The sequence below is a fragment of the Chrysoperla carnea genome, chromosome 2 (assembly GCF_905475395.1).
Source record: "Chrysoperla carnea chromosome 2, inChrCarn1.1, whole genome shotgun sequence".
In the NCBI taxonomy this organism is placed as follows: Eukaryota; Metazoa; Arthropoda; class Insecta; order Neuroptera; family Chrysopidae; genus Chrysoperla; species Chrysoperla carnea.
The window spans coordinates 28,028,943-29,182,375 of record NC_058338.1 but is presented as its reverse complement, the minus strand read 5'-3'; the positions used below and the strand labels follow the sequence as shown (position 1 = coordinate 29,182,375).

General features: G+C 28.7%; 29 protein-coding genes, 3 long non-coding RNA genes and 4 other non-coding genes across 49 annotated transcripts; 16 read left to right on the top strand and 20 right to left on the bottom strand.

Annotated features, from left to right (window-relative positions):
- The first annotated feature begins 99,109 nt into the window (after positions 1-99,109).
- LOC123291733 lies at positions 99,110-99,495 on the top strand. The gene is made up of 2 exons (XR_006534968.1): positions 99,110-99,247; positions 99,326-99,495. It is a non-coding gene; the product is annotated as an uncharacterized LOC123291733 (long non-coding RNA).
- Positions 99,496-99,583: 88 nt separating this feature from the next.
- LOC123291732 (peroxisomal acyl-coenzyme A oxidase 3-like) lies at positions 99,584-105,576 on the bottom strand. 5 transcript variants are annotated; one of them, XM_044872128.1, is made up of 8 exons: positions 105,408-105,576; positions 103,080-103,220; positions 102,277-102,724; positions 101,489-102,190; positions 100,720-100,962; positions 100,232-100,383; positions 99,862-100,149; positions 99,584-99,791 (listed from the first exon to the last, which is right to left on the bottom strand). In XM_044872128.1, exons 2-8 carry the CDS (start codon positions 103,206-103,208, stop codon positions 99,654-99,656), a joined length of 2,100 nt encoding a protein of 699 aa, XP_044728063.1. In that variant the 5' UTR covers positions 103,209-103,220; positions 105,408-105,576; the 3' UTR covers positions 99,584-99,653. The 5 variants fall into 5 exon arrangements, with proteins under 5 accessions (XP_044728063.1, XP_044728061.1, XP_044728066.1 ...); XM_044872126.1 differs by having other exon boundaries at positions 105,416-105,576; XM_044872131.1 differs by lacking the exon at positions 105,408-105,576 and adding an exon at positions 104,045-104,072.
- Positions 105,577-200,926: 95,350 nt separating this feature from the next.
- LOC123294153 lies at positions 200,927-209,008 on the top strand. The gene is made up of 3 exons (XR_006535075.1): positions 200,927-200,936; positions 204,707-204,713; positions 208,943-209,008. It is a non-coding gene; the product is annotated as an uncharacterized LOC123294153 (long non-coding RNA).
- Positions 209,009-390,626: 181,618 nt separating this feature from the next.
- Positions 390,627-877,082, top strand: LOC123293461 (neural cell adhesion molecule 1). Its single transcript, XM_044874287.1, has 13 exons — positions 390,627-390,811; positions 864,819-864,951; positions 865,743-865,951; positions 868,934-869,044; positions 869,397-869,600; positions 870,302-870,453; positions 870,840-870,984; positions 871,666-871,796; positions 871,875-872,034; positions 872,355-872,951; positions 874,045-874,560; positions 875,933-876,084; positions 876,802-877,082. The coding sequence occupies exons 1-13, from the start codon at positions 390,667-390,669 to the stop codon at positions 877,024-877,026; spliced, it is 2,880 nt and encodes a 959-aa protein (XP_044730222.1). The 5' UTR covers positions 390,627-390,666; the 3' UTR covers positions 877,027-877,082.
- Positions 701,146-718,735, bottom strand: LOC123293462. Its single transcript, XR_006535016.1, has 3 exons — positions 718,725-718,735; positions 709,705-709,710; positions 701,146-701,798 (listed from the first exon to the last, which is right to left on the bottom strand). It is a non-coding gene; the product is annotated as an uncharacterized LOC123293462 (long non-coding RNA).
- Positions 877,083-882,084: 5,002 nt separating the features above from the next.
- Positions 882,085-887,955, top strand: LOC123292609 (FERM domain-containing protein 8). Its single transcript, XM_044873323.1, has 9 exons — positions 882,085-882,233; positions 883,090-883,310; positions 883,729-884,019; positions 885,410-885,575; positions 886,186-886,347; positions 886,432-886,620; positions 886,685-886,814; positions 887,064-887,340; positions 887,798-887,955. The coding sequence occupies exons 1-9, from the start codon at positions 882,085-882,087 to the stop codon at positions 887,953-887,955; spliced, it is 1,743 nt and encodes a 580-aa protein (XP_044729258.1).
- A 597-nt stretch (positions 887,956-888,552) lies between these two features.
- LOC123292102 (zinc finger protein 888-like) lies at positions 888,553-896,337 on the bottom strand. The gene is made up of 10 exons (XM_044872636.1): positions 895,757-896,337; positions 894,244-894,506; positions 893,305-893,796; positions 892,468-892,644; positions 891,885-892,142; positions 890,808-891,033; positions 890,530-890,702; positions 889,787-890,063; positions 889,558-889,716; positions 888,553-888,864 (listed from the first exon to the last, which is right to left on the bottom strand). The coding sequence occupies exons 1-10, from the start codon at positions 896,151-896,153 to the stop codon at positions 888,611-888,613; spliced, it is 2,676 nt and encodes an 891-aa protein (XP_044728571.1). The 5' UTR covers positions 896,154-896,337; the 3' UTR covers positions 888,553-888,610.
- Positions 896,338-898,289: 1,952 nt separating this feature from the next.
- Positions 898,290-899,504, bottom strand: LOC123293224 (60S ribosomal protein L30). Its single transcript, XM_044873971.1, has 3 exons — positions 899,403-899,504; positions 899,206-899,336; positions 898,290-898,603 (listed from the first exon to the last, which is right to left on the bottom strand). Exons 2-3 carry the CDS (start codon positions 899,311-899,313, stop codon positions 898,358-898,360), a joined length of 354 nt encoding a protein of 117 aa, XP_044729906.1. The 5' UTR covers positions 899,314-899,336; positions 899,403-899,504; the 3' UTR covers positions 898,290-898,357.
- An 845-nt stretch (positions 899,505-900,349) lies between these two features.
- Positions 900,350-902,288, top strand: LOC123293586 (mediator of RNA polymerase II transcription subunit 22). Its single transcript, XM_044874456.1, has 3 exons — positions 900,350-900,528; positions 900,600-900,813; positions 902,033-902,288. Exons 1-3 carry the CDS (start codon positions 900,432-900,434, stop codon positions 902,136-902,138), a joined length of 417 nt encoding a protein of 138 aa, XP_044730391.1. The 5' UTR covers positions 900,350-900,431; the 3' UTR covers positions 902,139-902,288.
- Positions 902,289-904,163: 1,875 nt separating this feature from the next.
- On the bottom strand, positions 904,164-909,213 carry LOC123292479 (tRNA N(3)-methylcytidine methyltransferase METTL6). 3 transcript variants are annotated; one of them, XM_044873177.1, is made up of 7 exons: positions 908,507-909,213; positions 908,201-908,354; positions 906,302-906,359; positions 905,313-905,428; positions 905,052-905,106; positions 904,518-904,576; positions 904,164-904,310 (listed from the first exon to the last, which is right to left on the bottom strand). In XM_044873177.1, the coding sequence occupies exons 1-3, from the start codon at positions 909,157-909,159 to the stop codon at positions 906,357-906,359; spliced, it is 810 nt and encodes a 269-aa protein (XP_044729112.1). In that variant the 5' UTR covers positions 909,160-909,213; the 3' UTR covers positions 904,164-904,310; positions 904,518-904,576; positions 905,052-905,106; positions 905,313-905,428; positions 906,302-906,356. The 3 variants fall into 3 exon arrangements, with proteins under 3 accessions (XP_044729112.1, XP_044729113.1, XP_044729114.1); XM_044873178.1 differs by lacking the exon at positions 904,164-904,310 and adding an exon at positions 904,785-904,843 and having other exon boundaries at positions 904,556-904,576; XM_044873179.1 differs by lacking the exons at positions 904,164-904,310; positions 904,518-904,576; positions 905,052-905,106 and adding an exon at positions 904,785-904,843.
- LOC123294346 lies at positions 904,377-904,465 on the bottom strand. Its single transcript, XR_006535093.1, has one exon. It is a non-coding gene; the product is annotated as a small nucleolar RNA snR60/Z15/Z230/Z193/J17 (small nucleolar RNA).
- On the bottom strand, positions 904,643-904,732 carry LOC123294350. Its single transcript, XR_006535096.1, has one exon. It is a non-coding gene; the product is annotated as a small nucleolar RNA snR60/Z15/Z230/Z193/J17 (small nucleolar RNA).
- On the bottom strand, positions 904,910-904,999 carry LOC123294347. The gene has a single exon (XR_006535094.1). It is a non-coding gene; the product is annotated as a small nucleolar RNA snR60/Z15/Z230/Z193/J17 (small nucleolar RNA).
- On the bottom strand, positions 905,171-905,260 carry LOC123294349. Its single transcript, XR_006535095.1, has one exon. It is a non-coding gene; the product is annotated as a small nucleolar RNA snR60/Z15/Z230/Z193/J17 (small nucleolar RNA).
- A 2,230-nt stretch (positions 909,214-911,443) lies between the features above and the next one.
- On the bottom strand, positions 911,444-917,488 carry LOC123291703 (zinc finger protein 800). Its single transcript, XM_044872084.1, has 6 exons — positions 917,415-917,488; positions 916,527-916,880; positions 916,045-916,341; positions 915,110-915,278; positions 913,463-914,089; positions 911,444-913,185 (listed from the first exon to the last, which is right to left on the bottom strand). The coding sequence occupies exons 2-6, from the start codon at positions 916,878-916,880 to the stop codon at positions 911,588-911,590; spliced, it is 3,045 nt and encodes a 1,014-aa protein (XP_044728019.1). The 5' UTR covers positions 917,415-917,488; the 3' UTR covers positions 911,444-911,587.
- A 209-nt stretch (positions 917,489-917,697) lies between these two features.
- Positions 917,698-918,793, top strand: LOC123293562 (ubiquinol-cytochrome-c reductase complex assembly factor 1). Its single transcript, XM_044874422.1, has 5 exons — positions 917,698-917,838; positions 917,908-918,081; positions 918,157-918,396; positions 918,454-918,648; positions 918,716-918,793. The coding sequence occupies exons 1-5, from the start codon at positions 917,806-917,808 to the stop codon at positions 918,791-918,793; spliced, it is 720 nt and encodes a 239-aa protein (XP_044730357.1). The 5' UTR covers positions 917,698-917,805.
- A 2,903-nt stretch (positions 918,794-921,696) lies between these two features.
- Positions 921,697-933,594, bottom strand: LOC123291547 (mediator of RNA polymerase II transcription subunit 14). Its single transcript, XM_044871868.1, has 21 exons — positions 933,426-933,594; positions 933,143-933,321; positions 932,082-932,214; positions 931,688-931,987; positions 931,494-931,626; positions 930,460-930,700; positions 930,270-930,390; positions 929,999-930,140; positions 929,705-929,909; positions 929,085-929,244; positions 928,233-928,437; positions 926,822-927,063; positions 925,699-926,089; positions 924,786-925,291; positions 924,458-924,706; positions 923,988-924,396; positions 923,730-923,929; positions 923,383-923,541; positions 923,055-923,318; positions 922,531-922,842; positions 921,697-922,221 (listed from the first exon to the last, which is right to left on the bottom strand). Exons 2-21 carry the CDS (start codon positions 933,310-933,312, stop codon positions 922,075-922,077), a joined length of 4,689 nt encoding a protein of 1,562 aa, XP_044727803.1. The 5' UTR covers positions 933,313-933,321; positions 933,426-933,594; the 3' UTR covers positions 921,697-922,074.
- A 1,480-nt stretch (positions 933,595-935,074) lies between these two features.
- LOC123292023 (60S ribosomal export protein NMD3) lies at positions 935,075-941,601 on the top strand. The gene is made up of 7 exons (XM_044872524.1): positions 935,075-935,233; positions 935,391-935,676; positions 936,745-936,988; positions 938,038-938,331; positions 939,356-939,620; positions 939,698-939,883; positions 941,368-941,601. The coding sequence occupies exons 1-7, from the start codon at positions 935,187-935,189 to the stop codon at positions 941,564-941,566; spliced, it is 1,521 nt and encodes a 506-aa protein (XP_044728459.1). The 5' UTR covers positions 935,075-935,186; the 3' UTR covers positions 941,567-941,601.
- A 299-nt stretch (positions 941,602-941,900) lies between these two features.
- Positions 941,901-944,775, bottom strand: LOC123293474. The gene is made up of 2 exons (XM_044874313.1): positions 944,608-944,775; positions 941,901-942,962 (listed from the first exon to the last, which is right to left on the bottom strand). The coding sequence occupies exons 1-2, from the start codon at positions 944,693-944,695 to the stop codon at positions 942,727-942,729; spliced, it is 324 nt and encodes a 107-aa protein (XP_044730248.1). The 5' UTR covers positions 944,696-944,775; the 3' UTR covers positions 941,901-942,726.
- A 6,675-nt stretch (positions 944,776-951,450) lies between these two features.
- LOC123292181 (sphingomyelin phosphodiesterase 1-like) lies at positions 951,451-959,215 on the top strand. Of its 2 annotated transcripts, XM_044872743.1 has the most exons (11): positions 951,451-951,621; positions 952,341-952,726; positions 952,930-953,085; positions 954,919-955,152; positions 955,514-955,686; positions 956,313-956,504; positions 956,602-956,772; positions 956,869-957,049; positions 957,557-957,744; positions 958,585-958,849; positions 958,968-959,215. In XM_044872743.1, exons 1-10 carry the CDS (start codon positions 951,570-951,572, stop codon positions 958,844-958,846), a joined length of 1,995 nt encoding a protein of 664 aa, XP_044728678.1. In that variant the 5' UTR covers positions 951,451-951,569; the 3' UTR covers positions 958,847-958,849; positions 958,968-959,215. The 2 variants fall into 2 exon arrangements, with proteins under 2 accessions (XP_044728678.1, XP_044728677.1); XM_044872742.1 differs by having other exon boundaries at positions 958,585-959,215.
- A 4,201-nt stretch (positions 959,216-963,416) lies between these two features.
- Positions 963,417-981,480, bottom strand: LOC123291485 (glycoprotein-N-acetylgalactosamine 3-beta-galactosyltransferase 1-like). 3 transcript variants are annotated; one of them, XM_044871789.1, is made up of 8 exons: positions 981,426-981,480; positions 976,144-976,269; positions 965,962-966,085; positions 965,640-965,896; positions 965,435-965,573; positions 964,807-965,030; positions 964,559-964,716; positions 963,417-964,194 (listed from the first exon to the last, which is right to left on the bottom strand). In XM_044871789.1, exons 2-8 carry the CDS (start codon positions 976,148-976,150, stop codon positions 963,958-963,960), a joined length of 1,146 nt encoding a protein of 381 aa, XP_044727724.1. In that variant the 5' UTR covers positions 976,151-976,269; positions 981,426-981,480; the 3' UTR covers positions 963,417-963,957. The 3 variants fall into 3 exon arrangements, with proteins under 3 accessions (XP_044727724.1, XP_044727726.1, XP_044727723.1); XM_044871791.1 differs by having other exon boundaries at positions 965,962-966,081; XM_044871788.1 differs by lacking the exons at positions 976,144-976,269; positions 981,426-981,480 and adding an exon at positions 969,564-969,619.
- A 1,425-nt stretch (positions 981,481-982,905) lies between these two features.
- Positions 982,906-985,124, top strand: LOC123292608 (zinc finger protein 271-like). Its single transcript, XM_044873322.1, has 2 exons — positions 982,906-984,951; positions 985,119-985,124. The coding sequence occupies exons 1-2, from the start codon at positions 982,906-982,908 to the stop codon at positions 985,122-985,124; spliced, it is 2,052 nt and encodes a 683-aa protein (XP_044729257.1).
- A 620-nt stretch (positions 985,125-985,744) lies between these two features.
- LOC123293675 lies at positions 985,745-986,705 on the bottom strand. Its single transcript, XM_044874560.1, has 2 exons — positions 986,608-986,705; positions 985,745-986,317 (listed from the first exon to the last, which is right to left on the bottom strand). Exons 1-2 carry the CDS (start codon positions 986,616-986,618, stop codon positions 985,765-985,767), a joined length of 564 nt encoding a protein of 187 aa, XP_044730495.1. The 5' UTR covers positions 986,619-986,705; the 3' UTR covers positions 985,745-985,764.
- Positions 986,706-992,452: 5,747 nt separating this feature from the next.
- LOC123291684 (protein sickie) lies at positions 992,453-1,088,118 on the bottom strand. Of its 4 annotated transcripts, XM_044872053.1 has the most exons (20): positions 1,088,053-1,088,118; positions 1,086,407-1,086,508; positions 1,075,982-1,076,099; positions 1,074,413-1,074,465; positions 1,018,445-1,018,767; positions 1,007,362-1,008,083; positions 1,006,663-1,007,034; positions 1,005,527-1,005,866; positions 1,000,274-1,000,512; positions 999,880-1,000,056; positions 999,410-999,535; positions 999,071-999,326; positions 998,165-998,329; positions 997,679-997,705; positions 996,021-996,241; positions 995,806-995,957; positions 995,444-995,698; positions 995,002-995,322; positions 993,725-994,440; positions 992,453-993,501 (listed from the first exon to the last, which is right to left on the bottom strand). In XM_044872053.1, exons 2-20 carry the CDS (start codon positions 1,086,476-1,086,478, stop codon positions 992,658-992,660), a joined length of 5,499 nt encoding a protein of 1,832 aa, XP_044727988.1. In that variant the 5' UTR covers positions 1,086,479-1,086,508; positions 1,088,053-1,088,118; the 3' UTR covers positions 992,453-992,657. The 4 variants fall into 4 exon arrangements, with proteins under 4 accessions (XP_044727988.1, XP_044727989.1, XP_044727991.1 ...); XM_044872054.1 differs by lacking the exon at positions 997,679-997,705; XM_044872056.1 differs by lacking the exons at positions 997,679-997,705; positions 998,165-998,329.
- Positions 1,088,119-1,091,078: 2,960 nt separating this feature from the next.
- LOC123293162 (glutathione S-transferase 1-like) lies at positions 1,091,079-1,093,631 on the top strand. Its single transcript, XM_044873887.1, has 5 exons — positions 1,091,079-1,091,247; positions 1,092,216-1,092,274; positions 1,092,352-1,092,490; positions 1,093,211-1,093,328; positions 1,093,396-1,093,631. Exons 1-5 carry the CDS (start codon positions 1,091,104-1,091,106, stop codon positions 1,093,629-1,093,631), a joined length of 696 nt encoding a protein of 231 aa, XP_044729822.1. The 5' UTR covers positions 1,091,079-1,091,103.
- Positions 1,093,632-1,093,997: 366 nt separating this feature from the next.
- LOC123292309 (probable pterin-4-alpha-carbinolamine dehydratase) lies at positions 1,093,998-1,095,935 on the top strand. Its single transcript, XM_044872909.1, has 3 exons — positions 1,093,998-1,094,138; positions 1,094,211-1,094,333; positions 1,095,076-1,095,935. The coding sequence occupies exons 1-3, from the start codon at positions 1,094,031-1,094,033 to the stop codon at positions 1,095,271-1,095,273; spliced, it is 429 nt and encodes a 142-aa protein (XP_044728844.1). The 5' UTR covers positions 1,093,998-1,094,030; the 3' UTR covers positions 1,095,274-1,095,935.
- Positions 1,095,936-1,096,596: 661 nt separating this feature from the next.
- On the bottom strand, positions 1,096,597-1,100,740 carry LOC123293956 (protein farnesyltransferase subunit beta). Its single transcript, XM_044874968.1, has 6 exons — positions 1,100,551-1,100,740; positions 1,100,031-1,100,481; positions 1,099,175-1,099,407; positions 1,098,912-1,099,041; positions 1,098,452-1,098,699; positions 1,096,597-1,097,802 (listed from the first exon to the last, which is right to left on the bottom strand). Exons 1-6 carry the CDS (start codon positions 1,100,635-1,100,637, stop codon positions 1,097,611-1,097,613), a joined length of 1,341 nt encoding a protein of 446 aa, XP_044730903.1. The 5' UTR covers positions 1,100,638-1,100,740; the 3' UTR covers positions 1,096,597-1,097,610.
- Positions 1,100,741-1,101,478: 738 nt separating this feature from the next.
- LOC123293957 (general transcription factor 3C polypeptide 6) lies at positions 1,101,479-1,102,645 on the bottom strand. The gene is made up of 2 exons (XM_044874969.1): positions 1,102,164-1,102,645; positions 1,101,479-1,101,787 (listed from the first exon to the last, which is right to left on the bottom strand). The coding sequence occupies exons 1-2, from the start codon at positions 1,102,330-1,102,332 to the stop codon at positions 1,101,504-1,101,506; spliced, it is 453 nt and encodes a 150-aa protein (XP_044730904.1). The 5' UTR covers positions 1,102,333-1,102,645; the 3' UTR covers positions 1,101,479-1,101,503.
- Positions 1,102,646-1,102,690: 45 nt separating this feature from the next.
- Positions 1,102,691-1,106,578, top strand: LOC123292607 (ESF1 homolog). Its single transcript, XM_044873320.1, has 4 exons — positions 1,102,691-1,102,820; positions 1,103,328-1,103,683; positions 1,104,444-1,105,182; positions 1,105,794-1,106,578. The coding sequence occupies exons 2-4, from the start codon at positions 1,103,333-1,103,335 to the stop codon at positions 1,106,576-1,106,578; spliced, it is 1,875 nt and encodes a 624-aa protein (XP_044729255.1). The 5' UTR covers positions 1,102,691-1,102,820; positions 1,103,328-1,103,332.
- A 451-nt stretch (positions 1,106,579-1,107,029) lies between these two features.
- On the bottom strand, positions 1,107,030-1,113,125 carry LOC123292606 (hemicentin-1-like). Its single transcript, XM_044873319.1, has 18 exons — positions 1,113,113-1,113,125; positions 1,112,923-1,112,929; positions 1,112,332-1,112,489; positions 1,111,987-1,112,219; positions 1,111,788-1,111,913; positions 1,111,367-1,111,618; positions 1,111,045-1,111,072; positions 1,110,635-1,110,828; positions 1,110,194-1,110,297; positions 1,109,962-1,110,119; positions 1,109,566-1,109,705; positions 1,109,290-1,109,466; positions 1,108,862-1,109,000; positions 1,108,505-1,108,636; positions 1,108,294-1,108,429; positions 1,107,549-1,107,703; positions 1,107,327-1,107,455; positions 1,107,030-1,107,139 (listed from the first exon to the last, which is right to left on the bottom strand). Exons 1-18 carry the CDS (start codon positions 1,113,123-1,113,125, stop codon positions 1,107,057-1,107,059), a joined length of 2,364 nt encoding a protein of 787 aa, XP_044729254.1. The 3' UTR covers positions 1,107,030-1,107,056.
- Positions 1,113,126-1,114,142: 1,017 nt separating this feature from the next.
- Positions 1,114,143-1,115,395, bottom strand: LOC123293918 (eukaryotic translation initiation factor 3 subunit F). The gene is made up of 2 exons (XM_044874911.1): positions 1,114,848-1,115,395; positions 1,114,143-1,114,609 (listed from the first exon to the last, which is right to left on the bottom strand). The coding sequence occupies exons 1-2, from the start codon at positions 1,115,266-1,115,268 to the stop codon at positions 1,114,194-1,114,196; spliced, it is 837 nt and encodes a 278-aa protein (XP_044730846.1). The 5' UTR covers positions 1,115,269-1,115,395; the 3' UTR covers positions 1,114,143-1,114,193.
- Positions 1,115,396-1,116,918: 1,523 nt separating this feature from the next.
- Positions 1,116,919-1,120,268, top strand: LOC123293920 (type-1 angiotensin II receptor-associated protein-like). The gene is made up of 5 exons (XM_044874914.1): positions 1,116,919-1,117,095; positions 1,117,307-1,117,453; positions 1,117,531-1,117,606; positions 1,118,875-1,118,979; positions 1,119,970-1,120,268. The coding sequence occupies exons 1-5, from the start codon at positions 1,117,060-1,117,062 to the stop codon at positions 1,120,071-1,120,073; spliced, it is 468 nt and encodes a 155-aa protein (XP_044730849.1). The 5' UTR covers positions 1,116,919-1,117,059; the 3' UTR covers positions 1,120,074-1,120,268.
- A 1,789-nt stretch (positions 1,120,269-1,122,057) lies between these two features.
- LOC123293919 lies at positions 1,122,058-1,124,384 on the bottom strand. 2 transcript variants are annotated; one of them, XM_044874913.1, is made up of 5 exons: positions 1,124,110-1,124,384; positions 1,123,123-1,123,304; positions 1,122,672-1,122,807; positions 1,122,304-1,122,473; positions 1,122,058-1,122,225 (listed from the first exon to the last, which is right to left on the bottom strand). In XM_044874913.1, the coding sequence occupies exons 1-5, from the start codon at positions 1,124,254-1,124,256 to the stop codon at positions 1,122,144-1,122,146; spliced, it is 717 nt and encodes a 238-aa protein (XP_044730848.1). In that variant the 5' UTR covers positions 1,124,257-1,124,384; the 3' UTR covers positions 1,122,058-1,122,143. The 2 variants fall into 2 exon arrangements, with proteins under 2 accessions (XP_044730848.1, XP_044730847.1); XM_044874912.1 differs by having other exon boundaries at positions 1,122,058-1,122,240; positions 1,124,110-1,124,383.
- An 829-nt stretch (positions 1,124,385-1,125,213) lies between these two features.
- On the top strand, positions 1,125,214-1,134,052 carry LOC123293917 (protein RRP5 homolog). The gene is made up of 19 exons (XM_044874910.1): positions 1,125,214-1,125,375; positions 1,125,442-1,125,582; positions 1,125,843-1,126,010; positions 1,126,279-1,126,549; positions 1,127,331-1,127,497; positions 1,127,839-1,128,069; positions 1,128,147-1,128,553; positions 1,128,681-1,128,936; positions 1,129,066-1,129,300; positions 1,129,563-1,129,792; positions 1,129,918-1,130,067; positions 1,130,257-1,130,458; positions 1,130,536-1,130,652; positions 1,131,262-1,131,463; positions 1,131,541-1,131,892; positions 1,132,100-1,132,432; positions 1,132,723-1,132,978; positions 1,133,118-1,133,283; positions 1,133,820-1,134,052. Exons 1-19 carry the CDS (start codon positions 1,125,283-1,125,285, stop codon positions 1,133,977-1,133,979), a joined length of 4,137 nt encoding a protein of 1,378 aa, XP_044730845.1. The 5' UTR covers positions 1,125,214-1,125,282; the 3' UTR covers positions 1,133,980-1,134,052.
- Positions 1,134,053-1,135,079: 1,027 nt separating this feature from the next.
- On the top strand, positions 1,135,080-1,138,243 carry LOC123292605 (gastrula zinc finger protein XlCGF17.1-like). Its single transcript, XM_044873318.1, has 6 exons — positions 1,135,080-1,135,187; positions 1,135,652-1,135,780; positions 1,136,058-1,136,163; positions 1,136,268-1,136,474; positions 1,137,198-1,137,449; positions 1,137,907-1,138,243. The coding sequence occupies exons 1-6, from the start codon at positions 1,135,080-1,135,082 to the stop codon at positions 1,138,158-1,138,160; spliced, it is 1,056 nt and encodes a 351-aa protein (XP_044729253.1). The 3' UTR covers positions 1,138,161-1,138,243.
- An 861-nt stretch (positions 1,138,244-1,139,104) lies between these two features.
- LOC123292603 (gastrula zinc finger protein XlCGF52.1-like) lies at positions 1,139,105-1,143,163 on the top strand. Its single transcript, XM_044873317.1, has 8 exons — positions 1,139,105-1,139,164; positions 1,139,232-1,139,366; positions 1,139,837-1,140,013; positions 1,140,751-1,140,832; positions 1,141,094-1,141,198; positions 1,141,493-1,141,696; positions 1,141,774-1,142,034; positions 1,142,324-1,143,163. The coding sequence occupies exons 1-8, from the start codon at positions 1,139,105-1,139,107 to the stop codon at positions 1,142,572-1,142,574; spliced, it is 1,275 nt and encodes a 424-aa protein (XP_044729252.1). The 3' UTR covers positions 1,142,575-1,143,163.
- Positions 1,143,164-1,153,433: the final 10,270 nt, after the last annotated feature.

Here is a 1,153,433-nt window from a genome sequence, read left to right as displayed (position 1 = left end):
GAGATAATGATCGTTCCAGCATAAGCTGCAGTACCTGTTCGAAGAATAATCTATGAAGGCCTACAAAACCTTTTTTTAAATGATTTCCCCCCTCGGGGAAGTTAATCGTGTGGACTACAGGGGTCGCACTCACACGACTTCAGTACCACACCGACTATGTACCGCCAATTTATCTTTATTTTGAATTGGAGTATCAGCAAAGAATTATTAAAATATTAATTCAAAAAGCTTGTTTTTTCTGTTGAGATTTGCTTTAAACATTCTGTAGTCGAATAATTTCAAGTATTGCTGATTCAGAAAATAAGATAGGATCATTCCTGTTGAACAGTCAGAGAAAGAACTACGTGTGTTATAGTAACTATTATATAATATAAGATATCCACACAAATGTTTAAGTAAAGCAAGGTATAGTTTTAGTTACAATATGAAAACTAATACCCGTAAGTTTTGATGTAAGCAAGATAATATTCAATTCTAGACAAATATGTATGTATAACTACCATAATAATACTTGACTGTATCTTAAAATAGAATATAAATGCATTTCCTTCCTATGGTCGTCATTCTTAGTGACGCTCGAGCTCTAGAATCTAGATCTTTTATGGTGTGAGCTATGGAATTATACAATAATATGACGGAAGGAATATGATTGTAGACTATATGTTAGATTGGTTTCATATTAGGTATATAATCACTTTAGAATGAATTATTAATACTTTAGATAATCCACTTTCTTACTGGAGAGATGTTCTTTCAGATTTCCTACCATATTATTTCATTTTATTATACCATGTAATATAGGTCCTTAGTATATCAAGGTATACTAAGTTTAGTCCCAAGTTTGTAACGCTTAAAAATGTTGATGTTGCGAACAAAATTTTGATATAGGTGTGATTATTATGGCGCAAATTTTAAGCTACTAAATATTATACATTTAATTTATTAAATTGAAATAATAGCTTAAAAAAATTGAAATAACTTTCTAATTAAAAGTGTTATTCTATCTTTTTCCGTTGAGAATCTAAATTAGCTATTAATGAAACCCGAAGAAGTATACTTTACGTGTTTTTATCGACGCCAATCAATTTAATTGATTCTAATTTACAGTTTTGCTAAATATAAGTTATTTTAAATCATAATTAAAAGATCGAACTACTTAAATTAAACAGTATGCTTTAAAAATTGTTTTTTGAAATGTTGGCCTAGATAAATTGCATCAAATATAGGTCAAATCTGATGTAAGAATATGATGTCATATTCTACAATTTTTATTCAGGTCATTTTTTAATATATATACTCTGGTGAGATATTCAAATTCATGGATTAAAATGGCCCTTTATAAATGCCACTGTATAAATTGTTTATGATTTCTTGCATGTTATTAGCATGTGCTTAACGGTGAGGTGTACATTGCATTGGGAACAAATGAGTTTTGGATTTTTTAGAAGATGTTGGGGAGTAAGTTTGGTACGGTCAAGACGAAGTCTTGTAATTATAACTTAAGCGTGCCGGTTTTTGTCCACGGTTATTATCCATGGCTTTGTATCCTTTTTATTTTCCATAGCTTACTATTTATTAACTTCTTCGAATCATTGTGCAGATGAAGATAGATGCTTTGATTAATGAAATTTAGGTATTTACGTATTAGTAACAAAACCCAAGTTAGTAGCACATAATTAAGTTTCAAACTAAAACTTTACTGTTTTAAAAAATTGATTACTCCTCGTCGCGGTGTATAAATTTGAACCTTTTACTTAAATATTTAACCCCTTAATTTATTATTTATAATTATTTAGTAACGAAATCTTGGATACATGAAAGATGATGAAAAGTAATACAGTATTTATAAGCTGCAGCTGTAAATAAAACAAATAATGCAACATACAAAACAATTTGTTTTTATAGTTATCAAATGAAAATAGTATTGCTGGCTTTAAACTAAATATTAAACTTCGTATTATTCTATACATATCTGGAGGTATTTACTTTCCTGTTTACAAGTAAACAATGATTTGCTTTAGAAATCTATTTGCTTATAAATAAATACAGGTTGGATAAAAGTTATAATATAGTGGGGCAAATCTACCGGATTTTGATAATCAATTCTGAAAATTTTGAGAGAAAGTTAGTTTTTTTTAACAGGATTGTTTCATTCTAAAAAACAAAGAAAAGGAGTTTTCCGGTTCCGGAACGTTCCGCACGACTTTCTACACATTTTCTTTGGTGACGTTTCCTTGAATATCTTTGTTTCTCTTGATCGGATTGAGGAGAATAAAAAAAAATGTTTTTTATGAATTTTTGCATCGATTTTCCTTGCTATCGAACCCTGAACATAGAAAAATAACCTCAAAATCTTTAGAAAATCGCAGTAACCTCATATTTTCAACTTTCTCTGCTAACTTTTCGAAAAATGAAAGAGTTGAGTTGAAATTTTGGAAAAAGATGTAACTTATGATAACAAAGTGTTGTAAAATTTAGCCCAATTCATTGTCTCAATTTTGAGAAAAACGAATTTTTCTGAAAAATATCAACGTACAGTTCAGGCAAATCATCGGATTTTAACCTATTTTTTAAATTGCATTTTTTTTATGGACTTTCGGGTCGTGCCAATAGCTTTAAAGTAACAAGTAATCTGTAGCTAAAGTTTATCTACATTAAGCATGCTAAACTAAGCATACCTACTGCTAGATTTACTGTCAAATACTTTGGATATAGAAAGCTGCACCTTTCGCACATAGTGCTCCACCTAGATCTGTAGAGCATAAACTTCGCCTTTGTAATTGCTATGATGTGTTTAAAAAGTCTTATATGAAGATTAAATCAGGTATGAGCAAAATATTTTGCTTTAGGAATTATTTATACCAATAAAATTGAAAGCAAAGCAAAACATTTGAACACCAGTAACTTGACTTGATGATATGCCTGAGGTTGATCAATCAAATTGCTTAAAACATGAGTGAAACTTTTTTTTTTTTTAAACTAATGAGTGCAATTAGTTTTTTATCATCTGTAATTTCGCGAAGAATTAGCATATATCTCCTACCTTACCTACGATATACAACAATACAAGTCCAACGGACGATCAATCAAAATTTTGTTAACCTGGAGTATTCATTGTTTTTGATGAATTAACAACAAAAACTTGGATTTGTAATACACATTTATTAAAACTAGATATTATATTTTTATTTTAGTCTATTATACTTTTAATTTTTAAGAAAATGTTACCTTCTAAATATTACATTAATTTAAACTACCCGTTCAATATACAGGGAAAAGGTTTGGCTACGATATTTGTAAAAGAGGAATTTTTTAACGATTTAAATTCAAATGAATCAAGTTATTTTATCTTTTGTCAGTTTTCGATTGAGAAATTTTTTGCTGTATTATCCCATGGGTGTACATGATATTCACTTTTATGTACATATATTATTTGCTATGCAATTTTCTTACTTCATTTATTTACAGTAACAAAATGAAGTAAATATGTTGTACATTTTTAAAATTTTCTTCCATATATGTGCATTTTAGTCATTTACAATGTATAAACTGTGTACGAAACGAATGTTGAAGTTATATTTTCTTTAGTGGTTATAGTCAAGTAGTAATACATTATTTTTCTCTATTCTTACGTGACATTCCTTAAAAAATATTAGAAATCAAGTTTGAAATGATTGGTATAAACCAAGCGAGCTACGATAACTAATGCGTTATATGACCAAGCCATTTCGTTTCCGAAAGATTTTAGCAAGTACCTACATCTTCAGTTATTGTATGAGCTTATTATGCTTAGATGAATTATGTTTTTATTGAACGAAACGTCTCGGTTGGAAGTGTAGCATTCGTTAATTTAAAGCTTGTAGCGCAAAAAAAAATTTCGAACACTTTGAAAATCAAGGGCTCACTTACGAAAGTTTTCTCAGAAGATTTTGTATTTAATACGTTGTATAAAATGCTTTACATGTAAATGGTATAGTAAATGTCAAATTAAAATTATTGAAAAATAACAATTAATTAAACTTGTTGCCTTACAAATTAAGAAAATTAGAGACGAAATTGTATAAATAATATTTTATAGATGTAAATGAACTAAAGTTTAATTTGAAAGACTTTAACGTCAATAAGAGAGTAACAGAGTATTGAAAATAAGAGCTTTGACAATATCGTAAGCCTGTTGGTCACTGGCTCTTAGATCATTTTGTGAACATCAAAATTGTTGAATATTTGATTATTTATGCACAGGATATTATTTGTTATGTAATATGTACATATTTGGTATATGGTTTCTTACTTTTTATTTGAAATATAAAGATATCTGGAAGTTAATGCCATTATGTAAATACAGGCTCATAGCGCATTAATTTGGTTTTCACAAAAACATTCCATAAAAGTCACATGGTGAGCATGATTATCAGAAGCTTTTATCATGCCTTAATGTCAGCAATTTTTATGAACTCTCGGCTTGTTTTGAAAATTGTTATATTTTAAAGAAGTTAATTTTAATTATGCATATTCGCAAATATCGATGCGGAACTTATAAGTATACTCAGTGTCACAAAGGGATCTGGTAGTTGGGTCATGAGTCAGAGTATAGAGTACTAGCGGCCCTTTGTGACAAGGTTATGATCCCTGTAAGTAGGTATAGACCAATTGGGCAAAGACAGCTTTACAGTTTACACTTATTTATTATTAAATTCGAAGTACAGAGAATTTCTTATTCTAGAGGTTACGTACAGACCCGTACGTAACCTCTAGGCTATGCATGCACCTCTGTTCCAATACTATAATTAATATTGAGGTCTTTTAAAGAGGTAAGGGAAAATTATTTTCATCATCTGGGAAGTTGAATGTGTGGACCATAAGAGTCACATACATAGCTTGTTTATGGGTGTTGTATGACGTATCGTTTTGTGTTACATGGAAGCTCGTACGGATGATTACGCAATATTCATAATTTTAGAAAACATTATACTTAAAATGTACACATTACATTACATTACAATAGATACTTCAACCAGTTGTTATGTAGTAGATTCTACTTTACAACAGAGCTACACAAACTAACTCTTTTTGTTTGTGGATAGTTATGTAATATTTCACAATTGTAGAGGAAGAGATTAATTACATATCAAACAATAGATATCAGTTATACTACTCTACTGTTATTTCTTGTTAACATATTTTCCTTTATATATTCCAGAAAAAAAATATACTTAGGTGGTTAGTATCATTTTAAACACAAAACCTCCCTTTGATAGATCGTGAGACAAAAATAAAGAAAAATTTTCATGAATAATGGGGGTAAGTACTTATTATGGATTATTATGGATATCGAAGTTTCAAGTGTGGCTTGAGTGTCCAATTTGTATAAATCAAGATAATAAATATTTTAAGGTTATTTGGACAATTTAGAACAAAATAAGTGTCTCTGCGTGAGTGGTATAGAGACTTGACTTAGAAATAGAAGGGTTTTCAAAAGCTTTTATTCCAACTAAGCGTCTAGAGAAAAAAAAGTAACAAATTTGACCTTTCAAATACCAAAACCCTTCTAGATACCAAATTCCATTCAAATCGGACTTAAATTGCGACCGGTAGAGAGTTGCGAACGCTGGTCATTTTTGATATCTATTAGGTTGGATCGATGAAGAGATTCCGGTCGAGGTGTTTTACATGTTGAAAGGGACAAATATATCTTTCTCATGATAATGATTGTTTTCATGTGTTTTGCTTTTATAGTCCCTATAAAAAATTTTACTTGAATAGCCTATAACATTATTATTTGGAGATGTTAAATTTTGATTTTGGTACAACGCAAATAGTATGTATAACTAAAGACCAAATTTAATAAAATTTGATTATACGCAAATATATGTGTCCGACTGAAGGTAGATTTTTGACTAAATCCGCAGCCAAAGCCAATTAATCGGCTATCACCACAACTTTATTAAAAAGCCTTAAGAAATTTTGTTCATGATTGGTTGGCAGGAAAACAATGCATATATGCGGAAATATGAACAAACTCATATTTTTGGGATATGAAACCTTGCCCAATTGTACTTTGATAACAATTCTTAAAAATAACCTTAGAATATGTTAGGATATGAGGTTTTAATAGGCCTTTTCATCATGTCATAAGCGCAAGTGCAGAGTTTATTTTTTCGTACACACAGCAATAAGTTGAACTAAGAATGAAAATATTTGTTATTCATTTAATCAGATTGGTTATAAATTATTTAGTACGAAACAAAGTTTAGTCGAGAATCGTGATTTTAAAATTAAAAGCCCTATTAACTAACCTCCTGAGTATGTGTATAAATAATGAGAATAAAATAGTTGTTACATTTCAATAGAAACAGAAAGATGTTTGTTTTTTTTTTTAACAACAAAAGGAAACTTAAAATATATAAATAGAAGAATGTTTATAAATTTTCAATGCAAATCTAAAATGATAATTTTTTAGTTTGAATGTGAGTGAAATTATGCATAATGATTTTTGAAAGCCACATAAAAAGATAATTATATAAATTATGTTTCATAAATCTGAAAAATATGGAATATAAATGTTAAAGTATTCAAGTTAAAATTACATACATCAACTGGTTATTCCAATTTTGTCCAGCTAGAAAATTCTATATTTTTCTAAACATATAAAGAATTAATTAGTCTGCCTACTTATATATTTATTTTGTTTTTCATCACTAAAATCACAATTTTCACAAAAGTGTGAAACTTATTTCAAAGTTTGAAATGAGTAAAATATTATAACCATTTTACCACAAAAAAACATAGTTTACAGAGCCATAACTAATAAAAACATAAAAAATTTGTAGCCCATAATCTTGGTTTGAAATGTTTCTTTCAAACATAAATTAAAACCATAAAATTGTTGTAGAAATTAACAGAGTCAATATGCAAAAACTCGAATCAGAAAAATGTTCTCTTTTGCGGGTTAATGTTCCTTAAAATAAATCGATTCTGCTATACAAATATTTTAAACCGTGTGAGAATAAAATTAAAGGGCTCAATGTTCCTTTAAGACAAGTATTAAGTATTAAGATGAGCTCATCAAGCATACTTTTGATGCTCAAGTTTTTAAAAAATAAGTTTTTTTCATAAATATTTCTGATAATTAGCTGTAGCTAACGCATAATTTATTTTAATAATTATATTAAAAGTTAGAATATTGGATTCATTTATGTTCGTGTTTAAAAATTCATACTACTTCAATTATTTTTATACTATTTCTTGTGATAATCATTAAGAATTATGAATTCACAAATAATATTACAGCAATTAAGAATTAAAGTACATAATAAAAAATATAAAAGTTATATATTTATGGAAAAAATTACTTCAAGTTTTTTATTTAGTCATTTAAAAATTTGTAAAATATTTGTAGTCGCAGTGCTATTCATTTTTATAGTTACTAATGAGAACTAATAAAAATATGTTTTATATAAGGATGTTCTTAAAATTTAATAATAGTAAAGTACTCTAAAAATATTCGAAATTTTCTATAGAGTGTGTCAATAAAATAATTTATCTAAGCCCTGCCTGGTGTATGCAAAATGGAGGGATATTTCTAATTAGACAGTTGTTCTTTTTTTATTTTATATACTCATCAAAAGTATTAAAGGAAAATTAAAAACACCAACATTATAAACAAAAAAAATCAGCGATTTTTGCAAGAAATTGTCGAAATAAGAATGTGAATAGAAAAATTTTACATTCAAGTAAAAATTTTCCTACCCTTTTGTACTAGGGTTGAAAGGGTTAGAAATGTTATCCCTAAATTTTATATACCCAAACTATAGAAGCGTACAAAAGTTTTAGAAATTATCTTACAAATTTCTAAAATTTGAGACCGCTCTAAAGTTTGTTTATTTTTCAAGAAAATGAGACATAAGAAGCTACAGTACGATTTGAAAATGGATTCCAGAAACTAGAGTTTTCAAAATTCGATTCGTTGAGATACTAAATACGATAACTTTTCACAGAGGTATACAACCTGGACAGTAGGAAATTTCTGTTTCAAGCGTATAATTGATTTTTGCGCGTTGCTATACTTTCTTTTGCATTTGGTTAATATTGAAAAGTATCAATTGTAAAGGTCCATTTATATGTAAGTCAAGTTCCAGCATAATAGACGTAACACATATTACATAATCTAGTTATTCGCTGTGTGCGTAGTCGTGGTAGGGACAATAAAATCGATGCCAGCGCTTCCAGGGAAAAATTTTGGCGTTAAAGGAGGCTGTTTTGACTAATTTGCAATTCTTTACATGCTAATGTTATAGAAAATGTTAAATTCAAATTATTGAAAAACACTAATTAATTAAACTTAATGTATTAAAAATTGTGAAAAAAGAAATCAAATTGCACAAATATTATTTTCAAATGTAAATTATCATAATTATTTATTTAAATTTGTGAGACAATATTATTAAATTTTCAATGTAAGTCATAAATGCAATCCATACAATTATATATGCATCCATACAATTTTATAATTAAAGTAGTGAATCGTTACCATGGAAACGCCTCCAAACAAACTCACGCACGGTGCGAATAGAAATGTAGCTTTAGAAACATATATATATCTAGTATAATAACAATATATACATTACAACGAGGGCTAACTTAAGTGAAAAAGTAAAAAAAAACTAATTTTTTCATTAAAAAATTTACGACCGTCTCCTGTAAAAAAACAAAAATTTGTCCTTATGTGTCAATTTGAAGCAGATGTTTATTCTTTCCATTTCCATCAAACAAATATTGTAGTACATAAACATTTTTTATGACCTTTTTCGTTTTGTTTCTATAATGCTGCTGTTGGCACTTCACATTCTAAGTGAGTTTACATATAGATACAGTGAGTTCTTAACATATTTCAGATGAGATTTAATTTAAAGATAAAAAATGATATTGTTACGGACTTACTTAAAAATTCATCTTGACCTGGCTAAAGATTCGACGTAGTAAGTTACTCTCAGTGTTAGCATGCATGTCTATGACTTGCATAAATCAACTTAAATTCCGGTATATGGGTGGTCGAAAGTTTTTTCGGTATGGGCGGTCAGGGTGGTCGAAAATGGTAAATAACATTAAAATAATGATAATTTCTCAATACAATTTTAGCCGTCTTTTTCTAGATACAAACTATCGAAATTTTGGAGGAGATAAAATTAAATAACGTAAAGCATTGTGTGCCAAAATTCCGAATGCATTCGCAGTCGTTCTGGCTATATCCACAATAATATCTTTGTTTTCAAAAATTTCAACACACCCTTTGTAGAAAAGGATACATTCTTGGCTATAAGTATCGAGAAATTGTTATTATTTTAACGCCATTTACTATTTCATGAAGTATTGCTACTGTCACTTGGACCGGTCTATATATCCATTTCGCATTCCGGTTGAGCGGATTTATTTTGTTATATATTTAAACAATTTTTGGTAAATAGAATATAATTGTATAGCGAGCATAATTTTTACTAGTTAATTATCATTTAAACTCTATTAGTGTTAAAAAAATTAAATTTTGTTGGTACGCTCATAAAAAAATACAATTTAGAAAATTTCTAGAATTATTTTCATTGCCACTGTTTTACAAATTATTTCTAGCATATATTGTCCTTTTCATACTCAACCAAAACAAAGCCTTCATTGAACTAAAATATATACTACAAGGCTTTCAAAAAGTAAAACAACCGTCGAAAAACTCTAGAAAAATAGTTTGTTTTGAAAACCGAAAAAACACGTGTCAAATATTTAACATCCTCAAATGAAATCCTCACGTTCATCCACTGGGACTTCTCAGAAAGATACTAATTTGAAACATTTTTTTTTTCAATTAGCTTTAATTAACGGTGTAGCCGCAAATATTAAAAGAGTTAACACTAGGCTGCCTACATGATACTTTCAGGTGAACGAAGTAATATCTCATTATTTTCCATATTTTTTCTTTGTAATTTTTTTAAAAATTATGCAATTTTTTTTGCCTTCAGCTTTAACGCACGCAAATGTAAAATAATGTTTCGAATTAGTATATGTATAATAATTTGAATTTAGAAAATTAAAATTTTAGGTTTATTGCGTTAATTAACGCTGGTTAACAAAAATGAATCGAGTAAAACTATTCATTTATTTTAATGTAGGGAATTTGTCCTAGCCCTGGAGTTGAATCTGGTGGTTCAATTTTCTCATATTATTTGATTCATTTTTTTTAAATACCAATTTTTTCTTTTTTTCAAAGTATTTGTATCAAGTTCTTCGACTGCTCTCATACTTTTTGAAAACCCTGTATAAATTTAATTTTAATATTATTTTGATAAAAACATACTATTCATGTTTTGTATCTTAAACTTTAATGTGAATTTATTATTATTATTAGTGCGGCTGTTTAATGATAAAATACGTTAAGTGACAATTTTAAGAAGATAATATTTGTTATTACATTCCTGAAAATTAAAAAGTTGTTTATGGAATGTTTTAAATTTAATATATGTATTAAAATTCCGCATATTTTACGCTGATATTTATTATTATTCAATTTCAATGTTTTGTCAGATAAAACAGTGTTAAAACTTCCCGTTTAATTCGAGCAATATTTTTTAATTTAAAAAAATAGATTTGGTATCAAATGACTTAAAAATGATTTTTTTTTTAATTACGAAAATGAAATAGCAGAAGTACAACAAGATGTTCCTACAAACCATAATTCGAAAATTTCAACATTTTACTTGTAACGATGTATGATTTACTCGAGATATTGAATAATTTTTATGTCATTACATTCAGGAAAGTACAAAAAAGAGGAGTGATTCCTGATTATTATTATTACTATTATTATTATTATTATTCAAAGTCTGGAATTTACAATAAAATTCTGTGAAGATCGAATAACAATTGCAAAATTAATAACACAGAAATTTCAACAACAAGACCTTAGGAAGGAAGAATACAAAATTTTATTTGTAGTACCTTTTTAAATTTTGAATATTACAAAAATTTTTGGTAATATTTCTTAACTTTTCTATTATTATGTTAGTTCAAACATATCATGATTTTTGGATACATCACAATGACAGGGACATTTGTCTCTAAGTAAGCTATTATACTTTATCCACAGAATTTCTGTAAAAAATACAATAACACCAGCAATCCATCCGAGTATTAACAATCAAAATGCAATTTCTAAGTGCAGCATTGTTAATGTAATATTCGAATCTTTATTGTAATTAGCATTCAATAAATTAACACCCATTTCTCGTAAAGAATCAGTCCAGAATTTTGCACTTAATCCGCTCGCATGTATATTTAAAATCATTTCATTAAATAAGTTATAAATGGGATGACCTTTTCGAATATAAAACATAATGTATGTTACAAGTACAGGTTCTTTAACAATGTAAACTTGTGACTGACCAGTATTAACATTATAATTTTTTACCATTTTTTGAACTATGAATGCCAGTCTCCAAGGACGACAAATTTTAGCATCGTCGCTGACGCCATATTTGTGGATTCCAACTGGATATTTTTCTGGTATCTGTGGAAATCGTTTAAATAATTCTGAAGAAAAGAGAACAGTACAATTTGTTGCGTAGACATCTTCTTCGGTTTCAATTTGTTTTTCATAACTTGTTGTTGTTAATATGGTTATTAAGCGACCTTGAAATGCAGTTGTTATATGTAAACCATATATCAACCATGATGTAAACAATATTTTAAACGTTAGTGATTTTAGGATCGGGCTTGTAACTGAAATTCCTGAAAATTAAATTTAAATTTTACTACCTTGTGTAAAACAAACAGTTTGCGTCTGACATTTCTTAAACGGAATAACAAGGTCTTGTGAACATGTTTACCAAGATGCGTCATGGGCCTCAAAATGCAAAGTTGGACCAGTAACTGCAATTTCACTCATACAATATTTAATAACTTAGTTACGTGCACCTTTCTTATTAATCAAAAATTCTGAACTGCCCCTTTCTTACTCTCTTATTAATGAGAAAACCGAAAACCGAAACAGTTTCTAGTACGTAGCTAACCGAGAAACGGAATTGTTTTTTAAAAACGATTATTCTTACCTAACGTGATTTCTAAAGAGTTTATCAAACAGTCACTAAATGAGATAAAATATTTTTCAATGAATTTAAAATCGAACCAATATAGGTATGCTATTATGAAAAACGCTAATAAAATACCAGCCCACACATAAACATGAAATACCAAATTAATATTTTCCCATTGTGGCAATGGTTTTGCAGCTGGTACTAGCCAATAGAAATTGTCGTTCAATATATAGTCAGTTGCATCAAATAGTCTATGTAATATTATATTCAAATTTAATGTCACAATAAACAAGCCATTTCTTAAGCCTGATAAATCCTCCAATGCTGATGGTGGTACACTGCCATTTACCTGATATTCTTTGATATACTTTGGGTAATTTGACGTGTTTAGGAATATATTTAATTTTTGTCGTTCAATTATTGTTTGAAAAAATTGAACTAATACTCCAGGATCTTCTGGCTCACCATTTTTTATTTGATGTGGAGGAATCATTAATCCAAGTGCATTGTAATTATTACATTTTCTGACATTCGATGACTTTAGAATTTCGTTAAATGCTATATTCATATTAGTTAAATTACAAGATGGAATATGTTGTAAAGTAATTGTTTCACACTCTGTAAAAGGATTTGCGGTAATTATTGATAATTTATTTATATCTTCAATAAAATTGATAATAAAAAATTTGAATATCATTATACTCCACAAATAATCGACTGTGGAATATATTTCATCTTGTGTTACACTTGTATTGGTTGAAATTAATAAGAAAATTGCTTTTGGATCCCAATTATAGAATGTTTGTAATTTTAATAATTGCTTTTTAAAGTCTTCGAATTTATTCACAATAATCACATACTGATTCCATTTTTCGTGCTCATTGACGCTTGGTACCACGTTATAGTCATTTATGAAAATTACTGTCGTGTTTGATAATTTTTTTACAATTTTATTTATAACAAAGTCTTCTTCATGTTGATTGTAATTCAATAAAATTGATCGGTAATCAAACTGTTTATCAATGATTTTTAGAATACAACTTTCCATTTCTGATTCACTTGTTGCAGCAGTTGTACATAAAATTAACAAAGACAAAATAACAACGCCTAACATATTTCCTAATAATTTTTAGCTTATAAATTTTGTTGCAATAATCTAGGAATTGTACCCTGGTTCATTCACCAATATAGTTCTTTTAATCCTTCGAATACTGGATGCAAATTATTTTTTCGAGCTACGTTTTTATATTAAGCATACATTATACTTAGTATGATTAATGTAGGTATATATAAGTACTTAGTAATAAGTTACACATTTGTGTAATTACAATTGTTTTGTTAAGGTAGTTCCTCCGCGACCGTCCAGTCAAAAAGTTTTGGACTAATACTATCATTCAGTGCATTAACTGTGCTATGACTATTATACATATACCATATATTATTTTCAAAAGACTGTAGTTCCTCACTACTGATTCTAGTATACATATAAACACACACACTATGACATATGCCTTTAACATTAGTCTTCATATCTTTTCCACAAAAATCATCGCTAAAACGAGTTATTTATTTAAGTTTTTTATCGAAACTATATGGTAAATAATTTTTATTTTTATTTATATATTTTCTAAATATAGTATTCTACATTATATTAGTTTTTCATAGAGATGGTGGACGTCATTCATTGGTAAATAAATATAATATTTGTAAATTTGTGTATTTTTATACACTTCTCCCATGTACACGTACAAATTGCGTCACTTTTAATTGCTAATATCTCATGTATGGCATGGTAAATCATCTTCTAATTTTAACAGCAAGTGTATTATGAATTAAATATTTTATATTCTGAGTTTTGAGAAATTCTTGGAATATCACTTTCGTGTAGGTACTACCTTAAATGCAATTAAAGTTTTTTGAAGTTTTAAAGTAATTGAAAAACATCATGACCCAATTAATTAATAGATAGTAATAAAACGACATACTCCAGGTTAAAATATATGTATAATAAACTAGCAGATGCCCGCCCGTTTTTGATCACTTATCCACCCTTTTGTTAACAATTTTGTGGATTATGATTTTTGGAAAATGATGTTTTGTCCATGATACTCGCTGACATTGTAACTTTCTATAAGTTCAATCATTAACTTAACCTGATTTTTACCCCTTAAAAAAATTGCAAAAAAAATCGAAAAATTTTTTTATCACCAATTTCGATAAAACTCAGTATATAAGGTAATTTTGACCCAAAAAGTCCAAAAATCGGGTTCATTTGACGACTGGTCCAATAGCTTTTGAGATACGGACTAAAATCGATAAAAAAATTGCGATATCTCAGAAACTCTGCATCCAATCATTAAATTAATCTGATTTTTATACTTTTTGGCCCAAAATTACCCCATCCACCGAGTTTCATCAAATTCCAAAACAAAATTTTTTTTTGCGATTTTCTCGATTTTATCAAAGGGGTACCCCTTAAAAAAATTGCAAAAAAATCGAAAATTTTTTTTATCACCAATTTCGATAAAACTCAGTATATAAGGTAATTTTGACCAAAAAAAATCCAAAAATCGGGTTCATTTGACGACTGGCCCAATAGTTTTTGAGATACGGACTAAAATCGATCAAAAATTGCGATATCTCAGAAACTCTGCATCCAATCATTAAATTAAACTGATTTTTATACTTTTTGGATCAAAATTACCCCATCCACCGAGTTTTATCAAATTCCAAAACAAAATTTTTTTTTGCGATTTTCTCGATTTTATCAAAGGGGTACCCCTTAAAAAAATTGCAAAAAAATCGAGAAATTTTTTTATCACCAATTTTTATAAAACTCACTATATAAGGTAATTTTGACCCAAAAAGTCCAAAAATCGGGTGCATTTGACGACTGGTCCAATAGTTTTTGAGATACAGACTAAAATCGATAAAAAAATTGCGCTATCTAAGAAACTCTGCTTCCAATCATTAAATTAACCTGATTTTTACACTTTTTGGCCCAAAATTACCCCATACACCGAGTTTAATCAAATTCCAAAACAAAATTTTTTTTTGCGATTTTCTCGATTTTATCAAAGGGGTACCCCTTAAAAAAATTGCAAAAAAATCGAGAACATTTTTTTATCACCAATTTTGATAAAACTCAGTATATAAGGTAATTTTGACCCAAAAAGTCCAAAAATCGTGTTCATTTGACGACTGGTCCAATAGCTTTTGAGATACGGACTAAAATCGATCAAAAAATTGCGATATCTCAGAAACTCTGCAGCCAATCATTAAATTAACCTGATTTTTATACTATTTGGCCCAAAATTACCCCATCCACCGAGTTTCATCAAATTCCAAAACAAAATTTTTTTTTGCGATTTTCTCGATTTTATCAAAGGGTGCATTTGACGACTGGTCCAATAGTTTTTGAGATACAGACTAAAATCGATAAAAAAATTGCGCTATCTAAGAAACTCTGCTTCCAATCATTAAATTAACCTGATTTTTACACTTTTTGGCCCAAAATTACCCCATACACCGAGTTTAATCAAATTCCAAAACAAAATTTTTTTTTGCGATTTTCTCGATTTTATCAAAGGGGTACCCCTTAAAAAAATTGCAAAAAAATCGAGAAATTTTTTTATCACCAATTTCGATAAAACTCAGTATATAAGGTAATTTTGACCCCAAAAAATACAAAAATCGGGTTCATTTGACGACTGGCCCAATAGTTTTTGAGATACGGACTAAAATCGATCAAAAATTGCGATATCTCAGAAACTCTGCATCCAATCATTAAATTAAACTGATTTTTATACTTTTTGGATCAAAATTACCCAAACACTTGGTGACGAAATAGGGCAAAAGTGAACTGTAACTTTAAGCCGATGACATAATTTTTCGCTGTTTTAGATATTTAAAAAGGTAATTTAATACTTCTAATTCAGTAGCAAAAATGTCTCATACGTCAACCGTGGTATTTTAGACGATATAAGTGAATGTGAAAAGTAAGAATAGTTAATTTAGTACTTAATTTAATTTTCTTTTATATTAATATAAAAGTATCAACTATTATGAGAATATCATGCGACTGGTTTTTATTTTCATATTTTAAAATTTTTACTATGGAATATGAAATAAAAGTTAAAATATGTGTCTGTAATATAATGTCAGAATATGTTTTATTCTTTAGCATAATTTTTACATTATAGTCAAGGAACATAAGATGTACCTACTTATTTGGTTTTTAAAGATACCCATATACAGATTGTTACCACTGGGGCAAGCATTAATAAAACCGAAACTACCTCGATGCCTGCAAAATTCTGCAGTGCGGTACCTGTGGCTGAAAACAGTTATAAAAATCAGTAGTAATTTCACTGTCATTTTTAATTATAGGTAATTTTATTAAAGATTTGATATACAAATTATATAATGAACAAAATGAAATTTAAATATTATTTCTACCACCTGGTTTTTCCTAAGCGACATATTTTTAGCCCGCGAGTCTATTTTTGTCAGTAGTCAGTAATATAAAAATGTATCATTTTTCATTTTACTAATCAAATTTACGGATCAAATGGTATTTATAAATGGTAATCACTTAAGGTAGTTCCTCCGCGACCGTCCAGTCAAAAAGTTTTGGACTAATACTATCATTCAGTGCATTATCTGTGCTATGACTATTATACATATACCGTATATTATTTTCAAAAGACTGTAGTTACTCACAATTATATATTCTATACGTATACACACACATACTTTGATAGCTATCTTTACCATTAGTTTTTATATGCTTTCCACAAAAATTATCGCTAAAACGAGTTATTTATTTAAGTTTTTTATCGAAACTATATGGTAAATAATTTTTATTTTTATTTATATATTTTCTAAATATAGTATTCTACATTATATTAGTTTTTCATAGAGATGGTGGACGTCATTCATTGGTAAATAAATATAATATTTGTAAATTTGTGTATTTTTATACACTTCTCCCATGTACACGTACAAATTGCGTCACTTTTAATTGCTAATATCTCATGTATGGCATGGTAAATCATCTTCTAATTTTAACAGCAAGTGTATTATGAATTAAATATTTTATATTCTGAGTTTTGAGAAATTCTTGGAATATCACTTTCGTGTAGGTACTACCTTAAATATGAGTGTATATGGTTGGTTATAAGAATAAGAATCACTAAAGACGAGATTCACAAGCCATTAATTCATAAATAATATGTTTTGTATATAATCTTATTATGATTATTATATTATTCGTTGTGTCTTTAAAATCCACCAAAATATATAAGTAAGCCAACCTCATTCAACCTTAGATTATTAAAAATTTGGATATATAATACTTTGAATCAATATAAATAAATTCGTTGTGTGCGTAGCCATGGTAGTGACAAAAGAATCGATTCCGGCGCTTCCAGTGAAAAATTTTGGCGATAAAGGAGGCTGTTATGACTAGTTTGCAATTCTTTACATGTTAATGTTATAGAAAATGTCACTAATTAATTAAACTTAATGCATTAAAAATTGTGAAAATATGAAATCAAATTGCACAAATATTATTTTTCAAATGTAATTTGTCAAACTTATTTATTTAAATTTGTGAGACAATAACATTAAATTTTCAATATAAGTCATAATTGCTATCCATACAATTATATATGCTTCCATTCAATTCTATAATTAAAGTAGTGTATCGTTACCATGATGCAAACGCCTCCAATAAAACTAGAAACATCTTATAGTTAAATAACGTAAGTAACCCCTTCCCCTAAAAAATGCAAGTATTTTTGAGAAGTACATGTTTTTGGACATATTTTCCTTTTTATTTTATTTTTGAGATTATAATTCGAATCATATATACTAAATTGCGACTGAAGCAAGTCTTGAGACCGAGAGATACAGCCTAGCCGTTGGTGTCAAAAAGGTAAAAAAGAAGAATAGAGTTCTTTGTACTGTCATTTATAATGTATATGGCGTGGCCAGTGCTCTTTTAGAGTAATGGAAACGATCTTCATTGGATGGTATACTATGCCCTTCTTACTTGCTATTTTTGATCAGTTCTTTTAAGCCGCAAGTGTCAAAAAATTAGCTAAATTCTGTTACGTGGCTTATCCGGTATTGGCCTCTTTGTATTATTATAGGCAATTCTATATTTACTTATGAAAGATCTATGAATATGTCGACCATATTATAAACACTATACATATCACTGTTACAACATATACCTACAAAATGGTATAATACCTATACTTACTCGACTGTTACATAAACTCTTGGGGCATTTCTCTCCAGAAATTTATTGTATCATTTTAGTTTTAAATTTTATTATTTACTTTATATGTTTTTATTTAAAATAATGCTATTTTATAACAAATTTTCAAAAGATAAATAAGAAAAACTATAAATTATAAATAATATTTTTAAGCATACAACAACACATGCCTTAAATTATACTCACTCTGTTGTTTATTCATACAAAATTCTCTTATCACTTTTTCTACTTCATCTTAATGATTTTAAAAACATTTTTATTACTTTTTATAAATACATTTATTTATTGTAGTAGTTTCTTTTCAGGTTTTGAAAGAAAAAAACATAGCTGGAAATTTTCATTAAGAAATCTGCAAACATATTTAAACTGACCTGCTCCAAAACTAGTTTAAAAGTAAGCTCAATTGTATAAATATACACTGAAAAAAAATTCTTAGTATCAATCGATATGAGGTTGTCTCAACCGCATCCCGAGATCAAATATGGCGAAATACTGTCTAAATATATTTTGGATATTTGTTGTTTTGAAATGCAACATAGTTTTAAACAATCTTTTTTTGATTGGTTCTACCATTATAAATATTGTAACAAAATATTGATGTGATTGGCACAACCACATGGGCAGGTTTATTTTATAAAAATAATCGATTGCTTCGGTTCGGGCTTGAACCAGCGACCTATGAATTGCTCTTGATTTTAGTGTCTTAAGTCCACCGCTGTATATATAAGATTAAAATGATCAATAAGTTTATTTTAAACTCTCTATATATTAGTAACTTCTGCCTCACTGTTTTCTGTGCGGCAAATAGTTAATAGCCACTTTAATTACCAGATGCGACAAGAAAAAACAAGAAAAATTTCTGATACACAAGAAATTAATAAGAAATTGAAGAGGAAAACGTTTAAGACTTGTAATTTTTATTTATTAAAGCAATTTTCAAGAAAACTGAAATAAAAATTCTGGATTATTTGGAATTAACCAATAAAAATTGTAACATTTGCAAAAAAATCTTTTATTTTGGCTGAAGTTTTTGATATTTAAAGGTCATGTTTCGAGTTTAATAGCTTGGCCACAGATAATGCCATTAAAATAATTGATTTAAAATATTTTTTTTATTTTTGTTTTGTGGTAAATATGTAATATTTTAACAAAAAGTATATTACCCACATCAGTCATTGTTTTCTTTAGTTTTATTGTAGTCTTGTGACAGTTTTTGTATAATCAATCTATACGATTACTTTAAGTAATTGATAACATTGTATATATTACTTATACACATACATATATACATTATATCGTTTATATTTATAGTACATATTGGCGTCGATATTATAGATTTTGGCTATAATACGGATTATAGACCTGGCATTTCATTGAAAATGTTAGCATGTAATGCAGACATTCTATCATGTTGGATGGTTATGTTATTGAATGTTCTTTGAAAAAAGCAATACATATAAACATTATTTATCTCCTCATTGGTGTATATCAGTATCATGGCGACGAAAATTGCGATATTTCATCGTTAGGATACATTCGAATGTATTATGTACATATTAAAAGTATTAAATATTATAATTGACCAGGTGATAAATTTAGAATTTAGGTGAAAATTGAATTTCTTTGTTTTTGATATTTTCACCATTCGGCTAAACTTATACTTCTAATATGACATACATTACCACTGTTTCATTCTACACTAATTCACTTACAAAACAAAAATATCTTTGGTTTTTTTGTTGCATCATTATTCACTTTCAAAGAGATGGTTTTTGTTTTTGACCTTTGGGTAGATCCTTTAGGTATGATATACCTACACGGTATATCATACTTATAATATAAGTATATATGGTATATAAGTTATATGTTTAAATTTAATTAGGAATAATAAATTGGTTTAAAAAGTTTTAATATAGTATAATAAGAAGGTCAAAAATAAAAAAAGTAAAATGTTAAAAAGATAAATAATTAAAAAATGAAAAACCCGACTACGTTCAATAAAATATGAAAAGAAAGAAACAAGTTCAGTAGTTTACATAGCGACATTAACAGTCAGAGCCCATTAAAATCCACACCGTATCCAATCTTCCCAATAATGATCCCCGACTGTTTAAGTCGCCATAAACTACTGGGCTTGTTTCTTTGTTTTCAAATTTTATTTAACGCAGTCGGGCTTTTCATTTTTTAATTATTTATCTTATTATCTAAAAAATTTCATTTCGGCTGGATAATTAATAGACATTTAAAAGAAAATAAATTGTTATTAATTGTTAAGTGTTTTGTTCTGAGTCGATGACTCAATAAACCATCCTCTGTATACGCGAAGCGACGAATAAACGCTAGTACAATTAATAAATACGTATTTCGAGAAAAAAGTTTTCATTGTCAGTATGAACTACTCAATAGCAATTATTATTTGAGTGATATTATAATTATTCGGAAAATGTATGGGATCTTTATAACGACTTCAACGTTCCAAATTCGACATATTTAGTGAAACCAAATAAATATATATTTATGTATATTCATTTAATAGACATTGAACAGAAATACATATATTATTTTATTTTATTGATAACATTATGGTCTAATAAATATAATTTAGAAAAATATGTATTTACGTATGTCATTAAATAAATGGGATTAAATTTCTATATTTGACCACACAAAATACATACACATACAAATAAAATTGGAAATTTCAATTTAAACGATCATCAATAGAAATCAACGAACCAACCAATAATATATATATATATATATACTACCTTCATTTAATATAAAATATATTCTTCCACTACCCTCCTATCATGTATGGTCACGATGGTATTAATATAGATGTATGTTGGGTTCACAAACAACAAAAAGCTAATCGCTAATTCAGCAAAAACTTGAACCTTTTAAATTTTAGTGTGTTGCACAAACAAACATTACGAATATTTATATACGTACTTTATTATTGAATGTGGATGATATGCAATTTTTTTGTTTTTTTTTGCTAAACTTTTGTCATTATTTTATAAATGATTATAATAAAAATGTCTGGATTTAGCAGAAAAATTAATCTATGAATTTTGTAATTGGTAGTTTAGCCGTGAGATGATGATATTTTTTTATTTTGTATTAAGAATTTACGACTACAGTTATTGTAATTTCAAATTTAATTTTGGATTATGTTAGATCTCGAATTAAAAAGAAAAGTACGGAAGGGAAAAAATAATATATAATTTAAGTTAATACTGGATTAGTTAAAAATATCGAAAATTCAAAATTTTGTTTTTAGTTATAACGTTCTATGTAAGGTCGATCTTTACCCATTTGATAACCAGATGAGACATATTTTTTATGAAATTATATAGATTTTTAAACACACCGATCATGGTTTTTCTATCGAAAAGTGTTCATGGCTATTTTTAATTAAATTAATTTTGATCAATTTTTTCCATGAAAGATTATTCTAGGCAAGCAAATTACCTTTCTTCTGATATCAATTTCGATTGGTTAACAGATCGGTGTAAATTTTTTCGAAAAAGTTTTTCGACCACCATTGTATACGCACATGAGTTTGACCGCTATGCGTGTGTGTCTGTCTATCTATTTGTCTGTCTGTAGCATCGCAGCGCTTAAACGGATGAACCAATTTTAATTTTTTTTGTTTCGTTTAGTTAATTTAATGGAGAGTGTTCTTAGCTATGTTTCAAGTGAGAGTTTAGGGTTCCGTGTCTGGGACAACTAAAAAATAGGCGATTATCCTCAAAATCGATTCAGTTGAGAAAAGGCTCTTAGAAAAGAGGTAATATAATGAAGAGTGTTCTTAGATATGCTTCAAGTTCGAGTTTACTGTTCCGTATCCGAAAGAATGCCGGAGTTTTTTTTTTAGTTATGAAAATTTCATTTGAAGTCAATAAAAACCATCAAAAGTCGAAACACAATAATAAATAAACTTGATTTTCATAAATCCAACAAGTGAGTTATGATTTAAACCAAAAATTTCTTTGTTACCAGACTGATCTTTTATCAATCCTCTAAATAGCAGACGAAAGAGTCCTAGAAAGGCATTAATCTGCTCGTCAAACGATAATGAATACCCTTGAAACGGCATTGGCTTTGAAAAGATCTTGTTTGTTGTATAAATATCATAGATTCATAGACCCTGGCTGTAATAAAGGATAATATTAATGAATAACAATTTTTAAATAACCTGATAAAATATTGTGCATTACAAGTGGATAATTCTCTTATATTCTCTCATAAATAGCACTCACATGGTACAATTTTGTTTCCTCGACAATTGTCAATAATTATTAGCCATAAAAAATAAGTTTCATCAAGTACACTACAAAATATTTTCAAATACATGGAGAAAATAAACTCCAGTAAATATGAGAAGTAGAAGTATCTACCCATTATAAAAGCATATAATAATAATATAAGCTATATTAAGCTATTTTCGATTGTATGGTGGTTTAGTTATATCCATCCTATGGTATTTTATTTTAATACTCGTTGTTGAATGTTTTCAAGTATTCATTACAAGTGAAATAACGTATACTAACGACTACTATACATGGCTTCCTTCTATTTTACAATAATATATATTGTATACTATGTGCGATGTGTGATTACCACAACTGACCATTTGGCCATGGTACTGGAAGCTACTAAAAGGAACAGACACACATAACAATGTCAGAGGTTAGGTTATAGTATAAAGAAATAGGGATATCAAACTACCTACAAAACTAACCAGTCAGTGTATGGATACACTATCGTCATAAAATTTTTCATGAATCAATAGACCTTTTTATAAATAGTAATAGAGGAACGTTTTCTAAACTACCTCTTTAGGTAGGCATATCGCCATTTTTTAGGATTACGATCAATTCTGAAAAGCTTATTTATACCATGTATACTAAGTTTAGTCCCAAGTTTGTAACGCTTAAAAATATTGATACTATTAACAAAATTTTGGTATAGGTGTTCATAAAATCATCTAAGTAGTTAATTTCCGGTTGTCTGTCTGTTTGTCGTCTGCCTGTCCGTCTGTCATCACGATTACTCAAAAACGAAAAGAGAGATCAAGTTGAAATTTGTATAGCGTGCTTAGGACGTAAAAAGTGAGATCGAGTTCGTAAATGAGCAACATAGGTCAATTGGGTCTTGGGTCTGTAGGATCCATCTTCTAAACCGTTAGAGATAGAACAAATGTAAAAATGATCCTTATAAAAAATAAAACAAATTTTTTTTGAAACATTTTTTCGTAAGCATTACTGCGAGGGCGCGAATGAAGTGCAAAATTTGTTAGTATGTATTATATGGAAATATCATGTGTGTGGGCTTAGAAGCGCAGTATAATTTAATAAAAAAATAAATATGCGTATTTTTTACTTTCTAACAGTACACTTTTGAACGGGAGTGTATTAGTAAGAATATACAGTGTGCTTATTTATGCATACCTAATGGATTCGGTTATTTCATTTATAAAAGTTTATGAAAGAAATGTGTGGCACGTTCATTTTCAAATTCTGAAATATTATAAAAGTACTTTTTAAATTTCTACCTGGCTATCGATGAAAGTGGTAATATATCACTTTGTAAACAATAGTAACCAACTCTTGGCATTCTTATAAAAAAATCTAATATCGATAAGTAAATAGCTTCATTTTGGTTTACGATAAGTTTTATTTTTAAAACGTTAAAAATAGTTTTTCTTTCCGAATACCTAGAAAGCTTAAGAAATCAATATGGTCCAGGTACACAAATATATTAAGAAGAGAAGTCGCAGTAAAGTGTTCGCAGAGTTTTACTATTATTTTTATCCGACTGGCAATGAGTGGTATTGTTTTTTGCGCGCATTTTGTATGTATATATGTATATCAGACTTCCTCTGCAATCATTTCCATTTCCTGCTTGCAAGTGCGGGGATGACTGAATCGGAACCGCGTTAGCATTAATTCAAGTGCGTCTTTGTTAGGATTCTTCTCGTAGCCGTGATGTAGACTACTAAGCTTGTCGGGTTGAGAGTTTTTCCTGTGAAAGTCGTTATGTATATACTACCGGGTTGCTTCTTTCTTTTCAGATTATATTTAACGTAGCCGGTTTTTAATTTTTTTATTTATCTGTTAGGAAGTATTTAAATTATAAAAACTATAGTGGTGAGAAAGGACACTGATTACTGAAAGTCCATTCAATAATAATGCTACTAATTTATGAATAAAATACAGGAGATCTCTATCTCTATAGATTATAAATGCGAAAGTAAGCATGTTTGTTTGTTTGTTTGTTACGCTTTCACGCCTAAACTAGCGAATGGTTTTTAATGAAACTGTATATCAATGTAGCTGATATATCAGAATAACACATGAACTATAATTTATAAAGGTATATTAAAAAGAAATAAAAAAATTTAATTTAATTTGACATTTGAAATTACCATAAATTACAGATTTCTGTAAAAATAGTCAATATAAAATATTTCAAGGCCATCTTCTCTGATATACTCCATGAATAATTACTATTATACATTTAAAAAAATAATATATTTTACCTGTGTAAAACAATCCCCACCATTATTTCGAGTGTTATAGAAAAGGGAAAAGCGAGAGCAATTTTTATTAATCTTTACTTTTAAACCCAGCGAAGCGGGTGGTATCACTCTAGTTTAAGAATAAAAACTAATAATTCATTTTTTTCTTCACTTTTATATAAAATTTCACAATCAGTTAAATCAACTGTATCTTTCGATTTTATTTACACACTTTTTTATATATTTTTTTTGTTGTTCCTGTAATGATGAAACAACAAAAAAAGTAACTTGAAGAAATAAATTACAAAATTAAATAAATATAGTAAAAAACTTTTTTAATGATCACATGGTATGTTTATACAAATATATAGTTTTGTATACTTTGTGTATATAAAGTAGGTATATACAAGGAAGCAAACAGGAACTGCAAATCTACATTTTCTCCAACAAACAAACTACTTACAACCATCATTTACCAAGCAAATGATTTATAATACCTTTTTTTTTGTTTCTCTTGCTAATTTTCATCTTTATTACAAGCAAGTTTTTCATTATAGCTGCAATGTAATTTAATATAATTGAAACAAATATATTTTAGATTATATTACATGTTTTGTATGTATGCTCCCATATAAAATTTTTTATATTACCAGAGAATTTAATAATAGATTTATGTATTTTGGTCATGTTTAGGCGGTTCTGTGTAAAAAAAAAATCAGTTTCTAACGAAATTCAATGGAAACAGTTAATTTGAAAATAAAGTTGCTTAAATAATTATTTCATTTTCCAAAAGTTCGGCGTTTCCTAAGCTGGGTTCTGATTTTTAATGACTTTTATTTATAGCTAGCAGTTGCCCACCCGCTTCGCTGGGTAACTTCAATTTGAAAGTACTTAAAAAAATTACAATAAAAGTTTGGGATTAAGATATTGGTTCTAGATCTAAGAGATTTTTTAATTAAGTAGGATTTCAAACTTAACAACGATTGTCTATGAACATAAAGGTGGAAGCGATGGAAGGACGCTTCAATATTGAGGCTAGCGTATGACATTTTATCGGGCAAATATTTAAACTTAGAAATTTTTCTTGTAATTTTGAAATTCAAACTAAAAAATATCAAAATTCTATATAATGTTTTTGTTCTAATAAAATGTAAAGGATCAGTGAAAACAAAATCCTTGTTCAAGTTACGGTGAAATGTTTACATAGAGAATAATATTTTATGGGTATAAATTCATAAAACAAAACTCTAGCGATTTGTATACACCATTAAAAAAATTTTAAATTTTAAGTATTTGAGAAATAATTATAAAAAATTAATCACTTCAAACATATCTTTACAGCTCGTTATATGAGAATTGATTCCATCAAATTCTAACAAAGATGTCTAGCTTTGCATTAAGTTCCGCTTCGAGTGAACCAGACGAGTATCTGGGGTAAAACAATTTGAGATATACTTAATGGAATTCTTTGATAATAAGTTGAAAAATCAAACAAATTGTTAACGTTTTCATTATAGTTCAACCACCTTTTTTAGAACAGATGTGTTTTTGCTAAGAGTATACCCCGACTATACAATGGCGAGGGTTATGTGTTTGACCGATATGCATGCATGTTCATCTGTTACCACCTAGCTTCTATTTATCATAATTTGACAAATGAAGTATCATTAGACCGTCTTGACCGTCCACTGGTAAAAGGCTATGTAAAGTCACATTAAATTGAATATGGCGTCCTCTAAAGGTCATAAAATCACGAACTATAATAATTATAATAATTCAACGATACCGTGTTAGGTATAAATAAAATGGCATTATTAGCACTTTTCGAATAAATATTGTAATACTTTATCACAAAACTATAACCCCCAAAATAGTCTAAATAAAATAAAGTTCGAAAACTAAAACCCCGACTCTCTTACAAAATCTTGCTCTTAAAAGTACGAAAATAAGAAAATATTTTCATCTGAAATTGATATGATCAGTAAAATCGTCATTACAGTCGGGGAACTTCTTTTCCGTCCTGTGGAAACCTGTATAATCTTAGAGGTCCTCCGACTATAACGAGAGGTCCCCCGACTATAATGAGAGGTCCCCCGACTGATCATAACAATTTCAAATGAAAATATTTTCTTGTTTTCGTCCTTTTAAGAGTAAGCTTTTGTAAGAAAGTCGGGGTTTAAGTTTTCGATCTTCATTTTATTAACTTATTCGAAAACAAAACAACATTAGCAATCAGTCTTCAGCCTCCTTGTATTTTCATAAGATGTCCTCCCCTAATACATCTTATAAACAAAATCGATAGATAATATGTATTTTGTTTATTATATTAAAACAGACGACAAACAGACAACCTGAAATGGACTAATTAGCTGATTGATTGTTCATAGTATCAATAGTTTTAAGCGTTACAAACTTGGTACTAAACTTAGTGTGCCTAAGTATATTTCATATACATGGTATAAAAAGAATTGGCTAACTTGATAGTATACACAAGCCTTAATATTTTATTGTGTCCATTATTCTTTCTAAATATTTATTTTAGTTTATGAAATATTACTGTAATATATTTACTATAGGTATACATATCGTACTTATATTATTTCTAATATATGTACATTCCAAGTATAAACCCGTGCTAATGCATAGTTATGAGTTAACAATTCAGAATGTTTACAGTTATGCACTCCACCTTTTACTTCGAATAATTTTTCTTAAACTAACTAGAAAATGCAACAATATTAATAATATCTACTACACCAAGCTTTTTCTAGAACTATAGTTCCTGCTATAAATTCCAGTTTAAGTCGTAATGAGTCTATTTTCAAGAATTCTTTCTCTAAAAGTTATTTCGAATTCCTGAATGAGTCAAATAGGTTAAGTCTTAATACGTACTTACACTAAGACTCAAAATAATTTCCTTTCTTTTTTGTGTTCATATTTTCACTAATCATTACATACAGGCTACTTTCACATGAATTCCTATACCCTGCTTGTTTTGTGACTGTTTTTGTTGGCTATCTTAGAACCATCAAATCATAGATGATCTGAAAGTTACCTGCATTGATACCATTCAAGAGTGATGGTAGAAATGTGTCGAAATGTTAACTAAAATTTTGGTAATGAGAATGGTTATTTATCCATTAATGGTTTTCAATAATTTTAAAAGTTTTAACATTAATTTAAATGATTTTTTTTTTAATTTCCACCGACTAGATTTGGAGAAATCTAGGAAAACATATCTACCGTCCATCTACCGTTAAAACCAATGCTAAATATGCCTACTTTTGAAGTCATTTATTTATTTAAACAATCGGACAATTTCCCTAAAATTTTCAGAATTGATTTTACTTCATATAAAGTACAACTTCATATAAAAAAATCAAGCTTTTTATTTAAAATTGCCATGGTGCTCGTATATCCTTGATTAATTATTTCATAGAATTTATCTTATCTTTAAAAATGTCAAAATCTAGTCCTTATGTACATACTGTTTCTTGCACATAAAAATGGGGTGCTCACCTCACGGACGCATCATATATTTATGGAATTATTTTTATGATGTATGTTTTAATAATAAGTGTATCACAAACGATCTTCGGTATTAATCATAATTATAAGAAAAAAATGCTTCGACTATCCTTGTTCGTAAATATTTAATCGAAAATCAAACAGATACTTTTCTTATGTTGCTTTTCTATACAGAAATTTATTTAATTTCACATTAAATCCAAATATTTAGTGCGGATTTTAATCTGAAAATGCTGTTGCAGACAAGAAAAACAGAGTGAAAAAATAGTACTCATCTAGTATGAGATAAAAAATCATTTTCTTTTTTATAAGATGATTTATTTTATCTATCTCAAAGTGAATTAGGATATTTGTTGATATCTCCCTTGGATGCTACAATAAATAAACGAAAATAGCCTAAGATATTAAATTAGCAAACATCTTCTTTTTTTTTTTTTCTGTTAGGAAATGTTTACCAAAATCACCAAAAATTGGGTGAATTTTACAAAAGAAATTGAATTTAAAATTGTTGAGCAATGATTTTCTAGTATGTCAACTAAAAACGCATTTCAACTCAGTGACTTCATCTGGGTCTATTTTAGATTTATATCTAGAAAATAATTTAATTTGATCAATTTCATAGTTTTAAAATTTCCATTTGCAAGCTAAATACTAAAAAAATGATTGAACAAAAAACATTAATATTTTTAATTATAATTTTAAAAATACAACGAACTGAAGAAAATTATTTCGAAAATACAATATTAAAATTATCTAGAGCTAATTCACAGGAAAATTGTGTATTAAAAACAATAAAATTTTTTAATAAAAATACCTCAACACTTATAATTAATTTCCCCAAAAAGCATGGGCATGTTATTGAAAATTTATTAAAACAATTCAATTTCGCCACAATTATACTACTAAATCAAAATAATATTTCACCAGAATTAGCTTTTAAATCAGAAAAATATTTAATATCTGGTGGAAATATTCAACAATTTTTTAATGGAATCAAACAACTACAAACGAATTCAAATTGGAATTCAAATGCATATTTTGTATTTGTTAACTATGAAATCGTTATGAATGTCGATGACATAAAATTGTTAATAAAATTTTTATGGAAGGAAATGATTTTTAAATTTTTTATTTTAAATAATAATAAAATTTTAATCACAGCTAGTCCATTTGAAACATGTGGCAGTGATAAAGTAATATTAAAATATATCAATGACTGTGATTTTAATCAAAGTGAATTTAATTTAATGGAAAATATTTATTTAAATATAAAAAATTGTACATTTTATTCATATTCAAGTTTAATATCACAATATATTAAAATAAATGTAACAAATATCATTATTGATATGGCATTTACAATATTTGATAAAGAACAATTAAAAGTTAGTCGACCAATATATAAACAGATATATTTTGATGAAATAACAACAAATGGATCTGTATCACATACATTATTAAAAACAATGAATGATATCATGAAACCAATATTTTTTTTAGATTTTGGTTTGAATTTAGTGAGATATCGTTTATATGATATATCACATTATACAAATTCAGATGGACTATATTGGATTGTACCAATTGCAACAAAAATACCAAATTGGAAAAATATATTATATTGTTTTAATACAAATGTTTGGTTATCAATATTGTGTATTATTTTTTTAATTGCATTCACAAAATGGATTTTTTATAGATATTTTTATTATAAATTATATAATGAATATTTTATACATTATGTTATACAAGCTATTCGGATTACTTTAGGTAATTATTTGTTTCTTGTATGATTTTCTAGAAAATATAGGTACAACACAAATATTGTTGGTGGATTCCTAGGTTAATTTTTCATTTTTGATGGATGTTTTACTATCTTATTTAAGTTAGGTGTTTCATAGGAATATATTCTAAGCCCAAGATCCTCGGATGAATTGAATAGAAAATTAAAGTAATATCACTAGATTTTTCTTTTTTGATTCAAATTGATGCCTCACATTCCATGGAAATATAGTATTCATATGTATCATTATGAAAAAAATTGGCTTTTATGAAATAATAATTTTTGCCCATTTTTGATTTTTGAAATTTTTTAATAATAGTTTATTTAATTTTTTTTTAAGTTTAAAATATAGATACTTTGATCATTATAGACAATCAGATCCAAAATGACGAGTATGCTATGCCGTTAAGTGAAAATTTGATGTATAGGAACTGCTACCCCCGATCCTGATCGCGGATTCATTTAAGCAACTTACTATATTAAGTACAGAAATTTGAAAGTTTTTAGAGTTGTATCTCACTTTTACCTCTAATTTTATTTGGTACTTGCCAATTTAACATGGCAGAATGTCATCCGGCAATATTTGAAATCAAGCACCGATCGACTTATTTTATACTTTTTAGTTCTGCTAGTTACAAAAGCATGTTTTTTAGTTTTTTGAAATTATTATTTATTTAAGGATGTATGAGCGTGTATGATCAAGTAATTTCGAGTAAACAAATAAAAAAATATATTTTCTCAATTTTGAAAGTGAATTATGTTATAGCTTGGTGATATAAAATGAAAATTAAGAATAAAATTTTTCAATATCTGGCTTAATTTTCAAAATATTGAAAATTTTCTTTAATTATTCAGCTTTCGGCATTTTGAAAACCAAATCAATAATTTTATTCTTATTTTTTGTCTACATTCGTATAGTTACAATAAAATTCATTATCAAAGTTTAAAACCATATAAAAATAATTTCAACCCTAAATCCAGCCTGCTCGTACGTTCCTTATATAGATGGAGACACTTAGTTTTTTTATTTTCTATGTCATTGCTAATATGTTACTTTTTATTAAAAAGTTTAAACAAAAATTTGTTTTCAATCGTTCCAAGTGAAAATTATCAAGAACTCAAAATATTTCAATGATTTTCTTCTTAAAAATTTGAATGGATACTCTTTCTGAAATTTCAACTAATCCACATATTCTTTGAGTAAAAGTCTACCTATAACAAAATTTTGAGCCTTTAAATTAAACATTGTTATCATGCTCAAACATCCTTAAATATTTTTTCAGGTATACCGATCCTGCAAACATCATCTACTATGATTTATCGTATACTATGCATATCTTGGGTAATCTATGGTTTCCATATCAATTCAGTATTTCAAACACAATTAATGAGCATCATTACCATACCATTATATGAAAAACAAATCACATCTGATAAGGAATTATTTGCAGCGAAACATGTAAAAATCGGTGTCACGAATGGTTTATCAAAAGCGTACAGTGCATACTTAGAAAATACCACATTTTATATTCGACATGGACTCAACGAACCAATAGATCTGAGTACAACAGCAACGTTTGCAAGTCATATTGCGATTCGTCATTTACAAGTGGAAAATGCTGCTAATAATAGTGATATCATTAATAGTTATATATTATATCGTACGCCGATTGTGACATCATATAGCAGTATATTGATAAAAAAAGGTCATCCGATTTTAAAATATATTAATAAATGGATATTACAATTACATGCCAACGGTATGGCATATAAATTTTGGTTAAATTCGATTGAAAAATCGAATGCTGCTTTTGAAAAAGATATACGCACAACTGTTACACATTTAGGTTTAAATAGTTTTATTGCATTATTTCGTTTGATAATTGTTTGTTGGATATTTTGTGTGATTGTATTTATTTGTGAATTGTTTGTTAAACGTTTATATGAATAGTTTTGAAATGGTTAATGTTCCATAGGGGATCAAAAAGAGTTTAATTAAATTATTAAACTTCACTATCCCGTAAGTCTTTTTATTTGTATCATTAATTTTGTCGATACTAAACTAGTAGGTAGCAGACGCAGATCCAGCCCTCAAAAAACATGATGGCACGGTACAGTCACCCGAAAATCGTCCAAATGTAAGTCGGAGTATGAACTCGCTCATGCTCGATATAATGCATTCTTACAAAGGGGATGTTTACAAAATATATGACGCCTTGATCAAGATTTTGTACACTGTACTTGCCCACGTGGGCGAAGCCGTGGAGCGAACATTAGTAAATTAATGAACCTGTAAGATGTTAGTTTGTTTTCTCACAAAAATTACAAAAGTACCTAAATGTGTGTTTGCTTGCACATCACAATGTCTAAAGCATTTAGAGTCTAAACTACCGAACAAATTTTGATGAAATTTTTACAGCTTCATATTTAATTAAACGCTAGTATTCATTTTACATTAACTAATTTTATTTAGGTAGGTACATACTTAAATAACAAATTCAATCTTTCCTTTCTCATTGAGGCACGCAACCAAGATTTTACCCTACGTTCGCCGAAAGAGTTGTCAATATTTGTAAGAACATTTTTATATTAGGGTACAAATCTTGGTCGCATGCTTCAATGAGATGTTTTCATTTGGCCATCCGAGTCGGTATTCATTTATAATAGTTGGTTAACTATTATTAATGAATTGCCAGTACATCTGAACCACTTTTTTCAATGCCTGGATATCGATATTCAAGTCCTTGACACCAACATTTGGTTAAGGTAGTAAAACTCCCACTTGAAATTGGTCGAGTACCTCCGGAGACAATCTTCTACCGATTTTGCTATGAATTTTTTGGATTTTTGGAACCTACATGCTTTGAAACGAATTTTTAAGCAAAACAAATTTTCCTCCAAAAAACTATCAAATGGGGATTTAGTATAAAATTAGGAACAATAGACTTACTATTTGAAGCGATTCATTGTTTTTTTATAATTTTATTAAATCCTTAGTCTATTTATGTGATGGTCATGCCCATCATGTCCATATGGGTGGATCTGCTACTGTTAGGTTGTACGTTTATTACCCGACTGTCAAGGAGTGATTATGTTGTGTGCTATTATCGCAGACATTTAGTGTCTAAGTATTCTAAAATGTTAAATAAAGATAAATAAATTTGCTAGATATATGTTATAATATTATAAATTTAAACGATAAAATTGAGAATTAATTGATAATTTTAACTTAAAACTTAAAGTTCTTTTTTGATAATGTTTCTATATTCTGGACTGTCATTATAAAAGGCTGTTTTTGGGTATAAAATAAAGAGTATTTAATTTTCGAGAGACCGAATTTCTGAAAAATATATTTTTATTATGAACAATGATTTTCCATACGATAATGAGTTTCACCAAATCTTTAAGCGATGTTGTCGTAGAAATAAAGAAATTTTAAATCTTTTAAAAGTGGCTCTATAGCATATTTGCTGAAACCAATTTTAATAAATATTAAAAAGGTACTTGGCTATTTTAAAATTTTTGAGTAACATACTGTTTCGATAAATACCGATATACATATATGCTATTGTTTCTTATATTTTTAAGTATATTTTATTTGCGTAGGAATTTGATTTCAGTTATTTTCAAAAATCTAGGCAAGAAATTTGGATACAGGACCCTTTTATAGGGATATAGCTGTGCCTTATTTCTTTTAACTGATCGAATTTTAAGATATCCCGAAATCATAAGTTCGGAACACATAAAAATTTAGCACGATATTTATAAACAGGTAGAAATTTAATTAAAGAGAATTGAAAAAAATACACTCGAACCAGAACTCGAACCCAGGTAGAAATTTCCTTGCTGAATTTAAAGTATTCATTTTTTAAATAGAAATTAATGAACATTTATTTACTCTGTTTAACGAACGAATATAGTAATGGATTATGTGCAGTTGTTTTTGTGATAGAACACAAATGAATTGGCCAATAGGCTTCATAAATGCCTAGTTATTAACAATTTATAGGTAAAGTAAACTTTAAATATCAATTAATGAAAAAAATCTTGAAAAATTGATAAAAGAAACGAAAATTGACTAACTCTAAGTGTGGTTGAGGTTTATCAAGGAGTAGGCAGCTATGATTCAAGCTTCATAAGTGCTTTATGCTTTATTAAGTAGGACGCACACGCTGGCCTGTAATCCGATATGAATTATAAACATGTGGTCAGTTTTGTTTCTTTAGAATGTTTGTAGAATGTTTTCTAAGAATCAGTTACTTATTAACAAGTATATATTAATTTCTTAAGAATCCCATGAAGTTGAAAATTTGCAACCACGTCAAAGTTCGATGACAATACAAAAATTTAACAATTTTTATATTAGTGTCCTGACCAGGATACTTTCTTACTTTAATAATACGATTTTGAAATATTGATAGTATCTTCAACCACCAAAGGGTGTTCTAGCTATGAAATTCGCTTCACAGGCAGAAGGTCGTCCAATCGGAATCCAGCTGCGTTAATAGAATTTTCTTGATATTATTTTGCAACGAAAATACACAATTTTTAATTTGGAAAGAGAGAAAAATGATAAAATAAATTATAGTTTAAAAAACTAAAGAAAATACACTTTATTACACTAAAAATTGGAAAATAATTTTAATTTTAATCAAAAAACCAAAACGTGGGGTGTTTGACACTTGTCAAATGAGCTTATTAAAAGAATCAATGTAGAGATTACTCCACACTTTGAATTTAATATTACAATTAAAATTATTAAAATTATTAATTGCTTTTTGGTAGCGTGTTTTTTTAGTATTTTAAACTGTACTTTTAGTTATCTCACTTTATTTAAAATAATTTTATAACTATACCTAGATTTTTGTTTTTTCTTAAACTTTGACTACGTTGTATTTAAGCTCATTCTATTCTCCAGTTTTTCGATCAATTAATTGTTAAAAATTTGATCAAATCTGGCTAGGTCATGAATCGAATTACGGATTCGCTCTATTGAGTACATTACATCATATATAGAGCATTTAGAGTATACAGCAGAGAATTACTAATTGATGTGATTCATTTTCATCATTGCTATCTAACCGTTTTTAACCGCCCACAAATCACCCTCACTACAAACCACATCATTCTGCCCAAATAGTCGAAACACCTTTGCATAAACCTCATACCAAAATTTACATATATTTATGTATTCAAATGTGAATCAAATATTTGATATGGAATATTTATACGAAATATTGGTAAAAAACAATTGTTTAGTTGCTGAAATTTAAGCATAAAAAAAAAGAATGTACATGTTATTTGGAAAATGGCATCATGTAAGCGGCATAGTTACTATGGTTGAATATACTACGGAATAAATGTTTAAACTTTTAAAAACGATGGATTAAAAACAACATATCATTTAATACATACAACAACGTTTGATTGACAAAGGTTCAATTTTTTTTATAGTTAGACTTTTACTCAAAGAATATGCGAATTAGATGAAAATATTTAAGAAAAAAATCATTGAACATCGATATAAAATACATTACTCTTATGGGGAATCTCAAAAAATTACATATTTTGAAAGTTTTTGATAATTTTCATTTGAAACGTTTGAACAAAAAAAAAAAAAAAAAAAAAACTTTTTAATAGGAAGTAAACATATTAGCAATGACATAGAAAAGGAAAAAACTAAATGTCTCCATCCATATAAAGAATCTACACGAGCAGGGTGTCTGAAAGTAGACGAAAAATTCTAATACAATTTTTCGATACCTACCTTGGTTTTCGAAATATCGAAAGCTGAATAATTACAAAAAATTTTTTGAATGAAACATTGAATGAAAATCTATTTCAGTAAAATAGATTTTCCAGAAATTGGTTAGCAAACAACTAAATATCCTTGAAGTTTATTATCTCGGGAAATGAAACTAGACAAATTATTTTATTCTACTTGAAAATAAAATCACCCGTATTTTATGGTTTTCGATACTCCAATCAATTTTTGTGAAAATTAGTAGGAAACTTTAAAAAAAATCACCTGTACAACATATTCCATTGTAGTCTAAATATAAAGAGAAACAAATAATTCATAGAGTGTTAAAATTCAATTCAAATTGAAATAATGAAGAAAAAACAGACTTAAAACATTTATTTTAAATTAAATTAGAAATTCTCATTTCAAGTCTTTAACATTTATATTTGTTGGAAATTGTGTTCGTAATAAAGAAAATATTATACAACTCATCCTCATCATTATAACCATACACATGCAAGGGAGAGGTAGTGACTACTGAATTGGGATAGGGATGCCAAAAGACAACTTCAATATCGGTATATCGAGTTAGGAGTGCCAATGTGTTAAAAATTACAAATAAGAGCAGGTACTAGATGGAGTTGAGCTATATATTAATATCTCCGATGTTGCCAAGAAGGTTTTTGGTCCAATTATTGAATAACCTTCCCCCTCTACACAGGAAAAGTCAACTGTCAATGCTTTGAATAAAGCTACCCGAGGTTTTTTGGGTAATTTTACGCCAAAAAGGCTCCTTGTGATTTTTCCCTTAAGTTTACCTTTTTTGAGTTGTTAAAAGTTTAATGTTTGAAAAAACTCCAAAAAATTTATTTCACATAAAATTAATGCAAAAAAAATTACATTTTCGATCTTTTATGAATATTTGGAGAGTAATTATAGATTGTTTGATTCTAAATCCTAAAATTTTTATTGTTAAAAATTGTTTAATTGTTAAAAGTTTTGATCCTAACCGTGTGTTGCCCACTACCCGCAGTTAAACATTTGTTTACGCTGTGGCCAGAGCTTACATACTTACGTTTTATTGTCATTATTCCATTAGCGTTACTCAACACCGATATTTCTTAAATAATATCGAAAATTTATATATCGATATAACGTTGCCGACCTTACTAGTGAGTATCTTTTATATGGCATGTTTACACTTTGTGCAGTTTTAGTTTATTTTATATTTATAGGTGGTTTGCAACATTTCACTGTTGTTACTATGTTTACTTACAGCCAAACATGGCTAAAGCTTTCTTATATATTATTTTTCTAGCCTGTAGTGAGCTCTATTTTTTTGGAAATTCATTTCAATATAGTTAGGTGTAGAAAAATAATTTTTACAGCAATTAATTTGCTAAGTCCAGTTTATTTTAAATTATATTGACACGTATTTCGGGTTTTTTCCCATTTTCGAAATGTGTACTTTTTATCACAGAAACAGCTTTTATATACTAAAATTTTTGGTCATTATTTTAAAAACATAATACGTCATTCAACTATACAAATAAGTTAATATTAAAACAAGTGAAAACAAACAATTGACTGAGTTAACTGTTGAAATACCAAGCATAGTCAGTGTTGATTTCTTTATCACATTACACATACAAACATGTGACACATACATAACTGATAATCAAGTATAGTACATATTATAAAATTCCCGCCTAATTGGCGCCCTCATGGGTAAACGGTGATGTTTACGAAAAAATGTTTCCAACAAAAGTTGTTTAATTTTTGATAAGGAACATTTTTTACGTTTAAACTTTTGTTCTATCTCTAACGGTTTACAAGATGGGTCCTATGGACCCAAGACCCAATTGACCTATGATGCTTTTACGTCCTGAGTACGCTGTAAAAATTTCAACTCGATATCTTTTTTCGTTTTTGAGTTATCGGACGGACGGACGGACAACCGGAAATGGACTAATTAGATGATTTTATGAACACCTATGACAAAAGTTTTTTCCTAGCATCATTATTTTTAAGCGTTACAAACTTGGGACTAAACTTATCATACTATGTATATTTCATATAAACATGGTATAACAACAAGTTTAAAATTATTTAATATAGTGGAATTCCCCAGTAATGGTAAATAACGTTTGCACCGTCTTCGATAGGTAAGTATTAAACTCTAAAAAGCAAAATTATAAACAGATAATAGAATACAAAAATGCTTTTATGTCACCTGAAATGGCAAACCGAGCTTTAAAAGTCCCAAGCTCCAAAACTCATTTCCATATATAGTTAAGAAACTATAACGAATTTAACGTATTTCTTACAACTGACTGTGTATTTTCGGTTTAAAAAGCTACAGACTAACTAACTCATCATGTTATAAATAAATTTTACTGTATATATATATTTAAGGTGCCTTTATACAATGTTGTATTGTTAAATTATCAACATCGACAATCGTGTCGTACTACTATTGGAGCTGGTAAAGCTATAACATTCCTTCATTATTATGATCATGAAACAAACAGCACCATTAGAACGAAACAGAAACCCTCAAATTGATATAGGGACTTCGCATATTGTTTAGTGGTGTATTATTAAATTCACTTTACGTAAGGAGTAAGTTTATTAGAATGATACAATACCGAGTGGTTCAAAATTATTGCTAATCTTAAGATTGAATATGAGAAATATGAGAAAAACACTTGATGCTTTTAATAATGAGCCTAAGTTGTCAAGCGGTCTAAGGCGATAGACTTTGATCGTTTGTCTACTTAGACTTAGAGCGGTAGATTGATCACATTGTCGTCGCTTCTATAAGAACAAAGTAACCGACTCCACCACCAGTATACATGTAATTATAAATATGGATGTAGTTAAATAAATAAAGATTAACAAATAATAACGTGAGTGACCTCTGTTATAGGCGTATATTCCAGAGAAACGGAGGTTAAACCCCATTATTAATGAGTAAGCACTAGTAAGCTTTCAACTACTTATTCATATATTACATACAAATGGCGTACGATTTTCTCGATTTGTAGAAAAAATAAAAAACTTTTTACTTTTCTAGCCATTGAGGCTTTTGCAGTATTCCTCACAGTAAATTTTGGGTAATAACAAAAAAAGTCGAATCTGCAACTATTGGTGGCTTGGCTTGGAATTCATCATTTAAAAATGAATTATCATCATTTTTAATCGAGAAAACTGAGGAATATCAAAATATAGGTCTCTTAAGACATAATTTCGACCTTTTGGAAGCTGAAAACTTGGCCTGGCACATACGTGCATATACTTCGTCTGGCAGATACTAAAGATTATTAAACTATTCACGCGAGTGGCTGACGGGTTAGGACTAGTCTATAAGAAACGGTCACGTGCACCACAATGTAACTATTGGTGGCTTGGCTTGAAATTCATAATTTAAAAATGAATTATCATCATTTTAAACGAGAAAACTGAGAAATATCACAATATAGGTCTCTTAAGACATAATTTCGACCTTTTGGAAGCTGAAAACTTGGTCTGGCACATACTTGTATACTTCGTCGGGCAGATACTAAAGAGTATTAAACGATTCACGCGAGTGACTGGCGGATTAAGAATAGTCTATAAGAAACGGTCACCTGCACCACAATGTATAGAAATTGTTAACATTCAAAAATGTGCCAATTCATGCAGTCTTCATATTTATGAAAATATAAACTATTTCTTAAAGTAAAACTATTTTTACAAATAAAAAATACATGATAAAAAAATTACAATAGCTTTGATTTATTTGATATAATTAAATAGCAAATAAATCTACTAATGTTTTCTCACTAAAAAATGCATCACATTTATCATAAATATTTGCAATAATATACTAATTAAATGAAAAATGATACAATGATCCTTCAAAAACGAGTATTCTTATAGGTACTAAAAATTTTTTAAGGTATTAAATATAAATTAAAAAATTTGAAAAAAATTATGGTACTAAAAATACTTTCCATAGATTAATAACAATAAAACTACCCTTCAAACAAATCCTTTATTGTATAATTGATTAAAATCATATTGTTATCTCTATTAAAATATAAAGACTACAATGTTATTTATGCACTCAGATTTTGAATAAATTTATAGATAAGATAATTTCCTTTCATACATATGGTTCTGTGATAAACAATTTCTGTAGAATTAATTGTGGTCTAGAATAGTTATGACATCGTTTTCCTATTCGTAAGTTTTCTATTATCTTAAATATATATAACATTCATAAATACATATATTCAGTAACAAAACAATATGGAAGAAGAAACCCTCCATCTTTAACTTACAACAATTATTATTTCTCACTATGATTCAATATTATAAAACAATCCTTATATATTATAAATGTGAAAGTAAGGATGTTTGTTTGTTTGTTTGCTACGCTTTCACGCAAAAACTAGCGAATGGTTTTTAATGACACTATAAATTAAAAAGATATAGATACTAACAACAATTTTTTTTTAAATAAATTTAATCTTACATTTACTATTTCAGTTTATGGTTCAAAATGATGATCACAGAAGGAGCAGGGTTATGATCATCATTTTGAACCATAAATTAAAGAATTCTGTAAAAATTGAAAATAGTAAATGTCACAATTCATGGCTAGCTTTTCTAATATACTCAATGAATTTTGACTAATTACAATTTAAAAAATTGAAAACTGTGCATGTCTTTTAGCTGCGTAAAACAATCCCTTCAAGTGTTATGGAACATTGATAAACGAGATCAAAAGAGGTGGAGGCTATACAGCGGTGGTTTTTACTTTTAAGCCCAGTGAAGCGGGCGAGTATCAGGCTAGTCTAATATCTTACTTATATGTATTATTGTTATTATTTCAATTCTACAATATAATATTTACGGTTCCGTAAATACGTACAATATGCAAAGGGGAAAATTTAATAATATATACTTATTATTAGTATTATTATTATTATTACTAGCTGTACCTCAGCACGCTTCGCTATGCAACATTATGGATGAAAAATATCTAGTAAATTTTATGAAATTGGATAAACCTCCTATAAAAGAGTTCACAACATTAAACGGCTGAACTGATTTTAACTTACAATTTTTTAATGTACACATCATTCTTTTATCTGATACCATTCTTGGATATATTTGAAAATATTCGATCGTTTATCCCTACATTTACCCTTTCGTCAGGGTTACAGTTTTGTATTGTACACGCCATGCATTTTTTATTTGGTTTATTTGATACCCCACTATATTGGAAAATAGTCGATTGTTCATCCTTACTTTCACGCCCCACTTTTCCACCCTCGAAGTTTAAAAATATATGAAAACAATTCTTAAAGCTTGTTGTAAATATCTTGTCAAAAATTGAGAAACTATAGTAACATGACGTTATAGCAAACGTTATTTTTTTTAACCCCCGAACTAAAAAAAAGGGTGTAAATAAGTTTGACCGCTAAGTGTATGTGTCTGTCTATGGCATCTGTCACTGCCAAAACGGATGAACCGATTTTGATTTGTTTGGTTTTTTTCGAAAGGTTATTTAATGGAGAGTATTCTTAGATAATTTTCAAGTGCAGGTTTTTGTGAATTTCATTTGTTATATTTGCATATCTATATTTGTCTATCAAATTATTTACATGGTTTTTTTAGATACATAATTTCATCTCTACTTCCACCCCCACTTTTCCATCCCCTTGAAGGGTTTAATTTTGATAAAAACCATGAGCCCATATGCAATACACAAACGAACATAACATTAATATTTATATATATATATATATATATATATATATATAAATATATATATATATATATAAATATATATATATATATATATATATATATATATATATATATATATATATATATATATATATATATATATATATATATATATATATATATATATTATAGATATATAGATAGATTGAAGACTCTTATTATTATTATTATTATTATTATCATTATTTCAGTGATAAAATAAATTATTCTTAAAAAAATGAGAGTTTTCAAATTGGAAATACTTATTTAGCGTCGATTAAAAATTATTATTCAATCACCAATAACTTTGAGCCTTTATCACACATGATGGAAACGTAAGCTTCTTTAAGAGACTTTTAGTTTTCGAAACAATGTACATTTTTGTGAAAGTCAAAGGAAGAAAAAATTACTACAATCCATCACGATTGTAGTTTCCTCTTGATGATGAATTTTTTAATATATATTTAATATTAACAAAAAATAATGAAAAGTCAAAGTAAAATATTTCAAGTTTATTGCAAAGATAATTTAATTAAAATAAAAATATCTTTATATTGTACATGGAAATTCTTAGAATTTGATTATTGTTTATAATATATTCAGGATAAAATGTAGTTTCTTTATAAGAAGTTACATCAACAAGTATAGCTTGTGGATGTTGTATTTTTTTCCAACTAAATCATATTACACAAAACTAAAAAACAGAGTTTGAAAAAATAAAATAAAAAAACAACTTTTAACAAAAAGAAAACTGACTTCAAAAGAAAATCTTTTCCAAAACAAATTAATATGCTCTAAAAAGTAAAAAAAATAACGATTATATAATGTAGTTAAAAATGTTGTTATTTTTCGAGTCGGTGCCAGCCAAGGAAACACCAAAAATAACAATAATTTTAACTACATTATATTATCGTTATTTTTTTAGTTTTTAGTACATATTAATTTGTTTTGGAAAAGTTTTTCTTTTGAAGTCAGTTTTCTTTTTGTTAAAAGTTTTTTTTATTTTGTGATTTTTAGTGAATTTGAAGTATACTAACTAATTTGTTGCTAAAAAAATAATCATCGAAATCGGTTGGCGTGATATTGAGTTATTTGTCTTCTTGTCGTGCATAATTAATGCAAACTTAAGACTTTTATTGTTTTCTCATGGGTGTCGTTGTCGGAAATAGACCAAAATGAAATGGGGCCACACAGAAAGCACCAGCTTTCAAATAGATAAAGAATCATCAAAATCGGTTCACCCAGTCGAAAGTTTTGAGGTAACAAACATAAAAAAAAAATACAGTCGAATAGATAACCTCCTCCTTTTTTGTTTGAAGTCGGTTAAGAAGGTTATTCGAGTGTATACATGATTTTTTTCGGGGATATTAATTTGTGGATTTGTAATTGAAGAAGTCAATCTTAACGATTTATGTGTGCTTGGTTTTTAAATAAAAGGGTAGAAGAAAAAATTGAATTCTATAGTAAAACAATTTTGGACGATAATCTAAACGCATCTCAAGTTTTCCATCAAACAACAACATTAATAATAACACCTCGTGTTAGATATAACCCTTCAATGCCGTGCCAAAATATTTTTGTAATAGTTATTAAACACACAACCCTTGATAATTATCTCTCAATAATATTTTTACTTTACCATATACAGAGTACAAAGTACAGAAATTATGAAGAAAATAATTTTCGGGGTTTCTTTAACATTTGTTTTAAGGGCCCATGATTAAATTGTTTGTTTAGAGGTAACATAATAACTGAGTTTTTGAACACAATTATTTTTTACAAAAATGGAAAAATTGATTTTAAGTTTTATAACAAAAAAATTTTTATTTTTTCATAATTTGAAAGTGACATACAGTTTAAAAAAAAGAGAAAACAATAATAATTTTAACTTATACTATTTCAATAGTTCTAATACAGCAGTTAGTTCGAAATATTTTCCTAAGATTTTCAATAAAAATTGCCATTATGCAAATTATAAGTGAAATGCTTATATCCTAAAAGAAATTATTTTTTATTGATGTATTTTGAAATTACAAGCATACCTATTATTGTCAGGTTGATATTTTAACGCAAGTTCAAGGTGTCTGATGGAAATTATCTTAGAAACTAACTTATTTCATACTCTACATATATCTATTGTATTGGGTGATTCAGTAAATTAATAAAGATTAAAAGACATAAACTAACATGAGCTGGAAGTCTTCATTTTTGACCATTTTCCTTTAGTAGTAAGGCATCTATTAATTCGTTTAAACATATAAGAGAAATTTTCTAACGGGATACAGTTTTTTGCACAGTAATATACAAATACTGTACGAAAAATTATATTACTTTTACACAGATATGTTAGAAATAAATGATAATTTTTGCTGTATGCTGAACACAAACGGGCATATTACAATCAACGCAAGACTGTCTTTGTTATCAATTACCACTTTTATTACTGAATTTTCATAGTGACTTTCGATTACGTTTTTGGTTACATGATTTCGCATGACTGAAAGTTTTATGAAAATAATGGGTTATGAAAAATAATTTAATCCTTTGAATTTCTCCTGTATAATAAGGAAACAAGTGTCAAATTCTTCTTTCGTGACTTCATTTTCAAAATATGTATAGTCGGGGTAATAATTGAAAAAGTAGGGTTGCTGCCACCTGGCGATAAGATATTTAATCAATTGATTGCTTATTATATTGGTCAGGACAGGAAAGTTATACGTTGATGAGTCACAAATGATTGAACAATCATTCATTAATTTTTGACAAATATATGTAAATATTTTTTGGACAATTCCATTTAAAATAACATCGTAAATAAAAAACGTGACTCTGAATCATTCAGTTACAGATTTATGTTTTGTGTTATATGAGATGATGATGTTCTGATGACAACATCATCGTAACAACAATTTACATATTTAAAAAGTTTACGACATCGACATCAGTTTGCATTTAGAAACATCACCCAATCCGTTATAGAATTTTACTTTATACTTCCCTGAAGTTATTTGTAAATTTAATATATATTTTGCATAATGTACGTATATACATCGTGTACAATATTATGTATCTTATACGTACCATATATACAAGTACTAGTATACAGTGTGTGCTAGTGATTATACTTAAAATAACATCTTCCACTCATTTCATCATAAAAAATAATCATTGATTAGCAAACTGCGATTTCTAATCAAATCAGCTAGCTTTTCCTTTCTTTTTACTTCACTTTTGTAAGGATAACTGTTTAAAAATTAGAAAATTCGACAATATCTTTGAAACTCACCACCTGTTTTTTTCTTAGATATAACATATTTATTTATTTTTAACTTAGTTCTCTCTTTAATTATTTTTTATCTCATGAAAGCAGAAAATAAATTTGTTTCAAAATTTTGGGTAGGAATATTGCGGGTTCATTCTGTCACTCTCGTTAATCTCTCTCGCACGGTAACCAGTCACCACTATATGGACGTCGGCTGGGTACGTGCGCGGAATGAACCAAAACTCGCCTCCATTAAACATACCTTGTCTAATTCTACCATGGTATTGCGATAGTTATGACACTTAATGTCAAAATTACTATATTTTTTAACGAATCTGTTCAAATTGGAGCTGAGTTTAAACAGATTATAAACCAGGGTTTGACCTAAAATATTATGAAAGACAACTACCAATGGTAATTTAACATCGTGTAAAGTGTGGGATCTTATAAAAAACTTTGTTACCTTTGGTTTTTCCTGGAACATTTTGTATATATTTCTGTATTAAGATGAAGAAGTTATAAGAGTATCTTTATTATATATCTCTTGTTTTATTTTTGTTTATAATTTTTTTTAGAGAAAAAAATTATAATTTTAAAATAAATTAACTTTATTATAGAGTGAACTTTGTTGTTCGTATTCCAAAGGTGCTGTCTTATTTTTAATCACTTCCATTGAAAAATTTCTCCTGGAAAAGCAAATGCGATGAAACTTTAAGACTTTTAATTAATCAAGAATTGTATAATGCTTTCATGGTTATAACTCAGGATATATTCAAATTCCAATTTTCACATATATTATGAAAGGTCCTTGAAAGGGATATAAGATCTTCGGAACGCTTACGATTGTACTCAGACCAAATCTGTCTTACAGTACCACAAGTACGCTCCTCCCTCCATCTAATATTGACCCTTTTTAAGATCAGCTTCCAGTATGCAAACAGAACTCCCGGATGCCAATTGATGCTTGCGTCCTACAGCATTGTGCCATTTCTAGCAAGCTCGTCGGCTTCACAATTTCTTGGAATGCACAATTAACATTATTGTGAGTTCTTCAAAACTGTATTTAACAGAAGGAAGGAAATAACGTAGGAAAACGCTAGCCAGTTTCGCTAGTAACATAAAATCTCGTAGAAGCATTTAGTTGAGTTATCTCTGTAGTGCATTTAGTTGAGCTATTATAAAGGTAAGTCGTTAAGCAATCATTTGACGCAAATGATAACCAAGTCTGTAATGTGATGTTTTAAAAACGATGTCTATTTTAAAAAGTGAAGTGATATAGGTACAAGTATTTTACATAATTGTATTTAAATTGAAAATCTGACATTCATTTGGCATTCATTATGTAAAGTTTTTAAATAATGTTATTACCTATCTGTGTTTAAGTGTAGCATTACTCGGAAATATGACAGCATACTATTTAAAGCAGGTAGATACTAAATAAAATGTTGGAAATCTTCTTATTTATAATAATAATATACGGTCATTATGTTGGTATGTTACGCTTTATTATTTTTTGTTTTTTAGATTTTATTAAATTTTTTGTGGTTTTTTTCGAGATATTGAGGTATTTGGGATATTAAAGAAAAAAAAAACAACTTAATTTTAGTGAATATAATTTCGACACTTTATTTATTATGTCGCCAAATATTTATGAGATTCAAAAATAACAGAGTGAGTATGTAAATGGAAACAATATAAAAATTATAAAAAAGAGTACTGGTATAGGTACACTTTATGATTGCACAATAATAGCCGCTGGCACCATCGGAGTAGAAATTGTAAATCTTTTTTTATATAACACAAAATACTCCGATTAAATGTTATGACCCATCACAATATCTATACTGTAATTAAATACTTTGTTTAATCTTCGAAAAATAAAGCACAAAGAATGCCGCAAGATTAAAAGAAGAAAATGGCTTTCTGTGAAAATTATTCTAATCAACTCTAAAATGTTCTTTGGATCATTCTGATCAAAAACTCTCTCGACCACAAAACATTTTAACAAGTATTTTTCAAGCTAAGGGCGATCAAAGCAACACATGTAGCATTCTATAGGTGAAAGAATTTTTAAAATCGGTTAAGTAGTGAACTATATATATTTTCATACTTTCATCTTTTATTTCACCTTTTAGGGAATGAATTTAGAAAAATCCTTTCTTATGTGACACTTACAGTATAAAATCAATACCTTCTAAAGATTTCAGACTTCTATCATTAGCGATTTAGGCTGGAGTTATTATTTAGGCCCCTCCAGATTATGTCTCCCATCTGAAATGTTTCTGATTTTAAATAATATACAAAAATAATCATTTAGAAAAAAAATCATCAAAATTAGAGCTGTTATTGAGGATTCCCTAAGACTGACTATTTTATGTATTGCATTATCCGACTAATATACTATAAAAATGCCTTTGAAATAGCATAAAACTTAAACAAAATTCGCTAGGGTTAGGTTTTTAAGATTAGTTTATTAGTTTAATTTCTACGAGTCTTAAATAAAAATTCCATAAAAAATATACAAGCACTCCATACCCATCCAATTAATAATATCAAAAATGCAAAAGTAAAATGTGAAATGGTTAAGACCATTGGCGCATCAGGTTCTGGATATATTTTAAATTTATCAACTTCATCTTGTAAAAATTTAAATGATAAACCACTTGAATGTACACGTACTGCCCATCTTTGAAATATTTCTGCAATTGGATGACCTTTTGTAATATAAATTGGTATAAAACTTGTACCAATTGCATTTTCTGTGATATAAACACTCGATCGCCCGGTAATATTATTGTAATAACGTAAACGTCGTTCTATTGCAAATACGTACGATAATATTCGACAGCTTTGATCGTTTTCTCTAAAGGTATTACTAATTGTATATGTTTTTCCAATTAATGATTCTTTGTATGCATTTGCAAGATCTGTTGAATAATAAACAGGACATTTTGATGACCAGACATCAGCTTCAGTTTCGATTTGTTCTTCATATAATGGTTTTGTTAAAATACTGTATAATTGCCCTTGAAATACATTATTGATATTAATGCCATATATAAACCACGATGCAAATAAAATTTTAAATACAATTTTATCTGGTAGAGAAATCGATAAACCTGTAGACAAAACCTTAATTAAAAGTTAATTTAGATGATGTCTAAAATTTAAAATTTTATCTAAATCACCATACAAAGGAGAGTCGTAAGATTTATATCTTAGAATCCAGGGCTAGTTGATGAATCTGTATAAAAACTGCATTGTTAAAAGGTAACATAAAGAAATTAAAAAAAAAATTTTGCGATCTTGTCCAAGCGATGGGATTCCTATAAAGTAAGGATGTTTGTTTGTTTGTTTATTCGTTGTTTTGTTTGTTTGTTACGCCTTAACGCAAAAACTACCAAACGGATTTGAATGAAAGTGTACAACAATATAGCTCATATATCAGAATAACACACGAGCTATAATTTATAAAAATATATTTTGGAAAAAAATTAAAAAAATTAAATTTTTTCTGGAATTTTATTGCTCCATTTACGATCATCACTTTGAACCATAAATTAAAGATTTCTGTAAAAATTTAAAATGGTAAATCAAACAATTCATGGCCATTTTTTCTGATAAAAAACAATTCCTGCGAGTGTTATGGAAGGAGGATAAATTAGATCAAGAGAGGTGCTATTAATTCACTTACTATTTTGGAAAAAAAAAAAAAAATGGAGAAACTCATTTACTCATTACGTTCACAGGAGATGCATTGCCTACTTACTTAAATGAATTTGTAAAGCTGTTAAAATATAATCAGACCAATTTTTTAATTGGCTGTAATCATTCGTAAAATTTTCAAAACACCGTTTAGTAATTGCAATTGTCGCAAATATAATACCAATACCATACCAAATATATATATTAAAAACAACAATAATACCCTTCCAATGTGGTATAGTTTTTGCCATGGGTACAACCCAAAAATAATTTGCTGGATATATACTACTTGTGATATCATTCAATTGATATCGTTTTAAATCCAATCCAATATTTGCAATACCAATTGGATATGATATATTTGTGCGATTATAATATGCAACTTCATATAAAGTGTTAAGATAATTAATTGTTTTAAAAGTCATTGTAAAATTTTCTACTTGAGCAATAACCTGAATTAATTTTCGTAATGGTACTGCCATTAAATTCTCTTTAAATTTATAGGATGGAAACATTTGAAATACATAATACTGGCATTTTTTCATTGAATTATAAAATATTTCACTAAAACTAAATTGATTTAATTGATATTTTGATAAGTATATTAATTTAATAGTTTTTTCGCAACCATCAAAGGGATTTGCTGTAACAATTTTATTGTAATTATTTATAATAAAAAATTTATAAATTTTATTAAGCCATAATATTTTTATAAACTGTTTAAAATATATACAATTTTCACAAATAATTAAAAAATATGCATGTGGATTCCATATCATGTTATCATTTGTTTGTAATATTTGTAATTGTATTCGTAGTTCAATTTTATTCCTAATTATTATTAAATATGCTTCATTTAAATAAAATGTTTTAAAATTGTAAGTTTTATTGAAATTTTGTATTAAAATTGATATATTTACAGGAAGGTTTTTTATTAAGTTTGTTGTAAGTGTTGAATGATTATAATTATTAATGTAATAAGATATTAAAATAGATTTTTTATTAAAAACTGTTTCAAATATATCTGTAGAACATTTTATTGTGCTTTCATAGTTTTCATTAACAGTGTTTTCAATATTAGTAGAACATTTTAAAATTAATATTAATGAAAAGAGCAAATAAGTTTGAAGAATATTTTTTCGTAAGTCCATTTCGGATGCCTTTCCAGGAGAACTAAATAATTTTAATAGAAAAAATTAATTTAATAATAAAATTATTTTTTGAACCTTACATAATTTAATTTAGATTGTTTATGTATTGAGTGTAACACACGGTTTGAACTGATTTGTTGAACAAAAAAGAAAAGATCAACTGCTTTTATTTATTTAGAATGTTAAATATAATGCAGCTTGTTAATTTTTTACTGTTATTTCATCACAAACATGGCAACCAAATGATTTTGGCTCCCTTCAAAACGTCGGATTAACTCGAAATTTGGCATACTAATTATAATTTAATAAGTTTATTTGATTTATTTGAATTCCTCATCAGGGTTTTCAGGATTAACGACTTCCATATCTGAAAATATATACATTTACTTGCGCTCCCACCATAGTTTAAAAAACTAAAAAACACGCTTTTGTAACTGAACTAAAAGGTAGAAAATAATTTCTTTAAATTAAAAAACAAATTTGATCGTAAAATGTCGTTTACCCCCACACTTTTTTACGATAAAATGATTTCAGCACAAATAACACAGAGTTAATAAGTTAAGCATAATTTTAAAAACTAAGCTATTCATCCAAAAGCTACGTATTTAACCTTTCAAATAATGGTAGGTGTATTCTGTACATGAGTATTTGGTTGTATGTTTTTTCCATTTGTAAATTGAATTAATTTCGTAATGTAGATATTTATTTAGTTTGTATATCACGGTAATTTAATAATATACTTTATTATTTTGTAATCATGGCAATGAAATATATTACTGAAATCTTACTAGCATTATAAACGTGAAACATTGTCAGTTTGTATGCCCGCGTTAATATATTTGTTGAATTTTCTTTCACGCCTAAAGAATTTTTCTTTGATGTAAATATTAAATACATGATAAATCATTTCATTGTCTAATAATACACAATGTAAAAACGATGAATTATGTAGTGTCAAGATTCATTTTGGCAACTTATTTTAAAAAACAAAGAAATCTGGATAATGGAAAGTTCTTCTCTTTGCTTTCAAACTGATAAAATATAGAATAACGTTTTGCATTGAAAAGTTGTTCCTCACTAAAAATCCGACATTCATTGTTTGAAACATTTTGATTGAAAACCGAATAGTTTAGGCAGAAATTGAATACAAAAACCTATCTTTTTGTGTCTATTTCATGAAAAACTTTATTGAAAATTTCCACAAAAGACTTTAAAGTTTTCTTTTATCTCTTACCAGTAAGTTTCAATCAAATGTCAAGTTAAAGTAAATACCCCTATAGATACCTTACGGATGATATTAATTAACTAATCAATTTATTTATTTATTTATTGAAATTTTCGTTTCTGTGTTCCTCTTAAGCAACCTCAATTTGAGAATCATTTGAATAAAATTTGGTTTTTGATATGTTTATGATATTTGTAGAGTCAAGTTCACTGATGAACAAACTCGTTTAATAAATAGAATGGCATGGTCCATACGTTAAGGATTGAAATATTTTAAATTCATAATTTGGATCTGACCACATGGTTTTTATTTTTATTGATTTCATAATGAAGAAAAACCTTTTTGGGACCACAATTTGAATATACTTATTAAAACTTTTTAAGTAGAAATTCGTTTAATTGAAGCAGTTTTTGCGTTACCGTTTTATATAAACGATTTAAGTACAGGTGGACATTTATATTAAAAAAAGACTAATTCTCGTTCCGTAATTTTATTTAAAACATAGAATTTTCAAGTTTTGCATGACGATGTGTTGGTAATAATAAACAGTGTTTTCTAATCAGCTATTTAAATAAAATATACAACAGACCTCTAAGAACATTCTAATTTTTCGTAAACAAATGTTTCTGTTACATTTTAATGAAAATTCAGTAGTAATAAAAATTTTTATTTTAGAACATTTGACTCTAATTGTAGTATTGAAGTGAGTTTTATAGACGCGTTACACGATTTTTAGTAAGGTAAAATCTTATGGATTCGCGCCATCAATGAATCATCGTACCATTGCCATCCCCACGTTTTTGCTAGGATGTCCATAGCAAAACTCATGATATTTCAATAGAAATACAGTGTACTAGTGGCAGAGCAGTGGACTCCGGCACTTACAATATAGCCGAGATTTTAACCAAATGCTAAAACGTGTTTACAGTCTTAACTGATGTGTTTTTTCTCAAAATGAAAAAAATATCATTGTTTCACATACTTGGATAATATGCAAAAGCAGTTTGTATTGCTATTAGAACTCGATATCCAAACATTACAGCAAGGTAAATAAATACAGTCAAATGTAAGTAATTGTCTAGTTAAATATTCACCGTTCATGTAACACTGATTGACAAACACTTCTCTAGCATGCTCATTATGTTTTCCTTTTCGACTGGCCAATAGAGGAAGCTATACAAGCATGCTTTTATTTACAGAGTATTTCAAGATTTTGAATCTTATTTTATACATAATATATCACTCTTGAAATAATTCATTCAGTTTTGTAAAAATTTTTTAGTTTGATGGAGTCCATCAAAAAGAGAAGATCATAGAAATTAAGCATGTATTAGCTTCCGTCTAAAATCTTCATAATTTGTAGAATCAATCTGTATTAGCTTCCGTCTCGAACTTCGAAGGCCATCTTCTACAAAACTGTGTCATTTTTTTAACGAGTACATCGCGGTTGATGAACTCCTTGAAATTTGACCTTCCAAAACCTATATCACTGCTCGACGTGAGTTTATTCTTTCCGCATGTCTGATCAGTTTCTACATATCCCATACATTTCCCATATTTCTGGCAATTTTGATGTTTAAACATAAAAAAAAGGAAATATAAAATTACAATATCTGGAAATAATAATAATAATAAGACCAAACTTTTGTGATGCTTTGTAAATTTTTAGTAGTATACCTCAACCGTAATATTCGTCGATGTTTACGTCTTATACCGTCTATATACACTATACATATGTAGGTTCCAAAATTGTTGTAGTCGAATAACTAATTGTAAAGTTTGCAATTTACTTGTTCGGCATAACAAATAGTCATACATACCATACCATATATACATAAGAAAACTTACTTAGAAATACTACAAATAACATTATATGATCATAGGGATGGATATGTATAATACGATTGAGAAAATGATTCTATGTTAAAAAACATTTCTGCAATAACCCAAATTATTATCCCTGGGAATTCATACTTTTAAGTTTCCAAATCAAAATTCCAATAACATACACTAAAATCAGTCTAGCGAAGAAAACAATCTGATCCCAAGCGAAAACAATATTCAAATTATTTTTTAATATGCTTACTTTATTGATCAAATTTCAATATAATAGGCTTTTGTTATTAAAATTAATTTTGTGTTTACATATTGATAATAATTAGAAACTTTTATTCAACCGATTTATTCTTAAAAGCCTATATTTATTTGTTTATTTCACAGTTTTCAAAAAAAAGTGTCAACCAGCAATACCTTTGAGTAAGGAATAAATTTCTAATTAAAAATTCGGTTTGTTGCCAGTCAGCTTTTTTCACTCAACCCTTTTTTGTTTGAAGTTTTTTCTCTTTCAAAAAAACTTTATTTTAACTTACATTTACAACAAGGTACTTGTATTTTCCAAAATCTTTTGAAACAATTTATAATTTAGGTATTTTAGTTCGATTGTATATTTTTTGATTCGTTCATTTTTTAGTGCAATGGTCATGGTCGCTTAATCTTAACGTAAGTATCCTACCGTTTTCTCATTCAACGTACATATATATACCTTCATCTAACTACTGTAAATAATATCATTGTATTTTGTAGTTCAAAAAACAATATAACATTTGGAAACAAAAACTCTATCGTTGACCTCTTGAATTTAATTCCATTTATCGTATTGTGTTCAAAGTAAAGTAATTCATTTACGACGTCTTAAATATAATAATAATTCATTACAAAATATTTCGTTGGATTCATATATTTTAATTGAATTGGGTGAACAAAATTATTTTATTTAGATTCGAAAAAAGCATAAAATATTTTCAGTCAAAATCGGCATACGAGGTATTTTAGTCAAATGGCGCATTTATGAATGTACCATCACATGCGCTAATTTTTAGTTAACTTGCACATCAATTGTTTTTGAAACCATGCTCCAAGTTCTATTAAACGATTTGCTTTAAGTATAAATAGCATGTAGTCAAATATATCCAATTCTATAAAATCACGACTTCAAAATCACGCTTTGAAAAGTATGAAACAAGAAAATATTATCATCTGAAATTGTTATTACAGTCGCGATACCGTTCTCTCGAAAACTTTTGAATCTTAGAGGGTCTCCGACTGTAATAATGACGATTTCTGACTTTATTTTATGACTTGCGACCCACCCCGGGAGCAATGCTGCTACTAAATATACAACAGAATGTCTTTATATACAAAAATGTGTTTATTTACAATATCACAAGAGAAACCTCTAAATGTACCCCTGAGTGTTTCTCTACTAAATTATGTATGTATTATACAAATAAACCTTCCTCTTGAATCACTCTTTCTATTAGCCGCATCAAAAACCGTTGCGTAGTTTTAAAGATCTAAGCATACATTGGAACAGACAGCGGGAAGCGACTTTGCTTTATACTCTGTAGTGATAGTGATTAAGCTTACTTCTTTGACCTTGTTTTTACACATAAGTAATGATTTGCAGAAGTGTGCAAGATAAAGATATAAAATTAAAGACTAAGATAACACAAAAGTGTGCAAGTCAAAGATAGCCAAATCATGGTTTTGATGCGTTCACTTATCATACCTTCGAATTGAGGAGTCACTATCCCTAATTTCAGCAATGCATTTCCTTTCCATTTAACTACCTTTAAAGAATTTTGTCTGTGTTCACGCCAAGAATTGACACAGTGAATCTGTGAGCTAATTGTCTTATCAGAATGCATTACTATTTATTCATGAATTCCAAAAAATCTAATTGACGTTGACTATTAAAGGTGACAGAATTCAAATTTCAATAACAATTTCGACGTGTAGGGTACGTTCAGACGTCATAATTCGGTGAAAGATCAGAAAAATTTAGAATTCCAAAAACATACCACATTAATAAAGTAAGTGTAATTAAAGACAATGTATAGTTTGTGTTACCAGATCAAATTTATGAATAATTATGGAAGGTAATTTAAATTACTACCTACCTTTTAAAACTTAACTTATAAATTAAATCATTACATGTGTTATATTAAACAGATTTAATATAAATAATTATTTTGGTGTAAAAGTTAAAGTAACTAACTAAACCAAACCAACCATTAAACCATAGTAGAAGGCAAGCAAGCAAGCAAGCAGGCTGGTTGGTAATCATTAGATAAATTGTTTTACAATATTATAATGTGTATGGAAAACTTTCTAATGTGTTATGAACTAATTCAAAAATAGTTAACGACAATACTTTAATGTGCTGACGACTTCAATATAATGATAATTATTTCTTGTTCGGCATTTTAAAGATGACCACTAACAAAGTGATTAACATACAATGTTGTAGAATATACAGAATGTTTCAAAAGACAGCAACCTATTTGAAAATGTAATAACTTTCCACAATGAATGCATTGTAATACTTTGCTTTCAAATTCTTAAAGTGTAAGCCTGGGAGATTTTGGAAACTATGTTCCTTATCGCACGCCCGATCCTTTTTTTCCCCTTGACGAGGCTATGGTCTTGTGATTGCGGTGACCGAGTCTCATGTGGAAGATCGTCAAGTCATCAGGGTTTGTTAATTTTAAAAATTAACAATACATAAACTATTACTAGCGAAAATAGATCACAGTGGGACCAATAATTTTTTCTCGTATGATTGATAGGGCTATCTTGCAGAATTAACTGAAAATTCTCGGCATTCGACTTTTCTCCGCGAGTTCAATCAAAATGTCGGCCTATACTTTTTAAAATGTTAAGGAAAGCTTGTTTAACTTGTTTAAGTTCTCTTTTATAGTGCGGTTTAAGGTTAGTTTAAGGTCTCACTAGTTTTTCTACTATGTTTAATCTTCATGCTTTTGTTTAAAAAGAACTTTAAAACAATGATTTTCAGCATAGTTATCGAATCTTCCTGTTACTTTTGTGATACCTGTTATGTTATGTTTGCGAACATGTCTATGTGTGTGTGGAACCGGGTTGTCATTGAAGTCAATTCAATAGATTAACTAATTACTTGTAAGGCAAGAGTATTACAATATGATACAAGATTAGAGTTCACTGCATAGGTGAGCGGTTTTACATGGTCACGTATATAGTCAACACTACACACTTGAAACTATCTTAATATCTTAAAGAGTAAGATACAGAAAATAAATGATAAGATTTACAATTTCTCGTAAATTGAAGAGATTCACCAACTGAATTGTAGTAAATTAAATAACAAGTCAAAGGTTTTTGTGAAAATTTCTATTAATAGGTTGCGTATGTGAGTCATTAAAAAAGTCAACCCGCGGTATATTACTCCGTAACTAAGTAATGGAGATTTATCACTAGCTAATGCGAGTTCCGGAGAACAAATTGACCCTCTCAATTTGGAATGACGACAAAGAAAAGTGAAGTTGATTTTTGAAAATCTTTAGAAGTAAAGCAAAAAATGAACGTTTAAAACTTCTTATTAAACAAAGAGGAAAACATCTTAGAAATGAGGATGAGAAACCATTTTTAAACTAGAGATATGTGATTTCCAGTATCAGCCATAAAGTTTGTATAAAACAGCATAAATCATTCTCTACATAACGATGGTAATTAATATAGCAGTACACCCATAATATATTCGAATAGTAAGTTATAATTCGAGTGTATAAAGTGTTCACCATCGAATTTAAGGCGTAAATTCGATATTAACTCTCTTGAACTATGTAATTAGTATATAGTGATATTTGATTTTCAGTCAGTCTTTGTAAGTAATGGGTTAAAACATCCTTTTTATGTATTTATTTATCAAAAAATGTATTGAGTGTCTCAAGTTTCGTTACGAAATAAATTTGATCCGTAGTTTGTTCTCAATAATAATCTACTTAAAGAGCATATGTGTTCAATTTGGAAACAAAATAGTGCCTATTTGCGTCTTCAAATTATACTGATTTAAATATGAAATGGAGAGAAGGGTGTAAACATTATCTTAGAACATATAATTGGTATAATGACTAAATTTTTTACCACTTTAGCTGAAAAATTCTCACAGTATGAAAACATACTCCTACTTAAACAAACAGGTAAGAACTTTAAAAGTGACGTCATTGTGAGTATCACCATGGAGATTACATTTCTAACTCTGTCTTGGAAGAAACATACGGGCAACAAACTTTGAACTTTTGTTATAGTATCAAGTCTACTTTTACATTTATACAGGATACAGGAAAATCGTAAATTTGTTACATCCAATATAAATACGTTCTCATATATGCTACATTTTAACAGTCTACAAAATATAGGTTTAGTAGATATTGCGAGGAGTCATTTGTAAACCATAATTACAGTTGAACCCAGATAAAATTAATTCTAAACTTTGTATATTATTTATTAGATACCTACTACTTAAAAGATCTGAGACATATGATTGATTTAAAAAATAAATAATTAAAAAAATCAAAACCAGACGGCTTTGAAATCTGAAAAGAAAGAAGCAGTTTGTCCAGTAGTTTACATAGCTTTAACAGTCGGGGCCCAATATTGGGAAGATATGAGTTGGTCTTGATTAAAGAGGACCCTAACTGTTAAAGTCACTATGCAAGCTACTGGACTTGTTTCTTTCTTTTCAGATTTTATATAATGCAGCTGAGATTTAGATTTTTTTAATTATTTATTTTATTTTAGACTTTTTAGTGTTCCAGCATTAAAAAAAATCCTCTAATTATACCTATACTTTCTACGAAAACTTTAATTTTGTACTCAAAATTTATTGAAAGTTTTGTCTATATACAAAATATATGTTTGTGAAAAACTACTTAGAATAATTGCTACAATATAAAAAAAAACATTTTCCTTTTTTTGATAAATGATTTAGTAAAGTTTTAAAGAATATTTTATGTTATATATCCTACGAATATATAATATATATACATATAAAGCATATTTTGATCAAATAAAGTTAAAAAAACATATATTTTGGTGTATATAAAATATGGCCCAGCATACATGTTCCTTATAATATGATCTCAAATCACACTCAAATATCAAGCTCATTGTCCGTTAATTTAAAACATTTATACATTTAAAACATTTATACAATGCTGGTATGTCATAGAGACATATACTATGAGTATCTATGTTAGTATAAGCAAAATCAGCATAAGTTAAATCAACAAAATCATTACTTCTACAAAAGAGATTGATTTTAGTTTAAAGTCATGCATTTTATGGTGGAAAATAAAATTTTACTTACTTAGTTGGAATATATAATCGTGTAAATAAAGCGAATACCCAAATTTAAAAAAATCTTTTTCGTTTGTTTCAAATATAAAATTTGATTGGTACGAACATATACCTGTAATGTCTAGCCAATGTGGGGTTGAGCCAACCACATGAAGATTGTTGTTACCAATAGACAGAGAGCTTGAAATAAACTTATTGATTATTTTTTTATGTAGGATATTTTTGTACATCTATAACAACCATCGGTAGCGGAATCGGTACAGCGGTGGACTTAAGAGACTTAAATCAATAGTACTCCATATGTCGCGGGCTCCATTCATATGGCACATCAGTATTTTGTAATAATATTTATAAGTGGTAGAACCAATTTAAAAAAGATTGTTTAAAACTATGTTTCATTTCGAAACAACAATATTTGTAATATTACTATCATACAAACAACTCTACTTCAGGTAGTTGTATATCACATTCGCTGGCCCATTTGCCATATTTGACCTCGCAATGAGGTTGAGACCTCCTATCGGTTGATAGTAAATTTTTTTTCAGTATATGACTATTTTCTGTGAGCATTTCACGCAATAAAGATGTTTAGTATTTTTTTCGACCACCGTGTATATCATCTGTATGTGCTTGGTAAAATAAAATATGGATCAATGTATATTTTTATACTTTAAATATATAGCATCTCTCTAAATGTGATTACATATATTTCACAGTTTGTCAAACTTTTCTGAATCATGCATATGTATCTTATACACAGTAAAACTTTTTAGAAATGCATTTACAAAATTGATAAATAAATCTTATCGATGAGAAAGTTAAATGAAATTTATGAATTTCACTCTATATGTACGTTTCAAAAAATATGTGAAAAACTAATTTAATATGAAAATAATTTTTTCTTAATAGGACTTTGACAACGATTTTATCAAACAATAAGCAAAACCGTCGCAACCTAACTACAGTAATTTGAAGTTGTTCACAACTTTCAGTTCTTAAGATCAATATGATGACGGTCTGAGTTTGCCTGTCAGACTGTCTTCCACTTTCAGTTTTTGACATGTCTGTTTAATGTGAAGTTATAAAGGAATCTAATAGAGGGTTAAATTAAAATTTATTTAAGTTTCTTACAAGAAACACTTATTTGAATTATAGTTTAACGAAGCAATATTTTGATTTAGAAAATATACATAAAAATTGTCTTTTTTACCATTTATTTTTGATTTTTAAACTTATCAGCTCTTCAACTTTTTATTATTTTATTTAGAGCTAGCCCTGCTTATTTTCTACATTCAGCCATGAAGAAAACAAGCTGTGGATAGGGTCTGGTGCGACCCATGAGATCCACATGAATAACTTCCCAACATAATAAAAATAACAAAAAAATAAAAACTCCTTAAATTTTTAGAATAGTAGACTCAATGACAACTGAATCCTAAGAAAATATATATATTTTTTTCAAGATAAAAATGTCAGTTGGTTTGTACACAGAAATATATTTATGTACAATATAAAAAATAATTATAAAAAGGTGATTGACAGATACGAGCAGCTGAATTTTGCGCAATCGTGGATACATTCTACAACTTCTACGAATTTTTCTTCAGCTATATGCCAACTAACTAAAAAAAAAGTAATGTGGTTGAATCATTGTAACTGAAACTATAGAGTAGAAATATGTTTACGCTGCATTCAAATGTATTTTCTGACACTAACAGTAGCCAGACCGTATCCAAAAATTTTCAAAACAATTTTCCCAACTTTTGGCCAGTTATTTTACATTTTGTCCCACTATGCATCAGTTGGCATTTATATGTTTCGATGAACCGTTTGATGGACCCCATGGGTAAATCGGTTACACGAATAATCTAAGAATATTTTATCTAGAAAAAAGGAACTCTTAGGAATTCAGTTAAGTAAAATAAAGCTAACATAATTATTGTTTTTTATAAAATAATTTTTGTATAAAGAAATTTAATAAAAGTTAAGATTTTCAACTATTAACGTTTAAAGCACTTCTTATAAGATAAATATTTCTGATTTAAATTTAAATTTATTATCATATGTTTTAATTTTTTTTTTTATAAGAATTAGAATAAATTTTATTTTGCATGCGACTTGAAACTTTTATATCTTTATTAAATTAGGTACTATTTTCTTATTATATAACTTGAATTATTTTATTAACAAAAAACTTAACAAATTTTGTAGCAATGGTGGTTGACAACAAATTATTAACTTTTGTTCATGTAATTATGAAATTATTGTTGTGTTCTTTATAATCACGATACCGACAAAAGAACATGTTAGTCTAACATTTAGCTGTATATCATTTTGTTGCACGCAAATAAATATATTGTTTCAAATATTATTAGATTAAACAATTCATTTTATAAGGTATAGCAAGAAATTTTAGACTTAAAACTATATTTAGACTTAAAAAACTAGACGATTAAAAACAAAGTGTCTTGTATTGTTCTACAAAAAACCTTGACTGTCTTTATAACAAATTTTTACAAACCTTTAATTTCGGAGAGTCCACGTAAGAAAAATTATGTCACAAATTTTTCTTTAGATAATTGTCTAGCAGATATATAAAGTAAATATTCAATTTTGCCAGTTGAATGTTATAAGTATTAATAAAATCTGACAGCAACTGCGGTTCAGAAAATCTGAAAGGAAAGAAACAAGCCCAGTAGTTTGCACGGCGACTTTAAAGTGAGGACTCTTTCAAATATAGTCCAGACAAATCTTCCTAATAACCGGTCCCAACTGTTAAAGTCGCAATGTAAACAACTGGGCTTGTTTCTTTCTTTTCAGATTTTAATATTTAATACATGCATTTATAACAAAAAAATCATAATTTTTGCAATACATGTTGTCCTGGAGCGAGCATTTTCTGAAATATAGACGAATGTGATTCGTACGACAGTGTAAGGGAAAAACACGTTAGTGATTGAGGATTAACATGAGATGTTCCTCATTCCCAAAAAGTTTTACCAAATTACGGGTAAGCTTCGTCTATTGTGCAAAAACATTTGTTAGGCATTAGCAAATCAATTAAAAATAAAGTAATTACTTAAAACAATTTTAATTAAACATTTTTATAAAAATACTAAACTTAAAAAGTATACATAAGAATTATTTGGTAAGTATTTTGACTGAATGATTTACATTGCTTGTTGAATGAAAGAAAGTATAGCAAAAATATCTACATTTCTTTTATATGAACATACTTTCTTATTCGCGTTGAGAGCGTATAAGTTTTATTTCCACATCATTTACCATTTCATGGTCTGGCGCGTTTACAGTTGGTTGCGCATCGTATCTTACTTATTTTTTACGCAAGAAGAATGAACGTTCAAAAAATATACTACTTCTTTCTTCTTCGATACTCAAATGATGATGTTGTTTTGTTGTTACCACCGACAAACCAGTATATCTCAGTCACTAACAGAACTAGTCAGTACTTACTACCTATAGCACATGACCAATGAATACGATTTCCTATTCTACAGTCATATGAGTATGGTGGGATTTATTATTATTATTAACTTTTCGATAGAAAGATAGCGGTTGCTTAAATTTGAAAAATAATTTTATATTAGGCTGTCCTGGTTTCCATGAAATCCCTATGTATTATAAATGTGAAAGTAAGGATGTTTGTTTGTTTGCTTGTCACGCTTTCACGCAAAATCTAATGAATGGATTTGAATGAAACTTAACAATAATTAACATTTTACCTGTGTAAAACAATCAATACCATTATTTAGAGTGGATTGGAAAGAAAATAAGTAAGAGCAAGGAAGGCTATAACGCGGTGGTCTTTACCGACAAAGCGAAGCGGGTGGGTATCAAGCTAGTTTCAATTTAAATACTACAAATACAAATATTATGTGAATATAATATTCAATTTTTATTTATTATTTAGCAATAACAACCACTAATATTTTTTTATAAATTATTTATTTAAAATAATATAAAATGTTGACGATCCTTGATTTTCCCGAATGTTGACTTTCCTGCTGTAAGGAGCAGTTCAGTGTACTTTCTATACAATAAAAATAGGCCTAGACAGTTTCTAAAACGTAATAAGATTTTGCTACTTAACTAACGTTAGTGCTGCCCACAAAGCGAACTTCCTCTTAACAAAATTTAATAAACTAATAGGCCCATAAAATAACTGAAAAAGATATGGCTTACGTGCTGATTTCGGTTACATATCTGAAGTTGTTTTAATATCTAGAGGAAGGTTTTCACACACTGAATCTGCCGAGTACACTCGCCCGAAATCTAGGAACTGGAGTTAAACAAATTCGGCTGGAAATTTTGTTTTGCTTCCTTGTAATCGATATTACTCATAAATGGTGCACTTTAGGATACTAGTGGTATCGAACATTTTGTTCCTTTGATGCTTTCTATAACTTAAAAAGAAAAAAAAAACAAAAAACAAATTTTTTGTTGCAAATTTTTGCAAAAATATGCTAAAAAATTGATTTTATTTATTTGCAAATAATTTTGTATAATTAAATTGATCCCTCTATCTTCTAGCTGAAATCTCAAGGAAAAAAACCTTTCTGCACAATTCCATTTTGCACAAAATGTCTGAAAAAAAGTTCAATTTTGGCAATAAATTAAATCGAAACCGCTACCTTTAGCATACCGCGGACGGAATTTGTTACGCCTTAACCAACTGAGCGAATAGAGCGACTTCACGTTAGGTTATTCAAAGAGTTATTGATCTAGCCTTCAATAGTCATAATCAACACAGCTCGTTATTACTATTATATGATGGCTTTAAACACAAGTAAAGAAAGGAGATATTCGTTATACATCTATACATAATCTTACTTATTGCTGCTTATGGTTTTTATACAGACGAATACAATAATTTAACAAAACGGAACTACCAACTATACCTGAATACCATATATAACATTCATAGTGAACTGACTAACGGTGGCAATATATTTATTTGAAGGAGACAATGAATGATTCTTTGTCAAGTTGGAATAACGATCTTTTAAATAAATAATGTCATTTCACAACACTTCATTGCGTTTTTTTAACCAATGCGCGATATGCTATTTTCTAAAATAAAACTATACACAGGATGATTTTAGTGCTTACAAAACATTTTAACCCGACTTTTCTGGAACAAAAACATGCTTTTATCTTTTAGAAGTTGAGCCTCGACCTAATTTGCTTTTATTATTGGATTATTTGGATTAAATAGTTCAAAATATCAAATGCGAATTATTCTGTTGTTAATTGAATGAAGAACATTCAGTTCCTACTTATTAAAAAAAACAAATACAAACTTTTTATTGATTAACTTATTATGTGAATTTGACTTTGCACTTGGCCGGTTATTTTGTTTATATATTTTTTTCCCATTCTGTATCCATTCTGTATTAATGAGAAAGCACAAAATATATTATTATTCAAATTGAAATAGAACAAAATAATACGAACGAACAACAACAACAACAGAAACTTTATAAATTATAAGGTTATTTCGCAAGAATTTCTTATTTTACAATCATCATAATAGACTAATCATTTTAGATCAAAAAAGAAAAATTTTGATGTACCTCAACCAATCGGGCCAGGTTTTTTTTTTTTGCTGCTAGAAAGTTTGGCCATTGCTATGGGCCACAAGAGCCCATTATTATAATCTATTTTTGAGGTGATTTTTCAAATTTCAAAACCTTGAAAATATGCAACAAAATGGGCCAGAAACGTACAATTGAGGGTTTTCGGGATCGCTAATCACTATTCTGAAGTCAGAATTTCGATATACCCCCCCCCTCCTAGGGTAATTCACCCCGCTGTTCCAAATGGAATATTTACAGAAAATTTCAGTGTAAGGTCAACGAAGTGCGAAAAACCCTTAGAAGCGTGGAGTATATCCCCATTCCAACTTCGGAATGGTGATCAGTGAACCCAAAAACCCCCGAGTATACCTTTTTGGCCCAATTTTGTCGAATATTTACAGAATATTGCAATTTTGACCAGCAAGGTAAATTACCCCAAGAGAGGGAGATTATATCGAAATTCTCATTTCAGAATAGTGATAAGAGATCCCGAAAACCCCCGAGTATACGTTTCTGGTCCATATTTTCAAGAAGTAAAAATTTTAAAAATTACCTCATAAATGGATTATAATGATTTTCCTATATGGTCCATAGCAAAAACCAAAATTTTCTAGTGGCAAAAAGTTAGATGTAGATTCCGATATAAGCACCTTCCTGATCATTTAAAAAAATAACTGGCTCTATATGTTGAGGTACAAAAAAATTCTCTATGAAATACTAAAATGATACGACTACTATGTATGTATATAATATTTAATAAACATGCAATCTTATGTTTGGTATTTTAATTTATATTATTATTGGATATAAAATGATATTATTATTGTTAGTTAATAATATTATGCATTCATTTTTAGTTATAATAACATAATTTAGTTTTTTTTTTATAACTCGATTTGATTCAGCAAAACTAGCTTTATACTTCCATAATATAGGAGTTTGAACAGGAAAAATTTGTATAAAATTAAAATTAAAAGTTAACAAGTGAAAACAAACAATTGACTGAGTTAATTGTTGAAATATCATGCATAGATAATGTTGATTAGTCTACCACATTACACATACGTACATGTCACACATACTTAACTGATATCCCCATATAATAATACATACTATACAATTTACGCCTAATTTGTGCCCTCACGGGTAAACAGTGATGTTTACGAAAAAATGTTTTAATAAGGAAGATTTTTTACATTTAAACTTTTGTTCTATCTATAACGGTTTACAAGATATACATAGGTCAAGACCCAATTGACTTATGTTGCTCATTTACAAACTTGACCTCAATTTTTACGACCTGAGTACGCCGTAAAATTTCAGCTTGATATCTTTTTTCGTTTTTGAGTTGTCGTGCCCACAGACGGACGGATGGACATCCGGAAATGGACTAATTAGGTAATTTTATGAACACCTAAACCAAAATTTTGTTCATAGCATCAATATTTTTAAGCGTTACAAACTTGGGACTAAACTTAGTATACCTTGCATATTACATATATGCATGGTATAAAAAGTTGCGACCTCTCGCCAAATAATGTTAACGTGGAAATAGAATATTCCAACTTAAATAATCTTACAGAGGAAGATAAACTACGCTATCTGATTCAGAAAACCGGGCTGGATAGTCAAGAGTTGGGTACGTCTCATGGTCTAACAAGCCACTCCCTCTCTCTATCGAAGAACCCACACATTATTATTATAAATTCCGCCCATTGATAAAATGATTCCGCCCTTGGCGCTAACCATAAGTTTCCCCAAACATTGGAAATTCATTTTAAAAAAAAATTATGCATCCTCCGGGAATCGAACTCGGGCCACCTGCGTGGCAGGCGAGCATTCTACCACTGAACCAACGATGTTCTTGTGTGTTGAAATGCAAATGTAGATTTGTATCTTTTTTCGTCTTTGATTTATCGTGTTGGCAGACAGACGAACAGACAACCGAAAATGGACTAATTAGGTGATTTCATAAACACCTATACCAAAATTTTGTTCCCAAAATTAATATTTTTAAGCGTTACAAACTTGGGACTAAACTTAGTATACCTTGCATATTACATATATGCATGGTATAAAAATATAATAACACACCAGTAAAAGTTTTCCGGAATGTAATCGAATTGTGACAATTCTGTAAGATATGTGAAAATAAAAGTAGGTTAACTAATATGAAACATTTATGTCCACAATGAAAGAAAAATAAACCCTTACAAATAAGCCCTAAATACTACTATATGTTTAAAGAATAGCTGGTTTATATTGATTATAGTATCTCACATTATACTTTACAAGAAGGCTCAAAGTCATAATACTATCACATTATACTTTAAAAGAAAGGCTCAAACAAGTCCTATTACTATCATTAAAATAATGATTTTTTTAAATTTAAAATTGTTTATGGAAGTTTCATGATGTTTTCCAGTAGTTTAATTTAATTTGATTTTGCCATGATAAATAATTTGTGTGTGTGTGTTTATAACAATTGTGTCAAACATGACTTTATTAGTGTTTTATTTTTAGTAATAAGAAAAATTCAACCGAATTGTACGTGCCTTGTTAACAAGTTTCATTTTTAAGCAGAAAGGCAATGAACTTTCTGTGAGCGAAAATATCATATTTGTGTTTTTTCAAATACATCACTATAAATCCGAGAGCTGCTATTGGCGTCGATAACTTACCCATTTTACACTGAGCTAACAATATGCATAGGAGCTGTCCAAACAAATGGATGAAGGTAGGTTTGGCAGATCCTTACCTTATTACATCAAGTAATACTCTCTATAGCAATCTATGCTACGAAACAATAATTGCCGTGTTGAAACAATAATGCTAGTGAATTTTCCGGTTCTCATGTGGAAAATTCTTTTATTTTAAACAAATGATCGTGTCAGGCAAATTTTTAAACATTTCCACCTCAAAGCGTTTGCGTTTTAAACTAATATGAACATTACCTACTCAAAATGTTGGCGTCGACCGTGGAGATTGCTTACTACGTTGTTTAGACTGTGTATAGGTATAATAATAAATTTTAACGATGATCATTTTGTTTATCTTTAAAATCTGAGTAGTATCTGATTGGATTTGACAAAATGCCATTATTGATGCAAATCAATTGCTACATTTTGACTATGACGGATCAAAATATTTTTCAATTTTTGAAACAAGTATCAAATAGTGAGCATAAGGATATAAATAAGAACCTAATATTTTTAAGCCTACCTTTTTTCTTTGTTTTAGAATTATTTTAGAAGTTGGACAAACGAGGTAAAATTATCGCCCTAAAAAATGATAATCCAAGATCTGCTTCACCCAAGAAGTGAGTAAATAAGGCAATCAAATGTGCTATAGCCTGACACATTATTGCCTGGTTATGACAAAGGCATGCATAATATTGTTTATTGAATAAATTAAAAAACGGTTTTCACGATATAATAATAACAAAAGTTCAAAATCACATTAAAAAAAACTTATTTTCTTTTATTATTTTCTTCTATGTGTTTTTTCATTTCTTCTTTTTCAGAAAAATGAATATACAAAGAACACAAATTTATATATAAAAGTACACGTATACATGTAAGAGGTAAATACCACACAACTCAAGTATAATAATTTATTATGATATAAAATAATTTAGAATGTATTTCAACCTATTCAAAAAGTTTAGTTAAAAAAGTTTTTCGTGAAAAGTGTGGTCCATGTACTACACATAGATAGGTATGCACGTATATATTACTACGGAAACATATACACGTTGGTAAATGAAAAGCAAAACGAGTAGAATTTAATGTGAAAGGTGAATTTGTGAGTTTTTATAGTACTTGGGTGTATATGTATTTTCTGTCTTATATATAACCTTAAGATAAAAGAGTTTTTTGTGAGTATACATACTGTTTCTAAAAAAATTACAAGTTGAACTATTCACAAATACCAAACTTGTAGCAAATTAACTGAGATCTGAGCGAAAGAAGATCCTGAGATATGAAGAAAAGAAGATTTGGCCTATCCAGTTAAACTTAAGTACCTGCATAACTTAAAGCTATGTAGATATTATTTTACTCTGAACTGTTTTTCAAATGCCATACTTAGCCAGTGGCAGGTATATTTACGGTATTTAAACAAACCCTATATTTTCGTCCATTACTATATTCTATCTGGGTTTTTTCAATAGGATCTAATTTTCTAACGAATGATACTTATTGAGCCAGTCAAGATAGAAATGCTGTATAACTTCAACGTTGTTTGTAAAAACAAGGCTGCCACTCAGCAGCTGTAGTGGCTTTAAGGTTATGGCAGACAATTTCAAAAGCATCGAATACAAGTTTTGGAAAATTGGGAAAATTTGCCAAGCTGAGCGTCTGGTATACATGTTGTTAATAATAATATCCTAGACCTACATTCAGTTTGGTTGCGTAATTAATAACGTAACGTAATAGTAATTAATAATGTTGAACCTGATCTTTGTACGTTAAATTCCTTCATTTTCTTTTCAAATGATTCCCTTTTTGTGTACTGCAGGTATAAGAGAGATTTAATAATAAAATAAGTCTTTCCGCTGCTGGCTCTTAAATTATTCTTTTTTTATTTTGTAAGTAAACGACTCTGCAGCCATTATTAGTAAATAGATCCTACTAGGTTATACCTTTACCAAACGAAGGTGACTAACGCTTACTCATTTTGACATTGAGTAATATATCTGAAATTTTTTCACATTTTTGACGTAATAGCTTGATATGATAAAATAATAATTAAGAGAATCGAAGCTATCGAGTTAAGCCAGAAAACAAACTTGGCATCATTGCTTGATATGATACATTATACTGAAACGGGGAACTAAAAGATAATATCCGAATTTCCTGACTGCGCTCTATCATCGAAGCTATCGAGTTGTACGTCTGATTCAATTTTTTAAACTATCATGCTGAAAAAAAATTAATAAATAACAATAACAACCGAAAGAAGAATCTATATTTTTTTTAAACACTGTTGTACAAAACCAAGCGTTTTAAGCGTTTAAAACCAGAAGTTTATTTTCTTCAAAATCCTAATTTTGGAGTTTCACAAAGTAAAGCTATCTACCATTAAGAATTTATATCTTCGCAGATTTTTGTACGTTTTTTAATGATTTAGTTTAGGATATGTAACTTTCCTTCATCTGTACATCAGGTATATAATATTTATATAAAGGTAACTCTGTTTGTAAACTCTGTTTGTTTGTTCCTTGTAAAAGATTAACATCTTTTAAAATTCAGTTCTGTTATGAATAAAAGTCTAACCACAAAATGGTATATGTTGCATTTTAAGTATGCTTGTGAATACAATTTTTTTTGGGTAGGTAATCTACATATATAAATCTTTATCGTGATACAATTTATCTACTTTCGAATTTATTATGTTAAAATAAACGTATTAAAATATAAAAGCATTAATTTTTTTTTGTAAATTTTAATGTAGTTTCGATTAACATAATTATTTAAAAAAAACAAACAGGGTTAAAATTTAGTATTATATGCGAAATGTACATAAAAAATGAACATGGACATGGATGGCATGAACATAATCAGATTAAATGGAGTATTACTAATTTTTGAATAGTTTTGGACCATTACTGTGGATCTAAATCCAAATTTGCAACACTCAGGATGCAGTGTGTACAAAATAACTCCTTAATCGTGTGAGTTTCCAAAGTTTTTATCATTACTTTTGTTTAATTAGATTAAATTTTCAATTTTTATGCAAAAATAAAAGTCAGACCTTCTTTCAGAAAAAAAATTAAAGGTGTTTTATATCTAAAATTATACAAAAACCGTAAGAGATACAGCAAAATACGAAATTATAAACATGTTCCTGACAAAAATTAAAAAAAAATCTTATGAGATCTGATTTTGATATTAAACTGAGTTAGTTTGAATATTTATCAAAAGGTTTTCGCTTGAAACAAACTAGATTAAAAATGTATAATATGTAAATATTACTTTTATAAGATTTCACACTCTAAGAAATAAAGGTGTGTTAAATCCGCTGGTCAACTCTAGTAGCTCAGTTGGTTAAAGCGTTACCAATTCCGTACATGGTATACCTAGGATAGCGGATTCGATTCCCGCCGTCATAACAGTGTACTTAGCCATTCAAATAATTGAGGAGCTGATAAACGAAATTATCAGTTGAAAAAGTGTAAAACTGTAAAATACATGTATAGTATCACAATGGGCCCTGTAGGTCCTAATTGTGTCTCTCGTGGACAGCCAATATAACCTAACGTAGCCTAAACTAAACCCTCTATGGTATGCAGTAAGATGTTGTAAATTTTAAACAATATATGAATATATTTTCTATATCCTGGGCCAAAAGAAAGTACTTGCTGTTTCTGTTGAAAGGCAGAAAGTTCGACTTTCCTCCCATGCCATAATGCTCGAGGCGGAGCCGAGGAATGCAGGAATCTCATACTTTCGGCCCTTGTAGTGTAATATACTATACAACTACTAAATTACAGTTCATTACGGTAATCAAATACAATACAGTACTGATAAAACTTGTATGTTTCACGGACTCTATAATGCGTACTTATTTTGACGCACTGTCACTAATTATAACTACATTTGTTTGGCGTGATTTTTCTGCACGAAGTACATACAGGCATTTTTGTATTTTAATTTTATTTGATCATAACCAAACACTATGTGATTAATAATATCATAAACGTGCTTAAGAGGTGAACAATGTATTACAATTTGATATCTATAAAAACACGTGCCTTATCTGTTCAGAGATACTAAAAAACAAAAAAATTGAATAGGCTTTTGTAAAACTATATTTTAACCGCATTATATCTTTCAAATTTAGTGTGAATCAACAAAAACAGATGATAATTATTTGATACATTACTGCCATTATAAATTGATGCAATGATTTTTATACCCTGTATATATGAAATATATACAGGATGTTCTGTTATTGACTGCAGATCGTAGGCCTACAGAAATAGCTCATAAAGACGACGGGGAAAGTTATTCACCAATTTTCGATCTGAGGCCTACTTTGAGCGATAATTTACCAAATAAATTAATATAATATTAATATAAAGTAAATAGTTCAATTGAATGAACAGTTCACTTAGATATTAAAGGCAATACCAACCTATTACATAATACATAAACTAAGTGGGCTGTCTTAAATTTACACACATAAAATGAAAATTCTAAATAAATACAAAATAATGTAGCCCAACTTTAGGTAGCCCAACAACATTTAGCAATGGCGATATTAACCTCGGATTGCGTTAATATGAAACTATAATCAAAATGTCTGCTGTTTTAAACTATTCATAAATCTTCAAACTTCTTTCTTTTATTCTTTAGAAAAAAAATGGTTAATAAAACTTTGCTGTTTACGAAAAAAGATTTCAAACAAAAGTTTTTTTTTTTCATATGGAACGTTTAAACTTTTCATCTATCTCTTAACGGCGAGTAAGTTGGGTCCTATGAACCCATGCCTCAATTGGCCTATGTTGCTAGTTTACGAACTGAAAGGTACTGTATAAGGACGGATTATGCTTTTGATGAGATTTAAGCTTGATGTCTCTTTTTATTTTTGAGTTATCTTGTTTACTGACAGACAGACTGGAACACCTATCAAAATTTTGTTTGTACCATCAAAACTCTTAGCCGTTACAAACTTCGAATTAAATTGAATATACTCCTGACTTATTGTATAAATGCAATATTTTTGGTCTTTGGTATCAATATTTTTGGTCTTTGGTATTGTTCACTAGTCTTAATAAAATATAAAGTTTTTATTACATTTAACAAAAAAAACAAAAGACAAAGTACAATAAATTTTTTAAATAAAAATAAAATGTTTTGTAAGCCATTAGAGAATTCGTTTATAATGATTCCTCCTCAGTCAACAAAACCATTTTATATCTTAACATTTTATAAACTCTACTCTCTTGTGACTTACAAAGAATATCTTTTGAATGTGTTACATACCTTGTATCTATGTTTGAAAGTAAAAATTTTCTAAATAAAATACATATATATTTACTGTTAAACTGTTTATTGAGATAAGTTTTTCAAAGATTTCAAAGTTGATTTGTTTAATTTAATTTTGATAATTTATATAACGCAAGTAATCGGTTCGAAAATCCAAATCGAAATTTTTAAATTTCGTGGTCAGGATAATGTGTTAGACAGATAAAAGATTTGGTGTTAACACTTGTGTATGTGTGTTCGGGAATATTTTTTCGTTATGAAAGGCAATAGCGAGGAATAGCATCAAGATGTACTGCAGTATATATTTGTAAGAAATTGACCCATAAAACTTTTATTTAAAATAAAAGAGCAAATATGTAACGTATTTGTGAGCTTACAATGTTTAGAAAAGCAGTAACAAAGATATTTTCATTACAAAATAAAAAGAAAACAGAAAAGACTTTACTATTATAAGATTGAATTAACTGCATGAATAATTTATGTCAATAATGTGAATAAACCGTATAATGTACATTTTTTTATGCTCAAAAATATGTTACCCGATTTACAACAATATGACCGTTTTCTGTTTACCTATGATGATGAAAACAATGTAAATAATTTCATTTGCATAATTTTTGTTGACTTGAGTTTAGTGCGATAAAAATGAAAATTACCACAGAAATAAAAAAAAATGAAAAACTGTAACTAGTTTTAACTACAAAGTGTTTCTAAAATCAATCATATTTTACCACAAAATTTTGAGTAGAAATCTTTTGTCTGAAAGGCTGTAGTCAAAAATCTTATTTGAAGGTGAGACCACGGTAGCCTGGTCTGTATGGTGCATAGCTTTGCTTGTTAGAGGTTATTACAAGCTTTTATTTAATTTGCATTGTGCGTATATATGATTGTATGTATGTAATTTCGAAGCAGTTGTCCTCAACCGATTGAACTGCAATTTCGTATACACGTTTAGATTGGATGACAATGCATGATAAATTAAGTGACATAGCCCTGAAGTTACGGGTGGGAAATAATATTAAATACTAAATTATTTCTTATTCTACAATAATTCAAAACTCGATATTTTCAAACGCAGTGTCACATTCATTCAATTTAATATTTATTACAAAGTAATTATAATTTCATTAAAAATATTACATTCATGTATATTAAATAAAATGTATATTTAATATCAAAATATTTTTCAAACAGAAGTGTAGTCATTTTAACAGTGTCAACCTCTGCAATTAGTTTGATCGTTGTAACACACTGCTGTCGCATATATAGAGCTTATAAAAAATGTGCAATTTCCTGTCTACCATAGTTGCAACTTGCCACCATCATTGAACTGACTATTTTCATTCTTTTCAAAAAGACTAAAAACAGTATAAAAGAAAGCAAACATACGAAAGCTACATATAACAGTTGAGTTTCACTTAGAAATGTTTGTGTGAACGCTACATCACTTCGCATATCGAAGTTCGTTTTTCATTATTTTTATACCCAGAAATAATTAATTCTCTCAGTTCTGTAATTTTTCATTCTTGTAAAAAACTGTGCATAACGGAAAATTACTGCTATTTTGTTTTCTTAATGTTCACAGCTGCCAATAGTTCAATTTAATTTAATCGTTAAAAATCAGTTGTGTGGTTAAGAAAATTTAGAATCTAAAAATTAAATATTATGAGATCGGGTGTGTATATGTTTATAATATCTGATATCCATATAGCGTGCAAAATGACATTGAGGTCAAAGGCAGAAGGAGGACGATTATATGGTTATAGGGTAAGGACCTTCAGTGACCTTCAGGGTAAGGACCTTAATGCGACAAAAAGGCAGTAAACGGTTGAACTACAGGATGCAAGTTTGTATGGTAAATACGTCATTTTTAAATCTAGAAGCTTGAAACTTAATTTTTAGGCTTTTGATTAGTTATAAATAAATACGACATTCAAAGTTTGTGAAAATTTTACCTTAAAGGAAGTAAAAGTAGGGGATGAAAGTTTGTATGTGATGATCTGGGAGAAAAAGCCTACGGCCAAGAAAAGTTTAATAACAGCTTACACCAAATATTCCTTTTTATTATTATATGTTTTTTTAATTATTGCAGTACCAGGAAATTATATTAAATAATTTTTTGAACAGATAATTTACTAAAGAAAAAAATTACATTTTACAAAGATAAAATAATTATTACTATTGTTGTAATTTAACAATTTTTCTGTTCTGGTTATATAATTTGGAATATTATCTTACATGAAAACGTTGATTAAAAAATAATATGAAAATAAAACTCACCCAGCTATGAAGAAGTTTTACTACTTAGTTTTTTAGGTTTTGTACGTTACATCTTTCTTCTATCATATATTTTAGAAAAATTTCACTTATCATATATTATAGAATAATGAAAGCACAAATTCCAGGATTATGAACAAACTGCATAAAGCTGCACGTACCTATGCTAGTTTTAAACACTAAAAAATTTTGTCTAACATAGTTTCAAACATTCGATAATTCTACCCTGCCTAATGATTGTTTTAAATGTGTTTCAGGGTCGAAAACAGTTCATCCTACCTTTTTTTTTCAGATACGTGCAAAATAGTCCCTCGGGGATTTCAAAGGAATGTATCTGTTTTAAAATACATACAAAATAGTTTCGCGTAGGCGTTTGAGATCGCTGATGATGAATAAGTATATAAAAAATAAAAATAAAACAAATTTTTTATGTACTATGTTTTTAGGGTGGATTAAAAAGTATAAAATAATAAATAGCTATTAAAATACTTGTAAGATTGGAAACGACAAACATGGGGCGCATGCAAAATATAACTATAGTGTAGTGTAGCGTCTGCTCCATGTGCCCCATGTTTTTGTTGTTTCCAATCTTACAAGTATTTTAATAGCTATTTATTATTTAATACTTTTTAGTCCGTTATAAAAACAAGGAACATTACATTTTTTTTAATTTTTACTTAAAAGACATGGTAAGTTAAAATTGTGTTTTTTTTTAATTAGTAAAACTCATCGTAAAGTTAGTTTAAAAGTTAGTTTAACTCATCGTAAAGTTAGTTTAAAATCTATTACAAAATTCTACCCAGACATACAAAAAGCGAGTTAATAAAAACATGTTAAAAGATTATGTGACGCTTCTGAAAGGGTGAAAACATGAGGGTCAAAGGTGAAAGTGAAGAAAAGCCATCATTTCTATAATATTAGCACACTCTGTATATTTTGATATAATTTTTTTTCTCACAGAAATAGAAATGATGTATTTTGAAAAGTATAGCACCATCAAAATTGAATTTTTCAAATAATATTACGTAGTTGGTTTCCTTGTATTTCCTTATAATCCAATCCGATATAGCTAGAAAAATATTTTTATACGAATCAAATACTAACTGGCATTTACTGGACTATATTGGCATTTCCAATAAAAATACAATTACAATACAATACAAACCAGACAAATGATATTATAGACTTCTGAAATAAATCTATTGTAAATCAACGGTAGTTGCATTAATCTCTGGCCAATAGAACCTTATCTCATAGATACACGGGATTATCTATGAGATAAGGTACCATTGGCCTTTCATTTTATTTAGTTGAATTAGAATTATGCATATAGCTAGTGCACACTTTAAAGATAGTTTTAAGCAGAAGTACAAATGTTATAAACCCGGAGAGAATTTGCAGTTACTATTCTCACACAGTAGGTGAATATATTTTAACTTGTTATGAGATATTCAACAGCCAAAAAAATTGAGGTTATTTCAATCTGTAATTTTTTTTTTCTGTGCAGCAACTTGCAGAATGCATTTGTGAGTTAATAAAATGCTGTACTTCTGGGGTTTATCCAAATTAATCTCGTACTTATTAAAATAAGTTTCTGACCAGAAAAATCATTCTGCTCTTCTCATAAAATATTGAAGTGGGATAAATGATAAATGGGATAAATTAAATCCAAAGCTGGCGTTCTGTGATACAAATGGTAAATATAAATGTATTGATTAGTTCAACCTAAACTAAACAACCGATATGGTCTACATGAAATATATTTTCTCTTCCTTTACTCTCACTGAATTCCCCTTTTATTCGCCATTTAATGTGTTTTGATTTTTTGGTGCTGATACCTAATTTTTTTACTAAGGTTTTTGTCAGTAAGTGACATGGTCAGCAAGTTCATGTTACTTGCTGACAATGAAGCATTCTATAGGTGAAAGAATTTTTAAAAACAGTTAAGTGGTGGATTCAAAAATGATGGATTTTCATGCAAACTTTCATCGTCTTTGGTCTTTACGATCAGCGGCTTAGGCTGTGCGTTGATCCATCTGTCAGTCAATCAGTCAGTCAATCAATCAGTTATTGAGGACAGCTTTTAACAGAAATCGTTTTTAACATTTCATGAGTAGTCATTTAATTTAAAAAGTGAAAACATATATTTTTAGGTGGAAAATATTTGTGTAATACTTTGTATATATATTTCGTACCTAGCTGAAGTAAGATAATGTGGTTTGTGTGGTTTTATTAGATTTGTACCAAAATCAATCAAATCACACTAGGTTTTAACAATGTGTCTAAACTGTTGTTGATAATATAACAACTAGTGAATTCGCATTTAAGTCAACCAACTGTCATTAATTTGCACCAATTTCTGTAGTCAAACTATTATATTTCACTTTATTATGTGGTACGGTGATGTCTCAAGGGTTGATTACAGCATCCACAAGTCAAAATATCTGTTAATACTTATGATTAAATTTGACAATTATTTACTAAGATGTACAAACAGTGTTAAAAAATTACCTTATTATGTGAAATTCCTATATAGATATTATTAATAAATAATGAGAATGTATAATAATCATCTAGTTATGTAAAATATGTTTCGAGTAAACATAATTTTGCTTATTTGTATACCAATTATAATACTTTTTTGAAAAGTCTGTTCGTTATTCTTCCGTTCGTTTATACTTAAAAATTTATTCGTTAAAATTAATGCAAGTTGCAGATTTTTAAATTAATATATGTTTTCATAGGAAAAAAGTGGATTGTTCAGGTTGATTTAGGTTAGATAAGGTTAGGTTAAAAGGTTCGGTTGGAACTAATGACATTAACTCGGAAGCCTACGTTCCATTGTGAAGTCCTATACTAAAATCCGTTAATCTCTCTCAAAATTTCCTTTGCAGAATTTTGGCAAAGCTCATTATTTTTGATGCGATGAACATAATCGAAACTTAGACCTTAAAACTCGAAAGTCTTGGTTTTGATTTTATTTAATCAAAAATGGTAACTTAATTACAAATCATTTTCCCTATCGAAAACTTTAGAAATTTATATTTTATTAAGTAAGAAAAAACCTTCTCCATTAAAATAGACAACTTGAATTAATTCTTTTTTTGTCACAAATGCATATATAAATGAAAGAATAATTTTACTTAAGTATATTCAAGTAATTATTTTTTAGATTAATAATTCCATTTGGTTATTAATTATTAAAAAACGGTAGTGACGTATTTACACCCGTTGAGGCAGTGAGCCAATTGGAATTACGCTAAATTCACATTTTTCAGCTAATTTCTATGATACACCACGTTATAATATATTGAAAGAAAGACCTTATAAATTTTTTAACTAAAAAGTTCACAGGCTCTTTAAGTATATCCAGAAACATATTTAAAAATCAATATTTTCCAACTTATTTAAACAAGGTTTTCAATGACTGGATTAAATAAATGTACACAAGTATTTACAAAACAGAAATATCGAGGAAATTAAAACTAAAAATATTCGGGAAATACATCTATATTATTTATGTAAACAAAAAAAAAATTATATGAAATTTATCTGCCTCTCAGTACAAGTATAAAATAACCTATTTCCGCTATATAAGACATTTTTATTTTTATTATGATATATATATTTTTATATTTATCTTAACGATTGCCTCTACATACCTACACCTATATACCTATCTACCTATCACGAAAAAAAAGAGTAAAAGAAAAATATTAATTTTTATTTACAATAAAACAGCGGTGCACTTGCTTTCATAATGTCGGAAGCATAAATAAAGCACAAAACAAAAAACGGAAACTACGCCTTTAGCTATTTCATGTTCTGTCAACAACGGATGCAATTGTAAAGCTTTAACGAAGAATATCAACACCTTCATGTGCTATTATTTATATCCCTTATAACTACTCTTACGGTAGCATGATCGTTTTTTGTAAGAAATCGACGTCGCTTGAAAATACTATTTCTATTCGTTTAAAAATCTCAAAATAAATGAAGAGTTAGGATGAGCAACAAAGAAAAGTTTCAGTAATATACCTCATGGTGACAGTCTTTCGCCCAACTACTTTGTAAAAAAAATCAATTTTGTTTAAAGGTAGGAACTAAAATTAATTTTTTACTATAGGAACCACTTTATTTCACCTTTACTTTGCTAACTTGTGCGTTGATTCTAGTTTTATTTCAAGTTCAAATAGACCATTATTTGTCCCACTGATTATTGTAGGATTTTGAAAGTTTTGTTATCTACTCGAAAACATTCTGAATATATGTGTTTTTAAAGGAGAATTATGTTTGTTATTAAAGTTACTTTTGGAAAACAATAATTTTGATAAATACCTCAGTAAACAAATAACAGACGGAGAATAGTTGTTACAATACAGCGATATTTCTACAGAGTTGATATCTTCAGATTTTTTTAGAAAATTCTGCATAAAACACTAAAATATTTCTAGAATTCAAAACCAATGAGTATATTAGTTCGCACCAAATGCACATTTACTTCTGAACCCACGTTAACTAATCTTCACAATCATCTTAAATAAAAAAACACGCTTACCATTTATTGATGATCAGTTGTACCAGAAAAGTGAAAAATATTTTTACTATAAAATATAAAATGAATTAAAAACATTTGCAAAGAAAAAAATACTTTTTGAGGGGAAAACTGCTTGAAGTGTTACGTTTATTGTGTTAAATACTACCTATTTCACTTTGTAATATAAAAAATGTTGATTAATTAAAATGTAATTCAATTTTCCATGTTGTCTAAGTAATGTGAACTTTCTTACTACAAAGTGTTTAAGATAAACGTGTTAAAAATGTACCATCAGCTTAGGTTGTTTTCATATACTGAAAACATAAGCATAATTCAAGCAAAATAATCATCTAGCAGAAATGACGATGGCTTGTATTGGCTTAGTTTGCTGGCAGAAATGGCACAAAATGAACCTCTGAACTACGAAGAATTTAAGCTCCTCTCGACAATACACCTTTCAAAGAAAAAAAACTACACCTTCGTATTTTGATTTCTGATTGATAAATTTTTGAACTTGACTAAAATAAACAATATATTCAAGGAAGCTATTGAAATTGTTCTGAAAACAAAACAAAATTTCAAATACGTATTTACGTTTCTTAAGGCCCACAAGTTAAGGCAAAATGACATGCATCTCAGGTGAATCCCAATCGTTGCGTCATAATGCTAATTATAGAGCAAACGAAGCGTATTAATTGGAAGTTTCGTGCACACAATTTAGCTAAGATGAAAATACAAATTTTGTTAAAGCAATTCATCATCGAGCTATCTTTTTTGTAAGTCTTATAATTTGGAGATATTTGAAGAAAACTGTTATAATAAGACGAAAAGCAAGAATAAAACTTTTCAATATCTGGAGTAATTTTCTAAATCTCGAAAATTGAAAATTTTGTTTCATTATTTAGCTTTCTCATTTTTCGTCTACGTTCATGAAGCTATAAGAAAATTCATAATCAAAGTCTAAACTGCCTTCGCGCTTGTATTACCTTACTCTAATAATAGTTATTTGCACGCAATTAGCATTACATTAGACGATTAGTATCAAGTACACTATTTATTGGTAATTGGTAGTAGGCCACTTAAATATTGCACTGCATCGATGACTTGAATCATTCTGTATATTATCTTTAATTTTATACGACCAACATTGCCTACACATCACTATTACAACAAAAAAAAGGCATCAGTTTTCTTAACATTAATGAGAGTAAAATAATTAACAAACTTTTCCATTATTATTTCCCTTTCTTATACTTATGTGTACTAAATATATAAGCAGGTCAGTCTTGTATAACATGGAAAAGAGTAACTGGCACATTGGTGGTTTAATAAACTAATATAAACCTACATGTTTTATTTTCGTCATTTGAACAGTTAAAAGGGTAAGTTTTCTTCTACTGTTGATGTGAAACTGTAGATTTAGTAACAGTTTTAGAGGGCTTATTCTATATAGTACTATGGCTTATAATAGAATAACATATATTGCATTTAACACCTATATCTCATTTATTTTTAACACAAAAGTGTGTCGACGATAGATTTACTTTTTGGAAGTTTTCTTTTTTTATTGAACTTTCTATCAGCAACGCAACTGATAAAATAGTCGTCGGTAACACGTAAACATATATAATTGCATTCATATTAAGAGTTATTGTTATGATACAAAAACATATAGTTCTATGTTAATGTTAATTGCAAACAACGAGACCAACACACAATGCTTTAATTATTTTTATTATTACTTTTTATAAGTGTAAAATAATTAGTCTTCATACATTGGTATAATTAATATTGATTGCCAAGTCACCACAGTTACTCTATTAAACAAACTGTATGTATTATCGGCATTGTGTCTACGCTCTATTGTGGTCTATAATCCATGTCAGGATTAAGCTAAAAATGGAAAATGTATGATAATCTGTTAAGAGATGTCCATATAAGTAGTAAAAACTGAGATACTTACACAGGATGACCCGTTACTCAATATACGTAGCTTAAAATAGCTCCCCTGATTCGATATACAAAACCCAATAGGAGTTATGCGCACCATTAAATTTCACCAATATAGAAAATATACATTATTGAGGAAAGTAGTTTAATTTTTAATCAATTAAAAATTTTTGTATTATTGAGGTTAGGTTAGGTTATATTGGCTGCCCACGAAGGACACACTTAGGCTATAGAGCCCATCGTGTTACCATATATGTGTTTTACCACCTTTCCGCTGATAATTTCATTTATCAGCTCCTCAATTTCAGAGGCTGAGTTCATCTCCTTCATGTTTCATAATAACAAAGTTAAGTTTCTACAATGGACATTAAAACTGAACTTTGGATATTTTGAAAAATTTATTGTATCAATAACATTTGTAAGATAAAATGTATAAAACTATGCAGATGGATGGATGAATATAAGCACAAGCATTGATGATGGTGCTAAGAATTACATTATTATACTTTACAAGAATATAAAATCTATTTATAGTAAATGAGTTGTTAGAATCTCTTAATTCGAATTGTACAATCCCCAATGGACGTACCCATAACGTTTCCATACGTTTCCATATAGTATTGTAAATAATGTAGAACGTAAATCGTTTTATGAGCAGCACTATACTATGTTCTAATGATGATATACATTAGCGGTATGATGTTACTACTCGACTCTCATACTTAGTATTAAGTATTACATACTATTAAGTATCACTATCAGACACCGATTTTTCTTTAATAATTAACTGGTTAGTTTCCTCTAGCTGATATATGCCTTAAGCTATGTGGGTCTTCTATAAAAACTATTAAGCAAAAAAGGCAACGAGCTGATGTTTGCACACGATAGCGGATTTAGAATAAGTGCTCCAATGGGGGGCAGACTATCTAGATGAATTAAAATTTTTTTTTACGAGTATGAGAATATTCGTTAGTTCTTTCGACTATAATTTGTTGTTAGGTGTGAAAAGAGAGTATTGTATACTCGCAAACCTTAATAAAGTCGATATTTTTATTTAGCCAATATTTTCGCATTCCTTCTAGAAGTATTATTACGCGATTTATTCTTTATGAAAAAGTCGGTTATATGTTCTTTGCTATTCATTACTTATCTGTAGCAGGAACTCGAACATAAACCAGCGAATTTGAGTAGATTGTATCATATCTGAACGATTGAACACTGCCGGCTATAGTCCAACAAAAGACTGTTCAAATAGCGCTGTGACATTATTTATTAAACTATTTGTAAAAGCTAGGGGTGCTTTATTTTAAATAGCATGAATGATTTGGAGCGCCTCAAACTTATACAAATGGTCGTGTGGGAGTGAACGTTTGTGTGGAATAATAAGCATTTTTATGATAATCACTTTGTAGCTTTGTTTTATTGAAGTCAAAACAAATTTTCAGCACTTCAGAAAATATGTTGTTAAAATAAACCACTGTTCTAGATAATTTCATATATGTTGAAACTCATTATCATCAATTGCCAAATGCCATTTTATTGCACGTAAATTTAAACGCTCGGATGATTCGGATATATGGAAGCACCACGAAAACACGACTATCAGAGTACCTAGTGATTAATTTTTAAAAATTTACCTTAATCTAGTGATTGTTATCGGGCTTGGATCATAGACCAAAATATAATGTTTAATATGTGCTTAACCCATTTAGGTATCACTATGATGCCTTCCAGTTACGACAAATAACACTTTTCACCTACCAAGGCGTACAGTGAATATCTATAAAGAGTGTACCGTCAAAATATAGGGAAAAAACGAGAAATACCAAATTTGATCGTGGCGTATACATTCCTTTCTTAACACAGTAATTCCAATAAGAACTAAAACATTAGTTTCTTCAGTTGGAGGACAAATTTTTTTACTTTTGAACTTATATAAGAAACAAAAATTACAAAATAAAGAAATATTTCCAAGATATTATTTATAATTTAAATTAATAATCATTTTGTATTATTTTATTCGCGACTCCAAGATATTGAGCTGATTAACATCTGAATTGGGGAGAAGACTATAATTATTATCTTAGAATATATAATTAAAAGATATAAAAAGAAAATTTGATCTAAATTACTAACCAACTAGATTTGCGCATGATTTAAACTAGATTAGATGTTTTATGGTTTTTCTGTTTGTTTATGCCTCGGAGATAGATGCTAAAACCCCCTCCACTGTCTTAAAAATCTCACCTATAGTATTTTGGTGTCGAAAATTGTGGTATCCCAAATTTCTATTCATATGTCTTACTAATATTTCTTACTTATTGCGCTTTATAATTTGGGAGAGGGGGAAAATTATAGTAAGTTTGCTTTCAAAATACTTGAAAGATCCCTTATCGATACGCCTATTTTATGAATCTTACGCCGATACGCCTCATCGGTTTTAATTAGAAGAGTGAAAATTATTCGAATTCGTATAAAAAAAACCCAAATTTTGAAGATTTTGATTTTTTTTTCAGGCTGTAAAGTTCTGTATTTACGGTGAAATAATTTATTAAGATCGAAATTTATGATTTATAGTTATTATCATAGATAAGAAATATTTATATTATACTAGTTATTATTTGTGGTAACAAATGAAAGCTTATAGAAAAGTTACCACCGACAGATCTTTCAAAGTCAAATTTGTGTGGTAAAACTGGAAATTAAACTCATAGGAAAAGTCAGTACCAATGCACATTATTTGACTGTATAATGGATAGGATCAAAGTCTTATAAAAAATCATTTAAAACTTGAAAATATCTTATTTTGTTTGTACCAAATCTACATTAGTATCTAGCAAAACAGTAAATATCTGTTGAAAAATATCTAATGAGGAGTAAATATGGACGAACTACAAATAGAAGATATTGTTTGCACTTACCCAAAAACTTCCCCATAGTAACAGAAACTAAAAGTAAAAATGTAGAGTCAGATATTTTTTATTTAGTTTTTTCCAGGAACATCATATACACATTCATTTAAACAATACGTGCAATATCAGATGCAAGAAACATAAGCTTTGCATTACTGTTTTAACATTTTATGATGATGAGAGGTCATTTCATCACAGTAAGCAAATCATATTGTTTTGAAGTTATTGGTATGTTTATAGTTATGTTATAACTTGGTCATAATATGTTATTATATCAAAGAGATCAATTTCACCTTCATAAGTATCTTCGAAGTAATAACAAATATAATTATTTTAACATACTTTGTTTTAATAGTAATATATTCATTCCGATCAAAAATGTCTGAGATTTTGCAAGGCAGGATCTTGAAATTTTAATTTTATTTATTATTATTATTTATTTTTCCTCTGTCAATGGCGGTATTTTCCATATTTCGTTAGCAAATTCCATGATTTTCACCCCATTTTCAAGCTTATCGTGTTGGCTTATGACGAAAAATACACTCACGGTTTAAAAATGTACAGTTACTTATTCTTTTTGGGTTTAACCAAATCCGTCGGAATAAATCCAAGAGTAACAAAATTAACTGCAAAAGTCAAACATATTTCGAATGAAAAACATGATGATGTTACAGAAATAATTGAGTTACTTACATATTGCGATTGTGATTCAGAGAAAATACGTATTGTGCTATGTGATATAATATGTTGCTATGGAAAAAGCTTTCATGCACTGTTATCATGCATAAGGGTTAGACTTTTATGAAAATGCACAAAAATTTAAAACGAATGTACGTTTTCTTTCATTGAAAATATATATAATTTTCATGTTATAAAATGTATTCAATTTCATGAGGAATTTTAGTAGGAATCATTCCTTACACTCCTCTAAGCCATATAAATAAACATATATATGTATACAAAATGTAATATAATTTACTACTTGTAGAATGTTAAAAGTTTTAAATTGTTGGGACACATAAAGATGATATTTTGGTTTTTTCCAATATTTATATAACTTTTATATCATGAAGGTCGTGTTAGACTTCAACATTAACTCGCATTACAAATGAAAAAGTTTGTTAATATACGAGTCTGCTAATACTAAAATGCTTGTTAATGAATAATACGAGTCTGCTAATACGAAAATGCTGCACAGAATGCTGCACTTTTTTTGTGTTTTATAAATTTTTATTAATGTTTTTTAAAGATTTTTAGGTAAGTAGAAGAAGAAAATTTTGCAAAGACAAGGTAAACTTGTTTTAAAGACCAAAAAGGATTAATGACAATTTAGGATTTGGTATCATCCTTAGTATCTGCCAAGTCAATTTCAGGGGCTAGAATCATCCCTGCTAATTCCATTATTTCATCTAATTTCTAATTTTTGTCTTTTTGAATGAGTTTTGAAAGAAAATCTCACGAAATAGAAGGAAATAGAATTTCTTACAAAAAATAAGTAGCGTTAAGAAACTGTAAAATAGGATACCAAAAATTGAATATTTTTTTAAAGTCAAAAAGCGAAAAAGTTCAGTGAAATCACGATGTCTTATATAAAACATTTTGTGATATGAAAATTTAACATTCAATGAATATATTTTTCTGATAAATGTCCCGTTATTCTTTTGATAAACAAATTTTTTTGATAAATGTTCCTAGCTGACCTAAGCAATTACCTCAGATGTTGGCACGCTTCTCACTGCATGGAAAGATAGGCAATGTTTATGTATATTCGAATGTCAATATGCTCTGTATATACATATTTGATATTGTACGTAGTTTCTATATAACAATATTTCGTATATATTATTATACACAAGAAATAATAACTGAAACTATTGTTTACCAACTATTAATATTGCCAATTTTATATTTCACTCACACTGTATAATATATCATTGATAATTTGAACCTTTAAAATTATTATATAGTCACTTGGCTACATTATTCACCTCTATAATTCCAATTATCTCATAACTTTGTTGTTTTGTATTAGATAAACTTCTTGCAAATTATTCGATAAATTTATAATATAATAATTTTTGAACAATAAGTAATTGCGATATTGTTCGACATGTTAGTGTAAAGAATAGCACCACAAAGTAAATAAATATGTTTTTGTGTTACTTTTATTCATATATCCGATATTTGTTTACATCAAAGTCTCTCTGTGCCTAGAGCTCGAATGGCCCAATTGGTAGGGCGGGTTCGAGCCCTGGCTCGAGTGAGAATTTTTTCAATTCTCTTTAATTAAATAAATATAGTTTAAAAAACTAAACTAAAAAACACGCTAGTTGCTTGTTCTAAGTATATATATATAGTATGGTTATCGTTAGTATAATAAATGTATATAACTGATGATGTCGTATGCATGAGTATGACATTAGAGAGTTACATACAAACATGCAAATATACATACATATATACAGGTGAAGCTAATGTAAGCGTATTAAAAAAGAACGTGGATCAAAGCGCATGAATGTCCATCAAACTTTTTCTAACTTTATTCAATAGCAATCATCTTTTAAGAATAAATTAGTTCTACAAATAATTTAAACAAAATAAATAATTTAAAAAAATTAAAAAAACCGATTGCGTTCAATAAAATCTGAAAAGAAAGATACAAATCCAGTAGTTTACATAGCGACTTTATCAGTCGGGATCCGTTACTAGGAAGATTTGAGCCGGTCTAGATTTTAAAGTAATTTATTATTCCGATATGAAACTTACCATAAAAGTCACCGCCTTCACCTTGTTAGAAGACATAAGCCAGACAGTTATTTTTGGATATAGAGAAAAACTATTATCTCTACGAGATCTTCTTATAAGGTAGTGTGGTCATTTAAGCAAAATCTTAAGAAATCTTCAAATCTTTTATAAAAGTAATTAAAAGATTAATACACACAATGTTAAAAAATTAATGTTTAAATTGTATTGAAACTAATTGATTTAATATCATTCGATTTCAAATAAGAAGGGTCAATTTATCTTTTAAGTAAAGTACTTAAATGATTGCGAACATAATTACAGTTACTTTTGTCTCCGTAAATAATAATTGAGAACCATTAGTAATTTATGAGTTTCTGAAGGTTTATTGTATTTCAAGTGCCTTCAAGCGTCGATATTTGCAAGATATCGAATTAATTATTAAGCTGAAATCACCCAAGCTTTAGCAATTAATTTGTAATGCACGAAGTGAAGTGAAAAACAATTTGCCAGATATGGACTTTTTGGGAAAAAATTACTCTTGCCAAAAAGCTGGAGATAAGTTATTTTCATCTCAAAATTCATTGCAATACGTTTTTTGCGGTGGGCCGTGGAATTTCGTGGATCTCCCCTTTTCAACCTCCTTGTACATATTGACTATTTGTGAATCTATTTTTTTCTGGTAAATAAGCTAGGGAAATCGTAGGATGTCCACAGCAGTTTTTTTATTTGGAAAATTAAGTTTTTCATCTTGAGAGTTCATTTGAATCATTAACAATGCAGTGCATTTCATACTTATCGAATTTTTTAAACACAAACACCAAATAATGAGGTAATACATCAAAGTCAGTTGCACATGATTTTAGTTATAATATTCTCATGTCTAGAGATAAGAAACTGTAACCTTAATAATTCATTGACCGATTCACCATTAATTCGTATTATTTTCATGCTAATAAGAAATATAAAACAGTTTTCCGTATAAATGTTTTCGGAATCATATTCCTAATTGTGATTTTGTCACTGAGCTGTGGAATTTGGAAAGGAAAATCAATTTTCTGGGGTTGTTTGTAAATGCTAGATTCGATCATAGAAGTAGTTTTCATTCTATTCATGTAAATACAGCTAAAATGTTTTATTTCATTTTTTTTGTTGTTGTTATTTTTACACTATTAAAGTGGTGTCAAGCCATGCACCAAAACGAGATCAACTCATTCTTAATTTTTTTAAATATAAAAGTTGATGCTTCGTAGGTTCCTTCAATCAGTCCCATGTTCGCATATAGTTTCGTTATTAATTTGGTTAGCACTTTCTTAAAATATTAATATTTGAATAATTAATTAGGTCATGCGAAACAAGCTTGTAATTGTATCGAAAATTGGCGTTTTGAAAATTAGGTGGACCACGTGGGAAGTATAATTAACTTCCCAGTATTGGAAGTTATTGCAATGGGTCCGATTTTCGAAATCGAAATTTTCAACATATCTTTACGTTTCATGGTCAGGACAAGGCATTAAGACCAATTTGGAGGAGAAGTATGTGTGTGTGCGGTCATTTTTTCGTAACCGATTTGGCACGAACAAAAAATGGTACTGAATTCGTTATGGTAAGATTTTTTCATGATCCAAAAGACCTCTGGAGCAAAAATTCTGAACAGCCATCGAAATTCCATAAAACGGGCAATTTTAAACTGGATGGGCTAATTACACGGGTATGTTATGAAATTTATCTTAAAATGATAAATTGGTCTTCTGAGATTATGAAAACCTAAATTCAGGTTGTTCTTGTTATTTAGATTGTTTGGTAGGTTCATTAGCAGCGATGTTTTGACAATCGGCTAGGAGATGGTGACTAGTGACTGTTGCATTACATGTAGGGCACTCTTATTATACTGAAAGTTATTTGGTTGGACTTCAAGGGTTGCACCGGATCTACCCCACAACTTGTTTTATTATCCATTATCCAATTTCTGTTTATCAATATGCCATTCAACTTTGTCCATATAAGTATTTGTGCTTACAATTTTGTATTAATTCTTCTGGTGTTATCATATTTAAAAATATTAAAAACATAAAAATATTAAATTATTATACAACAAATTTTGATGCTCGCTCAGAACTTTGATTTATTAAAAATCCTATTTGTATGTTTTGAAAGCGACACCTTAAAATTTGTCCTAACACAAGTTTAAACGAAAACTATTATAACTGTGCTTGTTTTTCCTAACAGGACCAAAATAAATAACATCAAAAAGCATTTAAAAAGTTTAAACACGCAATATTTCCAAACAGTATAAATACACTTACGATTATTATCTAGACATTATAAATAGTAGAACGGTTAGTTATTACTCAATATATTAATTTGGTATTAAAACATGAAAGAATCAAAACTTGTGTCTTTGGTATTCATTATTTGCATTTTAATAAAGCAATATTATACAGAAGATTTAGCGAATGAAATTAATTTACAAGAATGTGCAGTTAAATTTGTTGAAATATACTTCAATCAAAAATCCATATGTATTAATTACAATAAAACACAGTTACAGCTAGCGTCAAATATAATATCACAAATAAAAAACACTACAGTAATGATATTACAGAAAATAAGCAATTTAAAGTTACATAGACATAGTGTACGAACATATGGCGTACATACTGTTTTTATCCAAGAACAATATTTGGTGTTAGCTCAAAGTTTTGATGAATTAAAAAAACAATTTGATTATTTACGAGCATTGCATAATTGGAATCGAAATATTCTGTTTTTGATTATATGTAGTGGTACAAATTGTAATAAAGAAAACTTACATAATTTCATAAAATATTTATGGGATCAAATGATCCTAAGATTTTATATTTTAACCAAAAACATCATGACAAATTCAACATTGCTTTTTACAGCAAATCCATTTGAAATTTGCGGTGAAGTTATATTACACTCACAAAACACATGTAATGTTAATATGAGTGATTTACATTTTGATCAAAATTTTATCAAATATATGAATAATTGTGATTATAATATTTTTACATGGTCCAGTCCTCCACATTACTATACAAATAGTAGAATCGGGTCCATCACAATGATCGTAGAAACAATTGGTGAACGTGCTAAGTTAAATTTTACAATATTTCCAAGTAATGAATTGTATGTGGAGGAAATTAAAATTAATGGATCTGTATCACCTACGCTATTGCAGGAAATGCAAGGATTTCGAAATTGTATTTTTTTGGGTAGTGTTCCACTATATTTAGAACGTTATCGTGTATTTGATGCAAGCACTTACTTGTATCCAGAAGGTTTATATTGGTTGATACCAGCTGCCAAACGTTTTCCACACTGGCTAAACATTATATTTATATTCAAAAAGTATTGTTGGCTTGGATTAACAATTATGATTTTTGGAATTACATGTGCAATGTATTTTTTACAAGATTTTCATCAAATGAAACGAACAATTTCGGAGAGTTTTTTAATTTCGATTCAGATTAGTATAAGTAAGTATAAGTTGTGATTTTTCCTCAATATTAATGCATTTTCTATAAATAACGATCTGATACTATCCCCGTAATTAGCTTCCTCACTGAAATTTCAAGTAACTATACAGTTTGTGTGAAATAACAGAAATTTTTTAAAAGTATTCTCATCTTAACGGTAGAGTAGTAAACGTTCCAAATATTAAACTCCAGGTATGGAAAATTTTTGATCAGGATATTCGAAATTTCTACACTCAATTTTGTGTGTGTGTTAACGAATCTAAAATTCTACGAATTTTCTTGTTTTTTCTTAGCCAAAGTCTGAACTTTTTAACTGAGGCTATTACAAATTGACAAATAGGGCCGATTCTTAATATTTTGCAAATATCGATATTTTACAATTATCGAAAAAATAAAATAAAATTTGAATAAGTGGCTTAGCATTTATTAGTTTTTTGAATTACAAGTTTATTGAAATATTTGAATACTATTAAATTGTCAATTTGTACAGTTTTTACATTCCCTTGCACTCTAGTTATCTAACTTTCTTTTTAATTCTATTACTAGTGTGTTGTGGAATGTACAAACTGGTCAAATTGAAAATTTAATATTGTAATATATTGAAATATTTCAATAAATTTGTATAATTATGAATGAGTGTGGACAAAAATAATGAAAAAATTTTATGATGAAAATCGGTAAATAGATTTTAAAAAATATTTGAAGCACCTTTTTCTAATAATTTTTTTCGATATCTCTAACCATCTCTGACGCTAGACAAAATATTAAGAATCGGCTCTATTTATCAATTTGTAGTAGGGTGAGTTTTGGTTTCGACTAAGTATTTTAAAAAATGTGACCTATAAACCTGTATGACTGTGCAAAATTTCAAATCGATATTCCTATATGTTACAAAAATATGAAGGTGTCATGGTTTGCAAAAATAATATTTCCTTATTGTTTCAGACCAAGGCTTACCATATACACCAAATATTTCATATTTCAAGTTAATTTACGTCTTTTTCTTTATTTATGGATTAATTTTAAGTGCAGCATTTCAAGGTAAACTCATCAGTTTTATTACAAATCCAGTATATGAATCGCAAATTTCAACGCTAAGTGACCTATATAATTCAACAAAAGTAACAATCGCTTTGACACCAGTAACCGGAAGAAGATATAAGGATTCTCTTGTTGGTGTTAGGTATGTTTGGTATAAATCAAACATGCCTGATGAAGATATAGCAAAATTGTGGACATTTCCATCAGCATTAAAACGTTACTATAAACATAGGTATAATGATACAGGCCTATCAAAATTGTATATATTAAAAGAGGCTTTTGTCTTATCAAATGTTGTATTATCCGTACGTAAAGGCCATCCTATATTATTGATATGCAATAAATGGATTTTACGAATTCATGAGTCTGGATTAGCTGAAAAATATTGGAAGGATTCGTTAGAGCCATGGAAAATTAAACCAAAAAGAGTTGACAATGTACGAACTCTTATGATGGAAGATTTATACATTGCATATTGTGTTTTAATTAGTGGTTTATTATTGAGTACTATTATTTTTGGTTTTGAATATAGTAGTGCGAAATTTAAGTGTTTCAAAGATAACTCTAAATATTTCAGATAAAAATTATATTATTATTTTTAAAAAAAGAAACGAAAATGTAAGAATGAAATGGTAATTCAGGAGGTAACCTGCGATAACTTGGCTGATTATAAACCGATTTTAATTATTATAATTTTCTATTGGACAGGAAGAGTATGTTTTGAAGGTGATCCCAATTGAATAAAAATTCCATTTTTGACATGGTGCTGCAAAATGCATGGGAAATAATCCAACATAAAGAGAGTTTGTGGACGTAAAAAATTGGGGAGTACAACGTTTTTTTTGACTAGGTGACTGTGATACATGACTTAAATCTACAAAGTAAAAAGCCTCTCACAAAAATAGAACCGATAACAAAAAAAAATCCGCACATACTTAAAAGTCTAAGAGACGGTATAAGGTCAGTCTTCACCCATGTGATAACCAGATGATACATTATTTTAATGAAATTATATAAACACGCCTATCATAATTATTCCATCGAAAATTGTTCATTGCTATTTTTAGACAAATTAATTTTAATCAATTTTTTCTATGAAAATTTTTTTGCAGGCAAGCCTATATTTTCGTAGTTATATTATCATTCTTATGGTAGCAATTTTCATCGGCTAACAGCTCGGTGTAGTTACCTATATTGACTTACCTGCTTATATGGTATACACCGATCTGTTAACCAATCGAAATTGGTATCAGAAGAAAGATAATTTAATTACGAAAATAATGGTATAAGCTTGCCTGTAGAAAAAATTTATTACAATTAATTTAATTAAAAATATCCATGAACACTTTTCGATAGGACAAGTATGATAGGCGTGTTTATAAATCAGTAAAATTTCAAGACAAATATCAGGTTTATCAGATGGGTGAAGTTCGACCTACTATATGTTTCTCGTACTATATGAAAAAAATTATTTTGTAACGATGGAGAAGGGAGGAACACCAATTTTTTTCTTGTGGGAAATTATCTTTTGAAATCGAGGCCAGTGAATTGTTTTTCAGCTTAGGATTTGTTCGACGTCGACTTCAAAACGTTCCTTATTGATAACAAGGAAAATATTGATGGAATGGATTGATTTTTTTTTACTTTCTCGTGCAAGTTGATTTGATTTTATTTTTTTTTAAATTAAAAAAGTTTTATTATGAATTACCTAAATTGTATATTAGAAACGATTAAAATGTTTATATAGAAACCATTTAAAATACAAATAATAAAACTGAAATATCTTTTTAATGCATATAGTTTTAAAAACTTTTTTATAAATTTATTGACAAATATAAATGTTATTTGCTTTTAAAAAATATTACGCCTATTAGTTAGCATGATCATTATTGAAAAAGTTATATAAATTCGGTCATTATTGAAAAAGTTCATACATTCTGTAAGAGGAACATAAATTTGGCGAGAAATTAATTTGGATCTTTGCTGTGTAATGCATAAATATATTAATCCCATTTTTTCTATAAAACAATCCTCCCACGAATAGTTTGGTCCCAATTCTACTTTTCTTGTAATCTCAACCAACGAAAACGGTTTTCGGACTTTTTTCAGAATTGTTTTTGCTAGTGTTTCACGAGGTACGAGGCGAAGCGATGTTTTGATAGCATCTCGCCTCGGTTAATATTCCATCAGTGAGTGCTTTTTTATTTATAGCTTAAATCGGTTTCATTTCAAACACTGTGTATGAGCCAGTCTGCAAACTATTACAAAATTTATTTTATTATAAAAATATGTTATTAAAATATAAATCAGATAAGAAAAAGATACACTTTTTGTGTGCTATTAGTCAGTTAAAATATCGCGTTACTTCTATTATCGAATTATTCCTTTCTGAAATTTGTGGTACAAACAGAGTAAACAGAGTAAAGAGTCTTGTTCATGAGCAGTTACTTAGTAAGATGGTTTAATCTTACATAACACTGAGTAGGTTTTCGAGGCCGATTGGGATCCAAAAGACACCTCTCCTATACCCTCCATCTTAATTATCCTAATTTGAATCAAATTTATCTCGAGTAAGTAGAAGAGGAAATTTATCACAAAAAACGTCAAAAAGGAAATATTTTTTTAAATTTAATCAAGGCGGTGAAAAAGTGGGTGAAAGTTTTTGGATACATTAATAAAGGTAGGTGTACATTGAATATACCTATAAAAAGCTACTAGGTTAATATTACTTGCACTTTATTTTCAAAAATAAGTAGGATTCCCCAAAAACTTAAAACTACCAAAATTAGCGGCGATAAGTGTTGGCAAATGAAGTGAAATTTTATAACGCGATAATCCTTGTATTTAAAATCGCAGTTGGCCATCGAAACGAGTAGGTTCACTGCTAGTTGTATTATCATATTCTTAATAAGTATAAAGAAAGTTTAGAATTATCCAACACTATGCCCATATCGAGAAAACTGCCATAATAATCATAATAAATGGTTAAATAATTGTTCCAAATAGCCTAAAACAGGACTAAGTTGAATCATGAACTGCTACTAGAAAAGTATAAAATATTATTATTTTTGGAACAAAGCGCAACAGTTTTAATTGAAAATATTATTATGGGAGTAGTTTTCATCGCAAGACAAATCAATCAAATGATCCAATCTGCTTATAAAAATAATTGAATTGAGATATATTGCTGTCAATCTAAAATTATATCAGGAAATATACAAACGAAAAAATAATGGTTATGAAATATGTGTAAGCAAAAAGTAGGTATTATTAATGTAGGTCTGTACAAAACAGAATAGAAGAAAATATAAAATAAATATAAAAGACGGAATCGAATGCATGCATGTTGATATTATACGTCTATATATTTTTTTAGAAGTAATCTCCGGAATACTTCCAGGTGAACACACATTCTTAATGATATTAAAAACCTGGAATAAAGCATTAAGTGGACAAATGTGATATGATAAGGTGTAGTACCCCGGGTAAATTTTACGTTCTATAACATACTCTACAATTTCTTGACAAACCACTAATTTTGAGATAGCAACTATATGAAGACAAAGTTTACTTTAGAAGGTAGCCAATTGAGAGAAACTAAATATCCATGCATCATTTACTCGACCAAATTAAAGGCATGGTCAACCCGTGGAACAGTGAATCAAAGCAATTTCCAAGGTAAATCAAAACAACTGTCGATCACTTTGAAGTTTCTCGAGAAGAATTTGACATTTACGTGATTCCCTACTCTACTCGAAGCTTCAATCAGCTGTTACCAGCAGTGCAACGTAATGTCTGGAACCTCAAAAACCAGAGTTCATTATGTTTTCTTTTAGAAAGCGCCGTAAGGTAATGGTTTTTTTTTTGCATAAACAGAATCTGTGAAAAATTTTCTAATGAAAATGATGAAAACTTTATTGAAGCTCAAAAACCGATTAATTTTTGTACAATTAACATTATTATGAGTTCTTCCATAAGGTACTGTGTTAAAAATGACAATTTTAAAATGAAATAGTTCACAATTTTGCCCCACAAGAGGCCCCAAAACTGTGTTTATTGTGATTAAGAAGGGACTTTCAACTATCATTTACCGCCAAAAAAAAAAAATAAAAATGAACAATCACCAAACTTGCTCAAACAGCCGAACTACTTTAAAATTGTATTTTCGAAAAACGAATATAAATTCAAATAAAATTAAGTGAAAACGTTCATTAACCGTGCTGTAATAACCAATAGGATATACATATATATATATAGAACTTTGCCAATATGGCTTATAAAACGCAACATTCCTTTATAAGTATCCAAATTACCATGTTCAATATCTAACAATTGAAATATTATATTTAAACTGGAATGATGTGACAGATTTGAGATTAGCTAGTTGTATTGTGTGACTGATATTGTACTATTTATTAAGTATCTAACATTAATATCTAATTTAAAATCAAGTGTAATGTAATCATTGAAGCGTGGTGTTGAATACACTACACTATCTCATACATACCAGCTATTATGGGTTTGAATTTTGGTGTGCAGGCCAATAGTTTTCTCTTTCAAATATTTCATGTATTTTCAAATAAATAAATTTACTTTGGCAAAATACAATTACTTTGCCAAGCTTAAATGAAGCAATTACTGTCAACGATTACACAAAATATTTAGGGTTAATATTGGATAACAAATTTAACGTGAAAAAACACATTGAAAATTTGAATAAGAAAATAGCTAAACAAACCTACACGCTAAGGAAGCTGCAAAACGTACTTCCCTTTGAAAAACTTAAACAAGTTATGCGAATATCGATTCTATTGTGAAATATGGAATTATATTCTGAGGACACTCTTCGATGATCGAAAGTACAAAAAAAATGTATCCGGATTATATCCAATGTGGGCTACTGAAAACATTGCCGGCCATTGTTTAAAGCGTTAAACATTTTAACAGTTATAAACCCGAGACTCTTTGACTAATATCAGCGTGAATACAGTTATTTGACAAGAAATAAAGATAAAATGACAACCATCCAAACAAATAAAAAATATATCAAAACTAGCAGATACCCGCCCGCTTGCTGGGCAATTTCTTCTGTAGACTATCACGTTATAGCCCTCACTTATCCACCGTTTTGTTCACCATTTTATGGATTTAAATTTTTTGGTGGGAACTCTAACTTTTTTGAAAATGAAGTTTTGCTCATGATACTCGCTGACATTGTAACTTTCTATAGGTCCAATCATTAAATTAACCTGATTTTTATACTTTTAGGATCAAAATTACCCATTCCACTGTGTTTCACCAAATTCCAAAACAAACATTTTTTTGCAATTATCTCGATTTTATCAAAGGGGTGCACGTTAAAAAATTGCAATGTAATTGCAATTGAAGATTGGTAGTGAGAAATATTTGGTGACGGATCTGCACTCAAAACACCAACATGAATACATTTTTTTAAACAGTATTTTTGCATTGTGCTTTGTGCATAGTACAAAACCTATCAAAATATTTTCAATTTCGTTTTTCTAGTTGAGTAGAAAAACTTTCTATCAGTAAGTTAATAATTATTACCCATTATTCAATGAAACGGAAGTACGCTATCATTATTAACCTAACTACCACACATCAACCCTTTATAAAATTGTACCATCGTATCACCATCGACAGTACAGTAGTCAATCGTCTATATATAGGAGCTAGCTATCTATATTCATGGACTGTTGTTGAGTCCACACACCAACTATGATCATTGAATGTCACATCAATATAAAACCATTAATTTTATTCCCCACTTATATACATGTTCTCCGTATATTATTATTCCCATATAATGTACAGAATGGTTCATTTGAATAGCCAAAGGAAATATGCGAAACTTTAACTGAGGAACAAAATGATTTACCCTTTTGAAGTCTTTCCAGAAAAAGTGAAAATGCGCATCCTTTTGTCGAGATTTTTTCTTGCCGACCAAATAGTCTTACCGTTATGATAGTAGCCTGGTAGTTTTATTTTCTCGGCTAATTCTTATTTTCTGCATTTCTTTCATTTTTGTTTAGATTTGCTCCAATATAAGTGCAATCATCTGCATATGCCTTCGAGGATTACTCCAAGAATTACTCCACACCTGTACAGTTCTCATAACGAAAAAATAAAATAATTGTTTCTGCGAAATCTAGGCACTGTTTCCAAAAATTACTCAATAAATCCAGTAAAAGTTGTTTGTTTTTCTATAAAGACCATCTTTGTTCAAATTGAATGAACACAAACGCACAAAAACCTAAATTTTTGTTATCAATTATTGTTTAAACTATTCGGCTTACAAAAGAATGTTTCAAACAAAAAATGTTTGCGTATTTATAAAGAACAACTTTCTAATTTAAAGCACCCATCTGATGTTTGTTAGTTATAAATCAGAGTGTGGTTATAATTGAACCTGAAAACTTAGATCGAATTCGATGGCGATATAAGATGTGTGCCTTTGAAACTAACATTTTTCGTGTGAAGCGTTTTCCTCGATTTAATTTGTTTATCGAGATTTAAGCATATGTTAAGTTAAAAAAACAGGCTTAAAGCAAATTGACAAATGCAGTTAATAGAGAATTTGATTTGAGTCGGCTTTTAGGTTTGAAGTCGAGTTAGTCTCAAGTTTTTAATGCTTTAAAATATTGATGATACGCAAAAAATTTTGGTAAAGGTCTTCATAAAATTACCTAAAGAATCCATTTTCGGCTACCCGTCTCTTCGTCTGTCAACACGGTAGCTCAAAAACGAAAAAAGGTATTTAGCTGAAATGTTTATAGCGTGATTAGGACGTAAAAAGTTTGTAATGCTTAAAAATATTGATGTTATGAACAAAATTTTGGTACAGGTGTTTATAAAATCACCAAATTAGTCCATTTTCGGTTTCTGTCCGTCTGTCTGGCAACACGATAACTCAAAAACGAAAAAATATATCAAGCTGAAATTTTTACAACGTACTCAGGACGTGAAAAGTGAAGTCGAGTTCGTAAATGATCAATATAGGTCAATTTGATCTTGCGTCCGTAGGACCCATCTTGTAAACCGTTAGAGATAGAACAAAAGTTTAAATGTAAAAAATGTTCCTAAAAAAATAAACAACTTTTCTCTGAAACATTTTTTCGTAAACATCACTGTTTACCCGAGAGAGCGCAAATTATATAGTATGTATTATATGGGAATATCATTTATATGTGTGTGACATGTATATATGTGTGGCTTTCTTTCTCTACTTAGATGACGTAAAAAGCCAAACGATTGAGTAATCAACACTGCCTATATGTATTGGTATTGCAACAAGTAACTCAGTCAATTGCTTGTTTCACTTGATTTTATTCTATTTATATGAATTTTTGTGGGTAGATTGATTTTTGTTGTTGTTTCTAAAATTCATTCATTCATTGTCAGCTTTGTGCTGTTTCAAACCGGTTTAATTATTATTTTTGTCTACTTAGATTTAGCTCGTTTAATACGTTTCCGTATGAGTTATGATTAGGGCTAAGACAGTGAATGGTTAACTGTTCTCGGCAGAGACTATGGTTTTTATGAATCTCGCCACTTGTTAATAAAATTTATTGAGGCATTTTAGATGCCTCAAAGTTCATTAATAAAGCACAAAATATATTTTTGCTCCGTAAACGTAGAAAAAATTATCACTGCCGTTACAATTGAATCACACCTTATTCATTAAAAATGTATATATGTGTTCAAATTCGACCTAATGACATGAATGATCAGTGATATATTGTTTTTTTTTTGTTTTTTATTCTTGTGCTTTTTTTTGTTAGTTTTATATTGAATGGTACATTTTCTATGTAATCCACTACGTTTAGTAAAAAATATCTATAAAAAGATTCTTTTTTTTAAATTGTACATATCTACCTACACATACCTACAAATCATTATCATTCTAAGCAAGTATCCACATGCTGGAATGAAATTTAAATATTCAGGAATTGAGCTTATTTCTCTTGACTCGAATACATATGTGGACCGTGGGGATATAACGAACTAAGAATTCTGTGACTCCATATATCTTCATTTTTTAGGGTTAGTAAAGAAAATTGATCGCGGCTCAAGTTTCACGTTATTCAAGCTTATCAATATACTGGTTTTTTTTACCATTTTGCTATTAAGTACATTTTTTACCGTCTATTTTACAAGAAAAAAAACCATATGCGTTCGCCAATAACTTTCTTTTGACATATACCAGTAACGTAATCGCGATAAAAAAGCCAATTTTTCTTGGAAAAATGGCAAGAAACATAGATTTTATTTTTCAATATGGGTTCATGGTCTAAAAATTATAAAAGGTGTAAATTTTTTATACCATATATTTGTTAAGTTGTTTAGCAATCACTGTATAAATATTAAAAGATAATGTGGTTTTAGAGTTGTCTAGATTATTTGGCGTACATGAATTCATGAAATACTTAAAATCTGGTAAGTAGAATTTTTTTTTCATTTTTAATGTGTAGTTTAAAAATGGTATTTTATACAATTATATTTTTATCGAAACAGACTTGGTGGTCCGACGAACAAGTGAACGCTCGCTGAGAAACTTCCTAAAGCATTTGAGGAGGAAAGGGTTAAACAATGAAAATATTTAGTTGTAAGTTAGATGTTTCATCAAATATCATTTTAGATTTGAAAAAAACGTTATTTTCATTTATTTTACTATCAAAAAAAGTCAAACAAAGCAAAAGATGAAGCTATATTATTCACAGCAATTTCGATAAAAATCCGAAGAATGTTACGTGAAATAAAAGAAACATAAAATAATTGGGATATTTTAATTCTATAAAATAGTTTTTCTAGCCTTCCAAATTTTCAGATGGTTTTATAGGAATTACAACTTTGATGGCAACGGCTGTGAATGTTTTAAATCTTCACAATAGTTATTCCAATCAACTATATCCTTCCACCATGTAGGACGTTCAAAAGTTCCTGGAGATGTATATAATAGTTTTTGAATATTTTTATAAATCTATGAAAAAAATTGTTAATATTAGATAAAATCAAAACCTAAGATGATTGAATAATGGTATTATTCCTACCTCTCCATCCGACTGGCCCAAAACTGAATTTAAACAAAAATCAGGTGGTGCTATTGCATCAGCTAGAGATACAGCATCATTTTTTAGACTTGCACAAGTTTCTACAACTGTTTCATGTACACATTTGATGAATTCTGGATTTGAAACAGCACCACCTTGAAATAGTGTTGCAAAGTATTTTTCTATTGAATAACAACCATATAAGACAAATAATTTTAATAAAACAGTTCGTAAATTATCGTCTTTACAACTTTTGATTTTTTCATCAAAAACATTTAACATCAAATACTAAAAAGAAAAAAATACGATAATTAATTTTGGTTACCTGAGTTTTGTTTAATTATTTAATACAGGCATTACAAAAACTTACCTGTGAAAATACTATTGACAATGGCAACGCAAAAAATACTTGAATATTATTTTTAGCAGTAAAAGTATCATGTAATTTTTTTTCCTTCTCTAATTTTTCATATGTACTTTTTAAGTACCAACAAATTAACCATTGATAAATTGAAAATATATCTAAAAATAATTTTGACTGTAAACCAAGCGTAAACATTTTGCATACCTACAAAACGGTAGTCCGGAAACGTCCACTTATTTTTATATAATAAGAGCTATTCTTATCTTTTATAATATTTTAAAACAGAGAAGACTTTAATTTAAAAAATATGAGACATGTGCTTAAAAAAGCTTTGTACTGCCCCAAATATCGCAATAAAAATTATAATAATTGTTAACTTTCAGTAAAAGGTTTGTTTTTTTTGCTCCCATACAAATATTTTTTTTTGGACATGGTGTTCTTTACTTCTGGATTACTACAGGTTTTTATATAAATTTTATCAATCTATTACGTACCTTCAACTTTATCAATTCTAGTTTGTGAATTTAGTACCAACCTATCGTAGTTCATTAGTAAAATTTTCTTATAATTATTTAAAAAGTCTATTGTATGTAATGGAGTTTGAATAGTTTCACCATCGATAATTCGTGACCAATATTTTAGAAGCCAATTACTTGTTTGCTGTATTAATACATAATTATCACCTTCGAACGTACAATTTGCATCATTATCATCTCGAGCAATTCCAATACCAGCAGCTGTAACAATATTCAATATTAATGATTCTTTGATTCCATATTTGAAATACCTGTAGGGATCGTTCAATGATTTATTAAAGGAAAAAAAACTCGGAGTGCTGTTAAATGAGAGGGTAGAAAGTGAAAATAGGGGTGAAAAGCATCCCTTTCAAATATTTAGAAAATTAAATACAAACGAACAAAACATAAAAGATAAATAAAATGAGTTAATTTTGACAAACAAACGAAAATAAAAACTCGATCAGTTGAAAAAATTACACGCTGTGTCTAGAGCTCATATAGTCAATTTGGACAAGGCGCTTGGCATTAATTGAAATAGTCCAGGTTCGAGTCCTCTAGCGAGTGTATATTTTTTTAATTCTCTTTTATTAAGAAATTATTTATCGTGAAGATATTTTTTTTACGTATCCTGATTAGTACTAAAATTCTATAACTTGTTCCTGAATTGTATAATAGATCAAAATTGCTTGGTAGTTTCAGGTCTTTAAAGGTAATTATTCTGTATTTAAAAGTATGATTTATTTACCTTTCAGATAACCAAAACCTCCACATGCTTCACGACATTCTTGTATACCGTCCCGTGCTAGCCAACTGCTTATACATTTACCAGCTGATGAAATAGCGTGTACTTCTTTTAGCAAATCAAATAACACCATTTGTTCATTATCATTTTTCGTCTTATGATTACGTAATAATTCCAAAGTATCATATAGGTATTCACCAAATACTGTTAAAACATAACACGATGCTAAATGTGGCAATAAACGTATTTGTGTTGTTGGATATTCTATAACAGGTATTTCATCCTCATTATCATTAGAACCATTTTGTTTACGTACTGCACAATATCGGATTGCAGTAACAATCGATTGTGTTAAATATACAACGGATAAATAGGCTACATTAGCTCGACCACCCATTAATACACTAAATATTTCATTTGATGAGTTTGTATTCTCTGTATGATAAATATATTCACCACTTGGTGTTACATCGTTGATTTTATTTAACAAATATTCACGTGGTATACGATAATTTTGAAAAAGCATGAAACCATTATCGAGTCCACGTAAACCAATCTTTTCACCTAGGTCACCAATTATTATGCCTCGATTTGGCAGCATTGAATTAGGATTACGAACAGGTACAATAAATGCATTTAAACCATGATCTTCATTATCGGGCGTAATTAATCGTGCATAAACACATGCATGAGTAGCAGTTTTACCTGGTAAAATATGGTACAGTAAAAATTACGTACATAAAGTGAATATAATTAACAATTTGAATATATGAGAGAAAAAGGCCTTATACCTAAGTTTCCAATCCAACATTTGGCAGCTTCAAAATCTGGAGTATTTATAACAAACTCTTGCGTTTCTTTATCATATTTTGCGGTGGTTCGAATCCCTTTTGTATTTGAACCATGTGCTACCTCAGTCAATGCAAAAGCACCAATAATTTTCAAATCTTCAGCATCACGAATAAAATGTTGATGACGTTCAGTACCCAAAGTACGCAAAGAGTTTGTAAATAATCTGAAGTGAATGGTACCACGAGCAGATGACATGTGATTCCAGTGTAATAATGCTGAGCCAAAGGCTTGAAATCGTCGTGAAAATGATGCTAAATCCTCATGGTTAAAAATAGGTCGCATTGCCTTTAAATGTGCATGTGCTCTTTGACGTTCTTCACTTAATGTTCGGTCGTCGTTGTCATGATGAAATAGACGATCATTTTCCAGAAATTTCAATATCTCATGCTGAAAATTAAGTTTCATATTACTTCAATTTACATCTAATGAAATATTAAAGTTAAAAAATCAAGTGAAAACAAACACTTGACTGAGTTAATTGTTGAAATACCATGAATAGTTGATGAATTTTATTAGTCAATCGTTTGTTTTTTATGTCATATAAGTAAAGAAAGATAGTCAGAGTCGTGTATATATAACACGACTGTGGGGGGTCACACATATATAATTGATATTCCCGTATAATACATACTATAATGCTAATTTGCAGTCTCACGGGAAAATAGCGATTTTTACGTTTAAACTTTTGTTTTATCTCTAACGGTCTACTGTTTATTTTACAATTCCTAAATTATTTATATACCTTATATTTATATTCTTCCTCCCCTTCAATGAAAACCTTAAGCTGTTTCCAATCAAATGTTGCCAGACTTCGATACCGATCCAGAGGTCCAGAACGAAAGTCTTTTAGCAAGTCAATTGCTGAGGACATGCTTCAAAAATTCTGAAAATCAAATAATTTGTGCTGATTAAACCGTATAATAATAATAATAATAATAATAATAATAATAATAATAATGGGGTTTAGCCTCTGTTTAAGACATACGCCTTATCACAGAGGCCCTTTACATCATTATTTGTTAATATTTATTTGTAATGTGATCAATTCTGCACCTCCATTAACTATAACTGTTCACCCTGCAGCTGCCTGGATTCGAAATCGCAAACTAAGTCTAAGTAGTCAAACGGTCTAAGACTCACGCCTTAGACCGCTCGGCCATTTAGGCTCTAATAAACCGTATAATATTGATCTTTACTAGCTTAATATTTCAGTGCTCTTGATTTATAATTGGTGCAAATTAACCTTTTGCTTACGCTCGATTTATAACATAAATAACTCTTATTTTTCAAATGGTAAAATGATATTGAATTTAAATTTTTTACAGGATTTGTAAATACTATCTTATAATATAATATGATATCCAGTTATCAGTCAAGCACCCTATTAATCTAGTTTTTATATATCTTTCAGCATTCTCGAAGCATCAAATAAAATCTGCGCTCCGTGTCAAGAAGTACACACGTTAAAAAAAGTTTAATACAGGACGAGGGTATAATAGAACAGAAATTTGTCATTGACGTGTAATAAATATTAATATTTTTTCCCGTGCGATGTGTATTCGGCATTCCCTATACTTATTAATAATTGTATTGAGTTTCGTTCATTTATTTATTTATTTGAAGTTATTTTACTTGTTCTACAGCGTTTATACGCTATTATTGAATAAAAAATATTATTATTATTATTATTATTAATAATTTTCTTACAAAGAGTAATTTTTTTTTAAGTACAAACATATTAAAATATTTTTAAGTATGAAGGTCAATTGAATATCGAATGTGAATGTCATACATATAATTTTTTCAAAATAGATATTGTTCTAATCTAATCACTTCTTGTAATTAAAATTTAAAATACAAATAAAATTTTTAATGTAACATGTTTTTATAACGGACTAAAAAGTATAAAATAATAAACAACTATTAAAATATTAGTGTAGTGCTATGCCCCATGTTTTTCGTTTATAATCTTACAAGTATTTTAAAAGCTATTTATTATTTTATACTGTTATGTCCGCAATAAAAAACATGGTGCATAAAAATTTTTTATTTTTATTTTTTTTTTTTCTGGTTTTAGGGCTATGAAAATGCATTTTCATTCACTTCTGAGCTAAGTTCAAAATTTCAAGTCTCTAACTCATCGGGAAGTTTGTTATTAAAATCAATTACAAAATTCCATCCGTACATACAAAAAGCAAGTTAAAAAATAAACCTTTAAAATATTCATTTTTGTTAAATTTTACAAGATTCTATGCTTGCAGTTTGTTTTACTGAAAAATATCTTAATATGGTAACCCAAAATCGTTATTAAAACTTCACCACGCTGTAGTTGCCAAAATTCAATATTTGCATTTATTTGTTCTTTACATACGGTTATCTTTGCAATGGGAACGATTACGTACCTACGGCAATTGAGTTTTGCGCACTCAATCGCCAATAAAGTAAATATTTATCGTACGAATGTAATGCGAATAGAGACAAGTGAAAACAACTGAGGTTATTGTTGAAATATCATTAACTGAGGTAATGGTTGAAATACCATGTATAGACAGTGTTGATTACACTGTCACATTACACATACATACATGTCACACATATATAACTGATATTCCCATATAATACAAAGTATACAATTTGCGCATACAGTAATGTTTACGAAAAAATGTTTCACACAAAAGTTGTTCATTTTTTTATAAGGAACATTTTTTACATTTAATTTTTTGTTCTATCTCTAACGGTTTACAAGATGGGTCCTACGGTCCTACCCAAGACCCAATTGACCTTTGTTGCTCATTTACGAACTTGACCTCACTTTTTACGCCCAAAGCACGTTGTAAAAATTTCAGCTCGATATCTCTTTTCGTTTTTGAGTAATCGTGATGATAGACGAACAGCCAGACGACAGACAGACAGACAGACAAACGGAAATGGACTATTTAGGTGATTTTATGAACACCTATATCAAAATTTTGTTCATAGTATCAATATATGTAAACGTTACAAACGTCGGACTAAACTTAGTATACCTTGTATATTACATACCTATACATGTCATAAAAATACTGTTTACCTACTTACGGTTTAGTTTAGCAATGCAGTAAATAACAACTTATTAAAATATCAAGGCACATCTAACTGTTTCAAAGTAATAGTAACACATGCAAACACCATATGTGGACCAACACTTATTATCACTGAATAAATTTCTGATGATTTGTTTGAATAAACTCAAATGCAATTTTATATTATTGATTAAAGATTATTAGCAATATATTAATTAAGATATTAATAACAATAAAATCAATATTAACAATTATGATGAGATTATTTTTCAGGTATTTTAAAATCAAAGTTTAAGTTAATAAAAAATAATTATTTTATCAGGTATACATGTATAAAGTTCATTGTAAAATTATAATAAAACGTTGACAATGAATTCGCATAATTTTATGAATAAATCAATTAAAATATTTTTATACAATGTATATATGTAATATATATCAAGGTATACTAAGTTTAGTCCCAAGTTTGTAACGCTTAAAAATATTGATGCTCCGAACAAGATTTTGGTATAGGTGTTCATAAAATCACCTAATTAGTCCATTTTCAGTTGTCCGTCCGTCCTTCCTTCCGTCTGTGAATGCGATAACTCGAAAACGAAACAAGATATTAAGCTGAAATTTTTACAGTGTACTCAGTACGTAAAAAGTGAGGTCGAGTTCGTAAATGAGCAACATAGGTCAATTGGGTCTTGGAAAGGACCGTAGGACCCATCTTGTAAACCGTTAGTAAATGTAAAAAATGTTCTTTATAAGAAAACTTTTTTTTGAAACATTTTTTCGTAAATATCACTGTTATCTCGTGTACCGACAAGAGCTCAAATTGTATAGCATGTATTATATGGGAATATCAGTTTTGTATGTGTGACATGTATGGATGTGTTATGTGATGAGTAATCAACATTGTCGATACATGGTATTTCAACAATTTACTCAGACAATTTTTTTGTTTTCACTTGTATAATATAGAATGTATAAAAATTAAGGAAGTACGAGCAAAGAAGCATCTTTCAGAATAAAGCTTGATTTTTTAACATGTAGTTCAAATATGTTTATATGAATTCTGAAAATTTGATGAATTTTGTAAGAGTTTGCTCTAAGAGCATACAAATCGAAACTTGATTTATTACCCTTTCTTAATACTTAACAAAAAGGCTTCGATTAAAGCTTCGGCTAGGGCTAGCAATGTCTGTTAGGCATATTCTACATAGTTAATTCTTTGAATAACAGTCTAAAACGTCACCTATTTCTTTATAATCGTTTGAAAGGGGTATATTGCGTAACACCCTATTGTTTGCTAATGGCAATAAGGAAATGCTTTTAAACACTGTCTAAGATTATTATCACAATCGTGTTGAAGTGAATGAATTACATAATACATTTAAATGTTTTGATTCATCGGAACTGTATATGATGTCAAAGCTATTTAATGTGACATTAGTTAATTCAATAATGACTTTCTCTTGTTACCGTTGTGTATATTTAAACGATAATTAAATTAAATAAACAGTTTTAAGGCACATATATTTATTGTTAATTTAACTAATCAACTAAATTTTAACAAAAATATAATATACAAGTAAAATATTATAAAAATTATTCTCTCATATATTGGACATGCATTGCCACTTCACCAATAAGAACAAATAAGATAGTTTCTGAGATATCGCAATATTTAGATCGATTCTAGTCCGTATCTCAAAAACTATGCGACCAGTCATCAAATGCATCCGATTTTTGTACTTTTTGGGTCAAAATTACCTTATATATTGAGTTTCATTAAAATTGGAGATACAAAAAATTTCTCGGCTTTTTGCATTTTTTTTAAGGGGTACCCCTTTGAAAAAATCCAGAAAAACGCAAAAAAAAAAGGTTTTGGAATATGCTAAAACTAGGTAGATGTGGTCATTTTGACCCAAAAAGTATAAAAATCGGGTTAATTTAATGATTGGATGCAGAGTTTATGAGGTATCGCAATATTTGGATCGATTTTAGTTCGTATCTCTAAAACTATTCGATCAGTCGTCAAATGCACGATTTTTGTACTTTTTGGGCCAAAATTACCTTATATATTGAGTTTTATTAAAATCGGAGTTACAAAAATTTTTTCGGTTTTTTTTAAGGGGTAGTTTAACTTTCTAGAAAAATAATCCTTGTTAATTTTAAGCTTTTATTGAATATCAAAATTAATAAATTTCGAAACTATCTTTTTTTGTAATTTGTAAAATTTTATTGAAATTATTTAGAAGGCCTACTATATGTAATTGGATTTGAATAATTTAACTATTGTTAATTCATGACCTATATTTTAGAAGGAAATTACTTATTTGCTGTCTTAACAGATGATTATCACCTTCGAATGTACAATTTGCTTCATTATTGTCTCAACAATTCTAATACCATCAGCTGCAACAATATTTATTACTTGTAATTGATTACATGTCTTAAATACCTGCATTGCGGTGCTTTAGGTTATTGTCAATCACGATATAAAATAATTATAATGACAGCTTAATAGCTTAGCTCTAGTATTCATTATATCTTATACTGATAAGTAGAATTGAAAAAGGAAATAATGCGTTATTATGAAGCTGCTATTCTCATTAGATTAAATTTTTAACCGACTTCAAACAAAAAAAGAGGAGGTTATCAATTCGTCTGTATTTTTGTAATATGTAAACGTAGATTGTACTGTTTTGGTACGACCATCTTGTGTGAATCTCATTTTTTTACAATGAAAGAAAGATACAAGGTTACAAGCTATGATCTTTTCAAGTCATAACAATTATGATAAATGTAACGATTAGGAAATTTTTGCGTTTTTATGGCATTAAATTTAATAACTTTGTGTGTGTGTGTGTGTGTGTGTGTGTTTTTTTAAATTATTGCTTGAAGTTTAGAATTATAGTCAAAAGCGATTTGATTAAAGATGAATGGGTAAATAGGTATAGGGTATATCATCCTTAATATATTTAAGTGAGAACTTTTTTAAAATAATCGTGTATGAGTGACTCAATGGAAAAAAATTATTAAAACTTTTTTGAAAAAGTTTCTTCTTCAAAAAGCATTTTTTAATTAAATTTTGTTCAATCTTAACCTTCATGTGCCAAACGTACAACATGTGATAAGTTATCTTTATCGACAATTTCTATTTAGGAACGTCTCTTCGGTATGTACTATAATGACATCACACTGGCCTCTACTAATAAGGCGTAACAGAGCCGAAAACACTTACTGACGTGATATACATAAATATTTAAAATTCTTTTCTCGTGCATTACGAATGAAAAATGAAACGAAAACAAATTTGACATAGATTCAAATTGTTATAACGAATCAATTTTTTTTTTAAAGGACATACATATTAAAATGTTTGTAGGTATGGTGTTCGATAGAATATCGAATGTGAATGTCATATGTTTATGCAAATTTATTCAAAATAGGTATTGTTCTAATGTAATCCAATTTAATTAAAATAAAAAAAAAATAAAAAACACGCTTTTATTGAAAGATGTTTTTGGTATCTTTGGTATCCATGTACCTACTGTAAAAATACTTTGAACAACAACAAAATATTTTTGCAATATTCTTGCAATATTGATTAAATAAGATAATATGATATGTTTTTTTTTTCGTAACTTAAATCCAATTTTACAAAATAATTACAAAAAAAATTGCTTCAATAATCGTACAATGTTGTTATAAATTAGTTAATCTTAATTTGATTGAAATAATCCTGAGGCATTATAAAATTTCGTGTATCAAGGTGAAATCACTATTTAGCAAACTTTTATGCAGAATGGATATTTGAGCCCACAATATTTGAAACCTCTGTGTCAAATTTTTGTCATATAATTTACAGAAAGTAATTGAGTAATTTATGGTTAACCACTATACAAATGACTTTCTAAACCTTTCTCGAAACTCAATTTAATAATTAACGAAGAGTAGGTTGCTCCGTTAATAGCAAGCTAGTTTAAAGAAGATTTTCTAAGGTATTTTCTACTTAAAACGATTAAAATTCCAAAGCAGCCACTTCCTACTGGCTTTTCCCGCACATTTCCCGGATCATTACATTATTCACAGAGATTTAAAATCAAATTTGTTTAATTTTTATAATATTTTTTATTACCTGTGTAAAGTTCAAAGTGAAATTGTAATGAAAGGTTGACAATGAATTGCACAAATTTACAAATAAATTAATTAAAATATTTTGTTGTATATAGAGTGGTGAATACATAATTAAATTAACTACGTTTGAGGACGTATATTCATGAGACTTGTTAATAGACAAATAAAAAAAATTATGATAATATAATGGTTTTAATGATTTAAGAAAAAAAAAACTGTTAGCGACTTGATTTCTTTGAATTTTAAGTTTAAAAAGCGTAGTTTAACATATTCTAAATGGAAAATATGAATGATTATGAGGAACTATGCTGTTAAAAGAAGATAGGATTTTTATAAAATTTAACTATTTTATCCTGTGCTGTGTGACCTTGTCCACTCCATTAAATGGGTAAAAAAGCATTTAAAAAAATGAATTCTACTTAAGTCACGGTTAGAAAAGTCATATTAAACACATTCGGGTAAAATGACCCACCAGGAATCATCTTGGATAGATGCTCCCATATGGAAATGTAAGTTTAAGGAACACGTCAGTTTTGCACGGTAGAGGTGATTACAGGTGAGGATAAGAATGTCACAACGTGACAGAATAAATATTGCGAATTACATAAATTCCGTACAGAAATCAATCACGTTGGGTTTCGGAAATTGATGGGAGATCAAAAAAATTTTTTAGCTTCCGGTACCGAAGTTACCTGTTTTATTTCCGTACGGCATTTATGTTTTTCCCTGAAATACTTTTACATATAGGAATATCTCTTTTAATATGATTTCTGGTGGGTCATTTAATCCGAAAAATTTTGGCATGTGCTTATAGTCTGTTAGGGAATGTTGAAAGATTCAAAACAGTAGTTGCTGATTGTTAGCTATGGTAGGATAACAGTATTTAGTAATTTCCATAATATACAAAGAAAATAATATGTAAAATAATTGTAATGTAATTACAATAACAATTCCAAGAATAATATATTCAATATTTTAGAATTTAAACGCAATACAGCACTAGTAAGCTGTATCTATCTATATTAATGAAATCAAATTGTCTTGTTTATTTTAGAATGTTAACTGTATCATAAAGATAACTTTCTAAACTTACGAAACATATTAGAACCAAAAATGGATATATAGATGATTTTTTTCACCATAAATTTTCGAAATCGGAATAGAATAGCAAAAAGACTGGTGTTCCTAAATTTTTAGAAAGAATGAAAAAACAGCCAGGAAAGGTAGGTCACAATGAAACAGAGAAAGTTTTATAAAGAGAAATCACTGTAGTATCATTTTATTGAAAGAGCAAAAAAATTCCATTTTAAAATGGGCATATCTTGGTCAATTTGGAAGCTAGAAAGTCGAAAAAAAAAACAAAAAATGGACACAATCAAATCAGGTTTAAATTTAAGTTGAACCGTTTTTTTATTTATATACAATTTTTTTTTTTGTAAATTTAAAAAAAGTGGTTTAAACCTCCTAACTACCTCGCCCCCCCCTTCCGGAAAGGTTGTTCCGGAAGTTTTGGTACGAAGTTATTATAACCTAATAAACAACTTTGGAAAATTTCAAAGGTGCATCAATTTTTTCCTTTTAGATGTTTAGTTTAATTTTACTATTTAAAAAAATTTGCTAACATATTTTACAGTGTACAGTTTTGAAACTTTTTGAAACCTACTTTGTATGACATGAAGAGTCGTCAGAAGAATCTATTGAAGGATATCCTTTATACAACAACTTTCTCACATACTTACTATATATATATATTGTTAATAGATGTAAAATAATCTTTTATGAATATACCGGTTAAAATTCCTATAGATACGTTTTAAATGTTTGATTTACTTACCTTACTCTCCCCTATTTTATGTTTAAATTTATACATACAATTTTCTTGCTATATGCGTACACAGTGTTCCATGTAAGGAAATCCTTCATAATATTTCCTTTCTAGTTGGTTTGTTGTATTTGTTTTGTATTCATAACGACAATAAAGTGTACCAGAATTGTATACAAGGATACTATAATTTGGTCGTTATTAATGTAACAAGAAATATAAACGAACAAAAAATACTTACTTTACCGTCGAAAATCACAACGGTGTCTCTTATACACAATCACAGCCCACGAAAACCGACGCAACAACAAAAATCGGGTTTCAACACTTCGCCTACTTTAACCACTCTTTACACCTGACACCTCATCACGCATGGTGCCGAGGATATAGGCTTTGTTTCAACCCTCCACCGTACCCAGTCTACCAAACTCAAAAAATAATTAGGCGAATAAAAAAAATTTGGAATGCACAAATAAAAACGGGCGGTTGGCTGACTTACGTTTTACTAAGTAGGTTTTATTCATAAAAGATGAAAATTTGTGTAGGTAGGTGCTGTTGAGTCCTGTATTATGTTACTATAACTAGTTTCTTGCATTAGGTTGCGGTATCATAAAACTTAGCTAGAATAACAGAAGTTACTTGTATATATTATTGTTATTACAATATATGTATCTTTTTTGTAACATTATTATAAATGCAAAGTACTTTCTGTTGGTACTACATATATGTATACCGTACCATGGATTTATAGAGTGCTAATATCTGTTATGATCATAATTAATATCATAGAGTTACATTATAACTTCAGCAATTCTAATGAGATACTAGTTTAATATGCATGAAACGTTGTTTTTATTGGGCTATGTTAAATTATAGAAGTTTTCCTTACATAATAAGAAATGAGGGAAAAAATTAAATTTAAGCGCAATATCTACTACTCACAAATTATATTTTTACTAGCCATAAACTCTTAACATATTCCTGTTTTATTCAACACTACTTTCGAAAAACCTTCTTTTAAAAAAAGTTTATTATGGAATCTGTATTGATTATAATCGAATTTTTTTTTATCCAGATAACTGGTAAGCAATCAGGTGGTCTAAATTGGAACTACTAAAAAAGCGATTCACTTCCTGTTTAATAGTACAAATTTTTATCGCCTGTTGGCGGGATTTATCTGATTTGAATCGGAATATTTGTATTGGCCTCTAAAAAAATGATAAATACAAGTATTGGCATCTGGTAGTCTAAATTGTAGCTACCGAATTCGTGTCTTCTTCTGATTTTAATTAATAGGAATTATTATCGCCAGTTGGCAAGTTGCAACTTCCACTTATCAAAAAGAATTTAATTTTGTTTCAAGTTTTCTCTCATCTGTGAGTTCTTCTTAATACATGTGATTATCAATAACAGAAGTGAATAGATTCAACCAACCCTGGTTGGGTAGATACCCATGAATTTTAACTCGTTCATCCTTTCTACAGAAATCTTTAATTTTTTTTTTATAATGATGTTCATAGATAGCAGTCAAATGCCGAAAAATAGTGTTATTCTGATGTGTGAGCTATATTTTTATTAAGTTTCATTAAAATGAATAGTTTTTGCGTGAAAGCGTGAAAGAGTTATTTTAAATTACAGAGAAATTAACATTCAGAGTTAATTAACATTAATTAAGAGAAATTATCATTCAGAGCTAATAAAATAAAATATTCAAACTTTATATTTTAAAACATTTAATATATTTGTCTGTTAGAAATTAATTTACCAAACAAATTAAGAAAGAGAGAGAGAGAGAGAGTGAGAGAGAGAGAGAGAATATCAAAATAATATTGGTCATTGGAAATTTTTAAGGCAACATAAATATTTGAAAAATATCAGACTTCTTAGTAATAAAAACAACACCATTTATAAATAGAGAAGAAAATTAACAATAGAAATAAAGCATTACAAAAAAATACGGGAAAATAAAAGCGTTATTTAAAAATTTTATGGGAATGTAATTTGTCCGGTAACAAATTACCATTGAAGATTATAATACACTCGTAATCAAAAAAATCGCCCCCATAAAAAAATAAAAATATTTAAAAAATATGCCTTCGAAAAATTAAACATTTTTCTATACAGAATGTGTTGTTTTACGCATTCTTGTATGAGCTTTTTTGATCGAATTTAAAATTTTCGTAAACATTTTAATATAAACGATTTTTTTTTAACTATCTTCTACTTACATAGGCTAGAAATCGGCTTCATTTCTTCGATATGTTTTTTTATCAATTTACGCAATCTCAAAGCAAATACGACTGTTCTATAAAAACTCTTTTACGCCTCTCGTATGAGATTTTTTTTCCCGAATTACTGATTAAGCAATGTCGAATCAAGCTAAATAGTGTTGGTAAAGAAAACAACATGTATTTATTAAAATTTTTGAAAAAGTTTTAATTCGATAGGGTCCAATTTTTTTACAAATCGTAATTTGGTCCAAAAATCTCGTGCAAAAAAACATATTTGTTGGCTTTCTTGTAATAAAATTTTTTCATCCCTTGAATTGTAGGTGATCCCGTTTTTTTGATGCCGTGTGTATATAACATACATAACAATTTTTTTATTGTTAAGATATTCTGAATGCCATTTGATTAAGGAACACGAAGCGTTGATATTAAAGCTTAGAGGATTCGTACAAAGTGAAAAAAGTAAAGAACAGTGAAGATGAAATTATATTTAATTTTTTTTTTTTTTTTTGGAGGATTAGGCAATGATAATTTTGTTGAGAGTTTCATATTTCGATAAAATAGTGTTCACAAGAATGTAGACACTACCTTCTACATAACCAATTTTAGCAAAATTTATTTCTTATGTTACCCAGGAAAAGCAATGTGAAGCATGTATAGTCACATCTTAGTTTAATTTATTTTGAGCTGAACTATGAGCTAGAGCAATGTTAAGAAATTTGATAGATATTTTGGTTTTTGTATATGAAATAAGAATTTTTGTCAAATATAGCCCAGTCAATTTAAGTTTCTCCATCTTTTTTCAAATTAAAAAAAAAAAATGGTTCTCGTTTTACATCTACATTTAAGAACGTAATATACCTAATAGGGTTGTAACAAAGATAAAACATTGTTTTAACTTTCCAGACAAATATTTTATTTTAATTATTATACAAGAAAATAATTTCATATTTTTACATTTATTATGAGTATGAAAGTGCATCAAGGAAAATAATTACATTTTTATATTTTTTAGAAAGGGTTATAAAATAACAACATATTCTTTATTGTCATGGAGCAGTTTTATTACTTTCTAAAATTAATTTTTAATAACTAAAGCTTATTAAAAACAAGTGACAAAAAACAATTAGCTTAGTTAGTTGTTGAAATATCCTATCTAGATAGAGTTGATTACCAGTGCTGGAATTAATTAATATAAATTTGGTAAGGTAAGTTTCAAAGAGAAAATTAGTTATGTAGATTATAATAGCGGTCTTTTGACCGCCATTTTGGTTTTCAAAAATGCATTATACATGCTATGAAACTAATTTCTTGATCTCCTGAATATTATGATGTGTTCGGTATGAAGTTCGAATCAATAGACTCAAAATTTCTACAATCTACAAAATTTCAACGATTTGTCTTTTGTAGTTTTGACAAAAATCATAATTTTCTTAAGTTTGACCCTGATTGGCCCCTCATGGGAAAACAATGATACTTAAAAGAAAATTGGTAGTTTTTTAGAAAAGTTTCAAACGAAAGTTGGTAGTTTTTTGTACATTAAGTACATTTTCATAAAGTACCCATTGACCTTCATTTTCCGCTAACTCACTCAAAGTCATTTTTCATTTCGATATCTCTCTAAGTTATCTTGCTCAAGAAAAGGAAATGTACAAACTAGATGATTTAATGAAGGCCTTTACCAATTTTTTAAAAGTTGTTTCACTGTTTCTAAGCATTTTAAACTGGCGACTAAACTTTATATCTTCTGATATGCCTATTTCATATGTACGGGATATACAAGATCAAGATTTAGTAATTTTATCATACACATTTACTTTGCTTACTACTGGATTTTATTAGTTTGATCTTAGCTGACGGTGACCCATCGCAGTACCTCCATATTATAAGAAAAAAATGCAATTTTTTTTAAAAATTAACACTTTGGGCGGTTGAGTTGCATGCTATTGATTTCATATTGTAACATTCTAACGGTGCCATATTTGAAATCGCGTCTGTGCCCCACAAGTGTCTAACTACTTATAATATTTTCTCCAGGTTCCAGAGACACGTTATTTATATTATTTCATTAAAGATATTTGTATTCCAGAGTTGGAAAAATATCAATAGCCATTTTCGGGATTACTTTACCAACGAAACTACTGGATTTAAAATTTCCGGAAACAAATATAAGACATAGAATCTGATTCAATGTTTTCATAAAAATCTCAACATAAATCTTGCAAAAATTTTATTCGAGGGATGGACTTCTCTCCAAAAAGGAAATAATTTTTTTATACATAAAAAAATAAAGTCTCTTTATCGGTAATTTAGATTTTCCAGTCTTTATGTAAACTTGATATGTACATTGAGGTCGTTCATACTAGACTTTTAAATGAGACGAGCAAATTTAATTTACGCCAAACAAAAAAAAAATTGATACCAGAAATAAAAACCGAGAATCGTTAAAAAACGAATAAACATGTCACAATGATTTATAATAAACTCTTCACAAAATTTATTCGTTTCATTTTCTGATTAAGTTGTTTGAACTTTTTAATTGCAATGTGCGTTTTGGGATTTGACATCAAACATTAGGTGTATTATGAGAGCATAGAAAAGTTGTAAACTATACGAACTATGTTGCTACCATAAGACGATTTAGGTAAATTGTTATAAGACTAGTAAAATGTTAATAGCTTTGCCTCTTGTGGTTTTACTATTAAATTCTTATTTTAACTTAAGTTTAATTTTAACTTAAGTACTTACTAAACCGTGCATAAATTCAATTTCCAAGATTTTATTAATCTTATAATTGTTAATAAATTCTAGTATTTGACTAATTGTCGCACCGTGAATCACAAATTTGTGATATGTTGTTTAATAAAATTTTTTCAAGTACACAGTCTCTTCCGATTACCTCATTAGTTCTACACACTATGTATTTAAAAATTAATGTGATAAAACATAGAAAGCCATGCTGACTTATCTTTTTGAGAAATAACAAAAGCTCTTGTTGCTCGGACTCTAATCACGTTTTCAACGGTACTTTATATGTTAAAATGGGTAAAGCAAGATCTCAGTGTAACAAAGTAATTGGTATCAAGGGACCAAACGTCCATAATATTCGTTTTTAATGGGAGTAAAGTCAGTTTGATCAATTTTAAGCTAAAGTCGATAAAGAACATACATAAAAGTATATATTTTCGAATCTACATAAAATAAAACACCGTATCTAACTCGATGTTTTTTTCACTAGTCAGTTTAGCTTTTCTTGGCACAGATTAAACAAGAAATCAGGGGAGTGGGGTTTAATGAAGCGTGTAATGCAAATTTGCATTACGTAAATTTTTGTTATCGAATTTGGACCTCACAATCACAATTTTGCGCGTTTTGTTTGTGGCTGTGTAAAATAAGTACTAAATTATATCTTTCTTAGATATTGTACCTAAATGATACCTTTGCAGATATTGAATTATTTTGTTATTAGTATTGGTTCTACGTGAATGTCCAGTCAAATATCAATTGTCCAGATTACACATACGGCTACCACCCATATACCTTGAACGAAAGTTAGTCATCCATTTAATCACTTGATTGTATCTCTGTAGATATACAAAAATAAGTTATCTGGTGCAGGTTATAAATAGGTAAAATAACTTGATCATTTTCGAGATTATTTTCATGGTAATTTTAATAATTATACTTTCACTGTTGTAAAAAACATTAAATTATTTGTTTGTTCATTGATGGGGTTGCGTGCATATAATTATCGGGCGGATTGTATCTATAGGATAAGAAAGCTTGCAGAATAAGGAATTTTTAATATAATTCAAAAAATAAATAATTATCACCAAAAACTATCAATCCATAGCCTATAAAAAAAGTGTGATTATTCGTGATTCGCTTGTTAAAAAGTAAAAAAATGGCCTAGACAGAGGACTTAGCAGGACAAATTTCTTTTACCCGGTAAAAAGTTAGTGCACTCATATGTGGGTGTGATTTTACTATTAGCTAAGTACTGTATACAAATTAGAATATTTTCGAAAATTTGTTACTCCAAGCAAATTATTTTTATGGCTTTAAAAGAACGAGTTGAATATATATACTGGGTGAGCTGTTTTCATCTATAAACCTTAATATTTGGTTAGTTAAAAGAGTTAACATCATGTTCCGACATTAGATTTTGGACGTAGTTTTTCGGGTTTTTTTTTAAATAGCCAATTTAGATCTTAAAAGAGATAGAATAACATTTAAAATTAGAAAGTGGATCCTCATAAAAAAACTAACAATTTTTGTTTAAATTGTTCGAAATTATTGCATTAAATAGAAAGAAAATACGCTTAAAGTTTATCGATAATTTTAGGGAAAAGTTATGGGCACAAGTCATGCAATGTCCTCTATTGCCCTTGGCAACTTTTGGCTTAATATTTTTAAGTCAGATCTCCTCCGAAAGCTGAAGATTTTCGAAAAAATGTTTTAAATCAAAATTTTTGGTTTTTTATGATGATCAATTTTCTTATTTAAAATATTATTCTATCTCTTATGTTAGAGATCTTAAGAATTCCAAAGAACAAGGTTAAATCTGATTTCAGAACACGATGTCCGCCAACAAACTCTGCAACTTTTATTTCAGTTATTCTTTGATTGGTTAACAACAAAACAAGATATTTGGGTGTATAAATGATCCACCCAGTACATATAATATATTTTGAAATTTACTTTGTACAAATATATATTATTTTATGACCGGATAATAGAAATCCCATTGTAAAATACACGTTCTTTCAATGCCTCATATATATGTTTTCCTGTTGATGATATATTAGAGAAGTTTTTCGTTTTTTTTTTCTTCATATTATTTCTATGATTGTCAACCTTCTTCTGCTACCGTTGTTAGCTGCTTACTTTACGAGTTCTATTGTGTGAAATTCCATAGAATTTTATTACAGTCATAACAATATAAGAACTATATGTTTTGTATTCCATATTCAATATTTTAAAAAAACTTTTTATAAGTACTTTTACCGTATAATATTTAAATACTTGATAGCTACAATTGGAGGTGTTCCAATTATAAGAAAATTTGTTATTAATATTCCAGTCTGTTAAAAAAACATTCTTTTTTATACCTGCAGTTATTTTTGTGAAATTTATAACTAAACATTCATTTCGGATAGAAAAAGTTAAGCTATTCCGTTGAAAGACAAAAACAAACAAAAAAAATTTTCCTAAACTTCTTATTATACAATGATTCAAACTTGATAAAATTCTTATTACTATAAATAGCTTCATGGTAAAGTGTGGCTATCAGCCTTTAATCATGAAAAAAGTAAAACCAAAAATATTTCAATCAATACTTGAAAGATATTTTTCTTGTTGTTACAGCCACTTACCTTCCAAAATCTATCCGGAGATCAATTATTATACCATGTATATATGAAATATACATAGTATTATAAGTTTAGTCCCAAGTTTGTAACGCCTAAAAATATTGATGCTACAAAAAAAAAATTGGTATAGGTGTTCATAAAATCACCTAATTAATCCATTTCCGGTTGTCCGTCCGTCCGTCCGGCCGTCCGTCCGGCCGTCCGTCCGTCCGTCTGTGGTCACGATTACTCAAAAACGAATAGAGATATCAAGCTGAAATTTTTACAGCGTGCTTAGGACGTAAAAAGTGAGGTCAAGTTCGTAAATGAGCAACATGGGTCAATTGGGTCATGGGTCCGTAGTACCCATCTTGTAAACCGTTAGAGATAGAATAAAAGTTTAAATGTAAAAAATGTTCCTTACAAAAAAATAAACAACTTTTGTTTGAAACATTTTTTTGTTAACATCACTGTTTACCCACGAGGGCGTTTATTAGGTACAAATTTTATAGTATGTATTAATATCAAAGTGAGTATCTTTTGTTATTTACGTGACGTCAAAAAAACAAACGAGTGCGCATCAACACTTGCGCATTATATGAGAATATCAGTTAAATATGTCAGATATGTATGTATGTGAAATGTGACAGAGTTATCAACACTGCCTATACATGGTATTTCAACAATTAACTCAGTCAATTGTTTGTTTTCACTTGTTTGTTATTTAATTTTATATATCTCTAGTAATGATACAAATTTCAAGTTTCTTAATAGAAAAAGAAAAATTTTATTTTATTTTTAGTTCTTTCGTCACATCTCGGTGCTACTAAGGAAAGATTGTCGCGAATTCAAAATCGCTATCATCATTCATTCACGAGAAATCCAATAAATTATTATTTTAAAAAGGAAACAGTTTTATTTTGCAATATGCTTGACAAAAATCATTTCTATTGAAAAACATTGGAAACAAGAGCAATGAACCACATTTTTCCAAAATATTATTATAAATGTATAGAATAAAAAGTTTAAATCAGAATCAGAAATCATTTATTATATGTATCATAGAATTGTAGAATTTGTTCGTTTTATAGTCGTCTAACAGATAAAAAGCAAATGAACAAACATTGCATAATTTCACAATTTAATATTTTCATAAATTTTTAGTACCTTAATGTTATATTATTGAATTTTTAGTGTCGCAAATGCAAACAATAAAACAAAAAATAGAAGATACACATAGACGTTTGAAAATGTTTATACTAAGGTTCGCTACTGACTTAATCCTGTTTGAGTAGGTATACTTATTGAAAAAAGCTATACCTATCTATTTGTAAATTTATATTAAAATCTAAAAAAGAAAAGAAAAGACTTTAAAATTTTTTTTATTTTTATTGCAAACAAAGCAGAAAATCTTTTATATTAATATTTTATCTGACGGTACAAATACAATTTATTTCGTATAAGGTTATAAGGAGTAACTTTCTCAAATTTTAATAAGAAATATGGTTTTATTTTTGATGGTAGACTACACTGACCGTTACATATTTTATACCCGATCAAGAGTATACTTTTTTAGGTTTTGGCGTATTTAATACAAATCTGAGTACAAAACTGCTACAGCACGTCACGTTTTCGAGAAATTCGCCCTTTATTATGGAAAAATCATGTTTTTCCTCCTAAACTTCGAAGTCATGTTTCACCGGTTTCCTCACAAACAAATTAACGCCATCAGAAAATACTATTCATTTCCCTTCAAAAGCCATTTTGAAATTTTGGAAATTTTGGAAAAGTGGAATTACAGTATATAATACCGTAATACAGTATGTATTTTAACTATACTTAATATCATATGATTTCTGGAAGAAAAAGGATATCGGAAAGATTCAAAATGTACTTTAAAGAAAGAGGGAAAAAAGGATGGCTTCCAATTTCCACAGTAGAAAAGTATTCCATAGTGGTGTTACGGGATTTCAAATCTAAGCGAAAAACGTAATTTTCCCTTCTTTAGGTAAAAATATTTCAAAAACCTTTTGTATGAGAAAGATTCTGAATTCTGAAGACGAATTCGAATATAGCACCCCAGAAACTATACAAAATAATCTATCGCATCAATGGTATAGAAAAAATTAAATTTTGTCGACCATTGTTATTTTAGTGTAACAGTAATATCCGAAATAAATGAAAACAAACAATTGTCTACATAAATTTTAGCAAAATATGACTACGGGATAATAAAACTCAGTAGAGTGATGCAAAATAAACGTATTTTTTTTGCTCAAATATTTTTTACGAATATAGGAGTGTCATAACAATACTATTCAAAGAATGTGCGTATGTGAGGTCTGCAATTTTGTGACTTTTTGATTGACTTCTATAACAAAAACAATAGCGCTAAGAATCCATCCCATAATTAATATTCGAAAAGCAATGTCTAAATGTGCGTATGTTAAAATAATTTTATCTTGAGGATTTTGTGGATGAGTTGCATATACTGCAATTGAATCATCCCAAAATTTATTAGTAAAACCATAAGCATGCATCCATAATATCCACTTATCAAATGTCTGTATAATTGGATGACCCTTCCGTATCCAAAACGAAATATATGTTCGAACGATTGGTTCATTCAAAATATACAGCAATGCATTTCCATATTCATCAGTAAAATTTTTTGTAATTCTCATAACAGATGCCAGATTGTAACATGTAGCATGTTCTGGATCTAATTCCGTATAACCATCGTTATGTTGTATATTCTTTTGTTTGATTTGATTAAAATAATCGGGATAACGTTTTATTAATCCTGGTACCACTTCGGTTATAACATCTGACTTAAATAAATCGAAATCTGTTTTTATTTGCAACTCATGTATGGGTGTTGTTAGAATACTTATAAGGTTTCCCTGAAATGCCGTGCTAATATGAAGTCCATATAATACCCACGACAAAAACAATATTTTGAAAATCTTTTTCGACGGTAAACATTCAAAACTAGTATCTGAAAAAATCAATTTGAAATTTGCGTGATTGAAGTTTACATGGCGTCGCTTATTGGACCTTGTGAGAGATTAGGATAGAGTGGAGTTGCTCAAGGAAGAGTTTTGCCAACTTGCTGTAGATTTTATATTGCAACAGATGACAAACTATTGTGCCTGAAAATGGCTACATTATCTTCCTGGAACAACTATAGATTGGTATAGGAAGCAGTTACACGTATAGTGAAAAATTGTGAATTATCATGAAGGAATAATAGAATAATAATAATTATAGTGTCAGAAATGATGTGCACTTATCATGTGGAGTTTTATGAATATGTATATGCCATTCGCATTTTTTATACAAATCTTTAAGCGCCTTTTTCTCAAAACGACTTTTTTTGGGCTACTGGCAGTTCTGGGTTAATTTTACTAAAGCTTTGTGGGCTTTGTTTGTTGTAATATTCTGTTAAACTTTTTGTTCTAAATGTGGTAGATTATCACGTAAAAGAATATGACGTATAAAATTTTTATATTCAGATTAATCGTTTCCGAGGTTAAAGTAGTAATACTTGCTTTTGTATATACGCTTAGTAGTACTTGCTTTTGTATATGTTAAAAAAATTTGTCAGGAGTTTAGGCTTAAAAATTCCCAAAAATGAATAATGTAGTCAACGAAACCCAATTTTAAACTTACATAATGTTACGAGTAATGAATAAACCAATGAATTTATCCAATTTTCGAAATTTAAATCTTTATCAAGAAGCAATTTTACAAAAATAAAATGAGTCATTGCAATCACCAACAAGAAACAAAATATACATATCCAGACAAAATTTTGAAATACGAAAACAATTGCTTTCCATTGTGGTATAACTTTTGCCCTTGGAACAATCCAATATAATCCATCTTGATATACATAATGTGTTACATCAAATATTTGGTAACGGCCTATATTAAGGCCATAATTACTTGCGTATATACAATTTTTAATACCACTCATTTCTTGTAATAACAATGGTGACACTGTACCATTTTGGTTCATCTCCAAATTGTATAAATAATTACTTGGTAAAAAATTAATATGAATACTAGATTTCTCAGCGAACAATCGTAAAATATCTACTAAACAACCATGGTTTTTTGCTTGTGATAAATTAAAATGAGGCGTAAATTCTACAGAAAATACATTATAAATACAATTGTCGATATATTTTTGGATCATAAGCTCATCAAACTTGTTTATTATCGTGCAATCATTGAAATATTTTATCGTAATATTTCCACAGAATTCGAATGCAGAAGCAGTTTGTAGTACAAAGCTATCAGTGTTGTTTGTTGAAATAAAATAAAATCTAAACACCATTATATCCCATAAATATTGAATATTATTCTCATTTGATTCGCTATCATTGTTTACATTAATAAATACAAATAAACTTTTTGGATTCCAATGATTCGACGCCTGTAGCTGTATTAACTGTTTTTTGAAATCAGTTGAATTGTCATAAATAATTAAATATTGCTGATTTAAAAAGTATTCATCATAGATCGTTGTATGATTGTTTAACATTATTATTGTTTTATTTTGAATATTGTTAATAATTTCTGAAATGAAATCATTATAAATGTCTGAATACAAAAAAGATATTGTATTCTTTGTAAAGAATTCGTTTGTTAACTTAATTGTGCATTCTTCAATACTAAACGATTGCGTTGTGTGTAAAATTAATAAAAATATAATAAATACATTTTTATGCTTGAATTCCATCGTTACTAAATGCAAACTGAATGTATTATATTTTAAAATCATTTTATAGTTTATATTAATATCGTTTTATAGATAAAAATATTTAGACCAGGATATATAGGCTCTATGCAAAAACATTTTGATGTAGGGAAGTTTTCGATTAGAAATAATTTTATATACAAAAAACGAATACTATGATTCAAGAAAATTGGAAGGATGCGTTTGAAAATTTTTACATATAATCTATCTATATATACAGAGCATTCACAAAAGTATGGGAACAGCCAAAGAACCCAGTCTCCATCAAATGATTTTCATCTTAAAAAATAATAATTTAATAATAAAAAAAAGGTATCAAGTCAAAATTTTACGTTTTTATAAAGGTATATTGCATTGGGTAGGGTAGCTGGACTACAAAAACGTCCATAATGGTACCTTATAATTTATTCGAATTAGTTACGACAAGAACTAATGATATTTGCCATTTAATATGGATCAAGTTTTCAAATTGTTATAATTTCCTTCTGAACATGTAAAATGTCAGTGATAAATTGAAAACGTGTAGATAGATATAAGTAATGATATTTTTAAAATGCAGTTTTTCCATGTGTACGGGTTATGTTTGCCGTTTTTTTTTCCTGAATATAATTTCGTGCTTTCAATCTATATATATATATATATATATATATATATATATATGTATATATATATGTATATATATATAATGCTTTGTCCTGAATGACTGACTATAGCGGATCACGATACAGCCTAAACCGCTGATCGTAGAGACCTGAAACTTAGAGGATGTGTTCTTTGTGTTCAATGGAAAATGCCTTATCGGATGCCTAGATAAGGCATTTTTCATTGAGATTAAGTTATCATTGAGGAATACTAAAAAAGTGTAGTATAAAAAAAAATAACAAAATTTCTGTTAAAACTTTATTTTTACATTGTAAGCTTCTATTTTTAACTAAAAGACACAAACTTTTCTTCCAATATTCGTGACAGTTTCTTACCAAAAATTGTTAATCGACTAACATAATTTACAAAATTAGCCAGCAAGTAATGCTATAGTGCGTGTGGGGTTTCAGTATATATTTTATAAAATTTCAGCAGCTAGGCTTTTTGATTGATCTCAATTATAAAAATAACTGCACTTAAAATCCACCCTATAATTAATATACGAAAAGCAATTTCTAAATGTTGTAATGTCAAAATAATATTATCTTCAGGTTTTTTTGGTCGAATCGTTAGATCTGTAATTGCTTCGTTCCAAAATTTATTAGTAAAACCATACGCATGCATCCATAATATCCACCTATTAAATAATAGTGAAATTGGATGACCTTTTCGTATCCAGAATGAAATAAATGTACGAACAAATGGTTCATTAATAATGTACATTTTTGAATTGCCATGTTCGTCAGTAAAAACTTTGGATATAAACATCACAGATGCTAGATTTAAACATGTGGCGTGATCTTCTGCCGGATTGGATATTCCTTTCATAAGTTGTAAATTTTCTTTTTTAATTTGAGAAAAATATTCAGGATAACGGTTTAATAGACCTTGAAAGGTTTCCACAGTCACATCTGACTTAAACAAATCAATATCTGTTTTTATTTGTGCCTCATATATGGGTGTTGTTAAAATACTTATTAGTTTCCCTTGAAATGCAGTACTAATATGTAAACCATACAGTACCCACGATAAAAACAATATTTTGTACAAGGCTTTTGATGGCATTTTTCTAAGTCCTAGATCTGAAAAAAAATTTATTTAATATTGCGTGTTAAATATCCCTGATATTGAAGGATTGGCACTCATTACATTGGCATACATTTCCAATAAATTTAGAAAATTGTCAACATAAGACACATTTAAAAAGAATGAATCATATAATGGATGCATTTTGACAAAATTGGAATGTAAAGCATAAACTTCTAATTACAATTTCATTAAAATATTAATGCATAATGCAAGTTTTTGGATGCCACTAAAATACAAATAAGGTTTCGTAAATTATTAGTTTTTAATTAAATAACTACAATAAATATAAAAACTGGGATTATTTGATAAATTTTGTACCCGTATTAACAGTATCATTCCTCATAGCACAAGCAGAAAATTAGTGCTACGTGTAAAAAAAAATTTTTATATGAAAATGAAGAGAACAAAACTATTTCCAGTTTTTCAAGAATTTATAGAAATATTATTAATACAAACCGCATGTATTTATTAACATTTTTTACATCTTAGGCATGCTATAAAAATTTCATCTTGATATCCTTTTTTTTTTAATTATCGTGTTTCCATACAGACAGACGGACAGGCAACCGGTAATGGATTAATACCAAAATTTTGTTCGTCGCATTAATAGTTTTAAGCGTTTCAATTTAGGACTAAACTTAGTATATCTATATATATCTCATATACCTAAGTATACCTGATATAAAGATGAGTATTTTCAACTGACCAAAATTTTTACGATATCTATAAAAAATTACTATTGTCGAAAAAGGTTTTTGTTTTTAGTTGTTGAATCAATATAGCCTAAAGTAAATAAAGAAGAGGTGTTAAATCCTAGATCCTAGATCCTCTTTTTTGTTCAGGTTGCATGTTCATAAGCTAATACGTATAATTTTTTTGGATAAAATTTGGAAATGTTTTCTACCACAAGCGCGTAGCTGCGTCGAAAGACTAAAAAAATAAATTAATTAACGTATTAATATGTATCAATCTTATCCATTGAGAAGTGAAAGATTAAATTTTAGCTGCACTTATTTACGGAAACAACATTGAACAATGGAAACACTTACATTAAAGAATGGAGAAATGGTAAAATAAATCATCAATTTATATATCAAGATCAAGAGTGAAATTTGAAAAATTTCAAAAGCCTTGGGCAAATTTTTCTTCTTCGGAACCCTAAACTCGCACTTGAAGCATGTCTTAGAACACTTTTCATTAAATAACCTTTAAAACGAAATAAAAAAAATCGGTTCAACCGTTTAGGAACTACGATGCTACAGACAGACACACAGACGTAGCGATCAAACTTAAAACATCTCTTTTTGATTCGGGGTTAAAAAAAATGTGAATTGACAATTCAGGGGTTATTATAATTCTTAGTATCGGCCTATTAAATTTTAGGAGTTAGTATTGTCCCTTCTACCTATGTAAACTAATATCGGATTTTTGGTTTTTTTAAATAAGTATTGCAAGAAAATTTGGCATTTGGAATTTTTATGCTTGCCACATTGAGAAAAGTAATAAAAAATAGGTATAAACTCACATAATGTTGCTTGTAGTGAATTCAATAACGAATCAACAAAGTTTTCTAAATTTAAATTGTCATTGAAAATTAATTTCATAAGAATAAATTTTGTGAATGCTATGACAAACAATAAACAAAATATGCATATCCAAACAAAACTTTGAAATACAAAAACTATTGCTTTCCATTGTGGTACAATTTTTGCTTTTGGTACCAACCAATATAAACCATCCTGATAGATGTAATATGTTACATCATATGTTTGGTAGCGGACTAAATTTAAACCAACATTATTAACATATATGCAATCTTCAATATTAACCATATCTTTTAATAGTGTCGGCGATACTGAACCATTTTGATTATTTTCAATAGCATACAAATCTTTACTTGGTAAAAAATTTATATTAATTTTAGATTTTTCAGCGAACAGTCGTATAATATCAGCCATACAACCATGGCTTTTCTGGTTTGATATGTTAAAATGAGGCAAAGCTGCTGCTGAAAATACATTGTAATTACAATGATTAATATAATTTTCAATCATAGACTCGTCAAACTTGTTGAATATTGTACAATCATTGAAATATTTTATTGTAATATTTCCACAAAATTCAAATGCAGAAGCAGTTTGTAGTACAAAGCCATCAGTGTTGTTTGTCGAAATAAAATAGAATCTAAACACCATTATATCCCATAAATATTGAATATTAATCTCATTTGATTCGCTATCATTGTTTATGTTAATAAATACAAATAAACTTTTTGGATTCCAATGATTTGACGCCTGTAGTTGTATTAACTTATTTTTAAAATCAGTTGAATTTTCATAAATTATTAAATATTGCTGATTTAAAAAGTATTCATCATAGATCGCTGTATGATTGTTTAACATTATTATTGTTTTATTTTGAATATTGTTAATAATTTCTGTAATGAAATCATTGTAAATGCCTGAATACAAAAAAGATATTGTATTCTTTGTAAAGAATTCATTTGTTAACTTTATTGTGCATTCTTCAATACTAAACGATTGCGTTGTGTGTAAAATTAATAAGAATATTATAACTTTAGTATGACTTAAATCCATTATTTCCTACCACAAACTGATGTAATTGATTTTGTTTTGGTTTGAATTTTCGTTTTGACACTTTATCATTATTACTGTTTATGTGTATCTTTTGTTTGGATGATATTAATAAAATTGAACATTGATTAAATTAATTGCAAACATTTGTCATTGATTTGAAGTAATAAAGTTTGAATCGCGTAATACAAATTACGATTGCTATGTCATTATAAATATAAGTATTTATTTTAGTCACGTTTAATAAAATTAATTTGAAAATAGATGACGAATGCTGCTTTTGACTGCAAATTTCATCAAAAAGTGAATAATAATTTTTTTGGATTCTGATGACGTCATTGAGTTAAAAAATTCGATTTTTTTGATAACACAGGCAAATTTGATCCGATCTTATTGAAATTTTTTTTGAAACCCACTAATTTTGGGTCAATCTTTTCAGCTGTGATGCCAATTTTTCGCTAGCTATCACTTATGTGCTTAGTTCGGGGACCATGACTCCACATTCTTGAAATCTATTGGAGCTAGGCTAATTTTGATGACAAATTTGAAAACTATGACCCAAATTTAGTAGGATTACATGCTCAATTTATCAAAATTGGATAAAATTTGGATGTAATAGAGCAAAATTAATTTTTTTGGATTCTGATGACGTCATTGAGTTAAAAAATTCGATTTTTTTGATAACACAGGCAAATTTGATCCGATCTTATTGAAATTTTTATGGAAACCCACTAATTTTGGGTCAATATTTTCAGCTGAGATGTTCATTTTTCGCTAGCTATCACTTATGTGCTTAATTCGGGGACCAGGACTCCACATTCTTGAAATCTATTGGAGCTAGGCTAATTTTGATGACAAATTTGAAAACTATGACCCAAATTTAGTAGGATTACATGCTCAATTTTTCAAAATTTGATAAAATTTGGATGTAATAGAGCAAAATTAATTTTTTTGGATTCTGATGACGTCATTGAGTTAAAAAATTCGATTTTTTTGATAACACAGGCAAATTTGATCGGATCGTATTGTAATTTTTTTTGAAACCCACAAATTTTGGGTCAATCTTTTCAGCTGTTATGTCAATTTTCCGCTATCTATCACTTATGTGCCTAATTCCGGGACCAGGACTCCACATTCTTGAAATTTATTAGAACTAGGATAATTTTAATCACAAATTTGATAATTTTGACCCAAATTTAGTAGGATTACATACTTGGTTTATCAAATGCATTTAAAAAATAGATATTGCAGGCATGTGTTGAATACATACTTCGATAAGCGTTGTATTTCGCTTAGAGCGTTGGTCAGGCTACAACACACTTATAACATTTATAATACCTCTTTCATTGATTCATTGCTTTACGCATATACTCCGTCATACTCGTGGTAGATGCCTATGCGAAGATGTAACCTAAACGCATTTGTATAGTGCATAAAAACACATAAATATTTTGATTCATGGTACTACCCTATTCTATTAATAAAAACTAAGTGTTATTTGCTTTGATTTTTGGTCAAAGTCAAAAGAAAAACATTTCTGGTTAATTGTGATTACTGTTTATGTGTATCTTTATTATAGAGCTATCACTGTAAATAATACATAAATTATATTAATGGAGTACTTATGGAATAACTCAAACTTTGTGTCAAGTTACAATTAACAAAGTTCAATTTTTTTTTTTAAATAACACAAAACTGTATTTAAGGTTGTTGTTGCATTACCATTTAAATTATTTTGTATTATTGTCTGATGTGCTATAGATTTATCACTAGATTTACAGACTTTCTAAGAATAGGCAATTGTATTTTTAGTAGGATTTATTTAAGTTTGTAAAGTAGTATATTAGAGATTTAACGTTTTTTGATAAACCATACATCGTTTATACTTTGTAGGGTGATTTGAATTTGGTCTTTGTGTTGGAAATTTCGACTCGTGATTGTTTGCACACTTCACACAACGATATGGGCATATACACTGGTTTCCATTGTGTGCCCATAGTAACGACATCTTTTAGGTTTGCCTTGTTGACGATTTTTATGTGGCAACGTTTTTATAAGAAGTTTTTGAGAAATTTGGAAAAAAAGGAAAAGTTTTTTAGGTTTATTGAATTAACTACGGAGATAGTTGAGGTTTTGACATTTAAGCTTTTGATCTCTCTCTAACTGTTTAACATAAGCAAAACACAAAATATTAACATTTCTGAAGGGCATGAAAATTTTTCAAGTGCCTCTCATATCCCAAAAACTAATGGACATAGGGAGCTGAGGGTCGGCTTTAATTGTTTCTAATTTGATATACTTTAAAAATGATAGTCTCATAGCTTTGAATGGAACTGAAAAAAGCAATTGTTTTTGTTTGTAAAACGTCCAGATAACATACCACAAAAGCTGCTTTACATTGCATTTATGAGATTTTAATTGTTTTTTTTTTTCTATAAATAAAAATATTTTTTTCTATATTTTTTCTATGTAAGAAAAGTGTTGGAACCCCTGATCAAAAAAACTCTAAAACATAAAGAACAGCGTACTTTATTTTCATCAATTTGACAGAACTTTTTTTTACATTGGTATTGTGGAAGTTCGTTTACTGTGCCCTCTAGTTTAAAAACAAAAAATTAGAAAAGTGTGCTTTTAGCTTATTTTGTAGAAAGTGGTGCTTTATGCTTTTTGGTTGATTTCAATAATGAAAATAATAGAGCTTAAAATCCATCCCATAATCAATATTCGAAAAGCAATTTCTAAATGTTGTAATGTTAAAATAATTTTATCTTCAGGTTTTTGTGGTCGTATCATTAATTCTTCAGTTGCATCATCCCAAAATTTATTGGTAAAACCATACGCATGCATCCACAATATCCATTTATTAACCGATTGTAAAATTGGATGACCTTTTCGTATCCAAAATGAAATAAATGTACGAACGAATGGTTCATTAATAATGTACATTTTCGAATTGCCATGTTCGTCAGTATAATTTTTTGAAATTCCCATGACAGATGCCAGATTCAAACATGTAGCGTGGTCTTCTGCCGGATTAGATATTCCATGCATAATTTGTAAGTTTTCTTTTTTAATTTTAGACAAATATTCAGGATAACGGTTTAATAGACCTTGAAAGGTTTCCACAGTCACATCTGACTTAAACAAATCAATATCTGTTTTTATTTGTGCCTCATATATGGGTGTTGTTAAAATACTTATTAGTTTCCCTTGAAATGCAGTACTAATATGTAAACCATACAGTACCCACGATAAAAACAATATTTTGTACAAGGCTTTTGATGGCATTTTTCTAAACTCTTGATCTGAAAATAATATACTAAATCAAAAAAAAATTGTAATTTTTAACTTGCGAAAATGGAAGACGCTCTGGCACTTAAAATAGGTCGCATTACTTAATATTTAACCAGCCATTTCACATCTCACAGTGGAAAAATATACAAAAACAAATCGATAATAAAGTCAAAGAATGGCACTGGACTGACTTCGATTCTTTATTTGCCAATTCACGTGTTAGCTGTTGACTACGCCCATGTGTGAGACTAAGTACGTAGGACTGGATTTACATGAATTCATTCAAATCGCTAGATGGATGGTTTTTGTCAAATTTGTCCCATAAATCTATATTTGCGTACTGTTCTTCACATACTTACTTCAGAAAAAGAATAACAAAATAAACTTACATATGGTTACTTGTAATGCATTTAATAATGAATCTCCAAAGTTTTTTAAATTGAAATTGTGATTCAAAATTAATATGTCAAGAATGAATTTTGTCAGTGCTATGACAAACAGCAAACAAAATATACATAGCCAAACAAAATTTTGAAATACAAAAACTATTGCCTTCCATTGTGGTATGATTTTCGCCTTTGGTACCAACCAATATAAACCATCCTGATAGGTATAATGTGTGACATCAAATGTTTGGTAGCGAACTAAATTTAAGCCAAAATTATTAATATATATGCAATTCTCAACACCATACATATCTTTTAATAGTGTCGGTGATACTGATCCATTATCATTATTCTCTTTAGAATACACCTCTTTATTTGGTAAAAAATTTATATTCATTTTTGACTTATAAGCGAATAATTGTAAAACGTCGGCCAAACAACCATTGTTTTTGATGTTTGATGCATTAAAATGTGGAGAGTATTCTATTGAAAATATATTGTAATTACAATTATGAATGAAGTTTTCTATCATAGATTCTTCAAAGTTATTGATTATCATACAATCATTGAGATATTTTATTGTAACATTTCCACAGAATTCAAATGCAGATGCAGTTTGTAGTTCAGCGTCGTTGCTGCTAGTTGTGGAAATAAAATAGAATCTAAACACCATTATGTCCCATAAATATTGAATGTTATTGTACGTTGGTTCACTGTCATTATTCATATTAATAAATAAAAACAAACTTTTTGGATTCCAGTCGTGATAGGCCTGTAATTGAATTAATTTATTTTTGAAATCAGTTGAATTTTCATAAATAATTAAATATTGCTGATTTAAAAAGTATTCATCATAGATCGTTGTATGATTGTTTAACATTATTATTGTTTTATTTTGAATATTGTTAATAATTTCTGTAATGAAATCATTATAGATGTCTGAATACAAAAAAGATATTGTATTCTTTGTAAAAAATTCATTGGTTAACTTAATTGTGCATTCATCAATACCATAAGACTGAGTTTGATGTAAAATGAATAAGAATATTATAATCTTAGTATGACTAAACTCCATTGCTTTCTACATTAAACTGATATAATTAGTTGTGAGTATTTTGATTTGGTTTGATTTTTCGAAGTTACACTTTAATATAATTATTGTTCATGTGTATCTTTCTTATGGATGATATCATTAGAATAGTTTTTTATATTTCTTTAATGGAACACTAATCACCACTGTTAGAAAATGATTAAAGTTTGTACTTTCTATATAGGTACTTTACCTACAAATTACTACTTTTTATTGGAGTTTTATTTAATCGTTGTTACAAATGATTAGCTTTTAGATTAGTCGAAGTAGTTGTCTACAGCCTAGCAACACTTATAATAGTCATCTGGTAGTTTTACCCGGAAAGTTTTCCGGGAGTTTTGAAAATGAATTTCCACTTGGAAAGTGGAAATGATGGATTTCCAGTTTTGATTTTTTATTATGCTTCAAACTAACATTGTATTTTATGAGTTTTTGTCCTAATTTTTTTTAGCCTTCATAAACAATAATCTCAGTATGCTGCCACTATAATAATCTGAAAATCTGTCAAATCATTAAAACGTGTAAAATAACAACATTTAAATGTTAAATTTATGTAGGTACTCTAGCTAGTGATTATAACAACCGTAACTAATGCGAGCCAGTAAAATATTGCAGACGAAATTTAAATGAACTATTGTCATTTAATAAACTTGGTTTAATGAATCATTTCAACTTCAAAAAAACGTTTAATAAAAATTGAGAGCTGTCATTTTTATTCAAGAAATTGGAATTCCAATGAATTGATGCTGCTTTCTATCCAACGATTATGTACACCATAAAATACCAATAAAAAGAATGACAGACAGAAGCAACTTTTTTTTTTTACTTTTAATTCATTTCTTTACCATTTACTTCTTAATTGCATCTTTTGTGGAATAGTACATGATTAAATTTTTTCTAGTTAGAAGAGTAAAAAAAAAACATGCTAATTGAACATGTTTATTTTCCAAAATGTATATAAAATACAATTAAATAATTTTTACTTTCAGAAAAGCGTTTTGTATTTTAATTCCAAAACAGAGTCTCTCTTGGTTTGAAAATCTTAATAATATCAATATTTTATTTAGTCTCTGTACTAAATATTACGAGAGTATGTATTTATCACACAATTCATAGCAAAATTGTAGAGATTTTGTCACAATAACATAAGCAGCATATATTATTACATCATTCTGTGAAAATACATATTGTTATTTTGTTTACAATAACAATAGATCAAACAACAAATGTGGCTTACGTTTGTTATTATGTTGGCTGGTGTAAATTAGAGAATACGTTCACAAATCATTTGACGACGACAACGATGGTAGAATGAGTGCTTATACATTTATGTATTCATTAATCCCGGTGACCATTGCTATACATTTTCGTTGATTTTCATTTCGTTTCGCATCTCTCAATTAATGTGGCGTTTTCTTAATTACGTATCAGTAATTATTTTACGTAATATAAATTTGATATGGTTAAATGTATGTCTTCGACAATTATTTTTAACTTTGCTTTAAAAGAATCCTATCGATGCGATGTACGAAATCAAAATAATTGGGAAGCAAGTCGTACCTTGGATCACAATTTACATACGATTTTTAAAACAATGTTTTTTAAATAACATGGAAGTTGTTATGTTCAATGTTTCGTTCTTCTTACAGGGCCATTGTTTCAACATTATGTTGTTTTTGAGAATTAAAATATTAAATAGATACCAATTAAAATTATTTTCATACTTTATCCAATATAAGGAACCACGAATGGCATCCTAACATAGTATTTTAGATTTTTTCGAATCACATCGCAACCTAATGTATTTTTAGAATTTTGCAGGAACAATGCCTACTCCTTGTAACACGCTACCCTTTTCATGCTACTAACCTGCAAAATAATTGCATATAGAAAATCTTTTCTCATTTACTTCTGGTAAGGTTTTTTCTACACCATTTGTCCCATAGATAGCAATATATTTCTGGAAACTGAAGAATAATACACCACGTTACAATATTTTACTCTCTTATATAGGATGTTAGAAATATTATTATTATCATATAATAATATGTAGGTTATTTGTTTGAAACAAGGAAACTTACTTAAATAGAGTACATTATAACAAAATATTTGTAAGCTTATAAAAAATATAAAAAAAAACCGGTAGTGTAGAAGCTACATAAACTAAGCAAATTTCCTTCAAAAAAAATTGAATAAACCAATCAAAATTTATAATTTAATTACTCCTATATAAGAAAAATAAATTCATTATAAAATCAATAAAATTAAAACAAGTGATAATATTCTTACAAATACTTGACAAGTAGTTAAACCCACTTAGGCGTGCATGTTCGTAAATAGGTACTTCGTACATACATATGTACGTACTTCATACGCAAGTACTTACGTTTTTTACGTTTCATCTTATTATTTCGCATGTTCTAACATAACTGTTTTGTTTAAAATTTGTCAATGGATACAAAAATATTTTGACTATTTAGCGATACAAAAGCAATAGCTGCATGTCCTTTGGAAAAAATTCGATAAACGTGATTTTATGTTATCAGGCTATTTTTTGTTTTCATTTTCACAAAAAAAGAGTCATTTCACCTCTTAATAACACATTAGAAACAAACTAGCTCGATCTGTGCGAAATTTCACAGTAACAAAAACACAGGATAAAAAAATATAAAAAAAATCAACAATCATGTGCTTTATTTCTTTATAGGCAATATTATTACGGCTATGATATACAAACTGCATAATGAACAACATAAAAAATCGTAATTTTGTTCATCAATTATTTCTTCATTTGCCAGCACAATAATTTTGAATATACCAGGAGTTAATCATGGAATTTGATAATTCAATAAGGCAGATATCGGGTGGTATCGAGTATGGTGATATAGAGTACATCATCAGTACGAAAATTATCTCTTATTATTATTATTTTCGTCCAACCAGGGGGGGTTGTAGACATTTTCGAACAGATTCGGGTGGTGTATTGAATTCATCCCAGTATGTTTAACAACATTTATATTATATTTTATTTGAACCGGGCGTATTTGAATTCGTTATCAAATTGATATTATCCAGATTACCACAAATTTAATTATTTTGCATATAAAATTATAAAGATAAGGTAATTTAAAATTAATTAACAATTTTAGTTAGAACAAAACTACCGTGTGTCCATAATGAAACGTAATTTCTATGATTTTTTTGGTTATATTTCCTTTTATATTTGTCTTTCCTAATGATTGATATATGATTGATAAAGCTAATATAAAAATTGAGTTTTTCGGTTATTATTTTTGATATGTCTACTTTGACGTTATTTATATGTCTACTTTTGCATTTAAAGATAGTCCAATTTTGATATTGGGAAAATAGAGCTTAGAAATAAATGACCAGAAAGATTGAATTTTTCGAAATCGTTAAAAAATTGTTATGCAATTTTTCGATATGATTTTTCAACTTTTACACATAATGATTATTCACATTTCAATGGCCAAAACTCAAAACGTTTGCATACTGATTGTAATGCTTATTAAGTCTTAATCCTCATAAAATTAGTCCCGTAATTGCAACAGAAATAGGAAGCTTGGGAGAGAAACAAATTTTAAGGCTTTTTTTCTTCAGAGGTTGTTATACTCACTCTGTGAGATTTGGCAATACCACTGGAAGGTTATGCGACGCTAAATTTTCAGTGCAGCATTACTCAGCTGCCGTACTAGCAAAGTATTCGCACCGTGTGTGAGTTTCTTTGGAGGCGTTTCCATGGTAACGATACACTTTAATTCTAGAATTGTATGGATGCACATATAATTGTATGGATTGTATTTATGACTAAAATTGAAAAATTTATATTATTGTCACACAAATTTAAATAAATAATTATGATAATTTACATTTAAAAAAATTATATTTGTGCAATTTGATTTCTTATTTTTACATTTTTTAATGCATTAAGTTTATTTACTTTGTGTTTTTCAATAATTTTAATTTGACATTTTCTATAAGATTTACATGTAAAGAACTGCAAATTAGTCATAACAGCCTCCTTTATCGCCAAAAGCCTCCTTTTCACTGGAAGCGCTGGCATCGATTTTATTGTCCCTACCATGACTACGCACACAATGAATATCAAGATTATACCAGGAATATTATTGTAAAGCATAAGATATAACATAATTCTTGTTGTTGTTGTTGTTGTTGTTGTTGTTTGTTTTGTTTGTTTGTTTGTTATATTGCGTGACTTTATACGTATATGATGGAGATTAACAGTTCAAATCATTAGTTGATAGTGTAGGCGGTGCGATTACTGTATTTCTCTTTTGTTTTGTTTCTATACCTTTGATATTTATTTATTCATAATTGATTTACAGAAATTCTGCTTAGCAAATAATTACTTACCTTTGATATTGTATTCTATGCCTGATATTCTTTAAAAATGGAGTGGGTATGAATGTATGATTTTAATGATCAAATAAATACTAATTACGATAATTTTACCACCAACTAATTATTTTAAAAACTACTACACTACACCGATTACACATGGTCTGGAACTCAAAACTTCGGTAATCGTAAAAAAAAGACACGACAAATGAAGACCGAAAATTTTATAGGCTCGGATTATTGTGGTAAACTCGTATACGAGTTGGTTGAGTTGAGTTTGTCGACTATAGAGCAGTTGTTGGATTCTGAATTTTTTAGCCCCGATATTGAAAGAAAACATTTAACTATTTTACAAATGGTTTGTTTATTTTCTTTACAAAGAACTTCAGCTATGTGTGTACACACTGAGAACTACTATTTTCAAATAAATTTCTTCCATCTTGATTCGTTCTCCATTTTTTTATAAATATACTAGCGGCCCCGACGGACGTTGTCCCGTAAAAACGTAACTCCAATTCATGAATACCTATACTACGTTTAGCCTGTCCGCTAAACCCATCCCGCTAAACCCCAATTTAACTCCTATTTATTGGAGTGACCTGACCTTCGACCTTTGGCCTGACCTTTGATAGTAGAGCTCGCTGCGCTCGCATATGGCTCTAATAAATGCCTATTGACAATACCTGAATACTATTAAAAATACATAGTACACATAGTATACATAATGTGATATGATTTATATGCGCTCCCACCATTTAATGAAATTTCATTTTTTTGGTACGGAGCCCTCAAAAACAGTTGTAGTGGACCGAATGGTAAATCTAAACCATTCTCCAATCCCCTTGAACTCACACAAAAAATTTCCTCGAAATCGGTCCAGCCGTCTAGGAGGAGTTCAGTCACATACACACGCACACAAGAAATATATATATTAAGATTGAAGTTATAAGAGTAATAACATACTCATCGGTTGAAAAAAATTAAACCAAACGAATAAAGCTTTCAACAAAGATTTCGTTCTAAGATATCCTTACGAAACAAACATTCTTTTATATAAATAATAGATCGAAATTTCGACCGAATAAATCTTTTATTTACAGAAAATTCAAAATATATAAAAGGCATCATTAAAGCTTCAAAAGACACATTTCTCTCTAAATTTTGTATTTTTCTAGAAACACAGCTAAAAACACTCTCGATCAAATTAAGTTTAAAAAAAAAAATCAAAATCAGTTTATTCATTTACCAGACGCAAAAAAAGAATCGATCTGACCTGAATTAATTTTGTTTGTTTCTTTAAATTTTAAATTTATTCAATACGACTTTTCTAGAAGTTAGCATAGTATTTGACATAGTATACAAACCCAAAGGAGGAACTTGAAACTCGAGTACGAAATAATACTTCGAAATACAAGAAAATCGTACTCTATGTTTGCAGCAACGTATTTTTTATGATATTATGATGAGGATTATATATCATTATGTATGAATGATAAATGAGTGCTCATTTTTATTTATAAAAAGGGTTAGGTTTATACTGCAATAGTTTTATACATACAAACATACATTTTGTATGTAATATTTTGTTTAAAAAATTGCATGTCATAGCAATGTGTGATTACTTGGTTAACTTATTTGACATATAAACCAAATTATTAAAATATGTTCTGTTCTGACATAAACTTGCAAAAACAACTTGGTATATATTATTATATACATGGGTAGGTATATATCACATATATTATGTCATGTTTTTCAATATTATGGGCGTTCAACCAATGGTTTTTATTAAAAAGAGTTTTTTGTTTCATGCAAAATATTTGTCAATTGTGATAAGTGTATTAGGGTATTTAATAATAATAGTCAATACTAAATATTTATGGTATTAATGGTACGCTGGACTTCTTGCGTTACTATTAGGTTTGCCAACTATACTTTATAATAACGTATGCTACTTTATTTTCGATAAATTTTTTTTATAGTTTTGTATAAAAAAAACTATACACATGTACATTATTTCCAATCTAAACTGTGATTAGTGATGAGCGAGACCGAGAACAAGATCAAGACCATAATTATCTTGGACTTGGTTCTGGCCTTGACAATTGTATCTTGGTATTGGTCTTGTGCTATTAGTTTTAATCTTGACTTTACTTTTAAATAATCTTTAAATAATTAATCATTTATCTTCATATATATAACCTTTTTAATATAAAGAGAACAGTGCGATAAATGCGATAGAAAAATTTACTCAAGTATAGTCAGTCTCAAGAGTCTCAGCCTTGCGCAAATAATTTCGATTGTAAGAAATTTTGAAAATTTGATAGATAGTAAAAATTGTTAGCATGTACTAAAAACACTCAAAAATACTTTCTCTTTCTTTCGAATTTTTTTTTTCCTATTCAAACAGTTGGAAACAGTTTTTTTCCTATTCTAATTTTTGTCAAAAAATAAGTTGGCAGCCCTTGCTAGTTACTATGCAAATAAATATTAAAGAAGTACGAGCAGGGTAGCCACTTTCAGTAAAAGGCTTGATTTTTTTATATTAAGTTTAAAATCGTTTAAATGAAATCTGGTAACAAAATTTGTGAAAATCCGATTATTTAAAAAAAGTTGAGTTCAAAAGTAGGCATACTTAACATTGGTTTTATGACAGGCCGGCTGCTAAATAGAATATTTTGATAATTTTAATCTAGAGTTCACAGTAGAAAATGAAAAAAAAGAAATTTCAGGTTAATAGTTGAGACCTTAATCAATAAATTAAAAAATAGAAAACCATGTCGATTGACTTACTTTAGGATGTGCGCTTAGTGTTAAGGAAATTTCAATTTTCATGAAATATTTATAATTATCTGGTCTATCTTTCGAAACTAAGAATTATCTGGCATAGCTTTCGAAATAACGAAGGTTGAAAATGTCGATTTAATTATTTGTTCGAACAGCCAGTTAACGTTTAAAAATCGATAGCCATTGGAAACCTTTATCTACACTGTTCGTATTTCTTTAAGTTTGTTTGTTATAGTAAGATGAGTGCGATTGCTTTACGAATTTGGCTAGTGATTTTGTTTTAAGAAGTGCAATTGACTCAACAACTTCTTGCATATTCAAAATAATATAATACTAACCGATATTCAAAAAATTTGCAATGTTTATACTTATGGCTAAGACGCTGAATGTTTCTTTGTTCTCTTTTCTGTTGAATAGTGCTATAGCAGAAAATTAAATTCATCAGAGTTTTCAAAACGATATGAACTCAACATTCACCTTAATCAAGCCTATTTCATACTCAATTCATTGATACACGAATAAAGAATAATTAATTAGGCATGTAGTAGGTACAAATATTTAAAATGTGAGAGAATTTTTACAGATTCTAACTCCCACTGCATGGGAGAATTTTCAAATTAAATGCCTTATTACGGTTAAGAGAAAACATTAAAAATTTTTAATACAGTTTATACAATAATTTCTCTTTTGTATAATTACAATAAGAAGAAAAAAAAATTACAAAAAATATAAAAAGAAGTACATACAGCCAGTATTTAAAATTATATTATCCAGGGCATTTTACCAGCGGTGGAAAATGTATTATTAAAGAAAATTGTTATAATTTTAATTGGAAGAACTTCTATAACATTTTTTTTAAATTTGAAATGCAAATGGTGATAAAGTTCTACTGAAAATACAACGAAACCAACGAACCGTAATCACACACCATAGTGAACAAACAATAAGTAGTCCCTATATTTAGATATGTGAATATATGATTTTACAAAATGATTCAGAGAATTATTAATTGATTTATATTTGAACATTTCATATTTTGCTTTAAATAATTTTCAATACTTTTTAATCAAAAAGTATTACTGTTTATATATTTGTAAACATTTGTTTCTAAAGATATGTAGGAAATAAAATTTTTGAACTACATTATATGCAAGATGCTACATTATAAACAAGATTGAAAAGCTCTAAAATTTTCTAGGTTGGACCTACGTTAGAAATGTAAGCTTTTTTTTATATTGAATTTTGCTCATCGGACGCTATATGTTATCAGAAGTTTTAGCCGCGAGAGGTTAAATCCAAAGATGATTGTACCTCTTAATGCATAGTGGTATCTTTTATGAATAGATACTAGAAAAATCACAGTAGGCTTTGCAGTCAAAGTGAACAAGCTAAAATAAAAAAAACCAAAGCAACATATCCTGTAAGAGATAAAACGGAAATATTGGAGCTGGGCCCTATAATTAGAACACAAAAGGAAGAAAAAAAGAAATAGTGTTAAGAAATAATTTTGAAGAAAGACGCACCATTCTTGAAAAGAACCCTCAAGTTACCATTTTCAAATTCAATTTCTGGCGTCTTTAACATACATTTCATGTTTAAGATAGTACGAGCGCCAAGGCAAGTTTAGACTTGTGGTTGAAATTATTTTTACCTTATTTTCAACTTTGATGATTAATTTTGTTATAAATTGATGAATGTAAACGAAAAGCCTCCAAGCTTTTTATTTTAAATTGCCCTGGCAATCATACATCCTTAAACAGAGTTTGCAATTAAAAAATGACAATTCATTGACACATCTTGTAAATATGAATATATATATATCTATGACAGGCAGATAAATTATAAAACTGTAAAGCGCCAGATGACACGACCAGACAACAAATATATGATGACATTCTACAGTACATGATCAAATATATATAATGTTATGCATTTTACTTTTCTGTCTCACTTTCATATTACGTTTTTCTATGTATTCGCCGTTTCAGATGACAATGATTATATATACACTGGAGTTAGGTAGTAGTCGTCAGTCTATGCAAATATTCATTCATTTTGTTTGTCGTATTCAACATTTAGTGAATACAGGGTGATTTATTGATGGAGGGTACAAGTTTGTGTAGGAGGCAACTAAATACAGGTAGTAACCTATAGGTGAAATTAAGTATTCGAATATTCTAACAATAAATTAAAAATTTTAGAAATAAATAATATATTAAAATGTATACCTACGCTGTGCATAGAAAAGTCAACAGACTTATAAACCAAAGAAAAAAAATTAGTAAATCAGAAACTGAATATTATTTTCTCAGAGAAAAGATTCAAAGATCGTCATAACCCCTTCTAGTATCTTCAGTTCCAGATACTTAAACTTACAGTAAACTGACGTGACGTGAAAGGGTCGTTGGTTACCGCACTTATTATTGTATTATACTATATGCTCACGCATATGCCTATATAAACTTTAAGGGACATACCTAAAGTTTGTGTACTTAAAAAGGTGTATTTGGTCTCCGTGAATGCAGTATGTCGTTTTCTAAAAGTTTATTACCTAAACCTTACGGCTTCAGTTTTTCCTTTTAGAGATATTTCAATAAACCAAAAACAGTATACAAATTATAAAATCCCTATTTCCGAACTTTGAAATCGATAGTAAGAAAGTTTAATTTTTTACAAAATAGTCCACAAAATTAAGAAAAAAAAACTGGAAAAATAATTGCTTGACTAGTTTAATAGTGACAAAGCTCAGTATCTTTTAAATTCCAATTCTTTGCAGTTTTCTTTTATCACTTTAATCAGTCTATAGTTTTTTCAAGAATACCCAAAGAATATCACTGTCATGAATATTAATGAATCATTCGGTAAGGATGGAAATGGGTGAATTGATAAATGTGTTATTAATTGTGATAAAATAATGTAATGACGAGCGCAATATGTTCAGAAATATATATTTGATATATTTTTTTTACTATGAAGATGTCAATAAATGAATAATTAAAAATTTAATAATGTTCGCACTATTCATTTATTCAAGTATTATTCAATTATACGTATGCTAAATGAAAAGATCTTTATTTGTTATAAGAAATCAATTTTATTGTCCGATAAATCTGTTAATAAACAAAGCTTGGTATATTACAGAGGTCATTTAAACCACTTGACATATTTTTCGACTTAGTTGACTAATATGGCATTTTTGACAAATAGTGAGGTGTAAAAAAAATAAACAATAAAAAACACCCTTTAATTTTTATAGATTTATGATTTATTCACTGGTAATCATACCTTCGACCAATAATTTTATATTTTTTGTGTTTCTTCTAACTTCTTTTAACGCTTGAACTACCACTCCTGAAAGTTTAATTCGTGTTAATTCAACTCAATTAAGCCGTAATTGGTGTCTTTTTAAATGATTTGAAATGTTATATTGTGTTGTGAAATATTTTAGTCGAATTTTTTAAGAAACAGGATACTTTTATTCGAGATATTTTGACGTTATATATTTATACTGTGATATTATGTTATAGAAAATATGGACAGCTAGTTTTATGTTACCTACTATATGGTTTAAAAAAATATATATATTTTAATGCAATATGGGAATATAATAAGTATTCTCTCCGAGAAATATGCACTGAAAAGTGGGAGTAAAAGTCAATACTCATAAATGTTAAATGAACCCTTGTTTTTAATTACAATTGTGTGTATTTTAATAATATTAGTATTTAAATCACAATTAAAAAATAATTTACGATAATGTGAATAACAATTCGTTATTACTTCCATACATCCATATAGATTAAAGGAAAATGGCAGTAGAATAGAAGTTCACTTCAAAAGAATCAGTGCAATCAAAATAAGAACAAAACAACCTTATTGATTGATTCGATAATAAAAAAAAGTTTAATATATATTTACGGAAACTGATACTTTGGTCATGTTGCGATAGTGCCATTTTGCTATAGAGAAGTGGTATTAATCTATTTTATGATATTAGTCAAGTATCTTCATCTTTTCAAAGTGAATTTCTTTGAAGTGTAAAATGGGTGTTTTCTTAATTTTACTGAAGAAACTTGAAAAATTTAAAGGCAGAATGATGAAATTTTGCTGTCGTAGGTGTTACATAGCGCAATAGTCGTTTAAAAAATGCAACTCCTTTCCTGCAACCCCCTTGATAGCAGTTATGAGAGCGGTGTTGTCGTAAAAGATCCTCATTTTATCACTCATAAAGTGGAATTCAAGCTAATTTTAGCTCGATATATCGAACCATTCTGAGTAATTTGGGGGGTTGTCGAACCTCTTCCCACCTCTGTATTATGGTAGTGTTATATGATTTTATCTTTTAATGTTTATCAGTTGAATTTGATAATTTTATTATGTTGAACATTATTTTCACACTTGATAACAAAAACAATTTTTAACAAAATTTATTGGGTTGTTTTGTTATTATTGTTGTTTTAGGTATATAATACACGGACTGTATGTATTTCCCTACCTATAATAGCAATATTTTATAGCCTTTCACAAAAATACACACAACGCATTTAATTTAAAATTTTTGTTGTATAGTGTTTGGTGTTCATTATTTTTATTGGCAAATTACTGTTATTGGTCACACTGATATTAAATGAATTTTTGTATGTTCATAATTTATATTGGATATTGATATCGAACCTAATTAGTCGCAGTCAATTTTCAATATCCAGAAAGTATACTAATTGTAAATAAAATCACTTGACGTAGTCATGTTTTTTATTAGTCGCGGAAACGAAACATTAAGAACAGTCAAAGTTCGAATAGAAACACATCAGGCAATTTTGTTACCTTACTCGATTTCTAAGAAATTAAATATATGTAATTTGCATAAATAATATGCATTTTATGATTGCATTTTGAATTGACCGTAAATAAACTCGCTGCCTGAGGGTTTTTGGGGTCACTGAACACGAATATTGCTACAGAATTGGTCTCCGAGGTACCTGTTGCCCAAAGTGAATGATATCCTCGTTGTCCCGGTGAATTAATGTTTAACTTAAAAAAAAAATTAAAATAATGACAACCTCATCTCGAAATTGATCGTTTCCGAATGATTGGAACAAGTACAGCTAAATATTTGTATTTAAGAATGGGATTGAATTTATTGAATTTAAAATATCAATTCATTGATACAAAATCACTGAAGTTAAATAAACAAAATCATGACTTCCATGAAAGAGATTAATTTTAGTTTAAAGTAATGCATTTATTGATGGAAATTTAAATGTATATATATATATTTCTTGCCGTCTAGACTTTAGACTGTATTAGGGTTGCCATACTTGTAGCATATTTTTGACGGACTCTCCAATTCGTTTTCCCTATATATTATAAATGTGAAAGTAAGGACGTTTGTTTGTTTGTTTGTTTGTTACGCTTTCACGCAAGAACTAGCGCATGGATTTGAATGAAACTGTACAACAACATTGCTCATACATCAGAATAACACATGAGCTATAATTTCTAAAGAAATATTTTTAAAAAATTAAAAAAAATTTTGTGACATTTTATTGCTCCATTTATGTTCATAATTTTGAACCTTAAATTACAGATTTCTGTAAAAATTTAGTAAATGTCAAAAAATTCAAGACCATATTATCTGATATACTCAATGAATTATGACTATTTCACACTGAAAATAATTGAAAACTGTGCAAATATTTTAGTTGTGTAAAACAATCCTTTCGAGTCTTATGGAAGAGGGATAAGTGAGATCATGGAGGATATGAAGCGGTGGTTTTTACCCTTAAGTCCAGTGAAGCGGGCGGGTATCAAGTTAGTATCTTTATATATCCTATTGCTAAAAAATGAATAAAATATACTACTGATATGCATTTAATAAACAAAGTACATATACTAATTTATTTACTGTGAAATTATTGTGTGGTGTTTATTTATTACACAGTTGGGCTACACGCGCAAAACGCTCCATTACCCATTTGTTAATTAAGTGACCAAATACATTAATTACTAATAATATATTAATGTATTGTAATATGGTTGAGTAATTATTATATCAATTGATGAATTGAATACAATTTGATTATAATGCAGTTGGATATTAGATAGATATATCAAACATATCATAAATTTTCTTCCGGCAAACTATTAAAACTATTTCATAAATTAACATAAAGCATGTATGATCTATCAATTATCGGAGCAATGAAGTGACTGAATTCCAAGTGGACAAAATATGCTCTGTATTGTAATAAAGAATTTTACTTTGAGCAAGAAATTAAAAATGATCTATCTATTTTGTCACCAAACTTGAAATAACTGCCTACTTCACAGATCACACATCTTTATGGTAATTTAGAATAGTTTTATAGACGAAAAGGGAAACATCAATTTTTGGAATTCTTAAATAAATATTGCAAAAATTACCCGTTGTACCTGCCATTTGTACCTGTACGCACTATCTATACTATATTCGCTAAACGCAGAACCAAAATCAGCGACAACTTCGAGAAATATTTTCAACTCGGTAATAGGAGTAAATTGTACATAGGAAAATTGAATTGAAGTATATACATAAGAAAATTTTTAATATATACATATAGCATAAAAGAGAGTCGCTCCTTTGCTATGATTTCACGCGAAAAGTCAATGCTGTATTATTAGAAAAATGAGGGCCTCTTATTAAATTTATTTGTGTGTATGTTTCTAGTGGAGCGTATGCTTTGGACAATTTCAAGTCGAAATCGAAAATTACTTTTATATATACTTTTATCCTGCGAGGCTAACTCATCACAGATGTATTGTGACGAACTTACTTGCTCCAATGCCCGCTGTAATTTGAATATATAAATTATTTGTATTTTAGTAATTTGTTTACTCATTATTATTATGTATAATTTGTTGACACTAAAAGCACAACGATCAGGCAATTCAAAATTGAGTTAACTTCGGTATAGTTTAGTAAAATTAATTAATAAAATATGCTTACCTAGAACTAATTTTAATTTGTGTGCTGGATTGTTATTGAGCGATGATGAAAACTCTCTGACTGCGATGACATGTTATAACATTACATACAACTATACGGACGTTATGTCCTTGCAGAAAAACGTTGTACTCTTGCAGAAAACGGTACAATACATATGATATTGGCTACTTTTTTAAGCTTTTCATGTCTGGCTTTCGAATGGTAAACTTATAATTTTGTCACAGTTCATAATTCGACGATTTTCTGAAATTTATTTTCCCAACCAAAAAGAAATCAAAAATATAGTCCAATATAGTCCCGAAACCTTGTAAGGTCCACTTAACTTCAAAACGCTATAAATTCTTTTAATTAATTTTTTTTAAAACCACTATAGGTAAAATAATTCATTATTCTTTGGCAATGCAAATTTTATAAGCTTGTCATATTCAAGTGGTTCTAGAGCGGAAAAAAAACTAAATGAAAAAGGTTTTGATGGGCTATGTTAGGAAAAATGAAGGCCCATTACAAAACTATGTAAAATTATGATTTTATTGCGTTTTGTTTAAGAAAACGTAAATCCATTTACATTTTTATCAAGAATTTAACCACTGAAAAAAAAAATTTTGAAAATAGTGTAAAAAAAGTGGGTGTGCCATCTAAGTATTGGCCTACACCCACTTTTTTGGTAGTTTTTACACATGCCCACGAAATATGAAATGAATTAGTTATTGAATACTTATTTTTTTTAATGTGGGCTATCATAAGGGTCTGGCCAATCATAGGTTGAAGCATCATAGAAAAGAGGAAAGTACAATAGCGAAATAGCAAGAAATAGCGAACAAAATGAATTAATTTTTTTTCAATGTTACCGATTGCAAATAAGTCTAGAAACTAAGTTCAAATACAGATCACATAGAGGCGTCTGTTTGTCCGCAAAACTCTAGAACAAGCCTTTGTTTTATTCGACGGTAACGTCGAAACAAATTAATTTTCTATCTTACCCGCTAACCACGCTATATTCTTCTCTCTCTCCTGCAAAAATTGCATGTATAAAATAACAAAATGTTTGTTATTTTTAGAAATAATTGAAAACAATATTTCCAATTAGTTTAACATAATCTAGCCATCCTCTTTGCTCAATGCTCCATATTTACATACGATATATACATACAGTATTTTTATGATACAATTTTATATATGCGTATAAGTGGATGTAGGTACATTATATCCAAGTTATAGGATAATATTATGATCCACTAATATGGAGACAGATACCTATATATAGGTACTTCCATCTCTGTTATATTTATAGTAAAAGTCGGATATAAAGTTATCTGAAGTCTTGAAGTTTTTCTTTCAAAAAAGCATAGTTATTCGGAATACAATTTCCGTCCATGATACAGTAAGTAAACGTAGTCTTCTTTAAAGAAGGGATCTTTTGAAAAGAAGACAGATCTGAATCCGTTTTAATAGAGAACAGATACAGAATGTGGAAAGTTTTTTGAAAACTTTGTACGTACGCGGCTCGCTTACTAATGCTAAATGCAGAGGAGCGTTTAAGGAAATTTCATTTGAGGTCAAAGACCTTCCCGATCTGTGGAGTTATAGAATAAAATTTTAATAACCCGATTTTTGTACTTTTTGGGTCAAAATTACCTTATATACTGAGTTTTATCAAAATTGGAGATGTTTTGCAATTTTTTTAAGGAGTACCCCTTTTGAAAAAATAGAGAAAAAAAAGAATAATATTAGTACAAAGTAACCTAATTTGGTAAAAATACCCACATTAGAGGCAAAATATTGTTACTATTCTGGGACGTTTTATTCATTAAAATTTTCCAAGCAAATGCAACTACTGCATGACAAATGTTTTTCTTTTTCGAGTATCCCAAAAATTTTTATAAAAAAGCAAAAATGAAATCCTTTAAACTAAGAGCTTAATTGATTCTCCTTTCTTGTCGGGCCAACATAAAATTTCATCATAAAATGTTCCTTTCAAAAATTTGTTTGAACCTTTTAGTCGATGTAATTAATTTTTCGTATTATTTGCATATAGTGTCGAGATGGACAATAAACGAAGATGTATTTGGCATAGCAAGATAAATAGACCACTGAATGAAAAACAATAAAAAATAAGTAAAAAATTTCATATAGTTTCAGTATTGTTACATTCAAAGATAACTGAATTAGTTACATAAAAAATATCTATATTAACAAAGGCTCGGATCATTTGGTATTCAGTTAATTCTAATGCAAAATTGTATACTCAACTAATGCAAGATTTCAATATTATTCGCTTTGGTTCGATTTTTAAATATAGGTCGATAATTAACCACAACCCCCCTTCTTTAACTTTTTAAATGATAACTAGGCGTATATTGTGCTGAAATAACCTTCAACGATATAAATGGTATATATTAAATCCGATATATGATGAATATACATAAGCTTAAGCCGTAATATGTTATAAATGATTTTCACTGTAGATGTCGTATATGGCTGGCTATTTGCCCGTATTCTACTTTAAAAGCGAGTGCAAATTATGTATGTTAAATAGGTATACATATACGTACATATACATACGTATATACAAATATATGTATGCAGATTTTGTTGAAGCAATGAAGAACACCGGATGCTATTCATTACTATTCGTGTGACAGTATTAAACCCACAAACTAAAAATGCAGATCGCTTATGTTTTTTTTCCTCTTGCTGAAAATAACCAAATCCAATTTCATATACAGAATGTTTTATTTATAAAATTTTGAAGGGTAATAGGGAGGCAGACAGTTAGATCCGAAAATAACACATTGATTATTCAAGTAAATAGATTGAATATCAGGTATAAATTGCTAATCGTCTATCGTGAATTGTAGTGTCAATGTTTTAAGATTTCTTTGTCGGTTAATGAATCATGCATGGTGTGTGTATTGAATGAATTGAATGTATATGTACAAAATCTCACTTATGGATTATTTGAATATCTCCATAAATATACAAACCTTCGGGACTATAAGGATAAATCATTAGAAATATATTTCGAAAGCAAATTTTTAGTTTACCAAGCCGAAATTTGGCTCATTTTTTAATCATTTTAATATTGGGAATCCAATTTTCTGTAATGTATGATGATCCCATAGACTTAAAATTTTCCGTTACTTGTGTTTTCTAACACCGAATACTGAAAGGCCAGATATCAAAAAATATCTTCAAACTACAATTTGGTCCAATCTTGACGACCATTGGCGTTTTCTAAGGATCATTCTGCCAGGATTATTAAGTCTTAGAAGATGTTTTCAATTAATTGGACATAACTACTTTTAATATATGATATTAGAGTACCATATATTTCATTTTAGTATAATATATGATTAGAATATTATATTCTTACAAAAATTAAAAATCGCCCGACACATTTTTTGGAACCCTTAACTAACGCTTGAAACATATCAAAGAACAGTCTCCATTAAATTACCTTTTTCTTTAAAGCCTTTTCTCAACTGAACCCATTTTGAAGATCACCGCCAATTAGTAAGTTTGTTAGGGTGCGGAACCCTAAACTCGCACTTGGAACATAGCAAAGAATACTCCATTAAAAAATAATCCATGCAGAATACTCTATCAAAATCGGATCATCCGTTCAGGCGCTACGATGCCACTGACAAACTGACAGCCACGAACACACACACACACATAGCGGGCAAACTTACAACATCCCTTTATTAAGTTCGAGGGTTAAAAATACTCGGGGGTTAAATCATAAAATCATTTTGGGCAAAATTACTTCCATTTATGCGAAAACAAAAAACTTTAAATATGAAGTATGAGTCTTAGATCAAAGTGACACAATTCGAATATTTCAAATCTCTACTGGAAATTATTACTAGCAACCGAAGTTCTTGCATTACGATACGCATATCATTGAATTATTAACAAAACTTTTGCTAATATGTTAATCTTGATGATAAAAAACCACATCAAATTTTCCATTTTAAATATTTGTCAAGTAGGTATGCCTGGTATTGTTTCTATTATATGGCATATATATGCGCTTTAATACCCACGTTTCTCATAAATAAACTCTTCGTACATAAATTTCTATTCACTTTATAAAACAAAAAAGATCATCTACCTAGTAAAAATTTTTTTGATAGAACTCATATGGTATTCACTGGTGTACGATAAATTTTACGTAAGTTGCATCGACGACATGTTGTTTGTTGTCTGTAAGATATAGTAGTACTGTGTACGGTGTGTTTAAAATAACAGAAAGTGCTGAAATACCAACAAGCTCAAGACGAAGTGGGAAGTTAAATTTGCCAAGACCAAGAAGCTCCAGTGTTTACATTTTTTTGGTTACTTCTTTATTCGAAAAAAATATCAAATGTCTCCTTCCAAAAAAGGCATTAAGGGGACTTATCAATTTGATGAGCAGAAAAAATTGAAAAGTTTTAGTTCAGAACCTTTTAGTTCACTTAGTTACAAAAGCGTGTTTTTTATTTAGTTTTTTTTTTTAACTATTATTGTTAAGAATAAATCGAACTTGTAAATTGAAATGGATTAAACAGTATATTGGGCAATGGAGTAGAATTGTTAATTTGGCATGATTATAAAGTTAGATGAATAGTCGAAGAGAGTGCTGTTACCACTTGAGTAATTAATAGACAATCCGTACTAGTTGTACACAAGTCATTTTTAAGGATGCAGAAGTTTTCTCTAGAAGCAAGATTTTCCATCTAATGAATGTCAATATGTTTATGTTTACAATAATTTGTGTTACATAATAAAAATATACTTTAACTAAGACTTGATAATGAATTCAAAACCACATCCAAAAATAAAGAAAACAATAATTTTACCAAATGTAGAAGTATATACAATCGAATTAAAACAAGTTCGATTCAATAAATAAAATGTCAAAGATTCTTTATTACCGTGTAAGTCAAAATTTTGTGGTCCTATAAAAAAGTAACTTGGAAAAATTGTACATCTATTTTAAATGAATATGTATAATGAGGACTAGACAACGTAAATCAATCATTAAGGAATGCAAATAAACCTACATCTCTTTTTTTATGTTGATTTTAAGATATTGTTTTTCTTTCCTGCTCAGAATCCCATTAAAACTTATTCCAATTAAAAGATATATCGGAAAATTCACTCCCTGAAAAAACCACACTATCGTACCATGGCATTGATCCCACTCATCGCTGCACTACTTAATACTATCAACATATTCTTTAAAATGAAAAGAGTATATGGCCAGAGTCTAACTTTTTGTATCTCTGTTTTTGATGTCTCGAACATAGAGTCGAATTTTTAAATACGTTTTAAACATTTAATATATGACATAAAATTTATTCAGGAATAATTTGGAAGCTGGAATAGTTTTCATGCTCCGTTATTAAAGATGAACAAAGTATTTATACTGTCTCCGACTGTCACATATTTTCTCCGTGTATATTTTCTCCAAATACACTTGAAGAAAAAGTTGAAATTTTGTACTTATATGTACTCATATCTAATTTGGTACTTATATCCAGTCCGATATACAATGATGGCCTAATGACGGGTGTATATTATAAACAATTAATTTTCGAATATATATATATATATATATATATATATATATATATATATATATATATATATATATATATATATATATATATATATATATATATATATTCGAAAATTAATTGTTTAACTCCCTATTTTAGATTTTTTCAAAATTTTTAGTTTAGAACGATATATGCGAAAGTTAACCAAGTCTCCACTTTGCCTACGATATTTAGTTGTATAAAATTTTTGAATTCACATGCAGCTGATTTCTGAATATCAGGGTTAAATTTTGGGGGTAATTTATTCAAAACGTATTATGCGACAAATGTAGGTTTTTTAAAATTTTAAAATGTGTACTTTTAAAAAAATATTATTTTTGTTTATCCATTCTGCTCAATTATCATCAAAACTACTGGGTTTTAAAACTTTCCGGGAAAATAGAAAATTTATAATAAAGCATAAAGTAAGTATATCATAAATAAAAGTATGACATAAATAAATAAAAAAGTATAAACTAAGTACTTATAACATAAATAAATAAAACATATAAATATTTGTAAAAGAAGTTGAATTTTCCAATACAAAAATTTTGTATACGCTTAGACAGAATTCGAAAAAAGACAATATACAATTATCTATATTGTAGTGTAGTACATACTTTTCTTGTCACCCAAACACATTTGAGTCAGAATTACAAAGGTTGTAAAATTATTCATAGAAGAGCACTCTGCAATTCGTACTAGAGCATTTTTTCATGTTCGAGATGCTAAACTTCAAAGTATGAAATTTTCAAATATGAAATTCTTATTAAAAAGACTTAGTCACCCGACAATTTCAAAAAAAAAACCATGCTTTTAAAGACAATAGAATAAAATTCGTTCGTTTTCGTTTTAAAAAATATCTAGAGACTTTTGTAACAGATAGTAAAGTCACGTTTTATAAAGCTTTAAATTGAAATGTTATTGATTTAATGACTTTTTGTTTTAGGTTTTTTTTTGTATGGTCTTTTCTATTCATTCTAGAGGTAGGTACGTTCGTACAATGTTCTGGTTTTACTAGATAACCATGCATTTTAAAGATTGCAAAAACTTTTATATTGTATTGTATAAAATCAATTATTGAAAAGACATTTGTAATTTAAAACAGTTCACAGCCACATTTTCAATATAAATTGTAATGTCATGCATCACATTACTTCTGTATGTTTGTACTCAAAATATATTTTGCTTTGGCTTGCTTTATTTTGTATTTAAATAACTCTTAAGCATCAAAAATTGTTTTTTCATATGTCCTCTGTTGAATATAGGCACTATTTGAAATAAATTTTCTAAAAACAGGTGAAATTTACAAAATTTAAAAAACCTCCGACAAATACGATTTATTCCTTGTAAACCGATTTTTGGAAACTTTGCTATAAAGTGATCTCAATTGAGTGGGTTCGACCGATTAGGGGTACGAGGCCACAGATAAACACTATAAACTTATAACCTCAGATTATAATTTATTAAAAACTATAATCTGTGCTTATAACACTCCTTATTAAATAAATATCAATAACACTCCTTCTTAAATCAAAGTGATGGTCAAGGACATCAGATGAGATGAAAAGGATACTTAGAGAGCTATCATTTTTTTGCAATATTTTAATTGCAATTGCAAATTTTTGGAAATATTTTAATTGAAATTGAAATATTTGAGTTGACTTTGTTCTTTTGAATTATTGTTTTAAATTACCTAATTATTTTACCATTTCACCTTTCGAAATGAACCAAGTTTATTTGACCATTTATTTCCATAGTAATTATTTATATGTCTCAAACTGAATCGATCTTCCCGTCCGTCCCATCTTTCATTGTTGAATATCTCGTAATGTATCGGTCAGATTCTCTTGAAATTTTTAGAAAATATTTTCTAAATATTTTCTTTAAGACAAGCAAACAATTCTGCCCCTAACTTCTTAAAAAGAGCCCCTAACGAACGTTGAAATGAAAATTAGGTGTGCCTCGAATGTACATTTTGAATCGAATCAATCCACAATCGCAGAGTTATACTTTATCTGCATTATTGTTATATTTATTATCAAATAGTAAAATAAGTAATACAATAATTTCACGATTGCATAGCTCTAATGTTACAATTAGTATTTATAAATATAAATTAAAAATAAATATTTATGAACTGATCAGAGGATTAAAATCATGAATGAAAATAAATATTTTTTAACATTGAATATATATTTATTATTTACGTTAAAATTATATGCAAATGTTAGTAAATTGTTTCGTATATGAGATTGTCTGTGTGTATTTTTAGTAATAATGATTTGCGAATATTAACGTTATTTTAATAAATATAATAATTAGTTCAAATCGTTATTATTAATTGTCAATAATGGTGCAACGAACAATGAGTTCAAACTGTCAATGTACCTTAATACAGGTTGTCTATTCGAAAAACGTTCTACTGGGTCAACAATTTGTGTTCATAGATAGTCTAACAACGCTAATAATTGAATTGATGAAAAAGTTTCCCATATTAATTAATGAGTCCGTATCTCAAAAACTATTCATCCACTCAACAAATGCACCCGATTTTCGTACTTTTTGGGTCATAATTACCTTATATATAGAGTTTTATCGAAATTGGAGATAAAAAATTTTTCGATTTTTTTAAGGGGTACCCCTTTGATAAAATCGAGAAAATCTTGAAAAAAAATTTTGTTTTGAATTTGATGAAACTCGGTGGGTGGGGTAATTTTGATCCAAAAAGTATAAAAATCTCGTTAAATTAATGATTGGACGCAGAGTTTCTGAGATATCGCAATATTTGGAGCGATTTTTGCCCGTATCTCTAAAACTATTCGTTCAGTCAACAAATGCACCCGATTTTTGTACTTTTTGGGTCAAAATTACCTTATAAACTGAGTTTTATCGAAACTGAAGATAAAAAAAATTTTGGATTTCTTGCAATTTTTAAGGGGTGCGTACCCCTTTAAAAAATCGAGAAACTCGGAGATAAAATTTTTTTTTTTTTAATTTGATGAAACTCAGTAAATGGGGTAATTTTGATCCAAGAAATATAAAAATCAGGTGAATTTAATGGTTGGACCTATAGAAAGTTATTCATGGGCAAAACATCATTTTCAAAAAAGTTCCCCATCGGAAAATTAAAATCTATAAAATTGTGAACAAAAGGGAGAATAAGTGAGGGCTTTAACGTGATAGTCTTTGTTTTAAAATCGAGAAATTGTCCAGCAAACCGGGCGGATATCGGCTAGTTTCAAATATGTCTAAATAGAAAAACTTTTATCAAATATTCGCATCTTAATTAACCATAACAAAATTTTATATAATTACTAAAGTGCAAATTTTATGGAAGCGGATCCTAAATATGACTAACTGTTGAGTCTAAGTAACATTTGTGATCGTTGAAGCAACGCATTTTTTGATATTTTGTGCTGCAAAATTGACTGTGTCAAAGTTACTATTGTTATAATTAATTAATTATTTCTTTTAGAACTCAACGAGATCACGAATTGATGTTTATATTTATTAGTCAATTGTAAAGATTAGCTAGAATATTTTGCATCTTTACTCGGTGATTGGTAATCTTGAAAACTGAAAGCTTATTAGCTTATTAAAAATTGATTTTTAAAATGAGAGAAAATTATAGTGAAATACATTCATTAAACATTATTAAAAGGCTAAGTAATTAACGTAATGTTAATATAATATATATGTATATATATATTTCTACAGTATATATTTTATTTTAAAATTTATAGTCTTAAATCTCTAATTTACCAAACAAGCCATTAATATTTTTCACATTAGGTAGATACCTATACTGGCTGATTTTTAAAATAGTTTTCAGCCATTATATTCTGAAAACGGAATGGAAAATCAGTTAATGTGAAAATGCATAACAACGAAATGTCTGTTGTATGTGCCCGTCTATTCGTCTATCTGTTAACACGATAACTCAAAAACGAAAAAATATATCAAGGTGAAATTTTTATAGTGTGCTTAGGATGTAAAAAGTAAGATTCAGTTTGTAAATGAGCAACATAGGTCAATTGGGTATCCATCAATCCATCTTGTAAACCGTTAGAGATACAACAAAAGTTTAAAAAATGTTTCTTATAAAAAAATAAACAACTTTTGTGTGAAACATTTCTTCGTAAACACCACTGTTTACCCGCGAGGGCGCAAATTAGGTGCAAATTTTTTAGTATGTATTATATGGAAATATCAGTTATGTATGTGTGCGGTTTTCTAAGAGTAGTTAGATAGATATATCTTTCTTTATTTACATGAAGTAAAAATACAAACGATTGGGTTATCAATACTGTCTATACAATGTATTTCAACATTTAAGTCAGTCAATGGTTTGTTTTCACTTGTTAAATTTCTATTCTTTTTTCAGAATATAAGGGTGAAACGTTTTAAAAAATCACCCTGCCAGTATATTATTACATAACATGAAATTAAAGTAAATGAATTAATTGCATTAAAACGTATATTGTTAAATATATTATGTGTATTTACACATATGCACGTATTAAACCTATTACCATATAATATGTATAATAATAATGTGCCCTCCTCCCTACTATGTACGTACGCATCATCTATGAAAGATATAATGCGTATAAATATGTTCCAAAATACAGAAAGTCCTTTCTTCATTGACTTTAAACACAAGCAAGGTGCAATCTATCTTTGAAACTGCAAGGATATGACTTCCGATGAATCATTCTAAATTTTTAATTATGGTAGCCTAGTGTCCCAAAACTTTCAAAGGTCTTGTAACGGATACGCTCACTATATTTTATTTGGTATTAAAATTTATTTATTTATGTTATTATGTAACCGTTTTAAGGATTCTTAACATAATTAAATAGTGATAAATATTTAGAACTATACCTTAAGGATAGTTGTAATTCAACGTTTCCACATTTTGATGTATGTTACTGTAATTATTTAGAATGCGAGGCAGGAAGTATATGAGTAGAGGCAACAGCTGAAGTTTTAGAAAACGACTTTAGTGTTCAGAAGACGAATAATAATTTTGGTGCATGTCATTTATCTCTTTACAGATACGTTAAGAAAAAGAACAATAATGAGAGTCCACAATTTATCTACGTCAAAACTAGACAAGTATTTGCCAACAGCAGAAAAAGAATATATAATGTTTTCATATACCCTTAAGCCCGAAGAACAACAACGTTTTTTAATAAGACTAACGTTAATGTTTCTTTAAAACATATCTTTGAAACAAATATATATATTATAGAAAGTGTAACTAGTTAATTTTTTTTAAATATAATGTATAATGGAAAGTAATACATGATTGAAGGTGTCATACTCTCGTTTTTTAATACTGTTAGTGTTACTACTTGCCCAAGTGGATGTTACAACAAACCCCAAGCGCGGGCTTAGTTGTAACACAGCCCTATTTTAAATAAAAATGTAATTGTGAAAGTGTTACCAATAGTTTTTGATATATTTTCAATTTGACTTAATAGAAGAATGGTTAAAGTATCAATATAACAAGTTCCTCGCTCCCTTATACGATGTACCGCTGTGAATATCTGCAAACATTTAGAAATACTTCATAAAGATCTCTACATATGTTGGATACTCTGTCATAATAATAACCAGAGCCTGTTTATATTAAAATTAATTCTGTACGTAATAATATGTACTATATAAATATTTAGTACATATTTAATTAAATGTATAAAGCTTTTATATAGGGTGTTCTTTAGCTGATAGTAGAAATACTCCCAAATAAACGAATTAAGATGAACGAAAAAGGCGGTTTATCAAATTGTGATATAATACGTACTTTCCTAGATAATTAATAAAATCTATAAATTTTACTAGGATACAGAGGGTAGTACATCGTATATGAATTACATACATAGAAGTACATACACAGAAGGAGTGACTTTACTACCAAAAAAATGTAAAATAATTTGATTTGACAGTTTATATGAAATGAAAAAACAGTTTGCGATCTTTATCATAATATTTATTTATAACTATTCCACTTTCTTTAATTACTAATGAAAATTCTTACTATTTCTGAGTATGTGAGTACTCTAAATAACCCCTTGTGATTTTAGGTAAAGCTCACAGCTTTCAAGCTATTGGCAGTTTAACGCTTGGAAAAACCTCAGAAGGTTATTTAAAAAAATTAAATTTAAGAGCTTATCAAAATTCTAAAATGATTTTAGAGCATATTAAAATCTAAAAATTCTCTCACTTCATCAGCCTGTGTCGATTTATCCGAAGTTAAATCGACTAAAAGTTTACATGAACACAGATCATTCATATAGGGGAAGTTTCCTAAAACGTATCGGTTGCTTAAATCCTACCTCATGATTTTTTAATAATTATCTCATTCAATATCGTATCATTTGTTGAAAAGATAAATCAAACAGATTGCATAGCCCTAAGTTTTTAAGGTTAAGTGGTTATGGCGATTATGACCACTGCTGCCTATATATACCCACCCATTCGTCAGGTAAAAAATAAATCGATGTGTTTTTGTTTTATCATCAAATCACTTCTAGTACGTCTCTGTATATTTGTAATTTCGTACCAACAGAGTTAATTGTGAATGTCATCATAATATAATACGATGACTATAGTAATATGAAAATGAAAGTCATTAGTACACAGTAGACATAACCTGGGAAACACATTTTACACATAATGTGGTTTACTTCATTCGATTGCTCATACAATACACATATTATAGGTACAACTATATATGTAGGTATTGTATGATAATACATGTCTATAATTAGTATTATCATCACAACAACCGGTAATGTATAAAGACAAAGTAGCTTTCCTTTTAATTGAGGATTAAACATGATTCCTATAGATACTTAACACTCCTTACAACTATAATGGTAAAGTAGTCTTACGTTTCTATCAGATAGACTGCATTCAGTTGACAAAAACAAATATGATGCACAATCCTGCAGACTTAACAAGACATGAAATTATAAATCAGATAGTAATTGACGTGCATTTGGTAAAGTTTTAAGGAAGACAGAGGAAAGAGCAATAGCCTAGCTTACTGTAAGACATAAATGGTGAGCAAACAAGTTTTTTCAATAAAAGGCTTTCAGCTGAAGGACCTATTATAGGCAGATAGATGTATGATAATTGAAGTATCTCACTGGGTACTGATTAAGATCGCCATGATGGAAATCAGGGGTCGAAGTCTTTTACCCTATTTTTCTCCGAACACTCAATCAACACTGATAAACGCGGATTATCAGTTGAATTACCTTGGTAATGCATGAAAAATACATTTTCTCCAGAAAATAAAATTTTAGCTAGTGAGATGGTACTGTATAAAGTTGAACCGATCCCCGTACTGGCTCAGTGTCACTACACACTTAATTAGTAACTCTCTTCTGTCAAAATAGGCACTTTTGTTGTTTTTCAAAGTTACCAAACGAATGTCAACAAATTTATTAATGGCATTTTTTCCCCAAATTAAAAAAAAAAAATTAAAGGTTTTTTCATCGATTCAAAATTAAAATTGAAAGATTTAAATTAATTATTATTAAATAAAAACATTCAAACTATAATTGTGTTTATTTCATTTTTTGTTTACTTCACGCATAAATTGTTTCAAAGTATACAATGTGTTTGTTGTGTAATATTAAATGTACCAAAAAAAGAAAAAAAATTAACACAAGTTTTTATTTGAATAAATGTTTTTTTATGGAGGTCCTGAATTCGACTGTTTTTTTTTTATGTTTGTTACCTCAGAACTTTCGAGTGGGTTTCGGTTTTCATGATTTTTTATCTTTTTGAAAGTTTGGTGCTTCCCGTGTGGTCCCATTTCATTTTGGTCCAGTTCTGACAACGACATCTATGAGAAAATCATAAAAGTCTTCAATTTGCATTGAGTATGCACGACAAGAGGACGAATAATTCAATATCACGCTAACCGATTTCGATGATTCTTTTTTTAGTAACATATTAGTGTACTTCAGATTCACTAAAAATCACAAAATAAAAAAAACATTTAACAAAAAGAAAACAGACTTCAAAAGAAAAACTTTTCTAAAACAAATTAATATGCACTAAAAAGTAAAAAAATAACGATAATATAATGTACTTAAAATTATTGTTATTTTTGGAGTCAGTGTCAGCCAAGCTAATGTAGCAAACTTTTCTATCAGAGTTGTTTCCTTGGCTGACACCGACTCCAAAAATAACAATAATTTTAACTACATTATATTATTGTTATTTTTTTTACTTTTTAGTGCATATTATTTTGTTTTGGAAAAGTTTTTCTTTTGAAGTCGGTTTTCTTTTTGTTAAAAGTTTTTTATTGTTTTAAAGTAACAACGTCACGGCTTCCAAATTTTCCTAATATGAATCGCTGATCTATGCGGAGGAATGTATATGAAATCATCCATTAGCTGACAAATTCACTCCATACTTCATATCAATAAAGTCGTTGTAAGTTCAACATACCCCCCAAAAGTGGATTTCGTTTTCCGTTATGAACATGTATATCCATGAAATGAACTTGGCATAAAAATAGTTCTTCAAATGTTCAGCTTATAGATGATCAACTAAAACAGCTTTTGAACTTGTAGAACAGTAGTTTTGTAGGTTACATTAATTTAAAATAGTTGTTTTAGTTACAAATAATTTAAAATGAGTACTTTGTTTTGTTAATAATAGTGTAAATTCAAAGACACTCGCCTGACTTGTCTGTATGCTTGTTCCTCATCCATGCACAAAACTTTTATATCTAATACTGACTGTATGTTATATAAATTTCTAGGAAAATGCGGATAACCTCATTGCTAAATTTTCCCTAGCATAAATTGTATTATGTCAGCATACACGAATATTTTAAACTTTACTATTATTTTGCTTATAATGTCTTCTGTTCTGTTTTAGGTGAGTATATAAATATAGCACATCTAGTGTAAAATAAATAATAATAATCATATAACTTTTATCTGCTTTTACTTTGTTATTATTTATGACTTTAATTAGTAGTAGAAATTTATACAGTTTATATTACCTATAGCGAAAAACATTTGCGGTGAAAAAAAAAACTCCTGAATTGGAGCTCAAAATGTGCAAAAGGTGCCTATCGGTATCTCTACAAAATGAGCTGTAGCTAATTTGTATGTCATAATTATAAACAATTAAAGAAATTTTTTTTAAGTTTCATAGTTTAAGACAAATTGAAACCGAAAATATTTGGCTACCACTAAAATTCTTCAAAATCAGACTCATCTCCGGTTTAAACAAATTTTAGTCCGGAGATTTGAAAATTATCTATGAGTGTATAAAAACAAGTGGCCATGAATTGTATCTGTATGAATATTTACAGATATTTTGAATGTATGGTTCAAAATGATGCTTAAACATGGTAGATTTTGCGTGAAAGTGTAACAAATAAACAAAGAAACAACTTTATTTTCACATTTATAATATACTCACAATTTTATGGATTTTAATTGTTTGGTGGGGACCTTTTTTGAAAATTAAGTTTTTCTTATGATACTTGCTGACATTGTAACTTTCTGTAGGTCCAATCATTAAATGACCTGATTTTTATACTTTATGGATCAAAATACTCCTTCCATCGAATTTCGTCAAACTCAAACAAAGTTTTTTGTGCGATTTTCTCGATTTTATCAAAGGGGTAATCGAGATTTTTTTTTACCTCCAATTTCGATAGCACTCAGTATATAAGGTAATTTTGACCCAAAAAGTTTTTGAGATACGGACTGTAATCTTCCAAATATTGCGATATCTCAGAAACTCTGCATCCAATCATTAAATTTACCTGATTTATATTTTTTGGATCAATATTACCTTATATACTGAGTTCTGAGTTTTATCGAAATTAGAGATAAAAAAAATTCTCTTTTTTTGCAATTTTTTTAAGAGGAAACCCCTTCTAAAATCGATAAAATCGCAAAAAAAATTTTGATCCAAAAATTATAAAAATCACGGTAATTTAATGATTGAACCTATAGAAAGTTACAATGTCAGCACAAATTGTGAACAAAAAGGTGGATAAGTGAGGGCTATCACTTAACGTGATAGTCTAAAGGAGAAATTACCCAGCAAAGCGTATAAAAGTTCAGATTTTAATTTATATATTGCCTTATATCCGATCAACCTTAATATAGTTATTATTATTAAGAAACACAAAACAAGATAAATTAAAACACCACAAAACAAAATAATATAATACCAACAAAATACTATACACACACAAAGTAGTTAATAGTAGGAACAAATAAATGAGTAACAACCTAAAATTCATGCTGAATGTATGATGTTGATTGTATTGAAGAAGAGTTTTCAGAAGTAATTTCAAAAACGTTACAGTTGAAAACATTTATTAATAAGAAACAATAAGAGTTTATAGTTTACTACACAACTATACTAACTGTCGTTTTGTTCTTACGATTGCAATTTATTATTCTTGAATTATAATATTCCTTGTTTCTCAGCTTTATAACAACTGCTTCTATTTATTTTAATCAGCATGGTATTTCATATAGAATTTAATCATTAATATGGATCTTTAAGGGTTAAAAACATTCTTCACTTATACAGATTGTTTTTTAGTTTTCCATAACTCAGAATTTGTGATGTGAAAACTTCTATAAGACGATTTTTGAAAGTCAGCAACGAATATGCTATGAATACAAATATGACACCCTAATCTAGGAAACTAAAACTTTTTCAAATCGAAAAAAAAGAAACCTACTCAACAATAATTAAATCTGCAATTAACAATTAACTAAGTGATTCTGATCATTGGTAACTTCTGATAACTGTTCATAGATGGCGTTTGATATTAAATTTGAAAAAAATGCTTAATTTGCTGATATGCCTCTATTTTTATAATAATAATTATTGTAATAGTTTATTTATACACACTTTAACAATTTTCATTTACAAATTATGAAATTTTAATTATTCATACTATAATTACTTCCATCGATAGACTCCATGACTAACTATCGTTTTTCGATAACTGAATTTTCATGATTTTTTTTTGTATCAGTCAATGAGAGAGATAAATTCGTCCCCGAAGAATTCTGCGTTTCTATTTTAACAAGTAAATGCTTGAGTGTGAAATATTTTTTATGGATTTAGATCCCTTTTACAAAGTACCATATTTGGTGACAAAACATTCGCAAGAACCTTGCAAAAACTCTTACAAAAATAAAAACTTGGTCGTATGGAACAAGTCTGCGCATTACCTATGTATGTAGCAGTAAAAATGATCATTTTACTGATATAATTACCATATTCGGTGAGAAAATAGTATTGAAAAAGGAAATAATTAGCATATTTGGTGCGATTGCAGTGTAAAAAAGGACAAACTGATACCATTTGCTTATTTTTGAGGCGTGCATCGAGTTTGAAAATTTTCCCGCATATTTAATCGTTTTTAGGTCCGTTAAAATCTTTATAGGTTTGTATAAATATCAAACAAAATTAACAGTTAACATTTATATAAATGTCGTGGTTAACTCTTATGTTAAACATTCTGTATATAAATAATTGAAATAAAACATATTTTCGTTGTTGAAGTTACAAAGTTTTATTTCCTCATTTTCAATATAATAAGAATAATTTTATATGTTGTTTTAATACTTCTAAGGACATATTGGGAAGAACTATCTAACTGTTAATTTTAATTAAATTTTAAAATATGCTCCATAAGTCCATAGAAAAATGATTAATATGGTCGCCGTAGTTATTTTCTAAAGTAGCCAAAGTTTGTGTTTCTAACTACAAAAATAAACGCATGTCACAAAATCTCATGACACAAAACTAGGAGATAACTCCTTTAATTCAAAAAATTTGTCAAAATTAGATCACAAAAATAGTGTGACCAATACCAAGCGAATATTGCAAAAGACAAAAAGATGATACAAAAAATACGATAATCAAAAAGAGCACAGCCTTTAAAGGCTGATTTACTTTAAGTTGGCTTTACTCTTGAAGTTGTTGCAATTTGATTACCCCGCCTAACTTCACTACCATATAATACGAAAATTATATTAAACAAAAGCTTATTTTAGATATTTAGCTTAAAAATTTGTAATGTCATGCTATATGGAGTGTTAAATAAATCTCTTAAAATGAAAAAAAATGTGCCAAGTAACTTTGGTTCCCAATTGATTTAAGGGTATGTAATCTACAATTGAAATTATAAAGATTCTGCTTTTCATTTGACCTTATGGCAACGGAACTCTTAAAAGTTATTTTACTTCAGAATTTTATGTTGTATGACACATTTCTTCTCTAATACCAAATTTTTGTAATTTTTACTTTCAGAGTGCTTGATTAATATTATCGAAAGTGATTTTATTCAATAAACAATAAACTTTAAGTTTATTCATGTTTTACTTTTCAAGACCAATTTTTAGGGACTTTTGAGATTTAAAAGTTACTGCAGCTATTATTATTGTAGTACGTCTCTGTATCCATATCGGCATATAGACTGAAGAATTAACTGGTACGCTAACGTTTAATTTATTGTAGTAATTAAAACCTATGAAATCCAATTTTCCTTCGACTCTTAAAATAAATTAATAACCCTATGCTTAAAATCAACTATGCTTGATGTAGGTAGAACCTTAATAGTTCAGTCCGATAAAAAAACTGGTAAAAAACTTTAGAAATGAAAACAAAGGTATGAAGAACAACAAATGAACTTTTTCAATTCAGACAAATATAAGAATTTACTTTTGAATTTTAGCAAAAAGAAAATGAAAAAAAAGAAAACTTTTAATTTGTTTCTTCATATAAAGTACACACAGCCTACTCGAGTGAATATAAACATAAATTATAGAAAGAAAATCAAACTATAGGTATTTGACTTCATGAAAAAGTTATCGTTCATTGACATTGAACCATAATTTTATTGGTGAAAGCGTTTTTAGCATACCGTAGACGAATTATAGTTTCTTTGAGTTTCGAACTTGATTGATTTGAATTTTATAGTTGTTAGTCGACTGATAAGTTCTTGTCTATTGCTATACCAAGTTCCTACAATGGGATTGAGTTATCACCAGTAGCTTTTAATATCTCGAGCTGGAAGTTCGATAAATTAAAAGCTACTGGTGACCCAATCTGGCGAATTTAATTGAAGGTCATATTTCATTAAATAAAACAAGAAAAAACAGACAATTGACTGAGGTAATTGTTGCAATACCATGTATAGACAGTGTTGATTACGAAATCGTTTGTTTTTTTACAGCATTTAACTAAAAAAAAGATAGCTACCCATACACACAAAGTATTCAGAATATCTTTCTTCTGTTTCAAACAAAAGTTATTTATTTTTTATAAGGAATACTTTTTACATTCAAACTTTTTTCTTCTTTTGTTTTTCATTTAAGAACTCGACTTCACTTTTTGTGTCCTAAGCATGCGATAAATTTTTTCAGCTTGATATCTCTTTTCGTTTTTGGAATCGAGTTGACAGACAGACATACAACCGGAAATGGACTAATTAGGTGATTTTATGAACACGTAAACCAAAATTTTGTTCAAATCATCAATATTTTTAAGCTTTACAAAACATATACATAATATAAAAATAACACAATTCCAAAATAATATTTTAGGGTGATACTCTTCTGTAAGCACAATTTAATTTTTTATTTTTGGCGATATCTTTTTTTCTATGAAACGGAACCCTAGTTTCTTTCTTTATTATTTCCCCTTTTCTCTGAATATTTATATAAACGAAAAAAGTTTTATAAAAGTTTCCATCACTCTGTTTTTCTTATAACAATGTTTTTTTATACAATTTATGTTTGCATTTTCAATTCGTTTTTTATTTGTAATCATAAAATTTTAATTACTTCCTGCAATAATTATTGAACCAATAAAAAATATTAGAAATTAACTTATCACGATATTATCATGACACTTCCATAATTAGTATAACTACGTTTATTGTGACTTTTGAAATTAATTTCTTATAATAAAATTAAAGGATTATCAAAAGGTATATTTCTTTTGTAAACTGAAAATTTTCCACATTAATATGCACAAGTATAAGATATGAGTTGCACAATAAGTTGTTGCAAGAGTAAGTTCCAAATCAAAAATTTTTCGTTGAATAGATTTTGAGTTATGCGAGTAAATATCATTTGCATACAGAAGTAACGCCGAAATTTGGCAACAAAGAATCAGGAATACTCGAAATCAATATTTCTGGCGAAAACCCATCGTAATTAAAGTAATTGAAAATATAAAAATCATAAAATATATACTAAACAGGCTAAGGAACATCGCACTTTTTTGGTTCCATTATACTTAAGATAAGATTTTAATTTAAAAATATAAGTTGTTAAATAAAAATATGCTGCTTGTGATACGATGATCTTCAAAATCGATTCAGTTTGGAAAAGGCATGACGTATAATTTTAACATATAAATAATTATTATGGAAATGAATGGTCAAATAATCCTGGCTCAATTCATTTTGAATAGTGAAATGGTAAAATAATTGGGTAATTCAAAAGAACAAAGTCAACTCAAATATTTCAATTTCAATTAAAATATTTCCAAAAATTTGTCCCAAAAAAATGACAGTTTAAAATGTTTATCTGTGCGTCTGTGTGTTTCTCAGTGGCATCGTAGCCCGTAAACGGTCGAACCGCCTTGATTGAGAAAATTTTATAGCTAAGTTTCCAAAAATCGGTTTACAAGGAACAAATCGCATTTGTCGGGGGTAAATTAAATTTTGTAAATTTCACTTGTTTAGTTGGGGGGTTAAAAAGGAGCTTTCACGCGCGGTTGTAGCAAAATAATTAAGTTCAATAGTTCATGTAAAATTGATAGAAAGAAGTACAAAATTTTCAATACAAGTATGTATCATGTTTTAAGTGAACATTGAATGAAGATTCAAGATTCCATCTTGAAAAAAGTGTATACGTTAGTAAATTTATTCTAGGCTAGACTTATATAATATACTTTATCTTAGATTATTTTTAAATAACATTATTAATGTCGTAATTTTTCATGTTAGATTTGTTGGTTTTATTGAATAGCTCTTTTTGGCATACACGAAATATATATACGTAGTGTATACAAAATGAACTAATTCCTAAATTTGTCATCTTGTTTGGTGAACACAACAACTGGCGTAGTTAATTGTTTAGATATCATGCATATGCTTGGTATCAAATTTAAACTATTTACTTATACTAATTTTTGGACTTGGCAAATAAAACTTATTTTCAGCAGACATTATAGTTTATCTGGAGGGTTGAAAAATGGGTCAAATATTTATTTAATAATCTTCGAAACAATTAATAATAAAATTTATTGTTTAAAAAAAGGAAAATGCTTCGTTTGAATTTTTCTTCTATCTTTCTTGGTTTAAAAACTGAATTTTCTGGGTCTTATTGTTCAATTTTTCTGGTTTTCGGCGCTGTTAAAATTTCTACTCTCTATACTAGATGAAAATTATTTGTATTTGATGAAACCAATCCAAATCAGACTTGCTGTCAGATTAGAAATGAATCCGCTTCTCATATGAATATACATACTCCCTCTGTATATTTCCAATCTTTTTGTTTCTTAAAGTATGACGAATTCGGTCTTCTCGTTTTCTAGACAAAATCTACGGAAAAAGTTCCTTGTAAGAGTGTAACACATTAAGTCATACATCCTGTATGACTTTTTTTATGGTTATAAAAAAAATTCTAAAACATTTATAAAATATACAATCTGTATAAAATATCTTACTTAAAAAGTTATAAATTGAATAATATGTCAAACAGTATTGTCGTTTTATTTATAAATCCTCTTACATTTAAATAAGTTCTTTCTACATTTGTTATAAGTCGTACACTAAGATATAGTAATAGTCGAGAAAAACTCCATCTAATATTTTATCTCAAATATACGACTTGAATATGGCTACTATTATTTTTAAAGATACATAATATATCTATATATAATATATAATATATATGCATGTATCTTGTTATATATATATATATATATATATATATATATATATATATATATATAAGTAACATACTCGCTTTTATATACTGTTTGGTCTCGTTATAGAAAATTTATTTGTATATTATATAAACTAAAATATATTATCTTATAGGTAAAAAAATGCATGGCAAGGAAGACTGTAGTACCAGGTGTCAAAATGTATATTTTCTTTAATTATATCAATGGAAATATTTTTAGTATACAGAAACCATTATTCCCACATGTAATTTTTTTGTAGGGGTAACTGTTTCTATAAACAGATGAATTTTCAAAAAAATTTTAATACTAGATAATAATCAATAAAAAAGTGTGTTACAAGCTGAACCCTACATAACACAAGATCATATAGTTCTCTATCACTCTAGGGAAGACCATATCACTCTAGGGAACATATATATGATGTATGTGATTAAAACATTATTAAAACTTTGGAATGTGTGTGAAATACTACACCTTACCCTTGTATATAAAATTATATTATTTATTTACTTATCTATATAGTTCCCAGTTGCTACTGAGAAATTATACTCATTGTAAGTTAAACTGTAGATAATGTCAAATTCAATATGAAATGAGAGAATTAATTTAATCCTTAGTTGACGCAGGAAAATAAAAAAATAGATTATCTGTATTCTATATTTTTATTTTGTATTTGAAAATTTGCTTATTGGTTACTGTCTATCTTGTTTTACTGTGCCCCTACCCTTGTTTCGAAATTAAAATTTAATTTTAACACTATCATTCATTAAAGAAATTACTAAATTTTAATATTATAATATTTTAAACCGATTATTTTTTGTTTCACTGTGTCTCACATTCTCTAACTAGTACCAATAGCCGAGGGCGGTTCGCTCCATGCTCGGTGTCATTATCTATCAATATTGTACATTCAAAAATTTCTATTAGAACTGGAAATACAAAAGAATGCCATTTGTTTATAGAAATTTGTTCCGTTATTGACTGTGTTGAGGCGAATAATATTAAAATTAGCTATTTAATGTAATTTAACATATTTACTTATTTAAGTTTGTTAGAAAATATTATTAAATTTTCAATGTAAGCCATAAATGCAATCCTTAGAATTGTATGTCCATTCATAGAATTATATGACGATTACAACTCCTCCAAATTTTTGAATCGTTATACCTCTTAGGATTAGTAAGAAAAATTATCTGATCTAGAATTTCCGTCTGAAGTAATTTAATGATAAAATTTACCGTTTTGCTGAAAATAACGAAAAATCCAACTTTGAACTGGATGCGATTTTTTTGTACGTTCACTCCATTTTTTTTGTATTTTGTTTTTTAATCTGCGTTTTGAATAGGGCATTACGCATTTTTTGTTTTAATTTGATCAGATAAATGACTCAAATTATAATCTACTTGAATGTTTAAAAAGTTGTTCTGTCCTCTTGGTAGGTAGATATTGTTTGAAAAAAAAATATATGTCCAACAGAGAAACTGTTTTGTTCTAACTGTAACATGTATAGATGAATGATGATAAAAAAAAAAAAAAAAAAAAACAAGTAAAATCACCTCTGGTATAATAACTAAAACTAGCCATCGTATTCCCATTATGATCACATAGAAAATAGAAAAGGTGTTAGTTAAACTCTTCATAAAAATGTCATTTTGTTTTTTTTCTTCATATTATGATGATGGCTTTGCGTACACTTGTGAAACATGGGTTATAGCTTTTTATATTCAAGATGCTATCACATATACGAGCGAATAATATGTTCTATACATGTTGATACTTCCTGAAAAGATATCCTTTTACGTATAAGTGTGAACAATAAAAGCTCTAACCAACATTATGTTTAAAAATAAAACTGTACTATTTTAGTTTTTGCAACTAAAAGATGTTTATCGAAGAATGTGTATAATAATTATACAGTGTATACCTAACTAACATAAGACACATAAGATGGACGGATGAATGTAAGCACTGAGTCATTAAAATTTATGAAAATATTCTTATTCAATATTCAATTTACTTCAGGCCTAAGAGAATTTTTTCATGCTTTAAATTACTAGAGTTATTTTTCTTTTAAATAAATAGGTTCAATATTACGCGCCAAATGTAATTGCACAAAATCCTTCCAAAAAAAAGTGCCTCAATTTTAGGGAAACGACCATAACGATTTACTTATTCACTATTTGTCCGATATGTCTTCGAATATTTGCTTAAACATAAAAATTGCTTAGAACTTAACTTTTAAATCTACAAATTTCCTAAAACTTTTACTATAAACTTTTCTTTCTAAAATTTATATTTTTGAAGATATTACGCGTTTAGTGTTGCACTACAGCTACAGATAATTGCAAATTTTTTCTTGCTCTAAATTATAGGAGTTATTATTTTCTAAGAATAGGTTGATTATCACGTAATGAAGGTAAATTTTACAAAATCTTTACAATTTTGGAGAGTGGAAGTGCCATTATTTTGAAAAAAACCGTTGCGACGATTATGATAAAATCAACGATTTCATAATCAACATAGTCTATAAATGGTATTTCAACAACTACCTCGGTCAATTGTTTGTTTTCATTTGCTATTTCTTAATTATAATTTTGTTTAATAAGTATATACGAACACTATAATTTTATCATTTTCAAAAGCCACCCCCAACCTTTAGCCCGAGATTATATAAACACTCTATATATTATCTGAAACCCATGTATACCTGATACCATGGTACTACGGTAAAAGATTATCTATAAGAAATACACTGAAAAAAGAATTCAATAGAAATCACAGGAACAGAGCTATGACAACCTACTGTGATTCCTACAACGGTCACTTGTATTACAATGCTCTGATATTCCTTTGTAGATCACATGTACCAGAAGGCACTGAGATCCACATAAGAATCACATGGCGTTCAATGTGTTACACTGGGTAAAAAAAACAGTACAAAACATTTTCCTACAGTGTTCAATAAGCTGTATAATAATTCTATCTAATATAAGGGTGTCTAGTTTCGACTCTCTACGCTATGATAACTCAGAGTCCTGCGAAGTCAGTTTTATTAAGTAATATAATTTTTTCCCACACTTTTAAGGCTTTTGAAGTGAGCGATTACGTAAAGGCATCATTACATTCCGTAACAATGGTTTTCTTATCAAGTCACTTTTCATATATCAGTTAAACTTTTATCAGGACTCTAATGATATGTAAAGAGCTTAAATCAGTAAAGACATTCATGCCACAAGGTAAAACTATATATATTACACTGAAGACTACAAAGATTTCAGTTGGCTTATGACAAGAAGTTAGTATGTATTTTATAGTCTTTTTTAGACCACAATGGTTGCACATAGGAACGGTTGCACATAGTTTCAAGGAAAAGGAAACATTGAAACATTCTGTTAGAAATATCTATGTAGATGGGTCAAACCGTCAATATCCACAAAAACTTTTGTGAAATAAAACAACAATATTTGACAACTGAACATTAACCACTTAAAAAGTGACCTAATATGCATCATCGCATGTCATTATCGTTAATAAACGGGTGTTCGTTCACTAGATATAATGTTGGGGCGTATCTTCGTTTTGTTAATAGAAATAGCCCAAACCAAGATCAATTCGAGAATGAACCGTGATCGGCATTATAATGTGATGTGGCTTCATTTTGATCATCACAATTCATAAACAAAATTTTCTAAGGTTAAATCAGGTATATACAACTTGACAAACAGTACACAGATAAAAACAAATAACATGTAATAGTAATAATAATAATAATGATCATAATATTATAATCATAAAGTATGTAATAAACACTAGTTAAGTAAAAGCATAGCAGTATAAATGAAGAATGACGAGCGAATAAGAAGAGTATAGTTTGTACGACCGTATACTTTACTTATTTACTTCTTACATTTTATATTTTTAATGAATTTTACACAAAACGAAGTAGAGGATAAGTAGAAGGTAGAAGGTAGATAGGTTGGTATAATATGCAACTTTATTTACTCCTTGATGTATAATATTCTTTTAAAGTTTAGACATTTATCTGTTTGCGACTAAAATTAATGGCTAGTAAGTTTTTAACAAGATTTTTCAACACCTTTCATTCACAACTGTATATCTATCTATCTGTACCTATGCATTACACTATTCTACACAACTTGATTTTTAGATTAAAGTAAATAGTACGGGCAATCAGAGTCAAAAATTTATCTTGAGATTGAGAAAATATACATATCTCAAACTCGATGAGAATTGAGTTAGGTATAGATAGTTATTTGTACAACAATAATATTAACGATTCTGTATCTTTAAACTCAGAGAAAATTTAAAATATGCATTAAAAAGTTAGTTTTCTGAAATTAAGGTATTTCCAGCATGGTATTTGCAGTTTCTATGTTAAAGCAATGGTACAATTTTTTTTTCGACAGAATTTAACGAAAAATTAAATTTAAGAATTTAATAATGCTTACTATTAATTCCCAAAGTTTCAGAAATTTTGACCGTTTAAAATGGGAAATAATTATGCCAACGTCCCAATTTCGATCAATTTACGTCAAAATTAATATCTCGAAAGTGAAAATTAATTTCTAAATTTTTTTTTTTTAGAATTGTATTGTATAAACATTTTTTTCTACTTTTTCTTCAATATATAATAATATCATAAAAAATAGTTGGAGAGACCGGACATTTTACATGCTTTAAATGGGACATGACCCTCAAAATCGCGAACTTTGTCTTTAAATATCTCGCGATCTAAACGGTCAAAAATTATGAAATTTTAGGAATTCATAAATAAAGCTATTATAAACCCGAGAAAAAAAATTGGGCCAAATCTGTCGAAAAGTGATTTCATGCTGGTACTACCTTAATCCTTACCCAGGGTGCTCGTTACTCAATGGTCAAAGCTTAAGTTTGTCCAAAACCCAGTAGTTAAGGAATTATGGACACTATTGAATTTAACCAATAAAGTAAAGACATTGTTGAGTAAAGTAGTTTAATGTGTTGTTTTTCTGTCCCATGGCGATTTCTTCTTCATTCCTTTATCAAATTAAAAAGTTTATAAATTATAAATTAAAAGATTAAAATTCATTATGTAATTTGTATATGATATCTGTAAAAAATTGCCCATAAATAAAGAGAAAGTAAATTACTCACTATATGTTATTTCGACAGCCTTCTTTTAGCCATGGGTTTACACTGCGGATTTCTTCACAAGTCGAGCTAGCTTGAAAAATTTACACTGAGGTTTACGACACAAGGCTAGTAATATTATTCTTGTTTATACAATCCATCAACTATCTCTTATCAATTTTTCATTGAATTCAAGTAATTTTTAAGCTCATTTACATCCTCAGAAAATGATACTCTATTACTTGTACTAAAAAGATTCTTTTCTGCAATATTACTGCTTCTTTTACATTCATATTATTATCATTACTTTGCATTAATTGGTACCGGATGTTTAATGTGAATATCCGTAACATTGGTATACCGGATATCTACGAAATTATTTTAAATTTTATTTAAAGAACAAAAATTTGTTTGAGATGTAGAAGAGAATTTTTTGGCATAATAAAACTATTACTGTTTGGCTAGAAATTAGCGTTACTTACTTATCTCAAATCCTTCCAATTTTCTTGTATCATAAGATTAATAAACTTCATGAAATCTATCTCCCAAGTCTATCTCCCTTATCATTAAACTTTTAGAAATAAAAATTCTTGAAAAATAAAAATTGCATATTCGATTTTTAGAAAAATGTGTTATTTTTTTAAGCGAGGGAACTCGCTTAGCTAATGCGGCTCCTGGGCTACGAATTTTGTTCTATATCTAGTTGGTTATTAAAATATTTAAATTATAGTTTAGTTAAACCATATAGCGATTTAATGGAAAGAAAGCGCATAACGATAATAGTTATTGAAACAGATAGAAGATATTCTAATAATTTTTTATTATTATTCTAATAAAAATATATATTTTATAATAAAACGTGACTAAATAATTCGTGATCTTACGCACATAATACTATTATTGTCAACAATAATAATAATAATTATAATTTTGGAGCAGACATGATGAAATTAACTCAATAATATCTTTCTTTATCATCATTAGAGTCCGTACAAAACGAAGTGGCACCGAGCAAGAGAGAGTGTATGATGTATATGTATGTGCACTCGTATCTACACTCTCTCTTGCTCGGTGCCACTTCGTTTTGTACGAACTCTACAACGAGGCTATATACGATGTGCTTTGAGATAATTGTAAGACGCTTGCAGAGTGGGAGTTTCTTAGTTGAATAGATGAACTACAACATATAAGCCACGATACAAGTCACTTTTGAACACCTATAATACCTCTTACTCAGATGCATTTCTTAACGCATGTACTCTGTCATACTCGTGATTGAATGAATCTGTGAGTAAAATTGAATCAAGGATTCATAATCAAATATGGATTGCAAATAAATCGGTAATAAATCATTTTAATTTTCCAAGTGGCAATCATAATCAATTTCAAGTTGATATTTGTAAAAAAAAATTTTAGCCATACAAACCGTCCCTAAATTAGCAACGAGTTATATACACTATATTTAAGTATAATTACGATTAGCTAATTCATATTGATGATGACTACACGGTAGTCGAAATACGTATTTATATAATACAAAGTTTATCTAGGAAATTGGGATAATGAACAAAATTTGATTGGAAAAATTTAATAAAATGTATGGTGTTTCAACACAAAATTCTATTACATAATAAATTTTCGTCATTTTTCCTGTGTATATGTGTACGTATGTGTATAGTACCTAAAACAAATTCAAAAAATCAATTTTCTATTACAGGTTATTTTCAAATAGATAGCTTCTGTACAGACATAGAAAAACTAACAAAATGAAAAAAAAAAATTAAAGTTAGTGAAGTATGAAAGTTAATACGCCAAATGTTTCACCGTACAAGAAATAAATGAAGTATTCGAAAATAAAAGCATTGAACCAAATCAAATTATGATATTTTAAAATTTGTGTGAATGTTCTTTTTTTTTAATAATCTCTTTCTGTCAAACATCCTTGTCTGTTTAATCATAATAAAAATAAAGTTGTGAAAATAAAGTTATACAAAGCTTTCTTGTTTTAAATAATTTCATTTATATTCGTTTTCACAAAGTAAAGGACACCGAAATATTAGATAGGAAAATGGCTTTCTGTAAAACTTTTTCTAACCCACCCTCAACTGTTCTTTGGATCATTTTGATCAAAAGCTCCTTTTTTTTTCGTAAAGACGTCACAGGTAAAATTCAACGATTTGCTTCGCTGTATGCTGTCCTTTTGTACTCTCCGGCCCCTCATTATTCCTTCTTTTCACGAATCCACAATCCACAATCTTTCTTAGATTAAATGTTTGTCAAATTGTAGAAAATTAATATACAATCCTTTTTTCAACTCTCTCCCGCTCGGTCTCAAAATTTCTTTATATAACATCACAAACTATGAAATAAAAATGAAACAATTTTTTCTTGACGCTAGACTCAATTGGCAAAACTCAATTTTACCTCCTTAGATTACCAAAAACAACTTTAACGTTTGTTGATAATTGTCAACGTTTATGATGTTTCAAATTTAGGCATTTACTAGAATTGTCTATAAGCTTAGGCTCATATAATATAATGTTTCTTACATCCTGACAATATTACGGTTTACTTTTTATTAACTTCTCAGAGGAAGTTAACGTAATGGGGCCGATTTTGAAAATCTCCAGTTTTACATATTTCCGCGATTTCAAGGCCGCAATATCCAAATCAAACCTTTTCAATGTTATGTCTGTGTGTGTGTGTGCGTGAACGTATGTGTGTATGTGCATATGTTCGTTCGGATGCTTTTGCCTCGTTTATCTCGCGAACCAGTTATGACTTTAGCACGTGACTGGGCTTCTTCGATGCGTAATGGCGTATTTAAGAACTGAAAGTTTTCAGCAGAATTTTTTAATATGTTTTTCAGTGTGGACTACTCGGGGTCGCACTCACACGACTTCAATACGACACCGACTATGTACTGCCAATTTATTTATAAGATTTCAGTATTCGAACTATGATCCTGGTGACTTAGGCACATTTCTTTCATTTTATAATACATTTTTGGTTTACGGCTTCAGCTATCAACGCTAATTTTCTATTATATATTTTTTTAAATGTTAAACGAAAAGAAAAATTTTGATCTCCTTCAGTAAAAATTTTATTATATATTATTCACGTTAGGTATAATTGGAATCGTACATATTTTGGATTTTAAAGAGTGCAGACAAAAACAATTTTCCGCAGAAAGTATTTTGATACGGAATTCTTACAAATATACATTGTATATGAAGATTGAAATGTAATCGTCTCTTGTCAGATCACATACGTTATAGGTTTTTCTATTTGTTATGAATGTACAAATAGATTAGAAAAGACTGATTGTGGCATAGTATACATATACAACAAAAGGAAATCGATTCTGATAAAATCCTTAATTCTTTCAGTGAACGTGGTATTAAAAATGCAACAAAGTATTCATTTAATTTATACTAAATCAAATCGGTGAAAATCGTGAATTTGTTTGCATGCAAATTTTAGAAAATGGTGTTCGTATTATACAGCTATAAAGAGACTTTACATATAATGAATTTATAAAATCTAACAAATTGAAACCGAATTTATTCGCAAAGTTATATTTACAAATCGAAATGAACTGGATGGTGTCCTTGATGAATTTTATGTCACCAAGAGAAAATAATTGAATAGTTTCGAAGAAATAAAGCCACTTAAGGTTCCATTTTAGCGTAAAATAATTGGTTGGTCACGTATGTATATTATTAGCTCATTGTGGCACATTGGCTTGTTTAAGCATAAGAATCATGCAAAAACTCAGTATCAATTTTTGCAATAACATTACTTCGAAGAATGACGTTAAAATGTACCATACTCGAACCGTTTTCATATAATAGATTAATTGCGAAAGTTTCACTTATTTTCTCATGCAAAGTTAAATATCGCGAAGATGCTTTCAGCGTCACGTCCTCAACTGCAAAACTCTTTTCACATTTGAAGGCCCTTTTGTCACATTGCCCATTTATGTAGGCCCTAAGGTTTTCTTAGGCTTAATACCTTCCACACATGCCAAGGATGCGATTTCTTACTTAATTTTATAGACATTATTAGAATAATAACTACTAGCTCGACCCGTGCGAATCCGTTCACACTCGGGGCTACTGGTACCCATGGCTACTTAGTACCCGTGGATAAGAAAAACAAAAAATTTCTTGGAAATTCGCGAAAAAAATTTTTTGCATAAATTAGTATTAGTAGAAAATGAGGGATAAATCATGGAATTTGATAGAACAATGTGGAAGATAAGGTATGAACAGAAAAAAATATGCTCGGCTCAGTAGCCGAGCAAGTTAAGGCGTCTTTACTTGATTTGACTAATGGCTGGGAGATTGCGAGTTCGAATTCCGGTAACGGCAGTGTGAACAAAAATAGTTAATGAGGGGGTAAATTGATCACACAGTCGTCGCTTGGATAAGAACGAAGTGACCGACACCACCCACATCACAAAATTAATTGTATATTCGAATGTAGTTTAACAAAGATTTACAAAAATGTGGGTGGCCTCTGTTATAGACATGGTCAGAGAAACGGAGGTTAATCCCCACTATTATAATTATTATTATTGAAGTTTGAAATTTTAACGAATTTATGCCTGCCAAGGGAGAAGAGAGGATACAGGATTTACACCCCAGAGCCACCTATCACTTTGAGAGACATAATTCTTCACAAGGCAGCTACGTCTTTTGAAAAAAAGTTCACTGACTTGCGGCCGTTTAGTCTGTACGTCCACCAGCCCATTATTATTATTTTTATTATTATTATTATTATAAAGATTGGTACTCTATGTGCCAGCCAATTTCATAAATACGTTTCTCGCACGCTTAATCTTTTATAACAATCCGTTACATGAAGTATGTAAGTATTGTATGCATAGATATTGACAGTAGTGGTAAATAGTGTTATCTTTTCGAATTCAGTGTGTTTTGTCATTGTATTATTTACTAGTGCACTCACTGACTGACTATATGTGTATATTGTATACCCTCTATACTTGTTAGATGCAGTAAACATATTGTTGAAAGAAGAGCTATATACACATAATATAGAACTAGATATTTTGTTCAACAAATAACTAAAGAGCTAATAGAATAGAAAACAGGCGTCATTGACATCATTTGTGAATTATATGCCGGACGATAACTTACTGAAAAGTTTATTTTGATGTTTATTTCTGTATATATCAACCTACATATCATGTTATTCCTTCCGAAATAATTTTCGATACATAGTTTATCATCACGTTTCAATTTGTATTTTATTTAGAACGAAAAGAAAGAAAAGTGTCTCACTAGAATGAAAACTGGATACATTTTTTGCATATTAAATAAGGTCAGTTTGAAAAAATCTGCCAGGGGCAGAAAAGTGTGCGATTTTGATACGCTGGAAAGCAAATATTTTTCAAATAATTTTTGTACAATTTTAACATACGCTAAGAAAATTACATGAATTAAGTTTTTAAATAAATAGTCCGTTCTGTTTTTAACGAAATTAAGGACATTAAAGTAATTTCTAAATTAATCGAATTTCGATGACTCTTTCTCATGAGTATTCTTAAAAAAAAGAATTTTAAGAGACAGAGAATGATACCAAGGTAACTGACCACAGACGGTAGAAAAAAGAACAAAATTGTCGAAAGGAATTTCAAATCTTACTTGTACTTTTACGTATAGCTTTTAAAATAAAAGAATCAAGAAATAATAGATCATGAAAATTCAAAACGAGTACACTTAAAATTAAAATAGAAAAGAAAAAACAACCATAACATACGCTCATGTCTACATATCTAGTTTGATTGTTCAAACATTTATAAGAAATAAAAATGACCACTGGAACATGACCATGGTCAACATTTTATATACGTACAATGTATATTGACATTTATTTCATTACACAAAGGAATTGATTTCCACAGTACCAAATAACAACGATAAAAATATCAACAAAAGGGTAAAAAAAAAATATTCTGCAGTATCCACTTTAAAAAGTTGTTAAAATTGTTTGTCGTTTCAAAAACTTTTACTTGAAGAAGCGTTGTTCATTTACTAATAATAATTTTAAAATTGAAAATCATTTTCATTTGCAATTGAAATAAATGTTAGCTTAACAAACCATATAAAACCCATGGTTTTAACCATCATAAAAATCACTTTGATTTAATTTTTAATAATTTTTTCTCCTTTTCTTCGTTTAAAAAATTATCACGTACTATTGATTTTATTGAAAATTTAGTAAGTTTTTTTTTTCTTTTAGTACTTTTTAATTTAATAATATAAAATCAAACTTCTATAAATTGAACTATAGCTATAAAAAGTTTGCTTTTCACATGAGTCCAAAGGAAATATTTAAAAAAATAAGTTTAATAGAAAAATTGTGGCCTCAAAGTATCTTCTGATTCTTTTTAAGCTGATGTTCTTCTGGTTCCTTCATACGACGTTTAACTTGAAATATCGAACAATCTAGAAAGCAAATACTTTAGAGTCCAGTAAACATTAATATTATCGACTCAACGTTAAAGTCGATAGTCTGAGTTGTTCATGTTTGCCTGATGAATAATCCAAATTACGACCTTTAGGGTCGAATACTTACTTAAGAAAAATTCATAAAAATGAAGAGAGTATGGAATTGTTATGGCGAAAGAAAAGCTTCAGATTTTAGGTACAATACTTGCTAGAATTTTCGACCAGAACCATTTCTGTGGATCCAAAACACAGCCAATCGATATTTATCAACCATTTTTCGTGGCGGAAATTTTAAGCATTATTTAGGGTATGTTTGGTTGTTCGACACAATGTTGAAGAATATTCTTTAGTATCAAAGATTGGAAAAAGCTATTTCCTGAAAAGTTTTCTTTTCCTGAAAAACTATTTAAAAAAGTTCAAAGCACAAAAGTTTTTAACTCTGTATAAAATTTCAATGATAGTTTTTAAGAAATGATAGTTTTAAAGAAGAAAGTTACATATGTATTGTATATATGTATAATATGACTATGAATGGTGTTAGTAGGCTCTGCGGCAAAGTTTTAGTATGTTGTGTGGTCTATTTCAACGTAGACGATGAATATGGTGTCGGTACATCTTGAATCGAAACTTAACCAAATGTCAGAAAAGACAGTCGCTTCGACAGAACAAATATTTATGTTAGTAAATTCCTTTACTCTATCGTCTGATTCACTGCAAATGTTAATATTTCATTATCAAAGACATTTACCAGAGGCGTATTGTCTGCGTCGTACACAATTTTTAAAACATTATGTACCGTATTTATATTTATAAATGCGCTTGTATATTTTTAAATAATCTAAACTGAATTGTCTTTTTAAATAGTACATATAAAAAGTTCGTTAGCACGAATTAAAGTAAACTTTAGAGAAATTTATTTGTTTGATCGTATTTGTAATCAATGACTTTCTTACAAAAAAATATTCGTTTGCTATTTATTCATACAAATTTAAATTCAAGAACTGTAACACCGAAAGATATCTACACTGACTCTTTTATTAAATCATGCAAATGCTGCGTACCAAATTTTATTCAATGTTAAGTTTGTACTTCTTAGAAAATACTTGGACAAAAAAATGCGACATTTTGCTGTCATCAGAAGTATATTTGATGGCATTAAAACACACAATAATTAATGTGTATTTTTCAACCACCAAATATATCTGATGTATAGCACAGTGTCGCATTTTTTTGTCCACAAGTATACATAGTAACAAACCAACACAAACATATACTGTAATAGGTTGGCTGATAAGTCCCCGGTCTGACACATAGATGGCGTCGCTAGTATTAAATGCATATTATTTTTATATAGTACCAACCTTCAAATGATTCGTGTCAAAATTTGACGTCTGTAAGTCAATTAGTTTGTGAGATAGAGCGTCTTTTGTGAAGCAACTTTTGTTATTGTGAAAAAAATGGAAAAAATGGAATTTCGTGTTTTGATAAAATACTGTTTTCTGAAGGGAAAAAATACAGAGTCCGGAAACTCATTATCAAGCCAAGTTTTTGCTTCCACTGTATTTTTTCCCTTCAGAAAACAGTATTTTATCAAAACACGAAATTCCATTTTTTCCATTTTTTTCACAATAACAAAAGTTGCTTCACAAAAGACGCTCTATCTCACAAACTAATTGACTTACAGACGTCAAATTTTGACACGAATCATTTGAAGGTTGGTACTATATAAAAATAATATGCATTTAATACTAGCGACGCCATCTATGTGTCAGACCGGGGACTTATCAGCCAACCTATTAGTTCTAACCTAATTTGCGCCCTCATGGTTAAACATTGATGTTAACGATAAAATGTTTCAAACAAAAGTTGTTAATTTTTGTAAAACGGTTTACAGGGTGGGTGCTACGATCCCAGGCCCCATTGACCTATGTTGTTCATTTACCTCCCTTTTTACGGCCTAAGCACGCTCTAAAAACTTCAGCTTGATATCTCTTTTCGTTTTTGAGTTATCGTGTTGATAGACCGACAAACGAAAATGGACTCCTCAGGTGATTTTATGAACATCTATACCAAGATTTTCTTTGTAGAAATAATTTGAAGCGTTACAAACTTGGGACTTAACTTAGTACAACTTGATATATATCATATATCAATAGTATAATAGCAGTTTTAATAAATAATTATACAGTAATAACATAATGACCGCAGAAAAAAGTAGCACTAAATTTCCCATTACGGCGCCGTTAAGTAACAAAAAAATTGGTTTGATAAAATTGAATGACAATTATAGAGTAATAACATAATGGTCACGGAGAAAACCTGAACTAAAACGCTTTATATTATCAATAGTTATATATTAGTTCACAGCCAAGTTTATTACTAATTACACGTATCGATAGTTCGACTATTATGTTTGATTTAATAAGATAATGGAAATATACATTAAACTAGCTCCACAGATCAGTGATTTAGCTATATTTTGTATATATGTACGAACTCGAATCCCGATACATTTAGTATTTATCGTATGAAACATGTTAGTATTTATCGTAAATGTGTTACAAGTAATTATTTCTAGCGCATAAAGCCATTTGAGTACCTAGGGGCTGTACTTATATTACGTAACGCGTATAAAAATCTTTAACCATTTAACCAATTTGTGTGTGTTGAATCATCTCTTAATACCAAAAACGCTCGCAACACGTTACTTTCAAAATAGTTTTCAAACAATCTCTTCGAGTGTTATGGAAGAGGACTAAGTGAAATCAAGAGAGGTAGAGGCTATAAAGCGGTAGTTTTTACTTTTAAGCTCAGTCAAACGGGCAGGTATTAAGATAGTTCATTATACACTTTAATAAAATTTGATTTTTTTGGGTTTCAATCACCTTCATATGGGCCTCAAAAGTTAAAAGTTAAAACCATAAAATTGAGTGTAGTGTCCATGAATTCTTAATCGTAATATAATGTGTTTACCTTCCTTAATTGCCGCTAAAATACAGAAAAGAAAAATAGCCCCGTAATATTCTCTTCTCTAGTTCTTTACGTTAACCTTTCGTATTGAAAAACAAATATATTCGAAAACAATTAACGAAAAACATGCAGCCATGATATAAAAACCCAAATAATAATTATTTTAAATTATACTACGTATGTAATATGTTTGTACGTATTTTTTAGAAATTAAATTTTGTATTTAATGACAAACACATTATATGTTTTTAAGTTTAACTGTTGTGCAAAAATATATTATTATTTAATGTATATAACATTGAAATTAAATTTTAATTTGGTTGGTTTCATGTGCCTCTTTTTTTGTTGTACATGAACTGGATTTGTGTATATATATTAAGTATTTTGATATGTTAATCCAATCAAAGTAAACATTTCCAACTTAAAAAAATTTAATCTGTTTATGATTGACGAACGTCTCAAGAGTAAATAATACAAATTTCAGCAAATTCATTAAAAAAAAAAGAAAACCTAACAATAGTAGTCTCATGGTATTGTATAATGTTGAATGACCTTAATTCGGAATGATTACCAAATGTTGTTTAGGTGTATTTAAAAAAAAGGAGCACTCCTGGGATGAAAAATGCATGCATTACATAATATTAAATTAAACATTAAAGAAACCCACCACATAAAATCAGGCTTGATCTTTTATTTGTAAGGCAATTGTAATTTGACCGAGAATCTTAAGAATAAGGCTATTAATAATCATATTTTAGCAGAAGGACATTTTTAATAATACTGTTTTTGGTGGATATTTGAAATATCTCTGTAGAATGTGGACAGTGATACGTTTATTCGCTCCGTGCGTGAGTTTCGTTTCCATGGTAACGATACACTACTTTAATTATAGAATTGTATGGATGCATATATAATTGTATGGATTACATTTAAGACTTCAATTGAAAATTTAATATTATTGTCTCACAAATTTAAATAAATAATTTTGATAATTTACATTTGAAAAATAATATTTGTGCAATTTGATTTCTTATTTTCACAATTTTTAATGCATTAAGTTTAATCAATTAGTGTTTTACAATAATTTTAATTTGACATTTCTATAACATTAACATGTAAAGAACTGCAAATTAGTAATAACAGCCCCCTTTAACGCCAAAATTTTTCACTGGAAGCGCTGGCATCGATTTTATTGTCCTTACCATGACGCACACAACGAATAGGTAGGTCACTGAATAAAACAATCTATACAACATCCGAAAAAGTGTTGAATACATGGTTTTCAACTTTTCTTAGTAGAATTTAATTTATTTATTTTTAACCACGGAACTAACAAAAAGGGGTGTTTCAAGTTTGACCACTAGTGTCTGTCTGTGGCATCGTAGTGCCTAAACGGATTAACCGATTTCACTTTTTTTCGTTTCGTTTGAAAGGCAATGTAACGTAGAGTGTTCTTAGCTATGTGACAAGTGCGAGTTTAGGGTTCGGTACCCGAAAAAAACTAAAAAATAATATGTAGATAACAAAAGTTAATTTAAGAAAATATAAGGATTATTAATAACGATTGTGTTGAGCATTAATTTGTGGAATTGCATTTTAATAATTGCGTCACATCTTATGAAAGGCTACGTAAGCTTACAAATACAAAAACATCTAAACTTACATGTACTTAAATGATTGTATGCCACGGTTTGATGTCATTTAAGACGCCATGAAATTCTACACTGTTTTAGAACTAAAGAATTGGTTTTTTAAAATGCAAAATACATACAAAATACAGGTAAATAGTTTTTTTTTTTTTAAATAATACTTTCTTGGTGTAAATCATCTAATGTAACGTCTAAACCAATTTTTCAAATTTAGGACAAAAACCTATTGCAGATAAAAATGTTACTGGCTATTTAAATATTAGAATGGAAATTTTTTAACGTTTTGAAACTGTAAATATGCATTTTATATCAGTTTCATATTCACAAATGTGTGTCGTTGCCATACTAGTATTTAAAAAAAATATAAAATAAATAAATAAATAAATATAACAAATAACAATAAATTCAGTTAAATTTTTAATTAAAATTTTATTCTATGGAGATTATTTAACATTTATAAAATATAAATATTAAATATATTATGTTGAATGTTATGTTTTAAATACATATAACTAAAAAAAATTATTTCTATTTTATCAGATAAGTGAATTATTTATCTAATTTGACAATATTTAATTTAATTCTACTTTAATTTATGATTTACAAAATGTTTACCAAATACACAATGTTTACCAATGATATTTAATCTATTAAAATAAAATAGTAGTTGTTGAATAATTATTGTGCATCAATCAATTTTCTTTTCCATCATTTAACTTAAATTAATTAATTCTTCCCATCTTTCAAATGTATGTTTTTCAAAATATTTAGATCAGTAGAAAATATTTTACAGGCGCTCCGATTTATTCTGGGTATATTAAATTGAGCTCCTCAAACTTTTACAAATATTCGTGTAAATAACAGACTCACAGAAAAAATTATTTTTTACTGTTTAGTACAATAAAAGCTTGACCCTTCAAAAGTTTTTTTTTTTAATTTTTATTATTTCTCTAAAATACAAAGTTTAAAAAAAAAAAAAAAAGCAAAAACAAAACAAAGACACCAAAAACGAGACAACTTTAATTTGGACTGAACTATTTTTTCTCTAAAATGCATGCAGTTTTTTGTTTGATCATAGTTTTTGAAAAATATGGTCAAATCTTTTTTTCTGAAAAGAATTTTTTTTCCACATTTGAAAATTTTCGTTCCACTGATAAACTCAAACTTTCCATGGCTTTCTTTTTTCCATTTCATCATTGCTTTGATCTTCTCCCCTCTGAGTGAACGTGGTTTAACAATAAATAACACAATTTTTTCGAATGGTAAAATCTTTATTAAAGGTACTGTATAGTTTTTCTGTAATATATAAATGTTACCATACATACACTCACTGTCAAAAAAAGTGCCACAGTTAAAACATTCTAAGCGTACTCATCATATGTTATGTTATAATAGTAACACTTAGAATGTTTTAAAACGAGCATTTTTTGTGACATTGAGTATACATACTTTTCATTTGATTCAAAATCAACGTTGCAAAAAAATAACTGCCAACATGTGACAAATTTATATGTTTACTTATTGTATTAATTGGAATAGAAAATTTAGTTGATGTCTTCAATTTATTTTATATGAATGTATTTTTGACAATCAAGTATCTATATTTATGAGAATTCAAGCTGACTGATCGATCAACGCACAACTCAAATCGCTGGATCTGGAAGCCTGAAATTTTTGTACACACGTTTCTTGAATGATGTGAGTGAGCACTAAGAAGTAATTTTTGGAAATTCATCCCCTAAGGGATTAAAAAGGGGATGTGAATGTCGTATAAATACCATGTTAATGATTTTATAGACAAATAAAGATCAACGGTTGCATGTTTGTAATGTCATCGAGGTTTTGTAAATTAACTTTATGTGGTTTATAATATTTACAGAAAATGTTAATTATTCTGCTATCTTCTCACAAGTGGTATGTTGGGGAAACGTCTTTATAATTTGAAAGTCTAAACTTTTGAAAAAATCGAGAAAAACGCATTTTTGTTTTGGAATTTGATGAAACTCGGTGGATGGGGTAATTTTGATCCAAAAAGTAAAAAAATCAGGCTAATTTAATGGTTGGATGCAGAGTTTCTGAGATATCGCAATATTTCGATCGATTTTAGTCCGTATCCCAAAAACTATTCGACCAGTCGTCAAATGCACCCGATTTTTGTATTTTTTGGGTCAAAATGACCTTATGTACTCCGTTTTAGCGAAATTGGAGTAAAATATTTCTCGATTTTTGCAAATTTTTTAAGGGGTATCCCTTTGATAAAATCGAGAAAATCGCAAAAAAAAAAAATTTTTTGTTCTGGAATTTGATGAAACTCAGTGGATGGGGTAATTTTGATCCAAAAAGTATAAAAAGCAGGTTAATACAATGATTGGACCTGGACCTCCAGTCATTTGACATTCTAGGGAGCTAAGACTGAAGAGATGAGAGTCTTTATAGGACTACAATATATCCGAATTTGGAAACTCAGGGGATGGGGTAATTTTGATCCAAAAAGTATAAAAAGCAGGTTAATACAATGATTGGACCTCCAGTCATTTGACATTCTAGAAAGCTAAGACTGAATCAGTTAAGACTGAAGAGATGAGAGTTTTTACAGGACTACAATATATCCCAATTTGGAATGGTATGAGAATAATTTGAATATTCTCTCTAATTACTGCACAAGTTAATTTATGAATTTAAATAAAGTTTGTCCAGTATAATAATGTATATACAAATCAGATGCAACCTCATTCTATGATCAAATAATCACAGATAATATATTATTTTGATATCCCCCATAAAATCAACGATAACAAACAATATTGCCAATATCTAAAGGCTATTTATACACCGTACAATAATGAGCATACGTAACAATACCCGTTATATGTATGTATAGGTACACATACAAACCTTATTGAAAATTGAACTAAATTTGGTAGGTGTATATTATAGGAATACTATGTTTGAATATCAGAATTCGATTCATCGTCTTATATGGCAAGCGATAATATTATTGGATAATGTAACATTACAACTATCACCTCATAAGAACAACACTTGACAATGTGCTTCAAGAATGGTATGACTCGAACGAACTATGTAGTGACAATTTCCTCTATTCTAGTGATAGTATTTAACATAAAAGGCAAAATGGGGGAAACTCGTCATAATCGTGTTATTTTGCGTTAAAGAGTGTGTACATTTAATTGATAAACTTTTTTAATTTATTCAAATGATAAAGTGTCAAATTAAAGTATTGATTTCTCTAAATGTTTCCAAGCGAAACATTTTTAAGAAACTCATAGCTCTCCTTAATGATACTGCGGCATTTTGCAAAAGAACTGATTAAGTAGTCATTATTAATATTCGCAGCTGAAAAGAATGACCGAAAATTAGTGGGTTTCAAAAAAAATTCTAATTAGATCGGATCAAATTTGCCTGTGTTATCAAAAAAATTGAATTTATTAACTTCATGACGTCATAAGAATCCAAAAAATTCATTTTTTCTCTATCACATCCAAATTTTATCCAATTATGATAAACCAAGTATGTAATCCTACTAAATTCGGGTCATACTTTTCAGAGTTCTAATAGGTTTCAAGAAGGTGGATTCCTGGTCTCGGAATTAAGCACATAAGTCATAGCTAGCGAAAAACTGGCATCGCAGCTGAAAAGAATAACCCAAAATTAGTGGGTTTCAAAAAAAATTCCAATCAGATCTTATCAAATTTGCCTGTGTCATCAAAAAAATCGAATTTTTTAACTTCATGACGTCATCAGAATCCAAAAAATTTAATTTTGCTCTATCACATCCAAATTTTAGCCAATTTTGATAAACCAAGTATGTAATCCTAGTAAATTTGGGTCATAGTTTTCAAATTTGTTATCAAAATTATTCTAACTCTAATAGGTTTCAAGAAAGTTGAGTCCTGGTGACGGAATTATGCTCATAAGTGATAGCTAGCGAAAAACTGGCATCACAACTGAAAAGAATGACCCAATATTAGTGGATTTCAAAAAAAATTCCAATCAGATCGGATCAAATATGCCTGTATTACCAAAAAAATCGAATTTTTTAGCCTCATGACGTCATCAAAATCCAAAAAATTTAATTTTACTCTATCACATCCAAATTTTATACAATTTTGATAGACCTAGTATGTAATCCAACTAATTTTGGGCAACACTTTTTAAATTTGTGATCAAAACTACTCTAGCTCTAATAGGTTTCAAGAAGGTAGAGTCCTGATCACGGAATTAAGCACATTAGTCATAGCTAGCGAAAAACTAACATCGCAGCTGGAAATAATGATGCAAAATTAGTGGGTTTCAAAAAAAAATTCTAATCAAATCGGATCAAATTTGAGTTATCAAACAAATTCAAATTTATTAACTTCATTACGTCATCAAAATCCAAAATTTTCAATATTGCTCTATCACAACCAAATTGTATCCAATTAGGATACACTAAGTATGTAATCCTACTAAATTTGGGTAATAATTTTTCAATTTAGGGTCAAAATTAACCTGGCTCTTATAGGTTTTCAGAATGTGGAATCCTTGTCTCGGATTTATGCTCATAAGTGATAGCTAGCGAAAGACTGGCATGACAACTGAAAAGAATTTTATTAGTGTAAAAGTTTAATCCAAATCCACTCAGTAGTTTTTCCATGAAAGCGTAACAAACAGACTCACTCGCTTTAACTAATAATAATTTTTAATATATAGTTAATAGGTGACAAATAATTTCAGTATTTTATTATTTACATATGCCATATCCGCAAGTACCTTTTTGCCATTAAAATTTGATAATGAATTTTTGAATAGTCTTGTAATAATACTATTAATACTTGGTTACACACTAGTAAAACATAGATGGGTTACAGCAAATGACAAAAGCCCTGTTCTATATCATGTTGTTTGGTATGTGTTTTGGTTAAATCATGTTTATTTGAAATTACATCAAGTGTATTAGGTGTTGTTTATGTATAAACAACTATACATTACCTCTACAAACTCAATCGTATAAACGTTTAGATTAAAGTTGTTCATGTTTAGTAATTATTATTAAACAAGAAAATTGTTTTAATTAAATAAACATTACGATTAAACACTGTAATTCATATCTTAAATAATTATATGAAACCCTACTGACTATAAATATATTATGAGAGACTGATTGTATTTAAAGATCTATTTGTTTATCTTTAGATATAAAGACAAAGAAATTCTGAATATTTAATTGTAGCTCTTATAAATCAAATTTTCTAAAAGTTGAAATTATAATTATTAAAAATTCAAAGAATAAATAAGTAGCTTGTGAATAATTTATTTTATATGAAAGATATGGATAATGGATAAACATGATCCATTTATTTATATAGCACAATTGATAAACGTTTCTTTTAAATAATCAATGATATTCAAATCTTTTCAAACGTAATCATTCGATTGAATCATCTTTTCAATAGCCAAATCAAATTGAACTCAGTTCGTTCTTGTAGGAGCCACAATTTCACAACCGGCTTTAGTAAGACTTCACAATTATTTCTTGCCGCAACGATTTTCATGAAAATTAGAATTAAGTTCTTTTTTACTATCTAGATGAAACTTTACCATGCTGCGAATTTGTTCAGAGGGTAGATAGACCGATAGACGGTTAAATTCTAAACAAAAAATGTCATAGAAGCATTGAAACATATAATTCAATAATTTCCAAGTTATTGGCGACTGACATTTGCTGTTTTACATTGAAAAAATCACGTTTTTCTTTTGTGTTTCTCGAATAACTAAAAAAGTAGACATCCTACGAAAAAAAAGTTCTTTACAGAAAATGTAGCTTTAAAAAATGTAAATATTAGTTTATTCGTTTTTGTGCGATATTTTTTGAGAGACCGCTAGTGGAAGACGACTCCCTTTTTTCCGGCAACAACTATTAGAGTATTGAACGTTATTATGAAAGTATTGAGTTATAATAAAAATAATGTTGCTCATACCTTTTTTATATGCACAAAAATTGATGGATTTACCACGGGTACTAAAATTATAATTTACTTTAATTAGGTACTGACAAGATTCTCAATAAATTCTAGTGGTTTAGGCTATATATTTCTTGAAGTATTACAATTTAAAAAAAAAACAAAAATTTTTAGCGTTAATTTCTTTATATTGATACGACAATAATTATGTTTCTACAGTATCTATAATACTATCTATATGACCATGGGCGAAACTGACTGACTGACTGATTAAGGTTTAAAAATTCTAAGGCACTTCTAGAACAGCTAGAATGATGAGGTTTTTTGCATTCGACGAATAATGCAAGCACTAACATTCAATACTCTCTATACGGGCTATTTCAGCGATTAACTCAATCAATTGCTTGTTTTCACTTGTTTCTTTTTTAATACCATTGAATTAATTCGACGTAACAGTCAAAACAATAACAAAGTTCTTGATTAAGCTAGAGTTAGAATTGCAAACGGACGCATTATATTAGTGTAATAATATTGACATATGTCGTACGTTCTCTCTGTACCATAATGTATAAACAATTTACACTAAGTGTAAATAGAGAGCAATGTTTCATTACACTGCAATAGGAGCATTCTTTTCTATTTACATTCAGTGTACTACTCAGCAGAACAGTACCAACGGATGATTGTTTATTGTATGGATGCTGTCCGATTACGTGTATATTATTTGTAGTTAGGATAGATAATATGTGCCTAAGTAATAATGATGATATGTTACTTCGAATTTACAAGCATTTAACAATATACAACATGTTCCAGAACTCACTGTATTTCATTTTCTGTCATTGTTCCAAATAAGAATAACGATGTAGTTATGCTTAGACTAAAGATTAGTCTGATAAAAATTGACGTATTTTCAGTAATATAAAAATAAAACTTCATTTAGCAAGCTAACTCGAAATTGAGGCATCATCAACGATAGGTAAAACATAAGATTTTTGAGTATTGGTTAACAAAATATTATCCTATACTTGGGAAGGAGAGTAAAAGGTTCAGTAATGGATAATTTAAGAATAAATAAATAAAACTATTCGAATTCAAATATTGGTACCTTTTAAGCTCGATTACTTTGACAATCATTGATTACTCTGTCAAATATTGAGAATATTATTAACGTCATTGAGATGCTTCACCTTAAGCTCAAAAATATTATGTTGAAACATCTGTATCTAAATTATCTTATATATTTCTTCTTAAATGATGGCTTAGACTTTCTGGAGGATATTGTATATATTGATGCATGCATATTATTGCTTATGTATTAACTAGGATCCTTATTACCCGCATATAAATTGTAATTCAAAATTAATAAAGACTATACTGGTAAGGATCATACTAGAGAACTGACAAACTGTATGAAACGTGCAGCACAGTGAAGCCAAACTGTGTTTCGCACCTTTTAAAACAAGAGAATGATGGTACCTACTTGGACCGGTGATGGTCCGAGCCCCTTCGTTAGCCCACATTTACAAAAGTATTCATTGACTGATTCATTTCATATTTCTTGAAGATGTGTAAAAACTATTACAGACAAAGAGGCAATCCCATCCGAACACACATACACCGCCATTTTAACGTTGTGTGTTAGTTTCATTGTGATAACAAAGTCCGTGCATGTTTTTTTTAATTTGTGAATGTGAATTAATTTTTAAAAAAAATAGGTAAAATAATTAAAATTATTTTATTATAGCAGTTCATTTACAAATCAAAACGTTTGGACATTGATTGAAAGGTAATTTTCAGTTTTTTATTTGATAATTAATTTTTTACCAGAAATTTCATACAATTGTGTAACGTTATGTTCGCTGATTAAACTACTTTTTCATTATATTTTGTTATAAATGATTATGATAGATCATATCGTGATTGATATTTTTGATTTGAGAAAAAAATTTATATTTTGTAGCAATTTGAAGTTTTGATAAGCCTAATATTAGGCTCATACCCATTTTTTTGACACAATTTTCAGAAATTTGCATTTGTGCACAATTAAATCAGCTTGAACTTTTTTATTTCATACATTTCCCCAAAAAAATTGGGCTAAGACCCCCTAAATGTCCGATTTTTTGTACGAAGTTTTTACAACGCAATAAACAACTGAGAAAATTTCAAAGATGCAACACTTTTTTCCTTTTAGATATTTAGTTTTATTGTACTAATAAAAATTCATGTAAAACATAAATTTGTTAGCCGGAAATTTTTTTTTCTTAATTTTTTAATATTCAATAACCTTAATTGATAATTTTAGTTATTGATAACTGTAGGATTTACCATTGGCACCTCAATATGCATTACGTCATGCATACATTAAAAGTAATTACTTTACAAATCAAATTTTCAAATGTTATATGGTTATTGATATATTATAATATTAATAATATATGATCGACTTTGATTAAATTGATTTGGAGTTATAGGTTGTGATGCTGTATATGAAGTATTTACTAGCTGAAGCCCGTATGCTTTATTATGACAACCTTGAAAAATACAACTTAAGCAGATCATGGGCTTATATTTTAAGCGAAATGCATCCAGATGATGACAGGTTATGATGCCTCATTTTCTCGCTTCTGCCTCGGTTGGAACGAAAAAGTGTTAACTAAAGTGAGAAATATTACCCATTATATTACCCAAAATACCCATTTTTTTTAAATAAAAATTGAAAAATTTGACAAACAAAATTAAACTTGAATATCAAAACTTTTTGGAGAGAGTGGGTATTTTCCAAAAATTACTTAACACCATAAAATTAGTGTTTTCAAGGTGAATATTAAAAACAAAATTGGATGGTAATTTTTATTTGTCTGCACTAATGCATGAGGACTTTGCAGTATATTTCAGTCCAACCATTGTGATAACTAAGCGTACTTCACTTTACAATATTTGACAGAAAATCTCAATCTTCGAACAGTACACAGTCAGCCACTTAAAATTATTATATATTGATAATGATAAACATCTCCATCTGCATATTCATTAGCACTTGTACGTAATGATATACAGTAGAATCTCGATAACTTAAACCTCGGTAACATAAAAACCTCTGTTACTTCAAAAAATACTATGTTCCCTTCCCATCAGAGCCCAAAACCTCTATAACATAAAATACGCAACCTCTATAACTTAAATAAATAATCTCTGTATAGGCCCTCAGTAACTACATAGAAACATGTACATACCTCTATATTAACTAGCGTACATAGAAACATGTACACGCCTCTATATTAACCTTTACCTAACATAGACACTTGATAACTTAAAACCTCTATAACTTAAAATATTTTGTGTTTCCCTTGGACTTTAACTTATCGAGATTCTACTGTAATAGTCATTGTCAAATAAAATGACTTTATGCCAAAAAATCAATAGAAACAATAAATATATCTAGAGATCAGTAATCGTTATTTACGATGCTAGTGGGCATTAACAGCATTATTAACGTACGCCTGCGAATATGCACAACGAGTGCATGGCACGATTTGGGAAATCGCAAAAGTGCGTTAATAGTTACTATGTTAACTTTCTTAATATTAGTTTTATCATTTAAAAAAGTTGAGTTGTGAAACTTATCAGAAGTAAAAGATAATTTAAAGTAAGTACAGTGAAATTTTTATATTATGTCATAATAAATATCCTGATTAAACCAAATGTAATCTAAGTACATATTGGGTTGACTACTAAACCAGAAGTATGTTTTTTTAAAACGTTTATTAATTCATATAGTAAAAACTAAAAGTAGCTATAAAATTAAAATTTTTCTAAAGAATCAAACAAGTATTTGACTTAAAATTAATACCTTAAATTTTTAGAAAAATATCTTGTAAATAAACAAGTAAGCGCTACATTTAAAATGTACCATGGAACGAAAGGAATACAGTTCGTACCGAGTGGCCCACGACACCTCTAGTTTTTTTGTCTATTTGAAATAGTAATAAAACATAAAACATTTTTCATTTGAATAAAATAATATCAGGTAAAATAAAAGAAACTAAATAATTCTGGAAAAAACATAAATCCTCTTAAAAAATACTGTAGACAAATATACGGATTAGAGACTTGTTCGATTTTGAAAAAGCTATAAAAGAAATCCCATTTTTTTTCAAATTATCTATATTATTATCTTTTTTTTCAATTTATCCTACAATTTACTTTTAAAATTAAAAAAGACGAAACAATTTACTTTAAAATAATTCGTTTTCTTCAGTAAATGAGTTGAGTTTTCAATGTCGCACACTTCTTTACTCGACTCTTTATACTTAGCATATAAAATATTAAAAGAAATTTAATACCTATAAGAACATAAGTTATTTGTTTTCAAACAGGAAGTATATGTTTAAGAGCATTTTTATAAATATTCAATGGAAATGTATATCATTTTTTTCTACTAATAGAGTGCTCAAAAAATACATTATACATTATTTAATTTACTACAAGAACAACTATAATCTTACAAAAAAACAACTAAAATCGCAAAGCGCGAAGTAAAGCTGTTTTTTGGTATGCTCTTTAGATCCCTTAGGGGAATGTTAAACTGCGCTTTGCAAGCAAAAAGTGCTACCTACGTAGTCCGTTAAAAACTTTTGAGGTATGATGCTTGAAAAATTAACATGGTTTTTGATTTAGCTCCTCCAAGTTTTACAAACAGTCAAAAATGAGTGACTTGCTTACCAAAGATATGCAATATTATCCAATTTACATTTGTGTGCAAAATTTCAGCTCAATCGGAAACTGAGATCTTTTAAAAAGCATACACAATTTCATCAGAGCGAATAAAAAGTTGCAACTCATACTCCTATAGCATGTACATAAAATAAAATTTCAATTATGGTAATTAAAAATGTATAATGTCATTAAGTTTAGCTTTAGAAGCCAATCTCAGGTAATATTTTTTGGTGTACTTATTTGTTTGTTTATATAAATATGTATAATATTTACACAAAACAAAAATGTAACATCTGTGTAATATTATTATGAAAAAGATAAAATTTATATTATTATTATTTTGTCCTTTTAAAATATATGTATATATGCTACTTTTCTGCTGAATTATCTGTTTGAGGAAAATGAGCTATTGGCTTTGTATTTATGATCAAAATTTTTTCAAATGTGTGCCGAGCCTTTTTCATTTCATATATATTTTGAACGCGATTTAAATGAAATTTGACATACAGGATACCCAAAATCACTAGATCAAACAGAAACGATGAATTCTTACTGAATTCTTAGAAGTCAAAAGTATTTTAGTGTGATGCGATTGAAATGGTTTGAATCGATTTCTCGACTAATGAAGAGATCCTAAACTTTTATTATTCATGAAAAATAGAAATTAAACAAAATATTTTTAAATTTTAAGTATTATGTATGTATACTCTATTATGTATGTGTCACAAAAATGCATGGATTACATATAGTACTATATGTAATCCGTGCATTTTTTGTGACAGTAAAACAGTATATGTAACCGGTGCATTTTTTTGATTGTTTCGCGGACACAATGTCTTCATCGTGACAAAGTTATACAAAATATTGACACCCGTTATAAGAAGAATTTGGCATTTAATCCCTCTCATTTATTGATGAGAGATTTGCTCACGCGTTCTGCACATGTATCAGACATTCTTTAAATTACTAAGTACTCTCCATTAAATTGCCTTTTTCCTTAATACCATTTCCAAACTGAGCCGATTTTTATGATCATCGCCAATTTTTAGTTTTCGGGTACAGAACCTTAAATTCGCACTTGAACATTCATACGTAGCTTAGAATACTCTCCATTAAATTACTTCTCGGTTTATCCGTTTAGGCGCTACGATGCCACCGACAGACACACACACACACAGATACAAAAACATAGCGGTCAAACTGATAACACCCCTTTTTTTAATTCGGGGGTTAAATAAAAGACTATCGCAAGTTAATTTTTAGTATTTCTAAACAAATTGCAACAATATATTTTAAATTATTCTTAAAAGATAATTCTCTTAGCTCACTCAACTCCTATTTTGCAAATGTTACATTATTTTACTGGTGTAGGTACATTGGTTTGAGTTAGGTTGGGTTGTTTTTGTATTTATGTTTGTTTGCTTATTCTTTCATTAATAAATGTATTAGTTTTTATTTTCTACACGAAGAAACGGTAATTGATGCTAATGTTGAATTTATTTAAAACAAGCTGCTGTTCGCAGCTTCGTAAGAAGCTTTATACAATTCATGCCAATCCTTATAACGAATCCATATATTAATGTTTTCTTACAAGACAGCATAGAAAATCCTCGTAAAATTCGTTTATGATAAGCCTCGAATAATTAATTCTCTTGACGGCATAAATCATTTGACGTTCTGCATCACTTTCTTTTCGAATCCCTTGTTACATTTACAAAAAATTTCTTTTGGCATCAGTCTGAAATTTCATTCTTTCTTTCTGCATCTTTCACATTAAGATTGTGAGGTTTGAAATTGCAAAACTGTTGTCGAAAAATTGGTGACAATAATCCTTCTATGGTAACATTTCCATTTTTTTATTTTCATCTATAATTTTACTTCGAAATCTTCTTTCTATCGAATTATTTACATATTTTCTAAGTGAAACGCTAATGCTACTACTAACGTATGAAATAATGTATTTCTATTTTTTTTCTAGTATCCTGAAAATATTGAAATTCGGCCTGAAAAGATTTACGGTGTTGAATAAAACCCTGTGTTTTTTTCTTTATAAAAATAAAAATGAAACTTTTGTATTAATAGGGTTTATGTGAGCTCTCCTATCAATATAGTATTCGATGATATAAAACAGCATGTTCCAGAAGTACTTAGCCTATTAATAAGGTTTCTCTTCTAAAGTAAATCAGGTACAGAAAAATCTTTGAAACTAGGTTTCATATATCAAAGGTGAAGACTTCATAGGCACCTTGAACATTGACGACACATATTGAACATTGACGGTCAGTTAAAAGTACTCCATTTATTACGGGTAAGAGACTGAAGAACACTTTTAAGTAAAAAGTTTTTGTTCGATTTTTTTTTAAATATAAATATTCGGCAGAAATTGAATGTACAAATTTATCTGTACATGTAAATACCCTGGAATGTTTAAATTAGTTTGGTTAATGAGATAGTGTTTTGGGAGTGCTCTTTTGAATGCTAGATTTTTGGAAAATTTCCCCAAAACTCAAAATTGGAGCCAAAATTGAATTTTTTTTAATTAGATTTTTACATTCAATTAATATTTCGAAAAAATTTTTCAAACAAACTATTCGTGTTCTTAGGAGGAACAACTTTCTTTTTGAGAGGTTTCTTCGTTACCTATAACAATTGTAACGAAATCGAGCATAACTGACTTTGAAGGCCATTTCCAATTCTGAGGTACCCACATTTTTATACGTACACCTTTTGCTTAAAACATTTTTCTGTATCAGACTTTACTTAAGAAAATAGAACTTATTAAATGGTGGCTAGGGTTTTCTGAGACACACTGTATATGAAAAAAAACGTATTGGAACTATTAAACCCGAGGTAAAAATCTTTTTTTTAAACATAAATAGAACTTAATGGAAGTAGAGTGATTTATTGCATAAAAAATAGAACGTATAATTGAATAATAGAAGTATAAAACTTGAATTCTAAACGTTTTTTTTCTTTCATAGTCAAAAACATTTATCTTCGTTTAACGATCGATTAACAAAAATACATATATAAAGAGAGATAAAATCTTTGATATATTTATTGTTTGGAAAAAAAATTTGCATACGTACAATTTTCTAATAAATAATAATTCAACAATACTTTTATAGATCCAAAAAATTATGTATGTAATTTTTATAGTTTACATGATTGATTACAATACACAAATAAGAAACGCAGATGCTGTATAAGTTAAGAGAATTTTTTTAGCAAAACGTTAATAATACCAAGAAAAGAGTTTGGCATGGATCTACAACCCAATGCTCAATCCAAATTTCTAGTTTCAAAACTTTTCTGGGATAGCTAAAAAGTTCAATCTTAATTTTTAGTAAGGAAGTTTTTAATTCAACAACAACCAACTTTACTAGGTTCAATATCTCGAAAACATCGTGTTCGCAACCAAGTGTAGAGGAACTCGATATTAGCACAAAAAAACTATATGTTTTGTTCAAAAATATTTGGACCAAGTATCCCAGAAGGTATATTAGATTGTCAGTGATTAAATATCTAAAATTGAATATGATTAGTATAGTTTTTGGAGTATTTTATTACGGGTATAGCATGACTAGCAAAAGATGCCTCTTTCTCATTTTCTAGTCATAGACAATCTTACGATTTTAAGCTTGTTAGCCAAGAAAATTGCGGATATTCAAGCGTGGTTTGATTTACCACAATTTTTTTGTTTCCTGTATATGTTGAAAGAAGTTTTTTTAAACATCCGATAAGCCATGTCTAACTTATCTTATTAAATGATTCCAAAATATAAATAGGCATTAAAAGTTATTTATTTATTCAATAAATAATATCAACATTTTTATTACACAGAGTGTTAAAATAGTTTGGCAATTTTTTTTTTTTCAAATATTTTATATTTTGTAAATTATTAGTTATTTTTAACCCCCGAATTAAAAAACGGAGTTATATAAGTTTGACCGCTATGTGCGTGTGTGTGTGTGTGTCTTTGTCTGTCTTTGGCATCGTAGCGCCTAAACGGATGAACCGATTTTAATTTTTTGCTTTCATTTGAAAGGTAATTTTACGAAGAGTGTTCTTAGCTATGTTTCAAGTGCGAGAAAACTAAAAAAATGGCGATGATCTTCAAAACCGATTCAGTTTGGAAAAGGCATGACGTATAATTTTAACCTTTAAATTTGTCCGATGATAGTTTTCTAAGTATCCTTTTCATCTCATCTGATATCCTTGACCATCACTTTGATATTGATTTAAGAAGGAGTGATTTACATTTAAAGTGTTTATCTGTGCGCCTGTGTTTCTCAGTGGCATCGTAGCCCCTAAACGGTCGAACCGGCGTGATTGAGTACATTTTATAGCTAAGTTTCCAAAAATCGGTTTACAAGGAATAAATCGCATTTGTCGGGGTTTTTTTAAATTTTGTACATTTCATTATTTTTTTTCATAGGTAGAATGTGATACTACATTGCCAGATACATATTTTTGTTACTCATTGTATATATTGTATAGTTTTTTAACAATTTTTATTTTGGCCTAGCTCCATAAATTTTATAACAACATATATTCGAAATACACAAACTGTAAGTGGTAATAAGTGTGTATCTATCTAGAGAGCGTAATAAAATTTTCAATAATTTATCTATCTTTTGATAGTTTATGTGGTGTAGGTTGTTTCGTTTCGTTTTTGTGTAAATACGATAATTATAATTTTTCCTTACGGATGTTTAATGCTTCAATCTAAAGGGGACCATAAAAATATCTTCTTCTGCTATTGAAAGATCTAAAAGCTCCTTTTTACGTAATTTATAAATGTTTAGTATATGTCAAAAGTCTTAGAAAGAAGATCCAATTCCAATAAAATGTACATGCAAAATTGAAAAGTCTTGAAACCAATTTGTTAGTTAAGTAATAATAACGGTTAAAGAAAAAAGAAAAACTCATCCTACAAAACACGAAAATACTGAATGATTTTATACTGCACAAGTGATGGGTGGGTGCGATGCTTAATTCGCCATTTATGAGTTTTTTGTAAATTCAACCTCTCGCAGGCATCGATGCAAATGATGATGAAAGGTACAATTTCCACAAGCAAAAAAAACTCTTAGCAACTTTCTACGATTTTTCTGGATATGAACGTAAAATGGACCAAAATGAGACGGTTGTAAATCATTCAATATTTTCATAATCTTTGAGTCTATTTGATCCTGAAAAATATAAAATGATAAACAAAAAGTCATTCCTTAAGACGTTGAAAGGTTTCTTCAATAAAATAAATAATTTTTTTTTTCAATATTCCGATTCAGTATGCGGCCGAAACCTAATGCAGAAAACCGAATCAATAAAAAAAAAAGTATATAAACAAATCAATAACTGCAAGTACAGTATCACTACATCTGCCTTTTATAATAAAGATAGATTTTTTGGTTTTTAGAGGGTAATATTATATGGTATGGTACTTGTGAAATTCTCTTGATATTCAAAAGAACAAAATTTTAAAATAGTTAACTAATTAATGTTAACAGCAGCAAGGCTATCTTTCTTTTGCTGCAATCTAAAAACGTAAGGTGTATTCAAAAATTTTATCAGTTTCGTATTTTGTTAATATAATTCGTATTTTAAAGATAATCTTAAGAAAATAGATTTCGGAAGAGCGTAGGTGTCTTCCCTAAAATATGTATAATAATTTATTCGCAATTACATTAATTAATAACACATATAGTTTTAAAAACATTAACAAAGGGTAAAAACAAGCGACGATTTATATTCTTCTGTATGTATGTGGTTACTTACACTTTTATTTATTCCCAACACGTTAATTTCTCCATAATGACTGTAGGTAGCGTTGTTTAATGAGCATAAGATTATTTTTAAATGATTTCAATTATGCCTGCTAAAGTACACATATGTGGTAGCATTTGAAAATAAATTAGATGGAAATATTAATTTCACTTGAAAAAATGATTTTTCAACACATTTAATTTTCTGTTCTCACAGTTTTAAATGCATGCGACCCTTATACATTTTCATTTTGTTTGTAACTATATAAATATTTTTCAAATCGTGTCTTACCTAAGTTAAATTCTACAACGCATCAATACTCCTAAGACATCAATCTGATAGACTCAGACTCCTGGGAAAAAAATTTAACTTACTTAACCTACTCGAAAACGAACCATTTACCATAGTGCCACAGTAAAATTCAAATTAAGTAGACAATGATAAATAATTTTTTTCGATAAGGAACATATTCTAATTTAAAGTTATAGTTATAAAAGTATAATTTTGCCCCGAAAATGAAGATATACTTTAAGTCCTAAGCATCTTTATAAGAACTTCTTGACAGTGGAAAAAAAAAGATATCTGAGGAATATTTTTCAACCCTATCGGCCTCTCAGCTTGTTAAACATTACTAGCTGACTCATTCGGAATTCCGCGGTTCGGTAACCGTGTCCAAAAACAGGTTAGAGATAAGTGATTCAAAATATCAATAATAATTTACTTTTATTTATAGGCAACTTTTTTACAGATATGACTTACAAATTATGAGTATAGTGAACAAAATTAACAGTTTTAGACCGTAAGTAAGACCGTAAATGTAACTCTACGAAGTAAAACTCCTAAAAATATTATCATAACTTAAAACGGAATTATTTTCTGTTTCATTTTTCACTTCGAAAATGGCCAAACTCTTTTAAAACAGAATGTATGCCATTCGGTTAACCACGAGCTAATCGAATTAATTAGTTTTAAATTCTTGTTTGTGAAATTTTGCAATCTGATATTGGCGTTAAGTACTTTTAAAAGAATAGTTCTTTAAAAAATGAACTATTTTTCGGCATATGTCAATGTCAAAACAGAGCAGTGAAATATTTATTTTCTGGAATAAAAAGGTAGCACCTACACGGTTGTACAGAACGGTATCAAGCACTAAAATCATGATATATTTATAACTTTAGTTGTGAAATAATTTTGAAGATATAAGAATTAATATTTTTGATTAAACAATAAAGTGTAACTTAATATAAATAGTTTAACATACAGAAATGGTACTAATGTTGTTTTATATTACCTATACCTATTATTGCTACGTTAATCAAATATTCTAATCAATTATAAAACATTTTTAATATTCATTATATTTAATTGAAAACAATTTTAAATTAATGTTCATATTAATTTTATTTACTTGCACAGGGTGTTATCATCGCTTATGTTATAAGAAATATTTTATTCTTTGGCAGATTATATGTTATTGTTTTTCAAGAAAACGTATTACGGTCGTTTCTTCGAAGATACCTAAAATGAATAATTGGCTCAAATTTTGTATAATAACAATCAATAGAAGGCTTGATCAAATTATTTAGAAAGTTTTTTTTTTTTTTTTTTTTAAATATATAATACAAGTTCTGAAAACTGTGTAATAAATGAACAAAAGCTATACATAACTTTAAAAACGGTCGATTTATTGTTTCTCGATTCCACGAGTTTGATACTTGCCTGAGATACGTACAATAAGATTTTAGCAATATTGTACAACAACATATAAATCTTGTTGACTGATTCGCTTTCTTTTCGGGAAGTTGTAAAAAAAGTATACAAGTAAAAACATATGAAATATGCTCCCTTTTTGTCAAACGGCACTGTTAAACAAAGATGGAACAAAAAAGTACGAAACAAAAAAGAATCGCTTTTTTGAAAAAGGCTATTGAAACCATACCTTTCACGCCATTGACGTTGGAATTATATAGACTGAGTGTCAAACGATTTTTAGCGTGCCAGCATCTGAGGTAATTGCTTAGGTCCAACCATTGTAGATTCGTAAGAAAAAATGTAAAGTGATACATGATAAATATTTTTTTGAGTCAAAAAGTGAAAAAGTTCAGTGAAATCACGGTGTTTTATGTAAAACATTTTTTTGATATGAAAATTTGACATTCAATGTATGTGTTTGTTTTTGATAAATGTCCCTATATTCGTTTGATAAATGTATTTTTTTTTCAAGTGCTGGGTTTATTTTTTCAGATTGACAGCAATGAGTTGGACTAAGACAGAAGATTCTTGAATTCTTTATAAACAATATATGAATCATAATCTTCATTTGATCAATATATTCACTAAAATTTCAATTTTTCTCCTCATATATGTCATCTCCTGTTACAGGTGTGGGACTTCCGGTAAAAATTTTTTGATGATACTGCATTTTTATGTATTATGAAGTACACATTTACATATCTAAATATTAACATCTCAAATCATGCACAGTACCTCATAAACCAATAAAATATTTCCAATATGAAATATCATTTTTATTCATATTTCCAATATGAAATATCATTATACCATTATCGTGTCTAACTTTTATATTTTTGCAACGTACTTTCTCCGAGTCTACTTGATGAGGAATGTTACAAGGTTTGGCTACATCACGGACTTATCCGCTTGTAAACTAGAACGCCACCTCATATTTTATTTTGTAAAAAGTGGTTTTGTTTTTCTCTCTAATTCATAAGAATATCAGGAAGAACGGCAAAATTTCAATTCTGTATTATAACTGGGTGTGTTTTCACAATTAACAAACAACACTTTCGATTCGATCGTTTTTTACTAATTGTATAAATTAACAAAGGCTATGAGAATCCTCCTCGCTCAATTCTAGCTTGTACTTCAAAATCCAAACTTTAACCAGTTTTTTTTTTTGTCAGGAGTGTGTTTAATGCAGTGAAAACAATATTAAAAGCATTTGAAATATTACTAACATTGCAATTCTAGATAGTAGGTATGTTGAAAATTATTTCCTTCTTTAGTGAAAGCATGGAGATAGATAGACACATATAATGTAGGTCAAAAACTTGTAATATTAATTATAAATATTATGAAAGTTGACAAGTTTCTGAGAGGAGACGACCAGAGAAAAAAAAATACATTCTATATTATTCTTTATTTATAAGGCAGTCATATTAAATAACAAGATTTAAAACAACGTGTTTTAATATAAGATAAATTATATTATTATCGTTATAACTACTCTCATATGTTAACGCTGTCCAAAATATGTAAATTGTATTTAATATACACGAAATCATATAAGTTTTATTTTATTTTAGTTTTTGTTAGGAGCTATGTGGTCCAACTTAATCAATATGCACACGCACATACCATATTTATTAATTTTTTGTGGACAGTTCATATTTTTAGAATATTTAAATTCAAAATACATTGATAGACTTTTTAACTCCAGGTTGGTGTTGTAAGATAAACGCTCTTTAAAAAATTTGTAATTAAAGCTACAATGTCTGTTAAATGAACACCTGAGCGGAAATTGAACCCACAAACTCTGGTCTTGTGTACAATCGATGCACGTTGGGTTGGTTGTGTTTTAAGTGGATAGAAACTGTGAACAAATCTACAACATCTTGATGTCACGATTATATATTAACTGGGTTGATGATACCTGCTCGCTATACTTAAAAAAAAACACCACCGCTTTATTGCCTCCACCTCTCTTAATCTCACTTATCCCCCTTCCACAAAAGAGATTGTTTTACACAGCTAAAAATATGCACAGTTTTCAATGCTTTCAAATTGTAAAATAGTCATAATTCATTGAGTATACCAGAAAAGATGGCAATGAATTGTTCAACATCTAATATTTTAAATTTTTAATATATGACAGAAATCTTTAATATATGGTTCAAAATGATGATCATAGATGGAGCAATAAAATGTCAATTTTTTTTTTAAATATGTCTTTATATTTATAACACATGTGTTCTTCTGATGCATGAGTTATATTATTATACAGTTTCACTAAAATTCATTCGCTCTTTTTTGCGTGAAAGCGTCACAAAAAAAAACATCCTTACTTTCAAATTTATAATATATATGGATAAGGACTCACTTGGACTTGAAATGAACTTGTATTTGAACTGTAAAGAAATTTTAAAAATATTCCGTGACTACGCTTGTCAGCACAAAAAGGAGTTAATCTCCGTAGCATTCTACTACCTTTGCACTATAAAATGACATTTTCAGTAAAAAATAACACGAAAATGTGACTAAGCATGTTCTTCTAACGCACCCTTCGTTTTTATTCTTTATTGTGGGTAATTTTTTTTCATTACTGTTTAGTTATGTAACTAACGCTCTATAATTCAAGCGAAAAAAAAAACAAACTAAAATAAAAAAGAATAATAACAATAATATTAATAATAATAGCTTTAATTTATGAGACAGTAAACTCGTCGTAACCTCATTATATACAAAAGCAATTGGTATATCATGATGCCCGTTGGTGGGCGTTAGTTGTACATAAATAAGATAATTACATTGTAATATGTTATTAGATTTATATAATAGAATAGAAAAAAACCGTCAGTCGCCGTACATCGTCAGCTATAGTCACTTACATCCAAGTATGCGTACGTACCTTACTTACATTCATCGCTTTTTTTTTTGTCCGAAAAGAAACAATAATGAAATATTAAATGCTGTTTTCTTTTTCATAAATCTTAGAACTGTGTGCAGTGTTGTCTGCTGTGTAGATAATACAAAATTGTGATTAATGAGTCTACATTATTAAAACATATTATATTTTTGATTCTCGATAGAGCGGTCAATTTACCAGGTACTATGACTAAACAAAAAAATTCTATAGGTGCAACAATTCGTTTGATAATACTGCTGTAAACCGATTTGTTGACTCTCGTGATCGTATATGTGAAAAATTATTATCCAATACTTCAGCGTCAAGTATCGAAAGGAAACATATTTTCATATATGTTCCGTATATAGGAAATTCCAGGAATTTCAGTAATAGGACCAATTCCCAATGCTACTAAAAGGACTCTTTAGTTGCATCAGGCCTAGCTATCGTAGTTTCTTACAATTCCTCACCCTCACACTGACTTTCTGCGGTTGCGCGCTTCAGATTGGCGTCCTTTATTAATTAATAGCTAATTACCCGTGTATTGAATCGAAAAATGCTCGAAGATGTTCGTTTTAGTTTTTTATTTTTTCCCCCGATCCAACAAGGGCGTCCGTTACTCCTGGGACACCTTGTATAGACTCATAGCAACCATCCTGTTTGACCTTTGTTTCCAGTGTATTGTAATAAAAAGTGATTGAGGTAAGGCTATGTATTGAGCACAGAAAATATTCTACTGGAAGTTCTACTGTAAGTCTCAAAACATTAGTGAAGTACAAAGACGGCAAAAAAAAAACTTTGAAAACTTAGATCAACGCCACTGACAATTTCACATTCATGAGATAATATTATGGTATATGGAATGATTATAAGTTATGGGAATGTTACAACAATCTCCTAGAAAATCTGTTCGGAAAGTGGAAATAAAATGCTTTTAATGAGGAGAAAAAATTGAAAAATTGAAAAATTGAATAGCGATGGGTCCCTCTTTCTCTCGACGTGTTTTTCTCTATTTGAAAAAGCCACACCAAATATTTAAGCAAATGTTTTTGATTACAATAAAGAATTACTTCTCAACATTCCAATGTACGTATATAAGTAATACGCCCTGGCCAATTCAGCTGACGTAATTGATATAACGCTATTGTTACATGGCAACAATATAGTAAATTAATCTATCGTTTATTAATAAGCTATATAATTTATTAATAAGAATATAATTTATTAATAAAATTTATGTATTTAACATATAATATATTTATAATAATATTAAATAAATAAATTATAAATTGTATTGTCATATTATTATTATCTACATGCATAGAGAAATGATAATTTAGATTTAGAATAATTGAAAATGTTGCTTATATACAGAATGTTAAGAAAAGTGGTGCAAAAAATTACAGGTTCAAAATAAGACAGAGACTTCTTCAAGTTTAAGATACAAGTGTGCGTTTATCAGTGCCAAAACTAACATTATACACGTGCTTTGTTTATTCTGTCTTATTACTTTGTTCTCCCTAATCCCTATGTATGTTTAAATCTTAAAAACTACCCAACGGATTTTGATACGGTTTTTTCCAATATATAGAGTGATTCAAGAGGAAGGTTTTTACGTATAATATAAAACTTAACAAGTTGTGCAATTGTGCATTGATTAAGCTTATATATTGACAGGATATACAACCTGTTTCAAGGATTGTTTTTATCTTTTCTTTTGATATTCGGAGTGTGAAAAGATAGGGATGAATAATCGAATATTTCAAATATACCCAAGAGGGGTATCAAATAAAAAAGCATGACATTGTAAATTACAAAACTGTTACCTCTACGCAAGGGGTTATGGGGGAGGGACCAGCAAAGCGGGCAGTTGTGACATAAAAAACAAACGATTGCTTAATCAACACTGTCTATGGATGGTATGTCAACAATGAACTCAGTAAATTGTTTGTTTTCATTTGTTAGGTAAGGTTACGTCGCCCTATTAGCTCAGTTGGTTAAGACCAACAAAATTAACAAAAATTAATTAATTTAATTAATATTTGTGATGTTCTGGTGTATCTGGTGTAGTGCATGGCACATTTAAGAAGGAGGTGCACTGGGCCTCTGAAATTGAAGAGCTGATAAATGAAATTATCCTCGAAAAGGTGGTAAAACACATGTATGGTATCACAATGGGCTCTATATCCTAAGTGTGTTCTTCGTGGACAGCCAATATAACCTAACCTTTCACTTGTTAATATTACAATTGATATGCTTCGTTTACGATGTGATATGCCCGCACATATCATCGTTTTGAACGAATTTTTTATGACAACCTATATTATATTATACAGAAGAATACATTCTTTATATAACAATATTAATGATTTCAATAAACATATACAACATTTGAGTAATATACAGTTATTAGTTTGGAATCATATATTATATAATTTATTTTACTGTTTTCAAGATATCATCGTAATCATCAGAAATATTTATGTAGATTAACTCTAAAAGATATCAAAATAATTAATTGAAGTGGATAAATATTATATTACTTTCGAATGTTATTTTATATGTGTATAATAAATAATTATTTCTGGATCTGTTTTCATGTATGTAGTAGTATTTATTCGCTAAGTGCAGAATCAAAATACGCGCTATCTCGTTCAAATATATATTTCAAGTAGGTACGTTGTTCAGTGTTGGCGTTAATGATCAATTCTTGGAGTAATTGATCTTTAAACAAATTACAAAACGTTATTATTTCAAATTATTCATGATATATTCAAATTATATAATCAAAAAGAAATTGCTTACACAAGGTGGATCATAAATTGAAAAAAACTTTGTCACTTCAAAAAGAAGACATTGTCACTTCTATATTATAGTATTCTTCAAATTAATAAAAAATTTACGCCATTCATTATATTTTTATACAAAAATGATATTTTACTTTGTTCTACAAAAATACAATAATATTCAAAAACTAAAGCTCAACACATTAAAGTTGAAATAATGTAAAAACTAAATAGAATAATAGTATATTCCCCTAGTATTTTTTCCTGGGATGTTTTCCGGGAGTGAAAATGGGTAATTTTATAGATTTTAGTAATACAATCATCCTAGATCTTTAAATCGCATTTTTGGGGGGAAACCCAACTTTTTGGTTACGGTTAAGGTAATCAAAGATAAGTTTAAAATTGATAAGGAGGGTGCTGCTATACCGTGGGAGAAGGCCGCGATCTTGGTTTAAAGTTATTTTTTTGTAATAACTGCTTCACTATTCATTTTAGCGAAAAAAGTGCCGAGAGAGTGTTACTTGATACGCTTTTTGCGTCTCGTTTCCACACCGCAAATACCAACTTGACTGCGCAAATAAAACAGATTCTTTTATTAGAAGCCATTTTTAACAGTTATAATTTTAAATTTTTTATCGAGTATCACGCGATAAACATATGATAACCTTTGAGCAGGTACCACAGATTATAGTTCATTACATAAATAAAAATTATAATCTGTGGCAGTTATTCGATGAAAACTTTAATGAAAAATAGACTTTTATTATAATAAAGGAAACATACCACCTTTAAAAGGTATGTTAAAGAGGTATTAGCTGGTTTAAACGAGTTATTCATCATAACCAAGAATTATTCAGCATAATCACATCACCTCACTAATCTATTGAATTTAGGAAATGGTTAAGACATAAATTGTAAGAAATTTTTATACCATGTATATATGAAATATACATAGTATATTAAGTTTAGTCCCAAGTTTGTAACGCTTAAAAATATTGATGTTAGGAAAAAAATTTTGTCATAGGTGTTCATAAAATCACCTAATTAGTCCATTTCCGGTTGCCCGTCCGTTCGTCCGTCTGTGGACACGATAATTCAAAAGCGAAAAAAGATATCAAGCTGAAATTTTTACAGCGTACTCAGGGCGTATAAAGTGAGGTTAAGTTCGTAAATGAGCATCATAGGTCCGTTGGGTCTTGGGTCCGTAGGACCCATCTTGTAAACCGATAGAGATAGAACAAAAGTTTAAATGTAAAAAATGTTCCTTATCAAAAATTTTTGTTTGTAACATTTTTTCGTAAACATCACTGTTTACCCGTGAGGGCGCCAATTAGGCGAAAATTTTATAATATGTACTATACTTAATTATCAGTTATGTATGTGTCACATGTTTGTATGTGTAATGTGATAAAGAAATCAACACTGACTATGCATGGTATTTCAACAATTAACTCAGTCAATTGTTTGTTTTCATTTGTTTATTCATAAATATTTAAACTATTCAATAATAAAAAAATTACTAAAATTTATCTAAACGAATAGGCAGCTCTACTTTGAGTATTCCATTCAAAATTATTAATTATTCCAAAATTACAAGTATTGGTTTTTTCGATTTTTTGGAATTTTTTTAAAGGGTACCCCTTTATACAAAATCGAAAAAATCGAGAAAATTTTTTTGTCTCTGATTTTGATGTAACTCCGTTTATAAGATAATTTTGACCCAAAAAATTCAAAAATGGTATGTATTAATATAACGGTTAGGAAACTAGTTTCGGAGATATCGAGCCAAAATATGGGATAATGGGTGATATTTCAAAAACTATGCTTCCAATCATCAAATGAATACGATTTTTGTATTTTTTGGGTCAAAATTACCTTATATACTAAGTTTTATCCAAATCAGAAACAATAAATTTTTTTCGATTTTTTGGAATTTTTTTAAGGGGTACCCCTTTACAAAAAAAGAAAAAATCGAAAAAAAAATGTTGGCTCCGATTTCGATAAAACTCTGTTTATAAGGTAATTTTGACCCATAATTTACAAAAATCGTATTTATATAACGATTAGGAAACTAGTTTCGGAGATATCGAGCCAAAATATGGGATAATGGGTGATATTTCAAAAACTATGCTTCCAATCATCAAATGAATACGATTTTTGAATTTTTTGGGTCAAAATTACCTTATATACTAAGTTTTATCCAAATCAGAAACCATAAATTTTTTTCGATTTTTTGGAATTTTTTTAAGGGGTACCCCTTTACAAAAAAAGAAAAAATCGAAAAAAAAATGTTGGCTCCGATTTCGATAAAACTCTGTTTATAAGGTAATTTTGACCCATAATTTACAAAAATCGTATTTATATAACGATTAGGAAACTAGTTTCGGAAATATCGAGCCAAAATATGGGATAATGGGTGATATTTCTAAAACTATGCTTTCAATCAACAAATGAATACGATTTTTGAATTTTTTGGGTCAAAATTACCTTATATACTAAGTTTCATTCAAATCAGAAACCATAAATTTTTTTCGATTTTTTGTTTATGTACTTTAGTTTATGTATATGAAATATACCAAGGTATACTAAGTTTTGTCCCAAGTTTGTAACGCTTAAAAATATTGATGCTATGAACAAAATTTAGGTATAGGTGTTCATAAAATCATTAAATTAGTCCATTTTCGGTCTGTCTGTCTGTCGTCTGTCCATCTGTCATCACGATAACTAAAAAACGAAAAAACATATCAAGCTGAAAATTTTATATAATGCATCTAAGTGAGCAGTATTATATACATGCGTTCTCTCCCACTCTATGTAGGCACACAACAGAAGAACTGCTGTATAGCTGAAAAGACATCGAAGCCACGATACAAGTCTTTTTTTGCAATTTCATATAACATCTATAATATCTCTTACTTAGATGCATTGCTTAACGCATGTACTTTGTCATACTCGCGATATTTATATGCCTAGATGTAAATCGAGCTAGTGGTATATGTGTGACATGTATGTATGTGTAATGTGAAAGAGTAATCAACACTGCCTATACATGGTATTTCAACAATTAACTCAGTCAATTGTTTGTTTTCACTTGTTTACAGTTTAATTTTGTATAGATATTTTTTATTTGCTTAGTTTCATTCAAAAGAAATATTTTAGATAAATAAATTATATGCTGAGTCCAAATGATATCCTTCAACTACAAAAACAATTAATGAAAGAAATGTTTAAAAAAATATTTTGTTAGGCTAAAAGCAAAATGGGCATTGTATGTATATTTATTTATATATTTTAATATTTACAGATGATTTAGTGAATTCAACCAAAAAATTGTTTATAGATATTCCGAAACATTAATAAATATCATTATCATTATCATTACCAGAATCCACTTAATTAATAAGCCTTAAAAGTCAAATCAATTAGATTTAAAATCTGTCTTTTTTTTTATTTAAATTATCGTAAAATTTTCTAAAATTATTCTTGTGATAAATATTTCTATTTTACTTATGCTTACCCTGAAAGTTCAAACTTCATGTTTTACAGGATGATTATAAAAAAAGTTTCCATCCTTCGATTTCGAAAACAGAATTTAATATAAAAAAACGGACCAAACAACGTATCGGCTCATTTATGCAGGGAATGTATAGTATTAGGGGAAGAAATGTATAGTGCAGGGATGGCTTTATGATTAAAAAGAGTCAATTTTGTTATATCGAATGAAACTATATGTTATATTTTTTATAGACGGTAGAATTAGTTTCTTTGTCGCAAAAAAAGTTTTTTGTTATTTTTTTCATCATTTTGACAGCATTAGGCCTTAAAAATCACTGTACAATAAGTACTGTACATTTTCAAAATCAAAGGAAATTACAAAAAGAGCTATAAGTCATAATAGATTAAAATGATTCACCCTATATAGTGATTCAACAAGTATTTAATCAATTGTAATAATCTTGAAACACTTTTCATTAGACTATTTTATTTTTGACTTATTGACACTATTTACAATTTTACTCCGTTAATGTACAGAGTGAATCAGAATTAAGAATCTCAAAATTAATATTATTCTTACATAAAATACTTTTGTTTCTCCATCAGGTGTGTTAACCATCCAGTGGGGCTCCATTTTTTTCAAAATATTTTTCGAAAACCTAACGAGGTTAATGAAATGCTCGTTTCCTAACAATATCTACCAGTTTTTTGATTATTCGGCACATAAAATACCCACTATAGATTTTTAAACCAATTAGAGCCTCGTCGTAAATCTGATAAAGTTGTAACTAATATACAAAGTATACTGACTGCATACCATATACTCAAATATATTCCAGAAGACTTTAGCATTTTTCATGTTAGGTATATCAGATACATAAAAATGTTTCAAACAAAATGGGGACATCTTATATTTCCCTTGGATTGGATTTCGACAAAGTTAATCTAATAGGTTTGCACTAGGGTAAGAGATAGAAGACAACTGTAAGTTAGAAAGTATTTGCTTTCGTAAACACGAATGTGTTTTGTTTGAAACCTCTTTCGAAATATAAAGCCTACTAAAACTAATAAATTTTGGCCCCAATTAGATCTTTGGAGAAATTTTAGAGAAAATGATAAATAAAATATAAATTTCGTTCAATTTCTGCTGAATCTATTTATAATTCAAAAACAGGTTTCAAATAAAAAATTTTTGTTTTATTATTAGGAAAATTTTTCTAACTTAAAGTGATCTTCTATCATCAGTTACTCAAACGATTTGATTTTTGACTGAAATGGAAGTTCAAGGCAGAATTCAAGTTACCGTTGAATTGCCTATCTTTGATACGAACAGTTCTTGCTTGAAATATTTCCTGTATCTGACTTACCATAATAGAAAGACCTCATTAACAGGTGGCTAAGGACTTCTGGGACGTACTACATATTTGTATTTATCGCCAACCAATATCTGGGTCACAGTGTGGTAAAATAATTTTTGTAGGTACACTCATAAAATTAAAATGGACTTCATAATATAATGTGTCCATAGACAAATTTGTTTTATTGATTTACATTCTCTATTCAAAACTATTACTTTTAAAGTTTAATTGCTAAGGTATATAATTTTTTTAAGTGTTTTTTTTTTCAATACTAATTTCCTGTTCATCTTTCTTCATTTAGAGAGATAATGTATGTTTATTTAAAATATAAAATGTTGATATTAGATATTTTGATAAAGGTATACTATTCAAGAAATATATCATTGAAAGAGTCAAAACAGCAGCATATAATCAACTTGCAAGGGTACAAGAGTAAATTAAACTAATTTGATCTATAATAAAATTTTATTACATATATGTAGGTTTTATGCGATCTCTATTCTCTTTAATTCATGTACCTAATAGCAATTTTATTTAAAATTTTAAAAGAATTTCGTTATTTTTTTTCCGAAAGGAATATTTGCCGAGATACTTGCTATTTAAAATTCTTGTATTTGCCTTCTTTATGCCAGCTAGGAAGTCATGTCGTTGTCTCGTCAGTTTTTTTTTATTACAAACTTACTTCTACTGGTAGGTGGTCATTTTGTAAAGAATTTGATCTTCACTTGCAAGTCGTGTAAATAAAAATTCATACTAATAAGAGAAAGAGAAATTTTGAGATTAGGAACTTATTCTTTTTATAATAATAAATAACTTTTGTGGCAAAAATTTTGTTTAAAGCCTTTAATAATTTCAGCGGAAATCGAATTGAAATATAAAATAATTTTTTTATTACATACCAAAATCATATAGACAATTAATAAAAATTCAATGTACACATACCTTCATATGAATTTAGACAGATCTTTTGTTTCAATTTCCATCGAAGCTATGAGTTTGAGAAAAAAATTTTCGAAAAAAAATTGTTTGCTTATTTTATAGAATAACTTTTGAATTTATATTTCTGTTATGTTAAGTTCAAATTTAAGTTCATTGTGTTCCTTTTCGAGTATAAGAAATTTAACAATCATTTTTTCCATCAACCTTTGCTTATAAAATTTGAATTCACTTCTGAAGTTTAAGATGACGAACGTCACCAATTGACTTCAGTTGAAAAGAAGCTAAAACTAAGACGAAATATTCTAAGAGAAGGATGCTATTAAATATCCACCGTTAAAATTTCCCTATTGTAAGGACGATATTATTATGATGTTATACTTTTCAAGTTATTCAATCAAGCAGCTCAAGTTCATGACTGAAAATTACTAAAGGATACGTTCAAATCAGATTTTTTCATTCACAAAAGAATCTATGAGTTTACTCTCGACCATTTATTTCCATACATTATACAGACTTCTTTTAACTTTTGTTTATTTTCCATACTTGTAAGTACGGTTGTAGAGTACTAAGTAATATTTGTAAGTAATTAAAGTATTTAGTTCACTTTTGTAATGTTTACTTTACATTTAAATTATTCTCAAAAACAAAAATAAATTTTATTATTAAAGGTAACGTTCAATACAGTGTGCGTATCAAATCATTTGGTATATTATTAGCTATTTATATGTGTGCTGGAATTTCGATGAAGCGGGGGTTACGTTTTATTTTCAATAGTCCTTGGTCGGGTGTTCAGATAACGGATTTTTGCGATTTCGTTTAGGATTCATTCCAAGGCTTATTTGTCCTTGGCGTTGTTTCATGGTAATATTCACTGGTGTTTGCTGATAAAGTTCTTGATTGGGGATTCTTTCAGGCCAATGGATGTTAAGAACTTTTCTATAAGTTCCTATTACAACGGTTCGAAAAGATTTTCAGTTGTGTTGATAATTGCTTCAGGCAATATTTACGTTTGCCATCCGTACAATACACAGATTTAACATTGTTTTCAAATATTCTCATTTAACAATGTAGTGTGATCTTAAAATAGTGTGATCTCCGTATTGGTCGTACTTTGGCAAATGCTGCTTTTGCTTTGTTTGTTGTTTTTTTAACATTTTACTCATTGCCGCAACTATACTACCCAGCTATTGAAATTTTGCCACACTTGCAATTCTCTCGTTGTTAACTTCGAGATCTTTGCCCTTGATTATTGATTATTCCCAGAACAATTTCATATTTTACACACTTTTGTCAAAAAATAAATAGTTAAACATACTTAGGCAAAAAAACTGACGAGTTCGTAGAAAACAAAGAATGGAGAATTTTCCAAACTAGTTTCGAAAGGCCTCATTAACCGTAATACTGGAAGGTAGGTATTAAGTACTTACGTTAAATTTTTGGTCCGATTAAATGTGGATCAGCCACTAAATTTTTCAATTTTGTTCAGCCACACTCGATACGGTCGATAACTCAAGGACTCTTGGAACATAGGAGCTTATCAAATAACTGGAGTTAGTCTATCTGCATGTATAAACTTCTGCTTAAATTAAAGACCTATTATGGAAAGTAAAATGTTTCGTCACACTAAATAGTATGAATTTTTCCAAACCATTAGGTACACTTAAATTCACTTTGCTGCCAGGTTCCTTATATCGAACTTTTATTTGCTTTTCTCTTTCTTTCTCTCTAAATATAATGTAATCTAAATAACAAATAAATTACTATACTAAAACATCTGATTGTTGAGTGACCTTAGCTGTGGACATATTCTTATCGCTACAGTTTCGAAATACAACCATTACGATCCACAATAATTCATCATCAAAAATTTCTGTTTATATTACTTTATTTTTATGATTATTATGTGTTAGGTCAAGCAAATTAAAAATACCTTTCTACCAAGTTACCTACCATGACCTGTTAATTACTATGTAAAATTATTTTTATTTCCTAGAAAGCTACCAGTTCTTTGATGTTTACATAAAAGCATTCTATAGGAAATACATAGCAAAGTTTCTCTTTACGCAATTTTTGTTCTTCCAGCATTATTATATTAAAAAATTTTTTTTAAATTTCTTGTTATAATATTTCAGTAATATAAAATGGTAATAAATTAACGAAAAATTAAAACACTAAAAGAATCAAAGATATATTATTGATAATAAAAATGTATTACTTTAAAAGGTACTCACGTTGATAAATCCGTTGAATTAAAAATAGTTAAGAAAGTAGCTTGAAAAATGTGGATAAGAGGAACCGATCCTAAAAATTTTTTGCTATTCTTCCAATTATAATTATTGTTTCAGAATGTACGAGCTGGGCAGATGAAGGGTTAATTTTTTTTTCATAAAATTTGCAACTTTAAATAATAATGAATTTTTTTATAACTTGATGAATTTAGACAAGTCTAATTTTTAAAATACTGAATAATAAAACCAAAATTTCAACCTTCGATATTATGAACTAATCCAGATATGGAAAATTTTATTCTAATTTTTCGTTTAATTTCCTCCAGTTATATCATAATTCATCATTAAAATTGAAAATATAAAAAAAATTCATATCTGTAATTAATTACTCACTGACCGTAAATCCTAAAGGAAGTACATTTTTTCCTTTTTTTTTTAAATTTCTTTATTAAGATCTAAGCCTTTAATTTAAAAGTTTTTTTAAATTTATTTTCTACCATCACATTTTGGTAAAAATTATTAAAATATCCCGTTTTTCAGCCCCCTTTCCATAAGACCAATGGTAAATATGCCTCCTTTTGAAAAAAATATGTAATTTAAATACTAGGATAACCCTCTCAAATTTTCAAAATTCAATTAAACGTATTTAAACGACATAAAAAAACCTGTTAGTATCTCCTTAAAACTCTGGTTTGACACTGTTCTTTATATTCAGAACTGTGTTTGAGAATAATCATAACGCTATCAGCAAAGTCATCTGCGGCAATAAAAGTTTCACCACAATTTAGTGCATGATATATAAAAACTATGTTTTTTTGAATTTATTTGTTTACTTTATACATTTAAAAATAACTAACCCTCAAAGGTACTATTAAAAAACTATCCATAACGGGTAAATTTTTATTAATAATTCTGTCTACACTATAACTGTATGTATGGAATGTATGTGTAAAATTAAATTTAAGGAACATTGAACTGATCTGAAATAAAAACAACTAATTCAACCAATTTAGTATTTCTAATTAAATTTAAATATATAACTTAATTTTTAACTTATATTTTTGTAATTCCTTTTTAATTTCCTAATTTTTGATACCCTACTCGATAGGTTTGGTTAATTTTTTTTAATTTACTTTTCCTGAAGTCTTGGATTTTTCATTCAAATTCGGGATTTGAAAATTAGTGCCATTCATTATCTTTTACAAAAAGAAAACTCCATGTGCGTATCAATGGCAGACATTACTTCGACAAGACAGTCGAAACTACTGTAAGCAGCCAGCGAATTAAGCCGACGGTCTGTCGTAAGAAAAACAACGTAATGCGAATTGAATATTGCGAGAAAAAAAGTCGATTCCACGGTTTTGAATGAATCAGTTTGTAAATTCTTTACAACTTTTATTTTATCCTGTTAGAATGTATTTTAATAACCATAAATAACCAGAAATTTATTTAAAAGTTTTATCATACTTTTTGATCATACTTGTAACTGCATGTTATTGTTCCATACAATTAAATTTTCATTTAATTCATTGTATTAATATTATTTATTACAAATATTGTTCAATTCAATATTTATTAATATATAAACAATAATCATAATCATAATCGTAATATACCCGTTCCTAGTTGCCCAATTCAAATCTAATATCCGTTTGTAATAAATTTTCATCATTTACTGATTTTCCTATATTATTATTATTACTATTATTGGTGTTGTTGAATATTTAAAATACATGTTCTGTTAAAGATACAAACAATTACATTGGTGGTTACGTAGCTGTTCATTTCATCACTTTCTTTCGTAAATTTGAAAGGAGAAGTCTACAATATGTTCGAATAATCGAGTTTTCGGTCAAATTTCAACGGAGAGTGGCAGTAATGTTATAAATACATTTTTTGAGCGGTAGAATACAATTTATGCGTTTTGGGAAATACTTTTGGGCATGTCCACCGACTTTGTTTTGTAAAAATGATTTATTAATTAATTAAAGAGAATTAAAAAACTGAACCCGTACTTCTTGGATTCATGTCAAGCGCCCTACCAATTAGGCTATTCGTGTTCTAGACACAAAGTGCAATTTAAATTCCGGATTCGAGTCCTGGTTCAAGTGTATTTTTTTCAATTCTCTTTAATTAAGATTACTAGACAAGATATTTGTCAATATTTATCTTACGCTGTTATGCATCATATTAAAATTTATCAATTATAATCGAGATACCGTGATGTAAATAAATATCGTATACATGATTCAAAGTAAACAAAAACAAAAAGTAATGCTTTATTAATTATTTGAGCAATTTGGAGGAAAATATTTCTTTGGCTTTAAATTCGCCCCATTTCAATTAAGCTAGGGGGTGGTATGCCTGTTGGATTAGTGTCAAATATCTTACTTTTGCGACCAACTTTTCCCTTTTTGTTGAAATATTAAATTTTTCGCGGTTTTTGTGACTTTAAACTTGAGTACAGCCTCCCCAAATTGATCTAGATGGACAAAAAATCGGTATGCAAATAGAATTACTTTAAAAGATGTGTTCTTTGAGGGTGTCAACTTTCCAGTCGCTTTTACCGCTCCTTTATACATAAACATATTTCATGTTTTCAAAAACTGGAAAAGGAATCGAAATCCCATTTCAATTAGCATCTTTAAAGAATAAATGTACCACGAAGACGAAATATGACTTAAATGTGAATGACCATTAAATTATTTTATACCAAAATTCTTTTGAATTGGGTAAGAGTCAAAAAAATTAAAAACTTTGACAAGCTCTGTTAGGTAGGGGGAATGAGACAAGAAAAGGATCATTTGTTAAAAGGGGCCCTTTTTAATTTTTTCGAATTTTCAAAAAAATTTAAGTATCTCTTTCAAAACCTGCCCACTCTCCTCAATTCATATAGTTGTAGTAAAAGTAAAATTGCTCGGCTCAATTTTTAAATAATAATATTAGTCTTCCGTCAAAATATTTTGCGTTTCATGTCACTGTAAGCTGTTTTTTTTCATGCCTCTTTCAAAGCGGGCTAGACATTTCTCTTCCTACACCAAGCCTAAAGTATTTTTTACTATGATTTACTTTTACAATATCCTAATTATGTAAATATAAATATAATATAATATAGCTATGTATGTTAATTATAAAGGCCTTTGTTTAAATTCACGCGGTATTATTATATTATATTATATGTATATAATATACAAAATAATAATAAATTAAAAGTAATTTTTTTTATAAATTATAATGGGTTTAAAATGTCATTAAAATGCTTACGGATATATTGAACTCAATAAACTAATGACGTATAATAATGCAGGGATGAAAAAAAAAAAACTTTTGAAAAGAGTTTAAAGAATAATATTATAATATTATTTTTTATTATTTATTATAGATATGAGTTTCAACTTAATTGAAAAATAATTTAGGTAATTTTTTTGTTCAAATTTTATTTTGATTGTTTTTATAAACAAGTGGACAGGCCGTGAAAAGGAGGAGCTACCGAAAACCAATTTGGATTTTTTGATTGTCATCAGTACGTTTCAGTATGATAAAGCGTTTTTCAGTATGATAAAGCGTTTGCTTTCATAATAGACTGGAAGCTAATAAAACTCACGGTAGTTTTATGAGCAAGTCTGATATTGATACAGACATTTATTTATTGTAACAGATAATAATATTTATTTATTGTAACAGATAATATCGTGTATCCATCATAATTCAGATTAATTATGAAGTCATACTTAAGTAAGCTTAAGTATGCATTTATGCACATCAATACTAAACATCATACTCCCAGATTTACGAGAAAGATTCTCATCTGAAATCTTTAACTTCAAGATCTATTTTCTAGAATATATGGTTCAAAACTATCGTGATTTCAAAAACAAGAAAAAATAATGGTATTGCTACGCAACAGGAGTGGTTTAGAGAAAAATAATGCCACAAAGAGCTCTCCGCACACAACAGCTCTAGAAATATTTGATAGGATATTCCTTTAATATTCCGGAAATCATGGCTGACAACCGACTCATTGGTCTTACTCTATTCCATATTTCTAGAAATAATCCTATTGACATTTGTTTTATTTTTAGAACTTTTTTATATTGAAACCATCTTATATTATAGGAAAATAGTCCCCTGAATGAATTTTACGATTCGCGTCGACATAGATACCACTTTTTCACGAGAGAATAAAGCAAGGTACCTACATTGTACCTTCACATTACTCCAGGTACAACATCTAACCCTACTAAATTATAAAATATAAATTAAACAAAAAATGAATAGGATTAAATTAATGAAGTACATATTCAGATTAATTAAAAAGAATCAAACAAGATTCTTCACACTTTTAATTGAAAAAGAATGTGTTTTAATCGTTATCATGTAACATGGCATGTTCCTTTAATCCTTAATTTTATATAGTGTACATTTTTTTAAAGTGTATCTGAATAAAAGTAGACACATTACTTAATGTCAAAATATTTATTTTTTGAATTTAAAAGAGTTTATTAAAGTAATCTCTTGCTTGACAGGTTTTAAATTAATTAATCACTTTTTATAAAATAATCACATACACCTATGAAACTATGCCTGGGATATTTTAAAATAGACAAAATCGTTTTAAAATATTAATTACTTAATTAATAGTTGATATTAATAGTCTGGTATTCAAGAAAAATATTTCCCGAAAAAATTGGATTTTTGCAGAATTTCCATAAGAATCCGGTAAAAAAGTTGTTTTGCTTCAATCAGACATCGGTTTCATTTGTTTTTTTTTTTTTAAATTTATAAAAAAAGTGAACTTTTTTTAAATTTTTGCTTATATCTCCGCTTCTCGTGATCGTAGAGTACTCAAATTAAACTCAAACTCCTAAATTTCAATTATTATAAATATTTTCTAGACAGATATTGGTAAAAGTAAAGTCATTATAAAATATCTTAAAAGGCATCCACCCCTTTTTAACGATGAAATGATTTTTTTCAATTTAAAGAAAAAATTTTCTACCTTTTAGTTCAGCTTGTTTCAAAAGCGTGTTTTTTAGATTTTTTAAGCTATTATTAGCTTTGTTTATTTTAGTTTTTTAGATTTGTATCCATTTATTAAAATTCAGTATAAATATGGTGGGAGCGCAAATAAATGTATTTATTTTCAGATATGGAAATCATTATTCTTTCAAAATCCTGATCATACCAGATCTGTGACATATTATATAACGCTTAGGTTATGTTCGATATTGAAATTCTCAGAGAGAAAATTTCATTTATTGATCAGAAGTTTCGAGGGGTATAAAGCAACTTTTTTTTTAAATAGTATTTAAACAGTATTTTCAACTTCAACGGTCATGTATACAGCACTAAATTCATTTTAAACTGATTAACTTTATGAAACTTGTTTAAGCAACTTGTGTCTATTAGGAGCTTTCTAATCGTTCAATTTTAGGCAGGTCGTCTCCGAGTACCTTATTCAATTGTCCAACGCTGCCGCAGTACAGGAAATATATTTCATGTTTTGGGTAAGCTAACAGCATATACTCGACTGCTAGTGGTACTGTTGCTAAAATTAACGATGGATGATCTCCTTTTTTGTTAAATTGGTCAATCACTTTGCTTGAAATAAATGATTTGACTTTAGTAATATTAACCGAGATGGAAGACCATAAACTATCAATGTTGAACATTTTGAAAATGTTACATACCATAAAAATTCCAATTATCTACTATTTTCCAAGTAAAAAAGATTTAAATCTTGATGTATTTGTTTGAAGGTGTGTTGAATATCGTCACGATAACCGACTCGAAAAGAAATACTACTTTGAAAATCAAATTTTATTTCTTTAAAAAAAAAATTTTGTAATTTAAAAGTAAAGTAAGAATATACTTAAAAAACAGAATAATATTCAAGATAAATTTAACCCTCAAACTACACATTCAATGCCGTGGTACCTAGCAAAGGTACTACGCTTATAATTATATATTAAAAGGGTGAAATGAAATTCAAAACAATAGAATGGCAATTTTTTTATCTTAAATTTTTACTATTATTTACATTAACTGGTTCGGTTAGAGTCGAGTGGGATGCACTTAGACCAGAAGGTCCGTTGTAAAGAAAAACTGGCTCAAGTGAGTCCATCTCCTCATGGCAAGAGCTGGGCAGTAACAGAGAAGATGAGTCATCGTTTGTTTCTCCTCACCAATGTGACAGCTCCTGCAATAGAGGTGATGCACTGGCAGGTTTAGGTGTTCAGCGTACTTAACGCCTAACCAGTGTCTAAAAAATTGACTTAAAACAGTAATGTGCATAGTAAGTAGAGGGTTCGCTATATAAATAATAAAGATCTAAAAATATACATAAAAACTGAAAAGAATTAATTTGACGTTGAAAGATTAGAAAATTACTTTTTAAATAAAAGACACTCAATATTTGTTGATAATAGAAAAAAGATACCATATAAAGGTACCATGGTTTTAAATATTTGTGTAATCAATATACAATAGAAGAATAATGTATATTACCTTTTTAAGTGCCTTTCAGGGTTTGTTCAAATTATATGATACCTACCTCTACCTCAATATTACTATTGAGTTGTTTGTTATTCATTCATTCGATTTTTATTGTTCAGGTTGACAACCGTGTAATCGGTAAGTTGAAATGTAACACGTTTTTTATTATTTTTTGAATCGTTTTTAGTGTACCTACTATTAAACCTATCTGCTCTTCTTCTTCAATTTTTATCAAATGGTGTATGATAATAATGGTTTATTCAATCAATTTAACAAAAACTGGTCTATTTGATTTTAATTTATTTCATTTTTTTTTTTGACACGGCTGATTCTTTAAAAAAAAAGCAAGTGTTGAAGATGTAAGAGTTTGCTCTTACATCTGAAAATGTTGAAATCTAAAATACGTAAAAAAAACCAAAAGAACTATGTTTGAGAATTTATTCCACAATTATCTGGAGTACAAAAAACAGGCGTTGCTCTTAGGTAATATTAGAGTTTCTAAGATATCACAATATTTTGATCGATTTTATGCCGTATCTCAAAAAATATTCGGCTAGTCATCAAATGCACCCGATTTTTGTACTTTTTGGGTCAAAATCACCTTATATATAGAGTTTTATCAAAATTGGAGATAAAAAAATTTCTCGATTTTTTGCAATTTTTTTAAGGGATACCCCTTTGATAAAATCGAGAAAATCGCAAAAAAATTTTTGTTTTGGAATTTGATGAAACTCAGTGGACAGGGTAATTTTGATCCAAAAAGTATAAAAATCAGGTTAATTTAATGATTGGATGCAGAGTTTCTGAGATATCGCAATATTTTGATCGATTTTAGTCCGTATCGCAAAAACTATTCGACTAGTCAGCAAATGCACCCCATTTTTGTACTTTTCGGGTCAAAATAACCTTATATATTGAGTTTTATCAAAATTGGAGATACAAAAAATTTCTCGATTTTTTGCAATTTTTTTAAGGGGTACCCCTTTGATAAAATCGAGAAAATCGCAAAAAAAAATTTTGTTTTTGAATTTGATGAAACTCAGTGGGTGGGGTAATTTTGATCCAAAAATTATAAAAATCAGGTTAATTTAATGATTGGATGCAGAGTTTCTGAGATATCGCAATATTTGGACCGATTTTAGTCCGGATCTCAAAAACTATTCGACCAGTCGTCAAATGAACCGGATTTTTGTACTTTTTGGGTCAAAATCACCTTATATATTGAGTTTTATCAAAATTGGAAGTTAAAAAAATTTTTATTTTGTAATTTGATGAAACTCAGTGGATAGAGAAACAAAAAAAAGGCTTAAACATCTGAGAATTTCTATAATATCACCGAGGTATTTAATTATATTTTATGGCATCCCTACTAAATTAATATTATTCATATGATATCACAGTTAAATGATCACTAATCATTGATTAGTAATTAAAAACATTTCCTCCCATAAGAAAAAATACATTCAAAAGAAAAAACTGTAAGTATTGGATATAAAAACCATTGATTTTTATCTTATTCAAACAAATTACAGGAAATAACTTAAATAACATATTCGTAGGTAAAAACTAATACAAGGTGGAATGGGAGTATGCATTAAAAAAGTATTTATCAAGTATTAGGTAAACTGTTCCATTAAAGGATCCGTAAAAATTATTTAAATTATCTACAATTAGTCAATGAACCTGTTAACATTTTTGTAATAATTACCTAATTAATTTTTCCATAAAATAACTAAATTAATGGTGTAAAATTGTTTTACCTAGTAGTTAATTTTTACCTACTAATTAAAAAATGAAAAGTCGTTTTTGCTTAATTTTGTTCCGTTCGAAAATATACCTAATCCCAATCCCTTCGGTGTAAGTACTTAAGTATCGATTTTATACTCCTAGTGAAGGGAAATAGTATTAGCGTGATCAAATTTATCTTTGAACATCGACTTAGGGCAATGTAAAAGGTATTTGGGGATCCAATTGGGTACTCCGATGGGAAAATCAGGACGCCACAACCTTACCATGCATTGTCATCCAAACTAAATGTGCATACAAAATTTCAGCTCAATCGGAAACCAGAAAATGGATCAAATTTGACTTGCAAGATTTGATTACAGACACACAACGGGACAGGTGAAACTAATTAAAAGTTTGTAAAAGAAAGTTTAAGCATCATGATCAGTTTTGCTCGGTGCAGGTGAGTACATTTGAGAACGGCATTTATGTAATTCACTTCGAATACTTATGCAGAATTAGTTTCTCAGAAAAAGCTTATGCTGAAAAAGTTACAACGAATATTGAGCCAACCGTCTGCTGTACTCTTAACCATTAATTAAGAATAGATGTTTGAATTTTGTTACGTTCCCTATTCTTAATATTATACAATAATCTATTAATTCAGTCATTACCTTGATAAATTAATATAAAAAAAGTATCATCATTCATGTAACAAACTCACATTACAAAAATATTTAATTTGATTTATTTATATTTTATTTATTATTTATTGACAAATAAATAAACAGTTTGATGAATAATAAAAATATATAATGGACTCATCCAACACATAACAGCAGTAAGCATTACCTACCTACAACTTAACCATCATTTGATCGTTCGGATAATGTGGCGTAACAACATGAAGCAGTTTAATTAATTTTAAAAATATTAAAATGAAATCAATCTTGTGTATTAAAAATTCATGTACCTACTGTAGTTGAATAACACAACATTTTTTTACTAGCAAGATTATATCCTAATTACAAGTGGTATTTACGAAATTTAAAAAACTTACGATAAATGCGATTTATTCCTTGTAAACCGATTTTGGAAACTTATGTTCTCAATCAAGTCGGTTTAGGGGCTACGATGTCACTGAAGAACACAAAGACGCACAGATAAACACTTTAAACTTATAACACTCCTTCTTAAATCAATATCAAAGTGATAGTCAAGGACATCGGATGAGATGAAAAGGATACTTAGAGAGCTATCATTTTTGGGGACAAATTTTTGGGACTTTTTTCTTTTGAATTATTGTTTTGAATTACTTAATTATTATTAATTATATTTCAACTGAAATTGATCCAATAGTAATCTGAACAATCCACAAATGGTAGCCAAATTAAAATCATGCTAGGTGGATTTAAAAACACCCTCGGACGACTTTCTACCTATCTATGATCTATACATTGTTATGTAGGTATAAGTGTTACGCATCATTACATAAATAATTTTTTTAGTAATAAATTTTTTAGCTTGAAATTTTTACGTATAAAATTGATTTATTACTTGTTTGGTTACAATGAAGGCTTAAGTAAAAGCACACGTATCCGGAAGGGCAACATATCTAGAAGTTTGATTTTGGTGGTGTAAATAGGTTTTCAAAATTCTTACGGGTACAGGAATGTAGAAATATTGCAGAAAGTGATTATCGGTCCTAATTTCCAAATGGAATCGTTTGTACTAGACACAGAGGTTAAAAAATAGCATTCTCGTAACTGACGAATCTCTAGAAATTACGAAAAAGTGGTGTAATCTACTATAGATTCTTTTCATACACACCAAAAATTTTTAAATAAGGAAACTTGAAACGCATGTTTAAAAAGAATAAAATTAGGTAATTGACCCAATTATTTGTTACTTTGTCTTCGACCTTTAATTTGCAATAACTTTTGACCCAAAAGAGTTTTTTGAAAAATTCGACATTCATCTGGTTCATAATTGAAATATCCATCAAAATGAGTACTTGTCGGAATCGCATCTAAAGATTTGAATGCAATTTTGTAGTTTTATTAATGCTCAATGTTTTTAAAATTAAATAATTTTATAAATTAAAAAAAATTAATTTATTAAATCAGATAGAAAGGATTTGGTATATAAATTAGCAATCGTAAAAAATATCATTGAATGTGCGAACCGATCATGAAAACTTAAATTAAGCTTAGTAACTTAGAACCTAAGCGGTTGCCCAAAGTATAGAAACTCCCATATATTATCAAATACTTAATTAAAGAGCGGTACTATGTTTTTCGTTTCGGGTTATTAACTACAACCTGTAACTCGTACACTTTATGGTAGAATGTAATTTCTTTAGTTTCTGCGCATCTATTTTTTACTAAACAAGATTAGCCATAATTATAAATTCACAAACAAAAGAACAAAACGCATTTACGTAGAAACAAAACATCATTACAAATAATAAAATTTTATTTCAATTTAATTTAATTTAAAAATAATTAAAACAAACGATAAACATTCTCTTATAAGTGTAATACTATGAATACTACGTAAAATGTATCGCAATGGATATCAAGATATTTATTTGTATAAACAAATTATAAATAGAAAGAACAATATAATAAAAATTTAAATAATTCTACACAAGAAAAAAAGGTAAATGAAGCAAACAACATAATACAACATTATATTCGATTACCACTCTACCATTATAAATGAATAACAGAGAAAAAGAAATATACGTATTATGTTGCCGGTAAAATGTTAAAATGGAAGCATTCTATTGGGAAAATCACTAATAACGATATGCAGTAATATGGCAATCATAACCTGGTTTAAATGTTAAAACATAAGCTGTGCTCTTCGGAATTGTTGCACCATTGAAAGAGTGGGCTGCGTTTTATTTCAAAATTCATTCATACATTTGAACAGTATTTTTATGGGTCACTATTGTTCCTTAATATCCATATTCAACATCCAAAACTCCGTTTAATCCTGATATCATAGCTCTATTTTAAGGCATCAGTATTTCATGTTATTCTGCTGTTCAGGATAAAGTATAAAATAATAAACCACAGATCTAAGCGTAAAAAACTAACTGATCAGTGCTTAAGCTTAATGTATCTGTTCTTTATGCTGTTTTGAACAAGAAAATATCAACCTCCTGAGTGTCGGCCAAAAGTCTTATTGAATGCTGAAAATTAAGCTACTAAAAATTTGTATATCAAGATACCCGCCCGCTTTGCTGGGCAATTTCTCCGTTAGTCTTTCACGTTATAGCCCTCACTTATCCAACTTTTTATTCACAATTTTATGGATTTTAATTTTTTGGTGGGGAACTGTAACTTTGTTGAAAATGAAGTTTTCTATTGGTCCAACCATTAAATTAACCAAATTTTTATACTTTTTGGGTCAAAATTACCCCATCCACTGAGTTTCATCAAATTCGAAAACAAAAAATTTTTTTTTCGATCTTCTCGATTTTATCAAAGGGTACCCTTTAAAAAATTTCAAAAAAATCGATACATTTTTTATCTTTAATTTCGATAAAACTCAGTATACAAGGTAATTTTGACTCAAGTACAAAAATCGGGTGCATTTGATGACTGGTCGAATAGTTTTTGAGATACGAACTAAAACCGATCCAAATATTGCGATATCTCAGAAACTCTTCATCCAATCATTAAATTAACCTGATTTTTATACTTTTTGGATCAAAATTACTCCATACACTGTGTTTCATCAAGGGGTACGTACACCCTTTAAAAAATTGCAAAAAAATCGAGAAAAGAATTGACGACATGTCTTAGGTAATGTATGAAATCAATAAAACATGATAAGTTTTAGGTTATATATAGAATGTGTAGAGATTCTCCAAAATACCTTATTACACACATTGTCGGTAACAAATACGTGTACTATACACAGTAGAGATTATAATAGTAACAAAACAACATGGTAAATGCATTTAAAATTGAATTTTCAATGAAGAAATATTCTTTAATAATTGACATTTATTTGTAATATCCATCTCCAGCTCTTTGAACTTTGTTGATGGTGGTGGTAATAGGAATTCGTAAAATATTGTAAAAGAATTATTTTTTAAAAGAGTTTGTATAATTGTTATGCGAAATGATTTTTAGTGGCAACTTTCTGGTAGCCTTTGTTGAATGGTTCAAAAATTATCAAATCTAATGTTTAATATTCATTTATGAAGACTTATGATTTGGCTACTATTTATCATTAGACTACTAAAATGGAAAGTTTTAAGTTTGAGCGAAACCATTTTCATATAAGTAGCACCTTGTAACTTTGTGTTTCAAAATTTCATGGTTCTGTTTTAAGTGTGTATTCTTTTGCACAAAATAACCAAAAAAATGCATAAAAATATATATCCGACAATAATTTAGAAGCCCTCACTGTGGGCGTATAAGAAGCTTTAAAGTTTAAAACAATTATTGAATATTACTTATTATTGTTGTTCACATTTAATTATGCACACAATATTTACATCATGGTCTGTTTGACTAATTTTGATATATAATATGTTACATTCAATCGTAAACTAATTATTGACAAATGCTTGTCTAGTAATCTTAATTAATTCAAGAGAATTGAAAAAAATACACTCGAACCAGGACTCGAACCCGGACTTCTTGGATTCCGGTTAATATTGTTGGCGTTCAATATTTTATAATCATAAGTTTGTTCTCTTGTATAGAATAGATCAACAGATGTAAGATGTAAAAACAATATCGAATCGCAATCCGTTTAAAGGCAATGGAAGACGTTTTAAGAAAAGTTTGAAGAATTAATTTGAATTTTTATATTCCAATATCTCAAGAAGTGGTTTACGGACAAATGTTTACAAGATTTTGTTTGTATATTTTGCACGCCACTATATAGAGCTGTAATAGAGCTCTAAAATATCCCTATGGCTCTTCTAACTTGACACAATCAGTTGTTCAGATATTTAAAGTTTATCAATGAAAATGTTTCATACAAAAGTTTCAGTTGTCAGGTATTTGATAGTGGTTTATATTAATTACCTTAACAACCTCATATTAATTACCTCAAGTCATGTAAAGATCAACTTCACTAGATAAATAATTCCTGTTTAATTTGTTCGAATTTTTGGAAATGTGCAAGCACTATTAAAAATTAGCCTATGACGTTCGCACTTTAGAGACAAATACAACTACGCATTGAAGTATCCGAATAAAAACATAGCATATAAGTACCTACAATTTTTATACGAACTCTCTGTTTTAATTCTATTGCAACACTACGATAGGTAGGTAGAAGGTAGTGTTGTTGTTTTGATCCCTTGTCGATCGATTATGTTTACCTGTGTTATTTACGTTGATGTTAAAAGTATGTGATTGTATTTGAAAACAATTATTCTAGTCATTTGACAGTTCATTTTAAACAGTTGTTTTATGAGAAGCTAATCAAAATTAATAAGTTTTAAAAGAAAACTAAAATATAAGACTACTCAATTTTGTTAAAAGTATATTTCGATTAAGACAATTGTTTATTTTGAGGTTCTGTGGTTTTATAAAACCTAGCTAGTGTATTCCACTTTCGAAGTATGATTTGGAAAACATTACTGGTGGTATATTTTTGTGTTATACTGGGTAAATCACTCTTGATGTCAAGCTATCAATATGGCAGTCTTGCAAGCTTATTTCTATAAAGTGACCATTAAACCAATAGGTCATTAACACATTTAAACTTATTTTTGTAAATTACTATGTTTTTTTCCGATCAAACTATTTCTTAAAGGCATGCTGACACACATTTTAAGCCAATAATCGTAGTTACATTTGAACTCAGCGCTTGGCGCATGCCAAAATGAGAAATACTTGTTAAATCGAAAACTCATTCACTCGAATTTTTTTTTGCATTTCCCTTGAGATTTGAGTTATGAAGTTATACAATTTTGTTTGATTTCTGCCAAGTGTATTCGTATTTTCTACTTGTGTATGCTTCTTATCAACTACTTCTACATATCTGATGAAGCCAATAATTGCTTGGTTAAAGACGATAATCACAGGCACTACTGGATCGAATTGAAATATTTTTAGTGGTGGATAGCCTATTTATCGAGAAAGACTATAATGCTCTATAACATCTCACGCTAGCAATTACCCGCCTGCTTCGCTGAACGCAGACGAAGTTGCGCGGATCAGTTTAATAATAAAAACTTTTTTTTTTTAAGTATAGCTGTTCAACGTCTTAGCGGCTGCCTTTTTGGAGCAGCTAGATAATGGGTTCAAATGTCGGCAGCGGCAGTATGTCAATTACATTTTATGGGGAGGTTAATTGATTACACCACGGTATGAATTAGAACTTATTAATCGGTTACGATCGTGGGTCGTTCTAGCTACGACCTCCAGTAGTTAGAACGAAATCTGTTTCTAAAGACAACTTATAGAGAACATTGTATATGGTTTACCCTGTTCCAACCAAAAAGTCCTCGCCGGATGCATTCTCTTTCCATTTTAAACCTCTTTGTCCACCCACAAGTATATTCTGGATTGTAATAATTTTATAAATAAATGAAGGATATAAAAATAATTATGTAGGCGTGGTCTTTTGGCGAAAATTAAGCGAAAATCGTTATTCTGTTAACAATGTGATGTTCATCAAGGATTGGAAAGGTTTTTACAGTTTTTAAAAATAAAAACAAATTATTATTTTTTGTATCTAATATATTTTTATGATAAAATGATTTACGGAACCATAAAAAAACCTGTTTTTTTTCTATTCGTAAACAAAGATAAATATATATTCCAATGTTATCTGATGAATAAAGATAAAAGTCTTAATTTATAAATACTAGCTATATATACATATAAGATTAAGAATAGTGAAATTATACATTATTTTAATAAACAATTATGAATATTATTTAAATATTTTATTCTATAGAGTATGAGAAATGTCATAATATTTTGAATTAATAATTGGAATGTCATGATAAAATGACGTACACTTTCATCCATTATTTAAATTATTATTATTTTAGTTTTATCTTATTTAACTTTAGTTTCTAAGCTTTTTTTATATAATAATTTTATGGTAAATATCAGATTCATCCATCACTTGCTGGATATTAAAATAGTTTTATGATGGTTTTGCTATTTTTAATAAAAATGTATTTATTTAAAAATAACTTAATCAAACTCATTGTTGTATTATTTTTAAACAGGAGGTATCAACTGTAATCTATTATCAATATTCCCTCATAAAAGGCAGCTATGTTTAGGTAACCACTACAATTTAGGTAACATCTTCAATTCTGTTTCAATTTGATTGGTAAACGACAAAAAACATTCGAAAATCATAAACAACTGAAAAAAATTATTAACTTTTTACTTTTTGTTTTTGTTTACTTTTAATCATGTATACGATTTTTATTTGCATAATGGTCTCTCGATTATAATTGATGATTTTTAATATGATACATACAGCGTAAACTAAATATTGACAAATATCTTGTCTAGTAATCTTAATTAAAGAGAATTAAAAAAAGTACACTCAAACCAGGACTCGAACCCGGACTGCTTGCACTCTGTTACTGGAACTAGAATGGCCAAATTGGTAGGGCGCTTGACATTAATTCAAGAAGTTCGGGTTTGAGTCCTGGTTCGAGTGTATTTTTTTTTTCAATTCTCTTTAATTTTTAATTTTTGTTTTTAATAATGTTTTCTTTTCGGAATCCCTTTTTCGTGATGTTTCAATGCCCCTCACTGGTTGACATTGAGGAAAATTAAAGTAGGATATTTGGGGAAAAATTATTCTTTTGGAAGTTCTGTTCAATTTCGATAAAGAACATGTTATTAGAATGAAGACAAACCATTAAAGCAAAATATATCAAATTTCATCATTTACAAATAAAATATACAAAAAAGAAAAAAAAATTATGAAAAAGTCATGTTGGGGCATGAATGGTGTATGTGGGGATAGATTAGTAATTGATTAATCAATACTGGTTTAAGAAATAATTGAAACGGCTTTAATCATCGGATTGCTATCATGATGGATCAAATATGTCAGTGTTTTTTATAATAAAATTATTGATTTAATACTCTCCCAGAAGTATATTTTTAAATCTGAAATCGATTTATGACAACAATTATAGATATAAGTAAGTATAATGACAATATACAATATGTGCCAAAAGTCATGGTCTCCAAATAATATAAGCTCATAGTCACAAAATACGACGATTTAATCAATATTTATAAGGAATTTATAGATAAGCATAAATGAGATATTTGATATACAAAGAATCGATTTCATAATAGTAAGAAATGATACATTTTGAAAATTGAATAAAAAAGAAACATTTCTACTTAAACGAATCAGTACGTTGAATTGAAATAAATTCTTTGCTCTTTATGTCATATCTTAATATCTCGATTAGTAATTTAGCTGCATTCAAACTTTTGTAATACTCTGTATATGTATTTTAACAAAATACTTAATACTGCCCACAGAAATACCCATCTTATTTTAAAAATATTTTATAGCTTTTATATAAGTTTCAACATTTTTCTACAAACTTCATTTTTGTTATAGGTGTTCATAAAATCACCTAATTAGTTCATTTCCGGTTGTCTGCCCGTCTGTCTGTGGACACGATAGCTCAAAAACGAAAAGAGATATCAAGCTGAAATTTATAGCGTACTCAGAACAAAAAAGTGAGGTTGACTTCGTAAATGAGCAACAAAGGTAAATTGGGTCTTGGGTCCGTGTGACCTATCCTGTAAACCGTTGGAGATAGAACAAAAATTTAGAGTCAAAAAATGCACCTTATAAAAAAATAAACAACTTTTGTTTGAAACCTTTTTTTAAACATCACTGCTTACCCGAATGGGCGCAAATTAGAACAAAACTTCGATGTCCATTTTCTCCAACACTATGAAAGATTTGAAAATTTTCAGGTAGCTTCAGGTAGGTTGTAAAACATTCTTTGAAAACGAAAAAAAGTTCTAGAAAATAATTTCAAAAATTTTCACAATATTAAGTACTATTATACTATACTCTTAAAATATATGTCTCACAAATTTGGCTTTTCTCATTGAAGTGGTTAGACCTTTTTGAACTATAACGTGGTAACATCTTATTGGACAACCTTGTATAAAAGAGAGAATACTCAATTGATCATTAATTTTAATCCCAAAGCGTTTAGCTCAAGTATTAACGACATATTATTTTTTCCTGAATGTATTGTAAACGATGGATATAAAAATTAAAAACTAAACGAATACTAATATCAATAATTTATATTTTAAGCTGAATATGAATAAAAATAATATATAATAATTCATCTATGAGAGCAAACTTACATATGCTCCCACAGGCCCATATGAAATTACTATTCTAATATTCAACTCCTATGGTATTTATTGTATAGATTAAAAAAAATAATAAAATGCAAATAATAAATTCTCTAACTAAAATTATTTCGCGTACATAATTTTATGCACGCATTTATTACAATTTATGTTTCTGTTTTTTATCCTTGATATAAAATTAAGACCAGAGTTATCCAAAGTGTTTCATATTCGATATATACTGGGTGGGACATTTTAATCTATACACGTAAATACCTGTGTGTTTTGTAATAAACCAATTCAAAAATATGTTTAGCGAAAGTTTATGGAAAACGTCATGTTCTGACATCAGATAAGACCTACTTTTTCGGGTTTCTTTAATAGTCAATTTTGATCCTAAACGGTAGGAAATCGAATAAGACGTTAAATAGAAAGTTGATCCTCATAAAAAAAACTAACAATTTTTGTTAAAAACATTTTTTCTAAATTCGTTACCTTTCGGAGGAAATGCGACTTAAAATATGTCATTATTGTATTAATCATTATTGTTCGTAATCAGACATTGCGACGCTTACTATCTGGAATATCATGCTTTGTTAACTTTGATCTAAGTTTTATTGCGAGAAATATTGACCCCAAAACAATGGTTTAATAATTCATAAAATGATCCAATGAGTCCATTTTAGAAAAATTTCTGTGGGCATTATAACTCAAAAAATAAAGCATTAAGTATACAAAGAAGTTTTTCTTACAAGACAAATATTTTTTAATATTTTTTGTCTCATGAATTTTCTAATGTAAATCCAAAAATTGCTGAACAACAGGTTTTTCACTTCGTAAAAAAATTATAATCCATTAAAACCATAGATTATTGCTTATGTCTTAAAAAACAGGGCAATATGGAACCACGGCATTCACAGGTTTTATTGCAGGAATCGTTCCTTTAATGAAAATTCGCGAACGCCGTAGTTCCTTTCTATATGAAATAATCAATAGCCTACCAATAATATTAAGTAAATTTTTCATATCGTGTATCTGAGAGATAAAGGAATTACAAGGGAATTATTCAAACCGGATAAGGGGTCTTAGGAATATATACGTAATTGAACTTCAATATACATTTGGTAACCAAATGTGAATCAGATTAAAATATTTAAAAAAAATATATATATATATATATGTAGTGAAATTAAATTCGAGAAATTTATTGACATAAGCTATTAATTTTCGAAAAAAAATATATAAATAGGTACGAAAAAAATTCTATATCTTTTTAAAATAAGCGATTTTTTATATACGACTATATAAAGCCATATTACGGCCTGTGGCATAAGTATTATTTTTATTACTCTAGTGTTGACCTATATATTCAATGTTTGGTCCTGTAAATACGTTTATACATGACTGTATTATCTCTCGCTTATAAAAGAGCCATTACTAGTACGGCAGATAGTGGAAAAAAATAACTTTTTTGCTAGTCAATAATAAAAGCTGATGGAAAAACACCGAGTTGACGTGCTTATTAAATCACACACTGTGCGTGAAGGATGTTTTCTGCTTTCTCCATTTCTATTTTCAATTTCTATGCCAAGCTATTTGTGAATTCGGAAAATGAAACATTGGACTTCTTAATATCGAAAAATAATGGTGCTTTATGATGCAACGCTGATTTATTGTGCTCACAGTGTAGCCGATGTCTAGATCTAAAAATTAAATTAAATCAAGTGTCGTTATATCTTGTCTTGATAGTTGTCATATCAATCGATAAAAATTTTATTCAATCGTTCGCAAACAATATTTTTATAAAACAACAATATTAATCCAAAAGTTTGTTGGTTTCTAATGTGTTGCCTTATCAAGGGGATCGATCCTATCTTAAACTAATTGAAAGGTTATAAAAAAAATTGTTCTTTGCATCCAGGCTTGAACGATTACCAGAATCCAGGTTAATATCTGACATGCAAGTTTAAAATGATAATTCGATGCTATTAGAAGATTGGGTCGGTCTTGATTTCTACCCTAATATGGGTCCAGTTGTTATTTTCTCTATGTGAAGGACAGAATCATAAGTCAATATTATTTGGATGCCTTTATTAATTATCAATTTCTTTTCCAGCATCGCTTCCAACAAAAGTTCCATTTGCGAGATTAGTCGACAAAAAACTAGACATGAGAACTGAAAATTGAAATGCGCAATGGAAAATACTAATTTTTAGCATTTTCTGCAGTACTATGATACATAATATGATATCTATTATCTACATATAGATTGCATAAATTATTTTATATTTTTATAAATAAAAATGTAAAAAATATAATGTTCAATTTTTATTATTTAAAACTTAATACGATTTTGCTATTTCATAGCAATAAATTTCCTGCATTCACTATGAAGTATTATAATTTTGGATTTTAAATAGTGTTGGAACGCTGTTGGATCAATTTAAATTCAAGAGTTGATTTAACAATTGCTTTGATAATGAATCTGATGTCATCGATACTCAACCTACAAAAAAAAGTTCTAACCAAAAATCTGCTTAACCAGTCTTCGAGCTCTAAGACTACATTTGTATAATCCTTTTAAGGAAGCAATAAAACCTTTAATTTGAAATAACCATTTACATTTTATATTCATAAGATTTGCCTAAATTCCAGTTATTTCTTTATACTTGAAACAATTTTAGAATTAATAATGAACAAGAGAGGATATAAGGATATCCCAAAAGTATAAAAATCCCTGATGATCCCGCAGAGTCAGGACTAAATACTCATAGGACTACAAATAAATTACTTTCTTGTTTTCATACTTTTTAGAGCGTGAATTTGTAGTCGCCGGAGCTTTAGTTTTTGAACTTTATATTTTTTTTTTCTATGGACCCAATATACATGAATCGTATAAGTATACAATTTTTGCTTAAAAACAGTGTCGTTTTAGAGTTTCGTTAAAATCAATATGAGGTGGACTTGATTATTAACCGTGTGAACATATCGTCAAGGAGAGGATGGTTTGACGATAAACCCAGTTATGTTGACACGCATATACCGTAGTGGCAAATTATATTAAAACATTTGTAATTGTCAAATATTTTCTGTTTATTTATTTTTACTTAATGCTATTTCAATGTTCAAAAAAATAAATTGTAAAATAACACAATAAATACAATAACAAAGCCGAATATATATATTGTATCTACGACCATTGGTGGTTGTTCGTCGAACGATGCGCTCTAACATTCTCCTCTCATCTTAGGCGAGTCGTATTGAAATCAAAATTATCGATTTCGTGCAGTAAACGAAAGAGGCCAGTTAGATGACTATTATTATATAAAAAATTCGCTAAATACGAGGGTGATTCGGTGACAGTGACAGTGGAAAATTTGTCAAACATGGACTTCACTATTAAAAAATATAATTTTTAGCAGTAACTTTCGTTGTTCTAATTTGTTTATAAAGGATTTGCGATTTTCTGTGCATTGCATTTTTCACACACCTTCCCATCGCTTGGAAAATAAACGGCTAAATACAATTTAATTTCTCGGCTCAGAAGGGTCGTTTTAACATTCGGCACATGCAAAAAAAAAAAAGAAAAAAAAGAAAAAGGAATTTGTTTATTACAGTTAAGCGGTCAAAGATATGAGATCGCAACTAGTCTTAAACAACGCATTTTGTTAAAATAAATTTTTGGGCTCATAAAAAGTCGACAAACCTCAAAATAATAAATGTTGCCACTAAAAATCATAATTTTTAACCATTAGCCTCAGGTTTCGCTTCTTTTTTGTCTCCATCAATAAACCGGCATCTTTAACTTTCTGTATTTTCTGATGAAAAACAAGAGTATCCGACTAGCCTATCTGTATCTGAGTGTATGTATACCCAAGACCCAACTAAATAAACGTTAGGCATTTATAAAATAAACATAAAAGGAAGAGTGTGTATAAAACATATATTGTTGACTAAATATGTGTTCGTGTCATTGAAATCTGTATGTACATATTGCAAGACAGGATTATTCACCAAAGTTTACTTTTTTAACACGCATTTATAAATTGGATTAGATTAGATTTGAATTAGGAACATTTTTTTAAAACTGGGTTATTTCTAGAAAAAACAATGCTGATAAATACTTACAAAATCAACAAAACGAATACCGCGTAATTAAAGTAAATTCGTGCGTTTTAAAGTAAATTTAAAAAAAAACCTCAATTTCGGACAAATTTTAAAATTTCAATAATAGTCGGATCAATGAATGTTTTTACTCGGGAGTCCTTAATAGGACAGCTCGGATTTCGAAGATTTTTTTAATATTTCTATTTTTTGAAAATAAAATACAACTCATAATACTTGGTGATAATGTAACATGGGTGAAATAATTTTTTTAAATCGGTAAAGTTGTGAACTCAAAAATGACGGTTTGTATATATTTTCATACAAATTTTCATCTCCTATTTCACCCTGTTAAGGGATAAATTTCGAAAAATCCATTTCTTAAATGACACCTACAGTATAAAATCAATCCAATCCTCTCGAAATTCCAAACTTTTATCATTAGCGATTTAGGGTGGGCGTCGATGTATCAGTTGGGACATTCCTTTTTGTCTGTCTGGGTTATTTTCTCGAGCTAAGGTCCGAATTCCGAGTAAAGCTGGGTCATCCAGGTACTCTCCTTAAAAAGTTCTAGTTTCACAAAAAAAAAATTTAAGTCGTAAATAAGTACAACACAGTTGTGATCGCTACTATGTACCTATTTAGAGTTTGTTTATGAGTTTTCTGTATCAGTTATTTTTCATAAAATAACACTGTAGTTAGAAGTGAAATGATTGTGTGAAATAGGGTTGATATATAAATGTTTGATTCGTGATAACATAGGTAGATTGAGCTGATATTGGTTAAATTTTAATGGTATGTGTTTGGACATATACGTATATAGTACAGTTGTATTAGTGTCAATAGCCAGTCAACTCAGCTCAACTCATACCTCTAAATCATATACCATAAATGTGTTCATGTTAATAAATCTAAACCATTCATATTCTGCTTCAAATGAATTGATGGTATCTATGCCTGGAGTTGTGTCACATTTACGTTAGTGCTATTTTCAAATTTCGAAGCTATACCTCATAAAAGAGGTGGTCATGTTTTGCTTTAAGATTATCATGAAATAGAAGAACTTGTTTGGACATGCCAATACTCTTTAGTAGGTCTGAAGTCCATTGTAATTGCACTCAAAGTTTCACCTCTCAGTTTTATTCAACAAAACTTTCTATACATAAAATCGATGAAAAATATTTGAAAATTTTTGATCCCATTGTGTGGGACTTCTCGTTGGATAGGTCTTAAACAATAAAATAATAGCCTTCCACCTACATCTAACCTGTACTAATGAGCATCTCACTTCGTTTTGAGCTTCTATAGGTCCGTATATTACTTTTGTTTGAGCTTTGATTTCCGAATAACTAAAAACTCGAATTTGGATTACCCTGTATCTGTTAAGGCAGTATTTTGGTCTAGAAACTTGAAAAAATCTATTTTTTTAAATATATTTTTAAGGTTTAAACCCTTAAAAATTAGCAAAATAGCTCGGTTAGTAGAATAACTGGGATCGCTGATTATTCCAAAGTGAGAGTCAAGTTATTATTCGGATTACTCTGCTGGAATTGTCTCTCAAACTTAAAGCTTCTTGAAATTACATTTTTAAAGGTGGTTGACATAACACATGAAATTTGGTGAGAATCTACTTTATAAATTTCTCTATCGTCTGAACTATGTAGTTAAACAAATTCAATTTTGAGTATTCTAAATAAAGTCGAAAAGGTCAAAAAAAGGGGTCAACCAAATTTCGACGACTTTTTGTTTTTGTTTTTGTTTTTTTTGATAAGGTTCAGAAGATAGCGACATCTTTACTAATAAATAATGTAACTTTTTATGTTTCAGAACACTACAAGCGCTGGAATCGTGTCAATTTATATCATGTGAAACAACGGCTTAAAAAATATTTTGCATATTTTTATAGTTTTAGTTTGCAAAATGCCTACAATTTAGGCTTCTAGACCAGAATACCCCCTTAATACTTTTAATTTGTTCATCAATAACTACTAGAATATATAGAAAAGTTCGACCGAAAAAAAGTTCGATCGAATGATCCCATAACGTAAGTGTCGAATCCATTGAAATATTTTTTCTCTGACACATGGTTAGCCAACGCTTCGTAACTATCAGCTGGAACCAAGTTAATGACTATATGCCGCCTACCAAACATCAAGCCACATCATCAATACGTTTGTGTTGCCATACAACCAGATATATATTGTTAAAAGTGAATACCGAAACAAATAATTTTCTTGATCAAACATAGTAAATAAATAAACATTTAGGTGTATTTGGATGGTAGGCAATAGTTATGGGACGAATCGATCAATTTTGTATAAAACTTTTTGTTTAGAACCAAATTTCTCATCGAAATATTATTTAGCACAGCATTTTAAAGGAAATTTAATCTGATTTCAAAAAAGCAAAAAACCCCAAAAAATCAATATTTTACCTCTTTTTTAATTTGTTTTGGCAAGAAAATTTTTTTTTTAGTTTTGAAAAATACTATTTCAGTGAAAAATTTGATTTTCTACAAAAAGTTGTATATAAAATTTATCAAAATTTTGCTTTGTTTACCAGATATTTGGAAAAACCAAAAGGGGTGCTTTTTCACCCCTATCGTTAATTTCCACCCTCTAATAAAATAGCACTCCGCGGTTTTTTTTTTAATTACCCATTGAACTTATATGATTCCTGCGAATGATAAAATATATGCGAATATTCGTCACATCACTTGGAGGCAATAATAATAGAGTGTAGGGTTGCTGTGTTGCTGGTATATATAGCGTAATCTTTTTATTTGTGATTTTCATTTTACGTGCTTCATTTTTATTTTCACTTCCCGTAATTTTGTTTCCCTTTTTTTCTTATTCTGTTACGCTAAGGAGCTTTGTTAACAATCAAAATATGTGTTAACGTGTTACACAGACAAATTTTCTGTCCGTTTTCATATTTGTTTTAAACAATTTCAAAGACGGAACGAGAAAATGTGTTTGAATTTTTTTTGTATCGGGTGATTTGTTTCTGTGTTTAGTTATTGACCAACTTTCAGGCGCAGTTCTATAGGTTTTTCAAAAGCATTCACTATCAACCTATTGATAATTCTTTTATTTAAGTTAAATTAACAACTTTGTTTTTTGAAAAATTATGTTTAGGTATATTATGGAATTAGCTGAAAAAACGCAAAAAACACTGTGCAAAGTTTTTAGGAATTGAGAGGTAAAACATACCTACTTAGTTTTACAAAATTCATTTCAAATTCATTGTGATATAGGACAATAAAATCTACATCACAAAAATCAAATAAAATCGCTACTTGTTTTTCCGTACTCTTTGAAAAACATACAAAAGTTATTTGAAGATTTTAATCACGAAGTAGTTTCTTTTAGTTCTTACCCATCCGTGTCATGTTAAATAAACTGACATGTGTTAGAAAATAGTCAACCCACTACTTAGAAAATATGCTTAAACTTGAATAATTGTTTATGAAATTCGTGGGCAATACCGACTATTGCCCTTGATAATTTTTGGCAAAGCATTTTTCCGTAGTTTCTTTTTGATTAAATGCAATAATGACATATTTTTAAGTCGCATTTTCTCCGAAATCTAACGATTTTCGTAAAAGTAATTTTGAAAAATGAAAACTGTTAGTTTTTTATGAGGATCAACTTTCTTTTAAGATCTACGTCCAATCTGATATCAGAACATGATGTCTCTCATTAAACTCTGCATATTATATTGATCGATATCTTTTTTAGTGCAGTTTTTCATCAAATTTTTCTCACCAAATGCTTCTTTTCTATATAATTAGCGGCAAAATGGTCAGCACAATCATTTTAAGTTGCCCATCTTGTGTCAATCGTACAATTTCTTAAAACGAAAAGATAATGCGTAGTTCGTAAAGACAACCTTTTCTACCTATGATTTTGCAAAATCCAACACTCCACAAATATATGAAAACTTGGCGTTTATTAAACACAGCTATGTCTATATGCGAACGAAGCCGCATATAAAAACTAGTAATTTAATTATTGCAAAAGAAGTATGTATACAACTGCATACAATTTTATATAATGTATCATGGCATGCTACTACACATTACCTACTATTACATCTATTAAAACTACATTAGTGACACATCATTTATGTGTGGAGAATTTTAATATTAGTTTCTTCCTTTACTGCCAGTACGCAGTGTTTCACATTTATATTAGTCTATAAATTTAATTGTATATGTGTTTTAAAATAAAATTGCATTTTCAGGAATATACTTTTATTGTACTAAAAAGTCGAAAATAATTGTTAATATGAAGCACTAATATATGAAATAATGAGTAAGACAAAGGGATCGCCTATCAGCAAAGTTATTCTCAGCATTGTTGGAATATATTTTCAGGAAAATGGACTGGGATTCGTTTGGAATAAATATAAACGGTGAAATCTAAATTACCTAAGATTCGCAGATAACCTTTTTATGATTAGCGAAAAATCACGTGAATTACAAGAAATGCTTATTCAATTAGAAAGTGAAAGCAATATTGTATTCTTAACCATGAACAAGGACAAAACGAAATTGATGACAAACCACACAAAGACGCCTATTTTACCAAAAAACATCCAAATAGAATACGTTGATCAGTACACATGCTTAGGTCAAATTATTTCACCTGAGGATCAAATGCAGAAAGAAATAAACATATAATAAGCAAATATTAGAAAAGATTTGGGTCCCTTAAAGAGATTATGAAGAATCCACACATAAGAGTAAAAGAAAAAAGTAAAATATTCAACACATGCATATTACCATGCATGCACTGAGAGTCTGAGAGCGCTGAGAGTCTGTCAAAATAGAATGGAGAGAAGCATCCTAAATATTAGATTACAAGATAAAATGAATCTGACTAAAATAAGATAAAAGACCAAAAGTCAAGGTGTTACTTATGCAGTAAGCAAACTTAAGTAGAACTGGATAGGTCACATGATTAGAAATAAGACAGGAAGATGGTCAAAAGACCTACCTAACCTACCTAACCTAGTTTACAATTAAGATGAAAATTCGAAAAAATTTTGTGAACAATTGTCTAACTTGTTGCAAAATTAACTTAAAGATAATTTTCAACGGTTAATAACTTAAATATTAATACTTATAATAGCTTTTTTGTTCTTAAAAATGTTTCTGGAACAGTTTTCTTGACATCATTCTGAATCCGACTCGTTGTTGGCCATTTTTAGTAAGCCATCCTGTAGTTATAATTATTTTAAAGTTACATTTGTATGAGAGGTTAACGAATGCGTAATGAATTTCTACGTGATACATATATTACAACACGTGATGTTTTTATAATCATATAATGATGATCATTATCGTATTATAATTAGCAGTGCATTAATTGTATATTTTGCAATCCTAATGAATTATTACACTCTATGAATATATTATTATTTGTTTAGCGTTTATTATTTACAGCATTATGGGTTTGGTCTTCCTTTAAAAACAACCTAAACTAATCAGATTGCAACCACTAGATATCGTTTTTAAGTGATATATCTCATGCTTTTTCAGCTAACCTGTTACGTTTTAAAGGTATCAAAGAAATAAAATTTCCAGTTCATTTAACACCTAGATGAATACGGTTTTTTTTTTTGAGTCAAAACTTCCGAGACTATAAACGAGTTTCATCAAATTCCTAAACAAAATTGCTTACCAAAATTTTAAAAAACCTTTTTTAAAATTTGTTTGTTTCCAGTTTTGATAAAAATCTATATGCTGTAGTTTTGGGCCAAAACATGGAAAAAATGGGTTAATTTGAGGACTGGATTCAAAGTAAATAGCGTAAAAAAAAACTGAAAAGCTTATTACAATTTTATTCCGTTTCGATTCTTTTACTGCGAGTACAAAGGTGACTATTTCTTACATTTTAATAATTCTTCTTTTGTTACGTTTTAAAATACTTATGAACTAAACTACAAGATCAATTTAATCGATATGTAACTGAAAAATTGATTCTATCAAACTTTTTTGAAATTTCTGTGACTAAATATTGTGCGGAATCAATGAAAAAAATTAGAAAATAATTAACAATTCAATTATCCAATCAGTGTCAATTGTAATGATTATTGATTGTTCAAGAAAATTTAATAAACACAGAAATTAAGACAAAAATTGTGTATACACAAAAAAAAAAAAAGAAATTCAATAGTTTATGAAAAAATAAAATAACAACAAGAACAATAAAAATGGGCATAACGACTTGCGAAAACATGAAATTGGTTTAAGTAAAGGGAATTACAAAGAATAGCAACACGTGTTAAATAAAAAGTACATTGAATCTATAAGTAATTAAAAGCAATACAAAAAAAAAAAGTGAGCACCATAACACCTCTATACCCAGGCTATAAAATAATAATCTGGAATATTTTAACAAATGGTCAATGGTCAATATATCAAACAGATAGTACCGCAGGTATATTTAGTAGGGTACGTTAAAAAAAGTATATTGGTGTCCGAAAACACCACGGTTGGAGCACATTCGTTAAAGTCTTGCTTATAGTTAGTCGGAATCGTTCGATTTTTGAAAAACTAAAGTAATCCTGTCACGTTAATCTGATATCTGATATCCCTATTATATTATAAATATGAAAGTAAGGATTTTTGTTTGCTTGTTACGCTTTCACTGGCGCACACTGGCTTGTACATCAGAATAACACATGAGCTATAATTTATAAAAATAAATTTAAAAAAATTTAAATAAATTTATTATGACTTGAAAAAAAAACCAGACCAGAAAATTACATAGGCTACCGTGTTTTTTAAATGGTTTTGTAAAAAATGATGAAATAGACTTTTAGCGCAATTTTCTCAAGAAGTTTTGATTAATTTATACAGTAACGATAAATATCAACAAAAAACTGTGTCTAAATCGCATAATACCTGGTCTATATACAGAGGTAAAGATCTTTTGTATTATAACGCTGAAAGCTATAGATTACTTTACCCGTCACCCCGTGGCTTGTAGGCGTCAATGTTCTCATTGTTGCTTCCTTCCCCGCTCTAATCATCATTATGCTTGATCTAATGCTGATGATGGTGATGGTGAAAGTTTGAACGACTGGTATAAGAAAATTACTTGACAAGATGCGCACCAGCTGCCAAATGGCGAGTTCAAGCACAACGTGACTAGAATTAACATTATCATTATCATCGTTGTTGTCATGTACCGTCTACTTCGTCTGTTTCTTCTACTTCTTCATGGTTTGGCATCATCACCAACAGTTTTCTTCATCTGTAAATACTATGATGGTTGTTGCTAATAAAATATTCAGACAGTCATCTTAGTTTACCTTCTCGTTCATACCTATAGCATGTTTTAATTGCTTTGTTTGTAATATGACCTCAGTGGTTTTGAAAATAACACATGAAAGGTTCAATAGATGATGAACTAAAGTCATTATTTTCACATTATTGTGCGTGCAACTATCATATATGCCTGCTATATATATATATATAGAGCTATCATATATGCCTGTAACAGCAAGCAGAAACCTCAATGGTTAGTTTATTAAAAGAAATGTCTTTAGCTGTAATTGCTTTAACCATTTTGATTCAAAAAATTTTCCAACTTAAGAAATAGTATTATAAAATATAGCTAGAACAAAGAATGGAAAACAAATGATACTCAAATAAAAATGAATAGGATAATTTTATTCAAGATCTCAATTTGAACCTAAGATTAAAAGCATTCCTGTAAAATCCGAAAACGATATTTTGTATATTTATTAAACGTCTATTAACGAAATTGAGCAACATTTGGGTCTTTTAGGATTTGAACAAGAAAGTGGCAAGCTTTAAATATTATAAGACTATTCCAAATATTTCCCGAGCCATAAATAAACTCTATCTAAAAGTCTATAAACTGGAATAAACGATGGTTAGAATTTCCCGAATATCACAAGTTCTGTATATAAAATATGTAAACATGATGGCAATTTGTTACAGTTGACATACGGAACCCAAATGACTTTCACACGCCCGTTGGACAGAACTTTCTCAAACATCGTTGAACAGGACATCCTCTAAATTGTAAAATTGCTTTCCCACCCCTGACGTATCATTAAGGGTTTTAACATTATTAAAGACCTTAAAAATTTTTGTATGAACCCTACTATGCGAGGTCCTGAAATGAAAATGAAACAAACGCTAAGTTTCTTGTTACTTGGTTTAAAACTATGGTTTCGAATCTTGTGATATTATTAAGTTTATAATTACCCTAGCTTACAAAATCACATGTCATTCCAGTGAATGTCATATCCTTTTAATAAGTGGTAATAACTAAATGCAAAAATAAATTTGTTTTATTTTTATTACGTCAAAGAATCAAATGATGATCACATTTTATTTTCAGACATTAGTTTAATAAATATTTATTTTTAAACTTTGTCAAGGCTTTGGATAATTCTAGCATAGCTTTTAATCATTTATGCTCCATTTTTTCAAACCTTTCTGACAGATACTGAAACCATCTAATATGATTTTTACTGGTCTATTTTAAAAGATAACTAAGCTTTGTTAAGCAAAAATAATAAATATTTTGAAAACATGACGCGTTATATTTTTTCATAAATTTTTGGAAGTCAGTCCACCTCAATTGTTAAGAAAAAAAACCACTGTTTATTCTTGTTTTATTCTAAGTTGAAACACTGAAGACATAGAAAAAAAAGTTCAGTATAAATTTTAGTATTTTTATATGTATATTCGTTGGTTAGGTTCTTTGTACTAAAGCTTCTACTTCTTAGAATGGGTCAGCACACTCTGTTTTAAGTATAAATATGTCAATTCAATAAAACCATTCAATGGAAATTGTGAAATATATTTTTATTAAATTTCGAAATTTGTTCTGTTTTTTTCCTTCTTCATTTTATTTACCTTCGTTTATTTTATCTTTTATTTGTAGAATAATATTAATTTTAGTTTTATAGTAGTGATGAGTACACATTAATTGGTATTTTATGACTACAAGAGTAATTAATACATTTTTTTTTTCGTTAAATTTATGTTTCTCATAATATGGTTGGGAATCTAAAAATAAATTATTATATAAAAAAACTTAATCAAATAACAAATTATTACTAACTGTATGGAGAATTTTTCAAACCTTTACAAAAAAAGTAGTTGTGTGTGTCTAGACTCCGGTTATAAAGCTTAAAGATATAGATTGTGAAGAAGAGTCTGTTTTTAACCGACTTCCAAAAAGGAAGATGGTTCTCAATTCGACTTTGTTATATGCATTTTTTTATGTTTGCTACCTCAGAGCTATCGTCTGGGTCAAACAATTTTGATTGATTTGCATCCAGTACTAAAACCGATTTCGGTTATTCTTTCTTTAGTGACAAATCGGGTACTTTCGGTATGGAAAAATAAATTATGCAATTTGAAAAAAAATTAAAATTTATGTAGAAACTAGCAGATACCTGCCACTATCATGTTATAGCCCTCACTTATCCACCTTTTTGTTCACAATTTTATGGATTTTATTTTTGGTGGGGAACTTTTCTGAAAATGAAGTTTTGCCAATGATACTCCCTAACATTGTAACTTTCTATTGGTCCAATCATTAAATGAACCTGATTTTTATACTTTTTGGATAAAATTACCCCATCCACTGAGTTTCATCAAATTCCAAAGCAAGAATTTTTTTTTCAAAGGGGTACCCCTTAAAAAAATGTAAAAAATCGAGAAATTTTTTGTATCTCCAATTTCGATAAAACTCACACATTTTTTAACCACAATACTTTTTTGACTTTTTACTTTTATAACGCATAAATTATATTGCTTATGGTGATAAATATTTACAAAAGTTTAGTTAAACACGTAAAGGTTTAAAAAGCGTTTTATAATAGCGAAGGGGTACAATTCGATTAAAAAAGAAGTTTTGCGATCGAGCTAAAAAAATATTTTGAATACGAAAAATGTTCAATCATCACAAATAAATAGTAAGTTGAATATATTTGTCTTATATTAAATATTTTATATGTAAACAGTTATGAACAGTTCGTTATGTACCTACTGAATTAACAAAAATAAATAATACCTCTCTCGCAATGCTAGTAAATAAATACAAAAATGAGTTTAAAAAATAAATATTTATTTTCATGTCTGCTTTAATAACAAATTAATTAATTAATAAAAGCTCAATTGTATAAAATATTAGTTAGAGTTGTTATGTATATAGTTGCACATCCATACATACAACATGATAATATAAAGAAAGTGACTCCGGCGCCACCTTATGTAACAAACATTCTAATTTTAGCGTCCATAAAAATAGAATATAAAAATTATATTTTTAATACTTTATGTCGAAAGATAACAGTTATACGAAAGATCACTAGAGTTGAATAAATCACTATATATCTGTTTCCTGGATTTCAGTAAAGCATTTGATAGTGTTCTACATGATATGCTCCTTTCACTTCTCGAAAAAATCCACATCGACGAAAAAGACTTGAGAATTATAAAATCTTTATATTGGAATCAAACGCCAGCAATAAAGTTTAATAGTGGTGTATCCGAAGACGTAATAATAAAGAAGGGAGTGAGACAGGAATGTATTCTTTTACCTGACACCATCCAAAATATCCAATAAACTATATAACCTTAATTGGTCCTTCTAACTCTTGAAATTTTGAACAATTTTGTTTTTTCGATAAAAATTTGTTTTCCACGCATCGGTAACGGAGTCTCTTCATAGTTTACACGATGTTACTATTCTAATTGCCTTGTACATTTTGAATGAGTTTCATTTAAGGACATGTCACACGATATGTAGAAATATTTTCTATTACTAGACTAATAAATGTAATTTTCCACTTCGGTGAAAATTCTACCGTCAAAACATATACTTCAAACAGATGCATAAATACATTTATATACATTAAAATTATATTTGTAATAAGTCGGCCATTCGCAATTTGAGTAAATAAATTAATGGATGTGTTTGAGTTAACTGGATTGTTGTTTAGGTAAAAGTTAGTCAGCCAGCAAAAAGTCCTCCCAATTTTTAAATAATCTCCCTTGGTCTTTTAAAGGTATTTTTGGTTGAAAATTAAATGGAAAAATCTTGAAATTATCCTTATCTGAACGAAAAGAATTCGGTCCGTAATGAGCGAAAACATCGCGTGATATGCACACACGCGCGCGAGTACGGTCGAATTGGTAGCCCTTTTTTTTGGATGATTAATTGAAATATTTTATAGTTTCTGTGGCATATTAATAATGCATGTTTACTTCTACTAAACAAAACAGTTTTAAATCCAAAACAAAAAACTACCGTTTTCGCAAATCACAAGAAAGTCTTCCCGTGGCATCTTCCTTTCAATGTTCTAGTTTGTATAATACTATCAAACTAACCTTACATATGTAAACTGAGTAGACAATATCGTATTATCTTATTGTCATCGATTCTATTTCAGATCATTTTGTGGTGAGATGATTTCATTTGTCTTTCAGACCTAACATATTTTACGTATTTAAGCCCTTAAAATAAAACGATTGATTATTATAGTTATTATTTTCCAATATTTTTGTAAAATATAAGTTGCTATCATTTCTAAATTTTAAGTTAACTGATAATTCAACTATCAGCAAAAAGGGGATACAATTAATTAGTACAAAAACGGAAAGCAATTGATTAAAAACCACTTTTGGGCTTTAGGATTTCTATATCGCTTTAGGTTTCCTCTATTTCACTCTAGGATTTTCAACGCTTTCATCATTTCTCCCAAGTACTGTCTCATATAGCCACTTGATATGATTTTTATAATATAATCCTTCTACCCTCAAGGCTTTGCAGTACACTTCAGGCATACACAAGTAGTCTAAAATAGTAGTGAATTGACCGAATTTCATTTCATTCATTCACATTTAAAAACTTAATTAACCATTCATACAACTAAACCAATATTTGAGTAATTAAAATATCGAATTTTACCTAGGATATCAATAGAGCAAATTAAAAATGGATTGGTTAATACAATATTATATGAAATTCAATATTATTTTGCATAGTTAAAAAAAAGAATAAATCTAGGTACAAAAAAAATGATCCACTTGTAACTTACCTCTAATTGTCCGATTAATTTTGAAAATTTACACGTATTTCAACGTTCAATTACAAAACAATAATTTAATATTTTATTTTAACCTAGTATTCTGACCGATTTTCTCTTTATTACTTTACACAATTTTATCTTGAAATGTTAAAAGTAATATCAACGACTCGGTGGTGGAGTATTCACGACTCAGCGAAGTCAATAGATTTTTCCTCATTCTTTGTCATTCAACTAAGGAGTATTGAATCCATAACTTAGCGAGATTCATAATTATGTAAATAAATTAAATAAAAAAGCAAGTGAAAACAAACAATTGGCTGAGTTAATTGTTGAAATACCATATATAGACAGTGTTGATTACTGTGTCACATTACACATACATACATGTCACACATATATGTATGTGTGATATTCCCATATATGCGCTCTCACGGGTAAACAGTGATGTTTACGAAAAAATGTTTAGAACAAAATATCTATAACGGTTGGATGGTTACGGTAAGATGGGTCCTACGGACCCAAGACCCAATTGACATAAATGAAATTAACTAATTTTGCTACGTTACTGATAGATTTTTTATAACTACATTGACAAGTTAACTTTGCGTAGATCGCAAGAAAATGTTGCACAAAATAAATGGCGAGTGGGAAGTAAAAGTTTGTACACCACTGTATTAGAGAATCGAGGTGCTGTGATTGATATTTTTTTAACATACAAGTACTAACGTAATCACTACCCAATTCTATATTATTGTTTAAACGTTAAATTTACTATAACCCCTTTCTATAATAATATTATTGTTATTAATAAATAATTTTGTATTTTGTATTAAGCTTTTATAGCGGGAGTGGGATATGCTCTAATAGGTATTTAGCTACATCCATTATTAATTTTTTGTCCCCAAAATTGAGGCTGTCTTCAGCATCAAATAGCTGATGCCTATTCAATATGTTTCGTTTATTTCCTAAAGTGCCTCGACAATCGCCAATAAGATGGTTATAACTATTTCACTTTCCTCGCACAATGGATATACATATTCTTCTTCGGAAGAAATAAGTTTTGAGAAGCAATTGAGATAGATAATTCTTCAAATAATAGGCAAAATATTCAGATAAAAAACTAACCTATAAAAACAATCATTTATTATACTCTCTTTCTTTGTTTAAAGTTTCAACCCGATTGGATCACAGGAAAAAGTTTAAAAATCTTTTTAATTAATTAATAATTATATTCATTAATTATAAATATTTCATAACGCTATGGTTTATATGTACTTATGTATTGTGGTGAAGCAAGCATCGTTGTAAGATCTTCTGCTAATAAAATTATTATTATTATTAGTCTTCAGGCCCGTCCCGTGTATACAGGATGATTTTAATTCAAGGTGTTTAATTTTTATATTAAAGGGAGGTCATCACGCTTGAACAGAGGCCAACCTTGTTTTTTTAAAATCAATCTATATACTGTTTGCAACAGACTCATGTTCTTTGCCATAAAAAAGGAACGTGGTCTAAGAAAGAGTAAGGATCTGTTTTAAAAGATTAAGTAGTTCCATTGAAAAAACAAAATTGACTCCTGTTTGACCATGAAGAAGTCCCCTTACAAAACAACTAAGCACTATAATATCATTTTCCCATAAAATGAGTCGCTAGTGGTTTTTCCGATTTTGGTTCTGTAATCCTTTTTCGAAATACAACATTGGCAACTTTTAAGAAATTCGTCCTATATATTATCTATATATTGAGTACTTTGTTTCACGTTCATTTCTTACTATCATAATATTATTATTACATCAAACTATTTAAAGTGCTTACTACCACTTCCTGTTTCCTATTTAGAAAGCATATACGTATTAATTAGTGATGGGAATAGTGTTTTACCATATAAAACTAACGTGATCGAAATACACTGTTTTTAAGCGAAAAGGACTGCATTCTACCAAAAACCACATCCGACAAAGAACACCGAATTGTAATTTTGTTGGCGTGTATAATAAATTCGAATAATTATGCTTATGTGCATCGATAATGCACTTTTAATGTTATCTGAATATCTGATATGTTACAGGAGTCATAATTAAATGTGAAAGGAATTAAATTTGTATTTTTGTTGTAATAAAATAAATAATTAAAAAAAATAACTCAACTGCGTTAAATAAAATCTGAATGGATAGACACAAGTCCAGTAGTTTAAAATAGCGATTTTAACAGTTGGTGCCTAAAAGACCAGCTTATTATGCAGATATTTGTATGGCTATAAATCCTGTCGACAGGTTTAGCTATAGATCAATGCTTTAGCAACGGTTTTAGTTTACAACTATAGGACAGAGCATACTGGTGCAGTTAAATTAAAGGTATTTCAAGAATAACTTACAATTGGCAGTTTTAATTAAAATATCTATTTTGACGATCACTGAATCCATTTGGACTAGTTTTGTCGTGATTTCTGTCCGTAAGCTATGTACTCTCCTGTACATAGAGTAACTTCCTGTAGGAGTTTCTTCAACTCCATAAAAATATCATCCGGTAAAATTCTTTCGTATTATACTTGAACAATTCCCTGCCTATAAGTACGTCATAAAATAAGCATAGGCTAGGTCAATTTTTTTTAAAGCCTCGTTAGTTTTTCGTTTTTATACTCTTTATAAACCGTTCCCACAATATCTTAAGGATATTCTACCTGACACACAAGCTATTTATTTGTAAGAATGGCAGACAAAATTCTTGACGTATGAACAATTGATACAAAAGTACAATAGCTAATGCCCCACTCATAAATACGACGAGTGTCCTAGTGTGATACGACTACTCTAGCCAATACATTAAACAGAAGCGTATATATAGTGAGGTTACTCTTGTCGTTCATTTCACTCAACAAGTTTTTCTTTTATTTCATTTTTTTCTAATTTTGTTGAAATTTACGACAAAATATCGTCGTTATTCATAAATTGCTTGGAATAATAACATAACTAGTTCACTAGTCGTTGTTCATACTACAGGAATGAAATAACTAAAAAACTAATTAAAACTAAAAATATTGAAATTTATAAAATATAAAAAAACCCCCAACCAATATTTCGGATAAAGGACCCTAAACTTGAAACGACACAAGAAACATAGTCCCTATTTTTGGTTCGGGATTAATAAGTATCAATTTTATAATATTACAGAAAATAATTAAAACACGAAATCCTTATAACATGTTAAATACATATTTAAATTAAATTTTCAAATACAACTTTTTTCGATTTCAATAAGACCTGCGCCACTATACTCAACACTAGAAGGTAATTAATGTATAAATTAAATAATTCATTAGTAAAATAACTTACACTATAACTTGTTAATTTTTTTTTGTCATCTACCTAACTATAAAGAAGATTAATAAGGAATTTAGTTAACGCCTATAAGTCTTCACATACATAACAAGAACCATGAGTAAAAAATACCTACAACACACTATCTATGTACCTAATACATAAATAATAATAATTATTATTAGAACAGGAAGGTTGCTTAGGTCCGCCATAGCTTTGACTTCTAACCATAGCTTTCGATTAAAAATAAGTTTGGAAATATTCATTTTTGTATCGTTCTGGAAAAAAGAAATACTTTTCTTCAGAAATTTATTGGAAAGCGGATCACAATCGAGTTGGTTCGACCGTTGAAAGGCTACGATGTCACTGAGAAACATGCGGACGCACAGGTAAACACTTCAAACTTATAACACTCCTTATTAAATCAATATCAAAGTGATGGTCAAGGACATCAAATGAGATGAAAAGGATACTTAGAGAGCTATCATTTTTTGGGACAAATTTTTGGAAATATTTTAATTGAAATTGAAATATTTGAGTTGACTTTGTTCTTTTGAATTATTGTTTTGAATTACTTAATTATTTTACCATTTCACTTTCGAAGTTTATTTGACCATTCATTGCCATAGTAATTATTTATATGTTGAAATTATATATAATGCCTTTTCCAAACTGAATCGATTTTGAAGATCATCGCCAAATTTTTATTTTTTTTGGGTACGAAAACCTAATAGCTAAGAACACTCTCCGTTAAATTACCTTTCAATCGAAACCAAAAAAAAAATAAAATCGGTTCATCCGTTTAGGTGCTACGATACCACAGACAGACAAACACACACACACACACACACATATAACGGTCAAACTTATACTCCTTTTTTTATTCGGGGGTTAAAAATTTATTTAATTAAAAATAGCCGTGAACACTTTTCGATAGAAAAACTATGATAGAAGTACTGATTGCAAACCATGTGCTAAAAGAAAATCTAAACTTGTAAAGCGGGAATGCTTTGGAATTGAATTTTTCAAATTTGTACCACAAAAAGAGCTTTATTACAGCAAACGATACAAAGATTAACAAATTGCAATAGGCCGACTAATTAGAGTACCTACCTAGACAGCTCTCGCCTAACCTTTATGGAATGCTGTTATATACAATTTTAACTTCTAATAAAGATAATAATTATAAGTAAAACTGTCAGCGTATCATAATTAATGTCTAAGAAAACTCTATATTATAATAATAAGAATATGCAGATTCTGAAAGAAGAAAGTGAGATAGTTAAAATGAAGAATAAGAACAGAATGATCTCCCTAAACTTAAAACCAAATAGGTAATACCATACAAAATAAGTTGTTACAAACATAACATATAACAAAGATATGTTTTATTTACTGTGTGTATCAGAATAATAAGGTATGCTTTTTTCAACGCTTTTACTACCTTGACTTGTATAAGAGTTTTCGAATTTTTAATGAGAATTTCATGCAATTCATTCTCTTCTTACCGGGTGTCCGAATAATCTAAAATCAGGCAGACGTATTGAGAACCGATGACAATGAAACATTACGGTACTATCTAGCTGAGTTCAGAAATACGAAACGAACTAGAAATTTGAATGGAGGAGGTCACGAGAAGACATAATTTTAAATGAAACAAGATGATCTGTTAGAGAGATTAATAATAATCCAAACATACCCAATATTATCTCAATCAAAGCGGTTTTCAATATTCAGTTTACCTATATAGGTACTCTCGTTCATACGTCTCGTTCATAAATGGTTTCCGAAAGGATCATGGTGTACAGCGTGGTGTCCAAGATGATCCCCAATGCTTTTCTCTGAAAAACCAGAAAACAGACATGATAGCAAACAATAATTTTTTTCAAGTTAGTTTGTATCAAAGACAGATCGATGGATGATATTTTTTCCTGCGTATAAACGACAACTTGAGCTACAAGAAGATCTTTTGCTAGATATTAAAAATTTCATTGTAGGTATTTCAATAACAATTAATTCAATTTTTGTAAACACATTGGGATTTAAATAGATTATTACATTGGCATTGCTACTTTAGATAAGCCTCACGAAAAATGTTTGCAGTTTTTCAAATATTGACACCATTTGCGCATTTAGGTAGAAACTTTTTTGTATTAAGGCCCTACTTAACGGGATGACCCTAGAGATTATCTAATACGAAGGAAGAATGATCTTGCCTCAAAACTTAATTTCAATTTTAAACGATAAAATCCAAGTTCTAAATTTCATATCGTTACAGCAACAATGTTGAATAATTTTAGAAACTGTAAATAATACAAAAGTCATTGTGATAACCAGAAAAATTTTAACCAGCTTCAAAATCAGCCTTTCATTAGATCAACACCATAATTTTTAAATTAATTTAATCTCTTGAGAATGAACGACAGTTCGAAAAATTTTGATATAAAATAAAAAAACTTGTAGTCATACACCAATAATAAAATTATTTTTTATTATATTAATTATTTACTGTAATATAGTATGTGATACCAAAAACCTAATATAAATTCAATTAAATAATTTTTATTTTCAAATATGTACTAATTACGATCGACATTCGGAAGTTAGTTAGAGCCGTATAAAGATACAAGATCTTCTGATGATCGTATTTTACACATCCTATCTCGAACCACTTAGTAGCATAAACAATATCTATATATAGAAACCATATGGTTTATAATAGTCATGGCAATTGTAACCACCAAGTATGCAAATGAGTTATGGTTGTTTTGTATATATATATAGACAAATATCATCATTATACAGATGGGGAAATAATTTAATTAAGTATATACACAATTCAATGAATATATACATAACTACCTACCTACATTAGGTACTTAAGTAATTTAAACTGAGGTATACTCTTAAAACTACTTAATATTGTTGGCTCCTTTAACAAGTTATAATAAAAATTGAATTACCAGTTCAATAGTTCGATTATTCTTATTATTCTTATGGTTGCATTGCTCTACAAACGTCAACATACCTAAAAACAAAACAAAAAATATTAGTTTTGAACAAAAAACATGAATATAATAAGTTTCTTGTTTTTTAATTTGCACATAGAATATACTTATTTTTAATGAGAGATAATTTTTAGATACCATTTAAAAACTTTAAAAAAATTCCTGTTTGTCGTCAAACAGTTTGTTTTTTCAAAAATGTTTCATCATGCGCAGGTGTTCCGAATCAAATAAACAAAACAAAGAAAAAAATCTAAAAAGTTGTGAAAACTTAACAGAATCTTTATTGTACGACTTCTTTACATCAAGGATTGGATTTGATATGATTTTTTTAATTACTATTCATGTATACTACATTTTTATTTTTATTATTTCAATTATAGTCCAATCATTTAAGTAAGTTCACCTCAGAATTTGAGATACCCAGCTCTAAACTTGTATTTTGACATCCTTAAAATGGTCTCAAAACCTTCATATGGTAGTGTGTACGCATCTTTTTTCGATAAAACTTAGTATATAAAATAATTTTGACCCAAAAAGTACAAAAATCGGTTGCATTTGACGACTGGTCAAATAGTTTTGTAGATACGGACTAAAAACGATCCAAATATTGCAATATCTCAGAAACTCTGCATCCAATCATTAAATTAACCTGATTTTTATTCTTTTTGGATCAAAACTACCCATTCCACCGAGTTTCATCAAATTCCAAAACAAAATTATTTTTTGCGATTTTCTCGATTTTATCAAAGGGGTACCCCTTAAAAAAATTGCAAAAAAATCGAGTAATTTTTGTATCTCCAATTTCGATAAAATTTAGTATATAAGGCAATTTTGACCCAAATATTACAAAAATCGGGTGCATTTGACGACTGGTCGAATAATTTCTGAGATACGGACTATAATCTATCCAAAAATTGTGATATCTCAGAAACTCTGCATCCAATCATTAAATTAATTACCTATTTGAATTTGAATTTTCATTTAACTCTTAATCTAAATATATTATGAAACAAAATTTCATAGTTTGATATCTTTGGTTTGAACACAACACTTTTTGTAACACATCTAAAACATGAACAAAGTCTATTTTAATTATGCAAATGATTTGTTTTCGTAGAACCGCTTCTAACAAAAGCTAAAAATATGGAATACAAACAATAAAACGTTATTGTAACATTATTTCTTGAAGTTCATTATTATAGCTTTTCTAACGTTATATATTTGACATATTATATTTCCCACATCATAATAGGAAACCAAAATAATAAACATTAATATGTAAACACCTTCATTACCAACAATAAACATGATACCAAATATAATCAAGTAGCTAAATATAATAATAATATATAATGTAAATCTTATATATAAACATATTTTATTAAAATATTTACATTGCTTGTAATAAATATGCAACATTGAAAATATTTTATTTATATAAAGTAAAGATATATATATATACTAGCTGTTACCCGCCCGCTTTGCTGGGCAACATCCCCACTTGCACCCCTCTCTCCACATTTCCTTGCGTTGGATAACATTTTTGTAATGTACACGTCATGCTCTTTTATTTGATACCCCACTTAGGTATATTTGTAAATATTCGATATTTCCTTCCCACTTTCTCGCTACACCTTTCTACCCTCCGAAAGTTAAAAAAATTTCTAAATGTAATTTAAAACATTCTGACCAAGTTTTGAACTATTAAAAGCCATAATTGAAAAATATGAATTTTTTATTCATGAACACCCCCGCAACCCCCTTTGTGGGTGGAATTTCGTAAAATCCGTTCTTAGCACTTTTTACAACATCCACCCCTTCCGCTCCCGCTTTCATATTTTTTGCAAATTCAAAACTTTTGAGATGTATGAAGGGGTTTTGTGGGTCGCTGATCTCGAAATTTTGGCCCAAATAAGTACACCCCCTTAAAATATTACAATTGTTTTTGATAATCTATTGCAAAATTCGAGATCAGCGACCCCAAAAACCCCTTTATACGTCCTAAAAATTTTGAATTTGCAAAAAATATGAAAGCGGGAGCGGAAGGGGTGGATGTTGTAAAAAGTGCTATATTAATATAAACAGCTAAAATTTTGGGTTACTTTAGCATTTTAAACCATTTTGACCTCTTTTTAAAATCTTTTAAGATACATTTATTTCATACACCCCTTCCCCCTTACAGCGCGGGGGTTAAAACTTAAAAATTTTGCTTTAAACCATATAGACCTCTTTTAAAAATAGTTTTCTCATGCCAAAGCAAAAAACACCCCCCAAAGCCAGTCCATACACCCCCCAAACAATTATTTCCAGAAAGTGTTAAATTTTCCGTTTTTCGCAAAAATGTGGATCAAGGAGTCATTTTACGGGTAAGTCACTTATTATAAAATCGAAAGATAATAAAAAATGCTACAATTTAAAAAAAAATTTAACCTCGTAGGACAAAATGGCATAAAATGGCAGCCATTTTAAACAATTCCCTAAATTGGAAATTTTGGCCGAATTATTTAACGGATTTCGCTAAAATTTTAACCGAAAGTTGTAAGTAATAAAACCTACTATTGATATTAGTTTCATTAAAATCAATCGATTATTTTTCAAGTTACAGTCAAATGAACTGTTTTACCATATGTATGCATACATATATATATAACTGGGAGAGGAAGGGACGAAACCCCACCAAAAAAATATGAGGAGTAGTTCTTAACATTGATTACAAACCTACCAAATTTGGATATGCACCGATGTCTCCTTTTGCGAATATAAAATAAAAATGATAAAATTTCTGAAAAAAATTCCATTTTTGACGCCATTTTGTTTTTTAAACATGTTGCACCACTCCGGGAAAGTAAAAAATTTCAAAAAATACTTATTTTGATGTGAAAAGAAAAACCCCAAAGTTTCACTGCTCGAACTTTTAATCCATACACAAGGCGTAATTTCACTCTACTAGTATGGTTTTCTATTTTTTTAAATGTATAGTAGTAATTATTCATTGAGTTTATCAGAAAAGATGGCCGTGAAATATTTTATATTGACTATTTTTACAGAAATCTTTAATTTATGGTAATGTCAAATGGGCACTTTTACAGAAATCTGTAATTTATGGTAATGTCAAATGGGCACTTTTACAGAAATCTGTAATTTATGGTAATGTCAAATTAAATTAATTTTAAATTTTTTTTTTGTTTTTTTATTAATATATCTTTATAAGTTATATCTCATGTGTTATTCTGAAGCATGAGCTATATTGCTGTACAGTTTCATTAAAAACCATTTGCTAGTTTTAGCGTGAAAGCGTAACAAACAAACAAACAAACATGCTTACTTTCGTATTTATAATATATAGAGATATATACCTGCTTTAGTATACTTGTTATATGGTTTTAAAACATAACATATTTTTCATCCATCAAAAGTATAATCGCAAAAAGATTAACATATAAATGTCGGCATTTTATAATGATACATATATTATCCACCACCATGTATTTACTATATATACACGTTTGTATTTATGTAATATATAAGTAAATAATGTATATACAACGTTAGTGGAGCCATTGAACAGGACTTATAACATTTACATTATGGATAAATGAAAACTTCAAAGTATAGATATGTTTACCTTATAAACTATAATATGTTATACAATATGTTGTATTATACACTACCATCAAAAAATATTACGTCTTTAACATGTAAAAAAGCATTTTTATACTAGTCGAGCAATACCTACATCGCTCGGCAATACCGTCTTTCTTTAAAAACTTTTCTCGGAACTAATATAAGTATGTAAATATTTTCTATAGAAAACTACTATACTAAACTATAGCGCCAGAGTTAATTTTATCGCCATATTAGACAGACAGATATAAAGACAGCCATACTAACTTTGGAATATATAATATTAACTTAAGTGTTGTAATTATACCATTGTTCAAAAATAAAAGAGATACTGTGCCAAATGATTTCTAATAAAAATTAGTGAAAACAAACAATTGACTGTGTTAATTGTTGAAATACCATGTATAGACAGTGTTGATGACTCTTATCACATTACACATACATTCATGTCACACATACATAACTGATATTCCCATATAATACATACTATACAATTTGCGCCTAATTTGCACTCTCACGGGTAAACAGTGATGTTAACGAAAAAATGTTTCAAACAAAAGTTTTATATAAGGAACATTTTTTACATTTAAATATTTGTTCTATATCTAACGGCTTACAAAATGGGTCCTACGGACCCAAGACCCAGTTGACCCATGTTGTTCATTTACGATCTCGACCTCACTTTTTACGTCCTGAGTACGCTGTAAAAATTTCAACTTGATATTTATTTTCGTTTGTGAGTTATTTTGTTCACAGACGTACGGACAACCGAAAATGGACTAATAAGGTAATTTTGTAAACACCTGTGCCAAAATTTTGTTGAAAGCATCAATATTTTTAAGCAATAGGTCAATTAAGTGTTTTTAAAAAGTTTAACCCTTAAATGACTGCTTTTTATTAACACGCTTACATTAACTTAACTTTTAACTAATTTAACTTCAAGTTATCCGATTAACTTGAAAATTTACACATTTATCAATGCTAACCCGATTAGAATACAATAATCAGAATAATTATAAAACAAATTTTACTGTACTGATTTTATAATTATCTTTAAACGTTCATGGCAACGTGCACTGTATCATTAAATGATCATTTAAAATTTTATTTAAACTTTTGAACAGTAGTGTATACAAACGTACCGCTATAACACATATGCACACATCTTTTACAAATAATAAATATCTTTTTGGTTTCAATAATAAATCTTCACATATCTTGCTTACTGTTCACATAAATCCACATGTATATTTATAAACAGTTTAACTATACCAAATAAACATTCAGATTAATCACAAAATGTAAACAATTATAATTTTTTTGTCATTTTTTTATTTCTTGGGAAAATAAATAAAAACATAAACAATTCATTTTATGTTTCAATAATAATAAGTATCTTTTTTTCTGAAATTTATGCTTATTCTTACCCTCATTGCTTCTAAAACGCCAATAACCATTTTTGTAATAGGCACTAAAATTGACAAGTAGTCAAATCTTTTTGACTTACTGCTATTTCATGAAAACATCTGACGATGCCGATGCTATGTGATTTTAAAGTTACCTTGAAAAATACTGTAATTACAAAAGGTCACTCATATCGATCATTTTTAAATGGACATTCACATTTTTATGAAAATTATGAAGAAAGGAAGAATCTTTTTGTTTTTGAACTAAAATGAGGCTGTGATAAATGAGATATCTTGCGAAAAATTGGAAGGACGGAGATTGACCTATCACATAAACACATACGAACTATACATTTCTCCACGAAAAATTGGAACATTTATTTCTAATCGCTTCCACTCATTTTCAAATGTTAGCACATTTTAACATGTTGTTAAAATGGTTTACATATCCAAGAAGTTTTACAATGCCATAGTAAACTTTTATCGATAAAAGGAATTACTTTTTTTGACATAATACAATTTCATTAGGAATTTTTAATTAATTTTCAATGCTATAGATATCACATGACCATAAATAACTCCTTAAACTTGGCTGCCCTAATCTTTCTTGATCATTACACGATCCATAATTTCACTTGCCCATTTGGACTTTCTCACTCACGAACATTTTAACTTTCCCACTTTCGACACGCAATCTGACGAAAATGCCTTAAAAAATAGCATTCTTATTTGAACTGGTAACTCTAATGCTAATTGTAATTATTATTGCCCAATGATAATTCTCATTCTTAAAGAATGAACTCTATGAACTTAACAGTGTTCACAAAATCGTAATAAAAACAAGCGGATTTTTCAAAAGTTTTTAGCTAATTTTTTTTTTAAACGAGTAGTAATATAAACAAACAATAATTCGCAAGTCTTATTTTCAGGGAGAATTAAAAAAATATCTGTAGTTTCGTCTGCTGACGCCCTTTGCCGAATAATTCCAGGCCAAACGATGAGTTCCGGGCCAAAACCCTTCTTAAAAAAATTTTTTCAGAGACTTCAATTTTTGGTACCTAATTTTACTTGCTTTTAAGAGTTTAACCTTACAAATAGTGTAGAGAACAAATTTTATCGGCAAAATTTACATGTTTTTCCATAAAAAATTAAAATCGGTCTCAAAAAATTATAAGCATTAATAATAAAAGCATTTTTAGGTAAAAAATTTTCTTGGAGTGAATTTTTTAACTAACAAATGAAATTTACAATATTTTAAAAACCCCCTTAAACTCGCATTTGAAACGTACCTAAGAACACACTTCATTAAATTACCTTTTTCTATAGAGACTTAACTATCGCCTATTTTTTAGATTTTCCGGGTACGGAACCCTAAAATCGCACTTGAAACATAGCCAAACACTTCCCATCAAACTACCTGTCAAACGAAACAAAAAATCCAAACAGGTCCATTCGCTTAGACGCTACGATGCTACAGACAGACAGACACACATAGCGGTCAAACTTATAACACCCCTTTTTTTAGCTAGTCCAAGGATAAAAGTTTAATTCAACCTATGTCGTAACTTTTATAAAGGAAGAATATATTTTTTAGTTTTAATTCTACTTTTTTTTTAAATAATTGGCTTCCAATACATATTAACTAATGTTCTAAGAGGATGATTTAATGTTGCCGTCAGTTTTCATCGCACTCTCTACGAATATCAAAATAAAAGTTGCGATCCACATTTTTTGCATCCCGATAGTGTACAAAGTCTTAGTCAAACCCAATATTGACAATTTCTTATCCTAAAGTCAGGACCACTTTAATATAGAAAGAACCAATCATCAATAACTATCACCAGTTTCTTGTTACATATAAGTAATTTAAGTTAAATGCATTTTATGTTAACAAACAAAAGCCCTTAAAATATCATTATTTATTTAATAAGAATATATAAATTTCATCTTTGATATAATAAATGTTATACCTTAAATACTTTGTGTGTGGTACTTATTCACTGATGTACCACCGTACCTCTACAGTACAGTACAAGTTTATGTATGTAATATATGTTTGCTTATATATTGGCTTATTTAGGTACATAAAATTTTATATACATATGTTTTATTTATATTAGTCAGTCGTCTTGTATCGTTTATATATTATAATATACATACATTTATTTTGTATACATAAACATTACTTTATGCATAAACATCCTTAGTTTTTGAATGTGTTTTTTTAACTTTCTGATCGAAAGTTATGCATTTCATCATGAAAATTGAAATCAATAGTGGTTCGTGTTCGTACGAACCATATAGTCCATACAGTTCACAGTTGCGACTTTATGGGTCGCACTAACACGAATCACCATTGCTTTCTATTTTCATGATCAAAACATCTTATTTCTTTGTATGTAAGAATGGCTATGTAAACAGCTGTTTATACATGGTATTTAAATAATTAACTCAGTTAATTGTTTGTTTTCAATAAACTAGGTTTCATTCTTTAAATCTGGCATACTATTGCCTTGCATGGTAAAAATAATTTAATTGATAATATTTATGAGTGGATACCAGAGAAAATAAGTAAAAATCTATTTAAGGATTGTTGACTAAGTTATAAAACTGAAGATTAATAAAATGGTAAGCAGTTATTCTTTAATACTTCCAACGTATTTCTATATAAATATTATTGTTCACATGATATAAATAACGTACAATACATAAGTTTTATGTACAAGTACTTAGTATACAGTATGTTTCAAAAGTCCGTTGTTACACTTTACTGAAAATTATGTTTTTTCCTTCATTGGCAAAATGAGAAAATGCGTTGGTATATACCTACATTTATAAAAGGATGGGGGGGGGCAAGAAAAACGGATATGTTTGTATAGTAAGGACATAACTGTTCATAGCTTATGCTTTGGCTTTATTTCGTATTTTAGATTTCAGCACTTTTAGATGTATAAGAATTGAAGATTTATTAAATCGAAATTTCATTATTTGAATTTCATAGACGAATATACAATCGATATTCGTTGTAACAAAGATAGTGAAAACACATTTTTTATTCAAATATTGAAATTTCGGACGAATGTAACGAATACATCGACTTATATTTCGAAAAAACTTAATTAATGTTTGATATTCTATGAGTAACAACGTTCAAAGAGAATAGGGCCAGAAAATTGACGAGAGTGATTGCGTTGGATCGATCATATTTGTTGAACTTTTAAAAATGTGTATAATAATTTTAATATATTAAAATTATCAAAAAAATTCATATCATCATGTCAAACTGTAATTTTTTTAACTATTTACTTTCCTTCCACGTTTCCGTTTCTTTTAATAGAAATCTGATTCGAAGCATCAGTAGTCAGTTCAATATCCAAGGTAGAATGCTGAAGTCAGAACAGCTGGCTAGTCAGTAGCAATGCACATCATGAATGTCTGTTTTCATAAGACCATATTGTTAGCTCAATTTTATGTGGAGAGAGTCTCAATGGGGGGCAGGGGGTGGCCTGTATAGAAAACAATAACCTGTGGTCTACATCAGATTGTTATCTTGTAAAATATTTGACAAAATAATATTCAAGTGTTCTCTAAAACGAAAATCACTACACTATAATATAAACAAACCAAGTTATGGTTCGTTTATAACAAATATGCTTAGACAAATAATAGTTATTGCATTTTTATACAAAGTATTATTTAAGTATACAGGATGGTTCAAATTTAATACAGTGGCAAACTTCGGGCATAAAAGTTCGTTGCGTCATAGAAGCATATAAGTTCGTATAAACAAATATATTTTTTCAAACTTTTCAATTCCGAGATAGAAAGGTGATAAAAACAAACATACTATAATGGTCAATAATTAATTTAATTTTTGAAATTTCTTACACAAAATAACCAAAGATGTAAGGTAATCACGGCCAAAATCCTTCCTCCGTGTGCACGAGCCTGTATACAAAAATATGACGTGTGGTCCACATTAGATTGTTATCTTGTAAAATATTAGACAAAAAAAAAATTAAGTATTCTCTAAAACGAAAATAACTTCACTATAGTATAAACAAACTAAGTTATGGTTCGTTTATAACAAATATGTTTAGAGACAAATAATAGTTATTGCATTTTTATACAAAGTTTACGAGAAATATACAGGATGATTCAAGTATAACACAGTAACAAGCTTCGGGCATAAAAGTTCGTTGAGTCATAGAAGCATATAAGTTTGTATAAACAAATATATTTTTTCAAACATTTCATTTCCGAGATACAAAGGTGATAAAAACAAACATACTGCAATGGTCAGTAATTAATATAATTTTGGAGATTTCTTATACAAAATAGCCTAAGAGGTACGACCAACATGTATTTTCATTTTACTAACTTCAAAGATTTTTCATTTTCGGGATATATTTAAGCAAATAGTTTTGAAACTTTCTGATTTTATATCTTAAAATGAAAAGTATTTCATAAAGTATATTTCCATACAATCTTGAATCTCAAAGAATTTATTTTCTGACCCTTATCATATTTTTGTTTTTAAAACTTTCTCGCCTTATCTCATTAACCAAAATATCTAAACAATATGTTTACATGTATTTTTTTTGTTTCTTCTGTTGCAAAAAAGTCATGCACGGAGTTTTAATGTATATTTTTGAATCATTCTGTATATTGATAATTGAATAATAATGGTGCATAATATTATGCACCAATAAACTTACTTAGTCTGAGAGACTCTAATTTTTAGTTTTTAAATTTTTTTCTTAGTCTTAAGGTTGTTGGTGTAAGAGATACAGTTGAATAATAACAGTTTTTACATCCTAATAAACAACTTTTGAAAAATTGAAAAGATATGAACCTTTTTGTTCTTTAGATATTTAGTTTCATTGTACCATATAATGGGAAGCTAAGAAATGTAAGTACCAAATTTAGATACAATAAATAGCTTTAAAAAACGTTTACACTTAGAAAATTCATTTATCCGCAATATTTACTCGAAGTTTGTAATTCTAATCTCTAGAAATAATTTCTTTACAAAAATATAACTACATATAAAAAATTTGTTTCAGATATTGTTAACATATGAAAATATCATTACTCTTTTTTAAAGCTATCTGAATTAAATTAGCATAAGGAATTCGAAAATTTCGATTTCTTTCAATTTTCAAGTTTAAAGGATATCTTGTTTTATTCAATGTCGGACAAAAAAAAAGTTTGAATTTCTTATTCAATTTTATTTTTAATAGAATAGCAGAATGGATATCTTTCGATTTCCATTGCGGACGGAAAACGCACTTACCAAAATTATCGAAGATAAAAAATTGATTGGATTTACGATAAGTAGTGATAACAATGTGTTCTGATATAATCCAGGACTATTATGCTAAGATACGTTTACTCAAATTTGCTTATTTTGAACTCTACTTTAAACTAGTATTAGCACTTTTTACAGCCGTTTTATTAAAGGCCTTTACAGAGGCCGTTTTACGGAGTCACGGATCTTCTACTTGTGGAATTAAAAAGTTTATTTTGAATTTCATAAATGTTTCAATTCTTTGAATGTTCCCATCGCCTTAAACATACTTAAGATTTCTATTTAAAAATATTAATAATATTAGATAATATATTTTGTTCACTTCTATTTTTTATTTCATACAGTTAATAGTAGGTGGTCTTCAATTATTGTTATACATTTTAATATTTTTAAAGAATTGAATATAGAAAAGAATATACCATAGATTTTGTATAGACTAAATTTATGTATTATACAAATTAGTATATGTATAATGTATAATATATGTGCTTGAGTTTATGTTTATCATCTAAAAGGATTATATATAATAAATACTTAACATCAAATGTTATGTTATTTGTGTTTACAATATTAAATTAATGATTAATATTAGTTATGTAACATGTAACCAGATCATCTTAGTCAAAATAATTGGTCAAATTCGGAATCTAATGGAATAAGCTGAATTTTTGTACAAACCTTTTTTTTGATTGTATAAATGCTGTCTCAAAAGTTACAAATGGTCACGCGCGAGCGTCCTTAGATATTCAAGGTCAAATGTCTCGAAAATCAGTTTTTTGTTAATATCTCGTTTCTGTTGCCTTCAATCGCATTAACATTTATTATAAAAGTTGTAGAACATAAAATTTTCTACAAATTTTGGCTGAAACTTTTTTTTGTTTACTGAACCGTTTTTTAAATAGAGGGCGCAGAAGATGGTGCGCATAGCTTAACGTACTTCAGTGCTGGGTCAATTTTTATAAAAATAAGGTATTAAATAAGTGTTCAAGTATTATTTATTGAATAATTATGGAAAAAAACCACATAATAGACTGGGATTCACGATTGATCATGTCTACTATACGGTTGTTTGACTTAATTATCGATTAAATACTACTTTAATAATTATTTAATACCGTATATTCATAAATATATCTTCTGCGTCCTCTATTTCAAAAACGGCCCAACGTGCAAAAAAAAAGCTTTCAATCAAACAGTATCTCAGCGAGACTACCTTAGTGCAGGGTCAATAAATGTATTAAATAATTATTTAAATCGATAATTAAGTGAAAAAACCGTATAATAGACTGGGTCAATCGTAAATCCCAGTCTATTATGAAGCTTTTTCCATAATTAATCATTAAATATAACTTAAATAATTATTTAAATCTTATATTTAGCGCTGGCATCGATTTTATTATCCCTACTATGACTACAACGAATACATTGGTTTGTGTATAGATTTTAAACAGAAGCTTCTAAAACACATACATAGATTTGTAAAATCATTTTAGATAAACCGGAAGAATTAAAATAGTGCAAACATTTATTTTTGCTTATACTAAAATGTTTTTACTGGTCATTCCATACATTTATTTATTTTATAAACTAATAATATATTTATTGATGATTCTATAAATGGAACATTGCAAAGTAATTAAATAATAATAATAATAACTGAATTTTATTAAATAAATAAATAAGTAAATATAATTTTATTTAAACTATTCATAACAAAAAGTTACCAGAAAATGTAAATTATAATTATTTTTATACCATATATATGAAATATACCAAGGTATACTAAGTTTAGCCCCAAGTTTGTAACGCTTAAAAAAATTCATGCTATGAAAAAATTTTGGTATAGGTGTTCATAAAATCAAGTAATTAGTCCATTTCCGTTTGTCTGCCTGTCTGTCCGTCTGTCATCACAATTACTAAAAACAAAAAGAGATAACATACTGAAATTTTTAAAGCGTGCTAGGGACGTAAAAAGTAAGGTCGAGTTCGTAAATGACAGCATAGGTTAATCAGGTCTTGGGTCCCAAGGACCCATCTTGTAAACCGTTAGAGATAGATCAAAAGTTTAAAATGGTCCTTATAAAAACATAAACAACATTTTTTCGTAAACATCACTGTTTACCTGTGAGAGCACAAATTATGCGCAAGTTGTATAATATGTATTATATAGGTATATCACTTATATGTGTGTGACATGTATGTATGTGTAATGTGACAGAGTAATCAACATTGTCTTTACTCTATTATGACAATTTTTTTTTACTTCAGGCGAAGAAATTTTACTCTAATTTAACTTTTTTTCTTTCCTCTTATGAACACTATGTAGTACACTTCCTATTCATATTTTACGCATTAGAATTGCCATCCAATTTCTGTTCAGAAAAATAAATATTACACTAATCAACAGAGAAAACATATCAATCACTACAGTGCGAGAGCGGGTATGAAAGTTTTATTTTAATAAATAAAATAATAATAGACTGACTAGTATTATGGACGCACTTTTCCGCAATTTTCTTTTCTTAACCCACATTTATTCAATAATTTCCATATTATTCAATATAATTTATTTAAAACAGCCTTTCTCATCTTGTTCATTAAATGTTTAAGTACAAAAGATATTTCAAAACAATAATATAAAGCTGTGTATTCTACCGAAAAATGTACAGAAATTGTAGAAGAAAGAAAACATATCTTCTAAGAAATTATTTATGTTTTTTTTTTCGTATGTCAGTTTACAAATTAATATTTAATTAGAGATAGCATAGCAAATACTTGATGAAAAAGAAATAGATACTCATACACAGATATGTTGAGGATTCTACGTATGTTTGTAATTCATATTTTACTTTTCTCATAGCTGTGATGTGTTTTCACCAAGCCCTGACTAATTTCAACAAAAATATTTGATCGGAACCAACAGGGGATATTCATGTATTTTCTTTTAAATATTTTTAATTCATTGTCACACCGTTATAACATAGTAAAAAATATAAATACTGTTTAAAAATGCTATGTAATTGGAAATAATGGGTTATAATCGAAGTTGGAGTGTCGAATTTATGAAAATCCAAGTTTTCGATGATCATGTATCGATTTTATTGTCAAAAATATATAAAAACAAATGATAGAAACTTTTTAATTGTCGACAGGGTAAGAAATTAGAAGAACAAATATTTTTTAGCAACTTGCAAACCTGACATGTTTTTATGGATATTTTGTCTAGTGGCGAGCGAGACCAAGACTAAGACCAAAGCCAAGACAGTATTTGACTATCTTTGTTTAACAAACTTCTTGTAATGGGTTTAACATCTTTGCCTTGTAAGCCTTGTTTGATTTTTTATATTTGTGACACTGAGATACAATACCAAGTATGCTAGACAGAAGCAGTTAATTATCAAAGGACCAAGGCCAATGTGTAAGACAAAGTTCAAGATAAAGACAAAATATTCTTGTTTTGATCTTTTGGTGCTCATCACTAATTTTGTCTTCCAACATGAACATGTAGCACCCCAGTCACGGCTTAAACCTCATAAATTTTTAATACCAATGTTATATTTGCATAATTCTCCAAATGGCGGACTAAAAGAATTATAAAAATTGTACTTCATTATGGGCTCACGATTTATTATTATCATTTGAAAAGTATTTCTAAACTATTTCTTTCAAACGATTTTCACATTTTTCCTCATATGAGGTGAAGGTATAGGAATTTTAAAAGAAGTTAAATTTTCCAATTTAACAGACACATGGTCATATTATGAACACCAAGGAAATACGTTGTTTGAACAAAGTTTCTATAGTGATTACCATTAGTCTACTATCCGTAAATAATATCCTAGCTAGCCATCGGAATTGTTTATTATCTAAAATAAAAACATCTTTAAAATATAAACAAAATATTTTTTGTTTGTTTGATAACAATAAAAGATATTATGTACCATCATATCTATTTATACAATATTTATAACTCCTGGTATTATTAACAATAAACAATTGTCATGATATTTCGCCTAACTAAAACCCTAGAGAAATGACAAGAACAGATTTTCTTTGTGTGTGGATAAAGTCTATGTAGTTATGTATGCTACTGAGTAGAAATATGTTATTGATTGCTTTATAAAAAAAAACATTATATGGTACAAAAAAAATGATATATGAATGATCAAATTTGACGCTTTGGTCGCTGATTCATTGTGGCTTCCAAAGATGTACTAAAAGTCCAAGCTGTAACGTCTTGATATGCATACGTAGATGCAGTAGGTTCATTTTATATTTATTTAAATGAAAATTTACTTTTTTTTGGTTTTTGAAATCAATTTTTTCCATCCAAAATCCTCAGTCTTAAATGGAATTGTAAATATGAATGTAGTTAAATAAATAAAGATTAACAAACAATGATGTGGGTGGCCTCTGTTATAGGCTTATATGTCAGAGAAACGAAGGTTAATCCCCATTATTATTATTATAAATCAGTTTTTTATAAAAACTATAAGGGGCTGTGCTTAAATTACCCCTCCCAATGTTTTGTACGTAATGTTTCTCTTCTTTGAATTGAGTAAGAAATCTGAAAGAAGCATACTTATCCATGAACAGTATTTATTTCATTATATGTTATTATATTTCGATAATCGATGATGTATTATCTGCTTCTATTGGTGCAAAATAATTGTTAGAAAAAGAAAAAAAGAATCTGCTAAATTAAAACATATCTTTAAAAATTGGTTAATATTCTTAAGACATTTTGTATTTATTACGTAGATGTCTACGTTATGTCGATCAATTTATAAGATGAACACTGCTGTCAAAACCTAACTGACCGAATACACCAGACAGTACTATAAATTATGTTAACGGCTAAAAAAATATGAAAGGGTATCAAAAAGTAAAACTTTCTTTTCAAGGATATCACAGCTTGCGTGTTGTATTCATATGTTGTGACGCTTCAAGTATACTATCGTTGTTATTAATAATATTGATTAAATGTTTAACCTGTTTAATTAAAAGTTCAATATTCTGGTATTTGTTACAAAGAAAATAAAAATTATAACTACCAAAATACGCGGCAAATTTCTTTTATATTTACCGATCTGATAAGAAACCTCGAATCAAAAACTCCTATAATTCTCGAGAAAAATGTAAAAAAAAATTTATTTTGAAATTTGATGAAACTGCGTGAATGAGCAAATTTTGATCCAAAAACTTATAGAAAGTTACAATGTCAACGAGTATCAAAACACTTCGTTTTTAAAAAAATTTGAGTTCCCCACCAAAAAATTGAAATCCATAAAATTGTGAACAAAAGGGTGGAGAAATTGCTCAGCAAAGAATCAACTCTAAATTCATATTAGTAAAAATTTGCTTCTGACAATAAAATTTTTGAGTTGCTTTTGGTTTTTGTTATTGCAAAGATATCTTGAAATAGTTTTTTATATGATAATCAAGTGTTTATCTGATTCTGATATTACAATTGCGATAACGATGCATTCCCGATATAAAAATTTGAACCATTAATTTTATTATTTTATTAACCATTTTAAAATATGAAATTTGCAAAATAAACCAGCGTAAATCACTAAATAAACTTTAATAAGAAACCTTCATGAATGTTTGTAATTATTATTTACTCTCACACGAAATTTGAATGTAAAAAAGTCAATTATTTATAATATTTTATAAAAAGATACAATTATATAAATAAAGTCTATTAACATATTTATTTTGATACATTAAGATATAAAAATGAGAGACGGTTCATCAATTATGCCAGATGCTAATTTTTAATTTATTTAAATAAATTAAAAATATGTAAAAAGGTGATGAAATCAAATAACAGATCTGTAATTAATTAAACGCTGCAGTAAAAATGGTTCATATCCACATCAGTATCTTTTATAAGACGTTATGTGAAGACAAAAAAAGTGTATTTAATGAAGCACTGCTCAAAACAAAAACAAAAATTGTTAACAAAACCTCACGCAAGCTTAATATTTCCATTTACTTATTTGGAATCAAATATCGATCAAACGGCTATAAAACTGCGCATTAAATAGATTTAAATCATCACTTTGCAACATAGGTTTTCTGAATTTTCATTATTAAGAAAAATAAAGCTTTTGAAGAAGATAGGGTATTAGACGAAGAGGACGAAAAAAACACACTTGCATTATGAATTTTGCATTTTTAAAAACCTACTCAAATTTACTTCGAAAACGCTTGGCACTGTCATGACACCATGAATGACATTTCGACTTGCCAAACAATTATTTTTGTATATGAATTATGAAAGTTGGAAGTAAACAAATGTTTTTGTGTATGACAAATTATTCTGCTTCATTCTAATAAAATGTATACAACATTAATAGTGTTTGGCATGGTGTGACGTAAAACTTTCAGATTGATGCTTGCTGTTACCTAACTTACTGAAATTATTTTCTAAAAATAATAATAATCTTTATTTTTTATAAAAAATAATTTTAAGTTTTGTAATCTACATATTATTATTATTAATTAGCAACTGTTATCAATCCGATTTATTCTTATAGTGTGCAAAAGTCTATTTCTGGGTGTTGCTGCTTGAAATGGTTTTCACTGTATATATCTACATCTATTTTTTTAACCATATATCAATATCAAATTCATAAAATTATATTATTTATTTGTAATTGTGAATTGATGATTTATGTTTTCGTTCATACACAGATAATAATTATTCTAAATAAATTTATTATCGTAACGCCTCAAAGTGATTAATTATTTAAAATAAAACCATTGCCATTTTGTATGATTTTTGTGATTTATTTTAAATGGGTATTTGAAACAAACAAAAATCAAATGTAATTGTATAATGAATTTTTTTTTTAAACATTTTATATTGAATTTCTTTCTTGAAATGCATGCTAGTTTTGGTGGAACATAATTTCACTCGATATAATAAAATCACATACAGAGAAGTGAGTTGTCACAAATTTCATAAAAATTAACGATACTAATACTGTTATAATTCATTAAAATGAAAGAGCTCAATTACAATGCAGCATAACGGAAACTCCAGAGAAAAAACAATTAGTGTGGAAAAATCTTGAGCTGAAGGAATTATATGCATTTCTGGCTATTTTCAACAACTCAAATACTGAAAAACACAAGAGATATGCGGCAGCCTGTTCTGTCCTGCAGACAATTATAGAAAACTCTGTATACATATTCTTTATTGTCTCGCAGTTTGTATGAGTTTAATAATGAAAACGATTGTTATGAAAAAATAAATTTTCTCTTGTTCCCATTATTCATGAATAAATTAATAACTATTTCTTTGATATGGCTTATATTTTTGTTATAATTTATTGAGTAGATCTTAAAAAAAATAGTTTTTTTATCTAACAGGTAAAATTATCTTAAGATTAATTAATAATACTTAGGTATAATTCATTAAAATTATTACAAAATTTTATTTAACGTGAAACTTGTTTTTAATAATGTTGTCAAATAAATTAACATTTCGATAATTTTTAAAATTTTAATCTTACATTATGTATCGTGAAAATTAATGTTCAAAAATGCTAATGATTAGTACCTATTCGTGTTACAAATTGGAAAGTAATTTTTATTCACTAACTAGCAGGTACCCGTCCGCTTTGCTGGGCAATTTCTCTTTAAGACTATCACGTTATAGCCCTCACTTATCTACCCTTTTGTTCACAATTTTATGGATTTTAATTTTTTGGTTGGAACTCGGAAGTTTTGCCGATGATACTCGCTGACATTTTAACTTTCTATAGCTCCAATCATTAAATAAACCTGATTTTTATACTTTTTGGATCAAAATTACCCCATTAATAATGAATAATTTATTGTTTGTTTAATTCAATTGAAAAAAGTAAACGTTTGTTTAATTACAGTAGTTATTCGCTTTAAAATATATATTGCAATGAATTGTAATTAATAATAAAATTTGTAATCATCAGATTATCTTTTATTGTCAGGTTAAAAAAAAGTCTCATAAAATTTAAATTATTTATAAAACAATAATCGTTGTTTATATAATAATTATATATTCATTGATTCATTGTACAACTAACTGCCTTTTTACTGCCTACAACAAAATTCAATATACCTCCACAATAATAAAATTGTTCATAATAGAAAGAACAACAAAGATCAAAGCTTTTAAATTATTCTTTTAACGATTTAAAAAAATATTTATCGGTTATGTTTCTTCTATATCTATATTATTTATGTTTTTAATGCATTTTTTAAAAGAATACACCAATGGCTCTAGAGCAGTTACTTATTTATATATTTATAATTTATATATAAACGATCATTTTTATATAAATAATTTAAGTTTAATAACACTTTTTTGAAAAATTAAAATAATCTGGTGGTGTTAATAATACGTTCTTAAACACATTAAACCAGTACCTACACCAGTGACTACAAAGCAGTTTATTTCACATGGACAATAAAAAATCAAGAGTAACAGTAAAAACTCAATAATTTAAATTTTCATATTGATTATTTGACACAAGAAATTCTTATCCCTATCCCTATCCCTATATATTATAAATGTGAAGTTAAGCATGTTTGTTTGTTTGTTTGTTACTCTTTCACGCTAAAACTAGCGAATGGTTTTTAATGAAGCTGTACAGCAATATAGCTGATATATCAGAATAACATATGAACTATAATTTATAAAGATATATTAAAAAAAAAATAAATAAATAAAATTTAATTTGAAATTTACCATTTTTTAAATTATAGAATTCTGTAAAAATTTAAATTAGTAAATGTCAAAAAAATCATGGCCAACTTTTCTGATATACTCAATAAATTATGACTATTTTACATCTAACAAAATTGAAAACTGTGTATATCAAGAGAGGGTGGAGGCTATGATGCGGTGGTTTTTACTTTTAAGCCCAGGAAAGCGGGCGGGTATCAATCTAGTGAATAATAAATGACTACTCTGTTAAAAGTTATGCGTCATGCATTAAATAATGTACCTATATATAATATATACGAGTTGATTTGAACACCTCCTTCTTTTTTGTCAGTAAACAAAATTGAATGAGTATTGAAAATAGATTTAAATAAAATTATTATTATAACAATAATAGTTCTTTTTATATTCTTTGATATAAAATTGGTTGTTATTTATATATAAATACTATAAATACTCGTTACTCGTACATTGAAATTATCTCACATCACTTATAAATATCACTACAGTATAAACTTCAAAAGAAATATTTTATATTTATCATTAACAAGATTTTATTAGATTGGATTTATGTATAAATGTTTATTTTAATATGTGCATTCATTATTTAAACAAATGTATAATGTCGATTTCTATTCGTTTTCAACCAGAGTACAACGTAGAATTTTTGAAAATGGATGTGTATAGATCATAAAATAGTGCTAGATCAAGAGAGGTGAGCTTAGAATATCAATGTTGAAAAAAGTGAACTGAAATTGTAAAACAAATCACGTGGCAACATATGGAAACATTAATTTTCTATTTTTCGAAACTGTTACGAATTAATTTATTCTGGCATTCTCACTGCATTGAATGATAGTATGTAGCTCGAATTAGAAAACGATAGATAAAATGAGAGTAGAGAAAAACAGATATGTAAATTTTCCGCGTTTTAAATGCATATCCTGAAAATAACTGTCCACGAAAAATTTTGGAGTTCTGTGAATAACAAAACAAGAAATAGAGCCACAAAACGCGAAGTGAATTTTTTATAGTGTCTATATTATAGTCTACATTAATCCATCACAATGGTTGCGGTTGGCATACTACACAAATAATTTTTGAAGACAGGAAACTATATAATTCAATTTCTTCTTTTAATGGGTAAATTTCATTATTAGACATACAAGAAAACTGTAGAAGGTTTTCTAATTTTTCTAATTAAATTCAAAAAAGATTATTTAACAAGTAGTCTAAATTTGCAATTAATGAAATATGGACCATTGTACAAAAAAGTATAAGGTATTTTTAATTTTAACGAGCAGACCCAGCCACGCGTTGCTGTGGCTAAGGTTTTTAAAAAGCAGGAATAATTTCACTGTATTATCTTCACTATAATATAAATTTAATTTATACTTCAGTCTAAGTAATACGTTCCCGGCTATGCTTAAATAAGAACAATTGAGTTTCACTGTTATTTGGTTTATTACAAAATAAATTTAGGTTATACCTTAGCCTCAGCAACACGTGGTGGTTATGCTATTAATTTGTAACTTAAATGAAACGTTTGTATTTTTAAAGTAGCGCCATCTATTGAATACTTACTCAATCCAGTTAACAAATATCACCATCTGTTAGAATCGTTTGGAGCAAACAGATAATTGTGACTGTCAAATAATAGACAAATAATTTGCAATAAAATAATATTGCGACTATAAATTGAGATGTAGGGGAGCGGAGGCTAATACCGTACAGCGGCTAATTCCGTACATCACTGTTTATCCTGAAGGAATTGAGCTGCGTGCGTTTGCTTGGTGTCAATCATTAGCGCAGTAGTGTTCGTGTAGCCTCTTAAGTTACTGAGTTATTAAGGGTAATAATTTTGGTATAAATAGGTGTTATGTGATTTGGCGCTCGTTTTTATAACTTTTAAACATCAAAAAATAAGATGTAAGTACCTATTTTTATTAAATTTTATAATGAAATTATTATATTTCGGACTATAAATATCTTTATAATAAGATTTTGATCAAAGAATCCCTTTATTGAATTTTTTTTAGGTAAATACTCATTCTTGAAATTTGAATTCGATTTCGGGAATTTCCGTACACTGTACGGTATTACCCGCAATGAAGCATTGCATGGAATTATTTCTCCAGAAGCAGCAGTAAATGCAGAATCGGAGATATCACAAGAACTCATTTCACCAGTAGAAGCAGTAAATTTAGAATCAGAAATATGAGGAGCTCATGAATTGTGTGTAATATGTAATGAATTTGGTAAGGATATAGAATTATGGTACAGATGTATGCCATGTGACAAATGGGCACATGCTTTGTGTAGTGGCGCAAATTCTGCGGACGATTATATCTGTATTTTGTGAATAAATAAAAGATTACCCACAGTTAATTAAAATTATTATTTTAATTTGTGAAAAAATACCTTTTTTCAGGCTTTTTAGGTTCTTAAAATTATGTACGGAATTAGACGCAAGTCTCGGGTAATTCCGTACAAATAACTTTATAGAATAATTTGATTTTGACACTGTCATATTGGACACTGCCAATTATGGATTATTTATATAAAACTAGACTAAATTTATGATGGCTTGATACATAAAGCATTGTATTCTATTAAGTAGGTTCGAAGAAATACACGTTTAAAGTTAGGTGTACGGCATTACCCTCCGCTCCCCTAAGCTATCCTACCTTTTAAGTTGGATCAAATTGCACACGGTGTGCAAATCAAATTTCAAATCGGCTCAGTAGATTAGTTAGAGTCCATAGCGGACAAACAACGTGACACGTAATTTTTATGTATATAGCGTAAAATAAAATGTTAAAAAGTACAGGATCGTCGATACTCAATTAAAATTAAAAATATTTATTAAATAGCGGAAAACATAAGCAAAAAATATAAGTAGTATTGTACATTATACTATTTACCATTGTTTTCCAAAATGTTTGCCTTTATGAATAAAAACTTGAAAATATGTGATGAAAATTAACAGAAAAATTAAATTTCGTTCCATATTAATTTGTTTATAAGCTTATTATAGTCAGATCAATTTATTTAATGAAAATTGAAAGGCAATCGTTTTAATATTGAGCATGAAAAAAAAAAACCATTGAATATTTTCCTTCGTACACTTTTAACACCTATTTAACTTTTATAAGTACTGCATGAAAGTGTTTATTATAATGGTATGTTTAGTTACTCAAAGTACACTATCATTGAAAAGTTTAGTGTATACTAGAGTGATACCCACCCGCTTCGCTGGGTTTAAAAGTAAAGATTGATAAAGATTGCTCTCGCTTATCCCCTTTCTATAACACTCGAAATTATGGTAAGGATTGTTTTACGTAGGTAAAATATATGTATGGTTTTCTATTTTTTTAAATGTATAATAGTTGTAATTATTCATTGAGTATATCAGAAAAAAATGACCGTGAAATATTTTATATTGACTATTTTTACAGAAATCTGTAATTTATGGTAATGTCAAATGACTACTTTTACAGAAATCTGTAATGTATGGTAATGTCAAATTAAATTAATTTTTAATTTTTTTTTAATGAATATATCTTTATAAATTATATCTTCTGTGTTATTCTGAAATATGAGCTATATTGCTATATAGTTTCATTAAAAACCATTCGCTAGTTTTAACGTGAAAGCGTAACAAACAAACAAACAAACAAACATGCTTACTTTCGCATTTATAACATATAGAGATGATTGAGACGAATAGAAATGCGTATGCAATAAGACGCCAGGTCGTCGTAGTTAAAAATATAGTGGTACAGATTAAATACACTGAATAAAATAGGAATCTGGAGTCAAACGTCTGCGGAGTTTGAAATTTTGTGTAAATCCTATATGGTTTGATTCAAAATTAAGTTGTTTGTGTTAAGAAATTCAATTTTCTTAGGCTTATTTATTGTACAAAACTAACGTCCGTTCGTTATTCTAAGTATTCCGTACAATAACGGGTTACAAATGAACTGCCTTTGAGAAATACAAAAATAAGTTTTCTATGGTTGAAGTAATATAGCCAAGAGTTCAATTTGAATCAAATGAGAACTTTTTACCATTCGTGTACTTACAGCATACAGGTATTTGTTCATTCCTAGTTTTATTATTTTATAAAAGTAAAAGGAAAAAAAGGGATGTGTTTATAGGTTGGATGATGATTTTTTATTTAAACAGAATATATGAAGCTTTTTACATTTCCTACAGTTCATACCCATACACACTCCCACTTCTATATGGGTAGTTTAGATAGATATTAAAGGTATCTTTCTATATAGGTAAAGTATCTTTATCTATACGGTAGAATCACAAATTGTTAATTGGTCAACTCATAAAATGTCCAAATTTTCATCATAGTCGACCGGTTATATTTTATATAACCAGTGAAATTTTCAAAACTAAAAAAACTTTCGACAATTTTTTTAGATATGGAACGTTTATCTTGCACTTGAAACATATCTCAAAATCCTCTTCATTAAATTACCTTTTTCGTTAACGTACCCAACTGAGCCGATTTTGAAGATCATCGCCTATTTTTTAGTTGCTCCGGGTACGGAACCCAAAATTCGCATAGCCAAGAACACTGTCCATTAAATTATTTTTCAAACGAAACAAAAAAATCTAAATCGGTTCATCGGTTTAGGCTCTACGATGCAACAGACAGTCAAATTGAGAAGCAAATAGGCACACAGGCAGACAGACCAACAGACAGACACGCACACACACCTAGCGGCAAAGAACCCTTTTTTAGTTCGTGAGTTAAAAAATGACTAAGATAAAAGTTTTAAAAGATTTGTGCAATGTCAAGGTGGCTTTGAATTTGACCTTAACTTTGACCATGATGCTCACTTCAAAGTCAAGTTTTTTTTTTTAATAGAATTCTTAAATGATTTAATAATTAAATGAATTCACTATAAGATCAAGTGCAAGGCCACTCTTAAATTTCACGAGCGCAATCATACATTTATTGTCTTTATCAGTTTTTAGTCATTATTTTCTAAAATTCAGGAACAACTTGTATAATTTTTTATAATCTGTAAAAGGATAATTTTTATAATTTAAAAAGGAATAATTTTTATGATCTATAAAGAGACTTAAAGTGAGGCATGTGCGAGTTATTTTAAGTCGAAGTCACCATTCTTATAACTTTATTGAGTGCCATAAACTTTATTGTGTGTCACTTTATGCAAGTCGTTATTGCTCATAGAGGAGGAAGCGACACGGTTATACGACTCTTCTACCTATCTCAGTTTCTCTAATAGTAATGAAATAGATAGAAAAAAAAATGTTGTCTCTCTGTCTTACTCGTATTTTTGGTTGGCACTGGTTAGGTTGTCACTGTCTTGCTCGTTCTTTAGTTACAGAAGTGTTAGGAACTTCACATTTTCCTATGCATGCTCAAAATCGTAAAATTACTATAATATTTTTTTCTCGCCAATGGAATGAATTCACAATCAGAGAGATTAGAAACATGGTCAAAATTAGTGATGAATACTTAACTCGTCAGGAGGAGATGGACTTACTTGAGCCAGCTTCTCTTTGACGAACCCTCCGATCTAAAGTCCGTCGTCGTCAAAGCTATTCTGCTGTTCTTAAGTAGCTCCATATGGTTCATGGAGTAGTGGCCGTGGATGGGACACAACGGACCCTATGGTCTAAGTGTGTCCCACCCCAGAACAGTCACTCTAACCTTACCTTACCTTACTGGTCAAGAATATCACGCCTCGTCTAGTCAAAAATGAAATTGGCTTATTTTATTATTACAGTTTGCGTATACATAGGTATACAATGATGTACATTTTTGTACTAAGATTGTAGTAGAATTATCTATTATGACCGACATTAACTTGAAAATCGTTAACATTACATTTTATTGTTCGGTTATCACCTTCATTTCTTTGATAATAATACAAAACACTGACTAGAGGACCGAGGGTAAATTTTTTTGTTGGTAGAATATTACCTACCTACTACATAGACATTAAATGTTAAATAATCATGATACCATTTTCCAAGTTTTTTTTTTATTACTGTGTGTGTATGTTGATATTTTTTTTTTTTTTTTTTATAAAATTTTATTGCCCAGCATATAAAAAAAGTTATGATTTTAATAGTAGCAATATATATTAAAATAATTTGGTACCTACTCTGGGGGAGAGGTAAGGAGTCTTTATTTTCCTTGAAGTTTAATTTTAAATTGTGGTTTTTTAAGTACATAAAGCGAACAGGAAAAAGTTTAGTAATTTTTATGTGAGAATGAAAATGAGAGTAGTAATAAAAAATTAAAAAATATAATTTTGGTTACAAATAACTGTAATGATTGAGTTTTTACCATTTTTAATTTTATTATAATTTACTTAATATCTAAAATACAGAATACATATCTTATAATGATTGTAAAGAAATGCATTTCTTTAATTAATTACCCCAGCGCTCACTTGACCGCGGGTTGGTATGTTCGTATGTTAATTGTTGTTACTATAGATTTTGTATAAATAGCTTTTGTATAAATCATAATAAAAACTAGATATAGTTTGATAACTCGAGAGGGAATAAATGTCATTGTGAGAATTGACATTATTGTCGTTTCTCTATTTTCAGGTAATTAAATAATTAATTCCTTTATGTAATTAGTATTAAGATTATTCATGTAATTGATTTATAAAAATAAACTCTATTTTCAGAGCAACACAAGTGTTTATTCAAAAACTGTCATTTATTTCCAAGATTCACATTATATGATTAATGATTGTATATAATTTTAAACTATATTATACGCGTTGCGACTAGGTGAGTTTTGAAAGATTACTTAAACTGTTTTTATTAGGTAAGTGACCAATTTATTTGAGTTGATAATCGAAAAAATGTACCTGGAAAAATAGACCGAAAATTTTATAGACCCGGAGAATTGTTATAATTAGGACTTAGTTGGGTTCAATTTTTCCACTATAAAGGAGTTTCATCAATGTCACTAAAAATCATAAAATAAAAAACTTTTAACAAACAAAAAACCGACTTCAAAAAAATCAATTCAAAAACAAATTAATATGCACTAAAAAGTAAAAAATAACGAAAACATAATGTAGTTACAATTATTTTTATTTTTGGAGTCGGAGTCAGCTAAAAAAACAACTGTGACAGAACAGTTTTCAACATTAACTCGGCTGACACCGACTCCAAAAGTAACAATTATTGTAACTACATTATAGTATCGTTATTTTTTACTTTTTAGTGCATATTAATTTGTTTTTGAATTGTTTTTCTTAAGTCGGTTATTTTTTTGTTAAAAGTTTTTTATGTTATGGTTTTTAGTGAAATCGGTTGGCATGATACTGAGTTATTCGACCATTTGTCGCGCACATACTTAATGCAAATTTAAGACATATATGGTTTTCCCATGGATGCAATTATCAGGATTGAGCCAAATAGGACCACACTGGAAACATGAGCTTTCAATTAGATAAAGAATCATCAAAATAGGTTCACCCAGTCAAAAGTTCTGAGGCAACAAAAAAAAAAAATAAAATACAGTCGAATTGAGAACCTCTTTCTATTTTGTTTGGAGTCGGTTAACAAATTGAAATAGAGAGAAAATTTTATATGTGGTATCAATATTTCTAATCGTTACAAATATGGCAACTTAATGTACTCATATCTACAGAATATAACGAGATTTTTAGTAAAGTAATATGTATTTTTATTGAGTTGAAATTATGAAAGTTTTTAATTAAATATCCTACAAATTGAGTATAGAAAATTTAAATAATAATTAATAATACTTTTTACAAAAACTATCCAATTTTTCACAGTATTCATATTTTTCGTTAAAAATTTGCGAACGATATCCATTTACCATGACAACCATTAATTACGGGTCAACTTTCACGCACATAAAACGGTAGGTAGGTACTATATCATTAATAATTTTAGCGATATATTTGTGATAAAGATATCAAACTTAAAATGTCGGAAATTATAAACATATATAGTTGTTATACGTCTATAACTGACATATAATTTTATCATATTTGTTAATCATGACTCCTGACATTTTAAGCACGTCGTAGTGAATGTGAAATTTATAAGCCGGGCCGATTGTTTTCTGAAATACTAAATTATCGTATTAATTCATCTAAGATATTAAAATTTATTAAAACAAGCGTTAATAATAATTACTGGTGTAAGTAAGGAAATGAAATGTGCTAGAAAATTTTTGGCTTCATCTTATGTAAATCGAAACATTCCGTGACTTCTCAAAAACGAAAAGAGATATCAAGCTGAAATTTTTACAGCGCACTCAGGATGTAATCAGTGAGATCGAGTTCGTAAATGAGCAACATAGATCAATTGGGTATTCGGTCCGTAGGACCCATCTTGTAAACCGTTACATATAGAACAAAAAATTAAATCAAAAAAAAATTCCTTATAAAAAAATAAACAACTTTTGTTTGAAGCATTTTTTTGTAAACATCACTATTTACTCACGAGGTCACACATTAGATGAAAATTTTATAGTATGTATTAATATGGGATTATCAGTCATGTATGTGTGACATGTATATGTGTAATGTGATAGAGTAATCAACACTGTCTATACATGGTATTTCAAGAATTAACTCAGTCAATTGTTTGTTTTTACTTGTTTTTTCTTGAAATAGAATTGTTTAAGTATTAATAATTTTAAAATAGATTTTTGTTCTATAGATCTTGCATTTTGTTCTAAAATAGATTTTCAAACTTTATTAAAACGCATTTTTTATTATCATATTTTATACTTTTTACAAAAAATACAACAATTTTCTCGTATTTTTAAAATAATACAGCATATTATTATGATTTCATAATATTAAAAACTATTGTTATACAATTTTTTCTCGTATATATTATTATTATTATTATTATTATGCGAATGTTATTAAAAACACTTCATGTTTAAATCTATACTTGTCAATACCGTTCGTTCACTGCTATAATAACGTTAAATGAGATATTTTATAGTAAAAAATTGTAAGAAAACTTTCTATTACTTCGTATGCTACTTTATTACAAAAACTATTTTATATATTTTATGAACGAAGTTGTTATATTTATTATATTATTATGCTCTCTTAAAGTTGATGTATCATTTTATCCAAACTATGATTATGGAAAACTACATATAAAGATGTGAATCAAAAATTAATTTAGTAATATTTCCTTTCGTATTTATTTTGGCAAGTAACTTGAGGCGTCTTCAGTCAGTTGATAATCATCTAGTCCATAGTTTGATCGCCTGTAATTTGTAAGTGTACTCATTTTTTATGCTTATAAGAGTACGTCCAATCCGAAGCGAAATCACTTAAAACGCTTAAAGAAACAAATCAAGTACGTTTGAAACATGCAATATAAAAAATATATATTTTTTTATTGATAAGATGTAGATTTTTACATCATATGTTAATGACATTAATCTCCAACAAATTTTTTTTTTTTTGCACTACTGATAGGTCAGTGGTGACGCTGATAGACTGTCATTTAAAATGTAAGTCATAAATGCAATCCATACAATTATATATGCATTCATACAATTCTATAATTAAAGTAGTGTATCGTTCCGATGGAAACGCCTTAAAAAAAAAAAAAAAAACTCACGCACTGCAGCTGCGAATTGAAATTTAGGTAATTATAATTTGTAGTTGCTGAAGAAGTCTCAATAAACAGACGAAACGTACAACAGGATCTTCTGTAATGTTCTGATTTATTATTTCTAGTCCAACTTCCCTGTGATTTAATTTTTCAATATATTTTTCTTTTTGGACGTGATAAATAATTTAAATTTTAGTTTACTTTCGATTATAAGTTTTGTTATAATTAATTATTCCACATGCCCTTGCCTATATTTAGATACTGCACCTTTACCAAAGTATAATATGGTATAAATATAACCTCAAATGAAATGAAAAATTACTGAAATTCATGACAAGTACAGATGAACGGAGTATACAACACAACATTTAGATGAGAGAAAAATCTCTGCTTGATATATTTAGTTATATCACTTTATGTATGTATGTATGTATGTATACCAGGGTATGTGGTAGAGAAAATGTTCGTTCTTATTTTATCGTCAAAGCATGTGATGTTTATGTGGGTTAATGTTACAAGGAACCATCTTCAAGTGTCCCTCAATTATAAATTTTTGAGAGAATTATTTAATAAAACATTATGGGAAACATTAAAATTCAACTTTATATGTTTTGAATGAAAGCAAAGTATGTTCTACATAGCACAAATACTAGCAAGAGATATTAAAACTTGTTTGTTTCTCTTGTTTTGCATGTAGAGAAGAAATCACTTTAGGAAATTATCGATATTATTGAATGATTTATAAATGAAAAAATGACACTGTCATGAAGTTTAAATTGTTGAAATATAACAAATATATTTTAATTTTATAATTATTTGATAAATTGCGCCTCAAACTGCTTAGTTGGTGCCAAATAAAAAATAATTTCCTTCTCTATAGTTGTGCCAGCTCACTTCACGACTAATGCCCTTGACTAAAAACAGACTACGGAAATTTACTTTCTTTTTATTTACAGGCAATTTTATTACGGATAAGATAGATATACTTACAAATTATTTAATGAAGAAAATAAAAATTTAAATGTTATTTCTCTAGTCTGTTTTTTCCTAAGCAGTACATTTTTTGAAGGTCAGTCTATTGGTCATCATTGCCAGCACGATAAGCTTGAAAATGAGGGAAAATTAAATATAAGATTCCACGTTTTACATCCCATTCCAACTGGTCTTTTTCTTTACGTTATTAAGCAAAGAAATATCGATCGACATTTACCCTTTTTTTTACATTCGTGAATGAAAAATTTCAACATGCTTATGAAGTGATAAACACACAAGCGGACATCGATACAACTTCATAAAATCAATTATCGTACAAACATCTTGAGTTTTACGGAAAAATCATAAACCTGGCAAACTATTGGCTTTCTTCAATTTAGCCAATAAAAAAATTTCAAGTTTCTTTCAAGTTAACAGATAAATTTCAAGTTTTGATTATCTCATCCCCTTCTCCACGCTCTAATTTCTACATTTTGGTTTTGTCAGAGAATTTCTACATTTTGGATTGCCACAAATCTTACATCGTATTCACAAAATCATATTCGTAAGATCACATCACATGAGACATTGTGATTGAAAAAATGTCTACGAACGATGAACACAAAAATGAATGAAGAACACACACAGGCATCAATCTAAAAGTGGTGATTATGAAATATAAAGATATGTTGAAAATTTCGATTTGGATTTTCGGACCTATTAACTTTCCTATACTGGGAGGTTAGTTAAAATACTCTTATTAAAATTTTTTTCTATTTAAAGCACTTATCAAGCGAAATTTGTAGCTCTTAAAGGTAATCATCCCTATACATATCAAAGGCCTTTCCACATTTTACTGATGTGTCTAAAAAAATTAAATATATATCCAATATTTAAATCTAATAAATTATTCAAATCTTTCGACAATAAACCTTAAATATAAGATACGCGTATTTGTTTGCTTAATAAAACAAACATTATAAAGACAAAACATATAATGTTGGTCAAAACCAGCATTGTTCTCACCCAAATATGCGGGACACTTGGAATATCCTTCGTTGTCTAAACTATTTTTCCTTATGTATAATAATATATGTATAATAGTACTTCACCTCAAACCAAATATCATATCTACTATCAAAATTCTCATATCAGGATTGTGTATGATGCCACTTGTAGTAAAGCTTCTAACATTTTCTTACTGTCATTTTACTGTTGAATTACGTAACAAAGACAAAGAAAACAAGATAAACAAAAACAGCACGGTTACCCTCAATGCACTCATACCATCATTATTTTATCATACACCAAACACAACAACTGGTATCTAATATCTGGATTTTTATGTAAGTACATGTTTATAGGCTCAATTTAAAATACGGTAAATATTAATTTGACTGGTCAAAGACCTGACTAGAAATTTACGAAAGCTACACATTGGACTCTAATAGGTTATTGATGTGGCATACCTAGTTCGGACTTGGATGGAAACCTTTTGAGATTACTCAAGGTAAAATAAATTACTTGATCTTGAGCTTGCTCAGTTGGGACTTTGATGAGGACCTGTTGTGAATACTCAATTGGCTTGAAATGGGAACCTGCTGAGAATACCTTAAGTAAAAATAAATGGCTCGATATTTTACTTGCGCAATGGACACCTTAGTGGGCACCTGTTGAGATAACCATAGTAAACTAAATGACTCGAAATTGGGTTTGTCCGGTTAGGGCATAAATAGGAACCTATTGGAATAACAAAAGGCTCGATATTGTGCTTGCCCAGTTGAGACGCGGTTGGTCTCCTGTTGGGATAACCCAAAGACTTATTGAACTTTTATTTTAAACCATCATGAGCGTTATCACTTTGGAACATATATACAGGAACACATTGGGACAACCCAACGTTTAAATATTATGGTGAATGTTGTTTTTTGCCTGGTAACGCAGCCTATTTCTAAAATCTTTGAAGTATTATCAGTTTTGCTTCTACACCTTTTGTTGGCACTTGACTGGAAACTCATTGAAAGTGTTTTCTAATGGTAATCATTAATAATATGTAAAAAACGTGTGCAGGTAATTAAATCCTGGAAAACATAACAAGAAGCGATTTCTCCTGGAAAACTAAACACTACGAATTTTAGATACAATTCTTACATTTAAACTAGTGTTATTATCGAAAGGAAACGGAACAACTGTTTATTGAATGGTTATTTTGGTCGGATATGTTCTCAATCCCATGTACAATTTTATACATAAAATTTATTCTATCTCTTGTACTAAATGATAAAATATTTAAGAACTTAAAAAAAAAAGAACCTATAATAATTTTTATAATAAAATGTAATTGTATTTATTCCTTAAAAAAACAAGAAATGAACTTTTAAAGTTATAAAAAACATTAATGAAATACTTTTTTTTATCAATAAATATTACCGCGATAAAATTTTATCGATGCTGTTTTTATAGGTTTGAAATAGGTTATGTTTAACTACCCACGTGCATAAAGTTTTAGTTTAGGAGTTCAATATATTTAAAGGCTGTTCACAATAATGCTTCTTAAAATATCGTCTTCATAGAGTTAAAATTAGAAGTCTAAGGAATCGATGACTTAATATTCCGAAATGTAGATTTTACGATAAAGTGTTTTTATTTTATTTATCTTTCATAGATTTTTTCGAAAAATGTATTAAAATATGTTAAAAAATTTTATCAAAATATGCGATTTTCTCGATTTTATCTAAGGGGCACCCTTTAAAAAATCGAGAAAATTTTGGTATCTCCAATTTTGATAAAACTCAGTATATAAGGTAGTTTTGACCCAAAAAATACAAAAATCGGATTCATGTAACGACTGGTCGAATAGTTTTTGAGATACGGACCGAAATCGATCCAAATATTGCGATATCTCAGAAACTCTGCATCCAATCATTAAATTAACCTGATTTTTATACTTTTTGGATCAAAATTACCCCATTCATCGAGTTTCATCAAATTCCAAAACAAAATTTTTGTTCCCGATTTTCTCGATTTTATCAAAGGGTAGCCCTTAAAAAAATTGCAAAAAATCGAGAAATTTTTGGTATCTCCAATTTTGATAAAACTCAGTATATAAGGTAATTTTGACCCAAAAAGAACAAAAATCGGGTGCATTTGACGACTGGCCCAATAGTTTTTGAGATACGGACCAAAATCGATCCAAATTTTGCGATATTTTAGAGACTCTGCATCCAATCATTAAATTAACCTGATTTTCATACTTTTTGGATCAAAATTACTCCATTCACCGAGTTTCATCAAATTCCAAAACAAAAATTTTTTTTGCGATTTTCTCGATTTTATCAAAGGGCAAAAAATCGAGAAATTTTTGGTATCTCCAATTTTGATAAAACTCAGTATATAAGGTAATTTTGACCCAAAAAGTACAAAATCGGGTGCATTTGACGACTGGCCCAATAGTTTTTGAGATACGGACCAAAATCGATCCAAATATTGCGATATCTCAGAAACTCTGCATCCAATCATTAAATTGACCCAATTTTTATACTTTTTGGATCAAAACTACCCCATCCACCGAGTTTCATCAAATTCCAAAACAAAAAATTTTTTTCGATTTTCTCGATTAGTTTTGTTTTTTTATTTGTTTTTTAAAGGTAACCCTTATCCAAGGGTTACCCTTAAAAAAATTGCAAGAAAAAGCAACTTAATTAGGGGCGATAAGTGATAAAAAAAGAGGTGAAGTTTTATAACGCGATTGTCTTTTTATTTAAAATTGTAGTTACCCAGTGCGGGTGAATCAACTGCTAGTGAGATACGTAATTTCTAAAGATATCCAGATTCAGTTTTATTTAATTATTTAATTTTTTGTTAGTCATATAAATATTTGCCAGAATTTACACAATTATATCATCCAACATAAAAAGAAGTGAAATAAATATGATGATGCACACAGATATATGAAAAGTTCTAACGAAAATTTCACTAACTCAACATGAAAATGGAAATGTCAGCTATTATTAATGCAAATTTAGAAACATATACGCAGTTCCCATAAATATATTATTATTATTATTTTTTATCCTCAAAAAAAAAGCAGAGAAAAAAATAAAGAAAAATTCATGTTTTTCTTTAAGTTATATCTATTTTTTCCACAAAAAAATGTAATATAACAACAATTTAACACTGTTGTATATTTTTGTTTGTCCATATATAATAAAAATGTTTTTAATGACACAATTGTATTGTTGCTATACCTATGTAGTTTAAAAAGAATAAAAAATAAGTCTTGCTGGATATGACTTTAAGAGAACATTACCAACTATAACCAAATTTATAGACTAATTTTATAGTAATTTTTCGATGATGATTTTCAAGTAATCTTTACTTAAAGAACCATGTATCAAAAAATGTCATCTATAATTGAAAAGATAGATGGTCAAACTGTTCCCAACAAAAATATCTAAGTTATTTCATTAATAAATCTTGTTATCAAATTGCCAGAAAAATTTCTATAACACGTGACTGTAACCTCGTTTTCATCTGATATTTTCTTTTAAAAATATCGAATAGTTAAGTTAGCGAGAGGCTTCAAATTATGAAAATTTATTGATAACAAGTCAAAACAAACAAGTGACTGTGTTAATGGTTGAAATATCATGTATAGAGAAAGGGTTGCTGGTATTATTTTCTTTCATTTTTAAGAGTTTAAAAATCTACTATAACTATGGTGACCTTTCAGCCGCCATTTATTTGGTTTTCGAAAGTTTCGAAACTGTTCGTAATTTTTTTCTAGCATTATTTTTGTTTTTCGAGAATGTTACACAAGACTACTAGTTGAAGCTGCCTGCACGTATAAACAGTGATATTAACGTAAAAATGTTTCAAACAGATGTTGTTTATTTTTTTAAAAGAAAAATTAATTTCCATTTTAACATTTGTTCTATCTCTGGCGGTTTACAAAATGGGTCCTACGGACCTTGACCTATGCTGCTCATTTGCTCAATTTTTACATCTTGATCACGCTATAAAAATTTCAGCTTGATATACTCTTTTTCTTTTTTTAATTTTCTTGTTTCCAGGCGGGTAGACAGAAAACCGGAAATGGACTGTTTGGGTAATTTTATAAACACCTATACCAAAAACTTAGGTCTTGGGACTAAACAAAAGATATAAAAAAATTTTAGTTTTGATTTACAGGGTGAAAATAATTACTTTCTATCCGAAATATGTAATGCAAAATGTTTCTTTGTCTATTATATTCGAGTTTCAAAAAGATTTTGATCAAAGCAAAGAAATTTTCTTTCTTAAAAAATGTATCTTTTTGCTGTTATTCCTTAATACGTTTTCTGTGTGTACTTATCGTGTTTAAAAGTCTTTTCGAATAGCAGCAGTTAACAATTTATTTAAGTGACTAAATATTCTTAAAAATTTTATCATTCAATTTTCAACTGGTATTTTTCCCATAACAATTAAACATGTAAGTACCAAAAACTTGTTCGACTGTGAAATTTGTCCTAATAATCAATTATACCTGTATACCATATTGATTACATTTTATCATTAGTAGAGATAATATAAAGGGAGCAAAATCGGTAAATAAAACAAGTGAAACAAACAATTGACTGAGTTAATTGTTGAAATACCATGTATAGACCATGTTGATTACTCTGTTACATTACACATATATACATGTCACACATACATAACTGATATACCCATATAATACATACTATACAATTTGCGTATAATTGGCGCTCTCACGGGTAAACATTGATGTTTACGAAAAAAATGTTACAAACAAAAGTTATTTATTTTTTTATAAGGAACATTTTTTATATTTAATTTTTTGTTCTATTTATAACGGTTTACAAGATGGATCCTACGGACCCAAGACCCTATGTTTACCAACAGTAGAATATTATTGTACTATATGCTATTTTCATTGGTTTTATTTTTGAGAGATATTGGGTATTCACTGAAGTTTATGGCCAACCTATACAATAAACTATATTAAACTATTGAACATATCATAGTGTTAAAACACATGAAAATCGATTCATACATTTATGAATTATGAAATAATGAACATTTAGGTCAAATACATATCTATCTTTACTCTTGTTAATGTCGAGGGTTAATAATATTTATGAATAGATATTGTGTACCTTTGAACATAAAATTATTATATTATACCTATTATAGGTATAGAGTTCAATCACTTAAGATAAATTCATAGCCAATACCTCTACGATCATTTATCTATTATTTTTTTTAATTTAAATCAATAAAATTATTATCTTAATTTTCTGAATATTTGCAGTGTTCACTTTATAATGGTGTGATTTTTTAAAAATATTCCAGCTTTTTTTCCAAATTTTCTTTTTATTTTCGAAGAGAGTGAAAAAAATATGTCTAGTTTCATTTGGAAGCTTTTCGGGAAAAACAGAGGTCAACTTCCTATTTTTAAAATATAATGGCTACTTTTAGTTTTTACTGAATGAAATCATTATAGTATTAGTTTAAATAAGACATACTTCTGATTTAATAGTCAACCCAATATGTGAGTACATTACGTTTAGTTTGATTAAGATATTTATTATGACATAACATAAAAATTGTATTGTACTTACTTTAACCTATCTCTGTTTTCTGATAACTTTCACAACTCAATTTTCTTTAATGATAAAATAAACAAGTGAAAAAAACAAGTGACTGAGTTAATTGTTAAAATACCATGTATAGACAGTGTTGATTACTCTGTCACATTATACATACATACATGTCACGCATATGTAACTGATATTCCCATACAATACATACTATAACATACTACAATTTGCGCTTAATTTGCGCTCTCACAAACAAACAGTGATGTTTACGAAAAAATGTTTCAAACAAAAGTTGTTTATATTTTTATAAGGACATTTTGGACATTTTAACTTTTTTTCTAGTACTAACGATTTACAAGATGGATACTACGGATCCAAGTCCCAATTGACCTATGTGGCCCATTTACGAACTCGACCTCACTTCTTTCTTCCTAAGCACGCTATATTCCAGCTTGATATCTCTTTTCGTTTTTGAGTAGTCGTGATGACAGACGGACAGACAGACGACATCTATTCTAAAATTTTGTTAATATTTTTAAACGTTACAAACTTGGTACTACACTTAGTATACCTTGGTATATTTCATATACATGGTATAAAAATTTTGACAAAATAATACAAATTGACAGTTATAAAAAGATTTTTGCATTTTCTCAAAATTCATGGCAACCTGAATGGATTGAAAATGTTTTAGTTTCCTAGGTAACCTAGAAGTCGGTTTTTGGGTGTCTGATGCAGTTTTTTTTTTGGTTTAACTCCCAGCCAGCAAACAAATATCGTGCGATAAGGAATAAAGATCCAATTAGAGATAAAAAAGAACGAATTCTGCGTAGTGTTATCTGGAGTGTATACCATGATCGATTTCGTAATTGTAAAATCTCCAATTACTTATACATTTTCTAAAATTAAATTAATTCATCCAATATTGGTTTAATTACATTTATAAAATCTATAATTTAATGTCGCTTCAATCAGATACATATAAAGTAGTTAGACGATATTATAATTATGTAACTGATACCGGAAACCAACTACATGTGTTCACACTAAAACCAATCAAAAAATAATTTATAAAAAAAAATAATCAACGAATTTCGAGAAATATCATTCTCATTAAAACTAGGCATACAAAAAAAAATCTAAATAATAACATACAATCATAATCATAATAGCTGCATATACATCGTAGTAGCTATGTATGCCCATACTCATATTGAATGGGGTACCTTGAATAATATTCAGTAGTATTTCTATCTGAGACCAGAGTAACGCGCAGCTCCAGGTTGTCGATTTAAACAACGTCAGAGTAGGTGTCTCCCTCCATAACATGAGAGCGGCACTCAGTCTACTAGTGAACGTGTTATTGTAAACTTCACTGTTAATATTATATCAAACGTATCAAACCATGTGCTTCAATTTATCACTATTTGCAGCAATACGACGATATAATAAGCTTTACAATGCAATAACAATAACTATATAATCACAACAACACAAATATGACTTTTTTATTAGGAAAATTTTTTGGAAATTTCTTAATCATCCAAATATACTTCTACTGACTCTTCTTGTTTCTAAGCCTTTTTTTCTATTCTAAAGTTTTAAAAATTTTCTAGTGGATATAAATTTTTAATTTTCGAATGAGTGAATTTTGAAACTTGATATTAATAATTGTGTTCCTTCTTTAAAAAAAAAACCTTCAAACCTTCACTTTTGAATTTAAAAAGGCAGGTGTATGGTATGGTGTTACGTGAAAGATTTTTTTACTTGTTTTATATAATCCATGATTTAAAGGGCTAAAATCTTCTTAGTGTGTATTTGTTATCAAAAAAACTGGTTATAAAAAAAAAAATTAAATTTATTATTTGTCAACATTTTTTTTTAAATCATTAATTATTTACAAAATATTAAAAACATGTTTAATAAAATGATTTTGTCCTGTTCTTATCACTGATGTTACTATATCTCTCCACTGAATGTTGGGGTTAAATAATATAATTAAATAATTATTCTGTGTTGTTTGTAAATCCAATTTGATTACAATTTTGAAATAATTTATTCAAGTGATTAAAATATTAAATGTGTGGTAATTACTAATTAATTGGTGTATATTGTATTTTTAAGGTGATGTTTCTACACGATTTGGATTTGTAAATTTTTAAAGGTACATAAAATATTTTTATCGATTATTTTATACGATTTAAGTGCGATTTTATTGATGGATTATGGTATATTGTTGTTGATATACAAGTTTAATTAATATAGATGGGAGGTACAGTGTGAAATAGATTTAATTTTTAAGAAAGAAAAACAATTACACCTGATTATTTTTTTTTCGGGAAAGTGTAAGGAATTAGTGTCGATTGATATAGATACGAAAATAATTACAAACTTTCACTAACAATTGATAATGAATGATGTTGAAAACATAGAGAATATATTGACAAATAGTGGAAGCGCCTTGAAATTTAACATGATAATATGAAGACTATAATGTCTTAATGCCCTGCGCTTCTTTTATTGTTGATGTTTAAATTCCACATATTCTATTTTTCATATGAATTTTGCGAAAGAAGAGAGAAATTTTACCGCGACAGAAGCTGTCCTTGTAATTCTCTTGAACCTCAACAATCCTGAGAACTAAACCTCTAGATTTCCATTTATGAAAGTTCGATTTATAATCACGTAATTTTCTATAAACTACAAGCTCTTATTTAATTTCACCGGCCCCGGTGTATGTAATTAAATATTACCATTGTAATTTAACTCACTTTACAGTTTCCTTTCTGAGCTAAAACTTTCCATGTATATGTAAATCGGATGACAATGCATTTATGGCAGCCATGACCTGATTTTCCCATTCATTCCACCATATTTGATAAACATTATTTTTTAGTTTTAAATTAAAAATTTAGATTAAAAAAGATACTTTTTATGGCACAAGCTTCTATTGTACTAAAACTAAGAAAGTCATTTGTTCCATGAGTCACTGTATAATATTTTCAACTAAATAATATCAAATTCTTCAATAAAATTAGATGAAATTTCATGTGATTGGAGCTGAAGTTTTGGTGGCAGCAATGCCACCTATGCAAGTTTTAGCTATTTACCTGTCGAGTAAAAATTTTCATATGCGCGGAAAAAAGTCCATTTCGAAAAATCGTAGAGATTCGGAAATTTTACTTCCGATAACTTTGGACTATTTTTCCTCTTAAAGGTATAGTGTTTGAGTAAATGGGTACAAATTGTGAACAACGTGAAAAATAGTTAATTCTTCCAAAATTACCATTTTTTTCTGCCCATATGAAAATTTTTACTCAACAGGTAGCAGCTAATTCTTGACATAGGGGGCATTGCTGCCTCCAAAACTTCGGTCAATCGTATGAAATTTCATGTAATTTGATGAAAGTATGTCATTAAATTTTAAATACACTATATCCTTTCGTTGAAGGGAAAAAATTTTAGTAAACAAAAATGTTTTAGGGCAAATGCTTTTATTGTAATAAAAGGCAGAAAATAGTTTTTCCCATGAGACACTCGTATACGATTACCTATTTGTAAAAGCTTGAAGCATTGGATATTTTAAATTGATTGCTTCCAGCATTTAGTCGTGTATGAGTGATTTAGGTATAAAATTATTTTCTTCTTTTTATTACAATTAAAGCTTGTATCATTAATAGTGTTTTTTTGCGGGTGAATTTGTTGACTGGTCGAATAGTTTTTGAGATACGGACTAAAATCGATCAAAATGTTGCGATATCTCAGAAACAGTGAGTCCAATAATTAAATTAACCTGATTTTTATACTTTTTGGATCAAAATTTCTCCATCCACTTAGTTTCATCAAATTTCAAAACAAAAATTTTTTTTCCGGTTCTCGATTTTTTTCAAAGGGGTACCGCTAAAAAAAATGCAAAAAGTCGAAAATTTTTTTAAATCTCCAATTAAGATAAAACTCAGTATATAAGGTAATTTTGACCCAAAACATACAAAAATCGAGTGCATTTCTTGACTGGTCGAATAGTTTTTGAGATACGGCCTAAAATCGATCAAAATATTGCGATATCTCAGAAACTCTGAATCCAATCATTAAATTAACCTGATATTTATACTTTTTGGATCAAAATTACTCCATCCACTGAGTTTCATCAAATTCCAAAGCAAAATTTTTTTTACGTTTTCTTCGATTTTTTTACAGGGGTAGTACCCCTAAAAAAATTGAAAAATTGGAAAAATTTTTGATCTCCAATTTCGATAAAACTCAGTATATAGGGTTAATTTTGACCCCAAGAGTACAAAAAGCGGGTTAATTAAATAATTAAAAATTAGTATCCCAAACTTAATGAAATCTAGAAATTGTTCTTGGTGTATTATATTTAATCCTGTAAGGGTATGTTAAATATATCTGATATTTTGTTAATTTGTTGTATAAAAATGACTCAGTTGACGAATAGTTTTCGAGCAAAGGGTTTTATATTTTTTGAAAAATTTTTTTTGATTATTTATTTGTTGTGATATCTGCTACATAATTTACCATTTTCCATTAGATAGAACTATAACTCAAGGATTGTATTCATTTTTTGAATAACTCTGTAAAAGAATTCCCTAATATGAATAAACGATGCTTCATCGTCAAAATAGCGTAAAAAATTACTTTACATATTCTATTCGAAAAAATAACGAACACATATTGACATGATAAAGCCAATTGACACCCTGATTGATAGCTTTGTGTGTTATCAATCTATTCATAGAAAATAATCAGGTTTGGTTATAAATAACCAATTTGTTCAATTTTTTTCTTAACATTTTTATTTTTTTCGGGTAGAAAAAAAAGAATATCTCTTCAAAACTATTGTATATGGTTTGTATCTTTATCTACTCTATCATGGGACACGTCGGCTGATATTTTATTCGAAAGCTTTTAACTATATCCATATACACGGTTTACGTACGTATGCTTTTAACTTTATACCGTTTGATTCTTCTTCTTTTGGTTTTATATGTTTTCTTGAAAAACGATAAAAGTATATTCGGTTTGTTCATATTATCACCTCGACGAACGTTCTGCACTAATACAATCCACACATATAGTACGGCAGCTAAATGTGGAAAAGTGTAAAAAGTTATCTCTCTATATATTAAAAATACGAAAGTAAGCATGTTTGTTTGTTTGTTTGTTTGTTACGCTTTCACGCTAAAACTAGCGAATGGTTTTTAATGAAACTGTACAGCAATATAGCTCATACTTCAGAATAACACATGAGATATAATTTATAAAGATATATTAAAAAAAAAAAAAATTTAATTTGACATTACCATAAATTACAGATTTCTGTAAAAGTAGTCATTTGACATTACCATAAATTACAGATTTCTGTAAAAATAGTCAATATAAAATATTTCACGGCCATCTTTTCTGATATACTCAATGAATAATTAAGACTATTATACATTTAAAAATAGAAAACCATACATATATTTACCTGTGTAAAACAATCCTTACCATTATTTCGAGTGTTATAGAAAGGGGATAGCAATCTTTATCAATCTTTACTTTTAAACTCAGTGAAGCGGGTGGGTATCACTCTAGTTTTACAATAAATCTCCTTTTTGCTTTAAATCCCTTATATTTCTTTGTAATTGCGAACTGTTAAATCAGTCCAATTTGCTTAAACTTTCAAGAAACTGTTTTAAATAATTTAACAAAACATATTAAAAGTGCAAGCTTTGGCATGAATTATAGATGATCCTAATGAGACTACTTTCCTCGAAGAAGAAGTTACAGCTGTTTGAAATTTCTTAAATATTTGAATTTTTTTTACGAGACGTTTTTTAATGGGAAGTGGATTTTGATACTCTGATAAATTATAAGGCCGGCTTGTTCAAACATGCTACCACCAATAGCGAAGTTACATTGATTTTTATCTTTTTGCCACAAATTCATTTATAAATGAAATAATATTTCATCTAAAGTAACATATTTTTTTAAATTGATGATTCCATTTTTTTGTTATTAATTATTAAAAAAAAAAAATGTATATTTAAGATAAAAAAACGATTTGTGATTGGTTGTGACGTCTTGATATCCGTTAAGCCTGGGAGCCAATCGAAATCGTGCTAAATTCACACTTTTCGATTAGTTTCTATGTAACTTCATGGTATAATATGTTGAAAACAAGTTGAGAAACAAACCATTTATTATCGTCACTGGTGTTTGACTTTACAATTTAGAAAAATCTTTTTCATTTGTAAATTACAGGAAAAATCAATTTTAAAAAATAAATTAATTTTTTTTAGTAACTTTTAGTAAACTTTCGAAAAAAATAAAAAATAAAAACATGCCACTTTTCTATAGCTTATTGCAAACGTTTATAAACAAAGGGAAATATATTTTTTGAATTTGTCGCATATTTTAAACTAAAGGCTTTTGTTTTATAATAAAGTTATGATTTTCGAGTTTTAACTAACTTCGAACTTTCACAAAATTCTAGACAGCTTATTTCATTCTAAATTTATAATTTTTTTAAATAAATAGAAATAAAAAATATTTTTATTGTTGTTTTGATGAAAATGAAATAAAATAATACTTTAATATCTTTTCAATTCGTTTTAGTTGCTTTTTCCACTAGTGGATAATTTTAAAAAGAAATTCTTGTTGAGTAAAAAATACAAAATTTACGATTGTTTATAAATATTTAGCGGAATCATAATTTTACTGTAAAAACTAGTTTTTTATACTATTAAAAGTGACTTTACACCGTTAATGTTAAATAAATGTTAAAAAGCGTGGAATGCTCAATATCGCTTAGGAGGCTCGTACACATTTCACGTTTTTAAAATTCAATGTTAAATTATAAACTAAAATTGTTAACTTCCCAGTATAGGAAGTTATTGCAAAAGGTCAGTTCTTTGAAATCGAAATTTTCAATATTTCTTTACGTTTCATGGTCAGGGCAAGGCATTAACACAAATTTGGGGAAGAAGTATGTGTGTGTGTTTGTGTGTGAAAAATGATATCGACTTCGTTAAGTGTCGATTGAAGCGTTCTAACGGGAATATGATCCGAAAGACTCTATTAACATTCGGATGAGTCTTTTCGAGTTGGTCAAGTTTCTTATATTTTATTTCTTTTATAACTCTTTATTATACTGAGAAGTTATTCGTGAGGATCTCAAGGATCGTACAGGACCCACCCCACGGTTTGATTCTTTATACTTTTTAATCGTTATTTATATGTGGTATATATCAAGTGATCATAGTGTCCGAAAAATACATTGCTGCGTTTTTCCAGACTTAAATATCAGATAACTTAAATATCATGCTCATTTGAAAAAGCAGTACTTTCAAAGAAATTAGCAGGGATAAGGTTTGGTATACTCGCCAAAAGTCAAAACTAGACATTCAGATTTCAAAAAAAAAATTTTTAATAAATTTTAAACAGATTTTTTGGGCTTATTCCAATTTTTTAATTAACTACAAAGCGAATACGTTTAATTTCTACCAAATGAAAAACAATTTTTGTTGAAAAGGGCATACTGCTCATAAAATTTGCTCAAAACAATTAAAGGGATGAGCTGAATGTTTTCCAAAAGTCGTCACCAGTGAGTTTAAACATTAGTTCGATCAAGGTACATGTAAGCCTTAAGGTGAAACCTAATTTAGCCGCCGTACTAATAATTGTATGAAGAAAACATGGCCAATGAAAACAAGATTGTGTATTTAGATAGAGAAGATGATGGTGTAGCCACCAGCTATAGAAGCTACTTCATTGTGATAAAACTTTATAAAATTGTGATCAATATTGTGAGATATAGAAAAAACTATTATTATCAAGTTTAAGAATTTGTGTCTACTCTGGTAGATATAGCTACCTAGTTTAGTATAGTGCTTTAGAAAATATTATTTGTATGCTATCAATTGGATAACATTTCTTTACTTGAGGCATGAAGCGTAAACTTTTTACTACACTTGAGTGTTTCAGATATTTTACTGCTGATATTTGTACTTTTCTCAAGTAATTTTTCTAAACAAAAAGAGTGCAAGTATTTGTAAAAATAACTACATTATGTTATCTTGGTACTTCTATGGTGTAGATACTGAAGACAAAAATCTACCAAAATTATCTCTGGGTCATTCTGGGTCACAATGAGGCACCTTTCAGACAAATTTCCGTAGTGATATTTGGTTATCGCTTTATTGCTCTATATTAGCTGAGTTTGAAGTGATTCGTCAAATTTTGGAATTAGTTTGAGTGAGAGCGCTTATTGAGCATTGTTGAATCGTATGCAACAATGCACAATGAGCGCTGTCACTCGAAATCATAGGTTTCCATATGCATTGCTCGCACTCGCACAGACGCGTTTTTCGCTCTGGCAGACTGTTGGTGATGGAATTTCGTTCTGGCATTAGATATTATGAATTATTAATTTATTTTATTTATTATGTTAAAATTTCATGACAAAATTGGATTTTTTTAAATAAATATTTATAGCGTTCTGTTAACAATAAGGAGGGATGTAAATGCTGTGGCAAAAATTCTATGAAGTAAAAATACTGTCGAAAGTAATTTCCTAAAATTTTCTGATTTATACTTTAACAAAAATAACACTTATTTTTTACCCTCCTTAAAAATTTAAAGTAGTTCACCCCGGGCATATAGGGCAGCTAGAAGTGGCTTTTCAGTATCTGTAGGTATTGAGGTTTTACTATAAAAAGTTTCGTGACTTTTGAAACGACCACCTAAAATTGGTCACTGGCTCTTGGTCTATTAACTATATTTTTGCCTGAATTGGATTAAAAAGATGAAATATGTTTGTAAAGGAATGGTAATTCGGCAGTCACGTAATTATTCAGCAAGGACGAGTACAAGGAAAAAATGTTCAGCATGAAAATTGTTGATTTTAAAGAGAGGTATCTAATAGTAACCTTGAATTTGTCCATAACCTCCATCACAATTCATTGAAAGTGAACACATGTCCATAGCTGATTGAAATTGAAAAAGAAAGTAAATATTTAAAATATCCAATTATTTTTGCTATGATGTGTGTATAAATCGCATAATTAATTCAACAAATTTCTAATTACTAATTTATGCCAATAAAAGACTAACATGTACAAGTTAACCTATCAAGGTCATTAACTAAAAAGTAAAATGGTAATAGAAAATGAGAATCTTCGCTACTTCAACCCAATTGAACGGTGGCGCTAATCGGCAATTTTTAAAGTGTTTTTTGTTTTGTTTTTTTTTAATCATATATCCCCTGTGACACAAGTTATCGGTTTTTTATTAATAGATGTTTGTCTTTCTGGTCAAAAACACTGCCAATTCTAAAATCAAGATATCAGAGTGTGAATGGCGGTGTTGTTAAATGCCGGGTAAGGTAGATAAACTTGATTTAAAAATTGAAATTTCTATTTTAGCAGATCGGAGTTCAAAATTCCATTTTTTTGTCTTTGCATATTATATACTAATTTCATTAATTCATAAATTTTATATTAATTTGTTATTTTAATTTCAAAAAAAAGTAGTTTTATTTTTTTGCATTTATTGATTTAGTCCTTTTTATTGAATTTACTTTTAATTTTACAAAACAAAAATTGAAATGAATTGCAACAAAAATTATTTTTCGTCAGCATTCATGAAGTTATAACAAAATTCATCATCGAAGTTGACGAATTGCCTTGACACCCGTACTATCATTACAATTTTATTTATTTGTAATCAATAAAATAAGTTTTTCAACTTCATCCCGGCTTGGGGCAACACCGCCAATCACACTTTCATTTCTTAATTTTTAATTTTCTACATAAATCTACTTACTATTGGTGATGCTTCTGACCAAAAGGTTAAACATCTTCCCATAAAAAAGCAATAACTCGTGACTAAAAAAACTAAAAAAAAAAACGCTTGTTGCTTGCTCGAAGTATATATGTATAGTATGGTTATCGGTAGTATAATAAATGTATATAACTGATGATGTCCTATGCATGGGTATGATAGTAGAGAGTTACATACAAACATACAGACATACATACATACAGGTGAAGCTAATATAAGCATGTAAAAAATCGCCCCCGTTTGATTGGGGTGAATTGTCGGTGATATTACTTTTCTACAACACTTTTTTTTCAGTAGCTCTTGGTGTATACTATGTTAAAGTAAATAAATACAGTGATAGTTGGGGCTATTTATATTTTAATTTACTACTTATTTCATTATATTCAGTTATTTTTAATCAACCCTAATTCGATTGTTTGGTTAATAATTCAACTTGTTTGATCGTTTTACTGGAAATAATTTATAGTAGAAAGTTTTTTTTGTTTAAAGTACCCAAAAATGTATACGTTCGTTTTAAAATATATAATTTCCTAACTTCTACATTTTTTTTGTGATTTTTGAATAAAATATATATAAAAAATTTTTTTTTAATATTCTTAATTTTTAATTTAATCCGATTTTAACAATTAAACTGCTCCCAAATTGAGAAATTTTAGAAAATTACAATATTATATAATATCTATATACAATATTCTAATTTCATAAAATTTCTGTATTTGGGCATTTTAGATTTGTAAAATTTTTCCTAAATTTCAAACAGAATTCAAGAATTTGTATGATCTTTGACTACTTTTCTCCGAAAGTTATAGAATAATGAGATTAACTCTCTTTTTAAACAATACTGCAATATACACAATTTCAACTTTGAAGATCCAAATGCTACTCTTCAACCCGCCGGTCTTCGCTTAGTCCGCCCCCTAAAGGCCAACTTTACTTACATACCGTTTTAAATTAAGGCAGCATTAGGTGATGTATTTCACTGTGCTCCTGTAGAGAATGAAATAAGAAGTATAATACAGTATGCTTCTGTCTCAAACCATGAGCACAAAAATCAATTTGTACAATCCTACCTAAAAAAATGACAAAGTTTCACCTCCTATTTTAGCCTCTTGAACAATGAATTTTTTGAAAATAGTAAGTAATACAGTAAATTTTTCTTTTGAACCATTAGCTCATATATCATTTTTTGAAATTCTTTTTGTCGTTTTGCAAAACTTAAAAAATGATAAAATTTTCATACAAACTTTCAACCCTATTAAGAATCCCTTGCGGGATAAATTTTAAAAAAATTTAGTTATATAATAGTTTTAACCTAACGTTAGAAATAGTAATTTCTGTTTGACTGTTTATTGACAAACAGCTTATTGACACAATAATGTTTCATACATTGAAAAATTGATTGACAAAATTTGTAATTAATTTTTAACCGCCTTCAAACAAAAAAAGGAGGTTCTCAATTCGACTGTATTTTTTATTTTTATGTTTGTTACCTCTAAACTTTCGATTGGGTGAACCAATTTTGATGATTCTTTATCTATTTGAAAGCTGGTGCTTCCCATGTGGTCTCATTTTTTTTTTCTCCAGTTCTGACAACGGCATCCATGAGAAACCATAAAAGTCTTAAATTTGCATTAAATATGCACGACAAGAGGACGAATAACTCAATATCACGCCAACCGATTTCGATGATTCTTTTTTTAGTGAAAAATTACTTAGTGTACTTTAGATTCACTAAAAATAACAAAACTTTTAACGAAAAGTAAACCGACTTCAAAAGAAAAACTTTTCCAAAACAAATTAATATGCACTAAAAAGTAAAAAAATTACGGTAATATAATGTAGTTAAATGTAGTTAAAATTATTGTTATTATTGGAGTCGGTGTCAGCCAAACTAATGTGGCAAACTGTTCTGTCAGAGTTGTTTCCTTGGTTGACACCGACTCCAAAAATAACAATAAATTTAACTACATTATATTATCGTTATTTTTCATTTTTAGTGCATTTTAATTTGTTTTGGAAAAGTTTTTCTTTTAAAGTCGGTTTTCTTTTTGTTAAATGAACATTTATGAAAGCCTACTGATTTGATCAAAAATCAATTCAAAAATGATTTTCAATGTTCTATCATAAAAATGTTGGGTTTTTTTTATAATTGAATATTTACTGATATATCATATTCCTCATTATACATCATATTCATGTTGATTTTCTATCAAACAAGTTGATTTTCATTAAAATTCGTTGAAAATAATTGAAATAAAAATTTAAAACAAAATCTTGTCAAGCTATTTTTCCAATGTACATAAAATACTAATTACAAAAAAAAAGTCGATTGATAGAAGCACGCCATTGTAACTAATACGACCACCACGTAATTCAGTAATTATAAAAAAGTAGCCGAGAGTAAATTCTGCACACCTAAGCGGTAAAAAAAGTTGTATCAGTAAAATGAGCTTATAAGACCATGCATATGAAATATACAAGGTATACTAAGTTTAGTCCCAAGTTTGTAACGCTTAAAAATATTGAAGCTACGAACAAAATTTTGGTATAGGTGTCCATAAAATTACCTAATTAGTCCATTTTTGGTTGTCTGCCTGCCGTCTGTCTTCACGATAACTCAAAAACGAACAAATATATCAAGTTGAAATTTTTACAGCGTGCTCAGGACGTGAAAAATGAGGTTGAGTTCGTAAATCAGCAACGTAGGTCAGTTGGATCTTGGGTCCAAAGGATAAACTTAGGATAAACTCTTGTAAACCATTAGAGATAGAACAAAAGTTTAAATGTTATAATTGTTCCTTATAAAAAAATAAACAACTTTTGTTTGAAACATTTCATTTTAACATCACTGTTTACCCACGAGGGTGCAAATTAGATGCAAATTTTATAGTATGTATTATATGGGAATATCAGTTATGAATATGTTGCTATCTAAAAGTAGATATCTTTGTTTACTTACGTATCGTCGTACTTCCATTCTATTAAATTTTTTTTTTTGAATTTGTTTTCATTTATTCCAAGTGAAAATTATTTAAAACATACATCCAATTTTTATCCAGGCTATCGAGTTTTCGAAGATGTGCTTCCAAAAAATAGTGTTTTATATAAATTTTTTTCGGCACAATTGTATGATAAAGAGATTTTGACCGCTAATAGCGTTTGTCTAACAAAAAATGATTCAGGGAATCTCTTTTGTAAACCCTGTATTTTCGATAATCACTGTCTCGTTCCTCTCATCAATTTCAAAACCAAAAAAGTGCACAATTTACTTATAACCTGAAAATTCTATTTTAGAGCCAATTATATTTTTAGCTAACGTCATTTGTCAAAAAAAAAAAAAAAAAAAAAACTTTTCAATGAAAAATATTTTCAACTCCGCGTACACGTAATTACTTTTCTATATGATTTGTTTTTATGATAACAGCAAACACTCCTACATACAAGCATTATAATTAATAAACTCCAACATAACGTCAGTTAAAATTAACCTATGAATAGATACGAGATCGTTTTTAAAACATTAAATGGTTTTTTTTTTTTTCGTTTTAAGTATGATTTCTTTTGAATGTAGAGATTAAATGACAGTGGGTACTGTCATACATTTTATGTTAATAGTTATTTAATAAATGGTTGATCGCTTTTTCAAATTAAAATTATTGCAATTTTCTATTTTTAACCCCCGAACTAACAAAAGGGATGTTTTACTACTAAAACTAAACTAAAAAAAGTTTGACCGCTATGTGTGTGTGTCTGTGTATTTGCCTGTCTGTGGCAACGTAGCACCTAAACGGATGAACCGATTTTAATTTTTTTGGTTTCATTTGAAATGTAATTTAACGAAAAGTGTTCTATGCTATGTTTAATGTGAGAGCTAAGAGTTTTGTACCCGAAAAAACTAACAAATTGGCGATGATCTTCAAAATCGATTCAGTTTAGAAAAGGCATGAATATCACGCCAACCGATTTCGATGATTCTGTTTTTAGTGACAAATTAGTTAGCGTACTTCAGATTCACTAAAAATCACAACAACAAAAAAACTTTAAACAAAAAGAACACCGACTTCAAAAGAAAAACTTTTCCAAAACAAATTTATATGCACTAAAAAGTAAAAAAATAACGATAATTTAATGAAGTTAAAATAATTGTTATTCTTGGATTCGGTGTCAGGCAAGCTAATATAGCAAACTGTTCTGTCAGAGTTGTTTCCATGGCTGACACCGACTCCAAAAATAATAATTTTAACTACATTATATTATCGTTATTTTTTTAATTTAGTGCATATTAATTTGTTTTGGAAAAGTTTTTCTTTTGAAGTGGGTTTTCTTTTTGTTAAAAGTTTTTTTTTTTTACTTTATAAATAATCAGCAATAACAAAACAAAACAAAACTTACTTCGGTCATTCTTTGATAATCAAAATGAGTAGTTATCATTTGTATAGTTATAGTATACGTCCTTGTGTGGAGTGCACTCAATTTATTAATTTAATTCAAGCATCCAAAACAAATTGTCAAAATAACTTAATATTCTACAAACCGGTTATTTTATGTAAATAAGAATTTTAAGTAAAATATTTAAAATATCATCAACAAATCCTAATAACACTACCATCTGATGTTATATTCTTCATGCAGGTCAAAAGGTATAAGCAATTTTTAATACATATAACCCGGTCAATTTAAACATTCGAAGTTACATAAAGTCCCAACAAGCTGAATTTCTGTGAAGTTGTTCAAAACATAATTACAAACAATGTCTAGAAGTTCCCCATCATTCCCCTGTAAGGAAAAAATTTAATTCAAGGTCAAAGATAAAAAAATGAGTTTTTCGCGGTTTTCAGCAAAACGGTACGTTTTATCATAAAAGTACTTCAGACAAAAATTGTAGATCACAAAATTATCTATAAAAAATGTATTAATACTTTTTTTCTTACGAGCCACCGTTTCTGAGATATAACGATTCTAAAAGTTATAAAAGTTGTTATCGTCATAATATGCACACGTTTCCACGCCACCTATGAGGTAGTGTACTTAGCGCGTTTTTGTTAACGTGGTTTCCCCAGTAGGCCTACTCCACGGGTCAGTTGTGATCCTGTTTAATGTAAAACTATTGCAAAATAACGGAAATTTTCAAAGATTGGGAAAGATAAAAGCGATGTAAATGAAAAAAAAGTGTTGAAGTTTATTCGTCTTATTCGTAAGTTTCAAATTCTTGTTCTTCTTCTTGATCTTCTTCTTGTTCTTCTTCTCCTGCTTCTTCTTCATCTTCATTTTGGATGCAAGTAAATTGCGTCAATAGCGATGTATCGCATGATACTTCGTCGGAGTCAAACGAATGCTCCATTGTTTGTGATTCAATATTAGAGCACGACCGGCCTTGACAATTTGTGCACGCCAAAGAACAAGACAGTCCGACTTTTTTGCAACCACATTTAGCACTGCATCCCTTTTTGCAGTTGCAAAAAATAGTGTTCAGCAGTTTTTCCGGCGCAGGTGGAATTAAAGTTTGAACTGGCTCTAATATATTGTTGACCAACTTCCAACCCCAGTCTGTAGGGTCTAGCTGATAACCAAGCCACACTTGAACTTGGTAATATACTCGAAGAAGATGTTGGTGAGCAGCAACTGAGGTTGGAGGAAGACAAGCTAATTGAACTTGTTTTTTATTTTTAGTATTTTTAACGAAACATGCATATCGATGTTTATCTAAACAGGTAGTTTTTTTAGGAGCTCCGTACATAGAAAGAAGAAAGCGGATGCCGTTGGTAATAACTTCTTGTTGAGTTGAATCACTTTTTTTAAAAACTTCAGCACATTGAATTAAGTCTTGTTTTTCAAACATTTTGAAAACTGCTGTTTTACCCCTCCTGTAAAATGCAGATGTCGTATCACAGCCAGTTATTGCGTGTAAAAATAGTACATGATCTTTACACTTTACAAAAGTAAATAAACTTTTTGATGAATATATATCTGATTGATGCTGAGCTTTTCCTGGTTTTAAGAAAAAAATAGTTTTTTCAGTTGGCGTTCGAGCAGTGAGTAATACAAGTAAGTCAACATCTTCACCAACAAGATGATAATGAGATAATGATGATAATTCAGAGCCCTGAGGTGCGGCTGATACAATTTCTCGAGCTTTAGCATACAGGGGCTGGTCGAAAGTCACGATGCATACAGTGTGGCCATACCGTTTTGCATTCTCTAATGCACAAAGTAAAGTCGTATAGATAGTATTATAGTTACTGGCTGGTTGGTAAATAAATGGCAAGAATGAAATTTGAGATTTAGAATAATTCGTATGATTATTTGTTAAACTATATCTCAGAAACGGTGGCTCGTAAGAAAAAAAGTATTGATACATTTTTTATAGATAATTTTATAATCTACAATTTTTGTCTGAGGTACTTTTATGATAAAACGTACCGTTTTGCTGAAAATCGCGAAAAACTCATTTTTTTGACCTTTGACCTTGAATTAAATTTTTTCCTTACAGGGGAATGATGGGGAACTTCCAGACATTGTTTATAATTATGTTTTGAACAACTTCACAAAAATTCAGCTTGTTGGGACTTTATGTAACTTCACTCTCATTTTTTGTTTAAATTGACCGGGTTAATAAAGTAAATTTTATTTGCTTAGTGAAACTTTGATCTTTTGTTTAGGAAATTATTTAATTAAAAGGATACTACTTGTTTAGACTGTCCAAATTACCCTTTTTTTAACACCTTATAAAAAAATAACTTTTGTTTGAAACATTTTTTCGTAAACATCACTGTTTACCCGTTTGGTTGCAAATTAGGCGCCAATTTTATAGTATATATTATATGGAAATATACAAGGTATAATTACTATGCTAATAAACATTTTCAATAATTAGTTAAACGTAATAAATATTGAGCCATTGAGCTTTTATTACTTTAAATTTATATTCTTAAAATTAAAAGTTACTTTCTTGGAATATTCTCGATTCTCGATATCTGTAAGTTCAGTGACCCTGATGAAATAATAACTTGTTTTCAATCAGGATTCAATTAATATTAGTTACGGGTATGTTATAAAAGAATCAGGACAACAGTATAATTTTTGTAAATTCTTGTTTTCGAATTTTTTTTTTAACAAAATCTATTCCGGGCGGAAAGTATCAACTTTTGTCCTGCTGTGCTAATCGAAGCACACGAACCCCGGGAACAAGTGAAGAATTTCTCAGATTTTTGCTCGAGGCGAAGATTTTAGACAGTCTTTACTTAAAGTCCCATGTGTAATATTATATGAGGAATAACGAACATTTTGGCGGCGATTTGAAAAATTTTCACAGAAAATTATATAATATCCACAGCTTTGATCGCCTGTAGTTCGCCTGTGTGCGAGCTTTGATCAGAATGATCCAAAGAACATTTTAGAGTGGGTAAGAGAAAATTTCACAGAAAGCCATTTTCATCACAAATCAAACAAGTGAAAACAAACAATTGACTGAGTTAATTGTTGAAATACCATGTATAGTCAGTGTTGATTTCTTTGTCACATTACATATACCAACATGTGACACATACATAACTGATAATCAAGTATAGTACATATTATAAAATTTCCGCCCTAATTGTCGCCCTCACGGGTAAACAGTGATGTTTACGAAAAAATGTTTCAAACAAAAGTTGTTTAATCTTTGATAAGGAACATTTTTTACATTTAAACTTTTTCTAAATCTCTAACGGTTTACAAGATTGGTCCTACGGACCCAAGATCCAATTGACCTATGATGCTCATTTACGAACTTGACCTCACTTTTTACGTCCTGAGTACGCTGTAAAAATTTCAGCTCGATATCTTTCTTCGTTTTTGAGTTATCGTGTCCACAGACGGACGGACGGATGCACTATGTTATACACAAACAAATAATACAATCTTATAAGTGATGTATATGTTTGAAATAAACAATGTTGTTGCTATGCAAATAATTGATACTATGTGTTATATATAACATATCAATTATGTTCTGAACTAATTTGCGCTGTCACGGGTAAATAATAATCTTTACAAAAAAATGTTTCAAACAAAAGTTGTTTATTTTTTTGTAAGGAACATTTTTTAGATTTAAACTTTTATTCTATCTCTAACGGTTTACAAGATGGGTACTATGGACCCATGACCCATGTTGCTCATTTACGAACTTGACCTCACTTTTTACGTCCTAAGCACGCTGTAAAAATTTCAGCTTTATATTTCTTTTCGTTTTTGAGTAATCGTGTCCACAGACGGACGGACGGACGGACAACCGGAAATGGATTAATTAGGTGATTTTATGAACACCTATACCAATTTTTTTTTTGTAGCATCAATATTTTTAGGCGTTACAAACTTGGGACTAAACTTATAATACTATGTATATTTCATATATACATGGTATAAAAAGATACATCAAAAATGCATCACAAAAATCAAATTATAATAGTGCCTGTCCAATTGATTTGTATGATGGAAATGTTAACAATAAACAAAATTAAAACTTATTTTTTAAATTCCATTCAGTGATACTAATTGACAAGCATATTTTTAATTAAGTAAAAATAATATATCAGAAACATGTACATACCACATTCTACTTGCATCTAATTACATACCTACCTATAGGAGTCTCACTAATTTAAAATTTAAATTATATAATTCCAATCAGGTAGTATAATTACGTATTAAAATAAATTTATTTTCATCCATAAATTAGCTTTTCTAATTGATTTCTTTAATAAATTATAGAAGTATACATAGAATGTTCCTAAATCATTCGACACACAGGAATCTCATTTTGGTTAACGAATAAATTGTAATTTTTAATTTAAAAAATTTCTCGACCATATAATATTTGAATTTTTTTGAAATTGATTTTTTTTTCGAAAAAATTGTAGAAATAGGGAATAAGTTATGAAATTTTTTTTCGAATTTCTTAACAAAATATAATATTGAGTGATGCAGCCATTTCGAAAAAACTTTCGCAGAATTATTTCAATTTTGGAGGGCTATATCTCCCCACATTTCTAATAGTCGTTATGATATCGAATCTTGATGAAAATCGGCAGATAGGACGATATCTTTGAGTGATATTAAAAATTGGACGCATCCAAACCGCAATTTTTTTCCCGCGTATCTCCGGGACTAATACTTGACAACTATTTTCGCCTTAAACGTTAAGCTGTTTTTTCATTAATTTTAAATATTATTTTAATTTTATTGATTATTAATTAATTTTATTAAAGAGGTAAAACTAGTTATTTATTGTTATTTATTATGTGAATATATAAAAAGATTGTCATCTTTGTTAAGTAAATTAGTAGTAGCTTTCTCATTTTATTTTGGTGACACAATTTGAATTTTGAAGGTATCCTAAGTATTTCAATAGTATTTTTTTCAGATAATTTTAATAGAGATGATACCCCCAACTGTGTCCAGGATATCTTATTTATTTTATTTTGTTCATATCTTATTTACTTTAATTTGTTTAACCTTTCATTTATTAAAAAACAATACACTTAATAACAACATAGCTAAAGCATAAGTAGCTAGGGAAATCCAAAAGTTGAAAATAGTCTTTATGAAGGTTGTTAAGTTCAAAGAGATCTTCTCGTTTTGGCCTTGACCTTTAGAATCATTTTATTGTCAACGCTTGTTTATAATTATTGACAAGAGGATTAGAAAATACAACGTGAGTAAACTTAGTGCACGAATGCGAAGGTAACTGGCAATTTGTTTGACGCTGAATATTCAGTTTTATCAGATACATAGATTTTAAAGGTTTTACTATAAAAACTGAAATAAAGGTCCAATTTGTGATTAAAATCGTTTTTTTATCTCTTACAATGAATAATAATAATTTCGCACTTAATTTATCTGTATTTATTACTAGCTTGACATCCACCCACTTCGATGGGTTTAAAAATAAAGACTGTTAAAGACCATTGTGTTATAGCCTCTACCTACCTTACCCTTACTTATCGCCCTTCCATAACAATCGAAATAGGGATAAGGATTGTTTTACACAGGTAAAATATATATCCAGTTTTCAAATTTTTTTATTAAATGTAAAATAGTCATGATTCATGGAGTATATCGGAACAGATGGCCGTGAATTATATTTTTACTGTTCTTACATTTTTACGTTTATAATTTTTATAGAAATCTTTAATTTTCGATTTTTAATTTCGGTTTTTTTTGCCATTTCATTACTTATATAGTTCTAAATTAAAATCTTCCTCTGGTCAGTTATGAAGAAAGAGCTAATCTGATATGAGCTTCAATGTAAGAGGTATTTATTTCTTTAACACTTTAACAGTGATTTAACAGATTTTTCCGCAATAAATGCCTGTATTATTATTTTTATTGTATAACACCGAAGATGTATATTTAAATTATTTATTATTATATATAAAAAAGTTACATAATGTTTATGTATTTGAAGGAGACGTTAGCTTGTCGACATAAATGGTCGAACTGGTGATTGAATTTAGAATCTTGTTGATGTAAACTTGGTTTCCATATAAATTGTTTTTTAGAGGATAACTTGATTCCATTACATCATTCCCCCCTCCTTAAGATGAAGAAGGGACGGGCAGAATTCGAATCTGAAGAAGAATGGTGCAGTACAATTCCTTGAAGCAACAAATAATAATACATGTTGATTGTAAGTTGATGCGTATTATTCGCTGGGACATCGATCAGTGGATAATAACACTATAGCTGTGTAGCATCCAAAAATCAAAACATGTTGACATGTTGAGTGCAGATCGCCCCCTTTGACATAACTGCTAGTATCTTCGTCCATAATATTAATCATCATAAAAGTTTATTCCGAACTTAAACATAATCATTCCCATCACCGGAGATTCCTCGTTTCCAATTTTAGTCAATTTGGTATCGGAACCATTTTATAACACCGAAGATGTATATTTAAATTATTTATTATTATACAACGTGTTCTGTTATTAACTGCAGAAACCTAACTTCCCAAAATAAGCTCATCAAGAGCAACAAAAAAACTCTTTTCCAAATTTGGATCTGAGCCTTAATTTGGGAGCTACAGGTATGACAAAAATTGATAAATTTGATTATTCACTGGCTATCATTCGATAAGCAGTAGCCAATGATATTTAGAAGATATTAGTAAATTTTTTTAAATAACATTCAACTGAGGTAGGGATTTTTAAAAATTATAACATGGTTTGATTGGATTAAATTATTTTGCAAAAACATTAAAATTATTGTACGTAAACAAAAAAACTATGTGACAATGGGTGTGGTTTGTTTGCTTAGATCCAATGATAAGTTGTTTACTTATAATTATTATTATTTTTCTCAGAATAATAGAATAAAAAATGTATAAAATTATTAAACTGTCCCACTTTTAATATTTTTATTCTATTATTCTGAGAAAAATAATAATAATTATAAGTAAACAACTTATCATTGGATCTAAGCAAACAAACCACACCCATTGTCACATAGTTTTTTTGTTTACGTACAATAATTTTAATGTTTTTGCAAAATAATTTAATCCAATCAAACCATGTTATAATTTTTAAAAATCCCTACCTCAGTTGAATGTTATTTAAAAAAATTTACTAATATCTTCTAAATATCATTGGCTACTGCTTATCGAATGATAGCCAGTGAATAATCAAATTTATTAATTTTTGTCATACCTGTAGCTCCCAAATTAAGGCTCAGATCCAAATTTGGAAAAGAGTTTTTTTGTTGCTCTTGATGAGCTTATTTTGGGAAGTTAGGTTTCTGCAGTTAATAACAGAACACGTTGTATATAAAAAAGTTACATAATGTTTATGTATTTGAAGGAGACGTTAGCTTGTCGACATAAATGGTCGAACTGGTGATTGAATTTAGAATCTTGTTGATGTAAACTTGGTTTCCATATAAATTGTTTTTTAGAGGATAACTTGATTCCATTACAATTGTAAGGGGTAATTAATATTCGACAATAATCAGTTTATGAAAAATATAATTTATATGAGTTTATTGAGACATCATATGGTGTATGTTTATCTTTTATGTAATAAATCACACATATTTCATGTTAATATCTCATTATTCTAATGTTTAATATTAAAATGTTAAAATTAAATTTATACTTACTACATCTAAATATTTATCTACGTTTTATGTAAGGAGAGTTAGAAATTCTGTGATTAAATACAAAAAAATATTTTGTTTAATAATGTTTATCGACGTTTACGGCCTTTCACATAAGATGCAAACAAGTAGGCTATACTTTATGATGGCCATTTTTGAAGAAAGAAAACAAAATTTTTTGTGGCAAAACATTTTTCTTGAAAACAAATCATAAAATTCCCCTTCGATGAACGGCATGTTCTTGAGGTGGCTTTTCCCATCTCAATTGTAGATGCAAATTATTGAGGCTTAAATTTTACAAGATTTTGACACTGAATCGCAATATTTGGATAGATTTTAGTCTGTAATACAAAAACTATTCGACCAGTCATCAAATGCACCCGATTTTTGTAGTTTTTGGGTCAAAATTACCTTATATACTGAGTTTTATCAAAAGTGGAGATAAAAAAAATTTCTCGATTTTTTGCAATTTTTTTAAGCGGTACCCCTTTGAAGAAATCGAGAAAAACGCAAAAAAAATTGTTGTTATGGAATTTGATGAAACTTAGTGGATGGGGTAATTTTGACCCAAAAAGTATAAAAATTATGTTAATTTGATGCGTGGATGCAGAGGTTCTGAGATATCGCAATATTTGGATCGATTTTAGTCCGTATCTCAAAAGCTATTCGACCAGTCGTCAAATGAACCCGATTTTTGTACTTTTTGGGTCAAAATTACCTTATATACTGAGTTTTATCGAAATTGGAGATAAAAAAAATTTCTCGATTTTTTGTAATTTTTTTAAGGGGTACCCCTTTGAAGAAATCGAGAAAAACGCAAAAAAAATTTTTGTTTTGGAATTTGATGAAACTTAGTGGATGGGGTAATTTTGACCCAAAAAGTATAAAAATCATGTTAATTTGATGATTGGATGAAGAGGTTCTGAGATATTGCAATATTTGGATCGATTTTAGTCCGTATCTCAAAAGCTATTCGACCAGTCGTTAAATGAACCCGATTTTTGTACTTTTTGGGTCAAAATTACCTTATATACTGAGTTTTATCGAAACTGGAGATAAAAAAAATTTCTCGATTTTTTGCAATTTTTTTAAGGGGTACGTACGTACCCATATGATAAAATCGAGAAAATCGCAAAAAAAATTTTTGTTTTGGAATTTGATGAAACTTAGTGGATGGGGTAATTTTGATCCAAAAAGTATAAAATCAGGTTAGTTTAATGATTGGAACTATAGAAAGTTACAATATCAGCGAGTATCATGGGCAAAAATTACCAATAATGCAAAGAATGTAACAAAAATTTGAGCGAAATATTAGTTTGCACACTTTTAAATAACTATGGTTTTATTAAATAAGTATTTTCAAGATTGTTATTAGTTTTGCAGCTTAATTTCAAAAATGGATCAATAAAGATCCTATTTAGTTTTAATATGTATATGTTGATTGTTTATACGATTAAAGAGAAGCGTTGAATTTCGTATTCATAGTAAGCAATAGGATATATTCTAAATATCAGGATAATTTGTGTTATCATTATTATAAAAGCTCTCTGTACTTATAGGTACTATTTGTAGCAGAACGCAGTTATTTTAGCTTAAAAAATATATGTTACCTACATTCTAACAACACCTTTTGAAAGTGTTGGAGTTGTAATATCTTGGTTAATTGTATATGTTTTACAATAATACACTTAATATAATGGTTGTAATAATGGTTTTATTAGCACATTCTGCGTTAGATATTTTTTGTAAGGTCCGTACAAATTATTATACATTGTATCCCATAACTTGATGGCCATAGAGTAAGAGCGAATTTTTTGGAAAATTTTAAGGCAAAAGTGCCTTATATAATTTTTGTCCAATAGCTTACCGAATAGCTAAGAAGTTATTGACAAAATTGAACTTAACCAACTAAGTAAACGCCATTTTTAAGTTATAAAATTTACATAGAATGCTGATATAGCTATTAAAAACGTCTTAAAAAATTGATAAGATCACCAGTTTTTGGAATTTTAAAACAAGTATGACTATAAATACAGTCAGATGGCAAACTATTAGTTATAATAATACTCTGAACTACGGCAAAAAGTAATATTTTTGTCTCTAAAAAATGGAAAACGCAGCAAATGTGTAAGTTAAAATGGATTTGGTCGTTTGCAAAATTATAAATATATTTTCCATAACAAATAACTTGAGGCCTGATCTAGAAATTTGGAGAAATCCATTTTATTTATAACATATTTTTAAGGGTTAGATCGTTAAGAATTTGTCCTTCAACGGATTTTTCCAAATTCGCATTATTTTTGGAGATTCAGCGAATTAACGAAGCTCAAATTGATCGCTCTGTTCTGCGAGCTTCTGCTGCTTGAAAAGAGGGGTACATTGAGGGGTACAAAACATTGCATTTGAAGTAGAATAAGGATAAATGTATGAATCTGGAATCATCGATTAATCCAAAGTGAGTAATATTAATATTCGAATTACTCTGCCGGAATTGTTTCTCAAACTTAAAACGCTTTTTTCTTGAACTTAAAACTTTTCCTGAACTCTTTGCTTCTTTCTCAAACTTAAAACGTTCTACATTTTCAAAGTAGTTGACATGATATTTGAACTCGACCGATTCTTTTGGAATTTGGTGGCTATCTTTTTTTTAAATCTCTCAAATTTTTATTTTTGTGGTCCAGACGGCAATAAATTCTTAAACATAGTTCTTTGGTTTTATTTCGTATTTCATATTCCAGCATTTTTAGATTTAAGAGACAATTTCAAGAATATGAATCTGAAACTGAACTAAAAAACGAAAACTGATTGAGAATATATTAACAATCAAATTATCATTAAAATAGCAACTATTTTTTGACGAATGTATAACTATTGAACCTTTTATATAGCGGTCAATATAACTACTTGATAAATTTTCCTCGTATTCATGTCAATACATCATAATAAGTAAAAAATATTTAAATAATAATAAAAACATCAAGTGTAGGTTTTCATATAATAATTTATATAGTAATTTTTCCTAACCTCCTTAATTTAAGATAATTATAGGTATGTTGAATATTTTTTCTATGTACATTGTATTAAAATGTTAGAGGTCTTGTTATAACTACTATTACTTGAGACCGGAAGGTACAATAAAATTATACCTTAGGTGTATTATGTACGAAGTATAATAAACCTACCAATGCGAGGCACTCGCTGCCTACACTGTATAATATGTATAATGTGTTATATCCAATAAAATGTCAGGTATTTTTGGCCTGTATTCCTTTGATAATTCTATTTTTAACAATTCAGTTTTTATTTTGTGCTATTTTTGTCTGAGTCGATAACTTGTTCATTGATTTCGAAAATATGTACTATGTTTCTGGTTCACTAATAACTCACATATTAAGTGTATATGATATACCGCAAATATCATCATAGCAGTTATTAAAGAGGCATGTTTATATCGTAAGAAAAGGAAATGGTTTTTTCCAAATAATTTCAAGTATATATTAAAATAAATTACCTGGGATTTTCGTTTTTTCCCTTTAACCAAAGTTGATTTTAAATAAAACAATGTCACTTTAAGTAGAACTTTTGAAACTTCATACTCAAAATTATTAAATAAATTGACTTAATTGCTTACCTCGAATAAGCCATAATCGTATCTCTTAACTTTAAAGATCCTTTTGCGTCAATCCAGTTATGAGAAAACCGCGCGAAATGATTTCAACATTTTTACTCGAAAATATGACTATATCAATATTTTCCCATGAACCATGATGGGGCTATATAAACCAATTATTAATCGAAAACTTTCTGACTAACTAAACTAAACCAACAAAGTCGTATCAACCATCAAAATGTTGACCAGGCGAACCAAACATTTCAAATTACTTGATCCGAAATGTAGTTTTTTTTCATACTTCACAGAATATATTTTTCATTGTTATAAAAAATTCTATTTTTATATAAAAAGATACTTAGTATATGACAAAACATTAATATTGTATAATTATAAAAAATGATGATTAATTATTAACTGTGAACTGAAATCCATTAAATTTTATTACATCAATCTGTGCAGTGTATACTGTATGTTTTCTGTAAATATAATCATGAAAAGAATATATAATTTTTCTTAAGAAGGTTGTTTATTTTTCAACACTTACTACACAGATCCTTTTTATCTATTTATGATGGCAATTTGCTTTAATTTTATAAAAAATTTAAATTTATATTGCTAATCACATTTAATTATGTGTTACTCATTGAAAATTGAATAACCGAGCTGTGAATCCAAATTTTTTCATTTAAAAAAATGAAAATTGATTCAAGTTAAAAATTCTTGAGCGTAAGATCTTGCTTTCTAGATATAGAGTTAAAATATTCTTAAGTCAAGAAGAATTCTATTTATGGAAACAAAATTTGTTGACACAATAATGCTTTTTTGACCGTTATCAAGGGTATCTTTAAAATTCATCGAATACGGAATTTCAATAGCTCATTTGAAAAATTTTACTTTCTAGTTTTAACATCTTTTGGTCTAAAATTGACCCCTTGCCGCTTTGCACGTAGGGTTGAAAGAGTGAGACTGCGAATATCTTGATTTACTTTTCTTTTGGCTCATAAAACTAATTTTAAATTTGTGTTGGCTTTTACATTTCTTGCCATTTTCACCCTACGTACAAAGCGGCAAGGGATGATAATAATTTTTGATCATTAAATTCCAAAACTAGAAACTAGAAGTTTTATAATGAGCAGAATTTTAGATACCGAGTTTTTTTATACCCAGTGAGATGATTATTTCGAGATTTCGAATATCTAAGTCCAAAAAGATTGTGCGGGAATTTTTTTCTGCTCATTTTCAAGAAAAATAAACAAGCATTGCAGTGAAATCCATCAATCAATGGTTTGAAAAAATTTGTTCTAAAATAATTTTGAAAATTACACAAGGGGTGATGAAAATTTTTGACCAAATTTGCCAAAACTAGAAAGTACAAGTTTTCAAATAATCTAAGTTTCAAATTGGATGATTTTTCTTGGGGATGCAGAGATATTTGAAATTCAGGTAAAATTTTGTTGTTTTAATAAATTGGCGCAGTATATGCGACAATAGTTAATCTAAATTTTGAGCAATATAAATGGAGTTTAAATAAAACATTATATAATCAGTTTTTTATTATACTGAATTTGAAAGTCTGCCTTTCATCTAAAGAAGTAAAATTCAATAAATGATGTGTCACATAATCAATACGGAGAAATTATATGAATATATTGATTTATTATGAAAATTATACTTAACACAACAACTCTAGCGTGTGGCTTAAGATAGTGAGATAGCATCATCATTCACATGCTAAGTGTATATTAAAATTAAAAATAAAATAAATTTTTAACAATCTAGTTTACACACACACAAAATAACATCTGTTAAGTAGGTATTAAAAATTTATAACAAAATTCAGGTTCATTGTAGAGCCGGAGTTAAATGTCAATATAATTTGTAATTAATGTCACAGTTGTGTAATCATTTATTTTTAATGCTTAGAAACATAAACGTTAAAATGACCCGATCATAATACTGTAAAAATATCTAATCTGCCAAGAAAAGCATTGAAATTAAAACTTGATTGCTTTATAAATTTGCTTTGAATTGAAATATTTCAAATAACTATCATTAAACATTTATTGGAAAAGTTATTTAATTATTTTATAAAATTTATTAAGTTATAGTCATATTAAATTGAAATAAATACAGTGTGTTTCAGAGCTTCACAATTCTGGTTAAAAATGCGTTTTATGTAGTTATGCTAGTAAAGGGAAAATCTATGTGAGCAAAGGTGCTTGATGTACACCTGTAGCAAAGTCGTGTTAAACATTAGCTAAGATCCGGCATTAGAAAAATAACGATATCTGTTAATTGATGAATTTAGCATTGAATGGGTTGATTAAAATATAAACAATTCAGGAATGTTATCTCTGCCAGGATATCACAGCTATTAATACTAATTACTTAATTAATAATCAATTATTTTATAACTTTTGCATGTTATTATAATGCGGTTTCCGATGCCAGATTAATTACTCGATTATTTGTCTGCCACCTAAAAAGTTAATGCTGCCCGAAATAAAAAATATAAATGAAAATTTTTTGTGATTGTGTGAATTTTTTTGCAAATAGTGAGACATTGTAGTCCCTACGCTTTTTATGAACAAAGACAAAGTTAGTCAATGAGCGCACTATCGTATACATATAAACGATGTAATAATTGACTGAGTAGATTGTTGAAATACCATGTATAGACAGGGTTGATTACCGTATTACATTACACATTCTTATACATGTCACACATACATAACTGATAATCCCACATTAATACATGCTATTAATTTTGCATCTAATGTGTGCCCTCGTGAATAAACAGTGATGTTTACAAATAAATGTTTCAAACATAAGTTGTTTATTTTTTGATAAGGAACATTTTATACATTTAAACTTTTGTTCTATCTCTAAATGTTTACAAGTTGGGTCCTACGGACCCAAGACACAATAGACCTATGTTGCTCGTTTACGAACTAGACCTCACTTTTTACGTCCTGAGTGCGAATTTTTGCTAGTAACTAGTTTTGTAGTGGTCGGATTCGAAAAATCACAATAAGTTATTTGTTCGTGATAAAATTTGAACAAAACATCAAATTATTGCGCTTGGTTGAAGATCTTTATATTAGTTAATATACAACGGAATTTCAAGAATTTTATTAACAAATACAAAAGTTACAAATGCAAAAAGAAGTTAAAAAAACGATCAAGTTACTTACTGCATTATTTCAATCCGACCTGCATAAAATTAGTTATAAGTGGAAATAACAGATAACATTTTTTTAAATTTCACATTTTCTTTGACAACAATTGAAACCAACGTCCATGTTGGATATAAATTTTTTCCAACAATTGTTGTGACTGACTAAAACAATTTTCTTGTCAATAGAAAAGTTTTTCGTATTGTTTCTTTTAAATGCCTCAACTGGCAGACTAGTAATTTCCATTATCTAAAAGTTAATTCTTATAATTTTGAAGCATTCTGTAGAGATAATCTCTTTGCTAGTAGTAATCGGCATAGAAAATACATTTATTTGTGTTAATTACTAATATAATATATGAACAAACTAACTGAGATACATTGAGATAATTCTATCTCTTTTATACATATTTCACTTCTTATAACTTACTTACGCACTGTGAAAGTGAAGAAAATTAAAATAATTGACTGTGAATACTATAAAATTCGTTTAATAACTTACGAGTTTCTTATTTATTCCAAAATATTATTTTAATAAACAAAATATTTTATGTTTATACAGTATGTATTCCGAAGCATTAGGTAGTACATCATTTTCTTGCCTCTGCTATGAAAAAAGTTAAGAAAAAACACTTCAACCAATATGTGGGTCCAGTCAACCCAATATGTGGGTACATTACCCACAATTTAATTGATCAAATTATTTATTATGTCATTACATAACATTTTCTTGTACTTACTTTAAATTATTTCTATTATGTTTAACTTCTGATAACTCACAACTCATTTTTTTGAATGAAAAACATTCATTTTGGACAAAAAACAAAAATTGACAGATTTTAAAATGTTTTTGCTCAAAATTCATGGCAAGCTGAATCGATTGAAAAAAATTTAGATACATACAGCGCAAACTAAATATTGATAAATATCTTGTCTAGTAATCTTAATTAAAGAGATTTGAAAAAAATACACTCGAACCAGGACACGAACCCGTACTTCTTGGATTCATGTGAAGCGCCCTACCAATTAGGCCATTCGGGTTCTAGACACAGAGTGCAATTTTTTCAATCCATTGAATTTTTATTTTTACTTTGTTTATTCACTTATTTATTATTATTACTTTTTGTTTTTGTTTACTTTTAATCATGTATACATGATATTTTTATTTACATCATGGTCTCTCGATTACAATTGATGATTTTTAATATGATACATACAGCGTAAACTAAATATTGACAAATATCTTGTCTAGCAATCTTAATTAAAGAGAATTGAAAAAAATTTCCATAGTTCCAACAAATCATAACTTGCAATAAGGAACATAGTTCCAAAAAATCATAACGTGCGATAATATTAATTATAATATTTCATTCGACTTTAAGCAAGATGTTACAAAACATATAAGTCAGGTCAACAAAAAAAGAAAAAAAATTTCTTTGAAATTATAATAAAAAGTCCTTGAAGGGTAAGGAGCATAGTTCCAATTAACGTAGTTTACCGAGGATATCAAAACACAGACAGAATACAAAATATGTTGAAAATAAATGGTGAGTTTATTGGTGAATATTTAATTATTTTCATTTTGTTAACGGTGTTTGTTTAATCATGAATTTTTAATTAAATGGAGGTAAGTAATCATATTTCTAACACTAGAATCACACACATTAAAGTATTTTGTGTGTCATACATAGCACAGTACAGCAGAGGTAAATTAATTTATAGAATTTAGTTATATTTCAAATATTTAGATAATTTATAAAATATAAACAGTTCACAAATGCTTAATGTGGGAAACGCTTCTATTTATTATAGTTTTAAAACTTACTTACTTCAGATTATATTTAATGATAAATCAATTGATTTTTCATTTTTTAGAAATCTTTGTCGGTATATAGTGGTTTTGTGCCTGTTACTTTCTATATTTTGGTGTAGAGTATGAATTTTTTTCTTTTATAGAGGCACTTTTACTCTTATCTACTGTCATTTCTTATTTGTGTATGTTTTTGTGGAAAATTATGCTGCCATTTTAATACGAATTTCTTGACACTTCATGCCTGGCTGCCTATTTGTTCAGTATAAAGGGTATACTTGAACATTGAAATACTCGCCGATAAAACAGAGAGCTGTTAACTGATAAAGTTCTGTGATAAATGATAGACAAATGAGTTTAACTTAGGAAAACGTCTAAATAGTTTTGAAAAACTCAGAAAAAAAAATTACAATTTCAAAGTAGCAACTAAAGCAGCTACTAAAATAGAAATTTAATTTTGTCTTTGTCATTAATGTATGATTTTTTGTAAACACATAAGTTTGACATAAATTAGACAAGTGAAGTTTGGTCGTTAAGAGTAAAGTAGACCAAATGTTTTCTTACCAAAATAAAGACATTTTGAAAAGGACAAATTTTTAGTCTTAATATAAAATATTATACGATTCGTTTGATTGTTTAACTTATTTAAAAATGTAAAATGGCTTTAAATTTGATATGAAAAAGGTCAGGAATTAATTCGTAGGAAAGTACATCTTAATCTTTTCAATATCTCAATCTTCTAAGACAAAAGTTTTATAATGCATGTTGGATAGATAAGGCCCTTTCAAAGGAACTTTCTTGTAGTAAGTTTCAAAACTTTTATAATTTATTATAGTTACTGTATTGAAAGGTATTTGATATGAATTTCATATTTGGGCATTCTCTTTATTAAAAAATTATAATCTACTAGCGATAGAATTTTTTGAGTATTGAATTATTACATAAAACAAATTTATTATGAATATTTTAAAATTTTAATAATAAAATATTTAATATGTGTATTTAATTCAAAAGATTCATAAATCTTGATCTTAATGATCTTAAATATGTGATTTCAATCATGACAACTTGAATTTATCTTGTTTATTTATTTATATCTTATTTCTTTTTAAAAATATTTAGTAAGGTGAACCGGTGTATTCAGTTACATAAATTTAAATTTAAATCCAAAAAAATAAATAATTATAGCTAAATATAAAAAATATCTAAATTGAATATATCAATTCCATTTTCATTATTATATTAATGCATTTTGTTTGTTTTATCATCAACAATTTAGATTGATATTTCCGGTAGTTTAAATAAAGATATTTTTGGAATTTGTTGAAATTGGTTTGTGAAATTTGTATTCTTCTTAATTGGGAGATTATTCAATAAATATCTATTAAAAAAAAGAAAAAACAAGTGAAAACAAACAATTGACTGAGTTCATTCTTGAAATACCATGCATAGACAGTGTTGATTACTCCACCACAATACACAAAACATACACGTCACACATACATAACTGATAGTCCCATATTAGTACATACTATAAAATTTACATCTAATGTGTGCCCTCGTGAGTAAACAGTGATGTTTACAAAAAAATGTATCAAACAAAAGTTGTTTATTTTTTGATAAGGAACATTTTTTACATTTAAATTTTTGTTCTTTCTCTAACGGTTTACATGATTCGACCTCACTTTTTACGTCCTGAGTGCGCTGTATGTTACGTCCTGGAGTGCGCCGTCACTTTTTACGTCCTGAGCTTGATATCTTTTTTCTTTTTTGAATTAGATGATTCTATGAAGACCTATACCAAAATTTTGTTCATAGCATCAATATTTATAAGCGTTACAAACTTGGGACTAAACTTAATATACTATGTTTATTTCATGATAGAACTACCTTAAATGGATCGGGACTCTGTTTCTTCAATAAAGTTTAGTTCTGAAAAAAATTCGATTTAACGTTTTTTTTTTTATTCGTGCCTTTTTTGATTCACAAACAATGCCATTTGAAATATAGAGGGACCGCATATAAATACTATAAAAGGGAGCGCATATAATTTAAAATGCGATGCACTAGAAACAAAGAAAATATTTGAAAAACTCTTTTACGATTTATAGAAATTATTGCTTAATCTAGTCTTTGTTTATTATTATTTTAAATTTTATTTACGAGTTAATAATTTTCACATATTAAAAATCTGTCATGAAAAGAAAATGCGAAAACTGTTTGACAATACATTTTGTTAGCTTATAAATAATTTGGTAAAAGTTGTTATATTATTTTCTCATAATCACTTTTTCTTATAAAAACAATATATATAACAAAAAAAAAACAACTTTCAATATAATTTTGATTTATTGATGTATTAAAAATACATGTTGAAGATTTTTTGGTGTTGAAAAGTTGTTTATAGGTTTCTATCACCATAGTTTTCACATATTTTCTTTTTTTTATGTAGCATTAAAGTAATGAAAAACAAATATTAAAAAAGAAACAAAATTATTCAGGTGTTTGTGGTGTTGACATAATCTATTTTCAGGACACCTGTGTGAGTTTTAAATTACTTTTTTTGGGTGCTTTTATATGTTTCGATATTTTGAAATAATATTTTGATTAATAACCACTGAAGGCGATGATTGATGTTTTTAATAGAAATTTTTTTAATAATTTAAAAGCTTATTTGTCGTTATACCTTTTGAATTAATGTTTACCTACCTGTTGTTATAACACTCGATAAGTTTTTAGAAATTGTTCTCCTTGACAATATGCTATTATTTTGCAAATTAATACAATGAATACGCCGGATAAAAGAGTAAATATTCCGTATGAAAGTGGAAAAGTGGAAAAACAGCACCGCAATTTAACTTTAACTTTATAATCTGACATCAGATTCTTAATCAGCGACCAAAAATATCTCCTGGATAATAGTTTGGATGATCAATGCTTAGTTTTCTCTTAGTTTGTGTCAAAAGTGGAATTTCGGGTCAAAAATTCAACGATTTTTGTAAGACGTGACAGAATTCATATAATCTGACATCGGATCCGTATTCAGCGACCAAAAATACCTACTAGTTGTTTACTAGTTCACTGATAATCATTCAATGTTGGTGTAATGAACGAAGCCCAGCAGAACCTCTCTTTCGTTCATTTTGCCCCATTGCACAACAAGCCCCGGTTAGTCCTACTAAAAAAGTCCATATTTTCAACCTGTAAGATTAAGCGGAAATGAAAATTGGAAAGTTGAGAGTGAAGCATCAAGCGTTTATCTACGGGTATGTCGAGCGCGGATATAATATATAAAGTGACATCTACTTTACGATATAGAACAATTTATTTAATTTGCAAAATCCAAAAAACCAAACTGCAAAGTTTTTAATACAAACATACCTAGTTGTACGTATTGTTTTTATGTTATAATTAAAAAACACACGAGTCGCAGGGATCCATCACTATTTTTGCATAGTTTCCATTAAAATAGGAGTTTCAACTTTTCATGCAATATTTATATGAAAAGGATGAAAGAGGGACAGGAGAGCGAGTCAACATTCCAAAAAAGACACTTCTCAAATATTCACTCAATTTTCAGATAAATTTTCAAGCTTCTAGCACAATTTGATTGAGCTTGTTAGATGTGCAAAGCATTAAAAAATCACGAAAAGATTCATTCTTAACACTTACTCAATCTACATACAGATTTCCAAACTTGAAGTTTTAAAAAAAAGTTCTAAATATCAGAAATGAACTACTACTTTTATAACCTTGTTCCGCCTAGTCAAAACCCTATATGCCTCATCTCAGCCCCTTCAACGCTGTAGGTACCCCAAAGTTGTTGGAAAATAGCTATATACAGGGTGGCTTATTTTAATCTATCATTGATATTACTTCTTTTTGCACTTAATCAGTCAAAAAATAATTTGAACAAAAATTGTTGAGTTTGATGGGGGGGGGGGTACATGATGTTCTGACATCAAATTGGACCTAGTTCTTCGGGCTGCTCTAATAGCCAACTTAGCTTCTTAATGGTGAGAGTTGGAATAACATTTGAAATTGGGAAGTTGACCGTAATATAAAAACTAACAACTTTTAACTAAAGCAATTTTTCGTAGTGTTTTGTTCTTTTGATTAAATGCAATAATGACACTGACGATTTTCGAAAAAATGGTTTAAATGAAAAATGTTAGTTTTTTATGAAGATCAACTTTCTAATTTAAAGTGTTAATGTTATTCTATCTCTTACCGTTTAGGATCAAAATTTACTATCAAAGAAATCCGAAGAAATAGGTCCAGTCGAATGTCAGAACATGAAATCACCCATCAAACTATACAATTTTTGTGCATGTTATTTTTTGATTGATTAACTACAAAATGAGCTATTAGCCATTATAGATTAAAAGGACCTACCCTGTATAACATACACAGACATCCCCATAAACCTTTAAATTTTATTTTAATGAAACATTTTTATAATAGACCCCGTTGACCTTCGACACAGTGCATAAGTCTTTATTTGCAGCGAAAATATGACTAAAAACAAAACATATTTAACCAAACTGAATGAATTTTTTAATAAACAAATAAACTTGATAATAAAACTTTTTTGATTAGGTTTTAAATGGAAATGTATACGTATAATAAACCTATACATATCACGTTACACAATGGTTTTAAATTTTTATTGATCGCAGTGAACTATTATTTCTTTTAATTAACATGTCAAATAATTTATTTAATGGTTGAAGACTTTTTTTTAATCAATATCAATTTTATGCTATTAATTATGTAATACCATTTGTATTACAATATTTATGCTTCACTTAAAAAAATTAATTACTTCACAGATGGGTAGTATTTATATTTAGCCTTAAAAAAAAAATTGCATAAACAGTTTTTAATAGATTTTAGTAAATATTCAAACTAATCCAATAAATAAGAATTTTGATTTTCAAACTGGCGTTCATTGTTTCCAGCACAAAGTTTTCTTACGTGTAAAAGGGAACTTATCTGGAGTGCGGTGTGTTATGGCGAGTTCTGTACGTATACAACCAACGATTTACCAAAAAACGTTTTAAATGAATGACAAAACACAAATTTTCAAAAATGTATTAACACTTTAATAAAAGGTTCTGTCCCGCGTACTAAATGGTTAATTTTAATCATCATGAGTTGTTACACTAATGTATGAATAAAAATTCATAAATAACGTTAAAAATGACTATAATTGCTAATAATAAACAAAGTAATAAAATTAATGTACATATAATAATAATTACAACAGAAATACATTTAATGTAATAATAAAATACACTTGGAGGTACTAACACAAAATTTCAAGACATTTGTTACAAGACATCGGTCATCGGACCATTTTCTTTAATTGAAATTAAAATATTTGAGTTGACTTTGTTCTTTTGAATTATTGTTTTGAATTACCTAATTATTCTACCATTTCACTTTTCGAAATTAATTGAGACAGGTTTATTTGATCATTCATTTCCATAGTAATTATTTATATGTTAAAATTATATGTCATGCCTTTTCCAAACTGAATCAATTTTGAAGATCATAGCAAATTTTTAGTTTTTTCGGGTACTAGACTCTAAGCTGAACATAGCTAAGCACAAACATAGCTAAAAACACATGAAACATAGCTAAAAGCACGCTTCGTTAAATTATCTTTGAAAAGAACTTAAAAAAAATTCAAATGGATTCATCCGTTCGATGCCACAGGCAGACAAACACACAGACATACACACATAGCGGTCAAACTTATAGCACCCCTTTTTTTAGTTCGGGGGTTAAATAACAAACAAACAATAAATGTTTTATAATGACTCATTATAACAATCATTAATTCTCCTTCTAATAACATGTCATTTAGATCTATTATGGTCGCTATGTTTGCAACAAATGAATAAATGTTTTGTAGATGTAAGGGTATCTCCAAGTCTACAAGTAATACTTAGTGTACTGTATTACTTTTATACAATTTTATTTTTATCAACATATATTGATAATTGTTTTTATTTTGTTTCATAATAATTATATTTACCACTGTCTCCTGAATTTAATTTGTTTTTGTTTTTTATGAATGTAAATAATATATTTTTTGCAATCGGTATATAATTATTATTAATTAATCATTAGAGCATGTATTTTGGTGAAATTAACAACAACAATTTAGTAAATAAAACAAAAGAGGCTGGATAAAAGCTCAATTATGAGCGAAATATGCTTATGGAAAGTCACAGCTTATCACGAGAGGTGTTTGACCGCTGTGTGTCTGTCTGTAGTATCGATTTCGATTTTTTTTGTTCCGTTTGAAAGGTAATTAAATAAGAAATGTTTTTATCTATGTTTCAAGTGCGAGTTTAGGGTTCCATGCTCGAAACAGCTTAAAAATAGGCGATGACCCTCAAAATCGGTTCAATGTGGAGAAATTTAATGAAGAGTGTTCTTAGATGCGTTTCAAGTGAAAATTTAGCGTTCCGTACACAAAAAATTTCTCGAGGTTGTTTTAAATTTTGTAAATTTCACTTGTAGAAAAGTTCATGATCCTTGTTTAGCATTATTGAATATTTTGACATGGGTCATTTCTGCCAAAAACTACTTACTCATACTAAATTATTGAAAAGTGCAATTCGTGGGATAGCAAAGCAGGTAAATAGTAGTGTTATATAAATATAGCTTACGGTTTTGCTATTTAACGTCCAGGATTTAAAAATTTAATTTGTGTGCGTTTTTATTAAACACTCAAAGTATAATTTAAAGAGCCGTTTCAGAGTTAATTTATTAAAAATAAAATTTATATAAAACCTGTTTTTTAGATTTTAATATTCATATCAGCAAATTACATCGTAAGATAATATTTTATATTATTTTTTTAAAAGTGAAAACAAAAGCATTGTGCGTACCATTTGCATAAATTGCCCTCACTTAGAAACAATATCTTTTATATGATAAAATGATATCTCAAACGAAAAAAAAATCGCTAAGTAATATCACAAAAGCTTTTCACTTTGTGTACTTTTTATACGAATTTTTACAGTATACATTTTAAGCTCACAAAAGCTTATAAATTAATTTCTTTGTACATCCTCAACTCAACTCTCAAATATAATTCCAAATAACTTTTTGGGAGTCCCTAGAATTTATAAAACACGAAAATTCAAGAACAACTTGACTAACTATCGATCTAAAATTGTATGATATTGACGAGCGTTGGGTATTTTCTCTATTTTAGAATTAGTAATTCTAAAACACTTGGAATAAATTCGATCAGGCTCGAAGCTATGTAATTTGTAGCCTTGTGTATTTTATGCTTTTCAGTAACAGCTGCGAGAAGTTTGAAATAAATCTTGATTTTCTCTTCTCGGAATGTCTAAGACTTTTAAGTCTAAAAATTTCAACAACAAAATTTTTATCCTTCAAGTGTCACCAGCTCCAAAGTCATGGTAGTCAAGTAATTTGGCAACATTTACGCTGAAACAAATTTGTGCGCAAACTCGCATCTTAAATTAGTACCTCTGAGACAGCTCAGTCAAAATTTTTGCTTAGTGCCAACAACATAACGTATCTTTGGTTCAAAACTGTGGCGGTATTTTTTATCATGATTGTACCCCTAACATTACTATGCTTTACTTTCATCTAATTCTCTCTTCTAATGAACTCAGATTAGGTTTGCATATTTCATTTCTATCACCACAAGGCCAAATGAAGGCTGTCCAGTCTGAGGCTAGACTTGGATAACCGTCGAGAAGTAAGGTTACTCAATTCCGCGCCAAGCTCGGCTTTTCATTGACTGATAAAGGCTAGTTAGCCAGCGTTGAGTACTGTGGTCTTAATCAGAGAGCCAAAGCTAAGTTATTCACTCTTAGTCCAAACTACGAAGAAAGGTTTCTGTTGAAAGGTTGGATCTCTTTTTAAAGAAAGTGGTGCCTTACATGGGGTGCTGGACATTGACTGATCAAGGCTCTAGTAGTCAGCATTAAGTACTGTGGTCATAATCAGAGAGCCGAAGCTAATTTATTCAACAACTCAAATCACGAAGTAAGGTTGTCTGTTGAAAGGTTGGTGGATCACTTTTTAAAGAAAGTGGTGCTTATTGCTGGACAGAAATTTATGATGGTGGCTTAAAGTGTTTTTTGATGGACTTGATTACAATGACTTCATATTAGTATTTTTAAATGAAAACGTAAAGCTAAATAAACGAAGAAAATAACATTCTATATTTAAATATTTAGATTGTCTTTTAAAAATTCGTGTAAAACACGTTGGATGTATTTAATTTATTTCGACAGACATATTTTATACAATTTATTATTTAAAAAAAAAAAATTGAGAAGAAAAACATTGAAAATGCGAAAATGTTGACCTATTTAGGTAATAAAAGAATAATAATAATATATATATATATATATCTCGCTTTTAAAAGTGCCCCATTTTTAGAAAAAAAAAATACACTTCGCTTTGTATTCTTAAAAAAAAAAAAAAAAAAACAAATCTGCAGAAGAATAACAAAATACCTTGTGGCAATGTTTACATTAAGTTTAATTGTATATATTTAATTAACTCATTCATTAAATGATATAAGAGTTTTATTTTTAAAGAAAATATTATTTTTACAGATTTGTTAGGTTCCACATAAAAACAGAATAGAAAGAACAAAAAAAGGAACGTATAAATAAGTAAGTAAAAAATATAATAAAACAAAAATATATAGAAATTTTATGCAAATTGTTTTTTGCATATTTAATGATATATAACCACATTGCGTAAATATTTATATTTTGATATGACCTTTGAATCATTTAACAAAATGTTTTAATTTTTACATTTTTGGATATCACTTTCAAGGGCCTCTGTTCGCAATTTTGTTGCGGCTATTACAGGACTCTGATTGGGTGGCAGGCATGCTGAACGCCTGGGCCTGGCTGTGTATCACGACTACTACAGGAGCTGTCACAGTGGTGAGGAGGAGGAGACAATGTCTCATCTTCTCTGTCACTGCCCAGCTCAAGTCATTAGGAGATAATATTACTTGTGCCAGGCTCTCTTTGACGACCTTTCCGACCTGGAGTTGGACCTGTTCTTAAACATCTCCAAATGGTTCATCGAGTAGTGGTCGGGGATGGGCCAACCCTCTTTCGGTATCACAACGGACTCTATGGTCTAAGTGTGTCCCACCCTAGGACAGCCACTTAAACCTAACCTAACCTATATTTTTGGATAATGTGGCAGACAAATACGATTTACAAATTTGGTTGACGAATTTGAGTATTATTCCATTTATTATTAAATAAATTTTTTACAGACCGTGAGTTCATATTGAAGTGATATTTCCATATTTTTTTGTCTGTCTTTTTGAGTATCAGTAAGGATAGTTTCGTTTCCATAAAAAAATTAAGAACGAGGTATATTAATCGAAGTATGAGAGCCAATGTATTAACAGAAAGTTATTTTGTTATTATCGAAAAGTTTGAAAAATGTTTATTTTTATAATTTTACTCTATTTTTCAACCCTCTTCACACAAATTTTTTGTTGCAAACTTTCTATTATTAATATCTTGTGGCCAATATCTTTCTTATAACATATGCAGCAGGCAAAGAAAATCAGTAATAAATGACGTCGAAAAACTCGATTTCCTTTAATTCAATATTCAAGCCACGATTTGAACCATCATTTAACTACGACACTTACCTTTATCAATCTTCGAAAAAAGAAAATAATGAACGGTTCTGCTATGACTATGATTCACAGTCTTTTCGGATCGGATGCCTCAGGCTATCCGTACACTTCTAGAAAATCTAAAAAGTTTAAAACTTGAAACTTCTTAAATTGGATATGCCGCATAGATGTCCACCTTCTTATATCATTTCGCAGCTTCCCAAAGGTTCTTGTGCGAAGTGGTAAGAGGTAGAGGAAATTTCGAACTTTATATGTAGTGAACTTGTATTTTAAGAGCTAGTTAGGGATCGTTTTCATAACTGGTGAAAAATGGGAGAGAAAACAATTGTTTAACATTACTTATGACAAGTGATACATTCTTTCGCCCATTTAAAAACATAGATTCCATGACGATGAAAACATACCTCTTGCAAGAATTGAATAGGACTAGAATTCCAACATATTTAAATCGGTCACAGGAACTTAGGATCCGAATCTTAACCTTGAACGATTGAACCCTCGAAGAATTTAATTGTATGATGTCACTAATACATCGATCCTTGGGTTGAATCTTCGAACGATTAGTCACTATAGTTTAACTCGGGAGCTGAACCCGAGAAGTTAAAAATATTCTACTCGATTTTAACTCAACTAATATAATTTTTATCAATAAAACTGATTGTTAGTTAAATCGCTCAAACATACATAAAACATCAACATGGCAAGACACTAAGGGCTAATGTTTTCCCTCATAAAGTTTTTTAAAGATACGCAAAGTACCTACAAGGTTTTTTTACTCTTGTGTTGTCCTATAACTGTATTCTTGTAGAATATCACGGGTAAAGCCACAGGCTAACAACATCACATAAAGTGATAAAAAGTTTTGTCTTGAAAAAGTATAGTATTTTAAAACATATGTTTCATAATAAGTTTTTGAACGTACTACTATTTCCGTTACTACTCCTAAAACTAGAAAAGTTTAAGTAGTGCTTATACCTCGAAGATAAACTCGTATATGTAGAGAATTCAAACGTAGAACAATAATATCTAAACAATCGATAAAAACACAAAGGATGTTTCATAATTCGATTTCTTATAGTAAGCAAATAATTAGTCAAATTAATATTCAATTTTTGAAGTTTTTTTTTTTTTTTTCTTTGTTTTTATTATTTATTTTGTTTTATGGCTGTTGTTGGACCTTTTTCCACGCTTGAAAATGCAATTACCGTCATACTGTTAGTCTGCGGTGTCTGCCACTCTTTCATAAAAGTAAATTTTATAACAAGAAAATGGAACTTGACTATATCCGGTTAGGACCACTTTTTTCCGATTTACTTCAACCCCGAAAGCGCCAAAAAGTTTTGTCTACCACTATTTTTCACAGTTTATAAAGATGGGTGCTTTAACTCATTGTTTCTTTCAGGCGGTTCGAGTCCAGTTTTTTCTCTAAATTTCTACAAACCCCTCAAACTTGAAAATGGTCGTTCTGTCCTATATTTGTTTTTGAGAGTAAAATGCTTCACATTGACTCAGGAATTTATTTACTACGGGGTAGAAAGTTATCGTTGATGGATTTTATCCTTAAATAATAAGTTATCCCATATCCTTAAATAATACTAATTATTCAATTTTGTTGTCTTCTACGACTAACAATTAGTTTCATATTATTATTGACTAGAAATTTTTGAAACCTATTAAAAATTAATAACAAACATAAATCAATAAATTTTTTAAACCATTAAATATTGTTTTATTAGATATTGTTGTATAAATAAAACAAACAAATACCTATAGCAATTTTGGGGTACATTTTTATTATTTTTGCAGTAAATTTAATGGATATTTTGATAATTGCTTTTTGTATACAAACTGTGAACACACCTGTGGTGTTGTTGCGTTATTTTTTAAATAAAATTGTGGTGTTTAAGATCATTTGTAAAAACCATTCATAATAATGGGTCAATCTGAATAATTTAGTATTTGTTGGTTTTAACAACAATTGATGTCTGCTTTATTAAGACTCGTCTACCAATCTCACTTGCTCTTACAGTAATGAGATAGGTAGAAAGAAAATGTTGTCTCTATGTCTTACTCGTATTTTTGGTTGTCACTGGTTAGGCTATCACTGTCTTACTCGTATGTTAGTTACAGAAGTCAGGAGGACTTCTCAAAGTCACGTTTGCCCATGCATGCTCTAGAGTTTGAAGATTTCCAATATTATAATTTCTTATGAATGGTTCAATGTCTCTTTTTAGCTTATTTAAAAAAAAATAAAACCTCCAGTTATTTATTTTATTTGATAAGTATTATGGTCAAATTTTGGAAGAAAAGGTGAGATTCTTTAATAAAAAAAAAGAACGATTACAAACCATTTTACATTTTTGCACTCTTTTATAAATGTTAAAAGATAAATCTTAACAATTCTCTTACCTTTTTTCTTAACGTAAACAATAAATAGCTTTCCAAGCGATAAAGCTAGTTCAACTTCCGTAGTAAAATAATCCCTATAAATATTATCAACATTACGAATCACATTTGTTCGTTGTGTAATAAATCTAGTCATATAAAATTGTTTTTCTTGTTTTCGAAATCCGCATTCTGTATGTATTTATTCTTGTAAATGGTTGGTGCTCATATTTGCCACCAGATATTAATTAATTTTAATGTAATGTGTTAAATTATATATATTTCGATTTTATAATTTTGTGAAACTATTTATTAAAATCACAAAGGTTTTATAATGTTCACATATAGTGTTGTATTATGTGAAAATATAATTAATATATTTGGGTGTTTTCATGTGAAGCAATTAAGATTTCAATTTTATGGAATAATTGTTTTCGATGTTTCAATTTAACTATATTTCCTTTATAACTTTAAGGAATCCATACCTCAAACACTTAGTTTATGAAGCAATTAAAGAAAACAGCTGTTAAGTTATCTATTAAGCCGATAAGAGTTTATTGTGGTGACATTTTTCAGCTATTTCCCTATCTTTCCCTATCTAAGCAGGAAAAAATCTGCTTAGAAAAGAAAAAGTTGAATGAACAATTTTTTGAAATTACAAAAATAGGATTATTTTTTATTCAGAATTTAATTTCTTAGGCTTTGTATAATTAAGATATTCGAATCAAATATTATTTTTTGCTGATCTTACATTTTTAAGAAACGAATTGAGGAAACAGATTCTTGTTTCATACTCAAATCTAGCTGGGATTGAAGCTTATAGTAAATTAAAATTTTGTTAATCTTTCCTTTAGACAGGCTGTCAAACCTTGAGTAGCAGAAAACTATCTTATAGTAGAACAATAACTAGCAGGTCTTGATGTTTGCTTGGATAAATGTTGATGTATGACGTAATTTTCATTGAATGATAGTAGTTTCTTTTGCGCCAGTCAGTTTGCAAGGGGTTTCTTTCAGTTTTAAATCAATTGACCTTTCACGGAAATTATCTCTTCCGTGCAGAAAGTTTCAACTTTCTGCCCACTGTGCAAAACGAAGTCGCATTTTCGGAAGGACAACCAGCACCTATCTAAAACTGATTTGGCTGAAAATAAAGCTTATTATTGAAATTCGTTTCATAACACTCATACTATAAGCAGACAGTATCAGGCGGTTGATTTAAAAATATGTACGACTTTCGATGCTTTTCTACGGAATCCGCTACGTCGATGGTTGGTTCAGACTTTAATAAATTCAATTTGTAATGTTTGCGATAGTGGTTTTAATTGTAAAATTGTTAACGGAACCCCACTTTTCATTAATTAATTATGAATATACTGTATAAACAAGCTATGAAAAAAGTTACCTATTATTTAATTTTTTCCAATAATTAATTTAATAGAACATATATCGTAGAAATTTTATCCTACATAATAAAACAAATATGTTGAAAAATATTGAAGGGAATTTTCAAAGTTTTAATATAAATTTTAAATAAATAAATACTGGTTTAAAACAATTAAAAAAAACAAGCTTTTGGAACTAGCTGAACTAAAATGTAGAAAATAATTACAGTAAGTTCAAAGAAAAATAGATCGTGGAATATTAGATTTCAATTATTGTCAATATTTTGTTGACAGATATTAGTAAAAGTCAAGTCATTATAACATATCTTAAAAAACATCCATCTTTTTTTTGCGTTGAAAAGATTTTTCACTCTTTTTCACGATCACGCTATTTTTTTGAACTTATTTTTTACTTTTCAGAAAGCTATTTCTTTACTTAATTTAAACTATTTTTTTCTACTTCTACTTATATTTTAATCTTATTTAGGTATTTTATGTCTATCAAAGAAATTATTAAGTAAATTTTATGTTCAAAATCATAAGATTCATTAACAGTTTCTAAAGATATCGAAATTGTTCACTTTACATTTTATTAGGAAAAAATTTCCAACAATTTTTGCTTGAAACTATTTTTCATAAAGTTGATGGTTTTCGATATTTTGGCCAAAAATAATTTTTGTATGCAAACAAAGCGTTAATTAACGCAACTCTAGCACTTTTGAGATTGCTCGTTGGAAGGGTCTTAAACTAGATGCCAAAACTTTCCTTTTTTTTTTACTTTTTTTTGCCTTTGAGTAAATTCATAAAATTGCTGATTTTCAGTTACTTTGAACGGTCTATTGATAGATTGACAATCCAATTTCAGAAAACAAGTTATATTTCAAAGTAAACATGAATAAAAATTATTGAAATCGGCTAGAACAATACAGTACGGCTTTCAGAAAATGCTAAATTTTAATATTTGGTCTCGGCTTGATTCAATACATTTTTAATGACATAAAGTATATACTCTCATGCTATAAGTTTTATTCAATGTACATACACATACGTTACGCTATTGTGTGAATGTAAATTACCCAATTTCGTAGGATTGGACACATTATGTACACACATTGCAGTTTTTAAATATTAATTGCTTTTTGTTTTTGTAAAAGAGTTTTAATTGAATGATATTTGTATTAGAGGGTCTATTCCAACCCTTGTAACGTGTATAAAAAAAATCCATTATAAGTAAGTGAGAATGTAATACTGTCTGATTTTACGTCACTCAAAATTATCAAAGTCCTCTCAAACGGGGGATGGGGTTTGTCTGATTTGGTCATACAAACGTTATTTGTTTGGTCCTATAACATGCGATAGATAAGATGTCGGATGCTCAATTTTGGCTCCAACGAATGTTATCGTGGGACGATCAAGGGCAAACACTAACCTGCTATTTATTTTACCACTTAGAAGAGTATAATGATCAAAAAATCTCGGTCAAAATTTTTCCAAAATGATTTGCGCAGCAAAAATTATTAATCTTCAAATATCACATCGCGATACTTACCAATGTACGACATTTCTTATTCAGAAACGCTTTATAAGCTTGTTTATTGATAAATTTGTTGAAAAGTGGAGGTGCTTACTTCATTGTAAAAGAAATAAATATACTATACTCCCATACGTTTTTTACATTTTTAATACTTCAGTGATATACTTGAAGATTATTTGTTTTCAAAATATTAAATATTTCATAAAAAATTCTACTTTGATTATAAATTCATACTTTATTAAAATTATATATGCTATACTTTATAGCCACTCAGTGGTTATATATTGTATGTTTTTTAATATATTATTATTATTCCTTTTTTTTTTTTTAATAATAGGGAAAAGGGTAGTACCTATGAGGGATCAAAATTTACATTTACGTGTTTTTCAAGGCTTTTTTTAAATCATCATTTTATAGCTCTGTTATTTTTCAACATTATGTATTTATTTCAACAATTTAAATGTTACAGGCCAAAACAAATACTTTGAAGTTACTAAAGCAAATCATTGGAAGATTGGTTATAGTAATTGTGTACACACGCATACTGCGGTCTGTCAAGCAAACGGTAGAACAGGGGTCAGATATATGCTATCAAAACCGTTATGATTGCCGTGATATTTAAATGAATTTACTAAAGCTGAAAATTGTTATACAGATTGTATATTACATATAAATAACGTTATGACAGTCAGTCAGTTAGATGTTAGAACAGAGCTGGTCAGTCCTACCTAACTGTTATTTATATGCAATATACAACCTGTTTAAAAATTTTCAGCTTTAATAAATTTAAAAGTCTCGTACTTTTGTAGAATACTAAGTATTGGTCTTCCACATTTTAAAACGAATCACTTTATGAGTGATATTCAGGAGGTATTTGATCCTTAGAATCGGGTTCTGGATACCTATCTATGGTTTTCCAGTAGATCCAGCTATAGATGCAAACTGTACTTCCATTATCCTTTGCTTTATCTTATTTTATGACATGTTCTGTACAATGTATGTCTTGTTAAAAACATTAAGAAGAATTAAATTGAATTGATTTTTGAATGAGTACATCCTGTACTTAAGGTAGTTGTCGTGGTACAATATATATATAAATATTATGAAATATGCGCGCTGTAAAATTATACGAGCTTGTAGCTGAGTGATCAATAATATTTAAGCAAGTCTGTACTCGTGGAGACGTTACACCTACAATATTCATGTGTACGTATACAACACCAATCCTAAGACTGTTATGTTTGACTCGCTACTATGTATACTCGCTACTAATTCTTTCTGTCTCGCTACTATGTAAACTTGCTTATAAATTGTTGAACTTTAAACCATTTTTAAAAAATAACTAGACGGTCCAAATTTTCTTTCAATTTTTTAGGATCGAAACAAATCAATTAATAGACTGTTAGTTTTTGGAAAATATCTGACAGTTAGTTTGTTTTTTATAAATTAATAACTGATGCAAAAGTATAAAGAATGCATATCATTCATGTTAAATATCGAACTTTTAATTAAATATATCTCGGATTCTAGACGGTCAATCAGATTCAAATTCTAAGGGTAATTGTATAATCATGTCTTTAGTAAGTACACAAAAATTTAGAATTTTCTGAGGCTACCCAAATATCGCGACAACAACCTTAATGTCGAAGGGCAATAAACCTAAATATGCGTACGTATACCATTTTGTCATTGCTTAAAATTTTCTGTAATATTTATTTTTTATTTTTTATTTTGTGTTTTTATTATTTTCTGAAAGCATAAACAATATTTTATGGTAGATATATCACATATAAAATATATCTATATATGGTTTTTGGTACTTGAGATTATAATATTTTATTCATTTCTGATATCAAAAAATATTACGCTGAGCATCATAATTCTAATAATACACGAGAAAATGTTTTTTATTTCATTTTTCAAATCGAAATTAGTAATAAATCTATCTAAAAATGATATATTTGTTAAGCTATAAACATTTTGAATAGGCAATTTTGGTTAATAATACCATTAAATTCTTCCTATATTCTAGACTGTGAATTTATTTAATATACATATCATAAATTTCTATTTACTAAACAAAAATAAATTTAAAAATGTGAATGAAAAGAAAAAGTGGGATTCAATCAGCCTAGAAAAAAATGAATTAAAAATCGATATCGATCTAAATTGAGAAAAATTATAAGGTCTCTCTCACGCCATTGCTTATAAAATTTGAGAGATTTTTTATGAAAAGAAAAAGTTATAAAAATGGGCGATACACATTGAGATGTTACACTATCCAAATATTTAAAAAAAATCAAAATTTAAACTTTTTAAGGTCGATGCTGTTCAGACAGCGAGTAAATGAATGACCATTTGCTTTGTATAAAGATTTATTTAACTTGTTTTTTTACTCTTTAGTTCTTTTTGGTAGTATTTTTATACCATGTGTATGAAATATATCAAGGTATACTAAGCTTAGTCGCAAGTTTGTTAGCTTAAAAATATTGATGCTATGAACAAAATTTTGGTATAGGTGTTCATAAAATCACCTAATTATTCCATTTCCGGTTGTCTGTCCGTCCGTCCGTTTGTCATCACGATAACTCAAAAACGAAAAAAGATATCAAGTTGAAATTCGTAAATGCGAAATATAAGTCAATTGGGTCTTGGGCCTGTAAGATCCATCTTGCAAACGGTTATAGATAGAACAAAAGTTTAAATGTAAGAAATGTTCCTTATAAAAAATAAATAACTTTTGTTTGAAACATTTTTTCGAAAACATCACTGTTTACCCATGAGGGCGCAAATTAGGTCCGAATATTGTATAGTGCGTATTATATGGGAATATCAATTATGTGTGTGACATGTATGTATGGTAATCAAAACTCTCTATATATGGTAGTTCAACAATTAACTCAGTCAATTGTTTGTTTTCACTTGTTAATTATTTTTATTTTCTTTGAAATAAATCAGAAATATTTTTACACTCATAAATTAATCAACTACGAAATATATGGGAAAATTTTTATTGTTCTTTATGTAGCATCTTAATACTCACGTAAATTCTCCACATTGCTTTCTGTGTTTTTTAAATCAGTATGCAAAGATAATCAAAATAAATGATAATTTATTAGTCAGTATTTAATATAATATATACCAGCTCAATATTAATAATAATTACGTGCGGTTTTTACTTTCAATGTTGTACAGCACAGCACACACACAGTTACAGTAGGTATAACAAGTAAGGCAACCACCTTCAAACCTACCTTCTATTCTACCTCACATAAAACACAAGCAAGATGAGACATCTATTTAATATTCAGTTGGTTATTTAAACGTGGTATTACCATATGGTTTGGTCTTATTACAATTTGAATGTGTTTTGAATTTTAACTTATCCATCCGCATCCGTATGCTAATCATATTCTTGGGATCAAACTATGTTTTCTAAAGTTATAAATGTTCATTAAATCAATAATATATAAAAACAGGCATATTATGTTGTTTTATTGTTTTTGTGTGAATAACTTATTCAATCCTTTCTTCTAGTCCGACAGCCAATCACTTTTTATGGTAATCACTTTTGGTAAACAAATGCACTCCTAATAATTATGTCATTCAACCGTAAAGTGGAAAACTTATAAAGTGTATAAAAAAATCCATATACACTTCGCATTTATGTACACCTAGCCATTACCTGTACGCCTAGCTGGAATAATTTCCCTGTTTCCAACAAATACTACCACACAATTCACTCTTTCATGGATTAAGAGCCAGGCCAAAAAAAATTCGTTGAATTTACTAAAGCTGATAATTTGAGGATTGGTTATAGAATTTGTGTACACACATATACAGCGGTCAGTCAAGCGAACGAAAGAACAGGGGTCAGATATATGCTATCGAAATCGTTAAGTTTTACGTGGTACTAAAATCAATTTACTAAAGCTGAAAATTGTTAAACAGATTATATATGATTGTCAGTCAGTTAGGTGTTAGAACAGGGCTGGTCAGTCAGTTCTTATTTATGAATAATAAATAAATCAGATTCATTTCTGATTTCTGTGGTATTTAAATGAATTTATCAAAGCTGAAAATTGTTATACAAGCAATCCTTGAAAACCAACAATTGTAGCCAAAGTTCTTAAATTATTTTATCTATTATTTTATCGTATAGCATACTAAGCCCATCTATGTTAATAAATAATTTAGGGTTTGCATATATATATATATATATATATAATATATATATATATATATATGATATAAAAATGTTCAGAAATTTTGATGAAAATTTGATAATTAAACCAATTTATTTTTCGATATTCAAATTCGACGAAAATTAATAGTATTTTACCATCGAAAATCAACTGCCGATTAGAAAACTTCTTGAACCTTTTCCTCGTTTGAAGATTCTTCCTTACTGATCATCTGAATTTTGCAGAGTTAAATCATGAACTCATAAGAACATAAAAACAAGAAATCCATTTTTTTATATGATGCTCAAACTTACTATGTGAAGGTATAGAAACCCTTGTGACGGTATTTTTATGATATGAGTTTTAATGATGATTTCCAATTTCTATGATTACACACACATCACTAAAATTGCTACATTATACATCATACATATTTTACGATTATTTTTTATGTAATGTGGGAAAGTTGTTAAGGTCGACCATTCATTTGACTTATAACGAATGTTTTTGGTTCAAAACAAATTAGGGATATTCGTAAAAGTAAGTTTAAGCACCATGGCGCCAGTTTTGCGCGGTACAGGCGAGTTGCAGGTGAGAATATGAATGTAACACCCCTTGGTATCTCTGTCCGAGCAAATATGTACGGCGTTGCTGGATAATAAATCTCCAGAAGTATTCGAAGCAAATAACATAAATGCCCTACAGCCGTAAACAAGTAGGACTTCGGAAATTAACGAGAGTTCAAATTTTTTTTTAACTTCCGGTACAGAAGCTACCGGATTTATTTCTGTACGGCATTCATGTAATTCGCTTCGAATACCTATGTAGAGTTTCACAAACGTCGTACATATTTGCTGGTACAGGGGTGAGACACCAAGTGGTGTGATATTCATATTCTTACCTCTACTCACCTGTACCGCCCAAAACTAACGCCATGGTACTTAAACTAACGTTTACACATAGCAATATCTTTTTAAACATGATTCCTGGTGGGTCATTTCACCCCAAAAATTTCAGCATGGGCTTGTGGTCTATAAGATTTTTTATCAAAAACTATATCCAAAATCAATATCTGATAAAGATAAGATCGGGGATTACCGTCTTTAATGACGGTGATACGGGTAGTTTTAACGACTTTATTTACAAATAAACATTAAAAAAAAGAAGCGTTTTCACCTCATTTGTATGCCACCAACCGAGATCGCAGGCCAGCATAGACAACTCTCCTCTACATATAGTTAAATAGATTACAAAGAAATAATAATTCCAACTAAAAACATGGTTTAGTTAGTTATGAAATTATATACCTTTGGAATTATAAAAATAAATATTTTTAAATTACAATTCACAAATACAGAAAAAAAAATAATTTCCGTAATTATAATTCAAATGATTTAGTATATTTATTTCTGTGTATGGATGAAATATTGTAACAAACCGGAATTTTAATGTAAAAGTAAATTTTCATTTTACATGAAAAAGAAATGTATTAAGTGTTGGAAATGATGTTCACAGGGTGTATGAAAATATTTCGTATTTTATTTCAAAAACTCAAGAGAATCAAAAATTATGGAACTCTACAAACATTTTACACCGCACTTTACGCTATTTCTAAACAACTATAGTTCCTCAATAATCTTATTAGCTTGAAGAATTTGAACTGATTCAGTTTCCAACGATTCTAAAAACTCCCAGATTACAGTTTATTAATTTCAAATTAACCAAACCATTTCACAGGTTATTTTGGAATTCTATTATAATAAGTAAATGGTATTTAAATATTGTGCTGTCACAAGAATTTTTCATAATTTCAAAGTTTCAAGACCATATAATAACGAAGTTTGAATCAATTTAGTGGTTTTACATTTATACATTTCCACTGGAAATCCATGAAACGTAAGCACATGCTAGAAATTTTGATTTGAATTTTTTAACCCTGTTCCGAAAACTTGCCTATAGTTTCCCATAGGAAGTTAATAAGGGTGAATTTATTTTTGATGTGAAAACTTCCATAGGCACGTTAGACGATTTGTGGTTTAAAGCTTATGCTGCGTCATCGCCAGCATTATCAATATGTGTTTGCTTGGATCCGTATAGTTATACTCATATGTTGCAACAAAGGTAAACTAGCCTAGTGGTGGAGAAGTGGACTCCCACAACGAAGGCCAGCGTTCGCGCCCGGCCCAAGTATAGTAATTTTTGTTTTTTTGTTTTTCTGTAAATTGGTTAATTAATTCATTTATTTTATAATATACCTTGGTACGAGAACAAAAATTAAATTGGTGAAATAAAATGATCCTATATGTAAAAATAAGTTTGAGCACCATGCCGTCAGTTTGGGCGGTTAGGCAGGTTAGTATAGGTGAATATATGAATGCCACACCCCTTGGTGTCCCACCCTCGCACCAGCAAATAAATATGTAAGGCGTTGCTGTACATTTACTCTGCGTAAGTATTCGAAGCGAATTAAATATCGTACAAAAAAAAAGGGTGAAACCCTCTGACTTGCACTCACCTGTACCGCGCAAAAATTTGCTTTTACATATAGAAGTATCTTTTTAAACATGATTCCTAGTGGGTCATTTCCCTAAAAAAATTGGACCATGGACTTCTAGTGTATAATGTTTTAATTTTAATACAAAAATTATGAAATTTTAATTTTTAATGTCACAATCAGTTTGAAAATAAAAAATATACTTCTGTCGACAGTCCACATTATTGCCTCCGATTTTTTTTCTCAAAAACAATAGTCAAATTTTGAATTGAAATTATCATTTTCAATAAAATAATATCTAATACCATTGCATTGTTATAAACATATTTTCAGTTAGAGAAAATGAAAATTGTTAATCGATAAGAAAGTATTTTCCCTACACCCTGTAATATCTATGTGGATAAAAATTTGCGTGATTTATTACAACAAACCCCTACAACTAAACTAATGTTAAAAATAATTGTGTTGCATGCTTCTGAGACATTATTTCATTTCAAGTTAAGCGATGGTCGGCAACAGTGACCAACAAGAAAAGAATAAAGGTTCATTCTTTTAGATGTTATAAAGTTTTAACTTACAATCAAATTCCTTACAACAAATACAAAGTATACATAACAGATAAATTATTTGACTTGTGAATTTTTAATTGTGTTTTTATTATTATAAAATAAATTTTTAATGCATCAGGTGTGTTTGCATAAATTCTTTATATAATTAGATATCGTTAAAACGTTGTTATCGTTGATAGCTTAGAAGAGTAAACTTTTTTTATGTCAGAAATTAAAATACTATTTTATAGAAAAAAATTCACTGAATACGATGGTGACAAAACGAAAATTTGTATACCATAGACAACAGCCTTCAAAAATAAAGAAGCAAACAGTAGTACCTTACTTTTGTTTTTTTGAAGCATGCATTATGAATAGGAGCTTTAACCAAAATTTCGTAATAAATTTTCTTTTGTAATAGTTTTTTTTCGTTATTTTGAGAAAAATTTTACTGCAGTATCCTAATCCAATAAAAATTTGAAATATGCTCTAAATAAAAATACGGGTACTTAATATCCCGAAAATATGATAGAATCCAAGGATCGTATATGTTGAAATATATTTTTTATCAGCTTTTATAAATCATCTTTTCAAATAAAAACAAAGTACTTATTAATATTATTATTCTTTTCTTCATTGTAATAAAATTGGAAAAATTTTCATTACTAACGTAAAATGAAAATAAATTTTTTAATTTTATTTCAAAGAATAATAAAACGTAAGTCCGGAATAAAAATATAACGTCATGGAAGTTAAAAGTATTGATATTAACCTTCAATATCGTTAAACAGTTAGTGGTAGTATCCGTGTTGTATGAATGCCGGATGTTCATTGTTTCAATCGCTTAGGGTAATTGCTTTAAGACAAAATGGAAAAATGTTTAAGAGATTTGGTTACTAAGAGGATTTTCTAATTGGCCTTTATCAATATTTTTTATCATAAAAAAAGGAAATGAGATTTTTTTTAAATGTTTGTTATATACCATACAGCGTGCTTGAAATATATGAATGTTAATTTTTTCATATCAGTTTCGATCAACTCTTAGATTTTTTACAAAATTGTTTAAAAACACTCCTAAACATCTCGGAAGTGATTTCTTGAACCGTGCCCCTTATTATCTGTTCAAAATGGTCCCCATTTCTAAACGGCCATTAACATTACTATCGAACTTTCTCAATTTATAAACACTCTGTATATTCGTTGTCAAAGGTAAATAGCTGAATGTTAATATTTTTGAAAGCAGAACTTTTTAAAATGAATAATTTTTTTTTTTTGGTAAACCTTATAATAAAAGAATTTCCCTATGTAGAAAACTTAGCTAGACACCCTATATATAAGTTATCTGTTAAAATTTTCTTAGTAATAATAAATTGGATTCAAAAGTTTTAATACAGTATAATAAAAATTTTTTTTTAGTTCCGGGACACTAAAAAATTTAAAAAAATGAAAACCGCGTTAAAAATTTATTTTACGTATATTTCATTTATTTCTTTAAAAAAAACCTTTATCCTAAAAACGAATAATGAATGGTGTTCGTTTAAAATGCTGCGTACTGCATTATTACGTAAAAATTTGATTCAATGTGATTTGGCAACAAAATAAATGACTGAATGATGATAATAAAGGGGATCATTAATCGTAAAAATATACAAAAGATTATATTTCCAATATATAACAAAAATTTATAAAATAATAAATAGGGTAGTCATGTGAAGTTAAAAAATAAAATTTTTTATTCGATTGAAAAAAAAAGAAGATAATAAATTTGTTTTTCTTCCTTATCGATTAGTTTATTGTTCTCATCCACCTATACAGGATGTTCCAAAAATATGGATTCAACCGATCCTCTTACACATTATATAGGTATAGCATGCAGACCTTGATCATGATCATTTTTGACCTACTTGACTAAATAACTGATTTCTTTTTAGCCTTAATAAAAAAAATAAATAAAATAAAATAATTTAGGAAAATCTCCTTTCTTTTAAAAGAGGGGAAGTTTTTTTTTGTCGACTGCATTATCATTTCTTTTACTCAGCTTTTAAAAATGCCTAACAATATCAACTACAACTTGTATGCAGGTCGTTTTTTGAGATAAAAATATCTAGGCAAGTTGCACAGCTTTACTCATATCTGTGAAATACCCTGTACATAGTAGATATAGAGCAGTGTACAATATGTTATAACGAAAAAATCTGATACAATTATATCTCGAAACGCAATGAACTGTGTAATCAATTGTTCTATGTGTGTAATATACATTCTATAATAATATAACTCTCTTGTTTTGTACATTATTAAAATAGAATCTATAGAACATGTTACAGTTCGATACCTTGAAAAAATTTATTCATATTGCAACTTAATAAAGTTCTTAGCCTAGGCGTATCGGCAAAATTTTTTTGCAATGAAAACAATGAAAAAGGATCAAAATTCTCAAGATACCCAAAATTTAAGATATTTTTATTTATATACCCCTTTATGTACCTCCCTCCCTTTTCGGGGTTTTTTTGCAAATTAAGATTTTTTAGACGTATAAGGGGGTTGGGGTCGCTGATCTCGATGTTTCAGGCAAAATTTGTTCCCTCTCTGTTTTTAGCCCACATAAGTAGATCCACAGAATGACATTTTTTTTAAATTTTAGCCTTTTTAAGGCATGTAAGGTGGCTTTTAAAGTTAACGATCTTGAATTTATGATCAAATTCAACTCTATAAGGTTACATAAGTAGACCCCTGAAATAAAAATACAATTTTTTTGAAAATTTAAGCCCCTTTTAAGATAGTCTTAAAAATATTTCCTTGAACACTGGCGTAGCGGTTACTTATTAGTTTAATTCATACAGTGGATAGTACACGCCAATCCACTCGCATTGTAAGTTTAAACAACGGTGGAAGCTGTCCTGTACCTAATGTCTATGTCAACTTTCACGCTAGCTTGTAGTGTGTAAACTAGCCTTTACTCTCTTAACTTTGACTGACAATGTATATAAATAGATCGATTTAAATATTTGAGCATTCATAAAATACAAACAATAATATTACTTCATTAACTACTATTGAATGTAATAAATTATGTAGCTTAATATATATCCGTGTAGGTACTTTATAAGATCAGCATGACCCCGCCTGTTCTTTTCAGCTGGGTGTAGTACATTTACTGTAAGTCTACACCACGCTACATCTGTTTAGCGTAGTTCATTCAATGTTGTATGCAACTAATATTTAAGGCTCCATATTTTTATGACAAACCCGCCCCCCTCTATGATAGTTAAGTTTTCGGGGAGAAAAAATCGGTGTAAAAGTTGCTCAACTTGAAGACAGGACTCCTCACAAATACTTGAAATTTGACCTAAACATTCAGGATCGTTAAAAACGGCTAAAGCTATCAAGATGTGGGTTTTTATTTTCTTTGTAATAATTCACTCATAAATTTGATAATTGATTTGATTATATATTAAGATAGAACCTCAGGAACTGAACATTTAATTTTTATACCGTGTATATGAAATATACCAAGGTATACTAAGTTTAGTCCTAAGTTTGTAACGCTTAAAAATATGAATGCTATGAACAAAATTTTGGTATAGTTGTTCATAAAATCGCCTAATTAGTCCATTTCCGATTGCCTGTCTGTCTGTCTGTCGTCTGTCTCTCATCTGTCATCTACCCGTCTGTCATCACGATAACTCAAGAACAAAAAGATATATCAAGCTTTTATAGCGTGCTGAGGACGTAAAAAGTGAGGTCGAGCTCGTAAATGAGTATTATAGGTTAATTAAGTCTTGGTTCTGTAGGACCCATCTTGTAAACCGTTAAAGATAGAACAAAAGTTTAAATGTAGAAAATATTCTTTTTAAAAAAATAAACAACTTTTGTTTTTAACATTTTTTCGTAAGCATGACTGTTTACCCATGAGAGCGCAAATTATGCGCAAACTGTATAGTATGTATTATATGGGTATGTTAATTATATATGTGTGACATGTATGTATGTGTAATGTGACAGAGTAATCAGCACTGTCTATACATGGTATTTCAACAATTAACTCAGTAAATTGTTGGTTTTCGCTTGTAAAAACTTGCAATTAATATATAAGCAATTAATTATTAATTTAATTCACGCATAACAAAATCTTGTATAATATGTTCATCGTATACTGTTAGCCATACAATGAGTAAACAGATTCAGAGTCTTTGATTAATGAAACCACATTTCTTGGGGTATTTAGTTTACTTTTCTTATACATTTTCAACGTATATACACTTCATTTGTTCCTGTTAAGATGAGGGTAGCATGAAGACATAATGCCTTATAATATATGCGAACATACATCGTGTTCTTTAACGATAACGGATTTGTTAAGTCTTTGCTTCGTTTCATTATTGTCGATTGATCATTCCATGTCGAATTTACAGAAGCGATACTTTATATGTAAATTCGTATTACCAGAGATGGCATAAAATTCAATATGAACATTTAGGTAAAATATATTAATAAACAATCACTGTTACATACTTTTATTATAAGCCATAAGTTTCATTAAAACTTTTCACGTAATATTTCAAACAATTCGATGATTTTACTAAAAAATTTATCATTTTTACAGCAACATAATAGTAACAGGTTTTATAAGGACAAAGGACGTGGTGAAACTAATAAGCCTGAAGAAATGGTACATATGGTAATCGAAATAGGAAGTATCGTATCATAGAAGTCGTTGGTAGTTGAGAAGACCGAAATTTACGAAAAACGAAAATTATATTTAAAACAAGTGAAAACAAACAATTGACTGAACTCTCTCACATTACGCATACATACATGTCACACATACATAACTGATACTTCCATATAATACATACTATACATTTTTCGGGTAAACAGTGATGTTTACGAAAAAATGTTTCAAACAAAAGTTGTTTATTTTTTGATAAGGAACATTTTATACGTGTAAACTTTTGTTCGATCTCGAACGGTTTACAAGACCCAAGACCCAATTTACCTATGTTGCTCATTTACAACCTCACTTTTTACGTCCTGGCTACGCTGTAAAAATTTCAACTTAATATCTTTTTTCGTTTTTGAGTTATCGTGTTCACAGCCGTACGGACGGACGGACAACCGGAAATGGTCTAGTTAGGTGATTTTATGAACACCTTTACCAAAATTTTGTGCGTTGCATCAATGTTTTTAAGCGTTTCAAACTTGGGACGAAACGTAAAAAACGAAAACTTTTATTGTAAGCTGAACTGGCAGAAATTTTATCTTTGGCCGCCATATTCACAAGGCAGTTAGGACTTCAAGACTCAGTTCACTGATTTACAAAACACAATAAAAATATAATTCGTTAAGTTGTTTAAATCATCAAAAGATAAAAGCAGGATTACTGGCCTCGGGCATAGAATCAGTGATTACAAGATCACTACGACTAGAAGTGCACCGTTTCCTTCATCAATGTTTTATGATACCTCCTTTATTCATCTGTAAATATAATAATTTTATCACTTTCTTTTGTAACAACGCCCCTAGTATACTAAGTATTATAAATAGAATGTTATGTTAGTTATACTTCTACAATAATATAATATTTTGTAACAAAATCAAGTTACTTACTTCTTCTTTCATATTCCACTGTTAAAATATGTTAAGATCATCATCTTTCTTGCTAATATTAAATGAATATATTAACACAATATGCAAATTATATTCCTGTTCATCATTTTCTTAAATATTATACTTTACTTCATGTTCATAAATAGGTAAATTATGATATTATAAGTAGATATGTATATGATATTAGATATATAGGGTAGGATGTAGTACCTAGACTTATGTACCTTGATTCTTTCTTCTATAGTTTGTATGCCTTCTAGAGGGGCCATATTCAATTTAATTGTGACGTCTTATTGCCTATAACCAGCGGACGATCAAGGCGCTTTAAACGATACATTAGTTGTCAAATTATGATAAGTTATTAGAAGTTATGAGGGAACATAAATGCATAAATACCGTTCAAACGCATAGCTCTCACCCTCGTTGGGGTAAAATTGGAGTTACGATGGAGATTGTTAGCTAATATAGTTTTGTTTTCGAATAAACTAAAAAAAAAAAAAAACACGAGCGGTGTCGTGGGAAACCTGGTAGAAACTATATTACTTTCATACCTTGACAAGATATTTTTGTGAAAATTTAATATTAGAAGTAAAATAATAAATATTGATTAATTGTAGTAGTACTTTAAAAAAGGCATACTTCTGATTTAGTAGTCAACCCAATATGTGCATCCATTACATTTGATTTGATCAGGATATTTATTATGACATAACATAAAAATTTCATTGTACTCACTTTAAATTATCTCTGTTATCTTTAACTTCTGATAAATTCCACAACTCAATTGTTTTAAATGATAAAACACGAAATTTTGACAAAAAATACAAATTGACAATTATTAATAAAAATATTTTTGCATTTTCTCAAAACTAATGGCAAGCTTAATCGACTGGAAAAGTTTTAGTTTCCTAGGTAACCTAGATGTCGGTTTTTGGTGTCGTTTTTTTGTTGTACTTTTCTTGGTTGGTACCTTCCAACCAGCAAACAAATCATAACGATAACGCGCGATTAGAAGCATAATTCCAATAAAAACTTTTTGCGAAAGAAATATAAACTCTTGATTTTTCTGACTGTCTATTTACAAGCTGAAAAATGCCTTATTGCCTTATTAATTATACTCAAGGCAAATCTTTGATTATTTTTGGGTAAGTTGTTAAACGATATTTCGTACGACGTTTAAGTAAAAGTTTAAATTTTGAGGAGCTTAAGGTTAAAAGTGAATCGAACCTTGCAAAGGAACGACATAATAATTACCCTGGGTACACGCTGAAATATGTTATTCTATTTACTATATTATACAACGGTTATCATCTTTTTTATGGGTAATTATAGGAAAGCCAGCTAGAAGAAAAAGAAGTCTCATACACCCCGAGTTGTTAAAAATACCAGGTGAATCTGTTACTATACGCTCAGAGTAATGGATGTGTCTGTTAGAGAAACGTGTAAATTTTGCAATGTTTTAATTAATCACATACATTTTTATTATGTTGTTTCATAGAACTGAACTGTGACAAGTACATGTTGCAAAGAGCAATTTATTCACACATCATTTCATACGCTTTCATCGATAGTTAGTTAAATATTTGAATTCTCAAAAAAGTATTTAGTATTGAGGAAGTGCTATAAACAGAGACAGTTTCCAATGCATGGCTATAAAAAACAAATAAATGCAAATTTTGATTTGCGTAGCTACACCCTCCCTTACACGGTTGATATTATTTTAATATCTAAATATTTGACGTAAGTAACATAAGCTAGTATGGTATTAAATAGGCTATACATTGATACTTTTACTAGGTAACTGTATTCATCCTATACAGTATGTCAAGGAAGTCGTCAGTCAATGGGCCAGAAAGATCAAAGATACAGAATGAAAATTATTAGTAAAATTTCCTAAAGACAAAAAGTTAAGAATACTGGCTTTTTTTTTCCCACACTTTTTGGCATACTTTAAATTCTTGACAAAATATCTCAAAAAGTAATTTATCGTTTAAAGCTCTATTTCCAATCCTATTTTCTCATCAAGTCATCTGTGTAGGTTTCTAGCTTGGTGTGTATATTATTTTGGGCTAGTGATGTCTCATCTAGATTTTTTTTAGGTCAGGTAAGCTGAAGTTAGGTTGTTTCCTCGTCAGAACAATATAGAATTTGGTAGTAAATTTTTATTATAAATATAAATTCACATTTTGTGGAAACCTATATGAATAGTTCAATCATAAAATATAATTCATGAGAGTTCTAGCTGTTTGAAATAAAAAACTAATCCGAGTGCCAAGTATAAATCTAGTCACGGTGGCTATGTTAAAAGTAAGTAAAAATAAATTAGACCGTATAGTTTATAAGATGAAACTGATTATTTTGAAATACAATGCTTTTACATACACACTTTGAACACTTATTCTTCAGCCTAGAGATCGCAGTTACCTCTACTGCATGATTGTAATTAGAGTGCAGACCAATTTTTTGAATACAAAAATTAAAATGTTGGTCGTATAAAGCAGAAAATAAAAATAAATGTATAGAATACATTTATTGGTTAACTAAAAATTTTTCAATAAATTATAAATAGTTTGCTGTGTAAGTTTCATTTGCTTGGAGGTATAATAGGACAAGTGAAATTTAAAAAATATAAAAAAAACCTCCAACAAATGCGGGATTTTTCCATGTTACTCTCTCCAAACTGAACCGAATTCTTAGAAAGTCAGCTAAGAACACTTTTCTTTTAATTTCCTTCCAAACAAGAAACAAAATCGTTTCATTCGATTAGGAGCTTCGATGCCACAGACAGACACAGAAACAAACGCAGAAACTTGTAACACTCCTTTTTACGCGCCGAGGAGTTAAAAATATATTCTTTAAATTTTAATAAAATTTTTGTTTTATTTTCTAAACTCACTGTACATCTTTGTTTGAAGCTATTAGTAATATTAAAACAAGAAATATTTTTCTTTCATTTGTTTTTTTATCATATTCCGGTATTTTAATAACCGTAAAGTATACCTACCTACACGAGTATATTAAAATGTTCTAAAATATGTATAATTCCTGGATAATTCATAGATTGTATCATTAAATATGTAATACAGAATAATATTAAATATTTAATTTTATATATATAAAAGAACTTTTCATAGAAGAATTAATATTTTCTAATCTAAAGTAATTAATTTTTTAATAAAATAAAGTACAAACTACAACAAGATAATCTTTTTTCTATCTTTTCCAAAGCAAAGTATTTTCTTCGTCGAATTTGTAAAAGAAGAATTTCTATAAACTATGATATAATTCATAAAACACTCAGAGTATGCTATACGGTATTTATTTTTACTGGCTGTTAATTAATTTGCTTTACTCGCAGCTGTCTTTTCTGCTTAAAGGCTCAATTTTGTTTAATAGACTTCAAGGAGCGCACAGAAAGTAATGCAAATTGAATTTCAAAACAATAATATGACAAAAATAATGTTAATGAGACGGACGAATTCCTCTGAACAAGTTCCAAGATTTAAAAAATTTCTGCAGTAAATTGCAGAAAAAAATTACCCGGTTATTGGCTTCAAGGTACTCTATTTCAAATAAACCAAAAGTTATTTGGAGGCGATACTTAAATTATTTCTGCTGGGCAATTTCTCCTTTTTAAAACAAAAACTATCATGTTTTAGCCCTCAGTTATCATCCCTTTTGTTCAAAATTTTATGGATTTTAATTTTTCGGTGAACTCTTATCTTTTTTGAAAATGGAGTTTTGTCCATGATGCTCGCTGACTTTGTAACTTTTTTCTAGGTCCAATCATTAAATTAACCTGATTTTATACTTTTTGGATCGAAATTACCCCATTCACCGAGTTCAACATGATGTTTTCAACATGTTAAAAAAATTGCGAAAAATTTTTAAATCTTCAATTTCGATGAAACTCAGAATATAAAGTAATTTTGACCCAAAAAGTACAAAAATCGGGTGCATTTATTGACTGGTTGAATAGATTTTGAGGTACGGCCTAAAATCGATCATAATATTGCGATATCTCAGAAACTCTGCATCCAATCATTAAATTAACTTGATTTTTACCCACTTACGTTACTTAAGTAATGTGTGTACAAAATTTCAGGCTTCTAGATCCAGCGGTTTCGGCAGTGCGTTGATCGATCAGTCAGCTTCCATTCTTATATATATAGATAATACCATAAAACATAGAGTGTTTGTAATATAATAAAACACATTTACATGTGTTTAACTGATATATCTTTAATGAATTTTATGTAATATAATGTGTTATTATTTGTGTTTATATAGAAATATATGCAGATATGCATGTGTGTAATATAACATATATGATATGGCTGGTTCTGTAACTTGTTAAACATTGCTATTTTACACTCACATTTAAATGAGGATGTACCATTCACATCACGCAAACATTCACAACAGCAAGTATAATTTTCATTCTAATTTCGAGGTTTTCTTACCTAAAAACTCTTCATGGTCAAGATATCCGTGACTTGGTAAACTATTAAGGTGTTTGTTTCCCTACAGTATTGTAAAAAAGTTTTGGTTTATCGCACGATACATAAATATAAACCAAATACATGCTTTCTAGTCAAATAATGTGTTATTTTTAGCTTTACATTACTACGCAACCTCAAAAATATATAATATTATTATGTATGCTGCTAATAAATTTGATAATATGAATATCTCTCTTCAATCATCAATACTCTAACTAACTGAAGTCTTCTCTGTTCATTAAATGATGGATCTTCGATGAACACATAATTAAATTAAAATTTTGTTTTTATATCAACGACAACCATATATTTTTATGGTATTTTTATAAACTACAAGATTGTATAAATATTTTAGATAATTTTTTATCACACTCTCTGGATTTTTTGATATAGAAATCCAATTGAAAAGGATAACTTATATGATTGATCATTTTTTCAGCCAACTTTGAACGATAAAATAATAATGAAAAGCCCCGATTACCTAGGAAATTTTTGTGATTTTTGGAAACTTTGTTAATCAAAAAAATTATGTTTAAAGTTTCATTTAAATCCCTAGTATGATTCAATCCTTGTATATCTCCTTAAATACCGAAACTGAACGTAAAATTCTTTAGGAAAGTAATTTTTACAAAACATAGCAAATTTTGGGCTGGAATAGAGTAAAATGGAGTTAAAAAGCTGTTTATATTTTTGTGATAAGACGTTACTAAAATTTACGATTATTAAATTGGAAGAAAAAATAGGCTTCTCAGAAGAGCAAAGCAGTGTTAATGAAAGGAGCATGACACGGGTCAGGGCAAATTTTTTATACTCTTTTCGTTTTACAAATAGCCTTGAATTTTCGATTTCCATGAAAACATTTCTACCCTGAGAGTATATTGTAATAACGCATTTTTAATTATTTACCATCAGATTGAGTCCTGGTAGAGGCTTAAATCAACAAGATTGACAAAACTTACAGGCCTGAAAATATTGTATCTTGTATATTTTGAACGAAACAAAAGTGTCACGTTTTACTTATGTGGAGTATAGTATTGAAAACTTTTTATTTTATTTGCTGTTTTCCATACAATATATTATCGCAGACTATGATAAAACTGTGATGTGTACAATCATTACATCCCCAACCTAACCTGTAAAATGCAATGTAGTAGGTGCTTTCATGTTTGAAATAATGAATATCTAATTAATAATAATTAAGTACGTAGTATCTACATATTATACAAGTTGGTGCAAAAGCACAACTTTCTACAGTTGATTAATTTAAATCTTTTGTGTGCTCAATTTTCCGCTCCATTCCGCAACACAGGATTTGAAACGTAAAGGTGACTGCGCCTTTACGCACTCGGCCACTTATCCGATGTTCTTTCTTACTATCTGGAAATTGTAGATTTTGACATACCAAAACTTTGTGCCAATTAAGACATTTTCTCAGTATGTCAAAACCAACAATAGTTACGTAGTAAGAAAAAATTAAACCGAGGGCCAGTTTCCCTAAGATATGTTGGGGTCCTTCACTCCAATTTTATATGCCTGCATGATTTTAGTACCACCCTGTATAATATAGGTTGCACGAAATAGGCTCGTATATATATGTAATGTGTATATACCTACATTTTATTTTTAATTAAAATTTAATTTATGTTTTATCAGTTATTCTGGTTTGCATTTTTCTTTTGAGGAATATGTCTGCTGTCTGCTTTGATTCTTGACAGAAATTATAAGGCTTCTAAGAAAAGAAGGTCGATAATAAAAAATTCTATGTTTTATTTTAAATTTTTTGTACGGTAAATGTTTGCCTACATTTGACAAAAATGGATTTTTGTAAAAATTCTATCTCAGGGTGAACGCAAGGGTAAAAAAAACCGCAAACTGTCCTTACGTGACCCCATTAAAGGCATGATTTAATTTTTAAATACCTTTTTCACGAATTTTATGAAATTTTCAATCACTACGCATCCCATTTTACATTGGTACCTACATGGCGTATCTGTTTCCACAGTCTCCCGTCCCATCAGTAGTCAGAGCAAGTGAGGACGCTTTATCTCACTCGGCTACTGAGCTCGAATCATGTTATTAAGCATCATAGCAGTGATAAAATGAACACTGTCAGGAGGTACTCATAAATAAACAATTCAACCATTCGATAGAGTCATAAAAAATTAATAATTATTATTTTCTATTTATTCAGTTATTACTACTTGAAGTATTATACATAATATTACGTTTATAATAAAATGTGTCATTAACAAAATGCTATTAAATGATTTTCATTTAAATGATTATTAATTTCAGTATTTAAGTCTATTGTGCAACAGGTGCATAAATTGACCTTTATACACGTATTGAAGCTAGATGTAGGGACGACGTGTGTATTATTGTCCCTTGAATTTGTCATACACAATCCGCACAAAATGAGCGAGCTAAGCACGCTTAAAGTATAATGCATACTCTACACTTTGTGCATAGTTTGCGCTCTCACTGGTAAACAGTTATGTTTACGAAAAAATGTTTCAAACAAAAGTTGTTTATTTTATAAGGAATATTTTTTGCTCATTAACCTATTTTGCTCATCTACGAACTCGACTTCACTTTTTACGACCTTAGCACGCTATAAAAATTTCAGCTTGATACTTGTTTTCGGTTTTGAGTAATCTTGAAATAGACTAATTAGGTGATTTTATGAACACTCATATCAAAATTTTGTTCATAGTATCAATATTTTTAAGCTTTACAAACTTGGGACTAAACTTAGTATACCTTGGTAAATTTCATATACATGGTATAAAAGTTTATAAAAAATCAAAAAACCCGACTAAGTTAAATATAAACTGAAAAGAAGAAAATAAGTCCATCAGTTTATACATGACGACTTTAACAGTCGAGATCCATTAAAATCTACACCGACTCGAATCTTCCCAAAAATAGGTCTCGACTGTTAAAGTCGACTTTCATTTTCAGCCTATGTATGTATATATTTTTGGTCCTTTGATGCGCTCTAGAGACCAAACGCGTGATTTATCCTGTTATGCAAATATAAATTTGAATTTTTCGCACGCTTTGTGAAATTAGCTTTTTGTTACACGGACAATAGTGCGGAAACAGGGTACTTATCCTGTATGAGTACATAAAATTAATAAATTGTTATTGATTGCTTTTATAATAAGTATATTTCTACGAAATGTTCAACATTAAAATTATTTTAATAATAAAACGTGTAAGAACAACTTCAACGCTTTTATAGCAGTTGCATCTAATAAAATAAAATTTTAGCAGATAGGTAGGTATTCTTAAAAAAAGCATAATATTTATTTTATTAAACTTTCCACTAAAGGAAAGTTTTGTAATTGCTTCGAAAATCAAAATCAAATTTTTAACATTTTTTTATATTTCATCGGTCAGGACGACAACACTATTAGATCGAATAAGTTTTTAGAATAAAATTGGGAGAGGAGAAAAATTAGGCTTGGAAAATTTTCCATTAATATCATGAGGAAAGTTATTTTCATCATCTGGAAAATTGAATGTATCTTTTCATAAGGGTCGCTCACATAAACATATTTTATTTTGACTATTTCTTCAAAAAATTTTTTAAATATGAAATTTTATGTTAATAGCAACACAAATTAGTGCCTGTATTAGAAAAATCGTTCTGAAAATAGGAAAATAATTTTAAGAAATTACTTTTTATAGGCTCTATAAATACTATCTATAACCTGGGTTGTTTTCAGAAACCAATCATATTCTCAATGGGGAAATTGGCTTAGTTTCTATTGGACCGATTTGGTAACTTAACAGATAAAAAGGAAAATATTATTTTGAACTCTTTATTTTCAATTGTGTTTACTCAAAGAACTGGTAATTAAAGAAATATTTCGTTAATTACAGGATATTTTTAATAAAAAAGCTGTTTACAAATTATTATACCAAAGTTTTCTTAATTACTTCGTTTATTTTTAGGTATGGTATGGTTTATTATAATAATGTTGGTAAGCTGAATGTCTTGTTTTTTATTGCGCACTTGAATAAATGTAAAAAATGATATATGAGCATGGTTCACTACAAAAGTTTTCTGTAGTACTATTTCCAAAAAATTCATTCTTCAAAGAAGTGAAAGTTTATATGAAACTATGTCATTTTTGAAGTTAGTTTATTTTACTTTCTTCATAAAAATTCATTCTTTAAGAGGATCAAATTGGAGATGAAAGTTTATATGAAACTCTATAATTTTTGTGTTGAGAAGAGGATGATAGTTTGTATGGAAATTCGTCATTTTTGAATTAACTACTTTACCGGTTTTAAAAATTATTTCACCTATAATAAGATACAATGCAATTAGTTTCTGAAATATCGCAATGTTCGGCTCGATTTTAGTCCGTATGTCAAAAACTATTCGACCAGACGTTAAGGAGGGTGACTCATCAGTAATAGAAAAAAAATTAATTAGTTGATAATTATCCGAATTTTTAAGATGAAGAAACCTTCCCACTTTCGTCAATTAAGGGGTACCAAACTTCAAAAAAATCGAAAAAACTGAGAATATTTTTTACTCTCAGAATTGGATAAGACTTGGTTTATATGGTAAATATGACCCAAGAAATCCAAAAATCGGGTTCATTTAACAATCGGATAAGTAATTTTGGAAATATGGCCATAAATATTGGGTGAATTTGCAATATCTCCAAAACTACCGTCCCAATTGCGAATTTAACGTGATTTTTGAATTTTTTGGGTCAAAATTAGCTTATAAACTGAGTTTTGTCAAAATCGGAAATAATATTTTTTCTCAATTTTTTGCAATTTTCTTAAGGGGTACCCCTTCAAAAAAATCGAAAAAACCGAAAAAAATTTTTACTCTCAGAATTGGATAAGACTTGGTTTATAAGGTAAATATGACCCAAGAAATCCAAAAATCGGATTCATTTAACAATCGGATAAGTAATTTTGGAAATATGGCCAAAAATATTGGGTGAATTTGCAATATCTCCAAAACTACCGTCCCAATTGCGAATTTAACGTGATTTTTGAATTTTTTGGGTCAAAATTAGCTTATAAACTGAGTTTTGTCAAAATCGGAAATAATATTTTTTCTCAATTTTTTGCAATTTTCTTAAGGGGTACGTACCCCTTCAAAAAAATCGAAAAAACCGAAAAAATTTTTTACTCTCAGAATTGGATAAGACTTGGTTTATAAGGTAAATATGACCCAAAAAATCCAAAAATGGGGTTCATTTATCAATCGGATAAGTAATTTTGGAAATATGGCCAGAAATATTGGGTGAATTTGCAATATCTCCAAAACTACCGTCCCAATTGCGAATTTAACGTGATTTTTGAATTTTATGGGTCAAAATTAGCTTATAAACTGAGTTTTGTCAAAATCGGAAATAATATTTTTTTCTCAATTTTTTGCAATTTTCTTAAGGGGTACCCCTTCAAAAAAATCAAAAAAACCGAAAAAATTTTTTACTCTCTCTTTTATACTAAGTTTTATCGAAATTGAAGGTACAAAAATTTCTCGATTTTTTTGCAATTACAAAAAATTTTTCTTATAGAAATAATAAAAAATCATCAACAAAATGATTCCAAATATTCGAGTTAGAGATCTTAAAAAAAAAACATATACGAAGCTGTTTCAACTTTTTAAGTTAAAGCACATTTCGTGATTTCTATTTGATTCTACTCTTCAGAATGATTCTACTACTAGAATGAATTTTAAGGCATTCTTAAAGAAAAAAACTGAACATTTTCACGATAAGTTGTGCACTTGATATGGTTTTCTTACATTTTTGTGGAAGGGACTTAAAACTGATAAGATGCTACACAATTTTGAAATATCAGTTTTTTAAGGTAGATTACATAACTGAACGTAAATCATAAATTTTACAATATTTTATAATCGAGAAAATATGCTAGTCTATTTCGATAGTATCACCGTCATATTTTGTAAAGCAAAAATAAAAAGTGACATTATTTATAGCAAAAATAAAAACAGGATATACTGATACACATTGCTTACTGATCGATGATACTAAAAATGTGTCGTTATGGATTTGATCGTTACAAACAGGACGAATAAGTTTCTGAGTACGTTATTAACTAAATTTGCTAAGTTAACTAGCTTGATGCCTCCCCGCTTCACTGGGTTTAAAAGTAAAGATTGGCCGCGTTATCGCCTTCACCTACCATTGTTTAACACAGGTAAAATATATGTACAGTATTTAATTTTTTTAAAGTGTAAAATAGTCACAATTTATTGAGTATATCAGAAAAGATGACCATTAATTATTTTACATTCACTTTTTTACAGAAATCTTTAATTTATGTTTTTAAATGAGGCTCATAAGTGGCCGTTTTTGAAGAGCATCGTCTATCCAAACCAATCAGGTCATCCGTTTAGGCGCTACGATGTCACAGACAGACAGACAGATAGACACACACATGGCGATCTAACTTATAACAACTTTTTTTGGTTTGGGGGTTGAAAATAAAATTTATTACTAAAAACTATTACTTTTTGTTTTTTTTACTTTTAATCATGTATACGATATTTATTTACATCATGGTCTCTCGATTATAATTGATGGTTTTTAATATGATATATACAGCGTAAACTAAATTCGATTATGATTTTTGGCATGAATACAATAATTTTCTATCAGGAAATTAATAAATTGTGTAGAATATTTTATTTCATCGACAGACATATCGATGTTGTTGTGTATGGAGTGTCTGAACATAAACCTGTGTAGGTAATATATAAGTAAATATAAATTGTTAAGGGAAATGTGGCATTAAATAGATGCAATTTTTCACTATAGTAGGATAAAATACTTGTGCAAGATATATGACTGCGGTTATAGTTATAACATATACATATGTAACTACATCGTATCCTATCCTATCCTATATCGTATCCTACCCAATAATATTCGACTGCATTCGGTAGTATTTTCATACTAATAGTGTTAAGTAGCATATTTATGATCATATAACAGTGTAACACAAATATTAGAATTTATTTTCATTGTCAATAGAAAAAATACCATATAAAATATACGGTAACTATATTTATTAGACATTATCGATTTATCGGACAATTTTCAAATATATAATTTATTAGTAATAAAATTTTTATAGACATTTTCTTAAATTCATCAATTTTTTAAGTGAAAATTGTCATATCAGTTCATATTTTGATATAAGAGTGGCGGCGAATTATAGAAAATCAATAATCAATTTCAGCTCACGGGAAAATGATATTAACGAAAAAATGTTTCAAACAAAAGTTGTTTACTGGAACTATGTTCCTTATCGCATGATATTTGTTGGCTGGTTGGGAGTTAAAATCAAAAAAAACTGCAACAGACATCAAAAACCGACATCTAGGTTACCTAGGCAACTAAAAATTTTTCAATCGATTCAAAAATCTTTGTATAACTGTCAATTGGTTTTTTTTTGTAAAAATTGTATGTTTTACCTATATTTAAAAAAAATTGGAATTGATTGAAAGTTACCAGAAGTTAAAGGAAACATAGATAATTTAAAGTAAGTACAATGCAATTTTGAAGTTATGTCATAATAAATATCCTAATCAAACCAAATATAATGTACTCACATATTGGGTTGACTACTTAAACAGAGGTTTGTCTTTTTTAAATTAATACTACAATTATTTCAAACAAGAAAAACTAAAAGTATATATAAAACTAAAGTCTTTAATAAAAGAAACAAGTATTTTACTTCTAAAATTAATACCTTTAATTTTCAGAAAAATATCATGTAAATAAAAAGGTAAGCGCTACATTTATAATATACCAAGGTACGAAAAGAATAAAGTTCCTATAGGGTGTCCCATGATACCTCTTGATCTTTTCCTTCTTAAAGAAACATTTTTTATACTTAAACTTTATTTTAATCTCTAACAGTTTATAAGATAGATCCAGAGAAGTCAAGACCATACACGATTACGGTATCCGTGGCGCCACATTCTACATTAAGTAAATATTACACTGGATGTGAATGCGATTTTTCCCCAGTGCTCTAACGTTTAATTGTCATATTTGGCGCAGAGCTTTATGATTAAATTAGTACATTAGTGTCCAAAAACTCTAATTAAATTTATGTTTCATTTTAATTACAGTTTTCATTAATAACGTTAAAACAAATAAATATTCTCTTAGAATCACATATAAAAGAAAAAAAAAGCTCTTATTAAGTAGAATGTAGATTATATATAATGCTTTAATGAATAGTGAGTGGTTGTGTAATTAATCTTTTTTTCGTTCCATTCAATAAAAAATAGAGGGAGACTGTATAAAGTAGTACCTGCAATGAAAACACTTATGTTACATAATGAATAATGAATAATTTTTTTTCTATTTCCGTTTAACATTCATTAAGTTCTTTGAGAAATTATATATTATACACGTTCATTTTCTACAGAACGTGTTTCATTCCTATGATGTAAAAACTATGTTAGTTTAAATATAATATGTATATATATTGAAGACGGTCGCTTATAATTTTCCAAGTCCTTTGCTAGACATAAATACGATTTCATTATACTCTGTATAACCCGTCAATCATCATAGACAAAATAAGTGGTCAACCTCGGAATCTAACGGAATAAGCTGAATTTTTGTTTTGAACCTTTATTTTGATAGTACAAATGTTGTCTCAAAAATCACATATGGTCACGCTTGCGCGTTCTTAGATATTCAAGGTCAAAGGTCTTGAAAATCAATTTTTTGTGTATATCTCATTTTTTACTTTCAGTTCTGGATCAAAAATTATGGAAAAAACCGCACAATAGACTGGAATTTACGATTGACCCTGTCTATTATACAGTTTTTTAACTTAATTATCGATTAAATACTACTTAAATAATTATTTAATATCTTATATTTATAAATATTGACCCTGCACTAAGGTATGTATAGCTCAGCACTCCATCTTCTACGCCGTCTATTCCAAAAGCAGTCCCAAGTATAAGAAAAGCCTTCAGACAAACATAATCTCACCGATACGTACCTTAGTGCAGGGTCAATATTTATAAATATAAGGTATTAAATATTGATTTAAGTAGTATTTAAACGATAATTAAGTGAACTAAAAAAATCCGATTTTGTTACTAGCTAAACTAAAGTAGAAAAAAATTTCTTAAAGTAAAAAAGTACAAAATTGAGTGATTAAGGAAAAAAACATTTTATCGTAAAATGCGTGCCGTGCTAGATATAAATTATTGTAATATTTTATTCACATATAAGTAAAAGCAAAGCCAATATAAAACTTAAGTCTTTTGTTAATCATTATTTTATACTTTTTAGGTCAGGTAGTTTCAAAGTCGTTTTAGTAGTCGTAGTTATTTTCTACCTTTTTGACCAGCTAGCTACACAAATTTTTTAGTTTTACAAACTATTATTTATTAATATAATGAAAGTTTATCTGCGCTTCCACCATCAAATATTAACGTACATACATACCAAGATAATAAAAATAATTAAATTATAATTAAAGGATTTTGGAAATATTTTGCGAAAATATACTTATGTGGAAGAAGGAATCCAACTAAAAAACTATTTTAATTCCAAACCTTTCAAATAGAATCAGTTTGATCTTACTTCAAGCTATTATTTAATTTTTATCTTTTGTGTAGTTCATTTGAGCTTTTTTAACTTTTATTGTTTAATTATCTTCTGAATAGACATAAACTTTAAGCTTTTGATTCAATTATAAATTTTTCATCCTCCAAAATCACCTGCTTTATTCAAAACTTTCCCCAATTAGAAAATATTGTAGACCCGCTATTACGAAGGCACACGGTGTGCATTCAAAAAATACGGAGCAGTACTTTAAATCAGGATGAATATAGAACAAAGTCATTAAGATATACATGATTGTATACCATTTGATTTATTCAAAACTTTCCCCAATTAGAAAATATTCTAGACCCGCTATTACAAAGGCACGGTGTGCATTCCAAAAAACGGAGCAGTACTTTAAACCAGAAGGAATATAGAACAAAGCCATTAAGATATACATGATTGTATACCATTTGATTTTAATGTTATTTACCTTTTAAAGTTGTTCATTCTAGTCAGCAGGTTAATTTTAGTTACAAAACTATTATTGCAATATGTTCAAACTACATAAGAAAGTCGAGAAACTTAAAGTATAAGATTAATTCGAAAACTTCTTGTTGAAGAATATCCATATAACAATATTGAACAAGACAATTTAAAAACCACTTGAAGGTAATCTTTTTAATTTCTTCCATTCAATACAATAAATAAATGTTTTATACCTGATTTAACAAAAGTAATTTAAACTGTAAAGTGCATACTTGTAATTTTTTATACTCTTCTTATTGTTTTATTATATATCAATTTCTTGCCTCGTGTATTTTCTCTGAATTTTTATGTTTGTTTTCCCAATGGGAACTAGGTTCTTAGGTTTGTATTTTGGGTTTCAACTTTAGGAACGCGCTGTATATCACATCATTATGGGCCCTATGACTTAGATGTGTCTCACGTGGGCAGCCAATATACCATAACCTTACCTTCTAAGGAATTGGTTTTTGGCAATCATTTAAATAATATATTCTGTTAGCATAGGTACTACTCCTTATTCGTTTGTTGTTATATTTCCAAACAATTTTGTTTTGACGCATATGTAAAATAGTTTTGATTGAAAACAATCTTCGTTCTCTTACTATAGTCATTTGGTAAAAAAATGGGTTACCTGAAAAGTTTTCCGGGAGTTTTAAAAATGGGTGATAATATAGATTTTTAACCCCCGAATTAAAAGTGTTATAAGTTTGACCGCTATGTGTGTGTGTCTGTGTGTTTGTCTGTCTGTGTTTCGTTTGGCTATGTTTCGAGTGCGAGCTAAGAGTTCAGTTTGGAAAAGACATGACGTATTATTTTAACATATAAATGAATGGTCAAATAAACCTAAACAATAATTCAAAAGAACAAACTCAACTCAAATATTTCAATTTCAATTAAAATATTTCCAAAAATTTGTCCCAAAAAATAACAGCTCTCTAAGTATCCTTTTCATCTCATCTGATATCCTTCCATCACTTTCATAATGATTTGCGAAGGAGTGTTATAAGTTTTAAGTGTTTATCTGTGCGCCTGTGTTTCTTAGTGGCATCGCAGCCCTTAAACAATCAAACCGCCTTGATTGAGAAAATTTTATAGCTAAGTTTCCAAAAATCAGTTTACAAGAAATAAATTGCATTAATAGATATCTGTTTGTATTCATAGAAAAGTGTGTTTTAATATTAATATTTTCATTTCCCTTCTTGTTAAAATTTTTAATAAAATCGAATTAAATTACACCTTCCGCTAGAGATTATGAACGAATTTCAGCCTCTAGTATTAGATAAAGTAATAATCTTAAAAATAGAAATTGTGTTAAGAAAGTAATATTTTACTAAAACCGTTGATAAATCTGGTCAAATTTTTCTCTGGCGTGACTTGTGTCTGAGAATTTAACCACATGTATTTTTATTAAATCCATAAAATCCATGTAAACTAGAAAATTATCAGTCCCCTATGTTATAAAATGAATCAAACTAGAAATGCATTTCAGTTTTTATATAAATAAAATATATAAAAGAAAAACCATAAAACCTTACAATATAGGTAACTATAAAATTATGAGAACATTGCATTACGTTAAAAGGAAACTCCTAAGTGAACTGTAATAATTTCGATTTTCTCTAGTGTGGTTAGTAGTATTGTTACAAACCACGAACCACTTCCAACAATACTACACAGTTTATTTGTATATCAAGTACACTTACTTACATGTTTTAATACATATAATAGCCCAGATTGTCCTGGAGAAGGTTAGGTTAGGTTAGATTATATTGGCTGTCCACGAAGGACACAATTAGGCTATAGAGCCCATTGTGATACCATATATGTGCTTTACCGCCTTTTCCGCTGATAATTTCATTTATGAGCTCTTCAATTTCAGAGGCTGAGTGCACCTCCTTCATGCAGATACCATGCACTACACCAGCCCATCACAACTATTAATTAAATTAATTTTGTTACGATGGCGGGAATCGAACCCGACTGAGCTAATAGGGTGATCTGGAGAAACTACTATCATTTTTCTAGAACTTTTTTTGGTATGCAGAAATCGATTATGGAATTGTTTACGATACTTATGTGATATAGACTTAGTGGGGAACACTCCGTCCATGGATTTATAACAAATGAATTTTTAATTGCCAGAGCTTTTCTTTTAGATTAAGTTTTTATACGTTGTAACATTTTTTATGATTCAAAATTTGTTGTTACTGCAGTACTTACGCAGTTCTTAGAGTTGTAAACCTATGATGTTGTTAGTGAAAGAGTAGCAGTTTAATTGATAAAATAAGTTCGATAACTAAAACCCCGACAATTACAGATTCACGTTCTTAAAAGTATGAAAACGAGAAAATATTTTCATCTAAAATTGTTATTATAAGTAAAATCGTCATAACAGACAAGGGACCTCTTTTTGATCCTGTGGAAAACTGTGTAATCCTAGAGGTCCCTCGACTGTAATGACGATTTTACTTATCATAACAATTTCACATAAAAATTCAGTAATTGTCGGGGTTTTAGTTTGCGAACTTTATTTAATTTAAACCATTTTGGGGTTATTATTTCGGGAGAAAGTATAACAACACATATGTATTCGTGAGAAAGTATATAATTTAACGTGATGCCACATGGCCTATAACCAGCGGACATCAAGACGCTTTTAACGAACATACATACATATCGGTCAAACACGTAACCCTCGCCATTGTATAGTCGGGGTAAAAAATAAATATCTTTTGTTTTAGCCGTGAGGGCGCGTGATCTTTTAAGACGTGAGGGCGCAAATTAGGTTAGAGTTTCAAGTCGCAAGTTTTCATTAAAGTTTCAAGTCGAAAATTATACAAGATAAAAGGTTGAAAATTGATACGTAGCTTCAAATAATAAATTTATTGATTTTTATTTCATATCAAACGTATCGGATAATATGAAGGGGAGCAAATACCGGCCTGAAGGTCACCGTTTTACAACTTATCTGATTTACAAAACCATACAATGTCTGGTATTCTACACTGCCTATACAGAGTATTTCAACAATTAATTCAGTCAATTGTTTTTTATCACTTGTTTTTCATGAAGATTATATAAATGTTTGATTATAATGAAATATATATTTTAGCAGGGTATTAATATACTCTAGATTGTAGTTATTTAGAAAAATTCATTGACCTCTTTGACCTTTTCATTCATTTTTATACAGCAAATATATATATTCCCATCATTAACTGTCGATATCACCACTTAATTTCCGAAACATGTCTCATGAAAAATTGTTATTAATATTATTACTGTAAACATTAATTTTTTATATATAAGGCAATATGTCTACATTAATTTATTCAATATAAATTTTTCTTTTCTTTATTTTTTATGTTGTGTATAGCAATTTATATATTACAGTCAATTTGCATTGGCTTTATAATATGGAATATGGTAGAAGTAAATTTAAGATTCATATTATATGTAAACATGCAAACCACTTAAAACAAATAAATTTTATATTATTTCTATGTTTTATAACAGTGGGATGATAATTACTTTCTATGGTCCGTAGATAAATTTTCATATACAAGTTTTCACAACAAAATTTTATTTGGTATTTTAAGGAGCTATGTAAGGATTGAACAATACTAGGTATTTCAATAAAACTATATTAAAAGTAAAAAATTTGAACCGTGTCATGTTGCTCTCATAGACACTGCTTTGCTCTACTGAAAACCCTCTTTTTTCCTCTAATTTAATAGTCGTAAATTTTAGTAACGACCTATCACAAAAATACATACAACTTTTTAACTCCATTTTACTCGATTCCAGCCCAAAATTTGCTACGTTTTGTAAAAATTATTTCCCTAAAGAATTTTACGTTCAGTTTCGATATTTAAGGAGATATGCACGAATTGAATCATACTAGGGATTTCAATAAACCTGATTAACAAAGTTTTCAAAAGTCATCAAAAATTCCTAGGTCATCGGGCTTTTCAGTATTATTTTATCGTTCAAAATTGGCTGTAAAAATGATGAATCATATAAGTTATCCTTTTCAATTGGATATTTCTATACCAAAACATCTAGAGAGTGTGATAAAAAATCTTGTAGTTTATAATAATTTATAAGCAGCACTTGCACACAAAATATTATATATTTTTGTAGTTGCATGGTATTGTAAAGTCAAAAGTAACACATTACTTACAAGACAGTATCCAAAGCCGTCGTCCAAAGCAAAAAATTATATACTTATTGTGCTTAATTTCATTAAAGCAATATTCTCAAATTTGCAGGTGGTGGAAAAAAATAGATCGTAGAAAATTTGTTGGTTCAAAATATGTCATACATGCAGAAAACCATTCGTTTCAAAACATAATGGATTTCAAAAGACATATCGATAAGTTGTACATAATGTTTAATATAGAAAACGTAGTGAAAGGAGGGCAAATATTTTGCTTGAAAATCTCCGCTCCGTGATATTATTGAATGGGCTTGCAGGAAATAATCTCGATACAGTGTAAAAAGTAGTAAATATTTTCATCCTGAAGTGTATTTAATTAGTAGCAATTTTAACCTACCTTATACTAAATACAATGGCAAATTCTCCTAAATTATATTTTATAGTAGCTATTCCTATTACAATTGCTTACAAAATAATTTTCAGTAATTGTACATAATGTTTGTAATATTTTCCACAATAGTTGTGAATACTCTAAGAGAAAAAGAAAATTATCATTGAAAAGGAATAATTGGTTTTTTACATATTTTTTGCTGTAACTTTATTCTTTTTTTCGATGCTGTACCAATTTAATGTTCTAAGATCATCAACCTTTGGTGAGTTTGGTCCACTATCTGCTATCTTCTACTGGGAGATTTACTTGCCTTGAATAATTTTATAGCTTGTGTAAAGATTCTAACCTGTTCGATTTCTTTTTTTCCTCCGTTTAGAAAAGCAATACACTTTTTATCTCTTGGATTAGTTGTATAGTTTTGTCTTTACCTTTGTTAGACCACCAGGGTCTAACAAGCTTAGGGTATACGCTAATATTCATGGTTTCACGTTTTGCTTTCACTGAGAAAACTTCCTTTTGATAATTTTAACCTAAATGATGTTGAAGAAATATGAATCCATCTACAGATAGTCTGTAACAGAACCTTCCTCCAACTGTGTTTCGTGCGTGGAGAACTGCCTTTATTACTTTCATTTATAAGTTTCATTTATAAGTTTCATTTACGCATGGTTCTTGGAGGGAAGCGCTTAAGTACGTACTAGTTCTCGTCTCTAACATTGCCATTTATTTATCCATATATGACCATTGGTGATTAATTGCCTGCTCTTACCAAGTTTTTCTTTCCTCAGCTATAAATCGACGAGTGAATATTTCTTCGGTCGTATGATCTCTATTATTTCCAATATTCTTGTATTCGTCTTATAACTCCATCGTTCGAATTCCGACTTTCTCGCCTGTTTAGAAAACAGGCGTCACATATAAAAATCTACGAATCATCTTGATTATTAGTACAAAAATGTTTGACGACTTTCTTTTTATAAACTAATGATTGCATGATTTCATACAAAACAACAACGGAGGTTTACTTCTTTATAAGTTTCTTAGTTTAGCATAAATTATATCAAAACAAAACTTTATTAATAATACTTATAGAGGTAGTAAAAAAATGATATAATACTATGAAAATTTAGTAGTAATAAGGGCTTTTCCTCACCTCAGGTAGTTGCATTATGTTATAAAATCGTTAATTTTCAATTATGTGAACATATGGTGGGTATAGGCTATTACAATAGACGTTTCAAAATGATCCTTGCATAATTATTTAGGTCAAACTTCTGTAAATTCAAATTATTTAAGGACGATGTTTGCTTAATGTTGCTCTACAAACATATAATATAATGTATGTAAATAATAGCATTTTGACAGAAAATGATTTTTACACTGTTTAAAAAGTTTTCGCTAAGAGCTGTTGAACATGAATAAAATTTTATTTTGTAAATTCGCTCTGCAACCGTATATCAATTAAGCATCGGAAGTTCACATGCCTTATCGAGATGAAAAATCACCTGTACATGGGTCTGGAAATTTTATTATGATCATAAAATAAATTTTTATCTTTAGTCCAGAAATTTTTATATTTTCTATTTTTTAAATTTTATTATAGAAACCCAAAACTAACCCTCACGCTTACCAAGTTTATTTCCTCTCTACACTGGCACCAATCAAATTTCTAGTTAGTATCGTATTTCAGAATATCAGGTAGACGGTACAATATTATTGTATCGTCATATATTCTTGAATATTTTCATCTCTGCTGACCAATGCAATTTCCATCAAACCTTGAAAAATTTTGATAAATTAGCCTTACAGTGGCAAAGACAGACTCGTTGACTAGGTAGTGCTATAAAAGTAGGGCAAAGGAATGAATAATTTAAATTAAGCAGTAGTAACTCTAATATGAGACAAAGATTGAGGATCTTAAAAAGACTTAGGCACGTACATTTTTAAACTGTTTATCAAAAAGCGATAAGCCAAATCACGTACGTTTAAATTTAACATTGCACATAAAACTCTTATACGTAATTCACAAAAATTGGCAATCAAGTCACAAATCTTTAATCATCATCTAATTAGACATATATGATAATGTATGGCGTATACATTCTTTATAAATTATGATAACGAAAAATTATTAAATAAATACAGATGTTCAACGCATTGAAAATAAGACATTTCATTCAAAATTTTATAAATTTTACTTCAATAATTCAAAAATAAATAATTTTATCGTAATATAATTATTTTTCGATCCAGGACAATTTTTTTGAATTAATGTAAACATGAAAACTACATCGCTTTTTTTTTTGTATAGAGTTTTGATTGTATGTTTCCTGTTCATTTTTTGAAAAGATCGATCAATGAATAGTAATTTATTTCTCATTTGAATACAGCTTCCAAGTATTGGTTGGATAAAAATGACTACAAATTATTGTAAAGTGAATAAAATTGTATTATACAACAGAGTACGAACTAATTTATACAATATTCCATACTAGACGGAAAATTTTTTATCAGGGTTTGAAAATTAATAGGTATAATGAACAGATAAAATTCGTAGCAACTAATAAGAAATGCAGACTTTCCAAATAGTCTAACTGATGTTTGCTAATCAATTGGATAAATGTTTAGTCTTATAAATCAGAGAGTCAGAAATCATTATGAAAACGTTCTTGTTTTAAAAATCGTCCAAAAATTTTCAATCGTCGATCTGCATGTTGACTTTTGCCACAGTTTATGGAACGATTTAGGAAGGAGGCGTTATGAAAAAAAAATTGCATTAGAATACTAAGTGTTTTTCAAAATAAATTTAAACACTTTCGTAGCTTTGTAGAGGGAAGGTTCGAGTACCAATTGTTTTTTCTAGCTCTAAAATCCTGTTTGAAACATGCATACTTCCTTCGCCGCTTGAAAATTAGCATACATACTATTTCAAGGTAAAAAGCAGTTGGCGTTTGTGTTTAGTTTAAAAAAAAAAATATAGGTATTTTAAATTTTTTATCGCGCATTATCTTTCTCCTTTTTTTATATTTTCTCTATATATGTCGTGTTTTTGTGTGGAAAGATTTCTCATAAAGCTAATATATTTGCTATTTATAGTAAAGGGTGTACTAGACTTAGACCAGAGATTGAAATTTTGTTTGTTCTATTTAAAGGGCAAATTATTTTTAAAACCCTTTACCAACGGGTGTTTTTATGAAGTTTGTACAACTACCCCTATAAGCTTTATTAGATATATTTGATGTGTAATACAATTTTCGATCACCTTTTTGCTTCTCGCTGATATCGATAGTAACGCGAGTTCCAATTGATCCAACGTTTGCATCTAAACAGCGTACATTAGCGGGTTCAAATATTCCAAAAACAAATAACCGCTGGCGAGAGAGAATCATAAATTTGTTCCTTTCCACTGTGGCTGAAATCTAGATTAAAAGTGGCATACTTTTAAGGTCAATTTTTAAGATCAAATTATTAATGATTCAAAAAGCAAAATCGATTAGTCGATCGATTTGATTGTATCGTGCTAATATATTTGTATTAAAAATTATATACCAGTTCATCCTGTACACAATTTTTTAAAGAATAGTAGAGGATATTGTAGTACCAAAGATCCAAATTTACATTTATAGGTTTTTTATACCATTGTTTTAAACGTAACTCTGGAATTTGTCTCTCTTTATAGCACTAGTATTCCAACATACTATGTATTTATAGGAGAGTACTAATACTTACTAGTTGCCGATGAAAACTGACGATTAAAGGAACAACATGTGCGATTCAAATCAATCTCAATATATTATAAAAGCAAAAGTAAGCATGTTTGTTTGTTTGTTTGTTTGTTACGCTTTCACGCTAAAACTATGAATGGTTTTTAATGAAACTGTACAGCTATATAGCTCATACTTCAGAATAACACATGAGATAAAATTTATAATTATATATTAATAAAAAAAAATAAAATAAAAAATTAATTTAATTTGACATTACCATAAATTACAGATTTTTGTAAAAGTAGTCATTTGACATTACCATAAATTGCAGATATGTGTAAAAATAGTCAAAATAAAATATTTCACGACCATCTTTTCTGATATACTCAATGAATAATTACGACTATTATACATTTAAACAAATAGAAAACCGTACATATATTTTAACTGTGTAAAACAATTCTTACCGTTAGTGTTATCGAAAGAGGATAAGTGAGAGCAATCTTTATTTATCTTAACTTTTAAACCCAGCGAAGCGAGTGGGTAACACTCTGGTATTCCTATAAAGAACGAAAATTTGAGTGTATCTTCATCTTAAAAGTGACACACTGTGGTTGCTATATCATTGATAACAATGTGTGTCGAAAAAATAGAGAACGAATCAAGAACGCTTGTTTCCAGGGTACTACACTTTACCCCTATACACATTTTATTCAAAATGTTCTACCACATATGGTGTTTTCATCACACAATATAATATCATAATATCTATGTATCTGTCTATCTATCTATCTGTGAGACTATGTCTATGGTTGGTGGAAGGCACACAACAACATAACACAATAATATAACAGCTACTTTCTAGGTAACTTTTTAGAGCACTACAGAACGTGATGTTGGTTTATTTTCTATGTTATGTGATTGTGAAAAATACATTGAAGATATATATTGTGTGTTATACATATATCACTTTATCATACATTTACTATTTTATTATTGCTATGTTATATACATACGAACATGTAGGTATACACATATGAATAAATTGTAGAAGTGATATTATTACTATATTTGACTAGTCTTTGTGGTTGAAACCACTATGACGTTATCTTCGAAATGTATTGAGTGGGAGTTTTTAACTGATTTGACTATTGCACCAAAAAAAATTCGTTGAATTTACTAAAGCTGATCATTCGAGGATTGGTTATAGCAGTTGTGTACACACACGTACTGCGGTCAGTCAAGCGAACGATAGAACAGGGGTCAGATATATGCTATCAAAACGGTGTAGTTTTACGTGGTACTAAAATGAATTTACTAAAGCTGAGAATTATTATTCAGATTGTATATTGCATATAAATAACAGTTATGATTGTCAGTCACTTAGGTATTAGAACAGAGCTGGTCAGTCAGCCCATATTCATGAACAATAAATAAATCAGATTCATTTATGATTTCCGTGGTATTTAAATGAATTTATTAAAGTTGAAAATGGTTATACAGCTTGTATATTGCTGTAGTACAATTTTCTGGCTCTTCCATTATATGGTGGCAAGCCTATGAATTTTTATAGAAACAAGCTGTTGGTAGGGTATGGTGTGATTCTTGAGATCCACACAATTAACTTTCCAGCAAAGAATTATAAAAAAGTATAAAAAAAATAAAACTCAACCGAATGTTATGAAACACATTTCGTATCATATTGTTACTACGCTTCGGTCGACATTTCAAAAAAGTCGATATTATTTTGAGTTCTTATGTGCATAATTTTCTCTTAAAAAGCTAATTGTTTATTCAGAACGCAAAATTTGGCGCACTCAAACTTTTCGTAATGTCATCAGCTGCATACAGTAAGGACTTCCATGAATTGAAACACAGTGCTCACGATATTTTAAATTGAAACACAATACTCACGATTTTAAATGATGTGGAATTTTCTGATATTAAATTAAGCTTCGTGTTAAATTTCATCGTTTGTATATGTATTAATTTGATTTTTACTAGATTTAAAAAAATTTTAACTTGATTAAATAAAAACAATTTTTTTCATGGGCTTGTCTAAAATCAATGGTATTTTGACCTTTAAATTATAAAATTTGCAACATATAAATATGTACAAAGTGTTTCAAATTTGCAAACAAAAATTCATATGTTAGTATAATGGACAGTATAAGGTCGATCTTTACCCATCTGATAACCAGATAGCTTATCTATTGAAAAGTGTTCATGGCTATTTTTAATTAAATTAACTATAATCTGTTTTTCCATGAACGGTTTTTATAGGCAAACCTATACCATTATTTTCGTGATTAAATTATATTTTTTTTTTGATACCAATTTCGATTGGTTAACAGATCGGTGTAGTTGCTTATATTGACTTACCTGTTCATATGATATGAATAGATCTATACCGACAGCCTTGAGACAGCATTTATTATTTTGAAGTTATACCTGTCACAAATATAGTTTTGACATACAGACTGTCATGACTGCATATATTTTCAATAATAAATAAACATTGATATGTTTAATATTTTTTAACCGACTTCAAACAAAAAAGGAGGAGGTTATCAACTCGACTGTATTTTTATGTGTGTGACCACAGAAGTTTCGACTAGATGAACCGATTTTGATGATTCTTTATCTCTGGTGCTTCCCGTGTGGTCCCATTTCATTTTGGTCCAGTTCTGACAACGACATCCTATAAAAGTCTTAAATTTGCATTAAGTATGCACGAAAAGAGGACGAATAACTCAATATCACGCCAACCGATTTCGATGATTATTTTTTTAGTGGCAAATTAGTTAGTGTACTTCAGATTCACTAAAAATCGCAAAATAAAATAAAAAAACTTTAAAAATCTAAAAGTTTTTTTTAATTCTACATTTTCGTATTTCGTTGAAATTTGTTAGACTTTCTTTTTTCAAATTTTTTTAGAATGTACGTTTTCTTTAATATATTCACTCTCAAATATCATTCAATAATAGTGCATTAAAAATTCTTATATAAAATTATGTAGAGGTTATGCTGTACAAAGTTAGAGAATATTTAGCTCGCTAAACATTTTACGCAAGGGATAAAATCTCTTATCACGCGACTTCAAATTTCCGAATGATTGACGCAAGTTCTGACAGGTTAATTATTCCGTCTACATTTTATAACCTATCAATGTTTTAAAACACTCAGTACCTATACACACGACAGAAACAAATTTGATATCATTGTAGTAAAAAATGTAACTATTTTTATTTAGTAAATTATATGATTGTATGGATTATACAATAAAAAATTTTAGGAGTGGAACTAAAATAAAATAATATAAGAATGTTATAAATATATTGATTTGTAATCACAAATTGTAATAAAACATACCAATATGTGTTGAAATGAATTAAATTATATAAAAGCGTATAATACTATATTCTATATAATACAATAAATATCTATATTTGTTACCAATAATAAATGTAGTTAAGGCAATTTATGACGTTATTTTTCGTTATTGGATGTTATTTAAACTTTTAAAAGAGACAAAATTGTTTTTATCTATAAACATCTGAAATTTGTAAACAAGTATCGATCAATCGATATTTTCTTCCCCAAACAACTGAAAGTGTTTTCAATATATCGCATATAAAGTACGTGATAAGAAGTTTAAGTGAAAAACAAATGATATATGTATAAACAAAAATCATATTCAAAAGAAATTTGTCAACGTAAAATTTTTTTAGGATAATCTTCATTAATTATCAATTCTTTAGTGTTTCTATTGGAATAGAAATTATATAAAATCGATTTGCACGTTACTTTCTACTATTTATGCTTTTTAACCCCCGCCCTAAAAATTAGGGTGTTATAAGTTTCACCGCTATGCGTGTGTGTCTGTCTGACTGTCTGTGGCATAGTAGTGCCTAAACGGATGAACCGCGAACAGAATTGGTTGCGCCTTAATGCAATTGAGCTAGTAGGGCGACTGTTAAATTTTAAAACGTCAAATTTATGACGAAAAATTTGGTTTCAACTTTCTTAGAAGTTTTACGATTAGGATTGTCACTTACTGATAAATCTTTCGTCTCAAATACGTTATTTTAGTCTTTAACTATATATTAAATAATACATAGGATATATAAAAATATTTTATGCGATTTAAAAGAATTAAAGATTATGATTTTATTCGATATTTAATTTTCTAAAAGCACTACCATACTACAAATAAAATCTAGAAATTTCATCTAAATGCTAATTTTTGTTATTGCATTTATATATCATAATATATACATGGTAGTAGAATAAATGATTTTATTAAAATAATAACTCAATTTAGAAATTAGTTTTATCCATAATTTATTGATTATATTACTAAAATGGCATACTTTATATGTATTTGATACGGTTGTTTATTATTTCCGTGTATTTTTTCTAAGCAATTATAAATAATTGATTCATTATTTATGGTAATGCTATTTTTTTGTTTATTGAGCTTTTAAGACGATTGATTTTCTTCAGCTTTTCATCAACAGTTCAACAACTTTAACAACTAACAACTGCTTTATGTCTATAAGTCTAATAAAATGTGACATGCTACTGTTTTTGACACAGAAAAATATGATGGCGATTCCTCGGTCTTTGAATGCCCTAACGACAAAATTGGGTGGTAAATCAATTTTTGGTGCAAGGAATAATTTTTACTTTTAATTATATTATGTAATTTTATTGTAAGGACCCTCACGCAAGCAATAATGTACAAGACTAAAAATCGAAGGCTTTCTATAGATATTAGTATTTATCTTGCATACAATACTCTTGCAGAAGTCTACCTAATCTAGCCCGATCTAAAAAAGGGTTGTTAAAATTTTTTCCGCTATGTGTATTTGTGTCTGACTGTCTGTCTTTCTGTCTGTTTGTTTGTCTGTCTGTGGCATCGTAGCGTCTAAACGGATGAACCGAATTTGTTTTGTTTTTTGTTTTGTTTGAAAGGTAATTTAATGGATAGTGTTCTTAGCTATACTTCAAGTGGGAGTTTCGGCTTCCGTACCCGAAAAAAACAAAAAATCGGTTCAGTTTGAAAGAGGCTTAAAGGTTAAAGGCATTTTAATGGAGATTGTTCTTAGATATGTTTCAAGTGCGAGCTTAGGGTTTCGTCCCGAAAAGTTTCTCGGGGTGTTTTTAAATATTGTAAATTTGACTTGTATTGGCTCGAGACTAAATTTTATTTGCCTTAAACTGTTTTTATTTTCAAAATTGATTAAACTGAATTTCATTGCAAGAAGATTCAAAACAAAATTATATCCTAAAAATTATATTTTAATCAGACTACAACCCCTGGAGCAATCCAATCACAATATTATCAATTCTTAAAATCATAAATTCCAACCAAATATTGTAAATACTTTGGTAGAGTTTAATAAGATTCTGATTCAGGGTTCAATGTTAAAGATATTAAAAATAGAATATATTCTCAGTCTGGCAATACTTTTGTAAGGCTGAAATAAAAATGGTTATAGTGATGATTTTAACGGCTGTCATAGATATCACTGCCAGGTCAAGACTAATGTAAACATTTGCGCATTACTACATGCAAGAGACAGAAAGCTTCTGCTATGTTTGTAGAACGTCAAATTGAAAACACAAGCTTGAAATTATCTGGAAAGGGGTAAATATCTTCCAGGCATGTAAAGAAAGAGTAAAACCCAGATTCGATTAAAAAAATTAAATAAGTGGAGCATTGCCATAAGGGTGAATTTATTTATTAAAAGAACGTTGGTATACATCTAGTCAAAGTAATAATGTAAAGAAATAACTGACATTTATTATAGAGCTCGTTTGTTCATCGTTTATATGTAACACAGAATGTCAAGCATATATTATAAATAGAAGTGCAAACATCTTCCTTCTTAGGTTACTTGTGCTACAAACTTGGTCAAATGGGGGTTAAGATAACCATACAAGAACAGTGAGTGTCTTTCACAAACCCCATATTATAAGAATATCTGCAGTAGATTGTTTTAGTCATATCACATACATAAAATGTACTTGATACTTGGTTATTTCTCTGGGATGTCGTCAGATGAATCAACATTGAATTTTGTCAAGACAAACACTACTTACTTAAACCGTTATTATAACATGCATACATATCGAAATGTCGATCGGAATTATGGATATTTAAGAGTAAGTGGTAGTTTTTTTGGAATTCGTGTATAATTCATTACATTGCCTTACTCAGTGACTAAACTATTGTAAACAGACCGAGAGAAAAAATTGCAATACCACGTTTACCAATTACATTACAAAAATGCATGTCCGATAGAATTATTGGAAAAAGCATTGAAAGCCTCTCGAAGTGGATAAATGTGTCAGTAGGACAGTAGAAAAAAAGTTACTGTTGAATCATAAGAAGGCCTTATCAGTGTTATCATAGGATTTTTACCCGGAAACAGTGTTATGGGAACCAATTTAAAAACAGGGATTCTAATTCAGAAAGGTATGATTTTGAACAGGCGGTGGAAATGGGTATTGAAAAAATATTCAACCTTGCTGAATATTTTTAGAGCGAGAAATACTTCAAAGCGAGGGTAAATCGGGTATTTTTTGTTACTGATTTCGTTAATGGGAAATAGTACCGTATTATTAAAGGCAAAATCGCGACCATATTAAAACTATGGTCAGTATACAATTTTTGGTTATGTCGATACAGGATGACAAAATTCTTGTAGAAGTTACTAATAACCTAATTATATACCCAACCGTTATTAAGATGAAAACATTTTAGCCAGGTAAACCGTTTGATGCACAAAAATTGCATTATTGTTGCGTCGTAAGTTCATCGAATTAAGCATAAGAAAGTGAGAGGCCCAAACGGTAGATAAATTAGGAACCTTCTACTTGGGTTTTTTGTCGATTAAGAGAAATCAGAGAAACCAGCACACAAACAAAATGCCTAATAATTGAGAATGTGATAAACTATTTGAAAAATTAAAAGACTTTGAAACACGAAATTGTTTAGTATATAAATTTTACACTATATATTTTTACGTAAAATTATTCCATACAAAACGACGAGAATTTGTACGCCAAATTATGGCAGAAATTTGTAAAACTTGTATGCCAAATTATTTATTTTAGTTAAAATGTATGTAAATTTTTAAAACCAATTAATTTATATGGAATTTGATAAAAAGTTTTAGTTTTCATAAGAGTTTAACCTAATTTTAAAAACACTTTAATCTGGAATTTTCATTACGATCTAAATAAAATTATTTATTGAATCCTATAATGAAATTTTCTGTTTAAAAATTCTATCAAATAGTGCATTTTACAATAATATTGTGTGACAGGATGTTTTAAAAAGTGCGTTAGTATAATGCAATATATCAGAAACTCTACATCCAATCCTTAAATAACCCTGATTTTTGTACTTTTTGTATAACAATTACCTCACCCACCGAATTTGATCAAATTCCGAAACAAAAATTTTTTTTTGCGGTTTTCTCGATTTTTTCAAAGTGGTAGTACCCCTTAAAAAAATTGCAAAATATCGAGTAATTTTTTACTCTCTAATTTCGATAAATCTTAGTATATAAAGTAATTTTGATCTAAAATCGATCCAAATATTGCGATATTATAGAAACTCTGCATCCAATCATTAAAATTACCTGATTTTTATACTTTTTGGATCAAAATTACCTCACCCATCGAGTTTCATCAAATTCCAAAACAAAAATTTTATAGCTTAAAAGGGATATAGCTTAAATCGTTTTCCTTAAAATGAAGACACTTCCCCTGCCTAATTTTGTAAGTATTTTGTGAATTTACATTCAGTGTGTGATTCTGAACCTATTTAAATAAAAAAATAACTCCTATAATTTAATGCAAAAAAAATTTATTTGTAATCTGAAGTAACATGTGAGCATCGTATAGCTATGCGATGTATCTAAAGCACACATTTAGTTAATACATGCTGTATAGTTGAATGTTATGAATACTTTGTTAAATTAAAAGTTAATGGTATTTTACAATATTCTATAGTACTGTAATAATCATAGTAATATAAATTTTATTTCAATTTGATAGCACAGATGCTGTGTGTTTTGTGTAACGCCACTTTATAAAACGATACTATTGCCTAGTAGTACAATAGGTTTTCATAATGCAAGCAAACTATATAACCAGCAAATAGTGTTTAGTTGTAATATTTATAATATGTATAGTATCCGAATATATACAAAGATGCATACAGTGAAAAGTCTCTTTCATGGCAGAGCAACAGTATTCTTGCGGATGCTATATTCGCAAAATGAGCTGAATTTATTTTATGCTTACTTTTATTAACATAACATCAAAAAATTATCCAAATATTCGTTAAAGCAACTTTCTACAACTGATGCTCTTAGAACAAATTTCTTCGCCTTATCATTGAAGTACAGCACGCTTTTAAACGTCGAATTTTACATTACAATGGACATTATTGCCCATTGGGGGATAATAAATCAGATTTTTGTAAGTTCATAGTTATAATTTATTCCAAGCGATATTTACTGTGTAATGCATTGATAAACTGTAAAAATGTATATAATTTGAGATTTCAGTATTGATAGACTATATGCCTATGCTAAAACTTTTCGGGTGAAATGACTTACCAGAAATCCCAGGAATATGAATGTCACACCCCTTAGTGTCTCACTCCTACACCAGGAAATATATACTGCGTTGCTGGACACTAGTTCTGCGTATGTATTTGAAGCGAATAACATAAATGCCATACATAAATAAATCGGTTAACTTCGATACCAGAAGTTAAAACAAAAGTTTGATATCACGTTAATTTTCGATGGCCTACGTGTATTATTTCTGTAGGGCATTTACGTCATTCGTTTCGAATACTTATGCAGAGCCTAGTATCCATCAATGCAGTACATATTTTCTGTTGCAGTGGTGAGACCCCAAGGAGTTTGGCATTCATAATTCTCACCTGTACTAACCTGTACCCCACAAAACTGATGCCATGATGCTTAAACTTACTTTTACATAAAGGAGTATTGTTTTCATGATTGAACGTGATTCCTTATGGGTCGTTTCACCCGAAAAATTTTAGCATCTATGAATTATGAATTCAGGTCTAAATAAATTTTTGTATTGGATTTAGAAAATTATTATATTGGCTTTTACTTCGGGCAAATTTCAGGACTCCGTTCACATTAACCTAATACACGTATTATTCTTTGAACGGTATTATTTTCTGAACTTTAGGAAATTCGAACATTATTTCTTTCGTTTTACTAGATTGGTTTTTTCAGCAATTATTTTGAAGTAGATTTTCATTTTAGCCAGATTATCCTTAACGAACCAAAAAGTAAATATGTTTTCACTGTAGTTTATACTTGGTGGCTTCCTTGTTAAGTACAAACAATAATAATCATATTGACCAATAAATGAGAATTGGAATAGTTTACAAAACAATTGTGACTGTTTAAAATGTTTTCAACTTTATTAAACTATATTATTACCAAATATAACTGACTGACTGGCTGACTGTACTTATACTTTGGGTTATATTGTTAAATTAAATTATAGTATATGTTAAGAGTTCTTCTTCACTTCAGTGTTTCTGAATATTTTGTGTTGTACGATATATATTATTATACAATTGTTATTATATTGTATATTGATGTTATTACAAAACACCAAGTCTACCCTACAGCTCCAAAAGTTGCAAAACAATTTAGAATGTGTTTAATTCTATATATTATGATTATAATCACGATTTCGAAAATTTTATCGTTATAATTATTGTATAGTACTTGAAATACTTTTCAAAAACTGTGTGGTAAAAGTTTCTAGTTAACTTTTTAAAGCTTTATAATTAGGTTAGTGCTTTATGAAGAGAGAGCTCATTGCATCATCATGTGAATTTTACAGGTTAATGAGGAATCTATGATGATTATGTGTGAAATTGAATACTGCCCAGTGTTAATAAAAATGCACCTATGGAGCCTTCCATATGCTCCAGACGAAATCGAGTTCGTCGTCAAGAACAAAAAATGCATTATCTTCTGGAATTTCTCGTTCCAAACTACCAGGCAGCTCTCCGCTACTAAACCTGATAAAGTGCTCCGGGATATCTCATCGAAGACTATGTACGTCACCGACTTCTCTGCGCCCGCAGAAACGAACATACCTAGTCTCGAAGGAGGAGCAAAAACATACTAAATACCTTGATCTCCTACAAGAACTACGACAACTACACCCTGGCTACTCAGTCAAAATGGTTGTTCTCATTATCGATTGCCTTGGCAGAATTAGTCCCACTCTCGAGGCCTTCTTTTTCAAATTCCGGTCTACAGGTCTCATCTTCGTTACCTTATCTCTGCCTTTCAATAAATTTGTAAATAGGCAGTATCAAAAAAGAAGCTCTAGCTAGATTCCAGAATTAATAGATTTTAAGAAAAAATCAACAACAAAAACAACAACAAATAGTCCTGCTACATTATAAAAGATATAAAAGTCTACAAAAAGGAAAAATTTTCAATAGTAGTGTAACAGAAAATGTTATTGCGACAATGATATATAGTGGAATTCGGTGTATTTTCGTTATGTGGTATGACGTACATAATATGATGTGTATACAAAATAACGCCTTTAGGGAATTCTAATTGTAAATGTATAAAGAGAAGATCTAGTCAAAATCTGCTTGGAAATTTAAAATATGTATACCGAGTGTAAATTGAATCATGATATGAAGCTTCACTGATTATCTTTTCAAACTCCGTTTCTCAGACCACTTCTATAACCCATATCATTATCTTTCTAATGATATGGATGGTAAAATTTGAAATTGATTTTATTTGATTAAAAATTGCATTCAAATGTTGCCCGCCACCTTTTAGCAAAACAAAGTTTTACATTTAATCTCTATGGCGATATCCACGCATGATGCCACTATCGGGTATCTTCCTCTTTGTTTAATTAGGAATTTTGAAGTGAGAATTCTTCATCGGGAGTGAAAAAAAAAATTCAGTCCGATCCCCTATTATCGTAAATATTTCTGTAATATTAGTCTTTTAGAAATTATGATTAGAGCATAATGAATGCACTTGTAGACAGATTTGGTCTATTTTTGCCACAGACTCAGAATAAGATCCCGAAGTTGCAGAATCTTTTATCGTGTAAATTGCGAGATAATCAGCTGCAATGTTCGCGATTTCCCCATGCAAAGCATGTAAAACTCCCAGCTATTTTTTACGATATTTCAAAATTCTATCGACAGAATTGAAAAAGGTATGATTATAGACTGAAAAAAAATTAGACATCAATATTGACGTAAATTAGTCAAAATTGGGAACGTAGGTTGCTCGTGTTTTTAAACAGTCATAGTTTCTGAAACTTTGGGATATAATAGGGGATTAATACCAAGGGATATAATAGTAAGAAAAACAGAAATTGGAAAACAAAATCAAAAAAATTAAATGATTAATTTAATGTGCCAGAAAAGCATAAGTATGACTACTTGCCGGCCTAGAATAAATTGTTTTAAACAACTCCAAACCAAAAATGAACTTTTAAGTATAAAAAAAGGCATGTATGACATAATGAACCTATTGACACCTGGTATACTTGAAATATGAAAAAGAGGGATTGGTACAAAGTGCCTTTGTATTATTTAAGAAAATCCCTTAGTATTTTGTATGTATGTATGTATGTATATCTGTGTATGTGAATCATCTATAAATAAGAGTGTTTTTTTATGGGCCAAAAATGTAACACAAAACATTTTTTACAATACATGTATGTTTCTGAAAATAGTCATTTTGCTTATTAAGAAATTTCATTGTTAGCAAAACATTTTGAATATGTTTTCTGTAATTTTAATAATTACAATTTATTATAATGTTCTATGTTAATTTCATATTTTAATGTCAGCATCCCTAATATTTTATGATGTAATTACTGATATACCAACTATCCCATTTTAAAGAATCCAAGTAAAAAATTCTTTAATAAAATGCTTATGGAAAATATGGTCCATGTAAAAAATGTTCTTCCAACACAGTTTTAACAATAACAAATTCAAAAATTTATCTGAAATTCCCTTTCCAGGGTATTTCTACAGATACTAAAAGACTTCCAACTTCCAAAAACTGTTTCTAACGAAAATGGATTAATAAGATGATTTTATTAACACCTGTACCAAAATTTTGTTGTTAACATCAATATTTTCAAGCGTTACAAACTTGGGACTTAAACTTTGATATATTTCATATACATGGTATAAAAATAAATTAAAAGGTTTTCTAGCTTGAAGGTCTTTTACAATAATTATTATTTAGTTTAAATGAAATAGTTTTTTCACCTGGCAGCGTTATAAAAAATCATACAAATGATTCCACGAAAGCATTCCATTCTAATTTTGCATTAGCTCAATCTAGATGCATTAATGGCAAAGATATCAACATTATAGAAATTAAAATAATACTACACTACATTTATACTCAATTTAAACTACATTACGAATTTTAATTCAAAGTTCCTGAAAAAATAAAAAAAGTCCTAATATGAAATCGACAATTACACATACCTTTGCAAATTCTTATAATTGAAACGGTATTGATTAATGATGGAAGTATATAGGTACTTAATTGTAGAGAGCTTTACTTTGTGGAAATTTTATTTCTTATCCAATATAGGTACTATTTAGGGAACTGTCTTTTCTATCTTTCTTAGATATCGCGTGCTCTCTCACTCGGATAAGAATACTTAATTGCTAAGTCATTTGTGTAAAATAATAATTTGAAAAAATTTTATGGTATTTTATAATGTTTGAATATAGTCTGGGCGCTGATGACATTTGAGCACTTTTGCAAGCTCCCCTCGGTACTTTCATGTTATTCTATGTTTGTTGGGTCGCTAAAATCGAATTCAAAGGGTACCAGGCTGAATTCCTGGTCAATTTTTTTGTTGTAAACAATTAAAGTTGTAAAATAATGTTTTTTCGATTTTTTAACCTGATACAAACATTCAAGCTTAAATATTTGATTTTAAAATTGAATTCTATAAGAAAAAATACGTTAGAATAATATATTGTAACATAGTAATTACGATTAGGTAATTCATACTGATGATATCTACTTGGTAGTCGAAATACGTATATGTATAATACCAAAATTGATCGAGCAAAAATCGAAATTTATTTCGAAATATCCTATAGATCTATTTATTATCTTTGATAATATTTATACTAATTTTTATTGCATTAAAAATTTTATTTCAATCTAATACAAACATTTTAAAACACAAAATAGTCCAATCGATTTAGTAACTCTCTAGCAACGCTTTAAACGAACAAAGAAGAGTTTAATCGAGAGTGTTCTTAGCTATACTGAAAGTGCAAGTTTAGGGTTCCATACCCGAAAAATTTGTCGGGATTTTTTAAATTTTGCAAATTTCACTTGTACTCTCATAGCTCAAGCAAAATTTGAAATTTTAACTACTGGAAGCAGTTTTAACCCATAGATTTGACAGCTACACTATTATTGTTCTACAAATGGCAATCCTAGTTTTTTTTTTTTTAGATAGATTGAACGTATCAAATATCAATATTTTTTCAAAGTATAAAATCAATCTGGTGGAACGAAACGCTATTGATGGTTATAAATACAATTTTAATTATATGTATTATATTATATATGTTTAAAATTAATTGTTGATCAATAAAAAATCTTTATAAAAAATTTACTTAATAACTTCAGGCATATCTCTTTATTTTAATGAATCTACTGAGCATATAAATTTTATAGGTATATAATTATATATTTTATTTTAGAATTGAATTAGACATTCACTAAGTGTGGCCCCTAATCTCATTTAGATTATATTTATAGATTCCCTTCCAATTTACAAGAAGGTTTAATGAAACTGAAAGATAAAGAATCACCACAATGGTTTTATTGAAACTATACACTACTGATGAGTAAATACTTGTATAAATAAAAAATTAATTGTCTAGACAAATCCTGGAACAACAAATTTATTTATAAGGTGGGCGAAAAGGTTTGTCAAAATATCTACTTAACAAAAATTATTCATGGGAGAAATTCTATCACTTATTATTTTACAACAATTAACAAAAACGTGTGTTCAAAACTTCAAATAAATCCTGAAAACTTTTCAAATCAAAACTATAAATTTTATGATTGTTTTAAAACTTTTTATAAATTAAAAGAATAGCAACAATTAAACGTAAAAAATTTTGATAAAATAATATATTATAGTACTTCTTTTCTTGGAAATTTTTATTATTTAGATATGTTTAACCGCCTTCCGTTTTGACATCGCAATAAAACAAACGAGAGACTACATTTTATTTTTTTTCTTTCTTTAAAAAATGTATGTTCCTTTTGTGTCAATTTAATTTATTTTAACTTTCCAGTAAAATTTTAATTACTGGTTTTTAACACAAAATTTTAATATTAATGAAATGTTCTTTTTTTTATATGGTTTTCTATAAATGGAATATAGAAAACCATATAAAAGATATTTTTAATTGTTTTTATTTCACCTTTTTTTTCTTGTGGTTTATATCGAAGTATGAAAGATGTTTCGATTTTAATGAATCATCCAATACTGTTATTCGTTATATTAAGAGAGTTTTTACCAGTACCATAAGTAGATGCATTTTCAAAAAATACATAATAAATCATAGATTGTAATATGCTGTTTTTGCTTCCGGATATATCAAACAGTAAATCCTCCGCATTTTTATAAATTATTTGATTTTTTGATAATTTCTTTATGTAATAAACACAAAAATTATCATTTCCTCAAGCAAAAAGAATATTCTTCCAGGAAAGTATATATTTTAGACTCTAAGAGTAATAAGCTGTTTTATTTTTATCAAAATAATAGGTTTAATGGTGTTAAATATTCTTTAAACTCAGTATTATATATTTCACATTCACGATACCTTTTGCAGGTATAGAATGTGTTTTACAGTTAAAAGTGTAAGAAATGTATATAATAAATAAACGTTTTTAAAAAGGCAATGTTATTTTACTTTTAACTGAAGGATTGAAAATCATCAACAATGTACCAGCAATGTACAGTACAGGTCATCAACAATGACCTGTACTGTATAAGTAATATAAATGAAGGTACATACATAACATAACGCACAACGCTTAAAAATATTGATGCTACGAATAAAACTATGATACGGGTGTTCATAAAATGACCTAAAGAGTCCACTTCCTGTTGTCTGTCCGCCTATGAACACGGTAAATCAAAACGGAAAAGAGATATCAAAATTTTTATAGCGTGCTCAGGACGTAAAAAGTAAGGTTGTGTTCGTGAATGAGCAACATAGGTCAAAGTCTTGAGTCCGTTAGATCCATCTTGTAAACCGTTAGAGATAGATCAAAAGCTTAAATATTAATTCCTTAAAAAAAAAACACAAAATTTGATGTCTATTTTCTCCAAAACTATAAAAGATTAGGAGTTGATTATTTTTACAGGTAACTAGTGTTTTTGTATTATATTCTCGAAAAACGAACAAAATTCTATAAAATACTTTCAAAATTTTCATAAAATAAATAAATGACGAATAATGAACACTTTCTTTACAGACAACTATATAACTAACTATTATAGACAACAAATTCTCAGAAGCAATACTCGCATTTTTCAAGTAATACAGTGGTGGAAATTTATTCTTCTTATTGTTAAATGATCTGTTTTACCGCTCATTTACTAAATTTGAATTTTTTATTTAACGTGTAGTTTTGGTATTAGTTTTCTAATATAAAAATAAACATAAATTTTGTAATATAATTCTTTTTAATGATAACAGATTTATATGGATTAACTGTATTGTTTAAGTTAAAAAGATGCAGCACATTTAAGTTTCAATATCTAGGATGTTTTTCCAAAAAGAGGTTGATTGACATTTCAATTGAGCAATATAAAGCAATTATAATGCATTAGTGAATAGGCCTTTTCAACCTATCACAAGCGCAAGTGCAAAGTTTTTTCTTTCGGACTGACAGCAATAAGTTGGACCAATAGAATATATTTGTTATTCATTTTATCACATTAATTACAAATCATTTAGTCCGCAACAAAAGTGAATCGCGGTTTTAAAATGAAAAGGTCTATTGTTAATACAAAACGATAAATAAACACGAACAAAACTATTTTATAAATAAAAATTTTTATGAAATTAAATACGAAAATTTCATAATTCACAAAATACCAACATTAAATCATGTTTTTATTTTGTTTCAGATTTCCAATGAAAATTCTATAATGATCGGTAAAACTACGAAAAACCAACTAAAAGACTTTTTCACAAAATATATTTAGTTCGAAATAATAAGTAAATTGATCGTGAGTGAAATTATTAAGTGGAAAAATGTGCCAGATACCATCAAAACTTCTTAATATAATTATTGTTCATTTTGTAATATTTGTGTTAAATTTTAGTACAATCAAGTGTTATTTGGGTGGAAATCGTGCAACCTCAGAGGATGAACTCATCTTTGAATTAGATAGACCAAGTAAGTGCTGTATTGATTTTCAATTTAACTTTATTATATTGTATAATATGCAAACTAAACTATAAGATAGAATTATTATTATGTAATCTTTTCAAATATCAATTTTTATATAATGATAATATGATATTTCTAAAATTTAGTTAATGTGAGTTGTTCAGTTTATGTTTCGAAATGTTCTAGATTGGATTTACTTTTTTTTAAATTAAAATTTATTTTTACACATTTTTGCCCATCCTTACTTTTTGTCTAATTTTTGCTGCAGTTTTTGATTCAATTAAAGAGCTTTGTTTTTCTAACAAACTCAGGCAATTATCTTTTCCTTTAGAGTCAAGGTTTGCACTCTTGAAGTAAAGACATTCAAGATACAAGATTAACAATTTTTCGACTTACTTTGATTTTACAAATTTTCTTGAGATACGAATTATAATACCTTGTCAAATAATGTCTTAAATCGAATTAAATAGTTCTCCCATTTTGTATGCTAAAATAAATATACCTAATACTTATATTTTCTAATAAATATTAAAATAATAATACTTATCATATATTTTATTTACAATAACTACTATACACACATTATACTTAATGTGTTTACCCATACAATAAACCAGGAAAATGTAATAAATAATAAATATGTAAGAAGAAAAGTGTATACCTATATATTGAGCTGCGTAGTATATGCCTACCTTATTTGGTGTTAGCGTAGGTAGAAGGTAAACACTACACCTTGGTATCTATCTACCTGTTGTTAGGTGATGTTTATTCTTGTTATTATTCTTGGTAAAATAATAGTGTAAGTACAATAAGAGGAACCTATTATTAATCGAGAAGTTCTTGGCGCTTGAAAACTCAACTTTAGTAGGATTACATACTTGGTTAATCAAAATTGGATAAAATTTGGATGTGATAGAGCAAATTTAAATTTTTTGGATTCTGATGACGCCTTAAAGTAAAAAAATGCGATTTTTTTGAGAACAAAGCAAAATTTGATCCGATTTTATAGGAATTTTCCACTAATTTTGGATCATTATTTTCAGCTGTGATGTCATTTTTTCGCTAGCTCTCACTTATATGCTTAATTTCGGTACCAGGGCTCTACATTCTTGAAACCTATTAGAGCTTGATTAATTTTGATCACAAATTTGAAAAGTATGACCCAAATTCATTAGGATTACATTCTTGGTTTATCAAAATCGGATAATAGTTGGATGTGATAGACCAAAATTAAATTCTTTGGATTTTAATGACGTCATAAAGTTAAAAAATTCGATTTTTTATATTACAGGCAAATTTCATCGGATTTTAATGTAATTTTTTTTTGCAACCCACTATTTTTGGGTCAATCTTTTTAGCTGCGATGTCCGTTTTGCGTTAGCTATCACTCATGTGTTAAATTCCGGGACCAGGACTCTACATTCTTGAGACCTATTTGATCTAGGTTAATTTTGATCAAAAATTTGAAAAGTATGTTCCAAATTTTGTAGGATTACATTCTTGTTTTATCAAAATTGCCATTTTGGTTCTTTTTGTTACCTTTTAATGAACAGCGAATATATAAATTATAACTAAAATTTTAATAGAAGTTTGTTAGTATTACTCTGTATTATTTACTTTGATAACATCCCCTTCTTAATCTATGAGGCAAAAATGTATGAAAACCAAGTTTCATTACCTGAGTGCAAGCAACCGATATAAGATCTGTCTACGTGATTTTGTTTTCAAGTACAAATATTAGCTTTTACTCGAGATTGTTATGACGCCAATATATTCTATACTAAATTGTGTACTTATATGATTTAATTTATTAATAATACCTTTCATGAAATATTGTGATTCCCTCTCAAAATTGTTATTACATTATTTATTATATTTTGTATAAATTTAATATTATTGTTATTTATTAGTTAAGTATAGACTTTAGGTTATAGAAAGAAGACTTTTATTATTAGAGAGACAAAGTATAGACTATGTAGGAGTTTCAAACAAATGTAAGTCAACAAATTAATATCGTTCAAATTTATAGCATTATTGCAGCCAACATAACAGAAGTGACAAGAAGAAGTTCTAAGGTGATACTAGTATACTAGTTTAGACGAGTTGATAAAAAAGTAAAAATTATTCTACTACTTATTTCGGGAAAAAGATTTTATTTAGGATAAAAGTTTGAAGAGACTAATTTCGATAAATTATGTAGGTATACTTATACAAGGTAGATCTTCGAAAAATTTCTATTAATAATTTTAATAACTGCCCTAGTTATTAAATCATTACGAATAACTGCTCGAGTATTCTTTGCATAGATCAGATAGGTACCTGTATATACAAACTATATAATGTTTTTAAGCTAATTTGCGTTCTCACGGGTAAACAGTGATGTTTACGAAAAAATGTTTCAAACGAAAGTTGTTTATTTTTTTTATAAGGAATGTAAACATTTTTTACATTGAGACTTTGGTTCTACCTCGGTTAATGTTGCTCATTTACGAATTCGACCTCACTTTTTACGTCCTCAGCACGGTATAAAAATTTCAGCTTGGTTTCTCTTTTCGTTATTGAGTTAATGTGTTTACAGACAGACAAACAAACAACCGGAAATGGACTAATTGGGTGATTTTATGAACACCTATACCAAAATTTTGTTGGTAGCATCAATATCTTAGGCGTTACAAACTTTGACTTAACTTAGTATACCATGATATATTTCATATATACATGGTATAAAAATGTACTTGGATTGATTGGATTTGATTTGATTATTTTAGGAATAAATAAATTAATTTTTTTTACGGAAAATTGATTTTTATCCACAATCGATTCACAAAACGCAGAGCCATAGCCCGTATCATATCAATGCCAATTTTGTGACAGGCGTATTATACTCTAGATATGCTTTTTTGACACAAGTCAAGAAGTTGTGTCTTTTAACATTAATGAATATATCAAGTTCATTACAAATTCAATTTTGTATGCGGCATTCAACGCGTGGAATCTTTTTTTTATACCTCGGTCCACTTAAGATCACTGGACCAAACATTACGATTCTAAAAAAGTGAATTTTTACATTTTTATATCATTTACCAGGTCTATAGAGAATATTTTCGTGTGTTGAAAGAGTCGTAAAAGAAAATATTCAAATTTTTTATGAATTTATGAATAAAATTACAACAACAAAAATTTCATTGTTTTTTTTGCAAACCTAAGATAAAATTGTATATAATGTATGATTTTATACGAATGTTATATTTTATATAATCGACCGCACATATGTTTATTTCATAAACTTTGTTTTTCCTATTTGTTCCCTTCATTTTAAGTACTAAAATTAAAGGTTTTATGTTTTTTTATTGAAAGTTGTATGTGAACGTAAATACATAAAATGTATTTGAAGTACACTCTGATTTAAAAATATTGAATCCAACCTAAAATCCGAACAATAGTTAAAACAAAAAGTATTTCTTATAGCAGATCACCATAAACCATTCTTTCAATATTTTTTTCAGAATTTGGTATACCTTGGTGTTCATAAAATCACTTAATTATTCCATTTCCGGTTGCCTGTCTGTCTGTTTATCCATCTTTCTGCGTGTCCGTCTGTAAATACGCCAACTCAAAAACGAAAAAAGATATCAAGCTGAAATGCTTATAGCGTGAAATTGAGTCAAATTAAGTTAGAACAAATATAGTATGTATACATGTAGAAGCATATACTGTGTGCACTGAAGAAGTGAGAAGAAAGATTCTTTTATTACTTTGCGAGTAACAGTGACTATTTTTCTTTACTTACATCACGTAAAAAAACAAACCATTGCTTAATTAACACTCTCTATACATGGTATTTAAACAATGAACTCAGTTAATTGTTTGTTTTCAGTTCCAAGTTTTACAGCTCAATTCTCAAAACTTAAAACCGTATATTTATGTATATTTTCGTTTTCATAATTACTTTTTAAAATATCTTCTGTACGAAAATTTTAGTAGATTTGGTACACAACTACCTCTTAATTTTCTATCGTGAGCAAATGATGCATTTATGAACGAATAAGATTGTATCTATGCGGATGTATTCATCCGATTATACATTCAAATAGTCGAAATATTCAAACTGATGAAGCTAAACAAGAAATGAGGTGTCAATCAGTTTATCTTATTGTTATTAAAGATGAAAGACAATACTGACTATATCTTCATTATTAAAGGAAAATGAAGCAAATGCAGCAGAACCAAATATTATTATTTGACATAAGAGATTTAATATTTAGTAGAATGCATATCAACTTTGTCAATTACACGTTACTACCTATAGTACAGCAGCTGAAGGTGAAAATCTAGATTGTCAAATAAAAGTTTGTGTGAAATATATTCACCAACCATTTCTACTAAATATCACTCGAAGCTCTTGTCGCCTTTTGCTCTGTTTGCATTTTTCCATTTCCTTGTTTATTTTCAATTTTCATATCTTGATTTTTGCCAACAGCTTTACAAAACACCTCCATTGGATTTCAAAAACAGTCAGCTCCTGTGCATAAAATTTAAATTGTTGCTCTTTGAATCGAGCAAAAATCTTTTCAAGCTCAATTTAAGACAAAATAGGAATAAAATTTTTCGATATCTGGAGTAATTTTCAAAATATCGAAAATTGAAAATTTTGTTTAATTATTTTGCTTTCGAAAACTAAGGCAGATATCGAAAAATTGTATTATTATTTTTCGTCTACATTCATGAAGTCTTCACAAAATCATTTAAGTTGAAAATAAGGTACAAATAATTTCAACCAAAATTCTAAACTTGCCTTGGCGCTCGTACTACCTTAAGGATTAATATTTTATTCAAAATAGGCTTTGACACACACAAACAATTATTCTTTTTACACATAAATGGCGTATACCATTAAATAGTTGCCAAAAATTGATATTAATTACAAGGTACTGTTGATAAAAAATTTATACAAATATAAATAAATTCCACTACCGCCTACAAGTGGGCTTGTCTTTTTTTAAAAACATCGACTTATTGTGTAGGTGTGTGAAAAAATTATGTTAATGAAGTAATTACATAATAAATTATTAGTTTCGAAAAGGTACATACAAAGAAAATTAATTATTTAAATAATTTATTTAGTCAATTTAAAATTAGTAATGCCTTTAGTGTAATAAATAATGTATAAAACTCATAAACACATCATTACAATACGACCTTTTAGTCACAATAATTTATAATTTATCAAAAATTATGATGTTTACATGATAATACGCCTTTGGGATCAAATATATGGAGAACACATAAATTAAATATTATAAGATTAATTGCTAAAATTATTTGGCATATTTGTTTTACTTATTTTTTCTATCATTAATAAATAGAATAGATTTCTAGGATATAGAATAAAACAAAGTAAATTTTTGGTTTAATGAACGGAACGATTTTTTAACAGCAAGCCACGAATATACCTTTTTCATGAAAAACAAAAATGCTTTTTGTTAATTTTTTATGAAAATATAGATCGAGTAGAGCCTGTATTAAAAACAATATGAAAAAAATTGTAAAATAGTCACAATATTTGAAATAATTTAAAACGATTTTTTTGGCTCCACCGGAAACATAAAGCAATGCCAATAAAATAGTGTCTACAGTAGTATTAATAATATATCGTTTAAAGGGGTATTGTCTATGTTATATCATTTCTGAAAGTGAAGAATCAAATGCCACCAAAAATCGATCCAGGATTTTCAAAGGCAAATCAAGGAAATCTACCGAAAATAACTATTTTTATGATATGGGAGTCTTTAGTGCACAATGACGGGTTCAATGCACCCAAAGTTCGTGAAGTAAAAGCAACTCTGTGAGTACTAATTTTAATAAGAAAAGACGTAACATTCTAGAAAAATAGATGTGATTCATAAAATAATAGATACTTATTTTTCGCCCTCACGGGTAAACAGTGATGTTTACGAAAAAATGTTTCAAATTTGCTGGTCTGTTTAAACTACAGTAAAATTTATTTATTAAAAAAAAAAATTTTTATATGTATTATATGATTTACTAGCGACCTGCTCCGACTTCACACGACCTGCTCTTATTTACGGCATCACATTAGAAACATCTAAAATTATCAGTATTTTTCTACTATATTATTCATGTACTATACAATCATACCTTCCTCTTGAATCACTCTATGAATAAAAAAAATGAAAATCGATTGCGTAGTTTTAATGATCAAAGCATACATAGGAGACAGACAGCGAAAAGCGACCTTGTTTTATACTATGTACTGATAGTGATTTAAGAAAGAGTATGTATTAACATTTATGATAAATAGTAAATGTCATTCCGTGAATACTTTTTACGAATCACACTTCCGTGTTAAACATAGTACCTTAAAATTCACTGAATATTTGGAAAAATTGCAAATGGCTATTTATAAGACGGTGAATTAGCTTAAGAAGCAGGAAAATCAGCTGTAGTTGAATATTATTGAAAAAAAATATCACAATTGTGTTAAATGGACATTATAATATGATTTAAGAAGTAACCGGTATAAACCGTTCAACAACGTGGAATTTTTATATTTTAAAAGAATACATACATTAATTTAAGTCAATTGAAAATAGTTAAGACAACTTAATAACTCTCTTAACATTTTCAAATTACATACAATTACAACAAGTAAATCTTTATTTCTATACGGAGAATGGAACTGAAGGCGCCTCTACAAAAGTGCAATAAATTACAATAAACCTGACAAGATATTTTTGCAACAAAGTAATTATATTGGTAATGTTTATAGTACCAGATATAAGATCTTAGATATTTTTATAGTTTATTGTGTAAAAATGATGTTTACAACTTCATGAATAATCAGAATTGATTACTACTTTAGAAGAAATATGTGCATCCTAAGTCATTCACTCTCTTCTAAATTGATGTCTAAGATTTCCAATTGACAATTTAATATTACATGATTGAGAATATTGAAGTGGACGTAGAAGTTATTACAATTTATTTACAAAGTAAAAATAAAAATTCGATGAGCTGAAAAAATTGCACTCTGTGTCTAGAGCTTGAATGGCCCAATTGGTAAGTCCAGGTTCGAGTCCTGGTTCGAGTTTTGTTCTTGAAAATATAGATTAAGACAGTACTATAACGGAGAGTATACGGGGGTATACACCTTGTAACTATTTTGGAAATCTTCAATTGAATTATTTCAATTCTCTTTAATTAAGATTACTAGACAAGATATTTGTCAATATTTAGCTTACACTGTGTGTATCATATTAAAATCGTCGATTAGAATCGAGAGACTTTGATGTAAGTACATATCGTATACATGATTAAAAGCTAACAACACAAAAAATAAAAATAAAAATAAGTAAATAAACAAAGTAAAAATAAAAATTCTATGAGTAGAAAAAAACTGCACTCTATGCTTAGAGCTCGAGTGACCCAATTGGTAGGACGCTTGGCACAAATCCAAGAAGTCCGGGTTCGAGTGTATTTTTTCAATTTTCTTTAATTAACATTCATGAATTATAGAATTTTAGTATTAAAAGATATCTCGTTTACACGCCATAACTTTCTTGTTCGCTTATAAATTAGGAAAAAAAGGTTTATAGCCTGGGTAATAATATTAACGTTTGAAAATCACAATCGCTAGACACAAAAGATAATGTGCGCAACTCGATTGTACACCTAAAGGTTTGAACTATTTTGACAGCAATGTTTGTGCGTGAAAGAAGATAGGTAACTAATTTTTTTTATATAACTAATTAAAGTTTCGTGTTACTTTGATCATACCTGATTATTACTAATATGATTTTATTAATAATAATAATGTTATTAAATTATATCAATTATGTCTTAACACTTCTTAAAAATATATAAAATAGTTATAGTAATAGTCACAATTATGTTAAGAAATCCAAGTATTTTTTTAATGATGTCCTACGGCTGTGTTATTAAAAGTTATTAAAATTCTAGCAAGTATATATATAATAAATATAAGTAATAAAATAATACTAAATATGCACGAAAACATTTAAAATATATATATTTTGAATTAACATTGCAATATTTTAATTTTCTTTTTGTTAAAAGTTTTTTTTTAAATTTAATATTTGACATAATTATTTTGTAAAACACCCACACTCAATTTTCTGATTAAATATTATTTTGTTATAATTATTAATATATTGGTGCCTAATTTTAACAATAATAATTAAAATAATTATTATTGACATAACATAATTAATCATACTATTTTATTAATTAAAGTACATATTTAGAAAACATATCATTTATTTCAGTTGAAAATTGGATAGGTGATAATCGACTATTGTATTGGTTACTTTGTCTAGTACCTATTGTCTTTTTTTTAGATTTGAAAGCACCACTTAACCCCAAAATGATAAAGATAATAATTTTGAAGAACTGATTGGCCTGAGTAAAGTTATGGAAATTAGTAACAAAAATTAAAATTTATTCGAAAAAATATTTGTGTCTGTTATTTGTCACATTAATAACAATTATGATGTTGTTATTTTTTATATAAAAATCTCAGAAAAGTTAAAATTTAATATAAAAGGTCTTTCGAGCATATAAGAACACAAAGTGTGAGAAAAAAATTGTTCATTATGATTTTGACGTTTTATATTTTGTAAATACTCTTGTAATGCGTCAACGGTATGTAGGCATGATCAAAGAAATTTGCTAAAATTTTATGAAAACTACTTTTACAAAAATGATAGACCGTTTTGAAATTAATTCTATGGTGGTGGTTGCATATAAACTAGGTTAGGTTAGGTTAGAGTGGCTGTCTTGGGGTGGGACAAACTTAGACCATAGGGTCCGTTGTGATACCGAAAAAGGTTTGGTCCATCCCCGGCCTCTATTCCATGAACCATTTGGAGCTGTTTAAGAACAGCAAGAGAGCTTTGACGTCGACGGATTTTAGGTCGGAGAGGTCGTTAAAGAGAGCTTTCTGTTTAATTTAGCATTCTTCTTTTTTTTGCTTTTGCGATAGCTAGTTTCAGTTTTTGAGCTTTAGTTTTCATTTCATTCCATTCAGTTGAAGCAACTAATATAATCATTGTATATTATATGAACTGACCATTGTGTCATGATTTGTGATAAATATTTTAATTAAATATTTAAATGATATTTATTGTTGATAATTATAATTGTAAAGCATGTTATCCTTTTAACTATCATATATGTTGTCAACTTGTCCAATAAATTTTACAGGAAATGAAATAAATAATTAAAATTTGGAAACAAAGTTTGTGAATCATAAATTCACTTATATATTGGTCAAACATTTTTAATAAAATGACATCAACACATCGCTGTCGTTTTAAATTGAAATTAATTCTATGGTGGTGGTTGCAAATAAACTAGGTTAGGTTAGGTTAGAGTGGCTGTCTTGGGGTGGGATAAACTTAGACCATAGGGTCCGTTGTGATACCGAAAAGGGGTTGGCCCATCCCCGGCCACTACTCCATGAACCATTTGGAGAGGTCGTTAAGGAGAGGCTGGCTCAAGTAAGTCTATCTTCTCATGACAAGAGCTGGATAGTGACAGAGAAGATGAGACATTGTCTCCTCCTCCTCACCACTTGCAAAGAAACTAATTAAGCGGCTAAATCAGGAAGTTATCCACACAAATATACTAAAAGACTCATACCTGCTATATGATATGGCTGAGAAACTCTTGAAGAAATACGCTATATCTTACGGATAGTGTTATTCGTCAAAGATCAATTCAATTAATTAAAAATTTTATCTATTCTTCATAATAGGGAATATCGATGCTGTTTTAACGTATTTCTCAGAATATAAAAATATATTAAACGGTATATGGTAAATTAAAAATTAAACTTGAAATTGAAATTAGGTTATATGTTAGGAAATACGAATAATATAAGCATTTTAAACGACTACTTAGACGTATATTTGACAGATAGATCGGACATAGTATTTCGTCATATATATTACTACTTTTATTAATTTACTGCAACTGCTATCATCCAAATTTCTTATGCGCTAATAATTCAAAAAAATTGTTTAAAAGGCAAGAAATATAATTATAAGAATCTTTAAATAAAGTATAAATTATTAACAGAAGCCTTCAATAAAAAGGTTGAATTAATAAATTAATGAAATTATAATCATTATACTTTTAATTTTGTTGAATGTTCGATTTTCGTTCTAAAACGAAAAATTTATTTATTTATTATATAAATATAAACAAAACTAAAATTAATCATTATTTAAAATTTTATATCAAACGCCTTCTATGAACAGCAAACAGAACTTATCAAAGATCAGAATCACTGAGTTAATAATTAATTTTATAGCTTTAATTATTATTACATAGGTGGCGTTTTTTCAATTGAAAAAAGTTTTTAGGTTACGGTGTTATATATATATAGCTACAATTATTGCATGTTGCAAACGATGGCGACAATGATGGTGCTGCAAGTAGCATTGCTGATGCGAATCCATAAGATTTTACCCTACCAAAAATCGTCTAACGGGTCTATAGAAGTTTTCACTTCAAGAATATGATACCTCAAACCCAACTTTAATTTAAGTTTAATGTACGGAAAATCTTAATGGAAAATGAAACTGATCCTTGTGTCAGCTACTATTCATATTTGATCAACGATTTGTATACCATTTGATGAATTCCTTAAGATAGGTGACTGCTGCCCTTGGCGATTTTGTCGCATTTGCTCTATCTATAAATTTTGTGAGTAAATTTTGTTTTTATCTAACAGCTATAATTGTATCGATTATTTTTCAACGAGTTCCTTTTAATTATATTTAATTACATAAAACTGATTCTTAAAGACACAATACCGATTTATGTTAAAACGATAATTAGTAATTATTAACATCAATTAATGATTACCTCACATCTTTATTATCTTGTTGAATTCGTTGAAAGCAGCGACAATTACCGAATTTATTTTTTTATTTTTTTATTATAAAATATGATGTAAGTTTAAGTACTTATAAATTTAATTTATTTATTTTATTTTACCTATTAAAACATTTTTTGCCTCAAATTTGTATATGATAAAGGAAAGCTATAAGAGTTTTTACTCAAAAAATATTTTAAATGAAATTTGAAATTAAAATTACGCAAGTGAAATTTACAAAATTTAGAACACCCCTGGAAAATGTTTTTTGTACGAAACCCTAAACTCGCATTTGAAACAAAGCTCTCTCCAAACTGAATCGATTTTGAAGATCATCGCCTATATTTTAGTTGTTTCGGGTAGGGAGTCCTAAACTACCATTTGAAACATTGCTTTACAACAAAACAAAATAAAAAATGGGGTCATCCGTTTAGGAGCTACGATGCCACAGATGACCAACCAGGCATACAGACACGAACACATAGCGGTCAAACTTATAATACTCCTCATTTTGGTTCGGGGTCTCAAAACATAATTTTATATCATTTTTTTCGAAATATGCAGACTGGCGAATGCGGAAGCGATTCGATAAAGCGTTTCTAAATGACAGGTTTTTGAATGGGTAGAAAATTGGTTCCCAAAGTGAACCTTCAAATTTTTACAATATTTAAGGTAATACAAAAATCCAAAAATTGTTTTCGTAGGTTAATGTCGAGTTGCTTAATAAGTAAGTCGACGTACCGGTTAAAAGGTTAAATTCGACACAAATATTTTTTATTATATAATTTTTAATTTTTAGTATATTTTTCAAGTTAGTTGAAATATTTTTAAAAAATCTTTTTTTTTTTTACAAGAACTTTTTTAATGAATGAAAAATGATGATATAACACATTCAGAGAAAGTCAACTCCAAAATGGGAAGACAAAAAAATATGATAAATTGATTATATGTTTATTAAATAATTTTTTAACATAAAATGATAAATGAACTGTACATACTTCACATAATATTTATTCATTTATATATTTTTAATATGCAATAAAAAAATAATTATTATTATTCAATTTATGTATGTATTATACCTACCTATATAGATAGGTTATTCTACATGATGCTGAGTAAAGGAACTGACCTTCACTGCACAGTGCCTAAGCAGTCAAACAAGTTAAATGGTGTTGGTGTCTTCCAAAATATCTTATTGAAACTTACGATACTTAGCGGCAGACTATAAATTATTTTTATGTGAAAAACGAGTTATTTTATTAAATATAAATAGCTCTTCATAACTTCTATGAATAGCGATATTTGACAGCTGATGCAGGTTTAACGGAGGAATGTCTTCTGGGTAAGTACGTACTTGATTTTATCTTGTACACAGTGAAAAAAGAAAACATGGAATCATCTAGGTCATTACTGTGAATGTATAGTGCAGTATATATTTGAAATATAGTAGAAAAGAAACCCTTTAAACTTTGAGGATGATGAGACAAATTTCAAATTCCTTGAATGCCTAGAATCATGAAAAACAGAAATTATCTTTATAAAATATTTTTAAAATTATTGTCTTTTTTTTTGTTCATTTTAACGGAAAATTACGTAAATAACATAAATTCCGATATACTGCACCCATAATTCGTAATCAGTTCGTCAAAAAATCAACCCATATCGTTCCGCAACCACCGTATTCACCCGATCTGGTGCCGTGCGACTTCTGGCTGTACCGCAAGCTCAAAAGACTGGAGACACCGTTTTGATACGATAGAGATTCAAGCCGCAGCGAAGACGGAATTGAAGGCAATCCCGGAAAGTGACTACAACCAGTGTTTCGAAGATTGGAAAATCCGTTGGCATAAGTGCATTGCATCGGGAGGGGACTGCTTTGAAGGTGATGAAATTGATTTGGAAGAAAAATTGATTTTATTAAATTGTAGTATTCCTAGATTTTATTCAATTGTTTGTTACAGGTGAAGTTATTATAAGCGTGTATTTAAATAACAAAAATCAAAACATTGTAAGAAATGAGTAACTGAAGAATAAAGTAGTAAAAAATAAATTGACAAACAAAGAGAACTGTAAAACAAACAAAAATACATTGTTAACATAAATGCACAATCGTCAAAGTGTGGAAATTTTCCATATTTCTTATTTTCAATTACCAATCAAACACAAACAACAAATGAAACTTCTTCAAGTATGATAATAATGGAAGTCGACATCAAAAACAAAATAAATATAAAAAAAATTATAAAAATTACCTTTCTTATCACGTAGGTATTAATTTTATCATTATTTTTGAATAAATAAAAAGAGTAACCGTTCTGTTGTTAAATAATTGGATGTTTACGTATAAATAATTGTTTACATCGTTTTATTGTTGGATACATGCGTAAGATTTTATCACTGTTAATTAATTTTTTTCTTCTTCTTTGTTTTTTGTTATGCTTTTTTCTTGTATCGAAATAAAATAAAAGTGTTTTTATATCATCACCAAAATCTTGATATATCTGAATTTATTTATAACGGAAGTAGTAAGTGTCCATAAGAGTTATGCATTTAAAATAATAGAACTTTGAATTTCAACAACTTGTATATACATATAATTTCATAATTTTTTTTATACCATGCATATATGTAATATGCAAGGTATACTAAGTTTAGTCCCAAGTTTGTAACGCTTAAAAATATTGATGCCACGCACAAAATTCACATCAATATAAGTATTCGAAAATTACCTCAAGCAAATTTTAACAGCTGTAGAATATTCAGACGCGATCATTTTTCATATTCAATGAATTAATTATACTTTATATTCAAGTAATAAAAATATTACAAAGATAACATTACATTTTGTGATTTATTTCATTTTTAATTAAAGTTGGAAAACTCAAATTGGACCCTTATAAGTAATATGAGCATTGAAAACTTTATTTAGTTGAAAATAATTATAAACTTTTGTAGAATTATTTGTGGCGCTGTTTAATATCCAGTTGCAAAATATTAATATTTATAAATCTATATAGGTAGCTGATACCGACCGACTAGTGGTGTAGATCAAACATGTATAGGTAGGTAGAGCTATGAATATAATATACACGTACAGTCACGCGATTATATTGTAATTAAGAAATCTATCATATTTCAAGTTTCCTATACAAAACAGATTTCGTATACCTTATAGTGAAACACATGTCATTAATATAGGTAAAATCGGAAATTCAACTTACATAATATATAGATTCATTTTGTGCTTTCATGACTCATGATTACATCCAATTTTTATTTTATTTTATAAAATCATTGTAGGTACAAAATAGGTAAATGTATTTTTATTTAAATTGACCTTAGATTAAATTTTTTGAATAAAATGGGGTCCGTAGGTCTCATAAACTAAAAAGAATTTTGTCTTCAATTATTTAGACTTGTTAATGGTCAAAAACAAGAACTTAAAAACACATATCTATGAACATTGCCTACATTGAGATTTTCCCGAAATGGGCTTCAGTTTTATACATATACTTGGAAGCATAATGAAGTGAAAACAAACAATTTACTGAGTTAATTGTTGCGTAGTCAACACCGTAAAGACGGTGTTGACTACGCAATCCTTTGTTTTTTTTACGTCATGTAAGTGAAGAAAGATAGCCGCTCTTAGATAGCCTCACATACTATATAATTTGCGCCTCATTTGCACTCTCACGGGTAAATATTGATGTTGACGAAAAAAAGTTTGAAACAAAAGTTGTTTACTATTTTATAAGAAACATTTCACAAGATCGGTTCTACGGACACAAGACCCAATTGAAATAAGGTTGATCATTTAGGAACTCGACCTCACCTTTTGTGTCCTGAGCATGCTATAAAAATTTCAGCTTTATATTTTTTTCGTTTTGAGTTATCCTGTTGACAGGCAGACGGACAGACAACCGAAAATGAACTAATTAGGCGATTTTACGAACACCTATACAAAAATTTGGTTGATAGCATAAATAATTTTTCACCCCTTTTTCATAATTAATGATTACGGTTACTATGCCGACAGTTAAAATATAATGGTTTCAAAGCGGACGGTTTTTCATACAAACTGCCATTTTCTATTGTCATAATTTTACTATGCAAGTTTTAATTTCATATCAATTCATGGACTATTTTTCAAGTATATATGATATTTTATTCAGTGTAATTGTATATACAAAATTTTAACTCGAAAGTAAATACATGAGATTTCCCGGTAAAAACGCAAAATACATTTCAATATATATTATACAGGGTGGATCATTTTAATCTATAATGGCTAATGGCTCGTTTTGCAGTTAACCAACCAAAAAATAACTGAAACAAATGTTGCAGAATTTGATGAGGGAAACTTACATTTTTCATCTGAACGATTTTTTCGAAAATCGTCCGCTTTCATAGGAAATTTCATTTAAAAATATGCCCTTCTAGCATTTTTTTCTTAAATTATAGCTCATGTGGTATTCTGATGTTTGAGCTACATTATTGTTCAATTTCATTCAAATCCATTCATTAATTTTTGCGTAAAAGCGTAACAAACAAACAAACACATTTATAATATATAGGGATACATAGTATAAAAGTTATACGTCAGTCAAAATGATATATTTTCTTCAGTGTAACCTTCATCCGCCAAATATACGTAAACCAAGCGATAAGAAACTTCGTTTCAATTACATAACCTTTTGTAATCTTTAAACAAAGTTGCACATTTGACGAATTTTTTACACAAAATAATAATATAATATTTAATTATAAATACAAGCAAAAAAATATTTTATTGTTTACTTAAAAAATTTTCTACGTCATTGTACCGTCTTACACAACCAATTATCTAATCTTTTACACACGCTATAGTCTAATAAATTTTATATTTCTCTATTTTGTTATGATTTTTATATAGGGGTGATTGATAAATCAATACGAATATTGATTCATGTTATATTAGGGCTTTGCAATAATACAATTCCCAACATATTTTAACAATAAACCGGGAATCGATAATATATCCAACCATTACAATTTCCACTCTCGGTTTATTGGTCAAATATGTTGCATATAAATCTAAGTATAACCTAATTCAATATTTATATCACTTTAACAAACATCCGGCCTGTATAAAGTTATCAAATAAATTTTTAATGGTTAATTTTTCATATGTAATATTTGATCTAGATTTTCATAGACCAGGAGTCACTAATTTTAGTCTCTATCAGTAATCAACACAAATAAATATTATTCGATTAATATATAATGAGTTGCAACGCCCTACATGATGAAAAATGCATAATTTCTATTTTAATCGACAAATAATAATTATTATTTTAATATTTTAAATATATATATATTTTTTTAAATATATATAATTTTTTTCAAAAAAACAGATATATTAATGAATTTCATCATTCGATCTTTGAGTTTCTCAGGTTTACCCCTATAAACGGTTTCACGTACTATTAAACTCTCTCTTTAAAGTGCTTTTCAACTTCCCGTCAAAGTACTTGTTCGATATCGGTCTCGTGGTAATATTTAGCCTTAGATGGAGTTTAACACCTACTTAGACCTGCACTCTCAAGCAACTCGACTCTAAGGAAAGATTTATCTATCATAAATAATATAATAACTACGGGCCTGCACCTTCTATGGAAATTTGTATACGAATTGTATTAAATTTCATCCAAATATTATTATTCAAGAAAATTATTATTTTTAATAACTTTCAGATTAAAGTTTTCTTTGTAAGTTATGAACGAACATTCGTTTTGATTTGAATGAACTTTGAAATTTAAGATGACCTTTTTCCGGGTAAAATAATGTTAGATGGTTAAAATGAGACACTTCGTATATTTTTGCTTCATTAATAATAATAATTTTATAAACTAATTACGGACAATTACATATTATAATTTATTCATTAATTAATTAAATAGAATTGTTTACTGTTTTTATTCAAAACCAAATTGTGGTTGGAATCAATCATTAATTTAATCTATGCAACATCCCAAAGCAATACAAACACAACAAATTGAAGTTGAAATAGGTTTTGGGGTTGTGTTATTTATATTTTATTTATAACTTTATACAGGGTGTCAACGGTGGCCGCCCAGTAGAAGTTTCTAGAGAACCAGACATAATATAAATCTGAAAATTGGTGTTCCACCATAGCTGCTTGGGATAGATACGGCTAAAATATTTTCAGATTTGTCACACTTCCGGTGATACCGGAAGTTGGCCCTAAGATCGTTATTTAAAATGTAATGCCTATTTATTTTTACATACTCGCTTAAGACAATAATTTTGAGTATCTTTTGTAATTAAGTGACCCCTTTAATCGTTAAGGTTTCGTTAAATATTTTAGAAGGATATATCCCAAGCTGTTATGGTGGAATACCAATTTTCAGATTTCTTTTATATCTGGTTCTCCACAAACTTCTCATGGGCAGTCACCGTGGGACACCCTGTATATGTTTTGTTAAAATAAATCAAAATGTGATGGTTGTTTCAGAATTTTTCAAAATATGACATAGGTACTTTTAAATCGAATGAGCGCATTTTTAATTTGAAAAGCGGAACCAGCACCCGTCTGCTTTTACACTCATTTATAAAACTATGCATCATTTTTATCTGTAAAGAAGTTAAACTAAAACTGTATGGACTTTAAGAAAACCTGAAGCAATCTGCCAATCAAATTAAAAAATTTTTTGTATCATCGAACACTGAATTTCAATTTTTACATTTGATTATAATTTCAATAATGTCACAGCCACAGACCTCGTTTATTTGAAGTTTGGACAACGAATGGTAAACTAACACTTGTTTTATTGACTTTGGGCAATACTTGGGTAAAAAATGAAAAAATAATACTTGGTAAATTTTGAATAATACTTACTTAATACTTGGGAATAGCTGTAGAAAAAATGATGTGATACAGTAGAAAATTATATGAAAATTTTAAGAAATTGCGTTGGTTTACCAAAAATTTAGTCTTGACAACGGTGTAAATAATAAAAATTTTGTTTGATATATTAAGTTTCACACCTGTCCACAGCACAAAATAAGAATTATCCATTGTACCAAATTCAAAGGATGGTATTATCACAACGAGAATTAATTACACACATAATTTTTGACACGCAAACATGTTCTCAAGATGTGATGTTCCACTTTCTACAAAGGAAAAAAGGAATGAACACATTAAATAAATTTGAAATAAACAGAAACATAATTAAAAAACTTTTACATGTATGATGAGACAAAAGTTTTGTCACGCATTACTTAAACACAAAATAAATAAATAAATAAATAAATGTACCAACAACTTCTGAAAAATGTCGTGTAGATTCTTTCTTTTTTTATATTTTGAAAGAAGAAGAAATTTGTCTTGATTTTAAATTTATTGATTATATTTAATGATTTCCTGTTACCTAACTACCTTTCTACATAAAACTTAATTATTTTAAAAAGATTTTAATGTGTTTAAATATGTTTTTTTGTAATTTTTTCATAAAACAAATTTGTTAATCGAAAGGACCCGCACAAAAATTATGGGCACTGGGTGTCGGTAGAATGGTCTGTATTGTTGGTATTTTGTAACTTGTCGTAGAGATTTTTGTCATCCTGAACAAAAATCTCTATAATCACGAAACTCCATTGTCAATGTTTTGGCTCATATGGAGCACTAAAGCTCACTAACTCCATCGTGAGCTATAATACATTTATATTTTTATCACACATTTATAACACATAATATGCATACTCATAGCTGTTTTAAACTGTATGTTTTCGAAGTCACTGAATTCAAAACAATTTTCAAACTAAAGATCCTGTTAGTTGGATCTTCAGTGCTCCATAGAAGCTCCATAGAAGCCAAAATATTGAAAATGGAGCTTCATCGTCATGGAAATTTTGTTCAGAATGACGAAAGCTACTACACACCTTAAATTCAGCCTATGTTGCCAAAACCTTATTTCTTTAATGTTTGTGCGGGATCCTTTATATCAATTTAATATTTATATACAAAGGTACGTAAGAGATATATTATATGTAGGTTAGGTTTGGTTAGAGTGGCTGTCCTGAGGGGGACACACTCGCACCATAGGGTTTGTTGTGATACCGAAAAAGGGTTGGCCGATCCCCGGCCACTAATCCATGAACCATTTGGAGCTGTTTAAGAACAACAGCAGGAGAGCTTTGGCGTCGACGGACTCCAGGTCGGAGAGGTCGTCAGAAAGAGGCTGGCTTAAGTAAGTCCATCCACCCATGACAAAGGCTGGGCAGTGACAGATAAGATGAGACATTGTCTCCTCCTCCTCACCACTGTGACAGCTCCTGCAGTAGTCGTGATACACTGGCAGGCCCAGGCATTCAATATTATATGTAATAAACACAAAGAAAATGCAATACTTAAAGAGATAACCGTAGCTAAAAGGCACTGAGATGAATACTCGGCACTGGAAAAAAAAATTTTTAATGTTATAATTCATAAAATCCATTATCGTAACTATTTCTGTAAATATCAGTTTGATAGAAAAATAATCGGGAGCAAATTATTGTTTAAAGACTTCTTACAACTTTATTGTTTATCAAATCAAAACTAGGGGGGGTGTCTGTAAACTTCTAATATGAATAGATATTTTAATATGATTCCTGAATATACGTATCTCTACGTTACGAATTATAAATATCGATTTTTGTTCCAAATTATAAGCAGTTGTTATATGCAAGGAAATTTATCATGGGTTTGTATTTATATTTTATGTGCTACTTAAATAAATCAAAGAAAGTACAAAGAAGCGGAAGAAAATAAGCTTATAAAAACGACTCTTTTGTAATCTTCTTTGTATGTATATATAATATTTAGAGGAGTTAGGAATAATGGCATCATCTATTATTAAAATTGTTGTTGTCTGTTTAAAAAAAAAAATAATATTTGATGTTTATAAGAAGATACACCTCCTTTACCATTTGCTTATATTTACGAAGTATTTCAATTTTTATATTGGGGGAACACTCTAAGTTCTAAGATAATGAGAGATATGGGCAACTTATTTCTCGCTTAGGTATACATCTAGTAGTAAGAGTCTAGCAAGGCCATGAAAAAGTTTATTTCAAGAAGGCTGGATTTTGGATATTTCTTTTTTATTGAAATAAGGTAGGGATTGAGTACAGCTGGCACTTGAGATCGGTTGGAATTATTGTGTTAACTAGTGTTTATTAACAAAAAAAAAACGACGGATATGGCTAATTTTAAAATAATTTTTGTTTTAAATAATTTTCCGTGTTCTAGCAATATGAATTACTAGCTTGATACCCGCCCGCTTCAATAGGCTTAAAAGTAACAACCACCGCTTTATTACATCCAGCTCTCCTGATCTCACTTATTTCTTCTATAACACTCGAGGGATTGTTTTACACAGCTAAAATATACCGCACAGTTTTCAATTTTTTCAAGTGAAAAATAGTCATTATTCATTAAGTATATCAGAAAAGATGGCCATAAATTTATTTAAATTCATTTATTATTTTAAATTTTTACAGAAATCTTTAATTTATGGTAGTTTTAAATCGTAATCAGCAACTAAAAAATTATTATGGTTATTTCTTTTTCAACAAAAATAACTAAAATTGTTTTAATTGGTTCAGTTGTTATAAAATTTCATACAAATTAATTCAATTATTCGTTGTGTGCGTTGTCATGGTAGAGACAATAAAATCGATGCCAGCGCTTCCAGTGAAAAATTTTGGCGTTAAGGGAGGCTGTTATGACTAATTTGCAATTCTTTACATCTTAATGTTATAAAAAATGTCAAATTAAAATTTTTGAAAAAAATTTGTCATAAATTAAAAACAAATTAGGACTAGACAAACATATATATTTTTTTTAAAACAATTGGTTAGAAATACAATACATCACAGACAAAATAATTAGGGATAAAATCATATAGCTATATGATTTTATCCCTAATTATTTTGTTATATAAATAAAAAGTGGCAGAAAAAAAATGATATGTAACAAGAATAATTAAATAAACATAAATCATATGATTTTAGTATGCATAGCAAAATAATAAACACAACTAAACTAAAATATCAATACTAATAATGAAATGGAGCGTATATTACAGTAACTTTATATATTACAGTCTGCATCAAATCCGGTGGTTCTGATTTTTCACAGACTTGTTTATGATGTTATTCCAATGAATAGTCCAAGTTTGTGGCCTCGAGCGACACACACATCTACTATTGCGACATTAGTTCACGCATGCCTATAATTTCTTTTTTAGAATCCCTGGCCACCGAAGGGTAACTGACTTGCCACAGCCTCTCTCAAAGAAATTGAACTGGTAATTCTTCTTTACTCATTAAAATATTACTCTTCATTGCAACGTACGAAAAATATTCGTATGCTATAAAGAATAATTCGGGTATTACTGGTGGTAGAAACACAAATAGTGTCGTGTCTACCTACATTCATGCACATTAATTTTACTCAGAATCATAAAATACTTTAATTTAGAAAAAACAAACGAAAAAAATTGCATTTATATTACGATGGTTGACGTACTTACAGACTTCAACCTTAACACAAAATCTAACTCGTTAAACACAAGTAAAAATATAAACTAAAAGCTAATCCATTAACTTTGAAAATAACATAAAAATAATGTCTTAATGTTGATAACATTTTTTTAATACCTGTACGGCGAATTATATGGAACCATAAACGTTTTTAAAGTTTCACATTTGTTATCAATTTCATATAATTTTATATAAAATGTAATTTTTGCGGGTTCTGAAATGAGTTGAGTATGAAAAATATGACAATCGAGATATGTTTGCAGATTTGCAAATGTGTCTCCTGTCTTACTCACTATACAGTTTTCAGGCTTTTTTTTTTTTTTATTTGTTTTTATTTTATCGATCGTAGCAGCATTGATCGTACAACCATTATTACCCTAAATAAAGCATACTTTTTTGTTTATAAAGCTTACGATTATAAGTACATTTCCCGAACACTTACTAGTGTTAGTAGATTACTCTCCCGATTGGATCCACTTTTCTTAACTTATGATGTTTTTTTTTTAAAGTTTATCACCGTTAATAATTTTAGTAAATATTTTTAACTTTTTGAATCTGAATTTCTGGAAATCGAATATTTCTAAGATCCACAATAATAACTACATTTATATTACAAATCATAAGAGCATCGTTGGTTCAGTGATAGAATGCTCGCCTGCCACGCGGGCGGCACGGTTTCGATTCCCGGACGATGCATATCGTTTTTTTTCATTCTTCGGAGAAATTTATTATGGTCAGCATTGTAATCAACGCGGAAGGCGGAATCATTTTATCTATGGGCGGAATTTCCAATAATAATGGATATTTTCTTAAAAAAAGAGAGGGAGTGGCTTGTATTTATTATAATTAGTTGTCTATGAATATATCTGACAAACTTATTTGTGTTATTTCGTATAATGATACCGATATTACGTCACCAAATTGGATGCCCGCGTTTTTGACAATTTAAAAAAGGTTTAATTTATGTTTTTGGCAAGAAAGCGAGTGTATTTTTCGAAATAAATTTTTGGTAGCTTTTAATTAGCAAAATCAACATTTTGAAGTACTTTTTCAAATATAGTAGAATACCCTATTGTAAAAGCTCTCGTTCCTCATCAATATTTTGCATACTCAGTTCCTTTCAGAACCTGCTCTATATATTATATTTTTGTTCTACACAATTTTATATTTATAAAATATCATAAAATATAATAATATTTTTCTAAATCAAATCACGTATTTGTTTTTATAATATTATATTACGATACTAAATAAAAAAAGTGAGTGTATGGTAACAATTAAATATTTATAAAATTATCCATTCAATCCCATTATATGAATAATAAAATATTATTTTCTGGGAAAATATAGTCAAAAAGAAACTTTTTTGTTTGTAGTTAGAATTATCAGAAAGCTTTTAAACATTCTGATAGAAAGTCATTGTTTTCATCCCGAAAAATCATTATCTTTTTATTAGAAGACATATCTTTAGAATTTTTATGTGTTTGTGCGTCTGATTGTGGCGAAATTTTTGTTGCATCATCCAAATTACACTATTAATTAGAAAATTAAGTGAAAAATCTATCTCATAAACTGACAGTTTCGAGGCAGAACCTTCTAATTTGGCTGGTTTATTGGAAAATTTTGATAATTACCAAAGGCACTAATGAAAAATTCTAAAACATACTTATCCGTAATTTTTCTAGTGGCTCAGTTGGTGAAAGCGTAACCAATTCTATATGTGGTATGGATCCTTTATGTCAAATTTCAACATTTCACCAAAAATTTACTTGGCCACTTTTTTTTCAATTGTTGGAACAAAACAACTCCGCCTATCAATAATATCCAGTGCTGGCTATTCATATTTCATAAATAAATTTTTTTTTAAATATCGATAATGTATCGATATATCGGAAAATCTAATACCGATACTTGAAAAAAAAATTTAAAATTCGATTTATCATTGCCTTTCCTTTCCCGTCAGTTTTGTCCTGTATTTCCTAATATTTCCAATTAAATTTCAATCAACTATAATTGTATTGAAATTTAAAAAGACGGCGTATTAGTTGATATTTATACTCATTAATTGGCACACAAGATTTCAGTGATTTGGTAACATTTTCGTTTTAGTTTTCGAAACATGTTAAGGGTCATATCCACCACGGTTTCTATGCGACTATTTTAGAGCCCGGGATAACTAGCAGTTCAAAGAAAATAACTTTTTTTAAACATATTTTGTATAGATTTTGCAGATAATATAGTTTAGAACGAATATTCGATGTCTATTGTTTACAAATCGGGATTCTCTCACAAATATCAATTTGTAAACAAAGTAGCGACTTGGGGCTCTAATTTTAAAAACTTCTTGTTAACGTCTTCCTTTAAAATTCATACCATGTCAGGTTTTGTGTGTGGATTATGAAAAATCATTTTTAAGTCAAGAAAATTCTTGATACTACGACCATTTTATTTACGGAGCCTAGATAATCTTTTATCGAGGCGAATGCCTATATTAAATGAGTACTTTCCTATTGTTGGTGGTATAAAAACCAAACTGATGGAATGGAGGAATCGGGGAAGCTTGTATTTATAAATCGATTGTCTCCGGATAGGAAAAAGGTTTTATTTATCCATTGAACACTTGAAAATCAATTTTAAAAAAAATATTTGCTCATCCATTGTTCGTCATTACGCTAATTTTAATAAGATAAATCTCAAATTAAAAAAAATCAATTTTTAAGATTAAAATTTGTTTTATTTAAGAGACAAGCTTTCTAGAAGTCTAGAAATAAAAATTCTAGAACATATTTTCGAAAATCAAAAAAGATGATTTTGTTATTACAAATAGTTCTTAGAAATTAGCAATCTAGTGCCGACACTCACTTTTTGGCCCGTCATATTGCCCTGTATGTATTTTACTACCTCCTTTTACTATTTCCTAAATAATTTTGAGAGACTGAGTGCGTACATATCTCCTTCAGGAGCATGCACCAGTCTGTCGCAACATTTAAATACGGAAACAACTCGCAGCTCAAGTATAGTAAATGGTTGCTATTTCCTTAGTGTCATTTTTAAACTGTCAATTATATTTAAACTCAATTATTTTTACATCATCAACTAAAAAGATATATTATCTTGGTATATAAATATAATAATAACTATCTATGATAGTGAAATTTGAATATAGATGCGCATGTTAGACAATATTGTTGATACTCATTAATATATCATTATCATATTTTTATTTTATTATTTATTCAATATAATATTTTAAGTTGATTACAATATAATTACTTAACAATATTGAAAAAAGGTGATTAAATCAATAACGGACTTTTTATTATAAAGCTTGCTTCATATTATAACAAACAAAACATAAGAGTTAATATTATTCAAGTTTCTACACATCTACAGCTACATTTTAAACTATTAAACTATTATGGCGAAGTATTCCATTTGCTTGCTAAAATATTAGTGAGATGCATGCATTTGCCAAAATCACGTGTTAAGGATACTTTTCAGGGAGGATTTGCTTTCATTTTTCCAAGCACAATATTTGCGATAAGCGTCAAAATCTTCTATCAAATTTTTTAAATAAATATAGCATCTTGAATTGATGTTTACTTTATCTTTAAAGCTTTAGAACTATGTTCCTTATCGCACGATAATTGTTTGCTGGTTGGTAGTTAAAACCAAAAAAAACTGCAACAGACACCAAAAACCGTCATCTAGGTTACCTTCTAGGAAACTTAAATTTTTTACAATCGATTCCGGTTGTCAAGCATTTTGAGAAAATGCAAAAATATTTTTAGAACTGTCAATTTGCATTTTTGTCAAAATTGTATGTTTTAGCATTTAAAAAAATTGAGTTTTGAAAGTTATCAGAAGATAAAGAAAACAGAGATAATTTAAAGTCATAATAAATATCCTAATCAAATCAAACGTAATGTACTCATATATTGGGTTGACTACTAAATCAGAAGTATGCCTTTTTTAAACTAATACTACAATTATTTCATGCAGTAAAATCTAAAAGTAGCTATAAAATTAAATTCTTTAAAGAATCAAACAATTATTTGACTTCTTAAATTAATACCTTAAATTTTCAGAAAAATATCTTGTAAATAAGCGCTGCATTTATAATGCACCAAGATACGAAAAGAATATAATTCCTACCGGGTGTCCTACGACACCTCTCGATCTTTTTTAATATGTTTTTTTCAGTCAATTTCATATAGCTTCATGATACACCCTTTTTACAAAATTGTATTTATTATCATGTGTTGACAAACAAAATTTTAATGTTTGTCCTAAATTAAAAAACACAAAATCAATTATTACCATCATACAAAATTAAAATTGTGAAAATTTTTTTTTGCTGGTATAAATTATTAATTTAGTTTTTTGTTTATACATTATTAAATAGCAAATCATATTTTGAATTTAACAGACATAAATGTAATATTCTAAATTGATTCCAGCACACATATTTCGTTCGCACCCATAATAAAAGTTAGTATTGTATATTGTAAATTGGGGCACAATTTGTTGATAATGTAAAACAAGTTTTATATACATATAAAATACCACTTTTTTTAAAATTAAAGATAGTTATCATTTAATAAAATTGCTGTTTAATCACTATAATGAACAAAAATATATATAATAAACCCTGCAACTACTAGTTATAATTTTACACATATACACTACTAGTGTAGTAGTTGTGAAAAACTTTTTATGTATAGTTACAACACTTCTATATACTGCGTGTTTCATACACTGAAAAACAAAATTAAAAAATTAGCAGTACATAGTCGGTGTGGTACTGAAGTCGTGTGAGTGCGACCCCTATAATCCTCACGACTAACTTCCCAGAGGGGGAAAAACATTAAAAAAAGGTCTTGTTAGCCTTCATAGATTATTCTTCTAACATGTACTGCAGCTTTTTGCTTTTTAAATGATGTGTTTTATCCACTTTTAAGATTCTGTTAATTCAGTTTTTCCCAGTTTTTTTTATAACCATTAAAAACGGCTCAACTAATTCTGCTTCTCTTCCAGTTCTTAAAAACGCGATTACGCGTCGAATATGCCCAATCACGTGTCAATATCATAACTGGTTCACGGGATCGAGGCGTATACACACACACAGACATCACATTGAAAAGGTTTGATTCGGATATTGCGGCCTTGAAATCGCGGAAATATGTAAAACTGGAGATTTTCAAAATCGGCCCCATTAAATTAACATTGACAATCTCAGGGAAGTTAAACATTGACAACCTCATTCCGAAGTTGGTCGTTTCATATTGAAATAAAGTAAAAATACTTTCAAACAATTTCCTTATGATTGGAACAACAGCTAAATGTTTGAATTTACAATAGAATGGAATTTAATTTAAAATATGAATTCATTGATACAAAATCACTAAAGTTAAATAATCAAAATCATTACTTCTATGAAAGAGATTAATTTTAGTTTAAAGTCATGCATTTTATTGATGGAAAGTAAACTTGTACTTAGTTGGAATATATAATCGTGTAAGTAGAGCGAATAATCAAATTAAAATAACATATCTTTACGTTTGCTTTAAATATAGAATTAGGTTAGTCCGAAAACATATCTATCATGGCTAGTCCATATGCGATTGAGCCAAACACACGGAGATGGATCACATGGTGACACAAAATATCAAAAAAAGGAAAGAGATGGTATTGAACACATTTCAAGAGAGTAGTTTAATATATAGAGGTCAAAACAAAGTTATTTGGTCAGTCAGTATTTTAATAATAATGTTTGTTACAAATAAATTTTATATATATTAATATTTTTTTTTTGATGGTGAATTATAAATGAAGTTAATAAATATAGATGATTTTAATTTTTAACTAAACGAAAATGTATTATGACCACTTTAAGTTTATTTCTGCATGCATGTACGAAGCGGAACATAAAGTGTTCAAGAAAATGTCTAGCTAGTTGAATAAATCTAACGATAATTCGATAAATTTTTGCAAATGTCTATTTTTTTTATAGGTTACTTTTGTTTTGAAAATACAGAAAAGAAGTTTTTCAGTTTGGAAACGATCCGCGGTTTAATCTCAACATTGTTTTCTTTGGTGATGCTTTCTTGAATATCTTTACTTCTATTGATCGGATTAGACTAATAAAAAAAAAATTATTTATTAATAATTTCTGCATCGACTTTTATATCGAACCCTAAACTTAGTAAAATAACCTCAAAATCCCTTCTCATCACCTTCAAGATTTCTTAAATAACCGTTAATCTTGACGATCCTAGGATTATGGAACAAACTTATTAAATTGTATTCTCATCGTGGCGTGGGTAAAAATCACGTTCCAAGATTCCGTTGCATAGATAAATAGATAATACATAGATCCAAACATACATACCAAGCTAATAAAAGCGTGTTAATTAGTTTTACACTTAGATGAATTGTAAAAAACTTTTGTTTATCTTCAGAGATCATTCAAAGAATAAGTTCATTGAATAAGTGGCTACAATATGTATTACTCGATTGCAAGGGTATTTTTTACGATTCTTCTACGTCCACTGTACTCCTCCATATTGATTTAACGACTTTTTTAGAAACCATCAACGTTGTTAATCATATCTACATCAATATGATAAACATTAATTATGAGTCATTGACAATAGTCTTCTTGAACTTATGTGACTAGCAAATATACTAAATTTGTTTTATTTCAAATCTTCCAGATCTTAATGAAGCACCGTAAAAAAAGTGTATGTCTTCATTTATATATATTATATAAAAAAAATTTTCTATAAATTAATAATTAATTTTATGTACGAAGGGACGCGACGGACGCTTTGATTTGCACTTAATGAAACCAAATCTTTGTAAATAAAATATTTCATTTAAGTGTTCTCTTATGAATAGATATTAATTTATGATTATATTTGATTATATAATCAACTTTTATAATATTAAAATAATGAATATTTTGTATTCATGTATATTTTTTGTACTAAAGTTTTCAAACAATATTAAAAAGTATATTATAAATATAATTAAATTATATATAAAGTTGGGTACTCTCTACTTACTAATAAAATAATGAACAGCTTATTAAAAATGAATGTTTATATTGGCATAGATATTATAAAGTGAAAATCGTTTAAATAGACAGTTTTTATACGATGTAAATGAAATATACCAAGGTATACTAAATTTAGTCCCAAGTTTGTAACGCTTAAAAATATTGATACTATGAACAAAATTTTGATATAGGTGTTTATAAAATCACTTAATTAGTCTATTTCCGGTTGTCTGTAGTCTGTCTGCCCGTCTGTCATTACGAAGTTTTGACTGAGTCTTATTATATTATTTCAGAATTTTTGAAGTCTTACTTTTAATAATCATTTCAAAATTAATCAAATATCTGCGTATAATATTATTTCTATAAAATGACGAGTAGATACCCGCCCGCTTTGCTGGGCAATTTCTGCTTTAAAAACAAACAATATCACGTTGTAGCTCTCATTTATCCTCCCTTTTGTTCACAATTTTATGGATTTAATTTTTTTGGCCATGATACTCGTTAACATTATAAGTTTCTATAGCTGCAATCATTAAATTAACTTGATTTTTATACTTTTTGGATCAAAATTATCCCATCTACCGAGTTTCATTAAATTCCAAAACAAAAATTTTTTTGTGTTTTTCTCGATTATTTCAAAGGGGTCCAAAAAAAAAATTTTGAAAATTTTCGATTTCCCATCAAGAGTGCCATGACTATACAAAAAATTGAAAGTTTGTACCCCTTAAAAAAACTGCAAAAAATCGAAAAATTTTTATAGAAGTATATATATATAGTATAGTATATAAAGTGATTTTGACCCAAAAAGTACAAAAATCGGACGCATTTGATGACTGATCGAATAGTTTTTTAAAGTATGGACTAAATCGATCCAAATATTGCGATATCTCAGAAACTCTGGATCCAATCATTATATTAGCCTGATTTTGATACTTATTGGATTAAAATTACCCCATCCACAGAGTTTCATCAAATTCCAAAACAAAATTATTGTTTCGATTTTTTCACGATACCCCTTAAAAAAATTGCAAAAAATTGAATAATTTTTTTATCTCCAATTTCAATAAAACTCAGTATATAAGGTAATTTTGACCCAAAAAGTACAAAAATGTGCATTTAACGACGGGTCGAATAGTTTTTGAGTTACGGACTAAAATCGATCCAAATATTGAGATACCTCAGAAACGCCAATCATCAAAATTGAAAAATTACCTCCAATATTTTGCTGCCTCCTAAATATTTTCACTCTATGTTCGCTATAATTAATTTTTACTGTTTATACTAAAGTAAAGAAAATATAATGAATATACACACACCTAAAATTAATTAATTGGTGTTTTTGAAAAATACGCCGCCGCTCCACCACTTATTGCAGAATGTACATTGATTTTTGATGTTTTTTAGTTTTCTATTTATATCAATTTCTGTACCTATAGATAAAACAGGAGGCAAACATTTGTTTAACAAAGTAATATATAAATATTAAATTTACAATTTTATTATTATTATTTTTGTTGAAATTTTATGGCCCGTAGCTACGAATACAATTTTTATATTAATAATAAAAATAAAATCATCGAAATATTCAGTAAAATGGATTTTTTTTTGTTCAAATACCAAATTTATAATAAGTGAAAACAAACAATTGACTGAGTTAATTGTTGAAATACCATACATAGACAGTGTTGATTACTCTATCACATTACACATACATACAAATCACGCATACGTAACTGATAACCCCATATAATACATGCTATACAATTTACGCCTAATTTTGCGCCCTCATGGGTAAACAGTGATGTTTACGAAAAAATGATTCAAACAAAAGTTGTTTATTTTTGGATAAGGAAGATTTTTTACACTTAAACTTTTGTTCTATCTCTAACGGTTTACAAGATGACCCAATCAATGTATCGGTGGTCAAGACCCAATTGACCTATGTTGCTCATTTACGCACTTGAACTCACTTTTTACGCCTTGAATGTGTTGTAAAAATTTCAGCTTGATATATATCTCTTTTTTCGTTTTTGAGTTATCGTGTTGGCAGACAGGCGGACAGACGGACAGACAGACAGACGGACAGACAACCGAAAATGGACTAATTACGTGATTTTATAAACACCTATACCAAAATTTTGGTCATAGCATTAATACTTTAAAGCGTTACAAACTTGGGACTAAACTTAGTATACCTTGCATATTACATATATGCATGGTATAACAAAAACATAAAAATTCATTTGTCGTTACGGCTATTGGAATTGAAGGAACGTTCCCAAATCCTTTATTTTTTTAGCTTTTTCATTGAGTTTTACTATTTTCCTTTTGGATAATTAATTTTCACTACAGAGATTAAAACTATAGAAGTTGTGGTCGATAGAAAGGTAGGTGTTTTCACTTTCAAATAAAAATAACTTAAGAAAAATTCGTGGAAAATTTGCAAACTCATATGATTATACGTGCTTAGATAAAAGATTGAAACTTTTTTCGTTAATGTAAAAGCGGTTTCAACTGTTTATTTTTTTGTTTTCTGATGGAAATTTTTCGCCAAGTAAAGACATGTAAATTAATAAAAATTTGACGCTAATTTTATTGGAGAAGAAAATTCCTATAGAATGGTTGTTTTGTAGCAAATTATATTCAACGAAAACGAACCCTGAATGGATGTTGTAATTGTCTGAAATAAAACGACTTGACGTATTATATAGGTATATTATCGTATTGATCTCAGTACATTCATTTTCTTAGCATACACATCTTATGCTGAATTGTTTTTTGTTGTTGTCGTGTCTTCTCAATTAATTTATTGTTGTTACCTTCTACACTTCTCAAAAACTGTGCGCTCTTTGTAAAAGTTTACCCCTAACTAAAAAATACAGAACGGACCGCCAAAAATTATATAAAAAATTTAATAAAAATATTTTATGTATGGTACTAGTAGAAACACATTTCAAGAATAACGTCTTTCAAACGACATGAATTTGATGGTATTCTGGTTAATGGACCTAGATTGATGAAAATTGATTAAATATATTTTACTTTTCTCGGATTTTAAGCATCTGAAAGTTTAAGATTGCATTAATGTGAGAGTTTTATCAGATTCAGCAATGATTTAGCTTCATATAGGTAATGTGAAAAGATGAATTTTAAATAATTCTGGAAGATTATATCATGATAGATCGCCCAAACATTGGAATTTAGCATAATTGATTTTTTTCCATGAATTTTTTTGTAGTCTGACATCTCTGACAACCATAAGTCTTCGACCACTCACATCTTGAAAGTAAACATTCAGATCTGTATCACCACTTCTATCTCCCATTAAAATCTTGGAATTTTACTTTATATGCCGTCAATTTTACCAGATATGCTTTTTTTATACATAGCCTTACACAAGAAAATTTATGAAGGAATAAAACGTTTAAAACTTTAAATTTACAAACTGTGTTTTCTATCAAAATTATTTATTGCGTTAACTTGGGGACACCCTTTACATATATTCTTCTTTCGTTTACCTTTCTGTATTATTTATTCAATAGAATATCTGAAGATATACTGAGAATATTATGTGAGCCCATTTAGGTATCTAATTATAAAAGTATCATGAATAAGCATTTCTTTATATAAAACGGTTCGTGTAAAATATATCATCACACGCCTTTTATTGTTTATATTTTGTATAGACAAAAAAAAAATCATTCATCATTATATTTTTAGATATATAAATAAATATACAAGTGAAATTTACAAAATTTTAAAACCCCCGACAAATGCGATTTATTTCTTGTATACCGATTTTTGGAAACTTAGCTATCAAATGTTCTCAATCTATTCGATTTGAACGTTTAGGAGCTACCATGCCACTGAGAAACACACAGACGCACAGATAAACATTTTAAACTTATAACCCTCCTTCTGAAATCAATATCAAAGTGATGCTCAAGGTCATCAAATGAGATAAAAAGGATACTTAGAGAGCTATTATTTTTTGGGACAAATTTTTGAAAATATTTTAATTGAAATTGATATATTTGAGTTGACTTTGTTCTTTTGAATTATTGTTTTCATTTACCTAATTATTTTACGATTCGAAATGAATTGAGTTTCACTTTTCGAAATGAATTAAGTCAGGTTTATTTGACCATTCATTTCCATAGTAATTATTTATATGTTAAAATTATATGTCATGCCTTTTCCAAACATAATCGAATTTGAAGATCATCGCCAATTTTTTAGTTCTTTTCTCTGTTAAATTACCTTTTAAATGACACCAAAAAAAAAAAAAAAAATCTCCTGAAATCCGAGGTCAAGTTTAATGTCTGCGTAAGATGCCCGTCTATAAACCCAAAATTTTTTTCTTGAAGTTTTTTTATCGATAAATTTTATTTTCCGAGTTTCATGCATATGTCAACTTAAAAAACCTGTAAATTTATACATATGATATCAGATTTCTTTTTATCATCTACAATTTTAGAATATTTCCAACAATTCGCACGCGAGGATCGTAATTATTTATACACCTCGTATAACTATCTCGTCCGCCAACCATAGAAATACATATTTTCGGTTGGCAGGCGCCGTAGATAGACTCGATATTTTTGTCACATACAAAGTTGCAGCCAAGCATTCGACATGTTTTCGCCGTTAACGTTCAGTTCAGAATTCGTTGGTACTTCAAATTTGGACTCTTCATATAAGCTCCGGTTAGAGCTCTTTATTTCAAAATTATTACCCTCCTTTTAATTATTTTAGTGCCTTTTACATTAAAAAGTAATTAAGATATTCAATTTGAAGCTAAATATTATTTAAATTGAAATACAAGTTACCGAAATCAGTTTGACTGTGTTTCAAACTCTATTAGTATCGGATGGTAAAACTCAGCTTGTTGATAAATATAAAGCTTCTTAAAATTAAACAAAACTCAAATCAGAAAAAATAAATCACTTTCAATTTTTAAAAGAAAGAAAAAGGCTTCATAGTAATAAGCTAAATTATTTTGTTTAATTTTGTATTTATATGCTTAAAACCTTTTTCTGAAAATGAAATTTTCATATACCAATATTTTTTCTCCAATATTAAATCTTTTTGTATAAACGTATTTTTTATATCAACTCATTTCAATTCTTCTATTTCATTTGTTAGACTTCAAGACCCTCTATGATAAAATATAGTTATGGTAAATACATGGCCGAATTTAGGTAATATTGTTGAACATTTATAATAATGTTGGTTACGGAATAAATAATGTTGGTAATTTATGTTTTATTATCAAACCAACAATAGGGAAAAAGGCTTAGTTTAATATAAAATAACAAATCGTACAATATTTATTTACGTTAGATATAGTTAAAGCAACTATTCTGTTTATCCCTTAGGATGTATTTTCAATATTACTCTAGTGTTTGTTTTGATTCTTCATATCCAATCCAAGTTTCCATTACCCAAAAGTGTTGGGGTTAGTAACAGTAGTCATTTACCCACTCCTTGGAAAATAAATTGGATTTCCTGTCGTGTGTGATAGTGATTTAAAAGCTGACGACCAAGAGTGAGTTATTCAATATCTTCATAGACTAAAGTAAGGCTTCCTGTATTTAAACTCTGCGGAATAGCGAGGTTTGTGGCTTCATCTCACCGCTAGAATGTTGGATGCTCTTGTCTGTGTGTATGTGTGATATGAAGGTCGAAGCGACCCATTGGCTTGATTTCACCTCGGCCTATATCGCTTAGAAATCAATTTGTTAACATCAACTTCGAATTATTGACAGAGGTATCTTTATTTTCAAATTGTCGGTTTTATTTCTAGACTGAGGATTAAGGTGATGAGCAAACAAAGTTTTCTTGAGCCTCAAAAATCAAAAACGATTGTTGCGTCGACTTTATTTAAACTGTGTAACAGTTCATTTATAAAAATAGTTATATTAGGTTAGATGGCAGTTACCGATCATGAAAGACATGCTTAAGTAATAAGACATAATTTGATACACCCCAAACAGGTTCTAGAATCTTTGAGAAATTTCAGAAATTTTGAGATATTGTTATGTCACACATCCAACTTCATGTCGGTAAACTGGCCACTCGGAAATGGTACACTCGGGACTGGTCGTATGAAAAATTCTACTTGGCCTTATAATATGTGGTACTGTTTGTAGAGGGATTTTATCGGTAAAGTACAATCGGAACACCTCCATAGTATACTATTATCATATCTTTGCTGTTTTGCTCTTACTTACATTACATAATTATCCTTAAGGACAGTTTTATTCAGAGTAGCTTACAGAAGGAAAGAACTACACGTATATGTTTAGTTATCTGATAGTTTTGAAAGTTTGTGATACTTCGAACTTAACACTTAACTCCATACCAAGTAAACAAACAGACCTGCGCAAGTATTTTATCCCCGCTTAACTAGTAGAGAATAGTAATTCGTGTCATATCCACTGAATAGATTCGGTTGTCGGTACCTACCCACGAACTCGGACTCCTTGCCTTGGACCTTAAGTCTCATAAACTCTTATTTCATTTCGTGTAGAAGTAGATACGTCAAAAATATGGTAAACAGACCACATAGCATAAAACAATTTCCAAAGAAATTACTAAAATATTCAAATTTAATATATGTATATAGTTTTGTATAAACAAAATGATTTTTGTTTGTACATCTATAGAATAGTAGTTCAGTTAAAGATGTTACAAATAAAGAAAAATGAAAGAAACCGCTCGCATTTTGCCGAATCCTCATGGAATGTGTTTCTGAGGTATCAAATATCATTAGTGATGCATGAGTTAATATTGCAAATATGTCTGTTAATAAACAATAAATTTTTTACTCATTAAAACGGTTAATGTTAAACTTTACATACAAAATTAATAAATAGGCAACTTGAAGTACGTATACGTTATACATGTATAATAGTTTTTGATTATTTGACAAACACTTAACACTTACGTCAAGCAACTTGCTTATTTTCTAATTTTTTAAGTGAACTTTTACATTGATCGTTTCATTGAATAAAAAATTTAGTAACAAATTGAAACATTTACACCACTAACTAATGCCTTACTAATGAAATTTGACACCTAAGACATACATTTCATGAGGTTTTAGCATAAAGCGAGCGGTTTCTTTCATTTTCCTTTATTAGCCGACTTTTATAACATCTTTTATTGTACTATAGGTATCATTGGCTGGTTACTCTTCAGTCTTTTAAATTATGATAATTTATTGAGTTATGTGGATTCGACGACCACTTGTCGTATATTTTATATGCATGCATTGTATGTTATGTAACAAGTAACATATACGATACATACACAACGGACATAACCATCAAAAAACCGGTCCAATTAATTTATTGTTTGTTCTATTATGAAGATAACATTTGTTATTTAAAATGTTATATTTTGTTTGTTTGTCTATTTACATTTTATTTTACATCAATAGATGTAATAATAGCGGTTAGTGGTTTTGTATGTTACATATGAATAAAAGTGGTTTTGATATTAAATAAAATATACTACTGGTTGGTTATAAACTTACAGATGATTGTGTTGTTTACATTTTTGTCATGTAGGAATTGATTTACGATCCTAGATTGAAACATGCGTAGTAGCATCAATTTTTCAGATTCATTGCACTTGACAATGACATATTCTAAGTAGGTACAACGGAATTTCAAAAGAACATAAAAATTGGATTGAAAAATATTCTTGATAATTGTCCAATTGTTGCAATGAAAACAAATAATTAATTAAACGAATGAAAATAAACAATTGACTAGAGAATTAATGAAATATCCTGTACAGGCAGTGATATGCCTTATATCAGTGCTTGCCTTATTTATAACTAGTGAAAACAAACAATTGACTGAGTTAATTGTTGAAATACCATGTATAGACAGTGTTGATTACTCTGACAGTGTGTCACATTACACATATATTTCAGCTTGATATCTTTTTTCGTTTTTTAGTTCTCGGAAATAAACTAATTAGGTAATTTTATGAACACTTATACCAACATCACAAGACGCATTGATTGTAGCTTTGAAATACAAGTGAAATTTTCAAAATTTAAATAGCCCCCGACAAATTTTTCGGGTTCGGAACCCTAAGCTTGCACTTGAAACATATCTACATAAAAGCGGTTTATAGTTCTCTTGAACTCATAAGAATTTCAGCTCTTTATCTTGAACGATTTAGAAGTAATTTGAGGGTTGCCGAAAAATGTCCTAGCACTGTAGAAAAAAATTAAACAAATTGTATTTTTGAAATTCAATTATTTTTAATAATCACATTTTTTTTTTCAAGTAAGTTTCCAAAACTATAAAAATCACAATTGTAACAGGTAAGTTATAAGATTTTGAAAGACAGTTAAATAGATTTTCAAATGCTTCTAAGGGTGTTAAAATAAGGTTTGAAGCTTTTAATTTAAAACCATCTTTTGGTTCAAAAATTTTATTGATTTTAACAGTTCATTATTGATTCGAATTGTATTTCCTTCTACAATATTTGGCACTTTCCATATTTCATGGTCACAATAGCGATTTTCCAATATTCGACTAAAAATATACTAATTTGCTTTTTTCGTTACGATGCGTTCGTCGGCGATGGGACTGCGATTTTCTATATATTTGAGAGATTCACAATTCACGACTTTCACAGTAAAAAATATTACTACATGTACTACAGCGAAAATTCTATACTATACTATTAGTACTATTTCAAATCAGATTCACTTTTATTCGTAAGTAGTTCTTATAATTATTCTTAATAAAATTCACTTTTTTTGTTTAAATCAGAGATTCTTAAAAGCTCGGGTAATTCATCATTGTGGCTGTACCTAACTTTTTCGAAATTTTATCATCAATAGTCGTCGCTTTGACAAACATTAGCGCGAGCTAGTCCATATATATATTAACTCGTATGGAAGTAACATGTTAAGATTTGTAAATAAGACCTTTTATTATCTCTGATAAAAATGATTCCTTCATCATGCAGAGAATGTAGAAGAAGGAATTGATAGAATTCCATTTTATATTCATAAAATATTATTTCATACACATGATAGCCCTAAGATTATTTGTGCTGTAGTAGAGTGTATCATTTGCTATATATAGAACCTCTATTCAAAAGACCATGTACACAAACATGTAACATACTCTAGACGCCAGGCCGCATTTCTTATTCCATGGCGGTTCAAAGATGCTTCAGTTTCGTACGTATTATACTCGACTGCGTGACGCAAGGGAGTATAGTGTTTATTCTTAACTTTGCCAGGGTTACTGAGGATATATCGTTAATGCAAATTCAATATGGCGACAACCAGAAGCCATATTGTGAAAATGAAAGGCGGCGAATTATGTTAAGAGGAGTATCATTGAAAAGGTATTAAGTAGAAAAATCGCTTAATGTAATAATTATTTAAACTAGTAGTCTGCATTTTGAATAGGCCACAACCGTTGCTAAAAGTTGCTATGTAGACTGTTGGCTGTATTTTCTTCTTTACAGATTTTAAGTAAAAGTTGGTAAGTTTGGTTTACTTTGTACGTAGTCGGGTTTTAAATTTTTTTTATATTATAAATCAATTTTTATAGCCTTAAAATACATATAGTTTTTAAGTTGTTGGGTCTGTAACGATTGACTACTGACTGGGAGGGTGCTACTTACTGAGAGGTCGAATCAAGGCAGCGAGAGTGTGAGCAATTATAATTAATGGGGCGGTTAAATTGATCACACTGTCGGCGCTTGAATAAGAATTAAGTAATCGACTCCACCCACATCATAAATATTTAACTGTATATTGGATGTAGTCTTAAGTAAAATAAATAAAGATTAAAATAATGGAGTGGGTGGCCTCTGTTATAGAAAGATACCTTAAAAACGGAGGTTAAAAAAGTTTGAAAGGTCAAATAATTTTTCAAATTTTAGCATAAAAAAGGTTGAATGGTTGCGGAGTCAAAGTTGATCGCTTTCAAGTTATATCTAGTTCAATGATGAACACTCTAAAAGAATATTAAGAGATTAAGTATTTCATTATATCGTCTAATTTTAAAATATTTGATAACGTTAGTTTTCCTTGTTGACTACAGAATTTATTGTTTTTCAGTTTTGAAAATCTTTTGTTTTTCTAAAACAAATAGTGCTTGATAGTGTTGAGTAAAATAAGTGGAAAATCTAACTCAAAAAATGACAAAGGTGACTTTTTTTGAGTATGTGTCTTAAAAAAAAAGTTAAAAAGTTAAACTTTCTTTATAATACTATAGGATTTTTGAAATCAAGCTTTATTATTCGTTAAAAAAACTTCGTTGCACACTTGGATTCGATTGCTCTGAAAATTGTCTGGTATCTAGAATAAGAGACAGAGTTAATGTAACGTTATGGTATATTATCGAGGTGGTAAAATGTTTCGGTGTAGAATGAGTTATAGAGTGTGTTTAATGTGTATATGATACACATTTCACGTCTTCACCGGAAGCAATGTTTAAAGTAACAACGCGTATATAATAGTCGCCTCCGGGTGCCGGATATTATACTCTAGTTAGTCAATAATGTCACTTGCCTTAGAGATTATTTTGTACATTTTGTTTATATCAACTATGTAACTATACATTTATATACATATATAGTTCATGCTAACCCGAATACGAAAATCATTCTTAAGTCTGATGTATACAATTATTAGAAATTTCTGTGTATATTTGATGAGATATTTCCGAGGTTGTTTATTATTTGTAACCTTATTTTATTGTATATATTGAATTTGTTCCTATTCTTTATTACTTCCATTTATAGAATGTCAATCATTTTCATAAATTATTTAATTCAGTAACTTATGGTCTCGTGAAAGATTCTCGAAAAACGGAAAAAAACGTTCTTGAAAATTACGAAAACCATAACAAACGGCGGTCGAAAAAAAGAATGCAAGCATTGCCTTTCAATACTTTTATACAGTGTATTTCAACAATTAACTCAGTCAATAGTTTGTTTTTATTTGTTAACTATAATTTATAGGGATGTGAATTTGCAAATAACGGCTGTCACTAAACCTAAAATTTCATAGAAAAAAATTAAAATAAATAAATAAAAACACCAAAAAAATATTATCTTACGTCAAATAGTAATTATTTCTTCGTATTCATTAACATTTCAAATTGTTTCTCTTAATTTTGAAATTTTTGAGAAATGTTTTTTATAGTTTGAAATGCAAAATAATTTTATCATTTTAAAGATAAAGAACAAAAATACCCGCTATAGCTTTAACTTATTGTCTTTCTTTGTTAAATACATCTAAGAATCATGAGATAAATGACACAAATTCTTATGCACAAGAACGGTCTACCATCAATGATGATGCCTTTTTTGTAACGTGCATCTCGAATATCATTTTCACTAAGTAGAGAAAAGATTGTTCGAATTTTTAAAAGTTTGGGAATAACAAAGTGATATAATGTGCTTCTTTTTTAATGGAATTTAGCAGCTCTAAATTCAGCATATATGGTAGTGGTGGAAGTGAAATAAATTGTCAGGAGAAGAAAGTGACATCAACGGCGAATTTAATACACAAAGATTATTAACAAATTCATAAACTGCCACTAAACTAAAATTTTGATATTTTAATTTACGAAATTAATTAATTCTAATTGAAGTTGTGTGATGTAAATATGTTGGTTTGATTTGTATCATGTAGATAGTTTATACAGAATGTCTAAAAATTTACTTTGTGGACATAATTTTAATGATGGATCAACAACATCGGCGTCGCACTTAATGGATTTTTTTTTATTGAAGTTTTAATTATTGAAAGTATTGTTTTGGTATCAGTATTTAGGTATATACGTGTGTTATGTTATTGATATCAGTAAATAAGCTTATCCAGACGAATGGAAAAGCTCTTTACTTAATTTCGATCTGAGGCCTAATTTGGGAGATGTGGCTGTGGGAAAATAGAAAGATTTGTGAATTCACAGACCTATCAAACTCATTAAATTACTAGGCGTTACTTTAAAACAGGCATGGGCACACGTGGCTTAGAGAGGTCACTCAGACTTCTGTAACTAATATACGAGTAAGACAGTGGTACCCAAATCAGTGACTTCCAAAAATACGTGTAAGACAGAGAGACAACATTTTTTTTTCTACCTATCTCATTACTATTAGAGAAACTGAGATAGATAGAAGAGTCGTATATCCGTCTCGCTTCATCCCCTATGAGCAATACGGACTTGGATAGAGACACACAATAAAGTTTATGGCATACAATAAAGTTATAAATAACTCGCCCATGCCTGCTTTAGAATATAGAGGAGACTGTCATAAAACAATAATTTTTGGTTTTCTTTATAAATATCGACAACAAAAAGCGTATGCTGCGAACAAAAAAATAAATATTACGCAAATTTCAATCACTGCAATTTGGGAAAAAGTCAAAAGGAATGATTTTACCCTCCAAGTTTACATTAATTCCACTTTCATGTATTTAGTATACTCCCAATTTTAATCAAAAGTTTTGAAATAATAAAAACCTGAACGGTATGCGAGGCCGATCATTTGGCATACTAATTCTCTAAGTAATTCCGTTCTTTTTTGAACATCCTATTACCAATATATCGTTTGTTAAATAATTGGAATATCTTTAGTAAATACTGATTATTTCACTTGACCAATATAAAAGATGGTAGCTCCTAACTTAAAAAGGATAATCTAACATTAATTAAATAAATGTTATTTATTTAATACACTTTAGAATTGAATATTTCGTTCGGACCTTTATTAACCACGATATAGACAAATAGGTTTGCTATCCAGCTTTTGATGGGCAGGAGCGTAATATTTGGCAGTAAGGGATCAAAGAATTCGTTCAATTTAAAGCAAACACAATAATATCAATAAATTTTTTTTATTTCTTACCCTGTCTATTTTTGTAAGGATTTTGCTCATTTACATTCAGTACGTGATACTGAACCTATTTAAATTAAAAAATAACTCCTGTAATTTAGTGAATTATGAACAAGAGTAACTAGCCTCTATATAACCTGTATTATAAGTAAAATACAATGAATTATTGGAAAGTCATTAAAAACGGCCTGAAGAAACATTGTATATGCATTCATGTTGTCCAAAACGCTGATAGTATATAGGGAATGTCGATAATTTTTTCGATGAAATGTTTGATGGCTTTTGTCTTCGTTGTTTTCATGATTATTCGAAAAATAAATAAATTTTTTTATTTATTTTAACATGGTTATTCGAAAAATAAATTTTTCTCTACTGTAGGTTACATTAGGATAATATACAAGACGGGTATTCTAATCATGCAATGCATGATGGGAAGTGTGTCCAGCGTTTGACATATTAACTGTCAACTAAAGTACTTTCATGCTAACTCCCATAATAATAATAAATATTTTTATTATATTTTATGGATATCTAAAAAATTCTTAATACTGAAAACAAGTAAATTAGTAATATCATTTAAAAAACAGGTTGTTATAATATAATAATATTATTGCAAAAATTTAAACAATTTATTTGCGAACAGTCTTTGTAGAAGTACGTACGCATATATGCACTTCGAGGACTAAAAACAAGAAGATTGTGATTCTCTGGTTGCACCGGTCTTTAACAAGAATGTGAAGCCGTAAGAAAATGAATTTCTCCAAAACTTTCTCGCTAATTTTGTTGCATTCAGGAAAGTGGATGTTTATCAGCATTCTTGAATAATTTTTGTTAAAGGCTCATGAGCATTCTGTAGGTGCTATAATGATTTTCCATAGCTATTGAAAACTTCTTCTACTTTTTACAGAAGTGGATATTCTGCCTCTCTAGGTTACTTTAAGTGATTAAAGCACTTTTATTTACCATGATTATTTACATCTGTGCTGTCAGAGCTTGCATTTGATAAAGGTGGAGAATTAATTGCTCTTTGACATACTTCGGAATCAGAGGACGAAACAAATACTGCGTAACCACAAAGGTAATACAGTTCGTATTTGCAATTTCCATTAATTCACAATTATCAGGTATATTTGATAAATTGTGTTTCATCAACTAAACAATTAAGCTCTTTCATTTTTTGACGCAGAAATTATTATTATGAACACCCTAAAAGTACAATTGAATAACAAATGCAAAAATAATTGTTCTCATATTAGGATACCCTAAACAATGCAATAGGTGATATTGATGATTTATTTTGCATTAATAAAAGCTCATTCATGTAACCTGAGTTAAATATAAAGATCAGGTATCTCATTCATACGGTTGCGCCGCCAAGAGTGTGTTTCGCTAACAGATAGATAAATAAAGTACTTCCATACTAACTCCCATAATAAGTAATAAATATATTTTTTAGCAATTAGTGACTAAAAAAATTAACATTAGATTGATTATATATTATAAATATATAATATATAATCTCAATCTATGATCAATAATATATCTATTATCAAATAATATATAATCTTAATATATAATCAATTTATTGTATGCCATATATATATAAGCAGGTATTTCGATGATAAATTGTGTTTCATCAACTAAACAATTAAGCTCTTTAATTTTTTGACGCAGAAATTAGAATGAATATATATATATATATATATACAATAAATTGATTATATATTAAGATTATATATTATATATTTATAATATATAATCAATCTAATGTTAATTTTTTTAGTCACTAATTGCTAAAAAATATATTTATTACTTATTATGGGAGTTAGTATGGAAGTACTTTATTTATCTATCAGTTAGCGGAACACACTCTTGGCGGCGCAACCGTATGAATGAGATACCTGATCTTTATATATTAACTTAGGTTACATGAATGAGTTTTTATTAATGCAAAATAAATCATCAATATCTCCTATTGCATTTTTTAGGGTATCCTGATATGAGAACAATTATTTTTGCATTTGTTATTCAATTGTACTTTTAGGGTGTTCATAATAATAATAATAATAATAATAAGCATAAATTATTTTGCAAAACTTGGTTATACACAATAGTTAATTTACATAATAATTACATTTTTTAATTAATAGTAAACTCACCTAGAATTAAAATCATAACCAAACGTAATTTATCTTCGAGATTAAATGTCAGTGGAAATAACTAATTACAATGAACATGTTCAAATATACCTAGGTATAACAATATATACTACATACATATTGGTAGGTAGGTATAGGTAGGTACAATATGAAGCATAAATTAATTATTTTATAAACATGAAAAACTAAATTATTTTATAATGAATTGTACAATAGACCACACTATAAAGTAAGTATAGTGTATTTATTTATTTATAGTTCACAATGTCAAATATTACATATCTGATATTGTACAAAATCAATTAACTATGTCACTAATAATCTAGGCGAGCTTTATATTTTCCGTGGTTTGGTTAATCAATGAAAGTCGTGCAACTCGTTTTTAATAACATATACCTACTAAGTTTAAAAATTTCATGGTGATAAATATTGTGTAAGGCTAAGATGACGTTCATTCAATTTATCCGGTTTTTTTATGGAAATAATTCTGTATTACTATTTTCAAAAAACTCATTCGTCAAGGGGTTGAAAGTTTATATGAAACTATATCATTTTTGATTACTATGTAATTTTGGTGATGAAAAGAGGATGATAGTTTGTATGGAAATTCGTCACTTTTTGAATTAACTACTTAACCGATTTTAAAAATTATTTCAACTATAATAAGTTACAAGAGACTAAATGGCCGAGCCGTCTAAGGCGTTTGTCTTCGACTGTTTGTCCATTTAGAGTAGGTTGCGGGTTCGAATCCAGCAGCGGCAGTGTCAACAATTTTTTATTAATGGGAGTGTAGAATTGATCACATTGTCGTCGCTTGGATAAGAACGAAGTAACCGACTCCACCCACATCAAAATGTTATTGTAAGTATGTTTGGAATTAACTAAATAAATATTAACAAATAATGATGTGGGTGGCCTCTGTTATAGGCGTTTATGTTAGAGAAACGGAGGTTAAACCCCATTATTAGTATTATTATAATAAGTTACAATGCAGAGTTTCTGAGATAACGCAATGTTCGGCTCTATTTTAGTCCGTATCTCAAAAACTTCTCGGCCAGTCATCAAACGCATCCGATTTTTGTAATTTTTGGGTCAAAATTACCTTATTTACTGAGTTTTATCGAATTTGGAGATACAAAAAATTTTTCCATTTTTTGCAATTTTTTTAAGGGGTACCCCTTTGAAAAAATCGAGAAAATCGCAAAAATAATTTTGTTTTGGAATTTGATGAAACTTGGTGGATGGGGTAATTTTGATCCAAAAAGTATAAAAATCCGGTTAATTTAATGATTGGATGCAGAGTTTCTGAGATATCGCAATATTTGAATCGATTTTAGTCCGTATCTCAAAAACTATTCGTCCAGTCATTAAATGCACCCGATTTTTGTACTTTTTGGGTCAAAATTACCTTATTTACTGAGTTTTATCGAATTTGGAGATACAAAAAATTTTTCCATTTTTTGCAATTTTTTTAAGGGGTACCCCTTTGAAAAAATCGAGAAAATCGCAAAAATAATTTTGTTTTGGAATTTGATGAAACTTGGTGGATGGGGTAATTTTGATCCAAAAAGTATAAAAATCTGGTTAATTTAATGATTGGATGCAGAGTTTCTGAGATATCGCAATATTTGAATCGATTTTAGTCCGTATCTCAAAAACTATTCGTCCAGTCATTAAATGCACCCGATTTTTGTACTTTTTGGGTCAAAATTACCTTATATACTGAGTTTTATCGAAATTGGAGATACAAAAAATTTTTCGATTTTTTTGCAATTTTTTTAAGGGGTACCCCTTTGAAAAAATCGAGAAATTCGCAAAAATAATTTTGTTATGGAATTTGATGAAACTTGGTGGATGGGGTAATTTTGATCCAAAAAGTATAAAAATCAGGTTAATTTAATGATTGGATGCAGAATTTCTGAGATATCGCTATATTTTGATCGATTTTAATCCGTATCTTAAAAACTATTCGACCAGTCATCAAATGCACCCGATTTTTGTACTTTTTGGGTCAAAATTACTTTATATACTGACTTTTATCAAAATTGGAAATACAAAAAATTTCTCGATTTTTTGCAATTTTTTTAAGAGCCTTTGATAGAATCGAGAAAATCGAAAAAAATTTTGGTTTCGGAATTTGATGAAACTCGTTGGATGGGGTAATTTTGATCCAAAAAGGATAAAAATCAATATTTAAATAATTTTATTATTTATGCTCATTAGAATAGTATTGTTTTTATTGAAAAGTATGAAACTTTCATTGCATTAATTTCAGATAATTACTTAAAATAAATTTTACATTTATCTAACCAATTATAAAAATGTTAAGATAAAAATACATATTTAAACTTGTTCAGCTAATATTTTATTTTAAATGCCAAAAAACGTATTAAATTAGAATTAAGTTGACATGTACCCATGGTTTTATTACACGCTAGTAATCAGATATGTGTGACTGAATCTCATTATTTTATTTTGTAATATGCGTGTAATTGTTGATGATTTTAATAATAGAGTTTTCTAAAATCATTATGACCAGTAGATTCATAAACTCCATTACCCTGGAGGCTCTTAACATTTACATACATATCATGTGTAAATGCAACTATTGTATACGATACACCACATGGCCTTTACAAGGTAGTATGACTAATGATAGCCCTAGTACTTTCATTGCCCACAACTATAACAAACAAAAAGACAATTCCAAGAAGGCACAAATACGCCTCCAATTTAACGGTGGATTTTAGTTTTCAGTTCCCACAACAAAGTGAATGTATTTTTGAAAACTTCAAATGCGAAATACAATAAAAGGAAAACAGTTAAAAAAATTGGCAGTACATAGTCGATGTGGTACTGAAGTCGTGTGAGTGAGACCCCTGTAGTCCACGCGACTAATTTCCCAGAGCGGGAAAGCCATTAAAAAAAGGTCTTGTTTGCCTTTATAGATTATTCTTTAAACATGTACTGCACTTATGCTTGAACGATCATTGTCTCCATAGATAAATGATGTGTTTTATCCACTTTTCAGATTCTGTTTATTCAGTTTTTACCAGTTTTTTTTATTACCATTAAAAAACGGCTCGGTCAATTTTGCTCTTTTAGTTCTTAAATACGCGATTACGCATCGAATAAGTCCAGTCACATGTTAATGTCATATCTGGTTCATGAGATAATCAAAGCGAAATATCCACACGAACATACAAACATACGTACAAACACACACACACAGACATTACATTGAAAAGGTTTGATTTGGATATTGCGGCCTTGAAACCGCGGAAATATGTAAATCTAGTTTTCAAAATCAGCCCCATTACATTAACTTCCTCTGGGAAGTTAATAATTAAATTTATTTTGTTAAAACAGTATATTTGCATACCACAATGCTTGGAAATTGAATTGGTAATTTCTTACTAACAGGGATTTATAACACTTGAGTGAGGTTTCGTATGTTGTACCATTACGTGGTTTGCTCAAAAGGCCGGGGCTCTCCAACCAATCAAGCATGATCCACAAAATACTATGATTGAAAATAAATGACAAATTAATTTCAGTAATCACAAACTAATTACAATTATTTTATATTTCGTTGTAGCTGTTATTTGTGCTCACAGCTTCTGAGATGAGAAAATCTCAAATCAAGATTTTCTGTATGGACTAAAAGAAACTTACATCTTCACAGCCTTCTTAGCATTGATTGTGAGCAATGTAAATATGAGTTTCTATATTCAAATACAAAAATTCAATATTACTAAATCGAATTATATAATAGTAAACAAATTTGTCGTGTTCTTGGAAAAAGTTGAAAATTTTAATCAAATATAAAATATAAAGTTTTTCTTATCAACATTTTTACAATTAAATTATCGTTATTCTTTGTCATTACTACATAATATTCAAAAGAATTGTAAAAAAAAATTATATAATGAATTTATCATTAAATTAGTGAATCTAAGAAAAAATACATGGGTTTTTGTTTTTCTTTTCATTTTGCAAATTGAAACAACTTTAACTCTTATTAAATCAGCCTTCCATAAATAGTCAAATTTCTCGAAAGTTTGAGTTTTTATTATTTCAAGAATAAGGCCAAAACTATTCATTTTGCATCGGTTAATGATAACAAATTATAAATATGTATATATTTTGTAAATATACGGAAACCAATAACAAGAACTTACCTCTATAGAGATATCGAATTTTTTTTGATCATTTCGTTAAATTTATTCGTCTATTTTTCGAGATTATCGAAAAGAGTGATTCAATACCTATGTATCTGGAAATTTTATTCTAGCACACTCTTGGCACATTTTTTGAATCGGATATATTACATAACCTTACATTTTCTGAAAGAAAAAAATAATATTTTTGAAATACTCTTTATTTATTATTGGCAGTTCAAGCCTGAATTTATAAAAATTTCTTCTTGCTGTCGAATATAAAAAGTCAGAAATAAGCCTTACTTGTTTATTTATGATGTAAACCTATCCAATGGCTTTCACATGAAAATAAAAACTTTAAGATAGATTCACAGAAGTCACAAACGATATAATTTATCTTATTCTTATGGCAAAATATGTATTTTATACTTTGCACATAATAGCATCCATATGATACAAACAATATAATTTGTGACACGGGTGTTCATACAAGTGAAATTTACAAAATTTAAAAAAATCCCGAGAAATTTTTCGGGTACGAAACCCTTAACTCGCCCTTTAAATATAGCTTTTCAAACGAAACCAAAAAATTAAAATCGGCTCATTCGTTTAGACGCTACGATGCCACAGACAGAAACACACACACTTAGCAGTCGAACTTATAACACCACTTATAACTTATAACAAGATTAATTATGATTTTTAAAATCAAATGTTTTTTCTTCAAACTTAAAATTGCCAAATGAAACCTTATATAACTTGTGAATTTTAAGATGTCAATGTATAACTTTTTTACACAAACAGTTAACAGTTGATAAAATAAAATTATTAGGTATTATATTTGAAGCCAATTGGGCTTCAAGTAAATACTATTCAATTGGAATGAAATGAAATTTTTATTTACTAACAGAATATGTTTTAAATTCATAAATCGGTTTTAAGCCCCTTTTATACGAAACAAGTTCTTTTTTTTCGAAAATCTAACATAATTTACAAATGTACCATAAACATATAGAAAAAAATACGTTGATTGATTTCTATTTTAAGATATATCCTATATGTATTATATATTTTACAGAGGTATAAACTCTTTGAAAAGAAAATCTAATAATCCTGTGGGATGTAATAAAATATCCTTTTGAAAAAATCATGTTAAAACTATATATTTAATATAAATGTCGTGAAATGTTCATGGCTGTGGAAAAAGTGGATGAAAATTATTTAAGGACCGCCACAAAGCCTCTATATACGAATAAGCCTCTGTATACGCCATCACTTACTAAACAAATTTCGGTCTATAGCAAACAAGTGAACTTTACAAAATTTAAAAAAAGAACCCGACAAATTTTTAAAAAGCTATCTAACAACATTCTCCATTAAATAACCTTTTTCCGAAAAGCCTTTTTTAAACTGAACCGATTTTGAAGGTCAGGTTTTTTACACATATTAAATATAGAGGTACAATTTTATTGATATTACAAAAATATATGTTTATATCAACACTGAATGTAAACATTTAGTGTATACCAACCAAATTAATTAAAAGAGTTTGTGGTTTAAATTGATTTTCTAATTGCAATAAAATCAATAATTATTAATTGACCAGTTTAGATTGCATACTGACCTAATTTTTATCTCGACCACATAACTAATAATTAATATACACGTAGTGTTTTCCACCTGAATATTTGTTGTTGGAATCCACTGAATACAAACTTCTTATTTTCAGGGTATACGTCTGCATGTTCAGTTTACTCTCAAACAAAAAGACCTAGGCTATTTAATTAAGCAATCATTGTAGGTACGCTTTACAAAAATAATTAATTAAACAAGCTTTGCGTTCTATCAGTGCTTAAACCGAAAACTTTTGCAATTTTTATCGAAAACGAATTATTAATTTATACACAGTTCTTATAAGAATATTGGATAGTGATGTTGCTAGTATCAAAACTATTAAAAAAGTTTACATAAAATTGTGAAAAAATTTTCAGATATACGGTGTTAAAGTCTCGAAACTTATACTTAAATTGTGAGTCATTTAATTGATTACGAAATGCATTTTGAAAGAAGTGAAATAATAATTCTAAAATTCTTCTAACGTTTTTTCAGAGACTTATTAGATAAAATTATTTTCAAGCTTTTATTTAGCTTGTAATGTATGTATGTATCTAAATGTTTGGTCGGGTGGAATCATGCAACTCAATTTTGAAACAGATATCTTCAACCGATTGAAATTTTGTATACGCGTTTAGTTTAGATCACAATGCATTTTTACGGTAAGCATGGCCTGATATTTTCATTGCTTCAGCCATATTTGTAAAAGTGTTTGACTATAGTTGATATGAAGTTTTCTCTTTTATTTATGCAGGGAATCTCTTTTCCTACTTTTGCAGTATTTAATGGCAATTAGAAGCTAAGTAAATAATAAACACTAAGTTATTTTTTCATTCAAGAAACGACTTTATTACTTCAAATAAGAATTGTCTTTAAAAATTGATTTTTAAAATACCTAATGTGTCTAAGAAATTTAAAATGAACAATTATAGTTTGTATATTACATAAGTTATTCAAATAATAATTTTGTGGAATCACACGCAGGCATCTTATAACTAAATATTGGTTTTAAAAATTGTTTGAATTGTTTTAAATTCATTTCAAATCCAAAAAATATATTACCAATTTTATTATTTGTTCATTTCAAAGTTTTGTAAAAAGTAATAAAATTTTATTTTTTATTATATTAATAATATATTTTATGTTCTTCAATTAAACGTATATTTTTTCATGACATTTACACGTTTACTTTTATTTGAAATAGCTCTCCATTCAAATAAATATAGATGTTTTTATTATATTTATTTTAGGATTTTCTACTACCAGGCATTTTAATGCAGTCGTTTTTTGTTAGATAGGTAATATTTTCGATTGAAGCAGCTGAACAAAAAACCAGATTATGTCGTTAATGTTTTATTTTATCTACTGCATTTCATTTTTAAAGAAGGTAACACTTTAAAACCATTAATTTAATTAAATATAAGTGGCGTGACTAATTCATATTTTTTTTCTTTTTGAATTCAATGTTAAATTTCTTTACAGTTTCAGAATTTGAATTCTTATCGTGCTAATTTAGTGCACGTGAGTCGACATAATGCAAGTGAAATTTGTAAAATTTAAAAAAACCTAAGTACAACAAATTTTTCGAGTACACATTCGATTTCTTACTTATTTGAAATCCAAGGCTTATTAGTTCTTAGTGCATAGAAGGATTAAATTCTCTCTAGAAAAAATAAGGGAAATTGTGCAGCAAACTCAGCGACGAATTACAAGTGTAGTTCGTCTTTTTATGAAAGATTGGCGAAAAACGAGATACTTTTTTTTTCATCTTTAATTGTATATAACTTTTGCATTTTTTTATTAGCTAAAAACGCTTCCGAAACATTTTTTAGACATCATTCTGAATCCAACGAGCTATCACACGTATTTTTACGATCATATATTTCTCTAATTTGAACTTGTTGACTAAACTATTGTACTACCGCAATATTATTGTTAGGCATAAAGAGTTTAAAGTGATGAATGTCTTCAAAACTAAGAATACTTCACTATTCTCTACTCACCTAGTTTACTCATCATATTATTAGTTACTCTTCTTGTGGTAGTCTAATACTCGTTAAAATAGTTACTTTCCCTAAACCTAATCAACAGAAATAATTTCTCCGTTTTCAGTAGGTATCATTTGTTTTAATGGTCAACCTGTCAACTTAAAATCAATAAAGGTTTGCTTTTACTTAGGTTTTGTTATAAATGTCTTAAGACATACCTGCTAGAACAAGTTTTCAACAATTTTTTTTTCATGTTGTTAGTGGAAAATATACATGGTGTATTAGTAAATAATAGCACAAGATGGATGGTGTCAAAAAAATAAATGTATAAAAGTTAAAGGTAAAATGTAAAAAGTTAAGATTCTTTGGTGAAAATTGTGGTTAAAGGTAGGGGATGGGAGAGAGAACATATTACTTATATGTCTATGATATAAATGACGATAAATATTACTTGTACTTCTATGGTAAGTACACAAAAGACAAGGACAGCCCAACACTTAGAACGTGTTCTCTTTTTATCAAGAAGAAGAAGTAGGGTTTACCTTTATATGTCTATGGTTTTATCAAAGTAATATTGAAGTATTAAGACCCACTAACAATGCTATAGCATGCTGTGACTATTTTTATAACCTATCCACAAAAATGCCTATATTTTGGCTGACGTCAACTTGCAGTTTTAATTTTCAAAGAAGTAAACTACATTTACAAAAATGAGTTGTATGTTCGGAAAAACACAATACAATTTTCTTAAGAATATAATTAAAAAGATAGCTTGTAATAAATTGATGGATTCTCTTTTTACAGCGTGTGAGCATATATAGAAACTGATGAAGTGTATACGAGCTAAAGTATCCAATACACTTCTTTAAAGGATTTTCGAACTGTGCTTTGAGTTGGAATATACTTTGAGTTTATTCTGTATGCTATTCTTATTAAAGGTAGCATCACAGTCCGCGTATTATTCATATACATGCAACAACAAATATTTTTAATATCAAACATACATTTTTACAACAAAACAAGTGACAACAAACAACTGACTGAGTTAATTGTTGACATACAATGTATAAGATAGTGTTGATTACGCAATCGTTTAATTTCTTAGGTCATGTAAGTAGAGAAAGATTGCCACACAGACCTGATATTCCCATATAATATATACTATATAATTTGCGCCCTCAAGGGTCAACAGTGATGTTTACGAAAAAATCATTCAAACAAAAGTTGTTGATTTTTTTTGAGAACCATTTTTTACATTTAAACTATTGTTCTATCCCTAACGGGTTACAACATGGGTCATACGGACCTATGTCAACTGAAAGACCCAGTTGACCTATGTTGCCCATTTACGAACTCGACCTCACTGTTTAGTCAAATTTCAGCTTGATATATTTTTTCGTTTTTGAGTTATCGTGCTTACGAACTGACAGACGGGCAGACAACCGAAAATGGACTAATTAGGTGATTTAATGAATACCTATACCAAAATTTTGTTCGTAGTATCAATTTTTTTTAAACGTTACAAACTTGGGACTAAACTTAGTATACCTTGATATATTTCATGTATACATGGTATAAAAAAAAGGAAATCTTGACATTATTTTGTTTTTAAAATTTCATGCTGTGTGAATGCTGCTGTCACAGCAACAATCTATTATTATTACCTTTGTCATTCTTAACAATATTCTAAGCTACCTGCCTGTAAGAATATTTATATGAAAATTTACTTACATTAAAGCATACACCATCATATTATGGTGTTCTTTATTCTTTATGTTATAAATAATAATAACAATAATAATAAATTGTTTTTATAATTTTTTTTGTTAAGCTCGTATCTAAAGGTTGTTTTTTTTTTTTTTTTTTTTTAATGGTATAGCCTTTAAATCAGTCATGGGCAAACGTGGCTTTGAGAAGTCCCTCAGAAAAATACGAGTAAGACAGAGAGTCAACATTTGAGAAATTGAGTTATTTAGAAGAGTCGTATACCCGTCTCGTTTCTTCCTCTATGAGCCATGGATAAAGAGATACACAATAAAGTTTATGGCACACAATAAAGTTATAACAATGGTGATTTCTACTTAAAATAACTCGCCCATACCTGTTATAGCCTTTAAATCGAAATAAAACACACAAAATAATATCAATCTGTATTATTCTGATTTTTTCTCATTGGGAAACTAATTTTATATTTTTTTTTCAGCGAATTTCCTCCGAAGGAAATGGAGCTATTTTAGCGAATTTCCCCCCCGAAGAAAATGGAGCTATTGCTTTTGTGCTGATGATGGTTTTTTGAAAAAAGTTTTTCAAATGTTCATTGATCCTACCTAAAAATGGCCATCGTTAAAATTTATACATATGTATACTACATCTGTAAATATATATGTATGTATCATGCGTTTATGTCGGTATCAAAATTTGCACTATCAAAATAAAGATTTTAACAAAAGTTCAGCTTATTGCGTGAGATTTCAAGCTTGACCACCTTTTTTGACTAAGTTGATCGGGTTGAATCATATTTAAACATTAATGGTATAAAAATTAGTTTTCCAATGAACTCTATATTATTTTTATGTAATCAGTTTCGATTTATACATTTAAATAAAACACCCGTTATATTAACTATTTGTAAACAAAACGTTGTTTTTTCTAATGTATATAGTGTAGTACATCTGTTTATTCTCGAAAAATAATAATCATACAGAAAGAATGAATAATAAAAAAAAAATTTGTGATTATTAATGAAACTACGAGTCTCTTACATCAGTACTGAAGTTCCTGGCTATTCAATTAATAATAAAAACTTGTCAATAAAAGTAAAATTTTATATAAAGTCTTATTTTTCTTGATAGTGATTCCTTTTTAAGCGATTGCCGAAGGAAATGTAGCCTTTAGCTATTGCTTTTGTACTGATGGTGGAATTTTGGAAAAATTTCTTTAAATGTCCATCGATCCTACATAATAGATGTATGAAGTAGTAAATTGTCCCAAAACCGCGTGCAGAAGGTCGTGGGGAACGTTTCGGGAAAAAAATAGCCCTCTCCCAAAATTTTCTTAATTGATTATCAAAATCCGTTAAAGTTACTCTACTTTTTCATTTCAACCGTTCATCAATATCTATTGGAGAAGAGATTGAAGTGTCGGATGAGCTTTGATTTTGATTTTATTTTTAAATATAAACATGGCGTTTTCACATACTTGAATTCTGTTTACGACAAAGCAGGCACGGTTTATAAATATTTAATAAGAATTATTGTTATGACTGATTGTTATAAACTGATAAAAAGTTCCAAGTAAACAATCATAAATTTATGAAAATGAAACAGCTTTATACTGCCGAGTGTGTTATATTTTTAAAGTATTTACCTACATATAACATCGATTAAAATATTTTCAGAATTTATTTTTATAACCCTGGTCGTCACGCAAAGGTTAACATTGTTTTAAGTTGGCCATGTTTTATGCATGAATACATGATTTGAAAAAATTTCTCATTGATAGATTTGTCTTCTTCATAACAGAACGAAAATAATATACTTGAAATATGAATTTGAATCTAAATACTTTTTAAAAGATGCCGAGCTACCGAGATAAAATTTTCGCATCAAAAACAGAATGCGTTATTATTTTTTTCAAGTTCTATTCAACCAAATATGATATTTTGTATTCTTTTCAATCAAAGAACTGTATTCTTTTGAATCTAAAATATTCCAAATTACCTTACTTGGATTCCCTTCAAGTTCAGGATAACACAGTCCTATTAAAACTTTCCAAAAATGTATTACTACAAATAATAACGAAGATTACCGACGAAGTACCCGAAGTTTGCTTGAGTTAATAACGACTGAATTAGGCTTTAAAATGACTGCTTAAAAAGCCCTATCACCTATCCCTATCCCTACCCCTATCCATATCCCTATATATATTATAAATGTGAAAGTAATAATGTTTGTTTGTTACGCTTTCACGCAAAAACTAGCGAATGGTTTTTAATGAAACTGTACAGCAATATAGCTCATACATCAGAATAACACATGAGCTATAAATTAAAAAGATATAGATAATTTTTTGTTGTTGAATTTAATCTGACATTTATTATTTTAAATTTTTACAGAAATCTTTAATTTATTCTTCAAAATGATGATCACAGATGGATCAGAGTTATGATCATCATTTGGAACCATAATTTAAAGATTAGATGGCTATCTTTTCAGGTATACTCAATGAATTATGACTACTTTACAATTTTTTCAATGACTACGACACGTTACCTAGTTTATTTTCATTTACCGAACAATGCCGAAGAAATCGGAAAATTAAAAATACTCAAAAATCACAACGAATGCCAAACCATGTAGCAGTAAGCCGGCCTAAGGACCACTAGGCTGGTATCTGGTTTTTATCATTGAGCCAGTCTAAATGTGTAAAATTTGGAAATTTCAAGTCATACACATCGTAGAGTTAAATAAAAAAGCGCTTGGTTTTACCTTTAAAGAATCATGCCCACCACTGGTTGTTTTTCTTTTTTTTTTTTGCTTTTTCACTTTTTAAAATTCAACATAATTATACGACAATGGTTCGCAGTATATTGTGCTCTATTATTATTAATGTAATTGACATTTCACGAAACATAAAATTACATTTTTATTTTTAGACAGAAAAATAATATTTTAGAACACAGTTTTTTACAAAGTTTTTTCCTTTTTTCCATTCTTTCATATGATAAAACAATAAAATTTATTTAAAAAGTTATATACAATTTCTTGATATAATATTATAATTTAATATGCCCAAGGGTGATGCTGGCTGACTGGGTTGGTGGTGTTCTGGTTTATATTTATTATTAAAATAAAAGTTTTTATTCTTAGAAAATAATAATTATTATCAGTTTCATTTTTCACTAATTACTCTTGGAAATATACGTGTTGTTTATACATTGTGTGGTATTTTATTATAGTATCTTCTGCAGCTACAAGAAATGGTATCTATATATATCGCATATATTATATATACAGGGTGATTATTTAAGTTGGCATATGCTTGAAACTCGAAAAATAACTTTTATCGATAAAAAAAGCTTCAAGCGAAAACGCAAATATTAAACTTGTGTTTTTAAGACCTATCCTTGAAACTCGAAAAAAACTGTTATCGATAAAATGCTTCCAGCGAGTTGGATGTGTAGGCGCACATGCTACGCAAATAATAAACTTTACCAAGTATTCAAGGTGAATGAAAAGCTCACTCTACTCTATAACTGGTAATCGATAGATCAACACTTACAATTGGAAAATTGTTTTTGATTTTTGATTTTGAACATTTTTCGTTCAAAAGATTTTTCTGCAAACCGTACCGCTTAGGCAAAAACGGACTGAAAAGTTTTACCAAAATTGTTATTTCGTATAATTGTTATTGCGAAATCTATTCGAAAAATTTTTTAAAATAAATCTAATATAAGTGGTTTGTTTTTCTATAGAGATCATTTTTGTTGCCATTGAATTAACAAACGCACAAAAAGCTATCAAATATTATTTAAACTATTCGGTATACAAAACAATATTTCAGACAAAAAATGTTTGCGTATTTATAAGGAACAACTTTCTAATTTAAAGCGTTCATCGAATGCTTGACAGTTGTAAATCAGAGTAAGGATCGATGCCAGTATAAGATGTGTGCCTTTGAAACTAACATTTTTCAGTTGGAGCATTTTCCGTGATTAAATTTATTTTTCAAGTTTCAAGCACATGTCAACTTCAAAAATACACCCTGTATATCGTATATAGGTATATGTATACTTATTTTACTTACTCTTGGCATAAATACTATAAGGAAGTAAGTTTATAAAATAGGTCATATCCGTTGTTTCAAGGAACAATAATTTTAAGATCATATTATTCTTTTTTTATTTACCTTGTATGTAAGCTGTATTATGCAACAAAGTTTTCTTTTTCATTGGGTTTCAAATCAATATATTTTGTGGAAAGTGAAAAATAGCAGTCACAATTTATCAAGTGATTTAAGCAATATTCTAGTGTTTGATTATTGCAAAAAATCTAATTGTAGTAGCAATAATCTAGTGCAGTTATGAAACAGTTGAAACTAGGTTTTTGAAATGTAAGGCTAAAAAGGAAGGTTAATCATTGTTAGTAAAAGTTTGATTTAGAAAGACCTCAAAAACCATTCGATATTTTATAAAAATTATCAAAAATTGAAAATGAAACCCAAATTTGAACAGTTTACTGAAAAAAAACTGTCTGGAAGGCTCTTTTTACGGTATTTAAATCATTTTTTTTGAAAGTGAGTTTAAATAATTTAGCTAATGTAAGGTCATATCAAAATTGAATGTCTATTCTCTATTTAGTTTTTTATGTTATTTTAGACTGAAGGTATATCTCCGTATAATAAATACATTCATATATAGTTTCACGGCAGCATTTCTAAAACGTTAAAACTTTAATTAATTTTCAAATCGTTAAAAAACTAAAACTTAATAAAAATTTTACAAAAAAAAACTTCACTACTTTAATTTTTATGTAGACTATAAAATTATGTGCTTTATTCACCTACGAGCTGCGACCCCACACAACCCGGCTTGCAGCCTTGTTATGTCACAGTTGACCACATATTCTCTTATCAGTTCGCTAGCATGTTAGATAACTTGTCCATGACTCACTTTTATTTTATGCCGTTGTGATAAAACTTAATAGTTCAGAAACAAAGCTCTGAAGTTGGGAATTTTGAAAAGTAAGACGGATTGGAATGCGTTTTTCTGCGTAAGATTCGTTAGAGAACTTTTTGAAATACACTGTAGAGAGGTAAAAATGATGTAAAAAATTGTTTGATTAAAATTTAACTGAGTATGTTTAGTTTTACAGTTAATTAATTTATAAAGGAAAATGAAATGACCGCACAAATTAATTTACTGTGAATGTACTAAAAATATATACACTTCTAAACATACGTATTGGCACACACACACAAACGATGTTATTACAGTCTCAATGAAAAGTTTGTAAAGGGCTGTTGTCTATTATGGATATTATTAACAATTACCATTGCCCTTTTTACATCGGTTAATAAAGATAAAAACAAATTGTTCACCTTGAAAATTTCTTGAAGTTTTAAAACACCAGAAGCAGGATATTTTCAGTAGGTAAGACATCGAAGTTTTTTAAGTTTTATAAGTTGAAGATTTTCCGCTAACATGTTTATAGAAATAAGTCCTGTAGATTTTGAGTAAGGCTCGAACAAATATACAAACTGGAAACCTTTTAATATCAAAGATTGAAACCAAAACTCATCTTCAGAGTCTTGATTCGCCAAATAATAAACCGAGTTAGCGCTTTGCTTTTGATTCTCAATTATTTTTTTCTTTTATATATATATATATATTTTTATACTGTCTGTTTAACAACTACGGTCATTTACACAGTTTATAAGATATTTATTATATTAACTACACTAAAAAGATTAATTTAAAGTTTTTTTTTGTAATTTTGTGGATTTTAGGAATTTAAGTAATCTCCGTATGTTTTGTTGGTCATTTCCTAGAATTTCTTTGATGTCTGATAGAAGGTCTGTATTTATTCTGTGGTTGTCATATTTAGTGCATGTAATGAGAATATGTTTTGTGGTTATTGGAGCTTGGCAAGTATTGCATAGTGGTGAGGCTGTTATTATTTAAAATTATAGAGGGAGAGATCAAGTGTATGATTTGATGGCACAGATACGAGTACCTTTTTAGCATATCTATTGATTCAAGTGTGTCATTTTCCCAAATATGAATGAAAAATTGGGCTGAATAATTTATGCAATTTGACGCTATAGTTTGTTTATTTAGTTCAAGAACCGTATATTGTAACTCTAGGACAGAATGTTGTAATAAAATGTGAAGCCAAATATGTCATAACATTTGGTCAAAAATACAATTTTCTTGATCCTCTTTTCCCATATTTTATTATTTCCTGTATTAACTACGTTTTTTACCCGACTGAGTTGTTGTGTTTTTTACGTATGTGTATTTGTTTGTAAATTTCTATTTTTTAGTTTTCACTTGCACGCAACCCTAAACTAGCACTTGAAATTTAGCTAAGAACACTCTCCATTAAATTACCTTTCAAACGAAAGCAAAAAAATTGTTTTATCCGTTTAAGCGCTACGATGCCACAGACAGACAGGCACACACACATAGCAGTCAAACTTAAAATTCTTTTTTTTTAGGTCGGGCGTTAAAAATGGAAATTGTTACATACTAAGAAAAAAACAATTTTTCTGGATTCAAATAATTTTTGGGATGCTAATTGGATAGGCCTTTGTAGCCAGGTGAAATATTACAGCTTTCTCTGCACAATTTCCCTTAGTAAAATAATGGTGCATATATTTTCAAATTACCATTTTACTAAAAAAAGGACTACTCATTCTAATAATTAAGACATTACAACCAAATATGCATAAGAATCAGTTTTCTAATTAAAAGAATGCTAATTTTAACAAATGGAATTTTTCCATCGTAGTGTATTTAATATGAAAAAAGAACTTAAGCTGAGAAACTATATTTTAAGGTGGAGTTAAAATAATATGTCGTGTTAAAATTAATAAAAGGTTAATATAGAAATATCATGACTTCCTATACTTTGAAAATAATAATTCTCTCTTATTCATAATACATTCATACTACCATGAATATATATACTGGAGAAAGCTTAAGTTTTATTTATTACATACAAAGTAAAATATTGATTGGAAACCATGCTTAAAACTGATAAGAACGTAACTTACACTTACAAATAATTTTTTAAACTCACTCTCGAAGAATATTGAGCCTAGGTTGTCTCATGATAAACAAACATTTAAAAGAAAAATTATCTTGTTGTGAAAACACAAATAAAATAAATCACATCAAATGTTATTACTCACAACAATTAAAAATGAAATATTGTTGTATCTTCTTCTTATTTATTAATTTTTTTTTTTCAATTATTTTGTGGCCGCCAACAACAAAATTTAATTCCTAAAAATTTTTATAAAATAATAACAATAATAAATGTTTATTCTTATAGTTACTTAACAGACACTCAATCGCTTTGCTGGGCAATTTCAACTTTAAAAAAAATTACGATGTTATAGCTCCCACTTTCTTTGACTTAAGTTATACTCCCTTTTGTGCACAATTTTATGGATTTTAATTATTGTTTGGAACCTTATATTCGCTGATAATGTAACTCTCTATAGGTGAAATAATATTTAAAATCGTAAATTCAAAAATGACGATTGTCAACTTTGATGCAAATCACCCCCAAAATAATTTAATTTTCTACCCCATTTTAGCCACACTAGGCGATTAGTTTCAATAAAATGCGAAACGTATATGCCATAAATTCTGTTAAAGAATGTTTATGTAAAATTCGACGTAAATTGGACCAAGGAATTGCAATGTCTTATACAAACTACGATCAGTAGTTCAGACTGTGTGTTAATTCGCCAATCAGTTAATCAGTCATTCAGGATAAAGCTTTCTCTATGTGTAGATTGTCTATTACAACTTCGTTAATAAAGTTAACAACAAGATTGTATTACCAACCTAACACATCAGTCACGTTTTGGACAGATGGATAGTGCCTACGAAATGCCTATTTCAGCTGTCAATTATCAAGCACCTTTTGCCTATCATCTACCTCATTTTATATCGAAATATAAAACAATTTTTACGATTTTGACTTTTAAAAGATTTTAATTTTGAATAGAGATTTCCTTAACTTTTGAATTTAATATTATGTTTCTCAAATATACGGATTCGTGATTATAATTTTTTTAAATACTGGGCATGAAATGATGAAAAACAGTTAACAATTTTTCTGGCAATTCAATTAATTACTCAATATGGCCAGTTATTTCATATACCCTATGCTAGTTTATTTTAAATTTTTATTATGGATATATAAACTAATTTTAACATCGATAAAAAAAATAACAATTTACTAAACACAAAAAAGCTTATTAAGCGATTAAAATTTAAATGTAAAAATAACAAATTGCAATCTAATTATTAATTATTAATTAATGTAAATTCATTATATTATTATACATATTAGCCACTATAAATTTTGTATAATCTGGCTGAATATATGTTTACGATACAGATGTGTCTGGCATTATTAACATTTGTAATATGTTTCTTTCATCATAAAATATTCTGTCCGATGTCAAAATTTCATCAAATACTATAACCATTCCTAGAAAATCGTTCAACCAATCCTCAGTAACAAATTAACCTAAAGAATTCTTCCTGAATTATTTGACAAAATATGATATTAATAAATAACATTTTTCAATCAAATAATCAAGATATATTTATAACACCTATTCATCTTTTTTATCCAAAAACCAATATGTGAGACATTTCAACTTTGCATCAAATTTTTTGTTCAAGTATGAATTACAATGGAATGAGATATGGAATTCTTAGAAGATATAAAACCAAAATATGGATTGATCAATTTACCGATTCGATTTATTGCTAGAACAAGAAAACTCAGATTCTCGAGCAGGAAAACAAAATTTTTCTTTTGTTTTCATTCTAGAGAATCTAACTTTTCTTGTTCTGGCGAATGAACTTGTCTTATTGATTTTTGACGGGTTTCATGTACATAATTTGAATAATTTGTGATGTAAATTGTTTAATACTAGTTACGTTTAATTTAAATTTTGAATAAATATACGTATTTTATAAATGTTTAACATTATGATTACTCTTAAACAGTTGATAGGGATATTCTGTGTACCGAACACTAACCGATGATAAGGATATAAACAAAGCAGTTCTGTTGTACCTCTTAAAACGTAATAATATTATTAATTTTTAAAAAGAGGTTAAAATATTAAAATGAAAACGGTAAAATACCGATTTTCTTATTTTCAACGGGAATGAAGAATAGAATTTTAAATAGAATTTAGCTGATCGCCTTCTTTTCTACAAAAAAACTTCACTCGAAAAATAATAACTTTCTGTATAAATTCTTATTTTTATCGAAAAAAAGTAATTTTTGTATACGAAATTGTATAACTATACTATTCCTACAATTTTTCGTGTTAAAAAAACAGAAAACTAGAATAGAATTACCCAAAATGTGGGTTTAGAAAAATGAGAGTAGCTCCTATTAAAAAAATATATTGGAAAACGAGATGTATCGTTGGACACTCGGTAGGAATTATTTAAGAAGTCAAATACTTGTTTTATTGTTTAACGAATTTAATATTATAGCTATACTTTATGTATAAAATTATAATATTACTTTAAAAAAGACATACTTCTGATTTAGTAGTCAACCCAATATACAAATAATAATTGACAGATAGTAAAATATTTTTTGTATGTTTTCAAAATTCATGGCAAGCTGAATCGATTGAAATTTAGTTTCCTAGGTAACCTACTTATCGGATTTTTGGGTCGGTTTAAATTGTTACACTTTTTTTGGTTTTACTCCCAGCCAGCATCAAATCATAACGTGAGATAAGGAACATAGTTTCAATAAAACTATAAACATTTTTCCATTTCCCCAAATAATGAGAAGACTTTTATTTTACCATTGTTTTGATATTCCAATCGGTTGCTGAAAAAATTAGCTGGAGTCGTTTCAAAAATCACCTGTATATATGGTATAAACTACATTTAGTGTATATAACATTTTAGTATATACATAATTGAAATTTATATACCGAGAGTAAAAAAGTAGGTATTATGTTTTTGAGTGGATAAATTGTAAATACTGTAATAAAAATTATTTATTTCCAACCAAAAAACAATAATTCAAATTTATTTCGTCTTTTCAGTGGATATCCATTCCAGTATGCATCAGTATTCGATGTAATTAATAAATCCGCCTCGAGTATATGTTAATATTGAGCTTAGAATAAGCACGCAGCATGCGTTAATCGGGACTGTTCTTACGCAAGCCCCTTTGGAATTGATAGTTTTATAAAGTGTCGAGCAAAGTAATTTTTACAAATTTAATTAAAATATCTTTTTTTTTAAATTTTTTTCATATTAGAAAGAAACGAATATCCCTCAACTTTCCAGTCCCCATAAAAGAGTTTTACACAAATCGAAAACATTCTTCACACCACAATGTAGTTCATAGTAAAAAACTGTTTTTTTCGATTCAATGTCAAACAGGTATTAATTTCTTGGTTCATTTTTGACCGAATTCGATTAACCACTATTCGGTGATAATTCGACTGGTCCTTTTGGCTACAAATTGGCCAAATCATGCTATCAGCATAAATTAATATAGTCTAGTCAATCTATTTGAAAACAATGTTAAATTTTCGTAACCGAGATACAACAAACCAATACATGAAAATCGGAAATTTTTCGTACAATTCAATGTATTTTTTTTTACACTTTTCAAGTGCGGGATCACATTCAAAATGGCTCCCAAAGTTGGTAAAAAATAGTTTTTAAAAAAGTACGCTTTGTATAAAAAAAAGTTCCGATCAAAAAATGTAAAACTTTTTATTTCGGATCGATCTAAAATGTAGAATAACCAGTCTACAAGTATAAAGGAAATTATTATATTCATTTTTTCAAAAAACGAGCTTTGGACGCGAAAATGTAGGTAAATTTGTTTTTTTTTGACTTTCATTTATTGTACTATAAATTTTTTTTTTTTTGTACGAGTATGGTACCACATCAAGTTTAAGTCATTTCGACCACTGAAGTCATTATAGACCACATAACTTTTTGTAACAATAATACATTTGACTAATGTTTTATAATAAACACCACTTCATAGTATTATTTTGTATGGTATAATATGTAGTAGTTATTATCCATTTTATTACAAATGTTGACCTTTTATAATAAATATAAAATAAATATAAGGATTCATACTGTGAATATGCATTGTTGGTAATTTAGTAAACTATGTTTAGTTAGCTGCTAGCTACCAGCATCATCATATATAGTTTTACCATACTAAGTACTTGTGTAGATATGTAAGGTAAGATGTTGTACCCAACTCGTCAACACTTTCAATAATAATTCCTTTTTCGCTTGTAATTGAAGCTTCTTTTAAAGATTTTCGATTATGTTCGGTCTTCTCAGTGTCCCTCTGCAACATCCAGCAATAGACTGCAATCATATTAACATTCCATCTTCGTTGATAATGTTTCTCCATAGCCTTTATATCTTGACTAGAGTGATACCCACACGCTTGGCTTCAATGTAAAGATTAATAAAGATTGCTCTCGGTTATCCCCTTTCTATAGCCCACGAAATATTGGTAAGGATTGTTTTACACAAGTAAAATATATGTATGGTTTTCTATTTTTTTAAATGTATAATAGTCGTTTTATTGAGTATATCCATTGAGTGTATCAGAAAAGATGGCCGTGAAATATTTGATATTGACTATTTTAACAGAAATTTGTAATTTATGGTAATGTCAAATGACTACTTTTACAGAAATCTGTAATTTAAGGTAATGTCAAATTAAATTAATTTATATCTTTATAAATTTTATCTCATTAGTTATTCTGAAGTATGAGCTATATTGCTGTACAGTTTCATTAAAAACCATTCCCTATTTTTAGCGTGAAAGCGTAACAAACAAACAAACAATCAAACAAATATGCTTACTTTCGCATTTATAATATATAGAGATAGAGATGAAATCTCTCTCCGTGTTCTTCACTGTGAGATTTTAGGAAATAGATTTTTGGATTTTTAAGCTCATGTTACATCCCAATTTCCTGAAATTATTTTACATGTTTTCCATAAATTGGACGTAATCTGAACTTTTCTTATTGCTTTAAGATTAAACAGTTTTCCATATAGGAACAAAAAGAGGTTCCCGATATTAATGACGATTTTACTTATCATAACAATTTCAGATGAAAATATTTTATTATTTTCAAACTTTTTGGAGCGCGATTCTGTAATTATCGGGGTTTTAGTTTTCGAACTTTATTTTATTAAAAATAGCCTAAGAAAACATGTAAATCTAAATTTTTGTTTAGGTACTACACTTTTTCCTATACTTTAATATGTATAACATTAAATTAGATTCCTATGTTATAATATTAAACAGAGTATGCTTTTTAATTCTCAGCGTATAAGCACAAAAAAGAATTACAGTAAGTCTAAAAATTTTACGAACTAAATGTATTTATAATTTACAGTTTCATTTCAATTTCTTTAAGACAAAATTAAAAATCAAAATAGTTTAAAAATACACTATTAGGCTAAAAATAAAATTAACCTTTGTCGCCTGAATATAAAATTTATGAATCACGTATAGATGATATAAAAAATGGATTGCTCAAGAAATTTAATTCTCGTAATATTAGTTACATCGTATACAGTAAAGTGAAAATTATCGATTTTGGAAATTTTCGAACAAACTGGCTTATTGATGATTCTTGAAGTTGTTAAAGACACTTTTTAACGCTAGTCTTTTTTACGCAATTTTTTGCTGTTCAACAAAAAGGCGTATATACTATTTATTTCGGTCAAAATGTTGAAATTTGTTCGTAAAAATAATTAATTTTCGTGTGTCGCTATCTCTTGTTTTTGATAATTAATTATAATTCATATTCGTTTTTCAAGAATTTGCAGTGTATTTGTTAGTTTATGGATTTCATTCCCAAACCATACTACTGACTGATGCGATTTACTATTTGTGCATGCACAACAAATTTTTGAATCGTTCTTATCGTTTTTTAACATTTTATAACACATAACAGACATTTTTTCGAAATGTTACCAACGGTAAATGAAAGATAGTGATTTTAATTTCTACTTTAGCCTTTTTTTAGAGTTCCGTATCCGAAAGATGACCAACGTAATCCTATAACTAGCTATCCATCTGTCCGTGTCTGTCTATATCTCCTAAACTGCAATAGTTAGATGAGCTTAAATTTTAATAGAGTGTCTATTGAAATTTTAATTGAGCTCTATTACTATTGGTGCTATTACAACAGATCAAAAGGACAAAATCAAAAATAACCGACATGCAAATTAGTTTAAAAAAATTTTTTCATTATATTTGGTGTAAGTTTTATAAGTAGGTAAACATCTATATTACACCAGATTATTTATTATTACATATGTTATAGTGCCTTTGTTGTTTCTTTGACAAATGTATTTAAAAAGTAAATAGTACTCGATGGTACAGACCCCTTCGTTAGTGAGTTCGACTCGCACTTGACCGATTTTTTATCAATGCTATTGTTTTTGATTATTATTTTAATTATAAAATGAGTTTATTTATATATTTTTAATCTTTAATCCTTAAATATGTTAACGGAATTTAATTAACAAACTGATCATAATGGGTTAAACGTGGTCATTCACAAATTAAATTCAATAATTGATTTTTATTGATAGATTTATCATTCAAGAAGAAATAATCAAATTTTGACGAAAAATTCTTGAATAGTGCAAGTTCGGAATCTATATTCATTCAAAATTTCAGTATATGGGTGCAATATGGATGATTGTTAATGTAAAATTGCTATTATGATGTGGAAAGTGTGAGAGGCCGATTGTTAAAGGGCTTTTAATGAAAGTAAACATCAAAGTTGGACTAGAATATCCTGGAGAATTTTCGGAATCGATTATCCAAATTTTAATTGTGAAAAGTGAGAAATTTATATTAGTGGACTCAATAATATCGATTATGTTACGTTTTTAATGTTTAAGTTAGAGAATGAAAGAGTAATTTTTAAGAAACGAAATTTCGAATTAAATGAACCTTATACATTTCAATGATTTGAGACTTAAATATTTTGAATTTTCCAATTTTCATAGGAAAATCGTTAATAGTGACCCCCGAAAGTCTTAGAATCTAACTCCATCTTCGTTGTTTATTTTCATTAAATATAAGAATTATAATTAACAATCGGCTATATTGAATCCGCCACCGTCGAATCCGATGCACCAATCCGTGCATTTGTTAAATGATCGAATAGTTTTTGAGATACGGACTAAAATCGATACAAATATTGCGATATCTCAGAAACTATACATCCAATCATTAAATTAACCTGATTTTTATAGTTTTTGGGTCAAAATTACCCAAATTTTCGGTTCGATTCCCACCGTCGTAACAAAATTAATTTAATAAATAGTTGTTATGGGCTGGTGTAGTGCATGGTATATGCATGAAGGAGATGCACTCAGCCTCTGAAATTGAGAAGCTCATAAATGAAATAATCAGCGGTAAGGTGGTAAAACACATATTTGGTATCACAATGGGCTCTATAGCCTTCTTGAACAGATAATATAACCTAACATAACCTTCAATTTTAGAAATTTTATTGTTTTGGTTTAAATATCACAATAGCGTTTATTCAATTATTTTGTATATTAGAATTTAGTGAAATAATTATTATTTATCCAATCAGACGATAATAGGTATAAACGTATCAAATATGATAGGTCATTTAATATTTGTTATAGTTAGTTCATTGTACATTGTACGTTGGCTACAAAATATATATCTATGTACATATTATATTAAATTATATTCTATTCACTATTTACTATACAGTGATAGGAAAAAGTTTGACAACCCTCAAATTATTTTCAAACGGTTCAAGATGTAGGATTGAATTTTCTTTGAGTTCATGTTATCGATTTAAAAAAATTTGGCTACGATTTTTTTACGGGCTTACGGTTTTCAATCTGTCAGCCATCACGTTATGGGAATTTTGCCAACGCTCGATTTAAAACATGTATTGTATAACTTTCATTTTTCAAATGGTATATGCGTAGTAGTAGAAATCATATATATCTCATATTGTTTTATCTATTTTCGAATTATGAATTTTTTAGATTATTTTAATTTATCTACAATTTAAAAAAAATTTTCCTTCAGTAATTTTTTATTTTCGAATTTCCTTCCTTATGAGACTAAAAATGTAAGGAAAAAAATATTACTTTCGGAAATTTTCTGAATTCTGCAAAGATTTAATTCAATAATATTTTGGTGTTTTTCTAAAATTAATCACTCAAAACGCGAGTGCTGACGCGTTAATAGTAGTCAGTGTTACCATGTATGTTACATAACCAGCTGAAGACCGAAAAATAACGGAATAAAATTGAAAGGATATTCTTTTAATGAATTTATTCCGCAACTGAGCGTACGAATAACGAGTACTGTAAACAACATTCGATAAAAATGCAAACAGAATGTCGTTACAAGAACTAAAGTGTAAGTGTAACTGACATAATTCTGTCCGTGTAACACGAACTTTGCCCTTGCGAGCTAAAAGGCAAAGTACGCCTTAGTTTGAAAGATTTGAAATATGTAGAGCATAATACACAGGATGCTACAAGAGGTGCAACAGTCTATTTATTGAGCATACGTGTGTTGCCTTGAGGTGACACTAAAAGGTCCTACGATTTGTTTTTGATTCGTAAAAGACATAATCAAAAATATATTTTGGAAGGTACTTTCTATTTTCACCTTAACGTTAACTTTGAAAGTAAATCATTAGAGGATTAAAAAAAAATTATAAATTCCCTTTTTTTACATTGGCAGTGCAACGAGGAGTAATATATTAATATGTTTTTACGTTCTAATATGCACTAAGCCTAAAAAAGGTCTCACTTATAAGTTCACGAAATATATTTGTATGACTCATGAAAGAATTTCTTGAAGTACTTTTCGAAACAATGTTTCTCTGGAAAGATTTTGAATCATTCACTTATTTTTGTTTCACCCGATATGATAATATAATTGAAAGATGGTTAATACAATAATAATGGTAGGTATAATCATGTTTAACACTACCAACAAAACATAATGTAACATAACCTATACAAAACATAAAACATACATAGGTAGGCAGGTAGGTGGTACTTATCATGCTATCACTATTCCACATAGATTTATCTGGCTACCTACCTAGCTTGTTTATTATAAACATTCTAACTCAGTTCTACAGCTAAATTAACATTGCTTCGATAAGCCTCATTCATTCATTGTAAAGTATTCAGTGTGCAATGTTCATTCAATGTTCATGCATATTATAAATAAACATTATGCTTCAACATTTTAAATAATACTAGCTCGACCCGCTCGATATTCAACAATGCGGTACCTTTCTATAGGTCCAATCATTAAATTAACCTTATTTTTATACTTTTTGGATCAAAATTACCCCAACCAACGAGTTTTATCAAATTCCGAAAGAAAAATTTTTTTTGCGTTTTTCTCAATTTTTTCAAAGGGGTATCCCTTAAAAAAATTGTAAAAAATCGGGAAATTGTTTATATCTCCAATTTTGATCAGACTCACTATATAAGGTAATTTTGACCCAAGAAGTCCAAAAATCGGATGCATTTGAAGACTGGCCGAATAGTTTTTGAGAAACGGACTAAAATCGATCCAAATATTGCGATATCTCAGAAACTCTGCACCCAATCATTAAATTAACCTGATTTTTATACTTTTATGATCAAAATTATCAAAAACGCAAAATTTTTTTTTGCGTTTTTCTCGATTTTTTCAAAGGGTCCTTTAAAAACATTGAAAAAATCGATATATTTTTTTATCTCCAATTTCGATAAATTGAAATTGAACTAGATTTCAATTAAATACAGACCGGTAAATCGCAGAAAAATAAGTCTTCGTTTAATTATACTCGGTTTTAACTTTAAGTAAGCTAACGGTACTGAAGTTCAAAAAGCAAATATAATAAACAAACAAGTGAAAAGAAACAATTGACTGAGTTAATTGTTGAAATACCATGCATAGTCAGTGTTGATTTCTTTATCACATAACACATACAAAAATGTATAGACAGTGTTGATGCGCAAATGTTTTTTTTTTGACGTCACGTAAATAACAAAAGATATTCACTTTTAAATAGACACGCCCACAACTGATATTCCTATATAAATACATACTATAAAATTTGCACCTAATTAACGCCCTCGTGGGTAAACAGTGATGTTTACAAAAAAATGTTTCAAACAAAAGTTATTTATTTTTTTATTAGGAACATTTTTTACATTTAAACTTTTGTTCTATCTCTAACGGTTTACAAAATGGGTCCTACGGACCCAAGACCCAATTGACCTATGATGCTCATTTACGAACTTGACCTCACTTTTTACGTCCTGAGTACGCTGTAAAAATTTCAGCTCGATATCTTTTTTCGTTTTTGAGTTATCGTGTCCACAGACGGACGGACGGACGGACGGACGGACGGACGGACGGACGGACGGACGGACGGACAACCGGAAATGGACTAATTGGGTGATTTTATGAACAGCTATGACAAAATTTTTTTCCTAGCATCATTATTTTTAAGCGTTACAAACTTGGGACTAAACTTAATATACTATGTATATTTCATATGCATGGTATAAAAATGACGAGTACAATTTTTTAAACATTTCAAACGTAATCAATGCAGCTTATAAATCGGTTCATGTACGGATTATTTAGAGGAAAATTGACTTTTTACTTTTTAATAGAATAAATAATACATTTCCTAACTATTGTTTTTTTATTTTTTATTTTAATATTGTTGAGATATAAATAGCTTTAGTTTAAGTTAAGCTTTACATATGTAAAGCAACGCACATCACATATTATATAATAAATGTATGAGTGTAAATATATTTTATTCCTCGAAATCGTGAATATTTGGGTCAATTGGTGTTTTATATAAACAAACATTCAGAATATATTTGCCAACGGTGGCCATATATTATAGAAATTATATGACATGTTATATTCTGTGGACGGTAATTAAACATTTTGAACCCTTTTCCAACTAACAAATTCACATCAGTTTGCTTATTTAGGATAATAAGGTATTCACTCAATTAAATCATATTCAAATTGTTTTATATAGTTTTCATCCAGTAATGGGTAGTTTGTAACTGATTCAATTAATATGCAATTTTGAATTTTGTTAAAACTAAAAGTGAATTGTTTGGAAATTTAAAACGGTCGAAATTTGTTATAAACGATAATTCGAAATAACCAATAATATACCACAAATTAAAACTATAAAAAACTTCAACTCTGTTATCAATAAATAAACATATAATATCGAATTATCGAAAAAATAAAATAAGAAACGATCAAGATTACAAAATTCTAATAGATAAAATCCAATAAAGTAAAATCCAACATATGAAAATAAATTTAAAAAAAAAAAAGTGACTGTTGCCGGATTCGAATTAAGTTATCACTAAAATACCAAAATACAATCCGTGCTTTAATGCTAACAGCTATCTTGTGCTTACATAAATGATCATAATATAAGATATAAATAAAAAATGTCAAATATTCTGTGCGCGATGCGCGATCGTTTATTCCGCATCGCGCTGTGCGTCTGACGCATACTTGGCTGTTTCCTATGCTACGGCTGACGCAAGCGTAAGTGATCGAGATGAGTGATAAAATGAATGATCACGTTATTCTATTACGAATATTAAGCTGGAAGAAATTGAAGTAAAAAAAAAAAATTGAAATAATTGGTGCATGATGGTAATGCAGAAGTCCATATCTTACATAAAACAAGGAAAGATTAAGGCATAGGCAACGCTTGCATTAAATTTCATAAGAGCAGTATACTGCGTTAGATGCAAAATAGCATAGGAATCAAACCTTCAGCATAATGTAGCTAGACGTAAAGATTTATGGTTATTAAGAATAAATCCTCAACTTTCTTGCATGCTTCCATATAAGATATTTAATACAGCGTAGCAATACTTAAACGACGATACATTATTACAATTACCGATATATTATACTTAATGATAATGCCTATTATCTATTATTATTTCAGGCCTAATTAATATCGTTTGAACATTATTGTTATCACCTAATTATTAAATCTGTTTGTTGACATTCAAGACATAAGACGACACTAGCTGGAAATGTATACATGATATTAATTAAATTTAAATGCTTTGCTTTTAAATGCCTGATTATGTTATGGCGATTCCATGTAGATAGTTTGTCGATAATGTAAACGGTAAGAAATTTTTTGTGGTTATCACTATGTCAGTATCACTGTGATAGCCATACTGTATGCTGTATTGAGGGAATAGTTACATTAGCAATAATTATGGCTAGCGAGTCAATGCAGTATGGGCGTCAAACCCATACAGGTTGGCGCACAATACTTTTGATGAAAACCCTATTCAATACTGTAATATCAACTACCAACAAGCAGACGGTTTGGACTTTTACAAATAAAAGAATGGTAAGACCTAGACTAATATATCTAATATATATATATATATATATATATATATATATATATATATATATATATATATATATATATATATATATATATATATATATATATATATATATATATATATATATATATATAATATATATATATAAATTATAGAATAATTTTTTCAATCGATATGTTTATTCGTGCTAGATATCTCTTCACATATGTACAAGCCGCTATCCGCCCGCTTCTCTAAGTAATTTCAAAGTTAAAACTAAATATAATATTCAAAATATAGAGAAAACTAGTTAAACCATTTATACTCCCTTGGACAACAAAACGACCTTCGTTTTAGCTTCGATCTTCAGCCTCAGAGCTTGCAATTTAATATAAGCATTGGTTTACAATGTATAAGTAAAAACATTTCGGCCTCGGTCTATTTTGACTGTCGAAATATAAAGTAACAAGGACACAACTATAATCTTCACATTTATTTATAGGAAACCTCAACGGCATAAAAAGTTTTCCATCGAGATATGTGTTCATTAAATAAAAATCTACTGTTCTTTAAAATATGATGAAAATCTGATATAATTTTCTTCTAACGAAATATATCTAAGCAAAGGTGGTTTTATCATCGTATCTTCGTCCATAGTTCAAATACAAATCGGTTCAAGAGTTTTAGCTTGATTGAATAACAAACATCCAAACATATATTCTAACATACATCCAAACATTCAAACTTTGACATTTATAATATTAACAGGATGTTGTTATTATGTTATTATTGCACCAAACACTTCGATAAACTCCATTTGTCTGTCATACAATGTTATATTATTAATACTGAACTAACTAGTGACTAATAATAATAATATTGTCATATAATAAATGATTATTATTCGATTTATTATTGTTACAAACTATATACATTTATACAGCGTGTCGCATTTAAGATGAAGACACTCTCATATTTTCGTTATTAATTGAAATATCGATTTGAAATTTTGCACAGTGGTGGTGGGTTCCATTTTTTAAGATACCGACATCAGAACTTTTAACTCAGCTTACTAAAAATTGATATTACCGACTCTTAATATTCTGCCTGGCTTCAGCGATGGTATGAGATATCGAAAAAAAACTATAAGAAAAAGTTGCTATGAATATTTATATACATATACCGATTTTGATGACAAAATTTTCATTTTTAAAGATAAATAGTGTGCTATAGAATGTAAAAACTGGACTAATTGATAATTTAATAGGGTTGTGTATAAAATCGGTATATGGGTATAAAAAAATATTCTATACAACTTTTTCTAATAATTTTTCCAATATCTTTAACCATCTCTGAAGCCAGGCAAAATATTAAGAATCGACTCAATTTGCCAATTTTTCCTAGGCTGGGTCTAAAGTTATGATTTCCTTTCAGTATCCTTAAAAGTGTGACCATCGCCTTGCATGTGTACAAAATTTCAAGTTGATATTCTTATAAAATATAATGGTGCCTTTATGTTTAATGAAACACACTGTATAACTGCTTAATACTATATTTAATTACTTTTATTTTAACGGTATAATAAGTATATGTTAAAATGGAAACGTTTTTACTTATTGGGTGGAAAAATAATAAAATTTTTAGTGTGACAGATCGTAAAGTAAAAGGGAATGGCCCGGTAATTTTTATACTGAACATTTATACCTATTTTCTCCAAAATTCGTTCTTAATTTTAGAGAGAATTGAAAAAGCTTTGTTAAGTGGTTTTATTGGATTTTGCAATGAAAAATTCCAACCTTGTAAATTTTCTAGTTCATGAAAGTTGGAAATCATTTCGATACCAATAAATTTCATAATTTGAAATCAGAGACATAAATGTTTGAAAATTTCGAAAAAATATAAAGAATTTGAAAGTGTATCACTTTAAACGCGAGCTAGGAACAATTGAATAATTGATGCATCTATCAAAATATATAGATGTGATTATTTGTCTCTTATAGTAAACTGTCCTCTATCGTACACTTCAAATTAAAATGATATTAGTAAAAAATATAAATACCTACATTTTATCTCGTTTCATTTATATTGTATTTCATAAAACAACTTTCATTTATAAAAAGCTCAACATGAAACATAACATACAGTGTCATCCATAAAAAACACTCCTTTATTTTGCAATTTTTTTCGCCAGTTAAATATTAAATGATCGTAATTAGAGCAGGCGCTAGGTAGAATTTTGGTCCAATTTGGTCCAATTTTTATATATCCCTCTACGTCCACCGAAACAGTAAAATTTCAATTGCTTGACCCAAATGAAGCTACATTTGGATAAAATATCAAAAAGTTAGTCCATTTTCCGAAACTTTAAACTTAGTTATTCGCACAAAAGTATTTATTACTAGTAGTTGTTGTGGAGCTCATTCTTTTTGGTATTCGCACTTTCAATCTTTCGATTGGCATTTGACTATTAAAATACTAAAAATTACCATATTTTTTACTCCGTGTAGTCAGGTCTCTATTGCAACCGGTTTTGTACTTGCCACTGTGTTGTTTCAGTGTTCTCTGTTTCCAAAAGTTTTCAGTCTTAAAATAAAAGATAAAATCTTAACAAAATAAAATTTCTACCATTTCTTATGTGTCACCGTGTCACCATTTCTTCATGAAAAGTGGACATTGAATTTGAACCTGACTTTTAACGCTATTCGAAAATCAGCTCTTGAATTTTCATTTTCGTTAAATATAAAAAATTTGTGTCCGTAATTTAAAAGAAAAAAAAAACGCTTGCAAGAATGAAACATAGAATGCAATTTTTGAACAGAAATAAATGCATGAGAAATCGTCCACTTCAGAAATCGTCAGAATATTGAGTTGAATTTACGAACACATCACAGACATCACAGATTAGCGCTTTATTTATGAATGGTACTGTATTATATATGAGTAGGTACTTAAAAAAAATATTAACTCTTCATAAACGATGTGTGCCATTTTATATTGATTTTTTTCTCATACAAAAGAAGAAAGGTATAGATAGGGAAAAAACTGGCAAAAAAAAAAAAACAATTTATTCATAGGTTAACGTTATAGCGTAACGTAAAAATGATTCATGTAGAAAATTTTTCATTTGATCGGAAAAGTTCTGTAGGTGAATAGATATGGTTTGATAATTTCAACACCGCCCAGTCAGGAATAGTATCAGTATCTAACCTTTCAATATTATCGACCGGATTTGAATAGTTAGAGATAGATAGGTATATGAAATTCGGTGCATATATAGCAAATCATTTTCATATACGGAAAAGGTACTAGACTTGTTTTATCCTTTTATAACCCGTATATATGGCATATATCCGGAGTAAAATAAATTTTGTCAAAAATGTTAGAAAAGATAGATGTTAGAAACGAAATTGTAAATTCCGTGTTCATAAAATCATATCATTTTCATTTGTCAGCCTGCTTACCTGTCTGAAAACAACTTTTCGTTATCTTCACTTAATTAAGAGATATTTCTTAATTGGGCTTAAGACATTAATAGATAATATATACAATTGAGTTTCAGTAATCCGAATACATTTTATCTAACATTTCCACATCGGTGGAAAGGGTGCAAATCAGAATGTTTCAGAGGGCAATTACTGATTTAAATAATGATACACTTAATAAATAATCACATATTTCAAGCATTTTTCTATACAATCCCAGTAGTAAAAATCTGAAACCCCTTAGTTTTATTAAGCCAAGATTGTCGAGACTCTTCTGTACATAAAATATAGAAGACTGTTCTCAAGATTTTCTTTAATCTAACAACTTTTGCTTTGCAGTAAGGAGGATGCAAGACATTAATCATTTCTAGTTCATTTTTTGATTTCAAAAGCTTACTTTACTATTTATGTATATTTTTGTATATTTTTTGTTTTGTTCTGGATGTTAAACTTGAGAGATTAACTGATATGAAAAAACTCACCTTTTCGGATCGTTCGAAAAGGCACTTATAATTAGTACAAAACGGCCAGTCAGTATTATCTGCAACAACTACACTTAATGAATTGATCTCAAGGAGCAAAGTGCTTACTCTCAATAACGTTCTCCTATTAGAAATCAAATTTGAGCAAAATGGGAAGATTGCAGATGTTAGTGGTGTGGGAAGAATTTGTTTACAACTATTGGGCGAAATCATAAAGAGAATTGGGCAAAATATTGCAGATAATACTGACCAAATGTATTGTTAAAATAATGAGATTTTTTGAGCTTCTGTAATGTAATCTCTGTGTTTATCGGCTGAATAAAAACTTTTGGTCCATGCTGTATATTGAAATAGAAGCTGTACGAAAAATTCATGTAATCTCTGTGTTTATCGGCTGAATAAAAACTTTTGGTCCATCCTGTATATTGAAATAGAAGCTGTACGAAAAATTCATAAAATGCACAAAAATAAAACAGATCGTTCATTATACTGAAGAGGTTGAACGAAATATTTGGATTGGTTATATTTAAATTGAAAATTTCCTTTTTTTTTTTTTTAGATATAAATACAGGTTTATGACTTTGATAATTTGTATCGCTATTATGTGAATTTTCAATTAAAAGTTATAAAATAATTTGAAATTGATTAAACTTGTCAAATTTTTAACATTAAATTTTTTGTTCAGTATCTAATATATATTGAAAAGAGTATTTTATAAAATAAAAGTACGATTTTTATTTTATGTGTTTCCTGTCTCACGCGTGTATACAAGCTTTTATTTTTCCCGGCTAAGGCAAATCAAAAAAGAGGGTTATGGTTTTGATCGGTATGTATGTGTGTATGTAGGGGAAATTAATTATTTTTAGTTTATTGAAAACAAAACCACATTAACGACCACTCTTATACCTACCTACATTCTTCAAGGTAAATGCAGTCCAGTAAAAATCAATATCGTCCAAGAAATTACTATTAATTCAAGATACATTTTACTATACCTAGACTCTAATTACTATATATTACCCAACTATCTATTACGACTCTATTTACTATACTTTACTATAAACTGAATGTTTTTAAAGCTTAATAGCATTTTAATGAAAATGAAATAATACTAAGAGTTTCACGTGATGAGAATATAAATAAATAAATGTAAACAGTTATTTAAAAGTTTTTTAATATAAAATTGTTGATTGTTTTATTTTATTTTTTTCAGGTAAGTTCTAAATCATTTCTCGCAACTGTAAACATCTACGTTATAATCAGCTGAAGATGATGTACCTGTGTATAGGGTAAAGTAATAATTATCTATTAAATTTTTCTTCAAAAGAAAATGTGATGTTTTTTTTTTTTTTAGTATTTTTTATTTATACTTTTACTAATTGCTTTGATTATTTTCTATTTAGTTTTTTTTTTTTTTTTTTTGATTTTTAATGAATTTTCAATCAAAGATTGAAATAAATGAAGTAGTTAAAAATATTCATACTCTTTAATTGAAGGAATATCTGAAAAAAAAAATGTGGTCCTGTTAGAAACGAGGTTTCTTACGAAGCTGTACAGAAACAACTGGAGACGTTAAATAAATACATAAAGGTGTTTGTCCAATCTGTAGTATCAAGTAGGTAGAGTTCCAATACGCACATAATTGTAGTACACGAATTTTGCTATTTTTGTACTATTTACATCCATAACTAGTTATGCATATGTATCCATAACTATTTATGGATAAAAATAGTAAAAAAATGCCAAAATCGTGTACTGCCAAATTTGATACTTTTTTTTAGTCTTAAAACCGTAGTCTACTCAAAAATATTCGGTCTTTAAATATTTTAATTTAAGACGATATTAGCGAAAGTACCCATATCAAAACATGGTTTAAGCGGTGGGAAGAAAAACGGAATTTTTGTCTCCAAAAGTTTTTGACATATTTCTTATTTTTTAATAATATTGTATTGTGAATTAACTTATACTTGTTCTGTAGCTTCTAATTCTTCAACTCATGAAACTTGGCCAATGAAACTTTGAAACGAGATAAAAAAATTCATAAAACTTGTCAAAAGTGTTTGTCTTTTACATTTTGACAGTAATTTCCTGAAAAATACCGGAACCAGTGATCCCAAAATATATCAATCTAAAAATCTTTTCAGTACTTACAGCAGCATTTTACATTTGTGTATCTGGGAAAAAAATTCCTGTTGTTTTTGCCATCCTTGAATACTAAAACTATTGCTCATAGTCAAATATGTTATTATATTTTATAAATTTGATTAATAAGAACCCAAAATCAAAGAAATTATTCGCATTATTGCAATGAAAGCAAAAACAACATACCATATGTTTGTATAACACAAATTATGAAATATTATAGCAAAATATTAATCCTTAACAAAACTAATTTTGTAAAATTGAATTTGAATCAAGGACATTTCCGATTTAGTAATAAATTAAACCACAGTCTAATTTATAATCTTTCTAAATGTTACTAGATTTTATGTTGTATATTTTTGTTTAGTTATGCATGTAACTAATTTGAATGATAAATGAATATATCTACCGTATGTCAATTACATCAATGGTTTCAATTTGACAATAGGGCCGCTGATTCTGGATCGTTAAATTTGGATATTTGTTTCAAATAACGAAACTCACAACATAAAATAATTTCTTCACAAGATCGCTGAAACTAATTAACATTACATAATAATCGTCAAAATAAATTGATTTTTGCCGATTTCTTCCAGATTAATTTTTAGGTATAAGCTTTTTTATGACCACAACATAATTAGTTAAAGAGTCGAAAGTTTTTATCGCTGAAAACTAAAGACTGAGATGATGTTAATATAGAAAATGAGATTAATTGTATAGCTAGAGAGCATTTGAATGATGTGTGTAGATGAACAGTATTTGTAGTAATATTCAGTCTAAACACTGTCATTCTTCAAAAAAGATGACATTATAGTTGGGAATTTGTAAAATATACTATCTGCATCATTTCGCTAAAATCTATTACAAACCGATTACAAAATATCCTGATTATTCTGTTTGAACAAGGGTACCATCAACACACTATAAAAATACAATAGAAGTGAAATGAACATTCAAAAATAAATTTAAATTTATAGGCTTGCAAAGCCACACACGCGGTGTATTATCGAAACAATAGGAAGAGAGAGAATTGTGAGGCACCTCTACCGAAGAACAAAAGCACCAAATGACTGTATAGTGAGTGTAAACATTTACAGATTGGTTCAATAAAAAAGTTAAGCAAAAATCATTAAAAAAAATTTCAGGATGCAGAAACTGAAGGTCTAAAATTAATATAACAGATTTTCTTGGATTATAATATCTTTAATTGACAGAGATCATGGCAGATTTCATAACGATTTCTGTGAAACATAATACCAGCAACGTTACCCGCAGCTACGAAGGGGAGCGAAAAATACAACTTTTTAATAACTTAACTGCATAGAATCGATACGGTATCTCTCGACACTTATATGGACGCTATAGACTATATGAGTAAATGGAAATCATATAGTGCTTATTAAGTAGACCTAAATCTACAAGACCTATTTGATTTATTTTAATAACCGCATTTTTGGGCCTAAAAACTCAATATTGCGATTTTCTTAAAATGATTGATTTCGACTTCGGAAGTGGCGATAATAAAAAAATCAAAACCGAAGTGAAACAGCATAAAAATCACTATCTTTTCCGTCATACATTTTATTTTTAGAGTTTATTTCCAACTAAAAAGAAATCATTCAAAGAAACGGTAAAAATGGAAGAGGCCATACCTCGGGCCCATGGCCTTTAAGTGACTTTTAGTGGGCGGAAAATTGTGAGTTGTACTCTAGGTACAACTTTTGTCTAAAAACATTTTTCATCTGACCTCTATGCTCAAAGCTAGACCCAAGAAAACCGAAATTTCCATGTTCAATTCAAATTTTGCGCTTAAAAATGGCCAAATATTTTTTTCTCACCCTGGTGATATTTCATAAAGTATCTTTAACTCATACCGTGTGCCAACAGTGGCACTAAATCAAAGAAAAGGGCACAAAAGAAAGTTCTGCTGTTACAATTATATAAATAAATCAGAAAAATTTTTAACTTTTCTAGAATAGTAACCATTTGACGGACCACCCAGTATATATATTTAGTGTTTTATGTATTTATGTATGTTCGTGCTAAAACATACATCCATATATATCTACAATACATACTTTTTGAGTTTAAATAATAATTTACAATCCAAATTTTATAAAATGATGGTACAGTTGTTGTGTGTTCATTGTAGTAATATATTTAGTTTAAAAATGGAAAATTGGAAATAAAATTCTATTGAATACTAACTACACTCCATAGCATAGCATAGCGTAGCATAGCGTAGCACAGTTGCAGGTGTGATAATCATATATAAATGATGGTCATGTTTTATACAAGGGATGATTTATTATCAATATTGTGTGGAAATTCAATTATGTTTGAGTAGGAGTACAATTAGATAACATTATATGTAATCATTCAAATATATGTGCAAAACATATTATATTCAATTTTCAAATGAGTTCTAACCAAAAACAAATTTTTAGTCATATTTTCCGGTAACGAAGGTTAACTTTAAAAATCCCGTTTTCGAGGTTTTTACCAATCCTTTATATGCTTCACACGCATGTTAGTAAATATAAATTATAATAAATAAATACATTTTTATTTGATTCAAGACTACAATCTATGACAAAGTGTTCCTATATTAATCAACGAAAACAAAAAATTTTCGGAATAGTAAGAAAATAAAAATAACTCAGTTATAACATTATGAATGTAATAGAGACCATTTTAAAATAACTACACTTTCAGCATTAGACTGTTATTCATTTAGAAGGAACGACCTTATCATCAAAATTGTTCGAAAGTAATAAAAAACCTTTTTAATATTGGAAATATTATCACCTTATAGCAAGTCACACAAGTTTAAGGTTTTGGAACTGACTTTCACACACGGGGCAAATAAATTACAAATGATTAAGGCTTTCGACTTCGTTACGGTTACAACGGGTGCAAACGTCAGCCAAATCAATTACATAACTTTGCTGATCACGATACGTAAAATGTGGCTGCTACAGGTACGATGTTGTGCAAAAACTCGAATAAATGACAGGGGACAGTGAAAAGCCAAATATTTCTCGAATCCATGCCTGACTATCAGGTCTTTGTACATCAAGTTGTGACATGATCAAGCAATTCTTTCACGGTCTTGTAGGGCATAGAAAGTTTAAAAATTGTTAAGGATTGTTCATATGCAGGCTTGCGAAATTCATTATTTAAGATGTCACTAGAATCAACTACGTCAAGTTTACGTCAACTGAACCTTTTGTTTGTGTCATCTCTCCAGGAAGGCTTCCATCCTTTTCAAGGCATTTCACTTTTTCTATCTTTTCCAAAACATGAAATTAGGTGGATAATGATTTTAGTTATGAAGCTCTGCGGCTGAGTTTCTTTTAGTATTATATTTGTTAACAATAACGATTATGAATATAATTAATTTTGCTTCCATCCTCAGGCCTCACACACACTGGAATATCAAAAACATCGTTTTTGCTTTAAGGTGCTTTGATTTGTATAAATGGAAATTGTTTTATATAAATGCATTATTAACAAATTGCTTTATCTAAATGTTTGATAAGTGTGTGCAGGCATCGAACAAAACATTTGTTCGTATAATCTTTTTTTTCGAACCTTTCACTGAATTATTCAACCTTTCTAGATTTTTTTTCAAACTTTTTGAATAATTATATTGTATATGATGTTTCTTGTTGCAACAAAATATTTGAAAAGATCGGTTTACATAAAAAATGATACGAAACAAATCTTTCTAGATAAAATGTTTAATTTTTGGCTAAACTAGGTATGGGTAACAACTTTAAAAGTTTTGATTGCCACGTTTTCCTGCAACGAAGTTCGGTTTTGAGATATAATTCTTTTGTTTTTTTAATACCAACTTAAAATTTAGGGTGACACCGGGTGATTAACTGTTTCGAGTACATACTATATTTTCTTCTTCAAAATAACAATGCTAATAATGGACTGTGATCCCAAAACCAAAGTGGTAAATAACTTTTATGCAAAATTCAAACACTCATTTGTTTTTTCAAATGGGTAATTTTGATTAACAACCATAACAATTGATTACTGAAATAGATTGGTAAGATTCATTGGCATAGAACAAATTATATTTTTGTGTAAAATAATATTTTGTGTATAAATATTTCGTTCGACATTGCTCCATTCACTGTTTTGATCTTTTTATTAATTATTTTTGTTGACTTTGTTTGATTTAATTCAAGATTGTCAAAGTAAGGGAAAAAGGTTAGCAACATGATGTTGGCATTATTATAATTATGGTTAAGGGTTAGCTGCCCGTTTATAATAAATAAATAAATAAATAAATAAATAAATAAATTATATACTACTACTTTTACATATGTCGTGCAATGTTGCCAAACTTTGACTAAAATCAACGGCCGCAAACTGATGTTAGCAAAGATACACTTTTTATTGCATCTAACTTCATTGTGGGCATAATACCTTAAATCCATCTTTCCAAAATGTATCAATAAATTTTTTAAATATTCACTCTGTATATTATATGATGTGGTAGTGTTATGATAATTTTAGTATTACCCTACGAGGAACAATAGGTCTTTGTTATGTGATTTTTCATAATGAAAAATAGTGTTGCGCCATGTTGTTGCACACATTTTTTTTTTAGATGATTAAAGTTTTGTTTCATTATGATTTTACATTTATTTTGATTGGTTTTTTTTGTTCACTTTAAAAATATAACAACTGTTGAAAATTGTTTTTTTTTTTTTAATGTGCAAACTCAATTGTGCATCTCAAATTATGACGCTTTATGATATGATGACACCTAATCATAATGCTCGATGGTAGGTATATTGTTTATAATTTTTCTATTAACTAGTTATTGTTCGGCACATATTTAGAAACATTTACCAGCTAAGGAAACCGTCCAGTCCACCATTATTAACTAGCACTCTTACCCTGAGGTTGCGGGTTCGAATCCAGACAGCGGCAGTGTGAGCAATTATAATTTATGTGTCGGTAGAATTGAGAACATTGTCGTCGCTTGGATAAGAACGAAGTAGCCGACTCCACCCACATCATAAATGTAATTTTATATATATGAATGTAATTTAATAAATAATGATTAACAAATAATGATGTGGGTGGCCTCTGTTATTGGCATATATGCCAAGCCATAAAGCGGACAACAAAGTTACAGATACATTAGAAAATTTTGTTGTTCATTTTATTTTATTACGAAGTAATAATGCACCATCGTCTTTAATAATGAGTACACATTAAATATACAAGAAATGTCCGTTATGCAAATAGTACAGCTTCCTCCATGGAATAATTATTTTTTATGTAATTAACAATTATAATCATTTAAACAATTAGTACTGAATTGTAGAACGTCCAAGGAATATTTTACGCAATTAAATTGTTAGTTTAATAGTTTAATTTCAATTTTAAATTACAATGTTTATGATAATTTTTGTAGAAATTGTTAAAAGAAAGAAATCTTATAGTGTCGCATTAAGTGCTGCAATTAAACAAGAAAAATGTACAAAAGTTAAAACTTCCCCGATAAATGCGGTTTTTTCTTGTAGCTATCTACAAGGGAAATTTAAAAAATTGAAAAAATTTCCGACAAATTTTTTGGCTACAGAACCCTAAATTTGCACTTGCACATAGCTAAGAACTCTCGCCATTATATTACCTTCCAAACAAAAGCAAAAAATCAAAATCTGTTCACCCGTTTAGGAGCTACCGTGTCACAGACAGGCAGACACACAGACACATACATGGCGATCAAACTTATAACACTCCTTTTTTTAGTTCGGGGGGTTAAAAAATTAAACCGAAATTTTTGAAACATAGCTCAAGTCACTAGATCTAGTCACCTTTCAAACAAAACAAAACAAAACTATAAAAAATCAGTTCATCCTTATAAGAGATGTCACAGACAGACACACATAAACACTGATCCTTTTAACACCACCCTTTTTGGGGCGAGTGTTAAAAAATGGTACCAATCAGAGAATATAATTTCTAATTTATTGGCCAGTTCCAAGAAAGTATTTGAACAATGAAAATTTGAGCCTGCGAACAAAATTGAAACCAGTTTTGACAAAATCGATCTTTTATAACTCTGGAATACAGAAGCTCATTTACAAAAAATTTATTCCTTTGAAAAGAAAAACTTTAATTTAAAAAAAAATCTCTTGATAGACTCGATAGATTGAATATACAAAGCATGCAAAGGGCTAGCTATGTTGTTATATGTTCTGTTTTCATGCTTGCTTGCTTTGATAGGTATTTCTAGTAAAAATTTTCCCCAAGAATCTTTACAAATAAAATCTCTAAAAATTATCCTGCTTGAATCCGACCTTATCCTTATAAAACAAAGAATTCAAAGAAGTAATAACAATTCCACGAATATTTTATTTGTTATCTTCTTTTTTTTTCACAACAACAAAATTATATTTATTTTGTATCATTTTTCATGTTTCTTGGAAAATCTGGTAAATTTGAATCGTGACTATAAACAATCTATTGACTTGTTTTCTAATGAAAATTTTGATCGAAATTCTTAACGAGGTGTACTCTATTTTGTTATCGTATTAAGTTTATCAATTAAAGTAAAGCTGATGGTGCAGACGAGAAAATCAATGAATACTATTTCAAATTGATGACACCGTTAAATGGGTCAGTTTCCAAGACTAAGACGATAACTCAAAAACGGAAAAAGATATTCAAATAAGATTTTAACTAGTTCTACAGGTTAAAATTATTGTGCAAGCAAAGTTGTTCCAACTTTTTGATTGATTTTGACACAAATCGCCCTTAAGAATACAAAAATTAAATGACAAAAATATATTCCTTAAAACAATACCAAAAAATTGGCAGTACAAAGTCGGTGTGCTACTGAAGTCGTGTGAGTGCGACCCCTGTAGTCAACACGTCTTGTTAGCCTTCATAGATTATTCTTCGAACATGTACTGCAGCTTATGCTGGAACGATCATTATCTCCATAGATAAATGTTGTGTTTTATCCACTTTTCAGATTCTTTTTTTCAGTTTTTTCCAGATTTTTTATTACCATTTAAAAACGGCTCAACTAGTTCTGCTAAAAACTCAGTTCCTAAATACGCGATTACGCCTGGTCACGTGTTAATGTCATAACTGGTTTGCGATAATCGAGGCAAAAGAATCCGAACGAACATACGCACATACCTACACACACACACACACACACACACAAATCACATTGAAAAGGTTTAATTCGGAGTAAAACCGTGGAAATATGTAAAACTGGAGATTTTCAAAATCGGCCCCATTACATTAACTTCCTCTGGGAAGTTAATAACTTTTGTTTAAAACCTTTCTTCTAATAGTATCAAAAGATTTAAACATACAGAGAATCAAAGAGTATCAAAGAACTAGTTTAGGTGGTATATCTCTCGGTATAACGAAAGCTATATTGACGTTCTTTCTAAAAAAGATATTTTTCCAATAATCTCATATATTTTCTCTTTGGAAAAATATACTGCACATCTGCTTTAATCTACTTTTATCCTTAACAAAACAGTATTTGAATAAATAAAAAATAATAAAAATTAACGAATATTTGATTTGTTATCTTCCTTTTTTTTTAAAAACACAAATATTACATTTATTTTAAATATATTTATTCCTCTTCATATTCCTTGGGAAATGGATTGTTGTTTTTATCTAAAAGCATGTATGCATCAGTATATTTTATATATTCATATACTTGTGAATTATAAATTATATATATATAAGGTTGGGTGAGGTTCGTACAAGGATGATGGTGATGGTATAAGGTATAAGGTAATATGAATACTACATTACTACAAAAGTAAAATCTGTAATAAAAAACTGTGTGTAAATAACAATCATATAAAAAAAAATCCCTATTCAAAGAAGAAAAAAAAATTCAAAGGATTTGCTTATAACAACCTCATTGATTATAAATGATGTGCGAATGTATGTTATCGTTCAGTTTTTGTTAAAGGTCCATATTTATGTACAGAATGTATCAAATTATTGAAGTTATTAACTTCCCATTATAGGAAGTTATTGTAATGGGTTCGATTTTCGAAATCGAAATTTTCAACATATCTTTACGTTTTATGAGAAGAAATATGTGGGAGTGTGTGTGTGTGTGTGTTTGTGTGTACGTACGTACGTATGTCCGAAGACATTTTTAATATAATCGGAAAAGAATTTCATAACATTTGGTCGAGTAATTTCGAGCCGGGCGGGAGTTTCCTTAAATTTTATCCTAATCGATATCCCGAGAACAAAAAATGATATCAACTTCGTTGAGATGCCGATCGAAGGATATTAACGGAAATATGATCCGAAAAGAATTCGGATCGAGTCATTTCGAATTGGGTGAGACCCATATCGCGTAAACAAAAAATTATATAGACTTCGCTAAGGTGCACATCGAAGCTTGTTAATGGCAATATGATCTAAAAAAAATAGTTTCTAAATATATGATCTAAAAAGTTGGTTTTTTATTTTTTAAATTTTTTATAATTTTTTTATGTTGGGAAGTTTTGTGTAGACCTCATGAATCGCACCAGACTCTACCCACAGCTTGTTTTTGTATGTATTAACTTCAAAGAAATAATTATATGATGTCTACGGACAACATTTTCTATATAGAGAAATTAATCTAATCTCACTTTGAGCAAAAACAGTTCTGAGATCTATAGATTGTGCTCTACCTCCCTTTAACTGTAAGGCCTGATGATAAAACCAACTTGTTAGGGGAACATTGTGACTGCCAGCTCACTCCTGTTTGTATCAATCGCAAGAGGTGAACAATAATGAAGTATCTTAATAAGAATGAACAGTCTCAGCAATATTCCTTGGCTATCTGAAGGAGGTGCCAGTCTCTAAACTCGAACTTTTAATTTGACACCAGCTCGGTAGAAATAGTATAAAGATGTTGGGCACAACCATTACTTAACATTCACTTGTTTGCTGCAAAATCATAAGCTTAACTTTTTTGTTTTGGTTAATTTACAAAAATGCGTTTACTACACTCTGTAACATAGAAGATAATTCTTATATTTGCCGCATCGTGCTTAAACTATAGAAATCACACTACCCAAAAATGGAAGAAACGTACTATCGATTGTTATTATAGATTAATATAATACTTTTATTCAAAGGTTGTCCTGTGTATTAGTATAGATTGAACATGTGTCTACAAGATGATACAAGTTTAAGCACACCAAATTTCTGCTTATATAAGTTTTTACAAGTTTCAAATCTTTGACACACTTTTGATTTCTCTTTTTTTTCGGAACAGTTGGTACAATTGGCGTAGGTATCCACCGTATTTAACCATATTTAATTTTTGGAAGGAGGATATGATTTTGGTAATAGCTAGCGCTACTGCAAAAGTACACAGTACACAGTACACTTTTGTTACTACTTTTGAAAAAAAATTATTGAGAGTAGTACAATTGTAGCAACCTGAGTTTGAAATTAAAAATTATTGAAAAGTAAATATAATTAAACTTGCTGTATTGGATATTGCGAAAATAATGAACGAAATGACTTAAACAAGTTAGAAAAAAGTATTAAATTTTCATTATGAACCATTTTTACAAACCATAGACTTATATATCCACCCATTAAATTATATTTATAAAGTAATCTTTACCATGGAAAATACCTTTGAAATCGCACCATTGAAATAAAAGTCATGCACGTTGCGAATATTAGCATTCTGCCATAAATGAGGCCAACCAGAATCATACCTTTAAAAACAATATCTTTTACTTAAAATTATTCTAATAAAATATTTATGTAGGTACAGTAAAATTATATATTTTAAGTACATAAACTTTTTCTTTTCGCGTTAAATGTATGTTCCTTTCAAAGCGAAAATGCTCAAAATTATGATAATAAAAGATGACCATTAATATTTCAAAATGTTATACACAATTTTATCCTATGTTGTACAAGAATCAATTCAGTTGATTGAATTGATCAAACGATGTTCAGTTCCTTTTGTATCAGTCAAAGCTGTTTGTAATAATATCACTATTACGTGGTACGTTTACTCGGAATACTAGTAAAGATTTTCATACATTTTTCCCTTGGAAATGAGACATATTATTCCCTTGGAAATGAGAATCAATCAATATGTGCCACGTTTTAAATTAAATTAAAAGTGAATGTCCTAATAATAATTACTGTACTTAGACTTCATCAGTTTAATAGTATACCAAAAAGTAGTCATTATAAACAAGTGCTTAGAATTTAAAAAATAATCATTCCATGCAAATACTTAAAAATTATTTTCTTTTTTTGTATTTTTCAAGAATAAATAAAATTTAGATAATTAACAAAAATTAGTCTGAGAACTGGAGATACAAAAAATTTGTACATTGTTAATACTTAAGGATGTACGAGCACCATGACAATTTTTATATGAAGCTGGACTAAGTCTAAATCAATTCTGATAATTTTAGAAGACGTTCCCCGATTATTTTGTTAAATAAATGACTTCAAAAGTAGGCATTTTTAACATTGATTTTATGGGAAAACGTTAGATGAATGATATGTTTTCATAGTTTTCTCCAAAACAAGTTGATGGAAATAAAAAAAAAAACTGTTAAAACCTTTACAAATTATTGAAAAAAAAAAAACATCGTTGTGCCCGAGTAATTATGGATGTATGAGCATGGTAGCGGGGACTCAAATTTAAAAAATATATTTTTTCAATTTTGATGGTGAATCATGTCTGGTCTTGAAACCAGAATTGGAAGGATTCAAGAAATAAGTTAAACGAAACAAATTCAAGCTCAAGTAGGTATGGGACGAAGAATTTATATTGGCTAAAATATATTTTAAGTTTCATGTTGACCTCCATTTGACGTTCCCGTGTAGAACTGAATACTATGTTTCTATTTTCTTTAAATTTAAAAATTTTTTGCCATCAGCTTCTCACCTATCAAGCGGCAACATTAGAGAATATTTTATAACAAATAGCATAGAGGCATTTTCAACAAAAAAAAAGTATATATATATATACATGTTACATACGTCAGAGAATATATTATTTTTTTAAACTCACTTTAATAAAGTGCATTTAAATATGTACTCTACAAAATTAATTATTTATATTTGTTTGAGGCAAATGCAACAGTTAAAAGTTACTTTTCTCCTGTAGATTAAGCCGACCATCTCCAACAGTTCTGGAGACTGAAGTCGTCTTTTAACATGAAGAACGTCTTTTGACATGAACAAAGCCGATTTTTTCAAATTTTTTTTTGTATAATTCCACGTATAAATTATTAAGGATACCCTTGAACTCTGTCTCTTACCTCGTGGAGACAAAGTCTCCTCGTGGCAGAAACATCACAAATTTTCTCCAATTTTAGTTTAGAAATTTATATACTTTTCTTTTCTGATCCGGTGAACTTCGTAGCCGTTAATAAATGTCGTGTTCGCTGGGCAATTTCCACTCTAAAAACAAAGACTATCTGGCTATAACCTTCACTTCCCTTGCCCTAACTTGTCTTCCCTTGTGTTCACAACTATCGGAACCCTTATTTTTTAGAATGTGAAATATAGCCCATGGTATTGGTTGACAATGTAGAATTGGTTAATAATTCAAAAATCGGTTAAGTTGTGGATTTTGAAATGATCGATTTTAATTTTATTCGGAGCGAGGGTAAGAGGTTGAAAAATACTTTACGACCTATTCTCATACCTACCAAATAAACAAACACAAATTTCTATAAATCTATCATGAAATAATAAAAAATTAAATAGAAAAGTGAACGGTTTCCACAGTCTGTAAAAAAAATAACAGTATTAAAACAATTTTTTTTTTCGGAAAGATGCTATTTTGTAGCGTTGACCATCCGCTTTTCGATTTCTTTATTTATTATTTTATAACAAAAAATATCTTCTTCTTTTTTTGAATGGTTGTGAAGCATAATAAAATTTACGGTGCCTCAAAAAGTAAACTATCCGTTTTCCATATTTTTCCCAAATAAGAATCCGTTTCTCCTTGTTAATTATCACTTGTCGATGAAGATTTGAGAGTACTGAGGGCTTTTAACTATTTTGTGTATAAATTGGCGGACACTGTTAAATAAATTGAATGATACACAATGAATATTTTATGAAATATTGATCATATCTGAACAAAAAATTTTCAATAGAAATGTTTCATATCATACTAGCATGATACCCGCCCGCTTCACTGGGCCTTAAAGTACAAACGAACGCTTTCTCCACCTCTCTTGATCTCACTTATAACCCTTCCATAACACTTGAAGGGATTGTTTTACGCAGCTAAAATATATGCACAATTTTTAATTTTTTAAATTGTAAAATAGTCATAATTCATTTAGTATATCAGAAAAGGTGGCCATGGTTTTACATTTACTATTTTTAATTTTTACACAAATCTTTATATTAATGGTTCAAAATCATGATCATAGATCTGCTCCATCTGTGATCATTATTTTGAACCATAAAATAGATTTCTGTAAAAATTTAAAATAGTAATTGTCAGATAAAATTTATACAATACAGTTTCATTAAAAACCATTCCTTAGTTTTTGCGTGAAAGCATAACAAACAAACAACAATCCTTACTTTCACTTTTATAATATAATAGGTATTTATAAAATAAAGAAATTTCCATTCGAACTCCCTTGATAAATTACACTAAATTAATAATTGAAAAAGAACAACATAATAATTTCAAGTTAATTAAACATTGAAGATAATTGAATTGAAAAAATAAACAATTACAATAAAAAATAAAATTAAAATTCCATTTAATAACTTTTTTCCCCTTTTTTCTTTTCTGAATGTTCCTGTAAATGTTTAATATTGAAATAGGTCGGTATGGTAGGTATGTAGTATATACATATGCTGTCTGTTCATACAGTTTCTACCTTAACTAAGGTATTGTTTGTTGGTATAATACCGCAGCATACATTACACAAATACGCAACGTGGTGACCCTCTAAATTGTTTTATACTAAAATGTGCTATATAGTTAATTCGTCGAGTCTGACACTTCCATTTTATGCTGTTGTATTTTTAAAAATATACCAAAGATATTTGTGTGGTCTAATATATTACCATGGAGATATTTATCTGCTAACATTCAATAGCTATGGTAAATTTGTTTGGTTTATGTTATACTTTGTATTTGTGAACGATGTTAGATAAATAATCGTTGAATTTTTATAATAGTATAAAGCTAATGAGCTAGTTCTGCCATTTGTATCACCTCTGTTTTTGACTGGGCCTTAAAAACTTTTAAATCTATAAAAACAAATCTAGAAACATTATTTTCAAACCTTATTGAAACTGCTACTCTATTTTACAAAATATATTTTGCTTTTAAACAATCCAACTTCATAATTTAGAAATTTTCTCTTTTTATTTTGAGAATTTTAATACAAACATTTCATCCCAAACAAATAAAATATAGTTTTGACTGCAATTTCTATCAAAGTTGATCAGTTCTCGAAAAAATGTCCCAAACCTGGAGAGTTGCATGTGAAGAGTAAAATTTCATTTTTAGTTTCTCTTAAAAGTCAAGAGCACCCTAAAGGTCAGAACTTATATAAGTATTTTAGTTCTACAACTTTTGTATGAGACTTGTTGGTCAAAACCATTATTTTCCCTAGTTTGGATACTGTTGAGAATTGGCTACTTTTCTCTCTCTTTGCTTCTGAACGGCATTTATATAATTCACTTCGAATACTTATGCAGAGTAAGTATCCAACGCCGTACATATTTGCTGGTGTAGGGGTGAGACGCCAAGGGGTGTGATATTCATATTCTCATCATATCCACTTATACCGTGCAAAACTGACAGCAGGGCACTTACTATATATAGGAGTGGGTTTTTCAACATGATATCCAAATGCGACCATTGTTGAAGTATCGAGTCGCAATTTTACAAAAATTTACAAATTTTTCTGGCCATTTCAGACTCAATGGTGATTATTAAGGTTCAGATTTAAAATCTGCAATACTCCGCAAGACTATTATACATATACGTCCGATGAGATAATTCTGATGCACACTTTTTATTAGATGTATTAGGTCATGCGTTTGAAAAAACTAATTAATCTAATATAATGAATAATTTATAGTCCACTGGAAAACATATGGAGCACTTAAATGTCAAATATAATAATTAGGATAATGAAGTAAATATTATTTTCTTTTAAGACATATAAATTAAAACTAAATTAGTTTTCTGTCTCCATTGTAATAAATCATAATTATTATTCGTCCAGACAAAAACAACTTAATAATTATTATTGTCATTCTAATTTTGTATAGGTACTTTATTCTTAAAACGTTCGAATATCACAAAATGAGCTACCTTTAAATTTTTTAATGATAACGTCTCAAAATAAGTTCTTTTAATTAGCCATGAAGTTATTTTAAACTGTAAACTCTAAACCAAATGCAACATAGAAAAACATTTAATAAATAAATATAGCTTATTTCTGGAGGATGTTGCTGAATATGTTTAAAATTCACTTGAGGAATTTTGGGGTCACTGATGACGACTAGCTTCAAAATATTATTGTAGGTAATGTTTCTAAAAGGACAGCTTGAAGGGTCGTGTGACAATTTTTTTAAAAAGAACTTTCAAATTTATTTATCACAGATTTTTTAGGACACGGATAACGAATAAATCGTTAACAAATCATTGTTAAGCTTCTGTTAAAATACGCGCAAAGCTCCATTGTACCTGGGTATCGCATTCAGAAAATTTGATTCAAAATTTCATTTTTCAAGCATTTAATTTTGATCCAAATATATATTTGGCTTCTTGAATTGAATACCGAAAAAATATAAAATCCATTCTGCCGGCGACAAATCAGAGATACTTAGAATACCTGTTCTATAATAGTAAATTATAATTTATGCTCTTGTTTTTATTTAAGCTGTCGCTCAGATGTTTTTTATGCTTTTACATTTAACTTAAAACGATACAAATATAAATAATTAAATAGTAATGATGAAACGATTACTGATGAAATCTTTTTAAGCTATTATAACCAGTTTGCAATTCACTTGGAGGTTGTAAAACATATTCTGTGGAAATATAAGAAAATGAAGCATGATCAAGTGAAATGTGTCTAAAAGCAGGTATACAATGTAACATAATTCCAGAATGAGAAAATAAGCCATTTAATGTCTTAATATATTATATTGATATAAAGTTTTAACATTGTGAATTATTATTTAATTTACTATAGTACAGCCAGTTTGGGACATAGCCTCCGAAAAAATGAAAATAAGTGAAACATACACTGTTGAGTGAGTAGAAACAGATTAAAAAAAGTTTCTACCTGAAAATTTAAGGCTTTTATGCTCAGATAAACTTTGATATTAAACATTTCCAAAAATATCCTAGCTCCAAATAAAATTACATTATTCCTTTCAAAACCGTTATAAATATAAAAATGATGTTCGTTTGTGTATTCTTAAAAAAATTTCGTATTCTTCACAGAAACCGAGTAAAACGGTATTGAAGAATTGCATGTGTTTTAGCATGTTATGACTGTAGCCTTACAGTTTAAAAAAAAAAGTGCGATCATTAAACTACAAAGTTTCAATTTTTATAGAAAAATTTGTATTTATATTAGCCCATTGTCACGTGAATAACATACAACAACAACAACAACTTTTTTCTTGATTCTACTTAACAGAGAGTAGATGTTTTCCAAAAAATTTTCTTGCTTTCATTTGTTTCATTCTTTTGCGAAATAAACTGTTTTAAATGACTGTCCTATAAGGCTGTAGTAGAAAGAAACAATAACTACACTTGTACGAGTAAAAGTAGCAGTAATAGTGCTTTATCTTAATTTAATTAAAATGATGTAAAATTTTAATAAAAGTTCATTGTATCCATCCATATGTATTTTATTTACATCCACTAAATGTTATATTAAGGATATTTTCCTTTATGTAATTAATATATACTTAAGTAGTACAAAGCGAATAAATTTGCTTTGGCTATTTACTTTATATACCACGTAATATAATATATGTGGCTATTTACAGAGAGTAAAAGGTGCTAGTACTATTCTTATATTTTCTACGATTTTTGGTATAGTCGAATCAATAAATCTTTTTACTCGGGAGTCCTCAATAATAGCTCCGATTATGATGACTCTTTTTCAAAATTATTCTTTTTGTATATTATTTAAAATCGGAAACATTCCAAAGGGGGGAAATAATAGGCAAAGTCCCGACTGATATATCAACGCCCATCCTTAATCGCTTATGATACAAGTTTGAAATTACGAGAGGATCTTGATTTTATACTGTAGGTGTCACATAAGAAAGAATTTTTCGAAATTCACCCCCAAGAAGGGTGAAATAGGGGATGAAAGTTTGTATGAAAATATATACAAGCGGCATTTTTGAGTTTACTACTTGACCGACTTTAAAAGTTCTTTCACCTATAGAATGCTACATTATCCGTCGATATATTAGTCGCGACATTGCGTATTCCCCCTCCAAGTTATTCCTCTCCTCTGATTTTCAAATTACAAAGAAGCATACCTAACAAACATGCTGCTTGTGAGAAAAATAATTAAAACTCTCTTTTGTAAATATTACAAACCACATAAAGTTAAGAAAACCTTAGCAACATATTTTAGAAAACATTGATCCATATTTTTCTATAAAATTATTTACATGAGCTTTTCATTCACAAACTATCCTTCACTTTATATTTGAGACAGAACACTTTTTGTACAATGACAGTTAATAAATAATTTATAAATAATCATAAAATCGTAAGCCTTGATTTTATATATAGGGTCCGTTATTGTGAATCCGCTTGTTAGCTTTTCTTATATATATTATTTTTAGAAGTTATTAACCTCTCAAAACTAATCTAAAACATTTTGTACACTCGTGTATTGTGTTTTTACATAATACTATGTGGAAATACTTCTACAAAATAGGTATATCTTATATTATATTGTGGCCAAAAATACCTCAGAGGCTGTAAAACAATAATAGTTCTTTGATGTGTATAATTGTAGAAGGTTAATATTAATTCTAAAATTGAAGTCTATACTACTACTATGTTTAAAAGTAATAATGGTAGAAATGAATTCAGTCATTTAATTTTATATTTGTTTTTCAAAAACCTATTTTGTAATACTATAGTTTAATTGTATTGAAAACATATGCTTATGGTGGGTATTATTGGATTTTTAACGGATCATAACATCCGTTTTGGAAATTATATTCAAATGAAAATGTTTTCAATTAAAAAAGTTACATTTAGAAATGTCTATACATTTAAAGATAAAAAGAAAGAAATAAAATATAAGTCTTCAAAACTTACTTTATATCAGTAATTATCGTAAAGGCAAAAAATGATGACGACAGTTTGGAAACAAGACATTTTTTCTGCAATAAAAGGAATAGGAATACGTGAAGATATATATAACGAGGTAGGTACCAATTATTATTTCACAGAATTTTTTACATTTTTATTTAAACAAATTTGAATGGGGTAATTTTGATCCAAAAAGTATAAAAATCAGGTTAATTTGATGATTGCTTGGTTAGCCTTTCACCTATTTGTTTCTATAACGAATAGATTCATTCTTACAAACATTCAATGTCACACTCTTGTGAAAACATTTTTTATATTACAATTAAAATTTTTAAGATTGACATTATATGATATCAAATGTTTAAAATATATTAAATTTATGTAAATTTTTTTAATCTTTCGGTCTTAAGTTCACACATAATAATAAATATTCTCAAAATTAACACTTTAATTTCATATCTCTTCTAAAAAAAATAAAAAAATACGAGAAAAGGTTTTAAAAGGTTTTAAAAATAACTTTACAGGAGAATAGTTGTCACGATGTTTTGTTTTGGTAGTGTGGAACTAAACAAGAGCGATATAGGAAAACAATTTTTTGAAATGTGGTTTAATCTACGTGAAATGTCAACGTAACATTTAAATGTGTGTATACCATTCGTGAAAGCATGTAAAGATGGCAAATAGTTCTGGACTGTTATTATAAAGCGATAAAATTTCTGCTTTTTTTTGTTTGTTTCATATCTATGGGATAATCTCTGCAGTCTCTGATATCAGGATATCTTTGGGATAATCTCTAGAGTTTCTGAATTTGCTGAATGAGATGTCATTAGATCTTTCTTATACTGAACTGATTTTGATGTTTACTCCAAATTGTAAAGATCATTATAAAAGGTATTATTAAACAATTAAAATTTCACTTGAAAAATATCTAAGAAAACTCTCCGTTAAATTACCTTTTTCGCTAAAGCCTTCTCCAAATTGAACCGATTTTGAGTATCATCGCCTTAACTTGCACTTGAAATATATCTAAAAACACTCTCCATTAAATTATGTTTCAAACGAAACCAAAAAACTCAAAATCGGTTCATCCGTTAAGCGCTACGATGCCACAGACAGACAGACACATACACACATTGCGGTCAAACCTATTTTTTAAGGTCGGTGGTTTAAAATAAATCATTCTACATGCTTTTCATTTAAAAGCTACAAAGAAAATACATCAGTCGGAGGCACAAAACGCAGTCCAGTTTTCTGAAACCAATAACATATAAACAAACCATAACCAATTGTTTTTCGCAGTTATGTAGGGCTCTGTATCTTATATATATAGGAGACTTTCTATAGATATAGATAGTCACTCATCACGATATCTCTGGAACTATAAGACCTAGAGACTTGAAATTTGGCAGGAATATTCCTTTTGCCAAGTAGAGGTCAGCTAAGAAATTCCACCCACAAGGGGGGTTGCGGGGGTGTTTTTGAATAAAAATTCATATTTTTCAATTATGGCTTTTAATAGTTCAAAACTTGGTCAGAATGTTTTAAATTACATTTAGAAATTTTTTTAACTTCGGAGGGTAGAAAGGTGTAGCGAGAAAGTGGGAAGGAATTATCGAATATTTACAAATATACTTAAGTGGGATATCAAATAAAAGAGCATAACGTGTACATTACAAAACTGTTATCCAACGCAAGGAAATGTGGAGGGAGGGGTGCAAGTGGGGATGTTGCCCAGCAAAGCGGGCGGGTAACAGCTAGTTATAAATATTGCCAAAGTTAAGAAACCCAAAAGAGCAAATATGAGTCAATTAGAGAATTAGAACAAAATTTGAGTCAATTAGAGAATCAACAAGGGTTAATCCAACACTTTATTTTTTTAAATATACTAAAGTTTGAATATTTGCATAATTAACATTATGGTTCTTTTTAAAATTATATATTGTTATTCAACAAGTTGTGAAGTAAATGCCATACACATTTCTTTTATATAATTTAGTTTTAAATTGAAGAAAAAAGTTAAGTGAAAATAACAAATTTGATTTGCATATTTTGTGTCTTTAAATGGTTTTTATAACCGGTTTATACAACAAGATATACTATTTTCAGTCCCAAGTTTAAAATGCTTAGAAATATTGATCATACGAAGAAAATTGTGGTATAAGTCTTCATAAAATCCTCTAATTCTCAGGACATAAAAAGTGAGTTTGAGTGCGTAAATGAGCAACGTAGGTCAATTGAATCTTGGGTCCGTAAAACCCATTTTGTAAACCGTTAGAGATACAACGAAAATTTAAATGTAAAATTGAAACGATTTTAATAAAATTTTCTTTTCCTTGAAGACTATTTCAAACGAAAAAGTTCATAGCTATATTTGATTAAAATCTGCTAGTTGAAATTTCTCAGCTTTTTAAACCAGTTCTGTTGTGAAGTTTTATAATTTCTACAACAACATATAAAATTTTTTCTTGAACTCTTGAATTTTTTTTAAGGTTGTTAAAGTTTTGCAAATTTTACTTGATCACTTTATTATTGAATATTTTCCTACCTTTATGGGTTTATTTTATTGAAGTAGAATATTTCGGCAACGTATCTTAATTTAAATTTTCCTGAAATTTGGGTTTTATCCATGCATTTAGATTTCACTTATAGAGAAGTACCATTTTTGATGGAAATAAATTACGAGAAAATATTATTAAGAGTGTGAGATATTTTTACATTTCAAAATATGTCGCTGAATGTTAAAAATTCAAAAAATAGAAATATTTGCATGAAATTATTAATTAAAACACTGATTAGCATATTTTCTTTCATTATATTAAGAAAAAACACTCTTTGACCAAGAATAACAAAGAAAAAGATCATTAAAAAAGAATTTATAATTACAATTACAGAAACGATAGTAACATTATAAAATTTAAATATATTTAAATATTTGGGATATTCCTCTATACTTCCATGCTTAACCAAACAAGAATCAATCATCTCAGCTATATGGAAAGATATTCTTAAACTGAACATTTCAGTGCAATGCTCCCTATTGTTTTCGTATTATAGGAATTTCTAAAAAAAAGTAATTGTTATTGTGCGTAATATACAAATTTGATGAAAACACTATTTTTTCGATAACTGTTGCTGATAAGGAAATATTCGCGAAAAATCATATTTTGTGATCTTTGAGCTCGGAAAACTTTTGTAGCGACATTTGAATCGACAGGAACTTTTGGGATTTTATTGGGCGCCACATATAGAAGTCCGATAATTTTTTCGATTTGAAATGTCTTTATTTTCTATATTAATCTTATTTTCGTAATTTGCTAAACAAGGATACAATACAGCAAAGTAATAGTTAACACAGAACTAGCAGATTTTTAAAAGCATTTACTGCCTCATGAAAACAATGGTATAGAATTATTTACATTCTTTAATTGAAGGTAATGTATTTCAAATTCTAATAACTGAATATATAATATTGAATTTTCCACAATTAATGTGCAATATAAATTTTTAATTACATTACATATGGAAAATATATTTCAAATTTATAATTGTGTACACATTGATCCAAAAATAGCTGTACCAGATTTTGGGAGGCAGGTTATACATATGTTCATCAAAATTCGTTCAAAGTTCAGAAAATAATTATAATGCAATAGTGTTATCATCTTACGGTTTCATATCGGAATCAATCGGAATAAGCTGAATATTAGTACAAACCTTTATTTTTCTCGTTTCCTTTGCCTTGGACGCTGACGCGTAAGCATATGTACCTTTTGAAACAACATTTGTACTATCAAACTAAAGGTTTGTACAAATATTCAGTTAAGTCCTTTAGACTCTCTCTTTTTTGATTAAGATGGGTAGATTACAATTTTACATTTGTTTAAAGTAGCACCAATTTGGGGTTGTCTCGGATTAGTAAAAATGTAGATCCACACACTCCGGCACGGATAACGATCGTCGGTGTTGAGTTCCGTTAATATTGATACGGATTCTTAGTTTTGATTACGCTATAAATTTTGTTTGGTACGCACTTAAACCAGTTCAAACAATATAAAGTTAAAAAAATTAAAATCGTTGTTTATTTGCTGAATTGTATTGTAATACGACGGGTATTCCACCAAATCCCAAGATATACTAGGGAATTTTATGTATAGCAGATATTCGTGGATATGAATAAGCATATCCGGTACATCACTACAACACATAGTATGGAAAATACTCTGTGGAAAATACAGTAAATTTATATCACCAATGCAATATACTGTTATGTGTTTGCTAAATTTAATACCTCCGACTACAAACTAATAATAAAACATCTTACAAATTTTAAACCATAGCTGTTAATTAAGTATTATATCAACAGCATTTAAATCATAAAACGGGTGTTTTTATTATCCTAATGCATATGAGCATACCGGGGATCGGATGGGAAACTTTCCCAGCCTGAACTTACCATACATTATAGAAATAAAGTTTGTGTTTATGCCTGCATACTTACAATATTGAGGCATAAATGTGTGTATGCCCACACTGATGCTTGTATACAGTTCGAAAAATAAGACTTATCGAGTTTTCATAACTAATCGTTTAAAAATTACATTGAAACACAATTTTTTGCTTACAATCGATAATAATTGAGAAATTTCAGTAATTTTATTGCCACAAATTCATATATAAATGAAATAATAATTCATCTAAAGTATATTTAAATAATTTTTTAATTGAATAATTCTATTTTGTTATTAATTATTAATAAAAAAAAAAGAGTTATATTTTTCAATAAAAGAAACGGTAGTGACGCATTTAAGCCCGTGGAGGCTGTGAGCCAATCGGAATCACCCTAAATTTACATTTTTCAGTTTGATACTGTGGAAAATTACGTTTAATTAGACAAACCGTTTATCACTCAGCATGTTACCTTACCATTCCTCCGCGGGTGGCGTTGCTAAAACGATGTGTTGACGTCACTAGCGATTTAATTTATAGTTTAGAAAAACCATTTTCAATTGTAAAATTACATGAAAAATCAATTTGAATTTTCGAATCGAATTAACAGCAAAATGATCCGAAAAGAATTTCAAACATTCGCTAGAATCGTTTCGATTCGATTGAGTTTTTATTCTATTTTATTTTTATAACTATTTATTATGCTGGGTAGTTTATCGTGTGGGCATCAAGGGTCGTACCAGACCATAACCTTGGTTTTTTTAAATTGAAATTGACTATCAAATATATTTCTGCTTTGAATATTGCTAATTTTCCAACGATCGAAAGCAAAAAATATTAAAACGCTTACTACCGAGTCATTCTGTAAAAATATTGTACACTTGCAATTTCAACAATAAATTTTATATTTAAAGATTGGGTAGCAACAACACATTGTATACAGGGTGATCCAAGTTATAACGGCTTTAGTTAAATGACAGCTGTTTTTATACTCTAAAGGCATGAAAGCGTCCTTTTAAATTTTAGAAAAAAGTATATTATTACAAATATAGCTAATATAATTGCTTAGAAAAATTGGTAATTTGGCACACAATACTTTAAGCATGGGCCGTTGCATAACGATATTGTAACTTAAATTAAGTCATTGATGCTAGTGATTTTTTTCTCGATAGGACGATGGCAAACCCACATCTCTACCGCCGGCTTTCGTAATTTATTACTTAGTCTTAAATAATGAAAGATTCAAATTTTTCTATGTTTGCTTTTTGTTTACAAAAATATACTTCCAAATTTTTAACAGGTTGTATCTAGAAAAGGATCCATTCTCGGCTTAAAAAGTATTCGGAAACTAGCCATCCTGGAAGACTTCGTTCTGTCAAAAGTTATTGGCCTGTCGTAGTGCTTGTCCGTATGAAAATAAAATTTGTCGAATTGATCGAGCATGAGTTTGTTGAGTTTTGCGCTTAGCAACGCAACACATATGCCGATTTATGTTTATTTAAAAAGATTGTCTATTTTTTTACATTATCTACCAGTTTAGGAACTTCTGTGGTTTTAACTTGGACCACTCTGTATATTGATTTTGATTTAATAATGAATTTACCATGTGACAGTTTTATTGTTTTTACGTCAAAATTTATGTCAGATAGTGAAGAGTTGAATGATTGATATTTTTGATAATCTAATGTATAAAACTATTTCAATAGTATGATTGCATTTGCAACTTTTTTTTTCAAATATCAAAAACGATAAATTTTAAATTGTTATTTATAATTTTAAATATGTTTTTGTTATTATATACGTAAAAAACGAATATATCATTTGATGTTGCGACGGTTATTGTTGTTAAGCCTTAAAAAAAATTAAACGATCAGCAATAATTTCTACGGTGAGGAAACAATTCATAGCTGCCACTTTCTTAAATTCTTAATAAGATAAAAGTTACCTGACTCATCAAGCTTACTAAATCCACGTTGGAAACTTGCTTGTTTATGTTTAGCTGTAATACACTGTCAAACAGTCTTTGAAGGGGCAGAAAAGTATCTTTGGAAAGTATTTGATGCATTTATTTATTTATTACACTAATACCAGCAAATTAATTCCCTTAACGTGATAACACTGGAAAAATCATGACTGTTTCGTAATCTGGAAATATCGAAATGTTATTCACGAAAAATGTCGAAACTACTAAGGTTGTTTTTACTGAACATATGTATAATTTATATAAGAAAATTTCTAAAAATATAACAATACAAAATGCAATAAGACAAATATAAAGACAGAGGTTCCGAAAGAGGTGATCTTTTTAAAGGTAACAAAAGCTCCATTGCTTTGATAAGGAGTTATATGAACACCTGAAAATCATTTCATCCTCGTAAGACAGCACATTTTTGTCAATACAAAAGATCGATACTTAATAGTATCGATCGTTATATTATAGATAACTTCATTTTTGACGACATATTGATTGAATCGACAAAAATTCACTCTTACTGATATTTTTTAAGAAATGTATGCTATTATATCAAACACATCTTGTGTGATAAAAAGTTCATGATATTATTTTATTTTTATCAGCATTCAGGTTTGTTTTAACTTGTACTTGTGTAAACAAAGCTTAGTTAAAGATACTGCAAAATACAAAGTAGGTACCAATAATCTTCATAGTATAACAACTATGATAAAGATTTGATTGCAATAACTGTTTGAATTTCGAACAAACAAAAAAGAAATTTCTTTAATAGTTTCGCTTCATTTTTCCTAAATTTAAATGTTATCTTTAAAGTTTTTTTCTACAACATTTCTGTTTATAACAATTTACTCAACAATGTTTTGAAATAATGTGTGCTGGACAAAAGTAAAAGCTGATGATTTTGAAATACCTTTTCTGCAAAAATATAATGAATAAAAAAGCTTTCCGATGAAAAAGTCTAATGCAAATCTGTTTGTGTTCTGAGAATCGATAAATAAACAATCAAGGCAACTACTTTTTTTTACTGATTTAAAAATGAAAACAGACCATATAATTTTATCATATTGTGCTGTTGTATTGAGTTTGTCAGAATATAACATAACACCCATAATCTGTTGAATATATAATATATAACATCAGTATATATATTTTCTTCAGTTATATTTACTTTTTGTATGCTTTCTAAATCTTTTGAATAACAACAAAAATCACTAAAGTAAACCGAAAATTGAATTTACAAATACGTAATATATAGCGTGTATAACCTTCCTGTGTATAAAATATACACATTTATATACCCTGCATTCTCTAACGTCATCAACTTCGTCTATCTAATAAAGGTAGGTACTTTGTCATAAATTGAATATTTCTCACCTTACCTAGTAAGTTCCAAACAGAATATTAGTTAAAATGTTTAACGAGTACTTATGAAACAAACAATTTACTATAGCAAGTCTATTGTAACCTTAAGAAAATTATCACTAATTTTACGGAAATGCACTACCCTACGCTGTTCTATTACGATATAAATGTTCTTAATGCTATAAAGATATTCATAAAATATGAAACAAACAGTTAATTCTCGAATTTGCTGGTTAGATATTTTCTTCTTGGAAAGTATTAACTTAAAATCAGGTACCAATACCTTTTGGGGCATAGGGCAAGGAATCTACTATGAAAAGAAAAACACAATTGACTCCTGTTTGGAAACTTTTTAAAAATCACCATGTATAAAACATCAAGTCTTTGTACCTACCTTTCAATCTTTGATGTAATTTGTAGTTTTATTTGTTTAAATAGTTTTAGTTCAAATGATTGAAAACTCTACCGACTGCATACACCTATATACATGATCCAAATGAAAACTGACTTCTACTTACTTTTGACAGCATATTTTCAATAAATAGGATTTTCTATTTGTATATGTTTTATACTTTTAGTATTTATACGTGTTTGTGTATACCGATCTAAGTATTATATATTTTATATCTAGATGATAGAAAAATTTAATGCATGTTTAGAGGTTATGTGTAAGGAATCTGTTCTGCATAAGATGCTTTTGATTTTTGAATAAATATTATTTATTGATTCCTCATTGATGAAAAGATCAATCCATTCATAAAATTATTATAGGAAATTTCATTCTGCACATATTTGGCGAATTTTTAAGGCAAGGGATTTTTATCATGAACCAAAATATGAATATACCTAGTGTTCAGTTTACATTTAGGCATAGGCCTACCACGAGTATGACAGAATACATGCGTTAGACAATGCTTCTAAGAAAGAGGTGTTTTAGACATGTGTTGAAGCTTCGATATGGGTTGAGCTAGTTGTAAGACGATTGGAGTTATAAGATATACTTTTGCAATTTCATATAACATCTATAATACGTCTTACTTAGATGCATTGCTTAACTTATGTACTCTGTCATACTCATTGTAGACGTCTATGCCTAGGCTTAAACTGAACTCTATGCCTAGGTTCGTTTCATATCAAATAATTTTAAGTACAAGAAACAGAATTTGCCTAACATACAGCTTGCGAGAAGAATACCTAATTAGAATTCTTATTTGTAAATATTATAAACCACATGAAGTTAAGAATATCTTAGTATCAACATTGACAATTGAACAAACAGTGATCCATATTTGTCCATAAATTATTAATATAGGGCTTCCATATACAAAATATCATTTCCTTTTTCGCCACCTTAGAGTAGAGGTAGGAGGGTAAAAAATACCTTACAACCTATTCTACTGAATATACAAAAATAGTTTCATTAAAATCTGTCAGGCCGTTTCGGAGAAGTTTATTCACAAACACCGTGAAACAAATAAAAAAATTCGTAGCGCAGGATCTACGTTAGCGAATTCTCTCAGAGATTCAAAAAAGAACACATTTTTCTAACAATCGAATAAAAACAACTAAGAGTCTAGAGAAAAAATCTAGACGAGAATTTATTTTTGGGCGTGGATAGTAGGTACGGAGATGTGTTTTATAATATTTTGGACATAGATTGAATAAAAAAAATGACGTACCATGAAAAATTGCAGTAATGAGTAACATTTTCGTCAAGAATTTATATGTATTTACACTGACATTAAGAGAATGAGTTATAAACTTACCAAATGTTTCATCGTATTAAATACGAAATAATATCACATCAGTAATTTTTAGTTATGTAGTTTTTTGGAATGACAATTTTACATTTCCAGATAATAATACAAAAATATATGTATCTTGTTTTATGTTTATTACATATTTAAATGTTATGTGCACATATTTTGTAGCATATTTTTATGGAATGTATTTTTACATCTTCTAGTTTTGCATTCTCAATAACAGAATGTTTCTAACAAACAAACAAGAAGAACAAATAACATTGACACAATATAATACAAAACTACCCTTACAAGTAGACATACTAGATATAATATTAAAGGCTTTTGGTGTGAATATTCTCATGAGATTATGAGAAGAACATTTTGTGAGTTGTCTTCCTACCGTTTGTACGTGTTGGATTTTAATAGAGTAGGAAAAAATATTAACATTGAAAACAAACTACATATTATACTATACACATATTTACTTCATGCCAAAGGTTATTTCGAAACGCTTTTTTTATTTTTATTTTTTTATGTGATTGTCAAAAAGTTTTCACTGTTCAAAAACTGTGACTGAAATTGGCATCTGTCAGAGTCTGGTCCAAGTCTTTTAGTCTGTAAGCGCACATTTATCGGTAACGTGTTGGAAAATTAAAGCATTCTGAAGTTTGAATCGGATTAATTGTTTGAATATTGATAAAAGTAGGACCAAGTGACTTTTGAATGATAAGTAGATAAGGGAATTAGAAGTGGTTTAAATTGAATTTTTAAGACTTTATAATATTGTTTGTTAATTACAAAGTTAAGTCAATATAACATATTCATGACTTCAAAAACTTAATCTCCATTACCACAGTAATAGTTGTAGAAAACGGTGCATCGTTTATTTTAATGAACGATGGATTCAAAAACCACATTACTGCAGGTGATACAATAACGAAAAAGACAAAGGATAAACCATATCTACGCTGTTCAATGTTCAGCCGAAGGAAACGAGCATTCCACGGTTCGAATGCTTGAAAAATCCCTTGAACTGGTTCCCAACCATTGAAACAGAAACAAAGCTGGATTTAAGGCGAATCTTAAATAATGGTTTAAGGTTTTTTTTTAAAACAAAGCTGCTTGATAAATATAAAGCCGTTGATTGAAGATCAACAATCGTGGTCGAATCATGCAAACTAACACAATCCTAATTCAAAAGTACCGTCGGTTCAGGTGAGGTATATTTCAAAACTTTCTCAAATATATATATAATAGTTTGTGGCAGACCAGAATAGTTCGGAAAACCTATAAATCATTATAGAAAATTTATTTAAAAGCTTAATTTATCAAAATTTACACTACAATCAATATAATAGTAAAAAATTTGTTTTGCTTTTTTTTTTTTACTTCAAAGTGCTTTGTTTCAACATCAGGTACTTCAGTTTCTAATTTTCGGTTAAATTAATTTCTTTACAAAATTTTTGCAACGCCAAAAATTGAATACGTCGCAATAAAAATTCGAAATGTAAAACTAAATTATTAGGTATACGAAAAAAAATTATTTAACGTTTGAGAAACGCTGTTTCGATAAATTATTAAAAATTTCGTTTTAAGTGCCCATACTCACTACTTTTTGTTTCTAAGACAAATATTTACAAAATTCAGTAGATTATTAAAATCCTCACGTAGTCTATTTACACACAAATCCATATTTTTACAGTTTAAATGAAAGAAATTTCTATTATACTCAGGTTCAACAAAGCCATGATAAGTGAATGAGTATTTAGCTATCCTTTGTACAATTTTCGTTCAAAATATAATTCGGATAAAAAAAAGTTGCAGGTATGCCTATTTTCATTTAGTTATATTTTAAGTCAAAAGCAAAGAATGAGTACTAATCTTAACATTAAATGTTTTCAAGTCTCAAGGAAAAATTAGACTACAAATTTTATTGTTCATACTTTAAGCTTTCATATTTTTATAAAATATTTTGTTTTTTTTTTTTTGTGTTACAACACTAGGAATGCAGAAAATTAAAAACCAGAAACAGATTTATGCAAACTTCTCTTCAATATAAAACAAGTGAAAAGAAACAGTTGACTGAGTTAACTGTTGAAATACCATGTATAGACAGTGTTGATTACTCTGCCACATTACACATACATATGTTTCAAGCAAAAGTTTTTTTGTTTTTTTTTTATAAGGAACATTTTTTACATTTTGTTCCATCTCTAACGGTTTACAAAATGAGTCGTCCTACAAGGCCCAATTGACATTTGTTGCTCATTTACGAACTCAAAGTCGATGAAGTTCTATCCATATTTAAATTTATTTTAAAACGATTTATTTTTATTAATGTAAGCAGATAAATGGGTAATAGCTGCAAACTAACACAAGAATAAGGCCAACTGACATAAAGAGGATTAGTATTTGGTTGTATACCTGAATACAACATAGTGCAAAAGCAATCCTCATTAAAATTAATAATACGGTATATAAATCAATCCCTATTAAATTAATAATAAATGGCAATTTAAAATAGATAGTAATGTCAAATACAAATTTTATCTCTATTTTATTTCGGGAAACTTTACCTATGATCTAATTACTTTAAGTACAACTGAAATGAAAAACATTAAGCCGTTTCAGTGAAACATTGAATTATTTCGAAATCTGATTTCTGAGAATATTTCATTAATTTTATAAATATTCTATGTATATCCTTCTGGTCTAAACATAATAACATAATCCTAATCTGTCTATATATATAAAATACTTTACCCTGAACTATTAATTGATCGACTTACTGACTGATTCAATTCACAGCCTAAACCGCTAATCGTAAACCTTAAACTTGGAGGGTGTGTTCTTTGTATGACGTAGGCAACTGATAGGTAAGGATTTTCCGTAACTCTACCGCTTAAAAGGTGAAAAACAGAGGCGAAGTTTGTATGTCACAACGCAAAGTTATTTTGGGGGTGACCCATCATAGACCTGAGCGTACTCAATGTTGCTTAATTTCAGTGATCGGGTGAGAACCGTTGTTTTCAATCTGGTAAGTATGGAACGTGATGATAGCGAGAGTTCCATGATTTTTGTTCACCCAAAAAGTGCTTAAAGTACCTAGCGAAGTTTTCAAAAAAGACCTTGCAGAATACCAATACTTGAACTACAACTAATAAACTTCCAATAAAATCGTAAGTAATTAGGCGGATATCATCCTCCGATAAAGTGCACATAAATCTATTCGTGTTATTAATGGATTAACGCATGCAGGGATTTCATTAGGAAATTTTTCACTAACCCGACTTCGGTATACAAGAAGTTATTTAGTCAGATGAATTTTGATCTGCGCGGTGTTAAAAGTAACAAAAGATGATAATGATATAAGCAAAACTGAAGTTTCCGACTTCACAGCTTGTTGTTCAACTTAATCCGATTTTTTTTTGACTTATAGTGTCCCAAGTTTTATTATCGGTATTGTAGGTACATATTATTATAAAATTTGAAAAGATTTTATTTTAACTAAAATGAAATAATTAAATTTGTAAAATGAACGAACATTAATCCCTTATGTGATGATTATAATCAATTGATTGAAGGATATTATGATTCACGTATTGGAACTACACACATTATATAATAAAGGGTAAGATACAGTACCAAGTACAAACTGTGCCTTGGTTTATTCTCTAATTTGGCGAAAGACATTAATGGCTCTCTATAAGATAGCAACTATATGAAGAAAAATATTAATTACTTAGGGAATTTAGGGAATAGTTATCCAGGCAGGTTTTCAAGTAAAGTACAAATAACATTTTGTCTTTTTTTGTACCTCTTCGTGTGTTCTATTTGTTTGTTTGTGTATATAGAAACACAAACGTTTTACACTGCTATATTCATTTTGTTTTCTTTGTTGCGACTCATAGTCAGGTTTTGAAAGAAAAATATTTGCACAATCTGAAAGTACATAAGAAAACCTGCTATTAAAAAGTTGAATTTGGATGATTTGCCTGAATTTGAACTTTGCCTTTGATTGAACTGTAGGTACGAGCTATTGAAATTTTTCAGAAAAATAAGTTTTTCTCAAAATTGAGGTTATGTATCGGCCTAAATTTTATTACTCTTTTTAGTGATCATACGTTAAATCTTTTTTCAGATTTATAACTCTATTCCTTCATTTTTCGAAAAGTTATCAGAGAAAGTTGAAAATATGGCCTACAGTGGTTATATTGATATTTTGAGGTTACTTAAAAGAAACAATGTTGAAATAAAAACACGTGCAGAAGTTCTCGCGGATTGTTTCAGAACCGTAAGACTCGTTTTCTTTATTTTTTTACGACAAAAGAAAATCGAATTCTTTATCAAAACCTGGAAGATTAAACTAAACATTATTGAGAAAGTCCTATAAACGAAAGACTATTTTCATTTAGATATTTTAATGCAAAGCTTTAAAAAAACCTTAAAATGTAAATTTTGATGCCAGGTACTACACTATCCCTTATTACATTCATTGTGTATTATATAAGGTAATTACAAAGGGTTTAATTTATACATTATGTAACTTCAATTTATGTAATATCATCGTTTGGTTGGATATGCTTCACTACTAATTTCAATTGAATATTATATTATTATTATTATTATGATTATTATTATTATATAATTATTTGATTTCACCCAATTTCACTAATATATCAATTATTGTTCAATTAAATTTTGAATTGTCATTATTATTACGATTGTCATTACTTATGAGCTAATATATATTCTGTAACGTATATTTTCATTGGCAAAATCCATAAAGGTAAAAGGTTATAAAGGATATATGGACATGATATATTTAAATTTAAACATTTTCATATATTGGCGAATCTAAAAAACTGGCGTCTACTAATTGAAATATGAAATTTAGAGAAGTGTGTAAACATTATCCTAGAACATATAATTGAATGACATAAAGTGGAATTTCTACTAATAGTCGTGTCATTACTCACCCCCAAAGAAAATTTTTTTGAACCTCAACGTATCAGACCATTTTTTTTTTAAATGTACAGGAAGGTCCATATATCAAAATCTACACCTAACTTTTTGCGGCTAGAAAGTTTGGTCATTGCTATGGGCCAAATAGGCCAATCATTAGAATCCATTTCTGAGGTGAAATTTGAAAATTTAAAAAACCTTCAAAATATGGGTCAGAAACGTGTTAACAGGAGTTTTCGGGGTCGCTGATCACTATTCAGAAGTAAGAAAGAAGATATACTCCCCTCTCTTGATCCAAAATTGCAATATTCTGTAAATATACAACAAAATGGATAAAAAAAGTGTACTCAGGGGTTTATGGGGTCACGGTTCCGAAGTTAGAATAAAGATATACTCACCTCTCCTGGAGTTATTCGCCTTCCGCCGGTTCAAAACAGCAGCATTCTGTAAATATTCGACAAAATGAGCAAGGTAAGAATGGGAATATACTTCCGCATAGTGATCTGCGATCCCAAAAGCCCCCCGAGTAAACGTTTCTGGTCAATTTTGTTGCATATTTTCAAGGATTTCAAATTGGAAAATAAAAAATAAATTGCAAACTGTAATGTCAATATTAAAATTGCCCACTTGGTTGGGACGTAAGTGGCAAACAAATTCAACTTGGTTAACTATATTGTCAATCAACTTGGAGTGGATGTTTATACCCTTTTCAACCGATATTATAGTGCCACCTTTAGTTTCTTGTGGTTAATATGAAATATACCAAGATATACTAAGTTTAGTCAGAAGTTTGTAACGCTTAAAAATATTGATTCTATGAACAAAATTTTCACCTTATTAGTCCATTTACGGTTGTCTGTCTCTCTGTCGTCAAAAACAAACAACTTTTATTTGAAACATTTTTTCGTACATCAATGTTTACCCGTGAGAGCGCAAATTATGCGCAAATTGTATAGTATATATTATAGGGGAATATCAGATATATATGTGTGACATGTATGTGTTATGAACTCTGTCTATACATGGTATTTTAACAATTAACTCAGTCAATTGTTTGTTTTCACTTGTTTTTCATTAAAAAGTTTTACCCAACTTTTGAATAAAAACAGACAGTGCAGATGATCATAGAAAAATTCTAAACACGTTGCATACATAATAAAAACAAAGTTTGTTAAATGAATGGCTTTCCAATAAAACCCTCTTTATTTGAGGTGATATTCATTATTAATTGTTCTTTACCAAATAAGTTTTATTCAACAATGGTACTACCCGTCACGTATTAATATTTCATTCAAACCTAATAAAAAGTATCGTGTTAAAAATCTACACTGACATGCGTTAAGGGATAAAAAGAATTGATTTTGAGTATATATACATGAAAAAACACACGTTGTAAACTTTATTTTAGCACATAATAAAATATGACTGAATAATATTATTATAGTAAAGCAAAGGAACGTTTTATTTTTAATGATAAATATTTAATGTGATAAAATATTACCAAAATGTGTGACCGTAAAGATTATACACTCAGTTTCAATGTACTACTGTGCCCAAAAAATAAGGTGACATTGTATTTATTTTGAAAATTCTTTATTTATTCTTTCAAATCAATTTCATCCCCTTCAAAGTAACCCCCTCCCGATGCAATGCACTTATGCCCACGGATTTTCCAATCTTTGAAACACTGGTTGTAGTCACTTTCCGGGATTTCCTTCAGTTTCGTCTTCGCTGCGGCTTGAATCTCCTTTATTGTATCAAAACGGTGTCCCCGGAGCGGTTTTTTGAGCTTGCTGAACAACCAGAAGTCGCACGGCGCCAGCACAGGTGAATACGGTGGCTGCGGAACGATATGAGTTGAGTTTTTGACGAAATGATCACGAATTATGAGTACAGTATGGGATGGTGCATTATCGTGGTGTAAAAACCATGAATTGTCTTTCCACAAGCGTTATGCAAATGACGCATAACGTTAAAATAATATTCGTTGTTGACTGTTTGCCGAACGGAAGAAATTCATAATGCACAACAAACGCGCGCAGTTTAAAATCAAATGTACCCTAATTTTTTGGACACAGTATTACACGATTTTCCTTCACTATTGTTGAAATATGTAGAGAACGGTAATAAAATTTAGTGATGAATGTTTTCAGATGTTTTCTAAAGTTAATGAATTTTATCTTGTTTATTATAGCAATCCCTACCCCTATATATTATAAATGTGAAAGTAACGATGTTTGTTTATTTGTTTGTTTGTTACGCTTTCACGCAAAAACTAGCAAATGGAATCGAATTAAATTGTACAACATTATAGCTCATACATCAGAACAACACATGAGCTATAATTTAACCATAAATTAAAGATTTCTGTAAAAATTTAAATAGTAAATGCCAAACTATTCAAGGCTTTCTTTTCTGATATACTCAATAAATTATGACTATTTTACGCTTAAAAAAATTGAAAACCCTTTGTGTGTTATGGAAAGGGGATAAGTGATATCAAAAGAGGTGGCGGCTATAAAAAGGGGGTTTTTACTTAAGTCCGGGCTTCTTATTTTCGGGAGGAATGGAAAAAATGTGTGTAGATATATTTTCCCAGGACGGGTTCCGGAACAAACGATGGTTAACTTTGTTTATAACTACCTTTTTTTTGTAAATGATTCTGATTTGTTGACGCTATAAAAGTAACTATTGTCTGAAATATTTTTTCCAAGATCTCAATTTTCGGTACATATTCTACGGTTTTTTAAGGTTGAAAGTGTTGGAATAGTATAGAAAAGCAAGTGAAATCATACAATTGATCTACTTAATTGTTGAAATACCCTATAAAAAAAAGTGTGGAATTCAGTGCTTGCATTATTTTTTTATAAATTTGAAGAGTTTAAAAAGCTTTTCTAGAATTTTTTTCTAGATTAATGCTAAAGAAAGACATCTCACGTTTACATATAACTATTATTCCTATCAGTTTATCATATTCACTCGATAATAATATCTTTAATGTTAAACATATACCCACCACTACGAATATGATTGCGTGTCTGTTATTATGCGTATTTTATGGTTATACTGTATGAATATTTAATATCGTTTATGCTTAGCAAAAAGAGCTGAGAAATTTATATATATATATATATATATATATATATATTATATATATATTGCATTTACATATAACAAAACCGGGAGTCAAAAAATTTCGTTTAAAGGTGCAATAATAACCCAGTATTCTAATAGACCTTGGCATCTTCTTATCGAATGTCGAAAGCTACCTCTTGCGCTGCAAAGGACTTGTACTGTGTTAAACAAAATCTGAAAAGAAAGAAATAAGCCTAGTAGTGTAGACATTAGGTTCAACAGTGTAGGAAACATCATGATTATTGGGTAGATTTGAGAAGCTACTGGACTTGTTTCTTTTTAGATTTTATTTAACGCAGTCAGGTATTTAATTTTTTTAATTATTTATTTTATTTTAGACTTTTTAGTGTCCTGGCACTAAAAAACCATCATATTATGCTATTTAAATTCTTTAACCTTTATATTACCTACTCCAAACAATAAATTTTAACACATAGATTATTTATATTTTTACAATTCTTTATAATACCTTTATTTTGATACCTGGCTCGATTAGCATTGTTTTTCTCTTCGAACACCTACTTTAGAGCACTTGGGTTTTTTAGACGAGTATAATGATACCTTCAATGGTGAAATCCATTATCGAAGAAGCTCGAAAAATTATAGAAGATACTAGGTATCAAAGAATTTTACAACATATGCGCGAAAATCATAACCACTCCTTGACGGCAATCCTTTCTTAACATTTGATTGAAAATATGCTTTTTAAACACTCTGAATTGGCATATATTTAGTATCTACTATGTATACGATATATAGATATTCATTCGGCACACAAAGTACAATGAATGTAAGATTTTATCCCTTGAGGTTATGTTTTCATATCTTCTCACAACATTTTAAGTTTTCATAAAGGTATACATTCCATATTTGTATAGAAAAGTGTATGTGTAATCAATAAAGTTAAAGCACTCACTCGTGTCAATAATTTTGATTGATATATAAATTTTAACACGATTATTTTACGGCTATATTTAAATTCATTTATTAATAAATAAATAATAGATCGTATTCAATCCAACATTATATCCATGTAACCGTAAAGTATTTCTATACGTTTTTTAAAGATGCGTCATTTTAAAAGATATATCCAAAAATCTCCTAAAATGCTACAGCTATAAGAAAAAATTATTCATCTTAAAAGGAGGCACCATATTTAGGAATCTAATTTCAGCTTGGCCTTCGATGTCGTTTAATAGCCAACTAAAGTTTCGAATCGATAAAAGAGAGAAAGAAGAACACCTCTTAATTAGAAGGCTGTTTGTTCTATACAAAAAAACTTAAATATTCAAAATTGATCTTAAGGATATTGTCACTAGCACAGATCCATGTCATTGGATGTCCTTGCCCACTTTTATTAAACCGATTTTTTGTAGCTGACTTATTTTCTTTCGATTAAATTGGGTCATGACATTATGAATATTTTCAAATATTTTTCTTATGTAGAACAAACAATTTACTAATTTGATGTCTTGTGTTGTCTCTTGACACTGGCGAGGAACTTCAGATATGCCAAACTATATGCTAGAATAAGATGCTTCTTCAAACTTTGTAATTTTTGTCTGAGTTTATAGTTTTTCTAATACGTATCTTAATGAAAAGAAAATATTTGGTAATCATCTTCGTAAATTGTTACAATTATTCTCAAATTTATCGTAGTTTACATACATTTTGAACCCATTAACGGTGATTCGTTAAGTTCAGTTAAGCGTGACTCTTTTGAAATGACAAAAACAATTAGACGGAGTAGGAAACTGCCTTTGTTTCTTTTTTGAGAAATTGCCGGAGAATTCCATTGCTTTTGAGCCCTGACATGGATTAATTCGTCCTAGTTCTTCTGATTATATTTTTATTACATAGATTTACGAGGAATGAACTTTCTGAATCAAAGCTACTAAACAAATTAACTTCACAATTCTGATTTTTTATTTTACGGAACAAAATGTAGATTTTATTATTCGTTAATTAATGAAAAAAAACTTTATTTAACAATCTTAAATCCAATAAACAATTTACTTAAGTATTTTAAATAAAATAATATTTAATGAGAAAACTAGATACAACTGATAGTAAGTAAGTTATTTTAAAGTTAGTTAACAAGAAATTTCAGTGTTACGAGATAGAAGCAGAATAGTATCCATAATACTGTCATTCTACATTTGTCTAAATTCAGTGTTTACCTTATAAAATGTAACTCAAGACAGAGGTGCTCAAAGGTATTATAAAATGAATAACAAGAAACCTTTGTAAACCTTTCTTGACATTTGTCGATGTACATATTAACTAACAATCATGTTTTAAGTCAATCACTAAGGCTGTATATTTAATTTAAATGTTTTTGGATTCATATAAACGAGACATTGAGAAGTCGTTTAAGAATTCAAACAAGGGCATTTTATGCCAAAGTGATTTCTATAAGAAGTTTCGATAAGTACTGTGTATGTGGAGAATTACGACAATCCTTATTCCAGCATAACATACTACAATAATTTTAAATCGGTAGCTTCTGTTTGAAATACAAAGATTTCGTGGTATGACTTAGAAACAATACATTTTCGTAATTCCTGCATGATGAATACCTCCTGATTTTTATGATCAAAGGCTTGTAGAAGTTTTCAAATAAGGACTGCAACTATGAAGCTCCCTATGGTATGTGGTAGTAAATGACCTGTGATAATAGCATATTTTTAAAATTATTTACTGGTATCTAGGATATCTTAAAAAAAGTCAATCTAAGATGGAGGGAGGAACGTTATTGTGTTAGTACAAGACCGATATGGTCTGAGTTCAATTGTAGGCATTTCTTATATCACTTCCAAGGGCCTCTGTTAGCAAAGTTGTTGCGGCTAAACATTCTTGATTTTTATACCATGTATATGAAATATACTAAGTTTAGTCCCAAGTTTGTAACGCTTAAAAATATTGATGCTATGAACAAAATTTTGGTTAGGTGTTTATAAAATCACCTAATTAGTCCATTTCCGGTTGTCTGTCTGTCTGTCTTCTGTCGTTTGTCCGTCTGTCATCACGATTACCCAAAAAAGAAAAGAGATATCAAGCTGAAATTTTTATAGCGTGTTGAGGACGTAAAAAGTGAAGTCGAGTTCGTAAATGAGCAACATAGGATATTTGGGTCTTGGGTCCGGAGGTCCCATCTTGTAAATCGTTAGAGATAGAATAAAAGTGTTAATGTAAAAACTGTTCCTCATAAAAAAATTAACAACTTTTGTTTGAAACATTTTTTCGTTAACATCACAGTTTAACCGTGAGGGCGCAAATTAGGAATGTATAGTATGTATTATATGGGAATATCAGTTATGTATGTGTGGCATGTAAAGGTATATGTGTAATGTGATAGAGTAACCAACACTCTCTATACATGGTATTTCAACAATTAACTCAGTGAATTGTTTGTTTTTACTTGTTTTATTTGAAGTAGACTATAGAACGCATGGTGAGATTGTTACAAATAAACGTAATAAAAGTGAACTAAATATAAATTTTCAACTTTTATATCCATGTACATATGCATTGTACAAAACAATTAAGAAATAGATACATTATCCACTTGATAGTTACCTTATTTACACCTAATATTTTCCGTTCTTAAACAACACAATATATACGGCCTATACATAAAAGTGTAGTCACATAAAATACCATACCGTTGCGTTCTCTGTATAATGTACTTTTTATATGTGTATGTAAGTTTTAATTTAATTCATGTAATTTAAACTTATGTAATTAAGATTAGTTTATAATGAATTAAGTAAATATGTTTATGTACTTTTTAATGCGTTTAAGAAGATATACAAATATGTATATTTGTTACAAGATTATTATATTTTAAATAAATGGTGTTAAAATTGTTAGTAAATACTTCATTATAATTCAATGTAAAGAAATAATTATATAGCTCTGTTTCTTATTTTTGAAGGGTTTATTTATTTAATGCAAAGAATTTGAGAATAAAATAAAGTTTGTATTTCATAGCGGTTTGAGTATTTTCAGGTTAAAAATTAAGCTTTTAATGTGATCTTTTTCACGCTCCTTTTACAAGCTGGCAATTTAATTTGAGAAAATGTAAACTTTTATACCATGTTTGAAGGTGTACTAAGTTTAGTTCCAAGTTTCTAACGTTTGTAATCATCAAAAAGATTGATGCTACGAACAAAATTTTGGTATAGGTTTTTATAAAATCATTTAATTAGTCCATTTTCGGTTGTCTGTCTGTCAACACGTTAACTTAAAAAAGAAAAAGATATAAAGCTGAAATTTTCAGAGCGTGCTCAAGGAGTAAAAAGTGAGGTCGAGCAACATAGGTAAATGAGCAACACAAGTCAACTGGGTCTCGATTGTTTTTGCAATTTTCTCAAGGGTTTATGGAGCGATTGGATACATAGTTTCTGAGAATATCGTTCTTTATTTCCAATTTTGAGTTATGTCTCAAAAGCCACGCATCCAATCCTTAAATAAATCCGGTTTTTGGATTTTTTGGGTCAAAATTATCTTATAAAATGAATTTTATCGATATCGGAGACAATAAAATTTTTTCGATTTTTTGCAATTTTCTTAAGGGGTACCCCTTGGAAAAAATCGAAAAAATCGAGAAAAAATTTTTGTTTCCGATTTCGATAAAACTCTGTATAGAAGGTAATTTTGACCCAAAAAGTACAAAAATCGGGTTTATAAATCGATTGGATGCATAGTTTCTGAGAAAATCGTTCTTTGTTTCCAATTTTGAGCTATATCTCAAAAGCCACTCATCCAATCCTTAAATAAATCCGGTTTTTGGATTTTTTGGGTCAAAATTATCTTATAAAATGAATTTTATCGATATCGGAGGCAATAAAATTTTTTCGATTTTTTGCAATTTTCTTAAGGGGTACCCCTTGGAAGAAATCGAAAAAATCGAGAAAAAATTTTTGTTTCCGATTTCGATAAAACTCTGTATAGAAGGTAATTTTGACCCAAAAAATACAAAAATCGGGTTTATAAATCGATGGGATGCATAGTTTCTGAGAAAATCGTTCTTTGTTTCCAATTTTGAGTTATATCTCAAAAGCATTCAACCTTTAAATAAACCCGATTTTTTTTTTGGGTCAAAATTATGTCATATAATGAATTCTATCGATATCAAATAATTCATTATACCTTTTTTTTATGCATAATTCAATTAAATCTTATTTTATAATTGTTTGTTTATTTAATTTTTAGGATTAATATATGATTGTGTTTCTTTTTTGAAGTTATACTTCTTTTGGCGCGTTTTGATGAGAGTGAATTTGTGAGCTGCGCGCGCACGAACGACATGGTGAAGTTAGCCACAGAATTGAAATAATAAAAAAATATATCAACACTGAATATAGTTACAGTACTGAGTCTTCATACTATACAGTACACAGTACTTATATCCCTGAGCCAGTTCAAGTCAATGGTTGTGAAATATAGTATTCATATGAATAATTAATTTTGAATATTAATTTTATATAATTATTCATTTTTCTTCAATTTATTACATATATAAATATTATTTGTAAACTTTTGACATTGTGTTGTGAAAAAACTGTAAAAACTTTAAGTGTTTTCAAATATTAGAGGTTAATTTTGTAAGTATAATATATTTCTAAAGAACTTATTATTTTTCTAACAAATAATCAAATAATAATAAAATTTAATTATTTATTATTTATTATTTATTACTTTAGATAATAATATTTTATCATTTTGTGAATCGAATCGAATAATTTTAATCATCTCTTTTTAATTTATATTACAGATTACTTGAATAATTTTCCGGCATTTAATAGAAAACATCTAGCATTGTACTTCAATATACTGGCAAGTATTTTAATTCAAGTGATAATTATTAACTGTGAAAATATTGATTACAAAGAAATTAATTATCTAAGTTAATTAATAAATAATAAATAATGAAATATTCAATAAGAAACATTATTTATTTTAGATTAATAATTAATGTATTTTACAATGATTAATTGTAAACTATATTAATACTTGGCAAGTCCAAAATTAGTTCATTCACGAAAATCATGAATACTATCAAAAAATCAAATTCTTTTGAAGATATTTTACAGCATGTTCTATAATTTAAATGTTACTTATTTGTGATTTTTTTCATTTTAGTTGCGATGCCGATGACTAATGCAGAAATTTGTCGGCGTTACCGAAAGCGCAAAAAATCTAAATCGGAAGGAAATATATCTACAGCAGAACCCAAGCGACCTTATGAACAACGGCAACAAACATGTAACATGGATTCAAACCAAGCTGCAACTCCTGAGCCTCGATCAGAATCTGTTAATATTACAGTGAATCAAGTTGATGAAAATTTCAATATTTTTACGTTAATAAAATATTTTTTATTTAAACAAAATCTTTTTGATTGATTTTAATATTTATTGTCGATTACTACTGCATTTGAGTTATTTTAAATTTTTTTCATACGCCAAAGAAGTATAACTTCTAACGCGTGTACATAAGTACACACACTCTTTTTTTTTCTTTTTTGCTGCTTTTTATAATCATTTAAAAATTGTTCTATTTTGTAAAATATATGTCATCTCCTGTAACAATCTAATGGATTAAAATACAGTAACTTATTTTTATTATTAATATTATTATTATTATTCTTATTATTGTATGTCATAAAGCATTTATTTGATTTAATATTAGAATCAGATTAATGTTTGTTTTCATAAATAGACGACTTGAATAAACGACATTGAATAAAGTTGTCCAATAAAGCCATTTGAAATGAAATACGATTTTAAACTATACATACAAAGAGTTATTGAAATTTGTTCGAAAATGAATGAATGGTTGACCTAACTATTGCTTTAATAACAGAATTTGAAAGACTCAAACTAATTCGGTATTATATTAAACCTTTTGATCGGGATTCAAATTTACTAACCAATTATATTATCTAATTAGGCTAGAATTTATCTGTGTTCGACGAATTCTTTTAACACGTATTCAAGTTTGTTTACAAACATGCCATAAAGTAAATGTCAAATACTATATGTGAAGAATGCAATATTTTATTATGAATTATATAAAAACTAGACATAACCTTTTCGAAGTAAGAAGATCTCCAGACGAACTTCAGAAAGCATAAGTTTCTGTTAAAGATGTTTCAACTATACTTTTTATAAATTCCAAGCCTTCATTCAGCGATACTTAGTTTAGCTTCACGTAAATGATGACGGTGGCCTCTGTTTTATAAAAAATTTGCCATCCTTTCCATAAAATAGGGAATAGACATAATAATGTCCAGTAAGTATTAAGGTAGCACGAGCACCAAGGCAATTTTAGATTTAGTATTGATATTATTTGTGCCTTATTTTCAACTTTGATGATGAATTTTTGTATAACTTCATGAATGTAGACGAAAAATAAGATTAAAATTTGTCGATACCTGCCTTGGTTTTTGAAATCTTGATTTTTAATATTCGATATTTTGAAAGTTACTCCAGATATCGAAAAATTTTATATTCACTTTTCGAATTCTTATACTGTCAAGTTATAGCTTAATCTACCATCGAAATTGTAAAAATATATTTTTTTAATTTGTGTCCCCACTACCGTGCGCATGCATCCTTAATTTGTCAGGCAAAACGGTTTTTTTTCAATAATGTATTAAAGTAAGTAAAGTAAGATACCCACTTTTAGATAGACACACATTCATAACTGATATTCCCATATAATACATACAATAAAATTTGCATCTAATTTCCGCCCTCGTGGGTAAACAGTGATGTTTAAAAAATAATGTTTCAAACAAAAGTTGTTTATTTTTTTATAAGGAACAGTTCTAACATTTAAAATTTTTGTTCTATCTCTAACAGTTTAGAAGATGGGTCATTTACGAACTCGGCCTCACTTTTTACGCCCAGAGCACGCTGTAAAAGTTTCCACTTCATATCTTTTTTCATTTTTGAGTTATCGTGATGACAGACAGATAGACAGACAACCGGAAATGGACTAATTAGGTGATTTTATGAACACCTATAACAAAATTTTGTTCATAGCATCAATATTTTTAAGTGTTATAAACTTTGAACTAAACTTAGTATAACTTGATATATTTCATATATATGGTATAAAAATGGAACAAGAACTAGAAATTTAACCAATACAATACCTACATATTTCTTAATTTCCGTACACATTGTACTACTATCAAACAATATATTGTCAATTTTAAATAGCACAAAAAGAGAACATATTCTTGTCTCTTCCAGTCTTTTTGTTTGTTTCAGTGTTCTTAATATGTCTGTACAAATAAAACTATCACATAATATTATGTGAAACGAAAGATACAATATTTTACTTCTTACTTACTCGTATGAAGAAAACCTAAATATAAAGAAATAGATGATGCATTCTGTATTATCTTTACATAACATCTCAAACATTTTCTATGTTTCCAAAACTTCGAAATAATAATTATGTTACGAAGTTACATTGAAATGATGATATTAAGTAACTACATAGTATTATCACTGCATGATTCAGTAATTGAAGTTAATGTCTTAGTATTTTGTTTTCGAAGCTTTTCATAAACTGTATCCAAGAAAACTTCTCACTTCTCACTTTTAGCTATGCCTCAAGTACGAGCTTAGGGTTACATACCCGAAAAAAGTCAAAAATTGGCGATGATCTTCAAAATCAATTCAGTTTGGAAAAAGTATGACATATAATTTTAACATATAAATAATTACTATGGAAATGAATGGTCAAATAAACCTGGCTCAATTCATTTCAAAAAGTGAAATGGTAAAATAATTAGGTAATTGAAAAGAATAAAGTCGATTCAATTTTTTCAATTTTAATTAAAATATTTCCAAAAATTTGCATAAAAAATGATAACTCTCTAAGTATCCTTTTCATCTCATCTGATGTCCTTGACCATCACTTTGATATTGATTTAAGAAGGAGTGTTATAAGTTTAAAGTGTTTATCTGTGCGTCTATGTGTTTCTCAGTGGCATCTTAGCCCCTAAACCGTTGAACCGACTTGATTGAGAACATTTTATAGAGTTTCCAAAAATTGGTTTACAAGAATAAAATCGCATTTGTCGGCCCATTATTTAGTAGATAACTGTTAAAGCTTTTTGAAACTATGAATTTATTACCTTCCAAACCAAAATGTAATAAATAATAACAATTATTATACTGATTGTTTTTTGAATAAATAAAATTTAGTCTCAGTTCTCAAATTGCATAACTTTTGGTCTATTTCTAAAATACATTAACTATAAACCGAACAGGTGCGGAAAGAAGTTTTCAACTATTTCACATTATTCATCCGGTAAATATATAGGTCCTCATATCTTGCATATTACATAGTTTTATTACCATGTAATATATACAGTATTTGTTAACTAGACACAAATATTGAAGGAGGATAAAGTAAGGATTATTTTAAGCAAATTTGACCAATATACCGAGGATGGGTACGAAAGATCAAGGTCCATCAGTTCTAATAGTAAATTGGTTAGCCACTCCTGAAAAGTACAATAGTAGTTGGAAATCACAACACGGTTCAAAATGTACGGCATCAAATCTTCAAATTTTTTGCGTGCAAAAAAGATAACTCAAGAAGTTACAATACACTTGGCACAATACGCTTTCATACGCACGAAATGTATGTATGAAAAAACTTTTTTGAAATACGTTTTTTTAAAAATAAAAAATCCCCGACAAGTGCGATTTATTCTTTGTAAACCGTTTACTGGCTACGATACCACTGAAAAACACACAGACGCACAGAAAAACACTTTAAACTTATAACACTCCTTCTGAAATCAATATCAAAGTTATGGTCAAGGACATCAGATGAGATGAAAAGGATACTTAGAGAGCTATTATTTTTTGGGACAAATTTTGGAAATATTTTAATTGAAATTGAAATATTAGATTTGACTTTATTCTTTCGATTTATTGTTTTAAATTACCTAATTATTTTACCATTTCACTTTTCGCAATGAATTGAACCAGGTTTATTTGACCATTCATTTCCATGGTTATTATTTATATGTCATGCCTTTTCCAAACTGAATTGATTTTGTTGATCATCGTCAACTTTTTAGTTTTTTCGGATACGGAAACCTAAGCTCGCACTTGAAATCAAAAAAATTAAAATCGGTTCATCCGTTCAAGCGCCACGATGCCACAGACAGACACCCCTTTCTTTGATTCGGGGGTTAAAAAGTAGTGTAGCTCAAGGACCTTTTATTTACCACTCCCGGTTTGTTGGTTAAATTTGTTGTAAATAAAATCGTGTATAACCACATCTTCAATATTTACATCGAATTAACAAACACTCTATACATACTATTATGTATATAAGTATTTGTTATTTTGTTGCTCGATGGTTCGAGGTTTAAACATAGAAATGTATTCTATGTATAATATGGTAGATACAAGCTTACTTACTAAGTACAAGTAGGTATATCTTAGAGAAATAACATTCTCTGACTATACTTAAGAATAAGAGAACTTATTATATTATTCAGACAACATTCAGAAACATAAATTAAACCGTTTACAAACCGCATTGCACATGCATACATATTATATAATCGTTATTATGTCATATGTATTTAGGTGTATTAAATTTAAAACCATAGTATAAATAATCTATCTATATGCATGTCTTTATGCATGCGGTCTACATTTGAAAGCATTTATTTATTTTAATTTTTATACCATGTATATATGAAATATATCATAGTATATTAAGTTTAGTCCCAAGTATGTAAAGCTTAAAAATATTGACACGACACGACTCCTTCTTAAATCAATATCAAAGTAATGATCATCAGATGAGATGAAAAGGATACTTAGAGAGCTATCATTTTTTAAGACAAATTTTTGATAATATTTTAATTAAAATTGAAATATTTGAATTGACTTTATTCTTTTGAATTATTGTTTAGAATTACCTAATTATTTTACCATTTCATTTTTCGAAATGAATTGAGCCAGGTTTATTTGACCATTCATTTCTATAGTAATTATTTATATGTTGAAATTTTTTAGTTTTTTCGGGCAAGGAACCCTAAGCTTGCCATTGAAACATTGCTAAGAACACTCTCCGTTAAATTACCTTCCAAATGAATCCAAAAAAATTAAAATCGGGTTATTCGGTTAAGAGCTACGATACCATTGACAGACGCACACACATAGTGGTCAAACTTATAACACCACTTTTTTTTTAGTTCAGGGGTTAAAAACCACCGCTGAAATCAACTCATTTTCAGTTGTCTGTCCGTCCGTCTGTCCGCCAGTCTGTCTGTCAACACGATAACTCAAAAATTAAAAATTATATGAAGCTGAGACTTGTATAGGGCTCAGAACATAAAAAGCAAGGTCGAGTTCGTAAATGAGCAACATAGGTCAATTGGGTCTGGTAAACTGTTAGAGATAGAAAAAAGTTTTAGTGTAAAAAATGTTCCTTCTTTACTTATATGGCGTAAAAAAACATACGATTTCGTACTCAACACTGTCTATACATGGTAATTCAACAATTAACTCCGTCAATTGTTTATTTTCACTTGTTTTAAATAGTTTTGTAATGGATGTGTTTCAAACCAGATTAATATTGAGTAATTTGAGAACCCAACGCTACAACATTTCTTTCTCTGTAGCTAGTTGTACACTATTTCACCTATGCGGGAGAAACTCGTTAAAAGGCTTTCTTTAGCAAACTCTCTAAAACTAATCTGTTAAAAACAGGTGCGATTGTAAAAAAAAATTTCAGAATAATGACAATAGATATTACGTATTTATAGAGCCACAAAGGGTTTTTCATTCCCGGAGCAGTTTCGTTCCCGGGAATCAAGCATTTTTCAAAAAAATATTTTACAAAAAATTATCATAATACAATCTCCACCCGGATCCCAAACTTGCTATCTAATAAACGAGTTCGATACACAATCAATACTCCAATAGGAGTATAGACAGAAAACTTGTACAAAAGAAATATACGAATAACTAGCCTGATAAAGTGTGTCATTTTATATGACGGAACGCTCAGAAAATCATCTGTTATATTTATTGCATTACATAAAACATATGAAACCGAAAAATATGAAGCGAATGTATAGGGTGGACCATTTTAATTTATTTATACACCAAAATATCTCGTTTTGTAGTTAACCAATAAAAAATTACTTGTACAAAAGTTGAAACGTTTGATGGGAGACATTGTATTACGACATCAGATTCAACCTAGTTTTTCGGGTTTCTTTTATAGCCACGTTACTTTCTAAACGGTAAGAGATAGAATAACACTTTAAATTAGAAAGTTGATTCTCATAACAAAAATTAACAATTTTTCTTCCAAACATTTCTTCGAAAAACGTAACCTTTCAGAGGAGATGCGACCTAAAAATCTGTCATTATTGCATTTTATCGAAACGGAACGCTGACTACGGAAAAATGCTTTAGCCAAAAGTTTTCAAGAGTAAAAGGCAACATTCGCCTGTGTCTATAACATTGACCTATACAATTATCGACAAACTTTTCATTTAATCGAATTTTTTCATTCGATTAAATGCAATAATAGCATAGTTTTTAGTCGCATTTTCTCCGAAACCTAAAATTTTTTTGAAAAACTGTTTTTAAAGAAAAGTTGTTAGTTGTTTTATGAGGATCATTTTTTCTAATTTAAAATGTTATCTCTTACCGTTTAGAATCAAAATTGGCTATAAAACCAACCCGAAGAACTAGGTCCAATCTGATGTCAGAATATTATGTCCCCCATCAAACTATACAACTTTTGATTAAGTTTTTTTTGATTGGTTAACGAAATATTTAGGTTTATATATTAAAATGGTCCACCCTGTACATACCCTGTCTATTGGTGACAGCAAAAAAAAAACACACAGCACGTTTTAATATAATTGGGGTCAATTTTCTTATTTGTAAACATTACATTTTTTCTTCGAGTAAAAATGAAAAGAAAAATACCTAGAATATATTTTTTCTCTTCTACAACACAATTTTATTCTCTTTTGTGTAAAATACAAATAATGTTTTTGAATAAGATTTTTTTTGATGTAAATATCGCACATATTACGATATTACGCATAATGGTGGTATAGTTCGTTTCTTTTGTGTTTTATAGGTATATTTTATTTTTGGTTGACCAATTCATAAAATTGTCAATTTCCTTTTTCTTTATTGTGTGTATATGTTTATATGCATATTAATAAAAGATTTTCTTTCACCATTCATTTTCAAAAGTTTTTAGTTCCAAAAATTCTAAAAAAATATCTTAATCTGAGCGCTGTGCTCAGCTCCTTACCACGAATAGTGAAAATCTCCAATTTGTTCAATCAATTTGATTTACACTGCTAGTACAAGAAACGGTATAAGACATATATTTTATTAATTTTGTTGATATTTAAACATGCCTATAATACTTTTTCCATCGAGAAGTGTTCAATTTTCTTCGGATACCAATTTCGATTGGTTAACAGATCGGTGTAGATGAACAGCTAAGTCAATATATAATATATAACTACACCGATTGGTAACAGATGGGTTAACCAACCGAAATTGGTTAGAAGAAGAAGATAATTTAATTTCGAAAATAATGGTTCTGGCTTGCCTGAAGAAACCGTTTATGGAAAAAATTGATTAAAATTATTTATCTAACAATAGGATTGAAGACTTTTCGATAGAAAAACTATGATAGGCATGTTTAAATATATACCGCTATCTTAAATCACTCAATGTTTGAAGTTTTCACTTCAAAAAGTGAATGCAAAAGCAATTATACATTTCTTTCTCATGTAAAGTTTTTCTCTTCCCTGTTAAATTAAAAGTCAGAAAACATTTTTCAGTTATCTTTAAAGTCATAACCATCCTTAAGGTCAGAACTTATAGAATTCATTTATCCATACATTTAATTTTTTTTTTGCTGAAATTATTATTTTCCGAGTTCCGGAACTTTTCTAACTCTCTGTATATGAAGTATAGCGTACAAAAAATTGAACATGTTCATAATTCAAAAACATGTTTTGTCATTGCATTGCTAACGTGTGAATTTGAAAATAGAGTTATTCTATTTGTTCAAATGTAAACTTTTATAAGTTTCAATCAAACCTTTTTAACTGTATGTAATATACATATACCCTACCCTATAGAAATAATATAGCCTGTAATAACAGTAAAGGATATATCTATTTGTACTTTTTTTTTTTTTGTAACGATTTCAATAAATTTTATTTTTTATCCCTTTTTATTTGTAGAATAATATCATTGTATACACTACAGACATAAAGCTAAAAATTGACAATTTTAGTCAAAGTTGATTTTGATGGTTTCCTCATTTAGGGAAAACATTACAGTCAAAAACCTATAACGAAAGTCAAAATCTACATTCAAATCCACGTAATCCGTGAAAAACTGAAAAATTTTCGGATTTTTTTCTTCAGTTTTTGCAGTTTAATCTTGAAACTATGAGCTTTTGACATTAGTTGCTACTATAATTTTGAAAGTAGATTAAATTTGTAATCTGTTTTTCGTAAACATCATTGTTTTCTCGTGAGACGACAAATTAGAACAAAGCTTTGATGTCCATTTTGTCTAAATATATAAAACATAGAGAGATAAAATTTGTAGGAAGTTTCAACTATTATGAAAGGTTTTTGATAAAAAAGGGAAAACTTTTTCTTGAATTAATTAATTTAATTTTCGAAATCTAGTACAAATAGCGGAAGGCCATGTAAAGTTGCTTTCTTGTTATGTTATTTGGACCCCTAAGGAGAATGTGAAACTATTAACTTTTACATCGCGGTCATTTTTTACATCTGGTACCAAAATTCCACTATGTGTACAAAAGCAATAGCTCCATTTCCTTTGGTAATTCGCAAATATAGTTTATTTTTGTAGAAGGATTTTGCATCATCTAATTAGAAAACCGTTATTTGAGAATTTTGGTAGATTTACATTTTTAAATACACAAAATATATATTTTTTTGGAGAATATTTTGACTACCGTACAAAATATTAGTATGTATACAAAAATGGCGGAGGGTTGATAAAGCTATAAGTGATTTTTATATACATCAGTAAATATTTTAATGGTTGAATTATTTTCAATGTTGATTAGAGTAAATACAATTTTATGAAAATTTCATTCACTTAAACGTATAATAATTTTTGTAATCAAATTAATAGTTGGTAATTATAATGTATTTTCATTGTATTATTTATTACCTCTAAATAGATATCTACCAACAAAGTTGTATATTATCTATTACTTCAATGTACAAAGTACAACGGAGTTTGAGAAATTAATAATACATAGATGGTGAAAAATTTAAGCTATTGGATTTTAATGCTAAGAAAGATTGTATCTAGTGATAGAAAGAAGAACTATTGTCAGAACGCCCATAGATATATAAATCTAACGGAAATGTTTGTTTACAATCTTGCAACTATACTCATACGTCATAAGCCGATAATAAATTGTGGCAAATGCCATCTTTCTAGCATGTCTTACAACTACATTATTTAAAAAATATACTAAGACTAGTTCATTTTACGGTAGTATATATAGTAATTTTTGTTAACACAGCTTGTATAATTTGCTTTATAGTATCTGACTTTTTATTTTTTATTGTAGCATTACTTCAAGAATATAATTTACAATAGTTTATCGTAAAAATAATTTTCGAAAAAGCATAGTCCAGCGTTACAATAATATATAAAATTACGATAGTAGTATCGTAAAAAATCCGTGAACTTTTCTCTATGTATGTATACGTTCTCTGTACTCACTGATAATAATATACTTTACATATTTGATCCATAAGAAAATACGTAAGTTCTGGGGGCCTGGATGAATAATCGTGAAATACAACTAAAGTAAAGTCTACATACAGAAGTCGCGTGAATGATTATCATCAGATTTCGTATTATGAAATTCACTATTCATAAAGTGTATAAAATAATATAATATATAATATTATATTTTCATAATATTTTATTTGTTAAATTCATGTCCATTGAAGCGTGTATAAATTATTCCTATTTCAAAGAAAAATAATTGACTGTTTTGTTTGAGTTGGGGCGAAAAAGGTATTATAATATATATTTTTGGTTAATTAATTTTGGAGTAAAAGTGTATATAATTACTTTTTTTTTTAAATCTATTTATAACACACACAAATATGTTGAAAGTGAAAATCGTGAAATTTTCTAAAAAAGTATAGAAAAATAATGAATTATTGAAAAATTTTGATTATACGAATGAATTGAAATAAAAAACTACAGCAATGTCAAATTTTATAAACGATAATTTAAATAATACATGAAATTTTTATACCATGTCAAAAATATTGATGATAAGAAACAAAAATTTGGGCAAGCTGTCCATCTGTCAACACGATTACTTAAAAACAAAAAAAGATATCAAGCTTAATTTTTTATAGTGTGCTTTGGACGTAAAACATGACTTCGAGCTCGTAAATGACCAACATAGATCAATTGGCTCTTGGGTCCATCATGTAAGCCGTTAGAAGTAGAACAAAAGCTTTAATGTTAAAAATGTTCCTTATAAAAAATTAAACAACTTTTGTTCGAAAAATTATCGGGAATTTTATGCTCTTGCAAATGAGATATAACAACGAAGGTTATACCATTTGAAATTCCAGAGGGGTAGCTGGTGTCAAGGGATTAAACCTAAAATTCTCTTGGTACATAACTTTTAGCTTCTCCCTCGATATCTAAATCGATGTGTTTCCACACAAAACAATATACACATCAGGTCAAGAGTTATTAAGGATGGATACTATTGAAATGATCACACTATATATATATATAAAATTTAATAAAGTTTTGAGATCTGAAAAATAATTAATTTGTGAATATGGAAAACTATTTGAATATCGCTAGAAGGTAAATTCAATAGTTGGATAGAATTAAATAAATTTATTGGCATACGTGTGGCATAGTTAGAATTAATTGTTAAAAAATGTTTTGTATTTTAAATAAAGAAAATGGGTTTTATTTGTTAATATTTGAAAACTATGATTTCCGGGGTTTTCAATATTTTTTTTGTATTAAAACCTGAGGATTAATTTACGAGATCATTTAATGAAAGATTACATGATTTAAATACGCAAATAACAGCCATTTAATGGTAGTCAAATCATTAAAGCACTTAAATCTCAAAACATCGGAAGTTGGTAATAATAAAAACAAAAAGAATAAAAAGTAAAGAAAAAAACAACAAATGTATTATGGAGAAACAAAAAACCGCTTGCAGGGAAATATTTTTATTATTTTTAATTTACGCTTGGTCATTTTTTAGATAAATTTATAGAAAATTCACATTGTTTAAAAAACCTAGTATAAAAAGGACATTGGCGCCGTAGGTATCACAATTATTTAGATTAAGAACTTTACAATAATTCAATGAAATCTAATTGTTTTATAATCCGTGTACACAAGATTTTCATAATCTGTTTATGTTTGTATACTGTTCTTTGATAATAAAAACAATTTTCTAGAATAAGGTGGTTTTCTATCTCTAACATGTAACAAAAAAGGGCTGACCAACCATCCTTGAATGTCAAGATTCAATCCAAGGATGGTCCCCTGTTGGACAAGAAAGATCTCTTTAACAGATATAGTAGTTAAAGACTTGCTGTGGGACATTCTGTTTATAAATGTCAGAAACCGGACGGCAGGCCATAGGATCTAGTTACAGGAGGTTCGTACTAAAGTTTTTATTTATTTATTTAAGTTTTATCTTTTTTAGAAAACTTTATTATAAAAGAGGTATAGTAGTTTTTCTTGTATCGTAGTTTTATTATATTTTAATATGCACAGTTTTGTATGTGTTACACAGATAATACCTAAGTATATTAAAATCTTCTTCATGAGGTAGAATTTAATAAGTTTTATTCAAATATTTATAACTTACCACATATCATATTTACCATTCTATGTATGCAATAAATATCTCCAATTTTTTTATTCTTTGAAGATTATTTTAAAAGAGCTTAACGACATTGAGGCTTTTTTTCCTGATCTACATCGCGCGAATAAAAAAAAGACATCGACTTCGTTGAGGTAGAGTCGTTTCGAATCCGCCTAGTTTTTTATTTATTTTTTTATTTTTATAATTCATTATTATACTGGGAAGTTATTCGTGTGGACCCAAATTTTAGTATCGAACCCATCCCACGGTTTGCTGATATTCCAATCCGTTTTAAACAAAATTAGCTACCTAGAAATTTTTAATAAAATCATTCCGTATATAGTTCTTGTATAAAACAAGTTATAATGAACTTTTTATTGTGTGAAACTGTATATACATTTATGTGAAACTGTAAATATATTATTATTAAATAATAAACAATTTTCAGTTTAAACTAAAACAAATAACATAATTAACTTTTCTGAAAAGTATGTTACATATAAACAAAATTTACAGAAGTATAAATTGTAGGAAACATATTTGACTTGATATGATTTAGTGTGATATATATTTACCGAACATTTTCATGCCCCCAACAAAATAACAGTTTAAAATTTATACACATTGACCAATAGTATGTTTAATACATACATACCTACCTGCCGCGAAATCTATACATACCTCTAACTGGGACAATCAATAACAATGCTGTAACGGCCATAGTTGAACCGAGTGAGAAATATTTATTTTAGTGTTTAGATACAACCAAGGCAATGGTCTTATCAATGTTCATAGTCGTAATTGAATACAAAACTTAAAGAAACTTTGTGGCCAATATATGTTACAGTATCTTGTACGTATTCAAGCGGCAACTGTATGAACGTATGTTTATTGTGACTGATAATTGTAAACTACAGTAGCTGTAATTCTATATTCTTTAAGTTGACTAAATTACACAAAACTACGAAAGCCTGAATAGTTCACTGTCAATTTATTAGAAAGTGGCGCTACACTAGTTTATTTTTTAAATGTGTACCATCCACAAGTATAAAACCAACTTTTTAAAAAGTCACTAGTTCACTTTCAACAAGTACACTTGTGTTTTGTGGCATTATGGAAACGAACCTTTTTGAAAATGTCAGGCGGTGATGACTATCCTTTAATTACACACTACCCAAACTTTCTGGAGTTATTAATAATTATATGTCCGAATTTAACAATAATATGATATTGTTTATAATTTGATGTATACCATACAGATATTTGAGGTATTTTTATAATTTTTGTGTATTTTTAATACCCACTTTCGAGTAGATACACCTAATTCCAATAACTATGTGATTTTATGTACCTACTAGAGTGATACCCACCCGCATCGCTGGGTTTAAAAGTAAAGATTGATAAAGATTGCTCTCTCTTACCCCTTTCTATAACACTCGAAATAATGGTAAGGATTGTTTTACACAGGTAAAATATATGTAGGGTTTTCTATTTTTCTAAATGTATGATAGTAATTATATTCATTGAGTATATCAGAAAAGATGACCGTGAAATATTTTATATTGACTATTTTTACAGAAATCTGTAATTTATGGTAATGTCAAATGCCAAATTAAATTTAATTTTTTAATTTTTTTTTTAAATATATCTTTATAAATTATAGTTCATGTGTTATTCTGAAGTATGAGCTATATTGCTGTACAGTTTCATTAAAAACTATTAGCTAATTTTAGGGTGAAAGCGTAACAAACAAACAAACAAACATGCTTACTTTCGCATTTATAATATATAGTGATACCAAGATTTTATTACTACTACCAATATTTCTTAGTTTTGAATGAATTTAATATACCTTTTATTTATTACATAATATGCGGGCATAAAAATATACTATCGCCTTTAATATATGTACTTATCAAGTACTGTTAAAAAGTACGTAAAGCTTCACAACGGATATTAAAATTTTGATCCTATACTCCAAAAATACATGTAACACACTACATATTAAAGTTAATCTCCAATAAAAAACAAAATAAAATATCATAAAACTTAAAATTAAATTAAACCTAAAATTCATTTAATCTAAATTGAATAAACTAGGTAATGTAGAGTATGTTTATATCTACTACAAAACATTTTACAATTTTCAATGAAATTATTTTAAAATTAAATAAATTCTATCAATAACATTTTAACAATTTTTGTTTTTGATAAATCAAATGATTGTGCACAGATTAAATTCACTAATCAATTTTAATGATACGAACACTTTTTACAGGTCACAATATTCTGGTTGTAAAAAAATTAATGAAAATCAAAACATTATGGATTATATGGTTAGGTTAGGTTAGAGTGGCTGTCCTGGGGTGCGACATACTTAGACCATTGGGTCCGCTGTGATAAAAAAAAAAGATAATAAAGCTTGAGAGAAATATATATCTCTCAATTGTCTCATCTGCAAACAAAAGCAAAAAAATCAAAATCGCTTCTTCCGTTTTGGCGCTACGATGCTACAGACAGATAGACAGACAGACAGACACACACAAAGACAGACGCACATAGCGGTCAAACTTATAACACCCTTTATTTTTTAGTTGGGGGGTTGAAAATAAAAACAGTAACTGAACCTATTTCACTGTTAAAAGTTGTTTTTCAATGAAATAAACAGCTATACAAATGAGACCTATTAGTTTACAGTACAGAGGGACGTACGATTTCGTGACTTACACACTCACGAAAGCTCATGAATGGCTTCATTTCAGTGTAACCTACAACACTTTTATTTACGAAAACTTTGGAAATTGTGTCGTTATCATAATAAAACATATAGTCTTTAAACTGACGTAGGTCTGAGAAAACGGCACATGAAAACTGGCCTTCATATTTCATGTGCCGTTTTCTCAGACCTACGTCAGTTTAATGACTATATGTTTAATTATGCTAACGTCCCAATTTTCAAAGTTTTCGTAAATAAAAATGTTGTAGGTTACACTGAAATGAAGCAACTCACGAAGTTTCGTGAGTGTGTTAGTCACGAAATCATACCCCCCCTCTGTACTGTAGACATTATTTTTCTTCCAATCTTTGCATTTTGAAATGTTGCCTTTTATGCTTCAACCTTACACCTCTGTGATATCGATCTATCAAAATTGTGTACAAAATTTTTAGAATCCGTAATCAACTTGTACATTATTACATAATACATACTTTCAGTGTGTATATAGTCCCAATATAACGTTTACAATAGGTCATATACATATTATATAGATATATATTATGTTTTCGGTATATTCGTTATCTCATTTTATCTATTCACACACAAGTGTAGTTTCATTTCATTTCCGAAACCTAATTATGTTTATATCATGAAGTTTATGTTGTAAAATAATGTGTATATATACGTAGTTGTTGTTGGTTCGTTCTTCACTAAGGACCGTCGAGGTCACCCAAATGGAAAATGCAAACTGACCCATCGCGCTCCTAGATTATCGTCTACGGCTATAGTAACGGAAAATATCTAATTCACTGGGTGGCTTACTTAAAATCATTTAGATAATACTTTCCTAAACTTATCTTAACAATTTTTAGAACTTCAAATTATTATTTCCTGTTAATATAAGTAACTAGTTATATTACTTCCTTTATAATAAATGGAAAATGTGAAAAAGTGACTTTTCTAGTATTCGGATTCCACCAATTTTATGACTGATGTATTCCGATGATATTCCATCCAGATTAAAATAATATTCTTGAATAGATCTTTAAACATGAAGTGAAAATTTTTCGTTTCTAATTATGTGTAAATTTCGACTTCAACTTTATTTTCCGATCGAAAACACTGCTGTAACCGAAAATGGTACATCTGCTTTCGTTCTGCCGGCCTCGGCGATCTAAATTTGTTTATTAATATATTAATGATTTTAATTTATTTTTAAATCTGAAATCAATTTTTATTGAAATAAAAATTATTATTCTGAAATAAAATTTATACTTTTTGAAATAAACCTACACGGTAAGATTTTTTTTTTTTTAATATCATTATGTCAGTATCGGTATTAAAGAAATAGTAACATCAACAATAGTTATGACGGACGAGTCTATGCAGTATGGGCGTCAAGCCGATACTGGTGTGCGATATTCACAATACTTGTAGTGGATAGCCCTCCTATTCAATACTACTTATGTAAACATAAATGCTGTAGTATAGACACTGTATGAGTCTATTCGCTCCGAGCGTGAATTTCGTTTCCATGACAACGATACACTACTTTAATTATAGAATTAATGGATGCATATATAATTGTGTGGATTGCATTGAAAACTTACATTTAAAATTTAATATTCTTGTTTCACAAATTTAAATAAATAATTACGATAATTAACATTTGAAAAATAATATTTGTACAATTTGATTTCTTATTTTCACAATTTTTAATGCATTAAGTTTAATTAATTAGTGTTTTTCAATCATTTTAATTTGACAGTTTCTATATCATTAACATGTAAATAATTGCAAATTAGTCATAACAGCCCACTTTATCTCCAAAATTTTTCACTTAAAGCGCTGGCATCGATTTTATTATCCCTACCATGACTACGCACACAACGAATAATCCATGCCAGCATTGTATTAAATGACATGCATTTCATACTGTGTAGAAAAGGATAAGCACTATATTAAAGTTTTCAAAGATGAAAGTTTCCGCAATGGGTAATTTCGATATTCAAAGAAATTACAGAGTTCGAACACTCTGTAAATATAGACGACACACTAAGAAAAGCAACCACAAGTAGTGCAAGTTGAAACGGCGAAAGAGTACGGAAAATTTAAGACTGAAATTATTTCGTTACATTTTCTTGAGGGAATAATAAAGGGAATAAAAATTTTTAAATTTATGGTAACATATCACATAAACGGATACTTTTTGACCTCAGTAACAGAGATTACGTATGTCAATGTTTAGACCCATCGGTTACAAAGTGTACTTGAAAACCCCCTCCCCCAAAGCGGTGGAGATAACTTGCCTAATTTGTAACATGGTTTCCTGTAACTTCATTGACTTCAGGAAACCGAACGAAAAAATTTCGTCCTAAAAGTTTCCGCTCTCATGCGCCATTACGACCTGCACTAGTGCTTTAGTCACAACATCGGTATTCTATAAAATAGCCAGTACCTACAGAGGGATACACTAGTTAGAAAATAATATATATTATGTTTTGTCACTTATATAACAGAAGTTGTTTGTATATGTAGTAGAAACTATAGCCCACAACAGATAGCTACTATAGACTTTCTAGACAAATAAAGAGAGTACGTGAAATATTGGTACCGGCATCGAACATTTCACAAAAATTTCGTTTTTGAATTCGAAAAGGCGTGGTATCACTTCTTGAATTTTAAAGAATGTAACTAATATTACACATTTGATTTTTTGGGTTTTGTATTATAAAGAGATAAATAAGCGGCAACCCCTGAAAAGTACGTAGAAAATGACTGACTAGTCACTGAAAATGAATAAAAGGAGTCAATTGGTAAAAAAAACAAATTTAATAGTTATAAACATGACCTTTTTAGACTTCATTTATATCGCTTTTTTGTGAAATTGTCATTGTTCCAGTAAGTTCTACTGACTGATGAAAACTCCTTAAATAATAAGAATGCTATTTGAACCAATTTGTCCAATGATATGTTTTAGATCCAGCAAGTTCTTGAATAAACCTATTCTTTTCCATCCGTAAATTCATGTATAGTATTACCGTCTTATCGTATCCATACACGATAATCCAAGATCAAAATGAACATGTTTTAATACTTCTTTAGACACAATTTATCCGTCAATATTTTTCGACCTCTCATTCATACTGAATCTATGTCTATGTACATATCGAGGTAAACTATTACGATTTACAACAAGATTAGTCAGTTAGAAAAGAAGGGTCAACCAAATGAAAGTCATCATCTGTAGATTAAATATATCACTTTTAGGGATTTATTTTATAGATTATATATAGTTAAAAATCTTTTTAATGTTTGAATGTGTTGTAGGGGTCGGTCTTAACAATATCAATATTACTAAGACGAACCGATTATTTTATGTAATGTGTTTTTGTACTCTGGCTCTAAGTATTTGCTCTTGTAAATATTGAATAAAATGGGATAAAATTAATGTCATTATTTTATTATATAATTTATGTTAAAATCATTATACAGTGTGTCGCATTTAAGATGAAGACACCCTCACAATTTCGTCATTTATAGGAATAATTATAGTATTGTGAATGGTTATACAATATTTATGAAAACATAGGTTCGACTAGTATGTATTAACAAAATAATGCAATTAGTTTCAATTGTTACAGAATATTTTTACATATAAAATTCGAAAATTGGTATGTAATAGGGAGCGGTGTAGTACCTACCTGAAATCGAAATTTACATTTACAGTGTTTTTAAAACTATTTCAATGAAAATTGTTTGTGTTTATAGCACTCTTAAACTTCAACACTAAGTTTCTCTCTATGAAATTACAATATGTAATTTTCCTTTTAAAGAACAATAGGGACAGATCAATTTCCTTCTATGGAACAACACCGTATATTACATGTAATAGATAGCAATGAAATAATCATACAAAAATATATGCAAAAGTTACTCAAAATTATTAAAATTTAGAACTGTTTGATTATTCTATCGAGATCATTAAATACTATACAACTAACATTCGGCTATATATTTATAATTAGCATAATTCCATTAACAAAATAAAAAAATAAATGACCCTTCACAGATAAAAAAAATTACATTTAATGAATTTCGAAAATTTCCATGTTAAAAATTGCTTTTATTATACGATGTGTTCTAAAAGTTTGAATATATCTATAAAATTTATTCTGAATATACTCAGTTATCATTCCCATTAACCCAATTTTTGTCCGAAATGGTCATTTTTACAAAAAAACGAATGTCATTATTTTTGTTTAAATAGGAATCCATATTTTTTATTTTCTCACAAAAAATATGAAACTTTTGAAATTAATTTTAGGGAGTTCGCAATTCAGCAAATTAAAGTTCGGACAGATGTAGGTAAATAGCAATTTGAAAATGGTTCAGTAAAAGTTTTCTATTTCGTTTTCGATTTCCGCAAACAACATTTCATAACTAAATGAGCTATTTAACCGGGAGCTGTGCTTTTGTGATACCCCGTTATTCAAAAACATTTAAAATTATAAATAGTATTTTTAGGTTTGTCATATAAAAAAAAATCATTTAAATCAGGATTATGAATGTAATTCGCGATGTATATACTTTCGAATGAAATGTTTTTTTCCCATTTGTAATTGAAAAAAATTCCATTTTCATTATCCTGTTTCCATTAAAAATAAAAAATAAAATTATGGTCTATAAAATTTATTACATGATTTCATATCGATTTTATGTCATTCACTACCGCAGTAAACGGTCTATTTATGTAAGCTATGAAATCCACGGAAAACTCTAATAAGTATATGATAACATTTGAAAATTTTACATAAATATGTAAAAGTGCAACTGAAATTTTGTAACTCAATCAGCTTAAACGATTTGATATAATCCTGATATTTAGAATGTAAGAAGCACTTATAGACTAGTGTATAAAGGTTATGTTTTTCGGATATCTTCGAGGATTTTTTTATTTCGAAGGCTTTTAATGTTCAATGATTGAAGATTAATGATTAATAAAATAACGGTATGCGTTGAGAGTAGGTCAGAAAGTTGTATTGAATGTCATCAATAGCATATGCTTAATAGCACTGCCTCATGTACAAGGACGGTTGTGTACAAGGGAAGTGTTGCTATGCTGTTGAGAAGTTAAATGAGGTCTAGAAGACAATACTTTCCACTAATTTAGTAAAGTATATTTTATTAAGTTTCATTGGATTTTTTTGCAGGTCATTAAGTAGGGAATTCCCTCCTTTTGAAAGCTTTACTTATAGTTCCAGTTTTGAATATATATTTTTTAATAAAACCCCCCTCTAACCCAGTTAGGCAATCGTTTGTTTTTTACGTCATGTAATTAAAGAAAAGTAGCCAATCTAACACAAAATATTTCAAACAAAAGTTGTTTATTTTTTTATAAGGAACATTTTTTATATTTAAACTTTTGTTCTATCCCTAACTGTTTACAAGATGAATTCTACAAACCCAAGGCCCAATTGACCTATGTTGCTCCTTTACGAACTCGACCTTAATTTTTAGGCCCTGAGCACGCTGTTAAAATTTCAGCTTGATATCTTTTTTCGTTTTTGAGTTAACGTGTAGACACCAGGGCAGACGGACGAACGTGGGAACGGACAGACAACCGAAAATGGACTAACTAGTTGATTTTATGGACACCAAAATTATGTTTGTAGTATTGATATTTTTAAGCATTACAAACTTGAGACTTAACTTAGTATACCTTGATAGATATATTTTGGGAATAAATAGAACAGATAAAATAAAATCTTTATCATTCTTGAAATAAGTTATTATGAACGATTCGGGGGTATCCAATAGTAAACAAGCAATATAAATCAATAAATATAATTTCTTCTTCATTTCATAAAATTAACGAAGACTATGTAGCTGCTGCTCTTGGGGCTAATTTTTTGCTATTATTTTACGCATGTTTTAAATAAATTCATGTATGTCAACAGTATAAAATAATAGAGAGATATATAACCAAAAACATAGTTGAACCTCAATGAATTGAAAGGTACCAGAAATATATCATTCTTAAAAAACATGTATATTTATTATACAAAACAATTTTCAATTTGATTTAACTAAATTCAATGTGTACAGCACATGTTTATAAAATTAGTATGAAATGTTGTTTGAATTTAAATCAAATATACAATAAAAACAATATAAATAATATATTACTATTGGAATACTGAATAATCACCATAAATGTTGTTATTGATTTTAATGTAAAGCTATATTTTGCAGCTTATAAATAAGGGATGTTCCCAAAAATATGTACTTTTTTTATTTTCTAATTTTTACAAATACACATTTTAATCAAAAGTTGCTTTTTTTTATATAGAAATTTTGACTAAGCTTAGCATAAAATTATAATAATAAGTAAGACTGAGATGGATATCGTACAAAAATTACACGGATATCGTAAAAAACTTTATCTACGCCTCTAAAATGTGAAAATAACCGATAATTATTATTTTAAATTTGTCATAGCTTATTTAGAAAAGAAGAAATTTAAAAAACTGTAGTAACTGAATTCATTAACGCCTTTGTGCGCGAATGAATTCATTCTCACACTAGGGCGGTTATAAACTATTTTTCCGAATGCATACTGAGTGAGAATAGTACTTCTTTTCTCACGAACGTAGATTAAATAAGTTTAGTGTGTGTGTAAACTGAAGGCTATTATAAGTTTGAAATGTCTGTCTAGCATTGTAGCTTCTAAGGGCATTGATTGATTTTAATTCGAGCTTAGTATTCTAATACCTGATAAGCTACTTCGAGAATTTATGATGGATTCAATTGGCTATTACTTCGTAGCTGTGAGCAGCTCTGATTATAACGTGAAAATGCCGAAGAATACAATATACCTACTTAAAAATAATTTTTACATCGATACTTTTACCTATATTGTATCACCCGAACCAAAAACGGTGTGTTATAAGTTTGACAGTTATGTATGTGTGTCTATCTGTCTGTCTGCCTGTGGCATCGAAGCGCTTAAACGAATGAACAGATTTAGATTTTTTTTTTGTCTCCTTTGAAAGGTAATTTGATGGAGAGTGTTTTTAGGTATCTTTAAAGTGCGAGTTTAGGGATCCGTACACAGAACAAGATGGAAATAGCTCTAAGGAAGATGGCAATTTAATGGAGAGTGTTAGATATGTTTCAAATGAGAGTTTAGGGTCCCGTACTCGAAAAATTTGTTGAGAGTTTTTTAAATTTTTACTTGTATTATTATAAACAAGTCAGATGAGAACTGTTGATACAGAGCTCTCTGGGGTAAATATATAAGTTTAGATGGTACGTAAGTGTGAGCTAGTTGGTAAGGTTTGAACAATTTATTCAAACAACACGTATATTAGATTTGATTTATCTATAACGTAGCTAGAAACCCATAGTTAGTATTAATATTATGAATAATACCGTATTTTATATATAAATTTATATTATATCAGTGTACTTTGAATATATTATAATTTATTATTGATAATAAATTATTTATGATCTATTATATTATATTTTTACTTTTATTTATGAATCTAATGTATATATAAACATTGTATAATATTAATATAATATATAAAATGTAGGTATGTAGAACGTATTAGAAAGAGCTGAGTGGTAAATACACTAAAACGGAATGTGTTTGGAACTTATACACAACTAAATGGCAAGAGGTAGTCATAGTCATTTTCAAGAAAGGATTTAAGGGATAAACAAAGATATTTGTTAACCTTATTTTAAGCACGAACATTTTTATTTTAGTGTTTCAGTTGTTTTGTAACGATTTCAAATCTTGTGTTTTAGAACTTCCGATTTTGGCTGAAACAAACATTGCCTTTTAAATGCCAAAACAGCTTCGATATCGAGCTTTATTCCGATAGAAACAAAAGACATTTTTTTGGCAATGCAGTTGTATCTTCTTGAGACTGCACCGTTAAAATTGAAATTTTGCAATTTTTATCTCAATAGCTTAAAGCTGGACGAAATAATTTAAATCACTGTTACTTTTTATACCGTGTATATATGAGACATGCATAGTATATTAAGTTTAGTCTCATGTTTTCATAGAATCATCTAATTAGTCCATTTTCGGTTGTATCTTGTAAGCCGTTAGAGAACAAAAGTTTAAATGTAAAAATATTCTTTATAAAAAAATAAACAACTTTTTTCACGAGGGCACACATTAGATGCAAATTTTATCGTATGTATTAATATGAGATTATCAGTTATGTACGTGTGACACGAATAAGTATATGTATAATGTGAGTAATCAACACTGTCTATACATTGTATTTCAACAGTTAACTCATTATCAATTGTTTGTTTTCACTTGTTTTGTTTGAAATTGATCAGAAAATGCAATTGTTTGTGACTACTTTTTTTTTTGTATGACTATTTTTTATGTTAGATTTGACGCGATTTTCGTTTATAACACTTAAAATGAAATTTACACTTCTGCCCAAAACAAGGATTTTGTACAAGGATTTCAAAATATTTCAGTAAAACTTGTATGGACCTATTTCAATAATGTTTGCTATTTACACTACTATTATAAAAGAAACGTAAAACTAATTGTGAATCACCCTATATTTATAAGAATCTACATTAAACTCGTTATTTATGTTCTTTGTGCATAAATAAAACTACATTGCTTATACAAATTGTCAAATAGTAAGTTCAAAACGGTAAAGATTTAAATCTTAATTGGAATAGAAGTTTTAGTTGTATTATATAGAGTGTCCTTTTAGTATTGGAAAATTTTAAGTTAAACTTAACAAAAATAGTGCAAGGTATAAAGTTTAGTAACTGTAAGTTCACTACACCAAAAAACTTACTCTGTTTGCGGATCCGTGGAAACTATGCGAGGGTGAAAATACTGATTGAAAATGTTTCCTTCCAAATCATGTTTCCTTCCAAATTTTCCTTATTTTTTTTTTAATAGGAATCAATCGAGTTATAACAATTTTAGAAACTTCTTCATTTTTATACATTTTATCAAAAGAAAAGATGGGACAAAAAATACAGGTTATTAAATACAAACATATTAATTGTTTTTCATGTTGTTACAATAATAATCGAATTATGATTCATTGAATTACACCAAGTTATGGAATTGTGCTTCGAAAGCATTCAATGTTAAGTTATGCGAACAAATCATCGTTTAACGTGTTTGAAATCGTAAATTTGCTTTCAAGTTAATAGAACCTTACCAGAATTTGGAGATTTTGAAATTTCCTAGAAAATGGTTTTTGAAGTAATATAATAAATAGCTTTGAAATTATGAAATGTCAAAAATATCTTTGAATAACTATCATTTGTTGTCAAAAATCTATGTAATTAGGATCAAAAGTCTGATGTAAATAATTTTATTATAGCCAATACTCGTTTTTTTTTACGTTTTTTAAGTTAATTTTGAAAGTTTTCCAGATATCTTTAAAAGAATTTGCTGAACATTTAACGTGCTATAACTAAGTACGTATAGCTTTTGTAGAAACGAAGGACAGACCAATTTCTTTGCTTTTTCATTTTTGAATTGTTTACGTAGCTTGTTAAGAAAAAGAAGAATTGCTAGAAAATCAAAACGCTAAAAATCATAAAAATTCATAGATATTTTCAAAGAAAACAAGTTTGGGCTAATCTATTTTTCTTTAAATGCCACCCTTGTAGAGAAAATAATGAAAAATCGAATTTACTTTTCGAAGATTTTTCGAAGAGGTTCATTTTTTCCTATATCGTCAAATGTTAAGACCTGGACTATTTTTTTAAACGAATCCCCCACTTCATCAGCTTTTCAAGTGCTTCTTGCATATTTTCCAAATCTTGCCAAAGCTTGCAACTATTTGCTTTGGTGTCTAATGTCATTTACTCGAAAATTATGATAATCTATAAACACTTTTTTTTTTTTGAAGATGATAGATTGTTTTGAATAAATACACTGTTGTAGCCTAAAAAGAGTGGTATAAATGGCAACTCTAGAAAGCTCGGGAGATATATATTAGAATAATTATTTATTATGAGTATTTTCTGTAAAAGAAGGATTCGTAATTCCTAGGTCGTAGTTGTTTGAAAGTGATGGTTTATATTAAAAAAATTAGTCCTTTACATCGACCAAAACTTATTTATTCACAAATGAAATTTAACCACATATAAAAGTTTTCAAAGGTATAGAAACAAATATTTTATTAAAATTTACGTTTGTAGTATAAAATTTTGAAAAAGATGAGTAAATATTATATAATTAAAATTTAATATACAGTAGCACACATACAGCTAGCACATTTCTAATTTTCATTCTATTACTAAAAGCTACAATCGTATACAAGGTGTATCACGTTATTTGAACCTTTAGATATTCCATATACTAAAATATGCACACAGGCTGATGTTTTTATTTGGAAAATGGGGTGAAAAAAATGACCTTATTTATAGATCGTATTCATGGACAATTGCTTTTCAACTAATGAAATATATAACAAGTAAAATTTACAAAATTAAAAAAAAAAAAACCCCGACAAATGCGATTTATTTTTTGTAAACCGATTTTTGGAAACTTAGCTATAATATTCTCTCAATCAAGTTGGTTTGAGCGTTCAAGGGCTATGATATCTCTTCTTTAATCAATAATCTTCTTTAATCAATATCAAAGAGATGATTATCAAGGACATCAGATGAGATGAAAAGGATATTTAGAGAGCTATCATTTTTTGGGACAAATTTTTGGGAATATTTTAATTTAAATTGAAATATTTGAGTTGACTTTGTTCGTTTGAATTATTTAATTATTTTACCATTTCACTTTTCGAAATGAATTGAACCAGGTTTATTTGACCATTCATTTCCATAGTAATTATTTATATGTTAAAATTATATGTCATGCCTTTTCCAAACTGAATCGATTTTGAAGATCATCGCCAATTTGTTAGTATTTTCGGGTACAAAACAATGCTAAGAACACTTTCCGTTAAATTACCTTTAAAATGAAACCAAGAAACTTAAAATCGGTTCATCCGCTTGGGTGCTACGATGCCACAGACAGATAAACACACATGCACACATAGCGGTCAAACTTACAACAAATGTAAAAGAAAACATATGTCTCTTAAACATGCTGTACACGCAAAATATATATAGTTTTTATCACATTCTATGCCTATAAAAGATTACAAAATAGAATTACTCATTTATATTAATTAGTAATTTGTTGTGAACCCTTATATATAAAATTAAACTTGTTTTAATTGCAATATCAAAAGGATAATAATGCTTATACTATAACATAATATTCCCAAGAAGATTAAATGAAATCTGTACTTATCATACTAATCATATTATCCTAATTATCATAGCCTCAACATTTTCAATGATAAAAATTAATATAAATTATTATCATAGTCTCAAACAATTTCAATAATAAATTTTTGAAAAATGTTACAAACTTTATTTTTTTTTTCGAATAACGTTATGAATTATCCATTTGTAAATTTGGGGTTAATGAGGTTTTACATAAACCTAATTTAGTTCTAGCTATTTGTGCTGTTGTAAGGTTTGCCAACTTTGCCGACGGCACAGTTTTTCAAAATTGCTTTTTTCATTCATCTTCTGCAGAATCCAGGGGCTTTCTCAAAAAAAATTTTTAATAAAAGTTGTTTGTTCTTTTATAAGGACCATTTGCAATTTCGATTCAAACCACAAAGATGTTGGTTCTTTTAATAAACAACAACTTCCGAGCTTTAAGTGTTCTTTTACCTTTTACTAGTTATTAATGTGAGTGAGTTTTGAAGCGAACCGGAATCATTAAGTCGAATTCAGTGCTCAAATCAAATGGCTGCCTTAGAATCAAAAATTTTTCGAGTGAGTTGACATAAAAATGGAGTGACAGACCCAAAGCTCTCACTAACGTAACATTTTTAAACCATTTTCTAATAATATTTTAAATGATACTAATATCGGAACATTATTCCAAGAAATATTTTTCGGTTTTATTTTTTGGTTATTTAGATATTAGACTAACATAACAAGTGAAATTTACAAAATTTAAAAACCCCCTACAAATGCGATTTATTTTTTGTAAACCGATTTTTGGAAATATTGCTATAAAATGTTTTCAATCACAGGAAAACACACGGACAAACCCACACAGATAAACACTTTAAACTTATAACATTCCTTCTTTAATCAAAATCAAAGTGATGGTCAAGGACATCAGATGAGATGAAAAAGGATACTTAGAGATCTATCATTTTTTGGAACAAATTTTTGGAAATATTTTAAGTGAAATTGAAATATTTGAGTTGACTTTGTTCTTTTGAATTATTGCTATGAAATACCTAATTATTTTACCATTTCACTTTTCGAAATGAATTGATCCATGTTTATTCATTTCCATAGTAATTATTAAAATTATATGTAATGCCTTTTCCAAATTGAATCAATTTTGAAGATCATCGTCAATTTTTTAGTTTTTTCGGGTACAAAACTCTAGGCCCGCACATGAAACAAACACACATAGCGGTCAAGCTTATAACACCCTTTGTTTCAGTTCGGGGGTTAAAAAAGGAAATTTAGAAAAATTTATTTGAGAAAAATTTGAGTGGGATCCAAAGTAAAAAATATTCTTATTTATAATGAAAGTTAACTAACGTCTCTTTTAAAAGTAAATTATATATTTTGTGATGTATCCGTATCGAGCACATTAAAGTATTTTCATATATACTTTTGCATACATTATTTTAATTAAATAAACAAGTATCTATATACCTGTGTTGCGTATACTTATAGATATTGTATAAAGAACAGTATGATATTATAAAGTATAATATTTAACAAAGAAAGCGCTTTGATCTATTTTAAGCAACATAACATTTCACATCATTTATATATTTATATTATTTTATTTTAATTTATTATGCTTATATATATATATTTAAAGTATTTCATTGCTTTATTAATATTATGTATTTTATAATATTTAATATGTATTTTAATTTACTTTTACAGGGTGGTAATATATATCGATAATGCAACAAAGTTAATTAGTTTAACATAAGCAAAACTCAAAATTTCAACATTTCTGAAAACGATGTAAATTTTTCAAGCATCATATCTCAAGAACTATTAGACATATGAATCTGTATTGGCTTGTTCAAATTTTATATATTTTCAAAATAATGTCAAAAGCTCATAGTTTATTAATTAAAGTGCAAAAAGTGGAAAAATAATAACTCAAGTAGCACAACGTATTTTTTTTCTTGCAAAACATAAATTCACACACCCATAAGGAATAACATACCAAAAAGACAGATTTACCTTTCGTTTTGCGATTTTAATGTAGGTAGTAATGTAGTAATTTGACTAGAGTAATGCTGTCACGATATTTGTTAGATTTTTTCATGATTATATTGAATTCTCATTGAATTTACATATAACCTGCTCACTATCTCATTGGGAAGTGTCTTTACTTTCAAGTAAAAGATTCAAACCTAACAGTCAGACAGTAGAACGAGCAAGTGAGCGAGTTAATAGAAAGCTTGAAAAGAAGTTTCCTCAGATTTTGTATTGGATAACAATATTTAGGATACAAGACCCATAACAACAAAGTAAACACATTTGCAATGCAATAGAAAAGAAAAACCCAAGTGTCTCCATCCATATAAAGGATGTACGAACAGAGTAGATTTAAGGGTTGAAATTAGTTTCAATAAATGATTTCAATTTAATCTTTTTTTCAACTACGATAACGACTTTCATTATGAACTTCATGAATGTAGACGAAAAATAAATTTAAGTTTCCGAAATATCAAAAGCTGAATAATTAAGGTAATTGTTCAATTTTTATTATTCTGAAAAATATGCCAGATATCGAAAAACTTTATTCTTACTTTTCATCTTATATCGTAAAGTGATAACATAATTCATAATCAAAATTGAAAAAATATTTTTTTATTTGTTTATCTAAAATTACTTGATCATACACGCCACGCCCATAAAGTAAAGTATACAGATTTGGAAAATCATTAATGAATAAATTTGTTTTTAGAAATTTTTTCTGTTGAAATGATTCTCTTCAATACCACTGATAACCCGCCCTTTTTAGAATGCCATGATGCTTTATATTAAAAAGTATGCTTGAATTGGGATTTATTTAATAAAAAATTAATATAACAGAACTGAAGAAGAATAAAACAAAGCAATCAGAAATTAGAAAAATTATAATAAGAAAAATATTAACAAGAAATAATAATTGAAAAGAAAAGTTTTCTGTTAGAATAAAATTGAATAAACAAAGTTTCCATCGTTCAACTTTAACTCTAAAAAGTATATTATAGTAATGTAGTTTTATTATTGTAACTACACTTCATGGTGCTACTATATAGTCACCCACTGACTCTTTTTTAAGAGTGATTTTCAAAAGAAAAAGCTTTTGTATTTGTCTATTATTAATGTACAATGTCGGAAGAATTAAGTTTGTAACTATTATATAATATTATTACTTACGTTTCTACTCACTTGGGATAGTACTTTACCATGCTATACTAAATGTACTATCATTATATTTTAGCATAAAAACACTGTGTAGCAGAAATAGTAAGAGGTATATTACGGTAATTGGGGCAAATAAACTTTGGTATTGATTTAAGCGCGTTAGTTTTTTCTTGAGCTGTACTGTGAAAGAGAATATAAGTCATCATTGCTTCTTGTTCCTCATGTTAGCAGTTTCAGCAATAGTCATTCTTAGTTATGGCATAAAAAATTACTTTTTTAACTGCAAATGTGATTCTCAAATATTTAACTATATTAATATAAACATAACATTAATTATTAATAAATAAAGCAACTTCTTCTTCAATACAAAAAAAAATCCTTTCTTAATTGCGCTAACAAACAAAGTAAACGTAAATTGAATGGCACGGTAAATCGAGAGCCACAACAATAATAACATGCAATCCGTAAAAGTAGGTAAATTGCGACTTCAAAACAGGCGAGGATGAGTAAACTGAAGTGACCTGTTAGTGATAGAATGGCTATCTAACTACACCAAAAAACAACTTTCAATGCAAAACAAAAGAATTGGACTTTTGTCCGGAAATTTGGTATAAATACTCTACTGTGTGAATGTTTACCCTCTACTTTCATTTGACCGTTTTTAAGAAGTTTCATTTAATGTCTTACATATTCCAAAAGGTACGCTAAGTCTAACTTAACAAGTCTCCGCAAAGTTACTGTGTGTCGGCATCATACTTATTGAGACAGTTCCTAATAGCATCTATAGAGAAAATCAATGCCTAATTTTAGAAATGATAGGCTGAGCTATGCCAAAGCCTCTTAACAGTTTGCTTGATAGTACGCTGCTGTGATTTGGGTCTCAAAATAATAAGCCTAGATCGGAGATTCTCGGAAATCGAAAATCTGTCCTCCTTTGTTTCATCTGCTTGTACGATATTCTTATTGAGAACTTATTTTTGAAGTTATGATAAGATTAGTCGTCCTAATCTTGAATCTATAATTACTGAAAAATATGGCCTAATGCCAATTCTCTTGTATTATCTATGAGCGATATAGCAGGATTATTGAAATGATTTATAAGTTTTTAGTATAAAATTAGAAAATTTTGATTTCTTGTATCATTCTGTATAAAAGTTTTTCGTTCATCAATAACCAATCTAAGTCACAGAAGACTAAACGAGTGAAACAGAATAAGAACGAGAAAATTTAATAAAGAGCAGCTAATATTCTGTTCCATATTGTGATTCTCTTATGAGTTAGTTACTGAAATTTTATGCTACTTGATACGGTATTTAATGTATATTCTATGTCAATGTTATTAAATCGGTTGACAAAACTTTTAGATTGATACCACATATCAAATGATAAAATGGTAAACTGTAATTATCGAGGGTGTTAACACGTATGAAAAACATGAATGGTTATGGTGTTAAACATCCAATAATCCCTATCATAAGTATTATAGGAGAAAATCTTCTTTGTATAAATTAACACACAAAAAAAGGAAAGTTGAATACGATCCAATTCATGTTCGAAGGTAATTTCATTGGATACAAAAAAGTTTATTTAGTTCATTTTTTGAATAGTGTCATACTATTCGATAAATTTACTTTTCTAAATCTTTTCATGCATTTAGTATTTTGAATAGTAGCAGGAAATGATGGCATTTGAAGAGTTATTGACGTACCAAAATTTACTCGAAAAATAATCGACTTTTACAACACAACACGGAAAACTTTGCCATCTTAAAAACTATTTAGTATCTCTACTCATATTATTAAGCATACCTTAAAAATATTGTATTTTATGAATTTAAAGAAGCATACAGTATTTTTTATATTAAGTACTCAACTTTTTTAGAACCGGCGTTTCAAAAAAAATCATCAGTTTAACGTCTTCTTTTTGCTTAACAAGTTCGAAATTAATTTACAAACAAGTGAAACCAAACAATTGACTGAGTTGAAACACCATGTATAGACTGTGTTGATTATACTGTCACATTACACATGCATACGTGTCACACATACATAACGGATATTCCCATATAATACATACTATATAATTTGCGCTCTCACGGGTAAGCGCTGATGTTTCATACAAAAGTTGTATATTTTTTTATAAGGAACATGTTTTACATTTAAACTTTGTTCTATCTCTATATATATAAAGTGTCCATCGAAATTCCAAAAAAAAAGTGTCCAATGTGCATTCAGCAAATAAGGATGGCGCTACTGTAGCAAAAGTGTAAGTTTTAAAAGAAGTGCTCAAAATACTGGAATAAGATAAAAATAACTAGAACAAGTTGTTAGAGAAGGATAGAGAATTTCTTATCAAACATCTTTTGCTACATTAGCGCTATTCTGCTCACTTTATTTTCGCCATTTTTTAATGCATTTTTGAGTCAAAAAGGTCCTTTACCTCACTAAGCACTAATTCTTACTAATAAGGAAAGGAGGGGGTATCTTTGTTTTCTTGTTACTTCGACTTTGACAGAGTAGAAATTTGTATGCAACTCTAGAAAGTTTAATGTTAGCCTAGCCGCTTCAGGTGTTTGAAAATATTAGTAATTTGGCAATATACTACGATTAAATAATCATTTAGCATTTTTATTAAAAAAATATCAATTATTTACAAATAACTGGTGCAAGTTAACATAAACTCAACAAAAATTAAGTAAGTAATGCCGAAGATTTTATTCAGTTGGTTTCATAGACTAAACCTAATTAAAATTGGTAAAGTTTATTATTCTTTATGCATACCTAACAAACATAATGTCTTTATATACATATTTTTTCCTTAAATCCTTGTGCAAAAAAACTCTAGCCGTGTGTAAGTATATTCATATCGTCTAGCTTACTTGTGCCCCTTTTTTTATTATTATTATTATGATTATCATCTAGCTTGTCGTCCATTCAGTTTTGTTAAATTAAACCTTCCAGCTATATTTTATATCATTTTATATATACGTATATACACGCAAGAGATATAAGATGAAGCGAATTCTCTTCTGTCTTGGCTGCTGGCTGCTTTAGCGTGCATCTATTTGATATTCATTCATGGAATATGTATACGGTCGTTGTATTCGTTCGTTGTCGACCAACACATATAGACGAGGAAAACTAATGTAATCCATGTATACCGGGTATCTTTAATTAAAATTATCACTTCAGTATTTATTCATATTTAAAATCATCTCTAGTAGTGCGTGGCTTAATTATGATTGTCCCTACAAGTTTCTTATCTAAAGAAATCTTTGTAAGTTGGGACACTCTTTCTTTTCAAATTTGTGGTTAAAATTAACCTAGCTCTAATAGGTTTTAAGAATATGGAGTCCTGATCTCGGAATTAGGCACATACCTGATAGCTAGCGAAAAACTGACATCACAGCTGAAAAGAGTGACCCAAAGTTAGTAGGTTTCAAAAAAAGTTTCAAAAAGGTCGGATCAAATTTGCCTATCAAAAAATTCGAATTTTTAACTTTATGACGTCATTAAAATCCAAAAAATTTAATTTTGCTCTATTACATCCAAATTTTATACAATTTTGATAAATCAAGTATGTAATCCTACTATATTTGGGTCATACTTTTCAAATATATGGCCAAAATTATCCTAGCTACAATAGGTTTCAAGAATATGAAGTCCTGGTCCCGGAATGAGGCACATTTGTGATAGCTAGCAAAAAACTGACATCGTAGCTTAAAAGAATGACCCAAAATTAGCGGATTTCAAAAAAAAATCCAATAAGATCGGATCGAATTTGCTTGGGTTAACTAGAAAATCGAATTCATTAACTTTATGACTTATTCAGAATTAAAAATTTTAATTTTGCTCAATCACCAAATTATGATATTTATGATATTGTAAATTATTGAGCGCCTTCGCATGATTCTTTACTAACTTTTGTTTTACGTATAAAACATACGTTTTGCGCCTCTATTTCCGTTGCGCCGGTGGCGGGTGCCTGCTTTGCCACGCCCTAGCTACGGCACTGATATCAGGTGTGAGTGCAATTATTCACTCCAATAAGAGACTATTGCAAAGTATTATAAAATTATATATATTGTATCAATTATAATGACAAATGATATATATTTATGTATGATGCGGGGCTACCGCGTGAGGTGAATACAAGATTTATTATACAGAGTGCCCCATAAAGGTTGAAATACCCCTCTACCACATATTTTAGAGCAAAAACTACTCCGAATAACAATCGTCAATAACTCGAAAAATATAACAATCGCTTGCTACTAACTACTGCGTATCTCGCCTGCTAGTAACTTCTAAACTTAAGCGGCTTTTTTACTTTGACTTTCAGCTTATAATATAGTCAATTGAACTGTATAGTTTACTTTGTTTATAGTTTATTTTAATCTTATTTTTTATTCTCAATCTTGTTTCGGTCTTTTTAGTGCATTTTTAATTTTTAAATTATTTATTATTTACTAACTAACTACTTTAACTAAATTTCATATTTACAATCCTTTTTATTCATTAATTCTTCACCAATTCCTTGATATTAACCTAGAAAAAAATTGACCGATACAAATTTCTGTAATAGTGTGCCATTATTGAACGCAGGGGCTAAAATCTTCAGAACTAAACCAACTTCTCTATAAGCGACAAAATCAACCGAACCAATTAGTTATTACAACAATACTCCGAGTCTATAAAACTTTCGGTATAATTATACTGATTTTCTATGGCTTTGTGTTTCTGGTAAAAAATTTCCTACATATCAAATTTCACGAAAAGAAGTTAATTAAACTTTAGAACAACCATGATCATAAACAACTGTGCACAAAGGTAAATTTAGCTTAATCGATATATTTAGAGGTGTACTTTACCTGTCAGAGCGTTGCGACCTTTCAGGCACACCGTGTATGCTTAGTATGTATACATGCTAGTAGATAGTCATAAAACATAGATCGTTTTCTTTGGTTGATATAAGTTAGAAATTATATGCAAATATATTAAACATAACTTAATCAAAGTCACGATGTAGAAGGCATCAAAGTGAATTTTTCTATTATTTTTTTTAAATATAATACTACAACCTCGTACTTGCAGCGATGCAATTCATTAAAGGTTTATTTATCTTAGACCGTGAGTTTTTTAATAATTCGAAATTTCTATGATATGTTTGTCTGCCATTTGGAGGACAGATAAAAACAAGTCTAGTACGAAGGAACAAAAATCATAGCTCCAGTGAAAAATTCATGGAGAACAAGTTTTTCGATTTTAAGATAAGAGTCAAGAGAAAAATTACAAAAGTGCTTTTTTGCTTAAAACGGATTTTGCGAATGGCATACAAATATTTCTTATTTTGGAAAAATTCAATATTTTATACTATCGGCACCCCACCCATTGTTAATCTGTTGATTTTTCTCCTTAACAAACTTGACCAATACCAAAAGCTTCCTTGATACGATGAAAAAATATTTTCGAAATTCTATCATTAGTACAAAAGCAATAGCTTCCATTTGCTTCGGAGGAAATTCGCCAAAAGTTGCACATTTTTCAACACCTTAGACAAGCTTCCTGTCATTCATTTCTGCGAATTGTGTAGTCAGTTTTCTTTGTTACCAGCCCTGCCATTATCAATCCTCCAAAAGATCATAAAAGGGCACTAAGAAATTTCGTTTTCAATATGGGCTCACGGTCACTTAAAAATAATTTATTAAATAACTTTATTATTTTTAAATAAATATTAATAAATTATTATTCAGGAATTTTATATATCCTGTAGAAAATGTTGTATATTTTAAATTTTTTACCTTCATAGATCAAAGCGAGATAATAAATGGAAATGTGGAAGAAGTTGTTAAATCATTTTTCATAAAATTTGTTCAAATACAAATATTTTCAAAGTTCGAATGCAAATTCCTGCCAATTTTCATTCAAATTTACTAAGAAATCCGTTTTTCTGTCGATAAATTAAAATTCCCGTTTGCGGAAACTTGCAATATAAGATAAACAATATAATTTTTAATGCAAAACAACGTATTCTCATTAAAAATACAGTAATTTTAATCACTTTCACTTTGATCTTCTCTGTGTTTGAAATTAATTTAAAATCCTGAGCTGTTCATGCCTCCAAACGAAATCAAAAAACTATCTCAAAAAGATATTTTTTGAATCACTCTTTACATCATAGCCAATTTAAGTTCACAAAAGAGATTTGAATAATATTCAAAATGTTAACCAATTTTTGTCGTGAAAATATCAAGAAAATATCACAAAATTTTTTTATTAACATAATTTGAATATAATATTGAATGAAGTAACCTGTTTTACATAATGACCATATTTTCGAGAAATGTCTGGAGAATAGTTGCACAACATATATACATCCCAAGTCTTAAAAACGAATAAAATAAAAATCACAAAAACAAAAATAAATATATAAATAAATAAATAAAAATATTTTTTGTTCTTAGTAAGTAAGAAATCTCATAAAAAACTTACTATATATAAAGTACTAGCTAGAGTGATACCCACCCGCTTCGCTGGATTTAAAAGTAAAGATTGATAAAGCTTGCTCTTGCTTATCCCCTTTCTATAACATTCGAAATAATGGTAAGGATTGTTTTCCACAGGTAAAATATATGTATGGTTTTCTATTTTTTAAATGTATAATAGTGGCAATTATTCATTGGTTATATCAGAAAAGATGGCCGTGTAATATTTTATATTGATTATTTTTACATAAATCTGTAATTTATGGTAATGTCAAATGACTACTTTTACAGAAATCTGTAATTTATGGTAATGTCAAATTAAATAAATTTATTTTTTTATTAATATATCTTTATAAATTATAGTTCATGTGTTATTCTGATATATCAGCTTTATTGCTGTACAGTTTCATTAAAAACCATTCGCTAGTTTAAGCGTGAAAACAAAAAAAACAAACAAACATGCTCACTTTCGCATTTATAATATATAAAGTATCTTTAGTTCGTTACAAATAAGTTTTTTTAGATAATGTAAAAACAAAGTTTTCATATTATTATTGTTATTAAACTGTTCCTTCCATTCTGTTCCTCGATTTCTGTGTATGTGTGACTAGTATTTGTAAATATTATCCATTTGGCGGATAATACACCACTGAGACAGAGTATCTCAATACCTACAAGCGAACGGGTATATATGAAAACAATTATATTTAAAAAGCTTTAATCGAGCCCTGCATTTATATAGAAACACCAAACAACAACAGAAAAATTTCCTTTTTGGAGGTAGGAGGTTGGAAACTCAAAATACTTAGCTTTTCATGTTGATAGTTGTCAGACTTTAACATTTGTCCTACTAAGTATTGTGAGATGCAGCCACAGAAATCATTAAACTAACGAATGTCATCTGTGTCAATTTTGAAAAGTACAATGAATCGAAAAGGGTGTAAGTAGTTGCAAAAGTCATATTTTCTTTACCTTTGATTTTGAATGACTCGAGAAGCCCATGATTAAATAAAGGTATTTACAAAAAGAGGTTTCACCAATAATTTTTTGAGATTTTCAAAAAACGGCATATTTTTTTGCACCATATTGTAACTTGATACACTTTTATATACTTACAGCCAAACTCTCCATACAATAAGCACAACTTATTTCAATATATTTTTTGTATTTGTTTGTAAATATTTTAGATTATTTTTTATTTTTAACATTTCTTTGCAATAAAGATTACGAGACTTTTTGTTACATTTGAATGTACAAAAACCCATATCAATAGTTTTCTTAAAGCTACTTCAAATACCAATTTTGTACCTGAATAAAAGAAAAATTTTACTAAAAGTTCTTTACGTAAACATTTGCTGTCTTAAGTTTTATAATTATCCTTGCAAGCAAATAGCGAACAGAAGAAAAATGATGTAGGCTAATATTTTCAATTAAGATAGTACCTACTCATTGTGATTATTTAGAAAAATCTAATCCAACCATAATTTTGATATTTTTCCGAGCCAAGTAGTAGCACATAAATAAATCATAAAAAAGGTTACTTACAACAACGCCATCTGTATTTATTAAGCTTATTCTTTTAATTAATTAATAATTATTAATCATTTTCACAATTGTTATCATGAAAACTATTAACACAATTAATTATTATATATTGCAATATTTCTGACAAATAAATTTCAACAATTTGCACCGTACAGAGCCGAATGTCCGTAAACTAACGAAAGTAATACTCTTTGCTTACATATTAAGTATGGTAATGAGAGAAATTCTCAAAATTTTTGAAGGACTTGAAAAATCTATGTCTTTAAAAACTGTAGATAGGAAGAAAAAATTCATAATTCGGAATTAGATAAAACAAGTGAAAACAAACAATTGACTTAGTTAATTGTTGAAATACTACGTATAGACAGTATTGACGACCCAATTGTTTGTTTTTTTATGCATGTAATTAAAGAAGGATATCATCCACTCTTAGATAACCACACCTAATTTGTACCTCATTTGCGTCCTCACGGGTAAACAGTGATGATTACGAAAAAATGTTTCAAACAAAAGTTGTTTATTTTTTTATAATGAATATTTTTTATTAAATATTTTGTTCTAACGTTTTACAAGATCCAATTGACCTATGTTGCTCATTTACGAACTCGACCCCACTTTTCATGTCCTGAACACGCTATAAAAATTCAACTTGATATCGCTGTTCGCTTTTGAATTATCGTGTTGAAAGACAGACGGACAGACAACCGAAAACGGGCCAATTGGGTGATTATATGAACACCTGTACCAAAATTTTTTTTGGTAGTATTAATATTTTCAAGCGTTACAACCTTGGGACTAAACTTAATGTACCTTGTATATATTTCGTATACATGGTATAATTATATGAAGATAGAAAAAGTTTCTACCACATATACCATTTGGAAAATAAAAGTTATTTTAGAAACTTCATGATCGTTAGGAATAAGGAAATTTTGTAAGTCGTTTTTTTGAGCATCGGATTCCAAAAAGTTTTTTTGAATTTTTTGTTGTGTTTTATACTAATTTCATTGAACTTAATGAATTAACCCATAATAGTTGAATGTTCAATTTATGTTTGACACAACATTTCCTTTAAAATATAAGTTTACATTGAAAACATTGTGGTTTAGTGTATCAGTCATCGTCATAGTCATAGGTATGCGGTGTCAGGTGTGGTAAGGTAATAGTATGGTGTCTAGTATAAGGTAAATTATATTTTCGTCTATTATGTATGAAGTAATTAAAGTTCTTCTTCAAAAACAACGTATAGTACCAACGTGCAATTAGTTTGTTGAAAATGTTTGAGTATTCTTTTGAGAATTTCTCTTCCTTATACATATACCTATGTATATGTGATACGAAGAAACATTTCAAACAAGTCATTATGGGTATGACTTTCAGAAGGGCACGCCAACAGCTTTCCGATTGAGTAAATTATGTATTCATTCTAAATATTTATTTAGGTTTAATTAAACTTGTTCTAGTCCTCTCTGGCTAGAAAAAGCATCCCTCCAATACACTCCAAAAATTTCTATTCACACTTTACCTTACACAGTTTACCTTTAATTACGACCTCATAATTAAATCTCTCCGCCTAGTTGGTGGTCAAATTCATTAGTGCCCATCAAGAGGATTTGCTCAATTTCATTCCAATTTTTAATAGTAATAGTTACATCTCATAATTTCTGAAGGACACTTTAACCTTTGTAATTAACCTAACAGCGTTAAATTTAATTCTATTACCAAATTTGTGATTTTACATAGAACAAATTTTTGACCCGAGTTTATAAGTTAAAATCAGAAAAATTATCGTGTCTGAAGCTGTACTTTTGAAATAAATGTGTTTGTTAGAGAAACTTTCGAGTCGGACGATCTTTTTTTTAACTTTTATCATAATCGATATCACGCGAACACAAAATGATATCGACTTTGTTGAGGTGTCGATCAATGCATATTCAACGCAATATGATCCGAAATCAGTTTCATAACCTTCGGTCGAGCAGTTTCGGTTGAGGTGTCTTCGCCAGACTCTATCCACGGCTTGTTTTTCTATTTTATTTTATTTAATTTTTTTTTAACTATTATTGATTATTTCGATTTTCGATGCGCTTGCAATAACAGTATCAGAAAGTTACAAACTTACTTAAGGTAGTAACAAAACATGTATAGTGAAGTGAAAATTGAAAATTATGTACCTTATATATATTTTCTTACCTCTTTAATTACATTTGTGTTAGAATAAAACTTCTGTCTTTTAAAAGTTACTGATGCGTTGTATCACCACAGAACTAATGTTACAATAAATATTACATTCACTCACTATGTATACTTATGTTATAAGGGTTCATTCATATACAAATATACACACAGCTGAAATGATTAAAGTTAAATTTTTCTTATTAAATTAGAAATAAGATAATAACTTTTAGGTTACAAAAATGTTAATGTCGTAAAAAACGAGCGATAATTTTTTTCTACTCCGTAATAGTTATCCCGGAGTGTTCCTAAGTCAGCAGACCAAACATATTAGATTAATATTTAATAATATTAATTTTGGGATACAAATTTAAAGGAAAAAACAAAAAATAAAAAATTAAGTTGTTAACATTTTATTGTTGGAACAATTCTTAGAAGAAGAAATCGATATAAAAGTCAATAAATACAAAAAATGTTATTTTACAAAAGGATTGGAAATTAATTTATCTACAATAAAGGCTATTACTAATTACTATTATAAATATTTGGCCTGAAGTGTTAACGGAGATATAGTCCAAAAGGGTTTCTCTCAAAATGGCAGCACTTACATCCTCCAAATTTGTAAGGATTTTGTGCATTTACATTCTGTACGTGATAATGAACCTATTTAAATTTTTTTTAAAAATTCTCTATAAATACTATATATTATCACTAATGCGTTTCGAAAAAATCACAAATTCGAGTAGAATGTGAATGAAATAAACATTTTATTTTTGACAAGCATTCTAACTTATGAAACCTAACTCATAGTCCAAGATTTCAAATATCGACCAGTACGTTTGTCGGAACACTTTGTGCCATTATTTTTTTTAATCTGCTTCATATATTTTATGCTTTTTTGCTTTTTTGTTGCAAAAAATGCTTCCGATATTTTATTTAAGACGTGCTTTTGTTACTTCTGTTTCCCTGAATTAAAGAATAGAAAAAAAAATACACTTAATAATAAAATGATAAATGATTTTAAAATTAAATACTATTTAAAATATTATTTGCATTAAAAATAAATCATACTTAATTACTTACTTCCTCATTTCCATTTCCGTTCAAATTTATACTTATTATAAACCGCCCTCTTATGTCATTATTTACCACACAAAATTGTACGATATGTAAATTAAGTATAAATTAAAATATACATACAAAAAATTCTGTGCATATAAATGTTCGTTTTTAATAGAAATTAATTTTAATAAATGTCCGGCAATTTATTTTTAACATAATGTTTTCACCTTGAACTTGTTTGTACAGAAATTTAATTCAATTTTAAATTATAAAGCACTAGCCTGATACCTGCCCGTTTCACTGGGCTTAAAAGTAAAAACACCGCTTTATAGCCTCCACTTCTCTTGATGATCATAGTTTTTAATTTTGTTAAATGTAAACTAGTCATAATTTATTCATTGAGTATATCAGAAAAGTTGGCTATGATCATTTTGAAATAAATAAAAATTCAGATTAAATTTTATTTATTTTTTTTTTTTTCTCAATATATCTTTATACATTATAGCTCATGTGTTATTCTGAAGTATGAGCTCTATTGCTTTATAGTTGCATTAAAAACCATTCGCTAGGCTTAGCATGAAAGCGTAACAAACAAACAAACAAACATCCTTACTTTCGCTTTATATATTTATAATATATAGAGATAGAGATGTCTGGTACCACTTTAGATATGTTGAGTACCACTTTAGATATGTGAAATTTTTGTGGTCGATTACTGTTGATACTCCAACGGCAATGACATTGCTTTATCCGGATTATATCGTGTCCATTGTGAATTTTTATTTAAAAATCTCGCAGTACCTAGGTATTAATAAATTTGTGTCCTTTGTCAAAAAAGTGCTTTTAAATTTGTAAATAAATAACATTGGGCAGAATCCGAAATTCTTTTTAAAATCCAGAGATCCGAAATAAATTTTTGAATAGGTAAATATAATACAGTCAAATATTATATAGCCTCTATAGCAGACAAAGATTTGTGTTTAAGTAGAGAATGAAGATATGGTAAGGGAGCTGGTGACAAAAATTTTCAGACAATTTGAGCGAGGTTGGACGTGGGCTACTTTTGTACTTTGCGCACCCCCACCTCGTCTCTTGTTTATGTGTCGATTTTTCTCGCGTCTGGGGGTCACCATATTGACTTTTCATAACTATCATCTTCAGTGGCACTCGCAAGGTACGACCAATCGATTTACGACAGAATCGGCCGACGCGTTTGATCTCTAGTGTGCCATATAGGAACACATATATATACACTGACAACCACTCCTTTGCGTTGCTCAGCCGGGTAAAAAAACGTGTTAAAATAGAAAAGAACTTGGTATTTTTGATACGACTTAAATTTAAATGCGTCTTACCGAAGTGAATAAAAGTATAATATAAGATAGTATTAAAAATTTTTTCTGTAAATATTCCAAAAACTTCATAATAAGTGCTTTTGTCTATGAATATATTTTAGGAATTCTTTTTTTGTTATATTACTTTATTTATATAAAAGGTCACCATTAACAATTAAATAAATACATTTAGATAATATAAATAGAATAAAATTTTATATTTTTACTCACCACCCATAACATCAACATAGTTTTATTATAAAAATTTTATGAAGGTTTATATATACGAAAAAACTACCAGACACAAAAAGTATGAAATAGTATATAATACAAAAAGTTTTTACGTTTTAAAACACTTGTATGGGATGATTTAGAAAACTTTAAAATAAATTCTTTATTTTGTAGTGATTTAGTCATAGTATACATTAAAAGGGGATGAACCTTGCATCAAGTCAGGTATTTTTTTTTTTAATGTTTTGATAAGCTACCTACAAATTTCCAACTCTCTATCTTTATAGCTTTGGAGAAAATGGATACCAAAATTTTGCTCTTATTTCCGCCTTCTTGGTAAACAGTGATGTTTACGAAAAAATGTCTCAAACAAGAGTTCTTTATTTTTTTATATGAAACATTTTTGGCATTTAAAATTTTATTCTATATCAAACAGTTTACAAAATGAAATTTTGCGAAAAATCGTATAACTTGAAAGAATAGACAAACTTTGAAAAGCAGTCTCACCGAAAATATCGGTCTTATAAAAACCGGTTTCTGAAATTGTTGCAAATTTAATCTTCTTTGAAATAAATACTATAGTTTTTTATGAAAAAACAGTCCTTCTAGTTCAAAATCAACAAAAACTGAAATAAGGACAAAATTTTCGAAGTTTATCTTATTTCTCGGCATGATGCGGTCGTTTCCCGCGGTCGAAAACTTGGATTTAACATTTCCTGTACATTTCCTAATATTGATTGAATTATAGGTTAGATTAGGAGACATTAGGTATACAACATGTTTGATAAGAACTAGTCAATCGTCTTGTATATCTAGAATTCTACTATCCAAAAAAAATTGCAGGCAGGCAGTAAAATTAATTTTCATATATAATTTTACTATGAAAAAATACTTTTTAATACTTTTTTACAAAAAAATTTATTTATCAACTTTTAACACGTATTTTTGTTTGTAGCTCTTTGAACTACAGATACACGGGAGAATTTATACGAGAGATTGTGTTGATTTTAAATTGATCAAAAAAATATATAATTTTGTTCATAAAAAGGTATAAAAAGTTTAAAAATTTTTTGAATTTAAGCGATTTTATATCGACATTAAAATATGTTTGTAGTTCAAGTGACTAATTTATCATTCTGAATAATTATTTGATACATGCCTGACAGTATGTTAATTTATATTAAAATGTTTCATGAATTAATTTAGTGCTTAAAGCTGTGGGAATTGCTTTTGAAAAACCTTCCGAGTGACAGATATGTGTCCACAGTTGTGAAATGTTAAGTTCTTCATGGGCTAGGCATGTCAATGACACTGTGTGTTATCTGCAGAAGAACACAGTCAAGTCTAGTGCCAGAGGTAAAACATTTGCACAATATTTGTAAGAATTTATCAATTAATAAAGGTTATAAAAGACTCATTGAAAAAGAATTCTAATATTCTATATATAAAACAAAGCCGGGTTGGTTATACCATTAATAATTCAAGAACGACTGGGCCGATTCCAATGCTCTTTGATTGGTTGAGGTCGTTTGAACTCCAAATAACAGAGTAAGTATTTACCTTCTGCCACTCTCTGGCTACGGGGGAAGCAGAGGGGACATTTGTAGTTTGTATGAAAATCCGTCATTTTTGAATACACTATATTTAACCGATTTTAAAAATTTTTTTGCCCATAGAATGCTACATTGTCAGGAAATAAAATGGGTTATATTTATTTTATTTTCTAAAAATTAGGGTACGTACCGAAAAATTTAAGGCCCTTGAAACTATAGCAAAAAGGGAAACAAGTAAGAGTAAGGGAAGTGGAGGCTTTAACACGACAGTCTTTGTTCATTTTGTCGGATAGTTAATAGATTAATTAAAGTGTATTTTTTTTATTTCTTTAAACCATATTTTAGATAAATGAAAACTACAAGCCGCACTCAATCAAATATATATATTTGTTCTGTTTGTTGTTGATTTTTGTTCTTAATTTCGAGTTTAATTTACAAGCAAAAGCTCATTTTTTTGATGTCCCTTTTTTATAACAATTATCTGTTTACGTTTCTACAAGTCTATATGAAAAAAATAAATTATCCTGATTGTCCTGAGACATAAATAAATGTATTCTTTCAAATTACATTATAAATACGTGTAACATTACATTAAATAAAAGTGATGATAAAAAAAAATTTCATTCACTACACATTTAAAATAAAAACATTGCTTGAAGCTTTGACCTAAAAGTTTTCTATATACCTACACTTTTAGAAATATAAATATATAAAATAAAATAAAAATTATTATTTTTATTATTTTTATGAGCATAAACTAACAACTTTTGTTCGGAATAAAAACAAACTAGAGAGAGTATCAAATAATCTGCTATTCTGTTATATTTTTAAATAATCTGTTATATTTTTTGTAGTAAAGTATATATAAAATCAGCAAACCATTTGAAGTACACTTTTAACATTAATGGAAGGTAAAATACTGAATGTACAATGTACTAGAACTCAATGAAGAAGGAATTACATTCAAAAATCACGATCAAAGTAGATTTTGGGCGCAAATTTTTCTCTAGCCATGCAACAATTTATCCTGAGTAGGACAGGCTGCGGTGTGGCGAGGCAGTTAACAATTCTTCTCAATTTAAAGAATTTTGTTAAAATTCTTGCACCTGCGAAAACCCTTCATGGGAGTGCGAAAACACACCTTTTTATTTGAATAAACTTTTTTGTCAAATTTTGAGAATAATTACCTAATGATTTTGAAAATTTAATATTTGTTTTTTTTTTTCAGGTAAGTGGCATCAACTTTAGATTTTAACTAGATTGTCTTTTTGCATGTAAGTAGTTAATATAATTTTGATGCGAATGGCAATTATGGAAATAATAAAAATCTTCAGAAGCTTTGATAGGAAAAAAATTAAACAATAAAAATAAAATTATTTTTTGCTTTAAAATCCTTCTGTTATCAATATGTATATATTTTATTTCATAAACCACCAAGCTTATGTCTTCATGCTCACCAAGTGTATACCTTTCATTGATATCTACCTTTCGTGATTTTAACCTTAAACTTATTTCATAAAATTATATGTAGTTCTCTTTTCGAAATATTTTATGTACTTTCTCTCTTCGACAATTTTTTTTATATGGGTATTGATGCGTATTCTCCGCCTTGGATGAAAATTCCAAAAAAGAGGTAGTGCCTATTTTTTTAATGTTTTCCTAGCTTAGGTTAGGTTAGAGCGGCAGTCCGGGAATGGGACACACTTAGACCATAGGGTCCGTTGTGATACCGAAAAAGGGCTGGCCCATCCCCATGACTACGCACACTAAGAATAGAGTAGCTAATTGAAGTATTTTGAATTCAACACAAAAATAAAATTGATCAGATGTATAAAATAGCATATATAATATTCATCATTAAAATTATGTTTTCAAAGAGCTTATGTTTTATTTATTGATAGTCAGCATAAAATAAAAAATGTTTTATTGTACTTAAATTATTTCATTTCAAAACAAAAATCATGTACATATATTCTGATTCGGTTTGGTCTTATATCAATCACATTCAAAATTTACATAATATACGTGACTATATTTCAAATATTAAGGGTAAAACATTCAGAGCTACCTCCTATACGTATACATTTAGCTATGGCTAGGTTTCTAGGCTTGATATACTAGATAGCAACTCTGCTTATCACAGAGATATATCGTAGGTAAACAGATCACAGTTGATATATTGTATATGCATAAATACATATTATACCTAGAGAAACTAACGTTGTTCGATGATACACCAAACTTCCAAAATATACAGGGCTATTCTAAAAATTATTAAACACAAGCATGAGCTCGTATTCTTGGTATGGGACTTAATAAATCCACTGATGACCCCGTTGGAAGAATTTACAGAAAAATTTAAGATAAACACATTTTTGCCCGAATTACGTTGTCACATTGTGATGGGCTTAAAAAAAGGCAGTTTTATTGGAAGCGTTTCCATGGTAACGATACACTACTTTAATTATAGAATCTTATGGATGCATATATAATTGTATGGATTGTATTTATGACTTACATTGAAAATTAAATAATATTGTTTCACAAATTTAAATAAATAATGATAATTTACATTTGAAAAATAATATTTATGCAATTTAAATTCTTATTTTCACAATTTTTAATGCATTAGGTTTAATTAATTAGTGTTTTTCAATAATTTTAATTTGACATTTTCTACAACATTAACATATAAAGAATTGCAAATTAGTCATAAAAGCCTCCTTTATTGCCAAAACTTTTCACTAGAAGTGCTGGGCATCGGTTTTATTGTCCCTACCATGACTACGCACACAACGAATATGTTACACGAACAAAATCATCCTATTTTATATTATTCATTCATGATAAATCTAAATGAGTATAATAAAAGAAATCTTAAAATATATCAAATACCAAATACATAAATCAATTGTTAAAATTGGATGAAAATGTGAAAATTATTTATTTTATTTATTTATTCTTTTTTTTGTGACTTATTAAAGTACGTATTCGTTGTGTGCGTAGTCATGATAGGGCCAATAAAATCGATTCCAGCGCTTCCAGTGAAAAATTTTGGAGTTAAATGAGGCTGTTATGACTAATTTGCAATTCTTTACATGTTAATGTTATAGTGAATGTCAAATTTAAATTGTTGAAAAACACTAATTAATTAAACTTAATGCATAAAAAATTGTGAAATTAAGAAATCAAATCAAATTGTAAATGTAAATTATCATAATTTTTTATTTAAATTTGTTAGACAATAATATTAAATTTTCAATGTAAGTCATAAATGCAATCCATACAATTATATATGCATCCATACAATTATATTAATAAAGTAGTGTATCGTTACAATGGAAACGCCTCCAATAAAACTCACACACGGTACGAATATGTGTGTCCGTGAGCTATGCATACATAAAGATTTTTGTAGATGAATTTATAAAATGAGAAAATGGAAAAATGATATAACACACAAAAACGAGGAACACGATCTTTTTTCATTTAAAAAAGAAACAAAAAGAGTAAAACTTACATATAAAAAAAACTGGCACGATCTGGGTTTTTTTTTTGTATACATAAAATATATCAAATTTCTCTAAGGTAATTTTGATGTACTTCATCGTCCCTTAAAAGGTCATGGATACAGAAATGTAGATTACTTCATGCAGAATAAAAATCCAAGTACGCTATGAGAAAATTTAATAGAACAAATATATGTAACGGGACATTATAAATATTCGCTGAATGGTTTTTAAACAAGGTACTTGTAAACGTGAAATTAGTACCTAAAACGCGCTAAGTTTGTTATTAAACAAAAAAAAGTATTTTGTTTTATCGAAATTTGAATATTTAAATTTGTCCTAAATATAGGTATTCCCATTTTTCATAGGTCCCGTTTTTCCGGAATACTTCGGATATTAGACAAACATATTGAATGCCACGAATAAATTCAATTCAGCGAAAAATTTATGAAGAAATTTCAGGTAAAACATCTTTTTGAGGGCAAAAAGATGTTTTACCTACCATTAAATCCTACCATTTTATCTAATAAAATATAAATCAATTATCAAAGTCTTTAATTAATTATTTACAGTTAAAGTTCGAGTTTTAATGCATTGCTCCTTATGTAAAAATCTCAACAACATAATTTGAAAATTTTTGTTAATCCACTCGGAATAAAAAAAATCTGTTTAGTAGAAAGTAAACATATAAGCAATGGCATAGAAAAGATAAAAAAAACCAAGTGTCACCGTCCATATAACAGATGTACATACGAGCAGGGTAGATGTAGAATTGAAATTATTGTTATTTTATTTTTATTTTGATGATGAACTTTGTTATAGCTTCATGAATCTGGACGAAAAATTAGGATAAAATTTTTTAATATCTGTCTTGGTTTCCAAAATGTCGAAATCCGAACATTTAAACAAAATTCTTAATTTTCCATGTTTTGAAAATTACACCTGACATCGCAAAATTTTATTCTTACTATTCGTCAAGGTATAATAGATTTTCCATCAAAATTGAAAATATATTTTGTTTAAATTTGCGACTCTTACTCAAAGTTGCTACCCTGCTCCTACATTGTGAATCATAATAGCTGTCCTTTAATGCATCTACTTGGGCTATGAAAATGAAAAAATCTATGTTGTGTTTATCTTCACCTTTTAGCATCTTTATTAAACATTAATGCCCTATGTCTACATTCTTAACCCTTATGTGAGTGACGAGGTACCTGGGTATCTTTTGTATTTTCAATGAAAAGTAAAAGTATATGAGTTGCAAGGTATCCGGGTATCTTCACTTCACTACGAACCAGAATTTAGTTATTTATATAACGTTAAATATGCAATTTACACAGTTTTTGTTATTTTTTCTAACAATTTTACAGAATATTGTTTGATAAATAATAAAATTAACCACAGCCAATTTAATAAAACTATTATAATTAAAAACTAATGATTGATCATTTTATTAATCCACATCAATGCATCATGTATGAAACTATCTTACCTCTGTATATATATTTTATCTAAAGAAGTATACACAGATGTCTTTCCTATTCGTTGTATGCTAGTCATCGTAGGGACAATAAAATCGATGGCATCGCTTCCAGTAAAAAATTTTGGCGATAAAGGAGGCTGTCTAATAGGAGGATGACTAATTTGCAATTCTTTACATGTTAAAATTAAAATTATTGAAAAACACTAATTAATTAAACTTAATGCATTAAAAATTGTGACAATAAAAAATCAAAATGCACAAATATTATTTTTCAAATGTAAATTATCATAATTATTTATTTAAATTTGTGAGACATTATATTAAATTTTCAATATAAGTCATAAATGCAAGCCATACAATTATATATGCATCCATATAATTCTATAATTAAAGTAGTATTAAAATATTGTAGGTAGAATATACATAGATTACTTCTAGATAATATGTTCTGGATCTGATATCGCTGTCATTAATACCATTTTTGTCGATTGTTTTGAGTAAGTAGAAGCATAGGTAAATAATTAATAAGACTAGTTTTCAATAATCGTTTGCTTTTGACATTCAACCATTTGGAATATTTGTACATAGAGGCAAAATTAAAATTGAATTTAAGCATTGAAATTAATTTTAGTGATAGACAGACTCTATCAATATGTGTATGTTATAGACATATAACATAATATTTGTTTTTTGTACAAAATCAATTTATTTTATAATAATTTTTTTATGATATGGAAGATAATAATGGAATTTAATTAAATTATTTATTGTTTGGATTTATATACATTTATGTTTGTTGAATAATATTGTTGCTATGAGCTTGATATTATCATTTTGGTGTGGCTTTTTTTTTTAATAATTTAGACATCAATCACGATTAAATATGTTTTAGACGATAATGTTGTGCTACAAGCCTTTAAAGTGGTGTTTCTTTTCAAAGTGATTATCAGGAAATAATCCCCTTTAAAAAAATCGAGAAAAACGAAAAAAAAAAATTTTGTTTTGGAATTTGATGGAACTCGGTGGATGGGGTAATTTTGATCCAAAAAGTATAAAAATCAGGTTAATTTAATAATTGGATGCAGAGTTTCTGATATGTCACAATATTTGGATCGATTTTAGCCCGTATCTCAAAAACTATAGAGCCAGTCGTCAAATACACCCGATTTTTGGACTTTTTGGGTCAAAAATACCTTATATACTGAGTTTTATAGAAATTTGAGTTAAAAAATATTTCTTGACTTTTTTGCAATTATTTAAGGTGTAAAATAAATTGGTAAAATCGAGAAAATCGCAAAGAAAAAATTTGTTTTTAAATTTGTTAAAAAATCAGGTTAATTTAATGATTGGACCTATAGAAAGTTACAATATCATCGAGTATCATGGGCAAGACTTCATTTTCAAAAAAGTTACGAGTTTCCCACCAAAAAATTAAAATCCCTAAAATTGTGAACAAATGGGTGAATGAATGAGTTTGAACGTGATAGTCTAAAGAAGAAATTGCCCAGCAAAGCGGTCGGGTTTCTGCTAGTATCAAATACAATTACGTAATTCGAAAGTGGCGCATTTTTAAACTTTGTGAGTCCTATTAATGAACCACAATGATGTTCGAATTATTTGTCTTAGCAACAAGGTGGCTAAGATGTATAAGCTTTCATCGGCACGTTGTTAGTATATATACCACCTTGATGGAGGAATAAAAACCTTTTATAATAATATACAATTTAAAAATTTAAATTTTCTTTTCATTTTTTTTTTTTTTTTTTTTTGAAAATAGATAAGTACTTTTTGTGTTCAAAGAAAATGTTAGTAAAAATTTCCATAAATTACCATTTTATTCAAAAATTTATGTATATGTTGCGTACCTACATATAAAATACCAACATACGTACCAAATATAGAGTTTTAACTCGTGAGCACATAATTTCGAAAATTCTGTGATTCCTTTTGTCCATCAATTGGAAGACTGATAAAGATTAGTTTTTTTTATAAAGAAAATGTAGTTTTCTTGATCCCCAGGCTTACAGTATCGTCTTCGCTGCCACATTTCACTTCAGGAATAGAGACTTTTTTGTCTTACGTTTTTGTAGCTTTCCAACTCTATAACACTAAAAAATAGCATTTTACGGAGTGAAATGTGATTGGGAATGTTGGATGCCTCAGAATATGTCATATAATTGAAGCATGGCTCGAGTGTCGACTTTGTAAACAACGTATATTAAAATAGGTACCAGCAACCGGAAAAAAAGTTGCCCTGAAAGAGTTGAAAAACGCTTCAAATTTTGTTAAGTTCAGATTTGAATCTTCACCATCAAGTTAGAGATTTTATGCCGTTTGTTTGTTCATATTATGTTACAAATGGCATCTTTTTAAGGAAAACGGAAAAAAAGTCCCTGGTCAAAGTTTATGTATGAGAAAACTCAGATCTCATATTTACCGTCTTTTTTAACCCCCGAACCAAAAAAGGGATGCTATAAGTTTGACCGCTATGTGTGTCTGTCTGCCTGTCTTGTCTTTGGCGATGCCTTAACGGAAGAAAAGATCTTGATTTATATTGTTTCGTTTGGAAGTCAATTTAATGGAGAGTGTTCTTAGCCATGGTTCAAGTGCGAGTTTAGGGTTCCGTACCTGAAGTTTGTAAGTTTCATACATTTATATAGAAAACAAGAATTGAAAAATTTCGATTTCTCTTTATTGTGGGCTCACGACTATTTGTTTTTCATATGCAAAGCATTATTACTTTATTAGTATTTGTATTGCATAATATTACTAGTGTTTACATATTTATTTAATGAATTCATATTTTATACATTTTTATATATTAGAAATTTACAGCTCAAATTTAGTATAAATAATCAACTTTTTTTAAAAAATAGAAGTATTTACTTGAACTTTAACTAAGAATAATCCGTATTAGTTTAAAAAATAGACTATGATTCGATTCTTTCGAGATATCAACTCTTTTCACATTAAAGGAATCTTTCTCTATAAAAAAAGGTCATTCTAAATTTAACTGTGAATAAAGCTTAGGTAAATAATGTTAATATACAACTTAATTTAATTAATACAATTTTAAGAACAAAAAGTTTAAATTTTTTTTAAAACTTACTACGGATATTTACCGGAAAAAACAATCAATTATTGTATTTTATTGAAGATATTTTAACTTTCTTTCATTAATTATAATTAATTTGTAATATTAGTTTATTTTACAATTATGTATTGAAAGTAAGTACTCAAGTGGAAGATTTTAATTACTTTTTAAAAAGAATAAAGTTTTACGATACTGTCAAATCGTTTTTTGCATTTTGGGGAAACGTCAATTGTATGTGAATATTGTAAAGCATATTTGGAAGCAAAAATGGAAGACCCATTTTGTTGGAATACGTTCTAATAATAGTTTATGGCCAGCCTACTCCAATAACTTTTCATTTCTGGAGCCCATCTTAGATTATTAAATGGTTTTTATCAAGCCGATAAAAAAGTTAATTTCATGTATTTTTTCAAAAAATAAAAATACTCCATTTTAATATATCATGAAAACTGCATTTTTTAAAATTTGTGATGGTACAAATAGTCTAAGATCCCAATTAGGATCGACCTTCACCCATCTGTTTACCGGATGAAAGTTATTTTTTATGAAATATAAAATGTTAACAAATATCCCTGCAATGGGTTGCCTAAAAAAATGTGGTCCAGACTACTTTTAGTGAAAATATCAAGAGTAAAATTTTTAGAAATTTTTCACTGACTTTCATATCTAACGAATTTTGATCTACTCGAAAGTAAAAGCCATAAAGAATATGCAGCAGCTATGCTGTCTGCCTCTTTTCGTTCACTATTTTCGCATTTATACAAGTTGTGAATAGTAATTACGTTCATCTGTTAATTCATTGCCTCACATATATAAATAAAGATAATTTTATTGCAAATACGGTGCTATATGATTGTCCACAAAATATCAGTCAAAAAATAAAATTTACAAGCTTTCCAAGTTTTGATATTTTTAATAAAAGTTGTCTGGACCATATTTTTTAGAGCAACCCACAACAGGGATATTTGTAAATATTTTACATTTCATAAAAAATAACTTTCATCCGGTAAACAGATGGGTGAAGGTCGACCTTAATTCGGATCTTGTACTAAAACATAATTTTTTAGATTTACCAGCGTTTTTTAAGATCAGATTGTATATAGCCGAACTATAAATTAAATTGTATAGTAGGCTTAACTCTCCTTTGGTCAATTATTTAATATTTAGTAATTTTTATTTCATCAGAGCAACAACCAATTCAAGCCCTTTTCGACAACGTGAAAGCAGCTAATAAAATTAATAGTTTCATAATGTTTTTGTCAGATTAAGATAAATATATATAACTAATTATGCCAATATTTTGCATACAGTTAAATAGCCTAATCGCAGTGGTTATAGAAAACATTAGCTCTTTTTTTTTTAAGGAAAGAAACTCGTTTAAAATATTTTTAGTGGAAAAAAGAAAGTTATAACAAAAATAATTTGCTACACCACTTTGGTAAATATATATTTTCTTAACCGAGAAGATATGACCCTTATAAAAAACAATCAATAAAAAAAGTTTTATTACCATTTAAAATACAAAAATCTGTATAAGTGTATGTGTATGTTATGAATTTGTGTTGAAAGAATATATTTCAGTGTAAAGCTTGTTGTACTATAATATTTAGCCCCAAAAAGTAGGTTAAAAGTCAATACAAAAAAGTTTGTTCTAATGTTTTTGTTCAAAACACATTTTAATCAATTTTTTTGTGAATTATTGCACAAAATATACTTGATATGGTATAAAGTTATATCATATAACTAGTTGATTTATTAACCCCGAATTAAAAAAAGGGGTGTTATAAGTTTGACCGCTATGTGTCTGTGTCTATGTTTATCGGTCTGTCGCATCGTAGCGCCTAAGCGGACGAACCAATTTTTATTTTTAGTATTCTTACTAAAAATTTACGATGATCTTCAAAATTGATTCAGTTTGGATAAGGCATGACGTATAATTTTAACATATAAATAATTACTATGGAAAATGGTCAAATTAACCTGGCTCAATTCATTTTGAAAAATGAAATTGTAAAATAATTAGGTAATTCAAAACAATAATTCAAAAGAACAAACTCAACTCAAATATTTCAATTGCAATTAAAATATTTCCAAAAATTTGTCACAAAAAATATCTTTTCAAGTATCCTTTTCATCTCATCTGATGTTCTTGACCATCACTTTGATAATGACTTAAGAAGGAGTGTTATAAGTTTTAAGTGTTTATCTGTGCGTCCGTGTGTCGTCCGTGTGTTTTTCAGTGGCATCGTAGCTCCTATACGAAAATTTCACTTTTCGAAAGAATGTGCGATCAAAGTTTTAGTTTTCTTAATGAGGACTGAATTATTTACTCACAATTGCCAACAAGCTATAACGAAGTCTTTTCTCTACATAATTTTTTCGCAATAAATACTATATTATTATTTTTCTATTCTATTTCAAGCAGATTCTAAGAATCAATGTTTCAGAAAATAAAATAAGTCGACTTTATATAAGAATGGATACTAAAACATTCTAAAAATTGATTTTATCTTACTGGACTAAATATCAATTTGATCAGATGCTTTGGGGTTTATTATTTTAAGTAAATGTATTTACATTCAAATATTGAACCAATGATAGTAGGTATTCAATTGTATTATCTTGTTCAAGTATCTGGTGTCTGCTATGTACATTTTATTACATAAATCTGTATTTTTACCTTAGAAACAAGATATGTTTGGATTTAAGGAGCTTTTTTGTTCTATTTATATAAAAGCTTTAGTTTCAATTATGGGCTATATAAAAATTCTTTAGCTATTTTTATTATATTTAACAATCAATATTTCAAAGGATTTTTTTAATTTTACGTTTTGTGAGAAACTATTTTGCGAAAAGCAATTTAAATATGTTTATTAAAGTAAATGTACTTATTCGTAGAATCGTTATTCAATAATCCTTCAACTTATTTTTATAAATCTGGGTCCCTACTTATGAAGATCATGCCATTTTTCCTACATTATGTTTACAATATATTTTTAACCGACTTCAAACAAAAAAGGAAAAGGTTATTAATTCGACTGTATTTTTTTATGTGTGTTACTTCAGAACTTTGGATTGGTTGAACCGATTTTGATGATTCTGATTTATTTGAACGCTGGTGCTTCCCTTGTGGTTCCATTTCATTTTGGTCCACTTCTGACAACGGCATCTATGAGAAAACCATAAAAGTCTTAAATTTGCATTAAGTGTGCACGAAAAGAGAACGAATAACTTAATATAACGCCAACAGATTTCTTTTTGTCTTTTTTTAATGACAAATAAGTTAGTGTGCTTCAGATTCACTAAAAATCACAAAATAAAATAAAAAACTTTTAACAATACAAAAACCGACTCAAAAAGAAAAACTTTTCCAAAACCAATTAATATGCACTAAAAAGTAAAAAGTAACGATAATATAATGTAGTTAAAATTATTGTTATTTAAACTAATGTAGCAAACTATTTTGTCAGAGTTGTTTCCTTGGCTGACACCGACTCCAAAAATAACAATAATTTTAACTACATTATATTATCGTTATTTTTTTTTACTTTTTAGCGCATATTAATTTGTTTTGGAAAAGTTTTTCTTTTAAAGTCAGTCTTCTTTTTGTTTTTTTTTTACACATTTAGACAAAAATACTTATCAAAACACACTAGGTAAGCCAAATTGAGTTAGTCATACCTCACATTAAAAAAAAATAAAACTCATTGGAAATCCTTCAACCCGATTTTGAAATTCGAAACGACGACCCTCATACGTAGATCGGCAGAAGGACGCTTTAAAATTGTATCGCTCTCTTTTGCCGGATATAATAAAAACATTTACATAAGAAAATTTAATGAACGCAATAGGGTATTTTTTATTTATTTATCGTCTTATTCTAGGATCCTTTGTGTACCTAGGAAAATCTTGCATAGTAAAAATACTACGCCTGGCTCTAAACCTACAATAGCAAATTGAAAAAAAACTGAAGTTATAGAAAAATATATTCAAAAAAATAATTTGCATTCGAAATAATAAAGAAATATAATAAAAAAAGGGAATTTTAAAGCACACTACGTTAGTTATTTTATATAATATGCAAAATCAATTCGTTCATTCAATAAAATGATTATTACTATTGTTACATGTTGGCTTAGGTCGTAATATAGTTTATAATTCTCTCCATTCAAAAACGTTGTTGAAATTTTAATATTTGAAGCACGTATTATAATATTTTATGACATTCAATAAATGATTCCTTAACAGTTTAACATATTCAATCGATTATTGAAGAAAAAAAAAAGCAAAATTGTAACGGATTTTGTTCTTTTTCACGTATATGATATGTATAAAAGTTTTTATTACTTTTATAGAATAGTAATCATCATCATCATAGGAATGTTATTATTAAAAATGCACATGGTTTTATAAAAATTAAACTCATTTTAAGGTAGTTTAATTATTACCTAGATACCGTGTAAGTCCGGCTTCAGGTTTTTTCATAAACATCATATTAACCCTCGAACTAAAAAAAAGGGGCTGTTATAAGTTTGACCGCTATGTGTGTGTGTGTCTGTGTGTTTGTTTGTCTGTGGCATCGTAACGCCTAAACGGATGAACCAATTTTAATTTTTTGGTCTCATTTGAAAGGTAATTGAACGGAAAGTGTTCATAGCTATCATTCAAGTGCAAGGTTAGGGTAACATACCCGAAAAAACTAATTTGCGATGATCTTCAAAATCAATTCAGTTTGGAAAAGGCATGACATATAATTTTAACATATCAATGAAAATGAATGGTCAAATAAACCTTACCTAATTCATTTCCAAAAGTGAAATGGTAAAATAATTAGGTGCATCCGTGGGAACTCTAACCCCTTAGAACTCTAACGTGGGAACTCTAACCCTTTAACAACTTTTGTTTGAAACATTTTTTCGTAAATTTCATGGTTTACCCATGAAGGTATTAATTAAGACATAACTTTGGTTTCCATTTTGTCCAAAACTATAAAAGATAGAGTTGAAAATTGGCACGTAGCTTCACTAGTGGTTTTGTGAAAGATTCTTGAAAAACGTAGAAAAGTTCTAGAAAATACTTTCGAAAATGGCGGCTCAAAGTCCGTCATAATTGTGCTAGTTGTTTAAACTCTTGTAATTCATTAAAAATAATTCAAGCACTGATAATCAATGCTTTCTAAACAGGGTATTTCAACAATTAACTCAATCACTTGTTTGTTTTCACTTGTTATAATGGATTTACCATAATTAATTATTTCGTATATGAACTACATGTAGTCTTTGACACTACTCGCCACTAGAATATCTAGCAAGTTCACTTTTTAAAGCAAACAAAACAACTAAATCGGCCTAGTTTTGTGCATTGCCATCCATTATTGTTGGACTCCGTTATTGTTTATATACCTAGGTTGGTTAGTTTGTAGTCGAGTGATACCCAGCTGCGTTAAATCCTTTTTTATAAATAACTTGAAAATATACTCTTTAAATATATATTTGTGTTTTATCCTTTTACAATGGCTCTTTGCCAATGTGATATAATAAAATCGAATTCTGTTTTGTTAAATTTGATTTCATAATTTATATTTTTATTTCTTTCTTATACTTTTATACGTACAGGCTGTCATTTTAAATAATCATTATTTAACATTTTTGACATCAATGTTAGATAGGATGAATAATGTTAATTTAAAAATTTAAAGAAACCACCGACATAAAATCAGGTTTGATCGATTCGTTTATTTTATTGAAGCTCCTAAACGGATCAACCCGATTTATTTAAAGGTAATTTTAATAAAAATTGTAGACTTGTCCATCGTGTTAACATAATCATTACAAAACCTAAAACCTGGATTGCAATCCTTTGACTTGACAAAACATTTCTGATCACGTGCAAAGTGTATATATATTACCTTTTTGACACTGTTGGTTCAGGTTCTTTCCTCAAGAAATTGTGCCCCATGATGAGTTTGTTTTCTCAGAAAACAGCATTCAATATTTTTTTTAGCGCTTCGCAGTCCGGCAAAGCAAATTATATCATATTTCTCACGTTGTCTGCTGTGATTTTTTATTTTTGGACGTACATCGCAACTGCAAACAATACAAACGTAACATACAAACACAAGGCAGGAAGTTTAAACATAAGAAAAGTGAAAACGAATTTAGTTTTTTAATTGGAAACATTTTCAACCTTTTCAATAGCTGCAAACTTCCTGATACTACAAACAAGCATAAATTGTTGAAAGACATGAAAATATAAAACTTGATTTCCATAAGTTCGACATTTTAGTCCAGTTATTTACTAACTGTATTAATTCGAAAGGTTTATCAAATCGCCAAATGGTAGATAACATAATCATAAAATTTTTGCTTTAATATGGCCTTACGGTTAAGAACTACGCCATTTTAATAAATGTTACCAAATATTACACTCTATATTTATATTATTACATTTAGCTGTTATTATTTATGCTACTATCATATGTGTGAGACAGAAATGTGAGGATTATAATAAAGAATGCTGTCGTATAGTCGCTTTTAACACATTTCTTTTTAGGAAATTGTACCAAAATTATTGTGATTTTTAATTCGAAAGTAAATTTATTCTACAAAGTTAAAAAAGTTTTGGAAAATGATGAAACTTGGTGGATGGGGTAATTTTGATGCGAAAAGTATAAAAATCAGGTTAATTTAATGATTGGAAGCAGAGTTTCTGATATATCGCAATATTTGGATCGATTTTAATCCGTATCTCGAAAACTATTCGACCAGTCTTCAAATGCACCCGATTTTTTTACTTTTTGGGTTAAAATTACCTTATATACTGAGTTTAATCGAAATTGAAGATCAAAAAATTTTTCGATTTTTTTGCAAATTTTTTAAGGTTTGTAATATAATATGTAGTTTGTCCCCGGATAGAGGTAACTATACTTGTTTTCCTTATTTTGCATTTTAAGAAAAAAAGTCATTCTTTATAGGAAGTTTTGCTTATTCTGAAAAGTATGTAGATATATTTAAAACTTCTTAAACTCCAGAACCCTTTAAAATGATACAGTATGCAACTTGTTTGACTTTTTTTTACTCTCAACCAAAAATAAAAATGTACAGTGGTGTAGTTACCCTTGTTGTGAATATATTGTGTGTTTTCATATACTTGCTCTTATTATTATGTCGTTTTTAAACAATATCTTCAGGCATCGTGTATTGTCATGAATTTGCATGAATGTAGAATATGAATTTGCACTTTAAATTAAGCTGTCAGTTCATACATGCATAAGAAAATAAATACAATTCTTTTCAAAGACATTAAATATAATATCTACCTCTAACTTGACATTCACGAGATGTCACCATGAGCATTAACTCGTTGTTGGTCACATTTTTAATTTGAGTGGAAAACTATACGTGTTATTTTTAGAAAGGACATTTTTATGTTAAGATTTTTTTCCCTACAATCCAGTATCAAATTATTGGCTTATTATCCTTTCTTTACGTGTATACATAGCTCTATAACTACACTGCATACAACTAACCTTTTATTGCTTACTATAGTGTGACTACTACAATCAAATTTAATACAATCAAATATAGTACAATTCATAAAGGAATTTACCCCTCCGTTAAAAATAATACTCTAAATGTAATATTGAATGTAATATTTTAAGGAAACTAAAAAACGGTGTTTAATTTTATTTTTTACTAGAGTGATACCCATCCGCTTCGCTGGGTTTAAAAGTAAAGATTGATAACGATTGCTCTCGCTTATCCCCTTTCTATAACACTCGAAATAATGGTAAGGAATGTTTTACAAAGGTAAAATATATGTATGGTTTTCTATTTTTTTTAAATGTATAATAGTAATTATTCATTGAGTATATCAGAGAGGATGGCCGTGAAATATTTTATATTGACTATTTTAACAGAAATCTGTAATTTATGGTAATGTAAAATGTCAAATTAAATTAAATTTTAATTTTAATTTTTTTATTTTTTTTAAATATATCTTTATAAATTATAGTTTTTATGTTATTCTGAAGTATGAACTATATTGCGGTACAGTTTCATTAAACAAACAAACAAACATGCTTACTTTCGCATTTATAATATATAGAGATAGAGATAGAGAAGAGATAGAGATTTACTTTTCAAAATGTTAAAACATGCATAAAAATTCTTCTAGAGAGAACATTTAAATAAGATTTTGTATAGATTTAATTACAATAATTTTATAGGGAATATGAAAAAGATTTTAAGTTAAAATATTTCAAATGAATGTTCAAAATATTTTAGAAAATGTTAATTACTTTCATCATAAAATTTTAAAGAATTTTCATTTAGTTTGTTTGCAACATTGTTAATGATGATGCATTGACTACATTCTATTGAACAGGAATATTTTTCAAATTTTAAAACGATATTAAATTCCAAATATAATTAATAGTAGGCTGTTTATATAGTTCTTGTAAGAGAAAGAGTTTAATAGAAGAATTTCTATGCAGGGAATGAAGTGACAATCATACGACCCAAATCATATGGCTAAAATAACGACTGCTTCGATGTGAATCAATGAAACCCAATTAAGCGTGAGTGGCTAGAGACTACCAAGCTTCTCTCTACGATTTTTTTAAACTTAAAATGCAGCAGGAAGTTTGTCGGACACTATGACCACCTAATATTAATAATTATTAAACAATAAAATATTTTGTCCGATAAAAATATTGCACCGATGAGCTTTTCTACGACCTCGAGCATGCTGCACTTAATTATTTTTGCCTTTCAATACATACATAGTTCATTTTTGCTGATCTGTTTAATAACTATTAATATTATCAAGTTAACTTAAATTTAACTTAAATTTTAAGTTATCATGCTTATTTGAGAACGCAGCATCTTTGAAATCTTCAGAAAAAATTGTAGAGAGTTTCGAGAATGTATTTATACGAAATTTCAAGATCATTTAACAAAGCACGCTTTCTGTCCCACAATCTATATTATTTTATTTTCAAATGGAAATTATCCTTTAATTTGGTCACATAATTACATTCGATAAAAAATACAATTCATAATAAAATAATTGGTATTTTCTTTTATGAACCAATTCAATAGTAAAATAAAAAAGAAAATCTCATAAAAAATTTAAAAAAAAACATGGAGCCGCTTACAAAGCAATGAGATCATCATTCATTATATTATTACTGTTATCAATTCAGAATCGAAACCAATACGTATTATAATAATAAAAATAATAATAAGAACTAAAGTTGCTACGAATGCTTATGAAATCAAAACAGTATGAAATAAAAATTAGTGAAGTGGATGCAAATAATGCTTTGTTCGAAAAAGCTATTGAATGTAAGTACTCAATTATTGAAACTTTGTATGCATGTAATATATGTAATATATATCATGGTATACTAAGTTTAGTCCTAAGTTTGTAACGCCTAAAACTGTTGATGCTACACAAAAAATTTTGGTGTTCATAAAATCAACCAATTAGTCCATTTCCAGTTGACCGCCCGGCTGCCCGTCTGTCTGTGGACTTGATAACTCAAAAACGAATTGAAATATCGAGCTGAAATTTTTATAGCGTGCTCAGGACGTAAAAAGGGAGACTAAAATAACAATAATTAAGAAACTAATTATAATTACAAAACTACGACTGCCGGAACACGACTCCATCACGTCACTGTTTTAATCAATCAAGCGTTAAGACGGCGTCTTACCGTTCTCATCTACTTGGCTAATAAAATTTCGAAATCAAAAAGGAAAAATAATATTTAAACAAGTGAAAACAAACAATTGACTGAGTTAATTATTGAAATACCATGTATAGACAATGTTGATAACGCAATCGTTTGTTTTTTGACGACACGTAAGTAAAGAAATATATCCACTTTTACATAGTCACATATTCATAACTGATATTCCCATATAATACATTCAATAAAATTTTCATCTAATTCGCCCTCGTGGGTAAACTGTGATGTCAACAAAATGTTTCAAACAAAAGTTGTTAATACTACGGTTACAAGACCCAATTGACCTATGTTGGTCATTTCCGTACTCGACCTTACGTCCTGCTCACGCTGTAAAAATTTCAACTTGTTATATTTTTTCGTTCTTGAGTTATCGTGTTGACAGATGGACAGATGACAGACGGACAGATAGACAAACAACCGGAAATGGATTAATTAGGTGATTTTATGAACACCTATACCAAAAATTTGTTGGTAGCATCAATATTTTTAAGCGTTTCAAATTTGGGACTAAACTTAATATACCTTGGTATATTTCATGTACATGGTATACAAATATTTATCATATTTAGATTGTTAAAGCGATAACTCGTTACATCTCTATTAACAACGTATATATATATATATATAAATGTCTTTTGCAAAAAACAAAATCATATTTCTTTATTGTCATTTAATTACACACATTTATAATGATAAAATAAAGTTGAAGATGAATGAACTGTATAAATATACCAACCACCACAACGACACTAACTAACTGATGTTGTGGATGTGTTGATGGTGAGTTCGAAGGTGGTAGAAATTGTGGATGAGTGTCATGAAGTTGTTCCTCCAACGTAACGTAACGTAACGTTATTATATGTATTGTAACCATCATCGGTTATCATGTTGTCATGAACAATAATTTGATTCTTATGGAAAAATAATGATATCATTTTAAAGTTAAAAAAAAAGATAAAACTTGTGTGTTGGAGAACACAATCGTATCGGGTTCAGTAAGTTCGTTTTCATGAAGAATTAGTCAATATAGACATAAACTTCGTAGTAAGAAAAAATATCGTGCTAGGTTTTCCGAACATTTTTTAACTTCCGAACTAAAAAAAGGGGTGTATAAGTAAGACCGCTTTGTGTGTGTGTATCTGTGTGTTTATCTGTCTGTGGCATCGTAGCGCCCAAACGGATGAACCGATTTTTATTTTTTTAGTGTCGTTTGAAATGTAATTTAACGGAAAGTGTTCTTAGCTACATTTCATGTGTGAGCTTAGAGTTTTGTACCCGAAAAAATAAATAATTGGCGGTGATCTTCAAAATCGATTCAGTTTGGAAAAGACATGACTTATTATTTTATTATATAAATAATTACTATGGAAAAGAATGGTCAATAAACCTGGCTCAATTCGAAAAGTGAAATGGTAAAATAATTAGGCGATTCAAAATGATAATTCAAAAGAACAAAGTCAACTTCTTTATTTTATCGATAGTTCTGCAGAAAAACAAATCTAACAGTCCCTCGACATTTCAAGGGTTACCTCGCCTTATTTTAAATATAGGTGGATGTGTTAAGCTACTATTTACGATTTATAATTTTATTTCTATTAAATTTATTAGAGCTCTGCCAGTGAAATTGCAGTTAAAGGCGAAGTAGGTATTACATACAATAAAATGGGAACTGTCGATTGAAATGACACCTCATCAATTGAAAACCTTCCATTTATGGTACGGGATTTATAATAAAAAAAGTATATGGAAATAAATATACAGATATATCTTTATTTATGACTTTTAAATGTTGTATTTTCTTCTGACTGACAATAGGTTTAACGCATCAGTAAAATGTTATTTTATAAGAAAATCAATAACGGACACATTGTATAATACATTGTAAGTATAGTATAAAGTTATATATGTTATATTATTGTCGTAACGTAACGAATTCATTCATACAAAACTCTTCAAGTCTTCTCTTCTCACTCGAGTGAGGTTGGTTTTGTGATATCATCTAAATATTAACGTGAAGTATGCTGTGTTTCTACGTATCACAGCAAAGGATATCTTTAAAAGGTGTATATGATAAAGTTATATCATGCACACACCTCTTTTCCTTTATTTTACATTTTGTGTTTTGTGCACAAGTGGAATTGAAAATCAGGTGAATATTTTACACTTTAGATATTGAGGTTGCCAACAAAGTTTTTGGTGTTCACACATAGATATAGATAGCGATGTGTCAGTTCAAGGACTTCTTCATTATTATCATGACTTTTTCCTTTTTGACATTTGATATTAGTCACGTTTAGATTATACTTAAAATAATCAACGTTTTCTTCCATGTATTAAATCGTAATGTTTAACGAAAAGTGTACGAAAAAAAAAGCAAGGGATAAAATAAATTTTATGTTCTGACAAAAAATTTTAGAATAAACGTCCTAAATGTTTATTAATTAGTTTTTTTGTGTTTTTGCCAGTTTAAGACAAATCTTGTAATTTTTGATGAAGTAAAAATCAGAAAATCTTTAGACAACAGAAAATCTGATAACAATACAAAATTTTAAGAAAAAATTAATAGAAATAATATGAAAGATTATATATTTTAATTTACTTTGCGAATAAAATAAATTTTCGATTACCAGTCCACAAAGATCGATGGTGTTGTTTCTGATTTTTTTTAGGGGTGCTGAATATAATATCACCTTTCGCGAAAGCGAAGCTCGTTTGTCTGATTGCTTACTTAGCCAGATGAATTTTTAAAAGAATATAATAATAATCGATTCAAAAGGTATGCCTTTCAGAAAAATGACTTAGTACAAGACGATCATGTAGCTCAAACCAAGCACTTAAGGTTAAAGAATTTGAATTCCCAATATTTATAATATTGGATGCCCAGCTTAGCTGTGGTTGTCTTTTGACTGGCATAAATATATCATTTAAAATGACATGAACTATTCTTTAAGGTAGGTCATTCGTGAAATGGCTTTTCTTAGAAAGTATAAATAATTTAAAATAAAATTGAAATGTAAGATTATGAAAAGTATTCTGTATTTAATTAAAAAACTAAATTTGCATCTCTAGAATGAGATGGTGATATACCGAGTATACAAAAACCAGATACTTTATTATAAACCTAGAAAACGAATACATAATAGCAAAATTTTGTTTGTAGCTTCAATATTTTTATGCGTTACAAATTTTGGACTAAACTAAACCTTGATATATTTCATATACACATGGTATAAAAACGTTTTTAAAAAAAATTTTCATAACTTTATCTTGGTGCTGTAGTGTACAGGCAAAAAAGAAAATTTCCGATTTCAACTATTTTGACGTCGCGTCGTGACGTGTTATTTAAATGTTTAAAAAAATCTACTAGTACCTATGATGGTATCAACACCGCTTATATTTACCATTTATTCATTACCTCTACCTTTGAACTACATGGCCTTGGGAACTCTATATGCGTAGAAAATTTTTTAGTGTATATAATATCTCTCTTTGGGGACATTTCAGGAAAAACAAAAAAATGTAAAAACAAAAATTCAAAACAAAAACTGACAAATTAATGGATACAAAGCTTTCTCACTCTGTGTATTAACTGACACAAATTTGATTGACGGTGAAGTCTTTACACTAGATGATACGTAGTTCAGTTACTTTTTTTTTACCGACTTCAAACAAAAAAGGAGGTTATTCATTCGACTGAATTTTTTTAAATATGTGTAACCTCAGAACTTTCGACTGAGTGAACCGATTTTTATGATTCTTTATCTATTTGAAAGCTAGTGCTTCCCGTTGGATTTCATTTTGGCTCAGTTCTGAAAACGGTATCCATGAGAAAACCATAAGAGTCTTAAAACATTAAACAAGTATGCACGACAAGAGGGCGAACAACTCAATATCACGCCAACCGATTTCGATTATTCTTTTTTTAGTGACAAATTAGTTAGTGTACTTTAGATTCACTTAAAATCACAAAATACGAAAAAAAACTTTTAACAAAAAGAAAACCGACTTCAAAAGAAAAACTTTTCCAAAACAAATTAATATGAACTAAAAAGTAAAAAAATAACGATAATATAATTTAGTTAGAATTATTGTTATTTTTGGAGTCGGTGTCAGCCAAGCTAATATAGCAAACTATTTTGTCAGAGTTGTTTCCTTGACTAACACCGACTCCAAAAATAACAATAATTTTAACTAAATTTTATTATCGTTATTTTTTTACAAAAGAATAGTTTTTCTTTTGAAGTCGGTTTTCTTTTTGTTAAAAGTTTTTATACATTCATTATTTAGGTACTAAATTTTCAAATTTGTCATGTGACATTTTTTATCATGTTTGTTAAAAATAATGATAATTTATTGTCATTATATGAGTGTGTTTAACTTTAAGATTCATGTTACATATTCTCAGAGATAAGAGATTTCGGTCGGTTACTTGGAAATTAATAAATAAACGGGTCAAATGTAGAAAAAAACAAGTTCGAAAGAGAATAATTTTATTATTATACTCTTAGAAACAACAAGACAAATACACGAATATTACAGGAACAAAGAATTTGATGGTTTAGATGCATGGATACTGGAGTGCAGATTATCGGTGTATCATGATCAATGAATCTTACTCAACAGATCCATTGTTTTACTCTTGTAAGTTTCATCCGGAACCAAATTTATAGGAACAAAATACACCAACTTACATGATTCTTATGATAAGTTTGTTGCAAAATAATTGTCAGTAACTACACATCATCCGACAACTTTTGTTACGGTTTCTGATACAAACTGCTGCACTTCAATAAATTCAATAACCCAAATGCAATATACGCTGATGAAAATCAAAAAAATTATCCATTTACAAAAAGGAAATGAATGGATTTTTTCTTTAATTGATATAACGTTTAAAGCATATACTTTCAAATATGTCTCAGTTCAATGTATGTGTGACTTGGTATATTCTTTTTCTAAGCTCTTAAATTACGCCCAAGGGTTGGAATGTGTAATAATAAATGCAATCAATTTCTTATAGTTCATATATAACGAGATAAAGAATCTTTTCATTTATTTATATGAATATTGGATATGATATAATATAAAACTTATATGGAGATAATTTCACTTTCTGTTTCCTGCACCGGAAATCTTGTCGTTTGAGTTATTTCATTTATTTATACAAAAATGCGTTAGAACGGATTGAATACTTCAAATGATTGTGAAGTAAAATGATTTTTAACAGTTACTTTCTTGAATAAAAATATATTTTTTTAAATAAATTTTTAATATTCTTACATTTCTTCAATATTTTCTATTCCATGCCTCAGGAATCAGTGCATACGCAGAAAGATAAAAAATCCATTGAAAATATAATATAATTAAATTTAAATTTATTAAATTGGTGGCAGACGGTGCCAAAAAAATGTATGTAAAAAATCAGATTTAATGCTGTAGAGGTGCTCTCGGGATAGGTTAGTGCTAGAAAAAAAAATCCAATTGCTTTTTAAATATAATAACATTACCTCTTAGAATCGACCTCGATCACGAATGGATGAAAGCAAGAAGTATATATTAGACGATTAAAAAAAAAGTTGTAAAGGCTGTCGAATTTCGAACATTTTTTTTATATTGTCCGCTATTTTGTCCGCTGATTTTAAGGCCAAATGCTTTAATGAACACAATGCAACAAACTTTATGAAAATAAGTTCAGTAGATCTGATCAGAATTTAAAATTTTACAAGCGTTATTAATTACTTACACAATTTACCAAAAATTATTTTTTAAAAAATTGTTTTTGAAAATCCAATCTTCGAAACACTAATTGTAGTCACTTTCCGGGATTGCCTTCAGTTTCGTCTTCGCTGTGGTTTGAATCTCCTCTATCGTATCAAAACGGTGTCCCCGGAGCGGTGTTTTGAGCCAGAAGTCGCACGGCAGTACAGTATGAGATGGTGCATTATCGTGGTGTAAAAACCATGAATTGTCTTTCCACAATTCCAGCCTTTTTAGGCGGATAGCGTTACGCAAATGACGCATAACGTTCAAATAATATTCCTTGTTGACTGTTTGGCCGGATGGAAGCAATTCATAATACACAACAAACTCGCGTAGTTTGAATTCAAATGTCACCTTATTTTTTGGACACAGTATTATACAAAATACGACCTGATCAATAACTTTCATATAAAAAAAGTGTTGGAGTGTATATACGATTCTATCAACATAAATAGTAAGTAGCTTTCACTGTTATGGTGTTGCAATATCTTACAAAAGTAACATTTATTATGCAATTCAATCGTAAAATCCAGCCATAGCAACCAACAAAAGTGTAACTAAACCTTTAGACATTTTATAGAGGTATTGTAACATGTAAGAACAATGCAATACACTCTTCATGTTATTATCAAATAACTTCTTCATAATATTCTATGTTTTTGATATACCTAAAGTCTATTACAAAACATTGTTGTCGTTGTTTGTATACAATATATATACCTACATGAAAGATGATGACTATGACGCGTCTACTTCTGTCAACGAGATGGAAACCCTTCTATTTTACTAGTATGTGTATGAGAAAATCGTTAAGAGCGGCCATGCAATTGATCTTTGTCCATAAATTTGATTTATAAAATTGTGTCAAGAAAAAGTTGTCAAGAATTGTTTATTTTTTTATAAGAAACAATTTTTACTTTTACACTTTTGATCTATCTCTAACATCAATACATAGTATAAAACAAAGTCGCTTTTTCTGTCCCTATGTCCCTTTGTATGCTTAAATCTTTGAAAGTACGCAACGGATTTTGATGCGGTTTTTTTTAATAGATAGAGTGATTCAAGAGGAAGGTTTTTATGTATAATACATCCATATTATAGTAGAGTAAGGGGTTGAAATAGGGGTTGAAAGGGATATGCTTCAAAAACTAAAAAAGTTGTGCATCGATTAAGCTCAAATATTGACACGATATACAACCAGCTTCAAAGATCTATTGTTTTTATCTACTTTTAACCTTTGAAGGGTAGAAAGGTGTAGCGAGAAAGTGGGAAGGAATTATCGAATATTTACAAATATACCTAAGTGGGGTCAAATAAAAGAGCATGACGTGTACATTACAAAACTGTTATCCCACGGAAGGAAATGTGGAGGGAGGGGTGCAAGTGGGGATGTTGCCCAGCAAGGTGGGTAGTTCACAGCTAGTTTTAATATAAGTTAAACTCAAAATTTTAACATTTCTGAAAACCGTGTAAATTTTTCAGACATCATGTCTCAAAAACTACTAGTCATACGGATCTGTGGGTTGGCTTCAGTTGTTACAAATTTAATATACTTTCAAAGTGATAGTAGCAACTAATGTCAAAAGCTCATAGTTTTTGAATTGCACTGCAAAAACTAAAAAAAAACCGAAAATTTTGCAGTTTTTTTACGGATTACGAAGGCAGCACAACTTTTTTTTTTTTTTTGCTTGCAAAACGTAAGTTTCACACGTACCAACACTCTCGTAAGGGATCCTAATAACATACTAAAAAAACAGCTTTACATCGCGTTTTGTGATTTTTGCGTTTTTTTCTTGTAAGATTTTACTGGCGTATTAATCCTCTAATTAATCTTGTTACATTTTCCATCTATCGTGTTTTAATTTTGTGTTAACGTAGATTTTTATTATATGGTTTCATTCATTTAAATCTTAAAATTGTATTAAGGGCTCAAAATTTTCTTTTTTTTTCATTTCAAGCTGTTGTAGGTGTTTTGTAGGATTGAAAATTGACAAAACGATCCATTTTGACGAAAATTGGAATATTCTCTATGGTCCACACCTTTAAAGACATTTTGGAAACTTATTATCCACTTGAAATACCTTTAAAAATGAGCCCCGTTGTACACTTACGGGGCTCATTTTAAGTAATATTGATGAAAGATTTTTAACACTTATAACTCAAGAAAAGTGCTCACTAAGAAAATACATTAAATATCAAAATAAGGGCTAGAAAATAGAAAAACAAAAAAGGTAGTGGACAGAGCTAGACAAAAAGTGTACCTAGACAACATTCTGCTCATTTTCATGGTACGCGGCCAAAGGGAGAACATTAAACACTCTTGTAGCTGGCTGAATATTGTTTGTGATACTACAAAACAGCACATACAAACATACACCCCATATTTGTGTATAAAAAGGAAATCAGGAATCATTACTGACGCATTCTATTCAATATATCATTTCAAACTGAATATACAGTGTCCTTTACAATATTGAAATTATATTCAAATAAGAGAAGGAATAGCGAATACATTCCACACATTAAAATTGAAAACTTGATGTTCTTGTATGTTATTTTTCTGCGTGTTAATCAAGCCTTTTTCATTAATGATCAAGCTCCTGCGTTTGGAAAGGCGATTACTCTAATTGTAAAACAAAATTATCATGTTCCACTGATTTAATTATACAATTAACACGATAGGCCAATGAAGTGTGCGATCGCGAAGCTGCTTTAAAACAAAATCTCATCAATATTATAAAAAAAACGAAAAAAATTACAAAATTGAATCTTTAAATAAGATTTAAAACTAACTAAATAAAATTAACTAAGTGAGTTACAAAGTAGTAGAGGGAATAACAGCTTGCGACTTTTTTTGTCAGTTTATTTGAAAAGAAGAGTATCAGCAGGGAGTAAAACTGTACCAGGATAACAGTTAAATCACTGAACAAACGGCACTGATATAATAAGTGGTTCCGATCCTGCAGAATGTGAAGAATAACTTGCTTGACTGGAGTAATTTTCATGCGTGCATACTTCTTAATGTATTTTAAGATAGTAAACAATTAATTTGGAAAAATTTATGAGTTTTGATTTAACAGCGTTTACAAAACCGAACTCTCCATTGTCCCACCATGCTTTCGGATTAAAACAACAAGATCATTTGACCAAATAAACTTCGTTGCCTTACATTAAATGATTTTATGATGGTCGAACTGTAGAAACTAAAATCTCAAAATATGGCTTAAGATATCAACTTTTGGTTTGAAATAAATCTCTATATTATTTTAAAATTTTCAAGGACGATTTTTCTTTTTATCCGGAATAAGACGAAAGAAAATTATTTGAAAATATATTGATACATATACTCTGTTAACGTTTATATTATATTAAATTGAAATATCTTTTTGTTAGGTAAAATAAAGGCTCGGAAAGTTCAAATATAAAAACAGAGACTCGTCACGATTAAATTTTTCTATTAATTGAAAACAGTAATGTTCGTGAAATTTCTCCATATGGAGCATCAAAGACGCATATAACAAAATACAGTAGGTATACTTTTTTCGTGAGCCATCATGTTAGAATATTAACTTTGTTCCCTGAATGCATGCTTAAATATTACAGTCATAGAAAATTTTTTTAAATGAGTCCCAAAAAAATTTTTTTCAATGTTCAACAAAATAAAAATTGTCCTATATATATTTATTTATTGTTTAATAATATATTATGTATTTATTTCAGGTAAGTTTCATGCAAGCAGTAATTTTGTCAATATGCCAAATTGGTAATGTATAAATTTTAACTTCTTACACATATCTATAAATTTAAACATGCAACGTTAATATTTTCCAATAAACGGTTTTATTTAGGTTTTTATTAGCCTGAAAGAAGGCTAGCAAAATGTATACTTTTCAATTACATATGAAATGGGTCCATAATTATCCAAGAAGGTCTTTTAATAAAAAACACAAGTTTTTAATTAAAACTTGTAAATTTTTTTTATTGATTCATAAAATTTAAAGCTTGAGTCATTGAATGGAATAGCACGTCGGTAAAAACTTGACCAAATGGCTTTGCTGGCATATAAAAACTATTATGTTGAAATTTTCCTTGAGCATTTTCGATTAGGTTTGGCGAAATTTGTTAAAATTTGGCACAGGATTTAAAAAAACGCCTGTAAGACGACCGACGACTCATTGTCACGTTTGACAAAGCCATCTCATTGGTTGAAATTAGTTGAAATGTTTGGGTTTAACAGTAGAACCGCAAAAACGGAAATATTGCAGTTTTGACCATCGAAATTCTGTTAACAATGTACATAAATAGTACAAGAGCTTTCTCTTGAATTATTTATTCTATAAGGACAAAAAACATTTTCTATTATTTCGACCATTTTGGGGCCTAAGATCGCCATGTTGTTTGTCATGTTTTCAATTTTGAACCTCAACTATTCTATAGATTCCTGACCGTCACTACAATTCTCAAGATACCACAGTCGCTAAAATTAGTTTTGGAGTTTCTGATCTACAGTAAAACAACTAAAAGCCCAGCCTAAGATATGCGCAAGACATATACGCTGCGTCCGACGGGTAAAAAAACTGTATTAAATTAATTGAAAAATAACTTTAAGCCACCAAATTAAAAAAAAACATATTTTTTGTCCTCTTTAAAATTTGCCTGTTGGCACATTGCCTATTAATAGTGTACATTACAGTATACTTTGAGAAAAAGTTTACTTAAAAGGCCATACATATTATCATTTTATTTGTAGACGCGTATTCAACTTTTAAACAAATATTATATTCAACATGTCATAACATTTGTGTAATAATTACAATCATCATTAAATACATTGTTTTCTTTGTAGTTAACAATATTCAACCCCTTATATATTTGGGGGAAATAACATAATATAATATTAAGGTAAAAGGTAAACACGTATGGATATATAATATAAAACCTTGATTAAATAGAAATAATTAATTTCTTTGAAGATTGTAATTGGACTACTTTAATTATTTTAGAAGGTACACAATTATTGATGAATTTGGTACACTGCTTCACAAAAAATAAGTTGGCTGTCTAAGTAATACTTGAGTGTCTAAGTAATACATTGATAAAAATTTTTACCAATTTTTAACTTCCCAGAGGAAGTTTATATAATGGGGTCGATTTTGAAAATCTCCAGTTTTACCAAATGTAACAGAGTCCCCACTTTTTCAAAGTTTGATTCTGGCGTTTCAATTTTATTTACAATACAATTAGACTTAGCGAAACAATTTAAATCCGCTGAACACGTAATGTGCAAGCAAAGTTTTCTTTCTTGTCACGTTTCTGAGTTATAACGTAACACCAATTATGCTACCTGCGAATAAAGTATTTTCGCCTTCAAATTACAGCACAGAAAAAACCTCGTAAAATCTAAGTTTCCTATCCTCGCTTTGACTCGACGAATACAATATTAAGTCAATTATAAGTTTTGAACCAAAAAGGTTAGCTCATGGGGCAATTTTAAGAGGTCAAAAACCTTTCCTCGCTAAGTAACTACCATGATACAAATTTTGATTCATTGTTCCCTTTTTTTTTTGTCAAATCGTGCTTATGTGATAATTTATGCTGTCAAAATTATTTCATGATAAAACTAACTTAATAAATTGATATATTTAAGATATTTTACATATTGTAGTTATTTAACCCACGTCAGTGTTCGTTTTGAACAAACCATCATATAAACAAAAATTCCGATGTCCGTTTGTTCAAATATTTTTAGACTTAACAAGTGTAAAAGAATGGTGAAACATATGAAAATACCTTTTTTATTAATAACATATAGAAATTTATTATTATTTTTCTAACTAAATTTTCCTTTATGGTTGAGGGTAACAATTTTGACAGGTTGTGTGTCGAAATAAGTTCATATATATACAAACAATAATGTAACTCATACCATACTGGAATACTAGAATACTTAACCAAAGAAAACAATACACATAATAGATTTTGATCCATTAAATTATACCATAACCTTTAAATAATAGAAAATAAATTATTTATAATATACAGGATGAAGTAACGAAGTTTTAGACGGAGTTTATAAAAGAAGTTTTAGACGGCTTTGGCTAAAATCAGCTAGAAACGATTGTATACATAATTTAGATTGAGGTCACACAGCGTCGCTTTTTCCGTACAGTTTTTCAAAACTACGTTCATTTAAAGCTTCGTTTGTTACACGACAACGGAAAGCTGGAGAAAATGTAAGCGGAACAATTTGAAATTTGAGATTCGAAGTGTGGGATCATTGGATTCGGTTCAGGAATCATATTTGGCATATTACATATTGGCATATGTAATATGCCAAAAATTTCAAAACACCTGCTCTACATCGCATCGAAAAATACAAATAAGTTTTCTCTAACTGATTGCTACTTTTCAAACAATTTTACATTATCATTGACATCAGAGCTATGTTTTCAAGTCTCTAACTAATCGAAATCAGTAACAGCAATTTCGTGGCCCATTCTATATATTACCTACACATGTGACTATGTATGTTTTAATGAAATATTACTTTTATTTTATTGTTCAACCGTATCAACAATAATTAAAATTATTGTTTAATAGTTGATTGTGCTAATTACATGTCTTCTTTACACTTCAAGAAAATTAATTTATGTGTATAAGATTTTATTGTTAGTAGAGTTTATTGTGTAAAATTATTTTCTTACATTTAGATCAATGATCTTTTTTGATTATCTAAAATTCGTTTATGCCATTCTTTTCAATTCAACTATTATGATTCTGGAAGCTTAACTTAGAAAGCCCTGTCCTCAAAAAACAAAATTTCAAAATTTCACAATAAATACGAAAATCAAATTTCTTCATTTGCATAAAATTTTGATTTTTTCAAATAACTACTTGATGTACTTAGTGTTTATGTTTGTATACGTTACATATATGTATTATGTATGTGTTTATTTGTTTATCTTTCTTTACTTACATGACGTAAGAAAACAAACGAATGCACTGTCTATAATACATGGTATTTCAACAATTAACTCAGTCAATTGTTTATTTTCACTTGATTGTATCTAACTTTTGTACTGTCTCTTTTGACCTAGGTTGCTCGCTTACAAATTCAAACACTCTTTTTGTTTCTTTCTTCCATACTCATGTCCTGAGTATGCTTTAAAATTTCAGCTCGATTTTTTGTTTTTGGCTGTTTTAGTGACAAGCAGACGAACAGATGGACAAACATACTGCTTATATGCTTCTTATATATAGGGTATAAAAAATAATTTTAAATAAACAAATTAATAAACTTTCTTTTCTTGGAGCTGTAATTTTATTAATGAACTTTTTGGACTACATCATCGAATTATTGATTTTCGTAGAAATATTTCAAAGAAAATTGCCTACTAATGTTAATAGCTTTAGTAATTCTGATTTCCACTGAAATGACACATGTCTTAGGTCTTCTTAATAGTTGTGGTGCTTTATGAACTAATAAGAACACTTGATTTCATGTATTTCCGTTTCAATCCTTCGCCCACAACATATGAAATATGACAAAAGGTATTAAAAATATAGTATGAGGATCAAATGACCATTTGGTTTCATAACAAAAATGTATATTCAAATTCTTACCTTGTTCAATATTGAAATTGAATTGAATGAAGAAATTTCTGCGATCTACTCGTTTTGTACAAAAATAAAAATCATTGTTTTCTTCTTAGGAAGACTAAAATTTTCAAAGTATTTATTTTAACTATTGCTCATCAGTATCATCTAATAGTAATACGAAAAGTTCAAATACTATTTATCATTACTAACGCCTCACATTGTGTAATAAGTAGTTGTAGTAACTATAGATTATAATACAGAATTGTAAAAGAAAGAAATTAAATATAATTGGTATGAAAACCAGTGTACTTATAACCTCAATATCCTTATTATTAAAGTTACTTCATTAGAATATTTCCACATTGAATAAAAAAAACGTTCTTTGAATAACTAACTTTATTTTTACATATAGTGTAAAAATGTATCTTAAGAGCTTTTTTTCTCCATGAAAGCTTTAGAACTAACACAAAAGAAAAAAATGTAAGAACATAAGTAGGTACACTTTGATTGAAAAAATGTTTTCTATGAAAAATTTTTTAGTTACATACATTTTGTATATTTTGGTAAGTTATAATTTTGAAAACGGCTAAATATTATTTCAAAAGAGTAAACATATAGGCAAAACAGAAGATAGAAAAAGTACTTTAAATTACCTCGTGCATTTTTAGTCGACGACCCATATAGGAAGAATTAACCGAGCTAATATTGGGTTAATCTCAGCTGGAGATTAAAGAGCAACGAAAAGAGCTTGAAAACTAAACCTGACACAATCTCATTTCAACATCGAATGATAACAGTCAACGTTTCCAACGTCAGATAGCATGTTTGGGTGAGAGTAAAAAAATTTAATTTCCTGTTCGCTATCATGGATACATTTCCCTAGGAATTTTGTTATATCCATAATTCTAAGATGTTGGAATTTTAGGATTACGTCAACTTAATAGTCTTCGTACAGAAGACTTCATAATAAAAAGGAGGCTTTTTTATTGAGTCAAAGGTTACTAATCCAACATAAGATAATGTCTCGGACTAGAACAAAGTCATTTTCATTGCCATTGTATATCTGACAAAATTGACGATGCACCGTCATTAACAAAACCCTGGAAAAACCCTCAATTTCTAATATTCTTTATTCTGACCACAATGATGACTATTTCATGATGATAACTGAAAAGAAATATTTTGAGATCAGAAATTTATTGCAAAAAATCGCCTACCCCTTCTTCTCCTTATGTGTTATACCACTTGATTTTTTTCCCCTGTAAAATATCGTGACTACCGATGTTGAATAATAGTTCATTGCATTACTTCGCACCAAAAATTTGTTACAATACAAAATAATTGTACAATTTCTTGCGTTCCTTTAAACATTGATCAACGGTACAGTGTGTTCTTTGATTTAAGGTACTTGGTGATATTTCTTTCTTTTCAAACTTTATTTTCTAAACATTTTACGCTACGTTTAAACTGAAATATTTCTCAAACTAAAGTATCAACGAATCAGGAGTGGTAGGATATGATTTAAAACACAAAAACAAAAGGCAACTAAAATAAGAGTACTCTTGATTGCTTGTTTTCTGATATGTGAACTTTATACTCGAATAATTGTTGTATCGTAGATAAAAATATTCCTGAACAAATTTAGAATGATCTTAGAATAGAAAAAAAAAGCGATATCGATAACAGCTAGAAATTTTTACTCATATTCAGATCTAATTTTTTGTAAAAAGAGCGTACTTTAGAAAATTTTTAATGGATTCTCTTTGCAGAACTAATAAAATATATAAAATATATTTTCAAAACGTTTTATTTTTTATAAAAATGAAAAACAAAAATTATTACTACATATTCGGACCCTTAACCTTATATATTATATACGGTATTTTTATTTATTATTTCTTCTACCTCGTGCTGAATATTTTCTTGTTGTAATAATAAGTAAACCCATTCATTCTTCTTTTTTTTTCCAGTTTTTTTTCTTCTTTTTTTATTATCACATATGAAATAAATTATTCGTAATAATAATTACATGTTGTATGTGTATGTATGAGATAAAATTTACTACTGCAATTTTTACAATTTTTTTTTTTGGTGTGTTTCTATACATTGTGTGCGTGTCTCGAATAAAGACTTATGATTATTTTTCCTTTATTGTGTGTCCCAGATCACCCATCTAAAACTGTGCTTGATTCTAAAATATGCCTTGAAGAACGGCGAAAACTTTACTAAAAGAGCTTATATACAGAGAACGCGAGGAATCTGCTAGCCTGTAAGTGGATGCGACGTGATAAATGAGAGAGAAGACTGCCAATGAGTTCCCCTGTGTTCCTGTCATAGACATATGTCATAATCATATGATGCATAGAGATTTTGTGGCTATTATATTGCTTTGTACAAAGAGATTATATACAGTTTAATATTATTTTTTCAGAAAAATAAAAAAGTGTTTAATATGCAGATATTCATATTCTCCAATATGTGGTCGCAGTTTATATAATAGTACACAATACACTAGGTACACAATTTGTTTTTTTAGAAATATTGTAATTGCAATATTGAAAGATAAAGTGCACTTAAATTTAAATAATAATTAAAGTAAATAAAGCTTTTAGTTAATTTTATTAAAAATTAAACTGTTTATATTGTATTTGTTATGTTATGAGTACCTTAAAAAACTTTTTGTTATAGTCTTAATAATATCAATATTGTCCTGTGTAGCTGTATATGTACCCAACCATGTATAAAACTAAACTTAAATTCATATCTACAATGCAATCGGGCATCATGGATACTTTATCCGCATCATAACCATTCGTGATGGTAGCTGTATTTTATGGTATTAAAACCATTTTATCAAGGGTATATCTTTAATTTATGGTATTAAACCGATAAAAATTTTATATTGTACGTACTTCAGAAATAAATATATATTTAAAGAATAATGACGTAGGTATATCGTCACCTATATTTTTAAAGTTTTGTTCCGTGGTGCACTCATAAAATGTTCATTCGTCATACATACTAGTTGATTGAAAAATAGTACCAAAAAATAAATGTAGAAGTGTAAACAACTCAACCGTCAGAGTACGCTTTAATGCAGACAGGTACGTAAAATAATATCTAATAGAGGGAATATCGACAATATTTAGTATACTGCAATTTTTCTTGCGATGATCGTGAGCTCTGTATTTTTTCCGTCCATATTTTTGGATATTATCAATTTATTAGTTTTGTAAATACGAAAGATCTTAGTAAATAACAATTCGAAGATAAAATTCGAAGTATACTCAATAATTTGAAGTATAAATAAACAAAAAACCATATAGCATATAATATATTTAATATCATGGATAATTCTAGTTCGTAAGTGAATTATTAGAAAATGGCATTTAATTATATATTTTAAGATAAAATTCACGGCTTCCTCCTTACTTTGCATTTAATACAGTAGAAGTCCGGTCAATATTTTGGAGTCACGAAAACGAAATCATCGAATTTTTATAATATTGTGACTTTTAATTACTATAAATAGTGGTCCATAAACATTTGACATTTTTTATAATCATAAATTTTCGAATCTATAATTGGCAGCAGATTGAAGAAAGAAGTAGTATTTATAATGAGATTTAAAAAATGTTTTCAGAATTTTCCAGTTAAAAGTGAAGAAAACGGGAGCTTATAAGTCAATTTGAATATGCATTATTTGTAGCAGTTTCTCTACCGTTTTTAAATCATTCTGTCAGAAGCTATAGACCGGAGCTATACTAAAATAACAATATCGAACGTACATGGGTTTTTCGCAGTATAAAATGTGAATAGATACATTTTCCAGTAACAGTAACCCAATAAAAATCATTGACCAATGAAAGAAAAAACAATATCTAACTATGTACATAAATGTTTTATAGTATGGTAGTAAAATGTTTACAATCACTGTATTTAGTGCATGTTTACATTCACAGTCACTATAGTTAACTATCGATTCTGAATATTTTAATATCTTTTATTTTGGTACAACTTCGAAGGTAATGATTAGATCAAATTAATGTTGTAAAACTAATACTATATAATATGATATACAGCCAAATACTCCGTCTCAGAAAAAATATTTTAATTTTTTTCAATTCTGCAATCCCTTTACTGAATAATAATAAACAAAATTTTTTACCGAGAAAAGTATCATTACCTATTTAGTATAATTCCAAAAATGTTTAACTCGCAATAGAAAAATTGTTTAACTTGCACTTTACTCGTCAATTTCAACTTTAGAAACAAAGACTACCTTGTTAGGGCCTTCGCTTTCCTTGTCCTCACTTTTCTTTATCTTTGTTCGCAATTTCATGGATTTTAATTTTTTGAAGTAAAACAAATTAAAAAAAAACATAAAATAGAGGCCATGTGACTCACTCATAATGTAGCTTTTAAAAAACTCTTCCTTAGTCCTCACCTATATTGTCAAAGAAACCCACATTCAAATTTTCACGGTTCTAGCCCCAGGAGTTTCAGCTATGCGTTGATATGTCATCCAGTCAGTCGACTATTTATTGCATATTGTAGATACACGCAAAGTTTTTTGTTCTAAAACAGCATTTTTGAATTAGGTAAAATTTAATGCTATTCTATCCTTTTTTTATTATTGAATTTTCCGCTACAATTTTCCACAATTTCTAATCATCCACTTTCACTATCTTATGTCTATTTACTCTTATAGAGAAATGACGTTGTCACAAAAAATAACATTTATACTCGTTCGAGTAAACACAAAATAAATTGTTGTTGATCCTTGCACAATGGCAAACGATCCGTATCATATGAATCTATAAAAAAACAAAACGAAAGAAATGTGTCCAATTTCGGGATATAAGTTGAACAAGAATGTAAGAAACCCTTTCAATTATGTCATAAAAGCTTTCCATTTTCATTAGAAGTTTACGTAATTTTGTCACAGAAAATATATTTTTGGAACTAAAATAATATTTTTTTATTAAATTGTTCCAAAAATTGTGTATTTTAAAAATTATAATTACAAAAATTAAGCAAATGACTTCTCCGGGAATAACTTTAATATGAAAAAAATTCGCATCAAAACATGTAAATTCCAAAAACCTTGTCCAAAATAGATAACCTAGATGGTAAGAAACTTTTTTCCTTCTAGCCTTTCATTTTATGATTAAGTAATGGAATTTCCAATTTTTGTTCTTAAGATGCAGAAGGCAATTTTAAGAGGTTTAGTTCTTCAGTCATTCCAAGCAGGGTGGGTGGGAGCTTTGCTTTTTTATCGAAAAGAGCAGTTTATTGCTAATCATGCCTTAATTGAAAAAAAAGTCCAAAACAAAAGTTTGAATGAAAAAGATTTGATTCACATTTTTTATCGTTAAAAGATTTTTTAGCATAAAATCTGACCAATAATCGAAAGTTTTTACTGTTGATTAGGCAGATTTTAAAAGTAAAAGTAATCCTTACGAAATTATGGTTTAATTGTGATATTTATTGACTGTAAACATGAAGGATAGCGAAACTTACCATACAGACATGATCAATGGAATGTGGTTCACGCGTGTTCATTAGATCTAAAACCAAATTTTAAGTCGTTGTTTTAGTGAAGAGTTAACGAATTTGACCTTAGATTTTGTGATTAATAACCAATGGCATTGAATTCATATGTTCATTAGACCCCAAAGACAATTCAAATGAAGTTTTTGATTTTTATGAACTGATGAGCAATATTATATTATGGGCTGCAGTTGATATGAAATTGAGATCCATTAGCCAAAAACTCAAAGCTAAAACAAAAAACCCCCAATAAATGGTGATTAAAATTTTTCCCTGGCAAGATTACAATAACTTTCAATTCATATTTTTTTATGTGTAAAAAATGAGAATGGCTAAAAGCAACCGAATAACCGCACTTATATATACACTACAAGCTCACACTCGCCCTGTCACAAATACATCCGACATCGGTTGTAATAATATTTTAACAAAATTACAGTTCACTAAATGAAAATAAAAAAAGTAACAGGACAAAATTTAAATAAACAAAAGTGAAAAAAAACAAACAAACAAACGTACAGAGAGCGTTTTTTTTTTTTTTCATTTTGTTGATATTAATTTAAATAAGGGATAATTTCAATTATTTTAGAGGGAGCCACAAGCGATACCTAGACATTCGTTTTGTTTCCATGTTTATTCCACTCTTGCATATACAGAAGTTTATTTATTTTTGTATAAAAAATGTTTACCTTGGTTGTAAAAAAAAAATATGGTTAGATTTTTTGTCTTTTTACTTTCGTCTATTAGTTGTTAGGTATTCTAGGGGTAAATACAGAGATAGAATGGATGCGGGTAATTTTCATTTGCTTTGCTTTAAAGGATTAAGGTTAAAAATTTTTAAAAGATATGTAAATATCGAATCCTTTTAGGAAACCATACACATTTGTTAATAAGAACAATGATACAATTTTAACGCATCATAGAGTATGTAGGTATCAGTACATCAACTGTTTTATGTTAAAGCCGCGGTTTTGTGCTAAAGCCTTATTTATCTATATCCATGTACTTACTTCTATGTACATAATATTTAAGGATATACGAGAAGGGTTGATAAAGGTTTTTTATTTTTCTTATAAATTGCCTATTTTGATGAAATGTGTTAGAATTCAAAGAGATCACAAAAAAAAATGAAAAACTGATGAAATTTGAAATGAATACTTAAAAATTTTACTTAAAATTCGACCTTTTTATAAAACATATTTTGTTTCAGGTAAGACTTTTCGTTTTTAATTGTATTTAACGTTCATTATTACTATTTTACTGCATGTTACAGAAATATTTTATTCATTGGTTTTCATTCAAAAGCCACCATATCATCAAACAGCTTTAAAAAAAAAGTGAGTTCATAGGTACACAATTATCGCAGACATTAAATTATTCCTAGACTTTTAGGTTTAGTGAAGAAAACCTCCCTTTTTAAAAGGTAACTTTTGTTTTTAAAACATTCTTTCGAAAAACCGTAAAGTTTATGAAAAAACAGAATGCAAACTTTTATCCAAAAACTTTTCGTATACGATTCTAGTCTTGAATCTATTAATAAAAAGTTTATTTTTTAACACCCGAACTAAAAAAAAGGAGTAATAAGTTTGACCGCTATGTGAGTATGTCTGACTGTGTGTCTGTCTGTCTATCTATGGCATCGTAGCGCCTAAACGGATGAGCCGATTTAGATTTTTTTGTTTCGTTTGAAAGGTAATTTATGGAGAATATTCTTAGCTATGTTTCAAGTTCGAGTTAAGGGTCCCGTATCCGAAAAAACTAAAAAATTGCTTCAAAATCGGCTCAGTTTGGAGAACACTCTAAGAAAAAAGATAATTTATTGGAGAGTGTTTTTAGATACGTTTCAAGTCAAGTTTAGGGTTCCGTACCCGAAAACTTGTCATTAATATCCTCGACTCGGGATGTCGGATACGCAATGTCAACAACTTGTCTTGAATGACATACGTAGAGACGTTTGAATGACGCACATAGAGACTTGTAAATCATCTTGCAAAAATTTTTGTAGTTTTTAAAATTCAAAAACCATCTATCATTGTTTAATAATGTGCGCTTTTTTTAATATGATATAATGTGGCTGTAATTTTCTTGCGTGTCCGATTTACATTGTGCCATTTACGCCAAATAATTTTCAAAGCACAATCAACATGAATGAAGGTAATTATTATTCCATATCAAAAAATGGATCTCAAAAATTTGAATCCTTATTTATCAATTTAATCATCCTTTTTTCATCCATTCTTTTGCGAAAAATTCATTTCGATTCTCTATACGGTATAGAAGAACTAACTATCGAATTTATCAAAGTCAGTGTTTTTAACCCAAAAAAATTTTTATGCACAGTTCTTAATTTTTGTATGATTTTAAAGCTTGAGAAATATCGATAAAAGATTTTTATGTAAATGGGAACATTTTTAAAAGCACTTATTGTCTAAAAACCAACATTTAGTGCAACTTTTTAATATACCATCATGAGCTGTTTTTAATAAATCAAAAATAGTAATAAATTTCTCGTAAATCGTATAGAGAATCGACTTGAAATTTATACAGAAGGCGTATTAAATACTAATTTATTGACGCACAAAATTTCAGCTTTTTGATACCACTTTAGTTTTGGTGTCAAAACACCTTAAACAAACAGGTTTGGTTGTATTAAAGACTTAATTTTCAAGGAAACGCGATGTAAAGTGTGTAATGATTTAGAAAAGTTATTTGTCTTAATTAAATTAAATATTTCTAATGATATATATTAAATCGAAAATTTGCTTTTATTGTAAATGTTATGCATTCCATGTTAATTTTTTTAACGGGTACTCCGTCTCACCATATTATATGCAGAGTATAAAGGTATGTTTGTATTTGTGAAAATTGAAATAAGAATGAAAATAGATTGAGATGACAATATAAAGTGACATATTCATTGGCAGATTTTTCTTTATTATGGTTAAAAGAACTTACGAGTAATTTAATGATTCCAACATACTTGTGATACATTAAGATGTGGAAAAAGTGGGTAAGTGTATGTTACAGGATAAAGTATGTACAGGGTCCTTCAAATAAATATACATTGGCGATGATCTTTAAAATCAATTCAGTTTGGAAAACGCATGCTACATAATTTTAACTTATAAATAATTACTATGGAAATGAATGGTCAAATAAACATGGCTCAATTCATTTCGAAAAGTGAAATGATAAAATAATTAAGAAATTCAAAACAATAATTCAAAAGAACAAACTCAACTCAAATATTTCAATTTCAATTAAAATATTTTCAAAAATTGCTCTCAAAAAATGATAACTCTGCAAGTATCCTTTTCATATCATCTGATGCCCTTGACCATCAATTTGATATTGATTTAAGAAGGAGTGTTATAAATTTAAAGTGCTTATCTGTGCGCCTATGTGTTTCTCAGTGGCATCGTAGCCCCTAAACGGTCGAACCGATTTGATTGAGAACATTCTATAGATAAGTTTCGAAAAATCAGTTTACAAGAACTAAACCGCATTTGTCGAGGGTTGTTTTAAATTTTGTAAATTTCACTTGTTGTTCTAAAACTATTCACTTATTCAAATTCATACTAAGTCAATTAACGAATATTTAACACGCGAAATCATTGGACTAAAAAGTACCTTACGGTTGACGAGAGTGAACGGAACTAAATAATATCTAACGATCGACTCTGATAAACACAAAACAAGGACTTTGTACACGTGTACGTGGAGGCGGAACAAAAATGAAACGAATGTAAAATATTTCATTGAACTAGATATTTTATAGAGATGATGACCTTTTCTTTTGCAATAATTTCTTCAACTAAATATTCCACATAACAAACAAAGGAACCAGAATAACTTTGAGATGTAATTTGAAAGACCCTATATATTCGAATACATTCGTTTGACAGTTATGTTACACTTGACAACAGAATAATATTTCGTATATAACTTGATATTATACCATACCAAGAAGAAGATATGTAGTTTGGTATAAATAATATTGCTTCAAGCAACAATATTACATATTTTTATATTTACTTTTTCTTTTTTTTTGAAGAGATTGAAGAGACGAAGAAGAAGAGTTTACACCACCATCAGCTATCATAAATATTTTTATGATAAATGTATTTCATTTCAAATTGAAGTTGTTCATCATGAAAAATATACCGGTTTTTCTATAAATTTATGAAACATAATATTTTCCTTTTTTCGTTTTTTTTTTTGTTTGGGATAACATAATATATTTAATAAAAATTTATACATTGACATTATTATTACAAAACAACGTTTTAAATAGTTGTAAAAATCGTTAATACATTTTTCATTTACTAAAATGTTGATTTTTTACAAAATTTATAAAATGACAAGTAAAAACAAACAATTGACTGAGTTAATTGTTAAAATACCATGCATTGACAGTGTTGATTACTCTGTCACATTACACATACATATATGTCACACATACATACATGTCACACATATAACTGATTCCCATATAACATATACTATACGATTTGCGCATAATTTGCGCTTTCACGGGTAAACAGTGATGTTTACGAAAAAATGTTTCAAACAAAAGTTGTTTATTTTTTTAAATTTAAACTTTAAATTAAATTAAAATTTTTTTAAATTTTTGTTCTATCTCTAACGGTTTACAAGATGGGTCCTACGGACTCAAGCACGCTATAAAAATTTCAGCTTGATATCTCTTTTCGTTTTTGAGTAATCGTGATGACAGACGGACAGACAGACAGAAAACCGTAAATGGAATAATTAGGTGATTTTATGAACACATATACCAAAATTTTGTTCATATCATCAATATTTTAAAGCGTTACAAACTTGGGTCTAAACTTAGCATACCTTGGTATATTTCATATACATGGTATAAAAATTGCCCACAACGTCATACCTCATCATATCTTATTTTATATTTTTAAAAGCTTTTATTGACGTTTTAATTTCATAAACATTTACAGAAATTTGAACGAGATTTTTAAAAAACATTTTTGCTACTTTGGTCTGATTCCCAAGAGTAACTGAATTTCCATTGAAGAATTATATTCTAGAATATAGCACGTAAAAAAATCCATGAACCCTAAACATCTGAAGCGTAGCAAATAAGCTGCTGAGTTGATGTGGAACATTTTGTCTCATTAGACATTACTCATCTAAATGAGGATAGAAAGTGTATAGTTTTAATTATTTATTTATTAATTAACGTTTAAAAACTGTTGTTCGTTTGACAGCTAACAGAATATTAATGTACGCACACATACACACACATATATAAGTTTTTCAGTTTGTGCTTACAAGTGTTGTGCTCATAAGAAACCTGAAGACTGATTTTTAATATTACATGTGATGTATTTTTCATTTTTTGTTATTTTAAATTTAAAAAGAAGATTAATAACGAATGCAAATCACAACAATTTTAAAAAATCAATATTCATCAGTTTTATCCCGTAGCTCAAATAAACAACATTTTTCGTATCTTGTCTGACCACCCATCAATATGCTACCCGTATTTATGACAAAATCAAAAAAAAGTACGTTAGCTTTATACCCATAATGTTTTTGCAAGAAAAACCGCGGGTGTTGTCTTCATACAGTAAACGTTAACTGATTCATGAAACACATTTTATGTAATATAATATTTTAAATATGTGCAATATAATAATTCTCTGAAGTGAGAACTAATGATGATGAAACCAATGAATTGTAAATTTACACTAATTGAACAAAAGCTTCTGATTTTATTTACATATTTTATTTGTAATCGTCAAGAAAATGTTCGGAGTTGTGTAGTTTTTTTTTTTGTACAACATCTGTGTACATCCATTATCATATAATAATGATGACTGACGATAATAATCATCATCAAGTAGTACATCTTCTGACACAGCTTCTGAAGCGGAGCTTCTCCAGATTCATACGTATGTTGTATATGTAACCGACAATGTGTATAATAGGATATTGTGTAGAACACTCATGAGTTAACTCAATGTAAGTATCGATTATTTTTTCTTTTTCCATATTTTGTAGAGTATGACCTTTCCCAAAGTTTATATAAGCTTACAAAAGACTACGTCAGCACTATATGCGTTCATTCATACAAATATCAACAGAGTTTTTAAGTAAGCTAAATTATGCTTAGAGAAACGAAATTTTTCTGTACGAAAATCATTGTGATTCTTTCTTTTACCGGGTATCAACTTTCGTCCGCTGCACAAAGTGATGTTGCCGTTTTTTTTTTGGTACCGTCTAGCAAAAAAATACTATACACACCGCGGGAGCAAGTAAAGAATGTCTCAGATCGTTTGTCACCATCGGCTTCGGCTCGGGCGACAATAAATGTGTCAACTATTGTCCCGATGTGCCAACAAAGCTGCCGCCTTCCGCTTCCGTCAAGCAGGAAAATAGTCTACCCACCATGGGAGCAAGTAAAAAATATCTCAGGTCTCAAATTGGTAACCTTCTGCTTGGTCTCGGACGAATGAACATGATTTCTAAAACATGTGTATTCTCAAATTTGTTTTATTTTATTTCTGTTTGATCTTCCATAAATGATCTTTATAAAAATGATTTTCTATATGTCAGACGCTCAAAATTTTGTAAAAAAAAGACAGCTTTTTTAGCGACCATGATTTGAATTGAGACCTTATGCCACTGAAATCTGAATTGAAAAAACCAATTTTTTCCAAGTATGAGTACCTAGGCAACGCCTGCATTATATACTTTACCAGCAACTTATACTTATATCTTTATCTATGTGTCGTTCAGATAGTACCTACTACATAATCTTAAAACATAATCCTTCATGCTATTAAAAAAAATAACGCACACCCTTACTATTTGGCGTTGTAAATTATATTCATTATTTTAACGTGATGTGGCCGTAAAAAATTGTATTTTTTTTCTTTATCGCATAAATTTAATTATCTTGTCGGTATATTGTCATCTGGTTTCGCCATAGTATTGTAAATTTGTTCTGTTTGGGCTAGAACCGGCATCTAAGATAATAAAGTATCTTACGGTTAAAAAGACATCATATGTACAGTTGGACATCCCCAGTAGGTTCATTTTGATCAAATGAGCTGAAATTTGGTATGTAGGGTTGTTTATTAGGTGGATCAATGTAATAAGTGAATCAGTGCTAGGCGGAAGCTGGTTCCAGAATTTTGAAGAAGGTAGTTTCCAAGGAGGACTTTTTTCTGATATACAAAAGTCAAATAGTCTGTTCTATAGCCAGAATTAAAGAAAAACAAAATAAATTCGTAGAACATACGTCAAACCCTTCGAATCTATGCTAAATAACTTGAAATTTGCAAAATTACGGGGGAAATTTAAACCACAAAAATAAAAAAATAACTTTAACAGTACCTAACTTAATTGCATCCACCTTACTTCTTCGAGCCTTGGAGGCAGCAAAGTAAATATTTATTTACACCACTACGCAGAGCATTAAAACAAATACATGGTTAAAATAATTGTGATAAATATCCAAATCTGCATAAAATAAAGCTTTCATTAATACTGTGGTATACATAATATTACAATAATTTAACAAAATGTTGTCTGTTTCTGGTTTCTTGCTAATGGAGATTAATACTAATAAAAATTATTTCACATATATTCAACAATATTGTAGTTCCACAACATTAAAATTTTTATGTAGTTTTTTTTTTAATGTTACATTTTTAATACAGACATATTCTATATAAAAAGTAGTGATAATTATTTTATCGGGATTCAAAAGCAATGTTTTAGATTAAGAGCCAGGCCAAAAAAAATTCGTTGAAATTACTAAAGCTGATAATTTGAGAATTGGTTAAAGTAGTTGTGTACACACACATACTGCGGTTAGTCAAGCGAAAGATAAAACAGGGATCAGATTTTGTGCTAACAGTTAAGTTTTACGTGGTACTAAAATGAATTTACTAAAACTGAGAATTGTTATACAAATTGTATATTGCATATAAATAACAGTTATGGTTGTCAATGAGTAAGGTATTGGAAAAGGGCTGGTCAGTCAGCCCTTATTTATGAACAATGTAGACATCAGATTTATTTATGATTTACGTGGTATTTAAATGAATTTATTAAAGCAGAAAATTGTTATACAGCAATATACCAGCTGTATTAGTTTTAATAACTACATTTAAATACCACTGAAATCATAATTGAATCTAATTTATGTATTGTTCACAAATAAGGGATGACTGACCAATCGTTTAACTGACTGACTGAGATAACTGTTATCTATATGTAATATTCCAGCTGTATAACAATTTTCAGCCTTAATAAATTAATTAAAATGCCACGGAAATGATAAATGAATCTGTTGTATTTCTTGTTCATAAATACGGGCTGACTGACCAGCCCTATTCTAACATTTAACTGACTGACATATGCTGACATATCATAACTGTTATTCTATATGCAATATACAATCTGTATAAGAATTTTCAACTTTAGTAAATTCATTTTAGTACCACATAAAATTTAACCGTTTCGAAAGCTTATACCTTACCTCTATTCCTTGCTTGACTGACTGCACTATGTGTGTGTACACAACTACTATAACCAAACCTCAATTGATCAGTTCTAGTAAATTCAACGAATTTTTTTTGGCCTGGCTCTTCATTTTCAGTGAATATTATTATTTCATTTGGTATTTTTGTCTGGTCTTGTATTTTCAAGGTTAGATGAAGGTTAAAATAAGCTAGATGTAGGAACCATCCTGTAGTAAAATGTTCTATGTCATAGTTACATGACTTCTGGATCGTTATTGACTTCTTCAACCACGTAAAAATATGCATATATATTTGGGTTGTTCGTAAAGGCGTCCCAATTCTCTCTTAGTAGCAAGAAGATTATATTTATGTAGTATTTGCTACCGTGGAAACACTAAAGAAATTGAAGCACTCTTAAATGGAATGAGTATACCTATGATTTGTTCTTAACTTGACTGATCCAGAAATAAAATTCTTCATTAAAAAGTTCGTTAATTTTTTGTAACTATGCAATGCATTAAATACTAATGGTGAACGAAAATATTACATAATAGTATAATGATTGATTGGACATAGAAATGTCATTTATGTATTAAAAATTATCGATATAATATCATAATGTTGTTCTAAACATGGGTACTTTGTTGCTTCCCGGTAAAGAAGCTTTAAGAACTTGGTAGAACCTTTCAATAAAAAATCAACAATCTTGAATATTTAAAAAAAAATTAAATCTATGTTCTTATATTTTTATTATATTTATGTCCTATGATCCCGAGGGGGGCGTAGGGCCTCAACCGATGTTCTTAACCTATATTTAACACGAAAAATATAGCAGGACCTCGGTTGAAGTTTTTAAAAATTTTCGTTCGATTAGAACGACTGGTTAAAAAACAGGTATAACCGCTATTGACAAAATATTCGATTTGTCGACATGTCGTTATAGATCTGCCGACCACTGTTTCCTAGATCATGGCAATTAATTAACTGAAGAAGAAGTAGTTCCGTTATAAAAGCCCCATAATATGAAATGACAAACGAAAATCTTGTTAATAAATAGTATTCCTGAAGTAAAAATTAAAAACATTATAGATATGAAACGTCAATGTACCTGACTAGTATATAAGATATTTTTGCATTCATTAAGTTGAATGAATACATGCATTCATTCGTTCTTCCTTCAAAATGCCAAGCAATATTTTTAAAATAGTGACGGGTACAATGAAACTTGAATAGCATCATAAATTCATATTATTAATTAAAATTTCAAATTCAGTTTGTTAAAATATATAAATCTTAAATAAAAAATACGATACCCAACCAGCAAACACATTTGCATGCAAATAAATACATTATTTATGATTTACACTACCTGTCATCTTTACAAACATTGATGTTTATTTTAATTAAAACATATTTTTGAAATGCTTGTAAGCAAAATCTAAAACATATCTGATTCCATATTAAATAATAATAAAGAAAAACCGACATTAAGGTAGTTGTCTTGCTATGGGCATATAGACAGAAAATTCTAAATTTGTGTATACTTATTTGGAATATAATAATACATTAACCAAAAAAATTTGAAGGCGATTGACCGTCTCTAACTCGAGTTAAATACAATTCAAGTTCGGATAATGAATATGGAGAGCACAGGTTGTGTTTTGTTGTGTTTTTAGTAGAAGTTTTTAAATTCTAGAAAAAAACTGAACATTCATGAGTTTATATATGTGAGTTTAAAAAAAACCAAAACTAATGACCGCTACATTGTTGAGATATAGTCACTTAAAGATATTTAAATTTATTGTATAACAGAAACAATTATATTTAGAGTATAATTAGTGTAAGAAAGATGTCTATTATATACAGAATTACAGATTTTTATTGCTAATGCTATTAAATTATGCTATTATCATGCAGAATACGAATAAAAGCATATTAAAATTTATACTTATTTGAGTGTGTTAAGCATATCCATACGTACGTACCACTGCTGTATGATGTAGTACACTATTTTTACAATATTGTACAAAGACAAATAAAACTGAATTTTAATTTTTAGGCTTGATGGTACAAGATCCAAAAGAAGGTCGACCTTCACCCATCTGTTTACCGAATAAAAGTTAATTTTTATGAAATGTAAAATATTTACAAATATCCCTACAGTGGATTGTCTAAAAAAATTTGGTCAAGACAACTTTTAATAAAAATATCAAAACTTGGAAAGCTTGTAAACTTTATTTTTTGACTGATATTTTGTAAACAATATAGGACCGTATTTGCAATAAAATTATCTTTATTTAGATATGCGAGTCAATGAATTAACAGATGAACTTAATTACTATTCACAACCTGTATAAATGGGATAATAGTGAACGAAAAGAACACATTTTTTTGCCAACCCGTTGCAGGGATATTTGTTAACAATTTGGATCTTAGACTACGTTGCCTTAAGGGCTTATTGAAAAGAAGTTGTTTCTCAAAAAAAGCTTAGTTATCCAGAAAACTTAAAATGGCAGTAGTGTCTTTGTCAGCATGTTAAAATTTTTTATTGAAGTTAGTATTAATTCTCTGTTGGGGCCCATTCAGGGTGTTCCGAAAACTATTTTTTTTGGCTATTCACTTGTAGTTCCTGTGCAGGTATAATGGAAAGGAATCCCTGAGCAGGCTAGAGTTCACACATGCTATGGTAAACCTGAAGAATTCTATTCAGTCGATAAAACATGGCAAACAAAGAAGACGACAATACGTTCGGTGTAGTCGTCATGCCTTGCTTTCAAAAACCATCTTTTTGGAGACATCCATTAATAAATACACATCCATTACGCATGGAAGTTAAAATTCATTAATAAAATTATTGTTTATATAAAAAATGAAAATGTAAAAACTCTCTTACTCTCTTCTTTTTCTCTCTTAGTCTGTGAATTATATAAAGTAACTAACTATAAACAAAATATTAACTGAGAATAAATTATAATAAACGAAAGCATATAAAAAAATGAACATAACGATTTGTTATTATTTTTATTAACGAGTAGCAATAAACAAAGATGAAAAATGAATTATAAGGGAATGAATGCTCATTCACACCTTGTTAACAAAATAATAATAAGTGAGGATGAAACGAAAATGGAGATAGAAAGAAAGAAGTTCATTGTATGTATACAAATCTATATAGGTAATAAAAACAGAAATACATGGTGATCGATTTAAGTTGACTATTTATATTTCGTGTAGGGATCTGCATTAGGGGTACGACTGAAGTAAATAATTTGTAAAAAAATCAGCCAACAATTAATTTAAATAAATTAAAAGTGGAGATTAATTTTAATTGTAATGTAAAATTCAAAGCGTGGGTTGGTCGATATCCGTCAAACCAACTAATTTATAGAATGAATGAGAAGAGCTTTGAATATTACAATTAAAATTTTTTTGTCTCGCTCAGTTAAAGCTTGATTGATTGGTACAATTTATTATTAATACTTTAAGATACTTAATATTTTTAAAGTAATAAAGATAAAGAAATTTTTCACTGGAAGCGCTGCCATCGATTTTCTTGCATGCCATGACTACGCACACAACGCATAATAGCCTAAGAGAATTTTCGTAAAATAGCTTAATTCTTTCCTACTAAATTCACTTGTGAATAAATATCATATTCTAAATCAATCACTGCATATACACAAAATAAAAATAACCATAGTAGCAGTCATCTCGAACATATGGGAATACCAGACATTCTTTTCTGATGTATAGTCTACTATTTACTATACTGCTTTGGAGGACGATCAAAGTTTAGAAGAAGCAGATATTGCTGACACCATATTAATCACAGTAAACGAATAAATGGGCGACTATGTTGGTGGGTGGTGTAGATGTGTATTTGACGATGTATACAAAAAAAAATCTTTTATCAAAAAGAAATCCGACTTCAATATAAAAACTTTTTCAAAACAAATTAATGTGCACTTAAAAGTAAAAAATAACGATAATATAATTTAGTTAAAGCTATGTTATTTTTGGAGTCGGTGTTAGTCAAGGAAACAACTCTGACAGAACAGTTTGCTACATAAGCTTGGTTGACACCGACTCCAAAAATAACAATAATTTTAACTACATTATATTATCGTTATTTTTTTTTTGTTTAGTGCATATTAATTTGTTTTGAAAAAGTGTTTATTTTGAAGTCGGTTTTCTTTTTGTTGAAAGATTTTTTAATTTTGCAATTTTTAGTGAATCTGAAGTACACTAACTAATTTGTCACTAAAAAAAGAATCATTGAAATCGGTTGGCGTGGTATTGAGTTATCCGCCCTCTTGTCGTGCATACTTAATGAAAATTGTAAGACTTTTATGGCTTTCTCTTTTATGGATGCCGTAGTTAGTACTAGATAAAAATGAGGTTACACACATAAAAAAAATACATTCGAATTGATAATTGATCCTCCTTGTTTGGTTGAAGTCGGTTAAAAGAAGGTTTGATAAAAATATAAGGACGAATCATTTATTGATGACTACTTTTCTCACTGTTAATATATTTGAAGGATCTTATCGTACCTATTGAAGTTCCATTATCGAAAGTAACTGTTATTTGCAAATTTGGTTGGTCTTTTTTTAAGTGATACATCGATTACTTACAAGAAAGTGAAATATTAATTTTATCTTAAATTAATGAACATTAGTTTAATAAACGAATACTTATAAAGAAAACTTTAAAAATAAATTATGGAATTCTTAATGAACTATAATTATTTAACTCTTAACTTCTAGCCGGATAGCCAAAATGATTGGTTGTTAGATTGTAATAATAGTCGATAATTTTGTTTTTTAACAAAAACAAATTAATTTGGCTTATTTTAAATAAAATTCTGAGTTTCATCAAATTCCATTTCTTTTTCCGATTTTCTCGATTTTTTCAAAAGGGTACTGCTTAAAAAAATTGCAAAAAATCAAAAATTTTTTTTATCTCCAATTTTGATAAAACGCAGTATATAGGTAATTTTGACCCAAAAAGTACAAAAATGGGGTCCATTTGTTGACTGGTCGAATAGTTGGTCCAATCATTAATTTAACTTACATAACAAATGAAAAAAAAACAATTGACCGATGAAATTGATTGATAGATCGTGTTGAATTCCGTGCTCCCATTATTTTTTTTATAAATTAGAAAAGTATAAAAACGAACACAATACAGCAGCCTCTCGGCCGCCATTGAAATGGTTTTCGAAAATTTTCGACATTTTCGAAGTTGTTTCTAAAATTTTTTTTTCGTATTTCGAAAATTGTTCACAAGACCACTAGTTGAAGCTACCTGCAAGTTTTCAACTCTCTATCTTTTATAGTTTTTGAGAAAATGGACACAAAAATTTTTTTTCTATCTCTAACGGCTTGCAAGATGGGTCCTACGAGTACAAGACCCAATTGACCTATGTTGCTCATTTATGAACTTTTTACGTCTTGAGCATACCATAAAAGCTTTATTTCAGCTTCGTATCTCATTTCGTTTTTGAGTTATCGTGTCCACAGGTAGACGGACAGATGGACAGTCAGACAGGCGGTCGGATAACCGGAAATGGAGTAATTAGGTGATTTTATGTGGTATACAAACATTTATACAGGGTATACAAACTACGCGTCAGATTTTCGCAAAACGTTAAATATATTTTATTCGCTATCTATTAACAGCATAATATTTATTAAAATTTTATTCAATCTATAAAGGCCGAATAACTATAATTATACTTTTCTCAACATAAAAACATCATAGTGTTTTTTGTTTAAAAAAAATTGAGATTAAAAGTATAATATAAACCGGTTCTTACCGACTTGCTAAAGAATCATGCAAAATCCCTTTCATGTTTCACTTGAATGCTTACAGAGCTATTCCAATTACAATTTATGTGTTAAAATGTAAAGATCATTGCAAAAAACTAAGTAAATGAAAAGCATATTCAAACCCAAATATTTTCTAAGGAAATATCTAATAATATGTTTAGGTATGCATTTATTATGAACAAAACAATGTTAGTTTTATAGGAAAAACTAGGACACAATTCATTGTTTCCCCTTCATTTATTTTTATATTTTCTCATCATCCCAGGAACAACAAAAATGATGTAATCAAACAACAACAGAAAACTACAATGTATTCTGTTGTATTAAGATGCAATGGCAAAGTGGTGTAACGAATATTATCATAATTCGAATTGTGAAAAGTAACACATTTCATATTTATAGTTCAAACATTCGCACCGCCTAATAGCCAAGCTTGTTAAGGCGTCTTAAATTGCTTGGACTACTGGCTGATAGGTTGCGGGTTCGAAACCAGGCAGCACTTTCACACCGCCTAATAGCCCATACTTATCCTCCTTTTTTTCACAATTTTATAGATTCTAATATTTCGGTGGGGAACTTCAACTTTTTTGAAAATGATTTTGCTCATGACAGTCGCTAACAGTGTAACTTTCTATAGGTCCAATCATTAAAATAACCTGATTATTTTATTTTTTGGATCAAAATTACCCAATCTACTGAGTTTCATCAAATTCCAAAACAAAATTTTTTCCCGATTTTTTCAAAGGAGTACTCCTTAAAAAAAATTGCAAAAAATCGAAAAATTTATTTTATCTTCAATTTCGATAAAACTCAGTATATAAGGTAATTTTGACCCAAAAAGTACAAAAATCGGGTGCATTTGTTGACTGGTCGAATAGTTTTTGAGATACGGACTAAAATCGATCAAAATTTTGCCATATCTCAAAAACTTTGCATCCAATCACTAAATTAACCTGATTTTTATACTTTTTGGATCAAAATTACCCCATCCACCGAATTTCATCAAATTCCAAAACAAAAACCTTTTTCCGATTTTCTCGATTTTTTCAAAGGGATTTCAGGAGCGATTTTTTAAAAAAATTGCAAAAAATCGAAAAAATTTTGTATATCCAATTTCAATAAAACTCTGAATATAAGGTTATTTTGACCCCACTCGCACTGGAAATAGCTAAGAACACTCTCCATTAAAGTATCTATCAAATGAAACCAAAATCGGTTCATCCGGCGCTACGATGCCACAGACACACACACAGAGCGGTCAAACTTATTAACTTTCGTAATTTTAATTACGGTATTAACTGTGAAACTTCAAAGTTTATGAGCTTTCTATCTTGAGGTTAATTTAAAACCAAGTTTTCAGATTACATCTGTTATAAGTTTTTTTAATGAAAGGGTACAGATTAAGATATATGTATATCTAGAGAGATTGTATTTTTAGAAGTAATTCTTAATCTATAGATAAATTATAAATATTTATAGGAATATTTTTGTTGTTGCATCACTAATAATGCATTTAAAAACAGATAATGCAGAAGATGTAAAATAAAAGGATATCTTATGTTAAGAACAAAAAGTAAAAAAACATTATTTTATAAAAACAAAGTTTAAGTTTATTGTTTTCAACAAATAGACGATGAACTAAGTAAGTAGGTGAAGAAGTATACTTATACTACAACATTGCCTGGTTATTCTTGGGTTGTGCACTGTACTGTGCTGCTACATTCGAGATAATGAGTTTTTTTGTGCATTTTTTGTGTGAATATGTTATCTTCGCTAAAGAATGCTAATCAAAGAAATGCTATACAATTTATATTAAATGTAAGACTGTTAATGCATATATTCCCAAGTATTGTTTCAGTTAAATAATTTTTTTATCGCAAAAGCCTTTTATTTTGTATTTTTCTTCTGATGATGTTGTTGGCGTACGTCGGTAATAAGCTTATTTCATAGCCACGCTTACATCAACGCATTGTTGAGCAAAACTTTTCGAGAATCCCATGTTTCCCCTCATTCCCTGACAATTAAAATTTCAGGGCTATAATTTTCTCTCATCATAGTCACATTTGCAATAAGATTTTATTGAGCGGTAAGTAAAAAAATGTTGTAAAAATTAGATTAACCAATTCTTGAAATAAATAATAAATTTCAAGTAATTTTGAGTAGCATGCACATCACAATAAAAAAGTGAAATTTACAAAATTTAAAAAACTCTCGATAAATTTTTCGGGTACGGAGCCCTTGACTTGAAACATATATAAGAACACTCTGTCCATTAAATATCGTTTTTCCTTAAAGCACTTTGAAGATCGTCGCCAATTGTTTCGGGATCGGAACCCTAAAACCGCACTTGAAACATATCTAAGAACACTCATCGTTTAGGCGCTACGATGCCACAGACAGACACACACACACATAGTGGTCAAACTTATAACATCCCTTTTTTTTTTAAGTTCGGGAGTTCAAAAATGTTATTTTCCGTTGCCTACATTTCCCGAATCAGATTCTAAAACACAATCATTAATATATATTTCATTTGAATTTACACAACAGATGTACGTTGCATCCAAAACATTAATAATACCTATAGTAGCATGAAACATGGAAACATAAATTATGTTGCATTTTTTTTTTTTTTTTTTGTATTATTTACTTCCATTGAAAATATAAAACTTGCAGTTAAAACGGATGGTAGTTACAGTTTCTCGATCTATAGAAGAAAAACTAACATACACGTTTCTTTTACTACTCACCAAAATATTAAAAAAAAATCGTGGTGCGAGCTGGGGAGAGCTGGCAGACAAATAATCGACTCAATAAAATTTGATTGTTTAAAAAAGTTTAATATTATACAGGAAACAATAAAAGTACATAGATAAAATTCATTGGTTTAAAAATAAAGAACGGCAATTTGAAAGCACTTTTGTTATTTAACAATGTCTGGTATGTTGTCTAGTAATCACGAAGTTCATCGAAATAACATTTTTAATTATTAAACCAATGTATTTTGTTTGATTTATCGTTTTAATAATAATTGGTTTTAGGAAGATAAGTTTCTTTGGTTAACAACAAAACCTACATTAAATTCCTAAAATTTTTGTGAATTTTCTAATTAAATGCACCAGAATATAACGGGTATATTTAAAAAAAGAAAAAAAAAAAGAAAAATAAAGTTATTCTCAGTCTTTTCAAAATTCTGGCTAGATGATAGGTACTTACTAAAATGAATAACTGACTTTTAATAACATATCTTGGTTCGTTCTTCATACAAAGAAACGAAATATTTAACGAGTATTAAAAATTACTAGCTTTGCTCAAAAGAGTTTTTCCGTCTTAATCCCCATGGTGGACATTTTTAGCTCTGTTTTTTTCGCTATGAAAAGTAACAAAACTAGGTATATGTAAATAAACAAATTAAAGATGCTTTGCATCTGAATAGGAAGTAATTGACTGTTTGGTTTACGAAAAAACAATAAATAAAGATAACCTACCTTTTGACAAATATTTAGTCTCCAACTAAACGTTGTTCAACTTGTTATATGATCAGTTTTGTCAGACCATTTCGAACAAAAAAAAAGCTATCTGGTACCTCTAATATTCGTTTAAAATACGTTTGACTATGTATTTGTACTTAAATTATAATTTTTTCCTAATTTAAAAATTCATATTTTGCAAAAATTGTTGAAAATTAAATTCAGAATACCCTTCGAAGTGCGGAGAGTAGTGGTTACGATAAGAGTAATTCTTCATTATTATAAAAACAGTAGAATAAGGAAAAAGACCGCATAACGACAAATCGGTTGATCTACTGTTTTTAAAGAGACATCTGGCAGCACTGACTGTGGTCACTGGGCTGTTTGCTGCATTTTGTACACAGATGAGTAGTATATGAAAGTATTTCTTGTAGCGTTGACAGAAGGAAATTGATTAATTACGCTATTAACGCTCTGTTGACAGTTTTACGAAGATAGGTTATCAAAAGTTTTTTAATCGTAATTAATTTTTCGATTAAATATGTAAATGAAGCCATATGTTAATAAAAAATACCTATGGATGTTATTCTGTTCTGAAATGTTTTACATTAGATTCTTCACTATTTACTTTATTATTCTAACATGGAATACAATATATAAATAATTTATCACGTATTTAAAAGGGAATAATCATTTTGTACTACTAGACTTTGAACACGGGGGTAAGTAAGTACCTACTCTGTACCTCCTTTATATTTTACAATTCATACATACAGGATGTCACATAAGTAAAGATACGGCTCAAAAACTTTCCAGTCAAAAATTTGTTTAAAGAGTCAAGAAGTATATTTACCCGGGCATAGTCGTTTGATTTGGAAATAACCAGAGTAGAAACTAACGAAGGTTAACTTCAAATTTTAACAAATATAACCATATTATTGCAGAATCCTGAAGAAAAAACAGAAAAGAGAAAAAAAAACTATTTTCGGAACATTTTTTTGGAAAAACGAACAGTTTCTGTATAGAAATCAAAAGGAAAATTCTTGTTGAATATTTTTTTAGACAAATAATTTTGGAAAGATTCAATTTTATTGCTTTTAAATAATTTTGAACGGAAACGCCTTAGTTTCAATGTCAATGAAACCCTAGATTGACATTTAAAGTTATTAAAAAAGTTATAGACCAAAGTATGTTTCAATTTCAAAGCTTAGCCTCTTTTAAAAGTGACGTACCCCAAAACATATCCAGCTGAGTCTCGCTACTTAATTTTATTTCAATTTTAATACATTTACTCAATTTTTAAACTTTTTCAAGAGAAAAAGAAAATTTTTTGTAAATAATTCAATTAAAAAATAAAACCGTTATTTCATTGGTACAATTTTACTTTCGATTGCTGCCAAACCATTTCGTTTAAAAAAAATAAGTTTCCATAAAAAAAATGTCTTTCCGTTTTACTAGATTATTTTTTTTAAGTTCTTCTGCAAGGATACGCAAATATGGCTTTCAAAACTTTGTTGGAAAATATTTAAAAAAAAAAAGATTTTTCTAGAAAGATGTTAAAACGATACCGTTACTTATGTGACACCCGATGCATATTTATCGAATACAATATTGTACAACGACTGATGTTCGTTCATTGTCGGAATGTCTGTTCCGTCTGAATCCATGCATTTAACACTTTCACAATTTTATAATTTTCTTTTTATTGTATTTTCTATCTAGAGTTTGTATATGAATTTAACTGATCTAGCTAGATATTTAATAAAAATAAAATAAGAATATGTGTTTTATCTTTATCTATTCTATTATAAATACCTATTATATTTGATATTTATCTCATTTTAGTTTGTGATTGTATGTATATATAGGTATAGATATGTTTTGATATGAATTTAATTTTGTTGTACGTATAAATGTAAAATGAATATTACTCGATTTATTTTACTCTTATTTGTTTTAAAGATTAATTTAATTTAAATGACATTTTTAACTGATGTTCCATATGAAATAATCTTCTAATCATCTCTTAAAAGTATTAATACAACTGCATGAATATGATTTAAATTAGATTTAAAATAACTTATTGATTTAACCGTTTAATTTGACTGACCAATATGCAAAATTTAATATGCGAGTAACGTACTTACACTCAACGTAAATCACTCGGTGTATATGACGTAGCCAACTAGCCTAATTAGTCGTTCAATTAACAGCTTTATTACTAAACAGCTCCGCCCAACTACCTACCTGAATGATTTATCCAGCCCAAGCGTCTAAGACAACTATTTTTGCAAAAATTCTGTCTTATTTTTGGAAAGGTCTTGCACAATTACTATCAGTATTCTTTTTTTTAATTCATGAAATACTGTAAACATGAAATTATCTTTCATTGTTTTTTGTAAACTGTAAAGTTAAATATTTGAATTTAAGAAAATTTATAATTATTGTATTTCTTGTAAATAAAATTGCTTCAACCATGCTTAAAATACGAGTAAACATTTTCCTATAATACAATATATACAATATACAAGAGTGATGCCCACCCGCTTCGCTGGGTTTAAAAGTAAAGGTTGATAAAGATTGCTCTCGCTTATCCCCTTTCTATAACACTCGAAATAATGGTAAGGAATGTTTTACAAAGGTAAAATATATGTATGGTTTTCTATTTTTTTTAAATGTATAATAGTAATTATTCATTGAGTATATCAGAGAGGATGGTCGTGAAATATTTTATATTGACTATTTTTACAGAAATCTGTAATTTATGGTAACGTCAAATGACTACTTTTACAGAAATCTGTAATTTATGATAATGTCAAATTAAATTAATATTTAAATTTGTTTTTATTTTATTAATATATCTTTATAAATTATTTATAATGTGTTATTCTGAAGTATGAGCTATATTGCTGTACAGTTTCATTAAAAGCGTTCGCTAGTTTAAGCGTGAAAGCGTAACAAACAAACAACTAAACATGCTTACTTTCGCATTTATAATATATAGAGATGATAGAAGAGTAATTACAGTTACTTTATTACAAGTTTATGTAAGAAAATTTATTGTATCTTATTTATTTTATCACAAAAAGACTAAAAACATATAACAATCTATTTACTACTGTAAGTAAAGTGTATTATAGTACACCAAAAATAAATAAATGTTTGTTTTACCAAGTGCTTACCAGTATAATGAACTTTACCATGTAATAATTTTTATATTTTGTTGACAGTTATCAAGATTTATATGCTCATAATTGGACAACTATCCACATCGAGTGTGTTATTTTTTTTATATTATTAAATAAGAAGGTATCTATAATAAATACCTACTAGGTACGTACTGTACCATGATCACCACAAATCTTATTTTTATAGCGCGGCTATTCGTTTCTTCAAATTTACTTTTCGTGTCGTTTATAAGTATTAATTGTTTTAATAGTTCGGTTATTAACGACATGAACTTTGCAAATAATGAATGAACTTGGAAAGAAACTTTTTGGGAAAGTATTTAAATTTATTAGGTGAACAGGGCCTTCTCAACCTCTGAAACCTTAAATAAAAATATTTCCAAAACGTGCCGAAATAAGAATATTTAGTACCAAGAAAAATCATTTCAGAGCATTCCAATTAATTTTTGAAAAAAATAAAACAAAAAAACACGAAAACTTTAAGAAATGTGTATACATTAATGTGAAAGTGCAATCTTAATTTCAATATCAATAATTTATTTTTATTTTAAAAGTTTTAATTATTACCTGGACAAGAGATGGTAGCTTTCTGAGTGTTGTCAAAGGAATAAGTTTATTAACTGATAATAGAGGTTCAAATTATTATCCAATTTATACAAACAAATTATACTTCATTAAGACATAACATGTTGTGATCATATAATGTTTCTTACAATACCTAATAATCTTTCAAAGTTGCTTAGAAAGGACAAAAAGTTAGTGCATTAGTGGGTGCAAATGAAAGGGTCGAAATAATTTTTTTACGGTTAGCACTTTTGTTTATATTACACTGAGTGCATAAACATGTGTCTATTTAAAGGCATTTATTTTTGACACCAAATCACAATAAAAAGTTTTTTCATCCCAGAACGTTTCTCTTCCGATATACAACCATTACAAATATTGCACTTCTCTTCGAATATTTTTTGTGTGTAAGAAAAAATTTTGTTTAAAATACTTTTTCGAACTTTGGTCTAAACGCTTTGTTGGTTTATGCTAATTTTTCAAATTCAAGTAACCTGGACCAATGATGCTCCATTTGACCTTTTAAGAAGGGCTCACAATCGCTAGCATTACACAAGCTTCTGTAACAGCACATAGCATCAGGTCTCTGACTTTTAAAAAGAAATACTATATAAAAGATAAATTCTATACAATTCATGTGCAAATTGTTCATACCAATGCTCTATATCAATCGTAAATGATTAGGTTAGGTTATATTGGCTGTAAAGACAAACTTAGGCTTTAGAGGCCATTGTGATACCATAAATGTGTTTTACCACCTTTCCGCTGATAATTTCATTTATCAGCTCCCCAATTTTAGAGGGTGAGAGCACCTCCTTCATGCATATACCATGCACTACACCAACCCATCACAACTATTACCCGCTACCATAAGTATATCGCGGACGGATTTGCTTACGCCTTAACCAACTGAGCTAACAGGGCGACATCAATCGTAGATACTAAATTAACAAAAACAATTGGTGAGTTATTATAGGTAACAATCGTAAATAATTATGATTCCGGACCTGAAATCTGTATCAGTATAATAAACGATTTTAAATAAAATGAATTACAAATTTTATTATTAAAATAAGATAACAATATTTCAATCGTATAAAATACAAGATACAAGTAAGACATGTTCTAAAAACAATTCATATTATTATAACATGTATATATGAATGAAATATACATAGTATATTAAGTTTAGTCCCAAGTTTGTAACGCTTAAAAATATTGATGCTACGAAAAAAATGTTGGTATAGGTGTTCATAGAATCATCTAATAAGTCCATTTTCGGTTAGCCGCCCGTCTGTGAACACGTTAACTTAAAAACGAAAGAAGATATGAAGCTGAAATTTTTACAGCGCACTCAGGACGTTAAAAGTTAGTTCGAGTTCGTAAATGAGAAACAGGTCAATTGGATCATATTGTAAACCGTTAGAGATAGAACAACAGTTTAAATGTAAAAAATGTTCCTTATAAAAAATAAACAACTTTTGTTTGAAACATTTTTTTACAAACATCACTGTTTACTCACGAGCTTACACATTAGATGCAAATTTTATAGTTTGTATTAATATGGAATTACCAGTTATATAAGTGTGACATGTATATATGTGTTATGTGATAGGGTTATCAACAGTGTCTATACATGGTATTTCAACAAATAACTCAGTCAATTGTTTGTTTTCACTTGTTTTGAGTAAGATTATAGATATAAAATATATTATAACTATGATCATCTCGTAAGACCACATACAATTATTTATGAAAATAATATTACAATTGTATTTCTGTATTATATTTTATTAAATATTTTGTTTGTATATTTATTTATATATGTCTGCTAGCAACAGTAATGACATTAATGAATTAGATGACAGTGTTAAAGGACCGCATTATTTCAAATTAAAACAATGTCGGTTGCAAACAATTATTTATACTTTAAAATGTCAGTGTTATATATTTTCTTATTCTGAAACATGTTATTAATGTGAAATTATTAATATAATACTTCCTATATATTTGGTATATAAATTCATATAAACACGCGTACATTTAGATCTTGTGCTACTTAAATTAAGATCTAAATGTGTAAAACGGAAACGATCAAAGTAAAATGTTCAATTCACTTATAAAAGTTCTTGTTAAATTTTCAAAACAATAATTTGGATTTTGAAAAAAAATATTTTTTTGTTGTTGATAAAAATGGAAAGATCACAAATGGTATTTTTGGAATTACCATATATAAATTAAACTACATTGTAGGCATAACACGAGAAAAGCATCTTTTGTTTGAAAGTGACTATAACCTGACGTACACAGCACACTTTACAACACTTAAGGAGTAAACACCAGTCGTGTGTCGGAGTCGATAAACGCAAGTTTTTCTTGAAACTATTTTTTGCACTAGTAATGTTTCGTGTCAAGCCTTTGCTTACGAATTTAAGTGCTTTGGCTGGTGCAACTTTGTTATAAAATAAGTATCGTATAGGATTTTCAAAGAAATAATCACTCCAATGTCACTCTTTCAAATGTTTACATGAACTGTCAAAAAGAAATGACAAACGGAATTACGTTTTTTTTTTTTATAAGATAAATGAGAAAGAAAACAGAAAATCTTCTGCTATACCCTTAGAAAGCAAAGAAAAAAAAAGAAATGTATTGTATAATAATAACAATACTTGTATGAATAATAATATATAATGTATGTAGGATATTGAATGTTCCAGAATAATATTGTTTTGATTTTTGATCTCGATAAAACAAAACGTAAGCCTAAACGTATGGCCAGTTGTAGTACTGGTTTTTTTGTGGTCCGGGTGAAGACTAACAGTCAAGTTCCACTATAGTGCATCTTGTCTATTGCTATCATTTACTAGTGGGCAGGTTTGACGATTAGTAAGCTCTTCCCAATCGTCTGGCCAGGATAAAAGCGCACGTAAAGAGAACAAAGTTTTTAAAAAAAATTGAAAAAAAATGTTATTGTTTTGCAAACAATTTCTTTGTTCTAAGCTTTGTATAGTTTTTGTTCTAAGCTTTGTAACTATTTTACATACACAGTATTCAAATATGTTAGTAATTGCATCGCTTATTGCATTTCTTGGTAATATTAGATAGAACTCAAATGAGTTATGAGTTCTTAAAATGGGTTTCTTAAATTCATCTGTAAAGATAAAATGAAATTTTATTAAACATTTGGGAAAATAAAAATGCTATTTAGAAAGAAAAGAACACTTAATATTTATTTTTCTTACCTGTTTTAATTCACAATTTTAGAAAAAGAATTAGAACTAAATGTATTCTCGATATTCAATGTGATTTTACTCAACCAGGAAATTTGAACTCGAAATGGATACTAACTATTATTAAATTTATTCTAGATCTTTGAATATTTTTTGTTACCCGAAAGAAAAAAAATGTTTCGCTTGAAATGATCAACTTTGTTTCATACATCTGAATATTTTTCTAGATTCTTTGAAGTGTTCATTCTTAAAGATTCTTCTTCGTTTCTGTAGTTTTTATCTAGTTCTTTGAAGATGTTGTTTTATGGAAAAAGGTATGCTCCTTTTTTTCTTTAAGATAATAAGTAATTTACTTATTGCAGCTATAGAATGAGACATCATTAATTAGGCAAGGTAATCCATCATGGTTCATGCCAGACACATATAACTAACGCCATACACAATTTATGGTTAGTTTGAAAACATGCGCTCTTCAAATATATGATCTTTTAACTTTGTTTCAAAAATTTTGGATCATATCTTGACATAAACTTCGAATGTTAGTGAAGATAGGTTCTTTTTATTGAACTACGCCAAAATAAGAAATATAAGTGAAATTTACAAAATTTAAAAAAGCCCCCCAACAAATGCGATTTTTTCCTTGTAAACCGATTTTTGGAAACTTTGCCATAAAATGTTCTCAATCGAGTCGGTTCGACCGTTTAGGAGCTACGATGCCACTGAGAAACACACGGACGCAAAGATAAACACTTTAAACGTATAACACTCCTTCTTAAATCAATATCAAATTGATAGTCAAGGACATCAGATGAGATGAAAAGGATACTTAGAGAGCTATCATATTTTGGGCCAAATTTTGGGAAATATTTGAATTGAAATTGAAATATTTGAGTAGGCTTTGTTCTTTTAAATTATTGTTTTAAAGTACCTAATTATTTTACCATTTCACTTTTCGAAATTAATTGAGCCAGGTTTATTTGACCATTCATTTCCATGGTCATTATTTGTATATCATGCCTTTTCCAAACTGAATCGATTTTGAAGATCATCGCCATTTGTTTAGTATGTACCCCAACCTGTATAAATAAACATATGTAAAAAATAAAAAAGGAAAAAAAAAAACAATAGGACAATTTTATCAAAATACATTGAATGTATATTTTAACGATAGATTTGGCACTCAACAGTACTATATATATTAGTTGTTTTGTATACGGTTTATTTGTTTATTTTCAACGCACGTGTATTCACAATAAATTACATTAGAGAAATGTTGTTTTTGTGGGTTGCATGTGTGTAGATGTATTCTTTTTTTTTCTTGTTTCTTCTCATCTTTTAAGACAAAATAGCATGTAACAACAAAATACGGACAAATACAAAACCACAAACAAACAGTTATGGTATTTGCATTATGTTTTTTTTTTTCGTTTGAGGTTGGTTAGCCTTCTCTTCTGTATCCTACTTTTCTTTATTCTCTTTCTTCCCCGAAAATTCTTTGCCAACACACTCGTGGTTTTTATCATTCATTTTCAAAATTTATGGTTGTAAAAATAAATTTTTTTTTTGTATATGATCGTATTTTTGCCACGATTTTTCTTTACGCTTTAAACCGTGTCACAGAGAAACGTGCGATTTTTCAAAATGCTGTTTTACAAAAGCTCATCTGTATTTCCCAGTGAATTATAAATGTAATTTGAACTAAAATAAATAAATTGTATTTTAACAACTTAAATTGTTAAATTAAATAAAAATGCATCCATAGAAACTGGCTACATATAACTGAGTTACAAAATAGCTTTAAGATGGCATCTATTCAGTCGTACACATTTTTCGAAGCGATCTACCGGGTGCTCTTCTTTTTGGGTAAACTCAAAAGAAAGAGTTACATGTTATTAGATAAGACTAATTCCTACCTTAATTAGTTTAGTGAAATAAAAATTTTAAATTAAAGCCTTAAAATTGTATTTATGCCATGCTATGTATTTTGATACGGGTGAACATTATTTCAAAATCGCATAGTTATCTGCCCCACTCTGTACATGCATTATTTTACGACAAAGATCAACACAAACACTAGGATATATTCTCAGGTGGTGATATATTATGATGTATTCGAGATTATGCACTTTGTCGGAATATTGTTGAATAGAATTAGTTGGCATCCAAACGTATTATCCGTTTGGCATAGATACAATCAGATAACATTCACACGCTCATGATATACGCTATTGGTATCTGTACCGTAGCGTGCATTGAACTATGTCTCAAGGAAATCCGCAAATCGCAGGCAGTGTAACACAGAAAAATAGCACCATGTCATCCAGGGTACTCAGATATTGTCGAGCAGTTTCGTACTGTCCGTCCGAAAGTGTATACTAAATACTATAATGTCTGTTACGTAATCACGCCTAAACTACTCTACGAATTTAAATAAAATTTTGTATTTATTATTTGGTAAGATCCTGAAAAAGGACATACCTTTTAATGCGAAAAAAAGGACTGTAAGGGGTTGAAAGAGCTGTGCTCCAAAAATATAAAAGGTTATGCACCTATTAAGTTATATCTCTATTTTATACCAAAATAATTACCACACCATCGTTGGGTATTTCGATCTCCAAATAGGTATGTAGCTGTAGATAAAATGAATTAATTTCATCTAATTTAAAAAAATTTTTGCCTTAAAATAGCATACGAGTACATAGAAATGATAAAAATAAAAAATTACGAAAATTTAAAATCAAAAATTTTTATTGTACTCTTAGTATGTGGAAATTTGCACATGATCGAATACATTCAAATGCTGCCGGTTATCATGTTACTACTATGTGAAATCATACGTAAAAATTTACCATTCACAACCACTAATAATAATAGGTAAACAAGTTGTCGAACATAAAAAATGTCAATTTATCGATCGATAATTTATTCGACCGTACTTTGTAAAAGAAATTATATTGAAAATTGAATACATTATTTCTGTATAAAAAAAATTCATATAGGTATATACAGGTTGTTCTATAATTGTCTGCAGAACTTTCGCTTCCTGAATAAGCTGAGACAAAAAGAAAAGAAAGAAAATGTTATTTGCTCAATCTGGATCCCAGGCCTTATTTACGAATAAAAAATATATTATATCAAAATAAAATCTATCCAATAAAACACTAATCAAACAGAGGATGTGTTTTATCATAGTATGAAGGAGTGAACTAAATGCAAAATTACTACCAAAAAAAAAGTTTCTGTTTGACAAACCCATAAAAACAAAGTTTTATTACACTCCCTTCCTTTGTAAGTTATGTTTTGTACGCAACCTATCGTGCGCATATCATATACCTTAAGCATGTAGTTGATTGAAAGGGAGTTCATTCGATGTATAAGATTTTGTTTTAGAGTTGGTTTTTTTTGGTAGTAATTTCGCATTTAGGTCACTCCTTCACACTACCCATCCTCTCTTTAATCAGTCTCTTATTGGATGAATTTTATTTTGATGGATGCATTTTTTAATAATTGATTAATATAAGAGTAATAAATAATCTCGTAAATAAGGCCACAGATCCAAATTTGGTAAAGAACATTTTCTTCTGTTTTTCTCAATTTATTCAGGAAGTGAAAGTTCTGCAGACAATTATAGAACATCCTGTATATATATATTTATTTTTCTTTTTTTCCCAATAAAATTTTTATTTTTATTTTTTGTATTATATTAGGGTGTTTATTTTTTATCATGTTGGTATAGTAGAGTGTTCCTTTGTTAAAGGTTTTTTGAATATGATAAATTTGAAATGATTTTTAATTTTGTGATTTTTGGATACGCTGGTTCATGTATCCGAAACTGCTAAAACTTCTTGAGAAGTTGCCAGTACCTAAATAAAGTTAATTGGAAAGTGGCAAGCATTAATTTTAGTTCCCGTGGAAAATTCATCAGTTTTGTACTGAATAAAATATAAAAAGAAAGGTCCGATAAACTTTTCATGGTTTTTTTTAGTACTTTAAAAACTTTACGATATACTTTTTTCAAAAAACGTCAAATTTTTCTGTTATTTGACGTATAAACTCCAGTTTCAATCGTCAATAGCTCGGAAAGTATTGACTTTTCGAAATATGTTTTGATGACACTTTTTGTTTAGAATTCATTCCTTTATCAATTCCCGTTGTCATTTTCAGCATAAATTTTTCCTTCCCTGACACTGGATCTCTCCCCTCCCCTTAACAAGACCGCACAAATTTTTAATTTAAACTTCTTTAATTAAGCTTTAACCAATGCATTCGAGCAGTTTTTATAAAGATTCATTAACTTTTCTTGGATTCCGAAGTATAAATCTAACGGCTTCCACTATTTAGGAATTGATAATAGAATGTTAGGATAAGAATAGCAAAAAAAGTAATAATAATCACTCCCTCACAAAGCAACAATCTGCCTAATCTCTACAAGCCTAAATCTGCCAGTGAATATTTTAGCTTAATTTGTCGTTCTATCAAAGAATAATTTATGGTTTTATTTGATTTCAATTATTTTTAGAAAAATTTCGGTAAAATATAATTAAGCAAAAAACTTTTCACTTGTATTATTTCACATTCATACCAATTAATATTAATACAAACGTAATACATTATTAATAGCATGTCGTGTCAATACGATATTAGTTTAAGCACATCATATGCATTTCAAATAACTATAATATAATTGCTGACAAATAATACTACCGAAACAAAACATTAATATTAGACCTTCTTATATTGTAAATGGAAGTGTAGTTGAACCTTTGTAAATTGAATCAGTGAAATCTCATCGAGTTCTTAAAGAGGCTCAAGTGATTGGGAACATGAAATGTAAGGCGTATAACGTTCGTGGAATCAAACAATTTCGAACCTATGAGAAGTTTGATGAAAAAAGTTAAAAGTTTGATGAAAAGAGTTAATTGTTCAAATACCATGTATAGACATTGTTGATTACGCTGTCACATTACACATACATACATGTCACACATATATAACTGATATTCCCATATAATACATATTTGCGTATAATTTGCGCTCTCACTCGTAAACAATGATGTTTACCAAAAAATGTTTCAAACAAAAGTCGTTAATTTTTTTATGAGGAACATTTTTTACATTTAAACTTTTGTTCTATCTCTAACGGTTTACAAGACCCAATTGACCTCTGTTGCTCATTTACAATCTCGACCTCACTAATCGTGATGACAGACGGGCAGACAGAAAACAGACAGACAAACAGATAACCGGAAAGGGACTAATTAGGTGATTTTAGGAACATCTATACCGAAATTTTGTTCATAGTATCAATATTTTTAAGCGTTATATACTTGGGACTAAACTTAGAATACATTGGTATATGTCATAAACATGGTATACAAAGTAATGTTGCTTGACTATAGCCTAAATAATCGAACTAAGTTCGACTGTAGAAATCCGATGGCAAATCACATGGTAAATAATGACGTAACTTTAACGACCATAATATAGTATATAAAACAATAAGAGAGTTATTACATTAATAATAATAATAATAATAATGACTATAAAACGTAATTATTGTGATTAATATACTAAAAAATTATTCAATACATTGTTGTTATTGTTGCATGCTTGTCAATAATTAATAAGTTGACTTGTGTTTTGTTGTTGTAAGAGAGCTCTTTGATATTCATACTGAATATCATAATGTAAATTGTTATTGCTTTACATGATAGAGGCGGTATGTCTGTTTTTTTAAAGCACAAATTAACATATAAGAGAACGGATGAATATGTACGTATGAATATATCGATATTACTTCCTAAATGTGTACATTTTACATACAACAAGTAGTCCCGGTGCCGATTAGCATACATACATTGTCATTCATAAAAACTTATCTAGAAATTGGTTTATGGCTTAATTATCCTTAACTTCATAACTTGTATGAAAAACAAGTGAAAACAAACAAGTGACTGAGCTAGTTGTTGAAATACCATGCATAGACAGTGTTGATTATTCTGTCACATTACACATACATACATGTCACATACATATAACTGATATACTCATATAATACTACAATTTGCGTATAAAATGTGCTCTCACGGGTAAACAGTGATGTTTACGAAAAAATGTTTCAAAAAAAGTTGTTTATTTTTTTATAAGAAACATTTTTTACATTTAAACTTTTGTTCTATCTCTTACGTTTAACAAGATGAGTCCTACGGACTCAATACACAAGTGACCTATGTTGCTCATTTCAGAACTCGACTTCACTTTTTACGTCCTCAGCATGCTTTAAAAATTTCAGCTTGATATCTATTTTCGTTTTTGAATAATCGTGATGACAGACGGACAGGCGACAGACGACAGACAGACAGACAAACGGAAATGGACTAATTAGGTGATTTTATGAACACCTATACCAATTTTGTTCATAGCATCAATATTTTTAAATGTTACAAACTTGGGACTAAACCTAGTCCCAACACCTTGGTATATTTCATATACATGGTATAAAAATATACGAAAAGCCTAAACATAATTGGATAAAAAATGCTAAAGCCGTGTTATTTGACACTGAATAAAAATCATTAGTAAAAATTTTATAAACTTGGCATGTTAAAGTGTTCTAGACCTGACGAATCTGCTTTATAAACCTCTCTCTGAGCCTTTAAAAAATTCGAAAAGTCCAAAAAGGGTTCAACAAAATTATGTCGATGCTATAAGAGTTTTATTTTTTGCTAAGGGCCAGAAGATAGCGCCATCTTTACAGATGAAAATTTTTCAAATTTTTTTGTTCCAGACAAATACCAGCAAGGACTGAAATCGTGTCCAATCAGGGTGCTCCGTTTTGTTTTTTGTAACCACCTTTTCACCTGTAATTCGAAGAATTTTTTTTTTTTAAGAATATTTATTTTTAAAATGTCAAAAAAGACCATATGACAGAATGGGTACAATAATGTTTTTCATTTTTTTAATCTTAGTTTGAAAAATTCTTAAAATTTTGACTTCTAGACCAGAATACTTCCTTAAGCATGCAATTCTAAATAATATAATTTCAACAAAAATTATAAGAATCAAAATGTTTATTGGAGTTTTTAATTTCAAGTTGCAAATTAACAATCATTAAGAATACAGATTGATGACAAGCGTAGAAATTTAATACAATCATGTTATCAGGAGATTATCTTCTTATTTTTTTCAAAGATGGAATATTAAGTGAAAATATGAATATTGTGAATGTTTTAATGACTTGTCTTAAATATTTTCTTGATTCATCAAACAGATCGGTTAAAAAATATCATGGAAAGTATATGCACGGTAGAGGGAAAAGCTTTTATTCAAGAACATTTTTTCGTAATTAGTACTTACGAAATTGAAGGTAGTCAAGTATAGTTATTAATATTTCTTTTGTAATCACCATTATCAATATTATTCGCATCGACAAGCAATAATTATTTATAATATTCTTTGGTGCCATCGTTAATATCTACTAAGTGTTTCAGAATGTTATCCTAAAATACATAGAAATATAAGGTTGAATTTTTGTTGACTTTGAGTTGAGACATACAGCTATTGAAAAATATACCACGAAACTCGAAATAAAATTGTATGATAAGAAAAAAATTTCGATTGCAACGCCACTATCGTCGTAATATAAAATTTCATTTAGAGTATCGTAGAATTTATTTCAACAACTAGAAAGAAATAAAAAAATTATTTACTGATAAATTTACTGATGAAAACAATAAGATTATCTGAACTCTTCCCAATTAGTTAAATTTTTCTTATGTTTGAAAACTTGTATTTATTTGTTAGACCGCAAGTTAATTTCGAAGTCAAAAGTTCTGATTTGTTTTGTCTGTTTTTTGAGGATTCATAAAGGATAATTTGATAATTATTTAATACCTGGACGTTGGAGTAGAATCTTAATGGACTTAGAGTTTTAAATATGTTAAACACTGGTAACTAAAGACGGCGCTGATTCTCTGGACAACTGACTTTTCGGGTGGCAAGCCATGCATACCACCAAAAGATTGTAAAATCTCTGTCCACCTTAACATGGATTAAAACCATAAAATAATTTACTCTCGGCGAAAACCAAGATATTTTTATGCTTCAGTTTAAGTTTGGATTTTTCATATTCAATGATAAGACATAATTGTAGCTATAACAGTTCTTTTTGTATTTCAGTGCAATGAAGCGCTGAAAAGTAATATATTCGTATCCTTATATCGAAAATTTTAAACTCTAAATCTAAATTATCATCAAAATTATACAAAAAAAATCGTAAAGTTAAGCAAGTTCATTGTAACATCCGGTAATCGAATAATTATCACCTATACTGAGTTATAATTCCAAATTATACACAGTTTTGCGTGTTGTTTAAAAAAAAGAATCAATATTATTATTTTTTCGTAGATGTTTTTTTAATGTAAGGTGTTCGTTCAAAACATGTTTTGTTAATTACTTTCAACATAATACCGCTAAACTTATACAGACACAAAAATGTAAATTAAACTCGCTTCTTTTACAGTCTTTGTTGAATTCTACGAATTCAGTAATATTATTTTGTGAGTTTATATTTTGTATAAAACATATTTTTGTTAAATATTTGTATAAATATACATTATATGTGTATGCATAATGTGTAAAGAACGGGAAAGTTGTGTTGATATGCTCCCTGGCGTGCTACCTAGGTTGATCAACTAAATTTCTTGTTTTCTATTAGCAAGTCGCCCTATTAGCTCAGTTGGTTATGGCGTAACCAATTCCATCCGCGATATGCTTAGGGGAGGGGGTTCGATTACCGCAACAAAATGAATTTAATTAACCGTCGCAATAAAATTAATTTCATTAATAGTTGTTATGGGCTGGTGTAGTGCATGAAGAAGGTTCACTCAGACTCTGAAATTGAGGAGCTGATAAAGGAAATTATCAGCGGAAAGGTGGTAAAACACATATATGGTATCACAATGGGCTCTAAAGCCTAAGTGTATCCTTTCGTGCACAGTCAACATAAACTAACCTAACCTTACCTAACCATTAGCAAGTCGTCAAGTTTATTTTGGTTTAAGAGACGGTATAAGGTCGATCTTCACCTATCTGATAACCTAAAGAGGACATATTTTTTTGAAATTTTATTGATTTGTAAACACGCCTATCATAGTTTTTCTATCGATATGTGTCCATGGCTATTTTTAACTAAATTAATTTTAATCGATTTTTAAGAACCTTTTGGACAACCGAAAATGGACTAATTAGATGATTCTATGAACACCTATACCAAAAATTTTTTCGTAGCATCAGTATTTTTAAGCGTTACAAACTTGGGACTAAACTTAATATACTATGGTATAAAAAAAAAAGGAAGAAGAACAAAATATTTTTTTCCGCAAGAAAAAATAAATAAATAAATAAAATAAAAACACCACAAGCACGAGCTATTAAAAAAAAATTATATTCTTATCTAATGATTATAAGCAGTTCAGAAACGAATAATTGCTTCAAGACATTTTGGCATTCAACTTGACCTTTTTTTACTTCGTTGATAAATAAAATATATTTTCATTTATTTTTGACTAAAAATAGTACACTACTACTTGTGATGGACATACTTATTTTTTCTCTAGGGAAATGTTTCATTACTTTATAACATATATTATGGCTATAATATTTTTCTACAAACATTTATCGATATTTAAAAAAAATTATCATTGATACATAAACACTTACGGAGCTATACTTGAACAGCTTTCTTAATGACAAACTGAGCGAAAAATTATTATTTTTGTCATAACGATATCATAAAGATAAAAAAGGGAATTTTCCTTTCATACACATCATCATACACTTTTTTTTAATAATGAAATTACGTTTCATTATACTTTCACTTTTTAACAACAGCAGACTTGTAAGAAAGAATATTGTATCAAACTTTTATCGTTATTGAAATATAATGTCAAGATATTTTGACTTATCGAAGTAGAAATTATGGTTCATTTCATTTTAGTACTTTTTGAATTATCTCATCAAAATAAATTTCAGGTATGGTACAAAATGTTTAAGAAGTATGTTCCATACTAGGTGTACAAATAATAAACAAAAATACTTGAAATCTTAAAAATGGTCAGATGACAAATACAATATGTGATTTTTAACAACTTTGAGTATAATTATTATTTGAATTTTTCTAGTTAACACCGACAAAATCCATATATTCTACCAACGCTCGTATTTGATTTGGTTTAAAATCAACATGTCATAACGATTAGGGTTTCTCAAATCTCGATCTTTTTTATTTCCCCAGAATTGTTAATAAAACACGATTTTTTTTTCTTCAAATTTTTGCTGTGTTACAAAATTAAACTGATTGCTGAGATCAATTAAATCAAATGGTAAAGTTTTAGCTATCATAAAGTGCACTTATTAATGCTTAAAATATTGACGCTACGAAAAAAGTTTTGGTAAAGGTGTTCATAGAATCATCTAATTAGCCCATTTTCGGTTTGCCGTCCATTCGTCTGTCAACCCGATAACTCAAAAACGAAAAAAGATATTAAAAGTGAAGCAACATACGTCAATTGGGTCTTGTAAACCGTTATAGTTAGAACAAAAGCTAAAATGTAAAAACTATTCCTTATCAAAAAATATTAAACTATTGTTTCAAACATTTTTTTGTAAACATCACTGTTTACTCACGAGGGCACACATTAGATGCAAATTTTATAGTATGTATTAATATGGGTTTACCAGTTATGTATGTGTGACATGTATAGGTATATGTGTAATGTGATAGAGTAATCAACACTGTCTATACATGGTATTTCAACAATTAACTCAGTCATTTGTTTATTTTCACTTGTTTAAAGTGGTTATCAAGTTTTCTTTTAGAATAAAGTTTAAATTGTAGAATTTCAACTGTGAAGAATATTTATCGAATTTTTATTGAACATTCAAATTTAAAAAATTTTGCTATTATCGGTAAATGTACATGTTTATTTTACAAGCCCCACTTTGCATCTCTTACAACAATGTCTCTATTTCAGCATTCTCACCTGGTTTAATGGAAATAAATGTAAAAAAATTTTCAAAACTATTCAATAATTACCCTACTTTAATTATAGTAATGCTTCTTAGATGCATAGCCTGCAACAACGAAGATTATATCATATTCTACAACAAAAGCTGAGCATGCTCCTTATATGTTTGTATAAAATAACTTTTAACCATTTACAAAAAAAGTCGAGTAATTAAAACAAATTAATAAAAAAACATCTTGTTTAGTAGTTTTCATAAACGAATATCAAGAAAACAAATTTTAATTATAAGATTGTAAGATTTTTAATATTTTAAGATAGTAAAAATCTTTACCAACTCATATTAAATGCAAAATCATCAACGTTATAGAAAACAAAAATAACTACTAATTTTATTTCCATAGATATATATTTACGTTTAAATTCTAAAGAACAAACAGGTGTTTTTTTTTCGATTTAAAACAATTAACAAAATCTATATTTACCAAAAATACAGGGGATACTTTATTCTAACGTACGGTTGGCAATCCTAGCGTCCATAGCATTGAATAAGACATTTCAAAAGAAAAGTAACTAAATATATCAAGATTAACAAGTGAAAACAAACAACAATTGACTGTGTTAATTGTTGAAATACCACGTATAGACATTGTTAATTACGCAATCGTTTGCTTTTTTACGTCATGTAAGTAAAGAAACATAGCCAGTTTTACTCATAAAGCAATAAGACTATCTTTCTGCTCACTTTCTCAGTGAAAATAGTACTTGATGCAAAACAATTCATGTATATATACTATACTTTATTTGTTCTGACCTAATTTCCGCCCGCAGGATAAACAGTGATGTTTACGAAAACGAAAAAGCATTTCAAACAAAAGTTGTTTATTTTTTTTATGAGGAACATTTTTTATAATTATACTTTTGTTCTATCTCTAACGTCTAACGGTTTACAAGATCTACGGACCCACGACTCAATTAGCCAATGTTGATCATTTGTGAACTCGACCGTCCTTTTTACATCCTTAGCACGCTATAAAAATTTTAGCTTGATATCTTTTGAGTTGTCGTGCGGACGGGCAGACAGCTGGACAGACAGACAACTGAAAATGGACTAATTAGGTGATTTTGTGAACGAACACGTATATCAAAATTTTGTTCGTATCATCAATATTTTTAACCGTTACAAACTTGAAACTAAATTTAGTATACCGTGTATATATTTCATATATACACGGTTTCATATATACACATCGCATAAAAATACTGGTCATAAACAGTATAAATCAAAATTAATCAACTTGTTATTTACTCTTGAAGTTTCTTGATACTATGTTTCTTAATTATTTAAACTATTAAAAAGATAAATACGAGTAAATATTCATAGCTACGAAGAATTTTCTCAGTTAAATCATACCAATACCAGACTTTATTACTTGACATATCATTTAAAACTTAAAATTTATTTACCATCTTTTCCACTTAATCCAGGAAATCTTTAATACTAAAAAAATGTACTTTTTATTAAATTTTTGTAAAAGAAAAAAAGTTTGGAACGGCCCTAAGCTCACACTTGATCAGTTTTTTTTTTTTGTTATAACTGCCATTACAACTCTGTAAGACAAACCCTGTCAACTTTTCAGCTGTCAGGCAGATAGAGAGAGAGCGGAGTCAATGTGTCATAGTAATAGGATTCTCATTGGTAACTCTTAGAAATATCAACAGCTTTTACAAGTTTCGTAAATAAATTGAAAACCGTATAATCAAAGAAAATACAGTTTGGTTTCTCTAAGATCAATAATAACCGGATGTAGAATTCAGCGATAATATTTAATGTTCAGTTATAGAAATAATGAAAGTTATTTGGTATCTGCTGTTTTCACGTTAGGTTCATGGTGAAACTGTGAAAAATTTATTTCGGATAATTAATATAGAAATCATAACTTAGAGTTAACATTCAAATGTCGAATTTTTAAGCCGTTTTCATAAAAAATCTATATTTTAGTAAGTTATTCTGTCTAATATTTGAAGGTACGAGCTAGCCTCACGTCAAAAAAAAAAAATTAAAAATTTTTACTTCCAAAATTACAACTTTAAATTTTTCCCCGAGAAACTGAGCACAAAAACAAGTTGGGCTTAGAAAGATTTTGCCAACGAATTTGACGGATTTACGAAAAATGTCTCAAGAGTAGTTTGTTATTTTATCAAGAAAAACTTTCTAATTTAAAATAGCCTCTATCTCTTTTCCTTTTTCAAATTATGGTAAACTTGAAGTCCGAAAAAACTTTGGGGAAACGGGGGAGAGTGAAAATATAGTATTTAGTTGGAAATATAGTCATGTTTTGTTAAAAAGGGATCAAATTTGTGTTTTAAAATGGGTCCACAAATTTATTTTAGCAAGTTCTTCTCTCTTTTTGTCACAAAAGCTTGAGAATCTGGTTTTAAGACTACTACAAACTATAGGAATAGTTGAAGAGAAATTATTATTTTGAGAATAAGTTCTTCAAAAATCTTTGTAGGTAGGAAAGAAAACAAGTTATACCATCACGAAGGCCCCATATAAAAAAAATGCATACCCTTATTTTCATTCGCCTGTAAAAATAGACTGATAAATATTTTTCCTTTTCTTTGATTTACCATTCTATTTCCGAAATACGAGAGTGGAAACTTTTCTATAAATGATCTAGTTTTTCTTTATAACGAAACATTATATTTGAATTAAAAAAGTTTTTCCTTTTAAATTATAATGAAAAAAGAAAATGTGGACAACATATAATATACCTCCACTTATAAATTAAAAATGTTTTCTTAGTAAAGATTTAGTTTAGGGCTTGTGTGTGTATGTCTGTATATATGTGCTACGAATGTATGAAAACTTAATGTTCAACTTTTATTAAAAGCTTTTTTAATGGTATTGTATTTATGCATGAATGTGTATATAATGTGTAGTATATATGTCTAAGATAATTAAGTGTCGGGTTCAAATAAATTTGCAACCAAAAAAGTAAAAGTATGAACAAAGTGCAAAAACAGGATAAGAAATAATTAATACCCGCATGAATAAGTAAATGTCTTTGTTTATCTTTGTTTATGTTAAAGGTTACTTTTTATATTGATAATATTTCGTAAACAAATCGAAATATCCATTATATATTCCATTACATATTATTAAGGCTTTAAGCCATCACCATATTCCTGATTTATTTTTATGATTAAAAACAGATATAAATTGATCAGGTAAAAATTCTATGTGAAAATCAAAGTAATTTTAAACAAGTGAAGTTTACAAAATTAATAAAAACCAAGACAAATGGGTTTGCTAAGAACATTCTCGATCAAATAACCTTGAAAAAAAACCAAGTCGGTACACCAAGTCGAAAGTTCTGAAGTAACAAACATATTAAAAAACACTATCGAATTTTGAACCTCCTCCTGTTTTGAATTTGAAGTCGGTTAAAAACTGCAAAACTAAAATTTCATCAAACAGAATTTGAACAACTGTATTCCAAAATGAAGCTTTTCGATGTTCCAAAATCTTGCTTTTACATTTTTTAATAATTGGTAGCACAATGTGAATACACAATTTATCTAAAACTATAAAATATCTTATCTCTTAAATGAAAACATAATCAGGCATGTTAACTATACATGATTAATTTTTTATTATAATACAGTCAATAGACAGATAATTATCTTATTTATATGTGGGAACGTAAAAAATAATAACACAGTCTAGAAATAGATAAATAATTTTAGAACTAAAAAACAAATCATACCTTTACGTTGCAGGTAAATTTAAAAGAAAACATACAATCAATACTCCTAACTACTATTTGTTTTTTAAATTACAAATTGTTATTCGACATAAAGGTATATAATCAAAATCCCTCTATAACATATAATTTAATTTCTCGTTTCTATCAAATTATAATACTTTCAGTGTCCACTTGACGAATTAAAATAAGAAGAATTTACACTTTGGATGTGTTTGTGAAACAATGTTTATTAATTATTACAAATTGATATTTTGTTTGATGAAGTTCTCAAATACTTCCATCATCATATTTAAACAATAGTATCAATAATTGGTATGTTGCTACATTCAGTAAGTCCCATCTGTTTTTGACTGTCTTTCATTGCGGTGAAATGCAATGATTTTCGTAAATCTGAGATCGCAATAAACTTTCATTCACAAGAAAATCGTTCATAAAAAAATTTCCCCGAACGCACACATACAGACATTAATATAAAAATAAAAATTTAAAAAAACTAAAAAACACGCAAATTTTATAAACAGATATTGGTAAAAGAAATGTCTTTATGCCCACGCTTTTTTACAACAAAATGATTTTTTTGAATTTAAAGAAGTTTCTACCTTTTAGATCAGCAAGTTACAAAAGCGTGTTTTTTAGTTTTTTTAAACTATTATTTATTTTGTCTTTTTTTTTTTAGTTATTATTTTTTTATCAAAAATTCAGTATGAATATGGTGGGAGCGCAAATAACTTTATATATTTTCAGATATGGAAGTCGTTAATCCTGTAAATCCTGAACAGGATAATCAAATAAACTTATTTAATTACTGTAATATTATCCTTGATAAGTATGCCAAATTTCGAGCTATTCCGATGTTTTGAAGGGGGTCAATTTCATGTTCAAAATTCCCGTTACCTACTAACATACTTACATACTTCCATACGCATGAAGCTAATAAAGCGTGTTAAAAATTCATTATAAAATTTCGATTTTTATTTTCGGACCAATTACAAAGAACTTCTTCTGTATACTTGAAAGATAATTATCGCTTTACAGGTTTATTGAGAATCTTATCTTATATATTTAAACGAACAATTGTTGTATATATATATCAACGATCTCGAAAATGGCTCCAGCGATTTTCATGAAAAAGAGTATGCAGGGTTTTTTTGGGGCGAAAAGTCGAGCTAGCTAGGTTTCATTTGTAAAAAACGTCGTTTTATCCGTGTTTTCAGGGAAAACTGAAACATACCCTGCAAAACATGACGCTTCATGACATCTATTGGTGTATATCTTAGTTAACGAAATAAAGTACATTACCGAAACATTCAAATTGACATTTTCATGAAGATATTTTAAACGGTTCTTATATTAGGGAAAAATTTGTGTCTTAAATCCAGGTACTATGATCTTTTTAATGAAAATTAAAATTTAACAATACATTCATGGAAGTACACCTGACTTTTGATTAAAAACTTGAATTTAACACGTTTAAATGAATGAAGAATATCTTTGGATAATAAATCATATGACAATTCCCTCAAGCGATTAATTTAATCAATATACATATAAATAACATCCATAAATGTACATATTTTGTATATAGGATTATAATTTTTTATAATTTTATCTTCATTAAATTATTATTCATAAAAAACAAAATATATTATCGTGTTTGAATCAATATATTTGTTATTTTGAATTATTTGAGAGTATATAATTATTATTGATATAATTTTTTCAAATATGCGTGTTGATATTCACACTCTGTCAATTCGTTGTGTGCGTAGTCATGGTAGGGATAATCAAATCGATGCTCTAGCGCTTCCAGTGAAAAATGTTGGCGATAAAGGAGGCTGTTATGACTAAGATGCTATTCTTTACATGTTAATGTTATAGAAAATGTCAAATGAAAATTATTGAAAAACACTAATTAATTAAACTTAATGCATTAAAAATTATGAAAGTAAGAAATCAAATTGCGCAAATATTATTTTTCAAATGTAAATTATCATAATTATTTATTTAAATTTGTGATAAATGCAATCCATACAATTATATATGCATCCATACAATTCTATAATAAAAGTAGTGTATCGTTACCATGGAAACGCCTTCAATAAAACTCACGCACGGTGCGAATAAATACATAATATCTTTTTATATCACTTGACTTGTATTAATGTTAAGTGAAGAGAGTAGAACATCTCTTGTGAATACCACCTGTTTCCCGAATATTTTGCAATGATTTTCAATCCATTTACACTGACTGACTTATTTACGCTTCGTCGTATTGTACGCAGAGCTTTCTTAGGCTTAGCAGTACTTAATCTATTAACGAAACAAATTAACACACAATTTTTTCATTACATATTTGGTGGGCCTTATTAGGAGAATAGAAAAAAAACCTGGGAAATAAGCATGGTCTTAATTGCATATAGGCGATTAAAAATCCTCATGCTGGTAAAAAACAGCTCGATGACCTTTATTCCCATGATGTCCTTGAATGGTGGGTTTTTAAGATATCCTTGGGTGGTGGGTTCGAAAACAATTTGTTTTTCTAACGAAACACTAAAATGTTTGTGCATATGAGAGTATCAATCTTAGGGAATTTGCAACGGGACTGGCAAATTGCCAACCACTTCAAAGGTGGAGCTTAAAGAACAGAAGTGCAAAATTTACAATAATTCAGTGTTATACAAGTATGGAAATTTTGCTTTCTTAAGAATAAGGCCATCTTAGGCGTAAATACCTTTGACGATTTTTATTTCTTTTCGGTTATCGAATAAAAACTTTAAAGTAAGCTATTATAAAAGTTCTCATTAGAAATATAAACGGCTAATCAACTTTAATATTGTATGACGTGTTTTTAAATCAGTATGAAATATTAAGTATATAATAATAATACACTTCAGCTGTCAAATGTCTACCACCAATCACATTCATTTATGATGTAATTAACTCATTATGCATTTTTTTTAATAAAATAGTAGCATAATTTATTTTTACTATTCATGATGACTTTCACAAAGAATATTTAAGAAAAGTTCATAATTTGCAAATAATTACATACTTCACAAGCATTTGACATGGTTATTGTAGTGCTTAAAAGATTTAAGATAATTATCACACGAACATAATGGTAACTTCATTATTGTTTATCTTAAAAATAAATCTCTGGTGAATTTGTATTGTACCTACAGTAACATGTTTTGCGAACAATTTTTCTAAAAATTAATTTTATATTTTGTGATTTTTTGTTAATATATTTCTTTTCATAAATCGAAAGCGTGTTGCTAATCAGGTTTTCTACCCGATCAAAAAATACTGAAAAAGTTAGTTTCTACGGCGAGCATCCGATCTCTATCTAACCCAGCCATATGATATTAAAATGACACTTTGTATAAAATCTAAGTAATTTTCCTGGCTGCAAAGTCCTGTTTACAGACAGTTCCAGAACTACAAATACAGAACCTACAAGCGATTGTTGGCAATACTCTAAGATCCCATGATCATAGAGAGTCTTTGATAAAAGCACAACAAATTATTCTTCTACGAAAATTCTTGAAAGTATCCGGACTTGATATCCGGAAAGTTTCATTTCAGACACAGTTTACTTTGATTTAAAGATAATTGCAAAATATAATTCGTTTTACAATATATCAGATCAAATGATTTTATCTTTTTTTTGTCAAGGTAATTGTCAAGGTATATTTTCTAAAAATAATATGCTTTATTGTCTAAAATACACCTACAATTGTGTTAAGGTATAGCAAAATAATCGAAAAACGAAAAGATAATTAAGGTGCGGAACCGTATATGAAATGATCGGGCTTGATATTTCCACAAATTTTTTGTTTGAGTAATGATAATATGTGATTTCATATTTTTCACCAAACTTTTATTCATGAGCAAAAGATTTTTGGTACTTCACTATACATGTAGAAATTTAATATTGTTAAAGTAACATTTGTGAAAAATTTTAACAAATAATAAACACAAAGACACTCTCCCAAGAGAAGAGTTATTTGGTAATTTTTTTTTGGCAGAAAATGTTATTTTGTCGTATTTTATAACATTTTATATAAAAGATTTTACAACAAGAACTTCAAATTGCTAAAAATAAATATGAAAAATCGAAAGCTTTGTTAAGGTAATATATATAGCAGTATCGAGAGTCACAGTTAACTACTAGTTTTTTAAACTAATTCAAAAGATCATAGTTTCCTTGAATAACAGAAAAACAAGCCGTGGGGTGTGTCTGGTGCGACTCAAACTACTCAAATATCTTCCCAGTATAATAGTTATAAAAAAAAATTAAATTAAATTTTAAAATTGTATTTAATTAATCTAAAATTCATGGGACATTCTTTAAAAAGGTATGATAGTCGTTTATATAAGAGTATAAAAAGGATAACAGATTTTACAGGTTTGTGTAGACTTTTCTTTTTTCTTTTTTTAAATAAAACTTTTGATTAAAATTAAAAAAAACTTTTTCATATATTACATTTGAAAGAATTTTTTTTTTTTTGTACATTAAAATAATAAATCTTTTATGTAACATTTTTCATTTTTTTAATTGCATCAAGCTTTTATGATTCCGAAAACAAAATTTTTCAGTGTGATTCACGTCGTACAAGTTAGAGATAATGTAACATTGTAATGTTTATTATATAACATAACCCAGTTTCATTAATATGAAATATTTAAAAATAAATAATTACTACTATTATTAGATATTATTCGACTTTAAGCCTGTATAAAAAACAATAGTTTATTTATAGAGAGTCGCAGAAATGAATTGTATTATTTTAAATAGGTCAATCTACCGTAGTTTGATATGATTCTGTTTGCCTATCTCTTTGAATCAATTTCCTATTCATATGAGTATTTGTTTTAGACATTTACCATTTTGAAATAAATTTCGATTTTTTGCCCCAGTTTTCTAGATCAGTTTTTTGTATTCTATAAATACGTATTTTGACTACCAAGTAGTCATCATCAGCATGAATTAGCTAATCGTAATTACTCTTACGTTACTCCTTGCTTATTTGGTGGTGGACTGCACATCGATATTTTCATGTACCTACAATTTATACTGTTCAAAGAATCTGTCAAATTGTAGTGTCATTGACGAGAGCCAATCAGCTTCCATCAGGTGACTAGTGTTTGGCCAATGAACATGATGGCCAATGAACACACACACATATAGCGGTCCAACTTATAACACCCCATTTTGTTTTGTTCGGGAGTTTAAAAATAATTTTAACAATGTTCTAATTAAGAAGAAACAAAGAATTGAAAATCTGTTCGAAGTAAAGATGAAACTAATAAAGAGTTAAAGCAAGTAACCACACTAATTTAAATTTTAAACATCAATATATTTGAATGATTTACATATAGCTATTACAATAATTCAAACATACATTAATCAATATTGAAAACTAAATGAATAATTGTAAATCAAATACTACATAAATATTTGTTCGTCTTTCTATACCATTCATTTTCTTAACAATTTGTTATTTAAGTAAAATGGAATAAATTCGATGCTTTTATCGACCGTTAATGTTGGCAGTATACTTTACTTTAATATTCCTTGTGTATAAATATTTTTACTATATGTATACAATATATAAATATTTACAGGCTGATCATACCAAAACATTCAAGCACACTTCATAAAAAAGTTGCTTGTTTTGAAATAACAATGATCAGAATCTAACCTAACTTTGGAAATTATACCGCGAAAATGAAGGCTTATCAAATTGATGAATAAAAGTGCTTAATCTATAAAAAGCAATATTTATCACCTTTTGGATATTATAGTGATTAAAACTACTCCTAGAAGTGACAAATTTAAAAAATACTGAATTTCACCTCAGATATTGTCTCTATGTGGTTTTTGGAGTCGCTGATCATGAATGTTGTTCCATCCCTATAAAGACCACTCGTAGAAATGACAGAGAAAAAAATTTAAATTATAATTTTTCCTCAAATATCGCCTTTTGGTTAGTTTTTGGGGTCGCTGATCACGAATTCGAGAATAAAAAGTAACTGAAAAATACTTTTTGACCTTGTATACGTGATCAGCGAACCCAAAAATCCCCCGAAAGACGATTTTCAAGGTGAAATTTTGAATTGTTTTCATTGTTACTATTTGGAGTGCTGTGTGAATGGGATAACTACCCTAATTTTCTCGGTTTTCTTTGTAATGCCGATTAGTTGTATTTAGCCGATTAGTGCGGCTAAATGTTTCTAAAGGTCTAAGTAACAAGTACACAAAAAATTTTTAATATCGGAGCTGTTCCACCACCTTTCCACATTTTCCGGCTTAAATGTACTAAAGAGCCCAATTTTTATGTTGGATAAATTTTGATGTATACCAAAAATAATTTGAAAGTTTTGACACGATTTTGTTAGTTATATTTTTTTTAATATCAACCTGTATATTGTTAGCAACCATTATTCAAGTTGAATGTCTAAGTTGATTGTGCACAAAATTAATAATAAATAATGAAATAACATTTCCAAGCATTTATCTTCATTCAAACATTCTTTACATGCATACATTCTTAATAATAATGATAGTTTTTTTTTTCTTTTTCGTATTAATATTGTAAAATATTGGCATATAATGCCTTTTAGAGCTGAAACTAGCTAGTGGAGTGGCCTGCTTCAAAGTAAAAAATATCAATATGTTTTACCGTATCTTCTTCTTCAAAAATTTTAATAAAAAATACCTTTTGAGGGACAAGCTTTTATTGTACTAAAAAGTAGATCATAATTTTATCTTTTTAAAATATCAAGATTGAATCGAAACGCTTCATCTACTCCACATGCCTAATTATTTTTCGATTCATTCTTGATATTAAGCGCCTCAAGCTTTTACAAGCTTTTACAAAAGTGTACAATTTGCAAATAGACATTTTATGAATTTTTTACCAATCTATTGTCTTTAAAAATTATTAAATATTGTTTTTGCTAATCTAATAATTGAAATGTTTATTTTTCAGGTAAGACAATGTATTGTTAGTTGAATTAATAAGTTAAGTATTAAATTTTGTTAAGTAGTTATGCATTTATTTTATTAATTGTAAAAGACAAGACTCATCGACATTTCATTTCGTAGTTTTTCACCATCCTTTGGCATTTTTTAGATTTTCAATTTTTAAATTTCTTCCATTTTCACCATCTGAAATACAAACTATATTTATACTGTAAATATAAATAATCGCAGTTTATTTTTACTGTTTAATGCCTTATAAAATTGCCCAGTTTGATAATGTATGTCTGTCAAATAAAGGCGATTCGAAAATCGTTCATAATTAATATGTAGCACCTTCTTCAAATATAGAAGGAAGAAGATGCAATAGAAGGAAGGAGAACAAAATCGATTTGTGGTTGTTTCCTACAGTTGTACGAAGAAAAGTCTATGTCGGAATAGTTCCTATAAAAAACTTCTCGAAGCTAGCAAAATATCCGAACAATTAATCAGCAAGATTCCAATTACAGTATGGTGACCAGCAATAAGTAGTTTAAATTATGTAATGATTGAAAAAGAAGATTGTTGCAGCGTTGGTCGTTCGGGCGTAATCATTGGACGATTAAAAATACTTGTTACTCATGTTATTTTATTTGCTACAGACACAAATTGTTTTCTTTTTATGGTAGTAGATCGTATATTTGAAATCACCGGAAAAGTATAGCATGAGCAGAAAAATGATTAGTAAAAAAGTAGTTTGCAGCAAATTTTTTTTCAAATGTTCCGATAACGCAAACACGACCATCAATTTTTGTTCATACGTGACCATCATGATAAGTTATTTAACGTATTCAAGCATTGCTTATCATAAGAAACAGAGGTGAAACTCTCATTATATTATTTTTGAAAACAAAAAAACTGTTTTAAAAAAGTAGGTCTTACAAAACCGTCTTAACAAAAGGTAATATTTTAAATGAATGAAAATATCATACACTGTTTATTTCATACGACTTTAATTCAATTCCATTCAAATAACAAAGTTTGACAACTATATAAAAAATGCATATATTTTTTACCGAGTGTTTTGCCATAAACATTCAATGTTTAATTTGTCTTTATAAAGTATCCATAATTGTTTCATCCATAAGTTCAGAAAAAGTTTATCCTAAGTTCAAAACTAAAGCATTTAAAATTTATATTGGAAGATATACCTACCTATGTCAAAGTAAAAAAACAAGGCCTACACTAATTTACGATTTCCATTATAATCTAAAAATCTATTGTTTCAACAATTTTTTACTTAAATTGTTGAAATATATAATCTTCCACTTATGAGTAATGGGAGGTTTACAAAGATACAATCACCATGGGAAGTTTATCGTGAAACATCTGGTACCTTTATAATTTTTTAAAAGCATATTCCATATCGTCATTCAAACAGTGTTGTTTTTTATATATATATATCTTTACGAATATTTAAGTTAATGATTTATGGCTCATCAAATTGATGTTTCACAGACTATTAGCTATATAGAAAATCATTTCTTCTCTTAAGTGTGTCTTGTTTACTGTGTAACTTTTTTTATCAATAAAAACTAGCAAAATAAAAAATTTATAAAAACAAACGTGGAGACTGTATGGCTTCCCTGTATGCCTTTAAAATTACAACATTCCTGGTGAAGAACCAAAAAAATCTCGATTTTCTTAGGAAACTCTTTAAATTTTGTATATGCATTCTCACTAATACCTTTTATAAGCAGGTAAATTTTTTAATACTCCTAACGGTGTCAAATTTATAGATTTGAGCTGTTAAAATTTCTGTTGAGCTCATAACTGGCTAATTTTTTTATGAACAATTTGGAAAACAAATATTTTTTAAGCATAAAACATATTTTTCTATAAAGAAAATTGTAGCATACGGTAATCGTTTTTCCATAAAATACATTAAAAATAATGAAATTTAAAATTTTTTTGTTATTTCTTCTAAAAGTGTTTTTTTACATACAAACAAATTTTACTCTTAATTTTCGTCTTATTTTCCCAAGTTCGAACAGAATTAATAAATAAAATTCGAAACAGAAATCTCACGTACATTCAATTTTTTAAAGAACTACCTTAAATAGATAGAGGCAAGGGTATGAAGTTCAAAAGCAATTGTTTAAAAGTGAGGAATTACATTGAGGCTTAGATTACTAAGATTTTGTTTCTTCAGCTTTCTGACTATTCATTAGGAATTGTCAAATGAATGTTTATGTTGAAATTTATAAATAAAATTATTTCGCAGTTATACCTGTAATTACCTTTACTTCGAATAACTGGTATATATGGCATGCAACTTCCTATATTAATAATCTTATAATATTTTTATCATCTTAATAGTTCCTTTCTATATTATGATTTTTTCGGAAAAATTCGGTATTTTATGATCTTTTCGGAAAAATCAATATTTCTATCTTATATTATTACAAATTTATTTATAAAAAATAATTTATCAAAAAAAAAAAAGATAAATTGTATTTTACAGAATTTTTTAAAAAATATAAGAAAAATAAATTTTCATTGAATGAATATTAATGATAGCAATTTTCAGTCGTTTATGTGTACAAAGTATCTCAAAACAAGATGTACTAAAGACTACAGGGAATTTGTTCTGCATTTAATTTACAAAATCCTTACAAAAAATTTGAGAAAATCCGTTTCGCCATCTCCGTAATCGTAAACAAAATTGATATACGTGGTCATGGTTTCAGACATGCGTTTACTGTATCACTTTTGAATTTCATCCTTTAAAAGAGCGCAGCGAATTTCATTTCCCAAGTCTGCATAAATTTGCAAGGGGATGAAAGCTGATTTATGTTTAGGGGACGGGGTAAGCGAGGACAAGTGAGTTGAAGGGCAGTATGTGGGTCTTCAAGTTGATATTGTCTATATTGCAAATAATATTATATAGACTTGATTAGTTAAGTAAATGTAGGTTCTCCAAATTAATCAATGATTCACTAAATTAATAATTTATGGACTCTACTGAAATCTTATCTATAAATATATAGGAGACTTTCTATAGATATAGATAGATAGATAGATAGTCACTCATCACGATATCTCTGGAACTATAAGACCTAGAGACTTGAAATTTGGGAGGAATATTCCTTTTGCCAAGTAGAGGTCAGCTAAGAACGGATTTTACGAAATTCCACCCACAAAGGGGGTTGCGGGGGTGTTCATGAATAAAAAATTCATATTTTTCAATTATGGCTTTTAATAGTTCAAAACTTGGTCAGAATGTTTTAAATTACATTTAGAAATTTTTTTAACCTTCGGAGGGTAGAAAGGTGTAGCGAGAAAGTGGGAAGGAAATATCGAATATTTACAAATATACCTAAGTGGGGTATCAAATAAAAGAGCATGACGTGTACATTACAAAAATGTTATCCAACGCTAGGAAATGTGGAGGGAGGGGTGCAAGTGGGGATGTTGCCCAGCAAAGCGGGCGGGTAACAGCTAGTCTTATATATTTAAATGAGCAATTCTTGTACATATCAACGATCTCAGAAATGGCTCCAACGATTTTCATGCAAAGGAGTATGAAGTGGTTTTTTGAGATGAAAAATCGATCCAGCTAGGTTTCATGTTTAGAAAATTTCGTTTTATCCATGTTTTCAAGAAAAACTGAAATAAACTGCAAAATATGACTCTTCCTGACATATATTGATGTTTATCGTAGTTAACGAAATAAAGTTCATTACCGGGGCATTCAAAATGGTATTTGTGTGAAGATATTTTAAACGGTTCTTATATAAGTGATAAAATTTGTGTCTTTTTAACTCAAAAAATATCGAGCAATGCTCCGTCATCCAGGTACTGAACATTTAATACGAGCGAAGTTTACTTCCTTGACTGTTATCACACTTTTGATACACCTTATGCATACATATAGACGTTCAAACAGAAATAATGTTCTAAAATCACAATGGCTTAGTATAGTATGCACATAACAATATGGTCATTAAATCGATCGATAATAAACTAGAAGCGAATGACTTTATACTATACTGTGTATGAATGCTGTATATCTATATGTATTTAAGCCAGATGGCAAACAAATTATAATGGCATGCTATTAAATACGTTTAATTTCCTTTGAAATTGAACACTAAATTTGCAAAATAAATTAGTTGTTTGCATGTATATAATATACAATGTTATATGTAGGTATATTGAACGAATTCTTTTTTCTTGTACCATTGAAAAAACATTTTTATAATATTTATATGTTATCAAAATGAAACATAGTAAACATATTTCTTTTTTTTTACTCTGTGTAGCATAATTTTGAAAATGTTGTGAGCGAATATTCAAAAAGTATATATTAATTTGCATTCCAAATGAAAAAATGTTGTTTCTGTTTACAAATTTTACATATTCAAATGGAAAATAAAAGGAAAAAGGCATTTGTATATATTTACAAAACTTGTTTTTTTTATAAATACTGCACTGAAATGCACTATATCATTCGTCTCAGTGGGTACAGTACAAATAAACTACCTTAAATAACAGTGATTTTTAAAAACAGAAGTTTTTAGGGGAGCGAGGGTCTTGTTGTAATAGAGGTAAGTAGTAACAGGACTTGTTCACTAGGAATTTAAACTTTATAAACGTTTTTCTTTGACTCAATCTCACCAATATACCGTGCCACGCCACGTTATCGCAGGCAATGATTTTATACGATTTAAGAAAAAAAAAACTCAACAAAATAATTACGTTGAATTTTGCATGGGATTAAATCAAAAACATAAATCGATATTTCCCAAAAATTATATCGATTACGGTTCTTGAGATAAAATCTACTAAAACGGAAAACGAGGGAAAGGTGATTCGAAAATAGGTATTATGAATTTGGTTTGCTAAAACTAGAAAATTTGGAATCGCTCCAAAAATCCGTCGTTTTTTTTTTTGAAACTCCTATCTAAAAACACTTGGGTTTTTGAGAATATAATCTATTAAACTTTTAATTTTGTAATCAGCCGTTGGAAGATACGAAGTAATAATGAAATTTACAAACAAATATACATATATTAGCAGATACCCGCCCGTTTTGCTCCGCAATTTCTCCTTTAGACTATCACGTTATAGCCCTCACTTATCCCCCCTTTTGTTCACAATTTTCTGGATTTTTAATTTTTTGGTGAGGAACTGGGAAATTAACGTGATTATTATAATTTTGGATCAAAATTACCCTTTGATTATCCACCGAGTTTCTTCGAAATCCAAGACAAAATTTATTTTTGCGATCTTCTCGATTTTATCAAAGGGGTACGTACCTCCTTAAAAAAATTACAAAAAATCAAGAAATTTTTTGTATGTCCAATTTTGATAAAACTCAGTATATAAAGTAATTTTAATCCAAAAATTACAAAAATCGGATGCATTTGACGACTGGTCGAATAGTTTTTGAGATACGGACTAAAATCGATCCAAATTTGAACTTAATATTAAATATATAATTAAATTAAACACATAATTTTTTTGAATTAAATGCATAATTTTTTTGTTATTTGTAAAACAAAAACACTCTGTGATAAGGCGTATTTCATAAAAACGGAGGTTAAACCTCCATTATTATTATTATTATATTTGTAAAAAACCGATTAAAACTCCCAAATACCCCCTAGAAAAAGGGGGTTTGGCGCGACCCTGAAAAGTTGACTTTTTTACAACTTTTTTTTTTCAAAAATACATTAATATTTTCTTTTTTATTATGTTATTATATTTCATTTTGTTGTACAATTATTAATATTTACTATAATAGTTTTTAACGTATTCACTTGTTTGTATCAATACGAATACATTTAGTAATTACACTATAAATGAGTTTGTTCATAGTAAATATAATGTATTACATTCAGATTGGTTCGTTTTGATTAAATATACGTGACCGACATTTGAAATAATTTTATTATATATTTTTCAAACCCACTTCCAAACAAAGTGTCTAGTAGACCGTTCGATTATGTGAGATGAAAAACCCCATTTCTTGTTGTGTTTCAGAAGAGGATAAAAACATATCCGTATGGCTAACAGATTGATAAATTCGTTTTTTATTACGCGAAACTCCCATGCTTACTGGATGAATTCTATGATGAAACTATGTTCTATAAGGGTTAAAATATTTCATTTTATGTGATACCTAAGGCAATGTACTGCAATTCAAATCTCCGTATGACTTAAGAAAAATTGAAATTCGGTCTGTGAATTTAAAGAAAAGATTAAGGTACTGATAAAAAATGGTTACCAAATTTTTCAAGAAGTGATCCAAACAGACCAGTTCAGTCTCTTCCAAGGAAGAAGTGAGAATGAGATGAGGTACCGTAATTTAAGTTAATGGTAGAAACTTTATATTTTATTTAGGGAAATAGTATACTGTGGAACAAGTAGGTATTACGAATTACATACACGTTTTCTGTTCGACGAATTCAAGATAAATTCTCTCTTTCTGCAAGATTATCCGTACTTTATTTTAGTCTTTTAACAATTGCAAAATTTACTTTCCCATGCATGAATACCTCATATTCAAATTAAAGCTCAAGTGTTTGATTATTTTTATTGTTCGCCCATTGTTTTGTCTTATTTTTCTTTTGTTTTAGGAACATTTGCTTCGAAATGTGTATCCACTCGTTTTTTGTATCTATATTATCCTATTAAGCGATATTATCGTATTGAGCGAATTAAGCTCGTTAGGGAACACCATGTTACATTATTATTAATGTCATTATTTATTAAAACGAATGTTATCAAAAAATGTATCGAAACATAATAATATTAAAGCCGATTCGAGTCAGAAACAAAAAATAATAAATTATTTAATGTTTAAGTATTTGATTCCATTGTAGTCCGACTAAGTATTGGTTTCCTTGGAGACCCGTGCGATTATTTAACGATCGTAATATAGCATTTATACATTTCATGTATGTATTTCACTCACTGCGTTGCCGTTCTTCGAGGGAATGCTTGCTTTACTAATCAATACTTCCGCCCACAAACAAATTGGTAGATATTCAATTTAAGCCGTGCACGGTTCCAAAGAATATCCATCCGGTCAATTGCCTCCTCCGAAAAGTAAAATAGTCTACTATCTAAAGTAATTAACTAAGAATTTGCATCCCCTAATTTTAACACATTTTGCAGAAGGAAGATGTGATATATTCGGTATCTCTTTAAACGTGCACAAAAAATCTGCCCAAATTTTGAAGTGATTTAGTTCGAAGTAATAATGTTTTGAGTAATTCTCACTAGAGAAATTTGACTCTAGAGTAAACTTGCAATCTACAATCAACATTCATTTACGTTAAGCTTTAAAAAACCAGAATTATTTTCTTTTAGAACCCCTTTTAAATCCCCTCCCTTTTCCCTCGTTTCATTAAAAAAAACATACTTTGCCTGTCGAAGGAGATTTTTGTAACAATCCATATTCTTTCTAGTCCTCTTGAATTCATAAATATTTAAGTCCAATATCTTGAATCGATTGAAAGTCATTTGAGAATTGCGGAATTTTTTCCAATCACTGTATATATAAAAGTATTAAAAAAATAAAATATTAATTTATTTGTATACAAAAGTAAAAATTGATATTCGTTAATAACACGTGTTTTCATATAACGAGAAAATCATTAATCATATCAAGTAGGTTGATATAGCAAGCAATATGTATCATCAATATATTGGTTTAGTATAGATATAGCATGTAGATATTGTTATGAAAGGATAATGTATAGGATTATAAGAGAGAATGTAGTACCAGACATTTTTTAAATATTACACTGAATATAGAATATGTTTATTCGTTGTGTGTGTAGTCATGGTAGGGACAATAAAAATGATGCCAGCGCTTCCAGTGAACAATTTTGGCGATAAAGGAGGCTGTTATGACTAATTTGCAATTCTTTACATGTTAATGTTATAGATCTGTCGAGAACTTATTCAATAATTTTCCGTGAAACTGAAGCTCTGAGGACGTGTATCTGAGGCTCTACATATCATCTTATTATACTATGTCTATATATACTACTAATGTTTTGTACACTCGTGGATTTAAAACGTGAATCAATGTATGCAAGTATGTTCAAAAGACGGATCAAATTGGAACATGCAATTGCAGTTACTTGTGTCTTTCAGTAAGTAAATAACCAAATCAATCGAAAGCTTCAGCTTTAGAAAGATTTTCTATGCCAATTTTCTCCTTTTTAATTCAATGTTCTTGAGTCTTGAAACTCAACAGACGTTCCTTCTAATAGAAAAAATATGAGTTCTAAAGTTGAAAACGAGTTCTAAAGTTGAAAACCGTTTATAAATCATTCTGCTTTTACTTTTCACCCTAAATAGTTGCATTTTATTTGAACCATATTAATTATGAATAAAACATTTCTGTAAGAGATCGTGTGGCTACAAAATACTTTTCTTTTACCTACGGTACTCTTTTATGTTTCTATGATAAATTACCAACTCTGGAATTGATTAATTAATTAAATCATTTAGTATTATATACTCATAACCAGTCGACCACTTAGTAAAAATTTCAAATTTTAATAATAAAACTTTTAAGCAGCTCACATTTTTATGCCATTCTTCAACTGAAACACGATAATTCGGCTGCTACTAAAATTTCTCTGCTGATATATTTTTGAATACAAAATTTTTAATTAGTACATCGCCGTATATCTTCCATTATTACAGCACTGTTTCAATCAAAATAAAATGACGCTTTTGTAATAAATCAACAGAGATTGGTTCAGTTTTTTAAGACTCAAAAGAATATAAACATATATCAATGTACATGATTATTATGCAATTATTGTAAATCCATTGATACAACATTGATATTTTTGTACTTAGTTATATATCTATATATCTTTTATATAGATAAATATCACATTCTACCTTCTCATCATTTTTTATTCATTTGTTTTCCTGTGTCGGATTAGGAACTTACCATAAAGACATTAACACTCATTATTTGCTCCAGTATTTTATTTTCATTCAGCAAAAAAATTTTCGTCATAAAATATAATATAAAAAAACTAAGAAAAATTAACTAAACATGAAATTAATCAAAAGCCTCTGGGAATAAAATACCAAACTGGTGTATTAAACATTTGGTATCTGCTTTTGGATGTCTATACAAATATCTCATTTGCATATTATAAAACTTTAAACATTTAATTTTCAGTGATTATGATTTTCACAGAATTATAATATAAATTTAAAGGTTATTATTAGGTACTATTATTTTAATGAGCTGTGAAAGATATCAAAATAACTGTACCATTAAACACAAAATAATTTGTGAGTCTGGGAATAAATAGTTTTGGACAAAATAAGATTTCTGAATAAAGAAATGAAAGTATAATTAATCTGAAGTATATTTAAGTAATTTTTTTTTAAATTTAATCATTTCATTTAGCTATTAACTATTAATAAAAAAGAGTTGAGCCAATCGGAATCACGCTAAAATTACATTTTTCAGGTTGTTACTATGAAAAATTACGTTTAATTAGACAAACCATTTGTCATTCTTCATGTTATTTTTTCTTTTCTCCCTGCGGTGGCGTTATACTAAAAAGGTGATGACGTTTCTAGCGTTTAAATTTATAGTTTAGACAAACCATTTTCAATTGTGAAATAACATGAAAAATTAATTTCAAAAATTTTTTTTTCATATTTTCTTTAACATATTTAATTGCAAAAAATACGCTGGATTTTAAATCCCCAAAAAATTAAAAAATAGTTATGCTAATTTGTGCATTTATAAATTTATTGTTTACCTACTAGAAAAAAATTATTTTTTACTGTATGGTGCAATGAAAGTTCCCAGTTTCTCCGAAACGAATTTTCGTTTTCTGAGCAAGATAATCCCATATAAAATGACTTAGTTGACACCCGGTTTATGTTTTGCTTTCTTCAAGGCTTCCCCTGTATACGTATAGGTAATATGATTAAATCTATAGACTTTGTCACTATACTTACTCTCTATCAGTCAGTCATATTTACGATGCGTCTCTAATTAACACTTACGTATAATATATATTAGCATGGTATGCATTGTGTACAACGTAACTGGTTCAAAGGGCTTAATTAAGCAGACGATAATATACCACATGCTTCAACAGCTTGTATATGTATACAGTATGTTTTCTAAAGCATTTCTAGCGGACAATAATAGTATTGTCATCGTTATACATACACTGACATCTTTCATACACACACACTCACATGTGCTAAAGTAAGTAAATTCCCAAAATATTGTAAAATTTTAGTTTAAGGATGTATGAGCATGACAACAATGTTTGATTTAAAGGATCAAAATTTTTTTATAAATAGACTTTTACTCAAAAAATATGTGGTTAAAATTTCAGCATAGATATCCATGCAAATTTTTAAGAAAAAAATCATTGAAAATCGATATAAACAAGTGAAAACAAACAATTGACTGAGTTAATTGTTGAAATACCATGTATAGACAGTGTTGATGACGCAATCGTTTGTTTTTTGACGTCACGTTAATAAAAAAAGATATCCACTTTTAAATAGCTACACAGACACTGATATTCCCATATTAATGCATACTATAAAATTTGCACCTAATAAGCGCCCGCGTGGGTAAACAGCGATGTTTACAAAAAAAATTTTCAAACAAAAACTGTTTATTTTTTTATGAGGAACATTTTTTACATTTAAACTTTTGCTCTATCTCTGACGGTTTACAAGATGGGTCCTACGGACCCAAGACCCAATTGACCCATATTGCTCCTTTACGAACTTGACCTCTGTTTTTAGGTCCTGAGTACGATATAAAAATTTCATCTTGATATCTCTTTTCGTTTTTGAGTTATCGTGTCCACAGACGGACGGACGGACGGGCGGACGGACGGCCGGAGGGACGGACTGACAACCGGAAATGGACTAATTACGTGATTCTATGAACATCTATAACAAAATTTTTTTCGTAGCATGAATATTTTTAGGCGTTACAAACTTTGGACTAAACTTAATATACTATGTATATTTCATATATACATGGTATAAATATATTGACTCCTATGGAGGAATCTCAAAAAAACGACATATTTTGAAAATTTTTGATGATTTTCGCTTGGAATGAATGAAACAAATTAAAAAAAACATTTTAATAGAAATTAAACATAAAAGCAATAGAAAAAATATAGAAAAAAAAAGGTATGTAAGAGCAGGGTGGATTTAACGTTGAAATTATTTTAATCTTATTTTCAACTTTGATGATGCATTTTGTTATAACTGCATGAATGTAGTCGATATGTGCCTTGGTTTTTAAAATATCGAAAGCTGAATAACTAAACAAAATTTTTCAGTTTCGATATTTTGAAAATTACGTCAGATATCGAAAAATTTTATTCTTATTTTTATTCTTATTTATCATCAAAATTTAGAATACGTATTTTTTAAATTTGTGCTCCCTCCCTACCGTGCCTATTCATCCTTAAGTTCCTTCGTGTAAGTACGGTTATTATGACAATTTTCAGAATTCTCTGAACTATAATAAATTTATAAATTAATTTTAAATGATAATAAATGTTATTCAGTTCTAACTTTCAAAAGGATTCACTACCAATAGTAACTAAACATTTATAATATGGTCAATAAATATACACTGATTAAAAGGTAATAGTCAAATAATATAAAATATATATAAATATTTATATAAAATTAATTATGACATATTTTTTGAGAGTTTATGTCTTTCTAAAATACCCAAATAAAACATTATGTACATAATTTATATCCTTTATCATATAAAACATATAATATATTATATACAATACATAGACTATTATAATCCCCGAAGTCATTTACTTATACATGCATGTATAGGTAGGTACATGTTATATCCAAAAACGATGACTAACATTTTGTATAATAAAACGTGTTTTGAGATATACGTACAGAATGATGTATGTTGTTCTATGTAAAATGAGCAAGAAATCATAAAATCTAATCAATGAATACCAATTATTAAGAAATATGTCGAAAAGGAGTGAAAATGTTACATCATTGTTTTCTTGTTGTTCTAGAATATGAAAACAAAACTACATAATCAATTTATAGGCTTATACATATTGACTTTTAAATGTCCGTAAAAAGATCTACCAGTTCAAAGTAACACATAAGTAAGGCACCTATACTGCCATGGTACACTGACAAAAAGTTAAAATAAAGACAACCTCATCTCGACGTTGGCCGTTTCATATTGAAATAAAGTAAAAATACTTTCAAACAAGTGCCTAACGATTGGAACAAGTATAGCTAAACATTTGTATTTATAATAGAATGGGATTAAATTTAAAATATGAATTCATTGATACAAAATCACTGAAGTTAAGTTATGTTGCATTTCAAAACAACAATATTTGAAATTTGTTAGACAGTATATTACTTTCATACAAACAACTCATGAATTTAGTTTGAATATCTACTTATCAGCACTTATTTTGTCATTAGGTGCCGATACAAAATCAGTATTTTTAAAATATATTTTATATAATATCAACTAGTTACATTTTGTCTCACGTTATCCAGGGAAAATGATATCATATCATGTTTCAATATATACCAATACAGCAGCTCTACAATTTATATGTATTGTATTGCTTAATGTAGATATTTGAGAGAAGATCAATAGCTTGTAATATCATATCATAATAATATCACACCACTACCAAGCAGCAAAACATCTTATATATTATTCACGAGTTTTTTAAAAGTGAATGTTGCTATTGTTAGCTGTATCAATTATCAAATTTAAAAAAAAAAGTTATTCATCCGTCATTTGCTCATGTCCATCGATGCTACTGTGGTGCTAACAATTAACACACACATACAGTACTATATTAAAAACTAATGTTTTCTGGACAATTCTAAACAGAAACAAACAATATCGTTTATAGTAAAATTTATGCAATAGAACATACGTGACAGTTCTAGAATTTGCTAGACTGTATGGTAACAATTACAAGTAAGATATATGCAATAGAACATACGTGATAGTTCTAGAAGATAGTTCAAGTTACAGAACGAGTGAAGTGAAGAACTCATCTATCAAAATAACATTAAAATGAAAAAGTGTTGTGAATTGTATTGTATTTGCATGTAGTAAAAAAGCTTAACAATAACAATTTGTATCATTATTTGAGTATAGACAGTTCAATTTTTTATTACACAAATTTGATTACGTTAAGCCCGCTACACTACATTGTATATGTCGAGTTTATACTATAAGTGACTGTAACTGCTCCAGCAGGTATTGTGGTATTTATACAATTGTTTTCTAATTTTTTATCTTTTTTATTTATGTTCTAAAATATTAGTTTTATTTCTCATAAAGTAAGAAGAAAGGTTGTCTATCTTAAATACCTGAAAACGTTTTAATAATACCACCAGCTTAAAATGAATGGGTTTTTTATCAGTCCAAAAATTGAAACTTTTATAATACCGCACTACGGACACGCCCTTTCGCTCAATGCTCCTCTCTCCTTAACACTATAACTATTATAAAGAAAGAAAACTTATCAGTTTTCAGTTGGCGCCACATGCTTATATTTCTTTGCCTGGAACTTAAAAAAGCGATGGTATTTCAAATATACATACATGGTATATTCATCGTACCAAAATTTGCTCTAGTTGATTATCCATATTTATTAAATCAGTATAAAAATTCTAAGGTTTCTAAGGTTTAAAATATCTAAGGTTTGTTAAAAAAAGTTATGACATGTATATATCATATGTATATGTTACCAAATATGTTTTAGAGAAAAAAGTATGGCACTTTTCTACATTTACTCTATGAAAATTTTGTGACGCAGAGTATACATACACAAAAAAGGATAAGACTTTTGAAATTTTTTATTTAAGGCTGTATACTTCCTTGTTCGTCCTAATATAAAAAAATTTCCATAACACAAAAATCATTAGCCGTAAAGGATTAAGGACTGTTCTTGTTCTCAATATCCTCTCCTAAATTCCTTTGTATGTAGCGATAGTTATTCCTTCGTTCGTAGCGAAATATACACAATATTTGATAGAAGTAGCTATTTTGACTCCTCTGGAATCATTTTGTCCAATTTATAACTGTACAAAGAAAGCAGCTCATATAAAAAGGTAAAAATATTCTATAAAACTGCAGCTCCTGCGAGACGAATATGTATTATTTTATACCTTTAGTTTATACTTACCATTTATGTACATCCTGACTTGTTAAGTTTTACCAAATCGATTGAAAAGATATCATTTAATCATGCTTGTGTTACTATTATGCTATGTTTCTTCTGTAGGTAGATCTAATGTCTTGTTTGTTGTACTTTATGAGTTAGTTAAGATGTGGTGCTTTAATTAATAATATCAACTCAGTTTAATATCAAATTATCAAGTGTATGCATATAACGTTGATATTTACTATAATATATATTATTTATTATTTAAGATAATCATATTATTATTTTATGTTAAAATATTATTATAATTTATTATTAATAATATTTAATAGAATCCAATTGATATTAATTGGTATTTACACTAAAAAAAAATTCTATTGTAATCTTTATTTTCCTTGCCTTTACATATCCATAGGCAAAATAAACTTAAAAATAAAGCCTCCTCATGCTATTCTTCAACCCACATAAACCACTCTTGATAGAGATTTTCCTTGCATCCCGTGAAACATAAGATATGGTCTTCCTCCTCGGAACATAAGATGGTCTTAAGCTCCACTAGTGATATTGTACAAGCACTATTAGAGAATAAGTATAATGGTTTACTTGAGAATTAGTGTAATAGTTTAATAATATCTAAGTGATGGCCGTATTAGGATGGTAGTTTAAAAATACCTAAGTTTGGCCTAAACCTGTTAGACAAATTAGATTTTATAAAAAAAACATCCAACCCAATTTAATGACAAATATATAAACTGATATTTGTAATATAATAGGATTTTTAAAATATTTTAATTGACGAAATATATTTTGACATTTTTCTAGATTCGATATTAGAAGAAATTTTATTTACGATATTAGAAGATAAGTTTATTTTGTATGTATGATTAAAGATGTACAAGCGCACATTTATAGTGTACCATGGTACGAAATGGATATAGTTCCTACCAGGTGTCCCACGATACCTCTCGATCATATTTTTTTTTAAGGATTATGGTGTTCTATTGTCAGAACCTACAGGCTTTATTTTATAGCAGACTTTATTTTATAGTTGTTATAAACTTCTTTTCAAATCACTATTGAAATGTTGAATGCGAAATAAAAAATACTTTGAGTACAATTTATTATTTACTAAGTAAATATTATTCTTTGATAATAATTTATTGCTATTGCATGGTTTTTTCAAAACGACATTTTAAATAATTGAAATATATGTTTATATAATAAACTCGGATAGATAGTAATTAATTTTATGTATATTTTAATGCCAGTGTTTTTATTTTTTATTGTGAAAGGTCAATATGTTGTTCATATTTACATCGTGGTCAAACCGTGTGACCTTAAACTCATCATAATGTTCCAAACCATTTAACTTATTTTTTATTCCATTGCATAGGGTTATTTTTCACATTAAATTTCTGGTATCTAAATAGAAAATCAATTTATTCGTATAATGTTATTTCAGGAAAAATATAATATATATTTTCCTGAATTAGGTCATGTAATTATGTCGCAATTTATGATGATGGTTGCATTAATAAAAATTTTGGTATTGGTGTAAATTCTTAGGATTAAAATATGTTTATTTAGTTTAGTTCTGAATAACCTAACTATATGTACTGTGCCCAAAATATAAGGTGGCATTGTATTTATTTTGAAAATTCTTTATTTATTCTTCCAAATAAATTTCATCTCCTTCAAAGTAATTCCCTCCCCATGCAATACACTTATGCCAACGGATTTCGCAATCATCGAAACACTTATTGTAGTCACTTTCGGAGATTGTGCCAGATCAGGTGAATAGGGTGGTTGCGGAAGGATATGGGTTGAGTTTTTGACGAAATGATCACGAATTATGAGTGCAGTATCGGATGGTGCATTCTCGTGATGTAAAAACCATGAATTGTCTTTCTACAATTCCGGCCTTTTTGGGCGGATAGCGTTACGCAAATGACACATAACGTTCAAAAAATGCTCCTTGTTGAATGTTTGCTAACAAACGCGAGCAGTTTAAATTCAAATGTCACCTTAGTTTTTGGATACAGTATAAATTATCCTGATTCGATATAAAATAAACAATTTACAGGTACTTGGCTTGCCAGAACCTCGTGTTAGCGCTTAAATGAAAATAAAACCGCGTTAGTAGCAAAATGTTAATAAAAATAAAGTAGTAAAAAATGAACAGTACTACTAAAAACGCATTAAATAAAACAAATTGATTTATTTTCTATACACGCAAAGTAAATAAACGAGTTATTATTAAATTTTCCACTTAACAAAAAATGCATTCATTCATTTTTTAAGCGTCACACTCGATGGCAAACAACCAACTATAGATCCATAGAAGAGAGAGAATATAAGTAATTACAATATTTTTCAAATCATTTATTCTTCATTAAAAATAAAAATTCATACACAGTTTTTATTTTTATGTTTTATAATATTATGGGAGAGGCTTGTACCACGGATCAAAATTTTCATTTTAATGTTTTCAGCATTTTTTTTTTATAAATATTTATAAAAATATAAAATATAATCTTGTTACATACCACCATTATTCCTACTAATCTAATTTTACGAGAATTATAATATGTCAATTCAATATCATATTTTATCAATTCTTAATGTACTATGGATCACATACCAATATACTATACTGAATTATTATACAGAATGTTCAAATTGAAGATGAAAGTTTATATGAAACTCGCAATTTTGGTGGTGAAAAGGGGATGATAATTTGTATGAAAATTCGTCATTTTTGCATTAACTACTTAATCGATTTTAAAAATTATTTCACCTATAATAAGTTACAATGCAGAGTTTCTGAGATATCGCAATGTTCGGTTCGATTTTAGCCCATATCTCAAAAACTATTCGACCAGTCATCAAATGCACGCGATTTTTGTACTTTTTGGGTCAAAATTACCGAAATTGGAGATAAAAATAAGTATAAAAATTAGTTTAATTTAAAGATTGGACCTATAGAAAGTATCTAAAAAGCGAGTATCGTGAATAAAACGAGTATCATCAAAAAAGTTCCCAACCAAAAAATTAAAATTAATACAATTGTGAACAAAAGAGTGGATAAATGAGGGCTGTAATGTGATAGGTTAAAGGAGAAATTACCCAGCAAACCGGGCGGGAAGACTAAATCTGCTAGTCTTCATAGGTATATTTTCTTTCAAGAATATAGTATTGTCTTTCAAGAAATAGAAGCGAGAACGAAGAAACACCACTTTATCCTTTGTAATATACATGTAGAATATATACGCGTCGGTCTATGAAAATACATACCAGTAATGTTTTTTTTCCTACCCAAAATAAAAAAAAAAAAAAAAAGAGAAACAAACATATGAAACCATGAGTTGTTATATAAAATAAATTACCTGCATTATATTCTACTAATGCCAAGCAATTATTTTTGTTTTAGATGTGAGAGGGATTTGTGTGGTCTCTGTGTATTATTGGATGAATATATTTGTGTTAAAGGGTTTTTATACCCATACGAAAGAATGAACTTTTAGTAAAATTCTAAAATGCTGCTTATTTTTATCCTGTTATTATAATTTTCATGAAAATGAAGCGGAATAAGTAGAGTTTAATTGATTCTCTCATTTCCCATAATACTAACGTACCCATAATACTAAATAAAACAAGTATACAGAGACAGCTATTTTTCTATGCAGTTCGTCCTTATGGTATAAGATACCTTATGAGCTCCCATTGATAATATATAATAGTTCCCACTGTTAATATCTATGGAGGGGTGTTTAAATTTACATGAGCAAGAAATGCTTCTTATTTGACCTTATTTGAACAAAGTATTTTGGATGAGTAGGAGTATTTAGTGAAAACCTCTTTTTAACATATTGATTTCTTACGAAAATTAAGACCAAAAATTTTTTCGAATAATTTGGAACAGTCCTATTATCAATTGTTAATGATGTACTTGGATAACCAACTGTTTAGTAAAGTAATACTTTAGAGAAACTTCTTGAATTTTCAGCATCGATTTAAAAGCATATAACTCAAAATAATATTAGAAAACAATTTACAGTAGTCACTTATGATATATCTTCAAAACAACTAATGGTTCAAGAATTAAATGCGATAAACTTTCTTGAACCACATTGAAGGTTAACGGTGTTAGTAGTTTTGTAGGTTAACTAACAAGTGAAATTTACAAAATTTTAAAACCACAGACAAATGCGGATTGTTACAAATTGAGCCAATTTTCTTGAAACATAGCTTAGGTCACTTTCCATTAAATTACTTTTCAAAAACAAATCAAAATCAAATTCGACTAGCGATCAACCACCCTTCTTTTGCGTCAGAGGTAAAAACATATATGGCTTAAAATAGAAATTTGTTTTAAGTTTATTCCAAATTATTAACAATATTTATCATCTCATACTTTTACATTTTACCATTATAGTTTAAAATGACGCTCGGATATTTTTTTAAAACGCTGCCATTTCTGAATATTTTCTATATTTCCTAAACTAAGAAATGAGGTGTATGGCGAGCACACACGGCAATGTGCACCCTACATCATCATAAACCAATTTTGAATCGCCTATATAACGCAGATAAACTTTATTCGAACAATCTATTTTAAATTTTATACAATTGCTAGTGGAATTTTTATTCGTTAAAAACAGAATAAAGGTTGACCAAATTCAAAAGGTTTAACATTGATAAATTGCAAATAAGTTTAATATGGTTGTGTTTTTTTTGTGTGTATGTATGCGTTGCGTTATAAAAAAATTTCCATTTAAAATGATAGAAATTTAAACTTATATAAGAGAGTGTTTTATTGCAGTGTGTAGAGTTTTTATTGCAGCATTGTAGAGTGTTTAGTTTGTGTGATACATGGTACCAACCAAATACTTCGCTGGGCAGTAGGATATTATCAATATTGGGAAAATAACATGCAACAGTTGAACGACGCATGTAAATTACTAAAATTATTAGAGTTTGTAATGCTTAAAAATATTGATGCCACGCACAAAATTTTGTTATAGTTGTTCATAGAATCACCTAATTAGTCCATTTCCGGTTGTCGGTCTGCCCGTCCGTCCGTCTGTGGACACGATAACTCAAAAACGAAAAAAGATATCGAGCTGAAATTTTTACAGCGTACTCAGGACGTAAAAAGTGAGGTCGAGTTCGTAAATGAACATCATAGGTCAATTGGGTCTTGGGTCCATAGGATCCATCTTGTAAACCGTTAGAGATAGAACAAAAGTTTACATGTAAAAAATGTTCCTTATCAAAAAATAAACAACTTTTGCTTGAAATATTTTTTCGTAAACATCACTGTTTACCCGTGAGGGCGCCAATTAGGCGGAAATTTTATAGTATGTACCATACTTGAATATCAGTTATGTATGTGTCAGTCACATGTATGTATGTGTTATATGATAAAGAAATCAACACTGTTTAATTAAAGTTTAAATTTCTATAGTTTTAAATGGGAACCCGTAATAAAAGTACATGGCGAAAAAGAGTAAAGGCGGTTAATAATATTGGTGACACTGTTTATGTGTATTTTTTTATACACAAAATAAATGTATGTATTAATTTATATTTATTCTCTTTTAAATTTCCATGGAAAAGGAAACACATTTATTGTATTGTCTATGTGTTATTTTTTTTCTAGATGTTAGGTTTACCTACTTTTGTTAAGGATATAAAATATAATTTGAATAAAATTTGCATTTTTTTTTACAATTCGCTCTCTATCTCTCTGCTATAGATTGATTTTCTTATTGGATTATAAAATAATATGAAATACCTATCTACCTATTTTATTTAAATTTTTTTTTTCGTAAAGTGATTTTTATTTGATTTTTATTGGGATGATTCTATGTATAAAATTGGCATATATTATATATTTTTTAAAGAGGAGATGATGACAAAAGTGGGTTTATATTATCATTTTAATGTGTTAAATTAAAATTTATTGTTTTCTGTGTATTTATTGATGTTCTTTTTCTTCTATACACCGATCGTAATACAGGGTGACATAATACCATGGTAGAAATGATTTGGGGCCCCTGATAGGGTTTCGTTGAATTTGTCCGGTTTGATATTAGGGCCTGACTAACCAACCCGGCTATTTCCCTGACCAGAACGTAATGCGTTTTGGGAGGGTCTTAGCTTAAACGACGGACCGGGGAAACAGCCAGGAAACAATTCAAACACCCGACCTGGCGGTTGTTTGGCTTTATGATCGAGAAAGGCCCACGAAATCCGACCAGGCAATTAATTAATTACCTTGGCTGTTTACCCGAACAGAATGTAATGTGTTTTGAGAGGGTCTAAAATATTGTTAATTTTGGAGTTGCAACTCCAAAAATAACAATATTTTAACTAAATTATATTATCGTTATTTTTTTACTTTTTTGCATATTAATTTGTTTTGGAAAAGTTTTTCTTCTGAAGTAGGTTTTCTTTTTGTTAAAAGTTTTTTTTCTTTGTGATTTTTAGTAAATCTGAAGTACACTAACTAATTTGTCACTAAAAAAAGAATCTTCGAAATCAGTTGGCGTGATATTGAGTTAGTATTCCTCTTTTCGTGCATATCTAATGTAAATTTAAGACTTTTATGGGAAGCACTAGCTTTCAAATAGATAAAGAGTGGATATTTTTAAAACTTACTTGCGTTTTGTTCGTCATAAATTTTATATTCAAGTTTACTGTAATAAAAAATCAATTTCTTGTTAAATGGCTTACAAGGAAGATATTTCTAGTATAAAGGTCGTGCTGTATTTCCGTTTATTTTGAGGTTTTCTATTTTACCTTTATCATTTTCAAATATGAAAGATTCGGTGAATATAGAGGTATTTTTAAATCTCAAGTGAATCTGTATCTCTATATATTATAAATGCGAAAGTAAGGATGTTTGTTTGTGTGTTTGTTACGCTTTCATGCTAAAAGTAGCGAATGGTTTTTAATGAAACCGTACAGCAATAGAGCTCATACTTTAGAATAACACATGAGCTATAATTTATAAAGATATATTTCAAAAAAATTAAAAAATTTAATTTAATCCGACATTTACTATTTGAAATTTTTACAGAAATTTGTAATTTATGGTTCAATATGATGATTATCGATGGAGCAGAACCATAAATTAAAGTTTTCTGTAAAAATTTAAAATAGTAAATGTCAAACCATGTCAAATCATTCATGGCCAACTTTTCTGATATACTCAATGAATTATGGCTATTTTACATTTAACAAAATTGAAAACTGTGTATATCAAGAGAGGGTGGAGGCTATAAAGCGGTGGTTTTTACTTTTAAGTCCAGTGGAGCGAGCGGGTATCAATCTAGTATTTATATAAAAGCATGTATATCAATAATTCAATGCTCCCGTAGTAATCACTTTAGTAGGTATGTATATGATAACCATGAACAAAGACTTGGATACTAATAAAACGATACTGCCCTGGATAATTCAGAACCTAGTGTAAATTAATTATCACATAAGTTAGGATTACTTTCTATATGGTTTAAAAGTATTCATTTATTTATTAAACTAACACATAAATACACATATACTAGAAATGGAGAACACAAGCTTCGAATATCATTATATAAATAAGACCAGTACCTAGAGCTACATATTCCATGCTTTTAATTATTGGCCTTCGTTTCCCTCAATTATCTATTCAAAGGTTGATTTACATTCATTGTTAAAATGCCGGTTGTTTTAGTACAGTAAAATAAACAGTAGTAGATATGTCTTTTTAAAATTAACCTAACAATTTTGCTTTTAAGTAAATTATTGAATTCCCATGTAGGGAAGTTGACTAATTTTTTTGTTTTATTTTTACTTTGTAAATTGTGCCAAAAAGTACAATTACCATTGTAGCAATAGCCACGAAATCTTTCATTTCTACTCTCTTTAATTTGACTGCAAATTTCGAAGTAAAAAGTGTAAATAGCCATCAAGAAACTTAAAATTGAGTTATGTTAAAACGATTTTTTTGTTTTCCTAGACAAAATCTTCTAAAGATTTTTTTACCGGAGTGAGAGAAAACGCGATATTTTAGACAGAAAGAAAAGACCCTCTAAATAGTTGTATTGTACTTAACAGTACGGATTCCTTTCATCTATAACTGTTATCAACAACTTTGAAAATTTTTAGCAGCTTACAGAGACAGAAAATACTTCCAGAAATTTTTTTAACAACTTTATATCGTAGAAAACTACTTTTTTGCTGTATTTCGTGCAGATCAATTTTTTGTCTCGTGTCGTTAGAAATACTTAAAATGTTAATTTATCTCCAAATGATATCTTCTCCCTGGATGCCGATCTTGATCTGTTTAGATATTTGGTCTTCATTCAAGCCAACAGGATGTGATGAAAAAAGTCAACTTTTTTTCGTTTTAAGTTCCAAATGTAAATAAATTTTCTGTTACTAAGCTGGTTTGTTTTCTGATCTAACTCGACCACGTAACTTATGTCGAAGTGACTTATAATTTCTATTAATACTTACCAGCTAGATTTATATTTTACTAGATAATATATATCTAATAGACGAGGTATACTCTACAAGAAGGATTTAAACCTTCACCTTAACTAATGATTTCATCTTTTTTAAAGAGTAAATAATAACTTAACGTATATGTCGGTATATATAAGACCGACGCCGGTAGTCTTTGAAGGTTGGCTTTAGTGGACTTTCAAAAATCAAATTTCCTAAATTTTATAATCAAGTGTCACTCTTTTGGCAAAACAATTCGTACAAATATTTTTGAACTATTCGATTATTAAAGTTTTCAAATCATTCAGTATTTATTATTCTAGTTTAATGTATCTCATAATTAAAAGTAAATACCTGCGCAAATGATTTCTTACAAAATAGCAGTAGTTTCACATTATTATCACCAACCATAAAATAATTATATCTATAAGGTAATGTGGTCAGTCGTCTTCTATATGTGTCATGTGTCAGCAAGTAAAACTTGTAATTCAGTAAAACCTTTTATGACTACCTTTGCTATTAAAATGTTAACGGATAATCAAATGTAGGTCTCTCTCAGAAAGCTATGAGAAAACTGAAAGAACAAAGTAATGAATGAACTCCAAACAGGAGCTATATTATTTCAATGAATAATTCAAGAAAATAATATACAGTGGGTTCATGTTATAAACAGTTTGACGTCATAGAATGGTAGATAAAGTTCAATCCATGACAATTTATCAATATACTTATACTTAAAATAAGTGTATGGATATTATTAAAAAAGATCAATTGACAAACCACATAACCGATTTTAAAAATTAATTCACGTTCCGTAAGTTACGTAAGTGTGCATTAAGAAAGGATTTTCGGAAATTAACCCCTCAAGGAGTTAAAATGAGTGTTGGAATTTTGTATGAAACGTGATCAATTTTGAAGTAACAAATGTAAAAAATGATATATGCGCATGGTTCACAACAAAAGTTTCCTGTATTACTATCTTCAAAAAATTCATTTTTCAAGGGGGTGAATAGAAAGTTTATATGAAACTATGTCATTTTTGAAGTTAGAAATATAAAACTTGATATATGAGTGCATGGGTTGAGACAAAAGTTTATTTTACTTTGTTCATAAAAATTCATTCTTTTAGAGGGTCAAATCGGAGATGAAAGTTTATATGAAACTCTGTAATTTTGGTGGTGAAAAGGGGATGATAGTTTGTATGAAAAATCGTCATTTTTGTACTAACTACCAACCGATTTTAAAAATTATTTCACCTATAATAAGTTACAGTGCAATGAGTTTCTGAGATATCCCAATATTTAGATCGATTTTAGTCCGTATCTCAAAAACTATTTGGCCAGTATGGCTGCGGGTTAAATCTTATTGTTCGATTGGTCAAACAATAAGATTTAACTGATATTTAATTTAATAAGATCTGTTATGTAAATATAATAAAAGCTAGAAAGTAACTTAATGGATATATTGTACTGTAATATTTATAATTATTAGAAATTACACATATTATAATGAATCTGACTGATGTTTAAGTAACGTCATCCTATACAAGTGACAACCCATTAGATTTTGTTTTTACTCTGCATTATCATATTGGATCAGTTTGCAAAGAGTTGTCTCGAAACATGAATGGTAACGATTTCTATTCATTGCAAAATATTTATATAGAGACTGGTGAAAAAAAGTGTCATATTCTCAATTAAGTAGAAACAAATACTTACTGCTGCGCGTTATTACAAGACATTGTAGGCTAGGACTGATTTAAAATATTCCTTCAAGCATACAAATTTATTAGTTAGTTAAGTAGACGCTAGAGAGTACCCTAATTGTGTTTAGTTTCCTACTGAATATAGAGAAAGATATACGCTTTACCTTTATAAGAAGATTTTACTCTGATTATATCATTTAGTAAAGAAGCAGCACAGCATACCTAATATTAATATGAGATGCAGTTTTATATGTTTAAAATACAACAGAATGATATATATGTATACTAGCTTTGATCCGCAGCTCCGTCTGCGATTTTGTCCGTAAATAACTAGCAAGATCTTTAAAAAGTGAATAAAATAAAATGAGAATTTTTTTTTTAAATTGCTTTAAAGTTGACATAAAAATGGAAAAGTGGAAATGGAATTTTTTTTTAAATGTAAAAAGTATGTCTGATAACCTTGAGCGACAGATGTCCATAAGTTTTCTTCTTCACTCTGGTTTATGAATGTCAAAAAAATAAATTTAATTAATCAAAATTTTTTTAAATAAATGTATCTTTATAAATTATAGATCATGTGTTATTCTGATGTATGAGCTATATTATTGTACAGTTTAGTTCAAATCTATTCGATGGTTTTTGGGTGAAAGGAAAGCAAACAAACAAACAAGTAAACAAACAAACAAACAAACAAACATCCTTAATTTCACATTTATAATATATAAGGATGCCATAAATAAGTAATCATAGCGCTTGACAATATCATATAGTTGTATTAATCACATTGGGAATATTAACAAAATGATGTAGAACATTTTATGAATAAAGTTGGTGTTGTTCGTATCAGTCTAGTTAATTATTGTTATTTACTAAAATTTATCAACATATTACATTATTATGTACTTCATACATAATATTTGTCTTTTAATATTTATTCTCTGTTGATTTCATTTAAATTCATATTTTGAAAATTAAATTATTTATAAAATATATCGATACAAAAATGCTAGTAATGCTTGAAGTTTGACTCCACCAAAACCGAGCGTTCTTACATTAATTCATCATCAAGTTTCGCTAGACAATTCTTTGGTAGTTCAATTATCTGATAATTGCTATCGTTTGTCCTTCGGTATTAGAACAGATAGCCCCTGAAAAACACCATTTTGATGTCTGAAACTGTTTTTACTAAAAAATTCGGAATGGAGAATATGTATATGTGATTGAGCAAACTACATGCAGATTGTTATTACTAACTTACAGAAAGCTTGAAATAAACTTATTGATCATTTTTATAATATAAACCATATTTTTCGGTATACAAGCATCGGTAGCACAGTTGGTTAAGCTGTAGACTATGAAATCTAATTTTTGTTTTAATATATAAGCAGGTCATTAATTTAGCATTTTAATAGTGTGTTTGTAATTTGCGATCATAAAAAAAGCGTTACAAAGAACAAAGTATTAAAGCAACTAGTTCATCAGATCCTCTTTCTTTGTCAATTTCTTCGAAAAATATTTCTCTTTTCTAAATCAAGTGAATAAAATATAGCAACATGAAGTGTTTTTCTTCTACTGTATTTATTTTTTGTGTTATTTTAGACTCTCAAAGCAATATAGTAACTGAATTTCTTTCTTTCATCGTAATCTTTATAATCTTGTGAATAACATCAGTATCAGTATATATTCACTAACAAATGATTTTGTGACTTCCGCTTTGGATTTCATTGGTGAATATAGATTTTATTTTTAAACTACAGATTAATAAAATCTGTTATCATTTAAAATATACTGTGCGAAATAACAGATTAAATTTAAATGTATAGGATCAATAAATATTAATATGTCATTCAATGTTGTTTTTCGAAGCGAAAACATTTTCTGAAACTAGGTGCCGATTTGTGCCAAAATGCACCAGGCTCTTGGCATTTTTAATTATGTAACTGTTTTTTTGCCAAATTTACTCAAGTGTATATGATAACGTGTAAGTTTATGAGCATGGGGTACACTGTCGTTTTGGGGAGATTCAAGACTTCTCGTGGCATAAAAAATTTAGCGAATCATATTATTCTTAACGACAGTCAATACATCCTATTATAGGAAGTATTGACTGATTATAGGAAGCAATTATGTTTCAAGCCTTGATTTCGATGGATCTTTTGACGAATAGTTTTGGTTCAATAAAATTGAATATGAAATACCACAATTTACCATTCGAAGATACAAAAAGTTCTTGAAACAAACGAACTTCTGAAAACGAAAAGATAGCGTACGTTGTAAGCCCTTTACCATAATCGTAAAGCTACCCTTTCCCGTAATTTCCTTTACAGTTGGTAGGTGTACATATACCATTAGTTATTACAAAAATTGTTGGCCCTTAGCGCAGGATATGGCCGAATAATTAAATTTAGTGGGAGGTTTTATTAAATTATTCGAAAAAATAAATTAAAATAAATCCAATACAAAATATTTTATTTTTCAAGAATAATAAAAATTCCAAGCGAACTTATTTGAGAGCCACTGCTTGTAATAAGATTATATGTAATAAGGGAGTACTTTATAATTTATGATAGGGCGTGCTAAAATTTTTATTGCTCTTAACCTTACCTTAAAATGCATATAGTATACTAGTCTGCGCAGTAAAAGACGAATTTTGAAGGGCCAAGAACATATATTATTCACCATATTTGATAATCTGGCTCTCCGTTTAAGTAATTTAATTAAAATTTTTTATCAGTTTTAACTTTTAATCATTATTTTTATAATTATCGTATTAAATACCCTTAACTTCTGAATTATCACATAACATGCTTTTTTCTTGTCGAGTAGCTGTATAATAAACATATCATACATTTTAATATTCTCAGTAAATAAATTGCAGCAAAGTTAATCTTACCAAACATTATGAAACAACATTACTTACTGGTAAGTAATGACTATATGTAAGCACCTTTAACTACCCCATAGCATCGCGTAATATCATAAATAATGATCATTGTTGTTAATATATGCACTGCATATTTCTACTTACGTTCAGTGAAAGCAACCCTGATATACAAACCATCAACTCTTCATTAATTTTAATATAAAACAGCTACTTAATTTCGACTTCGAGCTAACCAGTTTTGTCCTTACCATCCCGGGCATTTCAATAGTTGGGTTTCAAAATAAGTAAGTTTCTGTAAGCTTACGGTTTGCCAACATATAAGACAGCCACAGCAGAATTTACATTTTACATTACCTTGTATAAAACTATCATTTCATTAGGAAACTAGATGAAGGTATGTCGCACTAGATCGGGATCTTAGACTAATAGGTTTTGACCTATTAGTTAAACTTAAATATTACTCTCTTTTTAGACCCTCCCACCTTCAATATATATCTAAAGTGTAAGTTTTTCCTCAACATATTTTAGATAATTTATAAAAGAACAAAAAAGCATAGAAGTTTCAATAAGTTTAGAAATAAAACTGTTCATTGACTGCAGTATATCTACATATGTGGAATTAAATTAAAAATTATGTTATGTTTCCACAAATGTTTTAAAAAATATGTTTCTGAAAAAAGCAGCAGCATGTACAAAAAAAAGTTCTTACGATAGTATTGCATGTCAAACGTCAATGATTTTACAAAACGCATATATTATATAGTCAGTGATATTATGGTAGTACTGAGAGAGACTGTCCTGCCTTGGATCACAATTTAGGTTAGGTAAGATTAAAGTTGCTGTTCCGGAATGGTACACACTTTGACCATAGGGTCCGTTATTATACTAAAAAGAGTCGGCCTATCCCCGGACACTACTCAATGAACCAGTTAGAGCTGTTTAAGATTAGCTGAAGTACTTTGACATCAACGGCCTTAAGTAGGAGAGGTAGTCAAAGAAAGGCTAGATCAAGTGAGTCCATCCCCACACGACAAGAGCTAGACAGTGATAGAGAAGATAAGGCATAGTTATTCCTCCTCCTCTTTGTGATGGACCCTCCAATAATAACTGTCAGGCCTAGGCGTTCAATTTGCCGGCCACCTAGCCAGTTTTGCAAATAGCGGCCTTTTGAAGCAACATAAGATCTTTGAAAAACCTACGATTGTACTCAAACCCTATCTGTTATGTAGTTCCACAAGCACGTATTGCCTCCATCTAATATTAGCCTTTTTTAAAATAAAGGCGTAACTTTCATTTCGCAAACGAAAACCCTTTTATAAAAAATATTTAATATCTATTTTACATCCAAAATACATTGTTTCTAAGGTAACAACACTTTACCATACGTTGTAGAGAAAAATCAAAAGTCACGGAGTATTATTCGTTTTAATGCCTACCTCGTCTTTTTTGTATTTATGTTCTAATGATATAACTTTTTCTGATTTGTCTATAAACACAAACATTTTTTTACCTCTACACCAAAAGGCAATGTTCTGAAAACATTTAATTTGTAAGTTTTACGGGTATCTATTGAAAATAGTTTTTTCTTCTTCTTAAACAAGACGAAAGAACACATAATTTCATGTGTGGTACGGTAGACACAAAAAGGTTTTCAATTGCAAAAATACGTTTTAAATTTATATAAATCACTGGATAAAATACAAAATAAAGTTAAAATTTGTCTTTTTTGGAAGCTTTCAATTCTGGCAGTGATTAATGTATTTTGTAATAATATTTTTGTAATAATATTTAAGTCAAGCACTATTTTTAGTTACCTTTCTCATCTGGTACCTGCCGATCAGTCGTCTAACCAACTAAGCAGGTATTCATGCATTGAATGTACCTGCAAATGAATTATCTTGGGGTGCCAAATTTTTTTCTTTTAGAAAATGGAGAATACTTCAGAAGTCTTCGCTCTTGGACTATTAACTTAAATTTTCTATTAAAAAACTAAAAACATGTTCAGTTAATTTTAGAAAAAGTAATTATTGATTAAAGTTTTAGATTGAAAATGGTTTTGATAGTATATTTTCTATTATTTTTAAACTTAGTCTATATAATATGTACACATGATAAGACTTTGCGATATTGTTTTGTTATACACGATGAATTGATTTACGATAAAACATTATCAAAAACTAAAAATATTAAAAACAAAACATAACGATGCTCATTTATCAATGTCATTGTTTTGTCCTACTTTTTCCTAGAGTTTTTCCTTTTTATGATGATATAGTAGGGTACATATAAAACATATTATATTATTTATTTAGACGTCACTCATTTTTAATTTTATGTGTTTAATGTTATTAATTCTTAAGTATTACAAGACATTAATAATTTATACACAATTTATAAAATGATTTGTGTAGTTGATAAAATAAATGAAAAACTTAAAAACTTTATGTACTTATTGAAAAGTTGTTTCAACTACTTTTTTTATTAATTATTTTTAAATCTTTTCATGTATTTATTTTACAAAAAGACAAATAATAAAATATTTAATGCTAATTCAAACTTAAGTTGTGCATTTTTTTAATTTCATAACTAACACCTAACTTTATTTTGAAAATGTAATAAAAGAAAATTTTTAATGATTACAACTTTAATTTTTTTCAACAATTTTTCCAAACCTAACTGTTTTGTAAGAATAAAATGCAGAATCATCATTAATTTTTTTAAAAGGGTCGATATGAACGGAAATTTTGTTCAATTAAATTGTACTTCTTTTTAATGACTAAGATTTATGAAATCCAAAACGAACAATTCAATGTTTTTGAACGAACAATGCGCAAGTTTTTAGTTTTTGCGGGTACGGAACCCTAAACAAACACTCGAAACATAGTTAAGAACACTCTTCTAAATTATCTTTCAACGAAACAAAAAAATCAAAATCGGTGCATCCCGTTTAGGCGCTAGGACGCCACAGGATCAATAAATGGAAGAGGACTTTTCGACTTGGATTTTTATTTTCAACCTGATGCATTGAAAGCGTGCGGTACTTACGGGACATTCTGTATATTTGAATTTAAATAAGTCCAATATTTGAGTAAAAAATTCTTCTTTTCATGAACTATTCTAGAATTAATTGTATACATTTTCTATTCGTACATACAGTACCATAAAGTAACATGAAATTTATCCAGTACAACATAGTACGAGTACAAGAAAGGTTTTTATCTAATTAAATTAGATTATATTAATTAGATAAAACATGACAAGGTAAATTATTTTTAAATTAAAATTGTTCTTTATACTATCAAGTAAATAGTCATTAGATTAGAAATAGGTAAATGTTATTAGTTTGAACACAATGAAATTGATTTTTTTTTGTAAATAATTGCATGGTTTTATCACGCAAATCTAAATTTAATTTTAAGTAAAAAATTTATTTGGAATTTCTCATTATACCAAACTAAATTTTAGATTCTAAATCATCTGATAAAGCAGCGGATTTATTATCGATGATCATTATAGACTACTAGCTTGATACCCACCCGCTTCACTGGGCTTAAAAGTTACAACCATCGCTTTATAGCCTTCAGCTCTCTTGATCTCACTTATCTCCCTTCTATAACACTCGAAGGGATTGTTTTACACAGCTAAAATATAATTCGCTTGACTTACCGCAGTATTTGTGTGTAAACAACTACTATAACCAATCCTCAAATGACCAGCTTAAGTAAATTCAAAGTATTTCTTTTTTTGGCCTGGCTCTCCCATCATAAAGAAATTAAATAATCCACAAATATTATCTTTGGGCTTGACTAATGCTAGTCAGATCGTATTTTTCCCATGAATTAATGAAATATGTTCTTTATGAGAAATATGAATGTATAAGTATTTATTTTTGTTTAATTAGCACATCCCATCATCGCTGCCGAATGTATTTAAGTACCTAAATACTTACGTATTTGCTAATTGCAAAATTGTTTGTTTAATTATCAATATACTTGCCACTCATATTAATATTTTTAAAGCAAACAAATGACGATATCTGCAATAATATTCCACGGAAACGATAATCAGTTATTAAAACTGATTGTAAATTTACGTTTTCAAGACGTATTTTATTGTTTATATATACATTATGATATTTGACATAAATTATCATATTTTATAGAACATAGATGTACAAAGTGTTCAAGGATTATACTTTTAATGACAACTTTATCAAAGCAGTTTGCTTTTAATTTAATACGTAGATCAGAGGGATGCTTCCTTTTTGTCTATTTTTTTATTTTTTTTGATAACTTTACAAAGTTATTTCTTTTATCCTAAGTTTGTGATGTTATTTGTCTTTCTTTTATTTTTTTGTGTTCTAAACGTATTAGCGACCAAAATAATTTTTCGTAGCGAATTCAAAATATACTAATACTATTATATTAAAATGAACAATTTATTTCAGCCAATGCACATGTTACTTGCAGACAGTGAAAGAACTACCCTAAGGTTTAAATTTTTAAACCTTTCTGAGTTTTTGTAAATTTTTTTTAATCTTAACATAGAAAATTATGTTTTTATACAATGCATATATGTAATATGCAAGGTATACTAAGTTTAGTCCCCAAAATAACGCCTAAAAATATCGATGCTATGTACAAAATTTTGGCATAGGTGTTTATAAAATCACCTAATTAGTCCATTTTCGGTTGTCTGACCGTCTGTTCGTCTGTCTGCAAACACGGTAACCCAAAAACGAAAACAGATATCAAGCTGAAATTCTTACAGCGTACTCAGGACGTAAAAAGTGAGGTCAAGTTGGTAAATGAGCAACATAGGGCAATTGGGGCTTGACCTATGGGTCCGAAGGACCCATTTTGAAAACCGTTAGAGTTTAAAAAAAAAACTGTTAACTGTGACCCTCGATACTACCATACCACCTTTATAATTATTGCATTTCTAAGCGCCCACTAAGTGTATATATCTATAGAAATCCACTACAACATCGGTTACAGATAAAATATTAATATGTTTGCATATTTAAATTTCCAAAATGAAAACCACTATCAATTGTACACATAGAAGGGTAGATTTTTGTACCTCGATAATAATGAATATTGATTGAATCAAACAATAGTTCTGGAGTTATCTCAATGGTTATCTCAAAGCTTTCTTATAGTTTACAGTACAGAGAGAGGAGGTATAGTTTCGCGATTAAAACACTTACGAAACTTCGTGATTGGCTTTATTTCAGTGTAACCTCAGCATTTTTATTTACGAAAACTTTAGAAATTAGAGTGTTAGCATAATAAAACATATAGTCGTTAAACTTGTTTAAGGCGTTGCACTTGGTCTAAGAAAACGGCTCATGAAATATGTAGGCCAGTATGTACATTTAATTTTACTTATATTCATTAACAAATTGTGTAAAAATTAACCGGTTAATAAATTTTCATACACCCGTTTTCCTGTATGTTGGGGGTGGGGAGGTCACACCAAACGGCCCAATATTTTTGTACTCCACTCTTATTCTCTCTTATTATGTTCATGTATATTTCATTCAAGAAAAAAGAAAAACGGTTGTTTATATTTTTTCAACAATTCACTGACTTAATATTGTCAAATTTTTTATACCCTTTTTATTAGATCCCACTCTCTTATGGTACAACCATCTCCCATAAACACATTTATTTAAGTTAAAAAAAAATATGATTATTTCTTACTCTACAAAACTTATTTTAATATTTACTTATTTAAAATTTATTTATATAATATGTCGGTATGTCACCAAAATGTGAATTGAATATTAAATATTATTTGTTGAATAAAATTTATTTATGTCAAAAAGTTTATTGTGTATCTATAGCTGTCTATATAGGCATATAATAATAATTTTATGTTATATATGGATAAAGAGACGAGACTGGTTGACTTGTACTCTAAAACAATAAATGATAATCTAAAACTTTATCTTTATGTATTTATAAAGAAAGTGACTCTGTTGCCGGAAAGACTTTCTTAAGTTCTTGCCTTACTATCTTCACAACCCTCATTTCCCATAAAAATTGGGGAGACTATAATCCATAATTGTAACCTCTAATTTCGAAAACTCAGTTAATTGGCCTGATTTTTTTTATACCATGTATATATGAAATATATATAGTATATTAATTTTAGTCCCAAGTTTGTAACACTTAAAAATATTGATGCTATGAAAAAAAATTTGTAAAGGTGTTCATAGAATAATCTAATTAGGCCATTTTCGGCTGTCCATCCGTCCGTCTGTCAACACGATAACTCAAAAACGAAAAAAGATATCAAGCTGAAATTTTTACAGCGCACTAAGGACGTAAAAAGTGAGGTCAAGTTCGTAAATGAGCAACATAGGTCAATTGGATTTTGGGTCCGTAGGACCGATCTTGTAAACCGTTAGAGACAGAACAACAGTTTCAGTTTAACAAATGTTCTTTATAAAAAAATAACCAACTTTTGTTTAAAACATTTTTTTGTAAACATCACTGTTTACTTACGAGGGCACAAATTAGATGCAAATTTTATAGTATGTATTAATATGGGATTATCAGTCATGTATACTTAGGTTAGGTTAGGTTAAAGTTTTTGATAACACTTTCATTTTGGTATCGAAACGCCCTAAATAAATTGGGAAAATTTGATGATAATATTCAATGCTGGCAAACGCGGCATCGAAGCTTCTTCCTATTTATGAACAAAACTTATTGTCTTTTGCTAAAGTATATATTTTTACTCTACTTTTCAATTGTTTGTTAGAATAAAAATGGAAGTATTCAATTGAAAAGTTACTTTATAAATAATGTACATAAGTTTTATATACAAATACATAGCGTTTATATTTCGGAAACGCTTCATTTTCGATATTTTCGAGATAATAAAGTTTCAATACAATATTTTTTATGTATTTAAGCATTAGAGAAACAAATCAAGCTTTACTTTATCTTACTACAAGAAAAAATTTGAGAAAAATTCCATAATCGATATGAAGCCAATTTCATTACCATTTCCTTGAACAGTAAACTTGAAGCTAATTTCATCATCATTATTGTTGGTTGGTTGCTATTTTATTCATAAATTGTTACCTCAGATGAAAGATTAACTGATATATTTAACTTTTCTTACAAGTAGAAGATTAATTTTGCTAATAATATACGCAAATACTGTTTAATACTTGACTATGTACGTATACGTAAATATTAGTAATTTAAAAACTTTTTGTAGTTAAAATAATTAAGTCAATTTTATAATTAAAATTCGATTTAAAAAACGCGATACTTACATAAACTGCTTGACTTTCTTTAACGTTGGTAGTTTTGTATTAAATGACTACCATACCACTATCATTATTACCACCTGAAGCTATTATAGTTTCTGCTTTTAGGTTACTTTCGTATACATTTTTACTGCTTCATTGTTAATGTTCTTCATGAAATCTGGTAGTTATTATACAGAATGTATATAATACAAAATTACAAAAGTAATAGATTCAAAAATTAAAATAATCTAAATAGGCCTTAACTAAGAGAGCTTCTATAAGATAGGATTTCCCGTCAAGAGGGCGGAGGGAGGATACTCCAAAATTTCGTTCTTAGCATAAATGTTTTTATTGTTTTAACCTTGAAACTAAACTTAGTATACCTTGATATATTTCATATATAAGTGGTATAAAAATAAGATACTAATATTCCAAAGCAATAGCTCACTAACTATCAGCAATAAAGATTGCATTCAATTGCATTGCCCATTACCTTTTAGCAAAACAAAATGTTATATGTAATCTTTTTGGTGATACCCACGTATGACGTGGGAATATCTTCCTCTTTATTTAATTAGAAATTTTAAATGTTCATATCTTGCATACTATAGTAAAGGTTTCTTCAAACAAAGTTCACTTTTCTATTCGTGAATAGAAAATTCTTTATCTGAAGTGGTTTATCTGAAAAAATTTAGTTCGATCCCTTATTACCTTGTTTATATTATCGAAATCATCGAAAAGTGAGGATGCGCATGTTAAACAGGTTTCCTTCAAAAAATCTCTTGAAAAGGCTTACACTTTGCCGAGGAATGATATTTTAGGCCGAGTAATTTGCCGCGCTTGTATGAAAAGTTTTATGTTTAATCATAATAGTCGACGGTTTATTTCTGTCTTTCATTGCACTGGCAATTAATACATTTTGCTCTGCTTTTTTTGACTACAGGATTTGTCCACGATGTAACTACAATAACATACGAGCGCGCTTTCATTACCCAAAATATATTGTAGCGCGTGTCATTGGTTCGCCATGTCTTTACTAGTATATCAAATGACACACTGTATTGGGTAATGAGGTGATAGTATTAGTATCCTGTTTTAACTTAGAATAGACTTTCGTTATATTTATAACTAAGTGAAATATACCAAAGATAATAAAACTTAATATAAAACAATTTTTTTTCTTATAGAATGTGTATATTATTCCTCATTTTTAAACTCATTACATGTATTTGGAATTATAGTAATCTTGAGAGAATAAAATTTGATACAAGAAATTAAATCTCTCATCTATATATATATATATAGGTTTTCATTCCTTATTTAAGTGGGTCAAATTGGAGATGAAAGTTTATAAAAAATTCTGTAATTTTGGTGGTGAGAAGGGAATGATAGTTTTTATGAAAATTCGTCATTTTTGAAAATTATGCCGCCAGTCATCAAATGCAGCTGGTTTTTGTACTTGTTGGGTCAAAATTACTTTTTATAATGAATTTTATCAAAATTGGAGATACAAAACATTTCTCGATTTTTTGCAATTTTTTTAAGGGGTATACCCCTTTGAAAAATCGAGAAAAACGCAAAAAAAAATTTTGTTTTGTAATTTGATGAAACTTTGTGGATGGGGTAATTTTGATCCAAAAAGTATCAAAATCAGATTAATTTGATGAATAGGTGCAGAATTTATGAGATATCGCAATATTTGGACCGATTTTAGTCCGTATCTCAAAAACTATTCTGCCAGGCACCCGATTTTTGTACTTTTTGGGTCAAAATTACCTTATATTCAGAGTTTTATCAAAATTGGAGATACAAAAAATTTCTCGATTTTTTGCAATTTTTTAAAAGGGTAATTTGTTAGTTTATGTTTGTAAAATAATGATTCTTGAATTGAATTCTTTGTTTTTTTTGTTTTTTGTTTTTTTTTTTTTTTTTTGTAATTATGAAATTACTATTTGGAAGTTATTTTATTAGCATATAAAATAATATACATAGCACACAGAAAGAAAAACATTGAACTCCCATAAAATGTAGTTTAACTTGTATGTAATTAAAATTCATTAACTTTATGAAGTTATGAATGAATATAAAATAATTCTTTATGCAGATCTGTAGCCAAAAAAACAAGCGAAACCTTTCTAATTGAAATATTTTTTGTTGTAATAAACAACCCCGCACTAGTTTTGAGAAATTGAATCTCGGTAGGATTTGCTCATATTCCCAAGATTTAGCAGATGTATAAACATCCGAATCAAAAATCTCCGAGGGCATATTTTTCTAAGATATTTTTAAATAATTTTCCAAAGCAATTGTTCTTTAATTTTGTTGATGGCAATATTCGCAAAAGTTTTCAACATATTTGAGAGAAATAAAAAGGATATAACAGTGGCTTTAGTAGTCTCTTTGCAGTATGTAACGCGAATCGCGATCAAAACGGAGAGATAGAAACTGAAATATGATGTTGCCAGGTGTGTATTCTTTCAGACTGCTTACAGTGCCCAAAACACACTGTAAGTAACTGCTTTTAAATACTATTTCGATTCAAGATCATTCGATTTCAGCCGTGTTATACTCTATATGATAAGGGAATCATTTTACATTTAGGGTTCAAGCGACGAATCTTGGTACAAATCTTTAAATCTAGACCTGGTTTTATTGTGAGTCCTAAAAGGGGTATATTTTAACAAATTCATAATACAGCCCACAGAAATGCTCACCTTAATTTGAATTCCGACAATTGATTTACATATACTGACTAACCTTGTGATAAACAGTCCAAAAAGCGAGCGTAATACATACAAACATTTTTCCAATGAACTCCCGAAAACGATCCCTACCGTGGCTACATTTTTGTAATCGAAGAATAAGGTCTAGTGAACACATGTACCAAATCCAATGTTGAATCTGTAATTGCATCTTAGCATATACATTATTATTAAAGTCATTGCCAACATGACCTTAGAACCATGTAAGGCGTAGTATGTACCTAATTTGACCTTTTTTCTTTAATTACACTTATAATAAATAATAAAACTTTTAATATTAATTAAAATTATTATTCATTAAATTATTACAACGTATTACGATCATATACGTTGGTACTTTTTTTTTTATATTCTTGTTGACACATTTATTGCTCATTGCCTATACTGAAGTCCTTCTATAATATGGTGGGTGACCTGCCGACATATACGTAGGAAAGTTTATACTTAATACCTAGTAAATACTATTTACATATGCTATACCGCACTCAGGTAAGGCACTCATTTATATTCATGTACATTTGTTAGCTGTGTCAAAAGTGATCGATGTGCTATTTCTCTGTACCTCTAATTAACTTAATTTATTAATTTTGCATACTAATAGACTTTGATATTAATTTCATCCTGTTAAAAATTGTGAAGTATATAAGAGTACAATAGCTGTATAAAATTTAATATGTACGCTAATTTCAAGGTGTATACCTAGGAACTATAAAAATACAAACGAGTTTGAATATTTACTGCCATAGTACCCTGTACGGTCTATGGAAATATTATACAGTAAAGGGGGGGGGGGTATGGTCTTGTGATTAAAACTCTTACGAAACTTCGTGAGTGGCTTCATTTCAGTGTAGCCCACAACGTTTTCATTTACATAACTTTGGAAATTGGGACGTTTTCAATGTGGAAAACGGACAATATGACAATAAAACGACCTATTGAAAAATTATGAACAACCATTTGCTTTTTTTCTTGAATGCAAGATAAATGAATATAATAAGAGAAAAAAATTGTGGCCTGCAAAAGTATTGGGCCGTTCGGCGTAACCTATTTAAAATGACAAGTACCTACTTTTTCATTTAAGAAAAACAAAACTTTGACGATCCTTATACCGTATTTTATTTACTTCTGTGACATACTTTTAATTGTATTAATTCATTTTAATATTATTTTAATAATTCTAAAATATTTATTTCGTTTTCAGGTAAGTAACATGAAAAATATTTTGAAAAGATCGTAAGTAAATTTTTAATCCAGTATTAAATTAGAAAACATAATTTTTGAATTCGAACTCCGCCGTATTAAGGTGTTGGTTACTCTATAAACTATCTCTTATTATATAATAACTAGTTGAAAGTGTTGTTTAATAACATATTGTTTAATAATATTGCTCAAAGGGGCTATTATATATCATCACTTGACACTTACACTCAATTGATGATTTTTTTTTTTAATTACACGCAGAGCAGAGAGCCATTGTTCGTAAAAGTTTGAGTCTTAAATGCAAACAATCAAGATTAAACCTTTCTTTTATGAGACAGAAATTTCAAACCATATTAAATTAAGATATATATTTTTCAATCAAAAATTACAATTACATGGAATATTTCGTTATCACCGATGAAATCTATGCTTGCATTTAAGTCACAGCTTTAGTCAGTCTATGATTCCTAAATTTTTTTCATAATAATTTTGTTTCCACATCACATTTCCAGTGAATTTTTGTTGCAAAATTTCCAAAACTATTACAGTCAGATTTTGAACAATTTTATATTCGGTGAGGTTATATTCGGGGAGGAAACGATTGAATTTGGTCAACAACACTTGTCAATGGGTAAAATGGGGACACTATCAATTTCCAAAACTAGCACGGAACCACTGCATTAAATAAACGTAAAAAAGAAGCGTGCGACTAGTTATAACAGTTGTTCTAAATAGTTAAAACAAACTATAGAATTCATAGAATTCATTCATGGTATTATCTACCGATATTTATCCATTACTTTTGAGTATATTCACATTTATAACCAGAGTTTTAGCTTTTTAATCAAGTGTAGTTACTAACACTGTTCTATTAGACACTTACGGTGTCTATAGTTTTGTCTCCCCTTTTAATGTAAAATTCTCATGTTTAATCATAAACTCTAGTCAAGCACAAACTCATGCAGGGGAATGTGTAGAACCTGAAATCAAAATTTAAAATATCACAATGAAAATTGCTCTGTTTATAATACTGCCTCAAGACTGTGTATTTTATTCGAAAGCGTAAATATTAATCGAAAATTTTGAGACAATCTGTTAAAAAATTTAATAATGCCTTCTTAAATGTTTAAGAACAACTTCTCAAGGTAACGGTGTTTCTTTTTCAGTAGATTCTCAAAAGCCTTAAAATGTTAATCATGTCAAAAAGTTTTAATCTTTTTGACCAATTGGACAACAATTCACGTAAAGTCGAGTATAATTAGTGCCAAATGATAATGTTTCGTGGTGCGCAGAGTAAAACAACGAATTCTTCGAGTATGAACAATCATATCAAACTTCGACATCCCACCCAATGTGTAAGACTATTCTGCAATAAAAATGTTAATTAAAATCAAGGTTTTTTTAAACGTAATTCCTCCTATATTTTATTGAAAAATACATACTTAGAAAAAAGCGGATAGTCAGCGTTTTTTTTTTTTCAAATAATCGCCGACTACAAAAGTGTCCGGATAGTCAGCTTAATCGACTAGTCCGGACATCTCTAATTTTGATAAAATGCAAATCCTGTCCGGGAAATCTATCTATGATGAATAACAAGCAACTACAGAATGGTTCAAGGTACTGCATCTTTCTCTCTACTCCATACTGTAGAAGTCGAATTATTATTGTATAATATAACCTAACATATATTATATGATGTTGTGTCTAAAATAATATTACAATACATTTACCCATACCATTGTTGGGATCATCATATGAAATACGGGTTATTTCATATGCTATGGTGAATATGTATTACTATCAACCTATTCACCTTTTCATATCGAGTTTCCGAATGAAAAAGGTTGGGGATAATCAGCATGATAAGCCATCAATTAAAGATAAGATACTACCCTAGAAAATACTTGATATGTAATACAGAAATTTGACGGAGTGCCCGCGAGAAACCATTGTCATTGAAAAATACACATCTAGTAAGTATTGTGTAACATATGTATGCTTAGTCTTACAATTTTTTCCGTAGATGAGGTGTAGAAACCTTAAAAATGCCTAATTTGTGCAGGAGGATCAAATATATTTTAGCACATGGCCTATAAAAATTCGACGGGTAGATTGACAGCTATGTGTGTGTCTGTCTGCCTGTGGCATAGCAGCACCCAAACGGATGAACCGCTTTTGATTTTTTTGGTTTCGTTTGAAAGATAATTTAATGGAGAGTGTTCTAAGCTATGTTTCACATGCGGGTTTAGTGTTCTGTACCCGAAAAATTTGTCGGGGGTTTTTTAAATTTGGTAAATTTCACTTGTTTTGTTATTATAATTTATTTTCATACTCCTTGGAAATGATGCAGAACAAATTCTGACCAAAATTTAACCAATGATGATAGCAAGGAAGAAAAGGATGTTTAAAATTTGGATAATTTTAAATTATTCGAAGATTGCCCCAAAAGAAAAAACTATCATCTCAATATTATTGAAAACTATTAGTAGATCAGAGATCAGATAGTAATCAGTTTAGTAAGTTCAATGGTAAGCAAAGCTTAGAGCTACTTTTTATAACTTTACAGTTATTTTATCTCTAAACTAAACCGATTTTTTAGAAACATAGCTGAGAACACTCTCGATGAAGTCACCTTTCAAACAAACGAAGACGCTACTTAATTGTATTCAATGGGTTCACTCAGAACACATACATAGTGGTCAAATTTTTAACACAAGCCTTTTTGTTTCGGGGATTAAAAATAGGTTAATATTTTACACTTGTATTTAGGAAACAGCGCTTCATTCTTGGTAATATCAATGGCTATGATCACTTTAACAAACGATTGAATAGATATATAAGTCAAAGTAGAATAGCAATGTGGACAATTAGAAAAAAAGAACCCCAGTTGTCTTTCCCGTCTAAGTTATCAAGCTGAGTTTCCTATCACAGCCTATTGACCATATTTGAAAACGATAAGAACTAAAATAAGAAAGTGACTGCACATACTGTTTTATAGAAATTATAACGTCATTCTTTTATACTAACACGTTTCGTAAAATACATGGTCTTACAACAATGAATTGTATTTAGCAAGTTGACAACACAGTAATAGTAGTTGGTTGTAAGAGTTTTAGTCCAATAATATAATTTAAACCTACAAGTTAATTTTCTCTTTAAGCAATTTTATAGCTCGCATTTTAACTTAAGCTGTTTTAATTATGTTAAAATTACATCTTGGTTTAGTTACATAAATAAATACAAAGTATTCCATACTCTCATATATACTTACAAGAATGTTATACATGTAATACCTACTGTTATTAAAAATTTTCTCAAAAAGTTTTTAAACTATTCTAAAACATTCTTTCGACCCCTTAAATGTAATTGGCTTATTACGTCAGACTACGAGTGAAAATGTTTTTTTTTAATGTCTGTACCATAGAAAGTCAAGAATTACTATTAAATAATGAAAATAATAAATATAAAAAGTTTGAAACAGTTTTATTAGTTAATTAATAGTTGGTTGGTTAAAATTTCTTATTCATGAAATATTTTCATCGTTTTACTAAAATAAATATAATTTTAACGTAAATGAATTTAATATAAAAAAATAATTTGTATCATTTTTTGGCCATTTTTTCTCTCCTATAAGCCCTTAGATCGACGTGACTTCTGATTAAAATTATGAGCCCAGCAACTTAATTCGGATAAGGTTGTCAATTCATATATCTATGCGCTTCCAAGAAAAGTATAGCTATTAATAAATTGAGGCTGCGTACGAGCTCCAAGATCAAAGGCCTCAGTCTGGTCAAATAATGTCTAAAAATGGAAGAAAAATTTGTATTTACCTCCACCATTTCAGTGAATATTCATTTATATTTATTCTTTTATAATTTCTATTACACAGAAATTTTCTTATTTCACCGTCAGCGTTACCACTTTTTGGTTTTCATCTTCACTTTACGAATCCAACATCATCGTAAGATCGTTTTGTAAACATAGTTTGGCTACAATGATTACTGCGGATACTGATACAGATGTCTAAATTCAGGCGGAAGCTCCAATATTCGTAGCTTCCCTGAATCGTACGCAATGGATAATGACGTCTCATAATGATAAAATAATTTAATCTGATGTTAGTTGGTACTCAAGATTTCAAAAATATGCTGTTTATTGTGGTGATATATTGTGATACATAAACAAGTGTACGTACACAATATGAATTAAATATTTTACAGTAGGGTTTGACAGTACACTATAGGCTTACTTTACAATGAGCATTTACTGTAAAAAAAGGTTATATTGTAAATAAACTCTTAAAAGCTGTATTCATAAATTGTTCTGAACTTAGTAGTCGTTATGTATGTGAAAATAATGCCTTTTATGACACAGTTATGTAAAAAATTGTGTTATCAAAAAAATTTTTTAACTTTATGACGTCATCAGAATCCAAAAAATTTAATTTCGCTTTTTCACAGTCAAATTTTATCCAATTTTGATAAACCAAGTATGTAATCCTACGAAATTTGGGCCATACTTTTCAAATTTGTAGTCAAAATTAACCTAGCTCTACTTGTTTTCAAGAATTTGGAGACCTGGTCCCGAAATTAAGCACACAAGTGGTAGCTAGCGAAAAATTGACATCTCAGCTGAAAAGAATGGCCCAAATTAGTGGGTTTCAAACAAAATTCCAATAAGATTGGATAAAAATTGCCTGTGTTAACAAAAAAATCGAAATTTTTAACTTTATGACGTCATCAGAATCCAAAAAAATTAATTTTGCTCTATTACATCCAAATTTTATCCAATTTCGATAAACCAAGTATGTAATCCTACTAAATTTCAGTCGTATTTTTCAAATTTGTGGTCAAGATTAACCTAGCTGTAATAGGTTTCAAGATTATGGAGTCCTGATCCCGGAATTAAGCACATAAGTGATGAAAATGACCCAAAATTAGGGTTATTCTTAATGAGTCAAATGCATGAGCAATCTTGATAGCATTTTCCTATATCAAAAGCAAAAGTATTTTGTGATACAAAGTTTGAAATTATTTTTTTTTTTTTTTTAATAATTGTATTCGTTAATTTATTTTCAAAGTTATTTCATCTTAAAAGTTTTACTATGAATACAAGAAACTTGAGTTGGGTTTTAAAAGCTTTAGCTGTATTAAACATATAATGTAGTGCGGTTGTTGTCTGATATAATTAGTTCCATCAGAAATGTTTCGTTAATAGATTTGTTCTTTTTTAGTGATTTACTTTCTACCACAAAAATTTAACATATAATGTATTTAAAAGTAATCCCCTGTCATTTGGGAATTTTTATAAAAGTCATTAAACTACCCACGCTTTAAAGATTAATTATAAAAAAAAATTAAGAATTAATTGTTTTTAAATTTTTTTATATTTGTTTTCGTTTGAAGGTATGCAGAAAAAATTTCGCATAGTACCTAATCATAGTAATAATAAAATAAACCAAAGCTCAAAGTAATAGTACAATAAACCTATTTAAATCGCTTGAAAATTTCTGCCACTGAACTTATTTTAGAAAATTAAATTCAGAAAAAGAAGACCCCAGCAATGAAATAAATTACAGAATTTAATTAACTTATCTTACAAAGATACATAGTCTACAGTTTTTGATATAAAACAGGTGTTCGGACATCCTGTACCTTTGTGCTTTGTTTAATCCATTGTTCTGAGCTAGCAAGGACTCGAGCGAACCAACGAAAAATGCATCCAATGAGACTCTGTAGCCTTTCATCACATACATATTGAAAGCAAAGTTCGTAGCCACAGCCCGTTGTAGCCATTTTTCATTTAGTGACAGTTATCGGTTACTGAAAGCTATATAAGCACATATATATTATCAGCTCGTATATTTTCAAAAATAAAATCAATAAATTCCCGTCATACATCACTGTTTACATAATCAAACGCTAAATTAAATATCTATAAATAAACATTTTATATTTACAAAATTTTCAAATAAAAATAGCTACTATAATAAATCAGATAGCTACTATCCAGTGATAGCTTATTGGTTGGTAACGTTATATCATATTTCGTCTTAATTACAACGAAAAATGTTTAAAAGATAAAGTTTGGCGATACGAATTGCCATTTACCCAAAATTTCACAGTAATTTCCACGAAATTTTTAAACTCTCAACTTGAAGGTCGTCTAAGGTCCAAGCGGACCGATATTAGTGAGTTAATTCTGGGATTACTTTATGTAAATAGGTATACTATAAAAATACCTAGTCAGTGACCAATGAACATAGATTTTAAGGACGCCTATGCATCTATAATAGTTACGAAAGAAAAAATACTGTTGACGAAGTAATTTCGTTGGGTTTTGAGTGACAAAAAGCAAGAGTTTTACGTAGGACTAAATGGACAATATAAATCGATAATGATAAGCATTCCGTCGCACTCTGAGTCAATGAAGTAATTAGTTGTAGCTGTAATTAAACGATCAGAAGATATTGAAAAATTACGCATAAAAGTTGGTAGATCTAGTTACTTTGAGTCAACTAAAGATACTCAAAGTTGGTAGATATACCAACTTTCTATTCTAAAGATACTGAAAATTAGTGGATCTGGCTATCAATGCTGACAATACCTTGTTCTTTTTGTTACGGTGTACTACACTAAGTTTTAACCCTTATCTAACTTCATATAGTGTAGTAAAGCTTTGGCAAAAATAGATATTATAGTGACGATCCTCAGGCCAAATATAATTAATGGTATTTACAATTTGATATTTGAATCTAATAAATATCAATACACTATCAATGATGATATGCCTTTAGAAAATGATTTTTGATTGACCAAAATTGGTTTAATTATTGGTTTGGTATTGCAGAATGTATGTAATACTAGCATGATATCCGTCCGCTTCATTGGGTTTAAAAGGAAATGCCACCAGGCTATATATAACCTTCATCTCTCCTTTGCTCACACCCATCTTCTTTCCATAGCTCTCGCAATGAATTGAGTATATCAGAAAACCCTGGGCGATTAGATGGCCATAAATTGAATCTCGTTCATCTTTTTTACAGAAATATTAAATTTATTATGCTTTGTGCTATTCTGATGTTATCAGTTATATTATTATAAAGTTTCATTAAAATCCATTGAATAGTATTTTGCTTGAAAGCGTGAAAAACAAACAAACAAACTTACTTTTACATTTGTAATTTAAAGGAATTATTTAATATTTCTGTGGATGAATACGAATTTACCGCAGGTAATGGATGTTGGTTAAATAGATTGGATAATTTTATATAGGTCTCTTTGAATATGTAGGTACAATATATTTCTGATGACAAAATTTGTTTGTATAAGTAGGTATGCTTTATATAATATTCCAAGCAGATCAAAGCTTTAGAAAAAGTTAATTGTCAGCATACCTTTACGACTCATGATCACTATAATATGTTAACACAACTTATATGTTAACAAATATTTTATATTAATTTAACGTTTAATCGTTAAATTGTCCATGTTCAGGGATTTATTCGATGCAATAATATTTCGTCAAGACAGTAAGTAATCACTAGAAATTAATAGAATGTTTATGAACTTGAATAGTAACCTTCTTACTGGCAGTGCTGCCTAGATTTCTATTGACCGTACTTCTCTCAGGAAAAAGATTTTGATGATAGTAATTGTTTAGTTTTTACTCATACGAGCTACCAGTAACTTAACTAAATAATGTAATACGGTATTCAGTTTGATCTCAATTCTAACATTCATTATAATTTAAAGTATAATATATAATATTCATCATGTCAGATCTTATAAATAATGTATCATATTTTACTAATTCACTGTTGAATATTAACAACAGTATTGAAGACACATAACACATGTCATGTCAGTAGAATATAATATACTACTGGTAAGTTGTATCTACATTATATAATTTTAAAAACGCTGTAAAACTATTTTGTTACTATCTTAAACTATTCATACTACATTTTTCGCGGATCTTTTAAAAGTAGTCTTTTTTTGTAGTTTCATGTTACACTAGCAAATACCCGCTCGCTTTGCTTTAATTTTTAGTGGGGAACCTTATTGAGTTTTATCTATGATACTCGCTGACATAATAACTTTCTATAGGTCCAATCGTTAAATTAAACTGATTTTTATACTTTTTGGGTCAAAATTACCTAATCCATCGAGTTTCATCGAATTCCAAAAAAAATTTTAAGAAATTATTTAAGAAAAATTTTTCCCTTAAGAAAATTGCCAAAAATCGCAAAATTTTTTTTAAACTCCAATTTCGATAAAACTCAGTATGTAAGGTAATTTTGACCCAAAAAGTACAAAAATCGCGTGCATTTGATGACTGGTCGAATATTTTTTGTGATACGGACTAAAATCGATACAAATATTGTGATATCTCAGAAACTCTGTATCCAATCATTAAATTAACCGGATATTTATACTTTTTGGGTCAAAATTACCCCGTCCACCGAGTTTCATCAAATTTCAAAACAAAATTTTTTTTCCGTTTTTCTCGATTTTTTCAAAGGGGTATCCCTTAAGAAAATTGCCAAAAATCGCAAAATTTTTTTAAACTCCAATTTCGATAAAACTCAGTATATGAAGTAATTTTGACCCAAAAAGTACAAAAATCACGTGCATTTGATGATTGGTCGAATAGTTTTTGAGATACAAACTAAAATCGATCCAAATATTGCGATATCTCAGAAACTCTGCATCCAATCATTTAATTAACCTGATTTTTATACTTTTTGGGTCCAAATTACCCCATCAACCGAGTTTCATCGAATTCCAAAAAAAAGAATTTTTTTTCCTTTTTTCGCGATTTTTTCCAATGGCCCCTAATAGTCTAAGATCCCAATTAGGATCGACCTTCACCCATCTGTTTACCGGATGAAAGTTATTTTTTATGAAATATAAAATGTTAACAAATATCCCTGCAATGGGTTGCCTATAAAAATGTGGTCCAGACTACTTTTAGTGAAAATATCAAGAGTAAAATTTTTAGAAATTTTTCACTGACTTGCATATCTTACGAATTTTGATCTACTCGAAAGTAAAAGCCATAAAGAATATGCAGCAGCTATGTTGTTTGCCTTTTTTCGTTCACTATTTTCGCATTTATACAAGTTGAAAATAGTAATTACGTGCATCTGTTAATTCATTGACTCGCATATCTAAATAAAGATAATTTTGTTACAATTACGGTGGCATATGATTGGCCACAAAATATTGGTCAAAAATAATGTTTACAAGCTTTCCAAGTTTTGATATTTATATTAAAAATGGTCTGGACCATATTTTTTAAGGCAACCCGTTACAGGAATATTTGTTAATATTTTACATTTCATAAAAAATAACTTTCATTCGGTAAACAGATGGGTGAAGGTCGACCCTAATTCGGATCTTGTACTATAAAAAAAATGCAAAAAATCGCAAATTTTTTTTATCTCCAATTTCGATAAAACTTAGTATATAAGGTAATTTTGACCCAAAAAATACAAAAATCGCGTGCATTTGATGACTGGTCGAATAGTTTTTGAAATACGGACTAAAATCGATACAAATATAATAAATAACTTTTGATTGTTTAGGACTTTTCACATTTTTCAATTTAGTGGATACTTAGTAGAATCTTTCTTATTTCACTCGCCTATACAATAATAATAATAATTATAATATATGATTGCGTGATTGGATACAGTTGCGCACCGGAAACATCAGGCTCGTGATTGTTTGTGGTCTTTACATCAAGTGTACATACAGTTATCTAGACACATGTTTATGTGTATTATATATATGTATTTATGTTTGTTACAATATGCACAATGTAAACTTACATAATACAATTGAATGAGTCAACACGAATAATGTTGTGATATTTAGAACTATAAAATATGAATACTATATTTATAAATAATATATAGCTGTTGTGTACGTACATTCATTCATGTTATGTGTAAACTAAATTAAACTTTTATGAAAGAAAATAATAATATATTTTATCACATTTTATACAAAAGTGAAATTTAGTAAAACAAACTAAAAAAACATACTTTTGTAACTACCTGAACTAAAACGTAGAAAAAAAAATAGATTGATTGAAAAAAATCTCTTTCCCACTTCTGTGCAGAAAGTGTCAAAATTCTGCCTACTGTGCAAAACGAAGTTGCCGCTTTCCGCATCCGCCGAGGGGAAAAATATTATACATGTCCGTAACTAGGGGGTCACCCGCCACCGGCGCAACAAAAATTGAGGAGCAAAATAAAAAGTATGTTTTATACGTAAAACAAAAAGTTAGTAAAGAATCATGTAAAAGGCGCTCATTAATTTACAATAATATAAATATCATAATCTGGTGATAGAGCAAGGTAAAATTTTTTGAACTCCGATGACCGCATTAAGTTAAAAAAATTTGGTTTTTTTGATAACACAGGCAAATTTGATCCGATCTTATTGGAATTTTTTTTGAAACTCACTAATTTTGGGGTCATTCTTTCCGCTGTGATGTCAGTTTTTTGCTAGCTATCACTTATGTGCCTAATCCCGGGACCAAGGCTCGACATTCTTGAAACCTATAAGAGGTAGTTAATTTTGATCACAAATTTGAAAAGTATGACTTCAATTTTGTAGGATTACGTACTTGGTTTATCAAAAGTGCCAAAATGGTACTTTTTGATACATTTTTATTATTTACTTTTTTATTATTATCAACAATTTTGGAGATTAATCAGTTTTTTATGCAACTTACCCCAGTATCATTTAGGAGAGTAATGAGTTCCTTAAAAATATGTTTTGCCCGGAAACGTAGAAAGAAATCAATACTTTATTTTGATACTCCATCATTTGAATAAATTTAAAAGGTTTATCAATTAAATGTACAAACTCTTTAAAGTAAAATGACACGATTATGGCAGCTCTCCCCAATTTTGCCTTTACAATTATGCTAAATACTATCAGTATACGAATTTCCTGAAGACCCTGATCAGGATAATCAGACAAACTTAAAATTATTGTATTGTCATAGTCCCTTGATAAGTGTGTAAAGTTTCACACTGTACACTGTATTATAAGATAATAAACTTTGCATTCAGAATTTAATGAAACTGGGCATAGTTGCCAATTATTATATCATAATTAACCAGTTAAATTTTAAAGGGCCTTCAGAGAACTGAAAAACTGAACGTCCAGTTTTGTGAAACAAAATAAACTCTGTCATTTCCCATAAGGATCAATGCCAAAATATCTTTAAAATATCTTTTTTTCAGTTCCCTGAAGGCCCCTAAAAATTTAACGGGCAAGTTTCATTAAATTCTGAATGCAAAGTCTATTACCTTAAGTAATAAGAAAGGACATTATACAATTCAACCCCTAGGACAAGCAAATGGTACATAGGTCTTATTGTCCTAGAAATAAGAGTAAAGTTTATGTTTAGCAGATAGGCTAAACGGGCGAGCTAAGGAAAAATTAGTGCTGAAGAGGTGTTAATTTAGATTAATAATCGCTGATCAAAGATTGAATAATCAACAAAATTTATTGTAGGTGACACGAAGTTCACAGGGAATCAGCTAGTGAAATATAATAATTGATGAGTTCTCGAATATTTATCCATTATAGGATATCGTTTTACTGTAAATATAGGTACATTAGATTTGAGACATTTATATGTACAATAAGATTTTTATTTTCAATATGTTATTTGTACCTTTCTCAACGCATGAAATATTTTCATGTGAAAATCTACACGTATATAAAAACCTATATCTAAATAGAAAATAGTGATATTATTTGACATTTGTATGTCTCAATCTTTTTTTTTTTTATTACACAGTTTAACATTTTGTTGTGTAAAAACGTGACTAAAATATTTTTATATGTACAGACAAAGATGTATTATTTTTTTTAGTAAGCTTTACTATATAGAACAAGACAGTTTATTTTTATTATTCAACAACAGATAATATTATTCAATTAAAACGTATAATGGTAAATGATACTGTAATTATAAAGGATTGGTATGAAACAAGTTGTTCAATATGCCTCATATAGTATTTTTTTTTACAAAATAAAAAGTTCATGTGTGTATCATCATGGAATTTCACCAGACTTGGGTGGATTAAATTTCGATTTTTCCCATTTTCTCCTGTAGTCCATCCGACTAACTTAACGAACCAGAGAGGGAAAAAACATTAAAAAAAGGTCTTGTTAGCTTTCATATATTATTCTTCAAACATGTACTGCAGCTTATGCTGGAACGATCATTATATTCATGGATAAATGATGTGTTTTATTCACTTTTCAGATTCTGTTTATATAGTTTTTTCCAGTTTTTTTATAACCATTTAAAAACAGCTCAACTAATTCTGCTGAAAACTCTTCCAGTTTTTAGATACGAGAGTATGCGTCGAATAAGCCCAGTAACAAGATTTTAGAAATGTTAAGAATTTGTCCGCCCAAATAATAGAATCTTCTTATACTGGGATTTTTTAAGAAGGGTCCGCGTCTGGAGGAAGTTGAAAACTGTACCATGACAGCAATTACATTTATACAAAATCTTCAAACAAAATAAACTATGTGCCAAGCCTAGAGCTTCTCTCAATATGCTATTAATTTTATCCGATAAGCTATCCTCTACATAATTCTTTAGCTTATCAATATTTTACTCTGGTACATTATTGTCCTCTGTTTTCGCGCATAATTTCATGGAATAAAATTATTCTAAATTTGGTAATAAATTAAAAGTTTTTAAAAAAGAAACGAAAGGTTGGTTACAAGATTGCCGAATACAGTAGTGTAATTTACAGAGAGTGTGTGTAGTTTTCGGTTTTCTTTTAGAGAAGCTATAATGTAGTCTCTGATTAAAACTTGACAGAAAAGCCAAATAAAGCTCAAATAATTTTAACATTAAACACTTTACATTAAAGATTTTTTGTTTTAGCAGTGTACATGCAATTGTTTTATATAGAACATTAAAAAAGATTTTTTTTTAATTTTTAAAATTTTTCATAAATACTTAAAATATTGATTGGATTCAATTCGATTTATATTTCCTACACATACAATGATACAGAGTCTGACCTACATTTGGAAATGTGATGAAAAATTTTTTAAGAATCAAGTTAGATATCCTTATATATATATTTTTCAACAATAGTCTTCAGAGAATAAACCCTTCATGTTACGCATAAATAACACAGAGTATGAATTTGTTAAAGAAAACCTTATTCAGGACGTATTCAGAATCGATAAACCAATTTTTATATAGCTACTATTTATTCGTGTTTGAATCAAATTAATAGATAATAAAATAGCTAAAGAAACTTAATATAGTTAAGAAATTTTTGTTTTATAAAATTTTCAACTTTTAATACAAATATTATTATTATTTTTTAAATAAAAATGTGTATGTCGTACTTTAAATTCATTATCAAATGTTGAATTAAAAAGCCAGTAGCAAAAGAAAATCGAACATTTATAATCTCAATATAGGACATTTTTCCCTTTAACGAAGTTTTCATAAAAATTAATGATATAGAGAGTGTTTCATTTGTAACAAACCAGACTAAGATACATATTTTTGAAAAAATTTTCTTACAAAAAGATTAATCTGAAGGAGGAGACATATTACTTGCGATCTCTTCATTAATGAAGGAAGGTTAAAATTGATATGACAGTCAGCTTCACATATTTTTGATAGCCTATATTTTTAAACTTGATTTTCATTATGCAAGGTTTCCATTAAAATTTACATTCCTTTCACCTGTAATACCATTGCAAATGACAAAAATCAACTAGAAGGAAATCCAATGTAAAATGCTGGCCACACCGATTTAAAAATATGTTAATGTAAATTTAAGTGAAATTTACAAAATTTAAGAAATTTCCAAAAATTTATCGGGTACGGAACCCTAAACTCGTACTTGAATCATATATAAGTACACTCTCCATTAAATTACCTCTTTCCTTCAGGTATTTTGAAGGTCGTTGCCAATTTTTTAGTATTTTCGGGTACGAAACCTTAAATTTGCACTTGAAACATTACTACACTACACTAAATTACCATTCAAACGAAACCAAAAAAATTAAAATCGGTTTATCCGTTTAAGCGCTACGATGCCACAGACAGACTGACACACACATAGCGGTCAAACTTATAACACCCCTTTTTTTAGTTCGGGGCTAAAAACCAAATCTTTTGTTCGAAATATTTTTATATTAAATTTCTTAGTGACAGAACTCAAAAACAATTTTTCTATTTGCCTGTATAAATCACGTTATACTCTAGATCTAAACATATATAGGAACATATATATTGCTCTTTTTGAGTATATCACCAGAAAATATCAACACCAAAGCTGATCTCAAATTGATCGTGTAGATAAGATTCAAGATGAAACGAATCCAACATATATATTCGTTGTGGAAAACATTGACCTTGGGTTTTTTTTAAATCAAACTATGCGCAATTTCTTAAATTTTACTTATTATTACACTCGCTGTATGTATTATAATATAATTAATTTTGATGAGAAGTTCGATAATGGCAACATGCATAAAAATATCTATAAAATCATCAACCTTCATCAGAGTTAGTTAGGATTTTAATATATACGAAAATAAAAATCCATAAGGAAGTGAATAGATGGTTTTTGATAAGGTTCTACCTTCATATATGATACTCACATAACAAAGATGTTATAGTACTCTCCGAATTAATTGAATATCCTAACTCTGCGTTACAAAAAAACTAATCTAAAAAATTACGAGTTGGTTGGGTTGAGTTTAAAGCTTGGGTTCTGAAGTTTATAGCACTTGAGTTCAAAAATGGAACAATATTACAGGAAATGCATGTAAAATTGTAGCTTGTACTTTTATATATAGTTAAGGACAATATTTCCCTTTTCTGTAATAGTGTTCCATTTTTGAACGCAAAGGCTAAAAACTTCAGAGCCCAACCTACGCCTCTATAGTCGACAAACTCAACCCAACTAACACGCAATTACAACAATACTTCGAGTCTATAAAATTTTCGGTCTATTTTTTTTTGGGACTTTTTTTCCGATTACCTGCGAATTAGGTCTCCGTAATATTTGCTCATATTGCGAGATATTGTAGTTCTTGGCATCCTAATCAAAAGTTTTAATGAGCATGACGATCGAAACATTTCGGAGTTACGGGCGTTGGAATGTCAATAATCACAATATAAACACAGCTTTCCAATTATATTTTCCAAACAAAATTTCTGTTGGAGTGTGAGCCTGAGTGTTCTTTTTGGTGTGTATATGTGTGTAACTGTAAAAATTACTCATTTTTTATTCTCAGGCAAAAATTTTTATGTTTTAAATTGAACTTGGAAGGCATTAATGTAACAACTTACATTAATTAAACTGTGTATATTAATTAAACTAGTTACTATATTAATTAAAGGTTAAATAAAGAAAATGTGGTGTTCGGCTGTAAAGTTTGCATGAATATGACTTTATGGTGTACACTCAGTCCTCGATGAATCTCTTACATACGATTTATTTGAACAATACTATATAAAAATTTTATTTGATATTTAACATTTTGCTACATTACATGATGGCACTACATAGTGATGATGACTTTGGTTAGTGTGGTATTCTGTATAGGGTAGGTAGAAAAAAGATACAAAATATTTTCATAAAAATGAAACACGTTCTTTTATTATTTTTTGGTTATTGAAGTGCCCCATAGTCACGTATTTTCATCCATTTTCATCATCAACTTAACTTTGATGGTATCACATATTTTTTTTCCCTTTGTAATGTCAAATAATATTTTCTAACCAACAACAACAACAACACAAAATGAAAATTGCATAATATCATGTTTCACAAATAAGAGTAAAAAAACCAAACATACCTACATACATTCAAACAAACATACATACATACCACACGTATACAGAGTATCCCAGATAACACAAGACATAAGAAAAACCAGAATTATACATCTGATTTCCACTTAAAGGTGGCGTTATAGTTTTTGGATCCAATATTCAGAATGTTCGATTTACATCTAGGCATATAAATATCACGAGTATGACGGAGTACATACGTTAAGCAATGCATCTAAAAATTCCCACTCCCCAAGGGTCTTATAACTATCCCAACGCATATCGAAACTTCAACACATTTATATAATACCTCTCACTTAGATGCATTGCTCAATGCATGTATTCTGTCATGCTCGTGATATTTAAATGCCTTGATGTAAGTCGAATATTCTGTATAGCATTAACGATAAGTAGTTTTGTGATTTTTCGTTTGTAAATTTGAAAATTTCTCTATAAACTTAAATAAAAAAATATGAAAATGATACCAAAAATTTTTAATATTATTTAACATTTTGTCACCTTTTTATACATCTTTGGGGAAAAATTCATATTGATTCTCTGTACGATTTTAAATATATAAGTCAGTGTTTTTGCAAAAAAAAAGCATTTAGTAGTTATCTGAAACACTCTGTTTATAGCATACATTCCGTACATAACATTGCGTAAAATTATTTAGTATGTAAATTATTAGTAGAGAAAATTTTTTTTATATAAAATACCTATCGTATTTGCTTGTATAAGGTTGGTCGAACTAACCTTAGGATTATAAAATAACAGTCAACTTGGCATAGCATAAACTATACAGAAACAAAAATTAACGAATATGAAAAAGGACCTTTCTCAAATGAAATCACAAATATTTTATTTTTATACTTTATATATGAAATAAAACAGAGTTTATTAATTGTTGCCCCGAGTTTGTAACGCTTAGGTACAAAACTGACCTAACCTTACCTAACCTAACCTAACCTAGTAACGCTTAGAAATACTGATTTTTCAAACAAAATATTTGTATAAGTTTATAAAATCACCTAGTAAGTCCAATTTCGTTTGTCTGCTTGTCCATCATCAAAGTAACTCAAAATCGAAAAGAGCTGAAATTTGTATAGCGTGCTCAGGACGCACGAAGTGAGTTTGAGGTCGTAAATAAACAACATAGATTAATTGGGTATGGATTCGTGGGACTCATACTGTAAATCGTAAATTTCCGTTTTTTGAAAGGTATAAAAGATAGTTTAAAAATTTGTAGGTAGCTTCAATTAATTTTAATTTCATATTAAAATCATCCAATAATAAAGCGGGTCAAAAGATAATGAGCGGGTCAAAGGAGTCATGTATCAGGGAAAAAATGGTTTGTTAAAAATTTGTCTCAGAAATTTGGGACCCAAAAAAAACACAAAATATTCCTACAATTCGATTCACGAGAAAAGAAATTGTTTGGCTTTAATTCGTTTCAGACCATGTATATTTCAAAACAAACGAAAACAAACAATTGATGAGTTAATTGTTGAAATACCATATATAGACAGTGTTAATGTTGCTCATTTAGGAACTCAACCTTACTTTTTTTGTCCTTAGTACGCTTAAAAAATTTAAACTTGATATCTCTTTTCGTTTTTGAGTTAGCGTGTTGACAGACAGACGGACAGACAACAGAAAACGGACTATTTAGGTTATGTTATGAACACCTGTACCAAAATTTTGTTGGTAGCATCAATATTTTCAAGCGTTACAAACTTGGGACTAAGCTTAATATACCTTGATATTTTTCATTAAATGGTATAAAAACAAAAAATGTTCTAGAAAATTTTTGAAAACAACAAAATTGCAACGAATGCATTCCCATCAGAGATTGAACAGTTTATAAAAGATTTTTATACTGTATATAAACATTTGTTTATCAACAATTTTCATAATGCTTTCGTTCATAAAATATAATTACAAAATGTTACATACAAATATATAAATAAATAATTTTTCAATTTATTACTTTTTTTTTTTTTAAATAAACACAAATGTTAAATTGAAAATTATAAATCATTTTTTTAAGACCTATTGAAAACTAAATTTTGATTATACCATGTTTAAAAATAAATAGTGCAAGAAATAACGAGTATAGCATAAAAATTTTACAAAATCGCTTGTTTATAAGTATTTTAAAGGATATTTAATGGTAGTTCCTCTAACTGTCTAGTCTGTATTATTACTTGAAAACTGTCTATATTATATTTACTAACAAAAAGTTCAATGTTAAGGTGGTACCTGTCGTAATTCTGCATATTTGCATTTAATTTTCGTACTTTTTACGATAAGTAGGTACTTTTTTCCGTTGGAACGAATATCTAAAAGCCCGGGCTCTTCTATTTATTTAAATAAAAATGAAATGTGCGTTAATCCCTTGAAACGTGCAGTCTTGATTAGATATTTATCTTGTATAAAATTTTTAAGTATGCAAAACCGTGACACAATTATTAAGTTTGGTTTTATAATAAAAAGTTTTTTTTTGGTTTTATAATTATATAAGTTTAAATTATCAAAGTCCTAAATTTTACCAGTTTCCCGTGAATAACTGGAAAACCCGTACATTTAATCGGCTAAAGTAAAATATCAAACTTGTAAATCGTCGTAAAAAATATAGCTCACTCAATATTGATGCTAGAAAGTCGATTGACAAGATTTTCTCGATACTCGACGGGACTACATCTTTTCCATGATGCTTCTTAAAATATTTTCATATATCTAAAACTAAATTTTCAGGGAGTTCTTAAAATTTTTAAGCCTAGCATTAACTCATAGTGCTTGTGCTAAAAGTTAAAAATATATAAACACAAGTGAAAACAAACACTTGACTGAGTTAATTGTTGAAATACTATGCATAGGCAGTGTTGATTACTCTATCACATTACACATACATACATGTCACACATATATAACTGATATTCCCATATAATACAAACTTTATAATTTACGCCTAATTTGCGCCCTCACGGGTAAACAGTGCTGTTCACGAAAAAATGTTTCCAACAAAAGTTGGAAGAACATTATTTACATTTAATCTTTTGTTGTATGTCTAAGAGTTTACAAGATGAGTCATACGGACCCAAGACCTAATTGATCCATGTTGCTCATTTACGAACTCGATCTCACTTTTTACGTCCTGAGTACGCTGTAAAAATTTCAGCTTGATACCTTTTTTCATTTTTAAGTTATCGTGTTCACAGACGGACGGGCGGACGGACGGACAACCGGAAATGGACTAATTTTGTACGTAGCATCAATATTTTTAAGCATTACAAACTTGGGACTAAACTTAATATACCTTGCATATTACATATATGCATGGTATAAAAATTTATGATGGATGTATAGGCAGATAGGTTTATAGATTGTTTATTTATTTTAAATTTGAAAAAGTCATTAAAAATTTTATTTCATAAAATCAATAATCGAGTACGTACATTTCCCCAATAACTAGTAATAAAAATACAACTTTTATAACTTCGTTAAATATAAAATACATGCGGTTACTTTCTGATTAATGTAGTTGGAAAATTTTGCTGTTTAGAAACCGATTAGTTATCAATAAAATAATTGGTTCCATTGCTCTTGAACAATATCAACTTAAATTATTGTTTTCAATAAAGACTATCAGTAATGTGGCTTTAATCGGTCAATTTAAACACCCGAAGGTACAAAATTTGCACCTAGCTGAAATTTGGTAGGATTAATCAAAACAACATCATAAATAAACTCTTCTTCAAATAAATAAAAAATCCTCATCGATCCGAGGTGTTTTCGTGATTTTCAGCCAAAAGGTAATTATTATAAAACTAGTTCAGGCGAAAATTGTAGATCAGATAATTTTATATAAAAAATGTTCAAATACTATTTCCCTAAGAGCTACCGTCTCTGAGATATAACGATTCAAAAAGTTAGAAAAGGGAAAGATTTTGAAGAAACAATTTTCTGTCTAGCTTTCATATTTATCAATATATTAAGTATTAGATTTAAGATTTTTCAGACCTCATAAGATTTGTAAAACAATCATAGACAGATTTTAACGTTTTTTATAATGATAGTATATAACAGACTACCTACCCAGTATATTAACAGAACCAACTCGACAAGAGAAATAGATAAACACATAGTGAATGAATAACCACCAATAGGATAACTAGAATAAGAACATAAGCATCAAGGAAAACAAGCACAAGCAAGCAGTACAAACCGAATGAGCTACTGTTGAGTACTCTTCTCTGCAACTTGGTTTTTCTTCTTCTGCTTCATGAGAATACAATGATGATATTTGTTGTTTTTTGCTCAGGCAATTTTCCTCACAAAGGGGAAATACTAGATGGATGAACACAGAAAAAAAAAGAAACAAAAACAAAACACACACAAAAAAAACAAAGCGGAACACAGTTGGTAGCAAAGACAAGACGCGCGGAATATACATGCAAAAGTCTGTGTGTATGTTGAGATGTTTGTATATTGCTTGCTCTGATGTGAATTCTAAATTCTTATCAACGAGCTTTGGAGTAGCTCCTGCATATAAGACAGTGCCATACCAAGCATTCATAGTAGGTACTCTACAAATATCATATTGTGCTGCATTTATTTCTTTTACTTCCTTGTACTAAGTTGAATAGTTTGGATCGTCCAGAATGTACTACCTACATCAAGCGTGGGCAAACGTGACTTACAGAATGTCCCTAACTTAATATACGAGTAATACAGTGACAATCTAACCAGTGACAACCTAAAATACGAGTAAGGCAGAGAGACAACATTTTTTTCTACCTATCTCATTACTATGAAGGAAACTGAGATAGGTAGAAGAGTCGTATACCCGTCTCAAATCCTCCTCTATGAGCATTGCGCACTTGGATAAAGAGAGAAAAACACATAATAAAGTTTATGACAAACAATAAAGAAGCTATAACAATGGTACTTCTACTTAAAATAACTCGCCTATGCCATACCTACATAGTTCAAAGATTAGTAATAATACAGCATCAAGTTGTTCGCCCTCTTCCTTGCGACAATAGAATATTTAGAACTAGCATGAATGATATACGCCTATTATAAAGTCATTCAGACTTATATTAATACATGTTACAGATTTTATATATTCATTTCATTATTATTCAATTAATTAGTTCTACATCTCTCATACCATTTTAGTAAATACTAAATTTATTTGAGTAGTTTAAAAGAAGTTTACAAGGAAGTCATGTGATGCCTACAGCGAATCATTTTTTGTATTTATAAAACCTTATAAATATTTTTTGTTCTTATCATAAGAGTTGTTACATTGTTTTCTTGAAATATTTTTGTTGTTTGTATTGAATGTGTATCTTGTAGTTTTTCTTTTTAAATAATTGCACGTGATTAATATAAAATGTATTTTCAATTTTCTTTGAACAAAGCTATGATTTTTTTTGTTTTGTTAACAACACAATTTCACAAATACAAATTATGAATGGAAGAATTATTCTGTAATTCAAAAGAAAAACTTTGTTTTTGTTGTTTTAGCAATTCGATTCTTTTACCCTTTGGAAAATGGTTGGTTTTTGCAATAAAAGAATTAAAGGATTCATGAGTCGGTATTCTAATATATGTTTTCCAGTGTGAGTTTTAAAATTATATGGTTACTATGATATGATAGTTTTTAAAAAAAATACGCGAGTTTCGTTTGCGAATTGCAAGCTGCTCCTGAAAGAGAAATTCACTTGTGGTACTACAAGACATATATAGTCTGAATACAATCATGGGGTCGCTGAAAGATTGGGCCAACAAGTGCACCATGATTATTGTAGGAGCTGTCACAGTAAGAAGAAAGATGAAGCGATTTCTTTCCGTCTCCGTCATTGCTCGGCTCTTGCCACGAACAGATGGACTCACTTGAGCCACCCTTTCTTCGTTGACCACTCCGGCCTGAAGTGCGTTTATGTCAAAGTATTCCTAGTGTTTTGATCAGTTCCAGATGGTTCATGTTATAGTGGCCGGGGATAGGCCAATCATTTTTTCGGCATCATGGCAGGCCATATGATCTAAGGGTGTCCTTAACCTATCCTAACCTTATTTTCCTACAAGACACGTTTTCAAGATGGATGCTCAAACTAAGCAACACTTTTAAAACTCTGAAAATAAACTTTTTATGATAGTTTTTTTTCAATTACCTAATTATTTTTCAATATTATATTATAATCCTATAATTAACTAACCTGTTACTCAAGTTCAAAAGAAAAATTTTAAGAAAAAATTTTGTTTTGTCAGTTTTAACCGTTTCTTAGGTTTTAAGGACATTCATTAGGTAAGCAATTACAATGTTATAACTAAATAAAGTAAGTAAATATATAAAGATATCCTCTCACCTGGTTAATTTTGATGGTTTTATACACTTAAAACAAAATTATCACTGCAGCTGTAAAAGATATATCCATTTAAAAGTTAATTTAAAATTTTTGAAGAATGCTCTTCAAATTTTGTATATTTTATAATTTTTTTTTTTAAATTTAGTATATGTAATAAAATCCTTTTATGTTTAATTAAAACTTCATAATAATACCCCCTTTTTAGAGAGTATAAAGACTTATTAAGTATGACACTGTCTGAAACATAATAAAGTTTCTAATTTTCTAAAGAGTGAGTTTTTCTTCGTAATGTCACCTAATAAAATGTCACCATATGATAGTACTTTTTATTTTCTTAATGAAATATATTAAATATTCGGCCAGCGTGAATTTTTCCAAAATTGTTCATAATTGCATGTAATTGGTCAATATAAGTAGTGTCAACAAAAAAAAGGTTGTCCAGCGAAGCAGGCGGGTTACTCTAGTAAAATAATATAGATAATTTAAATAAATTTCATATTTCACATTGATTATTGTATTAAAGTATATTTTTTAATTCTACGACAGTATTTATTATCAAATATTTATTCTAAAGCGCATAAGTCAAGTATGCTTAACTTGATCTCTGTTTTGACATATATTTTCTTAGTTTTAGTACTTGAACAATGTGCGATAGAAGATGTTAACTCATCATAGTAGGAAGGTGGCACGATCTGTTAGAAAATGTTTCATATTTTATGTTATAGGAAAGCAGTATATTAAAATGTCTGCTCTGTGGATGGGTTGGTAGAAAACAGCTTTTCATTGTTTTATTTCAATTATAAACTCAATATTTAATATTGTCGTATCAATATTTTCTTTATAACATAAAACAATGTGGTACTATGTATAAAAAGAACCTCGCACACTTTACATTGGATATGTCTTTTGGTTGAAATTTCTTTAGACTCTAACTGGGCAATATTCTCATTCTGATCTAAAGTCAAAAAAAGGTGAAACCCTCTGCAACTAGTTGCTTCGGAATTTCAGCCCGTAAAATAGCCAAAATTGTAGATGAAGACAATAAGTAAGAATCTTCACAAACCATTCATTTATTTAAGAATTAAACAGGAAGATGTTTAAATGAGTTTCACGTATTTTGGCATTAATGGCGAAATTTCTTTATTCAAGGAAAATTTATCGGCTGAATATATAAAATCTTCATAATTGGCTTCCAGAAATGAGAAGGGCATAAAGAGGTGAATAGTATTAGCAAGATATAAATTAAGGTTAATCAATTTAGTTTTCTTCGATGTAATGGGCGCGTTTCCTACGATACTAAAAATATCTTCATTTATGTGCAAATACGTGAAATTCAATTTTTATCTTTTTAAATTAATAGCTATTTTAAAGGCTTTAATTCCGAAACGAATATATTTATAGATGATACAGACATTTGAACTATTGATCAAGATAATATCGTCCTGTATCTAGAGTTTCAAGAAAATTTAACCAAAAGTCTAATTCCATGTTATATGTGCGGGGTTCTTTATAAGAGAATTGTGTTAAGAGGAATAATGTTTTATTTTGAAATTATTAGATAGAATTTACGTAGAATTATTGTACATGTCAAGCATCTGATTTAAGATATTTTTATCAAGTTTTATTTCATCATTTTTAACGAGATTACGTCTCGATATGAACATGTCAATCATAAATATATTATTCATTCCACAACTTATTTAGTTTTGATTTAGTTCACTTAGCTAAGTTTAGTTTACCAAACTTATAATTTTAGTAATTGTTACTATGATACAAAAATAACAAGCCATACTTTGGCTAGAGAATAAAGGAAAATTATTTTTGTAACCCCCGAACCAACAAAAGAGTTGTTATGGAAGAGCCGATTTGGATTTTTTTTCTTTCGTTTGCAAGGTTATTTACCAGAGATTGTTCTTAGCTATGTTTCAAGTGCGAGTTTAATCGGTTCAGTTTGGAGAAGGCTCTAAGAAAAGAAAGTAATTTAATAGAGAGTGTTCTTAGATACGTTTCAAGGGTTTCTTCTAAATAATACCTACACATACCTACACATACAGGCAAACACCTAAAATCAGTATTAGCAAATTGATGCATTCTATGCATTGATGACTTTGGTGGTCTGTAAATATTGTTCGTGAATTTTTACGTCATATGAACAATTTACTCCTTTGTCCTATTAACTTAACAAATGAGGCAGAATGAAAACAATATTAGTCTTACTATTACACGCCCTATGCCTAATTATCATTCAAAATTATTATTTACGTTGACATGTCAACGTTATTTTATTTTTTTCTTTGCCATTTAACCCATTGGAAGTAAAAACAGTTAAATAAACTTGTGTGTTTGTATGTGTACTTGCTATAAATTTCTTATTTTATCAAATAAATGAAATAAAATTGCTTTTGACATTTATATAACAACATACACAATTCTAAGCTCATGTACTCTTTTATTCCACAAAAATAGATCTAGCAGAATTCAATTTCGGGCATCTTAGCTAAATAGTTTCGTAGTAGTTTGAATCGAGTGAAAATATACCCATGATTCAAGTTGATTTAAATAATATTAAAAAAAATTTAATTTAATTTAAAAATTAAAAAAAAATTTTAAAAATTTGAGAAAAAAAAAATTGTAAAAAATCAATCATCAAATGGCTGATGGAATAAACGAGCATTTGATCTTCAATAGTAGAAAAAACTAGACAAATGAGAGTGCTTATAATAAATACAAAGTAAAATTTACTGTAAAAATCAGATAGTCAAAATAATTAAAGAAAAGTCTGCCCTTTCATGGAGCTCCTATGATTTTCGGCCAAGGACCCCTTAAATGTTTAATCCGGCCCTGTTTGGTTGCATTTACTCGTTTTATATCAAGAACTCGAAAACTGATAGAACTTGATACAAATAGTTTTAGTGGATAAAAACCGTTTGTTCTAACCATAGATATTTCTGTTTTTCGCAAAGATCAAATATTAAGCTTACATCAACAATTTTTATAATGTTATAGTTATTAATGCTACAAGTGGGATAACTAGCAAATAATCTGACAGTCGTGGTGTTGCGGCATGAGCGTAAGGTTATGAGACATTCTTATGAAGACGAGTGTGGTAGATGTCGCTACGAGCCGTAGGCGAGTTGCGACAACCACACGAGTCTTCATAAGAATGTCTCATAACCTTAGAGCGAATGCCGTAATCACGACTGTCATATTTGCTAGTTATTCCGCAAGTAGCATTCAATACTTTTTACAACAATCGCTCGGGAAGTTGACTTTGAGAGAAATTTATCAATTTGAGAAATGATTTATTTACTTATTTTAAATTTAAATTTTATTGCATACAAATTTTTATTGCTCGTTCATTTTAATTTCAATTTTTAATTTTGTTTTTTTGTATGTAACACTCGCGTTTGACACAATCAGTGTGGTAACTTTAATAAATGAGGGTTAAGATTGATTACTTATTTTTTTTTAGTACAGATGGCGTGTCAGTAGTACATACAATTATGTAGTCTATAACCGAACATGTGCGTTTATGAAACACCTATAACCGAACATGTGCGTTTATGAAACACATATAGTTAAGTATGCGATTATTGTGTATTTTGAAGGTGACATACAGCGCTCGAAAAGTCTACTTCCCGAGTGGGCGTTGTAAAAAAACTTTTAATAAAACGTCTAACGTTTAAACTTAGAATTAAACGTAGCAATAAGTGTGATTGGTATTAACAAAGGGTCTTGTTCATCAGATTGGTTCATTTCTTATAAATTCAAGTGTATTAAACAGTAGGTACACACATCTACATGTTACAAAGATCGTACAATGGTAGCTGAAAAAGAAAAGTAAAATTGTAAATAGGTTTAGTTTTGTGCTAGTACTGCTTATTGTAAAAAGGTTTCAATTGTTTTTTGTTCAGTTTTAGTAATAAATTTACTCTTCTACCTTTAGTAGAGAAGAAATAATAGTAGGTACCTTTATACTACCTAACAACCGAATGTTAAAATGTTGAATGAACGTTTGAATTCCTACTATGACTGTTACCTACATTTGTTCTACAGGGTAATTTTAACCTATCTATATATATATGAGAATCAGTTAAAGTTTGGAGTAATTCTTCAAAGAACTCACCTACCAAAAAAGTCTAAAACTTTAAAATAGTCTGGTAGATCAACGCACAGCCTAAACCGCTGATCATTGAGATTTGAAAATTGGACGGTGTGTTCCTTTTATAACGTCCAATTAGCATCCGTTATTAAAGGCTTTTCCGAAATTCTACCTCTAAGGGGATGAAATAGGGAATGAATTGTATGAAAATCCGTCATTTTTGAGTCCATTACTTCACCGATTATAAAAATTATTCCCTTTTATAGAATGCTACATTGTTGTTCACCTATAGAATGCTACATTGTCTCCAGTATATTAATTTAGGATAACGATTGTTACTCATTTTAAACAATTTATCCCACAATTTAAAGTATTACGAGCTCCAAGTTTAGACTTATGATTGAAATTATTTTTACCTAATTTTCAACTTCGATGATGAATTTTGTTATAACTTCATGAATGTAGACGAAAAATAAGAATACAATTTTTCGATATCTGCCATGGTTTTCAAAATATCTAAATATATATTGTCAAGTTTTGTTTTGTTTTCAATAATTTAAGTTTTTAACTTTAAATTAAATAGTTTTTTTTAAATTTCCACCGAATAGTTTTGGAGAAACTTTTTCATAGAAACATATCATCCATAAACCGTTTTCCCATAACACCATATGTTAAATATGCCTACTTTTGAAATCATTTATTTATTTAAATAATCGGACAACCCTCCTAAAATTTTCAGAATTAATTGATCAAACTGCAAGTAAAAGTCCAACTGCATATAAATAAAAATCAAATCTTTAATCTAAAATTACCCTAACGCTCGTACATCCTTTAGAACTACTTCAATTTCTTTCAAGACAGACAGTACAATCTTGATATAGGTCAATCAAAAAAAGCTGTATTTTATTAACCAAATCGATCAGTATCTTCATGAATGTAACGTAGATTTGCTACAACAGCAGCCAGGAAGGTTAGTGTGTGAATGCTTTTACGTTTTTTTTTTCTTTTCCTTTATTTACAAAAACTAGTACTTCAAATGGTTTTTTCTTGCCAATTTCAAGTGATACTTCTACTTCTCTATGTGTATCCACCTACCAACCTACCAACCTTATAAGATAGACTCAGCTAGAGGTGTATGCAGCAGAATTATACTTACAGTGAAAATCTTTTATACCAGCATCATTATCATTAGATAAATAAGATGAATTCAGATAAATTCGTACTGAGCCACGTCGACAATTGTTGTGTCTTTAAAAAATCGCAAATCAAACTGATGGTAGTTACCTACTATAAATTGAAAAATGTGTTTATATGTATGTTTTTATTTTATTCATATCATAAAAGGTACTTGAAATGAAGAAGGGATACATTGGACTTTGTATTTTGATAAATAGGGTATTCCACTATTTTTGAAAAAGTACTTCAAAATGTTGATTTTTCTAATAAAAAGCCACCAAAAATTTATTTCGGAAAAATACACATGCTTTCCTGCCAGAAACTTAAATTAAATTTTAAATCTTTTTAAAGTGTCGAAAACGCGGGCATCCAATTTGATGACGTAATATGGGTATCACTATACTAAATAACACAAATAATTTGGACAGATATATTCATAGACATCTGATTATAATAAATATAAATACTTATTATCTATGTATATATTATATCCAGCTGTCTACACAGAACTAACTGATGATCTATGACTCATACCACTATGACACAGTCTAATGATACAGTTTAAAAATTACGATTTTTAATTTTATTATTTTAAAAGAAAAAAGTACTTTTATGCCTCGAAATCAGAATATTACTTTTATATGTTACTTTCTTTTCGTGTGTATAACTACTAAATATACCGTTTGCGAAATTAAATGCAAACTTCTTCTTCAGCTTGAGTTGAGGCTATGTTTGCAATATTAGTCATTCGGGTCTTGGGTTCGTAGAACGAATTTTTAAAATCGTTAGAGATAGAACAAAAGTTTAAATGTAAAATATGTTTTTTATAAAAAAATAAACACCTTTTGTTTGAAAAATGTTTTCGTAAACATCACCGTTTACCCATGGGAGGGGGGGGGGGGGTTCAAATTAGTAAAAAACTTTCGTGTCCATTTTCTCCTAAAACCATACGAAGTTAAAAATTTAAAAGAAGCTTCAACTAACGGTATTGTGAAAGATTTTTGAAAAATGAAAATAGATTATAGAAAATACTTTCGAAAATTTTCGAAATTTTCTAAAAACAAATAAATAGCGACCGAAAAGTCGGCATAATTGTGTTGGTTTTTGAAACTTAATTCATAAAAAATAATGCAAGCACCGGCATTCAGCATTATATAGGGTATTTTAACAACTAACTCAAGCAGTTGTTTGTTTTCATTTGTTTTTAATGTTTTTTGGAGTCTACATGATTTATAACAAATTAATAAACAATTTCTTTTGGAAATATGCTTTTTTTACTGTCTTGATATTTTCGTATGAAGTTGATGCAGAATTCGTAGCCATTTACAAATTTTGAACATTCTGTGTGCTATCGTTTCTTAGAAAACATTGGGAAACTAAATGACTCTTTTCGATCCCTAATATTATTGAACATATATGATTAGAATGAAATGAATGACACTAAATCAACAGCTCGAATCTAAATACGAACTTTTTCTCTCTTAGTTTCGGTAAAAACTTTTTTACTTGGTAATTGAAAATGGTTTTTTGCTTGCTTGGGAATAAAAGATTAAACAATTATTGGTCGGTGAGTACAAGTGACCGACTAAACCGGTGACCGTCAAATGACTAATTATTAAAATTTTTTAGCCAAGCATTTACCTTATATCGTTCCTGATAACATTCATTATTGTATACTTTTCCAATGGGTCTTCATGCCTATAGAAGTCAAAAATAAACCTAATCGTTTCTACTGCATACTATAATGAATTTTCGAATCCCCACATATAACTAGTGTAAAAATGAAACAATATTTAAATGGTGAATTAAATTTCTTTCAACCATTTTGGCTGCAATAAATAGTTTTTACTGTAATTTCTACTAACATGTTACACACCGAACACAAACATATATACTTTAGACATTAATAATGATTAAAAAAAACTTTTTTTAGAGGTTGATATATTATTGTTTTTTATTATCATATTTTATACGAAAAATTTAATTATATCTTTTTCACTTTCAAGGGACTAAAACAGTTCTAGTTGAAATAAAGTATTTATGCTAGATAGATACTAACTCGCTATGTAGGTACTCTGTCGTTTTACCTTCTAGGTATGTGGTATTAATATTTTTGTTTGGTATAATTCTGACCATTATTGGTGTGGTGTAAATGTGGGTGTGTGATGTGTTCAAAGTTTGTTTATGGTATATTTTATTTACATTTTTAAATAAATAAAAAAACTGAAGAAAAAATTAAAAATATTTTTTAAAATTAACGCCCATTAAGGTAGATCTCACAGCGATGTTAAACCAATGTCACTTTCTTTATCACATTTGTTATTTAAATGACTGGGTTACGCCATTTTACGAATTTCAATGAATTTTTTAATTTAATCAATCAATTTTTTTGACTTTTTTCATTTTTCTGAGTTTCTCTGATATTAGAAAATTGTTATCGAAGTTTTTTTATATTTAAATATCCCATTAAATACTACTTAAATAATTATTTAATACCTTATATTTATAAATAGTGACCCAGTACTGAAATTCGTTAAGCTTAGCGCACCATCTCCTGCGCCCTCTATTTCAAAAACAATTCGACGTACAAACACAACATTTGTACTGTCAAAATAAAGGTTTGTACAAAAATTCAGCTTATTCCCTTAGATTTCGAGGTTGACAATTTATTTTGACCAAGATGATCGGGTTAACCTTGCAAAAAATGACTTCGAACAAAAAAACTGAGAAACACAATAGTTTGGCCATAAATTTCTCTATATTTGAACATAAAAACAGCATGCTCAGTAATATAACACGTATAACAACGCACGCATATGCACGTATAACGTTGTAATAAATTTATCTGTATGGTCATTAAATTTACGCATGGTATTTATGAGATAAAACACAACAATCAACATACGAATTATCAAATAAAATTGTTGAATTGTTTATATGCACAAACACCATTAAATTTTTCTAGATTACACCGAAAATGGGGTTAATTTTCAGCCACATATGATGTGTAATGTAAAAAATTAATTAGCAATAAATTAAAATGAATATGTTTGCAGACTATTTTGAAAATCATAAAATATAATTATTTACCCTGCTATGAAAATGAATTTCAATTCAGTTCAAACGTGCGATACCTAGCTGGCATTGTTTTCATTGTTGTAGTACCCTGAAGTGTAATTCAAATTTTATTTCACAATAAAAGTGTCAAACAAAAGTGGATTGGTTTTCATTTTTAACCCCCGAACTAAAAAAAAGGGATTTATAAGTTTGATCTCTATGTGTGTGTGTGTGTCTGTATGTTTGTCTGTCTGTGGCATCGTAGCGCCTAAACGGACTAACCGATTTTAATTTTTTTTTTGTTTCGTTTAAAAGTTAATAAAACTAAAAAATTGGCGATGATCTTCAAAATTGATTCATTTTGGAAAAGGCATGACATATAATTTTAACTTATAAATAATTACTATGGCAATGAATGGTCAAATAAACCTGGCTCCATTCATTTCGAAAAGTTAAATGGTAAAATAATTAGGTAATTCAAAACAATAATTCAAAAGAACAAAGTCAACTCAAATATTTCAGTTACAATTAAAATATATCCAAAAATATGTCCCAAAAACATGATAGCTCTCTAGGTATCCTTTTCATCTCATCTGATGTCCTTGACCATCACTTTGATATTGATTTCAGAAGAAGTGTTATAAGTTTAAAGTGTTTATCTGTGCGTCCGTGTTTTTCCCAGTGGCATCTTAGCCCCTACACGGTCGAACCGGATCTTTCATCCTTTATCTAATTCCCAGCAAGTTTTATTTTCGCAAAAGAAGTAGGTACCCTTCATCCTTTCCTAAGATTCCATCTATGTCTTTATGAGAAACCAACAAAATTGGTTCAGCGTGTTTCAGGTTCAGTTGAGGCGTGCAAATGTAACAGACCGTCAAACAGTATTAGGATTTGGTTAATTATAATGTCAATACATAACCCACTATTTTAAATCCATAATTCCCATGGGACTTTCACCTTCTCCCATCTAGAAGTTCAAGTTTTGCCTTTCAAAATAAAAATTATTGTATTTTTCCCAGATAAATGTTAGGAATGCAGAAAGACACGTTTGAATAGAAATCACGACAAAAAAACTGGCTTTAACAAATTGAGCTATCGGATGGAATCGGTATTATCCATTGCTTAACTTATTAGACATTAATTTTGCCCAACGCCTTTAGAAGCACGAAAAATGTAGGAATAAAAAATCATGCTCTAAAATAATTTCCGTTTTCAATTTTAAACTTACGTATGTGTTGTATGTGTGTGGTAGCTTAAATTAAAATTAATAATGTGAGAATTCTAACCATAATTTAAAATAATAATATATGAAAATGTTAAGCATTAACGTTTCGGTCACTTAAATCTTATCTGAGGTGTAAATGTAACAATAACAATGATAATAAAAACTAATGTTAGTAAAATTATTATTATTTCCATATGGTTTTTTGTATGGTACAACAATAATCATAAATAATTTTACACATAACTAAAAACGTTAAAGTTTATTATTACGATTATTTTAAGAAACCTACATGGTATGCTTACATTGTTGTATATAAGAGGTGTATTATAATTTTATTGTTGCATGAAACTGATATTCATAGATGTATTTACTATTTTATTATTACGTTTTCTTAACGGTAATAGCAAGTATCTTGCTTGCATGGATGAATATGTTGTGGTTAATTCACATAAATGAGTTCAATTGGGTATTAATTTTTACACGCGTTATTACATCAATATTATTTGTAACATCTATAAAAGGTTTTCTCGGGATGTAGGACGTAACTGAGTATCAGGGCCGTAACGAGGGTAAATAGTGCCGGTGGCAAATATTTAGGTTGCGCATTGTATATATAGGGATCGCTGATATAATTTTACAAAAGAGTAAAAGCAAATGGGGGATTTACCTTAAGGAGTCTGTACATTTAATTGATAATTTTTTTAAATGATAAAAGATCAAATTAAAATATTGATTTCTCTATACGTTTCCGAGCAAAACACGGAACTCATTACTCTAAACCTAAATGATACTGGGGTATCTTGCATAAGGAACTGATTTACAAACAAAATTGTAATTATTATTAATATATACGCTGTTCATTAAAAGGTATCAAAAGATTGGCAATTTTTGTAAACCAAGTATTTAATACTAATAAATTTCGGTCATACTTTTCAAATTTGTATTCAAATTTGTTAATTTTCAAATTAACCTAGCTCTAAATGGTTTCAAGAATGTGGATTTGACAAAAATGACCCAAAATTAGTGGTTTTCAAAAAAAGTTCCAATAAAAGCGGATAAAATTTGCCTGTTATCCAAAAAATCGATTTTTTTGCCTTTATGTCTTTATGTAAATTAATGAGCGTCTTTTACATCATTCTTTACTAACTTTTTGTTTTACGTATAAAACATACGTTTCGTTTTACGCCTCTATTTCTGTTGCGCCGGTACAAGGTGCGTCCTTTGCCACGCCCTAGTTACGGACCTGCTGGGTATTATCGATCACTTAAGGAACAGATCAATAAAGTCGGAAAATTTTATTATTATTTTATGAAACCTATGACAAACTACTTTTTCTTCCGATAGTCAAAGATTTTTCGACTATTTTGGTGTAATACAAAAGTAATTTGAACGATATTAGATGACTTGGTTGGAAAAATCGTTAAGCATGAGTATAATAGGTTTTTGTCCTTAATTCGAAAAATTTGTTTATACTTTAAATAAATACTATTTATAGTATGTATTTTGCATTTTAAAAAACCACTAGCCGTTACTTGCCTGCTTAATTTCTTGAGACTGTTTCCAATCTACTGCGCGTATTGTAATAGTATAATTAATGGATCAAAAACAAAAACGCGAGGTTCATAAATTATGCATTAACATACGATACTTAACGATATACAGGTAATATAAATTCTAGTTATCACTATATTTTATATATGCTAACTATAATATAATATATTCAAAAACAATTGTGCCTTTAAGGTTAATAACTATTTAAATCAGTTATAAATAGAAGAAGGGTCTAATAAATTTATATATACCCATGTATAATCTATACATATAAGAATGGAACCTGACTGATCGATCAACGCTGAAACCGCTGGGTCTAGAAGCCTGAAATTTTGTAATAGTATATGGGAACTGCATGTTAATAATTTTATAATGTTACCAAGGTTTTTTAATAATCTGTCTTCGCCCAAGTGGTATGATAGTGTACAAAATATTTGAAGGAATGGTTTTGAAACTATATACTTAAAGTTCAAGCCGGCAAGAAGAGTTGTAGGCAATACCACTGATGATAGAAATTTGAATTATTTTTAAAGATTTCTAAAGGAAAAGCGAATATAAACGATTTCCTTACCAAATCAGTTATCTTAGAAAAAATATTTGATACAGAGATTCTGAGATATCGCAATATTTTGATCGATTTTAGTCCGATTTTTGTACTTTTTTGGTCAAAATTACCTTATATAGTGAGTTTTATCGAAATTGGAGATTACAAAAATTTCTCGATTTTTGTTAATTTTTTAAGGGAATTTAATGAAACTCGGTGAATGGGGTAGTTTTGATCCAAAAAGTATACAAATTAGGTTAGTTTTTATTGTATTGCTATATTTCAAAACCAATTTTTTCCAATTTTGCCATCATTGTTAGCAATGTAGAAGGACACGCCTTAATGGGAATAACGACAAAAAAAATTGACTCTTTCGATATGTTTAATTCGATATGTTTTATGATTTTGTCATAAAATTTTATGGATAGATGTCAGAATAAATAAATCAAAAGTAATTATTGAAAATAAATCAAATTTAAACATATTACATCAAAATATTGATTATTTGCAAACGACTGTATTATCCATTGCTTAATTGGTTAGATATTCATTTTGCTCAAGTGAAATATTTTGCGTAAGTAACATTGATAAGAAAAATTTTGTAGGTACTTGTTATTAACTGGAATAGACGTAAGATTACAAGAATAATAATTAATAATAATAAAAATAATTTATTTTGACGTATTAAAAAATACGAATTCTGCCTGTCAGTTACATAGCGCAAATTGACAGCGCTTAAATTAAATTATCACGAAAAAGAAAAACAATACACACAACCCTTCTTATGTTTTTTTTTTTTTTACAATTTAATTTATTGTTGTATTCAATTTTGAATCAATACTTTCCCTCTCGTGGCGTTTATTCCCATGGGAAATTTGTAAAGGAAAGAGTAAAATTTTGTCGATAACAAGTTTGTACTAACTTTCTTGAACGAGAAATATCATCCCACGATTACATTTAACATGTATATCTTATATATGTACATATTACACAAAGCATATATAAGACAGTATACAAGACATATAGATGTATACATATATACATGCATATATGTTTCTCAAAACTTTGTTTACAAGCCCTCGTTTAAATCCCAATTGAGTTCTGTTAACGTTTTTAAGGAAAGATAATAAGAGAGTGTATTTGTTCCGCGAACAACATTAGAATAATTGTGACACATCAGTATTTGAATATTATTATAATATATGGTAAATATATTGGGTAGAAAAACTTTTGCAGATAGAATAATATGGTATTAATGGATCGTAATTTGAACAAATTCTCAAATGAAATAAATTAACTACTGGAATAATAGCATAATAACTGAATCGTTGATGAATATCGTTAAATTATTATAGGTTATTATATCATATATATATGGAATATATATCCAGGTATACTAAGTTTAGTCCCAAGTTTGTTACGCTTAGGTAAAAATATTGATGCTATGAACAAAATTTTGGTATAAGTGTTCATAAATTCACCTAATTAGTCCAATTCCAGTTGTCTGTCCATCTGCCCGTCTGTCTGAAAAAAAGAGATATCAAGCTGAAATTTTAAACGTGCTTAGGACGTAAAAACTGAGGCCGAGTTCGTAAATGAGCAACATAGGTCAAATGGATATTGGGTCCGTAGAATCCATCTTGTAAACCGTTAGGGATAGATCAAAAGTTTAATTGTTTGTTTTCACTTGTTAATGAAATCTCCTTAGCACCTACTCGAAATAATCCATTTTAACACTTTGGTATTTGGTTTCTGGAAACCATCTCAGATTATTAAATGGTATTTATAAAGTCCATAAAAAGTTTTTTCTTTCATTAACTTATAAAAAAATATTTATTTGTTCGTTAGTCTAAGTAAAAGTAAGTCTAAGCACCATGGCGTCAGTTTTGTGCGATACAGGTGATTGCTGATGAGAATAAAATGCCACACCCCCCTCGTGTCTCACCCCTGCACCAGGAAATATGGACGGCGATGCTGGATACTAACTCTGCATAAGTATTCGAAGCGAATAACATAAATGCCGTTCAAAAATCAATCACGTAGGGCTTAGAAAATTAACGGGAGACCAATAATTTTACCGATGGTTTTGTACGGCACCGATGCTTTTATACGGCACTAGCTTTTCCGTCATTTTTTTGGAAGGTTCAAACACACGGAAGAAAACCATACAAAAATTATTCACCGTAACTTCCAATTTGTACCTGTGACCGCGCAATTCTGACTTGTACTCACCTGCACCGCGTAAAAATGACGCCATGGTCCTTAAACTAACTTTTACATATGGGAGCATCTTTTTCAACATAATTCCTGGCGGGTCATTCCACCCGATAAATTTTAGCATGAGATTGTAGTATATTATTCTTACAAGGCATAGAAAGAATCTTTTTAAATAATACGGACATACCTATTATTATACGTTAATTAAAAACAATCAAAATTTTAAAAATTATCAAAAGCCTTCACCTTTGCGCATGATTTTAACTTTTCATGTTGATAATTGATATATATCTAAATTGTTTTGGTTTATTTAGGCGAAGAAAAATGTTTCTTTAATTAAATTATAAAACAAAAATTTAATTTATAATACACTGCGGGATTCTGCATATACGTAACTTAATTTAATTATTTTTTGTTTCAGGTAAGTTCATAATGCACAACAATGCAGAGTTACATCTATTCTATGTATGTATGTATGTATGTATGTATGTATGTATATCATTATTTTTTTACACGGACAATTTGGTGGGTAAGTTTTTTTACCAACAAAAAAACGTTAATTCAGGAAGGTGATATTCTAAGAGATAAACCAATAACTTTTTGTATTTGTTAATTATTGTAAGGATCGCTTTTTAACCCCCAAACTAAAAAAAGGAGTGTTATAAGTTTGACCGCTATGAGTGTATCTGTGTTTGCCTGTCTGTGGCATCTTAGCGCCTAAACGGGTGAACAAATTTTAATTTTTTTGGTTTCATTTGAAAGGTAATTTAATGGAGACTGTTCTTAGCTATCAAGTGCAAGTTTAGGGAGTTCGTAAAGAGGAATGGTACAATAATTATATAATTCAAAACACTAATTCAAAAGTATTAAAATATTTCCAAAAACTTGTCCCAAAAAAAGATAGCTCCCTAAGTATCCTTTTCATTTCATTTGATGTTCTTCACCATCACTTTGATATTAATTTAAGAAGGAGTGTTATAAGTTTAAAATGTTAATCTGTGCGTCTTTATGTTTCTCAGTGGCATCGTAACCCCTAAACGGTCGAACGGACTTGATTGAGAACATTTTATAGCTATATTTCCAAAAATCGGTTTACAAGAATCGAATTTGTGGGGGATTTTTTAAATTTTTAAATTACACTTGTTAGAGTAAATTCTTACCATCAGTAGACTCCGAGCCCTTGATATTTTCAATCAGCGTACCTCAAGGAGTTTACTAATATTTTGTCAAAATTTTGCTCTAAATCAGTTTTATTTTTATTTTGTACTCTACCTTTCTGGATCATGAAATTATTTTGACTATATAGCTACATAAATTATTCCATAGTTTACGGCAAAAGCAGAAAAGTAAGCATATGTTGTATAAAGTCTCTTTGACTGGTAAAAATTAAAAATATTGCCTGAAATCTTTTAATAACTTATATTCAAAGTTTTGTAGATTTCTTAATATTTTGCTTAAATGACCCAACTACCTTAAATTGTATAAAAACATTATTAAAACCTAAAAAAGGAAATTTTTTTCCATTTTCAGGATCGAAATAATAACTTTGCATCAGAAAGTTTAAAAAAAAAAAACAACAAATACAAAAATTAAAGCACACAAACATAGAAATAAAATGAGTAAAAGCAAAACGTTATTGTTTCATTTTAATGGATTTTTTTTATCAAATTGTACACACGCATTCACACACACGGAGCCTGTGTACGCAGTCCAATGTTATTTGTGTAGAGAAAGTCTCTTGAGAAGTAAATTACAAAACGATGTTTGAATTATTAAAATGAATGATTCAGTGAGGAATGATAACCTCTTCCTTCCCTCTGTATTTATATTACTTCCATTTTTATGATAGGTGTCCATAAAATTTATTGTTGAATCGTATTATAACAATAATGGTATCGTATTATAAGCATAACTGTGGCGTCACAATATAAAGCTGTCTATAAAATAAAATAAATAATTAATAAAATTAAAAATCCGAGTGCGTTAAATAAAATCTAAAAAGTAAGAAACAAGTCGAGTAGTAGTTTGTTTACATACCGAATTTCACTTTTTCATTTTTGGAAAGACTTGAACCAGTCTATATTTTAATGGACCCCGACTGTTAGAATGACTATGTAAAGAATTTACTTGACTTGTTTCTTTCCTTTAAGATTTTATTTAACGTTGCTGGGATTGTTATTTTATTAATTATTTATTTTAATTTAGACTTTTTAGTGGCCCCGGCACTAAAAAAACCCTCTTATTATACTTAAAATTTAAACATATAACTTATACATATATTTTTGCAATACCCTTTTTATTTCCTTTCTTTGGATACCCTACTCGATAGGTTTGGTTAATTTTATTATTTTATTAATTTAACTAATTACTAATTCGCACGTGACTTTATCTTTGCTTTCAAACTCCTTTCGAAGAACAATTGGATTTTTTAGACGAAGCTAACGATACCTTAACTGTCGAAATCCCCCGAGCCGTTTGGAAGGTACGAGGTAATAAAGGAATTTACAAACAAATATACATACAAACCATACAAGATACGCCCGAAAAACATTTGACAGTCGGGTAAAAAATGAAACATTGAATTTCCAAGCAAGAACACTTTTAAAACCCACCTTTATCGATTCTAGAAGAAGCAGACTTTTTCTCGTCGATGATGGCAGAGATCTCGTATTTCCGGCAATAATTGCGCAATAACATCAAGATGTGTTTTAAAAATCTACGAAATTGTGGCGTAAAAATAAATTTGGGAGCTTGGGGTAGAGCAATATAACTTAAATTTTTTCTGTATGTATCACGACACTGGAAATTAAGTTGTAGAAAAATTGTTTAAGTACTTTTCTATATATATATATATATATATACAATTTATTTTTTTTTATATATAGACATTTGATTTATAAACAACATTTAAAATTGAAGTAACGTGATTCATCACTAATACAGTGCAACCTCGATATAACGAATCTGAAGGGAACCAGTAAATATTCGTTATATCAAGTAATTCGTTAAACTGAGGTTTGTTATATTGAGGTTAAGTTGGTCTAAAATTCGTTATAAAGAGGAAAAAAGTGTCGGAACCTCTCGCGACATGAATTACATACTATGGAGTATACTAACTGTCATATATTGGTGGGACTTTATACGTTATATAAAGGTTTTGAATTGACGAATTTCGTTATTTAGAGGTATTTAAGTTTTTTATGTAGTTGAAAATTCGTTATAAAGAGGCTGTTCGCAAAAAATATTCGTAATGTAGAGGTATATTTTATATTGACTCTTATGGACAATTCAAGGGGATTGCGAAAAATTTGTTAAATCGAGGAATTCGTTATATTGAGGTTCGTTATATTAAGGTTGCACTGTATGTGCACAATAGTCCGTTTGGATTTGATATACAAAAACAGGAAAAAATAATTATTACAAATGAAAACAATGCTTTTCTAATTGGCGTAAATTTAAAACGAAAGTATAAGAGTGAATTGAAAAAGCAATTTTTATTTTATAAACAATTTTTTTTTTGGATAATTTTTTTAAAATTTCTGTAATTTTTTTATAAAGAATAATTTTACTTTTTGTTGTTTTTTTAAATAATGTATGTAAAAAATAATCATTTTTATCCTTTCATCATTGAAAAAATGTATTTATATTATTTATTTTTAAAGGACGTTTTTTAAGTTGTGTATTTATTTAAAAAAAGATATATTTTATTTTACCTTTATATTTAACGCAAACTTATGAAATGTGTAAAATTAAGGTAGACAAAAATTATTGTTGATGTTTTTTAAAAAAATAAATTATAACAAATATTTTTGTTTGTTATAATTTATAAGCGAAATACGGCCTATAAGAGATTATATCTATATATATGTATATATAAGAATTCAAGTTGACTGATCGATCAACGCACAGCTCACACCGCTGCACGCGCTGGGTCTAGAAGCCTGAAATTTTGTGCACACGTTCCTTGAATGACGTAAATGAGCACTAAGAAATCTCCTAAGGGATTAAAAAGAGGATGTGAATTTCGTATATGGGAAGCCCATATTAATAATTTTTTAGACAAATATAGGTCAACGGTTGCATGTTTGTAATGTTATCAAGCTTTTGTTAACTTTATGTTAAAACTTTTGTTTTGGAATTTGATGAAACTCGGTGGATGGGGTAATTTTGAGATATCGTCAAATTTGGATGAATTTTAGTCCGTATCTCAAAAACTATTCGACCAGTCGTCAAATGCACCCGATATTTGAACTTTTGGGGTCAAAGTTACCTTATGAACTGAGTTTTATCGAAATTGGATATACAAAAAATTTTTCGATTTTTTGCAATTTTTTTAAGGGATCCTTTGATAAAATCGAGAAAATTGCAAAAAAAATTTTTTTTTTTGGAATTTGATGAAACTGAGTGGCGGGGGCAATTTTGATCCAAAAAGTATAAAAATCAGGTTATTTTAATGATTGGATGCAGAATTTCTGAGATATCGCCATATTTGGATGGATTTTAGTCCGTATCTCAAAAACTATTCGACCAGCCTTCAAATGCACCCGATTTTTGTTCTTTTCGGGTCAAAATAACCTTATATACTGAGTTTTATCAAAATTGGAGATACAAAAAATTTCTCGATTTTTTGCAATTTTTTTAAGGGGTACCCCTTTGATAAAATCGAGAAAATCGCAAAAAAAATTTTTGTTTTGGAATTTGATGAAACTGAGTGGCGGGGGCAATTTTGATCCAAAAAGTATAAAAATCAGGTTATTTTAATGATTGGATGCAGAATTTCTGAGATATCGCCATATTTGGATGGATTTTAGTCCGTATCTCAAAAACTATTCGACCAGCCTTCAAATGCACCCGATTTTTGTTCTTTTCGGGTCAAAATAACCTTATATACTGAGTTTTATCAAAATTTGAGATACAAAAAATTTCTCGATTTTTTGCAATTTTTTTAAGGGGTACCCCTTTGATAAAATCGAGAAAATCGCAAAAAAAATTTTTGTTTTGGAATTTGATGAAACTGAGTGGCGGGGGCAATTTTGATCCAAAAAGTATAAAAATCAGGTTATTTTAATGATTGGATGCAGAATTTTTGAGATATCGCCATATTTGGATGGATTTTAGTCCGTATCTCAAAAACTATTCGACCAGCCTTAAAATGCACCCGATTTTTGTTCTTTTCGGGTCAAAATAACCTTATATACTGAGTTTTATCAAAATTGGAGATACAAAAAATTTCTCGATTTTTTGCAATTTTTTTAAGGGGTACCGCTTTGATAAAATCGAGAAAATCGCAAAATAATTTTTGTTTTGGAATTTGATGAAACTCAGGTTGGGGTAATTTTGATCCAAAAAGTATAAAAATCAGGTTAATTTAATGATTGGACCTAGAGAGAGTCAAAAAATTTTACCGAATGGACCTTTAAAAATATCAAACATTTCGATTAAAATTATCACATTTTAGGTTGCAAAACATTACTTTCATAGTACTACGTTTATAGAGAATAAAAAATCGTTTTCACTGACCGTAAATTTGTGGCCTTCCATCGCTGTTAAATAAATCCTGTCAAAATCCTAATAAAATTACCAAAAGAAACTTTATTCGTTCAGTAAAAACGGTCGATATATGTATAGGTTAGCATCAATATGATATGATATACATATTGGGTGTAGATATTTAAGAAACTAAACTATTTTTAGGTTGAATACCAAGTGTTCAAATTTGGTTTTTTAAAAGGTATCTTTGACAGCTAAAAGTAGCAATATTTTTTCGCATCAATTTTAGGAGGTTGAATCATATGTCTCTTCTATAAAGTTAATAAATATTTTGAAAAATTAAGTCAATTTTTTTAACAATCGTTTCAAAATATCCAAATAACTAGCTATTAGGCTAAGTTAAGTTATATGTGGCTGTCCATGAAGGACACACTTAGGCTATAAAGCCTATTGTGATACCATATTATGTGTTTTACCACCTTTCGCTGATAATTTCATTTATCAGCTCCTTAATTTCAGAGGCTGAGTGCACCTCCTTCATGCATATACCATGCACTACACCAGCACATCAAAACTATTAATGAAATTAATTTTGTTTCGACGGCGGGAATCGAACCCGCTACCCTAAGCATACCGCGAACGGAATTGGATACGCATTCCAAAGTCATAAATTTTATTAAATTTATCGTTTATTAAAGTAACAAAAATATGGCCTGTCGTTTTCAAATAATCTGTATTTTTTGGGGTACTAATTCCGAATCCGAGGTTACCCAACACAATTTTCTGGTGCGTCCTGTGTTATCAACAATAATCAGCGAAATTTTCGCACATTTTTGAATTATTACTTATAATTCCAAAAGTAAGTCATGAGCTATAATTGAGCCATAATTTTGCCATAAAGTAAATTACGTACGGAATTGTGTCACAAAAACGAATCAAATACAGTGACCTCAAAAATAAAAATTCGATGGATTCAAATTTTATTCAAAAAACTCAAAGAAGTATTTTTTCATTATCATTACATTTCACCGTTACTATTCATGGTAAAATAAGAAAATGCGTGAACAAAACTGAATTTCGTAGGACACCCGGTACATTATAATAAAACTTACCTTTAATATTTTCCACCAACCACATTTATAAAATAATCATTATTTTATCCAACCTTATCGTTTAAACGTATTTCCGTTAACAATTTCACATCATATCAAATTCAATTTACACTTAAATACATTTTATAATATATAAATGGTTATAGATACTGAAGGTTCGTTTTAATGTAAAAATCTATGTAGATAAAATATTTTTGAAAAAATATAACTAAAAAATACACAACCAAAAAAGTACTTCTATCTATATCATAATTCATTTGGAGACTTAGTTTTTGAATTCAACGTCTAACAAGTCCCATACTAAAAATCAACAGTGACTTCAGTTAAAATAACCGTAAATTTGATATTTTTTGTGGTATACTCGAAAGGTCAGAATTTAGAAGTTTGTCCTTTTGTGCTTGTGTCTCTAAGTGTATTTGTCACATTTAAATTCTAATTACTAAGCACAGTGTTATAAATAATTTTCAAAACAAATTAATTAAAAAAATAAACTAAAAAAATAATTTTGTTTTTTTTCAGTATATTTTTCTTATGTTTCTTCACACTTCTTCGTAAAACTGTATATTTTTGAGTTATAAACCAAACCAATAACTACTATTCTTTGGAAGAGAACGAGGTAAAAAGCACAACATAGTTCATAATCCACTCGAGTTAGATTTGAAGTCTGGCTTTTATATACAATACGAATTATTTTAAAGTTTAACTTATATATGAATAAATTGAAGGCCGGGGTGCTTTGACGGGATCATATTGTACCTTGGATCATCCATTTCTTCTTGAAAGATGGTGGAATCGACTGGTATTAAGAAATATATTGGTAACTATTGGTATTGAGTACCAACTATATAAAGCTTCTGTGCTTTTGCTACACCATATTTCACTTTCGAACATAATATAAAATGTAAAGGAGGTAAAGTTTGAAAAGACGCATTTTCATGTACTGATTCAAGGTAAATACCACCTTAACATTTAATATTATGTTTTTAACTAAAATATGTTGTAGCAAAAGCACAAACGCTTCATATTCGTTGTGTGCGTAGTCATGGTAGGGACAATAAAATCGATGCCAGCGCTTCCAGTGAAAAATTTTGGCGCTAAAGGGGGCTGTTATTACTAATTTGCAGTTCTTTACATGTTAATGTTATAGAAATGTTAAATTAAAATTATTGAAAAATACTAATTAATTAAACTTAATGCATTAAAAATTTTGAAAATAAGAAATCAAATTGCACACATATTATTTTTCAAATGTAAATTATCATAATTATTTATTAAAATTTGTGAGACAATCATATTAAATTTTCAAGTCATAACTGCAATCCATACAATTATATATCCATCCATACAATTCTATAATTAAAGTAGTGTATCGTTGTCATGGAAACGAAACTCGCGCACGGAGCGAATAGTTGGTATTTAATACCAATAGTTACCAATATCTTTCTCAATACCAGTCGATTTCATGGATTAAGATTGATTGGAAATTAAGACAATGTATACATAAAATTTGAATTTTCGATATTTGACTAATTGTTAGCTCATAAAATATTATTTGAAAAAACCTGACGAAGGATTTTCATGTAATTTATCGTTAAAAAATTGGAATTATGTTGTGAATAGTAAATGTAAAATGAGTTAAATCTTGAAAATTACGGCAAAATTAAAAAAAATATTCTGACAAAGAGTTTTGTAAATATTTCAATTAAAAAGATTCATCTTACAATTATTTATTGAACAGTACCCATTTTAAAAATACAAAAAAAGATCTTGTATAAAACCTGAATCAATTGAAACTATTACTGGATTTTTACGAGAATGCCTGAGAAGAGAAACATGTAATGTTTTCAATCACACACAGTTTCAAAATTCACAAAAAAAGACAGTTTGTCAAAATAATAATACTATAAGGAGAGTTTAATTTTATTGTTATACTTTAAAGTTAAATTTTGAATACAAATTACAACACTCTCCCGTATTAATCATTATTCAAAGATCAAAATCATGTTGAACAGTGATTAAATAATAAACGTAAAACAAACTAAATTAAATTTTAAAATTATTGTTAGATAAATGTGTTTGTATATAGACTGACACATCAATTTAAAACGGATTAAACATAAAATATAAGATTATCGATTAATTTCTGGTAATAAAACGCATCACGAACAGTAATATAGTAGGGTATCATTTCGTTTTTAGTAATTTAATGAAATTTTATTAGTATTTACTTGAATAAACTTGACTAGCTAGGCATCTACCTACCTATATCATCTACATATAGTAAACATTACGAAGATTTTTATCTTACTAATGAGAAACATTTGTGTAACACAATATTTTATGTATGCTTTGGGTGTTTATAAAATGTAAGGAAATTCAATAATGCAAATTAGGGTCAACGGGCTTGTATGGTTCATTAGGTACAATATTTACTTTCATGTAATTCTATATGTATTTAAGGAGACTAGTTTGTGAATATTTACTTCTAAGGGATTTATTAATTCAAAGTAAAACTGGTAGTCATTCTTTTAGAGGAGTAAAAGTACTTGGAATATTATTTCAAAAAGTTAATCTCTAATATAATTCTAACATTGTTATACTCTGTATATATGAAATATATATCAAGGTATACTAAGTTTAGCCTTAAGTTTGTAACGCTTATAGGAATATTGATGCTACAAACAAAACTTTGGTATAACATTAATTAGTTGTAGGCACGATAATTTAAAAACGAAAACAGATATCAAGCTGAAATTTTTCTAGCGTGTTCAAAACGTAAGTAAGGTTGAGTTCGTAACTGATCAACATAGGTCATTTGGGTCTTGGGTCGGTAAGACCCATCTCGTAAACCGTTGAAGAAAGACCAATAGTTTAAATGTAAAAAATATTCCTTACAAAAAAATAAACAAATTTTGCTTGAAACATTTTTAGACATCACTGTTTATCCGTGAAGGCGTAAATTAGGACAAAACTTTGGTGTTCATTCTCTCCAAAACTATAAAAGAAAGGGAGTTGAAAATTTGCATGTAGGTTCAAATATTGTTCTTCTGAAACAGCCTCGAAAAAAAAATTAATTCTAGAAAATAATTTTGAAAATTTTCTAAACTTTCTGAAACCAATAAATGGCGGCCAAAAGACCGCAATAATTGTGTTGGTTTTTTAAATTATTCTAATTTATACAAAGATAATGAAAGCACTGATATTCAACACTTATTTATTACTTCTTATACTTCTATACGCACTAATCCTTTTATACAGGGTATTTCAACACCTAACAACAACTAACACTTCATAAAAAAATATAGAAGACAAATGTAGAAGTGGGATACACTTAGGAATATAAGAAAAGGAGTTTACAGGCAAGTTTCACTTTGAATCGAATAAAAGTCATAAATAAAACTTCTTTCTAGTAAAATATAAAATACATATTCGTTAAACATACGAATGTTGTATGAGATTCCCAAATAGAAAATAGTGCTCGAAGATTTTATAGATAAAAAGGTAGTTTTTAGTCAGAACTTTATTTCTGTAAATACAATTGACAAACAAATACAACTTTTAACAATTTTCCTCACGGACGTAACATTTTATTTTAACGACAAAGATATGTACAAAAAGTCGACAGCTTGACATTTTAACAAAACTTCATCGGAAAAATTTAATACCTGTAAGTGTAAGTAAAAAAAAAAAGAGAATAATCTATTTTCTATAATATATAGATTAAATTTGATATCAATTTACGAAGTTGTCTCACAAACGGCACAAATTTTTTACTTTCAATTGTGGAGTTAGTTCGAATCGAATTGTTAAATAGTTTTTTTGGAGTTAAAAAAACCTTAAGCTAAAGACAGCCGCTTTTCGAATAATTTTTAGAGCTGAATTCAATAAGTAAAATTTAGGTGTGAAATAAATTTTTACAAGTAAACCTAAAAATAAATTTAATCTTTATATATAAAAATTACGTGTCACGTTGTTTGTTCGCTATGGACTCCTAAACTACTAATCGGATTTTAAATTTGATCTGCCCACCGTGTGCAATTTGATCCAACTTGAAAGGTAGGATAGCTCAATTTATAGACGTAAAATTATTTTATTACAAATTGTTATATTTTATTGCAAATTATTTGTCTATTATTTGACAGTCACAATTATCTGTTAGCTCAAAACGATTCTAGAAACAGGTATATGTTGCTTGGATTGAGTCAGTATTCAATAGATGGCGCTTAGTTAAAAATACAAACGTTTCATAAAAGCTGCAATTACTTTTTTCCTTGAATAGTAACTACAATGCAATATAATAAGAGCCTTAGCCACAACAACGCCGGGCTACTAGCGAATTAACTCGAACGCAATTAACTCGCAATTTTGTATTTTCTAATCTGATCGCCTGCCCTACGCGCGTCCCTATTTATTTGGGGCTAATATTTGGTGAAGGTCCAAAGAACTCCCTTAATCTGATGGGCTCGAGTTAGTACACAAATCCCCTATTGAGCTCCTCTACTAAAAGGAAAATATACAATGTTGACCTAAAAGCACAATACAAGTTGATTGCAAACAAAAATTCAAATTCATACATTTTTTTACCTCACACTGTGTAGTTTAGCGTAACTGACGCTTAATATTGATTAGTTAATAGTAGGCTCTGTTAGAGATAGTCTTAAAAAATTTGAAGGGAATAATTTTCAATGAATGAATTTTGAAAGATATTTGGAAAATTTCTATATTTGCAGACATTTCGGATTCTGCGAGCCACTAATTTTATTTAAATGAAAAAGTATCTGTGGATTGGTTAAAAAAGTAAAAAAAAAATAAAATTAACTGGGTTTTACTTTATTTTGTTCTTTTTTTTTATGAAAAGAGTTGTGAACACAATGTAAAATTTTTCAAATAATTTTTTTATTGCTTACTTTGATCGAATAAAAAACATTCTTTTACATAAATTTGCATTGAATTCAACTGTACATTAATATTTATGAAAACTGCACCGCATTTCCATAGTTTTATGAACAAGTTCATAGAGTAAATTGTAGTTAATGTAATTTGCCTTGGGAAGAACGATAACGCTGAATGTATATTCATAGGCAAAGACTGTTGTTTTTATATAGGATGTCATCAAAACGTAACTCAGAAATCAGAGATGAATATATAACGAAGTTTAAAAATTAGGAGTAAATTTTTATGGTTCACTTTAATTGAATTCTTCATTTTGTATTTAAAGTTATTTGAACTTATAAAACTGCTTAAGCATGTACGAGCGCCAGGTCAATTTTAAATAATTAAAAACTGGCCTGGCGCTCATATTACTTGACTCGGTCGACAATTTCACAAAAACCTTACATTTTTCCGAAATAAGAAGTATTGTAATAATCCATTTACCCCCCCCCCACTAAAAGTTTTAGAATTGATTTAGAATTATTCCAACTTCATATTGAAAAATAATCAAGTCTCTTGTCCGAAATTGCCCGGGCGGTCGTACATTCTTAAATTAAAATTTATTGGTGAAAGTACACAAATTTTTTCTCTTGAATTATTTTTATTCCATAAAGTTTATAATCTTGAAATATTCTTTTTGGAACTTCCAATATAATTGTGGTAAAAAAAACATAAATTTATTTTTCGGAAAATTGGTTATTTATAACCGCTTCAAATCACATGAAATAATTCATGAATAAAAATTGATTTACAACTTGATATTTCATTAAAACAAAAACTTCTATTAATGATTCAATGGATAATTTTCTATCTCCTTACATGCTATTTTTATTTTAACTTTCACTCGATTTTATATTTTTGATAAAATATAAAGTTAAGTGCACTATATTTTCTTACAAACATCCGTTATACTCATATTTCTCATATAAAATTTCTTCCATACTCTCAAATTGCAAAAATAAACACAAAAGTTTTAAATTCGTAAACTTTTCGAATGCAATGGTACTATGTATATTATAGTTATCATTTTTTTAATACCCAGAACCGAGCGGGTAATGATTATTGCTTATAATTTGTCTTTATGTTATGGTTAGAACGTTTGTTTTATTTGACCATTTAATATAATTATTTACTTTTTAGGAACTGTATCTACTAAATTTTTGTGAATTCTTCCTTTTAGTAGTAGTGAATGTACAAAATCCTTACAAAAAAGACGAGGAAAGTGCCTCAATTTTAAGGAAAACCGTTTTGGTCCAAATCTCCGTAAATGTTTACTTTAGACCAATAATGGTAATATCCTTTATTGTAGATATTTAAATTTCCTATCTTTTCTGTAAAATTTAAATAAAATAACTCCTGTAATTTAGTGCATTATGGGCAAGAGTAACGAGCTTCTATATAACCTGTATTATTTGTTTTTGGAAATTTTGAGTTGAATTCAACATGTTAATGACAGCATAATTACGACAAAAATTAATGTTTCTGGTGTGTTGCTCTATGTATTTTACAAAACAATATATTCCTCTATTTAAAATTTTAATCGTTTTAGATCAATAAGTAATTGTGGAAGCAATAATATTCACCAACACATTCATAATCTTTTTATCCATTATGTTCATCTCATACACATTTGTTAATTTATCTGTATAAAAGCATCATTAATAGCAGTAATAAATTTATTTATCTACATGTATTTTGTATAGTTTAATAAATGCAATTGAAATTGTGGATAAAAGTTAGTATAGATGCATGCTTGCTATAGGGTGGAATGTTGTGCCTCGATGATTATGTATCGTGGATCTCCCTTTGGTTTTGAAGAATATATATTACTATCAATGGGGCAGAAATTATATAAAGGCAAAGTTTCTTACTAGAAATCAAACAGTTCAGAAAATCATTGTCCTTTAATTTTTAAAAATAAACATAAAATTTACTTTTGTCAAAAGTTAGTATATGGTGATCATTTAGGACGAGTAAAATTTAAATTTGAAATAAAAATGGATTGATATATTGACGATTTCTATTAAATTTTAGACATTGGTATGCATTAAAACAAATTAACCGGCTCAGTGGTTGTGCGAGTTAAATCGACTTTAAAATGGAGGTTACAGAAGTTGCGGGCTTGAATCCAGGCAGCGGCGGTATCAGCAATTATAATTAATAGGGCGATAAATTTGACTGTCGTCGCTTGGATAGGAACAAACTTATCACCTCCACCCACATCATAAAAATTTAATTGTATATTTAATGTAGTTTGAAATAAATAAAGATTAAAAACGACTGATGTGGGTGGCCTCTTTTATAGATTGATATCTGAAAAACGAAGGTTGAAACCCCGTTATTATTTAAAAATGTTAATGTAAATGAATACATATTCTTCGTAACCACAAAAAGTACTGTTCATAAACACTTTTATACTGCAAAGCAATGTTGATTTCAGTGTTATAATCACATTGCTGAAATATTGTTTATTGGTGAAATTTTAAGTAGGTGAAGTTTTATAATAAGGTGTCTAGAGTCTTTACCACTAAGCTACAATTTTTTTTTTGTTACAGACAAAACTTTGTTAGAGAGTCAAATCACAGAAACATAAAAACAAAAATTCTATTGATCCTATTATACAATGAAAGTAGTCAGGAAATAAAACTAAACTGGAAGCTCACAGAATAAGATGTCTATTCAATCACATGTCTTCTATAAAGCTATCCTCTAGAATGAACTGACAAGATTATGTGAAAATAGAGCAACCCACATTACAGTCTCTTACCATCCATTTCATAGTAATAAAATATAAATAACGTTTTTATCGATAACTGATTAATATTTCAATTCTTTAAAGTCGAATGTACAGTGTGTTAATAAAAAATGTGGCTATTAGCATAGATTTAAAAGCATTTAATTAACTAGATTGATACCCGCCCGCTTCACTGGGCTTAAAAGTAAAAATCATCGCTTTATAGCCTCCAACCTCTCTTGATATTATACAGTTTTCAATTTTTTTTAAATGTAAAATAGTCATAATTCATTTAGTATATCAGAATAGTTGGCCATGATTTGTTTGATATTTACTATTTAAAAGTTTCACAAAGTTCGTTAATTTATGGTTCAAAATGATGATTTTAGATGATCCATCTATAATCATCATTTTGAACTATAAATTAAAGAACTTTAATTTAATTTTTTTTTTTAAATATTTCTTTATAAATTATAGTTCATGTGTTATTCTGATATATCAGCTATATTTCAGTACAGTTTCATTAAAAACCATGCGCTAGTTTTAGCGCGAAAGCGTAACAAACAAATAAACAAACGTGCTTACTTTCACATTTATAATATATATAGGTATATAGGGATAGGGATGTATATTTTTATCCAAGGTACAACTCTCCCATACTATATAACTATAACCTATAAAATAGTGTACTACTATTTCAGAAACATATAATTTAAATGCAAAGAGCAATAAACATTCTAATTTACAAATGTTCAAACATGTTTTTAACACTTGATCATTCAGTTTTACCTATACCTAGCTCAAACCTATCTAGAAACTTTGAACATTATTAGTTTTCTTCATATATCTATCCTATGTGTTATTTAACATACAAAATGTTTTAGTATTCAATACACCATCTAGAAGAGTTTAATATTGTTGATGTCAAATAAAACAAATGTATTGATACTTCAATAATATAATCTTAGATTTTAAATTGCATTCCTTTTGGATACGGAAAGAGACTTCGAGACAAAAAATATTAACTATTCTGGAGTACTGTGTCCAAACCAATCAGTCACGATTTTCAACCAATTGACATAACTTCTATGTTAATTGTTAACAAATTTTTAAATTCGTGGCAGGTATTGTACACACTGGTGTAGCCAGCTATGAACATGATTAGATAATCAATTTTTATAACTATGTTTCTTATTCGAAACCAGCGACACCAAAAATCGACCATTTTCTTCTAGGTCACCTAAGAAACTAAAACTTTTTCAATCGATTCAGCTTGCCATGAATTTTGAGAAAATGTAAAAATATTTTTATAATTTGTCAATTTGTATTTATTGTGAAAATTTTATATTTTATCATTTGAGTTGTGAAAGTTATCAGAAGATAACAGAGATAATTTATAGTAAAAATCCTGATCAAACCAAACGTATTGTACACACATATTGGGTTGGCTATTTTTTGGACTAATATTACAATTAATTCATACAGTAAAAATCAAAAGTAGCTATAAAATTCTTTAAAAAATCAAACAAGCATTTGACTACTAAAATTGAATTCTTAAATTTTCAGAAAAATATCTTGTAAAAAAAAAAAATAAGCGCTACATTTATAGGAAGTATACTAATCGCGAAAAAAATTGATGTTTGAATAGAACGTGAGTGAATTTTTTCAATGGGTTTCAATTTATATATAATAATTTCTGTTAAAAATGATCATATTACCTAATGAAGCCATTGTTTTAACCAAGCATATAGTCAATGAAAATAAGTTTATAAACATAAACTAAAAAGTAGAATGTTATAATTTTGTTTGGGTAGTGGTTAAAAGGTTGCAGACACTCACTGTATAGCCAGCCATCTTATAAAACATAAGATATTACTCACAATAAATTGTTGTTATTCCATCAAGCATAAAACTAAATCTATTAAAATATGTATCTCGATCATTAAAACTTTTTGAATTTCTATAACATATATAAACTAACTTCCATATATGTAATACTAAAGGCTAACTTCGAAATAAAATCGTAGGTATATAAAATTGTATTTAGACAAATAAAATGAAGTTTCTGACTGAAATTTTTATAGATACAGTCAAAATCGGTTATAACGACATTGAAGAAACCAAAATATATGATTATTTACAGTATATATGTATATGCAGGGTGTCTTTTTTAAGTTGACATATGCTTGAAACAACCAATTATAGATGACTTTATACACGGTGTTACAGGAATGCATGTCACTATTTTAAGTGTATCTTCTAAATAGATGATCACCCGATTTATCGCTACTAGTAACTTTATTTGAAACTGGATGAAGTCTTTATATTATTTTACGACTATAGACACAAAGAAAAGTTTTGAAATGGGATCGTGGAAGCCGCTACAACAAAAGTGATTTTGAGGCATATGTTTAAATAAACAGTTTGGTTGATTTTGTGCTTACACTATATAAATTGGTGGCGGACAATTCTGAAATATCGCATATGAAGGCCCGATATGCCTACGCAATACCACTTTTTTTTTTAATATTGTAAAATGAGTGCCTTAGGCTTTCACATACAGTCTAAAGGCGATCATTTATATGTGCAAAAAAAATTTTTTACTTTAAACAAGTGAAACAAAAAACAATTGACTGAGTTAATTATTGAAATACCATGTATAGACAGGGTTGATTACTCTGTCACATTACACATACATACATGTCACACACATAAAATGATATGCCCATATAATGCATACCATACAATTTGCACATAATTAGCGCTCTCACGGGTAAACAGTGATGTTTACAAAATAATGTTTCAAACAAAAGTTGTTTATTTTTTTATAAGGAACATTTTTTTAAACTTGTGTTCTATCTCTAACGGTTTACAAGATGGGTTCTACGAACACAAGACCCAATTTACCTATGTTGCTCATTTACGAACTCAACCTCACTTTTTACGTCCTCAGCACGCTATACAAATTTCAGCGTGTTATCTTTTTTCTTTTTTGAGTTATCGTGATGACAGACGGACAGACAACAGACAGACGAGAGACAGACAGACAGACAACCGGAAATGGACTAATTTTATTAATTTTATGAACACCTATACCAAAATTTTGTTCATAGCATCAATATTTTTAAGCGTTACAAACTTGGGACTAAACTTAGTATACCTTGCTATATTTCATATACATGATATAAAAATATTTTTACTAAATTTAAAATTATATACATAGTGTTGATATATCTCTCATCACTATTTAGTGAGCCATATAAAACAAAATAAATTTTATAACACTTTATATGCATGTTTAATGTACTATACTTTTAAATAGCTGCAGGTGTATTATATGTAGGTATGTACATAATACATTTATGAAATATAATGTTTAAATAATATAACAAAAGTGTTAATTAAGAGATAATTGATTATTAATGTTGAGAGACAAATGAATGATAAATGTGCTTCTTTACATTCATATTTCATAATTTCAAAATAAACAAAACGCCAAATATATTATCAATATATTTATTGCCAATAAAAGTCTGTCAACATGATCAATATAATATATTGATAAACTACAATTATTTCACACTATTATTATTTATTGACAATTTATCTTGTTGCAATGACAAATAAACTGTAAGATTATTAGATTTATACTCAGACATTCAATGTTTTTTAACCACCGAACTAAAAAAAAGGGGTGTTATAAGTTTGACCGCTATGTGTGTGTGTCTGTGTGCTTTTCTGTCTGTAGCATCGTAGTGCTAGAGTTAGTGCTATGTTTAAGTGCGAGCTTAGGTTTTGCGTACCCGAAAAAAACTAAAAAATTGATGGTGATCTTAAAAATCGATTCACTTTGGAAAAGGCATGACATGTAAATAATTACTATGGAAATGAATGGTCAAATAAACCTGGTTCAATTCATTTCGAAAACTGAAATGGTAAAATCATTAAGTAATTTAAAACAATAATTCAAAATAACTATCTAAGTATCCTTTTCATCTCATCTGATGTCCTTGATCATCACTTTGATAATGATTTAAGGAGTGTAATATTTTTAAAGTGTTTATCTGTGCGCCTGTGTGTTTCTCAATGTCATCGTAGTCCCTAACTAGTTCAATTTTTTGGAAGGTATTAAGTAGAATTTTCAATTTTTCGGGTGACTTTAATATTGACAATTTTGTCGGGTGACAATTTTCAAGATGACTTTAATAGTAAAGGTTAGGAAAACTTCAACTCATAATGCGACTATCGTCCCAAAATCCGACGGCTATTAATTACACAGTCCCTCTTGTATGATATTATATGAGTTATTTCATCAAAGTATATGAAATTTTGACTTCTATATAAAATTAAAATTACCTTCCAAAATATAATCTGAAATATGCATCATTAAATTGGAGTGCTTCATATAATTAAAGAAATAACAATTATTGGAATTTAATTAAATTTTTAATTAAATAAAATATAGTTTATACCACCTTTTATAAAAAATAAAATATTCCAATTGAATATTCAATAAAAATATACTAATAAAAAAATTGAATAAGCAAACAGTGGAATTAGAAACAACACCTCAATAATTATTTTCACTGATAAAAATTGTATAACAGACTGCTCTTAGTTTTTGTAACAGAAATGTATATTATTGTCTTTTAAACCAGTAAAATTTTTCTGTAAAACATAAAATAATAATACCAATACTCAACGAAAAAAGAAAATAATTAACAGTAGAAAATGACGAAGATATTAAAACATGCTCGAAAGGTAATTACAAAAAAATTCGTTAGTAAATTCAACTTTAAGTAAAACCTCGGATTATTTTTTTAGAATTTTATAGGTTGGTATATTAACTGGCATTCATGATATTCTGTGTGCATTGGGATTTGGATCAAATTAAAATTCAATGATCAGTCATCGATTAATATACTTTAGTAAATTAAGGAATAATTATCAATTGGAGACAATTTATCTCCATAGCTTCATTAACGAATTACTTTTTTTTTTCCAATTAAAAAGAAATCGTGACTATACCTACTTTGAAATAGCTCAATGAAAAAGCTGCGTGAAATGCAAATTTTCTTTGAAAAAAGAATAATATTGCTTGTTGTCGTGGAAATAAAACCGAAAAACCGTCTGACCCAAGAATCGGCCTCTTACCCGTAGATTTTATGGGAAATGGTGGAAAATATTTGTCTGAGTTTACTTCAAAAAACATTATCTTGCGAACTTGTGGTTTTTCGATTTACGCCTATAAAGTGGGGCAGAAAAATCCTATATAACATTAAATAAATTATCTTTCATATTCCTTGGCATTTTTAACCTAATCTCAAATTATCTATCATATTTTATACCTTGACATTTTTAACCTAACCTCGCTGTTTTCAAGATAAAAGCATTTGAAAAAAAATTGAGATTTTCGTCGAAAATAGGAATTGTAAACACTTTTGACTTTTAGCATTTTCAATGAAAAATTATGTTCGGTGGTTCCAGATACCTTTTAGATACCAAAATATCTAAATAATCTCAATAGAATTTAGATATCTAAATTATCTTAACCAAAATTAATATTCAAAATAGATTCAAGGATGCTTCAAGGATGGGGTTTTCGGGTGAAAACGCAACACTTCTAATAAATATCTTCACAATCGCAATACTTCCTTGAATTTTTACAAACATTATTGTTTAAAGATCGGTCAACTAGTAGCCATTAGTCTTATAAAGTGGTAATAACGGAACCATAACAAATAGTACCTAACTAGTATTCTACCAAAGTATCACAACTAACCAATTCTACTAACTACTTATACCTAGTATTGTTGCTATATTGAATTAACTGACATGGTTACTGCTGTTTCTGGTATTTTAACTTAGTCATACCGCATTATATTTATTATATTTTACTCTTATTATTAATTTAATAATAAAACAATATAAAATAACTTTATATTATACAGGGTGAGCCAAAGGCCACAACCCACCACAAAGCTATATTGTAATTATCTGAAAAAAGGAGAAAATTTCAAACTACAAATAAGATTACATTTTTTAATATTTTCTGTTGGCAGCGGCTTTTGGTCAACCATATTGCATGATGTTTTGGACCGTTGACTATAAACGGGACTACCGTAAATCTTACCTCGTTATTTACATATACTTGTACTGGTATAAAAATTTAAGAAAGTTTTGTAATAATTAGTAAGACCATGGAAAACACAGAATCAACTTATCTAAAGGGCCAAGACAAGGATATTATTTTAGATTCAATTTTTTTTTTTATCTAATTGTGACAACTCTTGTATCTGAAATTCTGAATCTTTGCTGGTGATACCGTCATGCTCTATCGAGCGTTAAAAGTTGTCTGAACATCCGAGAGATTAACATACAATATTTAATTTAAAAAAATTTCGACTAAATGTATTTGGTTATTTAGAGATTTGTGTAAATGTCATACTTAACATCATTTGGCTTAGTAAAACTGCTCTGCGTTTTCATAACAGACTTGATCACGGTCAGTCGTGATATCTATTGTGGAATATTAATTCAAGAATTACAAGAATTGCATAATATCTATCTATCATTGTAGTTTTGAAGCATTTTTCAAAGTACACACTCTTATTAATTTGAAACTCAAAAAAGGCAAACTACAAGAATTTTTTTAATAGTACATAATGTTCTTCAAAATAACAGGAAATTGGAAAAATTTACATATTCCAGGTAACTATGTGGAATAAATTAGGACATAGGACTCTTGAGTTTGTGGTAAGCATTTCTACCACTCAAACTATGATTAAGATCAGACGTATATTTCAATCTTATGACGAATTTATTTTGAAGTCAACCATAAACAACTTTTGTGTACGAAACTATGAATAATATAAATACCCTCAATCATTTTCCAAATTAGACACCCACTTTAATTCAGGCTAAAACAATCTACAAGAATCTATTCTGTAGCTGGCAAAAAACCGTGTCATGAAGTTTTCTAATGTGGAAACTTTTCTATGCTGACCGAATATAATATACACAATATAACATAGTCAACATATAAAAATCTACTGACTGGAATAGTTACTTAAATATAATTACTGGATAAAGTTTTTCTTCACATTTTATTATGTTTTCAATTATTGTAATAACATCTCTAAAAAAAGTTAACAAGAGCAACCTTCTATCTAATGTGCACACAACATCTTCAGACGTTAGTCAGAAACGTCATAAAAACTATGTGGGAATGCTCAACTTTATATGAAAATCATAATGTGTATATAATTTTAAAATATTTTAAACAAAGATATTTAAAATTATATTTATAGTCTGAGTTATTTTAATCTACAATGACAAATTTCTTGAAGAAAAAGGAAAAAATAATACCGAAAAATGTTTCAAAAGTTTTAAAAAGCATTTATCGGGACGAAGTGCTTTGACCTTGATCTTAAAAGTCTTTTTGTAGGTGATGGAAGACAGCTCAATTTGAAAGTTATTTCGAATGAAAATATTTTGTTGGATTTGTTATAAATGGAAATGATTTAATAGAAAATAAATTTTTAAAATAGCTTGTGCACGAAAGCGTAGGCTAAATTAAAAGTAAAGGTAGATAAAATTGATGGAAATTTGAATAATTTTTTTTTTTGTGTGAAAAAAAAATGCGCAAAAAAATCAAAAAAAAACAAAAGGTTATTTTTAAGCATAAATTGCCTACAATGACTTTTCAACAGAATTTGTATCATACTAAAATAACGACCTAAATAAAGAAGGGTATCTACATCAGTTTTCTGTTTTGTAGACATTATACAGGATGCAGATAAATATTGTGTAAAGTCACTCTTACACAGTATAAAGCTAAAGCATTGTTTTCTCATGCATCGGTTTTTCATTCAACAATTTACTTATCACATTGTAGGTAATCGGCAGTTTTTATCCATTTCAAATCAGTTTTTTTAAGAAACCTAAGGTTAGGGGTATCATCTAAAAATAATAGTTTAAAAAAAACACGCTTTTGTAACTAGCTGAACTAAAAAGTAGAAAATAATTTCTGTAAATTCAAAAAATTATTTTATCGTAAAAAAGCGAGGGGACCTAAATTTAATTATTGTAAATATTTTATGGACAGATATTGATAAAAGTTTTAGTTCAGCTAGTTACAAAAGCGTGTTTTTTAGTCTTTATTACTTTTTAGAATATTATTTATTTATCAAAAATTCAGTTTAAATATGGTGGGAGCGCAAATAAATGTATTTATATTTTTCAGATATGGAAATCATTATTCCTGAAAATTCTGATCAGGATAATCAAATAAACTGATTAAATTATTGTATTGCCATCGGTCCTGGATAAGTATGCCAAACCCAAGCCGAGTTCATCCGACGTTTTGATGGGGATCAAAATAATGTTCAAAGTTTTTCCTTTACATTTTTATATACAGAAATGACTCTCCTATTACTCTACACTCCATACTCTAGATAGAATCGAACGAATTCTCTGAATAAATAAGTGATCGGTTACTGATGTATCACACGGATCCAAATTCTTGCCATTGCTGTTTCAGAAAAAATTTTAAAAATATGTGGGTGTACATTTTGTCTTTGACTAGTTTTTTTTTTTGGGATAAAAACTAAGATTGCTAAACTAGGAGCAGTAATTTTATGTTGTGTTGTAAAATAATATGTTACTACAATAATTAGTGAAGTGCAAGAAGACTATATACGCATAGTAGTACCACATAATACTTACAACATTTATGTACTTATATACAAGTCTCCCACATCTGTCAGATTCAGACTATACGTATACATTTTACACAAAATTTTAAGGGTGTGATATATATTGAGTAAGTATTATATGTATATATATATTCATTAAATTACACTTCACATAACATTAATTTGATATTTTAAGTTAAAATTTTTAGACATTTTGAGAGTTCACAACTCATATACACGAAAATTTCTCAATGGGTTTTATTATTATAACAACTGGTAAAGCCTAGAGGTGGTTTTTGCAACAAGACATTTTAAATTAGTTCAAAAATAAATTTTCTTCTGCAGATGTATGTGTATATAAACTCTTAACTAAGTTTTAGTGAGTAAAGTTAAAATGAAATTCTAAAAATTTTTTATACAATTTATTTATATATTATTTGATTAAATATAATTTTGGTTATATTCAACAGTGACTCTATGACCTTACACAAGGACGCGAGAATTGGTTAAAAAAAAGTTTTAAGACGGTTCTCTACACATTTTTCAATCATTATTTGATTGGCGTGAAACTTTTTTAAGACTCACAGACAGATAAGCATGGTTAAAGTTATTTTTTAATTTCAAGCATTGCGATTATACCTTTTACTCTATCGATTTGAAATTTTGATATGTTATAGGTACTCATACTCTATCTGCCTTGGTTTATTTTAGAAAATCCTGTCCATTGTTCACATCCAGGCACTTTTCGTTATTCCACTGTACCTGGATGCGAAAGATGAAAATTGGGAAAATATCAGGATTTTGTTTTAAATAAAAAAGCCCAGGGCAGATAGAATATAAATACCTATAACATATCCAAATTTCAAATCAACAGAGTAAAGGGTATAATCGCAGTTCTTGAAATTCAATTCTAACTTTAACCATTCTCATCTAGAAAACCGCTTTTCTTTATTTTTTTTTTCACCAATGAATAATTAAGAGTATTCTTTAAAAAATTACAAAGTTTCATGGCAATCATAGAATGATTTTACGCCAGTCAAAAATTTGTACAGAATCAACAATTTATAATTATATAGTGAAATTTTTTATTGTCATCAAAATCATAATGTTTTTAAAATAATTATAACGAATTTTATTTATTTGCATTTCCTTTTCATAGAATCCAAAAATTTCATATACTTATAAACATTTGTAACTGAACAATAAAATATATATAAATAAACTACGCTAATAAAATGTATGTCGTATATGTGCTATACAGTACAGTGAACTTTCATTTACGCTTGTCTGATTTTTAGCATGAGCATTAATACTATATACAGTATAAATGAATACGTATTGTATTTAAATAAAGTTTATATAGCTTGCAAGATGATTGTTTAGTACAAGTCGTGCAAGTCTATGGTGAAATTTTAAATGATAGTATTTCTAATGTCCACACACACATCCCTTAAATCTTAGTTGTCTAATCATAGAACTGCTTGAAGAAAATTAATTGAGTATTTCAAAGCTATACAATCTGAAATTCAAGAATTTTCGTGGTGGCTATAAATTTTCAGTTTTTTTTTTCGCAGCTATATATAGTTAGGTAGATATACGTAATATACAAAGTGGACCATTTTAATCTACTATGGCTAATTGCCTTGACAAAAGTTGCAGAGTTTTATGGGAGATCAGATTGGACTTATATCTCCGGGTTGATGTAATCAATTAAGATCCTAAATAATTATCCTTATTGGATTTAATCGATAGAAAATTATTAAGATCTAAGCCATGGACACAGGCGATGCTCTATTGCCCTGGAAAACTTTTTTTCTAAAACATTTTTCTGTAGTTAACGTGTTCTCTTCTATCGATTAAATGCAATAATGACATATTTTAAGTCGTACTAGCAGCCAAACCCGTCGTTGCTCTGGTTAAAATACATCGCATGTTTGGTGTAAATAATATTTAAGAATCGATTTTTTAACTTTAATATTATAGATTTCTATCTTAGATCCGAATTCTGTGGTTTCTCAAGAAAGACTGACTCAAGTCGCCGAGATAGCCTCCTTTTATACCCTGAGTTTGTTCTAGAGGCTTCTGGTAAAACGAATGTTGGAGAGGGTTTTCTATAAATTACTTATATCAATAAAACCCTTGAAAGAACACTAAACTTGGTTGAAGTTAAATTAGGGAAGAAGGTCCAGATAGTTCGTGTGAAATTTCGTTTTTGACCGTTACATACATTTTGGAACTTTCTAGATTATTCCAGAAATTTGTTCTGAAAATTTCCGAAAGTTCACATGAGTAAGAAAAGTACAGATTTTTTCACATTTTTGCAATTTTTTCGGGATCGTTGATATGAATAAGAAGATACGACTTACAAGGGTCATCAAATTAATTGTCGGCCTCTAGAAGGAGTCGAAACTTTGAGAAAATCAAAAACGGAGTAATTATATTATAATCGAACTAGTTATAGTTAAACTATGGCTGATTTTTATGTTGTACTTGTGAAAGAGACACATTCACATTAGTGTTTATATAGAATAGTAAAACTATGTAGTTTTGGTGTTGTTGCAGTTAGTTTCATGAAACAGTAGTACACTACTTACAGCTACACTATACAGTTACATTAGTTATTGTTGTTTAGTTATTGTTGTTGCAGTTATACTTGTTTACTAATAATAATAATAACAATTCGTATATGGTATTTTCTGTATGTTTACGACAACAACATTCATATACAGTAATTTTATTCGTTGACAACATTCTATTTAGAAAATATGTTCAAAATATAATAATAACGACCAAATTATCCGTTGAAAATGAAATCATGCCAAACCTGATGTAGGTAGGTGTATTATACCATTTGCTAATGTAGAGAAAAAGTTTAGAATTCATTAGCAAAAAAAAAAACTGAGATAAAAAAGGTAAAAAAGTTTGCATTACGAAAGATTTGAACAGTAAAAAAAAGCTTTTTTAAACACAACATTTTCCAAGCTTTCATTGCGCTGTCCTTGATTTTCATTTTTCATATACCGTTGACAAGATAAAACCTCAACATCAAAAAGTAATAGATTCCTTTCATAACAGTCAAGCCATGGCAAAGATCTTAGTTTTCTTTTTAACCGACTTCAAAAAAGGAGAAGGTTCTCAATTCGACAGTATTATTTTTTATTATATTTTTGTTTATGTTTGTAACCTCAGAACTTTTGACTGGGTGAACCGATTTTGATGATTTTTATTTGAAAGCTGGTGCTTTCCGTATGGCCCCATTTCAACTTGGTCCAGTTTTGACAGTGGCATCCATAAGAAAATCATATAATTCTTGAATTTGCATTAAGTATGTGCACAGCCAATGAACGAATAATTCAATTATAAAAAAATAAAAAACTTTTGTCAGCAACATTTTGTTGTAAACATCAATGTTTACCCACGAGGGATCAAATTAGTTGCAAATTTTATATTATGTATTATATGGGAATATCAATTATGAATGTGTGGCTATCTTAGAGTGGATATCGTCTTTTTGCAAACGTGACGTTTCACTTCTTCAAATTTCAATTTCAGGGTATTGTGATAGAACAGAATACATCATATATAGGATATTCAATATTATTAAGTTTTTAGATTGTTAGAAATTATAGGAAGAATAATTTTGTTGATAGTATGTGGTATCTTACTACTCTTAAACGATCCTAAAATTTGTTAAATTCATAATAAGTGCATACAAATCACTTATGTTAACAGTTTTAGTATGATTAAATAATTATTTTATAATTGAATTATATTATAAGTAGTTTATTTAGAACCAAGTTTAGACACTATAAATCCTTAAATATGTTTATTCTTAGCATGTTTTGTGAGAATAATTAGATCTTATTAAATAGAGATACTGTAAGGTCTTTTGTTTTTAGTCAATTTACAAGCGGGGTCTTTTGAATCCCTTATAGTTATAAGGGATCCATGTTGTGCTACGACCTGTCCATCTATGGTCTTTATTTCTCCACTTGGTCTTTAAATTCTTTATTTGTACTGTTATATCGGTACTGTCATATGTTATACTCGACAAAATGCACGAGTCCATATCTTTGCCTTTCAGACTTAGAGTAGTATTGCTCTTGACTATATTTTTGAGATTCCAGAATCTCTTCCAAGCATTTGTAACCCTATATTGAACGTCGCTTACTTGTTCTTTAAATGCAACTGTCTGCTATAAATATTTATTATTGTCCTCGTTGGACATAATATTAGTTTTGCTAACGTTTATAGCTAGCCCTGTTTTAAAGCAATGATGCTAGTGCTAGAAGCCACTAGAACTATGTCGTCGGAAAAGCGAAAGTTTTATAGGAAAAGGCCTTGGAAATATAACATACTGGAAATTAGGCGATTTTTTTTTTAAATTTTTTCCTGATCGATATCGGCTTCGTTAAGGTGTCGATCGAAGATTATTAACAGAAATATGATCCAAAAAGAATTTAATTCATGATATTTGGCCTAGTAGTTTCGATGCGGTCGAGTTCATATTTTTTTAAATTATTTATTACGTTGGGAAGTTACTCGTGTGGACCTTAAAGTTCGCACCAGACCTTATCCACGGCTTGTTTTAATTCTACATTGAGTTTTCTGGATATTCTATATTATGACGTATTTAGGGGTTAAATTATAATTGAGCATTTCTGATAAGATTGATGAAAAATTATTTTGTTTTATAACCGTAAGGTATTACATTTTTTTTTGTTTATTAATGCAATTAAAAAACACACGACATACATTTGTTACATTTAAATTTGACGATAAATGTTATTCAAATTCCATATATTTAAGCTAAAATATTGCATATGTTGTCTATAAATTCTGTTTTTTTTTTAAATGATTAAAAAACACGCGAATAATTCTGTTATAATTTTGTTTGAAGAGAAGGAGTACGTGTTTACAATGTTTCGATGGACTTCGTAACATTATTAAGGCAATTTTCAAAATAACTAAAACGACGTAAAATTTTTAATTATAGCGTTTTGTTAAAATGGATAGTTAACCGAATTAGGTCTGTATTAAGCTGATATATCAAAATAACACAAGATCTATGATTTATAAAGATATATTTAAAAAAAATTAAAAATTTTACATTTACCATTTTTTAAATTTTTACAGAAATCTTTAATTCATGGTTCAAAATGATGATTATAGATTGAGCAGATCTTTGATCATCATTTTGAACCATACATCAAAGAATTTTGTGAAAATTTAAAATAGTAAATGTCAAACAAATCATGGCAAACTATTCTGATATACTCAATGAATTATGACTATTTTACATTTAACAAAATTGAAAACTGTGTATATCAAGAGATGGTGGAGGCTATAAAGCGGTGGTTTTTACTTTTTAGACCAGTGAAGCGGGCGGGTATCAATCTAGTGTATACATAAACTGAAATGTTAAAAATAACATCAGGAAGTTACAGAAAATTTCTGAATGACTCAATGAGTCCGAAAGCCATCTTGGACGAGGTGCTTTAGTAATTTAAATGTACACAAAAGAGAATTAGTGAATGAATGCATTCCATGGGCTTGACTTTATGAGTTATGACTGTTTTATATCAAAAAAATATTTGTATATTTCTAACTAACAAAAAATTGTTTATCATATTTAATGAATAATTTATAATGTTAAACAAAAAAAAACAAAAAAAACTGCTGTCAAATCGAATATCACGTGACAATATTAATTTGTAGAAGAATAACGCATATCGTTAAATACTGTTAATTACTTACCGCATTTTATGAATATTTATATGTTCTATATTCTATATAAAAACAAGTGAAAACAAACAATTGACTGAGTTTATTGTTGAAATACCATGTATAGACAGTGTTGATTACTCTATCACATTACACATACATACATGTCACACACATATAACTCATACACCCATATGTATACATACTATACAATTTGCGCATAATTTGCGCTCTCAAGGGTAAACAGTGATGCTTACGAAAAAATGTTTCCAACAAAAGTTTGCAAACTCTAACAGCTTACAAGATCCAATTGAGCCAAGACCCAATTGACCGATAATGCTCATTTAAAATTTCATCTTTATATCTCTTTTCGTTTTTGAGTAATCATGGTGACAGACGGACAGACGGACAGACGACAGATGACAGACAAACAACCAGAAATGAACTAATAATGTGATTTTATGACACCTATACCAAAATTTTGTTCATAGCATCAATATTTTTAAGCCTTACAAACTTGGGACTAAACTTAGTATACCTTGGTATATTTCATGTACATTGTTATTTCATAACAACAAAATAAATATGTGTATATAAACCAAACCGCCTTCGTTTTTTTTTCATCTACCATTCACACTCATCGCTCTCATCGTACATTGTGTATAGCTAGCTGATGCTAGTGTAAAGCCAGCCATAGCCAAACCAACCAACAACTCTCATTATCATGCATTTTGCTAACAATTTTAAACCATCACAAAACAAAACACCCATAAAGAAAAAATAGGTCTGTTTATATTTATTTTTTTTTAATTGAAACTAAACTTTGAATTTTTGTGATCATTCAATTTATGATGGTAACGGGTGTACATGACAATCGATGACTGTCTGTATGCCCGCTACATTTTACGCCTAAATCGCAAATGCTTCCGGTTTAAAGATTAATTGGTCCATTTCTCAAGTAAAAGTAAGGTTTTTCTCAGTATTGTAGCTTATATATCAGAATAGGGCATAAGACTACCTTTTCCACTTCTATTCACGCTAATTTAGTCCATTCCACACGTAATATAGTTACACTTACAGAAAATTCTAAAAAAAATTTTTAGTTTTACATCTCAACCTACCAAAAATGGGAAAAAATCACCCAAAACTACCTTTTTTCTTCTTTATTTGCTGGAAAGCTACATTTTTTTTGGTTCTGCGCGAACTTACATCGCGAAACGTCATAGTTTCAGTTCAAAATCTAAAGCTGCTTCCATACCTGAATTGTAAAACTTAGTATTCGAAGTTTTTAACAAACATTTAAAAAAATATTGCTAATGATCGAAGGGTTTTTAAGGTAGACGTCACAGCATCCAAAAAAAAAAACTTGAATTAATCCCAATTTTAGTCAGATGACAGTACTGAATTTCTATTAAATATTTTCCTGAATTCAATTTAATATAAATTAAATTACCTAAGGGTGTCGCATTAAAGATGAAAACACCTTCAAATTTTCGTTATTTATAGGAATATCGATTTGAAATTTTGCAGTCATACAAGATGATGGTTCACATTTTTTAAGACACCTGAAATCTGAACTTTAAACTCAACCTACTACAAATTGACAAATAGGGTCGATTTTCAATATTTTGCCTAGCGTCAGAGATGGTTAGAGATATCGAAAAAGTTATTAGAAAAAGTTACTAAGAATATTTTTTATACTTACATACCGATTTTCATGACAAAATTCGCATTTTTAATTTGTTCATTATTTTGGTCTTTACTCTTTTGGTTTTTTTATATCTCTAACCATCTCTGATGGTAATCAAAATATTAAATATCGGTCCTTTTTGTCAATTTGTAGTAGGTTGAGTTTCAAGTTCAGATTTCGGTTAGGTATCCTAAAAAATATAACTCAGCAACATGTGCAACTATGAAAAATCGATATTCCTATAAATAAAGAAAATGTGAAGGTGTCTTCATCTTAAATACGCCACACATGCTATGTTATAAGCTGTGCTTTCTTCAATTTTAAAATAAGTTTTCGCTGGGGCTCATCGTTTTACCTGTCATTGATATTTCACCTTCCTACAAGTCAAGATGCCAGTTGAGGTAAATAATATGAACAGATAAGCTCATAAGTACAAAAAGGGGAACTTAAAATTTTGCAAAGTATTTCAAATTTGTTGATCCGAACAAACAAGGTAAAGTCCTGGGCAACGATTGTATTTCAGATTGCATTTTGTGGCTGTATATGTTTGTTTTTCAATTGGAAAAAATAATATGAATTTATTTTTTTAAATTTCATTAAAACATGCTGTTACATATTTGTTAAAAGCTTGTTTATGTATCAAATTATTAAAAAAAAAAGCTAAAACAGAATCAAACAGTTATATAAAATAGGTAACATATACAGTTCTTGTGTTATTGTTATGATTATTATTATTATTATTGTTTTGTGTATTGTTGTTGTTGTTGTTGTTGTTGTTCATTTTATTTTATTTACATAAATAAATTTATTATTTAAATACACACTGAGGAATAAAATATATGTAGATATATTTGTGTATGTTATACAGGTGATTATTATTCATTCATTCATGAAATATTAATTTCATAAAATAAAATGTCAGTTAAATACACACCACGTTGATTTGGGTGGAAATTGTACCTACTCAAAAATTATTAAGTCAAGTGTTTCTTTGTTTATTTATAATAATTAACAAAATCGTTGCAAATGACTTACAGGAATGATTTGTGTTATATTCACGTAATAAAGCGATGATTTTGCAATAAACATCTTATTCAAAAGAAAATGAATTATTTGGTATGTAATTTTGTATAAGTCAGAACACATTTAGGTGCAGGGACATTAAAATCTTCACCGACAGCCAAGCAGCTCTTAAATCCTTCAGCTCAATCTTTCTAACCTCAAAGTTAGCACAGGACTGCAGTACGTCCTTAAATGAGCTGGCGGAACAAATTCATGTAAACCTGATATGGGTACCGGGGCACAGGAATATTCCAGGAAATTGTGAAGCCGGCGAGCTTGCTAAAAATAGCACAATGCTGAGACAATGTCATTTTTGAAGTTGAAGAAATACAAAACTTGATATATGAGCTCATGGTTTGAGACGAAAGTTTATTTTACTTTCTTCATAAAAATTCATTGTTTAAGAGGGTCAAATTGGAGATGAAAGTTTATATGACACTCTGTAATTTTGATGGTGAAAAGGGGGTGATAGCTTGTATGAAAATTCGTCATTTTTGAATTAACCACCTAAACGATTTTAAAAATTATTTCACCTATAATAAGTTACAATGCAAAATTTGGGTCAAAATTACCTTATATACTGAAATTTATTGAATATACTGAATATTCATGAAATATATACTGAAATTGGATTGATCCAAAAAGTATAAAAATCAGGTTAATTTAATGATTGGATGCAGAGTTTCTGAGATATAGCAATATTTTGATCGATTTTAGTCCGTATCTCAAAAACTGTTTGGTCAGTCATCAAATGCACCCGATTTTTGTACTTTTTGGGTCAAAACTACCATATATACTGAGTTTTATCAAAATTCTAGACACAACAAATTTCTCGATTTTTTGCAATTTTTTTAAGGGGCACCCCTTTGATAAAGTCGAGAAAATCGAGAAAATTTTGATGAAACTCAGTGAATGGGGTAATTTTGATCCAAAAAGTATAAAAATCTATAGACCTATAGAAAGTTACAATGTCATCGCGCATCATGTCCCAAAAAACCCCGTGTAGGGGGCAGAAACAAGAATATCTACTGAGTTTGCCATTTGAAAATATTTCCGGATGAACCGGGAGATTAAAGTTACTTTAATCTGAAAGTGTATCTGATCCTCTTTTACACTCATAGTTTTTTGTTAAAAAAACTAGCATAAGTTTTCCCAAAATACAAACGTTTGTAAGTTTTGAAAATTTTGATAATTATTTTCAGCAACTGCAAATATTTAAGCTATGAACCTCAAAAAGTTAAAAATGTACCCGATCGGTACAAAAAGGTGCTATTTCCATAATATACCGCCAACTAAAAATCTGATCAATCGTCTGCAATAACAGGGTATTATGTTATAAGTGATTATAAATTAATAATCACTTTATATTTAAAAAATAAAAAAGATACTAAAATGTTTTTTTGATAGTGAATAAGATTTAAGTGTATTTATTTTTACATTTTCAAATACGGAAATTTATTTAAATTTTAAGAATATTCACTTTGATGCAAAATGAATAAAAACATAGATAAAAAATTGTAAAAAGCATTTACGTATAAAAGAAATACAAATGGTATCCACCCACATTCAGATTATATATTGTTAGTAGTACATGCAGCAGCCTATGTTCGAATTCGATTTAAATACATCAATGTTAATTTTTGTATCAATTGCTTATCAATAATGCCTGATTGTTTTGTTACATTTGCTGATTTGATAAACAATAATTTACAGAGTGAATCTATGGGTTAGTAATTACCTCGGGAATATTGTCCTGATAGGATAAATCTTTGCCCTGAGGCATTACTAGGTAGTTATACAATTTGCTAATTTTTCAAAAAATATAAATAACTAGCTCGCTCCTCTGCTACTGTTTGCGACAGTTCATAATATCCTCCCCCTTAACGCTAGTAACCTCTTTTTTCATCCTTCTTATTATTTCGGTTATTTCCTTGATTTTCTATTATTTCCCCTTTACTCACAAAGAAGCTTTCAGTTTCTGCTCTCGCTTTGCTCATATCATAGTACATCTATGCGTATAAAGTTTTTATAATTACCTTAAGAATTTCTCAAAGAATAATAAAAATATAACAACAGTTGTAAAAAACAGTATTAATTTTAAAAATTCAAAATTCAAAAAGATGTTAATCATGACGCAAAGTCTTTCCACATTGTCTTCAACGTTTAATCAATCGCGCTCTAGTCGGATCAAAATCCTAAAAAATCTTTGCTCGTATTGTCATTCTACATCACGCTCCTACACTTCTTGTTGTAAAAAAGTAATAAGTTTGTTCTGCAAATGCTTTCGGTAACGTAGGGTAAGCTTTCTGTAACGTAGGGAATAAAATATTTATAATTTTTTTAAACTCTTAAACGGAGGTTATTTATGCTCAAAAATGTAACTGCTCAAGTTGTAATGTTTTTCTTTCATGTTATATGTTATTTTATATTTAAGTATAAGGTTAATAAATTGGTTTTTATTTCAATACCCGTGGGTTTAAATAAACAATGTTACATAAGTAAAAATTTTTTATTAATAAACTACTTTTTGTAGCCATTCAAGGATCAAAAATCTTCAAATGATCTTATAAAAAACAAAATGATTAAAAAAAAAAAACAAAATATCCCAGTTAAATATAAACTGAAAAGAAACAAGCCCAGCAGTTTATATAGCGACAGCTGGGACCCATCATCGTGAAGATTTGAGCCGGTGTAGATTTTAATGGTTCCCGACTGTTATAGTCGCTATGTAAACTGCTGGACTTGTTTTTTTTTCTTATCAGTTTATATTTAACTCAGAATATATTTAAATTTTTTGCTCTTTTAGTTAGGATTTTCAAATACCTATTCAACGATACCCCACTTGACATAATTCGGCGACTTTCATTGTTTGCTTTTTCACAATATGGTGTTTGGTGATCGCCATATTGAATTTTCATTTTTGCCATATCTTCAGTAGCACTTTCAAGATTAATACAAACCGATTGATGTCAGAAGCATTAAATTCGGCAGATGCGGTTGGTCTCTTGTATGCCACATAAGAACACACAGGCATTTTTTTTCACAATATGGCGTCTGGTGGTCGCCATATTAAATTTTCATTACTGCCATCTTCAGAAGGACTCGCAAGGGTACGACAAATTGATTGACGCCTAAATTATCAAAATCGGCCCACGCGTTTGGTATCTTGTATGCCAGATAGAAACACACATTTATAGACTGATAAACACATTACCACTCCTTTTGCGTTGCTCAGTTGGGTGAAAAGGTACTCGCGAATATTGTTTTAAAAGTGGATATGTGCTCACTTGAAGTTTAATAGCCTACTAGAAGTAATTTGCTTAAAACTTAGGAACGAAACTTCGTAATGGATAAAATTAAACAATTATTTTCAGTTCATGTTTTTTTAATATAATTTTATCATATGAAGGTAAAAATTTAAACATATAATGCTTATAATGAGTTTACTTTTAACGAATAAAAGTGTTCAAGAATAAAATTTACATAAATATACGCTTAGTATAATGTTCAAATGGTATACAAACATATAGGAACAGTATATACAGTATACTTATACTGTAGTATAGTCCCGTCTCTACCCAACAACAATACATAATAACCATTTCACTATTATTTAGCCTGAAATGATTAATGTGTTTTCTAAGGGATGTATTTACAAATCCTACGTAAACATAATAGCAATTACAATATACCCATACATTATTTAATAATTTAACTAGAATATTATCCTGTACGACATTCAATTTAGGGATATTATATATATATATATATATATATATATATATATATATATATATATATATATATATATATATATATATATATATATATATATATATATATATATATATATATAGTATATTTGGTGTAATTTAGAGAAAAATAATTGCTAGCAGCACTTCATTAAAATTTACTCTTTTATTCAGGTTGTGTTATTTCGTTTGTTTGCTGAGCCATATCACCAATGTTGGTAACTATTGTTTGTTCCTGCCCTTGAGAAATATATATATAATCCAATTACTGTTTATTTGTAATCGCATATGCCCAGTAATAATTAGTGTTAATCGTAAGAAAAGCTTTATAAACCGTAAATTAAAAAATTTTAATCAAAAGTTTTCTATATTCTTTACACGTTAAATAAAGATTTATACGTAATTCTTTGGTTTTAGATCTAAAATAATTCTAAAAATTTTTGTCTACGATTAGACAAAAAAGATATCTTTACACGTTAAATAAAGATTTATACGTATTCTTTGGTTTTAGATCTAAAATAATCCTAAAAATTTTTGTCTACTATTAGACAAAAAAGTTATCTATCTATCTGAAATACAAACTAAGAAAGGAAAACATTATGTAAGTATGACATTTTATCCAAACTGTTAGAGCCATTTCCGAGAGCTCAATTTCTTCTGAGAATTTATTAGTATTTGACTAAATAAAAGAACAACATATTTTCCGCTTTATTATATAAATAATATTACAATTTTATTCAACATAAAATTTGTATGAGATATTAAACTCATATAATAGTGTTAGTAAGATATAATCCGTTAATGACCGTGAGCCCTCAAAGAAGTAAAATTTTTTTTGAGGATTCAGAAAGGTAAGTTTGGTTAATGAAAAACTTGGAAGATTTTAGGTAGGTTCTTGAATGACGAATTTATGAAAATCGCCCACTATTGGTTTGTCTGTTGTATATGTTAAAATAAATAATCGTTTAAAAGAAATGAAAAACACGCTTTTGTAACTAGCTGTACTAAAAGGTAGAAAACAATTTCTTTAAATAAAAAAAAACATTTTATCGTTAAAAAGCGTGGTTTGCTAAATTAAAATTATTGTAAATATTTCAAAGACAGATATTGGTAAAAGTAAGTCATTATAAAATATCTTAAAAATCACCCCACGCTCCTTTACGATAGGTTGATTTTTTTGAATTTAAAGAAATTATTTTCTACCTATCAGTCCAGCTAGTTAAAAAAGAGTCTTGTTTAGTTTTTTTAAACTATTATTTATTTTGTGTGTTTTTTTTTTTTTTAGACTATTATTTATTTATCAAAAACTCAGTATAATAAATATGGTGGGAGCGCAAATAAATGTATATATTTTCAGATATGATAACCGTTATTCCTGAACATCCTGATCGGGAGAATCAAATAAACTTATTAAATTATTGTATTGTCGGTCCTTGATAAGTATGCCAAATTTCGAGTTAATCCGACGTTTAGAAAGGGATTAAAATCATGTTCAAAGTTTCTGTTACATACTGATATACTTACATACGCATGAAACTAATAAAGGATCAATTGATCAAACCGCAAAAAGGTTGACCAAATGAATCATAGAAATTACTCTTCATTATTGAAGCACGGTCTATTATATAAGAGTATTTAAATATAAAAGGTAAAAATAAAAATATTATGAAAGTTTGATGATTTATGAATACACTTAAAGTACAAAATATGATTTATATTTTATAGGAACTAATATTATTTTGTAGATTATGCGATAAAGGATGTATTCAAATTTGCGTCAATCTACTTCGATATAATAAGACTGTAATAAGTACGTAATCTGTTAATCTAAAAAAGCAATTTAAAAAATTATATAAATTAAATTTTTTAATATATTTTAAATTGTATATTTAACTAAATAATTTAGATAAGTTACAAATTAGTCGGATCTAACTACTTAAAAATTTTTCTTCTGAGTTTAACTGAAAAGAGGAATAAAGGCAATGCGAGAAGCTGTCTCACTTATATTTGAAGCACTGAAGAAACTTATGTGTACGCCTGAATAAACGTTATCTTACTAGAGTTATTATTTTATTCATTTATATTTATTTGCTATTCCAATTTTGTAAATTTAGTTAATAAAACTGTCGAATAAAAAGGCACGCAAGTGCGCAGAAAACTTTTTAGACTCAGGTACTAACACACTAAATAATTAATATCTAATAATGTCAATCAGTGAAAAGTAAATAAGTTCACTACTATTTTCTAATCCTGAAAACTTATCAATTTGCTTTAAAGCTTCAAATTAAAAAATGTTCGGTAAAAAATTTGAAGAATTTAACAAAACTTTTATAAACCATCTTTGAAAGTGGAAGCTTTGAAAGTGGATATGTCGAATACCCACAAATACCCTTTTTCATGATTCATTATGTTGGGCAAAATCAATTTTGCATTTTTTATACAATTGTCTTCTGATTATTACAAGCTTAATCAAAAATATTTTTTTTAACAAGTACTTTGATGCTGCTCTTCACCTATAAAGAAGAATGTGAACTTTACGTATATAATATTTATATGTATAATAAATAATACCTACTCAGTCAACATTTATGCAAAAATATTCAATTCAGTCAATTTATGTTCCGGTTAAATTTAACCCTCATCAAATTCCAAATATTTCTCTCAAATGTTTCTATTTTTCGTTTTACAATTTGTATAATCATTTATAAATTACATAGAATTTGGTAAAAGACTGTAACTACTCAAATATTTGGCTGGAATAATGTAAACTACTGGATTTGTTTATTTCTTTTCAGATTTGATTTATTGCATTCGGGTTTTGAATTTTTTAATTATTTATTTTATTCAAAATTGATTTTTGCTTTATGTAACCAGGTATAAATTTAAAAAAAAGGTTTAGAAAAGGAGTAGGAATTTAAAATTAAAACTATAATAAAGTATGTACGGCATCCATGGCATACATAAATTATTATTACGTCACGATTTAATATATGTCACTGATACATAGTGTACTTCCTTATTATATTACGCTTTTTTAGCATAGACTATATAATATTACACTCAATGAAAGTAGAAGAAAATATCCATATTACACTGGAATAGCACTTTCTTGTTTAACATACACGGAATGTCCTACACCAAGTCTAAAAAGAAAGAACATGCATTAAATATTCGAGCCACATATTCGATATATACATACCTATTCCAACAACATTCAAACTGACATGGAGAAAACATTGTGGTGTATGTTACGTTATTGCGGTATTGCAACACAGTATGTTACGGTAGACGTTATACCGAATGATTCATTCATATTTTAATTGCTAAATAAAAAACCCCGTTGAAATTCACTTTTCAACAGGTCAACATACATACACTTTTTATGACCTCTAAGCAGTTGATTTATGACTTTGTATAGTAGAAAAAAGTAAGAACTCAATCGAGGCTAATATAATTCAAACATCTCTTTATTTTATACAGAGTATTCCAAAACTATCTTATTAGAAGGGTTGATATAGAGAAATAGCTATTAACCACCCGTTTTGCTGGGCATCTTCAATTTTAAGTACAACGGTTATTGTCTTATAACCTTCACTTTATTTGCCGCCACTTATTCTTCTTTTGTTCTCAATTTCTTTAGTTTTAGTTTTTTGGTGTAGGACCCTTTATTGAAAATGGATAAAATATATAGATAAAATATACTTTATAATTTTCCATAAATAAAGAGACATTCCTAACAGACTGCTTGTGAGAATCATAATTAGAATTTTCTTTTGTAAATATTATAAATCACATGAAATTAAAAACAATCCTAGTAACATTGGCATTTAAGCAAATTTTGATCTGTATTTGTCTAAAAAATTATGTACCTGGGGTTTCTATATACAAAATTCCTTTCCTTTTTCAACCACTTAGGATTGAAATTTTCAAAAATCCGTTCTTAGTGAGCAAATAAAAACACTTCTTCACCTTTTACGTTTTACGAATTTTCTCAAAAAACAACAGCTAACAGAAAATACGTTTCTATATGAAATATGACCATAATATAGCATCGAATAAAATCTTCTTTCAAAAATCAGAAGCAAATTCTATTATTTTCAAGAACTTTTGTCTAATTAAAAATATGAAAGATAAAAAAGAAACATAAATGACCTTTTTCAACAGGTTTCATAAGGTCATTGAGACTAATGAATCAGTTAGTAGACACATAAATTTAGTTACCTTTTACTAAAAGATTCATAACATAAATAAAGGAAAATGTAAACGAAAAGGTAGTCAAAATAGAAGACGAGGTTACCAAAACCATGTAGCATATAACAACACTACCTACCACTTGTGCTTCTCAGTGATTTATTATGTGCAAATGAATTATAACACTTCATTCACTTCTTGTTGTTCGTATGTATCATATATACACATATTCTATGTCTGTCTGCCTACCGTATCTAGTTATGCCTGTAACTAGAGAAAATTGCAGCATTTTGTTAACTAAAACAGTACAAATGCATAAAATATAAAATGACAACAACAACAAAAACATTTAGTCAGTCATGGGGACTGTCAACGGTAGTGGAAACTTAAATATTTGGAATAAATTTTCTTTTTTTAATTAAGTATAGTATGAATAATTAAAATTTCATAAGTTGTAAATTAAAATTATAAACCTGTGAAACAAATCGAAGCAAATTACTTTAATGCCGTACAGAAATGAATCACGCAGGTCTTCGGAAATTGACTGGAAATCAATAAATTTTTAAATTTTTTTTTAAATTTCGGGCACTGAAGTTACCGGATTTATTTCTGTACGGCATTTATATAATTCGCTTCGAAAACTTATGAAGAGTTAGCATCCAGCAACTCCGTTCACATTTGTTAGTGAGACACCAAGGGATGTAGGGATGTGACATATTTTCATCTGTTCTCACCTGTACCGCGCAAAACCGACGTCATGATCCTTAAATTTACTTTAACATATAGAAGCATCTTTTTCAACATGATTTCTGGTGAGTCTTTTCCCCCGAAAAAATTAAGCATGGGCTTGTAGTCTATAAATGTAAAACTCTTTTATTTACAATAGTGTTTTAGAAACTAACTAACAATAACTATCCTTCTTTTCTTAATTTTCACTGATTAACTTGTTTGAAAAAATCCTTAACATGTTTAACATATTAAATGAAAATCTCATGTTGTTTTGTAAAACAAGCTAAATATACCAAACACTAAGAAAAATTTGAGCATATTTTGTAGGATGCGTGGAAATTTTTAGACCATAAATAAAAATTATTAGCAAAACGTCGATTGTGAGCGGCATTCGATGCGCTGACTCTTAAAATTAAAAACTGTCATTATGGTTATAAATATGAAAACCACAACGTGCCACTACTACTAGATGACGCATTTTATTAACTTTTAAAAAAAAATGTAGCCATATAACTATATGACGGCTATGATTTATAAAATAAATATTGTATAAAATTTACAGTATATTCGTACTCTTTTGTGAAAAATTATAGGATAAGATGTAGTGCCCCGGATATAATATACTTTAACTTTTCTAATTTTTCTACTTTCTTGTCTATTTACGAAATAGCAACTAAATAGTAAAGATTAGTTATTTGAAGCCAAGAAACATAGTGAATAGATGATAAACGTGTGCATTTTCCGTGAAACAGAATAACATTTAGTAGTATTTCCTTTTTAACATTACAAATTTTGCTTTTACTATTATTATACTTTTATTGTACCTCGTATATATAAAATATACAAGGCTATCGCTAAAAGGTCTTTATAACGCTCTTGCGCATATAGCTAAGCTCAAAATAAGTCGATTTTGAGTCGAACTTTATCTAAATTCCATACTTAAAATCCATTACCTCCATTTGGGTAAAAATTTGGAGGATTTTACCTACCAAAAACCCCACATATTACGCCCATGAATTGATATTACTTAAAAGACTGATATCTGAAAAGTTGTTGTGTATGAAAAACAGTGTCACGACACCAAATTTTATCAAAATTGCGATATCCGTTCTAAAGTTATGGAAGAAAAACAATTTCAAAACTGCAAATTCAAGAGCGTATAGCGCCAAAACGGAGTAACTTTTAGTAGGACATTAATACATTTAAACAAAATGTTGAGCTAAATCGAGTTAGTTTGAGCAAAACTAGGTATTGTAGACCATTGTAAAGACCTTTCAGGTGTATATTAAGATATTATTTTAGTACTAAGTTTTTATCTCTTAGAAATGTTGATGAAAATTTGGTTATACAAAATGGTAGATTATTTTAAAAGACACATAAAAGTTCATTTTGATCCCTGGTACTACACTCTATCCTATTATATAGGATATACATTTAACGGTCTTTTGTACCGATTCTTGGAACCTACCATATGCAAACCGACCAACGACGACGTAGTAGTGATTTTTCCTTGGTAACACATAGCAACAACACTACATGTTGATAGGTTACCCTAACAAAACTGAGGTGTACATTAATTATTTATGTAAGATCACTTTGAACAAAATATATATACATGCATACATACATACATTTAAACAAAATATTTCATAAATGATGTATAATAAATATTAATAAATAAAACGAAAAACTAGTTGAAAATTCACAAACTTTTATTTATATTACAGTAACTTTATACATAACAGTCTGCATCAAATCCGGTAGTCTGATGTTTCGCAGATTTGTTTGAGATGTTATTCTCATAAATAATCCAAGATTTTTACCCTTAGCGCCGAATGCAACCTTGTTAAAAATCGTAAAATGCGGGAAAAGTTCGGAATTTCGGAAAGGACTAGTTTTTGGTAAAACTTTTCAGAGAGTTCTTAAAGTAAACTAAAATTGCAACAAAAAGCGACGAGAATGAACTCTGTAGACCCAACACTTTCCTAAATAAAGCCTTTTAAAATTTATCGACATTACTTCAAATATATAATATATATAAGCACTGCAGGCCGCAAGAGGCCATGGCTTCAATTTTCTTATAAATTATTTTCCATTTTTTCCTGGCCAATGCCACTATCCTATTCTTCATTCCAATCCGTTGAAGATCTTTTTTTGTGGCTCCCATCCAATTCTTTTTCGGCCTCTCTCCGTTTTTTACCCTCTTCTTGCGAAATCATATTTTATGGAATTCTTTTTTCTGGCATCCGACAAGTGTGCCTAACCATCCAACCCGCCGCGCCTTGATGACTTTTACAATAGTGGGATTTCTATACATTGCATAAACTTCCTTATTTATCATTCTTCTCCAAAGTCCACACCTCCATAAATTTCCCTTAGAACTTTCCTATCCCAAATAAGTAATTTATCCGCTGTTGCCTTATTCATAACTCACTTTTTCGATCCATAGAGTACCGTCGGCCTAACTATTGTCTTGTAAATAATTTATTTTTGCATTTGTACTATTATTTCATTTTGATTGACCACTTTTTGATTTACCACTCAACTGTGAATAATCGAATTACGTATATTGGTTGTTCCAGAATTATGACTAAAAATTACAAGTTTTAAATGATACTAACTTCTTTAACTTAAATACAACACAGGGTTTATGTTAACAGCAAATGTAAGTTGAAATTGTTAACTATATCAAATATCATCAACTTTCATGAAAACGTACACAGTTAGCTATAGAAAAGTTGATGGTATTTGATAGTTACAATAACAGTTACAATAAGCATTTGCTGTTGACATAAACCCTGTGTTTTATTAAAGTTAAGCAAGTTATTATCGTTTAAAACTTGTAATTCTATAGTCATAATTTTGGGACAAGCTGTATACGTAATTCAATTATTCATAGTTGTGAAAAACACTTTTATTTTGATCGCAGAAACTGAAAAGAAATACTAAATAGAATGGTCCATTTAAATATTACAGCTTTGATACATTCCGCGTACCCTTCGTCTATTCCTGAAAGAAAAGTTTGTTAAAATGAAGTTATTTAGCAATAATTTTTTGTGACGCATTGTGTGCCTGTATATGTCAAATATCCTTTAGAAACCGTAGTGTTCCAGGGGCAAAACAAAGAGTTTATAATGTGCCTATTCATTTATAGTCGATGCTGTGTATATGTTTTTCATAGAAAATTCGACTAACAATGAATTAATAGCGCTAATAAAATTACGTTATTCGGAGATACCTTATATTATTAGTAAATAATAAATAATTATTTTGGTTCATTCACCAAAAACCATAAATAATTATCAATAAATTATTTTACAAATAGTAGTAATTATTCTTGTTATATTATTACATATTGGTGTTTGTATGTATTTGTTAATTAAATAGATATATAATTTGTTAAACATAAAACAATTTAGAGTACCTACTAAACATGGCATATTTTACGTTGCTATATGCATTATATTAAACAGGTTGATTTTTTTAAAGTTTCCATTCATATTTTATAGTTTTTATAGTCATGTAGTCACGTATATATCAGTTTTTCATGTTAATGCACAGTTTTATTTGACTTATTAAATAATGAAACAGAGAAAGTTCTTAATTTTGGTATTATAATAAAGCTCAAAATTTGAGGAATATTGATAAAAGTTTTTTTATGTAACATTTTTTAAATCACTTTTTGCCTAAAAATTAACATTCATGACCACTTCTCCATATACCAACATATAAAAAGAGCTGTTTTTAATAAATAATTTCTCATAATCCGTACAAAGAATCGACTTGATATTTATACAGAGGACGTATTAATTAACAAACAAAATTTTTGATTTTTGGAAAGCGTTTTGGTAGCGAAATACTACATTTTGTGCCCCCTAAAAATAACCTGATCTATGTGTTTTTCGTGCTTTTTGATTATCATTCGGTTTTCGAAATATAAGAATGGAAACTTTTTTAAGAGCACCCCTGTATATCTATATCTAACTATCAGTATACCAATAAAGGAATCATTATTTCAAACAACCTTGACCTAAGCTACTGCATGTCTTAGTTGGCAATTAAAAGTAACATTTTATAAAGTGTTTCCCACCTTATTAAATAAGAAGACCCTATCGGCATTATAGAGGATACAATTCTTAGAAAAAGGTTTCATAGAAGTTTTCTTATTATTAAAGAGGTAGAGCTTCATTAATTATCATTATAAGTCTAGCTGTAAAAAAGTTACTACAAGCCAAAGCTTAGTAAAGTTTATTACAAAAAATTTGCCCATAGTTTAATTATTACAAAAGCAATTACGTTTATATTACAAAAAATCAATTTTTATATTTTACACCAAGCGTAAATAAGTTCGTAAATATTATTTTGATGACAATTTCTTATTTTGGTAATAATGTTTCCCGATAACGAGAAAACACGTTCATTGTTGGCTTAATAGCCTTATACATTCTTTGAGGAGTATGTGTTTGTTGCCCAGTAGACTCAAAAAAATGAAATTATTTCTTAATGCCTGGTTTTGTATGTAATTTCAGCTGTCTGAATGGCCTTTTTAAATCAAATAATTCATTGTCGAGTTTGACGACCTATTCATTATCTTGGTTTACGATGGCTGAAACTTCAGTTCAACTATAAAATGAGTTTCGAAATAATCTATTATCTATTTATTATATGCGTTTTTTTTTTTAGTTACCTAGCGCACGGAATTTATTTCTCGAGTTCTCGAAGCATTGAGTTTTTTTCCCGTCTCACTAAAAATAAATTTCTCGAGAAATTCTAGCAGAAATCCTTTTTTAGAAGCTTTATATTTAAACGTTATGGTAAATTGATAGTTAATTTTAGTTATGCCTTTTCGTACTGAATGGCTGTTGTATGTATAATAACACAAGTATGAATGTATAATATTTTGACTATGTATGTTTGTAGGTACTTTAACACAATTATTCGTTATTATATATGAATAGAAAATGATTTTAATTTGAGTAGTGTTCTTGCAGTAATGACATTGCAACCATTATATTCGTCAATATTGTGTTATTTATGCAGGGTAGACCTTAGTACCTCGGATACATTTTACCTTTAATCAATCCATAGCAGTGGTCAAAATCATGTATTAATTAATTTTTAATGATTTTAAAAGCACACCGTTAGGTGGGTCTGGTGCGACCCTTGAGCTTCACACGAATAACTTTTCAGTATAATATTAATAAAAAATAAGAAAACACCACCGAATGTTATGAAATGCTTTGCGGATCATACTGCCGTTAATACGTTTGTATAGACACCTCAAAGAAATCTATATCATATTCTTTAGGCGCGATATCGATCAGAAAAAATGACCACAAACATATGTATGCAATATGGAGTATGTAGGAATAGATGTGCTTAGAAAACATGTATACGTAAATTTTGTTGTCTGGTACTACACTGTGCCCTATTATAGATACTATTTATCTGTATGTGTTATATAATAAACTATATCAAATTTTACACTAAACATGTTAGCTTACTTACCCAGGTGATTAATAATTGAACTTCAACTTAACAGTACACAAACTGTAGGGTACATTTAGAAAGTTGAGGGCTTTATACAAGGTGTTCTATAGATGACTGCAGAACTCTTGACTTTCTAAATAAGCTAATAAAGCTGAACGAAAAAGTTATTTACCAAATTTCTATATGAGAATGGACAGAGCACTGAGAAATATAAGGTTGTCTTTATCGTGACTGGGTGAGGTTTAATAAAAATTTAAAAAATGAGATAGATAATATGATAATTCAATGCAATGATAAAGTTATTCTCATATTTGTATATATGTTCTGTCATCTGATAAATTTTTTAATTGATTTGGTTAATTTTCTCGGAAATTAGATCTCATATCGAAATTTGATAAATAACTTTTTCGTTCGTTTTTATAAGCTTAATTTGGAAGCCAAGAGTTCTGCAGTCAATTAGAGAACACCTTGTATATTACAAACGATTCTTAGAACTAAAAAATCGTCTAATTTAAACATGCTACAGCTTAAAGTCGCCACTTAAGAAAAATTAACTGTTAAAAAATTATGATAACAATAATACTAGTTAAGAACCCAATACGATTTTCAGATAAAAAGGTCAAGGATTTTTGATATGATGTAAATCTTCGCTTACAAAATATTAAATATATCATACTTACATCAATTTTTGAGGTGATATTCTTACATAACAAGTGGGAACTTCTGTCATCTATGTGATATATTTATCAGATAAATATGACATGTATTAACTTCGTAATATCGTGTAAATAGCCATTTCAACATTTCATTTTATATATTTGCATATATGAGTTAATAGTGTACTAACAACAAATTATTAGTGCGAGATAAGCCGTAATGATGAAACTATTTCCAATTATATTACAAAACTGGAAGAGTATAAGTTGCCAACATTGGCAATGAGTATTAAACATTTTGAGCTGTTCTAAAACCTTTAATAAAAAATTATAAGAATCTAAATCCAAAAGTTTAATTAAGAAACGAGCATGAAAAGTATACAAGCCGACTCCAAAAATAACAATAATTTTAACTAAATTATATTATCGTTATTTTTTTACTTTTTAGTGCGTATTAATTTGTTTTGAAAAAGTTTTTCTTTTGAAGTCGGTTTTCTTTTTGTTAAAATTTTTTTTTATTTCATTAATATAAAACAAACATTAGATATTTCATTTCATGCATATTTTATCAAAAATAATATAATTTTGTAAATCAACTTTTCACAATAAATTCTATTTTATGGATCATATTTCAATAACCCACAAATTGCTTCAACTAACAAAGTGCATAGTGTCATAGTGGCAAACTACTTACTATAATGGAGGCAAATTGGTCACCATAAATTTTCAATCATAATTATAGATTTATAACTACATACAGTTTGTACTTATGTACGTATGATTATCATATGTACTTACATTCAATAACAAAAATTAGGCGCTACGATGCCACAGACAGACAAACACACAGACAAAAACACATTGCGGTCAAACTTATAACACCCCTTTTTTTAGTTCTTGGGTTATTAACAACTCTTTTTTTAGTTCGTGGGTTAAAAATATACTAAATAAATAGTATTAACTATTAATAATGTGCTATTCAAAGTACAAAACCATAAGAGATCATCCTAAAATGGTTTTGGGGCTGCACACCTCGATTAAAATATGCTTCTATTGTAGAAATTTCTAGTTCTATCAATAACCAAAACCAAAAAAACAGCTTAAAACAAAGACTGTTGTAACAATTTTTAAAACACTCCAACCATCTTGTACTATCCCCTGTGTAATCTAGAAAAATTGAAGCAAGTACTTAAAATGTACTAATAATGTATGCTTGAGTTTTGACTAGAGATTATCCGGCATATTTTATACAATTTGATAATATTTTCGAACATGGAATGAAACTTTTTATACGGTAAAACTTTTATAAATAACAAACGAATTTAATTTAAAATGATTTTTAGTTATATTTATATTGTCATGCATATGCAATTAAACAGCTATTGAATTGGTGGATTAAGAGATTAACTCATCAATCGCTTTTTAAACAGTTCTATGTTTTTTATGTATACCAAGTGATTTATAACAAATACTCTTATATATCAACATTTTTAAACTTTCAAAAATAAACAATTATATATTTTAACAAGAGCCACCTTTCAAACTTTTCATTGTGTCAAATATGGTCTTTTTTTAAGAACGTTCGAAATTTTTCCAGAATAGAGAACATTTGAAAGCATTTGGAAAGTGATTTGTGATAAAACTAATAAAAAACTTTTTGAGATTTTTTGCAATTCCCGTTCATTTGCGATCGGTCCCAATATTGTATTTCGAATGGCCAAAGTTTTACTCAGATAAAAGTTATGGACTTTAGTTAAAAGTAAAGCTAACTGTGACCACATTCCTGTATTATTATCAAATAATCTACACTGTTTCTAAATGAATGTGACTACTGAAACCCTTATAAATAGTAAATGAAAACCAAACAATTTTCAATTATTATTAATTCAAACATAAAACTAAAGGTCACTATTTTGTGTGTATAGAAAGATGGTTATAGATATAGCTACAATATACTAAATATTAAAGTACAGTTACAGAGTAAAAGAAGTGGAGATTTACGTAAAATGTCTCAATTTATAGACGACGAACTGCACTAATACACGACTTTGAATTTTCAATTTTAATTTAAAATTGCTGATTTCTTAGCAAATTGGGTTGGGTTGGGTTACTGTTAAAATTAATTAGCCATGTTAGTTATTATTAAAACTCAACGTGAGTGTTTATTGATATTTTTAACCACCGAATTAAAAAAAGGGGTGTTATAAGTTTGACCGCTATGTGTGTGTGTGTCTGTGTGTTTGTCTGTCTGTGGCATTGTAGCACCTGAACGGATGAACCGATTTTAATTTTTTTGGTTTCATTTGAAAGGTAATTTAACGGAGAGTGTTCTTAGATAAGTGCGAGCTTAGGTTTCCGTACCCGAAAAAACTAAAAAATTGGTGATGGTCTTCAAATTCGATACAGTTTGGAAAAGGCATGACATATAAATAATTACTATGGAAGTGAATGGTCAAATAAACATGGTTCAATTATTTTCGAAGAGTGAAATGGTGAAAATATTAGGTAATTTAAAACAATAATTCAAAAGGACAAAGTCAACTCAAATATTTTAATTTCAATTAAAATATTTCCAAAGATTTGTCACAAAAGTGATAGCTCTCTCTCTAAGTATCCTTTTCATCTCATCTTGTTCTTGGTCATCACTTTGATATTGATTTAAGTGGCATCGTAGCCCTTAAACTTGTCGGGGTTTTTTGAATTTTGTAAATTTCACTTGCATGAAGTAAGAGGACGTTATATGTTTTCAGACCAAATCTATATTATATCTTAAATTCAAAAGAGCTCGCTCAGTATGAAAGTTAAAACCTTCTACTAGTGAGTCAACCATGCGGGATCGATTTGGAAAGTTTTTATTTCAGCTTCCAAGTTCGACCAGAAGCGGTTTATTCAGAATCGTTTTCATAACTGGTAAGAACTTGATATTGGAGTTCATCTTAATTAAATAAAAAACTTTATAAAACATTCAATGTTTCTATGTTATTTTGAGTATGACGGTATTGATATAGTTGGTTTAACAGAAATTAATTGAGGTTGACATATATTTATATCCATTTGGTTCGTTTACACATATAATTCCTTTTCTATATGGTGAAATTCTATAATTTAAAAGGTTTGAACTTTAGATTTTACAATGTTAAATATTAGTTAGTTATTCTCCAGTCTCCTATAATTCTCCGATAAATAACGTATTTGTAGGTCATAATATTAATTATTGTATATAATACAATATAAATATTGGTTATACAAGGCTATCGAAAAATATGGCAATAGTCGAAGAACTATTAGATATATGTTTTAACGATGGTCTTTTTTGACATCTATTAGGTAGGATCGATCGAACATTTGAAGAAATTTTCAAAATTCCAACATCAGTACATGAGCAATAAATTCTGCTTGTTGAAAAAAGGCAGTTTTACTCGAAACCTTTTTTCGGGTCGGTTTATTTAACGCTATAATCGCAACAAACATTTTCGTAACGCTATAATCGCATCAAACATAAAATTTTAAAAAATATTTGACGCATTCTATGCGTGTTTTTTAATTTTTAAAAGCAAAGTGTTTTTTTCCCGACTATTTTCACACTTTTTGAACATCCTGTAGAATATGCAATAAACTAACTAAAAATCAAATATTATATTATGGATACCTTTAAAAAGAGTTTAATTCTAATAATTTTGTATGTTTTCAGATACTATACTAGAAATATATGGACGACTTCGTTCCCATAATATTTTTGTCTATAGAAGAGTTTGTACTGCTATAACATAAGCTTTATGACTTCTACGTCTTATTTCATTTTTAAATCCCGAAATAAAGAAAAGGTTTATAAGTTTGACGACTATGTGTGTGTGTGTGTCTGTCTGTCTGTCTGTCTATCTGCCTGTGGCAATGTAGCGCCTAAACGGATGAACCGATTTGGATTTGTTTGGTTTCCTTTGAATGGTAATTTAATGAAAGTGTTCTTAGCTATATTTCAAGTGCGAGTTTAGGCTTCCGTATCCCAAAAAAAATAAAAAATTGACGATTATCTTCAAAATTGGCTCAGTTTTACTTTAAGGAAAAAGGTAATTGGATAGAAAATGTTCATACATATGTTTCATGTTCGATTTTTTAGATTTCTGTTTCCGAAGAAGTTGTCGGCTGTTTTAAATAGGATCCAAAAATTTTTAACTTCTTATTTACAGTAAGTTAGTTTTTTGAAAATCTACAGTAAGTTAGTTTTTTGAAAATACTTACACCATTTTGGGGTACAATATCTTAACAGCGACTCAATGCATATAAAATTTTAAGAACTTTAAATTTTAGTAACAGAAAAATAAAATTTTTAATACTCGAGTGTCAGTTTGTGTAGACTATACTGTAAAAATATAAGCTATCTCATTTTACATTTAAAATGCAAGAAAAATATGAAAAATGAGATAGGCATAATATTATATAATGATCTGAGGTAATATTATTTTGTTATTTCCACTTGTTAAATATATCATTTTGATGATAAGAAAGTTTAATAATAAAGCCAGAATAAAAAATAAATCTAAATAAGCTTCATTTCGATATTATCTATCTCTTCCTTTTTGTAAATATAATATTTTAATAACAATTGATTTGACAAAATATTTTTCTTAACAGACAATGTTTAAAACATGTGATCAATAATTCACAATATAGTGTTGATTTGATTCAATATACCAATATATATTGATTGTCATTCAATATATATCCAATATATATAGTGTGTCCCCCGGATAGAGGTAATTATACTTATAAATTTTCTTATTTTTCATTTTAAGAAAAAGAGTCATTCTTTTGTCAAATTTTGCTTATTCTGAAAATTATGTAGGCATATTTAATAGTTCTAAATAATATACAATATACATTTAAATCACACAAAAAATTTAAAGCACTATTTTTCTTTTTGGTAAACTACCCTTCTTTTTTATAAATTGACAAAATGTTATTCAGTAAAGTTGCTCGCAATTAACAATTATGACTCTTTACAAAATATCAAGAAGGTCCGTGTACTTTAATTAATCATTTTTTATTTGTAAAAATTTTCTTTTTTTTCTCGAATAAACATTCACTAAGAATGGAATTGTCAAAGTTGGGAAGTTCTTCTTGAAATTCATGATTGTTAATTTCGAGCAACTTTTTTTAGTTACATTTTATCAACTTATAAAAAAAAGATGGGTAGTTTATCCAAAAAAAAAAATTGTGATATCAAACTTTTGGGCTACTCTGTACCTTATTTATGACTATAATGTTATAAAGAATGACTTTTTTTCTTAAAATGCAAAATAAGAAAATTTACAAGTATAGTTGCCTATATCCGGAGATACACTATTCATTGCAACTCAATTGTATATTTTTCTCTTTCAAAAAGTAAGTTACTATTGAATCTAAATATGTACCAATTTATATTATATTCATATTCATTTACGCTAGTAAAATCTAACAAAAAAACAACTAAAATGGGATGTAAAGCTACTTTTTTGGTATGCTATTTGGATCACTTAGGAAACTGCGAAACTGCAAACTGACTTATGAGCTTTTGATATTGGTTGCTACTATCATTTTGAAAGAATATTAAATTTGAAACAATTTTGAAACAAGCCAACCTACAGCTCCTTATGTCTAATAGTTCTTGAGGTATGATGCTTGAAAAATTAACATGAAATTTTCCATTTCTGAAATGGAAAAATTTTGAGTTTTGCTTATGTTCAACTGTTGGAGATAGAACAAAAGTTTAAATGTAGTTTGTCCTTTTTGAGACCGTTTGATTAATTGTGAACTTTACTCAAATACTGGAACCAGGTAATCTCTTAACCCGACTGTCAAAGAGTGGTTATGTTTTTTGTGCTTTTCTTGTATGTATGTATGTATGTATATTAGGTGTATGAAAAAAAAGAAAAAATGGCGGATTTTTGAAAGTTGTTATGGAGAAAGAAAAAGAAATAAACATCTAATGTACATATTTACTTGTACATATTTTATGTAACGCAGTCGAGTTTTGATTTTCAAATTATTTATTTTATTCGATTAATTATTTCTTATAAACATTTCTTTATAAAATCATAGCAAGTAGGAATAAAAATAAAAGTCAAGATGTTGATACTAAAAAGTATCGAGCAGAGTTCATTTTATTTTCTAATAATAACAAGCTAGCCTGATAAAATAATTAATTGAAAGAAATATGTGTCATAGTTGTTATTTATTCATTCCTTGTAACTAAAGATAACAAGTTATCGTCGCTGTAGACCTCGACATCTTAAATGCAGTCAACGTCATTAAAAAATCAAAGAATCGTAATCAGTCGGATGTTTGAGCCAAAAGACTGTACCTACTTAATGAGGGCTTGCAGATTGATTAATTATATAGTGTAGAAAATTACACTTGACACCAGATCATTACAAAAAAATATCTCAATTTCTGGTGACCTCCCATAAAAGTTTTCTCGTTCTATTTTGCGCCCTTCGACATGTATTTCGACAAACTTTTCGATTGCTCAACATAGAAGGACTTATTCTAGCCAAAAAATTTGATTACAAGGTGCCACTGCCTGTTAATATATGACCGCCTGTTAATATAAAGCTTGTTGCATTCATGTTGTGAATACGTGCAAGATATATTATTTGGACTAAACTGAATTGTTGTTTTTGTCCTTCTGTCGATGTGTCGTTTATGCATTTCGCGCATTGCATAAAAACTACTGGATCGATTTTGATGAAAATAAATGGATTAAATAGATTTAGTCAGGTTTAAAAACTGTTATCTTTGCGATAAAAGCATATATTTTATCTCTCTCAACGAGTTGAGATAAAACCACTCAAAATTCGTTGATATTTGTCAGAAGGCAATTTTATTGTCCAAGGAATGAAATTGATGATGGTATTAAAGGAACTAGTTTAGGGAGGCGAGGGCAAAAAAAATAAAAAAAAAGTATGCGGTATTCTTTGGTTTTAAAATCAGAACTTCCGAACGAAGTGGACGAATAGGGGTTAGTATAATAAATACATAAATGTATGAAGTACCTATGCATTTCACAAACATCACACATTCAAGATAACTGACTACACGTTGTTATGTAATAATGCCTTTCTGACATCCAATATAAACAACAAGAAATGAATGATCGATTTTTTAGTTGTACATTCAACATCAACTTCGTTATATAAGCTCGATGGCTGACTAGCTAAGTCTCATACACCAGCTCACAAAGAATAGCAATACATGAAAACATTTCATTTATGTGGAAATTATACAACAAGACGGTTACATATAGATTTATTTTTCATTGTTGTGAACCTGATGGACTATTATTATTGAATCTTTCATCGTTTTCAATTTATTTTCTTTTCTAATTTTTTTTCTTTTTAATTTTGATAATTTAGCATATTTATAAGAAACCTTGTATTATATAACTACTAGATTGATACCCGTCCGCTTCACTGAGCTTTAAAGTAAAACCTCTTTATAGCCTCCACCCTCTCCTGAAATGCATAGTTTTCAATTTTGTTAAATGTAAAATAATCATAATTCATTGAGTATATCAAAAAGTTTGCCATGATTTGTTTGACATTTATTATTTTAAATATTTACAGAATTCTTCAATTTATGGTTCAAAATGATGTCCATAGATCTGATCCATCTATAATCATCATTTTGAACCATTATTTCAGTAAAAATTTAAAAAATGGTAAATGTCAATTTAAATTTAATATTTTTTTAAAAATTTTAGTTCATGTGTTATTCTGATATATCAGCTGTATTACTGTACAGTTTCATTAAAAATCATTCGCAATGTTTTTAGCGTGAAAGCGTAACAAACAAACAAACAAACATGCTTACTTTCACATTTATAATATATAGGGATGTTGTATAAATGAATACACTAACTGCGCCTGAGCTTTTGATCGCATTATTTATATTCTTGTTTAAGTTTCCTTTGAAATGAAGTTTACTTTGTATTAATCGTAAGAAGACAAATATTTTTTGACACGTTGAAAGGCCTTCATCCAACTTGAAAGGCCTTGATAAAGTTGATTCTGATTTGTTATAACAAATATCAAATTTAGTCCGGTTTACTGTAAATCCCATATCTTACCAGACATAAATGGAAGCGTAATAAAAGTATATTTTGAATACAAACTACCACTCATCATTTTGGGAAAGTTAAAATTAAATGAAGATACTACAACAAAAAACATTATAATTTTAACACTAAATTAAAATTATTTTTAAAAGAATAAATTTCGAATTTTAATTCGAAAAATAAAACATTCAATGCAACTTTTTTAACGTTGTTAAGTTAATATGGCAAGAAAATATACTTATATGAACTTTTTTATAAAGATAAGAATCAAATCATGTTTCCGTCTTGTACTGCAAATTAAAAAGCAACACTCTTGAAGGTTATTAACATTTAATTTTATAATGCGTTCGTGTTATAAATTTATTTTTTCAAACTATTATTATTTTTAAATTCTGTAAGTAAGTTGTTGTTTTCATCCCGAAAAGCGAAACCTTAATTTTTATAATTGTATTTATGTTTTGAGGTGTTAACCATGCGAAAATAAAATTTAAATGATTTGGTCGCCAGATATCTACACCATGAACCAATTACGGATATGTAATTTTCACTGATAACCCGATCATCTTAGTCAAAATAAGTGATCAGCCTCGGAATCTTTCGGAATAAGCTGAATTTTTGTACAAACCGTTATTTTGATAGTGCAAATTTTCTCAAAAGGCACATATGATCTTTGACCTAGAATATCCTTGACGTAGATATTCTAGGTCAAAGTTCTCGAAAATCAGTTTTTTGTGAATAACTCGTTTCTTTTGCCTTCCATCGTATTAACATATATTATAAAAGATCAAATTTTCTAAAAATTTTGCGTGAAAATTTTTTTTGTATATTGAACCGTATTTGAAATAAAGGGCACAGAGGGTGTTGCGCTCAGCTTAACGTACTTCAGTGCTGGGTCAATATTTATAAATATTAGGTATTATATAATTTTTTAAGAAATATTTAATGAATAATTAAGAAAGAAACCGCATAATAGACTGGGATTCACTATTGACCCTGTTTATTATGCGATTTTTCAAGGTACAACGACCATAATTATTGATTCAGTAAATTTCTACAACCGATTTTGACTTTAAAGTTCGTTGATTGTTAAACAAGTATCTAGTATTTGAATATTATTGACACAGTATGGCAATGTTTCAAGAGTCAGTATTTATTTAAACATAATAACAGTAGTTAACTAATTTAAATGAACTTTTGAGTGAAATGTGCATGCATGCACATTATACAATGTGTTCATTTCAAAAGTGTTCATCCTTAATAGTTCGTAAGCCGGTGACATCAAACAACCCGTCATCGCAGATTTGAAAATCCCCTATATAAATCGATGGTTCAAACTTCCCGAAAATTCATCGGGGATTTTGATCAGCTTAGGTGGAATCGATAGGAAATCTATAAATTGAGGGTTAATTGATGAAATCTAAAATTCTTTAAGTTGAAGTGTTTTCACTCAAAACAATAATATCACATTAGGTCAATAGTTACTGAGAGAGGATACTTTTGAAATTAACACACTGTATATAACTGTGTTTTGTTATCATGCAGCGTTAGAAGTTCCGATTATTTTTGTTGGTATTTTGTTTTGCTTCATTTTTCTGAATTATTATTTATGAATACTACTTTTCTTTATCAATATATTAAATAAGAAACTTTATGTTCATTTTTAAAATTCCACAATTTTTTCCCACATTTTTCTCGATTTTAATTTTACTTGTAGACTACTTTAGTAGCAGACAAACACACAGACACACACACACACCTAGCGGTCAAACTTCTAACATCCCTTTTTTTAATTCGAGGGTTAAAAAATAGTTAATTTCACTCAAATTAATTACCATAAAATATTGTTGCTATGGTAAGTAATGGTATAAAAAGCCTTACTATGCGAATTTGTGTCCTTTGTATTCATTCCCCTTTTTAAAAATATTCGCTGAAACTATATGGTCACATCCGCTGTCTTTTAAAAAATAACAGTAAAATAAAACGAAGCTTGCGTAGTTCTGATTTAAAAAAAGCCCCTGTATATGAATCGTTCTTTTTTAAATGTTATTCTTGCAATAGAACCACGTTCTCAGATTACACAAAATACAATATACATATAGCATCATCATATCTATCAATATTCTACGTGACCTTTATAAACAAGTGTTGTAACATAACTATAATATTATATAATGTTTAAATTATTATATAATTTAAGGGTCATTCACGCATGTTATAAGCAATACTTATCTATAATTTAACTTTTCATTATTCATTCATTGATAATAATCTACATTTGTTTAGAAATGTCATCATATTAGTTTTTCTTATAGTATCTTATTGTAATCGTCCTGGCGAAATTTTTCTACGAAAAATAATTTGGAGAAATTATGATTTGAGCATACGTTGCTTTACTCAGGGTGTCTGGTGGTGTGAGTCAACATCGCACAAGACATTGATTTGGTCTGGAAAATTATAATCAAATTTTATTGGAAAATTTTTTTTCTAAACCAAGCATAATTTTTCCATTAAATGCAAAAAGCTCTCTAAACTAGCTTTGCGTTTAATTTTTATGGAATCTAGATGACTTAAGAAAAAATGCTTTGCATAAAAGCTATTAGGTTTTTTATTAGACTAGTAAGAATTTCAAAAAAACGAACTTTTAGAAGCTTTTCATATTGCTTTTGGGCAAACCACCCTTAGTTTTCTCAATTTAAGTCTTAATTTCATCCATTTTCTCGGTGGATACTTTTCAACCTGACAAATATTTGTATACGGATTAATATTTCGTCTAAATTAGGTATTCTTAAATATTTATATTTTCAATATTATATGCCAAGATACAGAAAAGTTTTAATAAAAATAATGTTTCAAAGTAGAAAAATTTGATCATATGTATGTATATATTCTGTATGTTGATATACGATTAAATCGTGTATATCTAGTTGATTCGTATGCATATTAACTTATAATAAATACATAATATAATCTAAAATATTAAATACTTCATTTGCATGTATACAACTATGTCCCAATATACATACCCTTCAAATATTATATAACACTCGTTACCAAATAGCAATCATCAATGTATGCATGATGTTTGTATAATACTGCTTCATATATATTAAAGCTGGTAATACACCAGCACAGTTTGACAAATAGAAAATCTTCAGAAATAATTCAACAAATGAGAGACAGCTCTTTCATGATGAATATTAGGCAAATGTTGTACAAAAATAATTGAATATCACAACGGGATACTTAATACCCATAGATATTACTGGCGTATATGTTTCCCAATAGTGTAATTTGCCAAAAACTATTTCTTAAGATAATCTCTTATTATCTTATATATATAGGAGACTTTCTATAGATATAGATAGATAGTCACTCATCACGATATCTCTGGAACTATAAGACCTAGAGAATTGAAATTTGGCAGGAATATTCCTTTTGCCAAGTAGAGGTCAGCTAAGAACGGATTTTACGAAATTCCACCCACAAGGGGGGTTGCGGGGGTGTTCATGAATAAAAAATTCATATTTTTCAATTATGGCTTTTAATAGTTCAAAACTTGGTCAGAATGTTTTAAATTACATTTAGAAATTTTTTTAACCTTCGGAGGGTAGAAAGGTGTAGCGAGAAAGAGGGAAGGAAATATCGAATATTTACAAATATACCTGAGTGGGGTATCAAATAAAAGAGCATGACGTGTACATTACAAAAATGTTATCCAACGCGAGGAAATGTGGAGGGAGGGGTGCAAGTGGGAATGTTGCCCAGCAAAGCGGGTATATTTTTCGCCACGCAAAGCGGGCGGGTAACAGCTAGTATATGTATATATGAAATAAATTAAGGTATATTAAGTTTAGTTCCAAGTTTGTAACATTTAAAAATATTGATGAAACCAACAAAATTTTGGTATAGATGTTCATAAAATCTCCTAATTAGTCTATTTCGATTGTCTGTCCGTCTGTCTGTCGATTCAATAACTTAGAAACGAAAAAATGTAACAAGATGAAATTTTATAGCGTGTTCAGGACACAAAAAGTCAGGTTGAGTTCTTAAATGAGCAACATAGTTCAATTAGGTCTTTAGTTCGGAGGGCTTATCTTGTAAACCCTTAGATATAAAACAAAAAGTTAACTATAAAAATGTTCCTTATCAAAAGTAAACAACTTTTGTTGGACATATTTTCGTAAAAATCATTGTTAACCCGCGAGAGCGCTAATTTGGCGCAAATTATATACTTTGTATTATACGGGAATATCAGTAATATGTTTGTGGCGTTCACGGGTTTTTATTTCAGTAATCGTTCAATTGGTTATTAAAAAAGAAAAAGCCGCGTAGTGCTATTAAATTGGAGAATGGAAATTGAAGAAAAGCTTTTTTTGAGTAACATAGTCAAAATCCGTACATGTGTGGACGCCTTAATAGTACCAATAAATGTAGAACTAAAATCGAACAACTCAACTAAAATTTAAGTGTGATTTGAAAATTATAACAAGACACAATATAAACCGATTACGTATTTTGATATTTCACATATAGAGTATAGAATTATGAATATCAATAAGATTAATAATATAACTTGATTGGAAATTTATTGAAGTGAAAATTTACGGGTGTCTGTATTATTTCTGTATAGGTTGGTATCTAGTTCGAAAAATGGATTTGAACTACAGTAATAAATAATCGAGAACTATTTTATTACAAATTTTAACATTCTTAGGTAATTTTTTTCCACATTTATTTAGAAAAATTATTGTTTTTCTCGATTACCTCAGTCAATTATTTGTTCTAACTTGTTTTATTTAATTATAGACGTTATCTTAATTATTTTTTAATTATATCAAATTTTCTAAACACTTGTAGAACACTTGTAGTTTTTCTATAATAAACATACATCATTTGATTTTTTTAAAGTCTCTTTTTTTAAATTTAAGCTTGACTTGAATGATTTTTTTATTCTTGATATTGCAGCCAGTACCTAAGTACGTTCAATCCTGTTTAACGTCAATCGGGCTGATCGGCTCTTAAAATAGACTGGCTCAGTTTAGAAAGGTGTCCAATCTTGTGTATTAACCAGTAACCGAATACAAGTATAGCAACCGTGCTAACTATTCAGTTATTATTAGTAACACATATAAACTTCAGGTTAGTTTATTGGCCGGCAGTTAACAATACTCTAAATTATCTAATAATATTATTACGGCTGACAATTACTAATATCTGCCATTAATATTATTGCTTAGTTATTGTAAGTGCTGAACTAATTTTCAGTTTACAATCCGAATTTAAGGCGCAGCAGGGAAAAGTACCTCATTTTTAACTTGTTGAAAATAAGTAAAAAAGACATACACCTATCTTAACTGAGAAGAAAGTAAAAGTAAAAATATTGCAAATTTGTTGCCTACTGTCTCCTAGACTATTACTATGTGTGTGTTTTATTAACACGTTACAAAAAGGCAAGTTTTTATGAATTTTTTGGATCAGCCTACCTTAAACACCGTATCACCCAAATGAAAGTCAATGGAATCGCGTTTAATTTCCATTGATTTGATGATTTAGGGATTCATTTATTTTTTAGATACTTATATAAAAATCTATTGGCAAAGTTGGACGGATCGAGAGAGAACGGAAAAATTTGATTTCTTATGAAAGTAATTTTAAAATGTATTTCCACTTTGCCATAGTAAATAATTTCGAATTATTTTTATGTATGTATACATATGATACTCTTATTTCATGCCTGATTTCTATTTTAAATATTATTGATCAAATTTGAGTTTTTTTAAAAATAAATTTTTTCAATTATATTATCAAATTTACCAAAACAGATCATCTTTATATGTAAATATCAGATCATATAACAAAACATTTTACCCCAGGTGGTATTACTGCTGTTTCAATTTTCAATTTTGAATTCTCATATTACTTCAAACTACTATCTACTGTGAATATTATTATTATCAACCCATTTCTGTTTGCCAACATCGTACAAGTGGAGAAACACTGAAGTGGAGTTATATTGTAACAACAAACACATTGATACCAAATTATTGTTGTTGAATTTTGTTGGTATGGCATGCCTGTCTGTATATTGTTAGCATTATTATTAGTGTCAATGTGCTAAAGTCATGTTATATTATCGTCAAATTCAAATTTACTCCTTCTTTAATATCTATATTTATAGTCTAAGAGGCGATTACCAATGAATCCAATGACGAAATACCAATAATTAGAAATACCATGAACCCTTTACCTAAGCATTTCAATCTTTAGACTGATGTTCTAAGAATTGCCAATGCCTGACACACTGTGTGCAAGGCTACCGTATATAGGAGTTATTAAACACCCTTCGCAAGTGTTAGGCACTGTGTTATTCGTCAGTCATAGTTGGACACATCGGTTAATTTCATGGATTGGCGTTTGGAACGTAGAGAAGGGTAGATATGAAATTGTTTCCTATTTCGTGAAACATATTCTCTCTACATATAGATATTATGGGACAAACTTGCGCCAAAAGAAACTTAAGGATGCCTATAACGAAGCTCATTTTTCAAATCGTAGAAGACACTTGAAAGGAGTTAAGGGACCAATAATATTACAGTAAGAAAACGAGACGGAAAGAAAACTATCAAAAGTATATATAAATATTATCGAAGATAATAAATGAGAACTCTAGGATATTTCGAAATAAATTTCGATTTTTGCCCCAATTTTCTAGATCAGTTTTTTGTACTTTAAAAATACGTATTTCTACTACCAAGTAGTCATCATCAGTAAGAATTAGCTAGTCGTGATTACTCTTATTATGAATGTTACTCGTTGCTAATTTGGTGATGGACTGCGCAACCTCTTTTTAAAACTATCAACCTCAATGGGCTGCGAACATAACTCCCAGTGAAGTAAATCTTTAAAAATTACTTTTAATTTTACTGTATCTGGACTCTTCTTCCAGAGGTTGCTACAGTTTAATAAACATACATAATTCTTTTTGAAGTTTCCTTTTTTTAATTATCGATTGAAATAACGGCAATGTTTTACTTGCGCATATGTAGTAAAGGCATTTAATAAAAGCTTAATTCAAAATTTTTAACTCATTTAACTTCTTGAATATCATGCAGTACATACAAATTTTAACATCCAAGTTCGCATAAAAATACTAAAGATTATATTAATTAAAGTTGATTGTTATTAGTCATTATACTGTATCTTCATACAATACTCAAGTAAAATAAGAACAATGTACCAACTAAAACTCAATCCTCTCGAGAACAATGAATCATTTTACAATAATTGACATAAAATTTTATGTTTCCATCATACACATATGCATATATAGGCTGTCACGAAAGAAAAAGTGTTTCGGCTGGAATTCGATATCAACTTACTTTTCTCTTTTGTGGACACTTTGTTAATGAATTATTTTGGATCAATGTGTCAGGTTTTGTCAGGCAATAAAGTATTCTATAAAATGTTTATGAAAAAAATCTTGCGTAAACTTGAGTCTTTTCTTTTAAGGCTAACAAAGAAGAAAATTAAAGTAGCTTACAAAAGTCAAAAAAAAGAAGCAAGTAGTTTTCTAGAGAAACTTGGTAACTTATTTTTTTCAGAATCACGTTTTGCATCTTATTAGTATTTTGAACTAATTTTGAACATAAATATCCTTTCATTATATTTTCTTCAAAAATTTTGATATAAATATAAAAAACTCCACTGTGCAATTGTATGGGAAAATCTGAACTAAATAAGCAATTTTATATAGATTGTTCGATTTACATCTAGGCATATAAATATCACGAGTATGACAGAGTAAGAGATATTATAGGTGTTGCATCTAAGTAAGAGATATTATAGGTGTTAAATATGAAATTAAAAACGTGACTTGTATCGTGGCTTATCTGTTGTAGGTCATCTATTCAACTAAGAAACTCCCAATCTCCAAGCGTGTTACAACTATCTCAACGCATATCGAAGGTTCAACACATGTATATAATACCTCTAAATTAGAAACATTACTTCGGCATGTATTCTGTCATACTCATAATACTTAAATCCCTAGATGTAAATCAAACATTCTGTATACCATAGAAAATAAAGACTAGATTGATGAATGTTTTGACAAACCTCAAAAAGTAAAGTATGTTGTGCCAACTTCAAAACTTCCACATTAAGATTGTACTACTATAAGCACTATAAGTGCTTTTGCTCCACTGGTACAAATATCTAGAATACCGATTCTATACAATACGTCATCATATTAAAATTTTTTATTACAACCTATAATATGTACATGTTATGCTATGGTATATATCTAGTACATCTTGTTCAAAATATTGTTATGTTCATACTTCTCTCTTATTATTATTATACTTGTTATGTTAAATATGTGAAATTTACCTCTTGACAATGATGGATTCTGATTCGAATCCATCAATACTTATATACTTCAAAACTTGTGTGAACTAATTTATAATGTTTGGCTGTTATGTAAGTGATGACAGCAAATCATGTTATGTTACCATTAAATTATTATAATAGAACTTTTTTCACCAATTTTTTATACCATGTATATGAAATATATCAAGGTATACTAAGTTTAGTCCCAAGTTTGTAACGCTTAAAAATATTGACGTTACGAACAAAATTTTGGTATAGATGTTCATAAAATCACAAATGATTCCATTTTCGGTTGTCTGTCTGTCTGTCTGTCAACACAATAGGTCAAAAACGAAAAAGATATCAAGCTGGAATTTTTAAAGCGTGCTCATGACATAACAAGTGAAGTCGAGTTCGTAAATGAGCTTCATCGATCAATTGGGTCTTGGGTCCGTAGGACCCATTTTGTAAACCGTTACAGATAGAACAAATGTTTAAATGTGAGACCGCAAATAAGGCGCAAATTATAGAGTATGTATTTATACAGGAATATCAGTTAAGTGTGTATGTATATATGTTTGGCTACTTTCTTTACTCATATGACGTAAAAAACAAACTCAACACTGTCTTTACATGATATTTCACCAATTAACCCAGCCAATTCTTTGTTTTCGCTTGTTTTTTTAATCATATTAAAAAATTCTAATTCTAATTTTAAAAAAAGTTTTGTAACGGGTAAAGGCGCAAAATGTGTGAGGTGTAACGTGCGATGTTCTAAAAAAATAAACATTTTCATATTTTTTAAATGTAGATTTAATATTATTCCATAGATATGCTATTATTATTTCTGTTATGCTATGAAAATCTATAACTTCAACCTGAAACCATACTTAAATTCAGTTAAATGTACATTTATGGAGGGTTTTCAAAATAACAAAGAAAAGGAATCTTCAAATGCTTTGTCTTCAAAAAATTCCAATAAATCAATGACAAGACTCACCATTAAAGGTAAAAAAACGAACAGTCCCAATCTTTCCAAACTTTAATCAAATATTTCTCTACCATAATCGGTAAATTTGATGGTTCTTGATAAGAATTTATGATTTTACATTATTTAAAAATATGTTCTTAAATTTTATTCAAAGATTTTGACGCAGTATCATCATTCGCAATTTCTTAAACGATTTTAAGATGAAACTTTTAGCTTCACCTAAATTTTCTGTTTCGATATTATGTTGAAAAAAATTCTTAATATCAACCGATATGAGGTTGTTTCAATCTCGTCGCAATAGCAAATATGGCGAATGGGGCCATGAACGTGATGCAACTACCGTACTGGGTTCAGTTTAAGTTGACACAACCGTATGAGTTGCTTGTTTGAAAGTCATATAATGTCTAACAAATTTCAAATATTATTGTTTTGAAATGCAACACGGTTTTAAACAATCCTTTTTTTATTGGTTCTACCACTTATAAATATTATAGAAAAATAGGTATGTGATTGATACAATCGCATAAGCAGACCGGGACAACTTAGGTTATGTTTCTATTCATGCAAAAGAAATTAGGTCTACAACAATACCAAATTTGTTACTTTTTTATTATGTTTTGGCACTAAAGGGAAAAAATATCCTAAAAATAACTCCCTATTCATTGCAATTGATGAAGTATTAAGGAGATATTTCAAACCATCAAAAAAAAAACCTAATAAAATAATATTAAAAGAAAATAACAATAACAAACACTAATCGATCTAGCAACAACGAAATTTTAATTTATCAAAATTTCGTTCTTGCTAAATCTGATTCAATATTGTACGAAGTCTCTTTACACCTACCTAGTTTATGTAGGGAGACTAGTATCTGCTGACTAAAATATCTGCAATACTACATGTTATTATATAGATATAATATACATTGAATTCTCATATGCAATAATACGCCAAAAAGGTATTTATAAATATATACGGTGCTGTAATGTAGAAATAAGGCGTTCAAAAATAATTACCTCATTTTGTGTGGGGGTTATTAAAAAGGAATCTTAATTAAATTTCCTTTTTTCCCATCTTTTGAAAAAAGTCCTCAATACTCTAATCCTCGCTTTAATATTTAACATTATGTAAAGGGCGGATGCTTAAAGGCATCGATAGAATTAATACAGAGTAAAGTTAACAAAACCATTTTTACAAAAGAGTGAAATTGTAGAAAATTTTTCTACTCAATAATAAATGAACAAAGCGAAAAAAATTTTACAAAAACAATTTTTTAACCATATGAGAAAATTTGTGTATTGATTTCTAGTAATAATTTGAAAAGTGCCTCAAAATTAATGCTTTTTTTTTTTAATTTTACGCTATTTGTATGAAAAACTGTTTACTGTTTTAACTTTTTAAGAATCAGAGAAAAAAATTTTAGCACCCTCTCAAATTTTTGTTTTTACGTTTCAGTGTACTTACTACGATACCGTAAAAAATTTATAACCGCAACTTTTTGTACGGAAATATAAAAGCAAAAAGCTTTTTCCAAACTATGATTGAAATAATGATTTAATTTGTATCAAATATAAAGAGAAAAATTTGTATAAATTTAGGTAGGCTAGATCATGACTTAGTTCAAATCACGGATTTTAACACAATTGAAAGCCTTGGAGCATTGACAATGCTTACCCTTTATAGTTCGTTGCCCAACTAAATCAAAAGTATAAAACAAGCTGTAGTTTTCATATTTTTTTTTGGCAGGAGTAAAGTTTCTTACGCATTGTATCAATCGCAAGTGCATTTTTTCGAAGGTATGAAAAAGTACAAGAAATGTAAAAAATACAAGTTACTGTCGTTAAAAATACCATTTATAATTCACTTGAAAATACAATTTATGTAATTTTCTTAAATCCTTTTTATGATGTATTTTAAGATGATAAAAAACAATTTTCAAAAATTCTTTGGTTGTTACTGTAGCGCGTTTTCAAAAACTAACACTTCTTCGCTCCTGTAGTTAATTCCCCTGTAGTTATATTCCAAAAAGTATTATTTTCTAGGAAATATATCTAGACACGCCAATGCCTTGCATTTTTACCCGCTATGCAATTTCATAAGCTTATACAGTATACTTCATCTTTGAATAAAAAAACTTTTAATTAAAATTCTGGGCTTTGTATCAAAATTACTTTGCAATCTTATTTTTTCTATCAAATTTTAGGATACCATTTATTATAAATTATTTCATATACACTAACTATAACCAGAAATATAAATAATATATTTATTTAAAAAAGAGATCTGATTACGTAAATAATGACTTCGTTAACAGTAACAGGTATAGAAACAAATAATAATGTTCGAATCGATTTCATTCGTTTACATGAGGTTGTAATTTTAGGGAATCGTTAACTGATTCCGCTTATGTAGTTGGTTTATCGAAAACATAAATATGTAACTATTCCATACGTATATCTGGGTACTATTTTCAATAATTTAGAGTAGAACTTTCATTTCAATAATCCTATTGAAAATGTAGTAATTACAGATATTTGGTATCTTCAAGAACTTACATTTCAGTCAAATTTCAATTTGTTAAATTTCAATCATAGTTCCCTTCATTAAAATCTGAAAATGTCTAACAAATTTGAAAAGTAGCCTCTCAAATATCTGTCCTCGATAAAAGGATTTGAGAAAGTGTATTGCAAACACTGTAAAGGAAACGAAAGTACACGAACGGTCCGAAAATTTACGAAGTTAATATTTTTTTGTTTACAAGGACTTGAAAATAATGTATTTTTTAAAACTTTAGAAGGGTGGAAAAATCTGAAAAATAATTCGAAAATAAATAAAAATATATGAAGATAGAAAAAGTTTCAACTTTTACTGTGTGAAAAATAAAAATTATGTTTTTGTTTTAAATCGAGCGTGGGCAAAATGCTCATAACGCGAGTGCTGACGGATTAACGAAATTCCGTAAAGAAAAACGTAGTTAGAATATCCATAATTAAGCGATACAAGTTTATTTATCAATGGCAAAATATTTTAAGGCTATGAGCATCGGGATTATCAGTTAGCATAACGCCCGTATTACAAACGTACGTTAGCACTACGGTGGTGGTGATGATGATGATTATAAATAATGGTTAAAAGGTTTTGTATCCATTCATCAGAGATATATACAATTCATATAATTATATTACCAAAAGCTCGACAACGACCAAGTTACGATGAATACTGCAATTCACACATACAGACTTGTATTTACTGACTTGCATATGAATCGATTGCCTATAATTTCATACGTGTGGCTATATAAATTAGAATGTGTTATATAATTTTCGTAATATTCTGTAATTTTAGTACAATATTCTTCTTGTGTATAACCATTTCGTTGCGGTCACATATACTTTGATAATATATACGAGTGTCGAATTTATATTTAATTTTAATTGTGTTTTTAAAAAACAATTTTGTAAACGCTATACTTATACATGGATAACTTATAGCAAATAAAAATTTTCTATTTTGGTGCATATATAAGAATTTATCCTATTAGTGTTTCTTAATTTTGGAAAATTCATTCACTGACCTATAAACATCTGACGCACTTTTCACCATTTGATAACAAAGTCTGACCTTTTAATCAAATAAAATAGTGAACAAAATGAAGTACACTAACTAACTTGTCACTCAAACAAGAATCATCGAAATCGGTTGGCTTGATATTGAGTTATTCGTTCTCTTGTCGTGCATACTTAATGCAAATTCAAGACTTTTATGGTTTTCTCATGGATGCCGTTGTCGGAACTGGACCAAAATAAAATGGAACCACACGGAAAGCACCAGCTTTTAAATAGATAAAGAATCTTCAAAATCGGTTCACCAAGTCGAAAGTTCTGAGGTAACACACACAAAAAAAATACAGTCGAATTGATAACCCCCTCCTTTTTTGTTTGAAGTCGGCTAAAAAAAATTTAAAAATAAAAAACTTTTCATAAAATTAAATAAAACAGTATAAACAACTAAAAAACTAATTATTATTAGCTTTATTTCCTTAGTTAAAATAATTTCTGATTATATTTCAACATCACCAAAGTATTTAATTGAATTACCGTTTTCTTCATACATGTATGTATACGAGTATGTATAAAACATGAACAATATAGTATTTTACTAATACATAAGAGAATTCATTTCCTAGTGTAAAATGTTACCATTTTTAATTAGTTGTAAGTGATATTTTATGTTTCATTTGAGCGAAAATTTTGTACATAGTAAACGAAAGTTCGTACACCAATGGATTTAACAATAAAAATAACGATAAAAGTTTGAAAAAAAAAATTAAAAAAAAAGTAAGTAAATACAGTGAGTGGTATGAAAGAAGAATAAACAAAAGCATACACAAATTTATAAAATATCATTTGAAAATGGTGAACCTAAAGCACAGGAAAAAATTATTGTGCAGATAGCCCACATAGTTCATTTTTAAACGTAATGACTTAAGGTAGTACTATCGGTAATAGACTTTGCATTCAGAATTTAATGAAACTTGGCATAGTTGTCCATTATTATATCATAATTAACCAGTTAAATTTTTAGGGGCCTTCAGAGAACTGAAAAAAAAGATATTTTAAAGATATTTTAACATTGATCCTTATGGGAAATCACAGATTTTATTTATTTCACAAAACTGGACGTTCAGATTTTCAGTTCTCTGAAGGCCCCTAAAAATTAAACTGGTTAATTATGATATAATAATGGACAACTATGCCAAGTTTCATTAAATTCTGAATGCAAAGTCTATTACACCAATAGTACTACCTTAAACTGTTCAGAGTGATTTCAGTCTAAGAGCCTAACAAATGATATGATCTTTCGCACCATTCATATAGAATTAAACATCAATTTTTGTTTCACAAAGTGTACCACCTAGTGTAAATATTTATATGGAGAAAAATAATCTTTATAATAATTTATATAAGATTGGTTTTCAGTTTGATTCATTTTACTCTTTTCTTCTTTTTTATCTTTTTTTTCTTTCAATACATTTTATAATTGCGTTTGGTTTTCCTAAGATTGTATAAAATAATTGGATTAGAAAAATATATTATTATCTAATTGAAATAAATTTATATCAAAAGAAAATAATCTGAAATTTAATTGGACATATTTTTTATGGACATACTACAGATGTATTAATTTTTTTGATAAGACTGTAATATTAATTTACATAATTGCTGACAATAACCAAATTTCTGCAGAGAAAATAATAATAATGAAGCCAAATAACAATCGCGGCAATACTTTAAATTTAAGCTACTTAAAAAAACATTCAAAAATGAAATAAAATTTAATTTCCGATGAGAAATTAAGTACTTAGTCATTACGCTACAAACTTTCCGCTTTCTTTTAAACGATTTATTGATTAACTCAAAAAAAATTTGAAATAAAAGAAACAGTCTAATGTTCATGGAAATATAAATAATTAAAAATTTGCTAATTATTTTCATTCATTACAGCAAAGAAATTTCAAAATGTAATAATACACGTAACAAAATTCTCAACTATTCAACTACTATATTGTTCGCGGTATGCTTAGGGCAGCAGGTTCGATTCCCGCCGTCACAACAAAATTAATTTAATTAATAGTTGTGATAGGCGTGTGTAGTGCATGGTATATGCATGAAAAAGGTGCACTCAGCCTCTGAAATTGAGGCGCTGATGCAAGGTGGAATGAAATTATCAGCGGAAAGGTGGTAAAACACATAATGGTATCATAAAAGGCTCTATAGCCTAAGTGTGTCATTTGTGGACAGCCAATATAGCCTAACCTAACCTAACTACTATATTAGTACCTAACAATTCTGTGAAAGGGAAATTAAAATATTAAAGTATGACATACAATAAACATATTTCTTACATTTTTATTTTTATTGATTATATTCAAATCAGCTCAAACTTTTAATGCAAGAACTTCCCATTAGTCAATTAAAACCCCTCCCCCTTCAACCCCTCATTCGCTATAATTACACATCAAAGTGGATTAAAAAATTATTTCGTGATTCTGAAATAAGCAATGATAATTATAATTTGTCTAAAACTTCGAAATTCCGACTGCATATTTTGAAAAACTGTGTAGAAGGTTGATATTTGCATTATTTTAGTAGTTTAGTAAGTTGCCAAGAAAGGCACTATCACTTTTGTCCCTTCTTTTGTCCACGCTTTTGGTGCTTATTGGCAAAAATTCTCTAAAAACTAACGAAAACTCTCAAAACATGCATTTAAAGACACCCTTGTCGTAGCCACAGTTAGATAAAACAACGCTCATGAGATTTATTTGCAAAAAGTTTCCAGAAAACTTTGAGAAACAATAAAGAAACGCTTTTAGCCAAAAGAAACTCTCAATAAAACCATTTTCTATTTTTGCTCAATCTTAACATGGACAAGAGACCACCGTAAACTGAGTGGAGCACACTCGAAAACAAATAGTGATGACATTGTCAAGTACAGTATCTTTTATATTAAACGTGTCATATTCTATTCTCTTATATACCTACATGTGTAGAGATTGTTGGTTCATACCAAATTGTTTGCCCTAAAATAAATAATAAAATATTCAATTCTTTTTAATTAAAGTCTATGTACCAAGTACAATAAACAATAATATATTCAGTATATACACTTTTATGTTTCAAAAAACTTTTTAAATAAAAAACAACAACAACAACAAAAACAACTCCATATTAATGGATTTACCTAATAGGAATAAAAAAAAAAGTACCCAGAGTTTTTAAAAACACTATAATTCATTGACAACTGAAATGAAACAGTGAAAATTTAACGAGTATATACAAGGATGTTCATTTATGTATAAATTATCGTATCTTAATTTTAAATCTCTATTCAAAACTTCACATCGTGTTAATGTTGCAAGCCATTCATTTTTATTCCTACATTCTGTAGGTACATACATCACAATAATATAATAAAGAGACAGATATTCGACATTATTCGTACATGGATACCTTGAATCCATTTATACACTCCCACGTTCAGACAGTACCAAGCACCGCTTAACAGAACACCCCTTCGATGGGGAAGGCCACTGGGATTCGTCCAGTTATCGTGCCAAAACTTCTAGTGTGCCTTCCATCTTGGCTACCAAAGTCCCTAGCAGGTCAGGACCGTTACCTTGAGTCTCACCCTATCTAACAGTGCTTGTGAGACTGCGGTTTCAACTCCCGAGTCAAATTACGGTTCAACTCCCACAACGCGAAAGTGAGCAGAGTTATACCGAGTTAAAGCTACTCTTACATATGAAAAGGTTTGCGTGATATTGGGCTTACCACTGCCACTACGAAGCCATCGCCAAACTTTCCTTGCAACATGCGAAGAATATAAATAGACATAGATATCTAACATTGGATTATCAAAACTGGTGATGAGCGATAAAAAAAGATCGAGAGGTGTCGTTGGAGACCCGGTAGGAACTCTATTCCGTTCGTACCTTGGTACATTATAAATGTAAAGCTTCCTTTTTCATTTTTAAGATATTTTTCTGAATATTTAAGGTAATAATTTTAGAAGTCAAATACTTGCTACTTTTAGGTTTTACTGTATGAAATTATTGTAGTATTAGTTTAAAAAAGACATATTTCTAATTTAGTAGTCAACCTTATATGTGAGTACATTATTTATTATGACATAACAAAAAAATTGCATTCTCTTTACTTTAAACTATCTCTGTTTTCTTAAACTGTCACAACTCAATTTTTTAAAATGATAAATATAAAATTTTGACAAAAAATACAAATTGACAGTTGATGCATTTTCTCAATATTTATTGCAACCTGAACCGATTGAAAAAGTTTTAGTTTTCTAGATATCCTGGATGTGGGTTTTTGGTGTCTGTTGCAGTTTTTTTGGTTTTAACTCCCAACCAACAATCAAATATCATCTTGAATAAATGATGGCTTAGTTTTGATTCTCTTCTAACTTCTCTCTAAAAATTAACAGCATGGTGTATTTATTTGTATATCTGGTATTTAAAAAGTAGTGTTGCAGGATATATTTACCATTCGTAGTCGTCAGTCGTCAGTCGTCGTCGTATAGTTATAGAGAATGGTTTTATAATTTAAATGCTTTTAACGTCAAATCTACTCTGTAGTTCATATAATGAACATTGCATAAATAAAAAGCTATTTTATAGCTATTATAAGTATTTTTGGATTGTTTGCTTCACTGTATATTATTACTTCTATGTGCTATTTCTTCTTCATTCTCTCTACCTATTCCTATACCTACCTTGTTACAAACTATTACACAACCACCATTACCTAACATAACCATCATGGACGACTGTTGTTGTATGTTGTTCCCTTCAAATATCATGTTGTTGTGTTTTCTTTTATTTATTAAAAAAAAAAAAAGTATTTTTTTGTCAGAAATAATAATGTTGTTTTTCTCCTTTTCAAACCCATTTTCAAATTCAAAGATTTAAAAAATTTATTTATATTTACAAAAAATATTCAGCATGTATTTTGTGCTATTTGTTGTTGAAATTTGTATTGAAATCTTTATTCAAAAAAACGAATATTTAAAAAAAATAATTACAACCATTAATTTTTAAATTTAAAGATGGAAAATTTTTCTATTGATAAGAATTTACACGCTTTGCTGAATTGATTCGGCTAACAATGAATTGTTAGAAATTTTCATACATATGTGTTAAATGAAGGAAAATCTCTGAAAGATAAACCAGAATATTTCACCATATACACCAGTAGCTATTACCATCTGTAGAAAATCATTTATAAAAAATAAATCACGAATTTTACCATTCTAAGTGTTATAACTAGAATATCATTACACCATTCATTTTAGGGTTTCACCTCAGAATCTAACATAATGAAATGAATTTTTGTACCAACTTTTTTTTGATAATGTTATCTCAAAAGTTAGATATTCAAGGTCAAAAATCGCAAAAATCAATTTTTTTTCTAATATCTCGTTTTCTTAGCCTTCAATCGTATTTAGATTTTTTGTAAAAGTTGTTATAGTTTTTGGATCAAAATTACCCCATCCGCCGAGTTTAATCGAATTCCAAAACAAAATTTGTTTGCGTTTTTCTCGATTTTTTCAAAGGGGTGCATCCAATCATTAAATTAACCGGATTTTTATACTTTTTGGGTGAAAATTACCCCATCCATCGAGTTTCATCAAATTCCAGAACAAAAATTTTTTTTGCTTTTTTCTCGATTTTTTCAAAGGGGTACCCCTTAAAAAAAAACGCAAGAAAACGAAAAATTTTTGTTATCTCCAATTTCGATAAAACTCAGTATATAAGGTAATTTTGACCCAAAAAGTACAAAAATCGGTTGCATTTGATGACCGGCCGAATAGTTTTTAAGATACGGACAAAAATCGATCCAAATATTGCGATATCTCAGAAACTCTGCATCCAATCATTAAATTAACCGGATTTTTATACTTTTTGGGTCAAAATTACCTCATCCATCGAGTTTCATTAAATTCCAGAACAAAAATTTTTTTGCGTTTTTCTCGATTTTTTCAAAGGGGGTACCCCTTAAAAAAATCGCAAAAAATCGAGAAATTTTTTGTATCTCCAATTTTGATAAGACTCAGTATATAAGGTAATTTTGACCAAAAAAGTACAAAAGTCGGGTGCATTTGATGACAGGATGGACTGGTGAGTAACACTATCGTTTTGGTATCGAAACGCCTTAAGTAGTAATGATTAAATACCAAATTAGGAATAACAATAATATTAAGAATTCTTAGTCAGTACGTACAATTTGTTTGCGGTATAACAGTAATAAAAAAAAAACTAAATAAATAAATGTAATTTTATGCAATATGGTGACTTTACACAGCAACAATAAAAATATACTGTTTAGATAAATATTTTTTTACCAATTTTTTGTTGCAGTTAAAAAATTATATAAAAAAATAAAAAAAAACACTACCTATAACATTTTGAACTCCATGTTATACAGTATAATTCATGTTTACCAGTAATAATAATAATGTACGAAAAAAATGTAAACGTTTTAAATTAAAACACAATAAACAAACACAAAAATAATTGAAACACATATTTATTAGTTCAGGCAAAATGAAAATAAAATATAATTTGTTTGATGATGTATGTAACAATTCTTAAAACAAGCTGTCAGAAAATGTCACAATGAAGCTAGATTAACTCAGTCATTATTTTTGGCTATTCTTTGGAGTAAACAGTTATACTCAAGTCGAATGACTCTTGCAGCCTGTAATAGTTTTCCCTTAGTTTTCCCGAAAATTCAAGAAATGCGTTTTTTTCAAAAACGAATAAAGTATGTAAAGAGTGGTATCCAAATTTCGAGCTACTTTTTAAATGAAATATTTGATCAAAATTATATACGCTGATAGTCATTTATGTTGATATCAAAATTATAACTAAAAATATAAATTTAATAACGCTTAATATGTGTCAAAACAGCGAGATGAGAGGAGACACAAATTGTTTAAAATGGTCCAAAATATGAGATCCAATAAGTTTCAAATCAAAGATTTGATCGAAACCACATAATAATCGTTAATTCCAACAAAATCAAATTATCAGAAACAAAATTTTTTTTCTTCAATCACTAAAAAACGGTGACTTTTAGTAGGAAATAGCACGAGACCAATAACTCTAAGAATAGCGCAAAGTAAGATTCAATGGCTATTGAAATTCAAATTTTATGATTTTTCATAGAATTAACTTGTTGAAATTCTAAGCGACTTTTTATTCAATATAAGTTTGCTCTATTACACATTCATATGAACATTTTGAACCGGGTCCCATAGGAAATCGAGTCTAAGAAATGTACCATGATAGCGTGATAAAATGCCAAATTAGTGACTCGACAACAGAGCCATAAATGGGACAAAACTAGACATTAACTGTTTCTTTTTTGAAGTATTGAATCAACATCTTAAACTACTAACAATCTAACTCTTAAAAACCATGAAACGTTTTGAAGTAAAATGAAAACTCAGTATGCGCCTATCCTATAATAATATAATTTTTCGAAATGATGTTCAAAATAAACAAACAATTGGGTAAGTTAATGGTTGAAATACCCTGTATAGAAAGTCTTGGATGTCAGTGCATAAGTTTTAATAAACTAGAAAAGTTAAATAAACCAACACAACGGCTGGTATTTGTCTTGTTTTCGAAGATTTTTTAAATTAATTTCTAGAGCTTTTTTTGTTTGTTGGGAATCTTGCACCATAAAGCTAGGTGAAACTACCTACAAGTTTTCAACTCCCCATATTTATGAAAAAATGAACACTAAAATTTTGTCCTATTTTGAGGTCTCACGAAAAAACAATGATTTAATTAAAATTTTGTTCTTCTCTTACGTTTTACAAGACCCACCAATTGACCGATATTGAGCTGGATATAACTTTCTGTTATTGAGTTATTGTGCTCACAGATAGATGACAGAACGAATGAACACACGGAAGTGGACTTATTAAGTTATTTTTAGTTTTTTAACACCTATACCGAAATTTTATTCGTATCATCAATATTTCCTAAGCTTTACAAACTTGAGACAAAATTAATATACCTTGATTATATATTTCATATATACAAGGTATAAAAATAAACTATCACCTATAAATTACACTTTTTCATTGTTAACTTTTAATGTAACACTAGTTTAGGTAGGAACACATAGTCTATGATAATAAGTGAACACACGTTATTTATGTAATATTATATTTATATATAGGTGTCTTATTTTGAGAATAATTATAAATATTCGAATTAAATTTTCTCTCTTTCCAGGAAAAGTTTAGAACTGTTAAAAAGTTAATTTTTAAGTAAAACTTACATTTTATATTTTCATCAAAGCTTGTTATTAATAATAATTAAGTGATTTTTGAACTATAATCAAGCCAACAAGTAGGCATAGTTATAAATTTGTAATTCTTTTCAATAATACGAAAAAGCGTTGTCGTACATACAATTCTGGGAAGTCAGTCATGGTAACTGTTGACAGAAAACTTAAAACTTTGGAATAACTGTGTCCTTTATTTTGAATTTTAAGTATGAATAATCAAAATTGCATAGTTAAAAAACAAATTAAATAAAAAGCTATTAATAATAACTTAATTATTTTGACTGGTTTGGGTTGCGAACGTAGTTTTTTTAATGACAGCCCAGCAGCAAAACAACTGATACATGCATATTCAATTGAGATTGAAATTTTATCGTTTAGTTTTGATCTCTTTGTTTTGATTTACGGGAGTTAAATAGTTTTTCTCATCCAAAAAGTGCCCAAAATAGTTTTCACTTCAATATTTTTTATCAAGCCTACAAACTATCTAAATTTTTATTTCACATTGAATATTCACATTATATCATGAACATAAAAAATGGTGGAAGAGCAATTAATTATGTGATATATCTCTTCTTACTATGTAGTATATATTTATTTGCACTTCCACCATTTTTATTGAACTGGCTTCTGAAGCATTTAAAACATATTCTTTTTTTTTTGGAGGATTGAAAATAATTGATAATTTTATTCAGAAATAAATTATTTTATTTTAGTAATTATTCAAGAATTATTTTTTATACCATATATATGAAATATATCAAGGTATACTAAGTTTAGTCACAAGTTTGTAACGCTTAAAAATATTGATGCAACGAACAAAATTTTGGTATAGGTGTTCATAAAATCACCTAATTAGTCCAGTTACGGTTGTCTGTCGGTCTGTTGTCTGTCGTCTGTCATCACGATAACTCAAAACCGATAACTCAAGCTGAATAGGTCAATTGGGTCTTGAGTCCGTATGACCCATCTAGTAAACCGTTAGAGATAGAACAAAATATTAAATGTAAAAAATGTTCCTTATACAAAAATAAACAACTTTTGTTTGAAATATTTTTTCGTAAGCATTACTGTTTACACGTGAGGGCGCTAATTATGCGCAAATTATATAGTATGTATTATATGGGTATATCAGTTATATATGTGTGACATGTATGTATATGTAATGTGACAGAGTAATAAACACTGTCTGTACATGGTATTTCAACAATTGAGTCAGTCAACTGTTTGTTTTCACTTATTTTCTGTTATTTTGTTTTGTCTAACCTATATGTTGAAATAAATTTTTAAAAAGAGAAAAGAAGTTTTTTATTGAGGAAATGATTAAAATTGAGTATAATTTCCAAGTTACCCAAATAAAAATTTTTGATCGTTCGAAGTATGTATATGCAACAGTGCTTTTAATAAAATAAATTACTAAACATCCTGTATAAAATATATTGTATAAACTATAGTAGTAAAAAACTCTTGGGAGCCATTTGAAAAACTCGCTTGCAAACTTCAATTTCATTTTGAATTGTTTCACATATACTATAGGAATATGTATATCCTATATATATTATATATATATATATATACACAATATAACAAAACGAATTATTATGCAGATAGGGTAATAATATCTACTCTATGGTAATATTTTTAAAGAATATTTGTCCAATGATGATATTATATTAGGTAATATATTGAGTGTCACAAACTTTGCTTTAATCATAAGTTTTTTAGTTTTACAAATCTTTTTATACCCCTTAAAGCACGCAAATTGAAAATTTCTTTTTAAAAAACATTTTTTAGGTAAGAAAAACGTATGTGTCTGTAGGTACCTCTACTATTCACATTAAATATAAATAAATAAAATCATTTTTGCTGAAGTTTTGTACAGAGAAAATGTTAATTTCATTTTCTTAATCAAAGTTACCTATGAAAAGTTGAAACCACCCACATCATTATTTGTTAATCTTAATTTTTTAAATTACATCCATATATACAATAACATTTTATAATGTGGGTGGAATCGCTAACTTACTACCGCCCCCTATTAATCGTAATTGCCCACACTGACGCTGCCTGGATTCGAACCCGCAACCTAAGGTTAAAATCTATTACCTTAGGCTGCTCGGTCACTTAGGCTTAATAATGCTACATTTATAATATACGAAGATACGATAGAAACGTAGTCCTGTCGGGTATCTCACGACATCTCTCGGTTTTTTTAAATAAGTAACGCACACTTTTCTGTTTTACTTACAGTTAATTTTTTTATTTCAAATATGATTATGGAAATTATTATTGTTATTTGGGAAATAACGCGTTTACAATAATAATAACATTTGGAATAAAATACTGTATACTTAAAAAGTTTTCAAAGTAAAAGTTTCTAACATATAAATGTACAGATGTTAAATTGAAAAGTTGACTTCACTGACGACACAATTTAAAACTATATCTTTACAATCAATAAATGAAATGTCAGTCAAAAAACTATTACAGACTTACTTCTGTGTGCATACATACTATTATTATTATTCTAGGGCACGATGTAGTACCTAGGGTCATACGTACCTTGTATATTCTGAAGCTTAGTAGTAGGTAGTAGTTGTCTTAGTAGTCTTAGGCTGAAGATTCATTATTTTCGAATAAACTAGAAGCTGGCAAATTTCATAATGTTTTATAAATTATACTCAACGCAAATCATCGGTATTCAATATAACATTAAATTTTGAAAACCTAAATTTTCAAATACGTGGTATTAGACCTTGAATCATTACATAATGTACCAGTGACACATCCAAATATGCATCCACTAAATATTACAATTCTTACATTTTGATTTATGGGTTTCTAAGTAGAGATAAGCGAGGTATAGGTGCTAAAAGAAAAATCATTTACCCCAAATCATTAAAAGTTCCACTTGAAGCTATTGCTGAATGCTCAGACTAATGCCTGCCTGTAAGGGAAACTTTTAGGTTTTCAATGTTTTAATCACATATATTTTATGATGCTGTCTCTAGGGTAAACTGTAGAGATAACAGGTCGAAGAGAGAGTCTTCAGATCAATCGGTGTAAGTGATTGTAGGCACAATATGATGTGAGCCATGGTACAAATGATGATTTACCACAGGCTATGGACCATGATTCATCCGTTTTATCAATCTTAATATATTAATAATTAAATATTATCCAAAAAATAATTCTGTTGAGGCATGAAAGTGCTATAGGCAGATATCATTTTCCTTGTGATGCTTTAGCGCTGTAAAAGTTAATAAATATGATTTGAGGACTTCACCTTCCCCTAGATATACATAATGCAAATAATGTAAATACACACAGGTTGAATTGTCAGAGAAAATTGTTTGTATATTTAAATAGAAAATTGTTTGTATAATATAATATAATGTATCAATAAATTATGCAAATGTTTTCAATAATATCAACAACAAAATATCATTCAAAAAATTCAAATTACCATTCAAATTCATTTCCATTCATAACAGTTTTTCTAGCCTTGTCTCTAAATTCACTTTATTTAGGGCAGTAAAATTATTTAAGGCAGTAAATGTAATCTCAATCTACGTTTTATGAAGACAAACAGATAACATCGACGATGATTAAATTGATTAATGGTAGTTAATGTAGGAGAATCTTGTCATAAACTTGAGTAATATTTTATCCGACAAATTTAGATCCTATTGCTATCTAGAAATGTTTCATTTTTTACTTAAGTTCAGGTTACTTATCAAAAAGTTGGTGATTAGCGTAGGAGACTACTTTTATGGACCAGAATAGATATACTGATCTTTTTCTTCCAGTTACATCTGCTAAATGTATGGATCTTGTGATTGAAGTACTTGACATTCACTACCACAAATACAGGATTCGATTAACCCATAATGCAATAATTTGTCCATATCATTATAGTTTTGAATAAAATGGACACCAACAGGTATTCAGTGGTACGAAGTTCGCTGAGTCAGCTAGTAATTTCCAAAACTTACTATATTATTTACAAAATAAATCTCATATGATAAAAAAATACACATCTTTAAGAATACAAATGCATTCTGACAACAAATGAATAAAAGTTGAAATCAAAACTTTTTTTTCGAAATATCGCTTCTTTCAATACTCTGTTTTTAAAAAAGAACACTTCCTGGCTATAAATGTATTTGAGAAATTTTCATTCATTCATTATTTCACGTTATAAACTATTTGATGAATTCACATTTAAATTTTCATTTATTTATATTTTCATATTTTTAATTTGTATATATATATTTTTTTTTTTTATTTAATATTTTACTATATCAAAAAAATTGTTTATTACATTTTATAAAAAAAACTAGGGAAAGTTAAATGAAATTAAATATATATTTTTTGTTTTAAAAAAAAATCTGGTAAATAATATAATATAATGTATGTTATAAATTAAAAATAAAAATAAAAATTATAAAATACATAATATAAAAAAAACTTTTTTCTCCAAAACATTTAAAACTGTAGAAACAAGGGCTAAAGTGTTATGAATGACAAACATCAAGAGCAAGAATAACACCACCAAGCGAACGAAATATATAAGTTGTATACATTATGGCTGCTGGTATAATTGTTCTTCGTAATCGTAGTGCATACATAGTACCATCATTCTTGACTATCTTACTTGTACAAGGAGAAACAGCATACCATTCACAAACGCTTTAAAAATAAGTGTCGTGGCCACCCGGTAGGAACCATGTTCCTATAGTATCCTTTTTTACTCAGATTTGCTTTGATTTTTTTGCCGGTTTGAATGATTGATTATGCACAATTTTGTAAGAATATTATGTGCATGTGCACTTGTAGTCTATCAACAAAAATACGATTTCAGAAAAAATGAAAATATACAACAGGATAAAAATTATGACTGTTAAGGACGTGTTTTGTTTCCCCCGCGTATCTTGTATGTGTGCATGTATGCATGTATGTATCACACATATGTATGTATATTTGTTTGTAAATTTCTTTATTACCTCGTATATTCCAAACGGCTCAATGGATTTCAACATTTAAGGTAGATCATTATATTTGTCTCAAAACACAAGTGATCTTAGATAGATATTTGAAAATACAAATAAAAATGGCGGATTTATGGAGCGATATAGTAATGCGTTAATAAAAACAATTAACAAAACCTATCGAGTAGTATATTCAAATAAAGGAAATTTATTTATATTTCAGGAATAATCAATTGGTTTAAAAGTTTTAATGTAGTATAATTAGAGGGTTTTTTTATTGCTGAGACACTAATAAGTCTAGCATAAAAAAATAAAAACCTCTACTTCGTTCAATAAAATCTGAAAAGAAAGAAAGAGGTCAAGGTTTTAATTAATTTACTGCGAATATTTATATTTTTAATTATGTGGGTGGAAGAAAAGAAATTGATATGGCAACAAGAAATTAGAAGGCAGGTAGACTATCAACATAAATAAAACTGCTTATTTCACTGCCATTATGGAATTCCCTTTTGATGGAATTGGTATTGTAGTTGAGGCTTTTCATATACATGTAAATAACTTTTCTTCTGTCCAACGAAAAGGAAATTTAACAAACTTCAGCAGAAAACTCCATCGAAAATATTCATTTCTGGAAAATTTCTTAAAACATTAAGCATTGTCGATACATTCTTTTCAAAATTGTAGATGCCTTAAAATAGTTGAAATCTGTTATTTATAAAGCCCCAAAGATAAAATGGATTTTTTTAATTACTTTTTTCTGACACATATTGTAGTTGGTGGCATAGAAAGTTTTGTAAAAGTTGTAGATTGTAGGGGACAATATTACGAAACAATGAGAGAAAAACATTACACACATAAAGTTAGACGAGCTGTAATTTTCTGTAATTTTCACATCTAATAAATGTCAAGCTGTGACATTTTGACTTACATTTAATATAATAGTTACAGTACTAAAACATTTTTAACATTTTTATGTTTTGTTTTGTTACTGTTACACTTCTTCTATGTTGGACTCGTTCTTTTTTTTTCAATTTTATAATATAATTAATCTTTTAATGTAATTGATTTTAATTATTATTATATGAAACATATTTAATTAATGACTAATGTTTTCCACACAATCAGTATTTTTATTTTATTTTTACTTACTTGTTTTAAATTCATTCATTAAGCTGTACCCGCAGACTTATGTTTATGTTCCCGACTCAATTGTCTGAATTGTCTGATTTTTTGTATTTTAAATAATTTTTGTAAATTCGAAATCAAAGAAAATAGAAATAAAATTTTGTCCCTTATTTGCACCCCCACTGGTAGCCAGTGATATTTATGAAAAAATTTTTCCAATAAAGGTTGTTAACTTTTTTATAAGGAATAACTTTTACATTTAAACTTTTGTTCTATCTCTTACAGTTTACAAGATTTCAAAGTTGGCAAATCTCGGTCAATTCTGAAGCTAGAAATTACAAAAAATTTACACAATTCAATCCGCTAGAACTTTTATTTGAACTTTTTTTTTGTTTGATGCACATTTTTTTGCAATTTGTAAAAACTGATTTATACTGCCAACTACCCTCTCCTCAAAAAATTAAGCACCACCAATTTTTGGTGCGAAGTTTTTACTGTGGAACAACAACTGTGGAAAATTTCAAAGATGCATCATTTTTTTCTTTATTATCATGATTATTGCTTTAATTTTGTTGTGCTAAATAAGTAGTTTTAAAAAAACATTAACATTAATTCACTGTAATTGAATTTTAATAGTTTATTTGTTTGTTTTTCAGGTAAGTAGTAACATTTGCTACAAGTACTAGTGGGCTAAAACATCCATAACTGTGAGTAGATATTACAATAAAAAAATGTTCACCTCCCAAAACGCATTAACCCACCATCCGGTGTCCATCCTAAGATTATAGAAGTCATTTGCTAATTCATTTATTCCATTTTTTGAAGAAATTAAAGTGGTGGAAAATTAAAATCGAAGCAATTCGAGATCAGTTCCATTTGTTTACATGGGGCGGTTTTTTTTGTTACGACTGACTTGCACTTTTTATTTTCAATTATCACCTCTGTCACGCTTACGGCACCCTCTTTTCGCCAGCGGCCTAAAGTTATTGACTATTCCTTACTCAGAAATAAGTATCTAACTACAATTGCATGACAATGTTTTGCCTACATTAACCCATTTTGATTAGTTATATAAACTTATAAAGAAGTCATGCATTGATCACATGAGATTTTTTATATTTGAAATTAAGTTATTTAAGTTATTTAAGTTATTTACAAAAGCAATTTTTATACAAGTTTCCTTAAAATTTGTGTTTCAAAAAAATATATATTTTGGTAAGCATAGTATTTTCAATACCAATTTACCTTCCAAGCAAAACTAAATTGCTACAAACTATTCATATGAAAAAGCAACATAAAATAGAGTAAATTTATTCGTACCGTACGAGTTAATGAAATGATCTCCCACAAAGTATTACAAAGTGTAGTATATTATATAGGGGAGTATTGTGTAAGTAGGTAGATTCTTACCCTAAGTACAATATCGGTATAGTTTGCTGCATAAAATTTTTAGTTCCTCGATTATCCCTCTATGCATCATCCATTGTTAGTAAATGGCTTCTACAAGGTAATACCTTTATCAACAAAGATGATAAGTGCTTACTCTAATTTGACATTTCGGCATAAATCAACAATTCTTTTTTCACATTAACGTTAGATATTTACAAATCGAGCTAGGATCTGTCAACTTATAATTGTGCCGTAGCTGTGTATACGTCAATCATATCTTGTGAATTTGTTTGTTTACTTATTTTTCCGGTATAAACTCTTTTTCTGCCTTCTAAATTAGATCAAAAGATAAATTCATTTGGTTTGTAATCAGTGCCATAATGCCATATTGTGGTGGTATAAGAGCCCATAACAGAAAAAGGCACCCATCTAACACCTCAAAATATTAAAGTGGTTAGGTTATATTGGCTGTCCACGAAGGACACACTTAGGCTATAGAGCCCATTATGATACCATATATGTGTTTTACCATCTTTCCGCTGATAGTTTCATTTGTCAGATCCTCAATTTGAGAGGCTGAGTGTACCTCCTTCATGCATTTACCATGCACTACACCAGCCCATCACAACTATCAATGAAATTAATTTTTTGCAACGGCGGGAATCGAACCCGCTACCCTAATTATGCCACGGATGTGGCATATGTGGATGGAATTGGTTTCGCCTTAACCAACTGAGCTAATAGGGCGAGGAGTTTGCTTGAAATAAACAAAAATTATGGAAATCAAAAATAGCTCTACCTTAACAACTTTCCCATATATATATATACACATTATATAAAAAACGAACTCAATTTAGACACAATATGAATGTAAATTTAAATTGTTCTTTATATTCAAATCCAATTACACCAATATACAAAATTTTGTATTTTGTGTTGACTTATCAAATGTTGATCATTCAAGAGGTTAAATAAGTTACGTAGATAACAGTTTTTATTTATATTTAAATACAAACCGCCATCATACATTATTTAAAATGATAACAAACAAACATTTTTTACAAATTCAGAAAACCGTTTTTCATTTTGCAACCAATGATATAGAATGTTTACTATAATACATAATCTAGTAAAATGGCAAGTGTTTAATGAACCCATATTCCCGACTTTCGGCTAGACATTCTGTAAAGCACAATATTAGTACCGCAGTTGGACTAAGAGAAATTTTTGATGAGTGCTTCCCGACTGACATTAAATACACACTAAATTTGCGCTGTCTGCAACTAATTCTTTTTTGAAAGAAACTATGGAAAAACTACAATCCTTGGAAAAAAGTCTCAACTATGACAATAATTGCCAACAAAATGTATCCTACAGTTTCCTTCCAAATCATTGACTGTACTGAATGTGGTTTTTTATATGAAAGATTCGACTAAAATTTTTGATTAGCGCAAAAGATCTGCATAAGATTAATCCAATATTAATCATTCTACTAAAGCTCAGCTCATTCTATATTTAGCAACAGTCTACTTCATATGTTCACAACTTATATAAAATTTAAAACAAGTCTTCGCTCAGAGCTACTGATCGCAAATTCTCTATTTCAACTGTTTATGCTGAGCTCTCAAAATTGACTGGCCAGCACCCTTAATTAAACTTTTACATGTAGGCCTGGTTACATTAAAAAAAAATAAGGAGAAGTCTTATATCTTCATAATAATAAAAAACGCACTGCTCCAACATGTTTGAATAAGTCTTCCAAGCGAAATGTTTGTTACTTTGATGACTCGCAATGCCTCTTTCCAAATAATATTTAAACACCCAGTATTCTTTAACGTATATAAATTTTTTACCTACGCAAACAGAAATACCAGTGATATTTAGTAAAATGGTAGGTATAATAATACATTTAAAAACAAACTTTTATTGCAGAAAAGTTTTAAACGGCAAACACAAAATTACAAAATTCGATATTTTTATTAGTTATTTTATTTTACTCAATATACTCAACAAAAAAAACTAAAGGAAGTTTTTTTAAATTCTCCATTTAATAAAAAAAACTTGATTAATTAGCCCAGATAACGTATTTAGTCAAGAAACTTTTGATTTCCATTAACAAAAGTTAATATTTTTTTAACCATGGGAAAATGGGAAAAATACAAATAAGGTATAATATTCAAAAGTTGATGATCGTTGGTAAAATTCTATAACAAATATTTCAATATGACTATGAATGGTATTAATTAATTTTTTTGTTGTATAACATTAAATATAAACGAACTGTTGCTAATCATGATAGGTATAATTGCGTGACCCTAATTCGAAAAATGTTCATGTACATGTCAGTAGATTAAATTTTTTACGAGAAAAATATGTTTATTTTATTTGTTATAAATTAAGTTGAAAACACAATTTCATGCTAATGATAAAGCACTAAAACAAAAATTTTGATTACTTCTGTAATAATTATTATTATATAACCGAAAAAAATATATTTCAAATATGTATCAAAGCTTATAATTCGAATATAATTTTTAGATTAATTTTCAATTTTATTATTACTTTTATTCTTTCAATAATATTAGACCAAGAACTTGTAGTCAAAAGTCATGAAAATTTACTTACTGAAAGTCCTACTGTCGCCCTATTAGCTCAGTTGGTTAAGACGTAACCAATTCCGTCAGCGGTATGCATAGGGTAGCGGGTTCGATTCCCGCCGTCGCAACAAAATTAATATAATTAATAGTTGTGATGCACTGGTGTAGTGCATGGTATATGCGTGAAGGAGGTGCACTCAACCTCTGAAATTGAGGACCTGATAAATGAAATTATCAGCGTAAAGGTGGTAAAACACATACATGGTATCACAATGGATTCTATAGCTTAAGTATGTCCTTCGTGGACAGCCAATATAACCTTACCTACCTACTGAAAGCATACATACATATACTTTTTTTTATGATTATACTGCGTGTTTAACTACATATACGCAATGTCAGCAGGTATTCTGTTGACATAAATATCTTTATTAGTAATAATACGTTTAAAAGTTGTATATTCAAAATGGAGAACTTGCATTAATTTTCTTTTGTGTTCTAGATGAAAGTAATTATTATTCATATTTACAGTATGCCCATTGATGAATTTATCAAGAAGGTTACAGTTACAGTTTACCAAAGGCAGTATTTCATCTCCATAAAATAAATTTACATGATAAAATTCAAAAAAAAAAATTTTAGTTTTTAAAGAGCTTTAGTAAAAGTATTTATTTAAAAACCTGCAGTTACTCTGTCGCATTTAACGGCATTACAGCATTATGCATATCTACTGCTATCAAATTTTTAATGAAGATCCTACTTAAAAACATCTAAATATTAAACATTTTTTTATAATTATTTTGTACGTACTTTCGGAGCAAAATTAAATTGCCTAAATTAAATAAATACATAATTTTCATTAAAACATAATCCTGAGTTTATACCACTTCGTTTTCTCTATATACATTCATACATATTAGCTACGTTCTGCTTACAGATTATGTTTTCATAATAATATTAACATTTCATTACAATTTTCCATCTCATAAAGTAAATCACCAAATATATAGAAAATTCTCATTGACGCATCTAGAAAGGAGTAACGGTGGGCAATACATCCTACCCAGTTCATTGCACACTCTCTTGTATTGATTTATCGAAATTACGAAAAACACAAAAAATTGAATAGAAAATATTTAAATGATTCAAGTCAATATGGGGACTAGTATTTTTTTAAAGAAATTCAAATTTAATTAAAGAGGACCAGGACTTGAACCCCGATCTCTTGGATGCATGCCAAGCGCCCTACCAATTGGGTCATTCGAGCTCTAGACATAGAGTGCAATTTTTTCAACTCATCGAATTTTTATTTTTACTTTATTTATTTACTTATTTTTTATTATTACTATTATTTGTTTTATTATTATCGTATACATGATTAAAGTAAACAAAACAAATAATAATAAATTAATTTTAATTACGAAATATCAAGAAAATTATCGACCAAAAGTTTTATATCTTAAAAGCTATTACTTTCCAGACATTGAGAATAACTGGAGGGCCTCTACGTTAATGAATATTCTTTAAACTAAATATATTTAAGCAATTTAAGTCTCGGAGATAAAATCTCATATTATTGCTCAATGTCGAAAAGGTATTATTCATTGAAAACGTTATAGGTATTAAGTTTAGGATTCAATAATATTTAATCATGGTATAGCGAGATCATCTTTCGGTGCCCTTTGTAAAACCAACTTTTTCAAAATTTAACTTTTATTTCAACAATCATCACTTAAAATGCGAAATTGTTTTTCGCATTTGGTATTATGGCTTCCGTTACTACCAGGATAATTGCCAAGAACAAGATTTTATAATTCTTTCATAATTTTTAATTTTTTTAATTTTTTTTTACCATTTTTGTACACAAAAATAGAAGAAAAAGGTTTTCATTTAAGGTCTGAAAGCTGAAAACAAACTTTGAATATCGAAGGTTCCGTAAAACATTTCTAAAAAGAAAAATATTTTGGCAGATAACTTTGTCAGAAGAAGGCATGCAAATATATTTCGGCAAGTCATTATTCCAGTTATAGCTAAGCAATCCTTTTAAAATTTGATATTTATAGTTTTTTTTAATAAGAATAGTTTTGTGAAAGCAACTTCTTTCATACCAAGTAGAAGTAGACATAGAAACAAAATAAAATATCCTTCATAATGTTTCTTAGTGTTTTCTAATTTTCATACGGAATGCTAAAATTGTAAAATTCCGGAATCATACTTCGATAAAGTTATGTTATATAATATAACAAAGCATAAGTAGAAAGTCATTAATTGTTTGCTAACAAGAAATTTATATACAAGAATATAAAATACTGAAATATTTTAAAATATTTATTTCATAAAATATAATAGGGTATGATGTAGTACCAAATGTACCTTAAATAATTCAGTGTTTCTCGTTATATAATCCGTTTTTGTACCATCTAGGCATATAAATATCACTAGTATGACAGAATACATGCGTTAAGCAATGCATCTAAGTGAGAGGTATTATATACATGTGTTGAGCATTTGGTTGAAAAAGTGGAAAAAGAAACTTCATTTACCCAGTTAATGTCTGAAAGAGAAAAGTGTAAGGTTTTCAATCGCATTAAAAGTTATACCATAATGTTAAGGAATATCAGAGACCTTTTCCACAGTGATATTTTAATGCATTGCTTTGAAAAATACATAAATGTAAATTTTAATTCTAGGTACAAAACGTTCCCATTGCACATTGTTATAATCATTTATAACCCATCGTGTGACTACAGTATTTACATTTTGTGTTCGATTAGCAGCAATTTTAAACCGGCATTATATTTTGAGCAAGTTTATTATTTTTTTCCTTCCTATTTTCGCAACCTCTTCTAGTCTGTTTAGTATTCCACCTCTTTGTGGAATCAGTTTGTTCAGTTAATACTTTTATTTCTACAATTTCAAGTTTCCTCCAAGAACTAGAATTAACTACGATTCTACAAGTTTCCAAATGAAGAAAAATAGGTGCTAATAGTCGAAACCTATTAGCAGTTTATTTGAAGTTTATGGTGAAATTCATGCATTTTATTGATCGGTGCTATCACTTGTTACCTATTGCTCAAGGAAATCTCTCTCTGAGCTTTTATCTTCAAAATGTTTTGAGCAAAAACTAATAATTTTAAACATATTCTATCTGCCCTTTCTCACTTAGACTGGGCCTATGTAAAAAGCCGATCGCGTCGTAAGATAAAAAGTAGTATTATCTATTTAAAGTAAGACACCTTCATTATACATCATGTATAACAAATTATATTATTCATTATTGAAACAGATATGGAAGTTTTTGGGTTCTTATGGCTTAAATTATTAAAACGCAACATTCTTTATTACATTTTGTATTAAAATATATTGTTTTAATGATTTAAAATATGTTCAGTCATATATGGTTGGAATAATTATATTAAACGAGTAATTAAAATAATAAGATAAAATTTGACTTATTTCCTTGTAAACCTAAATCGGCAGTATATTCTTCAGTATGTTAACAAAATAATCCAACGTAAAATAATTTCATAGTACCCGGTATACGCGCAAGCATATACAGTCATATTTGAAATTTAAACAAATCTCAAAACAAACATTGAGCTTAAAGAAAAAGCATTTAGTTTAAAGTTATTCATTTCAGACTTAAAGAGGATTTAAAAATATTCTTAACATATAAACCATGATGCGATTTTCAATTTGTTAGGAATTTTTTTAATTCGAAAAACTGTAAATTATTTAATTTAAAAAACATATGCATCAAATTTGCATCGATACAAGAACATTTATTTTGCTGCAACAAAAACTTCGACAAACTTTTCCTCTTCTCTTATTAGTCGCATCAATGAATGTTTTTAGTCGGAAGTCCTCAATGACAGCTCCGATTTTGATTTTTTTTTTCAAAATGCTCCTTCTGTATACTAGCACATACCCGCCCGCTTTGCTGGACATTTTTTCCTTTAGACTATCACGTTATTACCCTCACTTATCTACAATTTTCTGGATTTTAATTTTTTGGTGGGGAATTTTTTTGAAAATGAATTTTTGCCCATGATACTCTCCAACATTGTAACTTTCTATAGGTCCAATCAATAAATTAACCTGATTTTTATGCTTTTTGGATAAAAATTACCCCATTCACTAAGTTTCATCAAATTCCAAAACAAATTTTTTTTGCAATTTTTTCGGTTTTATCATAGGGATATCCCTTAAAAAATTGCAAAAAATAGAAAAAATTTTTCAATCTCCAATTTCGATAAAACTTAGTATATAAGGTAATTTTGCCTCAAAAAGTACAAAAATTGGTTGCATTTGATGACTGGTCTAATAGTTTTTGAGATACGGACTAAAATCGATCCAAATATTGGGATTATCTCAGAAACTCTGCATCCAATCATTAAATTAACATGATTTTTATTGCGTTTTTCTCGATTTTTTCAAAGGAGTAGCCCTTAAAAAAATGACGGTTTATATATATTTTTTGTTCAAACTTTCATCCCTTTTTTCACCCTTTAAGGGGATGAATTTCGAAAAATACTTTCTTATGTGACACCTACAGCATATATTCAATATCTATTCGAAACTCCAAACTTGTATCATTAGCAATTCAGGCTGGGGGTCGATATGTCAATCGCGACATTGCCTATTCCCCTCCAGATTATTTCCTTCATCTGAAATGTTTCTAATTTTAAATAATATACAAAAAAAAAATTGAAAAAAAAATCATCATAATCGGAGCTGTCATTGAGGACTCTCTAAGAATGGCTATTTTATGTATTCGTTTATTCAACTATAAAGTAGTACACCTGTATTTCTTTTAGTTTTCCCATACCCTATAATCATCACATATGATAATATAATAGAATATTATGCGTAACATATCACATTCATACACAAAAATGAAAATTATTGTTCTAAACTATCATGGGAAATTTATTTTTTTCCATTTTTTTTACTGGGAATAATCATAAAATACGTTCTAAAATTTATAGTATACATTGTACACCTGGACATGTTAACATTAAATATAAAAAATTTTGTTTGGAAGTTTGCATGTAAGAGCTACAAAGAAAAAAATTACATTGCACCAACTTCAAAACAATAAACTAAATGTCAAAAATAAACAAATGAATTTCTTTTAAATTCCCTTCCACCATAACTTTATACCAGCTTAAAAAAACTTAACAAATAATAGATTGGGAAACACCGAACGAATTAAGAGTCTTTACTTATCTTAAACTGTTAAAAAATGGAGTGTATTTATTTTAATCTTACTTAATATTACTTAATATATATTAATTTTTTTTTTTCAATTTTACCCAATAACGCTTCCAAGCCACTACTTTTAATAATACGCCCCAAGAACTCGAACCATGGTCGAACTGGACAAGGTATGCTCTTATGCAGGTAGGTGTAGGATGGGGACATTCTCTCACTCTCTCGCACATTACTCAGTCACCGCCATATTGCTTATTTGTTTAAAGTGTAGGCGCTGAATAGGTTTTGTATGCATTTTCAGGTCCTACCAAACAAGGAGTGTATTTCGACATATTTTGACTCGCTGAATTCGAATTTTTAAGCTTGTTCGTCGTTCAGAGTGGGGGGAAATTAATTGTTTATACGGCCACAGTTCCTCAGTTATTGAAAATTTAGTAAATTTTGTACCATTTTATTCTACATAAAAAAGCAAATGTTTTCTTTTTTTATTTGTCTTGATGAGACCAATGTAAACAAAAATTAGATTGGGTCGGCGCGAAGCGCTTGGATTGAAACGGTCGTAGATTGGCCATTTAATAATATTTTTGTACTCTAAGGTTCTCATTTTAAAGGTATGAGTCTATATTTTAATGTTATCCACATAAAAATACGTTTTATGAAATAGTAACGAAGCTAGCACGATTGTAAGTGTAAAGTTTTATCATTGTTCTGGCCCAATATTAGTGTATAAGTCGAAAACAAGCCCTGAGCGAAAGAAAACCCTACATAATTATATTTGAGAAAATTTGCAAATTTGTTCTAGTTTTATCTTTTTGTAGGCACTCAGCGCCTATACTATTCCGTTCGAGCTGTCAAGTTGGTCAATGTTTTGCTTACATATTTGCAATATCGATTTGTCTCATAAAAAATTGAATAAATCTGCGGCGGAATAAGTTCATTAATCATTAATTATTCATTGTAAGGAAACATTGATCACACAAGGGTGGTTCACACAAACGTTTTCAAGTTTTTTACAACATGTGAACCAAAATTCGTCCTCCGTCGAACATACCTTGTCTAATTCTACCAAAACTCTAACTAAATATCTTTGGGTTATTAAATTTTGTAACTGGTTTTTAAGCCCAACTCATTCAAAAACCTTTCCCAACTCTGATTTGTCGTATAATCATTCTATTTTATTATAAATCAACTTCTCTAAAACTATACTCACACTGATAGTCCAGAATTCAGATTAATCGACCATATACACACATGTATATGGTCTCGTCATTCGATATTAACGAACCAAGATAAAAATTGGTATCATTGGTTTAATATTGATGTTGTTTAGTTTTGATATTCACGGTTATATTTATTATAATTATAATTATTCATTATTTATCTATACTAAAATATAATATTTCTAATTATAATAAATTAAAATATAAAACAATTATACAAAAATGCTTCATTTTTTTCTATTATAAAAAAGAATCAGTCATACAAGTTCTGACATACATATAATATATTAAAACAACAATTGTTTATAATAGAATATAATATTATAATAGTACATATACTTGTCTTATAAAATATATCACACAAGTTAGATGGATGTTTCATGCATGAAACAAATAATACGTGTTAACGACAATTTGTCAGATTTAATCAGAGATAGTCAGAATAACACGCAAATGAAATGTCCGTTATGTTGAGAGGCTTTTGTTTTATGTCAGGGAAATAGACAACATACAGGAAAACAATTGATAATATACTTTCAACTTATAATATTGTATCTATACATAATATAAAAGAAAGTCGTTACACGCGTCTGTCTGTCTGTTTAAACGCCTTCGTATAAATAAAAGTCTAACTACTTCTGAGCCACGCAATGGATTTGGAAACTCGTTCACCAACGTGTAGATTTTTCCGAAGGTTTTTATTGAAAGTACATAAATATGTTAAATTTTATAAAATGTGCCAATAAAAAATTCAAAATCTTTGTATATGCATACATACATACATATTTTTAGATGTAAACAAGTGAAAACAAACTATTGTCTAAGTTAATTGTTGAAATACCATGTAAAGACAGTGTTAATTACTCTGTCACATTACACATACATACATGTCACATATATATAACTGATATTCTCATATAAGACATACTATACAATTTGCACTTTCACGGGTAAACAGTGATGTTTACGAAAAAATGTTTCAAACAAAAGTTGTTTATTTTTTTATAAGGAACATTTTTACATTTAAACTAATGTTCTATCTCTAACGGTTTACAAGATGGGTTCTACGGACTCAAGACCCAATTGACCTATGTTGCTCATTTACGAACTCGACCTCACTTTTTACGTTCTAAGCACGCTATAAAAATTTCAGTTAGATATCTCTTTTCGTTTTTGAGTTATCGTGATGACAGACGGACAGATAGACGACAGACACACAAACAAATCATCCATATTTTTAAATGTTATAAACTTGGGACTAAACTTAGTATACCTGGTATATTTCATATACATGGTATAAAAAATTACCTGTATACACAAAATATGGCCGTGGCCGTATGCCAACTTGACGATTAACATGGTGCCTACTTTGGTATGTAAAAATTTCTCATAGGTCATCTATGCGCTCGTGCGAAGCCGGACCGGGTCGCTAGTATCTATATATGTATGTATATCAAATATTCGTGAGTAGATATACTATATTACATTTTCAAATGAAATTTTTCTTACATACATATATTAGTCCCAGAGCTATCAATCTTTTTGCTTACAATATTTTTGCATCGATTAAACTTCGTACATTTTTTCAAACAATTTTTAGCAAGTGAATTTTTAGGTGATACTGACGTCAACTAACCTAATAGAGGGATATAGGATAATGTTCTTTTTTTTTTAATTCAAAATTTAAAGTAAGTTACGCAAATGAAGACGAATATTAAATAACTTTACTTATATTAAGACGAATATTAAATTACGATACTTAATTGTGATATTGCAGAACAAAAATATTATATTCTTGCGTCTCGTACCATGCTTTTACAAGAACAAGAGTCTGTTCTGTCTATAAAGCGTATTTTAAATCAGTAAATTGTTTATTTCCACTTGTCATATATACATTTTATTTAATACCTATTATGAAAAAGCAAATTCACTTTTTTCAATAATATGACATAAACATATAAATAGTACAGTTGTTCCAGAAAAATAATCCTTACAACCTCGACAAAATGACTTTTAACTTATTGACGATATTTAAGGGATGTAGTCCACGGTATGCTTAGGGTAGCGTGTTCGATTCCCACCGTAGCAACAAAATTGATTTAATTAATATTTGTGATGGGCTGGTGTAGTGCATGGTATATGCATGAGGGAGTTGCACTGAGCCTCTGAAAATGAGGAGCTGATAAATGAAATTATCAACGGAAAGGTGGTAAAACACATATATTGTGTCACAATGGGCTCTATAGCCTAAGTGTCTATTTCGTGGATAGCCAAATAACCTAACCTAACCTAACCGAATCAATTTTAATTTATTTTTCAAATTTTGTACAGTTTGTCGTTTAGTTTTACTGTTTAGTGTGTAATATGAAAAATTGTACTTAATTAAACATAAACTAAATTTGTGTATTATAGCACTTACGACGTGCTATTCCTTTAAGGATAAATAAAAATATTTTCTGCATCTAAATAATTCCTAATAGGCAAGTTTTTTAGTCTTCCATTAGAGCGCGTTATTTTTCCATGATAATTTTAATTATATTTTTCTTTAGAAATTTATTTTCGTGATAAACTAGAATATGTTTTCTAAATAGATTTTCTTAGTATTTTTAAGAATCGATAAAATAATTTCCATGAAGCACATTGTAATAAATATAACAATAATCAAATGAGCACGATTGATAATAAGAATGTAATGGTATGAGTGAGATACGAATAGTATGTTTACATAGAATATTTTGTTTGATAACATATGGTAAGTTCTCAATGCATAATATTGGATTATGTTTACATAATGGTTTCTAGAACTACTTCCAGGCATGATGTATGTACACTGTGTAGAATTGAATTGTATGTTACTCCTTAACTCCTCATACAACAATAAAACGAACGACCTCCTTGACATCGTGTGTAGGAGAAGATGTAAAAGACTTACTTCTTGGTAGCTGGAACTGCTGATAATAAATATTATTTATATATACGGCTTCGCCGATAATCGAGCAATCATTAAGGACATATTCCTTGAGTAATTTTAAACCGAAAATGTCTCTTACACTCTTTTCTAAAGATCGATAGTTAAGAAGCTGCAAGCAATATTATATTTTAAAACAAAACCGTCTTTAACAATAGAACACCAAAAATGTGCTATAAGCATCAAAGAGGGGTATTTTGAAACCAAAAAGATTTGTGTCTCTAATAAAATGTTAAAAAATGAATAAATTAAATTCGTCGTTGTTAAATTTTTACAAGGTCTACAAGTGAAATTTACAAAATTAAAAGCCCCCGAAAAATATTTCTCAAACATACACTCTCCATCACAAAATCTGCACTGAGCAAAATTTACAGGCAATCTCTTTATTAAATAGTAACACGATTAATAAATATCAACTCATATCGATTTTGTCGAACTATTTTCACCTCGAATTAGCTTAAAATCTTGAAAAATCACCACACATGAGCTGCGTTTTCTAAGGTCATTGTCTTTAGAATGAAGTCCATTAAACAAAAGCAAAATTAAATAGTCTTTAACTGTAAAATAAAAAATGAGTTGCTGTTACTACGATTCGGTATACTAATTAATTTTTTAGCCCGTAAATGACTCTATTTCTAATATATTGATATATTAAAATAAGAATTTAAGAAATATCTAACGAACTTCTGATGGTTGTAGCTCTATTTTCAAATGTCAGTATTACATTATTTAAAGTTGTAATTGCCTTGATCAAGTAAAATGTTCATTGTAATTATTGCTACAAATTGTAAACCAGGTTGTTTGCAAAGTTTTTCATCGTGAGATAGTAAGAAGTAACTACTTCTATCTACAAGATATACAACTTAGTATTAATACAATACAAATGCATTCTAGTAAATTTCTGTTAGTTTACTAACAGGGAGTTCAAATAACCATCTCAAATCTCAAAAGAATAATTTTCAAGTCAAGCATTGGTGAAAGGTTTCCCAGTGATTTCTAAATACGGTACTGAATTAAAACTATAAATATCTCTGTAAATTCTAGACTAGAAAATTGACATCACAATAAAATTTAGAAAAGTTAAAAGTTAATTTTCCATTACTTAGCTATTTTCCGAAATTACCATTTTTATAAAAAATAAAATTTGAAGTTTTGTATCCCTCTTTGGATTTCCTACCTTTCATTTCCCGATTCCTGCATTTATGTAACAATCTGCATTAAGACAAAATCATTTTTCATTTGTGATATGTATATTTTCAAACATTTATATACAGGGCGTCCCGCAAATATCCTCTAGAGGGCGTCATATTCAATTTAATATGACGCCACCTAGCCTATAACCAGCGTTCGATCAAGACACTTCCAACGATATTTCATTTGTCAAATTATAGTAGATTAGAGGCTAGATGGGAACAGGTAAAAATAAATACATTTTAAACTATTTTTCGGTTATAATTTCTTGAAGTATAAATATATTTATTTATTTGAAAAGTGCTAATTACGCCCTTTAATTTGATACCAAACACGCTATAATTTAGTCGAAATTTGTTTTTCGATCATAACTTTATGTCCTCTAGAAGGCGCCATTTTCACTTCATGGTGCTTCTAACGATACCTCATTATCATCATATCGGTCAAACACATAACCCTCGCCATTGTATAGTCGGGGTAAAAACTCAACAAATGCATCGCTTTAGTCATTCTATACGCAAGTTATCTATAGAAACTGTTTCAATTATTGCAATCGTAACCAAATACGAATTCCAGCATTTGATTCCCTACTTTTTAACACTCTGTTTTTAAGCTAGTCTATATATCAAGTTTTTGCTGACAATGTTTAGGAACTATCTATATTATAAGGGAAGTAAGTACAAGACTAACAATATATAAATACTTAGGTTGCTGGCCTAAAGTATAATATTGAGTAGGTATGTATGCTATAGTATACTTTATACTGTTGTGTAAGTAAAGCAACCATCAAATACAGGAATTGAAAAGGAACACGCAAGGAATGAGGGCAAGCCAAGAGCAAACGAGTACACATGTTTATGCTATTAAATTCTAAAAGATTATGTTACTTTACAATTCCTGTTACCTCTTTCTACACTATGCCAATATGTACACCTAACAGTGTATAAAAATTTTCAATTTTATGTTTGTATAATTTTCAACTTTTAAAAATTGGTTAATGTTACTTCTCTTATACATATATTTGTGTTAAAGTTGTTGTCTTGCTATGGGCATTTCGACAGAAAATTCTAAATTTGTGTATACTTATTAGGAATATAATAATACATTAACCAAAAAATTTGAAGTCGATTGACCGTCTCTAACTCGAGTTAAATACAATTAAAGTTCGAATAATTAACATGGAGAGCATAGGAAAGGTTGCATTTTGCTGTGTTTTTAACAAGTTTTTTAATTCTAGAAAAAACTAGATTTAAGATATTTTCAAATAACTAACTGAACATTCATGAATTTGTGCATGTGAGTTTAAAAATTGACCGCTTCATTCTTGAGATATAGTCACTCAAAGTTATTTAAATTTTTTGTATAACAGCAACAATTATATTTAGAGTATACGTAGTGTAAGAGAGATGTCTATTATATACAGAATTATAGATGTTTATTATCATGCTGTTATCATACAGAATACGTGATAAATGGACAGTTGAGTTAAAAGCATGTTAAAATTAATATTTATTTGAGTGTGCTAAGCATATCTATATGTACATACCATTGCTGTATGATGTGGTACACTATTTTTACAATATTGTACAAAGACAACCACCATAAACTACAAAAATATCACTGCCCTTGTGAGAAATATTGATTTTTTTTATACGGACTGTTAAAATCATTTTAGAGCACCATATTTGTTGAAATCACTATATGAATGTTTGCTCTACAGTAAAGGATGATTTTTTAAAAGTTTCCACCCTTATATCTGCAAAAAGGAATGCAAAATGAAAAAAACGTAAAATCATGAAACAGCTCTTTTTAGGATAATAAAATTACAGTAAGTATTTAGTTTTCTTATATGAGAACGCCTTCATGGCGAAATAGGAATAAACTTTATTTTTTAATGGAACTACATATTTTGAATCATATTCTTTTGTTTTCTCATACCCTAACTATCGGCGCCTGATTTTACGATTTATAAGAGTAAATGCTATAAGGACAGTAAAAAGCGAAAAGGCAAGGAAAACAAATTTCTAACTTCAGTTTTTTTTCCGCTAAAAAAATTAGATGGATTATTTTGAGAATTTGTGAGTAAATTTTCAAACTATCGTTTTTAAATTTCATGAATAATAATTGATTACTTGCAATATTAAATTATCAAAAAAGGTTAGAAACTTTTTTATCGTGGCATGCATGAATCTAACAAAAGGTAAATATTTTGTATATCGTATACGTTCGTACGTTAGATATATAGTGCGTTCGCAGGATGGGGTTGAATGTGCAAAATATGAGTACCGCATTTTGTCAATTGATTCTAGTTTAGCTTATGGATTAATATTGTGGATCTTGCCCGAAACCCTATTAGTCCAATTTTTGCATATTCTCTCCCCCTCCACAGAAACAATTAAATGCCATTTTTTTTGAACCAAGTTAAAGTTACTCTAGGTTCTTTGGGTCATTTAACTTCAACAGTTTAATGTTTGGAAAACTAAAGAAGGCTAGTTTAAAAGGTAAAAAACGGGGCTTAAAATTTGGTTTTGTAGCTTATCAAACTTCTAAAATAATGTTTGGACATCCTTTGTGAAGTTCAGAAAACTAATTACAGATTCTTTAATTCTATAGCCTCAACTTTTAATTCTGCAAAAAATGTTATAATTCTTATTACTAACAGTGTGTAATACTGAAATATTTAAAATCTCTGTCTTACCCATTGTTAATAATAAGAACTAAACATCTTTTTATGAATTGTAATTTAGCCTCTAGAATGAAGCAATCTATGTTATTCTTCAGAACTTTATTAAAAGATGTTCAAACATTATTTTAGAATTTTGATAAACTCAAAAATTTAATTTTATGCCCCGTTTTTTATCTTTTAAAATGACCTTTTTGGAATTTTTCAAAACATTAAACTGTTAATATTTCGAAAACGAAGAAGTTTACGAAAAAATCGCAAAGAGCCTTTTTGACGTTAAATGACACAAAGAATCTACGTCATTTAATTATTTCTGTGGAGGGGTCTAATACGCAAAAATTGTATCAAAAGGGTTTCTGGCAAGATTCAGAATATTAATCTATAAGCTTTTCTGAATAAGAATCAATTGACAAAATGCGGCTCTCATGTTTTGCACACTCAGTCCCATCCAGCGCCTGCTGTAATAGTAGTATTACTGCATTACTATAAAGCATATCTGCTGTATATTTCACTTCACTATGATCGCATCGCATGGAAGAAATATATATACATATTATATGTGTATATACGACTTATTTTGATGTTGAATTATATAAGATACATAGAAATATATATATACATATGTATTTACTTATATTTACATTGTACATAATATACAGCATGTTTCAAGTAGCTAAATCCTAACGCACTCTTTAATGAGAAATAAATTAGTGCAGTAAATACGTAAGAAAATATTTCAGATTTTAAAATAATTATGCCGTCCGGTTTTCTAACGGGATATCTAGGAGAAGAATAGTAGTTTTTAAAACATACTTTGGAAAAGCTAGAGCGTAGAAAGGTTTTTTTAAAGAATAAAAGGTGCCAAAAACAGATTATTTAAAAAACAAATCGAAAACGGTTTTTGATTAAAAAAAAAAAGTATTTATAAATGTAAAAGCTGTAATTTGAATCCCTAATTTTCTATCTTTCTTATCGGTTTTGACTGAAACTATTTAGCTCATAAAAAAATGTTAATATAAAAAATTTTTTATTTCAAACTGGAGTTTTTAATGGCATGTTACACATTTGGCAGTGCAACACATTCGGCAATCTTTTGAATACTACATCTTGAAGCATTTTTTTATATTAAACTTAACGTGAAACATTTTTCGTTAGGGTAGCTAATAGTTCTGTAACATTCTGTAAATATAATGTTTTCACAACATTGTGATTGTGATCATATTTTAGAGGTTATATACCTTATGTTATTTATAAACTTATGAAACAATGCATTACACAGGGCAGTATTCACAAACATTACTTGAATGCTTATAGAAAATTCAAATACCAATGTTAATTTAATTAACAGCAGTAAAATCTTACAAATAAAAAAAAATAAAAAATAAAAAAGACTAAAATCGCAACTTTTTTGGTATGTTATGCTCTTTTAAATGTTTTATCATTTACAAAAAAAAAAAAACTTTTTCAATATTCCTCAAGTTTTAAACTTTCAAGCCATACCAAAATTAAGAACTGTGCATAAAAATGAAAAACTTTTTTTTGGTAAAAACACTTACTTTGATAGTTAATTTCTCTTAAACCGATCAGAGAATCGATATGAATTTTTCACAAAAAACGTATAAATGAATGATCAATTGATAAATAAAAATTCAATTTTTTTGGATCATTCTTATTTTTAAGTGGTACAGTCAAGTGAACTGCAATTTAAAAACGTAACGAAGAAATATACAAATGCTTAAAACTAGAGCACATTTCAAAAATAATTACTCCAAAGATTTAATGTTAAACAAAAAATTTAGATAGAAATAAAATCATTTGTCAATATACGATATTCAACTCTCCCTTATATCTCAAACCTATTATTTTTTCAAGAGAATTCTTTTTGGAGAACATTAAAAAGAAAAAGGAATGTTACAATTCAGGACGGATTCAATTACATTATAAAATATACTTTTTTATGAAGTGTTTATTGAATTTTCTTAAATTCTTTTGATATTTACAGAATAAAAAAAGTAAAAATAAAATAAAACAAAATATTTACATTGTAATGTGTCATGTTTCCTCCTTAATATTTATAATATAGGGTAAGACGTAGTACCAAGAATACAAAAATATAAATGTTGCAACAATTTTATATAAAACAAAGTATGGTTAATTGAAGGCAAGCAAGAAAAAAGTACAAAATATTACTTTTGCCGTTCATTTATTTACAAGTCTTATGTTTTGTGAACTAAATCCCATCAAGTGTAAAACGCTTACTTACTGGTCGATGTTTATTTTTATTTTAATTTTAAACAAAAAGTAACACCGACATATACCTTGGATCAGACAACATGTTGTACGATTGATACATTATAATTGGTATACACTTTACTTAACAATTATTTTCTCTTTTGTTACAATGCATAGATTAACGTAGTACAAGTGGAAAGATAATGTCTACTTAACTTCCAATCAATAAAAATACTAGTTGAAGCTGTTACTAGACACTCAGGTAGGAGGATGCTAGAAAGTTTTCAATGATTCAATCACGTAAGTGAACCTCTTCAGATCAGTGGGGATGGGGTGTTAATAGGCACATATGGATGCAAGATTCCTGGAACATTTAGTATCATCTTATATCATCGCACATACACTTTTATTGATAGTTGTCTGAATTTCCCAAAATAGCACTATGTTGAGGAATAATAGTGCAATACACAACAATTTTTCAATTTAATATTTAAATGGATTTAAGGATTCACGAGCGTCAGGGCAGTTTTGGATCAAAGGCTTGATTTTTCAGACTAAGTCTAAATCATTCTGAAAATTAGGGTTATTACTTGATTCTTTAAATATATTAAAAACTTCAAAAGTAGGCATATTTAACATTGGTCTTATATGGGAAAACGGTAGATAGAATGTTTTCATAGATTTCTCTAAAACTAGTTGGTGGAAATTAAAAAAAAAAAGCAATTAAAATGAAAGATAAAACCTTAATAAATTATTGGAAGTAAAAAACCTGTTGTGCAGTCCGACTTATTAAGGATGTATGAGCACGATAATGGGGATACAAATTAAAAAATGTATATATATTTTCAATTTCGATATGGTGAATTATGTTATAACTTGACAATATTAGATGAAAAATAAGTGAAGAATTTTTCGATGTCTAGAATAGTTTTCAAAATATCGAAAATTGAAAATTTTATTTAATTATTTAGCTTTCAATATTTCGAAAACCAAGGTAGATATCGAAGAATTTTACTCTTATTTTTAGTCAACATTCATGAAGTCATAACAAAATACATCATCAGTTGTAAAAAAAGGTACAAATAATTTCAACCACAAGTACAAACTTGCCTTGGTATCTTAAAAAAAACACTTTAAATTTCGATACCTAGTACTACACTCTCCCTTATTACATATTTGGTAAATATTTGATTAGTTATCGTGTATTTGTATAACATTGAATGTTGATGGTAGTTCAAAATCTAATGTATATAAATCGATCGATATTGTCATTATTTACCTTCTATACATGTATTTGAGATATTTTGCCCTACCTACACTCTTATTATTATTTAAGATTTGTTTATGTACTTTTATGCTTATTATTTTTGTTTTTTTAATATTTTGTGTGTTAATAAACACAAATTTACAAAACGATTTTAATAATTTGTTTAAATTGTCCATCACTTTATATCACAAACAAATTCAGAAATAGGGAAAGAATTCAGTAGTTTTTGATAAAACAGTATTTTCAAATATTCAAACAAATAAACAATTTTTATCTTTTATTAACCGACTTAAAACAAAAACGGAAGAGGTTATCAATTCGACTGTATTTTTTTTATGTGTGTTACCTCAGAACTTTCAACTAGATAAACCGATTTTGATGATCTAGGTAAACCGATTTTTTTATCTGTTTGAAAGCTAGTGCTTTCCGTGTGGTCCCATTTCATTTTGGTCCAGTTCTGACAAACGGCATCCATGAGAAAATCATAAAAGTCTTAAATTTGCATTAAGTATGCACGACAAGAGGACGAATAACTCAATATCAAGCTAACCAATTTCGATTATTCTATTTTTAGTGACAAATTAGTTAGTGTACTTCATATTCACTAAAAATTACAAAAACTTTTAACAAAAGGAAAACCGACTTCAAAGGAAAAACTTTTCCAAAATAAATATATATTCACTATAAAAAGTTAAAAAATAACGATAATATAATGTAGTTAAAATTATTGTTATTTTTGGAGTCGTTGTCAGCCAAGCTAATGTAGCAAACTGTTCTGTCACAGTTGTTTTCTTGGCTGACACCGACTCCAAAAATAACAATAATTTTAACTACATTATATTATCGTTATTTTTGACTTTTTAGTGAATATTTATTTATTTTGGAAAAGTTTTTCTTTTTGTTAAAAGTTTTTTTCTATAATATTAGTGTAGATTTCATCTGATGAAATAAGATTACCATGGATAGAATTTTAATCGTATTCAATTCGTAAACCTAAAATATTATTATCAAAAAGTAAGTTCACGGTCTAATGGTTTGTATTATATGGATATTTATTCAAAAGATATGATGGGTGGTCATTTCCTTTCAAATTTATTTCCATATACACACAAATATAATTAGATTATATTAATATAAATTCTCTTAGCAAATTAAAATAAATTAAGGAATCATCCGATGAAATTATATGATTTATATAATAGTGGTTCTGTTCTATTCTGTTTTATGGTGATATTTAACATGAAACCTTTGGGTTTACAATTTTTTGTTACATTAAATAAGTACAAGAAATGTGTCATGAATATTTAAATCTGTTACTGTTTTATATTTGTGTTAAAGTTTTATATGTAAATTTGTTACTGGAACATTAAAAATTCAAACGAGTAATTAACCTAACGATATTTTCTTCGAAAAAACAGAACAATGACAATTTGTAATAAATAACTTCTTAAATGGTTTTTTTTTATATTACACTGACAACTTACAGGCTAAAACTTCGTATTGAGCTTTGTTATAGCGAAATAAAACATTTTACTCCGTTAAAACATTTTTTATTTGGGAAAATTGCGGAAAAATTACTTTTGTGGTTTCTTAAAATTTTTACCTACGATACATGCTTAAATTGGATTAAAGACCCTTTTGTTATTCCAATAAAAAGATAGTTAAATAACAAACAGGAATTGAACCAAGGGAGGTAAAAAAGTCAGGATGAACAATCGAATATTTTCAAATATACCCAAATGGGGTATCAACTAAAAAAGCATGACGTGTACATTACAAAACTGTAACCCCGACGCAATGGGGTATAGTGAGAAGGGTGAAAGTAGGGATGAACGATCTAATATTTCAAATATCCCAAGTATGGTATCAAATAAAAGGGCATGATTTGTACATTAAAAAACTGCCTGTTACATGAAATTAAGCCATTTAAAAGTTGTGAACTCTTTTATCGGGGGTTTATCAAATCTCATAAAATTTACTAAATATTTCTCATCTATTTACAGGCAACCATAATACCCCACGGTGAAGCGTAGAAGGGTACAGCTAGTCTTTCTATAAATTTTGATAAGAAATTGTACTGGTATATTTTTTGTATACTTTTTTCAATACTTTATAGCTAATGCTTATTCAAAATAACACTTTCCAATAAATATTTATAGTGGGTTGGTAAAATCCAAAATAATTCACTGCTGAAAATATATATTTCTATCTCAAAATTATATTAAAATCCTCTTTTATATTGAAATAATTATTTTTAAAAATATTTAATTTTGAAGGAAATGTTTATTCACAATCTTAACTTTTCCTTTAAAATTATGATAATTTACATATAGGCTTCTTGTTGTAAAAAAATATAAAAACGTGCATTACACAATAGTCAATACCAACTGGAGTAGTTTTAAGGTCACGATAAAATAGTACTATGGTCATCCCGAAAATTAAATTTGATTTCTTTGGTAAAATCGAGAAAATCGCAAAAAAAAATTTTGTTTTGCAATTTGATGAAACTCGGTGGATAGGGTAATTTTGATCCAAAAAGTTTAAAAATCAGGTAAATTTAATGTTTGGATGCAGAGTTTCTGAGATACGGCAATATTTGGATCAATTTTAGTCCGTATCTCAAAAACTATTCGACCAGTCGTCAAATGCACCCGATTTTGGCTCCTTTTGGGTCACAATTACCTTATATACTGATTTTTATCGAAGTGAAAGATAATTAAAATTTCTCAATTTTTTCAATTAACGCGAATCCTGAGAGGGGTTTCGTTAATTAACGCGAGATGCATGCTCGTAAAGCAACTGAATTTCTGACTGTCAAATTGAAAATATTTTCTTTAATTATAAAATAAATATTATTATTATATATACTTAAACTGTTTGTAAAATCAGACATTTTTTCATCTTTTTCGACCAATCTCAGTTGCCGAACCTTCCTGCCTATTGCAATAATACAGAAAAGAAATATCCAAAATTCAGCCGTCTTGAAATTAACTTTTTCGTGTCGTTGTCCGTTATATCAGTTTATTACAAGTGCTTGTTAATGAGCAAAAGTAATTATAGAAAACAGTAACTAGTAAAAATCAAAATAATTTGTCGAATTATTAATGAACACAATAATTTATTTAACCAGAATGTTATTGATCTGAGCTGTATAAGTCACATCCCGTACGGCTTGATTTTTTTTTTTAAGTAAGGAAGGAAAGAAAATCACGTTTTTTTTTTCCTATATATAAATCATCAAGAGACAACAATTTCTCTCTGTGTGTACAAAAAGAAATGTTTATTTATTTTGTAGATATATACATATAGTGCAAACGAGACACCGCTACATTACAAAACATTTTTATCTCTTTCTCATATTTGTTGTCAAAGTGGAATATATATTTTCATTTTTTTTATCAAAGACCCATATGTTACAAATGATTTGTAAGACAAGATGTTGGAGATATTATGTGTGTATTACTTCAAAGGGCATCTCAAATGATTTTTTAAACTATGTTTACTGTTTTGTAAATGAAACAAACGTACAATAGAACGTGTTATCATAGATATGACCTAGAGAGATCACTCCAATAAATTTCTGACTCCAGTTTAAGCTCCAAACTATACGTTCAACTAATACATAATAATAATCTTACAGTTAATCAACCAAAGATGCTTTTACATTAAGGGTTTATCCAGGTACAGGCGGTGATCGTGTGATACGAAAAAAAAAACTTTTAACAAAAAGAAAACCGACTTCAAAAGAAAAGCTTTTCCAAAGCAAATTAATATGCACTAAAAAGTAAAAAAATTACGATAATATAATGGAGTTAAAATTGTTGTTATTTTTGGAGTCGAGAATAGTTTGCTACATTACCTTGGCTGACACCGACTCCAAAAATAACAATAATTTTAACTAAATTATATTATCGTTATTTTTATACTTTTTAGTGCATATTAATTTGTTTTGGAAAAGTTTTTCTTTTTGTTAAAAGTTTTTTTTATTTTGTGATTTTTAGTGAATCTGAAGTACACTAACGAATTTGTCACTAAAAAAAGAATCGTCGAAATCGGTTGGTGTGATATTGAGTTATTCGCCCTCTTGTCGTGCATACTTAATGCAAATTTAAGACTTTTATGGTTTTCTCATGGATGCCGTTGTAAGAACTGGACAAAAATGAACTGGGACCACACGGGAAACACCAGCTTTCAAATAGATAAAGAATCATCAAAATCGGTTCACCCAGTCGAAAGTTCTGAGGTAACACAAACAAAAAACCGTCGAATTGATAACCTCCTCCTTTTTTAGTTGAAGTCGGTTCATAACTCGATGATCGGATGTTCCACTTGAAATATTGCAGTAAAAAATACGATCATACACTGTCGCCTGAAATTGAAGACAAAGAAAAATTTTCATAAAAATAAAACGTAAAAATGTTGCTAATGATTTTCATGGCGAATAAAATAAGTTTCTATCGGAAAGTTAATAAATACTATCTATAAAAAAACCCGACCATGTGCGATGAACCGAATTCACACATACCTACCGACAAGGGTTTTGTCTTATCGACAGCCTCGTTATATTATTATATTATATATATAACCTTTCCGATAAAAATTGTCACACATCTTAATATTTATATATCTCTAGAATTTTTAATGAAATCTGAAGGAAAAAAGTATATAAAAACAATAGAAAATTATTTGCCGTAAAATATTTTGTGATTCATTAAATATTTATTAGCTGTATATTTTTCAAAGACCATTGAAAATATAAAATTATTCAGAAAGTGTCTACTAAGTACATCTTAAACGTTAAATTTTGAAGGGATTGGATTGTTCCTTGACAAATGTCTATTGTCAATGTTTAAATAGAGATTAGTAATGAACAATTTTTCGTTCATACTTTTTTTAATAATGTTTACGGGACGCGAGAAAATTTAATTACAAAAGTTACTCATATACGAAAAGTAAATACTTTCTGTAGAATATAGTTTACTAATCTATAAACAGTAATTTAATGTATTTTGGCTGAGATTTGCTTGGAAAATACAGAAATAATTTATGCTGATTAAAAATTAAACAAAGAAAATTTAAAATATAAACAAGCTGCTCATGTGAATGCGACTCTCATGGTCCACATCGTCAACTTCTCAGATAATACTTCTGAGTAAATTCCATTCATTTCTATGGGTATTAAATTTTTTTTCCTGGTAATATATTAGGTTACTTTGGATTATATAAATAATGCTTATAGAAAATTTTTTTAAATATCAATGACTTACTTGACTTAATTCCTTTAATCCCTAGGGGGACACAGGGCTGCAATAAAGGATCTCCAGCGAACACAATTGCTGGCCAGACTCTTGACTTCACTCCAGGTTTTGCCTTCCAGTTCTGCCTCTTTTTCTACGGTTCTTCGCCAGGTGACGAGAAGTCTTCCCGGTTTTCTCCTGCCTTGTGGATTCCACTCGAGTGCCTGGCGACTGATCATCATGAGGTTTTCTTAGCGTATGGCCGATCCAACCAAACTTTCTATGCTTGATGACGTCTGCTATGGGAGTTTGATTGGATTTCTTCCACAGGTTAACATTGGATATCGTATTTGGCCAAAAGACGTTTAGTATTTTTCTAAGATAGTTGTTAATGAATGTCTGTATTTTGCTAAACATGGTTTTAGTAACTTTCCATGTTTGGCAACTCTAGAGTAGTACTGACTTTACATTTGTTTCAAAAATTCTGAATTCTGAAGATATCAATAATCACTGTTTATATTAAAACCTTAAAATACATAAATTTGTATTCAAATGTACACAAATATAATTAAAATAGTTGTCTAATTGTGACTGATTATCTCGTAAATAGTTAGTTTTTAAATTTTTATTCTAAAGAAAATAAGATTTTTGTTAATATACAGGTACTTTTTAAAAATGACATAATCTAATCTATTCTAAATTAAAACAAAGTAAAATTTGATTAATTTTCCTTTAAATATTTGTTTTAACTTCATAAAATGAGAATAAAATAATATATAATTTAAATTAACTTGGTTGGGTTAGTAAAATTTTTAATTGTTTCAAAATAATTTTCTTTTCATACAATTCAATTTAATTCAAATATATAGATATTAATATACAACATAATGGATTCAGCTTGAAAATGCAATTAAATATAATCAAATTTGCTTACAAAATGTACTCTTTCAATATTAAGTAAATAGATGAATACGAACATTAAAAGATGCTTTAAATATGCAATATTTATATTGCAAACTAAAAAATTACAGTTTGTTTTTCTTACTTAGTGACGTTTGATCTTGATCTTATTAGTGAAAAAACGTCTTTATTTCTAAAACTCTATATATTATAAATGCGAAAGTAAGCATGTTTGTTTGTTGTATTATTATATCATGAACATAAAAATGGTGGAAGCCAAGCTAATGTGGAAAACTGTTCCGTCAGAACTGTTTCCTTGGCTGACTCCAAAAATAACAATACTTTTAACTACATTATTTTATCGTTATTTTTTTACTTTTTAGAGCATATTAATTTGTTTTGGAAAAGTATTCAATCAAAAATTCAATCAAAAATGAAATTCAATCAAAAATTTTTATAATATCATAAAGAATTTTTTTTTGTGCCTACTCTGATGTGTTTCTATTTCAATAAATTTATGATATATTCATGAAAGTAACAATAACACTTAACACAATAGTTAATTACAAACTATCCTTTGAAATAAACAAGAAAATTAAAGCGATTATAATCAAAAGTGACCACAAAGAAATAGATATTTCATTCGTAAATGGATTAAATTATTATTTTTTTCAGCAAAGTGTTACTTTATAAAATTAAGAATTATTATCCATGTATATAATAAGTAAATATATAAATTATACATAATTAACGAGCTTCTATGCCAGGGAATAATGAATTTCAAAAGAAAAGAAATAAATAAAGCTTAAATGTAAGTCAGAAGATTAGTGTATGTCATGGGAGATATCTATCTGTGTATAGCTATTATAAATATATTGCATATACAATATAAATATATGTTATTTTATGTATACAGATGATCCTAAAGTCGATTGAAAAAGGTTCAAACTATAATGATAGTTTAGTTTTTGTAAATTTTTATATTCCCGTAATTTAACTAAAAAAAATGGATGAAAAAGTTAGCATATTCTTATTTTAATATAACCATAAACATATTTTTATTAACTTAAATTTAATTGTAAAATACTTTCTCAAATTTTTTTTTATAGATCAGCTTTTCAAGTTCCCTGTATATAAGATATCGTATTGCTACTTAAATAATTTATATTTAATTTTCTATCCAAATACTTTGTCATTTTCTATTTTAAGGATATGTTTAATCTTTTCGTAAGTTTTAAGCATTAAAAAATTGCTTAAATTTGGAAAAATTTATTAGCATTGGTTTCTTCCACATTGAATATGCAGTAGGTTTCATCTTCTAGATGTTTTATCTCCCTAAACCAAAAAAAGGAGAGTTGTATAGTTAGACCACGTGTGTCCACTAACGTGTAACACATACATTAACAGCAACTTATATATTATAAATGTGAAAGGATGTTTGTTTGTTTGTTACATCAACCAAAAAATTGATTTGAATAAAACTGAACAATAATGTAGCTACACAACACATGAGCTATAACTTATAAAGATATATTTAAAAAAAATTAAAGAAATTAGATTAAATCATTTTGAACCATAACTGAAAGATTTCTGTAAAAATTTAAAATAATAAATGTCAAAGAATTCATGGCCATATTTTCCGACATACTCAATGAATTATGACTATTTTACGCTAAAAGCATTGAAAACTGTGCATATAGTTTAGCTGAGTAAAACAATCCCTTCGAGTGTTACGGAAGGGAGGTAGAGGCTATAAGGCGTTGGTTTTACTTTAAAGCCCACTGAAGCATCCAAAATACATAACATTCCATCTATTTTTAATTTTTTTTTATAACAATTATTATTATTTATATGCATTAATAAAAAAAGCGTATTTTAACAATTAATTTATAAAATATTTTTGCAAAAAGTTTTAGATTCGCAAGTAATCGGGAAATGCCTCAAAAAGCACTTCAAAAAGGGGTCGGTTTTTAATGTCGTTTTTCAATGTTTCACTTTTTTTGGTCAGAACACACACAAATAAGAACGATAACATGCGATAAGGAACATAGTTCCAAAAATCGATTCATTGACGTTGACTTCAAGGCATATGTATAATTTTGAGCTTATTCCCTTTTTAAAAAAAACACCTTTGGTATAGCATTACACTCTAGTTCGTAATAATGTTACTAAAGAATAACACATACACATATTATTTGAGTCGACATTCGGGCCACCACAAATCCACCTACCAATTCACCATCCGCATCCTCTACAATAACAATAACAACAACAACAACCACTACTTTTTGTGGTTCTTAAATTCTATTCACTATAATATGTGTATAGAAGAGAGTATTGGGTAGAATGTAATGGTGGTTGGTTAAATTCATTCTTATTATTGTTATACGACTGCCTTCATGGCTATTTATTCTTTTTAATACCACATACATTCTATCTGAAATAGATATAGAATCTAGTATCTATACATCATACAAGTTACTTCAATAAATTATTTTTAACAGTAATAATTATTAATTACTATGATATGTTGCAAGGGTGCAATTGGAAGAGCTTCGGAGCTTCGGCAATCGAGTTTTTCTAAATGATTTTTTGTATGTTATTTATCATATGGTATTACTTTTAATTTCCAAATGAACACAAACCGATATCTTCATCAAATTGATTACGATAGATGGATATTTATGGGGCATGATAGTTGATTTTTAAAATATCCATTTAAATGAGAAGATAAAATATTTTCTTAATATTGAAGACACAAAAAATTACAAATAACAGGTAAGATGCCGTGCCTATAGTAGTATCTTGTACCTTAAAGATTATATGAAAATTTGGAATTTTGTGATTTTCTATTTAAAACCTGATTGCTTTTCCGTTAGTGCTAATTACGTTGTTATCTGTTGAGTGCGTAGACATAGGGATCATCAAATCGTCAATTGTTGGCTATGTTATAGGTATTCATTCATATTCTACCTGCCCCACGATAGACAGGATACCCTTCCATAAAATGTTGAAAGAAAAATTTCAAAATTAGTTATGCTTCAGAGTACAAAGCTCAAACAAAAGAAAATTTTGCAATTTTTCTTTCATCATTTTAATGAGAGGGTATTTTTCCTGCCCTGAGACTATAGAAATTTTTCTTATTTTACTCTACCATCGTTTTCGAAAAATAATAAATAAATACCCAGGACAGGTAGAATATGAATGAAGAACCTATAACATATAAAATTTCCAATCGATAGAGTAAAGGATATAATCGCAGTGCTTGAAATTCAATTGTAACTTTAGCCATTCTTATCTGGAAAGCCGTTTTTCTTCTTCTATAAATGTTTTTCCCACCAATGAATATTTAAAAGGACTCGTAAAAAATTTATTAAGTTTCACACTTATCAAAGAATGTTTCGCGCCAATCGAAAATTTGTGCATAACAGCCTTAAACATAGCGTTATATTTTGAGGGGAAAATTTTACATTTTGAAACTTTTAAAGACGCCAAATCATGTACCTTAAATTTTCCATCGCATTGTGTGCCAGAGAAAACTGTAACGATGTTGAAGACAGCGCCTTCACGTACAAAAGACTGGATGATTCATGGTACATTAAGTTGTGATCCATAGTACATTATGGCGTTTTAGCATTGGTTCATACTTTTTATACCATGGATTTAATTTTGGCATTTTCTTCGAGGTAATTCGTTAAATGTCTATTCATGCAATAATATGTACAGTTTGTGAACATATAGTAATTAAAAACAATGTGAAACTGGACAAACTTCTGCATATTATGGAAGTTAAAATGGTACAACAAAACCATATATATGAAAAGATTTTATTTCAGAACACAGTTTTCAATACATTTTTGTAAAGTTTAAATAGATAATGGTTTTTATTTAAATTGAAAAGAAGAAAACATTTTCCAATAAAAAACACTAGATTGAAATACAAAATACAACAAATATAAAAATAAAAAAACATGATAGAAATAATATTGCCAAAAAAAAAAATAAAACAAAATAAATTTCTTTATAAAAATATCAAATTTATTTTCATATATGCATTTAAACAGACAGATAGCTGAAAAATGGATTAAATTGATAAAATTCTTTCTTTAATATTTGCATAAAAAACAAATAACATGTTTGAGAAAGTGATTAACTGTCAGATATCGTATTAATTAAAACTTGAACGCATTTTGGTCTAACAGAAGATTCAAATGGAATTTTTTTGTTAAAAGTATACTTAATACTTTGAGAAACAGAAGAATCTTAATTTTGCAAAATATCTTCTCTATATCTCTATATATATTATAAATGAGAAAGTAAGCATGTTTGTTTGTTTGTTTGTTTGTTACGCTTTCACGCTTAAACTAGCGACAGGTTTTTAACGAAACTGTACAGCAATATAGCTGATATACCAGAATAACACATGAACTATAATTTATAAAGATATATTTTTAAAAAATAAAAAAAATTTAATTTAATTTGACATTTGAAAATACCATAAATTACAGATTTTTGTCAAAATTGTCAATATAAAACATTTTAAGGCCATTTTCTCTTATATACTCAATGGATTACAATTACTATTATACATTTAAAAAAATAATATATTTTATCTGTGCAAAACAATCCCCACCATTATTTCAGTGTTTTAGAAAAGGGATAAGAGGGCGCAATCTTTATCAATCTTTACTTTTAAATCCAGCGAAGCGGGTGGGTATTACTCTAGTAAAAAATATAATTACGAAAATTTTATTAATATTAAACAATTATTACACTATTCAATTTTTGTAATTTAATTTCAAAAAAAATCAAACTAAACAAACTGTAAGCTAAAATAACTCGACTTTCAATAAAACTTCAAAACAATAATCAATAAAAATCCGAAGCTTTCTTTTTTGGCGTTTTCTTATGCTAAAATCACAGGATGACGTCAATAAAGCTTCAAAACAATTGTCAATAAAAAACAGAAGCTTTTTTTTTTTACGTTAGCTTATGTTAAAAAATTATGCTAGTCAGTATTAGCAATACAATAACGTTATCATTGATAATATTAATTTCGTAGGAATGAAATGCAGCATTACTAATTCTTACTCAAATCACTATTCAAATGAAATATTGAATTGTATTTAGCGACAGCTGTGTAAATAAATTTGTTCAAAAAAATATTTAACCATTTTTTTTTCTAAAACCATTATTTATTCTAAAACCATGTTGTTAAAATACAAAAAATAATTATCTGTGTAATTTAAAAAAAAAAAAAAAAAAAAGAAAAAAAAAAGCCGTATGGAAGCCGGTAAACCAAATTCTGTAAAACTAAATATAAATAAAAAAATAACTGAAAACTAAAAATCGATTGAATTAATTTTTGAAATACCATGTATAGAAAGTGTTGAATATCAATTCTTGCATTATTTTTTTCATAAAATAGAAGAGTTTAAAAATCCACCACAATTATGGCAGCTTTTCGTCCGTAAAAAGGGGGTGTTATAAGTTTGACCGCTATGTGTGTGTCTGTGGCATCGCAGCGCCACATACAGACACACACACCGATTTGAACACACTGGATGAACCGATTGCAATTTTTTTGGGTTTCGTTTATTTTGGTTTCGTTTGGTTTCGTGTTTAGGATTCCGCACCCGAAAAAATTCGGACGATCATCAAAATGCTGTAAGGAAAAAGGTAATTTTCTGTAGATTTTAGTATGATTTTAAGAACACCTATACCAAAATTTTGTTCGTTGCATCAATTTTTAACAACAAACTTGGGATTAAACTTAGTATACCTTGATATATATTACATATATGCATGGTATAAAAATGACTGAACATGAATCTACGTATATTATTATAGTTTTCATATAAATTGGATTTCTGTTTATGAAGGCAAAATATGTCATCTATATAGAGAAAAAAAAACACAGTATGAACTTTTACACTCTAACAGTCAGTTGAGTATATTATTGAGTGCATTATTACTTTTACAAATATATGACACAAACCTAGATCCAATTTAATCATACATATACCAATATGGATGGTAGATATATTGAATGAATGAATAATATATTGGGTGCTATCTAATAGTCTAAGAACAAATGGCAAAAAAAAATTTACTTTATCAATAACCTCAGTTGGTTAAGGCGTAACCAATTCCGTCCGCGGTATGTTTAGGGATTCCCGCCGTCGCAACAAAATTAATTTAATTAATAATTGTGATGGTCTGGTGTAGTGCATGGTATATGCATGGAGGAGGTGCACTAAGCCTCTGAAATTGAAGAGCTGATAAATGAAATTATAAACGGAAAAGTGATAAAGCAAATATATGGTATCACAATGGGCTCTATAACCCAAGTCTGTCCTTCGTGGACAGCCAATATAACCTAACCTAACCTAACCTAATAACCTCCTTGTAACAAATGTCGATTTTTTAGACTGTACCTCAGAGACCCGTGGAGGCAAACGACCCCCAGCCTCCATGAAAAACTGTTTTCTTCTACAAATTGGAACTATCAAGTTCTTTGTTATACCATGTGTGTATAAAATATATCAATGTAAACTAAGTTTAGTCCCAAGTTTGTAACGCTTAAAAATATTGATGCAACAAACAAAATATTGGTATATAGGTGTTCATAAAATCACCTTATTAGTCCATTTTCGTTTGTCTGCCTCTCCGTCTGTCGACACGATAACTCAAAAAAAAGAGAATCAAGCTGAAAAGTTTATAGCGTGATCAGGACGTAAAGAGTGGAATAAGTTATTGAGTACCGTTTAAACAGTGCCATAATTAATAAAAAATAATTTTATTTTAAAAAATATTCAAAAAGATTGATGCACAAAGCCCTTTAAAACTAAGTGATACGATTACGGCTACTATATCATTATTGACTTACTACGTAACTATATTACTATTGACTCTTACTCTATGTTATGCGTATGTTATCGAATTTAATATGAGGATTATAACTATTTGTATACGTATTGCGCAATGAAAAATTAGTGATTTTATGTAATCAGTTCGTATTTAATTCTTATTAAATGTTGAATATACAAAAGCATAATGCTCAGACAAATATTACTATGTAGGTATAAATAAAACTTACGACATGGCGAATAAGTCTCTGTGCGACGTACCACATTTTCTGATTAAAGCATATTTTTGTCCAAACAATATGATGATTCGGCTGCATAGGATTCTTCTCAATAGCACCCTTTCGTACAGACGTAATATAATGTAGGAAATATGAAATTCTATGCAAAAAGTTTATACAAGTTTTTCAATGCGATGTTCACTTTACGAGATTAGTAAAAAAAAAAAACTTTAGTAAAAAATTGCGTTCCATCAGGTTATGATTATTGATAAATGCACCTCTAGGCATTGCCGTCATCTTCAATTATATAAAAATGAGTGGGTGCAGTGAGCTAAAAACATACCTACATAAAAAATACGTAGAACGAAAAATTTCGGAAATTTTCGAAAGCCAAATAAACGGTGTTGGGTTTTAAATATATTTTTAAGAAAAATGAAGGCACTGACATTCAACACTTTCTATACCTACAGGGTATTTCAACAACTATCTCTGTCAATTGTTTGTTTTCACTTATATTTAATCCCTCAAATCCGTTCTTTGTAGAAATTTACTTAATGCCACCAACATTAACAACATATGCATGCATTTAATAATAGGAGAAAATGAAGTACCAAGAATACAATATACCTTGCTTCATTCTCCAATTTCTCGATAGATATTGCTTTCTTGAATATCCATACTAATTGATGCATATGCTTAATAACAGTTTTAAACATAACGTGAAATGTAAATAAGTTAAAGTTTGAAAAGTCGCACCGTAATTTATTTCGGATCAAGCAACGTGTTGAACCTCGGATTCATATAATAATAATTACTCATTGTAATAATAATGATAGTTGTAGCCGTTTTCAGACGCTTAGAGAAGAAGATGTCTGTTAGAGAAACTTGTAAAGTTTTCAATATTGCAATTACATAGCCATTGCGCATACTTAGCATACTTAATATACCATAATTCAAACGTTCTTATCGATACTAAGCCTATTATCGATAAAAACACGTACAATATTTTTTTAATACATATTGTGTAGGAATAACAGTGCTACAAACAGAAATAATATATTGATATTTTTATTATAAACAAAAATTTACATTGGTTTCAAAATTTTATGTACTTTTCTATAAGCTACAGTCCTTCTACATAATATTTTTAGTAGCTTTTTCCATATTAAGAAGCTATGCTACCGTACACAATAAATGAATTATTCTTAGCGACTCCCAATCTACGAAAGATTCATTAGGTATAATACAAAATCCAATAGTCCCCTAATAATCGATATACAAGAACAGCTCTTCGAATGCTATACCAGTAAAAAAGAATTAGTCCTTGCCTGGATTCCGTCACATGTAGTTGGAGGTAATGAAAGAGCGGATGCTCTCGGAAAAGACTCAACACTTTTACCGGTACATCCAGATTCGAAAGTAGCACCAAGAGATCTCAATAATTTAACAAATAAACATTCAGAAGATCATTGGAATGCATGTTGGTTTGCTTCAAGGCCATCCAGAATTAACAATTGTAGAGTTGATATTTAGCAGATAGCTCCATATATGTCTACAAGAGAACACCACTTTCCAAAGACACCTCCACCATCATGTCAGTTCTGCTACATAGAAACGGCATCGATAATACACTGGTTACTGGAATGTGCCAAATTGGAAAAACAAAGAAAATCAGCGAAATTACCTAATACGTTAAATCAATGTTTAAACAATGTGCAAAATTTTAACAAAGTGTTAGTGTTTCTCCAATTGACGAAGTTATTCGAAATAATTTGATACAAAATCATGCGTGATAGTATTAGTTTCCTTGTGTAAAGTTTTAAGTGTAAATATTTAAATGGTACAGTGATAATATGGTCGATAATGACTCAATTGTTGAAGCAACCTTAAATAAAATAAAACAAGTGAAAACAAACAATTGAGTGAGTTAACTGTTGAAATACCATGCATAGTCAGTTTTGATTTTTTTATCACATAACACATACATACATGTGACACATACATAACTGATATTCAAGTATAGTACATACTATAAAATTGCCGCCCAATTTGGGCCCTCCCGGGTAAACAATGATGTTTACGAAAAAATGTTTCAAACAAAAGTTGTTTATTTTGTTATAAGGAACATTTTTTACATTTAAACTTGTGTTCTATCTCTAACGGTTTACAAGATGGGTCCAACGGACCCAAGACCCAATTGACCTATGATGCTCATTTACGAACTCGACCTCACTTTTTACGTCCTGAGTACGCTTTCAGTTCGATATCTTTTTTCGTTTTTGAGTTATCGCGTCCACAGACGGGCGGACGGACGGACAACCGGAAATGGACTAATTAGGTGATTCTATGAACACCTATACCAAAATTTTGTGCGTAGCATCAATATTTTTAAGCGTTACAAACTTGGGACTAAACTTAGTATACCTTGCATATTACATATATGGCATGGTATAAAAAATTAAAGAAAGTTATGCTACTTAACATATGAAGGCAAGAAAAACACTTACAATGTACTTTTACAATGCATTTGCAATGTATTAACGCACATATCGTATGTTCATTTACCAGGGCTCTAACCCGAATCTTCTAGATATCCGTTGTAGAATATATAACTTCTCTGCATCTTAAACTGTGGATATGTTTATGTATATGTTACACACGGGTCAAACTCCTAGATAAAATTCATGTTTTTTTTTATAAAACCAAATTTGTTTCAAATTTTTGTGTACTTTTATAAAAGTTAAAATTTACACATAAATCCATTTTAAATCCAGGCACTACACCTTCTCGTATACATATAGATTTATAGCTAGGATAGGAAACTGCATATTATTATAGTTGAATGGTTTAGTATAATAACTTTCAATATGACTTCAACTATATAGGTACTACTACTGTTTGCAGTTATAGTAATATAATAGTCATATAACATCGTCAGTCAATAGCAATGTTCAAATACTCCTTCACTTCATGGTATGTGGAAAATAATACTTAACATATTTTTCAATAATTTTATACAATTGCATACAATCATATACTGGGTGTTCCAAACCACCCGTCCAGGCTGATTATTCTGAATAGTTTTCAAAAAAAATTGAAACGAAAAAACACATATCAAATATTTTTTGAAACTCTATCTAACCATACCAAAAACACCCTCCACCCTCAACCCCTGTTAGGGGTAGGGGGTGTAACTTGAAAAAATCAAATGGAAACCCCTATTTTTTTCTGCAGATTTGAATTCTTCAGAAGAAAAGACAAACATTTTGTCTAAGAAATTTTTCCCGATTTTCGGTAGATCACGCTACAATCGACAAAAATCGTTCTTTTATATTTGGCATTAGAATTGCAGTTCAAGTGAAGGCGAGAAAAGTTTTTTGAGTCGAGAATAGTTATTTTCAATTTTGTTTTTGTTTTTTTGAAGAAAAGACTATTCTGTTTTGTTTTTCATATTTTATTATGATTTAGAAAAATTATTTTTGTAAAAATGTTTTTTTTTATTTTGGAAAGTCTGAAAAAAAATTTAATCTAAAATGATTCATATCTAATTCTTTCTAAGAGCTTTATTTAGTATCCTCCCAATTGTCTAGTGGTTTACCTCAATTACCGCAATTCGACATTTTCGCTTCTCTTTTATTTTCGTTGAATTTCTAACTTTTGTGTTGCTTTTGTTTTGTTTTTGTTTTGGTTCTGTGTGTTTGTGTTTTTATTTTTTTTTACTTTTTCGTTTTGATTTTTGTCATTGAACGGCGCAATTCTTATGCAAAATCTAAAAGAACGATTTTTGTCGATTGTAGCGCGATCTACCAAAAATCGGGAAAAATTTCTTAGACAAAATGTTTGTCTTTTCTTCTGAAGAATCCAAATCTGCAGAAAAAAATAGGGGTTTCCATTTGATTTTTTCAAGTTACACCCCCTACCCCTAACAGGGGTTGAGGGTGAAGGGTGTTTTTGGTATGGTTAGATAGAGTTTCAAAAAATATTTGATACGTGTTTTTTCGTTTCAATTTTTTTTAAAAACTATTCAGAATAATCAGCCTGGACGGGTGGTTTGGAACACCCAGTATATAGTATGTACCTACCGATACACTATCATCTATCTTATTATAAAAGTTGATTTTTTTAAAAATTTCCATTCTTATATTTCAAAAATAAATCATTAAGAAAATCAAAAACCCGGCTACATTAAATAAAATCTGAAATAAAAAGAAGCAAGTCCAGTAGTTTACATGGCGAATTTAAACATTTGGGGCCCATTATTGGGAAGATTTGAGTCAGTCTAGAGTTTAATGGGCCTCGGACTATTAAAGTCGATATTTCTGTTTCTTTCTTTTTATACTTTATTTAATGCAGTCGGGTTTTTTAATTTTTTTATTTATTTATTTTATTTTAACCTTTTTAGTGTCCCGACACTTAAAAAACCCTCTTATTATACTATATTAAAACTTTTTAAATCAAATTATAATAACTGATAAAAATTTTAGTATTGTCCTTTTAATTTCCTTTATTTTGATACCCTACTCGGTGGGTTTGTTTAATTTTTTTTATTTACGAGTTTTCGCCAAAAATGCATCGTTTTTTTTTTCGAGTACACTTGGTGTTTTTAGACGAATATAACGATAGCTTCACTGTCGAAATCCATTGTTCCGTTTGGAAGATACAAGGTAAAAAAGAAGTTTGCAAACATACGTAGGTACATACAAAATACGAGCATAAAAGATAACCACTCCTTGATAGTCTGGTAAAAACACATATCAGATCAATTTTACGGCAATGTCATTTTAATGACGTCAAGGTCAACTTTACTTCTTTTTTTTTTTTTAAATGGGACTATAACCTATTTTTTGTACCATATTCCTGGTCTTACTACAAAAAAGGTTTGAGAAATTTTTTTTCCTAAAACTCAATTTTTGATAACTGATTTTACGGTTTTTTTAAAGCTTCAATCTGTAGGATGAGTACGGTGAAAAAATTTTTCGGACAAAAGGAGATTTCGCTCTCCTGCAACTACCGAATATGTGAAATATTGTGGCCGTGTTATATAAAATCGCCACTCTACGATATTAATTTCAGTGGTAATTATCGTTATCAATTTGCTAAAAAATCAGATCTAATGAATAAGAAATTTAATAAATAGGGTATAAAAAAATATTCTGAGAAATGAATATAATAATAAGAGTCCTCTCAAATTTATTCAGGTTGAAATAAAAAATATACAATGATTATTATTTTATATAAAAATGTGGACATGGATATTCTCATACATCAATAACAATTCCCAACATAGACTTTTCTTTTAATATCCTAAGTACTACAAGCAGTACTAAGTTCTACAAGTACTATAATGAGCAAGGTATGGGTATATCGATTATTTTGTAAAAAAAAAAAGTCCTATGACAGCATCTTTACCCAGGTAGTGAATCCTTGAGGAGTAGAGAGAGGGTCAATGCTTCCAATTTTTGTTATTTAATTTTCTCCTATACGTGTTTAGGGTTTCACTCAAGTGTGTGCATATACTTCCTCGAACTTTCCAATAATATGAAGCAAATGAAGGCCCAATGTATGGATCTGAGATCGCCGATTTATTCAAAGTGAGTAATATTAGTATCCGAGTCACTCTGCCGCAATTGTGCATCAACTTAAAACACGCTTTTCTTGAAACTACACTTTTTGAGTTGGTTGAAATGATATCTCAAGTTCTACTCGACCGATTCCTTTGAAATTTAGTGGGAATCTTCTTTATAAATTTCTCTATCGCGTGTGTTTTGGATTTTTAAAAATTTCAATTTAAGTATTTTTAATAAATTCAAAAAAGTAAAAAAGTAAGAGTAAAAAAAATGTTTTTTTTCATGTCGACATGATTTTGTGATTTTTTTTCTTTTGCTAACGTCCTGACGATAGCGACGTCTTTACTGATTATGAATATTTCAATTTTTTTTTTCTTTCAGACCTAAAAGGGTCGGAATTGTGTCAACCAGAGTGCATTGGTTTTTTTTGTAGCCCCTCACTCCACCGGCCTGTAATTTCAAGAATGCTTTATTTTTTTAATAATTTTTTTAATAATTTTGTTTATAATTTTTATTTTTAAAAGATCAAAAAAGATCATAGGAGAAAATAACTACAAAAATGTTTAAAATTTTTTTTTTTTTGAATCTTAGTTTGAAAAATGCGTAAAGTTTTTAGTCTTCTAGACCAGAATACCCCCTTAAGAAATCTTTAAAGATCTGTAGTTAATGTGCAAGTTTATTGTTAGCTAACTACATTTCGCATTCAAAAAGTAGAAGAAACTTTTCGATGATTAAATTATTAATTTTACTAAAAAATAAAAGTTATTTGAAGCATTTTCTTTCATCAAATATAATATAAAATCCCAACAAAAAAAAATGTACTATATCAAAAATGTACTATATCAAACAACAACGATTTAATTAAATTCTTAGTAATTTTTTGATTTAGTAATTTATTGAATATTTTTATACATCAAATTTTTTTTATGATTTGAAAAATATTTATATATTTATAAATATTCACTTTATTAAAATGTATACAATGTTAGAAAAATTAAATTTACCGAGTTTTTTTCTCTGTTACCTTGGTACCATAATTTTAATGAATATACGTGAAATATAGAGGAGTTATAGCTTGCTTTACCCTGGATCGATAACTGTTTATTAATAAGGGCTAATGTTGCAACTGTTTTGTCAGAGTTGTTTCCTTGGCTGACATCGACTCCAAAAATAACAATAATTTTAACTACATTATATTATCGTTATTTTTTTTACTTTTTAGTGCATATTAATTTGTTTTGGAAAAGCTTTTCTTTTGAAGTCGGTTCTCTTTTTGTTAAAAGTTTTGTCAATAGTGTTTTTTATTTACTTTTTCTTTTTTTAAGCGATGTTATAATGTTTATAAACTTCGATCTACTTATAAGATGAAGTTTTATAAGCAAAGTTTAGGCTAGGGACTATAGTTTTACGATGTATTGTATTCATTTATTGTATACTGACCAATGTTTTGCATTACAGATTACAGATTTAGAGCAACTATATTATGTTGACTTAAAACAATAATTGGTTCTTAGTCGAAGTAATAAACAAGAAAAAGAACTTAAGAACGAGAAGAAGCTTAAAAATATTTTACATTAAAAAAGTTAAAAATGTATATCTGTACGCATTGATAAGCTTTATAATTGAGAATATGTATAGAAAAAACATAATGGGTATTACAGATATAAAGTTAGAACAGAAAACTATCCGATGATTATATTTTTGTTCAAAGTATAGAGATAATATTATAGTTTTATAAATAGCTACAGTGGAAACCGCTAAAGTAGAAACAATGAAGGCTATATCGCTACACCAAACAAGAAACCATTCTTGTGCGCTATAAGCTTTAAACTTTGTGTGAAATAAGTGCCATTAACCAACATTTCAACAATAAAATTTTAAGTTTCATCAGATGAGGACTTATTTACTCTCTAAGGAAAAATTGTTCATTATGTTCACATAATGTATCCAACACGCACGCATAAAAGCCTTTTAAGAAAAAACTTAAGAAAATTCTATTTAAATGACCGTATAAAATAAACATCTTGATGTGCTCTGTTGAAAAAGCATTCTAAAATACATTTTTTTATCTTTTTGTACAATAGAAGCTTGTACTTGAAACATTATTTTCTACCTAAACTTTTTTCATTGGCACTATTTTCCAATTTTCAAATGTAACAAGTGAAAATAGAAAATTGACAGAGTTAATAGTGGAAATATCCTTCATAGACTATGTTGAATAACAGTGCTTTTCCATTTTTCTCCGAAAATTTTTCTTGGATCTAATCTAGGAAATGGAATCTACATGCTTTGAAATAAATTTTTAAACAACAAATTTTCCCCGTAAATTGACTCCCTTTTACCCTATGTATCGGATGAGTTAAACATAAAACCGGAGTATAAATATACTCACTATTTGAAGCTATCTACAAATTTTCAACGGTCTATCGTTTACAATTGATACCCTAATTTGGGCCTTCACGGGAAAACAAAGATATTTACCAAAAAATGTTTCAAACAAAAGTTTTTCACTTTTTAGGATATTAAAACTTTTGATATCAACATGTTGTATACTCGGTATATATTCGTCGTTTTTGAGTTATCGTGATGACGTACGGACAGACAGGCGGACTTACGAATGGGGTATTTAGGGAACTTAATGAACGTCAATACACAAATTTTGTTCGTTTTAGGTCGTTTCAAAAGTTTATCCGTTTTTATCAGCCTACTTTAAACTGTAATTTATATCTCAGTGCATAGTTATTCAATTCAATCGAATTAAGCGCCATTTGAATCAGTGCACTTTTACCAACTTAACACATATCCATTAGTTCCGTCAGCACAAAAATTGAGTGAGGTTCTTTCGTTGAGAAAGTTATTAAAGTGTTTGAAAAGATGGTAATTGGTTGCTGAGAGGTCTGGTATGGTGGATGAGGCAGAACTCGACGTTCAATTTGTTTAATTTTCGGACGGTAAGAGAGGTCGTGGAGCAGAATTGGACCTCTTCTATTGACCCTTGCAGGCTGCGGCTGACCCAATTTTCGATATTTTTGACCATTCAAATCGCTTACCAATATCGATCAGTACACCACGACTCGAATAAATTAAACATTATTGAGATATGAAGCTACAAAAACCCCATAACATTAAAACAGACAAAACTTTTGAAACAACCTTAACATCAATATTTCTTCTCTTCAGCGTTTCAAACTTGGGACTAAACTTATTATACTCTGATTTATTTCATTTATAAAAGGTATAACAAAATCACTATAAACGGTTTTAACTGTAAGAAAACATAGAGAAAGCGCGCGCTTAGATAATACCATGTATTAGTGTATACAAATGGATACACGTTAAAGTTTTTGATTTCCTTTGAGCTTTAGTTAGATTTCCCTAGTAAGTTAAAATGTTGGAAAATTCACACAAACTATTTCTAAACTCTCCATTTAAGTACTACGGTTTTTTTCTTTCGTGTTGTTTTTTTTCTCAAATTATTATTTCTTCGTATTGTAAAACCAGGTGCATAATATTCCTGTATACCTATTTTAACATTTCATATTATTTATTTTCTTTGTTTGCTCTTGTTTTTTGTTCTTTTCTGTTTTGTACTTTTATAACAATTCGACTTTTATAAAATAATGTAAAGAAAGAAAGTACATTTATTGTTTTATATTTGTAGTGAATCATATAATAAAATAAATAGTTTTATTTTAAAGTTTTCTGTATAAATACAAAGTAAACCAGTTATTTTTTTTGTTATTTTTTTGTATAAAAATGCCTTCAAATTAAATGTTTTCATCATACGTCTTCAAACATAGGTAGGTAGTTTGTTGAAAGGTGTTTAAGTATTCAAAACCATATTTACCTATATACTGTTCCGTAATTTATGTCGGTTAAAGTACATAAATTACGAACAAATAGATTATATAAAATAATAGAACTACTTTCTTATGCGCAATGATTGATGCGCGAATTAATTTACCTACTCGTTTGAGTATTGATTAGGAGCTCTCTTCTTTTTGGGATCTCCTAGAGTATGGATTGAATTTAAAATATCAACAATAATGGATCCTAGATCCAATACAACCTTTAAATTATTTTGCACGTGATGTATTTTTAAAACGATATGTGAGCAAGCAGAAGTATTTTTATTCAAAATGATCTGGTAATGTTTAATTTATTATAATTTTGGAGATGGTTTGAAGGGTTTTTATTTCAATATATATTATGCATCCATTTAAACTTTGATATAAATTTACTTAAGGTTTCTTGACTAATATGTCTTAGATTTTATTAATCTTTATTTGTAAAACACTTTAAATTTTGTGTATTTACTAAATATTTGATTTTGTTATTCAGTAAATAATTAATGTGTTAAATTTAGGATACTGTACCAATTTTGTAATTAATTATGATTTACATAAAATATCTTTCAAGTTTATATTATCTTTGATATTGTTAACACATTCCTTTTTGGACATTTTGTTTTGTAGATCTGAAATTCAAATCCATGCGGTAAATTTTGGAAAGGTAAAGAAATGAAGCCTTTACTTGAATACCAAACATTTCATCCAGTTCTGATCTAAACCTCTGGACCTGTCAGCTTAAATATCAGGGTGGCTTAAAATAGTACAATTATCCCGGAAACTGTATGGGTGGGCCCTTAGCATACTTTTTAACTCGTACTCTAAATCACTTCTTTCATTTCTTAACTTCGTAACTCGTAACTTGTAAATCTTAATTTTGATATTCGTATTCTAATTTTCTTATAACCCCATTATGGGTTATCTTTCTTTTTTTATTCTTTTTGCTTCAATACTATATAAAAAAAGGAGTTACCTGGAAAGTTTTCCGGGAGTTTTAAAATCTATCTTTGCCGCTTGCGCCGCCATATTTGAAAAATGGCCTTGAAAAGCAGTTTTTGACAATAACTTCTTTCCGAGTCATTTTACGACGAAAATTTTCATGTACAAAATTAAACTGGAGAAAATTTTCTACAATTTAGAGCTTTATAATTTTTTTCATAAATTCGGCGTTTTTTCATACGTGCGCTGCAAACGCCTTCTTTTAATTTACCTTTTTTGTAAAATTATACAAGCATTGATTTTCATACTCTGTCTATACTCTGGATATTTCAATAATTCATTTAGTCGATTGTTTATTTTCACATGCTTTCACTTAATTTTCATTATTTGTAATCTGTTTTCTGGAATCGAGGCTGGGCTAGCCTTGATCTTCTTTTAGGCCTTGGTTTGCTGGTTTTTACTCATGCCTTGGTCAAGGCTAATAAACCAAGTATTGGTTTGCTAGTGTTAGGCCAAGCTAATAAATCGAACCTTTGTATGCCAGTCCTCGACCAAGCCTGTTACAATGATAGAAAGGCTGTTTGACGAATAAGCAAAGGCACTTGAGTAAAAAATCCTGTTTATTTAACGACCGGGAAATTTTTATCTGACCCACGCTATGTTACGTTTGTTAAATAGTGTTTAATTTTTTAATATGGCACTTAAAAATAAATGATGGTAAAACCGCAAAAAAATCCTATTTTATAAATTCTTACCTAGGTATATTATTTCTAGAATTATTTCACAAATGTACTTATACCTTTTTTTAACCATAATTCATGTACGTAACGACTATATACATGTGTCACCATAAAATGGTTCAAATCGCTTTATTTTTGTAAATGAAAGACTAAATAGTCAATTAAATTACCTGGCCCATGATGCATAGTATATATTTTTATCGTGACAACATTCCTGGAAAATGTGGCTATTTTTTAGCCAAATGTAATTGAATAGCTTGGTTTCTCAATGGGTAGGTACAAATTTTATACAGGATTGTCAACTTTAAATATTTTAAAATGGTGTATTTTCAAAGTACATATTCAACTCAAACAAATTATCAAAGTTCATTCGGGGCCATTTAATATGTTTCGTTTCCATGGTAACGATACACTACTTTAATTATAGAATTGTATGGATGTCTCACAAATTTAAATAAATAATTATGATAATTTACATTTGAAAAATAATATTTGTGCAATTTGATTTCTTATTTTCACAATTTTTAATGCATTAAGTTTAATTAATTCGTGTTTTACAATAATTTTAATTTGACATTTCTATAACATTAACATGTAAAGAACTGCAAATTAGTAATAACAGCTCCCTTTAACGCCAAAATTTTTCACTGGAAGCGCTGGCATCGATTTTATTGTCCCTACCATGACTACGCACACAACGAATAAACACAATCTATCCACTGCTGAAAATCGTAAGGTAAATATCAAGTATCGTACGCTTTAGGATTCTTCTCAGTTGGTATGCTTTAAAGGTTATTAAGTGAAAAAATTGAATACATTGCCGACGCATCCTGTTTCCAACCATTATTTTAAGTATTTGAACTGAATCGACGAGGTTAATCATACAAAATGTGAATATATCATGAAATACTGTTTCGCGATAAAAATAAGGCTCATTAATTCTATAAAGTAACAAACCACATCGAGAATAGAATGGAATATATTTTAATAGTAATAAATTCTTTAACAATATTTTTTACAGAATTGTTTACTCATACCTGATAATTTTAAGTAGGTACCTGATACCTTATTGTAACAGGATTTTAGCTTTTTTTATGCAAAATACATTCGTTATATAATTTTGTTTTCAAGTCTTCACTTTCCGACTTTCTCCCTTCTATCTCACTGAATAAAAGCAGAAAGTTCTCATTAGTAAATAAGAAATACTAGCAAAAATAACTGAACCATATAAAAAAGTGATTACATTCGAATACTTAGTTTTAAAAGTTAACAAAAACGTATGGTTTTATTTAGAATTTCCACCATTGTATGATTTTTGGACATTCAAAAATTTCAGTTAACTGTACATTTCCTACTGTTATAAAATGAACATTCGGTAAATGACTAATAAAATTACACCACTGTGTATAATTGTTAGATTACTTTTTCCTCTTTCATGATTTTTTCTTTCTACACACTTTTTATTGCCACACATATTTCACAAGTCACATTATAAACTTTTTCGTACAAATTTTCTCAATAAAGACATCATAGTGTTACTCCTGGTAAAATTTTGAAGAAAATTACCATGTTAATTAAAGAGAATTGAAAATAATACACTCAAACAATACACTTTGTTAATATTTAGTTTACGCTGTATGTATCATATTAAAATCATCAAGTATAATCGAGAGACTTTGATGTAAATAAATATCGTATACATGATTAAAGTAAACAAAACAAATAATAATAATAAACAAGTGAAAACAAACAATTGACTGAGTTAATTGTTAAAATACCATGTATAGACAATGTTGATATGCAATATGTCTTCATTAACCACCATAATTTTTAAAGTTTTTTTTTTTTAAATTAATTTCGAAAGTTGAAACTTGTTGGTAGAAATTTTCCTGCATTCTTTCAAATGAGTTGCTATGATTAAAGTTGCCAAAAGGGGGAAACTTTTTTGGCTAGTTCAATATGAGGTTGGCTTGGAGATACCGACACGGCACCGTCTTGCCTTTCGGAAGCTACGAAACTGATTCTAAAGCATTACTAATACATTTTATGTCGATTCTTAACATACTTAATTTTCGATAGTTCAGACATTCAGAATTGAATGGAAATCCAAATTTTGGAATCTAAAAATCCATTACATTCGAACAACGTGTTAAAAATTCAACCAATTTTACACGAAAGTATACTCATCGAATCAACTTAAATCGTATAAAAATGAGATGCGATAATTTTTTTTAAACAGCTTCAAAAAAAATTCGCAATAAATAGTTCGCGTAATATGTATTTAAGTTTTTTTCCAGCAAAAATTCAAAATAATAATCAACGAAAAGCAAATTATTAATGAAGACAATTCTCAGAGAAATGAGATGGCCTAAAAGAAATATTTTTGTACTGAAAACTTCTCATAAGAATACTTTACACAATGTCAATAATAGTTTAGAAATTAGGCACATAAATTGAATGCTTAAACAGCTATTTTAAATATAGATGAAAATAAACAAAACAAATACAAAATTTGAAACGATAAGAAAAACAAATATATCTAGAAATACAATTTTGGAAAAATTATACTCGCAGATATTTCCTATGAAATATATATTTCCTTACAAAGTTAAAAGAAAATATATTGTAGTGCATGCATAAAAAATAATAGTGTGGTGCTTTATAAAAAAAGAAAACTTTAAGTATTCTATAACTTTCTCGAATTTTCATAATATTTACATTTTTCATATTATTCTTACTTTTGATAACATATTTTTTAAGAAAATTTCTTTTCATCAAGTGTAGACATGAAAACACTATTTTAATACAAAATGTACCTCACTCTTCTTAAAAAATCTATAATATGATGTAATTAATCTGAAATAGAAAATAACAAACGGGACAATATTAGATTAAGCCTGGCTTGAGATTGTTTAGCATTAGAACCATTTTTAGATTGTTCAAACCAAGCTTTTAAACTAAGAAACCAATCTTGTATTATTATCAAATGTCAGATAATGGTCCAAGCTTGATTTCCGGCTTTCACCCTGGGTGCAAGTAAAAAGAAATTTTAATATCTCGTTAGTTATAAAACTACTGTGTAATACTGCAAGAAGATCAGCTTGTACTTGGCATCATTCTTCATCAAATCATCATAATCTCTTATAAGATGTTATTGAAAATTCAAAATCATTCTCTGCCTATTGATTGCAGATTCCGGTAGAGAGGAATGGAGTAAACTTCCTCAAATAAACTATTATTTTTTATTAATACGTGGACATGACAGAAAGTTTTATTGCGTTCGGTGGCTAGAACGTACTACGAATGTAGCTGTAGTATTAGAAAAAACATAAGATGAAAGTAACGTCACCTCTCGAGAAACAGCAAGAGCTTATACAACTAACCTTATTTTAAATAACTTATTTGAAAAGATAAATTGTTTCTGATCTTAATCATAAACTTTGAAGTTTGAACTTAACCTTGTGGTTAGAAGACGCGAGGATTGCAGCAGCTTCTTAAGTATTTCGTTAGTACAAAGAGTTTCCAAAAATTACACTCGTATGATACCAATACCGCGATTACTTAGTACATCTAAAGTAGCATCTTTTCAAACATTTCTTCAAATATAAATAAACCGCATCGAAATTGATTCACCCGTTACGATACTACAATTGCTTATATAGATACGCCAACAAATATTTATTTTTCTAATAAAGGAAATGGGAGGCCACTCTGTAAATATACATATGAACTTTATGAAAAATAACCGTCCATAAATTTATGATTACAAATTTTTTTGAAATTGTTCATATTTTTTGAATTATGACTAGTAATATTTTATTTAAATACAATTCTATTATAAAATTATCCGACATACATTATTATTTATGAATTATATGGTAATTTTATTTAAAGGAGGTAATAACTTTTCTTCAAAATACAAAAAAAATATCTATAAACACCAAATTTATGTCACACGTATATTATACTAGCTGGGAACTACCCGCTTTGCTGGGCAACATCCCCACTTGCACCCCTCCCTCCACATTTCCTTGCGTTGGATAACAGTTTTGTAATGTACACGTCATGCTCTTTTATTTGATACCCCACTTAGGTATATTTGTAAATATTCGATATTTCCTTCCCACTTTCTCGCTACACCTTTCTACCCTCCGAAGGTTAAAAAAATTTCTAAATGTAATTTAAAACATTCTGACCAAGTTTTGAACTATTAAAAGCCATAATTGAAAAATATGAATTTTTTATTCATGAACACCCCCGCAACCCCCCTTGTGGGTGGAATTTCGTAAAATCCGTTCTTAGCTGACCTCTACTTGGCAAAAGGAATATTCCTGCCAAATTTCAAGTCTCTAGGTCTTATAGTTCCAGAGATATCGTGATGAGTGACTATCTATATCTATAGAAAGTCTCCTATATATTTACAGATAAAAGGGTAAAGGATACCAGATATTTGAAAAATATTATTATTAAAATTTTGATAGACCCACAATGCAAAAACACCATTTAAATTAGGTTTCTGAAGTACCTAAGATCCAGAGGGTAATAAGAGTCACATTTGACTCATTTAGCGGGACAGCAATGTCAACCCTATTCACTTTTTACGTTCACGTGTGCTTAGTCGGTATAAATGAGTCGGTATTGACCCGCAGTGCCAGCAGGTATTATGATCTCCGTTTTTTTTCTTATAATATGTCGCGTACAATAGAATGGATGAGTTTTTTTTTACATTTTACTCCAGTAAAGGATGCTTAATCTCGATCTTTTTTTAAGTTTGTTACACTTAGCTCCGCTTCTAATCATTGAATAAAAAACCATTATTTAATTATAAATAGATTACTGAAAGCTTGAATGGATCATTTTAAATTAAACTGTAGTAGATGATGAATTTTACTCTTATTAAAATTATAAAAAGTATATAATATTTCGAGAAATTTATTTTATCTGCCCACTAATTGTGCATCACTCATAGATTATTTATTATACTGATTTCTATATAGCGCCTGTAGCGTTTTATAGAACTGTGTAGTATTTCAGCAGAAAGTTAACTACTAACTGATTTTGAGATAAACAATTCAGAAGGTTTATATTTCATTACTAATTACTAATTAATTATATTTTAGCTATTGTTATATTTATAGCTATTGAATTATAAAACAAAAAATACTGAGTATTTCCAAAAGTTCTATTTACGGATGTATTTGTTCAAAATAAATACACCCACGATATACAAGATGGTCGAAGCTATAACAGCAGGACTCAAAATGGCAGATAATGTAGACCAACAAAATTGAAAATTGGATGAAATTCGACATTTATGTATAAAATTAATGATCATTTCAGCATAAACTGCAAAATATGTTCGAAACATGATCTATAAATGTTAACAAGACCTTTTTATAACTTTGTATTATACTATTTAAGTTTTTCGTTTGGACCTCGAGGGTCGAACCAGACTCAATTTGTTAAGTTTTTATTTGGCATATATGAAAATTCAAAATTAGCGAATGATTTAAAAGACAACTCCGGTAACTTTGAAGATTTCTAACTATTTAAATTGAATTGTACTCAACAAACTCTATATTATATTTCCACTACTTCCAACTTGTTTGTATCCTTTGACTTTTGTTCAATAAAATATTTAAAATATAACTGTATATTATATGAAGTAGATATTCAAAATAATAAAACACACATCATTCAAATTTATAGAAAGAGCTTTTATTAATAGTAATGTCACTTACCACCCCCAAAAATAAAATCTTTATTGTTTGTTTTCCTTCGTATGTTTTTAACGCCCTCGTACACTATGCATTATGTTAAGTTCGTTCGTTTCAAATATAATAATAATACCTCCACTGTGCATAAAACATTTTCATAACATTTCATTACAGGGTATTCCTAAAAGAATACGAAAACTTCAAATAGTTCTTAAAAGTTATGTCGCGAATATTGACAATCTAATACCATTTTCGAATTTACCAGTGGTGCCACATACTAGAATGACCAAAACAAAAATTGTATGAGTTTGATGGGAGGACATCATGTTCTGACATCAGATTTGGCCTAGTTCTTCGGGTTTCGTTAATATAATAGAAATTTAGATACTTAATGGTATGAGATAGAATAACACTTTAAGTTAGAAATTTGATCCTCATAAAAAAACTATCATTTTTTACTTACACCATTTTTGAAAATCGTCAGCTTGCGACGACTCAAAAAAATCTTTGATGCATTTATCGCAAAAAAACACGCTAACTACGGAAAAATTTCGTTAGCCAAAAGTTGTCAAGGACATAGAGGACGATAGAGGACATTCGTGTGTGTCCATGACTTTGACCTACAATTATCAAGAAACTTTAATCGTATTTTCTTTCGATTAAATGCGATCATGACTTATTTTTAGGTCGTATTTCCTGCGAAAGCTAATTTTTTTCGAAAAAATCTTTTGAACAAATATTATTTATATATTATTGTTGTTATTAGTTCTGCTTCATTCAATATATTAAGTATCATCTAATGCAAAACTTATTGTTCGTGCAAAACTTATTATAAAAATGAAAAATGGTGCATATTAGAACAGGCACGTACTTACTACATATTTATTTATTATTTCTATATTTTATGTGTTCAAAAAAAGCTCTCATAAATAAAAAACAATCCAAAAATGCAACAAGACCCATATTTGCAAATTAAAATCGTTTCAAATACTGGTTATTTTTAGTTGGGAGGAACTAACTACCTTACCGCCAATGAAACACTATAGCTAGGTTTCGATAAATGACGTTGTTTAGTAGCACACGTTTAATATGCAGGGGTTTTATTGGCGAAAAATTGATCTAGCTAGGTTTCATTTTAAGAAATCGTTGTTTTTTCTCGGAAACTTTAATCTCGGAAACGGATCCAACGATTTTCATTGATTTAAAATGCAGAGGTTTCGGGTGCAAAAAATCAATCCAGCGAGGTTTTATTTAAAATAAATAACGAACAAAGCTCGTTCATCCAGGTACTAATATATATATATATATCTATGCATTGTTTGTTCCTAATTTCTAGCTAAAAATGCATCTCATTCCAATACTGAACAGATCAAACATTCTCATATGCAGGCAACCACAAATATCATTACAAAACAAGAACAATAGACTATTTATTTCCACGTAATCAAGTCGTAGAAATATGGGAGACATAATATCACACAAGTTATATCATTGTTATGTTGTCAAAAAAAAAAGAAAAAAGCTGTATATATACAGAATGTCATAACAATAATAAAAATGTTACAGAATTCATATAAAATATCTTGTTTATAATATACTACGAAACATTTGAAATGGTACAATTTAAAATTTTAAAATTTCAAACATCAAAAATGATTAAATTTCAATTCTCATTCGAAATCATTTACTTTGTAGCTTTCATGTAAAAAGTTCAATACTTATAAAACGGGAAATATAAATTATTTTGCAAAAACCAAAATCAAATAAATTGTGCAGTAGTCGGTCTGGTACTGAAGTCGTGTGAGTGCGACCCCTGTAGTCCACACGACTTAACTTCCCATAAAGGAAAAAACATTTAAAAAAATATCTTGTTAGCCTTCATAGATTATTCTTCGAACATGTACTGTATGCAGCTTATGCTGGAACGATCATTATCTCCATAGATAAATGATGTGTTTTATCCACTTTTCAGATTCTGTTTATTCAGTTTTTTTTTTTTTACTACCATTAAAAAACGGCTCAACTAATTCTGCTGAAAACTCTTTCAGTCCTTAAATACGCGATTATGCGTCGAATAAGCTTAGTCATGTGTTAATGCCATAACTGTTTCGCGAGATAATCGAGGCGAAAGAATCCGAACGAGCATACGATCATACGCACATACGTACAGACACATACACATACATCACATTGAAAAGGTTTGATTCAGATATTGCGGCCTTGAAACCGCGGAAATATTTAAAATTGGAGATTTTCAAAGGGAAGTTAAAAAAAAGTTTGATTTCCAAAGTAAAATTGTCGCCTTTAGCTTCCAGCTGCAATATCTTCTAATTATTTATTGTATCGATAATCATTACACCGAAATTTGTTTGGTATTAATCGAAAATTAAAGTGGTTACTTTACAACAGTAAGTGAGTAAGGTGACCGCTTTTGTATATGTATTTCTAAAAAAAGACGAGATCTGAAATCGTTGTTTTTTCTTAGTTTTTAATGTTTCCAAAACTTATTCAATATGAAAGGTACCATGAAAAGATGAAAAGCATTTCAAATGAACGAATATGAGAGAATATATGATATATAAAGCTAAAAGCAAGTAGAATTAATGATCAGAGCACATTTAGAGCTGTAAGGCCACGAAAATGGACACTAGTCACCGCGTATTTCGACAACATTTTTCCTCTCAATTATTTCCAACGACCGACAATAACTTTTTCAAACCCAGTAGAGAAAGATTTTGTAAAGAAGTTGAAAACAGTATGATAGTTTCAGACCTGAAAGCACATAGCTAGAAAAAGCATAGAAAGTAGGTGAGATTTTATACTGATGTTGATAGGTAGGGGTACGACAGATTGGACTACCACATACTAGTCCAATCAAATTAGACATTTGGTTCGTTAAGTTGTTTAATTTACTTGACATAGTACATCCCCCACGAGTATGAGATAGATCGTAAAAGAGGTGTTATAGGTATGTTTTCTAATTCCCAAAATCACTTTTTTGAAAATATTTCGAAAATATACGAAGGCATGACCGCATCAAAAATTCCTTCTTTCTAGCATGTATAGAACTGAAAAACGTAATTTTTGGGGGGTTTCCGATTTTTCTTTTATATCAAAGTCAATTTTTTCATATTTTATGCGGATGAGCTATAAATTTGATTTGATTATTGCAAATATCTCGGTTTCTTTTGCAAATACGTCAAAAGTGATTAAAAATGATTTTATAGAAAATTTTGTTATCTAGATTCTTTATTCAAAACTTTTTTCCATATCTTCGTGTGTTTTCGAGATATTTTCAAAAAAAGTGATTTTTTGGGTAGTGTTTAATGTTTTTCTACCCCCTACATTGTATTCAATATTCAAAAATGCAGGCTTCCATTTTACTGGTAGTTTAAATCTTCATTTTTTATAAGGGAAATGATTTTTAAAAGAACTCCAGACACTTTACGATCAAAAACTACTCGTTTCAGAATTTATATTAAAAAATTTCCAATTTGCTTGGACTATCCATGCATGTATAACCGTTGGAAAAGTAGAAGGAATGGGAAACACAGTGGGGGACACATATAACACTTCATTATAAACATAATGACTCGTTCATTCACCAGTTCAGTTACTCTCTACAGTAGTAATACATCCTACTCGAGTACTTGTTTTCCGTTTTTATTGTGCAATACAATACTCTTCTTCTTGATGATTGTATGTGCTATATGTGTTATATTACTAGACTACTATACACTATTACGACTGGCCTCTAGGTGGATGATAATATGGTGTCGTATAATAAATATACAACTGATGATGACTATCTACCTAGTAGGTAGTCTTAGTAGAAGATACCTACTATATATCAGTCAGATCAGCCATGTTGTTGTGTGGTGATGATGACGACTTTGTGTTTTGGTGTTAAAAGGAAAATAATTAAAAATAAATTGAAATCGTGAATGAATAGCAAGCGAATGAATGAAAAAAAGAAATTATGATTTGTAAATGACAGTTGAAATTGCAATAGAAAATAAATTAATGAATAATATCTGTGTATGGATGGTGTAGGTAGTTGAAGCTAGTGATAGGTATCTGTATCTTTTATTTTATCATCAACATATTTATTGTATACCTACCATAAATTTATCTATATCTATATAATGTGTGAATTTTCTATTTAGAAAACGAATCTGTTTTATCGATTGAGAGAATATAATATTATAAAACAGATTTCTGAATGAGTCAAATTACGAAGGCAAAAAAGTGAAAGGCTATCAAAGTTCGAACTTTCCATGTGATTCAGGTATTGAGCTTTGTAGTACATCGGTTTCTACACAGTATTAGTTCGACTAAATGCAGATGAATGTATTTTTAAAACAAGCCATGGGTAGAGTCTGGTGCGACCCTTGAGGTCCACACAAATAACTTCCCAGTATAATAAAAAGTTATAAAATAATTTAAAAATAATAATTCGACAAACTCGTAACGACTCGACCGAATGCTATGAATTTCTTTTCGGGGCATACTGCTGTTGTCGCCCTATTAGCTCAGTTAGTTAAGACGTAACCATTTCCGACCGCGGTATGCTTAGGGTAGCGGGCTCAATTCCCACTGTCGCAACAAAATTAAATTAATGATTAGTTGTGATGGGCTTTTGTAGTGCATGGTATATGCATGAAAGAGGTGCACTCAGCATCTGGAATTGAGGAGCTGATAAATGAAATTATCGGCGGAGAGGTGGTAAAACACATATATGGTATCACAATGGGACCCATAGCCTAAGTGTGTCCTTCGTGGACAGCCAATATAAGCTAACCTAACCATACTGCTGTTAATACGCTTCGATTGGTACTTCAAGGAAGTCGATATCATTTTTTATTCGCACGATCAAAGCGTATTAACGACAATTCGAAAATAATTTCATAACTATCATTCGAGTCGTTTCGAGTCGGGCAACTTAATAGTTCATGAATTAAAAATTGGTGGCCACTGGTTTATTTTTATTGCACTTCTTTGTACAAATAGTATTACACAAATAATATACGAATAACTGCAAGAAATATTAAACAAATCTGAAATATTTTGAAAGAAGACTTCGAAAAGAGAAAGCAACATTATACTAGGAATAAAAAAATGTTGTCTAAAGACTTTAACAAGAAAGACTACACCCTATATCAAATATCTAAAATATAAATATTTCAAATAACATATAAGATTATTAATAAATTTCAAAAAATATTTTACAGTACATAAATTTTATTAAAAAATAATACTTTTTTTTTCCTTCTTTTTGTTTAAATAAATAGGATATATTTATGATTGATTACATGTTTTGAAATATAGAATAATGGATCTGTATGAAATTTTTGTCTTACAAGAAGATTATAACAATATCGAAGCATTTATACCATTCAACTAGAGGTTGAAAATTTCTTTCCGACGTACTCCGATTGCAATTTACATATCAGAAATTTTTCTGAAACTAAAACAGACAGAATATTGCAGAGAACCCAATACAAATATAAAAAAAATGCTGACAAGTTGGTTAAAACTAGAGATTTTCTGATACGTAGAAACTTCCCGTAGCGCTATGTATAGGTGTGTTTTTTACAAAAACGCACCCACCTACAAACAAAAATATTCACCGACTCCAACTACAACAATTTTAATACAAAAAACCAATTTTGGTCAAACTTTTGAGTCCGTTTTTGTCTAAACTATATGGTTTGCGGAAAAATGTTTTCAACAAAAAACGTTTAAACCTTTTTAATCAATAACAACTTTCTAATTTAAAATGTTCATCTGTCTATTACCATTTATAGAGTACAGTGAGCTTTTCATTCAGCCTGAAAACGTAGGTTAAGTGCGTAAGATGTGCGCCTATACACCCAGCATTTTTTTTTTTTTTTTGAGTTTGAAACATATGTCAACTTAACAGAAACACCGGTATATTCTTCTTGGCTTCATTTAAAAAGTTTTAAAAACCGTGTCGTAATCTTTATAGTCTTTAAAAATCGAATTAAAATAACATCAGCCGTATGTATGGTAAAAAAATGTGCTCATATAGACTAGGTACTAACATTGACTATCATATTAGATAGTTTGTTTTTCCTTTTAATAGCATTTTGTTCAGTGAGCGAGCTTTTATAATAATTTTAAGGTTAAACCCATTAAATATTTTGTTCATGCCAAAACAAAAATAAATACCTGCTATTATCCAATACATTCTTTAAAATAGCAATAAATTTTTCCACAATACATAAGTTACAATCAGTAGACAGAAAATATGATTTATATTCGTAACAGATTTATTGAATTTATCTTATAAAAATTGGTAACAATAATAATAATAATAATAATACGAGTTTCTACAGTGTAAACGGTAATAAATCATTTTAGTTATACTTAAAAATCACTACATCGTTTCATGAAATATTTATTGAAAATTAAATATTTTCAATAGCCTAGTAAGAATCTTTGTTCAATTCCCTTGTCTACGTGAGTTATATACACAACATTGCTGCGTGAGATATATTCCCATAAGAAGGAGATAATTGCTTAAATGCAAACCTCTGATCTTGAAACTGACAGGAGTGTTCTTTGAAAATAGATTTGAAATTATGAAAAACTGTTTAAAAATAGTTTTATTTAAGCAGAAAAATTGTGCAGAAAATGAAATATACCTTTTTATAACTATTACTTCTCTATAGATAGTTTTACTACCTCTCTATAGATGATAAAAAATTTAATGGTAGCTATTTGTATGAATACTTACTTCTTATACTTAATTATAGAATTATTTATATACAACTATTAATACAATGAAACTAAATACTTAAAGGAAGTTCTTTGAAACTTCCCAGGTTGTTTATTTGGTTGTAATAACTTTGTACCAAAAAGTCGACCTCACAGGGGCGAACATAACCCCCTTTTTGGGGGCTAATTGAGGGTTTTAATTAGTAGTTTTTACAAATTACAAAAAACTATACATCAAATAAAAAAAAAATGAAGTAAAAGAAAGAAAACCATATAGACATACGGAGCTGTGGATAGGCTTCGATTGTTTCAAATTTTAATATACTTTTAAAATGATAGTAGCAACTAATGTTAAACGCTCATGGTTTTTTAATTGAATTGAAAAACCGAATTAAAAAACCGAAAATTTGCAGTTTTTCTCTGATAACGCAGGTACCACAACTTTTGCTAGCAAAACGTAGTTTTACACTACCCTAAGAAGTCCAAATAATATAAAAACGTGATAAAGCAACTCATTTATTTCCAATCAGTCTACTTTCGATAAAACTACATTATTTTTAAGTACTAAACATAATTTAATTTTTTGTACGATAATTTTACGGTCTTGAGCGCATAATGCTTCATTAAAAATTGGGAACGCTGCTTAGAGTATATCAAAGCTAAACGAGTCCATCTATAAATTTTTCATCTCGATTTCAAGTTGTATTTACATCATTTATGTTTTCTAACGATTGCATTAATATTAAATTTCAAAGACATAAATAATCATACTTTTATTAGATCTAACATTGAACTAAACTAGTTATATTCATCATATGAATATGGCATATAAACTCTTAGAATATGATATAGAAAAGTTGTATGTAGGTATCTGTTGCTATTTTCTATAACAAAATTTTCTTCTTATGTTTATAAATGTTATATTAAGACAGATATAGTTGATAGATACCACCACATTTTACTTACACATCATCGATAACTGTTCATCTCATCTCCATCTTATTCAGATAATCTAAATTGTTATACACTTTCATTTAAATAATAAATTGGTTGCAACTTTATGATGGATGCATTCAACTATGTAGATCGATGCTTTCATCTAATATATTTTGTACAGGGTGCTTCAGTTAGTTCATGGTTAGGTTAGGTTTGGTTAGACTGCCTGTCCTGGGGTGGGACACACTTAGACCATAGGGTCCATTGTGATACCGAAAAAGGGTTGGCCCATCCCCGGCTACTACTCCATGAACCATTTGGAGCTGTTTAAGAACAGCAGGAGAGCTTTGACGTCGCCGGACTTTTAGTCGGAAAGGTCGTCAAAGAGAGGCTGGCTCAAAAGTAAGGCCATCTCCTCATGAAAAGAGAAGATGAGACATTGTCTAATCCTAGTCACCACTGTGACAGCTCCTGCAGTAGTCGTGCTACACTGCCAGAACCAGGCGTTCAGCATGCCTACCGCCCAACAAGTGTCCTGTAATAGCCGCAACAACTTTGAGAACAGAGGCCCTTGGAAGTGATATAAGATCTTCGGAACGCCTGCCATTGTACTCAGACCATACCTGTCTTGTAGTACCACAATTACGTTCCTCTCTCCATCTAGTTAGTTCATGGTAAGCAGTTAATTCACAGTTTAGACTATAATCAGACAGACTGCAAATGTGCAAATGGAACTTCAACAGCGTACAGTGGACATTCAAAATTTCAGTTTACTAAATATAACTGCGTGTGATCAAGCATATCGACTGCTTTCAATAAGTCATGATTGCTCATATACATTTTGTCTCCAAAAGCCCAACCTCCGTAAATTTCTAGTGATTTTCACATAATTAAAGCCTTCTGCTTCATTATGACAATTCTGTTTTACGGGAATAGAAATAACAAGAATTTCATTGTATTTGGACCCCGCAAGATTAGCTAGAAAAATGGTTTTCTGTGAAACTTTTTCTAATCCACATCGTGTTTAGGGACTTACAGTCAAGCAACCGTAAATGGACTAATTATTATAGCCTCATTATTTTTAAGCTTTACAAACTTTTGACTAACCTTAGTAGACTTTGATATAATTCATATATACATTATATAAAAATTGTACAGTATGACTTGATCCAAGAGAACCGAGTTCGGTTCCTGGTACAAGTGTATTTTTTTCAATGCTTTTTACTTAAGAAAGATATTCTTTGTAACCAAAACGACTTGTTCGTTAACTGAATCATACGGTTAAAATAAATATTATAAATTGTATATATGTTTCGAATTTTTAGATATGTGCAATAAGGATAGTTATTTTGAAATTTCAAACATGCTGTAATAAAATATGGTAAGAATACCTACATATACTTCTTTATTTTCAAGAAATAAGATGAATAAGTATATGCTATACGATCCTTTTTTTCCTTATTTCTTATAATGGAAACTGCAAACTTTTTAATTTAATGGGATATAAATTTTTAAATTATCTTACTTATAACGCTAGTTTAAAAACATATACATCTTTCAATGTTTAAACCGTGTAAGAGTAAGAATTTTTTGCATATCATAAACATGTTTCATGGAATATGAAATATACTTTAAAATTTATTTGATGCATGGTGGATGTTAAAAACTCTATATATTTATACACGCCAAAACTAGAATATGTATATTATTAATATTTATAGTTTGTTTATATGTTTGCACTTTTAACATGTGTGATTTATAGTCGAAAATATTTGGTGAACCCAAGAACCCAATTTCTTCTAAAAATTAAGGTGACAAAGATTTTATTTTCCACAAGCCGAATTTTAGTTCATTTACCTTTTAGATTTAGAACGTTACATTTTGAACAGTAGATTGAATACACTATGTTATATAGTTGAAAGAAATATAGACTTTTTGTTCTTCAATAAAAGGGTAATTGAATAATAATACTGACAAAAATGGTTTTAACGACTCAAAATACTGCTGTGTTTTGATGGAAGGTCGTATCTCTAAAAAAATTCGTAGCGCAGGAGCTGTCTTAGCTAAGTTAATTCTCTTAGAGATTTTAGAGAAATAACACATTTTTCTAAAAATCGAATATTGCATTTTTATTTTTCAAAGATTTTTATTTCGAAAACTAAGCGTTTAGAGAAAAAATCACAAGAGTACTTGTTTGCATAAAACTGATCAAAAAATACAAAAATTATTATTTTTAAATTCAAAATTTTGTATTTTTCAGACTCCACACCCCTTGTTTATCGGTCGATTTTTCTCATTAACGAATTTGACGATTCAAATACCAAAACCATTTCGGATGATACAAATTACGTTTTATTCGTCCGTATTTTTAAAAAAGGTGTTTTCTAAAAAAAACTCTACTCTACATTTCCGTATTACCTTGAATATCACTCAATATTTTATAGCGAAGGAAATGGAGCCGATTTGGTTTTGGTACCGTATGATTCAGTTAAAAAAAAAGTATATTTATATATATCAACGATACTTTTTTTAACTGAATCATACGGTACCAAAACCTATCTTGATATCAAATTGTATATATATATATTAACGATGGTCATTTTTGACATCTAGTAGATAGGATCGACGTACATTTGAAGAAATTTTTCCCAAAATTCCACCATCAGTTCAAAAGCAATAGCTCCATTTCCCTCGGCGATTCTCTAACAATGTACTGTATCACTTAAGGTATAATACGGAAATGAGTAGAGTAGAGTTTTTTTAGGACTAAAATGCAAAATTTTTATAGTTTTCGAAATTTCGAATTTTGATCAAAAAGTTAATACTAACAAGTGAAAACAAACAATTAACTGAGCTAATTGTTGAAATAAATAAATTCCTCTATCAATATACGAGGATATTATCAAAATTAATAATGATAATTACCGAAGCTCTGTCTCATTGAGGGTATGTAAGATTAACAATAAAACTTTACGTCTGACATATTTTTCTTCGTAACTCTTTTCTGGTGGACGCATGGAGACATTTCTTAAATTAAAATTCAAACAACCTTACTTGGACAAATTCAAGAATTATAAGTTCCATTAGATCGCTTTAATGCGAGGAAAATACAAAATAGTTTTTTTTTTTTTTAATATTAAAAATAAACTACTGAAACAAACATTCTGCGGAGTATATAAAATTAAAGTAATAAAAATGATACAAATAATTAGAATTTGTAAAATTAATTACTAAACCATATCTATAATAACTAAAATGTATATTATAACAATTATACAAAATTGTATCTTACCTCACTATACTTTGATTAATCTAAAGAAAATGAACAAAATAGTATAAGATAATATCGTCAGTGCAGGTAAAATGTTTTAAAAGGTATGAAATGTATAATAATATTATAATTATCTATCAAAACAAACCATTATGAAGTTAATTACAGTTAGTTCATTTACACAGTTCTTTCATAATAGATACGTATATTGCATTCATTAAAATTTCATGATACTATTATACCTACGTATAGTTATGTACTTATTCTAAGGTAGTATTGAAGCATACCATAGAGAAACCATATATGTAGTATATCTAGTAGAGAAACCTAAGCCATATGTATAGACATGTACCAATGTATTACTGACTGACTATCTAATATATATATCTATAGTTATTTAGATGATTCCATATATGGGGTAGTTTATAATCTACCATATACATCCTATTTTATAATTTGGTTTTTAACACAATTTTACTAGCTTGGTATGTATACATGTATAATGAAAGAGCCAGGCCAAGAAAAATTCGTTGAATTTACTAAAGATGATAATTTGAGGATTGGTTATAGTAGTTGTGTACACACACATACTGCGGTCAGTCAAGCGAACGATAGAACGGGGGTCAGGTAAATGCTATCGAAACTGTTAAGTTTTACGTGGTACTAAAATGAATTTAGTTAAGCTGAAAATTGTTATACTGATTTATATTGCATATAAATAACAGTTATGATTGTCAGTCACTTAGGTATTAGAACAGAGCTGGTCAGTCAGCCCTTATTTATGAACAATAAATACATCATATTCATTTATGATTTCTGTGGTATTTAAATGAATTTATTAAAGCTGAAAATTGTTATACAGCAATATACAAGCTGTACAGCAAATAAGGACTGACTTACCGGCTCTCTTCTAACACCTAACTGACTGACAATCATAACTGTTAATTATATGCAATATAAATCAGTATAACAATTTTCAGCTTTACTAAATTCATTTTAGGACCAAGTAAAACTTAACGGTTTCGATAGCATATACATATCTGTATAAGTTGATCACCTCATACTCACAGTTTTTGCTTCAAACATTTTTTCGAACAACGTTAGATTTCGGAGAAAATATTAAAAATATATCAATAATGCATTTTTCCGTAGTAAGCGTGTTTTGACATATTTGTAAGTCGCATTTCCTCCGAAAGATGACCTTTTTCAAAAAAGTTTTAGTTTTAGTTTTTATATGAGAATCAACTTTTAAAAATTACCTATCTCTTGCCGTTTAGGATCTAAATTAGCTATTAAAGCAACACGGAGAACTAAGTTCAATCTGATGTCCGAACATCAAACTCATCAGCTTTTGTTTGAGTTATTTTTGATTGGTTAACTACAAAACGTGCTTTTAGCTATTATAGATTAAAATGGTCCATCCTGTATATTTCATATATATAGGCTATAAAAGTTCTATCTGATGATAGAAAAGTATTGAATGATAATACAACCATTCATAATTTCATTGAAAACAAATTTGTTTGTAATTTCTAAATTTTAATTACAATGGACTAACTATTTTTTCAGCTATATTCATTTGAATGCTATTAAAACTGTTCTAAAACTCCAATATAGAACTTAAATAGAAGTTATCTTGAAATATAAACCACCCCATAGGTAAGAGTTATAAAATCTGTATATACAGTGAATATAATATAATATGTACAATAAGACAGTTCTATTAAAGTTTGTAACTAATTTAAAATGAAAGTTTGATTGAGATTTCAAATTTAAGTTGTAATACGGTTGTATCCGTTCGTTTGTAATATAGGTAACCTAGACACAAACATTATAAAGTAATGTTCTTAAAATATTGAAGACAAGTTAAGCAATCATTTTACACGGCTTGGAGTTTTACAATTTTTTTCCCGAAGAAAAAAGGAGTATTATGCTGGAAATTTATTAAAGATGGAATACCTTCCATTTATTAAATACAATTTCACCAAACTAGATTTGATTAAAATCGCATACTCTTTTTCCAATTGATTTAAATTTACAATAATAAAAGTATTTCAACTTTTGGATCGCTGCCTAAGACTCAATCAACGCAACTTTTAAATAAAAATATATTTACCTTAAGCTTCCTATTTAGCGCTACTCTGCGTTGGATCACAAGTTTCCAAATACAACAAAAGATAAAAAAAAAAAAACGACTCAAATCACACCAAAAATTGTAAATAATTTTACCCTGAATACTTTGGCATCGAATTAAAAAAATAATACAAAAATGTATATAATGTAAATTATTGATGTTGATTTAATGTCAAATTTTAAATTTTCAACGAATAGTTTTCAATAATTTAAAACTCTCTGTTTGTATATTCATGTTATTACATGAAAAGTAAAAAAGGATTAAATATGTACCTTCAGCATCTATAATTAAGTTCGGTAATACTTCTTTTACATATTAAATTATTTGTGAAAAATTACATCAATTTTGATTATTATTTGTTTTAAACTAGTAACCTACATTATCAGGTATAATAATATAGAATAGAATGACAATATTTACTATTTCCAATCCTTGCTGTACTTAAGATACATGAAGGTACATCGATGCATCGAGAGCATCGATATTTACCTATTGATACATCAAATACAACTCGATCGACAAAGATCGTTATTTAACGAAACTTTGATTTATTTTCATTCAACATTTCACAAATAAAATCTGGTATGAATTCCATACGTACAATGTATACCTACATACGCTCCCACTTTTTAATGGGAATTTTTTAATGATATAAGTTTTTCTATTCTGTGAAAAATTGAGCTAAGTTATAAATATTATTATACTTACTTTTTGTGTAAATATAATTTTAGTAAACCTTGCATAAACTATTAAAAATTCATTCAGCAGATGGTTGCTAAGTTTGCTATCTAAGGCGATAAGACAAATAATGCCATAAACCATTCTGTAAGGTATCTTATGATTTTGAGCTCTCTGCGCTAAGGAAATTCTTACAAAAAAATATATGAAACACCGCTATGCCTTATGGAATTTACAGAGTGGAATCAATTTGATTTAAAACCTGGTGAGATACCTCAAATTTAGAAAAATGTTTCTAACCAAAAATTTTGACCCAAAGGAGGACGCCTTCTAGATATTTTGAAATTGGCATTGACCTTCAGGCGCACCTAAAATTCACCTCGAAATAGTTTCTGCTAAGAGATGGAAGGGCATATTAAATTATTAAGTTCAAGACTGGCTTGTTTCTTACGGTATCCATAACTGTATTTTTACATAAAAGCCATTTCCATGGGAATCATTTTCAATTTTTGCTTTCCACAACTTCCTTAGATTACAGACTTAATTTTATTTTTCTAGAAACGTCGTTCTAGAAACGCCACCCCCGATAAAAGAGTCGTTAAAATACATTAATTTACATTAAAAATATTACCACTTTTTTCTATAAATAAGTTTTATTAATACTAATTTACAAAATAATATTATTTATTCATTTCTTATTTTAGTTTTCCTATCCTTTCCATTAACCCATTGAAATCGTTCATCCTGTTTATGATGAATATAATCTAAGGAAAATATGTCAAATTTTACTCTGTTATCGAGGGAAAAAATTGATAAATTTTCATTTAAACAATGAATGTTTATTCATAAACACTCAAATTTCTAAATACTATAATGATAATATAATATCTATGTTTAATAAGATTTCCACAGAGTATACTCAACTATTGTTTATGTACTACCCACAATCATAAATATTACAAGGGCTTTATGAACTTATAGGTGTTAAGATATCAATACCTATGTCTATTATGCTATTTAATTATTTAACAATCTAATGCATACGTAAAACTAAACCGCCTGCTTTGCTGGACATTATAGGGTGATGTATATTAGTTTTTGTTATAAACTGATATCTATTAGAAATATACAGGGTGGGTCATTTTAATCTATACACCCAAATATCTCGTTTTATAATTAACCAATCAAAAAATAACTTAATAATAGTTGCAGAGTTTGATGGGGGACATTATGTTTTGACTTCAGATTGAACCTAGTTCTTCGGGTTTCTTAACTAGTCAATTTACATCCTAAACGGTAAGAGATAGAATAACACTTTAAATTAGAAAGTTGACCATCATAAAAAAACTAACAATTTTTGTTCAAACCATTTTTCGAAAAAGAAGGAAATGCGACTTAAACATATGCCATTATTGCATTTAATCGAAAGAAAATACGCTTAAAGTTTATCAATAATTGTAGGTCAAAGTCATGGGCACAGGCAAGTGTCCTCTATTGCCCTTGATAACTTTTGGATAAAGCATTTTTCCGTTGTTAGCGCGTTTTCTTTCGATTAAATGCAATAATGACATATTTTTAAGTCGCTTTTTGTTCTGTCTCTAAAAGTTTACAAAGTGGGTCCTACCCAAAACCTTATTGACCTATGTTGCTCATTTACGAACTCGGCGTCACTTTTTACGTCCTGAATACGCTATAAAACTTTCAGCTAGATATTTTTTTTGCGTTTTTGAGTTATTGTGTCCACAGACAAACAGCCGGACAAACTGACAGACGGGCAGATAATCGAAATGGACTAATTAGATGATTTTATGAACACCTACACCAAAATTTTGTTCGTAGTATCAATATTTTTAAGCGTTACAAACTTGGAACTAAACTTAGTATACCTTGATATATTTCATATATACATGGTATAATAATGTCATCATCTTTTCTATAACTTCAGCATCTTTTTATAATGACACAATCTTCTCTCGAAATAAAAAATGCCATTTGTCACATAGCGTGTTGATTAGTCAGCCCGGCATATTTACTTGCAAAATAATAAAATATTTTAGACAATTTGTAACTTGCTTCGAATGTTTTTAATAATGTTGAGCCGCGTTTACTCCAGTCCGACAATTTTTATTACTTGGTGCTTCATAAATTATTTTTTACATTTATTGGTAAATGGGAGTTTATACTGCACGCAATATAATAATATCTCAACTATAAATTGATAAACTTAAGAATACTGATGAATTATTACGAAAACCTTCATTCACCATTTCACTATCTTCGCTTAAAATCTCTGAAAAAAGTCCCAAAAACCATAAATTTGGCGTTACTGAACATAATATAATACACTTGGGTATAAAAATGGAATTAAACCCTACGTAAGGGTATATGTATATGCATTATGTGATATAAAAGTTATATCACATAATAAATCACTCTGTATGTAAGAAGAAAAAACATCATATACATCATATGATGGGTCTTGTATATAAAATACGACACTTGAGACTTGAAGACGAATTTAAAAAAATTACATTTTAAATGAAACATTTATTTTATATGTCCATTGAGATTCATGAATAATAAAAATAAATAATAATATAATCGTTAACTTACATTACTTAAATGGAATTAATTTTACTTCATTTTTAATTCATATAAAATATAATCCAAGTATTTTACTTGATAATATGAGAAATGAGGGCAAAAACTAAGACCAATTTACAAAGTTAAGTTTGATTTTAATTTGTAATACTATGGGTAATTTTACGTTTTGATAACTCTTTGAATGAAATTCAAATACATTGAACTTACGCTAAAATCCAATTTAAGTCCTTACATATTTAGGCAATTTCAGTTTTTTTTTTTCTCTGAATAATTCAAAATTTTAATAGAGAATTTGCATTAATTTTTTCCTTGTCTTAAATTCATATATAAATGAGAGAATAATTCATCTAAAGTATATTTAAGTCACTTTTTAAAAAAAATTAATAATTCTATTTTCTTATAATAATAAGAATAATAATATAATAAGCCTTGATCCCAGTAAATGGACAACGGCCTCTCCTTTCACAATTGTGAATGTAATCACAATATGGGCAGAATGTCTAATGCGTTTCTCCACGCTTGTCTGTCAGTAGCAATTCTCGACCATGTATTTCCACCGTAGCTTCTAAACTCATTCGACCATCTCTTACGTTGTACCCCCAATTTCTACTATTCATTCTTGGTGTCCGAATATAATTCGGTTTGCTCATTTTTTTATTAATTATTAATAAAAAAAGTTATATTTTGGATTAAAAACAACGGTAGTGACGTGTTAATACCCGCTGAGGCAGTGATCCAATCTGAATCGCACTAAATTCACATTTTTCAGCAATTGTTTCAATGGAAAATTGCGTTATAATATATTGAAAGTAAGTTTATAAACAAACCATTTATGATTCTGCGTTATTTATCATTTCTTCATGCGGTGGCGTTGCTAAAAACGATGTGTTAACGTCCTTGGCCTTTGAATTTACAGTTTATAAAAACCATTTTCAATTTAAAATTTTTTTTAAACCATTTTTTTTCAATTTCGTAAAATTACTTGAAAATCAATTTAAAAAAATTATATTTTCGTAGTAATTTTTAGTAACTTACGAAATATAATAAAATTAAAAAACATGCAAGTTATTCAAAAAGTATGCATTATACTCCAATCATCTTTCGGTTTCACCGCGGAATCTATCGGAATAAGCTGAATTTTTGTACAAACCATTATTTTGGTACGAGCTGATGGAACAATTACCAAATTTATGAGACTTAGGGTAATTTGTAGAAATATTCATAAAAATTTTCTTGAAAAACATCTATCAAGAAACTTGGAACGGTACAATTATCTCATTTTTCTTTTTTAAATATATTGAAATAATATAATATGTATATCAATGTTATCTCACACAAAACAAAATTTATTTTGTCGAGCCTCCATAGCGTATATTCTCCGAATAGATAATAACACTTGAATTTAGCCTTTGATATTGTAATACATTTTCTTATATTCCTAGGAAAAACTTAATTTCATGTTCAATTTTATTTTTCATACTTTATAAAAAAAAAGATAAAATGAATAATATATTAAAAGATAATAATAAAACATTGATTAAATTTTGTTTCAATCCATTTTCCTTAAACACGTAGATATATATATATATAAAAACACCGCATATTGAATTTTTTATATCGACTTTTTATATTATCAACTCAATTCAACACAAATTTTTTAAATTTTTTTTAAATAATAATTTGCATACTATATTTAATTTATAAATGATTATTTTTATATAAAATTGAATAAATTTTTATACATCATCAGATGAAAGAGAATATTATGTATAGCAATGGAAATTGCGAATAGAATAGTGTTTTTTTTTTCTATGAATAATCATCTTCATCTCTAGGTGTATAACTTTGTGTATTAACTAGGTGTATTTGTACAAGAACATCTAAACTTTGTTTAAGAAGCTGTTACTTATAGGGATTATATACTAGGTGTCATCCGCCCCGATTTGAATTCATATAAAACAAAATTTTATTTTCGATTTTACGATTTTTTTCGTAGATTTTTGTTTTATCTTTACTTTTAAGTAAATTTTTAATAAATCGTAACATTTTCAAAACGATAACTGAAATTTGACGTCATTATAATCATTTGAAAACGCAGCTTTTTTTGAAAAAATAATAGAGAAAAGTTTAGTAGACTCGTCAATACGAAGCCACTCAGGAAGTTTTAAGTATGTATTCATCATTTAAAAAAAACAACCGTGGTATCAAATGATCTATTATTTATTATCTCTTATTAAGACTTTAATAATTTTCCTCGAAGTAGTAATCAAGTGATTGAATATAAATTTTGCGACGTTTTATTGGCAAAAGAAATGCAATTTTGAGCCATCTAATATATAAAACTTTTTTTCTTTTTATTATTTTTTTATCTTTAAATAAAAACCTTTCATATAAACCTGTATTTTATATTGAATCATATTTTATAATCCTTTAAGGAGCGAAATGTGTGTTTCTGTAAAAATACTGAATACAAATAACTAAATATAAATAATAGTGGGTAATTTAACCGCTTGTACAGGAAATACATATATTAAGCTCAAAAATTTTAGCAACTTACTGAAAATTTGGTTATAGATAATTGAAAGGGTGGTAAGTAACATGTGTTAAACTTACTACTTTCACGTGGAGCTTTTGAAAAATTGGAAAATTGAAAATTAAGAGAATAACTTGAAAGATACACTATAACTGTAAAAAAATTAAAATGTACCTGAGGTAATTCTGCACATTTTCGTTTTTAATTCGACTTTCTAGTATCAACATTTCTGAGATATGCTACTTTTGACGATAAGCATTTTTAATCTTGTTTATTATTTATAGAAGCTGATATGCGTGAAGCCATAAATCTTATCAGTTTTTCACGGATAACTTAAAATGTACGTTAAATAAAAAAAAGTGTAATATCACTAGAAAGATCATAAAATAGCGAAAGAAAACGATTGCTTTTCGTTCTTGTAAAAAAATGAGTTGCTAAAATTTTTAGGTCAAAGTTAATTGAATAATCTCTCATGTACAAAATAAGATAACCGAAAACTTTAATAATAAAAACTTTTACTAATTTGTGTACATTTTTAAAATTTCATTTTTAAACGTACATAATTTAAAAATGGAAGATGCAATTATATAAAGCTTAACAAGTAAACACCAAATTCTCCTTTTAAGGCTCCAGATACCTGGTATACAAGGTTAGATCTTGAAAAAGTTTTACTTTATTTTTTGGTTATTCCTTAAAGTTCTAACATAGCTTTCCATCTACATTATTTGTCCAGGAAAACGGAATTGTTCTACCTTATTTGTTTAAGAGATCTTTTATTTGACTGCTAGTCATGTCTAACAGATATTTCGGATATTAGTCATGTCTAACAGTCATTCTAATAGCCATGTCTAACAGATATTTTGGATTCTATCCGAATTAAACGGATGCTGTCTCCTTAAATTTGGTTTCCTTTATTTATTTTTCCTATGGCAAGAAAAGTACTAAATTTACAGAAAGAGCGCTCGCCTAAAAAAAAAAAGTATATACTATACATGACCAATATCTTATGATATTGTCTTAATTTGGTTTATACCTACACCCAAAGAAAGGAGACAAATATGTGTCCCTGTCTCTTGAAAGTCACGTTCTAAAGTCACTTTAATTCTGTGCCAAAACACTTAATATTAAAACAACGTAACATAAAATTTTATTGCTAGCATTGTTGTATTATTGTTACCAAATATTTACTTAATAAAAAATTCTTGTAGCACTACCACAAAAAAACTCTCATAAATCTTTATACCATAACTCTATATTTTGTATAATTATATATATATTTCTTGTTGTTATACTTTATATTCTTATTTTCTATATAAATCTAACAATAATTTTTACCACACGAATTCTATGTTGAAAACATATTTCATGTTTAAAATTTTATATTAAAAAAAATGTTGTTTTTATTTTATTTTTAGCACCCGTTGTGGATGTACAAGGTGTTTTAACGAAAAAGGCAACACTTCCATGTGATATTACACCACACGATAAACACGATACTGTTTCAATGGTTTTATGGTTTAAGGAATCAAGTAGTGAGCCATTATATAGGTAAGTGTTTAATTTTTAACTTTACCTTTTTCCAACACATAAGAATATTATTTCCATTTTACTAGATGTAAAAAGTTTTATCAAAATTTTTTTTAATTCTACCCAATCTATCTTATACCTAATCATGTACACTCTGTGTCACAAAAAGTTCATCTGTTATACCATTCTAAGTGCTATAACTATAACATTATATACTAATCGTTCAGTTTACATCTAGGCATAGACGTACCACAAGTATGACAGAGTACATGAGGTAATCAATGCATCTAAGTAAGAGTTATTATAAATATTATATGAAATTGCAAAAGCATGTCTTACAACTAAAAACTTCAACACATGTCCATAACACCTCTTACTTAGATGCATTGTTTAACGCATGTACTCTGTCATACTCGTGGTACGACTATTGTTGCTGTATCTCATAAAAATATAATAAAAATATTTCAAATTCCAAGCAAATCATACTTTTTTTTTTAATTCTGGCTGAAGAATGTTTTAATATCGTAAAAAATAGCTGAGAGGACAGTGACTTTTACATGCTTTGACCCTCTAATTCGCGAACTTTGCACCTGATTATATCGCGATCTAAACGGCCAAGAATTCTACAACTTTGGTATCTCATAGCTACTAACATTATTCTGAGCCTGTGACAAAAATAGGCCAAATCTATCGACAAGTGATTTCATACTGGTAATACCTTAGGAGAACTTTGAAAATTATTTACACAAACACTTGTTACACACAGTTAATATTTTTTACACAAAAATGGTATATTTAATATATGATTACAGATTTGATGTACGTGGTCGACAATTTACACAAGCAAAAATGTGGTCAGCGCCACACATATTTGGTGCTCGAGCTTTTTTTCGTGTAACAACAACACCTGCACAACTTATGGTGGACAATATTCATGTAGAAGATGAAGGAGTATATCGTTGTCGTGTTGATTTTAAAAATTCACCAACTAGAAATTTAAAAATTAATTTTACTGTTATAAGTAAGTACCCATTTATTATTTACGATCATTAAGAGTTCAAAGATTTTTTTTTATTTTATTTGGTGGCGGACTGCACCAAATTAGCAGCGAGTAACATACATATTAAGAGTAATTACGATTAGCTAATTCATACTGATGATGACTACTTGGTAGTCGAAATACGTATTTATAAAATTAAAAAAACTGCTCTAGGAAATTGGGACGAAAATCGAAAATTATTTCGAAATATCGTAAAGTTCTCATTTATTATCTTCGATAATATTTATATTAATATACTATGTATATTTCATATATACATGATATAAAAATCGTTAATTAATTTTGATTTGCTGGGGGTTAAAAAATATCAATAAATACACAGAGCCATTATAGTGTTTAATTAGTGTATAATAATAATTCAATAATATAATATAATGACCTTTTTATATAAATAATAATAATAATAATAATATATAATATAATATTTAACTAATGAAACAATTATTTACTTATAAAGGGTTGTTGGTAATCATACATGTAGTATGTATGTATATACTATGTAGTAGGTACTTATTACAATACAACAAGAACAGTTGGTGACTACAGTAAAAACATGACGTAAATTTTCATGCTAAACATTATGTTCGGTCTTTGGTCTATAACATACCAAATGTATCAGTAAAATTTCTAAGTAGGATAAAAAACCATAACGTATGACTTAAAATCAAAAATACATATCATGCTTTTATCTAGAAAGGTTGTTACACAAAACGTAAAACTATTGTATACTTCCATCAAATCAGGTTAAATTTACTGAAGTTTTGGAGGCAACAATGCCACCTATGCAAAGTTTTAGAATTTTACCAGTAAAATAAAAATTTTCATATGCGCGGAAAAAAACATTGATCTAGGAAAAATCAACCATACCCTGAGGTTGTTCTAGAGGCTTCTGGTTAAAAGTATTTTCGATAGAAGGGTTTTATTTTATTCTATTAGCTTCTATTTTTCTTTTTCTTGTTAGAAAATCGTTTAATTTAATAAAATTTGATTTGAGATCGCGCTAAAAGCTCTCGGCGGTCAGTTAAAAGTTGATTATGATTATAGTTGTTGGTTAAAACAAACTTTCTCCTCCCACAACCACCCACTTCCACCCACTGCAACTTAACTCCCTTACTGTCACCAAGAGATCAAGGGGTATTTACCGCCCCAACGGAAAGTTGATTGGAGTTGGTGGTCATAGAGAAAAGCCTGTCATCACGTACTAACACTTTGTTTTCTGTCTTCTAGTGGTGAAAATTATAAGCCGGAAAAAACTATATACCTATCTCGGCATAGGTGACATTGCCTCTTCCAAAACTTAAATCATATGAAATTTCACAAAAAGGCATATAGAAAAAATTTCCAGAAAGCTATTTTCAAATCGAATCGTGTGAGATCCTTTTGCTCCAATTTATAGCTCTCCAAGAACTTACTAAGGTTATAAGGTTAAATTTATCATTTCTGTATCATTTTGTACAATGAACATGTTGAAAATATTATATTACGGATGTAATTCACGTATAGTATTATATATTTGGCTATAAAACCCAAGCTATATGTACAATGATACTAATAATATATTCACATAAATTCCTGCTGCATAAACCAATTATTTATTTTCCCTTGGTTTTTTGTTAATACAGCTATTACTATTTTAGGTATTGTCATTATATTGTTAATATTTAAAATACGACGCCCTTAATTTGAATAGTTTGACAGAATTTGAATAATTTTATTACATAAGAATTTAAAAAAAGAGATACGAAGTAATCGAATCCATTTTAATATATATATTTAAAATTCAAAAAACTTAAACCCCAACGACTACAAAATCACGCTCTAAAAGTATGAAAACAAGAAAATATTTTCGTCTGAAATTGCTATGATACCTACCTATAAGTGCAATCGTCATACACAGCGAGAAATTTTTTGTGGATATCATTTTGTCAGTATCGGTGTGAACGCTATTATGGCGGACGATTTAATGAAGTATGGGTGTCAAGCAGTTATGCAATTAAATAAATTTTCCACGTGATGCAAAAGAAGTCACCCAACTTTAATGACGATTTTACTTATCAAAACAATTTCAAATGAAAATATTTTCTTCATTACTACGTTGTTCAACATTTTGAACAACGTAGTAATGAAGAAAATATAGTCTATTATTAAATCAGAAAATAATTTTTTATTACAATGCACATAAGTACTTATCACTTTAACAATTATTCTTGATATTGAACGAGCTTCAAAGAAACTTTGAACAAAAATTAAAAACTTTGTTAAGTACCGTTTTTTAAAAGTAACTCTAACACCTCAAAGTTCATACAAGTACTTTGTCAAGTTTTTTATTTCATACTAACAATACTTTACAAAAAAAATTGTCGTTAATGACCTACAGACACGGCTGCATTATATAATTATATACAAAAAATCAAAAGAATCGTGAATTTTTGCTATGTTTTTGAAAATTAGTACAAAAAGTTCTCTTGAAATTTAGATGGTTTGTCATATTAAGTTGTTTGTCTCCCTGCAATATTTTAAACAAGTTTTGGATTGCATTGTGCATATTTTATGCACAGTAAGAATATATACAAGCTTGCAGTGAAATAATGTATAATTTTTAACTATACTGCACTATTTAATTGTGTGTATAGATACAATATAAAATATGCGATGAGTTTAAAGTTATGTTAAGGTTGTTATATACAAACTATGATTGGGGGGAAACATTCTTTGATAATAACTTCATAATTTTTTAAGAATCATCTTCTTAAATATTCATTGGTGGAAAAGAAAAATTGTAAAGAAAAACGCTTTTCCAGTTAAGAATGGTTACAATTGAATTCCAAGCATTGCGATTATAAAACCAGTAAAAATACAAAAGTACAGAACCTATTTTATTAGATTCCTTCTACTATTCACCTTATAAAATTAATCGATAGAGATTTAATTCTTTTTCTACAGTTCCACCAGAACGACCAGTAATCGTTGATAGCCAAAAACAAGAAAAAACACAGCTACTGGAACCGTACAACGAAGGAGACGATGTGCAATTAATTTGTGAAGTTATTGGAGGTAAACTAAATATTTTCTAATAAATGTTTTGTACACAAAGAAGTTAAAGTTAAGCTCCAGTAATATAAAATAAATAAGACACACAGAAGTGCAACGGTGTCCTCGGTCCTTTTTGCTATTTTCACTTACCATGATAAACTCCATACAAACTCTAATCATTTGGATAAACTATTTGTACAATAGTTATTGCAATAAATACCACGATACTCGAAATAAGATTTTATAATTTTATTTCGAGTATTGTGGTATTTATCTTAATACCTAACTGTGTCTCAACTCGAAGTCAACAAAAATCATTCTTATCTTATCTTATCTTATAACATTATTTGAGATCTATTTTTATTTATTATAGGACGACCTCAACCACGTGTTACGTGGTTTCTAGAAAATACTATAATTGATGATTCTTATGAGATAAGAAACGAAAATCTGGTTATCAATCATTTATCATTTCCAAGTGTTGGACGACAACATTTAAACGCACGTTTAATTTGTCAAGCATCAAATACAAATTTAGCTCCACCTGCATCGAAAGTATTAATTTTAAACATCAATTGTAAGTATATTTTGAATTCGCTTTCAAAATACTAGCAGTTCTCACAAAAAATAAACAATATGGCTATTAAAGTGGCAATTTTAGAAAAATTAACTAAAGTGGTATTTGTCAAACAGGAACAGCGAAATTGATTGATTTTGGGCTCCACTTAAAATCCCAAATTCGAAACATAACGTTTTTGTTGTTTATTTTTGAGTAAAAAAGAGAAACTGTATATGGAGAATTTTAGAATTATGGAAAAACAAAAGGTCGTTTCATAGTACCTATGTATGAAAGAGAAAAGTTGAAACTATTGAACTAGAGAGAATTCAACAACTTTTTGAAAAATTTTCCTTAAATTGTCATGTTTTTCGAAGTCTATGAATTAAATAGTCACACAGATAGTCATATAGGTAGAGGATTATTCAAGTTTTACGTAAGGAGAGGGAGGGGTTCAATTTTTTCTTACTTTTATTGCCAAAGGGCTTCGGAGTTTATTTTCTTTGTTTTGTAATACCTGAATGACCCCTAGTAACTAACTGTTTAATTTTTTTTAAACTTTATACCGGGTATTCAAAAACTGTATACGAATATTAAAAATTAATGTGACTATTGAAGCGATTGAAAAGAATTGTTCCACATATTTGTCACTCATGAGATATTATACACAATAAAGAAAAGACGAAGCTGCAGATAGATCTTTAATTGGGTTCCTTTTTCAGTAAAACCGCTTACAGTTACAATTCTAACAAAAGAAAAATCAATATCAGCCGATAAGCGTTATGAAGTAGAATGCAGAACATCTGGATCACGACCAGAAGCAGTTATTACGTGGTGGAAAGGAAATCATCAAATTAAACGAATGGCAAAAAATGTAAGTGAAATTTTAATATAAATTTCTGAACACCAAAACCAAAATAACTATGGTCTCGGTCTTAATCTTCGTCTCGCTCATCACTAATCTATGTATCTAGAAAAAGATGTTTTTTTTTATAAAGATACTATTATAACTTAGACCACTTTGTTAAAACATAAACCATAGAAATTAGCAAAAAAATTGAAAATTCGAACAATATTTTTTTTCATGATTCCAATTATACATTACCTTTTACGGTTATATAAAATTTGCAAGGAATATTATTAATTTTATCAATAAATGAAACTAGAGAAAGTAAAAAATATAAATATCCGATAGATTTACTTAATTAAGAAAAACAGATCATTTTTCTTTTCTATTCCAAACAGTATGTTGAATTTTAGTTTGCAGAAGCTGGTAATCAATCACTAAGTATATTGGCATTTACACCAACAATTGAAGATGATGGAAAATACTTAACATGTCGAGCAGAAAATCCACTTATACCAGAAAGTGCTTTAGAAGATAGATGGCGTCTAAATGTTCGATGTAAGAAATATATCCAATTTATTTATATCTACCTACATTTAATTTGTATTTAATTCTTAAAAAACAAATTACATTAGGGGAAACTTTTGTTTAATAAATAATTTACGAATCACTACTTTTTTAACAATTTCATTTTCTACGAGAAGAAAACGTACGACGTTTCTAATTTCAAAGATTTCAATTTTAAGAATATTAATCCAAAATTTTAAACATTAAAAACTATCGTTTCAAAAATTTCAACGATACTTTATTCTTAGAATTTTATTGACTTCGATTGGTATACTTTCAAAAATACAAGATCTAATGCCTCTTTTTTCAAATTTCATGATCTTTCAGAAGAATTAGGTACATTGGGCGAACTTCTAAATGTTTGTTCTCCACACTCATACGTGCATGGTAAAAGCCCACTTTCTAATCGAATGTTCTCCACACTCATACGAACATTTTGAGTCCAATTAAAAGTCATAATGCTCCGTTGTAGAATTGCAACCTTTTGACCTTTTTCCGGCTTCATTTCTTAGAATATAAATAAATCAAAAATATTACCTATTTTATAAAAAGGCGCAATCGTCGAGGCGCATTTTGAATGCATTCAATTCGAATAGTGTAAAGAAATGTTTTTTTTTTTAATTTTTGTCCTAGATTTTAAACATTTTAATAATATTATTAAACCTTTAACAGATTTACCAATCGTGTCGTTGAAAATGGGCTCCAGTTTAAACCCAGATGATATAAAAGAAGGTGACGATGTATACTTTGAATGCAATGTCAAGTCAAATCCCAAGGCTTATAAGCTTGCATGGTATTTAAATGTAAATATAAAACACTTTTTATGTAATATTTACACGTTTCATTTTCATTAATCAACTTAAATTTTATAATAATTTTAGGGAAAAGAATTACACCATAATGTATCAGCGGGAGTTATTTTAAGCGATCAAAGTCTAGTTCTACAAGGTGTTACACGTGCTGCAGCTGGTGATTATATATGTTTGGCAGCAAATTCCGAAGGAAAGGGTACATCAAATCCTCAACAATTGAAAGTTCGATGTGAGTATTTGTTTACATAATTTTTTAAAATATTATCACCGAATCAAACAGAAACTATGCATTCTTTACCAAACTCTAAAACGGAAAGTCCTTTGGATTTTTCAATCAGTAAAAGATTAATACCTCATTAACTATCGTTTTTAATTTTAAACAAAAAACTTTGTTACTTAGAAATTCGTCAGAAAAATTTCTTAGGTATATTGCTTTTTTGAATGATGTGAGCAATAATGTTTCCATCAGCACCAATATTACCTGGACTAGGCAAAACTATCAAAGAGGAACTAAAAATAAATTTTCTAATTTATTAATCTTTATTTTAGATGTTCCAATATGTAAAGACGACCATGAAGAACTTTTAGGTGCCCTTAAACAAGAAACAGTAATATTACGTTGTGAAGTTGACGCCAATCCACCCCTAGTAAGTTTCCATTGGACATTCAATAATTCTGGTGATTTAACTGAAGTACCACCATCACGTTTTACCGCTGAAGGAACAATCTCACACTTAAATTACACACCAATCAGTGATATGGATTATGGTACTCTATCATGTTGGGGTCAAAATGCTGTGGGACACCAAAAATCACCATGTGTTTTTCAAGTAGTAACCGCAGGCAAACCTTTTAAATTGTTAAATTGTTCAATTGTAAATCAAACAACTGATTCCATACAAATTGAATGCTTGGAAAATTTCGATGGAGGATTACCACAATCGTTCTTTATGGAAATACTGGAGCTACCATTACTTCGTTCAAAATATAATCAATCAACGCATACAGCACCGCCAAAATTTAATATAGAGGGTATAGAACCAGGACTGAGTTATCAAGTGAATTTATATGCGGTAAACGCAAAAGGACGCAGTGAACCAGTTATCATTGAAAGTGTTACATTCAAAGGTGTTGCTAAGTTACAAGGTAATCATTAAAACAGATTTTACTACAGTCATTTTGACTTTTCACCTTTCGAAAAATGCGAAGAAGTTTCGAAAGGAATGAAAGCATATTTTATTTAATGAGTTAAATTCAATAAAAATAGACTTACTTTTCGGTTGTCGTTTGGAAAAATGAAAACCGAGTAGTTAATGCTTAGTACACAGAAATGAAATTCAAAAATTTACCTTTTTTGTATAAAAGTGTGTTTTTTTCTTTCAATTTTTGCAAAAAAGAAAGCTTTAAAGTATTTCCAGCATGGTATTTGCAGTTCCCCTATGCTAAAGCTATAGTAAAATTTTTAGTAATTTTCCGAAGGAAATGGAAATATTGCTTTTTGCTAAAAATTTGGACCTATTGCTAAAAATTTCTTCAAACGTTCAAAGCAAAGTACAAAATTTTAAATTTATTCAAAATAAAAAAGATTTACTTATTACTAGACAAGATATTTGTCAATATTTAGTTTACGCTGTATGTATCATATTAAAAATCATCAATCATAATCGAGAGACCATGATGTAAATAAATATCGTATACATAATTAAAAGTAAACAAAAAAAAGTAAAAAGTAATAAAAATATTTTTGTATTTTTTTATCAGTTTTAAGCAAAGAAGTACTCTTATAATTTTTCTCTAGGCACTTAGTTTTCGAAATAAAAATTCTTGAAAAATTGAAAATGATATTAAATTCGATATTAAGAAAAATGTCTTATTTTTTCAATCTCTGGAGGAATTCGCTTAGCTAACGCAGTTCTTGCGCGAATTTTTTAGAAGAGAAATTAAATTAATGAACTTAATAGGAACTTAAGAATTATATACCAAAGTTTCAGAAATTTTGACCGTTTAAAACACGAGATTTCGTTGATTACTATGGGTCGAGACTGGAACTTTTTAGATATTCTTTTTTTCGGAATTCTTTGACCTGTCCATATTTACAATTTTAATTAAATGAAATAAATAGCGCTATGAATAAAAGCACATAAGATGAAAGCATGACGTACCTCAGCAAAATTTTTTTTGAATATTTTATATTATTGCAGTTGTATTCTTCACGCCTCACGTCCTTTATTTTCTTCAGGTTCATCAGCATCAATGCAAATCAGTCCATTATTGACAAGTTTGATTGCAATACTAATTGTTTTACTGAGTGGAGTGTGTTTGGGAATTATTGCATTATTTCGACGAAAATCACATCGACATCATTTACACAATCATGGTCATATTACATCAAAACATATACAAATGGAAATATTAAATCGTGGTGAAGAATCACCATTAAATGGTAACGACGACCAACGCAGTAATGATATTGGTGGTTACCATCCACATCCAATTGATGGACATTTAAATTCTGCTCCATTACATTGTGGTAGCAGAGATGGTTCATTAAATATTGAGTATGTGGGTGGCACTAGTTTTAATGGTGATCATATACGTAATAGTAGTAGCCAAGATTCAAAATTAAATAAAAATTCATTAGGAAAATATACTGATAATATTAGTGGATCATTACAATCAGGAACATTATCAACGGGGTTCCCAAGAGATAATAATTCACCAGCTACAGAACCGGATATTATACGAAATCAATATGGTAAGTTATATGACTACTAAAATAATATTTATTTATAGGCTACTCCCATCGAATTAGATGTAATTTGATAGTTATGATTTACAGAAGTTTTGGAAGAAGCAATGCTAACTATGCCAAATTTTAGCTTTTTACTTTACTTTTTACCTGTACAAAAACAATTTTTCCTATGCCGTATAGAAAACAAACGGAAGTGATTTCGGAAAAATCAACGAAGTTTCACGCTTTTCCACAATTTTTTGCAATTTACTCGAAAACTATACATTTAAGAGGAAAAATAGATGTGTCCTAAGCTATAAGGCGTACAATTTCCGATCGATTTATATACATTAACTTTTTCTTATCTTTCATATTTTCTGAAAAATGTGCATCAATAATGTACAATAAATTTTCCTTAACAAGTGAAAACAAACAATTGACTGAAATACTGAGTTAATTGTTGAAATACCATGTAAAGACAGTTTTGAATATGCAATCGTTTTTTACGTCATGTAAGTAAAGAAAGATAGTCATTCTTAGATAGCAACACGACTGTGGAGTCACACCCACATAACTGATATTCCCATATAATATATACTATATAATGTCCAAATATAATTTGCGCTCTCACGGGTAAACAGAGATGTTTATACAAAAACGTTTTCAACAAACTTGTTTTTTTTGTTTATACAGAACATTTTTTACATTTAAACTTTTGTGCTGTCTGTAACGATTTACAAGATGGGTGTGTCCTACAAATCCAAGACCCAATTCATCTATGTTTACGAACTCAACCTCATTTTTTATATCTTGAGTTCGCTGTAAAAATTTCATAGTTCGCTGATATGTTTCATATATACATGGCATAAAAACTGGGTTTTTGGGAAAATGAGTTCAAATAAAAGTTGTTAAGCATAAAATTTCCTACTAATATGTATATTTTGATTGTCCCTCTATTCCAAAATTTGAGAGCATACAATTTTCAACAAAAAAACTGCGGAAAATGTGGAATTTTTTTTTAAATCGATTTTCCCGAAAATTTGACAGATTAGTAACAATCAAAATATACAGATCGGTAGAAAATTTTATGTTTAACAATTTTATCAGATCCACAACTTCAGTAAATTTCACCTAGTCTGATGGGAGGAGATATACATAAATCTAAATTTTCTTTAAAAAAAAAATTCTTTAAAACTGTGCCCTTTTTAAAGTCAAACTTAAATATTTAATAAAAAATTATTTTTGTTGGCCTAATTTCCAAAATTTGTTTAATCTAACGTACGTTATTAATACAACCACCTTTAGATCCCTATTTGGAAACAGAACAGATATATTCGTCCATTCTACGCCCTTTTTAGTGCAATTTAACGAAATAAGAATTTTTTTCAATTCACAGTAGACAGGAGACCGGTTCTTAGTTTTATGACTGTATATGAACCAGCATCATCTATTCCTGGTGAAGATGATGAAGAGCTAGAAGACGAAGAAAGAAATCCATATAAATCTAACCAACAGCCGCTTAAGCGTTTGTACAGTCCTACTAAAAATGTAAGTACCCAATGCAAAAAAATATAATTTTAATAAGAGCTCTAAATCCAAATTTGCCAACAAATTTCTTTTCTGTCTAAAATTACTTTTCATTTTCGACCACCACGAATTTCTGTCTTAATGAATCTTTTAATAAATAATTATTAGGCAGCATTAACTCTCTGAAAGTTTGTTTGCTACTGCAATCATCAATTAGAGTTTTAGTCATATTTTCCGGAAATATAGACTTATTCACTGTCAATGGGGAGAGGTGGGGGAATGTGCTATAAATCCGTTTCATGACCATCAGAATACAATTTATGGATTTTTGGAAATCTTACTTATAGTTGTTTTTTTATATGTGCCTTTTTGGGTGTGCTAGCTTCTTTGCCCTCCTTCTTGAGCCCGAACTTCCTGGGTGAGGTTTCAAACCGCCCCAAATTGAGCTAGAGGGTTCAAAATCGGTATATAAGTTAGTTTAGTCTTAAAGGCGTGTATTTTGGGAGTTTCGACATTCCAGCTCCCCTTACCACATTTCTATATTCATATTTCATGTTTTCAAAAACTGGAAAAGAAATGGGAAATCCTATTTCAATAAAAAGTATGCTTTAATAAAATATACATAATGAGGGGGGAATATGACTTTGGCAAAAGAGCTCTGCTACTATCGATGCAAAAAGATTAATCTCGATATTTTTGTTTCTATTTTATTTCTAAAAAATATTTGTTATTTCACAGATGTACCTCAGTTTGCGTGGTGATAGAGCGACAACTCGCATGAATAAAGGTGTAACAGCAATTAGTCCATTAGACAGGGGGCCTACATTAGTTGGTCCAACAATAAATTCAGGAAATGCAATATTTCCATCATTAATAATGCCCGTGTCTTCCACGTTAACATTACAAAAACATAAACCCGAAGTGGTAACTACATCGAATCGAATACAGGAGAGTTGTATTTAACCATTATGTTTAATAATAAATAGTTATATAATATAATGTTATTATTGAATCTTTATAAGAACAATTTGACTACGTTATTAAATAACGCATATGATAAGAAAATAAAAATTAAATAAAAAAATAATAAAATAAATTGAAATACAATAAATAAATCGATAAATAATTAAAAATTAAAGTGTAATAAATTTAATAAATAATAATCAATTTATTATGTTTAATTTTTATGTAAAAAAAAAATATACCATTTACCTACCATTGTCATTTTATACCATTTACCTACCAATTGTTAATCTAAGCATAATCTTATTCAACGAATCATCATGTATCAAATCAACTCAATCATTATAAGAGATCATTGTAAAAGTTATTGATTTTGAATATTTAAAACGATCGTCCTAAACCACCATACAACAGCAAACTTGGGAAATTTGAATTTTCAAACTATAAACTCAAAGAATAAAATCATGTCAATAGAATAGGAATATTGATGAAATTTAAATTTGGTTCGAATATTTGTTTTCCGTAACTTTATTGGCTCAACATTTGAACTAAACCTATATTTTAGTAATTTATTATTGACATACTGTATGGTATTAATTACTTATATTTTGTATGGTATTACCATGGATATATCATAGAATATTATACATAGAGAACGCGTGGGATCTGTTAGCCTGTAAGTGGATGCGATATGATGAATGAGAGAGAAGACTGTTAGGGTGTTTCCCCGTGTCCTTGTCATAATCATATGTACATATATACTGATTATAAGTATACGTGTATGTATTAGTAAGTATAAGTATATGTATTAGACAAGGACACAGAGGAACTCACTGGCAGTCTACTCTCTCATTCATCATATCGCAAGTTTTGAGCCATGGCGTTCTCTATGTATAATATTCTATGGGATATATACTATAATTACTACATCCGTGGGTATTACACCTGTAATAAACATTACATTGAACTGTCACCAACTGACAGATCACAGATTAATACGTCATCAACAGAGAGTGAATCAAATTCCCATAATTTACCGAAAATATGAAATATATAATATTTTAGAGTTTTAGACGAAAACGATAAACAAAGATTTCGTATACGTTAATAAAAAACGTTGCGTTTGGTAAGCTTAAGTTTCTGCTAGACAATAAATAATCAATTCTAAAAATTTTAATTAAAATCTAATTTTCTAATCCTTTCTTACTTGTTAGTAAGCTATAAGATACTTCATTTATTATTTTTATTCATATTTTTGGTTAATTAATACTTATAAATGGACAAACCACTTGAATTGAAAAATTATCAAGGGTGTATGTTAGGCATCACTGATGAGGCCAAATCAATTTGACAATTATCTTAATTGCAGGTCCGTGCGTATGAGGTAATCATGCCCAAACCTACAACCAACCCCCTCCCCCGAATTATAAAATAATAAAAATAGAAATCGTTTTAAAAATTTTAAATTATTTTTAGATTTATGCTAAGTTGTTTATTAATTTTTAACCGTCTTTGGCGATATCTATAATTCTATTAATTTTTTCGATTTTGTACTTTTTTCTTATTTTACTTGCCAAAGTTTATAATGTTTTGCCAAAACTTTAAATGCCTGTAAAATTAAAATCAACTTAACGTAAATCTAGCTAAATACTTAATTTTAAATAAATTATTTGTTTAGAATAAGAAAAATACTGAATTTTTGGTACAAAATGTTATTTTTTATATACTCAAACCCTGTTATTCTTACTTATTTCAACCGAATGCTAGTACAATAAAATTAAATATGTATAAAGAAACAAGTAAAAACAAACAACTGACTTAGTTAATTGTTGAAACACCATGTCATGTAAGTAAAGAACGTTAGTCACTTTTAGATAGTAACAGTCGTGTATAACACGACTGTGTGGTCACACACAGTTAACTGATATTCTCCTATAATACACACTATATAATGTTATAAACTAATTTGCGCCCTCACGAGTAAACAGTGATGTTTACGAAAAAATGTTTCAAGCAAAAGTTGTTTATTTTTTTATAAAAAACATTTTTTACACTTAAACTTTTGTTCTATTTCTAACGGTTTACATGATGGACCCCTCGGATCCAAGACCCAATTGGTCTATGTTGCTCATTTACGAACTCAATCTCACTTTTTACGTCCTGAGCACTCTATAAAATTTCAGCTTGATATCTCTTTTCGTTTTTTTGAGTTAACGTGATCGCAGACCGACAGCCGGATAGACAGACTACCGGAACTGCGGAAATAGACTCTTTAGAGGATTTTATGAACATCTATACCAAAATTTTGTTTGTCGTAGCATCAATATTGTTAAGCGTTACAAACTTGGTACAAAAACATTTTATACATGGTATAAAAAGTGTTGCATCTTTGAAATTTGGCACAGTTGTTTAAAAGGTTTTAACATATAACAAGTAGTCGATATTTCGGTACGAAGTTATTACAACCAAATAAACAACTGTGCCAAAGATTCAACACTTTTTTCGTTATAACAATGATTTTTTAAATAATTTTATTGTACTATGTATAATATATCCAATCTAATCAACTTTTACATGAACTCTTTGACACGATGATTCCAAAAATACAATAATAATCTATGTATAAAAAAAAGTGTTTGTGATAATAAAAGAAAATGTTCCGCAAACTTGGAAATACTCACACATCATTGCCATTTCATAATGTACATAAATTTTCATGCGAACAAAAGATTTAGTGAATAGTTTAATAATTTTCTATTACCTCTCTCTTCCATACCACATAACATAAAAAACTTTTGTAGTTAAATAAGTTGTAAATATTAAAAATAAATGGAAGATTTATTTTCAAATAAGAAAACAAAATTATAATAACGAATGTTTTTAGAAAAATATTTTTAAAAAATTCACCAAAAAAAAAGAAACGTAAATAAAGTAAATGAAAAATAAATTAAAATTGATTTTTATGTCAATTAATGTAAATATCTTAAATAATATTCATGTAAAAATTTTATGGTGAATATTTGTAAACCCTAAAATTAAAAACGAATTGAAAATTTAAACAAAAAAAATATTTAGATGAATAAAAAGAAAAACTAATGAAAATAATTTTATGTTTTAACTTTTATTTGCTATGTTAGTTTTTAATTACGTTTTTATATGTTACAAATATTATTTATTATATACAAAATGTTAATAAAAAAAGATGATATACAAGTATTCTTTTTATTTTGAGTTGTATACATTTTCTAATTCCTATATTATCCTTTACTGGGCTTTACCGCCCCCAGCGTTTTACTATCTAAGATTCGAAACTTTTTGTATCCAGTCATAGAGATAACACCATAGAGAGCTTCAAAATCGCCAACAATAAACTGTTGATCCCAGTAAAGAGAGGCAGATATAATAGGCGCGTATAGCTGAAAAAAGACAAACTAGTAGCGTCTAGAAACTTTCGTCTCTCTTATACGCCAACAGTTTCTGTCTCTTGCTGCGTCTATCACTGCAATCAGGCACTCAATCATAGCTGGTAAAGGAAAATGAAAAAAACCACTCGCATTTTGCTAAAACCTCATGGAATGTGTTTCTTAGGTGTTAAATATTCATAGTAATAACGCATGAGTTAGTTGCGCAAATTTTTCTATTTGTTAATAAACAATAAATTGTTTATTCAATGGAACGATCAATATTAAAGTTCACTTAAAAAATTAGTAATTAGGCAACTTGTATAACGTAAATGTTAAGTGTATATCAAATAATTTAAAACTATAATATATATATAACGTATACGTAATTCAAGTTGCCATTGAATTAACAAGTTATTGTTTATTAACAAATAGAAAGATTTGCGCCGCTGACTAATGATATTTGACACCAAAGAATCACATTCCATGAGGTTTTAGCAAAATGCTAGCGGTTTCTTTCATTTTCCTTTATTTGTAATATCATTATCTGTACTATAGGCAATTGTGGAAAATTTTAGATAGTAAAAAGTATCGAGAACAATGAAATTCCGTCTGGTATCAAAGGCAGCAGTGGAAATAATGTAAATTGAACCTGATATCCTAGGTGTATACATGAAACAATTGATACTAGTCAGCCCCAAGGTACGTATTAGATTTTAACGCTAAGATGTCAGTGTCACGAGTAAAAAAAAATGTAAGCCATACTTAAACAGCTCAGCTGATTTTTTCATTAAATCAAAAGGTGAAAGATACCTACTTTATTATACATTATAATGTGTACTCTTTTATATGTGAATGGTATGAGCGTATCTATAAGTGTTGCAAACTATAGTTGTTTTTTCTATCGATAGATAGAGTCTTTCTTAGTACTAAAACCCAATAACTGAGCTTTCCAATTTCTGCACCCTCAATTTCAAAAACGCTTCAACGTATAAGAAAAGGTTTCAGGCGAAATTTGTAGATAATTTTATCCTCTACAATTTTTATAATAAATGTAAATACGATTGCAGGTAAAGAAAACGGAATATTCTCAAAAAAACTAATTTTTTCGACCATTTACCTTGAATATATAAAAACACTGACAAGTGACCACATGTGACAACATTTATACTATCAAAATAAAGATTTGTACAAGTATTCAGCTTATTCCGTTAAATTTCGAGGTGAAACCCTAAGATATTTGGACTCAATTAATTTAGTTTGTCCAAACACACCCAATGCATCTAAAAAATTCGTGTTATGACCAAATTGTATGCAACATAACGAATTTCATGTATTTATTGTAACTTATACAATTCATATATTATACAGCATTGATTGTGTCAATATGCGCCTTCATTCTTACGCGCATGCACATTGTATTGTTATGAAGTCCTTGTGTTATTGTTGAAATGTAACCCAATACTCTGGACTTGGTATTATTATTAATCCGTTTTGTTAAATTAAAATAGCACCAAAATGAGTTTAAATTGTGAAAATAACTTATTCATAACTAAGTTATTGATGAATATCAATAATTGAGTTTCTAATTTAGAAAAATAAATAAATACATTTTTAGTGACATTTCTGTTAATTAATAATTAATTCAATGAAAATAATGGCTTCCGAATTATCAGCACAAAATACAGACAAAACAATTTCTGAATCACTATATTTAGGTAGTAATTATGTACCTGTATTAGATTTTATACGTAATCCATGTCAACAATATCATAATCAAAACGATTTTAATACAGACCAATACAAGTAAGTGTCATTACTTTTTATTACTCTATGATCGCTTAGGCTAATTACATTTTAAGTAATTATATCGTTATAATTTTTTTTTAAATACTAAAAAACTTTCAATTTATCTAACAATTCATTATAGAATTGATTTTTTTAGATACTTTTATAACAGCCATGTAGTACAGATTGCCTAGAATTGCAATCTTAAATGCTATTTATCTAGCCTGTTTTTAGCTATTTCAAAAATCAATTGTAGAGAAAGGGAAATTTTATTTCATTTCTTATCAATTGTTTTTCAACAATAAACAATTTTTATGTTGACACTTATTTTTAATACGCGAAAACTTTTTAATTTCCAAGATGTTAAAAGCAAGACCGAAACTACAATAGAGCAACCGAGATAGTGCCCTGGCGCCCTCAATTACGGACTTTCTCCAAATTAAAGTTGACCAAAAACTTTTTATGTAGCTCAATGGGACAAGATAGACTCAGTAACTTAACGATACTGTCCATCGAAAATCAAAGAGCGGATAATATTAACTTCAATAAAATAATAAATGAATTTGCTAAAAAAACCTTGTAAAACTTTTCGACTATATAATGAGTATCAAGACTGTTTCTTCTAGTTATAGTATAAGATGTGAATACAAATTTTTGATCGACAAAATATTATATTTTTTATGGGAACCCCCAAATTTGGTTTTGTCTCGGGGCCTTAGCAGCTCTACTTTCGGCGCTTTACAAAGGCTGATCTTAAAATAGTGTAAAATTCAAACGAAAGAGACCATCCGAACCATTATTCTGAAAACTTTAATAAAAACTTATAACTATCAAAACATGTTGCCGCAGAGTCTAAAATACTTACTTTTTTCAGTGATAAAAGTCAAAATTGTCATGAAGAATACTGTGAGGATTACAAAGATAGAGATACTGGTCCTATATTATACAGTGTGAATGCAACATGTACTTTATCTTGTTCAAATAATGATGACTACGACAATTTAAATGTCACAGAATGGGGAGCTTCTAGTTCTGATACAGCCAAAGAATCAACATTATCAGATCCACTCAGTAGTGATAAGCAATCTTCACCAGGTAATTAATTATACAAATATGAAATATAGTCGAACCTGAATCAGCTAGGAAACTGTATACAGAATGGACCTTCTTTTTAATATGTTATGACGTGTTTAATTGAAGAAATATTCGGCGTATTAGAATAAAAAATTAAGCATTATTTTATTTTCTACCTCCGTAAGTGAATTGGACTTGCGTCTGCTTAAGTGAGAAATATCCACAAGCGGGGAAAATTTCACCACTTTTGGAGGTTTTTCACTTTCCTCTCTATGGGATATTTCTCACTTAAGCAAGTACCAGACCAAAATGGGCTTACAAAGGTAGAAAACAAACACTAAATAAGTATCATGTATGTTGATCAATTAAATTCTTGCTTATCGAGATTAAATTCGATTTTAAAAATCAAAGTTTACACATTTCAACTTTATTATTTTAGAGTCGAATATAAGCCCTATTTCGACATCATCTGGTTCATCTGGTATACAAACAAGTAGCGGAACTTCGAGTGAACTATCATCAGGTAGCACAGGGAATACATCTCTTCAAGATATTATACCAACATGTATTTATATGCTATCACGAGTAGCAATTTATTTAGAAATTGATAATACAGCAAATGCCACAGTCGCTGATATGATAACAGCGATTTTAAATTCAGAAGATATATCCTTAAATAAACCAATAGCTGAAAATCTATTTACATTATGGATGTGTAGTTCATTTTTAGGTAGGTAATATTTTATTCTATTTAAATTTTTATTAAAAACTTCAATAAATTGAATTTGGCTATACACTTTCTAAACGTTATATACAATTACCTTTGGTGGGTTTCAAAAAAAATTCCAATAAGATCGGATCAAATTTGCCTGTGTTATCAAGGAAATCAAATTTTTTAACTTTATGGCGTCATCAAAATCCAAAAAATTTAATTTTGCTTTATCAAATCCAAATTTTATCCAATTTAGATAAACCAAGTATGTAATCCTACTAAATTTGGGCCATACTTTTCAAATTTGTGGTCAAAATAAACCGAGCTCTAATAGGTTTCAAGAATATGGACACCTGGTCCCGGAATTAGGCTCATAAGTAATAGCTAACGAAAAACTGATATCACAGCTGAAAAGAATGACCCAAAATTAGTGGGTTTCAAAAAAAATTCCAATAAGATCGGATCAAATTTGCCTGTGTTATCAAGGAAATCAAATTTTTTAACTTTATGACGTCATCAAAATCCAAAAAATTTAATTTTGCTTTATCAAATCCAAATTTTATCCAATTTAGATAAACCAAGTATGTAATCCTACTAAATTTGGGCCATACTTTTCAAATTTGTGGTCAAAATAAACCTAGCTCTAATAGGTTTCAAGAATATGGACGCCTGGTCCCGGAATTAGGCTCATAAGTAATAGCTAACGAAAAACTGATATCACAGCTGAAAAGAATGACCCAAAATTAGTGGGTTTCAAAAAAAATTCCAATAAGATCGGATCAAATTTGCCTGTGTTATCAAGGAAATCTAATTTTTTAACTTTATGACGTCATCAAAATCCAAAAAATTTAATTTTGCTCTATCAAATCCAAATTTTATCCAATTTAGATAAACCAAGTATGTAATCCTACTAAATTTGGGCCATACTTTTCAAATTTGTGGTCAAAATAAACCGAGCTGTAATAGGTTTCAAGAATATGGACGCCTGGTCCCGGAATTAGGCTCATAAGTAATAGCTACCGAAAAACTGATATCACAGCTGAAAAGAATGACCCAAAATTAGTGGGTTTCAAAAAAAATTCCAATAAGATCGGATCAAATTTGCCTGTGTTATCAAGAAAATTAAATTTTTTAACTTTATGACGTCATCAAAATCCAAAAATTTTAATTTTGCTCTATCAAATCCAAATTTTATCCAATTTAGATAAACCAAGTATGTAATCCTACTAAATTTGGGCCATACTTTTCAAATTTGTGGTCAAAATAAACCTAGCTATAATAGGTTTCAAGAATATGGACGCCTGGTCCCGGAATTAGGCTCATAAGAGATAGCTAGCGAAAAAATTACATCGCAGCTCAGATCAACAAAACAATATATTTTTTCTTATCACCAGTTTTTTTTTTTTAGAATTACAATTGAAACCTTCACATAAACCAGTACAAATTAGAAAAGCTTGGCGTTATTTACTTGGTCAATACAGTCAGTGCTCTACAATTCAACAGGAACGAGATGAACCGAAAGTTATATTCAAGAAGAACATTTTTTGTCCAAAACAATACGAAGAGAGAATTAAGTAATAATTTAATTATTTACACCATTGTTTGACAGTAGGGGAAAATAATTCGGTAATAGTTTTTGGCATATTTTGTGAACTTAAAACTTGGAAAGTTCACCATGAAAAAATTTTCCATGGAACAAATGATTGATAAAAATTTCACTCAAAGGTTCTCGTTAAGTTTTACGAAGCCAATTCTAGATTCGTTGACTAAAGCAATCTCTTTGAAAAAGACTAGCTACAAAAGTCTGAACTTAAAAATTTCTTCTTTGAGAATCACCTAATTGCTATGCTTCTGCTAAGTGGGCACCTCAAAAAAATGGAAAAATTATGATTCCCGAGCTCTGGAAATTGCGGATTTCAATGAATATTTCTTAATCCCTGATACAAAACACTCGAGCTTTTAGTGTACAAACCTGATTAAAGGAGCAAAAAGAAACATTTATTTCAAAATAATTAGCATTTTTGATAATTGAATCATTTTTATTCTGATGAAATTTACCATTAGATAAGTCTCTTTCCTTTTAATTTTATTTTTGAGATGAATAATATAATTCAACAAAGTTGAGAAACAATAAGTTACATTTTATTACGCAATATGTTAATAACGAATTTAAACAATTTGCAGGGATCCAAAAATATTAGAATTATTATATGCAGAAGCAAAATACAACATATTGGAAGGCCGTTACCCTTGTGAAACTCACCACTGTATTACTTTGGGTGGAATACAAGCAAGAATTGAACTCGGTCCATACAATCCACAAATTCATACAATAAATTTTTTCCGGTAGGTAATTATTTATAGGAAAATATCGACCTCTATGTGTGTGTCTATTATTATCGCTACAAAATTCATTAATTTTATCGACAGAGAACAACAATGGAAATTTTTACCAGCACACATTAGAAAAAGTTCTAATTGGATATGGTTACCAATTAGTTCAAAAAATTCAGCAGAAGTACGATTATTAGAACAATACAAACGAATTCCACAATCGGCATCAAATAAAAAACTTATAAGAAAATATTTAGAATTTTGTTGGTCGTTACCATTTTATGGGTAAGCAAATCATAAAATTGAAAAATAAACGATGGTTTCATTAAATAATTTATGAATTTTACAGAGCAGCATTTTTTCAAGGACAAATTGAACAACCTGTACGTAGTTTAACGAGTTTCATGATACATCAAGATATACCAATCTTAGTGGCAATCAATTCAGAAAGTGTCTATGTTATAGACAACGTACAAGGTGTAAGTGTTTGGTAACAAATAAACTTAAAGACTGATCGCTGAAAATCGTCCTAAAATCTAAAAAGTAACTAACTGCGAAAAATTTTTGTCTTATGAAGCCAAACGCAACTGCTGCCGGTTTCAAAAAAATTTTCTGTATATACCTATGCGTACTTCGTTACTTTTTTGTAATTTTCCCGATCTATCACTAATAATAATAATATGTTTAATATTTTATTTATAGTTTTTTTTTTTTATATATATCTACAGACGGTATTATTAGGACTCAAATATGAAGAGTTGAGTTGGGAATATGCAAGACCATCGCGTGAAGATAATAAAGATTGTTTACCATGTTTATTTTTACAATTCATGGTATTAGAAAATGGTACACAAGTATCAAAAATATTGCAAATATTTTCACGACAAGCACAAATGATGGATACATTAATATCATCGCATGTTGATCGATTAAAAAAGAAAATACGCCACCATTCAAGTGATCAAGTTGACGCCTCAATAAATACAATCAACTCAGATAATAATAGTAAGTAATGAGACCTAATATTTTCAAACTTTTTATCTCAGTTTTCAATACATTTTTGATACATATCATCCAAGGGTGGACTGGCCGTAGGAAAATTCGAAAGAATTCCAGGTGAATCGGTTAAAATTTTAATAGCTTGTCATGAATAATTGTTATAAAACTAATGTAATAAAAATCGCCACTAAAATTTGTGTTAAATCATTGATGCGAATTCTCTAGAGCAAGAAAGAAGCTCAACAAGATAAAATGCATACAAAAGTACATTGCAAAGTTCAAACAAAGGTAAACGGAATTTACTGATGATTTGATCGGCCACAAGTTTTTTCGCATTGAGTCGACTCTTCAATACCGGTGGCCCGCTTACCGTCAGTTCGCCCTTGAGTTCATCATTTCTTTTAACTAATCAGAAAAATTATTGTATTAATAGAAACAATACCTATTTATTTTGGGTTTTCAGCATTACGTTCAACAACAATGTCAATATACAATAATCCAGGAAGACATGATACAAAACCACCTTGTCTAAGTAATAAATTAAATAAATTAGTATTATGTACATTCGATGAAGATGGCAGATGTATTGGAAAAATGGGATCATGGTCATTTAGCTATTAACATTAATAATTTTTCTAATAAAATGTTATTTAAATAAATCTTTCTTGCTTTTATTTCAGTTTAATCAAAATCATATAATCATAACATTTCATTTTTATCAAAAAAATTTTGCTTAAGACTGCATATTTTAGCGAAATGTATTTTATTAGTGAAATTGGATTGTTTTAACATGATGACGTCATCAAAACCTAGAAAATGTTTATCCAATTTTAAAATTATTTTCGAATAAGCCTTTTCATCGATCTGCTATTGTTTCGAACAGTTGTCAAAAAACTATTCAAGTAAAAAAATAAATATCTTTTACCTTTATCAAACAGCGCTTTTGACGAAGATAGAAGGTATGAGATATGCCTTTACTTAAACAGTTTTTCTACATCAGTCCGAAACAACAAAGAATCGTTTTTTTTAACGAAAAAGTCTATTCTACTAACAACTCATGGACTTTCATAAAAAGGTAGATCGAAATAAAACCGCCTTAATCATGTAATAATAATATAATTAATTACCGAGTCTTTTTTTTTTTAATTTTATACATAAAATAAGTTCAAAACTTAATAAATACATAAAAAACAGTTAAATATACAAATTTACAATTAATACTGCGCGCAGGAATTAAAATAGAACAGATTCTTAATTATTATGATTAATTAGTAATTTAACTCATATACACCGGCCAAACATATACCGTATTATTACCCTCTTTGATGGTTAACGGATCACCTGGCACCGTATATAATGTACCTGCTGATAAATCCTCTTCTTTGGGTGTTTGTAATGGATCCATTGTTTTCACTGAAATTGATGCTTCAGTTTTTGGTATAAGTGGTATATGTACTTCTTCTTTCTCTTTTGTATTATTTGCAGGTACATTAATCTCCTCGGGTACAGGATTCACTGATTCTACACTCACTATTAAGAAAAACAGTAAAGAAAAATAAGTAAATTTTAAAAATTCATATTTTTTTAAACACACTAATTGAATAAATATGTAAACTAAAAGAAAGCAACAAAAATCGAATTACAAGGATGGCAGTCTCTCTGACAAAAGAGCGACGCATGCGGCATCAGAATCACGGAATAATTATAGCTAGATAAACAACAAATACACTATTTTCTTGAAATTCGCAAAAATTATTCACAGTTGTCCATAACAACCAAGTATTTAGGCTGGAATTCACAGTTCATACTTGGAATCTTATCACAAATTATTTAATTAGATATATTATATTACTTTTTAGATCGCTTTCAAATGAAAAATTTCAAGTAGTTTATATTTTTTCATACACTCTGTCGTACAAAATATGCACGTGTTTTACCATTTTAAGTGTTATAACTATAACTTTATATGTGACATTTGACATTGTTTATTTTGACATTGAAAGTATACAATGGTTCTGTTTGTTTATTGATCATCTAAGATGGTATAACAGTATGCCTTAATTAATGAATAAACAACATGAGGTTTCTTCATTAAGCAATTATATGATTCAAAGCAATTTACTCCCCAAAATGTCAGCCGATTATATTAGGAGACAGTACTTCACTCAGGAAAAGGTCTCATTTAACCAAAACAAATTTTAAAAATAAATTAAATATACATACTTTCAGCTTGATCCGAATCATCGGATAAATTTGTTTTAATATCATTCGAAGAACAGCCTTTATTGAAACGATCACGATTATGCGTATTCATATGCCTCTTCATATCTGATCGTACACGGAACGGTTTTCCACATATTTCACAGGGATGTGGTTTTTCTCCTAAATATGAAAAATAATTCGATTTTGAGAAATAAGGTAAACAAATAAAATAAAATGCATGAAAACTAACCTGTGTGGATTTTACGATGATTTTGTAAATAACTAGATGCACGAAATGTTTTCTTACAATATTCACACTCGTAATTTTTTTCTCCGGTATGAATTCGCCTATGTACAATAAGAGAATATTTTCGTGCAAAATCTTTACCACAATATTCACATTGATATTGACGTTGATTTGAGTGTAATGAGATACAATGATATTTGAGATCACCCCATTGACGAAAATGCCGACCACAGAATTCACATTTATAAGGTTTATCACCCGAATGTAGACGCATATGGACCTAAATATATATAATAATTATTATAATAGTTTACATTAATATATTTTTTCATATTTTTATGCAACTAATACTAGTAGAATCATCCTGATCTATTCCATCTAGGTACAATCGAAACAGAAGTGATCGTCCCAAACACCCTTCTCGACTATAATTTCTACAGGAAGAAACTTCATGATAACTTGAATTAGAAAGGGGCTACCTAAGCCCACTTTGATTTAATGTGTTTTCACGGAAGACATGCAACAGGCTAAGTTTTGCATGACACCACAAAAAGACTATTTAATCGTGCTTAGATTAAATATAAGTTAGGAGTAAGTCTAAAGATCTTTTATACTGCAACCAGTTTGTGAAAGTTTAGGTACTATCTGACTAAGATACAGATTGAAAAGCATTGTAGATCTTTTGACAAGATAATTTCGATTGAATCAAGTACTCAAAAAGCTTTCAAATCACCAAATCAACATACCTTTAATGCACTGGTGGCAAAGAAACTTTTTCCACATTGTTCACATTGATGGGGTCGTTCACCAGAATGACTTCGCAAATGATAGACCAATGAGTTACGATGATTAAATACACGATCACATATCGTACATATTAAATGACCCTTCTTTTTACGATATTTTTTATTTATTAAATCTGTAAAACATATGAACAAATTCGTTTTGATTAAATTAAAATATTTTTACAGGCATATTGAATTTTAAATCTTGAATTTCTTTCCTATTTGTGTATTAAAATTACCTTTTAAATCAGTACCATCATCTTCTTCAGTATCCAATTTTCCTATAACTTGTGATGGTGAATTTAATAATTCAGCTTCTTGTTTTAATACTAAATAACATTCAGACATGTGTTGTTGAAGATATATTCGTTGTTCAAATACAGAACCACATAAATTACAAATATAAGAAGTTAATGAATTTTCTAACTGAATTTGTTGTTCTTTTAATTGTTGTGCCTCTAATTCCTTTAAAATAAATTTCAATATGTTAAATTTTTTTTAATTAACATATAATTTTGTGTAGTCTATCTATAACAGAGTTCTTTCTATATAGTTTTTAAAGTGCTTCCTCCATTCGTCGGCTTGTACTGCTATGTGCAAAGTTGCCCGTTTGGTAGGCACATTATAGCGGAGCAAATAACAGGGGAACAAATAATAATAGTTGATGCAAACGAAACTGCGAGTCGCTCAAATTATTTTCGATTCAAATAATCGATTAAACTAGAAGTAGTTTGACCGTTCGATCGTGTCAAATATTTGGAAAATATATTTATGCTAATCAATCTTTAAAATAAAAATATTTTTCAAGTGACTGGGAATATATTATAATAGAAATGGGGTACGTGTGGTGCCCTTCAGCGAAATAATAAAATGTTGCTCCCAAAGAATCTCTGAACAGTCGAGTACACATAATTAAGATACAAGTGACCAATTTTTAAATGATGATGACTTAACTTCTTGGGCGTTTCGGAAATGTAATGCCTGGTGTCCGTAATTAAATCGTAAGTGGTCAACTTTTCAAGCTATGGCCAAAAAAACCTAGATTTGTTTACCTGGCCATTTGGAACAAGTTAGGTGTCCAGCCAAAACAGTTCTTAGTTTTTCTAGTTTATTGGACACGAATAAAAATTTATCACTTACGATTTACTTATGGCTAACTGGGCTGTTCAGGGAGTATTCGGGTAACAAGTTCACACTTGACAGGCGGGTATCTTAATTAATATATATCTTAATCAATACTACCAAAAATACAAAACTAAATTCCATGCCATGACTTTATGCAAAAATATCTGACGCCTAACAGTAAAACACACTACCTGTAAATCTGCTTCTGTTGCATGAAGTTCATCTTCTCGATACCACACTTTTGAATCATTTACAATAACATTCGAACTTGTTAATATTTGTTGAGAATGTGAATTTCGAATTGATACAATATGATCTAAATCTGAATGCGTTTGATGTCCATTTGTTAATACATTCACACCATTATCATTACTACAACTTTCACCATCTACTACAACACGTATACCTTCCATTAAATCTTCTGTTTCACTAAATTCTTCCATTTCCATCTGTAGAAAAAAATTATTCAATGGCGTCGTTCTAAACACTATCAGGTTTTCACGAAAAATGTTAGTGCCAATACAGCGCTTGATTTACGTTGGTCCATAATACTACAGACCGTTTTGAATGATCTAAGATACGGACCACGAGATCTATCTTATAACGTATACTCACAAAAAAACACACATTTTAGTATATTGTGTCACAAAAAACGCACATTTTAGTATAAATACGATGTGTAAATCCGTGCGAATTTGTAACACAGAGTGTACCTATTTTTATCGAGGGAAAATGAAAAATTGACTGATAAAAAATATTTTTGTGAACACTTACTTTATTGACTTTTGGATGCACATCACGCATATGTAAATCAAATGCTTTTTGTCGACGAAATGTTTTATCACATTCTGGACACTTAAGTGTAAATGCAGGATATGTTACCATCACAGATCCTTGTTTAGTTGTTTCTAATTGTTTTAAACTTTCTGTATGGAGTACATCTTCGGATCTCTAAATGTATAATAATTTTATATTAATAAATAATTAGGTAAAAATTTCGGCTTGCTGAAACTTCCAGTGGCGTAATTAGGATAAGAGCAGTAAGGAGAATATTCTAAAGGCTTAAAGTATACCTTCAGAATAAATTAGTCTGTATGCCTTTATCGTCAGCATATACACTTCCAGAAATTCTTGGCCAAGAAAGGAAGGCATATTTTATTCATTTCAATTTAAACTGTGTAGACAGTAGCTTCTATAAACTTACCACTAAACTTTAAATTTTACAAGTGGTTGTAAAGAAAACACTTTAAATACGAGAACTTTTGTAAGGAAAAAAAGTGCGCTTTATCTTCAACACTAATTACAAGCAAAATAGATTCGCAATGCTGTCTGTCCGGTAAATGTTAATTCACGCCATAGCCATGACTAACAAACAAATATTCATGGCTAATGATTAAAAAATTAATCGGCCATTTTTTCATTTTTTTTATATTTATTGTCGCTCATCGGCGGTCGCTATGGTCTAATTTGTTTATCTTGATTTTTTATTAATAAACTGTTTTCATTTAAAAAAAATAAAAGCTCCATTTCGCGCTTCTATTTTTGCATCCCTCCCATAGGATAATTCTAATTACGCCACTGAAAACTTACTTCTGAATATAACATACAAACCTGTTTCTGTACATCAATTGCTTCCGGTTCATAATGGTTTTTTAAATGTTCATAAAACAGTAATTGGCTATCGAATATTTGCGAACATATTTGACAATGAAATGTAATTGGGCCATTTTTTTGGGCCGAATTATCACCCGTTGAAAAATCTTTATTTAAGTCTTTAATATTTCGTACAGGTTCACCACATTTCGTACACTTTATACATTTCGAATAGAGATTTGAATTTTTTGCAGCTGGTAAAAGTTTTGTTGGATTAGTTTTTAATTTTCTAGATATTCGTTTTTTATGTGGCAAACTTTTTTTTGCAGAATGTGTTGCAATAACATCATCGTCGAGATCTGAATCTAAATCATCACTAAAATCTGGTAAATCGTCATCTTCACTTTTAATTGTGATATCAAAATCATTGTTTTCTCGAAAATTTGATGTTGCCGATGACGTAGATGGTAAAAGACTATATTTTGAAGCTGTTCTTGTGCCTCCAGTCATCTAAAAATACAAGATTATAATAAACAGGAAATTTTAATTGCTGTAAGCAGGAACCAAAAATACTCCCAAAGTTTGAAATATTTGGGGTTTCATATAAAAAAATATTGGAAATGCTGGGGGATGATAGTGACGCCGTTACTATCGTGATACATTAGATGGAGCACGATGTACGTGATGGTGAAGTGAAGCATGATGATGTACGTGATGGAAGGGGGGCGTTACCTTCCCCCTTGGCTCTCCATCTTAACCCGTCACTTGGTAAATACATTACATCCACGTCAATCACGCCTCTCTATAGCGACGCCGAAGAATGATAGTCTAAGTTATTCTGAACTCAAAACTGTTCCAATTATGGAAGCTAAATTTCAGATTCATTTCAATACAAAATTAATCGGAGTTATTTTCGGATTTACACTACAATTTAAAAATAAACAATACAAAACTTACATAGTGTTTATTATTTGAACGTTTGGTGTTTTTACTTCTGGAATGAGATTGTGATTTCCGTGGATTTTGGTTTAATATCGTTAAATTATTTGTCGAAACATTTTCATTGTCATTGGATATTTTAATATGAGCTAGTCGATTATTCTCTAAAGAACATGCGTACTGTGATATGGCAACTGAATTCATTGATGATTTATTATCATGTGAAAATAATAATTGAGTGTCAACTAAATTATCTTCCATGGATCCAATTTTATCGGAACCTATAAAAGAAAATCACAACGTAAACCTATTATAATTCAAACATAAAGAAAGAAAGCTGGCGACAAGTGACTACGTAGAAAAGTTGGAGTGACGCCATGAATGGCATACCATGATAATCCAACCACAAAAATGATAATACAGGAAAGCATTGCCATAAAGAAAGATTTTATACAAAATTTGCACGGTTCAATGAAATATGAATTATTGTCCTTCGAAGTCATTCAAAGCTAATCCACAGAATTATACATAAGACTGAGAAGTCTCAGGTTCATTCAGAGCCGATAATAATCTTGAAAGGTTTGCTTTCCGAGCTTTGGCCTAACTAAGAGGGCTAATTGAATAAATAAGTAAGTTGCAGTTAATAGTAGATAGAGGAACACTCCGAATTAGGAAACCAATAAAAACGACGATCTTTTGTTTAAAATATTTTTTCGAAAACCGAAATAGATCCGACAGAAACTGAATGCGAAATTTCGACTTTATTAGTTTTTTTTTAAATTCAATTTCTGCAAATTGTAGTAGGTTTTCGAAAAACTAGTTTTGACAAATCTTTTTCGAATTTTAATAAAGACCAACTTTCTAATTTGAAATTTTTGTCTACTTATCTCTTATCGATTATAAATATGAATTGTATTCCGAAATTTCATTCCTATTGAAAACCAATCAAAACTTTGAATAGAAATAAATGGGGATAAACTGGAAGAATTGTTTCCTAATATTTCAATTCAAAAATTTGAATGATTTTTTAAATGAATCGAACTTTTAATAACCGATTTATTTCGATGGATTTCCGATTCATTTTGGAAATCGATTACTAGAGAGGAAAAAAATGGATATCCTCCTCTAAACCTTAAAAATATTGCGATAATTATTTTTCTTTGGGTTATTATGCTTTCCTAAAGAGTTATTTTCATTTACATTCATTGCTTTTAAATCAAAACAAGCTTTAATATATAAAAGAGTATATTTGAAACGCTCGTTTAAGAATATTAAAATATATGCCTTTCGAAAAATTGTCTCAGGACTGGCAGAACAACCCGAATTTGATAGAATCGACAGTATTTTCTCGAGAGGATGAACAATTTTTGTCATGAAAGGAGGATGAATGAAAAATGTCATTCTTCGAATCCGTAGTTCTCTCTTCGTTAACAAAAATTACATCGATTCAATAAATATAAAAACTGTCAATCACAAATATAAATAAATTAAAATTATAAATATGCATACTATTTAGTGTAAAAAGACCTACCAATATTAGCTATGTTGGGCAAAGAATTGTGAGTAACTTCAGAACCATTTGAAGCCGATGAGACCGTTGCATCATGCAGTAATAATTGTTGCTGTTTTTGCTGTTGAACAAATTGTACGGCAACTAATGCCGCTGCTAATTTTCTATCCTCTTCTGTTAAATCTTGTGCTGATAGAATTTCCTCGGGAGGATACTGATCTGGAGGAGGTAAAACTCCAGACCCACCTGACAAGTATAAACCAGCTGCAGTAGCAACATCTAATAAACCACCCGAATCCATTCTTGGTAACAAATTTGTATTATTTGTATGAATATATTGATTCCCATCCAATAAATCTTTATTTGTACTAATTTCATCGGTTTCATGTAATACCGAATTTGTTGCAGACATTTTCATTTCAAAATTCGCGGGTCCGGAAACACATTGAGTTGAAAGCTTGCAAGATCACATAATAAAGTATATATATTTTCTTAAATTAGTACATATTATGTCGTTTTATTCACTGCTTTAATTCGTTTTATTGTTGTTTACAATTTCAAGTATCCATATTGTTTATTAAACATATAAATTAAATATAAAAATACGAAAAATTACTGTCGAATAATATGTATAGCAATATCTGACAACAGTGCTTCATAATACGGATGTGACGTTTTATGTTTTGATTCGTATGAATATGAATTCTTGAAAAATTATACAAACTCATTCATATGAATACATCAATATTACCTATTTACATATTTTTTATTTAAGAAAATGCTAGAAAAATACCATATCATAATAAAATATTAATATCCAAAAAATTTAATAAATATCTTCATATTTCCATTAATTGTGCCCTAGGGATTCTAACCAAATAATCGAACAAAATTATGAATTAGTTCTTTGTTTATCGATTCCAACTCATTAAAAGAGCATATAATGATACGAAAATAAATTGTAGTTAAATATATTATCTATAACTTAGCTAAATATCAATATATAAAAAATTGCAACTTTTGTGTTTCTTATCTCCCTCAAACCTCAACCCAGTTTCTATGGTCCGGCATATTGTCTTGGCCACAAAACTTAGATTTGTTGAAAATTTCAATTTCGATTTTTGGGTGGCCTTTAAAATAACTTCCGTACATATGGAAAGTATATTCATAAAATGGGATAGTAGAGAATGAACATAACTGGCTAAGGGAAATCGTTAATTTTTTCAGTGATTTTTGGGTGACAAATCTTTCAGATCCCAACTAATTTCGCTTAGGGCTTGTTAAGGTAGGCAACTTTCCAATTAAAACTGGTAAGCTAGCTTGAGTGGGGGGGGGGGTGTTCAATATCTTCTTTTGTTGATAAAAGGGCAGGAAAATATTATAAATCTTAAGTAAAATATAAAAAATGTATAATTAATTTTTATACCATGTTTATGAAATAAGCCAAGTTTAGTCCCAAGTTTGTAACGCTTAAAAATATGGACGCTACGAACAAAATTTTATAAAAGGTATAGGTGTTTATAAAATCACCTAGTCCAGTTTAGGCACAAATTACATAGTATGTATTGTATGGGAATATTTGTTAAGTGTGTGTGACATGTATGTATGTATGTTTGGCTATCCTCACTGTCTCAAATGGTATTTCAACAATCAACTCAGTCAATTGTTTGATTTCACTTAATTTACATAAGTTTTGTTTTTTATTTTTGGACATTTCGGGAATTAAAATATTAAAGTATTCCTGTTACTAATATCAAGCTTCCATCTAATAACGGTACAAATTATCTTAATGGAAATTTTATTACATATAAGTTGATTGCTTTAACGAATGGAGAGGATGAAAAATTCCTCGCTTTTTGTGATTGGAAGCCATTAAGAGCTCTCTAAAGAATGGAAATTCATTGTGATACACTCAATAGGGAATAGTCATGAAATTTAAATTTGGTTCAAATATTTTTCTTCCGTAACTTTAATGACTGGGCATTTCAACTAAACCATTATTTTAGTAATTAATATCATTTTAATTACTTAAAATTAATTAATAAAAGCACAGTGAGGGCATTTAAAAATTTCTAAAACGGAAATTTAAATTTTTATACGGAAGTGACATCAAAGTACGCGCTTGTCAAATTTGTTGACATAATATAATATTAATTACTTACATTTTATATGGTATTTCATTAAATTATACTATTCTACGGCTTTTTATTAGAAAACTTAATAATAACGAGTGTAAATTCATGTTTTTAAAGTGTAAATTATACATTGAACTGTCACCAATTGACAGATCACGTACTTATACGTCATAAACATAGAGCGCCAAAAAACTGCGTTTAAATATCTCAAAATTATAATGTATTTTAAATATTTTTTTACACTTAAATACAGCCTTTTTAAGCAGTATTTATATTTTTTACTTTGTTATAACGGTGTAAACAATTAATTAAAAAAATACATGAATATTCCCTACTGTTGTACAGATATTTGGTTTGGTTGTTGTACAGATAGGGTATCGTTAGACAGACCTGTGAAAATGGATAACTAAAACAAGATCTACCTTATAATTCTAAAAATTTTATTTATGAAAACGTATTACACAATAAAGATTCTTAAAATTATAATTTATTGTTGTACACCGCCATCACCTGTGGGCATTGTTCTGATGATATCAGAATCACCTGGATCTGTGATGGACATTGTACATACTCGGAAATATTTACCACAAGCTGTACCTAATTCAATATTGTTACCAGTATAATGATGGACACCTGTTTTTGCTAACATGGCATAATATTCAATTTCTGATTTTCTTAGTGGTGGTGTGTTGTTTGCAATAATGATTAATTTTGCTTTGCCTTGACGTAAAGTCTGAAAACAAAAAACTTTCTTGTTATTTCTTTTTAAAAAAAATTTACAAATCTTGGACTTGGAAGATTTCGGAATGGAGGACTTAGAAGTGAAATTTGTATCCCGTCATTTGAGGATGAATTCTAAAAAGAATATATCTGGAGAAAAGATAATATCTGGAAAATTAAACGATCATAATAGTCATAAATAATTGTATTCTTTATTTCATCTTTTTGACAGATTCTAAAGGCATCATCCTTAGATTATATTTGAGATTAAGAATCCTTTTTTCAAACCCTTAATAGTTACAAAACGATATTTAAAATACGAAAAATGTGACCTCAATAAAAGTTTTTCTACGAGAGTCTCATCTAAAAACCGGAATATTTGGGTAAGTAATTTTATAATTAAAACTCAATTTTGGATAATTCACTATTAAAAAGTTTTAAAATATTTATTCTCGAACAATTAGGTATCACGATTCAATCATAAAATTAAATTTTTCCGACAACATGTTTTTAAACTCAGGGCAAGCGAAATAAATTTTAGTTTAATTTTCATCGAAATTTTATCACAGTAAAATTAAATGTTTGTCTAGTAAAAAATTTCATCAAAAAAATTACCTTTAAGGTCTGTTTGTATCCTAAACAATATTTTCCGGATTTCATAACCAAAGCAAGTCGGCTGTTAATGCTTTCCATAGCCTTTTTCTGTTTCTTTTGGGCAACCATTTTTGCTATTATATTTTCACCTCCTAAGTATAATAAAAGTATTTAATGATTAATATTTACTCAGAAAAGATTTATCTCATTTAATTTACCTTTTAATATAAATAAATTACACACGTGGTGTACAGAAGGAAATTGTTTTACGAAAGAACTTGATTAGAATTATTACTAAAATGACAGTGCTTGGATTTAGTACTACAGTTCATATGAATAAACACTATTATGTTTCATACGAATTAATGTTATAGTTAAGGTATATTTACATTCACCACATTACATGCTGTATTCACAACTAACATGGAGGCGTATAATAAAATTGACCAAAAATACAACGTACATTACTTAATATAGGGTAGTTTGCACATATTTTTATACCATGCATATATATTCCTTTCAAAAATATGTATGAAACATTTTTTCGTAAACATCTTGTATAGTATGTATGTATTGTATTGTATCAAGTATTTAATATGTTCGCTGACGAAGTGAGAAGTCAACTGTTTATTTCCATTTATTTTATTTGTAGTAAAACTTTGAATAAAAAGTTGCTCTCATAGACCAACAATTATCGGAATTGGCCAATAAAATTAAATATAACAGAAATCGTCTTTCGTCTTTAACTTGTACGAAAAATACATGCTAATAATGCATCAATTGGGTTTGTTCAGAATAATAATGCAAATTGTTATTTTAATTAAGATTAAGTAGATGAATTTCACAAAATTAAGTATAAATCAGTCAAGGAGAGGAGATGGAAAAACAGTTTTTTTTTTTTTAACTCCCGTTACTTATTCCAAATATCACTTAAAAATGTTATGAATGAAATAACTTGGGCTAAATGGAAAATAAAAAAATTTTTTTTTTATTTACGTGAATGATAAAAAAACAAGTCGATTTGTCGTAAGTCAATTTAGTTTACTGTAAATCCACATTTTTTTCGTTTCTTATTTACGAGTGATAAAATCATTCACTCGTTTTTCAGTTTTTCAAAATAGTGTGAGACTACCTTTAGATCATTATCTATTTTGAATGCCGTAAAATCAAGCGGTGTTTGAGTAAACTAAAACAATTAAATGTCAAATATAAATTAAATTACATTGAATTTTTTTTAAATATAAAAAATGTCACGTAATTTAACGCAGTCGAAAGAGGCATTATTGAAATCGTATACAACACGTTTAAAAGATGATGTTAAAAGTATGTTAGAAAATTTTGAAGGTTAGTGCTTGATAAGAAATGTTTTACTTTTAACATAAAATTGAAACTAAAAACCAAAAATTTACTTTTAGAAATAGTAAAATTAGCTAAAGGAGAAAATGAAACTCAATTATCTAGAATGACACAATGTGAACAAGATACATATGAAATGCATGTACGAGCAGCTAATATTGTTCGCGCTGGTGAATCTTTAATGAAACTGGTTTCAGATATTAAACAATATTTAATATTAAACGATTTTCCATCTGTAAATGAAGCAATTACTCAAAATTCTAAACTATTCAGGTAAGCCAAGTCAGCTATATTAGAACACAAGCGGGTTTTGAGCGTGAGTTCAGTTTAGATTTAAAAAAAACACAAACCTAGGTTAATTCGACCCAACTAACTCAACTTGGGGACACTCCGATACGCAAACACAGTCATGTGTTCAGAGCGTATTTAACTGTGCACGAATATCTTTATCATATCAAAAATTTATATGATTCTTTACTTATTTTTGAGACACGATATGTTTTGCTTTTTTACATTTTTTTGTTTTAAATAGAGGCCAAGATTTGTATTGTATTTTTTGAGGTGTGGTTTTTTGGTAGAAAAATCTAAACGGTTGGTTTTTGTTTAGTTTAAAACTACTATCATATTTTTCGATTCGCTATATCGCCAAAATATACACCTTTTTCTTCTAGAAAAACATAGATGTTACTCAAATCAATTTTTTGTTTATTTTTGAAACAGAGAATTTTGAATGTATTGTGAATGAAAAATTTAAATCATAGTATCTTTTTGTATTAACTTCCACAAAGTTATTTTTTATACGAAACATATTTCGAAAATTGTTTAAATTCAATAGTGATAATTCGTTGAACAGAACACTTTGAGTTTTCAATTAAGAATGATAAATTTTCAAACTTAAACAACATGTGTATGAGATATAAATATTTTTTAATTTAAAAGAGTATTTTATGGAAATTTGTGTGGAATTTGATACCAACCAAATGGCAATCTCAGTTTGGCTGATCAGCGCGACATAATTAATATCATATTGAGTGTTCAGTCCGAGCTATTAACCGTGGTCTACATGATTTTCATTGACTCATATCGTAAATATGAGTCTATTATTCATTGTTTCGTAAAAAGTTTTAAATCTATTACTTCAATAATCTAAAAATACGAACCTCGTCGAAACGTGATATTTAAACTAGAGCCCTTAGAAGAAAACAAAAAAATATATAGTATATCCACTTAGTCTTGGGAAACATCCCTGTGGAGAAGGTTTGTGCGTTTGCGTCACCTCTAGCCTTGAAAGAATTATGTATCAAGAGCAAATATTATATCCGTTAACGGGTCGCTTTCAACTAAAAAACGAAGTACTTAAAAGTTCTGGTGCAAGAGCATTGATTGTCGCACTCAGTTATTGTTTTTTTTATTTAGATTGCTTTTGCACGAAGCTTTTATTGTTAATATTTATTCACATTCGTAAGGACAATATCTTTTTTTTATGTTTTAGGACCAAACAAGCAGAATGCGATCAAAAATTAATGTCATTAAGAGATGATATGGCATGCGATTTGTATGACCTAGAAGAAGAGTATTATACTAGCATGTTTAAGTAATTTATAAGTTAAATTTAAAACATAATTAATATGTGATATTATTTAAGTACGTATTCGGAAATAAGTTTAATATTTAAATATTTTTAAATAAACAACATATGTGGTATTTCTATCTTTTATACATTGACTGTAATCCTTTCAGCAAATAGACTCGCAAAATTAAAAGAAAAAAACTTTGTAAATGATTTTACAAAAGCTTTCATTCTCATTTTAGGTTAATTTGAAAAACTTGAACTTAATAATTTTTTACTTATATTTAGCATTCACTTGTAGCTATGATTTACGTGATTAAATATTCGTTGCATGCAGCACCATTTCATCATATTATTATACCATGCATATGAAATATATCAAGGTATACTAAGTTTAGTCCCAAGTTTGTAACGCTTAAAAATATTGATACTATGAACAAAATTTTGGTATAGGTAAAATCACCTAATAAGTCCATTTCCTGTTATCTGTCTGTCTGCCCGCCTGACAACACGACAGTTCAAAAACGAAAAAAATATCATATTGAAATTTTTACAGCGTGCTCAGGACGTAAAAAGTGAGGTCGAGTTCGTAAATGAGCAAAATAGGTCAATGAGGTCTTGGCTTATTCTGTCCGAGATTGAAAAAAAAAAACTAGCGTCTAGAGAAAAAAACTAAGCATCTAGAGAAAAAATCACAAGAGTAAATAAAAATCCTTATATATTTTTAATTTTGTTTTATTTTTTAAATTTTCTATCCTATTTTTTCTTTCAGAACAAAATTATCAATTGATTAATTATTTAGTAAAGGTAACTATTAATTTAATTATATCTTAATATATGATCCGGGTGGGTGTGTGGGTATAGCAATTGCTTCCGAAACCAAGGTACGTTGGTTCGTATTCTGGTGCGGTCAACATTTTTACTTTTAAATGAATTTTTCCTGATGTTAAAAATTTTCCATTTTTTTTATAGTTTAATTATCTATATAACCCGCCCTCTTGTCATAAATAACGTCAGTTATATATATGTCATAAATCACTATTCTGTCAGGGGGTAGGAATTAAAATAATCATAAATACATCTCACTCTTTAAAGTCATGTTCTCCTGTAACAAAATTTTAAAAATTTGTATAAAAATGGCTTGGTTATGCTTTTTAATGGGAGAACATGTCATATAGTTTATCCCACTCATATTCTCCTATTACAAAATATTAAAATTTGTATTTATTTATAAAATTAAAAATCGCTCGTTAGGACTAAAATATGAAATTTTGTAACAGGAGAACATGTTTTAAATTTTATCCCATTTTTTAAATAACATATTTGCCTATTACAGAATATTCAAAAAATCCTTATTTTGCTTGCTTTTTTGTTGTACATGCTAACATTTATTTATTCTTGTTATGTGAAATTTTATAAGATTTTGTAACAGGAGAGCACATTATTTCACAAAAAAAAAATTATGTTAGTCCCACTTTCCTACTTATGTCATAAATCACTCTTGTCAGGGGTGGGGTATTAAAATAAAATAAAATATAATCGCTCTCTTACTTATTTGTCGCTTTTGGTTCTCATAACAATTATCTAAAATAAAAAGGCTATCTCGGCATAATAATTAATTTAATTTAAAATTAATCGGAGCATTGCTAGATACGAACCGAGATACTCTGTAACCGGAGGCTATTAGGCTAGCCACTACTCTATCTTTGACATATATTTTAGTATCAATAATATAATATAGCTTCTACTCACCTTTTTTCAATAAACTTAATATTTATTTTTCTTTTACTGACCTTTTTTCATTACCCATTATGATTTTACTTACCATTATGTATTTCTTTTAACTTTTTTTTTCAATAAACTTACCTATAAATGAATAATTGTAGTAATATTTTGTTTAAAATGTACATTCTGTTTGATATTCCTGAAATCGATGTAAAGGATAAAAGATAAAGGTAGGTATAATATTGAATAATAATAATTAAACCGGAAAAATTGATAAAAACGATATTTTATTATATATATTTGTACATATATCACCTAAAATAAATAAGAATGAATAATGGTTATTTTATAGAGTATAAAATCATTTTTCGGGATAAGATAAGATTAGATATTAAATTGATATATTGAAATTGTTAAAACAATATATTTTTAATACGAAATGTTTAACCAAAAATTTTGTGTTCTTCCCACTATTCTGTAACAAAACAAAAAATATTATTTATTAGAACGAAATTTTTAATACACATTTGTAAAAGTTTAATAATTTTATCAGATAGGAGCGAAAGACATTGCAATAGTAAGGCATCATTATCAGCATCAGCTGAACTATAAGGTCATCATTTTGAATATCGATGGAATTGATTTATCAGAAACAAACTCAAAATATTAAAAATAAACTTACATTGAATTTTAATTCTCGTTCTTAATTATTTTCTTGTTTGAGTGTATCGTCTTTTGCATCTGTAAATAAAAACGAAAGTTTAAATAGTTGTTTTAAATTTTTTATCTAGTTTTAAATACCGCCTTTAGTTAAAATCAGATAGGAGCGAAAGACATTGCAATAGTAAGGCATCATTATCAGCATCAGCTGAACTATAAGGTCATCATTTAGAATATCGATGGAATTAATTCATCAGAAACAAACTCAAAATATTAAAAATAAACTTACATTGAATTTTAATTCTCGTTCTCAATTATTTTCTTGTTTGAATGTATCGTCTTTTGCATCTGTAAATAAAAACGGAAGTTTAAATAGTTGTTTTAAATTTTTTATATAATTTTAAATACCGCCTTTAGTTAAAATCAGATAGGAGCGAAAGACATTGAAATAGTAAGGCATCATTATCAGCATCAGCTGAACTATAAAGTCATCATTTAGAATATCGATGGAATTAATTTATCAGAAACAAACTCAAAATATTAAAAATAAACTTACATTTAATTTTAATTCTCGTTGTAATTTTCTTCTTTCAGTGTATTGTATTTTGCATCTGTAAATAAAAACGAAAGTGTAAATGGTTGTCTTATTTTTAATATAATTTTAAATACTGTCTTTAGTTAAAATCAGATAGGAGCGAAAGACATTGCAATAGTAAGGCATCATTATCAGCATCAGCTGAACTATAAGGTCATCATTTAGAATATCGGTGGAATTAATTTATCAAAAACAAACTCAAAATATTAAAAATAAACTTACACTGAATTTTAATTCTCGTTCTTAATTATTTTCTTGTTTCAGTGTTTCTGCTTAACTCAATAATTTACCTTTGGTTGATTTTCATCCAATGGTTTTTTAAGCAATGGCAAGGATTCCTAGAACAAAAGTAGGTTTTAAAATTAACAATCAAGTTAACATAAAATAATTTTTTTTAAACAACGAAAATAATCAGCTAGAGCTAATATATTATTATCATGTAAAAATTTCATTACAAAAATAGTCATCATAAATTAAGTACTAAAAATATATTTTAAATGAAGAGTGTTTTTTCTTAATAATTAAGGTGCATATTTGTTTAAAAAAAAAAAGTCTACGAAACTTCGTGTGTAGCTGGCTTCCTTTTGACGAGTCTGTGTAAACGAATTTTTATTTACGAAAATGTTTAATTGAATTCCTCCAATTTTAAGGATTTTTTGTTAATTGTTGAGTTGGACTGATTTCTTTTCCACGAAAAATATCCTTAGCAAGATATTTTTGAAGAAAATGTCATCCGAATTTGACTATCTTAGAACAAATATTAACAAAAATTGCGTGAACGAAACAAAATAAAAAAGAATACGACTCCATAAAATTCGGGTTGTAATTGAAGGCTTAAACTTTACAATTTATGAACACGTAATTCTTCAACTGCATGTTACAGTTTGATTTTGTATTGCATTTTTGTAGCTAATCTAAACAATATTTTAAAGAATGGTCGGGAAAAGGATCACAAGGTCCAAAAACCCCGCAGACCTGTGCTAATTCGAACCCATTATAGGTACGGCCAACCCTTGGATTACAGGGTGAGACTACGTGAGAGAAAATTCTGAATCCGTGACTCTAACTGCTTATCCACGGATATCAGTGTTTGCAATAATAAGCGGGTGGCGATAGACACTCCGTTTTTTTAAATCTGATTTACGTAAAAAAAACATTTGATTTATAATTAATACATTAATGGAACAATTATTAAAAATTTTTAAATTTACCTGATGTTGTTGATATTTGATTTCTTCACACGTGTTCCTTTTTAATTCCATTACATTACTGAAACAAACAAAAAATCAAATAATTAACTAAAACTTCAGCATGGGAGATATTAATAAATAAAATTATGTAAAAAATCAGCTAGAGCTAATACAAATATTATCATAAAAAATTTCAGCTTTAAATAAAAATGGTCATCATTAATGGATTTATAGTGAGTTTTGAAAATTTCTTTAAAAAGTATAACATACCACAGATTATAGTTTTTAATTTAAAACAGATCTGCAACTTCCTGTAAAATTTTTACTATTTTCGTTCTCTGAAAGCGCGTTTCTCCAGGTGGCTCTCCACGTTATATTCGTGTAGGGCCATCTATTAGTTTTGATAATAATTTATCCATTTCAATGGTTGTTGGGGAGACAATATTTTATATATTTTTAAATAAACAACACGTCTTTCAAAATTCGTTTGCATGTCATTAAAATTCGTTAAATTTCTTTCTGTTTATTCTCAATTGATTGTCGTTATTAAAATTTTGTGGATTATTTGAATGGTGGAATTATTTAAATATTTTGGCCGTTTTCATTGTGCCCCTGTTCATTAACTAATTGGTGTAATTTAGTCGTTTTAAGTGTATTTATATTATTTTCCGATTTTTATGGTATGTACTGAGTTTATTTTAGCGGTTAGGTCTTGTTAATCGTGTTGATTACATTTAGGTAGTGTTTAATTGTGATTATAATTGACTGTTAACGAAATAAAATGATTTTACATTGCATTTAACTTACATCAAACTAACAAGTGAAAACAAACAATTGACTGAGTTAATTGTTGAAATACCATGTATAGGCAGTGTTGATAACTCTGTCACATTTCACATACATACATATCTGACATATTTAACTGATATTCTCATATAATGCGCAAGTGTTGATGCGCACTCGTTTGTTTTTTTGACGTCACGTAAATAACAAAAGATACTCACTTTGATATTAATACATACTATAAAATTTGTACCTAATTAACGCCCTCGTGGGTAAACAGTGATGTTTACAAAAAAATGTTTCAAACAAAAGTTGTTTATTTTTTTGTAAGGAACATTTTTTACATTTAAACTTTTATTCTATCTCTAACGGTTTACAAGATGGGTACTACGGACCCATGACCCAATTGACCCATGTTCCTCATTTACGAACTTGACCTCACTTTTTACGTCCTAAACACGCTGTAAAAATTTCAGCTTGATATCTCTTTTCGTTTTTGAGTAATCGTGACCACAGACGGACGGACGGACGGCCGGACGGACGGCCGGACGGACGGACGGACAACCGGAAATGGATTAATTAGGTGATTTTATGAACACCTATACCAATTTTTTTTTTGTAGCATCAATATTTTTAGGCGTTACAAACTTGGGACTAAACTTATAATACTATGTATATTTCATATATACATGGTATAATAATTAATTGTTATTAATAAAGTTAATATTAAAATAAATGCTATATTATTTCAAATGTTACAATAAATTATGATTTTATTAATATTTGTTATTTTATTTAAAAATCTTCACTTTATTTAATTAGAAGATAAATAAATACAAAAAAATGTAAAAAAAAAATAAACTGAATAGAAATATTTCGAATAGTACCTAATTCCCGCCATTTAAAAAAAAAATAGTTTATTGTAAGTGCCTTTCTCCAGGGGGCTTTTGGACAACATTTCATGTACAGTACCTATCTATTTATGTAATAAATTATAATCTGTGCAATTGTGTAAAAAATCAGCTAGAGCTAATACAAATATTATCATAAAAAATTTCAGCTTTAAATAGAAATGGTCATCAGTAATTAATGGATTTATAATGAATTTTAAAAATTTCTTTAAAAAGTATAACATACCGTTTTCTTAAATTTTGCTTGGATGAATAAACGCTCCATATCAATTCCTTCTTTTGCATTAACAGTACGCCTTTGAACATAATTATTAAAAATAACCTCAAAACCACAATTTGTAAAAATTTCGGCAAGCTTATCACGTGAGAAGTAATACGACCTGAAATTATTTAAAAAAAATTTTTGTAATTGTTGATAAAAAAACGTATGCTAGATAAACGAAATGAACATATTCTAGAGAATATCTTAATTATCTATTCCGTCAATTTTACTACAATTTAAAAAACATTGGTCTACTGTATAATTAATTACCTCGTTCCATCCTGCCGCATATAAAAATTTTCAGCAATCTTATGACCCGGTTTGAATCTTATTTGAGCCAAATCATACAATGCATAATCTCTGAACAAAACTATTCCACCTGGTTTTAGAACTTTATAAATATTCGATACAGTCGCCGTAAATTTTTCAGGATGTATAGCCGATAATACAAAAATTAAAGATACAATATCAACACTATTTAACGCGACCACTGATAAAATATGTTCGGTTGTAATATCAGTTTGAAACGCGATTACACGTGTTTCATCATACAATTTATTCGATTTAACTAGATCAATCGCTTTTGAAGATAAATCACATGCGTAGACAAAGAAATTAATATTATCTTCAATTAATGGAAATATAAAATTTCCCACACCACATCCAATTTCCAATAAAACACGCTTTTCATCGCTTAATTCGGCAAGTTCGAAAAATTCGCGTGTTACCCAATGACGATCTTTAAAAAAACGGTTTTCGTTACGTTTGTAAAACAAATCCCAATGTTTTTTTGCTTCTATTTCAAGTTTATTTGCTTGAAAATCAGATACCAGTCTTGTGTCTTGCATTTGTAATTTTTGTATTTCTGATTCCGTTAATATTCGATCTTGTGTTGGATTAAAATCGTCGGTTATTTCATCCATCTCAAACAATTGTACGCTTAGTTATTTATAAATATACACTTAATATAAGCTTTTATAAATTTTACGCAATATTTATGAAGTTAAAGTATAGATTAAGTTTTAACTTTAAATTTTTTTCTAACCTCTCGAACTATTATTCCATACTGACTATGATTATATTCCGTTAGGTTACATTACTATTACTCAACCGGAAGATAGCAACTTTATTTTATCTATGGATAACAATAAACAACCGTAGTCTGTAATTTTTTCATTTTCAATATTCTAAAAAAAAAAAAATAATTCCCCTAGTATTTATTAAGGTTGTTAGAAAGCTCAGTGAGAGCCAACTGTCATCATTTGACAAAACACAGACGTATTAAAAAATATTGACCTCTAATATATAAAACATGCATTTGTTAAGTTTTAGTTTGAGCCATGGATATAAGAATATTTTAAAAGGGATGGAGTATAACCGAGTGAGGTGAGTCTCACTCAGGGGGAAGAGGCAGGGTATCATTGTGCCTACTTTCTATTGGCCGTTAACTAGACGCATGCTGAAAGTATGCTCAAAGCCTTCTTTAGGTTAGACTCAGCTCCATTGACGTCAAACGCCAGCGTTGGATGATGGCAAACCAAATAGAAAACATATTTTCCGAAGTAAATCAATAAAACAGTTTTTGATTCCAATCATTCCATGTGCACAACAAAGTTCAACGTTCGGTGGTGGGAATTAATTAAAAGCCATGTTAGATGCCGTTTAAGGCACGGCGATAAGCAAATACAGCTTCATTTTGTTAACATGTTTTTGCTAGCTGACCTTTGTCGCCGTGGGTATAAGAATGCATGAACGTATTATTAAAAAAAAAAAAAACATAAAATAATTTAAATAATTTTTATTTGTAATATCTGTTAACTTGGCAGTTATAAAACTATGTATATTTTTTTTAGCACATACCTATTTTAAATTAATTTAATTATAATTACTAAATAGTTTAAATTTATTGCTATAAATAACAAAAGCCATTTATCAATAATTTTTATAATTAACTGCGAGAAAAGTGATTAAAACACTTCCACTTTTTAAAACATTTCAAACTCACATAATTCAATTTTTTGTTTTTTACATTCACTATTAAATAGATCTGTTTTTGTTTTATTCTTAAATAGAATTTTATCAAATGTTTTCATTAACAGTATATTTTCTATATCGTTGTTTTTCGGTAGGTACAATAGTTCAATTGTAAAACGAAGCTACACAATTAACAAAGATGCAAATAATAACTTGTTTTTATAAATAAATAAAAAAAAAGGGAGAAATTAATTTATGAGGTTTTTTTATCCATTTTTAAGAGGCTTGAGGTGGTAGCAAGATCATATATTTCACTTATCGATCTTCAAAATTGATGATGAAGGTTCTCAAGAACTCGTCCTCTTTTTTGGTCAAACAATCAAAAATTGGTATATTGAAAATTTCTTGATAATTTTCAATATACCCTATGTAAATAGGCCCTATGTAAATAAAAAAATTCATTAATTTGTTTTTGAAACCGTAAAAAGATTGAAAATTGTCAAAAACACAAATTAAGTAATGTTGTTGTTCTCTAAAATTTAAGACTATTCTCGCATAGTTTGAATAGGCACCTACAATCTGTTAAATAAGTACCGAAAGTTATAATTTAAATAGTTCATGATAAATGGAACTGAGCGTCGAAAGTGACTATTCTTCCAGAAAACTTCCAAGCCATAGAAAAAGTGAAGGAAACTGTACTTAATATTCTTCAAAGAGCACTTAGACTGTAGGATCAATATGAGTTTTCAATCCATTCCTTCCATTTTGGTGAATAATTTGGCCATGAATCTACCACACTATAATGCACGACCGAAATCAAAATTGTAAGGATTTGAGTCGATCAAGTAGGTACGTAAAACAAAATAAGCAGAAAATTATATTGATTAAAATCTATAGAAAGTTTTTCGAAGGCTAGAAAAACGACGTGTGTTGCGTCAAATTTGTCGAAGGAGATATAGTATATAAATATTAATGATTGAATGAACATCTTTTCATGGACAGAATAGTATATCATAATTGTTTTTTAAAATAATATATTTCACTTATAGATGAAAGTAAAAATTTTCTAATTTCGTATTCTAGATCTTCAGAAATTTATATAATCTTAATTTATGGATCTATTTTATTTTAATAAGAAAACCTTTTTACTAACGATTTAATAAGGCTTTACCAAATATTAGATAAGGTAAAATTTTTAAATGAATGTAATAAAAATTTTTTACTAAATGGCACTTGAAAAACTTGGAAAGAAACTAAATTATAATCTAGTTGGAAAAATGGATATACAAATTATGCTCGATTCATATCTTAAGCAAATGAAATGTTAATGAAAACATTTTACAAAAATCTATTCAAGCGAACACTACCCAAATTTTTTTAAGTATTCACTGACATTACACTATGAATCATAAATTCCGTTGACACTGGTGTTTGTTCTGAATCGGTGGTTGTTGTAACTATCGATGTTTTATCAGATTGGCTTGAATGTGTCGTTGAAGTCGGTGTGATCACTAAATCATTACGATCATTCGTAATAATTTCTTCAGGTTTTCGAATAAAATTACTGCTACTAATTTGTGTATAATCAATAATAGGAACAATTCGTACATTTTCATTTGACTCCCATGAATTATTGCTAGAATTAGAACAATTTGATGATGTATATACTTTAGAATTACGTCGCCGCTTTTTTGCCTTTGACGAAGATGTTGTAATCGTATCACTTGTATCTAATGTAAATTTATTTTGTTCAATGTCTTTAATATCACAATCGGTTTTACGTTTTGATTTTGTCGTATATGAAAAATCTTCAACTTCACTTGTGAAGGCTGACATATCGTAGATAAAATCTTTATTGACTGGTTTTACTCGATTTCGTACTGGTCTCGAAGAACTGATATTTGTTGAAGTTTTTATACTGTCGTCAGTATTACTTGTTGATGGCGCGCTAGACAAAATTATTTCATTCGACAATTTTTCAATTGTTTCATTAGATAATTTTGTTTCAACAATTAAATCACTTGAAAATTTTGACGTGGATTCTACAATTGTCGATGTAGGTGGTAATGGATCAACTTCAGAAGTGTTCATTGATGGTGGTAGATCACATGTACTATTACTTGATTCAATTGAACTAGATGAAATATTAATTTTTTGGCTTGGCTCACTATTGCCGATTATCATTTCCATTATTAAATTTCGCGAAAATTCATTTTGTACATTACTATCTTCATCATTTGCCGCAACTGTTGATGAGGTTGTACTTTTTGCATCCTCCATATTTTGATTTTCATGTTTTGTAGAATCATCGTCACTATCATCTAACGTGATTATTTCTTGAGGGGTTGTATTCAATGGTAAAAATACTTTCGATGAATAACTATCAGATTCTGTTTCGGGCATACGTGTTACAAACTTTTTAATAACATCCAACGTAGCATGGTGAGTTGTTTGAGCATGAACTATGGCTTCACGTTTGTCAAAACACATAAAATCACAGCGTAAACAACGGAAACGTTTCCAACTGAAATGTATAGCCATGTGACGGCGTAACGATGCTAAGGAACTATATCGATAATCGCATGGCATACAAACAAATTTTCGACCTACATTTGTGAAAGCTTTCATTCTTACGGCAAGCATATCATTGATAAATGTTGGACCAATTGGTTTTAAATTATCATCGTTTATGTTTTCTAATGTCATATTATCTTTATCTGTTGCCGAAATGCTACTGCTGTCTTTTTCAGAATTTTTATCAGTTGGCAATGACGTGTCTACATCATTAAAAATTACTCTACTAACAGTTGTTTCTGTTGTTGGAGGTGTTGGAGTCGGAACTATTGGAGGTGTTGTTTCTTCGGTATCAGACACTCCAAGTGGATCTTTAACCGGCACTTCTTCTAACGAGTCATCATCCGATAAAATTAATTTTAATGAATTGATGCTCGATGAGTTCTTACTCGATATCGTTTCTGTGAAAATAAAAATGTAATGATTTAGAAATCAGTTGTAGCTAGTTTATATTAGAACTAAACAGTATAATAATGAGAAAAAGTTGGTCGAGTTTATTACTACTAAAAATTGCATCTCAAAATATCTCAAATATGTGAAAGGACAATATTGGATATATAGAGTATTTTAAGGCTTTGGAAAAATTCAATTGTAATTTTTCTATATTATTATTTTTTATCAAAAACTTGAAGATATTTTATGCAAGAACATCTTTTAATTGTTTTGAATAATAATTACCTTTCTCAACGAATATATTTTCTGTTATGATTTCGGCTCTAGACGATGACCGTGATTCATTTGGAGTTACATCATAACTATTCTTTTCTGGTGTGGAATCTTCATTGTTCGATTTTTTCTTCATAATTAAATTCTTTTTAACTACACTTTTCGACTTGGCTGATGATGATTTATCATCAGATTGTGCAGCGCGTTTAATTTTATTACAGGCTGCAATACGTTTTTGACACATCAACGAGTGTGAATGCAAGGCTGCTTTTCGTTCAAAACGTCGGCCACATCCGCCACAACATTGCAAATCATTATCACATTCTAAATTCTCCATCCATTCTTCATTTTTTTTATGTAAGCGTTCTTGTTCTGAAAGTACAATTTCAGTATTTGTATCAGGTTTTATTTTTCTAATTGGTGCTTGATCCATTTGATAAGAACTGTTTTGTACAGTATCACGTAGTTTTCTTACTTCACTTGATGTTTTACGATGGACTTTAAATAAATGACGATACACACCCCATGGATTCACAAATGTTTCAGCACAATCCGGACATGGATAAACTAGACGATTTTCACTATGTTTTGTATTTAAGTGAAAACGTAATGTTTTTCGAGTTGAAAATTTCTGGTTGCCTTAAATTAAAATATATTTTTATGAAAATAAAAAGTTCATGAATCGGAAAAATAGTTAATAGAAGATGTATACAGTGTGTACACCGATGGAACAAGTAAACAAAAGATATTTGGAGTTTATTCCTTAAGAATCGATTTTCATATTAAGAGCCCGATATGAAAAAAAATTTGAGGAGTAAAATTCTAGTGATCGAATGACCCCGTTACGTTTTTTGTGAGCAAACTATCGTGTGAACTTTTCACTTTTAGGTCATGTATGTGTATACGTATAACATACAAAGCATCTATTGTTCGAAACTGACAATTACCTGTCGGACACTGTACACAGTATAGTTGTTACCCACCGATACAAAATGACTATATAGCTACTCAGCCAACGTGCATCGTACGTTTTCGAGTTACCATATATGTATAAATTATACTACATAGTACGTACAACAGACAAAGCATCTATTTTTTGAAACTGACAGCACTCTATACAACACTCAAGGAGTAAGCTCCAGTCGTGCGTTACTCATTTTTTACGTCCTGAGCACGCTATATTCACACGCTAATTTCAGCTCAATATCTCTTTTCTGTTTTGAGTTATCGTGCTGATATACGGACAGACAAACAAAGACGGACTAATTAGGTGATTTTATGAAGACCAATACCAACATTTTGTTCGTATCATCAATATTTCTAAGCGGTATAAACTTGGGACTTAAATTAGTATACCTTGATATACATTTCATATATACAGGGTATTAAAAATTTTCATAAATCCAAGATAACCATTCATCGATCATATAATATTAACAGATATCCAAATATTAACAAAGAAAAAACAATCTCTATTAATCGTCTCCTCAACGATACCAATTTCATAGAATGGGCAGATTGAAATTGTAAGGGTTCCGTTTTTACTAATTGGCTACGGAACCCTAAAAATATATAAGGAATAATTAGATTCTCGTTGCATAAATAAAAACCGTAAAGTATTTAGCTTAAAAAAACACAAAATTAGAAGAAGATACTTACATTTTTCACATTCGAGTTTGCCATTATAAGAATCTTCATTCATGAAGTCCATTTTAAAATCATTGTACACCGTGTTAGGACTCTTCGTGGATGTTCTGAATCCTAAGCAACGACCATCAGGACCTATAACAGCCCCACCATCATTTTCCATCATATGCAATTCCATGACCTTAAAGAAAATACATTATTTATGTTGGAGTCTTTAAAAGGTTCTGAAAGTCAATCCCAAAAAATAATTTGACGCTTTTTACGAAGAGTATCTTCTTTCTAAAAGTATCATGGCGGATAAATTTCTTATGAATCTTAATGAAATAATTAAATTTTTGAGACTAAAAATAAAAGTGAGATTTCATCTGCTGTCCGAGTCTATCGTATATGTTAAAAAAATCATTGATAAAACAATACATGAAATAAATCTAACAAGAAATTTTGTAATTGTCGAAGAGTGGTCGTTTTTCTTTTCGCCTTTTCAAAAATTGCAAACTTCTTACCGATTTTTTTATGTAATGCGTTGTCACTTCTTTTAAAATAAACCACAGAAAAAAACAATTTCCAAACACGAAAATAGAAAAACTCTATTACCATAAATTCGAGACTTCAAGGTTTTTGATTTGAAAATTTGTATTATTTTATTCTTGAATTCACGCCAAATTAAGAATTTAAGCCCCCCTCCCCCTTCTTTGTGTTGGAAACATCATTAAAATCATTTCATTACATTTTCCACTTTTCATAAGTCATGCGACTTGTTATTTTTTACAGGATTCAATGAATTCCGCTGATAAATTAGTAAAAAATCAACAGATAGTTTTCGAAGAGATTTACTGAATCTGACAAGAAAAAGGCACCTGAATGGTGGTTATCTTCGTAAAAAGCATCGAAATGATTTATAAATTTAAAATCCTAGACTAATTTTTGTACATAATTTAAATATTTACTTCAGTTTTCATAAATTCCGAGTCATTTTCATATGAATTTTCGCTAATAGTTTGAAACATTCCAGATACTGTTCCTTCCACAGTTTGTAAACTTAAAACATTTTTTATATTATCTTCATGGCTAGTTATGGGTAAATCAGATATTTTAACATTCGTAGTTGGAAATGGATTGGTATCTATTTTCTTCCCTAAACGATCTATTATCGATGATAAATCTTTAGATTTCTTATCGGTTTCTTGATTATCATCTTCTTGTTTCAGTTCGGTTTCGGATTGAATAAATAATTGTTCATCTTCCTGTAAAAATATTTAAAGACATACCGATAAATAAAAAGAAAATGAATATGAAAGATAAAAAAATAATTTTCAAGTTAAAATAAATAGAAAATTTAAATATGAATCGAAGTGGTCGTTGATATAATAGTCTAGGTTGGTCTGATACCGTTCTAGTTCAAGTCAAATTAATGTAACAAAAAGATTACCTGAAAGCGTCTATCTCGATTAAACGTCGACTCATATGTATCTTGGCAATAGACTCGTTTATGAAGTATAAAATTTGCAAGACTTCGGAACAAACTTCGACAAACACGACATTCATATATAATATCGCATTCATTCGATAAATAATCGCGTACTTCTGGTGTCCCATTTTCCAAAACTTTCAATGCTCGAATAAGACCAATCACACTTGTTTCAATTGGTTTCTTTAAAACAGCTTCATCTTGTTTTGTACCATCATTTCCATTTGAATTTGATCCGTCATTTTCTGGCTTACCACCTTTTCGTTGATTTTTGTTTCTCGATTTTAAACGTGAAGCTGGACGTGGTCCTGCCATCTAAACATCAATTATAGCATACACGAATTAAAAACAATTTTTATTTTGAAAGATTTGATAAAATTCAGTTATTGAATTTTTTCAAAGAAAATTCAATAGTTTTGTTAGTCTGTAAATTATTTTATAGGTAGTAGTCTAGATAACTTGATACTTTCTTAATTCATAATGGAACAAATGATGATTCCAAAATATTTTATTAAATTTTATAGGACCATGTGTGAAATCTGTATGTACAAGGTTTTATTGTGGGTCTAAAGGTGTACTTGCATATTTATGGCCACAAATATTAATATATTTGGATAGCTTTTGAATCTAACTACAAAACAATTACAACTATTATAATTTTGTTTGTCTTAACATAAATTTCAACAAAATTACATAAAAATATTTTTAAGGGTTCTTCATATGCATGCCTTGTCTCTCCCAAGAATCTTTTCGATATTTGTAAAATATATTCAATAAAATTTACATGATCAGATAGAATATTTTTTTAAGAATAGAATGCATATATTATTTAACTGTGTATATAATTACCTTATTTTGAATTCTTCAATAAATATTAACTAAAACTCTCCACCATTTTTCTCTGGTAAGTTTTTTGGTAAAAGATTTGACAATACCTTTATATCAATGCCTTATTGTGTGGCGTCATATGTAAGGGGTAAATGTATATTTGTACATATCAATTTTATTATTTATTTAAATAATATTTGATATAAATCATTATAATATTATTGTATGTATCATTCATAAATATTTTTTATCATTTACATAAGATTTAATTCATTTATTGAGAAATATTGTTAAGTTAAATTTAACCCAAATAATTTGTACATTAGGCGCAAAGATTTTATCGGAATGTTTTAAGTAATACAATCCAAAAGTAGGATTATTATTATTAGCAAAGGAAAATAACTGCATAAATATGTTATCGAATCGAATTTTATTTATTTTAAAGGTACGAACAATTAACCTAATTATTTATGTATATCTTTAATTATGGGGTTCTCTTTGATATCCATTATAGAATAAATCAATTTATCAGAATGCACAACAACGGGTAATATATTTTGGATCACACATTACAAGAAATTTTAGCACAAAAAATAAACCAAATATTGCAGAGAAATATGGAAATGACAATAATAGTGGATTTAAAAATTTTCTGAAACGTTTTAATTTATTCGATTACACTTCGATTGTAAGTACATAGCTATTTCAATATTTAAAATGTATTCAATTTTTATCATTTATCCGTATGTATTTCTTGTTTTAGAAATTAAAAGTTTCTGGATATGTTGTGTATGAGTCTATTGTGGATAACACTGATTATACGTCTTTTTTCGAAAAATACAATTTACCTGATACATTTTATACATGGTTCGTTGTCACCGAATTACATATATGGATATTGTCTGTACGAGCATTAGCTGAAGGTGATGATGGAAGAACAATTAGAAATGCTATGATAGAAGCGCTATGGACAGATGTACAACGTCGTGGTAAAAAGCTTTTGGTAAATTTCAACAATTTCAATTGTTTAAAAGGTTTATAAAAAAAAAAAATCTTATAGATTCCATCGTCAGAATTATCAAGACAGATTAATGAATTGGCTGCCCAATTTAATGCAGCTCTTATTGGTTACGATGAAGGTTTATTATCGGAGGATGATCGTATTTTAGCTGGAGCACTTTGGCGACGTATATTTCAACAAAAATGTTCTAGTGCACAAGAATTAGATGCTCTAACAGAATATGTTAGGCATCAGGTATTTTCCATTTTGCTTTAGTATATAAGTTAGATTTTTGGGTAAAACTTCAATTATTTATTTTTAGATATCACATTACGATAAGTTATCAAAAGAAGAATTATTTGAGAGACGTGATAATATCATATGGTCCGATGGAAAATGATAATAGTTTTATAGATATTTTATTGTTGAATAATTTATTTTGTTAATAAATAGTTTTTATTATGTCGTTTGAATTTAATTTTATTAATATTTCTCAATAATGAAATTTTTATTAAAAAAATGTTTACTTAACTTATATAATAGACACAGCCAAATTTTAATTCAAGTTTAAGAGAACAAGAGGAAGTATCAAAAAAAAAATTGAGAATGTTGATTGATAGTTATAGAACCATAGCAAAGATTACCAAGCCGATGAAGAAGATGTAGCAACGAGATGAAACATTATTATACCGAAAAATGGATCAATTTTTCCTGGGAAGAAAAATGTGCACTTAAGCTTCTATCACTTTTATAATATCAGTTTTAAGAAACTCGATTCACCTCTTTTTATACCATGCATATATGTAATATGCAAGGTATACTAAGTTTAGTCCCAAGTTTGTAACGTTTAAAAATATTGATGCTACCAACAAAATTTTTGTATAGGTGTTCATAAAATCACCTCATTAGTCCATTTTCGGATGTCCGTCCGCCTGTCTGTGGGCACAATAACTCAAAAACGAAAAAAGATATCAAGCTGAAATTTTTACAGCGTACTCAGGACGTAAAAAGTGAGGTCGAGTTCGTAAATGAGCAACATAGGTCAATTGGGTCTTGACCTATGGGTCAGTAGGATCCATCTTGTAAACCGTTAGAGATAGAACAAAAGTTTAAATGTAAGAAATGTTCCTTATAAAAAAATAAACAACTTTTGTTTGAAACATTTTTTCGTAAACATCACTGTTTACCTGTGAGGGCGCAAATTAGGCGTAAATTGTATAGTATGTATTATATAAATTGTATATGTATGTGCAATGTGATAGAGTAATCAACACTATTTATGCATGGTATTTCAACAATTAACTCAGTCAATTGTTTGTTTTCACTTGTTTGAGTTGATTTTAATTTGGTACTGAACCACGCAGTAAATAGCCAACCGAACCATATTGATTGGAAATTCAACCTATGCACCTGTCTCTTAAGATGCCTGATTGTCTGTTGAATATAATAGCTAGTTGAATTATTCTGAACCTCTAATCGACCAAGTATGATTCAAGTTTAACCATTTCGTGCATATAAATTTATCAGGAAATGGCTGATTCATCATTTTAGTTTGCTGATAACATGTAAAAATGTTGCATTTGCATATATACTTATAAATTTAAACTGACGTGTTGTTTTTAGAAAAATTCTAATACTTAATGGAATAAAAACAAATATTTACTCAAATTAATTAAAGATAATCGTTTCTGTATTTAAAGATTGTCTTTCTTAGAAAAATTAAGTATTAAATTTTAGGTTATGGTTATCAAAATTATTTCGCAATTTTGATTAATTTTTTTAGCAAATTACTATTTGTTCTTCGTCTGTTGAAAAGTAATCTAATCCTTCTATAATCTATAATCCTTCGAATAGCATGAAAGTCCTGAGAGTTATTAGTGCCCGTATGGAAAAAATAAAAATGACGTTCTTGCATTTGCATTCATATAATCAAACTATGGAGGGTAGAGGGTACATACAGGTTGCACATAAGTAACGTATTTACCTGTATCATCCTAACAGAAAATCATTTTTGAAACAAAGGAATTGTGTAACTTCATGATGACGCTCAACGTTGGCTTTGAGCGCCCTATTACGCTTCCACCCTTCTTCCACCTAGCTGAAAAAATACAGTTATGCCCAGCGTCAAATTGTAAAAATGAGCGTCACAAAAGTTTATTTATATCGAAAGTCAATATGAAAATTGTATCCGATTAGATCTCCATGTCTTATCTGGGAGACCTGCAATGAAATTTCTCTTTTTTACTTTATAATAAAAAGTATTAAATAAACCAAAATTTAGAAAAAATATAAATTTTTTTTAAAGGACGATTTTTTTTTTATGTCAAGTGTATATGCGTCTTTAGTTCAACTGAAGTTCGGCTATTCTTCACTTATTGCTGTCGACAACTGATTTTTCCTATTTATTTTAACGTTTTCTATTCTTAGCTACTCATGGTTTTTGCTAGTAGTTCAGTGCACTTACAAAAATTGTAGAGGTGTGACCCAAAAGTTTTGACACTAGATTTTTTTATTTATTCATTCGATAGGGGGTTGTTTGGAGACCTTAAATCTGATTTTGCGTATTCGGGAAATTAATCCTTTCGCCGCCATCTTGGAAAATGACTTTTACTCAAATTTGATGATTTTGATGTCGTTGGACTTGCTTGCGTTTTATCTTCAAACCATTTTACTTCAAAGTACACGCCGATTGATAGCAAAAAAGTTATTGGAGTTCAAAGTCAATATTTTTTTCGTGAGTTTCTTTTTCTAACGGTTTTTTGGAAATACTTTTTTAATAGTGCATTGCATCTGTTGATCAACTGCATATTTTTTGAAAAGGGTTGAATTACGCGTAATTTCATATGCCTATCACTTAAATTGGTTGATTTGTCGCCGAGCAATTCAAGCTCAAAGTCAAGTGCACTTATAGACTGACCCACAAATTTTTGACACTATGTTTTTTTATTTATTCATTCTATAGGGGATTGTTTGGAGACCTTCAATCTGATTTTGCGTATTAGCTCTTTTTTAAGGGGACACAGTCTTTCTAAATTTGGCAGCTGTTTTGTACTTTTTCTGTAGTAAAAGTATGTATGGTAGGGCTAAATTTACAGAGAGGGGATGCAGCGTTGTACTTGGTAACCACGATACGACCATTTAATTGTAATAAAAAACAAATTTTATAAAATAAAATACAAGTTTTTAATATTTACAAAAAATTCATTTATATTTATCTGTACAAAATAAATTTCATATTGAGAAGACATTTATTTCTATTAACAATTTTTTTTTTTAATACTTATCTCGTTACTCAATTTTAAAATATTATAGGCCAAGATTAAGTTTGTTTGGTATGATCGATTACAATTTTTTTTTAAATCCAAAACATTATGGAAGATTAATAAACAAGACAAATCATTTGTTGTTTAAACTTTGTCATTCGAATAGTACTATAGAAAAAGTTCAGGTAAATATCATTTTCGAAGAGGAAAATGGAAATCCTGCTTTTGTAATGTTATAAAATAGTTTGCTCGTTGAATCCTGATCCTGCTGACTAAAATGCTTAGATAGCTTCATACGCATTTTTATAATTATTATTACTTTAGACACCGCACGTAATCTAAGCCTAAATATTTTACGTTTAAAGGTAAATGAAAATAAATTAATCATATTAAGTAAATAATGCTAGATATAATTCGTTTATTGTGGTCCCATAATTCCCATCGGCATGCCAACTGGATATCCCTGTTGTGATGGTTGTGACGGCATCGGTGAATTCATTTGCATTGCAGGTGATTGTATTTGCTGGGTAGGTGTCATACCACCAGCAGCTGGGGTTGGAACAATCTGTTTAATAATAATTAAAATAATTAAACATTGTATATATTGTTGTTTATACAGTTATAACAATTTTTATAGTGTTCTTGGAAACCAGAACTAATCACAATTCATAGCATTTAGTATTTAATCTGATAGTATCCTCCTCAAAAATATAAACTGCGTTTAGCGTATATAAGAATTTTAAGCACTTGAAATTTCTATTTTTTGCCATGATTGTTCAATAAATAGGCACGATAATATGATTTACTATGAAGAAATACTTAGTATGGCGAGGTACCTGGTAAAAATACACATTTGTTGAATAATTTCACTTACTTGATTCTGCATTTGTGGCGGCTCAGTTGGTAAAGTTAAATTCGCCAATAAATCTCGAACAGCCGGATAAAGTGAACATTCATTAGGATTTAAATTAAATTCAGCAAATCGTTTCAATTGTAAACTGGCTGCAGTTAGGGCTGATGCAGGTAATGGATCACGTCGTGTTGCACCCATAGGCCCACCTGCCACCGATTCACGTTTTTCAGCTAATTGGGTCAAATTTGTACTTGCATCATAAATTAATGGTAAAACAATTGACGGTGGCTCAATGTTACCAGGATATTGTACACCCATTCTTGTAATTTGTAACTGAAATTAGAATAAATTATTAAAATAATACAATTACTACTGTCCTATTCATTAAATATATTAAAAGTAAAATTTTACTGCCAGGGAATTTCAATATTTATACAGGCTTTGGGAAACCTGTAAGAATATTCTCTACATTTTTGTATTCAAACCTAATGATTATAAAAATAGCATGATTAAAAATATTTGTCAAATTAAAAAGTAATACTTACAAAGAATAAAATCTTGTTACGAGCAACAAGTACGGCTGCCATTCCACAAGGCACAATTGGTGTAGCTGATGGTGGTATTCTTAAAGCCCATTGTACAGACCACTTTAAACCTTGTGTCAATCCTGGTACAACTTCTAAACGCATTATTTGTACAAAGTCTTTAAGGACATTAAAAGGTACATTTAATAAACTTCCAAATCCTGATAATGAATTGGGTTTATAAGGTGGTGCTGCTGCTCGTGACTCAAAGAATTTTTCAATTATCTAGTGATAAAAATTAATTTCATTTCCCAAGTTGTAACTTTATTATAGAAATTTTCATACTTACATGTAATTCATCATTACTCCATGAATCTTTATGCTCCGGTAGTGGTGTCACTTTAATATGTAATGATTGTAAGTGTTGAGTATTTAAACTAACACGGCATTGTAATGTTTCGACCTTAAAATGTACTACACCAGGTTCATTGTTCGCAATTGGAGTTAACTAAAAGAATAGATATTATGTAAATTATATCGTTATCGTTATTTTAGGCTGAAAAGTTTTCAGACGACTCTCGTATGTTGATCACTGGGACATCGATTTATATGTAATTTTTTATAAAACTTTGAAAAAGTAGGGTATAATTTTGAGAAAACATTTAATTTTATCCCCTGATAGTTTATAATACGTACTTCAGTTTGTATATATCGTAATAATTGACGTCTCATATAAACACAGCCTAAAAATCTTTCAATAGGCGCCATTTCGGGTCCGGGTAAGTTTGATGGATGCGCTGATGGTCGACAAAGCCGATCTAATGCTTCATTTGTTAGAAGAGTAGGAACTGCCGCTGCCCAAGGTCGTGCCGGTAATACCCTTGAACTGTGGCTTGCTAAAATTCAACAAATTGTTAAAATATTAATTGTAACTAAAAATCATAATTTGGTTACCTTGTCTATGGTCTGCTTGAGGGCTATGTAGTGACGAATGACCCAATGGAGATTGTCCAGGACGTGCCGGAGATGGCCTAGGAACACTTGGCGACCCAGGCCAATTTGATGCAGCTGGTGATGTCATGCTTTGCGATGATGGGAATGGACTTCCATCAGTGTGTCCTGTTTGCATAAAACTACTAGCTGGCGAGTGGCCAGGGAGACTTGGACCAGGTGATGCACTGGGCATTAATCCCGCTGGACTAGGTACATGTAATGGATTTAATGGTGAATTAGCAACTCCACTAGGACTTGGATGAGGCATTAAAGGAATTGGTGATGGATTAATATTTGGCGGTAAAGAAGGTGGAGAAGCTAAATTAAATGATGTTGCTGGACTTGATCCAAAACTGGTATGAGTGTTCCCCTAGAATATTGAAATATTATAGGTATAAAATAAAATTTGTATTCATACTAAATAAAAATACCTGGGTAATATTAGCATGTGGACTAGCTGGTGTGTGAGGATTACTACCCGAAGGTGGTGTTAACGGTGGATGAAATCTTAACGCGTCTCGTTGTTGTGCAGGTGATTGCGGTCCACGATGATGACTCAGAAAACTGTTACCACCACTTCCTTCCATATCCATTGTTATGGGTGACGGTGGATTATCATCTTCTGATTGTGATCTTCTTCGTGATATAATGCTTTCATCAGCATATTTTGATAAAAATGTCTGTAAAAAAAAATTTATTGAAATAAAATTATAATTCATAACCAAAAACTTATTTAAAAACATTACCAAATAATCTTACCTTTAAACCTTGAGTTGGTGTAAACTCTTCAACAACATTACTTCGATCAAATCTACTGTAAGCCCCATCTCGTAATGATACCAAACCACCACCAAGTAAACGTAATTCCAAACAGTACATTCCTTGATAGGCAATTCGTATCATTGTAGCTGATTGTGCCATAATTGTAAATGTTTGAACAGGTACTTGCGGCCGCGTATTATGTACACCCATCTGTGGTAAAGTTGGTAAACGACTGATCGATACCAGCGGTTCATATGTTTCATGCAGTATGTGTACTAATTGTGCTAAATTTTTAGTTTCATTCAAGTAACTTTCTAATTGTTCACGCATTAACAAATGCGCTGTAACAGCATTCTGGTTTGCAGCAAATATTAATTTAAACATCTGATCAATAGGGCTCCAATGTACGCAAACAATGGCTTCACGTTCTGGACCGTAGCCCAAAAATAGTTTATTATAATTGAATGATTTCACACTAATTATGTTGGGAAAATTGTATTGATCTAAAACACCACAAAAAAAAACTTTATAATGCTTCGCCAGATTTAAATAGGGAATTTAAAGGTATTGAGCTTTAAAATAAAATAAAACACATAAAAATCATGACTCAGGTATTGGGTTTATTGGAATTCAATTTATTAACGGTGATATTCGACGAGCTGTCAGTCAGAATACCTGTGGGAAAATTTTTAATTTCAAATTGGCTATATACTTTTTCAACTACTCGAGAAATTGATTAAAAATTGAATTGGTTTCAAACGGCGTCTTTCCTTACTACCAAAATTATATTCACATACCAATGCCTTAAAATTAACTTTAAATAAACCTAATAGTATTATTACATTTATTACGATTTTTATGTGTCCATCTTTAAAGAAAACAACGAATTAAAATATTATTTTCAACTAACCCATAGTGTAGTATTCTGCAAAATCATAAACTAAAGAATACAAATACACTATTTGTGCCCAATCGTTGAGAAGTGCATCGACTGTTCGTGACATTGTATCAGCTGTACCCATTTCATATTGAAAATATACTGGACGACGATTACCTTGCTCTTTGGGGTGTGTACTTGCCAATGGTGAATTATAAAAAACAAATTCAGTCATCCAAATTTTAGCGGTACCCTTTCCTTGTGAACGAATTGCTGCTGATAAAAGGCGTTTTAATAATGCATTCCATGCTGGAGTTTTTGCAATTTCTGGTGTTGGTGGAGGTAATTGTAGCAGGCGTAGCACAAGTGTACTTGCATTTGCTTCAACTTGTAAGCCTTGATGATAAATACTTTTATTCGATAGCTGAAATTTTTAAACATATCTTAAGAATTTATGTATTTTTAGATTTTCTAAAATATAAAATTTTAATATTAAATGTTAAATTTTGCTTTCGAACCAGAATTTCATTTGTAAAAATTCGTTTCAAAACATATAGATTTCATAAACCATATCTAAAAGTATTTAGTCCGCTTAATATTATTGGATCGAATCTAAATAGGATCAATAAACGCACTATTTGAAGCTACGTAAAAATTTGCAACTAACTATCTGTTATATTTTCGGAGAAAAGTCTAGAAACTATAACTGGATATCAATTCTACGTTTTTTATTCTGACTCGATGGCATCAGCTTTACATCAAGCCTCCAATAGCCTCCATATATACCAAATTTAGCATAACTGGTTTTTCTATAACTCTAGAAATTAAATGTGTACCTATTTTGAGTTGATCGACCTCATATAACTAAATTTGATGAAGGAGTTGGTGCTCACCAGAAAGCGTGAATAAAAAGTGTTTAAAAACAGGGTCTTTTATGGTGACAAAATAAATATTGATGTAAATGATTAATAATTCCAGGTACTTTTTTGCCAGTGCAGTATTTCGATACAATATAATCTTGTTAAGTCCAATTGGCTAACACTAGATTATCAGGCTTAGACTTTTATGGATTATAAGAGGGAAATTATAAAATATTAAAGAATGTAGATTTTTCGAAAATAAAAATCTTAATTTAAAAAAAAAACATATAATTTACCTCTTGTGCTAATGCAACAAATGGTAATCTTTCATCGCACATAGCTACCACATGTGCTAATTCCGGTATGAAGTACGCCGGATGTTTACTCTTGCGCTGACTGTCTTTTGTTCCAGGAATGTTTAACTTACGTTTCGATGCTGTTCCCTGCTGTGTACCTGATGAACCACCGGTGGTAGCTGCATTTGAGCTACCGGAACTAGTGTCTGTAATGGAGCAATGAACATCTTGCTCACTATCGCCTAAAATAATTTTGTTGTTATTTACATGGCAATGGTTAGTAAAAATAAAATTTAGATAAAGTTATTTATTATAATTTAGGAAAGTTAAGATACATAAAGTAAGATACATTCAATCTTTAAAATTCGAACTAGAAATTTTTAAATAATGTTTTTTTATTTCAATTATTGTAATTTAGGCAAAAAAAGAATTATAATCTGCAAAAGAAGTTTGTTTGCTCCAATGAAAATTTACTATTTGTAACATGGTGTCATCTTCATCTGGCTTTCAGAATTTTTTTAATACCTTATAAAAATTTCTAATTCAACAAAAATTCAGATTGCAAATAGAAATTTTTTTTAAAAGAATTTTTTAAATATTAGAACACAATATGCGAAATTTAAAAAGATAGAGGCAAATTTTTTACAAATAGAATAGCCATTTTGTAATTTATATCCTCGTAATCAAAAGTTACAATGATTCAATAATCACCATTTATCAGAGAAACGTTAAGCTACATAAGTACTATTGAGCTGAAATTAGAGTCCCATATAAAAATTTTCTCGCCTATATATACTTTTGATCAGAAGATAATAAACTACAAAATATTTCAAATTCAGCGAAATTACCCAATTATAGATACAAAAAATATTAGTAGAGAATAGATGTATTAAGGTTGGCGCAAAATAGAAGAGCTTAAAGATCGGTCTATACATTTTAGTAACCGGGCTTCAACTTAACTTCATTTCAGTGACCAGGCGGCAACTTCAGATCAGTGTCGTGAAAAAAAGTCGGAATCAATGCTTTGCTAAGTAAAAACTTAAGATCAACTGATACGTTCGTCAAAGTGATGATCCGACATCTCAATACCTCTCAGGTATTCCTATACAAAGTAGGAGATATTTCACTGAACTCAAGTTGCCAACCGGTCACTAAAATGTGTAGATCAATCTTTAAGGTCTTCTATTTGCCCAATAAAGCTTGATAGAAGACATTTAACACAATAAGGAAGCACTGTGTACATAAAGCATAAACTTTGATTAAGTAAAATTTAACAAAAATAGTATTTATAATGTTTACTGCCACGGCGCTATTCAGAATTACGATTAAAAATTTTCTATTTATTATTATTATTCAAAATTTTAGTCAAGTGTTCATGGCAATTTGAAAATTTTAAAATATATGTACATACCATCGACACTAGTAAATGGTCCATGTGTTACAATAAACGTGTCAAATTGTAATAACGTCAATACTCGTAAATACATTTTTGGTATTTCTGTTTCAATTGTATCGTCATGAGGATTATCCTCAATACTAGATTGTTTTACCACTGCTAAGAAAAAACCACATTCCACTTCACAAGTGCTGCTTTCTTTTTCTTTTAATTCAACAATCTTGAAAAAATAAATAAATTCCTAGATTATTTTATATATTTAAATATTCGAACCTTTGCGAGCAAACCGATTATGGACATGTAAGAATACTGGAAGCAATAGAAGTTTGGAGATATTAATATTCATAGATGGGTAAGTATAAAGGTTTGTTCACATGAAGCACTAGGTCTCAACAGCTCCCACTGTTTAAGTTATACATTAAGACTATTAGATGAAAATGATAAATCGATATGCTATGTCAAAGAGATTGATTTTGGGTGTCCGTAAATGGAAGTGTAAACTGGATTCTTAAGGCAAATGAATTGACAAAGCTAAGAGTAAAGTATGATATCGACGAAGCGACAGACTAGCCACTAAATATAAATAAAAATATAACTGATAGAAGATAATATAAGTTTCATCTAGATTTTTAAAGGTCAATAATACCTTATTATAAAAAATTATGGATTTTAGTTGTTGCAAATTTAACATAATTTTTAATTCAATAGTCAATAAAATGTGTCCTATACTTGCTAAAAATAACTAGACGTTTCACTAACAATCTAAAGTAACTGTTTCCTATATCTACACACATGAACAAAATTCAAATGTCATAATATCATTAAAGAATCAAGATAAAAATCGAAAATGAAAATGTTTCAGCATACCAAAATAACATTTGGATGTCGATGAAGTTGTACAAACATGCGATGTCGCCCAATTTTTGTTACAGGATGATCTGGATGATGTAATAATGGCAAGCGTTCATATGGTGTTGCCGGTAAATGTTGAAGTGTTTTTTCACAGCGTCTTTGAGTAATCCAAAATCTGTTTAACATAATAAAATTTGTTAAATACCTAAAAGCAAGATGTATATAGCGTGTTGACCGACTGAGTTTATAAGAACATTAAAAAACACTTGTTAGGAATCATAATTATACCATCTTTGGAGATGTTTCATCCTTCTTCTTAGCGTAAAGTCATAGGGTGGTATAAACTTAGACACAACTAGAGACTGATTGGTTATATTTTCTAAAGACGTTTAAGAGGGAGGTTCTTATTTCCTCCTTTGAAATGCAAATTTCAAAATCTTGAATCTCATTATGTTTTTTTTTAACATTAAATAGAGGTTACTGCTTACTGCACTAAGTATTCTAATTCTAAGTAAACGAAATAAATATGTTTTTTCTAATATTTTCATTCCCGAGACAAATAAAACTGCACCTCTAATTTGAATTCATGTAAAATTAAAGTGATAGTTATGAAATAAAGTACTAAAAAAACAAACCTTAGTTCAGATAATAATGTAGGGAGTCGTGAATGATCACCATTTAATGCAGTATGTAATTCAGATATTAGCGGGGCTTCATATTGTGGTACATGGCATTGTAATATTCCAGTATGCGTGTCCACTGTAACCAATAATTGTTCAGCTCGTAGACACGGTTGTAAAACGGCAATTGCTAATATTGCAGGTGATCCTTGTAATTGACCTAAAAAATTGTTTAAAAGGTCAAACGTACAATTTTTTTATGGCGTTACAATTATAGTTTAAGAATGTAAAGAAAATATTAAAACTTACATTCAACATCTTTTAACATCGATTGCAATTCAATCTTTAATTCACCAAGGCGATTTCTGGTTCGTACATAAATTGTGTGTACAAGTAATCGTTCCATTGACAATACTTCTGAGCGGATGGCTCTGTCAGCAATTTCACATTCCTGTAAATAAAAAATATTCATATAGGAAAATTTAGATGAATACCTCGGGTTTTTTTTTTTAATAAACATGGTATACTAAAAACTAATTTGAAAAACAGTAGAATAAATATTAAATAAAATTGGTCTTACCTTACTTCCTCCTAAGGTAGGTACATGTACAACAGCCAGCGGCCGAGCTGGATCGTGAGTATCTACTTGGACAGTTAGCCTATAACCAAGTTCAGATCGTGGATCCTTGCTTGTTAATTCTCTGCAATAAAATAAATTTGATAATAATTTAGGAATAAAATTTCTGTATTTAAACAAGTATAAAACTTACCTCCAATAGGAAATAGTAAGACTCCTTCCAGGAATATATTCGTCTACGTGAATGTGATCATCTAATCGATCACGAATTAAACGTAATGTTTGCGTATAGAGTACTTCTAATTGTAATGCTTGACAAAAATAGTGTAAAAAATTATATACTTCAGTTAAAGGATTTGGATTATCAGCAAGACGTGCTTGCAGAACTTGATGGATATATTGTACTTGTAATGAATGCACCAGAGCTTTACCATCTAAAAAAATGAAGGACAAAATTAAAAAAATTAACCAAATTTTTTCGACTAATTTTCACTTTAAATTTAAGAAACGTAAAACGTAAACGTGATTCAATATTGAATTCGTTTCATACAGGCTTTTTTGAAAAATTGCACAAAATTATCGTTAAATATTATATATCTATGCGAGTCAACACGGTTTTTTTTCTGTCGCTAGATAGTTTTTTATAGAATTAAAATCCTAGAGTATCATGATTTTAATTGTAGAATAGGTGTATCTGCTGTATGTTCTGGAATAAAATTCGTATTCAAGAGCTCGAAGTGTCTTCCATTCAATTTTGTATCATGTCTCAATTTGTATTTTTAACATGTTAAAAAAAAGACTCGAAAGAGTCTTTTTTTGCTTATCTTTATTGCACAACAAATTCTCTGCTATTTTTTACATGTTCCAAAAATAAAAATTGAGAGGCGGGGAATTTTAGCTTTCGAATGATGTCAGGCAGTTTTCTGTGCTATAATAGGGAATATTCATGAAATTTAAATTTGGTTCAAATATTTTTCTTCCGTAACTTTAATGACTGGACTGGAGATTTATATTTTTTACTTTATTATAACGGTGTAAGAAATGAATTAAAAATATAAAAAAATACATGAATATTCCCTATTATTTCAGGATATACAGACAGCAGTTTAAAGTCCAAAGTGTCAATTTTGATTTGAGTTATTATTCGATCAAAATAGCCCAAGCTGTGTACAAATTTTAAAATCATAAAAAATATTTCAAAAATTTTGTTAATAGATAAACATTAACCTCCTGTTTCTTTATCTTCAACAAGAATATCAACATCCAGCAAACGCCATGGAATATTTGGTCCATCTCCCATAACTGTTAATGATACTTCAAATTCATGTTCTACATGAAAAGTTACTCTTCCATTTTCAATCTGTAAAGCGTCATATTTATCATAATAAAATGCCACAAATATAAATAAATAACATTCTTACTTTTAAATTACGCATTTGTGGTAGTAAGTTTCCAGTAACCAATCGATGTTGTACAACTTGATTTAATTTTAACAGGGTGTCACGTTTTTCAGCTGGTGTTATTGGATCAGGTGGAACAATTTTTTCTCGAATACATGCTGGTAACCTTGTAAATGTACCCGTTGTTAATACTTCAACAGCAGCGGGTATATGAAAATTAGGTAATCGTGCATGAACTAATGTTTCTCGAGCCATACGTGCTAACATATCAGCTGTTTCAACAAACAATAACGATTGTTTGTCTAAGAATGCCATAATTCTCTATATTAATTAAAAAAAGAAAATTAATGTTTCTACATGTAATGTTAAATTCTTTTCTAACAGATATAAATGGAAAAATTTAAAAAAAATTTACCGCTGATTTATCAACTTTTGATGCACTGCTTGCCCATTTTACTAGCGCTAATAATCTTACGAATAATTGACGTGTTCTAGCAGAAAAATTGTAAATTTCTACTTTACGTTCCATATCAGTTTTTCTTGGTAATCTGGAAATTATATAATTTTTAAATTTAACTTTCTAAATATCCCACAATATACTCTCTAATAATTTTAGTAATTAGAAAGTAATAGGGAATATTCATGAAATTTAAATTTGATTGAAATATTTTTCTTCCGTAACTTTAATGACTGGACATTTCAACTAAACCATTATTTTAATAATTAATATCTTTTTAATTACTTAAAATTAATTAATAAAAGTACAAATTCAGTGAGGGCATTTAAAAATTTCTAAAACGGAAATTCAAATTTGTATACGGACGTGACATCAAAGTACGGGCTTGTCAAATTTGTTGACATACTGTATGATATTAATTACTTACATTTTATATGGTATTTCATTAAATTATATTATTCTATGGCTTTTTATTAGAAAACTTAATAATAACGAGTGTAAATTCTGTGTTGTAAATTCATTTTTTTTAAGTGTAAATTATACATTAAACTGTCACCAATTGGCAGATCACGTACTTATACGTCATCAACAGAGAGCGCCAAAAAACTGCGTTTAAATATCTCAAAATTACAATGTATTTTAAATATTTTTTTACACTTAAATACAGCATTTTTAAACAGTATTTATATTTTTTACTTTGTTATAACGGTGTAAACAATGAATTAAAAATATAAAAAAAAATACATGGATATTCCCTATTACTAAAAATACTGTAGGAATTTTGATGAGAAGAAATATTTTGAATAACAGCCGAAAACATACAATTGACTGAGTTAACTGTTGAAATCCCCTGTAAAGAAAGTGTTAAATGCCAGTGTTTGCATTATTTTCTATAAATTAGAAAGAGTTTTAAAAATTAACACCATTTATTTGGTTTTCGTATTTCCAGGCTTAAAATGGGAATTTCAACTCTGATCTGATCCTATTAATAAATAATTTAATATTATAATAACACTCACAATTCAGCAAGAACGGTAAGTTCATTGTAAGTACGTTGCACAATAAAATCGATGAGCATTGCCAATGATATGGATCCACCTCGATTACCCTCTTGGGCACTATTCATATTTGATTGAGACATTGCATTTGCAACAGGAGTTTGCAATCCTTCTAAAGGTACAGGTGCCATTGTGTCGATCTAAATATTGAAGAAATGATGAAATATTGAATAAATGTATAAAAATTTTAATGTTATTTTACAAACATATATATACTGAACTAGAGGAATGTGAATTTTCTTACCGTTCAGTTCTTTTTTTGGCTAAATTTTCTAACAGTGTTATTTTTTGAAACACTTATTTTTAAAATACAAGGATCTTCATTACATTTTTAATATTTCAACTTTGATATTAATTGAATGAAAGTGCCTATATTTGTGTTTATTATTTTTGTTATACGTGCTAAGTCCAATTTTCCGTAATTGACTAAAGAAGGCTACAAACTTAATAAACGTCGCCTAAGAATAATCTCTAGTCTCTACTAAAGCAACACAGACGTGTATTAATAATAGACCTTTTCATTCCAATTACGATTGATTATTGTTTCGAACAGACAAAGATACAAGATATTTGTTATTCATTTTACCACATTAGTTTTTTGACATACTGTCCGAAACAAAATACAATCACTTTTTAAAATGAAAAAGTCTATACAATGGCAGAACATTTTTATACCATGCATATATGTAATATGCAAGGTATACTAAGTTTAGTCCCAAGTTTGTAACGCTTAAAAATATTGATGCTAGGAAAAAAATTTTGGTATAGATTTTCATAGAATCACCTAATTAGTCCATTTCCGGTTGTCTGCCCGTCTGTCTGCCAACACGATAACTCAAAAACGAAAAGAGATATCAAGATGAAATTTTTACAGCGTACTCAAGACGTAAAAAGTGAGGTCAAGTTCGTAAATGAGCAACATAAGTCAATTGGGTCTTGCCCTATGGGTCCGAAGGACCCATCTTGTAAACCGTTAGAGATAGAACAAAAGTTTATATGTAAAAAATGTTCCTTATCAAAAAATAAACAGTTTTTGTTTGAAACATTTTTTCGTTAGCATCACTGTTTACCCGCAAGGGCGCAAATTAGGCGTGAATTGTATAGTATGTATTATATGGGAATATCAGGTATATTAGTTATGTATGTGTGACATGTATGTATGTGTAATGTGATAGAGTAATCAATTAACTCAGTCAATTGTTTGTTTTCATTTGTACAATATGTGATGGCTTTCTTATCATTATTTTTGTGTCCAGCTAGTACAGCGGATGTGTTGACTCATTTAATGATCAGTAGAACCACTGGCAAAATGGCGATTCGCTCAATGTAAACGTTCAGTGAAAAACTATGGGTGTGCACTTTTACCTCTACACTCCATAGTTTTACACTGAACGTTTACATTGAGCGAATCGCCATTTTGCCAGTGGTTGAAAGATTTTTTGTACTGCATCAAATTTGATCTAATGCGTCCATGGACATTTTATTGATTTATATCGATGAGGAATGAGGAGAGTATTCAAGAGGGATTATCGAGAGGGGGCAAGGAGTAAGAGGCAAAAAAAAGACAATAAATGGAAATGTCCAAATAGTGAACGGGAACTTACTGGATTTATATTTGTCTGTAATTTATATTGACATATATGGGACCTACGAGATACTTTTCTACACAGTGTATTTATATTCTCTGTTCTATTTTTATCTCTTTGGTTAAAACTAGAGAGTTACACCATTTTTCATGTAGAGCTTGTTTGTTTTCCATATCTCTTTTCTTATATTCTACACGTGAGCTGTCTACAGGTTTACCTGAGTATATTACAATTTCTATGGCTTTTCCATGTAGTCGAAGTTAATCAACATGTGGCAATTATAAATTAGGTTATAATTTAATATTTCTCTGCTGATAAAACATGATATATAATATAATAATAACCTCTTTGTAAAACAGAATTGAGAACGCATGTTGAATTTTTGATCGAAATTAACAACATCCACAGAAAAATCTAAGATGGAATACATTCCAGATGAATTATTAACAAACGATAAGCAAAGAATGTAAGTTTAATAACATAAAATGAAAAATTGTAAACACAAACGAGTAGTGAAGTTATGTATATTTTGCAAAATTGCACAACATTACATGTATTTGGCATTTACGCTCGTCGGTGCAACTTTCTTTACAAAATTATGATTTACAGGATTTTATTTTCAGATTATGCTGTGAATGTGGTGTTGCTATCGAACCAAATCCAGCTAATATGTGTGTTGGATGTATACGTGCACGTATTGATATATCGGAGGGTATTCCAAAACAAGGTGTATTATATTTCTGTAGAGGATGTGAAAGATATCTTCAACCGCCCGCAGATTGGATACAGTGTACATTAGAATCACGTGAATTACTTGCCTTATGTTTAAAAAAATTGAAAGGATTAAATCGTGTTAAACTCATCGACGCAGGTTTTGTTTGGACTGAACCACATTCTAAACGGATTAAAGTAAGTATTATATGACGGTTGATCATATTTCATAACAAGATTTATTCCTTTTTTTAATTTAGTCAATTGAAGTCCTTGACAAATAAAAATAAAAAAAGACATTTTGATAGCGACGAAATACCGGAGATAAAACATAATCTGGTTGCTCAGAGACAGCACACTAGGGTTTAAACAAAATAATTTAAAAGTACTTGCTCAAAGCATCATTTGAAATAATTTAAAATAACTTTCTCAAAGCATCATCTACAACTTTTTAAAGCATATAGCATTCGCACAATGCATTAGTTTTATTTCAGGTGTTTCCATGGTAACGATACACTTTATTAATTTAATTTCATAGATAGACATAAAAGTCTATAGTTTGTACATTGAAAAAATACTATTTTCTAACAAGTTATGATAATTTACATTTCTGTTACAAACTCTCCACCTAATACACACCCAACGAATAGTGTCCGTATTCGTAATACAGTAGAATCTCGATAAGTTAAAGTCCAAGGGAAACACAAAATATTTTAAGTTATAGAGGTTTTAAGTTATCAAGTGTCTATGTTAGGTAAAGGTTAATATAGAGGTATGTACATGTTTCTATGTACGCTAGTTAATATAGAGGTAAATATACAGAGATTATTTATTTAAGTTATAGAGGTTGCGTCTTTTAAGTTATAGAGGTTTTGGGCTCTGATGGGAAGGGAACATAGTATTTTTTGAAGTAACAGAGGTTTTTATGTTACCGAGGCTTAAGTTATCGAGATTCTACTGTATTATCGTGTATCTCAAAAAACCAAAATTTTTCCTTGTGATTGCGTTGATTCACTGACCCACGGGTTGGATAGGTCTTCTAATGGGGTCGAGTTAGCACGGTTTGCGGATTTTTTGACTTTTTGGTTAACCTTGGGATTGCATTCATTTACTTATCCTCAGAAAATCTGAGAAAAACTCAAAAAACTTAGATATTAATTTGTTCACGCTAACCACCTACTCCAAATTATCTTAACGTGAGACTCACGCTAAACACATGATTTTGGTTTCAAAATAGAAAGTAACACAATTTTTTTCTGTTTTTAGGTAAAATTAACGATACAAGGAGAAGTTGTTGGTGGAGCTGTTCTTCAGCAAGTATTTATTGTTGAGTTTACAGTTACCCATCATATGTGCGATGATTGTCACCGTAGTGAAGCTCAAGATTATTGGCGTGCGATGGTACAAATTCGACAGAAATCTGAGAATAAAAAGACATTTTATTATTTGGAACAGTTGATCTTGAAGCATAAAGCACATGAGCATACATTGGGGATTAAACCTGTACATGGTAAGTGATTTTTAATTACATTAAATTAAACAAAAAAATGTATATTTAGAAGTTTTTCTTTTAAATACGTAAATTATCGAATTTAATAGCAATTATACTAAAGAGCTTGAAGTTTATAACTTTTTGGTTAACCCTGTGATTGCGTTCATTCGAGGATCCTCAGAAAATCTGAGAAAAACAATAAAATCAAAGATTTTTTTATATTTTTTTTTATTTTAAATTATTTGTTTATTATTTGTCTAATGAATACATTTAGCCATTTTCTTGGCTTGCTGATAAAAGAGAACTAAATATATCTCAATTTAAAGATCTGTTCAGTTAAAATATTTCCTAAACGGCTTTTGAAATATGCAAAACATAGGTTGATAATCGTAAAACAGTGGCAGCGATTCTAAGAATGTTTTAATGTCCCTTCATTTTTGTATGTTTTCTATGATTCTGAAAGCTACTTTCCCGATTTTTAGAAACAACTTTAACAAAAGATGAAGAAATCCTCGTTTGATAATATTTTTTACTTATAAAGCCTATTCTATAATTGAAGTCGTATGTCATAAGCAATTTTATGTATTTAAATAATAACCTAACCTGTTACAAAATGTAAATACGTAGTTAATTGCTTTAGAGCTCTTAAAAGCACGCTTATATTAGGATCAGTAGACATAAGTTTATCATATTTATACGTTTAACTTTGCATCTCTTATCCGAAGCCGTCTCGTCTTCGGGTGACAGATTGTTCTAAAGAAGGGCACAGAGAACCCCTTGGTCTAGGTGCTGGCGACCCATTTGCCGTACCCCTTTTATTATTATTATTATTACGTTTAGCTTTAACATTTCATTAGATAGAGAATCACTCATTTATAAATTTTTAGTATTTTTCCAAAATGAAACTTTCGAGGTGGGTTGAAGAGATTTGTGAATAAATTCGCGTGTACATACCGTCTTAAAATATAAACGAGTACTTATATTATCTGCCCAGCTATCTTCACAATTCTTTATAAAAATTCACATTCGATACTAATTTTACAAACTAATATTACTTTAAATTACAGGTGGGTTAGATTTTTTCTATACATCAGAAGCATATGCACGTAAAATGATTGATTTTGTTCAATCAGTATTACCATGTAAATATCAACATTCAAAAAAATTGATATCACATGATATACACAGTAATACTTATAATTATAAATTTACGTTCAGTGTTGATATTGTACCAATTTCTAAGGATAGTGTTGTTTGTTTACCGAAGAAATTAGCTCAACAACTTGGTGGCATGTCACAAATATCACTTGTATATCGTGTTACGAATTCTGTCCACTTAATTGATCCATTTACCGCACAAAGTAAGTACAAACAAAAGTTTAAAAATAATAATTAACACCAATTCTCTCAAAAAACTAATAAACTGAAATCGAATCATGATCCGTCTAGATAAAATATCGTTATATTTCTAGTGATGTGCTATGAAATGTTTAACAAAGGACTCGATAATAAGAAATTTTCTCAAATAAAAAGCAATATTAACAGATATAAATTAATATTAATTATAGGCTAAACTATTAAACACTAAAACAGCTAAAAAAGTGAAAAAATAACTGAAAATCTCACTAATAGACAGGTATGATTTCATGAATTTACAAAATGATATGATACTTTCATTTTTGTGTGTTTTGTTTTTAAGATACTTTCACCAAAAAATGGTTACTAAGAAGAATAGGCTTCCAAATTATAGAATAAGTTAAAAAATGTCTTCGTAACCCGCGTGCTGCTACTCACAGCACACTACTACAGGCTTGCTAGATTGGGCGATATATCGCGAGTTAGGCGATTTTCTTCATGCGTACTCAAAATTTTAATTTGGGCTACAAGTCGGAAATTAGCCTCATTTTTATTTTTCGGTATTGACAATATCATCTAAAAGTTTAAATAAGTAAAAATATGCAATTTATTTTTTTTCATGTCGACAACTTAATTTTGATTTATTTAAAAATAGCTTAGTTAATATAAGTATGAATTTTTGTTGACTTCGAGTTGAGACATTAGTTATTGAAATAAATACCACGATACTCGAAATAAAATTGTATATTCAGAAATGTTATTAAAAAAATATGATTAAAAAACATACAACAGGATTACATTTCGCTAAATATCGATATTTCGATTGCAACACAACCATCGTCAGTAGCTAAATTTATTCATATATCGATCGAATGTCATATTTTTTAACATTTGATTTCATGCAGTGGTAAAAATCTTCTGCAAAATTGTATAAATGAACCTTTATTCATAAAAATTTCGTGCCAAGATTAATCTTATGTTTTCAAAAAATACTAATAGCTATATATATCTTTCTTTTTTTTTTTTTAGTTGCCGAAGTAAGTAGTGCAGTTTATTATAGAACTCCATTTAATACAATATTAAATCCAAAACAATTAATATTATATATTGTAATGGACATTGAAGTAATTCGTGAACGTGATCGAGTACAATTTCCTGGACAGGGTGCTCTTTCCTACAAACACGTACTTGCTGATGTGTGGTTGGTAAAAGAATCTGAACTAGGTATAGTGGAACCTAGTCATGTTCGAACACATTTAGGACATGTTTTAAAAACTGGTGATCATGTTTATGGGTAAATATATTATAATTTTTAACTCTTAAATTAGAAGTTTTTTTGTTGGTTTTTTATTAGTATGCGTTTTGTCGTAGATACAATATTCAAGACACAAACGTGAATGATTCAAATTTTGATAAATTAGATCATAGTAATATACCCATGGCAATTTTAGTGAAGAAGTATTATGGAAGTAAAGCAGCTCGTCGAAGGCATAGAAATTGGAAATTGAAACATATGACTGATGTTGATTTGGGTCTACATGAAGAAAGCGATAATGAGTATGTGTTGTTGTTTATTTCAAAATCAGGGACGATGAAATGCATTGAGATTGAGTTGAGTGATTTTCCTGATTTCGAGTTTTCTGTTGGATATTGCGCAAAGTATAAGCACCAAAAGCTACAAAATGGTGCCCTCTTCTAATTAATTTGAAAAAATAGGGGTTGAAGTTCTCAAAAATGACTTTCAACGAAAATTATTTCGAATATAATACGTTGATAAAGAAGTCGTATTAATTTTTTATCGCTAAAAAATTGAAACATGCAACTTCTCTATTATGAACAGAGCGGAGCTTATTTAAAGATTAGGGTCTATTTATTGCTTAACAATCCACCATTTAGGTTATAGAAGGTATTGTCTTTAAAAATGGGATAAAAAATGTCCAGTAAATTTTCATGTTTAGTTATTATTGCTCTAGATATACTTCTTTAAAGTTGAAAAAATAGTATCACCCTTATATCACGTGAGACATTATTTTTTAGAAGAAAAGTCATTTAGAACATGTTATTCCATTGTTGAACAATATTCCACATGGTCGGGGAGTATAGCCTGGAAATAAAAATTTTAACCGATTGTTACTTAGTGTATATTGTAGAAGTTTAGAACCTTAAGTTTATGCGTGGAAGTTTAAATCTACATTTAATACATAATTTAAAATTTAAATACCTAACTCAGTCTCAACGTCCACGGGCTTTGCATGTTATTTCGTCACTGTAAGATCTTAGGTGGATATCCATTTCAGATCTTCCGATGTCAGTACAAAACTATTACTATATAGAGTGTCTTTTTTAAGTTGACATATGCTTGAAACTCGATAATTAAATTTAATCGAGAAAAATGCTTCAAACTAGGTTCAATTAAAATCTTACTCTGATTCATAACTGACAAACATTAAATGAATGCTTTAAATTATAAAGTTGTTCTTTATAAATACGAAAATATTTTTGTTTGAAACATTTTTTTGTAAAGCGAATGGTTTAGACAGTAATTAATAGCAAGAATCTAGCTTTGAGTGCGCTTGTTCATTCAATTTGAAAGTTTTTTGTACGTTTGTTCATTCAATTTGAACAAAAATGGTCTTCATAGAAACTTCACTTTTATTTGAATGTTTTTCGAAGTGTGCCTAGATTTAGCAGAAACAATTGTACGAAAAAAGAATTTTTGGTAAAAGTTGTCAGTCCGTTTTTGTCTGAAGTGTACGGTTTGCGGAAAAATGAACCGAACAAAAAATTTTACTTTTTTTGATTAATAACAACTTTATAATTGAAAGTGTTCATCTATCGATTACCAGATATGGAGTATGATGAGCTTTTCATGGAGCTTGAAAACCTAAGCCAAGTTTAATATCTGCGTAAGATGTGCGCCTACAAAACTTATTTTTCGAGTTTCAAGCACATGCCAACTTATAAAACACCCTGTATACATTATGTGTTTTATTTACGATAAATTTGATATTGTAAACATGAATGTTTTATTTTATTTTTAGCGATTACAATGCATTCCTTGACGACTTAGAAGAAGATCCAAGTCTTAGACAAAATGTTGCAATTTATAAGAATCCACGTGCTGAACCAATGATACCAGTTGATGGGGACGATGATACTTTGGATCCATCTGCTCCAAGAATTACTTTGGAAGAAATGTTGGATGATTTGCATATTGATGATGTAGAGATGGCGGAATAATTTGTTAATAATAATAAATTATATAATAATTTCATATGTACAAGATATTTGTACTTTTTGAAAAAAATTTATTATGAAATATAATTTATGTGACGTTAGCATAAATATTTATTTAAAGAAAAAATTGTTTATTAATTATTGATGAGAATAATTGTTGTAATGAATCTGAAATGAGTGACAATGAGTGAATGATGACTTGGTCGAAAAAAAAATTGGATAAATTTTTATCGTGTGTGATACATTAACCACCTGTGATGTGATATTTGAAACAAGGAATAAAATTTCAATCACATGGTAGTATAATAAATTAAACACGTAAGTACAAAAATCAAAATAATAAAAAATCACATTTATTTTTTGTTAAAATAATACAATTACAAATAAGTGAGTGAAATATACTTGAATCTTTACTTAATTACATATAAAAATATTTCCTCAAAAAAAAAAAAAACTTCTAGGGTATTTCGATCATTTACATTCATATTTTGAAAGTGCTTTGATAATTGGCGTATGGGTTAGTCACTTTACCTTGAATTTGAATAGGATTTTAAACAGGCAGTACATTTTGTTTACAAGGACTTTACTTATCAACTGTCCCGCCCAAGCAGGCTATATAAAAAGCGATCCAGACGCCATTTATCAATTTTATTTTAGTTTTGCATACGTTTGATAAAACAAACACATTTGACAAACATGTTTATTGAAATGTTGGATAAAATCTCTCGAAGCATTTTCTTAAAATCAAATGCATTCGACATTTCGACATTGTTTATATTCACTTTACGATCAACTGTATAACATAATTCTTTTATAATATAACAATATATCGTTTTTACACTATATATAGCAAATTATTATACTATTCGTGATAAACATTGAATATAGAAAGTATGTACAGAGTATGTTGGCTATACAGTGAAACCTCGTTTTTCCGACCTTCGATCAACCGAGCTTTCGTGTTATCCGAACACTCTGCATTAATTGAGTTGTTTGTTTGGATAATATAGAAATACTATGTGATTGCTAATTCGAATTTTGTATTAGCCCGTCATTCTCATTTATGCTATATACAATATTAATTAAATTAATTAAATAATAATGGTATCATAATAATAATATTAAATATTAAACATAATAAAATTAATAATGAGAATTTTAAATTATGAAAATTGACCTCCTTGCCACTTTTGCCTTTGATAAATACTAAATTCAAATGGCAATGGAAAATTAGTTTGTTTTGTGCCTTTTGTTTCCTTTATTACTTCATTAGTCATTGGATCTAAACATTGATAAACTACGGAAACTTCATATGGATTTGTAGCAGAAGTTTCCTCATATTTTGAACATATTATTTCTGGTAAATTTTCTTCGCATCCGGCTTCTGTACATACCAGTTCTAAAAAATTAATAATAATTATAATTTAATCTCTATATATTATAAATGCGAAAGTGAGTTTGTTTGCTTGTTACGAACAAAGTTGGGGTAGCTGGGAGTCAATGGATGAAATCTAAATTTCGCTAGTTATAATCACATCAGGTCAAGAGTTATTAATTGCGTGGATACTTTTGAAGTGATCACACGGTATATATAAAAAAGTGTAAAGTATAAATTAGTCTTCTATGACTTGGAAATTACGAAACTAAGACTTTGCATGATATAAGGACGACATAAAAATGATTACTGGAACGAGATATTTCTGAATTTTCCACCGAAGCTATTTAAAAAGTCCCTTAAAATTTCATCCGCGAAGCTTCCTTGCGCGAGTTCTTCGGAGTTGCGTTAGCTTGGTTCAATGAAATATTAAGCTCTTTTAACGTCATTTCAGTGTTGTAATGTCAAGGTCTTCTAAGCATTTTTTTATTATTTAGGTGACGATAAACATTACTTAATCTTTTTATGACGTAATAATGAAATGCAAAATAGGTATTGTTAAAAGATTAAGCATTTACTGTGGAATATTCTAGAAGAATTTATTTAAATTTTACAGACATATTTTGCAAGTTTTAAGTACTTCTTGTGTCAGAATTTTATTTAGGTTTGGAATCTGTTCGAGAACCATTATTTTTAAATATACCACTTCAGATTTTTGTGTGGTTTAATTGTGCTTAGCTTACCAGCCAAATGATACCTAGAGAATTTTAGGTTTCATACCTTCATCCCCATCTACTCCGACTTTGAAATTTCAAATGGAACTACCTACCATGATAAAAGAATGTAATCGATCGATTGTTTCTTAAGATAAACTACACAGAAGATGGAAGGTATGAATTTCATTTTTTGAGTGGTCTATCTTAAGAACCAATCGATTTAATTTTTTTAATCATGGTCTAAGAGAGTTAATTGTATGTCCTTTCAAAAGAGGTATCCCAAGGTAGGGAATATCACTGAATTTCAAAAATAGACTACACAGAATATGAAAGGTATGAATTCCATCTTTTGTGCAGTCTATCTTAAAAATCAATCGCTCGATTTCATTTTTTTTAAATCATGGTTGAAGAGACAATTCTATATCCTTTGAAATGATGTACAACAAGCTAGGGGCTGTCTTTTTAAATTTCAAAGTTGGGTGGCTAGGAGTAAAGGAACTTCTCCATCGATATCTAAATCGATATGTTTCCATTCAAAACAATAATCAAATCAGGTCAAGAGTTATTAAGGGTGAATACTTTTGAAATGAACACACTGTATGTTCAGAATATTAACTCTACAATTTAAAGCAGCTATTTTAACTTTAAAATTGTATGCAATGGTGATGACAAATCAATATTATGCTACCATAAACTTGATCAAAAATGAAATTCGGAAATAGGAAATAGTTTCCAATGTATATACAAAAAATAATTGAATTTTGACAAATAAATTTTGTTCAGGTTGAGTAAAAAGAATTCAATTAGATAATTATATTTAATTTATTTACCCGTGAGGTTTACGTGGAGTTTTGTCTAGGAAACTTTCTTAATTATATTTGTTAAAATAAATCAGGCAGACTAATCAGACTAAAACCGGACAATTAGATATAAAAAATAAATTTTAAACTTACCATGTAAATTTCCCAATATAGGTTTACATCTGAACATAGCAAACAATGTGAAAATTATTATAACAAATAAATAGAGTCTGAATACCATTTTTTTAAAATTTTCACTGAAAAATATTTCACTCACGTTAAGGCAGATCAATTGCTGCTCAATTTATGTTAATAATGGAAAAAAAATTGAATAAAGAAAACAGATTTGTATATTTTTATGGTGAAGGATTACTTTAAGCAATAAAAAATACCTAAAAATATCTTTTACTTACATAATAAATTACGTTATAATTTTATTGCGTGTAATAATGCGCAATTTTCCGAATGAAATTTGTTGATATTTTTTTCAATAAAAGAAAAGGGAGGTCCACTTACGTAACCCACTATTTATAGTAGACAGATTTTATGACGAATTTTTTAATAAAATGTAATTTTGTTTTCGCCAAACATTAATGAGAAATGAATTGAATTTAAATATCTTAAAAACCTAATTGTTTAATAAATTTGTAATTTTGTTTCCGCCAGTCATTTAAAAGAAATGAATTGAATTTAAATATTTTAACAATACTCTGAATTATTAACCTGTAAAGTATCTCGAAGCAGTCGTAGCTGCTGCAGATTTTTTATTTTCGATAACAATTCGTTAGTCTATTTGAGTAACATTGACCAAAAAAATTACCATTAATACATTTGAAAGACTTTTTTATACGTATGTAAATAACAACGAAACATTAATAGTTTGAAAAAATTTCACAGAAAACCATTTTCCTATCTAATCGTGCGGGGTCCTTTAAATTGCTTTATTTTTTGTTCAAATATTTATTTTATTTTATTAATCATTACTCTTTGACTGCAGTATACCTATAATAACGGGCTATTGTCAACGTTATAGAAGCAATCAATTATGTTAATTAATATATCATTTGTTAAAATTTTAATCATTGCTCTTTAAGTGTGTACATATAATGCCGGTTTTCCACTAAACGAACAAACAAGAATAAGACTGAAACACGAATTAAAAAAACAAAACTGCAACTTTTATACAAACTTTTTGGAGACACAATGTATTAGCTAATGGCTATTACACTTTCAGTTTTGTTTTTGTTGCAGTTTGAATTTTGTTTTTATTTGTCCGTTTAGTGGAAAGCTGACATAATAATGGATTATTATTATAATATGAAATATACAGGGTGCCCGTAAGTACCGAACACTTTTGTTGCATCAGGTAGGAAATAAAATTATAAGGCGAATCATTTTCAATTTTTTGATCCGATGCACGGATAGTTAGCTTTTAGTTAAAATAGGCAGCCAATCAGAATCATTGTAATTAAAAATGAAAACCACTCGAATCTGACTGAGACTGATTAATTAATGATTTTTGATTATTGTTATTAAAAGAAAAAAACCAAAAATTATTAAGTATTCAGTTTAAGCATAGTCGAGAGCTTTTAATTTATTGCTATGAAAATTAATTATTCAATACTTAATAATTTTTTTTTAATAACAATAATTTATTTTTAATCTATCAATTGGTTTTAATTTTTAGTTACAATGCTTCTGATTGGTTGCCAATGTTAATTAATAGCAAATTATACCCGCGCATAGGATCAAAGTTAGTAACGCTTAGAAATATTGATGATACGAACAAAATTTTGGTAAAACTTTCATAATATCACATAATTAGTCAATTTCCGTTTTTCCGTCCATACGTCCGACTAATCAGCACGATAACTCAAAAAAAGAAAAGAGATATCGAGCTGAAATTTGAATGTTCTTGTTACCAAAAGTGACTTCATAAATGGGCAACATAGATCAATTGGGTCTTGGGTTCATAGGACTTATTTGTAAACCGTAAAAGATAGAGCGAAAGTTTAGATGTAAAAAATGTTCTTTATAAGACTTTTTTTGTATATATCATTGTTTTTCCTTGAGGGCGCAATTAATGATAAAATTTTGGTGTCCAAAATTATAAAAGATAGAGAGTTGAAAATTTGTAGGTGGCTTCAACTAGTAACTCTTGCAAAAGATTTAAAAAAAAAAAAAAAAAAACAACAAAAAATACTTTTAGAAAAGTTTTTGAAAAATATATCAAATGACGGCCGAAAGACCGCCATAAATGAGTTGGTTTTTAAACGTTTCTAATTTATTAAAAATAATGTAAACACTCATGATTAGTACTGTATATATAGATTATTTCAACAATTAACAAAGTCAATTGTTTATTTTCACTTGTTTACTATTATTACCTATATCGTCAAAGTTATTTAACGGTCAAAGTATATACAGCTTACACAATACTTACTATGATATCAATGGCATTAAAAATTAAGAAAGTTAAGTAAAAATAATTAGTAACGCAGAAGCTGCGTAAACTTAACAAAATTTACAATAATAATATACATATATACATTAACATGTTTTTGTACAATCGAAAGTTTTTATAAAGATTTGATAAATATTGAGTAAAAATTGAGAAATACGAAGTTTAGTATACATACTACCTAAATGCTTTGAATATGAATGAAGTTGAATTATAAAACTTTAAGAAAGTTAACAGGCAATAAACAGTAGTAGATAAATTTAATTCTCTACAATTTTGCTTGTGATAAATATTATTATTTTGCTAGAGTTAGCTAAAAATAATAAATTTTAGAATATTTGGAACTTAACGATACTTAATCTTTATTATTTTAATGAAAATTTGAAGAAATTGTTGGGAAATTCCTTCATTTTCTATCGGCTATAAATCAATAGCCACCATTTCTGAAAGAAAATGAGCTAATATTAATGAGTTCAAAAATAATCTTGTTAAAAATATTTATGATTTTGAAAAATATTTATTATTTTGAAACATATTCATTATTTATTTTTTACATATAGATTAGATTAATGTAAACAACAATTTGATAATAAAATAAATTCGTAAATGATCATATAATCTTCATATGAATAAATGAAAGATCGTACATCTCCATATAAATAAATGAAATTTAGGTTCTAATGTTCCTCAAAATATTCTAAGTCTTGAACATAATCAGAAAATAATCTGTTTAGGGATACGGTATCCAATCGAAACAATCGACATTGTCCTTAACAGTTGAGTTGGCAGTAGTACGATTTTTACTGGTAATGATGAAGTTTTCTATTTTCGATTCAGTTAAATGGATCGAAAAAAAAATATAAAAAGCTCGATAAATAGGTCCCCCAAGACTAGGTGAACTCGTAGAGGAAAGAAGTGATAACTGAGTAAGAAAGGTGGTATTATTCTCTCTATCTAAATCGAGAGGTAGGAATAATAGCTGAAGTTGTTTGATGCAAATTAAAACAGATGAGTTCATCTACATTTTTTTTTTAGATTATCCAAAAGAATAGAGAAGCGAATGTAGAGAGTATTTGAAGCATCTTGTGTAACTAACGTGACTTTTACCAACGCCCTGCATGATAATTCGAAGTAAGATCGCATTTTTTCTGTGTACTGATAGACAAAAAAGACATATAGAGTTGCAAATTCTTTTTCATATTTTTATTATATACTAAAATTTCATAATATGTGGATAGAAGTAATAATAAGTTAAAGACTTAACTGTTGTTGCTATTGAATTTAAAATATTTTTATTATAATTAATATGAGGTAATAATATCAATGAAAGATAATTGTAACTTGATATGATTCCCAAATTTTAAACATTGTTAATACTTAATGATAACATTTACTTTAAGAGACTTAAAATTTTTTAGATTTTTTTACTTTATTGATATTGCACTTTAAAAAACAATAGTTTTTTTTTATAATCATGAAAATCGACAAGGATAAGATGATATTTCATTGCATTATTATTTTTGGGATTTTAGGATGTTGAGATCATTAATATGTTGTAAACAATTACCAAAAGGTGTATATACAGAAAACCGCAATGTACTGATTTTTATTATTATAGGTAACTTTCAGACGGTTAGGGTCTACATTTTTCTCTAGATTTCTACAGCAAAGATAATAACGCCAGTAAATGGCTCAGTTTGGGGACTTTATCTAAAATTTTAAATATTTTTAACGTAAACTCATATAAAAATCAGCATTAATATCAATTCATTGGCGTAGAATTCGGAGTGTCTCTTTTTTTTTTTAATTAATGAGTAGTGAAGGCTATTAATTAAAATATATTATTGCAAAATATACTCTTGTATGTTCAACAATACCACCCAGTATTGAAATGTTGCCAATATTTGATGATCATCTGAGTTGGACTTAATAAGATGCATGGGTGTTTTATTATAAATAAATTTAATTGCTTTACGTATTTATTATTAAATATGTGCTTTGTTCAATAATGAAATCGAAGGCGTATTTTTGATGTTTGTCTTGGTAACTGTTTACAGCAAAGTCAGTTAATCGATTTTAATCTCCCACCAAAAGCAATCATTTCAAAATTCAATGTAAAATGCTTATTGGTCGGAAAGTATTAAATTAATACCATAACTGTAGGAAATGAAGCAATTAAGGTTGCAATTCTGCGGAGCAGTATGACTTTTAAGTCATATTTTAATTTTTACTTTTAAGTTAATATGAATAAAGTCATATTGATTAGAAAGTGTGCTTTTTCTATGCGCACAGTCTTCTTCTTGCATACAGTAATATATTTTTATTTTTTATATGAATTTTGATGTCTTTACGAAGAAAACGACCGTCACAGATATTGTCTATCGTTAAAAAAAAACCTTTTTGAGCGACTTTAAAAAGGGGTCTTTTTTACCAATTTCTCAGAAACTATTTAACTTAGAAAAAACAAAAAAATACCAGGAATTATTAGGAGTTCAAATAGATTCAATTGTACCAAATTAGGAATTCAAATAGAAATAATTGTACCAAATTACAAAACGATTACATTTTTTTCGCGGAATAAAACATTAAAAATCAAAAAAATGGTTCTTTGCGTTTTAGTCGAAAGTTTTTTGCGTTTAGGACGAGTATTAACGCCGCAAATCGAAAAAAAACCATTTGTCACCCCTTTAAACCGCCACCCCTATTCACTGGCAAGCTGTTGGATTTTTACCCAACATTTATAACCCCTTTAGCGACCCTTTCCTGCTGAGTTTGCCCTGGAACGAATTATTTTGTAAATTGACTACTTTTTTAGGTAGTACGTTTAATCTATTCTGCATCTACAACATAATAATAAACTGACTGTCTAATTAAAATCACCAGTTTATCGATAATTATAATTATTAATGAAATTATTGCATTATGAAAAACCCATTGCATTGTTTAAGATATAATATCAAATTTCAAAGGTCAAATATTACTAGATAATTAGAAAATTGTGTAATATTTTTGTTAATGTTATAATGAATACTTCATTACCACATTTTTAAATACTTAATTCACATGGCTCGAAAATTGTAATGTACAATTTTTTTTTCTTTTACTACAGAACTAAATGAGTTTTTTTTCTTATATATTCTACAGACTGGGGTACACATTCGGACCCGGAAAACTGCATTTCTAATTAAAAATATTATTAATATTTTGAATATTTCCAAAAACAATAGAAACATTATACGGAACATTTATCAAACAATGTCAAACAATTTTTGTCAATTTTATACATATATTTAATATGAGTCACTGATTAAATATTCATTTACCTTCAACTTCCGAGTACCAAAAATAATATTTGTGGGTAGAATTCAGTTTTAGATTACATTAAATTCAAATATGTTTTTATTTGTTTCTACGAATGCTTACCTTTTTGAACAGTAATAATATTGTTATTAAATTGTCTGTATAAATAATAATAATAATAATGTGGTACTAGAACCAGTGATAGCCCGGGTCCCTATGATAGCTCACATTAAAAAAAAGTAATCAAGGACTAATTAATTTCATATTCCGTGGCCATGCGTAAAAACTATCACATCAAATCGGATCCATTACAATAACTTCCTGTACTGGGAAGTTAAAAAAAATTTAGAGAATTTATGGCGTTTTGGAGTTAAGTGAGTCGTAACTGGTTCCGCTACCTTAAAAGAGTTATCTTAGCACTAATAGAGTCTAAATGAGCAATTTTTCACCGACAGGATTTATTTTCATGCAGCTTTCGACATGATTCATGGAGTCATCTAGAAATTTGAAATAATGCGCTGGACCAAAACTGTATTTATGTACGTTAGAAATGAATTTGAAAAAAATGAATGAAACCGTGAATTATTCTATGGTAGATTACCGAAATAGTTAAGATTTGATTTTTGAGATCGCTGATCACGAATTTAGCATCCAGAAATTATTTTGATGCACCTAAATTCTTTTGACAATCGTTCTTATTGGTCACTGTGAGGAAGTACTCAAGGCTCGGTTTCTATGAGTCGTCTTAAATTATAGTGAGAAGCGTGTAAAAAAAGTAGATGGCATACGAAATATCAAATAAAATGACTTTTTATTTCCAGTTTCATAATTTAACATAAAGAAAAGAAAAACGATTATTCTACTTTAGGTAAACACAAATCCATGAGAGTCTCCTGAGTGAAAAGTGCACAGTGCCCTTAGCAAATGAAAGATGGTCCTGGGCATTGGGATATTTTTGTTTTAAAATACGTGTAAAATTTCCAATCGGAGATTTTTGATTTACCTAATCCTTTAATTATTCTGACACTCAAGGGGTGGGGTGATCCCCTTGATCCCTTATGCCTACGCCATTGAGTTCCATAGATTATTAATCTAACATTTAGGTATTAAATTTACCAATTACTTCTAGTTCAGATAATAAATAAACAATAAAGCTATTGTTTTTATATATATATATTGAAATTATTGAAAATAATATATTTTTTTGATGTTTATATGTTTATTAAAATTATTATTTCAAATGAGAGATTACCTATGCACATATAACATTTTGCATTACTTTACTGTATCAAAATTAAGTTATACATAAAGCGCTACGGCCATTCATACGTATCCTATTGTACAATCAAAAACCATGTTCAAAATATTACTTTTATTTGCAATTAATTTGTGTTTTGTTAATTTAGGTATGTTTATTAAAAATTATTTTTTATTTTTTAACGTTTTGGGGCAATTCTATTATTTATCAACTGTTTAAGATGAAATTTTTTTTTATATAAATATAAAGCTTTAAGTTCAATTGTTGTTTGTGTTCTGAGTCTCTAGTGAGTGTTTTTTTTGTCAGTATAACTTTGTGAATAAATGTGATATGAAAACGTATTGGCTAGGTGTATGGTGGTACACGATTTCATGGTAGAGGTCAATTTTATTAAAAGTTTGGACTTAAATGCGGCCACTATCATTTTTGACTTCTATTAGGTAGGATCGAAGAACGCGACGGCATTAAATAAAAGCTGAAAAAAAAGTTCAATAGTTTACACAGTGACTTTAACAGTCGATATATTGAATTTTCATTACTTCCATGTCTTAAGTTACACTCGTAAGATTGAATAAATCAATTGATGTAAGAATCATCAAAATCGGTCCACGTGTTTGGTCTCTAGAGTGCCACAAAAGAACAAACAGAATACCATACATACATACATAGACTGATAAATACATTACCACTTCTTTTCGTCGCGCGATCGGATAATAAAAAAGCTTTTGTTTTTTAAAATGAGTCTAATATGATTTTTCTAATATATGCCACACTAGAAATTTGCTGTTATCTATAAACTGTTGTCTACTAGGCTTATAGACAAGTTTTCTACAAAACGTATCCTAGAGCTTATTTTTGTCTTTTTAGAAAAACTTAATAGCCCAGAAGACAATTTTATTTCGTTTGAAAACGAAATTTTAATAGACGCAAGGAGAAAACTAAATATCGATGATCAAGAGGAAAATACATTGGTACAATTAGTACGAGATTATTTTGGTCCATTAATTGAATTTGGAACAACCGACCATGTTCGAGATCCAACTTCAAGACGAACGATTTTTAAAACTACTCTTCCGGAACCTGTTCAATTAACATTAAAGTGCTATAGGTGTTTAATTTTAGCAAAAACAATATTAAGATACTTTCATTCTGGATTACCGCCAGCAGGAATAAAAGCAATAGCTACACAGTTTTGTATTAAAAGTCTACTTGTTCCTGAAGAAGTATGTCGAGGTGTTATTGAACTCAATGTGGTAAGTTTAATAAACATGTTTGAATATTTATTTATTTATATTTATTTGATTATTTATTTGAACATATTTGAATATTTATTTGAACATGTTTGAATATTTATTAATTTATATTTATTTGAACATGTTTGAATATTTATTTCCAAAATAATATTTTTATTGAATTTATTTTTTCCAATATTTTTAATGATTTTATTTTTTTTTAGCCAATTTTGATTTATATACTCGATAAAAGGCCTGAGTTAACAGCCAATGATATTTGTGAAATATTTTCTCAACCCGATTGCTTAAAAGACATTAATTACGAAGGTAAAATAAATTCATATAAATATTTTACAAAGAAGATACCGAAAGTATTTAAGGTATGTGGAAATTTGTTGTATTTTATAATTTTCTAAAACACTTGTAAAAGAATGGAGTTAATCCATGAATTTATTTTCTCTTATATTCTTTTTTCTAAAACTTCCTATTTTGATATCACAATTCTTAGTTTTCACGTTTCCAAAATTCCTAAATTCGGGCCTGAGGGCTTCCATAAATATGGGCTTTTGACTCAAAATTTTTAATCCGCCCCTTACTATGACTGTATTGTCATAATTTGGCAGTGTCCCGTTTTGAGTAAAAATAAAAATGGTTTCGTTATACATACTGTTATATTGTTTGTTTGCTCTAGCAAGTTTTTTTCCTGCTCTACGCATTCTTCCTTTATCTTTGATTCGCACCTCATTTTCAAGCATATTATGTCGAAAAATATACTCACGGCCTAAAATTGTAAAATTGTACGCTTAGGAAAAAACACGCTAGACAAATAATTTGAAGTCAGTCAAAACCACTTTTGACCGCATATTTACAGTCAAAAGTACTATAGACCAACCTGTGCAGTAAAAAGTTCTTTTGCCTGTTTTCTCAGGTAAAAGTACTTTTGCCCGGCTAAGAGTTTTTACTGTGACATATAAATTTTTGTATACACTCGTATGTTGGTTCCATTCTGCTTATTTTTGTAGATTTCGAGCTATTACATTAATATCCTAATAAATTCATATAATTATAGTTTGCACGATTTTTAGAAGGAGGAGGGGTAAACACTAATTTTTAAACAAATTATAGCTACAATATTTTTTAATAAATTTCTATGCATAGATAATCGGAATATAATAAACTTTTTATCATACATTACAATTTTAACTATTCTAATAATAGCTGTTATTATCTGGTAGCATTATTCTAATAATAACAATATTTTTTTATTTGCATGTGAAATTGAATGCTAATTTCGAAACCGGAAACTTTTGGTTTAACTTACAAAGATTATATTTATAAATTTTTGGGTCGATTGATTGAATGAATGGCTTTTTTGCAACTCTCAAAAAAGTGTGGGAATAAACTGTCCGGGCAAATGAGTCTAAAACCATCTTAAAAAAGAAAGATGACATACATAAGAAATAATATAAATCTTTTGTCAATCCCTTCACGGACACAGAATCTTTGCTAGTATCTGGATTATTAATATTAAATTAATTTTTACAATGGATAGTTCCAAAGTTCTACCGCCAAGCCGCTAGTAGACAACTCACAAAACACTTTTATGTTTATAATAGAAAAAGAATTAATAAACCACTTTGCAATATTATATCAGTGACGAATACAGAGTAGAGTATACTGCAGTTGGTGCACATGCTTATGTCACAAAAAGGAACGAAATATTGAGACGAAATTATTTTGTACTAGCTTGACACCCGCCCGCTTTGCTGGGTTTAAAAGTAAAGACTGGTAAAGACCACCGCGTTATAGCTTTCACCTACCTTGCTTTCACTTGCCCCCCCCCCTTCCATAACACTAGAAATAGGGGTAGGAATTGTTTTACACAGGTAAAATATGTGTACAGTTTTCAATTTCGTCAATGTAAAATAGTCATAATTCATTGAGTATATCAGAAAAGATGGCTCATAGATGGCGTAGTAAAATGTCAGATTATATCTAAGTTTCATTCAAATTCATTCAGTAGTTTTTGTGTGAAAGCGCAACAAAAAATAAACGAAGGGATAGGGATAGGGATGATGAAATAAACATTTTTTAAATCGTCCTCCATAAATCTAAACTACCGATCCTCTATTAAAATATTCAAACTGCCTATATGTTACATAAATCTCATAACACAACAATTATACATACTAACACTTTGATATATTTTACAGGAAAAAAAATCTTTAACTCCATTAAAAATAATTCAAGTAAGTGACATTCATTATGATCCAGCTTATCAAGAAAAAAGTAATGCAGATTGTGATGAACCATTATGTTGCCGGGTCGATAGTGGAGAGCTGCAAAATGATTCATCTGGAGCTGGAAATTGGGGAGATTACAGATCATGTGATGTACCTCACAAATTAATAAATAATGCATTTTTAGAAATTCGGAGACGACATCCCGTAAGTTGTTTATTAAGGCTGTCCAAATAATTTTAATTTGTTTACTAGATAAAATAACAAAAATAATAATTTACTAGTTTTTTTTATCATGTATGAAACATGTTGTAGTAAAAATTGCTCCGTTTTGGCGCTATACGCTTTTGAAGTTACAATTTTGAAATAGTTTTTCTTTAGAACGGATAGCGCGATTTTAATAAAATTTGGTGTGGTGACACAGTTTTTCATACAAAACAACTCATATCAACCTTAAAAAGTGATATCAATTCATCGGTGTAAAATGTGGGGTTTTTGGTATCTAAAACCCCCTAAATTTTTACGCCCATGACTGTATACTAATATTTTCTTTTTTGTTATCAAAAAGGATACAGCAATGATATTTTATACTGGCGATTCTGTACCTCATAATGTTTGGAGTACTACCTTTGAAGGAGTAAAATCAATTATAGGACAAATTACCGATGATTTCACACAACATTTTCCAGATGTACCTATTTATCCTATATTGGGTAACCATGATACACAACCAGTAAATCAGTAAGTAAAATCATTCTAGTGTTATTAAGTCTTATGTCATCAATATAACCATTCATTAATTTTCCGCTGTAGTTAATCGGCAAGAATTTCCTTACCCTAACAACGAAACACTCATGAAAAGATAACATTTTTTTCATAATCGTATTAATTTATTGTTTTGGCTTTTTGGAAAATCTAGAAAACTGAAACTTATCATCACTTTTGATCGAGTCGTTTTAGTTGTTATGGACTTGAGAGCTGCTTGATTATCTTTGTAGACAGTGACTTTTCCAACAAGTATATAACTTTCGTTTCTCTCACTACTTTTTCTATCGTCAGAATTTCAGCAATTAAGGAGCCGAATTTCGATCATTTTGTTGTTCTATTGATAGTATGCTTCATCCACCCGTTCCTTTAATATATGTCTAAGTCAAAAAATAGACACAAAAAAGTCAATTTCCATTACCGCGTGACATCAAAGATCAATTCCTTTAGTTCTATTATTCTTTAATACGTCATGTTTACCTGTTTCAATCTTCCAAAAACCCGACAAAAAAAGGAATCCAAATATTTTTACGTCTATACGAGCTCACAATGCTCTTGTAGTTTAATTGTAATAAACAACTTTATAATTATAAATATTTCAGATTTGCACCTAGTGAGGTTTATGGTGAATTTAATTCAACATGGTTATTTGAATATGTTGCAAAAGATTGGAAAAAATTACTTCCTGAATCAGCTTTAAATACTTTAAGACAGTATGGTTTTTATGCTGTGCACCATTCTAAAAGACTCAAAATAATTTCCTTGAATTCAAATGTTGCCTATACATACAATTGGTGAGTTACTTACAAAGATTCGTGATTTTTTTCCAAGAAAACCTTACAGTTTCCATTTACGAATTTCATATTAATTATTTTTGATTTGAAATTAAAGGTGGTTATTTTATGATGATGAATTTTTCTTTGGGCAATTAGAATGGTTAGTGATAGAGCTAATAGAATCCGAAATGCAAGAACAGTTTGTGTACATTCTAAGTCATGTGCCACCTGGAGAAAAAGACTCTTATATTAAATGGCAAATTGAATACCAAAATATAAAAGTTCGGTAAGTTTTAAAGCTTTCCATACTGTGATAAAAATCAAAACCTGTCATAAAAACCGTAGACGTCGTCTGTGCTACATTCAAAGTTTATATTCATAGGTTTTCCCATATAATTAAAGCAGAATTTTCTGGACATACTCATATGGATCAATTGAGACTTGTTTATACAAATAATAATGTAACCAATCCAATTGGAGTGGTGTATAATGGTGGCAGTTTAACACCGTTTGAATTCGTAAATCCTAATTATAGAGTTTACTACGCTGATCCAAATACTTTTGTAAGTATATAAATAAGATCAGATCAAATTTGCTTGTGTTATCAATAAAATCGAATTTTTTAACTTTATGACGTCATCAAAAATCCAAAAAATTTAATTTTGCTCTATCACATCCAAATTTTATCCAATTTTGATCAACCAAGTAAGTAATCCTACTAAATTAGGGTCATATTTTTCAAATTTGTGATCAAAATAAACCTTGCTCTAAAAGGTTTCAAGAATGTGGAGTCCTGGTCCCGGAATTAAGCTTATTAATTATAGCTAGCGAAAAACCGATATCGCAGCTGAAAAACATTATTATTTGATATTTTAAGACTTTTTTTGACTTTTTCAGAGATAGTTTTACTTCACATATTCTTTTTCTGAATTTCAAACTAAATATTCTTTATTTCCACAAGGGTATGATTGAGAAATTAGTCCTCAAAACTAAAAAGATGAACGTGTAAAGTGAAAAATTACTCACACTTTAATTTTTCAATTTATATTTATTATAATTTATAATTTCAGGACATCATAGACTATGAACAATGGATATTTAACTTAACGCAGGCAAATGAGGATCATGGTTCACCCGATTGGTTTCCATTATATACTTTCAAAGAAGCATACAATTTAGATTCAGCCCAGCCAATAAAATTAAACCAGTTTATAGATAATTTAAAAACAAATAAAACATTATTTGAACAATATAGAAGGTAAGAAAGAAATTGTTTAGTTTAAGACTGTTCTATACATATATTTAAGAAGATTCTTAAAAAAATTATAAAGTTTCACGACAATCAAAGAATGATTCCATGCCTTAATACACAAGATGTATCTGAATGACCACATACATGATACAGGCAATACAATATTATACAGAATGTTCCAACAGTATGGAAACCCCTGAAGATCTTGTAGAGTCAACAGTAAAAAAAGAATTATTACAGTATCCTATGAAATAAGATTTTGACGTAAAACATTCTGCTCTTTCTAAAACCACAGTAAAAAATACGAGTTCTTTTTTGAAAAATCGATTTTTGGTTCGCTGTGGCTTTACGATTATGTTCGAGGTCAAATCCAAGATCACCATTGGATTTCCCGTCGAAAAATATGTCGGATATGGTGGTTATGCAGGAGTTACCATTGCAAAAAAAACTTTGACCTTGGAATGACTTTTAAGATCATGGGCAAGATCATATTTTTGCGTAAAATTTTCCAATCTTTTCAAATCTGAAATAAAAAGTGGGGGTTCCTATTTGAAAAATTGATTTTGGGTTCGCTGTAGCTTTGAGGTAATGTTCAACGTCAACGTCACCATTGGATTTTCCGTCAAAAAATACGTTGCACATGGTATTTTTCAATTTTTTTGCTGCTGAGTCTGCGAGATCTTTAGGACTTTCCATACTTTTCGGGCATCATGTTGAGATATAATAATGTTTAAACCTGGTGGCTCCATGTTTGGATATCATAGTGTTTAAAACCTGGTGGTTATTTCTGGATTATAATATGAGTATAAAATGTAGTGTCTAACGAGTTTTTAAAATATTTTTCAGGTTCGAAATCAAAGACGCTAACTATGCACCATTACAAGATTGTAGCGATCCAACTTGTAAACGACAAACATTATGTGAAATAATTACAACACTATACAAGGACCGTAGAGTATGTAATGCACTTTTAGGAAATAAAAAAAAGAAATTCGAACAGTATTATGACATTAGAGACAATATTTGTTATAAAAGATTAAATCAACTTACGAATATGATCGCAGGAGCAGCAAGTTACATCGATTGCCTTACAAAATGCCATGTATAAGATAAAGACTAGTTTACACGCTCACTCTTAAGCCATAAATTATTACACCGATGTTATAACTACTAGTGTAAAATGTCGTTTCTTTTTTGTCTTGGAATTTCGTTGCAGTATCTTTGAAATCGACTGGTTGAGAAATTGGAAGTAACTATACACTTACTGCAATAAGTAAAACTATAACCGTAACCTAACCCAAAATAACCCAAAAGGATGAATTTATCAATAATAATTTATAATTCTATTCATAGCACATAAATATGTTATTTAACTTAACATAAAAAAAAACCAGTGGACGTGGGGTATTCTTAAAATGAAATGTATGGGGCCAGGGAAGTTGTAAATATAGTATAATAAGAGGGTTTTTTTTAATGCCGGGGCACTAAAAAGTTTTAAAATATATATATAATTAAAAAAATAAAAAGGACTTTTTTTATTATGAAATCTTTGTAGGATCATAAAAACGAACACTATTTGAAAGTTTAAAAAACAATTTTATATTTTTCGACAAAAAAAAAAAAAATTTCTTATGCGAAATCAAATGAACCTGTCCAAAAAATTTGTTTAATTCGTTTGTATGAAATTTTTGGTATGTTACTAAACTTCATATAAAATTTAGAGATAACGTTTCTCACCCTTCAACTCAAAGCGGAAAGAGGTGATAAAAATTTTTGAGCAACATGAACAAAGTATGAACGAACATACTTATGTTCAGAATTATTTACTAATTAAAACGAAACCAAAAATTATTTTAAAAATTTGATGGTCAGGCTCATAATAGCTGAACATGCTTTTATTTAAAAATATTTATAAAAGGACTAGACATGCTTACTTATAAAAAAAAGTGAACCAAACTGAAAATATAAACTTAACTTATGGTATGTTTCAAAATTAAAACTAAAAATACTTAAATTTACTTCGTAAATGGTAAACAGTACCCTATCATTTGTTTTAATGACTATATTCTTCATTTTTTATTCTCTTATTTGATATAAACGTCATGGCCATTACAATCTATTAGCATAAAATCGCTGAAAATTTTTATTGAAACATATTTAGTACATCCAGAAAACTTTAATGTTTAGGAGACACAAATTGTGTGAAATTCATTTAAAAATATGAAATAAGCTTGGTCAAATAAAATTATTTCAATAAAAAAAGACCGCAACAGCCCATTTAAATGCTACATAGATATGCTTCTATATTATGCCCATGTAAAAAGTTCAAACTTTGATGGCGAGTATCTTTTCTCAAGGGGGCGGTTATTCTTAGCATCTACTAATTGTGTCACATCTATTTTATTTCATTGTGAAAAAGTGAGTTTACGGACATTCTACCTTAAGAAACTTCCTATATTTTGTATTACATTCCTTTTCTTGTGTTTACAAAAAGGGTATAATAAAAAAAATGTAGAAAGTTTCGTAACACTTAAATGTTCACTTAGATGTTCTTCGATCCTTTTTTAATGAAAATAAAATTATTTGGTCTAGTTTCTTTCCTATTTTTAAATGAACTATAGTATATTTTAAGCTTGATAAATAAATATGTTCTTGTGAGCTTATTCACGCACAAAATCAAAGGTATTTTTAAAGTTTAACCAATTTTATTTATAAAAACTGAATTCCGCCCGCATAATGATTCAGATATAGTAAACTTGTCTGAGTGTACATTGGCTAGAACTCGAGATCTTCCAACCAGGCCACAGATTAATGTAATCAAGCATTAAAAGAGGTGTTACACAAATTTTCAAGTTGCCTCAAATACCTGCTCCAAAATGTTAAACAGGTCTCTCTATGTAATACCTACGACTGCATAAAATTTCGTATTAGGCATTAAGAACTATCTCTATTTTGAGTTGCGCACGTTGAATATACTAAGATTGTCACCATTTTATTATTTATTAATTTACGGATGGAGTATGTTTTTTAATTTCATCATTTTAGAAGTGCCTCTGTTAAAATAAACTTTATTCATATTATTACAACAATAATTTCTCTGACGATCGTATTAATTTTCCAAGATTAATGGCTCGCTTTTGATCTGTGGACTTAATCACATTTCTATTTCTTGAAATTAAGCATTCACCGAATTTTAAACAATAGCCCGGCCTTTGTACAATTTGTGTAGCATGTGATTTTAGTTCTTACGACAAACTTAAGCCTTTACGAAAAATATGACGAAAACTGGTTGCAAAAATGCCCAAGAAAGAGAGATTCTAAGAGATTCTATAGATAATTGTATGTGAATAAACTCTTTACAAAAGTAGTTTAGTACGTGTGCATATTTTGCATAGCAAGACAATTTAATATATTTATTCATTAAACAGCTTATAAAGATCAATTTACATAAAACAGTCTTTATTTTCTTTTTCTATATACAAATATATTAAAAATGGAGTATATAATTTCCTTCAATAGTTGGACAGGGTAGAATTCCTGATTAATTTTATTTTGCCTATGGAAATATTATACTTAAAAATATTTGTTAAAAAAGTTTATTTGTGGATGTAAATATAGATTTTGTACTTTTGATATTTAAAAATAACAACGCTTCTTCAAAAATACTTGAGATTTGTTGTTTACGGATGACACAGCTACACATACGTTACTCACAAAAATTCAAATCAATAAATAATACCGAGGGAAAAAACACTGGTTAATTTTTAAAAGTTAATGCACAAAGTTTAAAATTAAATACATGAAGTTTCTTTATTTTTATTTAAAATTACATTAACAAATTGTTTTTATTTAAAATTAATAAATCATGATGCCAAAAGATAATGGGTAAATATATACAAACTTGATCCACGACGGACACAAATGAACTAAAGCATTCGTAACGTACAATCTCTTATTTAACTAGCACACTTCAATTATTGCAAGCCTAGAAAATGCAGAGATATATTGAGGAATGAATGAAGAATATTAATACTAAATAACCTTTAGGCCTTCCAATTGAGAATTTATTTTTATTACGGTTTTAGTTTCGTATCAAGCCTTTTTAATCGATATGCATAATCCCGATAAAGATAAAGATCCGACAATCTAAAGAAACTTTATTTCTATAGTGCATTTAAGAGTTTTAATACAGTTAAGTAGATATAATTATCCATAATTATTTTCATTCAAATAGTCAAGTGCCGACTCAGAGTCTAGTATATATATATAGTATATATATATATATATATATATACTATTGAATTCAATTTTGGAGTGTTATTAGTTGGAATAAAAAAAAACGAATATCCATCAATTTGAAGTTTGGAGATCAAATAAAAAATATTCCAGTAAAAGAAAATGTCCCGCTATCGAAAGTTTCCTTGTTGAAGAAGTTTCCCAACAGGACATAAAGAACAAACATACATATAAAAACGTAACTTCAACATTGCAGGAAACATCGGAAAATTTCAATGTGGGTACTAATTAACATAAGCGTATTTTTTTCAATTCGTTTAAAAAGAAATAGAAGATCAATCGTTTTCCAGGCTGGTTTCAAAATTAGTTCAATAAAAAGAAAGAAATATCCGAAATTCAACAATCTTAAAATTAAGTTTATCTATAATCTTTAGCAGAACATACGAATTTTAATTGAGTGTGGTGGTGAAAACAATGTCATACACGATTTAAATCACAGTTACAAAATCTATATTTTCCAAAAATGGCACACACTATTTTATACTGGCCTCTACATTCAATAATTAAATAACTTAAAAAACTACAAGATTTTTCTTGTTATCACATAAAAACGAATAATAACATTAAATCTGCCAATATAAAGTTGCGGCAACGAAGACGAACATCACACAACATAAAATGAATGGATTGTATTCATTTTGCCATAATGTTTATAAATTTTTTGGTGCTTACCTATCTCCGTTATTGCGTGATGTTCTTCGTAGTGTCTGTTCGCAGCTTAATATAATGGAGATTATTGACGAGAAAGAAATTTAAAATATAAGTCAATTAAAAATGAATTATTGTTAGCTTCGCCATGAGACAAAAATAATTATTCAAATATCAAAATTAAAAACTAAAAATAGGATTATGTATAAAAAATTAAATTCGAAAATAATTATTAACATTTTATATGTATTGTGTTCAAGTTTTATATAAAACTAGCTTCTATCCGTGGCTTTACCCTCAAACAAATACAGAGCATTTCTAAACGCTCTGTACAACGCTCAAATTAAGTCGATTTAGTTAGCTCCATTGTTTTTTTAATTGTGGAAATTGAATGTTTAGCAGACCCATTTCAAAAATATGATTAAAATCTATTCATTGGCGTATAATGTGAGGAATTGAAGCAAAGGACTTTAAGTATAAAATTGAGATGAAAGAAATTTTTTACTACAAAAAAATATACTTTTAGTAAAACTCATTCGAAGCAGAGTTAATAAAAAAGTTGAAACAAAAATTAGCCACCTTGTTTTTAAAAATTCAATCATTATTAATGTTCGCTTAAACTTCATTATAACCACATTAACATTTAAAAGTTATAATATTTTCTAAAAATTAGGTTTTCTATTTTATTATTAAACAAATTTTCAAAATTTTGAAACACTAAAATTGTAGGATTTTGTTAAATAATCAAGACATACTTGAAACTTCGTCAGTAGCTTTCTTTTAGCGAGTTTACCAAACATTATTTCTGCAACTTTTTTCGAAAGTGCTTCGTTTTCAAACGAGCACGATAACGTCATATTTAAACTATCGATCTGGAAAAACAAATTCCGTCATACGTTTTTACAGACCGATAGTTTAAATATAACGTTATCATGCTAAAACAAGTCGTAAAGAGAAAGTTAGGTACACTCGTCAAAAGGAAGCCCCTCAAGAAGATTCAAATATGTATTGATCATTTAACAAAATGGGTGCAGTCCCGCGGACTATACATCACGTCTCTTAGATAATGATTCATCTTAATTAGAGTCTCCCTGAAATACAAATAAATCGCTTAATAAGTTTTATTTCAGGTAACGTGGTATAAATTTTGTTTTATACGAATATTATGGTATAAATTCTGTTATTTGAATAAATATTTTAATAGTTTAAAATAGTTTCTTAATATCATTTAGCCTGAAAAATAAAATAATATCTTTCTTTTAAATTGTAATTTGGCTACAATTTTGTTGACTCTTGCTGTTGCTGCGGTTGTAATGAACTAGGAGTTATAAAACGGTTGTTATTGTGTAGATTTTCTTCCATTTTTTTATCAATATCATTACCATCCAAAGTTTCGACTTTATATGCAATTCCGTATGGCCGTAAATGGTATATTAAATATTCTAATACGTACATTTGATTTGGAGAGACATAATGAAATGATATTGCATTATCTGAACAACAATCCATTCCCTAAAATCAATTAAAAAATAATCAGATTTGGTGATTTTATGTGTTTTATTTTTATTTAGTCTACTAAACTTTTATCAGATTCTATTTTGATACGTTTTAAAGTTATCGGTATTTTCTATAAACTATTTAGGTACTCTGCTTTTGAAAGATATGTTTGGATTTATTCAAATAATTTTACTTTGCAACTTTGTACGTGTTTTACTTCTTAACTTTTAAAAGAAATGAAATGTAAGATTGACACTTTTGCAATAGACCTCAAGGCACTGCTGGGAAATTTTGATGCAGAAATTTTATATACAGAACTTTTGGTTCGGAAATTCTAAATATAAGTAATACAACAAAATATTTAAAATTTAATGAATACCTGATTGCTGTCATAATAAATGTATTTCCAAAACCAAAATTTTGGATCTTTTGGAACAGGTATTAAATGGTGTTCAGGTACAAATGGGAAAAATCTTCCACGCCCATGTGGATCTCGTGTATCACCTGCTACCACTCCGACTTTTTCTAAACATTTACCTGACAAAAAAATTTTTTTTTATAATATACATTTTAATTATTTATCTACAAAAAATTAGATGGCATTTGATATGTAACGATCAAACTTACCCATTTCTACGTCTTCAGAACCATCATGATCTGGCCGACACTTATTTTTATCAGGTAATCCATCTTCTACAAATCGTCGTAAGGCTTCTTTACTTAATACGTATCCAGCTCCACCGCTCATGTAGCCTTGTTTTACAAACGGTTTAAAACGGCACCCAAAATATATGGGTTCCGTCCATTTATATGAATATAACATATATCTTAAATTTTCTAATATTACGTATCTAAAATGAGATTTAAAAATAAATATATTATTTTCGATTGATATTAATTTCCTGTTTGTTTAAAAATTCGTATCCAGGCATGAAGACTTTAAAAAATGAAAAAAATGGCCGCCATTTTTTCCTACATTAATCTTTTTGTTTTTTTCCTAAACTTATCTTATTTATAAAAATAATACAAGCACTGTCTATATAGGCAGTCTATGTAGGGTGTTCCAACAATTAACTCAGTTAATTGTTGTTTCCTATCTAGTAGGACAAGAAGAATGCAGTTCATTCTCTATGTCCATGGTGGTCACCTGTAAGTATCACCAACTATAGTTGGCAAGGATTATTTCTTACATATTACTGGCAGTCTGTATTTAAGTACTTAATATACGTCTGTGAGTAAATTCATTAAAACTTACGTATCGTCGTCAGCTTTTAGAAACCAATCAGCTTGATCTCTATAATGTTCATAAACGTATTTGAAAGATTCTTTGGTTTTAGCCCATAAATAATTACGCCCTTCTTTAACTGGCAATTGAATAGCTGGTAAAGTATTGTCTATAATAAAATGAAAAGATAATTTATTTTTAGTTTATACCTTATATTTATACGAAATATTCATACCTTCTTCAGAACTCATAAACAATAAAATGGTACATCGTTTCCCCCAAGTTGCTTTTACATGCCTTGCTTTTTTTGCATGATTTTGTGGGGATGTCATAACCCAACACAAAACTCGAACTTCCCTGAATAATTGATCAGCAACAGATGTATCTTCAAGACGGTGAAAAATTTCATCGTGATGGTGACTACCTACATCTATTTCAGGACCAGCAGCTGATTCCATATCGGAATGATAATGTGGATCACTTAAAGAGAGTCTAAAAATACGAAATATATATAATCTCAAAAATTCCGAGGCTTAGAGACTAAATTTTATCCTTACTTGAAAGGAAACGGTTGTTCCTGATTGGTAGCATAGATGGCAAGAAATGATAAAGTGAATCCCAGTACCATACCAGAAACCAGTGCGAAAATAAAACGCCGGCCCATAACAGAAGGTCGACTACCTTAAATTAAGTTCATTGATTAGTTAGAAATTACATTTTAAGCCGAATATTCTAAATTGAAGAAGAAATTAAGGACAGGAAAGGAAAGATTTTATTGAAGAGTAACCATTAGGATTACATACTTGGCTGATCAAAATTGGATAAAATTTGGATGTGATTGAAAAAAATTAAATTTTTTGGATTCTGATGACGTCATAAAGTTAAAAAATTCGATTTTTTTGATAACACAGGCAAATTTGATCCGATCTAATTGGAATTTTTTTTGAAACCCACTAATTTTGGGTTACTCTTTTCAGCTGTGATGTCAATTTTTCGCTAGCTATCACTGATGTGTTTCATTTCGGGACCAGGACTCCACATTCTTGAAACCTTTTAGAGCTAGGTTAATTTTGATCACAAATTTGAAAAGTATGACCCAAATTTAGTAGGATTACATACTTGGTTGATCAAAATTGGATAAAATTTGGATGTGATAGGGCAAAATTAAATTTTTTGGATTCTGATGACGTCATAAAGTTAAAAAATTCGATTTTTTTGATAATACAGGCAAATTTGATCCGATCTAATTGGAATTTTTTTTGAAACCCACTAATTTTGGGTTATTCTTTCAGCTGTGATGTCAATTTTTCGCTAGCTATCACTTATGTGCTTGATTCCGGGACCAGGACCCCACATTCTTGAAACCTTTTAGAGCTAGGTTAATTTTGATCACAAATTTGAAAAGTATGACCCAAATTTAGTAGGATTACATACTTGGTTGATCAAAATTGGATAAAATTTGGATGTGATTGAGCAAAATTAAATTTTTTTGATTTTGATGACGGCCACACAAAAGTTGATTATTTTGAATAGGCCCATTGTGAGAACTTATGGTAGAAATTTAATAATTTAGAAATCATCCTGTAAGTGATGAAATATTTTACGGAAATAAATGTGCATTAAATAAACATTAATAATCAAATTTCAATAGATTATTGTAAAAATAAACACCAAATAAGTAATTTATAAATGTCAAATAAAAATATAAATTGTTCCTGTAATTAAGTTTCTGATAGAAAGTTTTTGATTGCAATCCGAGAAAATTAAAAAGTAAGTAAGTAAAATAGGCTGGGATTCACGATGGACCCTACACTAAGGTATATGTACGCCCCAAATTCTGCGCCCTCTATTTCAAAAATGGTTCAACGTAAAAAAAAGCTTTGGGACAAAATTTGTAGAGAATTTTATCCTCTACAACTTTTATTATAAATGTAAAGGAAACGAGATATTCTCAAAAAACTAAACCTTATTAGTTTTAAAATTAAAAAATAAACTTTTCTAACTAGTGAGCTATGTAACGTAAAAACTGGATCAATTGATAATTTAATAGTGTTATGTAAAACGACCGTAAAAATGCGAATTTTGTCATGAAAATCGATGTATGAGTATAAAAAAATATTCTTAGCAACTTTTCTAATAGTTTTTTTTCGATATCTCTAACCATCTCTGACGCTAGGCAAAATATTCAGAATCAGCCCTATTTGTCAATTAGCAGTAGGCTGTGTTTAAAGTTCTGATTTTGGTAAAGAATATTAGAAATGTGTTCCATCCCCTTGTATGACTGAAAAATTTCAAATCGATATTTCTGTGAATAACGAAAATATGAGGGTGTCTTCATCTTAAATGCGACACTCTGTATATCATAAGCAAAATATTTGTAGATTGGTTCGTAAAAGTATAATATTATAGAAATATACGCAAATATATTCGAAAAAATGTTCCCTTTAAAAAAAAATCAGAGTTTATCGAATTTTCCAACAACTGAATGAAAATGAATTTTATTTTATTTAAACAATAAATTTAATAATCTACCGAATCAGTAAGTTATCAATCTGGCTTTCAAGGGCCATATCCAATACGCTTGCTTTTGTTATATAATGCACAATTAAATATTTATCATAAGGACATAATGAAAATTATAATTGTTTGAAATTTTGTTTATGGTCGAAGTGCCAACCATAGTAATCCCTTCCTGATAACACTACATTTAAATTCATTTTTAGATTTCCGTAACTACAATCAATGAAAAAAAAAACATTAAAGAATCATATTTAAACACATTCTATGGTATTTGAATCTACTGGACGAAAAACGTTGAAATTTGGTACATACACAAAGTTATATGCTCAACCATGACTACATCGAGCATACAAATCAGGCATGGGCAAACGTGGCTCAGTGGAATCCCTCAGACTTCTGTATCTAAAATACGAGTAAGACAGTGACAACCTAACCCAGTAACAACCAAAAATACGAGTAAGACAGAGAGACAATTTTTTCTACCTATCTCATTACTATTAGAGAAACTGAGACAGGTAGAAGAGTCGTATACCCGTTTCGCTTCCTCCTCTATGAGCAATGTGGACTTGGATAAAGAAACACACAATAAAGTTATAACAATGGTGACTTAGACTTAAAATAACTCGCCCATGCCTGATATAGATAGTCAATTTTGTTGGGCAAACGGGTTTTGAATTCAAAATAAAAAAATTTTTCTCAAATACATCATAAGATGTATGCATTTTAAAATTTAATTTTTAAAGTAGTAAATTAAAAAGCTATTGAAGAAAGTATACGAAATATTGGCATAAACTCCTAGGGTCCTAATCTATCCTTATCTTCGATACTCAGATTCAAAATTTTTGGAAATAATACGCAATTAAGCACCATACTCATGGCTTACAGGGAAACCTAAAAGACTACCACCCCATGCTAAAATTTTTCGGGTGAAATGGCCCACCCGGAATCATGTTGGAAAAGATGTTCCTATATGTAAAAGTAAGTTTAAAGGTGAGTAGTACAGATGAGAATATGAATGCCTACTTACGGGGTCGAAGGCCAAAATCAGGCCGATTGATCAAAAGATGGAATTAACATTTGTGTTTAGCGGGCGAGTTAAGCGGAGCGAAACATAGTGTAGCTATTAATGAATTATAGCTGGAGTTCACGTTAGTATTGTATTTAGCGGGCTCGAGAATTAACTCTAATGAGGTCTAAACTCAACAATACCCTACTCCAGTAGAGAGTAGAGTTGTTTTTCCCAAAAAACTCACTTTTTTCTAACAAGTTTTTCTCTATCTCTTACTATTATCAAAAATTGAGCGATTCACGATTCGTAAGAGTATAGACTATAGTAAAAGTTGTTTGTTATCTTATAAAGAATAACTTTCAATTATAAAATTTGTCTCTATCTCTAGTATTCCGTTCAGAGTATGAGTTTATTTTTTAACAACCTTGCAGTTCAACGTCAAATTTAAGGTTTCTATGAGAATTTCAACTTTAAGTAGCACATTTTTTACTTGAGATTCTTTTCCTAAAAACGTTGAAGAAGTTTTCAGGGGCATTGTTTAAAATGGGTCATCAGGTATAAAATACACGATAACGAGTTGAATTTTTAGAGCGTACTCTACGTGTTTAAAGTAACAAATGAAATACTTACTTTCTACAAGTGGTTTGTATTTGTGAATCATGGTGAAATTTAAATATAAATTTTCATTTAAAATAAACAATATATTAGTAATTATAAACAATATTAATATGTATATTTAAAATAATGATAACTTAGTTAAAATATTGATTCAATATTTTTAGTTCTTTTAAGAATTGCATTAAATTTCCATAAACAAAAAAACAAAAACGTGTTTAGAATTAATAGAACTTTTTTTTGTTTTTTGAACGTGTTATTTTAAAAATGTATAATTAATTTATTATTTTGTACTATAATCACATTATTTATAATTGGATTATACTTTTTATTATTATTTCATAATTAATTTATAACAAATATAAATAGGTATTTGTAATTGAACAGCATCCGTCATTAAAAAATCAGCAAATGTTTATATTTTTATTTTCAAATGTCTTAATTTCCCACATTTAAAAAAAAAACTCATGAGTAGCAGAACTCCATCACTAATATCCTATTTCTCTCTCATTAGGTGCTTTTTAATGAAACGGGATTTTTAGCTTTTGATGTTTTTGTACACATGGTATATAACAGCGTGTCGTCTACTTAAGTTGATTCCATTTGGAGAGCTCTTTTATAAGTATAAGGTTTTCGAAAACAAGTTATTCTTTACTAAAATCTCTGCTTTCGAAAATATTAACATTCAGCTATTCACTTTTGGTATCAAATGTGCAGGATGTCTACAAATTGATATATTTTATCAAAAGTTTGTGCCTTTTACATTGCATAAAAACGGATTGCTTTTAGAAACAAGGGAGTATATATGATTTTAACATATAATTTTAATCTATAATAGTGGACAAACAATTATTATCTAGTGTAAGGGAATAGGCACTCTAGGCAGTAATAAATTATGATTTTTTAAAATTCAAAGAAATAACAAAATTTCCTATGAATTTAAACTAGGTACAAAGGGTAGAAAACTGGTTTAGAAGTAAATTTCCTGTCTCATGTAAATTTCCTGCCCATAAATTTTAGCACAATACTTTTCCTTAATTTTCATGAGTGAAAACTAACCGAAAATCTTATTTTCAGTTTAGTTTATTTTTAACACGTTTTTATTAACTTGCTTTTGTGTATATGTGTAAATTAATTAACTCAGCTTTTGTGTATATCATTAACTTCCCGATAAGCTAGAGAATGGTTAGTCACGGTGCTTTTTGTTTCAGAAAATAAATTCAGTAGAAAAATTTTAAAGTCATTTTAAACGCGCATTTAAACACACAATGAATCGAAAAAATTTTCGTTTTTCGAGAATCTTTCACAAGGCCACTAGTTGAAGTTAACTGAACAAATGTTTCAAACAAAAGTTGTTTTTTTTATGAGGAATTTTTTTATATTTAAACTTTTGTTCTATCTCTAACGGTTTACAAAATGAGTCCTACGGACCCAAGACCGTTACCTATGTGCTCATTTACGAACTCAAACTCGTTTTATTACGTGAACACGCGATAGAAATTTCAACTTGATATCTCTTTTCGTTTTCCAGTTATTTTGATCACGGACGGGCAGACAGGTAAGCAGACGGACAAACATTTAATCATCTATACCAAAATTTTTTTCGTAGCATCAATATTTTTAAGCGCTACAAACTTGGAACTAAACTTAGTATACCTTGATATATAATTCATTTAATACACTGAAATTCAATACATTCTTTCTATACAGGGTATGTCAACAATTAACTCAATCAATTGTTTATTTTCACTTGTTTTATATTAAATTGAGCGATTATAAAAGAAAACATGGAATGGCAGAAGGCAGTGTGCTTTTTGAAAACTCAAAATAGAGATAGATGATAATGCCATTGTTGGTTTTATATAACGAAGGAGTTAAAAATTGGCCCATGTTCGCAACTCAGTTTTTTTAAAAGAAAAGACAAGCTTTGCTTTACATATTTTTCCGTAAATTTAATAAATCCGGCGGAAATCGAATGCAAAAATCTTGTTTTCACTTCTGATCTCTGGAAAAATGTTTCGAAAAAAAGTTTCCAATTACTTTCTCGAGAATAACGTTGCAATATAAATTTTATATCGAACATGAGCTATTTTTTAGCCGCATGAGATAAGTTATTTAAAAGCCTACTACATTATGTTACGAACGCATAAAGTTTTACAATCTGATTGTTCGAAAAGGCAGACTGTATTTTACCAATCGTTCGAAAATACGTTTTTTTTTTTTTTATGTAAGCGCCACAATTATTATAAACTATAATTATTTTAATAATATAGGTACACAATATTTAATAATTGTTATTAAATATATTTTAATATAATAAAATTAGTTCAAATCAAATTTAATTTAATGAACAATAATAACACAAGCTGACAAAAATGAAACAACACAAATTATTAAAACACTTATTATATTATTTAAAAAAAACTACTAAATTAAAAAAGAAAAACACTCGTATTCATGATAAATCTTTAATAAACGTTAAGAATAATTTATTTTTATTAAAATATATATATTTATGAATAATAAAATCAATGAATAATAATATTTTTGTCGCAATTTCGTTTGTTTAATACTGTGAAAAACATTTTTAAACTCATATACAACATTTTGAATTTATGGTGATAATTATAATACTAAATTGATAGCGTATTATATATATTTTGTACAGTGTAATTTAAAAGTTTCCATATACAGAATGTTTTATCAGAAAAATTATTAACGGAAAATTAGCCCACATCGGAGACGTTCTTGCTACCTTGAGCGCTGTTTAATCGTTCAGGATTATTACCTAGATTTCAAACAATTTTTTTTATGATTACACTGCGTGTTTAAGGTAGTTCCTCCGCGACCGTCCAGTCAAAAAGTTTTGGACTAATACTATCATTCAGTGCGTTAACTGTGCTATGACTATTATACACATACAATATATTATTTTCAACAGACTGTAGTTACACACAATTATATCTTCTATTCGTATACACACACATACTTTGAAATATACGTTTACCATTAGTTTTTATATGCTTTCCACAAAAATCATCGCTAAAACGAGTTATTTATTTTAGTTTTTTATCGAAACTATATGGTAAATAATTTTTATTTTTATTTATATATTTTCTAAATATAGTATTCTACATTATATTAGTTTTTCATAGAGATGGTGGACGTCATTCATTGGTAAATAAATATAATATTTGTAAATTTGTGTATTTTTATACACTTCTCCCATGTACACGTACAAATTGCGTCACTTTTAATTGCTAATATCTCATGAATGGCATGGTAAATCATCTTCTAATTTTAACAGCAAGTGTATTATGAATTAAATATTTTATATTCTGAGTTTTGAGAAATTCTTGGAATATCACTTTCGTGTAGGTACTACCTTAACTGCTAAGGTCATGTAAGCAGTGTCAGTAGGTATTATGTTGTTATTTCAAACTTTAAATCTGTTGTTATGTATCTTAGAATTTTTAATTTTCATAAGTAATCCTACCATTTCCGATAATTTACCTTTCCTCATTAATCGCAAAGAGATCGAATCGAATTTTCATGTAATTAGACACCACACAAGAATTTTATTAATTGACCACAAAAAATTATAGTAAGTGTAGGTTCAAGTTATTTTCCAGTGGCACGATATCAATCTTTCTGCTTCTTGCATTTTCTTCTTTTATGAAAAATGGAAATGATAAACTATTTGCCGCTTATTTGTTAAAAATATTTGTTTATTTATTTTTTAAGAAATTTATATACCCTGTAAGTATGTAGGAAATATATATCAATGTACTAAGATATCTCTAAGATCTTAAAGAGATATGAAGCTTTTTATTTTTTAACGTGCTCAGGACATAAAAAGTTAGTTTGAGTTCGTGAATGGGCAATATAGGTTAATTGGGTCTTGGGTCCGTAGAATTCATCTTTTAAACCATAAGAGGTTGTGAAAAATTTTGGTTTGAAACATTTTTCGTATTTTCCCGCGAGGGATCAAATTAGGGCAAAACTTTAGTGTCCATTGTCTCCAAAACTATAAGAGATAGAGAGCTGAAAATGGGTAGGTAGCTTCAACTAGTAACAGAAAACGAAATAAAAAATTTTCTAGAAAAAATTAGCAAAATTTTCGAAAACTGGAACAAATTTGTTTGTTTTTATAACTTTTCTAATTAATTATTTAAAAATAATAAAAGCACTGATACTCAACACTGTCTATACAAGAGTATTTTAACAATTAACTCAGTCAACTGTTTATTTTCACTTGTTTTTTTAAGTGTATAGTAGTAAATTTTTTTTTTAATGAGCAATAAAAATTTATAATAATAAAAAAAAATATGACATACTCCCATAAAAACCCCCAGTTGCGATTTTTGGAGTCTCAAAAAGTTAGCCCAATTGGTCACGAAATGGTCATAATTGGTTAATAATTATGATCAATTGGTTAGCAATACCGCCATTTTTATTAGTACTATAAAATATCAAGGTAATAAAGAATATTTTAGCGCATCAAATTATCCTAAACGTAAAAGTGCAGGTTACCAGTGGGTAACCCGGTAGGTTTTACCATCTAATTCACCATCAAAATTGAAAATATATTTTTTTTAATTTGTGCCCACAACGGGTTTTTTTTACTTTCAATAATTTTTAATGGTTTAAACTTTAATTTAAATAGTTTTTTTTTTTAAATTTTCATCGACTAAGTTTGGGGAAATCTATGAAAACATATCATCCATCTACCGTTTTCTCATAAGACCAACTGATTTAGACTAAGTCCAACTTCATATAAAAAAAAAACTAGCCTTTTATCCAAAATTGCCCTGACGCTCGTACATCCTTAATTTCATTTCCATTGTTTTAATTGCGTAATTCATTAATAAAAAAAAAAATTGTTTGTGATAATAATTAATTTTGTTATTTATTTATAGAATATTTAAAATATTATAAATAAATGGGGAAAAGTTGATAGAATATTCATGAATTAAAAGATAACATTCTTACAGAGTGTTTATGGAAGACATTTCAGTGTTCACTGGGGTTTTTCAAACTAGTAATTTTTCTAGTGAAGTACCTTGCTGGGGACTGCAGGTCTTTTGCATTACTTACACTTACATAAGTACTATTTTTTCCAATAATATATTCCCTTGAATCTATCACGTGACATTTTCAGTCATCGCCTCTTTGCCTAATAGGTGTTCATAAAATCACCTAATCCATTTCCGGTTGTCTGTCCGTTTATCGACACGATAACTCAAAAACAAAATGAGATATCAAACTGAAATTTTTATAGCGTGTTCAGGACGTTAAAAATAAGTTTAGGTTCGAAAAGGAGCATAGGTCATTTTTGTCTTGGGTGCGTAGAACCCATCTTGTAAACCGTTAGAGATATATAAAAAGTACAAATATAAAAAATGTTCAATATAAAAAAATAAACAACTTTTGCCTGAACATTTTTCGTAAACATCACTGTTTACCCGTGAGGGCGCAAATTATGTTAGAACAAATATAGTATGTATACATGTATTGTATTGTATCAATATCATTGTATTGTTTATTTATTACTATGTACACTGAGACAGTGATAAGAAAGATACTCTTATTACTTTGTGTGTAAGAGTGACTAGACCTTTCAAATTCGTAATCGGTCGTCGTTACAACCGATGTCATTAAAACCGATTTTGATTGTATAATACTTAGCCAAAATTTTACCCACTTTGTTACACAATGGTTTAGGTACAATATGTGATATTAATCACAAAACACAATAGTCAATTTTGTAGCCTGTGCATGGACGTAATTATAAATATTTTTATTTTGTAAATTATCTGCTATCAATTATACAGATAAAATGAGATGAATTGTAATATCAGTGTAAAAGGTCAAATCAGTGCCTACTACTGCATTCATATAGTAAATAAAAACTATACGTGAATGCACCATAATGCTAGACGTTTCGCTGCGAGTCATTTCTATCTGTAATATTTTTATTCGAATTAAGATTTTGCATATTATTATCGATAAAACATAGTCAAAATGGCACGATAATACCCCATCCACCGAGTTTCATCGAATTCAAAACAAAAATTTTTTTTTGCGTTTTCTCGATTTTTTTTAAAGGGGTACCCCTTAAAAAAATTGCAAAAAATCGAGACATTTTTTTTATCTCCAATTTCGATAAAACTCAGTTTATAAGGTAATTTTGACCAAAAAAGTACAAAAATCGGGTGCATTTAATGACTGGTCGAATAGTTTTTGAGATACGATCTAAAATCGATCCAAATATTGCGATATCTCTAAAACACTGCATCCAATCATTAAATTAACCTGCTTTTTATACTTTTTTGATAAATCAAGCTCTGGCGAGATATGTAGATGCTGCCAATTTGAAAGGTACACTTAGTTGCTATACTTTTAATAAGAAAATGCGATAAACTAATTTATTAGCAACAAACAGACATGACTTTAATTTTTAAGAACTAATTTCAACAACGTAATTTATCGTAAAAATCCAATTTCTATCAAAAGCTAATTTTAATTATCACTCTATAGACAAGAAAGGGGATTTGGGATTTATAATATATATTTAATAAAAATTTTAACTTACAAAACATTAAGATCAGAAGAAAACAATGTGTTTATTGTCTTGATAACACATTTATTTTTAAAAGAATATCCACCGCCATAAAGATAATCTGGCCTATTAAGCAAGTTTTCTCAGCATGAAACATACCTGGAAACAAATAATTTTCTATATAAGTTAAAAGAACCAAATTTAAATATTTACAATTTCCCACTTTGTATTCTCACATTCAAATAAAAATTTTTATACTATGTATATATGAAATATATCATAGTATATTAAGTTTAGTACTGAGGCGCGGGTTCATTTTGAACCAAAATTTTAATTTCATTTGTGTTAGCAATACAAATATTTTTTTTAAATAAAATATTAAACTACTTTACAACGTCTTTACTTAATAGTGGACATAACTTCTTAACTATTAGGTAATGGACAAAAGTATATAAGGCACTTTCGACTTGAAATTTTTCAAAGAATACGCTCTTAAGTTATGTTCATCGAGTCACGGAACACCCTGTATATAAAAATTATTTGCCTCACTCAACAGTTTACCTGCTTTTAATAACGAGTCTACTATTTCTCTCATATATCAAATTCTACATGTAAACCAAAATTTCTATGTCAAATATAATGAGAAATATGAACCAAATATTAAGAAAATACGAGAATTCACTGCATGTGAAACTATTTTTAATAAAAACGAAAAAAAATAAAAGTGAAAAAACAAGTGATCTTGGAGTGATGCCTCTGCAAAAAGGCATTGGCAATTTTGGCAGCTATTTGTCTCGTCATCAAGACGTTAATGAATAAAAATGCAAATAAGTCATTGTATTTTGTGAGGCCAAGGCTACAATCGAATCTCGCACCAAAAAATTGCAAGAGTCGCTCCTGAACACATTAAATAAAAAATTGCTAATATAGGCAATCAAGTTTTATGATTTTGAAATATTATAACCAAAATTATTAGTCGTAAAATTCATACTGATAAAGTAATTTTAAAAAGTGAATTATTTTTATTTAAAAGTAATGACGTTTAAGCGTAATAAATAAATCATATATATGTATATGGCGTTATACACTACTTTCAAGGTACATTTTTATTTTTATTATATGTAATTTCCGCACCTCGTTATAGATTACGAAATGGAAGCCTTTAATGAATTGACAATTCTATGAATTATACATGTTTTTTTTTTGCAGTATTTAAAAATGTATGTTGATTTATTTCAATATTTAACTAAGACCGAAGTGTCAAATTTATAAAAATTAATTTTTTATTTTCGCCCAAAGTTAAAATATATAAACCGTTTTCAATTTTTTTAAAGTGTAAAATAGACATAATTCATTTGTAAATTTTTAGTAAATCAGAAAAAATGTATAAACAAGTGAAATTTACAAAATTTTAAAAATCCCCGATAAGTTTTTCGGGTACGGAACCCTAAATTCGCACTTGAAACATATATAAGAACACTTCATTAAATTACCTTTATCTTTAAAACATTTTGAAGATCGTCGCCAATTTTATTTTTTTTTTTTTTTTTTTTTTGTACTGAACTTTAAACTCGCATTTGAAACATAGCTAAGAACACTCTCCGTTAAATTCCCTTTCAAACGAGACCAAAAAAATTAAAATCGGTTCATCCGTTTAGGCGCTACGGTTCCACAGACAGACACACACACACATAGCGGTCAAACTAATAGCATTCCTATTTTTTTAGTTCGGGGGTTAAAAAGGTATTAAATATATTAATATCTATTTATTTTCGAAATATTTTTTAAATTATTCGTTTAAGCTTATACTATAAATACTAACTGAACTAGAAAAAGTTACCTTTTTATTATTACTGATAGAAGAAATTTAGAGATTTATCTGAATTTAAAGTAAACCAATTAAACTTTCTTCAGAACTTTATACACACATCAAATACCAAAAAGAAAATAAAAACATCTGATTATCTCAAACAAAACAACGAATATTAAATTTTGGACACAAATTGTTTATTAAAACAAAATAATATCATAAATAATATTTATTTGGTATATCAATAACTTTATCAATTATTATAATTGATGATTTCTTATTATATTTACTTCTTTGCTTGCAGATTCAGCATTTTGTTAAGATATTTACATTTACGCGTATCATGAAACTTTCAAATATGCATACAAAATTAAATAAATAAGCAAATATTATATTATTTTCGGTATTAAACATATTCATCCGTTTATGAAAGATTATGGAATATACAGGAAATGTGACATGATATATTTTTTGAGAAATGGTCTAGCCAGATAGATATCTGAATTTATTTCATAATATATATGTCGCAGATGAATTGTCGAATCAGATGTTTTACTTAAAAGTAGGTCCTTTCGATGCCAATGTAAATTAAAAAATATTAGATTACAAGGAAAAATAATTTTTTTATAACAGTTATAACAAAAATTTCTTTTTTTGTGTTAGTTTTCACGGGAGGTTGTTTTACTCTTGGCTGCGTTGAATTTTAATAATATTATAACACATTTTGATGGGCGTATAATAAATTTTAAGGTCAGTTGTTATGACGGTATTCAAAAATGTCGTTATTGGTAAAATGATACCTTTTATATACGTTAAAATGATCCCTATTTTGTGCTATCATGCTAATCGTTGATGAAATAATTAATATTTTATGTGAACTGTTTGGTAAAAAATGCAACGGCATCATTTGAAAACCTATTCTTACAAGGTCAGTAAAAACGATCCCTTTTGAGAAATATTGAATAGTTCTAAAAATTTGAACAAATCAGAAAAAATTGACATGCCAATACTGCAACACTTGAATAAAGAAACCAAAAATATTTCGACGTTATACATATCTCGAATAGTTTGGCTATAAATTACATTTTTTTCTTAAGAGGGTCATTATAGACCACCTTCCTCTATTCGGTATTTAGGAGTATCATAACATTTAGTTATGCATCCTCGGTTTTGTACAACTTTAGAATTTTCATATTTTGACAAAAATACCCCTTTCGACTTTCCTTGAATCCATTTTGACTAGTTTAAAGACTACAAGGAAGTAGTAGCGATATAATGTCCACTGATAATATGTAAGCAGAAAAGGTTCGAAAGTTTTATAAATAGCCAAGTTTAGACATGGCAAGCATCTTTATTGTATTACTAGAGCTAAAATGACATAACTATAATTAATATAAAAAATACCTAATAGTTTAAATTTTAGTGAAGATTTAAACAATTATAATAGACCGTAAGCCTATTCACTGCTCCAAAATATTGAGCTTTGAGTGTGTTCATTTTAAATTACCCACCCTTAATAATTCTTGGCCTCATGTGATTATTGTTTTGAGTGAAAACACGTCGATTTAGATATCGAGGGGGGAGTTCAAAAATGGTACCTAGAGAATTTTAGGTTCCATTCCTTCGTTCCTCCGTGATAAAAAATTCGGATTCATGAATTATTAAAATAATTACTTCTTAAATGACTTCTTCACTGGCTTTTGAAAATATTTTATGTATAAATTGTCACCGTTTAGCAGACAAAAGTACTTGAAATAGCATGGCGAATCCGAATTTTACGTTTCATGAATCCGATTTTTTTATCGGGGGCTAGCCTCCCTCACTTTGAAATTTCAAATAGTACTCCCTACCTTGTAATACATTATTTGAAAGGGCATACAATTCTCTATTGCACCCGCTGTTAAAAAAAATAATTTTGAGATAAACCAAATAATTAAAAATATTTAACTTCATAGTGGGCTTACGGTCTATATCTATAAGGAAATTGTATATAATATGTAAAATAGTTATAAATTAAAATTTTTTAAAATAATTATGTAGCACGTATACATAAAACCAGTTTTTTTTTTTTGCTTAAAAAATGAAGGACCCAGCACAAAATCTTATGGAGATTGAGTTTCGGTCGATTTAGATGATTCATATTGGGTGATTTTGTAGATCTTGGCATCCTGATGGACCCAACGATCTAAATGCAGACGTTTTTGATTTATCGATGGATCACAATCGATTGCTGGGAATGTCTACTGGAAAAAGAAAAATACGCCTTCGAGATGGGGCGGTAATGTATGCATATTATGTAGAATACCACTTTTCCAATTTTTGGAATTATGATATCATAAGATTAATGAATCGTAGGAATATACATATTAACAATTTTTGTTGACAATATTGCATAATGTACAACTTTTATCTCAATTAATAATTTTTTTACCAGAAGCAGACTTATTTGTTTTTATCGATTGGTCCCCTTAATTGCAATGGGTTTTATTTAAATACAACGATAAAAAGTATAAAACTTTCGACTCTTTGTTGTCGTAGGGTCGTAGCACTCTGTGAATTTTACACAAACTTTTCGCCACGACTTGGCGTATTAAACGCAAATATATTGAGTAGCCAGTCGAAGCAAATTCACTGAAAAGCCTATTGGAAATTATACTTAAGGTAGTTCCTCCGCGACCGTCCAGTCAAAAAGTTTTGGACTAATACTATCATTCAGTGCATTAACTGTGCTATGACTATTATACATATACCATATATTATTTTCACAAGACTGTAGTTCCTCACTACTGTTTCTAGTATACATATAAACACACACACTATGACATATGCCTTTAACATTAGTCTTCATATCTTTTCCACAAAAATCATCGCTAAAACGAGTTATTTATTTAAGTTTTTTATCGAAACTATATGGTAAATAATTTTTATTTTTATTTATATATTTTCTAAATATAGTATTCTACATTATATTAGTTTTTCATAGAGATGGTGGACGTCATTCATTGGTAAATAAATATAATATTTGTAAATTTGTGTATTTTTATACACTTCTCCCATGTACACGTACAAATTGCGTCACTTTTAATTGCTAATATCTCATGTATGGCATGGTAAATCATCTTCTAATTTTAACAGCAAGTGTATTATGAATTAAATATTTTATATTCTGAGTTTTGAGAAATTCTTGGAATATCACTTTCGTGTAGGTACTACCTTAAGACTAACTTTTGTACAAGAATTTTCCAATTATTTTCAGTTAATGATTTACAAGTTTCATTCTCCTACACTTTCCATAGAAATTTAGATATGAATTCAATTTATTAATACTTCACCAATTACGTTCATCGCAAGACTATTTTCTAATAAGACTAAACTACAAGTACAAAAAAAACTAACTTCAATTTTAATCTCTAATGTATATAGGTATTTAACATTAATTCGCTTTGTATACATAACTTTTATTGGTTATAAAATTCTATAAAAATGAAAAAATTTTTATACTCACTTAATAATAACTTATTAGATAAAATTTACACAAACTAGTATTAATTAGATTTACATTATTATAAATTAATTAAACTGTTTTTTATTTATTTTTGTTATGCTTATTAAATTTTGACAGTAAACACTTTACACTTGGCTATATAAATAATGCAAATGCCAATTAGTCATAGTGAATTTTATTTTTTGATTGAAATGTATTTCAAATCGTTATGATACGAATACATATTTTATTATCGTATTGTAAAAATTAACCAAATACTCTAAATAAATTATTAATAGTTTTCAAATAAATTCACTTTAATATGTTTTAATCATTTATCTAACCCGCTCCTTTTCTAACGAAAAGGTTGCGTTCAAAAATAATAGTTTTTTTAACTCCATTTAATTAATCAAAGTTTGAAAATGTCACTGCATAAAGCTGAAGCCTGGCACACTATGGGACAATCCTACTAAGGGAGACTATCTACCGATTTTAATCGGAACCTTTTTATAGGTCACTTTGTTGACATAGAATATTATACAGATGTACGACTTCGCCATATAGTAGGGGAGCCCAAGAGGGGATTTGTGTAGTAACTATGTATGGGAGGTTCCTTGGACCTTCTTTAGTACCTCCACCAAATATAAGCCCTAAATATGGGGGGACCAGCGTAGGGCAGACGGTCAGATTAGTAAAAACAAAATTGCGATAGGTGAATTAACTCGAGAGGGTCAGATTAATATATGGTGGGTTAGTTACATGCTAAAAAATGTAAATTTCAATAGTCTGAAAAAATTTTGATCACACTCCAGTTACTACGGGTAACGATCTTTGCAAGCCTCTTATTGGAATGTAAATTTTTTAGCACGTAGTTAACCCACCATATCTTAATCTGACTCGCTCGGATTAATTCAAATATCGCAATTTCGTTTTTACTAATCTGATCGTCTGGCCAACGCACGTCCCCCCTTATTTAGGGCTAATATCTGGTGGAGATATTAAGGAAGGTCCAAGGAATTCCCCATATCTTAATCTGACGCGCTCGAGTTACTACACAAATCCCCTCTTGGGCTTCCCTACTAATAATTATGATTGTTAATTATAATAACACATTGAAACTAAAATTAGAAAATTTATAAGAAACACACAACACGATCAAGTATATGATTGGCAAGACAAGCATACCAAAGACTATAGGACGTTGATGAGTTCTATTGCGGGGGTGACTATTAACTATTAAGTTTGAAAGCCTGACTCGGTAGAGGCGCTGAAACTCGTATACTACGATTTTACATTAGCTCATATGGGCTGCTTCTCCTCTATCCTATGCTCTTTGCATAGTATAATTTTAATTTGTAGAAAATTTAAAAAAAAATTTATTTACGTAGCAAAACTTATTTTATATAAAATATTAATATATATCGTTTGTCTGTATATAATATTAATTGTGACATTAATTTGTGAACTTTGTGTATTAATATTTAAAACATAGATAATCAAAATGTCATCGTATTCATTTCATGATATCAATAATCTATTAATCAAATACGAAGAAAAATTAAAAACTGACCATCAAATAAATCCAGAATATGCCATTAAGAAAGAAATACAAGAAGAAAAACCAAAAGAAAAACCTTTTTCATGTGATGTTTGTGATAGAACATTTAATCAATTTGTACATTTAGTTTCTCATAAACGAATTCATACTGGTGAAAAGAGTTTTTTATGTGATTTTTGTGGCAAAGCATTTCGTTATAAAAACAATTTAGTTGATCATAAACGAATTCATAGTGGTGAAAAACCATATGAATGTGACGTGTGTAAAAAATCATTTACAACACATAACGATTTAGTTAAACATAAACGAAAACATACGGGAGAAAAACCATATACATGTGATGTTTGTGCGAAATCATTTACACAAAAAGGGAATTTAGTTCGACATCAAAAAATCATTCATAGTGAAGAAAGACCGTTTTCTTGTAACATATGTGATAAGGCATTCAAAACACATGATATTTTAGTAAGACATAAACGACTTCATACTGGAGAACAACCTGTTCCACGGGAAAAACAAAGAAGTTTACAACAACGGATTGAACCTGTAATAGACAGATATAGTTTTCCATATGAGTTTACACAAAATTTAGTTGAAAATCAAGCACCAATTCATACTGGAATTGATTCATTCTGTACTCCCAGTGTATCGAATTCATTTATTCCAGCACCAGCTGAAAATTCCCATCCATCGATTACCACGACCATTCAAGAAGGTGAAAGTGTGAAAAGTGAAAATTTAATAGACAATGAAGTTAAAACTGAACAAAAATATGATATTTGTGAAAGTAGTAACAGTAGCATTGGTGATATTTTGGATGCAGGTCCATCTAGTCCATTTATGGACGAAACCCCAATCAAAACAGAACAAAAATTAGAAATTGAATTAATAGTTAAGGATGAAGAGAATATTAAAATTGACGAAGAAATCAAAGTGAAAGAAGAAAATGATGAAGAAGAAGAAAAACCGTATTCATGCGATATATGTGATAAAAGATTTTCCAAACATAGAAATTTACGTAGACATAAACGACTTATCCATAATAAAGGTAAAAAATATCCTTGTGACGAATGTGATAAAGTATTTAATACACAAAGAGAATTGGTTTTACATGAACGAGATCATACTGGTGAAGAATGTTTTTCTTGTGACGAATGTGATATGACATTTACGAATACGAAAAATCTACGTAGACATCAAAAACTACATGCAAGGGATAAACCATTTTCATGTAATTTTTGTGATAAAACATTTCAATTCCACAGAAATTACGCTGAACATAAGAAAATTCATATTGTGGATAAACCTCATGCATGTGATATTTGTGAAAAAACATTTACCAGACTTCGAAGTTTAGTTGAACATAAACGAATGCATACTGGAGAAAGACCATTTGCTTGTGATCAATGTGATAAATCATTTACCAGTAATCGAACGTTAACAGCCCATAAAGGAATCCATACTGGGAGAAAACCTCATTTGTGTGATGATTGTGGTAAAGCATTTGCTAAAACACTTGATTTACAACGACATCAACGAATCCACACGGGAGAAAGACCGTTCACATGTGAACATTGTGGTAAAACTTTTGTAAATCGTTGTAATTTAGTTGAACATAGACGAATACATACGGGAGAGAAACCTTTTACCTGTGAAATTTGTGCGAAATCATTTACACAACGTATGAATTTATATCGACATAAAGTGACACATACGAAAGAGAAAAAGTTTTCATGTACTGTTTGTGATAAAACTTTCGGCTATAAATCAAGTTTATTGGAACATGAACGAATTATTCATTCAGGGGAAAAACGATTTTCGTGTGATGTTTGTGATAACAAATTTTACAGGCAAAGTTATTTGCTGAAACATAAAAAAATAGCACACGTTAAAGATCCACAACAAGTTTATGAATGCGATATTTGTTTTAAGCAATTTGCAAAACCTAATCGTTTAACTAATCATAAAAAGTCTCATATTGAAAAAGCTGTAAAAAACTTTTTAAAACAAAAAGTGTAAAAAACTTATGTAAATAAAAACTAAACATTTTATTTCTAATAGTTTTGTATTTATTCTTGCTTTCACTTTTCCACGCTTGTAGAGTTAAGTTGTAAGTTTCATAAAATCGAACTGTGGGAACGATTTTTCACTTACAGGGGTGAAATAATAAAGGGAATACAAATTTATTTCAGAAACAGTGTTGTAAGAGTAAATGAGGTGGATTTATAGGACCAGGACCAAAACTACGATAGGCCAACCAGATTCAGATTAAATTTAAATTTACTAACCTTGAATAAATACTGTTATTAACTTCCCAGTGGGATAGTTATTGTAATGGGATCAAGGCCTTTAGAGTCGAATAGTATGGTTTTTAAAAAGATGTCCGTGTGTGCCCATGTATGTATGTTCGGATTCAATTTTCGCCTCCCGTATCTCGAGAACAAATGATGATATTGACATGGGACCAGTTTTATTTAACGCATAATTATGTAACTTAGACCTGATTAGATTTTGAGCAAAATCGGTCAAGCCGTTTTTGTACCGAATGAAAAATTGTATAATTGCCATTATTATCACTTATCATTTATATAGTTTTAACGTCATCGGGGGTACAGGGGGGGGGGCGAAGTCCCCGTTTAGGTTGCAAGGGTGAAGTCCCTTTGGGGTGCAGAGGGCGAAGAAGAATTAAAAGTATATATTTGAATATTAATTTTATTAACAGTATATATTTGAATAATCATTTTATTAACAGTATATATTTGAATAGTCATTTCATTAAAAAATAAAAGACAGTTCACATAATTATTTATTTTGAGTGAAATCTTTTTTTGTTGAAGAAGGACCAGTTTTTAATGCGGCGAAATCTTTTATCATTTTATCGAAATCTTCCGCAGGCAATCTTCTTGGCACTTCTAATTTATAAAGATGATTAATTTTTTGACCTGTTTGTCTGGTTCCACGTTTAGTTTGTTCATCCGACTTGTAAGTCATGTATCCAGAATCACTTTGATAAGGAATTAATTTTAAAATATTTTTCCCAATTTCCATTATTTCTGTTTCGTTATTGGCTGATGGAACACAATAAAATCTGATAACACCAGTTTTATTACTAAATCTATTTTTTGGAATTTTATAGTTAGTTGAAGATCTTATATTTGAAACACCAGTTAGTTGACCTTCGTCGTACAATTTACAACATTTTTCCCAAACCTCATCCAATTTTGATTTATTTATGAACATGAGCCATTTTCCACCATTTTCAATTTCTTTATATTTCAATTGGGATTCAGTTGTAGTTTCAATTATGGGATGTCGAATTGATTCGACATCAAATATTTCTGTTGGTTTTAATTTTCTAGAAATAGGAAAAAAATACGTAAGTAATTATTATATTCACTCATGATAGTCCATTGCACACCTGGTAAATGTATAAAATTGGAGTATATAAATTGGAGTACAATAAAAATGTTCAAATAAATTTTGATTACCCACTTATAAAAAAGAAAAAAATGTTTGTTATTTGGGTGTTCGATTCGAATCAATTGCGTTGTACTGTATATTGTTAAATTCATTATATTAATAGCAATATTATTAAACATTTAATGATTTAATAATTATTAAATTTAATGTTACATAAAATCTTACCGTTCTGCCATTTTCTGATTTTAATCAGTTAAAATTATTTTCATATATTGCACTGAAATCAGTAATGACAATTTGTACAATAGTTATCAATTATCAGCTTAACTGTATAGACTTAAGTCGGGTACTTTTTATAAGTTAAATCAGCAAGATAAAAGTTATAGTTGCAATTCTGATAAACATGTCTTCAAGGGTTACGTTCAAAACTGTAATACTGTAAACTGCAATTTTTGATGGTACTAGTACAACTTAGATAGATAGAGCTCCATACAGGTATAGTTTATATGTGGGTATGACTAACGTTCGCCATTTTTAAATTCATAATTTAATTATGATACGATGGATTTACGAAAATTGATGCATTTTACGGAATATAATTTATTTTTTTCAAATTAATTACATATAGTGTAATTGATATTTGGAAAAAAATCAATACTTATATTTCATAAAATGATTTTCTTGCACTGATGATATAATTATTCAAACTATTAATTAATAAAACCTACCTAATAAAGAGTTTGAGAATTTTTTTATACTATGCATATATGTAATATGCAAGGTATATTAAGTTTAGTCCCAAGTTTGTAACGCTTAAAAATATTGATGTTAAGCAAAAAATTTTGGTATAGGTGTTTATAAAATCACCTAATTAGTCCATTTTGTTTACTTGACATTAGCATACAAATGGAGAACGATCTTACTCGTATATATATAGAGCTATTCATGCAGGACCTGGCCAATAACCATTTAGAATAAAAAATATAAAAATGAATAAAATTGTGTTTATATTTAGAAAAATTGTACATACAAATGTCAAAAATTACACAAAACGTATAAAAATTATCATTATATATGTAATTAATTAGATAATTAAAACAACACTGATTCACTCAATTGTTTGTTTGTTTGTTTTGTTTTATTTGTTTGTTTCAAAATAATAAATAAAGTAAAATTTTTATAAAATTTTTTCCATATAAATATTGATCGATTATATAAATATATAATATATATAAATTTGAGTTTATATAAGAATTCTAAATAAAAAATATCTATGTAAATACATATACAATATATACAAGTAATTAAGGCACCATTCGTATTCATATTTAGAACACTTTTGAACCTGTTACGGTTTACCTTAAAAAAGTGATTCGTATGTTCGTCTTTCACAGTAAAATTTGAAGAAAAAAAAAATAATAAAAAAGTAATTTTTTAAATCTGTAATGTAGTTTGAAAAGAATACTAAAAACCACAATTTTTGACGGTTTTTTATTTTTTTTAGAAGAAAGATAATTCTTGAATGAAGAATATTCATGTTTCGATTGAAGTTGCAGTTTCCTTTTTAGTCGCAGAGTTTAAAACTATAAATGCTCTATAAACTTGTTGTGTTTAATATTTATGTAACCGTTAAAAAGGTTATCGAAACCGTAAAGGATTTTAATCACATTTGAAAAAGTGTTGTGTCTATTAACACAAATGGTGCCCCATTAATAATGATCAATAAGCAATACATTTAATAAGAAATATCAATTTTTTATTGAAAATTTAATTACAATAATAAAAATCTAATTTTTAAAAAAAATTGATATTTCATGGTCAATTAAGTTCACATAAGCGTTGCAAAACAAAAATATTTACGAAATAATCGTCATAAATCCAAGATTTTTTTAAGATATTATCAATTAGGATTATTATTTTAGAGGGACGGGATGGATATTTTATATGAAATAATATTATTTGATTATTAGAAATATTTGATTGATGAAGATGTTATTTTAAGCCTAGTTTCTATGGCTTCGCAAATCTAGATCTTTTTTATGTTTTCCCAACTTGAAGTAAGACAAGCCTTAAACCAGATTCGCTAAGCCACGTGAATGTCGATTTCAAAAATCTGTTAGGGTTTGATATGTTTAAAAACTGAATTAGGTCTTTGATAATTATAAATTAAACGATGAATGTCCATTGCCGAAGTTGCCGCTATCTAATGTTATTATCATAACAGTGAGAAATTTTAGTTCGAGACACTCAAAGATAACCGAAACAATTATGTTAAAGGAAATGTATGTATTTATGATATTTAATTAACAATCTTAAATAAAATTAGAAAATTAATACACTTTAAGAAGTTTTTATGAAACCGTATTCAAAAAAATAATTAGGACAGACCCGGCTCTTTAAGTCACTAAGGTTTTTTTAAAAATATATTTTGGACAACAACATCAAAATCATGATGTTAAAACTAGGCAGTAGTTTGTTTTATATAATTTAGTTTTGACTTGTGAAGAGTATCAAAATGGTTATTACTATTATTATATTAATATTTTATGAATTTAAAAAATATATATTTTATGAAATTTTTTTATTCCCAAAAGAGAGTTGTTTTATTATGAAGCTACGGTTGTAGTCAGTTATTCACCATAAGCGAAGATCTTTTTTGCCCATTTAATATGTATTAATAAATAGGAGTCCCGCATTTGTTTAACATTGAAACTATTTCAAGTATAAAACGGCAATTTTCTTCAAACTTTTTTTATTTAATTTTTTTGTATTTCTGTTTTAAAGTTAAGTCTTGGCTTTTTCGAGTATATAGTAGAGTATCGATTTTTGTTATTGATTATCTTCGATTAAAATTTAAAAATTGAGTATGTATTTAATGTTTTTTCAGCTTGTAAAAAATTATCCCTTTAAATATATTAATATGCCGTTAATCTGATAATTTTACTCTTAAGGTTGTTATGAAAGTGGAAAGGGGTCTCATTATAAAATTGAAGCTGTTATTTTTGGATCTCGAGTAATGGACATTAAATTAATGTGTTTACCGTCGTTTCGTTAGAATACACTGTAATTGGTAAAACTCAAATAAGAAATAGTATCAATGTTTCAATGCAACACTCTTATTTGAATGAGATTCTTATTTGGCGTACTTAAAATCTAAAATTTTTAGAGCTAAATACCAGTTAACATATAAGGCTGTAATTACAATATATTTTTGTTATCATTAAATGTATTTTAAAAAATTTGCTTCAATTTATTTATTCTTTGTAGTAAATATAAATTGCTTATATTGTCCTTAATAAACTTAGTTAGGCATATAATATTTTATTATTTTCTTTAAATAGGCTGTAATAGCATACGTGGCTGGTAAGGATACCATACTTAACACCTTTATTATGTACTATTTATTTATAATATAAAGTCCTATCTTCTTTTATTTTATCCCTACCAACATCATACACCGTTACACCCTGTACTTATTTATTATTTTATTTATTGATCTACTATTATAAAAATAGGAGTGAAATTTTTGCTTAAAAACTTATTTTTCACATTTGTACTGGTGATATTTTTATTTGAAGTTAAAAACATGATTATTTTTTATGTAACAGACTTATAATATTGCTATAGTTACTTATAATTTCAATTTTTGTAAAATTGCGCAACGGATCCAATTAGACAGGTTAGAGTTCTCGTAAACATATTGGCTTAAATATCCGTTTTATTTTACCAGATCGAGCAGAGACAATAATTTATGAAAGCAGAATTATTTTTAAACATAAGGTCTGCAACTCTTAAGCGTTAAAGAGATTGAATATTTCAATAAAAATCATTTGCTTCCATAAAATACAAGCTTATTTAAAAGACCACTTTGAAAAATTAAAATATTAGCAATATAATTTATAAAGCAATAGGATCTCCTTTTATTCAAGACACAAGTGTCTTTTCGAGTGATGTTTAAAATTAAACTTAAGTTATAAAAATCACAGGATAATTTGCATATATCTTGTTAAAATAAATAAAATACTTTGTCCATAAAATAAAAATTAGATTACAAAAATAGCACCAAAAGATCCAAATAAAAACCATAAGTACCAATTTTTTATACTATTTGTATTAAATAAAAAGTATGTTCTTTTTAGCTGCGCTACTGAAAAAAATGATCGCTTTCGCATTACAACATTATACTAGATCAAAATCTAGATTATAAATAACAGATATATTTAGTGTAATTACACTGTTTACAACAGTAGCAAATTTTACCGCCATTTCCTTTGAAAACAGTGATAATGTATTCAAGTAGTGCGGCAGAAAAAAAGCAGACATACTAATTTTATAACTCTTCCAGGTTCAATGGGTATGTGTTTAATGGCTGAATTAAATATTTTTATTTTGATATTTTATAAAAATTTCATTGAATTTTTAACAGATCTTTTATATATCATTGAGATAAAAAGTTAAAGTGTTTAACTTAAAGAGTTGGTTATTAAAAAAACGCTATCCCCTTCTCCTCCCCATTGAGAACCTCCACATAAATTTGAATTAAAAATATAGTCTTGTAAATGCAGTAAATTATAAAACGCATTTCACTGACTAGTCATGGATTTCTGGCATATTTTTAGTTCGGTACATTCTTTGTCTTCTGCAAAACATATTTTGATTGAAAGGGGAGGAAACGCTGGAGTTAAGAGTTCTGTTAACAATTCGAATGAAATTATTTTCTAGTTTTCTTATTTGGTTGCAAGGCAATGACAGCCATATACTAAAAAACACACAACTTTCTCTATTACAAACGAAGTTTTAGCTTGAATATAGAGGCAAAAATAAAGAAATCGATGTGTTAAACAAATTATTAAATTACGCTCGACTCCACAAATCTGAAAATTCAATTAGAAAACTTACTGGGGCAATTTTAAAAAGTGAATGTAGCGGTATTATTTAGGTATTAGTATGATGACATCCTTGATAACAGTGATGTCAATCGATGTACTGAAAAATTATCTTGCAATTATAGAGTGATTCTATTTTTTATAAAATTTGTATAAACGAGCGTGATTTCAACACAGCTCATAGTCAAAAGTTGCCGAGTTAAAATATTGTTAAATATGTAGTTAAATACTGCCTGTATTATTTTATTTGTTTTCCCGTTTTTTGTAGCTACTATTTTGTAAAAATCATGTTGCTAATATCAATTTAGATTTTTAGAGTAATAATGAGTGAATTACTATCACAGACTTATATTATAAAACCAATAAACCATTCTGCACGAATAAGCATTAGACTGTCAACTCGTGGCAGAAAAAAAATAATTTTTTACAGCCCACCAATGACAGACGACATATATACAGCCACAAGCTACAGAAAAATGTATAAAATAACATACATTTCGAATTAATTCAATCAAAATATACGTTTGTTTGTAAAATAAAGAGGACATCCTTTTACCATTCATTTGAATAAAAGGCAAGACTGTTTAATACACTAAAAATTTATTAGAAACCGTATGCTACGTCTTATGTTAATACGTCTACCACAGTTATGTCAAAGATTGTCCACGATAAAACCGTCTGCAAATAAGTTTTTAGTGTATTGAACAGTCTTGCCTTTTATTCAAATCAATGGCAGACTGTAAAATGCTTTACAAACAAATGTTAATTTTTAGCTATGCATTTATTCGTTATGCTTGCTATTTTATACATTTTTCTGTAGCTTGTGGCAGAATATGTGAGTATCTATCATTGACAGACTGTAAAAAATTGATTATTTTTTTCTGTGTACGACATATTAAGTTCATGTTTATCATAAGTCTATGATTACTACATAATTTTGTTAATGTCTATAATTATTATATACAAATACTGTAATAAAATACTGTTAGTAATAAAATATCATTAAAATCCTATCTGACATACAGTAGAGTTCGCTTACAACTTTTTTTTCAAATGTTTCGAGTAAAAATTTCCATTGTATTTATTCATATTTTCTAGAAAGTAATAAAAATTAAGGTTGTTTTCATTTACTGTTTATTCAAAATTTGAAATTAAAATAAGAATAAAAAAACTATAGCGAAAAAAACTTTTCGGTTCGAAATAGATATTGTATACAAAAACAAGATTTTTGTGTGTAGACGTAGTCTATCAGTACGCTAGCATACTTGGCGATACAATATTCTGGTTAAAAATACAATTATACTTAATTAATGTAAGTAATATTTGATGTACTGGTAAGCGAAAGCTACTGTATCAAAAATGTTAAGTTAAAAGAATTTTTAAATGATTTTATAAACCTAATTCGGTACCACCCATTGAACTTTCATGAGTTATATTCGAATCGAGACTTGCACAATCGGATTCGTTCGAATGTGGGCTTGAATAATTTGCAGCCTCTTGCAATCGCATCAACATATTTAATAATGGATCAGTTGAATCACATTCTGATTGTGTTACAGAATTCGATTCTAATCCAACATCTTGTGGGGTAATTCGTGTTAAACTCTGAGGTGGTGAACCTGCCCATGGATACGTATCAATAATAAATTGTACAGGATCAACCCAAGGTGCACGTTTACCATACAATTGTATGCCTTCTTTAGCTGCTTCACGGAGATATGGTGCTAGAGAATAATTCCAAACATCAGAAAACCATGCTTTTGATGCGTCCATATCAAGAGGACACGCCAAAAATAATCGTGGGCCAATTGTTACATCACCTGAGCTGTGAGTTTCCAAAAATTTATTTAGATGTTTCCATACTTTTGGTAGCCAATTCAGAACTGTTGATAATTCAGGTCGATCACCTTGAGTGAGTTCCAGAGTTGTGAGACGCCGACGCAAAACACGTCCTAATAAACCAGATGCTGGTTCAAGATGTGGTGCTACTAGGACCCATCGAAAACCATGTTGCAACTGTAAGTTAGTTGTACTACAAGCTGCCTGTGCCATTGTGCCAATTAAACAAGGTACTGATCGCGGTAAAGCACCCAATGCTTCATTAAGAGGACCTGCTCTATGAAGATTATCCAAAACAACAACACAAGGTAAATCTGAATTATCACCTCCGGATGCTTGTTCTCCAAGATGTGCTAAATATTGTCGCAATTCTTTTCCTGATTTATGATCAACACTAAAACAAATTTTTATATTAAATAATATACAATTTAAATTTAAATCACTGTATCTATTCACACGGTTGCAATAAAGGAATAATTGAACATGTTTACTACCGAGGAATGGCCAGCTACCCGTAAAGACTAGTATTAGAAGTAAACAACTTGTTTAAAAGTCTAAGCAAGGTTCTTAAAAATGTACTAACACACATGCTTGTGAATAAAAAAAACAAAACTTACTTGAATGTTGCAATTGCATCTGATGGATCTTTTCCTTGACTTTGTGCATGAAATTCTGCCAATCTTTGTGCTAAATGTGTTTTACCAGTTCCTGGCGGTCCACACAAAACGATTCGTCGATGTTCCGCAAGCAATGTAACCAATCGTTGCCCAACACCTCTTGGTATTAAAGCTTCAAATGCTAAAGCACAAACTGGTTGTAAAATAATATGTAATGTAGAAACTCGTCCCACGATATAACCAACAGGCAAAAGATCGGGTGGCGGTGCTGACGGTGATCGTTCAGCATCACCTAAACGATATTTTGCAACAGAATCACCACCTAATCCTAATGAATTAACTGGATCTAATCTTGCAACATGTTGTTTAAATGATCGTCTTACTATAACATCTAATTGACCCCACGATATTGATGAACCAATTTTCTTAAATGCAATCGTTATTTCATGACCTTCTGATAAATTTTGACATACATCGGATTTATAATTTTCAGCATAATATTTATCAAATGTATTTGGTTGACCCAAATAAACTGATATAGAAATGCGTTTCCCATCGATTTCAGGTTCAATTGAAGTTTCTTCAACGGCTATAACATCCGGTGGTGGATCCCTATTTATGAGGGAATCGTCGTGTTCGCCATTATCTGCGTGTAAAGTACCACCAACCATCCTTTGCAAGCGCTCATTATTTTGTTTCAAACTTAACATTTCACTCTAAAGACAAAAATTACGATTAAAGCGTTACGTTAATTTATTGATTCTATAAGGAAGTATATTTATTGCAAATAGTGTAGAAAAATCACTGTCAATCGAGATAAGCTCTAAATTTTCTATACTTTGGTTGAGTTCAGCTAATTTGGTAAAATGAAGAGTTTCAGCTTTGAGTATCTCATTCAGATTAGTTTCCTACACAAAAGCAAAGATTTTGAATTGAATGATAGACACCTAGCTATTTTGGAGTATCTTTGCAAGATACTCCAAATGCCGGCGTACTTACACTTGCTTAGATTGATATGCTTCTTCGAAATGAAAGTTCGAATGCTTCCGCAAACACACTTTGTTTACTTAATTTTCTGCTTTGTTTATTCGTGCAAAAATTTTTAAAATCTAACGTTACTAAATTATTTAATAAACTATTGCGTTAGAGAAAAGTTTACGTAACAGTTTAATTGAGACAGGTAAGAAAGGCAAAAAAGTGTTATTTGGTTGAGGTGTAATGTAAATTAAACCAAATCAATTACACTAATTACAACTAATTACAAAAGTATGACTTACTCTCATCTTCATGACTGTATCTTTTAAACTTTCCAATTGATGAGCTGAACTAAGCGCTTCCAAACGTATATCTGTTAAAACTAAATCTTTTTCACGTAATTGTTTTTGTAATTCTTCAACTTCGACATCTGTATAAGCCTCTTCACTGTTGTTACTCGTTGTTGGTTGATTTTGTCCATTTTGTTGTCCATTCACATTATTATCACTTGTAGCATTCGTAGATGAATTATTTGTTGCGTTATTACTCTCACTATTATTTAAAGTTTGTACTTTTGCTTGTTTTGCATTCCGTGAAAATGCTTTTGTAAATGAACTACGCAACTGTAAAAATATTATACATATTTAAATATACAAAAGAAAAATAAAAACAGGATTCATTTTTTTTAATGTTCAAAGCTCGAGTAAAGAATTAGTGTTATAAATTAAAAGACAAAATAATTACCCATCCTTTTTTCTTCTTTTTATCTTGTTTATCTAAGCTGCAAGCACTAGACATACTAGATACACTATCTGATGATGGCTGTCTTGCAAGAACCGTCTGACCCAATCCAGCTTGTAATGATTGTGCTCTTAACATTTCCATAGCTGACCTTAATTCAGCTAATTCTGTGTCTTTACGTTCAGCTGTAGCTGTTAAATGTTGTAATCTTTGTGTCATGCTCAGCAGGCTTTGTTCAAATGCGGATACAACATGCGCCTGAAATTGAAGAAAAAAAGGTATATGAAAAACGAAGTTTTTACGTAACAAAATATCGTGGTGTTATAAACATTTACAGGGGCCTTATAATTAAAAAAATTACATACGTTTGTTGTTAGTTGCGATGTTAAAGTATGTACTTTTTCTTGAGCATCCATCAATTCGCGCCTCAATTTCCTTATCTCATGTGCTTGCTTTTCTTCAGCTGATGAATATAGACTAGATGTGGTAGATACAAGTGACACGGATGAACCATGAACTGTAATCAAAGTTAATAAATTAATTTCAATAGTTTTAGGGTTTGTAAATCAATGCTTGTTACCATCATCATTCTTAGGTGTACTTGTATGTCGAGACGATATGATACCATGGGTTGGACTGAGTGGAAATAAATGTGGAACACCACTTACACCACCGCCTGGAGCTGGACTAGTTGGTTGTGACCAATGTAATGCACCTACTGGTAAACAATAATATGGTTCTGGTTCAATTTCTGCTCCACGATGTAACATGGATGGGTATAATTTTTCCGATTTTGTAGATCTTGAAATTAAATGAATATTTTGATTTTAATAACTTTTATTAATATTTTTAATAAGTTAATACATTTTATTATTTATTTTTCTGCAACTACAATAAAAAAAGCCCTCCACCAAATAACTAAAAGTGAAACTTTCTTTAGTGAGAATTGTGAGGATAGCGAATTAGCGATAGGAAAGTAAGTAGGTATATATACGATACGAATTGGTCAGACCGGTGTGCAGAAATCAAAAAGGGAGAGAGTTTAGGTTCAAACTTTTGTTCACCGACTTAGATGTTAAGCGAATGATTGTGCAAAAGTTGAGCGCATGAGTCTTCATCAAAATGTTTCATTTTTTAGGAAAGACACAAGCATAATTTGATAAAATCGATGTACGGCATGTAGCTTGTGATACGGAAGTAATTCTTCAGATTTTACACAAAAAGAGACGAATATCTATGGTCAACAGTCTCAGGATCGAAAATCAATAAATTTCAACAAACGTCGAAACAGCATGAACAGCTAACTAGTTAGTGGAAATGCGTTTCATAAATGGCTGCATTTACTGGTTAAAATTTATGTGGAGAGATTTGTCATTGAGTTTTAGAATTTATTTGATACTAAATTTTTACAAAAAGCATCAAAATTTTTGCATACTGCAATTATTGTTAAACCAACTCCGATTTTTTATAAGCAAATTGTTATTTTGGTACAATGTCTATTAGAAAAAGAAATCACGATATTCTAAGTCCTGTTTTTCAGAATATTCACAGTGTGTCACCATTAGCATATTCTCACTTGGGCAGTACACGATAGTAAATAATAAATTTCGATTTTGCCCCAATTTCCTAGATCAATATTTGTATTATATAAATACATAGTTCGATTACCAAGTAGCTATCATCAGTATGAATTTTCTAATTGTAATTACTCTTATTGTGTATGTTACTCGTTGCTAATTTGATATAATACAAAATCCACCTATTTATATAAAACAAAAAATTGATCTAGGAAATTGGGGCAAAAGTCGAAATTTATTTCAAAATATTCTAGAGATCTCATTTATTATCTTTGATAATATTTATACGATAGTACATTTTAATGCCACCTTAGGGACAGGTTTCAGTTTTCGATGCAAACGATGATGATATAACGATAACTGTATAAATCGTGTATTACTTTTCCATGAGGCAGGATTTAGTTTTGTGATTTCCTGTTCTAGACATACTATTTACATACAGGATAATATTGCAAAATATATAAATAAGAAGCTGAAAATAGTCAAAAAATATTAAAATTTATCACAAAATTTCAATCAATTTAAATTAAAAATAAAATCATTGGATCGGTAATCGAATTCATTTCGAATAAAATATTTTATATTTTTGTTTAGCGAAGCAAATATATTTCAAACCTAAGTGCATAAAAAGCCATGTGCCACATTGTTGAAAGTATTATACCTTGGAAAAGTCCGATCACGTAGATAGCTGGACAAGGAAATAAATTTATATTATTTGCTTACTAGAATTATTTTTTACGTTTTTTTTTTTCTTCCATAAAATGTCATTAATTGATAATTTTTTTTCAATTAGCCAGTGGTTCTTTGCATGGTTTTAGCTGGACAATATTATTTATTAAAAAACAAAAAACAAAATACACAAAATTGCGCCCAAAACTGATTTCTGGTATACCCAAGCCTTCAAAAATAAGAAAAAGTTTTGTCTCTTTGACTCATTAGCCCTTCTAGCTTAATTATATGCTAACACAAAGGCAAATTTGGGTGCGATTTTTAGATTAAAAAAATATTTGTTTGACTTCTATCACATTTGACCGTAGTGGCGACCAAAACTAACAATCAAATGGAAATATTGAAATTGCGGCGTTTCTTTTATCCAGCTAAAATGGTCAAACGAACACTTATAATATGACTTGAGTGGATTACATACCTAATACTGTTGCTGCGACTTAAACGAGCTGATGGTGATACAGATGAAGAGGTTGAATCTCTAAGTAATCTAGTATGTGTTAAACTGCTACGATGACCATGAAAATTAGCTAAATTTTCTAAGCTATCATTTTCACCTAATCTTGCTCCCATTGAATAAGTGTTACTAATTAAAATAAAAATATATTTTTTTAAGTATATATTATTCAAAGAAAATTGATAACTCAAAATATTTTGCTTCATTCTAAATATAGTGCTCTTAGTACAGGCTGAAAATTTTCATATTAAAAAAAATTAACCCGTTCGGGTTTTCAACGCGATAATTAGGAGATAAATGGTAGTTTTCAAGAAAACTATGAAAAACCGTGTTTTCTCGTCAAGTCAACAATCAGATTCCATAGTATTTTTTCTTAAAAACTACTATTTTTCTCCTAATTATCGCGTTGAAAAACCGGAGAGATTAATTTTTTTTAATACTGAAATATCTTGCGCTGCACTACTACTAACTATACCACAAAAGATAAACATGTAAATAGATAAACACAAAAGTAGGTAATATAGAAATTTCCACGTAGCATTCTTGTGGCTCAGTTGGTAGAGGTTCTGGATTCGATTTTTCAAATGTTGAGACATATTACTTAAATTTAAAAGTTAATAAACGCTAATAACTTAGTATAATATAATCCTGTAGGCAACCTTACTAACAATTGATGGATGGACGTAAGTTTACAAAAACAATTAAATATGAAGAAATTTTCGTAAGATTTGTTAACTAGTACTTCTTAACTAAAGTAAGCATGCATAAAGATTCAACTCTGAAGTTTGAAGAAAAAAAGCGCAAACTCAACGCCACAAGATGTTATAACTCGAAGAAATGAAGAATAAAATATTATAGAATATAACTTACCTATGTCTTAACCATGGTGCATAAGGGCTACTATTTTCCGTGGCTTGTGTATCCGAAAGTGATCCATCACTGGCTTTAGGTCGTGCTTGTCGTAGCACAAGTTGATATTCATTCGTAATGTTACCAACACCACCACCTAATGCGCCCTTTGGTAAACTCTGAGATCCCATCATTAGTCGTTCACGTACTGATTGACTGAGTTGACTTGCTGTGTGCCCGGTTAAAGAATAACTTTTGTATTGTGTTGTTGTTGGTTCTGCAGAAAAAAATTAACAATTAATATAGAAACCTACGGCGAATACAGTTACAGATAAAGAATCTGAAATTATGTAGTATTACTTGGATGCGTTTGTTGTAAATCACTGGTGCAGGTTTGGGTTCCACCGGACACTTTTACTTTTGTTCTAGGGACAACAGAAACTTGAGCTGTCTTACTATTTCCTTGTTGAGCTATTGATCCACCACCTGAAATTTTAAAATTTAGTTCGATTAGTATTTTAAATTTTATTTGTTTCCTCCCCTATAAATTTGGTATACTATTTTAAACGACTTATGTATGACGTTTTTTAATATACTTTTAGAATTATTTTTAGGTAAGTTTTAAATGCGGATGTTTTTAATGTATTTATTAATGGAGAGTTTAGCAAGAAAGTAAATAAGTCTCCCTAACAGCGCTGGATTTATACAAGGGACACTCGGTCAAGGGCGGCAAAATTCGGAGGGTAAGAAAAAAAATTCCACTCCTGAGTCGATCCGTATCGTGAGATAAAAAACTCGCTATTAGGAGTAAGTTTTATGATTAATATTACCTGTAGAAGATATGGAAGACGATTGTGTACCCGTGGATCCAACACTGTTTCTTTTAACATATCCAAAGCTTTGAGGTACACGTACTTTAGACGAAGAGTTCTTATCTTTAGTATGTCCATGTGATGACGATACGGCTTTCTTTTCACGTCTAGATGATGTGGGACTTGAAAGACCGCCTGTAATGTAAAAGTTTCCAATTAAATTAACGGTAATAAAATATTGATAGTAGCTCAACTCGGAAGATTCTAAAAAAAGAAAGTGTCGTCAAATGAGCAAACTTAGAATAGATAGTTAAAAATAAGTACTTTAATTTTACTTAAAAACATGGACTCCATCATAACAATATACTACTCAATTTTTTTTTTCGCTATAAATACATATAATTAAACTTACTTTGAATAGGTGTTCCAACACCTGGGGAATCTGTATACTTTTTCCATTGTGAATTTTCAGGTAATATGCTATCTGTGTTCGTAATTGGTGACCGATTAGCTGGTTGACTTTGTCTATTAAGGTTAGAAGATGAGTGATGATTAGGACGTGGACCCAATGGCGGAGGTGCATCTTCACCGTTGCGGGCCCCCCGTTGGGGCCGAGTTTGTTCCGTCAACACCGTAAGGCTGCGTTGTGCCCTAAAATACAAATATAAAATGTAAATATTAATTCAAACGATAAATTTTAATTGAAAAATTATTAGAACTTATATTTGGCTAAATATAGATATTTCGTTTAGTTTGGTCGGAAATTTATTTTTTCGATACTGACGATGAAATTTTAAGTCTGTTGTATGTTTTTTAATTATATTAATTTTTTTAATAAATTTTCTTAATATTCAATTTTATTTCGGATATCGTGGTATTTATTGCAATAACTATAAATAAGTTGTTTTTGAAAAAAATCTGTAGAAAGGGTTTTAAGATATGACTTTTAATTGACGAGCAAAAAGTGGGTTTGCAGGCATACTATCTTATGAAGGATTCAAATTATAATGTTCATTAAATAATGCTAAAAAGTTTATGATTATTTAAACAAAATTAAAATAACAAATTATTGTACATTATTTTACATTTGAGGAACAAGTAGACGAAATTGTTTATAAAACGGAAATATGTGATATGTGATCGTAATCATAGAGGCAATTTTATTGAATATACGATGTTATTTTGCTCTTGGTTCGATTCTGGCTAAAAATATCACCAAAGAATTTTTTAAAGAGCATATGGACTGATCCTGTAACAGTTGGATCTTATATTCCCTTTCAAATATGATCTAGAAATACAAAAGTCTAGATACAGACAAAATTTTAATAACAAAAAATCCCACAATTATTTAGTTTGAAACTAAAATAATATATTACATATCTTGGGAAAAAAAGTAAACAATGTCTCAGATCTCATATCCATCGTCGCTGAGGGTGACAAACATATCTGAGACATTCTTTACTAGCTCCCGCGGCATGTATATTGTTTTTCTGCTCGACGGAGACAGAAAGCGGCAACTTGACACTCTCCTCCGACGAAAGTTGACACTCTCTGCCCGGAGGAGAGAAACTTGATTTTACATGCCATAAGAAATTTGAAAACGCAGAAAACTGCGGACATAATATATTTATTGTACCTAAATAAAAAAGAATTGTGACATCTTTCGATTTTATTGTTCCTACTCGTTTCAACCTTCTTCAATAGGTTTTGGTTCTACCTACGACTCACAGGACATATAATAATCTAGGGAAGATCTCTACAGTAAATAGTACCTTTATAAATTTAGTCAATTAATCGCAAGATTAAAATTTAAGCAGTGATATATCAGTTGTATATAAAATTATACAGAGTGTTAAAAAATTAACTTCGTTTTTCTTTATTATGTTAAAGATTTGTGATTGTATGGTTGATATTTAACGAGTTTCATCATGGTTACATCTAATAGGATACCTCAAGAAACACAGATATTATAGTGGTTTGAAAGAGGATGTCTGTATTACCATTTGTTTATATTCATTATTATAAAAAAATTAGATTGTTAACAAATTGTTAAAAATTTCTACTATAAATTAATAAACCATTTGGAAAAAATTATATTATTTCATTTTAATTAATAAACCCACGCACAAAATACGTTATTAATAAAATAAATTTGCATATAAAATAATTACAATTCAGCGCGCATACAATCACATTTCCCCGACCTACCTTGAATACTAGCCGTATATATTTAAAAAAAATTATTTTATTCACCAAATGGTTTAATTCACTCACCTTTAAATAATCAATTTTGAATGAGTTTTCAATTAAAAATTATTAAAATTATTTCTCACAATATTTTTTATTATTTTTATAAAAATAGCTATCAAAATTTATTGTCACAATATTTCACTAATTTATTTTACAATTTATCAAAAAAAGTTTTATATAAAAAATGTTCAATATTATTGTCGAAATAAATTGTATTAAAAACAATTTAATAAGTCACAAAATCCATGCACAAAATTTAAATGCCTTATGTGCCTTTATTGTATTGTATAAATATTATAAATTTGAAATGGATGAATGAAGTCTTTGTTTTTGTATATTATTTTAAAAAATCAGTTATTTTAATTATCTCAATATACAATTTTTTAATTAATAATAATAGATTTGATTATTCTATTGTAAAGCCCGTTTATTATGAATGTTTATTATTTATATTTTTTTTAATGGTTGTGACTGTTAGAACAGACAGATATTATGAATAATCATACATATTATATTTGTGAATAAAATCAATTGGTGGACGCATGTGCCGCTAGAGGGTACCAATCGTTCTTCTAAATGTTACATAACAATATACTCATATGGTGTGATTCAACCAACAAATGGACACTCAATAGTGGATTAATCGGTTCCTGCCCGAACTTAAAAGACCACCTAGATCAGGAGTGGCGAACCTTTATGTCTTTAAGCTGACCACTTTGCAACTTGACTGATGAAAATCCAACAAAATTTTCGACCTAAAAATTTTCCGCACTCGTGTGGTGAAACGACCTCCAGTAGGCTCCACTATAAGACTTTGAGAGACTAGACTTATAACGAAGCCACTTAAAAAGAAACTAGACTTACATTTCATAAGGTACGTTCGATAAAAAAAAATTTTTCAAACAGAAGTTATTCTACTCAAAAAAGTCATCTTAAAGAAATCTTAAGTCAAATTGGGTTCATACACAAGTGGTAAAATATAATAGACCATTTTAAATAACAAAGTGGTTCTTCTTATCATTTTTTTCGTAAATCGAATAAATTCAACAGAAATCCAGTGAAAAAAGATTAGTCATTTAAAATTAAATAAAACAAAATCCCTGATGCTAATAGTCAAACCCTTGAATCTTGCAACTAAAGTCATTAGGTAATATCCATATAATGTAGCAGCCACCCTAAAGTGTGAGTGTTATTCAACTTGGTCGACTGTATCGAATAGAGACTGTATGCAAACATCTGCTCATAAAGTTTATGAACTCTTTCATAATCATATTATTTAGAGGGTTGAAAGTTTATGTTGATGACGTTTTTTTTGTTAGTCACCGATTGACCCTCACGCTCACTTGACTTCGTAAGAGATTTTACTTACAGTTAACTTATTATAATATTTGGTATATTTGTTATCATTATTTCTAATCTTTTTTAAATTTTTAACATATTTTAAGGGAGTTAATCTGAATATTATCCTAAATTTAAATATTGATAAATGGGAGTCTTGAGGTGAAAGTCATAATAGTGTAAAAACTACTGTTTGAAATTATCACAGGCTGACCATATGGTTCTGATTTTGTCGGATAGTCTTACATTCAAATACTGTTTTCTGCATTCATAATTGTCCTAGCTTTAAGAATACGTTCTATTTTGATTTTGACATTATTTTTATATACACTTTTATGTAGAAAATTTAAATAGTTGATTAGATTTGAAATAGACATACTTTGCCGTTGGAGTTTTCACCCGTTTATTAGTTTATGCAATACATACAAACGTACATGTAATATGTATTGCATAAGCTGATTGAAAAATTCAAAAGCGTAGTTTTACTATCGTATATAAATAACTAAATTAGTTAGTTATTGGTTTATTGATTCGAAATTAGGATATATAAATTAACCACTCGAAGTTCGTTGGGTGAATATGGAATATTTATCAATAAATACTATAAAAATAATTCGTATTAATTATAAAAAGATAGAAAATATCATTACATAAGCTAGAACTTTTATAGATACTCATAATACTTAAATATTAGGATGTACAAAAATACGAGGTATTAATTTTTTAACGGTAGTAATTAAAATGGAGAAATTTGACTCGATTACAACAAAACTTTGTACATATTAAAATGATATATAAATAATTAAATATAGTAAAATAAAACTTAACATTTTGATAATTATTAAATCGCAGACGATTACACATTGAAGTAACCCAATCTGTTAGAGGGCTTCAATTTGAAAGTATATCTAATGACCTGTTAACTAACAGACAATCAAATAATTACTTATTTCTAAATATTAAAAAAATCGGTCAAGAGTTTACAAAGTCCACGTAGAGCAGGGTTCGATATCCATACCAACAACAACAAAATACAATACAGACAATAATAAAGTTCGTTACTAGTTCGTTAATCTTGTCCATAATGCACTAAATTACAGGGCTTAGTTAAAAAAAATAAATTCAGGATCACGTACTGAATTTCCTATGTTTTTTGTTAGATAATTTTTTTTTTCTCTTACTGTTTACGTCAATTTACAATTGGTAATAACCTAACTTTTAACAAATTTATTTTTTGTCTAAAATTAATATTTTTGAAGTAATAACGCGTTCAATGTTGCACTACCGGGTTAATAAAATCGAGTTATGCATAAAATAATGACTTTAATGAAAAGTGATTTTAAAATAGTTGAGTCCATTCGAGAAAGTAACCAAAAAAATTTGTGTCCACTTTTAATTTTCGCGAGTTATTGAATAGGTTACAAATTAGGTAGCCTCTAGAAAATAACAACGCTTTATTTGAGTACGGAGCCCTAAAAATGAATCATTTTTCTAGGAAAAAATGATTAAAATTTACGAAGGTAAAGCATTAGTAACTTTAGGGTACAATATTTACGGGTATAGTGACAGGTCAAGTTGATTGAGGCTTTTTGTAATTTTGTAATCTTCATAGATGCATACCCCCTTCCTTACTTTCATTTTCCCTATCCTTTCTATGACATGTTCTGTGTATAGTGTTCGTATTGTTTAAAGAAAAAAATGAATAAATTGAATTGAATAATTACCAAAAAAAAAAAAAAAAAAAATTTGACCAAATATTTCCACTATACAGTAAACCCGCGATAATCCAGTCCCTGTCTTATCCGGCACCCCTTGTAATCCGACATAACTATTACGTTATTATAGTGTAGATTTATTATAAATGCATGAATTCTTCGTGGCTAAAATTATTCTTTTTCAAAAAGTTCCGGACTACAGGGGTTTGTGGCAGTACTCTATAGTCCGACAAATTCGAGAATTCGACGCCACCTTGCAAATAGTTAGTCGGATTACCGCGGGTTCACTGTAGTTGAGTTTCTTAGTAAAACTAATTACGGAGAACTAACTCAAATTTATCAAAAACTTAAATAATGCTTACCCTCCAACAGGATGTCTTTGTGGTGTTGTATTTAATCGTAGCACAGACATTCCACCATTGATTCGATGATCTTGTTCTGATGTATATCCATCAAATCCATGATGATTATTAATATTTCTAGTATCGTTGCCCGCACGAATTAGTTCACCATCGGACATGTAACCATTCACAATTTCTTCAATATCACAATAATCACTAGCATCGGTTGGTGGTAATTTTCTTTGAAGTAAATACTGTTGACGCTGTTGTCGAACATTTGGCATCGTTAAATTATTACAGTATCCACGGATTAGTGGCATCATTGGTTTAATGGTCATTGTTAAACTGGCATCATCTTCACCTTATTAAACAAAAATAAAGGTATCAATCTTTAAGTTTCGGTGATTTATCTTACAGAATTTATGATTTTTTAAAGTGTTTATGACTTGAAAAATATCGTAATTTGAAGACAAACGAAAGCAAAAATGATTTTATAAAAAAACCTGCACAAGCATGGTTTTGTGATAGACTGGTCGGTTAAAATTAACTGGAACACAATTGAGGAGGGCTGTTTTAAGGAGGGATAGTGTCGATTGAACTATCATATAGTTTCTAGGAAATCTAGGGATGTTCTTTGATCCCAGATACAGGACACGTATGGAAGATTATGACATTTTTATTCATATTATCTGTCCTTAAAAGCCGATAGAGAGACAGGTAATAAATATTCAACTATCAAATTTGGGGCTCATTCGTAGTGACTCCAAAAGGACAAATGATCATTAAGTTCTAGTGCTAATGAACCCGATTGCGACATCATCGACATCATTGATGGGTTAAGGGCTAATCCAAGAATTGTTTACTCAATAGCCTCGATGTGAGAATATATCTGATAGGTCGACAGTTATTTCGAATCAGAAGAAAATAACTCGTTGCTCCAAAACCGGGTTAAATATATTAATTGTAAACTTTAAACATCTGTTAATATTTAAATATCAAACTTAGTATCTTGCTTTGAAGAGTTTATGATATCTTGGGATGTTCCACTCACGCAAGAAATTTTCCAAGCTTACAAGATCTTGCAAGGCGTGCCATCCACTTCAATGTTTGCACAGCGCTAATACTAATTTTTGGATATTTTTGTTGTTGTATATTACCTAATGAATTATCACGACCATGCGAAATTTGAATATTATCTGATGCTCGAGTTGTATCGATTGACGTTGATTTAATTTCTTTAATTTTCGGTTGTTCACTTCCACTTTCACTACTTGGACGGTATATAACACTACTTTCACTGGAATTACTATGTTGGCCAGTTGATGCACTATGACTGCTCTCTGATAACTGACTACACTGACTACTTGGTGCTTCAATATTGCTGCTGTTCACATGTTCATTTTGGATTGGAGAAACCACGGCCATTGTTTCATTTGATTGTAATTGATTTACTTGATTCTCGGAAGAAATTGTTGTTTTTAACGGTGGACTTGAATTACGTTTTTCGTCTTTGATAATTTTTGAAGTACCTGTAACGAACAAAAAACTGTATTTGTGATGGAATAACTTGTATTATTGAAAAGCTGAACTTTTCTGTGATAGTGCCATCGAAATGAAATTTGTCGTTCTAAACTTTAGCACAAACATGCAGATAGATAGACACATTTGTTTTCATCACGGCAATGAGATTCAAAACGAATGGAGGCCATTTATATGCTACCTATGCTTTAAATATGTTTTAGATATGTGACAAATGGTGCTAGTAGTAAGGAATAAATTAGCATGCGTGATTTATAATTCTAAGGATCCACGTAAAGTTTAAATATATAATAAAGCTTCATAATTTCATTTCATACCTTTTACAGCAGCAGTTGGTTTTGGAATTCCAGTACCGGCTGATATGTTACTATTATTTGGAGGGGGTAATTTATTATCACTTGGTTTGATAGGTACCGCTGTTGTTTTACTTATTTTGATTTTTGGTTCAGTTAGTTTTGACGTAACCGTTGCATTTGTTTTGGAAGTTGATATGTTTTTTGTTGAAGACATATATTCTTTTTTGACAAGGGACGATGATGTATTTAATTTTGCTTGGGAAGTCGATATGTTTTTTGTGGTCGGAAGTTTTACATTACCAGGTTTTGTACGAATATTTTTATTTTTATCAGATGAATCCAAACTAAAACTACTATCAGATTTTTCACTTTTAGCAGAGCTTGATACACCACTAGAGGAACTTGTACGTTTCCCTGAGAAAGTTGGCAACATTTGTGTTGTCTGTTGTGCGGTGACAGATCCATTTGTTGATTTTGTGGATTTAATTTTTTCTAAACTTAATTTATTATTTTGTTGTGGATGATGTGGGATATGTGATTGTTGATTTTGGATACCAACACGTGGTATCATCGATGGAGCAGGACTGGAAGCACGACTTGATGATACACTTGTTGGTGGTGGTGGTACAACCATGGTGGTTCCTGTAGGGCGAACTTTATCTGGAGGACATCGCCGGGTTGGTAGCGCGCTTCCTGGTAATGGTATGCTTGTTCCATTGTTGACTTTTCCGCCTGATAATGCTCTGTAAATAAAATACATAAATTAATTATCTATTTTATTTGTATATAAATAGCTGTTTCAAGTTATGCGACCACTACCGTCATAATCTTTAAACTAAAATGATACGATGTCATTTCTATTTAAGAGTAGTAAAAAAAAAATTATTTAAAAGTTAAGTCGACCCTAGTAGCTCAGTTGGTTAAAGCGTAACCAATACAGTTCGTAGTATGTCTGTGGTAGCGAGTTCGATTTTTCGTAACTTTACTAAAATATAGCCCACTGACAAGTAATCTTTGGATATTTTTAGAATCTATAAATCAGTGTTTTATATATTTTACTGATAACGTTATAACAAAGATATTCAAATTTAAAATCTGAGTAGTTTTGACAAATGCCTAAAATGCCCTTTTCCGTTCTACTTTAACTCCGTAGAGCTTTGCTTGATGGCTACTTGGTGGGTTCAAATCCTGCTCAAATTAAAATCAAATAGATGCAAATCTAAAATTTAAGAGATTTTTTGGGGCTCCAAAAGTCATTATCTAATTTCAAATCCCATTCACTCGAAGTGTTTAGAGTGACCAAACTTGGTGAATTTCCACTTACAGAATCTTTCTGGATTTACCTGACCACTAGACAATCAACATTCTCGACGAACGTAACTTAGAATAAAGACTATAGGAGCCTTTGAATTCAGATGTTTGCTTGTGACAAACAAACTGCCCGTAGTTAGAGCCCAGCGAATTTATTGAATTTATTTCAGTTTTTGAATTTCCGCACACTTTTTGAAGAATTTTGCATTACGTAGCTCTTCTATTATTTTCCACGTGTATCAATTTCAGTTATCGTAGCAAGCTTATTTAAATTGAGAGAGCCTCAGGTCCTCAGCACCCCCCACAAGCGGATAAGGAGATGTCCAGGTTTGTATGTCTTATCGGAAAATATAATATAAGCATGGAAAGTGTGCACGAAGAAGAAAACGAAAATACACAGCTCATGTTTTATATTTTTACAACGTGAAGCTTGTGAGTCTCTCAAATATGCCTGTACGGATTGAATATGTATTTGAAACAATATTGTTTCAACTTAAAACACTTTTGTCAAAATCATTCAAACTAAATTGCCATTAAAATTGAAATAAAAAAGATTTAACAGAAAATAAATAGAATATTTATTATTAGAATTTATATTTCAAAATTGATATAAAACATCTGTGCATTATTAATATAGTTTTTTAACCTTTATGATTAAAATTTAAAATAATATTATTCTTCATAAACATCAAAATATTAAAATTGAAAATCGTTTTTTAACCACATTTCGTAATATTTATTTAAAATTGTTATACCATGCATATATGTAATATGCACGGTATACTAAGTTTAGTCCCAAGTTTGTAACGCTTAAAAATATTGATGCTACCAACAAAATTTTGGTATAGGTGTTCATAAAATCACCTAATTAGTCCATTTCCAGTTGTCCGTCCGTCCGTCTGTGGACACGATAACTCAAAAACGAAAAAAGTAATCAAGCTGAAATTTCTACAGCGTCCTCAGGACGTAAAAAGTGAGGTCGAGTTCGTAAATGAGCAATATGGGTCAATTGGGTCTTGGGTCCGTAGGACCCATCTTGTAAACCGTTAGAGATAGAACAAAACTATAAATGTAAAAAATGTTCCATATCAAAAAATAAACAACTTTTGTTTGAAACATTTTTTCGTAAACATCACTGTTTACCCGCGAGGTCGCAAATTAGGCGTAAATTGTATAGTATGTATTATATAAATTGTATATGTATGTGCAATGTGATAGAGTAATAAACACTATTTATGCATGGTATTTCAACAATTAACTCAGTCAATTGTTTGTTTTCACTTGTATTTTAAATAAATTTGATTTTTTTCGTACGTTATATGGATTGTTTAAAATTATTATTATATTTACTGTGGAAAAGCAGGGAAGTAATATATTTTACTTAATTGATATACAGAATGTTCGATTTACATATAGGCATATAAATATCACGAGTATGACAGAATACATGCGTTAAGCAATGCATCTAAGTGAGAGGTTATATACATATGTTGAATCTTCGATATGCGTTGAGATAGTTGTAAGACGCTTGGAGCGTGGGAGTTTCTTAGTTGAATAGATGAATTACACTTAAAAACTAACAGTTAAGCCACGATACAAGTCACTTTTGCAATTTCATATAACACCTATAATACCTCTTAGATGCATTGTTTTCCACAAAGAAGACTTAATGTCTTTCTTCTCTGCTTTCGCGTAGTTAGTTGTTTCAAAATGAAATGATCTTTCTAATTGAAAATAGTAAACATTCAATTTTGGGGTCAGTCAGATGGTTTTTATTTTGATTGTTCCTTTTCCGAAATTTTTTTGCGCTAATCCTAGTAGTAATTGTTTCAAAATTATTTGTAAATAAAAGAAATACAGTGGAACCTCAAAAACTCGAACGACAAGGAAAATGCAAAAATTTCGAGTTAATGAATTTTCAAATTACGTCATTCTATTTACTAGCTATGACTTACGGACGGAAGTTACAGAGTATTAACTAAGATGAACTATCAATGCCCCTTTTGTGTTCAAATTACAAAGCCTAAATAATTCGAAATACCGCCTATTTAGGGGTTCTGCGAAAAGGAATGACATTTTGTTTCGATTTACTGAGGACTACGACTTAATAACGAGGTTCGAGTTATCGAGGTTCCACTGTATTATAAACAATCACAAAATAAAAACTCATGCACAGGCACATATAAAATTGCACTGAATAACAATCAAACGTTTGTATAAATTCACAATAAATTTAATTAAAACCATGTTTAAACCACACACAAAACAATACCTTTTAACATTAGGTGTTGTTGGTACACTTTGTGACTTTTTTGATGAATTATTACCCATTTAAACATTCACATACGGTAAATATTATAAATTATTTATAACAAAAATATGAAATAATAATAATATTCATCTCTTTAAAGGTGGTAGATAAGTGCTTGAGAGAAAAGCTCACAAAAACTGTACGTCAGTCACTAACACAACTTATTATTTACTACATGCATGGCAAGAGTAAGATTTTTGCTTACTATAATACTCTCTGGGCACAATAACAAACAAACTAACCTTCCCCTATTTTAATAATAAAATCGTACCTCGTACGTTATGCACAAAGCATTTATACACACACAAATATATAGGGATAATAAACACAAAAAATAAATTTATAGTGTGAACATCACGTAACCTCTATGTACACAGTAAAATGCAGTTCTATAGTTCTATTGTTGTGTACGGAAAATATTTTGAGAAGACGCCAATGTATAAAAAGTACATTTTTAAAGTAAAGCGTGTCATAGTTAGGTTGACCATGCAGTAAGAAATGCAGTATATTATGTTATATATCAATATGACGGACGGCCTTCTTATTTCACTTATCAAAATTGCTAGACATTCTTTGTATTCCGGATCAAAATTACCAAACAAAAACGATTAATTATTAGAAAACAAGTGAAACAATTGAATGAGTTAATTGTTGAAAACCCTGTATAGAAAGTGGCAAATGTCAATTCTTGCATTATTTTTAATAAATTACAAAAATTTAAAAAACCAACACAATTATGATGGCTTTTTGGAGGCCATATATTTATAAAGACCACTAGTTTAAGCTACCTGCAAATTTTCAACTCCCTATCTTTGATAATAAATGGACACCAAAGATTTGTTTTGACACAGTGATGTTTACGAAAAAATGTTTCAAACAAAAGTTGTTAATTTTTTTGTAAAAAACATTATTTACATTTAAACTTTTGTTCTATCTCTAACGATTTACAAGATGTGTCTTACGGACCCAAGACCTTAATTGACCTATGAGGCTTATGTACGAACTCAAGATCACTTTTTACGACCTAAGCACGCTATAAAAGTTTCAGTTTGATATCTCTTTAAGTGTAACAAACTTCGGACTAAACTAGTATACCTTGATATGTATTTCATATAGACAAGATATAAAAAGTACTTCGAATGGTCGTTAATTACTAACAGGCGAGTGGTTGCCACATTAGTTGCTTACAATTTTGGTTACTGCAGCTTGGCAGCTTCATGCGTGGCCACCTAAGAATTTAAACGGACTCGCCGTGATTTCCAGATTTAATTTTACAGTTTTTGTTTATCTCTTATCTATTACAAACTTTTATTGACCTTCGCGTGAACTTGAAAGTTAAGATGAATGTCGAAAACGTGTTTTCGAATACTAATAAGAAATCGATTTGATCAAATCAGAAAAATTTTGGAAAAAGTGCAGGACATGGTGTTTTATTTTACTTCAAGAAAAATAGTAACCTTATAGAAAGTAGTTTGTTGTCTTTCGACACCAACTCCCGGGATTTCAATCAAAAATTTTTCGGGATACGTAAAAAAATCCCCACTTTCCCCTACAAAAATTTTGTATTGAAAAAAGTTCTTAGGCTACGCACACAAGCCATAAAAGTATTTCTAGAGGAGTATTTCTCAATGGCATTATAAGCAGCCGGGCGCCAGGACTAGTGAATGAAGTTCACGAAGCCTTATAAAAGGTTGAGATCAGAATTTGACAAAAATCCAAAGATGAAGAATGGCAAAGATAATGAGAAGTGGATGCAAATTATAAAGCTTTGGTATTGTAAGAAAAATTGTATAAAGTGCATACGTATAGAGGTAAAACGCATTTAAAACCAGGGAGAACATTTAAAACCATTGCGATGATACTGTTGGAATGAAACAGGAAATGACCAAATCTGTATATTGAAGGTATTTTTATCTCATTTTACGACAAACTATACAATATATTCATTATGGGTACTTGAAAAATATTGTTCCATTCCCCTATTCAAAAAAATGAATCCATTGTTGCGTTTATTTGTGTAGACTTTAAATAATATACGCACAGTATTTCCCTATTTTATAAAACAAGGAGGTGTATATTCGATTTAGAAATGTTTATTTTATATTTGTCTTTGTTTTATAAATGACTTTGTACTGTGCATTATTATTTATTTGTTTAATGTTTTGGATAAGTTGTATTGTAATAATAAAGAGAAAGAATTATTTAAAATGTTCTTGTCGTCTGGGTAGTGACTGATGCAGTCATCTCAAACTCAAATACTAAAGTAGAGACTTAGAGAGATCCCTCACTGTTGTTACGTTTATTATAGGTCTGTTGGAACGTCAAACCACATATGATTAATTACTTCCATATACGAAGTAATATAACGCAGAGGTTATGTGAATAACTAGAACAAAGTGAAAAAATCACGTATTTAGTGATCCTAGAGATCTGGGATCTATTCCGGTTTAAAGGAAAAGCACTGGCTGGTTACAAAGAGATCCAAGTTCGATTCCTGTCCGCTGTCTAATTTTTACATTTCTTTCTATTTATCCCGTCAACACTCGCGTCAACCGTTCGGCAATATTTATTCGTGTGGAGAGAGATTTGCTCACGCGTCTGCACATGTTTCAAATATTTCGCGTATTAAATTTTCTTATATAAATCTACTTTTAATGCACTAGCTAAATAAAAAGAGTTTGATTACGTGATTATTGAATGATGTTTGAGAGTGAGTTAGAGCAGAGAAATGGCCTAAATAATTAAATTCAGAGTACGACTTATATTAAACTAACGAAAATACACGAATAGTCCCGAAAATTTTCGACTCATGTAATAAAAAATATTCTCACTCACGCAAAATGCTCACAACTATTAAAATGTGCAAAAACCTGAAATGTAGATAGGTTGAAAAAATCCGAAAAATCACATAACTCGAAAATAAATAAAGTTATATAAATAATTGATTTCTAGTTAAAGATAAAGTGAAGGTTATATAGTTTCATGTTCAACAAGCTGCAAGACCTGCCACGACGTTTGAGCAGAAAATAATTATGATTCTTTTGAGAGAATGAAAAAGGAGTGAACTTTAAGAATTTGTAGTAGAGATGGTCCTCAAAAGAAGGTGATAGATTGTAGAAAAACCTTTTTCTATTATGATAAAAATTTCCATTTTACTAATTCGTATTTTGATTTTAGCTTTTAGAACGACTAAAAAAATCCCATTTCTACAAAAACAGCACAATTTGTATTATCTTATCAAATTTATCATCAAACATTGAGTAATTTTTTCCGTTTTGGAGATAAAAGAAAGAATTTCGTAATTTAGGCAGAATCAAAATATTGATTTTGGCAATGTCAAAGGTGAATAATAAGATGCATTGTTCTGTTTACACGGCGGCAAAGTTTATCTATGTTGAGCTATAGAATCTCTAGATATACACACCATAACCTATGCACGGAGGTTGTATGGCGTTCTTATCAATTTTTTTTTTAAAAGGTATAAATATTATTATGTTGTATGTAAATTATATGTAGAACTCTAGAGGTATTCTTGTAAATTTATGACATCATTTCATAAAAATTCAAAAAAATTTCTTTTTGATAAACATCTTTAGTAAATTTCAAAAAAAAAAAAATCGAGGTAGGGTTGCTTGGCGGTGGTTGTAACAAAATAAAAAAAAGTTATATTTTTATGTTTGTTTATCATAAATATGTAAACATAGTACTTGACGGGTTATAGAAATTCTTTCGTGTTATATTTGCAAACTAAGTACAGTAAAATTTCTTCCGGGAAATTGTTTTTTTATTGACAAAGTTAATTCACTTTTCGTTAAAAACATATTTTATGACTCAAGTAACATTGTTAAAGACTTGAACGTAAGAATGGTCTCACGCGGCCAATATTATTAATGCAATAATAATTATTGACTTAATATTTGGTAAAGTTGGGATGCCCTCACACGAGTCAATAATATTGATAAGCTCTCAAATGAGTTAAATAAAATCATTATTTTAACAGAGACAGACAGCAGCCGCTAAAGACGAAAACAGAGTATAGGGAAACTTGGGTCTAACAAATATTTATTCTTCAAAATTAAATCTTGGCAATCAGATCTTTCAGGCGACAAGATTATTGGACTAGAATTTTTAAAAGCATGGAATTGCCTAATTTTTTTACAAGAACTTTTGCTTATAGGTTTTACTGTTATAGTGCAGTTTAACTGTAAAAATAATATATATTATTGTGAATGAAAGGCGTGCGCAAAATAATGAAACACATTTGCTTTCATAGATAACACTGTTACTGTTGTTATGCAATATGGATTTACCATAATACATAGAAATTTACGACCGGCAACAATACACACTGCTGTAGTAAGTAATATTGAGTGTATAGGAATGGATCCTTTTAAAACGTTTTCGCTTCTGGATATATGTAAAATATGTGTCTACTTGTACGAAAACTTGTATTATAGTTGATTTAGGAATACCATCAATTTATAGCTTGCAGAAGAATAAAAGCAATATTATGATCGTAGCTCACACGATCAAAATGGAAAATGATTTTCGATCAAATTCTGAAGATTCTTGACGGGTACATAAAGACCCAGCTGCAAAGTTATTTGACAGGTAATTATAATAATTGACTTTGATACTTGTTGAAGGAGGCAATTGCCCCATTCTTCCTTTCTGGATATAAGATCTCAAAGAAGTTTATTTTATTGCCTATGTGTGAATCTCATATCTCTAAAACCAACATTTTAAGTGCTATGAGATTTTTGATTAATAGGGTACTTTCGGTAGTGAAAAATAAATCATGAAATTTGAAAAAAGTTAAAATTTATGTAAAAATATACTTAAATACTCTGATTTCGAGTCATAAAAGCACATTTTTCTTTTATAATATTAAAATTAAAAATCGTAATTTTTAAACTTTATATCACTTGACCTAAAACGCGGGCAAGCCCTGATGTGATGTCATATCGGTATGAGCCATAGACCATCAGTTAGTTCAGTGTAGACAGCTGGGTATAATATATCCATAGGTAATAAATATTTATATTTATTATAATTAGTTGTCTATGAATGATTGATTGAAATTGATTTGTGTTATTTCGTATAATGATACCGATATTACGTCACCAAATTGGATGCCCGCGTTTTTGACAGTTTAAAAAAGGTTTAAAATTAAAGTTTTTGGCAAGAAAGCGTGTGTATTTTTCCGAAATAAATTTTTGGTGGCTTTTGATTAGCAAAATCAACATTTTGTATTACTTTTTCAAATATAGTAGAATACCCTATTCATCAAGGACTAATTAAATCCATATCTACTGTTTGTTCAAGGAATAGTTGTTATTTTTGAATGAACTATAAAGTTGAAAGTTACATAAATAATATTAAAGGTACAAAGTATTAAATATGTTCTCTTGTCTCTCTCTCTCTCTCCAAATTTTAACCCTCCAAACTTTACGACAGTGTTTCAGTGTTTGTTGTTATACATTTAAATTTAGTTAGGAAATGGTGATACCGTATAATACTACACGAACCGGAATCTAGAAGGAAACTAACTACCCAAAAGTATTTATCTTATAATGTTTTATGTTTATGTGTGTGGTGGGTGTTTAGGAAATAATATTAAAATAAGTTTTTAATATTTTAAGCTCTTTAATAAGGGGGATGATGATTCATTGTTTCAAGTGTGCCATAATTAATTTAATGTATTTGATATGTGTAATTTGAGAGTTAACAAACGGAGCAGGCGCTAATTTTTAATGATACTGCAAAGATTTTATAAACATTTTTTGACACAATTAGTTGATTTAGATAGCGAATATTTCTTTTATACCATGTATATAAAATATACTAAGGTATACTAAGTTAAGTCCCAAGTTAATGGTAACGAAAATATTGATGCTATGAACAAAATTTTGATATAGGTGTTTATAAAATCAAATAATTAGTCCATTTCCGGTTGTCTGTCTGTCTGTCTGTCGTCTGTCTATCGTCTGTCCGTCTGTCATCACGATTACTCAAAAACGAAAAGAGATATCAAGCTTTTATAGCGTGCTTAGGACGTAAAAAGTGAGGTCAAGTTCGTAAATAAGCAGCATAGGTCAATCGAGTCTTGGGTCCATAATAACCAACTTGGAACATTTTTTCCGTGAGAGCGCAAATTATGAGAAATTTGTATAGTATGTATTATATGGGTATATCAGTAATATATGTGTGACATGTATGTATGTTTAATGTGACAGAGTAATCAACACTGTCTATACATGGTATTTCAACAATTAACTCAGTCAATTATTTGTTTTCACTTGTTCTTAAATAAATGCTGCAATCAGTGTAGGAATCTCTTTGCATCTTATACGTAATACGGAGAACGCTAGCAAGAACTCCGGTGGCAAATCCCTACTATGTGGGAGTCTGTAATCGATATTATTTATATTCACAAACCTCTAGGACATAAATCAAAATTCGAGTATCATTAAAAATTCATTTATTTAACCTCAATGGCATCAATCAGAAATATCGCTAGTGCTATTATGATGAGAAGGGGGTGGCTAACTTTGGCAGATAAACAGGGTGTTACCCAATCAAAAAATAACTTTAACAAAAGTTGCATAGTTTGACGGGGAATATCATGTTCTGACGCCATATTGGACCCCTAGTTCTTCGGGTTTCTTTAATAGCCAATTTAGATCCATTTTTTCGAAAAAGATTAGCTTTCGGAGGAAATTCGATTTGAAAAATGTCATTATTGCATTTAATCAAAAGAAAATAAGCTAACTACGGAAAAATGCTTTAGCCAAAAGTTGTCAAAGGAAAAAGAGGACATTGATGTTTGTGTCCATGACTTTGACCTACAATTATCGACTAACATATTAGCATATTGTTCATTTTCTCCGAAAGCTAACGAGGATCAACTTCATATTTAAAGTGTTATTCTCTCTTACCATTTAGGATCTAAATCGGGTATTAAAGAAACCGTAAGTACTAAGTTCAATCTGATGCCAGAACGAGATGCCCCCCATCAAACTCTGCAAATTTTATTTAAGTTATTTTTTGATTGGTTAACTACAAAACGAGATATTTAGATGTATAGATTAAAATGGCCCATTCTGTATAAAGATAAAAACTATCATAAAGATGTTTTGCGTTATTGATCCATTCATTCATTGATGAAGTGAACCAGAGGACCATAAGTAATTTGGTTTCTTATGTTTCTTTCCTTACCAATCGTAACTTTCAAAATGAAACACGGCTTAATAAGGCTTAGAATCACACAGATAACCATAAAAACTTCGTTTGGAATGAGATTCGAACAAATTGAAAGATTAATTAATTAATCGATGGATTTTGGTTAATCCACTGATAAAACTTGCCTAACTTAAAACCTATTGAACTGAATAAAAATTGAATAATTCATTTAAAAAATCTGCATGACGTAATTAAAATAAAAAATTAATCTATATTTCATCGTATAAAATAAATACTAACCGCGGTGACGTGATGTGCGTTTCCATGTTGTGAGGCGCCATGATGACATTGGCTGTGGTCACGACAGTTGCACCGCCGCCTCCTGATGCTGTTTGTTGTTGTTGGAGTTGATGTTGTTGTTGTTGTTGTTGTTGCTGGAATTGTTGATGTGCAACCGCCGCAGCTCGTTGATGTTTCGTAGCTTGTTTGTGTCGCGACAATGCAAAAAACAGCGCAAGCACGGCTTTTAATCGACCTTCTTGTAGATCGGTAGCACATATGTCGTCAATCCCAGCCACGTGTTGTGCTTTCAATGCACGAACACAACAATTTATATTATCCAACTGCAACAGAAATAAAACAAGAATTATTTTCTGTATTAAGTGATTTATTAAGGTGATCCTGTTTAAAAGTGATATTGTTGGAGTTTATAGGACCCCGCATGATTAGGCTAAAATGGCTTTCTATAAAACTTTTTCAAATCGCCCCCAAAATGCTCTTCGGATCGTTCTGAAGTTACACATATTTAATATTATAGTTATAGTATTAGATAGGAAAATAGCTTTCTGTAGGTAGGTTAGATTAGGTTAGAGTGGCTGTCCTGGGGTGGGACACACTTAGACCATAGGGTCCGTTGTGATACCGAAAAAGGGTTGGCCCATCTCCGGCCACTATTCCATGAACCATTTGGAGTTGTTTAAGAACAGCAGGGAAGCTTTGACGTCGACGGACTCCAGGTCAGAGAGGTCGCCAAAGAGAGACTGGCTCAAGTAAGTCCATCTCCTCAAAAGCTGGGCAGTGACAGAGAAAATGAGACATTGTCTCCTCCTCCTCACCACTGTGACAGCTCTTGCAGTAGTCGTGATATACTGCCAGGCCCAGGCGTTCAGCATGCCTGCCGCCCAACCAGTGTCCTGTAATAGCCGCAACAACTATGCGAACAGAGGCCCTTGGAAATGATATAAGATCTTCGGAACGCCTGAGATTGCACTCAGACCATATCTGTCTTGTAGTACCACAAGTACGTTCCTCCCTCCATCTAAGATTGGCTTTTTTTTAAGATATCCTCTTTGAGGAGCAACTTGCAGTACGCAAATGGAACTCCTGGATATTTATTAATGCTCATGTCCGGCAGCATTGTGCCATTTCTGGCAAGCTCGTCGGCTTCGCAATTTCCTGGAATGTCCCTGTGTCCCGGTACCCATACCAGATTTACATTCATTGGTTTCGCCAACTCATTTAAGGACGTACGGCAGTCCTGTGCTACCTTTTCTGTAGGTACATAGTTATGAAAAAAAAACCTTTCGACCTTAAATGAGTAGTTTCGACCGTACAGTCAAAAAATGAAACTTTATAATTATTATTATTGAACATGATAGTAATAATAGGATCACCTTAATATTTTTAAGACATGAGATTTAACAAGTCTATTTTTTATTATGTGTTTAAAAAATATTATAGAAGCAAATAAATATATTATGGGTCTACCATTTGGTTTTAATATTTAGTTACATGAAATAAATCATTTTAGTTTTTGTAGACATAAAAAATTAAATAAATATTATAATATAGACTACAAAGTGTGCCAGCTTAAGACAACATTATTATACAAGGTGATCCAATAGCTGGTACACATGTTTGAAATTTCAAAGTAAGCCTAATATTTTTAGCGGTTGGGTTAAAGTTGAATAATATTGAACTTCACCATAAGAAAATGAATAAAATATAAAAAAGAATTCACAGATTATAGTAGACGTATATGTCAGTTATAGCAGACGAGCCAATGCAGTATAGGGGCGTCAGGCCCTTACTGGTTGGTGATATCCACAATACTTCTGGTGGATTGTCCTATTCGATACTGCAATATTACTTATGCTAAGATAGATACTATAGTATCTGTTTCTATACCGTACCAGCATAGTACTAAACGCCATATATTTCTTACCGTGTACAATTTTGTTTTTTTCTACTTTTATAAATATTAATATAAAAATTATAAAAATGTCCTACTGTCATTCTCGTTAATGATACTACTCATTTGTGGCACATTGGATCGATCAAGTTCCAAAGACCTTTTTTCAATTTAGAATTGTTACCTATATACTGCGTTATTGTTTAAATACCCTTATTACAATTACACCCTATATATAATGAGACTACTTCTAAACGTGCGTGCCAGTGTTGTAGTATTTAAACTTAACTCAAACATTATACTCACTGTACTCATAAAAAAATATCATTTTACATTGTTTGATTTGTATGAATAATTATTGTGGATAATTAAAACAAATAAGTTTATATTTTTTATGATTATTTATAAATATGAAGTTTAATTTTTCTAAAATTCATTCATAAACAAACTCGGTGTGATATGATGGCATGCATAATAGAGTGGTGTGTGGCATACCGAAAATATATCTAATTTATTTTTCTCATCTCCTTGCAGAAAGTGTCAACTTTCGTTTCGCTTCGCGTTTATTTTTTGATAAGGAACATTTTTTTACATTTAAACTTTTGTTCTATCTCTAACGGTTTACAAGATGGGTCATACGGACCCATAGGTCAAGACCCAATTGACCTATGTTGCTCACTTCTTTCGTTTTTGAGTTATCGTGTCCACAGACGGACGGACGGACAACCGAAATTGGACTAATTAGGTGATTTTATGAACACCTATACCAAAATTTTGTTCGTAGCATCAATATTTTTAAGCGTTACAAGCGTTTTTAAGCGGGACTAAACTTAGTATACCTTGCATATTACATATATGCATGGTATAAAAAGCAAAAACTTGGCATAGATGGAAAAACTTCAATAAATCATATGCATTTGCATTTTATTTTAAAAACAAGTGTGCAATTCTAAATGAGAAAGTCCTTTTATAATGGAAAAAATTCACTGAATCAATTATTTTAGAAATAAAACTGTAACAAGAACCAACAACCAATTTTAACATACTTATTTTTACTAAGTAGCATTATTAATATCGATCCTATAAATCTCTAAAACTAATAATAAAATAGTCACGTATCGTTATAATATTTACTATTTTACTGTTTTAACATAAATTTAATTGAGCGATAAGTAAAAAAACAATTTTGTAACAAATGTAGTTTATAATTCGTTTCAAACGTCAAACTAACCATACTTATATATTTCATATTTTATATTATTTGTAGTCGTTATTTTACCTCATTAAACATAACTTTTTTTAAAAATACAATCAATCTAATAAGGACTGAAATGTTTTAGATGAAATCTAGTTGAAAAATCATACGTAGAATCGAACTTCATCATAGATATTTGAATCTCAATGAATTGAAGCGACTATAGTGACACGGCTGTAGTTTAAAGTGACTATAGTAAGATAATTGGATAATTGGCTAAAAGGGACCTATACAAATAAAAAACTCGACCAAAGTTAAATGGGTGGCGGTCAGATTACACTGTGGATCATATAAAACAGTCTACTCGTACTCAATACCCGTACTTTTCTATACCATGTACCTATATATGGAATATATCAAGGTATACTAGGTTTAGTTCCGAATTTAGTTTTATGCTGCGAATAAAACATTGGTAAAGATGTTCATAAAATCACCATTTCACTAGGTCAATCAACATTTTATAGTATGTATTATATGGGAATATAAATTATGTGTGTGTGACACCCTGCGTGTTATATTTATACACGACTGTAACTATCTAAGAGAGACAATCTTTCTTTACTTACATGACGTAAAGAAACCAACGAATGCGTAATCAACACTCTCTATACATGGTATTTTAACAACGAACTCAGTCAATTGTTTGTTTTCACTTGTTATTTTCGATTAATTTATTTGGTACTAACTTGATACCCGTCCGATTCACTGTGCTTAAAACTAAAACCACCTCTTTATAGCCTCCACTTCTTTTGTTTTCACATATATCAACGTTCCATAACATTTGAGGGGATTGTTTTACGCAGCTAAAATACTTGAAAGGATTGTTTTACGCAGCTAAAAGATATGCAAAGTTTTCAATTTTTTAAATTGTAAAGTAGTCATAATTCATTGAAATAAATTTCGATTTTTGCCCCAATTCCTAGATCCGTTTTTTGTATTTTTAAATTACGTATTTTCGACTACCAAGTAGTCATCATCAGTAAGAATTAGCTAGTGATGATGACTACTTGGTAGTCGAAAATACGTAATTTAAAAATACAAAAAACTGATCTAGGAATTGGGGCAAAAATCGAAATTTATTTCGACATATCCTAGAGTTCTCATTTATTATCTTCGATAATATTTATATTTATAATTCTATTGAGTATATCAGAAAAGTTAACCATGAATTGTGACATTTACTATTTTAAATTTTTACATAAATCTTTAATTTATGGTTCAAAATGATGATCATAGATCTGCTCCATCTATAATCATAATTTTGAACCATAAATTAAAGATTTCTGTAAAAATTTAAAAAATGGTAAATGTCAAATTAAAATTAATTTTTTTATTTTTTATTTTTTTAAAAATATATCTTTATAAATTAAAGTTTATGTGTTATTCTGATATATCAGCTATATTGCTGTACAGTTTCATTAAAAACCATTCGCTAGTTTTTGCGTGAAAGCGTAACAAACAAACAAACATGCTTACTTTCATATTTATAATATATAAGGATAGGGATATCTTCACGTTTACCACAACATTGCATGACCAAATAAAAAATTGAAGATGTACGTATATTTTTTCGAAGTTTTTGTTTTTTTGTTTTACAATTTATAGAAATTAGATTTCTTGTACAGATTACATTCGTCAATTGTAAAACGTAGGTACATTGGTTAGATAAATGTGAGGAAGCAAAAATAATAACAATCGATAAGATAAGTGAAGTAAATAAATATAATACATAAAGCAAAAAGCAAAAAGTATAAAAATATTAAATGTAAGTTAGTTGTTTATTCGGTTATTGACTGAAAAATAAAACAATGGTAAATAAAGTAAGTGAAGCAAACGATTACGTGAGACCAAATGAAGTCATGTTTAAAATACAACAAATACAAATACAAATATATAAAACCAAACCAGTCCATGACTGAAGAATTCCATCTTTGGGCAAAATAAAATAATGTACCTTTTTCACTATTTTTAGTCGTCTTCGTTTCTTTTCTATATTTATATCTTTTGGTCTGTTCGCTTCGTTCGCGTTCGGTTCTTTAAACATTCTATTTGATATTAAATAATTCTCTTTCTATATACTATATACAGGACAGCCATTAAAAATAAGATGCCCTAAAAGTAATCTTTTGCCCTGTTTAAGGTTGATCGGACATTAAGGGTAATGTAAAGATACAAATCTGAATTATTGATATGTTAAAAGAATTTTTAAAGTGAAAACTTCTTTAGCGACGTTTTGCACTTTTTGGTAGGGGTAAATGTTATGGGTTCGCGTTACCGACATGTTGTGCGCGCGTCGACCAGCTTATAGCAGTATATCTGTAGCTATACAGCTGACGTATTGTGTAACATTAGTGCTGCGTATATAATAAGTACATTTAAATTTATGTAAATACAAATACTATCCACAAATCATATGATTGTATATTAATTGTTATTTCAAATTGAATTTTATTTATATTTTGTCATAGGTAATCTTGTACAGCTTGTAATATATTTAAATAATAAAAAACCATATAAACATGCATATAATTGGTGCTCGGAGTGTCAATAGATGTGAAAACCAGATTGATGTTGATAATTTTAATCCAAATATTATGAAATTTCAAAATTTTATACTAGAAGTTCTAAGTTTTTATTTCTATCGGCAGTCCTTATGACTGCCAAATTTTTTAATAACTAATATTAAATGAAAACATACATTTTCAATAAATGTTCCACCTTCTAAAGATTAAAAAGTTAACTACTGAGAATTTTCGCAATTCTACCTAACAGTTGGTATTTAATTGAAGCTAAGGTTTTTTTGAGACGGCCATCGTACAATATGCTCTTCAAAAATAATCGTTAAAAATGAAACACTTATTAGCTCATATTTTTACTGTTCAGAATTAAACATTTATTATCCCATTTTTATGAGTTTAACCTGAAAATACTTTGAATATAGCCCAAGTTTGTTTGTATAGTGGCCGGCTACCCTGTATGTTTAGCACCATTCACTTTATGAGGTTTTTATTCTTGTAAGGTCAGGGTTGCAAAAATACATGCATTCACAATCGACTACTTCTAATATTTCTTATACATTTATTAGTACAGGGTGGTCTAAAGTGATTGCTGTTGTTGTAATCCATCATTGCTTATTTATAAACTGTTTTCTAATACATTGCTTGAACTTTTTGAACAACCTACAGCGGAAATGTCCGAAAATAAGTCGTTAAAAGTAGCTTTTATTTTTTCAGTCGCATTTCCTCCGAAAGGTAACGATTTTCAAAAAAATGTTTTACATAAAAAATGCTTGTTATTTTACGAGGATCAACTTTCTAAGTCAAAATGTTATTCTTTGTATTATCTTTTTGGATCTAAATTGACTACTAAAGCAACCCAGAGAACTACTTCATACTTGAAAAAAATAAATACATCTCTAACCTTCTGTAAATCAGTAATGAATGATTTTCGGACATATGTTTATAATAATAATGGGGTTTAACCCTCCGTTTCTCTGACATATACGCCTATAACAGAGGCCACCCACATCATTATTTGTTTATCTTTATTTATTTGATTACAAACATATTTACAATTACATTTTTGATGTGGGTGGAGTCGGTTACTTCGTTCTTATCCAAGCGACGACAATGTGATCAATTCTGCACTCCCATTAATTATAAATTGTTCACACTGCCGTTGCCTGGATTCGAATCTGCAACCTAAGTTTAAATGGACAAACAGTCAAGGCAAACGCCTTAGACCGCTCGGCCATTTAGGCTCATTTATATGTTTAATATAAATTTTTTTTTCTTATTTTGAGCTAGAAAACACACATCTAAAATAGTGTCGTGCACCCTTGAAACACGATGTATATTCAGCAGATTGCAACCAATTTAATAAATCCCTTTAACAGAAAAATTTGATTGGATCATTCAGTATTTTTTCAAAATACACGGTTGCATTGTTATTATTATAATTTATAAAATACATTTCCCTGTATCTCATATGATAACTAATGTACTTAGCTACGGTTCACCGAATATCCTCAAGACAATAGTTTCTTTCCTTTTACATTAAATTTCAGTAAGTTGGCATGATTTAGATAATGTTGATGTTCTTTGCATTCTATGATATTATTTATAACCGAGTTAAAAGTGTAACTTTTACCTTTATGTAACTAATTTGGGGCTTTCTTTACTCTGGAAGGTTCATTACAAACTATTACAAGAGGTTTCAGAATTTTACTTAATCCTTTTTGCTTAACTATTTTACATATACAAGTTCATCTTACCTAGGTACGTAATTAAAAAGATTATCTATAGCACTAGCTTACGATTTAATTGTTTGCCTAGTAAGTGAACAGGGTTTAATCTCAGCATTAATTTTTTCTTTCCTCTTATATTCTTGGGAGATTCACATTTACGCGTTGCAGAATAAAAGCCCAGTTTTTTTAAATATTGCCTAACAGGACCATATTTTCTACTGTCACTCAAAAGATTAGTGTCAAGGACATACTCAATCAGTTTTAACCTGAAATTTTTTTATTAAGGCTAGAAATTTGGTCCGCGGGACAGCCAAATGGCCAATACTTTCTCTCTTCGACTTTCAACTTTCTCTCAACAATCAACTTTCTCTCTGAAAGTGCTGAGTTTTCAATTGGGCATGAAAAAACGCATATTTAATCTATCGGTCTGAGAAAACGCAACAGCAAATTTGTCGGACACTATGATAACTTGAAAATTAAACAATTCAGTAAAAGTGAACTATGTATGTATTCATTATGGACTCATCCGTTTAGGCACTAAGATGCCATAGACAGACAGGCAGACACACATAGCGGTTTAAACTTATAACATCCCTTTTTTTGGTTCGGGGGTTAAGAATACTTAAGTTCGAGGTAGTATTTTATTCGGACTGAATGTTCAATTAAAATTATTAAGTGGTCACAGTGTCCGAAAAATTTCCTGCTGCGTTTTTTCAGACCGATAGCTTAAATGTGACGTTATCATGCTCATTTGAAAACGCAGCACTATCGAAAACATTCGTAGGACAAAAGTTTCGTAGACTCGCCAAAAGGAAGCCATTCACAAAGTATATTAATGCATTTAACAAAAAGGGTGCTGTTCCGCGGATTAATTGTCTAGAGTGCCACTTTTTTGAAAAGCAGTGTATAAAAAGTAAAGCCAGTATCTCAACTGATATCAAACTAACTAAGATTTGTAAAGGAAAGCCGCATTAATGTTAAAAATTCTTATCGCTTTAGTATTTATTACATTAGATTTTACATTCATGAATACAATAATAATTTGAAGTGCACACTTTGAAAATTATTTAAATTAGATTCGCTCAATAAACTTACATTAACTTTAAAAGATTCGATATTCTCTGGTAGTGTTGTTTAATGATTTTAATCACTGAATTATTAACCTTAGCTGAAAAGGTCATTAGCTGAAGAGTGTTATACCTTTTTTAAGAATAACCAGCTAATATTAGTCAGTTGCCATATTAGATAGGTTAAAAATTTACAGAGTGTGTTACTTCGACTTCGAATAAAGAAAAATAAATTTTTTTTTTTCGTAATTTTCGGGGAAAACTCGTCAAGTTAGTCCCTAAATTTTGAAATGAAATAAACTGCTAACTTTTTGCAAAAACTTGGTATAATGTGTTTCTTAGATATGAAGTATCATTCGTAAACCATGAGTTAGTTGCGCAAATGCTTCTATTTGTTAATAAACAATAAATTGTTAATTAAATGGAACGGTAAATGTAAAAGTTGACTTAAAAAAAATTAATTAATAGGCAACTTGTATTACGTATACGTTATACATGTATAAGATTGTAAATTCATGGCTGATACTTAATACAAGTTGCCTATTTATTAATTTTTGTGTTTACTTTTACATCCATGGAATTTATTGATTATTAACAAATTTGCGCAACTAGCTCATGGTTTATGAATGATACTAGCTGTGAACAACCCGCTTCGCTGGACAACTTAGCCTATGTCCTTTCTTAGGCTCTAGACTATCTCTGAACTAAATTTCATTTAAATCGGTTAAGTAGTTTAGGCGTGATTGCGGTAACAGACAGATAAACATAGTTATTTTCGCATTTATAATATTAGTAAGAGTAAAATTTGACACTTACGAAAGAGATTCCACCAGGTTTTAGCAAAAAAATTAGTGGTTTATTTCTTTGTCGTTAATCTGTTACATCTGTGACTGTACTAATATTTTTATTAGTACAGTACATTAGTACAGCGTTTATAAAAAAATTTCATTCACTACTATTCGTTAAATTTTAATTCACGTTCGCAACTATATGAAATTCCATGTAATTGGCATTCATTATAAGCATATGTAGGAAACATAGATGGGATTTTAAAAGGTACGTGACCGTGGCCCGTGGGATATTATTTATCAAACATGATATAATTATATTAGAAAAAAAAAGCAAATAAAATTGATAAAAACATTCCTTTATTTATGAAATAGGTATTTTTGATAACTAAATTCGCTATACCTATATATTTTACAAAAAATTTCATACGAACGTTATACAACCTCTGTGTGTATAAACAAGAGTAAAATGCTCTTTACTGTTGAGATAAAAATTTCAAGATCGTATGTGATTGTGTGACCTTGAATCGTCCTTTGAAAATTTTTAAATTTTGAAGAGAAATTCCAATTTTTAACCGACTTCAAACAAAAACGGAGGAGGTTATCAATTCGACTGTATTTTTTTTTTTTTTATGTTTGTTATTTCAGAACTTTTGACTGGGAGATCCGATTTTGATGATTCTTTATCTGTTTGAAAGCTGGTGCTTCCTGTTTGGTCCCATTTCATTTTGGTCTAGTTCTGACAACGGCATCCATGAGAAAATCATAAAAGTCTTAAATTTGCATTAAGTATGTACGACAAGAGGACGAATAACTCAATATCACTTCGATGATTCTTTTTTTAGTGAAAAATTAGTTAGTGTACTTCAGATTCACTAAAAATCACAAAATAAAAAACTTTTAACAAAAAGAAAACCGACTTCAAAAGAAAAATTTTTCCAAAACAAATTAAAATGCACTAAAAAGTAAACAAATAATGATAATATAATGCAGTTAAAATTATTATTATTTTTGGAGTCGGTGTCAGCCAAGGAAAAAACTCTGACAGAACAGTTTGCTACATTAGCTTGGCTGACACCGACTCCAAAAATAATAATAATTTTAACTACATTATATTATCATTATTTGTTTACTTTTTAGTGCATTTTAATTTGTTTTGAAAAAATTTTTCTTTTGAAGTCGATTTTCTTTTTGTTAAAAGTTTTTTTATTTATATAATCATTTTAATCTAAGTGATTTTGTAGAAGAAATTAAAATCATTATTTTTTGTTTAAAACATTATTTCGCATTGATTCGGCAGAAATTCAATATTAAATGGAATTTTATAATGTATATACAATTTAACAAAAAGTTATTATGACGAAACTAATCAGAAATCACTCATGAAATAATTTATGAAATTGATATGAGATACAAATATAAAGACGTTTAAAAAGTCAGCCAAATTTATAGATATCGAAATAATTCTTAAATACTTTTTATTAAGCAGTTAGCTATCAAATTTATTTATTTTCTTGTGTATTTTTAAACCCAAAATTTAAAAAAGGGGTGTTATAAGTTTGAACGCTATGTGTGTGTGTCTGTCTGTCTGTAGCATCGTAGCGCCTAAACGGATGAACCAATTTTGATTTTCTTGGTTTAGTTTGAAAGATAATTAAATAGAGAGTGTTCTTAGCTATGTTTCAACCTAGATTTTTAGGGTTCCGTACCCGAAAAAACTCGAATAATTTGTAAATTTCACTTGTATGTGACACATATTAGTACATGTATACATATTAGTATGACTAAAACGCTGATAAAATAAGAATTCCTTTCTCATTTCCAAAAGCCTCAGTTGTTTTTTGCCACCAGAGTTTGGAAAACCGGGTCAAATTCATATAAGCTCTATATTTACATTCTACCTTATAGTCTACATATGGAAGTGAAAACTACTTACATTGAACAAATAAATAATTGGTGATGGTTTCGCCGACAAATAAATTTATCAGAATTTATTTTTGTTTTTATTTCAATTGTTTTCTTTTTATTCCGTAACTAATTTTAGAAATATTTTTCAATTGTAATTCAATGTATAAAATTATGATAAAATTCGAATTGAAATTTTATTATTTATTTTGTATAAACATGTCATTTTTTAAAACCGCGTGATTTTTATTAAAAAGAATAATGCATTTTTTTCTAATAACTATATGCTGATTACAAACACAGAATTCTGTAATCACCTTATATCACTCGGCTACTGAGCTGGTTTAATATTTTTTTTAAGTTGTACCAATAATAAATCCATGATGAATTTCAAATTTAGTTCATATTCTCATAAATTATCAACTCATTAAAACATAGTTAAGTCGAAAAATTCCAATAAATTTCACTCAAAACAAACCTTATTAATGATACCCTACTTATGATTTCAAGTATATCACTTTCTACAAATAATCTTCATATGCCTATCAACCAAAAATTGTACTTCAAATACAATTTTTTTTTTTAAATATTAAAAATTTTTTATTGATTTTCATTATTCTTTGTGATTCAGTTATCAAAAAAAAAAAAAATAAACAATAATTATTGAATTCAGTGAATTGAATCAAAAAAAGCAAGTGACACAATTCATTTTTAACAATCATAATAATAGTAATCATTTTCACTTCCTTTTTGCAAATTATAAATAGCCATTGTTATTTACATCAAGTAGCTAATTTCACTTTTTATTTTTTTTTGAAATTAGCTGGTGCATGCTCGCTTCGCTGAGCAATTCCAAATCTGTAGTTCATATCATATGAGACAAAAATTTATAAAATACGCGATATTCTATAATATTCTGGAACTTTCTAAACTATTCAGGTCTATGGGTGGGATGAAGGTTGCTCGAAGGTCCTTTTTACTCGTCAGTATGACCTTAAATATACGTACAGAATTTATTACTTATTAAATGGTAATATTTAATATACTTTTTATCGATTAACACCCAATATGATTGATTGCGAAGAAGATGTGAGTGTAAGTATGTGTTTATAATGTTTCCAATTGTGACATAAAATAATTAAAAAGTGACTCATACTAAAGTAAATGATTTATGAACAAAAAGACGATGTAATGGGATAAATAATTAGGCATTACAAGAGTCATAATAGATATATATATATATATTAATATATAATATAATAATATATATTTATTTGATAAAACCACCTACTAAAAATATTATTATAATTCTTTTATATACAGCGTGTCTACTTAAGTTGGCTACTATGGAAAACTTTTTTATTCTCTAAAAAAGTTATTATTTATAAAAATCTCTGCTTTCTTCTTCTGCTTATATTCAGCAATTCACTTTTGACTTCGAATATACGGAGTGTCCTCAAATTGAAACAGTTAAATAGGAATGTTAGTTATATTATTATAGCTCTTGTTGATTTAATTTGTGCAATTGTAATTTACTTTGATTTATGTCGAAATAATCGATAAGTTCGAAAACTTAAACCCCGACCATTATAGAATCGCGTTCTCAAAAGTATAGAAACAAGAAAACATTTTGACATAAATCATGTAAATTACAATTGTACATATTATTAAATCAACATGGACTATACATAATTGACTGAAAATTTAAACAAAAATAAAATTAATCTAAGTTTTTATAAAACAAAATCGAACTTTATTTTATTTAAACCATTTTGAGGTTATAATTTCGTGAGAAAGTATAGCAACATATACATATTTGAAAATTGCTATCATAGCATTATAACCTCTAAAGGGCGCCGTATTCAATTGAATGTGACGGTGCATAGCCTATAACCAGCGGACGATTAAGACGCTTCTAACGATACCACATTTGTAAAATTATGATAAGTAGTTTAGAAGCTCGGAGGGAACAGACGAAAATACATACGTTTTAAACTATTTTGCGATTATAATTTCGTAATTAAGTATAACAATATATATATATTTGAAAATTGAAAATTACGCTCTTTAATTTGATACCAAACACACTATAATTAAAACGAAATTTGTTTTTCGATCATAACTTTATGTCCTCTAGAAGGCACCATGTTCAATTTAATGTGACGCCACAAAGCCTATAACCAGCGGGCGATCAAGACGCTGCTTCTTACAATACCTCATTTGTAAAACTAAGATATGTAGTTTAGAAGCTAGGTCCGAACAGATGAACATACATACATATCGGTCAAACACATAGCCAAGCAAAATGTAAAGATCTCTTTACAAATTTTACAACATTTTACAACTAGGGATGAAAATACACTTTAACCTCTATATATTATCTAACCTCTTTAACCTCTATATAGAATACCTAGAGAAAAAAACACTACTAAATAATTTTGGATTTCTTAATGCCACTAACCTCTTAGTTTAAACAGTGCATTCTTAACCCACGCAACAATTACACACAATTCAATGTAAATATTAAAATGAGTCATTAAAAAAAAATAATAATAATGAAAATTCTAATAAAAACTAAAATAAAATTTATGATCATACTTATTTATGAATTTCTTAAGAAGTAGTACAATATGATAATGTTAAAAGTGAAGCTGCTGCATGACTAAGTTCTGAGCTCTTTTTGATAAGAATTTTAAAACGTGTGTCCATGAACGCGTATATCAACATTTTTAAAGTATATTTATACCTACATTGGAAAAAAATTCAATTCAATATGAAATACAATGATATCGCAGATGACAAAGTTATGAACCATAATAAGACCTGTGATTTAAAAAATTACTCTTTCAAGGTTAAATGAAACTCTAATATGTGTATCTACACGTGTATTCTATGACACGTTTTGGTCAGATATAGCCTGCAAGCGTAAACAAATGAATTTACTAAAGATGTTTTTTAGGCCAATTTGAAACAGCGGTTTAATCATTAACCCGTTCGATTAAAATCTTAAATAATTTTTTAATTTTTCAAATGGTATATAATATGGTTGAAACTTTTTCTAACTTTATATAATTTTAAATATTTTCAAATTATGCGGATTTTTTCAACCTACAATTAAAAAAAAAACATTTTTCTTTCAAGCCTTTTAGAACTTGTTAGAATTTCTCTCACCACGAGACTAAAAATGTAAACAAAAAAAATATTACCTTCGGAAATTTTCGAACCTGGTGTAATTTCGGTAGTTTATACATATTCGGCTCTGTATGGTACAAATTTCTATACAAACATCATCTGAACAAATTTGGCATTGAATATTATCCATTTTTCTCTATTATCAACGTTAAAATCTTAAACACCTGATAATATAACCATAAACAAACCAAAAAAATAAATAATGGCTACTGGACTCGTATAAAAACAATAAGAAACTTGTGGGTGTATTTAAAAGAATAAGAAACAAAGCTACTTCGATAAATGTCGTAATTTGTCGTGCAGTAAAAAGACACTGTCTATCTATACGTTCATATATGTGGCATTTTTGGTACATGTAATGCGCACTGCGAAGTTACTTAAAATTGAATAAATGAGGTGGTATAATCTGTATGCCGTATAGAATTATAGATGATACCCGTTAAGATTTTGTGTTTATTGATAGTACTCGTAGATAAATAGTATTAGATATCAGAACAAGATAATACTTATCTTTCTGAATTATATAGGGTAGGCAGTGTCTTTCTGTCTATATGAAATGCACGCTTCTGGTTAGGCACACAAAACTATTTTGTGGATCGAGAAGAAATATTTTGGGTAGATATAATAACCTCCTACCATAAAAAAAATGTATTTGCTAAAGAAGTTTTTTTCTAGATAAAAAAATTTCAGTTTTTAACAGTCAATTTAAAACATCGGTCCAAACATTCCCTGATGATTCTGTGCAAATTCTTGGTAGCATGTAAACAACATAATTTTGTAGCTTAAATATCAATAAATTATAATAAATTGAGCGTAAATGGGTTAAGGAAATAAAGTAATTCTGTTCAACTTTTATCAAGTCTATTGTACTTTAACAAATTTTAATTTTAAATATAATTTTTATGACTACGTGTTCAGAAAACAATAAAAATAAATACTTGGTATAGTTAGTCATCATCTTCATAAGATCATACAAAACCACTTTTTTTAATCGAATGATTATAAACTAATAATTATTAATTGTATAGAATTATGAGAATAAATAATTACATTAATAAATTTAGTATTTAAAAAAAATGTATAAACTTACTTGTGATTTTAAGGAAAAAAGGACTCTAATTGTTTAAAAGTGTGTATATGGAAGTTGTGAGACTATTTTTTTTTAAAGTACACTATTCATGTCGCCCTATTAGTTCAGTTGGTTAAGGCGTAACCAATTCCGTCCGCGGTATGCTTGGGGTAAAATACATATATGGTATCACAATGGGCTCTATAGCCTAAGTGTGTCCTTCCGAAAATCCGAAAGTTATTATCGCTGATATTTTAGCTATTCTCAAGTCGTATTTACAGAATTTTTCAATAAAAGAATAAAAGTTCACTTTGTTAATTTTAAATTCGTAAATAGCCTGATAAAAAAAAGTGGACAACCTCGAAAACTAACGGAATAAGCAGAATTTTTATATAAACGTTTATTTTGATAGCAAAAATGTTGTCTCAAAAGTCACATATAGTCACTTAGTGTGCGCATAGTTAGATATTCAAGGTCAAAGGTTGCGAAAATCAGTATTTTGAGAATACTTCGTTTCCTTTGCCTTCAATCGAGTTAACATTTATTATAAAAGTTGTAGAGGATAAAACTTTTCCACAAGTTTTGGCTGAAACCTTTTATTATACGTTGGACTGTTTTTGATATAGAGGGTGCAGCAGATGAAGCACTCAGCTATACGTACCTTAGTGCAGGGTCAATATGTATTAATATAAGGTATTAAATAATTATTTAAGTAGTACTTAATTAATAATTAAGTAAAAAACCGCATAAAAGATTGAGATTTACAATTGACCCTGTCTATTATACTGTGCTTTTACTTAATTATTCATTAAATACTACTTAAATAATTATTTAATACTTTATATAAATAAATATTGACCCAGCACTTAAGTATGTTAAGCTGAGCAAATGTTATAGTATGTATTATAAGGAATATCAGTTATGTATGTGTGATATGTATGTATGTGTAATGTGACAGCGTAATCAACACATACATGGTATTTCAATAATTAACTAAGTCTATTGTTTGTTTTCACTTGTTATTTAGACGATTTCGAATGTTTCAATTTTTTTAGTTTTAAACTGTACGCTATGGTTTTTTTTTTTGTATAATAACAATAACATAATTATATATTTGATAACATATATTTTAAGATAATTAAAATACAATTAAATTATATACATGTAGATAAAATACTGATGTTGATAAAAAATATTTAAAAAAAATCCACAAAATTGTATATAAATATTATTATTATGATTATTAACACTTTATTTTGAAGGTTTTCGAAAAATAATTCACATTTTATTATTAATACACGATTTTCATACCATAAATCTATTTTATGAATGAGTGATTCTAAATAATTCATGATATAAAACATACCTACATAAATGCTTTTGTTTTGATAAAATAATAATTTTAATTTTTTTATTTATGCTAACATTTATTCTAAATGTTAAAAAATAATAGTTTATAATAAAAAAAAATGTTTGTTATTTTTGTTATTATTGGATACATCAGTCGTGGTCCCGTAATGAAGCACAAAAGTGATAGCTAGTGAAAAATTGACATCACAGCCGAAATAAATGATCCAAAATTAGTGGGTTTCAAAAAAAAAATTCCAATAAAATCGAATCAAATTTGCCCAAATTTTTTAACTTGATGACGTCATCAGAATCCAAAAAATTTAATTTTGCTCTATCACATCCAAATTCTATCCAATTTTGATAAATCAAGTATGTAATCCTACTAAATTTGGGTCATACTTTTCAAATTTGTGATCAAAATTAACCTAGCTCTAATAGATTTCAAGAATGTGGAGTCCTGGTCCCGGAATTAAGCACATAAGTGATAGCTAGCGAAAAATTGACATCACAGTTGAAAAGAATGGCCCAAAATTAGTGGGTTTCAAAAAAAATTCCAATATGATAGGATCAAATTTGCCTGTGTTATCATAAAATCGAATTTTTTTACTTTATGACGTCATCAAAATCCAAATATTTAATTTTGCTCTATCAAATCCAAATTTTATCCAATTTTGATAAATCAAGTATGTAATCCTACTAAATTTAGGCCATACTTTTCAAATTTGTTATCAAAATTAACCTAGCTCTAATAGGTTTCAAGAATTTGCGGTCTTGGTCCCGGAATTAAACATACAAGTGATAGCTAGCGAAAAATTGACATCACAGCTGAAATAAATGACTCAAAATTAGTGGGTTTCAAAAAAAATTCCAATAAGATCGGAGAAAATTTGCCTGTGTTATCAAAAAAAATGAATTTTTTAACTTTATGACGTCACCAAAATCCAAAAAATTTAATTTTGCTCTATCAAATCCAAATTTTATCCAATTTTGATAAATAAAGTATGTAATCCTACTAAATTTGGGTCATACTTTTCAAATTTGTTATCAAAATTAACCTAGCTCTAATAGATTTCAAGAATTTGCGATCTTGGTCCCCGAATTAAGCATATAAGTGATAGCTAGCGAAAAATTGAGATCACAGCTGAAATAAATGACTCAAAATTAGTGGGTTTCAAAAAAAATTCCAATAAGATCGGAGAAAATTTGCCTGTGTTATCAAAAAAATGAATTTTTAACTTTATGACGTCACCAAAATCCAAAAAATTTAATTTTGCTTTATCAAATCCAAATTTTATCCAATTTTGATAAATCAAGTATGTAGTCCTACTAAATTTGGGTCATACTTTTCAAATTTGTTATCAAAATTAACCTAGCTCTAATAGATTTCAAGAATTTGCGGTCTTGGTCCCGGAAATAAGCATATAAGTGATAGCTAGCGAAAAATTTACATCGCAGCTGAAATAAATGACCTAATATTAGTGGGTTTCAAAAAAAATTCCAATAAGATCGGATCAAATTTGCCTGTGTTATCAAAAAAATAAAATTTTTTAACTTTATGACGTCATCAAAATCCAAAAAATTTAATTTTGCTCTATCACATCCAAATTTTATCCAATTTTGATAAATCAAGTATGTAATCCTACTAAATTTGGGTCATACTTTTCAAATTTGTTATCAAAATTAACTTAGCTCTAATAAGTTTCAAGAATTTGGAGTCCTGGTTCCGGAATTAAACATGTAAGTGATAGCTAGCGAAAAATTGACATCACAGCCGAAATAAATGACCCAAATTTAGTGGGTTTTAAAAAAAATTCCAATAAGATCGGATCAAATTTGCCTGTGTTATCAAAAACATCGAATTTTTTAACTTTATGACGTCATCAAAATCCAAAAATTTAATTTTGCTCTATCACATCCAAATTTTATCCAATTTTGATAAATCAAGTATGTAATCCTACTAAATTTGGGTCATACTTTTCAAATTTGTGATCAAAACTAACCTAGCTCTAATAGGTTTCGAGAATTTGGATTCCTGGTCTGGGAATTAAGCATATAAGTGATAGCTAGCGAAAAATTTACATCACAGTTGAAATGAATGACCTAAAATTGGTGGGTTTCAAAAAAAATTCCAATAAAATCGGATCAAATTTGCCTGTGTTATCAAAAAAATCGAATTTTTTAACTTTATAACGTCATCGAAATCTAAAAAATTTAATTTTGCTCTATCACATCCAAATTTTATCCAATTTTGATAAATCAAGTATGTAATCCTACTAAATTTGGGTCATACTTTTCAAATTTGTGATCAAAATTAACTTAGCTCTAATAAGTTTCAAGAATTTGGAGTCCTGGTCCCGTAATTAAGCATATAAGTGATAGCTAGCGAAAAATTGACATCACAGCTGAAATAAATGACCTAAAATTAGTGGGTTTCAAAAAAAATTCCAATAAGATCGGATCAAATTTGCCTGTGTTATCAAAAAAATAAAATTTTTTAACTTTATGACGTCATCGAAATCCAAAAAATTTAATTTTGCTCTATCACATCCAAATTTTATCCAATTTTGATAAATCAAGTATGTAATCCTACTAAATTTGGGTCATACTTTTCAAATTGGTGATCAAAATTAACCTAGCTCTAATAGGTTTCGAGAATTTGGAGTCCTGGTCCGGGAATCAAGCATATAAGTGAAAGCTAGCGAAAAATTTACATCACGGCTGAAATAAATGACCTAAAATTAGTGGGTTTCAAAAAAAATTCCACTAAGATCGGATCAAATTTGCCTGTGTTATCAAAAAAAATAAAATTTTTTAACTTTATGACGTCATCAAAATCCAAAAAATTTAATTTTGATCTATCACATCCAAATTTTATCCAATTTTGATAAATCAAGTATGTAATCCTACTAATTTTGGGTCATACTTTTCAAATTTGAGATCAAAATTAATCTAGCTCTAATAAGTTTCAAGAATGTGGAGTCCTGGTCCCGGAATTAAACGTTTCTCTATCGATAATTTTATCGATACGATTAGAGATTCTCCAATAGGACATACAGAACATATACATACAATGACAGATTTCAATTTTTTTTTTTACAACTTGAATGTAATGCAGCACAATCAGCCTCTCTTAATCTCTTTGTAAATTGCAAACCACTTGGTAGTTATTACACATTACATCCATAGGTAGTTCGTGGAAATGCTTATTACATGTGAGTAAATGAATGAGTGGACTGACTAACTCAATGTAATAATAATTCAACATTGGTTTTGTTGTTACTTTTTTTTTTGTGTGTAATGGAATTTGTTACGGAGTAATAAATTTATATAATTGTATTTATTGTTTAGATTATATTTTTATTATTAATTCTCTTGTAAATAAATAATAATAATAATAATCTTACAAATACACAAAAATTTATACTCGCAAAACGAAGGTTTCTTTTTTTTCACTAAAAAATTAGTTTACTTTCATTTTACTCCCATTATTTATGAATTTGTTCTTGGAAATTAATGTTTAAAGATTTTATCATAATATAGATAATATTAAGGAGATATGTAAGGATTGGGATTTCAATAAATCTTTACGAATAAATTTTTTGATTAATAAAGATTCCAAAATTCATAAAAAATTCCCTGGTCATCGAGCTTTTTATTATGATTTTATCGTTGGCTGAAAAAATGATGAATCATATAGGATATCCTTTTCAATTGGATATTTCTGTCAAAAAATCTAGAGAATATGGTAAAAAAACTATCTAAAATATTTAGACTATCTTGCAGTTTATAATAATACCATAAAAATGTAAGGTTGTCGACGGTATAAAAACAAAATTTTAATTTAATTATGAGTTCATCGAAGATCCATCGTTTGATGAACAGAGACGACTATAGTATTGATGATTGAAGAGAGATATATATATTATCTTTAAAAGCAGCACTTGTATTGTAAAGCTAAAAATAACTGAGCAACTTTGACCGGGATACAATTTCCATAAGATTATTGTGGGGTTCTTTAGAATCAGAAAACATGGAGATGCAATATGTCGAAGAGAAACTAAACCACAAACTCGTTTGTCTTAAATTTTCCAATCATTTTGTCGATTTTTAATATTAATTCCTAAGTATATGTAGATTACATAGAAAAATTGAAATAATTATAATAACTAAGTATTTTTCGCTTACCCTTCTGTTTATAATATTAATATTACTGTAGTTTGTTTAATGACTTACCTAGAACAAAATTAACAAAATTAGTATAACTCATATTTTAAAATAATATTAGATAATAGTTTATTCAGAAAATCTCAATTATTGAAAATTTCCATTATAATAGGAGTCATGTGATTTACCACAATGTTATGGTTACGATTACAAAGGAATTGAAGTTACGCAGAGCAATGAATGAAATTGATTTTTGTGTTTATTAAAATTATTTTTACTTTTTTAATTACTTAATACTACACTTTCATGGACAAAGTATTATTATTATAATATACCGTTTACACTCAATCGGTACACTCAATCACGTACAGGATTTTATTCGTACGATACATTTTAGATCAGAATCAATGTTATTGCGAAAATTCGATTACTGAGAAAAATTTAAGTTGATTTTTCATGTTATCTTACATTTAAAAAAATCTGAAAAACGCATAAATCGAAAATAGATAAAATTATGTTGCTGGATCTTTGAAAAGGGTAAAAATTCTGAAACATGTATAACATACATAACCGTATAGCATTGCTGTACTAACTTTTGGTATGAAGACCAGTAAGTTAACAATTTGTATCCTTAAAAGGTTAAACCTTTATAAGTAGTATTTACTACTAAGTTTAAATACAATATGAATGAACAATTTGTTGCATTACGTTCTATATTATAACGTATTTTTACAAATCGTTGGAGAGTGTTTGTTTAGACCATATGCTCCCTTTCCTCTCTCCAAGAAGCTTAACGAATTTTATCGGTTAAAACGGTCCACTCTGTATAGTTAAAGAAAATTTATATATTACGTAAACATAAATTTTGTAACTAAACCATAATAAAAATAAAAACGCCACGCATATCAAAAAAAAATTTCATTAAAAATTAATTTAAACAACTTCCTAGTAAATTTATTGGTTTATACTTCAATAGTTGTAAATTTCTTAGTTCTTACATCAATTATACAGCGATTGGTTTTTATACGATAGCTGCAATTAAATTCTTTGAAAGCTGTAAACCAAGTGTGAAAATAATTATATTTTTTCTACATGTGAGAATGTTGTTAAAGTCAACGTTTTTTATTGACTTATAATAGATTTCGTTTACAAAAGAAATTGGGAAATTCAAGCACTTAGTCGAATTTTTTATGCTTTATTATTCGGAAATACAATTCGAGAGTATGAAAAAGGCCAACATATTCATAATATTTCGACAAAACTTTCTTCAAATATCATCGCAATCTAGTTCATGACGGCATTGCAACCTAATCATGGCTCCGAGGCCATTTAAGACCAGAAAGACTGATACCAAATTTATGTTGATATGAGTGTTCGGGCGTTTCGGGATAATTGATTTATTTTTTGACAAAAAAATGTTAAATATATATTTTTAGAATACAATTTTGAAAGTATCACTATATTTGTGATTTTCGTTCTATAAATGTATAAAAAAAATATTTACATTTATAAAAAATCCATAAATCAATTTTTTGCTAAATCGTAAATAGATAAATAAAATAATGTTATTTAAAATTCATTCAAGAAAGTAGTCCAAAAATTTTTTATAAGTAGGGACCTACTAACAAGCAAAAAACCGGATGCAGTAAGTAGGCATAAAAATATGAGTTCAAACATTATTTGATTATGAAACTGATTTTATATAAATATCGTGACTGATATTTATAATGATATCTATCAGCGCTTTTAGCAAAAACATTCGATAAGTCGTTTTTCGATTATTTATAATAAGGTAGTTTAAACTGAAGGTTCATTGATTTCCTATTTTTTTGTTTTTTTTTTTTTGTTTTTAGAAAGGTACTTTACGTTTACGTTAATTTTTCGAAAGTAAACTGGACACTTTTTTTAAGTAATGAAATAAAAAAACGATTATTTAAAAAATTATCTAATTCTCCGATTGTATCTCTCAGGCAGCCTCAAACGATCAATATTAATAAGACAAGGATATTGAACACTTTTTCTCAACACTATTCCTGTGCGAGCTTCGAGTTTTGTACCCGAAAAAACTAAAAAATGGAGATGATCTTCAAAATTGATTCAGTTTGGAAAAGGCATGACACATAATTTTAAAATATAAATAATTACTATGGAAATGAATGGTCAAATAAACATGGCTCAATTCATTTCGAAAAGTGAAATCGTAAAATAATTAGGTAATTCAAAACAATAATTCTAAAGAACAAAGTCAACTTAAATATTTCAATTTCAATTAAAATATTTCAAAAAAAGATAGCTCTCTAATTATCCTTTTCATCTCATCTGATGTCATTGGCCATCACTTTGATATTGATTAAAGAAGGAGTGTTATAAGTGTTTATCTATGTGCGTCCGTGTGTTTCTCAGCGACATCGTAGCCCTTAAACGGTCAAACCGATTTGATTGAGAATATTTTATAGCAAAGTTTCCAAAAATCGGATTAAAAAAATAAATCGCATTTGTCGGGGGCTTTATAAATTTTGTAAATTTAACATGTTTACAATATACATCCATACATTTTTTATTCTGAGAGGGCACTGCCAAAGTGCCAACCCATTGGATTCCTCCTCAACTTCTATATGGAGTACGAATTAAAATTCTATATGTATAGATACACAGTTGTAAAACGCAACAATTTATATGATAATAAATAATTAAAATTAAAAAAATAATTTTAATATTAGTGTATGATAAGTTTTTTATTTCACCTCAAAATTTTTCGAGAGATTGAATCTCTTGAGAAGAAAAATTTTGAGATCAAATAAAAAACTTGTAGTCATACACTAATAATAAAATTATTTTTTATTATTTTAATTATTAATTATTATAATATAGTATGTACTACCAAAAACCTAATATAAATTCAATTAATTTATATGAAATTTTAACACAGAAAATAATGTACACTTTACTTTTCGCCCTTAATTAATAAAAAAAGAAAAATATTAATTATAAATTCATTTCAAGTATAAAGTCACCTTTAAATACATTTAATTTGAGAATCATTAAACTTTATTTTAGTAAGAACTTAATTAATAATCAGTTAATGTATTTTATTTATTTTTTTTAAACAATATTATTAGTAAAATAAATAAAATATAATTGAAACACGTAGATGTGATTAAATGCCATTATATAATTTAAAACTTACTGTTTTAAAAACGTACTGTATTCTTTTATTTACTTTCGTCTGAACTTTCTTTATAAGAAACGATTTTAACAATAAATTAACAATAAATTAATAATGAATGTTGAAATGTATATAATACTTATACGGCAACAATGTGCGATCGAAATTCATTCCAAATTTCTTCCGCAATAAAAAATCAATGAATTCAAGTAAACTTGTTTACTTGGATGTTGATTATAATGGGTAAATTATCTGCTACTTGAATTTGATACTTACATCAGGGTTTGGTCGATAAGGGGTGAAGAGGGTTAATTTCCGTAAATTTGATATAAAATTTGTAATAAACGACCCCAACAACCCCTGCGATTCAATTTTGAAGTGAATCACATAAATTTTCGAATTTTGGTGCAGGGCTGGTTAATTAGTGGTGAATTTGACATAAAATTTGTAATCAGCGAACCTAAAACCATCGAAAACGATATGTAACTCAGTTATAATAAATAATACATGCAATTTTACCCCAGGGCATGGTCGATAAGGGGTGAAGGGGGTAAATATAAATTTTGTGATCAGCGATTCCGAAAACCTCAGCGATTCAAATCTTAATTGAAAAAACCTTATACAGTGTAATAATGAAATTAAAAGGGTAGCTTAGCAGATAATTTTATATAAATAAACATATGCTCTCTAATAAAACAGATACAAGCGGCAATTATAAAAGATAAATAAAAATTATATAAATATATAATATTATGAAATAAAAAATAATACAAATAAAGAACAATAACATTGATTGTCATAAAAAGGTCAATAATTATTGAATGCTAGTTAACGGAACTACAGCGGATGGATATGAATTATGAATATGAATACATACAAAATGCATCACATAAATGGATATGGTTAATATATGTTTTTCATAACGCAGTCATAACAATCATAAAAACCCTGTTTTGAAATTTCCAAATAACCTATATATACAAAAATATCAATCTAAAATGTTTGACATTCACGTGATGTACGGCTAAATGTCATGGATATTCTCAAACATGTTTAAAATAATTATTGAGATATTTCTAACAAGTTAAATTAGATGTTTTTAAGAAATAAAATTTCTGTTTAAAGCCCAAAATTATTCATATATACTTCGTTATACAACTAAGTATTTAAATTTTATATTATTAAAAACAAAAGAATGTTATATGTCAAAATACATTTTAAATTTGATCAGAAAATAGTGAAAATATATTCGTATGATACATTTAAGGAGATCCACAAGGTAGAAGCACTCTTTTAAAAATTTGTAAATTCTACATTAGTTAATAATTAATTTAAAAAAAATTTTGTATGAACATTTAAAGCGCAATTCAAAATTTGATAATAATTGTTATAAATTAAACACTATTAGTTCAAAACTTATGTAAAACACTTAAATTATTCGAATACACATGTAATGTGGCCATAGGAATGATTAAATTAAAGTAAGGTAAAAGTTGCACCAGATAACATGGCAATTAAAAAAAATAGATAGTTTCCAAAAGTATTTACAAGTTAATTGAATTTATTATCTTAAATATTTTAAATTAGTATCTTAATTAAATTGAATAAATATTGTTCGAAGCATATTTTAACGATAAACTGGTCGTTAGATGAATATTCTTTTTAAAAAGCAATATTAATAATAATAATATTACTACAAATGACCTACACTTATTTGCATAAAATGTTAATTTTGATTGAGCTAACATAAACCTTACGGCTAAAAGATAATGACCCCAAAAATTCTAGTTTGCAAATTTGTTACAACAAAAAAAAAAAAGTAATTACATGAAATCAATTGCATTTAATTCACCAAACAATATGCGCACTTATTTATTAGGTAGGTCAAACTTTTAGAGCACAAAAAAATGCTATTAAGGAGAAAATATCTATTAAATTTTAGAAAGCGTACATTTTTTGGAATATCTGCAATAAATAATCAATTTGTGTAGACGTCTACGCTTCTAAAATACATAGAACATTTTTAATTTGCACCACAAGCTTAAAATTGATGAAAATCTGTTATTTTGTCTATATGAGAAGTCGCTATACATGAATAATTTAAAACTTTTATCCGACGTCCGAAACAGTTTTTGGTGTGTTATGCGATGTTTTCTCGAATGGCAGACAGTTTTATGCTCGTGGAATAATTAAGTCTCGCGTGGTATTGATAATATAGCAATAAATAAATAGCGCGCTTACTCAGTATTATTGGCCTATATGTAAGAGGTACGTCTATGAAGACTTTTTAACTATTAGAAATAATTCCAAAGAATATACGATGGTTTTAAAACTATATTAGACAAATTTCTTTTCGAGATGTAAATAGTAATATAAATAAGTATAGGCTCAGTTTCAATATATAAAACTATTACAGCTAGCATTTTATGAACTTCTGAACTTAATATAAGATCAGTAAATACAAACAATTGGTTTAAAACATTCACATGACCTTCAATGAAACATTTAATACAGTGCAACCTCGATATAACAAATCGGAAGGTAACAAGTAAATATTCGTTATATCAAAAAATTCGTTAAACTGAGGCTTGTTGAAGTTAGGTTGGTCTAAAATTTGTTATAAAGAGATATTTAATGATATTTCGCTTTTCTGTGACGATAAGGCTTTGTGAAAACAATGATTGTTTTATGAAAAAAAGGCGTGCCGGAACGTTCCGGAATCTGTTGCGATATGAATCACATAACATGAGATTAAGGGTCATCTTGGTTTATCACACATTGGTGCAAAAGTCCGCGGAACTCCTAAGATAATTTCAAGAATATTTTAGAGATTTAATGGCGACACCACTGTATTATATAAACAAATCTATTTTAAATTTGTATTAATAACAAAAAAAAATCAGTTAATTTAAAACATTACACTATTCTGAAATATTGTCTAATTACCCACCAAGGTCATGCTTTAAAAAACATTACTGGTAATTATATATTGCGAGAAACCTTGGAGTGATATTTACAGAATGATTTTTTACTAGTTCATACAGAATGTAATGATATAGTAATAATAATGAAGTTTAATTTCCGTAATTTAGACTCCCGGATTTTGCAGCGGCTCCTCACATCTTGATTTTTAATCATTTATGAAACTGCTCATTACACTTGTTCATGATGTTAGTGGAGAAAATAAACTAAAAATATTTATAGCTCAGACAACGGATTCGGTACCTATCCCAACAATAACAAAAAATCCGTGTTTCGACACCTTAAAAAATTATAATTTTCAAATAAGCCTTACTTTGTTGGGTCTCAGGAAAAATGACTTAAATTTTTAGCGAATTGCTGAAGGAAATAGAGCTGCTACTGGATGCAGAGTTTCTGAGATATCGCAATATTTGGATCGATTTTAGTCCGTATCTCAAAAACTATTCGACCAGTCATCAAATGCACCCGATTTTTGTACTTTTTGGGTCAAAAATATTTTATATACTGAATTTTATCGAAATTGGAGATACAAAAATTTCTCGATTTTTTGCAATTTATTAAGAAGTACCCATTTGAAAAAAATCGAGAAAATCGCAAAAAAAAATTTTTGTCTTGGTATTTGATGAAACTCAGTGGATGGGGTGATTTTGATCCAAAATGTATAAAAATCGTGTTAATTTAATGATTGGATGCAGAGATTCTGAGAAATTTTCAAATTTTCGTAGAGAAAAGAGTTAAATTTCTAGCGATTCTGAAAAGGCTGTGAATTGCCTCGCCTGGATTTAACTAAAGTTAAAATTGAACGAATTACATAATATATACCTATAGTTTTGAACCACCCATATAGAAATTACAAACTCAAATTACAATGAATGACCATTTAATTACTTGTGGGTGCATTCCATCCTTATTATACAAATAAAATTTTACATATTCGCTGAATTTTTATCCATTATATTTATAATAATTTTGTTGAACATCTGATGTGTGACAATCTTTCATATCTATTTTAGTGCCCAAAACTACTTTTTATGTTAGTCTATATACCTGATAGATACCCAGAACGATTGATGCTTAATTTCGCGAAAAAGTTTATGGTGGAAACAATAGGAAAACAAAACATTGAAAATATTGTTAAGTGTCACAATGTAAATAACTAATTTTTCAACGAGTTTGTCGTCTCCGTTTACATATTTTATATTATTTAAGTGGTATATTTGCAAGAATTATTACACATACATTTTTATTGTTTCATATTAAATACCACATTAAATTAACATTCTCCTTCAACTGCAAAATAATATTTTCTTTATTAAATAATAATAATTAAAGCTGTGAAAAGCCTTCGATTTTGAGTCGAATCGCGATAAAATTCTATTCTATCTAGTCTAGCTTTCTTTTCATCCAAATTTATTTTTTTCAACCGAAAACTTTTCCCAATGTAAATCATGTGATAAATCAAATGATAGAACTCATTAAGGGGAATACAATTTTTTTGAAGTGAAAACTACTTTAGGTGATTTGAGCAATTTTTTGGGTGAAAAATCGTGGACCGCGCGTCATCGTCACAACGGTTATCATCCGTTAAGCAGCATTGAGCACATTCAGTTCTAGGATGAGTGACCGCTTGAAAACACTATTTATGTTTTATAATTTTTTTTTAAATTTCAAGTACTCAAAAGTTTACTACTCCAATGCTCTCAAATTTAATAGAAAATAGTGTTGCCATCACAGAAAGCCGTTAAGAAAGTATGATATTTGCATTTGTGAGACAATGTGAATAATAATGCAGACTGTAAGTTAATTTATGTTTTAATTACAAGAATCAATATACCTATTAGTCCCGGTGCTCACCATCGTACATTGCGATTGATAAACACACCTCTAGAAATTGGTATGTAGCTTAATTATGCTTAGTCTAGCCTTCAAATGAAGTGAACCGTACAAATCCAGCAAACTTCTGTTTTGTTTTGATTTGACATTAGTTTCTAGAGGTGTATCAATGAAAAAATATGCTGATGGGCACCCCGTCTATACACTACAGACAAAGAAAATGTACCAAGATATTTTCCTTTGAACAAAAAGTACAGTGTCTGTACTGTTGTAAGTACTTGTTGGGTAATAACAGTAATAATAATAATACATACAATACAAGACACATATTGATTTATGCTAATTACCTGATAAAAACAATTTGCATATAAGTAATTTATTGCTACTGAAATAAGTAATGTTTTTAGTTTACAACCATTTATCAACTTATAAACATTTATTATTATTATTATTATAAATATTTCGAACATTTGTGAAATTTACATACGACGCGTGTTGCTTAGAATATTGAAAATATATATTTTTTTTAATCTTTAAGGATGTATGAGCATGACAACAATGTTTGATTTAAAGGCTCAAAATTTGTTTGTAGGTAGTCGTTTACTCAAAGAATATGTGGTTAAAATTTCAGCTTAGGTATCCGTGCAAATTTTTAAGAAAAAATTCATTAAAAATCGATATAAAATACATTGGCTCTTATGGAGGAATCTCAAAAAACGACATATTCTGGAAGTTTTTAATAATTTTCATTTGGAATGAATGAAAACAAATTAAAAAAAAACTTTTTGATAGAAAGTAAACATATTAGCAATGAATTAGAAAAGAAAAAAACTAAGTGTCACCGTCCATATAAGGGATGTAAGAGCAGGGTAGATTAAGGGTTGAAATTATTTTTATCTTATTTTCAACTTTGATGATGAATTTTGTTATAACTTCATGAATGTAGACGAAAAATAAGAATACAATTTTTCGATATGTGTCTTGGTTTTCGAAATATCGAAAGCTAAATAATTATTAACTTTGAAAACTAAGCCAGATATCGAAAAATTTTATTCTTACTTTTCGTCTTATATCGTCAAGTAATAATATAATTTATCATCAAAATTGAAAATATCTATTTTTAAATTTGTGCCCCCACTACCATGCTCATACATCCTTAAAGAATGCCGTATGGTTTACGAATTTTTTCAAATTTGATTTCCGACGTAAGAGCCGATTGATCTTATGAAACCCTCGATTAAGAAAATTATTTTGCCATCTTATCTTGATCCAAGAGCAGTGATGAGCAAAGTCGATTTCAGTTTTGAAATTTTTACAAAATCGATACCAATGCATACCTGCAGGAAAGATTTAGGCTGTACTACAAAATTTCTTTGCCTGTTCATGATATGAGTAAGAAACTTTGATGTTTATGAAATGTGATTAACAACGATCGCGATGTAAAAATGATACAGTTGCAGGTGCAAAATGTTTAATAAAAAGGTAAAAGTGTTCGCTAGTACAAATGAATAAAATTATCTACCTAAAATAGGTGTCAATCAATAGGTTTTTTTTTTTTTTGAGACCTATAACTTTTTCACTTAATTTTTTTGCATAGGACGTCAAGAAAATAGATTTTTTGGATTTTTGCGAATTTTTTAAGTTAACTTAGCCATTTATTATCCGTAAATAAAAATCGCTGTGTTTCATCGCTTGTTTTCCTCTATGACAATAGCAATTTTGTCATCCGTTTCGCAGATTAACTGTGAACAACAGATTGTTTTTCGAAAATATTGCTCTTATTAAAAACGCTAAATAGAGTATTTCTAGCTGGAAAGCCCTAAGACTAAGCATAAAAGAATACTTGACTTAAAATATAACAAAAAGATCAAGACTTAGGTGGTCTTGCTTGTCACTGTAGTTATAAAATAAAATAAAAATTGGTCCTTAGTGTGATCAGGAAAGGTTTTAAAAAGTCTTGGCTACATCATATAATTTTTGTTTAACCTTTCTTACATAACCATGATACAAGGGAATGATAAATGATCTGGTTGTGTATTATATAAGAGTAAAAAATTATGTAGGATAACAAAACAACAATATATAATTGAGTTTGTAAAGAACAAATTAAAAACTTAACACGCCTTTATTAAAACTAAACAGAACTAAACTAAAGCCAAGTCTAATATAAAATATAAAATACAATTCATTAGAAGATTTTTTTACAAGAAATAAAAAGGGTGTTGGACTCTATTATTTAATGCTTCATTAAATTCAATTAAATGATGTTAATAAAATCAAAAAGGCAAGTCATGAAATATACATTATTTTATCAACAATACAAATCATATCAAACTAACAAAAATTATCCACTTAAAACACTCACATATTACTTTCATCATTGTTTTTTTTCAGCAATTTTTGGAGCTGCACAAAGGAGCCCACACGATTAGATAGGAAAATGACTTTCTGCGAAACTTTTCAAAACCGCCCCCAAAATGTTCTTCGGATTGTTCTGATAAAAAATTCATACGGCCACAAAATTTTTTAACGGGTAGTTTTCCAGCTACGGAAGATGAAAGCTACACATATATTATAGTTAAAGCATATGACTATCGTCTTAACATTATATATGTATATATGACTATCGATGTAACATCAAAATAATGATACATCGAGATTTAAAAAATTTTCTCAAATAGCCATTTTCCTATCAAATCGTGCGGGGTCCTTTTCAGAACTTTCAAAATATTTGCTTAAGTTGTCTGTTTATCTATCTATAGTTGTCTGCATAATAAATAATTAAGTGCTACAAATCGAAAGTAGAACTACACCTTAAAAACAAATAACTCAATTTTCGGTTTTGGCAAAAAAATGCTACATTCAATGACAGTCCGACATATGTGGAAGTCCGGAGACTGGAGATAAGTGATACAAAATATCAAAGATAATTTACTTTCTCTTTATTTATAGGCAATTTTATTACAGATATGATATAGAAATTATTCTTTAGCCTGTTTTTTCCTAAGCGGTAAATTTTTAGAACCTGAGTCAACTATTCGTCATTAGCTAGCACGATAAGTTTTATAAGGGGGGAGGGGGATAAATCATGGAATTTGATAAAGGAATAAGGAATGTAGCGCGTGGACAAAAAAAAAGATAAAATAATTATAAGAGATAGTGCCTTTCTCTGTTCTTTTATAAGTTAAGGTAGAGGAAAAAATTACACTTTTTTAATTTAACTGTACGATTTTCATGTAATTCGCGAAAAACAGTTAAAATTGGGGTTTTCGCGCATAACGGAAGTGTAAAAACAAATTGATCATAAAAAGTAACATACTCTCATTTGCTGATTTTGTAATTATCATTTTCAAACCAACAAACGTTCAATCGTTCGGCGGGTTCCTAAAATGTTTGACCTTAAAACCTCTTTTGCCTGTAGTTCTACTTACTATATGCATACGAAAGTAAATGATAGCAACAATAAATCAAATATAACTAAATTATTTTATTATTTTATTGTTTGTTTTAATATTATTAAGGGTCATTTATTTAACGATAAAATCCCATCAAGTTTTTAATTAATCCCTTTTTATCATTTTTACACATTTGATTTTGATTTTTTTTTAACTCTCATTTTTAAAGATTTAAGTTATTTTGTGGATTAATTAACAATGATTTATTATCAAATTAGTTATAGTTTCGCAGATATTCTATAGTTAGGTAATTTGACTCGTCTTCTACGCCATTGAGATAGTATGCTTAAGATTTTACAATCGATTTCATTATTTTTTTTTTAAATTCACCTAGCGTGTGAAGGTACCTATCTAAACCTACGGCCCCAAAAATTATATATAAATCATTGGTCTCCTTAAGTAAAGTATGACTTGCATACATGTCTTAAGGACAGCGTGCCAAGTATTATCGAAGAATTAAGGACGTTTTTTAGCCGTTTGGAACGGGATCCTTAAATGTTTTTTATGACAAAGTTTTGAAATCTTGACAGTTTTTCGGTCACTTTTCTGAATAAAATTGAGAGACCATATATTAAAGCTCACAATTTCCCGCTTGAAACTAAGACTACCCTTGGATTTCATCGGGATTTTTTACGGCGTGCGTGTCAAATCTGTAGTCTTTCCTAACATGTACCTCAAAACTGTCCAATTTTGAGAGCCTGGTACATTCACTCTACTTCTTGATTGCTAAGAGTCAAACGGTTCTACTCTATGATTTTTCTTTTCATGACACATTTTTATACCATGCATATATGTAATATGCAAGGTATACTAAGTTTAGTCTCAAGTTTGTTACACTTAAAAATATTGATGCTATGAAAAAAATTTTGGTGTTTATAAAATCACCTAATTATTCAATTTTCGGTTGCCTGTCTGTCAACACGACTCAAAAACAAAAAAAGATATCAAAGATTTTTACAGCGTACTCGGGACGTAAAAAGTGAGGTCGAGTTCATAAATGAGCAACATTGGTCAATTTGGTCTTGGGTTCGTAGGACCCATCTTGTAAACCGTTAGAGATAGAACAAAAGTTTAAATGTAAAAAATATTCCTTATAAAAAAATAACCAACTTTTGTTTAAAACATTTTTTCGTAAACATCACTGTTTACACGTGAGGGCGCAAATTAGGCGTAAATTGTATAGTATGTATTATATGGGATTATCAGTTATGTGCGTGTGACATGAATGTATGTGTAATGTGATAATAGTCATGAACACTGTCTTTACATGGTATTTCAACAATTAACTCAGTCAATTGTTTGTTTTCACATGTTAATTAATGAAACCATTTAAAAAATTTATTATTTATAAAATTCTTCCTATATTTTATTAAAATATGATTAAAATAAATTTTTCGGATTTTTAAATTGTATAAAATTTTTTTCATATTTTCATGTACAAGTCATGCAAATAAATACCAAATTCTTAGAATGTCAGAAAATTAATAAATGCTAATAAATAGTTTTATTAAATACCTATAATATAAAATATGTGCTAATTAATAAATAAATAATTGTTTATTTATTATTACAAAACGGATAAGTAAGTAAGATATCTTGTTTTCATTACAATTACGAAAGAAGTTAATCTTTTTTAAACCTTTAGAGTGTACAATTATATTACAAAATAAGTTCAAGGGTTCAGAATGCAATACACGATTTATGAATCGGATAAGGCTAAGGCCTTACATATAAAGTTTCAATAATAGTAAAAATTTAAGTTTTATATAATAGGATTTTATCAAAATTGTAAGTTTTCTGCTTAGAAATATGCACACCAAATTAAAGAGGGGAAATAGCAATCTCTAACGATAACAATAGTTTTTATAACAAAAAAAGTGTAAGACGCCCCGAGAGTTGGGACAAACCTTTAATTTTTTTTCCTATATGAATGGTCTTGAATTTCGGATTACAATTACAATTACAATTACAACACCACGAGTCTTAGAGTAAATTGGATTACCGCATCTTCATGTTACCTTCTTTGTTCTTAAATTGAGTCTTCTTAGAGTCCAAATGGAGCAAGGATATCAAAGTTGCAAATATTGTGTGTATAACCCATAAAAAGAATATCATAATATCTCATCTTGATTCGATTTTCCTTTTTACTGTAGATCGTTCAAAACAAAGACGGTACTCCAATTTACCTTAAGACTCGTGGTGTTATAATGGTAATCAAAAATTCAAGACCATGTACAAGGAAAATAAAACTCTTTACTGTAACGTAGGTATATAGCGCGCATGGTGGTAACTTTTCAACTATATCAATCGGGGAAGTGTAGGCCGTTCAAAACAAGGTGGTGTCGAACAAGCGAGAGTTTAGATGTATGTGCCACTTTGTTTTGAACAACATATACTTCCCCGATTGATATCGTTGAAAAGTTACCACCATACGCGCTATATACCTACGTTACAGTAATAATTTTATTTATTATTGTTGTTTACATTAATATTAATAAATGCAGTTAAATATTATACAGAATTATTATTATTATAATGTGTTTCATTCATATATTTACAATAGTTTTCACCTACGCATCATCATTGCGTTGCGACCCGACCGACCGCTTTCATCTTGTGAGTTGTGTGCCAGCAGTTCACGTTAGACTAAAAACTAAAGGTGTGTTTTGTAACTTAACTTTTATTATTAATAGGAGAGTTATAAAACCTACACGTAATATTGTTTAGTAACAAAGTTAAAAGTGCAATATTTATGCCTTTATCCATTCATGCTGATCTGTCTAATTGAAGGTAATCGGGTTTTAAATTTAGTAAACTCAAATCGATTCTTAACGTTTAGAACAAAATTGATCAAGTGCATATTTTTTATACTTCATATACAGAGTGGACGAATAGCACACTCTTGCTGTTCAATAGTATCCCTATATATTATAAATGTGAAAGTAAGGATGTTTGTTCGTTTGTTACGCTTTCACGTAAAAACTAATGAATGGATTTGAATGAAACTGAACAATAATGTAGTTCATATATCAAAATAACACAAATTTAAAAAAAAAATAAATAAATTTAATCTTAAAATAGAAATGTCAAACAAATCATGGCCATCTTTTCTGATATACTCAATGAATTATGACTATTTTACACTTTGAAAAATTGATAACTGCATATATTTTAGCTATGTAAAACAATGCCTTCGAGTGTTATGGAAGGAGGATAAGTGATATCAAGAGAGGTGGAGGCTATAAACCGGTGATTTTTACTTTAAAGCCCAGTGAAGCGGGCGGGTATCAAGTTTGTATGACATATTTAGGGAGCAAAAGTAAGAATGTCACAGAACTCATGTCCATTGTCAAACATGAGATCTGCGTTAAATAAAAACTGAAAAGAAAAAAACAAGTCCAGTAGTTTACACAGGAATTTAAACAGTTGTGGTCCATTTAAAATCTAGACCGGCTAAAATTTAATTTTTTTTCTTACAATTAATATATTGCAACAAATGTATTCTCAGCCTTATGTTCCATGTACCAGATAGTTAAACCCTGTTTAAAAAAAAAACTAAACAAGTAGGAACAAACATTAAATTAAAAACCGCTAACTTGAATCAATTTATTAGATATGAATGAATCAAATGTTAATCAAAACATTGGCGGTGGGGAATTGACTGTTATTTATAAAATACTCTCGGGGGTATAGAAATCAAGCCATTAACTAATGTTAAACTTTATTCAATCATAAACCAACATTTCAATAAATATGAACTTGGTAATAAATTGTTTTAAATAAATTGGATAATTTTCAACTAATTGAAAAATTTAATGAGTAATAAGAGTGTACTTTTTTAGACGGTACAACTGCAGTCTCCCAATCCACGTTGCTCACTCTGCAATAATCAACGCCTCCACTCAACGTTATTATCCACTTTTGTAGATTCAACCGAATTAGATATCATAAGAATACTCCGATAATATAATATATACAAGATTTTTTGTTATAGTTTTAGTAATTTTGTTCTTTTTTCTGCATTTTGGGCCGTAATATCCGAGTTTTACGATAATCCTTACGGTTGTGTATTCCTCTTTCAGTTTATTCATCCTGCAGCCCATCTCTGCTTTGTCCTTCACCATCCCTGCAGCCTGCTTTATCCTTCACTAAGCCAGTTTATACATCATTATGCTTCTCTATTAGATTTTCTTTTATAGATTGACTTTACCATCAGCTATGATCTATGCCAAGACTTCCTTTAAGCTCTGAAACCAACTTTGATCTTAGTCATTGTAGATGAAAACTGCCTATCTATTCTCAATCGGTTTGTTAATTTAATTTATTAGTCTGGCATCCTCTTTTGTTGCCACTATTTCGACTTTTAAAACGTTTCAACCATTCTTTATTTCCAACGTATCTATACACCTAAGCTCAACGAGACATTCGTCTCAACAAGAAAAGGCCTCACTTTTCTCAATCATTTACCCTTAATGAGACATTTATCGGGAGTAACCTATTGAGACATGCATTAAGTAATTTCTCCCTGACTTAATCTCACTGCTTAGTCTTATTTTTTGCCCGCGAGTGTAATATATCTAATACGAATATTAGAGACATAACTAAATATATTCACTAATTATTAGAATGAAGCATTAGTAAGTGAACCTAAACACAGTTAGAGTATACAGGATGATTTTTTTAAATTTTCCAGCCAATTTTTTTTTAAAAACGTATTGAAATATCGGTCATCCGATGGTTAACTTTCGTTTTTTTATGAAACTACCTATTATTTATTTGAAAAACTTTTTTACTAGACCTCATTTTTCGATACCTGATTTTACTGTCCAAAAACTGTAAGAATAGTATAAGAATAAATTTTTTGGAAAAAAACTACTTGCTTTTCGACATAATAGTAAGAATCTGTACAAAAAATTAGTATTAAAAATTGAGTTCTAGAAACAAACAATTCTGGTACTGAAAATAGATTTCGATTTAAAAAACATAGTTAAAAATTGTAAAAAGTCCGAAGGAGCCTTTGAGAAATAAAACTAGACACTATAATAATCCGTTTTTGAAAAAATACAGATTGGAAATAGCTAGAAACTTTTTAAAAAATTAACTGTAAAAGAATGATGCTGCAAATGCTAATAGAAACCTTTAGGCTTCTTTAAACTTGTATTTCATTATTTGTTTATAAGTAATAATAATAAAAATAATAAATTGTATAAATTTATTTATATTAATATAGGTCGTTTTAATATTTACATTCAAATCTATCTATTTAATAATTATATTAATAATAGAATTATAAAATACAGTGTCTCTAAAAGTAATATTTTAATCTTTTCTTGGAAGCTTTTAATTTGGAATGTTTTTATATTTTTATTGCTTAGAATTAATTGATTTTATTTTAGAGGGTGAAACAAATCATTGAAAAATTATTAAAAACTTAAACCACTGTTACACCGTACTTTTGGGGATATAAACATTAAGCTAATATTTCGTAAGAGGATTCGTTTCGACGAGACCAATAGTCAAATATGTGAAGAACAGTTTCAAATCCAAGATAGTAGTAATATCAATATATCACTTTTATAAGGCTTGCATAATAAATTCAATTGTGTGGCCATACGAAGTAAAAATTAAAACCAACCGTTACTGCAACCGTAAATTATAAACAAAATGATTATTAAAACACTAACAAAAAAGTTACAAAAGTTTATTCTTTAAAATTGTGTTCTTATTATAAACTCTCAAAGAACTGAAATTTTATTAAACTATGCTTCACAAAACTTGAGACCAAAAATTTTGCATATATGTACAAATATTTTTCAAAACATTCATATCCAAAAAAATATGTCCCCAAAAATACATTTTCCAAGACTTGAAATACTCCTGAAAAATATATAATTTAAAAAAATGATAATTCCACATCGTTTTTTTTTTCGTAAAATATATAGGAACTAGCGAAATAAAAATTGAGAAATTCCAAACTACTTTAGATTAAATTATTTTTGGATAAATCCTAGTTTTTACTATTCCATTGTAACCCTTAAAATATCCGGAAACTAAAATTTTTGAATTCTAGGTGCTTTTTGAATTCTAGGAAACACACAAGCACTTTTATCCATTTTATTATTTCTTTTATTCGGAATCTACATGAATATTTTTCGCTTTTATTTATTTCTTCTATTTTAGAATCAGTATTTCAGTTTTAAACAAAACGTTAAATTTTGAGAAGCAAAATTTTCAAACACACAAAGTGATGTACCTTGAATCTAACAACATAATGTACCATGGACTCATGCTATTATGTATCCACTGAATTTTATAATTATTATACTGTGTTTTATGGGTTTCCAAGTACAGGTAAGCGAAGTATGAGTTGTAAAAAAAGTCTCATTTACTACCGCTCATTAAAAATGCCAGTTTAAGCTATTGCTCGACACTCATAGTGGTGGATGCCTGTATGAGAAACTTGCAGGATTTTCAATGTTTTAATCACATACAATTATATGATGCAGTTCTCTAAAGTTAATTATAACGATTACATATTGAAGAAAGCTGTTACAGTCGATGGGGGTGAAGCATATTATGGTGAGAGCTATGGTAGAAGATGTTGTACTATGGTTCACACATCATGTACCATGGTTCATATGTTTTTATTGAAAGATGTTTTATATTTAAAGTGTCTACAAAATATATAGTGTGGAAGAATAAAAATGCTATAAACAGGAACAATTTCCATCGATATATTTGAATGCGTATAAAGTTTCAATTTTGATCCTAGGTACTTCATCTTCCCCTTCTATTTTTATTCTAATAGATATACAATTCAACTAAATATTATGTAATAATAACATATATTATCTTATTATTTTAATGTATATGTTTATTATTTTATATAAAAATTTAAAAATGGTTCACCTACTGTTTAGTTTCACATAGCTTTTAAAAATAGAATACATATACATAATAATATCTATCACTAGGATATTTTATATTCTATTTTATTGTTCAGTTGTTCTAGTTCAACGCTATTGTTATACTAGATAATAAAAGTAAAAACTATAGTATCAGCTACCATTCTACCAGCTACTTAGACTAGACTTTGTCAGTTATGTGATCAATCATATAGTTTATAGGATAAGATGTAGTACCTAGGATCAATTGTATCTAGAATCATTCTATGTTTCTTGACAGATATTGATTTGAAAATCGTTCGACCATCACATAACTAGTCAAGTTAGGAACAAATTTACATTCATTGTAATTAAGGTAGTACCAGCATGAAATCACTTTTCGACAGATTTGGCCGAATTTTTTTTCTCGGATTTATAATAGCTTTATTTATGAATTCCTAAAATTTCATAATTTTTGACCGTTTAGATCGCGAGATATTTAAAGACAAAGTTCGCGATTTTGAGGGTCATGTCCCATTTAAAGCATGTAAAATGTCCGGTCTCTCCAACAATTTTTATGATATTATTATATATTGAAGAAAAAGTAGAAAAAAATGTTTATACAATACAATTCTAAAAAAAAAATTTAGAAATTAATTTTCACTTTCGAGATATTCATTTTGACGTAAATTGATCGAAATTGGGACGTTGGCATAATTATTTCCCATTTTAAACGGTCAAAATTTCAGAAACTTTGGGAATTAATAGTAAGCATTATTAAATTCTTAAATTTAATTTTTCGTTAAATTCTGTCGAAAAAAAAATTGTACCATTGCTTTAACATAGAAACTGCAAATACCATGCTGGAACATCCTTAAGGAGATATGAAAGGATTGAATAATACTAAAGATTTCAATAAAACTTTATAAATACATTTTTTGATTACCAAAGTTTCCAAAAATCACAAAAAATTTCTAGGTCATCGGGCTTTTTGTTATTATTTTATCGTTCAAAGTGGGTTGAAAAAATGATGAATCATACAGGTTATCCTTTTCAATTGGATATATCTATATCAAAAAATCTAGAGAGTGTGATAAAAAACTATCTAAAATATTTAAACAATCTTGTAGTTTATAATAATATCATAAAAATTGAAGGTTGTCGATGATATAAAAACAAAATTTTAATTTATTAATGGGTTCATCAAAGATCCATCATTGATGAAAAGAGACGACTATAGTTAGAGTATTGATGATTGACGAGAGATACCTATCCTATCAAATTTATAAGCAGCACTTGCACACAATTTATTATATATTTTTGTAGTTTCGTGGTATTGAAGAGCTCAAAATAGCATATTATTTGACTAAAAAGCATGTATTTTGTTTATATGTATTTACCGTGCAATAAACCAAAACTTTTTTACAATACTGTAGGAAATTCTCAGTAAACAAGAAATAATGTTAAGAAATAACAGACAGTGCTATAAATTACTATTAAAACACATTAAAATAAATTATGATTCTAGGTACTACACCTTCCCCTGCTCATAACTTTTATTATATAATTCAACAATGATTTATAATAAAATATCATTAATAACATTCTTATTATTGCACTGACATGTCACAGTCTTTGTGGGTGGCTCCAAGATTATTGATATACATGCATAATATATTATCAATATATAATAGGTATGTATAAAGTGTTCGATCGATGCAAAATCAAATAAAAACGGTAATATGAAGAAAGTCTCAATAGGTTTGGTGTGTACTCAAAGCCAATGTTTATCCGTTCTAATTAAGAAGGTAATAATCATTTTGTACGTGCCTGAAGCATCGTCTAGTATTGTTATATAAATTTTTTTCTGACATAAATAATTCAAAACAGTAATTTATTTACTTTAAAAGTATTGAAGGGTATATTTAAAAAAAAATCTAAAAATAAATTCTTTTAAAACATCCAATACAAATATGTTAATTTGTGTTTTGAAAACAGATACACGCTTAAGATACAGAATGATTCAAGATAGGTGTAACTGTGGATAACAAAAATAGTATATGATTTCCACGGAAACGGCAAATATGAAACAGTTTAATTAAAATGGTATATTAAAAATTTGATAAAACTGCAAAAAGACTGCAAAAGTTGATAAAACAAACAAGAGCCGTTTTCTCCTCGCCATACATCAGTGATAAACAGTTTTTGATAGAATAAAAACATACAAACTTTTATCATAAACAAGGCAGACATATTAGTGATAGACTTTGATTACTAAACTTTTCAATCTTCGTATCTATATGTGATACAATATCAATAGCATTTTCGTTAGTCAAATTCACCAAAACATTTCTGAAATATTTACTTTGGCTTCGGTTTTTTTAAAACATCTTGTATTAGTAAATATGGCTTTAAATTTTTAAGTTAAAATAGAATTGTACTTATTTATGAAAAGAGGGTAAAAAGATAGTGCTATTGCATTACAAATAATTAAATTTTACACAAAAAAGGTTTAACTCTGAAATAAATTTTTTTTTACACAAGAATGGTTTCATTCAAAAGACAACGAAAAAATCTAAATTTGAACTTGGCATACAGTCTACCCAGTGTCTTTGGAATCACCTTAAGTTAGTTCTAATGATATGGAAAAGTTTGTAATTTCCCACAATTAATGAGCCTGTCGAGAAATGTGACGTCGCATAGTCTATAACCAGCGGACGATCAAGACGTTTCCAACTCATTTGCCAATTATGATAAGTAATTTAGATGTTAGGAGGGAACAGATAAACATACCTACTACCGGTCAAACACATAACCCTCGTCGTCGTCGGGGTAAAAAATTTTCGGGCAGTTATTTTCTAAACATGCCACGATTATCTTAAGGCAAACATGTTTTCCATTTTGTATTTTGAAAACATTATATTATGATTTTCAAAAAAGGCGATTTATCCATTTGAATAAAGCTACAAGAGCAGAAAAATTTATGAACTTATCCGTAGTTAAACTTAATTAAACTTGGATTATTTGAATGGAAAGAAGCAGGAAAATCACGAAACAAAGCAAAACACCTAGTTCAAGACGGAAACGGCTGAAGGACATTCCTAGGCGCCCTTTGCTCCAAGAGGAGCGACAAGAACTGATGATGAACAACATACATTGCTTTCGATCGAGGTAGTACTTTGTAGAATTAATTTTTATGGAAGCTTTTTTTATAAGAAATAAAACTACTTCCTATACACGGATATATTCTGTAATTTCTGTTACATGAAAATGGACACATGTTTTTCTTAACACATACAAATCTAACGGTATAAATAAATATATAAATAATAAATAAATATACTTCCTTGTTTTAACGTCAACGTGTTTTGTTATGTTCTGTTATCGTAATAATTTTTTTTTTTTTATATCATAAGTTTCACTGATGCGTGCTTGATTTCATTCATGATGAACGTTGCCAGAAAATAATTTTTTTTCAATAAATTTTGAGGTCAACAATCTGTTTTTTTTTCAAGTCTGTTGTATTTCGTTTAGCGTTAATATTGCCAAGAAATAAATTATATCGAATTCAATTTCATGATATTGATATCAATGTTAGAAACATTGGTCTTTATATTTTTGAAATTCAGATTATTAAGGATTGTTTTCAAAAATCATTTCCAATCATAGCTGTTTTCAGATTTTTGCGCTTCTACACATGAATGATACGATTGCAAAGGAAGCCGTTTAACTATCATATTACGGAAAAAATCTTGAATTTCTGTTACGATTCAAATCTGATCCACTTGAAAAATTCACAAACCCCGGGTTATTGATTAACATACACCTTGCTCACTTCAAATATGATGTGTTAGTGCATCAAAGTTATCAAATAAGCTTGTGCATCAAATACGCACGGTGATTAAATAAATACGCACGTTCTTTTTTTTAGGATACCCTGTACTATGACGCTTCATTTTAACCATTACCTAGGTCACTTCCTTATTCTTGTTTGATCAAATCAATGCATAGAAAAATTAAATTCCAAAAAATCTTTCATTTGAATCCATTATGAAACATGACCTGTAGGGGATTACTTCCTACATTGGCTTCAATCAGCTGTGTCAATTAAAAAATATGATATGCAAAATATTTTTAATACCTGGTTATTTTGCTGTAAAACAATTGAGCTTATTCAGCCTCATCATTGTATTTCTTTAACATAGAGGAAAGTATAGTGCCAAGAATCAAAATATACTATTATGTAAAAGTTTAGACAGCTATCGATAAAAAGAAAAGATGATTCATGGTACAAGATATGTCTAGGGTACAATATAATAATGTCTTGAATCACTACCATCAATTTTACCCAAAAGCACTCTCTTCAAGTGTAACAGTTCACTCTAGAGAACAGTATCAAAAATACGTGATTGAAACATTTAAAATTTTCTTTTTATTTAATTTTTCTTAAGCGCATTCTTTTTCTCGGGGCATCCAGTAACAGCTTCAGGTAATATTTTTATTGATTCAATGTGTATGAGTCCCTTTTCCCCACTTATAGAACTCTAATCTATATATGATAACCTTTGACAAAAGGACAAAATTATAAAATTTAGTGCGCATCTATATAATATATCAGAGGCATACCAAGTTATTTAATCCAAGGTACATAAAGGTGCGTCAAATTTTATCTCCTGGTTATTTTGCGCTTAAAACTTCAATATGGTATAACAAAATAGCCGCCAATAAGTGATTTTGGAGGAAAATGATCACATCACAAAATATAATATTCAACGTCTAGATAAGTCGATTTTTCAAAGTTGGTGCTAGAGGCGTAAGTTAGAGGGACATTATATCAATCAAGTGGTACTACCACTTTCATACCCTGGGGATCTCAGATGATCCCACTTGTAGGACCTCTATGGAAGACAAGAAAACTTCCATAGATGTTATTTGCACCTGGAGAGAATCAGATATCAAACGTTTGGGACCAAATTCTTGGATTCATCAATTTTAGGAGCAATCCCGGTAGGGAAGATGTAGCTTTATTTGCTTAAGAGGTGCTACTCTTACCTGACTGAAGGCTGTTCTTAAGTAGAATTAGGAACTCTTTTGTGCTACTCCTCTTATCACCCTTATTATTATGCAGGGTACTACACTTTACCCTATCTAAAGATATTATATAATTTTAACCAAAGATATGAATGTTTATAAATATCTAGGCCAAGTTCATTACAATGAGACACGATGTATACGGTCAACATATCATCGCCAAACTAACTGTTATTAATTCTACAACATCTAAGATAATAATATTTAATATTTTAAGATATAAGATGTGGATCCAACAACATCCAATCCAATCAGAGACATTGCCGCAAGTATAATATAAAAAATAAAATTACCTATATATTTCAAAATGTAAATATCTATGTTACGAGTACTCGTTAACGGAATATTAATTCTTTTTTATTTAAAGGTTAAAGCAAGCAATCAGCCTCTTACTTCTTTGATATTTTTAAATAGCATTTCTTAATTCTCACACACTTCTTAAGATAAGTAATCGATGCCGGGTTATTGTTGATTAGTTCATGTCAAGCAAGAGCAATGCTTAGGGTCGATCAATCGAGAAAAATTATTAAATAAATATTTATTATTAACTAGCAGATACTCGCCCGCTTTGCTGGGCAATTTCTCCTTTAGACTATCACGTTATAACCCTCACTTACCCACCCTTTTGTTCACAATTTTATGGATTTTATTTTTTTAACTTTTTTTGAAAATTAAGTTTTACCGATGATATTCAATGAAATTGTAACTTTCTATAGGGCCAATCATTAAATTAACCTGATTTTTATACTTTTTGTATCAAAATTACCCCATCTATCGAGTTTCATCAAATTCCAAAACAAAATATTTTTTTGCGATTTTCTCGATTTTATCAAAGGGGTACCCCTTAAAAAAATTGCAAAAAATCGAAAAATTTTTTGTATCTCCAATTTTGATAAAACTCAGTAAATAAGGTAATTTTGACCCAAAAAGTGCAAAAATCGGGTGCATTTGATGACTGGCCGAATAGTTTTTGAGATACGGACAAAAATCGATCCAAATGTTGCGATATCTCAGAAACTCTGCATCCAATCATTAAATTAACCTGATTTTTATACATTTTGGATCAAAATTACCCCATCCACTGAGTTTCATCAAAACCCAAAATAAAAATTTTTTTGCGTTTTTCTCGATTTTTTCAAAGGGGTACCCCTTAAAAAAATTGCAAAAAATCGAAAAATTTTTTGTATCTCCAATTTTGATAAAACTCAGTATATAAGGTAATTTTGACCCAAAAAGTGCAAAAATCGGGTGCATTTAACGACTGGTCGAATAGTTTTTGAGATACGGACTAAAATTGATCCAAATATGTATTGCGATATCTCAGAAACTCTGCATCCAATCATTAAATTAACCTGATTTTTATACTTTTTGGATCAAAATTACCCCATCCACCGAGTTTCATCAAATTCCAAAACAGAATCCATCTGAAATTTTTATGATAAGTAACATCCTTCATTACAGTCGGGGGTTCTCTAGAATGAAAAAGTTTTCCACAGAGCGAAAAAGAGATCCCCCGATTGTAATGACGACTTTACTAATCATAACCCTATAACCAGCGGACGATCAATTTTATTGATTAAATTATGATAATAAGTGTATAAATAATGAGGTAACAGATGAACATACATACATACATACATACCGATCAAAAACATGAATCGCGCCGTCCCCGGGATAAAAAATAAGTATTTGACTGTTTAAGTAAATATTTTGCTACCATGTTAAGAACATATTTTCTTGCAGCTAGTTTTTTTTGTTACTGTGCAGATCCAACCTACTTTGGGTGTTTCATTTACCCTAAGATACTTATTTGAGAATTTGTGAATAGTAAGGTCGAACTTTTGATAGCTCTCCAGTACAGTTTCTTTGACCCTAGGCAATGTTGTATGACCTTGAACTGCCTGAACAACAACATGTAACAATGATTGCCATTTTTCTCTCCATATTATGCGATGCATTATGAATATAAACAAACATGAAAAAAAAAACTCCAAAGGTCTTTGATTTGTCGCTATATAAATAACAAAAATCTAGACAAACATCAATTGATTAAATATGGATGTAACCAATAAAACTTGTTTTTAAACAAATACCTATGTCAGGTATCTCCCGGTCTCTTGTGTATATAGTTCAATGTTTGAACATAAATGTGGATTGGTCATGTCATAGAATATGTAATGTACAGTGTCTTCAAAATGTAATCGCATAATATGGAATACAAAAGAAATTACCAAAAAAGTTTGCTGTTTTAATTGAAAAATTTAAACTGAATATGAGCGTCAAAAAATTTTATAGAACATTATAATCCGTTTGCTTGTCAGTATACCAATCGTTAGTGTTGGTGGAAAAATTAATTTCCATAAAATTGATATTTAGCTATATCTTGGAAGGATGATAACCAAAAACTTTAAGCTTGAATTGTGATGAATATAGAGTTTATGTAATAAATTTCAAATTAAAGTTATGCCTTTTTTTGAGAAGTACATTTTTTATTCAAAATCTTTTTCTATCTCTTTCGGTTACAAGGTTGCGTCCAAAAGAACTAAAAGTTACTTTGCTGTCTCTTCTTAGACCCTGTATATATGAAATATATATCAAGGTATACTAATGTTAATCCCAAGTTTGTTACGTTTAGAAATATTTATGATACGAACAAAATTTTGGTATAGGTGTTCAAAAAATGACTTTATTAGTCCGTGATTGTCCGTCCGTCTACCCGTTTTTGAACATGATAAGTCAAAAAACGAAAAGAAGTATCAAGCTGAAATTTGTATAACGTGCTCGGGGCGTAAATAGTGAGTTTGAGTACGTTAATTAGCAACATAGGTCAGTTAAGTCTTGAAAATCGTTGCTGGGTACACTAATGCAATGAATTTTCCCAAGCTGACATCCAAAAAGAATATGGTCATGAATAGGTGGTCATAACCACCCATGATAGGTATTTTTTCCATATTACTTCGTTGTAGAAATAAGAATAGTTTCTTTAAGCGAGCATATGTGATAAGATATTAAAACAAAATACGATAAGTTATTATGATAACGATATAATTTATTTCCATGAAGAAAGAATTGATATTTTAAAACAGAAATTTTTAGACCATAACGAACATATTTAAACAATTGTAGAATAGTTTTTTTTTTTGTTAATATATTGCAAAAAAAATTTGTTTCTTTTTCAAAATAAAAATTAAAAATTAAGTTCAACATATTTTATGGTTAATAAAAACCAATTTCATACAAATTTTGATGTAATATTTTTTCAATATCTAGGAGGTTTGGTTGGTATGCTTAAATAACATTGAAATTTAATTGGAACGTAATGAAAATTTAATCGTTGAAATTAAAATTTAATTAAGTTGCAATATCTAAATAGTAAACATTTTATTATTAATTTTTAAAACTGTACTCATACTTTACCAGCAAAATAAATACTTTATCGCACTGCAGCGGCAATATAGGGCTTTTAAAAATCCTTAATCTCGCTAGAGCGATAACTTTGTTGAAATGAGTATTTATATAAGCCTAAGCTTGAAGTCAAGTGTAAACTTAAAAGGTGTATAGGCGTAGCGGGTTTTCTAGTGCTTCTGTAACTGACTATTTGTCTCAGAAATCCAATTACAGGCAGTTATTGTTCAACAAGAAGTTTAACTATCATACTTTCATTTCATTTCAGACCAAAGCGGGCACCAGATACCTATTATTTATTTTTTACTTTTTAGGTTAACTAACCAGCTTTAATTACGTTTTTTTTTTTTTTTTTCAAACTATTATTTATTAATATTATGGAATATTATCTGCGCTTCCACCATCAAAGATTTTTTAGGAAATCGTTAATCCTCAAGATATTGATCAAGACACGCTTATTAAATTATTGTATTGTGATCGGTCTTTGATCAATTTGCGAAGTTTCAATTCAACGTTTTGAAGTTCGTAAAATCACGTTCAAAGATTCCGTTACATAGATACAGACCAAGCTAATAAAAGCGTGTTATAAATAGACATTTAGGTGAAATTTTTTCAAATTTTATCAACAAAAATACCTTTTTTTTTTCTTCCGTATAAATTTGAATTTCAGAAGTTTCGATTTAAGGATGTATGAGCATGGTAGTGGGGGCACAAATTTAAAAATAGATATTTTCAATTTTGATGATAAATTTATATTATTACTTGACGATATAAGACGAAAAGTAAGAATAAAATTTTTCGATATCTGGCTTAATTTTCAAAATATCGAAAATTGAAAATTTTGTTTAATTATTTAGCTTTCGATATTTCGAAAACAAAGGCACATATCGAAAAATTTTATTCTTATTTTTCGTCTACATTCATGAAGTTATAACAAAATTCATCATCAAAGTTGAAAATAAGATTAAATAATTTCAATAATTTCAACCCTTAATATACCCTGCTCTTACATCCCTTATATGGACGGTGACACTTAGTTTTTTTCTTTTCTAATTCATTGCTAATATGTTTACTTTCTATTAATAAGTTTTTTTTGAATTTGTTTTCATTCATTCCAAATGAAAATTATCAAAAACTTCCAAAATATGTCGTTTTTTGAGATTCCTCCATAAGAGCCAATGTATTTTATATCGATTTTTAATGACTTTTTTCTTAAAAATTTGCACGGATACCTAAGCTGAAATTTTAACCACATATTCTTTGAGTAAAAGACTACCTACAAACAAATTTTGAGCCTTTAAATCAAACATTGTTGTCATGCTCATACATCCTTAAGCTTTAGATCCATATGCAAATAAAAATACTATATTAAACTTTTGTGGAATCATAAGCAGTGGTTTTTTTTTTACCATGAATTATATTATAATTATTTTTTTAATTTAAATTACTTTTATTTATATAATGTATGTACAAAAATTGTTTTCTTTAATTAAATGTGAAATACACCGTTTACTTTGAATTACTTTAATTTGAATAAAATGTAATTGCTATTTTCTATATCTATGTTTGACCTTTCATAGTTTACTTAGTGCCTACTAACAACTGCTTTGCTATTCAATTACTGAATATTTTCATTTTAAAATCTAATTTTGCATTAATATATACTTCGTTATCGTAATATAATTGTCGTGAATATCCGATGTTCATTAATATATTAAAAATTAAACTAGAAAATTGTTATTCGTGATAAAAAAAAGTATTTAAATAAAAATGAATCGCTAAATGTGTTGCTAAGCGCAAGACTGGGACAGTCCAATAACTTTTGACAGAACGAAGTCTGCCAGCTAATTTTTGAATAAATTTGAACTAACTTCAAAAAAAAAGATAAACCAAGTATGTAATCCTACTAAATTTGGATCATGCTTTTCAAATTTGTGGACAGAATAAACGAAGCTCTAATGGTTTCAAGAATGTGGAGACCTGATCCTGGAATTAAGCATATAAGTGATAGCTAGCGAAAAACTGACATCACAGCAGAAAAGAGTGACCAAAAAAAGTTCCAATAAGATAAGATTCAATTTTCCTGTGTTATCAAAAAAATCGAATTTTTCAACTTTATGACGTCATCAAAATCTAAAAAATTTAATTTTTGCTCGATCACATCCAAATTTTATCCAATATTGATCAACCAAGTATGTAATCCTACTAAATTTGGGTCATACTCTTCAAATTTGTGAGTAAAATTAACCTAGCTCTAATAGGTTTCAAGAATTTAGAGTCCTGGTCCCGGAATAAAGCATATAAGTGATAGCTAGCGAAAAATTTACATCACAGCTGAAATAAATGACCCAAAATTAATGGGTTTCAAAAAAAATTCCAATAAGATCGGATAAAATTTGCCTGTGTTATAAAAAAAATTGAATTTTTTATCTTTATGACTTTATATAAATTAATGAGCACCTTTTACATGATTCCTTACTAACTTATGGCGCCGGTGGCGGGTGCCTCCTTTGCTTTGCAAAATCAATTGCTTTGCAAAAATATTTGACCATTTTTTTGGGTAAATTTCACCTTATGACTCTTTAGAATATGTTTACTTCCTAAAACACATTATACCTAAACACCTAAAACCAAAAATGGTACATATACACCAAGTTTGTGAACCAACTTTGAATAGCATGATGTTAAAACATAACTCAACATAACATAATGTTACGTTGCCGTTGTCTTTTTATAAGCAAGCACACGACAACATTTACGCTGTTAATTAAAAATAAATAATCTGAAAACGTGTAGTCAGATAACTTTAACAACAAAAATAATATAACTATAATCTTCCGTGTAAGAGAAATAAAAAACTTAAACATATACTTTTTATTTTTACAGGGTGTACCATTTTAATCTATTATGGCTAATAGCTCGTTTTGTAGTTAACCAATCAAAAAATAACTTTACAAAAGTAGAAGAGTTTGATTGAGACCATCATGTTCTGATATTAGATTGGGTCTAGTTCTCCAGATTGCTTTAATAGTCAATTTAGATCCTAAAATGTAAGAGATAGAATAACACTTTAAATTAGAAAGTTGATCCTTATGAAAAAACTAATTTTTCTTATTTAAAACATTTCTTGCGAAAATCGTTAGTTTTTGGAGGAAATGCGACTTCAAAATATGTCATTTAATCGGAAGAAAATACGCTATAGCTTCAAAAAAAAAATGTTCTGACAAAAGTCATCAAGGACAATAAAGATCATTTGTCTGTGTTAATAACTTTTAAGCCCAGGTTTTCAAGATCACTTGAAGATTAAGGTTATTTAACCATGAAACTAGAATTTCAGGTCAAAGTCATGGATGAAGTCGAATGTTCTTTATTGTCCCTTACAACTTTTGGCTAAAGAATTTTCTTGTGGTTTTCGATTAAACGCCATATTTTCCGAAAGCTAAGGATTTTTGAAAAAATTTTAAATTGTAAGTTTTTTTAAGAGCTTCAACTTTCTAATTAAAAGTGTTATTCTATCTCTTATTTTCTAGAATCTAAATTGACTATTAAAGCAATCCGGAGAACTATGATCAAAACATGATATCTCCATCAAAAATGGTCCGATCTGTATATTCAATCAACACACAGTTCACAGATTTTATGAACTTCACAAATTGTCTTTACTAGCCAGTTACCCGCCTGCTTTAACTACAAAAACAACTCCATTACAAACAAGCGTACACAAAATCAAATCTTTTCTCTTTATTATATAATTAGTTTTGACTACAAAGGATGATGGGTGTCCCATCGAGTATTCGTCGAATTTAATTTTCAAATTAAAACGTAATAATAAGTGATTATTCAATTGAGCAGTTTTATCTTTATACAGGGTGGTTCAAGTTTAACAACAAAACTTTATCAAATATCAGTTTTAAAATAATGACACTTTCTCAATACAATTATGGCTGGCAAAGCGTCCTTTTCTAAATGCAGGGTATTTTAGAAAAAAGGATATTGTTGTGAATATTATCAAAATGACTGATTAGAAAAAATTGCTTAGGAAAATTGGAAATTTGGCATAAAATATATATAATCTTATTGTATTTGCAATAAAGTCAATTGCGCTAGACATTTTTCACGAAACGGATACTCAAAATTAGGAACAATACATTGACTTTGGATTTTTAAAATATTTTTATCAAAAAGTCGAATTAAAAGTTGATAATCAATGAATTATATTTATTAACGTCTTATTAACGTTTAAATGTTATTAACTTAATTGCTATCGAAATTTACGTTGTCAAATTACACAGTTAGGGACTGACTTTTTCAAGGAGATATGCAAAGATTGAATAATACATATTAGGGAATTCAATAAAACTTTATAAACACATTTTTTGATTAACAAAGTTTCCAAAAATCACAAAAAATTCCTTGCTCATCTTCATATATTATTGAAAATATAAAAAATATATAATTAAAAATATATTACGAAGTGGAAATTTACTATGTTTGATGGAAACGTCGGAAAATATATTATAAAGTGAATACGTTCTGCTAAATTAAATTACGCATTTAATCTGCAATTAGAAAATTAAAATACCGACCAGAAAACACGATTTTTTTAAATATGGGCTAAATAGTGACAAATATTATTTAAATGTTAAAATACGGAATGTCTTCTACTTAAAAATATTCAGAGATCAAAAATTTCAGTTCAAACAATAAATTATCGAGCATTCTACGCTTTTCTACATAAAATTTAACTTTAAAAAACTTTGTGTTCTTTTTTACGATACAATAAAAGCAATTTGCCTATGTTTTGAGCGAAATTAAACCAATTACCAATATAATCCACGGTTTTCTTTTACAAAATTATAGGAAAAATTATTAGTTTTACACACAAATTTTCCATGTATAATTTTTACAAAACCTCTGAATTACAGAATAGAAAAATTATTACAAACAAAAATAAATCTTACCTGTTTAGAAATACAGCTAAGGATTTTATTACATTAATTAATACATTTAAAAAATAATCGTTATATTATTAAATAAACAAATCACTCAAAACTCAAATATCAAAATATAAATAAATACATAAACATCTGGTTATTGTCAACAGTAGTCTCACAAAAACAACACAATTTAAAAACTACCAAAAATTTTTTTTTATTTCTAATTCATCTATCATTCCAAAAATGTCCTATGGGGACAAAGTCACAAAAGTAACATTTTCAACCGTTTAAAAAAGTCAAAAACCATTTATATACAACACACTATGCAATAATAATACTTTTTTTTTTTATCACATAATGTTAAGATTATGTCAGACGCGACGACTGTTTTGGTTGGTGGTGTGTATACGTTCTTAGGCATACAATAAGTATGAGTGTACCTCTCTTAATAAAATATAGGATAGTCGTCTTATTACCACGCATTCATGTAACGGACTGACTTAGTAAGAAAACACTTTACCACATATTAGCTGAATCATGGTCCACCACTGCGCTGTCTACTTAGCGGCTTAGCTAAATTATGGTTAATATTTGTCATCAATGATTACACGAAATAATCCACGTCATTTCAAGCAAATTTAATCTGGCAGCACTCGCGTCAACTGATCATAACCTCCTACATACAATAATTTTATATAAATTTATTTTTTAATACACTAGCTAATTAAAAATCGTTTTATAACGTGATTATTGAATGATGTTTGAGAGTGAAAGTATTAGAGCAAAGAAATAATAACAAACTTTACCATATTTTTATCACAAGTTTTTTTAATTTGTACGACTTGGCCAATTAAGGGCAATGGAGGGCATTCGATCGTGCCCTTGACTTTAACCTACAATTACCGATAAACTTTAAGCGTATGTTCTTTAGACTAAATGCAATAATGACATATTTTTAAGTCACACTTCCTCCGAAAGCTAACATTTTTCGAAAAAAAGTTTTAAACAAAAATTGATAGCTTTTTTATGGGGATCAACTTCCTAATTTTAAGTTTTATTCTATCTCTTACCGTTTAGGATCTAAATTGGTTATTAAAGAAATCCGAACAACTAGGTCCAGTCTGATATGAGAACATGATGTCCCCCATCAAACTCTGCAACTTTTGTTTAAATTATTTTTTGATTGTTTTACAAAACGAGATATTTAGGTGTAAATATTAAAATGGCCCACCCTATATATAAATAAACAAATTAGGAATACTTTGAGCCTAAATAAAATGTAATTGACCATTTAGTTTACGAAAAAATAATAAACAAATCTTACTTTTTGACGAAGAACCCAAAAAGTTAAGAGATTTTCACAACACAACTCCCACAATTATTTCGTTTAGAAGAGGTCAGAAAACTACTTCATTAAATAAAAGAATTGCTTCGCCCAATTCAATCCACGAATACGCATTACTACCAAAATAGTACAAAGGCTGTTATTATCAATGAAAAACTATGGGGTATGATTTACCAAAATCTTGAGTGGAGAGTGCATAGTTGCAAAAAAAGTCGATGCGTACGTAAAATCACCTGGCTTTTATTTTTTTTAAATATTGAATTATAAATGACGTATAGAACATAAATAATAACTTCAACAATTTATAGTATAAAAATCAAGAGTTATAACTACCATATCGAGTATAATTCATCTAAACATTTAATATTATTTTTTTTAAAACATACATTTCATGCATCACAGAAAATTTTGATTTCTGATAACTGATTAAAGAAACATATTTAATTTATTTCATTTTAAAGAATGAAATTTTAAACCTGAAAAATTTATTTTTTTTAATTTAATTGTCGTCATATTAAATTTAAAAAATCTTTAAACTTATAAAAATTTAATATTAAATTCCTAAAACAGAAAACATTCTGTTACATGCTAGAATTACGAAAATATCTATATTAGATAGGTATTATTATTCTTTAACACCGCCAAACAAAAACAGTTTCACAGATTCAACCCTTGCTTGCTTGCATGTGTGTCTTCGTACTGTAATGTGTCTTAGAACTTAGACAGATTAACCGATTTCAATGCGTTTTTCTTTATTCGGAGGTTTTCTTCATACATAGCTTTCAATTTAGCTAAACTTATCTAACGAGTTTATTTTGAGCTGTTCTAAGCGTGGTCGAGAGTAGTCCATACTATTCAGGAACATTCTGTATAATACGGTGGTTTTCTTAATACAATTGTATATTTACTCAACGTTTCCGTCCAATTATTAATCCAATTAACTTACGAAAATGTTGACAAAATTGTTATCAGAAAAAGAAAAATATGTTTTAATGCAAAAATGATCCCCGAAAATACAGCACAACGTTTATACCAAAACTATTAAATCTAGGGCCGTATTTAGAATTCGGAGGCTCTGGAGCCAAAATTTGGTGAAGGCCCCTAAATTTTTTTCGTATATAGTGGAGTATACTCAAGTAAAATAATGTGATTATGTACAGCATATGAAAAAGTTTATTCTTGTATTGTATTTTCACACCGACAATCGTTTCTTAATTCTAAGTGTTCAGAATATCATCAAAATTCATATCGCGGAGAATGTCGTTTTCCAAACTGAGAAGCATGAGTTTCGACATGCAAAATTTGAAATATTTCATATGATAAGGCAGGAAAACAGACCTGATTTTCAAGTGCTAAATATGTACAAGCTAATTCACTGGAACGAGACGAAAAATGGACAAGCGAATCACGTTGACACACTAGACAACCTTTGCTAACAACCGCACTAGAAAACCTTGAATACTTTATATCGAATTTAAGATCAATGAAATCACATTCCAATAATTTTTCTATTTTATCAGAATTGGTGGGGGCCTTCAACTGGTGGGGGGCCCTGGGACCATAGTCCAGCTAACCCCGTCCTAAATTCGACCCTGATTTAAATTTGTGTCGATATCTGTTCGTTCGTTGATTCGATTAATTTGGTTATTTAAAAGTAAGCTATAGTAATCAGGTGATTATTTACTACTCAACGCTTCCACCAAAATTATTAAGTATGTGTGGATATCTGTTCATTCGCCATTAATTTGGTTATTTGAACGTAAGCTTAGTCATTAGTATTCTTAGAATATGTAGAGATCTTATCACTCAGATTGAATATTTTATTCAATAACTAGACAAAATGGATAAAATTCATTTATCTTGATATATTATCGACGTTTTTCGATTTTATTCCAGTAAAAGACTTAAATAATTAATGTAGAAATATCTTTAGAAAAACTTACCATTTGGCCACTGTTTTTTGGTTTACGATTTATATCCGAAATTTTTGTGTTTGCTGAAAAATAAACACAAAGAAAATTAGTAAGTTGAGAGAAATAATTCTGTGGAAGGTATGAGAATCGTATCGATTTTACAATCCGTCTTATCGTCAAATTTACTCAACATTTACAAATTATCTGTTTTCAAGGAAATTATTGATATAATTTATTTTTAAATGACCTTTCATTCTTTTGTGGATATTTCTGAAAAATATATAATAAATTGAAACTAAGAAGCTTTCCTTAAGGGGTTGTTTGACTTTTTAGCAGCGAATAAAATTTTTTGTTCTCAATATTTTGTTTCAAGGTTTTGGTACAAATCAACTATAAAACTGAAAGGAACTTTTCGATAGTACATTTTATAATATTTATTATTAATGAAATGTTAAAGAATGAATTGTTAGGCACACTATAATGACATACATTTTAAAGTTGGACCACCCATACGTATACAAATAATATACTCTTAAATATTGCCTATTGGAGGAGTCCTTTATATTTCACGTATTCGACTAAAACGATCAAAATTATATATTGTGAAAAAAGAAATAAAGTTAAGTGTTAGGTTGATTTGACACACGGGTTTTTATATATAATAAATACATTGCCACATTATAAACTTTTTAAAGTTCGTATACTTTGTAACACTTGAGGCGTGTTCTCACGATTTTGTAGATCAATAAAAAGTACAATCAGTTTGTTAACACATTTCAATACAAATCGATTCAATTTTCTCAATGAATCAAACAGAAAGCAAAAAGAGAGTGGTTTCTCACTTAGAAAATGCCTAGCTTAACCACTGAGCCACACTCCAGCAGAGTATCCTCGCCGAGTTTACTCGCCATAACTAGCCCAAGCGAAGCTCTTACTACTACACTCTTACCTATCTTCACAAGTATCTCATTGATATGGCTAACATCGGAACGGCAAACAGCAAAAATTATTTTGTTTGATGAAAAAACGATTAAGAAATTAGCCGTTGTCAATATTAACAAGAACTTATTAAATAACAATGCTTTCTACAAGACGCAATAGTTACACCGAGCTACACGAAGAGATGAAGCTCGCATGTACTTGTATGAGTGCCTCGAGCTTTTCTTGACTCAAAAACCCGGTTTTTAGCAAAGTCTGGTAAGGCGAGGCGATGATAGACGAGACCTCAGAAATATCGTATTCTCGTTGTACTTCGCTTGGACTTCGTGGACAATAACGATAGAATTAATGTTGGGTTACTATTGTTCGTCCAAGTCTGTGTTTACCAAGCTTGGTTTTTCAAGGCTAATAAATCAAAACTTAGCTTGAAGCCCTTGTTCAAGTCTTGGCCATAGCTAATTCATAGTCTAATATTTGTCTAATTAGTAGTTTAAAATGCTTTTGTCATTTGTTTACGATATTTTCATATTTTGTTAAGAAATGCGAAAAAAAAGCCAGGGTCAAAAGCAGGCTAGAATATAATTGGGACATAAAACTTGATAAAAAATATATGTTTAGAATCTTAAATAATAGTAAAAAAAAAAAATGTCGAGAACTTACTGACAGATTCGATGACGTCAGCTAGAAGGATACCGTCACTACAATCAGACGCCAAATGTGATACCCTTCGTTTACTACGGCCTTTCTCCAAGTAATGGTTGGCCCAGTCAGTGTAAATCTGTAAAGAAATGAAATAAACATTAAGAAAGACCTCACCACACACAAGCTTAAAAAGACGGTAAACCTTTATACAAAAATAAACCACAAGAACAAGTTTTATTTAAGTACTACTAAAAAAGTGATTTATTTTTTAAAAATCACAAATTTCAAGTGGTCAAAAAGGTCACACAGGAGAAGAAACATTTGATACAAAAAAAAAATTGAAAATATAAAACGGAATTTCTTATGTAAATATAGTGAATCATTCTAAATTAATTCGAGGAATTTGGAAAAGTTTATTAATTTTTAACTTCAATTAATTGAAAGCTTATAATTGTTGTTATGAATACATTTTTTCACAATAAAATCTAATTCTATTCATTGTGTGCGTAGTCATGGTAGGGACAATAAAATCGATGCTAGCGCTTCCAGTGAAAAATTTAGGCGATAAAGGAGGCTGTTATGACTAATTTGCAGTTCTTTACATGCTAATGTTAAAGAAAATTTCAAATTTAAATTATTGAAAAACACTAATTATTAAACTTAATGCATTAAAAATTGTGAAAATAAGAAATCAAATTGGACAAATATTATTTTTTAAATGTACAATTATATATGCATCCATACAATTCTATAATTAAAGTAGTGTATCGTTACCATGGAAACGCCTCCAATAAAACTCACGCACGGTGCGAATAATTCTATAATTTGATTTTTGTTTTTTATTATAAACACAATCAGTAATCAGTAATCGTAAAATCAGCAGAAGGAATACGGTAAAAGGAATACAAAAATCAGAGGGTATACGACGTAGACCAGTAATGGGATGTGCGGATTTTTTTTAGGAAATTCATTTTCTTGGATAAACAAAACAAATTTAGGTTTCCTAGCATATTTTAAAGAAATCTCTCTTTCTATTTCTACATTTAAAATCTTAATATTTTCGTAGTTTTTGATGGTATCCAAAAATTGATTTCACACGATGTTTTGGCCAAAGTCTTCAGATTTCATGATAATCGATCCGGAAAAAAACGGTTAAAATTTATAAATAATTTTCTTTTATAATTGGAAAACCCGTGGTGTTTTTTTAGTATTTTCTTAATGATAGCCATAAGGTAACAAGAATATAATAATAAAGAATTAGTTCTTATGTTAAAATTCAGTTATAAAAAAACCAGAATAAATTTTACATTAAGATTTTTGTAGATATTTGATGTAATTAGTTGTAAATGTTAATCTATAAGTTGATTTCTTGTTTTTAATTCATGTAGGTATTGTTTAAAAACTAATTCACTGAATAAGTAGGCAAACTATGTTCAAAAACGATTTACGATTAATTTAAATGTAATTATAAAGTCGTTATACCTACACACAGTGTGTCCTTGGATAGAGGTAACTATACTCGTAAATTTTCTTAGTTTTCATTTTAAGAAAAAAAGTCATTCTTTATAAAAATTTTTGCTTATTCTGGAGAGTATGTAGGCATATTCAAAACTTCTAAATAATGTACAGAATAGCCAAAAAATTGAAACCATTATTTTTTTTTTTTTTTTTGGTAAACTACCCTTTTCTTTTTATAAGTTGGCAAAATGTTATTCAGAAAAGTTGCTCGCAATTACCAATTATGACTCTATAGAAAATATCAAGAAGATTGCTCGTTTAAATATATAAGATAAACAATTGTCAACTTGTATTTATATAGCCAGAAAAATCATCAAAATTTTCTTTTTACGAAAAATTTATTATTTTTACTTTTTTAATATATTCGAAAATCAAACCACATTGACAATCAGTTTTCAGCCTACTTGCATTTTAATAAATTACCTCCATTTAAGGATGTATGAGCATGGTAGTGGGGGCACAAATTTAAAAATAGATATTTTCAATTTTGATGATAAATTTATATTATTACTTGACGATATAAGACGAAAAGTAAGAATAAAATTTTTCGATATCTGGCTTAATTTTCGAAATATCGAAAATTGAAAATTTTGTTTAATTATTTAGCTTTCGATATTTCGAAAACCAAGACACATATCGAAAAATTTTATTCTTATTTTTCGTCTACATTCATGAAGTTTTAACAAAATTCATCATCAAAGTTGAAAATAAGATAAAATTAATTTCAACTCTTAATCTACTCTGCTCTTACATCCCTTATATGGACGGTGAGACTTAGTTTTTTCTTTTCTAATTCATTGCTAATATGTTTACTTTCTATTAAAAAGTTTTTTTTTAATTTGTTTTCATTCATTCCAAATGAAAATTATCAAAAACTTCCAAGATATGTCGTTTTTTGAGATTCCTCCATAAGAGCCAATGTATTTTATATCGATTTTTAATGACTTTTTTCTTAAAAATTTGCACGGATACCTAAGCTGAAATTTTAACCACATATTCTTTGAGTAAAAGACTACCTACAAACAAATTTTGAGCCTTTAAATCAAACATTGTTGTCATGCTCATACATCCTTAACTCTAGGTGCTACATCTTATTTTAGTACTACAATAAAATATTACACGCATGTAATTCAAAAGTTATGTTAGGTACATATTTTTCCTGAAACATTATAATAACTCACCTGAACAACTGAATGTGTTTGTTTACTAATATCCTCATTTGATCCCTCTGAGGATTTTGTACTTCGTATACAAGCTGGAAACATCTCAAACACCTTTTAAAATAATAATAATAATACCTAATAATAATAAAAGTAGCACACACATAAAACACAAAACACACTTTCTTCGGATGGTGTCGTAAAGTTGTGGATAATGTCTATTTGTACATTATTCTTCTTCAGCTTCAACTTCTTAGCTTCAATTTATTTAAAATAAACCAAACACAACAGAGTTTAAAGTAATAATAATCATAGTGTGTAGAAGCACAGCCATTATTAGAGCACAGATTACTATGCATTTATAATATTTTATTAAATACTAGCAGATACCCGCCTACTTTTCTGGGCAATTTCTCCTTTAAAAACAAAGACTATCACGTTATAGCCCTCACTTATCCCACCTTTTGTTCACAATTTTATGGATTTTATTTTTCTGGTGAGGAACTCTTTGGGGAACTTTTTTTGAAAATGAAGTTTTGCCCATGATACTTGCTGACATTGCAACTTTCTATAGCTCCAATTATTAAATTAACCGGATTTTTATACTTTTTGGATCAAAATTACCCCATACACCGAGTTTCATCAAATTCCAAAAAAAAAAATTTTTGCGTTTTTCTCGATTTTTTCAAAGGGTTCCCCTTAAAAAAATTCAAAAAAATCGAAAATTTTTTTTAACTCTAATTTGGATAAAACTTAATATATAAGGTAATTTTGACCCAAAAAGTACAAAAATCGGGTGTATTTGTTGACTGGTCGAATAGTTTTTGAGATACGGACAAAAATCAGTGTACAGTGGCGAATTTAAGGGGTAGCAAAGAGGCAGTTGCTCACTGGGTCCAGTAAGGGGCCACGAGTTTCTAAAAAAAGGCAAAGTTTTATGGAAGGGCACCACAAAAGGAGCACCAAGTTCATGAACGAAGGCTTAAAAAATTTAACCTCATTTATGGATTTTGCAAACTGAGCCTTTTTGCTTAAATCCGCCATTCTCAGTATGTTCGATACTAGACTAATAAAGGATATTCGGCTGAAGTTTTGTGAATGGACAATTGTTCTTAAACAAGGAAAATTTCAAGGCAGGCACACATTTCGAATTTTAACAGCATATAATCCGATCTCTAGTTACAATATAGTATTTTATTTTACACGAACATGGTCTTAAAATTAGAATGATTTTAAAACGGATGTTTACGGATAACGAATAGAGCACACCAGAACCCAGAACATACTAATATTATAAAATTTTATCTTTTATTTCTTCTGTTCATCTGTTATTATTATTTTTAATTTAGAGCTTTTTATATTAAAAGCATTCATTTTCCTCTTGCATCACTTAAATAAACACATGCTAATGTTTATACACAAATTACAATAAATGAAGTTAGTTCTATCATAATATAGCGTTCAATATTCATTTTATATCGAAAATTTATGCGAAACTTTCACTGGATCAAATTTCGTTTTTGGAAATTATCGATGCTTTTATGTGTAACAAGTGAAACTTAGAAAATTTAAAAAGCTCCCAACAAATGCGGTAAGAACTTATAACACCCCTTTTTTTGCGTCAGTGGTTAAAAATGCCTACAACATTCAGTTCATTTTGGTGGAAGCGTTAGGAACACTTAGTTTTGCGACAAATGGATATGTTCAATGCATTTATCTGCGCTCCCGCCTGCATTAACTTATATTAGTTACTTTTGGGTATAAATCAACAAAGTTGCAACTGACTACAACGATGATCAAGATTTCTTTGTAAATTTGTTTGTTATAGAAATCGAGGTTGTCGAGAAAATTGATTTTCTTAATTTCCCGATTTGTGTAAGAACGCAAATAAGGCGTTCTTGCCTACCAATTTTCTACAAGAATAAAAAATTTGTGACGTTTTTGCATTTTTACAAGTGTCAAATGAAATAAAATCCATTATATCTTCAGCCTCGCATCGTCTATCAAAAAAATTCACATAAAATGGATCAAAGTAATTTAAAAGAGACAAAAGTATTTTGTTGAAAAAAATAGCTTTAAGGTAGAAATGTTAAAGATGAGTCTCCGATTTTTAAGAACAATTTGCGATCTTTAGACGACAAATCGGATTTAAACGAAAAATTTATGGTGAAGGAAAATGGATGGTTAATTCAGAGTGTCCCATCATCAGTTTTCTTTTTAAAGTGAGTAGTCCTGGATTTCATATTAAGCCACATTAGCCATGGCCCTAGACGACAAATTTTGGGAGCGGAAAATTTATCAAAAGATCAAAATATTTTTGCGTAAGGTAAAGATCTTGAAGATGTTGAAAAAATTTTATACTTTTAAATTTCACAAACATATTCTCAACGAAACGAAGTTTCAAATTGTATATGTATTTTATTGTATCAAAACTGAAAGTTGAACAAACTTAGGGCGAAATTTTATGCCATTGTTCAAGGGAGGCGTTTTGCGTAAATTCGGCCCTGAAAGTGAGTGTTATTTCCAGATTGAGAAAAATGAATGTGTATAGTGTAATATCCGATATAAAAAAACATTATTTAACCATCGAACAGCGTTGAAAATTTTGCAAAATTTTTTGTTAAACGAGTGGCAAAAACTGCGAAAGAATTCAGAAAAATAAGAACGATTTATGATAAAATCATCCTCAAATCATAAATTGATGTTAACTTTTTTACAGTTTTTGCAAGACGTTTAATTTGGAATTCTTAATATTTCCCAACGTTGTTCAAGCGTCAAACGATACATTTTTTTACACCGGAAGTAAAACACAAAATATTCGTCCGCATACGCACCAGTTCTGAAAATCAACACCCACTTCAAAAAGAAACTAAAAATTTCCCACTATTTATAACGCAAATATTGTAATTACCAAGAAAATTCAGAAAATAGTGTCTAACTAATTTCAAGATTATCCTGTCAAGATTGCCCTGTGCTATACCTTACAGTGGAAAATTTTTTATGTTTTTGAATAAGAAAATTAAACATTTCCCGTAAAGTTATAAAAATAAAATTTTAATATAGGTATGATACAAACAAAATTAAGCACTATATTTTAGTAAAAAGTTTAAATTTTTTTAATCAAAAGTTTGACAATTAATTAAACACTGTGAAAAAACACGATTCAATTTGATTGATTGAAAAACAATAAACACAGAGATTTGTAAACATATCGTAAACACAATAAACAACAAAAGTAAAGCAACGAACTTAACATTAACTAAATTGTAAAAGTATGATAGAGGATACACGGAACAAAACAAAATGTTTTCAAAATAATATGCTACCTATATATCTCATCTCTCATGAAAAGATTGGGGAATTCATACGACCAGAATATACCGACATACATTTTATTATATTATTATTAGTAAATAATGACTTTTTAACAAAAATAGAACTAAGTATAACTAGAAAGTTAGCACCCTCAATCGTGATCTCATCGAGAATTTATCGAATTAATTTGTCAACATTTTAGATGATTCATTAGTTTATTTTTAACCACCCGGTGTTTACAAAGTATAAAAAATGTAATATTTTCCCAGAAATATCTTCACTTATGGAAATCATATGTGATTAAGATCTAGAGGTGACCTGATACACGCGGTAGGAACTATATTCCTTTCGTTCCTTGGTACATTATAAATATAGTCCTTACTTTTTTTATTTACAAGATATTTTTCTGAAAATTTATGGTATTAATTTTAGAAGTCAAATACTTGTTTTATTATAAAAAAAATTTAATTTTTTGGCTACTTTTACTTTTTATTGTATGAATTAATTGTAATATTAGTTTAAAGAAGACATACTTCTGATTTAGTAGTCAACCCAATATGTGAGTACATTACGTTTGGTATGATCAGGATATTTATTATGACATAACATAAAAATTGAGATAATAGATTTTCAGAAAAACACACTAATAAAATATATTTTCTACAGCTTTACTTGTAGTACAGTAAAAGATAAAGTTACAAAAATCAGCTTGTAAAGGAAAGTGAAACAACCCGCTCGCATTTTGTGAATTATAAGACGAAAACTAAGAATAAAAATTTTCGTAATCTGGAATAATTTTCAAAATATCGAAAGTTGAAAACTTTGTTTAATTATTTAGCTTTCGATGTTTCGAAATGGAATGTGTTTCTTAGGTGTCAAAGTTCACTTAAAAAATTAGTAATTAGGCAACTTGTGTGACGTAAATGTTAAGTGTTTGTCAAATAATCGAAAACTATTGTACATGTATAACATATACGTAATTCAAGTTGCCTCTTTATTAATTTTTGTAAGTCAACTTTTACATTAACCGTTCCATTGAATTAACAATTTATTGTTTATTAACAAATAGAAACATTTGCACCACTAACTCTTTTTTATAAATTAGAAGAGTTTAAAAAACCAATATAATTATGGCAGTCTTTTGGTGGCCATTTATTTGATTTTCGAAAGTATTTTCTAGATTTTTTTTCCGTTTTTCGAGAATTTTCCACAAAACCACTAGTTGAAGTTACTTTCAAACTTAAAACTCCATATCTTTTATAATTTTGCAGAAAATGAACACCAAAGTTTTGTCCTAATTTGCGCCTTCACGGGCAAACAGTGTTGTTTAGGAAAAAATTTATCAAGCAAAAGTAGGTTTTTTTTTAAGTTTATTTTTTATATTAAAACTTTTGCTCTATCTATATAACGGTTTAAAAGAAACCCAATTATTAATATCCTATTTCCTTAAATAAAATAAAAATTTTGTAATGAACCTCTATTTTTTGTAATCGGTTGAAAATGTGTATATTTATATTAGGAACACAACACAACAACAAGAAGAAAGAAAGAAAATAACGACGCATACGGACGTGCGATACGATGCTTGGCATCAAACAGAAGACGTCTAATGTGTTATAGGCGACGTCGTCGATTGCAGCAGCAGTATTTTGCTAATTAAGAATGTATGTTTTGTATGTGCACACTATTATTGGGTACACGCATATACAGATAGTATAAGATACACATTATATACTTACACACCGTTCGTCGTCGGTTTCTATTCAGATTTCAGAATCAGAACAGATTTCTACCGTATGCGTATGTAGTAATAGTGCACACGTGGATGACATCGTCGCAGATAGGTACAGAGATGGATCATCATGATGTGTGTGATGTCTCCTTCCTTTATAGTTTGAACAACATTTCAACAGTACATGTCTTTTTTCAAATATTTATATAATGATGAGTCTTAATATTTATTAAATATATCACACTAAACTAAAAAACTTAATAATAATATCTAATTGATTTTTTTGTTTAAATCACATATATTTAAAACAGTACCGGATTTACCAATAAACAAAGTTGAAACTAATATTCAAGGCATTTGTCGCAGAAACGAAACCAAAAATGTCGCGATATTCATGTTCAGCGACCCCAAAAACCCCCGAGTAACAAGTTTGGAATCATTTTCATCACCGCATTCAAATTCGACTTACTGTTCAAATTTTTCGAAATTCATTGCTTCGTTTCTAAGACTACATTGAAAGTTTAAACAAATGCAATTCAATCGAAATAGTATAATGAAATTAAGGGCAGTTTTTTTTTTACGTTTCAAATTTTGAGGGTAGATTCTGTTAGAACTTAAATTAGAAAATTAGAAGAAATTGAGAGTAAAATTTTTCGATATATACATAGTTTTTGAAATACTGATGCCTAAAAATTTAGAGAAAATCTTTTACAAAAAATAACACACAAAAGCCATTCATTTCATCAATGTTTGGCTCGATTTTAGTCCGTATATCAAAAACTATTCGACCAGTCATCAAATGCACCCGATTTTTGTACTTTTTGGGTCAAAATTACCTTATATACTGAATTTTATCAAAATTGGAGATATAAAAAATTTTTCGATTTTTTGCAATTTTTTTAAGGGGTACCCCTTTGATAAAATCGAGAAAATCGCAAAAAAATATTTTGTTTTGGAATTTGATGAAACTCGGTGGATGAGATAATTTTGATCCAAAAAGTATAAAAATCTGGTTAATTTAATGATTGGATGCAGATTTTCTGAAATATCGCAATATTTGGATCGATTTTAGCGTCAATTTTGGCGTCAATTCTTGTTTAATGTTAAATTCACAAGGGATCTTGGGGCAAATACAATGTCCTGTGTTAAAATCGATTGAATAGTTTACGCACTGATAGAGAAAATCCAAGCACACATGCCTACATACATAAGGAGCTAAAATCAAAACCCTCGTATTTAATTCGTTGTAGTCGGTTAAAAATAAGAAAATAACCGAAAGATAACTGTTAAGTTTCTCACGATTTTTAATTTACACCCTGTTTACAAAGATAAGATTTGGGGTAGATATTATTTTTAAAGATGCATAATAGAATAATGGAGATAGATTTATTTATAGATTATATTTATTACATTCAGCAAACAAAACAATATTTTTAAAAATATAAACAAAATTAAAGATAAAAACAAAATTTCAAAAATTAAAAATAATATTTTAAATAGGTAAACAATTATTTTTAGATAAAAATTTTAATATCCCTAATGATTCAGGATGTGAATATTTTGACTCGTTTTATGTTTAAAATCCTTACTCCGATGGTTAAGTCGAACAGAGTAGCGTATGGTTTTCAACATGCTGAAAATAGAACCGACTTCAAAAAAGTAAAAAATAATTGTATAGTCAATAATCCCACCAATAATTCCTTTGTAAACAATTAAGTTTTGAAGTAAACGCCAATGAATCAATTTTTAGGTAAATATATGTTTGATGGCGATACTTTAAAACTTAATTGCTCCGAAGAAAATTATTGATAGGATTATTTATTTACAATTAAAAGAAAAATTTTTTATTATTTGGTTCGATTTTTTGCAAAGAGTTTTTTAGTTTTAGTGATTTGAGAAGTCAAAGTCACCTGAAGTTTAAAATTTGTATATAATTTCATCTCTTAATTTTTGTATCAAACAAACCCCGGGTGGAATTTTATCTTTAAATTTAAACAGGACCACTCAGAAAGGACTAACATCCCTGAAAATTGTCAAAAAATTGCTCTATCCCAAAAGTATGCTCTATCTAATAGAAAAAGAATCTTTAGTCGCGTAATACATTCACACAAAATACAGTCGAATATATAAACTCCTAATTTTTCATCAGTTAAAAAATTATTGGCAATGATTTTAAACCCAAAGGAAACTGGTTCACATTGATATTCGAACATTTGAAAATCAAGCGAGCTAATATGCCTAAATATTTTTTGATTTTATATATTGAACTGATTAAGAAAATTTGTACAATATGAAAATTATAATACATATATTATAATTCAACCAGTTCCACTTTGTGCGGTTTGTGCGGGCTCTTATGTAAGAACGAATATTAAATTTCAAAAAATACTTTCTATTTTATTTCGGATCAATTAGCACACAAATTTTAAGCATTTCCTTTGCTTAAATATAAAATAGATTTAGCCTTCAACTTATTTATAACTTATTGTATTTGTGAAAGATTAGCATTTTAATGAGATTTTCTATCTTTGCATATTTTATATTTTGATAGTTGTCTACAATTTTAATCATAGGAGAAAACCGAATAATTAGGATATTGATTGATTTTTGTTATATAGATTTGTTAATATAAATTAAAAAACTGGTAATTTTAAAATTATTACGGAATCAAAACTTGGTTAAAGAGAAATTTTAAAAAGGCAATTAAATTATAAATACCTGGATCGTTTCTTGCGGTGTGTATTTACGCTGTCCAGGCTGCATTACCAATCCATCCTTTTGTAAACACATTAATAGTCAATAGAAACGTACATTTCTATCCTGAAAAAAATTAAATATTCTTTATCCACTGTGAAAAACAGGATGATCGAAAAAGCCTTTGATATTTCGAGATGAAAATATTTGTATTAGAAAGAAAAATAACTTGTCTTAAATTTCGATTTAATAAGGAAAATTGAGCACAAGAAACTACGATTTTGAGATTCGAATTATGGCAGAATATACCTACACTCAGGATATTGACAAAAAATCGTTTCTTATAAGAAATAAAATTTCGGAAATCTTAATCTAAATCTCTAAATTTTCTTTAAAATTATAGGCATAGCAAAAATTATTTATCTTAAAGGTAAATATAAGAATAAATTCCGGTAAAAATTTTGTTGATCCCCCAAATGATAATTTTAAATCTCATGAAGAGCATAAACTAATTTGTTGGGCAGCATATTCAGAGCTACTAAATCTTATGATGGTTATTATTTTTCAAAGGAAAACTGGGGAAAACCGCTTATCCCACTTTTCCGGGAGAAAGATGATTGTGCATTTTCTGAGATAATAAAAAAAAAATTATTTTTCACTTATTTTAGAGATTGTAAATTTTTAAACAGGACGTTGATTTGTCTTTAGCTATTTGCGATTTTTGTTAGAAAAAGGTTTTTCAGTTTCTCAATAGCCATAATTAATGCCATCTGAGTTGTAATACAGGCATTCAAAATTCCAATTCCATTAATTTTAACTAAAAATCGGTCAGATAACATTCACATGTTTTTTAAACATGTTCAAATTACTTTACTACACGTAATAAATGTCACCAATGAAAAATATTATTAGAAAATTATCCTAAAAATTCCACATCAAAACAATAAGATTTCGAGTTGACCTGGAAATTCCCTGGTCGAGACAAAAAAAAACCAGCTTTGAAAATGATTTTCGTAAATAAAAACATTTATCCATTAGAGATGTCCGTTTACTTATTACATGGATAGGCAACTTAGTATACATCAATGTAGTTAATTACAAATAGTAGTATACATTTAGTAATGAATGAAAGATTTTAAACTAAGGAAAATTTTTGAATATTTGTATAAATTTGATTTCTTACAGTAAAAGAAAATTATTTTTTACACCGAATGAAAATATTATTTATATGCTTTGATTAAATCACAAAAACGCAAATTTCGGAAAGTACTTTGAGATAAGTAATTTTTTTTCACATAGATATGAAAATAGCCTTTAGATGCAAATTTTTTTTCCATAATTCTCCAAATTTCATCAAAATCAATAACAATTTAAATGAAAATAAATAAAACTAAAAAATTTTCACTATGATTCACCTTTCAAAATTTGAAAAGATTTTTGACATATGATTGTATACATGTACACCCACGCAATATAACAACCCTACTATCGACAAAAATAATTATTCCTTCACCTATGTGTCATCATTGATTGAGGTTAGGAATAACAATTAACAATAACAATTGTTAAACTAACAGCCAATCACTGTCAGTAACAATTGAATTAAATTAAAAAATAATAAAAATATACAACCGACAATAAGGTGAAACTTAATAATATGATTTACTTACAAAGCGGGAAAATCACTGCAGCTAAATTGCAATTAAGATAAACAATCAAAAAAATCTTTCAACCACAAAATATCTCACATTTTTTATAACCACTGCCTTTTTTGTACAACACTAACAAAATTAACAACAAACAAAAATCACTTTGTTGAAAATGAAACATAAAATCCTATTTTATCATTTTTTTACACGGATATGCAACTGTTTCTACAACTACACTGTCTTCTAGGATAGCTCGATGGATATCGGGAAACTATTTACACGTTTCTATAAATGTGTACTATATACAATAAAAGGAGTAGATGTAATCATTTTATTCAGTTTATTTTCGAATACGATTTTCTAAATAAATTTTTAATAAAATTTTGTGGATTATTTAAAAACATTGTTTTTGATGTTTAATGGTTTTTATAATTTTGTAAATAATCTTTTGGGTTAGTTTCTAACAGCATATGAATATTGTGTGAAATTTAATACACATGCACGCATAATTATCTACCCTACTTTTTAAGTAAATAAATAATAGGGGATTTTTTTTACACGGAGGAAAATGATTAGTAATGATGTTGACCACTATTTTGTATTTTTATTTTATACGAGAAAGTAACGAAAATAATTATTTTTCGTGCAATTAAATTCTCTAAGGATAATTCCAGAGTGACAAAAATTATTTGTCGTTTTTTACCCGACTGTCAAAAAGTGGTTATGTTTTTCTTGTATGTAAATTTCTTTATTAGCTCGTATCTTGCAAAGAGCTCAATGGATTTCAACATTTAAGGTGTTATATTTGTCTCAAAAACCCAAGTGTTCTTAGATAGGTTTTTGGAAAAACAAAACAAAATAGCGGATTTTCGTAGCGAAATAGTAATACGTCAACAACAAAAAATTAACAAAACCTATCGAGTAGGGTATCAAAATAATACAAATTTTAAAAGGGAAATTAAAGGAGGAATTATATAAAAATATATACATACAGGTTATATGTTTAATTCGGAATCTAATTTATAACAGCTTTCGTCAGAATTTTTGGTTTAAAATCAGTATATAACCAGAAATTTTTCTCCGTGTAGAATAAGTAATAATTATTTTTGAAACAATAACATTTTAACGTAGAGTAATATTTAATATCAAACATCCTTCTGGAGTTCACCAACCCATGGAAATGTCGCTAAGCAACGCATCATAGGAACAAAATTCGAAGCCCTATCAGAGTTAATGTCGTGTGTTTCAAAGAAGTAGGTCACTGTTTTAGTGATATTTTAGGGAGAGTTTTCTTTCTATATACGAGTCTAGTAATTTAAAATTCTAAAAAAGTATCAATAAGTCTATTGAGAAATTTTTGAAATTACTACTTGATGAATTTTGATCTGATATATCCCAAGATCCCAAGGATATGTGAAGAACACAAATTCGCAGCAATTTTTGAGTTCTTTTTACAAACTAGTACTTAAGTAATGGTTAATATGTCTGGAGGATTAGTTTAGAAGTTGCAATCTAAGAGATAAATTTAAATCTACCACAAGGAATAATTAAATTGAAATTTACAAAATATAAATAATTTTGTTTTTATTTTCTTAAATTCGTACTTTTAACAAAAATCAAAAACTTTTGTACATTTTGTTCTTATTTACTCTCCTGTATAATCTACTCTAAAAACTTATCATTGGTATTTGCACGTTGTATTTTCCTTTGAACTATTGCGCGAGAGCACTAGAGCGCGTGAGCAAAAACTTCGAGCTTGTAAAAAGAATTCTGTGTTTTGAATACTAAGTGTAATTTATATAATCAAATAGTGTTTGATCATAGAATATTTTTGAACGTACCTATTTTTAATTTTTATATCTCGTATAAGATGTGTCATTAATATTGAAAAAATTTAAGAAGAAATTATTCTTTGCCCAAAAATAAGGAAAAAATTTCATTTAAACCCTAAATCAAAAGCCTTTAGTTTACGAAATATACACGATGATAAAGTTTTCAATAAAATAATTTAAAAATTTATTTTCTTTTAATTTGCGATTCCTTTCACAGAAATAAAAAATTTCTTGTATGAAGGTAGGCAAGTTCTGTTCATTTTTTCAGTAAAAGATCATAAAATTGAGAAATATTATATAATTTTGTCATCCTATATCCCGAAAATGAAAAACAACTGACTAAATGTTTATACAGAATGTTCCCGGTTTAAATAGAAGCCAAATTTAATATATATATTAAGGGTCTAAAAAAAACAACAATTGCCTTTGGAAGTTTCCTAAGAAACGTTTCGTTCAAGAGTTGAAGAATAGCGAAATTTTATTTTTATTCTTGGCTGAAATATGTATAACCAGGTTTGGATACAAAGGAGCCAATTGATAAAAATAGGCCTGTGTACCCTAAATTTCACCCATAAACTTTTGAAATTTAGTCCGATAAATCGAAAAAAAAACAACCCAAAAATACGTTTTTCAGCTCTATACATGCTAGAAAGATGAGATTTTCAACAATCGACTCAAAATAAAGTCAACTCAACAGAATAGTTCCAAAAATTCCATAAACAACATTGAAACCCTCCGGAAAATCAGAAAAACTCACCAAAATTGCATTTTTCGTTTCTACACATGCTAAAAAAATGCTTTTTTTTTTAATTCGACGGGTAATTGCTTAAAAATCTATGGGGAAACTCGGAAAACTTGTAGAATGTCGAAGTTTAAAATCTACTTCAAGATTCTCATCTTTCATATGAGTACCTACATTTTAAGGTTTTTTTCCCTAGTTCGCAAACTGTGCGTGGGAAGAATGTTTCGCCACAAAATCAGCAAATAAACTAATTTTTATCAGACTATTCATTCAACTATTCATTATTGGTATTTCAAGAAAATTGTACTCCTCGAATTTTGCATAATCATTACTAGAGAAGTTCCTGTACTATTCAAGTAATATTTCTTTTGGTATACAGACAGTACACACCTCAATCTCCCTCTCTAACAGATATAAGTACTGTTTATATTTTTGAAAGTAATTCGTTTTTATTATGCATTTAAGATAAACAGTCATTATACTGATTTCGGAACAAATATGTCTGGTTTGAAATTATATAGTGTATCAGATGGACCGCCATCATTGGCTGTTAAAATGGTTTTGGAAGTTCTAAAAGTACCATACGAAAATATTGAAGTTGATTTTGTTGCTGGAGAACATATATCCGAAGAATATGCAAAGGTAATTAATTCTTCATAGTCTCAATCTAAAATCACTTAACTAAACAAAAAGTTTGTTCCGCATTTGGTGTTTTATCAAAATGTTTTACCAAGAGTTTTGAGGGTGGGGAGTCACATAATTTAGAATTTTGAAATAATATTAATGAAATGAAAATTTTTTCTCAATCTAAAATCACTTAACTAAACAAAAAGTTTGTTCCGCATTTGGTGTTTTATCAAAATGTTTTACCAAGAGTTTTGAGGGTGGGGAGTCACATAATTTAGAATTTTGAAATAATATTAATGAAATGAAAATTTTTATAATAAGCAAAGTTGTAGCAATTAAATTTTTCGATACTTATACCTAATTTATCATCATACTATATTTTCTGTATAGCAGTGTTGCCAGATTTTCTATTTCTATTTTCAAACGACGAGTAAATATTGTGTTGTTGCCGGCAAGTAGCCGTTGTTTCATTATCACTTCAGAAATTTTTAATTCGATATACATTTCCTCTGGAATTAGGCAAAAATGAAATTTTGGTGAATGAATTAGTTATATTGTTGTCTTTTTAGAAAAATCCTAAAAATTTTTCTCAATCTAAAATCACTTAACTAAACAAAAAGTTTGTTCCGCATTTGGTGTTTTATCAAAATGTTTTACCAAGAGTTTTGAGGGTGGGGAGTCACATAATTTAGAATTTTGAAATAATATTAATGAAATGAAAATTTTTATAATAAGCAAAGTTGTAGCAATTAAATTTTTCGATACTTATACCTAATTTATCATCATACTATATTTTCTGTATAGCAGTGTTGCCAGATTTTCTATTTCTATTTTCAAACGACGAGTAAATATTGTGTTGTTGCCGGCAAGTAGCCGTTGTTTCATTATCACTTCAGAAATTTTTAATTCGATATACATTTCCTCTGGAATTAGGCAAAAATGAAATTTTGGTGAATGAATTAGTTATATTGTTGTCTTTTTAGAAAAATCCTCAGAGAGAAATTCCTGTACTAGAAGACAATGGTTTCTTTTTAAGTGAAAGGTGGGAGAAACAACAATCATATAATAATTGTTCAATTTAATCTTTAATTGAAATTTATCAAACTCATTAATTTTCAGCAATGCCATTTTACAATATTTAGCTGAAAAACATAAAAATCGGAGCATATATCCAGAGGATGTTCAAGAAAGGGCAAGAGTTAATCAGAGATTGTGTTTCAATTTGTCCACTTATTATCGATCTATTTTAGATCATATTGTAAGTATTCTTATTTTTGATTTATTTTATTTAGTACGACAGGTGGGAAGTAGTTAAAATATGGAGAAAGTTACTTGCTCTCGTTTTTTAATTTAAGTAGTTTAAGTTTATACTTAACCGAAAAATGTATGTAGTTATCTTACAGGCAATATTCAAAACATGGATGTAAACGTATCATCTATGTAAAACCATTGTAAAACGTATTTTGATGTCAATAATCAATACTATATAGAGTGGCACGAAAAAGCCGCTTTGGTTTGAACGTTATTTCAAGAGAACGTTGTTTTTTTGGGTTATTATAAATTAAGTTATCCATATAAGTATACAAAAATCTGATTGATTTTGATAAATCTTGCTTAATGTAAAAGTTGATTTAAAAAATTAAAACTAGGCAATTTGTATTACACATATGTTATACATGTATAACATTTATCGATTAAGTGGCAAACACTCTCATATGCGTAATACAAGTTGTCTATTAATTAATTTTTTAAGTCAACTTTTACACGTACCGTTCCATTTGATTAATAATAATTTATTATTTATTAACAAATAGAAACATTTGCACAACTTATGGTTTGCGAATGATATTTGACACCTAAGAAACACATTCCATCCGGTTTTAGCAAAAAATGACCGGTTTATTTCGTTTTCCTTAATTAGCCGATTTTTTTAAACCTTTTACTGTACTAAAAGTATTTATATTTATTAATTTTCTAGATACTTCCAATGTTTTACGATTACCAACGCACACCTCAAACTGAAAAGAAACTTCAAATCGCGTTATCCGCTTTCAACTCATATTTAGAGCGTGACGGATTCAAGTACGCTGCTTCAGGTATACAGAAATATTTTTTGGTAAATATTTAAAAAAATAATGAAACCTTTGTTGTTCTTTTTTATAGATAATTTAACAATAGCTGATTTACAATTAGTAACAGCCACACTGTGTTTGGAAGCAGTCAATTTTGATTTCACACAATTTCAAAAAATCACTAAATGGTATGAAACATTTAAAGCGGAAAATGAAAAACTATGGGCTATTGCAAAAGTTGGAATGTTGGAATTAAGACATTTTAATACAAATCCACCAGATTTATCACATTTAAAGCATCCTGTTCATCCAGTACGAAAAGTTTAAAGATATTTGAAAAAAAATTTATAATAAAGTCAAAAATGATTTTTAAAATTAAATTGTTTTTTACTTACCCAATTAATTAATTTTTTTTCTTTTCGCAGTTTTCAGAGAAACTAATTGTGCAAGCTTTTAACTATAAACATTTTTAAAACTTTCCAATATTTTATTTATTATATATATTTTTTCATAAAATGTTTTTCATTGAACTTATCATGAAATTGGAAAAGATATCCAATGATTTTAAAAATTAGGATATTGTCATTTGAAATAAACAAGACAAATTTTATGATAAAAATTTTGTTGCACTCGGTATATAAATTTGTAGTTCCATAATGATCTCATAGATGTCATTATTGTTTTCACAAAAAAAGAAGTGAAAGTAAGGAAATAAATACCAAGAAAATGAAATTGACAACCGCAACGCAACATATATTATTCAAATTACCTTGGGCAAGATATTACACGTCTCAAACACTTAAACAAAATCCAGTAAAAAATCCTAAAAAGATGGTAAAATATACTTTGTTCTTATTTGTGTTCTAGTATTCCATATTTTTAAATTTGAAATGATTGTTATTACAGGCGGGAAAATTAAGTGCAGATGACCGCAAAGAAAAATTACCAGTTTTGTTTTCGAAGGGATGGACACTTCAAGAAAATCGAGATGCCATTTATAAAGAATTCTTATTTAAGGACTTTAATGAGGTTAGTAATTAGTTATTTTTACTGTATTTTAAATATACACAGCATATTTAGTGACAGAAGTGACACACCTGTTGGAAAAATCCATACATCTTATTAAAAAAATGGGTAATTATGACCCAAAAGGAACAATTACTATAAAAATTATTTAAAATGTGTTTCTTCACTTTTTAACAGATATAAACCAGGCTAGTAAATTATTTTTGAATAACTTTTATGAAAATCGAAAATAACTATTCGGTTTGAATAAAAATATGCAAAACCAGACTATAAAAAAATTAGTTATAATTTTATCTTTCACAAATTGCATTAGCTTCTTTTTCAAAATAAATATTTCATAAAACTGTTGTTTAATGTTAATCACAATATTTGTTTACAATTTTTTAAATATAGATAAAAATATTAATTTAATAAAAATAAGCTAATGGCTGACGACTTTGATAACTTTTCAATTTTTTATCCTTCATTAAAATGTTTTTATTGATAACGATAGCAAAAACATAGAATTTTATAATAAACAAGCCGCTACCCGCTCCCTGCGAAAAACCAGCCGAATGATAGCAAAAACATAGAACTTTACAACAAATTCCACCATGGTGTTATAATGGTCTAATCCTGTGCCTAGTACGCGTTCTCATAAATCTAGCCCTGGCTAGGGAGAACCAAAAATTATTTTAAGATTTACTTAACTTTTGTACGTTTGGAAAGGTTTTTAAATGTAATATAATGTAACTTCTTTTTCCAGGCATTTGGTTTTATGACTCAAATTGCTCTAAAAGCAGAAAAAATGGATCATCACCCTGAATGGTTTAATGTCTACAATAAGGTTCAAATAACATTATCATCTCATGATGTAAATGGCTTATCAAAACGAGATGTTACCTTAGCCAATTTTTCGGAAAAAGTAGCAGCTGGAATATTGACACCCAACGAACCTCTATAAACTTACATTAAGATTGACAATAACATTATACTATGAAGAACTGTGATCTCTTGCTTCGTTAATTTAACGATTTCGTTGAAATGACGAAAATGCGCTTACTTAATAGATTTATGTTGTATTAATTTTAATATCTTTATCTAAGAGCGTTTTCATAATTTCATTCGAAAAACATTAAATTGACAAAGCAAAAAAACCCTGTCGCCATAATTTAATAAGCCCTATTACCAAAAAACAAAATTTTACAGTAAATAAGAAAAACAAATATTTTACCAAATTTTTAAGAAATAGTTGAATTAGGACGATCCAAAACGATCTCAAAGTTTCAAAAAAAGATGTATATTTCGAATCGCTAAAAAAAAGCTTTCGAAATTTGGTGGGAGTATAGCATTCGTTAAATGGTTGGAGTTAGAGCCTTTTAAATTATGACGACAGAGCACAGTTATGAAAGGATCTGTACAATAAACTGAATTTTAGTATTTTAAGGATCAATGTTTATCGATTATTTAAGATAGAACGAACTCTCATTTTGATGAGTTTCTTTTAAATTTTTTATACTATTTTTGTCAACACCCTGTATATTTTAGATAAAATTGTATTTACGTTAAATACTTAAAATAATTTACTTTGGCGTTTGAGTAAATATATTGAGTTTAAATATTAAATTGATTAATTTTTATTTTTAATGAATTTCAACTTAGAATCTGTGTGTAGCGATGATCATTTTTGCATAACTTTTTTGGATCATAGGCGATTTGGCACACTATTCTTCATATTTCAAAACCAAGTCCGTTATATTATGAAATAATAAATGTTTAACTATTACTCTTGATTGCCAAATTGTAAAATGGAAATGACCATCGACAGAACAGCTGGTGCCGAGCTTGCTTCACCATGTTATTAAAGTTAATTTTTGTTATACAAATGTCAGTGGGCCAAAATGTATAAATATATTAAAAGTAGCAAATTATAACACAAGAGTTTATTATTGTATAAAACCAATTATTGCAACCCGTAAAATATTTGCTGTATCTACCAAAATTGTTTTTTCTCAAAAGAAACTAGCTCCCCCTACACTTTTTTTAAAATTTAGAAATGAAAAAAATTCTTAATTAATTTTAACATGTTGAATTCGGTTTTCTACCATAACACAACATTCTTTCAAGAGATATTTTGGAGTATGCACTATCCGTCCACAAAATTTATCGTTTTCTACTTCTTTCTAAATATTTTAAATCTACAATAATGCATTTATTTGAAAATTTTTGTATCTTCGATTTCCTCTTTCCTGAGTGTTGAAGGTGTAAGTAAAACATAAATACTTCAAACATTTCACATTTCTTTATTATCGTTATAAATAATAATAAAACTTATAACAAAATTTTCACAAATGATTGGTATTTTATAAAATCTACTTATTTTTTTAACATCCGTTGCATCGTAAGTATTTTTCGCATCACATCATTAAGATTTTTTGTTTAGATAATGAGCCTTCTTCTGTAATTATTAGAAAGATTTCTCAGACTTTGTACAGTAAGTTTACTGAGATATTATTGCATTTTCTAATGTATTTTAAATTAAGTTTCCTAATTTAACAGAAAAGAAATCATAAGAGAATATCAAGAAAAAAGTTAATTCTTTAATTTCCATTCCCTAATATCGAATGGTTTATAGAAAATTATTGAAATATAGGAAAAATTTAAAAATCGAAAAATTATGAGCAAGACAAAAATGCTATGGCTAGTAGTTGTACGTTATGTTCCAAAGGTTGCCTAATGTCGTCCAAAACAGGTAAGTTTTAATTTTGCTAAAACATAAGGAAATTACTAGCAGGTGGAAAGGGATAGGTATCAGTTATTTTTCCTTGAAACCTTACAGAAGTGTAAGTGCCTTTTCGTTGTAATTTAATTTGGGTGTTAAGTTATTTCAGCCTCCGAAGTTATATTAACTGTCTTTGCTCGCAATGGAGTTCCATCATAAATTATAAACGACCAGTCTAGGCTCAAATAAAAAATGCGTTCTTTTGGCGGGAAAATTTTATAACACGAGTTTACTTGATCCTTGAATTTTTATTTTTGTACATAATAATACGTAAGTGTCCAAACTACAAATTAAGTGTCCAAAAAACTTTTAAAATTTCACAATTAAAGGTTAAAATAGACTTCAATTTCAGGGAACGAAAATTAAAACAAATGCCATCTGTTTCTGCTGTGTTAGAAGACTTAATTTTATGGCTGTATAAATCATGCAATAATATCTTAGTATCTAAATTTCTTCATAGAAATTGTATATTATTTCTGGCTCGAATGGCTGATCAAATAGAATAATTGATTTTTTTTTTCAATGTAATTCACAATTTTTGGATCGATTATTGCTACTAGTATTTTCATCAGAACTTAAAGATGATGATCTGCTGGATGGTAAAGATGAATCTTCATTTTCTAGGATTTTTATCAATGGTTTCGTAGCAAAATACGTGATTGCATTCCGTGTAACATCATGAATCATATTAAAATAAGGATTTGTTGGTAACTGCAAAATGAAAGTATATAAAAATGACATTAAAAAAATATTACAAAGAAAATTTATGTCCTAGTCCCTGTACTATATTATCTCGAAAACGGTTGACTTTACGAAAAATGTTTATAAGCCAAACTCATAGAGAACTTTAATGTTTTCGGTAATGAAACCATAATCAAAGTGAAGAAAGTAATCTTTGTTTAACAATCACAGGAATATTCCTAACAAACTTGCTACAAATCAAGACACCTTGAGTTTACTAATAAAACTGGCAATATGTTGATACTTAATTGACAAATAAGCGCAACATTTTTATACGTTGTAGAACGTAAAATATACAGGTGTGCAAAATTTTAGCTTTCTGATTATAACTCTGCGATTTAATCCATATCAAGTAAAATTTACTGAAATTTTGAGCACAGCTATGCCAATTTTTAGATCTTTATCTGTAGAATAAAAATTTCGCAGAAAGATATAAAGGTTATTTCGGAAAAATAAACGATTTCCCACGTATTTCTACAATTGTTAGCAATTAGCTATTCATTTCAGAGAATATATAGTTCAGTCCAAAGTTATTGGGCGTAAAATATCAAGCATAAAGCTTCAAATCGATCTGCATATTTTGATTGTTCCCAATCCTTCTTATTATAAGATTACTCACAATTTCACTTGAAGATATTGAAGAGCCATTTCCATTATTTGAACCAATCGTAAATGTTTCATCAGGTTTACTTGCAATAGGATATTGTGACACAGAAAGACCACTAAGACCATAACAAGTGTGATAAACATCACGAGGTTTACCTGGCTTATCAAATAAACCACCACTAGAATGTTGACAGCAAATAAGAATATATTCTTGTAGAGCTTCTTGATTCATTAATAATTCTGATTTATGATCCGGATTTTCTATGTAAAAAAAAACCATATCATACGTTACAATAAAAATTAAACTGTTTGTATCATGTGCAAGATTAAATATGTGAAAATTTCGTACGGGTTAAGGGTTAAACCTCAACAAACCATTATTGAGTGGCCATCATCGAAATTGCAATTTAAATTATTTTTAATTTTTTAGAGACCTATTTTAATATTAGTACTAAAACAAAAATTTCATATACCTCGTGATAATATTGCATCCATGATAAGGAATATACTTCCTTGCCAAAATGAATAACAATTATCTACTAATTTATTAGTCCGGCCTTGAAATCCTCCTTCCAATCGCATCTGACGAAATGCAGTCCATCTCTAAATAGATAAAGAATTTGCACTGAATTTAAGAAAACTTTTAAATTGTAATTTTTTTAATAAAATTAAATCTCCCTTAAATGAAATATCTAATCTTTTGAAAAATACAACAAGCGTTAATAATAAATCTTACAAGTAGTGATTTTAAATCGCAAAGATGTGACTTTTTGAATAATTCAAGAGCTGCCAATCCACAAAATGTGTATCCACCGTGTGCTTCCATTCCTGGACTGCCAGAAAATCCACCTTCGTATGTTTGACAACTAACAACCCATTCAGGCGTGCCATCAAACAATTTCTCTGAACATATATTCGTTAGAGTTGCCACAACTAATGCACAATATACTCCACGGATATCAACTTCACCTGTAAAACATATTAACATAATCATTAAAGAGAATAGGGTACTATCGTTAGTAAAAAATAAATTATGAAATTTGAAAAAAATTAAAATTTAAAATTTATGTAAAAATATACTTAAATATTCTGATTTCGAGTCATATAAGCACATTTTTCTTTTAAAATATTAAAAATAAAAATCGTAATTTTTAAACTGTTTATCACGTGACCTAAACCGCGGGCAAACCCTGCTGTGATGTCATATCGGTATGAGCCATAGACCATCAGTTAGTTCAGTGTAGACAGCTGGGTATAATATATCCATAGAGAGTAAATATTTATTATAATCAGATGTCTATGAATATATCTGTCAAACTTATGTGTGTTATTTCGTGTAATGATACCGATATTACATCATCAAATTGGATGCCCGCGTTGTTGATAGTTTAAAAAAGGTATAAAATTTAATTTAAGTTTTTGGCAAGAAAGCGTACTTTCTCAAAAATAGTAGAATACCCTATTTTGCAATTTTTAAGCGCCTGAAACAATAACAACTATCCACTAACTTATGAAAGATTTATCAGGATTTTGCAGGAATGGATTCAAATATAAGTTTGAAGAGTTTAAATTTATTAATATAAATATTTTACCTCCTTCGTGCATACTAAAGGCACCATCTGGCGAACGGACTTTCCATAAAAACTTTAATAACGATTCTCTATTAATAACATTGTAAGCTTCTTCCGTGCCAATAATACACAGAGATTGGACAGCTGCATAAGTTGATGCTAAATGTGAAATTTGACCAGGACCACCAGCAAAACCACCATCTGGATTCTGGCATTTCCCTAAAAATTTTGCTACAGCTGACTTTGTCTCTGGATCAACATTAACATTTAACAATGATAAACTGTGTAAGATCCAATAACATAACCATGCTCTACTTGCATCCAAACATTCATAACTTGCTGGTAAATATCCTAAACTATTTCGTAAATAATTTCCATGTTCCCATCGTAACAATCGTGGAGCTTGATGAACAACTAAAGCTCTTTTTCTTCCTAAACTAAATATTTTCTCAACAGCACGCTCAACTTTTTCCTAATAAAAAATAATTTGAATAAGAAATTTATTTACGTAAATATAACCTAACCAAATGGAATTGTTTACTTGTTCCTCGGATGTTATTGTAGAAATGCCTTCTGTATTAAATCGTTTTGAAGTTAAATCGTTATAGCATCGTAAATTTAATGGCATATTGATAAGTTTAAAAATTTCTGCTTATCCTTTTTAACACATTATTTATATAAATATTATCATTAAAAGTATTTATCACATCGAGTACAATGACATAACAACATAACCAAAGCCAAATAATGTTGCAAAAAACCACAGACGTATACTACTTCATAGGCAACATGCGTACCCATGAATCTAGTAATTATAGTAGGGATGTAGTATAAAGTCCTACTTTAGACGAGGGGGGATGTATCACTCAAGGGGAAAGCAATGTGCCTACTTTTGATTAGCTGCGGCTCTCATTTGCGGGAAATTCAAATAGAACGACAATACTTCGTGTGTTTTAGATTTTAATATTTCTATATCCATGGTTTCAGATTGCCTCAAGCAATATTCCTGCTTTTGATTGGCTGTTCGCACTCTCAATTGCGGGAAAATTTAAATGGATAGCGAATTCTGCGTGTGTAGATTGGTCCGAGCAAAATATCTGACTATATTATGACTAGAGCTTGCAACTTATGTGCTATAATTGCTTAAATAGTTGACTAAGTTCGCAGGCGTTTCGAGGGGGGAGTCAGCTTCCCTGTCGAATTTGATCATTGATTTAATTGGATAAAATTTGTAAGGGAAAAAAATTCGATTTTCTTCCCTCTAGATCCATAATTCCTGTTTCCCCTCTCTTGTGCCAAAAACTGGATACGCCTAGTGCTACCTTACTTTTTGTATGATACCAATCTCTGAATTCACCCTTGTTACAAGATATTTCTCATCAACGGGTGGCTTGGACGATCTTGTTTCTGATTATTTTATCTATAAATTATTAGTTGCCCATACATAAAATAACAAAAAATGAAACAAATTTGAAGTTAAAAAAATTGTATTGATTATGATTGAACATTTAAATGTAATTCATTTTCAGCTAATTTTCCTAAGTCTTCTAAAGCTTCTTCATAAGTTTCAGGGAATTTAAATGTAGGATCTTGCACTACATGTTCTTCACTATCCTTTTCTCGAACAAAAATACGTTTCATGTGTAAAACTTTTTCGGTTTTTTCACTGAATTTGTAAAACGTATGAGGTTCTGCTTTGGATACTGATTTTATAGTTGGTTTCGGATTATCATCTTTTTCGAAAAACAAATATGTTCCAAAGCAATTTGTATATTCGCCTAAATAATAAAAATATTGTAATAAATAATATGTTACTTAAAAATTAAGGATAATTATTAGAGATGTGCCGACTCTGACTTTGTGTCGACTAGCCGATTATTCGGTTGTAAAAAGACCGATTATTCGGCCAAGCCGATCACTGTTCCGGGGTTATCCATATATCGTATACAGCTTAACCCACCCAAGCTACAACTTTTGTTTAATACTTCGCATTGTTCCTTGATTATTTCCAAAGAGGTTCTATGATTATTACTTTTTTGTGTAAAAAAATTAAGACATTAGTACATAACTGTTATTGTTCATTAAGGTTTTCAACAATTCTGAAGAAACCTTTTGAGAATTTCGTTTTACATGGAAATTGGTTGTTTTAATTACCTTCGTAAATATTATTCCCAAGTTGTAAAATTGGCTTTTCTGTATCCAGACCAAGAACCTTGAATGTGGTTTTATTTTCAATTGGTTCTTTTGAAAATTCTTCAAAATCAATATAAATTAATACGTCTTCTTCTTCTTCGGAATACTCATCTTGATCTTCATTGGACATTTTCAATTTTATGTAGTTTTATACGTTAAATCTTTGGGATTTATTATCAATTTTTAACAATTTTTTATTCAACTAATCTCGTGTTTACAAAAAGAGGCTCTCAGCTCATCAGACACAATTTGCTACATTTCAACACAAACTGTCAGTTTCAAATAATTTCAGAAAAAATCAAGCATAAATCACTGAATCTTCTAAAATTTTACAGTGATCTGATAATAATTTTAATTTATCTCATACTGATCAAATTCATTATTATTAGACATATATTAATCAAATTTTAATCATTGTTTCATTTTGTTGACATGAAAAATTGTGCTAGAATGTGATGGAAATTGATATGGAAAGCGACTCACACATGACACCTTTCAAAAAACACATGTCTTAAAATGCGGTTATGTTATACCGTAGAAATGTGGTGAATACCGAATTCAAATAGTAAAAAAGTTTGTAAATTGTGTTATTAGTGAAAATACTTAAAACACATACAGGTAAAACTGTAATTTAAAATATTTTATAATTGAAAATATTGATAGATCGGTAGAAAATTGTCCGATAAACCGTTGTTTTGATTTTAGATGTAAGACAATTAAATTTTCGAAATTTTAGTCCTTTATTTTATAACCAAACAAATCGTTTATATGATTACGGGGTGTTTAAAACTAACTCTGAACACAGTAACAGCAATACACTTGGTTAGGGAGTCCTGCTATTGCCCCCGCGACGCATACTGGGTGCAACCCGTGGTGAGACCACGCGAGAGAAAATTCTCAATCCGTAACTGAGATATAACTGTATATCCACGGATATCCGTATCTGAAATTAGTCTGGACCCCATTCCGGCGGGTGAGTTATGAGAGGTAATGATAAAAAAAAACCATGAAAACAAAACCCTTCGAATCGGTCAATCAATCGCCATAAAAAAAAATTATGAAGAATATAATTGCTTATATATTTTATTATTATAAAATAATATTGAGTGTTTTTTTTATTTTTAGAAAAAATGGATTCAGGTGAAAAAGATGATCGTTTTTCTCATCTTACAAATGATCCACGTTTTAAACGAATTCCAAAAGCACGACGAAAAGTAAAAATTGATACAAGATTTAAGTCTATGTTTGAAGATGATAAATTTAAATATAACTATTCAGTTGATAAACGTGGACGAGCTATAAAAACTTCAACTAAAGAAGATTTAAAACGATTCTATGAATTGAGTTCTGGTGAAGATTCGTCTGATAATGAAGATAATGATGAAAATAATGAGTCAGGTCGATTTGTTCGCGCACCGAAATCTGATTCAGAAGACGAAGCTATTCCAGAAACGCTTAAAAAGAAACTTACAGACTTAAATGTAGAGTAAATTTTATTTTTACATATAAGAAACAAGATTGTTTAGAATTTAAAATAAAGCCTGGATATAAGTTTTTAACCCTCCTTTCAAATTTTGCATCTATAGAAAATAGATTGTAGAGAATTAAAATTTTCTAGTGGTTCTATAGATATAATGGCATAGAATACTGTTATTTTATTCTATGGGTAATTCGATATAAAATCAACACGATTGTAAATCTTTCCATTAACAGTTTTAGCAATATTTAGGTCAAATGTACTTCTCAAATTTTAGAATGAACAGTATACCCCGAAAATCCTTATCTATGCCTTATTAAATACTTAGGGGTTTTCTATATGGTACTTTGATTTACATAGAGTCTTACATTATTGTGAATAATTACAAATAATACATGACTCATGTATAAATTAAACAGTATTTTATTTCTAATTTATTTACTGTCCTGGTCAATCGAGACGCTTTCAACGATACTTTATTTGTCAAATTATGACAAGTGAAGCTATGAGGGCTAACAGGGGAGCATGCATATATACTTGTTATACACATAACCATCGCCGTCGCCGGGGTTTAAGTCCTGAAGAATAAGATATTTTAAAATCAACCATTGACTTTCAAATTTATTTACTGCACAAAATCCCTTAAGATTCAATGTATACATGTATGTAAACATCCAGCTATTAAAACCCCCACTCTCCAATGATCAATCGAATAAAACACTAAGATGTTAAGTTAATTTATTTTAAAATTAATATTCTTTTAGGTCGATTATGCTCGAGGTGAAGCCAAATTACAATCTGACAGCTCTTCAGATGAAGAATTAAGTGACTCTGAAGATTCAGAAACAGAAAATGTTGAACACAATTGGGGTGAACTTGATAAAGATGCAGAAACAACAAATGAAGCAACACGTCGATTAGCCATTTGTAATATGGATTGGGATCGTATTCGAGCAATCGATTTAATGGTTTTATTAAATTCATTTCTACCATCTGGTGGATTAATACAATCAGTCTCAATTTATCCATCAGAATTTGGATTGAAACGAATGCAAGAAGAAGAGAAGCATGGTCCATTAGAATTAGTTAATCATGAACCAATAAACGAAGATAATCATGACGACGAAGAAGATGAAATGGGTTCGAATTATCATGTAGAAAAACTAAGGCAATATCAATTGAACAGATTGAAATACTATTATGCTATCGTTGAATGTGATACAGCTCAAACAGCGGACGTATTATATAAAGAATGTGACGGATTGGAGTATGAATCCAGTGCAACAAAATTAGATCTTCGATTTGTTCCAGATGATACTGTATTTGATCATGAACCTAAAGAAACTTGCACTAAAATGCCAGATATTAATAAGTATCAACCACGATACTTTACCACAACTGCCTTACAACAAGCTAAAGTCGAATTAACCTGGGATGAAACCAATCATGAGCGTACAGAAATTGCGCAAAAGTTAGCCTCTGGGAAAATAGATGATATTACAGGTCAGTATAATATTTTTTACTATCTTTTATTTAAAAAATTAAAAATTAAAAAGCTTTGCTTAGTATTATTGTTGAAACTGAGATGAAGTACTGTTCTGCCAATAAGATTCTGGTATATTTTATCGTAAGAGTAACCATTTGAGAGGTAAGGCGCTCTGAAGGAATGTTAAATGCTTAATTTCTTGGATTAAAGCGCAAGAAATCTAGCCTTACTTAAACCAACTGGTCAAATTCTGAAAAATTTCAAAACAGTTTTTAAATTACAGTCTGCAGCGTATTTATATATGCACGATTTTCTAACTGAATTGCAGAATTGAATCTCTAAATTATAATTTTTTACTGAAGTTTTCTTGTATCTATCTCTCTCGATTTAAAAGGTAAATTTATTGTAATATAGTTGGATACACGTCATTAATTCTGGGAAGGTTTTCGCGATGAAGTTATTATCAATGAGTGTATCACCATACTCTACCTTCCTAGTTGGGGTGGTCTGTCTTTTATAATTGGAAAAAGCTCGGAAACCTTAAATAATAAACTTTTAGTACAATAACCGCTTATAAACAAGTGTTTTAAAAGTGACTACATTGACCTATTGTCATTTTACATTACAGATGATGTTTTACAAGATTATTTAGCATCTAGTAGTGGTGATGAAAATGAATCAGATGTCCAAGAAAACGGCATCGAAGAAGATGAAGAAAAAAAACCTAAATCAGATAATGAAATAATTGATAAATATAAACAATTGTTAGCAGAATGTGATAAAAATGAAGAAAATAAAAATAGTAAAGATGTTGAAATGGAAATTTCATGGGGTGTAAATTTACAGAAAAAAACCGATGAAGTAATGAAAAATAAAAAGAATCAAAAAGATCCATTAACGCCATTTGAAAAGTATTTAGAGAAACGAAAAGAAAAGCGTAAGGAAAAGAAATCTGAACGTTTGAAAAAACTTAAAGAAAATAACTCTGATGATGATGAATCAAATATCAGTGACGATGATTTGATTGATAAACCGAAAAATAAACGAAGTAATAAATTTAAAACAAAAGATGAGGATGAAGATGATGCAAACGATACGAATACTGCTGAGCTTGAATTGTTATTAATGGATAAAAATGGAGAAAAAGCTAGTTCTAATTTGGAAAATGGTAGCTCTAAATCTAAGAAGAAGGCGAAAAAGAATAAAAATTTGAAACAAACGGATGATGATTTTCAACTAAATGTTAATGATAACCGATTTGCAGCATTATTTGTAAATCATCATTTTAATATTGATCCAACTGATCCCCACTTTAAGAAAACAGATGCCACTCAATCGCTTATAAATGAAAAATTAAAAAGAAGAAGTGATACTAAAGATTCAGATATAAATGGAAAGAAAAGAAAGAAATAGGAAAAAAGAAATGTTAATAGTGTTGATTTAATAAAATACTACTTTTTTTAAGCAAATTATTTTTATTATTATGTTTTTTTTACCCCCGAACCAAAAAGAGGGTTGTTATAAATTAGCTCGCTATTTGTGTGTGTGTGTTTGTAGCATCGTAGCTGCTAAACGGAATGAAACAAAATTTTTTTTATGTTTCAAGTGCTAATTTAGGGTTCCGTATCCGAAACAACTAAAAAAGATGCGATGATCTTCGAAATCGGTTCAGTTTGGAGAGAGCTACTAGAACTATACTGTATGTTGGTATGTTTTTTAAAACCATAATTTTTTGAGTAAAATATAGGAAATTTTAGGGACATAAATTTGTTTTTAGTAACTACTAATTTTCTTTAAGTAAATTATATATTTTTTTTATTAAAAATAGAAATATATTAATTAACTTGATTAACATATTAAAAATTATTTTTGTTGTTTGTTGAATTTCATTTTATTTGGCATCTTTTTTATCAGGTAACTCGTAATCATATTCCGAATCTGAATAATCCAGAAGTTCCAGACTCTCAGGAATATCTAAAAAATATAATTTAAATTAATCACGCGGTATATTTTTATACAAATAATTTGTTTAAAGCCTTGTATAAAATTAAGCAATTGCAAAATATTCGTGAAAATTTTATCTCATCTTAAATTCTAATTAATTCATTAGTTAGTTGTTAGTTAATTTATTGATTGATATTTTCTATTGTTTAATATTTACCAATTTTTTTGCAGGTATAAGTATCCTCATCTAACTCCATATCCTCAGGACAGGTGCATTGATAGCTTCCTAGCAAATTCTTGCAATCATGACTGCATTTATGTGTTCTCATTACGCATTCATCGACATCTAAAAATAGAGTGAGTAAGACTTTAGAGCAAAATACACGATACATTTTATGTTACTCCATTCTGGATTTGGTGCCAGGAAATAATGTTTTACCTGAACAATATTTTCTTTCTTCTAATATATAGCCAGATGGACACGTTTGTGTGGTGGCTGGACCCATGGAACTGTCCATGGAAAATGTTAAAATTCTTGAATCGGGTGTGAGTTGGGTATTAAATTCACTTAATTTTAAATTTTGACGTACAAATCTAAAAATATACATCATTTTTGTTAAATATAAAATCTGGAATATAAAACTTTACCACTTCGTTATGTTTTCTTAGAAAAAAGATTAGGTCTTACAAACGTTTGGATTGATCAATAACCATAAATTGTAGATTATATTAGGCTGTGACTAATCCAAATTTAAAGTTTTTGAGTGTGAAAATTTGTGAAAAGATTTGCGAAATGATATTTTGAAAAGTTTTTAGAGAATTTTACGATCTTCAAATTTCTTATCTTTGACTTTTTGAACTTTTCAGACATATCTGCAATCAATTATTTTGCTAGATAAAACAAGCGATAAAATCCTCTACTCCCCCTTAAAGTACTAAGTAAGTTTATCTTTTGTGGAAATGTGGAAATATTTGAAGAAAGAATAAGTCTTAAAAACTCTGAAAAAGTCTTAGGATCTCTGAATTTCTCAACATTTTTGGACTGTCTGATTCAGAGATATCCAGACTTATTAAGTTTCTTAGACTTTTAAGAATTTCCAAGACTAATTCTTTCTTAAAATATTTTTTCCATTAGGGTTCTAAAGTATTTTTGTTAAAATCTTACAAATAATTTGTTAACTTACGACATAAATTTTGACTTATCGCTATATTCAAATATTTCTACTAAATCATATCCAATGTTTATTTTCTTTTTTTCATCGGTAGCATTTAACGATTGTTTGATGTATATTTTTCCCGGTTCAGTATGCATGAGTATTTCTAGAAACAAATTAGTTATTAATTTTATGCTATCAAAATAATGGACAAAATATATTTTACTTAATGTGTACATACTTTCATTTGGTGATATTGGTATATTCGTTTTTCTGGCATGTACAGGTACATCTCCATTCAATTGAACATCAATTATTAATGTGTCTTTACTATCCACACCATGTCCATAATGTCTAATTTTCAAAAGTTCTCCTGAATCGAAATAGAATATTAAAAACAATTCAGTCCACGAAAAAATATACTAATTAGTAAAGAAATCTAATACAAAAAAAATACAATTTAATTTCTGCAATCTAACGTAAGTTTCACTTCTAGGTGTAAAACGAAAAAACCTCTCGAGTTTTATTAATTTTTTGATAATAATTTTTGTCTTAGAAATCTACTCCCTTTTAACCATCTTTCTGTTGTTTAACATACCACTATGAAAGTTAATCTTTGAAATCTGATGAAAGTTTCCACGTGATAACGCGAATCCATTTGTACTATTTTCCATTTCTTTTGAAAACAGCAGTGCGACTGAAGAGGTAATATGATGATAAATTGGGCTCCACATATACTAATTTATAATATAAATAATTAAAGACATCGTAAACGTACTAAAAACTCTCCGAGACCACAACAACTTAAAATACTTTTCAATTTACATATGAGAAGTGAATGTGACCAAAAATAATAGACTTTTTGTCGAATTTATATTAACAAAACTGTGCGCTTATAAATTAAAAACTGTGCGTCAAAAATTAACGTTTCAAAAAAGAGGACTCGGCTTACATAAAAAAAATTTCTCGGAGAATTTCTAGATTATGTATGAGAGCTCATAGTCACAGCTCATGTTTCGCACATACGGGACTACGTAGAATATCTTCGGTAACTATTCGAAATTTCGTTCTGTTTCCCCTAAGATCATCAGCTATAAGATCTACACGTACGATGTGTTCAGTAATACGTTTACCATTTACCAATCCAGCTATTCGAAGAATAATTTTTCCTGGATAACAAAATTTCGATTCACATTCTTCAATCTGCAGCAAAGAATAATATAGAAAAAAATAAATTTAAATAAAATAGTAAAAATATTCGATTTGAATGTATTTTTGAATTATAGTTGATTTATCACTTACTGTAAAATTATCACCTGTACACGGCTTTCCACCATACAATGGTGTTGGATTTGTACATGTTCGAAATCCAGTTTTTAAACCCTTTCCACATGAGGCGGAACATTTAGTCCAATTTTTCCATTCAGACCATCCTCCATTTCCTAATTTAGAAAATTTTATATACAGACCGTGAAAACTTATAAAAACATTAATTTATTTTTTTTTTAAATATTTACTTGAAGTTGCAAATAATAAAAATTTAAGAGAAACAGCAAAATATATTTTACCAAATTACTTTATTTTGTTTATTTTATATGACTTTGAACCTGGTTTCGCTGTGACTGTTAACTTTTTTGTGATTATTCCGGTGATTATATTACGATAAAAAAAAATTGTACTGTCGATTTTCGAACTTACTTGGACACGGATGTTCATTACATCGATCTCGATTTACAAGTGAACCTTCACAATAATTTCCCCCATTTAAAGGACGAGGATTGTTACACTCACGATATCTAAAACGAACACCACTTCCACAAGCCACTGAACATTTTGTCCAATCAGACCATTCAGACCTAAGTAAATCAAAGATAATATTATTATTATAACAATTACTATTTATAAATTATACTTAATATAAAAAAATTACCATCCTCCATTTCGGCTAATTTCTTTGTCATTTGGTTTCTGAGGTTCTATCGCAGATTTAGAAATTCGTTTAACTACATTACCACTGGCATCGTATCCTGTTACCTAAAGAAATTTATATTCACATAAGATTTTATTATAGTACGTTTTTAACAAAATTTCTAAGTTAACTTCTTATGACGACTAGTTCAGTTGCGACACTTATGTTACGTCTATCCGTTCATGGTTAGCAAATGGTTTCTTACTATCTTAGTAACGGACGTCACTAGCGGTTTTACTAACTTTCACCGTTTGAATAATTTTAGAATTTTTGAATAAAATGAAAAAAATGCATTTAAGTAGGAATCAATTGAGCTACCAGAAACAGGTATGTGAACAATTCTTCAATATCTTAATGTATTGTATTTTCTTTTTTTTTTCAAAATGTCATTTTTTTACTTACTTCTATGTAGAATAATTGATCGGGAACTAAAAACCTTGGTGATCTAAATAAGTTTTGAGAGTGAGGCACACGTAATAACTTCATTACTTTCCCAATTTTATTCCCCGACATATCCAGAAATTGTACCGTGTTTGGATTCCATGGGTTAGCTGTATCTTCTGTGATAGGTCGAAGTGCCAGAAAACTATTGACTTCTATAATAAAAATGATATTACCAATGTTAATAGAGAAGACTTTTGAATTAGCTTAAAAAAGACGATATATTCGTAGTTAAGCGTACTTTGCACTGGATTAGGAATAGTTTTATCCAACAAGAGTTAAAGAAAATCCATATAAAAAATCCATTTCGCTTGTAGTTTTAATTTCAATTGCGTGTGGTTTAGTGCTTGAAGATTTTATCATCCATCTACCTGGTTCTGGGTTATTTACTTGCTTAATCTGGAAAATAAAATTTGCTAAATAAGACGACATTATTTTCAAGTTAGTCAAACTCAAATTTAAATCGAAAATATCCCATATTGTTGTCCATTTTATAAATAAAATTCATTAGTAGTGGACTCATAGAATCAAGAACACAATCGCTAGAGCCAATCAGGAATATAGCTAACGCATATTTAAATTTCTATACGCACTATCATAATCAAGATTTTTTAAGCATTCATTTATTTTTCGCCAGCAATATATTTTAAGCATTCGAAATAAATTTTATCAGTTTTGTTTTTTAATACTTACCAAAATTTCTGCCAAATTTACTTTTGTTTCTACTTGAAAATCATCAACAATAATGTTTTTGGAATTTTTTATAATCATTTTGGGATTATTTCCATTTAATATTACAGTAAAAGATTTCATAGTGTGATCAACATCAACATACATTTCCTTCTCATATCTTCCAGTATCCGTATTTTTATCCTCAATTTTTGTTTTACCACTACCAATTATTTTAGTTTTTTCGTTTAACGACTCTGCAATGAATTGTAAGACCTGAAAATGAATTGGATAAATATAAAATACAGTACATTCAGGCATAGATATGAGCAGAATGAAATCTCTACTTCAATTGCGCCAAATTTTGATTGTACTCGCTCTGTGAAATGAATATTCATATCGATAAATAATTAAAATTAAAGTGTTATTACTAAAATAGCATTACCTGTCCAACTTGAGTTTTATCCGCAATATGATAAACTTGGCCCAATGTTTCATTAGCTAATCGTTCATAAATTAAAAATTTTTCATCATGTCGCCCTGAACATTCTCCGGTTAAAAGGAATGTCACCTGTACCAAATATTTAAATGCTCTAGATAAAAAAATATTTCTTCCTTCTAAGTTATTTTTTAAAATAATTTACCTGCACAGATTTCTGTTTGGCTAATTGAACTACATGTTCACCTAGTGAAGCTGTATCTTTAGCCGAAGCGTCTGTGAATACATACACTATGGAATTATTCAAACTCTCCTCTATTGCTGCTTTGATACCCGACATTGCTAATTCTGGACAGTCATCACCGCCATACACACGTATGGAATCTAATTTTTTTTGAAATTCTTCCCTGTCTGTAGTTTTGTAAATAACAGGTGGATCTAAAATGATTGAAGTGTTAAGAGTTTGGTGAAATTGCGAAAGATTCGAATATCTTTTTCTATTTATACTTAGTGTACTAACAATTAATGTGTTACAAAAGTAATAGATTACCTGGATCATTAAAAGTTGTTGCAACAAAATTAACTATAGGATGCTGTTTTCTATCCTTAACATGATCCATAATTTTTCCCAGCGCTATACGCACTGCACTAATATCGTCCCCCATTGACCCGGTATTGTCAATTGCAAATGCTAGAGTAATTCCATTCCTGAAATTAAAACAAATTTCATAAACCTCAAAATTTATCCATTTTATCCTGAAGAAGAAACAAAAAGTTTTCAGATCTTATATATTTTAAAGTGATGAGGAGGTGGGTGTTTGCAGAATACTAATAAATGTTTTTTCGAAAATCACGTAAAATAATGTCCGGGAAAGTCCCATTTGTAAAAGACAAGTTGATTAAATGAGGTATTGGCTCTGCTAAATCTGTAGCATCATTAAATTTTACCGATAGTAAAATAATAATAATAATAATAATAAAATACTCAAAAATTTTCACTCTATATCAATTGATGTTAATTTTATAAAATTCGGAAAAATACATTTTTTTCTACGTCTCTTATGTGAACGCTCTTGTTTACATCAGATTTTTAAGTGATTTTTAAATCGATTTACGGATCTTACAAAAAAAGATTACTTACCCAGAATCTGCAACCACAGCAGAACTTATAAAATCAATTTTTGTAATTGCACTCAACAAAGTAAAAATTAAAAGAAAAGAAAACATCATGCGTAATTTAAAATACAAGTAGCTTAAAGAAAACACTATATGCCACTAAATACATAAATATATTGAATTATAGCAAATATAGAATTGATTGGTAATTTTACGGGTATTTCCCATATTGATAAGATAATCTGTAGATCAAGTTTATTAAAAGAAAGGTCAAACTTTTAATTAAAGCAAATAAAATCAATTAATTTTCTTATAAATCTGACGTAGACAAAAACCCTTTTATAATCTATGAAATATATGAATATTATGAATATATTTACAAAATGTCTCAAAATTCAGCGAAAATTAATTTATAGTCGCAGAAAGGAATAGGTACATAATATTGCCATTCTTAGGGAGTCGTCAATAGCAGCTGCGATTTTTATGATTTTTTTTTAAATATGTCTTTTTAGTTTTTATATATATTTTAAACTCATAATACCTTTCAAAAGAAACCTACATCGCTAATGATAGAAATTTGAAATTTCCAGGTGTCAGTTTAGAAAGGGTTTTTCAAAATGTATTCCCTAAAAGGGTAAAATAGGGGGTGCAAGTTTGTATGAAAATTTATACAAATCTTCATTTTTGAGTTCTCTGGATAAGCCAGTTTTAAAAATTCCTTCATCTATAGAATGCTACATTATCACCAATTAACATGGGTTGTATTTTATTTTCAAAAAAGTTAGAGTTCCGCACCAAAAGTTAAAACCCATTTTTATTGTTATTAAAATACATTTTTTGTGGAAAAAAATCACACAAAAGCGATTTTTTTTATGTAAGTTGCACAAATATTGCTTAAACAATATAAATAACTAGCAGTTATTCACGTTATAGCCTTCAATTCTCTTACCTTCATTTTTGTTCACTAATTAATGGATTTTAACTTTTAGTGCGAATCCCTAATTATTTGGAAAAGAAAATACGACCATGTCACTTGCTGATAATTTTTTAACATTGCCAGTACTGGGAGCCTCTCCTCTATCTTATACTCTTTGTCTAGACTAGTATTAATGTACAGAAGAAGCGTGTACCAGAAATCCGCCGGGTACGGATACAAATATCAGCGCATCACTGATTGCTCCATAAGAAAGAAAAGTTACTAAAAAGATTTATTTTAATTTTATTTAAAAAAAAAAATACAAATAATTTATTTTCTATTCATAAAAATTGTTTTATTTCTCATTGAACTGAATACAATTACAAAGAAGTAAGTAATGTTAATTTTTCATTCAGTTGTAATTGAGTTTTAATTAATTGTGAAAGAGTTACAACCATAAGCAAATCTTTAACATTGGAATTAAACATTTCTGAGAATTGTTCATGGTTCATATGTGGAACTGAATGTACAAGATCTAATAATGCACGGCCAACAGCATTGTCCGGTGGTGTACTGCCTGCAAGCACATCTTCTACATACGCTAATACTTGATCCAATAAGCCATTCAACTTCAAGCTGGCTTCTGATACTTGCGACAAATCTAACATCGGCTGCACATGTTTGTTATGGGCTGCATTTCCAGTCATTGTTTTTTGGCATAGTTGAAGACCAACGATTTCTGGTGGATACGATGCAACTTCAACGCTTACAGGGGTAAACATGCAACCGACTTTACCTTAAAAGAAAATTATACTTTAGTTATTTTCTAAAAAAATTATTTACCTATTCCAATTGGTCGCATAAACGAGTACAATCTACATGGGCAGTAATAATGGCAAAAAAATACTATTATAAATTAAATTTTAAAAGGATATTCGTGGACAATGGTCACATCGAGATGAGTTAAATTTGGATTTGCGGGTTCACTCTTATACGAATATAACCATCCTAAACAATAACATAAAATGACGTACCTTTTGGAACTCCCAATTGAACACAAACATACGCCTTCAAACCCATTCGTGCACCTTGTAAACTTGTATCCAAAGTAACATGTACTGGATTATTACATTCTCGCGAATAATATTCATGAATTACAGAACTATGATTAGTTACTTCATTTCCGGTGGCCCACCATCCAACAATATTTTCTGATGAATTTACACGACGGTTTAGATCATACACATCCATAGCATAATTCAATTCTGCCTCAACTTGATCGGCATGTTCCTTGTGGGGTACACAAAAACAATTTGTCGCTTCGACAACACCTTTTTCAACATTACCAAGTAATGTTCCGATAACGCGATGCGAATCAGCATTTCTTCTTTCATATGCATCAACGATTTGAAATAATACTACAGGATGAATCTTTACAACTAAATTGAGTGCCATCGTTCAATGTTTTATTATTTATTGTATGTTTGTAACCAATTTAAATAATTTACGGTGAAAGTATGTTTAACAGGTATGAAACAACATAACCTTAAATTATAAAGATGGAAAAATAATGCAAGTGACATGTGGCTCGCTATGGAAATGTAGAAATCTTCTATAACAACTACGCACTAATAGTTATATTCTATACTTTTAGAGAGAGCTACTTGTAGAGCCAACACTTTAATATATAAAAACAAACAATTGACTGAATTAACTGTTGAAATACTCTTGAAAGTGATGAATGTAGTTTTAGGAATCTTTGCAAGACTACTAGTTAAAGCTACCTGCAAATTTTCAACTTCCTATCTTTTATAGTTTTTGAGAAAATGGATGCTAAAGTTTCCTTAAATTTGCGCCTTCCCGGGTAAACGATGATATTTCAGAAAAAATGTTTGACACAAAAGTTGTTTATTTTTTATAAGGAACATTTTCTACACTTAAACTTATGTTTTATCTCTAACGGTTTACAAAATCCAAGACCTTTCAATCCTACGAACTCAAAACCTTGACCTTTGTTGCTCATTTACTTAAATTAAAATACGTTCACATTGTTCGGTTAATTGGACATTTTCGTAATCCATTTCTTACTAAAATTATATTACAAAAAAAAAAAAAGATTTCAATTATAATAAATAATAATATATTATAACGTTTATTCGATTGTTGGAAAACTTTTCAATAAATTATTGATCATGCTAAATCACCGTTTCGTGATAATAATAAAACTAGACTCTAATTTAGAAAATAGTAATTAAAGTTATTATACCATATCTTTAACCGCATACAGAAATATAAAAAAAATCTAATAAAATCATGTTTATGAGCACTCGCATTACTTCCATGTCAAAATATAACAATTTAAATTGCAAAATAATAATTTTGATATTATGCTACAATTGTGTGATGAGTTGTACATTGCTCGAGGAACACACTTGTTCGAGGATTTATTTTAATTTTAATCCTACAAAACTTGTTCAACATTAATCCTATAATTACAGCATTTGTCTTTAGGTACTATAATTTAAAAAATTTGCAGCGAAACCATCAAAATTAAGAACCATGAAAATTATATTTTTAGAGGATATTCAAAAACCACTATGTATCCTCGTTTGTAGGATCTAATTAATTTTAATGGTCTTGATAACGCTAAACTCATTCTAAACTTTTTTTTTTATTCGGACCAATACCTGTCTCAAAGATCCTGTTACATTTGGAAGATTTATTTAAATCTACACCATCAATCTGTGTGCATTGTATTGAGGTAAAAAAAAAAACCAGTAACCTTGGGCAAGCTTGAACCTACGTTGAAATAAATACCTATTTGATTTAAAATTACAGGTAGACACTCGCTCTCGCATGTCTTTATTATATACCAACAATATGATAACATAATATACAATATTTTTTTAAAAATCTACTGTACAGGTACTTAACATAAAAAAAAAGATTATCTAACTCTAGGAATAGATAGATGTTCAGTGTATTAGAACATAGGTATGTTATATACCTAGGTATATCGATTATAACTCTAGCATAGCATTGAGAGAATTTTTGATTAGTTGTATCTTGTTTTTCCAGTTTTTGTGTAATAGTTTCATGTTATTAACTTATTAATTATTTACATATCCATTTATACAAATTGTTGATTATATCATATATGAATTGAAAAATTCATTATTAATGCGCATATTATTGGAGTGGCATAATTCATTTACAGAAATATTGTAAAATATTATATTAATCACAATGGCTGAAATTGAAATTAAAAATACGGCTTTAAAGGTATATTCTTTTATTGAAATCATTTTTTGAAAGTATAATATATGCATTTAAAAAAATTATATAATTATTATCTGTTACTAACCCCGAAGAAAAAAAATTCTTGTTTGTTTTCAAAACAAATTTTTTTTTAAATTTTTACGCCGACTAAATTTTTAAGTGCATAGATATCCATAATTTTTGTTTTTAATTTCATAAATTTATTGATTTTTAGCTTGTATTTATCATCCATCTTATTTTGGTAGCCTGGGGCTCACAAGGCTATTGGAGTTCAGATTCGTACATTTTTGTAAATTTGATATTTATGGGAATTTTAGTATGGGGTATGCATTCATTTGATAATCCTGAACCTATCCAGCTTGTAAGTTATTAATTGTTTAATAAATTATCATTAGTAAATAATTTTTTATTAACTTTTTTTTAAAAATTACATTTTAGGCAGTGGCTGTTAATGTTGTTGCTATTGTTCTCGATTTAATATTAGTATCTATTAGATACCCAGCTGGCACAAATAGTAAGTCACATTTTAAATTATTTAATCTAACGAATTCATGTGATTTCTGACCTTTTAACTTTGCCTATAAAGTATAAACAATCAAAAAAAAAAAACAATTTATCAGAGTTGAACATTACTCATAATATTCGATATTCTCCTTTATATTTACAGTTAACTAACAACCTTTTGCTAATTTTTTCTATTTGAAACAATTATCAATACACATGATCTTCTTAAAATAAACTACGGTAGAAAAACCGGTCTACCTACATCACTTTAGACGTTAGACCCAAGGGAATATATTTTTGGCATTTATATTATTTATTTTAAATCAAAAATAATTTTGATTGGACCTTTACTTAACCTGATAAATGGATACCACGGTCTAGATGCTATTTATATCAATATATTTGGAATTTCTTTAAACAATAACCCCAGTTTTAACTATTTTTATTCAAGTCCACTTTGATGAATAACAATCCAATCCAATTTATCCGAGGGCCATTCATTTTAAAGAATACAAAAAATAAATTTTGCAATTTAAACAAGACGAATTCTATTATCCAAGTCGATTTTTATATACAGGATGTGTGGGGAGAAATGATCCAAAATTGGATTGTACATAATTTGTTGGTAATTTTTACAGTACACAGATTGTACTGTAAACAATTAATATCATAGACTCCGATTCTTATCCGATGTTAATTTATTTTTGCTTTTTTTAAAATAATTATTTGATATTTTTTATACAAGGTTAAAAGGTTAAATTAAATGATAATCGGAAAAGAATCAATGCGTTTCTTAAAAGTATTTTCCTATGTACAACCCATTTCTGGAAATTGGCGCATTTTTCTCGATTCATCCTGTTTATTTTAGGGCGAGGCATTTGTCCGCTGATCGAGTTCCCAAGAGAACAAAGCTTTTTAAATTTTACAGCAAAATGGTGAATCGAACGCCCCTGTATATCTATGAATATTAGATTTATAGAAAATGTTAACAGATTTGAATTTCTGCTAAATTTTCTTCTGCAAATTTTAACAACTTCCGTTTCACCAATATTGTCCAAGAAATTACAAATTTTTTAAGTGTTTGCTTTAGCATTTGTATACTCAGCTTTAATGTCCACAACAATGTCCTAAAGGATAGAATTACGTTCAATCAATACGTATTATATTTCTGTCTGTAAATTTATTGTCATCCGGCTTATGTATTGGGTATTAATGTTTTCAATATAATCCAATTAAAATAAAAGTATAGATTTTCATTCATTTTTTTTTCTCTTACAGAAGTCAGTGACCGATTTTCTGCATGGATGGCTATTTTGAATATGATTGCCAGACCATTCACCACTATTGTACTTTGGAAGATCTATGAAGAACGAAACGGAAATAGTAAGTTAATATTTGTATTTAAATGTTTTAAATATTTTTTGGAATTTTTAAACTTAGCCCGGCGTCATCGTGGCGACCAAACAGAACGTAGCCGTTGTGGTTGGGTATATTTTACCCATGTACATTATTGTACACTGAATGTTATGTCAATATTACTTTTCTATATTAGGAAAATAGGTTATTTATGAAAGTTAAACATTTATTTGTTATAAAATGAGCATATAATAATCAAATATTGAAAAAATTAATCTGTATATATAAATGTTACGTGGCCAATGTGGCCGGGTATAATTTATCCGCACGCTCTTCATAGACGTGAGACGTGCAAACTCTATAGTAGCCGCAGTAATATGGAATATTCATGAAATTTAAATTTGGTTCAAATATTTTTCTTCCGTAACTTTAATGACTAGACATTTCAACTAAACCATTATTTTAGTAATTAATATCTTTTTAATTACTTAAAATTAATTAATAAAAGTACAAATTCAGTGAGGGCATTTAAAAATTCCTAAAACGGAAATTCAAATTTTTATACGGACGTGACATCATAGTACGGGCTTGTCAAATTTGTTGACATACATTCTACGGCTTTTTATTAGAAAACTTAATAATAACGAGTGTAAATTCTGTGATGTACATTCATTTTTTTTAAGTGTAAATTATACATTGAACTGTCACCAATTGACAGATCACGTACTTATACGTCATCAACAGACAGCGCCAAAAAACTTCGTTTAAATATCTCAAAATTATAATGTATTTTAAATATTTTTTTACACTTAAATACAGCATTTTTAAGCAGTATTTATATTTTTTACTTTGTTATAACGGTGTAAACAACGAATTAAAAATATAAAAAAATAATACATGAATATTCCCTATTCTTAAAATAATAATTAATACGTTCGTAAAACTGTAAAAAAAAGTAATTTTTTTTATATGTAATTTTAACTTCACATTATATACAAAATTATCTATTTATTTTAGGATCAGATGGTGCATATGAAGATCTCGATAGAGCTGTTATTACAACTTCTCCAACAACCACAGATATTACTGGAGGATATAAATCTTCTACTGGAAAAGTATGAATAACGAAATAATTCTTATATGTTAATTCATCAATACTAATAAGTTTGAATAATTAATGTATTAATAATAATTATCAAATCCATTCCGTTTATAGTATATTATTAAATATACGTTGTGTTTTTTGTTGAATCTCATAAAGTCTACCTATACCATTTTAAGTGAAGTTTGAATATTTGTAGAGTGAATGAGTTCCAGTCTATGATTTTTGTTATTTAGTCATATTTTCCCCAAAAATATAGACTTATTTATGACGCATTACAACAAAATATTTTAGCAGTATTGAAAGGGGTTAGTTATTTGAACATTTGCAATTAATTTAACTGCCAATTTCTAAACAAGGCTTAAATCGCTGCTTTTGTTGGAGTTTTTTTATATTTGTAAGATTATGGTAAACATTTTTTTGAAAGTTATAAATGATAGTATGATCAATCGTTTACGTTGTTAATTACTTGAGCGGAACAAGTTGACCGCTTTGTTCGAACGACACCTCCCGAATTTATAATGATATTTTTGAATGAGAAGACCTTAAAACTTAGGTTCGTTGAAAACTCATAATCAAAAACAGTATATTACTGCGAACACAGACCTAAAATTAATAGAGATAATCGGGCCGAACCATGATTAGTAAAGATCTAAAAATTTGAAAAAGTTCAAAAAAATATATCATCCAAGCCACTGAAAAGGGTTCATTCATTACTAATATTCAAACACTAGCCTGTTCACCAATTTCATGAGATTAATTTAGACTGATATGAATTTAGTAATTAAAATTTATTTAATTTTATATTTGGTGCCATATTTTGATTAATTAACTTTTTAAATATTGTATTAAACATTTTGTAAAGATTTTCAAATATTTTTAATAAAAAAATAATGTTATTGGTGTGGTGACAATTTACTTAAGTACTTCATTTTTTTTTCGATTCATCTCTTAAGGAAAGGTTATATCTTGGAAAGAATTTGTACTGGTGGTAAGTTACCAAAATAATCTTCATTTCGAAATTATAAATATTATGTAAAGGACATTTGTATTCAATCTCATGAATTTTTGGTATATTTTGAGCTTATTTTAACAAATACACTGCCTCAATGAAAAATCATTTTACTATTTATTTTTTTAATTAGCAGGAGTGTAAACTTGAGTTTTTTATGATTTTTAGATTCTTCTGCCTTCCTAAGTTTTATGGCTACATATAAAGCATAAAAAATAGCTATCACATACCTCTACTATAAACTATACAAAATTACCAAAAATTCACATTCTAAGGATTTTCATTGCCAGAAAATATTTAAATTGAACTGCATATTAGTACAAACTTTCTCCCAACCTGTGTCCAGTGATTCGATGGCCATAGCGAGAGCTCTAGCTTCGTATCTTACCGAATATTCGGTATTCGTCTAAACCACTATCCGTTTTATCTCTATTTGGCTAAATTTAATAATGCACATAACTCCTTAATTATTGGGTTTTTTTCCAAAGTATATAAGGCACTTTTGACTTAAAATTGTCGGGAAACCTTGTATACTCTGAGTCACAAAATGTGCACGTGTTTTACCATTCTAAGTGATATAGCTATAACATATATAGTAATATCACTTAGAATGGAAAAATACGTGCACATTTTGTGACGCAGAGTATATATATATGATCAATTTTTTTTAAGTAAATAATTTTTTAGGCTAAAAATAAAAGGAATGGGTGGTTTAGATATTATCTAAATACAAATATACCAACGCCTTCTCTTATTTTTAGTCTAAACAGCTATTTAACTAACCAAGTCTGAACTAATAATAAATGTAGCTTTAGTATCAATAATATTCTAATGCATTGTGTGAGCGAGTTTAATAGGTTACCCCTTGAAGACTGCGAAATTTTATTGCTTTTGTAATCAATTTCATGCCTTACCTATACCCGCATGTCGTTCATTCCTAGAGTGTGCGCTGTGTTAAAATAACTTGGATGAAACATATTTTAAAAACTTATTAAAATCAGTACCTTAATTTAATGTCAATTAATATTATACATAAGATCTAAATGATTATCATTAAATAATAATTAAAAGTAGTAATTATTCAGCCATCATATCCACACTAACATCTTCACCAATATTACTTGGAGATGTTTCTAATTCACCAACATCGTTTGATTCACTGAAATAAGCAAAACTGTTCAAACAAAGTAGTATCATCAAAATTAACTGCATTGTTTACTGTAATGTGAATGCATACCTGTCTAATGACGGATCATTACTGAACATTTCTGTTGGAACGGTTGGAGGTGCACGTTCTGGCAAGAGTTCCATAATAGTCTGACGTGATTGTAAATGACGTTCTACTTCCTCTGGAGTCATATGACCATCTGATGTACTGCTCGCCAAAGTTGTGTCTTGTGTTGGAACCTATTAAAAAAAAAAAAAGTATAAATGTTTATTTTTCGTTTTTATGGCCGTTTATGGTCCGCACCCTGGGCCAAATAATTCGAACTACTACAAAAAAACAGTTTGAAGACCCTTGCTTCAACCGGAGCCAGAGTTTGTCATTACCATATTAAAAAATTTGGTGGATTAATTCACTGAAAATATTAAAAAGAAATTTACCGGCTGTGGTAATGATTGTTTCACTACTTTTGGCAAAATCGATTTTTTTTTCTTCGCGGATGATGAACTAGCTTTGCTCACAGACATTGGTTGATTATTCGCAGAATGAAATGTATTTGCAGTATCTATTCGTTTTCTGAAATTAAAAAAAAAGAGTATAAATATTTACTTCCAAAGTTATTTCCGCATATTAGAAACAAAATAATATTTATGATTTTTCAAATTATTTTATGAATGACTGTTGAGCAATAAAGAAATGGGATAGTAAAAAATGAGAGCAAAAAAGACTTGAAAGAAAGAAAGAATGCCTTCAGCAGAAATGTTCAAGAAATTTTTTTGCATTTACAATATATAAAGTCTCAGGGTTGTATGCTTTTGATTTTAATTTTTCAATAACAATATTAAAATTTTCCTATTTAATTCATTTATTAATGTATGAGTTTATTTTTACCTTTTAAAATCTGCACGTCCCATTTCTGGATCGTCTGATGAATCTGTTTCTTCACTTTCACTGGATGAATTTTCTACACGTTCATATAACAAAAGTCTATCTAAAAGAAAACTTCGATCTTGCGTCGCAATGATAAGACGTCTTTGGGCTGACCGTAATGCTTCTTGAAAACTTTCATTTTCCTGGTATAAATCATGAAAAACAAGTGAAAACAAACAATTGACTTAGTTAATTGTTAAAATACCATGCATAGACAGTGTTGATTACTCAAACACATTCACATACATGCCACACATACGTAACTGAAATGGGGATATAACACATACTATACAATTTACGCCCTCACGGGTAAACAGTGATGTTTACGAAAAAATGTTTCAAACAAAAGTTGTTTATTTTTTTATAAGGAAGAGTTTTTACATTTAAACTTTTGTTCTATCTCTAACGGTTTTGAAGATGATGAATCCGAGACACACTCGAATACATGCTAGACACCCGATTGAAAAGAAAGATATCAAGCTGAAATTTCAGCGTACTCAGGACGTAAAAAGTGAGGTCAAATTCGTAAATAAGCAACATAGGACGAGATCCAATTGACCTATGTTGCTCATTTACGAATTTGACCTCACTTTTTACGTTCTGAGTACGCTGAAATTTCAGCTTGATATCTTTCTTTTCAATCGGGTGTCTAGCATGTATTCGAGTGTGTCTCAGATTGAGTTTATTAGCTTCATTAATCTAAGGTTGTGGATTTTATAATGAAAATTAGATTCGCCCCTGTTTACGAATATAACCGGCGAAAACATTTATCTTATTTTTAACGAAAATAACAGGATTTTATATATAAAATTAGATAACATTATATATAATAAGAGGGTACGAAAATGCTTGACAATGTTTGCATAATTTTGGCTGAATGATTATCTGTTCTTTTTTTACGATAGGAAAAGTTGTCAGCTTTTAAAAATGTAAAATTAATAAACTTACATAAATTAAATACTTGAGTTTACGTTTTAATTGCCTATATTGTTCTTTATAGTTAATAACCTCTTCATCTTGACTTTCTTCGTCCTCTGCACTTTCTTCATCAATATTAGCACTTGCCATTGATCTACAATACCAGCCATCTAACATTCTAATCTATTACTTTTTGAAATGACAAAATAGTTCACGTATATAAAAATTTATTTCGTAGATCACTACAAAATACAATGTACAATTCACTTCGTGATACAAATTTAGCATTTAGCTTATTTATGATCTGCTTGTGACGGATACAATGTTGCCAATTCTCTAATAATAACAGTTAAAGTTACAAGTCAGTTTAATTAAGTTAAATGAGATATAGTCGAAACTGTCGAAGCTATTTAATAGGATCATTGTCTGTTATACGCCATTCCTATAAATTGTTGGGATTTTATCAAATAATCATATTTAAATTTAATAGTTTAGCATACAAAGAAACGATATCTAGAACATTACTAGTGTTGCCATATCTCTCTGTATACACATTAAAAGCAATTTAAAGATATTTATTATATATTTATATTTATAATTACTTAAAATTAATTAATAAAAGTACAAATTCAGTGAGGGCACTTAAAAATTTCTAAAACGGAAATTCAAATTTTTATACGGACGTGACATCATAGTACGGGCTTGTCAAATTTGTTGACATACTGTATGATATTAATTACTTACATTTTATATGGTATTTCCTTAAAGTATACTATTCTACGGCTTTTTATTAGAAAACTTAATAATAACGAGTGTAAATTCATTTTTTTAAAGTGTAAATTATACATTGAACTGTCACCAATTGACAGATCACGTACTTATACTGATTAATATTTAAATATTTTTTTACACTTAAATACAGCATTTTTAAGCAGTATTTATATTTTTTACTACCTATTAAAACTGTCCGAAACAAAGGGTAATCTCTTTTTAAAATAAAAGGTCTATTTGAATTTTTAACAGTCCACTCTATATTATACATCCATGTAATATTTTAGTTTTGAAGTCCGTGGTTCCATTGTTGCTGTTGATTTGAAAGGTTTGAAAATTAATAACCTAAAAATTTAACTTAACAAGCAACACGTGTATGTGTGTAAACAAAATTTGCTCACCGCTGTTTAAGTTATAATTTAATAATAAAATATGGTTGGAGCTACCGAAGTTAATTTTCCTAGAGGAGGGAATAAAGTTTCAAATTTATTGAAACTAAATAAAAAAAGTCGCCCAACATTTAAGGTATTTTATGACATTTTAATCGTCAAAATTTTAAGTAACTTTTAATGACTTTTCCGATACTTTTAGTTGTTTGGAAACAAAAATATCAAAAGTAAAACCAAGAAGAGAAGTATTAATAAGAAAAATAAAGATGAAAAGAAAGAAAGATTTAATCTTGATGCGTCTCAAATTGTCACTTCGACTACGGCAGAACTCTTAACTTATAAAGTAAGTAGATAATTAATATTAACGATGTTCGATCATGGCAATGTGTGTAATATATGTAGAGATTAATATAAACTTTGTTAGAAAAAATTTCGACAGTAAATTGATGCTCAAAAAGAGATAATCATTAAATCAGAACCAGAAAACCGCTTCACAAATTCTTAATTATTAGCTACGAAGGGAAAATGATTTAGTGAACGAACGAAAACAACAAATTTCACTTAGAAAACACAATTCAAATGTAACATTAATTTTTGTTTCAGACTCTGCAAGAAGGCATGGTTGTATTAGCAAGTATAAGAGAGATAAATAAAATGGGCTTATCATTATCATTACCAGGACGTATATCTGCTAAAGTACCGATTACACACATTTCGCAACCTTATACTAATCTTTTGAAAAATATTGTTCAACAAAATAACGCACCTGAGGTATTATTAACAAAATAAACTTTATATTATTTTAAAGTTTCATTAAAATCCATTAAGTAGTGTTCAAAATCGTCCAGCCGGCGGTATTTTTATAAAATATAGCCTATGTGTTATTATGATGTATTAGCTATATTATTTAAAAGATTCATTCAAATCGATTTAGTAGTTTTTGCGTGAAAGCGTAACAATTTATAATATATAGGGATGGATAAATTAATTTGTGAGAAATGTCTAAAAACGTCATAATTTATTTAAATACTTATTTTAGGAATACAGAGGTTTATCAAAATTGTTTTCCGTTGGACAGTATGTGCGTTGTAAAATAATCGAATCGCTTCATTCAGACGAAAATTATTATAAAGTTACGGCATCCATTTCACCCCATGACATTCAATCAGATTGGAAATGTACACAATTAAAAAAAGGATTAGTTATCACAGTTGCTGTTAGCAGTGTGGAAGATCATGGATATGTGATGGATACTGGTATTCAGAATACACGTGCATTTTTACCTAAAAAAAATGTACATGAGACGTTAGGTAAATAATATTTGTGATTTAAAATACGTTCGTACACTAAAAGAATTGGACTTAAGGAATTTTGTATGTGAAGAAAATACTGTTTATTTTTAGGTTTCTGTAGAAAAAAGAAAACGAATCCATATAATGCTTTGCTTTTCTATAAACTCTTGCATTTGTTCGATTCTGAAATGTAACCAGGTCTGGATTTAGAAAATTGTCGCCTCTAGACAGTTGCGAAAATTTCCGCCCTCCCTCCCCTCTAAAATATTCTCAAAAATATTAATTTTGGCTTAAAATATAAATCGTATAATGACGTTAACCTCATGATAATCAGCCCATTAGTTCATTTTTACATCACTTGGGACAAAAGTTATCATGAGGTAAAAAAAGCAGTGCAGCAAATTTTATGAAATTCACTTGAAAATATGATCAAATTGTGCAATATGTAAAAATTGATATTTTATCGTTCAAAAAATTAAGAATAAAACAAGTTTTCAAAGTTTCCTCCAAAATTTGCCATCCTTCAGTTCTTGCCGCCCTAGGCACGTTCCTACTTAGCCAACATGATCAATCCGGGCCTGAGTGTAACAAGTAGATTTCTTATAAGAACCACTAAACAATTTTAACTCTTAAACCATAAATTTGAAGAATGTAAAGTTTTATCTTTGTGCGTCTGATTATATGGGATGTCGTTAAGAATTTCAAAATTGCCATTACTTTTAAATATTTTTTACATTTAATAATTTTAGATTATTATGTTATCTATAAACTTATCTTGTTTTATTTTTTTTTTTTATAGAAATTGGTCAAGTAATTTGGTGTAATATTGCTGAAGTAACCGAGTCAAATTTATCTAGTACTATTGTTTTGAATGCCAAATCAAATGTTGTATTTTTGAAAAATGCAAAGACGACTACAATTCAAGATTTGTTACCTGGAATGCGAGTACCGTTTACTGTAGAGAAGGTAATTATATTAAACAGGGATATTTAGACAATCAGATTATTGAAGTTACGTGCAAAAATTACTATTTTTAACCCCCCGAACCAAAAAGAGAGGTGTTATAAGTTTGACCTAAAGGGGTGAACCGATTTTAATTTTTTGTTTGAAAGGTAATTTAATCAAAAGTGTTCTTAGCTATGTTTCAAGAAAATGGAGTTTTTTAATTTTGTAAATTTCACTTGATTTATTTAGCCACTAGACCTTGGTGATTTTGTAATTTTTCTACTTTCTTCACTATTAATTCTTGTTAAAATAAAAAAATTAATTTTTTAAAGTTATTTTTATTTTTTTTGTACTTATTTTAGAAAATATCCGACGGTTTAGAAGGGAAATTTTTTAACGATTTTACTGGCTACATATCTAGTAATTATTTAGAAAAACCATTACAAAATTTAGATAAATATAATCCGGGTGATACATTAGAAGCATATATATTGTATATAATGCCAACAACAAAATTAACTTGTTTAACATTGTATGATATATCCTCAAAACCTGAAATCACTTTAAAAGAAGGATATGCAACTACGGCAAAGGTAAGCGTTGAAAAATGTTTTATTTTTTAAAAAGATTTTATAATTTGATACAATATTTCTAATAATTATGTTAATAGGTTCTATCGCGTATGGGAAAAGGTCTATACTTGAAACTAACGAAAACTGAGAGAGGTTTTGTATCGTACAATCGTTTAAAAAAGAAAACAGACGACATAGAACAATCGTTAAATGCATATCAAATTGGTTCATCACATCAATGCCGTGTACTCGATTTTGATTTAATGGAACGTGTCTACATCTGTACATTAGAGAAACAATTGGTGAATGAAAAGTATTTTAGTGTTCATGATTTAAATCTTGGTGATTTAGTACCGGTGATTATTGAAAAAATTAAACCGAATGGTATTGAAGTGAGAGCTGGTCGTCTTACTGGTTTTGTTAAAACATTACATGTCTCTGATATAATACTACAGAGTACTTCGTTGAATAAAAAATTTCAAATTGGCCAGAAAGTAAATGCCCGGTATGTAAGATATAAGCTACTATTTTAATTATTATTTATTATAATATAGTATGTACTATCAAAAACCTAATAAAATTCAATTAATATAATTATCATTATTGGCAATAACATTTTATAATTTTTATAGAGTTTTGGAATTAAATTTCGAAAATAAACAAGTGAAATTCACCTTAAAACCTTCTTTGGTTGAATCAGATTTAGAATGTTTGACATCTCTGGAAACTGTGAATAAAAGTTTATATTATTTAGGAGTAGTTGTACAGATAACAAATAAAGGAATTTTAGTAACATTTTATGGCGAAATTCGTGGATGGATTCCTACAAATCAATTAAATTTGAGACAAGGAGTACAAGTTGAGGAGGTTTTTTATATTGGACAAGTGGTAAGTAACAAATTTTATTTTTTTATAAGGCCTAAATTCCTTTGATATCGAATGCTTAAGAGACATAGTAAAAGATAATTTCTTTGGGAAAAATTACAGAATAATGTTGATATGTATTTTATATTTCAGATTAAATGCAGAATTTTAACCGTAAATTTAGAAGCTAAAAAAATGACATTGACCCTGAATCCTGAAGCAAAGCAAAAGAAAGTAAAATCTTTAAAAATAGGACAAATTGTTCAAGCAGATATTGAAAGTGTAATTTCTAAAGGTATAGAAATGAAGATACCGAAAGTGGATGGGAAAGCATTATTACCAGTTGCTCATTTGTCGGATAATTTAAAATTAGCACCTGCTTTATTAGGTATATGCCTTTTAATTATAAAGAGCCCCCTTCGGCTAAATTTTATAGAAAATGATTGTCAATCAAATTCTCTGTATTGAAATCCGATGGGGTTTGAATTTTTGCTTCTACTCGTTTGAACAGTTTATATATTGGGATAAATCTAATAAAATGGATTGCCCTGTATCTGAAATTTAGAGAATTCGATTGCAATTTATTTTCATTAAAATTTAAAACATGACAGAATACTTTAACAAAATTAATTTTTGTCCATAATTTTTAGAACATTATAAAACATGTAAGAGAATAAAAAATCTAATTTGTATTGGTATAACTCCTGACACCGCTTATTTATCTTTAAGAGAAACAAAATATTTTGAAAATGTGCCTACTTTTGAAAGCATAAAAGAAGGAACATTACTTAGATGTTCTTTTAAAAGATTTGTTAACAACGGTTTATTATTATTTTCACCTATAAGAAACTTTCGAAGATTTGTATTTATCCCTAAGATGGTAAGTTTCATTAAACGATAAAATTAATAATATGCAGATTTGTTCATCAAAATTATCCGCATAAAAATATGAAAGAAATAATGAAAAATATTTTAGTTGAATGAAATTAATTTTATTTATTTCAGCAAATAACTGACGATAATTTAGAAGATTTTAAAACATTAAAATTAGAAAAATATCAACCGTTAATGGCTAAAGTAATTGCAGTGGATAAGAAAACAGAAGCAATTATTGCAACAACTAAATTATCTGAATGTTGGGATAAGTCATTAGATGTAAGTAATTTAAATCGAGTTAAAAATAAATTATATGAAAGCAACCCCCAGTTCATTCATACTCTGCTTTCGATTTTCTGAATTAGAGGGTCAGTAATCAACTTGGAATTCGAATTCAATATTATTTTTTATTGGAATATATACTTTAGAAATTTTCGATCAATTTTTATTATTAAATTTTAATTTTAGTTCGGTGTTAATTATTTGGATCAATATTTGAAAGAAATTGATATCATACGAGAATGTTGGAAAAATAATCAAGATCCGTTAGCTGAAATCAAATTAGGGCAACGAATTAAATCAAAAATTTCAAATATTGCCGATTCTGGTGAATGTAATTTAGAATTAGCGAACAATTTAAAAGGAGTTGTAATAAAAGAACATCATACAGGTAATAATTGATTACTTTCATAATTTAAGTAATTCATGTAAGTAATAAATTGAGTTATTAATCCAATTTGATTGTAGATGAATTAAAAGTCAAACAAAAGACACAAGGAGTGGTTTTATGGATTGATTTTCATTCAAAAGATGTAATAATTTCTTTATTAAAGAGGCATCAAAATGAAGTTAGTGAAGATCAAGGTACGCTTATGAAATTAATTACTATACCGTGGTTTTTAAGTCTGAAAATAATCGAATAATTCGAAAAAAAAAAAAAAAAAATACGTATTCAAACATATTTCACCCAGGAGGCTCGGGTTCGATTCTCGGTATCGGAACCATTATGTAAAAACTAGTTCTTACTTTTTAATGCTGGAATAAGGAGAAGAAATAAGAACAACCATTTGACGTCTTTTAATCCACTTTCTGGGGGTTATTGGTTGTTTGTGTAACCAAAGTAAAATGTACGAGATGGCAACTATGGATCTCATTGATCTTGCATACGATCAATAAGAAACAAGAATCACCAGCCCGTTACAAACTGAACTCAAACCTTAAATGGTTAACTTAACAAAGAATGTCACGATTGTAAAATAAATTTTATCTTTATGTATGTCAGAATTGTAACGTCTTTGGCTACATGTTTATAAGAACTTCTATAAAAGAAATTTTAAAACGAAATAAAGCAAATATGTTGATTATTATTTAACTTTTTGTTCGAAACTTTATCATTGTAATATTATTTCTCTTCGGGCTGGGGTCTTGGCTTTTTAGAAATACACTAACAGTATGATTGACACATTTTTTTAGGTGTATTGGTACAACAAATCTCTATTGGAACAATAGTAAAATGTGAAATAGTTCTTATAAAGGATGAATTTGCATTAGGTGTGATGTTTGAAAATGGAAATAAACAATTTCTATTTTTACCAACAATATTGCATTACAACGATTTTACATCAAATATCAATGACTACGAAATCGGATCAATAGTATTCGCTAAAATATCTAGGTAAATTTTTTTCCAATTTCGTATATAATGAATCAATCATAAAAAAGTGTATACTTACAAAAAAAAACTCGTTTTAGAATTGTAGACGAACGGTGGTACATTGGACTATTAAAAGTTGAAAAAATGAAAAAAATTGAAAAATTAGAACAAATTACAATCAAAGACGAAATCGAAGAAGTTGAGACAGTAGAACATCAAGATATTAAAAAAGAAACCAAACAAAAATTGAAAAAACGTAAAATTGAAGAAACTTTAAAAACTGATAAGGAATTGAATGAAACTGTTACAAATAATAAACTATCAAAAAAACAAAAAAAATCACAATCAGAGAAACCTATTTTGTCTGGTATGGATAATTTTTGGAATTTGACTGTTGATGCAATACATAATAATGATGATAATTCAAAAGAAAGTGACGAAGATGAAGAGGTAATGAAAATTTTATTTATTTTAATCGGAACCAAAAAACCAATTTGAGGATCCTCCTTAATACATTAGTAATACATTGTGTTAAATAGAACTTGTCACACACGGACGCCACTTTCAACTCATGTTGGAACTCCATTTAACACCCTGTAACTTTTACAACTGTGATTTTATCTTAAAAAAGATCGTAATAATTTTCTTTATTAAAAGGTATTGGAACCAAAAAAGAAGAAAAAACAGAAATCATCCAAGTTAGAGGAAACAAAATCAGAAGAAGCTCGTATACAAGAAAAAGAAATTATTCTTGCAGATTCAAGTGCAACACCAACGTCTGTTGAACAATTTGATAGGCTTGTACTAGCCGAACCAAACAATTCACATATCTGGATTAATTACATGGCATTCCATTTACAATCAACTGAAATTGAGAAAGCTCGATCAATTGCTAAAAAAGCTTTGAATACAATTTCATTTAGAGAGGAACAAGAAAAATTAAACGTATGGATAGCATATTTGAATCTTGAAAACAGATATGGAACAAAAGTAAGATTTCTTAACATTTAGCAAATTAAAATTTTATTTAACGTGGTATATTCAATTGTAAATTTCCAAATGTCCAATGGAAAATTTTGTTGTTGTTTGAATGATAATTTAATGAAGAGTGTTCTCTATGTTTCAAGTGCGAATTTAGGGTTTCGTACTCGAAAAAAAAAGATGCGATGATCTTCAAAATTGGTTCACTTTGGAGAGAGCTATAATTGAAAAAATCGCATTTGTATTGAATTTGTAAATGAAATAACTTTTTATGTGCTAATATAATATTTTTATTCCAGCAATCATTTTCATCAGTATTAGATGAGGCTGCTAAAATGAATGATTCCAGACAAATCCACATGCGTGCTCTACATATCCTCGCTGATAGCAAAAAACAAAATGAATTCAATGATCTGTTAAATGTTGTTTTAAAAAAATATAAACATTTATCAGAAACGTGGCAAGAAGCAGCAACACATTGTTTTCAATTAGGTTTAACTGACAAGGCGCATCAACTTTTGCAACGTGCATTAACATGTTTGGATAAAAAATTACGTACGTAAATATTTTAATAATTAATAACATAATTTTTAGAATACATTCTATAATTTTAAAGGGATAAATTATATTGGAAAATCCCAAAATCCAGATCATGTTTATTTTAGTATCTAATTTTTTGTTTGTTTATTTATAGACATTAATTTCCTAGTTCAATTTGCTTATCTGGAAGTGAAATATGGAAATCAAGAACGAGCGGAAACTTTATTCGAACAAGTATTAGGATCTTATCCCAATCGGGTAGACATTTGGTGTTCGTATATTGATATGCTAGTAAAAGCATCTAGGATAGATGTTGCAAGGTAAATATTCTTTTAAATTGAAACATTTTTGCAATCAATGAATAATGAATCTTAGCCAATTTTTTTCTCCAATTAATTATCACAAAAATACATCAATTTTTATTAAATAATAAATTTGAGGAATATAAATTAATAGAAAGGGAATACTGAGGAATGCTATTTTTTCTTACAACAAGGCCCAGAAGACGTGGATTTTATTTACATCACTTTCTATTCGAATATAATGAAATGCTCCAAAGTACGATAATTTTGATTGTTGGTACAGAGAGGTGAAAATGTACTTTCCATTGGAGAAGCGTATTAGTAAGAATATGGATCCATTTTTGATTAGAAAATCTATGATAGATTTACGAGACGAAAATTTAATTCAAAATATTCGTCAAAACTGATACATTTTATATATTTATTACTTAACGTCCAAACTTAGCATCAAAGAAAACCCACCCTTATTTTGAATCAAATAGCATTAAAAATATGTTTCTACTTATGCACCACTCTGTATGTAAAAAATTACATGTATAATAATTTTATTATAGGAAAGTTTTGGATTCGGCTGTGTCTTTACAACTAAATCCTCGTAAAATGAAAACTTTATTTAAAAAGTACATTGACTTTGAAACAATTCATGGAAATGAAGAAAGACTTCAACAAGTTCGTGAAATGGCTGTAAAATATGTACAAAGAGAAACAGCATAAAATTATATTACTTAGATTTATATTAGTTACTTTTATAACTGTAAATAAAAGAAAGGCGCAATTAAAAACGATTTATCCAACTAAATTTTGAAGCATTGTTAATTTAAAATTTAGTTCTTTTATCTGCTATATAGGGAATATTCATGAAATTTAAAAATGGTTCAAATAATTTTCTTCCGTAACTTTAATGACTTTACATTTCAACTAAACCCTTATTTTAGTAATTAATCTTATATATTTAAACGAGCAATTCTTGTATATATATATATCTGACATCTTGGAAATGGCTCCAACGATTTTCATGAAAATGAGTATGCAGGGGTTTTTTGGGGCGATAAGTCGATCTAACAAGGTTTCATTTATCAGAAATGTCGTTTTATCCGTCTTTTCATGAAAAACAGAAACACAATGTAAAATAGGACTGTTGCTGACATCTATTGGTGTACCAAGGGATTCAAATTGGTAGTTATGTGGAGTTTTAAACGGTTCTTACATACAATGTAAAATAGGACTGTTGCTGACATCTATTGGTGTACCAAGGGATTCAAATTGGTAGTTATGTAGAGTTTTAAACGGTTCTTATGAAATTTGTCTTTTTAAGTAAAAAAACACCGAGCAAAGCTCGGTCATTCAGATATTATCTTTTAATTACTTAAAATTAATTAATAGAAGTACAAATTCAGTGAGGGCATTTAAAAATTTATAAAACGGAAATTCAAATTTGTATACGGACGTGACATCATAGTACGCACTTGTCAAATTTGTTGACATACTGTATGATATTAATTACTTACATTTTATATGGTATTTTATTAAATTATATTATTCTACGGCTTTTTATTAGAAAACTTAAAAATATCGAGTGTAAATTCTGTGTTGTAAATTCATTTTTTTAAAGCGTAAATATTACATTGAACTGTCACCAATTGACAGATCACGTACTTATACGTCATCAACAGAGAGCGCCAAAAAACTGCGTTTAAATATCTCAAAATTATTATTTCTAGAAGTGTAATATAGAATATGTTAACGCTAGAATGACATGAAATGTTTAATAAGCCTAATAAAATTATTTAACATAGTTGTACGTCGGGTTTAAAATGCCAGAAAATAATATTTGTAGAACATGTTTAACTAGTCAAGCCGAAATGACAGTTATATTTGATAAATATTTACATAAAAAAATTATGGAATGTGCTTCAGTACAGGTAAGTTACGAAGAAATAATCAAGTAGATGGTGAAAGAAAAGTGTGCTCTTGCGCAGGACTGAATACCCAACCACATTAGCGAAATAAACGACCATTTCCAAATCCATTTTGAATTTCAGCCAATGAACATTTTCTAATATGATATTTAACTGATTTCTGAAAGTGTTTACTTTTAATTATTCTATTACATAAAGTACGTTACATAAAGTAGACAAAATTTTATGTACACAAACATGCAAATAGAATAAAGACACGAAGAGAATTACATTTAATTTGAATCACTCACATAGATCGGGGCTGATGGAGTTGGTTACGTCCTAGACCGGATTCTTCGAAGACCCGGACTCGAGTCCCAACTTCTGTGTAATTTTTTCGTTTCTTTCTATTTGTTCAAATAAATAGATGTGATATTTACATACAAAATTTTCACAATAATGCATAGATTATTGTAAAATTATTTTAGATATTGGAGAATGATGGACTTTCATCTTTAATATGTAAAGAATGTGTATATAATGCTAATCAAGCTTATTTATTTAAAAAACAATGTGAGGAAGCTGATAAGAACTTAAGAAAGGAATTAACAATAGAGGCTAGTATTGTGCTCATTATATTTAATTATACAGACTAGTCATTTATATCAAAAAGGTCAACTCCGTGTAACTCTCATAAATCGACCAGAATTGGATTAAGTTGAGCTAATTCCCTCTGTTATAATTACGGCTCTCACGAACTCATTACGCATAAACAAGAGATTTATGACAATATTAATCACAGATTATAGTTTATTACATAAATATTAATTTAATATTGAAAGTAATATCAAGATTGTTTTTATAAATCTATATTTTTTGATGATTTAATTTTAGAACGAATTGGTTGTTTATGAATGTGAAAATAAAAATCTTGATGATACGAATAATGAGGATAATTTATCTATAATTACAAAAAGTTCACAGAATGTAAATAAAACATGTACGTAGGAAAGATGGAAAATCAATTTTCTCAATATAATTTATATTTTATTATGAAATACATAACACTTGGTCTAATAAAATAACGTGGTGTAATAATTTTAGGTTTAAAAAATTTCAAATCACATAATGAGTATGGAAAATCTGTAAAAAGATATGAATGTACCACATGTAACAAATCGTTTTATGGGCGTAGTGATTTGATAATTCATACTCGTACGCACACTGGAGAAAAGCCTTTAGAGTGCTCCTATTGTAACAAAAAATTTTCTGATCCACGTGGTTTGAAGAAACATATGAAAATTCATACGGGTTTGTATTATTCACATTGAAAATTATCGGGAAACGAGCACCTAAATGCAACCTATTTATTTAGACGTAACTTTAGGCCCGTAGATAGGGTATTAAATACAGAAAAATTTTTGTTTACTCGGTCATTTTAATCCAAGTGTATGTTGGGAAAATCGATAATTTGGTAAAGCAGTCAATATGGCAGTTATAAATAAAATTATATAAAAAAAAATCAGCAATGGTCTATGAAATGACAAGGCCATTAAAAGAGTGGGCTATTTTTATTAGACAGTTAATTCATACATTTGAATAGTATTGTTCTAAATTACTATGGTTTCTTAATCTACATCCATGTATTCAACGACTGTTGGAACCCAGTTTAAATCTGTTATCGTAGTTCTATTTTAAGCCACTGGTTACCGGATGGAAAAATGATTTTCTCAATGTTTACTAATAATAGACACATATAGAAGCTCACATATATAATAGGTTTGTTTTTGTCCTTAAAACTTGGCTGTCAAAACACTAAAAACCATAAGCGTGCACTAAATTATATATTTAGAGCTTTTTCAGAGCTAACTAACTAACACAGTTTTGAGGACAATGTGAGCTTTTAAGAAAATTTCCTCTATAAAAAAATCTATCCAGATTTGGGTGAACCCAACTTATTTATCAATGAAGAGTAATTGTTATACATTTTAAATTAATATTTACAAAATTAATTAATAACATTACTGTTTCCAGATGAAAAATCTTATCAATGTGAAATTTGTGAGAAATGCTTTCGACATTCATTTGCTTTGAATACACACAAACGTACTCATACGCTTGAACGCCCATATATTTGTGCTACTTGCGGCAAAACATTTATCTATGCACATAATTTAACAATTCACACACGAATTCATTCTGGTGATCGTCCATATGTATGTACCACATGTAAGAAAAATTTTAGATCACGTGGTGCTCTATCGTCACATATGATAACGCATACAGGTAATTTAAGAAAAAAACTATTGACTCATTCTAACATAAACTCACAAAAGCAACAAAATCCGTTTATACTATTTAATTTTTATACACTGCATGCAAGTTTACTCCCAAATATTTACCGCTTAAAAATACTGATTCTACGAACAAAATTTTGGCATAGATGTTCATAAAATCATCTAAGTAGTCAATTTCCGGTTGTCTATCTGTCTGTCTGCCTGTCTTACGATAACACAAAAACGAACAGATATCAAGTTGAAATTTTTATAGCTTGTTCAGGTTTAAAAAGTGGGGTTGAGTTCATAAATGAGCAACATAGGCCAGGATCTTGGGTCCGTATGACGCATCTTGTAAATTGTTAGAGATAGAACAAAAGTAAAAAATGTTCCTTATAAAAAAAATAAACAACGGGAGGAATGGCTAAACAAATTTTTATTTTCAACTTTACAATATTTATTTTTAGGAGACAAACGATTCGTGTGTAATGTTTGTGGCAAAAAAACTGCTAGAAGTGGTGATTTAGCGGTTCACATGCGAACACATACCGGTGAGAAACCCTATACATGTAATTTATGTCCAAAAAAGTATCGAATCTCCAGTCATTTAACAAACCACATGAAAACTCATACTGGTGAAAAAAAATTTAATTGTAAGATTTGTGAAAAGGCTTTTTCTGAGTCTAGAATGTTAAAGCGTCATATTAAAACGCACAGCTGATAATAAAACGATTAATTACAACGCAAACAACTTGAATATCGTAATATAATTTATCGTAATTTTAACAGCTATAAGAAAAATTTTGGCGTGCGTCGTAAAGCATTACAAAATTAAAATTTGCTTTATTCAAATTTGTAAAAAAAGAATTGATTAAAAAAAAAAAGCTTTTTATTATCGATGTAACGAGTTATTATTTCCTATTCTGAAATCTTTGAAATGTCCGAAAATCCTTGAAATATCCATTCGTTCCTTGATTATGCAAAATTATAAATCATAAATACTATACAGAATGTTCGATTTACATTTAGGCATATAAATATCACGAGTATGACAGAATACATGCGTTAAGCAATACATGTAAGTGAGAGGTATTATATACATGTGTTGCAGCTTCGATATGCGTTGAGATAGTTGTAAGACGCTTGGAGAGTGGAAGTTTCTTAGTTGAATAGATGAACTACAACAGATAAGCCACGATACAAGTCACTTTTGCAATTTCATATAACACCTATAATACCTCTTACTTAGATGCATTGCTTAACGCATGTACTCTGTCATACTCGTGATATTTATATGCCTAGATGTAAATCGAACTAGTGGTATACTTTAAGCTAATATACGAAAATAATTATCATAACATACTGCACAAAAAAGGTTTTAGAGTTTCGTTTCCAAAGGACAAAAACAAAACATTCATACATAGTATTTTCCTCAAATTTCCTTTGGAAAAATCAAATCTTTTGTGTTATGTCATGATTTGATTACAACAATGTTTGGAACACAGCCCCTGTAGTCTGTACACACATAAACAAAAGTTTGAGTCGTAAATGTTTTTAATGGTTTCATTATAAAAACATTATCGATTTGTTTATTTTCTGAAAATGCAAGATAATAAAATAAATCAAAATGAAATTTGTCGAACTTGTTTAAATATTCATTCTGAAATGAGAGTTATATTTGATGAATCTTTACATGAAAAGATTATGGAATGTGCTTCTATCAAAGTAAATTTGAATAGCCGAATTTTATTTAAATATATATATTTATTTATATTTGATTATGGTTTTTTAGATTTTTGAGAATGATGGCCTATCAAATTTAATATGCAAAGACTGTATTAACAACGCTAACAGAGCATATATATTTAAAAAACAATGTGAAGAAGCTGATCAAAATTTGAGAAAATCCTTACTGATAACAAATATTGTAAACACTCTTGTTTTTGTTATTTTTTTTGTTAAGTAATCACTTAAAAAATAGAATTTGTAGGGTAGATTGGTAGGATAATTTCTTTCTAAATTGATCGAATTCGAACTTTAGTAGACTTTAGAGTTTCAACCTTTCGAATATACGATAGCTAATAAAAATGATTTTATTTAGCGGTTCCATTCAAGTTAGTCCAACGATGAAGGATTTTTTATGTAATTTCTCATCCCTTACCTTTCAATCGGCAGATTTGAATTTAATATTTCTATAACATCAACGGAACTAGCCAAATTCTAATATAATATAGGTTTCTGATTTCCGATGGTTTAAAATTTCTATTTATATATTTCTATTTATATATCTTCTAAAATGGCATTATTAAAAAGTGTTTGTTGTCTTAGGACTTTAGAATGCAAGATGAATGTTCATCCAATTTATTTGCGAAAGATAAAAGCCCAGTTTCATTTTAGGATTTAAAAGTTGATATAAAAGAAGAAGATGATGAACAGGATATTGATTTTGAATCATTTGAAAATGATAATCATGAACCTGATATCTTTATTAAAAATGAGGGAAAAGCTGAAAGATCTACACGGGAGGATATTAGCATGGAATTATTTAAAAATCAAAACAATCCTAAATTAAAGGTAATTTTTCCCACTTTTTTACTTATGTCATAAATCACTTTTCTGCCAGGGGGTGGGAATTAAAATAATATAAATTCCCACCCCCTGACAGAATAGTGATTTATGACATATGTATAATTGACATTATTTATGGCAAGAGGGCGGGTTATATAGATAATTTTAACTGTAAAAAGAGTGGAAAATTTAAACATCAGGAAAAATTCATTTAATTTAAAAGTAAAAATATTAACCATGGCAGGATACTAACCACTGTACCTTGGTTTTATAGGCAAGTGCTATACAGCTATCCTGCTTAATTATAAAATTATAATTAACTTAATACTTACCATTACTAAATAAAGAATTAATTGATAATTTTGTTCTGAAAGAAAAATTCGGATAGAAAATTAAAAAAAGTAAAACAAAATTTAAAATATATAAAAATTTTGATTTATTCTAAATTAAAGTTAATTTTTTCCATAGATAATTTTCAATTGAAATATTTGATGTTTTATTAACCATTTAATTCTTATTGTTATAGTTTCTTATAAAAAAAAATAACAACTAGACCTATAGTTGTATTTGAATTGGCCTTAAATTATTTATGACGAAATTATCCACTGATATTGTCTCTCATTTTTTCAGTTTTTAATCGTTTTTTTATACAAAAATTTATTTAAATCCACAATTTTAACCGCATACAATTTCTTTAAAATTAGAAAATGTCTGTAAAGTTAATAACATTTCATTTTTTTTAGAGAATTCGCAAGGGTCAAAATAAACATAAAATTAGGAAAAAAATTTTGAAAGAAGAAGTACTTGATAGCAAAATAGATACAAGTAAGGACTTTCAAGAATTAATTCCTTTAAAATTACATCTTAAGGTTGTTAAAATAAATAGATTTAAGTCGTATTATTAAAGTTTAATAATAAATTTCATTAATTTGATTTAATAAATTTTTGGCGATAATTAAATGTGGCAAAAAGAACATTTTTTAATTCGGTTAAAGTATACAAATTTTTGTTCCATTAAATATCATTATTATTATCATTGATTTTGTCTTTAGAATTTATTGATTTTAATTTTCCAAATAATTTTAGATGGTGATTTAAGCAAGGAAATGATAAATGAATCTAAAAATGAGAGTAATCTAGATACCGATCAGGATGATACAACTTGTTGGGTGTGTAATAGGACATTTCCAGGTAATCTTAAAAGTCTTTTTCTAGCTTTAGTATATAATTTATTTTTGCATAAAATTAAATAGATCATATTCTCAATCTTATATGCCAATTGAAAATTAGTCATAACAGCCCCGTTTAACGACAAAGGTATCGACTGAGAGCGCTGGTACCGATATGATTGCCCCTACCATAACTATGCATTCAACGAATAGTTGGTATTAACTTAAAAATTATTTGGGCAAAATTATTGCGTGTGTGTATTCGAAGATTGATTATTTACTTGTTCAGTTGTAAGAATTAAATATTTTTTTCTAGATTTAAAACATTTAAAAATACACAAAAGAGTACATAAACCAAAAAATCATAAATGCGACATATGCAATAGAACGTTTTATGGGCCTGCAGATTTAAAACATCATATACGCACACATACCGGTGAAAAACCATTACAGTGTACTGAATGTGAGAAGAAATTTTCAGACCCACGTGGTTTAAAGAGCCATATGAAAATTCATACAGGTTTGATATTGTAATCTACATTTGAAAATATGTTTATTTATTATTATAAAATTGATAATTTTTACATAAATTTTAAGGTGAAAAACCATACGAATGTGATATTTGTAAGAAACGATTTAGATTTTCATATGTCTTAAAAACACATCGGAATACGCATTCAATTCCACGGCCATACGTTTGTGCTACATGTGGGAAAACTTTTATTTATTCACATAATTTACAAATTCATATGCGTGGTGCGCATACCGGCGAACGGCCGTATGCTTGTACAACAAATGGATGTAGTAAGCGATTTACGTCTGGCGCTGCATTGTATGCGCATATGATCACGCATACAGGTATAACTTATAAATTTTTTAAAAATTGAAATTATCAAATGGCCTAGTTATGGAACGTCTAGCTATGGAAAAGACAGGCTCAGGTGAAAAGGACGTTTGAGACGACCCTTCTCGTGCCAAAGAGTCCGCTGAGTCATTTCCATCCCTGGAGTATACTTAACTGTAGAACGCACGGCATTCTTCAGCATTAGATACATTTGACGATTAGTGTATTTGCTGCTCCGTGGTCAAAGAAATAAGAGCTAAAGAATTTTCATTCGTAAATTTGATTATTTTTAACTGTTTTTAGGTGAAAAACGATTTGTTTGTACTGAATGCGGATTAAAAGTTGCAAGAAAAGGAGATTTAGCAGTACACATGCGTATACATACGGGTGAAAAACCGTATCATTGTACACTATGCCCAAAGAAATATTCTAGATCAAATCACTTACAAGAACATATGAAAAGGCACACAGGAGAAAAAAATTATAGCTGTAATAAATGTGATGAATCATTTTCTGTGGAGAGATTTTTGAAAAGACATATGAAAAAACATTAAAATGTAGTTTAAAAAAACATAATTCATGATAAAAAATTTTTATTGGTATGTCATTGTACAATTAGAGGTCACTGTTTTATATCGCCACTATTAAAGCGTGAGCCCACAATGAAGCGAAATATTCATGATTCTCTGTGTCTACTTTTTTCATTCTTTTTGAAGAATGATAAAAAACTCGACTTACATAAATTCGACACACAAACCACGGTTAAAAACTTCACTTTCTTTATTATCAAACTTACATATATCAAACTTTAAAATGCAAACTAGAAGAATCATGCAAAATTCGCCTTATTATGAGCTCACGGTATATATGGTAAATCTAATACTACCAGTAATTAAATAACTATAATTAATAAATCTTTGAAGAGGTTGTTATTATTTTTTGATGAATAAATATTAAATTTAATCATATACTGGCATATCCAATAAATATTCTATCGATAGTCGGAAAAGTAGACTTGGAAAAAATAGACCGAAAATTGTATAGACTAGCAGTATTGTTGTAATTACGAGTTGGTTGGGTTAAGTATGTCGATTATAAGAGGAGTTGGTAAGGTTCTGAAAATTGTAGCCCTTTATGTTCAAAAATGGGACATTATTACAGAAATTTTTTTCGGTTTATTTTTTCCTAAATCCATTTCTATCAAATAGGCTCATATAAAATATGTTTTTAAACTTTATTGTAAATAATTAACTTTATATTCTTTATTAATTGTATTTATTAATAACTATTTATTAAATATTTTATAAAAAGAAGTTGATTTATTATTTTCAACCTGAAATATTTATTAAAATTATACTTTTACCATTAAATTCCCATTTCAGGTGAACACAAATGGAACATTGAATAGTTTTCTATCAATTTCAACAGGTCGAATTGATTAAATAATAAAAATTGTTATATATTTTTAAATTTTGTTTTATTTTTTAAATTTTCTATCCTGATTTTTCTTTCAGAACAAAATTATCAATTAATTCATTATTTGGTAATGGTAGGTAAGTATTAAGTTAATTATATTGTTATAAAAAAGCCGGGTGGAAGAGTGGATATATCACTTGACTTTGAAACCAAGTTGCGCTGGTTCGTATCTTGTTGTGGGTAATATTTTAACTTTTAAATTAAATGAATTTTTCCTGATGTTTAAATTTTCCACTCTTTTTACTGTTAAAATTATCCATAAAACCCGCCCTCTTGCCATAAATAATGTCAATTATACATATGTCATAAATCACTATTCTGTCAGGGGGTGTTAATTTAAATAATCATAAATATATGTCACTCTTTAAAATCATGTTCTCCTGTTACAAAATATTAAAAATTTGTATAAAGATGGCTAGCTCCGCGATCTTAGCACCTCATGTGCGGAATTTCAATTGACCAATTATACCATCTGAAAGGTCAGAAATTGGTCATAAAAGGTCAGTTGGTCTCATTAATTGGTCAGCATCAGAAAATTTTTATTAAAGATTGATAAAACTCCACCTATGCGCGATCGGGAAGCATTCGCTGATAATTGGTCAGCTAATAATATAAATAATTGGTCAGTTTAATTTTATATTCAAAAAATAATATAATTTCGAAAAAATTTTCAATTTTTTCAACATTTGTACTAGGAGAACATAAGTGGGAATTAGTAGTTCCTGATAAGGAGAAAGGTGAATAAGTGTTTTCACCCCGAAACTCTAAAATTTTATTTTGGCAGAAAGTTATTGGTCTGCCCACTAGAGGTCACACTCACCAAACACGGGTGTGCAGACCACTAACTTTCTGACTTACGAGGTGACAACAATTACCTTGCTATCAGGTACTACTTATTCCGTCCGTCCTTGATGTTCTCCTAGTAGAAATGTGAAAAAAATTGAAGTTTTTGAACGAAAAAAAAACAATTTTTTCATCATTTACTAGGCAAACATGCTGTGGTGGAAATTTGAAAAAAAATGAAAATAAAAATCAGATTTTGCTTAAAAGAAAAAGATTTAATGAAATTTTTTATAATATATGTCCTCACCTAGTTTCGAACCAAGGGACTATTTATTCGAAGTCAGATACGCTAACCATTATACCATTAGGGCTCTGTTATTCGTATTAATAAATACGAATAACAGAGTAAATATATTCATATTTTCAACTTTCTTAAATTATAACAAAAAGTAAAACTCATTTTCGGAAAATTTTGAGTAGTATTATTACAAAAAAAAAAATGGCAAACGAAGTTTGAAATACTTACCTATCGTGAAGTTCGAAATACTTACCTATTTTTAACTGAAATAATATTGTATAGCTACAGAGAGATGGGGAAAAATAAAATAAAAACAGGGTTTGAGTTTTCAACTTTATTTAAATGAAATCAAAATACATAAAAACTATTTACGAATTACTTGCACATAATTCCATATAATTAATTTCATCTTAAAAAATTCTGTCTGTCAGGGGGTGGGAATTAAAATAACATAAATTCCTAACAGAATAGTGATTTATGACATATGTATAATTGACATTATTTATGCCAAGAGGGCGGGTTATATAGCTAATTTTAACTGTAAAAAGAATGGAAAATTTAAGTCAGGAAAAATTCATTTAATTTAAAAGTAAAAATATTATCCACACCAGGATACGAACCAGCGCAAAGTGGTTTCTTAAGCAAGTGCTATATCCACCCTGCCACCCGGCTTTTTTTTAACATTATAATTAACTTAATACTTACCTTTACTAAATAATGAATTAATTGATAATTTTGTTCTGAAAGAAAAATTAGGATAGAAAATTAAAAAAATAAAACAAAATTTAAAATATATAACAATTTTTAATTATTTACAATAAAAAAAAAAGTTTTAAATTTACATGAAAAATTTATACAAAATAAGTAAAATTCTATCTCTTTTATATATTAATAATAATAATAATAAAAGATACAAACAAAAATGAGTGGAAAATTTAAACATCAAGAAAAATTCATTTAATTTATAAGTAAAAATATTATCCATACCAGTATACGAACCAGCGCAACGAGATTTCATAAGCAAGTGCTATACCCACTCTGCCACCCGGCTTTTTTTTTATAATAATATAATTAACTTAATACTTACTTTTACTAAATAATGAATTAATTGATAATTTTGTTCTGAAAGAAAAATTAGGATAGAAAATTAAGAAAATAAAACAAAATTTAAAATATATAACAATTTTTATTTATTTATAACAAAAAAAAAAAAAACAAACAAAAAATGCTTTAAATTTTTATCAAAAATCATATTGTACACTTTCATAAAACAAATTAACAGAGATTCTTTTTTTTTTATTAAAGTTTTTATACAAAATAAGTAAAATCCTATGACTTTTATATAATAATAATAATAATAAAGGGTGTCCCAAGTTAACGTCTGATTCGAGCTTCTTGCGTTAATTTTGGAACACTTATTTATGTTGTTGCTATCTATCTACATATCTTTTTTTGGGTATATTGAATGTTTGTAAGGTAATTTTCAAAAATACCAGATTACTCATCTTATATGAGTATGAGGGGATCGATTTGCATTCCCTGGGCCTCTGTACCCGGGAGTTTTATACATCAGACGGCCCTGTGTGTAAGTATAATGATATCTTTTTTAAAATGATCTATTAACTAGCACTAAATATATATGTAACTAAAAACTGCCCTAATTTTACGCAATATGACCAATAATAACAGTAAACTATATTATATTCTTCAATGTCAGTTCTATAACTGAAATTATATTCGACATTGTTGGTACGTAGGTTGAAGTCCTACACAGAATAGATTCAACGAAAATTATATCCAATCAATATTTCATTCTATTAAATTTTATTTAATTATACTATAATTTGATAAAGTTATTTAATTATCAATTAAATAATTTATATAAATTGATATTAATTAAATTCATTTTAATTAGGTTTTAATAATTGCAATTATAATTTATTGTTTTTATTATTATAATTGCTATTACTAAAGATATTTTAATTTATTAGTCTTTATAATTAATTAAAACTTGTCTTATACCACAAGCCGGGGACGAAAATGTTTTGACTCGGTATAAACTTACGTTAATATTAATATTTGAAATTTCCTTACATTTTGAACTATAAACGTAAACATCCGCCTCCGTTAAAATGAAACTTAGAGAACTATGCTAAGAGGATTGTAGTACAGCCATCCCTGATTAAGATAGAGTTAAGGGACCGTGAATTTTTTTTCGTTTATAGAGGTTTCTCACTAATTCGTTTCTAGCTTATAGAGGTACAGAAGACGTTTGTATTTCTTGAAGCCATATATCTTGAAGGTTGTAGCTTAGTTCATATCCCCGATAAAAGAGGTCACAACTTTTAAATGGCTGAACTGACTTTCATGTAACTTACAGTTTTTAAATTTACACATCATGTCCTTTTATTTGATATCAGACTTAAGTATATTTGAAAATATTCGATCGTTCATTACCACTTTTACCCGCTCCTCCATACCCTTGCGTCGGGGTTACATTTTTGTAATGTACACGTCATGCTCTTTTATTTAATACCCCACTTTGGTATATTTGAAAATATTCGATTGTTCATGCCTACTTTCACACCCAGCGAACGTTAAAAATAAATGAAAGCTATCTTTGAAACTGGTTGTATATCGTGTCAAAATTTGAGCTTAATAGACACAGAAGTTTTTGAAGCATACCTCTTTCAACCTCTAATTCAACTCCTTACAGTTCTTTTGCATTAATATAGTAGCCTATGCCCTTTCTCAGGCTCTAGACTATCTCTGTATTAAATTTCATTTAAATTGGTTCAGTTTAAGTATGATTGCGTAACATACATACAGACAGGTAGAGTTACTTTCGCATTTATAATATAAGTAAGGATTTTTGTTCATGATTATTAATAACAATTCTTGCACAATTAAAATAATTATTGTTATTACGGTATTAATAGAATTTAAAAAAAATATTCGTGGAATTGTGTCGTAATCCAAGGATAATCAGAATAATTTAATAGTACCGTTTCGATCGCTACCTTAAAGCTTGATTTTTCTTCAATATGATATATACCTATAACCCATACTATATTTTATCTATACCCATAGCGTAGATTTGATATTGAACAACAACAAGTTAGTAATAGTAATATACAAATGTTGCATATTCGCATTCGTGTTAAACATAAATTAAAGTATTCACTTTAACATTTAAAGGTATCGGTATCGTTATAGTTTTATGTATTGTTGTTTGCGATGTTTTAGTACGCGTGTGACATTGCTGTTAAACGCAGAACGATGATTATTTTTAATTGGCGCATAATTATTTTTATAATATATTTTAAAATCTATGCTAGTGATTTAACTACACCGCAATTAAATTTTAGTTATAATATTGTCATATTTACTAAATTATGGAATCTTCAACATATGGTTAATTCTTAGAAAAACCTATGTGCGATAGCTGAGTTGAGATTTTGCATCAAGATTCGATCTCGTATTCCCAACCGAGGGAAAAATTTCAGCCCTCAAAATTGAAATTATTCCGTTGTGGCTTTTTCGACATGGATGTCGTGAAAAGTGGGTAGCTAAAATTCATGAAGTTTTTTCAAACATCATTAATTTTATGGAGATAGGTGGACGGAATTTGATGCAAAGTGGTAGATAGTTTAGAGATAAGAATTTTTTGAGTAAAATGGCAGATAAAACGATATCTTTAACTGGTATTAAAATCTCAACGTACAGCCATCTCGTACGGGTTTTTTCCGTACATTTCCCGAACCATAATTCTGCAGTACAGCACCTAATATATTCTTCCATGATTCTTCAAGATATATATCTTTTTTTTTCTTGTATTATTGCAAATCTATAAGCTTTAATAGATACTTGAAGATTGAAAATCTCCCCTCACAATTTCGAAATAAATGTCTTGCCTGTACCTCCACTATTTCTCCATTTACTAAATTTCTTAATCTTGAAGGTCATGCTCAAAATAATCGGAAAATTAACTGATTGTATTGTCAACGGTCCTTGATAAATGTGTGAAGTTTCAAATCAATCCGATGTTTTTAAGTGGTTGAAAATCCTGTTCAACTATTTCGTTAAATTGATTAATACGAAGCAAATAAAAGCGAGTTAAAGAAAAATAAATAAAATTGGTTCTCATTCTACCAAAGAGGATGTTTTTATCCTATATATGTATAATACGTCCATTATACGTCTCAAAATATTAACTTATTAAATATAAGCCATTTAATAAATATAATCACCGCCTTAAAAAAATTATATCGACCTGTGGTTTCCGTAACGAAACCAACTGTACCAAGGTTATTGGAAATCTCACACCTGTGGATATTTCAACTTCAATATCTTGATATTTTTTCAGTTTTTGTTCGAAACGCAAACTAATAGATAAGAAAATATTATGAGAGCGAAAACTTTTCACTATGTTTAAATCCCCAATATTGAAATTGGACATTGTCTATTATACATTACTTCTATATATAATGAACATACATTTGACCTATATTGACAATGCTTTAAAGTTACTTTTTAATATTTTACTATTCACTCGTATAGTAGAGAAAAGTGTAGAGCCTTTAATCAAAATTTACATTTATGCGTTTTCTAATAGTATTACATTAAGATCACATTGGAAATTTTAATAAGGTTTCGAATAATGGCCGAATAAGTTGTTTGCTAAGAAAGCCCGGACTCTAGAAACACTTAAATAAAATCGTCGCAGTCACTTTAGGGAACAGCATCCGAGAATGTCTATGATTGAAACATTAAAATTTCTATACGATTCTCTTAGAGGCATCCAACACTCTGAGCGTTTGGCAGCAGCATCTAGCATTTTTAATGAATCGGGTGGATTTAAACTTCTTTTTCCCAATTATATTAGGTTTACGTAGTTTCGCTTACTTAGATATTTTATTCTTAGTATTCGGAAACAAAACCACTTTGACAATCAGTGATCAGTCTACCTACATTCTGATAAAATACTTTCATTTCAATGCAAATGCTGCAGTTTAGGTACTACATTCTACCCATTCTATATCTTAGGTACCGTATGGCCTATGTAGTATACGACCACCGCGTGTTAAAATGTTTTGTTCACACAGCGTCGAAACAAAATTATTTCATTTAACTTATGGACTATGGGGATATGTAAAAATCTGGTGTAGATATCTCACAACTTCCGTATGCTGAGTGAAACGTTAGATTTAAACCTACCTTGATGGTGTTCGTCATATTGACAATTTTTCGACCGAAATTTAAAAAAAAATTTAACCTGCTGGAGTCAGCCACAACTAAATATTGTTGATTGCCGACGCCATATTGACAGTGTGTGGATTTAAGCACCAGGTATCAGAAAAGAGAACTAAAATAATTGACTAGGCTAGGCAAGTAGTTAAATGCTTTCGATCCAAGTGATTTGCCTAGCTGTGTGATTGAATGGCTGATTATTTTCAGGACGCTAGTTCAACAGTACTGTTTAGTAAAAAAGGTAGCTTGTTAATTGAACGGCTAATTAAGCTAGTTGGCTGCGACATATGCATTTCTGCAGACTAGTCTGCTTTAAACATTGTTGCTTGCCGACACCGTATTGACAGTGTGTGAATTTAAACGTTATCGATCTAACACATTTGTCTAGCTGTTTGATTGAATGGCTGAATATTTTCAGCCCTTTAATTGAACGACGCCGTTTAGTAAAAATGCTAGGCTTTTAATTGAATGGCTAATTAAATAGTTGGTTGTGACATATGTATATCTGCAGACCACATTACTTTACCACAAGTTAAGTAAGACAAAAATCTGAAGAGCAGTAAATTGACCAACGGAAAAGCGAGTGTATTGAGTGAGTTACTATTTGTGTCTACATTATAGTCCGTATATAGAGGTAACAAATCTTGGCGATAGTTTATGCAGCAGCCTAGCATAATAAAGAGAAAGCAATAAGTAGTACGCAACACAAGCATTATTATACTTGTGCATTGTAAAAGAACGTGAGACGCGTCGATTTACTATATAACTTACTAACTAAAACAATATACAACACTTACTAACTGAATAGCATGGTGTTGGTCGATGCGATCGCGATGGTGCGGCGCTAGATTTAAAAACTTCTCCTAAATAGCCTTTACAAAAGTAATCAAACTAGCAAGTAAGATTTAGCAAACCATTAGTAGTGACCAATACTACTCTGGTAACATTGCGGGGGTTAAATATAATAACTTTAACTACCCGTTTGTTTGTTTCATGCAGACTGAACCATTTCTTCAAGGTAGTATGTGATTATATGGTTAATACTTACACGATCGAAACTCGGCCATGTTGTTAAAATGCTTGATTTTTAACACATACAATAATTGTTGTTATTTTATAAAATACAACAAACAAATTTCGTAATTATTTTATTTCAATGTTATTGTTATTTGTTAATATAATAATGTAGGCAACTTTGTTAACATAATTGTTGTGCTTTTAAGTGAAATTTGTCACAAATGAAATTGTAATTGTTATTATTTATTTATTTTATTTTTATTTTTTTTTAAATAAATTTTTTGGTAATTCAAAAATGTGATTGTGTATATATGTGTGTGTGTATATTCAAAAAATGTGTTGAATTTTTATTCAAATTTTGATTCAAATATGGTTTTATATTGTACATTGTTGTAACGTATATATATACTTCATTATTAAGGTAAATAAATAAATTAAATGTTAAAAATATTAATAATTATAAAATAATATTCTTATTATTTCCAATGCGTCAAATTTTGTTGTCAAATATAATTAAAATATTTTAATGTTATACATACATATATTTTTTTTTTAATAACAGTTTTGTAGTATAAATCAATTTTAACACATATATTTCAGTTTATTAACCTATTTACATGAATTAACATTTGCAGATGGTTAAAACATTATTTGGATTAAATTTTCGTGTATAAATTTTTAATATTTATATTTGAATTTTAACTAATAAATATATATTTTTTTAAAATTAAATCTATTTTTTTAATGTATCTGTAATTAAAATTTTTGAAAATTTCTTAGGTATAAGGTGAATATGCAAAGAAATCCAGGTATCATAAGACTTATCTTAAAGTCTTTTGTATTTACTGTATATTTAAAGGTTGAAAGTCAGACAGTCACTTTAAGCCCCCATAAAAAGAGTTGGTTCAAATTGTAATCGATTCTGTGCCTGTGTCTGTTTTCGGCCAAGTACTTTCTAAAATAGATAAAAAATTTAAAGATCTTTAAATCTAAATGTTGGGTTTATTTGTAATCTGTTTAAGCGTTTGAATATCATAATATTTTTCTTAGTGAAGTTATCTTTATGTGGGCAAAGGGTTGCCACCTCCAAGTTCCGGGACGTCGAGAATTGTTGGGTTAACATGAATATGAAACAAAAAATTTAAAATACCTCTTTATTTACTGAACTCTGAAGTTTTTATGTTAAGATCAGGAGAAACTAGACGATTTTTGGAGTCTCCCAATGAAATCTGGAGAGATGGCGACCTTATATGAGATGGAACGCAAATCAGTCAATGTCTAAACGTATGTCTTTGTAAAATTTATCAACTCTTCACCATATCCAGATTACATTAATTCCATTTTAACCCTGGGCAGCATGTCCCACAAGCCCTTAAGTCACCCTTTAATAGGAAATATGTAGGGTAAGCTAGTTTCAGAAAATTGTTTCTAAAAAAATTTATTGACCTTTAATGTGCAATATCTTAAAAAGACATTGAATTTGACTTAGATTTTCAGAGTTATCAAAAGTCTATTCGAGTTCGTAGGTGCTAAGAAACAATTGGAAACTCTAAATTTAAAAGTTGTTCCTTATAAAATAACCAAAATTTTGGGTTTGAAATTTTTTTGTAAAATTGGCAGAATTTAGATATGAATTCGCTTTTTTCATTAGTCAGTTTCAATCTGTCAGTTTTTTTATGACTGTAAGCTTCCTAATTTAAAAACGGCCTTCTATCGCATATCAGTTATAAGCTCCATTTCCGAAAGCACGAGCAAAAATATACTATCACTAAATAAGATAAAAAGATAAAAATATTCGATCACTAAATAACAAAATTTGTGATTACCTCACCATTGTAACTTTGTACCTATTTGTGATCTCAAGTCAAAGCGGACCACTTCGTATATAAACAATTTTCGATTTTCTTTCATGGAGAAGGCTATTCTCTATCAAAATTTTCGATTGTGCAAAGAAAAATTTCCAAGAAGCCGTATTGCAACAATTACTCAGTGTTATCGAGTCTCGAAAAAATTATTTTTCCAATTTTTATTCGATGAATAAAACGGATATCTATTAAACTTCTAGTAATCACAAATTTTGTTTAGGCTTCAAATTTTTGTAAGCACCCGGTTTGGCAATACCACGAAAAATGTAATTTTTTCCAAAATTTCAACACCCTGTATCTTGAAAATAAAGCTTTCTCGGTATAAAATTTTTATAAGACTTATTGAAAATTTAATAAATAATACAGTTCTACAAGTTTATGGCATTACGTTTATGTGTTTGTAATAATGAATGTTTATATAAATATGATAAATTATAACTCAGTGAATAAGATAATGTTAAATTTATTAAACCATGACTAGTTTGAAATTAGTTAAAATATATACCTTGTATATACAAAGTGTCCCATGACTAGATAGGTATGGGTTAAGAGCGTATTCTTTGGATAATTAAATATAAGAACTTAATAGGGCTCACTATGAAATCCCAAAGTTTCAGAAATTTGGACCCCTTTAAAACACGAGACAATTATGCCTATGTTCCAATTTACACCAAAATTAATATATCGAAAACGAAAATCAATCTAAACTTTGTTTGTTTTTTTT

Coding starts and splice junctions, on each gene's coding strand:
- LOC123291732 (XM_044872128.1), bottom strand. CDS start 103,208: ATGTCCTCAGCAATTGACTTGCTAAAAGACTTTCGTTCTGGACCTCTG. Junction 102,725..103,079: donor AGGAAGAATATAAATATAAG/GTATATAAATAA, acceptor CTTAATTTTCAG/CATGAGATATTGAAATTTCT. Junction 102,191..102,276: donor ATGTTGGATTGGAAACTTAG/GTATAAGGCCTT, acceptor ATATTTTACCAG/GTAAAACTGCTACTCATGCA.
- LOC123293461 (XM_044874287.1), top strand. CDS start 390,667: ATGTGCCAGATACCATCAAAACTTCTTAATATAATTATTGTTCATTTT. Junction 869,045..869,396: donor AATTTGTGAAGTTATTGGAG/GTAAACTAAATA, acceptor TATTTATTATAG/GACGACCTCAACCACGTGTT. Junction 872,952..874,044: donor AGGTGTTGCTAAGTTACAAG/GTAATCATTAAA, acceptor TATTTTCTTCAG/GTTCATCAGCATCAATGCAA.
- LOC123292609 (XM_044873323.1), top strand. CDS start 882,085: ATGGCTTCCGAATTATCAGCACAAAATACAGACAAAACAATTTCTGAA. Junction 886,348..886,431: donor CATACAATAAATTTTTTCCG/GTAGGTAATTAT, acceptor TTTTATCGACAG/AGAACAACAATGGAAATTTT. Junction 887,341..887,797: donor AATCAACTCAGATAATAATA/GTAAGTAATGAG, acceptor TTGGGTTTTCAG/CATTACGTTCAACAACAATG.
- LOC123292102 (XM_044872636.1), bottom strand. CDS start 896,153: ATGAAAATGTCTGCAACAAATTCGGTATTACATGAAACCGATGAAATT. Junction 892,143..892,467: donor TGCATCCAAAAGTCAATAAA/GTAAGTGTTCAC, acceptor TTTTTTCTACAG/ATGGAAATGGAAGAATTTAG. Junction 891,034..891,884: donor CAACAGAAGCAGATTTACAG/GTAGTGTGTTTT, acceptor TTTATTTTAAAG/GAATTAGAGGCACAACAATT.
- LOC123293224 (XM_044873971.1), bottom strand. CDS start 899,313: ATGGTTGCCCAAAAGAAACAGAAAAAGGCTATGGAAAGCATTAACAGC. Junction 898,604..899,205: donor GATACAAACAGACCTTAAAG/GTAATTTTTTTG, acceptor TTTTGTTTTCAG/ACTTTACGTCAAGGCAAAGC.
- LOC123293586 (XM_044874456.1), top strand. CDS start 900,432: ATGTCACGTAATTTAACGCAGTCGAAAGAGGCATTATTGAAATCGTAT. Junction 900,529..900,599: donor TATGTTAGAAAATTTTGAAG/GTTAGTGCTTGA, acceptor ATTTACTTTTAG/AAATAGTAAAATTAGCTAAA. Junction 900,814..902,032: donor CAAAATTCTAAACTATTCAG/GTAAGCCAAGTC, acceptor TTTATGTTTTAG/GACCAAACAAGCAGAATGCG.
- LOC123292479 (XM_044873177.1), bottom strand. CDS start 909,159: ATGGATGAAATAACCGACGATTTTAATCCAACACAAGATCGAATATTA. Junction 908,355..908,506: donor ATGCGGCAGGATGGAACGAG/GTAATTAATTAT, acceptor AAATAATTTCAG/GTCGTATTACTTCTCACGTG.
- LOC123291703 (XM_044872084.1), bottom strand. CDS start 916,880: ATGGCAGGACCACGTCCAGCTTCACGTTTAAAATCGAGAAACAAAAAT. Junction 914,090..915,109: donor CAAACTCGAATGTGAAAAAT/GTAAGTATCTTC, acceptor TTTTAATTTAAG/GCAACCAGAAATTTTCAACT. Junction 913,186..913,462: donor AAATATATTCGTTGAGAAAG/GTAATTATTATT, acceptor TTATTTTCACAG/AAACGATATCGAGTAAGAAC.
- LOC123293562 (XM_044874422.1), top strand. CDS start 917,806: ATGTTATCGAATCGAATTTTATTTATTTTAAAG. Junction 918,082..918,156: donor TATTCGATTACACTTCGATT/GTAAGTACATAG, acceptor TTCTTGTTTTAG/AAATTAAAAGTTTCTGGATA. Junction 918,397..918,453: donor GTCGTGGTAAAAAGCTTTTG/GTAAATTTCAAC, acceptor AAAATCTTATAG/ATTCCATCGTCAGAATTATC.
- LOC123291547 (XM_044871868.1), bottom strand. CDS start 933,312: ATGGCACCTGTACCTTTAGAAGGATTGCAAACTCCTGTTGCAAATGCA. Junction 929,245..929,704: donor ACATTATTATCTGAACTAAG/GTTTGTTTTTTT, acceptor TATGTTAAACAG/ATTTTGGATTACTCAAAGAC. Junction 922,222..922,530: donor CGCCACAAATGCAGAATCAA/GTAAGTGAAATT, acceptor ATTATTAAACAG/ATTGTTCCAACCCCAGCTGC.
- LOC123292023 (XM_044872524.1), top strand. CDS start 935,187: ATGGAATACATTCCAGATGAATTATTAACAAACGATAAGCAAAGAAT. Junction 935,677..936,744: donor CACATTCTAAACGGATTAAA/GTAAGTATTATA, acceptor TTCTGTTTTTAG/GTAAAATTAACGATACAAGG. Junction 938,332..939,355: donor TGATCCATTTACCGCACAAA/GTAAGTACAAAC, acceptor TTTTTTTTTTAG/TTGCCGAAGTAAGTAGTGCA.
- LOC123293474 (XM_044874313.1), bottom strand. CDS start 944,695: ATGGTATTCAGACTCTATTTATTTGTTATAATAATTTTCACATTGTTT. Junction 942,963..944,607: donor TATATTGGGAAATTTACATG/GTAAGTTTAAAA, acceptor TTAATTTTTTAG/AACTGGTATGTACAGAAGCC.
- LOC123292181 (XM_044872743.1), top strand. CDS start 951,570: ATGTTCAAAATATTACTTTTATTTGCAATTAATTTGTGTTTTGTTAAT. Junction 953,086..954,918: donor AGATACCGAAAGTATTTAAG/GTATGTGGAAAT, acceptor TATATTTTACAG/GAAAAAAAATCTTTAACTCC. Junction 955,153..955,513: donor AAATTCGGAGACGACATCCC/GTAAGTTGTTTA, acceptor GTTATCAAAAAG/GATACAGCAATGATATTTTA.
- LOC123291485 (XM_044871788.1), bottom strand. CDS start 969,594: ATGATTCACAAATACAAACCACTTGTAGAAA. Junction 965,031..965,434: donor CTAAAAGCTGACGACGATAC/GTAAGTTTTAAT, acceptor ATCTCATTTTAG/ATACGTAATATTAGAAAATT. Junction 964,717..964,806: donor TTCTGAAGACGTAGAAATGG/GTAAGTTTGATC, acceptor TTTTTTTGTCAG/GTAAATGTTTAGAAAAAGTC.
- LOC123292608 (XM_044873322.1), top strand. CDS start 982,906: ATGTCATCGTATTCATTTCATGATATCAATAATCTATTAATCAAATAC.
- LOC123291684 (XM_044872053.1), bottom strand. CDS start 1,086,478: ATGTGTTTACAAAAGGATGGATTGGTAATGCAGCCTGGACAGCGTAAA. Junction 1,018,768..1,074,412: donor CAAAAAACAGTGGCCAAATG/GTAAGTTTTTCT, acceptor TTTCTGTTGCAG/TTGGATAATATAAATTGTTG. Junction 999,536..999,879: donor GTCTTCCATATCTTCTACAG/GTAATATTAATC, acceptor TTAAAATTTCAG/GTGGTGGATCAATAGCTCAA.
- LOC123293162 (XM_044873887.1), top strand. CDS start 1,091,104: ATGTCTGGTTTGAAATTATATAGTGTATCAGATGGACCGCCATCATTG. Junction 1,091,248..1,092,215: donor TATCCGAAGAATATGCAAAG/GTAATTAATTCT, acceptor TTGTCTTTTTAG/AAAAATCCTCAGAGAGAAAT. Junction 1,093,329..1,093,395: donor ATTCAAGTACGCTGCTTCAG/GTATACAGAAAT, acceptor TCTTTTTTATAG/ATAATTTAACAATAGCTGAT.
- LOC123292309 (XM_044872909.1), top strand. CDS start 1,094,031: ATGAAATTGACAACCGCAACGCAACATATATTATTCAAATTACCTTGG. Junction 1,094,139..1,094,210: donor TAAAAAATCCTAAAAAGATG/GTAAAATATACT, acceptor TTGTTATTACAG/GCGGGAAAATTAAGTGCAGA. Junction 1,094,334..1,095,075: donor TATTTAAGGACTTTAATGAG/GTTAGTAATTAG, acceptor TTCTTTTTCCAG/GCATTTGGTTTTATGACTCA.
- LOC123293956 (XM_044874968.1), bottom strand. CDS start 1,100,637: ATGCCATTAAATTTACGATGCTATAACGATTTAACTTCAAAACGATTT. Junction 1,100,482..1,100,550: donor CAATAACATCCGAGGAACAA/GTAAACAATTCC, acceptor ATTTTTTATTAG/GAAAAAGTTGAGCGTGCTGT. Junction 1,098,700..1,098,911: donor GGATGCAATATTATCACGAG/GTATATGAAATT, acceptor TTTTTTACATAG/AAAATCCGGATCATAAATCA.
- LOC123293957 (XM_044874969.1), bottom strand. CDS start 1,102,332: ATGTCCAATGAAGATCAAGATGAGTATTCCGAAGAAGAAGAAGACGTA. Junction 1,101,788..1,102,163: donor TGGGAATAATATTTACGAAG/GTAATTAAAACA, acceptor TTTATTATTTAG/GCGAATATACAAATTGCTTT.
- LOC123292607 (XM_044873320.1), top strand. CDS start 1,103,333: ATGGATTCAGGTGAAAAAGATGATCGTTTTTCTCATCTTACAAATGAT. Junction 1,103,684..1,104,443: donor AGAAACTTACAGACTTAAAT/GTAGAGTAAATT, acceptor ATATTCTTTTAG/GTCGATTATGCTCGAGGTGA. Junction 1,105,183..1,105,793: donor GAAAATAGATGATATTACAG/GTCAGTATAATA, acceptor TTTACATTACAG/ATGATGTTTTACAAGATTAT.
- LOC123292606 (XM_044873319.1), bottom strand. Junction 1,110,298..1,110,634: donor ATCAATTATTCTACATAGAA/GTAAGTAAAAAA, acceptor AAATTTCTTTAG/GTAACAGGATACGATGCCAG. Junction 1,108,430..1,108,504: donor ACCAATATCACCAAATGAAA/GTATGTACACAT, acceptor ATTTGTTTCTAG/AAATACTCATGCATACTGAA.
- LOC123293918 (XM_044874911.1), bottom strand. CDS start 1,115,268: ATGGCACTCAATTTAGTTGTAAAGATTCATCCTGTAGTATTATTTCAA. Junction 1,114,610..1,114,847: donor TCAATTGGGAGTTCCAAAAG/GTACGTCATTTT, acceptor TTTTCTTTTAAG/GTAAAGTCGGTTGCATGTTT.
- LOC123293920 (XM_044874914.1), top strand. CDS start 1,117,060: ATGGCTGAAATTGAAATTAAAAATACGGCTTTAAAG. Junction 1,117,096..1,117,306: donor TTAAAAATACGGCTTTAAAG/GTATATTCTTTT, acceptor ATTGATTTTTAG/CTTGTATTTATCATCCATCT. Junction 1,117,607..1,118,874: donor ATACCCAGCTGGCACAAATA/GTAAGTCACATT, acceptor TTTCTCTTACAG/AAGTCAGTGACCGATTTTCT.
- LOC123293919 (XM_044874912.1), bottom strand. CDS start 1,124,256: ATGTTAGATGGCTGGTATTGTAGATCAATGGCAAGTGCTAATATTGAT. Junction 1,122,808..1,123,122: donor GGACGTGCAGATTTTAAAAG/GTAAAAATAAAC, acceptor TTTTAATTTCAG/AAAACGAATAGATACTGCAA. Junction 1,122,241..1,122,303: donor AATGATCCGTCATTAGACAG/GTATGCATTCAC, acceptor TTGTTTGAACAG/TTTTGCTTATTTCAGTGAAT.
- LOC123293917 (XM_044874910.1), top strand. CDS start 1,125,283: ATGGTTGGAGCTACCGAAGTTAATTTTCCTAGAGGAGGGAATAAAGTT. Junction 1,125,376..1,125,441: donor AAAGTCGCCCAACATTTAAG/GTATTTTATGAC, acceptor CGATACTTTTAG/TTGTTTGGAAACAAAAATAT. Junction 1,131,464..1,131,540: donor GTATTCGCTAAAATATCTAG/GTAAATTTTTTT, acceptor AACTCGTTTTAG/AATTGTAGACGAACGGTGGT.
- LOC123292605 (XM_044873318.1), top strand. CDS start 1,135,080: ATGCCAGAAAATAATATTTGTAGAACATGTTTAACTAGTCAAGCCGAA. Junction 1,135,781..1,136,057: donor GAAAGGAATTAACAATAGAG/GCTAGTATTGTG, acceptor ATTTAATTTTAG/AACGAATTGGTTGTTTATGA. Junction 1,136,164..1,136,267: donor ACAGAATGTAAATAAAACAT/GTACGTAGGAAA, acceptor TAATAATTTTAG/GTTTAAAAAATTTCAAATCA.
- LOC123292603 (XM_044873317.1), top strand. CDS start 1,139,105: ATGAGAGTTATATTTGATGAATCTTTACATGAAAAGATTATGGAATGT. Junction 1,139,367..1,139,836: donor CCTTACTGATAACAAATATT/GTAAACACTCTT, acceptor GTTTCATTTTAG/GATTTAAAAGTTGATATAAA. Junction 1,141,199..1,141,492: donor GTGTAATAGGACATTTCCAG/GTAATCTTAAAA, acceptor ATTTTTTTCTAG/ATTTAAAACATTTAAAAATA.